General features: G+C 45.9%; 22 protein-coding genes, 5 long non-coding RNA genes and 1 pseudogene across 76 annotated transcripts; 15 read left to right on the top strand and 13 right to left on the bottom strand.

Moving 5' to 3' along the window:
* Nucleotides 1-2183: 2183 nt before the first annotated feature.
* Nucleotides 2184-8441, bottom strand: LOC102693925 (chymotrypsin-like elastase family member 2A). The gene is made up of 8 exons (XM_006642002.3): nucleotides 8356-8441; nucleotides 7699-7787; nucleotides 5897-5994; nucleotides 5510-5632; nucleotides 4851-4987; nucleotides 4093-4238; nucleotides 3089-3241; nucleotides 2184-2287 (listed from the first exon to the last, which is right to left on the bottom strand). The coding sequence occupies exons 1-8, from the start codon at nucleotides 8393-8395 to the stop codon at nucleotides 2270-2272; spliced, it is 804 nt and encodes a 267-aa protein (XP_006642065.2). The 5' UTR covers nucleotides 8396-8441; the 3' UTR covers nucleotides 2184-2269.
* Nucleotides 8442-12871: 4430 nt separating this feature from the next.
* LOC107075529 (chymotrypsin-like elastase family member 2A) lies at nucleotides 12872-18123 on the top strand. Its single transcript, XM_069183853.1, has 8 exons — nucleotides 12872-12976; nucleotides 13931-14019; nucleotides 14550-14647; nucleotides 15027-15149; nucleotides 15372-15508; nucleotides 16516-16661; nucleotides 17455-17607; nucleotides 18023-18123. Exons 1-8 carry the CDS (start codon nucleotides 12937-12939, stop codon nucleotides 18038-18040), a joined length of 804 nt encoding a protein of 267 aa, XP_069039954.1. The 5' UTR covers nucleotides 12872-12936; the 3' UTR covers nucleotides 18041-18123.
* A 2019-nt stretch (nucleotides 18124-20142) lies between these two features.
* On the top strand, nucleotides 20143-71031 carry LOC102694126 (forkhead-associated domain-containing protein 1). Its single transcript, XM_069183852.1, has 30 exons — nucleotides 20143-20261; nucleotides 21014-21126; nucleotides 23625-23825; nucleotides 24859-25114; nucleotides 25571-25668; nucleotides 26926-27150; nucleotides 27733-27856; nucleotides 28451-28581; nucleotides 29013-29090; nucleotides 29847-29951; nucleotides 31898-32005; nucleotides 33744-33830; nucleotides 34923-35075; nucleotides 36612-36807; nucleotides 37620-37690; nucleotides 38000-38137; nucleotides 39499-39612; nucleotides 40131-40220; nucleotides 41717-41957; nucleotides 43600-43708; nucleotides 49427-49533; nucleotides 49940-50099; nucleotides 50903-51032; nucleotides 54393-54534; nucleotides 55065-55198; nucleotides 56563-56658; nucleotides 57356-57576; nucleotides 58828-58993; nucleotides 64654-64734; nucleotides 69477-71031. The coding sequence occupies exons 2-30, from the start codon at nucleotides 21019-21021 to the stop codon at nucleotides 69636-69638; spliced, it is 4032 nt and encodes a 1343-aa protein (XP_069039953.1). The 5' UTR covers nucleotides 20143-20261; nucleotides 21014-21018; the 3' UTR covers nucleotides 69639-71031.
* A 13524-nt stretch (nucleotides 71032-84555) lies between these two features.
* Nucleotides 84556-131245, top strand: efhd2 (EF-hand domain family, member D2). The gene is made up of 4 exons (XM_006641915.3): nucleotides 84556-85236; nucleotides 123076-123223; nucleotides 124811-124945; nucleotides 125994-131245. The coding sequence occupies exons 1-4, from the start codon at nucleotides 84956-84958 to the stop codon at nucleotides 126123-126125; spliced, it is 696 nt and encodes a 231-aa protein (XP_006641978.1). The 5' UTR covers nucleotides 84556-84955; the 3' UTR covers nucleotides 126126-131245.
* A 1727-nt stretch (nucleotides 131246-132972) lies between these two features.
* taf10 (TAF10 RNA polymerase II, TATA box binding protein (TBP)-associated factor) lies at nucleotides 132973-138261 on the top strand. The gene is made up of 5 exons (XM_015336888.2): nucleotides 132973-133431; nucleotides 134260-134417; nucleotides 134552-134616; nucleotides 136756-136870; nucleotides 137916-138261. Exons 1-5 carry the CDS (start codon nucleotides 133233-133235, stop codon nucleotides 138003-138005), a joined length of 627 nt encoding a protein of 208 aa, XP_015192374.2. The 5' UTR covers nucleotides 132973-133232; the 3' UTR covers nucleotides 138006-138261.
* A 1255-nt stretch (nucleotides 138262-139516) lies between these two features.
* ppih (peptidylprolyl isomerase H (cyclophilin H)) lies at nucleotides 139517-196350 on the top strand. Its single transcript, XM_006641917.3, has 9 exons — nucleotides 139517-139722; nucleotides 173950-174014; nucleotides 175539-175562; nucleotides 177796-177840; nucleotides 183248-183290; nucleotides 187760-187852; nucleotides 189815-189902; nucleotides 191579-191619; nucleotides 195691-196350. Exons 1-9 carry the CDS (start codon nucleotides 139657-139659, stop codon nucleotides 195757-195759), a joined length of 534 nt encoding a protein of 177 aa, XP_006641980.1. The 5' UTR covers nucleotides 139517-139656; the 3' UTR covers nucleotides 195760-196350.
* On the bottom strand, nucleotides 148991-157990 carry LOC107075565 (probable G-protein coupled receptor 160). 2 transcript variants are annotated; one of them, XM_015337063.2, is made up of 2 exons: nucleotides 157902-157990; nucleotides 148991-152620 (listed from the first exon to the last, which is right to left on the bottom strand). In XM_015337063.2, exon 2 carries the CDS (start codon nucleotides 152530-152532, stop codon nucleotides 151405-151407), a length of 1128 nt encoding a protein of 375 aa, XP_015192549.2. In that variant the 5' UTR covers nucleotides 152533-152620; nucleotides 157902-157990; the 3' UTR covers nucleotides 148991-151404. The 2 variants fall into 2 exon arrangements, with proteins under 2 accessions (XP_015192549.2, XP_069039955.1); XM_069183854.1 differs by lacking the exon at nucleotides 157902-157990 and adding an exon at nucleotides 153765-154022.
* Nucleotides 196351-204679: 8329 nt separating the features above from the next.
* On the top strand, nucleotides 204680-215824 carry ybx1 (Y box binding protein 1). Of its 2 annotated transcripts, none has more exons than XM_015337064.2 (8): nucleotides 204680-204909; nucleotides 207452-207515; nucleotides 207896-207929; nucleotides 208335-208424; nucleotides 210786-211106; nucleotides 212142-212227; nucleotides 213875-214140; nucleotides 215463-215824. In XM_015337064.2, the coding sequence occupies exons 1-7, from the start codon at nucleotides 204804-204806 to the stop codon at nucleotides 214107-214109; spliced, it is 936 nt and encodes a 311-aa protein (XP_015192550.1). In that variant the 5' UTR covers nucleotides 204680-204803; the 3' UTR covers nucleotides 214110-214140; nucleotides 215463-215824. The 2 variants fall into 2 exon arrangements, with proteins under 2 accessions (XP_015192550.1, XP_006641981.1); XM_006641918.3 differs by having other exon boundaries at nucleotides 212142-212239.
* Nucleotides 215825-217722: 1898 nt separating this feature from the next.
* tnfrsf9b (tumor necrosis factor receptor superfamily, member 9b) lies at nucleotides 217723-263314 on the top strand. 5 transcript variants are annotated; one of them, XM_069183963.1, is made up of 11 exons: nucleotides 217723-217809; nucleotides 219463-219602; nucleotides 224689-224930; nucleotides 243017-243161; nucleotides 247227-247524; nucleotides 251846-251968; nucleotides 253387-253521; nucleotides 254385-254457; nucleotides 255544-255674; nucleotides 258980-259099; nucleotides 259223-263314. In XM_069183963.1, the coding sequence occupies exons 5-11, from the start codon at nucleotides 247365-247367 to the stop codon at nucleotides 259333-259335; spliced, it is 855 nt and encodes a 284-aa protein (XP_069040064.1). In that variant the 5' UTR covers nucleotides 217723-217809; nucleotides 219463-219602; nucleotides 224689-224930; nucleotides 243017-243161; nucleotides 247227-247364; the 3' UTR covers nucleotides 259336-263314. The 5 variants fall into 5 exon arrangements, with proteins under 5 accessions (XP_069040064.1, XP_015192593.2, XP_015192596.2 ...); XM_015337107.2 differs by lacking the exon at nucleotides 224689-224930; XM_015337110.2 differs by lacking the exons at nucleotides 217723-217809; nucleotides 224689-224930 and adding an exon at nucleotides 218842-219087.
* LOC102694327 (keratin, type I cytoskeletal 9-like) lies at nucleotides 263305-309992 on the bottom strand. 3 transcript variants are annotated; one of them, XM_069183959.1, is made up of 14 exons: nucleotides 309655-309992; nucleotides 305116-305257; nucleotides 292278-292433; nucleotides 290205-290267; nucleotides 289027-289150; nucleotides 288026-288116; nucleotides 278618-278720; nucleotides 274377-275732; nucleotides 273033-273148; nucleotides 271679-271756; nucleotides 270318-270455; nucleotides 269437-269558; nucleotides 268325-268425; nucleotides 263305-267551 (listed from the first exon to the last, which is right to left on the bottom strand). In XM_069183959.1, exons 2-14 carry the CDS (start codon nucleotides 305162-305164, stop codon nucleotides 267412-267414), a joined length of 2637 nt encoding a protein of 878 aa, XP_069040060.1. In that variant the 5' UTR covers nucleotides 305165-305257; nucleotides 309655-309992; the 3' UTR covers nucleotides 263305-267411. The 3 variants fall into 3 exon arrangements, with proteins under 3 accessions (XP_069040060.1, XP_069040061.1, XP_069040062.1); XM_069183960.1 differs by lacking the exon at nucleotides 292278-292433 and having other exon boundaries at nucleotides 309655-309990; XM_069183961.1 differs by lacking the exons at nucleotides 290205-290267; nucleotides 292278-292433 and having other exon boundaries at nucleotides 309655-309991.
* A 1675-nt stretch (nucleotides 309993-311667) lies between these two features.
* LOC138225099 (uncharacterized) lies at nucleotides 311668-315637 on the bottom strand. Its single transcript, XR_011183671.1, has 3 exons — nucleotides 315516-315637; nucleotides 314625-314883; nucleotides 311668-311800 (listed from the first exon to the last, which is right to left on the bottom strand). It is a non-coding gene; the product is annotated as an uncharacterized lncRNA (long non-coding RNA).
* A 610-nt stretch (nucleotides 315638-316247) lies between these two features.
* uts2b (urotensin 2, beta) lies at nucleotides 316248-320227 on the top strand. Of its 2 annotated transcripts, none has more exons than XM_069183773.1 (5): nucleotides 316248-316450; nucleotides 316726-316853; nucleotides 317462-317590; nucleotides 319092-319135; nucleotides 319552-320227. In XM_069183773.1, the coding sequence occupies exons 2-5, from the start codon at nucleotides 316748-316750 to the stop codon at nucleotides 319663-319665; spliced, it is 393 nt and encodes a 130-aa protein (XP_069039874.1). In that variant the 5' UTR covers nucleotides 316248-316450; nucleotides 316726-316747; the 3' UTR covers nucleotides 319666-320227. The 2 variants fall into 2 exon arrangements, with proteins under 2 accessions (XP_069039874.1, XP_069039873.1); XM_069183772.1 differs by having other exon boundaries at nucleotides 316603-316853.
* Nucleotides 320228-328253: 8026 nt separating this feature from the next.
* LOC138225054 (uncharacterized) lies at nucleotides 328254-352113 on the top strand. Of its 7 annotated transcripts, none has more exons than XR_011183608.1 (7): nucleotides 328254-328357; nucleotides 330540-330628; nucleotides 345885-346097; nucleotides 347061-349997; nucleotides 350505-350573; nucleotides 351088-351208; nucleotides 352017-352113. It is a non-coding gene; the product is annotated as an uncharacterized lncRNA (long non-coding RNA). The 7 variants fall into 7 exon arrangements; XR_011183610.1 differs by having other exon boundaries at nucleotides 351085-351208; XR_011183607.1 differs by lacking the exon at nucleotides 350505-350573.
* On the bottom strand, nucleotides 337208-364518 carry per3 (period circadian clock 3). Of its 7 annotated transcripts, XM_069183801.1 has the most exons (23): nucleotides 364047-364518; nucleotides 361479-361552; nucleotides 357273-358109; nucleotides 356098-356255; nucleotides 354997-355115; nucleotides 354171-354372; nucleotides 353353-353404; nucleotides 352527-352669; nucleotides 352107-352185; nucleotides 351124-351230; nucleotides 349744-349900; nucleotides 349214-349322; nucleotides 348655-348783; nucleotides 347911-348019; nucleotides 347103-347241; nucleotides 346478-346605; nucleotides 345882-346073; nucleotides 345136-345381; nucleotides 344044-344894; nucleotides 343317-343512; nucleotides 342735-342927; nucleotides 341533-341683; nucleotides 337208-341101 (listed from the first exon to the last, which is right to left on the bottom strand). In XM_069183801.1, exons 3-23 carry the CDS (start codon nucleotides 357554-357556, stop codon nucleotides 340988-340990), a joined length of 3858 nt encoding a protein of 1285 aa, XP_069039902.1. In that variant the 5' UTR covers nucleotides 357557-358109; nucleotides 361479-361552; nucleotides 364047-364518; the 3' UTR covers nucleotides 337208-340987. The 7 variants fall into 7 exon arrangements, with proteins under 7 accessions (XP_069039902.1, XP_069039901.1, XP_069039900.1 ...); XM_069183800.1 differs by lacking the exon at nucleotides 361479-361552 and having other exon boundaries at nucleotides 363984-364518; XM_069183799.1 differs by lacking the exon at nucleotides 361479-361552.
* Nucleotides 364519-367149: 2631 nt separating this feature from the next.
* On the bottom strand, nucleotides 367150-381678 carry vamp3 (vesicle-associated membrane protein 3 (cellubrevin)). The gene is made up of 5 exons (XM_015337231.2): nucleotides 381554-381678; nucleotides 373893-373974; nucleotides 371456-371614; nucleotides 369569-369620; nucleotides 367150-369064 (listed from the first exon to the last, which is right to left on the bottom strand). Coding segments are annotated over exons 1-5 (312 nt in total). The 5' UTR covers nucleotides 381556-381678; the 3' UTR covers nucleotides 367150-369047.
* Nucleotides 381679-383159: 1481 nt separating this feature from the next.
* Nucleotides 383160-803610, bottom strand: camta1a (calmodulin binding transcription activator 1a). 8 transcript variants are annotated; one of them, XM_069184063.1, is made up of 24 exons: nucleotides 803518-803610; nucleotides 794403-794504; nucleotides 776655-776773; nucleotides 624234-624301; nucleotides 577018-577153; nucleotides 489833-489904; nucleotides 457097-457250; nucleotides 449276-449416; nucleotides 442825-445211; nucleotides 441665-441791; nucleotides 441271-441405; nucleotides 413138-413283; nucleotides 412508-412704; nucleotides 411203-411281; nucleotides 410319-410655; nucleotides 409249-409835; nucleotides 405866-406044; nucleotides 405152-405395; nucleotides 401525-401596; nucleotides 399592-399612; nucleotides 399026-399225; nucleotides 396862-396936; nucleotides 394806-394836; nucleotides 383160-391464 (listed from the first exon to the last, which is right to left on the bottom strand). In XM_069184063.1, exons 1-24 carry the CDS (start codon nucleotides 803540-803542, stop codon nucleotides 391432-391434), a joined length of 5667 nt encoding a protein of 1888 aa, XP_069040164.1. In that variant the 5' UTR covers nucleotides 803543-803610; the 3' UTR covers nucleotides 383160-391431. The 8 variants fall into 8 exon arrangements, with proteins under 8 accessions (XP_069040164.1, XP_069040165.1, XP_069040166.1 ...); XM_069184064.1 differs by lacking the exon at nucleotides 394806-394836; XM_069184065.1 differs by lacking the exon at nucleotides 394806-394836 and having other exon boundaries at nucleotides 396862-396933.
* Nucleotides 803611-803825: 215 nt separating this feature from the next.
* On the top strand, nucleotides 803826-808325 carry LOC107075547 (uncharacterized). The gene is made up of 2 exons (XR_001477056.2): nucleotides 803826-803907; nucleotides 807663-808325. It is a non-coding gene; the product is annotated as an uncharacterized lncRNA (long non-coding RNA).
* A 7480-nt stretch (nucleotides 808326-815805) lies between these two features.
* Nucleotides 815806-817316, bottom strand: LOC138225036 (uncharacterized). Its single transcript, XR_011183587.1, has 2 exons — nucleotides 817084-817316; nucleotides 815806-816716 (listed from the first exon to the last, which is right to left on the bottom strand). It is a non-coding gene; the product is annotated as an uncharacterized lncRNA (long non-coding RNA).
* A 78-nt stretch (nucleotides 817317-817394) lies between these two features.
* Nucleotides 817395-841337, top strand: dnajc11a (DnaJ (Hsp40) homolog, subfamily C, member 11a). Its single transcript, XM_006641919.3, has 16 exons — nucleotides 817395-817547; nucleotides 821867-821996; nucleotides 822756-822829; nucleotides 823552-823653; nucleotides 824277-824405; nucleotides 825253-825375; nucleotides 826492-826565; nucleotides 830496-830685; nucleotides 831473-831558; nucleotides 832034-832150; nucleotides 832661-832816; nucleotides 833626-833695; nucleotides 834172-834229; nucleotides 834731-834873; nucleotides 835582-835711; nucleotides 836683-841337. Exons 1-16 carry the CDS (start codon nucleotides 817476-817478, stop codon nucleotides 836706-836708), a joined length of 1680 nt encoding a protein of 559 aa, XP_006641982.2. The 5' UTR covers nucleotides 817395-817475; the 3' UTR covers nucleotides 836709-841337.
* On the top strand, nucleotides 820195-820313 carry LOC138225110 (5S ribosomal RNA; annotated as a pseudogene).
* Nucleotides 841338-842427: 1090 nt separating the features above from the next.
* Nucleotides 842428-847781, bottom strand: thap3 (THAP domain containing, apoptosis associated protein 3). Its single transcript, XM_015337060.2, has 5 exons — nucleotides 847429-847781; nucleotides 847075-847261; nucleotides 846020-846215; nucleotides 844457-844648; nucleotides 842428-843835 (listed from the first exon to the last, which is right to left on the bottom strand). Exons 2-5 carry the CDS (start codon nucleotides 847197-847199, stop codon nucleotides 843479-843481), a joined length of 870 nt encoding a protein of 289 aa, XP_015192546.2. The 5' UTR covers nucleotides 847200-847261; nucleotides 847429-847781; the 3' UTR covers nucleotides 842428-843478.
* Nucleotides 847192-884109, top strand: klhl21 (kelch-like family member 21). 5 transcript variants are annotated; one of them, XM_015337058.2, is made up of 6 exons: nucleotides 847192-847431; nucleotides 856377-856644; nucleotides 873178-874430; nucleotides 876261-876666; nucleotides 877486-877558; nucleotides 878928-884109. In XM_015337058.2, the coding sequence occupies exons 3-6, from the start codon at nucleotides 873404-873406 to the stop codon at nucleotides 879249-879251; spliced, it is 1830 nt and encodes a 609-aa protein (XP_015192544.2). In that variant the 5' UTR covers nucleotides 847192-847431; nucleotides 856377-856644; nucleotides 873178-873403; the 3' UTR covers nucleotides 879252-884109. The 5 variants fall into 5 exon arrangements, with proteins under 5 accessions (XP_015192544.2, XP_015192545.2, XP_015192543.2 ...); XM_015337059.2 differs by lacking the exons at nucleotides 847192-847431; nucleotides 856377-856644 and adding an exon at nucleotides 861185-861359; XM_015337057.2 differs by lacking the exons at nucleotides 847192-847431; nucleotides 856377-856644 and adding an exon at nucleotides 861498-861711.
* On the bottom strand, nucleotides 851956-860419 carry phf13 (PHD finger protein 13). 2 transcript variants are annotated; one of them, XR_011183586.1, is made up of 5 exons: nucleotides 860336-860419; nucleotides 856636-856737; nucleotides 854040-854718; nucleotides 853355-853470; nucleotides 852793-852882 (listed from the first exon to the last, which is right to left on the bottom strand). XR_011183586.1 is itself a non-coding variant. In XM_069183712.1 (4 exons), the coding sequence occupies exons 1-4, from the start codon at nucleotides 860369-860371 to the stop codon at nucleotides 852656-852658; spliced, it is 1044 nt and encodes a 347-aa protein (XP_069039813.1). In that variant the 5' UTR covers nucleotides 860372-860419; the 3' UTR covers nucleotides 851956-852655. The 2 variants fall into 2 exon arrangements, 1 of the variants encoding a protein (XP_069039813.1); XM_069183712.1 differs by lacking the exon at nucleotides 853355-853470 and having other exon boundaries at nucleotides 851956-852882.
* A 265-nt stretch (nucleotides 884110-884374) lies between the features above and the next one.
* zbtb48 (zinc finger and BTB domain containing 48) lies at nucleotides 884375-896828 on the bottom strand. The gene is made up of 11 exons (XM_069183829.1): nucleotides 896681-896828; nucleotides 895014-895775; nucleotides 893780-894069; nucleotides 892881-892992; nucleotides 892446-892538; nucleotides 892033-892119; nucleotides 890957-891111; nucleotides 890225-890361; nucleotides 887582-887746; nucleotides 886688-886776; nucleotides 884375-886026 (listed from the first exon to the last, which is right to left on the bottom strand). Exons 2-11 carry the CDS (start codon nucleotides 895758-895760, stop codon nucleotides 885637-885639), a joined length of 2265 nt encoding a protein of 754 aa, XP_069039930.1. The 5' UTR covers nucleotides 895761-895775; nucleotides 896681-896828; the 3' UTR covers nucleotides 884375-885636.
* Nucleotides 896829-897645: 817 nt separating this feature from the next.
* Nucleotides 897646-915697, top strand: nol9 (nucleolar protein 9). 2 transcript variants are annotated; one of them, XM_069183783.1, is made up of 13 exons: nucleotides 897646-898269; nucleotides 901782-902388; nucleotides 902843-903062; nucleotides 904760-904890; nucleotides 905902-906040; nucleotides 906766-906862; nucleotides 907524-907621; nucleotides 908109-908270; nucleotides 908986-909250; nucleotides 910123-910234; nucleotides 911106-911280; nucleotides 912773-912906; nucleotides 913297-915697. In XM_069183783.1, exons 2-13 carry the CDS (start codon nucleotides 901846-901848, stop codon nucleotides 913435-913437), a joined length of 2217 nt encoding a protein of 738 aa, XP_069039884.1. In that variant the 5' UTR covers nucleotides 897646-898269; nucleotides 901782-901845; the 3' UTR covers nucleotides 913438-915697. The 2 variants fall into 2 exon arrangements, with proteins under 2 accessions (XP_069039884.1, XP_015192803.2); XM_015337317.2 differs by lacking the exon at nucleotides 897646-898269 and adding an exon at nucleotides 898495-898652.
* An 8826-nt stretch (nucleotides 915698-924523) lies between these two features.
* On the top strand, nucleotides 924524-1025700 carry LOC102695504 (pleckstrin homology domain-containing family G member 5). Of its 9 annotated transcripts, none has more exons than XM_069183608.1 (21): nucleotides 924524-925595; nucleotides 949677-949753; nucleotides 986145-986286; nucleotides 987658-987757; nucleotides 988357-988417; nucleotides 990010-990101; nucleotides 990546-990682; nucleotides 993211-993377; nucleotides 1011557-1011748; nucleotides 1014907-1015071; nucleotides 1016256-1016351; nucleotides 1016839-1017039; nucleotides 1017440-1017550; nucleotides 1018100-1018249; nucleotides 1018603-1018740; nucleotides 1018889-1019008; nucleotides 1019325-1019457; nucleotides 1019564-1019679; nucleotides 1020844-1020992; nucleotides 1021182-1022213; nucleotides 1023081-1025700. In XM_069183608.1, the coding sequence occupies exons 1-21, from the start codon at nucleotides 925505-925507 to the stop codon at nucleotides 1023088-1023090; spliced, it is 3480 nt and encodes a 1159-aa protein (XP_069039709.1). In that variant the 5' UTR covers nucleotides 924524-925504; the 3' UTR covers nucleotides 1023091-1025700. The 9 variants fall into 9 exon arrangements, with proteins under 9 accessions (XP_069039709.1, XP_069039708.1, XP_069039712.1 ...); XM_069183607.1 differs by having other exon boundaries at nucleotides 988357-988435; XM_069183605.1 differs by lacking the exon at nucleotides 924524-925595 and adding an exon at nucleotides 938095-938224.
* LOC138225030 (uncharacterized) lies at nucleotides 1019793-1030644 on the bottom strand. 4 transcript variants are annotated; one of them, XR_011183574.1, is made up of 5 exons: nucleotides 1030589-1030644; nucleotides 1025688-1025736; nucleotides 1023443-1023525; nucleotides 1020808-1021090; nucleotides 1019793-1020052 (listed from the first exon to the last, which is right to left on the bottom strand). It is a non-coding gene; the product is annotated as an uncharacterized lncRNA (long non-coding RNA). The 4 variants fall into 4 exon arrangements; XR_011183573.1 differs by having other exon boundaries at nucleotides 1020854-1021090; XR_011183576.1 differs by having other exon boundaries at nucleotides 1021021-1021090.
* Nucleotides 1030645-1033481: 2837 nt separating this feature from the next.
* On the bottom strand, nucleotides 1033482-1080658 carry dvl1a (dishevelled segment polarity protein 1a). Of its 5 annotated transcripts, XM_015337026.2 has the most exons (17): nucleotides 1080175-1080658; nucleotides 1067171-1067240; nucleotides 1066633-1066754; nucleotides 1059850-1059968; nucleotides 1046471-1046497; nucleotides 1045317-1045455; nucleotides 1044342-1044435; nucleotides 1043703-1043772; nucleotides 1043377-1043516; nucleotides 1042968-1043044; nucleotides 1041338-1041405; nucleotides 1040678-1040755; nucleotides 1040106-1040240; nucleotides 1039016-1039183; nucleotides 1038399-1038617; nucleotides 1035442-1035479; nucleotides 1034660-1034709 (listed from the first exon to the last, which is right to left on the bottom strand). In XM_015337026.2, exons 1-16 carry the CDS (start codon nucleotides 1080342-1080344, stop codon nucleotides 1035475-1035477), a joined length of 1701 nt encoding a protein of 566 aa, XP_015192512.1. In that variant the 5' UTR covers nucleotides 1080345-1080658; the 3' UTR covers nucleotides 1034660-1034709; nucleotides 1035442-1035474. The 5 variants fall into 5 exon arrangements, with proteins under 5 accessions (XP_015192509.2, XP_069039724.1, XP_015192510.2 ...); XM_015337023.2 differs by lacking the exon at nucleotides 1035442-1035479 and having other exon boundaries at nucleotides 1033482-1034709; nucleotides 1080175-1080653; XM_069183623.1 differs by lacking the exons at nucleotides 1035442-1035479; nucleotides 1080175-1080658 and adding an exon at nucleotides 1078507-1078960 and having other exon boundaries at nucleotides 1033482-1034709.
* Nucleotides 1080659-1083636: the final 2978 nt, after the last annotated feature.

Genomic DNA, 1083636 nt, shown 5'->3' with positions numbered 1-1083636 from the left:
TTTTAACATTTGCCTGGTTGTTATCAATAGAACTGAAGGTAGCTTGTGTTTGAGAATGGGATGTTCTCCTTAAATCAGTAGAGAAACCAGAAAGCCAACCCTGAAGGATACTTTATTCTGGAAGGCAGGGGGTCACCACATAGGCCCGGGAATGTCAGGTTCACCTGAAGGTACTCCCTGTGCTACATCTGCATGCTTCTTTCTAGAGAATATGCACCCCCTGAGACGATAATGTTCAGGGATCATACCGACAGCTAAGAAGAGAGCCATCTTCTGTCGGCCAGAAAACATCTGAAGCAGCAGCAGAATGAGTGCTGAAGTGTTTTATTCACCAGTGAAAGCTGTTCGCCGCTTCAAAGCAAGAGCTTTTTTGTGCACATTTGTGGGTCACCTTGATGGTCACAAGTCCCTGAGCCAACATTCCTTCTGGTCCTGTGAGCCTGGAACTCTGGTTCCGGAAGTGTCGATTTTTGAAGTCCCAGTGCTGGCGTTACAATGGCATGAAATCAGGAAAACAACCTTGGGCGAGGTCTTGCTGTGAGAATCTTTTTTTTAGGATCTATTCCAATGGCCATCGGTGCTGACCATACCGATGCTATCGACAGGAGGCCACCAGGATCAGACCAACTTTACCACTTCACAGGAACTACGTTGAAACACCCCCCAGCATTCAGGTAGGTCATACCTGAGGCAAACTTATTTTTATGATGTGACAGGTTGTTCAAAGAGTAGTTGTGTTAATACGGTAGGGACTTAACTTTCCTGAGAGTTTGTTGCAGAGAACTGTTGCAAAATGCTAAATTCACATACACTGTATCACAAAGTACAGCGATATACAGTACTGTCGGACTGCATACTACAGGACATGGTGTGTATGATTAAGGGACATACAGTAACTCACTCTCCCATATTTGATACTTACCGAAGATGCATTGGGAGGTTAATTGGCATCTGGGGACCATCGGCCCTCAGAGGTGGGTGTGGGCATGTCTGTGTCTGCCCTGCAACCCTGGATTGAAAGGAGCTGGATGGAAGCTTCTACCCAATCAAGAGAATTGGCTAGGATATGGACAGATAACAGTTTTTCTGTTTTGTGTTTCTGTAGTGTTTGATTTCATATTTGGTGTCCTGGCAATTTCCTCCTCACTGAAACTCTGTTTTAGCGAGTACAGTGCCTTCTCTGTCAAATGAAAACATGCCACCTGATGACCTTTTCCTCAGGGACAGGAACCTGTGGCTTTAATGCTGGTCACTGGGCTGGCCTCAGAGTTGAAAGACTGCTTCTTGTCCTTCCAGCGGAATGTGGGAACGCGCAGGCGTAGGGAATCCTGGCAAACAGTTACATGAGTGAATGATGTAACTTGAACTTTGATTGCAACGTCCTTCTGGGCAAAGTAAAGGTCCAAAAAATCAGGGAAAATCTGGAATAGGACAGCAGTGTGTACTGTAAGTGTCCCGAGTATTTCATTGAAGTTGTAGTAGCAATTGACTTCACCAAAACATCAGAAACTTTAAATTGTAATGTAAATGTAAATTAAAAAAAACATGAGACAGCTGTTCAGTTGTCACACTTTATTCACTGATAAGGAAGATTTCTTAAGACGGAAAATTCTTAGTACTGTTCAAGAAATGGTATAGCTTTGATACTCTAGAGATTATGCAGGCCTTATTTTTATTCAACTAAAAAATAGTGTTAATGCAGAACCTGTTTTTTCCAACTGGAGGTAAACTACAAAATTAGAACTTCAGATTCAGGTTATCTTTAAAAAGTATGTCCAGATACAAGTTTTTTTATTTTATTTTGCCCAAATGAATTTCAATTAACTCCCCCTAGTAATTAAATGCTGTTTGTATGTTACTCTCAAAGACTATTTGTATCATTTTTTATTAAAAAGGGCAGCACAGTTAAATACGTGCATTGTAGCAAAGGTCGAAATAGCCTTTTTAATTCTTCATTTTAAATGAACTCTGTAATACAACTAAATAAAACCACAGGGCAATAAGATCAATTCAAAACTAAGAATAGTATGACCTCCTCTTAAAACTGATATTCAGGGAAAAATCATTAAACTATTTTGGCAGAAAACATTGTTATATATGCATCCAGTGAGTACTTCCATAGTGTGATGGTTCCTTTCAGATTTTAAAAAAGGAATGTCTTAATACATGAAATTGACAGTTAGTTTTTCATTTTTTGTTTGTTTTTTATTTCAGATTTTTTTTTTGCTGGTCAACGATACAATTGTCAAGTCAAGTAGCAGACTCTTCTTCAGTTGTTCACCATCGCCTGTGGAAAGAATGGAGAAACGATAGAACTTTTAGCTTTGCGGAACTGTAATTTTATACATTCTCTTGCATTACATTACTGTGAATATTACTGCAGCAAACTAGCGGTCATTTATGAAGTTAGAGGGCTGGTTTTCTGCTCTAATTCATCTTCAAAGTCATAGTGAATTAGACATAATGTTTTTGCTGTTTTAGCTGAAAATAAAGTTGTTTGTGAGGTTTGTTTTTCCACAGGCAACATGGTGGCTCAGGGGTTAGCACAGGTTAGCCTCACAGCCCCATGACACTGGGTAACAGTTTTGGACCTGGGGCCCTGTCTGTGTGGAGTTTGTATGTTCTCCTTGTGTTTGTGTGGGTTTCTTCCAGGTGCTCCAGTTTCCTCCTACAGTCCACAGACATACAGTACTGTGAGGTTAAATTAGCTTCTGAGAAAGCTGACCCCGGCGAGGGTGTGTGTGTGTCTGCCCTGTGATGGATTGGTGTCCAGTCTAGGGTGTGCCCTGCCTCGTGCCCAGTGCTTGCTGGGAAAGGCTTCGGCTCGCCCTGAATTGGATGAAGCTGTTGGAAAACGGATGGATGGATGTTTTTCCCAGTTCGCTATTTGCATGTCACTTTTTTCCTGTACTACTCTCTTTTTATTGACCGTTGATTGCAAAGCTAAGAACCAGGTGCTAAAGAAACTTCTTCTGGTGGAAAGGGTTGAATAGGGTCACGGGGAGGGGGTCATGTGGCAGAGAAGCCATTTTTCCCGTTGCAGCTCTGGGGGAGGCGGTGGAGACGGCGGGACTGTGGCGGGACTCACGTTGTTGATCCAATCGATGTAGGCGCTGACGCGGGTGAAGACGGTGGGCTTCTTGGGGTAGTTGCAGCCCAGGCCGGAGCCGAAGCTCACGATACCGTGGACCTCCCAGGACCCATCACTGCCCTGGCAGTTCAGGGGGCCGCCGGAGTCGCCCTGGAGAGCAGAGAAATGCCGGTTCGTTCGAATCCTGCAAGCCGTTTCAGACAGAACGGTCTCCCCTTCAAAAGCGAGGTGCACGTGGAGCTCATGTGGAAGCAAACTCGGCAAGCCTATGAATCCTCAAGGCCTGGTGTCCTTCACTGCTGTCTTACTCGCTATTTTTAAGAGCTCCACAGATAAAACCACTGTCTAAGTTAAGACGCCCCATAACTGCACAGTCTAGTTTAGCGAAGCTGAAGATCGGAGAGGAGACTGAAAGGAAGTGACCATCGCTTGCCACCCGGCGGTTAATGCAACCAAAGCAGCTATGAACCTCTTTCTGTTCAAATGTCCATTTAAAAGCTGTGGACGCCCTAAAGGTTGCAAACTGACTAAAAACCCAGTGTTTAGTGGCTTGAAACATGGCTATTCATTTGTGAATTTCCTCTCGCAATAATACTGTAGCGCTTTTGGGTTCACGGGGGTATGCTTCCTTGCCGCTGCCACCTCAGGTCAGCCTTCCACTGCTGGGGCTCGAACCCAGGCCTCTGGCGTCACTCAACAGGGACCCAGCCAGTTGAGCTAAAGGGAGATCTCCCTTCAGCCCGGCGGCTGAGGTCCCTCTATTCACAGGGAAGGGCGGTGACGTCCCCACGCTGGTAAGCTGGCTCACACAACCTGTAATGTCGGCCGTATGCGTTACAATACTACGTCTTCCTGTGCAGAGTTGCTCGGCCACAGCGTGCCTGGCAACCGATCCCAACCAGCCAGAACCTGGATGGTAAAAGTTTTCTGAATTCGGAGCCGAGATCTTTTTTCACTTTGATATCTGAGCAGGTAATCCCTCAGGCCCTCGGGGGACTCACGTTGCAGCCCGACACCACCCCGTCCCCTCCTGCGCACACCATGGTGTCCTTCACCATGCTGCCCCACCAGTCCGGCTGCGTGCAGGTGGCGTAGTCGACGACGGGCAGCAGGGCCTGCTGCAGTGTGTCCGCAGCGGGGCCGTTAGCTGAGGAGACAAGGAGCACGCGCCTCGTTAGTGCTGCCCTCACACCAGGCCCAGGACGCACAGCGGGGTCTGGGGAGCTTGTAGCTCTTAGTGCTGTATTAAAGTAGAGGCATTCTTCCCTTTGTGTAAAACACAATCAAGCTGCAAAGCAATTCGTCACTGTTTTTAATATTGCTATTGGGCAGGACTGTGGCGTGATGGTGAGCATTGCTGCCTCACAGCACTGGGGCCCTGAGTTCAATTCCTGGGGTGCTGTCTGTGTGGAGTTTTATGTTCTGTGTTCTCCAGGTGCTCCGATTTCTTCCCACAATATAAAGACACGCTGGTAGGTTAACTGGCTTCTGGTGCGTGTGTGTGTGTGTTTGTGTCTATCTGCCCTGCAGTTGACTGGCATCCCATCCAAGGTGTACCCTGCCTTGTGCCCGTCGCCTGCCAGGATAGACTCTGACTCCCCCATGACCCTGTACGGGACACATTACTCATTCAAAATTTTCAGGACAAGTTCGTTGGCCTGAGTACAAGAGCTGAAGGCTGAGCCAGCCAGAAGGAACAGACCTAGTGACACAAGAGTGATGAGAGCCGGGAGACGGATACAGAATAAGTCAGACTCACTGTAGAGGCGCCCCCAGCCGGTGACGTAGCAGGCCTCATCCTGGAGCAGTATAGCCCCCGCGTCCGGGAGACAGGCGGTCATGATGGTGTCGCTGAGGGTCACGTGCTCCTGGAGCTTGACCAGGGCAATGTCGTTCCTGCGGAAGCACACAGGTCAGCGTGAGAGGACCAGCTCAGGGCTGGTTTGGCCTTCTTTTCATTTCATTTAACCAACTTCTCTCTTCATGGTCTGCCCGCCTCAATGTATTTTTCAATGCTCATATCATCCGGGGCTCCGTTTTCAATGCTACACGACCAGAGTGAGATGCTGCTTCCAGGCTGGAGAACGATCCTCCAGAACTGTATTGCCAGAACAGCTAGTTGCATGGAATATGGTTGGCTGAGCTCACACGATTGAAAGACATGCAATATAAAGTCAACAACATATAGCCGAAAAAAGACAGCATGCGTCCAACACATCTGCACAAACCGTTCTAGACACACACCAGTAATAAAATCAATAAGCGCGAGAGACTAATTCTCAGCCTTGCAATGCTTTAAAATGGAAGTGCTGAGTTTATGCCTCTCACAGCCTCGGGGTAGGTGATTTACTATGAGCTTTTCACTCAGGCCTTCCTTTCGCTCATCCCGGTGCTGTCTGCAGCCGGAGCCATACGTACCGGATGAAGAGAGAATTCCACTTCTCGTGAACGATGATGGTGGCAGCTGGAATGGCCACAGATCCAGCTTCTTCCTGCTTCAGGTTGTACTTGCCCAGGACGACTCTGTAAGTGTTCCGGCTGCTGCAGAGCACCATGGGAAACGAAGAGGGGTCATTCGCTGGCTTTCCTTCCAACAGCATGTTTTAATGATGAAGCCCGTCACGACGTACCAAGCCCGTAGTGGCGGATTCGGCCCAGCTGATTGGCTAGAGCTTGACATGTATTTGCCTCTGTTCGGTTTACAGCGTGGGGGGTGGGTTAGACACTTTGGTGTCTGAGCAGGTCATCTGTGTGTTTGTGTGCTGGTTCCCCAGATGAGCATCTCTCATCTCCTCCTGCTCTTACCTGATGCAGTGAGCAGCAGTGAGCACCCAGTTGGTAGCGATCAGAGTCCCGCCACAGGTGTGATACCAGTTATTATTCCTCGTGTACTGGAGAGAGATCTAGCGTCCGGAAAAGGAAGAAACAATTTTTTGTTTTAAGGTAGATTTTAGATTCCTTTAGCTGATTGTGCTCTCCCCCTGATGCCTCCATTTTGTGAATTTCAGTTAGACTTGGGCATGGAAATTAAAAACAGCAACGATAAACACAAACACTGCAATAAATCCAAATAATTTTCCCTGTAGTGTCTTTTAACTCTTTCACATAAGTTCTTGGATAAATTGGGTGTATAAAGAAAGGAAATGTGTGGTGATTGTGTGGAAATTATAGATCATAGAGTTGTGTTAACCTGAGATCCCACTGCTGATCAGAAGGTAGTATCAACTCTTAAATGGCCAATGTTAATATTTTGTAAGAATTAATGCGGTTGATAATTTAAGTGAATGTAAAACACCAGGCTTACAAATATGAAGTTCTATACCCACAACCGCTGTGGAAATATTAAGTTTCACTGACTAATCAAACGCAGTTAGAGCAAAAACCCTCAGACCTTGCAACCTCACTGCCCTGGGAGTCTGATACTCCCACAGTACAGTTCTATGATCTCACATTAACACAATCACCCATTTTACTTTCATACAAAGCACTGTGGGAGTGGGAAGCAAACCATACTGTCAACACATGTTTTCAAGAAAAGGCCGTCTGATATCTTAGGATCAGTTAACCTGCTAACCAAACAGGTCAGATGTGCAAGATTGCCTCTTCTCATTTTTTGTTTTTAATTACTCTGTGAAGCATATTTGTCTAATAGACTATTACTTCCCAAACCAGATAGGTACGATACTGAAAAACTGGGCTCGTATTTTGAACGTACTGTGTATTTAAATCACAAACAGCATATATCTGAACACATTTGCCTGAAAAATATTAAAATCAGTTTAAGCAAATTGTATGGATAGGTATATGAGAGGCCAATTCGAATGTAAAACCGACTTAGTTAATTCAGGTCTAGTTACTGTAGGTCTTGTTATAGTGCTCTGATTGCTTAGAAATGTATGTTAGCATGAACAACTCACACAGAGGAACTAATGCTCGTGAAGAGCACTACAGAAAATAAAGATCAGGAAAAATAAAGATTAGGTCTAATGCTACAGTAGTTTCTCTGCTTAGAGCTGGGACACAGAGCTCAAACTAGCAAACAAATGCTTGTTGTCCAAAAGGGTAATCTGTTGTTTGAGGGAGAAAATGGTAGAAAGCATTAGTTTCCTAGAAAATTGTTGTAGTAAGTCTCTGAGTGTCACTCCAGAGTCAAAGGAAAAGTGTTAAATTTCAGATGAAATCCTTTAGGAATGATATTATAATGACGACACCTGTCAAGGAATAGGAGGTGGGTAGCAAGCCTGGTCTGGAACAGATCGTTGTGAAGAGAAGGAATGTCGGTTTGGTGCGAAAGGGGAGCAAGTAGCCCAGGGAGGAGGGGAAGGAATGAGGAAGGGATTTAGAAAAAGATTTAGCGGAAGGCATAGTGGGTCGCAGCAGAAGCAGTTCAGCTGGGTGGCTGCGTCAGCATGTCAACCCGAAGAAGGCTCCACAGCCGAAACGTTGTTTCCTTTCTTCTCTTTTCAGCCTGGAATAAACCCATTATCTGTTCCTTTGCAGCCTGCGCATGCTGACGCAGCTGCCCACCTGAGGTACTGCTTGTGTTGATCACAGTCCAAAGCAGAGGGCGGCTTGAACAACATGCAGGTGAGAGGAGCAGCTCTTACCTGCCAGGGCCAGCTGTGCGGTCTGGCATCCTCACCCCCCACGACTCTGGTCACCACGGGGGCGAAGGTGGGCCGCCCACAGCCGTAAGCTTAGACACAGAGAACACCGACCATCAAAGACTGGGAGCTATATAACACCAACACTTACTGCTGAGGACCCGACACTTAGTAGTTCCCATTCCACATCTCATCAGAGAGCAAACAATGGCACAGCCAGCTCAGGGGGAGGAAGAGGAATGTCTTCAATCTGGAAACTGACTCTGAGAGCGCGTACAAGTGTGACTGCACTCGATGATGCTTCCCAATCATCACAGCGGGTTTGAGAAACTCTGCACTAAATCTGAACTTCAGCTGTGACGCTTTTAAACTGCAAATATTACACTATCGGTTTATTTAATTTAATAGCAAATGCAAACCATTCTTATTAGATGCATAACTTTCGGAACTAGCTGTTGGAGGCTTAGAACACGAGAAACATTTAATTAATGTTGGAAATATCAGGAAATGAAGTATACCCAAACTCTCAGGGACTGTCAGACTAACACAATCTTCACAAACGAATAGCTTTTTGTTCTTGTTACTAAAGAGTACTATAAAATGAATTTGGACATTTACACATTACAAAGAATATCCAGGTTAAATATTCTTTTAACTTACCACCAGCAACAAGAAACGCAAGAAGCACGAACTTGATCATGGCTGCGTCTTCACGGTTTGGAACTGCGAGCTGCTCTATTTAAACCCGCTGGATCTGTGCTGACAGTGAAGATTTCTGGGAAAGTTTATTTATCTCTCGATCCAAAGAAAAAACAACCTTGTAGATGAACTAAAAATAATACATTTCTTTGCATTTCAGTACTGTGCACTGCCCAAACCCTAACTATTAACTTATCATCAGCTGTTCCTCCATGTGTTTCAGCTCTAAATTTTCTCACTTTCTTCTCTCATGAGTCAAAGATCAAAGTTTGAGGTAACCAAGAAGTGTATGTATGATGCACATTACTCCGAAAAAACTAAAGCTTCGGTGTTAAACTGAGTCACGGCTTAAGTGTTTATGAATTCCCTTACTCTCAATTGTAAGGTAAAGGTTTGATACTTTGCTTAAAGTTTGGGTTCAGTACTGTGGTTCAGCCCTCAGTAAAATACTTGGATGAGGATCGCTGCAGTCACTTTGGAGATGAAAACTGAAATAATGTAAGCTAAATATGCAAAAATGCACGATGTTAAAATATGCATATTAAATTCTGTCATCAGTGAGCTGGACTATGTGAAGAAATGCATTTCTATTCATTATTTGTAAGCCTTGTTAGTCTTTTTATGCATGATGTATACCTCATGCAAAACAGAAAATATTCCAGGAACTAGGAAACAACCTCATTAAGATGGTTACCACCATAGATTTCACAAAATAATACCCTCGAAATGGAATGCATCCTCACTGATAACCATTCCTTAAGCAGGTAACACATTTTATATTATGAGGCCCAGGGTTTATGTCTTTTTTCCTAATTCCTTATCAGAGGCTACAAAATGTGTAATAACAAGAAAGGCAGAGAAAGTATAGTAGTGTAGCAGTATGATCAATTTAATGAAAAGCCCTTTGAAAACTGAAGTTATGATCAAAATAAAGGACAAAATGTTATTTAAAACATTTACTTACTACCATCATCAAGGAACATAAGGAACACACACTTTTTCATGGTTGCCTCTCTGCCATTTAGAAATGACAACTACTGTTTGTAACACTCTGGATGTGTATGGATAACTTTAAAGATTTGCGGGAAAATATTGAAAGATCTAGGTGTGCCCAATTAAAGAAAAAAGTGCAAATAAATATGCAAAAAAAACATTTTCTATCACATAGTGATAGTGATTCAATAGTGTGTACTGTGTAAACTCACATATCACTATATTTTAACATTCCATATGTTTCCATGCTCATTTTTCTCACTCAGAATATGTTTCACTGAGTAAAGGTTATATTTTCCAGATATAAAATGCAACAGAAGACCTCCATCAGTATGTAACAATAATGTCTTCAATTTAAAACTGACTCATGGTTTTATTGCTGGCCTTAGTTTGTTGCTATCAGTTTAAACCCGTACGTTTAACAACATCTGTAATGTACTTGAAGTTGTTGGTGGTAAAAATCCCTTGAATGTGGAATATGATTTGAAACGTGTTCAATTCCTGCAAACATTTGATAATCTGACAATATTACTATCTAAAGTCTTCGACTTTTTGGATTGTTCTGGTTAATGTTTTCCCTACCATATGCAGAAACAATTCAGTTTTCTATTGAATTTCTAGCTATTTTGTTTTAGAATGACAGTACATTCTGATAAATCTGCATTTTGGATTAACTGCTATCGCACCTCATGTCGACTGCTCGAATATAGTCCTCCTTGTTACCTTGAGTTGTTGTGATAGAGCTTTTGAAGTGTCTGTGTAATGTAGTAAGAAGTCAAGGTTGTTATACTCATACTGTTGATGCTTACAACATACAGTACGTTAATTGAAACACCTAAAGATGTAGAAGCAGTTGCAGTATAGCTAATATTAATAAGGGGAGTTTTTTAGAAGTGTGATCTGCCTCAAGCATATCCACCTTTTACCCTTGGATTGATTCACACTTACTGCCTTGTTGAAATCTCCATTCTGATCAAACATAAAGCTGCCTTCTGAGGGAATAAAGCAGTAACCCTCAACAAGAGCACAGTGCAGATGTGGTTGCAGAGATATGATCAGGTTGAAATCAGTCTAAAATTGTCAAATGTTGTAAATGCTCACTTACTTTTTTTTTAATGGCATCACGTTTTTATAACTTTTTTAAAAAAAAATTTGTATGTGACTTTAGGATGACATGCAGCCTTGCTTGGAATGAAGGCATTTCTTCTCATAGCCTGCCCTAATGCCCCAAGCCTTTCCACATAATATGAATTACAAATATGATTTTAGGAAAAGACAATTTTACAAATTGTTGCCAGCCTCAGAAACCTGGGCCGTGACACTGGGCTGAGATCACACGACTGCTCTCTTCCCTCATGGCCACTGAGAAAGAAAGCAAAAATAAAAAAATCACTCTTCCACGCACACAATTTAGAATAAGAAGTTAAATCTGTCCAGTTTCTCTTTTTAAGAAGAAGCCAGAGCCCCCTACTGAAAACTCATACAAAACTGTTGTAGGTAGAACATGACAGACACCTGAGGCAGGAAGTGAACATTTGACCCCTGGACTTGGGGCAGCTGTGCTATCGCTACCCCTTCTTGGGAGAATATTAAGTGTGAAACAGCAATAAATCAGTGTTAGTTGGGTTTATACAGAAGGGTGTGTGAACATGACTGTGCCTGTTTGGTATTATATAATAGAATGTAATCATTCTATTAGTAAAATTGACTTTTTGTTTTTTATCTTATAGCATTTGGTGGTAAAGGTACAGTTGTGGAACGATGACATCCCATGAAGCATAGTTCTTGCAAAGATCACATGCTTGCACGAGTACTTGTTCGTGTTTGGGCAAGAATTAGCTGTGACAGTTGTGCACTTTGTGCACTATGCACTGTGAACTGTTTAAAATGCATCTTATTCTGCACAGGGTGTAAGAGCTTCAAGGCTGTGAAAGTTTCACCTGGCAATGATAAATGCAGTTACATGTAAACAGAAAGTATGTGCCAATGGAAAATAGTTAAATCATAAGAAAAACTGGCGAGATTACAGAATACTGTCAGTTTTTCAATATTTCCTACAAATAATGTAATTACTGATCACAAGAGTCTACATTTTTAATCCATCTGTTCATTCTGCATGGCTGCTGGCTAATGACACCTTGCATTGTTAATGTCACAGCTCTTCTCCGTTTCACCCAGTAAAACTGTGATGGATATTTTGCCAAATATTTTGTGCCTATGTGTTGTTCTCTAGTTTCTCCTTTTTGTCCTCATGTCTGAGGAAAGGTTAAAGGTTAGACCTTTATAAATATATATTTATGGACCAATAGATGTACTGAAATCTCCGCCATATTTCTTTCCATGCCTTGTTTTGTGACATTTATGCCCGTTTGGATGGGGCACTGGTGTTCCTTTTGAAACAAAACGTGATGGGTTGCGTTTCAACTGAAGGAGAACTAATTTAAACAGGGCATATTATGCATGGACTTCTAGAGGTTTTAAACTAAAGAACTGGGAGGGAGAGAAATTCAGTGTTGTAAAACAGGCCCGGGAAACGTGTTCAGTATATTCCGAGTGAGAGAATTAATAGGTACAAAATGTACAGCCTGGTTAATCAACAGAGACACTAGAGCACAATAGTAAATAGATCACAAAGTACAATCGCTTACACCTTAAAGTGCTTACTGTGTGTTCCTTGTTTAATGACCATTGTCTGTCTGAGTTCTTCCTTACACTGCTGGATCTTGGCATCGACTCGAGAAAAGTCTTGCCTCTCCACATAGACTTAATTGATTTGGTACTAGTGTTTCTACTCATCAGGCATTGGGCATGTAAGATTTCTTGGAACCGATTCATTGTTTAACTCAAAGCCGTGGGAGCTGTTAAGGGTGTCCAGTTTGGATGGTTTCCCTCTAACTTCAGTATAGGACAACAGAGAGCACAAGCAAGAGGAAAGGCTTTGAATTTAGCAGTGTCCCAGGTGTGGAGTACCACCACTGCTCAGTACTGGGAGCATTGTTTTTGCTTATTTTCCGTACATAGATGACAGGTGGATCGATATGTAGAATATTTGTCATATTTTCTTACAATATAAAGCTTGGAGGATTAGCCAAACCAGTGATGCAGTTAGATCAATAAGGGAAGATTTAGGTAGAATTCAGAAGTGTGTTTTTGCATACAGATGAGAAACATGACACACAATTAATCTATGCCACAATCATAAGTAATCAATTGGAATCAGTAAGCAAACCTTAGCAAAAAGACTTCCGGGCTATGCTAGATTTCTCTAACTTTTAGAGAAAGGTATGTGAAGAGCATCAATATTTCTCAGTTTGCTAATTAATGAGTTAATTTTTAAACTGAACATAGAGGTAAGTACATTTATTTTTAGGGTGTTTATCTGCAAGGTTAAATAAATGTGATAATATTTCTCTTGACAGGCAGGTGATAACATGAGTGATAACATAAATGCCAAACTTTTTTTTTCTCTTTTCGTTTTAATTTCTGTCCCCACATGTGCCCTTCTTGTATAAAAGAGCATCATCCATTCTCCAGACCCAAGACGCAGTCATGCTGAAGTTTGTCATCCTTGTGCTTTTTGCTGCTGGTGGTAGGTGAACATTAAAAATGAATAAAGTTCAATTTAACTTGATTGATTTTTAAAAACCTCTCTTCGTTTCCCATCCTGTTATCTTAGGTGAATTGTATCTGACAATAATTTGCAAAGCTCTTTATCATGGCTTATTTTACTATTGTTGAAATGTGTGATGCATATTCGAATCCTTATTACATAGGTTGCACTTGCTTATCATCTTTATTATTTCAGTATTTCAGTGGTCATTTGGAACTGTTTCCGAACTTTCAAATGATAGAAAAATATAGACTAGTGATGCACAATGAATTGCTTCTGATTTGGGTCCTAAAGAAAGTCTTCTCTAATTGGTGTGAAGAGCAATCAATCCTTCCATTTCCTAACCACTTCTTCCAATTCAAGGTCGCAGGGGAGCTGGAGTCTATCCCAGCAAGCACTGGGCACGAGGCAGGGTACACCCTGGATGGGACGCCAGTCCATCGCAGGGCCCCACAGAGGCACAAACACACACACACTCACGCCAGGGCCAATTAACCTAGCAGTATGCTCCATGTAGGAGGAACCTGGAGAACACGGAGGAAACCGGCATGAACATGGGGAGAACATACAAACTCCACACAGACAGCACCCCAGGAATTGAACCCAGGGCCCCAGTGTCTGCAATGCTAGCCACTGAGCAACCTTGCCACCTGTGCAGAAAAATTATGACTTCAAAATAAGTTATGGGGTGTTGCTGCTTGGACTATCATCCATTGTTGCTGGACTATAATTAGAAGTTGGGATGGGCTTCTGGGCTATAATCAGAAGATACTCTACCCTTTTTTTTTGTGCAGAAGAGGTCGATAGCTCAGAATGACTAGTAACCCCTATTTGAGATGTGGAATGGGAACTGCTAAGTGTTGGGTCCTCAGCACTAAGTGTTGGTGTTATATAGCTCCCAGTCTTTGACGGTCGGTGTTCTCTGTGTCTAAGCTTACGGCTGTGGGCGCCCCACCTTCGCCCCCGTGGTGACCAGAGTCGTGGGGGGTGAGGACGCCAGACCGCACAGCTGGCCCTGGCAGGTAAGAGCTGCTCCTCTCACCTGCGTGTTGTTCAAGCCGCCCTCTGCTTTGGACTGTGAGCAACACAAGCAGTAGTTTCCTAGTTGGAGCTCTGTATGCTAACTCTAAGCAGTGAAACTACTGTAGCACTAGACCGAGTCAATCGATTGATATGTCTTTGCTGTAGCTCATTACAGATTGCCACAAAGCACTTGCAGAATAATCTCTTCTGTAAAAAAAAAAACATCCAAATTGTCTGTTTAAGCCAGTAATGTTTATGCAGCTGAGGAGCAAAGACCCTACAGCCATCAGCTGATACAGCTGCAGTTTGTTAGCTGGTCTGATTAGCTTGCTGTGCGTCACCTTTCAGAAGGAAGTTCCTAGTGATGAGCAGATTCAGTCAGTGGATTACGAACAGGGTCTGTGTTCTGCAGGTTTGACTTTCTAAGTCCGGATGTGAAGTGGAAAAGAAAAGGCTTTTGCAGAGAGAGCCGAAAGGATCTAAAAGGGCTGAATCTTTGGTGATTTTTTTCTTCTTTTCCGGGCGTTAGATCTCTCTCCAGTACACGAGGAATAATAACTGGTATCACACCTGCGGCGGGACTCTGATCGCGTCCAACTGGGTCCTCACTGCTGCGCACTGCATCAGGTAAGAGCAGGAGGAGAGGGAGACTTCTGCTGAGGGGACTGCACACACATTAACAAGAGCCTTCGGACTCTCATCTCCGGACTGTATGACTCATCCATCGGTCACTGGAGGAGCTGCTTGACAGATGATTGTGTAACTAGGCAAAGAGGAGAATCCCTCTACAATTATACAACTACAAGTTATAGTTATCAAACATAGTATCCAGACAGTTAGACCTTTGATGATTGCTGTGTGCCACAGGATGCTTTGAAAGACACATTATCCGTACCTAATGTAGGGTCTATTTTGTGTGTGCAATAAAAGTAAATTGGTAGCGATTCACGTCTGACCTGTCTGCAGTTTTTCCACTCACTGTCCACTTCTCGTCGTCACCCTGCAGCAGCAGCAACACCTACAGGGTGGTCCTGGGCAAGTACAACCTGAAGGAGTCAGAGCCCGGATCTGCGGCCATCCGTGCGGCTAAGATCGTCGTTCATGAGAACTGGAACTCTTACTACATCTGGTGTGTATGGGCGGCAACGTCCTTCTTCAAGGGGAAAAAACTCTTGACCGGGCGGTGTTAGGAATGAAAAGGAAAAGTGTTTTAAGGCTCTCGCGCTCCTGTCCATCAGTTACATCACTATTACAACAACATTTTAACTGCAGAAAGGGGACAGGAATGAACGACCGAGCCTTGAGGTTTGCCCGGGCCTGCTGTCCTCACTCCAGGCTCTGTGTTCCTCAGGAATGACATCGCCCTGGTGAAGCTCCAGACTCCTGTGACCATCAGTGACACCATCATGCCTGCCTGTCTTCCTGACGCTGGGGTCATCCTGCCCAACAGAGCACCGTGCTATGTCACCGGCTGGGGCCGTCTCTGGAGTGAGTGCGGGGTGGGGGGGGGTTGATTCAGGCTTGTCTGTTGTTTTAGTGCAAGTTAGTGCAAATGTTCACATACTCACAAGTTAGTGCACTTAGTGCAAGTGTTCACATTACTCCTATCCTGGAGTCCTTGCAATGGCTTCCGGTCAAGTTTCGTGTAGACTTTAAAATCCTCATGCTCACCTATAAGGATTTACATGGCTTGGCACCTCAGTACCTGTCTGAACTTTTATCGCCCTACTCCCCACCTCGCAACCTCCGCTCTTCAAATTCTGCCCTCCTTACTGTCCCCCAAGCCGTCTACATTGTATGGGCGACAGGGCCTTCTCCTGCTATGCCCCCAATCTCTGGAACTCTTTGCCCAAGGATATTAGAGAGTCACCTTCTCTAAACTCCTTCAAATCTAGACTCAAAACCTTCTTCTTCAGAAAAGCCTTTACTTAACTGGTTCCATCCTTCACCCCTCTGCTCTTCTTAATACCATCTTCCACGGTCTCCTCTATTGTTCTTGTTGTATTGGTATAATTTTATTTGTGTCCTATCTTGTGAAATCTTCTTAATTATTGTTGTAGTCTTCTTATTCATTGTTATTATCATCCTGTAAAGCGCTTTGAGAAGCCACCTTTAAAGGCGCTATATAAAATAAAGTTTATTATTATTATTATTTTAGCATCAGCACTGACCCTCCTTGAGTACGACCTCAGTGTGCTGCAATGGTTGTGTTAGCTGTGGTAGCCTTGGTGTAGGAATATACCGGTTGTTTTAAGCCAGTCCTTTTTATCTGATTAATCAGTTTTAACATAGTCTTTAAATAGTGCGCAAATGAACATGAATTCATCTTATGAGATTAATTAGAAAGAATTCTTCCCAGTGTTTTTAAAGGGCATAAAGTCAACATTACTAATTACAAGGCGCACGAGCTCTGCGTAAAAGATCAGCACCTGGTGTTGGGGCTCTGCGGCTGGCACTGGGGGTTGACCCTGATGGGCAGCCGTTTGTCTTCTCAGCGAACGGACCCCTGGCGGACGCCCTGCAGCAGGCCCTGCTGCCCGTCGTCGACCACGCCACCTGCACGCAGCCGGACTGGTGGGGCAGCACGGTGAAGACCACCATGGTGTGCGCAGGAGGGGATGGGCAGCTGTCCAGCTGCAACGTGAGTCTCGGGATGAGTGCCCTTCAGTGAAAAGCATTTTCTATCTCCAAGGATTTCCTAGAATACATAAAAGCGGGTATTTGGACTATGGGCACATCACTACGATACCCTAAGATTTATCCTTGCGCTAAGATTTATCACAGCCTACACCTTAAATGTGCCTTACCATACTTGATTAGGGTGTGTATCTTCAGTTTATTTCAAGGTTTACGAGGAATGTGAGAGGAAAGTGTCATGGATGTCAGGAGGGACAACCGTAGAATGGCAGGAGAGCGAAATAGTCCCTATGCCTAGCGGCAAGACGGTGGTTAGCCCGGGTTAAGCTGTTCAGGAAATGCCGTATAGAAACATATGCCCTAAGGTTGCAGACGTGGGGCGACCTGGTGCTTGGCGGGTTTCAGGACATCCGAACCCCAATGCTGAGCGCAGGAGCAGAAGCAGGAAATAAATAGGCTACACAACGAGACACACCAGAAAGACATGAATCGCAGAGAACTAGGAACAGGAGAGAAGTAGAGCCATAAAAACATGAAATTCTGCAAACGAGAGGCCAATTGTTTGTTTGCTCGTAGCTAAATGACCCGAGGATGCCAGGTGTTTCGCGAAGGAGGCCAGGGTATCAGCTTCAAAAAGCAGCTCGTTTCAATCTCCAATAACTGTCTGCATAAAGAAATGCTTCCTGTTCTGGTCTGGTTCTGAAGACCTGCTGTTGTACAACAATGCTGTGCAGCTCTACCTGACTTTCGAAAGGAGGCCTTGTTGTGAAGGTGTCACACGTCACTGTGTTGTCTAGGGAGACTCCGGCGGCCCCCTGAACTGCCAGGGCAGTGATGGGTCCTGGGAGGTCCACGGTATCGTGAGCTTCGGCTCCAGCCTGGGCTGCAACTACCCCAAGAAGCCCTCTGTCTTCACCCGCGTCAGCGCCTACATCAGCTGGATCAACAACGTGAGTCCAGGCAAACGTAGCTACATGCTGGAGTTCGCATTTCTGTGCTGCTTTCTTGCAATACTATTTAGAAAACGATGAGCTAGTTTAGCTGGAATACTTAACAAAGCTACAAAAGTATCAATAATGAAGAACAAGGGAGAATATGTTCAAAGAATAGTACTTTGAACACAAGGCAACAAAAATGAACAGGAAAATTATAATTTCACTATGTGAATAAACTGTTCTTGGTTCATCTTGCCCTCTTGCATCACAGCTGTCCTAAGAGATACACACAACCTCTGCTAATCCATCCATATTGAATGCTATCGTATTTGGAAGCACGCTCAAATCACAGTACGGCTTTGCATAGCCAAATTATTGCATTTGTATGCATTTGCTCAGCTAAAGGAGGGTTTTGTTTTTCCTTTCACAGGTTATGGTTAGAAACTAAAGAAGAGTGCAGTCCACACTACTGCTGATGAACGAAAGAACTGTATGAGAAATAAAATAATGTGAATAAATAGCACTGTCAACTAGCTCCACTTCTTCAAACGTTCTGGTTTTTTGTAGCTGAATGGAAATGCCCACTTCACTAGTCACTGGCGTAGCCTCGGTTTCTTGTGATGTTGAAAGCAGAGTTGACAACAGGAATATGAATCCACTCAGCACAGAAGGCTTTTCCTCAGCGTATTACCACCAAAGCACTCCAGGAACACTGTGTGTGGGAAGCCTTCATATATACTTTTGTCACGAATGGTGACCCCTAAATGCAGGAACTGCTTTTGAAAGTCAGCCATCTACGCCACCTAGCAATTATAAGGGTGCTAGGACCCTTCACCCCACTCCCTGTAACAGGTTCTCTATATCTCCCAGAACCACCAGTGCACCCACAGACCAGCACCAGACACCAGTATTGCCCCCTTTATTCTCTAGTAATTCCCACACTCCTCACTGTCTACTGAACAACACAGAGCCCACGGCCCACCAGGCTTCTCCAAGCACACACTCGATTGCCAGAGGTTTACACAGCCCGTTTAAGGAGGAAAAGAAATGGTACATGGAAGTCCTCTCTCCCTATACAGAACAAGCCTACATTACATACATTACAGCAGTTCTAATTGCCCGAGCTTTGCTTTGCTATGCAGATACCGTTGAGGACATCTCTGTGGAAACAGTCAGTGCTATGGAGCAAATGCTGCAGAAACACGTAATAACATAAGAACTGTTATCAACCACTACTGTATGTCTATCTTGGTCATTTGGTGGTTAGTAGCTAATTTAACCCAGGCTCTCTTCCAGACATTTCTTAAAAGAAGCCAGCTTGTCCCAGACTCCCACCACCCTTTGGGTAAAGAATGGCCTCCTGCTCCCAGTTTTAAATACATGACCCATGTTCCCACAGCCCTTTGCGTCCTCTTGGGTTGGACATGTCTCCTGACCTCATTGTAGCATTGGCTGTAGAATTTACAGAGACCGTCTGCTTTTCCTTCAGCTGGTCTGAAGAGCAGCTGTCTTAAACAATCTCAAGTTTCTGTTGTTTTGACAAAACCACCTCTTCGCCTTTCCAAATGTTTTATTCTGTGCCCTGCAGTCCACCCTATATTTGTCCATGTGTGCCGTTGTAATAAGGATTTGACAGGGAGCTGAACTCCACCCTGCAGTGGTTTCCTCAGTGATATATAAATCACTTATCAAATGTTTACATCGTTGCTCTGGGAGCTGCAACAAGTTATCATCAGCGTCTTACACTCTAGTACATACATACTGTACAAAATATTGAATATTTGACGTTACTCCATAAAGCAAAGCGTATAATTCCTTAATATTATTTGTAAATCATTTAATTAACTTCATTATATGTTTTTTCTGGGTTAATGTTTTAAGGTTAGAGCATTTGGAATGAAAATTACCTGTGTAAGGATGTAGAGACCCTTTTCAAACATTAAAACTAGCATTAACCCTCTATGGGGAAAAAAACAATTCAAAACAATGCTCTTGGTATGTTTTAATATGATGTAAATACAAAAACGAGTTTGTCTATCATGAAAATCTCTTAGTATTTATGTTTTTGGATTTAAAATCTTTAATCTTCCTTTGTAAAATAAAAATGAAATGAAAATATTAAGTCAAATCGTCATTAACTTCAATCACTACAATTTTGCCATGAAAATATAGGAAAGAGCAGCACATAAATATTAATTGTTATACGTGTCGCTGTGCCGAATAAACTGAATAATATTAAGTTCTAGTTATGTAAAACTGCAGAATCTAACTGCCTTGTTACTGCATCATGTGCGCCTGTGCTTACTCAGTAAGTTACTGTATGCACAAAGTCTGGCATTTCTATAGATTAGACTTCAAGGATCAAATCAAACGAGACAAGTAAAAACCATGTGGTATTGTAAGAGAAAATGGTTCGTGAACAGAAACATGAAAAACAGCTTTAATTTGAACGGAGGAAACTACGCACTATGTCCTGAAGTAGGTTTGGTGATCCGCGTTACGCACAGTGCGGACACTGAAGGCGGAGTTAATTTCCGTCTCCATGGCGCTGATACACAATCCTCAAGCTGAGGAACCCCCGAGCCGGAGATAAAGTCTTGCAAGAGCCGGGCACAGTTTCTCTGGAAACAATTGCTGTGAGAATCGAATTGTTTGGAAACAGCATCACTGTGAGTACTGATATTTTGCACACGAACACACTATTGCACGGCGTTTAACAGTTGGGTTGATAGCGACTGAGCAGCGCTACCAATTCACAGAAATGGGGTTTAAAACAGTAAACCACCGGCCTCACTTGATGCGTAAACAGTATTCGTTCAAAAGACATACTGTATTGTAATTCCGAAATAAACAGTGGTGAAATGAATTCTGTGAGGAGAGACAAAGGATGGCTAAAGAAAGTATTATTGATAGACATTAATATTTTGGGGAAAAAAGGATACAGTTCTTGATTATGGATTAAAAGCTCAATACTTTTAATTTTGAAGGGCATATATATATATATATGCATACAGTATATGTCTTGTGTATTTATATTTTAGTTTTTTTTTCTTAACTCACTGGGCTTTTAATGTGACATGTGTTCAGGTATACATCTTTTTTACAAAGATAAATTATGAGCTGCCCATGATTTTAAGCCCTCAACATTAGTATTGTACTAACAGGACTGTTACAGTGTTATGAGTGTTTTAGTCCACTTTACCTAGTGCCTATAGAAAGCAACAGTAAGGAAGGAGTTTGCAAAGCTCTCTGCCTTTCAGGCAGGTCCATTTTCCTATTCCTTTTTATTCCAGTTTCTGTTTTAGCAAGTTGAATTAGTCTTGGGGCTACAGCAGGCACTTCAGCCTGGCAGAATGGTGATAAACTGTCAGAGTCTTTTTCACACCGACAGTTTTAATGAGGAGCTTTCTGAATGTTCTAGGCTGCATGTTGTGGAGCATGAGAGGGTATCTGAAATCCCTGGAAGGAACGTTTGTCCTTCGACCCAAAACCACGACCGTGGGCGGACATCCAGACTCCGATCTGTGTTTAGAGGTAACGGGTCTTTAAAGAAAACTCAGGCCTCATGACGACAGGCTCTGTCACTCCCTTGGTGTTTATTTCTGCTCAGTTATCAGTTCCATTTTTTTTAGAAAGCGCCTTTTGATGTAATGCAAAAGTCATGCATTCCAGTTCCGGTGACTGTAATCTTTTCTTGTCACTGTGACAAGCAACACAGTGCCATGGTAGTTTAGAGCTGCTGCCTCACGGTTTAGGTTCACCATTGGACTAGGGTACCTTCCTCGTGGTTATCTCAGTGTTCTCATGAGGTTTGACCTGCTGCTCCCGTTTTCTGCCATCTTCCAAAGATGTGCTGGGCCGGGAACTGTGGATTTCAGTTGTCCCTGGCTGTGTGTGTTCTGCAATGGGCTGGCGTCCTGCCTTATGCTGTGTGCTTCTGCCTTGGTCTCCAGAGTGCCAGGAAGAAGTGGCCCTCTGATAAGATAGAGTGATTATAAGCGTGTGCACGTTTTTCCTATAAAACCTGTTTTATAAACGGGTTCGGCCAAACTGCTTCGAAATACTATTTACAATGCCTTCAGAAAATATTCACCTCTCCCCGCCCCATCCACCTGAACATTTGCATATATTGCTGTGTTAAGGCCAGAATTTGTGATGTATTTAAATAGTTTTTATACGCACAACATACCCAACAATTTGAAGGGGCAAGAATATTTTTTTTGTATAACAAACATGTATGAGAAACAGAAAATGGAAATGTCTTGGCTCCTGAAGTATTCACGCCTGTGAGCCAATACTTTGTGGATGCACATTTTGCAGGAATTACTGTACAACTTTAAGGCTTCCTGGGTCTGTATCAATAACAATAATAACTGTTTTATGGAAGCTCCACTCAAAGCACTTTATAGGTAATGGGGACTCCCCTCCACCACCATCGATTTGTAGCCCCCACCTGGATGATGCGACGGCTGCCATAGTCCGCCAGAACGCTCACCACACATCAGCTATTAGTGGGGAGGAGAGCAGATTGATGAATGCAATACATAGATGGGAATTATAAGGAAGCCATGACTGCTGAAGGCCAGGGAGAAATGATCAGTGTCAGCTTTGCACTTCTGGATTTGCTCATTTTTGCTTGCAAATTACTCAAGCTCCGTCAGATTTGATGGGAAGCACTGGTGAATCAGAAACTTAAAGTTTCTCCTTGGGATTCAGATCTGGGCTTTGGCTGTCAAAGGTATTCTCCTTCTTGTTCAGAAGCCAAATCGGCTTTGGTTTGGCTGTATCCTTGCTGTCATTGTCCATTAGGAATGTGAATCTTTGTCCTTTGGCTGTCTGAAGCAGTTCCTCCTTGAGGATTTATCTGTATTTCGCTCCCTTCATTGTTCCCATTGACAAGTGCTCTAGTTGCTGGTGCTGAAAAGCATCGCCATAAAATGATGCTGGAACCACCATGCTTCGTGGTAGGGATGGAGTTACACTGGCGATGAGCTGTGTTTGGTTTGCTCTAGGCATAGGGTTTTGCATTCAAGACAAAGAGTTCAATTTGTGGCTCACCAGACCAGAGAATCGTTTGCCACATGGTCTCAAGGTCTTCCATGTACTGTACCTTCTTAGACTCCAGCCTTGGAAGACTTCCATCTAGCCACTCTGCCACAGGGGCTGCAGCTGTGGAGTGCTGCAGAGATTGTCCTCTGGACAGGTTCTCCCATCTCAGCCACAGAGCTCTGTAGTTCTGTCAGGGTGGCCATTGGGTTCTCGGTTACTCCTCTGACCAAGGTCCTTCTTGCTCAGTTTTGGGAGGATGGGCTGCTCTAGGAGTCCAGGTGGTTCCATATTCTTTCCATTTCCTAATGATGGTCCTGGCTGTGCTCCTAGGAACTTTCAACATCATTGAGAAATGTTTGGTACCCTTCCCCTGATCTTTGCATCCTTACAGTTCTGCCACAGAGTTTCTTGGTCTTCACTGTAGAGTTTCTGCTCTGACATGCATTTTGAACTTGGGCTCCTTATATAGACAGATTTTTTTGAAATCATGTCAACCAATTTGACAAGTGGATTCTATTCAAGTCTTAGATTGATCTCACAAGGAAAACTGTTGTACCAGAGTTCAAATTTGGCAAAGCCACAGCAAAGGGAGAGAATACTTATTAAATCAAGACATTTCATGTTTTCTTTTAAATTGCATTTAAAAAAGTAATAGAAATTTTGGTCCCCTTTGACATTAAAGAGTAGTTTGTGTAGATCAGTGACAAAAAATGCCATATCAATTATTTCAGAGTTTGCAAGATAAGATAGCAAGAAAACATCAGAAGGGGATGCATACTTTCTGGAGTATGGACTGTATTAATTACCTATTAATCTGCAACTCAAATGCAGTTTCAGTCTGTTGGTGTGCTGGCCTGAGGAGCCGGTAGTACGAATGGATTTGTGACTGAACGCCACTAAGTCAGAGAAATCCTAAAAGCTCGGTGTGGAAGCTCTTTTCTTCACCTGACGGCACTGAAGCTCTCGTCTCCTCTGCGCGCCAGAACGGAGGAGTCAAGGATCGGCACGCCCTGATCGAGCTGAGTGAGGCAGAGCACTGTTTTGTGCTGCGAGACCTGAACTCTGCCCACGGCACCTTCGTCAATGACTGTCGCATCCACAATGCAGCTGTGCGCCTGGCCCCTGGGGACGAGCTGCGGTTTGGCTACGGGGGGCTCGCCTACGAGCTGGCCATAGACAACACGGTATGATTCCTTTTTCTGTCAGTAAAGACTTACATATTTACTCTGCAGTTTGTTTTCCCCCAGTTCTATCTGCGGTATTAAAGCCCTGCTTTTGCAATAATGTCCTTAGTCTTCTTAACTTCGAGTACAAAGAAACAGCAGTCTCACTGCTGCATGTCAGGGAGAAGTTATTCTGCTGGAAAATGAAGAGATTATAAAACTCCTTGAAAGCACACAGTGTTATGCAGCACCACCCAGGTGGTGCTGGCCATCTGTGAACCCAGTGTCAGTGACTTGGTTTGCATTTGTATTTCCATTGCATGATTTAACACCTTGAGAAATAAACATGGACTTTACATCCATAGTCCTTCATTTTCAAGGGTATTTGTGGTTTTCATTGATCACGGTACTAATGAGAACAAATGGGGACAGAGCAGTGCTGATGGACTGTGTCTTCTCTACCTTTTTGAATGCTTTGCTGCAGTGCTGTCACCCATATTGGTTTTCTCACAAAATTTCTGGGAGAATTCTGTATTAAGAATGACTGACTTCTGATGTTGAACCCTGCCTTTGAATTTTAAATCCCACAACTAATGCTTCTCCGATTTGCATTAAATTGTGCCCATTGTGTGCGAATGAATGATGAGTGGGAATGTCAGAGGAGTGTGTTGTAGAAACCTGACCCTAGACCCTGAACTGGCTTGAGTGCTTACTGTATGCGACATTGCAGAAATAAATAAGTAAAAGGTGGAGATAAGATGATCAGAAATAGCACATATGCACAAATAACTAGAGCAGGGGGATGTACCTTGTGGCCTTTTTCGTGACAAATTAAAACTTTTTATAAATAAATTTAATATAAATTTCAAACCCTCACTGAAGTGCACTGTGACTTCTTGCATCTCTGCAGTGTATACAGTCCTAGTTCCCCTTGTGCAGACACATGGTGGAAAACCAGTCTGAATCGGGTTAAAGCCCTGGTTTTGTAACAAAGTCTCAGACTGCGGTCGTCCTGATACTCGGGGCGCTCATGGCCGTTGCTCTGTCTCCCCAGCTCTCTCGCCCCCCGATGATCCAGCGATCGGCCTGGCAGAACCCTCTTCACCTGATTGAGGAGAGCAAACCTCCCTCTCCCCCACCCGCTGTCTCTCAGCTACCCTTCCTACCTGCCCAGACACCCCCCAACATGGCCTGGATCCAGGGGGCGTCTGCCACTGCCCCTCACCCTCCAGTCCGGGCACGCCCAGCCAGCGCCGGAGCCAGGAGACCAGGACACCACCTGGAGCGTGGGGTCCCGTCTCTCAGAGCAGGTACCCCACCAGGCTGTAGTGAAGTATCGTGCACCAGTGAATCCCAGGAGCTATGTGCATCATGGGCTCAAAGCCAAAAGTTACGTCTTACAGTAGAAAATCAATCAATCCATAAAATGATTGACCTTGTCCACTCTGTAACTAATGCACTGTGGGTACCGATGGAGCGGATCTGTGATGCGCTAATGCTTTGATTTCTCCGAAATTTGTTTAGTGTGAAAGCAGCTTTGTTTTATACACACAGAAACGTACACAAAACTTGCACACAGTATAAGTGGACATTAGTTTAAAAATTAATTTAACATTATATCAAACCATGGATAATCACTTCATGCCACTCTTGCAGGAACCCACACAGAGCCCCTAAATGCCCTCCCCCACAATCACACCGGTTCCCTGAGCCTTCATCTGTGCACACACTCCGCTGGAACACTGTGTTTTCTTGCTCCGCTGCAGGAAGCTGGACAGGAAGTGCAGGAGGGGGGGGGCAGTCTTTGCGACTGGGAGCCCCCCCTCAGAGCCCCCAGACTCTAGAGCACCTCCTACAGGAGAAGGTACTGTACAGCCATCTACGCTAATGCCTCTTGAACACGTACCGTTCAGTTTCCTCCTGTATTATGTTGTATAAAGCACAATGAATGAAATAATTCCCAGAAAATCACATTTTTGCGTAGTAATTAATTGAGTATATTTCCCTCAGTGAGCCTTTGAGGGAAGTAAAATGAATTTGATCAAAACAAGCACATGCGCTTATGCAATTTAGTGCAAAATAATATTTTATAAACAAGTGTGGAAGCCTCTGAGTATGTCTTACTGTAATTAAACTGTGTCTTTCCCAATGAACATACCCCCTGCCCATTAGCAATCACGATGAACTTACCTCTGTCACACAGTTGTTACAGTCGTGAATTATCTTTCCAGTAGTTATCTCCCATGGTATAGCTATGCTACTTGAACTTTTATTTCACTGTTCGCTCAAGTTCATCTCACAGCCTTTCAGTCAATTTAAGCCGGCATGTCCAGTTCAAAATATATTACTTTTCTTTTTCATTTAATTAAGGAGTATAGCTGTGATTGGGGTCATTGTCATGCTGAAACAGAAACCTTTGGTTTTTCTTAGAGTTTATTCTTAAAACTAGAGAATTCAAACATTGTTTCACGTTTCCATAACATTTTTTGCTAGTGCTTTGGTTTAGTGTCTATTTTTTTTTCTGATGTACACTTTTGATCTGAAACTCTCTGGACACTTTTGAAAGGGATGGTTATAAATTATGAGCCTTTTGTCAGTGTAAGATAAGATCACTTTATTAGCCATATACAATTTCTTGTATTAGGAATTTGTCTTTTCGCATACCCCAGCTTGCTCTCCATGAGACACACAGACAGGGAGAGAAGCTGGGGGTCAGAGCGCAGAGTCTGCCATTTATACAGCACCCCTGGAGCAGCTGGGGTTAAGGGCCTTTCTCAGGTGCCCAACGGAGTAGGATTCCTCTGCCGGCCGCGGGATACGAACCGGCAACCTTCCAGCCACAGACACAGATCCTGAGACACAGACCCAACGCTCTGCCCGTAATGTTAAATTGTCAGTATCCCGTGGGATTTATAATTTGACATTGACTCCTGTTGTGCGCTCTCAGCCCTGTCTTGCGCCCTGTGCTTCTGGGATCAGCTCTGGCTTGCCTCCGCTCTCGGCAAGATAAGCTGCTTACTGTTAGTGGATTGATAGATGGTTACAGAATGCCATTACTGTACATTTGCAATAAGCATCAGGATATAGTATCTAGAAATAATACAGTGTGATTTTTCATTAGGAAGAGAGGCTGCTGAGGCTGGGAGATGAGGTGAGCCGTCTGCTGGTGTTTGAGGCAGAGTCCAAGCGCAAGGACACAGTCATCGCCAGCCTGCGCGACGACATCTCTGCTCTCAAACTCCGAGCTGCCCAGGCTCGGGGAGACTCAGAGATCACCCAGAAGTTGCAGGCCTTGGAGAGGGAGATCATGGCCAAAAAGGAGCAGATCCAGGAACTTAAAGAGCAGGTACCATGCCATACATACCCACGGCATGTATCCATGTCAAAGTGCATGAATCTCACACAACCTTCACCAGTTTTCTCATTGATCATCATTAAGCATCTCTTGCATGCAACACCAGAGGGGCTTCAACAGGGCAGTGTGTTTGTTCATTTATAATTAATATCAGCAGAACAATACAACCCCGTACTTGTTACAAAAATAATGTACTAATTAAAAAAGGAAAGTTTCACAAACTTCTTTAACAGCTCCCATCGCTGATCATAACAACCTCTGTATTGTTGCACTTAAAAAAGCTCTTGCTTTAGTTCAGCATTTTCGGTATTTAGCACCCAAGGAACCAAATAAAGGACTGCTGTGTATACATCCAGGGTATAAAGCGGTTTCTCACGGTCTCTCGCATATTAATGTAGTACACACAAATCCTGGAATACATACATGTAAACATATACTGTATGCATCTCCTTCATCATCGGCTGTATTACACTGACATGTTTAATGGAGATCAAATGGATGATAACTTAAAGGTATCGGCAGCGTCAGGATTGGCTTCTGATTTGTCTGTATTTCTGCACTCTGTGCCTGCAGATAATGGACCTGCAGAAGGGCTCCAGTGAGGTGCTGAAACACTCCTTTAAGGAGCGAGACTTGCAGATCAGCAACCTGAAAAACCAGCTTGAGAAGCTGAAGCGAGACCATGGCATGTCAACAGGTACGGGCCACTCCCTTCAGCTGCTCTTGACAGCGAGAGCCACTGCCATCCCTTCCCCACCCCCGGCGTTCTGTCTTTGCACTGGAATTCGTCCTGCATTCATGTATTTGTACCGGCTGTAAGTCAAAATAAACTAGATAAACGCAGTCTGTGAGTTTAAAGAAGCCTGTTTCTGAATTTTACCCAAATGCCCCTGGTAGGTATTGAGCTCACCTCTGCTGTCATTAAACTGTTATCAGTGTCATGAATGTTATATCAAAAAGATGACGAATATATGATCTTCTCTTGTAGACCAGGGTGGGAAGGTATAAAACTGACAGAATGAGGGAATCGCTCCATGTAGTATACGGTCGTTCTGAGCACATTTCAGATTGGGTGCTTACAAACCAAAATAATTTGTGATTCTGAATTTAAAAGAAAAATGGAAGCCCAGAGAGGGTGGCTGTGTCTCGTGGAAGAGTTTGATGGAAGTGTCAGTGAATGGTCGCCCATCTAGGATTAACGCCAACGTCAAATGAGAAGGGTGCTGGCCAGAGCCCAGCACTTCTGCGCCTGCTGAACCCTCTCAGGCAGGCCTGCTCTCCCACCCCGTAGGACTGGTGACCAGCCTGCAGAGGGACCTGTCCACGCGGGAGCAGCAGAGCCTGCGCCTCTCGGCCGAGGTGGACAAGCTGCGCAAGGACGTTCGCCACAAGGACGCGCAGCTGGGCGCCATGTCTGCCAAGGTAGCGCTGTGACGCCCGCCCAGGTGCTCACAGGGGCCTCGTTACACTGGCTTAAAGTTTTCTCCAGCCCTGAATGTCAGCCTTCTGGTCAGAAGCACATCAGACAGTCATTGCAAAATGGTGGCACTAGTCTAAATTAGACATCCTAGTTTTGGCACGCTTTGATTGGTTTCCACATTGGTCTTCCAGGTGTGTGAAGTACCACTCAGAGTAAAAATTAACCACTCTTCTGTGTGCACCAACATAAAAGAAGCTCCCCTACATGTGCCCCACTAACAGGAGCTGGCTCTAACAAGTAGCAGACCTCAGCTAACAGCAAACCTCTGGTACAATCCATTGTTCACAGAAGAAACGTTGCCTGCTTTATCACAGGGTTGTATAAGTCATGCCTCAGCCCTGTAGTCTATTTACTGGTTTATTCTCTGCTGTAGTTTTCTAAAATGCGAGAGACTAAGAAACATGAGGAGGAGCTGCTTGCACGGGAGAATGAGGTGATCGTACTCAAAAAGGTGAGTGTGCTGTCACCGCTGGAGCGCTCAGCTCTGAATGAGGCCAGATTATTTGGAACAGGCCTTGACCTGATTAGAGCCACTGATACAAACCATTCCGAAATTTCTGCACACTGTTTTGTTTGCTTACAAGAAGGTCATGACTACATGCACCATGGTTGTACAGTGGTTAGCACTGATGCCTCGTAATGCTGGGGGCCTGGGATCAATTCTGGACCTGGGTACGATCTCAGTGAGATTGTATGTTCTCCCCCTGTTTACAAGGGTTTCCTCCCACAGTTCTACGACATCCTGGTGGGTTCATTTGTATCTGGGAAACGTGGCCCTGGTGTGAGTGTGTTAGTGTCTCTGTGTGCGTCCTGTGATGGACAGGCGTCCTGTCCAGGGTGTATCCTGCTTTGCATCCATTGCTTGCCGGGATAGGCTCCAGCATCCCTGCGATCCCCTGTTGGATAAAGTGATTAGAAAATAGATGGATAGATTATGACTATTTTGCTATTAGCACATACCTTTAGGTACAGAGAAACACGAGGAGCAACATAAAGTCATTAACCAAATGATTTTCAACAAATTAGACAGGACACATAGATTTGGTGCCCCGGTGATGGTCTTCCCCTGTGGTAGCATTCTGCAACCCTCACAATCCCTGAGAGCTAACCATCTGATAAAAAAGCAGACTCAACAGGTATTCATCTGGGATGGTGCCGTTTGTGAAAGTATCTGGAGGCTGCAGACGCTTGATTCTTGTTGTTGCAGTCGGTGGAGGAGATGGAGAGGAGAATGGCAGAGATGCGAGCCGAGCAAGGGCGTTCTGTTTCGGAGCGAGAGACGATGAACATCACACTGGCTGAGAAATGCCAGGTCAGACGACCGCAGCTACTATGGAGCTCATAATGAGGAATTCTGTACATCCTACTGGAATCTGTTAACGTTAGCGGGAACTACCGTATAACGAAACCATTGGCAAATTCAAAACATTAATATCCATTTGAAAAGCAATGGCCTTATATGTTTTTATTTTATTTTGCCAATTAGTGGTTACTACTCCAATGAAACCATTTCAGTTGTGAAGATTACGAAAGGAGAGGAAGGCACAGTGCATCGTGTAACTTAACTGAGTGTATTTTCCACTGTCAGGATGTTAGAGACGTAATTAAAACAGGAGAGATGCTGAAATGTGAGAAGGGCCAGCAGCTAATCTACAGCTTATTTTCTTAATAGTAGCATGATGTTATTATAGCTGTAAATGTATGGGAAAAGTACAGTATCTATCACCTGAGACGAATAATTATTCTTTCAGTTTAAAAAGGTGAGATAATGCAAAATGCAGTATCATATAAGAATAAAGGGACAGTTCCTAATAACTTAATATCTTTTTAGATACATCAATTTACTTAGTGACATGTTCCTTCTCCAAATACGGGATATATACAGTGTAATTTCACCTCCCCTCATTATGTTAAGGCAGTAATGAGTCAAAAAGTATGTTGTGTACCATTGTGTACATTGATGATTGAATATTTTCTAGGAGGTAAATTTTAAAATAAATTGTTTAATTTCACTCACTAGGACAGGATAACCGATGGCTTTGCAATGAAACATTGCTGAGGCAGAAAATCTGCCAAAATAGAGTATTGATTGTTCAGATGTCAAGAGCTAATGATTTTCAGTCATTTCTGAATCAGGACTCAATAACAGAACATCTCTCCACATCAAAGAAATCCGCCACAGATGTCTGGAATTGGCAATCAACCACAGAAATTGATGAAAAGAACAGTTGCAACGCAATATGTGATTTTTTTCAGCTACAGTGGGCAGTCACAATGGTGTGTACAACGCCTATGCTACACAGGGACAGTACGCTGTGGTCTGTGAAGGTTTGAAGTAGATTTGTTAGTGCACCAAAAGGAGACTGTCATTCCATTCTGCAGCATAATTCTCAGCTACCAGGAAGGTGACTTGCTTGTAAATACTTTCAGAAAAAGACAAAAGGTTTTAAAATTGAAAATGAACACAGATACTGTAGATGGCAGTAGAATACAAAATATGCTATACAGAATGCTTAGAGTGTACATGTTGTCCAATGAGGGAGGTATATCCTTTTGCAGTACTTTCTTATTGAATATGGCAGTTCTGCTTCCATTATTAAAGGAGCTTTGTCAAAAGGCAAAAACAGAAATGTATCTCAAATCCCTATCACCCCCATAAGAATAGCAAAATTTAGTATCCAGTTTTTAAAATTAAAAAAAGTTGAAAAAAATGTAACCTAACCAAGACATGCAAACACTATTATAATGATGATAATACATCATTATCATTGTACATTGGGATGGTATAAATGATTTTGAAGCTCTGTTCATCCTATAGTATAATGCCATGGTAGTTACAGTAGTAACAGTATAGTAATTCTGCTCAACTTGTGCATAAAATGTAATACCTGCAGCTATTTATTATACATGCAGTTAATGCTTTTCACATAGTGTGCTGTGTGCACAGTTTTCCTTTGAGCTTGAACTAGCTTTGAGTAAATCTTGTGTGTCATTGAGAGTGTCCGTATTTCCTCAAAACCTACGTGTTAGTTACATAAACTTATATGTAAATGTTGATTTTCTTTTGTCTCACTTCTTTCTTTTTGTGCATCTGTGTTGCTGTGCAGTGCACTGTCGCATGAAGACAGTAGTGTGCAGATCTCTGGGAGAAGTGGCGCCAGTAATCGCCCCGATTATATTGCCACTCAGGGCAGATTGGCAGTGGAATATGGCATCTCTTCGGGCATCATGGAAGCAGCTTTCTTTTTGCTGCTGCAGGTGCAGGCCGAGCTCCAGCAGGAAGCAGAGAGGCTGAGGCACCAGCTGCAGGAGATGAGCCGGCAGGAGCAGAGGACACGTGTGGAGCTGGAGCAAGCACTGGCTCGGGTGAGACGCCATAGCAACCACAGCGCTGGGCCGCCGGAGACTCTGACGTACACTGCAGTCCAGTTCGAGAGCTTTGCAGTGGTACCAAACCCATGTTTCTGAGTGCATCGTGGAGGACGTGACAGAATCTAAACATTCACTGTCCATCCCTCCAGTCATTCGGTTTTCTTAACGCTTCATACAGCAGGGGGTCACAGGGGTGAAAGAGCCAATCAGAGCAACCAAAATTGGAGGGGATGGACAGTACGTCACAGGGCACACACAGACCCACAATCTCAGACTCACGTCAGAGTCAATTTTCCCCAAAGCCAATGGACCTACTGTGACCGTTGCGGTTCTGCGCGGGCTCGTGCCCTTGCCCTCGCTGGTTCGTCCCGCAACACCTGGGGCGCGAACCCGGGTCTCCGGCGTAACACAACAGGGAACCAGCCGAGCGAGCTAAAGGAGACCTCCCCCAGCCCAAGCGGCTGAGGTCCCTGCTACACGCAGGGAGAGCGATGACGTCACCATGTCCGAACTAGCTCCGCTACACTACCAGTATGTCTTTGGACTATGGGAGCTCATCGGAGCATCTGGAGAAAACACATGCAAACATGGGGAGAACATACAAACTCCACGCAGACAGTACCCCAGGGCTCTAGCACTCCTAGGCAGCAACGCTAACCATCCTGCCCAAATTTCCATTGTGCAAAAAGGAATTCAAGTGAAAGCAGGTCAAGTAAGCATGGCCTTTTCTCATTAATGTCAGATGGAGTGGCTCTGTTACGGCTGATTTTGAATAACAAAGTGTGATGAAGCAGAGCAGCTGCTAACGCACAAAACTGATTTATTTTCGCAGACATCGTGACATCATAGCATGAAAACAGTCCCTTGATTAATTCGTTCGTCCTTCACACCAGTTAATATCACTGGTATCAGCTAGATCCAGAGTACCAGAGCATGGGCTTTTTTCATTATCATTTGACAGGACTTCTCCCCCAGCAGTCATTCAAGTGCAGAGCCAGCACTGTCATCTCATGCTCCTCCTCCTGCCCTGCAGCTTCTGTAGCTGTGATCTAGATTTCTGATCGGATGGTTTTGCTAACAAATCATCTGAACTTCCCGTAACAAGCGCAGCAAGTCTGGAGTTTCGCGCTTCTCTTGTTCTCTAATTCACAGGCCTTCTGTTTTCAGTCCTAAAATCCCAGTGCTTCAAAGCTGACACAACAGAGATTTCAGCACTTCAGACAGAACATTTATGAAGGGGAGCAATTGCTTGGCAGAATTAAAAGTCCAAAAGTAACTGAATTATGTTGTTCCAGTGCCAAGTCCTGCTAGGTACAGGTGCAGATAACAGCTGTTAGCATGTGAAAAGAAAACACTAGGTCCCTTGAAATCAGTTAATGATTCATTACTTGACATTTTAGTGGCACAATACAAGACACTTGTCTATAAGCGTATCTTCACCAACGCTCAAACATGATAAAAGTCCAGTACCCCAGCGGTACTTGTCTCAGTGGTTGCTGCAAACCGGAAAAGAGAAACCTTGTGGACAAGGTCAGAGTCATTCCTGTATTTTAGGAATACAGTGCAATAAAGGTGTGGAAATATCTCAAAAGTTTGACTCAGCCATTTTCATAATGGTGCAAGCAGTATCATGTCTTTAACTTGGCTGAGCAAGTCGATTAGCCCATCTGTGATTCTTGAACCCGGGGCTGGATAAGAAGAGGCCTCACCGTGTCCCCTTTCCCATTCTCAGCTGCAGAGGTTCCGGAGCCGCATCATTCAGGCCACCTACACGGCCCCTGGAGTCCCCACGCCCCAGGACGCTCTGTCAGACCAGCAGGTAACGTCCTCCAGACGAACCAGATCTTTTATTACTTTAGTGCACGTCATCAGCAGACATCGTAGAAATAATAATTGCTTACACTTCTATAGTACTTTTCTGGACACTCCACTCAAAGTGCTTTACAGGTAATGGGGATCCTCCCCACCACCACCAGTGTGCAGCCCCACCTGGATGATGCGACGGCAGCCATAGTGCGCCAGAACGCTCCCCACACATCAGCTATCAGCGGGGAGGAGAGCAGAATAATGAAGCCAATTCATAGAGGGGGATTATTAGGAGGCCTTGATTGGTATATATGGGTATACTGAAATATAGAACATGGCGCTGCGCATACCTGGAAATTTTGCCTATTTTGTAAGATAAAATGTATTGTATAAATTGCAGGTTTTACATTTTACTGTGCACATTTTACTTTCACTGTGGGTTGAAATGCACTCATCAATGCTGCTTCTTTCTAACCCTGGTATAAAAAAATAGCCTTGCAGTTCCCCTTTAACACTAGTTGCAGTAAGTGTTACACATTGAGTCCAGATTCTTAGAGACACTTCCATTCTCTCCTACCCCAGCCTGTGACAATATTATTTCAGACAGCCCTGTTTTTCAGTCAGCCTGCATTATTCCTTCATTGTCTCTCATTAAGCCTCGTTACCACTGCACCTTCCTGAGACTCCTGAGGCTCATCTGTGAACCTGCACTTGGAGCTCAACTTGTCTTTCAATATCAGGGACCGCAGCGTAACACTTTATCAAAAAGAACGCAGGCAGTAGTCTTGCTATCAAGCAGCGGTAAACAAGACAGCTGTTCCTGAAGTTTCTTGTGTTGCAGCGTCTCCCGAGTCCTGCCTTAAATCAGTGGAAATGTTGATGTTTCTTTAAGACGTATTACTTGGATAGTGTTGAGGAGACATCAACACTATCCACATAGGAGACATAGTGTTGAGGAGACAGTGAGAACTTTAACAGCTGTAGTAATACACAAAGTCAAGCATATATTTGTCTTTCAAAGGTATATAGTGATCTGTAAATGTGTTTGTGTCAGCAGTGGTTTTTGTCTGTTATGAGCTGCCCTGACTGTGCTGTGGCCCTGCAGGTGACAGAGCAGATGACAGTGATTATTGAAGAGAGGGACGAGCTGAAGAGCAGGGTGCAGGACCTGCAAGGCCAGCTGGATGGATGGACCTCTGAGCAGGACAAGACGGCCGCAGACACAGAACAGCTGAAGAGGGCGTTGCAGGAGTGCCAGGTCAGCCTGCCCCTACCTGAAACACACACACACACACACACACACACACTGACACACACACACACACACACACACACACACACACACACACACACACACACCATACAACATATTACAGCTGCTGAAGGCAGGATAGCAGTGAGTGTTGGGTTGCAGGGAGCTATAATGTGGTGAGCAACAGGTAGGGGATGAAACATGGGACCCACAGCTTTGCGACCTGTACAGAAATATGCAGGTGGAGCTACAGGCTGCCAGTGTCATTAGAACATGGTTAGGTCACATTGCTGCACCATCTCAGAATTTTGTCATGTTTTTTAAACATGTACCGACAGGTGGAGCTGGGTACAGGATACAGTATGTAGCTCACTGACTACCATTTACCCACATTTATGTTTATAATAACAATAGTTTACACTTATATAGCTCTTTTCTGGACACTCCACTCAAAGCGCTTTACAGGTAATGGGGATCCCCTCCACCACCACCAGTGTGCAGCCCCACCTGGATCCACCAATGTGCAGCATCCACCGCCAAAGTGCGCCAGAACGCTCCCCACACACCAGCTCTCAGTGGGGAGGAGAGCAGAATAATGAAGCCAATTGATAGATGGGGATTATTAGGAGGCCTTGATTGGTAAGGGCCAATGGGAAATTTGGCCAGGAGACCGGGGTTACACCCCTACTCTTTTCGAGAAACACCCTGGGATTTTTAATGACCACAGAGAGTCAGGACCTCAGTTTTGCGTATCATCCGAAGGACGGCGCCTGTTTACAGTATAGTGTCCCCATCACTATACTGGGGCATTAGGACCCACATTGACCGCAGGGTGAGCGCCCCCTGCTGGCCCCACTAACACCTCTTCCAGCAGCAACCTTAGATTTTCCCAGGAGGTCTCCCATCCAGGTACTGACCAGGCTCACACCTGCTGAGCTGCAGTGGGCTGCCAGTTGTGAGTTGCAGAGTGATATGGCTACTGGATGTTTACCCCGTATGTGTGAAATTGTACATTTCACCAATTAACTACATTTCTATTATTTATTACTTTTCTTTTCCTTCTCTTACGACTGTCTGTGTAGCATACTGTTTAAGATTCAGGACTTATAACTGGCCGGTTGCAGATTCAAGTCCTCGCTTCAGACACAGCTCTTGTGCCTTGAGTGAGTGACTGTGCCCAGATTGCACTAATTCTCCCAGCTGTATCACTGGAAACCTGGATTTTCCGGAGTCAGGCTCTGCGGTGGATTAGCTTCCCAGAGGGGAAGTCACATGGTCTCTGTACTCTTAACTCCATGGAAACCAGAATACTCTCCGGTCCAATGAGCCATTGTGGCTTGAATAGATCAAGTATCTTCACTTTACCTTGAGATGATCAGATATACACCTCTGATAATTCTTATCATGCCGTTTTTTTCATTAAGATGTTTTTTGCACGTTTTGAACTATCCTTTTGGGAGTTCTGAGCAGAGCGCCACCATGCTCAGCCACTTCAGGAAGCACAGCACTGTTTATATGGCAGCCCTTCTCTGTTCTGCCCAGGCTCGTGTGCAGGAAGCCCCTTCTGTTCCCAGCCTGCAGAGGGAGATAGCAGCTCTGCGGGACCAGGGTGCCCCACCTTCTCTTTCCTGGGTGCGTGCTCTGGCTCTCTCCATGCTGAGTTCTCTGCTGTCATGGCAGCAGGAAGCAGCTCGGGCCCTGCAGGATGCTGGGATAGATGTTGCAGCTTCAGCCAATGGTAAGGCTGTATCCCGAATTGCCCCCTCTGCTGTACAGCAGGTTGCCTAGCTCCTTATTTTAAAAATCCAAAGGTTTTGGTTTTAAGGTGAATATTTGAAGTGAAGACATTTTGATAGGTGGCTCTAGGCATTTCAAAGGGTATAGATGCAGATGGAGCTCAGTGGTGCAATTAGAGCTTTGGCAGTCCGATCAGTGTGCTGTGACGGTGACACCCCTGTGTGTTACCCATGTGACAGTGACACAGCCTGCTAGGGTAGGCTTGAGCTAGTTATAAGAAATGCTTGGTCATCTCAGTTGTTGCAGAGTTGGTATGATTCCTTCAGTGCAGCACCCAGGAGAGATGGCCAGCATAGGGAAATTGGGCCAGTTAAGCCAGCAACGAGCTGATTTGGATCAGTAAGAACTAAGCTTGGAATGAAAATTTGCAGACGCACCAGAGATGCACCGCTCTGGGCTTGAGTCCCTGATGTTAACAGTCTAACACCAGCCCCCAGTGTTCCTGGCAACCGAGCCTACAGCAAGGCACGTCACTCTGCTAGTCAGGTTAAACATTCCTTTAAGGCCTTGTGGGGCTCATGGTGTGTCAGATGAACTGGTGAACAGATTGAGGGCCATTGTTCTTCCTGCACAGTACAGTCATTGTAGCGGTAATCTGAGTTGATTAACAATTAATGATTCCATATACGGAGGGTATAAAACTCCGTCCATCAAAGCAGTGTAGCAAAGGTTCCGTTGGTACAGGGTGGTGTGACTTGTGCTCAGAGTGTGTGTGTGTGTTTACATGCTCCTGAGTGACAGCCTCTTTTGTAGGTGTTTCTGGCTCCATCAGGTCCTTGTGGCAAAAGCACAAAGACCGAGAGGGGGACATAAGGACCCTGCAGGTGAGGCATGAGTTTCCCATTCTCAGCATGTCTTCCCTGACTTGACTTCAACACAACACTTCAAGGACTATCCTTTAATATCCATCACACCCAGCAGCTCACAAAACTATCAGCGTTTTGAACGGACTGCTCCTAGACCATGTTCCACCCTCAGGGTGAATTTCCAGGTTTTAGAGAAGCTTCTTTGAACTCCCCCAGAAAAAAACAAACATAGTTTCTGTCTAATGGTTTGCTTACAAAGCTGGAGGTAGGGACTGCTGTTTGTAACGGAAGGAAATGGAAGCTGTCTGACTGTGAATCTGTGCGCAGGCCGAGCTGGAAGAGTTGCGGGTCTCCCAGGATGCCTTGATCCAGGCCAGGGTGGATTCTCTGAATCGAGAGCACGAGAGGACACTCCAGCAGCAGCAGAAGACAACGAGGGAGGTTATGGAACAGCAGAACCAGCAGGTGGGGAGGCAGACCAGTCTATTCAGGCATCACTGAAGCAGCCTTACTGCACTGCTGTCCAGAAATGGAACCACTGATTGAAGATTAAAATTGTGATAACGTTAGGTTAATTCTTGAAACTTTATTCCAGGCATTCCTTTTCTTTTTTTAGTTGTGCCGTGTTGTTAATACCATTAGCAGAACAAAGTATGATACGCCACAGTGCAATACAACACGTGTATCATAGTTCAAAGAGCTCTCTTGATCACGTATAATCAGGGGTTTATGGAATTTCTCACTGGTTATTTTCTGTTGCTGTTTGAGGTGTCGGGAAGAGTTACCCCCACTGACACTAACACAATTTGTTTAAAACCCACAGCCCTCTGACCCCCTCCACATACACATATATACTTCCCACATAAGTTCCCACATCAAATGGCAAGAATTATCTAACAGGCTAGAACGTGACTTGCAATAAACAAAATTGAAAAAATATGTAATGACATATCCCAGGGGCAGCTAAACTACAGGTCACTCAGCCCTGCAATCATGAGCCCAGTGGGACTCTGTTATTACAGGACATGTGACAGGGCACCCTGCGGAACCCTGCTTCTGTTCTGAATGACTTTTCATGTCCTGAATGTTGCATATTTGTTGAGGAATGTTTTTTCTGCACATTCAAGGACATTGTTGTGCAACGGAAGCCTGCAACATCGAACCTGTAGTTACTGAATAAAAAATTAATTAAACTCTGCCGAGCAGAGTTTGTCATTCTTTCTCTTTATTCAAAGGACCTCTCTTGGTTCCCTTATGTTTATGTAAAAAGCAAATTGGGTTCGTTGAACAACTTGCAAAAAAATTTTGTTTAATCATAATTCTTTCCCTGTATGATTATTATACCATAAAAGATCAAATCTGTAGCTTTCACTCGTGGTGTGAAAGCAGAACAGTAAATTCATAAGCTTTATAATATTGCACAGATCTATATATGTGTGATATATGTGTTCTTTTTTTGTAGTTTTCTAAGAAAATACATATAATAAACAGTATATTTCACTTGATAAATATTTGGAGTTTTTTGGAGTAAAAAAGAATCTCCCTGGAAATAAGCATTTGATTTTGGCATTTCCTTAATCACTGATCTGAGCACTATTTGAGCGATTCAGGGATTCGACCTTCCCATAGAAACAATTCACAGTGATTATACTCCCTGTGCACTGACACAGTCTATTCTACTCATTTATTCCAGGATAGTCAGAACAAACCCAAAACACCATCTTCCATCATAACCCGCCATCACTTGGGTGCTTATCTGAAAGGGGGTTTTCTCTGTGTCTCGTTGGGGGGGTGTGAACTGAGTGCTGCTTGTGTGTGCACTGCAGCTCCTGCAGCAGCTGGAAGAGAGGGAGCAGGAGAGAGATCGTCTGCAGCAGGCCCTGTCTGAGCAGCGCTCTGAGCTGGGACGCGTGGAGGACCAGTGCAGGCACCTGACACAGGTAACCGGCCTCCCACCTCCCACCTCCCCCCAGGGTTCGAAGTTCCCATGGAAACAGTTCGCCATGATCAGACTCCCTGTGCCCTGATACACAGTCTGTCCCGCTGTGCAGCCAGGGTAGCTGGGAATCACCATTCGAAGCTCACTTTCAGCTTCAGCTGGGTGTAAACTTGTCAGCAACAAAACACGCTGGCAGGAAGCAGAAAATTGTTAAATTACTCTCCTAGCGAAAACAATGAAGCGATTGTCATTTGAAAATCACACATGAAGGAACAAAATGGAAATTTGCAAGAGTGTTCCTCAAAAGAGTGTTTTGAGGAAGTCTATCAGGCACCTGAGAACTACTCTGAAGTATATGCTTTTACTCTTCATAGATTATGGTACAAATATTAATTTCCTTCTCGAGACACTTGCTTTGAAGTCCTTTTTTGACCTGAAACAAGAAGAAATGTTGTTGATGGGGCCTATTCTTGTGTTGCGGGGGACGTACAATAGGTGATTCCGGCTTTCTCGACACAGGAAATGGAGGCCAAACGCCAGGAGGTGGAGAGCCTGACTGGCCGGCAACAGGAGCTGAGCCGAGAGCTGCAGTCGGCCAGGGAGAGAGAGGTGAGGCAGGGCTGACCGGGGCGACGCGGGTCCTCACTGTTTTTTGTATTTTATTGAATTTGAGAAGTCCGCCTGCGCATTTCAGGATTAGGAATCACTTCGGCGCAGTGGTGAAGGAGGCAGGCTATCCCACTGTTCTGTTACAGCCCTTTCCAAACCCGTCAAAGCTTGGTGATGCCTCCAGCAGCTCCCCCATCACTTACACAGGAGCCCCCCTCAGCAACGGACCGGTGTGCTCCAGTGAGGAGAGTCGACCCCAGACAGTTCGCCCTTCTCTAGGGCTTGGGAATGTGGAGACCAGTGTTGTATTGCTGGTCTAGGGGCCGTGCACATTCTGGAAGAGCCTGCCAGTATCCCACATGTGAGGTATACTGTATTTTAAGCTGAAAGGAAACAGTACGTTCCAGCTGCAGAGCCTTCTTCAGGGGGGATGGAGAGTAGAAACATCTCTAGATCTCTTTCCCTCGTTTCTTCTCCTCCTGCCTGAGCTACCTGCACTCTCTGTCACTGAACTAGCATTCCTTCTCTTCACAGCGATCTGCCCCAAGACTAGACTTTCAAACCACCTCCTGTTATGTTTAAAGTTGAATCACAGCTTGCCTCCTTCTTTCAGCTCCTTCCAAATCTTCTCCATTCATCCGTTTTCTTTACCTAACAGCACCCAATGAACCTTCACCTGTCCCTTTGCAGCCTGCGCACACTGATGCAGCTCCCTACTCGTGCACTATTTGAGTGGAACTTGTTGCAGACATCCCTAGTCTCCCTGAAGTTCCGGGAGTCTCCCGGCAATCAGCGTCTCTTCCCTGACTCCCGCAAGTCATCCATAATCTCCCGGAAATCGCCTCCCCACCCCCAAATTTTTCTGTTGCCGACACCCCTGGTCTGAAAAAAAAATAATCAGCAAATTATTTAATGATATAATATAACCTTGAGCCCTCTGAGAATCTGCTCCAATCTGCTAAACAAGCCGCATCTCTGATACAACGAACATTTGCAAAGAAAGTGAGATTATTCAACTGGACTGGTGAGTTATCGTATCTATAGTGTACTGTATATATATTATAGTGTCTGTAGTGTGCTGTATATATTACTATAGTATCTATAGTGTATTACATATATATTATAATGAATATGGTCGACACACAGGTTGTACGAGCCGGTTCCAGCGCGGTGACAGTACAGCTCTTTACTCCTCTGCCCATAACAGGGATGCCGGCCGCCCGGGCTGACGAAGGTTTTCTTCAGCTCGGCCGGCAAGACCCCCGTCGAGCGACGCCGGAGACCCGGGCTCGAGCCCAGGCGGTCAGGGACGAGCTGGGGCGGGAGGGGCAAGGGCACAAGCCCGAGGACCCGAATTCGCTTCAATATCATAGTATCTGTCAGCGAATTATTTAATTCTAGAGCTTTGATTTTTTTTTTAAGATTTTTTTTTTGCGTGCAGGAGCACATGCTGGTGCGGGGCCGTGTGACGCCTGTGTTTTCCCCTCTCTCTCCAGGCGGATCTGCAGCAGGAGGCGCAGAGGCAGCAGGCCTGCTGGCCGGCGAAGGAGAGGGCAGCGGAAGAGAGGGGGGCCCGGCTGGAGCAGGAGAGGCAGGGGGTCCGGGAGGCGGAGTACAGGGAGCAGGTGCACCAGCACGCCCGCACCATCGTGGCTCTGGAGCAGCGGCTGGCCAGGGCCGCCCAGAGCCAGCGGGCGGGCGAGGAGGAGCGGGCGGCGCTGGAGGCCAGGCTGCGCGGTGAGGAGGGGGGCCGGGGGCGTCGAGGAGAGAGTACAGAGCAGAGGAGTTTATTGCCGTATGTACGTGTACGTTGGAATTCTTAATCGGGCTGATCTCTCGGGACACACACAACACCACACAATGTGGACGACAGGAACAATCAATATATTGTGGAAAAATAAAGAAATACGTAGTAGTGAGACTGAGAGGAAAGAAAAGGGGAACTATGTAAAAAGTGTGGAGTGCAGATGTGTGTTGAGTCTGAGGCCCTGCAGTGAGCTGTTGAGGATGCGCACTGCAGTGGGATAGAAGCTGTTCTTGAGTCTAGTGGTCTGTGCTTTAATAGTTTGCCAGAGCGTAGGGGGAGAACAGTTTGTGGGCAGGATGGCTGAGATCCTGAATGATTGATTGGGCTTTATTGCGACAGCAGAGGGTGTGGATCTCACCGATTGATGGTGAATCACATCCTATGATCCTCTGAGCCGTTGCCACAACCCTGTGTAGTGCGTCTCTGTCAGGCGTGGTAGTACTGCTGTACCACACAGTGATGCCGCCGGTGAGGACACTGTCTATGGTGGTGCGGTAAAAGTTCATGAGGAAATGCTTCCCCAAACCGCATTTCCTGAAGAGGGAGTGGAGAACGTGGGGCTGGGACTGCTTCGGCTTTGGAAAGGAAAGGGATGTTAAGGGACAGATCCTAAAATGAGCACTGATGTAACTGTTTACCACACTGCACCTTAGATATAGTCATGTTTCCGATGCTCCAACCTCCAATTCCACAGTTTTTTTATCTTCAGGGTGACATGCAGCTCTGTTGTTAGTCACCAGAGGGCAGTCCTACTCTACAGTGGAGATTTGCCACAACAAGTCTCTCCAGTGCAGCTGCTTTGCTACACTTTGCTGCTTGACAGTCGTTACTCCAAACCTGTGGAGTCTTTCTCCTTACTGCAAATTCAATAACAAATACCCTGTAAGTAAAATAACCTCAAAAAGGCCGGAAGTGATGCTCTGATCCAGCCATGGGATGCTCTTAGCATCAGTGGCCATAGTGCCATGTTGTTCATAATCCAGTCAGATGCCTAGGCTTAACATTTTTTCAAGCTTGTTTTTTTGTTTAGTCATCAGCCGTTGCCAGTATTAAAAAGACACCTACAACCTGCTGCATGAATTACCTGCCCCAAAGTACCTCACGTGAAGTTGTCTTGTGCTGCAGGTGTTTTAATAAAATTGTGCGCACATTATAATACGTGCAGAGTTATTCTGATTTCTGCTGCGGACTCCTTGATTCATTTTAATGGTGCTGCATAATTTATCTCGGGCCGGCCATGGACTGGCGTCCCACCCAGGGTGCACCCTGCCTTGCGCCCGTTGCTTGCTGGGATAGGCTCCTGCTCCCCCACCACCCTGAATTGAAAGAAGCAGTTAGAAAACGGATCGATGGATATAACTGAATTCCATCGTATGCATGTAGTTTGCTGTACTGCCACTGCGGACATGATTTGCCAATGGACAGTTTGTGTACAAGCTGCAGACCTTGTGATTTGACTTTTGTGGTGGGTCAGCGTTTACCCACTGTACCCAAAATAAGTGCTTCGATATTAGCAGAGTCCTGATTTTTCTCTCACTGTGTCGCGTCGTCTTTCCACTCCCTTCCCTGCAGAAGCCGAGAAGAGGCTGGAGAGCCGCAGTCCAGACATTCCTCCAGCACCCCCTGTGCCAGTGCTGCCCCAGGACGTTGAGGCTCTGAAGCAGACGAGCGCCCTGCTCAGGTGAGCGAAACACTGCCAGGGCCAACAGCGCCCCCCTGCTATCGCTGGTAGCAGCCCCCATGTACTGTACAGTACAGTCCTCTTCGTAATTATGCTTGTCCCTTAGAGTTACAATTACAGCTCGTCAGCTTTTTCTGAAGGTTCTCTAATTAGCTGAAATGAGGCTAATTTATTGCCGCTGAATAGCAGAACCAGAAGTCACTTTCCACTTAATGATTAGTGTATTGAGTGCCTGGTCATGTGATTGACAAAAATCCTATCTGGAATACTGACAGAAACATGTTTCTTATTTAAAGACCCCGGCTTAATTTGTTTACTTATTTAAAATGAGATCATAGTTAAAGAAAATAAGTAATTAAAAAATGGACTGAGTGCTTTCTCTCACCATCATCCTCTGGCTTGATAAAGCACAATGCACTGGTTGTTCCAGCAATAGAAGCTGGTTCAGGCTCTGTGTGACTAGCCCGGTGTGGATAATGTTAGTAATTAAAGATTCGTCTACATTAATGGCTGTGGTTGCTCTAGTGTGGGTCCCGGTTTTGAAGTTCTGCTCTTTCGCTATAATTAATCTGATGTGACTAATGACTAAATTGCACTCCTTGCAGTGTCAGGCCTGTGATTTGGGGTCTTAATAGAAAAATCTGAGCCAATGACCAGGATTACAGTTTGCGGGTTGTTTCCTGTTCTCTTGATTTTAAAGGTAGAAATTGGATAATAGTGCAAAATGCAAACAAACCAGACCTTTTCTTTTTTTCAATTGGACATGTCGTGGAGTGAAAATGTTTGACTAATCAGTCGGATCTGTTGAGCACATTTCAGCAACGCCTAACAAATACCTACAAGTCTTTCAGTCTATGGATTCTGTGTAATTTCAGCTCTGAGAAAACGTCAGAAAAATGCCTTTTTATAGTGCAAAATTTCCCAGCAAGGACAAAGGGCTTGTCATAGACAGGCAGTGGAATGAGACACAGCCTGGAGTTACAACAGGCAGGGAGGTGGGTGTGTGCCGGCAGATATGGAGTGCTGGAGCTGGCTGGAGGTTCGAGGCGGGCTGGCTGGGCTCGTGTGACCAAAGAAAACCGGCTTAACCGCAACATCCCCTGAAGGAGCACATTCCTGGCAAGAGAAATCGATGCCTCTCATTACTGCTGAAATAGCATGTGTATCCCTAGACCCAGAATGAGCTTCCCTCACACATAATGGGCTTGGAAAAAAGCCTCTGTGTTTTAGAAAGGCATGAATAATGAAATGCACGGTTATTATCTAATAATTGCTGGGTGGAAAGAGAGAGAAGACTGAGGGAATTTGATTGTGTTGGTCCTGTATTTTCCCCTGTGACCTTTAAATGCAACCATCTCTGCGGCTCGGCACCTTTTTAAACCTCTTTGTGCAGCAGTAAGTCTTCCTTGCAGTATCATAATCATCTTGAAATGATAAATAATCGGCAGTGTAACAGTGTTGTAAACAGCCCTTTGTGTGTGTTAATTTCAGAATCTGTCGTAGTCTGTCAGAAACAATGTTGTGATGATAAGAACGATGATGATAATAATTGATTTGATGAGGGTAGTTTGTAAATCTATTGTTAATCCCCCCATTTATAAAAAACTGAAAAATGATACATCAATTTCAGCATTACAAATATATAAGATGAGGAGATGTTGTTTATTACTGTTATAATTGTTGTTATTAAGCTTTTTATTGCTGGTCCTGATGCTGATTCATGGACAGAAATAAATAAGTTCAAATGGAGAGACAGATCTATTAAAAATACTATTAATATACTATTAACAGTAGTTATATTAACATTTAGTATTTAAAATTATTTAGCTATATATTTTGTGTATGTGTGTATTATTTAATGTTTATTAAATAATATTCAGAATTTTAACATAATATGACATCAGACGGTTGGATTGATTTTCCACTGTTAAAATTTGTGCAAAAGTAAAAACTTTCTTTACGTTTGTCTAGCAATGAATTTTTAACAACAAACATCTTTCACTATTTTAGCCTTCCTTGTAGCTTAAGAGTACAAAACTGCTGTGTGGTTGCATGCTTTTTGTGTGGTTATGAGAAGATTGTGCTAATAGAGTGGACTGAGAAGAACTTGTGTTACTTACGCATACATTACTAATTACCATATTATATACTGTAAACTACTATACTGTATAGTTTATGGTCTTTACAAGTCAACAGTATGTGACTTAGTAACAAACATAGAATCACATTAATGAGTATCTTTTAACTGAAATGAGATTTCAGGCATATATTGAGCTACAAGCTTAAAACTGTCACATATTTTACAATGCCTCGAGCAGCTGTTTAGTATTTACCAGTGTCTAGATAAGATGTATCTGCTAGTATCAGGTAGCAGTGTGGAGTAATGATTAGGTCTCTGGCCTCTGCACTCAGTCCTGGCTGGGTTGCTGCTGTTATACCCTTGAGCAACAGAGCAAAAGACACTGGTGGTGAAATGTCTTCCTCTTCAGTGTGATAGATATCAAGGTCCTGTTCAAAACAAACGGACAGAAACTGCATCAACATGGTGTCCAGAGTTTACTATGAGGTACAGCAACTGATTGCTAACAGTCACAGATACAAAACCAACTAACGCAAAAGAATTAAACACATTTCTATGCCGCAGTTATTTCCTAACACGAACATTTGTTAAAGTAGTTCATGAAATATTATTTACATTTGCACAGTGGTCTAAAAATGTTATTTTATACTTATATAATTGTCTGTTCCCGTATTAGATCAAGCAGTTACAAAATGGATGGATAATGGTCTGTTATTTAATTAAAATTTGTATGTATCTTTACATATCTTTATTTTTTAAAGCACTACAGAAATAAGATATCATTTCCCAGCATTGTATTCCTCTGACATGTACTCTATGTGGTGTATTCTGTAGTGTGAGTGATTGCTTCTACCAAGAGTTAAACTCTTTTTCAGTGAATGTTTTAGATGAATGGTGAATGTTTCTGTTTTCCTCAAAGTGATACCAGCAGTATGCTTGTCTCTTGTCAGCTTGTTAGGTGTGTGAATGTGATGAGTGGAATTTACACATATGTACAATAAGTACATCACTGTGGGTGAAACAGAAATAGGCTGTGTGGGAGAAAATAGCTGTGTGAATCAACTCCTTTGATATCTGGTTTGACAATATCTTGCATACTGTGTGATTTTTTCATCCACCAACTCAAAAGGTACTAATTTTAAATCACACCTGCGTTGGAACGGCCGTCCAGTCTTTCCTCTTGTGTTTCCCTGGATAGGCTCTGAGTTGCCAAGACCCTTAATGGGAAGAGCAGCTACACAAAGTGGTTGATTATATTGTACGTTAAATATAAAATAAAATAGGATGAGCAGTTTCAAATGTTTAATTGCAAAATTGAAAATAAATATGATAGATATACAAAGGTCAGGCAGGATGTTAACTGCAAGATGTTAACTGCAAAAGTCTCAAAATGATGCACCCCTGTGTTTTCTTGTTCCTCTCAACAGTATTACTGCTGCTGATCTTTACTAATAAAGTTGAGCAACTTATTTTAATAAAGACTAGCAGTTACACCTGCTAGTCCTAATGGTTAGGAAAAGGCCACTATCGCGACAGGAGGCTTTGGCAAAGCTGAATTGGATGCAGTGAAGTGATTTATTTAGTAAAATATGCATGCATACACTGAGAAGCAGTAAAACTGCAATAATAACTTCTTAAGGGGTGCCAAACAATCAATTAAAAATAAATGCTTGGGTCATGTGTGGAAAATGACAAAGCATTGTTTCTTAAATGGTAATGAGTGTATAAAGAAGAGAACAGTGCAAAAGTTTTGTGGAATGCCGTTCAGTTTGAGATAGTCATGATACACATCCCAGACCTGTGGAAACATGGCATTGATGCCACTGGTTGCTGAATATGGCGAACAGCCAGGCTCTGTGGATGGTGAATGCTAGAATGTCACAGCAGCTGTTTGCTCCTCACCTAATATTCCACCTAGCAACTTGGGTCTCATCTGTTAGACCATGTTGGGTTGGCTTGCATTATGAGGATCATCCTTATCCTGTCCTATTCTTTTTCTACACCTTTGCAAACAGTTTCCGTTGACCAGATCTACAGCAAATGCTGTCACCGGGACTTGAAGCAGGCTAACTTATGACAGAGCAGTGCAAAGCTTTTCTCATGACTAGGGTTTATGATACTGGTAAATCCTTCCATGAACACCAGCTTGCACTATGTTCAACGGTATTAGGCAGCACAGTGAGGTGAATCTGCTCACACAAGATGGGAAGGTGACATTTTCTCTCATTCATCGGGTTCTGAATGCAGCTGGGCTTTTGGCCTTCTGTGTCTGGTCGATTTCATAAAGAGCAATCTGTAGAGAAGTATGTTGTTGAACAACAGTAGCTTGATGGAGAAGGTGGGGTGCAGTTAACAGCGAGTTCCAGCTAGAGCTTGTTGTTTATTCTGTGACTAGTCATCTTTCCATTGATAGTGCAGCCAGATGGACACTGACAGCTCATCTTCCACATATTGTAAGCTCACACCCACCCGATCAGGGTGAGACGGTATTCTCCCTTGAACACTCAATGTTCACCTGTTGTCTTCACAATCACCCAGAATTAACCCAGCTCAGCTCCTGCTGGGATGTTGAGAAATGGTGTTCATCAGCAATATCCTCAACAGCTGGGACTCCCATGAGCACTTTCACATCTGTTGATGTCTCCTAGGCTGCTGCTTAATGACAATGTGTACTCCTTACATTTTTCAAATGTGATGAAAACTGTTTGTTTTTTGCAATCCTCTGACATTTTCCCCACTTATGTGGGAGTGTGAATTCACTCCAAAGTTTGTTTAAGTGTGCACATGAGAGAGAGAAAAAAAAACGGTTTTCATTTGCATTGATAATTTAAATTCTGGTTAAATAGCACATCTGTAACAGACAAAGGTGGATCTTGCAGGTGTCTCACGTAAGGAAAGTTTAGGAATGATGCAGTGAAGAGTTCTGTGAATGTGCTTGACTGTTGGTACAATCATTCCCTAGCTTTTTTTGTGCTTTTTTTCTATGTTGTATATTTAGATAATCTCAAGGGCACACAGATATCGCTGGAATCTGAAAATTTCCACGCAAGGGCAGCCTCAGTGTGACCTGCCCAGCGTGCCTTACCAGTGATGATCCCATGAGTAGAAGAAAGCTTAAGTCCAAGATCAAGTCCAGTCATTTCTTTAAGGACTGCAGAATGGCTGTTTGGATTTTGAGCTTTCCACCTCCTCTTTGCTTAACATGTAACACAGACCAATGTTTAAGTTTGTCTGGGCCTTTTGTACTGTTAGTTATAGCAGTGCAATCTAAACTTCCCATCAGTTGCTGCTTTTCTCGAGTCGATTTCTCAAGACGATTGCCAGCAGGAACAGGGTCACACAGTAAACCAATGTCCAGTAGAGCTACTGGAGGTGGGCTAAACTTTTATTCCACGCTGAAAAATCTTAGGAGGAAACAACTCGTTTTGTCTGTACTGTACTGCTGCACCTGTACAAGGCTCCATAGCCAAAACGTGCTGTGTCTTCTTTTTTCTTTTTAAGTTTTACATTGTATTGTGGAACTAATCCCCTTTTCTGCATGATCTCTGGAAAGAGAGCAAAGCACAGCAGCACCAGTAAAGTGGTTGGGCGGGAGACTAGAGTGACCCATCTCCCCGTGTCCACCTGTGTCTGTCCAGGGCTGAGCTGGCAGAGGCTCAGAGGGAGGCGGCCGCCCAGAGAGACACCATCGCAGGGCTGAGCCGGGATCTGGCAGGAGCTCATGCCAAGATGTCAGACATGGCAGGTTGGGAACCAGTTCCTATTGTGTTTGCTGTTCTCGGGTGTCTCGCGCCAGGTGTCTCCGGTTTGAGCTTTGCACAGAGAGTTTACCCAATAAAGCATTCTTTAATAAATGATAGGGATCACAAAATGTATTTTTTGTTACTTCTAAATATTTTTTTTTCATTGTAGGACACAAAATAGTTACTCTTTAGTCTTTAGCTTAGGTCCCACGTGTCTGCTCTTCAGTTTCTGAAATAATAACATTTTAGAAAGCAACATTTTTCTTCACTCACTGTGACTTGACTCTAGGACTGAAAAAAATCAACAATGTGTGCAGGTCACAGTGAGACTGTGATGTATTAGCCCACAACATACTGTATCAGCAGCTGTGTCCCTGTTCTTGACACCTTTCCCTGTGCCTGTGTCAGGGGAGCTGAGCGAGCAGCAGAAGCTGGAGCTGGAGCAGCACAGAGCCCTGGTGGCAGAGCAGAGGTCTGAACTGAGCGTGCTCAGGCAGCGCCTGGCCCAGATGTCACAGCTGGTGGAGCAGAAAGGGCAGGACCTTCTCCGAGCGGAGGAGGAGCTCAGGTAGGCCCCACCAGGAGCAGGGGAATCACATGGCGTGTTGTTATCGTAAAGTCACATTTTAGAAAGTTCAGAAGAATACTGGACAGCTGTCGTAATCCATGTCACTAGCTTTAGTGTTTAACTGGATTATGGCTGGTCTGCCAGGCATGGAGATGCCAGGACATCAGTCACACTGGAAACCAGGACTGCACTCAATATTTCAGAACACACCCTTCCACGTATTGCTTGGAACATCTAAAAGAAGATCCTGTCAAGTTTTACATCTTGCTGATACAAGACAGGGACTGGACACAAACCACAAGACATCTGGGCTCAAACTCCTGAGGAGGCCATAGGGAGTAGTATGCCCACATCGCAGCCCTAGGCCCTGTGGAGATCTTGGGTTGTAGTCCCACATCGGGCATCAAGAACGCTGTCATGACCAGAGGTCAGAAATTCTAGAAAGGTGCAGGATCTTGCTGAAGCCATAGATCCTGAGGAACAGAGACTCTCAAGGAGCCCATCATTCACAGATTCCAGAACACAAGTAAAGAGAAATGCAAAAAAGACAACCTAGCACATGGACTAGAGGTTCAAAGCCAGCTTTCAAAAGAAAGAGCTGCAGTGGGTCAAGCAAGATTCATGTCAGTCCAGCTCCTTAGGAGAAAAAGAGCAGGGCTGTTCTAGAAAGGGCCATTCTAGATGACTTTGGCTTCACAGATATCTGCAAAAACCCCAATTTACATTCTCCAAAATGTAAAAAAACAATACACACTTAAAACCCAGAAAAGCAGGCTGTCCATTGATTTTGTGCTTGTTGGCAGGCTTTGTAAGGCAGACCTGGAGATACAGGTGAACGTCCTGAGAGAGAGAGAACTACAGAGTGAGACCCCTCAGGAGGACAAAAGAGCCAGCAGCCCTGACCCTCAGCACACAGCCACAGGAGACACACAGGTAACCCCAACACAGCCACAGGAGTCACACAGGTAACCCCAACACTACCCCAACACAGCACACAGGTAACCCCAACACAGCCATAGGCAGCACACAGGTAACCCCAAGACTGCACACAGGTAACCCCAACATAGCCACAAACGGCACACAGGAAACCCCAACACAGCCACAGGCGGCACACAGGAAACCCCAACACAACCCCAACACAGCACACAGGAAACCCCAACACAGCGCAGGCAGAACACAGGTAACCTCGACAGCACTGTGCCTGCCCTCTCCACAAAACCTGGGGCAAGCACCAACCTTCCCAGCAAGAGTAAGCCTTCCTCTCCAAACCTGGGGATTCTGTTATGAATGTATAATACTTTTTATTTGTTACCTTAATAATTTCAAGGGGAACTTCCTTAAAGGGTCTTAGTTCTAACACTGTCACAGCTCTAGCCTGTTATCTGTTGTGGTTCCAGATTCTCAGGCTGTTCTGACGTTCAACAATTCAAACATTCAACATGGTGAAAGCTTTTTATAAACATGACAAATGAAATGCAGTGGGGTCAGTAAGAAGATAACTACTTAGCACCTCTCCCTCTGCACAGAATTAATTCAATTCAATTTCGAGTTTAATGTGTTCTGTTACACCTCTTTGATGTGTGTACCATCTTTCCTGGCCTTTGTGATGTTTACCATCTGTAATTCAGGAGGGTGATCATTTCTGTAGAGAAAGGAGGAGATAATTTCAGCACATTCCTGAGTGATTGCTCAATGTAGAAAAAATAATGAGGATGCATACTGCACTGTAGCAATTTGCCCAGAAGGCTTGAATTACTAAGCGCTGGCCTCATCAATCATACAGTGGGCTCTTCAGTCACGATAGGAATTGATGTAAATGAAGGATCTGTCTTCATTATGCAGGAACCTCCATGTAAATGCATTCCACAGGGTAGCAGGCGGGCTGGAAAAGCAGAAGGCTGGAGATGTTGCTGCTCCAGAGGCTCAGCCTTTTCAGGAATTCTGACATAGAGAAGTGCTTTTTGCACTAACGTTCTTAAGACCCAGGAGATCAATGCTCCTGTCTTCAGTGCACTTCAAACACTCTCTCCCACCTCTCCAGACACATTAATTCTCGTGTGCTGTGCTATATATGTAAGAAGATTCAATAAAAGCAGAGGTGCATTCTTCACTATAGACCAAGAAAACCTTTCAGGACGCTCGTTGTACTAAGTGCATCCTCGGCATAGTGCTTTCTTTGTACTTCCCATAAATCAAAAAGCAACTAAGGGACCTATTGTTTGCCCAGCAGCTCTGTTCGATTTGCTCTCCCATAGTGTAGGAAGTATAAATGCATTTTTCTGCTGAGACGAGTACAGTTCAGCTCCCACCAGTGTCCGATCACAGCTGCTCACGGGCTACTCTCCAGACAGTGGAGAAGTCCACTTACTGTACAGGCCAGATCATGGGGGAGCCGGAATCTATCCCAGCAAGCAGCGGTTGGATTGGGATGCATCCTGGATGGGACGCCAGTCCATTGCAGAACTCACACGAATACAGACACAAACAGACACACACTCGTCCCAGAATTGTCCCAGATTCCCACTGAATCTACCAGAATGTCTTTGGACTGTGGGAGGAAACCACAGTACCTGGATGAAACCCATGTGAGCCCAGGGAGAACATACAAACTCCACACAGACAGCACCCCAGGTGTTGAACCAAAACCAGGGCCCCAGCACTGTGAGGCAGCAATGCTGACTTCTGCTGCCCTGCTGGCAGTATTAATAATGCAAAACTTTTTACATGTGACACATGTAAGTACAGTAGTTCACACATCCCACCCAAACCTTTTCCAGTCTGTAATACAAATTGGGAATAATCCCTCCCAGCAACCGTCTGATTATTCAATTCAAAAAGCTTTAAAAGTAAATTTGATGTATTCTGTGTGTTTTTTATTTGGTTAGAGTTATTCAAAACCTATTCTACATGTTTACAGCATAAACATGCTGTAAACATGAGCATGCTGTAAACATAAACATGAGAGAAACAGTGTGTCTCTCAGATCTCAGTATCTAAGGGCTTGTTACTTTATAGACCTGAGAGAAGAAATTCATGAGTGTAAGGATCATTGTATTTGTACCTTGTTTTTTCACGATGCACTTCGTTGGCAGCATTGGGGAAAAAATTATATTCTCTGTCAAAGACACAGTGATAATCTAGTGTGACAGTAGAACACACCTCCCACTGCACTCCCCACTCAGTGGCGTGTGGGAATGAGCAGCTTCCACAGCTGACGCTGATCCGGGCTGCGCTTTAAGATCCCCACGCGCCCGCAGACGGCGTTCAGGTTAGAACCGAATGTGTTCCCAAGCCGGCGACACAAACAAGTGCTCCGATCTAAAAGAGGATCTGTTCTCCTCGTTCAAGAAAGGAATCTCTCCTTCACCGGAGAACAGAAACCTCCGCAGACGACTACACACTGGCACACCGCAAAGAAATAAGACGCACTCTGCCGGAACTCCGGCAGCTCCCTATCAGATCCGACACTATCACACTAGGAATTTCTGGTGATCTGGTTCCCAAATTGCGTTATTCTTATTACTTCCTGAAATATCCCAAATAATGAGCAATTCGACAAGCTGGGTAAGCACCACTGAATTGCAGTATATAAACATTTTCTTGCCTTTTTATTATTTTGTTACCCAGACATAATTGTCCTCCCTCACGCTTTCAAGAATCTTTTATAATTCATTTTTGTATTGCTTATTACAAAAAAGGCAACGTATGTCTTGAAATAGGACATACATTCTTATGACTGTGTTTAAAACTCAGTGTAGGATAAAGCACAAAGCTGAATGAGATTTGTGCAAATCCCAGAAGATGAAAGGGCATCACTGGTGAGCCATGAATCGTTATCTTAGATAAATACATTGGACGTAAGAAGAATTTAATAAGAAGCAAGGATTTCCTGTCCATCTGTTAGGAACGTGAGAAAACAGCCTTTGCAGGTGATATGAAGATCCAACTGATTGGAAGAGAAGTTATCAGAGTTGTGTTTACCAGACTTACGTGCAGGAAGATGGAAAAGCACATTTGTCAGGGCCCCCAGAAATGTCTTATTTTTTTCTGTAGCAGAGGGAAGTCATAGGTATGGAATAAAGTGTAATATGATATTCTAATATGGCAGGACATACAGGCAATTCAAGCAGCAGGGGAGCTCCCAGGTAAGAGACAGGTAAGATTTCTCTTATTCTTGTTAAAGTGATTTATATGATATTTTACGGGACAATATGATTGATTTTCAATAATATTATAATTCCACTGTTTCTGTGAGGATGGTCTCTTCACTCTCCTCTTTCCTTCTTCCTTTAGGACCAGTCAGCAGCTATTGAACTGGCTGACCTAGGGGCAAAGTGCAAAGGTCACCGGCACGAGGAGGTCATCCAGCGTCAAAGGGAAGCCTTAGCAGAACTGAGAGCCAGGATCAAGGCCCTGGAGCAAACAAGGCCGCAGAGTAAGGACCCACGCCCGTGGTTGAGAGGAGTCAGTGGGCTTGCTGCTGTTAGCTTTCACCACACTGGTTGTGAGGTTGTGGGTCACACCTAGCACGGCTGGTTCACATCTACTAGGTTCTTGGTTTGAGTCTAGCCTGCAGAACCTTCTGTGTGGAGTTTGCATGTAGCCACAGTCTAGCAGGTTTTACAGACCGGCCTCAATCAATTAATTTCTAAAGACACAGATCTCTGTAATTTGCTTAGCTGATTTATTTAGCTAAGTAATCTGAAAACCACTTGGAGTGAAAACATGAACACTCAGCGGCCTGTGGTTGGGTAATCTCTGGTTTGTACCAAAATCATCCTGGAAAACAAAATCTGTTATCTTGCTTTGTGCTTCATTTATGGCGAAACATCTATTTAAAACTCAAATTATCCTGTGAAAACAGAAACGAGGTTGATTCTGCTTAGAAGCAGACGGGATTGGGCACATGGGTGAGAGAGGCAGAGCGGGGCTGCGCAGACTGTCATACAGCGTCTCACTCTGCAGGGTCCTCTCCGGAGCGGGCCGTCCAGCAGGTGGCGCTGAAGAGGAGGGAGCTGTCTGAGCTGAGGGCTCAGCAGGCCGTGGCGGACAGCCTGGGCCCCCTCAGAGCTGCCAGGGAGCTCTCTCAGACGAGCTCGGTACGTGGATGACACCGCTTTCTCCAGCCTCCTCCCTTCTGTGGGAGCCCTTCGCAGCTGTCATTCCTCTCCTTCTGGGTGTATGGAGGCCATTGTAGCAGATCACTTCCCCCTGTGCAGAGGTTAATAAAAGCTTCATCTCCCTGTACCAGCCAGTAATCGAAGGAGGAAGAATGTTGCTTTTTCTTTACCGCCTAACCATGTCATATGAGTATTAAAAGGTTCCCTGGCGTCCTGGCCAAATTTCCCATTGGCCCTTACCAATCATGGCCTCCTAATAATCCTCCTCTATGAATTGGCTTCATTACTCTGTTCTCCTCCCCACTGAGAGCTGGTGTGTGGTGAGTGCTCTGGCGCACTATGGCTGCCGTCACATCATCCAGGTGGGGCTGCACATTGGTGGTGGTGATGGGGATCCCCATTACCTGTAAAGCGCTTTGAGTGGAGTGTCCAGAAAAGCGCTATATAAGTGTAAGCAATTATTATTATTAATTATTATCCCATGCTCCAAAAAAGCATTGAATGCAAGTTGTTAACATTATTTTATTGTTTTTTGAAGGAGGTATTTGCGTTATGGTCAGTTTGATTTTATCTGTGAATGTGTGCTTTTTCTGTGTCTGATGTGTTGTTATTCTTTATTGTTGATGAATTGTATGCTGTGTATTTTAATTTATTGTATTTAGAATGAGTGAAATGTAAGAAAAATGTCCACAATAAGTCTTCCAGGTAGGACTGAAGTGATAAGTCTAGCCCTGTCTCAAAACCCTTATATCATGGGTGCTCAGCTGACAGCTTGTAGGCCCCTTGAAGATGGAATCCTAAAAGAATGAAAAGGAAAAACAGCTAAAGCAAAGATCCGTCAGCTTAAAAAGTCCAAATATTTTCCACATCTACTGTAATTAATCAAAAGTGGGTTTGGATAGGTATAGGCGATGTCTTGCTTTTAAGGCCTAGTTGCAGGACCACGTCCTTCAGTATGTGATCATCAGAGTGAAGCCCAACCGCAAGTGTTGTAGAGTGACTCATCTGTAAATTAGAGCTAAGATCTGCGTGACGCCAGGGGTTCCCCATTCTAACCACAGGCTTAGTTCAGAACCTCAGAAGACGTTTTCTTGTTGTTACCAGTATTGCATTTTAAAAGCTATTATAGAACTCTTTCAAGGAGATGGAAAAAAAAACTTCAAAAGGAGGTAACTTACTTCAGCTAACTTGAATGAGAAACAGCCAGTCTGAGGACCACAATTGTGAGGTCTTGCACTAAATAAAGAAGTGAGACATGTTAGTTGTTGACAGAATGCCACGTGAAACACCCCTGCACTAGTATCTCGGGTTCGACTGAGTTCCCCATGTCTGTTGGTCTGCAGGCTGAGCTCCCTCTCACTGAGCAGGCGTTTGAGGAGACGCTGGACAGGACAGCCAGGCTGGACCTGTCCGACGCCCTGGACCTGAGTGAGAGAACGGTGAGGCATACAGACACGGCGCTGGGGGAACTGAGGCTGCACCCACCGATTCTTTATCAGCGTGCGTCTGGAGGAAGACCTCCGTTTAAAGGGAAAAGTTGCTGTCACCAATTAGAAGAAGACATTAATGACTAAAAGGAAATTCCGCAGATAAGGCCTGAGGGTTAGAAATCTTTGCCGTTCCGGATTCCAGATGGTTTTTCTGTAGACAGATGTTCAAGTAGGTGGCTGCACCAGCACGTGTAGGCCTGCAAAGGGACAGGTAAAGATTTATTCTACACTGAAAGGACAAGAAAAGAGACTCAACTTTTTGGCTTTGAAAGGTAAGGCTCCACAGCTGAAAAGTTGTGTCTCTTTTCTTTTCCTTTCAGCGTGGAATAAACCTTTACCTGCCCCTTTGTTGCTGGCAGGTCAGATTTGTACTGGTGCATGTTAAAGTGATTCTGTGTGGTTTTGAGGTGAATTTTGGGGTTTTAGAAAAGGGGCAGCTGTACATCGGCTGGATTATGCTGCGATGGGGAAAAACCTTAATGTGAAAAAACTGAGTAACATACGATTCCGAGACTCTTTTTAAAATGAAAGGTTCTGTTAGTCTTGCGGATTTTGAGCCACAGACTGTCTGAGAGCTCCTGCGACTGCAGCTGTGGCTGACTGACTGAAAGGCGGCGCCGTGACTGTGGGGCTGCTTGTCTCCCAGTACCGGGACCTGGTCAAGGCCCTGTGCGGCGCCCTGGAGCTGGGGGAGCTGTCCGGCTGCGCGTCCCTGAAACACCTGCCCCCCGACGAGAGGGACTGGCTGGGGTCCCGGAGGCAGCAGGACCTGGAGCTGCTGCTCACCCGCCTGAGGGTCCTGCACGGCCAGGCTCAGCGCAAGGAGGAGCTGCTGTCTGAGTACCAGGCCGACCTGCGGCGGCTACGGTAGGCAGCGCGCCTCCGGCCCGAGCCCCTGCCCCTCCCCGCCAATCGAACCTCCATCTCAAACCAGCCAAAATCCATGATGCATCAGTTACATATTACAGAGCATGGGAGCTGTTGCTACAGTGTTTTATCTGAGAATACGTCCTGGGAAAGGAAAATTCATAAAATCTCCAATCCCCTCCCACATCTTCCCTCACTCAAAAAAAAAAAAAGTCGAATTCCGCCAAACGGTTTCTAGGAAGCAAACAAAAAATGCGGAAAGCCAGTCCTATCTGGCATCATCTGAGTGGCCACTTAGCGACAGATTAAGGTCTAGGGTGTAGAAGGGAGGCTCAGACTCTCAAAATAGATCAGGAATGGTTGCCAAGCTTTAAAAAAAACGCACTGGTGGACCCGCCAGTTTTCTCCAAATAAAAAGAAAACTGCATCAAATCTCTGATCCGAGGTTCCATCTTTTAGGTCCAGTTTTTAAACTGCGGATAGAGATTTCTTTGAATAAGGGGCTCTAATCTGAGGCATGAGCATCTATTTTATGAGATTAATAGCAATTAGCAAGGGAACAGCCAGCAAAAGATGTGAGCATTTCCTTTAGTTTTAGTTTTCAGGCATTTTATATGAAGGAAACAATAAAAACTAACTTATTATTAATTGGTTCTTATTAGTAAAATATTCTATAAAAATGCATTAACATCCTAATTTTTATTTGTTAAAATAATTTAAAAGAAACCATTAAGTTAGGCAAAACATTTCTGTCATCCATCCTAGAGTACTCATGAGAAGGTGTCCTGGGTTTCTGCCGATTACTTTGCAGTGCAGTAAGAGCTCAGCAGTGTGCAGATAATGAACAGAGGGTTTGTGTTTGATACAACTACTGTGTCTGTAGTATGGTCTAATTCCGAGAATATAATGGGATTAAAGGTACTTAATACTTTGGCATTGTCGTTGTCATCTGGCTGAGGAAATGATCTTTGGCCAGTGCTGTCACAACCCCCCTCACTTATGAGGAATGAACCAGGGAGGCAGCTGCAAGTGTGAAGTTGTGGTGGAGGGAGGGGGGATAAATAAAGATGTTTGCAGAGTTGTGGGCAGCGAGTGAATATCTGAGAGCAAAAGTGTAAGAATACACTCTGGCCTCCTCCCGAAGTATTGAGCAGCACCATCTGCTGGAAAGAAAAGTAAGCTTGGTGATTGGTTATAAAGGCCGAACTTGCACTGGTGCTTGTTTCACCCCGTGTGTGGCTTCTCACACAGGGAGAGCCAGGCGGTGGGGCAGCAGCTACAGGCGGAGCTGGACAGGCTGAGGCAGGAGCTGCAGAGCCAGACTCAGGAAAGCTCCCTGCTCCGCGAGGCCCTGGAGCGAGCTCAGCAGCGGCTGGAGCAGGAGAAGAGCCTGAACAGGGTCATCAAGGAGCGCAAGGTGACTGCCTTTACTGTCCCGGGGTGTTACTTCTGACAGTCACTTCACATGGCCGCTGTCTTGCCTGTTTGAAGTGGGGTGGACTGTGAAAATAGAGGAGAAGGATTGGATCGACTCTTTCAGTAATTACTCCTGATTTAAGTGCAACAAATATAGTAATTATCCTTTTTATAATTCTATTAACCATACAGTATTTTGTGTACACCAGCTCCTATTCCTTCATGGAGGTTTAGTACTACAAGTATTAAAAATAAATCAATAATAACAATATATGAATACTATTCATACAAATATTGTCTTGATTCTGATTCCTGTGACTTGCCTAGTTGAGGCTGGATAGATGTCCCAGCTTGACTGCCAAACAACCCCCACCCCCCCAGTATTGTGAGGAATGAGCTAGGGAGCTGCTGTAAGGGTGTTGATGGGTAGGTAGGGAGGATGTGCCTGAGATTCGTGAAGACAGATATATAAAAGCATGGAGGAAGACCTTCCAGCATAATCCTGACAACACTGGATTTTCATGCATAGTACAGACTTTGCCATTTGCATTATCTGATGCATTGAAGTTCCTAATCACTAGAAAGTCCTTTGGAGGAGAGGCTTGCAGTACATGAGCTATTTCATACCCCTGGGGGTTTTGCTAGAGATGCAGGCAACTCTTTTGTCTGGAGGTCAAAAGTAAGTAATGCAACTAGGCCCTAAATTACTCATGCTACAGGTCTTTTGGCCCTTGGCTTCATACCAAAGCAAGTTGCTTTGGTGAGGAAACCATGTAAGAGTACAGAGAAATGGCTGAGCTGGAGTTCATTCCGATCCCACGTCTAAATCAAGCCTCAGGAGCTGTTGATCAGTTTTAAGTGACTTAATGAGGATACTGATTAGAACTGAATTTAGAAGATATTACAAAAACGTCCTGTCATGCTGGTATTTAAACTCAATCTGTCCGCTAAAGAAATCATGATTTCACGTTTACTAAGTGGGAATAATTTAAAGGCTTCTTTCATAATGCCCCAGCCAGCATATTTTGAGATTTGACGCATACACACAACTGATCTCTGATTCTCTGATCAGAAAATAACTTACACAACGTGGCATGGCTCTTTGCTTGGTGACAACCACTATGAGAAAAAGATCTATGGTACTACACATATGGTATGGTATGGTACTGTATGGTACTACAGCAGAATCTCTTTTCCTGCGTTTGCTTGTTAGTTCTCAAAACCCTGGCAACTTTGAAAGGGACCAAAATACAAGACATTAACTGCTAAAATCCACTTTATCGAACTATAGAAAAGTCCTTAACACTAAAAGGCTGTTTGCTTTGATCAGTACCATATAACTGCCATTATGCTGTTTTTTCTAAGCCCTGCTACTCTTTATTAGTTATAAAACAGCTGGGAATAACTGCTGTGTAAAATGTGTTACTGAAAACGATGTCAGCGAATGAGAGGAAAAAAACCTTGATTTAATTGCTTTGAAAAGTCTGTGAGATTTTTTTTGGAGGGATTTGATCTTCAATCCCTTTCACTTTCAATTTCTTGTAAAATGGGTGTCCTGATAGAAAATCACGACTGGGGTTCCTGCGGTTTTATTTCCAAGGTGTTTTACACCTATGTAGCTAAGTTATGCCAAATCTTTGGGGAAAAAAATGTTTAGTTTGTTAAAAAAGGAAAAAATCTTGAATACCCCTGCAAACATTACACGGATTTTGAACCAAATACAAGCATAGATTTTTAGTTTAGAATATTTAAAAAGTATCACAATCCCTGATATGCTTAGAAAAATATCACTGTACCCAGTGAGTACTGTCTGAGGCAGACAACTCCGATTGAGCTACAAGATAAGGACTAACCCTGTCTAGCTGAGCCTAACCCTGTCTCATGGCTTTGATGGGCTAGGAGATAGCTACTGTTGTGGAAGGAATGAAAGGCATGTAGGTACAGTACAGATATCAGGAAATACCCCAGGAACAGAGCAATTCATTTAATATCCCTTTTCATGACTGGAATTAGTGTTATGAGTGCTTCCCTTCGTTTAAAATTACGTTTGTCTGCTAACCACAAATTCTGGTGGAAATAATATGGCAACAGAGAAAATAACAGAGAAATAACTTTCCATGAAGTGGAAAACTCCACCGGGAATGAATTCTTATCTGTTTTCTTATCACATTCCTTTCACCTCTCAGTCTTCAAGCTGGTGCTCGAAAAGTAACTAAGCTGTTGGGTTTCTAGAGGTCATATCCCTGTAGCAGTCCACATGTCTAGGAGACCTATTACGGTGAGTTAACGGATGGTAGATAAAATGAACAACAACATACAGTAAGATACAGGATAGGCTGCGAATCAGAAAAGAACCCATTGTACTATGTGTTTTGTCCATTTCAATTTCTAATCGAGAATTATTTTCCATTATGCACCCGCACAATCTGCGATAGTTAGAAGAGGCTGCTATCCAGCACAGACTGTGCAGCTTGGGAGAGAGGGAGATGAGTGGGATAAGGCCTCCTACCTGTTGATCTGTCAGAGCTCGGTGCTGACTGGAGACCCTGCACAGCTCTTGCTGACGTCACCACACACCTGCAGCCACCTGGCTCATCACAGGTGTTGCCTTTGACTGCAGAGCTATTCAGCTGGCTAATCCCAACCCTGCTTGCCGATGGCCAGTGACACGGCCAGGTGTGCTGTGGATCATGAGTCTTCTTGGCTGATGTTTCTAAGGGAGTTCTTCAGACGTGAAGTTGTGAGAGGCTGTTCAGTGGTCTTAGAACCCGTATATGGAGAATGTAAAAACTGCCGTTCTTGAATAACTGTGAAGCTGTTTTCTCATCAAGTAGTGTGCGTTAATGAACATGTCTGATTTAGTTATGAGAACTCTTCTGATGGAGATTGAATGACTGGATCACGATTTATTTGGAGTTTAAATATGTATGTGTGCGTGCATTGGGCCCCGTTTTCTGTTTTGCAGGTCTAAATGTGCACTCCTAGCATAGGTGCAACATTCACAGCCTTTATCCAGCCATGCAGTGACTTATATGATTTGTGTCCCTATCATTGCTCTTGCTCTGAGCTATGTCAGCTGTCATAAAGAAATAGGATTTATGTTTTTCTCTATTTACATTCCATTCCAGCTCCTATGTTATTACACTTTACATAGCATTTCTATGTTCCTTCCTAACTAGAAGGAAGGTTTAGCTGCGTCTTGGGAAAAGGCTGAAATCTTTTGTGCAAGGCGAAGCTTTCCGGACTCATAGTGGTCTTCATTAATCAAACGCAAACACAGAACAGTCCCACAGTGCCTCAGTGGCAGCGTCAGTCCCAATCAGTATGTAAAATTACATCAGAGGTAGTTTGTGTTTTTGTCTCATTTAAAGAGACAAGCTGGCTGTCTGTAAAGTGGAGGAAAGAGGAACTGTTTATTGAAAGACTTGGGCTTATCAGTAGTATTTAGGATACTGCATTTATACATCCTCCCTACTGAGTGTCTGTTCCAATGTACATCTGACTGCCTTGTGATTGATGGTCTGTTTAATGACTAAATAATCGTGGTATAGAAACCATCAATGCAAGAAGAATGAAATATGCTGTTAACTCTTTGATTTACTCGCCAAGTTGGGGAAGAAAACAGATAAGATGGAACAGCTGGAAGAGCTGCACGGTTCAGATTAGATGTTTTCTAAAAGACATGCAGTCAGCAATCTGGACAACGAAAAAAGGGTCCTTGTCCTCATCATACACACCCTGTCCTCAGTGTTACACCACTGCAGCTGTAGTGCACTCTACATTATCACCACGCTACAGTGCTGAGTTTGTTTCCTGTCTTAGACAAGATTGCGCCAACAGCAATCCTTCATTTTCTGTTGGCTCACGTGACTTCAGATGCATATTCAGTCTTATTCAGTGGCCGAGGTCTTGTCAGACTACTCGCAGCAGAAATGCAGACTTCTTGAATTTTCTTATCATTAGCGTTTGAGCAATCCAATTTAAGCCTTTATTTCCTTTCATTAAGGCCTCTTTTAGATGCAAAAGGAATGCTTTAAATTAAGCCCATTAAAATCAATTCCTCTGTTCTACCCCATTATACTACTAAGGTAAAGTGCATGCCTATGAAGGAAATTAAAACAGATTGCATGTCATAATTAGCCATTGCTAGGGAATGAAGGTTTTGTTTTGTTTGGCTTGAGTTAGTTAATGATATTTTTAGAGAAGCTTCTTGCACTCAAATAAAGGCTGAAAAGATTGTTCCTGTATCACCACTACTTACTAGTAGATTACTAGCAGTCCACAGGCCTGGCCAGGACAGAACAATCTGTCTTTTGGGCGGATCCCACCTTCTTTAGAACATTGTTAGTCCGTCAAATTCATTCATCATTTCAGACTGAGCAACGTTATGCTGCTCACTTTGAGTCTAGTTATTACAAAATTTCACAATATTAGCCAAGGTACCATTAATTAACCATTGGTGAAGAACATAACTAACATTTAAAAGATTCAGTATTTAACATTTGAACCAGGAATCCAGAACAAATACGTTTAAACCATCTTAAACTAGCTTGTCCTGGATATGGACCTCGGATATGGGCCTCGGATCCCAGGGCGTTTCCCGAAAAGAGTAGGGGCGTAACCCCAGCATCCTGGCCAAATTTCCCGTTGGCCCTTACCAATCATGGCCTCCTAATAATCCTCCTCTATGAATTGGCTACATAACTCCGTTCTCCTCCCCACTGAGAGCTGGTGTGTGTTGAGCGTTCTGGCGCACTATGGCTGCCGTTGCATCATCCAGGTGGGGCTGCACATTGGTGGTGGTGGAGGGGATCCCCATTACCTGTAAAGCACTTTGAGTGTAGTGTCCAGAAAAGCGCTATATAAGTGTAAGTGTTGTTGTTATTATTATTATTATTATTATTATTATTATTATTATTATTATAACTCATTTGGAAAGCAGGGAGGGTGGATCTGGGAGCCGTCTGGAAGGAATTAGAGCAAGCTCCATCGCCTGCCCCTACCTGGGATTGAACCCAGGACCTTCTGGTCAGGAGCTAGACACCCCTGCCGTCTGAGTTACCACAGCTCCGCTGTGTAGACTGTACCTACTTTATTTTACTTTCACATATCATATATTATTTTAGAAGATTTAAACACACTTGCAGCACACAAATCAATTAAAAAATAAATAAAACAGGTGTTAATTTTATTGCTCAGCTTAATGCGCATTTAACAGTGGTGCATTGATGAGCAGCACAGGTCTTTACAGTTTGCACAGATAATACCATACAATATGGTAATAATATAATCTAATAATAGATTAGATCTGTGGAGTGTTCATGCACAGAGACATTCTCCGAGAGCTGCTTTTTGACAGAAAATGTACTTTATCAAGATCTTGTGTGCAACATTTCATGGTACTATGAACATACAGTATAAGAAGATCTAGTGGGTTTCATGTCTGAGATCTGGTGTGATAAACACTATTTAACCCCTATACTACCTTGTATACTTTTCAAAAGTAAAATATACAATCACTGTATGATATAATGTACCATAAAAAAGTACAGCACATTTTGGGTTGAGCTCATTATTAACTTTTTCCTTGCTTTTTACATTTTGTGTTCCAGTCCTGGCCCTGATCATGACTAATCACTGACTTTTTACAACATTTTCCAGCCTCTCCTTAAGGAGCAGCTTGAAAGGAGGAGTGTGAAGACACCCTCACACAGTTGTGTGCAGGAGGACACTCATGGCAAGGTAAGACACAGAGAAAACAGCATGACCTCATCAAGGGACAGACTTCTTCTCCCATGCAATTTTCTATATATGTACAGTATGATTTCTCAAATTGGAGCAGCATGGTGGCGCAGTGGTTAACATTATCACCTTGCAACGCTGAGGCCCTGGGTTCAATTCCAGAGCTGGGGTGCTGTCTGTATGGAGTTTGTTCTGTTCTTCTCGTGTTCATGTTCCTCCAGGTGCTCCTGTTTCCTCCCTCATATCCACAGACATGCTGGTAGGTTACTTGGCTTCTGGGAAAATAGGACCTGGTATGAGTGTGTAAGACTGTGCCAGTGTCTGTGTGTGTGCCCGGCGATGGACTGGTGTCCCATCCAGGGTGTACCCCGCCTTGCGCCCAGTGCTTGCTGGGATAGGCTCCGGCTCCCACCTGACCCTCAATTGCTTCGAAAATGGATGGATGTCTCAGACTGTGTGTAGGAAATCCAGTGTGTTTTGTTTAAGACCATGTAACAGAACAGTTCTTTCCGGACCCTATGTGGACGACACAATCCGGGGAAAAGTTAGGAAACACTGGGGAAGAAGTCATGCAGGAGACGGGAATGAGGACAGGGGGGCGTGTCCATGGTGCGCTGGTGCACGGGGGAGGTGGGGCCGAGGCAAACAATCCAAGAAGAAGTCCAATGCGAAATCCAAAAACACAAGCATAAATCCATGGCCAAGGCGATCCATCCAGGAGATTAAAAATGGGAACCGCCGGGGGGAACAGGAACAGGAACTTAAAAACATGACGGAGCCAGACGCATCAGGACCCGGGCTCGCATGATATGGGAATCACATGCAGAGCCCCGAACTGAGTGGGTGTCTGGCTCTTAAGGGGGACGGGAAGGAGGCTGGAACAAGGGGCAGGTGCACAAAATTAGGTCTGAAGTGAAAGAGCCGGAGGGACTGCAATCGTGACAGACCAGAGTTGTTCCTGCATGAAGAATGTTATTTCACTGCTGGATTGCTTCCAGGTGAATGTGAAGTTGGACGTCTCTATCAGCTCAGTCGCTTGGCAGAGGAGTCAACAGGTGACCCAGGCTCTCACGTCCCTTGGAAAGTCGGGTCTGATGACCTCTGTTGTGGATCCAGCTGCGTTTATGGGAGCTAGTGAGCAGGAAGCTGTTGGGTGGGGGGCTAGAACCTGTTAAAAAGTGTGGTTGAAATTAAAAAGCAGAATGACTGCATGAGGATGTGGTGGTGGTCAGCTCAGGAGGTCAATAAGTTGCAAACCAACCCCTCTACCAAAACCCCCACTGGGGCAGGTCTGCCTTGCTGTAGCATGCTCTGATCCACCTGACCTCCTGCTCTTCAGGTCTGTACGTTTCCTCCAGCACGGGAGAACATGTATTCTGAGCTTCCCATTCTTATCTGTCTTTTAATCAGCAGGGCTGTGCAGGGCTGATACGACAGTCATTTTCTCTCTAACCAATTTGACATCATCAGTGTTTCTCCAGAACAGCCAATTCTATTTCCTTCCTCCCGGAGGGTTTCTTGTACAGTGCTGGAAATAAACCAAGAGGAGCCTCGTGGAGACCTAGTTTCTGCGCTGCTTGCCCAAGGCCTGCTGATCCCTCTCCTGGGAGGACAGTTTGGTTATTGCTTCAGCTGCCTGAAGCCCCAATAACTGACCTCCCCGTGTTGTTAGATGTTTGTATTAATTTCTGTCTTTATGCCCAGAGCAATCAGATTGCCCCCACACTCTCAGGCTCCCTGACTCCCTGTTGGGAGCTCTTCGACGAATCTGATGATAAATCAGAGTGGTGCGTGTGTGAGCATTTTAGGCCAGAGTCCAGAAGAAAATGGCAGATTTTTACAGCATATTAAAATAGCAGCCTTCTCCCTGGCCATCTGTTTGACAAGATGCATGAGGCACAAAGACAAGTTTGTAGATGGGTGTGTTTAAGTCTGGTCCTTTTGCTGATAGGTGTTGCAAGTAATTATGTCCATGTACAGGTAACTAGTGTTAATATGGTGGGATTCTGTGACATGTGGTGACTTGACTACATGGAGCACATTGAGAGCAGGTTATACTTTTTTTTCCATATTTTATCAATATCCATCTTATCTACATCGTCCTTACCCAAACCTTATCCCAGCTATATTAGAGCATTGTAGCAGAGGTGTTTGAGACAGGCTAATCAGGAAGCGTGTTTAGTGAAAGGGCAGCTTAGCTCAGCCAGTGAGACTACCAGCATGTCTTTGGATGATGGGAGACCAGAGCACACAGAGAAATTCCACAATAAATAATAATAATAATAATAAACTTTATTTTATATAGCGCCTTTAAAGGTGGCTTCTCAAAGCGCTTTACAGGATGACAATAACAATAAATAAGAAGACTACAACAATAAATAAGAAAATTTCACAAGACAGGACACAATTATAATTACAACAATACAACAATAACAATAGAGGAGACCGTGGAAGATGGTATTAAGAAGAGCAGAGGGGTGAAGAATGGAACCAGTTAAGTAAAGGCTTTACTGAAGAAGAAAGTTTTGAGTCTGGATTTGAAGGAGTTTAGAGAAGGTGACTCTCTAATATCCTTGGGTAAAGAGTTCCAGAGCTTGGGGGCATAGCAGGAGAAGGCCCTGTCGCCCATACAATGTAGACGGGCTTGGGGGACAGTAAGGAGGGCAGAATTTGAAGAGCGGAGGTTGCGAGGTGGGGAGTAGGGCGATAAAATGAGGGGGAGAACATGCAAACTCCACACAGAAGGCAGCTTTCGTCAGGATCAAACCCAGGACTTTAAGGCTGTGAGGTAACCGTGCTAATCAGCCCAATGAAATCCCACCAACAAGGTTTGCCGAAATGAGATTATTATTTTTTTTCTTACTGCTCACGTATAGGACAGGTTCTTACGTTTAGTCCTGTGGAAAGTTTTAGAAGAGATCCTATTCCAAAATGGCATGAATAATGCACAGAAAATCAACTCTTTCTGCAGCCACAAATAGTGTACCAAATACTCAATGAGTCTACTAAATCACTGTAGCACAATTACTATTTTAGTATAGTGCATAAGATGTGAGCAATGTAGTACATAACCATTCCAGCGTGCCACACATTTCTATACAACATCAAAAAGCTTGCATTCTCTGAAGGGTGTATGTTAATTTTCAGCTCCAATCAGTCCATCTGGTTATTCACAAAGCACAGTAATTGTAGAATCTCTGAGTATTTGTAAGGACAAAAAAAATGATATAGCTAAATATTTACAATGACTCTAATTGCTTAATTAAGTCGGTTTGCAGCCTTTTTCCACCTTTAACAAGAGTGCAATTCAAACTATGTGCAATTCAGTCATTCCTCCTCTTTATTTTCTCCCAATGGGCTTTTTGCAAGTTTGTGTTTTTGGGAGCAGCTGCCAAGAATGTTTATTTATAATCTAAATAATTAAAGTGCTGCAGGAACAGAACACATTAATAATGAGAAAAAGAATACAACAATTGTATTTATAAATGATTTTCAAAACAATCAAAGTGCTATACTAAAGCATACCTGCCATTCATATCAGAGAAGCAGGAAGAGAAAGACTACAGTAAATTGACCCCATAAAAACCAGTTCAAAACTAAAAAATACATTAAAAGGCCCAATGAAATGATAGCTTTGTAAGTGAGTTTTAAACATGATGACAGTTCAAGAGTTTCAGTACAGCTCAGGGGCCCAGCTCCTTACTGTGTGGAGCCTGGTCTTCAGCAGAGTGAGAAGACACTGTCCCCACTGTGTGGAGCCTGGTCTTCAGCAGAGTGAGAAGACACTGTCCCCACTGTGTGGAGCCTGGTCTTCAGCAGAGTGAGAAGACACTGTCCCCACTGTGTGGAGCCTGGTCTTCAGCAGAGTGAGAAGACACTGTCCCCACTGTGTGGAGCCTGGTCTTCAGCAGAGTGAGACGACACTGTCCCCACTGTGTGGAGCCTGGTCTTCAGCAGAGTGAGAAGATACAGTCCCCACTGTGTGGAGCCTGGTCTTCAGCAGAGTGAGAAGACACTGTCCCCACTGTGTGGAGCCTGGTCTTCAGCAGAGTGAGAAAATACAGTCCCCACTGTGTGGAGCCTGGTCTTCAGCAGAGTGAGAAGACACTGTCCCCACTGTGTGGAGCCTGATCTTCAGCAGAGTGAGAAGATACAGTCCCCACTGTGTGGAGCCTGATCTTCAGCAGAGTGAGAAGACACTGTCCCCACTGTGTGGAGCCTGATCTTCAGCAGAGTGAGAAGACACTGTCCCCACTGTGTGGAGCCTGGTCTTCAGCAGAGTGAGAAGACACTGTCCCCTGACAGGGATTGTGGGAGTGTGGAACAAGCTACCCAGCCATGTAGCTGATGTCAATACACTGGCTTCCTTCACGAAGCAGCTGGATGAGATCCTTGAATGAATTAACTACTAAACAGTCTAGATGTTCCAAATGGCCTATCATTTGGAAACAATCTTTTATTCTTATGCTCGTAAAACCGATTTTGGCTTGTAATGAAAGCAGGCAGATTGAAGTGGCTCACTATGCGGAGTCCAGGAGGGGAATTGTTAGATGAACAGCATTTTGTAGCCTGTCTACATGCCCAACTCACGTTGCCTTGCTAATATGGGCTAGAAACCTAACAATGGAAGCTGAATACTCGGATGTTTTGTGTTCGGAAGAGTGCTGTCTGAACTCCAGGTTCTAAAGTTAGCTCCTCTCTCAGCTCCTTACTGTCTCTTGGTGTCTCGTTGTGTTGCACAGGCTGCGGCCAGGAAGGCCAGCCTCCAGGGAAGACTGAAGAAGAAGGAGTATGAGATTGAGACGCTGAAGAAGCAGCTGAGAAAGCAGGGCCAGGAGATGTGCACCACCAGCAGCCAGCTAGCCAACCTGCAGAACGCGCTGGCTTCCTCAGAGACTCGCTGACACCCAGGACTGCACGGGCTTCCGAACACCAGGGCAGAGGGGCTGCTGGCTGCAGGCTCTGTCACTGACAGCGCAGACGTAGACTGATAGCCTGCCACTTGAACACCGTGCCCTCAGTCTGCAGAACGCTCAGGCTCACATACTGTACTCTATCTGTGCCCCAGATCAAGGCATGATGTAGTTTCCAGGTATGCTGTAAATGGAGTAGTGTGCAGGAGTTTGCATTATGATAAAAACAACCTAGAGATCTAGTGACAAGTGACAAATTTTGAGTTAAATAATTAATATAGCAATTAATGTCAGAAATAATAAAATGATTTGGTTGTCGAATAGCAATATGATAGATATTATGCACCTTCAAAAAAGAAACTTCACCATAGGTGACTCCCACTTCTGAGATGCTGTACCTGCTTTAGGCTCAGTGTTATATTTTTTTTTAATTATGAAGAGTAATTTGTCCTTTAATTGAGTGCTCTGAAATGGTGGACAACAAACTGCAATGATTGCAAGTTTTAAAATCATTTTTGTAGACATAGGTGAAGATGTACTGTAATAGCAACTGTTTGCCATTATTCAGAATTCTTGTCAGCACTGATAAACTCTTCATGAACAGAATCATCTAGCTGTATGTTTTAAACAGTTTGTACTGTATATAGACTCATTTCTGTATATTAACCAAGGCTCCTAAGTGGCTGAACCAGTTGAGGGGCTCACCCATGTGCAGGATGAGATCCTACATCCATGTTTTGCGGGATCAAACCTGACGAAATGGCTCAGCAACTCCACAGGTAGGGTGAGAGAAGTTGGCCACGTCCTTCTCAGCTCCTGTGGACACTTGCAGGCTTGCGGTGCTGTTGGGAACGGGTGCAGATCTGCTCCAGTCTGAGCTAAACCTCCTGCAGGAGGTCACACAACTCTACTGTGTCAAAAGACGAGTGGCACAGAGGTGGACAGGCTGGAGGAGTCTGGCTGCACCACCTCATTCTGCCCCTTCTGCGGTGGCAGAGTCTGTAGCCATGACCTGAGATAGGAAGGCATTTAACTGGTCATTCCAAGTAAGTTTTATTAAAGATGGTCTTCTATCATTTTGGTTCCATCTCTATTACAATCAGGATTAACCAGTCCTATTCTACTGCTGGCTTTTGCAGTGTGATTCAGCAGCTGGTGCAGCAGGGCTCAGGACAGATCCCACCCTAGCAATACAAGGTCTTCCTGTGTGAGGCACGTGGACTGCATAGAATTCATAGACTGAATTCAGCTCTACTGTCTGTGCTTGCAAGCTGGACTATCTGTCTTTATATAGATATACTGTATATATCTGTCGTGTGGGTCCAGTATTGAGCGATAGTACACGTCAAGGTTTTGAGATAAAACAACTTTCTGTAAAGTTAAAGATGTATAGTTTGTATTTTTTGACAAAAGCAATGTATGTCAGATCCGTTTCTCAGGAGGAAAATGCAGATTAATCTGAACCCAACTATTTATTGTTAATTAATGGTTGCACAATACAGAAATCAAAGAATTATAAAAATTAGACTATAGAATAAGACTTATAATTGTGAACTTTGTTGGGCAATTATTCAAACATTAAACTAATCTATAAATAATAATCTCAAATTAGTGATGGATAAATCATAATTATTATTTGAACAAACTTTTACAATGTAGAAAGTCATTATGCATTAGTATATTGTTCTTGAAGCAAAACAATTATTAAATATTAATGGTTATGCTGCAAAATTTAAAAACAATGAACTAATATGCCAGACAAAAAAATGTCTCATAAAGACGTTTCAAAAGATCATTCATGCATTGATTGTTTGCAAAATTCAGCTTTTCAGATATGAGATACATTAAACATTTCCAGGGCCGATACAGTGTATTCAGTTTATTGAAGTTCATCGTCAACACAGAAAACAAATACTGTACCAAGGAAACGAGATGCTTGAAAGAGATGAGCAGCAGCCAATTTTCACAGGAAGTAACACCTGCTCCTGAGCCACTTCCTTGACACATTTACTGTATGACCTGTCCACTTTCCAACAGCCTACAAGTGCACTCCGTGCTCCAAGACTGGGGAGGTCTTGCTTCCTGTTCTTATCAGTTTTTATGTGCGTCACAGCGCACAAGAGCTCCAGGTCCAGACTAGATATGATCATCTCATCATTAATACGAAATGACTGATATCGAAATTGTATCTGACACCATAAAACTAAGCAGACGTCGTTCTCTTCACCTGGTGTGTAGACTGGGAATGTTCCGAAAACTCCAATTTCAGCTTTATCTCTGCGAAATGTTAGCAGATCTTAAGTGATTCTTCTTACGAACTGCATTTCAGACTAATAGAGTTTCCTAAGCTGCTGAGCACTGATTTACTTGCAGGCAGAAAGCTCGGATGTGCCACTGGCATCTGTTTTGGGTGAGATACATAAAAGGAGTTTACATGTCTAGTTTCCTGCCTGCACTCTTCTAAAGTACTGTAGGTTACAATTACTACTGTCACTTAATTTATAAAGATATCCCTAAGAATACCCATGTCTTTCTTGATAGAAAGAAACTGCATACTATGTGTATAGCGTTATGTCTTTTATTAATCACATTACAGTTCTTCTTATTATAAGCTGTTACCTGACCCATAAACCATAGTAAGACTACTTTATACCCTTGAAATAGACTCTTTTTAGACAAAGTAAAAACAGGTCATTGGAAATACACCAATGCACTAAATCAGAGCTTCCCTCACCTGCTTAGAAACAGCAGTTTCTGCGTGACCTCACCAGGAAACGTGCAGACACATGAGACAGCAAGTGCCACTGGGCCACATGACAGTGTCATACCAACGTGATGAGACCGTTCTCGAGACGTCTAGAAGATTCTGCTAGATTAAACAAGTATGCATCCTGTACAGTAGTTAGACACGCAAAGACGGTTAATATCTGCAGTTTAAACAAAGCTCTGTGCCTTCCTTTTAATATCCTTTACTGACGGTGATTCTTTTTGTCAGCCCCATGAACAGGCTCGTGTGTTACGACCAGCAATCAGAAACCTGTTACCAGTCCCCAGCGCCGGCTAATTCCACAAAGCACTGCCGCACATGTTAATCAGTCAGTCTCCACTCCTTATAAACACTCATTTGGGATCGGTCAGCGCTCAGTATTGGTTTCTCCCTTGGATCTCCTACCTCGCCTGTAGTTCTCTTTGACTTCCTGTTCTTAACCCTTGACCTTTTGGATATTTGTCTGCTTAAGGACTACATCTTTGCCTAGCGTTTTGGATTGCTCGCCTGATATACCTTTTGGCAGCTCGCCGTAGCATCGTCTCCCAGTGTCCCACTCCCCTTCATGTGTGTTATAGAATGGAGTTTATTTAATGAAAGTTCGGGAGGGCTGACAACAGCCACGCTCAATCATTCCCAGCCGTCAGGTATTAGCAATCCCTCCCTTCGTCCTTCCTGCATCGAACGCTATAAATACCAAACGCGATATCCCTCTCCCTCGCGTCCCACTTTTGCATCCCACCTTCACCCCATCTCCACCTCTGCAGCTGCCCCTTGGTTACCTGGCGGGGGGGTCCTGTGGCCAGGAGGTCGGCCCTCAGCCAAGCAGGTTAAGCCAAACATTCGCTCCACAATAGTTTGTTACGCTTCGATTTTGGGCGTTGTCATTCCTCGTGAATTCAAAATGATAGCTCTAGGTGTCTTATGAGGTTGTGCGCGTGGGATTCGAAATCCCAGTTTTTTTAATCTTCCAGAGTTGCAGATGCAGTACAAATGAGCAGTCTAAAGTGCAGAATGAGAACAGGAATTCGTTTTGTGGAGATGACAAAGATGGCAAGAATAAAGTTTCATAACAGCATTTGATTGGTGGTGCCAGCTTTATCAAGCTTCCTTTTCAGCAGGTTTTGGGATTATCTGTTCAATATTTTAAGCAAAAACCATCAAGCCAGGTCATACATACTGTATATAAATATACTTTGGTCTGAGTGCTTCAGGCTTTGACAGAGAGGTAGTTTGTGTTCTTATCGTGGATTGTGGTAGAAATTGCCCCTTAATCCGAGCCTCGTGCATTTTACAGCATATTACAAGCCCTCTGTATGCGCTACAGTCCTCTGACAGCACTAGCCCTGGGCCATCACAGTGTGCTATCAGAGGGAACATACTGCAGGGCCGATCCATGCATCAGAGCGTGGTTGTATCACACACGTCTGTGATCAGAAAAGCAGCGAGAGTCCTTCTGAGGAACTGGAGGATGTGTACGTGCAGTGCTGGAGCCACACAGCCAGTCAGGTGGGTGCTGACATCAAGGATAACTGCAGGATAAGTAACCCTTTCTATACAGCTGGGTCACTTCCAGGCGTGAGGTGTGATTAATCTGTAGGAATGGAAACAAAACCCATAAGATTTCCTTGAAGAGACAGCTCGTAGATATATCCTTGAATATATTTTACACCTGTTGGACACAAATTAAAGGCTTACAAATATTGTTTTGCTGCACAAATAGTAAATGTCCTTGGTGAAGTCTCCCTTTTCCAGAAGCTAAATCCCACATGCTATGGAGCTCTGCAAGACACGTCTTATTCTAATCCATTCACAATCATCACTCCGCACATTTTAATGTTTGGCCAAATGAGCTACTTATACAGTTAATAAATTAGCTGTTTGCTGTTTTTTTCAGTGACCCAAATCTGTCTGTCGATGCGAAGAAACAGATGCTGATGACATTAAACCTCTGGCTGTTCCTCTTGAAGGGGTGAGGCAGTCGTCAAGCCAATTCTAACATTTCTGTGCAGTCTGGTAGATCCTTATTAAATGCTCAGATTGACACAGGTATAGATATTCCGTCTTAAATCCTATGTTTTTTATTACACGTTTGTCTCATTGAAGTGATCTAAGCAAAGAACATTCACTTTGCAAAACGCATTGTGAGAAATTACTGGGCTGTTGAAGATGAAATGTCATGAGTCTGTAGCTGTCAGTCACAAAAAGGTTTCCTGCAAGAATTGTCTTTTTTTTTTTGATAAGCGCTGTGCATTTTTCCTGATTCAGGACACAATGGGTCTGTCCACGGAGAGATGAATCAGACTTTTCAGAGTGGAGGAACAAATCGCGTTTATGTTCTTCCAGTTTGTCAGACTCCAGCACACACAGTGTAATGATGCAAACACAGGAATGCTGATAGGGAGTTTTATAGCTTTAGGCACAAGGGCCTATGAGCCCATTCAGCTGAGGAAAGAGTTCTGGTTTTCATAATGGGAGCAGAAACATGCATTGCATTAATAACACTGAAGTTCCTTTTTTTAAAAACATATGTGTGGGTTTCCTCTGGGGGGCTCCGGCTTCCTTGCACAGTTAAAAGATACTGGTAGGCTGATTGGCTTCCGGGTAACCTGGCCCTGGTGTGAGTGTGTGCGTGTCTGTGTCTGTCTGCCCTGTGATGGACTGGTGTCCAGTCCAGGGTGTGTCCTGCCTTATGCCCTTTGCTTGCTGGGATAGGCCCCGGCTACCCACAACCCTTTATTGGATAAAGTGGTTAGATATGAATGGATGTGTTCATATATATTCAGTATATAGTAACAGTGCATGTGAAAATGGTAACATATTTTATCCTCTCATCCTTTCTATTGTGTTCTGTAATGTCCTTCTCTCAGTAAATCTGAATTCTGTGAGCTCTGACCCTTCACATTGCTCTAACTCTCCCCTCTTAGTCGGAATTATGGTTTTACAGAGGGGAAACAAAGGGTGGTCAACTGATTTTCTTTCTAAAACCGGAATATTTAATGGAATCTGACTGTATTCCTATTCAAGGTAAGATGGTAAATAATCTCTGAACTGGCTTCATCACTCTGTTCTCCTCCCCACTGATAGCTGATGTGTGGGGAGCGTTCTGGCGCACTATGGCTGCCGTCAACATCATCCAGGTGGGGCTGCACACTGGTGGTGGTGGAGGGGATCCCCATTACCTGTAAAGCGCTTTGAGTGGAGTGTCTAGAAAAACACTACATAAAATGACTATATTTCACTATATGAAATTCAGTTTACAGAGTTTTCCCAAATAAAACAAGAAATGCTTAGCAATCAGTATGCTTACTATATATTGTAACTCCCTTATACGTACTGTATAGAGTTGTAGTGTATTTTTGAAAAGAAGGTGGTTATCTTGTCAGGGTGACTAAGATCATACTAAAGCACAGATTACAATAGTATAGTCCCCTGTTGTCCTCCTACACACCAGCCCTGTGAATGGGGGAGATTGCAGTGGGACCTGTCACATATATTGTAATGGGAGGTTGAAACTAGAAGGCTGGGATCGATGCCCTATTCATTTGGTGGTTTTGTATTGCACTCTGCTTTCAAAGCAATACGATTTTAATAAGGAATTTTTTAACATGCACCCGACATGCATTATAACGTTTGGCATTCAGTAGAGAGGATTTATCTCCATACATCTGTTCTTCATTACTGCAGGTGATGTGCTGATGCTGTTTCTTTCATTTGACCTGATTGGTAAGGCGCCTCAGGGAATTGCCTTAAGGTACATTTTAATCACTTTCAAACACAGCTCCAGACTTACAGTGCTGCCCGTCAGGAACTGGGCTGTGGACAGTGACGGCTTTTGAAGTCTTTGCTAAACACGCAGTAAAGCACGACAGCAAAAACAGTGGGTTCACACTTTCATTTTCCCCGACTTAAGGTTTCAAATCTCCCAGCTGGCGTGAAATGTCTTCCTCTTTGTCACCTAATAACACTTCCTAACCGAATGTTTAATTCATGTTTTGAACTGACACTTCATCTGCCATAGTGATTTTTTTTTTGCTTGTTGTGCATGATTAACTACCTTTCAGATATGCGCACCTCACTTTTACACATTGAGCTAAGGATTAGTAAGTAAAGAAATGAGTCTGTTGGATGACGGGGGAAGATGTTTTTAGATTCCTGTGGGCCAGAAATCATTTAAGGTTAAAAAAAAAGTAAGTTTTCCCAAAATGTTTCTGTTTGCTCTGTGTTCTTTGATACACTGCACTGCACTGCATTGACCAAACAGAAATTCTGCCCAAATTATTATTATTTTGTTCATGTGTCACTACAACTGTTCAAATCTAATACCTCTGGTTACATTGCTTTCATTGACATTGAACAGCGTAGAGATGTTGTGATGATAAGTAATCTTATTATGGAGAAACTGGACGAGTATCTATAAAATACATGAATTCGTGAGTGATGTGGCAGTTGGCACTGCTACCTCAGGGCTTGGTTCTGGGGTCGATTCTGGAAAACCTTCTGTGTGGAGTCTGCATGCTGTCCCCCCCATGCTCACATGATAGCATGGGCTCAGTGTGCTGGAACCCTTCTCAGGAATGAGCAGTTTTCTAGTAATGAACATGATAGATCGTTTCTATTTTTTTAGTTTTTAGGTATTGTTAAAAACTATTCAATCTATTCTAATTGTTTTTAACAATTGAATGTTACAATTCAAATGTATTTTATTTTAATATCCTATAAAATCACTCCATCGTCAAAACTGCAGAGTATAGAAGGAGAACTTTGCATGTCTAGTGATATTAATGTTATTTTTTAAGACCTTTTTACATTTAAGGTAACATGAATTCCTTTACAATTGGCTATCGGACTGTTCAGGAAAGACACGCTTTGCATTGCAGAGTAGTGTTAAACAATGAGTGTGATTCCTGTTGGTCACTTCTAGGCTCAAAGAGCTTATGCGTTATCAAGGCTTCCACTAAACACTCCAGTCCTAGTAATCTCAGTGAATGGTTTCCAGCACGTGTGACATTAAACAACGAACGATAAACAGAAAACTTCTGATAAATTCTAGATTTCTGTGATCCATGGTACAGAAACAGACTGTTCTGTCAATATAATATAAATCTTCCAGTACAAAATCTTTTATTTCCCAGCAAAGTAGATACTGTACAAAGAAATTCAATTAATTAATAGAAACTACTAAACACAAGGGCAATGGGAAGGTGATAGATACTCATTGAAAAGAATTGGTGTTTGGAGCTTTTAAAGTTTTTCAGGGATCATTCTGTACAAGTGCAAATACCCTTTTTGATTATCTTCTCTGAGCAAATACTGAAAAAAAAACACTAACCCTAGCACTCCTCCTCTGGCAATTTTTGATCTGAGGGCTGTAAAAATCACAAATTCCTTCATGTAAAGAGATAACAGTGATGGACCCTCACATTCCTTCTCAGAAGTATTGATGTTTCCTAAAGCAAAGTAAAGCTTACACACAAGAAGATGAGGTAACCGAAAAACACACATTTTCATCATCGGTGGTGATCCAGCCTTATGTTCACCAGGACTTTCTCATTTGAAGGAATAGAGAGGCTAAAGAAAAACGTGCAGTTCAGCTTCTTTGGCTTCGAGGAGCTTCTGGATGAGGTGGGTCAGTGCTCGCTTCTATTCTGCTGCAGGACGTGATATCATCGCAGCTGTCTTTGTCTCCCCCCTGAGAGCAAGGAATTCCAGAGGCTCCTCATTCCCTTATATGGCTAACAGAGGGGAGTGTGGCAGGTAGTGCCGACTGCACTTACTGGTACTGCAGGGCTCTGAGGACGCCTGGAGAAGCAGTGAGTGTGCAGTGTGTGGACAGGGACGCCATGACAAAGCATGTCCCCTGGACTGCTGATGAGTCACTTTGCACCCAGGGCAGCTCCCCATCACTTCCACACCCGCTGACGAGGCCTGTTGACTGGGGAGCAGGCTCAAAACAGCCCCCGAGGTGCTTCCCCGAGACAGTCACTACGCAGAGTTTGCCTGTACGCACCCTGCCAGAGCCGGTTCCCTGTCCAGGACCCACGCTCCGGCACCGAGCAGAACTGATGCGTCCTGAAGGGAAGGCAGTTTCCTAGGCGCTCTTCCAAAGCTTTGTGATCGGCTCGGCCGCAGGAGTCGACAAACGATTAGGGCAGTTTGGCCCTGCAGATGCCCTGTTGTGTGTAACTAAATAAAAATCACATGATAAATCAATATAATTCCGTTAACAAAATAAAAGCTGCATATTTTAATCACCGAGTAAAACCATTCCGTCGTTCTCTTTTCTCACATTTTAAGTCGGAATCACGGTGATTTGTTTTTAATCCCACAATCAGATCATTCTGGGCTCACTACTTTGTGATTTCCTGTAGTGACCAGAAATGCTGGTGTCTAGTGCTGTCACTTTTTCCTTCTGTGAATTAATATTTTACAGACCTCATTTCTACCTTTACTTGGACTTTTTTCTTACAGTATTGGGAAGAACCAGCTCTTTGTCTGCACTTTTTCTTGTGATTCCTCCATTATCTTGGCCAATATCTTTGAATACCTGAAGCTTGGTGTACTACTGGGTTCTTGTGCCCTGTTTCGGGCCTTATAAAGTGTGTTCTTTCTCCTCTTATTTTTCTTCATTGATCTATTAGGCAATTAGGGGGACCTTAATGTAGCAGTGCATTTTTTTCTCACACAAAACCCTTTTGAATCCATCTATTTGTGTGGATTCATTACAAACAGAGCATGACTGAGCTGCAGAAGGAATAGAGAGGCCAGCTGTGAGCTTATGAGCAACAGTATGAGAGGCCTGTGACCAGCACAGTCCCTACAGGCTGGCCGTTCTGTTCTGGAGCATATCTTCGAAACGCATGCCATGACAGACTTCCACCTGCAATAGGTGTGATAAGAGGGGCTGAATATGATTTACATCTTGTTCTTTTTCTTTGTATTCAATGAATGGAGTATCAGCAAGCCTATCGTTTCACAGTCACAATTTTGTAGATTTTAGATAGAGAATTGGACTCGCTGTCATAAAAGCCTTCCATTCCTCAGTTTGGATGTTTTTATTTTGGTCTGAACAAAAGATTTTCAGCAAGGATTTCCAATTGGCCTTCAGCTGTTCAATCCAATGACCTAAGTGTGCGGTGTTTCTGTACAGACCTCTATAACGACGTCACAGAAATCGAAAGGGACGTTCTCAGGGGGCAGACCCAGGACCAGATTGTGCCGTAATGGAAAACATTCTGATGGACTTTAGATAAAGGTGAAGACACTGTGGCTGCTCAGATTACACTGCAGATCTGAGTGGTGCTCAGTTCCAGTCTGGGAGAATGATTGAGCTCATCATTAACTTCATTGGACCAGCTTAACATTGTTCGTAGGTCTTCAGCTGCTGCTGATTTCAACTGAGCTGGAAAACCCGGTGGATTGTGGTCCTCAAGGACTGGAGTTGTGCACCTCTGTCCAAAACCACGGGTCTCCCACTCCATTCCTAGAGATGCCGGTACAATTCTCGGTTTTGTTCCACCCCCCTTCTCAGTTAATTTAATTATTTAATTAGCTGCGGAATTGTAAAACAGTACTTACTCCTAACAAGGCTCTGAAGTGATTTATAGGCAACTGTACTTTTAAAATGAATGCAGCTGTAATCCACCGTAAAAGAAAAAATCATATATACATCCAATTTAAAACCAAATTATAGGATGTTTTATAATTGACTACTAAACTGAGGTTAGGACAAACACCAGTAGACACACTCCCTGTGGGAACTGAGTTTGAAGCCCATGTTCTAAACCAGCCAACCTTGAGTTACTCAGCACATCACCTTTGCAGCCTGTGTACCGGTTATCAGTGATGTTACATTCTTGAGGAGATTTAATCAGAAATGCTGGGATTCCTGATACTTCAACAGCAATATGTAAAGTAAAGCACCAGGCTCAGATTAATTTAAACACTAAATAAAAATTAATGTTCACCGATAATAAAAATGTAATCACTTAGAGTCTTGCCAGACTTCTTATATCTTATTGTTCTATTGTAGTCTGAAATCGAGAAGTTGCTTGCTAGTTTTTCAAGTGGAAAATGAAAAATGCATGCTGACAGATTGCGATCAGCACCAGCAGTGTGGACATGTGAGGGGGGGTGAGAGGGAGAAGGAACTTCATGACTCATTCCTGAATCGTGATTCAGGAGTGAAGCTGCGCCTTCTGTTCTGTAGAAGTGAGGTATTAATTTGTAACAGGACTCTGTACTGTTCTGTGTTTTATACTGGCTCTCTGAGAGAATAGACTTGGCTAACATGTTTATACGGACGTCTAAAATTAAATCTATCATTAGGGAAAATACAAAATGCAGCATGCAGTATCAAATATTGATTAGTGAAGACATCACTTACGTCAAACGTAAAACAGTCTTCCATTCTCACCTTTGTCAGCCTTATATCATAAAATATTCCACCTCTTTGTACTGTATGTGAGTTTCTATAATGAACCACAGTGAGCTTTTCAGTTGTTTTTTTTTATTTTCTGACCACCCTCCTGATAAAAGGATTTCAAGATTGAAGGATTTAAGGAGCTAGGGCATGTAAGTGCACTAACCCAACAATGAGAGAACACCATTAACTTTAAAAAAAAGTTATTATTACCAATCTTGCAAAACACGCTACTGTTCAAGCTGAATTTGAGGAAATCCTGTTAGAAGCACAACCACTGCACACATCGATAACAATTTGTAGCCTAATATGGTAATACAAACCACCCAGTAACAAAAACCACTTGATCCCTTAAAAGTAGTGATCAGTAAAGTTTAAAAGTGAGGTGTATTCATAAACACATATTTCAAACTGTTTGACTCTTACAGATGAGGTATGAAAGAGGTGAGCAAATATATATTATACATTTTATATACGTGACATCCACAGTACAAATGATCCTTTAATACTGTTTGTTAGTGACCCATTGATAAATCCACGTTCCATAAAAAAAGATTGAAACCTTTTTATTTATGTGCTTCATTATTTTTAAACTATTAGAAACTCCCTATAAACAGTACTTTCATGCACTGCTTTCATACTTGGGCAAATAATGAAAACACTTTCTGTAATTATCTGCATATTCAGAGATCATGGCGGCCTGCGTGTGTAAATTCTGATATGGAGCCAAAGATCCATTTTTGGTTACAAAAGTGGTTCCTGTTGTGGCTTTGTGACACAGGCCTGGCCAATCATTTTCCTGGCATTGTATGACCTTTATCTGGCTTGATCACCACCTGATAAGAGCTGGGCAGGGGAATAACGCTAAATGAAATTAATAAATGAAAGAAACTGTAGACGCGATGTGCACACACAGTCACGCTGAGCCAGTATGCAGCTCACACAATTAGCAGCATTAGAAATGTTTTCTTGGGGAAAGCAAATTTCATCCTCCTTTTTCTACGAATCAGCCGACCAGTCAGAAGGATTACAAACAAACTAGGTTCCGTCCCCTAAAACATTTACTTTTAGCGCAGTCCTGGGTAGTTTGGTCGTGGCGAGATTGTTCCGTGTTTCTTAAAATCCAACCCACCCTTCCTCCCACCACCAGCCCCTCTGCAGGGCCTAAAGAGACACAGCCCCCTTCATGTTCAGGCGTGCTTGGCATCCCTGTTAGTAATATTAACCCTTCTGCTTCTCTTTGCATTCTTATTTTATTTCTAGTTGGGGTTTTTCAGGGGCTTTTTTGCCTTTGGAATATTTTTCGCAGATGTAAACGAAAGCCGGTATAGACAGACCTGGACCTAGCGATTTCGAGAAGCCACGTGTTCATTTACAGAATGCAGGGGGGACTTTATTGTGTCAGCAGCTATGACTTATTGAAGCCGTGCGGCGTTAGATCCCATATCAGGCTGGCCTTTTGCGACTACCCAGACGCCCTGTGACTGATATCACAACTTGAGTCATTTTCTCTCTCTGATTCTGTCAATAACTCGTGCGCCTTTTCCGCTTCTCAGATGAATAAATACGCAAGCAGACCTAAGACCCTAGCCAGCCTAGGGTGCTGTCTTCAGGTTCTGGCGCTCCGACTCTCTCATCTTCCTCCTTCAGGGAAACTCAGTGGGTGACGTCATCCAGCCAGTGATGGGGGTCTGTGAGCAGGGCTCCTTGGAGACAGGTGTTCCGTCATTTACAGGTGCGCTTAGTAATCTCCCCAGACCCCAGTTTCTGACTACAAAGCTGCGCAAAAATAAGTAAATGAGGCGTCAACGTTTTAGACATTGCGTCTGCTGTGGCCGTCACCTGGCAAAGCAAACTGTGTGGACAGGTGGAGACTGTCCTGTCTGTATAAGACCTTTAACACAGCTGTGCTCCTGCACTCTGTATAGGCCATGTTCTGCTGTCTCGCACTAAGTCTTTGCCCTTTGCCTGTTTTTTAATCATGTTTCAATAGAAATGTTTTAAAGATTTAAGTTTCCTATTTGAGACAGCTTTTTTGAACAAGCAGTTTTAATTTCCCATTAATAATTTGTAGACCTTTTCCGACTTTTTTCTCCCCATAAGTGCCCACAAATGTTTTCGAAAGGTTGAAGAAAAGCTGGATTGCACAGTGGTGCAGAAGTTAGCGTTGCTGCCTCGTAGCTCCTGGACGCTGGGTTCATTTCCTGGGATGCTGTCCGTGTGGAGTTTGCATGTTCTCCCCATTCACATGGGTTTCCTCCCACAGTCCAAAGACATACTGGTAGGTTAGTTGGCTTCCTGGTTAATTGGCCTGGTGTGAGAATTTGTCAGTGTGCGCTCTGGGATAAACTGGCAACCTGTCCAGGGTGCACCTTGCCTTGCGCCTGTTGCTAACTGGGATAGGATCCAGCTCCCCTGCTACCCTGAACTGCATACAGAGGTCTCAAGACATTCTTTGCAATGATGTGGAGGCATGGTCTGGTAATTCAAACTCTTCCCATACAAACACTGGGCGCATACAAACAATCAGGGCATTTGAAATCAAGATATGTCATTGAAGTCACAGAAAGGACTTCTGCACCCGTGTTACCCCATGTCTCACGGGCAGCTGCAACCAGGGAAAGCAGAAAAACTCAGTGGAAAATCCTTTTTAAATGGACTTCTCGGAAAGCTGAGCTGCAGTACCTCGCTGCTCCAGAAGAGGGCGCCTAACAAGCGTAGTCTTGGGAGATTAATGTAGGGCAGTGAGTGTTGCATAGAGCCCGGCACAGGTGTCTGAAATCATCCACGGGATTTGATGAAGCAGAGGGGGTGCTACGGTTTGTCTCAGGCCAGCGGCGGTTTTAGCCGTCCGCCAGACTGGCTTTCTTCGTATTTGTGCGTCTGCACCCTTTTTCGAGATGCTTTAATGATAAAACGCTTCTTCGTATCACATACACAGGACCGGCGGCTGTGAGCCCAGAAGCCAATTCACTGGCACCTGGTGCCGGTCATCTGAGGTTACAGTGCATTGGAATCCTAAAAATACACCCCGGGGTGGCCTATGATGCAGACACTCCCAGTTGCCTGTGGTTTGATACCCGTCTGTCTGTGCTGTGGTTCTGGGGCGTAAATTCCTATGAAACCCTCCGGCATCCCTCAGACTTGAAATGCACGACTCACAAGGACTTCATCTTTGATATTTTCAACAACAACAAAAAAACGCAATTTCCGTATGTTTTGGGTGATTACATTGTGATTACAATCTAGCCTTTTCGTGCGTTGAACGCGAGAAAGTTTAATGCATCCGGCCTTCATTTAATCGGATTTCATTTTCTCGTCTCGACCACGTAGCCTCGACCAGCCTGGAGCGTTATATGAATTTATTTGGATGCATTTATTAAAAGGCGAGTTTGATTCACAAATAGATCAACAGCAAAAGGGAAAAAAAATAGACCTGCAGGAACAACGCTCCACGTTTCTTTTTACAATATGTAGTGCTGTGTAAAACAGGCAGGCCCTGGTTTCATATACCTACAGTAGAAAAGGGGATACTATTGCATTAATGAGGGCTCGCAAGACTTTCCGTCTGCAGAACAGACAGGTTTGCGCATTCACAGCTTTCAATTCAATTCAAAACGCTTCACTCATCCCTGGAGGGTAACTTAAGGCGTGTCGTAAGCGACAGATGACAGGGGTGGGGGAAAAAGGTAGAGGGATAAATTAAAAACACACACGCACGGCAAAGCTTTCTTGAAGACCGCACGCCAGCGCGGCGAGTCTCTTTAAGAGGCGTGGCTGGATATCTGCGGAGGGACGGGCGGATTCCGACGAACTGGGGAGCCGGCCGCCAGCGCGCCGCTGTCTCTTTAAGGAAGTGGGGGTGCCCTGAGTGAGTTTATCGTACTGTACTATTAGGTGGGTTATCTGTTTCCAGACTGCAGTTCATTGTGAGAGCGTACTTCGCCCGTGCGTGTCTCCAGACGAGGAGAGGAAGGAGGCGAAGTGTTTTATTCGGGTTTTAAAGGAAAGGCGCGGTGGGATTGGAAGAGCATTTTATTTCTCCGTTCCGTTGTGTGTGGGGTTTTTTTTTAAATTCGATCCAAAGGGAGAAAAAACAACAACAACAACCACCCTGAAATGGCTACTGACGAGCTGGCATCCAAGCTGACCCGGCGGCTCCAGATCGAGGAGGGCGCGGAGGAGCCGGCGGCCGGCGGGGCGCAGGAGAACGGGGCGCAGGAGAAGCCGGCGACGGCCAACGCGGACTCGGAGCTGGGAGCCAAGCTGCTCCGCCGGACGGACCTGAACGAAGGGGTGGGGGAGCATCACCAGCCCAGCATGAAGGTGTTCAACCCGTACACCGAGTTCAAGGAGTTCTCCAGGAAGCAGATCAAGGACATGGAAAAGATGTTCAAGCAGTGAGTTGAGTTGCTTGTTTTCGGTTTTTGTCTCCCTTCCCCGCCTGGTATGAGCGCTGTCCCCCGCTCAGCGTGCTCACTGACGCCGGGGAGCTGAGCTCCTTATACCCGCTGGCTCGCCACTCTGTGGCAAGACTCGGATACCAAGTTTGTTTTACTTACCCTTTGACTAACATTGCAGGAGCAATCGGCAGTTATCAATCACTTATCGGTATTGCAGATTTTGCAAGTTGAACGCCCTGCGCCGCACATTTGTTTAAGCAATCAAACCGCCTGTGCTGAAGGTAAAACTTATCTGAACCGCTGAGCACTAGCTGAGTAGCGGCTATAGTTGGGGGACATTTAGCCAGACGCTCAGGGTGTTTAAACCCCGATTCTTATCCAGGATTACCGGCGAGTATTTCGGGGACATCTAGTTTCCCTGTATGTGGTTTGGGCACTAACGCATCGACTAACCGTGCATGTCGATCCACGCGTGTAAGCGCACTCCACTGGCTGTTCCTTAGTGCGTGGCTGGTGGGGTTGGTTGTAATGTGAACGCTTGCGGATGTGTGCAGTGGTGTTTCCACGTTTTCTTAGTCATTTCAACGTGCCTGCCCCACCCCTCTCTCCTCTACAACACTGATCGCCGCTGGCGCGACGTGACGGTAATAAAATTGAGCTTTGCCCGGTGTGGGAACCGGCAGGTACCGCTGACCTTCCCGTTCGGAGTTTGTTAAAACTGTGCTCGGTTGCACACCGCTCAATAAACGTCAGGCAGTGACTGTGTGGGATGTGTCAAGAGAGTGCAGGAACTCGTCGCTTGAACAGTGGAGCGGGTGTTAGCACACATTTCGTTAGGAAATGTAAAACTTCTGTTTTTCTTCTCTCTTTTTTTTTTTTGGAAGATGCGCAATTGCCCAAGCGAGTGATGATGAATCAAGGCCGTGCGGAAATGATGAGTCAAAGCCGAGTAGGAAACGAGCATGAGGCAGTCATAGAACACGCGTGGGTCCGCACGGGCTTCGGTCAGGGGCCATTGAGAGTGACGAGTGGACCTGCGTGTTGACATTAAAGGGAGCTGTTTATACAGCAGGGCTCTCGCTGGAGGAATGTGGGGGAAACACCTTGCTCAGGGGGTACAAATAGCAACGTCCCGCCTGGAATTATTAACCCAGGACCCTTCAAATCGCCTTAAGGCACGTGTTTAAATCGTCTTGCAGAAGGGTGACTGTGTGCTGTCAGACAGGTGTTGCAGGTCTTCTAGCTTGGCGTGCAACCCAGAGAGTTAGGGCTGACGGGAATGGAAGAAGTGAATTCCCTCCACTGTGTTAACCGTCACCTTGAAAAGGCTCCCGGCGGGACCTCGCCTCACAGGTGAAGCTGTACACAGACGAGCATCTCAGCCGTCATTCAAACCCGGAACCGCGGAGGCTGACATGACTGTTACCTTTGCCAACTCTTACTGACAGAAACAGCCAGACGTGACACGCACTGTAAGCGGAGTCGTGGCTAAAACTGCAGAAGTAAAAGCTTCTGCTTCATGGCTTAATCTAAGTGTCCGTTATTTCGCATGGAGCGGTTTTTCTCAGCATTGACGCCACCACCTTGTACCCTCGCCCTCCAGACCCCGAGTCTGTGAGACGGAGGAACGGGGAGCCCTCCAGTGTCGCTGTCGAGTGTGATATCGCACATCTGTTCCGATTTTCCCCCACTCATCCTGTTCAGACTGCTTTCCTTGAGTAAACTGTTAATTCCTCTCATATACGGGATTAAAATTCGCAGACGACACATTTCCTCAGGAACCCAGAGCAAAGCGGCACTGTGCTGTCGCAAAAGTGTTGCATTGTAGAGGACGAGTTCTGAGAAGATTAAGAAATAAAACCAGCACATACAGTAAGCAAGCAGTAATCAACACTGTATTTTAAAATCAAATCTGGTGCTTGTTTTGTTTGTTTTTTTCACTTCCCGACTTTATGGTGGTTGTCCTCCTCGTTGCCTTCGTTAAGATTCCTTTTGAGAAGACTTGAAAACGCTTCACCTTTCTTCGTCAGACCCATTCCCGAGTCCAACCCAACGTGTGCACTCCAGGCACCGGGCCGGGCTTGCCAGTTACACAACACGGGTCCCAATTAAAATTCCTGGGAAGAAATTGCTGCTAGGCTCTGGCGTTCGCCAATGGGTTTGAGTCCCAAACGGCGTCCGGAAAACAAGCTTGTGCTCCAGATGCCCGGCGAACAGATGCTCTTTGTCCGCAGTCAGACAGCCTGCCTGACAAGCAGGTCCTTACTTCCCTCTCTGCAGTGTAAGGGGGGGTCGTGTTATTCTCTCTGCCCAAGGGAATGTGCCCTGCTCTCTGGGCTAGCTGGGCACACAGGGCCTTCTTTATGCTCGGGGTCCAGAGAGGTACCCCATTCACTGAGGAGTTAGGGTGCCAGACACAGGCAGTCCCCAGATCTGAGGCCGTGAGGCTTGAGAAAAGAGAATCGGCGAGTATCATCTGCACTGTTTGTGCTCCTGAAGGTCCTTGACGTTCGTTTTGCTCGGGTGATTTGACATGCAAAGCTCACTGATCAAGAAAAACTGGCTCCCGATGAGAAGTCGGGTTTCATTTCATTTTTTTTTCTTCAGCCGGAGGAATCCTGCTGTGATTAAAGATCCGCCTTTTCAGTAGGGTGGTCTGGAGACGGGAGGCGTGCCAGGAATAAAAAAAAAATTGACCCTCAAAAAATGAGGGGATGGAATTCATTTAAACACCCCAGCCTTTCCCATAAGGACCAGAGGACCTTCAACCTTTGCAGTACAAGTTGGATCTCTGGTCTTGTAACTGGAAGGTTGCAGGTTCAAATCCCAGAGCGCTGTGGCTCGCTGCTGTCGTGCCTTACTCCTGGAAGTGTTGTCGAGAGACCCACGGTTAAATTCTCGGCCGTCTTACTGGGAACTAATGTAAATCACTTGAGATTAAAGGCATCAGTCAACTTAATGAGTCATCATAAGGGGACAAAACCAATCTGTTCTACTCCAAAAAAGGCATCTCACACAGAGCCTGATCCTTCGCTGCAATGCGCAGAGCTGTTATTTATAAGGTAGTGGAGAAGGTAGAATGTCACCTTCCTGCCAGATTAATGGTCCTTGTGTTTAATGTCTCCTCTCCAAATACTAACCACGCTTCGTCTGTGACATCACGCTTGGTAACCCATCGCCCAAGTTCTTTTTATTTAACCCCTCATGACGCCGATAAACTCCATGTTTTCCTGTCACCTTTGAGGTCCGTTTGGAACCCCGAGGCCCAGTGTAAGGATATCAACGCGGACGTCCCGCGGGACACTCTATTTACCTTTAGGGAACACAATAGAAATGTATTGAAGCATCGAATGTCTTCCTGTCCCATCCATCCATTTTCTAACGGGCTTCTTCCGGTGCGGTGTCGCTGGGGAGCCGGTGCCTCTCCTGGAAAACAAGGGGAATGCGCCGGGGTGCACCCAGTGTGCTAGGGACAACAGCCCACTGCAGGGGAGACGCACAAGCACAGACGCAGCACACACTCATGCTGAGGACCAGCTTTCCCTTGTGATTTCAACATTTAAATTTTTTTTTATCTTGAAAACGACTTGGTGCAGGGCTCATAAGTACCGTACAGTAACACCGGGGCTCTGGTGACATCTATGCGTTGCCCGTCTTTAACCTGGCAGCCTGTTGTAGCTTTGCGGTCAGTCTGGGATGCTGGGCAACACTAGTAGCTGTTCTATTTTAGATTTTGGAGTGGTTTGCACCTACAGTACAGTGACTGCTGCCTAGTGAGCCAGGATCAATCCTGTAGGTGATGTTGCTCTGTAATTGGCCAGGTGCTGTAAGGCCCCTGCTGTAAATCGCTGACAGATAAGGGTGGAACACGGATCGTAAAACTGTCCCATCACTGGCCAGCCCACACCCTGAGATTTTCTGTTGCAGGCCAGTTGGTGTCCTTTCCCAGAGTTGTTGCTGCTGCCTGTGGGCCACTGGGAGTCACTGCAATTAAACCTGGGTCTCGAACGTGGTTTGATTAGAAATGCGCTTTTGTTTCCTCTTGTGCTTCTCAAAGCAGAAATAAATGTTCTTGGTGAGGCCAAAGGATGCTCGGAATGTGAATTGCTCTGTTGGGGGAAAAAAAAAGTATTGCTCTGTAAAAGCTGTGCCGTGAAGACATGAAGTACATCTGTAAGCAAGCACACACCATCGATTATGTCCATGATGCATGAAGGGAGACACCACTGACAACGATCGCCAAGCACTTGTATGTGTTTCTTTTAATTGAATGCACAAAACATACACGAAAACTGCACAAAGGACATTAACGCAACAAAATAGACTGTATTGAGAAACATACTGTGCAGATCGCAAAATAACAGAACAAGCTAGAATAGGTCAGGCTCCACGGCCGAAACTGTGTGTTTTCTTTCTTCTCTTTTCAGCATGGAATAAACCTGTTACTTGTTCCTTTGTAGAATAGGTCAGGCCTGCAATGCGATAAAGGGCAAAACTAAAAGGAAGAGGAAGAGGGGAGCCAGTCTATACAGGTTTGGGAAAAATGACACATAACAGTAATAAATGGTGAGGTATGCATCACATCCAAATTAAAATAATTCATGAATGGCATCCAGATAGCCTGAAATGTAGTCATATGATTACATATGTGCTGAATTTTTCAGTGCTCTATAGTACATAGGTTGCACCGTACAATTGTTTGAACAGTTTATTCTTTTGCAGGAGAAAGACCTACTCGCTCACTTTAAAAACCATGTCATCCAAGACATACTGTACAGAAACCCCTCAGAACGGTACACAAACCGTCAACGGCAGAAACAGCGAGCTTCCTTTGAAATGTCCGATTGTAGCGTTTCACCTCAAACCTTTGTCCAGTTCTGGACAGGGGAGCCCCATTGTTGGCTGAAAGAATATTCCAGAAAGGCATGTTCATGGTTTGTTTCTGAAATCGAGGGCCCTTGTCTAGAAGGGGCCGCCTCTGAAATGCGCTGAAACAGTGAGGGTCAGTGATCTCTCCAAGCCAGTAGCTCCCCATCTCACCTCTCCTGGCTGTGACTCTATTGACCTCTGTGGCTTTGTGCTTTAACAGTGACCAGGCTAGAAAGACAATTATCCTTGATCTTGGTTCACTCCTTCCCTGAGCTCTAAATCTTCTTACTACTTCCAAAATCTCAAGTTTGTAATTTACAGATTTCAGCATTTTAGCTTTCCTTTGCTCAGATTTCTGTCTCTTTAGCCCAGTTTTGGTTTTCATGTTTCACCTGGTCTTCTTGTTCTCTTTTACCCCACATGTCTAAAGAGGCTTCACACCTCAAAGTGTTTTTTCTTCTTCTTCCTTTTGACTTTGCAGCTTGGCAGTTGCCTCTGGTTATTCTTCTGCAGCTTGTGGACTGCTGCACAAAAGGCTCTAAAAGATTTGTAGTCAAACATTTACCCAAGATTTGCACTGACAGTCCCCCCCACCCTGGCACTCAAAAAGAAAGCAAAACAATTGAGGGTGTGCTTGAAACACAGCCCTGACAGATTAAGAAAGGATGACATGCAGAGAGACCTGATGTGCATGTAATGTGAAAATACTTCCCCTTTACAATGTGACAGCTTTTGCACAGATTGTTCTTATATGATTACCATACTGTACACTCGTTCCATAAAGAAACTAATGGGACACGAACTGTCTAGTTTTGCTATTGGATGAGACTCTGCAGCTTGCGGAGGCTGAAGTAGGTCAAAGCTGCAATGCAATCAGAGTTTGGTTTCCATCCCTGGGTTAACATGCAGCGCCTGAGAAAGTTGAATAGAGGGCGGGTAGTTATCCTGAGCCTGTTACCTTGACGTGACTGCAGGGTGGTTATTTCTCTGGGAGCACTGCGGACGACTGGACAACCGCGGTTTCAGAGCCAGGACAGGGAACCGGCAGGGACAGCAGCTCAGCACCACTGGGCACCGATTGATAATGGAAATCACCTCATTTAGAAAGTTTTTTTTAAAAAATTTATATGAGATTTTTAAGTGGTTAGAGGGTGTACTGTGTATTGTGAAAGTTGTTTTGTGAAATAGTTTTTTTTATAGAAATTTTTTTTCTATCGCAATTTGGGGAGCGACGTGGTGTACTCTTTCCTGGATGCCTGGCCTCGGGGCCAGAAGGCGGCGCAGAATTCATATGCGATCGTTGGCGTCGGCCCGGGTGCGATGTGGAACTCTGGACTCTCTGCAGCCTGGAGGTCAAACGGTAGATTCTCTCGCAGTAAAGCTGGGTTGTGCATCTAGCAGTGGGTCCTTTTAAGCAAAAGCAACAAGATCCAGTCGTTTTTCCATCTTTGCACTGCTGTCTGCATCTGTCTGGGATTAGACCACTCAATATCTCTCCATTAGAGTGCTTTAAGCCTGAGAGAGAGAGGCAGGAGGCTTCAGTCATAATGCACGACTAGACCAGAATCCCTGTAGCCTAAACAAAGATGAGACTAAATAATGAGCACAGAATTGGCAGCTCAGAATCGTAGTCCCAGTTTGTGTCCGCTGTGGAACATTGATATATTTTGACAGGGGGAAAAAAATGACATTAAAGGCTGGAAATGCTTCAGACTGCTGTGCAGTACAATATCAAATAACGGTGACCGGAGAAGAGGCTACTTTTATGTAAAATCATCAGAGGAAAGTGTATAAAGCTGAAGGAAGACGTTGTGCTGTTTTGCCAGTAAAGGCACGCACACATCAGATAGAAAGAAGGAGGGGTCAAGATTCAGTTTCTGCTGTGCACTGTTGGTTCCTCTTGGACAAACATAAGATCCCACATCACCATACCGCCCCTCATCCCCTGAGGAAGAGCGTGGGTCACGCAGATTCTGCAGAATGTTTCGGGACAGGTCCACGCAGGTTCTCCATAGCCCAGTGCAACTTGGGACTGAGGTGGCCAACCAGTAGGATAAGATTGGGTCTTACTAATAAATTATTTTCCTAAGTGTAACAACACACAACCTGTAACAGTCCTAACGGCTTCATGGGCCCGACTTGCTCTCGCCCGACACGCACACACGAACGGTGGTTGTGCTGAATGTGGTCCTTTGCCGCAGGGCGTGTGTGGGGAAGGGCGTTGGTTTTTTTTGAGAAGCTGAAGGTGTTAGGTGTTAGTTAGGCGCTTTGGCGCACCTGGTGCAGCAGTCGAAAAGCACGTCCGCATCGTTGCCCAAGCTGATCGGCGCAGAGAAGAGTCGGGGATCGGCGTGTCCCCTCGCCCCAGATCAGCCCCGCTCAGCTCTTTTCTTTTGTTCCCGCGGACTGACCCCTCCTCTGAGAACAGAGGTCCCCAGTCGGTTCTGTGAAACCGTGGTGCCTTCGACCTAAGTGAACCACAACCCAGCTAGAAAAACACTCGCTCGCGCAAACCACATGTGAACACACCCTCGCTCAGCGTCTTGCATTTAAGATGAGATCACTTTGATGGCCCTATACAATTTCTTGCATTAGGAATTTTGTCTTTTCGCAGACCCCAGCTTGCTCTCCACGAGACACACAGACAGGGAGAGAAGTTGGGGGTCAGAGCGCAGGGTCAGCCATTTATACAGCACCCCTGGAGCAGCTGGGGTTAAGGGCCTTGCTCAGGGGCCCAACGCAGTAGGATTCCTCTGCAGGCGGCGGGATACGAACCGGCAACCTTCCAGCCACAGGCGCAGATCCTGAGCCACAGAGCCACCACACCACACCGCCCCGCCCTGCATTATCTGGGTTTGGGTCGTGTTTCCCACCCATTTTCTTTGGGGCAGTTGTAAAGGGGTGTTGAAACTTGCAGTTCTAGGTTTTTAGAGTTTGACGTGTTTTCGGCTGTACCCCGGAACACCCAGCTGTCTTTCCGGTTGCGCTGTCTGAACAGAAATGTGGAATGGCAGTCGAAACTTCAGCTTATGTTACCATGCATGTGTCTTTTAAGACCGTGTTCCCGGGGGGTCCCATCCCAGTTCAGGGGAAAGTTAAAGGCAGTTTTCCTAAGGCGGTAGTGTAGAGTGTATCCAGGCAGTGAATGAAAGACCGCAGTGAGCGAGGGCCAGCAGGATTGGACAGAGGGATGGGACAGGGAGCTGCTTTTTGACTTCCGGCCAGACAGCTGGAATCCGCTACAACCAAGGGGGCTGCCGACACCTCAGAGCTGGGAAACGGGCTCCCAGTGCAGTTAAAGCCAACGGTCTTTTATGAGTGTTTGTTTCTCGTGCTCAGCATCTTTAACCAAGCTTGTCATTTGCCCCGCGCTCAGAGGCCAAGTTCTTTTCTCTGGAACGGAATGAGAGACTAGCTTGGCTGTGTTTCTGCAGGGAGTGAATTCAAATGTTTTCCCCCTTTCTCTTAGCGGGCCTGTTCCGTTGTAGCTTAGCAACTGCTGCGTGTGATCCAGCAGCTGTCTGGGCTGCGGTGAGCACTCCTAGTGCAGAAGCACTTCTAACTTGCAGTGCACATCTATATAGCGCCTTGATTTGGATTTGACTTCAAGGCAGTTTACAAGATCATACCTCAAAAGCCAGCACACGCATGTAAGCCTTAAACCAGGGCTTGACGGCACAAAAGATTCAGATGCTGATACTTGGGAAATTCCCTAAAAGACAGACCTCGTATTTTCAAGACTCTTGTGAGCAAAGCCCATGTCTAGGACTGTAGAAGGAGTGACAGCTCTGCTGAGTAGGAACTGAGCTTTGTAGTACTTCACAAGCCCTTGTGTGAAGTTAAGATTCTGCTCTCAGAGCAATAGCAAGGTCCTTTCCACTATTTTTCATTTTAATCCATCTGAGGGTGTTGGGTGAACACTGGCACGCCGAGTTTGGATTTTGAGGTAGCCCACAGTACTGAATGATTTCTTCAGAACCATCCAGAAGTATTAACTGAAGTTCTTTTGGGTCACCTGACTGGGAAGCTTCTGCGAAAAACAGCCTTTCCTGATTTTTGTTTGTTCCAGGCGAAGTGGGATATTTCTGGGAGCTGGGATGACAGATTTTTTTCTGTATCCACACACGACCCCGCATCCGAAATTAGAAGATCCATGAATGAGGATTTTTTTTATTTATTAAAAAAGAGCAGTTCCATAGCAAAAAAGTAATGTGACCAGAATTGGTAGCAGAAATGATTTTTTTTCTGTATCATATCTCTGTTATGTTTGGGAGGGCCTTGTTCATAGAGCAGTAAAAGACTTTTGAAATAGATACTACAGAGACTGAACCAGCATGGCGGAGGCAGAACAGGATGATACGTTGTGTAGTCTTAATTTCAGTAGGGAGAACACCAAGCAGAGACTCTATTGTTGAACGCTGGAGAAAAGGCGTGAATTTAGGTGGCCAAGGAGCTTGAGCTCAGCACAAGCCTTATTAAGCAGTGTGGTTTAGGTGACAGAATGGCGAACGGCCCTGATTTGACGATGAATTTTAATTAGGAATTAATAAAGACAGCTGGGTTCCTCATGCTTGTTAGTAAAGCTCCAACAGATAGCTGGAGCTGAATCGTGGGTGCAGCATTGCAGTGGTTTGCTCTTGTGTGCAAACTGGGGCCATCTTCAGATACCTTCCCCGAGCCTAAAATGTTTCTTTTCTGCAATTTCTGGGGTTACCTCATTAGGGTTCTTTTTAATTATGAAGGAGAAGGCTATCACTTTAACAGTGTTTCTCAGTGGGTAAGCTAAGGTAACCGTTTAACTGGAACACTTGAGTGAATTCAGGTTGACATCCTGAATATTTTAAATGCGTGTCGGGCCCGTCAGCCTGTATTGTATAATCTTTGTCGTGATTTGTTTTTACACTCTTGAATTTAAGTCGACTGAGAGCTAGTTCTCGTTTACATGGGCAGCACGGAGTCCTATTTATCCAGCAGATCATTGGCTGGAGCAGTGCGAGATGGGTGCTTTCCCGAAGGGTACAATGGCTCCATCACAGCTGCAGAGCGCTTCTTTTTCGGGGAATTCCAAGACATTTCCTTACATAGGTCCGTGCTTTTCCTCACACTTGCCAAACACATTCCACAAACCATCCTCTGCTTTGGAATTAAGAATGTACAGGAAACATGTAGAGAATGTACAACTACTGCATGTCTTAGTACTGGATTCTGGATTGTACTTTTCTGGATTGCACCCTGCTGGTGATGTTTAGGTGTGAGCCATTCCTCCTGCTTATTCTTTGATCACAGGACTGTCTTTTTGCACTCTCCAAGCCTTTATCTCTGCCAGCCTGCCTCTCAGCACCATTTTGTCCCAACTGCTGAGAAATAACTGAATCACGCTGTCAATAAGCTGCTGCTCCTGTCGCTTGTCTGTTGCAGTTGGCCATGGTCTTATCTTCTCTGCAGTGAGCCCTTGCTAACAGTCTGGGCCACACATCAAGCGCAGAGCTTGGCTCATTTTGTCTGTCTTTAATTAGCTGTGCAGTACATGCTGGGGTGAGATGACATCTAATTCTGTTAGGACAGATTTACATGCATTTGTACTATTTTATGACATGCAGGCCATGACTTCCTGATTGCATCTGTACCACGAACCACATCTTCTGCACATTTATATTAAACTTCTACTTTTTGTGCTGGTAATTTGATTTAGCGAGGGCTGTTAAAAATAAATGTACTTACACGACAAGTTAACCCTTCAGAGTTGACTGTCGGAATGCCAGTACCCCTGAAGCGGTTCGATTACAGTGCTCCTCCAGACTCCGTGTTTATTATCCCAGCCTGCTCTAGTGTGGCTGACCATGCAGAGGTTTTGGAATTGGTTAATGTTTTAATAAGGAAACAATCCTTTCTTGTTGACGAGGCAGCAGTGAAACCAGTTCATGCAGACACAGATGAATGAGGCGACGTCTGCCGTCTGGGATTTAAAAAATATTTTGCAAAGTAAGACCTAATCTGAAGTGGATACAAGAGGTGTGGTATCAGCATATCCAAGTCTCCTTGGAAGTTGTCAAAATCGCTGTGAGATCCGGGCATGGCTTCTTGAGAAATGCATTTGAATTTGATTGCCATCTTTAAAGGCTTTTGAAATGAAAAAAAAAAATCCAAATGTGTGTCTGCGCTGATATTGAATGATATTTGATGTCTGATCCCTGATTGAAGATGAACTGATTAGTCTCAGTTAGTAACAGACCTTACATGCAGGGCTGTGAATATCAGGAAGAGCCATTTCCTGCTTTGTTTTTTGATGATAAAAAGTTGTTTTTTGATGATTGATTATATTCGTTGACAAACTTGCGGCCACGAGGGTGTGAGTTTCATCACTAGCTACACTAGAAACCAGGTTTTCAGAACTCAAGAGGCAGATCTACCTTATTGGACAATTCTCCACCCTTTTTAAAGATGTCCTACTCTGCGTGAACAGGGTTTCGATACCAGTGGAAGAAGTGTAAGGCAAAAGGGTTTCCCGAAGGAAAAAAAAAACTGAGGTCAGGTGCTAACTTCCACGCCTCCCACTCCCCCAGACAATAATATCCTCAATAAGTCGTTATTTGACCACAACAACCAGCTTGATTGTATAGGATTAATCAGAGATGCAGGCTACCCGTTTGGTTGCCCAAGGAAGAAACGCTGTGCGATTTGCTGTGTTCTGTGCGCATCAAGCCGTCCTTGTGTTCTCTTTGCTGTTGAGGCGCTAATTGAGGCAATGAATCTTTTTTTAATTGTGACAATTAAAGGGCTTCCACTCCCTTCATTCTTTAGAAATGATGCCTCTCGCCTGCTTTGCACGGGAGACGGCGAAGGCACGGTATGTGTCGGGCTCGACGCTTGTTTTTTTTTTTCCCTTCAACGTCAAATTACAAACCTGGCTTTCAAAGAACCAAAACCCTACTGCGTGAGATGTTCCGTCGCAGGAATTGCGATTTTGCGCTGTTTGTATCGACGGTGTTTTATTCGCGTACGAAAAGCACCCTGGTGCGCCAGGGAACGACTGAGTCTGCAGAGCCTTGCGATTACCTACCATCGCGGCTGCCGGGTGACAAAATGATATTGCTTAAAGTTTAAGCGATTGAGAACCAGCGCTTTCCTTGGTCTGGCGCCTGGCCTGTACACAGCTACGGGAATACGGGAAACCCTCCCTTTTGGCTAAGCCTGGATGCGGTTCAGATAATCATGTTTGTCACTGCGCGTTAAATTTGGGGGAGCCGAGAAAACCCTTTGGCAGGCGTCTGGCAAGAGGCTGCCAAGTCCGAAAGGCGGAGCTGGCAAACGAGTTCAGGTTGGAGCGGCTGTGCGTTCCCACCCGTCCGCCGTCAGAGGCGATTCAAACTGCCAGAGAGCGCCCGGAATCTGACTGCAGTGTTTCCTCGTCTCCTGAAAACAGCTCTGAATGCCGCGTTCAAGTCCAGGCCTTGATCTTTTATTGCATTTCTCTGAGTAGGGTGGGAAGGCAACCTGGTCATTTAAACCAAGCGCTGGGCGCGTCATGAATATATACCGCCAAGAGACCAACTGCGCCGTTGTCCGATCACAGTGTTTCTCTTCGCAGTATTGCTTTGCATTATTTCTTCACTTCCTTGTGCATTCTTGTAAGAATATTGCTGCTAAGGTTATCCCTAAGGTCATCAGCGCCGCCTCTCGTGATTGTGTAGCAAGCTATGGAGATGACAACGATTTTCAGTCTTCTTTAAATTGCCCCCAGAAGGAGAAGAGGACTTAAGCGCCGAGCGCTGACATTTCGCGATGGCTGTCCCTTTCTCGAGAAAACCGCCGCTCCCTGCCGGTCGCAGGGGAAAGCAGGACAGCGCTGTGCTGCTCTCTGTGTGACTTGCGGATTTCAAGCGCTACGGGACGGTAACGAGGTGCGAGTTGGTTTGGCAGAAGGCGAGGATAGTAAGCGCTTTGATACAGCTGCTTCACACGGTGCTCCAGTTCCAGTCGTTTTCCTGACCTTGGAAAGGGCTGGTCTGCGGGCTTCTTATATTTAGGAAGCGGTGCGTCGTTTGTTGTTGATTTTTTGTATTGCACATTCGATGGTACAAAAAAAGTCATGCAGATGAGAAACAGGGCCGCATTTGTCAATGCTGAGTCAAAATGAATTCTCCACACCTCCGGGTAGAGTTAAACACAAGTGTTATACGTTGACAATGTATCCCCTTCTATCTGCGTTCCTTTACTTTCAAAGATGTTTTAATAACTAATACTTTACCATATTGTTTCTACATTTGGAGTTTCATGCATTTATTCTGTTGCCTTCAGCATTTTCCAGAAGTGTGCAGTTTGTACACGGGTGCATTCAATGTATTGAAGACGGGAGTGTTTCATACTCGGGTATGAAACGTGAGAGTGAAGATTGCATTCAGAAAACATAGCTGTGTACACTCATTTGGATGAATTCCAGTGGGACGGCATGCCTTAAGCCCTCTTCCTGCGGAGCTCTGTTCCGATTTAATATATTGGAGTTGTGTGAAGACGGTGTCCGATCATTTCCTACCACTGCAGTAAGGAAAGAAAAAAAAACCTAAAAAAATCCATTTCCCTTCACAAAGGAGAAGACCGTTGTCCATAAGTCTGTAACTTTAAAAAAATAATCGTTTAACCTACACTGCACGCAGAAATTCATCTGGAAGAATGTTGTGAGCTGTGTTTTCCAGCGAAGAGGAGGGAAAAATAGAAGCCTTCTCTGTCTTGTTTTCATCTTGTGCGCCTTAGAAGACTGCTGAGTGTTTCCTCTGCCCCGATGGGAGTATGATGATTTAATTAGCATTTAATTAGCCTTTCCTCGGCCCTCTTCACCAGCTCTGCCTGTTCCGTGGCCCCGCGGAGCCATCACATGTTTGGATATTGTTATCCTCACCGGGAATGAGCCGCCTGTAATTAACCCTCTCCTTCCGAAACGTCTTGACTGCAAGGAAGAAGGCACTGGGACGATGGCCCTAACGTTTACCCCCCCGTTCCCTTTGCCTCCTCCTTGGAGAAAAGTGCTGCAAAGCCTCTGGGTTTTCACACTGCATTTCTTACCCACCGTGAAGAAAACCTGTGAGCTTCTCTCTGCTCTGGCTGTTCTCACTTTGTAACGCCTAAAAAAAGCAATACCATTCTGGGTGCCATAGAGTGTTTTTAATTCTTTTTTAGTAGTGCTTTCGGGTGAGTCCCTGATTATTAATAATAATAAAAAATAATGCGTTGCCTCAGTCTAGAAGCCAGTGTTTGTTAATTAATAATAATTGCTTACACTTATATAGCGCTTTTCTGGACACTCCACTCAAAGCGCTTTACAGGTAATGGGGACTCCCCTCCACCACCACCAGTGTGCAGCCCCCACCTGGATGATGCACCAGTACACTCGCCACACACCAGCTCTCAGTGGGGAGGAGGAGAGCAGAGTGATGAAGCCAGTCAGAGATGGGGGTTATTAGGTGGCTGTGATTGGTAAGGGCCAATGGGAAATTTGGCCAGGACTCCGCAGTTACTCCACAGAGAGTCAGGACCTCGGTTTTACGTCTCATCCGAAGGACGGCGCCCTTTTACAGTATAGTGTCCCCATCACTATACTGGGGCATTAGGACCCATGTAGACCGCAGGATAATCTCACAACTGGCAGCCCACTGAAGCTCAGCAGGTGTGAGCCTGGTCAGTACCTGGATGGGAGACCTCCTGGGAAAAAGGTTGCTGCTGGAAGAGGTGTTAGTAGGGAATGCTCACCCTGCTTTTTTTGGGTACCCCAGTATACTGATGGGGACACTACGCCGTAAAAAGGCACCTTCCTTCGGATAAGACATAAAAAACCAAGGTCATTAAAAAAAATCCCAGGGCGTTTCTTGAAAAAAGTAACCCCAGTATCCTGGCCAAATTTCCCATTGGCTTTTTCCAATCATGGCCTCCTGATAATCCCCAAAAAGTGGCTTCATCACTCTGCTCTCAGAGAGTGTACTGGTGCACACTGGCTGCCGTTGCATCATCCAGGTGGGGCTGCACACTGGTGGTGGTGGAGGGGATCCCCATTACCTGTTAAGCGCTTTGAGTGGAGTGTCCAGAAAAGCGCTATATAAGTGTAAGGAATTATTAAATCATTTGGGATTACTTCTTCATTCAATCTCCTTATTCCTGATTTTTTTTTAGTGTAAATTATCTGGTGCAGAAATGTGTGTATCCCATGAGAGAGGCAGGCAGTCCTATTGAGACATGATCGAGGTTTTGATCTGACTAGGAATGGGTCCGATGGCTGGATTGGCCTCCTGTCGTTCATACTGTTCATTTGCTCTCATGAGGAGGTCACACAGCGTGGGAGAAAATCAAATTCACCGGCTGCTGGGTCGCTGGGGGCTCTCTCCCTCTGCGATTCACTGGAAAACCTTTTAACTGTGATCTAAAAATAACAGCACTTTCAGATGTCGCTATCTATAGCTGCCCCATTACCTAATCCGGATGCTTAAAAGGCACTTACCAGTCATACGTGTTGTAATCCTCTCTGATTGGATAAGGGGGCCTAGCAGCAGTGGGTGAAACTGGAATTGAAAACGATTCGCCCACTTTGCAAACCGACCCACGCTCTGAAGATGTGCAGTTTTGTGTCGGTTTGGCAGAAAGGCGTCCTGATCTCATTGTCATATTGGAACTACAGCTGGCAAGGCAAAGCTCACGTCGTTTTTTAAGGGAGTTATAGCTTTGAAAAGCAAAACCGTTGCAGCGGAAGAGAGGAAAGTCTCACTTAGCAGCCTAAACTGTGTGGCCCAATTCGCATCTTGGCATTTTTGTAGTTGAAATACCTATTTAACCCATTAATGAATGATGCACAGCTGTCATGGTTGTTTCCTATGAGATGCATGCTGTTTAGTGTTGAAAACGCTTGCTGGTCCACTTTACTCTGAAAGCACTGGGAAAGTATTACATCGCAGGGCACACACAGAGACATACACACTCAGGCCTAATTTTCCCAGAAGCCGAACTAACAAACTAGTACGTCTTTGGACTGTGGGAGGAGACTGGAGCACCCAGTGGAATCTCATGAGAATGAACACAAGATACAGTATAACTATCACGTTCTCAGATAGACTGCTGTCTGCAAGATTAAATATTAACAGCGGAAGCCTGTGATAAGAAAAGGGAATTCGGCAAAGCTCTTCTTGGTTAATTTTCAACCAGAGGAGTGTTTTGTAGTCAGACAGCCTAGAAGAAACCAGCAATCTGAGGTCCACTTTACTTTGTCTTTCTTGGGACCAACAACAAGGAGAATTGCTGTTCTCAGTTATGAGCGTTTAAGTTGCAGATAAAATAATGCTTTTCGCATTTTTGACCTCTCAGTGCAGTCTTTGTTCCCGAAATGTGTGAATGAATAGGGTTTTCTCTTAACACTGCAGAAAGTGAATGACCGGAACTCTAGTAAGACCATTCACGCTGCATGATTATGTAAATTCTGTCTACGAATGAGTAGTTTTTTTGGGGGGGTGGGTTCACAGGCTGCCTTCTTACACTTACTCTGCTGTTCACCAGTCTCATACTATGGTCGTATGAAATCTACTGTATTTACAGTAAATAGAGCCTATTTAGGGTGTGAAACTGCATTGCTACTACAATGTAATCGATTTTTGTTGCTGACATGTTTGTACTTTTTCAATCTGAATAACCAGCAGCCCAGAGGTCTTGCACAGAAACAGAAATAGCTCCTGCACCTGGATCTTTGTGGCCAATATTGCTCCTTTAAGGACTGCCCAAGGAGACATTGCTTCCAAGTTTCCCATGAACCTGATGTGCCCCTCCCACACATCTGGCCGGATGCTGCTGTTTGCACTGGGCTTTGTTGCAGAGCTACGGCCCCTCTCTGACCCACGTGCTGCACAAGTGTCAGATATTCAGAGGCCTTGACTGCTGCTGGAGTTCCAATTATCAGAGTTCAGTAAAGCTGTCTGGATTTGGCTTTGACAAGTCCTCATGGTTGGTGTTTTATTTCTTCTTTGACGTGAATTCAAAAAAAGGCGCAGCGCGATTTGTCTGCTTCTCTCCTTCCTTTTTTTTTATATTGCCATCATTTTGGAGCACCAGTGTGTTGGTCTGATACGCTTGACAGGAGCAGGGCTTATGAATCCCCCCGTTCTCTACTAGGATATGGTAAAAGTGGGTGGTCTTCTCAGAAACCAAGGACGTTAGGAGGTCTGGTGGTCAAAGAAAAGCTTTTTTTAAACCTGAAAACACTTACAGTACATCCTTCTTACGAGTGACCAAAACAATCTTTAATTCACTTAGGGATGTTGCTTCAATGAATCTATTGGATAATTCGGTACTATTTTGACTCAATGCTGGAAGTTGCCTTGAATAAAACTGGCTGCTTTATTTAATATGATGGACTTATTTATCCCACTTTACACCCATTTATCCACTTCTTATAATCGGAGACCTACTGGTTTTTATTCTGGTAGAACAGTATTCACTCCGCTGGATAGAGTATTGTAGTGTTTTTTTTTTTGTACACAAGTCGGAGGTTCAAAAATGGATGAAATCGCAGCAGGCTTTAGAAACCGCTCCTGTTTCTTGTGCAGTTCTGCCTCGCCTTCCTCCTGCAGTGCTACGTGAGGAAAGAGTTGCGCGCACCCCGTGTCCGTTGCGAGCCGTTCATGATGGCGTCGCTGCAGGAGCCCTTTTTAAACGGGCTTCATTCACGCTGGCAGGACAGAGTCGCGGCAGGGTTGACGCTGGAGAGACGGTTCCTGCAGGAACTATAGCGCAACAGACAGAGAAACAGTGCTCAAACAGGACCGATGTATTAAACCCTCGGTTTGACAGACTAATAGGGGAGGTGTCCGTTAACTCACGAATGCCGCTTGTTCAGCCCCAAAAGACACTATTACATGAGAAAATGAATATATAAATATACACGGCCCACTATATATACTTGCTTTCTGGTCTTTTTACCAACTTGTTTTAACAAATGCAATTAACAATGATGAAAATTGTTCTGTGCCTTTTTATAATAAATTATCATTAATACGCAACCACCAGAGTTTATGCATTGCGAATATACTGTATAGAATTCGCTGAAACATGCACGAAACGCTCACAATGGATTTTGTTTGCAATTCGCCTACTCCTAGAAAAATTGACCTATACCTTTTTCGGTTATTGAGGGGAAAGTCAGGTATTTCTGTCTTTCCAGACGCGATTTCCCTCCCCTGCTGCACCACACCCAGTACAAAACCAAGCGGCACCGTTTTCTTCAAGAGCAGCTCATATCACATTTGCGCCTGGATATTTCCAGTTCCAAATCTTTAACACTCAGACTCACTGATTTGCGCAGTAAAAACTGCAACTTGGTTGTGAACATTGGGTAAAACGCATCTGCTTTACTTTCACGTTGAGTCCTCTGATATTTGCTGCCTTAGAGTGATATATAGACCAGGGTGGAATTGAGGATATTTATCTTAAAGAGTAATATTGTCGCAAATGCTGTAGGACAGGCTAGAGTACTCCCATCACTGATGAAAGATACGCTCATCTTTTTTTTGTGTGTGACAGTTTCAGCCTCAGGTCTGGGTTTGTACGATGTTGCTAAATTTCTCTAATGATGCACGTGTTTGTTGGTGTGTTAATGTTGTCGCGAGGATCTTGCCAACCACAAACATGTTCCCATCCCATGTCTGGCTGTCTGTAACCTAGCAACTGGTAATTTCCTCTTACCTTAAGGCTGGAGGAAGCCTGAGGAAGGAGCTGTGTGGAGACAAAGAGGCTCTTGACAGCTGGCGATGTGACAGAATTGCCATTTCACCAGTGATTTTCTAGGAGTAGTCATTGTACTGTAGGTCATGGATATGTTCCCCATGAGAGGAGGCTTTTTGCCCCACAATGTACTGTGGACACGATATCACTAGAAAGCGGATCTGCTGATCTATTTGGAAATAGACCAGTTTACCAGCACTGTGTTCTGTGCCCCCCAGTGCACTGTGTCCTGCCCCCAGTGCTCTGTGATCCCAGTAGGGTGTGCTGCCCCCAGTGCTCTGTGATCCCAGTACAGAGTGCTGCCCCCAGTGCTCTGTGATCCCAGTACAACGTGCTGCCCCCAGTGCTCTGTGATCCCAGTACAACGTGCTGCCCCCAGTGCTCTGTGATCCCAGTACAGTGCTGTCCCCAGTGCTCTGTGATCCCAGTACAGTGCTGTCCACAGTGCTCTGTGATCCCAGTACAGCGTGCTGTCCCCAGTGCTCTGTGTGCTGTCCCCAGTGCTCTGTGATCCCAGTACAGCGTGCTGTCCCCAGTGCTCTGTGTGCTGCCCCCAGTGCTCTGTGATCCCAGTACAGCGTGCTGCCCCCAGTGCTCTGTGATCCCAGTACAGCGTGCTGCCCCCAGTGCTCTGTGATCCCAGTACAGCGTGCTGTCCCCAGTGCTCTGTGATCCCAGTACAGCGTGGGACAGACCTGCTCAGTCAGTTCTTCATCCCACAATCACAGCATTTCCAAGTAGCTGCTACTACGTCACCCACACCCGTTGGGAATTTGTGGGCTGTTTTCAGTGAACCCGGTGTGGGGTTGCCAGTTGTAAAGCTCTTCGGCTGTTGGCTGCAGCCCCTGGACCACATGGCAAGAGTGGCGAGTCCAGGCAGAACATTGCGTCTGAATGCGGTGTGGGACGAGATACAGCTGGTGACTGGAAGAGGAAAAGAACTGAGATAGACAAGTGGTGCTCTGATCGGGCCTCAGTTGAAGGACCGAGGGACAGAAAAACGCTGAAGAAATGTGAAGATGAAAAGGTCAGTGAAGTTTGTTCGTGGTTCACGCAGCAAGGGGATAAGGGCATGCCTGTCAAAGGTCCGAATCATAATGAGAAAGCTCTTTTTCCAGTAGATTAATAAACCAGATTTCATACTTATACTGCACTTCCGTTAATCTATGATTTGTCTACACATTTTCTGCATTATCTCGACATTTTCAATTATCCGACATACTATCGGTCCCGTTTAGGTCGGATAATCAGGACTCGACTGTACTGTAGTGCTGTAATTGAGCTCCCGAGTCCTGTTGGGACACGAGCGATGGGAGGCGAAAGGAATCTCTGCCTTGCAAAACAAATAGCTGTCTCAACATGAAGATCTCCGCTCGGCACTGCAGCCTCAACAGAGCAGAGGCCTCAGTCCCTCCCAGCCGTGTTCTAAAGGCTTGCTGTGGCAGCATTAAGCCAAATCCATTTTTAAGTAGAAAACGCATCCAGAGACTGCATGAACCATGTTATTTCAATTAGACGGTAATCCAGTGCCAGTGCAGAATGGTGGCGATTCGGTTTTCCTCAAAATTCACTTCAAATGCAGCTTTCCTTTAAGTGGTCATGTTTCTTTTCCCCTTTCATCGGCTTGTCAAGTTGGAAACCATCCTTCTTTCTTTCTATAGAACTTGTATAAACAATTTTTTTTCAGGAAAAGGAGAGTCCCCCCCATCTAACATAAACACCAATTTATGACAAGAAAAAAAAATGGCCTTGAAGGGAATGGGGTTAATAGTTGTGTGCTGTTTTCGTGTGAGGGCCTGGGTTTCTTGCAGGGCAGGGAGGTCCTGAATGCAGTCTCTACATTGTCAGGACCATCTGCCCATGTAGCTCATATGTAGAGACATCCAGGTGTGCACCATTAACAGATAATACCCGTCACTGAGTTAGCCCTTAATGAGCCGTGTTCAGTGACACTGTTAAGCATCAGGGATACGGGCAGGTAACATCAGATCAGCATCAGGATAAAAGCTTAATAAATGGGAGGGTAATATTTGCAATACTCAAAGAAACAAGGAGGGGTGAATTCCTTGCAGAGAACTCCCCAATTCTTACAGTGCCCCCCGTCATTGGACAGTATCGTTATAGTTGTGTTGTTGAACAAATGTGTTCCACAAAATGCAGGCATGACTTCATTTGTTTGCTTTGCTTGGGCGCTGTATTGGTTTCAAAGGTATCTCCAGTGTTGCGTTTCTTGATGGAAATGAAATGCGAGGCCCAAATTGTTTCTTTGCTCTGGAAGGGGGTTTATTCCATGGGTTTTGGAGAAATGCCTTCGGGGGGAGGATGGCCTGTGATGGACTGGCGTCCTGTCCAGGGTGTACCCTGCCTTGTGCCTGCTGCTGCTTGCTGGGATAGACTGCGGCTCCTCTGGGGCCATCCCTAAATCGGAGGCAGCGTTTAGAAAATGTATGGTTGGCATTTGACAGCAGAGAACTTACAAGTCCTTAGACTTGAGGTTGAGGTTGACACAGAAGGGGGTCGTGGCGCTAACGCTCGAGTTACTGTGCCCTAGGCCTTGGTCTTCTCCTGTTGCTGGGCTTGTGCCATCACTGCCTGTGCAGAATCTCACCTTGCGTGAAGAGGGACTCTCAGCACCTCCGAGACAACCGGCTTTTGTATCCCGGCTCGTTTTGCCTACAGCTCAGCTGTGCTCTGTCCTGCTGTGGCTGGCGCTGAGCCTCAGCAGATTGACCGGTGCTTGTAGGTGATGTCTGCAGGGAGCGGTGCAGTATCACAGGCTGCCGGGAGTCTGAATACTGGTCTGCTCCCAGCTTGCGAGGCAGCTCCAGATCCCCTCGGGGGGAATTGAAATGAACAGCTCTAACACGTCGAGCTTCAGCAGGCGAGCTGACTCATTGTACAACAGCGCGTGTGCTGGCGGATCAGGAAAGCACTTCGTTCTGTTCAGGACGGCAGCCCTTGTACTTTCTGCTGTCCGGCCGAGACGTCCTCTCTGTGGAAACTGAGGGGTCTTTGCAGTTGTGGCCTTCCGAGTGGCTCAACCAGCTCGATTGGAAGAGAGGTCGAGCTTCACGATCCAGGTATCAGGAGTCGCAGGCCTGGGTCATGTGGGTATGACAGGATTTTCCAAGCAACAGAAGTTGATTGGCTTGTAATTAATCCATCCATCCATTTTCAAACCCGCTTCTTCCAGTTCACGACTCGCACCAGGGGCCAATTTTCCCAGAAGCCAATGAACCCACCAGCATGTCTTTAGACTGTGGGAGGGAACCGGAGCGCCCGGAGGAAGCCTGCATGAACACAGGGACAGCATGCAAACTCCACACAGACAGCACCCCAGGGCTGGACTTGAACCCGGGCCCCAGTGCTGTGAGTTAGCAATGATAACCACTGCGCCACCCTGCTGGCCCAGGGTATGCAATCTTGAGTTAAAAAACGTATTTCATCAGATCCTGAAAAATCATAATATATTCCAGTTATAAATGACACCCTGGCTCCTTCCCTACATAAATATGGATTTTACTTTTTTTAGACCTGCGCCTCTGTTGCTCTGGGCAGGGCACTTAATCGTGGGTGTTCAGCTGCTGCTTGCGTTTTCAACTTCGACATCTGAGGTGCCCTTGAGAAAGACAGAAGGGACAGACTGTATGAAATTAAAATGAATTTGGTGCAAGGGTAGATTGCGCCTTGCTTCAGCATAAAGGGACAAATGTTGGGGCCTGACCTCTTCTCAGCAGAGATCAAACACTTCACACGGCTGGAATTGAAACGGGATATTGTCCCTCAGGGGATTTTTATTGGCAGTCGGGGATTCAGAGAGGTCACCTTTTACTTTAGCGTCTCCTGCAGTAAGTGTTCAGTTCCCCCCCACCTCCTCGTTCACCTTGCGCGGTTATCTTCTCTGCATTGCTTTTGTTCCGCGCATGAGGCAGTTTGCTGCCCTGAACACAGTGTGTCACTGCCATTAATCAGCGCCGTGCGGCGTGACCTGAAAACACTGTATCTTTTCACAAGCTGTTCTTCAGCAGTGCAGAACCCCAGCATCTGAGGCCCATTTTTCTGCATGCCTTACAGACTTCTTTCAAACTTGCGCTGCTGGTTCTGGTGGCAGCGGGGTTTATTTTCAATGGAGGGTGTTCCAGAGGGATACTAAGACACAAACCTGCTGCTCCAAAGGAGAACTTGAAGTTAGAAATGTGTTTTCTAAGCCCCTTTGTGGACCAGATCTCCCAGTGTGTGCTTCCAGTGCTCATACTGTATCAGTAGAAGTCAGCTGGATTTGAAGGAGAGATTTTGGTCTTGCATGGTCTTCCACCATGTCTAAAGAGCTTTAATTATGGGAGGGCAGGATGAGCTCAAACCACACGCTGACTCGTCATTCACAGTCTCAGTTTTGTGGCTGTCCCCTCATGCTGAGTGCGAATTAGGGCACTAAAAACGAACTTGCTAGGAAGTACAGCATACCAGTCTGACTTCGAACAGTGGAAAGAATCCATGATTTACTCAGCTATGCCTTTCAATAAGGGGTGTGTGTTTTGGGGTTTTCTGAGTCTGAGTTTTTTAGTTCTCTAATTACATCATTCTGCTGTGCACAGTGTTGCCATGCCATACCCCAAGAGAAAGCATTTGAAATCATTGGCTATAACAAGGATCGAGGAACTGTTGTTTTTTTTTCTGTGAAACCAATGTTAAAAATGTCTCCATTTAAATTCTCTGTTATGTATTTGGGTAATTTGTACTTTTGATTCCTTGGAGGTGAAGAATAGATATACAGTATGCACTAGCAATTCTTTTAGCTGCCAGTAAGAAGAAAAAAATCTCACGCAACTGGTTTATTAAAGAACTCCCCTCAACATCTGATCAGTGTTGTGAAGGAGATTAATATAACGGGGAAAAAAAAACAAATTTCTCTTTGGTTACAGGCAGGGAGGTTAAGCAAATACTGGCAAGCCTGGATTAAATGAATGACCACATTGAGACCTTTTATTCTGCGAAAGAAGACGTAGCATGGATTATTACTTGTTTGTTTTTGCTAATTATATCTCTGTACGTAGCCTCCCACCTATGACAGCGGAAACGGCGATATTTTGTATCGCTTCTACCTGCAATACCATTCGTCGTTGAATAAAAAAGTTGTCGATCAAGTCGTGGAGCACACAGAGCGTGTTGGAAGCCGCTGTGGCCTGTAATCCTTTGGCGTTCAGGCCCTGCTCCCACCAGCTGCGATTCGGCTCGGTGGGTCACCTTGGGCAGGAGCGAGCCTCTCTCTGCAGCAGCGGGGCTGCAGACAGAGACGCGGCGGGGGGTCCCTGTATCGGCTCTGTAATGGGAGCTGATGAGATCGGCCCAGTCTGTTTGATTCAACGTCAAGGCGGCGATCAGCCTGGCGTTTGTCAGAGGGCTGAAGCACAGAGTGAGATTTTGCCACCCCTGTCGGTGGTTCTCACTTATAGTCACGTCTGCAAATCCACTTACTATCCCTGGCAATTGCTCTTTTAACAAGCTTTCAAATCACTGTTTTTCCCCAAAGGCTGACGGAGTGTTACTGTACTTCAGTTCTTACTGCATCACATTGCAGACAAAGAATACACCCTGAAGACAATGTTGCGTGTGCATTTTTTAATAGCTGTAAATGGAGAATGTTGTGTTTGAATATTTAGGGTCATTGACGACAGTAGAGCTAATTACAGAGAAATGCAGCCATTATATTTTTTATGGATAGTGTTTGAGTAGAGCAGTAGAGTCTTCATACACTTCCTGTCCTGATATGCACACTGTCTTTGACTTTTACAGGAGTTCAGTACATTAGCAGGGCAGGGAGTCTGATCACGTAGATGTAACCAAATACCTTGAATTTTTGTTTAGTTTCCTCTGGGTCTCTGAATGGTTCTGTGATTGAGGAAGTCAGGGCCATTTGCTCTTCCTCTTAAGTACCGAGAAGTCTTATCTAGTCGCCCTGTCTGACTCTTTCCTGAGCACAGAGGTACAGCTAATAACTTCCTTCTCGGGAACGGGCTCTGAATGGCTACACAGAGAGGCTCACTGAGGGCTTGGGCCTATTAGCAGTCTTGCCTTGTTAAGAGGTGAGAGGTGCTTAAAGTAATGCTGATGTAGGAGGTTAAAAAAAAGTCTCTGATCAGATTCAAAAGCCAAAAGGACCAAGCCCAAGAAGAAATAGGAAAGAGTTTACTGGAAGAAAATCTGGTTGCTGAAACCACTTGACTCATCGCTGTAGTGTGCATTCCTCCTTAATTAACTTCGACTTATATCTGACAGCGCCAGTGTGACGTACATTAATTATACAGAAGAGGAACATCAAACAGACTTAATTCCATTAAAGATGGAGGTTTAAAAAGCCACTTATTCAGTTTCTTTATAAGCTGGTTACCGGCGAACGTCTGTCCTCGTGAAAACCAGGCTGGGTTCTCTGCCTCCTTCTCCAAAATCGGACCAGGAAATGCCTGTTGTCTTTGCTTGTTGAATGGCAGTGACAAGGCTATAGTGTAGATCTTACGTGCGATAATCTCTCTCCGTCTTTTGGCTCATCAGAAGAAAAAACTCTGCTGCACAAGAACTCTTTCATAACTGATCACCGTGAAGCTGAGGAGTTTGGATTCCCTGACTGGGGAAGGGGCCAGAATGTGGCTGTCAGCAGGTTCTGCTGAAAGGCCAATACTTTCTGTCGGAAAACCTGCTGAAGAGTGGCCAGTGTTTCACAATTGCGTATAGACTTTAACCTGGCACTCCAGTGCATGATGCAATAGTTAGCAATGATGATTTTAAAGAATCAATCAAGAAGTTGTGGTTTCAGGCAGTAATCTTAACATTGATTGATATCCTTGATGAACTGTTTCATTAGGCTGGCCAAGCAAGAAAACTCACTCCTGTATGTTTGTTCCAGATGAAAAAGCTAAAGCCCTGTATGAATAGCACTATTATTGTGTGTGTGTGTGTGTATAGAATGTTATGAATAATGTATTTTTCAATCGCATCATTGAAATTATTTTCATTTAATATTTTTTAATACCCAGCCAAGAAATATTCTGTGACACCCCTCTTCCTTTGGCTTGCTCTCTGAAACTCATCACGAGAGTCCCGTTTTTCACTCCTCCTTGCATCCAGACCTCTCTTTCCTGTCTGTATTGCGGCTGCGATCTGCACTCTTCCTCTCAACCCGTCAGTGTTGTACAGGGAATCTTCTGTCCCAGCTCCGGACACCAGTGGGGTTCAACCTGGATTGGACACCAGTCCATTGTAGGGCATACTCAGAGACACACTCTCTCACCAGGGATGGTTTTTCTTGAAACATTTTAGCCTGCCAATATGTTTTTGTACTGTGGGAAGAAACCCACGTGAACCCAGGGAGAACATGCAGACTCCACACAGACAGCGCAGCGGGGTCTGGAATTGTGCCCAGGGCCCTAGTGCCGTGAGACCGCAGTGCTCCCTACTGTGCCACCAGACCTCCCAGTAGTAAGTTGATGGGTTTTTTTTATCTAAGGTTTCTTCAAAAACACACTTTGTGTCACATTCAAGCGCTTCAACCTTTAACATACATCTGAGGGCAGCTGGCTGCAATGGGAGTCATTTCCACTCCAAACAAAACCTCACCGAATAGATGAGCGCTGGTTCAGAGTGGATCACGCCTAGACAGAAGCAGACTCCGCTACACCAGAGGAGCAGGTCTTCTGCCAGTGGAGAATTCCAAATCGTCTTCTGCGTTACCCAAAGGTTTCAAAGGCGTGAGGTCACTTCTGTACCAGGCTCAGTGCTTCTCTTTCACATTCCTCTGTGCACCTGTGTCCACTTGATCTACAGTCACGCCCACGGTGCAGTCTGTACTTTAAACCCATTGAAAGAGCCGAGTCCTCAGGATATCAAGGAGATGGCAGAGGAAGGAACACGGAACAGAACACTCCCTGTGTCTGTCCTTATCACAACCTCGCTTGGGAACTTGCGCCAAATTCCAGAACCAAATGAGAATTGTGCATCACAACCTGCCTGAGAATTCAGTTCATCTGGTTTTTGACACAATTGCTTAGGTATTTATTTTAAGATCTCGTATTTTCCCCCCCCAAATACAGTAGCTGGAGAAACTTTTATACATTTGTATGCTCTTAATTGTATACAGTATATGAATGTGCTTCAAGACAAGACAAAAACCTGCTTGTGCTTCTTTTGTCTTTACAGCCAAGGGGTTGTTTTGGAGACTGATTTGCAAAATACCCAAGGAATAACGGGATGTTTGAAAAAATTCCAGGCTCACACTTGTTAAGTTAGTGGAAAGTACCCAGTAAGTATTAGTGGACCAGGGAAGATGTTCTGTTTATGTAAAAGCTCAACCGACATGATTGTGATTAGATTGTAGATTGCTTTGTCTTATCCTGGTGGACATGTCCTTCAGAGTCCAATGGTTAATTCTTTGGATCGTTTTACTTGCTACATACAGTACTCGTTTCTGCAGCACCTGTGAAAAGATGGAATTGAAAGCGGATTAGCAGGTTATGGACAGAAGAGGGGTGAAGAATATCCGATTTGCAAGGAACTGAAGAGGAACTCTCTGTCTTCACAGGAGTGGAGATACAGTACTCATGGTTATTCACAGTTAACAACAAAGACAGCTCCAGAGAATTACGCAGAACTCGCTACAGGACACACTCCAAGTGAAAAGGGACAGGAAAATATAAATTCAGAAAGTGCAAGACCATTATCTGGGTGACACAGGCAGACCTGGCTGCTTAAAGAGGACAGGCTGTGCTTCCCACCATTGGCAGGGAGAATCGGAGACGGAGCTCTGCTTTCTGCTGCACTATAAGCACTCCGGGATTACAGCAACAATTCCGGGAAAAGCAACAAATCAAATCCCAGAATTTCCACACCTTCCAGAACCAGAGCAGCTTCTAATCCTCCTGGGAGTGGAAACTTGATAGAGCTGTAGCCCAGTATGAGCTTCTCGGAGAATACTGCTATGCCATTGTCCAAAATGTTTCAAAATGTTTTGCTAGCTGTCCTTGCATGGCAACAAATTAATTCCTCAGTCATTCCAAGAATGCGATTGAAAATCGTGTACAAAACAGGGCATTTCCGTTTCAGTGACTTATTTTTTAGGAAGGAGACAGGTTAGTTAGCATTCAGCTAAGAGTGGGAACCCAAAACACTTCTTACCCAGGAAGTTTTGACCACAGCCTCGTCTCGGAGACAAGCCCCACCATGGGTTTGCAGAGGCCTCCAGCAGGGCTGTCCCACCACAGTACGAGATTCGAGGACCAGCGAACGTGCTACAGTTCACTGTGGCAGGAGGAGAGGAACCTATGCTCAGCTGGGTTTGCAAAAGCAAGGTAAATTAGTGGGAAGCTGCATCAGCAGAGGATTAAAACAGCCAACCAAATCAAGAGGCTCCACAGCCAAAACGCTATAGTTTTTTTTTTTCATTTTTCATCTCTGAATAAAAAGTGACTTATGACACCTGGGCCAGTCCTGGCTGTGATGGTGTTTGCATTGTGGGAGAAGCCTCAGACGGACACCTGACACAGTTTATGTTCAGGATATTATTCAGCCTCTACAAATCTTTTTTTTTTCTTTGCAACACTTGTTACTGTGCTTGTGACACGTATCATCCCGCATTCTGATTCCAGAGGAACAGAAACTGAGCCCTGAACCGCCACTGGTCAGGCCGTTTGCGCTGCAGGGTAACAGCGGCGCCCAGGCACGCTGTCGATTCCCGTAGGCCTTGCCCACCTTAGGTCGGGTCCTGGAGAGTTCCTGGTCTTGCCTGTCCTGCCCAGGCAGGGCTCTGGCACAAGGTCCACCTTCTGCGAGGAGAGCTGGTCACCACACGGAGTGAGAGAGAGCGAGAGAGAGAGAGAAAAAATAAGGAGTGCTGCACAGAACAGAAAGGGAAGGTTCAAGGCCACTGAAGCTGTTAAAACACTTTTGCCAGGCTTTAACCTGGCAGAAAACGTCAATCCAGAGGTGAGCTCTTCTGCTGTGGACTACGCTGGGATTCTCAGTGCACCTCCTACTTTTCTTGATAAGATCAGATCACTTTATTGGCCATATACAATTTCTTGTATTAGGAATGTGTCTTTTCGCATACCCCAGCTTGCTCTCCATGAGACACACAGACAGGGAGAGAAGCTGGGGGTCAGAGCGCAGGGTCGGCCATTTATACGGCGCCCCTGGAGCAGCTGGGGTTAAGGGCCTTGCTCAGGGGCCCAACGGAGTAGGATTCCTCTGCCGGCCGCGGGAACTGGCAACTTTCAGCCACAGGCACAGATCCTGAGCCACACTTTACTAGTGAAGCCAATGCAGACTAAAGCTTATACATTTTAAGACTTCATCTCCTTGTTTGCAGGGGCATAAAACCGTTTTCACAAGAAACCAGCTTCTAGTCGGAGGTGTTAAAACAACTTTGCATTTTGTTTTTAGTCAGGGCTCAGGTTCCGTTTTCTTCCCAGAGCAGTTGAGATCTCTGTCAGTGCAATTTCAATGCGAGACTGTCGCTGTTGATTCTCGGGGGCTTGTGGAGAGTGGTGTCAGGTATGGGAACTGTTTGAAGTTCCTTTAGCAGAATGAAGTTGAGATGGATTTTGAAAACCGGGGAGCGTGTGTCTCTCACAGGGGCTTGCTCACAGGAGCAAAGGCTTTGAGGTTTCTGAAAGTGACATTTAAATGAAAGTAGAGATCAGAGGCTCTTGAACCAGCCTGTAGTGACAGTGGACCTCTTGCAGTCTGTGCAGGACACTGTGAACAGTGAAAACGGCAAGGCTCTTTCTATAAGAGCCTGTAGCCTGAATTGTAATCGGACATTGCCCAGGTGCAGGACAGCATTGTGGTTGTCTCTGGCTGGATGATCGTGGATGAGTGTAGCTGTGAATCAAGCTCTCTGCTCTGTCACTGCGGTACCTGTGGCTTAGCACTGGAGATTAAGCAAGCATCCCAGGAATAGATCATTTTCATTACTCCCTGTGGTATTAGTTGGTATTAGCGATACAGATCTCTACGGGAGAACCTATTCCAGTCGAGGTCTGGTGCAGCCATCCTTGCGCTGTGGAAGCACTCTCTAGTTCTGTGCACATTAAAATATTGATATTCATCTGTGTCGCTAGAAATGCCCTATTGCTCTGAAGCACAAACTCCTGAGGTGCCTGTTGCTGTTCTGTGTCTGAACGATTTATTTCCAGTGATCTTTCAGTTTCTTATTGTTTGTTCACAGCAGTATGCATTGGGAGTCAGTGCCAATTCACTGCAGTGCACATAATTTAGATGTAACTGTTTGATGTTACCTATAAATATTTGATCAAGTCTGCTGAAGTGTGTAGTATGTGGAGCTTTATACATCCCAGTGACTGTTAAACCCTAATTACTGAACTACAGAAGAGTTCATCTGCAGTCTTTGCCCCTCAGAGAACTGAATAGCACAATAAGTCCTGTGAGCCTTTAGACTGATTTTGTCGCTCCACAGTTTTAGGGGGTTGGAGAGAAAGGGCAAGCTGTGTGAGCAGCTGTTCATGAGGGCCACCTTTATATTTTTATCGAAGGTGACTGTTGCCATGGTTATGGTGGGGGGGGGCACAGGAAGTTGCTTCAGACTTAGTGGCCGAGACAAAACGAGAACAGAGCTGTTAACAGGATTCCTCTTTTTCTTGCAGAATAGCGCAACTGGGAAGTTTTCTTCCTTCTGTGCAGTCAGAGAAGAAGCCATGAAGTGAAACAGCCACAGAAAGCAGAACCCCTCAACCTCTATCAAGAAGGGTCAATGTTACGCAGTGTTTTTGGTTATTTACCAAAACTTGTATAATACTCTAACATTCAGCAGTTTTTTTTTTTCTGATGGGCTTCGTAGGAATGTTCCTGGGTTTGCTTTGTGCCATCAGCTTGATGCACTAAAAAAAATATAGAGTTTGGTGATTGTGCCTTTTAGGTTTATATGTGGAGAAAAACAAGCTGTTGTTGTTGTTGACTGCAGTGCTTTTAGTAAAGTGCATAGCTTTCTGTCTCTAGGGTAGCTGATTGCTCGCCCAGAGAGCCTGGTGGGTGTCCCAGAGAGGCGCTTTGAATCGGCTCGAGGAGACTAAAACGAGTTCTCTGCACCCCTCTCCAACGCAGAACGTGAGGAAAAAGGAGGTTTTCTGCAGTTATCGCAGATCCTGTAAGGTGCCTCCGGTCATTTGGTAGCCGAAGAATCAGCCGTCCTCCTCTCTTAAAAAAAATCTTGGCCCCTTTGAATATTTCTTTCCAGCCCCAGCTGGGACTCTTGTTTCCAAGCCCAGAGCGTGGGAGAGAGCTGCAATGTGCAGCAGACAGCAGGCTGGTGTCCTCTTTGACCCTCTGCTTCATGTTACTGTGGAGGAAACGCGTCCAGTGTGCCGGTGCTACCTGGTGGCGACTCCATCACAGGGCCCTGGGTCTCTCTCTTTCCCTCACCTGGGACCTGTGAAAAGACCGTTCCTGTTGAAGCTCGACTTCTTTTCTTTTTCCTTCTGAGCCAAAATGCGTGCGATCCCGGCTATGTGTCGCCCTTGGCTGGTGATGTTGGAATTGTTTGTTTTTTCTCGCCACAGATCATTTTTCAACTCTCTGTAAAGGTGAATTTTGGAAAGACAAGGCAGTGCGCCGGGCCTGTCTTGGATCTGGCCGGCAGAAAGGGTGAAGAGTGGCGTGTTGGGAAGTTAATGTTAACAGAATGACAGATTTGGATATGGAGCGCGTTTACAAGCTGTATTTCCAAGTGCTGTTTTAACCAGATTTTCGTACATTATTTTCCCAGTGAGGTCTTAGATGTAGCCTGATCTGTCTCCAGTTCTGGGAGTAGTTGGTGCGGCTGAGCAGAATGTGATCTTTATTCTGCCAGTAAACCAGAGAGGAGATCAAAGTGCCGCAGACACCTTGGGTCTTCTGCTTCTTTGCAAGCCGCTCAGGCAGCTTGATGTGCGACGACACCACCGGGCCCTGTCACTGGCAGCATCTGCAAATCCTCACTCGCACCTGCAGTCAGTGGGAATCTGCTAATGCCATGAATAATAATAATAATAATAAATAATAATAATAATAATAATAAACTTTATTTGATATAGCGCCTTTAAAGGTGGCTTCTCAAAGCGCTTTACAGGATGACAATAACAATAAATAAGAAGACTACAACAATAAATAAGAAGATTTCACAAGATGGGACACAATTATAATTACAGCAATACAACAATAACAATAGAGGAGACCGTGGAAGGTGGTATTAAGAAGAATGGAACCAGTTCAGTAAAGGCTTTTCTGAAGACAGAATGACAGAATGGTTTCCTTTGGGTGAACTGAAGCACTTCCAGGTTATCAGGCATTTATCAGGCTGTTGGTTCACCTGCTGTTAGGTGCGTAGAACAAAGGTCATGGGCTACTTTCTCCAAGAGAGACGGCTAACAGAGCTTTCTATGTTCCCAGTGGTGCAGAATTGATTGGTTTAATGAGGTTTGGCTGTGTATCCTTTGCATATGTGCAGAATATTTCTTCCATCTCACTCCTGGCACTACGTTAACAGGATCGGATAAACCAAGCAGAGAGTGCGTTCTAATTAATTCCCTTCTCCACTTGTGTGCTTTTGTCTTCTGGGTTTCCGGTTCCACGGGGAATAATGACAAAATTGGCAGTATACTGAACAGATTTAAAAACAGGGCTTGCTGTACTTGTCGCGCCGTGCCTTGAACTGTTCTGCTACTATTGATGGCCCTGAAAAATCGATTTTCAATTTTCTTTTTTAATCCATGCCTTCTGGGCCGTTCTTAAAGATGATCAGCACTGTGCCAGTGATGATGAATTTAATCTCTCTTGCATGCTCTCTTCTCTTCTCAGATTCTCAGTCTTCACACACTGAAGTCCTGCAGTGCTGGAATCGATTCAGCCCTGATAGTCTGTAAAATGTGTTCTTATTAGTCGGTTGGTGGTATTGCAGTGCTTTTGCCTCACATCTTTTATGTAAATGGAAATGGAAGTTGCAGCAAAGACAGGAGTTACACGTTTCTCAATTACCCTGCATTCTGTGCAACACATTCTGTGAAACAGTTTCAGAAAATCATTTCTATAATGAGTTCTTAAAGCTTAAATGGGAGAGGGAATTCAGTGGGAGAAAGAGGTTTTTACTCAAGGACATGAGGGGCCTTATAACGGGTCTTTTCTTGAAAAGAAAGCACTTTCAAAAGCCAACTTCTAAAAGTTAATCAGCAGAGCGCTTACTGTGAAATTACAGATTCTCTCGTGTTGATAGGAAATTCCCCAACAGAAAACCGCAGGCAAGTTAAGGGGGAGATGCAGTTGGTAAAATGTTGCTTCAGTAAGACTGCCGTTAATTCACACGGCCCTCTGCTGGTGAATCGTGTGCATTTGCTAATAACTACTGAAACGCGTCAGGAATGCCATCTGCATTTTTGCCCCAAATGTGAATTATGCAGTGATGACTGGTCCACCTGTCTGAGCCTCATGCTGAGAGAGGTTGAGAGACGCCTAAAGGAAATGTTAGCGCCCATGTTCCCTTTTCTCACATCGTGTTCTTGCTCAAGTGTGAAATAGCACAGTCTCCCAATCCTAGTTTCCCAGCTGTTCCTTAGAATTGTTAAACAGCCAACATTCTTAGCCTAAGGAAACAGCTTCATCTTGGATGCCTGATATTGGTTCAGACATGGGTTTTGAAAATAGTGGATATCAGTGGGTTAATAATTAAATACAATAATCATTAACCCCCCCCCCAATTGTAAAGCTTTTGGCAAGAATGTAGCAAGTGGTGGGTGTAATGAGAAACACTTGAGTTCTCTGTTCTTTGGCACAGCTGACAACACAAACTAAACACAACATAAACACACAACATACACGTCACTCTATTTACAAGCAGGGCTTCCCAGAGGCCTACATCCTGACTAACCAGAAAACCCCAGACTGCTACCATGTATTCAAACCCTATATAACACCTCCACAGGCCAACATGAGAGAGAAACCTGCCTACTAAACTAAACTGAATAGGACCTGTGGTTACTCTCGGTCTCTATAAATCCAGATGCTACAAAGTAAACAAGACCCTATCTCCCTATTCTAAAAATGCATCCTTAACCAGGAGAAGCCATTTTTAACCTAGGTCTTCACTATACAGGAGATCAGAGTTTCCTAAAAACAACAGAAGAGCAAGGTCTCTTAACAAGGTTCAAATGCGTCACTCCAGTCTGGTCTTTGTGGAAGATCTGGACAAGCAGCTCTCGCCCAATGCTTTTTTCTCACTGTGTCCTCCTGTCTTCTCCTGTCTTTGCTGCCCCCTGTCTTTTCTACTTGAGTTCCTGGTCTGGTGATGACACCTTAATCATTTACCCAGGCCTTAATTAACCAAGGTCAACCAGTCCTTCCTTTGATCAGTGTATCTCAGGCCTGGTTAACACCCCAGTTCCTTTCTTGCTTTGAAGCTCCCCCAAAACTTTAGATGTTGCTATTAGCCAGTGTTAATTATTGTCTCTAGATATTTCAGTAGTCACTCCCAAGACCTGTCACAATATTTTCGAAGCCTAAACTGGGCTGTTTTGACAGTACTGTGTTTTTTGCAGGGCTCAGTCTAAGAGATTTTATAAAAAGCCATCTTATGACTGTTAACACTACTTGCCGTTATTGTAAATCAACTGTGGAGTATTTACCTTTTTCTTTTCTTAACCTGTGCAGCCGTCTGTTTTGAAATGCCGGTTGATGTCCTTTATGTCGAGCACGTGTTGGCTCAGGCAGGCTGTGTAGTTGCAGAGAATGGAGAAAGTGAGCAGGCAGCATAGCCTGCCCGTAAATTTAGAACAGTAATTTACCATCAGATGGGGTTGTGCCCCTTCAGTTTATGAGATCTGAAATGTTGAAAAGCACCTTACCGTCTTGCACATGAGCTTCTGTAATAACTGTAAATAACTGTGTATTTCTGAGATCATTTCAAGTGAAGAAAGCTATTGCAAAAAACAGCATTCTGCACAGATGCCAGGCTGGTCTGTAGCCAGACTGCTGAATTTAAAAGGTTCTTCTGCTGCTTAAATTCCTTGTGTTGTGTAGAAAAATGTATTGAGGGTTTAGTAGAGTCTTGTACTGTGCACTGGTCTCTGTGAAACCAGAAACAGGCTCAAAACCTGTTACTTGGCTCATAGCAGTACAGTGGCGCCCTGCCTGTCCTCCTTCACAGCTTCAGCTGGATTATGTGAGTGTTTTAGGAAAAACAGCCACAATAACAGTGAGCAGGTTCACCTTGATCAGAGTGAATCTGAGTTGGCCTCTACAGAAGATAGAAGCCATGGCCACAAACCACATTCTGGTAGAGAAAGAACCCAAGTCTTCCCTACAGTGTTTCATGGGTGCGAGGTGATAGTTTCAAAATGTCACAGCACGTGGATACGTTTCTGCAAGGGTGTGAGGTGGCATCACAGATCAGGGGCTTGCAAGGAATCAGCTGCATGGCAGACGGGCGTATTTCAGGCATTGCGAACTGCAGGCTGTTTTAAAAGTTAAAGAAGCAGCAGAACACTACAGTTTGTATGCGTTTACACCACACCCCCAAAAAACAGAAAAGCTGGACACGTGTGGCTGGTGTTGGTTTATAAAAAGAGCCCGCAGCAGGTAAAATGCACTAACCCAGCTCGTTAGAACAATGGAAAAGGTCACAACAAACAAGAGCAGAATAGAAAGAGTATTTCTATTGACATATTGATCCAAGGGTACCATCATGCTGTTTCTGGATGGATCCCAGTGATTTCTTGCCCTTGTTTAATCAAAATAATAGAATTCTAATTCTCGAATTCATATTCACAGCCTTTTCTCTGTGCTGTATTTAATCCTTGGATTCTGCTTGCTATTAATGTAGCAACACCTTTTAGTTTGTCTCAGTAAGGAGTTCCTCTTTTTACTGTAGGCTGCACTGCTGTGGTTTGTATGGATGCTGCCATACATTTAAGTGTAATGGATGATGATTTCTTTCTTTAGGTTTTGTCTTTAATGCGTTATTTGAGAAATGGCGGAATTTTGCTTCTTCGTTCATTGGTCTGTTAAAACGTTTGGCACAGTTTGACTATCTTTAAGTAACTGTTGCTTAAACAAATGCTATGAGCTGTTCTGTTTGTTCTTACAGCGGTGGTTTGATGCACAGCTGTCTTCCCAGGACTTTGAAGTGAGGGTTCATAGGTGTAAACCGCGGATTTTAATTGTTCTAATTGTGGACACGATGAGACCTGTGCTTAGGGAATATCCTGCCCTTGAGCACCCCTGCTGCCAGATGAAATTGCTGAGGTCATTTCCACATTATCCAGTCAGTACAAAAAAATGCAAAAGCTGGCGAGATCGTGAACATGTTATTTATAATCTCTCCTGTGTCAGCACAATTTAAATCAAAGTCCAGTTTTAGTTTTCCGTTACTACTTTAAAAAAAAGACCTCAGTCTCTCACCTTCTCATGAGTTTCTTAGTAAAATTCTGTGCGTACTGTATGAAGCAGGCTTGCCAGTCATGCCTGAATGCAGGTCTAAGTGCAGAACCGTTTCCTTGTACAGCATGGACTTCAAGATGGCTGACGTCAACACAGAGGGCAGCAGCAGAGGTGTCTCGGGCAGCACAATTAGATGGGTTGTTATTCTTTGGCATGGCTCAGTGACTGTGTTTGTTTAGCTTTGTCATTTGAATTTGGAACAGTGAAGCCTCAGGCCAGTTCCCAGTTCAGTTTTCAAGGCAGCAGATCACTGTATAACCAGCGTTTTATGCTTATAAAGAATGGCCATCTGATGTTTTATCTGTTGACTCCTGCGATTGTATTATGACTTTTGTCTTAATGATGGGAGTGGAGGGTGATCGCTGTTACCCATGTGACAAATGAACTGGTGCAGCAGCAGTTTGGATCCCAGTGTACTTCCTGGCGTTGAGCACTAAGAAGACTGCGTTTATTTTCCAGCACAGACGTGTGAAACTAATTAGATGGGACCAAAAAGAACCGCGTGTAAGAAGATCTGAACTGAAGTACCAGAAACCTGCTGATTGATCTGCAGCTCGTGTTAGGGCCTTAAGGGAACATGCCATTTGTAGAAAATATCGCTCTTGTAGGTTAATGAAATAAAAGCAGAGAACTGCAACAGTTAAAATCTCAGGGTCTTAGTCGCTTGAATTTAAATCGATTAACATTGTATTCCCAGTTCTGGCAACTGCTTATAAGTTCCTCTGCGCCCAGCGTGCTGTGTGCTTTTGACTCTTTAGTGCCTTCAGTTGTATCGTAATGGGCAGGAAAAAAGAGCAGGCTGCTGTCCTGCCTAATTACAGAACCCATGAATCACCCGTTCCAATCCTCAGAGGTGGTTTCTGCTGCGCTACAAAGTGAGCTGACTGTCTTGGAGCTTCTCATGGGGAGAAGTGATAGATTTGGCACTGCGAGGCTGGAAAGGTCAGACGTAACACTTAAACAGTCACCATTAATTGTCTGAAGCGATAAATCACGACTCGTGTTGGGAGACTTTCAGGAAGCAAATAGTTTGCAGCTCTGTGGTTAGAAATGACATCTAGTCATTGCAGCGTGATTCTGTGTGTGAAGGCTTTTGTGTAGCAGATGGACTGACTTCACACAAACTGTGTCGGTTCATATCGGGGACTTCAGGGAACAGCTGCTTGAGAAGCCAAGGGCTGTTCCATATCACCGGTCACCAGCTGAGATGCGGAGAGACAGTTGGACCTGTCTGGGAGAATGGGAAGAATTCCAGTGGTTTTAATCTCCGCAAGGAAAAGTTTGTACCACCCATGTACTCCTCTGTCTCCGAGACTCGTTCTGTCTGTCTGTCGGACGCATTAATGAATTGGTTTCAGGCTTCACGACTTTAGTTGATCATTCTCGGTAACATATCATGCCTGAACAGGATAGTCAGAGAAGTGTCTCCGTGTTTGCTTCATAAATGCTTCCGATCCCCGACTGCCGCTCCGAACTGCAAGTGAGGATTGATCCTGAGCGTTGAGGCCTACAGACAATTACGGGGCTTCTGTAATTCCTCAAAAGAGCACAGCGAGAATCGCCCTTGCAGACTCCCCCCAGAAAAAGCCCACTCGCTTGATGCAGAACATATGAACTCAATGCACTACTGATTGACTTTGTTTGTAATTATTAAATTGTATTGTGCCACCTTTTTTGCCAATGGAGTTGCTGTCAATAAATTCGGGGAATCTTTTCCATCTCACGCCCGCCTGCCTGTGTTTCCCCCAGGTATGATGCGGGGAAGGATGGCTTCATCGACCTGATGGAGCTGAAGCTGATGATGGAGAAGCTGGGGGCTCCTCAGACCCACCTGGGCCTGAAGAACATGATCAAGGAGGTGGACGAGGACTTTGACGGCAAGCTGAGTTTTCGGGAGGTGAGTGGTCCTGCAGCTGTGGAGACAGGGCAGCCGGTTTAGTTCTGAGAGAGCTTTGGTCGTGTGACTGCTTCAGGGTATCAGTCAAGCTTCTCCGGGCTGCTGGAGCTGGGAAGACCTTTGGAGGAGATTGAAAGTTCTCGCATTCAGTCCCAGAATTCTCCAGGCTTGCTTCTGTACCACAGACGTATTGGCTAATTTCTAACCCGTAAGTTGACATGGTTCATTAATGAGTGATGCACCTCACCAGTTCGTCCTCTGCATCTTATTTTCTTTCTTGGACTTATCAATAAAGAAAATGCTCAAAATGGAGGAAAGTGTAAAGACTATATTAATTAAGAATAATATTGCCTATTTCCACAAACATTGCCACCACAAAAGATTGCAGAGGTAACCTTTGTAAAACGGTTTTTCCAATTCTAGGCATAGGTCATCCTTGTTTGGGTCGCTGACTTGATGTTTTTGGAATGTCCTGAGAAAAGAAGATGGCAGTAGAGTTACTGAAAACTACAGCACCTTTTTTAACAGAAGAGCAGAACTATCTGCAGACCTGGTGCTTTGAAGCCAGTTCTCAAGGAAATCCAAGCCTTCCTTGTCTAGATACATAGCCCCCCCTTGTGGGCAAAGTATGTCTTTCAGCTCAGAGCTACATGAGCGTTGCCTCAGTCTAGAAGCCAGTGTTTGTTAATTAATAATAATTGCTTACACTTATATAGCGCTTTTCTGGACACTCCACTCAAAGCGCTTTACAGGAAATGGGGATCCCCTCCACCACCACCAGTGTGCAGCCCCACCTGGATGATGCGACGGCAGCCATAGTGCGCCAGAACGCTCCCTACACACCAGCTCTCAGTGGGGAGGAGAGCAGAGTAATATAGTCAATTCATAGAGGAGCCATTTATGTTAGGAGATGTGTTCATTGTTTTAGTTTGTGTTCCCTTCGGTGCATACTGCTGAGCACACTGCCCCAGCTTTTGTACGAAATAACCACACTCTCTCCTGATGTGATATTGATGATCATTTCTTTTCTGCAGCAAATCTCATGGTTTGCGGTGTTTCTAGGGCTCTGGTTGTCTTGCCTTATTGAGAGGATTAAGATCAGATCACTTTATTGGCCATATACAATTTTTTGCATTAGGAATTTGTCTTTTCGCATACCCCAGCTTGCTCTCCACGAGACACACAGGGAGAGAAGCTGGGGGTCAGAGAACAGGGTCAGCCATTTATACGGCGCCCCTGGAGCAGCTGGGGTTAAGGGTCTTGCTCAGGGGCCCAACGGAGTAGGATTCCTCTGCCGGCTGCGGGATACGAACCGGCAACCTTCAGCCACAGGCACAGATCCTTAGCCACACTTTACTAGTGAAGCCAATGCAGACTAAAGCTTATACATTTTAAGACTTCGTCTCCTGGTTTGCAGGGGCATAAAACCGTTTTCACAAGAAACCAGCTTCTAGTGGGAGGTGTTATCCCATTTATTCTGTCTGGGAGCTGGGGCTGTGAGAGTTACCTGCAGGACTGTTTGGGCTCCACCTCTCTCTTGCCCTGGCCATCTGTCTCAACACCCCCCCCTCCCCTTTGTCTCTGCAGTTCCTGCTAATTTTCCGAAAGGCGGCAGCAGGAGAGCTGGCGGAGGACAGCGGTCTGCACGTCTTGGCACGCCTGTCCGAGATCGATGTGTCCACAGAGGGGGTGAAGGGAGCCAAAACCTTCTTTGAGGCCAAGGTACGCCAGCGAGGTCCCCACAAGGATGGGCAAATCCTCGCATATCCCGTCTCGCTTGTGTTTCTGGATTTCTTGTCATCTCGGGCCTTAATGACTTCCTCATTAATGACTTCGACCATCCTTTCGTTTTCTGGTCGCTTTATCCAATTCCAATTGGGACACGGGGCAGCTGGAGCCTATCCCAGCCAGCAACGGGCACAAGGCAGGGTACACCCTGGACAGGACGCCAGTCCATTGCAGGGCACTCACAGACACAAACTCTCACACCTAGGGCATGTCTTCCCAGAAGCCAATAAAACTACAGGCATGTCTTTCGACTGAGGGAGGAAACTGGAGCACCCAGAGCTCTCCCCATGTGAACTAAGGGAGAACATGCAAACTCCACACAGACAGCACCCTGGGTCCAGAATCGACCGCAGGGCCCCACAGCTGTGAGGTGGTAATGCTAACCACTGTTCCGCCTTAAAAACTTAATTGAACCGTTTTTCTGAGGTCATAAAGGGTGCTAATTAGTTAATTAGAAGTGCTTACTGTCTCGGTTAATTTCACAGCTCAAAAATTAAGTTAATGAGAGGGAGATTTAATCGTTGCAGATGTTGCCACTTGAACCCATGTTGAGTCTTGTTTACCCAGACAGCAAAGTCATGCTGATCCACAATGCCTGGTCCCTAAATTTTGTTTCCATTTAACAGATGATAATTATTCTAATACTTTGTGGTTAAATGTTGGAGGCTTGAGAATCCTGAAGCTCCTTCACAAACGAGCTGTGGTTCAGCGCTCTCGAACATCAATGATGCGAACGTTGCGGTTGCTGAGTGAAGACGCAGCCCTTTCTCGTGAGCCAGTGCGACAGTGTTTGTTGAATGTTTCATGTGGCTGAACGATGGATGCTGGTCCGAAGAGGACTGAAATATTTAGTCCAACCTGCCTTCGGCTTAAACAACTCCAGCCTCAAAGCGTGGTGCGATGCGTCGTTCCAGCAGGAGACTGACTCTTCTGTTTTCTTTCTCCTCTTCACTGTCTCACTCTCCCCTCCTCGCTCCCGCAGGTCCAGGCCATCAACGAGTCGAACCGGTTCGAGGCGGAGATCCGCCAGGAGCAGGAGGAGAAGAAGAAGCAGGCTGAGGAGAAGAAGCAGCGGCAGGCGGCCTTCAAGGAGCTGCAGTCCGCTTTCAAGTGACCCTCCTGCGCCACCCCACCCCCCCCCGCCTCGCTCCGCCTGCGCGTCCGTCTGCGTCCGTGTCTTCTCCCCCCTTCAAAAAGAAAGTCTAGGATTTAAAACCGATAATCTGGCCGGGGTCCAGAGAGGTCCATTCCTGAGAGCCTGTGGGACTGTACAGGCCTGTTCAGGGCGAAAGTCTGAGAAAATAGCTCAGATACCAAATCTGTCTCTGCTGTGTCCCAGATCCTGCCCACGGGCTTTTAACCCAGCTAAACGTCAGTAGTTAATTTCTCCATTTTATTTCATGTCGCATGAAAATATTAGAGAGGCTCAAAAAAATGATAAACTGCGGCACTTTTGAGCCAGGGTTTAAAACTTATCAAATGTGGCACTTAACGATCCTTGAGCGTATTAATGTTTCAGCAGTCCTTGATGTGAAAGTAAGCTAGATTGCCAACCCGACGATGCCATTTAAATGGATGATGACGGTGTCCATCTATCTCCTCCTTTCCATTTCTGAGTCTTGACTACCGTTATCTCATAATTGGGCCACATCTTGCAAATATTGGAGAATGTCCGTCTGCTCCAAGGTTGAAGCTGTGGGGGAAAAGAAACAACCCAGTGTATTTGAACATGCGGAGGACTTGTGGTTTTTGTTATAATCCCTTCAGTCTAAGACTCCCAGGCTTGAGCCCTCGATGAGCATGGGGATTTCTGGTCTTCAGTTCACAGGAGCTCTCGTTAGCTTAATTAGGTACCTTGTATGTGCAGCAGTGTGGAGCAGTGAGTCCGCAGTTCAGAACTCAGGCTGGACACTGCTGTAAGAAGGTACTTCACTCAGATCACTCCAGTACATGGTGTGCACATTCGTTTCTGTGTATTGGATTATTGTAAATGACAATTTTATTATGAATTGACCGAGTCCTTCAAATGAAATTGCATGTGGTCGTAAGGAAAAAGAAATGCTCTAGGTGAACAAAGAGAGCAACTCTAGTGATCTGTAAGACGAGGGATCCCCTTGGCTCAGACATCTGGACCCCGAAAGCGCCCTGCGGGGTCACTGTGTCATTCAGGCCTGCTCTGAATGGAACTGCTTTCAGACCTGCACACTGTTTGTCAAGTCATGTACTGCGCACGCAGCAAGCGCTTTGCTGAACAGCAGCCTGGTGCAAAAGCAACAAAACTACACACGACAGCCTCTTTGAGCACAACTGCTGCTGTGAAAGGAAATTGCATCAGTGCACATACGTGCAGACACATGGTGAAAAACAAATGCAAAAGCTTCTAGTGAATGGTAAAATGCCTAAAAAATTGTTTATATTTTTAAATGTGTGGGGAGGGTTGGGGGTTAATATTGCATGTGTGGTGGTGGTGGTGATTTTCCGTTTCCTAAAGTGGTGGTGGCGGCTGGGGGTGGGTGGGCAATGTGTTGTTCTGCATGGTCACTGTGAGGTCATGACAATCCTGCTTTGGATCTGATCTGAACCCAGCCTGGACTCCAGCACTGAGCCATCCACCAGCCACCTCGTCCCCTCCTGTTAACAGATCATCTCTCTTGCCTTAATTCCAGCCCCTCTTTTTTTGCCCTGCAAAGTATTTGAACATTTTGCAGGACATTTCTAACCTGCTGCAGTATTGAACCAGGCTCGCTGGTCTTGAGGACTTTTCTGTCAGGTTAACACTGACCCTGCCTTCTGTGAACCATGCCTGTCACGTCTGCAGTAGATTCCCAGCCGTGTCCGAGCCAGCGGTGGTCCCGTTATTATCAAGCAATGACCCAACCAGCGCGCCCAGCAGTGGCTGTGACTTGGGGAAGTCCGATTTAAAATGATTCCACAACGAAAACCAAGGGAATCCGGATGGAGTGCCGCCCAAGCTACCGACAGAGGAGTTCAGACTCTGATGGGTCAACACCTACCTTCCCGTTGTGCTCCGGGTTCGAGCCTGACCGGGGAGGGAGGTGGAGGAGGGAAGCCCAGCAGCATCCCCGCGTATTAAAACCTTCGCTGGCCTGGCAGTCGCTATTCCTGCCTTCCCGAGAAAGTGGGCTGGAGCTCTTCTTTTGCAAGTCAGGGCTGCTCAGTAAAAACTGCCCCCGCCGTCACTCGTACCAAAAAGTTTCCAGATGGTGGGACAGACGAGGGGCCAGCCCAGCTCTGGGTTGCTGGGGAGACCTGGAAGACGAGGTGGCTGATGGGTAAATCCATGAACGGATCCAGCGGCTGTGGTCCTGGAGCTCCTAATTCAGTGCTTCCGGGTCTGTTCTTGTGATGTGACTGTGCAATATCTGTGGGGCAGGGGGTGGGCAGGGGAGGGAGGGGGGACAGCCGCATTCAGTATACTGCATGAGCCTTGTGCGTGACCGGCCAGCAGCTGGTGTCCGGTGCTTTTTAATTCCTGCGTTTAGCTCGGCAGCTGACGCGCTTTCAAATTCATAAGAGGGGGGAATTCTCAGCCAGGCTGAGAACTGCGGTACATATCAGAGCGATCTCTTCACTGTTCCTCTAGTGTGGTGGAGGTTATTCCTGGCCAGCTTCAGGTGTCCTTGAAAAAGTCTGTGCTTAATGACCTCGATGATGGCTTTTATACGTTCCTCCTCTCGTTGCGAGCCCTGTCGGATCTCTGTATGCTTTTTTCATCCCACTTCCGGGCAGGAGACCGATCTGTAGTTTGAGGTCTTGGGTGCATCGGTAAGAAATGGGCCGTGATAATGAAAGGAGCAACAACAGTATCTTTCTACAGCCTAGAGAGCAGATGCTGCCGTTTCAAAAGTCCTTAACCTGTGTGTTTCCCACTTAGTGTACTTAGTTAATCCTACAGGCTTGTGTGATGTTCCTCTTAATTAAGCTCTGCCTCTTGAAATAAAAGTGCAGTTTAGTTTGACATATATTTATTTATTCTGCATAGTTGCTAATGAGTAGGTCATAGTGTGGTAGCAACTAAAGGGAGGTTTTCTTTAGTGTGTCGTTATCCTGATTTAAGAGTGATTAAGAACATCACCACAGTTCCAGTCTGGAGTCTGTACTCCCTGAGTTCCACGATACCAGAGCATTTGCAAGCAAATTAGCAAAACCAGAATGTGCAAGGGGTCTGAAGACTGTTCAAAAGTGGGATCAAAACAGTTGGACATTGCCATCAAGGTCTGATTTCCTACAGTAGAAGGGCAGTCGTGTGTAGGAAACAGTGAACAAGACCTGGACAGAACGAAAGAAGTGAGATTGCAATCGCAATGGTTTTTCCTTTTTGTGGTCTCGTAAAGAAATTCTTGTTTTAAACTGTTGTTTTTTTAAGAAGTAGACTGAAATAAAGAATATTTATTTTATAACATTTTAGGTCCTTTAATTCCTTTTGAAAACTGGAGGATCGTTTAACAGCCGTCGGAGTCATTAGTGCTTCCCGCCCATGATGGGATAGAGCTGGGACGAGTGGCTTTGAGACCAGTTTAAAAATGATAACCAACCATCTGGCTTCACACTGTGGCTCAGCAGACCTGAATTGTGGTGTAAATATATAAGAAATATTTTTTCATTAAAAATAAAAGGGTTTTAGTTTTGTATGGTGACAGATTCCATGTAACGCAAAACATTCCGAAATGTATTCCAAAGGGCAGTTGTCCACAAGCTGTTCTTTTCTCCCGGAGTTCTTAATGAAATCTTGCATTGCACGGTCCGCATCTTGCAATCTGGACTGGCTCCCTGACTGAAACGATTCCATAACTATTCAAGGACTGGGCAGCTAGCTTGTGGACACAGGCTGTATCTTGGATTGAGCCGGACCCATTCACCCATGTGAGAGGAGCAAAGTGCGTAGTGGCCTCAATACCAGCCTCTTCAATAATCCAATTTAGCTAAAAACGAACAATATAGTAATCTTGTGAACTTGTTAGGGCTGGTTCAATTAGTCCAGGCACCTGGGGTCCAGGCTCAGTCTGAGACACAGCCGCTGCTGAAAGACAATTAACGCAACACCTACATACCTTCATTTCCATTGAGGAGTGCTCGTCTTGTTGAGTTATTGGGTCTGTTATTTGTGGGGAAAATGGTGCCAAATAGTGAAGGGGGTCTCCGTTCTGTTGAGTTCGTGGGTGACCAGCCCTGATCCTGGACGAGGAACAACCCACCAAGGCTTTAAGCTCTCGATTTCTAGAGATTCGAACATGTGTGGAATACTGGGAAGTGTAGTAAATGCACTGCCTCATTTAAGCCAGACATTGTTCTTGCCAGCTGCTGAGTTGAAATGTTCATTTCCAGTGAATCTTTCAGCTACTGTAGATGAACCGAATCAGCTGCTTAGCTGATCAAAACAAAATGAGCTAGCTGTGTTTAGAGATGGATGATTTAAAGTCGAACCTGCTGGATTGAATCTTTCCAGTACCAGGGCCGGTCACCCCTAGTTAAGCTTTAACATGTCAGGAAACAAAATAACTTTGGAAACAGAGCAGGGCAAGGGTAAGGAGACCGATAAAAATTGGGTAAGAGTTACAGTCTGCCTAGAATAGGAGTCTTAAGAAGCCTAATAGACGACAGAATATTTGAGTCTTCCCTAAAGGGAAAATGGGGAATGCTCTATAATCCATGTCCAGAGTATGCAATGAAATTCCTGCCTCATTTTCCCTGTGTTAATCTTCGGAAAGCCATCTCTCAGGTGCAGCTTACAGAAACAGTAGCAGACGCTCGCTGTGTCCGGCTCATTTATCCTGTCAGTCAAGACAAAGTTCCAAACTAGTACAGAGTTGTGTCAGAAGGTCTCCTGGCTCCTTTCTGCCACAGCTCTGTCCATCCTTGAGATACAGAAAGGCTCTTTTCTCTTGCTTGAACCTGTAGCTCTTAGTTGATGAAAGAATACTCTTTAAGAAAGCACCCCTGTAGACAGCTGTTTGGCCCAATTTCCCTCTACAGTGTTTTGTCTTTTAAAAGACATTCCTTTCTTCTCTGTCGTGGTCTACATTGTCACGTGTGGTTTTGCACCAGCTGTGTCAAAGTTTATATTTTATATGGTGGAACATCTTGTGGGCTTATTTTTTTTAAAAGTCAATATTAAAAATAAATGGCTACTTAATACAAATTTATTTTTGATTTTCTTACTAAAATGTATAATTATTCTTGTGGCAATAAATAAAAATCAACTATAATTTGAAATGTGATTTTTCTTCCTTTTTTGGGGAAGGGGTATGGGTATTTTGCCCACAGAATTCAGTAAGCACGTTTTATATTGAATATTTTGCATGATTTTGATATAGCGTTGGAATATGGCTGTTAAGAACGGACACTTATAAACTTCACTGACATGTTTTAGACCCTAAATGAAAAAAAAACGGCCATACAGTCCACTCATCCATTTTCAAAAATAGAGCCTACCTCAGCAAGCAATGGGCACAGGGCAGTCTGGACAGAACAAGTCCATCGCAGGGCAGACACACAATTACAAAGACACACTCACACCAATTTTCGCCAATTTTCCCAGAAACCAGTTAACCCACCAGCACATCTTTGGAGAGAACTTGCACAAACTCTGGAAGAGCATACAAACTCCATGCACATAGCACTCTGGGAATTGAGCCCAGGGCCCCAGCACTGCAAGGCAGCAATGCTGCCCTCCAAGCGATCAGTCACTGATACCTTGCCTTCACTTCTCACATTAAGTTGAGTCAATACAGATCAAGAACAGGAGTTCAGCACTTGGTTTGGAATACACTTGAACATGCTTGATGGTGTGTTTTTATGACTGGGGAACATTTTGCATGTGTATACACGTCTGATAGAAAACACAGGGATGTAATCAAAGGAAAGCACTTCTGATCTAGAGTTGTGGTGGGCAGGCCGATTAAGCCCAGGAGCTGTTGTACGATCAATGCACCAGAACACTCGCCACACATCAGCTCTCAAGGGGGGAGGAGAACAGAGGGATGAAGCCAGTTCAGAGATGGGGATTAGGAGGCCATGACTGGTAAGGGCCAATTGGAAATTTGGTCTGGACGACGGGGTTACACCCCTACTCTTTTTGAGAAACACCCTGGGATTTTTAATGACCACAGAGAGTCAGGACCTCGGTTTTATGTCTCATCCAAAGGACATTGCCATTTGTACAGTTTAGAGTAAAAAAGGACAGTTCCTGAAATGGGATAATGATTCCTTACACTTACATAGTGCTATTAATTACTCTTTGAAGCTAATTTTCAGGGTGTATAAAGAACACCGATCAAAGTCCAACAGTAACTAATTACATTAATAATAATTGCTTACACTTATATAGCTCTTTTCTGGATATTCCACTCAAAGCACTTTACAGGTAATGGGGATCCTCTCCGTCACCACCAGTGTGTAGCCCCCACCTTAATGATGTGACGTGCGCCAGAATGCTCCCCACACACCAGCTCTCAGTGGAGAGAAGAACAGAGTGATGAAGCCAGTTCAGAGATGGGGATTATTAGGAGGCCATGATTGGTAAGGGCCAATGGGAAATTTGGACAGGACACCGGGGTAACACCCCTACTCTTTTAAAGAAACACCCTGGGATTTTTAATGATCTCATAGAGTCAGGACCTCAGTTTTACATCCCATCTGAAGGACGGCGCCTTTTTACAGTATAGTCACTATGCCATCATTATGCTGGGGCATTAGGTCTCCCATCCAGGCTCATGCCTGCTGGGTGATATGGCTGCTGGCTCACAAGATCTCTGCAACCAGTCCTTAGGAGAGCACCCTGGAGCAGCCGAGGATCAGCAACATTTCCAGGTAGTTCAAGATTGGAATTCCCAGGACATGCCACTTGCCAGAATCACTTTTCCAGACAGGACCCGCAGCTGGCGTCTCCTTGAACAGCGGGTGCTAGCGAGGCGGAACGCATTGCGTGGGCACGAGTTGTAGTCCGGACTTGACTCAAACGGCACACGGAAGCTGGGCTTGTTTGGGAAGTGGTGAATGTTGCTGAAAAAGTCCAGCTGCTGACATACGCTACATGCGTGGATTTTGTGTTTGTGTGTGTGTGTTTTGGGAATCGTCGCGTTAAATTGCATTATCTTTTTTGGGGGGGCTTATTTCAAACGTCAAATCTCTGCTTCTCGAAGACTGTTATATCCGTTCGCTGTTCAACGTTCAAGATTTTTTTTTTTGGTACTCGACAACGATGAACGTCGATACCCCGCAGCCCGTGGCGGCTGGAGGCGCGTTGTCAAACTCTTCCACGACAAGCAACAGCAACAACAGCAGCAGCATCAGCAGCATCAGCAGCAGCAACAACAACAGCAGCAGCGGCAACAGCGTAGCAACCAGCAGCAACACCGCCGGCAGCGCCAACAGCGTCGCCTCCGCGGCTCCCACCAGCGGTGAGCCCGTCTTCCGTTCGTGCTGCCCCGGCGGGACACGCCGCAGTTCACGGGGTATCTCTAGCCCGGTCCCCAGCCCGCTGCCGTGGATCCGTGTGCTTGGGGTCAGGCTTTGGGCGTTTTGTTAAACTGTTTGTCGTTTGGCTAGCTGGCGAATCATTTATACAGAACTCCATATGCGGTCTATACACCCGTGAGGAGGAGACGAGCGACTAATGCGCTCTTCCTGCCTGTCAAAAAACAAACTTAACAGTTGTATAACTGGACGGTTCTTCATAGGTTTTTCCAATAATAAAAAAGATTCTTGGGGAAAAAAGTCGGTGGGATAAATTAGAGCCGCAGTAGTACAGTATAGTTCATAAACCAGGTTAAATACTCTGTATTTGTACGCTGTACAAATGGGTTGTAGTTTGTGGTTAAATTGCCACAAAGGGTAAGAAGACCACTGGGGCGGAATAAAGAGTCTTTTACTGCTGTTCCTTCATACTTCCCGAATTTCTCAATTTCATATAGGCTTGTTTTAAACCCCCTGTTTCTGGTTAATCACTATAGCTCTGTCGCTGATCCTGTATGACAAATCCTGTGTGAATTTGACATCTTCATACTTTTGTAACAATGTTCAAGCAAGACCTCTCCAAGATGATTAAAGAGGAGGAAGCAAAATCAGGATGCACAGTACTCCAAAGCCCTGTGCAACACAAACATCCTTCCCAGGATACCAGGAGCAGAGAATCATACTCATTTACACTTATGTGATGTAAAATAGCAGAGTGATCAAAATGATGTCAGCTCACCCGTTAATCTTGATTTTGTTGCGTTTTGATGTAGCTCCGCTGTCGTCTGCCTCGGTCCCCCCTCCCTCGGAGACCTTGGTGTCTAACGGGGTGTACGTGCCGCCTGGCATTGCCAACGGAGACGTCAAGCCTGTCCTGTCCAGCATGCCTCTGGCCGACTTCCTCATGCAGCTGGAAGACTACACTCCCACGGTACCTGGGGCAGCTCGGGGCTTTAGGCTACAACACACAGACACGCAGACAGAGACAGAGTCACACACACACTCACAGAGACACACGCCTGGGCCTCGCCAGACTGTAGCTGATGGCCTGTCTTTGACCTGCAGATCCCCGACGCAGTGACCGGATACTATCTCAACCGGGCTGGGTTCGAAGCCTCTGATCCCCGCATGTAAGTGTTAACTTCACTATCTGCTATGGCCCAGCCATCCTGTACTGCAGTTACTAGAAGGCAAATTTTAATATTCCAGTATGTGCTGTGCAAAGTTTTTTTTATTAACATGAATTGTAAGTTGTATCTTTTGTATACAAGTTTCTAAATGTTTTTTGTTGTAGTTTTGGTAAATTTCATTCTTTTTAATTTGTGTTACTATAAATCTCTGTACAGTATTGTTGTTAAATTATATTTTATGCCTCGAATATTAAAGGCAGTTTTAATAGTAAGAAATAATGAGAAATGAATGAGTGCAATGCAAAGTAGAGTGCATTTACATGGATGTTAGACATTTACATGTTAATGCTGTTAACCTAGCATTAACACGAGGCAATAGTTCATTCCAGTACGTGGTGGAAATAGAATTCCTTTAACAGAATTACGCAAAGGAATAATGTGAAGAGTATACTTGTGTTATAAATAATTTGATGTATTTGGAGAATGTGAGGGACAAATTGAAATCATGTGGTTCACTCAAAAAGACAAACTATCCAAACTTCCTTTCTAGTGTGTCTTACCCCCTTGTGCATTTTTCTTGACTGAATGTTGCCAGCAGCCCTGCAGCTCACAGCTGACACCCCACTGGAGCTCAGCAGGTGTGAGCCTGGTCAGTACCTGGATGGGAGACCTGCTGGGAAAAACTAAGGTTGCTGCTGGAAGAGGTGTCAGTGGGGCCAGCAGGGGGCGCTCACCCTGCAGTCTGTGTGGGTTCTAATGCCCCAGTATAGTGACAGGGACACGAGACTGCAAAAGGGCACCGTCCTTTGGATGAGACATAAAACTGAGATCCTGACTCTCTGTGGCCATTAAAAAGTCCAGGGCTTTTCTAGAAAAGAGTAGGGGTGTAACCCTGGCACCCTGGGCAAGTTTCTTATTGTCCCTTACCAATCATGGCCTCCTAATAATCCCCATCTATGGATTAGCTTCATCACTCTGCTCTCCTCCCCACTGATAGCTGATGTGTGGTGAGAGTATTGAGCATCATCCAGGTGGATGCTGCACATTGGTGGTGGTGGAGGGGAGTCCCCATTACCTGTAAAGCGCTTTGAGTGGAGTGTCCAGAAAAGCGCTATATATGTGTAAGCAATTATTAATTACAAGACACTGACAAGCCAGTGCTACAGACAGTGTAGACATAGACATTTCTGACAGGGTACATGAAGTGCAATGTGCAGAGTGCAATTTACTTTACAGGATTTTGCAAAGAATTGTGTAAAGAATACATCAGACAGTGTGCCTGACATTAGGCAAAGAGAACTAGGTTTCCAGATTTGGAGTAGGTGCAGTAGGTACCAGGGTGTTGAGGAGCCTGACAACCTGCGGGAAAAAAGCTGTCATGGAGTCTGGTGGAGCTGGCTCGTATACTGCCATACCTTTAACCAGATGGTAAGAGAGCAAAGAGGTTGCAGGAGGGGTGGGAGGGGTCGACCACGATTCCAGAGGTTCTGTGTGTGCAGCGTTTGTGGAAGATGTCCTGAATGGACGGAAGGGAGGCTCCAATGATGTTTCCTGCTGTATTGACAATTCGTTACAGGGACCTGCAACTGAGACCTTACCATTCCCAAACCAAACAATGATGCAGTTTGTCAAGATGCTCTCGATGGAGCCTCTATAGAATGTGGATAGTATGGGGGTGTGGGGGGGAGGAAGGTTTGCCCTTCTCCGTCACCGCAGGAAGTGGAGACGTTGTTGTGCTTTTTTAGCTTGGGAGGTGGTGTTGATGCTCCAAGTGAGGTCATTTGAAATATGCACACCAGGAAACTTAGCACTTCTAGCTGTCTCCACAGGGGAGCCGTTGATGTGCATTGGGAAGTGATCAGCGCAGGTCCTCCTGAAGTCAATTATCATCTCTTGTGTCTTATCGACATTCAGAGACGGATTGTTGTTTAAGCACCAGTCCGCTAGTTGCTCCACCTCCTCTCTGTATGGTGCCTCATCGTTGTTACTGATGAGGCCCACCACTGTCGGGAAACGTGATGATGTAGTTTGTACTGTGCTGAGCAGTGCAGTCATGAGTCATACACTGTATGTCATACTCACGTATGATTGATACATACACTGTCGGTAGCTAAAGAAGGATTATTGCTCTCACTTCAGAATCCGTCTGATCTCTCTGGCGGCTCAGAAGTTCATCTCAGATATTGCCAATGACGCCCTGCAGCACTGCAAAATGAAGGGCACAGCGTCGGGCAGCTCTAGGAACAAAACCAAGGTAAGGAAACCTGGGCACTCCAGTGGCTCCACCATTAAAGAGTCTCGATCAGCCAGAGGACTGATCACTCCGATATCACCGGTTCGAACCTGGGTTATAGTGCCTCTGCAGTTGATTGGGTTAAAGTCATTCTGGGCTTTGATAAGCTTGACATGCTACACTGACTGCTACTGGCTACCTGAGGCAGGTCTGATTCCTTGCAGTGTGTTGAATGATAACGATGACAGGCAGTTGTGTGCATAGATCCTGTTCATTTGTGTCTTTGGAGGTGTGATAGGCAGTCCTCGCTAGCCAAATTTGAGAGGGTATAATAACACAGCAAAAAATGTAAAAGCTTTCAGCAAGAAACAATTCTCATTGTATGTACTTACATGAGCTACAGCAAAGTTTTGACGGAGAAAAATGTATGTGTTCCTCTCGGTTGTCAGTTTCTTCCAGATTATTACATAGATCGAAAACAAGTGAGCCATCCATTCACCCACTTTATAACTGCTTCTACTAATTCAGAAGTATTTTTGCGGGGGAGCCGGAGCCTATCCCAGCAAGCAAAGGGCAGGGTACACCCTGGACGGGACGCCAGTCCAATCGCTGGGCAGACAGACACAGATACAGACGCACACACCCTCATTCCTAAGGGGGATTTTCCCAAAAGCCAATTGACCTACCAGTATGTTTTTGGACAGTGGAAGGAAAACCCATGTGAATGCAGGGAGAACATACAAACTCCACACAGACAGCACCCCAGGTCAGAAATAGATCCCAGGGCCCCAGCGCTGCAAGGCAGCAATGCTGACCACTGCTCCACTGTGCCTCCCCACAGCCTTTAGCAATCAAACTTTCTCTCCCCTACCAGGTGCACCTGTTGTTCTAAGCTATTCCTATAGGTGGTAATTAATTCACAGACATGCAGCTTTCAGCATAGGTCTGCTCAGCCAGTGTCATGTCCACCCCTTTGCCTGGACTCACGGTGCTCATCAGCATATCCTGCAGACGCTGAATTTTTTCCAGTGCGCTGACTGACTGTTTTGGGGTTTGATTGTCGCAGGACAAGAAGTACACCCTGACGATGGAAGACCTAGCCCCGGCTCTCTCGGAGTACGGGATCAATGTGAAGAAGCCTCATTATTTCACATGAAAGACTGTCGTTGAGGGGGACTGGCTGGCAGGAACAGAGATGGCTCTCCTCGTCCGTCACACACCCGCAATGTCCTCGCAGTCGTCTCTTCCCACTCAACTTCCCCGTCCCAGTGCTGGTTTCTCCTGTGACATCTGTGTAGAATTCCTTTTGTTGCATACTGTGCCTAACTTTAGGTGTGCTGTGTTTGTCAGTCGTATAAAAGGGTTTGGTGGTATCCTGGGTCGATGCAAAAGAATAAAGTTTTTTAAGAGCCTCTTCTTCTTTCAGTGCGCTGTCCATCTCTGAAATGAAGAGATTCAGAACAACAGTATGTGTCCTTTTCATTTTCAGTGCACACGTCCTTTTTGGTGGTCTGTGCAGCAAGGAGGATGAATGCCAGTGTTTCCTGGCTTTCTGGAAAACACTGAAGCAATAACTATTTCATGTCCTGAAAAAAAGTCATTTAAGAAGGAGAAAACGGGAACTTGCTTGTTTAAATTATAACGGAATGATGTGTTAGGAAAAGGCAGCTCTCCGGGCTATGCTGCAGTCTTGGATGCAATTTTGTCCACAATCTCTAAATTTGTGGCTGGGAGATTAAGTCCACACCTGGATTTATCACCCTGCAACTCACAGCTGGCAGCCCCACTGAAGCTCAGCAGGTGTGAGCCTGGCCAGTAGCTGGATGGGAGACCTCCTGGGAAAGCTGAGGCTGCTGCTGGAAGAGGTGTTAGTGGGGCCAGCAGGGGGTGCCCACCCTGCGGTCTGTGTGGGTCCTAATGCCCCAGTATAGTGACGGGGACACTAGACTGTAAAAAAGAGCCATCTTTGGCTGAGACGTAAAACCGAGGTCCTGACTCTCTGTGGTCATTAAAAATCTCAGGGCGTTTCTCGAAAAGAGTAGGGGTGTTACCCTGGTGTCCTGGTCAAACTTTCCCCTGGCCCTTACCAATCATGGCCTCCTAATAATCCCCATCTCTGAACTAGCTTCATCACTCTGTTCTCCTCCCCGCTAATAGCTGGTGTGTGGTGAGCATTCAGGCGCAGTATGGCTGCTGTTGCATCATCCAGGTGGGGCTGGAGGAGAATCCCATTACCTGTAAAGCACTAAGAGTGGAGTGTCCAGAAAAGTGCTGTATACATTTAAATATCACACCTGAAGAAGGCTCCACGGCTGAAACGTTGTGTTCTCTTCTTTTTTTCAGCATGGAATAAACCTATTACTTGTTCCTTTGCAGCCTACGCATGCTGACGCAGCTACCCACCTGAACTACATTTAAAGAATTATTCTTATTCTAAAACCTTTGTAACATCCTAACCCTCCAGAACCTCTTATGGAATGTAATTTGTGGTATTTTTTAAACAACTGTTTTGTGTTAAATTTTCTTTGTAACAAAAGTTCAGTTTTGTATTCACTTAAAAATGTCGAGGGTGTGATAACTCGAAGTATTTCGCTAAACCAAGCCAAAACGAGAGGGAAAGTTTGCGCATTAGTCAAACAGGCATTTTGTCCGTTATCGTTACCCGTAGGCGATTGACCCTTCCCGGCTGCCGTACTAGTGAAGTACTTTCATTTGAAACAAGCACGGCAATAGGGAGGTTTGAATTAAGTTTTATTTTAAATACCAAAACTGCGCCAAAATAGTCGTTTTAAGAAAGTAAATCCACAATGAACGTGCAGCCTTCGAATCCCAGCAACCCAATTGTGTTCTTCGACGTCACTATAGGCGGACAGGTGAGTGAAAATGATGAAATATTTACTCGCGTGCAATCGTCCATCGTTCATTCTTTGATCATTCTGCACAGACTTTAAGATGTTTTTTCGTTTTAATTGCCGTGATAACAAAATGCATTTTTTTTAACGACGCGTTACATTTGAGTCAACATGCTTGTCCTTCATAGTGACGTTATTCAGTTTTCTTCGTGTCAGTGTTGTTAGGAGCGTTTTTAAAAAGTTGTCTTCGAGTGTGATACACATGACCTCGTGCTTTAATATCAAATCTCAGAAGACAAAAACAAACTCTTACTTTCGAAAAGAAGGCAACATGGTGATAGAGGAGATCTCCATTATTTTGTCAAGAAATATGATAACATGCTGCCTGCAATATAATGATAACGCGTTATGGTTCGGAGAGTCCAGATTGTGAAGTTTTTGGAACCAGGCGATGCCATTCTGTAGTATCATTCAGCCAACTGTTGAATTTGCGGGAAGCGGGGCAGTGGTCAGCATCACTTCCTCGCAGCGTTGGGGTTCAGTTCCGGGCCAGGGGTGATGTTCTCCCCGTGTTCGCGTGGGTTTAGGCTGAAGGTGGCTCCAGTCTCCTCCCACAGTCCAAAAACATCCTTCTGGAGAACACTGGTGAAAACTATGGTGTGAGTGTGTCCGCCTGTCTGCTCTGCAGTGGACTGGCGTCCTGTCCAGGGCGTATCCTGCCTTGTGCCTGTTGGTTGCCATGGTAGACTCCAGCTATCTGAACTTTGGTTAAAAAAAAAAATTGTTAGGAAAACGAATGGATTTATGGCAGGTTTCGTAGCTCTGCCTACAGAGGTGCTGTGCTGCGCTGCGTGGGCACACAACACAATGGAGACACATTTCAATGAGGGAATTAGTAATAAATTACGAATTACTATCAGTTACTGTAAATGGCTTTAATAGTAGTTATAGTGGGAGCAGTATGCTTACGGTTTCATCACAGGAAGTGTTGGCATTGATAACCCCAGTGGTAGTATTGTGCCGTCACATCACCAGGTTGTTATCATGTTGATCTGTTTTCAGGGCTCTATGCTGAAGCCTTATGCCAGTGCTGGAGCTGATGTTGTCCCTTACTGTATGTCTGTGCACCCGAACTTACCTTGTAGAATAAAGTTAGTGTTGCCAGGTTTTCTGTTGCCTTTTTATTCACGCAGTTGCTGTCCTCCACTGTGACTTTGTGCTTGGTTACAATGTGGCAGCATCTTCTCCTGCAACACTCGACGAGACAGAGATGTGCCTCGCTCAAAGGTGTAACAGCAGTACCTTTTGAACCCACAGGACTCACTGCTAGTCAGACTGCTGCCCAACAGTGTAAGCATAGTTCTGCAGTATTTAAGAGTTGGCCAGTACTGCATATCACCAGCAACTCAGCCATATCACCCTGCAACTCACAACTGGCAGCCTGGTCAGTACCTGGATGGGAGACCTGGGAAAAACTAAGGTTGCTGCTGGAAGAGTTGTTACTGGGGCCACCAGGGGACGCTCACCCTGTGGTCTGTGTGGGTCCTAATGCCCCAGTATAGTGACGGGGACACTATACTGTAAACAGGTGCCGTCCTTCGGGTGAGACGTAAAACGGAGGTCCTGACTCTCTGTGGTCATTTAAAATCCCAGGACGTTTCTCAAAAAGAGTAGGAGTGTAACCAATTTTCCCATTGCCCCTTACCAATCATGGCCTCCTAATAATCCCCATCTCTGAACTGGCTTCATCACTCTGCTCTCCTCCCCACTGAGAGCTGATGTGTGGTGAGCGTTCTGGCGCACTATGGCTGCTATGTAGTAAAAAAGTTAGGAAGTGATTAATTGCCCCCAGTGCATGTTTTCCGTCTTAAATTCCAAGAGTTTCCAAACAAGCCAAGACTAGAGTCGACTTGAGTTATTTCATATTTGCCCACAAGGTGGCGCTGGGCCGCCTTTCCGCTCTCATGTTATAAACAAGTGGTCGGAAGGCACAACACCTCGCTCTCCACAAACTACACCGCCAGCACTAGGAATTTCTAACTGGAAAATCGGAATATCCCGTATGGTACTGAAGTATGGAGAGTGACAGCACAGTTCTCCAGAAAAAAAAAAAGATCAGATTCACTTTTTTTCAAGAATAGAATTGCAAGCCGCAGCCTGTTGATGTGAGAGTTTTTTAAAACCTGATTTTTTTTTTTACAGTGTCTTCATTTGTATTTACTTTTATGCACAACCAGTACATTATCTTGTTTTGTTGTGACAGCATTTTCCTGTCAGCATAAGTCATTTCAGGCTTGTGATTTCCTGCGATTTCTGATTTTAACAAAGATATTCATCTGTTCACATTCATCAAATCAAATTTGATTCAGAGAACAGAATGACTGCGATAAAAATGTCCTTGACTTTAAAAAGGTGAGGTATTTCCCTGCATCATTGGCTAGTAAGTTTAGAAATATGATGTGATTTTGGAAATCATGTGAAAATAATTGCAGCTGATTGGTTCAGAACAACCTTGACTTTCATTGATACTGGCCTTTCCAATGGCCCATTGAACATGTGCTGTGTGTTCTAGTTTTTCTGATTCTACTGTAACTCGAGTCCGGAAGGAAGTCTAGTCTTGATCATAATTTTAATTCCATTACAACCATTAGACATGCTTTGATTTGTTTTCTTTTTTGCAAGTAAGATTGTCTTAAGCTGTTTAATTCCATTAAAATGTCTTGTCTCAACAAGTATTTTGATCATGTATTGAAGGTTCTTTGTCGTTTTAGATGAAACAGTCAAGGGCAGCCGAACATGCTAAACATGGTTCATAAGGTTAGGAATGTCAGCTTTACTCATTGTAAGGAAAAGTTGTTACAACTTACAAGCACCTGTCATATTTTGAATTTTACGTTGTTAGCTTGCTAAGCAAAAGCAACCTCCAATACCTTGTGAAAAAAGATGTCATCATTTAATGATTGACAAAACTCTGCATGCTGTTAAATGGTTCTGTAACACTGTTCAGTGTCATTTCTAGTTCTTTGGTTCCAATAAAACAACATCATTTTCATTGTTTTATTTGGTATACGGCTCGGTATGCTTTACTAATCCTGAAATCAAACTATGAGAGAGTCTCCATATATAAACATGCAAAATAGTTTGTGGTATACCGCGGTACGTTGTCCAGAGGCACTACCCAACCCTACTGATATTAACATTTGGCTTGGTTGGGTATAGATAGCCATATTGTTTATTTTGTTTACTGTTGAGAGTTGTCTCCTTAATGCACTGAAGATACAGTATTAGTAGTAATTCAGGAAGCCAATGGATAATGGCGTATAGAGCAAAATATACCTTTTAATTGAGCTGAGTGGATCTTAAAAGCTTTTGTGTCAAGGTGATATGATTGTCTGTACTTGCCCCCAGCTATGCTCTTAGTGGCTTATTAATTTAGGCCTTTAGTTGTACTTGGTGCTTCATTTTTCTCCTGTTTCAGACTTTGATTTTATACATGTGGTGGAAGGAGTGTTGCTTCACTGCTCATCCTGCCCTTACATCCTGCCTTGTTCATGTCTAAACAGCTCTTAATGAGAGATGGGTGGGAATGGCCCTGTGCCCACAGAGGTTCCTGTGCTTGTATCCCGCACACCTGAAGGACTGTGGGTGGGGAAACCGAGATGCTGCTCCACAGCTGCTAGTAGTGCTACCCCCCTCTTCAGAGCTGTAAACAGTGCTGACCCAACCGCAGATCGATTCAACCGATAGCGCAGGAGCTGAGCTGGAATGAAGAGCAGCAGCACACTGGGGTCCCTCCCTGGGCTCACGCGACCCCATCACCCCATCACTTTTAGGTCATAATTAACATCCGTCACCACATTATGGAGTGGCTGTTTCCTTCGTTCACCCCGGAAGTGCATTACTATGCCTAAAACACATATATATATATAGGTTTAAAAACATTTTCTGCTGGGGACCAGGGTGGTGCAGTGTTCAGCATTGCTGTCTCGCAGTGCTGAAGCCCTGGGTTCAATTCTGGACCCGGGGTGCTGTCTGTGTGGAGTCTGTATGTTCTCCCCAAGTTTGTGTGGGTTTCCTCCAGGTGCTCCGGTTTCCTCCCGCAGCCCAGAGCCATACTGGTAGGTTATTTAACTTTTGGGGGAAACTGGCCCTGGTTGGGTTGTGTCTGTGTCTGTCTGCCCTGTGATGGACTGGTGTCCTGTCCAGGGTGTATCCTGCCTTGTGCCTGTTGCTTGCTGGGATAGGCTCCGGCTCCCCTCCCTAACCCTGAATTGGATAGAGCTGTTAGAAAGTGGATGGGTGGATGTTTTTCTGATCTAAAAAAGATTCAGTACACATTTCAGCGATTTCTCAAAGATCTAATGAAACGGGATTAAATTACCATCTTCGGTATAACGGATTGTACCTGATGTCAGAGAGGCCAGTGTGAGTTCAATGACACAGTCTGAAAACTGTTAGCATGTGCTTAGAGGAGTATATCTATAGCTGGGTGGAGGCTGGGCGTGGGCTGTGCTGGAGGGGGGCCGGGCAGGGGCTGGAGGAAATGGGAGAGGAGCAGAGCAGCGCAGGTCAGTGCACGCCCGGCACTGTCAGAAAAATGGTTAACCTGCTCACTAGCCACGATTACCGAGCTGTGGAATGGAGTCACGGGGTGTGCCGGCGTTCTCCTGTTAATCGTGTCTGAGTATGATGGTTTCAGTCTCAATGTGCTGGTGTGGCATAACGTGTGCAAAGGCTTTACGTTTGCTCCTGTTTTACCTTATTTATTCAAGACTGCTGCACGCTACACAAACATCTTCCTGCCCAGGACAGTACAGAACATCAGGAAGGGACTGTTTTCTCCTCCGTTTGCATCTCTCCTGGTTGGATTCCTAGATCTTACAGGAGACACCCATCCATTTTCTAACGACTTCATCCGATTCAGGGCTGTGGGGGAGCGGGTGTCTATCCCAGCAAGCCGTGGGCTCAAAGCAGGATACACCCTGAATGGGACGCCAACCCATTGCAGAGCACACACACCAACACCAGCTCACACCTGGGCCAATTAAGGGGAGGAAACCAGCACACCCTGGAGGAAACCTACTCCAACAGGGAGAGGACATACAAACTCCACACAGACAGCACCCCAGGTCAGGATTTGAACCCAGGGCCCCAGCGTGCTCACCACTGTCTTACTGGAAATGACCGTGCGTGTCGTGACAACTGTGTTTGCCCAATGCACAGTGAACACAAAAACGAGTTTCACAGGACTTGGTTCCTTTCAGAGTACCCCATTTCCCATGAGAAATGTCCACATAGCAACCGGCTAGTTGTCATGAGCAGACCTGCTTCTATGAGGGAGTCTTTGGGGACTGTCTCGTGAATTGTGGTGTTGAACAAGCCTAGGTGAGACTCTCTTGTGCAGCTGAAAGGTGAATGCATCAGTAATAAATGTTCGAAGATGCTGTTTCACCTGGTTCTTTGGAAAATGAGGTTTAGGGGGCTCCTCAGATGCTGATATCCATCTGAGTCTGATTTGATCTCTCTCGCGAAGAGGGTTTGTCGGCTTTTATGTGCCTCGTTCAGTGCTTTTGTTCCATTCGCAAGGGGGGTATTATTATTCACAGCTGACACAAAGACAGGCCGTGCTTGAAATGCTCACAGGACTGCTGCACGCCCTATCCGCAGTAAGTGAAGAACCGGCGGGCTCCAGTTCTGTCCCGCTGTTTCGTCATGCATTCAAGGAACTGTGGGATTCCAAGAACTGCTTTTTCCCCTTCGGAGAGTGTGCTCTTTACATTGCCAGCAACCTTTTTCAGGAACCAGAGCATTTGGGTGGGGAAGGAGGGAACTGAAAAAGAACCGGTTTTATTTTCCAGGAGGTCCCTCATCTTTACGCGCTCGTTGTTGCTCACTGTGATGCCGTGCCACTCCGCGGGCGAAGAGGAGCAGATGCCAGCGTGTGAGAGGAACTGGGCTCCTGGTGTGGTTCTCACCCTGCACCCTGGGTGTTATGGTACAGGGTCACCCACACCCAGCCAGCAGCCATATCACCCTGCAACTCACAACTGGCAGCCCACTGAAGCTAAGCAGGTGTGAGCCTGGTCAGTACCTGGATGGGAGACCTCCTGGGAAAAACTAAGGCTGCTGCTGGAAGAGGCGTTAGTGGGGCCAGCAGGGGGCACTCACCCTGCTGCTCATGTGGGTCCTAATGCCCCAGTGTAGTGACGGGGACACTATACTGTAAACAGGCGCCGTCCTTCGGATGAGACGTAAAACCGAGGTCCTGACTCTCTGTGGTCATTAAAAATCCCAGGGTGTTTCTCGAAAAGAGTAGGGGTGTAACCCCGGCATCCTGGCCAAATTTCCCCATCGGCCTTTATCAATCATGGCCTCCTAACAATCCCCCTCTGTGAATTGGCTTCATTACTCTGCTCTCCTCCCCACTGAGAGCTGATGTGTGGTGAGCGTTCTGGCGCACTATGGCTGCCGTCGCATCATCCAGGTGGATGCTGCACATTGGTGGTGGTGGAGGGGATCCCCATTACCTGTAAAGCGCTTTGAGTGGAGTGTCCAGAAAAAGCGCTATATAAGTGTAAGCAATTATTATTAATTATTATTATTATGGCCATCCATGGCTGTGCAGAGACCAGGATCCCCTCCCTGTCAGTCTGAGTGATGTCCCGAGACACCAGGCTGCCCTCGAGGGGGCAGGGCGTGGGCTGGGGTGGGAGGGGGGCTCGGGGTTCCATAGTGCATCCGGGGTTCAGCCAGATGAACCCCACAACTTTTATAATAATAATAATAATATTTGTTTACGCTTATATAGCGCTTTTCTGGACACTCCACTCAAAGCGCTTTACAAGTAATGGGGATCCCCTCCACCACCACCAGTGTGCAGCCCCACCTGGATGATGCGACGGCAGCCATAGTGCGCCAGAACGCTCACCACACAGAGTGATGAAGCCAGTTCAGAGATGGGGATTATTAGGAGGCCATGATTGGTAAGGGCCAATGGGAAATTTGGCCAGGAGACCGGGGTTACACCCCTACTCTTTCCGAGAAACACCCTGGGATTTTTAATGACCACAGAGAGTCAGGACCTCGGTTTTACGTCTCATCCGAAGGACAGCGCCTGTTTACAGCCTAGTGTCCCCGTCACTATTAGGATTAGGACTCACGTGGACCGCAGGGTGAGCGCCCCCTGCTGGCCCCACTGACACCTCTTCCAGCAGCAACCTTAGTTTTTCCCAGGAGGTCTCCCGTCCAGGTACTGACCAGGCTCACGCCTGCTGAGCTGTAGTGGGGCTGCCAGCTGTGAGCTGCAGGGTGATATGGCTGCTGGCGATAGTACAGGTCGCCAAAGCATTCTGTTATAGGCCACTGTTGCTGGACGGTGCGTTGCCCCTCTGGTATATCATGCATCAACCATGCTTTCTCCTGATTCTCACCCCAAGCTACCGTGCTCCTGCACTGTACTCCCTCCCTTTCATGCGAGTTCTCTGTGAAGACGGTGTGATAGGACCGCTTGCTCCAGCTGTGCTGTGTGGCGGTCTGTCAAATGCAATGTCGGAAATGGTTTTAAAAAGCGGTCGTTCTTCTGCATTGCCAAAGCAATCTGTTGCTAGGTGTGTCGAGAGCCAATTGCAGCACGCTCGCTGTGCGCGCCCCGCCAGTGTCTGAGGATCACAAAATAGCTTGATCCAAACAGAGGAGCAAGCGGAGGTTGATTCCACCCTGGGAAGTGTAAAAAAAAAAAATAGAAAAATGGTTTGGCTTCTTCAGAGGAGGGACGACCAGAGCAGAGAGGTGAGGTATAGAGGCGTGGGAGCCAAGACAAAAGATCAAGAATGTGAGAGGTAGGTAAGACGAGGTGACACAGGGGCTAAAGAGATGGAAATCGGAGATGTGAAATTCAGTATGAGAAGGCAGCGATCTGTACATTGAGACAATGGAAAGAGATGTGTGAATCGTTGAGCGCTGGGGGGACTGTGTGAGCCAGGTTTAAGGATTATTTTGTAGGAGTGTGTGAATCCCTGTGAATGGAAGGCAAGGGGAATGATCATGGCTGGGAGAGTAAGTCAGCGCGGGATAAATATATAATTTTTTATTTATATATGGTGTCAAATGGGGATACAGCAGTTCTTCGAGAACTATTTCTTCAAGACGGTGTGTGTGATAATACACGAGAGTTATTGTTTTGTTCACCCACCTCGGAGAGTGTCAGTGACCTCCTGTTTAGCTGACTGGCTGGCTCTGGGCCTGAGAGATGCCTGACGCCGTGTGGGGATCAGATAAAGAGCCGAGGGCCAGTTGCGTTTGATCACCACTGGCGTTGTTCAGGATCGGCTCAGTTTACATGTCAGGCGTTGTGACTTCACTTTCGGGAAATGGGACTTCAGATCATCAAGACAAACGTCCAGATAAACAACTTTAATTAATTTAAATAAAGAGGGCTGCCTTAGATTGGATTAAAGATAATCCCATTTTAAATCTAGAGAATTGTCTGATAATATCTGAGCATTTGAGTATTCTTTTATGTGGAGCCAGCATGCTGTAGCTTTATCAGGTAGTGCAGAAGAGTCTTAGTACCACGTTTCCCTTTGAGCTCATCACCACCTGTTTCAGAACTAGTTTATCAAGTCTGGCAGAATAAACCAGGAATTAACTCAAATGCCACGCTAACCCGCAGCCTGCAGCTTTTAAGAGCTACGTAAGGCTATGGGCGTGGTCTGTCCTATTCAGTGACTGATGGTTTTGAAACCTACTATACTGGATTTTCAGATCTGATAAAAATTCGAGCATGTGGTTTTGTAAGAGTATTTCTTTTGAGGGTGCGGTCTTCAGATTCTGGAGAAGGACTACATGTATTCTGTCACATTAGGGACCTCACAAGATTGGAACATTGTTTGTAGTCAAACGGGAACAAAGACATAATTATGTTTCCCTTCACTTCTGAAGTATGCAGTCCTTTAAATTGTGCTGAACTGTTCCCTCGCTGTGACAGGATTGTTTATACAGAAAGCTGACCACTGCCTGTTGTGATCCATGCTTTGTAGAGGTTATTAAATCCAAGATTAAAATATTGTCCGTTAAATGGAGGTTTGCTTTTTATTGGTTTTCTTCTTTATACATCGTCCAGCTTGTCAGAGTTCATGCCACTGGTGCACAAAGAGTTGTGGTGGCTGGAACAAGCTACACAGCTGTGCTGTCTAAATGGCTGGAGTGATTCTTGGATCCATTAGCTAATAAAATTCCCCCTTTTTACATCGTGGCATTGTCACAAAAATAAACTCGGTAAACAATGGGATCATTAAACTTCAGCATAGTTGTTGTTTTTTTATTTACAAAACGATACAAACTGACAAAATTTCCCCGTGGGTGCAAGGACACACCGGAGTAAAACGTTAAGCTAGGATGAAAAACAAACAATTCTTTTTCAAATCTAAAAAAATAATACATTGATGAGATTCATGTTTTCCACATCTGTTTTCATTTTTCGCAATCGCGGCGTACAAAGTCAGTACAGAAAGGTGCATAGTGTCCCAGCTTTGACAACCAAAGCAGACGTGAATTATCACGCAGAGTCTACCTCAGCAGCTGCCCTCCTCTGTGTTTCTAGTGTGAAGGGTTTTGCTACGCTTTTTCCGACTGCGGAAAGCATCAACAGCTTACAGAGCGCCTTTATGGTTGAACGGATAACTGATGTGGGAGTTTGTGTCGTCCGTGTCATTGTTATGATGGTTTTTGAAGAGATGCATCACTCTGGGCAAACTTTTCGCAGGTTTAGGGATACCATTTCTCAACGCTTTGTTGCTCGGGATCTAGATATTTTATACTTTTTGACATGCAGCTGTCAGCTTGGTTCTCTTGGGGGTCAAATTGTAGCTGGTTTGTGGGTTCTGCAGCGTGGCACATATCTAGTTCATTTCCGCTAAACTCTGTGGAGAATACGTCCGCGCAGCCTAGGTGTCAGAGTCCCTGCTGTGGACATCTGCTGCCTCCTTTGGTAGTGGAAACATTACAGGTACGTTCTTTTCCCACTTACTGAACATATTTCGGACAGTCCCTTAGCCAGCTTCCCCACACCCCACTGTCTCCAAGTCCACAAACTCCCAAGCCCCCTCAAGAATCTGTGCGAGAACAAAAAGTTGGTCTGCTGTTCCACAGCCAGGACAGAGCCCATGTTCCTTCTCCTGTCTCTGGGGCTCAGCTGTCAAGCGGAGTCTTCTTTCCAGCACCCTGGCACAGGCTTTCCCAGGGAGGCTGGGGATCCCTCTGTAGCTGGAACACACCCTCTGGTCCACCTTTTTAAAAATGGGGACCACCACCCCAATCTGCCAATCCAGAGGCACTGTCCCGCCTTCCAGGTAAACATGAAGAGACCCGTTAACCATGACACCCCAGCAGTGTCCTGCACCTTCAGTGTTACTGGCCAGATCTCATCCACTCCTGCTGCCCTGCCGCTACGGGTCTGTTTAATCACCACTGGGACCCCAGCCACAGAAATGGACCCGGTCCCATCAGAGTGCTCCCTTCACCTCTCAAAGTTTCTCCTGCCCTTGGGCGACTCTCCTTCAGTGTCGTCGAATGGTCTTCTGGAACATCTTCCAGGCTGCCTGACAGTCGTTCTCCATGGCCTCTCGGAGGAGCTGTGAACTACAGTCCCTCATGCAAATAGTTCAGATGCAAGATGCAAAAACAAAGCAAACTTATTAAAAAGACTCCCTCTTACTCATCTGTCTGTATTTACTCGCAGGATAAAGTCACACACCTGAGATGTCCAGCACCTGGAAGTCCTAAAGGACATAAGAAGTGGTGCTAATGAAATGACACAATTTATCTTGTTTGATTTGAGTGATAGTTACTGTTTGACCCAACATCCCTGCCTCTTGCACATGGAAAGATTCATGTTGTTGTACTTAAGAGTTGGTGTGTTTTAAGCTGCTGTGGAGTGACTGCGTGCGGCCTTGGTTTCTTTATACGTGGCTGAGCCAATACAGAGGATGAACACCGGTTCATTTTCGTGGGGGATTATCCTAGACTGCAACAGAGCAGGGCCGTTACAGTAATACAGCTCTCTGTGCCTGTGTGTTTCTTTCCTCGCTGGATGAAGTTCCTCTGCGTGTATCAGTCGGCCTTCCACTGTCCAGCATAGGCTTCCAATGAAGTCAGATTAGTATAGCTAGCTTGGTAGGACTAATTAGGTTTTATAGGCATTGTTAACAATGATGTTCTTGCAAGTATAGATCATAGAACGAGCTGATGTAAAGGTTTTCTGCAGTGCACTGTTTCAAGAAGCAGAGGTTTCAGCACAGTTCCTCGGTACGAAAAAGGTTTTCTTGTGGCAAACGGCAGTTCTTGTCAGGAGTACAGTGTCATAGCCCATGAGTATCCTCAGATCAGATAATCCTGCACGTACCTGCATGGTTGCCTATTGATGGGTCACACCCGTCTCAAATTGATGAATGTTTTTTTTCCTGATTAATGTAAAAGGTTTTCTTTAAGCAAAGATTTCTGTAACACTTCATCAACATATTTAACAGCAATGTCCTAAACTGACCCACTGGACCATGTAGTGTGGCTGCAAAGGTGAACAGATTAGCCCTTAGATCTAGACTGCTGCTAGTTACACCCCTGTGCTGGATTTGATAGGCTACTTTGCCCTATTGTCCTTCTGTTCACAGTTATATTCTTTACAGATCTCTCAGCTGAGGGATTGTGTTATACTAATAAAAGGTTTTTGTCTATTCTTTCGGACATGGTATGGATGCCCTGAGAGCCATTGTCCTGGAGGCTGTGGTCCATCTCTCTGCTGATACGCCAGAAAGCGCTCCAATTGCAGATGTCGTCTGGCGGGTTGCTGAGGGTGCCCAGGTGCCTGCGTTTGACCCAGGACACCACCCCAATCAGGAAGCTGTTGGCACACAGCATCCATAGGAGGTTGACGTTCATATAGGAAGGGATGGCAAAGTCCAGAAGTGTGCAGATGATGTTGATCATCAGAAAGGCAATCCAGTTGATTGTGAAGACAAACGTGATGCTCAGTAGGAGCGGTGGGCCTTGCATTTCCTTTTGCTCTGCCACAGACTGAGCGTGGTTCTTCCCGTCCTCAACCAACTCCTCTTCCTCCTGGGAGAGCTTTCTGTAGCTGAAGGCCAGGTCGCTGTGGAGCTGGTCTTCAGGAGCTTCCTTGAACAGATCCAGGCTATAGAATGTCCTGAAAACCCTGGGCAGCTGCCTCCAGAAGTAAAGTGTGATGCCACAGCTGCCCAGCGTCGTCCCTATGCAGAAGTATATGATCACTTTGGAGTCAAGGACGGGGCAGAAGAGGGCATTCTGTCCTTGGCGGAAGGTCCCCACTAGGACAGTGGCGTTGGTGTGGCGGTAAGCGTAACACATGGCCAGCGCCCACACCAGCAGCATCTCTGCGATGTACAAGATGGCCCTCCTCCAGGACATTGGGTAGGGGTGAGAACGCAGGCTGCGGGCGTAGTCCAGAGTCCCCAGAAGGAGCACGGGCAGGGGCAGCTGACGGTAGGCTGTGGACGCGTGGGCGAGAATGTAGCACAAGGACTGGGGCGTGTCCACAAAGTCACCGATGAGCCACACAGTCGCTAACCCGCAGAGCAGCGCTACGTCAGCGATGAAGAGGGACATGCAGAAGAAGCCCATGAAGGATTTCCGCATGCTCTTGAAGCTGGACATCGTCACCAGGGCATTCAGGGCCACCTTAAAGAGCAGGACAGCCACAAACTGTAGCGTGTTGTCCTCCAGGACCGAGTCCTCCTTGTGCCACTTTGTCTTCAGTATGGCCATCATGCTTCGGATGGAGTTGCTGATGTTATGCATGTCCTGCCAGGCTCTGTTTGTCGAAGTCTCGGGTTCAGCCGGCAACCTTGATCATCCCCCTCGCTGTCCCCTCGCAGAAAGACGAAGCCTGTGAGGCACAGAGAGAACAATAAGTGGAACATCCACAAACACAAAGGGAGCAGGTGCAGGTTATTCTGGTCTGGGGAGTGTGGAACACACAGGCTGCAGTGCAGATCCGGTTTTGGTCTTCGCTGGCTTTGAGTTTAAGTTGAGCGTGGCTGTAATCTGCAAACACAGACATTTCGAAGGTGTCAAAACAACCCCTTCTGTCCTCCCACCCAAAACAAACAAGGAAGTCGAAGATTTGTTGTCTCAAACCAAGGAAGAAGGGCCTAGCGAAGAAAGGATAAGAACTGATGTCAACAAATTAGTATATGTATGCACATGCTCTGAATGCCCGTCATACTTGCAAGAGAAACACGTGAAAACGTACCAGGATGCTGTCCTACTTAGAGCAATAGTTGGCAGTTGCTGTCTTTCCATGAAGTGTAAACGTCAGAGTGCCATCAGTGTAGTGGGGCATTGTCTTCAGACAAAGCAGTTTTTCAAGATACTTCATTGTCTCTCGGAGCGGGTCAGGCTGAAAAACTGCCTGGGTTCTTGAGCAGATGGTGAATTTACATGACATTTGCATTGCATGTTTTTTAATGTATAACGTGATATACAAAATACGCTTCCATTATTGCTGATATTATATTAAAAATGTTACTGTGTTTATTAGTACGTAGCTAATTAAAACTGGATTGAGGTAATTGATAGTTAACCATAACCTAACATAACATACCATGTTAGCAAATAAACCTGACATTTTATTTTACGATCAATTTTGATGTAGGCTGGAATTCACTGTGACTGCACCCAAGAAGCTGACAGATAAAAACTCTTCAACATGTAGGGTCATAGTTAATGATCAAATAGTTTATTTTTCTAAATAGTAACATTATGATTATTTTGGAACACAGTTGTTTAACCTAGTAATTTCTTATAGTGATTATAAGACGCAAGACTGTGCATAGTTTTGCAGAAAGACAGCAACAGCAAGATGAGTTGCCTGTTATCCTAGAGAAATTGATCGATAATACAAACAGATACCCTGGCTTCTTTACACAAAGGGTTGTGGGAGCATGGAACAGGCCACACAGTTTTGTTGTTGCAGCCAATACCCTGACTTCATGCAAGAAACTGCTAGATGAGACCCTTGTGTCACTTACTTGCCAACTACCGGATAGGAAAGATGGGGCCAAACAGCCTTGTTTCATTTTCCCCATTCATATATCCATGAAAGTGAAGAAACTGAAAAGATCAAGTTCCTGTGTGTGATTCTGTGTGTTCCTGCTGACACAGGTCTTCTCCAAAGAGGCAGCTTGTTTCAGATCTTAATAAGATTAATAACATTCGTACCACATAAAACACTGCCTCTTTGTGTACTGATCATAGCCAATGTATTGTACTGTCCTGTACTGCACTGCAAAGTAATGTAGCATTTTTACTTTGCATATTGTAAAGCCTGCAAATCTTGTACCCAGCCCAACCCACTCCTAGATGGAATATTATCTTGCACTGTATTCTGTAAATGTGATCATGGCAGATAGTAACTGCGCAATTTTTCTGATTGACATCTGGAACTTTCGGAACACATTAAATTGCAGTTATGTAAAATTTCGAGCTATTTGCCTGTATTAAAATAATTGCACAAGCTGAAGAATGATTTCCAGCGATTTTCGGCAAGGTGAATAATGCAAGTTCGGTGAAAGAGTGTGTAGTACTGTAGCGCTAGGGGGGTTGTGAATAAGCTAACTGCCTGGGGTTTACTGAGCATGCCCAAACTACAGTACTCCACAGACACACACCTGTATTCAAACCCTTTGTCGCGCTCTGCAGTGTGACTCAGCCAAATGTTCTTTACCCTGGACCTGTAGTGTCCACCATCGCGAAACACCTCTCTTACAGTACAGGCTCATAGCAGAAATGTGCTTGCTGCACCAGCCTTGCCACCTTATGAACTTCTGTTACTCGCTTTTTTTCTGATCTCATTTTTTCATTGGTAGAGGTTGGAGCCACTGTGTTTTGTCTGTTCTTACACAAGGAGGATCCTGGGTTGGGCTGATTAAAGGGACGAACGAACCAAAGGCAGGTTACAGACGAGCAGAGAGCGTGCGGTCGAAGCTGAAGTACGAGCTTCAGCCACATGGCTGGATAGCTTGCTCCATTCTCCCACAACCCTTTGTGTAAAGACATGCCTCCAGTTTACAGTGGGCGAGGTAAAGCCCTGGTGTCGCTTAAAAGTCCAGACTGGGCATCCACGCTTTGGAGTTGCTTGCTCTAAAAGCAGATTCCACACCTTTGTCACTTGAAACCTGGCAACACCTCTGACAATGCACCAGAGCTTTGCAAACTGTTCGTAATGAGGACCTATTTACGGTATGCTGTCATGAAGCACGAGACGGCAGTGCACAGGAACAAGAATGAACTGGAAACGACACAATGTTAAAGCCGCACAAAAGTCTTATCCACTGTAGCCTCTCTTGCATAGCAACCAAATGCTAAGCAACACTCCCATGTCACAGAGAAGCAGATAAGATTAAATCCAAACATTTGCTTGACTGTTTTTAGATTTCGTGCGGTCTTTCTTGCCCTACTGGAGATAAGTTGCTACGGTCTTGTGTGTTATTCCAGTTTTCTTGAATATGTTCTGTGGGTTGCTGTGCTGTTAGATCTGTTGGCTGCGACATCTGTAACTCATGCATTTTACTTGAAACCTTGGTTACTGTCAGTATGACCACACGTTGACATTTTATACCATACGTTTTATACCTTGTATTGTTTTATACCATACAAGGAATAAAATTGCGGTGCACTCATTGTATGTGTATATTTTCTTTAAATATTTTTAGAATGGTCATTATAAAACAGCGCACAAGAGTTATATAAATGTAACTATTAATAATTCGTTTTTCAATGTCTCAATATCACTTTCTCGTTGCTCCCTGGTGGTATCTTAATAGTGCTAAGTTTTGCATGATTAAAATTGATATTAGTATTTTCTAGCAGAAGGTCAATTTCCCACTTGCAAAAAGGACATTTCACAACCTGCTGTTTCGAATATAAAAGCAGTAGAACAAAAAACATTGAAGCCAATATTTTTCGACCACAATGAAATACTAAATTCTGAGCTTTTATAGAATTTGTCTTATTTTTTAATTTTTGGGGGGGAATGAAAAGCCCCCTTTTCACTTTTCAAAAGCCAGATATGAACTTGTTGTTAAGACAACAGACTTGACGGGTCAGGTGTAAAGTACTAATAGGCTAGTCAGGTTTACGAGCACAAAACTGGGAAACGTAATACTGTGGAAACCCTAATTATTCCATGCTTTTCCATTATTGGACAGGCGTCATGCTTTGAAACTGCTGAACCAACAACGTCTTCATTTCACTGTAGCTTAGAAGCTGCTTAAAGGTTTAGGTTTGCAAAGCATCAGCTCTGCTGTTGTTTTCTTTTATTCCTCGGGTGTGTCTTTGATGAAGGAGTTTGTAGAAAATCTCACGCAGTTTTGCGCAGTCTTGCCGTCAAAAAAAAGGCACAACGAACCCGTTTTCCCATTACCGGGCCAACGTACTGCAAGTGGTTGCTGGTTAGATTCAGAAATCTCCTGTCGCTTTTGTGACAACGTGGGTTGTGAAACTAAAGGCTCAAAAAAACCGTGTCTGACAGCTCCTGGAATTTAACCCTAATCCGGTACTTTTACTCCAAACGTTTCCTTTATAGAACGAGCTTCACTGCTAGTTTCTAATTCCTCTGTCATAACCTTTGAGGTTGTCAGTTGATTAATTTATCTTTCCAGAAGGAGTCACAGCTCACACCCCTATCTTTGTTTACGGCGATTTGGCCCCAGTGCAACTAGGAGGTTTGCGCTTCGAAATTGACCAGATGGAATTCAGTACTGAGTTTTTTTTGGTGCCGCACTGGTCGCATTAGAAATGATAAAACGGCACTGTTTCTCACCTTTGTGAGATGAGCATGGTTATTCTTGTTTTGCCAGTAAATTAAAGCAAGAAATCGTGCTCCACCCCCTCCTTTAGCGCTCTGACTATCGCCTTTGGATTAATCACCTTTGCCAGTGGGGACAGGCATGTGTCCATTTTCTAACCACTGTCTCCCAGTTCAGGGTCACTGCGGAACCAGAGGCGATATCAAGCAAGCGGGCGCAAGGCAAGGCACACTCTCACATGGCAGCCCGTCTTCCCAAACGGCAAATAACCTGCCGGTATGTTTGTGGTCTGTGAGAGGAAGCCCATGTGAGCCCAGGGAGAACATACAAACTCCACACAGACAGCACCCCAGGTCTCGACCCAAACCCCCTGCTCCAGTGCCGAGAGGCAGCAATGCAGACCTCCGCGCCGTACTGATGCCCATGTCTAAGTACACTTTAACGATAATTAATAAAACACGGTGAGAACAAACAAACTCCATGCTGATAGCACCCCAGGAATCGAACCCAGGGCCCCAGCAATGTGAGGCAGAAATGCTAACCACTGTATCACCATGCTCCTGGCAAGTGAGACATTAATGGCAGAAACCTGGTTTTATTTAGAGACCGCAATCAGTATAATTCACTAGTAGCCTGAAGCATTACAATTTCAAACATGCTTTATTTGAAAGATTTTAACTTGAATAATCTGCATTATACTTCCTCAACATCTTTTGCGTATCATTTCAAGAGGACATGGGTATTGTTCAGGTGAGATAATTTAGTCAGTGAAGGATCTGAATGAAAAACAGGGAACTGTCTGAGTTTCTTTCCCAGTTCTCTGTACTTCAGTTTAGCCCTTTGCGTGCAAACAGTAAAGAGGAAGAGAACCGCACAATTTGAGAACCGTTGATTCAAAACGAGTTTAATTGTATCAGATTCCAACTAAAATGGCAGAAACGTACACGACAGAATTCATAGATCGCAGAACTTATCTTTTATACTGCATTTTTTTTTTAAAGTTAGGAACGCTGCTAACTCCCATGTCAAGCTAGAGAGCAACAATTGTGACACTGCTGTAGAAGAGCGAAACACTTCACTGATAAAACAAATGGAACCACGGTCTGGATGATCAGAAGTTAGAATCAATAATAAAAATAATTTGCATCTCCTTTGTAAATAATAGAATTAGACTGCTTTTATACATTTTGGATAATTAAAGGCATGGTTCGCACCTCCCGGATTCTGGAAATTTGATACAGTTTCCTGGATGCGTTCTTTTCAACCTTTCATTAGTAATCCCTAGCTGTCTGCATACTGTACTTCGCACAACTGCCTCAGTTTAGTGATCGTTAAGGTGTATTTCGTTTAGAATCTCACCTGGAGTGAAGAGGCCGGGAAACGAGGTGTGTGGCTGCAGGCAGTTCTGGTCTCTGAGCTGAGTGACTGCTCCTGTGCAGGAGAGCTCTGTCAGGGGGCGGGACCTACTCGCCCACACCTGTTCACTCACAGGGCGACCAACCTAGCTGCTGGAGGGGCGGGGCTACGGTGGGCCGGGTCATGGGAGAGGCGGGGCTTTCCCAGCCTCCTCGGCTTGTGTCTTCTTGTCGTGAGCTGATCGTCTGCCACGGCCCGCCACTGTTCACTTTACACGCGCTTTGTGAGGCCCTTTTCTTTAGACGCACAAGAGCAGGAGTTGCTGAGGTGCATTTGCTGTGTGGAGGCAGGCCATGTAGGGCTCTTTGTGTCATATGAGGAAATGTGAAAGACTTGTAGGGAGATTCGTGAGGTTTGAAGTTGACCAAAACAAAGGCTAAATAGCAAACTGTTGGGTCTGTACATTGGCGTTTTGAAGGCAGTACCAACTGGGAGGCCTGGTGCTGGGTATTGTACAGCAAGACCCACTACTTTAGACTCGTCTTGTGTTAGTTCTCTTAGTGTTTGAGTTTTCCATGGCGCGTGCACTGCACTGGCCTCAGTCATTTTATTCACCATCGTCAAAGTTGTATTCTGATATGGGCACCATGATGCCTCTCAGCACTGGGGCCCTGGTTCAGTCCTGGATCTGGCATTTCCTCCCACAGTTCAAAACCCTGCTAGATGGTTAATTGGCTTCTGGGTCAAATTAGCCCTGGTGGGTTTGTGTCCGTTTGTGCTCTGCGACGGACTGGCGGCCCGTCCAGGGTGTACCCCGACGTGCACCCCTTGGCTTGCCATGATAGGCTCCCGCTCCCCAGCAACCCTAAATTGGATAAAGTGGTGAGAAACTGGAAAGTATTTCAGTGTTTTTGTGCCTGTCACCTCACCCTTAATGCAACCTTTGCATATATAGATCCACCCCCTTCTTTTCTTCCCAAGCATCCTGTTTTCCCGGCGGATTGTAGCTGAACCGGTCCTGCAGCAGACCAGCAGGCAAACTCCTGAGCACAGAGGGGCTTTGGAACCCCCCTGCCAGCCTCCAGCCCACGCCCTGCACAAGTGCTCTGCTGTGCGAGTAAATAGAAATACCAGCACCCTTCTTTTCAATGTTAGGTGCAAAGAAAGGGGCCCTGAATGACAGTTCAAGGTGTTTATGAAAAGAGCCGCGACGCATGAGGAAAGCAATAGGAATTTAAATTTGAAGCAGCTCAGGTGGGCGTGAGCGTAGGCGCAGACTGCAAAGGAACAAGTAAGAGGTTTATTCCCTTCTGAAAAGACAAGGAAGGAAGCACAACATTTCGGCCGTGGAGCCTTTTTTAGGCGAGAAAGATGGGGCAGAATTAGAATGTAAATTTAAATTTGTCATTGTCTGTCTGCAGGCAGTGAAATGAGACTGTGCAGTCTTTGGCAGAGTAGGCAGCAGTGTAGAAAACAGGCACAGGTATTATTTTGCATGTGCTGATCTCACTCCAGCTGCATAGTTCTGCACATGGTCCTTATAATAATAATAATAATAGCTTACACTTATATAGCGCTTTTCTGGACACTCCACTCAAAGCGCTTTACAGGTAATGGGGGCTCCCCTCAACCACCAACCACTATCTCCACTTCAAGAAGAAATAAAGACCGGATCTGGAGAAAATCGAAATTGTTCACCATCATACACGAGTGGTGTTCTGCTTCTGCGCTCTTGATTTTAGGACACCCCTGCCTTTATTAAAGGTAGCCGTGTTGTGAAGTTAATCTCTCAGTTGTTCTGTGATGGATTCCTGTCGAGGGCAGGGCAAAAAATAAGCTGCTCTCAGATGACTGACGCATGTGTTTAAAATGCTGTATGATTGGAGTCTTGTTCTGTTTACCTGTAAGAGTTATGTATGGCTGTTCTCTTTAGATTTGCCGATTTTTATTTTGTTATGCCACTGGTTTGTTTTTTGCATCTGGGCTTGTGGCTGTGAACCCCATAACCTTGCACAGGGGAGAATTCTGGACAGACTCCTCCATGATGCCCACCTTTGAGCCCTTCGCCCCCCCCCAGCACCTCACAGGTAACACAGTCCTGTCTAGTGGTGAGCTGCCTCCCTCACTGACCATTGTGATCAGATGATCTTGCAGATGAAGAGCATTTTAAAGGGAAGCAGTAGAGCCCATTTGCTGATCTTGCTACGCTTACAGTTTGGTGCGTAGTTTAGTGGAGAGAGTAGTTTAAAAGGCACAGATACCTGTTTGTGCTCTGCTCCGGAGCTCCCTGTGGGTGCAGTGTGGTGCTGGTGAGAGCTCTTTCCTTCGAGGCTTAACTGCACCACCTTCTGTCACCGTAGGAAAGGCACATTCACTGGAGCTCAGTCCCAAGACTTGGCCTGGAGTTCCTCTGATCCGATTCTCTGAGCACTGCCCTGTAGCAGCAGTTCTTCCAGACAAATGAATCTCTTCATCAGAGTCACAGAGAGGCCAAGCCCTTCTCCAACCTGTGGCAGCTGGTGTATGCCTGAGCCTGGCACTGTTCATTTCCTGCAGCCGCAGTGAATCTTAATGGGCAGATTTTAACACAAAAGCCTGCAAACACAGATGCTTGGATGGGCTGTGTGCAGATGATAAAGAAAAGTCACAATTAGGGTCACTGGTACCTATGGGTACTATTGGATGCTTGCTGAGATGAGCTTCACCTCCCCTGCTGCTCTAAAAATGGATGAACAGGTTAGAAAATGAATGGATGGATGAATAGTCTACAGACTGTAAGCAGCTATTTTACTTTATTCTGTATCTCTTTTGCTGCCTGTGCATGTGTAATATATCCTTATTCTATGTCACCCTTTCCTATTGTCACCTTACAGTGCATAAAGCTTTGAAAAGGTGTTTTCCAATGTAATGAATAAAAAGAAATGAGTTCGAATAGCTCATGCAAATGTTAGTGATTAAGTAAAATGACAACAGGCCACTGCACACTTAGGTAAGTACTGTAGTGAAGTGCAGCACTGTATAGGACGTACACAGGCACTGCCATAGGATTTGTGAGGGACGTGTGATGTTTTGCACAGAACTTTGCTTCGTATTTCATATTGAAGATCTTTACTTATTTATCGCTCTCCAGTCAGAAGAAATGTTTCAGAAATGGCAAAAACCAGGCCTACATAGTATGAAGTGAACTGCTCTATACTGGTTGTGGAAAGCTAAGTTGCCTGAGCTTCCTTCACACACGGAACAGAAACTTGTAATCAGGGGAAGACAGGATTGACGAAACGATGGTCAGAATTTCTTTGAATCAATGAATTATGAATTAACCTGTATCTTTTGCTAAGACTGCCTTGCTCACTCGCTGTCACAGTTCTTGTCTGAGTCCTTAGTTACTTTATCTTTTGGAAAGTTAGTAACGGGGAATTTTCTCAGTGCTTTGGCAGAATGCCTGATGAGTTCATTAGGCTGAATGCAGTCATTTTCCTCAAACTTGGCTGAAGACATAAGGAACAGGGTGCGATCATTTTAAAAGCAACTATTTTTGGAGAGAGCACCTTGCTGTTCGCAAACACGAGCTCCCACAATGCTCCCTATATTCGTATGTTGAAAAAATAGGTGTAATATTGAAAATGAGCAGCATTTTACTGCAGTTTACGATCATTTGCGGACTGGAAAGAAACTGTTGTTTGACAGAATGTCCCATTGGATCTCTGTGTAGCTTTGAAAGCAATCATCTGTCATTGGTGAAAAAGCATGTTGCGTGAGGCACTAGAAACATTTGGCTACCTTGGTCTCAGGTTGAGTGAGATTAGATTTGAGTATCATCTGCATACAGATGGTAATTCAGCCAGTGACATTTGAAAGGGAAATTGAGTCCCCGTTTCTCTGACTGATTAAATCTCGGTAACAAAATTAATGAAGTGACGGTACCACAGAATTTTGATGAATTCCGAATGAACTTTGTGAAAGTACCTTATGGTCGCCATGTTGTCTCAAAACGCTGGTCTTGCCACGAGCGATAGTTCTAGTGAATTGTGCCATAAAATGGCCCTTCCTGCTCACTAGTCACTATAAGCAAAAGGGGAAACTTGGTTTTTCCAACATCGTTAACCCTAAAACAGAGGAACGGATCAGCAGAAAGATAAACTGTTTCCTTTTCCAAGGGATATTCAACTAGTCAAGAGATGGTAAACATATCAATAGTAAATGGAAGAAGTCCCTGTCAAACTCCGGACGTAACCAATCTAACCAAGAAATAAAATTTCAGGGTTCAGGAAAATATGATTTCCTCAGTTTATGGGCAGTTTAAGAAATGCCAAAGAAACCCTCCAGCCAGGTAACCAGAGTGACAAGATGCACAGATATTTTCATATTTTGGGGTTAGAAAGAATCAGCATTGATGAGCGGATTTCAAACCACAGTGAAAGTAGAATGTGCTCAGTAACATGTAAAATCTCCAATTTACAGTACATCACAAAATAGACCAAATCTCCAGGTAGGCACAGCACCATATTCTGCTATTGTGAATGAGGTGACATTACTTCCGGTGATGTGTGCGTCCCTGTGTCATTGTAAACCAGCTGGCTTGTGAATACATCTCTTTTAATCCAATAGAAATATTGCTCTTTGACCTCAAAACGGTTTTGATGACCAAGACAACTTGGTAGCTCTGCATGCAGATCACGGTGGAACATTTCTGCAGTGAAACAGTGAAAATACACAACCTGTATTTTTTCGCTCGTACATCACAGTACATTAGTCATTACACTCACTAGTGGGCAGGAAGGGCCGCATCAGTTTGTAGGAACTCTCGCTTGCCAGTGGCAAGACCAGGGGTTTTTGACAAAATGGCAACTTATAGTGCTTTCTCAAGGTTCACAACTTTGTGATTAATTCAAAATGTGTTTGATTTTTGTATACCATCAATGAATTTATTTTGTTACTGAGATTTAACAACCAGTCTGAGAAACTTAGATTGCTGTTCCCGTTTAAGATCGCAGGTGTATGAAAATCATCCAACCACGAGCAACATCATTAGCAAGTCTAAAGGGAGGTTTCAGTTCTGTGGAAGTGCCTAAAGCTGGAGAAATATTTCTCAATAACACGAGAAGGAAACAAAAGGAGATGCCAGTAAAGTAGTGCTCCTTGTGACACGGTGTGGTAGCAAAACCTGCTTGGAAGTGAACGGACGTGATACAAGAGTGCTCCTGCAAAACACCCAAGAGCTAGCATAAACAGGAGCAGACCCTAGCCAGGACAGTCTCTGGTCATATCAGGCAGGGCCTGACGTGTACGTCTCTGCGCATGGACTTGGTGTTGGAGAGTGGGGTCGCTGCTGCCTGTTTCTCAGAGCTCCATACTGAGCAGGTGGCGTAGCTGCAGCTCCCCAGCAGAGACCTCCACCTGAGGGGCCGACACTCACTAGGAAGAAGGGGAGACTTGGGAACAGGCAGATGTCACTAGGTTTGGTTTGAAGTTTGGTTTGAAGGTGTTCATACAGAGTGTGAACACCCTGCTGGCATACAGCCTGTGAGGAGATCAGGTAGGAATCAGTCTTATATACCAGGGACCTTAGGGCTCAATTTTGGTAATCAGCATCCTGAAATCCATTGGTAATACTTTTAATAATAATAATAATAATAATAATAATAATTGTTACACTTACATAGCTTTTCTGCTTTTCTGGACACGCCACTCAAAGCGTTTTACAGGTAATGGGGATCCCCTCCACCACCGATGTGCAGCCCCACCTGGATGATGCGACGGCAGCCATAGTGCGCCAGAACGCTCACCACACATCAGCTCTCAGTGGGAAGGAGAACAGAGTAATGAAGCCAGTTGATAGATGGGGATTATTAGGAGGCCATGATTGGTAAGGTACAATGGGAAATTTGGCCAGGACACCGGGGCTACACCCCTACTCTTTTAGAGAAACGCCCTGGGATTTTTAATGACTTAACCTCGGTTTTACATCTTATCCGAAGGATGGCGCCTTTTTACAGTATAGTGTCCCCGTCACTATACTGGGGCATTAGGACCCACATGGACCGCAGGGTGAGCGCCCCACTAACACCTCTTCCAGCAGCAACCTTAGTTTTTCCCACGAGGTCTCCCATCCAGGTACTGACCAGGCTCAGACCTGCTGAGCTTCAGTGGGCTGTCAGCTGTGAGTGGCAGGGTGATATGGCTGCTGGCTTTTCTTAATTCAGCAGCACAAGCACATGGGAAATGCAAGGGAAAGTCAAGTCTGGGAGCATTCAGGACAGAATTGTGGGGATCTGTGTCAACCCTCCATGTTGCTCAGGCTGGCTGCATGGGATCCTTCTAGATCTGGCTTGATGGAAGTGCTGGATCATCTAAGAGCAGGATGGGTTTGAATGGGATCAGCTCATTAGTCACCTGTCTCATGTTGCAGCCAGTGCAGTGGTGCGTCTCTTACTGTTTCCGTGCTTTTTACTGTGTTTAGCCTCTGAGGTCTTGCAGCAAACATGACTGAAAAAAGAATAAAGATTACTGCATATGTACATTTTGTCTGTACACGGTATTGGGTTCAAACATTTCACGTCACCACAAGGCTGCAGACACATCTTCGTAGATATCGTATTTAATACTGACAGCTGCAAAGCACCTGTTTTGGTCTGTGCCTTTTATCTAATCTAGAAATATCGCAGCCTGGTTTAGCACGAATAGCTCGTTAGATATATATGTGGGTTGTATCAATCAGAAGGATATTTACAGGGATCCACCGATTTTTAATTCCTGACTTTATTACTTGGTCTTACGATTGTGACTGTACATCCTTGTTCCTATTGAAATTAATTTTTTCAGCTCTTCCTTGTTAGGCCAGTGGTGGAATGTGGAACTAAAACACAGGGAAGAACATTAGTAATGCTTGTTGATTTCATCTGCCTTTTCCTTTGTGTAACAATAGCATCTACTGTATGTGCAGAACAGGGAGGCACAGCGGTCAGCATTGTTGCCTCACAGTGCTGGGGTCCTGGGTTCAGTTCCCGACCTGGGGTGCTGTCTGTGTGGAGTCTGTATGGTCTCCCCGTGTTCACATGGGATTCCTCCCACAGTCCAAAGACGTGCTGGCAGGATTAAGTGGCTGCTGGGAAGATCGGCCCTGGTGTGACCCTGTGTGCCCTGCGATGGGCTGGTGTCTCATCCAGGGTGAAGACGCAGTCAGAAAGAGCATGGATGCACAGTGTCTTAAGAGGGTGACGTGTATCAATACTGTTAGACTGACATACAGCAAACAGCAATAGTACAAACAGCAATATAATAGTAGAGAATATGCTGTCAGGTGGAAACTGGATGGTTGGTACCACTTGTTGGGGTTGGAACTTGCTTGGAAGAATGCATAAGCAGTAATTTCAGTCATATGCAAAAAGGTCAGATGTATTAAGGAGCCCTCAGTTTCCACACTTGCTCGAACCCATGCACATGGGTGCTCGGCATCGGAGAGGCCTGGCGTCGCGGAAGGGCTGTGGGCGAGGCTGCTGATCAGCTCACTGGCAGGACGAAACGACACCGCCGCGGTGTTTCTTCTGTGTTAAGTTGACACGCGGCAGAAATGCCCGACCTCGTGGTCCCCCTGAGTAACTGCTGATGTGGCGTCACGTCAGCCTGAGCCCGTGACAAGACAAATATCTGCCAAATAAACGTGAGTGTAAAGTCAGTCAGGCTGCTGTCTGGTGCGCAGTGACGTGTTAAATAAGGAATTGGGACGGAGTTAATAAAGGTCGCTAATTCCAGTAATATTCTGGTTTGGTTTTTGATTCTGGAGCAAAAACCGTATGTGTGTTTGTGTAGTTCTTTAAAAATGTCTAAAAAAGCAGCGTGTGCTGGGATAGAGAGGGCAGAAACCAGTAGCAATCTTATACAAATAAATAATGAAAGGGAATGTTGTCAGACTGTGATTATGTCATAGTGGAGTGGTTGTGTATAGGTAATATGAGAACTGCTTCAGCAATGTTATTTTCGATCATCTATTTTTGTGATTCGTTGGGGGTCGAAGAATATTTTGATTTGATATCTGAAACCTTAGTGTTCCTCCAGGTGCTCCACTGTCCTCCCACAGCGCTGGGGCCCTGGGTTCAAATCCTAGGGTGCTGTTTGCGCAGACACATCACTTTTCCTCAATTCCATTCCTGTCCTAAAACACAGCCATGCCATCAAACATCCTCCATGTATTCTAATACTCCTAACCCTAACCCTAGCTAAGGGTTTGGGGAGGTTAGGGTTAGGGTTCAGATTTCCATCCAAGAATTAATGCAAACGTCCACTTATTGGAGCAGAAAATATAACTCAGCGCATCAAAATATTAGTTTGAAAAGACTAAGCAACCTTGTCGAACCAAAGGAAATGCATCGACTATGGTAAAATTCTGTTTTGGGAAATTTCGTGTTGAATGGTGTTCTCGGTGAGCATGATTTCAGGGTTAAATAGGTTTAAGAGTCAGGAGAACCCAAGAAATAAGTAGAAATAAATAAATCTTAGCTCTATCTGACAAGTATTGTACTGTATGTTCACCCTGTGTTTGCGTGGGTTTCCTCCAGGTGCTCCAGTTTCCTCCCAGCCAAGACATGCTGGGAGTTTAAGTGCTTTCTGGGAAACTTGGCCCAGGTGTGAGAGTGGACCGGCTGTACCCTACCTGGTGCCCGTTGCTTGCCAGGATAGGCTCAGCGACCCCGAATTGGATACAGTGGTTAGAAAATGGATGGATCTGTGCCTTGTCAGGATCAAGCGATCTTCAGATTAGCACATATGCACACATTAGCACATATGCCTTCTGTGTGGGGTTGGCTTTATCACATTTTGTCTCCGTGGTCCTGCAGTCTGCGCTGTACAGGTTACTTGGCGTCTCTACATTAACCTGGAGCGTGTGAGAGAGCGCATGAGTCTGTGTGTGTGTGCTCTCCAGAGGGCTGGGTCCTGTCCAGGAAGTTCTACTGACGGGCTCACTCTGCCCTCCTGGCTTATTCTCTGGCTCTTGTGTTGATCAAGAAGTTATAAAAAAAAATGAATCAGTTCACTACTCAAGTTATTAGAAGGTCAGAGTCCTGTAAAGCAAGGTGTCCAGGTACTAAAGTGGAGAACCCCTTAAAGTTCATCCAGAAACACCTCTCTAATATTGGTGAATAAAGACTCCCCCACCCTCTTCTGTGTATCTGACAGTCGGGCATTCATTTTCTGTTTTGTATTTATTCTGGCTCATTACACGCAGCCTTCTTGGTATGCATTGCTTTTTGCTCGCATTTTCATTTGCATGTAGAAAACAAGAGCATGTACTGTATGTGGTCAGGTTGGAGCTTTGAACTGGTACTATTTGTGGCACAAATTCATTTGTGCTTTCCAGCCTGAGGAGATGTATTGTCACTCCAGACAGGTGATACTGTCACTCAGGGAACTAGTGTAGTGACAGAGAGCCTCCAGACAGGTGATACTGTCACTCAGGGAACTACTGTAGTGACAGAGAGCCTCCAGACAGGTGATACTGTCACTCAGGGAGCTGTTACAGAGTCAGAGAGCCTCCAGACAGGTGATACTGTCACTCAGGGAGCTGTTGTAGTGACAGAGAGCCTCCAGACAGGTGATACTGTCACTCAGGGAACTACTGTAGTGACAGAGAGCCTCCAGACAGGTGATACTGTCCCTCAGGGAACTACTGTAGTGACAGAGAGCCTCCAGACAGGTGATACTGTCCCTCAGGGAACTACTGTAGTGACAGAGAGCCTCCAGACAGGTGATACTGTCACTCAGGGAACTACTGTAGTGACAGAGAGCCTCCAGACAGGTGATACTGTCCCTCAGGGAACTACTGTAGTGACAGAGAGCCTCCAGACAGGGAATATTCTTCATTTCTACTCATGTCCAAAGCGTGCACTACATTACAACTGAATTTGTTCATGCACCCAGGCGACCATCGTGAAAAGCATCTGTATCCTGGATTCACCTCTTTTGACCTTTTACGAAATGTCATAATGCAGTCCTGTGCCTCGGGTGCTGGGCTGTAAACGCTGATGGTGCCATCACTGACAGACAAGCAGGTTTCCTGGTTTTTTAAGTGCCCCTTTGCGACTCACTGTGTGTTCCCAAGGGGGAGCATCTCAAGAGGACTGGCTAATAAACTGATTTTTGTGTGACTTGTTTCCCCAAATTGTCAAGTGTTTTTTTTAATCATGTTAAATTGTGCAGCGCTTGTGATTTTCTTACCTGCAGTCTAAAAATAATCTATTTTATTTAGGTTAAGAGCTGAAATGCTTATGCACGAGACCAGCTGACTTGAACTGAAGTCTGCAGGCCTCAAGGTTGAGTTAAAGAAAGGCTGGTGTTTTTGTCATGAGTTTACATTGCCGTTTGATTTGTTGTTTTTTTTAGGAAAGGTCTTAAACAAGGATTTCAGTCCGCCTTCCCTCTTGATCGGTGAAAACGTTCAGTAACTCTAATTAAAAGGTTTAGGAGAATATGGTGTTGGATGTTGGATTTGCCATCAGGTGTTGTCTGGAATGAGAGAGTATTTTGTCGGCCACATGCAAGGAGGCTGGCATTGCTCACATTTCCTGTGTTGTTTTGGTGGCTGAAATGCAAAAGTGCCTATGTAAATATCCAGACAGCCAGGCTTGGCGGAACGCCTCTCAGAAATATTAAAATGATTTCTTTTACATTGCATAAAATGGGCGAGGCACATTGCCACCGTGCTTCCTCAGGTCCCGAATTCAGACGACGGGCCAGTTTGTTCCGGATTAAACACAGAACGATCCAGTTTGACGTTCTGAAAAAGGTCCACAAGAGTCTCTAATAAAATTAAGTGTGATGATCACAATGAGCTCAATTTCTGTAGCTCTAACTGTAGCAGTTACTGTAGCACCGCACAGAACAGAAGAGGCACTTCTCCGGCAGTGGCCACAGGTACAGCTATTTGACCTCTTTAGCTAAATAGTCCCCCAACCTTGAATGTTCCAAAGATATCAGCATGGCTGGTACACTGACCATGGCACTGCTGCAGTCTCCTTCCCAGTTGTGTGCGTAATGACATTGATACTCTGCTGAACAGCCTTTTGAATTGCTAGAAACTACGGGTCTGAATGAATCACATGTCCTTTTTCCACAGCCCTTATCTGCCTTCTTTTCCTCGCGCTGCCTGGGGCTGTTTTTAACACCTGGGCACTGTCAAGTAGCTCCGCTGACAGATGGGTAGCCTCAGCTCCCACTTTGCGGGACATAGCGTCATTGTGCCAGGGCATTTTTCTATGAGCTGGGTCAGGATGTGTGCAGGGCAGCATGGCCCGAGTTGCGCTTTGTTTAGAACTCCTAAGTTTGCTCAGGGTTTAATAAGGTCTCCAAACTGCTTTTAAGAGGTTAGGGAGTGGCTTAGAGAACAGAGATCAAAGCTGGCCTTAAATCCCAGGTGGATACCTCATAGTTCAGTGTTAGCTGTCCTTGATTGGCTGTTGTCACTCAACGATGGACAGGTTCCAAACGGAGGCCACTGGCTTGTCTGGTTCTCAAAGGTCCGCCATGCTTTCTGCTCACTTGCAGTGCGTAGAGCTGGCAGACGTACATAGATCTAAGTGTTACAAGCGTCTGTGTAACGTTTTGGACTGCATGATTTGATGAAATTAACTCTACTTTAAACAAGTCGTGGAAGATCACCCACATCTCTTTCTTTTCCTCGAAGGGCAGGGATGAAGAGAGCTCTGTGGTATCTGACAGCATGCCCAGCTTTAAAGCAGGCCAGAGATCAAGTTGGCTTGTGGTGATGAGGATGGCAAAGTAAGACTCAGGAGGGCACAGAACAGGGAGCTGCTCTAGGATATAGAGGGAGTGTCCGAGCTGGTGCTCAGCCTAAGACTTGAGCATGTACTTTTCCCTCTTAAGAACATTCTGAAGATTAACCAGGACAAACAAAATTAAGCCTCTGCCTTGTGTTGGAGGTGAACACCTATTGAATGTTTTGTATCGGTGCCTTTCAGTTTGTTTTCTTAAGAATTAGATTAGAGTTTGCCCAGTGCTTTTGGAATGCTGTTTAAACAGTATATGGCTAACAAGACTGCCAGGCAAACAATGTTTGAGACATAGTGGGACTTAACACAGGGATTAAAAATATTTACCCTGAGCCCTCTAACGGTTTACATAGAGGGAGGCCTGGTTTTCTGGAATGCTGTGAAAAGGCTTCAGAGTAACTGGGTGTTAATAGTTTGGTTTTGTTTTAGAAGTTTTTAAATCCAGTAATTAAAATGTAGTTTCAGTTTTCTTTCTGCATTGACTGCAGGAAGGTATGCATGAAATAAAACAACAGAGCTATAGTGAGTCAAGCTACAGTCACCTGATGACCCTTTTCGAAATCCTTCAAAATCATCGACAACGTCAGTCCATGCCGATCTCTTCCAAATGAGCCCTGAAACATGATCCAGAGGACACAAGGGAAAACGCCATGGAATTGTGTTTAAAACCAACAGCAAGAGGCACGTCTTTACTCAAAGAGTTGTGGGAGTATGGAACAGGCGACCATTCAAGAAGCAGCAGGATGAAATCCTTTGATCAATTAGATAATAACTACCAGAGGGGATAGATGGGCTAGTTTGTCCTCTGTTCATTTCGTACTGTTCTTATGCTCTCTTGGGTGTTTCCTGTTTGCTGTCTGCTATTTATAACTGCAATGAGGATAATTGTTGTTATCCTCATTGTAATCATTATCGGTTATTGTTTAATGATAAAAGTTTCAACTCCAGTTATTTCTCTGAAGAATCATTCATCTTCAACAACATGTTCAAAACACCAGTGGCTGTACTGGTAAAGAAAGGCGTTATCCATCTGGGTCATTGTGTTCTTTCAGTGTTCCTGGTTATGAACAAGTGCCCTTTAAAGATAAAGAGATTGATTACTTTTTAAGATCTTGAATATTCATGAGACATGTTAGTCTGTCCTGATATACTGGTTGTGTAATAGTTTCACATTACTTAAGTAACTTTTTCTGTAAGACTATACTATACACATCGTGTGCAAATATTGTTTGGTAAGTCAAAAAGTGATTCATATATTGTAAAGTATATTTATTTCTATAGTGGTGGCTTTGTGGATTATAAAAGATTAAATCCAAGATGGTCCCTGACATACTGTTACAAATAGGAGCTTACAAAAATGGTGAATAACAGAAAATACCCGTGTGGATTAATCAATAAGTAAATTAAATTATCCTAACCCCCAACTTGTAAAGATTTTGTCAAGAATATCCCCATGCGGGTGGTATTATTAGAGACACCTGCGTTCTTAGTGTGTATATCATGACAATATACACACTAAACAATACACAACATAATCATACAACATACAAGTTACTGTATAAGTATTTGCCAAACATGTGGAGCAAAAAGAAAATGAAGGATCCTAATAAAGATTGAATGTTTTTTAGATGTTTTTTCTGCGCGATAAGCAGAGTGACAACATGGTGACGCCTTGTTGGTTCAATTCTGGACCCAGGGTGCGTTCTGCACGGAGTTTGCATGGTCTCCCTGTGTCTGTGTGGGGTCTCCTTTGGGTGCTCCTGGTTCTTTCCCCAGTATAAAAAACACGCTGGTGGGCTACTGGGCTTCTGGCCTATTGGTCCTGGTGTGAGAGTGTCTGTGTCTGTGCCCTGCAGTTGCCTGGTGTCCTGTCCAGGGGGGGCTCTGCCTTGCGTCCACTGATCGCTGAGACAGGCTCCGGCTCCCCTGAGATCCTGCATTGGAGGAAGCGGTTAAAAAATGGATTGATGGAACAGAAGAATTTATATACAGCAGGATTTAGTCCAGTGGCGTGTGTGAGCACAGTGCAATGAAAATGAAAAACTCAGACAAGCCCTGAAATAAAATGAGTTGTCTGTTATTTTGCCCTCATTTAAACCATCCATCCAAGAGGCCGGTGGCAACATACTGTATCTCTGCCATGAAGATCCCCAGGGCGCAATTGGTATCTAAATCTTTAAAAGAGCTGACCAGACCGACCTACAGAACGGCTTTGGGATCCATATTGAAACAGGAGCACAGGTGGAAAGTGACAGGGTTTGAAGGACCTCTTTTGTCGAAAGATTTAGGAGGAGCGAGCTGCTCAGGCCTGTTGGAACGGATTCCTCCAGATCCCTCTGGAATTAGCTCAAGGGGCCAGTAAGCTGTAAACAAACAATCAGACAAGATGAGCTGAACAGCCGCTTCTCTTTCCTAATCTTCCTTGTTTTCCCACGTTGTGAACATGATCAACTCAGAGACACATGCTGCTGATGTAAATTACACCACACAAACTTGTCTGGAGCCTCACATAGACCCTGAATTCAAGAGACTGATTTACTACACACAAGCATGTTGCCTAGACTGTACACAAGAAATTAAGCACAGTAGTTTTGACATGGTGAAGTTAAATTAGTGGTGTATTTTCTTAGCAGACAACCTTGGCACAAGCTGGCCTTATTTACATGTACATTTGTATACAAACCAAACAGAGCTTAGAGAGTCGTGTCTGTGTGCAACCTGCAAAGGTTAACTCCACACCGAAAAGTAAAAATACAACACTTTTGGATATGGAATCTTTTTTCAGATATTTTGCAGTTATTTTTTTTTTAATTCTTCAAGATGGTAAATTCTTCTTCAAGGAGGTAACAAGTAGTTTGCAATTCTGCTTGTTTTAATTTGAAAATATTTTCATTACAACAGTATTAGAAGTGGAATTGCTTGCTGTATAGTCTTGACAATAAGACCTCTGTTTTGTAAAGGTAAATGTTAAATAGGATATATAGTTCCATATTATGTTTCTAAAGATGTAAAGTTGCATATAAAGATGAATTTTCAAATTACAGACTGTAGGCATTTAGTGGAACACTTGCTTGGAACGTAAATTGGTCAGTGAGTTCAGATAAGGAGTAAATGCTCAGATTGCTCAGATTGGGTGATGTAATTAGTTGAGTACCACGGGTATCTGTAGTAGGACCACAGCTCTTCCTGATTTATGTCAATGATCTAGATTCTGATATAGCTAGCAAACTCATCAGCTTTGCGGATTCCATATTGGTAGAACTGGCAAAGACTGTAGAAGCAGAAAAGGAGATTCAGAAGTATTTAGAAAACATTCCAAGACTGGGCAGATGACATTAAATGTAGAGAAGTACAGGATAGATACAAAAATACCAAATGGAAGACACTGAGACAGAAGAGGCTTCTTATGAAAAGTACCTGGGTGTTTGTATTAACACACCATATATGTCTTCTAGATAATGCAAGGAAGCAATAAAACAAGCAAGCTAAATGTCATGATATATATTTAAAAGTATTTGATTTACATCAAAGAATGTTAAATGCACTACTAAGGTTTCATTTAGAATATTGTGTTCACATTTGTCACCATGTCAGAGAAAATATATTGCTGCTCTGGAAACCATCCAGAAAAGAGCAACCAGATACATTGCAGAGCGTACAGGAATCTCTTACACTGACACCCTGAGGGAACTGGATGTTTTAGCCTTGAACAGAGAAGAATACAAGGAAATCTGATAAAAACAATCAAAATATTCTAAGTCAACATAGTGGACTTCTTCAAAATGAATAGTGAAACACTAACCAGAGGGTAAAAGTGGGAACTGTATGGAAGGGCATTTAAAACTGAGAACAGGAGGCACTGATTTACCCAAAGGGTGGTGGGAGTGTGGAACAAGCTGCCCCAACATGTACCTGAAGCTGATTCCCTGGTCTTTAAAAAAAAGGCCGAATGGTCACCCCTCATTTGACACTGTTCTTTTGTTCTTAAGTAATTAAGAAATGTATTTTCAGTACGTGTAGGTACTGCAAATTCATCATTTATTTTCATATCATTTTTCATGTAATTTTTTTCCTAGTTCAGGGCTCTTTGGGAAATTCGGGGTTGACAATCAACTGCGATTTGCCCCACATTTTCAGAGCTATAAATATCCATGTGAAAATGAGCAGTATATTAGAGTAAACATTCTATTACCTGATAAAATGTAGTGTGTGTTTTTTGGAGACCACTTTCCAATCATATCTCTCTTGTTGCTTTTCTTTTTATCCAGGAGGTTGGAAGAATGAAGGTTGAGCTGTTTGCTGACGTTGTTCCCAAAACAGCAGAGAATTTCAGGTAAGATTGTGCTTGGATTAATATATGGTATAATGATACCTTTGAACAGGTGGTTTTGCATAGGTAAATATGGCGGATGTTTTTTTTTATTTGAATGGAGAAGTCACAATAGAAATCTGACAGCTTTCTTTAACCAGTAAATGCAGGTCAGAGACTATTTCAATAACTGCTTGACTGCCTAGACCAAATATACTGGTCAGCTGGCTCTCACCAAATGTCTGCGAAATATGAAATAGGACATTTGTGTTAATCAGTTTAAAAAAAAAACTAAAAATGTGCTTAATCGCAGTGTTACCAGAGCTACTGTATATTATTTGGTTGAATGAACGGGACCGTTATTGGTGTTGAGATTGACAGTCTGTGAAGGTATTGGATGTTTCTAAATGTGCTGAGGTTATTCAGAATAAACAATTATCTGGCTGTCCAATTGTCCATTGATCCTCCTGAGAAATCCTGCAAATCGTCTGATGTAACTCTGGCTTTAATTCAAAACGTAAGCAAGCTTATATTGGGTTTTAAATCACTATGCCAAGGTAAAAAAAATGCATAATGAGAGTTAGGTTTTGAAATCTTCTTTGCGTAACTTGTGGATTTTTTCTTCTAAACAATTGGGCAGATTTGCAGCACGGAGGAACCAAGTTTTGCAAATTTAACCTGACATTGGTGTTGTAATAGTGCTACACATACCAGAGCAGAGGAGCGGGACTATTACTATGATGTTTGTCAGTTAAACGAATGCATTGGGGTTTTTTTTTAAGATCTCAGCAGAACTTTTCTGCTTTCATCTCACACCTGTTTTCACACCAGGTGTCTGCACACATTGAAAGAAAGGGAAACAAAAACACAGCAGCAACTAGGGAGGAGAGACGTTTAAGCCTTTTAAAAGTATTTTGCATCAGTTCAACTTGTTCTTCCTATGCTTTTTAACTCCAAATACAGCCCAGAAATTTTGCAAACTCTAAATTGTGATGAGACAAGATCAGATCATTTTATTGGCCATATCCAATTTCTTGTATTAGGAATCAGGCCAACTAAATCAGGCACCTACAGTAGCACGGGTGGTGTGGTGGCTCTGTGGCTCAGGATCTGTGCCTGTGGCTGGAAGGTTGCCAGTTCGTATCCTGTGGCTGGTAGAGGAATCCTACTCCGTTGGGCCCCTGAGCAAGGCCCTTCACCCCAGCTGCTCCAGGGGCGCTGTATAAATGGCTGACCCTGCGCTCTGACCCCCAGCTTCTCTCCCTGTCTGTGTGTCTCATATAGAGCAAGCTGGGGTATGCGAAAAGACACATTCCTAATTCAAGAAATTGTATAGGGCCAATAAAGTGATCTGATCTTTTCTTATGTTTTATACCTGATGCCACGTTATAGCAGAGTGAGCTGTAGGCTGAACAGAGACAAACAGGCCATCACTCACATGGCGTGTAATAAGCTGTTTACAATCTGACAGGGGATGAGGACCGTGTAGGTAACTGTTGATGCCTTTTTAACATGAATAACATGTCCTGTCCTCTTGTTCTTTTTCAGGCAGTTCTGCACAGGAGAATTCAGGTGAGTGGGATCAGCTGTTGTCTGGGAACCAAACAAGGCCCTCTTTGCTGTGCACTTTGATCTGTATCCGATTCTAAGGGCTGTGCAATCGTGTACAAACTGTACCAGCCTAGCAGAAACAGATAAATGCCAAGGGTTCATCGATACAAGTGTAGCAAAGAAAGTAGCGACGTGCCTGACGCATGCTTACGTCACAACCTGCTTTTAACCAAGTGCCTCAGGGACAAGAGTACAGGACAAGTGGCAAGACAAAGAGTGCGCTTTGTGTTGTGCACGGTTCCACTGTAGCTGTCGCCACCCAACTCTTGTCTTTGGTTTCAGAAATATAGCCATGCTGTCTCTAATCTGCATTCATGCACCTTGAAGTTATCTCGTGCTCTATTGAAATAATAGCTGAGCCTGCCTCTTGTTTCTTGTTAAGGGAGGATACTGATCTCTGGGTTGGCATCAGGTGTGTGTGTGTATCCTGGCATTGATCTTTCTTGAGCAGATGAACCTTACAGGTGCGGAAGGTGCAGGGAACAAAGGTGTAGCAGCAAACAAGAAGATTGAAATTTGGTTTGGGCTTCTTCTGCCAAACTTTTTACTTCAAATCCCTGAATGTGGTATAAGAAGAACACAAGACCAGTAAGAAACAAGAGGAGATCATTCGGCCCATCCAGCCCGTTTGGTAGTTAATAGCTAATTGGTCCAAGGATCTCATCCAGGTGTTTCTTGGGGGAAACCAGGGTATCAGCTTCAATCGTGTGGAAGGTGTCTTGTCCCATCCTCCCTCCACCCTTTGGTTAAAGAATGGCCTTCTGTTCTCACGAAGTTTCCCCTTGTGTTTTGGTTCCTGTTTCATCGTTCATATTGACACAATCCAAGTCAGTTGCTTGGGTGGTTTATCAAAGCTGTGATGTCATGAGGGGCAGAGCTCTTGAGGGCTGGTACGTCTCCCAAGTGTGTCTGTTCTTGGAGGCTGTTTACACTTGTCCAAGATGGGGACTGGATCTGCTGGCAATCCATAGAGCAGGGAGCAGCTGTGCACCCTGTTCAAGTCTAGATAAATCAAGGGCCGAACCAGCAGTAGAGAGCTTGGGTGAAGAGGGGCGCAAAGAGGTATGTGAAGTCGGTAGGAGGGACTTCACCAGTTCAGCGAAGACTGTGCCTGTGAGCCGCTCTGCGTCTGCGAGGCCTGGAGTCCTGTGAAGACGGTGCCTTTGTCACCTGGAACTTAAGAAAAGCTACGAAGGCTGTGGCTCATTAATATGAACTGAGGCAGAAGGAAAGGCAATGCAAGACCAATCCAAGAGGCAAAGCTGGAACCAGAAACACATTGCGCATGTGTTGAAAAGGATTGTTCCAATCATCTTGGGCAAAGGCTTTATCTGAATGAAACAAGAACCTGGTGGAGACCTGGGGAATGGTGAACTGGAAATGAAATGACCTACCAGACGAAGATTCCAAAAAGAGTTAATAATAATAATTGCTTACACTTTCTAGACACTCCACTCAAAGCGCTTCACAGGTAATGGGGATCCTCTCCACCACCAGTGTGCAGCCCCACCTGGATGATGCGACGGCAGCCATAGTGCGCCAGAACGCTCGCCACACACCAGCTCTCAGTGGGGAGGAGAGCAGAGTGATGAAGCCAGTTCAGAGATGGGGATTATTAGGAGGCCATGATTGATAAGGGCCAATGGGAAATTTGCCCATGACGCCGGGGTTATACCCCTACTCTTTTCGAGAAATGCCCTTGTCCTTTCGGTGTAAAGCCTGTTTGATAGTGACGGAGCTCAGGCAGTTATTGCATCTGGAGTCCTTACTGCTGCCCGTTGAGGAAGATTGCTTTATTAAATACCGACCTGAAAAAGTAATATTGATTATACAAGAGAATCGGTAAACTACATATATTAAACTATGTGAATAAGTGAATATTGCTGCTTCCAGAAGTCAACAAGTTACGTTGTATCCAACGGCATGTTTGTGTGATTCTCCTCTTTGCATAACACATGGCAACAGAGAATAAGTAGAACACACAGTACGCTTCGAGTATGAAGACATGGATGGCATCGTAGCCTGTGGGGCTATTGCACAAAAGACAGGACATTGCATACCTTGGTTTCAAGTTTGGTGTGGAATTCATCCCTTGATAGACTGACAACTGCGTTTGTGCTGCAATAGTGAATATATTTCTTTTGCACTAAACATTTTGATGCATTTCATGGCATTTGTCTTTTTATTTTAACAGGAAGGATGGCGTTCCTATTGGGTACAAAGGCAGTACATTCCATAGGTAAGGTATATAGTAAAAAAGCATTGCGTATTTTTCTGTGGTGTCCCATTTGGCAAACTTACAAAATGCAACATACACATTTTTTTTTAAACATTCAAAACCTGAATGCTCAGACTGAAAACATCTAAGAGTAAGAGACAGTAAATGTCAGAAAAAACTCAAGAGAGAATACTGAAATATGGTGATGGCAGTTGTATGCAGACTTGCACACCCAGTATTTGGTAGAAGCACCTTTTGGTAACAATTACAGTGGCACTTGTTTTAGGGCAAGTCTCTACCAGATTTGCACACCGGCTTGGTGCGGTTTTTGTCCATTCATCTTGGCAGATGTACTCAGGTTCTCTCAGCTTGGTAGGGGCTTGCTAATGGACAGCAGTTTTTTCAGTCTTTCCACTGACTCAGGGTTCAGGAAACCAGGAATTTGACTGTGCTGCTTAAGGACAATCCGTTTCTTATTCTTAAGCTCCTCTGGTGTACTGTAGCTTTGGCCTTGTGCTTTGGAATTATTGTCTGGATCAGTCTTTGTCCCAGCTTGCCCAAGTTTTAGGTCTGACACAAGTTCGTCTCTAAGATTTGCCAGTACCTCATACGGCGCTTCATCTGTAATCCCACTCGACGACAGTCTTCGCAGTCCCTGCTGATGTGAAGCAGAACAATAACATCTTGCTGCCATCACCATGTCTGACAGGAGGGATGACAGAGTGATAAAACTTTTGGCTTTGCGTCAGATGTAGTGCTTTGCATTTAGACCAGTAAATTCCAGTTTTTATCCCGTTTGACCAGAAAACTCATGTTTTTGGCAATATCACTTAGGTGCTGTGTTGCACACATCATGTGGGATATGGGATTTTTTTTCCTAGTTCCATTTAAGCCAGGATATTGTTGTCCCAAGGGCATTTTCTCCTGCTCTGGAACTCTTTAGAGTTGTCATTGACCTCATGGTGGCATTCCTGGGCAGTGCGGTGGCTCTGTGGCTCAGGATCTGTGGCTGCAGGGTTACCGGTTCGTAATCGGCGGCCAGCAGAGGAATCCTACTCCTGAGCAAGGCCCTTAACCCCAGCTGCTCCAGGGGTGCCGTATAAATGGCTGACCCTGCGCTCTGACCCCAAGCTTCTCTCCCTGTCTTTGTGTCTCATGGAGAGCAAGTTGAGGTATGCAAAAAGATGCATTCCTAATGCAAGAAATTGTATATGTCCAATAAAGTGATCTGATCTTATCTTAACAAGTTTAGCCCTTGCCAGGCTGCTCAGTTTGGAGGGACAGCCTGATGAAGGCATAGTTTAGGTGCCTTCCACTTAATGATCCCACTTAATCATCAGCATTCTGAAAGAGATGTTAGGGGCCACTGAAATGTCTTGCCCTTCTCCTGATCTGTGTCTTTATCTGGTTTTATTTCTGTGTTGTTTTATAAAGCTTCTTGGTCTACATGGTTGAATGTTTCTGTGAACTCTTATGTCATAGACAGGTGTATTCATTCTGAAATCGTGTGAACTACTGTTCTTGCACGGAGACCACTCAGCTGATTCTGTGACTCATATAGTTAATTTTGTGCACCTAAATTAATTTAGGCTTGCCACAGTAAAGGGTTTGAATACGAATTCACTAATGGCTTTTCCATTTTTCTTTTCTGTTGCTGATTTCTTTCTCCCTGACTTTTGCTTTCAGTGTGTGGAGCAGGTGTGTATATAGAGCAGATATTACACCCCAGTATAACAATATTAATAAATAAACCAATATCGCAAAGATATTACAAATCGAAATGCCATGGCTACAAGCTTTAAGGCATCAAACTCTGAAAACTGTGCGCTGAATACTTTTTCAATGCTCTTCCAGCATCATACATTGGAAAAAACAAACATTTTATATGCACCTGGAGCTGTTATTACTCAAAAGGAAGTTCTATAGTTTGTTTTTTCTAGGTGCGTTCTCAGATTGATGTTTGTTTTGAAGAGCTTGTCTTTTGGAACCATGTGGTTCTGTGCTGGAGGGGCAGGCTTGACTTCTGGGTGCAGTATGGGAACCATGATCTATGAGATCAGGCTTCTCATTGGCTGCCGGATGGTTAATAAAAGGTACACGATAGTCTTCTGTAAATTTATCAGCAGCACCCCCTGAATTTCCATGGGTTACATATTCTTTGTAGTAACCAGAAATCCTGGAAATCATTCAAAGAAGACAAGTTATTGGTTGTCTGATAATGGCTGTATACAACACCTGCAGTAATTATTTATCAGAAAAGAAAAGCACTGCTACCAGTAGTAGCACTTAAGGGACGTTGCAGGAGCTTGTTGGTCATCTTCACATGGTTTTAATTAGGCCCAACCCTTTATGCTAGGAGGGTGCAGCTTCTGAAATGTTACTATTGCTGTATGACCCTTAGGGACTGCTCTACCAGGTCATGTAACCAGCTTCTGCCCCTTTGAAATAGGATTGTTGGCATGGCAATCGAGGTATAGTGGTTGTGGTTCCCATTGTTCATGATCTTCCTTGTGTGACCACATTCCAGCTCTCTTCCTCCTGCTGCTTGTATAAAAATAGCTTTCTTGTCAGGTGACAGTGTTGCGGTTCTGCTGTGGACGCCCAGGCTCATCAGGTTTGAGCCTGGCTGAATATTGGTGGGATGGGTTTTGTGGCTTCTTGGTCCAGAGACCAGTAAACATGCAAATGCTTGTTTACAAGAGGAGTTGCACAGAATCCCACAAAACAGCATCTGCAACGTGATGCCCAGTATGCATCTCACAGATACACAGCTTATATTGCTTTCGGTGGTGGAAAGGTCACACATGCTGTTAGCCTGTGACCATTACAGCAGACACTCTGCTGAAGACGTATAAATCAGTACCATGAATTAACCTGTCACATCTGTGCAACAAAATGTCAGGGCTTCTGCTACAAAATCTTTTTTCTTATGCCTATATGAATTTCCCGGATTTCTAAGAAATTTCTTTTGATGCCCTAATATCCAATGCAACACGCATTCAACATCCCTCTGGACAATTCCGGATCACCCAGATGACATCACGTATTTCCAGCAGCCTTATTTACTGCATCTCTTGCAGAAAATGCCCAGCTATTTACATTTTTACATTGACGCGACAGAAAGGAGACTGGCAGACTGTTTCAGGGAACATGACAGGGCTGTGAAGGTCAAAGATCTGTCGAAGCTGATAGTTTCCCGTTTCACCTTTCTCATCTTAACATCTGTGTCCTCACAGAGGGATTCTGGGACTCCTAAATGCAGAAAGACATCCAAAACCAAAATTATCCTGAAACTTGGATCACACCTTCCCTCTTCTCTAAACGAAAGATTCTTCTTGGAAATCCTCTCTATTCGTTTGCAGATTTCAGCTTTCCACACCTCTCCTCTAGTTCTCCATGAGTTTGGACAGTTTGGACTGACCTTTTGGTCCTCATGTGCCTTATTCATATGCTGTTTTTATTTGCACTTATAATAATAATAATTATAATAATTGCTTACGCTTATATAGTGTTTTTCTGGACACTCCACTCAAAGCGCTTTACAGGTAATGGGGACTCCCCTCCACCACCACCAGTGTGCAGCCCCACCTGGATGATGCGATGGCAGCCATAGTGCGCCAGAACGCTCACCAGTCATCAGCTATCAGTGGGGAGGAGAGCAGAGTGATGAAGCCAATTCATAGAGGGGGGTTCTTAGGAGGCCGTGATTGGTAAGGGCCAACGGGAAATTTGGCCAGGACGCCGGGGTTATACCCCTACTCTTTTCGAGAAATGCCCTGGGATTTTTAATGACCACAGAGAGACAGGACCTCGGTTTTACGTCTCATCCGAAGGACGGCGCCTGTTTACAGTATAGTGTCCCCGTCACTATACTGGGGCATTAGGACCCACATGGACTGCAGGGTGAGCGCCCCCTGCTGGCCCCACTAACACCTCTTCCAGCAGCAACCTTAGTTTTTCCCAGGAGGTCCCCCATCCAGGTACTGACCAGGCTCACACCTGCTTAGCTTGAAGAATGTTGTCTTTCTTTTCATTTTCTGTTCTTTTTTAATATATATGTGTGTGTTTAAGTGAAATGGAGAGCTGGACCTGGTGTAATTGATAGGGATTAGCTTAATATCGCCCTGTGTCTGGGAATGCGATTTGTAACTTGAGTCACTGCGTAGTTCTCTCCAGTCTACAGGCTCTACAGTAATGCACTCAGTGGGGGGAAAAATTCAGTTTGGGCTGAAATTTTAGCATACGTGTTTGGGCACAGGTTTCTCATACTGCAACAGATATTGCTAATTGACAAGACAAATACTCAGGACAATCTTTCTGGATATAAGGATTTTCTATTTCACAATGTGCATCGTGGAAGAGCTACCAGTCACAGGGAAAGCATGACGAGGGTGTTCACCTGGACAAGTCGGGTCCACGCACCTGTATTGTGCAGCATAAGAAAGCAAAGTGAGTTTCCCAGGGCTCAGATTAGCATTATGTGAGATTTAAGCCTTATCTGTGCAGGTGTCCAATTAGTATGGCAATTTATAAAAATTAACTTCCACCTTTTTTGGTCCTTGTTTGCTTTTGTCAGGCTTGCATTGTCACCAGTTTCATACTTATGACTCTTTATTTACCGTTCAGCCAACCAGCGTTAAAAAAGACAGCAGTTTGATCAAGAGTTGAATGTACTGTGTATATATTTTCTTCTGCAGAGTTGCGAAACAGCCTTTTTATGGCAAAGGTTGTCCTGTCAGGTTTCGTCTTGATTTCAAAATCCTCATGCTCACCTATAAGGCTCTGCATGGCTCAGCTCCTCAGCACTTGTCTGAGCTACTATCATCCTACTCCCCACCTCACAACCTTCGCTCTTCTAATTCTGGTCTCCTCTCTGTCCCCAAGCCCATCTACACTACATGGGTGACAGGGCCTTCTCCTGTTATGCACCACAGCTCTGGAACTCTATCCCTAAGGATATCAGAGTCACCTTCTCTAAACTCCTTCAAATCCAGACTCAAATCTTTGTTTTCGAAGGCCTTTTATTTAATTGGTCCTTTGTCTGTCCCTTTCCTACTATATTCCGTGCCTCTTTTCTACTGTCTCCTCTCAATGTGTAGTTTTTTGTTGGTATGTTTGTTTTGGAAAGCACTTTGAGAAGCTGCGTTTAAAGGCACTATATAAAAAGTTCATTATTTATTGTTATTAACCATTTAAACACAGGCAACACAAAATCCTTCTTTTCTTTTTCAGTCTGCTTTGTGCTCTGCAATCTTGTTTTTTTTCTGTTTGTCCCACATCACCTTATTAACAGAAGACCGCAGCTATGGATTCTGACTGCTTAATTATATCTTACCGCGCGACTGATTGTTTAATTGTCCTGTGCAGTAACCCCTTTGTGTTCATGATCAGCTGCCACACCTTAACAATTCTTTGTCTTTATTTTCAGGGTGATCAAGGACTTCATGATTCAAGGGGGCGACTTTGTCAATGTAAGTCAGTAAGGCATAGGAATCTGTTTGAAGTCACTCTTGTCTGTGTTCTGCATCGGGTCTCTTCACTTCTATAATTCAGCAAACTGCGTTGAGACTTTTAAAACACTGGTCGCACGTTTTGAAACCGAACCCTGGCTGGAGTATTACAGGAAGACTTCTCCGTTCCACAGTAAGTCAGCTCAGCTTTCCACCCTGGTTTTCATACTGCCCAGGAGAACTGAGGTCTACTGTAGCGGATCCTACCCTAAAGCTGGGCAGTCCAGAGGGATCGTGGGATGGGACACTGGTGATCCCAAGAAGTAATGTTCTTGGTAATTTTAAGAAAGTAATGTTAAGGTAAATTGTAAGTAAACTAAGGTAAATGGTAAAGTAATGTTCTTGGTAATTTTAAGAAAGTAATGTTAAGGTAAATTGTAAGTAAACTAAGGTAAATGATAAAGTAATGTTCTTGGTAATTTTAAGAAAGTAATGTTAAGGTAAATTGTAAGTAAACTAAGGTAAATGATAAAGTAATGTTAAGAAGTATTGGTTTTGGTGTTTGCCTTATAGGGCCCAAAACAGCAAACAAAAAGTCAGCACAAAAACTACCACGCCCGGTGTAGGAGAGTGCACACCCTTTAAATACCAAACAGCAAGTCAGTTACACCCAAGTAACAATGCGCCAAACAGCCATCACCACGAATCTGTTCAGTTAAGTGATTAATACCTGTTGTGAGACTATCTGAAAGATTAGAGGCTGTGTAGACAGCTGTAATTGCTCCATGCATGCATAGATGCTTCTCCTGTAATGTGCACTGTGTGTGTTTTCTTTTGTCCTTTCCGCATTCCCACAAATCAAACAGCAGCACTGTAAGACATCAGACAGAGGACTGCCGACACTGCAGGCTCACAAGTACCTGGGCCCTTTGTGGCACCAGTAGCCCAGCATGCCCGGGCCCTCCCTGTAGCGGACATGTGGCCGATATTGGCCAGTGACCTGTGGCTCCAGCCAGGCAGAGTCCTGCTCTAGTTCAGCCTCTTGGGAGCGTCCTAAGTCTATGTCCATCTCACACCTTTTTCTGTCATTATTTACATGGGAACTTACATGGGAAATGTTTTTATATTTCATGGTTAGAACTAATTGGAACTGATGAGTGCTTTTGGAGCCACAGTAAGAGTAAAGAGTACACAATAATGTGTAAAACCTCCAATTTATGTCACAGACAAAATGTCCAGGTCTGCGCAGCGCCATGTTCTGCGATTCAGAAAGAGGCAGCAAGACTTCTGAACTCCAGTACTTGAGTTTTTATGGCAATGAACTCCACTACTTCACTCCAAATCAAATCAAAGTTTATTTGTCAAACGCACAACAATACAGCGGGCAGCAGTAGTTGCTGGCAATGAAATGTGTTTTCCGCGAGCTCACAAAAATCACAAAATTGAGGTTATGAAAATGAGGTTACATGAACTTGAACTTTATTGCCATATGTAACCGGTACTGGTACAATGGAATTCTTACTTACAGAAAGTCTCTCGATTGTAAAACAAGTGTAAAAAACAAGACAAAGTGCAAACAGTGCATCAAGACAATGTACAAACAGACAATAGACAATGTGCAAGTAAACATGTAGACAGTTTGAATGTAAATAATACAGACGTGTAAACAATGACTGGAGATGTGCAAAAGAGGTAGATGGTGATGGTGTAGGCGTGGTCCAAAGGGGGATGGCTAAATGTGTTCGCCAGTCTCACTTCTTGTGGATAGAAGCTATTGAAGAATCTAGTGGTAAGTGTCCGTATGCTCTTATATCTCTTGCCTGAGGGCAGTGGGGTGAAGAGCTCATGCCCGGGGTGGTGACTGTCCTCTGTGATGGCCAGAATTCGACCACGGCAGCGGTCCTCATAGAGCTGTTTAATCTCGGTGAGACCGCAGCCGATGATCTTCTGGGCCATATTGACCATTCTCTGCAGTGCCTTTCTTTCTCGCGAAGAGGTGTTGCCATACCACACGGTGATCCCGTTGGTGAGGACGCTCTCGATAGTGCAGCGGTAGAAGTTCACCAACACATGTATTGGCATCCCCCATCGCTTGAGGCACCTCAAGAAATAAAGGCGCTGCTGAGCCTTCTTCATGATAGAGTCAGTGTTCGCAGTCCAGGTTAGATCTTTAGAGATGTGAATTCCCAAAAACCTAAAGCTGGTGACTGTTTCCACTTCCGTTCCATACATAATAATAGATGTAATAGAAACGGAATAAAACTCAATATGAGTAGAGCTGCTATGTGTCCATGGTATAGGCAGTATATACATGTAGTGCAGTTATGCTGAATACAGTGAAAACTGTGTGTCCATGTAGCCATTACAGGTGATCTGCTAAAGGAGCTGCAGGTTGGCTATTAAGCAGTCTTATTGCCTGGAGGTAGAAGCTGTTCCGTAGTCTGTTGGACCTGGACCGAATGCTTTGGTACCGTTTACCAGACGGTAGGAGGGAAAACAGTTTGTTTTCCACTACAGCTACCTACTTGAACAACTCCTCTACTCTGCTGTTGTATGCTAGAGCAAGGTAGTTCCGGGAAATGCCCTTCCCTACAGATGGGTGCTCTCCTGGTCATTAAGGGAACAACCCACTTGTTTTTGTTAGAATGACGGGGTTCATAAAGTCACTTGTAATGCAATGGTGCCCTCTAGTGGTGAGAATAAGGGAGACCGCTGTCCGTGTTTTAGACCTGCAGAACAATTCACTCGCAAATGTGGGAAATCTTATTTTTCACAAGTTACTTTAAATGCCTTTTATTTAACTTCCTTGGGAAAATAATGGATTGAAATTCCAAAAAATTCCCCTGCAAGAGGGTGTGTTTTATAATAATATATTGTCACACAACGGCTGTTGTCAGTTGATACATTTCTGACAGACAGTGATGGTCTCTGTTAAACTTGAACTCATTCATTATGCGTGATGTAGGTATTCAGTGACTGATTACTTATTCTACAGTTATGTATTAACTTTGTTATATTATTCAGTTAGTACAAGAGATACAGCCCATGATAAGAGACTAGCATGAGTAGCAACCATTCCTAAGCATCTGCCTTTATTATTCTCTATTCAAGACAATAAAGTTTTCCTTCTTTGAAAGACACAAGGTAGCATGGGAGACTGTGAAAACAGGCTTTATTTCTTGTGTTAGTACAGTGGAATACAATTAGGTACTTTATAAATGCCCCCCCCCCACACACACACACCTCTGCACCGACTTTGTGTGATTTGAACCCTACTACATCAGAAAAAAAAACACAGAAAATAGATATGTGTTAAGGTGCATACACTGTAAAGAAATGCAGAATAAAAATTCCTTACGTTTCTCAGGTGCTTTTTATTTCAGTGGATCCTAAAGCAATTCAAGAAGAAAGGATTGCATTAGCAGCAAATCGTTAGGGCACGTGAGAAATCGCTTCTCCGGCTGAATTAAGGAGGAACTTTCGGAGGCCAGAGTGCGGTTCAGGCAGGATGTCAGGGGGAACACTCCCACTCGTTTTCCACCTCCTCCAGCACACTGTCAGCTCCGCTGCAGAATTCCTTACGGGTGTCTTTCCAGTTCGTGAAGATCGCGGGAAACGTGTCCTTAAGAGGAATCTGGCCAGAGGCAAGAGAGCAGGCTGTTCTTGTCCAGCCCCTGGCGGCCATGTTGTGGCCTAGTTGGAAGACACAGGCTGACTTTATTTGTAATAAAGTACAACAGTGAATTTACTTTTTTGGCAGGTTACGGGTTTTTGGTACCGGTAGTCCGATTCTGTCCCTGTTATTTTCGGTTCTGTGGTACAGATTGCCAGGCAGTGTGGAACAGTCATACGGTTGATGGAACGGTCTTTCTGGGCAACAAAAGGCCAAGACGTCCAGACCCTTGAGGGTGTGTTATATGTTAGTAAAACTGCATTTATTAACTGTTTGTTGAGAGCAGCTGTTAGTATCTCCTCTGATCCCTCACATGCTCTGCTTGAAGAATAGCTACTGAGGCCTTCAAACAGGCATTTTACAGTCCCTTGATGGACATTTAAAAAAATGATGAATGCCTTTATCCCACATGCAGTCAAACTACTTAATCAATAAAAGAGTATTGGTTTATGGACAAGTGCAATTAGTGGTTTTGTGCAAAGGGGTACTGTGCAATTATTGTGGCTTGGGGTGTCTGTGGGGGAGTCAAGTTATAGGTTCTGGTAAACTGTGGGGATTCCTGTAGGAATAGTGTGTTATGACTGTGTATGAGTTGGTGTAAACCTGTATTTCTTTTGAATGTACTGTTTACTTGTACTGCTTGTACATTCTGTTTTTTCTAAGTCTCTGCATGTGTAAAACAGAGCCGCTTGTCTGCAGAACAAATCTTTGAAATGAAACCCATCCGAACCAGGGACCTAAAGAGAAAGACCACAACAATCAGAAGCAGAAGCTGGTTTTGGTCCTGAGCTGAACAGACCGTGTTCTCTCTCCTCAGGGTGATGGCACGGGCATTTGCAGTATCTACCGCGGCCCGTTCACGGACGAGAACTTCAAACTGAAGCACTCGGCGCCGGGCCTGCTGTCTATGGTAAGTCCATCTTTAGGTCCTCTCCCTGTGCGGGCCGGAGAGATTCACAGGCACTGGAGCTGGTTCTGGAACAGAAACATCCTGATTAACAGCCATGACCCCCCTGAAGCAGAATTCAACTTGCTCTCTCCACAGCGGAACAGCAGGCCCAGAGACTAAGAAGTCTGGTTCAGGGCCTCAGAAGAAACACCAGGACCTCTTTTCTTCTTTCTGACCAAATCAAATGAGTGTGAACAATAACAGCAGAACCAAGTCTTTGAACGTCTGTAAAATTAGCATCAGAGCCAAGATGAAATGGATTAATTTAGACATTAATGTTCTCATTACTGCCCTCTAGATTGGATAATAATAATAATAATAATAATAATAATAATAAACTTTATTTTATATAGCGCCTTTAAAGGTGGCTTCTCAAAGCGCTTTACAGGATGACAACAATAAATAAAAAGAATACACAAGGTAAAACACAATTACAATATAAAGAGGAGACTGTGGATGGTGGTACTAAGAAGAGCAGAGGGGTGAAAAATGGAACCAGTTCAGTAAAGGCTTTTCTGAAGCAGAGGGTTTTGAGTCTGGATTTGAAGGGGTTTAGAGAAAGTGACTCTCTGATATCCTTGGGGAGAGAGTTCCAGAGCTTGGGGGCATAACTTACTTTTATGTAAGGGGGATACTTTTGCTTTACAAATCAAGCTGACATCATCAAAGACTATTCTTATAATTTACTGATCTCAAATGTAATTCCTGGAGTCTTCGGGGTTTTATTCCAACCTGAGTAGTCAGTTAAACAACCTCATTATTTTCTTAGGCATATAGAGGATTTTTATACTTGGTTACTCAAAAATCACTTAATTAAAATGACAGTTTGATACAAAAATGCTCAGAGCCTGGTTATAAATCCAATAAAAATGCAGTTTTTTTACATATGCAAATTTAGCCAATCCCCCATAAGAAAACCAGCATCAAGAGGAGTGTTCATTTCTTTACACCAAGCATCATAGCCGGGGATGAAATAAAATGTTAGTCTTGTCAGCTTTCAGCAATGCTTAGAATTTAGAATGTCAAGTATTAAGTTCTTAGGCAGATTTATTGAGTAATGCCCAAATAATAAAATGTACTTTCAATACTCATTGCTTTGGTCCCAGTATAAGAAATTTTAATAAAGTACACAAATAAGGCCATACTCCCGGAAATCTATGTCAACAAAAATAATGGAAAAGTAAGAGAGACTTCTTTACACACCAGGGCTAAGGTTGTCTGGAACAAGCTATTGAATCTTAATATGCTTTTGTACGCTGCACACATTCAAAACATCACATAGTGATGGTGGCAGGTACAAGCTTCTAAAACATGACCACAATCCTAGCAGTGTTGAGACACAGACCTGATCAGCCTCCGACAGATTGCTGTGGGATATTTTGACACTCTTAATGGGTTTGGCCTGCTGGGCTGTTCGTCAACAGTTGTCCTGTTGTTGGCGACTTGGCGACTTGTTGTTGGCTTCACAAATGTCCTGTTGGACACAGGTCTTGAGAAAAAGCTGGCCAAGGAGAGACCTCAACACTGTTTAAATGAAGTCATTCCATTGTAATCCCAGCACTGTGAAATGTGGTCTTGCATTTCCCTGTTGAAAAATCGAGACTTCCTGATTGATTTCCAGTGTCCTTAATGGGGAACCTTAATTTGACCAGTTGGTAGAAGATGATTTGTCAGGTGACTGAAGACGACAGGTCATTCCCATCATTCTGTGCACCATTTTGCATTTTGTTGTAACTTTTACTGTTGCACATTCATTTTAACTGTAACTACACGTCAGTTTTCAGAAGAGTCGGAAGGGGGTTGTGTGAAATACTCTGATGTCTTGACCTCCTGTTTTTGAAGGTGGTGTTCTGCAACAGTCTAATTAGTTACAGTAATTACAACAGTTACAGTAAATAACAACCCATCGCTCTGTGTCCCCAGGCGAACAGTGGCCCTGGCACTAATGGCTGCCAGTTTTTCATCACCTGTACCAAATGTGACTGGCTGGATGGGAAGCATGTGGTTTTCGGTGAGTTGAACTTTGACTGTGTTTATGTGGCTTGCTGCCTTTCATTCGGTGGTGAGTAATTTTGATCTGATGCCATGACTGTCTTATCAGTCATGGCATCAGACTTAACAACAACCTGCAATGCCCAGTTGCTATTCAACCATGCCTACCACCACAACCCCACTTCGCTTCAGCAGAACTGTAGGCACAGCTGTGAGGGCAGTCCTAGCTGTCTTATCTTTCTGTATCCCATCAACCCTTGCAAGGATAGTCTGGTTTCTCTTCATGTTGTACAAATCGTTCACCTTTTACCCTAGATTTCACCTCATCAATCCTTGCAAGCACATTACTTAGTAGATAAGGGGATCTGTATCAAGACCCCTGCTCTTGCTAAACTGTGTTAACGATCTGGTTTGCTACATAGCAAGTGAACTAATCTAGTTCACATTTAATACCAAAACAGGAGGGTTAGCAAGCACTGTGTAAGACAAAGCAAAATTCAGAAAGACAAAATTCAGCTCTGGACAAACATTCAACAGATGGAGTGTAATGCAGACAACAGCAGAATGTTGCATCCAGGGAGCAGAAACATAAACCATTAATATATAAGAGAAAATACTGAGGTTGTACAAGCTTCGTACTGCATAGTAAGGATTTAGCTGTCTGCTAATGCGTAACGGTCCTTGTAGACAACCAGAAAGTTAGGATATAGCGTAAAAAAGTGGATATAGAGGAAAATAGGGATGTTGTGTTACAAAACATTCTTGTTCAGAATATCAGTTTTGGCCACCACATTCCAAAAAAGATATTCTGGAATCGGTCCGGAGAAATGTGACCAGGTTCTTTGCTGGGCTTTTAGGGACTGTCCTACACCAACAGTGTAAAATAACCGAATCTCTGAGTCTTGAGCAAAGAAGACTACGAAGGGGACCTGATTCAAGTATTCAGAATCCTCCAAGGCAGTGACCGGTTCAGCCCCTTCACTGGACTGGAGAAGTGCAGTTAAAATTGATATGAGGAGGCGCCTTTTTCCACAAAGGGTTATGGATTATATCAGGAACAAGCTATCCAGCCACGCTGTCAATCTGATACCCAGACTTCCTTCAAGACATGGCTGAACCGTAGGTTCAGTTAGAGACCAGCAACCCAGCAAACTTATGGGGTCTAATGTACCTGTTCTCACGGTCCCAATAACCAGGAAAAAACAGTTTAGTAGTATGTTTCAACTAGAAAGTGACATTAAACACAGAGATGAAAAAATGGTTGATAAATGCATAGATTCCATGGGTGGAAAATAAGCAATTGATTTGGGAGAAACAAAATGTGAGCTCTTGCTGTCACACGGTCTTACCTTGTTATGTATAGAAAATAATTCCAGATTAGTTGCAAACTCTGGGGATGTAAATACAAGCAGAATTATCAGCAGTACCTTCATCTGTCTAGATTGTGAGCATGTGACTATTTCATGGTACTAATGAGGCAGTCTCATTTGGCGTTACCTCTTTACAAAATAATCTTAGAAAAGTATATCACATTTCTCTTTATTCTTATTGCAGTTAGATTCAAGCTAAATGCTTAAGAAATGACAGGCTAGACAAAAGACTTAGGTTAAAGAGGCTGTTTCCACCATTGAAATAAAACGTGTTTTTTAAGAAAGTTCTATGTATATGTTAACCTTTTTTTGTTTTTTTCTTTAGGGAAGGTTGTTGATGGCCTGCTTGTCATGAGAAAGATTGAGGTACGTTTCTGATTCTTACGCTGTTAAAGAACATGTGAGAAATCGTGTGTGATGTGAAAAATTAGAGATGCTGATATGATGAAGTACAGTACAGCCAAGCCATAGTGACTGCAGAATCTGTCTGGAAGCTTGTACAGATTTCTCCAGTGTTCAGGATCAAAACCGCCCTGGACTACAGCATTTCTACTTTATTGCTGCTGCTAGGTGCTGTTTAAAAGTGATAATTGCTTGGGAAGACTAAATAATTCTTCCAGTTCGGTGCTGTATGTGCAACCCGACTTTGGGGGGAAAACTAATATTCTTTGTAGACAAATCTAAGAGACAGTTTGTGTCAAGTGCTGAAATGACTACATGGAATAAATGCAGAAAGCTGCTGAGATACATTCATCCATTTTCTAGCCATTCATCCAATTGAGGGTAGTGGGGGAGCTGGAGCCTATCCCAGCAAGCAACGGGTGAAGGCAGGGTACACCCTGGACAGGACACCAGTCCATCACAGGGCGCACTCACACACTCACACCAGGGCCAATTTCCATAGGAACCAATTAACCTACCAGCATCAGTTTTGGCTCTGCGAAGACACCAGAGCACCCACAACCACCCAGACTCCAACACCGACAGCACCCCAGGGCTCCAGCACAGCGTGGCAACAATGATAACCACACCATGCCGGCCCAGGGTATGCATTTGTTCTTGGAAAGGGTGAAAAAAATCTGGATATATTTTTTACCATCCAAAAACTGTCACCATGAAGGAACAAAAGAGCCAAGTAAGAAGGAAGTGATTGAACAGCACTTCTGTTTTGTTTCCTTGATTTACATTTGACCTGAGAGACCCACGAGCAATGCTGCTTGCTACAGATAGGTCCGGACCAACCTGTTCACTTTTGGACCAACTAAACAATGGCTGAATCCCGCATTTACTTGGAATTTCAGGGAATGGGACCATCCAGGCTCTAGTTAGGGCTCCTGTCTCACTAATCTTTGTTTCTCGCTGGGCTATTTAACATTGAATGACAGCATGTCCCAGTGCAGTGTTAGTGTGTGAGAATGCAGATCTCCAGTCACTTTTAAAGTCAATTAATGTCACCTGGAATTTGGGTTCTTTGAAGAATTTAAAGTTAAAGATTTGATTAACATTGCTGCCTCACAGTGATGGGGCCTTGGGTTCAATTCCTGGGGTGTTTTCTGTGTGGGGTTTGTATGTTCTCCCCTTGTTCGTGTGGGTTTCCTCCCACAGTCCAAGGGCATGCTGGCAGGTTGATTGTCTTTTGGGGAAACCGGCCCAGGTGTGTGCGTGTCTGTGTGTCCGCCTTGCGATGGACTGGCGTCCCGTCCAGGATGTACCCCAGCTCGCACCCCTTGCGTGCCAGGATAGGCTCTGTCCCTCCTGCACCCCTGTACGGGATGAAGCGGTTTGAAAATGGATGGCCGGACAAAATGATTCCTGTTTAAATGGAAGCTCTGGTCCGGCCCAGGCCCAAGTGAACCATAGGAAAGGTGGTTTTCTCACTGGTACTCTTGTGGGATTAAGTGAAATGCAGGTCTCGTCTGTGCGCCTGTGTGCTCCATTGCGAGGGGACATGAATCTGCTCCCTGGGACTTAAGTGTACGCGGACCTACTTACATGGTGCACTCTGACTTGACAGTTTTCTAACACTCCCGAGGACGGGATCGGTCCCTCATCCTTTTTTCCCTGGCACCATAAAGAGGACGTTACAAACACAAAGGAAAAAAGGAAGGTTTACAGCAAGTGAGCAGCTGTGACAGTGTCTGTTGGCTGCAGAGCAACACGGAGGGCTTAATTCCACTCTGATGAGTGTGAAAGGTAATATTATGGCACTTTCCTGAATTTTGATGGAGGCAGAGCAGAACGGTGTAACAGGAAGACCTGATCTGCCAATTCAGTGGTGCTGTTCCTTGTGAATGGAAACCAAGGGGGCAGAATTTCACATTATAAGATGGAGGCCCTCAGTTACCAAGGCTTGTTAACATTAAAATACAAACTTGTTGGAGTATTTTATGTACTCAATACTGTAGTATGTAGTAGACAGTCTATGCACATCACTACAAGTTGTAGAACCCTGCTCACCCTACTGCTGTGTGTACCAGGTTTCTCAGGCAGTCGCAGCACGTTTTGTTTAATAAAGTACTACACACACGTTACACATACGTTTTGCGAAACGCAGAATAGGAATTAATAGGCAAATAGGGTAAGAAAGATCAGTCCCCACCTGGTGTTAGTATCTTTCTCCTCCTGATTAATTAGCTGCAGTTCTTAATGTGTTTGTCCATGTGTCTGGCTCTGTGGGACAGCTTTAGGAAGATCTCCCAGTAAGCTTTTCAATTCTGTTCCGAGTTCACAGCTCTGCATGGAGAAACTGCAGGTATATTTTTCAGGAGCTCCTAAGAGTAAGCAGGATCGTGTCCTGAAGGGGCTTACTGGCCTATGTCACAAAGCATTACATAAACCGTCTTTAGGACAAACTTAGCTGTTTTGCCTAAGGATACGAACTGTATATCTTGAGCACTAATCTCGTTGAGAGGTAAATTCCTTTCACTTAACCGTACTGATGAAAATGGTACTGGTTTATTCACAGGCTTTTAGACTGCAGTTACAGTTAAGTTACAGTTACAGTTAAGACCCAGGTCTTAATGGAAATGCAGGTTGTCTCGTGTTTTATCTGTCACATGACCCATTTTTCCCCGAAAAATGTGTCCATTTGCCAGCTAGAAGAAAAATGTGCAGAAAACGGGTCTGGATGTCTGCCTCTATGTTTAACCTCTGACTTGCTCTCTGGGTGTATCGCTGTGGGGTATTATGTCCGCGATGTGTCTCGAGCAGTTGCTGTGAAACCTGATTTGAATATTCACTGAGCAACAAAATCATGTAGAACCTGTATGTGTTTCTACACCACCTGGTGTAGAATAGCCACAGTGTGTGGTGGCAGCAACAGACCCTGTGAGCGCACACGGGGGAGAGTGAGGAAGTGTCGGGAGACTGCTCCACCCCGCCCCCTGCAGGAGCTTCCACACCAACAGCGCCAATTGCCTGCAGCCAGAGCAGTCGCTGTGTGGCAGACTGATCCCACCCTATCCTCAATGCCACTCGGCCAATTGTGCGTCTCCTTGGGAAATCCTAGTCACAGTCGGCTAGTGACATGACCCAGAGCTCGGACCCGGGGTCTTACAGCTCATCCTAGTTTGGGCCAAGCGCCCTTAGCTGTTACACCATTCGGGGGTCAGGGAAGACCCCTTAAAGGGTCAATTTGGGGGTCAATAACAATATCATGAGCATCCTGATATTAGTTAAATATAGTTCAAGTAGGGAGCTGCGTCAGCGTGCGTAGGCTACAAAGGGACAAGTAAAGGTTTATTCCATGCAGAAAAGAGAAGGAAAGAAATGCAACGCAAATAAAAACGTTGTGTTTGTTTTCTTCTCTTTTCAGCACGGAATAAACTTTTACTTGTTCCTTGGCTAAATATAGACCAGGTTGTCTTGTTGGTCACGGGTTAAGAATCGGATCTTAACCGATAGGTTGGACGTGACAGGAGTTTGTTAGGACTGTGGAGTTGTCCCAGGAGCAAACAGGATTCCTTGGGGAAAGTTGGAAATCCAGCAGGTGCTCCTGCTGGTCGATATGGAGCTGTCACACGGCTGGCCTATACAGTACTCTTCAGCGGGCAGAGCTGCAGACCCCACTCGGATTGTCACTCTCATACTTCAGGGTACAATTTACCATTTATACTTGCAAATTAGTGCCTGCAGTAACACACTAAGCTACTTTGCATTTACCATGGTCATGAGAGTTGGACGGGTTCGTGATATTGGTTGGGCCCACATCAGTATCCTGTTGATTTGGTAAGCCTGCTTAAAAATCCCCGTGTTTCTCAGCTGATCCTCTGAGTGGGGAAAAACTCCCCTTCTTTCCCAGGATGTTCCAGAAATCTCGGATGTGCTGGGTCCTGACCCAGCGACGCAAGGAAGCTAGCGAGCGAGACGGGCGGGATATAGGGAACCGGCGTGGTGCTGCTCGCGGTCCTGACCCGTTCCTTCCCCCTTCTCTTCCAGAACGTGCCCACTGGGCCCAACAATAAGCCCAAGCTGCCCATCGTCATCGCCCAGTGCGGCGAGATGTGACCTTGCCTCGGGGCCGCCCCCCTGCAGGACCCGCTGGGGCGCCTGTTGGATCTTTGCGGCGGGGTGCCCGGGGTCGGGAGGCCTGACGTGACCCCCGGAAGATTCGCGACGGCAGGGGTTGGCTGGACAGCACCAGGACTGGTCTCGCAATCGAGGGCCGCGGCCCTCTTCACTGTCTTTATCCCTCCTCTTCCCCTCCCCTCTGGAGCCCTGCTGGGTCTGGTCCCTCTGTGATCCCCAGAGTGAATAACCGGCTCTGGCTCTTCTGGTCAGATATCGAGAGGGGGCCAGATCTTTTCGGCAGATTGATTTTTGAAGCATTTTATTTGTGGTCATGTTGTGTTGGAGGTGTCGGTATGCTGCCTTAAGATGAAATGTGGAAAGATCAGCAGGGCCTTTCTGGGATCAGCTCCCATCTCTCCATTTGTGTTCGGATCCCTCTTCCCAGAGTGGCTTTGGTTTTCTGCTAACTTGTCGCCGTCTGGGGAGCATCCGAAACGCCGAATTGAATTCAGGCATCTCTTGTCAAAAGCCTCCTGATTTGGGATTTGTGAACTTGATTAAACTTCATTTTATGTTTATTTTTCAGAAGGTGTTTGCTTTCTATTTATAATGGGCTCCTTGCATTATCTCACTCCTAGTGCAAGTGATGTTAGCAGGTCAAAACGCCTTGTTCTTCTGTTTAAGAATACACCGTAGACGTCCATTAGTTTCTGTGGTAGTCAATTTCATGCTGTTAAGTGTCGCAAATGCCGAACAAGCTGGGTCCTCGATTGTGATTCTTTGCCTTTGTATGACACTTTTCATAGCAAAGGATCCCGTGCATATACAGCAGGAGGGGACAGACTTTATCCCCCACAGAAGTGCAGTATCTCCTGGGTGACTCCTGGCAGAACTTTCTTCACCATTTGAATTAAAGAGGAGCTTGAAGGAGGCCAGACTGCACAAGCCCAGAGGGGAATATGGCCACTACACAGAGGTTAACACCCCTACTCTAGTGGACAGTGCCCTGGCATCTTTAATGACCAAATAGCCAGGAGAGCAGTTTAAAGTCTCATCCGAAGGCCGGCAACTCCTACAGCCCAGTGTCCTCAGCAACTAGACTCGAGCATGGGTTTGGAAGATCTGGTGCAGGAGAGGAGCGCCACCTACTGGCCCACCAACGCCGCTGGTTGCAGCAACCGGGTCTATCTTGCTGGTCTCCCAGGCAGGTTTAAGTTACAAAAGTGAAAAATGGCAAATAGATCTTGAACAAGTACAATGGAATTCTTGTTCGCCCTTGTTCTCTTTTAGGTGAGGACAACGGTAAATAACAAAACAGTAAGCAAGCAGAGCAGAAAGACACCCCAGTACTAACCAGGCCCAGCCTTGCTTAACCTCTGACACCTGACAAGATCAGGCTGCAAGGACTTGGACTGCACGGACAGTGGGCCTTGAATCAGCTCCCACTAAAAGTACCTACTGTAAGTGTTGACTGTCGATTTAGCAAATGGATATTTTTGTAGCCATGATGATATCAATGGTGTAAAGGGAAGCTTGATTTCAAAGTGAGTTCTCAGAAGTCGGGATGCATGCAAGGGTGGCCAATCCTGCTGTGGCGGCTTCTCGTTTTCCCTCTGGGAAGCTTGTCCCGGCTGTGCGCGCTGGCGTGCCGGATCCCGGCCTCACCGGCGATGCTCCCACCTCTCTTTTCCCCAGGAAGCCCGAAGGCAGGGACACGGCATGTCGGTTCTGTGAGAATTCGTACGACCTAGGCCAACCAGCTCCTGGAAGGTTTTTGAAAAGTCCTGTTGCATTTTTCTCCTCTGGAAGACGCCCCTCTGGTGCCAGCGGGAGAGTCGGAGACTTAGACTTGCCGGGAGTGTGCCAGTTGGGCGTCAAGGTCTAGGCCAGGGGCTTCCTGAATGGCTCTGGTTTGCAGGTGGACTGTAGGGCTTATAGTCCAGACGTTGCCAGTCCTGGTCTGGGCCAGGTCATTAGCTGACTGTGACTGGGGGTTTGTAAGCAGGGTGCACAGCAGGCTTGATTAGCCCTCAATATGACACCCCACTGGCTGCACGAGACACTTCCATTATCCCCGAGAGCCCCCACTCTCCCATAAGGCACTGTGGAGCCCAGAGGGCCTTGGGCGGCAGGCAGGCGTGGCGTGACTGCGGCCCTGGTGGAGGAAGAGGAAGGCGAAGTGACATTTGGACTGGATTAAGGAAATACCGTGTGTTTGCGTTTCCTGCCCGGATGACGGCTGGTGCCCCAACCCCAACCCCTCTCGCTCCCTGCACTGCGATCCCCAGGGGGTGAGTCCTCGCTCCACTGTCGCGAGAGTGCTCCCTCTTGTGGCCAGCCCAGATGTGTGCGCCTCCTGCAGCATTGACCTTGCCTTGTGCACGCTCCTCCTCCTAACAACTATCATAATGGTGGTCCTCTTGGGGGGGGTGAGGGGTGCCAGACAAAGCAGGAAGTGTTTTCGCCCTTCGCCCGCATGGGGAGGCAGTGGGGGTGGCGTGTGAAAGTCCCCCTTTGTGCAGGACGACAGAACAACAAGCCCTTTCACGAGCGAGCAGCCCTCCGAGAAGCCCCAGCGGTGGATTAGCATGACAATGGGGGCGGGGGCGGTCTTGGTCATGGGGGCCTGAGGGGTGTGGAGTTTGGCCTGCAGACGCCTGCAATTCTGTGATGGCCTCTCTTCGCGTGGGGAGGATGCCAAGTCCTCTGCAGTAGGCATGAGCCCGTCCCACCCCTGCACTTACATGGGCCAATGAAGAGCCAAGGAAACAAAGCCCCCAATGTTTCTCTCGGCCCTGTCGGTCAGCCACTGCGCTCGGCTGTGCAACATCTGCTGCCCTTGGATGTAGGCCTGTTGCCATTTTCCTAACCTAAAGTATCGCCCTTCGGGGCATTGAGTCCTGTTGGACTCCACTGTGCAGCTGAGTCGTTCATTTTCTGTGAATTAATAACTCTCCAGGTAAAAAGGTTTTCCTAGGATTGGCGCTGCATCACCTCTCAAAAAGCCTCAACCTCTGTCATCACATGTTGCTGCCCTAATTTCACGGCAGCAGCTGAATGCTTCTCTCCTTACAGCTTTCAAGACCGAAGAGACTGAGCGCCTTTATAGTCCAGTGAGTTTAGTTGCGCTTTTTGGTGGACATGCTCGGCGTGAGATGGGGGTTAACTCTACTCCGGAGCTCACATTTCGGAAACATTTCTTCCTGAAGATCACAGATTTTTCTAGTCAAGCCATGGCTGTGAATGTTTTTTTTTTCGGGTTTCTGACATGGGACTACCCCCCTTTTTAATGACGATTAATTTGTTTTTACCTGCAGTGCCTGAAACCTTCGAATTTGCACCGACTTGAGTTAACAGCTCATTTTCCGGAATGAACACGACCGGGATAGATCAGATCAGGTGGGAAGTTGTGGTATTTGGTACCAAATAGTTTCTTGACCCTCAGCGGGGAAAGGGACTGAAAACGAGTGTCTTGCAGGGCTGTCCAGTCCTGGTTGTGGATGGCCAGTGTGCCAACAGCCTCTGCAGGGACAGGAGAAGCAGTTAAGAGTGCGCCAGTTCAGCACGTTACCCGCTGAGTTAGCTCATTGAGAACTGAGCAGGACTGAAAACCTGCATCCCTCCTGGACCAGGACTGCAATCACTCTGCTTCCAGCTCTCCTGTGGGAGTGCCTCTGGGAAGACTCTGGGTGATTGTGAAATAAAATTGATCGCCTCCGGGGGGCAGTGTTCATGGGCCCGTAGGAGCTCGTCATGCAGTTCTGTGGAGTGGAAACAAGATGCAGAACTCAGCCTGTTCTGTCAACATCTATTCATACAGTGACTGCGGTCTGTAGAGGAAATAGGCTCTTATTAGCAGAGATAATTCAGCCAGGGGTTACATTAAATAATTAATCAGGACAGTATATTGTTGGTCATTAGCTAATGTATAATAATTGCTTACACTTCTATAGCGCTTTTCTGGACTTTGCACTCAAAGCGCTCTACAGGTAATGGGAAATCCCTTCCAACACCACCAGTATGCAGCCCCCACCTGAACGATGTGACGGCAGCCAAAGTGCACCAGTACGTTCCCCACTCGGACGGACATCTCCCAGTTCAGAGCCACACGGGACTCGGGCAGGGGAATCCCAGACTGTCAGGGCCCCTGGAGGATTAACTCACTGTAATTTCAAGGACTGCTCATGAAGTGGAACCTTCTGCAATAAGTCTTCCGAAGCAGATCGCAGCTCGACTGTGTGCTGGTGTCTGGAGGAGGAAGATGGTCCAAGCAGTCTCGATGCAGGTCACCGTAACGAAAACATCAGGACTCCTTGAGTACACCAGTGTGATGTCCAGCCCTCTCATCTGACTTGACCAACCGTCCTGTCGGGGGCGATCAGCAGGTGACGGCGGTGCCGGCGCTCCCTACGGCTGCTCCTCTTGCTCCACAGCGCTACTGACATTCGCTGACGTCAGGGAGGTCTTGACTTGACGAGTTGGCAGCCTTGCCCTGATGTCATCCTCAGAGGACCCCCTACCGCCAACACTCAGAACCGTGCATCCCCCTGACCCTGTCCCGAGCAGACCCTCTCCCGGTCCTCCAGGGAACCCACGGACACTCCAGACATCCCAACAGGGTTCACAGTGGGAGCAGAGGGAAGGGGCCGGGCTCTGGCTTTTATTTCCAACCTCTATTGTCTTGGAGTGTTTTTCCAGTGTGCAGCCCCACCTGGATGATGCAACAGCAGCCATAGTGCGCCATTACACTCCCCACACACCTGCTATCAGTGGGGAGGAGTTCAGAGATGGGGATTATTAGGAGGCCATGAAAGGTAAAGGCCAATGGGAAATGTGGAAGTCCACATATATTGTATTGTATAAAGTGGTTATAAAATCTAACAATTCTAGCTGAGGCTCTGTTGCCAATTCTAATTGGTTTTATATGTGCTGGTGAGCAGTGGAGTCTTGGAGCAAATGTGAATAGGGCGTAATGAGAGTGTTGTTTGATAGGGACGGCCTGCGGCTTGCTTCTCACATTGCATTCCCCAGCATCCGATCCTGATGGCTTTAATGCACTTATTGCCAAGCATTCCATTACAAGCCAATAACGATCATGCACCAGCACAGCCAAGCCACCCCGAAACATCATAACAGCCTCCTCTGGAAGGCTGTGGCTTGGTTAGATTAGGCCAAAGGTTTTAGCAGTATTTTACAAGGTAACCACACAACGGGAGGGTGCAGATTATATCAGACATCCAAACACTTCAGACTTGAACATTGTGGCGATGTTCTCGGGAGGCTTTGAGGATTTTTTGCTGCACATTCTAAAGATGGCGGAATGGTACAAACTCCCAGACATGAACACTGTTGCACTAACACCCTGTAGTGGTTGTAATGACCCCAGAAATAACATTTGGACAATAGCTCCTGAAGCCTATGAGCTTGCATTGCCACGTGGTTTTTGTGCCAAATGTTTGGAAGCTGTGATTACCAAGTCCTGACTAAGACCCAAACTTGTGCACGTGCAACATTCACTAATTTCTTTTGCAATCTGTTCGTTTCAGCAAATAAAAAAGTAATTGTGCATTCAAATGTGGAGAAATATATCATGTTTAAATTTGAATCCTCCCGAGACTGCGTTCACTTCTTTTCACTTGGCGATTCAGTGAAACGTGCCAGTTGACCAGGGGTGCCCAAACCTTTGATCACAACTGTGCACGAGTGTTTAAATTGGTGTGCTCGTCTTTGAGTTCTAAAAACCCAGCACTTAACGTGAACAGATGTGCTTCACTGAACCCTATCAACGCCCCCCAGTACCTGATTTCCTCTGCAGGACAGATGGAATTACACTTTCTTCCAAAGAAGGAGGTAAATGCAATAAGTTTTATACAGCAGATTCACACAGGAAAGCTCACTCTAAGTTTCCATATTAGGAGATGTTTTTTCTCTCTACAAACAAAAACAGAAGGTGTGAAACTGAGCTAGACGCTTTGCGGTTGTAATATTAAAGTCAAAAGGTCAAATAATATGCTTGAATTATCCTTTTATACTGTTGCTAAGCACAAAGCATATGAGCTAATACAAATAGTCACTATTTTATATACTTAATAAAAAGGCAAATGCTCAAATTCTTCCTCAATGGTTTGGTTGCTTGAAGTGACCAGAAAGCCTTGATTGTGAATACTAGAAAAACAGAATAAATTGTCTTCGGTCTCGAACAGGATGAATATCCTTCCCCAGTCACAACTCCTAATGAGTCTATTAAGCAACCTAGTGTACATCCTATGATGCGCTGGGAATATACACAGAAGCTACTCTGTCTTGGAAGGCACATGTTGACCGCAAGTTGACTTTCTTCACAGGTTATGGGCTGTTGGTACCAGTAGTCAGGTTTTGTCAATGCATTTTCAGTTCTGTGGTACAGAATGTCATGCAGTGTGGAATAGCTCTCTAGTATAACAGATGTTCTCTGTGCAACAAGTAAGTTAAGATGTCCAAACTCTGAAGATGTGTTCTAAGATAGTGGGCAGGTACTTGAGCAGAGCTTATAAAACTGCATGCATTAACAGTGCGCTGTTAGTATCTCCCTCTGTGTTCTGCAGGAAGAAAATCTACTGATGCCTTCCTGCAGTCGTTTTAAAGTCCCCCGATGCAGATCTTAGAAAGATGAGGAATTCCTTTATCCTACACCCAATCAAACCACTAAGTAAATTAGTTCACAGTGATTTCTGTAGAGTACTGGTTTATGGGCAAGTGCAATTAGTGGTTTTGTGCAGTTCTAGGGTTTTGGAATGATTGGTGAAATGCAGATGGGATTCCTGTAGGAGAGGTGTCTGATGAATTTGTACAGGTCCCCATTACCTGTAAAGCACTTTGAGTAGAGTGTCCAGAAAAGCTTTATATAAGTCCACAGCTCCAGGCTTTCCTGATCTTTGATAGAAGGCATTTGCACATGGTACAGTATGTTACTGCAGCAGTCAGGGAGAAGAGCTTTACTCTAGGGTACAACAGCAGTGTCTTGTCTGGGATGGAAAATCACCACCTTCTGTTTACAAGTCAACAACCACTGCTCCATACTGCTGTCCCAAACCTGTATTTCTGAGAATGTCCTGTTACCTGTTATTTCATAGATCCCAGTGGATAAATCAGTTGAAAAATTAATAATTGAAATGGTATCCTGATATCTCTGGATAACATTCTGAGGGGACAGACCCTGCTCCTAGTTATTCCTCATAAGGACACTGGTCTTAATTTTATCAGTGTCCTTAAAGGCTCCCAGCACAGTGTCCTGATATCATTCTTCTGTGGTCAGAAGAGTTTGTGTGACAGGGTTTGTGATTGAATCAGACGTCAGTGGAGGGTTTTCTGAAGGTCTCCTACAGGGCACCGTAGAGGCCTAGATAACTGTGACAATCCCACAGAATATAATTAACAGTAATTAACTTAACTGCTGGATCGGTTTACTGCATTATGCTAACAGACAAGCAATTTAATATGGGGTTTAGGATTTTCCTGGTGTCCTTCTGACATTTAAAAAAACCCACTCTGGTTTTGTGGAAGTCTTTTTGTGGTGAGGACCAGCTCAAAGCACTTTACAAACAACAAAAATGGAGACATTTAAGGCCTTATAATGCATCAATATATAAGAAAAATGGGGCCTAAATAAAAAGAAAAAACCTATATACAAGTTTAAATTATCTTCATTCAACAAAATGTACTTCAAGATCCTGACTCTTGAGATATGTAATCGTAACTGTTTTTAAAAGTGCTAATGTTCACAATAACGGATTCTCATTACTTTATATAATGTTCTTTTTTTTTAGTTATGAAGAATATCGTATTGTATGCAAAAATAATTATAATATCAATGCTTAGAATTAAAGGCAGCTACGGGATTCATTTTTTGATATACAGTATCTAATCAATGAATCTACTCAACTCATTCAATTTTAATTTTAATTCCAGACAGGGATGAGTCGCAATAAGACTGATTCGGATGGGAGAAGTTTATAATCTAGGGTCTTGCCTTTTAGGGGTTATAATTGCCCATTGCACCAAGACAGTATTGAACGAAGTATGGAAAATGTTTTTACTTGTTTAAAGGCGAAATTTAAAAGAATAGAACTAGGATTAATTTACACTGCGGTACACAGTTAAACAGATTTTCAGATTCTTAATCTAATGTAAACGAATAAACTACGAATAAAACGAATGAACTTGTTTTTGAGGGCTTTAAGGTCTAGGGTACTGATTACAGGCAATCCTGACCTACATCTGTAAACTTCACGCTAATGTTTGCATCAGTAGTTCGAGAGCAGTTTAACCCTCTCCGTGCATGTTGATCAGATGTCTGGTCCGATGTTCCTTGTACTGTCAAACACTGACAATGTTACAGGCGCAGGGCAATGCGTAAATATTCCTATCACGAAAGATAAAGTGGGCGTGATTTATATTAACTGTAACATTTTGCCAATCCCTAGCATCGTGGGCGGCATCCTTGACATTATCTGCCCAACCAGCGCCACTGATTCACAATCTACTCCGGAGAAAAGGGGAGTGTTTGATTGGATTGAGCGCGGCCCCTTCTAAAAACTATGCAGTTGAGTGACACTTCGGTCTTCCAATCAGAGCTAGAAATGCGTACAGCTGGGTTAGATTGACGCGTTGTTGTCCAATCACAACCAAGCACTCGCAGAATACCGAGTAGGCGGGTTTTTATGCCGCTCTGTGGAGTCGCAATCCAATTCACCGCCGCGGAGGTTTTGGTGAAACGGACGGCGCCGCGCACCAATAGGAGCGACGGAAAAGAGCACCGGCCCAAGACGGACAGGGGTTCTGACCAATAGAATCAGAGAATGGGCGGTCGCGCCTCTGACAATATTGTCAGGTATCGGCTCGCTTTCCGTCCAGTTCGATCGGCAACGGGAGCGGAGAAAGGAACGCTGAGAGCCCGAAGGCAGCAGCCCCACCACCGCCGGCCCAGGTTACCATCACGCACCGGGAAAACACGCTAGAGAGCCACCGCCGGCACAAGTGTAACGTAACCCACCGAAACCACCATGAGCAACGAGGCCGAAACACAGCAGCAGCCGCAGCAGCCCGCCGCCGCGGAGAGCCCGTCCAGCCCGGCAGCCGCAGCTACCGCGGGGGATAAGAAGGTCATCGGTGAGCCCCCCGGTCTCTCGTATTTTTTTCTTTTCCCGTGTTGTTACGTGATTTGAACTGGGGACGCGACGCCGAGGTTGAGGGTTGGAGAGGTGACTTTTTTTCTCCGGCGTGCGGTGTGTCGGGCTCCGGGGTTTCTTTGTGTGAGAAAAGTCGGTTGAGCGTTGATGGTTGAGGGGGGGGCGGGGGGGCGAAAAAAAATAATTTGGAAAAAATAACGAGCGGGCGGCCTCGAGCGGGTCCGGGGCAGCAACGGTTCTCGTCCCGTCGCCGTGGTGACGGGAGCGGGCTGCGCTCTCGAGCCCCGGCGCGTGCGGGGAGCCCGGCGGAGCGGAGCCGGTGGGTGGGATCGGGCCGGAAGCGCCGGGGTGGGTTTGTGGATTCCGCTGGTGGGTTTGGGATAGTGATCGGAAAGACACCCCCCCCCCCTTACTCACAAACACACACTACTTGCCCACGCATCCCAATTCCTCCCCTCCTGGGGGTGGGGGTTTCTAGGTGTGGGTTTGGACTGGGCCGGGCCCAGGGGACACATGGCGATCCGGCCGCCTTGCAGGGTCTGTGCGTGTGGGGGAGAAGGGGGGAGCGACGCAGGCGAACTTGGCCTTGCTCTTCACCTCCCCGGGGCAGCCGGGGCGATACTGGCCGCCCGCCTCCCGTAAGTGGGTCAGGTCGCGTTCTCCCGCGGGCCCTTCCGCACGGAGCCCGCCGGGGCCGGCCTGCAGTCCCCGGCCCGCGGGTAACGCGAGTGCCGGGCTGCGGGAGGGCCGGTGTGAAGACTCCCCCTTCCTCACTGCTCCTCCACACACACACACACCCTTTGTTCATTACAGTGCGGTGTAGTAACTTGAGCGTCGTGTACGGGCCGAGGGTGTGCAGCCGCTTCATAAATCGGCAAAGCCGTCTTTCCCGACGAAAATGCCGCTTGACGGCTTACAAAAGAGGCGTCGCGTTCCCCCCCTCCTCGGATTATACTAGCGGCTGTGTGGAAACTTGGCGAGGGGGGAAAAAATCCAAAATGTCCGCCGCGGTGTTTGGATACGAGAGGGATTTCTTTTGTCTGAGGGAGGCGATGTTTTTTTTTTCCTGGCGTGTGGGTGCTGGGGAGGCGGGCGGCGTGACCAGGAGGACCGGACTGCGGCCGATCCCCGTTCCCCGTAGTTTAGGGTGGGGGGGGGGCGATTAATCGGCGGCCCTGCCGTGGAAATCGCCGTCGGTTTGGCGCGGATTGTGGGCGTCCGTCCAGCCACATGGTAGCGCGTCGGGCTGGGAAATATGGAAGTTTCGCGCTGTAACAGGCGGAGACCAGTACAATCGTAATCCCCTGCGCGTCCGTTGTACTGGGAATAATGGAAGTTTGACTGGCGATGGACGGCCGCTTGAATGATTGATTTATCGATACTGTATTTAGTTTCGCGTCCGTGTGGGGAGAGTGCAGGAGACCACGTGTGAAGCATTCTGACACTTCCTTATATCGTTACAGTGAATCATTCTTGTTACAGGAAAGAGCCGAGGTTACGATTGGTTCTTTGTAGCAGCAGACTGTTGAAGCATGGCCGGGCCACGTCGTATACCCCTGTATAGCCAGTAGAAGTTCTTTCGCCCGAAATTATGTTCTGATCCAATCAGCGGGGTTGGTGAATGTATTTTGGACACGAGTTCATCATACTGCTGAAGTAGTTAGTTTTGCAATGGACAGCTAGGCTTTGCATCATAATCTATAAAAAGCTTGTCACCATGTGGTTAAATATAGTGTCCAGATAGTTTTACAAGCCCTACCCCACTCAATAGTCGCAGCACTCCATGCTCCTAGTTCTGAGTTTCTCTGAATTCGGCCAATTAACCAGACAATAGCTGTAGGTCCCGGTTCTGAGCGTTAGGTCCTCATTTTATGTTTCCACTTTTCCTAGTAAACCTTTTCTCCTAGTGCTTACATGGTCAGATTTTAATGAGAGTGATGTTACAGTAAAGTCCAAGGAGTGACTAGAATATAGTTCATAAGTTGTTAAATACGGAAAGCAAATCGGTTCCAATTTTAAGGACTACATTTTTTTTTTAGACAAAACCTCTGCTGTTCATTATTACTGTATATACTTAAAGCAGATTTTTAAGTGACACATGATTTGAATAATGCTTAAAGTTACAGAGGTGTGGAGAGAATTTAAATATTTAACCTGTTTTTTGTCAAAAGAGACTCTAAGAGCCTCTGGGCTGAAGTGTGATATAGAGCTGTAGTTTTGCAGAGATGTGTAAATGACAGGAACGTGACAAGCAAGGGTGTACTGCCTACAGTTAGACTCCTGTGTGTAGAGAGAGAATGATGGTAAAGCATCAGTGCATGGTGAAATTAAGGCTCTACAATTACATTTTACTGTAGAATACGTTAAATACAAAAGAACCCATCAGAGTGAAAGTCTGCTATGAGACATTATAATGTGGTTTTCTTTGTTTTCTGATAATTCTGGTGTCTGGAATTTGTAAGTTAATAATTGCCTGACTGCTCTCTGGGTATATGAAGATGTAAGACTTGTTTGTTTTCCAGCAACAAAGGTGTTGGGAACAGTGAAGTGGTTTAACGTGAGGAACGGCTACGGTTTCATCAACAGGTAATTTAAGCTCTCTCGCCTTGTTTAGGACATGGATGTGACCTGTGGGTCTGATATCGTGCTCAATCCTATTAGCCAGGTTATTTGCTTGTACAGCTGTAGATTTATTAGTCAGTGTCCTGCTCCTGTTTACTTGCTGGGGTTTAGCAAACCATAAGCCTGTTAATTTAGATTGGCTTCAGTGCTTGTGGAAGTTAGTGCTTTCCAGAGAATAACCACATCTACTTTAAGCTGCTAAACAACCCACCAAGCAAGATAGGTCAAAATACCAAGTCTTCTGTGGAGTTTATCATGCTACAGTATTCGTAATGATATTCAGTTGTATAATTGCATGTCTGTTATGGGAAGTCCTTAGAATATTTTTATTTTCTGTTTTTCAGGAATGACACAAAGGAAGATGTCTTTGTACACCAGGTTTGTAGAAACTTTAACATTCCTTTTTTTTTTGGTTAGAACTAAATTGTTCTCAAGCAAGGACATTACCAGTCCTTTACTGACTTGATTTGAAAGTGCTTTAATATTGATTGTTCTATAACTATAAACCTTACTCATAGATAATGGTCAAATAAAAGCTCCAGTAAAATGTGATAAATGTAATCTCAGACACTGAAGAAAAAGTGGTTCTAAGGTTTAGATGTCTGAAAGAATAGTTAAATACAGGAGGAATGTTAACTACAGAATCTTTCTACTGTTAACATGGCAGTTACCTGCGTATCCCTGGAAGCTGTTAGAGGCTGCGTGACTGCTGCTTTGCAGTTTCCTTGAGTGTCCTCCGGTCTTTGGTTTTCGCAAAAGTAATTTAGCCGGTTTTGTTTCCAGACCGCCATAAAGAAAAACAACCCAAGGAAGTACCTGCGCAGCGTTGGAGACGGAGAGACAGTGGAGTTTGATGTGGTCGAAGGGGAGAAGGTAATAAACTGTGCCTTGGCAGACTGAAGCCAGGAGGCCTGTGTTCCATCAGGTTTCAGGACCGTCAAATAAGAATTTGTTGTTGAGCACATCTGTAAACTTGAACACGTGTCAGCTAGGTTCTAACTGACTTTAGAAGGCCCTTTCCTGAGTTTGGAACAGTGCTGTCAACCGATTCCAGTGGTTTTTAAGTCTGCCCTTTCAGTTGTAAATCATCAGGTTTAAAGTGCTCATGTACAAAATTTGCTATGAAACGTTACTGTGTTTCTGCATTAGTAAATGGTGTTTATTCTTGAAATTGATAGATTCTTAACATCAGTTATTTAAGACTCCACAACGAAGTCTTTTTCAAATTCTGGGCTGCAGTTCCAGAGCCACTTACTAGGATTAATATTTTGATCTGTGTGATGTTTAATGTTTCTAAAAGAGCACTGTTGAATCAGATGACTTCTGGGGGGTGTCCCAGTTGGTTCTGAGATGGCTCTATTTGCTTAAACTTCCTTCCTGCTTCCCTTTGAAGTCATTCAGCAATTTCACGGTATCCATTAATTGATAAAACTAAATTTGTAAAGCAGCTTGATTCAAGTTTAGTGTTCTCCAACATTAAGCATGTGTGCTAAGCAAGCATTTATGTATAAGTGAAAAGACTTCTGCAGTAGCAAAAACGGAGTCAAACCATGGAGTGTGCGTTTTATAGATTGGATCGAAAAAGATTAGAAACCAAAGATACAGCTGCATGCAGCAATGAGTGGAGGGCTGTAGGACACTTGAGAGGCAACAACACTGACATTTTTCACTAGAACATATGGTTTCCTGTACATGTTCCTTAAGAAGCTTGATAATATCTGTAGTCTCTGATATTGTACAAGTTTGCATTTAGGATCTTTTGACAGCTCATAAGTATGGATTCCTGTATGGGACACAGTCTGCACTTTCTTAAGAGGTTGACGGTTTTGTATTTGACCTTTAGAAGAGGTCGAGGGTTACAAGGAGTTTTTTTTATTGCACATGGTTTTCTATACTTGACCCATTAAAACCATGATTCTGTAAGGTTTTTGATTTTTCATACGTCTCGACCCAAGTTTGTCGTTGCTGCTTAAGGTTCCTGTCTTCGTTCCATAGTAACCCTGACCTTATGCACCTGTTATGGAGTAATACGATTATTTTGCATTAGCCCATAAGAAGACATCAGAGCTCTTCAATGACTGCCAAATCATGTGGCCAGTCATTATTTAGTTGTGAATTACACTTTACATTGGCTACTCCTTTTCTTCGGGTATACTCTTGAGCCTGCAATGCTCTTCTACATACATCTACATGAGTATGTATAAATGAATGTTAGGAATAGCTGGACTTTGATTGGCATATTAAACTTGTCAGAGTGTACCTATATGAACTTTAATACCAATTGGCCAAGCAGATTAAGATAAGGTCATTTGATTGGTTTTGTCAAAAAACACTGGCAATCGCCATGAGACCAACTGGCATTACCCGAAAAGGGCTAAATCGTGGACGTCAGATTACAATGCCATGTATTTCCAATCTAGTTCAGTTGATTTTAGAGCAGATTTTTGCTACTTCACACCATTTCACCTGTGTACTACTTCTCATAGGCTTTGATAGTCGTATGAAGTATGTTCTGAGGAATGATGTATACCTTGTCTTCAGGTGTGTGGATTTGTGGCTGAATATATAACTACAAAACTTAAGACCCACTACTTTAAAAAGTTCAGCCGATACCTGCGTAGTTTTTTTAGCGAGCATTAAATAACCTGTTACTCTTACTAGTAAGTACTTGGCCTTTCAGCAAACTTGACAAGCTGGGCACCTACAGCTGTTGGCTTGAAAAACATTAGTGCTACTTTGAATGGGTGACTCATGGGAATTTATTTGCATTCGGATTAAAACAAATTGATTGTTTTATTTAGCATTTTGAAGACTTCTTTGTGTGCTATAGACCTCTAGCCCGAGTGTGCAAAAGATTTAAAACCTCCCATATGCTGCTATAAACTTCATCAGCTGCTGTTATAGTTGCCTGCAGTAGGAAAAGCTCAGCAAGACTGAGGAACTTGTTCAGTGGTAGAAGTGGGAATGCCTTGCATACCTCGCCTTGTTTAGAACGAGGCTCTATGCTGCTGTTTTTAAGCGGCATTACGGAGCATCGACACTGTCATGTCTTAAGATTCCAGTTGTGATTGAGGCATCGTCTGGAGTCGCATCGCAGGTGAAGCTCGAGCTGAAACAGTTCATGTGAACTTGGAGGTACCTATGCAAGGTGCTGGGGGTGGGGTTGTATAGGGGGGGCTGTGGGGCTGGTCCGGGTACCCTGCAGCACTAACGGCCGTTCTCCTTCCCCGTCAGGGTGCAGAAGCAGCCAACGTCACAGGCCCAGGGGGGGTCCCAGTCCAGGGTAGCAAATACGCAGCAGACCGCAACCGCTACAGACGCTACCCTCGCCGCCGCGGGCCTCCCCGCAACTACCAGCAGAACTACCAGAGCGACGGGGAAGGCGAGGGGGGGGAGAAGAGAGAAGGGGGCGAGAACGTGCCCGAAGGAGATGTGCAAGCTCAGCAGCGCCGGCCCTCCTTCCCTCGGCGCCGCTACCCCCCTTACTTTGTCCGCCGGCGCTACGGCCGCCGCCCCCCCTACACCAACACACCCCCGCGAGGAGAGATGACCGAGGTAACCTTCTCGCACTGTCCCCAGAGAAGTCACACGCTCGGATTCCCAGCTCGCTGCCCTAGGCTCGGGTTTTCATTCAGTTGATCACCCCACTAATTACATCAAAGCGTTTGTCCTAGCTAATTCGGCACAATTATTTTACAACATTGTTTTTGGTTGTGGTGTATGTGTAAATGTTTTGGGTTTACTGTATTAAAGTTAAAGGAAGGCTACACAGTCTGTGTGTTAAAGCACAAAATTGTGGAAACCACCCTCTATAGTACACCTAACTTTTGATTGTTTAATGTAAATTACAACAGTTTTAGTGTAGTACCTGTTAAATGGGAAAATAAAATTGGAAATGCTGTACAGTATGATTTTGCCAGATCACTGGGAGCCCATCTACTGTAGTGCTGATTCCATCTCTCATTCAAATGAGAGATTCACAAAATTAGATATCCAAAACGTTTGGTTTCATTTTCACTATGGCTTTTGTAGTGGGTGTATGGGATGCAACTTCTTGCAAAGGAAGGGTCACTTATTGAAAAGTTGGCATTAGCTGTCAGGACTTGAACAAGAAGAAATGTAGGCAGTAACAACTTTTAATTTTGACCTAAATTTAGATGTAAGTGTTTGGCTTTACTGTGTGTATCCATTTACAAAACCTTCATTACAAAGTATCTATGACATCCCAGCCAATATAATTAAATCCACAGTGCCCGGGGTCTTGCTGCCCAGAGCTATTCTTCCAGGGCCACATCTAGTGCAGGCTCAGGGCTGTAGAAAGCTTTGTAAATGTACAGGGTTTCATAGTAATTCATAAGTAAAAAGGATGTTTTTGCCTAAGCATCGTACACTTAAGATCTGTTTTGTAATGAATTTTACACAGGAACTAAGCCTTGCTTCTGCACCTTGCTTTTATACTTGGAAGTGGGGAAGCTAGGCAGTTATACAGCAGGCTTCTGGTCGCTCTGTTTGATGATGGGGGTATGAATGCTTCAAGGCTTGAATGTGGAGTGGTGGTGGGCTTACGTACTTTTGTTTGTTCTGTTGCAGGGTGGTGAAGGCGATGAAATCCAGGGTGGTGCAGACCAGGGCAATAAACCAATGAGGCAGAACTACTACAGAGGCTACCGCCCAAGGTTCAGGCCAAGGTTTGCATGTTGTATTCACTGATCTGGGGCTGCAACAACTAGCTGGTTGGAGGGCAGTTGACTAGCATTGCTCAAAGCAACTAGTCGCCTCAAAAGCATAAAAGAAGTTTCAGTAGCCTGACTTCAGACACCCTCAGTTCCTCCTCTTTTTGCTCTTCACTTCAAATTGTTGAAGATTTGGCCTGGCTCAGTTCTAAGATGAACAAAATGTGATGTGAAATTTTCACATGCAGGAGTACGCTTTAAAATTCAGTTTATGAGCAAACAACTCTGACATTGTGTCTTAAAAGACTTGCAAAATATTATTTGGATCAAAAGAGTGATCATTAATTCCTATATGAATCGAGCATGTATTCCATGATGAGCAGCATGGCTCGAGAGTTCTGGATCATTGTGGGGTGGAAATATTGAGAGCGGTACCTTTTAAACCTCCACTCTTGTGAGTACTTATTAGTCCTTCACATGTAATATCTCCTTGGTGTTGCAGCCCTACATTGAATGGCAACTGCGTTTTTTTTTTAATGCACTTGGGGACTGCATAGGAGTCCCTTCTGTCTGTTCAGCTTTATTTCTCAATGCTTTCTATCTCTTCCATGTCCTGCTCTTACTTTTTATAGGCTTTGTAAACATCAAAGGGATAGGTCACAGTTGCAACAATTTCACAAAGGAAAAATGTCTATTATATATGGCTAATATTCTCTATAAACAACCAATTCATAACTCTGGAAATAGTGCAGTTGGAGTGAATTTTGCTTCCTTCCAAGATGGTTTCAGTGATTTTTTGGGGGGGATTAAATTAACCTTTCCTACTTTTCTTTCTTTTACATTCCTAGAAATAGAAACTTATAACCAGAAAACTGAGTGGTCACAATAGGAAAATAGTTTCTCAGGGATGGGTTTGCTACCTTGTTCTGAACTACATTATCCAGACTCACTAGCTGGAAATTATGGGCTGGTATAGTCTGGGTGAATTAACAGGCAATACATTTATATGTGGGCATATCCTGCAAATTCTGGACATCTCTGATTTCTAAAGTAACAACACAGGGGCTCATTCATGTTTATGGCAGTGACGCATCTGTTGCGAACTGTCTTTACTACAGGAAAGCGTTTGGGGACAAATGTGTAGGAAATACTGAAAGGTTTTGCAAAGACCAAGGAAAGCTTATGTCGACGACTTCATAATTCATTTCATAAAGAGGTTAATTTTCTAATTGTCGGCATGGAATTCACCTTTACCTGTTCCTTGCGATCTGCATGCTGAGGCACTTCCTTTATTTATGTTTGGCTTTTTTTTAAAGGCAGGCTGATTCAATTACTCTTTATATGTGCAGATGTCAAGAGCTCTGTTGTATAAGTGCTTCCCAGTATTGTGCAGCAGGCTGGTTTTCAAATGGCAGTTCAGTCATCCTGTGTGTCCGCTTATGGGATGAGTCTTTGCCAGGCCGTGTAGGATATGCGCACTGGGTTCTGCTGTATTTACACCTGTTCTGTTGGGTATGCAGTTTTGATCAATTAAAATGAGTAAGTTAACTTTTTAAAATTCTGTGTAATATACGCTCATTCAGAAATAGGAAAGCAACAAACGGTGGCCTCGAAGAGGTGGGTAACTGGCCGGTCTGTCTCCTCTTCCAGGGGTCCACCCCGTCCCAGACCACCACGGGAGGGGTCCGGTGAGGAGGACAAGGAGAACCAGGGCGACGGATCTCAGGGCCAGGAAGCCCGCCCCCGCCGGTACCGCCGCAACTTCAACTACCGCCGCAGACGCCCGCAGAACCCCAAACCTCAAGATGGCAAAGAGAACAAGGCAGCCGAGCCACCAGCTGAGAAAACGTCCGCTCCCGAGGCCGAGCAGGGCGGGGCTGAGTAAAGACCGGCTTACCATCTCGACCATCGTCCGGGTGCGTACCCCTGCGCCACTGGCCTGCGTGCCCGCTGCCCCTCCAGTCGGGGGTTCGGTTCTCACTGCGCACTGCCTCCAGGAAGAAATGCCATGTCCTGATCTTTTTGAAAGCATGTCTTTTTTTTTAATAAAGTAATAATTAAAGTGGAGACAACTTTCTTGACTGTGGAGGAAGTGGGGAGGGAGCGTGGGAGAGCTGCACCGTAGCTGGATGTTAAGATCTGATCTAAGAGAGGAAAGTGCAGTATTGGACTGGCTGCTGCAGGCCGTTGCCCGTGAAGGTTGGAGGGAATGCTTCAGTTGTTCACTGGGGACTCCATTTGCTGTGTGTGTGGGGAGGAGGGGGGTGAATTCCATGGGAGGTAACGGAATTCGTCTTGGTCATCTGCCCAGGCAGCTTTACAAGTGGCATTTCAAAACCTGCTTCCATCGGCACTTTTCATTGATGCTTAATCAGAGCAACCTAACGTGGTGACCCAAAAAAAAAAAGAGGTAATGCGGTGGATTTGATAAAGCAAACATTGGCAGTTCCACCGGGGCTCTCTTCCTATTGTGTTGATGTTCTTTGGGCTCTTTTTCTGTCGCGCTGGCTTAAGCCTTGTTTTGCTCAAAGTGACAGTGACCCAGCATGCTCTCTGCAGACCTTCATGTACAGCTGTGCTCGAGAGCTTGGCCAGGTCTGCTTTGACCTTTCTGGGCAGTGCAGCACATGCAAGAGTGTGATGCTTGCAGGCAGGGTGCAAAAGCAGTTTTCCCAATGAGAATGCTGACCTTGCAAGCTTACAGACCGGCTGCGGTTTCAGCCAGGAGACGGCCCTTAGTAGGGAAAAAAATGAATCGTATAAAGTAAGTGTCGCAAGAACACGAAAAAGCAAATGCTGATCAGTCATGCTTTCTGTTTCGCCAACCAGAAGCAGATCTCCGTGTGTTAAAGTACGTATGTCCCTGTGCTGCTGGTGTGCTTTCCTGTCCACACCAATACAAAATGACGTATTCTTTTTCTTATGTAAGCACAGTATTTTAGCGATTAAGGCAAAAATACCCTTGCGCAAACTTTCTCCTTGGGAAAGGATTCAATCTTGCATGGTGCTTGATGTATGGAAGCTTTTAAAAAAGGAGCTGTTAAAATCTTTTAAAATTTACATTGAGACAGTTCACAGACTGCAGCCCTGACAGTATTGAGTGGGTCCACATTTTAAGTGGAACAGCTCCTAGTGGAGTAGGGACTATGCAGGGAACCCATGTCCCGACACCACTAGTCTTTTAAACCTGTGATAAAGGACCAATGAGAAGAATTAATATATTGTGTTTTTGTTTCAGTTTTGTCAACATGAAGAAACATCAAAATGAAAACGAAGAGACGAGCAATAAGAAACAGATTTGACTTGACGATCAGTGAAAGCTTGCAACATGCGTTTGACCAGATACCACCGATTGCCTGCAGAATCTATGCAGCCCTGTTTTTCGTTACTTTTCTCTGACAGCTAAGAAGAAAATTTTTTTCGGTAACAGCAGAGGTTTTTGTAAATCGGTCTTAAGTTTTTACATCTAATGGTTTTTAAAGAAAATAATTTGATATCTGGTCAATTTGACATTTTTAAATACAAAATTTTGTGTACCAATAAATTTTAACAGAAAAAAAAACAAAGGCAAGCGCAAATAAAAGTCAAAGAAAAATTGTCTGAAGTTGCATTTTATTGGGCTGGATGAGTTGTAACTCGTAAAGACACTTGTAATTATTTTGCTGTGCTTCAAGTTTTGGTAGAATGGTACTTCATTTCTCCATTTTACATCTCTTTGTCCACTGCTAAGTGGTCTTGTTTGGTTCTTTTCATTCTTTGTGCATGCTGTTGTGAAAGCCTGCCTCAGTCAAAAGAAGTACTTCTGTAGGAAGTGTTTTGTATTCTCTCCATTTTAAAACAATCGCTTAAGAAATCATAAAGCTTAATATAATTGCTAACTAGACAAGAATAGTTTCGAGATGGAAGCCTTAATCTTGTGTTATTGTGGAGGTCTGTGCATAATGTTGGGGTTATTTGCAGTTGGTATCTTATACAGGGCTTTTCCATGAGGAAAGACTGTAAAGAAGATGCTTAGTCTGAATATTAAGTTGGTTAACCATAAATAGTTGCCTTTAGGTCAGTACTTGATATAGTGCTCAATGTCTTCACTTGGCATTTTTAAAATGTCCTCCCCTTAGACTTGCATTTCTTTGTCCCAGTTAAAATGTCAAAAGCTGCTAGCTGCAAAACAAGGTAGCTTTTCTTTTAACATGTTTGCTGCCAAGTTTTCCTTCATTGTACCCTCAGTTTAAAGATGACTCCAATTACAAATTCCAGAGCCTGTTGAACTTCCATTTCATTACTGCAGTTTACCTGTTGATGCATGCGTATGCATTTGACCATGCCAGTTATTTTTCAACATGTATTTGGATATCGCACAATTGGGGAGGTTTCAATTAGAAACTTAAACCTATTCATGGTCCCTGTTGGTACTGAAAAATCGTCTAGTGGAGATGCAGTCTGCTAATTGTCTTTAAAGGGTAGATGCTGATTTGTAAAAAATGCGGAACAATTGATACATTAGCTGTTACGAACTAGGAAAAAATGAGATGTTGTTTTGATTTCCTAAAATGGAGACACCTATAGTTTTGATCCACTCCTGTGTGTGATAATGGACCATTGTCTATAGTTTTATATCTGTATGTTACCTCCTATTGTAATATATATATATAATTGGCAAAACTCTTATTTGAAAATTCCACCTACCAGTTCTGTTTGAGAAAATTTTGTTCTGCATTGTTATACTTTTAGCTGGGGTGGTGTTATTAAAGATTTAGGCAGCAAGATGGTACTTGATCAAAGTGGTGGTCTCTACGAAGGATTATGCACATACGTGAGTTGCTTCTAGCCTGCACTTCATATTACGAAATGCCCTCTAGGTTAATGCTGCCTAGTTTCTTCCCGTGTGACAACTGTGCAGACAGCTGCCAAGTGCTGGCAGTCCTGCAAAATGTCAGCTTGGCAGTGGCAACAGCAAGATGGACATCATGGGGACATGGAGAGAGCAGCACAGAGGTTCCGGTGTTGGAGGGAAGATCAGGTATGTGTATTTAATACAGGGCCCCATCCATCACTATGTCCAGAGCTGTCATGAATGGCATTCGAGATGCTTCTAATTTTCCTTTTTTTTTCCCCCCTTTGGAATCTGCTAGACTGGAAAATGAATTTGTATTAGTAGTTAAGAAGCACGTGTTCATGTGTTAAATCGCCAACCTATTGATTAAAAACTTCAAATATTTTCTGTCACGCCTGGGTTGGAGATCCGATACTGCGGGAATGGGTCCGAGCAAAGTTTTCTAAAACTAAGGTCTTCAGAAGTATCCCTTTGTGTCCCGTTTGATATCCGGGGAGCACATTTCAGCACAAGCGTTAAAGCTTTCATCTTGGGAGAATTGAGGTGTGGGGTGTTAACTACAAAAGCTTTTCTTGTCCATCCCGGGCCTGTTGTTTAGCTCAGTGTTGGTAGTATCCCATAGTGCCCTACAGTTCTTAACCTCCATTATGCGTTTTCGGAGAGACGGCAAAGCTGAAAGGTTACACTTGTTTTCTGTAAGCCATTACGTGTTACTGTATGTAGTCCACGGGACTTTCGCTGGACGTTTGAGGTAGGTTATTCCGAAACCATTCCCTCTTTAAGAGTTTTATTTCTGGGTGCAGACTGAATTTCGACGCAGAAGTTTTGGAAAGTGGCGTGTGTGAGATTTGTTTGCTACGGAAAGCTCGTTTGGGTCGTCTCTTGCCTTTAAAAAGCGGAGCCCTTCTCGGTTTGTTGAATTCGTTAAATCCCTCCGCACGACTGTGTTAATCCTTTTTACACGGTCGAATCAGGACTCGTAGGCCAAACAATTTCAAAATTTCGTAGTCTTTGCAAAACAATTTCCATACCAACATAGAAGTTTAAATTCGTTCTAATAAAGTAATTCCCCATTGTCGAATCTCCGCCAACGCCGAACGTACTAAAACTAAATTTATTAAGCTGAAAGCATGGTTGTTTTTTTTTGTTAATATTGACTGCCCTTCCAAGGTGAATAGCGAAAAGTGAAGCTGTGATATACACCCAACTTCGTATAAAGCAAGGCTTCAAACGAGAGCGGTAATTAGGCCATTCAACTCGTTTGGTGTGTAAGAATATATGAAGGTTAAAGCACTGTGTTCAAGAATAAATTATCTTTGGTTGCAGAAGCCATACAGTTTATTTCAGTTTTATCCAAGTGTAAACTTAGTTAAACTTAATGCCAGGTATGCATTTACTTGTAGCTGCTTATTACCATAATATATAGTTGGCAATACTAGTTACAAAACCTGTACTACACTGCCATAGGAGAGCGTTTTAGACTTTTTGGGAATATTTGTCACCTAAAATTAGCCCCTTGAGGATTTTCTACTCATTACAAACACTGCGTGGTTCAATAACAGGCAATTGATCCAATGTCTTCGGCGGTGATATCGCCCGAGCAGAGGCGCTCTCTGGGAGGCGTTTGGGTTATTTTCAGTTTTTGAAACGGGGGTTTATTTTTCGCCGACTCGACCCGTCGTGTCGCAGGCTAATGCAACTGTTCAGTCTCGCAGTGACCGAAAAACAGGGGGGGGGTCTGTTTCTTTTGTAACACCCTCAACCCTGCTCCACAAGATCTCTTTCTCCGTGACCGTACCCGGTAAACGCGAAGCCTTTCGCCTCCACCTCGTCGCAGTAACAGTTTAACTACCCGGGCAACTCTGAATGAGGACATGAGCTGAGGCGCTTCACCAAATACACTTGACAAATTCACCAAAATATTCGTAAAATATCACTGGAACTACGCCGTCACAACTCTGTGGGACAGGCTTTCTGTCGGACCTGCTGTTGTATTGCGTTAGGAGCAGACGTAGTGCCAATATAAACGGTGGGTAGACTAGTTTTCTCCCCGCAGGCAGAGATGGATTCAATCGCTGGTACGACATGCTGCGGTTTATTTTAACTACCTGCCGATTCAGAGCTCGTCCTCGCAGCATAACATTGCCATGCCGAGGGACGCGCCCTTCGGAAAATACGGTCGCTGAGGAAAAATACAAACTGTGAAGCAATATTCATGTGCAAGGTGTACCCCGGATTTATTCGATACCAGTTGCTTACGTGTCATGCCGTAGTCCGCGTACCCTTCCTTAAAATTGATGCCCAAATTTTAAAGCAATCCACGATTACAAATGATGAGCGCTGATGATGAGGGACAGTGCAGATTGAATGTAATGTAAACTTTTCTCTGTTTTGCTCATTCTAGGTTGCTGTTCCCCCGATCAACGCATGTTAATCGGGAGCTGTCCTGTTCAAAGCTATCATCAGCCCTTCTTCCCTGTCTGAATGGTGGTGTGGATGCCGAAGACTGGATCCATCTGAGGTGGCAAGGTTCCTGTGTAACAGGTGGGAATATCGGGAACCCACTCCAGGAGTGGGCTTTTGTCAATTTGGAATGATGCACAAAGATGCAATAGAGGCGTCTCTCACTTCGATATCGTATTCTCCACTAAAGTGCAGTCCGAGTAGCTCCAGCTGTACAAGAGTCTTATTCCATCACCACTTGTGTTTTGTACTGTGTTTAAAACACTCAGGTACACGAAACACTTGTGTACATAGGTTTGGATTTAAAATGCATTGTACCCTGTGACCGTTTTATATAACGTTTTTTTGCTTCAAGTCTGATATGCCACGGAGTTCTTTTGTGCTAAAAGTGAGTTCCTTCAAACACAGAAGAATAGTCACGTTTCGATACAGCATGTCTAGGGATAAAATACCATCATGTCTTAAGATGTAGCTGGCAGGTACTGTAGTTCTTCTGTCTGCTCTCCTTTTGTGTTTGTTGGCGTGTCTCATTGATTTTATCTCTGTTTCACATCCCCGCTTTGTAGTGTGTGAAGGTGGGTCACAGCTATTGTAAGTGTCTACTCTACGAGGGGCTTTGTAGATTTGGCCAAAACACATTTAGGTTTTACTCCTTGAATGGAAGTTATTAACTCAAGTAACAATGACAAATCGGTCACACACAGCTGTTCTTAATCACCATCATCGCGGAAATTGGCATCACGTTCGTCTCCAGCATCCCTCCGCCACCCCATCTCCACCTCACAGCTGCCCCCTGGTTCACTCCTCTCTGAATGTCGTTCAGGTCTCTTCGTCCTGAAGTCAGGTGGCTACCCATTAACCAAACAGATTGAGCCAAACCTATCAAACCAACTATTTCAGACGTTCACAAAGCGCTCAGTTCTTGGATGTTGTTGTGCCTGATGAAATAGTTTTGTGGTGCATCTAGGATATTTTGCAACAAGAGTAGGAAACAGACTCTCATTGTGTAGCCGCTAGAGTTAAAAGTAATATGCTTTTGTGCTTCATTGGTCCAGTTTGTAGAGGAGCCTACAGCTCAGAAGGTCTGTTATAGTTCAAACTGCTGTGCAAGAAGATTGTTTTTTACATCTAATCTCTGGCCTGCATCAGCTACACTGTATAGCTTAGATGCAAATTATCGTAATTATTTTGCATAAACACAGGACTATAAATAGTAGCAGAGTGGTGTAGTGGTTAGGACTCTGGGCTTGCCACTGGAAGGTTGTGGACTTGGTATCCAGGGTGGAGTACTGCATGTGGATGCTTTAACAAGGTACATTTTGCAGGTTGTTTCAGTACGATATCCAGGCTGTGTAAATGGGTTTGAAACTGAGTTGGTTTGCAGAAAAGCATCAGGTGAATAAATTAGTGGAGTTTATAACAGATGTTGATGAGGAAAGGTAGGCTCTATTCTCGCACATTTCTGCTCGCCTATATGCAAGTCTCATACCCGAGACTTCCCTAAGAGCATCTCTTTTCCACCCCCCTCATGCCACCCCATCATTGCAGCAGCTCCCTGGCTCATTCCCCCCATCTACACCCTTGCAGCAGCTCCCTGGCTCATTACTCTCAATAGAGAAGGGGAATTTGGGCAACCTCATCCTCAGAGCTAGGCTGCCATTCCCTCAGCTAGGGGAGTCATGGCTCTGCACATCCCCCTGTGTCATTCATTAGGATCTGAATGAACCAAAGTACTGAACTAGTAATATAATAATGGTATTGTACAATTAAACAATATATATATATAAGTAACAATATATCTATGTGTATTTGTATTTTTGGGTAGATGACATTCCGTTAGAGGTTTGGATGGAACAGCCCTGTATAAACACATGGAGGCTACCATCCTGCTTCTTGGATTAACACCCTATGTCTTGAGTCCTGCTTTACTGTGTAGAAAACCCAGTGATTTCTTGCCTTGAGATTTTGTGTCGCCCTGTGTTTCAGGGAGTAAAGGATCCTGTACAGTCCCGTTTTTATTTCCTTCGTCTTCCGTGAGCTTTTTCTTAAAATCAAATCATTGGGACCATTGGTAGGGCTTCTAGCCTCATAAAACCCACATACCAGTGAAGCCTGTTGTGGTCCAGATGGCTCTGTCACTGCCAGCCAGTGGTCAGTAGGAGTCTGATTATAATTTTAGTTAACAACCAATCAAGGTCTCAGTAAAACAGCAACAGTATAGCAAAGCCTGTGTTGGAATGCCCCTAGGTCTTTCTTTGTACAACACTGCTGCCTGCTGGAGGACTTTGTCACTGCAGGCACTTTTCCAAACTTGAGCTTTTATTTAAGGCCAGTCCATCGCAGGGCAGACACAGACACTCTCACACTCGCACCAAAAACCAATAAATGTGCCAGTATTATTATTTTTTTGTACTGTAGGAGGAGACAAGAGTACCTTGAGGAAACCCACCTTTCTAGTTTGGCTTTCCATTTAAAATGATCTTATCTATAAAGAGAAACGAATATACATGTATCTCGCAGTGAGACTGGATTTCTTTGTTCAGTTTTTAAAAGCGACCCAGTATAAACATCAGACATTTTGGGCGGTGGGGTGGTTCTGTGGCTACAGATCTAAACCTGTGGCTGGAAGGTTGCCAGTTCGTATTCCTGTGGCAGGGGAATCCTACTCCGCCGGGCCCCCGAGCAAGGCCCTTCACCCCAGCTGCTCCAGGGGCGCCGTATAAATGGCTGACCCTGCGCTCTGACCCCAAGCTTCTCTCCCTGTCTGTGTGTCTCATGGAGAGCAAGCTGGGGTATGTGAAAAGACACATTCCTAATACAAGAAATTGTATAGGGCCATTAAAGTGATCTGATCTTAATTTCTTGAGAAGATGCCTCTTGCCCACAGGCCCTCCCTGACAACCAGTTTCAGTGTTGGAGCTCCGGACTTGTTCCCCGGAAGTGGCGAGGAATAGGAAATAACTGCAGTTGCTTGGCACGTCTGTCCCAGAGAATGTTGCACACAGGCGAGAACATGCAAACTCCACACAGACGGCACCCCAGGAATTGGACCCAGTTCTAACCACAGCACCACCATACAGCCCACCAAATACAACAAGATAAATTAAAACATTCAGTACTTTACAGAAAAAGGAACTTGATGCTCCCTCTCCTTGTAATCGCTGAGATAGTTGATTTATCTGGGTTTATATTTAATTTTTTAATTTTTTTTCTTCTGGTCTTCTGTTCTGTATTGACAACATGTATTGTCAATTGTATTGTTAAGCGCCTAGGGGCAACCTTGTTGTGAAAGGCGCTATATGAAAATTAATTGAATTGAATTAAATTGAATAATGTGGCGCAAACCAGTGACTTTCAGTGTGGGGATGAAGAAAGTGTCACTCTGTGTACATGAGTCAAATGACATCGACTGTGTCAGGGATGTAGATAGTTCTGACCCTGTTAAAACTGTCCTGCTAAAGGTTTTTGTATCTACAGCACGTTATTCATTATTTACTTTGATCAATTAACTTTTATGGCCTGAATTTTTTGTTTTGTTTTATTTTTGTAGAGGTGCTCACAGCTTGTTGGACAATATCCTGGCCTGTGTCCACCTCGATTCTGCAGTCGACTGTTTGAAGTCACAGATGTCTACTGTCAGTACTTTCATGACACAGCCTGATCTTGCACTTGGTTTTGACCTTGTAGCAGCTTCACACGGACACCTCTCCATGTGGGCATAAATATTCTACTCTAAATATTCTCATATAGTTTGGCATTTGAGCTGTTTCCTATTTTTTGTACTCCACCTGATTTTCAAGGCTTTTTAAATAAGTATCATATAGGTATGATTGCCAAGAATTAACCTTCGAAAGATTAATGACACAACTGAATGTCTTGATGCCAGATAGATTTCAGTCTATTTTTGTTGCATCATAAAAGCTGACCTGAAAAGGAATTGGGCTCATCTACCGCAGCAGGACATAAACAATATTTGTTTTTTCCATTTAGATTGGCAATAGGGTGGCACAATGACTAGCACTGCTGTCTTGAGGCACTGGGAGCCTGGGTTAAATTCATGGTGTGCAGTGTGTGTGGAGTTTGCATGTTTTCCCTATGTGTGGGTGGGTTTCCTCTGGTTGCTCTGGTTTCCTCCCACAATCCAAAAATAAATGCTGGTCGGTCAATTAGCTTCTGGGAAAACTGGCCTTGGTTGGTGTGGGTGCTTGTCTGTGTCTGTGTCTGCCCAGTGATGGACTGGCATCCTGTCCAGGGTGGGTCTTACCTTGTGCCCATTGCTTACAGGGATAGGATCTGGCTCTTCCCATAACTTTGTATTGGAAAAAGAAGTTAATTGATGGGTGGATGGATGATATTTATATTTTACTGTTGTTTTTTTTTGCTTTCCAAGTCAAAAATATTGAACCATTCATAAAAGGAAGCCACCAGTGCAGTATGAAGGGAGAATTGTTTCTAGAAGATGGATAGATTCTTTTGGAAGGAATGAAAAAGCAACAGTGTATATGTAATCTTTTACAAATTCTTCAGACACCTTAAATGCATGCCTCTCCAATAAACAGCAAGTGCACTTAACTGGTAAATTGTTGCAGTTGTTGCAAACAAGTATTATTATTTCCCCATCTTGAAATATAGTAAGATGTCAGAAATATGAAACCATTCTGAAAGTTCCCTCCAATGTAGTAGGTAGGTCCCTTTTCAGGCCATAAAGGCCCATGGGGAATGGGGGGTGTCGTGGGCAATTCTTCATCAGAGGAGCAGGACACAGTCTTGTGCAGATTCAGTTTTATTGGGCTCAATAAGTCCAACAATGCGCGCTGGGTCTGCCCCACAGTACAGACAAACCACAAGGGTTTCCCAGCTCTTACATACAGTCAGAAAGAAGTTTGCTTCACAATCTGAGTGCTTGTCCTGTTCTTTGATATGTAATTACCTCTTGTCCTGCTCTGTCTTGCTCTAGGTTCTGTCCTTTGATATGCAGCCAGCTTTGTCCTGTTTGTGGGTGTTGTTCCTGTCTTTTATTATGTAGCGTTAAGTCACTGGGGCTGCTAAAGCAAGTCAGCTTTAGCTCAGCGTAACTTTTGTTGAAGGCTAAATTAACAGACCCCGGCAACACCTCTCACGATATTGTGATGCTGGATAAGTGAGATATATACATGTCCCACTGCAGGGGGCAAGGGCCATCCGACTCTGGAGGTGGAGGTGATGTGGTCAGCATCACGCTCCGGCTGGCCTGTTACCCCTGGTACTCATTTGGAAAGCAGGGAGGGTGGATCTGGGAGCCGTCTGGAAGGAATAAGAGCAAGCTCCATCGCCTGCCCCTACCTGGGATTGAACCCAGGACCTTCCGGTCAGGAGCTGGACGCCCCTGCCGTCTGAGCTACCTCAGGTCCCTCCAGTGCAGTATCAAAGGTGAAACATTTCTGTTCCAAACTCTCTAATTTCAAAAGTTAATCTTTCGTAGGTTCTCTTCAGTGGTTACTATTATTATGATTGTGTCCGGCCTGTGCCACGAACTGACTGAAGCTGCTCTTGTGGCAGTGTTTGTTTGACTGACGATAACGGCGCATCCGTACTGCGGCTGAGCCACTAGGTGGCACTGGATGATGGCTTCTTTAAAACAGCAGGGCAAGATCTACTGCAGGAACATCCCGACAGTTCTTCAGCTAAGAAGCTACTGTATGTGGTCAAGTGTCCCCTTGGGTTTAGAGTTAAGAATAGAAAGATCACCATATAACCAGTCCCATTGGGTTTGTAAGTCTAATACAGTTGGGATCCTTTGAGTGAACTGATCTGTTGCACCTGCAGTCTTTACTAGTTCTCAGTAGAACACATCTGTTTTCAGTTAAATGTTTAAAAGAAATCTCTGGCGCATGGATATGGTGTGTTCTACTTTGAACAAAATGCATTGGTGTAATGTTGTTTCAGAGGAAGAACACCAATAACTCTGCCCTGTGACCATCCTGTTAGCTTTAAAGCAGGGGTTCTCAATCCTGGGCCTAGAAGCCCACATACCTGCTGGTTTCATTCCCGCAGAGCTTAATTCCTTAATTGAATTAATAAGCAGCTTGATTGGAACATTTGCAAGCATTTTTTCAACTTTTAGGAGTTTAGGATTTGATTTTAGTTACGAAATACAATAGTTAAGGACTACCTAAAATAAGTTTAAAATCTGAAAACAGTCACTCTGTTCAAATTAATCCTGTTATACAGTCTATTATAAATTGAATGATGTAACTGACAACTTGACTGGAACAAAAACCAACAGGTGTGTGTCTCCAGGACCAGGACTGTAGAAGTGTGAACCACTGCTTTAAAGGAGAATACAACAGGATATGTTGATATTGTGGGGTTAGAGAGAATCGACATTGATAAGTCCACTTCAAAACGCAATGAAAGTAAAATGTACACAGCAATGTCGATTCTCTGTAACCCCACAATATAAACATATCCTGTTGTATTCTCCTTTAGATAGATAGATACTTTATTGATCCCGTGAGGGAAATTGCAGTGCAACAGCAGCTTTACACAGACAACACAGCCACAGTGTAATGAATGATACAATAATAATAATAGTACAATACAATCAGTACAGTGAGGGGTGCACTAAAAGAGTTACTCACAGTCCAGGACACACAAAGAACAAACTAGAACAGAACAGTACGCAGAAAAATGGTATCACACATATGAATATAAATATAGATGTAGATATAGATATAAATATAAATGTATTGCACGGGTCCCTGGCATATATTGCACAAAAAACGGTTGTAAACGGGAAAAGAAAAGAAAGAGAACAGATGTAGCAGTAAATGTGTAGATGCGTTCAGTCCAGAAACAGGTCACTGTCAGTGTGGCCTCTGCCCAGACGCAAGGTGGATGCGTTGTACAGTCTTATGGCAGAAGGCAAGCATGACCTCCTGTAGCGCTCCCTGTCGCACTGTGGATGAATCGGTCTGTTGCTTTAAAGCAGTGTCACAAAATGGACAGAATTTGCAGGCATGTGCAGCACCATATTCTGGGATGCAGAATGTGGCAACATAACGTCGGTGACGTGAAGTGGCCCTATTACTGTAAACAAGCAGGCTTGTGAATACATCTCTTTTAATTCTATAGAAATATTGCTTTTGACTTCTTCAGTTTTGTCGACAAATACCTACTTATTAACTCTGCATACAGATCACATCTGAACATTTCTGTGGTGAAGTGTCTCCTGGGCCACCTGTACTTATTCACTCGCACATCACAGTACAGGTGTCATTACAGTGACTAGTGAGCAGGAAGGGCCGATGTAAGTCGCAATGCTCTCAAACTCTCGCACAAGAGGTTTGCAACATTATGGCGACCACACAGTCGCACGTTTTCACAAATTTCACTATTGTGTGCATAATTCGAGATTTGTGCATTTTTGCGATACCGTCTATTAATTTGTTTTGTGAACGAGATTTAATAACCGGTCTGAGAAATTGGGACTGCAGTTCCCCTTTAAGGAGTGCTGTTCTGTTTGCTTCCTGCAGTACCACATTGTACCAGTAGATGGGGGGCTGCTTTTGAAGATGGCACCGGCACAACTGGTGTGCATGCGTGTTTGTTGTGTTCAAATGTAGGTTAAATGTACTAGTAATGGACAAAAAGTTCATTACTAACCAAATTACTGTCTGTGCTTATCAGGTGCTGCTAAAATATGTCTGAAGGGTCCTGCTTAAACCACAAAAGACAAAAGCAAACTCTTTGTGCTAAGAAACCAAACGGAATTATCTGAGTTACCTGCTGGGATTGCAGCCTTCTGAAGGAGTTTCATGACGCCTGACCTGCACAAGCACAGAGCAGAGACTTGCAGTAGTTTCCCAAGAGCACTGACTCAGTAGATCATACTACCGTTTCATTGTTCAGACTATGACCTGGCCACCTTTCTCACACCCTTTCCCTCACGACGTCACTGCTTGAGGTCATCACACCCCCTTAAAGCTGATGACTAGTTGTCAATTTTCGTACTTTTTTTTATTCCTAGTACCGTATATGATATCTTTCTTAAAATTCAGCGATGACTATGCATGTAGTTTTGCTCCACAATGCTAATCTCCCAACACAGTGTACCTTCTTTCGTGAGCTTCTTTGAAGCACAACTGGTGTTAAAACCTCGAATTTAGAGCCCTTCACATTCAGTTCATTGTCAATGAGCACTACAATTGATCATGGGCTTAGGGAGAGACCTCTAGTTGAACCTGCTGAGCTTGAAAACGGAATGATCTCTTTTCAGGGCAGATTGTCTGAACTGTGTCCCAGGATGTGCGTCCAAGATCTAAATCCAAGATCCAAATTTTCTTAGAAATGTTCTTAGAGGACAACTGCAGCAGTCCAGGAATAGAAATAAGACTCCTCCCCTTCTAGACAATTTGAGCCACTTGTGTTGACCAGCTCCAGACGGTGTTCAGCAGTTTCGCCCAGCCTGGCTTTTGTATTACTTCAGTATTCTGAATTCATGTAAGTGGATCAATATATTTATTCACACACGTTTGCCCTTTTGCTCTTTTATACTTCTATATTTTCTGCAACCATGTCTTAGAGATGTGGTGCTGTCTATTAGCTGAATTCTCAGTGACTCTTCAGATTATGATAACGATAAGAATTTGCCTGACTTCTCAGAAATTTGTTTTGCGTCCAAGCAAGTAATTTGCGCACGCAGAGTGACTTACAAAAACATACAAAAAATATAAATATTAAACATTACATTAAAAATATATATATCGTAAACAAGATAACCCATATATAGTCATAACACGCCACTCCTACAGGAATCCCCACAGTTTACCAGAACCTATAACTTGACTCCCCCACAGACACCCCAAGCCACGTTAATTGCACAGCACCCCTTTGCACAAAACCACTAATCGCACTTGCCCATAAACCAGTAGTCCTTAATGGATTCAGTAGATTGACTGAATGTGGGATAAAGGGATTCCTCGTTTTGTGATGTCTGCATTGAGGGACTCTGTCGACTGACGGCCTGAAACAGGCGTTTTATTCTTCATGGAGAACATGTGAGGGATCAGAGGAGATACGAGCAGCTAGCCTCAACATACCGTTAATGTAAGCAGTTTGAAATCTGTGCTCACATGGCTGCCACACTAACTGAGAACTTATATTAGGGGTGACATTACATTTATGAAAGTTTCATAATTCATGGCTATTTCTAAAGCATAGATATATTAACATAAAAGTACTGTACTAAGTTTTAGCTACACAACGCGAATCCAGACCATAATCTGAACCATCCCCCTAGCCTCCCGGTTACCCCTAGGATTAGGGCTATATCATACATTTTATGTAGCATTTATAATATTATCATAAATGGTGTTAAATTGTTTATACAGTAGGTGGTTATCGTGGAGATGATAAGCTTGAAATGTTATAAGCTATTGAGATGGTGTCAATTACTGTTGTCTTTCCTGCCAGTTACTGTCGCTTTTCCAAGGTCGTGAACTATGAATTAATACGAGTGAGTTTTCCATGGCCTCTCATGAAAGCGACACAGTGTTGACCCACAGAGAGAAGGACAATCCTAATAGAGGCATGCACAGGTTGGTCAGCGCTACTGATGGGCCTGGCTTGTATCTGTCTCTGCCTCCCATCGGAACAGATGTAAATGTATTATTTAATCTGAGACGTAGATCTAACACTGTCTGAATCTTACGCTAGGAATGCTGAATCGCTTCACATCTAGAAGGTCGTAAGACACACGCCTGGCTTTTATTCATAAATTTCTCATCAGCTTTTAACACCGTTCATCCACACCTGTTAGTGGAGAGATTGCTCTCAGATTTTAACGTCAACTCTAATATTGTAGGTTGGAATCTTGGACTTTTTGACCCACAGATCATAAGGAGCGAGGGGACACTGTCTTACAGCAAGAGCAGCATTGTTCTTCTCCAGGGTCAGCTGGGGGCTGTGTGCTTTTGAAGACGGACACGTCATTAAGATTGCTGGTGACTCAGTTATTGTCATTTGCCTCAAAGACGTACACGCTGGTTGTGGCCTGTAGTGGGTTATTTTGTTGATTGGCGTGACAAATCCTTCCTTTAATGTGTCAAAAACCAAACACATGCTCAATGATAATAGAAAGGATCCACCAGCTCCAAGACCAACAGTCAGTGAGGGGCAAGAAATTGAAATGGTCAATAGTTACAAATACCTTGGCACTGTTGTTGACTAACCTTTGAGGAAAACATGGATGCCATGTTTTGTAAGAAGAGCCAAGTGTGATTATTCTTCCTAAGAAAACTTTTAATGTGTATGGAACAACAATAACTTTATTCTACATGACTTTCATTGAGTCTGTCCTTACATTCTCTGTGGTAGCCTGGTTTGGTAACCTTAATACACACAATCAAAACAGACTGAGCAGGACTTTGAAGTTAGCCAGCAAAATTATTGGTGCAAAACAGCTGCAGCTTTCAGATGTCTGCGTCAAGCAAATAGCGTGGAAGGCCAGTAAAATCACTGACTGCTCTGAGCACACCTTGCACAGTGAATTAGAGCTCCATTCAGACTGCCTGGATTCCAGATCAATAGAACTAAGTCCTTTTATTCCCATGCCTATTAATCTGCTCATTTTAGACACTTGACTATATATATTATACCTCAGGTGGGTAGCCACGTCAGCATGCATAGGCTGCAAAGGAAAAAGTAATAGGTTTATTCCATGCTGAAAAGAGAAGAAAGAAAACGCAACGTTTCAGCCGTGGAGCCTTCTTTGGGTATATCTCACCTGAAGAAGGCTCCACGGCCAAAACGTGGTGTTTTCTTCTTCTCTTTTCAGCATGGAATGAACCTATTACTTGTTCCTGTATATTATACCTTATTTATTTATACTTTCTCATATATGTATGCCTATTATTTCTTAATGGGCTCATTTTGTGTTAAGTGTGTTGTAACATCTGCCTGCAAAGCAAATTTCTTATCTGGGGCAATAAAGTAACAAGAGGAAGCCATTTGCCCCCATCTAGCTGGTTTGCTAATTAGTAGTTAATTAATCCAAGGATCTCTTCCAACGATTCCTTGAAAGAAAACAGGGTATAAGATTCAACAGTGAGGCTGGGCGGCTTGTTCCACTCTCCGACAACCCTTAGTGTAAAGAAGCAGCTAGAGCAGCAACAGATGTGGAACCCTAGAAGGTGTGAAAAAAAACGTGAAAGAGTCGTCTGAGGTGCCCGTTACAACGCAAGAATATAATAACCGATAAGGAAGTAGTGGCGATTTGGTCATCTAGCTCATCTGATTGTAAGTAATTCATGCACAGATCTGGTCCAGATGTTTCTTGAAGCAAGCCAGAATAATTAGCTGGGCAGATTCTTGCACAACCCCTTTGTGTAAAAAAAAACCTTACGGTTCACAATTTGAACTGCAATTCCTGTATGTAGTTGAATTCATATAAATATGCGAAAATAATGTGGAATTTCCTTAATTACCATAGCTCTGAATACACTGGTGAAACACCAGCTGGTTGTGTGAGTGGCAGTTCTTTACTACCATTTTCCCCCATTAAAGCAGAAAATGTTACGCTATAACTAGGAGTTTATTCTCAGTTTGTGACTCAATCCAAATAGAGGAACCTCTCAGAGGGTCTTTTCCCTGGCCTTGAACTTCATAAACCTTTAAAATCAGAAAAATAGTTTGTTCTACTGTACCTCTTTTGTGTTGCCGTAAAGGGGAGACTAAACAACTGCACTCGCTGGCCAAAACATTGAAGGGGAGCTGCAGTCCCAGTTTCTCAGACGAGTTATTGAATCTCAATAACAAAATCCATTCATTGACGGTATAGAAAAGTTTTAAACGTTTCGAATTAAGCACAAGATTGTGAAATTTGTGAAAGAACTGTGTAGTCGGCAGTTTTCTGGAAAGTTTGCGAGAGCTGTGATGTGAAGCGGCCCTTCCTGCTCACCGGTCACTGTAACTGTGATGTGCAAGTGAATAAATACAGGTTGTGCTGCAGACAGTTCACTACAGATATGTTCCAACACAATTCGCATGCAGAGTTAACAAGTAGTATTTGTCAGCAAAACTGTCTCGAAATCAAGAACAATATTTGTGTTGGATTAAAAGAGATTCACAAGCCTGCTTGTTTACAATGTCATAGAGCTGCAACACCTCACCGGATGTTTTGTCGCAGAATATGGCGCTGCGAAATTGGAGGTTTCACAAGTTACTTTGTACATTTTACTTTTATTGTGGTTTGAAAGGCACTCATTAGTGCCAGTTCTTCCTAACACTGAAATATAAAAATAGCGTTGCAGTTCCCCTTTAAGATTCCCCAGTGAAATTACTAGACAGACAGGCAGTACTTGGCTCTTTGTATCTCAGGTGTGTGACAAGCCTGTCGAAATGGGTGGAGTAGGCAGGTCACAGCCTCGGCCTTCCACCTATTCTGTCTGCATGGACTATATGGTACCTCTAATGCCGTTTCTTTGTGGACTCTTGCCTCTCATGCGCAATCCGAGTGGACTGTTTTGCCTCTAACATGCTGCCCACGTGCAGTTTTGTGTGACATGCACTTCATTTTCAGTACTACAATGTACAGTGCTAATGCACCCTGTGACGTTCTGTATGGCACATTTCTGTGTCGTGGAGGGATTTATAGACTTTGTTGTTTTGTTAATTAGAAGCTTGCAAGGTAGCACGGGTTATGGTGATCAGACTTATCAGCGACGATGAGTGAAATATTTTGATATTTCAGTAGCTCGGTCGAATCCTAATGAATGCGACGTAGAGATGGAAGTAGTGGAAGATTATATGGCAGAACTTGCCTGGCTGAGGGGAACAGCAGCCTGTGAGGCTGGTAAGACCTCGCCTCACTTTCAGGAGGAATGAGCCAGGGAGCTTCTACAAGAGTGAAGAAGCACGGGTTATGGTGATCAGACTTATCAGCGGTGATAAGTGAAATAATATCGGCAGTTGATATTTCAGTAGCTCGGTCGAATCCTAATTAATGCGACGTAGAGATGGAAGTAGTGGAAGATTATGTGGCAGAACTTGCCTGGCTGAGGGGAAAAGCAGCCTGGCAGTAAGTGTGAGGCTGGCAAGACCTCGTCTCACTTTCAGAGGGAATGAGCCAGGGAGCTGCTACAAGGGTGAAGATGGGGCGGAGGGACAGGCACGAGAAAAGATGTGCAATGGGTGGCTCGGCAAGAGAGATATTTATACTCAGGAGAAAATTAGTGGGCGAGATTAGAATTTGACCTTGTCTCTTACCTTTCTGTTTTTTTTTTTTTAAAAAAAACCTTGAGAGCAGGTTAAACCAGATGACTGCTCGGCCTGGAACATCCTGTTTAATGGTCAGATCAGTCAGTTTCATCAGTGGCTTTGATGTGCCGCTGGTGGAGGGAATTCAGAGGACCCAGATGTGGGTAAACATGGGCATAAATCGCAAAATGCATGAGAGTTTTTATGATGTTGTCAGCTTAAAAAAAGCTTTTTTTTATGAACTAATTTAATGCCGCATTAAATACCACTGTGAATACCAGTCCAAGACAAGACTGGCCCTTAATCTGTTCAGTCGCTGTTACATTCCGTTTAGTTCCATGTCGTAGATTTCCTGTCAGCAGAGTTTGTAAAATAGCTCCTAGGTGAGTAAATGTCAAAACAATGCAGAGTTCAAACAATAGGAATTGTGGCAGAGGGTTAATAATTTCGCCCAGAACAACAAATTTCAGCTTCTGTCAACCTTCTGACACAAAGGAAAGTGTAGGCTGGCATGGCAAGAAACTGACAAGCTGAGCTGCCTTCGGGTTTCGCCCACTGGCCTGACTCACAGACCCCCCTGCTGCAGCCCTCCTCCTGCGGCGACCCGGCTGTGGCTCACGCCCTGCTCGGCGGCGGGCCCCCCAGCGCTCGGCCTGTGACGCCAGGCCGCGGCGCGCCGCCACGTAGGCGGATCGGCGGGTGCCACGCACAGGCCCTCGCGCTGTCGCTCTGCAGGCTCAGGCGCTACTGACACAGGCGCGGGGGAGGAAGTGACACGTCGGCTCTGGCTGGGAGTGGGCGCCTCAGGCTGCGGGGTGACAGGCAGAGAGTGCGAGCCAGCTCTGATGTCAGAAACGAAGTCAGCAGCGATGGTACTGGTCGTGCTGGGACAGGACTGGGAGGGGAGAGTACGCAACACTTTCACAGAGAGCTAGACAACCAGTTGAGACAGACGTGTATTCCACATCAACTAACTGTCCTTGAGGTGGATGAATTTGTTAAAATGTTTTTATCCAAGCCAAGTCACGAATGAGCTCAGAATCGGTGCAGACATGCCAGAGAGTTGTATAAATGTAAGAGATCAGTTGGAACAGCATCGCAGAAGACAGAATGACCTGAAAAAACTTAGCTCAAATATAATTAAAATACAACGCTCTAAAAGAGCAGTGTAATGTAAAAAAAATTGGCCAACATAAGGAACAGAAGTTATTTTGACAAATCTAAAGTTGAACAGGATCTGAAATGAGACTTAGACTGATGTACAGGTGGATATCTGAATGGACAGAGTCCTTGCAGCATGAAATTATCCCCTTATACAGCGCAATGTGACAAGACTTTCAACATCATGGCAGGCCTGATGTAGATAAGAATGCCAGTACTCTATCTGGGGTCACTCAACTGAAAATAGCAATACTCTGTGATAGATCCATAAACTTTTAGAGAGGCAATTTGGCAGGAAAGTAATTACATAACATAACCTATTCTGTGTGTTTTGTCTGCATCTCTAGGGCTCCAATAGTCCGTTTACCTCTGAAGAGGCAGACATACCAATGCAAACCCACAGTCTGAAAAACTGTTACAGCAGGTCTGAGTAACAGCTCGTCCCACTCTGCCAGCCCCAGCAAGCGAATTTGCTCTGCTTCTATTCTCTCTGCACTTTCATGACCCGCTACTGTAAATACCACATCTTAAAAAGTTCCGTGCTTAGTGTGTGTGCTTGCGTGTGCATGTGTGTGTATTTTCCATGGCTGTGGCTTCACCGCGCCGCAATACTGAAATAACGGTGAGTGTGTGATGCGCAGCGCAGGTGACGTCAGGAGCACGAAATTTTGAGTCAGTGAGGTTGAATTTGTGCCCCACTGCTCAGTGTCCCCATGGTGATTTGGGGCACGAAACCAGCAAGGCCCTGGATCGCTCTGGTTTTCACTGCGCCCACTCCAGTCTGTGTGTCGGGGGTGGGGGGAGAGAGGAGGTGGCAAGTTCAGCAGACCCTGGGGTAACTCGAGGCGTTGGCAAGATGGAGGGCAGCAGCAGCAGGACCTGAAGACAGGGAGGGAGGAAGAAGAGTGGCAGGGAGGGTGGGGAGTAACATAAAAGAGATTAGCTCACTGGTGGCAGCAGAGCAAGGAGTTTCCCCATCGCCTTAAGCCAGACCGAGATCTACAACCAGCAGAAGGGTTTCACTGATCCAGTAAAGGTTCAGCTGGCCCAGTGTGTCCTTACTCCACAGCCTGAAGCTGGTGGTGATTTGAGGAGTCCTAGAAAACCTGCTGCACTCTGGACCCAGAGGACGAAAGCTGGGAACCCCTGGGTCTGAGTATAAGGAAAAGGTGAAGTCCAGACAAGAGCCACGTCGGCTCATCAGGTCAGAGCTCCTGGTTTCTGTGGTGTGAGTGGTGTAGAGAGCACGTGCCCACCTTCTCCTCCCGGGGTGACCGAGAAATATCCCACTGCTTGCTGACCTGCACACTTCCCTTTCACATCCCTCCCTGCACCCCACTCGTGCTCACGTGCAGGCATTGTGGGTGGGCAGGTGGGATTTCCCAGAAGCCCCATCCTTACAGACAAGCTGTTATTCTCCTCAGGCAGACGAGTTACCCCAATAACACTCTCGAATCGAATCCTGCCTCTCCTCTGCCTTAATGAGGGTTCGACCAAACCTATATTGACCTACTGTATATAAAGGAGGGAATTCATGGATTGTATTCCTCAAATGCCTTTTACAATCGTTTTTTTTGGAAATGGAGAGAGAAATTCCTCATTTTCCATAGTCAACCAGAAGAATTTATGCTTGTTTTTGCAGCTCTCGCTTTCAGCCCTGAAAGAGTTATCTGCCATTTTTCAGGTTTCCTACTGGGAAAAAACAGGCTAGGTAGATAAGCACACCAGATAAAGGTATATTAATGCATCCCTTTGTATGCATTTTAGGAAATGAAAGTTGGAGAATTCTTTAAAGGGCTTCACGTCAGAACAGAGCACAGAGTGGTAGATTTTCTGTTTCAGAACCTGTTTTCCTACAGTGATATCTCATCAGCATCAGCGGCTTCATTTAAAACCTGGAAGTGTTTGCTCAAAGACCTGCAGAAATCTGGTGAAAGCTGATGAATAATTGTGTGTGTGCATGCCTTTCTGATTTTCCCCAAATCATATTTCATACAGCCACTGCTACACTGCAATAATCCAGGCTGTTCTGGATTTGTACATGTAGAATCACATTTTCATACTCGCCTATTTTTAGAATTATAAAGGATTACTTAACCCACTTCACTAGTATTATCCAGTATGAGTATTACCTCTGCCCTGTCCTGGGGTATAGATATCGAGTCCTTTGCCGAACTGTTCTTCTTTCAGAACTGTAAGCACCGATGTCCAGGTCACAATGGGTTGGTGGCAATGCAGGCCAGAGATATAACACCTGATGTAAGTTAAAAATAACACCCTGGCCAGAGTGAGAAGTGAAGACACTCTCTCAGATCGCAGGTTGGGCCATGTTATTAGCTGACTATGTCCCAGAGGGGCCCAGTTGCCACTGACTGGGTCATGTTACTAGCAGACTGTGACACAGAATCCCTGAATTGCAGTGCACAACTGGCACGTCGCCATTTGAAATCGAGTAGAAATTAGACAGAGATGGTCCTCTTGGTATAAGGCAAGACAGAACCTCTAGCAATTTGCTGGCTGCCTGCGATCTAGCAGTGACGTCAGTCAGAGTCCTGTCTCTCCTGTAGGTCTGTGTGGAGCTCGCCGCGTGTCAAAAATAATGAATGACTCTGACATGCGGGTATGTTAGAGGAGCATGTGTGCTGAGTCTCATTCTTTCCATGCATAGTCATAGACGTGACACTTTGAGACTATGGGCGTTCACCACAAGGGGCCTTTTTGGGTGAATCGACCAATACAAATTGAAAAGGTACCTAATAAAATGATCAGGGATACCAAATATTTTTCAAAACAATTTTAGTGATTTTTGATCATTCACTGTAATGGAGTAAAGAAGGACCTTATGAACTGAAAGATACTTTATATCCAGAGCTGTTGACAGAACAGTCTAAATTAATTTAAATTTTAAATTTTAAATTAAATGAAGCAAGTTCTTCAAAAACCCATGCAAAGTAAATAGGGTGAAATGTTTTCTTCCCAGTTATAGTCTTTTATGTTCCTGGTTCTGGTCCTGCATCAGGTTTTCTATTTAACTTTTAAGTAAGTTTTCACAGGATGTTTGACTGTTACGTTGTGCTGCTTGTCTGTTGCTGATAACTGATAAATTAATCTGCAGCTTAAGTAGTCCTAGATGATGTGCAGATGATCACTGGTAAAACATAGAAACCACGAGTGACTGTGATGATCTTAACTCCCCTGAACTCTCCAGATAATAAGGACCATCGTAACATCTTTAAAAAGTCACACAGGAAACATGATGCCAATTAATCCAGAAGTTACACTCAAATAATTTATCTCCAGTTTTTTTTATGTTATGGTGGTGTTTCTTATTTTATATATTTTGTTTGATCCTCTGTTATGGGGTTGCTATAGATTTTGAAGCAGGGTGTGAGATTATTTTATAAACTAGTAAATACTGGGGAGAGTATTTCACAAGGTGGACTGTTTTCATCACATCACAAGTATCCTTGGTCTTGGAGTGTTCAGGCACCTGGTCACCTGAAACAATGAGATCAAGCTGTTTGTTTCACAAGAGTGCAGAATATAATAATAATATTATAGCGCTTTTCTGGACACTCCACTCAAAGCGCTTTACAGGTAATGGGGATCCCCTTCACGAACCACCAATGTGCAGCATCCACCTGGATGATGCGACAGCAGCCATAGTGCGCCAGAACGCTCACCACACATCAGCTATCAGTGGGGAGGAGAGCAGAGTGATGAAGCCAATTCATAGAGGGGGATTATTAGGAGGCCATGATTGGTGTGGGCCAACGGGAAATTTGGTCAGGACGCCGGGGTTACACCCCTACTCTTTTCGAGAAACACCCTGGGATTTTAAATGACCACAGAGAGTCAGGACCTCGGTTTTACATCTCATTCGAATGACGGCGCCTGTTTACAGTATAGTGTCCCCGTCACTATACTGGGGCATTAGGACCCACATGGACCGCAGGGTGAGCACCCCCTGCTGGCCCCACTAACACCTCTTCCAGCAGCAACCTTAGTTTTTCCCAGGAGGTCTCCCATCCAGGTACTGACCAGGCTCACACCTTCTGAGCTTCAGTGGGCTGCCAGTTTTGAGTTGCAGGGTGATATGGCTGCTGGCCATATGATGAAGATGCTGGAATAGCAAAAAAACAGGACAAATGCTCGACAGATAGTTAAAATGTTTAAGAAAAAATGTTCAAAGAAAGTTAGGAGTTAACATATGCTGAGTTCAGCGCAGAAGAACCACAAACAGTATCTAGAACCTTAATCTCCATTCACTGGCCTCATCCGTGTTCATGTCTTAATATCTGTACAATCGGAGAACATTGCTGAGAGGAGTGAAACTGAAGTGTCAAGACATTGTACGGAGAAAGTTCTCATTTATCCTTAGGTATCTCATCCCTCCAAAGGATAGAAAGTTTCCGTTCCATCTAGAAACTAGATTATTTCTAAGTCATCTGGAGGTGATACTGAAAAGGACCCAATCCAATAGGAGCCTGCCCTCATCATCACCAGGGGTCCGCCCCTTCTCCTGAAATTGGGATGGCTTGTGCCATTTTTGCCTTTGTGCTGATGAGACAGCAGAGACATCTGTAACTGTAGGGGAGTAGCTAGTACAATCTCGCCTTCAGCCTTTTAAAAACTGCAATTTAGCTTTCTCCTTGGCTAGTTAGAATGCCTCGCTCTTTCTTCTTTTTACAAAGAGGACTTTTTTGATCTGGAGACTATATTTTTCTCAGTCTAAAAGTGAGCAGGTGGGATCACTGCTGGGGCCCTTGACATTAAGCGTCCTACCCTAGACCTCAAGAAACCCACCCTGGTTTCAGCAGCGTTCGCCTCAGCGGCAAGGGCTGTGAAGACCTGTGTTGAGAACCAGGACCCTGGGCTTGAAATCCCCAGGCGATTCACTGACGGGGACCCCAGGTTCCAGCTGTGGGGCCCCCTGGTGCCAGTGTCCCGGACACCTGCCTGGGTGTTGAGAAACGCGCTGTCGGCCCTGCGGTGTTTGTCTTGGCTGCAAGCGTTTGGGCACATCCTCTGGGGGACAGCTGGCCGTGACTGAACGTGGAGAGGACCCGCTGTGGGTGATGGGGACACTAACCTCACCCCAAAACCAAGAGGATCCTCTTTCTTGACCCCAGGATACCAAGCCTGAGCTTGGGACACCATCTGAGCCTTCAGCAGCTCTGCATCAGCCATGCAGACTCCAGATGCCAGGGCTGTCTTCCCTCTAGAAGAGCGCACGGATGGCACCATTGATGTGAACAATGCAGCCCCTCCCCCCAGTACAGGGGTCTGACACTGACTGCAGAAGATAACCCCCATCTCTTGATCTCTGAGCACAACATTGAGGCTCTGATCCTGAGGAAGCACTCTCGGTATCTAGTCAGAGGTATTTACAGTATTTTTAAATTTGTCTTGAATTTGCCCTTAAGCCTCTAGAAAGGAATATCGGTCTTGAACAGACCTTTCCTCGTACTCTGATGTCAGCAAAGAGCACAGACAGGAAGCCTGCGTTTGTCATAACATTGTCTTGTCACATGTTTTTTCTGAAATTCCAAAGACTCTTCAGTAGAGCCATAGGTGACGGACTGTGTCCTTTTTTAAAAGGGCTCTTACAAATCTGTCAGTATAATAAAATACTGTTACTTTTTTCTTTCATATGATTTTTTTGTTTTCCAAAAAAAGTGCATGCTGGGGTGCAAAGTGAAAGTATTTTCAAATGTAAATATGCCATGTTGGGGTCTCTAGACATGTGTCTTTCCTGAGAAGGTTGAATATGTATGTAAAGATATTTAATGTTATATTAACAGGCTTTTATAAGTCCTTTAAACTCTCCCGGGACTTCTGAGTTCCATGGCAATTTTAGGTTCAGTAGTTCAGTGAAATTCAAATTCTAACGTCAAATTGAGCCAACAAATACAAATATGAAGGGATAGCACATTTAATACAGTAGTTTGGTGTTAACTGTCCTCACTGAGGAAATAACAGCACTGTCACAACATTCCCGTACTTATGAGGAATGAACGGGGGAGGCAGCTGCAAGGGTGCAGTTGGCTGGAAGGAGGAGTGTAGAAGAGATATCCAGAATTGTGGGCAGCCAGTGAGTATTTACACAAAGGAGAACAGAAGCACAGGATTATAACTGGACCACTTCCTAAACTTCTGTTAAATAACATCATTTCTATTATAGGAGTCTTAACATATTTAAGTGTGACGTATGCCTACCATGCATAAGAAACAACCTCAAGCACAAAATGGAGTAGACAAACATGTGACAGTCTTGTGTGCTGTAGCTTCAGATGAGGTCAGATGTGTGAACAAGAGGTGTGAGAAGACCAGACTTGGCCAGTGCAGTCAGAGGACTCAGGGGACGGTCATCAGCTGAGTTTTGTACACTTTTTCTTTCCTTGTGATCCCTGTGCACACAGGGGGTAATAAAGATGACTCAGCACAGATCACCAATGGTCAGTGCCACCATGACTGGAATTTTTCAAAAAGTTCTTTCTTAATCAGAGGGTATGTTTATGTGTCACGTCTAAATGTGCTTCCCCTTCACATCAATTTAAGAGAGCGCCTCCTAGAGCAACACAATACCACTACCTCTACACCACACTGTTGTCTCCGGTTCTGATTATTTTTAAAGCATTCTGGGTCATTCATTATCACAAAGAACGGAAGTCTGTTTCACGTTCTGATTGCTCAACACGAGCGTGCCTAGCTTGCTGCAGGATAACTTTCAGTTTTATCTTTGACATAAATCACAAAAATGAGATCTGGACCTTGAACGCATGCTGGCAGTTTCTCAGCGGTGCATTGGGAAACACCAGATGTTTTCATCTGTCAGAGCAGAGAGGAGTTTCTTACATAGAGTTTGCATGCTACCGTCTCTAGAAGAGTGCAGTGACCCGTGTTTTGTAATGTGCCTGCTGGCTCCAGTAGAGTTCTGCTTAGTTTTGTGAGTCAGTTTGTTTGTAAGTCAGCCTTACTTTGCAGAACCAGGAGTCACATGCAGCTACTCCTGATTCCAAGATGAAATGTCATCGGTGATAAATTTTGATCCGCTGATGGAACCTTTGAGTCACACACACTCATGTTAGCCTCTGTTTGTATGTTTGGGGAAGTAAGGAGTAACTAATCAGGATGGTACAAAGGACTCATTCAAACCAGCCTCTTTCTCTGCGGTGGAGAGTGGGCGGGCTTCCCTATGAAGAGGGAGAGCAGATCAGCATCCCTTGTGCTTCAGGAGCAGGCCCTGTCTTAACCATGAGCTCTGGCTCCCTAATATTGGGTGGGTGGCGAAAGCAGAGCTGCCACTGCCCAGATTTCACTTGGCTGGAAGCTCTTGCACAGATTGACCTATAGATGCAGAAAAGCAGTGGGTTTAATCTTGCTTTATCTTCACACATTCTTTCATGCCAGTGGACTTAGAATATGGTAAAAAGCTTGTGTGTGAGTGTCTGGGAGGTTGTTAGGGGTTATTGAATGGCTCAGGCTGAAAAGCTGCTGCAGACACTAGTTTGAAATGACCGGAGACGTGCCAAGCCCCAGAGAGCTCCCAGTGCTGTCGGCGAAACTCACTGCTCTTCCAGCTGGTGCTCACTGTCCCGTAAGGAGCTGTGGAGCTCAGCGAGTGGCAGGGCGGCAGCTGAAGGCTTTAGAGGAGTCTCTGGACAAGAATCCATCCACCCCATTGCGTTACATGGGTTATAAGATCACTTTATTGGCCATAGACAAGTTCTTGCATTAGGACTTTGTCTTTTTCCGCATACCCCACCTTGCTCTCCATGAGACACACAGACAGGGAGAGAAGCTGGGGGTCAGAGCGCAGGGTCAGCCATTGTACAGCGCCCCTGGAGCAGCTGGGGTTAAGGGCCTTGCTCAGGAGCCCAAAAGAGTAGGATTCCGCTGCCGGCCGCAGGATACGAACCGGCAACCTTCCAGCCACAGGCACAGATCCTTAGCCACAGAGGCACCAGAGCCACAGGTTAGGTAAGGGGGTGTTTGGTGGAAGGGAAGTCTCAAACATACCGTAATTACTGGTTTTCAAATTTAAGGGGAAACAAGGAGACCCACGTCATGTATCTAGCACCAGGTGGTGGCTGATTTAAAGGTCTTCAGATTACGATACCTCAAATGAATCAGCTTACTTGGGTAAGCACTGTGGCGTAAAGCTGTCTTTACGTAGGACATGTCTGGATGTAACAGAAGCTGATAACATCTCGGTATTAGCTGTTTTGTAATGAAAATGTAAGGAAGGAGGCATGCAAGAAATGAAAAGGGTGATATCATCAGCAACCTAGTCTGTAAACAGTGCTGTTCAGAGCAAGAAAGCATGTCAGACTTGGGGAGGGATCTGTGGAGATTCACATATCGTCAGTCAAATGTTTAAACTCAGGCACCACAGTAAGAAAAAAAAAGCAGCATAAAATGGAAAACATGAGTACAGTACTGGGCTCTGTATCAGCAGATCGGTTTAGATACTAGAGGTGTTAAACACTCAGTGTGGCTAGATAACAGTGTTTTCTTAACCTTTTCTACTTGTTTGCCAAAGCCCCCTTTTCTGGCACCTACTCTGAAGTGGCCAGTAGGATGAATCATGCTGTGTGAAAGCACATCAGGTCCTTCTTTTGTCTTAAAATACTGCAGCAGGCCAAAGTCTTTCTGAAGATAAACACGACTCAAAGACAATGCATGAGGAAATCCCCAAATGTAAAATCTCTGCTGCTTCATCTTTTATTTCTCAGTCTCCCATCAGATCTCAAAAATGAAAATGCCAATAATGACAAATAATAATGGGTTGTAGATTGTAACCTAGTGTAACAGCTTGGCGCTCTGTTCTTAGCATGTTTTCCCAGTGAAATCTGTTACAAGGTCCCACAGGAAATGAATCTGGTTCAGTCAGGATCCCTGCTGAACTCAATTTAAGAACACTGGAGTGGTCCCAAACACGTGGAGCCATTTCCAACCATTCGCCCTCCTGGTAGCACTGGTTTATTGATCCTGGGGACCTTATCGAGCTAGGTCCTTGAAAATGATCCCAGAGAGTATGCTCCCACAAAAAGGAATGCCATTTCCATCCTAAAAGCTCTTGTTTTCCTTTCCAGTGTCCTCCGGGATGGATTCCTTGCTTGGCTGGGCTAGCAGCAGTCTCCCACACAGTTAGACGTACCATCTGAACCCCACTACCACAGTGCCTTCTCCGGTCCGGGCTGAAGAGGGTGACTTCCTTGAACCAGACAGGTCGTGCAGGTACAGTATTACTGTCTCCTCTTCTTCGAATGCTCTCCAGATCAGCAGTGTCTTTTCATACTGCGCTGCTCAAAGCTGAATACAGACCCCTCTTCCTGCAGTAAATGAAAGCACATTACATGGGATTAACATTACCTATATGTGTATTCTGTTAACTGTTTTAGTTGACTCATCAGCTGCCCTTTTCCAGGTAACAGAAGGAAACTGAGTTTTTTATTCAGCTGCTTCTTTAAAGTTCAGTTCCTCCCATTTGACATTTATGATATACGTGTTTCCATCATGTTATGCTTCGGTCTTGCTTACAGTGAATTTAGTTTGTCTTCTGATTTTGGAGGGGGTTCTGTAGTCTAGAGTTACCTGGGGTCCTTTGAGATAGGGTGCCAGTGAAGACCAAGAAAATAGGACCTCAAAACCTCAACCCTGTGTCCTAAGTCAGCCCTGCTCTGTCACTCTCTTACTGCTGGAAATAATCTTCTTTTAATTACAAGTGGAAAAGCTTTGCATCCCTGTTTGAGGTTCCACTTTCACAGTGGGGCCATTTGTTAAAAACAGCATTTCTAATATTGGCATCATTGTTAGTAGCACTAGAAGCAGTAGTGTTTCCGTTTTACATTCATGTGAGTTTAAATTGGAAGGAGTCGTTCCTGACTGAGGATACAGATAGAACTGCAGGCTCCCATCCTGTCTGGATGCCTCAGAGAATTGGATATTCAGAAGTTGACACAGGAAGGCTTTCCCAGTTCTCTTCCTTAGGTAAAAGCTAAGCATTCACCGCAGGCCTGCAGGACATGTGATTTCCTATTAACCGCTCACATCGGGAGGGGGATATACAACTCCAGGTCTCTTGTGTTTTTTCCCAGAGGACTGGAGTCCAGGCAGTGTCACTCGTGCTTTATGACAAGGAGGAAAGGGCATTTTAAGGAGCCTGCCCCATGCCTAACAGTAGGGGGATCTCCAGAGTCACCTGCCTGAGGACGAGAGTGGCTTTACCAGTGTCCCAGTGCCGGTCTGGTCACAGGTGAAATGTTCTGTCCCTGTTCTCTCGCCTCATGGGGCCGCTGCTACCGAGAGACTGCGCCTGCTCGCTTCCCAAAAGGATACAAGATATTGGGGCGCTCTGCCAGAGCCTGGCTCTCCAACCCACTGCACACGAGCCCCGGGTCACGCGTGTCCGGCGTGTGCTGGACCCCCAGTCCTACCGATCAGATGCAGGAGGTGGGGACATCTTCGACTCTCCTCGACCCGACCCGACTCGACCCACTTTATTTTAAAATCCGTACCAAAACGTACTAACCCCCCTCTAATATTTGCCCAGGGGTTCAGCACTGCAGAATAGACAGCGGTTATTCTTTCCAAATAACTCCAGACTCCAACGCCCATTAACTTAAACTGCCTTTTACACTGAAATCTCCTTGGCGAGAAGAGTCTGGTACTGTATGTACTACGCAATGATGTCACGTCGAATCTTTTTGAATCATCGAAAAAATACCCCGCGACGTGGGTTTATTTTAACACCCATTCAATAAAAAGTACAACTGCTGCCCAGTTTGACATACGGTACTTTTCCCTCCCAATATGCATCGATTTCGTAATAAGTTTGCAAAACAACGTTGCGAAATTGTAAACAGTGTGGAAAAAAAACGAAAGCTGCTGTATCCTTATCAAGGTTTTTTTAATTATATAATTCAAATTATTTTTTAGAAGGGGGAAGTTAATGGACACTGTATTGCACGGAGACATCGGGGCGTCCCGGCTCCCGGAGCGAGTTTATTATGAGAGACGCTCCGGCCGCAGAGCAAACAGGAATAAAGAGACAAAAACTCAAAAAGTAGCCTTTAAAACCGTCACACAGCGTCAGATAATGAGATATAAATAAAAGCTGTAAAAGGTAGGGAACTTCCATTTACACTATACGGTAGAGACACTCCGCAGTTTCACTTTCGTTAGTGGTGATGAGCTGCAGGTCATTTGCAACAGTTATTTCTCCTTATTTTTAGACTCTCCGATGGTACCTGTCAAGAACGCGGACTGTTTCTGACTGCAGGGCAAAAACTGCGACGAGCAAGCTTGCTTTTCTGACAAGACCCGGAGTTTGCAGGCGTTTCTTGTTTCGTCAAACGTACAACACATACTGTGTGGGTTTTAATATGCCAGAAATTTCCATTGATGAGGTTGCGTTACACATGCTAAAACCAGACTTCGGAACGCGTTCTTGCTAGTTTATAATACGAAATTCAATGTGTGTCAGCAACACAAAAGCATTTATTTATACCACCGCCCTGCTGCGCATTTAAATAGGGAAAGTGAACTGTAAAACAGCATGCAAATGGTTATTTTGAAATGTATGTACAAAACCGGGCTTACAAATGGAAAGCGCCCCTTGAAGTGGTATTGGCTTTAAGGGAATGAAGTATACCGCCAGCTACGATAATGTACCTAAAAAATAAAAAGTCCCGAGAGAGCAATACTTCCCACGGTCAGGAGTAACTCAATAATATTATTGAGGGGGAGGGGTAGCAGCATTTCCAGTAAAGAAAACGCATCAAGGTAAAGCAAATCATCTACCAAAAAGCGGGGGAATTTAAAAAGATTGTACAGGTTGTAGTTGAAGATTAAAGCGTGCTTCTGTTGTCATTTAATGGCAGCGTGTCCTGAAAACTGGGCTTTCCCGAAGAAGCACGGCCTAATTTGCATAGCCCCGCCCCTTCGTATTAAACCAATGACGCCACGAGGTCATGCCGTCATACCAAGAGTGAACAGCTTTGCTAGCGGTCATTACTCTGGAGCTGCTTCTTCCCTGCTGAGTGCACCTTTCGTTTTTATTTATTTTTTTAAACATCTGTCCACGATGTAAGTATGGGTGTGTTTTCGAAATTCAATGTAACAAGTGTGTAAGGGTAGATATTAAAAATGCATTTCATTTGGCGTAATGAATCTCATTTTGACGTTACAGGTAGTTTGTCAGTGCAGCTGTCATGTTGATCTCAGTAACGAGGGCGATATTGAACAAAACGAATGAGTCCTGCTTCTTCTATGAAGTTGTACCGACTGTACACAGCAGCTGTAGGTTAGAGGAGTTGTTGGAGTGAGGGTTTCCTCTCAGGTGATGGGAGTTTTCCTGTAAACAGTGTTTAGCAGGATGCAGAGTTTCCTCTGAGATTCAAAACCTGCAATGACTTTGATAACTATAGTTTATTTTTTCTGTGTTTGATCAGTGTTCAGCTTGCTGTTCCAGGGTTTGCTTTATTCTAGTTTTATTCTTCATTCTTTTTTGGAAAGTAGGTGGTTTGTGCCACAGTGGTTTCTCCAAATTTAAGTGGAACATCTGCTGTTAAAAAGGGGGAAGCTATATAATCACACACAGCTCGCCAGTCCTGTTGTAAACCACTAGTGGCAAAAAAAAACAAACCATGTGGATTTGCAGGCTGTGCCAAGTCTGTTTAGTTATTGATGGAAGTATGTCAGCAGTTCATTTATTCATACTTAAAATATTTTTCATAGACTTAAAATATTTTTTAATTACAGTTTAATTCAAAATAAAAAAAAAGAGTAGAGTGGTTGTCAGAGTGAGAGTCCACAGAGTTGGTTTTATAATTGTCCAAAAGAGAACCCAGAACAGCTGGCTCAAGTATTGACTTGTTGAACATTGTTTTCTCACACCTGGAAATTCAATACGCAAAATAGCTGGCCCTGCAGAGCCAGAATGGATGTGTAAAGGATGGGTGGGGGGGGGGATGTTCAAAGTTGTATACACATCGGGACCGGTCAAGCATTTACAGGAAAGAAACTTAATTCCAATCCAGCTTCCCTGAACAGTCATTCCGCAGATCCTCTGCTGCTCCTCTCTGGAATGACAGTCATTGGCTGTCGGTGGGAACGTCCCTGCCCACTCAGCTCACTGAGGAGCACAGAGAGGGATTCTGTGGCATGCCGGCTGGGAACGACGGGACAGCCGGCTGTGAGTGAAGCTGACGGATGATCGCAGGCCGAGGGCCAGTGGAGGGAAGCCAGGTTTGCTGGGAAGGGAAAATACAGGGCCTGACGCTTCTCTCCCTTTGAAATCAGCTTTGTGAGGAGAGCGACCCCCCCACCCCGCACCAGACAGTCACCCCACCTGCCAGGACCTGCCTCTTTATCTCGGGAAGTGGCAAGCAAGCCCGCACGTGCGCAGTCGGGATTCTTGGAGCGCGGGAGGGGTACGGAATGCGGAGCAGCGACATGGGGGTGACCTGGGGGCTCCTGCTGCACCTGCTGGCGGCGGTGGTCCTGCTCGCGCGCGGCCGCGCGGAGGACGTGGGCTGTAAGAAGTGGACACCCAGTGAGAAAGACCAAGGCCAGGTGTGCTGTGAAGAGTGCCACAGAGGTAAGACTGCCGTGTCAGGCAGGGGGCGCTCTGCCCTGCTTCTGCCTTCTCCCCCGCCTGTGCCGTGCCTCCACTCTTGGGCTTCTTAGCCAGCCGGTAGACCTCATGGCTCTCCGAGCCCCGCAGGAAGGAAACTTGCTTCACAGCCCCGAGAGCCGCTGCTGTAAGAGGCTTGGCTTGGTTTCACGATGAGATTCCTGCTGACGAGTTTCAGCGATGAGTACCAGTTGTTACAAAACATGACAGAGGCTGGAGGAATGCAGTACTGTGCGCACCGGGAGTCTATTCCCTGAGCTACGCTCTTGTTAGCTGTGCTGGGTGAGCGCCCAGCACTTCTGCAATAGAACCGGACCTAAAAAAGTACAATACTAATTGTGCAGCAGCTCCTTTCTGGTGATGAAGGATGTGAAGAACTGGTGATTGCAGTTGTGCAGTCTCTAATGAAGTATCCCCGAAAGGCAGCTCCTTACATTTTCACCAAAAGAAAGCATTTGTTTCTTAATCTCGTCCTGCTTATCTGCTCATCAATAAGCCCACATTGAACTTCCATACTTTTTGGCATTCTGTATATATGTACTGTATACCACACATACATTAAATTCATGAAATGGATTCATGTGATGGGATAAGTTAGCAGCGAAAATCTAAAGACGTCCTCAGGCCAGTTTTTTGTTTTTCTAGCAGATCCTGGGTTAGAGTATGTACTTCAGTTATTTTCACTTGATTCCACAGAGTGCATCGCAAAGTATTACTCAGGCTCTGAGGTGAAACCCCAGGGCAGACAGTAGCTGTGCTGCCACAGAGGGCAACATGCGTCATACATTCAGCAGCTGGTGACCGTGACTCTCGCCCGCCGCTTTGCAACCTCAGATTTTCCTGGCCTTGTCATCCCCCGGGCCGCAGACTGCTCATGGTGACACAGCGCCTCCCACTCCGAATTACCTGATTTTAAAGATCTGCCTCGCCGAACGCGAACGCGCGAGGGGAGGGATTTTCACCTTCGCCGTCCGACCCAAGCCTGCGTCACTGCCTCACTGAGCTCCGAGTTCAGGCAGGGGTTTGTCGTTCTCGAACTGCAGTGCACTTTGTGTCAGTCAGGAAGCCTCTGCTCTGTGATCAGATTGGACGATTTGCCCTATTTTACATGTTTCAAACAACGCCCCCCCCCCCAAAAAAAAACGGGAGACTGGGTAATAACTTCCAGCCAGTTTTAAAAAGTACTTCTGTGGTCCTGCCTTGTTAATGCACTGATGATCGTATTTAAGAAGAAGTTGGCTTGCTTACTTCAGATAGTGCTCTGATTCAATGGAGTATATTTTTTGTGCATTCTTTTTGGTGGTTTTGCTCTCCGAAAGTTTCGTCAGCCAGGGGATTGCCATTTAAAGAGAAGTACATACTAACATTGGGCACCTCAGATGTGAAAGTCGTTTTGAAAGCCAGTGTGACAGGAGATAAGGCAGGCATTGAGGTAGCTTTAGGCAAATGGAGAGGAACTGAAATTCTGCGAATGTTTGATTTTGGCAGCTGGCAAAACCTACTAATACCAAACCCATCAGATGAACACCAGAGTGCATCAAACCAATAAAGGAATGTACAGTGGTATTTTTTCAGAAATCCCTTGGTAGTAGCAGCCAGTAATGAGTCAGCTGAAAAAGAAAAGCACCATAGTAACGTTTTTGCATGGGATAAGCCTTGTGACTCCCCATGTGTCTTGTTTCAAAATGTGTCTTTTACTACACTTGAGTAAATATGATGCTGCATTTTTTTAAATACTCTGTGTCCCTTGGTTATACATTAATTTTGATGATGTTCTCTGAGTTCCAGGAGCATTCCACTGACAAGCAAGTTAGTGTAACAGGATCATTTCACTTTTAGGTTTTCATAAGCGTGGGATACCATTTTTCAGGTATTTTTAGATCTGTCCAGAAAACCAGTCCAGCCAGTCCCAGGAATCCAGGTTTGAGATGATTTCAATGCGGCAGCAATGCAGTGTGATGGGTTAGGGCTCCAGCCCCCAGAAGGTTGTGGGTTCAAATCCCTGGTCCTTTTGTACCAGTCTCGATTGCACCAGTAAATGCTCTGCTGTATAAACAGGTCATATGCTCATCACAGTGTCTGAAAATCTGTTTTCAATTGACTTATCTGGTTAAACAAATGATTTAAAACAAATTAGGAATAAGTGAGCAGTACCGTGGCACAGTGTACCTGGGGCCCTGGGTTCAGGTGTGCTATCTGCGTGGAGTTCGTATGTTCTCTCTGTGTTTCCGGCCATTGAAACTGATGAGCGTTTAGAAGTGCTTCAATAACGCACGTCCATAATGGCAATTAAATGGTTAATGTGAGAACAGTCAAAAGGAAGACCTTCAAAACCTTTGTTATCTTAACATTAAATGTAGAAGGCCTTTGAGTGATTACCAAAATGATTATTATTGAATTGGTACCTGTGTCTTGTGCATTTGTCCTCTATCGTTGCAGTCGCTCTTTATCACTTTGACTTGTGCTGCTCAGTTAGCACAACCTGAAATCACAGAACTGCCGCAGAGCATTCCTGCCGGGCCCTTCTTGTACCGATCATTCATGAAGTGGACACCCTGTCTCCCCATGTCAGTGGCGCCGGAGCATGCATCATCAGCAGTCACCCAGATCGGGGCTTGGGCTATTTCTTGTAATGTTAACAAGCCATGCTCACTTCATCTTAACCCGTTCAGACCCCATATTGTGTTTGGGGGCAGACGCCCTGTGGTTTTTTAGCAAGCGGAGAGATGTCAGCCATCTCTTGGGGCAGTTTGCAGGGCTGAGTGGGTTAAACGTTTGAATGTGGGATACCAGTGGAGGAAGTGAGACAAGGAACGGACAGTTGTAGCAAAAAAAAATGAACCCGTGGCTTTATCCAGTCTGCGTACACTAGATATTTCAAGCTGCTGCTTCACTCAGTCTCTTTCTAGAAAAAGAATACCCTTTCAAAACGCACATCCAGCTTTGCAGGATTACTGTAGTGAAATGGGACAAATAACCTTATGTAGTGCTTTGAACTTGGGGTTGTGATAAGTGGGGAAAAAAACATAAGAGCAGCCATGTAGCACATATATCTGTCTGCCTTCAAAAAGACAAGCTTCAGAGTGCTGGACTCTCTCAGAGCAGTGTCTGTGCTTGTCATCACTAGCCTGCAGCTCAGGCAGGAGACTAATGTTGAACAGTTTGGAGTATTCAGGGAGGTGTGCTTTGTGGCCGATGGCTAAAATAAACGCCGACATCAGCAAGACTTCTGTAAGTAATTAAAGAGGGGTGCAGTATACAGATATGGATTTACAGCTGAGATTTAAATTACTATTTAGAGAAATGCTGCATTTCCCGCAAATGCCTTTGTGAAATTCCCTTTGCTTGGGTACTCTTTATAGTCTTTCAACTTCCTAAAGTGTATATTGGAGGCTGAAAAAAGTAGTTGTACAGTAAGCCTTTGTATTTATCAAGGTGACCTGGTGTTGCAGTGGTTAGCATTGATACCTGGCAGCGCTGGGGGCCTGTGTTCAGTTCCTGTGGTGCTGTCTGTGTGGAGTTTGTATGTTCTCACTGTGTTCGTGCTCTGGTTTCTTCCCATAATCCAAAGACGTGCTGGTAGATGACTTCGCTTCTGGGAAAATTGGCCCTGGTGTGAGAGTGTTCATGTCTATGTGCCCTATGGTGGGCTAACGTCCCATCCAGGGTGAACCCTACCTTGCACCCGTTGCATGGGAAACTAATGAAGTGGTTAGAAAATAAATCAGATGGATATTTGTCATGTTTCTGTTTGAGGTTGGTTTTTAGAAGCAGGAAATCCATGAGTAAGACTCGAATAGAAACTTCCAACAGGTGTTTAGTCTTTCACTTCTGAAATTCAGGGCTCTTTCTTCAGTAATGACATTGACTGCAACAATATAACTATGATACTATTAGTTTTAATGAGTCATTTAAAAACGTGAGCCTGCAATTTGTGGTTTTTATATGACAGAGTTAATCCTGGTTTCTACATAACAAAGAGACTGGCCACAATGACAATAGCTAGGTGGACCAGAAGAGTTGCCACTGAGTGCCCCTGTCAACGGGTACTTCACAGTAAATCTCTTTATACAACACTGAGTCATTCAATTTCAGATTTCTGAATTTTAATTCTTCTTAAATAATGGATGTTCTATGTCAAGGGTAAGAAAATGTTCAATTGCTGTCCTGGTCTGTGTTCTACAAAACGTGGGAAAGTCTCCAGTTCTGTTTGAAGTGCTCTTGGCTGATCATACCCAGGGGAAAAACGAGGTTCACCTTGCTGCATCTGTGTGTCTGCTTTCAGGGCACCATCTGTCCTACCTCAAATGTGGGCGCGAACCCAAGAACCTGTGCCTCCCGTGTGAGAAGAACACCTACGCGCCCTCCAGCTCCTGCAACTTCTGTCTGAAGTGTTCCACCTGCACAGGTAGGGCCAGGCACAGAGCAGTCCCTGCCAGCTCACTGGCTGAAGTGTTCCACCTGCACAGGTAGGGCCAGGCACAGAGCAGTCCCTGCCAGCTCACTGGCTGAAGTGTTCCACCTGCACAGGTAGGGCCAGGCACAGAACAGTCCCTGCCAGCTCACTGGCTGAAGTGTTCCACCTGCACAGGTAGGGCCAGGCACAGAGCAGTCCCTGCCAGTTCACTGTCTGAAGTGTTCCACCTGCACAGGTAGGGCCAGGCACAGAGCAGTCCCTGCCAGCTCACTGGCTGAAGTGTTCCACCTGCACAGGTAGGGCCAGGCACAGAGCAGTCCCTGCCAGCTCACTGGCTGAAGTGTTCCACCTGCACAGGTAGGGCCAGGCACAGAGCAGTCCCTGCCAGCTCACTGGCTGAAGTGTTCCACCTGCACAGGTAGGGCCAGACACAGAGCAGTCCCTGCCAGCTCACTGGCTGAAGTGTTCCACCTGCACAGGTAGGGCCAGGCACAGAGCAGTCCCTGCCAGCTCACTGGCTGACATCCTCCAGCTAGTCTGATAGAAAACCCTGCCTCTCCTTGTTTCAGATGTTGGGGAGATGGCCCAGCCAGAATCAGAATCAGAATCTGGGAATTCTGTTGACAAAAAAAACGTACTATAACAATAGCTCAGTTTATCACATGTTTGCAAGGTTACCTGCTTTCTGTTTTATGTATCCCAACACTACAAACCACAAAATAAGAATATCAGGAGAAACCCTGAATATATAGGCAAATGACTGAGGTCAAAGGTCTTGCATGGCAAAGTCCAGGATTGGTCAGTCCTGGTCCATGGGGAGCTACAGTCCGGTGAGCTTTATTTGTAAACTCTAAATCCGTCATTTTCAAACACTCGGAACCACTTTGTTTTCACCTGTACTGGTGAAATGTTCCATTAAGCTGCCTGGAGATCATTTGAAGTGAAAATACTAATGTGCTACAACTCCTTTAAACACAGCTGGGCCATTCCTGTCCTAAATGAACCAATAAGAAACTGATTAAATCAAAACTCATGTATTCCTAATGGATGACCTAGTTGTAACTTAAAGCACCTGCTGGAATGTGGCTCTACAGGACGAGGGGTGGCCACCCCTGACATTGACAAAGAAACTGAAGTTCAAAACTCCTAACTCCCTCTTATTATATTATTGCAGTACCTTAATAATAGTGGAATTGCCCAGGTTTCCCCCAAAAAACCTCCACACCTATGTTATAACTATCAGCTATCTGCACAAACATCTTCCTTGGACCATACATGATGCACCCATTGTAGCAGTGATGTGTTTGTGTATGCTGCCTTTGGTGCTTGGTGTTGTGCGTCACATTTTTTATCAGCTTGTATCGCATCAGAACTTCTGCGTTACATCTGCTTCTCTGTCCTGCTTCCAGGTAAACAGCAAGTGAAAGAAAACTGCACAGCAGACAAGAACACCGTGTGCACGTGTGTGGAGGGGTACCGCTGTGGAGATGAGCATTGCTCATACTGCGTCAAGGAGTGTGGGAAGGGCGAGGAGCCAGTTAAAAGTAAGGACCCACCATCCCTGTCAATGTATCCCACAAAACTATTATTATTGGTCATAATAACAAAATTGTACCTTACCCTCAGATATTATTCAGTTATAAACAGACCAACAAGAATGCTTAAAAAGTTGTGTTCTGAAAACACTGCATTTATTGCACTTGGTAACAAAGGGAAAACAAACTGTCATTACAAAATAAAAAGCATTTCATTTGCCCAGAGGGCTCTTAATGTAGTGTCCTGGAGGTCCTGAACTTGGGCCAAAAGCTTTGTAAATGTAGTCAGGAGAAAGTGGATGAAATAGCTACAGGACTCTTGGAATCCAGCAGGATTGCGATAGCTGAGAGACTAGCCTTGCAGAAGCTCTCCGGACCCTCATGTGGTCATGCTAGGTGACGTGATGACGCAGTGCCTGTCGGCCCTCGTGTCCACTCTCCGAGAGGGCAGCTGGAGACGGGCCTCGGGCCCTTCTCGAGTTGACCAGAGCAGGAAACAGAAGGGCAGTAGTAATCTAGCGCGAGGCACAGAGCCCGCGGGTCTCCTTCACAGCGCTTGTTACACAGGCTCTGCGCTCCCACTGGTTAAGGGGGGGGTCGACGCTGAGGAAAGTTTGCACAGCAAAAGGGGGGGGAGAAAAGCGTCCTCTACCCTTATCACTCTTGCACGCGTCACATCACACGAGGGCGCAGGGAAATCACGTGGTCGGGAAGGCAGGGAACCGAAAATGAGAAAAATTCCTTGATGCTTCACGGTTACTTTGCGGTGGCAGAAATGCGCTGCCAAGCTGCTCCAGACGCGGGATGAGGGCCGCTGGCTCTGTGGGGGCCGGGCCCGGGTGAGCACTTACTCTCTGTGTCTTTGTGCGCAGGGACCTGCCAGCCTTGTCCCCACGGAACCTTCAATGACCAGATGCATAGGGAGTGCAGGAAATGGTCCCAGAGGTAAGTCCCAGAGAAATGCAGTCAAGCCCCCAGTTCAGACAAGGGCACTCAGATACTAACTGGACGAGACTTGTTTCCTACCAGCATGTAGTGCCATCTAGGCAAAAGAATATACCCGCCCACCTTTAAAGACCGAATCACCTGAGCTGAGCTCCATCAGAGACCAGATGACACTGCTGCTGTACCCTTGAGGATACTGGGCTTAGATTGCTCTTGTAAAAGCCCTGCTGTATCAATGTTCCTCAGGTCATCACTGGAAACCATTACTTGTTCTCAATTTGCCTGCCTAGTAATTTACTGTAGATGTAGTAATGTACGTGGTAATGTAGACGCCTTTATCCGTAGTAAAGTGCCTATCTGGGAATGCAGGCACCTGGTGATTCAGTGCATTTAATGGTGAGAACAGGTGGAGCAAGTTACTTGGCCTTGTTGTTAAAGCTGATACCCTGTTTCTTTTTTTTTTTCAAGAAATGGCTGGATGAGATCCTTTAAGATCCATAAGATCAATTAACTGCTAACGACCAAACTGCGGTCTAGATGGGCCAAATGGCTTCTTTTCGTTTGGAACCTTTCTTACATTCTTGTGTAGAAATAAAGAAAGAAAATGAAGCTTTGGTCGGTTGAATGTGCTGTGTTGTCCATGAAGACACCAAACGGAGGCAAAAGCACAGTTAGAAAAGAGTTTACTGGAGCTGCCAGGGGCTGGGGCAGAAAGACACACCTCACAGGGCAGGCTGAACCCCGATATCCAGGACTGCCCGGGAGAGGCGCCCCTCCTCCCTACTGGCGCAGGGGTCGTGGTGCCGAGTTCGGCAATTCTGGACAGGGCGGTGTTTGGCAATTCCCGATTAAAAACCTATACGAAATTCTCTTTTTTTTCCCCTCCAAAACGTATAGTAGCAATCGGAATATCCGTTAAAGGGTAAAGGATCACGAGGAGGCTGGGAATGTTTGCTGTGGGAGGACTGCTGCACGTGCCGCTGTCCTGTGAAGTTCAGAGACTGAGATGAGAGCAGTGCTCATCTCGGCAGTAAGTGCTGTCCTTATTGGCGTGACCGATTCCTCCCTGATCTCTGGCTCTTCCAGCTGCAATAATAGCCAGGTGATTGTTCAAGAAGGCACGGACAAGACTGACATTGTGTGCGGACCCCCTCCAGTCACAGTGATGTCGACGGCCAGTCCCAGCATCATCACCCTGCCTTCAATCCCAAGACCAGGTGAGGCTCTTAGATTGCGCCAGTGTCCGAGCTTTTAAACTGGCTTCCAAACGCCTGCAGGAAATATCCGTGTGTAGGACACCATCGGTGCTTCTAACCTGCCCGCTTCAGTCAATGTTAAAAATGAACTCAGGCTTGCATGCTTGTATAAACTGCTCCCTGCCTCCTAGCCCTACGATCTATGCAGTGTTTATGAGCTATTCTGTCTGTTCAAATTTAGCTTTTTTATAGTTCTGTGTATATTTTGTAGATGCAATACCGGGATGTTACTGATTCGCCAATGGCATTTATACTCTTTCGTTCCTGTTCTGATTTCGCGAATTGCCGGTCTGTTTCCTTGGAGTTCAGGTCGGGCCTGACAGCCCTCCCAAGGGCACTGTAGCTTGTCCAATGACAAAGGGCTCCGACAGGTGACCACCTCTGAGCATCGTGTTCACATTCTCCTGCTGCAGTACAGGTGTGGAAACAAACCGAGCTGATTAAGGATCGTCCATTTCAAAGTGAGAAGGCTAAATAGGATTAAAAAAAAAAAAATTGGCCGTTGCAAATTGGAAAAGAAATCTTTTAATGGTTTGCCCTACTCACCAGGCATGAAGGAAATTGCAGGTCCTAATTCCCAGTTCCTGTCCCTTGCATGGAGAAAAATACTTGTCCTGTTCACAGACCGCTGAGGCAGACTCTAAACCAAGAGTAACCGCAGCTACAAGGAGCGTAGGGAGATCAAACAGAACCGAAAACGTGAGCGTTGCCTGACTGATATAGCATTCCCATGTGGTGTTATGTAAACGCAGATATCTAGGAACACACAAGGAGTCGCTCGGTCTTTTCATTCGTTCGGTGACTTTCACTAGAGCTGATTGCGCAGCCGTTAGGATGTTGCACTTACTGAGCAGTTTCACTCTTGCTGGAAGTCAAAAGGTTAATCTGATTGTGGTTTCTCTGGTTTTTCTTGTGGGGTTGTGGAAACTGGAAGTCTCTTGCTCTTTAATGAACCCCGGAAGGATGAGCTTGAACGGTGATGCTTTCAAGAATTCTGCAGCGCCGGTTGGGAAAGGGGAAGAGAGGGCATCAGGCCAAGTGTGAATGGGCTCAGGCTGCGCCGAGTTCCACAGACACAAAGAAGGCTCCGTTTGCTCAGACATGAACAGAATTCAGGGCAAAACCCCAGTTGTTGCAAGACACTCTTCCCAATAATTTCAGGTGTAGCAAGCTGCAAGTTACTTTATATAAGACAACACACATTCCCAGATACTTATTGCATGTCTGACTATTTTGAACTTAGTTGCAGTTAAAATAATATAATTGATTTTTTTTTTACAGCATGATTCGTATAGTCCTGCACTGTTTGTACAAGAGTCTGCAGTGTAGAGAAAATGAAACAGATCAGAATGTTAAGCAGTAGGGGGTTTGTTTCACTTGCCTGACTTATAATGTGTCCCACCTGCTTTCTACACAAAAATAAGGTGTTGTGGCCAAAGCAGTTCAGAGTGGTGGGTGATGACTGCTGTCCGGAGGTTACCGATTCAAAATTCAAGGCTGGTCCACTTTGGTGTTGTGCCATTGGACCAAGTGGCCAGCCATGACAGCTGATGCCAAAGCTGTTCGAAATTCATTGCCAGGAGGTCAGCAGTGTAGCTGCACTCACAACTTCGGTGAACTGGGCGGGTGTAAACAGGCCAGAAGCAGAATTGGATGTGGGGCTGAAGGACCGCCTTTGATCTTCAGTCCTTGCTGACTCATGGGCTGGAGTACAATTTCTCCTCATTCCTCTGTGTCATTTTCATGACTTGATGAATGACGCTTTCTCTGCTCTTTTATGTTCGCCAGTGCGGTTTCGTACAGCAGAATAACCTCACAACCTCCGATTTGCAGGATCAGATGCACACACTTGCGTAAGATCAGCCTCCCTCTGTCCTAGTTGTTTAGAAACTTGTTGGGTTTGCAGGTGGAGCTCGTTCCTGTGCAGACAGCTTCCTCACAACTTGCAAGCATTCTCTTTCCTAGAATGAGTCAGGCTACTGAAACTAGGACAGCCCAAGTCATCATTTTTCATTCTTTTAACGAGACAAATTAAGTAATATACTCACTATACTCAGCATAAAAGTCCAGGAAGAATAATGCACAAACATTGAGAGTGCAGAGGGGTGAATTTTTGTGGTGGCGACGTATACTCCTCTCTCACTATCTGGCAGCAGAACAAACAGAACGGGATATAGAATGGGAGTTCAGTTCATTTACAACCATATCCCACGCAGTGCATTACACAAGCTAGCATTTTTACAAGATTGCAGATTTTACAGTTGGATGCTTTTACATTGTGCAACTGCTGATGCAGAAAGTCTATTTTTATCACCGTCATGACTCAGCTTACAATTTAAATTAGTTTTCTGGGTTTTGAAATGCCTGGTATAAGGCTTTATCTTACAAGACTAGCCTGATACCAGACGGATTCCAGAAACTAACTCCCAACTGTGTGCACTCTTGCATTGCACAACAGAGTGGTGTTGAAAGACATTTGAGCTAAGTCAATGTGCGTGCCCTTATGTGCCCTCAATGACGGGGGTTGTTGCTGTCTGGTTTGCCCCACTTATACCCCAGGAACCTGCTTTCTCGCCAGGAAACCTCTGCCCTGGGCCGTGATCCTAGTCAGAGCCCTTTGTACAGAGATGGAGAAGCTCTTGGGTCCATGTCAGATTTGCTGTGCTGCAGGTTCTTACGGACATAAGAACTTAAGAAAGTAGAAATGAGAGGAGGCACAACTTGTGTTTTTGTCTTGTTTAGCAACCCTAGCAGGAACCTTTCAGAGGTTCTGCTTTTTTGGGTGTCCAGGCAGTTTGTTCTAGACTGCTGTGGCCCGTGTAAGGAAGTGTCTCTGTCCTGAAAGCTCCTGGTCATCATGCCCCCTCCTGTGTCCTTGGTCCTTGTGTCATTTTTCATCTAGAAAACATCCTCTTGATTAACTTGGTCAGTCGCATGAGGCTATTATTAGTCTGTTTGGAAAACCTCAAAAACTCTGCCAATTCTTGTGCTCTGTCCTAAGCAGTCTGGGCATGCAGGACTGAATTCTGTCTGTGGTATGTGTGCAGTGTGTCCCCGATTGTGTGTATGATTGTGTACGCTGTGGCAGCAGTGTGTGTGTGTGTGATATCTGTGTCATGTGTGTACGCTGTGGCAGCAGTGTGTGTGTGTGATATCTGTGTCATGTGTGTACGCTGTGGCAGCAGTGTGTGTGTGTGTGATATCTGTGTCATGTGTGTACGCTGTGGCAGCGGTGTCATGCTAAGTGTCTGTGTGTTTTATTGCAGATGGAACAGAGAGACTCGCAGCCCTGATAGCAGCCATGTGTCTGGGCCTGGGCGCCTTCATCATGGTCACCATCTGCATCCTGGCCAACCGCAGGAAAGGCAGCAAGGAGCCCCTACCAGGTGAGGCCTCTCTTTCCCGCGGCGCCGTGTCAGATCAGCGTGTCCTTCCACAGCAAGCCCCCGCCCTCCCACGGCCACCTGACCGCTGTGTAACGTGGCCTCTCTCTCGCCCTCCCGCTGCAGAGTCTTCCCAGCGTGCCGTGCGAGAGGAGGAGGACTGCTGCAGCTGCCACGGCCCCCAGCAGGAGCAGGGCAGCAGCATGGAGTCAGTGGACTCCGAGACCAAGCTGGTGTGACGGGGCGAGGCTGGCAGGGACCAAGTGAGCGAACTGGAATTTCTCCCCGCCCCCTTCCACTGTCCTTACTGGGTCGAGCTGGGCTGTGCGGCAGGGAGCAAGGTCGAGGTAGATCCGGACCAGACGTGTGTGTGCGCGTGTGTGTGCGCGTGCGTGCGTGCGTGTGTGCGTGCGTGCGTGCGTGCGTGCGTGTTTCCTCACTGATGTGGCAGGTGACCGTGTTCCAGCCACGAGTTTCACAGGTTGAGCTTGGGCTACACCATGCGCCACACCTTATGGACTTCCTCGTACCGGCTCTGTCTGGACAGCTTGTATGCAGGATTGGTGCTTCTACCTGATCCTTTCAGGTCAAGAGAATTGCTCTGTGGACAGTGGGCGGGGAGATTCAACAGGATTTCAGAATTGTTCAGCTTGTGTTCCTGTGCAGTGGGGGGTGGGGTAAGAGTTCCTGCTGGTAGTACTGAACTCCTCTAATATTTATTGCAATACTAATGTAGCCAAAAAATGTACCCTGTCTTCTTCTCCTCTCCTGGAGGGCGGCTGTGTCCACAGGTTTTCACTGCAGCTCGGCTCTTAACCAGGCATTCGACCTCATTCCTGGCCTCGGTAGAGCAGTGCAGCAGCTGCTCCTAGCTCTTCAGGAGCTGCTCATTTATAGCAAGATAGAAATCCTGCAGGACTGAACCCCAGTCCTGGAGGTGGGCAGCCCTGTTTTAGGAGTGTTACTGGGGACTTTGACTCTTGACTGGTGCTTCTTACAATTTACAGTTTAAAAGGCATAAGCAGTCAGCTACCCTGAAGCAGAGTTGCCCATAACAGATGAAACCATCTTCTTCACGTGCTGAATTTATTTAAGAAACTGCGCTGTCGTACTTTAATGTGCTTTGGACTCCCTTATTCCACATTCAAGGGCACAACATAAAGTTTTGTAAGTTCATGCATTTGCATTTGCATTTGAAACACTGTGAATTTTGACATGCCAGTACCACTCACTAAGGATTTAATCAGCCACAACCAGCAAAGATAAGCCTGATTCCAATTTTAATTACCAGCCAGTTAAATGAGAAGCAGTTTTTTTAATCATTTGTTGTATAAGGTAGACTTTCTCCTGTCCTTAGTGTAGGAACATCCGTCCTTTCTGAGAGTCCTAGCTGAGTTCCTAACCTGCATTCCAAAGGCACACGAGTCCAGAAGCTCTGTAGTTAAAGTTCAATGTACTGAATGCCTGTCCTGACCCTGACATTCTAATTATTGTTTTAAGTGGAGTAACATTTGGATAATGGCCGAGACCCCCGATGTGCTGATTAAATAGTTTTTCGACTTGATGGACCCTGTTCATCAGGGTGTGACCTGGTTACTGCCACCTCACAACTGTGAGCAGGAGGAGGAGTAGAGAAAACCACGAACAGGCGAGTTTGGGTAGAGCTGAGGGGGGGAAAAAGAAGTCTCGAGCACAGTCTTAAAACTTCGTATCACCATTTCAGATAAACCACACCTCACAGTTTTGTTGTGCATCCTGCTGAGACACTATCTCATTTCTGAGTGTGGTGATTAACACTGCAGCACCTAACTGTATTTTTATCACTTTGTCTACTACGGGGAAGGAGCTGATAAAGTATCTCTGTAGGTACTGCGAGGAAAGCATAGTCGTCCTACAAGTTTTACTGGATTGGAAATGGAGTTTCCACTTTTCTAAGTACTATAAATCAGGGTTAAGACAAAGGCGTCAAGAAATTGAAAATGTGAGCTATTAATAGAATGTGTACTATTCAGTGGTGGGTTTTTTTTAAGAGGCGGGGAATGTCTCAGTTTTGCACTGCACTGAAAAAAGGAAAGCTTGATCAGTACACTGTTTCCAGTCAGAGCTACATGTCTTGTCAATACCCTGAAGCCATCAGCCGAGCGCAGGGCTGGCTGTTGGCGCTGCCAGCCTTCCCGCTGCCCTGTCAGCTCAGCACGTGCGCAGGCAGCGCTGGGGTGGGCGGGGTAGCTGGAAACCACAAGCCGTCTCCTCAGCGCGAAGGCTTCCTGGCTCTGCGTCACATTCGCCCGTGCATTTCAGCATTCCTGAAACACGCCCTGGGGCTGGGGTTCCCCCTGAGCACGGACACGGGGCTCCGGCCATGTTCCGGAGGGGACTCCTTTCTGAGGGATGTTTTGGTGATGATTGGACGCTGAAGTGTCAGGGTGTTTAGCCACGGTTAAATGAGGGATACCTCCACTGACCGAAAGGGGCAGCTGGCTTATGATTGGAGAACCGGAACAGAAGTGCCAGGAATGGTCACCATTTCCTGCAAATCTGAGGGTTGGAATCTGGACGGGTCTGCAGGTAGTTGTGCAAGATCTACAACCGAGTGAAATGTAATGGACAGAAGCGTCGTAGTGTAATGTTTTTCCAATTACTCGTCACGGGAGCAATTCCCAACTGTAGCCGCACAGAAGCTTGACAGGGCATGACACTCATGCAGATGGCAGACAGTTACACAATGGGATTGTATTAGGACAGGCCTCTGGTTGTTCAGAACAGGTTGTTCTGTATTACCCTCCAGGTGTGGGGTTTGGGTTTCAGCCCTGTTGTACAAGCAGGAAATGACACTTTGGAATACACTTACAGTATTACAGCTCATAATGCGATTTCCCCACTTATCCTCATGTGAAACCTAATCCATCCTGAGCACAACACGTCTTAGATCTTGGACAGAGACGGGAAGAGTTTTTCCACAAGTGAATCTTAAACAAGCTGAGCATATGGAGCTTTTCAGGGCAGCTGTAACAGCCGATAGCCTCCCCTAATGAAGAATAGCGAATGCAGGGATGACGAGCTGGAGTTTCTTTCAGACATTACATCCCAAAGGATTCCAGACTGCTCCACGGGTAGGAGAGGGCCAGGAAAGTATACCCTCTGACCTGGTGCACTTAAGACTGTGGCTGTCAAGTAATATGCAGTAAAAGTGTACTTAACAGACATTCCAAGACCAGAAGACATCATGCCTGAGTGTACTTTTTTTTAAATCGAAACAATCTAGTATTTAAGACAGACAGCAGCTGAAGAGGAAATGAGTGAAAATGTCAGGCAAAATGTACTACTTTTAAAGTGATGTTGTGCAATAGTTTATTGAATTTAAGATTCACCAGAATTTCTCTGTTGTGGGGGTGTCTGGAAGCAGGGCTGTTCCTGTGGAAATTTACCACAAAGTGGAATATATTTGAGTTTTTATGTTGCAACTGTGATGTTTATACAAGTTTTGAGTTTACCTTATTTTGAGGGAAACTACTGTAAGACTTAATACAAACGGTCACTTTCAAGACAGACTTGGTGTTGCCATCACTACTTGTGAAATATTTGGTGGTATTTCATTTAGTAGTGTAGAACATATGACTGAGTTTTAGTGTATTTTTGTAAAAACAAATTGTGAACATTAACTAAACACTGGCAAAATAAACTACTGTTTGATATACGTTTAAATTTACATAAACTCTAGCCCTTGAAATAGAGTTGCATACTGAGCTACATTAAAAATACAAATGCACTTGGTTCAGGCATTTTTGATGCTTCTCAGACTACGCTAGTCTTGACAAGCTTGAAAGCACAGTTATAATTTTGTAGTTTTGTAATACATTGTGAAGTGAGATAATTTAAAAAGCTACCAGATTGTAGCTCATAAAATAAGCCACTATCTGTGGCAAAAAAATGGCACTTAGCAGGAAAATCATCCATGTTTTTGTATAAACCTATTGTATTGTGTATGTCTGTGTTGATACATGTAAATGTTTCTGCCATGATGTGTAAAATATTTTCAATCATAGCTATTATATACATTTTATAGAGCTGAGTTTTGCTACAACATGAAAGTATCAATGTCTGTTTTTGGATTCTGAATTACTTTTACTTTCAGCATATTTTTTAAAAAATATTTTTATACAAAAGAGTATTCAATTTATTTCTACAAAGGATACAAATAAACTGCATTGGTTTTTAAACCCGAGTGGGTGCATTTATTTTGGATGATGGAATTTTCTTTGAAGATGGATAGATAGGTACTGTAAGACTTTATTGATCCCGAAGGGAAACTGATGATTTCCCTTCAACCCATTAAACACCTTGGTGCTTCTGGGGAGGTCTCTACCCCTGGTCCTGAAAGCCTTGATCCAACTTAATCACCAATTTAGTTGAAGGAGTGAGATCGAGTTCATTGATTTGAGTTGCTAAGAAGTCATAAGGGAGTACCCTTCATCCCACAATGATCTGCTTTCCGTTACTTGAACAGACTGCTTGCTTAGTTACCGAACTCACAGGTCTGCCCAAGCTCTGGGACCAGGAGATCCATAAGACTGACAGGACTGGGCTCTCCAGGAGCAGGCTGGAGCCCTCTTTTTAACCCCCTTTTACACTAGCAATAAAACCGCTCATAACAGGATTATCCCACCCATCTTCTTGGGAAACCTGATCCATGCTGAATGCAGTGATTCTCAGGTGATAAGACTGAACCATAAACAAGCTCTGACCTGGTGCACTTAAAAACACAATGGCTGTTAAGGAATATACAGTATTAGTGTACACAACAGATAGTCCAAGACCAGAAGTAAGACATCCTGCCTGAATCAATCATCACTCCCCTCTCCTGGTTCTTCAGCTCAGTTTCTGTACCTCAGTTTGCATTGCTTTGGATAATCACTGCAGAGTTTAATGCAGAACCCCACTGTTTTTGTTACCTGGTGCAGCTGGAGAATGAAGAAATTCTGGCTTCTCCGAAAATTCAGACACTCATAACATCGCCAAGCCACTTGCTGCAACTGTCTTTAATTGTAATACAGAATAATACAGCGACAGCCTGACTCCAAAATAAACTGAAACAATACAAAAACAAGCAACTAAAAAAAGCAGAATAAAGCACTTGATTTAGTTTTAAATGGATTCTATAATTGCATGTTTTCACAGTTTGCCCAAAAGTTAACACAGGGTGGGCCCATTTCCGCCGTTTCCACGGAAACGGGCCAACCAAAACTGAGGCTCTCTGTCGCCCGCCCTTGTCACACAGCAGGCCGGCTGCCCTGACTTCTGAAGGCTGCACCCGCGCTCCAAAAATGAAAAATAAAAAGCAAATTCAAGCCCGATTAGTCCAATATCGTGCTTCATCTATCTGAACATACACTCAGGTCAGGGCTAAGGTTCAGAAAACATCCGCTAGGGAACACAGTGATCCACAAATATAAAAAACAAAACCAGGGAGACACTACTACTGGGCATTTCAATTCAATGAGGCATTGAAAGGGACTGAGTGAAACTCCCCTTGCCCTTTGTAGCAGGTAAATTCAGCTACTTTCCCAAAACTGTATGAAACTAGTTCCTTTCATGCTTTTCTTCTTTATCGCAACACAACACAACCCAGATCTCATGACAGGGGGAACAGTGGAGCTGTGTTTCGAAGGCCTCAGCTCATTGCCATTCAAGTGCACTTGTGCAAACGCCCCGTGACTAACTCCCGGGCACACCCCAGAGCAGCCTCACCAACACGTCCAGAGCTTGCGACGGCCTGTTAGCTGGTCTTGAGCTCATCTGATCCAATGCTTTATAGAAAGAGGAGATAGGAGATTGGAGTCTACTGCATGATGCTTTGTGGGCAAAATGGTAGGTTTTTGTTCTTCGTGAGCTAAATGAGGTGAGGCCTTTGAAATCTAACTTTAACCTTTTCCATTTACCTGTACTTCTGAGGTGGCTTGTTCCAGAGGTCTCGGTTTAGCTGGAGTTACGAGCTCTAGAAAGGTGGAAATGCGACTGCAATGGATGACAACACAGCAAAACGCATCTTTTAAACACGTTTGGATGCATAATTGACCCCCTGCAACCTGGCTGCTGCAGATCTCCACTCCACAGCCTGCTAGAGCCCCTAACTTAAAGAGGATTTCAAGTCGGGGGCTCTTCAGACTCTACACCCACTGCAAGTCAAAGCAGTTTTTAGATTAATGACAACAGTAATGGGCTATTATAAGAAACATAAAAACATAAAAATTCAACCCATACAATTCTATTACCATAGAAAAAATTAAATATTAGTGTCATCCCAAAGTAAAAAAAAAAAGCTATACTATACAGTTCAGTGACTATTTCAAAATCTCTCTAGTGCGGTCAATAACAAAGTAAAACAGTTCTTTCTACAGATAATGCCTGTTAACACTGGTAACTGGGGACATACAGCAACTGCAGAAGGTAAGGCTACAGCGTGCATTTATTAAATGTATTGCAGAGTGCTGCTGCTACATTTTCCTGAAAGGAAGAGCTTGAAGGCTGTCTATAGATGCCGTTAATGCATACCCGGACAGCTACTGTACCATTGAAGTAGCAGGTCTGTAGAATCTCCGGAGTCCAGTTCAGTCCTGTAATCCTCTTTTCTGTGGATGATGTCCAGCAGGAGATGCTGTTTCAGACAGGCAGCTGGCACGGCCCCGTGCCCTATCGGGAAACGAGCATCTGTGCTCTGCCCTCCGCCGCCGAGACGGCACCGAGCGCTCCCTTTCAGTCCCGTCTCCCCCCCACGGCCATGAAGCTCAGCCCTGGACTTCCTCGGTCAGGGCCGACTGTCCACAGAAACACTGGCCCTCGGGTGTGCGAAAGAGCCGAGAGAGGCACGGAGCGTCTCGTGCGTTCTGGCTCTGGGCTTGCACAAGGGCCACGTTCCCCGGAGATCACCAGTAAAAGCCATTCAGGACCACGGAGAAAGAGAGGAAGGTGTGTGGGGGGGGGCTCTCTCTCCCCGTTTTCAATCCTGCTTCTCAACGGGAAGGGGGCCAGCCACCAAGCAGGATCAGCCCGTGCACTGGGAAAGAGCTCTAGGAAGGGCGCGCTTTCACTCATGCTTCTTGAACTATGTCAGGGAATATCTGCAGAAAAGAAGTGAAACCGGATGGTGCTATTCACAGGGAGCTCCAAGATCAGGAGAACTGGTGGTGTAAAGGCTCCAGAACAGCCTTGTGCAATTCCAACAACCGCGGACTGAGATACATTTGCACTTTCTATTTCTAATGGCATGGTAAAACAGAATCTGTAACTGGACTGCCGATTTTACTTTTCAGTGGAGTTCTGCAGAATCCTTGACCCTCCTGGAGACTGGCGTGGTGAAGGCCACTGTACAGTCCTGGGAACAGGAAGTCACTGGTGTGCGGCGTCAGAGGCGAATTCGCAATCCCAAGCTCAAGCAAGGACAAAGGCACCGTTTAGGAGAAGACCAGTGAGTCAGTAAGGATCACTTTTTGTTTTTCTGTTGACATGTAAGATGATAACCCGTGCTTCCTTAAAGGCTCTTTTTTCCAGTCTTGGAACAACTGCACACAGGTTTGCTGTAAATGCTTTGGATCTGACTTCACCCTTGAATCGGATCTCTTTTAAAAGCCTATTTGACAGGTGATGTCTTAAATGAACAGGGCGTTATAAAAAAAAAAAGATTCCATCCCGGTACGCCAGAGGAACGATCCGATGGGAGGTTTAAGATCCAGGGGCTTGCACGGAGAGTAGCGAGAGCCCAAGCTGGGGTGATGCTCTGCCTGGGACGGATGAGCACAGACGCCCAGCAGGCTGCAGGACCCCAGACCCACAGAGGGAGCGCCACACCAATCACGACACACTTCTGATGTTCCCTCCGCCCTGGATGTGATCCCTGTCCTTCCCTTCCCACGCCTCCACACTGCACCACCTGCGGCGCCCCCAGATTGGAGGCGGCTGGTGATGAAACAGCGAGACGTCCTGCAAGACCGGAGGCCACCGGTCCAGCGCTCCCTTCCAGAGGGAGACTGAGCCATACTTACCAAGACCAGCGGTGAGTAAACATTCATTAGAAACCCCCAAACAGCTCCCTGAAAGTAAGGGTTTTAACAGCAAACCCAAGGGCTAGTCCCCCCCATCACGATCGCCTCTTAAAAATAAAAAAATAAAAAAAAACAGCTCCTTTCCGTCTCGGGTAAAAAAAAAAATCCATTCAACGTCAGGAAATCAAATGTCCTACGAAGTCTCATACTTCCTTCTCGTACTTCCGTTCAAGACAGGAATGCCAGCCTATCAGGTCCAGCCCGGTCCAGCCCGGCTCACTGCTGCTTGCAGCTCTCCTTCTTGTCTTTGGTCTTGGTGCGTGTGGCCTTGTCGCTGTGCCGCCTGGTGGGGCTGACGAAGGCGGGCTCGGAGCTGTCCTGGGGGTGGTCACAGGGGCCGCGGTGCTGGAGGGGCTCTGGAGGGGGGGAGAGGAAAGCACGTGGTTGAAGAGGGGGGCCTCCAGTGGGGAGAGAAGCTGACACTTCAGGGGAAGAGTTTGCTACGATTAAAAACAATCTGGGTAGCTCTGCAAATTCTGCAGAAAAACAAAACTCATCCAAGCCAGCCTATTGCCTTGCTATCCCTGGAGTTTTAAGGACAGATCAGGATCAACAGCTCTACTGGTAGCACAGGAAACTGCACGATCTAACCCAGAAGAAAGGAAGTCGACATGAAACATGCATTTCTGCAGTGCACACGGACAAACAATAAAAATACCGCTTAGAAGTGGGTTGCGAAAAACCCCAGGCGCCAACGAGCACACAGGTCTCAAGGAAAGACTGAATGGGCATGGCTGGTTTTGAAACAGAAGGCTGGTATCCATGGAACAGGTGAAGCCACCTAACAGTATTACATCACAGTCACGCAGCAATGCCCAGAATTGACCATGTACTCATTTTAAAAGGATTTCCACTTACAAACGGATCAAGACCATGAGGGTGGACTTTCATGTGATGGTCTCAATGGAGACGAAATGTTGCTGAACCTCTGGACTCGTGGGTATTAAGTGGGACGGGCAGCTGCTCTCCAACAGGTGGAGAGTGGTAGCCGTCTCTTTCTGGACTGGGGTCACTTCAAGGCCGAACGCCCACCAAGACTATCGCTTTCCAACCCTCCCCCATCACCTCTGAGCGTCTGTAACAAAGCCAGGACGCGGCGCCCGCGCGCTGCCCCGCGCGCCTCACTCACCGGCCGGCGCGGGTGCGAGGCCCTCTGCCGCGCCCTCCTGGCACCTGGCCCTGAAAGTGGGGTCCAGCTCCTCAGCGATGTTCCTGACGGGCTGCTGCTGCCTGCGAGGGAGACCGCTCGGTCAACGTCAACACCGCCACCGCCCCTCAGGTTATATAGCGCCTTTCAGACGCGCCCCAAAGAGCTTCGATTCTACGTTTCGCAAGAAACCAGCGAAACGTGAGCAGTGCCACAAACGCCAGTTGTTGGAATGTAAACGGTAGCATTCTGTTCTAGAGGGAGAACCTAGCGTCACACAGCTGACATGCATCAGCAGTCAGCTACAAACAAGGGTGCAAGCCAAGCGCCCAGTCGGCCTGGCGGCTGGAGACAGGGCCCTTGCTATAGAACAGGTCACCAAAGGGGTGTCGTTTGGGAGGACCACCGTTTCCAGCAACTTGCGGATGACGTCAAATGAGGAAGACTGGCAAACGTAGGAGAAGCAGCCATTTAGAGATCATTCACAACCGAGAAAACACTTGGGCAATTAAAAAGGCAATGTTGGGATACCGAGTTAAGAGGGGATAACTCTAATTAAGAGAATGTTAAGTAAAATTGATGCACTACATTGCCTCATTTAGAATATTGTATACAACTGTCGTCACAATATTTAAGAAGAGCTATTGCTCAGCTACCAGATACTTGTCCGACACTAATAGGCTGAAGGAACCGAACTTTTCTAGTCTTGAACCAAGATGACTGAGGGGATCCGATACAAGTATTTAAAGTCCTTAAGGGGACTGACTCGATTAGAATGAAGAGTGAAACAGGAGCTAGAAGACAGTGGAAACTGAAGTATTTAGAACCGAGAGCAGGAGACACTTTTTACTCAAGGGGTTGTGGACTACCAGTGGAAACTTCCACAGTCATGCTTAAGGTTTGCTACTTTTAAAATTGGCCATAACAAATATGCTCCATTTTGTTTCATTTTTGACAACTAAAAGCAGATACCCAATGAGCTTACTTCCCGAGTGCAAACAGACAATTGTTGATGGGTCCAGTAACTCCAGTTCAAAGTGCTCAGGATCAGGACGCCAGTAATGGCCGAGATACTAAAGGAGGAGAGGACTCACGGGCTGCTGGCAGTGCTGCGCAGCTGTGGGGGAGACGCACGGCGCTCTGGTGACCAGTCCTCTCCTGGCGGCTGCGTCCCCTCCCCGTCCAGGAGCTCCCGCTGAGCCTGGGTCACGCTCACCTGCGGCGAGGGGGAGGTCAGAGGTCAGCCTGAGGTTAAAGGTTCAGTGCTATAGCTTGGATCTTTCTGCATACAGGTACAGCACACCCTTCCCTGACCACAGGGACAGCCTGTGAGGGGGGGTGGAGCGGAGCTTGGTAGTTGGAGAGTTAGGAGTTAGGAGAGTTCCCACTGAGGGAAGAACATACTTGTTTCTGTGGACACCAGTCTGCCAACACCAAAACGGCTGCAATCCAATTTTCCTTAGGTGCCTGCAAACGCAGGACTGACCAGATCCAGAAAGCTTCCGAGATCGGCCAACGCCAAGGATCAAAGGCACTTCTCATAGAAGATCTTATGGGCGCAGTCTTCTCCTGAGTGCTTTCTCTGAGATGACCTCAAGAGACCTTCCCGTTACTGCTGCTGTTTGCAGAATCACACGACAAAGCACTCCAGTAATACTGCGGCAGGCCCGACGGATTTGATCATTGAGAGCACTGCGTTTTCTTAAAAGTTTTTGGCAACAGCAGTGCACTTTATGCTTGTGCTGCTTAAGGCTATGGCAGTAGTTCCTGTGTACATATTATTGTCCAGTGCAGCCTCCCTAGATCAGGGCATTTGCTAAGGGAGTATTGAATAAATGCAGAGCGAGCTGCTCTATTCCACTGTCAGACACCAGACTGGGCACATCTCTCTGATTCCCCAGTGCCTGGTCTGCTGCCCGCCTCAGAGCAGTGCCTGGTGGGAGACCGTGGCAGTGGCACCCCCTGTGGGCAGTACCTTTCTCTCTCGGCCACGCCTCCTCTCGGGTGGGTCGCCGGGGTCTCTGTGTTCGCGCCGCAATGACCCTTGACCTTCCAAATCGCGTGACCGGCGCTGGGTCTTCATCTCCTGCTGCTGCATGAAGTGGGCGATCTCCTGAGAGAGGGAGACAGAGAGAGGACAGGGCTGGTCAACCTGGACTACTAGGTAGCACAACACTAAACCACTGGTTCATTAGCACCTTAACACTCGCATGGCAGCACCCAAGATCTCTCCCACATGCAGTCCGGGTTCGATACAAGAAACGTCATTACTTGCCATGAGAGTGGAAGGGATGATAGATATTCTAGTAAATAAGGCTCCAGAAATAAAATTGACAACGTTGAGTGCAGGAAAGGTCTTTGTGCTTCTAGACTGCCTTGGCTCAAATGTTTTATTCACATAACCAATAACTAAACTAGGAAGGGAGAACCACAGAGATTTAGGATCCAAAACGATGCATTAATACAACAGCAAAAAAAGGCCATCACTAAGGATGCTGATGAGACCAGCTATACCTGCATTCACCTGTGCAACAGTTCTTTTCAGCAACCCATGAATGAAATAGTGTTACAGTATTCATTGAATGCAGAGCTTGGGGTTTTGTCTCTATGCTTTATTGTCATTTTGGCCTTTCTATTGCCCAGTCTGAGCTGCAAGAAGCAATGTGCTAAAGGGATCTGAACGTGCAAGTGGATTCTTCTCTTTCGTCAGGGAGCAAGTGAATATCTGAAAAAGTGCAGACTTTAAAATGAACAAATGCTGTGCTCAAGCATTTTTTAGAGCTAAGACCTCATTTGGAATTGGAATATGTTCTGAATTGTCATCGCACCATAAAAAAGATAATACACCCTTAAAATGAGTTTAGCGACACCCCTTCAAACTCGTACAAAGGTGACGGGGGACTTCAGCAGAACCAGTAGCAAAAAAAGGACACAGGATCACAGGTGGAATCCACAGGTCAACTTATCTGGGATGCAGGACAGAGAACACTCAAGAACACAGAAGAGGCCACAAAACAAGAGGAGCCCATCAGGGAGCTGGTAACTTAGTGATCAGGAGATCTCACCCGGCCGTTTCTTGGAAAAAAACATCCCAGACAGGCGGCCGAGGCCCAGACTGCGGGCTCCTTGGGGGAGTGGCAGCAGCCTCAGTGTGTCTGGAGACGTAGGTGCACAGACGCAGGCCAGCGGAGCACGGCCCCACTCCGTACTCAAGAGGACTGGAAGGTTAATGTCTTCAGAGCCATGCCAACTCCAATGGGCAGCCCGACAGGACCAAAACCAACAGCAGCTGCCCCCAAGAGCAAGAGTGACGCCCCCCCAGGGAGTCGTGCATACCTCATCCTGAGCCACCTGGGCGGCTATGAAGTCTTCCGCTGGGTCGGGGTTCTGCAAGCCGGGTGAGGCCGGAGGGCTCTGAAACAACAGCGGTCCGAGTCACAGAGGGTACACTCCGGATCTGGAGACTCACGCGCCTGAACTGCAAGTGCGTGCCCTACAGTACACTCCTCTGCACTGAAATGAAATATGAAATGGCTAGGGGGTTGTGGGTTCGAATGTGGCATGCCTGAGCAGGGTCGTCACTGTAAGCAGGAATTCTCTCTTAACTTAATCATCTGGTTGTATAAAGGACAAATAAAAATAAAAGAAAATTCCACAGAGAGCCTGGGGTTCGTGAGGCACTGACTAAAAACCTGGCTCAACAGCACAGTTCTTCTGCAGGCAGGTTCACAGATCTGTGGTGGAGGTCTGGACTGGCCTGGTCTGCTGTGACACCCGGTCAGGGAAGCTTACTAGGAACTGAATATTTCAGAATAAAGGTGCTACTATAATCGTGGTATAAATGACAGCACCTGAACGAGAAGTGCATTCAATTTCACCTGATGTGCTTCAGAGTTATTTCTGTGTCTTTTGAGAACATGCATAAAGAACAACACAGTGAACAGCACATACGTGTATTGTGAAACTTAATCTGGTGGTATCTATAATATTTAAATAACATAATGATATATAATGGTCAAATTAAACTGTTTATCTGTTTGTAGCTTACTTTGAACAAATGCTATGGACGACTGCATGTGGGTAATTGAACAGTAGCAACAGAACTGTCCAGTGAGAGACTGACATAAACCTTGAACTGAAAGAATTAGAACTTCTTGAACCAAAACAGGCCGTGCTCAGGGTGAAAAAAACCCTTTCTGATACGGGATTCTGTCCCGGGTCGGGGTGTGGGTCAGCACTGTCCTACACGGGCTGCAGTGGGACTGTGTCCTGGGTCGGGGTGTGGATCAGCGCTGTCCTATACGGGCTGTGGACAGGTTCTGTCCCGGGTCGGGGTGTGGGTCAGCGCTGTCCTGTACGGGCTGTGGACAGGTTCTGTCCCGGGTCGGGGTGGGGGTCAGCGCTGTCCTGTACGGGCTGTGGACAGGTGCTGTCCCGGGTCGGGGTGTGGGTCAGCACTGTCCTATACAGGCTGTGGACAGGTGCTGTCCCGGGTCGGGGTGTGGGTCAGCGCTGTCCTATACAGGCTGTGGACAGGTACTGTCCCGGGTCGGGGTGTGGGTCGGCGCTGTCCTGTACGGGCTGTGGACAGGTGCTGTCCCGGGTCGGGGTGTGGGTCGGCGCTGTCCTGTACGGGCTGTGGACAGGTGCTGTCCCGGGTCGGGGTGTGGGTCGGCGCTCGGGACAGTACCACTCTCAGGAGCAGCTCCTCCTCGTCCTGCAGCCGGCGGGCCAGCTCCTCGTCCTGCAGCACCTGCTCCAGCGCCCCCAGCTCCAGCGCCGCCACCTCCTGGCACAGGTCGGCCCCTAGGAGACAGCACAGTCCTGAGCCAGCTCCGGCCCGCCTGGCACGGCCGGGAACAGGCCGAGAGGGAGGACAGGGAAGCCAAGCCCCCAAAGGAAAGCGACGCAGCACCCCGATCTTCCAACATCCGCTGGCCAGCCCAGAATTTACACCTCCGTTTCTTTGGGAAGAACAATTGATTTGGGAATTTCCCCAAAGATGCGCAGGAGAAAGAGTTCCCTTTTCTTCTCTTTGTTTGGCAAACCAGCAAAGCAGTAAAAGCAGTAAAAAAAAAATCACAGCACTCGTTCTGAGATTATGGGTTGCATCTATCAAGGTCCTTCCCCCAGGTGACTATTTAACAGCAACGCGTGTCAAGCTGGACAGACACTTCCGCTGACCAAGGACTGATGGGTCAGCTCATCTGGCCACGGAGACCCACTACCCTATGAGTTTTATACACTGCCTTAGAAGGTCAGTAAGCAGAGATCTGAAGATCTGTTAACGCCTCATAATTAAGCGATTGACCGATCCAATTAAGTCAATTGGTGCTGAGTCAGAACAAAAAGCAGAAGACACTGCGGCTCTCCAGAACCAGAGATACTGACCCCTGATCTAACCCCACTGGGTGTGCGAACTGCCGTCAACCACAACCTGAAGGGAGGCCCCGGCAGATGAAAGCCACAGTCCAGAGAGAAGAAAGACAGGAAGTGTTCCACTCCTCCACCCCTGGATATTTCACAATCACATCACACCGTATGTAGATCGTACAGCAAGCAACAAAACCATGGATAGTGCTTTCTAAAACGTTCGCTGCACCCACGTGATCTGGCTCACACCTGAGAGGTCCACAGAGCTAACTGCTTAACGTTGTGCTGGCGCTGTGGTCCAGCAGTGTGCATTTCAGGGAAGGGAAGCAAGCCTCAATTACCATCGCTCACTTTCTCCACCTTTTCTTCCACTGGGGAGAACTTGCTCTGCTTTAGTTCTTTCAAAATGAAGGCCAACCGAAGCACCAGCTGGAAGCAGATCTACTACACCTGACCCTTCCTGCCATGTCTCTTCCTGGATATGGACCTTCCAGAACTGCCTTCAGAAGGTGAGCAGCTTTGACATGAAGCACAGAATTTCAAGACACATGGTTTTGGCCAAGTGACAGGAGCCTGGCTGCAGGGCGGGCAGAAGCCGAGAGGCCAGTGGCCTGCTGGTCTTCGCCCTCCGGCCCCCAGGCAGAGGGGCGGCCGCCGTTACCTGATCTCCTGCCCCCGGCGCTGGCCGACCAGCCGCACCGGCGCCGAGCGAGGTCCTGCTGGCTCCTCCCACCCCCCTCCTCCGAGCTGGAGTCCTCAGCCCCGCCCCCGCGCCTGCTGGCTCTCCGCCGTGCCCCGCGGCCACCGCCGGCACCGCCCGGCCCACCCCCTCCACCGCCGGCACTGCCCGGCCCGCCCCCTCCACCCCTGTGCCTCGTTCCTCCATGGCCACCTGCATGGAAGGTCTCCCCGTCGTACTCGTCGCTTGAGCCGACATCGCTGTAATCGCCATCGCGGCGAACCCTGTCGCCGGGCGCTCTGCGGTCACCGTGGAAACTGCCGATGCGACGATGCCCGTCCTCCTCTTCCCTGTAATCTCCACGGCTCACCCCGATGGACCTCCTTCCATCCCTAAACTCTCCGTGGCAACTGCCCCTCGGTATGAAATCGCCACACTGAAGCCGACCGCTTTCCTCGGCCGCGTATTCTCCCTGGCTGCTCCTTCCGTCCCTGCGATCTCCACGGTAACTGCGCCTCGCTGCTGCATCCCTCTCTAGGAAGTCGCCGCGGAGACGGCTGCCGTTTCCCTTTGTCTCGTCTCCATGGTAACTTTTGCTAGAACCTCCCCTCCCCCCCTTGACGTAACGGAGTTTTATTGCGACACCCCCGGCGCCGCTGTGGCGACTGTCGCCGCCGTGGTAGCTATGATGACGTCCTCCATCGTCTTTAAAGTGCACATGGCGGACCTGGGCCGCTTCCCCGCCTCCCTCCCTCCACCTGTTCACCCTGATTCGGATGCGCAACCCGCTGGGGCGATCGCAGCTCTCCCCGCCCTCCGCCCTCCTGAAATCTCCGTGGAAGCTGCGACTGCGCCGCGCGGGCGCGCCCCCGCCCTGTCCCCACGCCCTCGGGCCTCCTTCCCCTGTACTGGCCCCGAACCCCAGGAAATCGCCGTGCTGCCCCCCCCCTCCCATGGCGAGGCCGGCACGGGCGTGGTGCAGGGCCACAGCGGCACTGAGCGGCTTCTCCGGTCTGCGACTCTGGGCGCTCCGGGGGGCGGCGGAGGCGAGTAAGGGGTCCTCGTCCTCAGGGCCGTCCCATGAAGTGCCCGAGTCTCCCAGGCGATTGGCAGCAAGCCCCAGGGTGCCAGCCTGGGCCCTGCTCGCCCTGGGCACGAGGCGGCTTCGGCAGACCGAGTGCTCGGACTCGGAACGAGGCCCGCGGTGCTCCTCGGCCTCCCCCTCAGGCTTAGCGGGCGGGGCAGATGAGCCCCCTCTGCTGGCTGGAGGCTGGAAGAGCTCGCCCTCTCCTTCGCCGCGGCAGTCGCGTGCAGGCTGGGCCGGCGGGCTGGAGCTCGCTTTAATCAAGCCAAACATGCAAACACAAAGCAATGGAGCGGGGCGTAAGCAGGTTAGTGGGGGGGGAGAGTTAGGCACGGTCAGTCGGCGGTCTCTGGTTAATAAAGCTGTCAGGCAGGACCAGCACGGGCTGTGAGATCTGAAAGATTAGTAATGGTCATACAACAACGCACAGCGCTACCGATACAAAATGAAAAGAAAACACATCGACCACCTTATCCACTCCAGAACTAATCAAAGGAAAACTAATTAAAAAAAGCACAGGTGCTCGGTAAGAGGATTTGTTATTCCTGACGCATAAGGAAAAAGATATGAATAGGAAATCTGGTGCTTTTATGTTGCACAGTTTATGCTGCAGTTTACAAGCAGCCCAATTTCTGACAAAAAAAAGATTTCTGCAGTCACCGTGTTTATGTATGGAAAATGATCATCTCTGCACGTGTGCTGATCAGTTTGTGTGTAGCAGGGGACAATTCTACGTCAATTTCCCAAGATGGCTTTCTAGTTCAGAATCTTAAATCAGACTCCACCTAGAACTCGGGCACTGGAAAGCACATCCTAGCTAGAGGAGGGGAGAAGCATCAAGAGGGTGTCAAAAATGATCAGGCTGATCAAAATGTAGCCAGGGCCTCTTGATAAATATGCTTCCAAATCAAAATGCACAGTTTAGAAATGAGTGTTGGAATAAGATGAGGAGAATCACTCCAAGCAAAGCTGCATAACAACCTGCTGGGAGGAGAGAGGCCAGAACAGTATTTGTGGTTCTGTCAAATCATGGTCAGTGACTGGAAGAACTGCCAAGCTACAAACAGGAAACCACAAGTCCCCATGTTTAGGGCTTACGTGCAGGCATTGAGAGGACACTAAACAGAAAGAACGTCCTGTTTAAAAGCAAAACCAAAGAGCTTAGATCACAGTGTGCGGATTGGGAAAGAATTCCAGAGATTCAGGAGCAGAGCTAGACCAGCTTAGCCATCTACTCAAGAGCGTATGAGTTAGTGAAGCGACGCAGCCCAGTTTCTTCCAGGCAAGCCACGCATTCATTCGAACTGCACACCTAAACCCACGACATTCACTGATCACGCCTGCCAAACCACAAGCAAAAACACTGCCAATGTTTGAATTTCCGTCTTGAAAAACATCGGAGGGTTACAAAATTAGAATTCTGAGAGTTATAAAATTAGACAAAAAAAAAGTCAGCTTCTACCTACTCACGAACGGAAGCACTGCGGGCAGAAATTAAAAGTCGTTACTTCGATATTTTCCCTTTAAACGAAAAAAAATGCTTCAATTTCATCAATTCAGACTTGTTCCACTACAAAAAAAAAAGTGATAGTCGTGTGACTTTTTCCGTTTGCAAATCTTTTTGTTTGACTCAGACAATTACAGATTTCAAAACCACCTCCTACATGAATAAACCCCTCGGATCTGTAACACAACTGAACAGAGAACGGAACTCGAGCCAAGAGCTAACATAGGGTCTTCCGAATTTTACTCCAGACAAACTGGAACAGGAGAGCTGATCGGTCCTGGGATAGAAGAGACCCTGGGAGCAGGAGAGGGAAACACCTGCTGTGTCTCGTGTATATTCCGAGTCTGGCAGGATAAACACAGACAAAAATCCCATCAACACAGCACGCGCGTAACTTTATCAACACAAAGATTGAAAGCTTGACAGTTATTATTTATCAAGGACGATAAGGCTGACATTTCCCTTTGTCTCATCTCCATGGTAACTTCCATTTTTCCTTTGTGTGCAAAGCACGTTATCTTCCCATTTTCACAAGCTGAATGCATTCAACCTTTGGAACGATGAGATGCTTTTGAAAATCGACTTCAACTGTCTGCAGGGATTAAAGATTTTATTTAAAAAAAAACTTTTGGTTAGGGAAGCACATAAGTCAGGCAGTCTACACTTCGACAGTCCTGATACTGTAAATGTTTGCTTGAAGTGATTTCAAACCCACAGCGCAGAAGCCAGGACTATTCTGTTCTTAGAGATGCACTGAAAGTGCTAGTGCCTTATTTCTCTCAATCTAGTGACTGGCCTCCAACCGCCACTCATGCGTGAACATGAAAACACGTCATTTAGCTTGTTACATTATTGCGATTTCTGTGAACACTGAGGTTCTGCTCTTCCAGTCAGGAACCCACAGGACGAAGCAGGAAGCTTTGCAATATTTCCCTCTGAACAGAGGAAACCAGGCCGATGCTTTAGCATGGAGCAGTAACAGACATGGAACCAACTGCAGGCTTCATAATAGTAATAGTCAACACTGGTGGATATTATACCCTTACTTCCTTTCCTGTACTGCCAGGGAACTTTGCACAAGCACCTCATCCCTATAATGTTCTCGGGATGAAGGGCTTGTGCAAAAGTAATAGGTCTTCTTTCTAAGTAACAGGAGCCTTATTTCAGGCAAGCAGCCTCACTGAGAACAATGGTGACAACGCAAATGTTTGTGCGGCAATTCTATAACCACATTTCCTCTCAGCCTTTTTAAATACTGCTAAAGGATATACACGTATCCCAAAGATATGTTTTTCATTATATAGGTCCACATGCACAAAAACTATCTTGTAGAATTGAGACAGGCCTTTTTTTGTCCTCTGACCCTGTGACTCTCTCTGGCAGCTGGTCAGAGTGAATACTCTCATGTCGTTGATATGAATGCTTTTACATGCTGCGGTTCAATATATATTCTGTGCTTGTCCTGGCATTTAAGGCCTTCAAGAATGATTGCATTGAGAGCACAGCAGCAGAAGATACATTTTTGTGTTTCCCTAGTCTTCTCTCTGAAGGTGCCATCTCATTTTAAACCCCCCCGAGCTGCGCTGCTACAATTCTGTTTGTGCGAAAGGGGCGACACTGTTCCTACCATACCTCCAATGGTCGAGAGGCCGTTGTCATGGCTCTGGCAGCTGCTGTCCAGCCTCCGCCTTCTGATCTCCAGCTCCTCCTCTTCCTGCAGCCTTTTGGCTATTTCCTGTCACAAACACATTCAGAAGTTCTTTGAGGCTGTAAAGTGAGTACTAAGCAGTCACTTGACTGGAGCATTTTCTAAAGCAGCGCACATGCGCTAGAAGGAGTTTACAGCAGAGCAATAAGAAACAATTCCCAGTCTCAGAAGATTGCCATAGACGGGTATCGGTGTTTCCAGTTCTGGTCCTGCATTATCCCAGATCTTCCAATTCTCATTCCAGCACAGCACTCTATTTTATTTACAACAATTTAACTTTCAAGCTATTTTAAGTATTTTCGATGGCAGGACGGAGTTAGAAACTCTGTTGGCCAGACGCTACGACCATGTGGCACTTAACCCAGGACAGCTCTCCAACAATGGCTGTAATGTGACCTCTGGCCACAGCGTCTTTCACACCAGTTTCAGCGCAACGTTAATTCAGAATAAGGAGCTGTTGAGACAGCAGCCAGTGCTGTGGTATCCCCGATTTCCCTAAGACGGGGTTCTTAAACTTTCTGGACCAAGTACCACCCCTGATCAAACCAAGGCATCCAAGTACCACCTACAAGTCATCTTCTCATAGGAACCCCAGAAAATCTCAATGACCAACTTGAGCGCATGCGCACACATGCTCACATATAATAAAAACAGCCCGACACTTGCTAACGCTAGCAGTGCTGTCTGTGTCAGGTTCAGCAGCAGATCTAGTGTCGGTGGCCGATGTATAATCCACCTCGTTCGTCAGTACTCTTGGCGTCTATTCCTTTCAGCCATGAAAGGATACTTGATTTTTGCGAGGTATTCATTTTCGATCACTTGCTCTGTTGTCGAATGTGGCACTAAGTTGTCTCTCTGGAAGCTGGAGAGGAGTTTGAGCACAAGTATTAGCGCGCTCTGTATCGACGTACAGTAGCTAAGTACGTAGGCTGCGTATTTCACACTAATTATTAAAATAGAAAATATGAAAACCCGTCTCGAGCTTTCTGAAACCGATTAAGTAAACAGATGAAAAATTTACATAATTTTGAATTATTCAAAATTATTCCATTTTTAATTCCCAATTTTTCCTGTGCACACAACAAATTTCCAGGGTCATCTGTCGTACCACCTGGGGGCGCTCTGCCACGGTTTGAGAACCACGGCTCTTAAGACACCCACCTCTACGAGAAGGAAATGGCATTTGGAGTGAATCCCATCTGCTCGGCCTGTGGGATCACTTTGTGGTATAGAAACGGGGTTCTGCTTCGATCAACGAAACTGTTAAGGGCTCTGCGGCTGTAATCCCAGAAACACATGCAAGGACGTAACAATGGTCAGGAAAGCCCATTTCAAGGCGAGCTGTGCATGCCGACTGAGGATCTACCGGAGACCCTCCCCGTTAGCTTCGACTGTGCAGGTACAGTAAGTCTAGCACAAGCAGGTCCCGTGTTCAGGCACGCACAGCGAGACTACAAGGCTGCGATGAATGGAAAGGAGAGTGGGGGGGAAGGAGCAGGAAATTACGAGCCGTCTGGGCCGACAACAGTGCAGAAACACCTGCAGCCTGACTGTAAACGAAGCTGCCAGGGGAGCCAGCCAGTGAAAACCAAACTAGCAGAAATAGACTCTAAAAGAACGCAGCCCCCAGCTTGCGTAGTGTCACTGCAGCTACGTGCTAAACTGAGTAGGGGGGGGGGCGGAGGAGGGGGGTTTCCAGAGAGCCAGAGCCCCTCTAAGCCCTCCTCCTGCTCGGCAAGATCGCCTTCACCAGTTATTTCATCTTCCCAGCAGAGGACACGGTGTCTTCAAACCCCCCCGCCCCTGAGCCCCGAGCCACGTCATCTGGGCTCCTTCACAAGAAGAGTCAGAGAGCTCGGGTCGAGGGGGGGGGTTCATTTCCTCCCTGTGGGCTGCCTCGGTCTCACACTGACCTCCCTCGCTGAGCGTTTCCAGCTCAGTTTCCATCGCCCGGTGGAAACAGGCGTGACTGGGGGAGGGCCTCAGTGCTGGAAACAGGACGTCACGCCGGCCCTGCGGCCGGACCACCACGTACTGCGACGACTGACCGGTCGAAAAAAGGGGTCGTCTCGCCTTTCGCTGGTCGCCCGCGTAACGTCATTGTAAAGCGAGAACATTTTCTTTTTACAGAAAGAGACAAGTGCAACCAAAAAAAAAAAAAAAAAAAGATACAAGTCCCCACTGTGAGATGGTCACCGCTGTGTTAACCGAACAGCAAACATCTCCATTACGATATCCAGGAAGACAATTCAGTGAAAGGTCTGTTCCTAGGCAGGGGCGAATGTGTTTTTGTAGAAAATGCTTTGGCGCTTCCAAAAAGAGATTCACTGGCTGAATTTCAGTTATACAAGTAAAATAAATTCCTCAGTGGCCCAGTATGGTTACTGCGGGGTGGTCACTGTTCTGTAGAAGCCACTGTCAATTAGATATGTAATATTGTACTTCTTGGGCATAAAAGACAGCACTGTTTGTAAGAGGAGTGATGTTAATGCTGGATGAATTCCACTCTAGGTGGGTATAACGTACCCTGACTCAAGTTCCCCCTTAGGTCAATTAGTGAAAATGTCTCTGCCTGATGCAGACACGCAGACCCAGATCAGTAAGACAACAGGAACAACGCAACTCTGCCTCCAACAAAGTCAATCAGCACGGAGGCTGAGGTGTTGATCCAGCTCTGGTGTAAAGGCACAACCAGGACCCCGGCTCTGGGGGCACAAATACAGCAATGAACTTGTATCTGAAGACAGTCGGCACCCAAGGATTCATTCAGTGTACAGTGTGTTTACTGTAGACCACCCATGTGCGTGCATTCAAGCCCAGTTCCTTCCAATCTCTGCACTCAAGGAGTTAAACACTCGCACTTTTGTTAAGGTCTACTTTAAACTGAGTAGAGTAGTAGAGTTTATTGTCAGGCAGACAAGTGCAGTGAAATGCTTATTTGCATGTGTGCTCCTATACAAGGACATCAAGGAAACACCAAAAACAAAAACACAGAGCAGTGACAGCAACAACAAGTTAAATAACATACATCTTGGAGAAAAAAAAACCCATCAGTGTGAGCCAGTGGTGGGGGTAGAGTTCAGTAATCTGACGGCTTGAGGGAAGAAGCTGTCTGAGTCTGGGCGTTCGTGCCTTTATACTCCCATAACGCTCACCAGAGGGAAGGGGGAGAACAGTGAGGAACCAGGGTGGCTGGTGTCCTTCACGATACTTCCAGCCTTCCTGAGGCAGTGAGGAGTAAAAATATCTGAAATAGAGGGGAGCTGTACTCCAAAGATGGACTGGGCAGACCTGACCACCCCCTGTAATGAGCTGCTGCCAAGCCACACTAATTCCACATGTGAGCACACTTTCAATAGCCCACCTGGGAAATGTGGCAAGGACAGCTGAAGGCGTTAACTGAGCTGAAGGATGCTATTTCCCCCCCCAGGTTTTGTACTTTTAACTGGATATCTGTAAAAACTCCACTACACAACACCAAAGAAAAATAGTAAGTTGAATTTAGTAAAGATGTGAAAAAGGATTTAGAGGAAGCGAGACTGGTTAGCTTCAGGGTAAACAAGTCAACTCTGATGTTGTGCATTTGTGAAGCACAGGTTTAAAAACCTGATAAGCTTCTCAGAATCTCCCTTCGGGGAGCTCTAGTTCTGGCTGTGGGACTGCAGGGCAGCAGATCAGCCCTTCTAAAGTTCTGTGATTAAAAACATTCCAGACAGAAAGCCGAGAAAGAAGGTGGTTTAAAAGATATTTGTTCATGAATAAACCTGTGGTCTCACCACCAAACAAAACAAGTCAAGATTTGACAATGAGATACCGATGCACGTTACTACAACTTACTACAGCGCACAGTTCACATTCTGCAGAAATAGGTCCTGATAAATCTGATAGAGAGAATAATACATTGAAACCAACCAAAAACATCTGTGCATTTTATTACCACATAAAGCCACAGCGACATGCTTGTCAATGAATCAGCTTTTGATTGCTTATATGCCATTTCCAATAGATGGCGACATAACCCAAGTATTGGCACCAGACGCTGCTTTGCTTATAACCAGGCTCGAAATGATGCAAATTGCACCACAGACGTGAGTAATGTCACCCACACTGGGATTAATGGAGAAATACAGACGACACACCACAGTTTCACCACATTTTTATGCAAGAAGACCGATTCCAACACAACTTGGTAAAGATGCTCTCATACTGAAATGTCTGAAAATGGTCCCTCAGTAATTTATACTAAGTATAAGGATATTGGCTAAAAATACTTCATGCATTGTCTTCTGCCAAGACAGTTAGTACTGATAGATTTAGGGTTGTTCTAGAAAATATCGCTATTTTATTTTGTGAGATTATCACAAGGGATGAAATATCAGATTTGTCTCAAGATTGGATCAACAGTGCAGCTATAGCTGCAGCTCAACTACTTCGTAAAAACTAGGCTCATGGGGAGCCTAGTTTAATTAAAAATATATTAGGGGTTCTCTGAGATTATTTGGGGATTTAAAAGCAGCCATACATACATTCTAAACCGAAGCCAAACATTCGTTTTCCAATATGCTGACTAACTAGAATGGGTGTGTCAATTGCATTAATTAAAATATAAAAACAATATTCTAATCGCAATAACAGTTTCATTTTCTGCATACTTGCTGTAGCCAACAACCTCACACTACCACACATTCTCTTAATGTGAACTCACAGCACATGCAGACTCAAGCGATCAGCTAATTGGTGTTTGAGACTGCTCCTTTTCGTGATTGGTGTTGTGTAGAACCATATTCCCTGCCCGTCAGAGATGCTCATGCTGCATAAGCTTGGCAGGACTCTGCCGAGATGGCCTGCTTGAGGTGCAAGGACCCTGGTCAGACAGAGCTGCACAGGTGCTTTACTGAGCAGCCTTCCCAAATTTTTAGCAATGTGTGTGGAAACCCTGCTGCCTGAACCCCTACAGGGCTGTTTCTCTTTACGAGTTCCAGAAAGATTTCATTTCCACAAGTGTCAGCACTTAAAGCCCCCTCCAGGAACCCCAGTCTCTCCTGGGCTGCGCCCTTCTGTCATTTACTGCAGGGGACCCCCCACATGTGGAACGGAAATATAAAATAAGGCTCTGCTGGGAGAACTGGCAGGTCTTTCGTCTCTCGCCCCCTGTTCGTCAGCTGGAAAAAGTGCTGATGCCCCCATTCGGATTGCCTCTCATTTCACAAACTCCTCGTTAACGGGGCGCACAGCAGAGCTCTGACAAGACGACACACGTGCTGGCGCACGCACACACAATCCTGCACACAGCAGCCCGGCATGAAGTTCCAACCGCGCACAACTCATCGCACAGCAGCCGAAATCAAACACTACCTGTTGAGCACGAACCTGCAGGCGCACTCCACCGCCACCACCGACCTGCACAAGTGCAGACTTACTGCGAAGTGCAATCGCGCAAGAATTTGCTTACACTGCAACCTCAACATCTTGAGCACGTACACACCCTGCTCACAGTGCCCTGAAGGTCCACACACGCCCGGACTTTTTCGGTATTTCAATACTTATCCGTCTACAGTGGTAGGTGAATACACGGTATCAGTCGTTTTAGACCAAACGATTTCTTTTTCTGGCACAGCAATGGCAGCTCAAACTGAGGTGGAGCCCCCTCACTTTGAGGGGGAACAGCCCCTGTAACACCAGCCCTTGTAACCAAATGGAGCTTCTCCCTTCCTGAAGTAATGACCTTATTTCCCTTAAGCCAGAGGCGTCAGAAGAGGCTCTTTGGGAGGGCTCTCCACCCAACCCAGACCAGAAAGGCAACAAGCCTGCACACACTGCCCCCGCCACACTCATGGCAAGACGACCGGCGAGGGGTACCCCTCAGACAACGCCGGGAACCCCACGCCCCCCTCGCTTCCATGGTGTCACTCAAATCCTGCTGGCGGTGCGCCTGAAGCCGAGCAGCAGCACAAATAATAATGTCCGCGATGCAAGGCTGTATTAGACACGCAGGTCCCAAAGAAGGGCATCATTAAAGATTGCTACATCCACCCGGAGCCACAGGGTCTGGAAATGAGCCGGATAAAAATCCCTGCAGATGACAGATTTGAACGGTCAAATGTCTTGAGGAGAGCAATATTTTCTGGGGCACCTGCAGCTCCAATTTTCAGTGATAATGTGGAAGCGATAAGTTGGGGCCTAGACAGTATTCACAGGCTATTAGCCATTCGACTACGTCAATTACAACAGGTCCGTGAGTGTTTGGAGCTTGTTTCTCCAGAGCGCTGTGATAGCAGCTGATACACCTGTCAGAAGACTTATGGAGACAGAGCTGCATAATCACTGTGAATAATTCATTTGTGCCCATTTAAAAACAGAGCTCCTTAGAGCTCCTTTTCCTGAGGGATAAGTGCCCTTTGCACAGTTCAGCGCGGATTATGTGTCTGAAACTGCTGTGTGACCACTGGCCGGTCCCTCCCCATTTGCCAGTTTAAGCCTCATCACGGGTTCTGCATCATACCCACAAGACTTTCAAAAAGGATGCTCTCATCTTATTTTTTCTACTTCTGCGGAACCACTGATGCATAACCAATTCTCTGCACAACACAGCCTGAAGCGAAAGAGTCAATCACCACCAGATTTCAACCTCATTAGGGAAAAAACAGCTCCAACTTTATTCTTTTATTCTTTTATTGCCGTGCGTGTCAGCTGCCTCAGCAGAACAGTCACTCACTTGACACACTGCAATTAAAAAGACTGATCCACATGTGAACAGGCCCCCTCTGTAACGTGGAGCCAAGGCATTTTAATACCACCAGCCCCCACTCGTCAGTCTCAGGGCGCTTTCAGAAGACAATTTAAATTACAGGCCATCTCTGCAGGGTGCTGAAGCAGATAATGACTGCAGTAAATGCTACAATTTGCCTCTGAGGATGGTACAGCTCGTGTAGCGCTCTAGATTTTAAAACAGACTATGATCCTTCCATAAAGTTCATCTTAATGCAAGATTTCTGGGGAACCCTTCCAAAAACGGTCTTCAAACACTTAAAAGAGCTACTTAAAATAGCTCTTGCTAATAAGTTAGGCCTTCCTGACCATTACTCATAAAGACCTTTAAAATGGAGGACTACATAACTGTAGGTTTCATGCATTTAAACACCTTACAAAGAAACAGACCTCTAAAACCGCTACTGTGAGCGCTACTTGTACGGCCTTCATAGAAAAGCACTGCGGAGTTACTGTAGTTTCACATACTCAGCTAGAGGGTCTAGCAGGGTTTCCACCCTGGTCCTGGAGGATATTGAAGCCTTCTGGTTGGTCTCCATTCCAAAAGAGCTCTCTACCTTGGGAAATACTCTACTGCAGAAGTACTGGCACAAGGGCACTTCGAAACCAAGTCTCCATTCTTTTTATCAGCTGGCTGAAGAAGCTGTCGCTAACCTATTGCCTAATGAGCTCTTTTAAGATGTGACTCGTTAATGATGTCCAGGCTAAGGTGGGGATTGCCAGCTGGTAGTGTCATGGTTTGGGGATGCTTTACTGCATCAGGACGACTTGCTCTGGACCAGAGAATACTAAGGGAGTGTCAGGCTAAAGCTGAAGTGCAGCTGGTTCAGGCAGCAAGACAACGATCTGAAAGACAAGCAGGTCTGCATGGCCATGGGTGAAAAAGAAGAAATTGAGGGTTTTAGAGTGGCCTACTCAAAATCCAGAGATCTTGTGACAGGACCTGAAATGAGCAGTTCATCCCCAAAACCCCACAAATGTCACTGTGTTGAAGCAGTTCTGCACACAGGAGTTGGGCAGAATTCCTCCACAGCACTCCAAGAGACCGATCAAGAACTACAGGAAGCATCTGGTTGTAGCTATTGCTGCTAAAGGTGGTGTAACCATCTACTGAGTCTAAGGGGGCAATTAGGTTTTCACAAGGGGCACTGAGTGTTGGATAACTGTTCATTTAATAAATTAAAAAAGTATAAGGATAAAATTAAGTATAAAAAAGTTTCAGAAGTATCACAATTCGGTGTTATTTGTTCACTTGGGGTCCCATTTAGCTAATATTGGGTTTTGCTGAAGAATTGAATAACATTCACTGTGGAAAAATATGCAATAATGCAGGAAATCAGAAATGCTTTTTCACAGCACGTCTTTACTTCTTTCCATAAGTAAAGAGAAATAGGACAGTAGATGTGCTAGAAAGCTGCTGGCTAATTAGCTGATTAATGCCGGTTTTCCTTATTGCCAGCTTTTAGCGCTTACTATCTTATTGCTATCTAACGTGTACATCTTTTACAAATTACTAATCAAAAAGCTACAGATATGATGAAGCGTGTGTGAGGAGAATTCAGGACAAAAGCTTATTTTAATACAGCAAGAGGAGAGCAAGGAATATTTGTGGTATTACAGGAAGGAGGCCCTTTCAAGCCCAGGAGAGGAAACCAGGTGTGCAGTGGATGGGCTTGTTCGGTGGAGGCAACATGCAGCACAGCACTTCGACCTCCCACCTGCCTCCGATCTCAAACTGGATCGAAACCTCCCATTCCCTGCAGGAGCAAGAGCAAGATTCCGGGTCTGAGCGGCAGGAGTATTCCCACAGCCGGGCCCGACCAGGATCTCCAATACTGCTGCCTTGAGACGCACAACCCCACCCCCCCACCCACCCATCGTCTGCCTGGCCTGGAAACATCAGCCAGCACCCACGCACCCCCACTCCCTCTCCACACACCCCAAACAAAGATCGCTTGTAAACACCTCAATTAAAAAAAAAAGACATTTTCCATGCTGGAAGCGTGACACAGCTCAGCTCAGTCCAGCCCCTCTGGTGGAACGGTCAAGCAGGGTTTATTCTGTCCTGGCACACTGGCCACCGATTAAAGGGGCTTTTCTTGTTCTTTTGCTTATTTGTCTGCCTGTTTGATTTTTTTTTTTGTTCCGGACAAGGACCACTCTATAGGCAAAGCTGGGCTGATGTATTAAGCTACTTAAAATGAAAAGCCTTCTCTCTCCCTCTCTCCAGCTTTTGGCAGACAGTCTTTGTGCACTGGAGCCAGGACTCTGTGGTTTTCTCCCCAGCACACAAGCAACTGCTGAACACTCCAGGGCCCTCACAACCCGACTGAAGCAGTGCACTAAAAGATGACCCAACCTGTGTGATCTATGAAAGGGCCCCGGATTTTGAGCTGTACCTGTATTGCAGCGTATGACACAGGTGCTGAAGTGGCAGTGCTCTCTGCCATTTTCACTTGTCCTCCCCGGGGCTGGCACTTTCAGCAATGGCAGGTGTGAACATTGTGTGGTAGCAGCATGAGCAATGCAGAAGAAGCGCTTCTTCAAAGCCATTGTCTTCCTACCTCGTCCTCTTCCTCCCTTCTGCGTGCCTCCTCTGCGCGCCTCTGAATCTCTTCCTGAATCACTCGCGCGTATTCCGAGTCCTGCTCCTCACTGCAACGAGACCCAGGGAAACTCAGGTCCACCCCGTTGCAATTAGGCCCACCATACACCAGCCCATAAGCAAAACAAATCGGTCCAAGAGACTTTTAACAGATAATGAGAACAAACCAGTTTGCTAAAAACCATCCTAAGTGTTAAGGTAAGTCTATTTATCGGTCCTAATCACATGCAATATTAACCGACTAACATAAAAAAGACAGAAGCTTTGTCACTAGGTAGTGTCTTTCCATTTTTGACTGGCCCCGCAAGTCCACAACAGTTACGTCCTCAGCATGCCTCTTGGCTATGTCTGACCAGCAGGCATCACAGGGGAATACTGGACTGCAGCCCGGAGGCCTTGACGTGAGAGGCCAGAGACGGGGCCTCTGCTCCAAGATGGCCAGCCAGTCCTTCCGCCTGCCACAGAATTCCCCGCCACCTTTCCAAAGCCGGACGCAGCACAGGTCCGCAAGAGCCGAGCGATCGATTACCTGGCTTTGCTTTCGTCGCAAAACGATTAACGCTTCAAACCTGAAGCGCGCCTGCAGAAACGCGTGTCTAGGAAGCCTTTCCCCTTACGGGCTGATGGCAGAAAAAAATAACTGCTTTGCATGCCAAGAAGGGAAACACCCTCTCAAGCGCACCCCTGATTTCAGGTTTCCTGCACTTTGTAAATTAGATTCTTTTTTTTTTTTTTCCCCACGCTGTTGCCCGCCATCGCCACTGGAGCAGCCTGACAGACGCCTGCTGGGCCCTGCATGATCGGGCTTCTGGGTAACGCCGCTTACCACGTCAAGCTCAAACGGATTGTTTCACAAACACCCCCCAGTGACCCCACCGGGCCCCAGCCCATCGGCTGATCCCGGGCCCCCGAGACCACCGGGCCCCAGCGCGCGGGCGGGAGAGGGGGCGGGGCGCTCACATGTGGCGGGTGCCCTCCTGCAGGCGCGCCTGCTGCTCCTCCTCGTCCTGCAGCCGGCGGGCGATGCGGATGTCCCTCTGCACCAGCTGGTTCTTCTGCACGTTGGAGGAGTAGTACTGCTCGACTGCGGGGAGAGCAGCGCCCAAAAAAAAAGAGGAAGATAAAGGACTAGGAAGCAGGAAGAAATGGAGGGGCACAGAGCTAACACACTCCTGGTGCTGGCGGGCATTTAAAAGCATGCTTTTTTCACTTCCTCACCCGACTCATCTGCACAAACCCCCGTCATTAATCTCTTGGCTGCGACACCCAGAGACATCAGTCCAAGACAGCAGCGCTTACCACCCATGCTGCAGGGAAGCCGTTACGCCAGAAGATTTTGTCATTCATCCCTCCCACGTATCTAATCACTTCGCTATCAGATCTACAGGTAACATCCGTCTCCCCTGTCAGATCGGACATCATGCTTGAAATGCGAGGTGCAATGCTAAGGAACTGCTCTGTTTTTAGCCAGTCATGTCACTACACCAGCAAATGTTATGGCTTCTTTATAATAATGTAATGTTAGCAAAGAACATACGATTCACCCGATATACACCAAGAAACTGCTACAAATCTCCATCTCAAAATGTGTCTGCCATATTTTTAATTCTGTTAGGCATACTTTCGAGTGGATTAGAGAAAAACTACTAATACTACCTAGTTTTCAGGTTGTATGTGTTAATAGAACAGTGTCATCCAGAGCTAACCAGATTAACCAAGCCTACAGGATTATAAAACGGGTTAGGAAATTCTCCAAAACCTGTGGTTTTGGGAAAAGGCAAAGTTACAAAGATTACTCTTCACTGCATCACAGCCTCCTTTGAGAATATCATTTTCTTTCACCTCAGGAAGCAACGGGAAGAGAATTACCCAATATCAATGAAAAATGAGATTGTGCGTCAACATTTCTTCAATTAATTAAACCACAAAACCTATAAGAAATAAAGGAAGCCCTTGTGATTGAAGGTGGGGCTGTCTGGTAAGCTAGCCGATTCATATATCCTAAAGCAGATTAACTCCTTTGATACACCTCTTTCCCTCAACAAGCTGCGAGCACAGGCAAGTGGTTTTCATGAGCTGGCTGTTAGTCTGCATCAGGCAGGGAGAGTTAGTGACGCACAGAGAAGGGACATACTTACTCTCCTGCTCCTGTAGGTTGTGGGCCAATGCCCCATCTTCCAGTACAGCAAAGCACTGGCACACTGCAACACACAGCACAGCTTGAGTCAGAACACTGCAGAAGCACCTGGTGTGCTGAACAGAACTGGGAGCTACTGCAATGTCTGGAGCGATGTCTTCGCAGACTATTAACACCTTGATAATCTGTAGCGATTTCGTTTGAAACTCTCAGTGTTAAACGCTGAAGGACTGCGCAATGTCAACAGCTCAGACTATAGTATAAGCAGACAGAGGCACAGACCACTCTGGAACAGAAAAAGGGTTGACATACAAGGTTTCAGCCTTGGGCCCCGAAAGAAGGAACATCCCAGTGCTATTTTCTGTACAAAAGGAAAAAGATGCACGCTGTTAACTTTATGCAAACATGAGAAGAATGCAAAATGATATGTGCCAGGTAGTTAAGAGACCAAACCCATTCATTTCCATTACATAGTGGTAAAGCAAACCCAAGGTAGGAAAGCGCTCAGTCAGAGCTGTGATCAGTTCCGGGACTAAACTGGGAATGGACAATCGATCCCAATTCCACCTGGACCTGATGGCAACTCTGGGAACTGCGCTGGAAAGCCGACAGCAACACCTCCACTGCCCAAACAGCATGATCCATCTCAGCTTTTAAAAGGGGCAGGCTCCTGCACAAGAACGGGCTCAGAGGCAACTGTCAGCACGGCTGCATCGTATTGACATATGGAGCCACCCCTTTTCGGTCTATTTATACTCTGAACATTCTTAACGTGCAGATTGCAGCGTACAAACCCTGGGCCAGGACAGGAGTGAGGCGGCCACAGCTCTGCCACCACTGCCCATGCTCCTTGCCAGCAGACATGCGGGAGCTCCGCTGAGCCTGCAGGAGAGTCGGCGCCGATTGGACGAGCAGCTTGCCCGTCAGTGATGTCACTGGATGATGTCACCCACAAGTGAAGCCCCAAATGTGGAGTGATTCAGCCAACTGCGGAAATCACAGACGGCAATGACAAGGCACAGGATCAGTAAAAGGAGGGCAGGGCTTCACTCACTTTCCCAGCGAGCATCTCTGCTGGCCAATTTGGATGCTCCCTTTCACTCCTTAACTCAATGTGCAAATGAGCTAAAAAAAAAGGCAAAGGGTGACGGCTTGTACTGTACAGACGAACATGCGGGATATAAAAACTTAAATGGATCAAGCTGCTAAACACATACAATTTTAATCCCTCAACAGTAGGTGGCAAATTTTACTTTAGGAGTGTCTCTCCCTTCTCAGGAAATGCAATTTTAAAAAGCAAAACAGCAAGCAATAATACACAGCCCTTCACACAAGTCAGTTATGAGGTGCTGCCCACATTCCAAAGTAAAAAAAGTTTCACGTGTGGCAAAGAGGTGTCACAGGACACATAAATCATTCTTCCCACTGAAAGACCGAGGACTGTATTCATAAAACTTCCCGTCTGCTTTTTCTTAATGGGAAGAGCATGACAAAGCCAATGTCTCGCGCATAAATCTTGCAACACCCTGTAGGCAGTGAAAGCTTTATTTTATTAGAGTACGTTTTCAAACGCAGCCCAGGGAAAAAGCTTTATGGATGCAGCCCTTTGTGCCATCTGGCACAGAGATCACAATCTTACAGTTTTTTCCTCCTCAGCTTTCTTCTCCCCCACCCAATTCCTCCACCAAGAGCACCACAATCCAGGGCCCATCAGCTCCAATCCAGGAAAGCCCAGAAAAGGGACGTATGGTTTAGAGGCAAAGGGCAAATAATAAGAAAAGATGATCCTTCTGCCAGTCCAGTGGAGGCCAAAATCCTAGGAAGTGCGAGCAAAATGAACAAGACAAGAAGAAATAGGCATGGAGCTGCCATCACCTTCCCTGGCCCAATATTTCAATCCCACTTATCAAATACCCTCTCAGCCTCAGCTAAATACTACTGCTGGATGGGACTGGTTTGCAGATTGAGATGTCAGAGTCTTGTAGAATATGGGTCGCGCCCCGTTCCTAATATTTTGACCTACGACTGGACAGCACAGGCCTCTTCGCCTTTATTGTCTTGGAAGTGTACCCGCCTTTCGCAGGAGCCCCTGGCTCCGGTGATGCAAGCAGAGTGCTGCTGCTGCCGGGGTCCGGAGCTCGATCCCCATCCGCAGCCGAGGAGGAGGAGAGCTGGGCATCCCACCCCTCGGTCAGCTGGTGAGAGGAGTGGTGCCTCTCTCCCCTGCCACCTGTACAGGGCACAACCTGCCTTTTAGCACATGTCCCTTCGTCGCTGTGCTTGAAGACGGAGACTGAGCCCACTCCACCGATTCACAGAGCCCGTCATGAGTGCACGGTGCTCCTCAGGAATCAACCGGGTGTTTTACCGGGTGTGTGACTGTCCAATCACCCAGGGAAATCAGCAGACACAGATTTCACACAGGTGCTCTTGACCTAAGCAGCAGAACAGCGTTTCATCACTATGGCAGATAAGGAAAGCAGCAAACCTGAAGCCAGATGAGTACAAATTCTAAGCAGACACTGTAAAGTGATACAGTCATGGTGATGGGGGGGGGGGGGGGGAAGATATACGTCACAGGTGAGCTCTGCAAGGATGAGGAAGGTCCATCTGTTTAAACGCATCACATGGGTTCAAAAGGTCATTCGGGTAAATCAGACAGCTGACACAAACCACATGTCCATTTCCTATACGGAATTAAACCGCAACAAACCTCCACTGGCAACAGAAGTTACACTGGTTTCTGCTCTGCTCTATACACAGGAAAACTTCAGTGTCAGACTGGCTTTTCCTTGTGGGCTGATCATCATGCTTTACTAAACTTGTACTTGCTCCCCATAAAAACAAACACAAAACACTTTCTCCATTTCCGATCTTTGGAATCTTGGGTCTCCGTAGTTGCAGAAACTGTGGCATTGTTATAATACTTCCAGCTCTTCAAAGATCAATAAACATTTTCATTTAAACTTCACAGGAATCACTTAAAACTGGGTGGGTGGGTGGGGGGTAGTGTCTTTGGAAACTACAAACCATTACATTGGGTGATCTGGCATCTTTCATCTTTTAAAGCTGAACGGACAGTATCCTTGTTTGAGCTTGGTTCAAGTGAGCGAGACGGATCAGCAGTGCTCTGGGGCTTGTCCTGTATGGCACGCCAGGACATCCGTCATGAAGTCTGCTGTATGAAAGCAGTGCGTATTGCCTTACACTGCACGACTGATCCTCGGAAGCTGCCCTGCGGCTCCCCGTCTCCTACCAGCCCAGAGCCCAGAGCCCAGAGCCCAGAGCCCAGAGCCCAGAGCCCAGAGCCCAGAGCCCAGAGCGGGAAGGACTCACTTTCACGGTCTGGACCCTGGCCAGGCGGCGCACTCTTGGTGCATTATCACTTCAGAGTCCCCGGGGCTGTTTGTTAAATATCGTTTTACTGGTCTTTTATAAGCTCCTTAACACCCAAGTCAGGCATTTCATTATTCTGCAGCTGCCACATTGCTTTCAATCCGTAACATGAACCTTTGTATATCTGGTTTGATAACTCTAGTGGAAACTACCTACTACACCCTAATATCCCAACATGCCTGTGAATCACCTACTTTCATTTACTTTCTTCAGCGCCTACTAACGAGCTCATCCTCCGTATGCACTGCCCCTCTGCTAAAACCATTACTAGGATAACCAGAAATGTTCCACCTAACATATCCACACAGCAGGGAGACAACACATTGTGGAAAAGCTTTCGGTGTCTAAGACGGGTGGAGAGACCAGAGACAAAACCGCCCCAAAAAACATCTCCGATTCCCTGCTGTAGGCCTCTGAGCACCTGCTGCTATCCCGTTTGAGGACTTGGAAATTGTTCCAATCTGCAGACTCCTGCACAAGCTGTACAGCCTAGAAGGAAAATACCATCTTCACAAGTCTGGTAACGGAAAGTTGTGAAACAATTAGGCACCAGACTTAAAATACACAGAAGTCAGCACTGCGTGATCAGAATATAAAAATGCAAATGGTTCAAATGAACAGAGGGCACTCCATTCATCTCAGCTGCCGAGGCTACTGGTACACTTCACTTGACCGATCAGGCTTTTGAATCCTTACTGATCTCAAAGGCATCAACCACTTCAGAGTGCAGGACACCTTCCAAGATTGTCAATACCTGCATCAATGGCTCACATAATCCTCCCAGTGCCAAGGAAAAAGGGATTCCCTTAATATTCCACGAGCATTCACGTTAGGAATTAGCCATGCCAATTTCCTCTTTTTCCTGCCTTCAGTTGTCCTGCAGATCAAATCTGAACACATCGTATAAGAATCTTTAGCTCATAAAAAACCTTTAACAGATCTAAGAGCTTTGGGATGAAGGGTCTTACTTGCATCCCAGAAACACAAGGGACTGTTTACGTTCTCCAAGACTAATCCTAGCGAGGTAAAACAATTAACAGCAGCACCAGGAGATCAAAACGTCCATAAAATACCCTTGCAGGGAGTTGACCTCTAAAGTCTCGATGGCTTCCTGAAGACTGTTACCGATTTAGAAAGATTCCATCAGGCGTTTCAGATTATTGAAATCCAGGGTTTCTCTGGACTCGGGAAGTCTGAAAGGAGATCATAAATCTCACGCAATGGACGAATACTCTGGAAAGGGAAATTTGAAGGGAATGGCAGCTGTACCACAAACATGTCACTCAATTACAAGATTAACTTGTACGAAGTGTAAGACCAGGTGCTCAGTGAGGCTTTTTGGATACAAAAGGCGCCCTGAACAGCTCCTGCACAGGCCCAGACTGCTGTGCCCACAGTGAGACACTGCCGTCTGTCCTGGTAACCACACCCTCCCTGCTCAAGGCTGGGAGAGGGCAGGGAGGCAGACAGCACTGCTGTTTTTCCACTGTTTATTTCAAGTACAGTCCAGCAGTCAGATTGCCCAACATCCGCAGAGCGGTCACCGAGACAGGAAGCCGACAGGATTGGGCTGCCAACCGGGACAGCAGGACATCGGAGTAAAACACCGGAGGAGGCCGAAATGTTGGAGAACAAGTCGCTCGGACCGCAGTTAATGTTTGTAAAAGAGGAGGAAACTTTGCTCTGAATCAAAACAAGCTACATTTTTTTAAATTAACGCTTTTTTGTCTTCCATTATAGAGCAAAACCCTTTTGACCCCTGCATTTATTTGGAAAAACCTTCAAAGAACCGCGTGATACAGTACACTCAGCTTGGCTAATTAGCAATGTAACCTCATTGTCTTAACAGGGAGGCTTAGTGTAGCTTAGTGGGGAGGGTGGGGGGGTGACCCTGACCCCTGAACTCTCACAGCGAGGCCAGCCTCCCCCACCAAAGGGGCCACCTGTCCGCTGTGCCTCTGGGGTCCTGGAAACCAGTGTGTCTGGACAGTCACTGACCACATCAGCCTCGGGCTTGGATCACCAAACCAGGACGAGTAAAACATCCAAGCTGGTCTGCATCAAATCCAAACACACCGGCGGACAAGGAAGAGATGAGAAGGCGACCACACGCGGTTTTCCATCACCACGTTCGTAGGCATGAAGCTCAGGCCAAGCGCCGCAGTCCAGGAGGTTGCAGCTCTGCCCGAGCTGGGAAACCGGCTTCAACTCACCGGGGCTGATGGTTACTTTCCTGGGATTACTTTTTCTTGCATTCAGTGAGAACGCTGGCAAAGCCAAGAGGTGTCTGAACCTCCCCTGTCCGTTGTCTCAGAGGCTGGGACTCTCCTGGCTGCCTGCCATGCAGAAGGGCCGAGGCCGGCAGACAGGGCTGAAGCCCGTGTAAACGCAGCCACAGGGTGGGCTTCCACTGGAGAAACAGGCCCCCGTCAGCACTGCCACCACACACAGGCACCACCAGGGGCTGCATACTGTCGTACTCCGGTGGCACAACTGCCCATTAACATAAACCTCGGAGAAACAGCGGGCGAGAGCACCGAAAACAAGGGGCGCGCATGGCACTGTCTAGAGGACAACACTGGCAGAAGCGCAAGATGTCTTAACATTATTGCTGGAGTTTTCATGGTGTTCAAATCACGAGCTCACCAGATCAATATGGTTGTTTCGAATATCGAAAACCAGTCAATTGGAGGACTTGTATAGAGTCTAATCTCTAAACTTTTAAATTGCTCCTGTGCCGGGACATATGCATGATATGTTGTGTATGGGGTGTAGCAGTTTAGTTGAAATGGCAGCTGTGCTCCCTCCCAGTAGGGGGTGCTATGCCCCGTGTGCTGTTTACCCGGGACTGGGACTCCTCTGGGATACAGACTGTGGCTTTGAAGTCTTGGGGAACTGCTACCACACAGTTCACCACACTTACACTGAGATCCTATCCGACAGCTACCGTATGCAGAAAGACAGTACATTGTGCTGGGTACTTCGGCAAAGTGAATGCTTTGCTTAAGAGCAGATCAGTCACATCAGGCCTCTGTATGACAGGTCCGATACATGCGCTGATCCTTCAACTACCATTTTCAGAAGCAACAGACCTTGGGACCCAAGTCAGCAGATTTGAATTCCATTATTCAAGAAAGCCTGTATAAGCGTAAAGCTTAGCAAAACCACACAGGTGTCTTGGTCCACTCAGATTATAGAACAAAGCTATACAAGCGACTGACCCAACACTAAGGAGAATGTGTAACACTGCTTATGTTTATAAGGAAATGCTAAGCTTGACAATTGTTTTGTTGCTACAAATCATTTAACACTTGCAGGTACTCAGAAAATGAAACTGGGGGGGGAACAAGGCCCTGCTCAGTCCATTCAAAATGTGAAATTTTGGTTTGCAATGCAACAAAACACAATCAATCTGGGATTTTGTCCCAGGGACACCATATCCCTTAACGCCACCCAGGCAGCCTGACAGGCAGCTGCTCAGGCTCAGGACTTGGCCCCGGATGAGGTGGCCCACTGTGGGTTAGACTCCGGCGAGACTCTAATTTGCAGGCGGTTTTGTCAAACTAACCGCCCCCACAGCCGCAGCTATAAACTCTGTAAGGAGGCCCAGGGCCTGCCCTGCCTGGAGCGCTCTGCAGGCACGGAAAGCTCCTCTTCCACACTCACAAGCAGGAAGAATGGGTTGAGCCGGGGGGGGGCAGGCATCAGAAGAAAAAAGTTTGATTCACACGCAGCATCGCTTATCTGAGATCATACAGCGAACACTGTCCAAGAGGAAATGGTCACAAACCCGAATTCTACAAAGGTCAACAACCATGGTGTCATGGGAAGCCCTAGATAGGAGGCAGCCTTGACAAGCGCGCACACAGCAGATTAATAAGAGTGCAGACAGGAACGGGAGGGCATGTTTTACATACACACGACTAGTCCGGGTCTGTGCGAGTCTCTTTAACCATGGAACAAAGCGTAGAAAACCAGCCGCAGTGTATAATCCAGAGAAAAGCTGCATGCGTGTACAGGATTTACTGTAACAGCAATGTCATCTCCGGTCATTTTGTTTGCTGCTCTGTAAACCATTTTGTTTCTGTTCTTTGATTTCTAGACTTCACCGCCTTGATCCCATTGCTTGCCAGGACAGGCTCCGGCTCCCCCGAACTCTGAATTGGGAGAGGAGGAAGGGTGGATTTCTGGACTTGTAGGCACAGACAGGAGATGGCGAGGTCCTCTTACAGCAGCGCCTGCACTCTTACTATGGAACAAAATCTTCCAAGTCCGTAACAAGTCTCCCCCCAAAACACTGGCGCTCTTCGCTTTTCCCACAGTGCTCCTGCTCCCATCACGTCAATTATCAGCCACAACCTGACCTACAAGGCCAAAACGGACAGATACAGGTGTTTGTCTCCTCTCCCTTTCTGTGCTGTTGTGTTCTGTCCCTAGTGTACAACACATCTAGGTACGGAAAGCCCATTTTTAACCCAACGAGATGTACTGCGAGTATGACAGGGTGTCTACAGCATGTGCCCTTTCACCTCCGCACATGGATCACACCGAGTCTTGCCGGGTTTCACAAACGCCTTCACTTTCCCTGCCAGGGTCTGAAATCAATCTCCCGTGACGCTCTTCCTCCAGGTCTGCTGCCCCACACTGCAAGAGCCCATCTTGTGTTACATGCAACAAACGAGCCGGCGCCGGCCCACCTCAAAGGGCTTCCAGCTGCAAGCAGCACCAACTGAGAGGGGAAGGGAGGGCAGGAGTCCAAGTGTTTCCAGATGTGTGCAGATGTTGGCCCAGAAACCTCGGATGCGAGAGATGAAAGGAGCACAGTAGTGGGACTCCTAAACAAACCAGCCACCTTCACTGCATTTTTATAGCGTTATTTTGAAAGCCACTCTGCAATTAAACTACAGGCAGCTGTAGTTCTCCTCTCTCTGGTTTCAGGGGCAGAGACCTCGATAGCTGACAATAAGCGTTAACAGACTGGGATTATTAAATTACATACATTCTTTTTTAGGAGATGGAAAGACTCTATGGCGATCTACTGAAATTAGAAATATTAGGTTACTTAAATGGAAAGGAGAAAAAAAATCAGATTTAAATGTCTGGAGCATACTGTTTGGCATGGAGAGTGTATGTGCAGGCCTGTTGGGAGCAAAAGAGGAGGCTCGAGTAGAGATCTGCTTTGAAATAAAAATCTTAACTTCTCCAAGAGACCTATTAAAAAATGAACCACTCAATGAACGCAAGCGAGCAATAGCCTGCGAAAGCATTTTTGTCCCTCTTCTCTCGCAGAAAATCACCTGTCGATATTCCCAGGGGAGTTTAACAATCCCGCCCTCCGATCGCGGAGACAGTGCCTGAAAACCGTGGAAGATCTCTCTCCCTCCTTGAAGCCCACAAAAGAGGAGGGATGGCAAGAGCTGTAATCTGTTCCTAATAAGGAATGTCAGTCCTAGCCTTAGGAGCAGTAATCCACACCAGGGAGCCAGGATTAGTGTGGCTCCGTTTTTCTGAAAAGCTCCATTTTAAACCCCAGAATGAGGCTTGTCCATCAACGGGAAGCCCAGCACGCTGCAGCGATCAACTCTGACACGGGTCTAATGTGCATCTATATCAAGTGCACAGTGGGAACGGGGACAAGACCTGCAGACCTGGGAGCTTGACCTTCTGTCTCATGCAGGGCCTGATGCAGACGCTAAAGCAGAAAACCAGTACTTCGCATCTGGGCCCAATGGTGTGGCAGGAAAACAGAGGACATAGCACAATTCGTCACAACAAAATGGCAAGCCGTGTGACAAAATCAAACGATGCATCTTGCTTTCTCCTCCTTGGTGAAAGGGGTTAAATAAGGAAAGACACCGGCACAAAACGCGGTTTTCCCCAGGACCCTGCATGAATCCGAGGAGGAGGACGACTATTTTTAGAACTTTTTTTAGATGAAGCAGCCGCCGCGTCAGAGATTCCAGCCCCGCTCCCGAGGCGCCATGGAGAGTTTTGACTAAATTAGGCCCGGACTGCTGCTGAGCATCAGGGTAAACATCTCCCCCCGCTGAAGTCGGCGGAGCAGCAGGACTCGGAGTCAGGGTGCTCCGTCTGGAGGGGGGAGGCCGGCTGCTCGCAGGGCCTTGGCGGGGGAACGTCCGGGCACGGGCACGGGCACAGATTAATAATAATAATAATAATAATTGCTTACACTTATATAGCTCTTTTCTGGACACTCCACTCAAAGCGCTTTACAGGTAATGGGGATCCCCTCCACCACCACCAGTGTGCAGCCTCACCTGGATGATGCGACGGCAGCCATAGTGCGCCAGAACGCTCACCACACACCAGCTCTCAGTGGGGAGGAGAGCAGAGTAATGTAGCCAATTCATAGAGGGGGATTATTAGGAGGCCATGATTGGTAAAGGCCAATTGGAAATTTGGCCAGGACACCGGGGTTACACCCCTACTCTTTTCGAGAAACACCCTGGGATTTTTAATGACCACAGAGAGTCAGGACCTCGGTTTTACGTCTCATCCGAAGGACGGCGCCTGTTTACAGTATAGTGTCCCCGTCACTATACTGGGGCATTAGGACCCACATGGACCGCAGGGTGAGCGCCCCCTGCTGGCCCCACTAACACCTCTTCCAGCAGCAACCTTAGTTTTTCCCAGGAGGTCTCCCATCCAGGTACTGACCAGGCTCACACCTGCTGAGCTTCAGTGGGTTGCCAGTTGTGAGTTGCAGGGTGATATGGCTGCTGGTATGAGACGGGGGAGGAGAAAAAGGGACGAGGCCCACGCACGCACAAATGAAAACGGGTGACGGAAGCGTTTTCGGCTTCTGTGCAGCTCAAGCAGATACGCTTCCTGCTGCCGATTTTAACTCCAGGCACGTACGGGCACAGAGAGCTCTATCTAACGGGAGGCAGGCTGCAATATTGTAAGGATTCCCTGCATCCGATACGGAGAAGCGTGAAGATGAAGGCACAAGGGAAACCTGAAGCCTGATCGCAGCAGATCTTAGAAGCTGAGCAAGGCAGAGGTCCCCCACCCTACTCTAAGGAAAAGCAGGCTGCTGCACTAAGTGGTGCTGGTTGCCCAGTGCCTGCAGGGGGCGCCCTTCTCTCTGAAACGAAAGCCCCAGTATGCTGACAAGGGACAGGGTGCTATCGGATGCATCATCATCAGGATGAGATGTTAAGCCACAGACCTGACTACTTAGTCAATAAAGATCAAGGGGCAGTTTGGAGAGTGTGACTCCTATATTTGAGCCAGCAGCCATATCACCTTGCAACCCTAACTGGCAGCCCACTGAAGCTCAGCAGGCGTGAGCCTGGTCAGTACCTGGATGGGAGACCTCCTGGGAAAGCTAAGGCTGCTGCTGGAAGAGGTGTTAGTGGGACCTTACCCAGGGGTCTGTGTGGGTCCTAATGCCCCAGTATAGTAATGGAGACACTATACTGTTAAAAGACGTTGTTCCTCAGATGAGACATAAAACCGAGGTCCTGACTCTCTGTGGTCGTTACAAATCCCAGGGTGTTTCTCGAAAAGAGTAGGGGTGTTACCCCACTGTTCTGGCTAAATTTCCCCATGTCCTTTACCAATCATGGCCTCCTAATAATCTCCATCTCTGAACTGGCTTCATCACTCTGTTCTCCTTCCCACTGAGAGCAGGTGTGTGGTGAGCGTTCTGGAGCATCATCCAGGTGGGGCTGCATACTGGTGGTGGAGGAGGGGATCCCCATTACCTGTAAAGCACTTTGAGTGGAGTGTCTAAAAAAGCTCTATACAAGTGTAAGGAATTATTCATTATTAATATACTGGCCGTAACTCAATCGGGAAGTCATGCACTGTGCTGTAATTCAGTGGAGGACAAAGTGGGTCCAATCCTATATGGGAATCACTTTAGGATGAGAAGTGCTATAACTAATGCAAGGAATTATTAATGACTCTGTGCCCGATGTCCAGTTGGACTGTAAGGGTGAGAATACACAGGGATTCTCTATATCCCACACCAGGATTGTAAAAACAACTACAGTGCCTACAATGACTGTACACAGAGGGACAGGCAGGATTCTGATAATCCTATGACAGGCAGAAACTGGGACTGGGAGAATGGAAATATTTGGCACTTTCTTCGTTTCAGTCCACTACCCCCGGCTTTGACATGGAAACCCTCCGTCACTCAGTGCCGTTCGCGCAAGGAGAAACAGGAAAAGGAAGCAAAATTCCCCCGAGACTAACCACTAGATCCGAGTTGGAAAGGCAACTGCAAAAACACAGATGAGAAAGATAACCCAAAGACATTCTTCCAGCAACAGGACAAGTTAAAGGAAGGAAATGCAATAATCAAGCACATTCATAGAGCGCTAACTTTTCATCTCCCTTGCTAAGCATGCTGATGCTTTTGAAGAATCCTGCACTCGGGGTAGCAAACCCCCCTCTCATGTGCAGAGCCTGAAAAGAGCTGGATATTCCACAGGGAGTCTGGGCACGTCCTTGCTGCCCCCCCCCTTAGATCAGAAGGAATGCAACTGGAGCTGCTATCAGCATGCGAGAGCTTATCAGCCGTGCCCAGACAGTGCCCACCGCACACGGGCAGGGCTGGGCTGCTCCTGGAGCCGGTCTGGCTGGCTGTGCGGCGCTCGTCCCCGGACCGGTGTCAACACAGCCCCCTTCTTTCTGCTCGCGCACGCTTCCTGTCCGCGATCCCAGCTCCCGCTGGGCCCCAGCCCGAGGATTTGAGTCACGGAGAGCGTTCCATTCACGTCTACAGCGATTCTCATGAATCGAAGAGGATAAGACGGGCAGCGTCAGGTTTGAACTCCAGAGCTGCTCTCTGAAAAGGACTCACTGAGCCATTGGAAAATGGGGGCATGCTACGTTTTAGGATAAACGATAACTTGCAATATTGAACAAAACTTACTGATTTTGTCATTAGGATTTTGATATTATTATAATAATAGTATCAATATGACCAATATTGATATTAGTTGCTGCCTTGCAGCGCTGGGGACTTGGGTTCAATTCCTGGGGTGCCATCTGTGTGGAGTTTGCATGTTCCCCCGGAGTTTGTGTGGGTTTCCTCCCCACAGTCCAAAGGGATACTGACAGATTGATATGTGCCATGTCAATATATAATTGGCCCTGCTGAGTGCGTCTGAGTCTGTCTGCCCTACGATGGACTGACGTCCTCTCCATGGAGTATCCTGCCTTGTGTCTGCTGCTTGCTGGGATATGCTCCAGCGGGCCAGTGACCGTGGTTAGAAAAGGGACAGATATTAAAATTGTAATCCATTCGAAAAATGATCAAAAGTGCGCTTTATTTTAACTGAAGAATCACTAAGAAGGTCAAGGAGCCAGCACAAACACACCAGTATATAGCAGCTCAGATTTTATCATCACACAGGCCTCATACCTGTAGAGCAGAAGTGATGTGGGGGAAAACTGACAACGACATTTGAGAAACACTCATTATACAAATCACCGTAATTCTATCAATCATAATAAAACATCAGAATTACATGAAGATTAAATCAAATTCAAATTTAATGGTGAGAAGTGTTTACTAGGAGGTTACGCAAAAGAACAAACATTTTAAACGGATTGCTAAATTGTGACTCAGGACGTGGATGGTTTTCATTGTTTGGAAACACAAACTGAAATCCCAGGTCCTTTATTATGGAAAACTATGACCAGCTCCCCCAAACCCAGACTCTTCAAGGGTAAATCTCAGTTCTGTTTTTATCTTATCAGCAAGCCTAAACACAGCCTTATAAAGGCATGTTTCTAGAAATCAAAATACCCCAGCAATTAGAACAGCAAGAAAAAGGTCACAAAAACAAAAGAGGCCCATCTAGCCTGTTTGGTAGTTACTAGTTAATTGATCAAAGGATCTCATACAACTGTTTCTTGAAAAACTTGGCTGGACATCTTGATTCATTCATCCACAAACCTTGTTAAAAATCACCTCCGACTTGTCCAATTAGATTTAAAAAACTTTTAAAAAAAACCTTAAAATGATCCACTCCTCTCTAGGTGGCTGCTAAATCACAAACTCAAAGATACTCACCCAGAGAGGGTCTCATTTTGTTTGGGAAGTTTAATCTGGCTGTGAAAGACAAAACCCACCCTTTCCGAGACAATGCTCAAGGACACCAAGTCTCTCGTTTCCAGAGATATGCAGTGAAAAGTAAAGGAATTCAGTAGCCTGGGGGAGTAGATACCTTCTAAAAAACACCTGCCTGTCCAGAGCATTATCTCAAGACACCTGCTAAAGCCTACACACAGAGACAGACCTCAAGATTCGAATTCAAAGAGCTATTATTGGCAGGAAAGCTGAAGTACAGTGTCTGCAAAGCAATGACAATTAGCAGAACCTTCAGAACAATACAATCATTTGACTCTCCCTCTGCTGCTCGAGCTGTGACAGGAGATCACAGACTAGATGGCCAGGTCTACCGCGTTTCCTCCCCCAGTACGACTGGAAGCTGATGTCCGATTCTGGCAGGTGTGGGAATTATGCGATTTGACTGGTTGTTTTGGGGAAGAACATTTCTCTAAATACCGAGTACTTCTTACAATGCTGCAGAACATACACCTCTGTCTCTGCTTCTTTCTGCTGGCAATAGGAGGATAGCTTGTCCACTCTGGGCGGCCAGGTGGTGGTCACTAAGCCTGTACATCATCAGGGTCTTTTTCTCCCGAAAGACACTTGGCCAGTGTGAATTTTCTTGTTTAGGGCCTGGTAGCTTTCCAGTTTGCGCGTCTTAATGGGTAACGTACAGTAGCTTTGCTGGTGTAGTAATTTGACACACTGTCTGCCAAGAAACACAATGCAAGTGTCCCGCAGAGGAGATACAAGAGTCACAAGCCAAGAAATGAGAACAAGCGGAGGTCTCCTTAAATCACAGCAGAATACGACACCTCCACACGATTTGCAAGGAATCTCCTGTATGTTATTAAAGACAATGCGACTGACACACACCCAGATAATCAATTCAATAAAAACACTGAGGTAAACAAGTTTCTTCTTAACCTCATTTAACCACATTTCCTCTGAAATCTGAATTTATGATCCCAAAATGATTTAAACCGTATTGTACTGAAGCAAAGGAAGGGTGTATGCTGCCTTTTGTCTATGGCCATCACACAACCCAACATGTCAAAATTACCTGACATACTCCAGTTCAGAAAAAAAAAACAGCCAATGACGAAAACTGAGGATAATGATCAAGAGACAGGAATGGAGGAAGTTCAGGAAGGCGATGCTTTTACAGGACATGAAAGGGCCCATCTGACCAGGCTGGGAGTTAGTAGCTAATTGACTAAGGATCTTATCCAGTGGTTTCTTGAAAGAAGCCAGGGTTATCAGAGTCAATAACGTGGCTGGATCAGATGTTCCAGCCTCCCACAACCCTTTGTGTAAAGTGGCGTCTCCTGCTCTTGCATGGACAGCTGTTAAGGCCTGACTTACATGAGCCATAGGACACACAAACACACACCAGCAATATGGAGACTGGAGTGAGGCTTACCTTCCTGGACTCGCGGCAGGTGAGACTGATCAATCTCCAGCTCAGTCATGGCTGCAGCGCCCCCTACCAGCTCCACGGTGAGCAGTCACAATGCCATGGCTACCACGGGGGGGCGCTGGCGCATACAGCAGCAGATCTCTTCCTACGAGGAGGGAAAACAGGTTGATCAGGATCGGACTGGCCAATCATTGTGCTCACGCAGGCCTAGAATTTTAGTTGCTTTCAGGAATCTGCACTAGGACCGTGGTTCAATGTGGTCATGTTGTTAACTGATTGCTATTAAATTTACTTGGCCTCTAGTAAATTGAAACCACTACTGGTATAATAATGAAAAAACACTTTGAGCAGTTCACAGTACAACTACCATAGTGTATGATATTTATACCACTCTTTGTGGTGTTGCAAGAACTACCGACAGAGTTTTGCAGAAGAAAATAGATCAGGCACTATGATCAGCCTTATAATTCACTGAAGAAACTTTAATATCCCTGATCTCTCGTTTTCAGAGTTAACACTCCGTAGCCCGTCTTCATCAGATCTCAGAAGCTCGGCAAGGCTGAGGTTTAGTTAGTACAGGATTGTAAGACCAGGGACACTGTGCTGAAGAAAGTGCCGTCAGTCAGAGGAAAGATCACAAGGCACTTCGTGTAAGAGAAGAGGTGGTAAAACCGATTGCCTGGCTACATACAATTCTGGGCTTACACAACTCGGCTCACAAGAAGTCGCCCCTTAATTTAAATGGTGGAGCAATTTCTCACTTCTCCACCAGATCTGCCCTATAGAGGGATAGAGGAGCCCTCGGAGCTGAACGACTGTCACGCACCACCCATAGGCAAAACGTTTTGGGGATGCAAGAAATTATACACAAAGTACTGTGGCAAGATGGGTAAACTCCATAACTGCAGAAGTGCTCATAGCATGAGAGGGTCTGTCTATAAAGCAATCCGAGTTCTGGAGAAGAAAACCATCTTCAATGTAATACCAGGCCATTGTTTCCAGAGGGCTTTCTGTGGTGACCTCCTGGACTGGCTGATCAAGTAACACTGACCTAAGCACAGCTGCACCATCCTTTCAGAACAGCCTTCTCTAGTTTACAAGAGCCTTTCGTTACGTATGAAACTTAAGGCAGGAAAAACAGGAAAGCGAGAGCTTACTGCATTTCCATCTCACATCATACCTGCTGTGCACCATCAAGCAACAGATTACAAAAAAGGAGCTTACTGACTCTTAGTGCACCCGTGCATTAACAGCTAAAGTTTTGTTTCGGGGATTTTTTTCAGTGGATCCTGACCAAGAGTTTAAGTCAAGCTCCCTTCCGTAATTACAGTTATTGTGCTGGATGGACATGACGTACAGGTCATGTTTCAGCTCTGAAAGATGGCATGTGCTTTTAAAAGCCAATACCTTTTAAACAAGTAGGAGAGACCCACTAAACATCACAACCAGACTGAAGCTGGCCATCAAACCTTAAATATTGCATATATATTCAGAATTGTTCAGCTCACTTTTTATGGTTGAACAGAGGCTCACTGGTGTTTTTGAAGCTGTTGGGCACAAGGAATACGATGCAACATGGGTAGTGTCACCATGACATTGAAAATCTCTCTTGCGGAAATATACATTGTTCCATGGAAAAGAAATCACATTTTTCAGGACATATTCAATTACAATTTGGAATAAACTAAGTAAATTCTTAATTAAGTCTGCAACAAACACATACTGCACAATATTATCAAAATAAGTGCTAGGTTGTTTTACATACTGTCATGACTTAGAGTTGATCAGTTCTCTCCCACTCCTATGAGCCTTGATCCAAGACAAGCGTATTAACTCCCCACCCTCTAATAACATTCCACAGCTAAGAGCGGAGATGCCCCAAAGGTTTTCATATGCATCTCTCTCCAACTTCTCAGGAATTACTGCGCTACTGATGCCAAAACAGGCTTGCTGGCTGACACTTCTATGGAGAAACGTGCATTCACGTTCACAGTTAAATTCCTCAAGACACAAAAACGACACACACACGCACAAAAAAAAGAAACAGTGAAGACGAACAAATTTGACCTTGAAAAAACTCTTTTGCCACCTTTGCCCCTCCTGTGGTCTCCAGCCAGGGAAAGAAGAGAGACTCAGCAGGGGGTGGGGCTGAAGGACACAAGGTGTTCATCGAGCCGAGCATGGCATCATTGAGCAGGTCATGACAACAGTCTTGAGGGTTTGTGTTGGCGTGTGCTCTTCAACAGTACATCCGTGTGCTCCCTTCCAGCCTATAATTACTGCCAGGTGCCGAATTGCTGCAAGTGCTCCAAGTGTTGGGAGGTTGATGACTTAAATGTTATAATATAACACCTGCTGACCAGGGGCTATCCAGGATCAAGGATGACCTATTCCTATGCCAGCCAACTGTAGAAAGACAAGTATTTCACACAATAATAGTGCATACCCACAATAATTATCGGGGATGACAAAATGTAACTTTTTACAGAAATCTGACTGCCTATGGAAATTAAAAAAACCACAACTATTTTTTTTGCTGTGTATGACCAAAACTATATAGCGTATTTGAAAAGCAAAGGCAGTGAAATGAATTGAAAAGAGCAAGATCTCCTGTAGCAACATGTGCCCAGCACTTCAATGTGTTAAATATTCACTGAGAATTATTAGGAGCTGCCCATTCAAGTTTTAGATATTTGATTAAAATCGGCACACAAAACAAAGCTGGGTGATTTAACCGACACAGACTGATCGTTACTTAAGCTACTGTGACCACAACACCTCGTGATAGCTGCACAGTAAAGATCTTAGATACTGTTATACGATAATTACAGACATTAGAACATCAGGAGTTACCTAAACACTACTGTAGATGTATAGATCACTTCTATCTTAATAGGAACAACACCAACATGACCGAATGCAATATTTTCCCCAAGATACTAAGGACTAAATATTATCCTTCTCCACGGGACACAGGCAAGAAAAGGGACACTGCTGTGTTTGGGTCTGCTCCGTTTTGTGCCTGGTGTTGTGCAATAGTGATCCGCTTCAGCAGATGCCCTTATCCAGGGTGACTCAGTGGCACACAGTCAACACAATAATGATTGTAATTAACATCCACAATAGCAGGACAAACAAAACCAGTAACACAATAACGCAAGGAAAATGCAGTCAGTTACACAGTGCAGTAAGCACTGCTACCAGGTCGTATTTAGGTAATTCAATAAAATAAAGCTCAGTACAGACAAGTGGTTATAAATGAGTACAGGGGATCAAACCAGCAGTGCAAGAAGAGCGATTGGTGCGCGCTGGGTATAAGACAGGAGAAATTAGAAAACATGATCAGGGACGTGCACCCTTTGGTATTCAAGCTCTGCTGAAAAGTGTTTGCAAATGAACTGCAAGCGCTCCAGGCGTATAATAATCGCGTGGACTTTAAATGCCCCACGATAAAACGCACATTTGCTCTTAAATGGAAAGTGCCGATTCGGGAATAGAAAACCTTAAAATTATGACCAATTTTAACTTGACCATCGATTTCAACACCTGAGCATGGTCGTTCCCTGGCACACTGATCGAAGCGAGTTCCGGAAGAGTCTTTTCCAGACTCAAAGCGGAGATTTAAAACACACGGACTCGCTGCCTCAACAAACGAAAGCGACAAAAATCAGTACAATTTAAACAGGAAGGCGTTTGTTCTCATGGAACTTTTTTACAGATTTCTCTCTTGAATTAGTAATACGCCACTCCCAATGTTCAGGCTTCGTTATACCTTAAAAACACGAGTCAACACTACATTATTTGCAAAAATTAAATATTTCATGTATGACAGGACAAGAAGGAAGCAGAGCACAAAGAATCAGCCAGAAACCAGACTCGCGTGTGATTAAAGTTTATTTTAATGCGGCATTTATGCCAACATACAGTGCATGTTTTCCCCATTCAACACTGAGCATTTTTAGGTCTTATATTTTGATTAAATTGAGCTCATCTGACAAAAACTAAATCGAAATTAAAGTTACTGTCAAAATGCAACAATTGTCGCCTTAAACAACACAAACACGATCACGAAAGCGCAGCGTCACAACATATCGACAGCCTCCCTTCGGTCCGTTTTCTAGAAGAGAATACAGACATTTTCAGCAGTCTGCCCGAAACTTGGACATGTTTGCGGGCTACACTGTCTTTCCCTCTTCCCTATCCCGCATTCCTCCTCGCTCCCGGGACAACCGAGCCGGCTGGCTCTCCACCTTTCCCAGACTCCACATCTCCACAACCGTCCCCAGTCCCGAGGCACGGGAAAGTAAGGACTAAAATCTGAGCAGAGCTCTGTTTTCTACGTCTTTAATTCTTAAACACACACACACACAAAGCAAAACGTGCATTTCAAAAGTGCAACATTTGTCCCTATTGTTTTGCGCAGCTCAAGCACTTAAATCACGCTTGCGACCTCAGCCGTTCTGCAACTTTTTAACGCTCAGTTGTCACAAGCTCCGCGGCGTGCAAAGAGCAACTAGCTAACTTCACAACCAATTTTTTTACCTGAACAAGACGATAGCCGCGCAACCAGAATGTCTTCGCTGGCGGGTTATTTGTCCCTTTTCTTGAATTGTATTTTTTCTCTCCTCCTGCTCGTCAGCGGTGTGCCGAGTCTCCTTTTGAATGACTCCTCGCGAACCCAGCCCGGACCTCGGTGCCACACAGCCCCCCGAGAGCTCCTCCCGTCCCAGATTGTCAATGAAACACAACGCGCACCAGCTGGGGCCCGGACGGCAGCCCAGGGCGGACAAACTTCTCCTGCAGCGACTTGAATTTCACGCCCCGCCCGGCGCCGGCCGCGAAGCTCTAATCAGCTGGCGGTCGGGAGCACTTCTGGAAAGTTTCGGTTTGAGTTCGTCTGTTAAAGACCTGGCAGGGGAACCAAACAGCCCACAGGCCATAGAAAAAATGTGAAAAAAAGTGAAGCAGCGGTTTGCGCTCCGCAGTCTTGATGAAGCGCTTTGAGAAGCCACGTTTAAAGGCGCTATATAAAATAAAGTTTATTATTATTATTATTATTATTATTATTATTATTATTATTATTAATCAGAGGGTCGCGGGTTCAAAGTCGCCATGGCAGATAATGTACAGAGTAAAATAACGGGATAAAATACTCTGGTTAAGAAACTGGGCACAGCTCTGTTGAAAAAGTTCTGTGGTCGTGGAAAAATCAGACCACCACGACGTACTCTCTCGACTTCTTTCGTTGGCCGGTCATTAGTGGTTGAAATCTCCTGTTCATCTCTAACCAGTCGTCGAAGAACCCCAGAAAGCCCCGTTCATTCAGCCGCTCAAGCAATGTCCGTTTATTTTTCGGTGATCTCAAAGCGAAAGGAGTACCCCGCCGTGATTCGAATCGGTTTTGAACAGTAAGGCGGCACAAAGTGTCGAGTCCAACAAGTCGGCTTTTACATGTGAAGCTTTTACGTTTCCGCTCATGCTCTCAGTGGGGAGGAGAACAGAGCGATGAAGCCAGTTCATGGATGGGGATTATCAGGAGGCCGTGAGCGGTAAAGACCAGAGGAAAATGTGGTCAGGACACCGGGGTAACTGCTGGTTACATCTCATCCGAAGGACGGCGCCTTTTGAGAGTCTAGTGTCCCCGTCGTTATACTGGGGCATTAGGACCCACACAGACCGCAGGGTGAGCGCCCCCTGCTGGCCCCACTGACACCTCTTCCAGCAGCAACCTTCGTTTTTCCCAGGAGGTCTCCCGTCCAGGTACTGACCAGGCTCACGCCTGCTTTAGGTTCAATGGGCTGCCTGCTGAGAGTGCCAGGGTGACAAAGCCGCTGGCGAATTTATCTTTAAACTAAATGAAATAATACTTTAAAAGTATTATCCTTGGAGTAAGAATACAACAGACATGCAACAGATAAAATAGTATTATTCATACAGGAGACCCAAAGGACAAAGATCAGAGTCATAGCTGTGCTAATAAAATGCTTTCAAAATCAATCTACAGCCTACTATAATGCATGGTACCACAAGTCTGTTCCAAGAGCTTAACCAAAAAAAAAACAGTTTTCTGAGGTTTCTGCGCCACCTGCTGGTTCACAAAAATAAAACCTTCCTTTTACTATAGAACACAGAGAGCACTGCACTATGCACTTGGAGAGTGTAAAAATGCAACACAGTTTACTCAACTACAACTTGAACACCTTTGGTGTAAAGAAGTAATTACTTTTAAAAAAACCCAGATAGGTCTATCACCTCTTTTACCAGCCCTGCTGTACTGCGTACTGCAACACTAGTTAAATAAAACCTAGTTTTACGTTTAGACTCCTGCTATGAGGCGTTACTGTGGGGGGTAACAGCACAGCAGAATGTTGTCATTGTCTGCAACCATCATTTTCCTTGGGGTATGAATGCTGAAATAGTCATGTTACCTCAGTCAGGAAGCTACCCTCCTCCATAAACTGAAGCTTAGGTCCTTTTCCTGCTCTGATCGTAAGATATCATCGGGTGCAGGTGCAGTATGTGGCTCTGCGGGGGTATGGTAAGACTGACCTGTGGAAGGACACAAGCACCTCTCCTTGGGACAGGGCTGAATCCGGTTAGTGAGGGCTGATCCAAGTGCCTATTCCAGACCCCCAGGATGCCAGGTGAGACCACACCCTAGACAGGACACCAGTTCATCACAGGAAACCTGGAAACACGCAGGGAGAAACTAAGATATAATCCTCTTTTCTGCACTTAAAACACCCCAGTGAGCTAACTGCTTATTCTCTATAACCGGTCTAGCTCAGAAAACATGATTTAGATCTGTGGCTAACTCCTCCTCTGTGACAGAGTTTGTGGAGTATCCTTATCTATCTCTGCCTGCCTGTTGTATGCATCTTCAGCAACCCACTCCTCACTTTCCTCTTCAACTCTATCTGATCCACTCCTCACTGCCCTGTGCAATGTCTCCAGCCCTCTCTGATCCACTCCTCACTGCCCTGTGCAATGTCTCCAGCCCTGTCTGATCCACTCCTCACTGCCCTGTGCAATGTCTCCAGCCCTCTCTGATCCACTCCTCACTGCCCTGTGCAATGTCTCCAGCCCTCTCTGATCCACTCCTCACTGCCCTGTGCAATGTCTCCAGCCCTCTCTGATCCACTCCTCACTGCCCTGTGCAATGTCTCCAGCCCTCTCTGATCCACTCCTCACTGCCCTGTGCAACCTCTCCAGCCCTCTCTGATCCACTCCTCACTGCTCTTTGCAACCTCTCCAGCCCTCTCTGATCCACTCCTCACTGCCCTGTGCAACCTCTTCAGCCCTGTCTGATCCACTCCTCACTGCCCTGTGCAACCTCTCCAGCCCTGTCTGATCCACTCCTCACTGCCCTGTGCAACCTCTCCAGCCCTGTCTGATCCACTCCTCACTGCCCTGTGCAACCTCTCCAGCCCTGTCTGATCCACTCCTCACTGCCCTGTGCAACCTCTCCAGCCCTGTCTGATCCACTCCTCACTGCCCTGTGCAACCTCTCCAGCCCTCTCTGATCCACTCCTCACTGCCCTGTGCAACCTCTCCAGCCCTCTCTGATCCACTCCTCACTGCCCTGTGCAACCTCTCCAGCCCTCTCTGATTCACTCCTCACTGCCCTGTGCAACCTCTCCAGCCCTGTCTGATCCACTCCTCACTACCCTGTACAACCTCTCCAGCCCTCTCTGATCCACTCCTCACCGCTCTGTGCAACCTCTCCAGCCCTCTCTGATCCATTCTTCACTGCCCTGTGCAACCTCTCCAGCCCTCTCTGATCCACTCCTCACTGCCCTGTGCAACCTCTCCAGCCCTGTCTGATCCACTCCTCACTGCCCTGTGCAACCTCTCCAGCCCTCTGATCCACTCATCACTGCACTTTGCAACCTCTCCAGCCCTCTCTGATCCACTCCTCACTGCCCTGTGCAACCTCTCCAGCCCTCTCTGATCCACTCATCACTGCACTTTGCAACCTCTTCAGCCCTGTCTGATTCACTCCTCACTGCCCTGTGCAACCTCTCCAGCCCTCTCTGATTCACTCCTCACTGCACTTTGCAACCTCTCCAGCCCTCTCTGATCCATTCTTCACTGCCCTGTGCAACCTCTCCAGCCCTGTCTGATCCACTCCTCACTACCCTGTACAACCTCTCCAGCCCTCTCTGATCCACTCCTCACCGCTCTGTGCAACCTCTCCAGCCCTCTCTGATCCATTCTTCACTGCCCTGTGCAACCTCTCCAGCCCTCTCTGATCCACTCCTCACTGCCCTGTGCAACCTCTCCAGCCCTTTCTGATCCACTCCTCACTGCACTTTGCAACCTCTCCAGCCCTGTCTGATCCACTCCTCACTGCCCTGTACAACCTCTCCAGCCCTCTCTGATGACCGTTAGCTATCCTCTCTTTATTACCCAGTGTGAATTTTGCAGGAATAAATACTTAACATGATCCACCTTATTATTGGGTGCAAACAGTTTGCATAATCCGGAACAAACTATACATCCCCAGTCCCTGTCTTTATTCTACTTAGCTCCAATTTTGGATACCGCTGTTAACGCCAGAGAGTTAAAAGCACAGCTCCCATTAGCCACCTACTCCAGTCATTAAGGTCCTTCAGAACTCTTTTCATAGCCTGTGGACTGTTTCTTGTGAACACTGCTGCACAGATCGAACTACTCAGAAGCAGTCAGGTCAAAACCTCCACACTGCTTCTGCCTTGTCTTGCCCTGGACACCTCTTCAGATGAGCCCAGCAGATTCAAGATTCAAGATTTCTTTATTTGCCATATACCACAAGTGTATTGCAATGCTTACTCATTCAGCTGTACCCAGTAACATAATGGAGAAAACAATATACAGTATATAGGCACAAATGACAAACAGACCTGGACAATAAATTTAGATAATAGACATTATAATACAGCCAAGACAGGACATAGTGCAAACAGTGCAGTACCTTAAAATGCAGGTGCTAATTTGAGCTGTTTATGATGCGGACTGCTTGGGGGAAGAAACAGTTTTTGATTCTGCTGGTCAGTGTTCTGATACTGCGATACCTCCTACCAGACCCCAGGGGTGAGAACAGATCGTGGCCTGGGTGAATTGGGTCCCGAAGGATAGCTCGTTTGGGAGAACACATTTAATGACATGAGTTATTCGCTTCTATCTAGACTTAAAGGAGTTTTGGCTTTTTGTCGACTTGGGACCCATCAGAAAGAAAATCTCAGTATGTTTTGGAAACCCCATAGGTCTTAGGCACCATCTAGAGTCACAATATTTGTATGTTTTGAGCATCAGCAGTTCACTCAAAGCCTTCACTGTTGCTTCATGTTATAACAATGTTGACTTACAACAGCTTTGAATTATTTCCTGGCAGTTCTCTATTTTTCACAACAAATATTTACTTCTAAGCTTTTACTTTTATGGATGCATATACAGTATAGTTGTAAAATGCGAGAGATTAGCCCCAACAGCACTTAATATTAGCTGCTCACAATAACACAGTGATTAGCTACCTCGCAGTGCTGGGGTCCTGTGCTCAGTTTTGGACCTGGGGTGCTGTCTGCGTGGAGTTTGCACGTTCTCCTTATGTTCTGGTGGGTTCCCTCTGGGTGCTCCGGTTTCCTCCCACAGTCCAAAGACAGGTTGTTTAAGTGAACTGGGTCCTGCCGAATCTGTGTTTGTCCCGCCCTGCGATGGACTGCTGTCTGGTCCTGGGTGGCCCCCGCCTTGAGCCCAGTGCTTGCTGGGATAGGCTCTGGCCCCCCTTCGCCCCTGAATTGGAAGAAGCGGAGCGAAAACGAGTTCCATCATTTCTGTATGTATACCCGCATCCCTGAGTTACCTTCATCATTGCTAAATAAAAGACACTCCTTTATCCTCCCAGCTGCATTCAACCGACTTGATGTTAGTCGGTTAGACATTCGTTTCCAGATAGCCCTCGGCGCTTCAAAAAGAACTGAACCCGAGTTCAGGAGGGGGTTGAGAGGGACGTGAGTCGCCCCTACCTGCTAAAATAAATTTGTTCACCGCAGCGCCTGGGCTCTGTCTGCCGCTGCTACAACACACATAAATAAGCGTTTATGGCACCTCTTAAAAAAAAATAACAGCGAGTACAAACGGAGAGCGAATCACTTAGGCTCATTCACAGGGCCACATTCATTACATTTTTATAGAAGTCCCTGACAGGTATAATACCTCCTTTCGACTTTAACGTGAAATGTCAGGCCGCTGTGTCAGCCGGTTTCCATTTATTAAATTAAAATAACCTTTCACTTCTAATAAGATGAAAATTACACATTCAAGCTTTCACGCAGTAGCGCGGCCTCCTGCAACCCAATTATTCAAGCGAGTAGCAGGAGGAATACGGTGTTCTCAAAGAATGACGAAATAGTGCTGTAACGCACCTGTGAACAACATCGTGAACGCCATTTATCGGTGCACCACAGAGCTGTAAACGGGAAATTTACAATGGTAATTGAAGTGAAATAAATTAGACACAGCCCTCTCCCCTACAGAAGCGCGTAACGCAACGTAAATCCCAGAATTCCAAGTCGAAAAGCTTGCAAATCGAGTCAACTAGTTTGTCTGGGTAGCGCGAAGATTTTAATGTTGCTTCCTTTAACTAAAACTTTTTTTGTCACGCTAGGGTCACTCACTGACGTATTTTAGTCGTAGTGTGCCAATGGCTAAGGTTAGCATTCATGACAAGGAAAAACGTTTTCCCAATATAGTATTAATATGATACTAGTTTCAAATTTGCCACACGACTAGCGAAGCGATTACAACAGGGGGATTTTCCTTTTCTTCTCCCAGCAAAACATTTAGAAAATCTGTAAAAACACACCTGCAAATTCTTGCTTTTTAAAGTCCCAATAAGGTGCGGTTAGCTCAAACAGCCCATACTTGGAACAACAAAAAACTTTCTGGTTGAGACCTGTAATGTCTCATTCCTATCTTTACACCTTTCGTGTTTTACCCTTCCTTTCTTAAAATGCGGAGCAAAGTGTGTTTCTTCGTTCTTGAAATACTCTTTCCAAAAGTCTGGGGCCCAAATTTGGCTCCCGGGTCACTCAAAACGATCCTATTCTCATTTGTAAGCTTTCTGGCCTTGTGTTTCCTATCTCTAGTCTTCAGGGGCCGGCTCAAATCTGCCCAAAAGCAAGTTCCAGGACCTGCGGACCAGTGGGTATTGATGGCTACCCCGTTTCCAAAGCTCAGCTCCTCTCTGTGAAAGCAGTGCGCTGCACACCTGCGTTTGGCTGAAAATTTATGAACTCAGTAAAAAAACAAAACAAAATTACAGGCACAGCGATAAAACAACCAGAGACCGGGGACAAGGGTGAGTCTCGTCCTTATTTACTTATTCATTCATCCGGTTGTGTATTTATGAGCAAAAGCAGCTGTAAAAAACAGAATATAGACGTAAGGGTGGGGGGGGGGGGGGTATTTTCGAAGGCAGGATGGATGAGGATATTTGCGCTCGCACGGTAGGAGGGGTATATAAATCAGGAGGGAGAGCGAGAAGGGGGCACATCAGACTCGGGACGCTGGAGAGGAGAAGTCGCCAAGCAAACGAAAATCTCCGACAAAGGTCCCTGCCGCACTGCCTCCCAGCTCTCCCCCGTGAAGACCAGCCATGATGGGCAAGCTCCTGCTGTCCTGGGCCCTGCTGCTCACCGTGTCCTGGCCCGTCTTCGCCCACCCCATCACAGACTCAGCCGAGATGTCCTACTCCGGGCCGGGTGAGTGTGACCAGCTGGTAACAGCCACAGGCTGACCCGGCACTCTGGCAGGGCAGCCATCCCAGCAGGCAGAGAGGGCTCGGGGGAGTTGACCGCACCAGAACTCCTGTTCGTAACGATGGACCTGTTGCTCAGTCTGCTGGGTGTTACAGGTGCTGCGGTGCATTTATCGTGTCCTGCAAGCAGGCGATTTGCCAAAGCAATGAGGAGGGGGTATGGGATGGCTGGGTAGCACAGAAAGCAAAGCAGGCTGCTTTGTAAACTGTGCTTTGCCCCCAGTGAGGGCACATTTTGATCTCTCGCACTGAAGAAGCTCAGAACGAGTTAAGAGGACAGAACAGCATTTGTTTGGCATTTGTAAGCCCTGCTGAGAAGAAACATTTGTTCTTTTGAACAAAAGAGAGGCTCCCAACACAGTGTTGTGGCCCTTCGGTCTTGTTTTGTAAGTAGCTAACTGAAAGATCGCAGTGCATCTCCTCCAGCAGCACAGGTGGAAGAACTGTTGCCTGTGTGGATGTTCTCTTGAACTGTAGTCGTGCCTCCTTCCTCTTCAGTCCTCAGTCTGTTGCACGGGCTGAATCGAGCGTGGCGGCGGTCTTTTCTTGCAGTGTCGGTGGAGGAGAGTCGTGTGGTCAGCCCAGACGATCTCAGCCTCTCGGAACAGGCCTTCCTGTCCCAGGGCAGCCCAGCTCTAGGCTACTCTTCACTGCCAGCCGCTGATATCGTCCGGGATGGAGGTAAGAGCTTCTAGATCTGCATTATAGATCTGTACCATACACAGTATATATCTGGTTGTTGTTATTATGGGCGGCACGGTGGCACATTCATTAGCGTTGCTGCCTCTTTGTGCTGGGACTCCGGGTTCAATTCCGGACCTGGAGAGGTGTCTGTGTGGAGTATGCATGTTCTCTTTCCTCTGGGCGCTCCAGTTTCCTTGCAGGGTCAAAGACATGCTGGTAAGTTAAGGGGCTTCTGGGAAGGCTGGCCCTGGTAGGTGTGCTCTGCCATGGACTGGTGTCTGGGCTGGACCCTGCCTTGTGCCTTTGCTTGCTGGGATAGGCACTGATCACCCAACTCCCTTATCTGTCTTTCTAAATTGTAAGAAAAATTATCATTATTGACTTCTTTTTGCATCTTATGCAAGTACAATCTTTTTTTTATTTGTTAATGGGTTCATGTTGTGTTAAATGCACTGCATTATTCATTGTGTCACAGCCTGCAAATTTCCCATCTTTGACAATATATAAGCACTGAACAGCTCTTGAGCCAGAGAGAGTACAGGGTGCTTTTCAGGGTGCAACCAGTTATAACGCTCCTATAGCGTGTCAGTTTGATCCATTACGTTGTTTTGGACCTGCAGGTACTAATGTAAACCAAACATAGCTGCTGAGAATGCAAAGTATGTTACTGTGCCCTATTTTGCATGAATTTGCAGACACTGAAGTGAAATATCAAATATTTTGCTTTTTAATGGAATATGAAATATTTTTCTTTTCCTTCAGTACAGTCTGTGTAACAGCCTTTGGCTCATCAAGCCTTGAACAGAAGAATAATTTGACTAAACCTGGGCGTGGGCAGGAATTAGCATTTTTAAATGTATGCAAAAAAAAGGAGGACTGAGATCTCTGCTATCCCTTTTTGAGAAGATCTTCTGTTCATTCCAGAGAGTCAGGTATAACTACACTACTAGTGTCGAGAGGTTGTACCTACGTAGTACAGTCTGCTGTGAAAGAGTAGGAGAATGAATTAAGGAGTCTTCCCTTTCTTACCCAGTGGGAATGGAATAGCCTTTATCATTGCCACTGCTTATATGTGCATGCCTGCTGTCTACATCCCAGTGATGGTCACCTCTGGCTGTTATGTTTTTACATGAGCTCATGTAAGACACAAACTGAATGAGCCCACGATTCCCCAGAGCCAGGATTGAGAATCACAGCTTTAGGGGTGCAAGATCTCTCAAGGTTGTTTCCCGATATCGTATTTCTTGTAATCTAAAGCATAGTTGGGTTTTTTTCATGCAGTGCTCCATTTCTTTAATCTACCAGCGGCGCAGTTCATGCTGTGAGCGCTGGCTCTGTTATGTCTGCATTTTAAGAAATCAAATCTAATTATTCAAGTCATTACACTGGAGAGAAAAATTTCATTATGCGGTAATAATGCATTAATGACAGTGCTCATTCATTGTACAGGAGAAGTAAATCTCTCTTTCTCTCCCACTTCCTCCCTGTTCTGTCGCAGGCCTCAGAACAACGGGGTACGTTCCTCGGGAAGCTGTGAAAGAGGTAGGCACCGACGTCTTTGCAACGTTGAAGGATCCTGTTTCCGAGTTACAGAGCTTCTCATATTTTTGCAACTGAGCAGCAATATCGTGTTGCGCATGTGTGTTACAATGTATGATCACAGAGCCCCAAATTACTGAAATTAGCAGACTCCCTGTACAAATAAAGAGCACGGGACAAAATACCCAGCTCAAAATGGAGCAGACACAAACACCCTGGCGTTCGGTTCCTTGTGCAACGACAGTCTTCCGATGCAGAAGCCTGGTATTCAGATTGCAGGTGTGCAGTTACAGCAGTAAGCGAGAGCTGGACAGCTATGTTATATGATGCTAATCGTGGGAAGGCAAGGGATTCTGATCAGGCCAACACGAGGTGCAGGGTTTGGCAGAGGACTGACTGTCCCGAACGCTCCCTTCCAGGTGCTGCTGGAGAAACAGAGCAGAGTGCCCCCGCTGAGCCGCTTCCTGGGAAACAGAAAGCAGTACCGGAAGAGAGGAAACACCTCCGAGTGCTTCTGGAAGTACTGCGTCTGAGGCCTGCTGCAGACACACACACACACACACACACACACACCTCAGACGGCAGACTCGACTCAGACTGACACTTCATGACCCATCCACCAGCAGTTAATTGGTGAAGTTAATTGGCATCACGTTTTTTGACATGACCAGCAACGGGCACACATGTCCCGGGCGAACCGACACAGAGGTCCAAGCGGATGCAAGGACCAACCAAACGTTGTTTTAGAGCAAACAGAGCCACACTGCAGGACCCCAGTCTCACGCGGGCTCAGACAGGTTAAAGATGCTAACCCCTGGCTGAACTCTATCATACCACCCCGACACACCCTGAACCGATCAGACATAAAACTGAGCTTTGCCATGTTTGCCTTCTAGTTTTCCAGGACTCTTTTCAAAGTGCAAGTTTTGTCTTTTTTATGAATTGCTGGTGTTCCCAGGCCATCGTTTTTTTTTTTCTGTAGAAGACAGGCACACACACAGGCAGGAAACGAATCTCCCTCACTGCCGTTTTATAACGCCGATGACCAAACTGTACATACTGTACGGACAAACTTACAGTTCCTGAACCCACTGCTATGGGGGGTGCTGAATTGTACGTTGAATATGAATAAAGCTTTATGTTTTGAAAAGCTCGGATGTTGCTTTTCTGGTTTGAAGATGGTGTGTCTGGGAGGCGGAGGACAGGGCCTCTCGGTGAAAAATCAGCAAATAGTTTCCTGACAACTGCAGTCTCACCATTCTTTCAGTGCTCTAATTGTCTGGATAAATCATGTGCTTGTTTTGGGAGACCTCCTATTCTTTAGCAGCTGAGCCTTGCTTCAAGCCCGTCAGAGCCACAGTACCTTAAAAGAAAACGTCATTTCTATAGGCCAGCTGATAACTAAATCAGCCAGGTGAATCTGATCTGAAGCATGAATGCGAACCAGGGGTGAACTGACTGTGGGAGATCTCCAGCTGTGAGTGCACAGGGGTGTGTGCTTGTGGGATTCTCCTCTTTTAGTGTTTGTTTTCTGGGAGGTGGGGGGGCAGCAGGGAGTCAGAAACTGCTGTTTTTTAGATCGGGGTCTTTTGGGGAAAGTGCAAGGTCTACACCCCGACAAAAAGGATCAGTGCCATAATAATGATAAAGAACTGAGCATTTTATTAGGATACAAGCCCTGACAACAACGGCATGCGCTGGAAAAGTAATATCTCGAGACATCGAGTCGGGTTCTTGAGGGTTTCCGAGCTGGATTCACGATTTTGTTACACAAGCAGTGGAACTGTCACCTGAGGGGGGGGGGGGGGCAGGACATTTGAGTGGGAGCAACAGGAAGTCTAGAAGCGGTTCAGGGTTAGAGTGAACTCTGACCTCTCGGGCATCATCCCGCCTCGCTCCTTATCCACGTAGCGGGAAGGAGAACCGGTACCTGGGGCCCTCCAAGATCCTCCTGTTGGCGTGAGCAAGAGAGAAAAAGGGGTCAGAACTTGATTACAGTTCCACACTGTAACGCCTCTGCCGCTGTCCAGATCATCATCCAGACATCAGATACGGCCTGATGATGGAATAATAAGCGAGCCTGAAGGCCCCCTGTGGCTTGCGCAGTACTGGTACGTGAATCAGAGTGGTTGAGCTCTCCAGCTGGTCATGCTGTGGGCTGCGGTCATAACCTGACTGTAACCAGGACTCCTTGAGTGGGGGCACACAAGTGGCTGAGCATGACCAGGGTTCGGTGGGGTCAAGACAGACCGGGAATCCTGGTGTTGCTGTGCAAAACTCCTTTGGTGGCTGCATCTGTCCCCGATTGGATACAATTCCACTAGGGGGCGCTGTCGGAGACCAGAGAATAAAAAGATGGGTGGCCCAATGGTTTCAGGAGGGGATTTTTCAGAAAAAAGATATGTTCTGATTGCTAAACATTGATTGAAGGTGAATGGCAGGGACACCAGAGGCTACTGTCACCTATGACAGATTAAAGGTGACAGACATTAAAGGAAACAGATATGCACTTTCATGGAGTTTAGCACTGCTTGTGAAAGACAGCAGGTTTATCATGAGAGTCTGTGACAGTTCATTGATCTTCACCTCTGGTCCCAGAGATCCACAGGGTTTTCTGTGGGGAGGGGTGTGTCTTTAAAATTTGTGCTGGAAGTTCTTGGGGAGCAGAGGCAGTAGTAGTAGTAGTGCTGGATCTCTGGGACTAGAAGTGAGGATCATGGCTTTACATAAACATCCTTTACAATCTAGACACATTTCTACATTCATTTTTTTTATACCATGCAGTAAACCTGCAGTTCACATTTCCTGATGGATTCCTCATTAATAAGAACTCACCTGTCCCCGCCCTTCTGGGGGAGTGGCCTGTCCATGGACACGCCCAGCCGTGGGAGGTCCCTCTTCTCCAGGCTGTCGGAGCTGAGCCCCGCCTCTGGCACACCCTCCAATAATCTGTCTCCTCCAGCCTGTCCATCAAAAGAGTCCAGGGCTCTCAGTAGGCCAAGGAGCTGCAGGGGAGGGGCAAATGCAATCATTTCAAAAGTAGAGTGGAGTAAATATCCATGAGAGGACAAATTTTCCCAATTGGCTTCCCCAATTAGCCTACAAGTATTTTGGGCGACGGAGGGGGGGTGGGGGGGGAGATTGTAGGAGGAAACTGGTGCACCCGGAGAAAACCCGCACTAACAGAGGCAGAACATACAAACTCCACACAGATAGCAATCCAGGTCCAGCATTGAACCCAGGGCCCAGCACTGCCAGGCAGCAAAGCTAACCACTGCATAATCGAACATATTCAATATCAATACACCCGATTATACTCCTCATGGACGAGGACGATATTCTAATCACATTAGTTTACTGTAATGTAATACTGCAAATAAACACAGCACTCGATGAAGCTATCGTGCGAAGGGCTGCTGGCGGTGTAGTGATCTTCGGCCCTCCCCACCCCAGCAATGCGTTTTTTGTCGTCCATCTTTGAGATGACTCCCCAACGAAACCTCTGCAGCACGCGCTCGGCACCTGGCTGTTTGTGGTTGTTCGTGACCTCATGAGCTGGTCCTCTATTTCAGCCACAGGAAGCCAGGGGCAACTGGGCTGGCCAGCACCTCAGCAAGGGGGCATTGTACTGGGGTGGTAAGAAGAAAAACATTGAATTGCATTACATAGCAGAGCCTGACCCGGGTGTGAGTGTGCGTGTCCGTGTCTGGGTGTGACCTGCGATGGACCTGGTCCAGTGAGTATCCTGCGAGGCTCGCCGGGACGGGCCTCGGATCCCTGCGATCCTGTATCGGATTAACCCGTTAGGAAGTGGACGGCCGAAGGGAAGAATGGATAGATCCAATTCGGGTTTTACACTCCACTTCTGTGCAGGGGTATAAAAACAGCCCGGAAGCTTTTGTTTCGGTTGAAGGAGTGTAAAAGTGGACGCAGGGGACGGAGCCTTGCGCACAGTGGTGTGCTACTCACGCTGCTGGTGTAGACTGGACTGCGGCACTGACAATGGTGCGCTCCCAACAGGAACGACGGACAGACGTCAGACGTGCTTAAAACAACTCTTCTAGCCTAGATTATGCTGAAAAGTGCGATTGACCTGTGAAAGACCTTCTCTTAGTCCCTTGGCCTGCCCTGTGGCAGTGTACTCAAAGTGCTGAGGGAAGGTCTCTGGACTGGTACTGAAATCCTTATTACTGAACCACGCTGGCCTCTGTTCATGCAACACGCAATAGAAGTCCTACCTCGTGTGGTTGCCTTTTACCACTGGTGGCTCCAGTTTCTCCTCCTCATGAGTTTCAGCCCAAACAAGCAGCAAACCGCCAACACAGCGTGGCAGTTTTGAAGTAGTTCATGCTAGGGAGCTTGAAAACGAGCTTTCCTGAGCCGGTTTCCCGCCCGAACCGGTACTCTTTGACCTACCTCACTGAGAGTTTCCGACTGCAGTGGCTCGGCATGGCTCTGCCACACTGCCAACACAACCAGCCCCAGGGAGAACAGCAGCTTGCGTCTCATTTCTGGTCAGAGCGAGTGATCCCTCCACGCACACGGTGTTCACTGGAACAGGGAGAGGCAGCATCACAGTCTGCCAGCCGAATGCTCAGGGCTCCACCTTCACATTGCAGAGGCAAACTAAACTGACTAATTCAAACCACCTTCCCTGCCAACTGATTATTCCTCTGACAGCCCCCCCCCGAATTCAATCCTAAATTCTTAACCGACTTCATTAATTTCACAAAGGGAGCTGCACCAGCGTGTGTAATAATAATAATAATAATAATAATAATAATAATAATAATAATAATAATAATAATAATAATAATAATAATAATGATAATAATAATAATAATAATAATAATAATAATAATAATAATAATAGTAATAATAAACCTTATTTTATATAGCACCTTTAAAGGTGGCTTCTCAAAGCGCTTTACAGGATGACAACAGCAATAAATAAGAAGAGTATAACAATAAATAAGAAGAATACACAAGATAAGACACAATTACAATATATAGAGGAGACTGTGGAAGGTGGTACTAAGAAGAGCAGAGGGGTGAAGAATGGAACCAGTTCAGTAAAGGCTTTTCTGAAGAAGAGGGTTTTGAGTCTGGATTTGAAGGAGTTTAGAGAAGGTGACTCTCTAATATCCTTGGGCAAAGAGTTCCAGAGATTGGGGGCATAGCAGGAGAAGGCCCTGTCGCCCATGCAATGTAGACGGGCTTGGGGGACAGTAAGGAGGGCAGAATTTGAAGAGCGGAGGTTGCGAGGTGGGGAGTAGGGCGATAATAGTTCAGACAGGTACTGAGGTGCCAAGCCATGTAGAGCCTTACCGGAAGGAATTTGACTGGAAGCCAGTGCAGGCTGCAAAGGAACAGGTAAAGGTTTATTCCATACCGAAAGGAAAAGAAAAGAAACACAGCGTTCTGTCTGACACACCTGACACACTTGAAGAAGGCTCCACAGGCGAAACATGCCTCTTTTCTTTTCCTTTCAGTAAGGAATGAACCTGTACCTCTTCCTTAATTAATTTTACAGCTCCTCGCGGAGCTTAATTGTACTGCTCTGAGTCTCACAGTAATCCGGGAGAAAGAGGACTGTGCATGCGTTCAAACCAGAAGCCGCACTGAACCTGCAGCACTGTTAGCTTTGGCTGGAGGACCAATGGTTCTCTCCTTGACAATGTTGCACGCTGACCGGCACCTAGCAAGTCACAGGTGGCGCTGCTGCACAGTAAGCAGGCGAAACACTGTGCACCCATTGGAGGGAATCCCGATAACGGTCAACTAACCAGACCACAGACGGAGCAGGAGCCACTGAGAAGCTCATTCTGTATTTTGAGCAGAAGATCTATCCACCTTCCTAAACTTAAGACGTGTAGTTCCCACTGCAGGGACCAGCAACGTGCATTTTGGGCCAATACAATACTATGCGGTAGTCTAGATCAGTCCCTGTTATTAATGCCAGATGCCAATCTTGATACTTAGAAAACAAACATGCACATTCCAAGTACATCCAAGTCAATACTTTGATTTTTGCACTTAAAACAAAGCCCCTTCTCTCCTGTGCAACCGTGTTTATTGTCATAGTTTAGTGTTTTGTTTTTGGCTTAGGAGAGGCACATGAATTGTGAATGATGGAGAGAAAAACCTACTCAATCACCCACATCTGAAAAGAAATTACTGTAGAAGTCCCAATGCTACTGAAAGTCTAGTGATGTCAGGATGACCACAGGACTCCTTGGAGCACTTTGAGTTTCTATAAACTCTGTCCTCAAAACTCTGTTAACTTCAAAGCAGGACATCTCTGCTAAGTCAGACACGACTGCTTGATTACACAGCAGACAAATACTGGAATAATGAAAAATAGTCCTGTGATACATTTGTATTGTAGACAGTCATGGCTAATATGTTGGTACTGTTTGCAGCCCTTAATATGATAAAGCAACTGTTTTTAGTGATGTCAATAATCCTCTATAAATCTGAATTTGCAATGGCTCTTCGGATGACCGATGGTGAGCCATCGGAGGTGATGACGGAGACGGAGCCACCTTAGAACATGCACTGATCAAGACACCCGAAACGTTCTTGGACATCACCTCTAGCAGCCCCTTGATGCACCTCAGGAGACCGGCTGGAGATGCGCCACTTCCACTGCCTGGAGCGGAACAGTGTGGCCACCCCTTCGTCCACGAGCGCAATACGAATGCTGTGAAAGATCACCTTTGCCGATTCTAACAAGCCCTGATCAGAAAGGCGTGTCTCTTACCTCCTTCGCGGGGTGAGAGCTGGAGAGTCCTGCCTGGGACCGGGAGCCCTGGGCGCTATATAAACTCCCGTCATCCTCACCGGCCAATCGCATCCGCCGCTGCTCCCCCTAGCCAGCCGGAGCGCCGAGTCCCTCCGGGACGATTCCTCTGTTCCAACCCATCAACCCGCTGGCAGGTCATTATTCGGTCTCTTTTGTGTGGGTCCTGATCGTAAAACGACTCCCCCTCGATCTGCTTATGAGAACGAAGGGCAATAACGTCAACGAAGCCAGAGCGGGCCCCTGGGATTGCCCCCCCCCACCCCCCAGTCTGGGGGTCCAAGCAGAAACTCATCACGCACACAGGGGGTGGGTGGGGAGTGGGGCCAGCCGGGGGGGCTGTTCGGCGTTCAACGCCATCCTCCGTGGCAGGGAATTGCTCAGCTCCCCCACCACCTACCACCCACCACCCTGCTCTCTGCAGGGAGACGCAGAATTTGACGTTCTTCTCAAAACCTTCTCGAACCGCCCTGTTCGGCAGCTGAAAACTTCACTTGGGTTAATAAAGCTGCCTGAGAGGTCTAGCTGTCTCTTGAGCTAGAAAGGGGTCTCTGTATTTAAGATTGCCTGTACAAGAAGACTTACCTAAAAATAACTGTCACTTACTTTTGAGAACAAAGCGATGGATTTAGAAATGCCCTAGAGAGGAACAATATGATTTTCTGCCTTCTTTCAGATTTTTGTTTTCCTATTTTTTTCCTGACTAATTCATTAAAAGCATGCTACCCTGCTGTCCACGTCATTAAACCCGCCATTCCCCAAACAGCTTTATTTCCCGGGTTCCTGAAAAAACAGCATCTTAGGCTGAGTTTTCAACGGCGGGCCGAGGCCACTAAACTCATGGATGAGCAGGAGTGACGCCAGGCAGCTCTCTCATCAGCTCCACTGTTTTGATGACCTGCTTTTAAAACAGCAAATCAATAAACGATCTCCAGGTTTTGCTGTGCTTGTTTCTTTTTATTTTGCACAAAGCAATATCGTAATTTCAAGGCTCATGAAGTCGGGGGATATAAGCCTAGGGAGAGCTGCACAACATGAGCAAGGCTTCAGCGCCATACCACGCTGAGGGGACTTTTTGGAGAGTTGTTGTTACTGTCAGGGCCTCTGGTCCAGCCTAGTCCCCAGTTAAACCCACACTAACACACCCATCCATCCAATCTAGGGTTGCTGGGGAGCAAAAGTCTATCCCAGCAAGCAACTGGCACAAGGAAGGGTAGCTATGGATGGGACACAAGTCCATCGGAGGGCACACACAGCCATAGACATACACTCACACCAGGGCCGGTTTTTCCCAGAAAACTGGCATTTGCGGCTACTCTGCGTTTTCTCTTTCATCACTAAATCTGAACTCTTTTCCAGTGTACCTGCCCAATGTGGGACCACTATTCTTTTTTTAAACTCAGTTTTATGTCTTTGGAACCAGCAGACACTAATGTCCAACATGCACATTCACCTTTTGACATGGAGCACAAGCAGGGTCTTTACAGTGCTTTTCAGGAGACTGCATGCCCATGGGTGGAGCGACATTGTGGTTCATTGACTTAACCAGAAAGCAGATTATTATGTTTCTTTTCCAAAAACAACAGCGGAGCTCATAGTTATATCTAACAATGGCTCGTTACAACCATAATCTAGTGTACTCAAAACACTCAAAGCAGACAGCAAAGTCATTTGTTCATAAGCACAGGTTTTATCCCAGTCTTCTCTGTCTCTTTTAGCTTGTCCTTTCTTTTCAGTTCAAGCCTAAAGTATAATGCCTTTAAAAATGCTTTAGAAGAGGAAAAACGGATCAGTACCCAGTAAACAGTAAACAGAATTACAAAACACGCTCTGATCTCATTTGGGTAAGATGATGAACTGCCAAAGTTCCTGATAGACTCTCGTATCCTCCCAAAAATCATTTGATGCACACTTTACAGTTAAAATGATTTAAAAAATATACTTTCAAGCGGTGATAAAACCCAAAACCTGTACTGCTAAAAGAGACGTAACAGACAACGATAAAACAAGAAAACTAGCAACTACAACCACACGATAAATATTTCCATTCCAACAACATCGCAAAATTGAAAAGCAACGGTTGCAACAAACAGACACATTTGAAAATAGCCGACTAACACTTCTGTAGGGACATTACCCTGTCAGTAATTTACCGAGTACGTTTAGGTTGTAGCAGAAGTAAACGTGTTATACTTAATATTAATAATGATATAATTTAGATATGAGCGCATTTCGTGAATCATGAACCGTTAGTGTTTGTCAGTCATTGTTTGAATTCTCATCGTTTTTTGTGTTTTTTTTCTATTTTAGTTTTTGTTATAAAAAAATAAAATTCAGAAATATGGTTTCCAGAACTCGTCGTAATCAAACTTTTCCCGCCATTTTGTTTGTAGACGGGCAGTGAACCAACACTGACGGCACTTGTAAGTACTTTTTTAAGTTAAACAACTATAGCGGGGTGTTATAAACGTAATGTTTTCACATTTACGACTTTATACAGTTAGGCCTCGCTGGTCAAAGTAACGGGTTATTTTAAATCCTTTTCGCAAAGTTTTTAAATGATAGTTTTCGGTACCGGCGGGCATACGCTCTACAGTTAGACTCGCGAGTCCGAGCAAAATTACAAACCTAAAAATATGCGTTGTTTTAAGTCGGTCTTGTAAGTCACGTTTGTCTTCTCTTTACCGTAGCATTTACATGCAAGTTGTGTTTCTACATTTATCAAACGCTTGTTTTATTTTTTTTCTCTAGCGAGCTTCACATTTGATAACTATAAATATAAACAAAGCAGAGAAAGTCGAGCATGAACTAAATACAAAGTCTAGAATTGGAACCTACTGCTGGGTTAAAAATAGTTTAAAAAAAGGGGCTAAATACAAAAAGTCTTGCATAAGTATCTGCCCTAAATCCATTTTGTGAAATTGCAGTGTTACACATACAGGGCGTGTTTTTTAAACTTAAAATTCTATTCAAAACATCAGTGCTTAAACTGAAGATTTCTAAGTGTAAAATAGGTTACAGTACATGTCAGCAAAAACTAACCAGAACAAAGTGAGATATTTTTATTGCATATATTAATTCCCTGAACTCATTGCTTGTTCTGAAGCTTTCTTGGTCTTTATGGTTGAATCTTTGCTTGCAATTCAGTATCTGGCTGAGAGAACCTACAAAGGCAGACTATTATTGCAGGCAGACGTACAGTAGGTCACTAAACTATTTGTGTGGCTCACTGAGGTACTGTAATGTTATGCACCTAAATTAATGTATGCGTGCAGAGTTGTGGAGGCTGAGAACCAGCACTGTAGCCACACTTAATGCATATGCTGTGTACCCCATGGGGACTGGGGTTTTTATCCAGCAGTGAATGATTGCTGAGCAGACTCCTTAACCTGCTGTCTCTTAAAGCAGTGCGTCGGGGGATTTTACTGCCTCTGAAATGACCAGCACACACCATGAAATCTAAAATTAACTGGTGCTGGCGCTGATAAGCCCTGACACAGCAGTTCCTGTGGCCTCTGTGCTTCTCGTTCCTTACCTCCCCATTGCCTCTGAGTCCATCACCGAAGGCCCTGTGGGATCTGCTCCACTCCTGAGCCAGCAGTGAAGAGCATCGCTCACAGCTGACTCCCCTAGACGCTTGTATGTCACTTAGACTTGAGCCTTGATCTGTGTGGAGAGCGGAGTGGAAAAGCTCTGAAAAGAACTGAACGAAATTGAGTTATAATTTCCATTTTTGGGTTGTGTACATTATACTGTACTATACTGTCGGAGGCAAATAACATAATCACGCTACAACAATATAAAACCTTTTAAATACCATATTAAATAAAGGAATATAATTGTGACTACTGACAAAATTAAGTGTAGATGTATAATGGCACTATAATTGCACTCCACTCAAAAGTGCTTTACAAGTAATGGGGACTCCCCTCCACCACCACCACCACCACCACCACCACCACCAATGTGCAACCCCACCTGGATGATGTGACAGCAGCCAAAGTGCGCCAGTATGCTCACCACACACCAGCGATCAGCTGGGAAGAGAACAGAGTAGTGAAGTCAATTTACAGTTGGGGATTAATAGGAGGCCATGACTGATAAAGACCAGGGGGGAAATTTGACCAGGACACCAGGGTAACACACCTACTCTTTTCAGAAAACACCCTGGGATTTTTAATGACTACAAAAAGCTAGAACCTCTGTATTATGTCTCATCTGAAGAATGATGCCTTTTTTACAGTATAAAGTTCCCAACATTATACTGGGGCATCGGGATACACACAGACCTCAGGGTGAGCGCCACCTACTGGTCCCACTAACAGCTCTTCCAGCAGCAACCTTAGCTTTCCCAGGAGGTCTCCCATCCAGGTACTGACCAAGCTCACACCTGCTTAATGTTCAGTGGGCTGCCAGCTGTGAGTGGCAGGGTGATATGGCGGTATCAGACTATTCAAATTGAGGCCCTGCTAATGTATTGCACATTTTTAACATCTGTAACTTGCTGCCTCCATTGCACACTCTGGATATCCTTGTTTGCCTTTTTTATGTCTTCTGCATTTACTAGCCTTCTCACACAAAACCTCCTGATCTTTGTTTTATCAGGAAGTCCCTCTGAGATTAATACCTCTGAAGAGAAACTTCTGGGGAGGAGGGGAGGCAAGGAGCAGACTGCAGGCATAATTCTGATTAAGGTAAGGAGCACTGGATCCAAATAATAATAATAATAATACTCATCATCATAATCTTTCTTTTATATAGCACCTTTAAAGGTGGCATTCGTTACAGAACAACAATAAAAAATACATAAGATCTGCACAATGAGAAAACAAAATGAGAGGAGACAGTAGATGGGGGGTACTGAATACAGTAGGAGCAGAGGGGTAAAGAACAGAACCAGTTCAGTAAAGGCCCTTCCAAAGAACATTTTGAGTCTTGATTTGAAGGAGTTTTGAGAATGTGACTCTGATATCCTTAGGGATAGAGCTCCAGAGCTTTGGGGCTTAACAGGAGAGGCCCTGTCACCCATGTAGTGTAGATGGGCTTGGGGACAGAGAGGAGACCAGAATTAGCAGAGCGAAGGTTGTGAGGTGGGGAGTAGGATGATAGTAGCTCAGACAAGTACTGAGGTGCCGAGCCATGCAGAGTCTTATAGGTGAGCATGAGGATTTTGAAGTTGACACAAAACCTGACAGGAAGCCAATGCATGGACTTCAGGATAGGAGTAATGTGAGCACTTGCAGTAGACTTGGTCAGGATTCTGGCTGCTGAATTTTGGACGTACTGGAGTTTGTTCAGTGTGGAACCCCAGCGAGTGGAGCATTACAATAGTCAGTTCGGGAGGACAAATGTGTTGATCAGCTTTTCAGCAACAGTTAGTGATAACATAGGACGTAGTCTAGCGATTTCTGAGGTGAAATATGTTTTAAGAATATATGTTGTGGGTCGAATGTCAAGCCTGAATGAAATATCACCTCCACGTTTTTCAATTTAGACTGAAGTTCAAGTACAGTACCATCTACAGACTGGTTACAACACCGGCTTTACAGAGTTGATGGGGGGTGCCGATAAGCATGACTTCAATCTTGTCACAGTTTAGATGAAGGAAATTTTGAGTCATTCATGTTTTTATGTCGGAGATGCGATTATAGAGAATAGAGACAGCCACATCGGTGTCATGTTTGGTATGGATGTAGATTTGAGTATCGTCAGAACAGAAATGATAGTGGAGGCCATGTGATCTTAAAAGCCGACCAAGTGGAAATGTGTAAGATCAAGAAGAATGAGAATAGTAAGATCCAGAATCAGAAGCTATTACAAGATCGTTAGTGACTTTGACCAGGGCAGTTTCTGTGCTGCGATGTTGTCAGAAGCCAGATTGGAGGGATTCAAAAAAGGTTATGTGCAATGAGGTGGTTATTTAACTGAATAATAACAGCTCGTTCCAGAACTTGAACTTGAACTTTATTGCCATATGTAACCGGTACTGGTACAATGGAATTCTTACTTACTGAAAGTCTCTCGATTGTAAAACAAGTGTAAAAAAACAAAACAAAGTGCAAACAGTGCATCAAGACAATGTACAAACAAACAATAGACAATGTGCAAGTAAACATGCAGGCAGTTTGAATGTAAACAATACAGACGTGTAAACAATGACTGGAGACGTACAATAAATAAATTACAATGAGGTAGATGGTGATGGTGTGGGTGTGGTCCGAGGGGGATGGCTAAATGTGTTCGCCAGTCTCACTGCTTGTGGATAGAAGCTATTGAAGAATCTAGTGGTAAGTGTCCGTATGCTCTTATATCTCTTGCCTGAGGGCAGTGGGGTGAAGAGCTCATGCCCAGGGTGGTGACTGTCCTCTGTAATGGCCAGAATTCTACCACGGCAGCGGTCCTCATAGAGCTGTTTAATCTCGGTGAGACCGCAGCCGATGATCTTCTGGGCCATATTGACCATTCTCTGCAGTGCCTTTCTTTCTCGCGAAGAGGTGTTGCCATACCACACGGTGATCCCGTTGGTGAGGACGCTCTCGATAGTGCAGCGGTAGAAGTTCACCAACACATGTATTGGCATCCCCCATCGCTTGAGGCACCTCAAGAAATAAAGGCGCTGCTGAGCCTTCTTCATGATAGAGTCAGTGTTCACAGTCCAGGTTAGATCTTTAGAGATGTGAATTCCCAAAAACCTTCATCCCTGTAAGTGGACTTGTCATCATCACTGATCAGTCCTATTATAGTGGTGTCATCGGCAAACTTGATGATGCGGTTATTGCTGTGTCTTGCTGTGCAGTCGTGAGTAAATAGGGAGTACAACCTTGGACTCAGACAGCAGCCTTGTGGGGTTCCAGTGCTCAGGGTGAGTGGTGTTGATGTTTTATTGCCTATCCGCACCACCTGTGGTCTCTCGATAAGAAAGTCCAGCAGCCAGTTGCAGACAGAGTTGCACAGACCTAATCCCCTGAGCTTTGTCACCAGTTGACAGGGTATGATGGAATTGAATGCTGAGCTGTAGTCCACAAACAGCATTCTCACATACGAGTTCTTAGTGTCCAGGTGTTCCAAGGCTGTATGCAGAGCCAGGGAGACAGCATCATCCACTGATCTGTTGTTCTGGTAGGCGAACTGCAGGGGGTCCAGGGACTGTGATGGAGGAGTTGATGTGTGACAACACCAGCTTCTCCAGGCATTTCATCACCACAGATGTTAATGCTACTGGGCGGTAATCATTCAGGCATGTCACTTTTGTCTTTTTGGGGGTTGGAACAATAGTGGTTTTTTTAAAGCAGGTGGGGACCATGGACTGTGACAGGGAGGAGTTAAAGATGTCTGTAAACACTGTGGTCAGCTGGGCTGCACATGTCCTCAGGACGCAAGGTGGTATCCCATCAGGCCCTACAGCCTTACGGGTTTTCACCCTGCTCAGAGTCTTCTGCACATCCTGCTCTGAGAGTTTCAGAACAAACTCGCCCTGCACACTTGGGGTCTACTCAGCAGTGCCCGTGTTCAGAGCATCAAAGCGGGCATAGAAGTGGTTCAGCTCGTCAGGCAGGGATGCGTTGTTCGTGTCAATCTCCTGGCTGCAGCCCCTGTAGCCTGTGATTGACTGTAATCCCTGCCACAGCCTCTGGGTGTCAGCGCACTGCATTTCGAGCCGCACTCTGTAGCTCCGTTTGGCGCGTTTTATGGCTTCTTCTAATGCATACCGTGATTTCTTGTACAGCTCTTTGTCCCCCGATTTGAACGCGGTGGATCTATCTTTTATTTTATTGCGAATGTCGTGGTTGAACCACGGTTTCTGATTGGGAAATGACCTAATTTTCATTTCTGGTACACAGAATTTCTGCAATAAAGGGTAAGTTGGAGATGGGGCGAAAATTGTTTGGATTGTCCAGAGCCATGTTTGGTTGTTTTGTCACGGAGGTCACGGCAGCAGTTTTGAGGACCGTTGGTACAACACCAGTGCTCAAGGATTCATTCATTGTATTGAGGACAAGGGGGCAGAGAGAAGTGAAACAGGATTGAAATAAAGTGGTGGGGATGGGATCTGATATACGGGTGGTGGATTACATTACGCAGTGCCAGTTTACTGATGGAAGCAGAGTCAAGAAGAGAGAGATGGGAGAGAAGGGAACCAGTAACGCTGGGCAAGCAGGGAGGGGGTGTGGCAGTGGCGTGCGTTGTGGAGAGAATGTGATGCCGGATGTTGTCGGTCCTGGAGCTAAGTACATCTCAAAGCGTGTTGCAGAGTTGCGATGAGGCAGGTAATGTGGTGGGGCAGTTTGGCTTTAGCAGTGTGTTGATCGTGGAGAAAAGGATTCCAGGGTTGTTGTGGTTATTTTCAATGATGTGAGAGAAGTAGCTGGATCTAGCAGACTCTATCGTATCCTTGTGTTCAGACTAGTAATCTCTCCAGGCCTGATAATGTACGTTTAGGCCAGAAGGACGCCACCTGCGCTCAAGTTTCCAGGAGACTGCCTTCAGTGATCGCAGGTGGTCGGTGTACCAGAGGGGCAGAGCGAGAAAAAGAGATGGTTCGAGTTTTTAGAGGAGCAAAGGTGTCGAGGGTCAATAAAAGGGCACTGTTAAACACATGTATGTTGTCCTCTAGAGAAGTGGTTTTCAAGCTTTATTCCTCCAGGGCCCCCCAGTGGCCAAGAGAATATTCGAGGGCCCCCCTACACGGGCCATGATATTTTCCTTCTTGTACTTTTGCTGCAATGATGACAAAAGTGCTTGTTTTCAAACTTATGTTTATTACCAAAAACGTATTTGTTGCTAGTGCTATTATAATGCCTATGTTTTTTTCCAATATGACACAAAATTAATAGGCATTTCAAAAACAGCCTGTATGTTTATTAAATATATTATTTATTTATTATTTATTATTTTTTCCTAAATTGCTTAGTCATAACATAAAATGCGTAGGCATTTCTGAGGCATAAATAATAAGTAATTTCCAAACTGCAGAATTTGTAGTTAACAAAAGCTACTCACTACTCACTCGGCTTAACTATTACTTTGGCTACAGTGTATGATATTTTTAGGAGTTTCTTATTCACACCAGTAGTTACCATCATTTCAGCTTGTGCGCTAGTCAGTTCTTTTGCCTTTTTCTCAAAAATGATCTAGACTTGTCTTTGTACTATTCACGTTTTGTCTGTTAATGTCTGATCGACTTGGAAGGTCTCATACACTCGCTGGATAGTACTTGAGAACAGACTGCACATTGTGGCTGAGGCAAATCTTTGCTTTTGGAAAACTATCGGCATATTTTCTACATTTTGTCGGTCCAGCATTAGCTGAGCATTTATGCCTTTTGTAGCTAGCTGTGGGTGCTTCGGCATCCCCTGGCTCCAGCGCTGGAGCGTTGCCATCAGAGATTGAAGCGTCAGTGAGAGTTTTTGGTTGCTCTAAATAAGCTGAAAGTTGTTTAAGTGGAGTAATTAAAAATATGTCCATTTTGTTTGACAGAAACGTTGCGCTGCGGTGAGAAATTCGGTCGGAGTGAGAGCTCTGCGAGAGCATGTAACGTTCCTGATTTCTCCATCAGAGTAAGAAATATGATGTGAGGCTACGTTGTCTAAAAAAGTTTTATTATACTTGCAGATATAAGCTTATATGTGTTTTTTTTTTGCTTTGACCATTAGTTACATAAGGATAAGGATCCTCCTAAATCTGAGACGCAAGTAAATCGGCAAACTCACCTGTTTTAAAAAGGTTTCATCTGGCTTGGGGGGGGTCTATAGGCCATGGCAATGATGGTAAAGTGGGGAACAGAGACATTTAAAACAAGACACTTTAAAAGAAGAGGGAAGAGGCGCAGAAACAGGACTTACACAGTAAGGAAGATTGTGGATAACAATAATGACCCCACCTCTGCCTGAAACACGAGGGAGGTCTAACAGCACGTACCCCGGAGGGACGAGCTGGTTGAGAAGGAGGCCGTCATTTTGTCTGTGGCAGGACAGACAGCTTCTGTTAAGCACGGAAAGCCAAGTTTTTCTGCCATAAGGTCACACATGAGAAGGGCCTTATCGTTCACGTTGCGGGTGTTTCGTAGTGCTGACCGGGCCAGTCTCGGGGGGCCGGGGGGGCAGCGGAGCGGGTTCCAGGCTCGGCAGAGGGAGTATATTTCTGAGCAGGACGCCGATGCGGGCGGCACTGGAAGGCAGGGATGGAGGCTCCGCAGGTAGACGAGGGAAGGAAACGGCGGCCTGGGCTGCGGTGAATGTAACGCACTGGTCGCAGGATCCCAGTATTACGGCAGTGATCATGCTTGGTTTTTTTTTCAGGAAATAATTCAGTTTCAGTTGCAGTGAGGTGTACCTTAGAAACGTGATTGTGGAATCTGCGACGGGAGAGAAATTGCAATGTGGAGCGAGTGAAAAAGTGATTAAAAATGAGGGAGACGAAGTTAAAAAAAAGGAAGGAAAAGGGGAACGTCATAAAAAGAGAAACCCTACATACAGTGACTTGTTTAGCACACCTGCTTAGTGGAATTAAGGGATTCACCCCTTCTCTACAGAAAATCTAATGCCGTCAGCAGATTTGAGTTTTTCCTTACCCTTGCACCCCTGTATTGGATACAGCTGTTAGAAAAAAGATGGGATTTTCTTCTGCGGTTTTTGGTGACATTTTCACCCATAGACGTGTTCAGTTGGAGCAGTCAGGTTTGGATGATATTCACGTAAATAAAAGGGTGAAGGGCTCTGTCATTTGTAATCCAACAACATGGGCCATAATTGGAAGGGGGTGAATACCTTTGCAAGGCACTATGACTTAGTGACACAGACTTTTCCAAGACTTGTATAGTAGACAGACCTCTATTGTAGAGTAAACCTCATACAACCAAAGTGAGGTTAATGCTCTGGCACCTAAAACTGGTAAAAGCTGCATAGAGATGTACAGTGAGAGTATGATCAAGGGTGGTTTGTTTCCATAACCCAGTCTCCTCCCTTGGGAATGGATGGGGCAGTAAAGCTGGCAAAACGTACTATAGGCTACCGGTTGAACTATAAAACATAGAAAAGATCAGCCTGGGCACAGGAACTGCTCACAGGTAGAACATGTAGGCGTGTGTGTAAATGCTGAATATTTGCTTTAACTGTAATCAGGATGGCAGGACACAAATTAGCCACCTACTCTTGGTTAGAGGTGGGGGTGGTCAGAGCCAAGCTGCTGTCTTCCACCGTGCCTGCCACATGTATACAAAGCAGAATAAACAGGAACACACCCACACACAGAATAAGACAACCGGGAAATCAATCAAAAGGAGAAAAGAAGATTTTTAATTTATAAACCGACAAACTCTTCCCTGAACAGATGACAAAATGGCTTTTCCTGTGGCTTTGAAATCCTGTTTTTGTAAAAAGATCCTCTCTCCAAAAATACTGTACAAAAACATTCAGCTCCTGTGGCACTCGGGCTGCACAAATAATGTGTGCATGTTTAACAACAATCATTTGAACACCATTGTCATTGTCAGACCCTCTCCAGCTTCTATTACAATGCTTAATGACACTAGAACACTTTATTCCATATTTATGGACAAAAAAGAGGAACAGTGTTGATAACAGAAGAAATGTGAACATTTCACAAGTAAACAGACTGGTGAACAAATGTCAGAGTAAACGAATGGATTCTTCTGGCATGAACATTTACAAACTATACATTTTTAAAATTGGGTACAAAAGTGATGGAGAACTCAATTTCTTGATGGCATAGAGCACACAAGGTTGGCATTAGTGCAGCTTGGTGTGTATCCAGAAGAAAGAACAGCACTGTGGTTCAGAGCTTTAGAAGGGCAACTTATCTGCAGCTGTGTCCTTCAGTTCCAAGCAAAATCTTTAAGGACTTCAGTCTGGAGCAGAAAAGATCAGACCACTTCTTTGCAAATGAAACCGAATCGCCTAATGTCTATAGATCCTTTCAGCCACAGTGGTTTCTTTGCCTTCCCCTGACTGGTGGACCTTGCTCTGCCAGTGTCAGACCTTTGCCTCTTTAAGGCTTTTTCAGGCAGATGTGCTCTTTCAGGTGAAACTTCCCAGTTCAGAGCTGAAATTTTTCCCTGTGTAAGGCAGATGGTAAGCAAGCTGTATACAAAGCATGCTAAATTGCTCAGAAATTTGCTGGTAAATTGCTTTAGTGAATTGCTGGTACTAAACAACCAGCAGGAGCATAGTCCAAGGGTCCTTTTTTAATATCCACAGTTAAAACTCTTGACCTGAAATGCTTTGCAGAATTAGGATAGCCACTGCACTTAAACATACAAGGGCTCACCAATCCTGATCCTGGAGGGCCGGTTTATTTGCATGTAGGTTTTCATTCTAGCTTGGCTCTTATTGACCTTAATCAGCTCATTATTGGCTTAATTGGACCGATTTGAAAAGCTTCTCTCAGCTCTTCAGGTGCTGCTTCTGTAAAGTGAGCCGGGAAACCTGCCAATACAACATCAGCAGCCCTCCACAACAAGGATTGGACATCCCTGCCTTATGCCAATACAGAGCCAGGTTCAGTGGATTGTGTAGTTTTGTGACCACAGTCGGCACAACTAAAAGGCACAACCGCAGGACTGTGAGGCAAAAGTCCTTCTTTTGACTTGACTGTGTCCCATCTCTGCTGACTAGTCCTACCTTTTTGAATAGAGAAATGCAACTCTTCTGACCAAATTCTACAAAGTTTATTCATTCCAAATTCCCAGATTATTCCATGTTCTTGCTCAGTCAAGTGCTTCTGCACTGTTTTCAATGGCCTGCTGCAAAATGGTAATCGTAACACACAAGTATGGTCTGCTTTGAGTATTGCTAGGGCAAAAGGCTCTACATGGATGGAACTGGAAAATAAATCACTTTTAGGTTAAACTGTTTTTTGTTTTCTCAAAATAAGCAGTTCTGATCACAACTGCATGCAAGGTCAGCAGTAATAACCCACTGAATCTAGCCCTGATTTGACATGACATTAACATCCAAACTCCCTGACTGAATATCACTTTTGAAAAAAACAATATCCTAATACGCTCCACTGCAGAAACAGCTTGTGAAGAGACAGTATTTGGAAACAATAACCAGTGCTGCACTTTTAAAGCCTGTAATTTTCTCTTCTCTGGTCAAAGTGTAATGTCTGCAAACAAGATCCTTTGAAACTTGTACAGGCAGCTACCCAAAGAAACCAAACAGCATAGTAAAAATCTAATCTGCTTTTCTAAATAACACACAACGAAACAGAAAGACAGAAACAGTTTATCAGACAGTTTCACTGAAACAAACAAAAGCGCTTTTATCCACTTTTTGACTGCGCTTCAGATAGACTCCAAATGAAGTCCTTGAGGTTACTCGGGAATGTGTCATGGTCCTGTTGTCCTGACAAAGGAAACTGTCTTGTACTTTAAACAGAGGGGGGGAGAATGAAACATAAGAATCTTAAGAAACATAGTACAGATGTGAATTAAAAAGAAAATGTTTGCTTGACTCCAGCTATCATTAATAGTACAGATTCAGGTACCGATGCAGTGTAATACCAGTGTGCCTGTCTTCCCATGGGCTTTCAGATAGAAGACTTCCCTGCTGTAGCACATGGGAAAGTCCCCCCCAGGCAGATAGGAAGGCTGTGATTCTGTCTGCTCGTACTCTACCGTGCTTTTACAACAATGATATAAGGTCCTAGGGACCTGCATACCTGCTGTCAATCTCTTTATCAAATAAAATATGTAAATAAACTAACAAGTTGCTAGATTGGACCCTTCAGAAATTTTTCCCCCCCTAAAATAGTTAATTAGGTCAATATAGGCCTATAACAGAAGAAAAACAGCAGGTGTGGAGGCACCTGGGACAAGGCCTGATCCGGCTGTACTTGTCCTTTGAGATCCTACACTACAGTAGTGGTTCTCACCTGCAGTCCAGTCCATGTCTTCTAGTTTTTCATTCTAACTGCATTCTTCAATAATGAAGCTAATTAAAAGCCTCAATTCAACACCGTTTGATAAGACCCTGTTTGGGCCTGCCCACTCTCAACCCTGAAGAGGTGAGTGGCACAAGGAATTAAAATCAATCCTGTACCAGTTTCTGAGCTCTGCTTTTCACCATTTCAAGCTCTGTAAACAGCTATAGCAGATGGCATAATAAGCAATTTGAAGGCAGACTGAACAGTGTTGTCTGGTCATGGGTGTGGCAGTAATATGCCTGCAGCAAGGTGGTTCTGAAACCTAATCTCAGTGCAGAGAACTGTTCAAAAGGGTGTAAACAGGCAGTCATATCCGTTAAAAGTTAACCTCTGTAGTCAGTGGTAAGAAAAAAATTCCAGTTTTGAGAACTACTGCCCCACGTTCTAATCCTTCTATAATCTGCATTAAGAAACGTCCATCTCCCATGACAGCTCACAGTAATACTACAGCTGTGTATAGCTGTACACAGGTACTGGGCACAGCAGCTCGGAGACCAGCCTTCTCAGGCTGCTCCACATCGCGGTCACTGCCCACACTACCCTGGGCCCTCGGGACCCTGAAAGCCTCCTTCGACCTAAAATAAAAAAGCACTTCCTGCCACAGTCAGGATACGAGCACCGCAGCCTGACAGCCTCCCACAAACAAAAAGATTTTTTTTAACAAGGCAAGCCATCACTGAGCCCAACCCATATCTTAAAAAAAACCCCGAAGGAGACTGGAACCCCAGGTGCATGATTGTACTGCAGGAGGATAAAACATTCACAGCTGAACAGGTCCATCACTTGAAAAAAATCTACTCTTCTGAGAACTAGAAAAACAATCGGCTTCATGATGTCCTACTCTTATAGTGTATTCTTCTTGCGAGTCGGTTTAGCCTTTTGTAGTCTGTTATTTTACAGGCAGAGCCGGCGTGCGCGGCGCTGCGATTTCCGCGCGCTGGTGTGTAGACGTCGCTCTTGACGCGACGCACACAGAGCTGCCGGCCCCCGAACTCTCTCCCTCTCCCTCCCAGAAGTTGGCTGGTCGAAGTGTGGTGGGGGGGTACCGCAGGAGCAGTGGTTTGTGTTGGGGTCAGTCCTTTGCCCCTGGGCTGTGGAAGGCTGCTGCTTCAGGTGTCCGGCGCAGGGCTGTGGGCCCGCAGGGGGCTGGCGGTGGGGCCGGGGGTGTCTGCAGTCTGAGGCTCTGCAGGCGGGTCTGCCGTTCTGTTACAGCTGATGCAGCCCTGCAGGAAACCAGGCAAGAGACTCTGCATTAGGCACACGGCATACTGTACTGTTTCACCTGCTTAAATACAGATAAATTAAACAAGGTAACATTCAGAACCACTGTCTTCATCCAATAAAACCCACATACACTTGGCAAACCTTCAGGATTAATCAACCTTAATGAAAATGTCTTTTAGATTCTGGCAACACAATATTAACGACTTGCCTAAGTGTTCTGTGTCCCTCAGTTGGTTTTCTGTAATTAGGGAGAGGTGGTCGTGATGTCATTGGTATCTTTTGACAAGCTGGTACTGGATAATGAGGAACATGTATTTCTCCCCAGGGGCAGCAGTGCACATATCCTAAAGCTGTGTGCCTCACTGGGGGCAGCGTTACGTGTAGAATGCCCGTGTCCGTCCATCCAGGAGAAGTGGCGCCCGTCTGGTACCTGTGTGTCGATTTCCGGGGGCAGGCCATGCTGGCAGATCCAGGGATGCACCTCAGCCAGCTCCTCCTTCTGCTCCTCTGTGAACCAGGGCTGCAGAGGCTGCAGGAGCAGCAGCTTCTTGCGGTCCTCCGTCAGAACCTGGGCCTGGTCCCTGAGCAGACCCAGCACAGTCAGAAGACACAAACGCAGCATTTACACAGAACACGCTCCGGAGTCCACACACACACACACAACACCGGATCCACGCACACAGAACTGTGATGCAATCCCATAGTCTGACAATAATGCATAACTAGAAATAGAGAGGAAGCTTAAAACTTTTTTTTTAACACATGCAGAGACCAGGTGTGTACACAGTGCTAACACATTAACACCACTGGCCACAGTGGGCAGTGCTGGGACTCTTGACTTGTAACTGGAAGGTCCTGGTTCTGACCCCAGCACTTTTGAACAAAGTACTGCACTGATATTGTTTCAGTACAATGCCTGCTATAGAAACGTATACAACATAAGTCAAATTAATACTTACATGTCCCAAAACTGCAGTCACAGAACACTGTATACACACACGTTGCACAGAAATCTCACAGTACTACACACAGACGCCCCAGCCATCATACAATACTCTAAAACATGCAAAGTGTATTCTCACAACCCTCTATACCCACATACAGAAAACACATTTTCTGAACATACACACTGAGAGCAAGAAAGCAAGTGTTGGTATTTACAGACGTGCCATTTTGTTATTTAGAATAGTACAACACTGCTATTTTGTATAGCACCCAGTCTGTCTGTACAGTTTTCAAAAAAGATTAAGAAATTAAGATTTATAAGACAGCCTTTTCAGGACTCATTTAGGGTCCCAGTCAGATGCTTAAAATTCGGTTATCAATGACGATACGTCCCCATCCTGTCAGCCGGAATGACTCCCGTTTGTGCAGAAATAAATTTAGGAGAGAGCTGCTCAACACAGGAAACGTAATACACCACTGGAAGGTAACGCGAAAGGGGATTTTCAGTGCAGGGGGCTTGAGGGTCACCTGCCTCATGCGCTTCAAACTGCACAGGACAAACAACTGCCACATATTCCACAGAGGCTGTGAAACCCTCACGCCCTCGAAGAGCATATCGCACGCCCCCAAGCCACCGGGACAGGGGGCGCAGGGCACAGGGCACAGGGCACGGCTGCCGAGCCGTACCTGGGCAGGAGCTGGTAGTTCATCATGATGGGCTCGGGGGTGTGCTGGATCATGGTCCACAGGGAGTCTTCCGCGCGCTTCTCGAAGCTGGCCCGCTCCGGCACCTCCTGGCTCTTGCGCGCCTTGCTGCGGGACGTGTCCGAGGAGTCGTTGCTGGCGAAGTACTTGCTGCTGTTGCCGGACTGGCTGCTCCCTGCGCCAGGCCCAGAGGAGGCAACAGACAGGAGAGTCAGCTTTCGTTTCAGTCATCACATGCCTCTGTTCAACATTGTATGGAAGAGGTGAGGAGGCTTCAGACTGGCCAGATTTCATCACCTCTTTTTAGCTCAAGGTGTAAGTTCCTGTTCGTGTGAAACGTGCCATGGGAACTTTACTAAGCATCATGTACAGCAGTGTCCTCCATCACTGCGTTGTTTTTTCTGGCGTGAAGTGTCACGTGCCGCAGAGAGAGTGCCCCCAGCTGATGCGCCATCGTGACCCCCCACTCCACATGAGCAGCACCCAGGGTCGAGCTCAGCGAAACCTTAGTCTTCTGGACAAGCTCAGGCCTCTGTGACATGACTGGAGAGAGAGGCATCCTACCTGTATGGCTGGCAGAGGTGCCATTAGAGCCTGAGCCATTGGACCCCGAGCCCAAGGAGCCGCCGGACTCCCCCGAGCCGCTGCCCGAAACGTTTGAACCCGTGCCCGAGCGGGAGTCCTCATGCAGCAGCAGGTCCAGCAGCTCACTCGATGTGGACTGGTTGTCCTGGTTACCCGACTCACTGGGAGCGTCGTCCTGCAAACCACAGGGCATGGAGAAGGAAGCAAATGGGGAAAAGGAGACACATTAAAATCACACTGGCTAAAATGAACACGTCATCTGCTCACTAAAGAAGCTAAAAGGTGAAAAAAACTTGTGGTTCCCAAGAAGCATCCAGTCAGAAACCATTCACAACACTGTTGTGCTTAGGTGAGCCTTGAGGTCTGCAGTAGTCTAACTGGCTGTTTTTCTTTAGCAACATTGGTGTTGACCTATGAGACTGTGGATCTTACTGACCATCAGAGGTTTGCACAATAGGTACAACACTGACACTTCCATTCCACCTCCTTGGAGCGCTCTTTCCCCCCACCACACACACTCACACGGTGAGCCCCTGCATTGCTTAACTGGGCTTGCAAGTTACGATCCCGCACTACAGCCTGTTCTGTACTTCAAATGCAGTCAAAAAGGTCCAGCTCATTTGAAAGCAAGCGTGGCTGAACTTACATTAAAAAAAAAAAGTCAGAGACTTGAAAGAGAAGAGAGTAGCTGACTGCGGAGACTCACCCCCTTGGTGTGCGGCTCGTGCAGACTCTCCGGCAGGGCTGCGCCGCCCTGTGGCTCTGCTGGCTTGGGCAGCTCCTCCTGCAGCAGGTTGAGCTGCAGGGGGGAGCTGGAGCGGGAGCTGGAGAAAAGGGGGGGAGGCTGAGCAGAGTCGGGGTCCTCTCCAAGAGAGGAGGGGGCCTGGGGGGACAAAGACGGGAGAGGGGGCTCGGGGGGGCCTATGTACGGCCCCTGAGGAGGATGGGTCTCGGGGAATGGAGCTGGGGTAAAGGAAGGGCAGGGGACAGCCTGTGGGGAAGGAGAAGACGCAGGGCCCACAGAGCCCACCCCCTGGGGGTACATGGGGTAGCCGGGATAGTTGGGGAAGCTGGGAACAAAGACGGCCATAACTGGAGCCACATAAGGCACCATGCCTTGCATCTGCTGCACTGCCAGTGGAGGCTGTATGGTTTGCATTGCCTGCACTGAATGGACTGGCTGCGCTGGCTGCATGGGTTGCACGCCTTGCATAGCAAGAGGATTCCCACCCTGCTGGCTGCTGGAGTTCGGAGTCACGCCCCCTGCTGCCTCATCACCCACCTGTGCCGGCAAGGGAAAGTAGGCTGGCTGGAAGGGCATGACCACGGGTGGGAGGAAGCCCATACTGGGGGCCCTGGCCTGCGAGGCCTCAGGAGGGGTCCAGGCCTGGTGCAGGGGAGAGGCAGGGGCAGCTGGGGGCCTACGGGCACGGCAGCTCTCGGGAGGAGAGGCATAGCTGTCGGAGGAGCCCTGCGGTTTGGGCCGCTTGTGCTTCGGCTTGCCGGTCTTGGATTTCCTCCACCCTGTTGTGCCAGCAGGCCTTGGGACATAGTCACCTGGGAGAGGGGGAAAAAAAGGAAAGAGAGTGACTAATTCTGGCCAATTTCTGTTTCCACCCCTTGATAACACGATCAGCTGCTGTTGGCCTCAGTGATTGTTGTCTGAGTTGCGGTACAGAAGCTTTCACCATTTGCTACCTCCAGTTGTTGCAGAATAAAGCGGACAGTGTTGAACACTGTTTTGTCAGCAGGTCCCGGTGCTGCGCTGCCGTGTGGTGGGTGCCCACGCGGTGCTCACCGTGGTGGTGGGAGGGCGCCTTGCTGCTGCTGTCCTGCTGCAGGTAGGAGCTGTAGGGGCTCTGCAGGATGCGATGCTGGAAGCGGTCCACGTAGTCCTGCTCCTCTTTCTGGGTGTGCGCCGACAGCACTTCCTTGGTGAGCCCCACCTTGCGGAACTCCTCCGGGGCTGCTGCCGAGCAGAGGGCGACACGGGGGGGGTCCGCCTGCTCGCTGCCCATCGGGGCATCCTCCAGCGCGGTCACCTCTGGGGAGGGGGGGGGCAGGCAGGGATAGGCTTGAACATGCCATTGCCACCCACTCTCTCATGTTGCAGTATAAAATAAGGTACGTGCCCAGTTACGCAGGGCATCCTCAGCTTATTCCTGCTATTTAATAAGGAAGTGCAGGAAAAACACGACTTGATGTGAAAAGCAGTATACAGTTACAGAAGACGAGAGGCTGGGGAGTGCAGAGACATGGAAAAAACAGGCAAGAAACTGCTGAGCTGCTGTTTCTGCGGGGAATAAGCGCTTCCACTGTTCCCGTCTGCCTTGCAGCATATAAGCATGTTGCTAGAGTCCTGTGAGGACATGTGTATGAGTGTGCACAAACTGTATAAGCATGGTCCTAGCATCCTGTGAGTGCAACTGTGCAAGACTGTGTGAGCGAAAGTGTATAAACATGGTGGTAAAGTCCTGTGAGCTCACCTGTGCGAGAGTGTGTCTGCAAATCCACCTGTATCTGTGTGCATCTGTGTGCTCTTACCAGACTCGGGCTGGGGAACGTGAACGATGGTGCTGCTGTAGCTGCACTGGCTGGTGACGGACACCACGCTCATGGCCTTGGTGGAGAGGGTGAGGTCAGTCAGGGGGGCCCCCACCACTGCCGCTGTGGTCGTCACCCCAGACCCGGCTGACACCTGGCTGTCTGGGGCTCCAGTCGCCAGCAGGGACCCTTCTGCCAAAGACAAAAACAGCACAGGTCAGAAGACCCACGTTTCACACACAAAGCTCCAACTGCTGATGCTCATTGCCAACTACACAACAGCCACGTTCATGACTGTTGAATTGCATCCGTTCAGATAGGCACTAGGAAAATCCAGGAAAATGCTGGCAGACGGTGCTCAATGAATAAGCTGAATGCAAAAACTTTAAATGCAGGGTGAAGTGTAAGAATATCTCTTTTGCATTAATTCGTTGCATGGAGCTGCTTTTGAGCCAAATCTCTGAAGGGGAGAGGCGTCAGGGATGTGTACAAGGGTAAAAAGCAGTATGTATGAGGTGCAGCACTGTTGCCAACTGTGTAGGAGACGAGGCTGCCCTGCTTCTCCACAGCAAGCTGGTGCAGATACTGGTACTCACCCTCAACCTGCTGCGTTCCCTCCAGCAAGGGTGGGGGGGTCCTGTCTTCTTCAGAGGACGAGGAGGTGGTGTTGGACAGAGACTCGCACTTGCGCTTCAGAGCCGGGCCGCTGTAGCTCTCCAGATACCTGGGCACAGGCACACAGCATGGTTCTCCATCAGCGTTTCACTCAGTCAGCATGTTTCAGCTGTGACCTCGTCACTCCTGCAGAGCTCTGTCATTTTGCTTTACATGCTTCAGATGTAGGCTGTGTAGGTCAATGAAGAGCCGCATACAGGGAACCTTAATTGGGAAGCAGAGGGGACTGAGAACATATTACTCAATAAGTATTTAAAGTTGGAACAGAGAACACAGATGGAAATTTAAAGTTAATGCATGTAAGACCGCTCATGACCCCCCCCCCACAACACACACTCATCCAGTTGTGCACTACCGCACAGGGAATTTCAGTCAGTCAGCTGGTGACGTGAGGCAGGCTCGAACCCACCCTTGCGGAGCTCTGCCTGTGCCTGAAAGAGCACCTTTTCCGATTTGGCCACCCAGACATCAGTCGTTGTCCCTATTCCTTTAACTATCCGCCAGAGCCAGACTCCAGGGAGAGGTCCGAGGGCATGGTGCTCCTACCTGATGATGCTGTCCACACAATTGATCTGCTGGTAGGACGGAACGTGGGGCTGCTTCCTGGAGCTGCCGTGGGAGGCAGTGAGATGCCCTCTGACCTCCTGCTTCCCGGAGGGAAGTGGAAGACCTGCACTCTGTCCGTCTGCACGCCAAAAGGAAAGAGCAACATGACAGCAGATTAAGATTTTTTCGTTTGTTTCCTGACATCGACGACTTCTCATTGTTTATGAAAAGCAGCCGGCCTTGCAGGAAAGACCCTGCCTGCTGTGTGCGAGAGAGATCCAAGCTCAGTCCCCACTCTAGTATATCAACTTCTGTTTTTCACAAAGCTCAGTAAAAATAAAGCGACAAAAAAACTAAAAGGGAGACGTGTCTGGAAGAAAACGTCAGACGCGCTGCCGAAAATGCTCGTTGGGAACTTGTAGGAAATGCCTTAACGAGACCCTTCATTCATTTAGCCACCAATAAGTTTAAATACTCAAATGTGTAGAATATATATATATACAGGTGGACAACTGAAATTTGTTCAGATAACTAGGAAATATCAGCTGCGTCTTTGCTTGATCTTTTGGGTCTCAATATGACGTAACAGCCCTCTAAACTCAAAAGGAGCTCCGCAAATGGAGAAGGTGGCTACCATTTAGTTTTGCATGAAAATACAGAAAGTGTTGCCCGTTGATGAAGACACAGCTCTGAGTGTAAATGCTCTATTAATGTAATACCCACACACTTTGCATTTCCTTAAATGGGAAACTGCATGCCGCGGGGCTGTGAGGCACGCCTGTGCGCTGTGGGCCTGCAGGGGCGTTACCTGCAGCGCTGGTGCCCAGGGGGAGGGGCTTGCTGCGGGAGTCCAGGTAGGCCTGCTGGCCCCAGCTCTTCACCCTGTTCACATCCGCGCAGATCTGCTGCAGCGTCATCTACAGGACAAGCACAGCCAGCCCGGGAAGTGAATTCAAGAAGTCACAGCCTCCGCTACAATCAGTTTTTAGCAAGGGACCCCGATAACAGGACAGGAATGCTAAAGGTATACCCTTGTAATCGTGTGCATCTACTGCATTTGCCGTTATACAAATCAATTGTAGATTTCTTACATTTAAGGTATGTCATGGGAAACAAAAACCATAGTAACCCCTCATCGTCCTTCACACCAGTCTGGGAATCCAAACATTTAAACTCTTGAAACCAGCCAACCCATCCATCCCCTAACCTCTTCTTCCAATTCAAGGGCGCAAGCCAGGGTACACCCCGGACAGGACGCCAGTCCACCACAGGGCACACACAGACACAAACTCACACCGGAAACAATTTCCCCAAAAGCCAAACAACCTGCCAGTACGTCTCTGTAACTGAGACACCTGAAGGAAACCCACGCAAATGCAGGGAGAACATACAAACTCCACACAGACAGCACCCCAGGCCCAGAATTGAGCCCAGGGCTCCAGCGCCATGAGGCATGAGCAATGCAAACAACCCGTTGACACTGAATTTGCTCTTCGCTGCTGTGCTCCCCAGACAACAAACGCAGTGGTCTGTGTAACCCAGCCCCTCTCACCGGCTCGCGCTGCGCGTCCTCCCACACGTTGCCGTTGCTGTCGCTGGAGGACGCGACGCTGATGTAGTGCTCGTGGGAACCATTACTGCCCAGGCTGCCGTACCCACTGGAGCCGTTGTTGTGCACTGGCTACGCCACCGAACGCCACACACCACACCCAGCGAGGGGGGAGACAGGAGGAGGAAGAGGCAGTAAAATTAGTTTTTATTCCCACTTTTTCCACAATCTGACAAGATTTCAGTTTAAAAAAACACATTAAAAAGGCATTATTTTAACCCTACCGTCTGGACACTTGTTCCTCAGCGATACGGTGTTGTGTGTCCATTTATTTGCAAGGAGCTAGCTAAGTTGTCTAAGAATAAGTAGAAGCAAAACGTTGCGAGGGTGAAGTTTACGCCCATGTGATCTAAAGCAGGCAAGGTGGACGGTAAAGCAGAAGACCGCTCTGCAGCTGTGTGGGAACCTGGAGACAAGCCTGTAGGAGAGTTGGCTTGGAGTGTGGGCTGCCCTTCACTCCAGTTAATATGAAACACATGGCACAGACCCGGGGAACACCGACCTGCAGGAAGAGCTTGTAGATTTGTGCCTGGAGCTCCTTGATTTCCTCATCGATGACGGGCAGCTGTCCTTTACACCTCGGCACAAACACGTCCTCGTTGAGAGGCCCGCTGCGGGAGATAGAGACGTGAACCGGCTGCCCTGCTTCAGCTTGGCAAGACGGGGGAGCTCTCCAGACAAAGCACTGACAGTGGGAAGGCCGTTCAAAATGTTCCCTTCTCCATCTTTCTAAATGGACAAATCTTCCCATCCTTTCTGATCATTCTCAAACCCAACTTTTCAGAGGCCGAATGAAGATTATGTCATAGCACTTACGAATGTACTTTGATCATTTTATTGGTATATTTCCTTTAGTTCAATAATAAAACACTTAAATCTCTAATGACAAAATTGGGAAGAAAGCGTTATTAGAGGCTGGAGTGTGAAGGAAATGTAAGGAAGTGATTTTGAAGACTGGACACCACTGTCCACCTCTGAGATACAGAAATCGGATTCCTGTGCAGCCCGAGAACCGAGTGAGCAGGGACTCACGTGCGGACTTTGTGTCTGCCGATGACGAAGGCCACCTTGCGGCTCCAGGGGTTGATGAAGCTGGACCAGCTGGTGTCCAGGGTGACGTAGTCGCCGTTCTGGCAGCGGAACCGTACCGGGGAGTGGTCGAAGGCCGACTGGCCGGCGTACTTCAGGACTGGGAAGGGGAGAAGGTGGGAAGAGGAAGAGTCAACCACAGGCTGACACGAGTGAACAGGCTGCTGCGAGCTGAAGCCCTGGTCAGGCCAGCACAGGTGGGTCATGAAGGTCTAAGTGCAAGACACATCAGATCCGATCTCTGCTGCATGTGATGCCATTGAGAGGCAATAAAAACAAAGGACAAATTGGCCGACTGTGGTTGTGTTCTTGATAGTTCTCAGGATGTTTAGGGACAACAGTCTGCATAATTTAAAATGTTGTTGGGGTTTATGCAGACATCTGAATTTATGTCAGTCTTGCTTTAACTAGTTGGATTTTTCTGCATCCTCTCCCATGCGATCTTAAAAATTATTTGTATAAGAAATCACATTTCACTTTTAAGGTTTGCTATTTAGAGAGGCATCTCTCTTGGTACTGGCCTACATCTTTTCCAATATATTTCAATCTAAAGAGAAAATGAATTTTAGTAATTAAAGTGCTGTAAGATTACAAATAAGAATTTATATTAATATCCCCATTCAATTTCAATGAACACTGCAACGTTCAGATACAGCAAGTAAATGTAAATGTTCAACGTCTGTGGACATTCACTGCATTTTCAGACATGCTTTTTAACACCAGAGGGCACTCAAGGCTAGGAAAACAAAGTGATGCAGACTAGCAGCAGAGAGGTGAGTGTAGATATTGGGCAATGTAATTTATGACAGTGAAGTTTGACACTATTGCAGTGCAGTTAGTTCCCCTCGGGACAAGAGACAGCGCACTGTTTTAAGACCAGGTGGTAAGTCCTCTCCCCAGTTCTCAGTTTGATATATGCAAACTCCCCCAAACAATATGGATTTGTGTTTATAAGGACTAACGCTCTGCAGCCTCCTACCCTGTCTCAGAACTAAAGAGTTTTAAAAATGCAAAATTTCTAGTGTCATCTTACAGATGTGTTTCTCAAGCTGTGCATTGCTTTTGAACACCATAACTCCAAATAAAAACTGGATTAAAAAAAACTCAACACTAACCTTGTTACATAAAGAACAGATGAGGGCACTGACAAACATGTAGCCAAAGATAGCTAGTTTCACAAACTGACCACAGCATCATAACAAAACCCCAAAACTCTGCTTTGGGCAAATGTGACCAATTCCAGAGCGGTATACAGTATGGTGCCAGCTGTACCCTTTGCCTCAGCAGGTGGCGTTCACAAGGAAACCCAACGATCAGACGTACTTTTGCGGTGCATGGCCAGCATGAGTGGGCGGTCTTCAGGATGCAGGCAGGCGAGGACTGAGGTGCCAATCAGGTCCTGAGGAAGGTACCCAAGAAGGGGAACAGCACTGCCAACACAACAATACAGTCTCACACTCCACACAAAGCCAGCGCTACAGCCAATAGTGAAAAACATTACTTGAATCACAGTTTTCCCTTGAATCACCTGTTTTTCTGGTAACTGAAGTTTTGTCTTTGGAAATACTAATACTGTACCCTTCTCAAGAACACCACCTCTTACTCCTCCTGCTGGCAGACATTGTACTCAAAATGCCATTTCCTCTTGAGCACTTATGATGGACAATGATGATGGCCAAAGGTAGAACTGATTTTTAGAGGACAGGCTGAATCAGACACTTGCAGTATAAATATCCACCTCGTACAGTTGCAGTCTGCCACTTTAACATCCATAGCTACTTCATGCTTTGGAAGATCATGTTTAACCAGAACCTTATACTGCAGACATAAGGTACAAGGCAGGACCACACCCTGGACAGGACACCAGTCCCTCACAGGACACAACAGGACACACCCTGGACAGGACACCAGTCCCTCACAGGACACAAGGCAGGACCACACCCTGGACAGGACACAAGGCAGGACACACCCTGGACAGGACACCAGCCCCTCACAGGACACAAGGCAGGACCACACCCTGGACAGGACACCAGTCCCTCACAGGACACAAGGCAGGACACACCCTGGACAGGACACAAGGCAGGACACACCCTGGACAGGACACAAGGCAGGACACACCCTGGACAGGACACCAGTCCCTCACAGGACACAAGGCAGGACACCAATTCACCACATGCATAGAGGTCTTACCATTTCCCCCTTTTTTTTTCCCCAAGGTGGAAAATCATCCTCCCCCCCCCCCCCACCCCAGCAAAAATCACGGAGACAGAAGGAAGTGGCGTTCCCCCGTTCCCCTCTGCACGTACCGGTCATCCACCTCCATGAAGACGCACCCGGGAGAGTGCGTGGTGGTGAAGATCCGCTTGTCCAGGGGGATCCGCGGAGCTGGCGGGAAGGGAGCACGGGCCAACACAAACAGAAATACGTCACCTTCCGCAGCGTAACGCAGCAGGAGAAGCCTGCTGTCCTATGTCAGAGAACACTAGGGACAGGGCTGCCCTAGGACAGAGCAATTTCAGACACGTTTTTCCAATATCTTCACGAGATCTACATTCACAAAATGTAGCACATAGATACCACCCAGGTTTTGTCTCCCACATCTAAGGGGGCAGTAAAACGTGACAGCCTTCAGTTATTGTTGCTCCAGAATAAAAGACTTGAGTTCTGCAAGGGGCGGGGGGCCTGATCCCTTTACACAGAGCATCCCGCCGAGCCCCGCGCCGTACCTTCATACCCCGAGTGGATCCTCTCGGCCAGCGCCAGGCAGCAGGGCTGGCTCTCCCCCCCGCCCGTCCCCTTCACTTTCAGGAGGTACGGAGTGATGCGGAAAGGGCTGTAGCGCATCTCCCCCTCCCGGTCCTTGCCGGCCCTAGCAGACACCCGGGAGGAAAGCCCAGTCATTCCCACGAGGCAGTTTCTCAAGACCGTGTGGTGTCTTTCTGATCACAGAGCACACTAACCACCAGAGACCAGCAGCCAGTGAGCTTCTTATAACACGGGTGACAAGAGACATCGACCCCCTTTTTAATGGGAAATAAGAAAATATTTATAAACTTGCTTATTGTAAAATGGGGAAGGGTTCTTTGCACTCTTAAAAACAAATAAAAAAATTTAAATCCCCCTTACATCAAGCACTGGTTCTTTTTATAAAAACATATCCACAAGTTTTCTCATCTTATTAAAAAATACAAAAAATTATCTTATACACAGCACTAAAAAACACTTTTTATCCCCCTGTGGAAACTAAAATCATCTTGGGGTGAACAGTTCGTGCCTGTTAACTATTCTGCTATCTTCAAAAGCAGACCAGACTGGTTGTTTGCTAATCTCTGGCTCGCACAAAGAAAATTCTTTGAAAGCTGCCTCCTGGGCAAAATATTCTTAGTCATACGTCTCAAGATTCCTCATTTTATTTCTACCGATGATATCATTACATCGGACTGATAAACATTACAGAGCAGCGGTCTCATTTTCTGTAAAGTTTCAAGGCTAAGAGCTTCAAATGAATGAAAAAAGTGACGACTAAAACAGAAGGACCGTTCTCGGGCTGACCTGATTCTGCAGAAGAAGGACCTGACCCGGGCGCACTCGAACAGGATCGCAGCTGCAGAGCACAGGAAAAGAATTAAAGATTTTCCAGAGCTCCGCAATACAAACAGCAATTTGCTTGACAACTGAAGCCTACAAGAACACATGACTCCGTGGAGTACCTTGCTTATCAAATGTTGCTTAAAATCTATCCTTTCATCCATTTTTCATCCAAATTCTTCCATAAATGTAGTTTAAAAAACACCATACTACTGCTGTTTCAATACGTTTCACAAGATTCATCCCCACACATTTCCTTACACACCTTTGTCTAATATCAGTTTAATATAACGCCAGTTAAGGAATCCCAACACACCATCTCCTGACAGTCAACATATCTCGATACCCTTACTACACCCAGGGGTGTGAAGCCCTTGTGTTTTACAAGTAGGATCTTGTACACTGTGCTGATAAAGAATTTGCATTATTTCATAACCTTGAAGGTACAAAAAACCTAAACCCCAGTAAAGAATTGGTTCAAGTCTTTGCCCAGCATCGATGTTGCAGCCCTTTAATGCTTTTCAAGATAATGCTTCTATCGGACTAAACTTTAATACAAGTAAGAAGCAGAAAATCTCCTATTGTATAACACTGTGTAGCTTCGACACCCAAGAAATGATCAAATGGCTGTGCAATACGAGTGTCTTAACCCCCTGGCTTGGAGCCGTGTGCAGGTGTATGTCCCTGTTGCACGCTGATGCTCATGCCTGTGTGGGTGAGCACATGCGAGACCGCGCGTCTGGAAAGGGGTGCCGCGCTGCGCCCCGCTCCCCCCACCTCACCGCTGTCGGTGCCCATGTTCCAGGGTGGCAGGTGGGGCTGGGCGGTGTGGGAGTAGAAGATGTTGATGTCCTGGTGGTACAGCAGCTCCACGAACTTGGCCGAATCCAGGAACTTCCTCTTGGAGTTGAGGATGCTGGACGCCTGCTCCGAGATGTAGACGATCCGGCCGCTGGCCAGGGAGAAGACCGCCACGAACGTGTCCTGCAACACAGACGGAGCCGATCAGTACACTGTAAAAACAGTGACTTCCATCCGTCCATTCCATATCCACTTTTATCCAATTCAGGGTCGCGGGGCAGCCGGAGCCTATCCCAGCATGCAACAGGCGCAAAGCAGGGTACATCCTGGACGGGACACCAGTCCATTGCAAGGCAGACACACCCCATTCACACCAGGGCCAGCATTCCCAGAAGTCAGTTAACCTGCCAGGATGTCTTTAGACTGTGGGAAGACAGTGGAGCTGCCAGAGGAAAACCACACCAACAAGGGGGGAACTCAGGGCCCCTGCGCTGTGAAGCAGCAATGTTAACCAATGCACCACGGTGTCACCCAATACCATGACTTCTCCATAGTGAGTATCTGTGAACTCTGTGGCCACAATGCCAATAACCCCCCCCAATCAAATCAATAGATTCTCAGTGGAACACAAGGAGAGGATCAGACAGACTTCCATCACCTTCCCTGCCCAGAGATCTATCCTGTAGTATACTAGCAGTGATGTACCGTGTTTTTGAGGGTGTGCTCGGGGGTGATGTACCGTGTTTTTGAGGGTGTGCTCGGGGGTGATGTACCGTGTTTTTGAGGGTGTGCTCGGGGGTGATGTACCGTGTTTTTGAGGGTGTGCTCAGAGGTGATGGATTCCAGCTCCTCCAGGTTGCAGGCAGTGGCGTCGTGCCGTAAGACCACACCATTACTCATAAGCAGCTTGTAGTACTCACTGTTAGCTGCAGGAGGTGTAGGAGAGAAAGAAGAAATTAATATGAATCCGGCATCTGTTAAGCATAACAGTATATTGCAAAACAACTCTTTACTACAGCTCCACCTTTCAATGGGTGGGCTGACAAGTAAAAAGCTTCAAACGGACTGAACCAGTCTTTTCTAAACAGGGCCTGCTTAAACCTTTGGCTTAAATTTAATCTTCTTTGACTAGTCTTTTTTTGAAGAACATAAACTAAGTCAATGACGAGAACACAGTATCAGCCTGTTAGTGCATACCGATGCCTTGTGCTCAAAATTATTCTCTTTTCATCTCTCATTTGCTGCATCTCTTCCTCGGTGTTCCCCAGTAACACAATCCACAATCATCCTTGATAGTCTTTTGTAAAAAACTGCTTTTTAATATCACTGCAAAATTAGTTTTAAACAAAGTTTCCAGTCGTGTTCTTTTGTATTCATCACCGATTTTAACTTTCATACCTACTACCATCACCCCTGTGCATTCCCTTTGAATGATTTCCTCTGAGATATCTTTTACAGAAGATGGGTTCCTCAATTTATCCCCATAATTAATCTCCTTAAGCTCTGAATTGAGTCATGCTGCTCTTGTTTTATAAAATGCAGGCCAGAACTGCATACAGTATTCTATCACTGATCTAATGAGGAGATTGTACTGTTTCAGCACAAGCTCTCTTGAACTCTACTTTGCTAATTATCTAATTAGTAGTAGTATAGTATAACCCACTGTAGTACTATAGTACGCTCACTATAGTACGAGTGAACCAGAGTTCACTACAAAATGACTATTACTACAGTTCATCTCACATCCCTCAGTACGACTCGTACAGCTCTACCAGCAGACTATTGCCCAGCAGCCCACGTCACTACAACAGTGCCTTTTAAAAGAGCGCCATGCTACATCACATTGGCCCCACGTCCACCCTGAAACCCCGGTCCTGTCCCCCCCCGTCCTCCCCCGGCTGGGCGCACCCTGCACTTGTTTGACGCAGTTGAGGGCGTAGTTGAGGGCCTCCACCGTGCTGGCCTTGCGGTGGCCCCGCCTCTCGGAGGGCAGCCTCTTCTTCATCTCCTGCACCGTCTGCATCATCTCCCGGTGCGCCTGGTCCCGCCCCCGCTCCGGCACGTCGCTGCATTGGAACGCACACCCGTCAATCACGCCCCCCCCCCCCGGATCCTCCGCCGGGAAACCGCACGCAGGCAGGAGAGCGCACCGACACGCACTGCAACGTTCCCACATCCCATGGCGGGGAAAGGGAGGGTTACGTGCATACGGACGACGGGAAACGGGGATCCCATTCCCCAGGTTCCGAGTGAGACAGGACAGAGTGCTGGACACACAGCTGGTGTAAGTTAGTATCCCTCTATCTTGGATGAAAAGAAAATGATACAGTGCTTTACTAGTGAATGAGAGTTGTGTTAGTGATTTGTGCTGAAAGATAAGTACCTTGCTATACCGGATGGCTCAGAATTTGTCAAGGGCTAGAATACAAATGTTTCCGTAGTGCAAGTAGGGAGCTGTGTCAGGATGCGTAGCCTGCGATGGAACAAATAAAGTTTTATTCCATGCTGAAAAGAGAAGAAAAGAAACAGTTCCAGCTGTTGAGCCTTCAGGGGGGGTGGGGGGAGGGGGCGGGGAAACCAGCAGCAGATACAGCGTGGGAGATCAGAGGCCGGAAGGAAGAGGAGGCAGGAGCAGGAGAGAAGCAGGAGTGACACTCAAGCGGTGTGAAGTCAAGAGAGGTGAAGAGAGGAGTGAAGTCAAAGCCATCTCTCCGCGAGTTTCTGCTACCTGAAAGCCCAATTACAACGGCATGTCAATGTCTGCTACTGAGACCGTCGTACTGTTGCCAGAACCAAGTGTGCGCATGGATGTGTAACCTCTCGCAAACAGCAGCTTGACCCGTTTCTGGTTTACAAAGATGAAAGCCCCTGCACAGCAGCCAGCAGCAGGACTGAGACATTTCAGTCGGTGTTACTTTAAGGAGTAGAGTCTCATTTCCACAGCCACGCGTGCAGCAAATCCGACAGTAAACCTCCAGGGGTCGCTGCCCGAGGTGGATCAGGCTGCTGTTGTGCCGTGTTGTGTGCCCTGGCTGTCTGGCTGCCACCGGCGCTGGCGCCATGGCGACGGCGGCCGCTGGTACCTCTTGGCGCTGTCCGTGGAGGGGGGGGCGCCGTCGGCCGGCTCCACGGCGCTCCTGCTGTTCATCTCCACGTCTTCCTGGGCCGGCCCGCCGTGCGAGAACCTGCCCGGACTCTTCTCGCTGCTGCTGCTGCTGCTGCTGCTGCTCCCTCTTCCTCCTCCTCCTCCTCCTCCCTGGGCTCCGCCTGCCTCCCCTTCCTCGTCGCCCCCCGTCACGCCCCTGGACTCCCAGGACGACGCTCCCTCCTTCTCTTCGGCCTCACGGGACAGGCTGCTCCTGGGCATCTCCACCCCACCGAGAAGCCGAGCCCCTCTCTCTCCTTGGACAGGAAGCCGAGCCCCTCTCTCTCCTTGGACAGGAAGCCGAGCCCCTCTTCTCCTTGGACAGGAAGCCGAGCCCCTCTCTCTCCTTGGACAGGAAGCCGAGCCCCTCTCTCTCCTTGGACAGGAAGCCGAGCCCCTCTTCTCCTTGGACAGGAAGCCGAGCCCCCCGAGCTCAAACCACACCTTCGATTGCAAGATAAAATGTTCTTCTTCTTTTCTTTCAGCCGTGTCTTTGGGAACAAGGGTCAGAGAATGTAAAAGGGAACGCAGCCATCTCCTGCCGGGCAGGGGCTCCAATCTTGGTGGTGAAACCCCTCAAAAACAAACGGGTGCGTTACTTGTACCCAAAGCCAACGGGACTCTCTTAAAAATTCACCGTGTCCGTTACACCATTGCCGTGCTGTTCAAGCAGGGTCTTCCACACACTGTGCTCGGTCTTCCCATCATTGCTCCCAAAGCTGAGGTGTCCTCTGCAGGAAACAGCTTCCCATTCAGTCGGAGTGCAAAATCTCTCCTGTAGGACGAAAGAAAACCCAATGTAAGGCTCTGGGAGGAAAGGCACTGACGCCGCTGTCTGCTGGAGGAGCAGAACAGGGACCTCCTGAGAGCCACTCCAAGACACGACACCAGGGAGCTACCGCTCCAGACCAAGAGACTCGAAACCGAGCTGGCATGCTGCCTCAGGTGACAAGGGCCACTGCAAATGAGCCGGACTGGTTGTGCTGCACACCAGCATGAGACACCTCAATGGCATTCTTGTTATTTGGGATTATTAACTGAACAGAAAAACAAAACCATCTGAATTGTTTTCTCCGTGAGGTCTTTTTCATTCTTGAGTCTTTTGTTGTCGTCTTTTACAACAAAGAGTCTGAGCTATTTTTCCCCCCAACGGACAAACCATTACATGTACAAGTGCTTATTAAAAGAAAGAAACTATCAGAAACAGAAACACTTCAATTTTAGGTCCAAAAATAAAAACTGTTTTAATAGGATTAATATGCTTTCCTCTATGGTAAAAAAACATTTTATAGTAGTTCATAAAATATAACTTAACCACAAAAGAAATTTCACTTCAACTACCGACTTTTTGAAAAACATGTAGAAAATATCATAATAGGCAGGTACAATCAGAGCAGGGCCTGCTTTCAAATGGTATCCTCATTCAGTTTTGAAATGTACTCAAATTTACACTTTAAAAAGCATGTACTGTACTTCCAACGACAGCTTGTGACAGCTATAGCATTACAGCTCCTGCAGCCCAGGCTGTCTCCCCAGACAGAGAGTGCATTTGGTGTGCATTTCCAGGATCACTTCTGAAACGTGTGAGGACTGAGGAGCCATGGCACATGCATGCAAACACAAGAACAGAGATGGAAAAATATTTACGTCCCAAGACGTGAGGAGGACTCAACTCCCCTCTTTGACATGAACCCCCAAGCCACACTACTGAAAGAGCGGGGTACCCTACCCCCCCACCAGCTTCCCCAGGATTGTGGTGTAGAGAGATCGAGTCTTTTACAGGGTTCGCTGTGCAGGACCCGCGCAGCAGCTGGCCCATGTGCCTTGTGCTCCGTCTGCTCGGCGATTGGAGGGCTCATTTCCACATGCAGAGAAGAGCCCTGCCTCTCCAAAACGTTACATAACACAACCTCTGATCTCTGGATCTTTGCTTTACTTTTTGAGCTTTTAAAGAGCTTCCTAATAAAATCCTGCTGATGAAAGGGTACCTATAGGTGAGCCGTATTCTGTGGGAGTAATTCATTACTTTTACCCAACTAACACAATAGCCTTAGGCAAGAACCTGAAAATAGGACACTGTGGGGGCAGTTTAATCAGCACTGTAAACTGCTTAATAACAGCCAGGACTAGAGTACTAATTCCAAAATAATACACTTTAATAGGGATCAAAGCCAAAGCTGTAGCTTTCTCTTAAGCACTTGACCTACAGAATGCATCCATCTGCAATCATCTGTTGACTTTCTGCCCAAGAAACTTCAGAGTTTTATCCCAGCTGGCGGCTACAGCAGAATATCTGGAGTGCCACACACGGCTGGCACACTGGGAGACAGTGACGTCTTTTTAGCCAAGGCAGCCTGCCAACCAGGAAGGACAGACCTCAGCTGGGGGCAGAGGTGTCTGATTAGCGCCGGTACTGGGAGGCAGCAGATAACAAGCAGCTTTGCAGCTCTCCTAGCAGAGACTTTCTAACAGCGTGAGAATATCTCTGGGTGAGATGCCCCTCTCTTTTTAAGTTTCAACCTATAACTCCGCGTTTGTTTTGCACTTCCAGTCAAGAGCCAGAAATGATGAAACAGAACAGTCTTAGCTTTCAACGGCCAGTGATCCTTACCAGGAATTTCTTTTGGCACCAGTGCCAGCTTGGCATCTAATGGCATCCAAATACAGAATGATCCATTTACTAATCAAACAAAACTGCTCAGGGTGTGTAAAGTCTGGCTGGAGCTGCAGGCGCATGATCCATGCTGCTCCTCTAAAACAGGGCCGTGTAAGAGAGTGTGAGGGTTTAAACAATAAGCAAGATCAAGCTCCTTTCCCCAAGTTACGGTATGAATTGTTTTCTGGGACTTAAAAAGCCTTGTGCATCAGTGCAACACTTCCTCTACATCTAACTTCACATGAGCCACTAGCTAACGCTCTGAAACCGTGGGCAGTGACAGACTGACATACAGCATGCACGCTTTTTGCAACTTAGATACTGTTCATTCATATTTAAAGCTTGACAGCCACATTCAGGCCAGAGCAAAAGGTTGTTTTCCCCGTAATTAAAATACAATGCCTTTGATCACGCTGCCTTCACGGAAATTAACCGGTGTTAAATATGAAAATCTTAAGGCGTGAGAACTAGTGGCAGTTCTCAGCTTCTTGGAATACTTCTCCCTGATATTATCAAACGTTTTAACTGATGAGAATTTTCTCAACAGGTCTCGCAGACTACGGTTTCTGAAATCTGATATATACATTCAAACCGGGAGCTGAGAATCTGGCCAAGCAGGCCTGTCTAGAAAACCCAGAGCCATGGTTTATTCCAGACCCTGAGATCCTGGGACCCTGAGATCCCCTGGCCCAGCCTATAATGAAGTGCGGATCATGGGCAGAGGAAGCCGACCTCGACTGACCAAATGGCGCTTTTACCATCCAGGTCCAGCACCCTGATGGCCCCCTGGACGGGCTGTGTTGGCTCCGCACAGCACATGCGCGCCGGACGCAGTTCCACAGACTGCACACCCCAGGCGACCAGCTGGCTGCTCCTGGTCCTTCACAGACACTTCACAGATACCTGGGAAGCGCTGTGACCCTGACTCTCTTATCCTACACCGTGTGGCCTAGGAAAGATCTTGTGCATCCGCTGAACACGTGGTTTTTCCACTCTTCTGCCCAGCTTCGATCCCTTGTGGTTTTGCGTGATCCTTGGTTCATTACGGCTTCTGGACTGCTCTCCCGCAGGTGGTGACACACACGGCAGTGGGAACGGGATATAAATGAGTCGCACAGCTGTCCTGAATGCAGAGCAGGCCTGTGTTTCCCCAAGGCTGTACTGAAAGGGCTGGACTGGCTCTCACCGGTAACCTTTTTTATATCCCAGGTCATATGTGAAATCCCAGGAATCCCAGGGAAAGAACTCACCTAGTGGCAACCAACTCTCTTTCTTCCTCAACTCAGCCATGCAAAGACTTCCATCACCTCCCATCCCCAGATTACAACCTCAGCTTCCTGCTGGGATTGGCGGAACAAGCAACTCAATCCCTCACACCCTCCACGGCAGGCAACCCTGCCAGGCGCACAGGGAGGGATGGGGCACCAAATGAATACTTCAGAACCACGGGGCCCAGGAGGATCAGCGTTTCCAGTGTTTCTCCTTCACCTTCCTGCAGTCCCCCCTTGTGAAGCAGCGTCTCAAGGAAGCACGTTCACTAGTACAGGAATAACGAGCAGCCCCTGCAGGGAAATGAGCACACTTACAGGAAGGCTTAAAGGCAAGCAAGGCACACTGACTGCAATAACTGCTCCTTTGAAAACAAACTCTTCAGGTAAGCCAAGCACTTGGAGTTTCACTCGCTGTTCTGCTGTCTGCACATTTTCTCCCCCCTTTAGCGTCTTAATCTTAGCACCAAGAGTTATCTTCCTGTTCCAGTGTGCAGGAAGGCTTCCTTCCATGTACGTCACGTCCGCGCGGACTGTACCGCAGCTCTGTCTGAAACGCAGAGTGCTTGCTCGCTGTCACTCCTGCACAGGTACTGGAACGCACTAGGCACTGCTGACTTCAATGCACTGTCCTTAAGCAGTGCGGGGGCTATTTCCACTGTGCGCTCAAAGCACAACACTTTTAAGCACAGGCGGCAGGCTAATTCAAACTCAAGGGCAGCGAAGCCTGGGGCTTTGTTTAAATCCAGTCTATTATTTATAGCCGTAACCCTCTGCCCAGTGGAGGAACTGCAAATACTGTAAGCCTGTTTTCTAAGGTAGTGCAGAAAGGATGCCGCAGAGTACAAAACAAGCAGATCCCATTCCCTGGGAACTGGACATAACCAGTTTGGAGCTCCTGCGATATATTTACTGAAGTAGACACAGTGTATTTAATCAGGATACCCCAGGCTCGTGCTTTCTGCTCCTGAAGGAAATGAGCTCCCTCCTTGTCTGAAGCTAAATGTTAACAATTAAAATGTGTAAAGTCTGGAAGAGATGCACAGAGATGAAAATATAAAAAAAAAACACTTCACTGAAATTCACTTTCTGGAAAACGCTTAGCTTGGTGTCACCTGGATTTTAGCTCTGAAAATCAGCTACCGCTGCACGTACAAACACGCTCACGTGCAGCAGTGATGAATAAAATGAATTGAATCGATTGATCAACGTGGTCAGAGCAAAACCTGGATCCACAGCGCGGACTGTGAGTTTGGTTAAAACCAGCGGGCTGGCTGACTGGTGTCGCTGTGTGTAAAAGTCAATGTCTGTCAGCTAACCGACTGGAAAAGATGCCGTCAGGGGGAGATACTCCCCACAAAGAGCATGCGAGCACAGCCAGCCAGAGATGAGCCAGCCTCAAATCCACCTACCAGCAGAGGGCGCCCTCCACCTGGAGACTGCCTGCCTGGGAGTCCAGACTAGTGAGGCAGTTCTGTTGGTCTACCTGTAGACCGGGGTTTGTAAGGACAGCTGACGTCCAAAATCATACTTTTCTGAGGGAATAACCCTCGGTTCGAGTCAGTTCATGGCGTCTAGTTTTTGCTCCAACGCGAGTGGTCAGTTAAACAACCGATCTCATTATTTCCCTGCACCTGGAAAGGATTACTCCCGACATCCTCTTCATTCAAGATCCTGCTGCCTACAAAACACCTCGGAGCCCGGGCATTCACCAGGAATAACACCACCCAAGAACTGAGCTTCCTGAAAGGCTTATGGAGCGTTTTAGTCACAATAAAATTCGGCTTCAGCCGCTCGGCTGGGGGCTGGCCTCCTGGCCAGAGGACGAGGGGGCTGGGACCCCCTGCAGAGTGAGGGGTGACCCAGGGGCAGCTGCAGAGGGGGGACGCAGGAGGCGTGTGTGAGGTAGTGAAGGAGTTTATGGCCAGTTCTCACCTTTTTTTTTTATTAAGGTGAGGAAACAACATCGGGAATGATTCTGAATCACCGACAGCTGAGGCTGATTAAACTTGGCTGTTGGCACCCCTCCCGCGCCTTCGTTATAAACTCCACGGAAATGTTCATTAGGACAGCAGTGTGGAGGACCGGTCAGGACTGGGGATGAGGGCTGGAAGGGTGTGGGTTCAAACCCAAGCGAGGCGATGTCATCGCCCCAGTAAACGAGGCACTTCAGCCAGGTTACAGCAATACAGTGCCCTGCTGTGGATGTAACTCAGTCCGAGACTCCATGCGGACGAAAAGCCTCGGTATATTATCATTATTAAGAAACCTATGAGAGCTCAGTGGAACAGAGAGCGGACCAGCGGGCGACATCCAGGGCCCTCCAGGAGTCTCACACCCCCGCCTAATGAGACTTGATTAACGAAGCAGCAGACGGTCCGGAGTCGGACTCCCACAGCGCCCTCGGGACCCACGGGTCAGTCATTAGCTAAACCGGCGTGGGGCTACATGTCGCTGCCCTATTCGCCCGAGGTCCCGGTTAATACCTTTTCCTAGCTACCCCCTTTGTTAATCCGATAACACAGCAGCAGCACTCACGTTGCGAGGGGCCTGGCGTGTTTTCCCCCACACTGTGAACACCACCTGCGCAGCTCACGGGCAAGACCCCTGCCTGACGACCCGCCGGGAAACTCCCAGGCGTGGAAATGCCGGGAAGCGCCGGGAACAGAGCAGAACTCACTCGGCGAACAGGCCTGAAGTCAGGACGACCCTCGCCCGCACTTACACGGCCACACTCGCTCCGTCTGAACAGCTGCCCCGGACACCAGTGTTGCAGGCGCGTCATTACCTCTTCAGCAGGCTAACCGCTGGGACACACGCGTACTGGTGACACGGTAACCCGCGCTCCTCGTCTTCAGACGCCGCGGGTTTTCTGCCCCAGGCACCCGATTCAGGGACGTGCCGGGGCCGCGGACCGAGGTGAACAGGTGTGCAGGTCTCACAAACAGTCCATTGCTGCGAGTCCTCCCGTTGCCCTAATTTCCCCGACGCTCGCCTCCTTCCCCACAGCCGGGAGCTGGACGCCGACATCAGCGCAACGTGAGTGCGGGCCTCCCGGGCCACGCCCCCTCTCCCCGGATTGGGCACTCGCGTCCGCCTCCTCGGATGTGATTGGCCGGTGGGCCGTGACGGGGGCGTGTCCCCCCTCCTTGTTGGACTCGTCGCCACTATCTCGATTTCCTCACGTGTACCTCCATGTTACACAACAGCGGAAAGCCTGGCCCACATTACGGGGCAGAGGCGGCCAGGGCGCATGCTCGGGGGAGGTGACGTCATCTCTTTCTGGCTGAATAAAAAAGATAAACTAGTTCAGGAGGTGAGGCGAGCGGGTGTCGTGTCGGTGTATGCACCGCAGGAAGCGCTCGTCTGTTTCTGCTAGGATAACAAGAAACACGTTACTTTTATTTTAAGGTGGTCTTTACTTCAAACAGGTTGTAGAGCTGAGCGGTGTCTCTGTTTTTTTAGTCCAGTTCGGAGCCCGAAGACGTGTGACCAGGAAACACACCGCCGAACTGAAGAACAGATGATTTATTGGATGAAAGTCGTTTTATTAAGCATCACCCGTGGACCATTAGATAGGTTTGCAAATAACAGGGTGCAGTTGTCTTTAAAAAAATACAATTAATTGTAAAAGCTGCGCTCTCGGAGCCTTCGATTCAAACGTTTCATAACGATAGTACTTTATACAGACTTTCTATTCATTTTATTCTATTCATTTTCTATCAATACACATCTATAAACATAGGCGTTATATTTTTAAGACCCGACTTGTCAGCGCAATTACCTGTGTATAGGTGCGCGTTATTTTTCAGAATAGAGCGGTCTAGACTGTGTCGCAGTGAGAGAGACATCTTTTTAGCGCTTAAAAACTGCAAAACGTACCGTGACCAAAAAGGCATCAAAGTTGTATTATAGTTTTAAAGGCATTCTTTCATATGGGAAAGAGCACAAATGTTTTGGTTAAAAAATAAAGTCTGTAGGCGATTGAGGCCAGGAAGAAGCATCAAGTCCTTGACTCCTTACCCTCGATTTCCAAAAAGCCCTCTCGAAGACAGACACAGCTCTGAACCTCAGGGCCCGGAGTCACGCAGGTTCGTGTCTAGAAAACATTTAGCCGAGGAGGGCGGCGCAGTGGTTAGTCTTTCTGGGCAGAGCTGCCCAATCCAGATCCCAGCATGCCTGCAGGTTTTCAATCCAGCTCGTTACTGGTTCAACTGGACTAATTCAACATCTCCCAGCTCTTCGGGTGCTTTGTGTTTCGAGTATTCTTAAGGTATTGGCCCTCCAGGGACTGGGTCTGAGACCCAATCCTGCCTGGGATGCTGCGATTAAAAGGCTGAGCATTGTGATTGTAGAGAATATAAAACCCAAGGTCTCCTTTCTCGCATGGACGCCTTGTTTTTCATCATTCATCGTGGTCTGTCTGCAGGCGTCTAAGCGTATTTTTTTGCTCAACAAGCAGGACGAAACCATCTACTGCAGAGGCAAACTGGACAGCTACACCCTTCAAATCCAGCAGTGGAGACCATGGTCCCCGTTCGCCGTTCGAGCCAAATCCTCTCGATGAGCAAATTCAGCCCCCGGGGGTTGAGCCTCCGTCTCCCGAATAGGTGATCCACAGTGGAGAAATATTAAAGCTTTCAAGTCTGACATTTTAACATTCCCAACACTTGCCTCACTGTATCATAATTTTTCATTTACTAATCTTTTATACCTGAATGCTGACATGTACATGCTTTGTTTAAAACGGTTTCAATCCCCCCAAAAAGTAGATTTCCGTAATTTTGTGCACATATTCAAATCCTGGATGGATTAAGTGTACCCAGGGAAAGTTGGCCTGATCCACATAGCAACAAACTGTTGCCAAAGCAAACATCTGTGCAAGACAAATATTGTCCCGATCCGACCTCCCTCCTCCGACACCCGGAAGTGCCAGAGGTGGAATTCCAACATCCTTCGCGCAAGAGCTCGGAACGAACCTTTCTTTCGTTTCCGGAGCACCTCCTCCGTGAGCTTTCACTCCAGAAAAGGAAATAAAAAAATCCTTCGGACACGTTAACAGCAACAACGACGCTGCCTTCGGAAAACCAAAAGCAAGTGCAGATCTTTCAAGAATGGGCCAAGCAGTCCGTGAGCCGAGACTGAGCCAACCCCAAAAGCAGTCAAAAGTCGGATCGAACGAAATTCTTTTCTATGTATATACAAAAGAAATGCAGGGTTGGGACTTCAGAAACATCGGTTACCTTGTATCTTCCAGCGCCGGGGTGCATGTTTTCAGCGGTTAGCCTCGTAGGGGCAGAGGTCTGGCAGGGGAAGGCAACCAGGAGAGGTGTCCAAGGCCTGACCCCTGGAGGGAGAGGAAGGGCCTACATGCTAGATTTTACATAAGAAAACCTTGACAAAACTGCTCGTCTTTTAGAACTCTTGATCTACACTATGGTCTTCTGTGAATATAACAAACGTGTCGAGACTCGCAAAGGCAGTGTCAGTGTGTGCTGACAAGCGCAGCCCCAAGAACACGTGCAAGAACGTACTGCGGCACATTTAAACACACCCCTGGCGACATGGATTGTGGGATGCAACGAATTTAATGCCCTGCTCCCACACCACTTCTAGAAATGACTGCGATTTAAAGAACAATGCTCTAAAACTGCTCCAACTCCCTTACACATTTTTTACACAGTTACACAGCCTGCTGTAACAGCTTGTTTTCCTAGGAACCTGCATCGTGCCGACGTCCTCTGTCTGGAGAGTGGCGCCGTGTGGCTCTGAAGGACTGGGACTGAATCCAGACTGGAGTCGGGAGTTCACCCACCAGCCTTGCTATTCTGTGTCCTGCACATCCCTCAACGTTCATACGAAAAAGTAAAAAACAACAACAAAACAATCAGTAAATCCATGATGCGTTATCCATTTTATTAAGCTACAACAACACAAGCAAAGTTTGGTGCTTAACAGTTTTAAGGCAAATATTTCCAGTAATTGCACTTGTATTATACAAAACATTCAAAGACCAGGGTCTGGCCTGTTTGGCACTTTCTACTCCAGGAATGACTACAGAAAGACAGCTCCAGAGGTCACGGGCACTTTTACAAGCATGTAGGGGAGGCGACAACTGTTCCTTATTCTGCGGACAGTGGCAATGAGAAATGTGGATCAATCTGGTAGGAAACCACACCGCATAGAGAAACAGTTCTGTTACAGCCGTGCGTGTGGAGCTGCCTTCTGGTCTTAAGACGAGGGTGTTTTGAAGGCACTAAGGAACTTGTCAGTTTGGACGATTCTGTCCATCGTGGCAGGCTGCGTTTCTGGCGGCTCTCTCAAGAGCCGTCACTGCTGCCCCCCCGACTCCTGCAGACTCCCAGACAACTCGAGCCACCTTGAACTGTGCCAGCCAAAGGCAGTCAGAAGATAGCCTACGGTGTTTTTACCTTGGAAAGCACCCATAAGGATGGTTTCTTTTCTCTTTAAACTAAAAACTGAAGCAGCAATTTATTTTCTTTTTTTTTTCTGAATTTCCCCAGTATTAATCGGTCTTGTTCAGTGCTACTGCCCCTGTCCCACTGAGAGAAGGAGGAACTGCGGTCGTGCTCCTTTGACACAGTAAGCTCTCTGAGCCATGTGGTTTTCTGACACGCAGGGAACACCCTGAGGCCTAACGCGTGCAACTGGACACCTGAAGCTCACTAGTGCCCAGGGCTTGATCCTGTGCTCTGCCTGGAGGGGCTCAGCCAGCAGTGCACTGCTGCTCCAGACACAGGGTTCACTTCTAAAGTACAATTAATCATAGGGGCAGAATTCTGCTGCAGATTTTCAAACTGCAAGTAATGTTTCATGTAAGACCGGCATCATTTAATGTTTAACTGAAATAAGGTTTAAAAAAATAAAGATGTGTAGCGCATTTTGGTTTTATGGAAGTTTAAAAAACACAGAATTAGTAGTAAGGTCTTCACCAGTGCCTTTGAATGCTCAACCCTGTACCACAAAGTGTAATCAACTCAGACATATGAAAAAGGAAAGTTTCACTACTTAGAACAGGGCTAATAAAACCCAAGACAGAAGAGAACGATGCATATTGATTGTGTAAAACCCTTTACACAATTACTGATTTACACCGACAGCTTATAGGTCTGGAATCTTAAGTACGATTCTGTGATTGTGTTCTTTTGGGTGAAATTACGATACTGTGTCACCCACCCCTGTACTACTTCTCTCAAGAGTTTCTTCAGATGACCCAATCCCAGAAAAATGACTGAGAAACATCCAAGGCAGTGGAAAAACGCCAGGTAAGCAAGAGTTAACTACACACTTTTCTCTTCTGTCCTAGTCAAGCTGTACTCAAATCATGCCATGAACTCTGAAGTTGCAGATTTGTAGCAACAGGAACCCAGATCTATTATTCTGCCCGGTGTTAATGTCTACGCAGAAGCAGTGTTACAGTGAAGGTCTGTAGCCGGGCCACGGTGCAGTGACAGGCAACATCGTCTGCAAGACAGCTCACCTCCACGCTGGCCGAGCAGCGCTTGGCCGTGCTCAAGGCGAACGATGGAGTGTAAATTTAGCAGTAGTTAAAAACAACAAAAAAATTGTGAAACAGGCACTTCTTGAATCAGACGCCCGGAGGGCCATTCATCCACATTCAAAATCATTAAAAAAAAAAACAACAACAACACCTGTGCAGTATATTACAGATAAACAGGAGCTGTGGTTCTCAGCAGGTTAGAACAGTTTAGTGCTGGAATGCGGACCTCTCTTCCTCCGAGTCACTTCATTCCTCGGCTCAGGTGCTCTAGGACACATTCCAAACTGCACAAACAAGAAAGCCAGGTTTAACAGAAGACAAAGCCAGTGTGTGAGTATTTCATTCCTTCCCGTTCACAAGGTCAGCTCTGAAGCACCTCGACAGCTTTGTCATATTATTTAGGCGAGACATAAAAGAAAGCCAGTTAGATCACAGGTTTTATTACTCAGCTTTAAAAATCACTCAAACCTTTATAACAGGCACTTCTGAATAGCTACGTATTGCCAAAGAGAATGGAAGGGTTGTGATGCACACTCCGATGAGGAAGACCATGTGATTACACCGCAGGAAGGATGGGGAGTGTGTCTCTCCATCACACCAGCACTTAGCAGGAGGAGGCTAGGCCACATCACCGAGAAACAAAATAATCGATTTTCGAAGCGGGGCAATTTAAATATTTGCTCCAAAATATGGCTAGCTTGTTTGTAAAAAATTCTCAAAAGATTTCTCCCCCTTGGCTGTAAGCCAGAGCAAGGTCGTACAAAAAAAAACCCAAGTTCGATACTTACTGATGATGATAATGATGATGATCAGAATCACAGCTATCAAAATTGCCCACATCTGTGCATGACAAAGCAGACAAAACCCGTGTTAGATTCTCAGTTTCTCTCCACTGTGCCAAGGCCATTACTTAGAGTGGGTTGTGGCACGTATAGTATTACTGCCGCAGAATGAGTCTGTAGAAAAGTATCAAATACAACTCAGGGGAAAGACCAGACATGTGCTGGTCCACAACAGGGGGCGCTCACCCTGCGGTCTGTGTGGGTCCTAATGCCCCAGTATAGTGACGGGGACACTATACTGTAAACAGGCGCCGTCCTTCGGATGAGACGTAAAACCGAGGTCCTGACCCTCTGTGGTCATTAAAAATCCCAGGGTGTTTCTCGACAAGAGTAGGGGCATCACCCCGGCGCCCTGGCCAACCTTCCGGGGTGACGGCTCTCACTCTGTCCCGATTCGGGGGGGCGCCAGTCTCGGCAGGGCTCCTTCGGGGTTTGCCTGCTCCTGTGTGTCTTGCTAGGTGCGTCCCTGCTGCCTGCCTTTCTTTCCATCAGTAGGATTAAGTCTTGGGTGCCACTTCCTACTCCTCCACTGCTGAGCCACCAGAGTCCCAACAACCCCTCTCTCCAGCCCCCAAACGACTCGGGGACGGCAGGACGTTCTGCCCCTTGATCCCGTGTGGGGCAGCGAATCACCCAGCTGGGTCACCGCTCTCTAGCTGTTCCTTTAGCTCCCCTCCTTTCAGCACGTTTGTGAGATGCACACTCGTCCCTCTGTCAGCGCTGGGTCCCGTCTTCTCCACCGAAGACCTGCGCTCGCAGAGGTGCACAGCAGACTGCTCCCTCACCCAAAAGGCTCCTTTGTGTTACACACCTGGGAATACTCCACCTTCAGTCTCCTCCAGATTAAGCTGAGGCTCTCAGGTGGAATGCCATGACGCTATTTGAGCAGCCTGCTTCTTGGGGGGAGACTGTCGCCCCCATGTGGTCAAGACTGGGAACCATTCTATAGGTTTACAGTATATGGCACAGATGTTTACGCAGGGAGTCCCAACTCCACTCCTGGTGGGCCAAATTCCCACTGGTCACATAGGGCTCTCTGAGTCAGCAGAGCCTACAGAGCTAGAAAATGCTTTTAAATTGCTGTCATTAAGCCAACCATTAGTTCAATTAGGCCATTTATTGGTATCTTTGGTATCTAGGCATTTTTAATCATGTTCCTACGTATCTCGAGATGTGATGGTGAATTTACTAGATCTGGTGGGCACGTCAGTCCTGTTTTTAGTCATGAGTGATTTCAATCCCATCCTGCACTATTTCACATCCCATCGTCCAGCCCCTTGTCTCCTCTAAACCTTCCCAGACTGCAAAGGTCTGCCTGTCCACTCCATGCGCGTTTATACAATGATCCAAGACTTCCTCCTGCATTAGAAAGAGTCCTGATACAACACCCTGTGGCACTCTGCTCCTCCTACCGCGAGAGCTGGGTTTCAGATGGTTCATTCATCATAATAAACTGCTCTTATACACCTAAGCGATGTCTTTTAATAGAGGAAATTCTAGTTTGCTGTACAAAGACAGTACACATAGTACTGAAACTGGCAAACATTTGGGTCACTCTAAGAATCTGAAGAAAAAACAGGTTTGTTGCATGGCAACATGGCAAACCCCTCCTAGGAAGAAATGGTAGTACTAACTACACTGCTTCTGTTGTGCATCCTGCACTAGATACACACCGTTTTTACTCCAATGGTAACTTGTATAAGTTTGAGGAACTGTACCGTCCTTTGGATGAACGCAAGTCACCCTGGGTAGCCACGTCACTCCCACTGTGAGGTAATCAGTAACAGTGTTGGGGTAGAAAGTGTGGAAGCCGCACCCCCCCGGTTGCCTCACCTTGCAGTTCTTCCACCAGTACTTCCTCTTCAGCTTGGCGGCGCTGGTCTCGAACTGGGAGGCCCCGGCCTGGAGCGCGTCGGCCCGGTCGTCCAGCTCCGACAGCTTCTGGTCTCTCTCCAGGACCTTGTCCACGTTGACGCGCATGATGTCCACCACCTGCGGACAGACACGGGGCGCAGCATGAGCGCACAGGGACTGCTGTGCATCTACATCCGCCGGCCCGACAACCAGGCAGGAGGACATCCGAATGAGTCCCCGAGAGATGATCACAGGTAACGTCCTGCAATATTACGCTCGTTAACAGTGATGAATGGCGGTAATTTTCTGTCTGTTAGCGTTGGTTTGCCAAGTGCATGGTGTTCTTGGATTGATATGGTCTGTGGTTTAATGGGCTAATAGATTATGTTGTATAATGATCTCATTTGTTAACACAAATAAATTAATTGATATAAAGCATAATGCAGACAAAGCATGCAGTTGTAATTTCACCCCCCCAAAATCACTCTAAGAGCTGTGATCTGGGCCAGCACACCCATGACAACAAGTATATTGATAAACTTTTTTTTTTAAGTGCATGTTCCACCTGATGCACCTTTTCAAAATCCACCACCTCCCTCTTTCTCCTGAGTGATCAAACATCCAAATCATCTGGGTGACTCCTTACCTCCTAAGTCATGTATAACACCACACTTCATCATTAAACTGTTACCGGTTTTGGAGATCCCCCAGTTTCAGAGGATTCCTCTTGCACTGATTTTCTCCCATGTTGTGATTTATTAAGTAACCAGGACTGCCCTGTGCCTCTGCAAATACATGCTAGTTAAAACAGGCGTTTACCATGAATAAAACATTTTGTTCCTGGAAAACCCCTGGACAATCTCTAGGGGTCTCTGATCCACTGGCTGGAAATTACTGGCCTGAATGAACAGAACCCGAAGATCTAAGATGAAAGCGTGCGTGTGAGAGGGTGACGAATTATAAGTCTCGCTCTGCCGTCATGTGTCCGATTCACAGTGACATGAAGGCGTCTGCGGATGCAATCAGGGCATGCTTGACAGGCACCGACCTCCCCTCCCCCTTTAGCTCTGTCCCCGCCCCTTTAAGACAAGAGTGCCACGGCCGCCCCTTTAAGAGGTGGTGAGGACAACGTGGAACTCCATGTGGTGGTTATGTAACCGCGGAGGCTGTTGCATAAGAGCCAGGGAGCCTATGACAATCGCCATAGACCGGCGGGCTGGGAGGCTGAGGCAGGCTCAGCTAGCATGTGACCTGCATGCACTCAGTTCCTCAACTTGTTGATGCTGCTGGGGATCAGCATTCTTGTCCCTGAGCGAACGTCACTATATATAGGGTACCAGGGCAAATGTGCCTTAGAAATTTGCAAGAACTTTAAATCAATTCTATTCTAAGATTTGAAATTTCAATTTCTGTTTTTTTTTTAATAGATTTACCCATCTGTCTTGAAGCAGATCCTGATGCTTGAGCAGTTTCTTAATTAACCTAAGTAAGGGGAATTACAGTGAGGCTTAATTCTCACAGCACGCTGCTTTTCATCAGCCCTACAGAAGCTGCTCAGGGGAGAAATTTAGCATCTTAGCTGGGACTGTTCTGAACAGTGTCACACACATTTAAAAATGTCGGATATCCTCAAATCAAAGCACAAAACAAATGGTAGAAATAATAATACTAACAAGCACGCAGTTCAACTCATCTAGCTGCCATTAAAAGCTCAAAGAGTTCAAACCAAAGCTAATACCCTGGCTCTCTCTCTCTCTCTTACCCTCGTCTTGTTTCTAACGGTTCTGATTTGTTTCCACACTAATGGCTGTGGATGTTTCTCAGGACTTGCTCCCAGACATCTTGGTTAAATTTCCTCAAAACGGATGGAGGATGAGGGCAGTTCGATTCTGGTTGTTTCATACAGTAATGTAAAATGTGGCACAACCACCACTCTCCTTTCCAATGGGTTTTTCTGCCTTTGGTCAAGTTTGCTGTAGAATCTCCCAGAGAACGATTCCTTTCAGAAGTCCGGAGCGCAGTTATTTAGCAGCAGGTTGCACGACCAGGAAAGCTCACCATCAGCCAAAGTCTGGCGTCCTCTTAACCTTTGGCACCCTTACCTGAACTCGAACAACAGGGTATGTTTGGTTTGTTCTGGATGAAACAACCCAAAACGGACATCTGGTGTACATTAGGGGAAGATTTCAAAACAACATGTGTCATTAAAGCGAAAAGGCACCCACTTCGTATGCCACTACGATCCCAGATCCCCACGGATGTGCTCCTGAATGGAACTGTCCAAACACTGGGGTTTTCAGCAGGACACATGACTGGGCCCCTGAACTCCCGCTGGCCCCCTCCATGACGGCCGAGCGCTACAGACGGGCAGCGACACAAAAGAGCGCCGTCACACGGGAACGGCGGCTTCTCCTACCTCGTCCACCTGCGCCTGGGTCTGCTGCAGCCGGCGGTTCGAGCCCGCCATGTTGGAGGGACTGGAGCCTTCTGGAGCTGCCCTGTCAATCAAGCCAAGCACACAGTCTCAGGGCAGGTGCCAACAAACACTGCCGTCAGCCCACAGCTCCCCCTGCTGGGCTGGAGCGGAACGAGTCCTCCGCAAAACAACCGAAGCAGCAGGATGAGCCAGCAAGATCATTCTGGCTCAAGAGAGGAGATCCATGAGGATTAGTTTTAGTGCCACCATACACAAGCTGAGGTCAGATCAGCCTCAGCTGGGTCACCTGCGGGAGGGCGGACCCTGTTGAAATACCTGAAACACTCTTTGAACCCAGAAACATCACTAATGAAGGGTCTAGGAGCATCAGAAGACAGCTATGATACTGAACAGCTCAATTGTCTCAGAAGGCTGTGTTCCCAAATGCATACTCTGTGCTGCATACTCCCTATCCTGACCTAGCAAATGTACCCTTTTGACTAACACAGCACTGTATTTGAACCCTCTTTGGAAATAGTTTTGTCAATAAATTCAAACATAAAGATGCTAATAATAACAAACAAATCGTCAGCAGTATCATCAGAAACACGTCCCCATCAATGTGGCGGACACACCCGTTTTTTGGAGCTCAAGCCTGTGAAGGCAGTAGCGATGGGTAAGTTTCAGCCCCAGGCTATTTCAACAGAGGGTGGCGACACTGGTTTCATCCCAGTAGGTGGAAAAAAACCTCTTTCGTGAAGGTACGTTATAACAGATTCTATGACTGCGTCCGCGCCCAAAGCTCTTGTGAAACTCGGTCCTGAAGACAGCCTGTTGCTGTGTCACCGAAGCAACGTTCCTCATTTATTGTTAGGTTACACGGCATTGGAGCAGTAGGATAATTTCAGAGAGGAAATACAGGTCTCTATATTGTCCTTTTGGGTAAAATGACAGAATTGCTGTGCTAGGTCTGTGACATGCTGCCCGATTTCACACTTAATGGTGTCATGGTGTCATAGCACCAAGGTTGCTCGTGAATTCCCGCAGGCTTGGAAGAAGTTCCTTCCCCGCAAATACCTCGCAGTCACCGATTTCACATCGCCTGCGCATATTCCGGCACGTTTTGATCACAGAACTCCACAATCACTTATGAAGCAGCCAAACTTCAGCTGTTGTTCAAGTAGGCGAAACTTATAAAGCAGCATGTTGCCTTGTACAGGATCTCCACACACCGCACGTATGTGAGGAGGGCGGCAGGGCAGCGCAGAGGTCGAGCTGCTGCCTCGCCGCGCTGGGGCCCTGGGTTCAGTTCCTTCGGTGCTTTCTGTACGCTCTCCTCGTGTTCCAGTGGGTTTCCTCCCACACTCCGCAACTATACTGGCAGGTCAACTGACTTCTAAGAAAACCGAACCTGGTGTGTATGTGTGTGCGTGTCCAGTGATGGACTGGCGTCCCACCCAGGGTGTACCCTGCCTTGTGCCCATTGCTTGCTGGGATAGGCTGCCCCCGTGATGCTGAATTGGCAGAAGCAGTTAGAAAAAGGATGGGTGAATGCAAGATGAGCCAAGATTACCATCCAGAAGTATCTGTATTACTGCAAAATACCCGATGCCGACAATTCTCTTCACTGACTCCACGGGCCAGGTTATCGGTGTGTCGTGAGAGAGCATTGATAACGGCACCATCTGTTTACCTCTGGTCTGATCCTCAAGCGTGGTGATTGGCGATCATAATTCCCCAGTAATCCTGACCTTGAAACTAGGGAATTCAGCACAGCTTCAAGAGCCTTGATGTAATTCTCTGTCGAGTCTTGCCAAAAGCAGCTATACTGCCTGTTTAAAAAATTCTGATTTGTTAAGTTAACTGCAGCTAAAGGTCAGGTTTAAACTGCAGTCAAGTCTTACTTTGTGTGTTAATTTATGTTATTTGAGTATCAGATGTGCTTTTGTGTACAGCTGGCGTACACAAAAACTATTTTTTTTTTTAATTTTCACAAAAACTTTATTGGAAAATCTAAAGAACAGCAAGAACATTATTTGGAGTTACTGCTTCCTTTATAAACCACTAAGAATACATTAATGTATTCTTTTCCCCACAGATACAAAAATTGTTTTAATGATTACGGACTCTCACTTTTGTTCAAAATCCATTTCATAAAAATGTCCTGAATCTCCAGTACTTATTGTTCCCAGTAGAGGGCGCAAGAAACTTTCACAACTTTACACAAACTCCAGACACAGAAGACCTCGAGACAGTCCTACGTCACAGATGTCGTGCTCCACAAACAAAAGCAGGAGATATACATTAACGTGCCGCTAGCGTGTTCCATGGAGGAGGAGGGGGGCCCTCGGACCCCCAGAGTTTAATTCCCCCCCCATTGTGAGTTTTTTCTCTCCTCTGTGCCCATGGTCACGAGCTGCTTGTAAGCTACAGCACAGTTCTGCAAGGCGCTCTGTGGCAAACCGCTGTCAAGATTGCTACAGCACATCAAGGGGCGGCTGAACGATGACAATGGGACGTTTCTGCTATTCCTTAAGAAAATCTAATAGCATCAGCTCAGAGCACTGACCAGCAGATTCAAAAACAGATTCTTCCCCCAAGCACTCCGCATCTTAAACAGCTCAATTTGGCACCTGCACAACTTAGCATCTGCACTTTAAGGTACTGCACTGTTGTCTCAATTTATTGTCCATGTCAGTTTGTCATTTGTGCATATATACTGTATATTTTTTCTCTCTCTAATGTTACTGGGTACAGCTGAACGAGTAAGCATTCCAATACACTTGTGGTATACGGCAAATGAAGAAATCTTGAATCTTCTATACTGCACTACACTGGTTCTGACTGTAACCCGACTCTCCCGGCCCAGATGCGCTCAGAGGGCCCTGGTGCAGCATACGTCTGCAGCCAGGGTGAAGCCAGCATGGTGCCGATCCCCCCCAGCCACCCCACAGCCTGACAGGAAGCCCAGGCCTCACCGCTCCGCTCACACGCTCAGATCCAGGCCACGAGAGAAGCACCGCTTCACCGCAACACGAGAGACCGTGTCTTCATCTTGAACTAACATCCTAAAGGATTTCTGCACGGGTACCATTTCAGTTTGTGGACACCTTATTAGGAAAAAACAGATTCAAACAATTTATACATAGGGAACTAGGTATTCACAGCACTTTGGATCCTGAGGTTGATCCCAGTAGTTGTGTGAAGTTTGCATACTCCCCGTGTTCAGCTTAATCTGCATTTCTAACCCACAATAACGCATGCTGAAAAGAAACAAACGTTTTAGCTGTGGAGCTTTCTTCGGGTGTCCCAGAAGCCAACAAACCTACCAGTATGTCTTCGGACTGTGGGAGGAAACCAGAGCTACATGCAAACTTGGGAAGGACGTATACACTCCACACAGACAGCACCTCAGGTCCAGAAGTGACCCTAGGACCCCAGCGCTCACACAGCAATGCTGACTGACACGATACTGTGGCACTGCCTTACAAATTCAATAGAACATCTCACAATGAATTTGTAAAGTGCTTGTATTTGATTTTCACATTAATACCTTCATCTTGTGACGTCCCAAAACCGATCACGTGACTTGCACTTCCCCATCAGGAGATGGGGATCGGACAAGAGGGGAATTACAGTATAAACACTATCCTCACCAAAGGGGCGTGGTGGTTCTTTACACTGAATTGTCAGGCTGCGGTGAGAGCACTGAGGCAGGAAAATCTGGCTCTAGTATAGATACGGCTATGTGCCTGTATTCAGCTGAGAATCAGGAAGCAGGTTATTACAGGCAAGACAAACAATGAACCACATTTATGGTACAAAGAGGAAAGTCAAATATCTTCCCACTAGAGGCAGAAGTGGACTTTAAGCTGGCAACCAAGAAGAAAAGAAACTGAAATAGCTCTGCTGTTCCACATTTATTGAGGGGATTTCTTGGACAATCGAATTCGGGGGTGCACGTTAAAGCAGGGCTGTCCAATCCTCGTCCAGGAGGGCTGGTGTCCCTACAGGTTTTCAAAATCTTTGTACAGCAGCAGCTGCTTAAGAGCTCAGGGCAGCTGTTCAATCCAATGAAGCCAGCAACCAGCTGGTTTGGCTAATACAGAGCCAAACTGGAACGAAAGCCTACACAGACACACTGCACTGGACTGTTTGTACTGAAAGTCCTGCTAGAAGAAAAAGCCCATGAATTTAGTACCTGAGCTTCTGGCCTGGCAGGACTGCAAATTCCTGCCGAAGGACACCAGGGAATCCATCTCCCGCAGGCCCTGGAGTGAACTGTGTGCAACTGAGAAACGGAATCTCAGGCCCACTGAAGTCCAACAAAAGAAAGCATAAAAAAATGTTTTTCTGGGTTTCACTACATAATCTGTAGAAGTTGTTTTTCACTACTTTCTTGAGTCATTTTCCTCATCCTTTAAAAATGTATAAAACTTATATGAATATTTGTCATGGGTGCAGAGGGGCCTGTCGGGATGTCTAAGTCCCACTGTCTGTAAATATTAGCGAACACTTTTCACGGCAACTTCTGTTATTTTTCTGTCAAAGGAAACAACTACGATATGAGCACTTCTCAGTTTTGTTTCACAAACAAACAACAGAGACCATGAAAGGCTAAAGGGACTGCAGATGTCTCCTGACCTCCAGGGGGGATATTCCTCACTTAATTTGGGCAACAACGTATCCATCCATATTCTGAGCGTGTCATCCAGTCCAGGGTGGCGGGAGAGTCGGAGACTATCCCAGTAAACAACAGGCACTAGGCCGCGGGGCAGGATACAGGGAATTGTATCCCTGCGACCCAGAATTAGAAGAATCAGTCACAGAAAGGATGGACAGATTAAGGGACTAATGAGGATCCACACAACAGAGGTTAAGCTGAATTTAAACTTTGCATTTTTCCATTTTTATTTACTATTTGCAGCCTGTTCAAAAGAAGCAGGTAGACACCACCTATCGATGTTATTCAGGGTGTACGACACTTGGACTGACAGCCACAAACGCGATGAACCAGAGCTGCCGCTGACTAAACGTTGACATAAACCAGGCACCAGTGCCTTTTTCCAAAATAGGGGATCTGTAAACTAAGCCAGAAAAGTCCCCTCCAAGCTACACATGAGCCACAATGCAATAGTCTGCGTTTCCTCTGCAGTCAGACTAACAAACACCTAAGGGGATTAATATTCTTCTGGCTGTGTGGCTCTTTTTCTCAACAGCCCAGTATCAGACCGCTATTTTATACTACAAGAGATAACCGTCGTGTTCAGATTGTCGGCAACCAAAGTATAAAGTATTTTAAATGATGCATGAATAGACGAGGTATTTCTGGTGTTCTTTAATCTTCTAAATTCACTTTCCAGCGCGATTCTGCAGAGACCCAAGACATCCTCAGGATCCACGCGGCATGTAGGAATTTGGGGCTTCCTGTGTCTCAAGGAATGGACGTCTCCTGTCTGCCTGCCCGGGAACAGCCCCAAGTACAGCACAGCCTGAGCTGTTGCGACATCTTGCAATTCAGAGCCACGCGCTGATCCCCAGCAGGAGCACAAAGGCACTGCGCCACACAGCTGGCCATCTCCCCCTGGCTGAAGGAGAAACCTCCTCTCTGGCCCGCCTGAGGCGATCACATGCCTGAGGCGGATCTCTGCCCCTTCATCCCCACCAGTGGAGCGAGGCGGCCGGTCCACCAGAGCAGGAGGCGAAGGGGCCGGGGACCGGCTGGCACCACCGCCAGCCTCACTGGGCTCCTGCCACAAGCACGGCCGTTGTGGCAGTTGGACAGGGCGAAGGGGGAAAGACGGAGAGGTGGCTCTGTGGCTCAGGATCCGCGCCTGTGGCTGGAAGGTTGCCGGTTCGTATCCCGCGGCCGGCAGGGGAATCCTACTCCGTTGGGCCCCTGAGCAAGGCCCTTCACCCCAGCTGCTCCAGGGGCGCCGTATAAATGGCCGACCCTGTGCTCTGACCCCCAGCTTCTCTCCCTGTCTGTGTGTCTCATGGAGAGCAAGCTGGGGTATGCGAAAAGACAAATTCCTAATACAAGAAGTTGTATAGGGCTAATAAAGTGATCTTATCTTAAAGAGGCGCGTCTGCAGTACGCAAGAATGGAAAGGCTAGGTCGGGCTAGGAACGACCTCAAAGCAGCCCTGGCGCGACGTCATCTCGTCCTCGCCTCGTCCGAATGGCCACCACCGCCTCTTGCCTCAGAGACCCCATCAGCCCGTTACCTGTAGCCCCTTCAACCACCCGAGAGCTGCGGGGATCGGGACACAGACCCAGCGTAAAGGGCGGGTCTCGAGCAGGCACAGGGAAACCTTAGGGACGCGAATCCCCCTGGCCAGCAAGCCCCCATGAGCTGGGAGGAAAATGAAATGGGAAAAAGACACATGGGAACGAGGAAGGCTTGCAAACTTCATACAGGACGTTCTTCCACCTATAACATCTGTCTTCTCATTTATTTTACCAAGAAGATTTGAGGCGATCCCCCTCGTTAGCATTCGCCCACACAGCTTCAGCAGACTGTCCAGATGTATAAATGGATGCAAAATATAGGGCGATTTCAATAAAAGCAGCAGAAAAATCGATGAATTAGTAACGAGGATATGCTTTTCTTAGGCTTTTTGTTCAGAACAGAATTCCCCAGTCCTTTGCATTGCATTTTTCTTCCTAAATATAATAAATGTCGTACCTTGTACATATGAATTACGAAGTTGAACATAATCAAACAACGACCCAAACTGCGATTTTCCTGGGAGTGTTAACAGCACTGTGGGCATCGCGATTAATAGGTGCTACCTCCGAGATAAGCGTCCTATGCTTTAAGCGAGCTTTTAAAAATAAAACTTGCCTGTTGCATGTAAGGTTTGGACAGCCGTTTGAATCCCGGCCACTTAAAATATACTCTCAAGAGTGATTTCAGAGCAAGTTATGCAAGATAGTGCGCCTGGACACACCCGAGGTGACCACAGCGAGGTCAATTATTAAAGTAATTTCCCGCACAACGACACGTCTCTTATAAAGCATATTAAAACATGACACCAAAACGCAAAAGTAAAAACCAAACTGCGGAAAATTTCGGTTAATTTTAAATAAGAGAAGCCCCCCCCCCCTTTCCTAAAGCAAGAAAATAAACCACCTCAACTGCGTTACTTCTTCAATAACGAAAAACCGAAAATGCAAAGTGGCGAATGATCCAGTACCGGCTTTCTTTTAACGTAACTCTTGATCATGTAAAAAAAATAATGAAGCGTTTACTCAAAAAAGAGTAACAGCGCCGGGTCCATTAAAAACCGTTTACTTCCCATAGTAAAAAAAAAAAACCTCAACAAAGTAACACATATGCAGCAAACACACAGACAATGGTGTCCTGGATCCTGGCTTTACCGTTTCAGACCTCGACGGATTTGTTATAAAGTTTAAAAACAAAAACAGAACAACGGGCCTACAAGTCAAAACTTAAGACGAAGCCTCGTTCTTGCCCGGCAACTTGACTCGGGACAAACGCCCTTTGCCCGCATCCCCGACACCTCACACGGGCGCCCTTCACACGTCGAAACGGGAAAACCGCCGCTCGGTTTCGGTGTCGAAATGTTGTTTTCGCGGCCCACCCTCTGGGCCGGGGCCCGAACGGCACCGGGTTTGACCGGGAGAAACATACTTACATGATTACCGCAACGGGACCAGCAACCAAGTGTAAATCGGGCTGAGGTGGTGTCAGCTAGTGCGACCAACTTTCACAGCAGGATTTAAAGACACAGCGCACTTCCCAGCTCACTCCCGGTCGCTGTTCGACCGTTTTCTCGCACTTTTACAAATCTCTAACCCTCTACCTTGCCTGAGGCCATGTATTTTAAGTGTTTTAAGTGTTTAAGTTCGGTGCATTTCTGTTCTTGCCTTTGCTCCAGACTGCACACATCTGACTGGAGTTAAATAATTCTGGATTAAATTAACTAAATAATTAACTTGATCGCAATAAACAAAAACGTCTCATGAAAGGGACTGTCCATCAGATGCGTTCACTTTTTGTCGTAGCCTTTTTATTTATTTATTTTTGGTTTCAAGCGGTTGTTGTTTTTTTAGCATTGCAAGATTGACCTACAAGTCGATTTACTTTAGAAAGTCTCCAGAGTGTACTCTAGTGAGACACCAGTTTGCAAGCAGCTGTTTCTTTTATACCCAGCGCCCCTTCGGATGCCCACCCGTGACGAGCACGCGTGTGACCGGCTTTGCGTGGCCTCGAGCATCCCGAGAACAAGACTATAAATAAAGAGAGGAGACTCCTGTTGGAAAATGACAGGTCGTTCTCCAACACATACTCAAGAACAGAGACACAGTTAAGAACTATACAGATCATCCTGGCAGAACAGAGTGATGTTCATTGCTTGTAGGACCCGAACGGGTTTAGCAATGGAAATCTCAAGGAACACTCCTCTGGTAAATATTTCAGCATTGATCTTAACAACAACAACAACAACAACAACAACAACAACAACAACAACAACAATAATAATAATAATAATAATAATAATAATTGCTTACGCTTACATAGAGCTTTTCTTGATACTTCACTCAAAGTGCTTAACAGGTAATGGGGACTCCCCTCCACCACCACCAGTGTGCAGCCCCACCTGTGCCCTGGAAATCATGTTGCTCTTAGGATTCAGAACACTAATACTTTTCTGGAAAATGACACAGCAACGCTTATGGCCTATAGAGCTGTGAACCAGCAGTTTTAGAGAGGCAGAGAGCTGTAGCACATTCATCGTGCTCCTCAACTGTCTCAAGCCAACATGCTCCAACTCCACGTGGACACCTACAGCTGTGTCGAATTAGACACTGAGAATGGTCTCTGAGCGAATATTACCAAGATCACAGAACCCCTGGGAGCCTGTCAGCACGAGTCTCCTGGACCGAAGGAAACAATCGTGGCTATAATGAAGAGTGTTCCGCTCAGACAGCATTTACGGTTTCCAATTAGTGTCTCTCTACGACAAGCACTTATTTTTTTCTGGTATTAAGTGACAATTGCACTGTCAACATTGCATTAACAGCAATTTATTCATCTTTAATTAGCACTGTATCAGTATTGATAGCAAATTCACTTGAGTTTATTGATTATCATGGAAAAGACCCAACGATACTCATACTGCCAACCATAAGCCCAGCCTAAAGTCTTCAGCGTTTATTTTCAGGGTATACACAGATTTCCATCATGAAAGTTCAAATGTAACAGAAAAAACAAAACAAAGCAACATCATACTATGAGAATTTTCTTCATTTTTTTATTATTTTACAGCAGAAAGAATATAAAGCATTCAGAAAACATCTTCCATATTTTAAGGGCAATTCAAAACGTTTTGCATGGCTTCAGCAGCTGAATTCTTTTTTAAATTTTTTTAAACATTTCCATCGATTCAGTGACGCTTTTACATGCACAATTACAAAAATAAAACTTACAAAAGAGAGAGAGAGACAGACACGGAGAGAGAAGGGGAGAGAAGGGGGCAGGGAGCAGGAACAGAGAGAAGGAGTCCAACAGAGGGGAAATTAGACAGACAGAGAGGAGAGAAAGATCTAACACTAGTTTCACATGCAAAGTGTTGGGGGCCCACTGCCTTGTTAAAAAAAGCAGGGCCATTTTTTGTTGTTTTTTTTTTAAATTTTTTTTTGGAAATGATGAAAAACGTGCAACTAGGCCAGGGGTTTCATGATATCGCTGTCCATAAATCACTGAACACCTGTCTCGCAATACTGGCAACTGCAGAAGTGGAAGTTAACTAGGTGTACTTGATATTCTTCTAGAGACCTGGAGATCTCACTCCCAACAAAAAAAAGATTTATTGCTTTGTGTCTGTAAGGAGAAAGCCCTGTACTGTAAGAATCTGCTCTGATATTTCCCCAGTGATCCAACCTGCTTTGTGTTCGAGTGCAGTGCGGGAGGTGTGTGTGGGTCTGTGGTGTCCAGTTACTACAGCTGGAGTTGACACTCAAAATTCGATGCCTATCACCTTTCTCCAAGATCGGACTCGGATACTAGCATGTGAAATTTCCCCATCTTTAAAATGTGAACGGACAGTATTCTAGGATTCCCTTTAATTCCAGGATTTTCTTGAAATCGGATGCTTTGGAGCCGAGATGAATTTCACTCAACTCAATTAAAATAGTTAATGAGCCGCTTTTACAAATTCCAGCGAAAGGGGCTGCCAAACACAAGCCGGATCTTTGTGATCGACATCACTGGTGAAGGAGGAGTTTCTTTGCTGCTTCCTAATGTTTCTCACGTTAAAAACGCTACATGTGTCTTTTAGTATCCATGGGAGATGGGATCATGGGACCAACTACCAAAGTAAATCTAACAGCCAATTTTGTAGTAATACTTTGCCAAAACACTCTAAAAATGCAAAACACCTCCATATGATGAAATCTGCTGTGCTAAACAACTGACCTGTTTGCACTGTCTTGCACTGGAGATGTGAAGCAGAACTCCAGCTAACAATTTTTTTAAAATCCATGATCAGACAGGCGGTAAAATGATATCAGATCCTTCACAAATTCTTCATTCTGAATATCCCTATGAACATCCCCTTTTCCTCACGAATCAATCTTTCAGGGCTCCTAAACGTAAATCATATAAATACAAATATTCATTTGTTCCCTTATCTATTGAAGCAGTTAATACACATAAATGGCAAGGGTCAATGCCATTGTGTCAGTATATGTTTATGCTGTAACAAACTATGCAAGCGTAATATATCATGGTTATGTTTTGTAATTAGTTATGCATGCGCGATTGATGTGATGTGTCATTTTGTGCGATATATTCAGATGCACAGAAGCAATGTGTGTCCATAAAACTTTTCCCCTAGGGAACAATAAAGTGTATTTTATCTTTCTGTATATGACAGTGTAAGAGACAATGATTCATAGAGAAGGTTAAGACTTCTTGCACTGCTTGTTAACTCCTGAGTATGGAGGGGTAAGACATTTGACTTTGTGTGTAGGACGAACTGTGTGCTCATATGTTTGCACACTGTAGGCCAATGTCCCGTGTCTGCATGGAAGAGACACACGCATGTGGCGGCTTTAAACACACCTCACCATGCTGATCTGGCAGTAATTCCATAGATATCACTGCCAGTCTATGTTTCACTGTCTGCATGCTGGCATTCCAGCCAAGGCTGGGTGCATCAGGTACTTCTGATATATCTACAGTAGGGTCGCCTGGCGTGAATGCACAACGGACCTAGACAACACGCAACCTTCGCACATTCTGCTCCAAAACAAGCTACACAAAAACAGAATAACCCTAAATCCTAATGTTCATCATGAATCAAGAAACTGCACTTCTGGAGTGTTTTAGCACAGCATTATTCATAATTAAAATCAATAATAAGTCAAATTCTATTGGCACACTGGCAGTATTTTTCAACTAATTAAATCAGACGATGGATTATTAGCCAACACATCCCAGAATCTAGCTGTCAAAGCAATCCGTAACGCCCACTAATGGAATTGGGGCACATCTAATTAAACCCACTGACCTCTTGGACTATTTCAGACTTTTGGTTTAAGGTTTTACATCAGCAATAACTTTCATTGTGAAAGAAATGAATTAGATTCCTCAGTAGTATTTTTCCATGTCAGGGGCTGCAGGTTGCAGGAGAAGCACAGCTACTTCATGAAGCAGGTGGGATAAGATGTCTGTCACCCTCCCTGCTCCCCAGAAGTAAGGGAAGTAGCCCTATTTTATAGCATCATCCAAGGTTTTTGCCCACATGGCTGAGCACTGCAGCCAACTTCACATTCATAGCAAAACAGGACTATTAACACTGTCTTGATTAAACAAGAATTGATAATGCTGTCTAATTTGCATCTCTTCTGGAATACTACAGTAATGTGCAGAGATTACCCTGCTGCCCTTGGTCTTGCCTCAGACTATTGTCTAGAGGGTCTGCAGCCCCCCCAGTGGAAAGGAAAACCCCTTATGAATTAAATGCCCCTAAGTGTGAAATATAGATTCTTTTTTCCTTAACTTGGCTACAGATCTCAATAGGTCCGGCTGTGCAACACCCTGAAACTCAAGGAAAACACTTCCAGGGGAAGCTGAGGAAAACGTGACCTTCAGTGTTTTAAAGTAACTGGCTGCTGATCCCTGTGGAATTCTGTCCTCTTGGTCCCACAGATCCTCACCTTCCCTACTTTTGGCACCCTGAAGAACAATACAAAACAGGGAGGTGGAACCATCCGTGACACAGCTGCGCTGTGCCTTGTGTGAGCCCATGCAGGCGAGTGAAGCCGCGAGTGTGTGGTAATATAGTCCTTTGCATTACGGAAGGCCAAGCGAGCAAGGAAACCGGAAACACAGGAAACTGGAAGAACTCTTTTTGGATTGAAAACAGAAGCCTTACAAAATCCCTGCTGCCCCCAAAACCAAGATAAAGAATACTGCTGTTGGTTGACTTACAAGTAAAGATTGCTTTGCCTTGCACAAAGAAGCCCTCCATCTTTCTATAGTCCTGTGCTACATTAAATCTGCATTCTCTGTTTACAGAACAATGTCTTTTACGTGTCTATTTGACTACCAATACTAGAAAAATAGGCATGCTTTGGGTGCTGATTAGGCACCTGGTTAACTAGATCACCCATGCAAGCATATAAGACCACTCTCAGTTCCCACAACAATGCAACAGATGACACCCTAAAAATGAATGCAAGGCAGGAATGGCCAGAATGGATGTGTTTGTGTAATCCTCTCTCTGGATCCGCAGAACGGAAATCCAACAGGGGAAAAAAAATCATCCTGCAATATGAGGAAAATGGATGCTGGACCGCTGTGCATCGTACTACAGAGAAATTCTTTCTCATGGGATCTTAACAAGGACAACTGAAACCCAATAAGACAAATCAAAGCTTCTCAGGATTTTCAAAAGATGGTTCAGATTCAAAATTGACATTTTGGTTTTGAATTCTCCCCGTAGGCAAAAGGCTCGAAAGTTAATTCTCTTTGCCTACTGGGAAAATCAGGCCCTTTGTTTCTCTTTACGACATTACAAAAAGAATAACCATGACTTCATGTAGTTACTGGTTCTTCTAGAACCGCCATATTACAATTGGTTTAAATAATACTTTAATGGAGTTTTTTTTTTCTTTAAACACGTTGCATGCTTTTGTCACTGTTCAGATATGATTAGGCACTTTCTACATAAACACTTTTAGCAAAAGGTTTACATATCAAGTCTTTGCAATGGACTTTTAAAAAAAAAAAGAAAAAGTTCAAATATTCTTCACATAACCTCCTGGAAACAGAATAAACATACAGTACACAGACACATTTCTGGAAAAAAAGAAAGCAGGGTCATTTCCCCCCATGCATTCCCACAGACAGAACTGATCGCCACACCCGGCCATCACTGACAGCACATTCTTTGACAGCCCAGGGGCCAGTGTCCACTCGCAAAGTGCACAGCAACACTCCTCGTCACGGGCCTGACGTTCGGGCCTAGGCAAGCGCTTTGCTTTCCTCCTAAGAGAGACTGCCCCCATTTTTCATTGGCTTCTCCTCAAAAAGCACAGACTGCAACCGAGAGTTACTGCAGCCTTTTCGCCTTCGCATGACCCCTCCTCAGGGCAAGACGATCATTCCCACCGCACGTCGGAGGCTGGTATCGGCCCCCCCATTCCCACAAGGCCAATCTAACATTCCCCTCCAACCCCCCCATCTCAATATGACATCATAGTTTTGTAGCACCTTAGAACTGTTGTGACACCCCTTTCTGCGTGCAGTGTGAGATGTCATGCCATTCTCCCTCCTCAGTCAGGCAGGTTTCAATGGCGTCCGATGTGCTCCACCTACACAGAAAGAGGTCTCCGGTCTGGGCCCCGTGTCCAGCTCAGTGTTGCTTGTGCCCTTTGGAGAGAGACGCTGCCTGGCCCGTGCCTGAACCGATAGCAGCCTTGGTTGGATGAAAACACCAGCCCATCAACCCAGTCTTTGAAAAACTCCTCTGCATTCCAGCTTCCTGTCTAGAGTCAACAGAAGAGGAGGATCTACCGAATCAGTTGCACTGTTGCTTTTCCCATCAATATAAGGGTTTCTGTGAAAGCTCAGCAAATAGAGAGCTGACAGGATCCCTTCTTAATCTTTTGTTTTCTTCAAAAGGGAATCACATGACCGGGACGTTATTTATAACTCTTCAAACTGACCCCCTTTCTCATTTACACTAAATATTGTTGTAATACTGTCTGCATGCATGTCATAACTTTGACTCCCTGTGTTTTACTCATTGTTGACGACTTTGTGATTTTGCATTCATTTCTGTTCCTTCCTTTACTTCCTTACGAACTATTACACCCTTCATAACTGCAACACGCCGCTACTGAATGGCTACATCCTTCTCTCTGCAGAGGGAGGGCATCTATCTGCAATGAACTGCTGTGCCAGCCTGTCCACTGGCATTCGCCCTGAATCTGCAGCTCTAAATCAGTGTCGAACAGAATTATTGAAAAGGAGATTGAACGCGATGGCCCCCCTGATGTGACAATAATTCCAGAGAGCGTCTGAAACAACGTTTCTAGTTCTGCGCTGTAGGTGACCAGCCTGCTTCAAGCTACACGAATGAGACAGGCAGCTTGGCGTCTGTGCCAAAGGGTTTGTTGCCATTTTTTTAATTTCCAAAATCAGACATCCTTCCTCTAAACGTCCTTGAAGTCAGACTGATCGTTCTTTTCCAAACTCAGCAGGGGTTTGACACGGATTTAAATGGCGTTCATTAACAATTAACAATGGGCAGAAAGACAAACATCCCACCTCCAACCAATCACCAGCTCACTGGCATATAAACACGGGGCCAATGTCTTTCGTGACCCAACATGCTTTGCTTGGGCGCCCTTCACTGACCCCAGCCCAACGGCCAGCGCTGCAGCCTATTCCAGAAGGGGGCTGGACCGCCTTGTCCACAGGACCAGGCTGATGTGACTCAATCCATTCAAGTTAAACCAGAACGCTTTCTTTTATTTTAAAACCACGTTTCATGTAATGCACAGCCATGATTCACTGGGATACTAGCCGTATCTCCCCAATTAACACTGTACCTTCAAAGACAAATGTGCAGGGCTGGATTTTACCCTGGCCAAGGCTGCTATTTACAAACCCGTTATAGAGAACTACCAAGACACCACCCCCACCTCAGTCTCTTCATTTTCTGCTTACAGATCTTAAACACTCTCCTCTGTGCGATTTGTGTGTATGCGTGTCTTCCTTTGCGTTTTGCAATTGTATCTATTTGTGTTAGGCTGTTTGCTCATAAGTTTGTCTCGCAATAGGAATAGCAAATCTGTCCAATTAAATTTTTAATGCCACTGAGAAGAGAGGAGAAACACGAGAGACTTTTTAAAACACATCTCCTTCCGCACTTTGTGTAGACCTTTCGTGTGTGTTGATTGGTTGGTAGTGGTGTGACTTTTGTATGGTATTAATGCTAGTATATTTTTATGATTATCTGCTCTGCAAAGATTATAACGTAATTCTCTTGTTAAGCAATATAGCATTCACATTACTCGGCACCATTGGCAAAAAAGATTAAATTCTTGGTAGCCCAAAACAAAAAAAATGTAAACATAACCTTTTTTGTCTTTATTAAGATAATTTTGTCTTTTTTCCTAACTCTAAATACAGATTTATTGTTTTTTTTTTGCAATAAGGTCATGCTTTAGCAAAATGTTCTTTTAAAGAACATTTAAAATAAAATACTCTTATAGTGAAATATTTTTTAATCATTTTACAGATCATAGCCACTAATGCTTTATTTTTTTATCTTTATTTGTTCATGTCTTTAAATTTCATGCACATAGCTCCTTGTTTGTCCCAGATATTTACAATATGTACAAACAATACAACCAGACTTGGGCATTCAAACAAAACTATACAAATATTCTTTTTTTTGTCACTTACCATGTTAGTGTCCCCTTTTATGAATAAAATAATATATATTTCTTAAAATACAATCCCCTTCCGATAAATGTTTATCTCCACGTACCGTCTACCTTCTTTATATACAGATACCGCTCAATAGTCAAAAATATGGATCTGTCTCCCCCTGTGGAGGGAAGAGCGAAGGGACTCCAGCCCAGAGTCTCCAGCAAGTCAAGGCAATGTGATCGTCCCTTCAGACACCTGGCACAGTCTCTGAAGGGCATTTGCAACGCAACAACCTTCGTAATCGTAACACAAAAAACAAACAAACAAAAGCAAAACAAAAATAACAATAAACCAATTTGAAAAAAAAATAACAATTATCCCTATTTAAAAAAAAAACGAAATAAGGCGCGTACAAAAATCATAACTCAACGTAAGAGAATATTAAACTATATTAGTGTCATAAAGTGCTGGACATGAGGAGGGCAGCGGGAACATGGGTGACGGCACAACATTATAACGACAAATAAAATAAATTAAACTTGTTTTTTTGTTGTTGTATATAAAAACACGCAAAGAGACGAACCGTAGCCCATACACATGCATTTAAAAAAATAGTTTTCTTACTAACAGAGTTGATTCAACTACACGGGACTCACAGAAGGCAGGCTAGCGGTAAAAACAAAAAACTGAAAATAAGAGACGGAATGGGTGAACTCCTAATAACTTCTGAAAGAAATTTTAAAAAGCAAATAGCGAAGGTTTTTGAAAGGGGGGGGGGGGGGGTCCCCTTTTTCTTGGACCTCCGGCAGCACAAATACTAATTTCTTACCTGCATCCACCCTCCAAAGCAAAATCATAACCGACACCGCCCTTCGAGAAACCCGCGCAATTCTGCAGACGCCCAGCTACATTCAGAGGAAGTCCCGCCCCCCTTCCGGCTTGACTGACAGGCAGGAGGGCCAACCAGCAGTGACGACAGGTGTGTGGGAGGGAGCGCTGCGCTTGCTTGGGCGTGTACAGGAGTGTGCGTGGCGAGACAGCTGCGAGCGTGTGGCGCCGACGGTTTTTGGTTCATGTTCATCAAATGGATTAATCAGTCACGTTTTTACAAAAATAAAATAAAATAAAAGCATAAAACAATTCTTGAGAAGCAGGTCCCAATATGCTTACGCGTTTTTGTTCTTTCCTCCATATTTGCGGCGACCTTCTCCGATCTTCCGTGTGCGCTCTTCTGATCTCACTAGGGACTACGCCAAGAGCCCCCAGTTCAGGATGTTTGCTGTTTTTGCTCCGAAAAAAAAAAACAATATATGAAAAGTGCAAAAAATGCCATGAAGATAATGTTTTTTCCTCCCCCATTTTTGTAGAGTTTAAAATTCCGCGGGACTTTCGACTTTCCTCAGTACACAAAGAACAAGGGGGAAATAATGCCGTTGTACATAGCAGAATCCATGGACATGACCGAAGTGTTAACGGCAACGATTCCGCTGAATTCCGTGTTCTCCCCTTTGTTTTAATTGTTTTTTTTTCCTCTTGTAAAATGTCTCTGGTACAAACAGAAAAGAAAAAAAAAAGAGTCTGGAAAAGTGATGTCACATCGTGAGGGGGTTCTTCTGCAAGGTCTCATGTTCCCTGTCCCTTCTCAATTCTTTCACTCTGGAAGACAAAACGAAACACGGGGTGGGGAATGAGCGCGGGAGCCAGACGCCAGAGTCTACGGACTGCGTCTGCCCCAGGGAGAGAGGAGGCCTGGGTCCGAGACAGGCACTGCAACGGCTGGGTCTTAATCTGCAGTCTGCTCCATCTCAGACGCCCACCTTCCATGTCACATGGCAACACGGTTTACCTGTAATGCTCCATTAAAAACTTCCTACAAAACTATTTGACACTGATATATAACTGTGAAAAATGGGTGTTTGTGTTTTTACATACCCTAAATATAGGGAACTTGATTCTACACTGGGTGACTATAATGTACAGAAACATGAGTGTAAAAAGACAGCTTAGACGCAGACTTTTGGTGGAACAGGCTTCGGCCCTGATTGGTTACCTAGTTAATGATAATAGAGAAGGGATGCTCTTTCTACTCAAAGGACATACATCATCCAGCAAATAAGGTGAGCTTTACTTTGTATTGGAGGGGTTTTAGCCTCTGACCGCAGGAATAATGGCTGTAAATCGCTGGAATTCTTGTTTTAATCACAGCACGGTTGGCGACTCGATTCTCTGAGTGTCGTATGACCTGCAATAACAACTTGCTCCATGTCTCAGCAATCACAGCCCACCGTCAGCCAAGAAATAAGCCTATGCAAAGCGCGCGGGGAGCCTTTAAACATCTGTGATTAGTAAAGGATCAAAATAAAAAAAAAATAGATTGGAAACAAAAGCAAGCATCCTCTACCAGCGAACAAGTTTCAATCAGTTCTTTTGTGTTTGGAGCCCAGCGTAACGGCTCAACTTGTTGTGAGTGGGAGGGAGCAGTCTCACTGGCCAGTAGTGTGTCGAAGCCCACAGGCAGGACCAGCAGGAACGGTGCAGGGCTTGCACACAGAATTTCCATCAAGCGTGCATTTGCAGGAGACCCTTTTGTCAAGATGAAAAAGGAGTTGTAACTTCTTCCTTCGGCACTGAGAGGTGCAAAAAGGGATACAGCTCTCAAGGATCTGCTTGCATAGCCTAAGATGCATCTTGAATTTTATGCCAAACGGGGGTTTAAAATGACTTTCCCATTTCTTCCTAATGAAATAAGATCAATATTTCAGTTCAAAAGATCTTTCTTTTACACATTGATGGCGTTACAGTAATTTATAGGAGATCAATATGTCCCCCTGCAGACAGAGAGGAGTGATGCCAAATGCCAGCTTCATGCACCGCAATTCAGTTATTTACAGCCCCTGTCCTGGAGCATTGAGGCACCTTATCCGTCTTTTCAAAAGCCACTAAGAGTTTAACAGTGTACCCGTGTTCACACAGACTGTTCTGTCCAATACAAGGAAGCTTGATGCCTTGTGCTCCTCCCTCCAGGAACTGAAAGCGAGACAGGAGCGATCTGGAGTCACTCCAGCGTGGAGAGGGAGAGGGAAGGGAGAGAGTTCTGATTCACTCCCCACCACTCCTGGAGGAAGTGAAACAACACAAAGAGCTTAAAAAGAATTTTAAAGAAGTAGTTTTGGGCTCGAGTTGAATGCCTGGACACACAACTAACTCAAAGGTATCCAGCAGAATTCCTAGTGATAGATAAGATTTGTTTTGCTTAAAATGACTGATGGGTGCTATACAGTAAGTGAAGGACTCTTACAGCCCCAAGGGAACAACGGTACACATTGCTCAGTATTCCACAGCTGCAGTCCCACTGTCGGGACACAGATGCAGGATTGCATTTTAAATTCAGAACCAGGAAGTGGAAGCTATTAACGGATGTTTGGGAGGGATAATGACAACAAGCCGATCTCACCCAGCTGTTCCTGATCATATTCATTACTGAGATTACCTATAAATACTGAACACAAGCACCTCCCTGTGTGTAATACACCCCTTCTCCACCCTGTCTCCACCTATACAGCTCCCATTTCAGACGTTAACTCCTCTCTCTGGACGGGGTTCGAGCCTCCTTGTCCCACAGCCTCTTGACCAAGTGGGTTTAAGCCACAACTATCCAACCTAAAATACTCATTCACAAAGCATCTGATTCTTGGATGTTCTTGCTCCTGATGAACTATTAAGTATTGTATACCCGCAAAATTTGGAATGGCCAGTTTGATCAATATATGGCTCACAGCTATGACCCCAACAACCACAAGGAGATAATCAGGAAGAGCAGACAAGCTCCTCTGACTGTCTCAATCACAGTTACTATCAGAGTCCCAGGTTGTTGCTGTTTTGCTGGAAGTCGAGAGAAAAAACCATACATTAGAGAATTCTAGTCCCAGTGGGCTTGAATCCCCACTGGATCACGGCGATCAGCCTGCAACTGGGGGGTGCTTTTACTGGTTAGGTCCCCTGGGAGCCCATGGGGTGCGTGATTTTGATTCCAGCAGCATTCTGTTTGACATCTTCACTGCTTTACAGTGGGACTCCTACAGGGTAATGGAGCTCATCAAAGAGGGATTACTCAATGTACACCATTCGTATAGAGCTTTCTTTCCACAACCGACCGTGGAGGAAAAAAAGCAACCACTTGTGCTGTCAGTGGGGTCCCAGGACTGGAACTTTGAAATACTGGGTTAGGAGATTTAGTTGCGGCACGGGCTGGGGTACGACACTAACTGGCACAATGAGAGAGCAAAGTGGGCTCTGGGACTCTCAGTCTCAACGGCAAAATCAAACTAAGATATTTTGCTAAACTTGGCCTTCCAGCTCTTTAGCCCAGGTCAGGATCAGTGGTTAGACCCTACGTTCCCAGTTCCTCCCTTCTCCGCCCCCAGTCTGCAGGGTGACAGTGGTCTGTAGAGATCAGACTGTGTAGAAAAAGAAGCAGAAGCGATGAGGGAGCTCTTTCCCTTCGCGCCATCCCAAGGCAAAACAATGAAAAAAAAACAACAGGCAGCCAGGTGGTTGGAAATAAAACATCCTGCCCACACAGGATGTGACATTCTGAGCATGCCTAGGAGTAAAGAAGCAAGGCCTGTGTCCGTCACCAGTCATGCAGCAAGGTCAAAGGTCATCCAACCATTCTTTTGCATTAAATGTGCATCTTTGGAAAAATTAAAAATTCTCTTGGAAAAGAACAAAAGAAGGAAATCAAAGAAAGGAAAAACAAAATCAGAAGGAGGAGCGAGGTTAGTGTTGCTGTGTCGCTGTCATTCGTGTAGTGTGGTTAGTGAAGTACTGCTGCTTCTCTCAATCAGGAGGGCCTATCAGTGGTTCCAGTCTGCAGCCGTCATGCAAGCAGGCATCAAGCAACAGTGAAAGAGGAAGAAGGGCGCGAAACAGAGGGAGGGAGGTAGGGGGAGAGAGAAAGAGAGAAGCATGAACTAAGTTGCTAAGGCTGCACTCACCCGCTTGAACAGTCTATGGTCCATCAAGGGGCTTCGCATTGACAGCAAAACAACACCAGACAGCTATTAGCACAGGAGGAGGTGGGGGAGGACGAAGTACAGTGGGGATGTCCTTGCGTGCCTATGTACCCGCAGTGGTGGCTGGTGCCCAGTGCAGTCAGGGCAGGATGTCTCCATGTGCAGTGCGGGATTAAGTCGTCACTTCCAAACCATGTAAACTACTGAACTGATCTGCACTCCGACTCACTGGAAAGACCGGACTGAAACGGGCATCTGCTCAACAGCCTCTTATGTGCAACTGTCACATTAAACAAGTGTGTGTTTTTGGAAAGAAACTGTTTGATAAAAACTGATTAACGCATGTTTTTATCAAACAGTCTTTGGGCTTTTTGTGAACTTAAACTTAAGGCGGAAATACAGTGCAAAACAAAAAGCAAACAAAACTACATCAAGCCGTTCAGGATGTAAAGTGTACAGTATTTATACAATAATCAAAGGCTCCAAAACATCTCCGTAGAGGCACACTGCCAGGCCCAAAGCTCAGCGAACTCCGTGCAGCCTCCTGAGCCAGAGGAGACGCCTTCTGCCTGTACAAGAAGCAGAGGTCCTGGTACTGACTCACTCTGATGAACGATGCCTGCACCAGGCTCCGTGGGCACACTGACTTTTAATTCAATAGACAGCAACATTCTGCGTTCAAAAACTTAATCCCAGGTCCCCTGTTTTTAATTAAATACCGTATAGCTACTTTAACTAGAGGACAGGTTAATATAAATGTGTTCTATAATGATTCAGGTAGATTTAGACATCAATCACATTATAAACATTATTTGAGCTCAGAAAGTGTACACCAAATTACCAAGGGGGCAACAATATGTAATCTTGGCACGATTTAAGAATGCAAAACAACTTAATATTTTGATGTTGTATTATTTTAGTACAGAATGCATTAAACGCTGTCCCTTCAATTAATTAATTATGTATTAAGGTATCTACCATAAGTACACAAACAGTTGTGGACAGTTGTTTACTTCAGCTTGAGATGTTTTGGAGCGCATGATTATCACTATAGTATACAGCTGAGTATAGCTCATATGTGACTTCTGTTTTCACTGGATTTCCTCTTCAAGTCGAAGTGGCTTCTTAAAAGTACAGTGTTTCTTTTGTGAATCACTTCAATTCTTTTCACTTCATAGCTTTTGACCAATGCTTACGACCAACTAAATAAACATTATTCATTTTAGGTGTTTCCAGGCTAGCTACAGTATGTTTGCAATAAATGTATGTCCCTGTTATTAACCAGCCCTCTGAATTGTCAATTAAACTGGTTACTTTAATACATTCAGCAGATGGGAATCTCCCAACAGATATTTGACATTTCACTAAGCAGGCGGTACACAAAGAATTAATTGATTTAGACATCATTAAGATAAAAGAAAAATCTAACGGTTTAATGACTGCTGATCACAGTGTTAAATGCAGGAACACCGGAATAAAAATCTAAAATGAAGAAATACGGATGCATAATCCTGTAAAAAGTCTTAGTACATTTCATTATCTGTGATTTACAAAATTTCACAAGAGGCCATACAGTATATATAGCTAAAAGCCTGTAAATATTTACAAAAAGTGCACATGATTAACACCTTTTGATCAACTTATTCAAGGTGTCACTGTGACACCTAGTTTTTGAAAAGCACTGCAGTATAATGTGGCTCAGCACCCTCATGTTTTGGATTGTTTTGATGTGCAATAAACAGATTTTGGGTGTATTTCCAAAAGCTACTGTGCGATTAGTTCAACAGTCAATCTGACTGACGATCAATCAGCTTTTTAATGAGTGTGAGAGGATGTCTTAGGGCAGGTGATCTGCTTTTCTACAGAGAAGTACACAAAGAAAACTAGATGAGACAGAAAGAAAAGACTCGGGCAAAAGATCCTTAGTCTCCCCCTTCCCACCGCTTTTCCTTAAGGACTCTGGGCATGTTCATGGCTTTGAACTCGGAAAGCGAAGTCGGGTGTGCAGGTGGAGGTGACTGGGCTGCGTGGGGCTCACCTGTGGCGACAGCGGCGCAGGAACCTCATGATCTTACGTGCAGCCTGGTCCTGCTTCTTGGTGAGCAAGCTACTTCTGGAACAGATGCACATTGTTAGTCTGGTTAGTCACTGTCAGACTCTAAACCACATCTATGGCTCATGGTGCTGTGGACACACTCACAGTCCGTGGCTTTTAATATTCAAGGTTCCCAACAACTACAGTATTGATAAATGTAAAAATGTATTTTGTAGACTGCTTGTTGCAATCAAGAAATCACCCTCAGCTGATTTAGGTTGTGACAACATGGTTTTAAATCAAAGCAGTAGAATCCCTGGTGGTTCAAATCATTTATCACTGGTTTATCCCTGAAATTGGAAGTGGCAAACACTGATCTAAATATTCATAATTACACGGATCATTTAAAGCAGGTGTTTCCAGCCCTGGTCTAAAAAAGCTGTAGGATTTTTATTACCGTGAAGCCTCTTTGTTATTTAAAAGCTGTAAATTCTTAAGATTAATGTGATCTTTGACTTAAGCCTTTCACTGAAGATGCCTCTAAAATCTGAAGGATTGTGTTTCTCCAAAAGCAGGTTACAGATCTCTGGCTTTAATACATCATTACTCAGAAATGTGCAACTACAGTACTAACATCTTTTAGAACATGTTAGTGTGAAAATCATCACAACAATATTATCTGTGTACATACCAATAACATGAATATTTGCTTTAATTAATGCTTTAGACTTCTGGTATCCACAAAACATTTTTTGCATGTTACAAAAAGTGAAATTGTAATTGCCGATGTAAATGAATTAATTAGAGCAGTACAATTTGGATAATTAGTTTGTACACGGTTGATTTCCACTGTGTATTTTTGCTATTTAGTGCATTTATAAGCATGTATTTTGTACTCCTGAGTTTGTGTTGTATAACTGTGATGCTGTGCTGTAACTGTGTTATTGGTGGGTGTGAAAGCCATCCTGACACTGTCTATGTGTATGTGAGTGTGTGACTTTAAAAACTGATATAACTTCATGAGGTCTTTTGTTGGTGTGCAATATTGCTGGTATGATCATGAGGTTATGTGCCTGCAGCTTTGTAGTAGTGTATGCAAACTCCTGGTGTGCATGTGATCTTGTAATTGTGTGTTTACTATTGTATCTTGCAGTTCTGTGAGTGCTATCTTGCTGTTATGTGTGTGCTGTCCTGCTGGTGTGTGTGTTGTCTCGCTGGTGTGTGTGTGCAGTCTCGCTGGTGTGTGTGTGCAGTCTCGCTGCTGTGTGTGCAGTCTCGCTGGTGTGTGTATGCAGTCTCGCTGGTGTGTGTTGTCCTGCTGGTGTGTGTGCAGTCTCGCCGGTGTGTGTATGCAGTCTCGCTGGTATGTGCAGTCTCGCCGGTGTGTGTGCAGTCTCGCCGGTGTGTGTGCAGTCGTGCTGGTGTGTGTGTCGTCCTGCTGGTGTGTGTGTCGTCCTGCTGGTGTGTGTGTCGTCGTGCTGGTGTGTGTGTGCAGTCTCGCCGGTGTGTGTGTGCAGTCTCACCGGTGTGTGTGTTGTCCTGCTGGTGTGTGTGCAGTCGTGCTGGTGTGTGTGTTGTCCTACTGGTGTGTGTGCAGTCTCGCCGGTGTGTGTGTGCAGTCTCGCCGGTGTGTGTGCAGTCGTGCTGGTGTGTGTGTTGTCCTACTGGTGTGTGTTGTCCTACTGGTGTGTGTGCAGTCGTGCTGATGTGTGTGTTGTCCTACTGGTGTGTGTGCAGTCTCGCCGGTGTGTGTGCAGTCTCGCCGGTGTGTGTGCAGTCTCGCCGGTGTGTGTGCAGTCTCGCTGGTGTGTGTGTGCAGTCTCGCCGGTGTGTGTGTTGTCCTGCTGCTGTGTGTGCAGTCTCGCCGGTGTGTGTGTGCAGTCTCGCCGGTGTGTGTGTTGTGCTACTGGTGTGTGTGCAGTCTCGCCGGTGTGTGTGCAGTCTCGCTGGTGTGTGTGTGCAGTCTCGCCGGTGTGTGTGTTGTCCTGCTGGTGTGTGTGTTGTCCTGCTGCTGTGTGTGCAGTCTCGCCGGTGTGTGTGTGCAGTCTCGCTGGTGTGTGTGTTGTCCTGCTGGTGTGTGTGTTGTCCTGCTGGTGTGTGTGTTGTCCTGCTGGTGTGTGTGCAGTCTCGCCGGTGTGTGTGCAGTCTCGCCGGTGTGTTGTAATACCTGAGTTTGTGTTGCACAAGCGCCGCAGCAGCTGCCCGGCGATGGGGCCTCAGCCTGCCGAACTCCTTGTAGCTGCGGTAATATTGCTGGATCAGCACGGCCGCGCGCCGGCTCTGCTGGAACTTCTTCTGCTCGTGGTAGCTGCGGAATTTACTCTGGATAAGGATGGCGGCCTGCGTCATCTTCTTATAAAGTGCATACTGCCAGAGGACAGAGAGGCTCACTGTGAGAAAGTGTTTTCACACTACGGCCGGTGTCAGTTGCCCCTATTCCCACCTATTTTGTTGCTGCTGCCATACTTTAATGTCATATTTATATAGATAAAAATCACTGTTATTTAAATAAAACATCAGGATAAACAGTAGGTAATCCGATACTGCAAACAAAACAAACATTATCAGGAACGATGTGGATGGTCAGTCGTGTTATTTTTCACATGTGCCTTGCACACTTTGGCAGGAGGTGTGACAATGTTGGGCAGCTCCCTTCCAGCCTGTCCTAGTAATGCACAGACCTGGAGCAGAGAGGTTAGAGCCGCAGATGAGTATGTTTTAAAGCCACATTACCTTCAAGGCTATCCATGTAAGCTTGTGAAGAGAAGAGAACAGAAGTGAGGAGACTGTCAGTGCAAGGAAAAGCAAAATCACCTGATGCACTATAGAACATGGGGGTTTACAAGCCCTGAGAGATGTCGCAGGCACTCAGACTCAGAAGAGCTATCTTCCTCACAGTGGCAGAGGAAGTGTTGCATTCGAGACATCACAAAAAAGCACTTTAAATGCCAGATTCTAAAATCAACATTATCGCGCACTTGATGAGTGCAATCTTTCTTAATTGCTAAACAAGGAGGCTGACATTTCAGTAAATGTAGTGGGTGCAGCGAGTCCTCTTTTAACTGTTCAAGATTGCAGGAATCATTCAGGACTGAAAGTGCTTGCAGAAGTGCGAGTTATCGCCACTGCAGTTATTACTGAGACCTGCTGAGTGTAGGGCCACTGAGAAAACCCAAACACCCACCAAAAACCCCTGCGCACGCAAGGAGAACATGCCGGCTCCACACACACAGACGTCTGTGGAAGGAATCAAACCCAGGGCCTGGAGTTGTTTGGCAGATGCGCTGCCTACCTACCACGATGCCACCATGCCAAGGAGATCTGTCTTGCTCAAAATCCATAAGACAGGAAAACAGCTGTAAGTGAACATGGCTGCTTGCCTCTCACCGATGGCACCCTCACCCCCTACCCCAGTCCTGCTGCCTGAGTGATCTGCATCTCTCCTGGACTGAGGCCTCAAGGATGAGCTCAGTACAGACAGCTAGATGGGTCTTTCCACTAGCCCAATCTGTCTCCAGCCAGCTGTGCATGGACACAGCTGATTAGCATGAAACTATTTAAAATACAGACTGTAATAGTCAATATTACCTGATTTATAGAACATGGCACACTATAGCATGCAAGCTGAAACCCCATCAAGAGTGAAAAAGACATGAATAACATTTATTAAGTCAGTCACACCTAAATGTTTCTAATGAATTTTCTCTTTTGAAAACTTCTAGCTTGGTTTGGAACAGTCTTACCTATTTTCAGGTAATTACTTATTATGTAATCCTACTGATTTTGAGTTTTTTGTGTGCACGCTTGGGAAACTACAGTTGCATTTGACAGTCTGCAGATAATGATGTAAAATTAAGACAGACATCATACAACAATCCTGAGCAAATGCACGATTAAGATTAAAAGTTAAAAGCAAAAAAACAGAAATAATTTCCTCTTTAGATGTAACAGCGTACTTGGAAAGATTGCATTTTGATTTCTTGTGTTTAAAGCAGGACTGTATTAAATAGAAGATGAACAGAGCTGTGAAAGAGCAGCAGTTTGCTGGTTTCATTAATTCACCTCAATTTAATGCCTGTTTTAGCAGAGACACATGTCTCTATCCCAGACAGGGGGCACAGAGCATTAATTTTGTCTAATAATGCGACACAGTGAGAGGGATAAGTTTTTAAAACGTTAGTTAAAAAACAGTATTCAATTTCAGATGGTGCAAAGACAGCACTGAAAATAAAACGCTCTATTTGTCCTTGTGATAGAGAATGGGTTTTGGCACCAGTAAGTATGATTATTCCAAGAGAAATTCAGCTGTCATCACTAATGCAAAACAGCAGCCTGCTCTAGGAGTCAGGCCAGCAAGTGGATAGGTGGCTGTTACATTTCAGCTGGAATATCCTAACTTTTATCATAACAGACGTTTGTGCAAGTATTCATATGGCTCAGGGCCACAGTCTGGCTTGTCTTTGATTAATTTAAAGTACCGTAAATGACCATTCTTTCTACTTCATTAACAGCTATATCAATAAAGAAGCTGCAGGACCACAATACACAAAACAATATATTTATACACGTGACAATGCAGGGTGTGTGGATTATGTTCCTATGAACAAGCGGTTACAAAGGGATGCATCCTGGGATAAAATGACAGTGTGCTGACCGTGCAGCTTACCTGTTTGTACTTCCTGTAGCAACGCTGAATGACTGCAGCTGCTACTTCCTGTTGTTCTCGTAATGGCCGACCCTGCACACAAAGGAAAGCGGGGGGTCAGTGTGTGAACAGGGCCCCGTCAGAGCTTGCTTGTCCAGAGAGAGAGCTCTGCACTTTCCCTTTTGCTTCCTGTGCTTTACTGGCATGCAGCTACATATGAAGCTAATGGAGCCCAGGGCTGTACAGTGTACAGGTCCACTTCACAGCTCTTTGGCAGGGTGCGGATGAGGAAACAGGTGACATGAAGACGTCTGCTAGGTTGATTTGTCAGTGTCTGTGAGGGTTTCAGTACAGTGCTTGGATCAGGTCCTCTAGCAGATTCAGATCTTTTAGCCTGTCAGTGTAGGATTTTCTACGGAGCCCACGAGTGTATCTGACTGCAGGGGTTGCGATCGTTTTCGCACAGCTAGTTCCACATCATCGGCAGTCCAACTCTGAGGAGCTGGCTGTACAGTCCTTGTCTGTAGGGGTCCAGGGCTCAGCAATGTCCATCTGCGCAGCAGAGAGAGGTGGTGTGAGCAGCGTGGTGGAGTGGAGATGAATCAAAGTTTTCTGAAGACCACGCCTGATGGATGTCAGTGAGTGAGGCTCCTTCTATACATCTACTGATGCCCTCCTTAGTTATTAGTGGTATTGACTATTGCTGCTGGCCAGGAATTGATGTCATCAGGTGGTTTCCATAATGCCCTCCTGCTGGGGGCTAGTCACTGCTCATCTACCCCCGGCCCCCAGCTTGACTCCTCTCTCCTGTTCCAGAGCACAAGGCTCACTCTACCACCTCTCCCCACCTTCGACACGAAACCATACTTGTGTACAACAGACCTATTGGGAAGTACAAGTGTGATGTTCTGGGCACAGGACTCTACTTTTAGTGATTATACCTGACTATACTGATCACGACTTTGGACCTCACTTCATTCCGGTGTGACAGTATTCTGGCACAACAATGCATGTCCCATGCTGCTCCTGTAACAGTGGCTTTCTTTTGAGACAAGGATGTAACACGCATGTCATGGTTGCCCCACTTTCCAGACCAAAGCCCTATTAAACATTTGTTATACAAGCTCAGAAGACTGCAACACTTTCCGTAAAAAGGTATTTCCAGTTCTCATTCTTAAATGCACTCTCCCATAATCTCCACTTCTGTGGCGACTAGTGCTCAGACACCAGTGTAAGGCACATGCTTGTCGAGGCTATACGAGAGGAGCAGGACAGAATCTCACAAACTGGCACAAAGCATGAGACACAGATGTCCATTTTGTATTGCTTCCAGCAGAGTCATGCACACTACCAGCCTGAAGTGTGCTTTCAGAGTAGACCCCTGCTGATCAACCCTGTTAATGACAAATGTTAATTAGCATAAGGAATTTGTGCTATGACATCTGTGTTCAATTCAAAAGCTCTAAATATAGTTATTGCCCAGATCATAACTTTGTGAATTTGTTGTGGTCTGAAACACCTTATGTTGTCTGTTATTGTCCTTTTGCTGTAGTAATGCAGCACAAGTTTGATTTATTTTACCATCTGTTACAATATTATTTTCAAACTCTTTCTGGGTTTTTCTAAAATATTTTTTTTTAAATCTGTTATACACCTTTTTCCTTCAAATGTATCCTGTTCCTTTTTTTTTTTACAAATGAAACCATGCTTTTTTTCCAGATTTCTTAATTGATTTTTCAAGCCCTTTTGGGCAACCGCTCTTCACAGACTCTGATTTCCGCACTTGTGGGATGAGTCTGCTCTGTGTGCCAAGACACGAGCTTGAGGAGAGGAGGAGGACCTGGGAGAGAGCTGATGCAAGGCTGTGCAATCCTCCCAGAGAGCTCTGCCGGGAACAGATGAAGAGCAGTGGGGCTGTCCGGGCGGCTCCAAAGGCAGGTGGGTCACTGGACTGCCAGAGCAGCCTGATAGATGGATGGGCTGGGCCACATGCCTCCATGTTCACATCGGCAGGAAGGGTTGTTGTGGAAATGTTAAAGTCGTTAAGAGTCACGGGCTTGACAGCTGATAATTAGCACGGGAACAGATGCCTTTAAACAACAGTGAACAGTTTGAGATGAGGATCTCATTAAATAGGACCAAGGGGGGCTGGAGCAGCAGCAGAAGCCTGAGAGGATGGGGCACCGCTAGGCCTGGTGTGAACGAGGCTGCGCAGGAACAGCTAGAAAGGCTTCTCAAGGGAGGCCTCTTCAAGTACAAATTCTCAACCCAGAGGTCAGAGGGAATCGGGACACACCACACTGAAAGGAGACTCAGCTGCATGAAAGGACTGGATGAAAGGCAACATATTTTCTTAATGTCAAACTAAAGGTCAAACTGAAAACCCACAAAACACACAGAGTGGTCTGTTTTGTGCACAGCGGCATGTGCTGTTCTGAGTCAGTTACATATCTCTTCTCCCAGCAGAGATTAAAGGTTTCATGGAGACCCAATAACAATGGATCAACTATTAACACCATCTATGTTTTCAGAATTAGCTACTTCTCAAGTGACAGTGTGGACAGACAGTTTTTCGTTCGAAGCAGTACAGCAGTGTGCCTTACACTTTTGAAACTCAAGCTTCAGTACTGTGTCGCACCACTCAAAAACTCAGGCAGTTCGGCTCCTCTCCTCCTCCTCTCTTTCATCTCTTATAACCATCCTTGATTCTAATGTATTTGATCAGGCTTTAACATTGCAACTTAAAAAAATATGGAGGGTTCCAAGGAGGCTGAGGCTAGCTTGTGATGCTGACAATAGCTTATTGATGAGAGCATGTCTCTCAGCGCTTTGTTGAGGGATCCTGGAAAATCAGCCCCTCTTTGTGTGAAGAGCTGTTTTGCTTTTTCTACTCTAAATCTGTTCCCGCTTAATGTCCACTTGAGTCTTCATAGTTAGCAAAACCTTCCCAAACTCTGAATGTCAAGTTCAACTCCACTACTGCACTGCAGGGCAAGCTAGTATTTACACAGCAGCCAGCCACAGCCCACTCACCTTGTAATCTTGTGCTGGCTGCCTTGAATACTAAGCTGACAGGAAGCCTGTACCACCATGCCTACCTCAGGTGGTTCAAGCTTCTTAAACTGTGATCTGGCAAGGCTCGGAAACATTTCTAGCTTCGTGCCGTCTTCCTAGTTTTCAGTTCCTAATCCTTACCTGTAGTTTGTTTCCTGGGTTTTGGAACATCGCTTCACCCTGACAATGTTTATTGGATTCTCCTTTTGTGCTTAGTACTGCCTCTTTTGGCTTCTATACTCTGCTTATTTCCCTCGGCTCAGAGTGTGGATTTCCCTTTCTACTGCACTTCTGTGTCTGTCCAGCTTTGAACCCTGCCTGTTGGGATTCCAACTCTGGCCCATGTTTCGCCTGCTTTTCCCTGCTTGCTGCAAAAACTGCGTTCTGTTTACGCTCTTTTTCCTGCCTCCACTGCGTATGCCTGACTCCTGCCTGCTCTTGTGTTTATCTTGTGAAAACAGACTGCTGCTTTTCTCCTGTGCGAGCAGCAAATACATGACACTGAATAAATGAATTGATAAAGTTCGTGGGGGTGGTCCTCAGGTACAGTACAGAGTGCAGTGACAGGCTGGCTGATACTTGGTTGTGCCATACCTTGTACTTGCGGAAGGCAGTCTGCACCAGCCGCGCGGCCTCATACAGCTCCCTCTGCTCGGGGTCCGACAGGGTGAGCTGAGCCAGGTCCCGCTCCACCTTGCTGTTGGATGCGCTGAGGAAGTCAGTCCAGTCAGCGGGAGACGGCAGGCTGGGCTTTTCAAAGGGCCCCTCGCGCAGCGGAGACCCCGCGGGGCTCAGGCTGGGGTTGGAGGAGGGCGTCAGGGGCTCGCTGTACAGAGACCTGGGGTAGGACAGAGCAGGGAGAGAGTTAGACTGCAGTACTTCTGTCAGCCAGAAGACAGAATCCCATTCTGAAACTCAGGGGGGTTTGTACCTAGTTATTGATACCTATTTGTGGTGAATGGGGTGCACCTGTGAAAATGCTGTCAAGCTACGTGCACTTGCTCAATTTCCAAAATAGATGAGCACAAATAAAACACCAGACCAAACTTCAAAATCACATTTCATGTGACTGTTTCAGATTCACATCTGTGACCACCTGTTTAATAATTGTGGAGTTCCCTTCAGTTTTGAAAGCAATAAAGTGTCGTCTGAGACTGTTGTCCCTGGCTGTTAGCTCAGTGTGTAAGGCTCTGTGGTCCTGCGTGGGCTCTGTAATTGTAATTTCTTGCAATGCTCTTGCTCTTGCAACGTTGACAGAATGGATGTAAAGACATGTGACGACCCATAACCCCTTCCCCCATTCCTCACCGCAGGTGTATGACACTGGGCAGGTGTTCCACATCTCCTAGGTAACTGGCCAGCCAGCTCATGGTGTTGCTGACCCCAGCGCTGTCCAAAGGTGTCGTCTCCACGGCAACAAAGTTCTCCCGTTTAATCCGCTCAGGCGTGGCTTCAATGATGTGCTCCGCTAGGGTCATCATGTTCACCTGATGCACACATAAACACACGAGCACACAATGACTTAGGGGCATTTTTCTTGTTGTGTTCAGCCTCCTTATCCTTGCCGATGGGTCTCCTCTTGTTTGTAATAATTTCTATGTTCTGTCAGTGACACCCTATACAGTACATTCCACTGGCCTTGCGTTCCTTCGCAGAGGATGTAAAACCAGCAGTCTGCAATAGAAGACTCTGCAGAGGCAGTGCAGTTCATTAACGAGTCTGGAAATTGTTCGAGATTGAAGTATTTATTAAATAACTCCGCTGTTTGTACTGGTTACTCTGTCCAGACAAGATGGATTATAAACTGGGTGAATGAGATGGCAGCAGTTGGCTAGGAGCAAGGATCTACAGAAAAAGTCAAAAATAGTTCACTTGGAATGGAAGGGGGGGAGAATCAAAAATAATCTGCAAGGGAGTGAAGTCAAAAACAGGACCCAAGCGGAAAAAAAACCACCAAACGCCTAGGTGATCAGATACTTGTACCTACATGTCTTATACCTACACCTGTAGGAAGGCAGAACTAACAGAAGACAGAGGAGCTAAAGCATTAGCATGCCATTTTAATATTAAGGGAATCACAGAAACTTGCTAATAGAGAGTGATAATGAGCACTGAAGAGTTAAGATTACATATCGCATTTCCAAGAGAGAGAAAAGATGGAAGAAGATGAGGACGGTATAGGATTATGAATCAAACTGAGAATCTTGGCATAAGAATTGAACTGAGATCATCACAGGTCTCTGAATACAGTATATGGGTTAGAGAAGTACATGAACACACAGTTAGAAGATAGGTAGAAGTGTGTTGCAGACCACTAAATTCAAATATCCATTATATTGTAGTCTTAAATAATGAAATCAGAGGCACACAAAATGTAAAGGAAGAAGTAGTGATTACAGGAGATTTTAACTTTCCTCAGATGGACTGAGAACAGACACGGCTCAAGACTATTTTCTCTCTCAGTGTGTCAGAGCACCTACTACAGGGAAAGCTCTATGGGTCTTTAGTCAAGACAAAGTGAACGAAACAGGAGAGAGGAATATTAAGGAACTGTGATCATAATAACATGCTATGAAGGATTATATTGAAGTGGTAGAGGAAGTCGAAAACACAGATTTCTAGACTATGCAGGAACAAAATGGAATTTGCAGGTGACTAGGAAAGGAAAGAACTGTGGAAAATGGATGGAAACAGTTTAACGATATCCTGCTTGAAGCAGAGAACACATCCATCCCATGTGAAGTACATAAAAGCTGTCAATAAAGCAGTGGCTGAGCTGGTTTAATAAGTCAATTAAGAAAAGAATAAGACATGCAGTATATATATAAAAAAGCACTATAAAATGATTTATGAAAGAATAGGATCCAGGTAAACAAAATTAACAAAATGAATGACAAACACAGACATAAGCAAATATAAGAAGTCTAAATATAGATATAAAGTCAGTAGAAGCAGTAAAAATAAAGTAATTTATCTTAGAGATCATACTGTGACGCTTTTGGATGATGAAAAGGAAATGTATAAAAACTATATATTAAATAACTATTTCATCTAGGTGCTCACCACATAAAAAGGTAATTCTCTAACAGGCCTGACGAGGAATTCAAGATAAGGCATGTCTTTGTATTGAGAACTAGGTAATTCTCTACCTAATTTATACAATGATCTGGTATATCTGGTATTTTGTGTTATATGGTCAGGAGTGCATATTACAAAAACTAAGATGCAGTGTTTCATGCAGGTAGCAACCACATGAACTATAAATATAAGATAGAAAACTAAGTTTGAAGAAGTTACTTCTTATGTTGCTCATGTTGACATCATTCATATGTTCTAAACAATGTAGGGAAGCAATAAAAGGCAAACAGATTATTAGGATATAGTTAAAAGTGTAAAAGCGAACACAAGGGTGTGTTAACAATGTTCTATGCATTATGAAATTTCACAACTTTTACTGGACTGGAATCAGTTGAGAAAAGACATTAATGTACATTTTAGGCCTGAACCTTTTAAGCCTGGAACAGATTCAAAGGGACTGTACTTCAGAATCAACAAGCCAGAGGACACAGTGGAAAATATAAGGACATTCTTTTCAAACTAAGAACAGGAAGAACTTTTTGACACAGATGGTTGTAGGAGTATAGAACAAGCTTCCTGGATATGTTTGTGAAGCTGAAACTCTGACGTCTTTTGAGAAAAGGCTGATTGAGATCGTTAGGTCAATCAGCTACAAGCAACCAAATGAGTTTGATGGCTTAATGGTCTCTTCCACTGGTAAGTTTCCTCATGTCCCGTATCGCAAGAGAATGAGCCTGGATGGCCTAGTGACACACATATGCTGGTACCGGTCTGCCCTCTGTCTCCTCTCTCGAGCGGGTGACAGAGATGAATGGCCATGGGAGCTGGCAGAGTCTCTGTTCTCTGCGAGAAGTGATCAATGGCCAGTTCATGACCTCCATCTGTTCGTCATGATGGAGTTCCTTAACAAAGCAGCTGCCAGGAGACACGGCACAGGCCAGGGTTCGGAGACAGAAACCTGGCGCCCGCCTCCCTGCCTTCGGAATTAGGGAAAAGTAAATAAAGGTCTCCACCCAGTCCTGGCAGGAGAAGCAAGAGTTCAGCCAGTGGACCTCCTGTAGCAATAGGACATGGGCCAGATCTCCTGCAGGTCTGAGGACGCCAGCCCTGCTGCTCTCAGGCACATGGCACTGTGAGGGGTGACTGATTCAGGGCAGCAGTGACCGAGTTGCACAAGGAGGGAGGGTGGGGCTCAGTTCAGCATCTAAGAGCTTCGGTTGTGCTGGACATGGTCACTTCCAGGTTGGCAGGGTTAGCCCCCCAAGATTTTTAGGCTTTTACAACACAACTCATACAGTTTTTATGTAACTTGTACAACTATTTAAAAGGGAGACTGGATGTTGCTCCCAAGGTATTCCCAGCCGTAGCATTTCTGCTGGGTACGGGTGCAACGTGAGCCCCTGTTGGACAATCAACATGCCGCGTCCAACATCTCGTCACGGTGCAAGATCAGGGCACTTCAGAGTGAGAGTGGAGGCCCGAGCACTCAATCTGGGACTGTGACCAGATGTATCCAGGCACGCAGCGGTAGCACGACCCCCTCTCGAGGGCCTAAAGGCATAAGGACGGGTTACAGGTGCCCTGGGTGGGCATGCTGGAGTCCGGGGGCTCACCTGCAGGTCGTCCATGTGGGCTAGGCAGTCCTGGTTCTCCAGGTCGTCCCGGTACGAGAGCAGCTCCGTGTCCACCATCTCGCGCTCCGACATCATCAGCACGCTCAGGGGCTCCCGCTGACGCAGCCGGCTGGCCAGCTTCTCCTTGCCCAGGCTGCTGCCCCCACCTGCCCCGGCTCCCTTCCTGCCCAGGGCGGCGGGCTGCACCGCCACGGCGCCCAGAGTCACCGCCGCCGCCGAGTACAGCTCCCTGGAGCCCCACTTGGAGCCCACGCCGCCGCCGCCGCCCCCTGCTCCGCCCAGTCCCCGGAACGCCCCCAGCTTGTGGTGGGGGAGCCCCCCGCTGCTGCCGCCCCCCGCCTCCTCCAGGCTCTTGTCCGGGGAGAGGCTGTCGGAGAGCGCTGCCTTGGGGCTGCCGGACAGCTTGTGGAGCTGCTGCTGCTCCAGGCTGAGCGGCACAGACATGGCCTTGTCCGGCCGGCCCTGGAAGAACTCGGGGTTGGGCTTGTGTTTCTTGGCCAGGGGCAGGTCTCGCTGGCATTCGCTGCTGTAGTAGCTGGACGGCTCCGACCTGGGCCGCCTCAGGTCTGGAGGAAGACCACCCAAAATGAGTGCTGAAGAACAGCGCTGGTGTTCACCTCACTCACTGTAAGCCACCAGCTGTTCACAACCGTACCGCTCTGAGCGTTAAAATAATCGAGACCCAGACTTCTTCATGCTTGATATTCACAAATCAGGATGTCAGAACTCATCGCTCATTTACAGCTCTTCCAATTCAACAACTAAATCTCATGCCGCTGACCGTTACTGCTTCCATTCTTGTATGTCTTCCCTGACTAAACCTCGGAGATTACTGCATTACATTTTTATTTTTCCTCTAAACCCTATATAATCTGCAATAATATGCAAGACCACGTACTTCCAAAACAACAAATCCCTTAAGTACAAGAAACGTAGGCAGAACTACCTAGCCTGAATGCAAGTGGGAAGTGTATGAGTCCGGCCTGCTTGTTGCTCTTTGCCCGGTAGGGGTGCCCAGTGTGTAAGAGCCGGCGATGCCCGACACTGACCTGGGCTGGGGTTAGTGGTGGCACCAGCACCGCCGCCTTTCTGCCCCGGGGCTGCCGCCACCGTGTCGCTGCCCCACGCCACCATCCAGCTGTCGGGCGCGGGGGTGTCGGGCGCGGGGGAGAAGGCCAGGCGGGGCGCGGGCGGCAGGGCGGATGGGGGCTGCTGCTGCTCGTCCCGCTGCAGCTGCTCCAGGCAGTCGGCCAGCTTGGTGTGCCCGCGGGAGCGCGCGATGGACAGGGGCAGCCGGCCCAGCGAGTCCGGGATGGCCAGCGCCCGCCGGTCCCACTTGTACAGCACCACCGCCGCCTCCATGTGGCCCAGAGCGCACGCCCACATCTGCGGGGGCACAGCACAGCACCAGGCCGCGGGGGTGAGCGGCAGAGCAGTGTCAATTCATGCCCCATCTTTAGAGGTGCAGCAGACAATATACACAAATCCACCTCTTTCACTCCCTCCATTACAACACGAGACAAGACACAAGATCCCGACTATTAGGCCCACTATATCAGTCCCTGATTATATTCACTGCTGCACAGAATTCATTACTCTATTAATTAATATGAATACACTAATTAATGCTAATATTAATTAATAGAGAACAAAGGCTTGCACACAATTCCCATCTCTTTGGTATAAAATGGTCTCTCTTGACTCTGATGTTTTACGCACTTCATATAAAACTCTTCAAAAATCTTTTTTTTTTATGTCCTGGAGAGCTATTAAATTTGGTCCAATTAATGAAATTGTCAGACCAAATAAGGAGCTGAGGTCTCGAGTGGAATATAAGCCGACAAGAGCCCTCCAGCTCTCCGAGGAGCGCGGCAGACCCCAGGTCTTCGAGGGCACACGCAGTGACAGCTCCCACGGTGCCTCCGTGTCTCACCAGCGGGGTGCAGGAGAAGTGATCCACGTTGAGAGGGTCCACCTCCAGCTCCAGGTCAATGCTGTCGGCGTGCTTGGAACTGAGGGACAGAGAGCACGGTCAGACACACTCCTGGTGCCTGCTCAGCGTGTGATGGTGTGTTCAGTGAAGAGGACTTTCTGCTTGCGTGTGGTGTGCAGTTCTGTGTGTGTCTAGTCTACATTGTGTCTGGTGTACAATATAATCTGGTGTACGGCGCGTTTATCTGGTGAACAGTGTGTGAGTCTAGGGTCTAGTGTGTCAAGTGTACAGGGTACCTATCTGGTGAACAGTGTGTGATTATAGTCTGTCAAGTGTGCAATGTGTGAGTGTAGTGTGTCAAGTGTGCAGTGTAACTATCAGAAGTAGTGTGGATGCCGGATATACTGTGTGTGTAAATGGTGCACCTTTCTGTCATTTTATCACCTGTCTGCCTTCTGATCAGATTTCTGTAACTAAAATGTAAGGAATGACTTACATTTCAAAAGCTTGTTTAACAATAATAATGCAGCTTTTTTGAAAAAGACATTTTATTCAGCTATTAATAAGGGAACTGTAGTTCTGACGTGTAATTGCCCATTATTTAGTGTACCCCTGACTTTCGATCCCTGAGACAAGGGTCTTTTTGTAACTTTTAGGCTGTATTAAACAGGCCCAATACAGATCCTTGTTTTATTTTGGATCAGCAATAATCTTCCTTGTTGTAACGTCATAATCAAGAATGACTGAAAGTTTACCTGGGATCATGCCCTGTCAGAGCTGTGGGTCTCAGTGCCTTACAAGGGAGCAGGGGTGATATAGCTCTCACTATGTCACCGTGTGTGACAGAACTGCAGGCTCACAGCCGGATGGTAAGCCAGATAAGCCACTGTGGTGGCAAGCACAGGACACCCAGGCCAAGTCAAGCCCATCCGACACCGGCAGTGCTGGGCTGACTCTGCACACATGGTAGGTCCTGGATAGAGCTGTCTGATGATATATCCCAGACTGGAACGGGTAATGTCAACCTACAAGGCCCAGCCTGCACTCTGGGAAAATGGCTTGACATGTTGATCTATCGTCTTTCAGCTTCACCATGAAAATCCTAAGCCGCTAGCGTCACAAGACCCTTTTCTACGTTACAGGGGCACACCCCAGTAAAACCACAGGGAGGCCTGCTGGTCCTCGGTGATGCCGTAGCAAAAGCGTGAAGAAGAAATACAAAAACACGACCCCATCCCGAGGGAGAGCATGCCGCGACAACAGGCGGGAAATGGGAAGATTCAACAGAAATCTGCTTCTCCTTACCGCCACTTGATGAGGGTCTGGATCAGGGTGGCGTAGCCCTGGGCCGCCGCCAGGTGCAGCAGGGTCATCCCGCGGAAGGTCTTGGAGTGGATGAGGTGCTTGGACTTGGCCCAGCAGGCGCGGCTCATCATCTTCTCGCACACCACCACCACGCGGCTCTCGAAGGAGCTGCCCGCCGGGCCCTGGCCGGACATGCACTGCGAGAGGGGGGCCAGAGGCCAGTCAGGACCCCGCCCCGCTTCCAGAGCAGGAGCGGGGCAGCCGGCCGCTGCAGTCATCTGAGAAATGAGCCACGGGCGCCTACAGGATTCCTACTTTTCTCCTCGCACACAACCCCTGCCATATTTAGATTAGCATGAGCAAAATGTGAATTAATTGTTGCCTGACTGCTGAGGTACCCTGACTTCTCAGGCTCTGTGTGATGCACCAGGAAGGTTAAGCGGATCTGGGTGTGCTAGTGTCTGCTCTATTTATAGCAGGGCATTGTGCTGCAGTTGTATTACCTTCTAGGCTTCTTTAATGAAGCAGGGATCTGTGCATCAGCTGAGCGATGCACAGAGTGAACTTTCACATGTTGTGCCTGTTATCAAGCAACACCCGTCTCCCCCTCCAAAGCCCAGGGTGCAATACCTGTGTCTGGCTGGTGTTGCCCCCGGCGCCCCCTCCTGTCCCCCCTGTGGTCCCTCCTGCCCCCTGTTGGTGATGGCCAGACATCTCGGCCATCCGGCGCTCCATCTGTTCCAGCCGCTCCAGAATGGACATCCTGAACTGGTTATCTGAAACACAGGGAACCCACTGGTCACTCACCCCCACAGCACTCCACAGTGACAGTTCTGCTGTCAAATTCCATCTCCAGAGCTGATGCAGTCAGACGCCTCACTGTTCACTTTATCTGCACACCTCAAGCCATGAACAAAAAACAAGGGAAATGATTTGACTGATGAATGCAGTCAGAGCGCCCTGCATTACTGTAAGCAGAATAAAACCCAGTCCAGCAATATTCTGACCTCATTACATACGTTTATACATCTATCCTGACTATTCTCATTTTTACCTCTGGTATACATTCCCGACATCATAACCAAGCAGAATTTCTTCGGTGTCCAAAAACACTGCCTTTAAAAATGTTCTTTTGCTTCTTAAAGCCATCTCTGCTTCCAGGAGTCTGGCAGTGTCTCCTCACCATATTACCCTCACATGGATGAGTGTGACATGATATCTAGTCTTATTACAGATTTAGTTTTCATGTAATAACTTTAAAGCTATTCAGGAATGGACAAGAATTCCCTATTCCACTGAGCGATTCCGTCTTTGAGGAGCTGCCGGCTCTTCAATAAACCTGCTCCAGGACTGGGTGTTTGATGTGGTTTTGAGGACATTTGCAAAGACAGTGGGGTGAAAATACTATTGAAATGCATTAGCTTTTGTGTCTCGTCAGTAGATGCTGTATAAGAGCTTGCAGCCTGTTGCTCCTGAAATTAATCAGACTGCTCTGCCCTGAAGCCCAGAGTCTAACTCCCTGCAGTAGCATGCCATCGTGTGTTTGTTTTGGGCTTTGAAGTCTGGAAGCACACAGCACGGCGGAGTTGTTTTTGGGGAGTGTCTGCAGTTTGCACAAGCTTTAGAAAGCACCTGACGTGACACAGGAATACAGCTACTGCAAAGAGGTCATTTGAGGTCACACCTTTGATCGCAGCTGTGCCTCAGCGCTCTACACAGCACAGGTTATCATGACTGACCTGGCTAATTTGATTTAATTTGATCACAATCAGAACAAAGGGCAACAAGCAAAAAAACCTGGGTCTGCTGCTCACAAAAAACCCTCTTTTCTCTCGATTACACATGCTGAAGTTCATATTTTCCCGTTTTTAGAGTTTTTGGCGAGAGATTTCTAAACAGGGCCAATGAAACCAGTTTCAGAAGTCATTTACTACGGTAAAACTGCATTTCGATATCTGTTTATGTGGCTTCTATGTGTGAACTGAACCGTGTTCGTATCTGTTTTTAAGCACACTTTTACAAGATTTAAAATATTCTGGCATGGATCTCAAATATTCTGGAGGACTGAGGCACATGCACTTTCTAACTGCTTATTCCAATTCAGGGTTGTGGGGGAACCGGAGCCTGGCCCAGCAAGCAACAAGGGTACAGGGTACACCCTGACTGGGACCAGTCCATCACAGGGCACACACAGATAGACAGATACACACACTCCCACCAGGGACAACTTTCCCAGAAGCCAAATAACCTACCGGCATGTCTTTGGACTGTGGGAGGAAACCACAGGGACACAGGGAGAAAAAACAGACTCCACACAGGGACCCCAGGGGCCCAGCGCTGCAAGGCAGCAATACTGACCAAATTGCAACCTGGCTGCAAGACTACAAATGACTTAATTCATTTGGTCACTGAGTAAGTAACAGGGACTAGACTGTCAGCTGTGCATCAACAACAGAATGCTGCTGCAGAATGACGTGTAAAACGATATTGGTTTCGCACAATGAGAGCATACCACGAGGAGATGGACCTACTTGCTCGGTGACGCATAATGAGTCAGTGGCAAAGCCAGGGTATTAACCAGAGCTTGGGCTTGAGAATACTTCCCATTCCCTAACGAACCTAAGGCACTTCTCAATCTCTGTTGCCATCCACATGCACTGCTTCTCCTGGTTAGGTTCCTGTCATTGTACACTGCCTCATCTTTTCCACTCTACGATAAGAGAGGTCTTGTCACAAAAAAACTGGCACCAATTACAGAAACCAAATCATTAGTGGTTGGATGCTTACAACATCACTGGTAGTGAGAGCAAATGGTTAACTCAAATAAAAATCACCCGTCAGTCACAGTGGATTTTGTCTACACTGTTGGTGAGCGTTACTGACATCCGAGGTACACGGTATGACCAGTTCTGCAGGAATTATAGTCTCTGATATAGTATAAAGATGAATTTATTTACTGTGGGGAGAAACACATGCACCGATCATCAAAACATGTGAGCACTGAGAACCGCTTGAACTTTGCAAACAAAACAGTTTTCCGTCTTTCTGGGGAAAGTAATGACGGAAACGGGTTCGAGGGACACCTGGAATCAAGACTTCTAACCGCCCGAGCCTTTTCAGCTCAAGCACATCAGACATCGTTCCTGTGCCTCTTCATTCTCTGAGGGTTTGGGCCGCGGTCATTCGATCTCATATGCACATCAAATCCAAACTACAGAAGCAGTCGAGCGCTGTGATTCATTTGCGCTCCGCCGTGGATGCGGAAGAGCTGACGCGCGCGGCAGGACGGGACGGGGCCCCTCTCCGTGCCAGGGTGGATACCGAGTGCCCACTGCAGCAGCACGTTCAGCTGCACTGGCATCTCTGCTAGGTGCTGGGAGGCCGTTGCCGTGGCAACCTGCTGCTCGGCGGTATCTAGGCGACAGGCGTGTGCTCGTTCGTGTGTGTGTGTGTGCGCCTCCTGGAACATCAGCCCGCTGACGCATGGGATCCGACAGACGGCCAAAAGGGAAGGGAGCGAGCAGGACCCGGCGGCCACACCGGCCCGGACGCCCAGCGCAGGTGCGCGAGACCGCAAGTCCGGACATTATTCCTGTTGGCAAAACAACTGTCTGCCACACAACAACACGTTTCACAGAATACCAGCCAACCGTGATGAAGGCATTACAGTTTCACGGGTGCAGGATATCAAATATAATTTCTTACACGTATGGAATTCCTCCCATTTTGCTTCGTTTTTACAGACTTTTGCATTCAGGAAAGCGATGTCTAATGAGTCGATTTCAGATTCATGTCTAAACTCTGCCAGCGTCACTGACCTTGGTGTCCGGTACTCTGCTGTAGTCTTACTCAAACTTCCCTTCTTCTTTCAGTACAGATACTAATATCTAAGACTGCTATTCAGTGTTCTGGAAATACTCTGCACTTCTGTGAGTCACAGGTATCATTATACAGTCCTCCGTCTGTCGTGACAGCTCTGCACTTTGTGCTCTGGCACAAACACATTTCTTCAAGTCTAGCTGTCCTTCCCTAGACTTTCTCTAAATCATGTGGTCTAGCCCTGACTTTATACACTGTATAGTCTTCCCCTCAGTAATCAGCAACATTACATAAAAAGAGGGAGTTTTTTTAGAAGAGCAATGCAATGTGTAGCCTCATATTTTATCCCTTAGGGCTAAAACAGCTACAAGTGCTTTTGGTCTTCATCGCCAGCTATTCCTAGTCTTAATGAAACAAATAGATTGCAAACAGCACTGGACTATACTGAAGTGCCCTACCTTATTAAAATGAGCATCTGAGATGACACAGAAATTACAGGTAATCTAGTACAACTGGCAGAACACCTATCTCACAAGAGCAGACATTAGCAGCTGGACGCTTTAGAAGCACCTTATAGAGGCACTCAAACAGAAGGATGCTGTTCATTTCGAAACCAAATCAAATGGGTATCCAATTTTTGTGAGGCTGCTTCATACGGAAGGGCACTGTTCCCACACAGGCCCCGGGCCACCGATACACCACTCCTGCTTCACACTCTCTCCCGAGGTCCTCCTGCTGAATGAGGGACAGGCATCTCTCCCAAAAACGTGGCTCAGAGAAGTACGTGGCGCTATCTGGACAAACCTGGTTTTGTGCACAAAACCTTAAGGCGTCAATAAGCTGATCGAAGGAACAACTACTTTTCCAAGAACACAGAAACACCAGGTGCAGAGACTCGTATAAGAGGTGCCCAGAGTCTTGCGCTCGCTAGCAGAGGAGGGTGTGGGGGGGAGGGAGGGGTCACAGAGGTCGCAGCACACTGACCGGTCCAGAAGCCGCGAGCGCTTCTGTGCGTGTGTTTGCGCACACGTGTGCGGGGCGGGCACGTGTGTGCGTGTGCGCGCGTCAGAGACGGGCGGAAGGGCAGGGGCAGTTTGCAGCAGTTTTGACATGTCTTTGTTCAGACAGTGCTGCAGTGTGCTGCAGTGCAGATGATGTCATCTCCACCTGCTGCTGCCTCTCTCGCCGCCTGCCCTGCTCAGAATGCGGCGCACGTACACTGCAGAGGGAGAGAGAGACGGAGGGAGGGGGGCGCCGGGAGAGAAAGAGAGGCAGAGGGAGGGAGACGGGAGCAGAAGCCTTCACAAACAGCACTACAACAACGCTCTGACATCACCAACACCCCCTCCGTCCCCGCTGTCTGCAATAACCAACACAGACAAACACACACAACATGCTTCCTGTCGCATCCTCTTTCTCAGCCCTCTGAAGCCTCTGCTTGGACAAAACTCAGAACAGGGAAAATAAGGCAGAATAAGGTGGCAGTTCCCTGTTCTGTTTTTAAAAAGCTATATTAAACTTGTTAAAAATAGCTTTCGTTTCCACAGTTTGGCATGGGCTGATAGTCTCTTCCGAGACAGAAATGTCTTTGAAAGGATGCTTTGTTGATCCCTGCCCCCAGCTTCATACAAATACATCCCAAAACACACACTAACAGTCTACTATTGCTGACATGAATATACATACTATACAGGAGCATACACATATCAACTCATTCAAAACATACCCACACTGTTTACAGACCTTTGCATTCACTGCATTTGCATTGGATTAGCAGTTCAGAAAGGCACACATACTACATACCCCATTAGCAGAGGGCTCAGGTGTACAGTACTTGCCAATTCATCTTGCAGAAATTCGGAGTCAACTGTTCTATCTACACTGACATAAAAAGCAGGTTTACCATTTTACACTGAGTACATTTAAAAACAGCAGCACTGAGTAGAAAGCACTAGGTACACTATTTCTGAAACCGAATCTCTGCGTATTCTCATCGTGTTTATCTTGTGTTTTTTTATTGTTTATTTTTATTTGTTGTTGTTGCTGTTGTCATTCTGTAAAGCGCTTTGAGAAGCCACCTTTAAAGGTGCTATGTAAAATAAAGTTGATTATTTTTTATTATTTTTTTGAATGTAAGGCACACTTTTATGACCAATTACATCACAAGTCACAGAGCCAGGGCACAGCAGTCAGAATGAGGCCCTGCTTGAACCCTAAGGCCAGACTATCATGCAAATATGTTTAAGTCTGCTCTTTTGCGTCATCTGAATTTCTGTGTAATAATACAGACGACAAGACTATCCAAAGGAAAAAAAACGCAAGAGGAGTGGGAGGCAGATACCACTCAAGATTTTTATTAATAAAAACCTCTCTGTTCTGGCATGTATACTGTAGATCTTGCACTTCAACAATGTTAGCTGTACTTTGTCTTAAAAGAATGTTGTCTTTACATTACTGTAACCAAAGAACACATAAAGATAATTCCGGTTCCACTCTGCACCAGAACCAGAATACACGTTTTGGCTGCAGTAAGGCCAGCAGAAGACATCATGCTTGGGCATTCACTGAGATCTGGGAATGGTAATTGGGTAGGAGGGGTCAACTGTATGATACTGTGTACAGTATGTATCAGCTCTCCCAGATAATAACTAAATCATTTCCAGAGAATCCATGACATAGAGGATCAGGGGTATCTCTCCTCTGGTGTTGCTCAAACTCCGTGTGCATGTATCATTTAAAATGGATCACTGTTCTGAAGAGGAAAGTATTTGGTCCAACATCAGAAATCAGGACTACCGCTCACCTCGTCTGATTCTCTGTTTGATGTGGAATAACGAACAGAAGTTTGACTGTGGATGACAAAAGAATGAGACTTGGCCCCCTGTCAAGGTCTTGTCTGCGATTAGAACAGAGCAGGTGGTCCATGCGTGTGAAGAGCTGAGCACAGTCTGAGATACAAAGCATACTGGGCAAATAACATTCCTTTACGTCCCGAAGTGTGTGCAATCCATTATCAGCAAAAACAGCGCCGAGCGGCAAAACATTTCTCATGTAAAAGGCTAAGCAAACACGACCAGCAAGTAAGAAGAGATTCTGTATCAGCACGAGTTTGTGATACCTTGAGAGTAGTGTTGAAAAAAGGTGGACTTCCTGTGCCAGGCGTTCTGTCCTACAGTGTCAGAAAACATAGCCCCTCTGTGCTAGACTCATTTAATTGTCTCACAGCACACGGAACGGGTGGGAGTAGACTTGTGACCTTTTTCAGAAGACATCTTATCATAAACTTCACGGAGGTTTTGCACAGGGTGTCACTGCTTGTCGGATTCCAGATTGACGCTATTCTTGCCAGTGTCTGTAAAATTAAAGTTTGTCAAGATGATTATATGGTGGTGTGCTGTGGGATGCAGCAGCTGACAAGGTCAATAGCCAGATATTGTGATTTCTGCTTGCTGATCATAAAGACTGAAAACACTGTGTCAACAATTTACAGTTTTTATGTAGCAAGTAAAATTTAGCTATTGTATAACCTTTTCTTTGTTTATTATAATGCAGATTGTGTGAACAATTTACAGCTATGTATGTAGCTTAACAGCAAGTAACATTGAGCTATTGTATTTTCCGTTGTTTATTATCACGCAGACAGCTAGGCTACTGTGCTAGGCAAAGTTCTTTTCTTTGTATTGTCACAGTTCTCCTTCCATTATTTAACAGAGTACTTCTGCCTTGGGCCCTTTTCTGTTCCTTACACTACTGTCCTGTGCCTGGCTATCTCCCTGTCTGCCAGCAAGTCCATATCTTTCCGAAGTCTGGCTATCAGAAGGGCCTGGATGTCTCTCCCTCTCGCTGTTCACACAGCCTGACCTCACTGATCTGATGCAACCTCTCACAGCACCTCTTTGAACGTGATAGCACTGGTATGCAAAGTTTGCATTGGACATGACCAGCCAAAGAGTCCTGTGTTTTTGTGACATGTTTGCAAGGCATCAAGATGTACTGTACATGGGCACTACACCCCTTTATACCTGGACTACCAAGACTGCTGAGGGCTGGCCTGACCCCCCTGCAGAGGAGTGTCCCTCTCGCACTCCAGGCTGTCTGCAGGGACCCTGACCTGCTGCCCGAGAGACCCATTAGGAGTCTGACAGCTTTGGGTGCACCCTTGCTTTCACACACCACACCCCCAGGGTGCACAGACCCAAGATGAGGCAACAAAGACAGAGACCAGCAGGAATCACGAAATGAGTCAGCTATTCAGATCCCACATTGATTTCTGTTAAGTGTCTCAGTCCCAGATGCCTACATGTTTTGTTGTTTATAACACCCTTAATGACGCTTTTCTTAGGCTGTACCTCCTGAGCACTGCAAGGGCCCTGCCAGGCCTCTGTTTGCCTTCAGACCCTCAACCCCAGCACTTGCCTAAATGCAGAACACACATTACATCACAACACATGTACAAATCTGTCACTACGGTATATATGTTAACAAATAATATGTTAAAGCAAACCTGGAGACACAGGAACCCAGGCAGTTTTAACAACTTAAATGAAATTATTTTCAAAACATACGCATGAAATATCTCCTTTTACATTTTTAATCGTAGCTGTTGTGACCTTTTCACAACCGAAGTTGGTGTTTTCCTTAAGAAGGGGGGTTAGTTTGTCACAATTATTTAGAAGGAAGCTGACTGCAGCAGCCTGAGCACAGCCCCACAGCCACCCGGAGTCAAGGTGCGCCCCTCTAAGGCAAGAGCACTCTCTTTTGCGGTGTGTGCACTATACAGAGCTCTTTCCACTCCAGACTGTTTGGCAGCTTACAGCTGTGCTAGTCAGCTGTGAGTGAGCGTCAGAGCACCGGAAATCAGGTTGCTGAATTTTCTAATACCTGGAGGGAAGTTCCTATTCTGCTACAGAGGACACCAGCTCTCCAGCAGGAAAGATGTCGCAGTTATTCACTCTTTCCTGAGCATGTTAAACTGCTGCTCTATCCTTACTGTGTCACATCCTGCTGTTTTTAACTGCTGTGTCCACACTATGCTTAAACCGTGACTTCATTGAAATTCCACTTGTCTTTCAGTTCCATGATTTATTCTGTTTTATTCTCTAATGTGACTTAAAATACTTCTCATTCGTTTGTGAACATGTGCTGTGTACCAGCAGGGCTAACAATGTTAAAGCAACTACATATGCAATATGCTTTGGTATAAAAACAATAATGAACACTTTTCAAAAACGTAAAGTGCTATCCAGTACAATAACACACACATAATACACTGTAATGGAAGTAAGTAAATTGAAAAAGAGAAGAAAAAAGAAACACAGAAATGACCATTATTCCACTGGGTAGGCTAATACACTAACTGCAGTAACTAGTGGAACAAAACGAACGGAAGTCACAACTGTTGGCCTAACCCTCATTCAACAGTAGACTCCTGCTTACCAGAGAGTTTGCATCTGTATCTGCATACATCCTGTATGTAAATCCCCAGGTAAAGACCAAATACTAGATGAGCACAGTGATAACATAACTCATGTTTTTTGAGGGCGAACTGCCTCGAGAATATGTTTTATAAATAGAGAGGTGCTATATAGATCAATACTCCATGATAGTGTGTTGTATCATTCTCTACAGTATCCGCACAGAAGTAGTGTTTTTATGCTATCCTTCACAAAGCCTGGATACATTTCTAAATTGTCTGAGACGTAAATATTAAATGAAGAAAGAGAACTGATTCAGAGATTAACTGCAAAGAAAACTGCACTTGGCAGAATCTAGCAGAAACTAGGCTGAGATTGCCCGAGCTGAGCTCCAGCCACCAGGCTGTAGCAGTTCATAAAAGTCCCCTTTTCCCAACAAAAAACACATGGGAAAAGAAAGCAACACTACTGTTCTACTACTAATACCTGTTCTACCTTGCATTCATATGATGCATTTCATTTCCAAGGACCCAAAGCATTTGACATCATCCCCCGGTGAAGTACAGCACCCAGCCAGGTGGCACACAGGAGCTACTATGTGCCAGCAGTGCCACTACACAAACATGGCTCCCCCTGTTTGCTGGGGTTTCCTCTGGGAGCTCCAGTTTCATCCCACAGTCCAAAGACCTACTGGTGGGTCAGCTGGCTTGTGGGAAAACTGGCCCTGGTGTGAGTGCGTGTCTCTACCCGCCCTGTCCATGTGCCTGTGGCTTGCTGGGATAGGCTCTGGCTTCCCCCCCAGCCTGGATTGGAAGAAGTGGTTAGAACATGGAAGGATGGATATCCAACATGGTAAACTGGTTCAAAGGTTTCACTGGTTCCCTAAGTAACTAACCCTTTGTGACCTTCATGTACATCCCCACAACCCATAACCCTCTTGTCTGGCTTAAGGAACAGAAGCTTGTTCTCTAAACCTGGGCACCCCAACTCTACTGGCTAGGAAGCCCCTGTTTCAGCCATTAATTATCATACAATCGTAGTTTAAAAGTAAATTAAGAAGTAGTATAGAAGTAGTACAAATAACATTATTCAAAATTAAAAGTCTGCCTGACATGTTTCACCAGACTTGTCTGAGAACTCCCCAGAGTTTCCTAGATCCCCGTTTGTAAGTTTAGTCTACTCTGAACTAACCCAGCTGCTACGATAGTTCTTGCTAGACACACTCACAGGTCTCCAGCCCATCCCCCTAGAGGGGATGAAAAATGCAACCAAGCTCATAAAACTGGAGGAAGGAACAAGGAGCCCAAGCACACGTGTTTAAAAGGAAGAAATATGCAGGCTTCCTTCCTACAGAGCCTACAGTAGTGAATTAGCTAGCACGTTAATGAGCAGGCTGGGACACACTGGCACTGGTGCTCTGGCAGATGGGGTGAACATCTGCACGCTGTTCCCCTCAGTCACACAAGCACCAGACAGGGCTATGACACTAACCCCCCCGGACAAGCCAATCACATACTGCATGAGGGTCGCTCTGAGCCTAATGAGGAAAGGTGCACTGGAGACCACATCTTAGTCTGTGCTGAGTAAACCCAGGACACCTGGCTGCACGCCCTATCCTTGCCTTCTTACTGTTTTTACTCTGTGTCACAAAAGTAGCAATGACAATTTTAAACAGGAATTTGTGAATTTCCTCTGGTTAACTATTCTCTAGCATCCTAAACCTGGTGGGTGACAGCAGAATCATGCTTGGTGATATAAATGACAACACCCATTGAATACATTAACAAAATATGCACATTTATCACATTTATTCTTTCTGTTTATTCTGTCTCATGTTTCAGTCCTCTGAAACTACTCATGGATGGCTAGAGATGCCTTCAGACCAATAAGTACAACAACACTACCACCAAACCCAGGGTGAAGCCCTGGTAGAAACACAGATACTACACTACACATGCGCTACGTGTATTGAGAGGATATACAAGATAACATAGCCAAGGCACCTGAACAGCCCGCATGCTGGTCAGGTCTTGCTGTGGTCTTACGGTGTTTGAAAGTGGCTTCGAGCAAGACTGTGGGACTTGTAGGATCCCTACAAGACAACAGGGTTCTAGAGACCTACTAATGTCTTCAGAGAACCCTGAAACACGCCACACGTTTCATTCCTCTTAAAGCTTCAGTTGAGGTTCTTGTGGAATTTCCTAGCCCTGAAGATTTACACATATCACAGTGAGAAGCCTTAATGCAGAAGGATATGCAACACCAAGCACAGAACAGAAAAGGCACAGACAATGCATCCTCAGTCTAAGTTGCTTGTGCATCAAATGTAGAGCCTGAAAAATGTGCCCGTCTAAAGTGCTGCTATTTATTCGACACTGGGGGAAAACTGAACAAACCCATTGTGTTTGGGGAGCTGTTTAAGCATTCAGGCTGCAAAGGGACAAACAGAGGTTAATTCCATGCGTAAAAAGAAACAAAAATACACAACATGGAATGAATCACTACCTGCCCATTACTGATAACAGTAGCCTCCTAATTATTGTACTAATGATCTGTCTTAATTTCAGCCCGGATTAAGTGTCTTTGTTGAAGCCTCTGGGAGAGGGAAGGGGTGTCTTGATCAAGTAGGGGTGAAAGTGAGAGAGTGTTATTACAAACCGTGGCTCCTTTTTAATGCCCTTAAATAAGTTCAGACCTGGCTGGCAGCCAGAGGAGCTGGCACTCAAGATCGGGATTCAGTCAATTACAGCCTGTTAATGAGCCACTGCCCACGGCTTAAAGGCTTCATAGTTACCCCCTGAAAAAAAATGAAACATCTTCGCTTATTCTCAGTCTCTTTATATTCTTTCCTTGGGTAATCTGACGGTATTCAGAAGGGCACTTGATTGCACCGATCTGAGGAGTCCCCTGGCAGAAACCAACCTCAGACTGCTGTCTGCCAATTGAGAATATCGTGCTGTCTTTGGTTTTCCATTTAGTTTAAGTCATAAACATCCCAAAATTCAAATGTTTGTTTTTGTGAGGCTGACTTTTGCGCAGCTGATGAAACGGCAGCCTGCTTCTCACACAAGAACCCTGGAGTAAACACGACTATGAACAGACAGGGTCAGTTCTTCATCACAGCATGGGGCAGGGCTGGCTCTTTCTGCTACATGCGATCCAGCAAGTGTTCCTGTTCCGTTACAGTCCTGCGAACCGCAGTGTGTAACATAAGCCTTCAATCAGTCTCAAACACTGAGCAGTGATAAAACAAAGACCTTGGATATTTGTGACTGCATCACAGCTCCAAACATGTTAGTCAGCTCAGTCTGTTCTTTCCATTCTTAAAAAGTCCTTAGGTGCTTAAAGCATTCAAGGTCCGTTTCAGAGGCAGAGAACATGCAAAGGCTTTGCTCTCAATTGTGACTAAATGGCTTATATGTAAGGGAATGACCTACATATACAAGGAGCCAGGTAGGGATTAATTTGACCTTGTTGGAAGCTAGCCAGTTCTAGAGGGGAAGAAGTGAAGAGAAATTTCCATTTCAAAAGCACAGCCCAGGAGTCATACCAGAGATGCCTAAGGATCGGCTATATTAACACTCTGTCTGTCTCCCCAGACAACGGAAACAGAAGAGATTTCAAACCAGTGGCAGCTTTTATCGACAATAAACTGCACTATAAACACATGCCCTTACACATCTGCTGTGTGATTCCCACTGAAGGGCCATATGTACAGAGCTATATCTCATTAGTCTGTCACAAGTAATTTTAGCTACAAGTCAATTTATTTTGAGAATGAATTTACAAATATGAATATATTTATATACAAATACAGTTATATTTAAAATGCATATACAGAGCCCTGTTACACTGATTAAATGAACAATATTGTGATAAATATGATAGAACACCAAGCACAAAAAGCAGCACATACAACATCTGTGCGGTACCTTGGCACCTGTTTTGGGTGTGATCAGATTCATACAGTACAGTATGAGTAGTGCTCTATAAATACATATTATAATATAATATAATATAATATTATAATATAACAGAGCCTTCTCATATACTGTACATACATGTACATGCAGTATTCCTGCAAAGCAATTTATTTTGGTATAGAAACAGAAAAGCAACGATGATGCTTGAGGATTTGTCAGAACTAAAAATGCTCTTTAAATATTGTACATTTCCTCCTTGTGCCACCGATAATATGAAAAAATACTCTTTTATATTCATGCCCTCTTGGGTTAACCCATTACAGAGATTGGTTTAACAAGACATTTAAAATATGTACAGTATACATGTCAAAATGTCCGTGCTAGTTTTTCACTTGTGTTAGATGCTGATTAGATTGATCAAGTAATGGCAACACTAATGTTGGAGCACATATATGACTGAGCCAGCTGATTAAGACTCCAGGAAGTCATCAGTCAAAAAGGTGGGCAGGAGCAGAGGCCTTCTGATTACCAGTCAGAGCGTCTGTGACCACTAATCAATCAAGGAATTCACCAAAGGAGCCAATCCGTTCTTTTATGAGACCAGGCTGAGCTCTGAGACGCAATCAACACCCAGATGGGAAAAGGAACCCAGCGCAGGAAACTAATCCTACTGTGGCTGTACCATCACGTTATCCTTTGTTGTGTTAGGAGAACACAGAGGAATTGCGACAGCAAACGTTTTGACATCTGTCTTCTTTGGTGTTGAAGCTTGTCCCGAGGTGTGTGTCTGCCATGTTTTAATTGTTCAAAGACACGTTAATATGAAACATGTCCTAGAAAAAATGGGCTGTATTTTGTCAAATGTGTTCTGCATTTTGCTGTATATTATGTTTCTTCACCTACAGTACAATATGGCAGCTCACAGTATTTTAACTTCCCAAATGGCTATTAGAGATTTAATCCCAAAACACAACACAGTGGTATTATTTGGAAATTGCTCAGCCAATATCCACACATCCCACCATTTTCTTGCCACTTCTTCCAATTCAGGGTTGTGGGGGAGCCGGAGTCTATCCCAGCACGCAATGGGCAGAAGGCAGGGTACACCCTGGACAGGACACTCTTCCATCACAGGACAGATAGACACACACACACACACTCACACCAGGGCCAGTTTTCCCAGAAGACAACTAATCTACCAGAATGACTTTGGACTGTGGGAGGAAACCAGAGCACCCCAAGGAAACCCACACAATCACAGGAAGAACATACAGACTCCACACAGACAGCAACCCAGGTTCCGAACTGATCTCAGGGCCCCAGTGCTGTGAGACAGCACTTCTGTCCATTGTGCCCGTATATCCTGCTGTTCCATCATAACCAATGACTGTCTAAATCAGAGGTACAGTACACCAGTCCTTGAGGGATACAGTCCCACGTTTTGTATAGGGTTAGAATTAACAATATCTTTGGAAGAGAGAGTTCGCTTATCATCATCAAGAAAATTGTGTTTAATTAGGCAATCTAGAGTTCTCACAGCATGTAAAACCAGAGGGACTTGAGTGCCCAAGAGAATTAGAGCTGTGCACCCCTGCTTGAAATATTTAACTAGTGACTAAATACTCCAGTGAACTATAGCATAGAGTTACCAGTCTGGAAGCAGCTCTGTTAAATCAATATTACACTACTGTGTCCTTAACCAACATCTGACAGCCTCTTCATCAGAATACACTGGATTCATTCTGATTGCTACACTACCATGTTTTGTGTGATTCACCTTCTATTTACTACACATAGTTTTTCTTTAATCGATATTCATCTCACTTTGTCCATGGTCCATGGTTTTTTGGAACTGTACGGTAGTTCTGGCCTGTTGATATTTCCACACTTTCTACATACAGCGTACTTTCCAGAAATGCACGCTGTCTGTCAATAAACTATGTTATTCATAATATGACAAGATGTAGATGAACATATACATGCTCATCAAACAGGAGGGAACTAATACTTCTTAAATTAAATGTTTGTCTTTATACTTAATCTAATTATACTTTATATTAGATGCCTTTTGTCTATTTTTTGCACCCAATGTCTAGCCCAAATAAAATGACTTGCGGTGGCTCATTCAGAGACAAAATGTGTCAGGGGTCAGGGATGCCCAATGACCCACACGCTGCTCCTTTGATCCTGGATCATAGAACAGTTCCCCAAGTGGAAATGCACAACTGACAGAACGCTGAAGGGGTACAGACTGACTGCTCTTGGGATGTAGCAAAATGACGACTCCTGGAAGCTTACAGTGATCTCAGTGAGAGAGGCCTCTGCTCCAGTCAGCACAAGCTGTCCCAGTAGGCATTGTGGAGCTTAAGATGTGTCAAAAGATGAATGGCTCTGACAGATGGCAGTCTTGGAGAAGCGTGGGTGCAGGTCCTCATACACCCTGTGTAGTACAGGAGTGCTCCCGTAGCTGTGAGCTACTAACAAAGAGTTCAGGGACAGCAGGAGATATTCAGGTAAGAGGTACAGTGTACATCAACAGCCTCATGTGGCTTCTACTAAGAGCCTTTTGTCGGATCTGCTGGGCTGTTCAAATTTGTCTACAAGTCTCAGTACCTCAAGGAATCTCAAGGTTATTATCATGTTTACTGCTGAAGGTAGTATTAACTTCCAGTTCAGGTTTGTGTTTCAACTGCAATGTAATCTATGCATAGGCAGCAGATGAAAAATAAAAGAACTTAAAAGGGTTTTTTATTTTATATGTGTTTTCCTCTGCTGTCTGTCTTATGTATGCCGGCAAACATCCCTGGTATTGCTCTTCTCAAAAATCCCTGCTGTTGTTGTATACTGATGGTGCATGACGAAGAACTCCCACCACAAGTTCCGATCCCACGTTATGTTAAGGTGAGGAAATGAAACAGTTGCGCTGTCGAGGTGTGTGCCCTATCCAATGCTGGAGGAGGTAGTATATGGACACTTTCCTCTGCTGCTCTGCACACTGCTCCTATTGTTTCCTCAACCTGGCAGTTTGACCTGAAGGCTCTTCACTCACAGAAAGGCGTTTCCATTCCACTAGATCCTATCTCAACTGGTCTTGACACACATGCATCAGAGATATACCTGAAGCCTTGCCTGTAAATTGCCGAGAGCCCTGCTTCAGGCTCATCTATCTGGCCTCGCCAGTCTGCTTCCATTAGAGTAATGTGAATGACAGCCCTTCAGCCTCGCTCTATCAAACCTGCGCACAGTTCCACACACCCAGTCTCCACATGTTTACATGCATTCTGTGTGTGTGCCGTCTCTTGATAATAGAATTGGATTTGTTATATAAATTGGCAGGCGCTTACAATTGGCCAGAATTCATACAGCTTACAACAGCAGACCAACATTATCTAAGATGTTGCACAAAAATATATTAAGACTATAGAGGCTATGTATTGATTTATTTTTGCAAAATACCAATACCTGTTTCAAGCCCCTTTTAAACCTTTTATGCTTATATATGATCTTTCCTGTGGTCTCAAAGTGTCTAATCTTTTGCTTCTACATATTAACAGTAGAATTTTAAACTTTTGATTCAAAATCAAGCGTTAGGTGAAAATTGACCACAAATGCTTGCTCAAACACAACTCTTCACAGTTCAAACTTCTGAGATGCTTTCAGCTAAAGATAATACCGTATAGGGAAAGCCTGGACAACGCACTGAGAGTTATCATAGTGATCACTGATCTGTTTTACCGAATGTAGGGCGGTGTTATCTAATCGTTGAGCAACAGGTTTTGATAGGAAATAAAAGTCTTATTTATGCAGTCCTTACCATATCATTCCTGGAATCGATCGTTTCAGCTATACAGAAGGAAAACATAGGTTAAGGATCAAAGTTAAAGCACCTTTAACTCAAGAGCACTAAGGGAGAAGGGTGAAAGAACCGCACAAGACCGTGTCGGTTATGAGACACCGCACGGCTAAAAGCTCCCGTCCTCAATCCGATCGCTCCCGCTCCAGGTCAGCAGAGCTGGCTCGGAGCTCAGGGCGAAGCGCTGTCCGCTCACGCCGTGGTTCTGAAAACCAAAAACATGCTAATTTCACAGGGCGGGGACGACGACTAAAGCAGATCAGCAGGGCGACAACGACCCCGCGGGAGGAACAGACCTGCATTTCCCTGGGAGCACAAGCCGAGCACGTTGCAGGGCGCAGACTTCGTCGGGCGTTATTTCCTCCGCTTTTCACAAGTGTAACTCCTCGAAAGACTCGAAAAGACTGGCGTGCCACTATTATTTGTGTAGCTACGCTGTTTGTTATCCTTTCTTGTGTTCCCCCCACCACACAAATAAACCAATAAGAGCACATTATTACACGTTAGCAAGAAAGTAATGTGTTCGAGTGCGAAGTCGGAGAGGGTCGAGCTGTTACCGACTGAAACAAACAGCAAACAGCATGTATTTCTGTGAATGTAGAGTATTTTATACTTTTTCATTTACTTTCGGGGAATAGCATTTACAGATTTACAGTACATTAAAGCTGCGAGTGCCGACAGACAGACTGCGCTTGTAACAGTCTAGCCGGACCAGAAAGAGCGCGGAATGACGATTTGATGTGCAGACACAGCATACGCGAGTAATACCAGGGAAATAACTGTGTGTGTCATGGAGGCTTGCTCTAGAAACTCTTTAGCTAATGACCCAGGGCAATACCGCAGCAGGAAGTTAAAACATTTATGTAGGTCGAGAGGATTTCTTAACGCAAACCAGCAGTGTCCCTCTCCACCCTCTCGATCAGCTAGCTATCATTTTCCTCTGCACACGCCTAAATGATCTAACGGACAACAGGACATTTCTGTACCAACACAAAAAGGAGCTGAAAGCGGACGGGCTGGGCATGACAGAGGCAGAGCTCTCCTCGCAGATCTGAATCCACACGCCATGCTCGGCTCTCATGGGTGTTTACTTCTAGCAAAGAGTACGTGGGTCAGGCACAGGTGTTTCCGTATGCCGGTCTTCCTTTATTTTCACTGCAATTGCACAAGCATGGTCAGGCAGTTCCAGGGGGTTTACCCGACGGGTCCGAGCCCAAGACCGAAAACAAAAAAACAGCCCAAAAGTCGAGTCACAGCACGACGGAACAAGAAACGAGACAAAGGAAAAAGTGATCGAGTCTGACTGTCTTCGCAGTCTTTAGCTTCTGCAGCCCGGAAAACACAAGGCAGGAAAAAATAAACTTCCCGGTAGCAGTAAACGGGTGTTTCGGGGGGTGAGTACATAGCCAGCACCGCTATCGTGTCCAGTGTGGAGCAGCCTGCAGACGCTGGCTTGGACGTGTTACAGTCGACAGGATCGCATTCGTACGAGCCGCTGTGCAAAGTGGAGTTTCAGATCAGTTTCACATCAAAGGCAGCAAACACAATCCCTGAGCAGACTTGGCTCGGCAAAACAAAAGTACACGTGAAATGCCACGCCACTAAACCCTCACCCTCCCAGAAGGCCGTCTATCTCGTCTGCAATTCACTTTTTCAGCCGGCGGTAAGGAGCTGGGAAACTCGAGAGGAAAGAGTCGTCAAAGACGGTCCTGATTACAGCGAAAACAACTCGTACCAACAACGTCAGAAACGATGGCAAAACACAGCGAAACTGTCACAAACACAGGGATACAAGAGTTACACCACGGAACAGTTTTAAACGAAGTAGCGTTAACGGCACCGAAGTCCTGGCTCAACTGCATGAGAAAGCACATGCAGTATCCCTTTACAGCCAACTCGAGCAAGTGCTGTCTAACTTTATCCTCCTCCGCTCCCAGTCGCCGCTAACGCACACAACACGGCAAAGACCACCACCAGACATTTATAACAGAAATCTAACCTTCTATTTCACTTTCCATTGACAGAGTCCCCCGCTTTTGCAAACTGTCTCTCTTGTCTTTAGGCAAAGCAGGCGGCATTCCTCATCACACTGACAGAAACCCCCACGGCCGGCCGCCTCTGCCACTCACACACACTCTTTCTGAATTTTTTTTTCTTTTTGGTTACGTTATGTTTAGTCTATTTTGTGGTCTTCCCTCTTTTGATGTTTGAAGAAGCCGCTCACTAACGGACTCAACAACAATAGAACAAAGTGGAAGAGAGGCGAGGAGGAGGAGGAGGAGAGAGAGAGCGCGATAAAGCCCCCCCTCACTACTCTCCCTCCCTCCCTCCTCCCCTCCCGCGCCACCACACTGCCCCCTTCGAGCCTGCGGTAAAAAAAAAACCCAGCACGAGCAGACGTCCGTCCTCACGTGCCGCAGGTAAACAGACGTCCTACTTCACCCCCCCCCCCCGCCCCGCCCCATCCATCCGCCGTCACGCTCCTCTGGCCTCGAGAGCGCCTGACTATTTAAAAAAAAAACCGTCAACCGTCAAGTGTGTCTCGAGCTTTATTTTTTTAAAATTCCAACTGTCATTCGAAAAGCAACGGACGACCCCCCCCCCCCCCCCGAAGACATGTAACGTTAAAGGGGTTGAAAGCTAGGCTTCGGCACCGTCTCCTCTGAGGAGACACCCTAAACGAAGAGCGATCCAAGAGGTGTTTTTTGACGGTTTCCGCTAACAGAAATTATTTCCCCCCTTCCCTCACTGGCCGCGGCATTAAAAGCCCAGACATTTTATTCCCCCTCCTCAGGAACAACTTTCTAGCCTGGTCTCATCTGACTCCCATTTCCAAATATTTCCTTTAAAACCCGCCCACTGCTCCAGGGAATCGTGTTCTCCTTCGCCTTTCTTCCCCCAGACCGCTCAAAGGCCTGCCCCCCTCTCCCGGATTCCGTACGGTGGGATGGGGTACGGTGGAAATTTGGGAGGGACTTCTGTCACACACACCCTTCCCGCTTCTGGGTCTGTGGATCGGATTAATACCGGGCAGCTCTTCATGTCTGACCGCACTCGGTTCGACTCGCACACCACCGGGGCTGTTCTGCAACTCTACTACCGCTGCCTTCTTTTGTCCTGCCCGTGGCTCCGTACCTGCAATGCTGCAGAGAAACTGTCTCCCCCCGCTCTCTCTGCATTATGACAAATCAAGGCAGGCAGCTGTGCCATTAGCACATCACAGCACACTCTCCAGGCTGGCTGAAGTGAGAGAGAGGCAACAGAGACCAAAATAGAGCTTGATAGTCGAAATGCGGACATATCAGAATAAAAGACCCATTTTGTAAGACTGGGACAACAATACCGCAGCAATGCTAGGTCGAAACAAAGAGCTCTTTTTTTTGTATCGTTCGCACTCCGAAGCCAAGGCTCTGTTCAGAAAGGCGATCAGGAGACCGTTACAAACGCAAAGCCGCAAGACGGTGTACTATTTAAAGCGATTTATATATATATAAAGTCAGTATTTCGTCTTCATCATCGTTTGCTTTCGTAAGGTTGGTGTAAGCTGGCATAAACAGGAAAAAAAACGGATAAATAAAACGCTTAAATTCCGAGGAAGTTCAACGTTTTAAACAATTCAGCTTCCAACAGTCTATTCATAATACGTACTATCACCTGAAGGAATACGCCTGCCGCATTTTTATTAATGGCAGGGAAGGAGGATTTTATTTTGATGAGGAGCTATATCCGACTTCATTCATGAATTTGAGAACACAGTCATGATTTCAGTCAGAAAAACCTGCATGAAGGCAGGATTTAAATACAGCAGTTTAACATTTTGGAAAAAAAAATCTTCATTCACAGCAAGCTCTCTACGATTTGGAATAATAAAACATTTGTTTTATTAAAATATTATGTGAGTGCAAACCCCCCTTCTTACAATGTACACGTACAGCATGTAAACCTCCACCGCATAATTTTACAGAAATATAGTTTTCTCTTGTCTAAAAACAATCACGTTTATAAAGTCGTCCTCAGGGACAAAGATACTGCCATCACTGTCTTTTTAAGTGTTTTTGTGCCATTATGAACATTATTTTTCAGTTTTCTCTTGCTGTGCTTGCTTCAATACACTGTATGTTAAAACAGCAATGCAATGCAGTGAGATCTGGTGAGGAAAAAGGTCAACAACTTTCCGATATCTGACTGACAGAGCCCTGGCTGAGGGGCACGTGTGTGAAGAAAATGTGGACTGATAAGGCCGACCCCTCCTGACTTGGAGACAACATGTCACAGTGACAGGAAATGCAATCACTTCCATTTCTTGTCAGAGAGAGAAACAGAAATGATGATGCTCCTTAGCTGCCATTAACTTGTCCGAGCTACAGGGCAAAGGCAAGAGCACGACACTTTCCTGGAACAGATGACTATTAAGAGATATGGAGAGACGGATCAAACTGTAGAAGAGTCACTAACGTCTGCTACACAGCATCTCAGAAAGCTTCCTTTTCCAATGCTGTGTGATTCATTCCTTCACTCGTGGAGTTCCTGGCCTGCCCAGATAAGTGAAATGCGATGTCACGTTTCTCTTCTTGAGCACAATTTGGCCTTGGAGCTAAGCAAGGCATTTTGATAAATGCCACAGTTGAGGTAGAGAGGACGCAGGGGACTGTTTAGCCCATCATAACATATCAGGATCAAATTCCCGAGACAAATATAACCCACAGCAAAGTCAGACTCCAACAGTGCAGCCCTACTGCTGCTCTCTGACTTTCCTGCACGGAGAGAGAAAGCTTGTGACGGGCAGACTCACACTCCCAAGCCTTTCCCTGAAGACCTATGTGTAACCTTGGCCATGGGACAGGAGATATCCCAGCCAATCTCTGAATGAGAGTATTCTCTTAAATCCTATCTAGGGCACTCATGAGGACTCTTAAAAGTCATCCACCAGTGTCAGCTTCAATGATGTCTTGGTGTATAAAAATGCACTTCAGGGAGATGAAAAAAGACAGAGGCAGAGAGATTTGAACACTGACTCATGGGCACCAGCTCTGTGTATTTCCAAGATCCTCAAATATTTTAGGTTATATTAATGGCAAAAACAGATGTGAATGCATTTTTACTGTACTTTGTATGTGTATGTGAGATTATCATAGAAGTGCTCATACACAATGCTAAATAACTATTATATGTAGTCACACACTCTGTAGTCAGTGACTGTTAGTTAATTATGATTTAGCATTTATTGATCAGTGAAACACAAGCAACTGATGTTTAATCTGAAAATGTGTCTGCGTGGGATGGCCACTGGCATTGGGCGGATCAAACAGAAGCAATAGATTTTAAAAATGGATAAATTAATAATTCAGAAAACCAGCCCGTCAAAAACCTGCAGACCCCAGTACCTATACTTAATTTTACTGCAGATAGTAACAGCAAACACTATTCCTACGAGCTTAATGGTGATGAGGAAGGGTATCAGCGCCGGAAAAAACCTAAGAAAGCAACATTTCAGCAGCAGCGGACATCATTATTGACATGGATAATCTATAATGATGAGAAGTGAACATTTATTTGCAATAATTAAGATGCAAAAGATAGTGACTTTTCCACAAAGAAACTTTTTCTACAAAGACAGATTTTGCATTTATTCATCATCTGATGAATCTCATCAGATGGGTTTCAAAAGGTTGAGCAATCTTACTCTCATCATTGAGGTTATGAATGCATTAGAATGATAAATTCTGCTCAATTCTGCATTTGGTGTCCCCTTCACAGAGATTGTGTTTGAAGACTCTGTAAATAACCTTGACCTCAGACACATTAACATAGACTATTACTGAGGGAAAGTGAAGAGTCAATTGCCCAGTTAAATTACAGCAGGAAAAATAAAGTTACCAGAAGGCCAGACAGAGAGAGCCTGAATTTGAGTTTTGCCAAAGATCCCTTTGGAGGGGATATTTAAAGACCACAAGTAAATCAAATCACAGTTTTAGCATCTTGTTTGAAAGATGTAACCCCTTTCAGCCCAGTGTAACCCCTCCTCACACCGGAGCATTTCGGGTTTGGTATTGTGGGGCAGAGGGAACTGTGCAACATGCGAATCCATGAGCATGACCTCCAGCAGATCGAGCACGACCACTTCACAGATGTGCGCCAGCTGGCAGTGACCAGCACTGGCCAGAAGAAGCCTTGAGGTGGGAGCTGCAGCTGCTGGTATGACAGAGTCTCTACGACAAGACAGCACAGAGGGAACACCTTTCAACCTCACAATACTGGGGTGGCTAGGCTACCGCACTTTTCATATTATAACATGCATATACTGCATATGTAGTGCAAACTGCTTGCAAAATTATTTTATTGCCAGCTGAAAGCTCACTTTTTTATTTTAAAGTGCTTTTTTTTCATGCTATAAAACGTACACAGCTTTTATCTCCTCACTTTCTTTAGCTAAGTGCAAGGAATAAAGCTTTTAGTAAATGAGAGTAGGATACTGGACAAAGCAAGCTTGTTCCTACCTGGACACCTAGCAGGCAGCTGGTAAGCACAAGCTGGTTAGGCTCATAATGTGTCATTTTAACAAAAGCTGAATAAAGCATTACAGATGAAGATTCTGGGGATTACTACAATAGTTTTCCAGGCACAAATCTAAAGAACATCTTCACAACAAAGGAAAGTGAGCAAGGCTCAAAAAGTCCTGTATTAAATCATTTCTATTCTCGTTGTGTCCTTTACTCCTTCCTGGGACCAAACACCTATCTTTGCCACTATTCTTCTTAAATCCCCCCCACACGCTCGTACAGTTCGGGAATGGGGTGTGAGCCGGGAATGCTACAGCCCCTGTGTTGCACTGCTCTAGCAGCTACCAGCTGACAATTATTCGCTCTTCTTCCCTCAGGGGCCCTCTGCATTGCAGCTGTCCCTCTTCTCCTGCTCCTAGCAATGCCCTAGTTTATCCTGTCAATGCACACTGCAGCAACAGCCCCGCCCCCCCCACCACCAACACACACACACACACACACACACACACAACACCCCCCCCCTCCTCCCTACTGCCACAAGGGCTCTCTCCTCCAGGCTCCTCCAGCCCCATGCCCTTTCACCTCTGCCCCTTGCCCTTTCACCCCTGCCCCTTGCCCTTTCACCTCTGCCCGAGCAGCACCACTGCTGCCCCTGGGCCCCGTGCCGCCGGCGCAGGAGCTGCAGCCCCGCGGTCACAGGCTGCTCCCGAGCTCAACCGCCTGCTGAGAGAGCTCCCCCTTCGTGGGCAGTCTACCTGTGTGTGTTGCGTTACGATAAACAAAACAATACGGCATATTCTCTCTCCTGCATGGATGTGCAGATATTGAGATCTCCAGAATAATCAGATCTGGGGTGCTGAAGGCAGAAATGATTCTTTTTATAAACATTTCCTTATGGGGAGGAACCTACCGTAGTAAGATAAGACAGTTCCTTAAGTGTTTCAGGTAGACATCAGGGGAGCAATTCCAAAAGGTACTCCAACAGCTGTGAGAGACACGCTGTGACAGGCCCTCATGAGGGCCGGCTGTGCCAGATTGACAGACACGTTTCTTCTGCAGGCGAGGGAGAAACCGGGTGTATAGTCGTCCTATCTGCCAGGAAAGCTAGCAGAGTACATGCACTGGAGAACACCTGTAGTACATCACCTGGAATCTCGCTCAGGTCATAGAAAATTCTCCCTTCCCTTTTGAGTCATTTGGATGAGTTTTAAAATGATAAGAACAGAAAAGCCAAGGGTGGTGCCCGCTTCAGTTTTCCCCTCAGCACAACGTAGAGTACGGGCTGGATCACGTCAGCTGTCCACTCCCACTGGCCCACTGCCCCCCCGGCACCAGAGAGCTCCTGGGACTGATAGAGCACACCTGCTGTATTGCCAAAGACCAAGGCTGGGGATTTTTTTTAAAAATATGTTTTTGTCCATCATTACAGGTGGATATATCTAGCTATGTCCCTGTAATATGGAAACTCAAATCACAAATCTTTTGTATTAGGGGAATCCCTGCAATAGAGCACAATTTCATACAGAGTGACATAATCTGCACAGAGGCCACCTGATGCCACAGGAACTGGGCAGCTAGGCCTGATGAACCACTACCTTTGAGTATGAACTTCTTGTTTCGGGCAAGCAACAGGGCTCAGAGATGCAATCCAGGCTGCTAGATTAGCTTTAGCCCACAAACCTTTTGCACTCTTCCATCATTCTCTTTCCCTGGCACAATTCCCTGCTTGCCTACAGCTGAATACTGCAGACAGTTATTTGCATTCTTTCTCAAAGTTAAAATTTCAATATTTTACCAAATGCTTCTTAGCAAAGCCCCTACCAGGACAAGCTGAGAGGGGATTTCTGCACCTAGCACAGGGAAATAACCGCTGTGGACACACGTTTATATTCTCCATATGCTCAGCCACATTTCCTCCACAAATCCTGTTTTAGACTTAACGGTGAATTTGGATTTTTGCTTTTGTTTGTTTTTTTACAACAGGATCAAACCCACAGTGCGTGGATGATCCCTGACGAAGATGGCGCTGGCACTGCGGTCTGACCTGAGTGAACAAAGACAAAAGAAGAGCACAAGTACCTGGAGCTACTGTACAAAGGGGCTGCTGTCTGGCTGATCTGACTCAGGCTCAGAGCACCAATGCCAGACCACAGTACAAACACAGCTGATAAAATGATGATCTCATTATGCAAGGTTCCTGTTTTTAAAAAAGTGAAAAATGACAGAATCATTTATCACGGCTGAAAAAAAAAACATTTTAACCGTCTCAGAATCCATGTCCACTAGGTAGCAGAGACCGACAGATCTCCTCAACATACAGCGCAAGCAAGCGAATTGCGAATCTGCTCATTCTAAGGCTGATAAAATGTGCACCAGCACAATCTGCTGGAAAAGGTGGTGCACACCATCTGGGTGGCCTGTGGAGGTTCAGGTATGCAAAACTCTCAAAATCACACAAGAGATGTGCATTTATGGTGATTTCTTTTACATAATGATATTAAAACCATCTACAGTTAGCTGTCTTCCTGATCTTTGCCTGGTTCTGCAGTTCAAGTACTGGCAAACATTTCAAGTAACAGCCTACAGTTATGGTGCAGCACCATCAAGAATAAACGTCATCCCTTGATGCTTACAATTCTGAATATACTGTATCTGGCATTTTTTCACTATATTGTGATTTTCTCTACCGTTTGTTGTGGTTTAAAATTTAAAAATTTAAATTTAAAATTTAATTTTAAAATGGCTTCACTGTTCTTAACTGCACAGGACCCACTGAAATACCATAACAAACCATAATACATGTTAATAATGTACTCATGGTCCACTGCAGAAAAGAACAGTACAGACATGTTACAACCACATGACTCAAGCAGTAAACGCACAGTAAAGTACATGTTGAAGTCAATGATCCAGGTGTAGAGGGCTTGAACCTGGGTCATGTCACTAGCTGACTGTGACTGTTGACATACTAGACTGTGATCCTAAAGTTAAATAAATAAAATGTAATCCTTCATGAGGATATGCTTCATAAATTGCAAATCTTTCAGATTGCATACTAGAAATTTCCAATCTGTATATTTAACCCAACGTATATACATTTAAATTCATACGTCATCATATACTGTACATTAATGGAACTCGACTCTCGACTGTTGATGTCTGATTGTGTCCTGTGTGTCAGGCTTGTAAAAACTTCCTCTTAAGGACGCTCCAGCCCTTTCCTTGTTCTGTAATGATCCCCTGCACCTGCCTCCGGTTTCTGCCCCCGTCCTATAAAAGCCAGACGTTCCTGACAATCTGGGCTCAGCTTTGGAAGATGGACGCCCTGAAGCCCTCGAGTCCTGGAGCGACTCGGCAGCATCGGCTTCAATGGCGTCCTGACCTTCTGAGTCCGGGACTGGGAGCGTCTGGTCCCGTGACCACTTTCATTCCCCTGACCCTCCGCCGGATCCCGCTCCGGCTTTTAACTCTGTTCGTCTTTGTCAGGATGGATCACCCGGTCTTGGACATTGCACCGTTCTCCGATTTGCCTCGGACTCCTTTGGATTGTTTGCCTCGGCCACACCCCCCTGAACACCAGCGCACCTTGGACACGCCCCCTGTTTCCCTTCCAGCCCCTTTGCATGCTTTTTTCCGCGTGTTTTCCTCACTCCTCCCCGGATTGTGCTGTCTGCATAGGGTCCAGAAAGAACGCTTCGTGACACTGTGTCGTATTGCAGCCCCCATAAATAAGAAAAACTCTTACCATTGAAGAGAAAACACACCAATCTGCTTCCCCTTTTCGAAAATAAAGTTCCTGCCAAAGCTGGGAGTGAAGAAAGAAGTGTGCCCCACTCACAAACTGGCGAACTGATGTGGTGGGATGTCGCTGGGAAGCCCCTGTGGAGCACCTTGCCCGTTTTTAAGACTCGACTGAGACAGACTGGCACTGGCACTGGGAGAAAACGAGTTGGATTCGGCTCTCTTGTCAACAGCGTGCCCGTTAAACAACTAATCCTGGTGTCTGAGAACGTAAAAAACACAGCCTCTTGATTCTGCCACGAATACCGGCAATTGCAAAAAAGCAGATCTGTGTGGACAGTATGTAGAAAGTGGATTATTAACTGGCTGAAAATAGAACGGATTTAAGGCTCAGATTAAAAGATCTTCTCGCTTCCGCTGCCTCTCGGCTCTGAGCCTGAAGCCCCGCTCTGCGTGTGGCTCTCCGGCAGGCTCTCTCGAAGTGACACACGCTGCAGGATCACCCTCCAACACGAAGAGAAACTGGAAGCATGGGGACTGCGGCTACAGGCCGACTACAAGTCCCTGCGATCTGCCATCTAGACGCCGTCTAGAGAACTCAAAGAAGCTAGTAACGCCCCCACAGGGGTTTGAGATTCTTAGTTCTTTAATTGTCTCAACACGTACATAACCGCCAGTCAAACGACTGCAACCACCACAGGCGAAGGAAGAAAGCCCAGGCACCATTTTCATGACCCGAAAGACATCATCCTGCATGAGTATCTGCATCACGCCCTGCATGAAACACACGGGTCCAACTTCCAGGTACAATTTAACCTATGTAATCACTTTATATGTTGCCTTGGAGAAGTCTGACTGCTAAGCAAAGCGATAGTAATAACACAGGACTGGAGGCTAGCAGCACGGCCGAGAGGATCCTGGAGTGGATAATAAACTCCATCTGGACAGATTCCAAGAGGTGACAAAGGGGCTCCAATTCATGGAGCAGCTTACTGTTACATACCGCTGTAATGAGTCTCTTGCCCTGCGCTGGCAAAACTCTGCCTTCTCCCTAGGCAGAGACTCAGAACAGGGTGGCAGGGAGCAGCAGTTCTGGGTCAATAGTGAAGTGCATGCTTTAGCAAAGCTTTACAAGGAGCCTTAATAGGACCCTTGGGCCCTGTGCCTGGTCGTGTCCTCTAACAGCCCTCCTCCATCCCTTAAAAAGCATTAAAAAGCATTAGATCACAGAAAAAAAAAAAAGAAACATAAGAGAAGCCATCTCAAAATAAAAAACCAAAAAGTTGCGCGTTGGAGACTCGCACAAGGTTTTGAGTGAGGTTTTTAGTAGAGTAAGAAGAGCTTTTTGACATTGCAGACCCTCCAGGGCTGGCTCGGCTGCCCAGCGTAACCTGCCGCAGCCCCAACGCCCGCATGCAGCATTCAGACTCTCGTGGAGTAACAGGTGAGGCACCACGGAGTATCTCCCCGATAGACTCAGACGCCACCAGATAACCTCAGGAAGGGGTCCTACCGTCCAGGGAGAGCCAGTCGTGCTGAGAGGAGGGCAGGGAGGGCAGCGCGCGGGCCTTGTACTCAAAAACCACAGAGTTGGAGATGATCTGGTTATTGACAGCCACCTGCAGAGTCACCAGGCCAGTGTCATGAGCTGGAGAGAGAGAGAGAGAGAGGGGGTGAGGGTGACGAAGAAGGACAGAGGGAAGGGAGTGGCTAGAGCCTCAGTGAAATGATCAGGAGTCGTGTACAGAGAGAAGTGGGCGTGACGAAAGGCAGTGCTGTGCAAATCTTAAGGTGTGGAGTGCATGGCGGGGGAGTTTGCGTGTGTATTGGAGGCAGTGTGAGGATGTTCGGCAGGTTCGGTGAGGGCAGACAAAAAGCCTGTCCTGCAGAACGTGGGCAGCCCTTACCAGGGCAGTAGCAGCGCAGTACACCTGGCTGGATTAGAGAGGCAGGCACCGAGATCTGGTCAAACAGGCAGCTGTAGCTACTGCTGGCCTCCTGCCAGGGACCGGTGATCAGCACCTTCACTCCACCCTGCAACACAAACACAGTTCCCTGACGCAGCTCCTCAAGGAGGTGAGCATTACAGCAGCTGCTCTGAGCAGGCCAGCGGACCATGAGAACTAAAGAGCAAGAGGGACTTGTATGTTTATGTGTCATATGTAAATATCCAAGGAAATGTTTCTAAATGCTGTGTTAATTGTATCTGCCTTGGCCACACTGTAGTTCAAGTCATGCCAATAAAGCCTTTTGAATTTGAGAAAAGGTTACAGGTTACAGAGAAGGTTGCTCTGTCCATCTTCTTAGTAAAGAGCCCTGCAATATTAAATTGAGCGACCTCAAAAGCAGGAGTCAAGTTTTCACATGCACCCATGGTAAAAATACCACCCTTATGCGTGTGCCTATGTCTGCTTCCATTGCAAAAAGGAGGACGAGACAGAGTATAAAGTACATCTCTGCTGCCATCTGGTGTTTTGCAATTTGAATGACATCCTTGCTTGTTTTTGCCTTGTGAGCAACGCTGCGAATTTAACATCCCACTGCCCTCTTGTGGAATAAACGGCTCTGGCGATCAGTGAACATGGCAGACGCGCACAGGAGAAAAAGAAATATGCAAATCTAGCTCAAGCCAGAGAGGGACCCAAACATAATCACAATTACAGAAACCTACTGTGCTAAAATGTCAATTTAAATTAGCAGGGATGTTGTGTCTGATCTTGTTATTCTGTCACTGTGAAATTATACTCAAGGATTCCAAAAGAAGCTGCAGTTTATTTATAATCTTGCAGATTCTTTGGTACGCCTGGCATGGACTGGAACACAAATGTTGATCAAATCATGAAATTGTCTGAAAAACAGTTCTGACACCCCGAAACGTTGCGTTTCTTTCCTTCTCTTTCCAGCGTGGAATAAACCTGTACCTGTCCCTTTGCTGCCTGCTTGAAAACATGTCACATTACAGCAGAACCGAGCTCCAGCGGCCTGGACCCACGGCCCGTTCAGCACCCCCGCGTGTGATCGCGTGTGATCGCGTGTGATCGCGTGTGATCGCGTGTGCGTGTCTCACCTCGGGGTAGGACCACTCGGGGGAGTAGTCGGTGACCATGAAGAGCCTGCCGGTGGCCTGCAGCATTCCCAGAGCCCCCTGCGCCACGGCCGCCGACACCACCTCCGCCACGTGCATGTAGGCCAGCGAGCCGGCCTCGCCCGCCGCGCCCGCCGCCCCGCCCGCTCCCCCTGCCCCGCCCAGAGCCTGGGGGCTGCAGCACGGGGGCAGGCAGAGCTCCGCGGGGCCGTAGCCCGCCCCCCTGGCCCCGGCCTCCTCCGCGCCCGGCGGGGGCGGCCCGGCGGGGGGCGGCGGGCCCTCGGAGCCCGGCGGCGCCACCAGCTGGTGAGCGTACAGCGCCGCGGCCCCGGGCCCCACGGCCGCCCCGCCGCCTTCCACGGAGATGAAGTCGTTGATGAGGTCGGAGAACTGGTTCCCGAAGGAGATGTCGAAGTGGTCGAGGCTGATCTCCATGCCCCCGCCGCCGGCGCCGCCCCCGCCGGCGCCCCCCAGGGGCGGGTGCGCGCCCACGGCCTGGTACAGCCCCTGCAGGAGGGGCTGCAGCTGCGGCGGGGGGCCCCCGCCGGCGCCGCCGCTGGGGTTGCCGCCGCGCAGCAGCCCCCCTCCGCCTGCGCCGCCGCCGGCCCCTCCTGCCGCGGCTCCTCCTGCGCCCGCGCCCCCGCTCTCGGGCGCCTGCTGCAGGTAGTGCTCCGCGCCGGCCCCCTCCGGCCCGGCGGCCCCGCAGGCTTGAAGGTGATCCCCGGCCTTGAGCAGCCCCTCCGCCCCGCCCTCGGGGCCGCCCGCCTGCCCGCCGCCCACCCCGCCGCCAGCGCCGCCCTGCGGCTCCAGGGCCACCACCTCCTCGTGCTCCGGCCCCAGGGGGGGGAACCCGCCCTGGTACTGCAGCAGCTGCAGGGAGGCCTGCTGGCCGGCGCCGGGGCCCTCGGCCGGGGAGCCCCCGTTGCAGCTGGAGGCCGCGTGCTGGCTCTGGTGGCCGTGGTGGTGGTGGAGGTGCCCGTTGTTGCCGCCGCTGCCCGGCGACTCCGTCTTGACCACCTGCAGGCCCAGGAAGGCGGCGCCGGAGTCGTGGGAGTTCTGGTCCAGCAGGTGGGTCTTCTGCGCGGCGCCCGGCTGACTGCTGGACTGCGGGGGGGGCGGGGGGGGCTCCTGTAGGAAGAAGCTGGGCGAGCGGCTCTGATGGGCCAGGTGGGGGCTGGACATGGCCTGCCCGTACCCCCCGGACACCGAGGACGAGGAGTAGTCCTGCTTGGCGTCAATGGCGCTGAAGTCCATCTGCTCCAGGGTGGTGCTGGGGCTGAGCCCGCCCCCGGAGGGCAGCAGGGAGCTGGCAGGCGTGAGGGTGAGGGAGCCCTGTGCCGATCCAGGGCCCGCGGAGCCCGGGCCGCCCCCTGCGCCGCTCACGACCGACCCCACCTGGTAGCTCGCTTCCTTGGCCAGCTGCTGCTCGAAGGAGGTGTCCTCCGTCTTGATCTCCGTCTTGACCAGTGAGGTGCCGAAGCCGTACCCGGAGTCGGAGACGGGAGGGGAGCGCCGCAGTCCGCCGTTGCTGCTGCTGCTGCTGCTGCTGGGACCCACCGAGGAGGAGGACGAGGTGCCAGAGGAGCCCGCCTCGCCCTTCAGCCCGCTGCCCCCGTAGGTCTGGCCCTGCTTGGGGTTGTTGAGGAAGCAGTCTGGATCAAAGTTCACGGTGGTCTCGGGCAGCTTGATGCCGCTGGAATCCAGGCTGCTGGAAAGGACCAGCTCCTCGGACACCCCGGGGGCCGACAGCATCGCCAGCCCCTCGGAGGCCCCCGCGCCCCCGCTGCCCCCCGCGCCCGACCCGGGGAAGGCAAACTTGTGGCTGTCGGAGGTCACAGCGAGGACCAGGCCCTGGGAGGCGGCGTCCGGCCCCATCAGGTGGGCGTTGGGGCCCCCCGTGGGAGACATGCTGTAGATCGGGTCTCCGGTCACCTCCGACATGAACACGGCTGCGCTCTGCGAGAGGCTGCTCATCACCGAGGCCACGTGGCTCATCCCCGTCACCACTGGGCTGTCGGCCATGTCCGGGTCGCTGTTCAGGCCGCTGCTGATGGACACGGGGGAGTTCTGCGTGGTGTCGGGCACCTCCACTTGGTTGGTGGACGAGACCTCGGTGCTGTTCTGGTGCAGCAGCACGGGCTTCGGCACTTTGCCGTTGCGCTTCTCCCGGGCGCCGCCCCCTCCGCCGGCCCCGCCCCCCTTGCCCCCGCCCCCTCCGTGGCTGTGCTCGTTCTTGCCCTCCGACACGTCGTTGTTCTGCACCTCGGAGTGGGCGCTGCTGTAGCCCGCGCCCGCCCGCGGCTCCACCTTGGGAGAGATGATGCGGTGCTTGGCGCTGTTGCACTTGTGGTGCACGCTGCTCCCGGCACCTAAGGGGGAGAGACAGAGGGGGGGGGGGCGAGGGAGAGTTAGCGTCACGGTTTAAAGGGCTCGCTCCATTCGGCGCTCAACTAGAAATCCCCAAGCTGCCAAGTCCAGGATAAAACTTCTTGGCCGCACGACTGCGTTTCCCGCAGGGGACAAGCGTTCACAACAGAGTTCTGCATAAAAAACGAACAAATCCGCAAATACTGGAACATAAGAAACATCGAAACATTACATGTAGGAGGAGGCCAACTGGCCCATCTTGTTTGTTTGATTCCAACGGTTTGTTGATCCAAGAATCCCGTCATATTGTGGATGGATGGAAAACAGGTGGATCTTATTTTCACAGCAGTAAAAACAAATTATACAATGTTTACATGATGTTTGTCTCTCGGCCTCTCTGACTAAAACGGCTTGGAAGAGTTTCACACTCCTGAGGATTGGACAAGAAACCTGTTTGGCCCGGTAACTGTGTGCTGAACTCGTTTTGGGCCTACTTGGCAGAGGAGAAACTTCACAATTCATCAGATTATTGAGGATGCTTGTGCTGTTGAGAACTGACATTCAAATTACAGTATATTATGAACGTACCACACAACTATACTCCAGCTCTTACTCAGAGCTATATACTCCTATATATGACCATACTCCAGCTTTTAATCAGACCTATATATTCCTATATATGACTATACTCCAGCTCTTACTCAGAGCTACTCCTATAAATGACTATACTCCAGCTCATACTCAGAGCTATACACTCCTATATATGACCATACTCCAGCTCTTAATCAGAGCTGTATACTCCTATATATGACCATACTCCAGCTCTTAATCAGAGCTGTATACTCCTATATATGACCATAATTCAGCTCTTAATCAGAGCTATATACTCCTATATACGACTATACTCCAGCTCTTACTCAGAGCTATATACTCCTATATACGACTATACTCCAGTTCTTAATCAGAGCTATATACTCCTATATACGACTATACTCCAGCTCTTACTCAGAGATATATACTCCTATATACGACTATACTCCAGCTCTTACTCAGAGCTATATACTCCTATATACGACTATACTCCAGCTCTTACTCAGAGCTATATACTCCTATAAACGACCATACTCCAGCTCTTAATCAGAGCTAAATACTCCTATATATGACTATACTCCAGCTCATACTCAGAGCTATATACTCCTATATACGACTATACTCCAGCTCTTACTCAGAGCTATATACTCCTATATATGACTATACTCCAGCTCATACTCAGAGCTATATACTCCTATATACGACCATATTCCAGCTCTTAATCAGAGCTGTATACTCCTATATACGACCATACTTCAGCTCTTAATCAGAGCTATATACTCCTATATACGACGTTACTCCAGCTCTTACTCAGAGCTATATACGACTACACTCCAGTTCTTACTCAAAGGCCACTGCAGCACCACGATTGCCCAGATCCATTAGAAACTCTGCGACCGTCCACATGTTTAAACCTCACTTTCAGACCTACCTTTCCACTGTCATTTTTAATACGTAATTTGGTTTCTTGCAGTCAGGTTGTTGGGCTGGCTTTTCTTTTGCCGGTTTTTGCCTCTGCTGTGTACTGGATATGAGCTATTGCCCAGTGCTTCGAATTTGCTGAAAAGTGCCAATAAATAAAACTTTTGTTTTAAAAAAAACTAAAATATAAAGGAGCAACTACACAACGCTGGAGCAAGAGAGGCTGTGCAGATGCTGATGAACTAATTTTATTATAGCTTTCTCTCACAGCAGGGAGACCAGGTGTCTCACTCCCTGGGGCATCTGTTGACATTTACCAGCTGTGTTGCTCTGTCTTATTTTGGGCTGCTTGTGTCTCATTACAGGTCTCGCTGGCATATTATACAAGTGACAGGACGTTTGCATAAAACAATAACCTAATGATAATTAAAACACAGTTTCAACCGACCAGTCTCCACTGCAGAGGGCTGATTGCTTTTTGTTTCGAGAGAAACAAAGTGTCCTCTTGAAACAAACTGGACCAGAGGGGATTTGCACTGGAGCACTAATAAACAGGTGCTCCAGGTTCTAGTGATAGCACTGCACTGCCACAGCTCTCTGCGGAGTCCTAGACCATCTCTGAGTGCTCACATTCCCTTGAAACAAAAACACATCATGCAAATGCTGCAATTAAGTGACAATAAGCCTGGTTTCGGTTTGAAATTGTTGCTCTATTGTACTGATTTCGAATTGTATGCTAGCGAGTGTAAATCTGTTTCATGCAAGTTTAAGATGAGCGGGTGTTAAGGTATGTAATGTAATGAAATCGACTGTCAGAGGAGTGTGACAATCTCCTCTGTAGCTCACATCCCAGCGGCCACTGCATGTAGAATTCAGCGTGTGACTAGCTATGGACACACATGATTGACCACCAGAAGTTTACTACAAGTCAACCAGATAACGAGAGCTACTCTCGCCTCAATGTGTTGTAACGATGTTTGGTGCTTCATTATCAGAAGTATTTGCAAACCGGAGGTGCAGTCCTGCCACCTTGTGGTCATAGTCTGTACCACAGGTAAGTAAGATCTGGGCAGGGAACCCCTACATGCAGTTCCACAGAATTGGTTTCTATAATTCTGATAAATCGGGCTGATAAATTGGATTACATAATTGTATTACATTAGTGTTCTGCAACAAAAAAAAACTCAGAAGGATTATGGATAAATACTGTAAAACTTATCTCTGCTGGAAAATACTCTCATCACCCACACAATCAAAATCCAGGCTCTTCTTTCTATCTACAGTAACATCTCCACTTTGCAACAGCGCCCCCCGGTGGCTAAGACGGCCTATACACCCAGACATAATCTGTTTGCTATCAGGAGTAAAACAAAGGAGCCCCCATAAAAAGCCTTCGCAACAGCCACTATCTGTAACAGGGTCTTGGCTTTTGCAGACAATGCCATTTCCATACATGAATCCACTTTCTAACCTCTTTATCCAGTTCGGGGTCGCGGAGGAGCTGCAGCCTGTCCTGGCAGATGTCAGGCCCAAGGCAGGGTACGCCCTGCAGGGCACGCCAGCCCATCGCAGGACAAGCACAGGCACAGACACGCACACACTCACGCCAGGGCCAGTGTTCCCAGAAGACAGTTAACCTACCGCCGTTTCTTTGGACGGCGTGGGAGGAAACCAGAGCCCCTGGAGGAAACCCACGCGAACATGAGGAGAACATGCAGACTCCACGCAGACAGCACCCCAGGCGAGGAATTTAACCCAGGGCCCCGGCGCTGCGAGACAGAAGTGCTGACCACTGCGCCACCCTGCCACCCATGAGGCCATTGACTGGGACACCACCTGGGGTAATAAGTAATCATGGCATGAATTCCGATCTGGGTCTCTCACAGAGAGCGGATCTGGATGGCAGGTCAGCGTGGACTCTGAAGCTGCATTGGGACAACCAGCATTCCCTGTCCTGGTACGACTGGACCTGGTCCTGTCCTGACAGCGCAGACGGAGCTTTGGACGGCTGGGTTCCCTGGTGCCGGTGGGGGGATGGCGGACTTTTGGGGGTTGGAAAATTAGGAACAATTTGCTCACAAACAAAGCACGCCAAGGAAAGCACTCAGATCACAGAGACGCAGCACTGAGGATGAATATATCATCAGCTGTGAGCAGAGCTAAACTGTTGAGTGAGAAAGCAGTCCCACGTCCTCATTACAACAACATCAAGGAACAGACTACCTCTGAATCCGTTACATAAGCTGCACGTGTATCCAACCGGCCCTCAGGCATAGCCAGACTCTGAGCTGAACTGGGAGGGCTACCACTCCCCACTTGCACATTTTTGAAAGCAGCTTCGTGATACGAAAGAGCAGGCCCGGGAGTCATGTGAAAACATGTACTACTGCTGAAAGTCAAAAGGCTGGTCTCCTCAAGCAAGCTGGGTAAGTGAGGGTGGATATTCTGAAAGTGGATGCCAAATCCGCATCAGGGTCTGAGCTCCCCCCTCCCCTGCTCACTGCCCCTCTCGCCTGTTCTGCCCCTGGCTCGCTGCCCCTCCCCCAGCCCTTACCCAAGGTGCCCGTGCAGAGGCAGTTGTGAGTCCGGGGAGGCGGCTTGGTCTGGTGGCTGTCCAGTATCTGCTGCACCAGCTGCTCCACAGAGAAGCCGGTGCTGCTGTTCCCATTGCTGCAAGTCCACTTGATGCCATGAACTGCCGGGAGAGAGGAGACACAGTCGTCAGCCGCCGCCCAGCCCGCCAGCCATGTCACCCCCCCCCCACACACACCTCCCCTGTAGACCCCTCACCTCTGGGGAGAAACAGAGGACCTGCCTTCACCAGCCACGCTAACCCTCAGCGTTGAAAGCCCAACTCCTGACTTCCCATAACCCCCTCTCTGCCTTCCCAGTGGCCAGCACTGAAATAGACAATCATCACTCATTGCACTACGGTCTCTGGAGTGCAGATTCCCAACATTACTCCACAGTTCTTTACATTTTGTAAAAATCTACCAGGAGAGGTGTTTTCCCTGGAGCCAAAAGCTTTGAAATCAAAAGGGAGATCTTACAATGTTGGACAGACTAAACTGGTTCTGCTGGAGCTGACCCTTAACCCTCATTTTAGCCACAGTGTGGCCAGTGGTCAGGGTTCCAGACTTCTCTGAGAAGCTGTGGGTTCAGATGCCAGGTTTATAGCTAATATTGCGCCCTTGTGCGAAGCACAAAATTGCTCCACTTAAATAACCATCTGTACAAATGGGAGCTATTGTCAAAAGTCAAGTGTCAGCCTAATAATTTAGCAATATAACACAAAGAAGTCGTTGATTTTTATCGGATTTCTGAGACTGCCAGTCATTCCCGATTGGCAGCAGTACCCTTGCTGTGCCTGTCCTGCTCCTCACTCCTTAATATGGTCAGGCCTGCTTGCTGGCATTACAATCAGATAGTGCCAGAGGGCTAGTGTTACACCAGGACGATCTTCCTGAATGGCTCAGATGTGCCCCTGCTGGCCAGCTGTTGTAGTGCAGCCTGTTGTCTTGCAATGCAGAGACCGGCTCTCTGAAAGTGCCGTTCCCCTGTATTCCAGCGGGTGTGATGCAGAAACTGCTGAGGAAGAACAAAGTGCTGTGCAATGCAATAAAATAACCAAAAGTCTGGATGTAGCACCACTGCTTGAGTGCAAACCTCCCTCCCTCCACAGCCATTCTCTTGATTTGTAAAGAAACTCCACTTCTATCACTCCCCCACTGTAGGTTGTCAGTGTGCAGAAACTTTCAGACTGACCTCTGGGGAAAATAAAAATACTCAGGTACAACACAAAAGCTGCTTCTGTAAGACGTCTTATATTTGATTTTCTTTTACTGTATCATTATCATATTATTATAATTATAGAATTACAGTAATTATACTGTATAATAACAACAATTGCATCCATCTGGGGGACCCGGAGCCTGTCCCGGCAAGCTGTGGACACAAGGCAGGGCACACCCTGGATGGGACACCAGTCAACAGACACGGGCATGCACAACACAGCCAACTTCCCAGAAGCCAATTCATCTACCAGTGTGTCTTTGGGCTGCAGGAAGAAACTGGAGCACACAGAGGAAACTAATCCAAACACAGGGAGAACATACAAACTCCACACAGACAGCACCCCGAAACTGAACCAGGTCCCCAGCGCTGTGAGGCAGTGATGCTAATCAGTGCACGACTGTGCCACCAGCAACAAATACATAATAACTGTTGCTATTTGAATCTATGCATATGATGCTGTAGACATCTATTTGCCTACTGCAGAAACTTCGGTCATGAATGAATGATACTACAGTACTGTTTACTGAGACACAACGCCCACCAGAAGGAACCCAACAAGCGTGTTTCTCTGCAACATCATGGCGAATCGTCCATTGGCAGTCAGTCTTGAGAGCACAGTGCAGATGAGCCCTTCTAACGCGCCTGTCTTCGGCTGCTAACGTCAACTTACATGTACAGTATGAAGCAGAATGAGAAGTCTGTTTGGACAGCGCTGCCTTCAGAGCTGATTAAAATTCACACACCCGTAATTCACGGAGATTGCTTGCTGTTCAAACACACCCTGAAAGCTGTTAAACACTCAGTGCCTTGCTTTTTAAAGAGTGATAGTTCTATGGGAAGTGTTTTTCATCCTGCTTTCACCCGGGTTGCTGTGCTGCTGCTGCTACTGCTCATAAAACTCCTGCTTCAAAAAATTATCTATGAAAATACTTCCAAAGCTCTGGAGAGAACCAGATTTAGAATATCAAACACAATCAAGGCAGCTTTAATATCGGCGCCCCACGCTTCAGTACTCCTGCGAGCGGGGATCTGCAAGAGCGGGCGCGAGGGAGGGAGACAGACAGGAGAAGACAGCAGGGAGGCAAGGTGACGGGGGAGGGAGAGGTGAGGGAGGAGGAGGAAGCAGATGGAAAAGGGAATCTGTTTTTTTTTCCCCCTTAAAAATGAGCTGGAGAGCAGGGGGGGGGGAGGGGATTGTGTTGGTCCCATGTGGTGGCTCCGCTCAGTCTCGAGTGATGCTCTAGCGTGTACAAGCTCTGTTCTGGACACCCCCCGTGGTAAGATTTCCCCCGAGAGGTAATGACAGTCCAGATTATCGCACATCTCTTCAGTCTGCATCTGGAGTGGTGACCGTTTTCGGAGAGCGAGAGAGGGCACAGTGTGCCCCTGACTTGCAGAAACGCAATAAGAGATACATTTGGACAACTTCTCGTGTGACAAAATGAGGCCCAATGACACACAGTACAAACGAGGGACTGAGAGTCCGTCATCCAGCTCTTGATGTCTCTGTCACGGATGTCCAAAGGGACTAACCGTGGGGAGCAGGAGAGCGGAAAAAGACCCATATGCGTAGCGGCGAGACGGGAAAAAGGCCCGGGCTCATTAGTGCAAAGAGTTCAGGAATGCCGTATAGAAACCTATGCCCTCAGGGAGCGGACGTGGGGCGCCCTGGTGCTAGGCGGGTCTCAGGACATCCGAACGTCAATGCTGAGCGAGGACAGAGAGCAAGACCCGGAAATATATAGCCCAAGGGAAAGAGAGGGACCGGAAGGACAGCAGGCCGGAAAACTAGGGACAGGACAGAGAAGGAGCGCCCTCTGGCTGCAGAGGGCGTGACAGTCTCCTGACTGGATATACAGCTCCCCGCACTCCCCTTCAGACAGCGGGGGATTTCACTGTCTGAAGGAGAGCGGAGGATGCATCCTTCAGAGTCAATTTTGCTTTGCGTGGTTATTGACAGTGGAAACGAGGCCTGCGTCCAGACGGAGACGGGTGTGAGGGCAGGCAGAGGTGGAGGACGCACAGAAGAGGGGCAGAGAGACAGGTCATCTCCCATCAGAGCACCCCGAATGCGCAAGGCAGCGTGGGCTCAACAGAGCGAGGCCCCTCTGCAGCTCGCCTTCCTGCACAGAGTCGTCTCGCGCTGCTGCTGAGCCTCTCAGGTCAGATCATCGTGAAGAGCGGGGGGGCTTTCACACGTCCTCAGGACCCCTCTCCCCGACTCCACGAGCTCAGCGCAGCCCGGCCCTCCTCTTCCCCTGCAGCTGCCCCTGTCTCGCCCCAGCCCCACCCCCTCGCCTGTCAACCCGCTGTAAGGAAGAGTGCCTCGACCCCCATGTCCACAACAACTGCAGATAAGGTGCACAGGACGTCTGGAACCGCATTCCATTACCGGAGTGCCGAGCAACATGTCTGCAGTAGGAAACCTTGTCACAGTCTTTCAGAGCAGATTGAGAGAAGAGCTCGAAGGTTCGGCTTGTAATCGGACTTGTCAACAGACTTCACTTAACGGCTTCTGAACAGGGACCTCAGTCAATACCTGCACGCAAGTGCAGCTGTACTCAGGAGGAGGCTGCAAATCCACTGAAGTGCCCTTGATTTGACACCTTCTAAATTAGATCAACATAGTTCCAGTGCATACAAACAAACTCGCCTATGCATTTGTGTCAAAAGTTCAGCTGGGGCAATCAACTGTAGGTGCTGTGCAGTCCCAAAACCATGCCAGATGATGACTAATAAGAGGGGTAAAAAGATAAAGACACAGCAAACCACACCTTAAAGAACACTAAAACTAATCAGGGATATGTAAGATTTTCTCAATGTGCAAGATTTTCTCTGTAGGATTTCTCTGTTAAGGTTTGCCATGTGTGCAAAATATTCTTGCGTGAGGGACACAAGACACCTGCTGCTGCCACAGAAAAATCCGACAGGCTGAACAAGCAGACTGTTGTCTCACATATATGGAAGTCTGTAGGAAGGATCAGAGGTGAACTCTAAATATACTCATCCTAAGATATGCCATGTTGGGCACATAGAGGGGATGTTTTAAAGCACGGAAGGATGTCTGTGAACAACGGTAATCCGATCAGATAAGGAGAGGATTGCTCTGCTCATTCTGATCACCACAGAGCCGCTTCGTGAAGAAATAAACTTCTTCCAAATCTGCACTGGACTACGCTGTGACTCCTTGCTTCTCTACAGATACTGACTGCACTGCATTTCCATCTACTGCAGGATCTGTAACCTTGAGGATCTTGAACACAATCTGCAATAGTATGCATGCTGTATGTCAATATTAACAGTCATATTGTTTTGTCATGACTCATGGTTGTACGATAGATGTGATGTGTACAGTTTTGTAATGTATTCAGATGTATATATAAATGAGCTCCTAGGGGACGATGAAGTTTATGTCATCATTATATTATTTAATGTCTGCATGACTGTCTTTGGAAGTTGCCACAGAGACAATGGGTTTACTTAGTCCAATAACAAAGTCTGTGGGGTTCAAAACCAGGTCTGTCGTCAGAATAACAGTGATGTGGAGAACAAAAAATAAGAAAACAAAGCTCTTTATGCTGTCTGCCTACTCTCCACCCATTGATTTGCTGGTATCGGGGAACATCTTGGGCATCGCTGCACCACCAAACACCCCCACAAGGGGGAGCTCGAGTGTGTATGAGCTGCTGGTGGCAGTGTTGTCACAGTGCTGTGACCAGGCCCCCCCGCCATACTGCCATACTGTAATCTGCTTCCTGACCCTCCTCCCTGGCCAGGGGGAGAGGGACAGGGGGACTCTGTCACACGGCAGTCACTCACAGGGACTGTGGTGACGGAGGGGTGCGTGTCGGGTGCGACACCTCCTCAGTGAGAGAGTACAGGCTTGAGTGAGGAAGGGTGCCAGGGTGGACTGCAGGATCCTAAGCCAAACACGGAAGAAAACTGGGACCAGCTGATGCTGGAAACAGAGACCTGGTGATCAGACACTCAGTTCAGCTTTATTCCCCAGCTACAGACATGCATCGATCATTACAAGAATAAAAAGAGTACCTGACCACCAAACACGAGGGGTTATTTTATTCTTCTGATCAGATAGATTGTAATTTTGTCATGGTATCTGGTAGTGAAAGAGTCTTTTACTGTCATTGAAGAGGAAGGATGCAGGATGAGGAAAGATATGTGTTTTGGGGGCATGACTGGGAGGCAAGGGGATTCCCCGACCGAGCTTGTCCACAGAGCGCAAGACTGGGCGATCTGGAGACACCTGTGGAATCTGAGCCCCCATGATCCTTGCAGAGTTGCTATGAGGTGGGTGAGGTGAAATATTAAACACAGATCATATTAAAAGAATCAGCTTGAATCAGGAAATAACATGTGTGATCAATCACAAAACACTTTAGCACAATTTGGTCTTTTGCGCTGCGCAGGGCCTGAACACATACAGTATGGTCATACAGAAGGCTGACATTTTTAGCGATGGTGGGATAATGAGGGAAAGCTGGATATCTCTACTGAATCAGAGGATTTTAATATATAGGGACCCTCTTAGTATATAGCTCCATATAAATCAGTGACAATGCTTATATAAATATAAAAATAAACCAGTTGATAAATGTCTGAACCTCTGTTTTAATTCACATGTTGGAAGTTAATTGTTTATTATCAGTTAGCATACTATCTTCTTCTGTCATCTACAGATTTGTGGCATTAGTCTGCATTTTGTCTGCTCTAGAGAATAAACACAGTGCCAACGTAGCAAAACAAACAAATTCCTCTGTACCTCTGGTAGATAAGTCTTAGTTACAGTGTCTAGACTGTCCTTTTTATATCGGCTGAGCACATCTCCCACAGAGACTGATCGTATCATTCCACAACCGAGAAATATGGAATAGTACTCTTCATGTGCTCTGTTTTGCATTTCTCATACATAATACAGACGTGCAGGTTGATGTGTGCAAGTGTTCTGTATTAAATATAGGTTGCACAGGACAATATGTATAGCTTGGGTGGCTGATGTATAAGTTTAATATGAATAATATATGGATGATGTAGAGTACAGTATCCTTGTTCCCCCTCTCAGTGTGATTGAAGGCCAGAGCTGGGCTTGTGCTGGTGCAGTTCTGCCAGTAGGAGGGGGTGTTGGTCTGCGGTATCTCCCAGCAGGAGCTAGGTCAGTCAATGTGAGTGCAAGGACTGCGCTCGCTTGTCGAATTACACAACACCTGGAATTTACAGCTGCTGCCCCTGCACCGGCCACTGCCACCTCCGGAGCCTCTCAGCTGCCTGACCATCTTTTTGTTTTTAACGCATGGCGAGTTTGCACTGAGACGGGAACGCTGCGGAATGTGTCTCTCTCACTTCGCACCTCTTGTTCTGTTCGATTTTAATCCAGATGATAACCCCCCCCACACTATGCATGATTACCACGGTAACATCACCCTGATCCAGGGATCAGATCTGCATACAAGGAACATCCCATTGGCTGAGTTATGCTCTCAGTTTTCATAGGATTGAAACGAATCTTCCACATCACTCCCACCACGCTGCAAACTTCCCTGCAGCTCCCAGCAAGCGCAAGACACTCAGATCAAATTTCACAAGATGATTTCCCATAATCTGCTTTATAAATAAGCACCGGGTTCTGCCACCAGCACCACCCATCTATCGATCATTCCAGTTGAACCAAAATCTTTCCGCCTTTCATAGAAACCACAACAGGTGAAACTAACCCCCACTGTAGCAGAGGCGATCACTGCAATCTGCTTAAGAGTAACCGGTTGATTTAAGTGTTAAATAAAAGACAGATAAAGAAATGCCTACACCATACAAGTTCCAAATCTCAAATTAAATTATTTCGATGTCTCAAGAAAAAAAAAAAGTAAGACCACATAAATGAACCCACAAGCAAACAGATGGACAAAACATGAAAACAGTGCAGATCACTTTCAGGATCATAGAAGACACAGCAAAGTACAAAAACAACGACAGCTCCTTTTCCAGTCTTGCCAGGTGAATCAGTGTATTTCATTTCTGGACATGTGGTGGGAATGAGCCGAAAGTAGCTGTTCTACCATTTTATGTGTTACATCACCATGCCATCATGCTGACATTGTGCCATCCTTCTCCAAGGAAAGGCAATGCCCATCCATCCTTTTTTTCTAGCTACTTCATTCAACTGAGGGTCGTGGGGGAGCCTGACCCAATCCCAGCAAGCAATGAGCCTATCCCAACAGGCAGGGAACGCCAGCCCATCACAGGGCACACACACCGACGTCAATGTCCACACACACCAGGGCCCATTAACCTACCAGCATGTGTGTGGACTGTGGGAGAACACTGGAGCGCCTGGAGGAAACCCATGCAAACCCAGCAAGAACATGCAAACTCCACGCAGACAGCACCCTAGGTCTGGATGTGAACCCAGGACCCCAGCGCGGTGAGGCAGTGATGCTGACCACTGAGCCGCTGCGCTGTCCGGAAAGGCCATCTGAGTAATCAAGTCATATTTTCACACTGCGGCACTTGTTGCTGAAAGGGGAGCGAGAGCAGCCCTGAGCTGGACAGACAGGTGGGTACTCACACATCGGCTTGAGCTGGCCGATCAGCTCCTCCTTGGTCCACTTGGCCCATTCCTTCTTGTCGGTGTTGATGGAGCACAGGATGGGCCCACAGGGCTTCCCACAGTCCTCTATAGCAGGCACATTCAGGTAGTGCACCAGGACGATGTCAGGGTTCTGCGGCACAGAGACAGAAAGTGTGAGTGTGGGAGAGAGAGCGGAGCACGTCTAGGTGGGCTTCCAGCAGGAAGGCAGGGCCCTGACAAGAAAGACCGGGAGACGGAGAGTGAGGCAGTGCAGAGCGAACTCAGGCAGAGCACCGCTGATGTCGGGGTTCTGAAGAAACACGGGGAGACGCGGTGACTGTGTGAAAGCACTTTTAGATCCTGTACCAGTACAACATCAGATTGCTACACATTAAAGGGAAAGGGGGGGGGGGAAGATTTGTCACTCAGAAAAGAGGGGAGACGCTGAACTCTACAGATCTCTGCTGTATGTCTTTCATTTGGAGTAATTGCCCCGTGTGTGCACGTACGCCCACACACACACAACTGTGTATACACTTTGTGGAGATGGTGTCCTCAATTAGCTTCAATACATTTCTCAACTAAAATACAGCTATTTACAGCCAGTTAGAATTACCTCAATAAATTACCTAAATTGACAACTTATGAATAATAGGTGCTGTTTAAAAGCACGTCAAGCTAAAGTGAATAACATCAATTCAGTTCACTGAGCGTGAATAGCTTTGATTACTAACTGGTATAAACAGCCATATGAGGAAAATAATCCCACACTGCTTTTATAGGCCTATTCATAGGTACTGAGACAGACATGCACACAAACTGACACGAGCGCATACACACACAGCCTGCGTCTCCCAATACCATATACACTACACACACAGCCTGCGTCTCCCAATACCATATACACTACACACACAGCCTGCGTCTCCCAATACCATATACACCACACACACAGCCTGCGTCTCCCAATACCATATACACCACACACAGCCTGCGTCTCCCAATACCATATACACCACACACACAGCCTGCGTCTCCCAATACCATATACACCACACACAGCCTGCGTCTCCCAATACCATATACACCACACACACAGCCTGCGTCTCCCAATACCATATACACCACACACACAGCCTGCGTCTCCCAATACCATATACACCACACACAGCCTGCGTCTCCCAATACCATATACACCACACACACAGCCTGCGTCTCCCAGTACCATATACACCACACACACAGCCTGCGTCTCCCAATGCCATACACACAACACACACACAGCCTGCGTCTCCCAATACCATATACACCACACACACAGCCTGCGTCTCCCAATACCATATACACCACACACACACAATGTCTCCCAATACTGTACACACAACACACACACAATGCCTCCCAATACCATGCACACAGCACACACATTGCCACCCAATACCATACTCACAACACACACTGTGCCTCTAGATTTCACACACACAAAGGATCACAAACAAAGATCTTGTGAGGGTGTGTATCTTTGTGGGGATTCCTCTAACTCCCATTTAACTACAGTATACCATAGGGAAGTAGGAAAGCGTTTGATATCACTTTCAAATTAGGCCTTTTTCAGGGGTTTAGACCTACTGCCTCTGTATTTTTCTAACATTTTGTCTTGATACTAACAACAGAAACTGATATACATGCACATACTGTACACTGGCGAACTGCTCCTAGCCCAGGTACACTCACACTCACCCATGCACAAGATTGCCCTGACACTTAAACCACACCCCAGCTGCATAAACCCTCTCTCTTCATGATGAGCAGGACCAGCAGCGAGGTCAAACGCAGCCCACACTCTCATTCCCAGACACGCCAACACAGAGAAGTGTCTCCCTCCCGCTCGAGAGCTCTTCAGCACAATCTCCCCACCACGCACAAGCACAGCACACTGGCTTTCTGGCACCAAACTCCCCCAAAACACACTCTCTCGGCAGCAGCAGTGGCTTCTTGATCAAGAAAAATGCAGCAGTAACATCTGTTTGACTCTTGTTTGCAGCTTCATCAACGCTAAGTGGTCAATAAATCAGCCTGGTGCAGCTTGGCGCTGGCTCCTGGCTTGCACCATCAATCTCGCTGGGCGCGACCATAAAAAATGAATCGGGCCTCCGGGAGAAAGCACACAGGATCTCCGTGAAAGGTGAGGGGAGGGGGCCTTTCTTGGGCAGGTACACTGGTATCGTGAGCCCCTGCAAAGCTCTGAGTTCAGAGGTCGGCGGCCCTCGGCTCTTCCACTTCTTCCTGCAACAGGACGCCGATCCGACAGGTACTGTGCTACCTGACCTCCCTCCTGACTGCTTACTTCCCCCTTCGGCTTATTCCTTGTTCCTCATTCCATTCGATTAAAGTGCTTGGGAATTACAGCACCAGAACCAAACAAACCGTTTCTGTCATACTAGTCACTGTGTTGCTGCTTCACCCTGTTACAGAAGTAACGTCAACCCCCCTGGAACCAAGACATTGTAAGGGTCTACTGCAGCAGGACCCATGCCTTTGGTGGAGTTTGTGGCTGTATAGAGAGCCCAAGAGTGACCATGATCATCTTCCGACATGGGCAGAGCAGAGTTTTGGAGTTGCAGAGTCTGCCATCGTTTAGGGGGTGCTGCTGTGTCTGAGCCCACAGGTGTCCACGATTCAGTCGCATCAGGGACACAGTAGGGATACAGGACCCCCAAATACCATTCAGCCATGTCTGAGAGGATCACAGAGATCCAGTTTCACGGGAGTGTCTGGGCCACTTATTCCAGGCAGTTGTAGCTCCTACAGCTACATCGCGCCCACTCTCGAGATCACTCAGACCCAGACATGAATCAGGCCCACCTGCATGTGCAGAAAAAAATGCCTCATCAAGCTGGACAGCTGCTTCTGGGGAGCATTCAACAAAAGCATAGCTTGATGGCTTTGAATAAGAGCCATCAGCACAGTCCTGTCTGGCATTTCATTGTGACCTTACCCTCAACACTGTCCCAGATGTAGCTGCTGTCCCTCTCTGACTTTGTAGGAGTAAAAATGAAAGGAGCCAGATTCTGACAAGTTAAAACCAGGAGCAAAATCTGCCCCATTTTTCTTTTCCTAGAGGGAACTTAATCATTGTAATGTTGTTGCACTAAATCCAAACAACCCTGGTAGATGCAAGATCTCCGAAATGAATATTTTAAAGTGTTAGCATGGTACCTATTTTTGGAAATTCTGCAGGCTTTTATTTTACTTTGGAGAAATCTTTTTGGTTCATTGTTAAAATTAAATTTCATGATGTTAACTATTATTACAATACCACAATTGTGACTTGTTCCTGACAGCAGTGGCTCCCAAGAAAAAATAATAATGATGATGTTTATTTTGGGGACACTATAACTATCATCATCTTTGTCGTCATCAAATACAAACCTGTTCTGCAGTCATCCAATATTTCCAACTCAACACTAATACTAAAGGTGCAGTGCAGAGAAACATTTCTAAACCCCCAGTATAATTATGGGAATCCCAATTTCCTACTGTCATACCCTTGGTTAATCAAGACCAGTCTTTTGTCAAATCATCCAAAGGGTTTATAGCGACCACTTTTATGTTTTTTAAGACGCAACAGTGTATGAATTAGAAAAAAGGGAATATCTAAGAATCAGTGTTTCTGAAATAAGGTTATTTAAAGTTAAGAAGGTGAGTAGAATTAGACGGTTAAATAATTAGGTAACAAGTAAAGGAGGACATTCCTCTCCTAATAATGGGCAGAAACTTGGTCACCTTTGGCACATTTCCCTGTTACATGGTACAGAGTATCTATTAGAAAAAGGTCATTTATGTGTAAATCCGAAATCTACTTTAATTATATCCTCCTCCATCACTGTTCCAATGCCTGTCCTGTCCCTGAAACACACAATCTTGAAGGGGTGCTGGAAAGTACAGAAAGTACAGACACCTAAAATGACTGGGACTCTCCAGTCCCAGTCCCAGTCCCAGTCCCAGACATGCACTGACACTCTGCACTTCCAGTTCCCAGTAGCACCTAATCATCCGACACCCTAAACCCAGACCCCTCCTGGTTAATTCTCAAGCATGAACCTGTTATTGTGGCACATTTACTTTTGCAAATAAGCCCAACATCATTGTACAGTGCCTCTATAAGATCTTAAATGGCTCGTCTTAAACAGCTCAGGTGGGCAGCTGCGTCAGCATGTGTAGGCTGCAAAGGAACAAGTAATAGGTTTATTCCATGCTGTAAAGAGAAGAAAGAAAACACAACGTTTTTCTTCGCTCTGCACCCGAAGAATGCTCCACAGCCGAAACGTTGCGTTTTCTTTCTTCTCTTTTCAGCATGGAATAAACCTATTACTTGTTCCTTGGTGTGTCTTAAATAGTAACACTTCACGTGAATAAAAAAACTGCCATAACTCTTTCATAGACACTACTCAACACCATAAAAAACATGCGTAATCCTTTACAACCACTTGTGCAAATCACATTACGGGCACGCAATTATTCGGTTCATAACGAGATATAGTTTCAGCCTAAATCTAAGAGCGGACCTCCAGGTAGAGAGAAGTCATGTGTAAATGATGGAAGACGCCATTAAGGACTTGAGAGCTGACAAGGACTTTCTGCAGATGCAGCTCTGTAACAGTGGACCTGGTAATTTTATGTGAAATTTTATTTTGCTTTTTTGGTTTTTATGCATGTTGTTTTTATCAGGTCATGGGAGGTACTGGGAGGTAAGATGGTGTTTTTTAGCCTCGATCAAGTACTGTGTTACAGTAAAAAGTAACCTTGAAGATCTTGGCTTTCCTAGAGCTGGTCTAATTGCAAAATCTCCAGTATGTTCAAAACACATATGTTCTGGGACTACATCTGACTGCAGGGGTCACCTGTTGTTGCACACCACAGGGGACAAAAAAAGTCCCAGATCGTTTTCCAGCCCTTTTAAGGATCAAGAAAAGCAGCAGTGAGTGGCTCCTAGGACAGTATCCAGGTGTGTTATAGGACGGTCATTTCAGGCTGTGCTCCTGTGCACAGTAATAAAATGCCCCCAGATGGCATCACCAGCTGTGCTAATCGCTGGGCACTGCCCTCATTCCCCCCCTGCCCTCAATCCCCTGCTCAGTGTCAGGAGCCAAAGAATAAACCCCACAGTCCCGCCGATCAGCGAGAACATAAGCCATCAAAATATATCATACTTAATATTTATACATTATCAAGAGCAATTGCAGCGAATCTAAACAGATTTTTATTTCAGGTACTATGTGTAAGCACATAGTGGAAAACACTGAAAAAGGTTAACATTTTTCTTCTAAAAGCCAATATTTATTAAATATGTACTAGCTCTATGAAATTTACACTTGTTTTGTCCTAAGAAAACAACACTGAATTTCACAAGCAATTACCTAAAACTTTCAAAACGATCATTTAAGACACCTCAGCTACAGGCACTGTACAGTATTTCTTTTTGATTTGGCTCTACCTCTATATGCAACATAATGTCCCTTTTTGAAAGAAAAAAGAAAAGAGATGCTTCATCATTGACTCAGGTTTCTTTGCTGTTAATTCTGGCATTTTCATATTTCCGAGAAAATGAAGGATTGTTGGTTCATCTTTTCAAAATTCAAGGCGTTCGGTAAAAGGTCTGGTGATCACCACCTGACTGGGCTAACCTCATCAGTGTTTAGACCGCGAGGACATTTCTAATGGCTTTGAGCCCTGTACAAGAGTCCCCCAGACCAAGGCTTTGAGCCCTGTACAAGAGTCCCCCAGACCAAGGCTTTGAGCCCTGTACAAGAGTCCCCCAGACCAAGGCTTTGAGCCCTGTACAAGAGTCCCCCAGACCAAGGCTTTGAGCCCTGTACAAGAGTCCCCCAGACCAAGGCTCTGAGCCCTGTACAAGAGTCCCCCAGACCAAGGCTTTGAGCCCTGTACAAGAGTCCCCCAGACCAAGGCTTTGAGCCCTGTACAAGAGTCCCCCAGACCAAGGCTTTGAGCCCTGTACAAGAGTCCCCCAGACCAAGGCTTTGAGCCCTGTACAAGAGTCCCCCAGACCAAGGCTTTGAGCCCTGTACAAGAGTCCCCCAGACCAAGGCTTTGAGCCCTGTACAAGAGTCCCCCAGACCAAGGCTTTGAGCCCTGTACAAGAGTCCCCCAGACCAAGGCTTTGAGCCCTGTACAAGAGTCCCCCAGACCAAGGCTTTGAGCCCTGTACAAGAGTCCCCCAGACCAAGGCTTTGAGCCCTGTACAAGAGTCCCCCAGACCAAGGCTTTGAGCCCTGTACAAGAGTCCCCCAGACCAAGGCTTTGAGCCCTGTACAAGAGTCCCCCAGAACAAGGCTTTGAGCCCTGTACAAGAGTCCCCCAGACCAAGGCTTTGAGCCCTGTACAAGAGTCCCCCAGACCAAGGCTTTGAGCCCTGTACAAGAGTCCCCCAGACCAAGGCCAGTGTTGGTAAAACAGGGGGGAGGCACAGTGACACAGTGGTGTGCAGTGGTTAGCACTGCTGCCTCACTGCGCTGGGGCCCTGGGTTCGATTCAGACCTGGAGTGCCACCTGTATGGAGCTTGGGTTTTCTCCTTGTGTTCGTGGGGGTTTCCCAGTCAGAGTGCGTGCATGTTTGTGTCTGTGTGTGTCTGCCATCCTGTCCAGCGTGTACCCTACCTTGTGCCCCCTGCTTGCCAGATAGGCTCCAGCTCACCCATGACTCTGGATTAAGTAAGACTGGTCAGAAAATGGATGGATGGATGGAGGGAAATTACAACAGGGACTCAAACTGCACTTGTGTGAAGGGAAGTGGAGTTTAATGGAAAGACAGCATGAGCAGCTATGCAGGGGCGCTTCTGATGAGCTGAAGGATTCCATTCCGAAGTGGCCCCTCCGTTTCCCTCAGTCTTTTCCAAATGAATTGATCGCTCTTGCTTCATTTGGCAAAGGTATGTGATGGTGTATATTGTATTGTGTTTTGGTGTCGGTGCTGTTTTCTAAATGTTGCTAACAGATCCATCATTTGTGCTTGACCTCTTAAGAAATCCTGAAGAAGACGACTGGAGCAAAAAGAAGTAAAAAGCCCAGATGTTTGCACACATCTCCTCACACCGGTTGTTCGCCAGTAGAGAGGTCGCTTCGCAGTCCCATGACCATAGACCTGGTGCCCCTTATGTCCATCCATCCGTTTTCTGACCATCCATCCCGTACAGGGTCACAGTGGAGCCTGGGCTGCCCCTCATTTCGATCGATGTGAAGGTGGTGGGTCAGAAAGACAGGGCCTGGATTCTACTTCGAAATCCCGCTTCTTCCTTCTCTGGTGCGCTGGCACTATTTCTGGAAGGCTGCTCAGTGCATCCCTACTGTAGCTTGGCAACAAGTGGTGCACCCACACACACAGCCTCCGTTCCCACACGTGTGAACTTTGCATCTGTCGCTTCTCACTCGGCGGAGCATTCTAAAAATAATCGCACAAATTACCCTTCGTACCGTGGTTTTAAACGGAGTAAATGAATGCGAGGTACAGGGGGTCCATGCGCACGGCCTGTTATTGCTGGTGTCTCTCTTACTTTTAAGAAGAGCAAAACTTTCTAACGCACAAGACACACCCGCACAACAAAGCCTTTAAACATTGTTCTGGATGTTCTCGGTGCTAGCCTATAAATGTATGCAGCACGATATCTTGAGATCAAGCTTGATGAGAATAACCGGATACCCTTGGAGATATGTTTCAGAACCGCCAAGCGGGGGCCTGTTAATTCTGAGCCTGATTCAACCGACTCCAGCGAGTAACAGTGGAGTTTCAGGTGCTGCTGCACAAAGACAGAAGGTGGAACTCCTCTCCTCTCCCATTCGGAAACATTTGGAACGTGTTATAACCTAAAACAGACGGGAACACTGCTGACTATCACACTGGCGCCCTCTTGTAATCTACTGGATATTCACATTCTAATTTAGGGAGCACTGGGCCTAAGGATGTTTAGTAGCGTAAATGCTCTGTGCCATCACTAGGCTCCATGACAATATAGAGTTAGGATTTTTTATGCAATATTATCTTTTGGCGTTAAATTAAAATGTCTCACTGGGCCTGACCACCAAATCAAACCTGACAGCAAAGTCACACGAGACCATCCTCCTGCTTGGTAAAACTCACCACATGTGCTCTTAACTCGGCTAAGATGGCGATTTAAATGACATCCGTAATTTGCATATTCATTTACTGGAGATCCAGAAAGCAGAAAAAGATCACAGGTGAGCAACAGCTACAGTTCAGACCTGAAATCCGATGCCTGTTGAGGGCTCGTCTCGCTCCCTTGACAGAAACCGGGACGGGTCAGCACAAGTCAGCACAAGATCACCTACACTGGTCTTCCCCTCCCTGGGTCAAGTCCTCCCAGGCCAGGCCTGTGTGGCGATCACCCCCGCTAACGTGCTCGAGGAGATACACACTCAGTTTCTTGCACACACTTGGTCAGCTGACACGATGCTCTTCCCGGGATGAACCCGGAGACAGAAGTGGGAGTAGTGGAATGAATAGGCCAGTGTGCCGATATCGAACTGCACTGCTCTGTGCAGCAGGGAGTTTGATCTTTCCCTGTGTTTTATTGCCACGCATCGTGGGAGTTTTTCTTCCCCATGAAGGAAAGCTCTTTTTGCAAAACCTAACCTTTTGAGAGAACTTCAACTTCCACGTTCCCATGAATGGGTGACCTTTGGAACGATGCAACTACAAACATGAACAGGGCAAAGGAAGAAACCAGGTTCTTTGATTGCTGCTTTTTGTTTAGAGTTGTCCCCCTCATTGTGAGCATTTCCAACCCTGTCTGCACACTTTTGGCTGAAAGCAGAAATGTGACTATGCTTACCTTTTCAGCATAGCTTGAACCCAGGCCTATGAATGGATCAATGAGTAAAGTCAGGCTCTCAAGCCTCCCCAATGGACTCTGCAATAGCTTTAGAATCCATGTGCTTCAAACTCTAGTGCTCAGTGTGTATTCTCTTCTCATGTCCTAGATGGCTTTCCTTTGAGCTGTAGTCATCAACATGTTCCACAAAACTAAGCATACAGTAAAATTAATTTATTTCCTGCTGCACAAAGTTAATATTTTGGCTGTGCCTTCTTCAGGTGTGTGGCACATTAGGGAAAAGTCCACAGTACGTTATCAAAATATCTTTTTTTTGATTTTATGGGTGGGGGAACAATAAATGAAGAGAGTATTTTATGAGTATGACTCCAAGTGTGTTGTCTGCTTTCTATCTGTTGGTTACCGTGAGGATGGTCCACACTTGACACACTGGTTGTCATCCTTTTACTTTTACTCTTTTCCAGTCACAAATATAAAATATTCCAGGGATCACGTGTGTGTCAGAAAGCGAGAGAGTGCGTCTGCACAGAGGGAGTTGCCTGTTGTCCCCAGGCTCTCTTTAATAGCCACATCGGACTCCAGCACAGTGATGGATGGCACAGTATGCCTGTCATTAAACACCCTCCTGCCCCCTAGTACCCAGGACCAACTCTTAAATGCATTGAGACCTCGCCGTCCCCAACCATTGTTGTTAATTTCAAGGTCAATTGCTTCAGCAGTGCTGTAAATTCACAATGCCTGGCACACACACACACTCACACAGTTCCCCTGCTTTACCTCCGATTACTAAAGAATGTGTTTGTGTGTGGGGGCTGCGGTTGTTCACAGTTTACACTTTCAACTTTTAAGAAAACGGCTAACAGATACTTCCCGCTTGGCAGGGGAGTGCCTTCTGTGCTGCAGACTCTCTTCTCGGCCATTTTTACAGAGGCTTTCATGAAGTGTTTCAGAGAACACTCCCTCATTGGGGGTGGGGGGGGGTAATGTCAACAGTTTGCCTTCACAGCACACCTAGCTCGTCTTCTGGGGGCACCAGCACTGGACCCCCCCACAGCCCCCAGCCCTTCTACGTGGAAAAGAAAAGATGGAGACACATCTAACTGCTGACGCCAGCCACACCCAAGAGCTCATTGACATACCGCAGCTTCTGCTCCTGCTGAGATCTCTCCTGATGTCTCTCAGCAGAGATGCGGGTCTTGTTACAGGCGCATCCGCATGTTTGCAGACCATCTACGACGGCCGCTCAGAACTCTGCGTCTTCGGACGCCATGCAGGAAATGAAAACGAATCACCGGGTTGTGACTGCGGCCCCAGGCACGCCGCAGGGCCCCTGGTCTGTGCAGCCCACACCAGTGCCAGCCCCAAATCTGAAGAGGAGCTGGAGTTGTTAGTGAGGTCCTCAGACAGGTCCCACGTACCCTCTAAGACCTATTACATTGCAAGTGACTCAGCTCATTTTTGGTTAGAGGTCATGGTCAGTAGCACACGTTAGATTTGTATAATACCCCACAAACCGAGCTACCTGAATCTCACAAATCTCTTTCCCTTTTCACTTTTTCTGAACTTTTGCTGTACTTCTGGGATTACTATATCAGAGTCTTCTTTATCATTACGATATGCAGAGAAACAAAAATTCCAAATGAATGAAATGCTCTTCAGGGAACAGGAGGTCCCACACAGCAAGGCCGGTCTGATCAGGACTGCCGAGGACGAGGATGTATAATTTAAAAGCACATTATGGCTGCAATGTGGAAGCCACCTCGAGCTTTAAATAACTCCGCTGAGAGAGGCAGAATGCAGAACTGGGAGCTGGCGAGTCAGTGTGCGTGTGTGCAGGGAGTGGCTGTGTGTCAGAGCGAGCAGTGGTGGGTGACAGCAGGTGCTGGGGACTGGTATGTGTGTCTGCTTGTTTGTAAGCCTGTGTGTGTTCAAAAGTGCTTGACACAAAGGAAGGGATTCACACTGTCCACCACAGAAACGTAGCACCCACTATACAATGTGGTGCCCATGCAGGTCGGAGCACTGTGTGTGTGCAGATCACAGTGCTGTGTGTGTAACAGTGTAGTGTGGGCTACAGTGCTGTGTGTGACAATGTAGTTTGTGTGACTGTGCTATGAGTGTGACAAAGATGTGTGTGTTGTGTGACAGTGCTGTGTGTGACAGTCCACACAATTTGAGTGTTCAGAGCTGAGGGACTGGGAGAGAGAGGGAGGCAGTGTGGGCTAGTGGTCAGAGCTGAGGGACTGGGAGAGAGAGGGAGGCAGTGTGGGCTAGTGGTCAGAGCTGAGGGACTGGGAGAGAGAGGGAGGCAGTGTGGGGTAGTGGTCAGAGCTGAGGGACTGGGAGAGAGGGAAACAGTTTTGCCCAATGGCTAGAACTGAGAGCGGAGACATAGAGGGAGAACAGTACTGTATGGTCTAGGAGATAAGGTTGAGTGACTAGGACAAGGACACCAGGGGTTAACAATTAGAGCCAAGGGACTGGGAAGGTGGGTTACTGCTACAGCTAGAGATAAAGGTCTAAAACTTGTACATATATATGAAACAAGTACACATAAATACATCTAAAACATTATGAAATATGCTGCATAGTCCATTAGTCCTCTCTGAACCCCTATCACATCAGTCTCCTCTATTCCCTATGGCGTGGAACGTGTAATGTATTAGGGACTGGTAACTCTGTCATTATGGCTGTCCTAGCCCCTGTGGCAGTGATCTTAATGCGCATTGTCACTGGAGGTGACACTGCATCAATGGCGAAGGGGCTAAGAGCTATCAGTCACTGAGTTCCCTCTGACTAAGCGTGGATTAATAATGTAGCCTTCAAGCCCCTCAGAACGAGAAGGGGACTGGCGTTGGACATTCCCTCACTGCGCTAAACAACAACAAAAAAAATGCTCTGCAGGCGATGAAAGCATTCTGCTTCATTTCTTTTTCATCTCTGACAACACAGTCTCCAGTTTGTCACGTTAGTTATGTCTGAACTTCAGCTGCAGTCCCCACACATACAGACACCCTTCCCACATTTTACCACAGTAATTTCATCCTCCCCACAGATTACCACAGTGATTTAGCAATGTGTCTCCCTCCACATTTCGAAACGATTCTAGGGTTTCACTATTCTGTCGTGGTTCTGTAGTGTGTCTCTAAACTATGTTTTAGGACACCTCAGATTTACTGGACTAAATGTCTACAAGGCAAATATGGCACCTCCTTAAGTCCTGTAGTGAAGTTCAACTTCACTAATGTATATCATGATATTTGTAAGCAAAATGAAGCACAGAAAACTAGGGTTAAACGTTAAGAGCTTGATTAATCACCAGAAACACCAGACACAGGTACAGGCAGACGGGGGATAGAGATGTTCAGTGAAACTGTTTCTTCAGGGGAGCGATTGTGCCAGCCTGAACTCACGCCTGCCCCCTAGCGTTAACACACGGGAACACCATGGCACAGATTTCAACTACCACAGCACAGCAGGTTCCCCTTTACCGAATCCCAACGAAAACATCCCTTTTTTTGTTTTTCAGAAAAAAAGATCCCAGATTTTCTTCAAAAACCTACTTCTTATTTATAGACTATTCCATGGGGCATCAAAAAGGAGGCACAAGCTGTAGAAATGGGAGAAAGGGCTCTAGTCTCTACCAGCAACTCCCTCACCAATATTCCTAATTCCACCAATATTCCTATTCCCATTATATCCCCTCCCTCTAAACATCGGCTGGCAAGTAGTTTTGGGAACAGTCCCTGAAGACTCAGCCTGCATCGGTCTATTTGTAAACCAAACAGGTACATTAAGATTCACACTGGCTTCCATTAAACAAAATCGCCTGGCCGTTGCCTAGAGACCATTAGTGTATTTCTCAAGTCTTCACCTCCAGCACAGGCTCCACAGGAAGAAGGAGAAAGACAGAGAGGACAGAAGAACTGCTGTGAGGAAGCAGCTCTTCCTTAATACTCAGAAGGGGCAGTGCTGACTGCAGACAAGCAACCAGGAGACCCGTAACACCTGGGGCTGAAAGACTGGGAGAGAGGGAGTCAGCATGGCCAGTGGGTATAGCTGACATGTGTGGGGTGGTGTTTAGACCAGAAGGACTGGGAGGGAGCAGAGACAGGATCAGGGTCAGTAGAGGACTTGGGAGGTCCCGCATTCAGAAAATAACAGGAAGAACTCTTAAAAAACAAAATCTGGTTTTCCAGCGAACCTGGAGAAGGCAGGGAAAATCCATGTGGAATACCCCTGGCAAGAACACCTGGTGATCGCTGATCCCTGTTCCCGGCAGAGCTGTAGGAATCCAGAGGCCGTGAGAGGCAGGGAGCATCGCTGGGCTCACTCCTCACAGGAGCCAGCTATCTCCTGCATCCAGAAGCCCGGCTGCACTGGGAATCTTTGTAAAACAAATTGTGGGGCACGACAGAGACAGAACGTTTCAAGCCTTCTGTGCCGTAATAGGAAATTAATTGAGACCATCAATATGGCATTAATCATTAAAGCCCAGGTGCTGAGATAGCACTTTCAACGCGCATGCCTTTCGGCACAGCCTCGCATTAAAAGTTTGCTGTGACCTGCTGCAGAGAGGGAGAACAGCCGAGTGAAGGCATGCCTGGAGGAGATGCAGGAGGCGAGGCAGCAGGGGTTGAAGAATAACGCGCTGGGGAGCAGAGAGGCGGCACTGGGACAGCATGGCACAGAACACAGGTGGTAAAGCACGACCAGAGAGAGCAAATACAGCAAGATCAGATGAAACAGGGGAGGCACCACAGAATAATGCCTAAAATATGCCTGAGCAATGGGGGCAGCACACCTCTGCATCATACCCACTGACAGATGGACAGTACTTTTCTGCACTAGTGCTAACTCGTTCCACCACACTGTTGTGCAGAGTACAGCAGTGCACTTTTGCTGTGCATTGTACTTACTGCACCTCTGCATTGTACAGTGCCCTACAGGTATCTCTGCTTGGCACCTACTGTGATTTTATGAGATGGAGCACAGCCCATTTTTGGTACCTGTAACCTGTATAAGACTCCAGGTACTGTATAAATCTGCCAAACAAATGCAGAGCAGCATTGGTCGCAGTAGAAAATAATAATAGGTAATAAGTAAAACATACAGAAACTACAGAAGCTCTTACACCAAAGTTCAGATTGTTGTGGTATAGCAAACTCCAAAGAGATTGGAGGGTAAAAACATGGTGATAAGATAGTAACACTGAGTGCCACTGTGGTGCCCAACAAGCACAGCCCAGCTGGGCACACTGACAGTACAGTAAAGAAATTCTGCTTACCAAAGTAAATAGACAGAAGTACATAAAAAAAAGAAAAAAAACTCTCTAATGGGTTTCGTCACATACATCAGATGCTTACGAATGAGGCTTAAAAATCTGGAAATTCAGAAAATGGTTTGCGAGTGGAAATCCGGACTGCAGCGTGGCGCTGAGATTCTGCCCCCTGCATGGCTCTCTCTCCGACAGCGCGGGATGCTGTGTTAGCTCACGCACTAGCAGGCAAAGACAGAGTTGAGATTTATACTGGTGCCGATACCCTTAAAAAGCAGAACACATTCTCCCTGTCTCCTGGCATTAGGCAGCCTGTCTGTCTGCGCCGTGCTGGCCTGTGCAGGAACACAGGTACGCGGAGCCCAGCTGGTGGGGGGGAGCAGAGGGAGGATTCATTTTTAATGAGTTTCCATCAGGGGAAGGGCATGGAGCCTGGCACACTGGCGCACGCCTGGGGAGCTGCAGAGAGGCAGCAGCACGAACATGCATGCAGAGCCGCGCATACAGTAACTCCATCTCGCCATCTTTGCAGGGATCTGCCCTTTTACTCCTCTTGAATTCTTGATTTCCGACTTCTGTCAATACTCTACACAGTTCTTGAAAACAAAACCCACTTTTTAAAACTAAACGTGACTTGGCTTCGCCCTAAACCCTCTGGTGTGTACAGTACAACAGAAGGCTTCCATGCCAGTCAACGCTATTGTCTGTTTTTGGCTGCGTACTGAGCTCAGTGCTGTCTTTGGTGCACAAGTCTCTATATAAAAATACATTTGTCGTGTAATGTACTGCCAATGGAAGATGTGATGTTCGACAGATGTGTTTGCTGCCACAGGAGGGAAGAGGCTGACTCTGAGAGGAAGTGTGGGACGCAGCACAAGCCAGAGGCACCACAGGTCATGCTGCACAATGGCTCTCTCTCCGGTAGGAAGGTGGCGTTCCACATCTGCTGTTGATTGGGCACCGGCTGGCAGAAACAGCAGCTCTCTAGGGCTTCCACCCCGATCTAAATCATCAACCACAGACACACACTCAGGAGGAGAGGCATTCGCTCATACACACAAACGCATGTTACCTGGACTCTCACACACGGACACACACTGCCTCACATGCTGCACTTGTCTTCTGTACATCTCACATTTACAGCAAGTCTGCTGCCACGGTTAGCCATTTCTTTACACGTTCTCCAGCCATCAGCCTAAATCAGACTTCCTGCTATCCTATTAAGGGAATGTTGTGATGATGTAAAGCTTTTTTTTCCACACGAGCAGACTGATATACACTCAGATTACAAGGTTAAAATGCCATGCCGGCAGTGCCCTCTGTGGTTGAACATCAGCACAGACACCGGGCAATACACAAGCTTTCATACTGCTCTGTACTACACACAGGACAACACGGAGCAGGCTCTCACTGACACACACACCAGTGGGGGGGGGCTCGAGTTTGACTGATTCTGCCTGGGGTGGGAGCAATAAGGGAAATTATTTCATCAGAAGCAAAGAACCTTCAGACAACAGGGCTGTTGGCCGGGGCCTGCATCTAGGCTGTCACCAGAACCCCCCAACACACACACACTTCCGATCAATAATGGATCTTTCCTCCTCCTTCTCCTCTCCTCTTCTCTCTATCCCTTCTTCTGCCTGTTGCACACTAGTGCCCCAGCTATGTGTGTGCTCACACGTCCTGTCACAGCCACACACCTGCATTCCTCTGCCAGCCCTCTACCAATGGCACACGGCGTGGGCACTCACACAAGTGCTTGTGGGGGTGGAGGGGGTGCGTGGCAGATGTGAGCCGAGCCCAGGCACGGCCACACGGCCAAGGCTGCAGGTGGGCTCACCCTGATCCACAGCCTGTACGCAGGAAACTACTGGACTCCCCCAGCAGAACTGTCCTTTACGAGCACACAAAGAAAACACAGAGACAGGCAAGTTCCAGCTTGGGATTCTGAGTTTGTTAGCTACACCAGTTCAGTTATAATGTACTTATATCAAGCTAATGAGTAAGGTAAGGCTCACTTGGAGCATACGAAAGAGGCTGCGCTAAGTACTACAGTCTTTTGTGAAAAAATACCATTAAAAAATAAATAAATTTTAAGCAAGGCATGTTAAAAAATAATTAAGGGGCATCAGAGTAGGCATCAATCTTGGAGCGCTGGCAGAGTCTGGGTAGGAAAGCCCTGCGCAGAAGCAGCTCCATTAGGTATTGTCTGGGGCCTGCAGGCTAATTTGTTTGCATCAATAATACATTCAAAACGATTTATCTAACTTGCAAATGAGTATTCATTTACTGGTCCACCAGGCAAGGTAAAACTCGTACAGTGACAAAGAGAGAGGCATACGGCAAACAGACCACTGGGGTGCGCTCTAGAAGAAAGGGGGCAAATTTAACCCTTTCAGCTCCACAGGTCTTCTTTGTTGCATAGCAACCACCAACTATACTAACAGCGGATTTCGCTTTTAGTGTCTTGCAGTACGTCATCCAGAACAAACCATTCGAAATTCAGTTTTGGGTTACACCAAGGTAGGACACTCACATTCATTTTATATTCCTTGTGATTATTAACGTGTTTAATTGTAGATTAAACTTTTAAATGTAAGGATATTGGCTAAAAGTGTTATACAGTTTACATTTACAATAGGACAGTTACTACAAGCAACCTTTGTGTTGAGGTCAAGTAAATAATACCTCCTTGGACCATTCTACAAAGATATGATTAGCTTTAGCATTTTTATTTTATTTCTCTTGTGGTGCAATATAATTGCACAAAGTCTGAGTATGAAAGGGCTTTTAAGGTTGCAATTAATACCTGGAATACAGGAATAAAGGAAATCAAACAAAACTACAACTGTGAATGGAGCCTGTACTATGCACATACTGTGAAAGTATTATTTTTAAAGTGGGGTTTACAGTACCAAAACCACAAGTGCAAATTAGATTGCAGAAAAGACTAATCGTAGACAAAAAAGCATTCTGTTCTTTGGAAATGTTTGAAATGTGGCCACTCTGACAGTGCAGCACCAGAGGGCATCATCTGAACATAATAAGTGTCTATTTCATCTGGGAAGGGTAGCATCCTAAAAATCTCCTGCGATCTTGTGATCCTGTCACTGTGTTCAGAAGTCACTGAAAATGAGGAATTTCTTTATCAGTTCCAACTGTGCTTCTACGGTTTGTGGTTTATTTGTATTTCTTGTATATTTCACCCTGTCTCCCACTGCAGTGCGTTGGGATACAGGTGTGTGAGTCGCATGAAAAGGTTCATGGCCAGCTGGTAGGTGATGCCCTGTCCTGCACGAGCAGAAGCTGAGTGGCAGTATTTTGGGCAACAGCTCTGGAAGCAGAGAAGCAAAACCTCCAGGCAGGCAGTCCTGAAAATAACCCCAGAGGTACGCCACAGCACGCCTAGCAAAACATCACCCGCCTGGTTGTTTCAAAATAATGAAACACAGATTTCGTTCTGCAGACTTCATCCAAGAGGGCGCAGCCAACCTTGGTTTTGTGAATATGCCCTATGCCTACAGAAAAATAACTCTTTTTCTGTCCTCTGCAAATCAGGGAAACCTGGGAATTTGACAGAGGGCTCCGAGCACGGTTAAAAGAACGGAAAAAGTTTAAACCAATCCCTTCACCCCAAGCTCAACAAAAAGGACATCTTGGCCAAAGGACATTGAGCATTCAGAAGAGCAACTAAGATGCAATTCTTCACTCCAATTCTTCACTGTGGTAGGACCTCCAGAATGGCTCAACTCTATGATCAAGGGTTCGAGCATGGCTCCCGTTACTAGTTGGCTGTGATAGGGATTCTCCAAGCAGGTACAGTGGGATCAGTCTGCCAGAGGTCTCGTGGCTCCCTGTGGCTCCTGGGATCCTGCAGGCACGTGTTCCCATTAGAGAAGTACGTCTCTCCCCCCGACTGGCGCTGAACCTATGCTACAGGGCTACAGGGGTGTGCTGCCTGTGAGATATTGACAGACATGGGGCTCAATGGCAGGCCGGCTGCAGCAATCTGCCCCCATTCTCCCCCGTGTGCGGTTATGTGGTCTGTAGCTGTGAGCCCAGATGCGAAAAACACAATTAGCCATTCCACATCGGGTAGACACAACTAAAACGATTGACGTCAGTAAAGTTAAAAAACAAAAGAACCGTGTGTCCTCTGAGCAACAAGCCCCTAACAAGTGTAAAATCAAGAATGGCTGAATCGACCCTCCTCTTTTGTTAGACCCTTGGTATTTTCTTTACGACCCGTACACTGCCAGTCCAGACACAATTACAGCATTGAGCCGCCAGACAGCACGTGCTGCAGTGCAGTGCCAAGTCACCAAGCCCAGAAGGCCCTGCGATAAATGGCGTTTAAGACATCTTCAAAAAGATGTGCCAGCAGGAAGCCAAACAAAAGAAAAAGTGAACAAAAAGAGTCATTACAGAGACAAAAAAAACCTCTACTGCAGCACCATGGCCTCAATACATAAACAGATTGGATTTTTTGTTTTTATAAAGTTAAGGAAAGTATGAAAGCCTTTTAAGCTCCGGTAAGCAGGGACCCATGCTGAGCCACAGGCCCATAGCAGGTATTCCTGCAGGCGACACTCCATGTACCTCAAACACAGCCCGAACACCCAATCCGGCGCCAAATTACAAATCCCCAGGGCTCTACATTCTGCAGCAGGAGCAGCGGCTGCGCTCTCCCATGTTAAAACACTCCGTTTCGGCTCGCTCAAGGGGTTTCAGAGCTTTTAAATCCAGTCCCCATTTTCTTTTCACTCTAAATTACCTCGAATCACCCACAACCTCGCACTGTGAATGTGACTTTTTCCAAAAGTTCCTGTCTTCTGCCATATTCATACTTCAAATGTACTTTTCTACATCCTCTTTGAGTGACTGAGGTGCAGGGTTCTGCTCGTGCAAACCTCTTCATGTCCAGCTCAGAAACCTAAGCCCCTGCGTGTGATGTAAAGGTACTCTGTAGTACCTGACTTTTGCCCACGGTAACTGCAGTGCACAATCGGACGTGAGCTCAGAGTGTTGCTCGGACTTGAGCTGGCCAGAGTTTCCTATTGCTTTCCTGTGCAACAGCGAATCCTGAGACCTGCTAGATGTCTGCAATCCTGCAGTGATTCCAGTGAGGGATGTGTCGCACCTCCAATTGGCACCAACTCTACTCCAAGGCACTGTGGAGCTCGTAGGATATGAAATGATCAATAGCTTTTACAGGCTGATGTGTCAGTAGAGGGTGACTCCATTCTAACATCTTTCAACATGTGTAGTACTTCCTTCTCTGAAAGGGTTCAGTGTTGCCAGATCTCAGCGTCTCAAACATCCTCATTTGCAGTCACACCACCGAACTGTTCAACTCTCATGCTGTTCAAGGAAACAGTCTTGTGTTCTTCCCCCACCATCTGGGTACAATAAGAAGAGACTGAAAACAGCTATTTTGCAATGACGTTTACAGGCTCTGATTGGCTGAGGGGTCTGTTCCTGTTTTGTTTTCAGAGGTTAATTTGATCTAGAACAGTGTTTCAGGTTACACCAAAACACTGAAGGACTGAGGTCTATCCTCAGCCCTTTTTAACATGAAAGCAGACTTTATTTGTATCCTTGTATTTTACAGATGTTTTTGTATGATTGAGGCAGTGTCTATTCATGGGACGGATAGCAACGATACCAAAAATCCTAACTGCCAAAGTATGGAAAACAGTTTGTGTGTAGAGCCTCCTGTTCTTCAGCCAAGCTCTCAAATACTCTACCTGCTTGCGTGGTTCTGGCCTGTCCCAGGACAGTAACGCTGTCCTGCACCGCATCTGCTCCTCTGTCCCTCACTGCGCTGCACAGCCACCCTAAAATACCCAGGATAAAAATAGCCGGAGCCAGAATCTGTGCTATTATTATTGCGCACACGTCCTCTTACGGCCGCACCAAGGAAAAGGGAAGAGACTAATGATTTTCTTGGTGCAAGCAATTAAAAAACTATTTGTCACCTGCCGGGATGTGTAGCAGGGGCCTTGGCTCAGAATTAGAGTCCCCTTTTTTCTCCCTCCTCCCCAGCAGAGATGCACAGAGAGGCGGGGAGGGCTATGCGATGGGGGGGCTAACTTCAGCTCACTCCTGATTTATGTAGACAGGTTAATACCGGGCTAGACGGGGCTTCAGGCAGCCAGACCCATCAAGAAATCATGCAATATTAAAAACAAGGAGAATTAAAGACTTTCAGAAGCTAACTTCAGAATGCTTGGGCTTCAGAAATAGGAATTTATACATCTCTATTCTGTCCCCTGCCGCCCCCCGCAAGTAACATTGAAAAATCTGTGCATCTTCCTCATTGTTTGGAGGAGGAAAAGGGGTGTAATCTACCACATTACAGCTGCTAGGTTACAAAAATGCACTTGATTAAGAAATGCCGCTCAGGGTTGTCTGAAGTGTCGAAGGGAGCAATGAAATGCGATCTAGAAAAAGTATCCCTCTCCGAAGAAGACTTAGATTTGGCCCATTGCCTTTTGAAAAAAATATAAAAGGCCATGCAGTATTAAAATGAGCAGGGTCAAAAAACCTCATAGTTTTCCAGAAAACCTCTGCGCCATTGGAATGGATATCAGTTTTTTGCTTGAGCATTTGCATCAAAGCTCAAGGTCTAACTACCACTATAGGCGTATCTATTTTCACTGGCTGCTTTGAGGCAGATGTACTGTATTATTTAGGCTGTCCTTCAAGGCAGCTCATCTGGGCTCCGTATATTACTTGTTGAAGAGCTGGGGTGGTCTGTATCTTATTTATAAGACATCATTTTCATTCTCCTCTTTCTCTTGCTAGCTTGATGGGAAACAATTTTCAACTCTCCCCAGGGTAACGCTCCAATCTTGTGCCCCTCTCAGTGCCTCCGGTTTCTAGCGTATGAAGAGCAGCCCTGAATAAAGGCTCAAGGTGAGACACTTGATCCCTGCCCAACAGGTAACACCGGCACATCAGACTCTCTCTTTGAGGCTGAAGGGCAGGGGTACTGCACTCTGAAATCTCCTAAGGTCCACAGTGTAATCAGTAAAACATCTTCCAAGGAAACTGGACCCTGATTAGATGCCTCTGACCTCAGGACCCACCCTGAGACACAGCAATGCCCACCTTCCTGCCTTCTTTGGCTTTCGGTCTGGATCAGACATATTTCTGATCCGAGGAGAAGAAAGAAAAGCACTGCAGGGAAATTGTGAAGATCGTTACCATGATGATGATTATGTTATGGGCAGACCATACTTAAGGCAGCGCCTGGGGGTAGTGTGCACCCCTGCTGATCCAGCACTGTATGTAGAGCACGCTATCAAGATAAACATAATGTGTCTTTTTATTTAGTGTGCGTCTTGGGGATCGGCTCTCAATAATGCAGGAGCACAGAGGCAGTGCCCTGAAGTGTGGGAGGACACCCCAGTCACCTCCTGGTCCCTGGCTGGTAAATTATTGAACACGATCAGAAGGGAAGCCGCAAGCCAAGCGCTTCAGTGTGAAAACGAGGCTCTGGGGTGACTTCACTGCTATAAACACAGAGCGAGCTGTTAACTTTATATCTCCACACTTAAAGTTTTGAGAACAGGCTCAATGGCTCTATCACCATCTCACCCTCTCATTTACAGTGGAGCTGGCTGATGACAACTTTTATTTTTGTTCTCTGAAGTGACCTTCTGAGACACGCCACTTCTTGAAATCTTCTTTACATTCTCAGGTTATTACTTCCCTCAGTTTAGAGAATTTGATCAGAAGCAGATCTAGCAGCATCTAGCAGCAGTTTGTACAGATCCAAATTACAGCAGCATCTCTCGATAGTCCACGTATTCAAATGCTTTTCAATGTTTTAAGCCAACAGGTAGAGTTTGAACTTGTAGAATGCATGATGTGAGCTCCTGCCCTTTTTAGTGTTATGCTTCATCATAGGGTTGGGTAACTAAGTACCTTTAGTGTTTCTCCCTCAGAACTGGGACACCCCACCAGTCCTGCATTGCTCAAAGGGATGAGGCTCAGGCCATGCTTCATGCAAGTGTACAGTAGGTGTAACACTAATATGAGCCCCCTCTCCACTTCCTGCCAGTTACTGCTTAAAAGAAAGCAGAGCTGTCCACTCAAAATCTGATTCACAATAAATACAAAAAAGTGCAGAACAAAGGACAGGGAACATACAGATGATTAACACATTCTTCTAAATGTGCTTTGCGTCCAGTAATTCCTTCTTATGTTGTAAAAGGAACTGCGCTGTTTTATAAAACTGTTGTGAGAACATTTAAATGTGCTTTAGAGCAGTTGGCAGATTTTTTATGTTTTCATTTTGGTTTGTTAAAAAAACACAAGGCATACAGTATATGAAGAATTGCAGAAAAATAGCATTTAGAGCAGACACCAGTGCATCAAAATGAAATCTAATTTTTCAAAAAACCCGCTAGTGCTCTATAAAAACACTATGTAAATGTACTACTTTAGCATGAAGAGCTTAAAATAACAATCACTTATTTCTAACCCTTTCATGCTCGGTGACCTCACTTGGGACAGTTAACAAAAACAGAAACAGCTGAAATGATCCTGTGTCTTTCTGTGTTACCTCTGATGAACGCTATACACAGTGCACGGTACGACCATGCTTTCTGAAGTCGGGTACACATTTCCTTGTCTGAGGTACTGGTGTAACAAAACATTTATTATACTCTCTGTTCTCGGTGTTACGCTTCGCAGATGAGAACAACATGTTCCCCTTCGGGATAAAAGAAGAAAATCCTTGAAAATAATACATCCTGTTTTACATCTACTAGATTTCTTCTTTTGTTCAATAATTAATACAGGAAAGGGTTCGCAACAAAATGTGGACACTGCCGGTCTGGATTCTTGGGAAAAGAGACGACTCTGAGCCACACTGCACCAGGATGTGATTTGCTGGCTGCCCGAGCCATGGCAGCCTGCCTTCTCTCTCTTTCCCCCTGTGTCCAGCTCACCATTCGGCAACTAATCTTCTCCCATTATGCTCTCAAATTAATAGCACTGAGAATGTCACTCTCCACCAATGTTAATTGCTCATCTAATGAATAATTAGTGCTGGACAAATCTGACATTTTTTGGTCATTAGTTTCGACTCGTGTTACAGGGGTTTCACTGAACTCAGTCCGTGTCACGGGAAGCACAACACGTGCTGGCCTGCGTGTCAGGCGCGTGTGTCAGGTAGCGGACACTCTGGATTTCTCCAGGAGCTTAGACAACTGATAAAGCGAGGAAATAAACGAGATCAGACACCCAGGGCTGTTTGTCATAAGGGCCACGATCTCTCTGGCCATGTTTTTACTACACAGCATATACCTCTGTGCCCAACACAGAAATAAAAACTGATGGAGCTGGACTTGGTTGTCTTCAGCTTAGATTCAATAACAACATTGAACTTAGGTTCAATAACAGAGTCCACAGGGTCCCTGTACAGCATACACCTGTACAGAAAATACATGCTTTGAGTGCCCTACAATGTCAATACAGCTTCCAAGGTGCCTGGATGGTAAACAGAGTCCCTGGGCCCTAACTGTGGCTAATGTAACCCTACATTACACAGAGCCTATATATCTAAGAGTTTTAGTCCTATGGTGGGAGGGGAAGGGCTGCACCCTTACTAGAGACCCTGAGATCATAACATTTGAGATTAAAAGAGAGGGCCTCTGTTCGCTTAAATAAACACAGTAATCATAATAGGGCACTTTCCGTCATAATAGAGCCCCCAGACCCCTGTGCTTTTAGCAAAGTCTGCTGGACCCCACTATACAGTTAAAATACAGCCCAGGGGGGCTTGAACCTTTTTTACAGAGCACACTAGTGGTCCTTGTAGTGCTAATATGGTACTTAGAGCTACTGAGCCCAAGCACAGTTAACAGGTCTGTGTGTTTAATAGGGACCTGTACAGTAAACTCAGCCCGCTGCCTCTGTACTTTGAAGACAAGCCCTCAGGGCTTTCTTAGAGTGCTGCCGAGTAGCAGAGCAAGACGCGGCATACATGTCTCCTGCACAAAGCACACAAAAACGTCACCTGTCAAGAAAAAAAACCCAATACAAGTACAGTAGATACAGTATAACACAGAATAATGTTCAATACTACACAATAAATTGGGCCTGACTGTTTTGTCGAACAGGACAATGCATGGATCAATGCATGATCAAGTTAACTGTTAAAAACTAAATCATTTGTCCTGATAATTAGGGGAGGTGATTTAGAGAAGAAGGCCACACAGACACACGGACCTGAGATTCAGAGGCACGCTCCTCAACACTGTCCAACACGTACAAGCGCAGGCAGTGCAATAATAACATCCACCACTGTGGCTGAGGATATAGGACAAGGAGGAAATGCAGTAACCGGATGATATAATCTTTATGTTTAAGATTTTCTGTTCTTATAAAAGGTAACTGATTGAAAAACCGGAGCAGCGTAAAAAAAGGTCCCTGAACAGCTCTTGCTCAGTAATCAGGTGAATGTCAGTTCTGTTCATTCTCTGCTTTTTAACCTTTCCTGTGCGCTGAATAATTTAGTAGGCCTCTCTCGCACTCTTGCTCTCTATCTCAGTGCAGTGGAGTGAGTTTAACAGTTACAGCCTGGGAGGGAAAATGGTGAGACTATTCCACTGTGGATCCTGGCCTAATTGGTGATGTCTTTGCATCTACGGTGATAGAGGCAGTGAACTGGGCTCCACCTGCAGGAAGATCCCTCACCACTGTACTGAAGCTCCTCACCCAAAGGACTAGAGACCTGAAGGGAATCTGAATGGAGAGTCATGTAGGTCCAATCTGATAGGAAGTCAGTGGGTCAAGCCCTGTATACAGGGAATAACCTGAGACAACAAGGCTACCTTGAAAGTAACTCCATTCCCCACTGATGATATTTCCATTAATGTATACTGACAGATTATCACTCAGTATACTCTAGGTTTAGTTTTACAGGTGGGTGTAGGTACTACTTTCTCGTGCTGTGGCATATTTTAAATTCTTCAGAAAAGGTCCGGTTACCCAGAGGACCAGCAAACCCCGGGCCAGTGTGGATTTTGGGGAAGTACGGTAGGTTTTTGGTTGTTGTTTAGGCTTGTGAAGACACGTCCAGTGTTTCTCTCTCTTGCAGCCTAACAAGGCAGGAAACAACTAGCTTTGATGTTAGCAGTAAGAAGAGTGGAGCTGGATGAGTTTATTGGGTCAACGCAGGCCCAATATACACCAAGAACAACGTGCAATCAGGAAAAAAGCAACCACTTGCTCCATGTAGATGGGCTACCTTAGCGTCTTTAATATAAGGAGCCCTGTGAATTGGTCCCTCCATCTTCTTGGCAGAGGGTCGATGGCAGTACAAGGGATTAATGATAGCAACGCACACACCTTAGGACTGCAGAGATCGTCCCACAAGAGTCAGAAGCTGCTCTGTCTATTAAGAGATCCCTTGAGGTAAAGAGACAGCAGGTCACAGCCATGAGGTGCCTGAGAGACACCAGTCAAGGGGAAGCCGATGAGCGTGAGAGTTACTGACACAAAAATCAATGGGCAGAAGAGGACAGTCATCTGCAAATCACCCTTTAATACAAGCGGATCAATCGAACTTTCAGCTTTCTACAGCGCCACAGGTGGCACTAATGCTGCTCAAAAGCCATTCTGTGATTTAAATGTCCAGCTCAAGTCGTAGCTCTCTACTGAAACCCTACTGCACTGAGAGAGAAGCAGAGGCGACTGGAGGGTCTCAAGGAATCACTAATCCTCAGAGGCAAAGTCAACCTTACGGATTCATCAGAATCAAGATCGAAACGCAGATCAAAACTAGAAGGAATCACATTAAAAATGAAGAACAGGAAGTACCGCTGTATACAAAGGGTTTTGGGTACAAGCTACCCAGTCACATGAAGCATGGAAGTTGACACCATCAAGAAACAGCTCAATGCGATCTCTACTTACTGTACTAAAATCAAATGAGACCGCTATGGAGAATTGTCCCCTCTTTATTGTGGTCGATGTGCCCATGGTATGCCCTGCTTTATTCAACTGTACAAAACAACAGCTGTTAATGTCAAAGTACATACTCCAGTAGCTGGAAAAAACCAACATGCTTTGGTGGCCTACACAATTATCTAGATTTTTGTCTTGAGCAATAAAAAGGACAACAAAAATGAAGCTAAATTAAATGTTGCTTTAATTTGTCATATCTGACACTGCTCTACCCTCACCTGCCCCATTCCTCATTTGCAGACCACCGCAGTAGAAAGCACAATCAGAGTATGACGGGTCTCCAATTAAACACCCTCAACGGAATTCAGCTTCATTAAAGATTCACCAGAGGGAGTTAGCCATGTTAAATATAGATCATCTTGGCATGCGTGTCATTAGCCCCGCAAAAAAAATAGGGGCTATTGTTTTAACAGAGTACAAAAGCAGAGACTGTTTTAGCCCTATAATTTCTGCAGCTGAGTAAATAAATAGCTCTCCTTAAAATGCAAGAGGTGTATGTCTGTAGCCTGAAGGCATTTACAGCAAATCCTGCACAATCATGCACAATGCATACAACAGGTTTCTCTCTCAAAAGACATTCATTTTTGGTCAGTTTTTTTAAATCACAGCACTTTTAATTTATTACTGACATCCTATCCCAGAACACTCCCACTGTGCATTTTAATTTCCACATGTTTTTAAAGCAGAGCCAAACCATGTATCCCTGTCACATTAAAACGAACATAAAATAGTGGAACAACTCAATATTCATGTTGTACTCCAGCTTCTGTGGTATAAAACTCTGCCTTCTCATGACCAGCAGATCATCACCAAGCTGTGCACGGCACCCTGCTGTGTTTGTGTCTGCTCCACACTGAGTTTGGTGTTTTGACACAAGTACAGTTCTCAATCTGACTGCAGCTCATATTACCAGGCCCTGTAGCAGTGGAACACCACTGTGTTTTTCAGGTTAATGTGCCAAGTCTAACTCACGGCACATCCAGTCAACAAAAAAGTGCAAAAGAACTATCACAACTACTATGTAATCTCTTGGATCCACGTTCTGTTTCTTTCACAAGGAACAGTCAAGTACCCAGGAAAGGCAGAAATATTTATTTACTCTTGCTCGGCTTTAGTAAGTGAGACTGTTGCTGTTATTAATCAGCACTAGCTGGGGAGCCGGCCTGACTTGAGGAGAGGCGGCCTGGTGAAAAATGATTAATCAGCATGCTTTGGTGCCTTATGAGTCATTTCATTATCAGATCAAACACTGTTCTCTTTGCACAATGAAGCAGGCCCTTTTGCTGGCTGGTGACCTGCTGCGCAATCTGTGCCAAAAAAAAAAATTAAACTGGGCTTCAGACTAAATTATATTAAAATTATAATTATCTTTTACCCAGCGGACTGTGATGAAGAGGAAAAATTCTTACATGAGATTAGCGCTGAACAGGAAAGGAAAATGACAAGACTTCATCAACCAGGAGAACGACGGCAACCAGAAGAGACAGGAGACACTAGAAGGGGCACTCGATCAAAGATCTGATTATTTCAGAACAGGAGCAGAGGGTTTCCACGTAAATAAGGCTTAAAAACACATATACTGTAACAACGTTTACAGTCATTTTGTTTAACACACCTATAAATACAAATACATTCTCTGCAGCCAAACAAAGCATGCACACTTGCAGACATATTTCATTTTTCAACAGCGTTCCAAGATTTTGCGCCATCTCAGTCATTTACAGTTTCACTCACATTCTTTACAACGTCAGCCTTGCATGAGAGGCTCTCACCCAGACCGGGTCAGGTGAAGAGCTCGACGCCACATGCGTCCACTGCTAACACAGCGACCATGCTGCTTCAGCCCACCACTGACACAGCCTGGTGTCGAGCGTGACCTTGGACATGGTGAGCTGGCGGGGCCTGGGGCTGCCCACAGAGAGCACAAACCTGGGGGTCGGCAGTGTCCCAGACATGCTTGTTGGGAATCTGCGGAGGCAGCAGGCCAGGGTTGCAGCACATAGAAATAAAATACTGTCTGAATTCTGAATACAATCCTTGTCCTGACAGCCCTGGGAGTTGGGTCCTGTGCAGCTGATGCGACTATCTGCTTTCAGGTAAGTAATCTGCAGTCTAGTTGCTTGCCAGCATCTTCTGAAATTGTAAAGAGTTCCTCTACGTGCATTGAAAAGTCTTGCAATGTCTGAAATTGAGCAGCCTGTCTGTAAGTGTCCTATGATTTGATTCCTCTGAGCTTCTGACGGTGGCATCTAACCACAACTAACAACTAACCACAAGATGTTTTAACCACCTTATATGTCTCTAGCCAAAAAATAACCTTCAAGTTTTAATCAACGAGTTCATACTGTAACTGCACATGTGCACATCAGATTGAAATAATTCATTTGTGATCTCTGAACCAATCTGAATTTGACTATCAACATGAAATTCATGTTTCAACAGTAATGTGTTAAAACGTGTATCTAATACAACTTATTTTTCTGAACAGAACAAACAGCACTTACAGATGCGGAAAGATGAAAACAGGATCATAAATATGAAACCGCAATTGCTATTTTTTAAAAAAAAACAGGGAGACGTTAGTATTCCTCTACCTTCCTGAACAGCGGAAGCTGTGTGATTATCATTTGGCTTTCTCTCCACTGTATTTGTAAAGACTGCTAAAATCTGGTGGCACATTACCACATATTGAAAGCACATTAGTGTGACACAAAGCTGAAGAAGAGAGCCATAAAAAGACAGAAAAATTAAAAACAGATGAAGAATAGAGGGGGAGCATATTGGTAGGACACCAGCTTGACGATTTCTGTCAAGCTGCTCAACACTATACAATACTCTATTCCTTGTGAACATCGCGGATGGCAGCCTCAGAAGGGAAACTGGTACTACCTCTGCCCTCTCCTCCACAAAAAACTAATTATTTTATCTAACAATCAAGAATCCTCACAAAAGATAAAATGCAGGAAGAGAAAATAAAGTGCAGTTCACACCTGGGTATTCTGTTTGCCATTCTAGTTGCTATGACTTGAATAAAAAAATTAAAAGTGAAGAACAAAAAGACAGCGCATACACTGGTGTAACACTCTGAGGGGCTTCAGAACATCGTACAGCAGTGATCTTCTTCCCCTTATTCACCTCCATGCTTCCCGAAGATATTTTTTGCTTAAGTACAGCAGCAACACAGAACGGGTGTCAGAATCCAGAATCTCTTGTTTGAATAACAAAGTGAAATGGCAGAAGAACAGAAATCATAGAACAGAGCTCCTTCAGGTCCATTAGCAAAGTACACAAGGGCTGAAGTATTTCAAGGGCAAAAATGAAAGTGTGTGTAATCACCCCTTAATCATAGACAGATACAGTGTCTATAGAATATGCTCTAACACACGCACCACAAAGTGCTTCCATTATCATTGTCTCTTTTCTGCTTTTTCTTTATTAAAAGGGTTTTTAACAGCCGAATAAAGAAGCGGTCTTTGTTGCAGGCAGCCTAGAGGCTAATTCTCCTCCATGTGTCTCCCTCTCCCTCCTTCCTCTTGCTGGTGCTGATAACAGATCGCTCCATGGAGAGAGCGTAGGCCTTTCATCTCCCCACTCCCAGTGCTCGCCGCACACTGGTAATTTACTTCGGCAAACAAGTTTACATTTTGAGTCACCAGTAACCTTTTCCTGCAAATTGATGCTACTGTAGTCCTGATGGGGGGCGTGGGGGGGGGGTGAGGGGAGAGGGGGCTGCAATGGCTTCAAAAGACAGAGGTGGGAAAGGGCACAGCTTCTCAGTGCAGCAGACAGACACGTTTTAACTTCTGCCTTCATCTTCACAGGTCCGACACCGAGACACTTCTGCTTTGTTCTGTTTCATTACTGCGTGACGGGACATGGCGGATCAGCGGCGGTGCAGACAGTCATCTGTACAACCACAAAACATGTGGGGGTTCATCTTCTGCCTGCGCCGGGCTTGGTGGTTATCAGGAGTTAGGGAAGTCAGGGACCTCTTGCATTACGGGATATTTATGTGAATTTCAGAATGGTAGATTGTGGATCAATTAGAAAGAACTAGAACTACCGTTTCTAGTGGTAAATATTAACTATGCACCTGCTACGAGGTGGGTGGATTTTTCCCATAATGTCGGGGCCAGCGCAGAGTAGGGGGGGAGGCCATTGGACAGACAGGTTCGAGTCCCTGGGTTCGAGTCCCTGCTGCAGACACTGCTGTTGTGCCTTGAGTGAGGTACTGTACCCCACATGCTCCAGTCCACACTTTTGGGGGGGGTGACAGGACTTAACAATCTCTGACAACGTAAATGATCTTAATCCACTTTAATGCTACAGGAACCAGGCGAGCTGTGGCCCGATGAGTTGGTTTACCCCCTATTTTTAAATACTGTTGGCGAAGAGGAGCTTTGAGTGGTCACAGTCTGGGTCCTGTATGACTTCCTTTAAAAGGGCAAGGTTTGAGGTACAGTGTAAGATGTACAACAGCATGACTACGACTACAACAGAGGAAGCCTTCCTAAAGCAGTGCACATGCCTTAGTCGTCCAGTCAAGTTTGCCTGAAGCATAAAGCTTGGAAACGAACTGAACCAGCCTTGCAGAAGCCTGGGCCATGTGGTGGGGCCACACTCTGGGGTCTAGTTCATCACAGGGCTCACGCAGGCAAGCACACACACACACGGGGCAATTTAGAGACGCCCGTTAAGGTAGCCAGACAGTTTTCGGGAGGGAGTAGGAAACCAGGGCTCCCTGAGTTCTCCCCACATTAACATGAAGAGAACGTGCAATTTCCACAAACAGAAGGTGCCCCGGTCCGGAATCAAACCCGGGACCCAAGACCTGCCCCACCATATTTCCTGAAAGTGATTCTGACGGAAATAACTACTAACTGCTGATTTCTCATTGCTTATGAGAAATATAAAGTCATGGACACAGTACCGGATCTACTGGCTCCTGTACAAAAACTCTGAAAGGCTAAATGAGCAGATAAAAATCAGACAATTCATCTGACAGTGACATTGAACATGTAGGTGAATATATGAAATTCAGGACAATTCAATCAAACTCTCTACATAATACGTTTTTGCCAATAGTAATAATCTAAAGCTGTACTGCAGTAGGCAATAGAATCCCAATAAAGCAATAAAACATTCAGTTATGAGTGGGAAACTTTACTGTATATTGAATGGAAGATTTAGGTTTTATACATTTGAACTGAAACCTAGGCTAGCCCATTTTAAGGATGTCTGCAATAAGATGCCCAGCAGAGACAAATTAGAAAAATAACCAGCATTAACAGCTCTTTGAAGAAAAGAGGGAAAACAGTTTAGATTTTTGTAAAGACTGAGCTGAAGTGCTGGTTAGGGCTTTTCTAAGTAGACTTACTTTCCCTAAAAGTAGAGAAAGTAAATGTCCCCTTTCTAGAGTTAAAAATGCAAAACATCTTCCATTCATCTCACTGACCTAAGCCCCTGGTGCTGGTCTCCGTGTCTACTTTGATCTATTACAGGATGCTGTTTGTATACAGGCAGAGGGGTTACGTTTAATCTCCCTGCCAGGCTCCATTAGGTCAGAATTATCCTTTGTGGAGCTTTCTGCAGTTTGAAGAAGAGCAGAAAAATAGAAAAAACTGCAAGGACCTCAGAAAAATAAGATGAGGTGACAATAAAGTTTTTGGCAGCAGGTGTCAAAAACAGAGTGTTTATGTTCCTTCTAAGAATTTGACAAAAGGTGTTAGTATCTATGTGCTGGACTACAAAAAAAAAGGAAATACAGAGATGGATCGAAGTCATATTTATAACTGCTTTTTTTCAATGTTATCATATGAAGAAAATATCAGCATCTTGGGTTGCATGCAGTGGAAAGCAGGCTCAGCTGTGCTTTTGCCCCCTCGCCTGGAGAAACAGCACAGGTGCCTGCCAAGACCCTGACTTCCTGGGCAGCTGAATAATTTAATGGGGCAGTAAAAATAGGAAGGGGGGGGGGGGTGGGCATTGGGAGGAAAGGTGAGATGGCCACAGAGAAAAAGGAGGAGAGGGTAGGAAAGAGACAGAGTGAAAGCAGCCTGGAGTGGAGACGAGAGCCTCTGGGCCTCCATCATATACAGTCCGTGCTTGGGACCGGCCAGCTTATGAACATCACAAGGAACACGCTGCTCCTTCGTGTCAGGCTAATGGACAACACTGTGTGAACTACCCTCTCATACACCTTGCTGGTGTACCATGTGGACCCAATATAAATGCAATATACAGTATTTTCAAACCTTTTACATCTTTCACCATGAAGCGCACACGTGACTCTCACACACACACACACTTAAAAGTAAATTAACTGCTCTTGAAATCCTGTGCCTCCTTATATCCATCACATGCAGTTAAACCACCACATGGCTAACTTTAGCAAAGCAGTTGAAGCAAACAGTGGGACACCAGTCTTGAGCCATCGTCTTCGAACACCTGATACATGGAGCCGGGAGATTCGGTCAATCCACTGAGCTAAACGCCTGGCCCTTGTCACGGAGGGTCTGAACGCTCTAGAGAGCAGCGGCGTCACTGTAACAGATCCTAACCCTTAGATCCCCCAGAGCGATCCCAGTGTAGGAGAGCTTTCCTTACCTGAAGCAGCCAGTAGCACCTGCGATGAAAGGTGGGGATGATGGAGGAGTGGACATAGCAGCCATAGAGACACTGGAAAGAGAGACAACAGCACAGTGTTAGACCATCCGAGAGCTTGGGCTTCAGCAGAATCCACAGAGCCCAGCCTCAAAACGCAAGAGAAGCCACAACCATGTCACTAGGACCCTCTGGTGGGCAGAACCCGGGAAAGGCACTCGCTTGGGCTGAGCTCTGTGAATCAGATGTTGCTGGCTCGAACCCGGCCCCCCAGCCAGATCTGAGCACGATCCCTCAAACAGCGGTGCATGATCGGCAGAGCGGGTTTCGTCCGCCTAGACTCTCTTGTCAGCAGGACAGGAGTCTGCCTCCGCATCGTCACTCTCTCCTGAGTGGGGTCAAGGCTTGGCAGCTGTGAGACAAGACACGAGGAGGCACACCTGGTCTGTCTGAAGCCGGCAGGGGAAACTATGGCGACTCTAAATTCACAAGAGAAGGGGGTGCGAAATTCATTAACACCCGAACTCATAGCCGTTCTTCATTACAGAAGTGACACGCCCGTCCCAGACCTATTTGTAGAGCATTATTTGAAGGTGATTCTCTGTTGCAGACTTTTTTATTTGACAAAGATATTTTGCAAACACAAAAACATCAGTTGCTTTTAAGATAAAGAGCGTTAAGCTTTAGGAAGCAAAGACGCATAAAGACCATTGTGGGATTTACAGTATTGCTTCAGTAGAGGTACAGTAGCTTTCCAGGGGATGATATCAATTAGACTACAAACACGCATAAGAAACAGGTCTTTAAGAGGAGATGCAAGGGTAGTTTTTCACAGACTGCCCCAGCTATGAGAAATCCAAGTAGCAAGCATGAAGGAGGCTTTTCGTTGCAGAGTTAAACTGTCATATAGGACAAGTTAATGGCCCATGAATTCCACGCTCAAATGCTGAACTCTGATCACTCACAGGAAGACACATATATACAGTATGAAACTTACATTCACCAGGACACAGACACATGGCAACATGTCGCAGGTGTGTAGAGGTTCAAAGTTTTGGTGTTATTTTCTAATGACACATGTCCTAACTCACTCAAATGTGACTTAAGAGAACAGTATTCAATATTGCTTGCAATATGATAACTTTAATAACTATTTTAATTGATACAGTGCAATTCCACACCTCTGTGTAAATGTACACGTACATATATAAGCTGAAAAATTGTTTGTCAGTAGATTCTTAAGTGGCAAAAAGAAGAAAAAGCACGAAGTGGTACTGGAGGCTAATTTGGCAGAATGAAATGCCAAATAGACAGGTTCAGGAAAAGTGAGAATTAGTGTCTCAACTCGACCCTGTTCACAATGCATTTAAGAAAAAACGAAAATCAGCCCAATTAAAAGATTAACGTAATACAGTAGGAGCCTTGTTTCGTAATTATGTTTGCTTTGCATTTACTTCTCAAACCACGTCATAATTAAATTAATGAAGCTGTAAAAAAAAAAGTCAAATTACAACAGTAATTATGGGGGTGTCATATGATCCAAAACTTCAGGAAAAAAACTGTTTAACTCCACAGATATATACATTGTAAAGAAGGATTCGGCTAAGATTCACCGGAAGAAGCCACAGATTTTTTTTGGGAAGACAGCCCTTGGAGAGTGCAGCCCAATGTGAGCAGTCCTGCTCCACAGAATAGGCAGGGAGGGGAGCACATCTGGGGAAGGAAACGGAGGAGAGGAGGCTGGGAGGGGGGGCTGGGCCTCGGAGGACCCCTGTCCTGGTGATAAATTAAAGACTCCATTGCCACTGTTGTAAGCACATCTTGTTAAGCAAAACAGAAGTTAAAAAGCAGGGCCTGCAGAGAACGCGTGTTAAAATAAACATTAATTTGCAAACATCAAACACACTCCCTGATTAATTATCCCACTGCAAGAGAACAGAATAGGCCAGCACTGGCCAGAGCGAGGAGCTGGAAGATGAGCATAACCATTAAAAGTACTGGCTGGGGAGCTGGGAAAGCAACCTGCCAAGACGCAGGACATACAGTAACATCCCCCACCCCCAAGACCTCCCGAGACACGACACTCTCACTGTGGGGCGAGCTCTGAGCTTAATTTAGGAAAAACACACAGGAGGATATTGCTACGGCAGCTGCTCTCTGTCCACTGGAGTAGACCCAAACAGCAAAGTCACGGCACTCGTACCCTGATTGTAATTCAGGCCTTGTCTTCTGCAAGCGGATGCTGAAACAAATCAAGCAAGGTGCTGCGATCATCACTATTTTTGATGCCACCCCAACATATTTTACACTCGCCCTGTATAAAGTAAGTCATTTTCAGAAGTCTGTGTTCAGAAGCCTTTGCGTCTGCAAGGTGAAAGACGGCACAGGGACTTCTCACTTAGCTTTTAGCAATGGACAGGTGTTTCCTGGGAGAGTCTACACCAGGCCTTAATTGTATTGGACAGTTGCTGGCAGTTAAATCATCCACATATTTTATTCTTTAATCTTGGCAACTTACAATAGGCTCAGTATTTTAACATGCAGCAGTTCAATTCAAGCGAAGCCAATTACAGTTTTTTTTTTAATTGTACAGCTCTTTGGAATGCTTGCCATGAAAGACGCTCTATAAATTAAAGGCTGTTGTAAAGAACATTGCTTTGTGTTGGATGGCTATAAAAGGATAACACTGTGAATATGAATTCGTAGGAAGTCTGGTCGATCAGCAAATGCCTGTTTTCCCAGGGAACACAATACAGAGAGCTGCTAATTCCAAATGTAGAGCTAATAGGAAAATAACTCGAATGGCTACACAAGCACATACACGGTAATATGTATCACTGCTGTTTAGTATTCAGTTTTCTAAGCTGGGGTTCTCACAATGGACTGCAATTAACAACTCAGTTGTTGCATTGTTAACCTATGATAGAAGCAAAGACAACAAATATACTGCAGACTGGGATTCTTTCAGATCTTATGTTGGTTTGAGTAATCATTTGCTGTTCCTCAAAGACGCACTTTTTGTTACTGTGCCTACTGTAGCTAGTTGGAGTAAACCGTGGAGTGAACGTTCATACATGGGATCAAGTGTTCTTCCCAGTTTAAAAACAAAAATAAAGACTGTAAACATTGGGGTTTCTTACAACACAAACAAGATCACAAATGCTACACAAATGGTGCATTTTGGGGGCAGTACAGTAGTTCAACTTCAGAGTCACATGGTGCAACCTTAATACAGTTCCCCACAACCATCCCACAAAGTTAGTCTGAACATATTCTTTTATAATTTACTCACGAAACTTAACTTTAAAACTTAATGGGGAAAGTGAAAGGTAAATTATAAATACTCAACAAACTGCGAAACCGGGAAGTGAATATGGAAACAACTCCACACGGATTACAGAGCTCAGCCATTCTGTATCTGACCCCACCTCCGGAAAGCTAACGGCACAGGAAGCTTTATCAACTCCCATCTGGATGAGTTTTTATCTCATCCTCTTTCCCATCTTTATCAACCAACTTTACATCTAGTGCTCCTTTCCCAGTTAGGAGATTGTGCCAACAAATTCAACACCTGATATAAAAAAAAAATAGGAAATGGAAACAAGCCACAGAAAACAATCATCAGGCTTTAGCAGGTGTTTCCTTTGGAGGCCCGCGCGTCGACAGAGCCTGGAATTGTTGGACAGCCAGGTGAAGTCACAACCTCTCTCACAGGCCTGAGGGCTCCAGCAGGAACCTGAGACCCACAGATAAGAGGGCCATCTTGTTCGGCGCGAGGGCACAATGCTCAACAATGACGCCCGCGCAGAACGTGTGCTTCCAGGACACAGCGGGTAAAAGGCATGTGAGAGAGCCTGTCAGGGAGGTTTAGAAAGTAATAAGACTTCAGTCACGGAGTACAAAAGAGCAGGAGAATAACCTGACAGCTTGAGATCAGAGGTTTAATTTGGGTATTGTGGTGCCATCATCGCATATCACAGCCTTAGAGAAATGTTTTGCTCTTCCTTCCTCTATTCCTCCTCTCTCTAAGGCCACACATGCTGCCTGCTGTCCTACGCTATCCTCCATCATGCCCCAGGCATCTTCCCCACGGTGAATCTACCCCACCCACCGGGCAATTCCATGGTGAATCTACCCCATCTGTGGGGCAATTCCATGGTGAATCTACCGCACCCACAGGGCAATTCCATGGTGAATCTACCCCACTCACAGGACAATTCCATGGTGAATCTACCCCACCCACAGGGCAATTCCATGGTGAATTTACCCCATCTGTGGGGCAATTCCATGGTGAATCTACCGCACCCACAGGGCAATTCCATGGTGAATCTACCCCACTCACAGGACAATTCCATGGTGAATCTACCGCACCCACAGGGCAATTCCATGGTGAATTTACCCCACCCACCGGGCAATTCCATGGTGAATCTACCGCACCCACAGGGCAATTCCATGGTGAATCTACCCCACCCACAGGGCAATTCCATGGTGAATTTACCCCACCCACAGGGCAATTCCATGGTGAATTTACCCCATCTGTGGGGCAATTCCATGGTGAATCTACCCCACCCACAGGGCAATTCCATGGTGAATTTACCCCATCTGTGGGGCAATTCCATGGTGGACGACATTACACTGTTAACACCTCCTGGAAGTCTCAAAAGGGGCTGTGAGATGGATCACTTCTAGTGCTTCATGTGGAAGATTTGGGGGTAAAAAAATCACATACGTCAGGGCACATGACCCATGCCAGCCCCTCACACAGAATCACATTGGCAGTGTCTGCAGGGCCAGTCAGCCACTCCATCCATTACAGGCAACAGGCAATAAATAAGGACACCGCCACCCTGACAAAAAGGGAAATTCTTTCATTAGCTCATAATGATCTGTGAACATGTTCTTAATCAGACAATGGCAGATTATTTATGTTGCCAATTTGGTGGTTCTCAGCGTGACGAAGCAGTCTGATTGTCAGCAAAGAGCCGGGGCTTTCGTTCAGCAGAAACCAACCTGCGCTCCAATTAGCGTGTTCAAAGAGGCAGGAGAACCAGAGTGATGGGTCAGTCATCGCTGACCTGTAGATTCTCCACATGCAGTCTGCCAACTCATTACCACACCTCAAGATGTATAATTTATTGAGTGGGGCACAGGAAAATATTAAAGACAACATCATAAAAAACACTCCAGAAATGAGTTTTTCTGCAATGCCATCTGATTCGGTAAAGCTAATTGAAAGCTAAGAGGTCTGCAAGCGTATATAATGATAATAATTAGTATGGTCACGTGTGGCATCAATCACGGTTTGGCAGCGATTTCATATTGTGTCTATGTATGTATGGTGTTTAAATTGCAAGTGTATGTTTTCTTTTTTAATTCTTAAATTTTTAATCATATTAACTTCATATACAGTGCCTTCTAAAGTATTCAGACTGTAGAAATCTGACTCTGGCCTGGGGTCATTACTCCTGACCTGGCTTGACGGAATTTTAAACAGACTCCTGCTGTTGCAGGAATAGCTGAAAGGTGGGCATAACATCATCAGGAAGAGCCACCGGGCCACAAGGGGAGTGGTCACTCATAAACCCCCATTCATGGTCATAACAAAGGGCAGGACCTGGCAGGACCCAGACTATAAAACCCTCTGGAACGCTGTTGCAATTCGGGGCACTGAGTGTCCCCCTCACTGTTCTCCAGACGCCACCACTGTCATTACAACTAAACTCATCTCAAACCTCCACTGGACTGCGCTGTGGCTCCTTGTACCCCTACAAGACTACAAGACCCTTTTTGCAATTGTGAAATTACAAAAAGATGCATACGCGTTTTAAACTATTTTATTTACAAATTGAATACTTAAACTTAAGACTTCTAAGGACAGGTACGTAAAAGTGAATGTAAGCAAAAACAGAGTCATGTGAGCTTTGGTGGTAGCCCCTGTTGCTTTAATTACAGCTGCAAGTCTTTTGGGGGTAAGTGTTTACCAACGTGCCCATCAGCTTGGTACAATTCGTGCCAATTGGCTTTGGCATATTTGCTCAAGCTTTGACAAGGTGCTTGGAGACTGCTAATGAAGAGCAGTTGTCCTGTCTTCCCACAGATTCGCAATGGGATTCTAGTCAGGACCTTGACTGGGCCACTCAAGGACATTCTGTTTCTTATCCTTAAGCCCCAGCAGTGTATCTTTAACCTTGTATTTTACTGTACGTCATTGTCCTGCAGACAGGTGAATCTGTCCCAGTTGTAGGTCTGAAGCAGGCTTTCCTCCAAGATTTGCCAGTACTTTGCTCCATCTACTGTATGTTCCCATCAGATGACAGGCTCCCCGGCCCCTGCGGCCGAGAAGCTGAACATCAGGCTGCCAGCACCATGCCTGGCAGTAGGGATGGTATTGACTGAGTGATGCATGTGTTGTGCAAGTATCTGTTGGTTTACTGTTAGATGTAACACTTTGCACTCAGACCCAAAGGTTCCAAGTTTGTCGTATCTGACCAGAAAACCATTTGCCATGTTTTAGCAGGATCGCTCAGGTGTTTTGTTGCAAACTCCATGCAAGATTTAGATATTTTTTAGTTCCATACAAGCCCCCTTTGTGGAGTGACTGGATGCCTTCCATTTCTTCTTGATCAATTTTAGCATGTTCAAAGGGTCCTAGAAATGTTTTTTATACCGTACACTTCTCCTGATCTCTGTCACTGTATAACTTTATCTCCGAGCTGACTCTGAGGGACCTTACACAGATAGGTATATTTACACGTGAATCAACTTAACTGATTGTGTGGCTCTTTAAGGTAATATAATGCACCTAAATTAATTTAGGGTCGTCACAGAAATTATTTTTTTGAATATTTATAGGATTACGGCTTTTCGAGTGTTCTTTCATATTCTCTATTTAATTTTGTCTTTTTGCTTTCTGCTCTCAGTGAATGGAGTAGGTGGTGTATGTATCAAACATTAATTCAGCATCATGACTGCAAGCTTTAAAGAAGCGAGATGTGAAAGCTGTGCAAGGGTCTGTATACTTTTGCAAGGCACTTTAAGTCTCCTGTATCTTTTTGTATGTGGCTATGTATCTGCATGTGGCTTGTGGCCATATTCTTTTGCTTTCACTATTTTAAATTCATTGCACGGGCAGCTCATATCTATAAAATAAGACAATGAATAATCTGCCTTTCTTGACAATTTTCCAAGATTCCCAGTTAGAGTGCCTTGGGTTCATATACACACAAACAGACCTATAAACTAACAGTAAGGGGCTCTTAATACATCAGTACACTGCAACAAAACATTGGACTTGCTAATCAAGAGATTGGCTGCTTTTTGCTGATCTAACTCTTGCTTATCTTACACCTCTGCCCCCTAACCTCTCTGGTGAGTTTATGCTCTGTCTTTCACCATGCGGAGCCATGCTTATGAAAAAAAGATGATCAAATAAACCATAAGCTTATCCGCAATCAACAGGCAATAAACAATGACAAACTCTGAGTTACACGTTTATGCTTCCCACTCCGCTGCACATCGACATGTTTACAGGTCCACTTTTTTTTTGACAGCAATTGTGGGTTACTCTCGAAATCGGAAAAAAAAAGAGAGAAAGGAAAGGGAATGATGCTTATAAAAAGACAAGCGATGAGAACAGAGAAAGAGAGGGCAAGCCAACGAGACAGCAGAATTCTGCTGGTAAAAGCAATTAATGAGAGATAAATTAAAAAACCCAAATGTTAAACGAGGGGAAAGGAGCGCTCTGGCAGCGTGATAGAGGAGAAGGGGGTGGGGCTGGCGAGGGGTTGGCACAGCGCGCCGGCCAGCTCGGGGAGATAGCTCTGGGTGAAGACACCGTGTCTGTTGATGCTAATGCCAAGCTGCTGGGCTCCGGGCCAAAAGCATTAAGTGGAATCAAATTCCTCAAAACTAGCTTTAATCAGCAGGTTTTTAAGGTTAGAATTACTCTTTCTCTCCTCTAGCCTGCCTGCCAAGGTTAACTCAGAAGGCACATGCTGAGGTAATGGACTGGAAGATGGCAGCAGAGGAATGCGGGGGGGCAGTCCTCCAGCCTCTTGAGGGGGCTCACTCTGTGCCAGCTCCCCCACACAGCACCCACGGACGCCTGCCTCACTGTGAGAAAAGGCAGGGGCAGTGGCTGATGCCTTGCGCTCTGGCAGGGATAGTCAGACTAGTTCCTGGCTGCAGCAGGGTGTCCGAGGAGTTAAGAGCCGTGCAGACGCCATGTTCACACTGGATGTAGCGGGGCGTTGTGTGAGGCCATGCTGCCTGTCAGTCAGAGTGTGTGGGAAAGACTGAGCCAGGTGGTTGAGGGATGAGAGAAAGCTGTGGATTGCGAGGGATTGGCACTGCATGGAGAGTGGCTGGAAGGGACGGGGGGCAGCACAGGCACTGTACCGTGTAAGGGGCCAGATTTCCACCCCAGAGCTCCTGCCTTCTCTAGGGGGAATTTTAAACCTGCAACTGTTGCAGTTCTAGGATCGACTAATAAATTGGAGAACCTGCCTGATTAACATACCAAGTTGTTTGAACTGAAGTGTGACAATTCAGCAGTTTGAATAGCACTACTTTTTCTTTACTTTTTGATGCCTAGCTAAGTAAATCTGTCCGTTCCGTTTTTCACTTTGTAACCCTTTAGGTTTTCCAGCAGGGCCCCATCCCAGCAGGACACTGTGAAACAGCTTTGAACTTGGCACTCAGATCGTGAGGGCTCTCATTCCAGCAGAGAGCTCTCAGCACAGCAGGTGAAGTACAAATGCGTCTCTCCTACAGTGGCTTAATCACTAGCACAAGAAGGAACTTCATCAAACATCATCCTTTTTGTTGAAGATCAGACTACTTTAGAAGCATTTGGGAAAGAGGCAGTAGTGTAGTACAATATAAACTGAAAAAAACAGATAATGTAACACAGATAACCTTTTATCAATATATTGAATTGAATGCTTTCGGTGTGTTGTGTGAGCTGTTGACTCTAATCATTACAGAATGCTGCTGGTAACAGCAAGGCGCAATGCCTTCAGGGGTGTGTCGGGGAAGTGACAGCAGGAGAACAGAATAATTTCAATCCACATTTGCTTTGGCACAGCATTTTTATGTAAACTCTATTGTTATAAAGGTAAAATGCAAATATCCTGTTTCAACTGATCAAAAGGGAAGGCGCTTTTAGGCCACGGAGATATTTCATAAATGTGGATGGGAATACAAATGACTGTGGAATGGGGCCAAGTTTAGAATTCCCTAACGCATTCTGGGACTCAATGTCCAATTGGCAGCCTTAAAATACAAACAGGATCAAACCTCCACTTCCTCACTATCTAAAAACAGCAAAGCAAAGAGGGGCTTTGACTAGATATTACAATCCATACTTTCAAATTGGAAAGTCTCTTTTAATTCAGACACATGCCCCCCAATCTCTCTAATTGTCCTTACACGTGGCTCTAATGAAGCATTCGTCAATAAGAGCATTTTCTCCAAGTAGTGCAGAGGGTTAGGTACAGTACCTTGGACAGCTCCAATACACTTGGTCCCACAGTCTGCCTGTAGGCAGATTTGCACCAGCTTTAACGTTTTTCCTAACACACATTTTTCAATACGATAATAATTTAAAATGAAACAATAAATCTTTCCTTCACATCTGAAGGTTTTTTTTACACTTAGCTGCAAACAAAATCAGCAGGTCTTTAACTACCCCTGGGGCAAAACGTGTGGCAATCTGTGCTGCCTGATACTCTATAATTCTGCTCCCCAGACCAGCGGGGGGTGAGGAGGAAAGGAATTTCGTGGTCAAGAAGGCGTTTCAAATGTTCCCCCCATTTAACACATCAGACTCTCAGACATCATTTAAAATCGGGAAGAAACTGTTAGAATTTATTAAGTGCAAAATGGGATTCCCTGCTTTTTCCTTCATCTTCAAGCTACATGCTATTTTCAGTAACAGCCATGCATAATCAGAGAGGCATCTGTTGACAATCATTAATATGTGTGCTAAAGATTCCTGTGTATTTTGTAGGTTGATATAGTTGCAGGCCAAATAATGGAGATTAAGTTCATGCAGCAGTATATTAATATTCAAAGTCTTGTTCACAGTCATAACCTGCTATTTTTTTATATTCTTCATTCCTCACTTTTAAGTTCTGATGCTGATATACAGTACTTATACCAAACCTTGCTGGCCGTTGTCGATGCATCACCTACTGTATCTGTGTGCCAACTAAAGAAAGGTTGATAAGCTGCAGACGGTAACACAGAGCTACTATGTTCTATGTCAATGTGTTGCTAACATTTTGTTAACTCTGTTAAAATCTGAAAATGAAAAAACACTAGTAGTGTACAATTCACTAGACTCCAGTTCCAACCAGAAGGTAACATTACATAGGCTGCATTATGTTTAATATACAGTATTCTGTTTATTTCTTGCTGAGTAGTTGAACTGTTAAATTTAATGAACTGTCATGTAAATAACAAATATACCAAAATACTTTAATTTACTACGGTTGTGAGTGTGTTCTGGAAATGAATCCCACTCTATAACATGAATCCTTAAGTGAATAATTGCTTTGTTATTCAGCAATTCATTATCTGTTGCACTTTTTAAAAATGTAACCCTGAACAACATGGTATTACTGTACCTACCAAGAATGCTACTTTATAAATAGTGACAGAATTTCAAGTAATCAGCAACTGAAAATGATTACATCTCACTTATTATAATGGCAGCTTGATCCTTATCATGCAAATCAATTGCAGCCCTGATCATTACTTAGTGCTCTACAAATGCACTAAACTCTTTCAAATTACTAAATAACTCAGCTCACCAGTCAAACCTCAAACCAGCGAAGGAGAGATAGAGACAGCAAACAAGCATCCCCTGTTGTGCTGCCTGCTTTTGCTTCCACCATGAGCCAACGGTGTCCGCAGCTGCGTTAAGGCCACACAGGGAGGACTGATGCAGCTCACTGCCGCCTGCATGTGTCTGGAAAGCAACAGGGGGTGCCATTGTGGAGCATGACACTAACACAAACACAAAGACACTGCACGGGGGGGGGAATGCTAGCCATATTCGTGTAATCATACAGTGTAGGTACAAAGCTTCAACCAGTCGCCTTTACTGCTTGAGCAACTCAAGGGCCACATTGTAAGCATTTTCAAAGCAAAAATGCGGAAGATCTTGTAAAGGGGAATATCACGATGAGAAACAGAATGGAGAAATTCAATGTTTTGGCTGTTGAGCCTCTTTCAGGTGTGACACCAGACTATATTTTAGGGTGGAATTAACCTTTACTTATTCCATTGCAGATGACACAGGGAGGATGCAGCTTCCCATCTGAACATATATAAAAGCAGATGCCTTGTTGGATGGAAACTTGAAGAGTCAGTGGGACACCTGCAAAGTCAGTGGGACGCCTGAAGAGGCAGTGGGATGCCTGAAGAGGCAGTTGGGACACCTGGGCTTTGCCTGCTTGGTCTCCCAGTGTGTGATGATGTCACTCCGCAGAACCTAGCAGCGTTCAGGCCTCTCGAAGAGAGAGTGGACCTTTCGGAAGAGTGGGCCTGCCTCCTGCCTCCTGCCGACTACGTACCCAAGTTCCCGAGAGACAGATTGAATTCCAGGTCTGACGGCATACGCTACATTTACTGATCCAAGAATCTCAATATTTTATGAAGGCTCTCAGGGAATCAGCTTCAAAATGCTAACTGAGTAGTTTTTCCAAACGCCCACAGTTTCTTTTTTTGAAAAAAAAAAAGCTTTCTATTTTTAGCCAGTTAGACTACACCACACTCACTGAAGCTAGAGTACATGGAAAGGAAAGAAGGAAGCTCCAGATCAGCTTCCTCCGGGAATCTTAAAGGAAAAGTACTTGCTGAGGGATAGACTTGGTGCTGCCTCTTCAAGAATGAATACGATCCCCTGTCACCATCTGTTGTCCTGCATCCGTGTACAGGTGTAGGGAGTCTGTGCAGTATCTGACCTCCTGGCTCTCCTCTTCCAGCTGCCATGTCTCACAGCACCACCCCCTGCCCCCTCCTCCAACACCCCCAGTCTGATATCCAAGCCCCCTGCTTGCCTGCTTGCTCTCCTGACTGTCCGGAATGCTGCAAATTGATCTGGGGATGAATTTCATCACCTAGGAATAACTACTGGAAGCGGGATGGAGAGGGGATTTAGGGGTTTAATTTCGAGTGAATGTCACACCATTAAAGAAGTGAAGGAAGAGGAAATGACTCGTTGCTGCGAAAGAGAATGGCTTTTTTTAAGTTCCTCAACACCAAGTACATTGATATTAGCCAAGTCTCTCTAAAGCACCCACAGTGTTTCCTATTTAGGAGTTCCTGTAACATGTTCTTAATTTCCTAGTTTAGTCACATGAGACAGTGGGTCTTCAACTTTGCTCCTCTTTTTTTTTTGTTTCACTTGAGCTCTTACACCATTTATCTAATTAAGTGTTTAATTCAACTCATCTAATTCTATTCCCAGGTCTGAAGTAGTTAATGAGACTGATATAACCACCCCATCTTCAGTCCCTAGCAACCAGAATTGATGATTATTTTACAAGGATTAGATTTGCAGTCCAGGGAGTGCATGGTGGCGCAGAGGCTAGTATTGCTGCCTTGCTCTGGTTGGGGCCCTGGGTTTGATTCCAGGTTGCATGTGGGTTTCCTCTGGGTGCTCCAGATTCCTCCCATGGTCCAAAGACATGCTGGTAAATTAATTGGCTTCTGGAGAAAATTGGCCCTGGTGTGAGTGTGTGCGTGCGTGTGTGTGCACTGTGAATAGATCGCCTCCTTGTCTGCGTGTGTGCCTGGTGTCCTGTCCAGGGTGTACCCTGCCATGTGTCCGTTGCTTGATGGAACAGGCTCTAGCTCTCCCGCCACCCTGTACTGGATAATGTGGTTAGAAAATGGAGGGATGGACAGATTCTTTCAGTTTTGCACAAAATGTTTGGGAAAGAAGCAAGCCAACTGAAATGTAACTGCGATTCCAACCTCAGTGTTGAGCAATTGGAACTCATGAGCAGTGGGCTAGTAGCATAGCCTGGAACTGTAACCAGAGATCTCCAGGCTAGGGGGTACATGTTGCATTGTGGTTTTTGTGTTACTTCAAAGGCTATAAAAGACTTGCCAACTTGTGTAAGAAAGAACCCAGATTCTTGGATTCAACAATCTTCAAGTCTGCTTCACAATCCTCTGATCTGAAAAGGGGCTGAATTGTTTGAGTGGGAAACAGGTTAAGGGAGTCTCAAGGCACTTTGCTGGAAATTACAAAATCAGAGTTCTAGATTTAACCTGTAAACACGCTGATCTCTTCTGAAATGTTCCAACATGGGCGGTGAGCAGAGACAGACAAAGAAACGAAGGAGGGCGCAGGGGAATGGAGAGGAGAGGCAGAAGGAGAGAGAGAGGAAAGGGTGAATTACAAGAGAGCAGCGAGGGAAGGGGAAGAGAAAATGATTAAGAGAGTGAGGGAGAAAAAGAGCTGGGAGAATATATAGCAAGAGAAAATACATCAGTGAGAGAGAATGAAGGAGTAAAGAAAAGATGAAAGTGAGAGACGGAGAAGAGCAGAAGGAGAGCGTGTAATATGAGCAGGAGGGAGCATTTAGGGAGAGCGAGGGACCAAGAGACAGCACCGCAAGTGAAAGCAGGCAAGCGAGCGAGAGAGAAAGAGGGAGAAAGAGAGAAAGCGAGAGAGGGAGCAGGATGAATGCTAACAGGCTCCCAAACGAAGGCAAGAAGCTTTATCCTTCACAGGCGGAGAAGCAACAATCGCAAACACATTTTCTCGAGCCCAGGCCCTCGGAGAGATAAAAAAGCAATTTGTATTCTATTCCTATTCAGCGACGCTCGGCCTGTTTCTCTGCCTGCATATTTGTAAACACAGTCCCGTCAGAGCAGCTTAATCTTCCCTACACAAACGCAGGCTGCAGGGATGGGGAGAGGGGGGCGTCGAAACTCATTTTACTTTCTGTTGCACAAGGGATAATTTCTCAGCTAGCCTGGGGCCAAAAACATACCCTACCCCCCTACGTCCTACACACACACTGGCACACATCCTGCTTGAACATGCAGAGACACCACCACATGCACAGCTCAAAACCAAAACACTGCAAGTAATGCACAAAAATACACAACGGGCAAACATTAAAATGATTTCTAATGATGTGCTGTTTTGTTATTGCCAGTTTGCAAACACAGTTTGAACAAGTCTGCATAAGCTGATGGCACACAGCTCACACACCTCTTGAGATACTACCAGTACCGCAGGAAGATGCCCATGTTTGGACATGCTGGCACACGCAGACTGCAACAGACATGGGTCTGTACACTCGAGCCTTCGAAACATGACTGCCTACACAGCAACACAGCATTGCACGGACGTGGGTCATTAGTACTCGCCAAATACACACTCCAACTCACATACACACCACGCGCCGTGCCACCTCTGTATGCAGCTGGTTTTAATATCTGCTTCTGCATGGACCTTCAATGGACATTCACCGTCAGAGGTACAAAAGCACTGGCAGAAAGAAACCTGACAATACACACTCACACAAAGCTTCCATTCCAAGACATGATTCTCCCCCACCACTTCTTGTGTGGCTCATTATACGTCCTCTCTTCAGTGTATGCTGGCCAATCAGCAACCAGCTGCTGCTCAGACTCTACAGAATCCATGTTAAGGGCACTGATTGACTTAATAGGACCGAATGCAATGAGTTTTACTGACTTTGTTGACTCTCTTACCCTGGATTATCTCGACTCGGCTCGCTGGGTAACCCCTTTTCAAGGCAGTCATTTCCAGAGATACCCCTCTCATGTAATCAGAGCCGCAATTATTGTAACGCTAACACAGCTGCAATGAATGAAATGGAAGACATTCTCAAGAAACAGACAAGGCATTTCTGCTCAGGGGCAGAGCGTTTGCTAAATTCTGTTCCGAGTCTTTTTTTTCTTCCAGTGCCTTCCTGGACCCCACAGTAGGACCCCTCCCTGCCACCACGTCCTTCCCTCCAAGACTACGGGACCCCAAATATTCCGATCGAAGAAACGTCAGCGGGATTAACGAGATTAGAAAACAACAAGAAGAGAACCAATCTCTTTCCAAAGTACAGATAACACAGCTGTTGAGTAACGCACCAGAGACCAAGAACAGACGGAGACACAGGGATCGACAAGGCATTCCTCTTTGACTGCTCTCCTCTTATCTCGAGCCAGCAAGGCACTTGTTTTCTCAACAGATAGCATTTAGCAAGGTAGCTGTCAATTCCCAGGTCCTGGGCTATGCTGATCTGAGAGTAGGGGTGATGCAGTGGGATACTGGTGATGTTAGCTCACATGCCTTCCAGTGTCAGGGGTGCATCTGTCAGGAAATAATAATCTGAGGGTCTGTGGAACGTCGCAGTAAGTAAATACCAAATTTAGGAGTCCTGCCCCTTTAAAATGAGGACATCCAAGTTTAAAAAAACACTGTTCAGCAAATTGGCAAGTCAGAGACATACTGTACTGTATTCATGTTAGGAACTGACCTTGGGTGTCAGGCAGTGCTTGATTCAGAAGGTCATGCACAAGGTTTATATTTGTACTGTATGAAGGCGTGTGAAAGCAGTATAAAGATATTGAAAACTTCTACCACTGATTGTAATGCTGCAGGAATCCGTATTGTTCCATTGTTTGTTCTTAACGGCTTGGTGCCATGTCGTATGTGCCCTGTGCATTTCAGTAGTACTCTTTCTGCTTTAGATTGCTACAGTATATAACATGCTAGTTCAGTACAACAGAAACAATTTGGCAGAAGATGATTTTACTGCCAAGAAGCGTACGGAATGAGCAATTGAGCGCAGTGCAATTCCATTTTTCGCACATCAGTAACCCATTAAGTTGCAACACCAATGTACTTCTCCATTTCCTTTCCTCTTAGTCAGCTTAGATCAGCCCTTTCTGAAGCTAGTGCAAACAGAACAACCTCTGGACTGAAAGCTATTTTATACACTAAAATGCTCAGAGCACCCAATCTCGATTGCCTGGAACACAGGGAAAGTCTGGGGAATTTTATCGGACACTCCAGATTCTGAAAGGAAGTGGGAAAGTTAATTGAACTACTTAAAACTCAACAAAGTCAACAGCGAGACCAGATGAGAGGACACCTGTAGAAGTTAACCGAGAGGGAAACGAACAGAAACCAGGGCAGTTCTTTGCTCAGGGGGTGTTTGAAAGAAACTACGTGCAATAGAATTTGGTGGAAGCTGATTCCGTGGGGCCTTTTGAGGTCCTTGATCAAAGAAAACAGCAGCAACTAAACAAGCAGGAGGGGCCAAACGGTGTCGTCCAGTTGCTCACCTTTCTTCGTCTCCTAAATTTGCACACAATCCACGACACAAGAAGAAAGTGGAAAAGGACAAATGCGGATGATTAAAACTTTTCCTTTGACGCTAATCCGAAAAACAGCAGCCTGCGCATCTGATGGTCAGGGTTTCAAAGCAAGTCTGCGGCAGGTCTGCTGTAATCCGCTTTAATTCGCTAGCCTTTCATCAGCCTCTCAATCTCAAGAGCCGAGTCAGTTCGTGGGGTTAAAGTGAACGTGCTGATCTGCTTCTTCTCTCACTCTTAACAGAGAGATCTCCCCTCCCAGACGGAAAGGGAGATGTGACTTAGATCAAAGCAAAATCACCCCCTTATACCTGAGGAAGGAGCCGCCGGAGAGGAGGGCTCTCGCAAGATGAAATGTCTGGAAAAAAAAGCGAAACCAGACGCACTTGTTTTATTTTGCCGTATGAAAGGGAAAAAATGAGGAAGAAAGGAAAGAAAATTAAAAGTGACACTTTAATTTGGAAGCGCTTGTCTGCCTGAGTTATTATGGGATGCTCCGTAGAACCGATCAGAAGGCGTCCCATCGCAGAAGCACAGATCTCTGAGAAAACAGGCACTTAAATGTGTTTGTAAGCCAGCCTGTTCATGTGTACTTCTCAGGCAGATCTCTCCAAGACCTCCTCGTCGAGGCACTGCATCTTCATGGCACACAACAGCAATGGAGCCAACACCCTTCAGATGAGATTCCCAATACATATTCATTTGATCCATCTCACAATTTATGAGCAGTAACCTCTTGTGTAACCTGCTGTGATTAATATTTGCCTATGCAAATTTAATCAAAATAAGGTAAGAAGCATGAAATTTTTTAACCCCCGATGATGACAGAAGAGCCCGTAGCTTCTAAGACCTGAAATGGCTCATGTTGCTTCTGCAATGAGAGTCTTGTTGCCAGCCCTGTGCAAGATGCCGAGTTTATTTATAGGCAGCATATCGTAGCCATGCAACACGTCTAAAGTGTCTGTAATCTTCATCATCGCCCTTTTCAGAAGGACTCCTCACAGCAAATCAACAATGTGAGGGGTTCACTACAATAATCAGGAGTGAAAATGGAGGCAATGGAAATTCAGGCGTACACTGCGTGAGTTGCATCTCATTACGGCAGTGAAGGGGAACGCTGCATTTTAAGCAAATTTATGAGTCCTGGTACAGTATATAACACCGCCACACACATTACAAAGTGGCTCATCCCATAATGTGTCTGGATGTGCTTTAGCACAGGGAAACTTGAGAAACATCACTTCTTAAGACTGTGATCAACTATTGAAAAGGCAGCACACCTTGTACTGTAGGTTTTCGACAGCTACAGTGGAATTTCTCTCCAATCTCCCGAGGTTTCACAAAAAAAAAAACATCTTCTCATTTAACTTGTTTCTTAATTTGCAGGTTGAGGCTGCTGTTAGGCACAGCTGTACTTCATTTATTATACAGCATTCACATCAGATTTGCTGCAAAGCTAGAGACTTGTGGATAGATTGCCTCCTTGCTGTTTTAATACCTACAAGCTACAAGCTCTAAAAAAGAAAACAATAGAAACAATGCAGGGCTTGAAAAAATAATCAAGGTTAAATTGGCATAATCACATAACACAGCACATGCACCAAGAGTGTAAAGTGTAAGACGTCTAACTGTGAAGAGCCCCTGACGAAATCTGCTCGAGTCTGACGTCGGCGCTGCTTGAGGCTTGAGGCTTGAGGTGAAGACGAGCAGAGTGAGGCGGCCAGGCCTCGGCTCTGAGACCCCGCTGCCAGGCCGCGCAGCACCAGAACACACTGCCCGCCCCCTCCCTCACGGGCCCCAGGTAAGGAAGAAACATCAAGTAGCGAATGAATAAAAAATAACAGCATCCCGTAACTCGCACATGCCAGCGCTATGAAAAACAACACCACAGACTAAATGCAAACTGAAAGCGGATGTCGTTGGCTCCCGTGACACAGTTCTCTCACTGAGGATCACTCCGTAAATACCTGGACCCAGATGGAAGCAGCTTCGCGGGTCTTCTAGAGGGGACCAGAGGTCTGCCGCTCTCCGTGAGGAAGGGAACCGGTACCCCGCCTAATCACTGGCCCCAAAATAGAGCGGGTCCTGTAGATCTCTCTGTCATGAGCAGTCATGGCTGTGAGTCGCTATATGAGCAAATATTCCAGGGGCTTTTTCATGCTGCCGTGCCAATTGTAAAACGCATAGGAGTAAAGCCACTATGTATGGCTCTTCTTATGCGAAATGAAAGATGGCGTTTGGAGATTTGCATTTTGTCTTCCTCAAAGGCCATAACCTGCACTTCTCTCTGCAGCAGCGTGCGCTGCGCCCCGGCGCCCCAGTTGAGAAACGCTCTGGGAGGGAGCTCATCCGGCGGGCCTCCTTGCAGGAGCCCCCGCGGCCCCCCGTGTCCCCCCGCGGCCCCCCGCGGCGCGTGCCCGGGGAGACTGCGGCAGCGCCACGGTGCCAGGCTGTTCCTGGCGCAGGGGGACAGAGATGGATGTGCCAGCAGGCTGGCAGGCAGGAGAGAGGGATGAGCGTGCGTCGGGAGAGACAGAGACAGAGTCATTTCCCAGTGAGAGAGCCGGGAGATGGATGGGCCAACGCAAGGAAACCGGGAAAATCTGGGAGCAGCAAGACATCACTGTCATCACGCTGCTCCAGAATTGTGATTCCTTAGGTCTTTTCAGGAGAGACGACCTGCAGAGAGTCAAACAGAACTTCTGAAACCTATCAAGCAAGCCTCTCTCCTGTAAGAAGAGCACATTGAATGTACAGTATGAAAATAATCATCTAAAAGATCCTTTTTATAGAAAAGGATCAATTAGCCACTAACTACCAAATGGGCTGAGTGGCCACCTCTCATTTCTAACCTTTCTTATGTTCTAACACTCAGACTCAAAAAGGACATGAATGACAGAATTTCTCTCTGTTTCCCTAATCCACACGGGGACATTCGCCACCAAAATCCTCCTCAAGGTTAATAAAAAAGGAGCCGGAGATGAAATGGAAGTTGGCTGTGGATTTGTTTTGTTCTTTTCCCGTAGTGGGGCGAGTCTGCCGGTTGATTTATGCCTCACACGCGCCATTAATCCTGAAACGATGCATGCCTCCGTCGAATAATTGATCTCACCGCTACTGTAACTAAATCCTTCAAAACAATGACATCTCTAACCCCCCCTCATCAGGAGCACCAAATAAATAAATAATCCAGGCAAGTTGTATGTGGTATTTAAAAAGGAATCAACTTCAGTGAGAAGAAGAAGTATGTTGCAAAGCCCTGGTCCCCAACTTGAGGGGGACACACACCTACAGTAGCACCTGACTCATGTCATACCCAGGACCGCCTCTAGAGGGAGCTCGTCTGATCTTTTCTTTGGTTTAAAGATCACAAGAGTAAGAAGATTCACTAACAAACGCTTTAACCCAAACAGCAGACCAGAGCTTAAATATTCACAAGCAAGCACTAGGCATTCACAAATGAGCGATAAATACTTTGTTAAAGATGCAACAGGTACAGTACAATGCTGGACATTGTTAAAAAATGCTACCGGGTCTTTTCCCTCTGCTATGAATTAATTGGACTCTCTGTGAATTTTTCCACGGCTTTGACACAGTAAAACAAGTAAGTTATGAGGAGCTGTGTCAGCATGTTATTTTATAAATCCTGTATGGTAGACTGGTGACTGGGATGTGTGTCAGACTGATCTCAAAGTCATTCTAGATCGAAAACAAAGTGAGGTCACATGCAAATCAATCACTGTTACACCACGTTTATCCAAAGTGACATGGGGTATTAAAAAAGGAAACCCAGATGGAAGCAATACATTTGTGTGTATTGGGAGGAGGAGGAGGCACCTATAATATCAAAATGTATACTAAGGTCCATAGGACCTGAATCCTATTCTTCAAAGAGGTTGACAATAAAATTGTGGCTTTCAATGCATTTGCATTGCATTGGATTTTAAGCATCAAAAATCTTTTGTATTTTGTTTGATAACTTCGCACAATGAATCAAAGTAAAGTCGACCTGCCATCTTCCACAACAACGCACCCAGCTGGTTATAGCTCAGGAAGTAGAGAAGCCACGATAAAACAATCTGAGAGCCTTAGCTACAGATGAATAAGATACCGTGTGACAGGCCTAGCTTCCCATAAAGGAAGCAGCAATCATTTCCCATGATGAAGAATCCTCTTCCAGCCAAAGGAGATCAAGAGCAGTTTCTGAACTGTGAGAAATTAGGAAAGAAATGAACTAAACCATTTTTTTTAAATATGAACTTAAATGACGCCTTTTTATTGGGAACCCCACAAGAGAAGTGGTTTGAGTTTGCCTTGTCCTTGGACAGAGCGTGATGTGGAGAAGTGAGCTCCAGCTTGCTTTCACCAACGTCAGCTAACCCAGTGCTGGAACTGGCAATATCCTGATCACATGGCACGAGGAGCCCAAGATGGGTTTGGAAAAGTGCTGTACACCTGTACCAAACTCCATTATGTCTGGGACCAAGTGTCAGGGACTGCCCAGATCTATCCAAGAGATCAATTATGCTAGTTTTCTGTAATGCCACATCGCTGACAGCTGAGAGATGGTACAGGCTAAACCCAGACAGTGGGTAGTTTATAGAAGGTGTGCAAGAGCGCTCTAATGGCAGGTAGGTCCCAGGCACACAAACGTTGTCTGCTCCTGCAGGGGCAAAGCGCAGCAGCGACCCCTTCTAGCCCACAGCAAGCCTGACGTTCCCGCCCGATCCTGGCAGGACGCGGCCCGGAGCGAGCTCCCGGCAGCAGCTGAAGAGGGGCACAGCCTTCATCTGGGCTGTTGTCGGCTGCCACCATTCTGATAAATTGATGGCAGACTGCACATGGGAGATAGGAAAATGTGAAAAGTGACTTTTGGGTGTGTTGAAAAAAGAGAAGACAAAGACGAGGTGGGGGAATGAAAAAGAAACATTAGCTTATTAATCTTACGAACAGGATTAGGGTAACTCCCAGAACAGGGGAGAATGGGGCCCAGTGGTGTGCGGGCCCTGTTGTGCCTTTTTCTGTCCAACTTCCTTTCCCATCATTCCTCAAGTCATTTAGGATTCCACTGCCATTGTCTTCCATTCACCGAGGGAGTGCAGGGGTCATGAAATTAATTAGCATATGCTGCGCTGGGCTTTCCTGTCTTGCGCTCCAGAAGAGGTAAGCGGGCAATGAGGAATGGCGATACCGCGCGGGCCGCCCTCAAGTGACTGGCACGGCAGCACGGAGGGTACCGTCCGTCTCCACCTCTGACACACAGTGCTAGGCTGAGCAATGAAGCTAAATATTCAATTAGCTCTTTTTTAAAATAGTTTCCTTTCACTTTTCATTCAATTGATACAGTCTTCTGAAACTAATTTCGTATTTTGCCCTACATACTATTCATTGCGGCTTCATTATACAGTTCTATTCTAAATGTTTATTATAATTGCTATTATTATGATTACCCTTCAAGAAGGGACAGAATGAAATACAAAGATCAATTAGCAACTGGCAGTCAAACAAGCAAGACAGGCCTAATTGCATTCTCTCATCTCCTGACTCTATCTTTGTCTTTTGTCTAATTGTTTCTATCCTATTATATATGTCAATACACCACAGTTCAATCTTTCCATTATATACTTATTACTAAAGTCTTTGCACCGATTAATACCATGATCACAAACTGCTCCAGACCCGCATCTTAGTACTGTCCTGACTTGACAGAGCAGGAGGCAGAGAGATTCCCTCCCTTAGCTCCCTGTGCCGGTCCGCCTGGTGCCCTTATCTCCAGTCTTCTTTGGCCTGGCACTGCCCTCTGAGTGGGCTGTGCTGAGGGCACTGCAGGGGAGTAGGCAACGCAAACAGTGCTGCAGGGAAAACGGCAGCACAGTGATGGCTGACACAGAAGTGAAGCCGGCTGCTATGTTTGCTGAGCTTCCTAGGCTGCTGAAGAATGAAAGTGACTCAGTGGCAGAAAGCAATACAGTACTTTTCAGTTGCAATCAGGTTGCCAGTCTAAGTGGCAACTGGCTTTCTCATAGAAATGTGTATGTGAGGCACACTTACAGTACCTATTTACATACTGGCCCCTTCTGGGCAAATGTAAGTGGAGGCAGCTTCTATACTCTTCTGATTTGTTTCCTAACAAAGATTTGATTTACTCTTTTGTCAGGTAGCTCCCCTGCTTTTCAAAGAGATAAGGCTTCCCCCTGGCTACCGCAGCCAGTCCCAGAATGGTGCCTGGTCTTCCAGCAGAGACAGAAGCTCTTGGCTGGAAGTCATTGCCTGTCCTGACTATGCCCACTCCTTTTCTGAATGCCCAAATCGGAGTTCCAGATTTCCACATTTTTATTCCTCAAATCACTCCTGTTGTACTCTTAACAAGATTAAATGAAGTTGGCTCCTGAGTGACTCAATGCTTAAAGCTCCACTCTCCAGATGCTTTGCGATCCAGGTGTTGCGGGTTCGAGCCTGGTTCAGGCTGTGACTAGAATTCCCCTATGGTGGCACAGCTTTGGCTAAGCACTGGTAGGGTTGGTCAGGAGATCTTTCTGCTCCTACTTGAAGTAGCAATCCCTGCAGCTTTGTGAGGACCTGCAGGCTCGTGAGGATGTCAGTGAGGGATCCATCTCTTCTGCAATTGGTGCACAATCTCCTGCACTGGACATCACAGCAGAGCATGTACTGTGTCTGAACTTGGTGTGTGCGTCAGAGAAGCCTGTCTGCACTACCTCTTTCTCCCCATGTGGTTTAGTGGTGGTCACTGTGTCTCAAGATGCATTTGCAACTCCGAACCAAGTGTGCGTAAAGGAGCAAGTAATAGGCTTATTCCATGCTGAAAATAGAAGAAAGAAAACACAACGTTTCGGCCGTGGAGCTTTCTTCAGGTGTGAGCTTTGCAGCCTGCATGTGCTGACGCAGCTCCCCACCTGAACTAAGTGTGTGTAATAACACAAAAATATTTGCAATGTTTAATTCTCAAAAAAGATGAGCTTGAGAAATGCATGTGTAGGCTACAGTACGTTCTACATTCTCAAATGAAGGATAGATTGGGTTTTCTTCACTGAGCTCCTCACCTCTCTTGCCAAGCGGATCAGGAGTAATACCAGCAAACTCAGAAATGAGACCTGAAGGATGAGACATTTAAATTCACACAGAGAGACCCCCAATTAACTTTAAGAAAAAAAAATTGGTCCCACGATGGACAAGGTACAGTATGGCAGCGCACATCCCGCAAAAGGGAGAACTATTTTTCGATTCTTGTTAGGAGATCCCATGTGACTTTGTAAGGGCTACAGGCATCTCACTGCCGTACTGTTGATAATGTCTGGTAGTCATTTGCACTTGCTGCAATGTCCTAATGACAGAAATACACTAACTAAGCAGCAGCATTTCAAAGCACTTTACAAAGCCAGAATACCATCAGGCACGTTAAATATAAAGCACGCATATGCCAGCGATCAAGCCTTAAATTAACATTGCTAAAATCCGCATTTCAGCCATTTATAATTTGTGTTAAGGCAACCTGCTGTAAGATTTTAAACAACAGCTTAACAGTATTTCTAAATAATACATATAACTTTATAAATATGAGTAGCCTTCACATATTCTTAAAAAATTTAGCTTACCATTGCAAAACAGTGTATGTATACAAGCAAACAATTCCTAAAAATAGCAATTAGTCCTTCACTCTGTGAATGTCATGAGAACCGAGGAAAACAAGAAGACGTCTATCTGCCTGAGACAGACAGGAATCACGCCATTTGCTTCCAGCCCACCCACCAGTTGTGTTCCCTGTCTCCCTGCTCACTTCCAGGCTCCCAGCCCCAATCCCATACCTCCCAGTGTGGGATGCAAATTTGCACATTTGAGATAAAGAATTGCAAGAAGACGAAAAAGAAAGAAAGGAAGAAGGGGAAAGAAAAAAAACAAGCTCCTCGGAATGGGTAAAATGACATTTAACAAATTTACTGGCAAATATAAACATAAATTGACATAGGGGATTGAGAGCAGCGAATACAATATTCCTGATTGCTATTACTGGCATGACTGATGACAGTGCGCGGTGGATTGGAGTATGAGATTGAATTTCATGTTCTTTAGAATGGAGTTTGAAATGTGAGATTTTTCTTCTTGCATAGTTTTTTTTTTTTCCTCCCTCGCTTGCTGTTATTGCAGCCCGGCGCAAGAAATTCGTTAACTATCTTCCAGCCTCCTCGTCTGGAGCAGCTCGCACAGGAACAGCGCCGTAGTGCCGCGCTTTGGTTTCCTGTCTCTGTCCCGGAATTTCAGATTTCTTCATTTATCTTTTTGCCCTCCAAAGAATGAAATAAAAACCAAAGCAAGAATGATGAATATGTTTATGCCATCATAATAACTTGGAAAAAAACAGACTCTACAGCTCTGGCAACTTTGCCACTCTGCCTCAGTGACAGTGAACAGTCATAGTGTGAACAAAAGACCTAAATGTATAATAAAACATTTTCTAGAGTTCTCCCATATTAAAGCAAACAGCCTCGACACAGGGCAGTGACAATAAAACTACTACAAAATGCTGTAGATCCACCCATAACAGCATCTTTTACCTTGGCTTTTGTGGCTATGTATTTTGCAGGGCCTGATGCAGATGCTCAAGCTCACAGGCTTGTGTTTAAATCACGGGGCACAGAAGGGAAAGGTTGTGGAACAGTTGGAAAATTCCACCATTTTGGGGGATGCAAAATTTTAGAAGGTTATAAATTTTCAATGAATACAATTACATTGTAAAACAGCTGAACAGTACACACTCAAAGCAGTAAAATAAAGATTAGCTCAGAATCTCAGAGAGGAGCACTGGAGATTAAATCGCAGAAACTCATCGCAGAAAATCATGGCCCCCCAAAAATGCAGACATGGGGGAAAAAGATGGAAGAAAACTGTAAATAAACAGGCTTATTTTATGGCAGTCATTTAAAAGTGACATTTCAAATGCTCCCAGCTACACCGCTTGAGGAATTTTAAACAGATGCAGATGGTGGGTTTTAAAATAACAGATAAAAACAGCTCTGAATTGCTTCTGCAGCCAACAAATAAAAAACTGAGGTGTGTGCATCTGTGGTGAGACAGGCTGTGGGACACATTCTGTACCACTATCAGACTCTGAAGTCCTCACTATGACAGCAACTCTTGACACACAGATGATGTGTAATGGACCCCCACAATATACACGACATGTTTTGGGGTCTTTTGTAGACTTTTGTTTGAGTGGGTGGTACAGAAAACTACAAAACATCAAACACAAGCATTAAACAAGTTAAACTGATTGGCAATATGATGGTGTCAGTGTATGGGATGGCTGTATTTTTAGGCTAACCACTATCAGTGTGTGCCATAACGCATATGATGCTATGTCTGTCGGATGTGTGTATGGCTCTTGTGATAGCTGCTCTGGTAAATGGGATCATTTGTGTGGATCTGGGAATCGTGTGCTTCTGACAGGTGTGTGTTGGCTTTCCATTTTCCCGTTTTACCTGTAATAGATGCATGAGCGCGTGTCTGCCTGAGCACAGAAGAAACTGAAGCGAACGAGACAGGCTGGGTGGTCTGCCATCACTTGTACTCTCTTACGTGGAGGTTCGAATGTGTGTGTGTGAAAGGTGTGCTCTTCTCCGAGGTAATCCTTTATTTGGCTGTTCCAGAGACTTTTGTGTTTGTGTGTGGGGGAATATTTTGGCAGCGTAATCTCTCTCCGTCTAATAGTGGGAACATGCTGCGTGCTGCTGGGGGATACTGCCATAGCAGGTGGGTGATTAAGAGTAATTACATAATTACACTGAATGTGTTAATAAACATAACCAAGGGAATCAACACTGCAACAATACCAGACATACTAAACAAGTCAGGGAGCTTCCAATACTACAGGCACAAGCATGCAAAGTAAGTAATGATCATAGCGGAGGGCAAAGACTTCTGCAAACAAAGCAAAAATGTAAACACTACGCTGAATAATCACGGCACGAAGGGACTGTGGTAAAATCAACAACAAGACAGCGGTTGTGTAAACTGAAAGTTTACTGGCCCCGCCCCTTGAAACTGGGGCGAGACGAACACAAATACACACTTCAGAGCTGCCCGTTGTCTATTGATCTGCCATGCATGTTTGCAAGGTCACACATTACACAGCTAAAATAGCCAGATTTCATTGATCCGCTCTTCACTTTGTGTGAGGTGGCAATCTGCACACGGCAGACGGGATAACCATTCTGTGGCTGTGACTTCTGGGATGAATGCTGCTCGGGGATGAATACGGGGAAACTGCTGGAGTGTTTCGTCGTGCTTTTTTAGAGTAAACCATGGTTTGGACCATGCATGTTAACTTTCACAAACAGCCTCCTGCAGGGAAAACCCCTTTCTAATTGCATGAGGAGCCTCCCTGATGTGAGACCACAGGTCGTCACCCTGGCGCCTGCCTTAATCAGTACCACATGGGGGAACCGGATTGGGGGTGTATTAGGGTGTATCTGATCTCTGTTTAGGAGCATCTGATGTCATTCATTTTCCAAATGTGTTTATGTCAACTACAAACGAGTACATGTCAGGATAGTGCGGCTCTTCCCAAAGCTCATAAAACACACGGTTGATTTATCAAAGCTGGTCACTGTAATTGGCAATTGACGACATCAATAGATTTTGTTATTTATGATTACCCAAAGTCCTAAGTGAAATACCTGTAAGTTAATCAGAAAACAATTCAGGGAATAACAGAGGACAGGAGGTCGGGACAGCACAGGGAGGTGGAGAAGCCAGTGTGCTGCTGCAGAGCTGGGTATAATTAGCACTAATAAAACATAATGGAATTTATCCCTCTTGTCAGGTGTAAGATGAGCTGATTACAGCGGAACGGCTGGGAAATTGGGAACTGATCCGTTAATCCTCGCCCAGGCTTCTCCAGATAACAGCTCGGTGCCTGGTGAGTGTGTGTGTGTGCGTGTGCGCATTTCCGCACACAGCTCCCTCACAGCGGCTCTCCTCATCCTGCTCCCCTCTGCTGCAGCGGCCATGAGGTGCCGCTGCTGGAGGGACCCCTGCACGCGGCCCCGAAACAATCGCCACTGCGGGACATGAGCCCCTGTAGAGCTGCGAAGCACACGAGAGCGAAGACATACAGTACAAACGCAGGTGTCACCTGCACTCTGGGCTTGGTGGCTAGTCCTGGCTGTGATATCTCTGTGTCATTATAATAATAATAATAATCGCTTACACTTATATAGCGCTTTTCTGGACACTCCACTCAAAGCACTTTACAGGTAAGGGGGATCCCCTCCACCACCACCAGTGTCCAGCCCCACCTGGATGATGCAACGGGATAGTAGTGCGCCAGAACACTCACAGCACATCAGCTCTCAGTGGGGAGGAGAACAGGGTGATGAAGCCAGTTCATAGAGGAGGATTATTAGGAGGCCATGATTGGTAAGGGCCAATGGGAAATTTGGCCAGGACGCTGGGGTTACACACCTACTCTTTTTGAGAAACACCCTGGGATTTTTAATGACCACAGAGAGTCAGGACCTCAGTTTTACGTCTCATCCGAAGGACGGCCCCTGTTTACAGTATAGTGTCCCCGTCACTATACTGGGGCATTAGGACCCACATGGACTGCAGGGTGAGCGCCCCCTGCTGGCCCCACTAACACCACTTCCAGCAGCAACCTTAGTTTTTCCCAGGAGGTCTCCCATCCAGGTACTGACCAGGCTCACACCTGCTGAGCTGCAGTGGGTTACCAGTTGTGAGCTGCAGGGTGATATGGCTGCTGGCTAGAAAAAGGTAGTGGACTCTCTTTTACTGTTTTGGGCAACACATGCTTATTAAAAAAATAATCCTGACTCTGTTTCTCCACCCAGAGAGGAAGAGAAAGAAAGGCAGACCACTAGAAAACTAGCAGATCCCTTTGCTTCAGTGGTGAAATACACCGGCACAGGACAAAGAAACAGTGCATATAATACTTCCTTTTTTGGGTTTTCAGATTTAGCAGCTTGAATTACATTTTGTCTTTTTTCAGTGGGGAAAAACACAAGGCTGACAGTGAACTCAGAGCTCAAGACAGTACCCAAGCCATGATCAGTACCCTGAGCAGCAGAGGACTGTTGAAGCTGTGTTTATCTTTCGCGTGCACCTGTTTTACACTGAGACGAGGGGCAGAGAGATCGGCAATTAGAAGGCAGGGAAGGAAGACACTGTTTTAAGGGAATGCGAGCGAAGTGTGTCTAGGTTTTAGAAGATATAGTCAGACCACGGACAGTGAGGAAATTATATTGGTTATCAGTTGTGATTGGCACTAGGGCTCCAGGCTGAGAAGGTAAAAGTGGCCTCCAGGTCATCAGTTTCCATGTGACAATGCAGAACGTCAGAGCGACCTGTGCTTGTTTACCTGTGATGCCATACTTGTAGTGCATAAAACACAAACATATCCATAATGCAGCATTCTGAAAAACTATTTTTTTTTGTATTTAGTTAACAGCTTGTGATATACAGTAAATAAATATTAAAGACAAAAAGCTATCTATATTGTCTTATATTGACTTATTGTATATCTATAAGTCTATTACATCATGAGTGCCTGCCTGTATCCCTTGGACTCTTACAGCACTACAAGCTGGAGACCTCGCTGAAGGTACTGTATCAAATCAAGGAGAACCTGCTTCTTCTAGGCAGCAGACATCGTTTTGTTCAAAATCTTTGAAAACATACCCTGAGCAACTTGGACATTTATTAAAAAGACTCCTGTCTCAACAACTGCCCAGACATCCAAAGACACCAAAGTTGTCTTCTTAGATGTTCTTGCTCCCAACGTATTAACTGGAGACATCGGTCACCTTCCAGTTTCAGTCTTCCTCCCCGAATGTGTCAGGTTCAAGCACATTTCTCTTGCCCTCTTGACGGAAGAACAATTCCTTGATACCAGGCCGCCCTTCCCACAGCATGCGGACGTATGGAATCCGTCCTACAGTATGTAGCCAACGCAGAACTGCACTGGAGCCTAAGGGCAGTAAAAAGGAGCATGCAGTGTGTGTGCGTGGACAGTATTAAGGACTTTATAGTGTCAAGGGCCAGCCTATGTGCAGTTTTACAGGGGCGCTGGAGTGGTGTGTGGATTTATGGAGACCAAGTCCATACTGAGCACTTTTATACTGCTATAAAGCATGCTGCTCAGTCCCCCGTGACACAAACTTACATGATTAAAGTCACTTTCACAATGCAGTGCCTCCGACAGGGCTGGGTTACAAGCAACATTACACAGTGACACAGGCCGTTCACTGATTAGCCATTGTGGTTAATCTCTGCACCGCTCGGTCTGAATCTGACTTATAAAACTGCCTTTCTACCAAATTCTCCCTGAAACTGCATGTCTCTTTCGAAGCTGAGACAAATTGTTTACTAAAAAAACTGGCTTTGGTGAACCTCTTTTCCATCCACATGGGTAAAAGCAGACAAGTGACTGACTAGTTCTCTGATACAACAGGTGCAGTCAACAAAATCAGCCTCTGTTATCTTTTCATTTGTTATATTTAAACACAGGAGGGCTTTCCTACGGAGCATTTTTAATTTTATGAAATCATCAGTGTGTAATAATTATAGTACATTCAGCAATCAGTGAAAGTGATCAGTTTTCAGGTTACACATTTATAGCTGCTGTAGGAGACAATCATGATCCATTGTGTCATTTTCAAATATTCACCCATCCATTTTCTAACCACATTACCAAGTACAGGGTTGCTGGAGAGCTGGAGGCTATCCTGGCAAGCAACGGGCACTAGGCAGAGTATACCCTCAATAGGATGCCAGTCCATCACAGGGCAGACACAGACAGAAATGTCCACACACTCACACCAGGGACAATTTTCCCAGTAGCTAATTAACCAGAGTAAGCCTACAATACTGTACACGAACATGGGGAGAACATACAAACTCCACACCAGACTTAAACCCAGGGCCCCAGCGCTGTGAGGCAGCAATGCTAAACACTGCACCACAGTGCCTCCCAGCTATGTTACTTTTTAAATCATACAAAGCAGATGTGATTTACTGCCCTTACACTTTTCAAGAGTCTTTTTACAGGTCCCTTACATCTCTGACAGTCTTGGAGGGCCACTAGTTTATCTGGTTTTTACTCCACCTCAGATCTTTATTAAACTATTATAGAGTTAATCAGTCAAATGAGCCCCTTTTCTAGGATGAAATCGGTTGCTAACTGAAAGTTGTTTATAAAGCCTGCAGGAATCCAGCCTGCAGGACCGGCCAATTTGCTGTCCTTGATTTCTCTGGACTGGATGGCAGATCCTACAGTGTTTTAATGCAGCACCAGGGGGAACCAACTTGCCAGACAATCTCAGGATTGGCCTTCTTCTCACCACTCCGTCCACCAGCCCCCTGTCACCACTTGCTGAGGTCAATAAATTGGCAACACCAGTAAAACAACACTTAGCTGATCCAAATGGCAGAACACATAGTGAGGTCAGAAATTAAAAAAAAAGAAAAGAGACAAGGTTTATTGGCCTCTAATCAAGTTGCTGTCTATACATTTGGCTCAGCTGAGATCAATGTTCACTGTAGCTGTGCATTGACTAGGTCCTAAAGTGGCTGTCGAGAGCCTCTTTCTCACCTAATGCAACGCTTAATGAGCCAATTAGTTGACAATAGCATGCCTAGCATTTTATAAACTGTTGTTTACTCTCAATTAATTATTAATATCTCATACTTAGGTATGAATAAAATTAAAAGACCAGGGAGACCATTAGCTTCCCATTGTGGATCATAATTAAGACGGTGTGCTTTTTAAAACAGGGAATAATTGTTCATTACAGACAAGAATTATTTTGTAAAGGGGCCTAGATGGTTCATCTGAAGTGCAATATGCTTCCTCCAGCCTCCTCATAGCTTATAACTAAAGGCAATGGAAATGGATGATTTCTGGATTTGAATTATTTTAATCTTCACGTCAATTATTTACAACAGGATTTCTTGCATCATCTGCCTCATTCTTGTCTCTGTCGAAAAGTCTCCTCTTGGAGTGTCATGAAGTGTACTGGGGTAGGGAAATTAGGGTTACACAGTGTTCTGAAGGCAGCCACACACCTTCATACTGTACCAGAATCCGGAATTTTTTTCTGCATTTACTTAAATATGATTTTTTTTCCACCAGTGCTTGCCTGTGTGCTAAATTTAAAACATTTGTTTGGACAAAAAAACAACAGTACCTTTCAGGAATTTGTCACTAAAATTAAAATCTGCAAGACCTCTTTGCTTTTGTCCAGCAGGCATCCATAAGTACAGTGCAAAAGAACCTACAACCGTATCATTAAATTAGAAATCGAATAGGACTAAGTTAAAAATCATGGACGCGTAATCAAGAACGTATCTGTAAGCGTACGGAATTGAACTAATAATGGAATGTATAAAATCTTTTATGGAGTCTGCTGCTACATAATAAAAATTATGGCCTCAACTAAAGAGTACTGTATATCAATGATGAGACTTGTATATTACTAAAATTATTCTATCTTAGTATGTGGTTTATTTATTATGTTACTTATTTCATTAAAATTCCCCATTCCTAGACTTATGGACCAATTACTTATTGTTAACGACTAATTAGTTATTGGCTAACTAATTTTCTACCTGTTGATAAATAACTTCATACCAGTTCCCTAATTCTAGTGCTAAGAATCCTCTACTAATTGCTTGGCTTCTTGTTTTTCCAGGCCTTCAATACTTATTTGGCAGTTTTAGGAGTATAATACATAGACAGTCATTATACATCCTGATTGCTTTATACAAAATACAAAGCTGTTTAGATTTAAAAAAAACTATTAGAAGCTGCTTAAATCAATAATGCAAGTGACAGGTGGAACACTGGGGCCAGAGAGTGGTCAGCACTATGCTCTGTCACAGGGCGATCAGGGTACAGAGGAAACCCCCCCATGCTACACAGGTCCGAGCTCGGCGTGTCTCAGTGTGTGTGGGCTCGTGGGCGATGTGTCGGTCCGCGTGCCGTAGGGCGTGCCTGTAAACCTGTAAACCCGCGGCAGGCTGGGGAAAGTGTGCTCAGTGCAGGCGTAAATGGAGTCTGTCCGTGGCAGCGGGCGGAAAAATAAATCACTGCTCTCCGGTAAATGGAGTAGGGCACAGCTGCCACCAGCACTTCGTTTTATCAGCGGTGCAAATAATGGAGATTCCACGCACCAGGCGCGCTCAAATGAGCCGCTACCCCGCTGATTAGAGATTTGGACAAAAATATCTCGACTCAAGCCAAAAAAAAAAAATTAAAAATGTGGCTGTGACAACAAGCTTTGTGAAATGCGATGATCTGCAAGGCGACAAGGCCACTGTTCGGCGCAATGACGATGGACAGGTGAGCCAAGTCCAGCGTGTCCCTGTGTCTCCCTTTGAACCCTCTTTGCACCTCGGGTTGCGTTTGGACTAAGGCACAGGGTCAGAGGCCGAAAAGGTAACTCCTGTTGGCAAGGAGTTTGATCCTTTCCAGGTCTGACGTCAAAGACTCGTGTACAAATTGAATGGATGAAGCAGAAAAACGAACCAGAATTAATGCAGGGTGAGTCAGTTAAAAGAAGCCTCCTGAGGAGCCTGTAAGTAATCATCTACCGTACACAAGCAAGTAATAAATATGGGTTTCGTTGTACTCTACTTAGAGTGGATGTTAGAAATGTTTCCTATGCAGTTGTAAGAACACCTGGTACCAATTTATCATGTTTAGAAAAACTTTCTATTATTCCTAAATGGGTCTTGCACTGTAGGCTTTGTCTGAGCTTGCCCACGGAACAGGGGTTGTTGGAATTCTAACACTGCCTTAGTGATAGGGCATTAGTGATATTGCCCACATCTCCAAGAAACCTGTTTAGTGTTTTTCATTTTGAAACGCAGCGGTTTGTTTAAGCTTGGGCACCGGTGCCATTAGAACTTTGGCTTGGCAGCTCAGTACCTGTCTGAACTATTATCGCCCTACTCCCCACCTCGCAACCTCCGCTCTTCAAATTCTGCCCTCCTTACTGTCCCCCAAGCCCGTCTACATTGTATGGGCGACAGGGCCTTCTCCTGCTATGCCCCCAAGTTCTGGAACTCTTTGCCCAAGGATGTCAGAGAGTCACCTTCTCTAAACTCCTTCAAATCCAGACTCAAAACCCTCTTCTTCAGAAAAGCCTTTACTGAACTGGTTCTATTCTTCACCCCTCTGCTCTTCTTAGTACCACCTTCCACGGTCTCCTCTATTGTAATTGTTGTATTGTTGTAATTGTGTCTTATCTTTTGTATTCTTCTTATTTATTGTTGTATTCATCTTATTTATTGCTGTTGTCATCCTGTAAAGCGCTTTGAGAAGCCACCTTGAAAGGCGCTATATAAAATAAAGTTTATTATTATATTTGTGTCTTTCTAGGCCTCAGTTCCAGCCATCCCCAGAGGGTCTCAGCATGATGGAGCCAGACCCGGCAGTCCAGCGCAGCCTTCCCTAAACTAGTCCCTTCACCACAAAACAAAAACCAGGAAAAGTCCACACTGTGCTTTGAAAACTCTCCTGCCATAGATGGGTTTTTTTTTTATAGGGCACCTTGTTACAGTCAGCACAGCACTTCTTAGCAGCCAGGATTAAACATTTAAAAGTAAGGCAGCACATTACAGCTCGAGCTCACCTCCATGAAAGAGAGATGCTACACTTGCTTTCAAGCTCCCACTTAAAACAGGACTTGTGACAAACTTGGTGCTTTTAAATAATCATCTCAAGACTGTGTCGAGACGCTCTCCAGCTCTGTGCAAGAGCTCTGAGTGATTCCCGATAAGAAACAAGAGCAAGACATTGTGGCCATGGCGTCTTTTACCAGCCCCAAGCTGGAAAGAAATACAAATGCGAAGGGACCACTTGGGTTGTCTTACTCCCCTGGTTTCCAGTCATATACAGATTTAAAAACACATGAGATGTTTCTTCCAAAGGGTCTTTATGTGGTAGTGTTCACGACTATGTTGCGGAATTCACTTCACAAGTTTTGTTTTTCACCTTAACTTGGACTCTAAGGAGAGAGAGAAATTCTAAAGGAATATTTTAGACAGAGATGTACAGTATATTGTTATGGGTAGTTCTAGTTTCAATACAGAGAGTTGCTCACACAGAGAGTGGCAGATGTATGGAACAGTGAGCTACAGTATGTTGGTTGGCACCGTTTGTCCAAGATCCCTGAAGACATGGCTTTGTGAGGTATGTGGATCAAGGAGGTACTGCCAATTCAATAAGTGAGGTGAGCTAAGTAGCTCTCTCAGCCAGAAACTTTTCACGGTCTTCTGTTATTAACAGATATAGGCCCTTATAAAGAGTTACAACGTGTGATGTCAGCCCAGCCTTGGACAGTGCCACAGAGAGACCTGTGACGTTTTCCAATACAGCCCTGCTCTCTGCGCACAGACTGTCCAGCGCACAGTGGGAACAGACAGTAGATCTGGCTTGTCCTCAACCCCTCCCTGGCTCCCTCTGTCTCTTCCCTCCTTCCTTCCTCCCTCTCTATCCCTCTCCCTCTGTACCTGGGGCTCTTGTTCTTTTATAGCAAATTGAACCTTTCACTCTGAAAGAAATAATTACTCTCTGGAGAAAAGGGGACTGCCGTGGAATGCTGATATGACACACAATGTCACCTTGCCACTCAGGAACTCAGCACTGAGCCAGCGAAAGAGAAAGAGAGGCAGGGAGAGGAGGGGGGGGAGCCACAGGAGGGAAATGGAGGGATGGGAGATTGAAAAGCAGAGGGACAGATAAAAGCAAGGGGAGGCGAAAATGGCAGGATTGGTGAAAAGGGATGGAAATGTGGGAGTGATGGGATTGGGAAGGGGAATAAAAAAGGGGGACATTTTTTTAATGATACAGGGGAGGCACTAGGAGAAGACAGGTAGAGAGGAGGAAGAGAAGGATATAGAGGGATGCAGCGAAAGCGACAGCGAGGTTGAAACACAAGGCCCAGGAGGTTGGCCTCCAGTGACTCCATATCCCTGTCATGTCTACATCACGGCACAGCAAACACCTGTCAGCACATCATCACTGCAACGTCCTTTTTTTACTTGCAATCTTTGATTTAGTACACTTTTGTCCCCTAAGCAAATTCAATGACCACCTCCCTGTCAGACTTCAAAGAAAAAACAGAGTACGGAGATCTCCATCATTACAGGAACTGACCTCCGGGAGGAAGCTCGGCTAATAACCCTGAAGAAAATTTATAGACTCTTACCCAGCACGACAATGGAACGGTTCCAGCCTGTAGCTGCCAATGCTACGGACACTAAATAGTTTCTATCAGTTTTTGTAAACGAGTGCAATACCCTAAACAAAGTCCACATACTGTACTGTATCAAAGTCCAGGAAGGCGTGCAATAGTACAGTGGAAGGAACACCTGATATCATTTTTATATCAACTGGTAGTTGTTGCAAATCATATTCACCGCACTCTTTAGAATTCAGCTTTGTTAGATCGAAATGTATTCTCCATTCTAGATGGAGTATGTATCCCAAGAAAAATATCTGCCTAAAAAGAATTCTCACAGAAAGCAATTCAGCATTTCGCAGTGCTGCGTAACATGTTACTGGAGCCTTGCTGGACGCCAAGCGAGTCTATGTGAGTTTCAATACGGTTTATCGCAAATCTGTTGACACTGTTTTAGAGGTAGCTCTGCGAAACCAGTAGAGATTTCTTTTTTATTATTTGAAAGAGCTAGGATCTTCATACAATGGATACAAGGGAATGTCCACTACCCCACATACAGGAGTACATGAAGGGGTTAACGGACGCACTGTATGTCTCTTACTCCTTCAGAGAGCAGAGGAGAGGGGAAGGAATAATGGCAGAACCATAAACACCATAAGAGCGGTGCATGTACACAGCAAGGGCCGGGGCAAGTGTTGAACAACGTCTATAAAAGCGCGTTTGAGTGTGAACAAACAGCACTCAACAAGGAGGCGGTTTATTACTAATTAGTAACACACACACACTGACTCTCTCCTACGTGGCTCGTGAAATGAAGGCTATTTTTAATATCTGCTTGGGTGCCTTCAGGATAATGGGTGAATTTACTTCAAGGTCACATCTCATTTGTCAGGCAGTGGGTTTTAAACCAAGCGCAGTAAACCAACATTCCTGTTTTATTCTTCATGAAAACGCAGGCAAGAGGTTGATGGGCCCAAGTCGTTCACAGAGACGGGCTGTGTGTGGCGTGGGCAGGGCAGGGCAGGGCAAATGAATCTCAGAAATGCCTCGCGACCGAGGTGGTGAGGGAGAGGGGGCAGAACTTTTTTTCCAAAAATATCTTAGGACGAAAAATTACCATGGAGCAATGACAGGAATAATCAATCCATGAATTGTTTCTCTCAGGCACCAACAATAAACTGGATGAAAACTGAAAATGATCAATGTGAAGGCCACACTGGCCAGCTCACTGCTGTGATCGGGCTTGTTCTGAGGTTCTGACACTGGAAGGAGCTTTTCTCTTTCGGATATGTGGTATGACTGCACTCACACCCTGGTGGGACAGAGCTTCCAGGAAAAACAGGGTGCTCCACAAGCCATTTCTAGGATTGTGTCAGCTGTTTCTGTACACATACAGTACAGTATGCAGCAAGACACACTAAATCCCCACAGAATGAAAGAGACTATTGCCCTGTTGAAAGAGTATACAAGATTTTAGAGAGCTTTTCTGTTCCTCAAGCCCACCCCGCACAAAAAAATAGATTTGAAGTTGACCAGATAAATCAGTTGTGCCTTGACGTGTTTTCTGCTTCATTTAAATGAGCGCCCCTGGGGTCTGTACAGGCAAGATCTGAACAAGTATTCCATGGAAGGTACAGTATGTAACCATGGCTAAGATTCCAACACTGAGGCAACATGACGGTGAGATGGGGGATGAGTCAAAAGCTGTCAGCAGCACTCTGGACAAAAGTGAAGTATCCTAAATTGAAAAAAAAACCTTTACGCTCAGATCCAGTCTTTGTAAGTTAACATGGAGAGCAGGCATCCATGTTTCTGACTACAGACACAATCCATTGTCTTTAATAAGGACTAAAACAAACGAGCACCAAATTCCCACAGGAAAAACTCCCCCATTCCACTCTGCTCCCTGTAGAAATAACTAATTGAACCCCCCCTCCCCCATCCCAAGACCCCACCTAAATACTGGCTTTTATCTTCCTCCACAGGCTAGATGTGACAACTCCATGACTCTCAATTTTCTGCTCTGTGGCCCTGTGTTTTATGGCCTGGTCCAGCTGTGTGCAGCTGTGACTGAGGTCCCCATCTGAGAACTGGGAACAGACACCAGTGCAGCAGGCTGCCTGGCCATGATAGGAATAAGCAAACCTAACCCAACAGCCAGGATTAAAAAACAGTAAATAAATTACACACCCCTTTGTTCTTTGACAGGAGAATTGACTTCATACAGCCTTGAGGCCTGAAACTCTGGTCCCTGGTGCTCTGCTGTCTTGCAGGTTTTATAGAGAGCTTTAAATGGTCAATGAGTCAATGAAAACAAGTTAACGTGAACTAATTAAACAAATAACTGGTCTAATTCAGTCATTAAGAGCTCGGATGGAATAGAAATCAGTGGTTGCTGTGGGTGCAGCCCCCTCACATGTTACCGTTCTATGAAGAAGATTTTAAGGACGTTGTCACGACTATAGTCCCCCCTCCTTAAGGGTGCTCCAGCCCTTTCACTAAAGACTTCATTCTCTGCACCTGTTTCCCATTCCCTGCCCACCTTAAAAGCCAGGAGCTGACGCTCTTCCGGGCTCTGCTCTGATTTCCATATCGTGCGAGTCCGGGACCAGGAAGCGCCTGGTCCCGTTAAGGTTTTAACCTCTGTTCCCGTTCCTGTTCCCCGTCCGCCGGTTCCGACCCGGCCTTCGTGGTTTTTAATTCTTGTTCTGATGGATCTCCTGGTTTTGGACTTACTCGTGTGTTTTGGATTTTCCCTAAGGACTACTCTCGGATTGTTCGCCTCGGCCACGCCTCCCCCGTGCACCAGCGCACCTTGGACACGCCCCCCTGTCTTCTGCCCCGTATTCCTGCATGACGTTTCCCCAGTGTTTCCCCACTCCGTCGGACTGTGTCGTCCGCATAGGGTCCGGAAAGAACTGTTCGTTACAGACGTCAGGTGATAAGAAAAAGCATTGCATCACTAAATTCTTAAAGTGGACATTACTTTAAGCATTCCTTCAAATCCAGGAGGGGAGAGGTGAATGGTTAGTGCTAGCTCACTCATATTAGCTAAAGGTGACCATGAGTAGTGTGTTTGATTCAGTCACACTGTAATCCTGTATGTAGGCCTGTAGTCAAAGGGCTATGACAGTCCTTGGGAATCCTGGGAAATGATGTCACTGTGTCACTGTAAAAGTGATGTAATCTCATGCCATGAGATCCATTACACACGTACTTACAACAAATTATAATAACAATGTTTTAATGGGCACTTTCATTTTACTGAACATTCAAACCTTTCCTGTCAAGAGAACTCAGTTTAAAGGCTCTTCAAAACACCTGAAGAACACTGGATGCTCTCCAATGCTCTCATTCTGAGCTTAAACAAATCCTGAATTAAAACTATTTGAAGTTTAAAAAAGAAAAAAAAAAAATTACTGTTTCAGTGCTTAATCAGGGGTCATGCCAATAACTTACATTGCAGCAGAAGCTTTCCCACTTACAAGTGCGTGATGAACAGTAACATACAACTCCTACTACACTAGAGGGGCTGCTTGCACTTATTTATGAATGCGTTTTTTGTATTAATGTATTCAATTGTTAATTTCTTTCCTTCTTCGTTCATTTATTTATTTGTTTTTGTTCCAAGCTTGATGATCAGGTCTTAATAATGCCTTGTTTATATCCGCGCATAAATGTCAGAGCCCGTGATTTACTCACGGGGGCGTTTTATCCCTCGTAGCGAGGAGAGATTTATCCTCCGCCTGCAGATTTGGTAAGAGCCTTTATGCAAAGAGTGTGTCATAAATTAACGTGCTGGTTGGGGCTGTCTGTGCAGAGGTGTCACTGCTGCCACGCACACACACACAAGCCCACTCACGCGCGCTGCTGTGTACTTTGTGAAAATGTGGAAACTGGACCTTTGCGGTCGATCTGAAAGAATGGAAGAAGTTACGGCACACAGTGCCCCATGAATCCCTTCAAGAAGAGCCTACCGAGATCTTCAAGCCTAATCCTCAAGATTAGAGCCTAATCAAATATTGTTGATCGATAACTCCCCAGGAGCTTCCCTTCTACTTCTGGCTTGCCCTGTGATTAGTGCTGGACTGATTGTACTGTATATTATCCATTTCTGAATCGGGTTTGCGACTAGTTCCCCAGACTACCACTCTTGGGCCTCCCCATTCCTTGGCCTGGTTTGCAATGCACAGCGATCTGAGTACCATTCTGCACTTCATGTCCATCAGGGTGGTCTACACAAAGCCAGAGAGTCCACTCAACCTGGTGCTCCAGAATACCAACGGCACGAGTGCGCTGTTCTCTCGATACGTGAAGAGCACTGCTTCCTTTATTTCTTTATTTTATTTTTACCACGCCTGACATTCAACAGGTTTAATCACCTTGTCGCCTATGCCCTCTCAGCTCTCCGCACAGGTAATCTAGTAGTGCTTATGCCACAGTCTTAGTCACTCGATTGCACCACATTACTCAGGAATGATCAATTAATCAAAATGATGCCAAACATGCAATCGATATCCACAATCTGTATACTGTATGTTTTTTTACATGCACATGCTTAAAGTACAGAGTTTCTTTTGAGGTTCAGTTTACAAAACAGCTGTGGAAACCTGACTTTTGTTGAACAGATTTCCCCATTTCTACTGGATCACATTCCACTGCTCCACATCTCAGTCTGGTGAGAGACAGTCGGTTAGGGTCAGAATGGCATATCAAGTTGTCTACAAAACAGGTCTGTGGCGTAATACACAAGGAATGTGCAACATCATAATTTAATAAATAGACATCCTTGTGTAAAGAAAGCCCTGCTGTAAGGTTGGACCAGAGCAGGCCCAGGACACAGCCAGAATGGTGTACGATACATTACTGTGTAATACAACGCCCAGTACCCACCGCTTAGCTGAACTTTGAAAGATATTGCTTATAAAAGAGATGACTCCTGGCAGCGGCCAAGTTTTGTAGTTTTATTACACCTTGGGGCTAGAGCAGGGCTGTCTTTGAAGAAATAAGGTTGTACCCTTTTCATTTCATATCCCCCCGCCGATATTTTAAGCCGGCTTGTTAAGGGCAGGCAAGCTAAGAGCTGGAACGGAGTTTGATGCATGGTTTTACAACGGAAACCAGGCTCATAACGCTCAAAGGCCGATCATTACTGACCTTAATAGCCCAGACCTGCATCGGGGCTTGATTGATCGTGTCTAGCAGGTTTTGTAAAGCACCATCTGGAAAGAGTTGGGGAGGGGAGGGGGCAGGCAGTGCAAGCCGAGCGATGAGACAAAAAGTGATCCACAGCAGAATTGATGGCCAAGGTGGGACGATGGAGGACTTAACAGCACCAAGAGGCCCCACCAAGAGCTATAAAATGCAGTCCCTGACATATAAACAACATCACTTAGCAGGAATATGTGCATACAATATTAATTCCATGGGCTGCCTGATGCGCTCTCATAACACTTGTTTACTTGCTCCCTGGCTCATTTATTCACAATCTTGCTTACTTCGCTGGCTTTAAACTGCAGTGTCTCCTGCACCTGATTAGTTTCAAATCCACAGCATGATTCCTCAGCAACCCACACAGCAGCAGAAACATCGCACTGGTGCACTGAAGCAGAGCTCTCCTCTACAGCTAAGTGTCCTGCAGGTTCTTCCTAGCACTCACCCACCTGCCACAGGCTCCTCTGGGGTGCAAGGTGGATGCCATTCTAATCCACTGTGTCGCCACTTTTTTAGACAGGAAAAGGCTGCCGCACTTCCTTTTAGAAGGAATTCTTTAACCATACTGACAGAGACAGCTTGTGGCATATCTTAAAGACCTGTGGAGTACCAGCTGGATTCCTCACTGTTTTAAAGACTGGAAAACAGTCTTGCAGTACTGTTCAGCAAACAAATTCACAAACATTCATTGGTCAAATGACAAACACCTGTAGCAGGCCTTGACTCTGTCGATTACTCCGACATGTTCAAACAATCGGAAGTCTGGAATGCATGACTTTTCTGCACGGATAAAGAAAAGCAGTTGTAAAAATGGCTCTACCAGTTTGCTAAAGCAAAACCAGAAGTGGACAGACTAAACAGCAGAACGAAGGAGACCAAATCCTGTTAAAACAGAACACATGAAGAGTTTTCCATATCTGGGAAACTACACTTTTGGAAAGTAGCATTCAGCATGTTACATAGGTTAGTGATGTTATCAAAGTGAAAATCAAGTTCCACCCGTGAAATGTAGGTATAGATTCAAGAGTATGTTACAGCTACAAACTTCAGTCATTGTCAACAAAGGAAAAGCCATGTTTCATTCGCTGACTATTTCACTGCCTCATTTATTTACAGTTAAAATGCATTGGATAGGCCGCACACTATGGATACATATTGTAATGTAATAACTAGTAATGAAATGTAAAATGTAATAAGGAAAACCAAACTACTTAAGGAACTACCAGCAAGGCTTGATGGACCAAATGGCACTCATCTGTAAGAGTTCTTAAGTTATTAAGAGAGGGCACAGACTTTCACCTGAACCTATTAGCTTTGAGCACTGTATCTTAATTTGCCTTCAACAATGGCTTGCGCACAGATTACTGTGTGGTCATCCCACTGTGTTTAGTACTTTGGACCATCTCATCTCATGTGTCTTACCTAAAAGGTTTGAGTCCAGATAAGTACATACTGTAACTCCAGCTCTTGGGGGTTGTATATTGTCTTGGGGTGCTATACTGTACAAGATTTGTGTTTTGTTTTTAATTTTAATGAATGAGATATTTAGACTTTATTTCTGGATTGCTTTGTACATGAAGGTGGGTTAGGAAGTGCAATATAGGGATGGAAAGGATTGAATAGGACTGGAAAAAAAATAAAAATAAGGGAGCAAAAAATCATTAGGTCAGACAGGATACTCAAATTTACTTTCATAACAAAAAACGGCTTGTATAATATCTATACCTACTGGGAAAATGTGATTGAACAGCTCAGTACTTTGATCTTCTATTAATGATACCGTTGAGAGAAAAGTACTCCAGTTTACACACTGCATCAACCTGGCAGGAAAGGAAGGCTAGCAGAATGAACATCTGGTGTTGGAAAGTGATACTGCGCCACTGCAGTTGAGGATCGTGTGCTTCTGCCTGTGTGCTTGTCCGACTGCAGTTCAGAATCGTTTCTGCCTGTGTGTCTGTCCAGCTGCAGTTCAGACTTGTGTGTTTCTGCCCGTTCATCTGTCTGACTGCAGTTCAGAATCGTTTCTTTCTGCCTGTGTGTCTGTCCAGCTGCAGTTCAGAATCGTTTGTTTCTGCCTGTTTATCTGGGTGACTGCAGTTCAGAATTGTGTGCTTAGGCCTGTGTGTCCTTGTGACTGCAATTCAGAATCGTGTGCTTCTGTCTGTTTATCTGGGCGACTGCAGGGAGCTGTCCCTGGGGTGTGGTAGATGGGGGGGGGGGGAGTTGGCAGCAGGGCAGGTGGAGTTGAGATCGCCATCGCTGACTCGACACCCTTCTCATTTTATTGCCAAATCATCTGTGACAAACAGACCTGGAGCCTGAGCTGGGAGAGAACACAGAGGAAAAAAGAAACTTGGCTCTGCCAAATTCATTCTGCTTGACGCCACTCCCAGAACGTTACAAACCATCACAAGAAATTTTACCCCTTGCGCTGTGATTGCCTATTAGTCCTGAGTGAGTACTGAGGTATGTCTGCTGTTGCTGTTGTTTAGCTAAGAGAGTAGAATTTCTGCTTAGAAACTGCACCAAGTGTCCCTCTGGGTTTGTGAAGAAGAGAATAATGATGTATCACACTGAGATACTAATAAAATCAAGGGAAAAGGACAAACTGGCTACTGAATGTGATAAAGAAGGGAAGAGAAGAGGCTAGGCAAGACATTAGACTTTTGCACAATTGAGACTAAAGCAGAGAACATGAGCCACATTAATAATAATCATTTAAAGAAGAGATTTGTCACAGTTTCTTTATATATATGGACTGATGAGGTGTTTGAAACCAGGCAGCCAGAGGAGAGGTGCATGCACATGTCCTTATTTTCTCTGCATGCTACAACGGATAAAAGCCATCGTGAACTAACAATAATTTCAAGCAGGGAGGTTACTAAATAGAAAGATTCTAAAGGAAGAACAAAAAAAAACACATGATGATGTGAACAATGAGGTAAAGTTAGCAATCCTCAGCCTGAGCTGGGTACCCTGCCACATGAAATAAGATAAGATCACTTGATTGGCCACATACAATTTCTTGTATTAGGAAGACACACAGACAGGGAGAGAATCTGGGGGACAGAGTGCAGGGTCAGCCACTTATACGGCGCCCCTGGAGTAGTTGGGGTGAAGGGCCTTGCTCAGTAGGATTCCTCTGCCGGCTGCAGGATACGAACTGGCAACCTCCCAGCCACAGGCGCAGATCCTGAGCCACAGAGCCACCACACCGCCCACAAATAGAGCACCAGTGGAGATCGTGATTTTCTTCACTTCGAGCCTTGTGTTTAATATACAGTATGAGGCTTCTGCTAAAGCATCAACGTCAGGCCCTGCATGATTCTTCAGGCCAAGCAACCAGACAGGTGGTATTACAGTATTACCTCTGTATGTCAAGGGTGATCATTTTAATATGACAATGCTCTGCTATCAGCAAGAGTTTGAAACTTCTGTGGTAAAAAACAAGCAGTCAATGCAATGGCTCCAACACCGAGGTACGACGATTTTTCCTGTAGCACTCTCTGTGCAAAAGTGAAGGTCTTGAGCAGGTGGATGAGAATATGCCTCCAAAATCATTTCAGCACAGGAAGTGTAGACAGACAAAGCTGAGAGGTCTGCTTTTCCATTAGATTTGCTCCAGAAATCCATGCCCCACAGCTGGCACCCCTAACAACACGAGTATGAAGTCATTATCAATTAGTTTGCCTGCTCCAATGAACAGCCGTCACAACAAACCAACACAGCAGATGAAACCAGCCTCAGAACAAGTCATCTCTGAGAACACGCACAGACACAATGACTGCCTGCTCCCTCCATGTGCTTTTGGGTGCCTGTCTAGAAGAAGTGGGAAGGTATTGATTCTTCCTGCCTTTTGTGCAGGTTATTTGTTTTAGAAATGTATTTTTTATGATACCGCAAGATACTGTATACAGTAAGTAAGAATAAAAGAGCACTGGATCATAAATAATGCAGGGTATTGCAGTGGTGATCCTTCTGCCCCCCACCCACTTGTCCTCTAGGAAAGCGTGTCAAATCCCATTCAAGCCATACCATTCCAGTCATACAGTCCAGGGAAATCTAGTCCTGCTCCGTGCAGGACAGACACATCATTCACCACCAGCCCAGTTTCAGCAGTGCTCACGTCAGTTTAATCTGAATACAGGCTCAGTAAATCTGAAACATTCAAAAACAACTTTCAATGCTTTGTTAAATACTGTCCTTAGCTTGGAATAAAGAGAACAACCCACAGCAGCTGCAGACGGCGAAGTGTGGTTGTTATTTCTCCCAGCCTTGCAGACTCACTGGCTATTGGACACACTCTCCTGGCATTATCTGCTCCAGCAGGGCGCAGCCATGGGCAAGCAAGCTGGCAAAGAGCACGGCAGAAGGCTGATGATCAATACTCAGCCTCCAGGAAAGACTTGCAGAGCGTCACAGTGCATTTAACAGCATTGCCAGGCCTGCTTACAGCACAAACAGCGATCAGTTCATAAGAGAGCCGAGGCAAGTCTGCAAATTTCTCCCCACCAAGAGCCCTCTTATGTGACCAGCATCAGATTCATTACGGAAACAATTCACCCACACTGAACACCAAGCATACTACAGAGCAGGCTCAAACACATGTGGATCTGATAGCCAGGGCTAATGCGTCGTGCAAGGTGCTGATGCAGGTGTTCTTCCAGAAGACTGATGTATGGAGCTAGTGTGGGAGATCTGAGAGTGAGGTAACTTTAACAGGGTTGTGTACTGTAAAACGCTATGAAGTAAGTGCTATTAAACACTTAAGGTCTGGTACAATCCAGCATGCAAAACCAACTGACATCAGAAACAAAGGTATAGATACTGTCATTGCTAGCTGACAGCATGAAAAAGTGTATTTTTTTTGCCCATCACAGACATAAGCTGCTTGTTTTGATAACATTGTAGAGGGAAGAAGGTCTTACAGAAGACATGCTCCAAGGAACATTTCTGTTTTCTATAAAAAAGGAAAGATTACAGTGTTAAATGGACACATCAATAGTGATAAAATCATTTATGCATTAGGAGCAGAAAGAACACAAACTTATTGGACTTATTAGACTGAAATTGCGAGGAAGATTGTGATAAATCTTACGTTGCAGTGTTGTATGAGCTTTAGCAACTCGTCCCAGAAGAGACTGTCTGCTTCATATAATTAGCAATATGGGAGCTATGCAGGACAGGAGAGAGACGAAACTGGACATTGTTAACCAACATTCGTAGCGAGGCAATTGTAGTCAATAAACAATGGAATCAGCAGAGTGTAAAGATACAGTTTGGAACCAGACAAGACAAGAATTCAAGTTGCAGTATTAACTGAAGAATCTTAAACTATAGTAACTAAGATCGGAGGGAAGGCGGATCTTATCCAAAAAGAGGAACTGTCTTTGGGTTTCGGACAGAAGAACCGGTACAATGCAAAGCAAACCTGCGACTGAGGAAAAGTCCAGAGGAGAATCCTTGTATTCCACCAGGCCAATGTCACTGTAATAGTGATGGATGGCGTGACCTTACTGTGACGCCAACCTTAATCTACACAAGTGGAATGAATGAACTCCAGGTGCAGCCGACATGTCAAAGAGTTTTTATAAAGACAAATCCTACATAGGTCATTGTCTCTACAACACATTTATAGCCATCTATCTATATCTGTCTATAAACATATATCCAGGGGAAGATCCTGGCCGCATTCCTGAAGCGTTTCAGTGCATATTTCATAAGTCTTCCGACATAATAAGAAACAGAACAGGTCTTTATCATAGCAGCAGCGTGCAGGGGGAATCTCGGCTGTGGTGAGCTCCCAGTCATCAGGGAGGAACCACTGGGAGCCCAGCACTCCTCATGCCTATGGGGCCACCAGCACAACTCCCACAACGGAGAGGAGCTCGTCAAGGCCTGCCCCTGTCCCTTAACGACCCGGTGCAGTGGCTGAAGGACTGGGCCACGACTGCCCAAGAAAGAGCATTGTTCATTAATCAGCCCTACTGGCTCGCAATAGTGCTGAAACTACAGCAAGCACACAACAGTGGTGAAAGTGTGAGTTCCCAATGTGATACAATGCAAAAATGGAAAAAAAATACAATTGAACTCAATCAAAAAGCGTCAGTACAAATACCACTGCTGTGTTTTTTTGCCTAAGCTGAAAGTCTACAATATATGTGTTCAATATACAGTATGCGATTTCCATTGCATGATAAAATACATTTAAATTTATAGTAAAGGATCAAAAAAGTTATTTGTTTCCATACAGCGGATAAAAAAAAGACTTGATCATCATGCCCATGTTCTTTATAATGTGCGATGTGACAAAAAGCACCTCACCTTGGTTTGGAAGCAAGGAATCAGCTAACAGGCAGAAGAGGCTCACAGCCCTTGGGGCTCCCTCCTCGTACCATCATCCAGCCCCTACAGCAGTGCTGTGTGACCGCTGTGCGCCCCAGTGATCTCCCCGACAGCCACACCCCCTGCACTCACACAGGACTGCAGGGGAGCGGAGGTCCAGCCTCCGGCCTCAGTGACCATCACAGTAATGCTTATCGTCACATGTCAGTCACAAAATAAGAATCATTTACATAGAAGTACAGTAGCAGTAGCTGCAGGGGTAGTGGATGTGTTCTTCCCTGGGACAATTTTAAAAGCAGTGTGCTCTTCAGCAGAAATGATCATTATTATATTAAATTAATTTATATGAGCCCTTTAGTACAATTAATAATACCACTGGCTCCTACAGATACTGAATACAATGAAATTTTCCAGTTTTCCAACCTTTTTTCCTGTTCTATAAATATCAGCCTTGCGCATGAGCATCTGCATCAGGCCCCACAAGACCCAGCTATTAAATACCCCTGTGTTTATTTTGTGTTGAAATATGTGTTGTTTGGTGCAATGTACAATTAGCAGAGCTGTGTACTAACAATTCTTCAGCTATTACTAATGACGGTGATGATGATAATTAAAACAACTGCTTATAATAAATCAACAGCTTTTCTCCTAGCAATAGGAACTGATACTGACCTGAAAAAGACACCTGGCCTGTTTTTAGATATTCCTGACAGACTTGAACCACTGAGAGGAAACATCATGCATTATCCTGCCATCACCTCACTATTTATATCACACCGTCCATCATTGCCAGTTATTATTCTCTGCCAGATTTTCAAAGCTTGACTCTCCAACAAAAAAAATCACTCCGCATTGTTTCAAAGCCACAAGGAAAAGTGAGATGGTATAGTCACATAACAGGCAAATGCCAGCTGTATAATTTGATGCATAGATCTATTTCATAATCGTAACACTTCAGAAAGTGCTCAGAGGTTTGTGTGATATTTCCTAATCCAAGAGCAAATCTTACACTTTAGCAACATGTTTGAAAAATTCTCCTGTTTATCCTTGCTCCACAAATTCCTGTTGAATAATATTTTGGGTAGTTTTTTTTATAGTACTAAATAAAAACTGGCACTGTTAACACTAAAATAACTAAAAGAATCATTTTCTTCAGGATTTCTGAGACTTTTCAGAAGCTATTCAGAAACTCAAGATATTTACAGTCCATCACCCTTCACAGCCAATTGATTTTCACATCCTATTCCTTTTTTAAAATTTGCAACACAGTGCAATGAATTTTTATGTTAAATTGAAATATTAACATCTTTTGCAGGCTAATATCACTTTAGCACACAAATGACTATTGCACATTTCAGGCACATGTTTATTAAACACTTTTGAAAAACATTTTCACAGTTTTGAAATCACCAATTAATCCTCTACTGTACACGGTTCCAATTATGAATTGTCATGCTGTGATCATCTCAGCCCACCACCCATTCCCTGCACCTGCAGTGAGAGAACGAGGACTTGCACCCTCTCTCCTCCAATACTGTACATGCAGAGTCAAGCCACTCTCACTTTGACATGCTGCAACACCACAGAGCCCATAGGAGAGTTAGGATGATGTACAGTAGCTGTGATGTGACTTTCACTATTTGTATGAAGGCTTACAGCTGCACTGCAAACAGAGGGCATCCAGCTCAACCCAATCCTGGCAGCGTTGGGTTAAGTGTGTAGTACTGCTGGGGGAATCCCAGCCACAGTCAGCTAATACTATGGCCCACAACTCGTACAGCTGAAGTCTGAACCACAGGGCCCAACCTCAAGAGTCCTGTCTTAAATTCCAATTATCTAGGGTTATTTCTTTTTTCTTATGATCTTGTTCTGAAACTTAAAGACACATACAGCAGAAGACAACATGGATCCGATAACAGAAATCCAATAATTATCCATTTTTACTTATTGTAGCACTGGAATTGTGCCTGCACTTTAGCTGGAGTTCGAGAAAGTGGAGAAAATGTTGAGTCTGAACAAAGCAATGAAAGCGGTCTTGCACTTCCCCCAAGTTCCCAGGTGATCTCCCACGATGCAGCAGAGGGCAGGCTGGTTGCGCTGTGAACCGTCCAGTGCCGTGGCAGAGCTGTTTCCTGCCAGAGACAGGCCAGCTACGCCAGTGGGCAAGAGTGTGGGGGCGGAGGACTGAGCTTGGAGACACGCAGCTCCCTGGCACACTGGCACACAGTCATCAGGAGGCATGAGTGCAACTCTCGCACTACTGAGTCACACCACGCACCAGTGGCACGAACACAGTGCAGACATGGAATGAACTCCACAGACACTGAGCACGCACGTTCCACATGCTGAAAGGCATGAAGATGTGTACAAACTGCACGCTCTCACAACACACTCCACGTGACCTGCTGCAAGGACCTAGTGACACTGAGTACAGAAAACAAAGGGCACAGCAAAACCCTGTCACATAGTATTGCCCCACACGTACTGTCCCCTGTTTAACCAGACTACATACAGGACAGGCATGGCACCACACCACAACAGGCTAAAACACAGCTAAATCACATAGAGACTTTTACATGCTGCATGGTACAGGTACAGTATGTCACCAAATCACACTATGCACACTATGGCCCTGTGCTAGAAATATTATACTTGTAACTATACTGTAAATACTTCGCAGCAAAACATAACTGGCAAATAATTACCCCCACAACAGGAGCTCCTGAGGTGTATTGCCAAAATAGACTTAAAAGACAACACATTGCCCAGAGACTTAAATATGGTGTTATGCAAAGTACAGCCACATAGCACAGAGGATGAGGCTGCTGATACAGCTTACTGTGCCCTACCTACCCTCTCATATAGTATCATCACCAGCATACGCACATGCTGTCACAGTAGACCATAAACAACCCTGTGTTAGATTCAAACTGTCAGATTGCATCCAGTATCCACTAACTCAAAAGCACACTGCTAACTTTGCTTCTAAAAAACACTGTCAACTTAAGGCTATCGTATGACCGCTTCATGTCCCTCTGCATACAGTATATGCTTTTGAAAACACACAGTTTTAAGATACATTGCCGATTTGTACAATCTCTGCATGAAGCAGTCAGTTTATAGCTGTAGTCTACCACTCCAAAGGCTATTACACTTTATGATCTCTAATTCATATGTACACTGGCCGATTACAATATTTAACCTCCAGCAGACAGACGTGCAGAGAGCCAATGTGTACCATGCAACCCCAGATTAACATATTTCCTGCCAAACAGAATCACAAACACACACTGCCATCTTACACCCACAACCTGTGGAGTGGCACTGTCAGAGAAATTCAAAGCCTTTGTATGCTACACCCTGAGGACTCAAATATACTGTGTGTACTGTAATGTGATGCATCACATCCTACAAGAGCCCAGTCTAAGAATGTCTCCATAAATGCTTCAAGTTGTTACTGCTTCAAATTGTATAAAATTTAGACAGCTCTGATTAAATGATCCACATGATCAAATCTTTCTGCCATTTGTGACGACTCTGTTTGAAAGCCTTTTTCATTTCCTTCTAAAGGACAGGTCTGCTCTCCATGGTGCTGCTTTGTGCGTCTCAGTAATACTTGATACTGTAATCAATGCAAGTTGGATTAGAGCTAGTCAGCCTCATTAACCTCCGGAGCCAAAACCCCAAGCGTTGAACACTGGCTTGAAATTGGTCATGTATCATTCATGCAACATGCACTATGATCAGGGCCTCTGACGCAACAGTCAAGCCATTACACTAAAACAAAAGGTATCTAAAAGTAGTTTCTCAGAACTTGATTAGAGATGAAGAAGAGTTCTATACTTGCTCACCTGAATTAACAAGTTAAGTAGGATCACTGACAATGTCAGAGAAAATACCAGAGCCTTAAAATGGATATGTTTTAACACATCGTGTTTTATTTCCATCATGCCCTTAAATCCAGCAAAATAATTATTTGTATTTCTCTTAACTACAGAAAATAATAATAAGTTTCAATCAGGAAGAATTAAAATCTTTTTTTTCATAAGCAAACCTAGGTTTCTAGAAGAAAGCAATGGAATCATGCAGGATCTGGGTTTTTATTTTTAAATACTGGTTCAAGAATAAGCAGTTATTAATAAAGCAATAATTCAAGCTGTGAAAGTATATAGTAGGTTTTCACAGCTGCGGTAAAACTAACACACCTTGAGATATTCCTTCCCTTTTCGTCCAGCTAAAACTAAATCCTTCTTGTTTTCATTTCAGTACATAAACTATGGATTAACTGAGAAAAACAAACTTAAAAAAACAGAAAAAATGAACAAAGAGTAATTCTACCAGCAACCCACATACCAATCGTTTAAAAACACACCTGCATGCTTTATAAATGACTTTTGGATGAAACTTTTCAAGCTTTCTCCAGTTTTTATGGATTTCTCTTTCATCATCGTTACACAACAGACGGAAGGAATCCTACCACGGTTTTGCACACTGCTAACAATTCCCACAGAATACCTGCACGTCCTCCGAGCGAAACTCCCGAGGATTCGCAGAAACACAGGAGGACCCTCCAGAGTTCAGCAATGTCACACCACAGCAGTACATGTTATTTTGGGCACATTTACAATTCACTCCCCTGCCATGTTGACTATACTGTACTCCTATTTCCTTTCTTCATAAGAAAATGGTACTATGAAAGTACAGTGGTACATTTCTTTACTACCAAGAGACCCTACTTCAAAAAGTCTCTACCTCATTGAGGTATTATGTTTCAGTAAAAAGTGAACATGAGGGAAAATGCTTCATGGATACAGCTCCCTGTTTCTCTGATAGCTCTCAATAGCATTGCGACACAGAGCCGTGACAGGCTGCTTCTCCCTACCTTTGCTCTGAATTTGAGGAGGCCCTCCTAAACATTCCTTCACATAAAAGAGAGTTTTTCACACGTCATAAAGAGTAGGGAGAAAATGAAGTACCAGCACTGAACTCGCAGCTAGGAGCAAGCTGCCTGATATGATAAGATATGATATGGCTTGATATTTTGTCTCCGTTGTTGCAGTTGGTTATTTTAATACCATCACTGATATTAAAATAACCAACTGCAACAACGGGGACAAAATATCAAGCCATATCATATCATATCATATCATATCATATCAGGCAGCTTGCTCCTATCCTAGCTGCGAGTTCAGTACTGGTACTTGTACTGTGTGAAACCTGGATGATCCCAGTGCATTTCCAAGTGTTAATCAGACCGCTCTTTTAGGAATATGTTTCCCCTCCTCATGCCTAGTCTCCGCCGCTCCAGAGCGGCTTTATCGGTTTATCTACCTGCTGCTTCCTGTTTGCCGCTGGCTCTGGTAGATGTGGAGGGGGGCAGCGGGTTAATGGGTTTCCACTCCGCCGACTGTGGCCACAGCCACATCAGCCCCGGCGGGGGAGCCGGAAACGGGAAGCAGGCAAGAGGGCACAGCCGGACAGGAAGTCTGCTCGCTGGCAGGAAGTGGGTGGAGCCCTGAGGGCAGGAGAGGGGGTCTGGAGCAGCCAGGTCGCCAACAGAGCCCACGTTTCCAGCACAGCACCCTCCTCGTCAGGGCCAGGGCAGGAGCCCAGCTCGCTGCAGCCCACAGGCGCTGCCCTGCAGCCTGGCAGAGGCAGGGCCCGGCAACCCACACTGAGCGGCGGCTCTTCACAGGGAGCGGGGCCTGTTGCTCGTGTCTTCACACGCGGCAAAAATACACACCAGCAAGAAAGACCCAATGAGGCAAAAGTGGAACAACAGATTTTTACAATCCAGCATAAAACACCTGTCACACGACATTCACATTGATTCCTGCCTTAAAAACAAGTGCAGAGATAATATTTTGGAGGTACAGCACTAAGCCAAAAGAACAGCAGGCTCAAATATATCAGTATAGAGCAGCCTGTCACTGTGTATCATGCAGGGCCTGATGCCTCATGCAGATGCTGCTGTTTATATCACACAGAGAATTGGGGTGCTTATTTTAATTGGGCAGGACTCTACGTGAGAAGGGCTAATTTTATTGCTAGCGCAGCCCCAAACAATATTCGTCTGTTGGTGAAAGTAATGAATTTAACAGGACACTGTCAAAGCTCAGCAAAAACTACCAACAACCCTTAAAGTCAAAATAGAGGAAATAACCCATCTTGTTTCAAATACAGTACTGCAGGAAATGTAGATGAGTATGAAGGAGACAGAATTCTCAGCCCTAAAGCAAGGCTGTGCTCAGTGGGCCATTTATATGTCCACATGGCTTTAATTAGGAGATTAATGACTCTTAATTAGCCATGTGAATATGCAGAGCTTTACTCTTCATACTGGTGTGCACGCCATGTCCACAAAACTATCTCCAAGCTCCAACTAAGCAATCACAATAAGTCACTGATAGATAACTGGGCTCTTCGTTTTCATTTCCAATCCATCTGCCTTTAAAACCGTGATTTATTCGCTAAGCAGTCTATATCCTTCTCGTAGTATAGTGACGTCTGTAACAGCGAAAAATAAGTATTTTTGCTGCATAGCTTACCTCATTTGTTTTGCTCTCTCTTGCACTTGTTTCATAAAAGACAAAATATTCATCAGGGGATTATTTCAGTGATAAAATATTATCCATTAAATGAATCAGGATGGGAATGCAGGTACAGTTCAGCATTGTTTAAAAGTGGCAGGAGTTCCTTGTTAACACCTCAGTTTAGATTCCTTCTTCTCTTGAACCACCATTTATCAACAGACTCATTTGGGTACAGAGTGAACACGGCCATTAACTGCACTTCAGTTTTCTTTTGACTTCAATTAGGAAACAAGTACAAATCTGTTAAAAGACAGCAAGATCAACAAAAAAAGGAAATAAAGAATTCTAACTGCAATATAAATCTAACAGGGGTGATAGATGGGAGAGAGTGTGGTTGTGTGCAATCAGTTTGAAAGAGTGGCCCATGATGAAGGAGATGAAGGATATGTTTTGAACATGTTAAGGATTTGTCCTCTTTGTCCTTCAACTGCATTTCCTCCAATACAGACACATGCACATGGTGAGAAGCACACGTATGTACAGTAATCTCTCTGTGGGTATTCTGCACAACCCATAGCCACCAGAGGCCCAGAAAGAGAATATATTATTTATAGAGTGGATAGTGGTTATTTAATAAAGAATGATGCTTTTCCTGAGAAAAAAAACAGATTCCCATTAAAAATGAAAATCAATGAGGATTGGAGACAACCACATCATCAACAATAAAAATGACTGAAGACTGAGGAAAATCGGATCAAGGACAAATGACGAGGGGAGATCCTTTCGCAGAGTTGAGCCTTATAATTCAAGTAAGAAAGAATACAAAATTATAGCTAGGACCCTGGCTTATTGGCCAACCAATCACCAGTGACACCCGAAAACTGACAAAGTATTTTTTAGACGTGTTATGCTTTGCTAGTTTTTTAAAGTTATTTCTTCGATTCCCCTGAAGAAGACAGACAGTGAAACACTGCATGAAATGTACACAGTAGAGACACCAACTGGACACACAGGCTGCACTCTGGCAGCTCCAGCCTGGGAAATAGAAGTGCTCATAAACAGACGGCATCTTCTATTGGTAGTATTAGCCAGCGTATCCTATAAGCTATTAGTCTGGCACAAAACGTAATCCTTTAAGGGTTAAAAAACTAAAACGCTTGTGCTTTAAAGAGCAGGAATGAAAAGGCCGATTCTTCCTTGTGCCCTCTATTGACACCAATCAGGCGGTGAATATGGGGAATGAGATGTACATGCATTTGATCTCTGGGTTATTTCATCTGCAGAGTGCTGTCTCCACAACCCAATTCCTAAGCAACACTGGGTTCACCCAAAGTGAGTCTTTTCTCTTCCATTGCAGTTATTTTACTTTCTAGCAGGGGTTTTCGTCTCTGCCAGCCCCGGGGTGCGTGTGCGGGGCTGACTGGGCCGGCTGTGGCTCCCATCACCGCCTGCTGTGGAGAGAGACCCCCCCGCCCCCAGGCTGGCTCTGAAAGCTGATCACACTCACAGAAGAAAGGGCAAGGGGGGCCGGTCTCCCCACCCACTCGCTGCCAGATAGACCGGACCGCCAAGTCACAGAGTGACACGCGGCCAGGCCGACCGACTGACCGGCCGGCACACGGCAGGACGCAGGTTGATACGCTCACGCGCTGGAACCCGAGCCAAACGGGCTAACGGGATTTACTGTATTAACGAACCAGAACAGGCGGGACGCTCCTGCATAAGCGCCCTGCGTCCCCTTGCTTATCTAATCTACTTCTTTCGTTTTATAAAACTTCTCAAGGTAATAAAGAAAGCGGTGACTGCTAAAAAAAAAAAGCCCAAGAGGAAGGAGCACTCTCCCTCTCCCCTCACCCTTTCTGTCATGTCATTTATCCGCAGCTAGACAGCCAATTAAAGGGATGATTAAAACCGACAAAGAGTCTGGCAAATAAAGACAGGGCCAGGAGAGGCCTGGAGTGGCAAAGCTTGTCAATTAAAGTGTGAGCAGAGACAAGAATGAAGAATGTCAGACGTGGGAGTGTGGTCCTGGATGAAAACCGAAAGGAAGGGGGCAGGAAGGGAGGAGGAGGAGAGAGGTAGAAATAAAGTTCAGGGCGTTTACTGAGATACAGGTGGAAAGAGGAGAGAGAGAAAAGAGAGAAAGGGGGAGGGGAAGGGAGAGAGGGAGAGAGAAAGTGTGTAGGGGAAGCAAGACAGACAAGAGAGAGAGACCTCCATACTTGGGCCTTCTGGTCTCCTACCAATCTGATGACAGAGGGGACAAGAGGAAACATTTAAACCACTCACTTTGCTTCAGTAGCCACAAAAGCCCTTAAGCAAAGGGCTCAATAAACAGGCCCTCAATCCTGCATAAACCACACACAGTGCAGATCACTGGCTAAAATATGATCGTCTTCACAGGCACATAAATCTTCTTTAACACTCAAATGAACAGAACTCCAGCCTCGCCAATATCATTACTATGTCCCACTGGCCTGGTTTGGCCTGATTCAAGTTAAATGTCATGTTTTTCATCATTTTTTGGGCACTTTTTTTTTTTAAAGAGCAAAAGAAAAGTCACCCATAAAAAGAAAAATCTATGTATTTAAATCTCTTTTTGGTACATTGCTCAATCTTTTGTAAAGCTGATGGATTTCACTCAAACCAAGTACGGTCTGTCACAGAGAAAGTAAATTATGTCGTCAGACAAAATGTGCAGCTTTTCGTAAAAGCTCTTCTACAAGGTTTGTGTAAATGCTTTGAATCTTGTAGCAATAGTTTAATCTGATTTATCTTTTTAATTTGACAAATGCTCAACTCTCACTCTTCAAATTGCTCATTTGCTGCACTCTTACTAAACCCTGATATAAAATGGCTTATTATAATGCAGTTTGACACAGTGTTCATCATGAATACAGGCTCAGTAAAATCAAAACTGATTGATTCATTTATAATAATGGCAATGACAGGGACCCAGGTTCACTACCTCAAATCCTGCTCCATGACTTTTACAGAGGTAATTTACTCCTGCTAATGTCTGCAATCTTAGGGAAAAAACATTTCAGTATTATGCATGATTCTTTTTAAAGAATAAACTTTAAAATTCACTTCTTTATCTAAAGTGTTCTGGGAGTGTGGAAAAAGCTACCTGCCATGATACTGAAAATGATACCCTGGTTTCATTCAAGAAATAGCTCGATGAGATCTGTGGATCAGTTATCTATTAACCACCAAACAGGCTAGACGGATTCAATGGTTTGTAGCTGTTTTTATGTTGCTAATATTTTAGGAGGTTCAACCCACTTTGTCAAACTCAGCATTTTTAATCTCCTTTTAGAAAGTAAAATCAAAACTGATTAGGGAGCTCAATAGGGAGCAAATGTTGCTTTAAGACCTGACAAAAATATTAATTAAAATGTTTATTTCTTACAGTAGATTCATGGCTGTGGATGGAAAATTGACACTAAGGAAGATTATGCAATAAAAATCCCAATTATGAGGCACATTTCCTTTTTCTCACCAAGGACTAGCTGATACTCTTCACCTGGGCCTAACTGGATATGACTTAGACCTGTAGCATTGTTCAATCAGTGACTGGTACAGCTGATGAAACTGTCAACACCATAGGGTTCAAGACAAAAATAAAAGCGATAGTACTTAAGCAGTGAGTATACAAGCATTCTCCTTTCTCTGCACTGTGCCCTTACAGCACTGATCTCTTACAGCACATGTATCACATTTTGTGTTTGAATGCCATTCTCTACCTGGAAGCCAGTAACTCTCATAAAGTAAATTTCCTTGACTCACCTTCATGAGATAAGGGAATGAGATTTACATACTATAGCTATTTTAATCCACCTGAGTTTTATACACAAACCCAAACAGGAATTAGGATCTTTCATGCTTGTTATTGTTATTTTGTTCATGTACAAATACACTGCATTATATGCACTTGCATTCGTGCTTTGTCAGAACAATTCGCACACAAGCCTGTGGCTTGTAAAACCTGTGACGGATCAAACTGTGCTGCAATGGGAGTCTTACCCTGGGGGGGGGTAATAAAACCAGCACGGCTCTGAATGGAAGCGAAGGACTCAGTCATGGAAGAGCTACGTGGCTCGGAGTTGCGTTGTGCTGCCTGCTCCCTACCTAGGGAAAAGCCATGTCTGCTCCTGCTCCCACTGATGGGCTCCTGACAATATGAAATGACAGGGGCTGAATGAGACTGACTGGACAACATGTGTCTTAATTAATTTAATTAGTCTGAGCTGCTGCCCGCCTTCCATCTCCAAGTGCTGGAGCCATGCGCTGATTTAGGCATCCCTTGCCTGATTTGTTGCCTCACGTCTCTTCCTCGCAGCAGACATGACATGCAGCAAGTACTACTACTGTAGGTCGGGCATGTTTTTCTGTACGTTACCATTTTCAATCAAAACCAATCCAACAATAAAACTAATAAATATAATTATTTTCCAGAGCAGAGACCAGAAAGTCCCGAACGCGGCGTAGTTTGGGACTATAGTGAAAGTCACTCTGCACAGCACAGCACTGTGTGAGAAGCATTGCTGCTGTATGTCCTGTTATTTTGTTTTACTGGTATGATTGTATGGACAAATCTGTCTGGATTTCGTTAGCCTGTTTGTTTTTGTATCAAGCCGAGATGGAATATTGTTTTAGAAGCACAGCGCTATAGCAGAAAGCCCTGCACAGTCACAACTAAAATCCTGGATTTGGGCAGAATAAAGAACACACCAAAAAAAACTTAAAAGAATTCACTTAATGGAGCCCCTGAACTTGGCCAGAGTTCAGAATGGAGATTATGGGTTTGAACCCAGAGTGTCCTGCAGTGGGAGTAGGCTGACATGACAGAATACAGGCCTAACACTGCAAAGACTGGATGCTTTAACTCATACAAATGTGTATATTCTATTACAGCAAGGGAGGCCATAGTCAAAAGGATTTAAAGGCAACCCTCAAGCTTTCAGTTTTGCTTTGACAGTTTCTACAAGTAGTTATTCAGAGGTCTTTTTTTTTCTTAAAACTGGACTCATCTTGTTTTTCTGCTCTGTTTCCTATCACTTTGGAAACACCAATTGTCTTTTAGCCCGGTTTGCTACCACAACCCTTGTGTAAAAGAAGGAGGTGCTGCATGCCATGGTCTCCTGCAGAACCATTCATCATCCGTGAGAATCACCGTGCCTGATACAGGAGAGCTAGCCCTGACCTGGGCAGAGCCAAGCTCACTGCAAGCTTGGTGTTCAGCAGGTCTCAGGAGTCACTGCTGCAAAACAGGGCAAGGAAAGCGGACATCTGAAACTGGACACGACCGAGCTCTCGCTGTCTAATGAAGCTATCACAGTGGGCTAATGACATAGGCCTGGCATGAACCAGTGACATCTGGGCTACCTGGCCAGGTATACCATATGACTAAACCTGTTAACCAACAGCTTGACTGGCCTGTCCAATGAGAAACTTCAATTTGCAGACTGAATCACAGATTAATTGAAGTAAGAGCACTTGCTGCCCTGTAGACAGCTGGCCACACTTGAAGAATTTGAAAAATATACACATTTGTAACCCACAAACTGGTGATTTCAGGGGCTACAGCTACAGTAACCAACACAACTCATAAATACAGTGTGTGTTAGAGCTCTTCTACAGGTGCATGGAGCTGCGTGTGTGTACGTATTCTACACGGGTGCAAGGGGTAATTAGAGCAGTATTAACTTTGAATGAAAGAGTGGATACGTGATCAATGTTGATCATCTCCCTGACATAGATGTATGCAACTCTAAATAAAAAAAAAACACTTGAACTGTTTCTTTCCTCCAGAAGGTGGGCTAATTGCAGGAGAATCCCAGGGTGTTGTGCACATGTGGGCAGGCGGTGTTCATTTGGACTGATTAGTGCAACAGAAGCAAACTGCAGAGAATCAAGACACCACTTAATTTCACTGAATTACCCTTGGCTTGGTCATTACTGGAATTACCTCTGTCATAACAAGGCACATAGACAAACACACATGCACACACAACCTGCTGTCATTAATATGACTCTTACAGGGGCTTGGCAAAGCACTGGCTCTGAGCAGTCCTGGTCTTTTAAAGTCATTACGTGCTAATTCATTGACCTCTGCAAGTACACTAGCACTTGCAACAATACTGAACAATGGGAGGAATTCATGGTTAGGGGCTCCTGGAAAAATCTGTGCATTAAGTGTGCTTGTTACAGCAGTCACACTATATTGGCAACAGACTATATCTGCAACATCTATATATGGCATTATTGAACTTACACAATGTGGTAGCTTTAAACCTGATTTACTATAAAAATAGCCTACCTGTGTGATGTGAAATAACCTGAATTAAGTCATAAAATAGAAAACGTCAGTGTTAAAATGAGAAACATAACGCAGATTACAATCTGCAACAATGTTTAGGATGACATTAGAAAACACCAATTGATACTGCTCCAGGAAAATTTTATATTTACAATATTGTACTCGTGTTCTTAAAATAAAGAAAATCCAATTCAGGTATATTAGCATAAAGCTGTTTCGGATGGTTTTGTTTTTCGTGGAAATTGTAGCGCATTTATCTGAAAAGCAGAGGGCATAACCAGTTTGTTTGATTTGGATTCAGATGTGGTTATTTCTATAGCCCCACTCACATTAATTATGCCGTCCCAGGGCCAGCCTTAAGCCGCCTTAAATTTAGGCCAGCATTTTTTTATCCTCTTTTCACACTTGCGATTGAGGGCGACCTTGAACACTGACATTGGTGACTGAAAGGCTGGCCTAAATTTCAGAAAACCGCCTTTCCGGACTGTAAGCATGTGGCATAAACATGGAAATGTTGAACGGTAAAACGACAGAAAGACGCGAGACCATCTGCACAGAAACGTCCACAGCTACACACACATCCAAGCACTGCATTCACACTGATTTTTAACTTCAGGAGAGTGTAACAGTGTTCTGTGAAATGTTGTCGATATGCCCACTCATGCAATAATAATAATAATAATAATAATTATTATTATTATTATAATTATTATTATCATCATCATCATCACGAAAACCGACACAAATAGGAGATAACAAAATTAGCACAAAAGTTCAGAATGCAGTAGAAGATGCAAAGGGGGAAGAAACAGACGTCAATTCAATAAAAATCTTCACATTCTCCAGAGAAACCTTCAGACCCCCCCGTGAAGTAACCCTTGATGCTTTAACCTTTTAATCTAGCTTGGACAGTGTCACAAATCTTTGTATTCTGTAAATGACTCGCCCTCCCTGACACTTGCGAACAAGCAGTGCAGGGCAGAGCAGAAAAGATATCTGGAATGTTTTCTGGCCAGGGTGATTAGTAATACTGCACAACATCCTGACCTCGATCCCAGCCAATCTGAATATTTATAAAGCATTTAAAATTGCATCCAGCCAACAAAATAATGGAAAAGTGACACGGAACATGAGGACATAGGTAAAAGGGTGCTGAATATTTTATTATTAGCCGGCCACAAGACCACAAGGTAATTTCAGAGGAGCGGGCAGAAAAAGTGGGAACACGAATCCCAGAAGAAATGACCAAAACAGAGACCTGTGATGTGCAAAGTAAACAATAAGAAATAAGCGTTACAGAACTGATTTCCCCTAAAAATAAAAGACTTCCCTGTGAAACCTTCTCCCTGTTAAGAAATGCTGAGGATATTTTCATTGGATAATGTCACGATAGCCATAAAATAAGCCATAATAAATAAAGTGTCACCACTCTTGGTGATTTTAAATGATGATCTCCGTGCACAGCCTGGCTCGTACAGGTTTAGGGTAACCATGCACAATGGAGGGTCTCTTTGTATAACCAGTGCACTGCTCATGATCTCACATGTGCTCCTGCCCGGGAGGGAGGTGTAAAGGGTGGACCGTGTGGACGGATTTCGTTGGTGATGAGAGGGGAACGGTAAGCAGTGAAGTGAAGAACAGTGAAAGAAAGAGGAAAGCTGGGCAAAGAGACAGATCCTAGGAATCAGGAGGGAGCAGCAGAGTTAGAAGGAGTTAATGATCTCAACTGGCAAAGCAATAGAGGAGCAGGAATTGTGGGCAAGAGGAAAAGCAATGTGGAACAGTGATCAAGCTTGGAAGGACACAGCGTAAATCTGTATAAAGCGGAGAGACAACTGATTTCTCACCAAGAAAAAAAAAGAGAAAACTAATAAAGCACACTGGACCCCACTTCTGAAATAAATTAGTGCAGAGGCCAGATGCAGTGTCACATAAAGTGCTGTCAGCTCCAGAAATCTACATAAATGAATGTAAAGCTGTGGAAAGTCTTGCCAAGACAGATCTGTCTCCGACACATACAGTATAACTTAGGATATATCACTAATTTCTTTTGAAAACTTCAGACAAGAGGCTCTGTGTTCAATTACAGACTTACCTTGCCAGAACAATGTATGAATTGTCAGGCTGACTGTGTGTAAAAAATGGATGTGATATGTGCAATAACACGTCTGTTTCTGTGACAGCTGTGGTACCTGCCCTCTCTGGTACAGGAACAGCGTTAATGACACATCATTATACAGCAGAGCTCCTGATCTGCATCTCGTTAAGGAGTGGGTTTTCAAACTGCTCCAATGACCTTCTGAACTTCTCAGAGATGTAGCCTGCCTGCTGAGCTTGACTTGCCTAAATGGAGCCCAGCTCATGAGCTTTGCCGCTACCTGAAGGTACACAAGAAGACACTGGATAGAGTTGGAATGAAAATCTAGCTTTTCATGTTTTATCACAGGTAACCAGTGAGAGATGGTACTTCACTGGCTATCAAAGGGATTTCTTGCTTGATTGTGTTTGCTGGTAGAGTGCAATACAGTATATCTAAATACAATACTATACAATTTATCACAATACAGAACTTTTAATTCAAGCACGAAAAATCCTTTGCAGCAAAATGCTGCTAGTATTTTACTTTTGTTTTTTTACAAAGAGAAAAGTACTCCTACTTCTATTATATTATACTTCTATTATTTTAGTCCTGACTGGCTTATTCTGTCTCATGTAGTAGATTTGATTAGCTATTCCTGTAATTGGCTGTGGTGCTTTGAAGAATGCCTTTCAGAATTTAATCTCACAGCTGAATTAGGGGAATGGCACCATTATAACTAACAGTGCTTTATACCATGGAGAGCAGAATGCCTGACCAGTAGGTTTGTGTGACACTAAATTGCTTCCTCTGTATACTTACTGTCAATCACCTTTTCAGAGCCTTTTCTATATGTTATTTACTGCAATAATAATCTTCACAGAAAAAATACAACCAGTATCTACACAGAACAGATATAATGGAATACATAACAAATAAGGATGGAAATAAATCATTTCATTTTGACAAGTATTTTAACCTTTTTAAAAAATCACAGCATACATGGTATGTCACTTAAAAGTCATCTGAGATAAAATAAACAACCCAACTTTTGCTGTTCGAGATTTAACAGAGATCACTGCCAGGGGTAATTCAAATGACTTCAAACAAGCAAGGATTTTTAATGCCGCTGAAAGTCTAACGGAGAGCAGGACAAAAAAATTGAAATAGGGGATTGTTTTTCAAAAGGTCAAGATGCTTTTTTTTTTTAATCCCAAGAATGCTGGCATTTTCAAGCGAACTTGGTGCGGTGGACATTTTCTCAAAGTCAAGATCATGAATCAAGTTTCTGCTTATAGTTCATCTGTGGAAGCTTCTCATCTAACTCCCCAAACTTTACCGATTCCTTCAGTAATTATGTAATTAACACTCAGCCTAATTTCAAAGATGCTATTCTTTAATTACACTCACACGCTCATTAGTTAAGAGAGGCGTTCAATATGCTGTAGGCGGGCGAGCAGGCTATCTGAAGACTCATAGTTGTTGGAGGACAATTGCAGTGTCAATGGCTTGACTGGTTTCTTATCAATTTTGCTGATTGTGCAGGTTTGTACATTTCACCAATAATTACAGTCTCCTTTGATACAAGAAGAACCCCCCCTGCCGAGTCAGATGACAGATAGCAGCGGGCTCCACTTGTCCTCCTCCTTTCACAGCAGCCCTCTCTGTCTATTAAGAGCTGATGTCATCTGAGACAGAGGTAAGTGCCACTCACCGGGAGAAGATGAATGGTTAACAAGGCAGGCGATGAGCAAAGTACTTACATTTTGGATTATGTGAAGTTGGGGATCAGAGAGCCCCAAAGTCATACATCTCCTAACCTGACAGTGGCATATAAAGGTTTCATAGAGCTACATCTCTCCACTTTTGTTTCATTTTCACCCTTTCATCAATCTCCTCACTGCCTCTGTGCTCACTGCTTACAGGCACCTCTAAGACTAAGGACTCAGATGCTATAGAGGGGTTGCATCCCAAGATCACTTAACTCTGATTTTTACGATGGCTGCCAGAAGTTGTTTGCGCCTTGTTTATGAAAAACTAAAATATCAAAGTTCTAAATCAGGGTTGCATCTTTCAAAGCTGAACTTAAAAATAAATGTATTGGTGCTCAAAAGAGAAGAAAAGAAACACAAAGTTTCGGCCGTGGAGCCTTCTTCAGGTGTCTTACTTGTTCCTTTGCAGCCTACGCATGCTGACGCAGCCACCTGCTTAAAATTATTGGTGCTGCTGTCTTCTGGACAGGACTGAATGAGCAAAAAGCACCCTTGTCAGATTTTGTACTCAAGTGCTTGGATCTGGCCCACTGCACTCCTGAGGAGCTAAGCAGACCCGTGCCACAGACTGCAGGAAATGTCGTCACCAGATCCCAAGCACCTAGCTGGGATGTCGCTCAGTGAAAGAGCTCATAATTCAGCAGTATGAGGTGCTGGGTCCAGCCCCTGGTTTCTCAGGTTGCTAGAATTAACTACAGTACTATCAACCAAATGAGGCATGTGGACTGTATGACCTCCTCTAGACTGGAACCTTCCTTACATTCAAACTCATTTTCAGAGCAACAGACATGCAGGAAAAGAGGAGGAGAATTAGTGGGCTACAATGAGTTAAAATTCCACTGTTTTGATGCTGCCTTCTGGAAGTACCCTTTAATAAAAATCACACAGACATGTTCCTGCCACCAGGTGCCACTGTGCAATAAGCAGAAGTCCTTTTACCGGAGCAGTTATGTGCACGGATCGAGGGCTAACACACCCCACATCTTCCCAAAGTTTGTCAGTGGGAGCGAGCGTGTGTCACTGGGGTGCAGCGAGGCGGGTGTCAGTGCTGTGCCTGACAGGGAAGGGGAGCTACAGTTTATGATTTGTAGTGAGGTAGGTTTACAGTACATGTCTATGTGTGAGCTCAGCATGTGGCAATTCACTGTGTATTATATATATATATGCGTGTGTGAATGAACATTTTTTAATTGTTTACTATAGAGAAAAGGTAATAAAACGCTCCCAAATAATCACAGTAGTGCGCCACCAGGGTTCCTGTTCCTCATAAAATCCCCATAGAGTCATAAACACAGAACAGGAGATAAAAATGCGGAAATCTACCTCGCCGATTTATGACACAGATGTTTAGAAGCCATACTCTTACAGTATAAACAGCACTTTATCTGCACTTTTATCCCTGCTTGTTAAGTGAATCTGGAATTCAATTTTGCTTGTGTGGGATAAGAAAGGGGTTGTTTGATGGAGGAGATGGTAGGGGAGAGTAAGTCCTAAAATTAACCACTTTCTGAAGTTCATTTGTTTATTTGACATAATTCCCATCCGCAGGAACGGTGGCGGGGGCTTTACAAAGTTGCGCTTTAAACTTTAATTCCATTTGACGTGGTAATCTAATAGTGGAAATGACCTTGAAAGAACGCACTGCGAGTGTTTTAGTCTTCCTAATACATCTGAATCAGTCCATTAGCTGGTCATCCAGCCACACATACATAAAACACCCTTGGAAAGTTCACATCCTGAAGCCAGCAAAGAGTTGGCCGAGAGCTTTAACCCTTTGTGGCCTGAAAGCACTTGAAATAAGGTGAATGGAGACTGAAAGGGCAAAGGACATCCTAGTTCACCTTTTGGCTGCGGGATGTTTTTTCTGACCTTTAACCCTTTGCTCTCCTGGAGTCTGTCAAATGCACAGGAGAATCGGACTGCGTCAGGGTTTCCGAAGCAGTGTTGGGGTTGGGAGACACTCAAGTGAAAACTCCAAGGATATCAAGAAAAAGTAAACCATAATTCAAAGAAAATTATAGGGGTCTGATGCTTTTATCTCCAAACATGCCATTCCCCTCTAGTACAGTACATCAACTACATCTACTACTAGCAACTACATCAGGACTCCCTCAGATACTTAAACTGGATTGCTGAAATAAATACTGTAACGTATGAAAAGGTTTTCCTAGAACAAGTGCAGTAGCTTAAATTCTTGTCATTGTGAAAGCACGTGCTGTACCCGTAGTGTGGCACAGTGTGTCCCACACTTGGCCGGGAGCTGCCATCAGAAAGAGGAAGCTCATAAGGTAGCTGCTGAGGAAGAGGGACCACATGACAATGAAAAGACAATGAAGCGGGCTTCTACAATAAGAGTAGTCTCAACCAGTAATAACTCGTCTCTCGGAGTGCAGGCTGAGCTCTGCTGCCCAGATGTCATTATTTCCAGCCCAAGTCATGTCACCAGCTGACAGCCACAGCGTCAGTGCACTGCCAGCGGAGCATCACTACCTGATTGAGCTGGGATCGATCGGGACCCTGGTGGCTCTCCATCGGGGGCCTCTACGTCATGCCAGGCAACCTGTGGGCTTGCAGTGATGTCACTTGCAGTACGTTCCCGATAGGCCCTGGGCCACAAGCAGCATGTCAGAAGGTGACATGTCTAAATGTCCCACTCCCCCCTGAGGCCACAGGAGCCACTGAAGGAGATTCCATATTCAGTGGTTATATAATAAAAAATACCTGCTGATTTCAATTTTTTTTTTAAAGAGCTGAAGCCATATGGCACATGGAGCTGTTAGACAGGCTTTGTGATCCCTATTAATCACCCAACATGCTACAGTATGGCTTCTTAGTTTACTCCATCACCTGCCACCTTCGCACTTCGCTAGCAAGAACCACTGTCGGGAAAATTGGAGGCAATGCATCAGAATGCCACCTACCCGCGTCCAAACAATAGGAAAGAGTACAGGCAACGTTTTTTCCTTTCATTCGGGCTCGACAGTCGTTTCTTTCCTTTTATACTGTCTGGAGTCCTCGATTCCGAGTCGACCCGCATCATCTCCACAACCTGCATAGCGGCTCCAAACGTGAAAATCTTCACTGGAACGTGCTCTAGTCGGCCACTTTGTCCTTTCTCGCACTGCAAGCCCACCCACAGCAGCAGAGCTGACTGAGCTGGAGGACAGAGGGGGAGGTCGCCGATGCCGCTGTACACTCCCTGGAGCCCGACAAGCACAGCAAGCTCAGGATACCCTGACTCCAGACCACGCCATTCCAGGGGCATTTTGGCCAAGGCAGTAGTGCTGCTTAGGGAAGTCCAGACACTGTTGCCGAATTTCACAGCCCCAAACAGAGCACTGTGTGGACCGCATCACAACAAATAGGTGCCAATAACATTCAAAACCAAAAACATGTACAGTATTTCACACGTGACCTCCAGCATGATGTTCTCGTAAGGACACAAGCAGCTACCAGCCCAGTAGTCTAGCTCCCTCTTCTTCCTCACATACTATAATACATCCCATCCTCTGCATCATACAGCATGTCCTGTAATTCCTGAAGCTAATTGACAATGTTAACCTACACTTACTACACGAAGTGTTATCTCAACACATCAGCAGCCGAGCCAACAGCGTGCAAGGACAGTTACAATGGGGAGCCCCCCGAGGATGTGTCTTGATACTGCGCAGGGAAAATTACATTCCACAACACTGCACGCAGGAATCAGACAAGATTATATTGAGTTTCTTCTGAAGGGCAGTGCTCAAAAAGTGAGATAAATTTCTAATTGGAAAGATATGAAGAGTTCAGGTTGCAATGTAAAGCAGAGCGCGCGCCAAGGCCCGCTCCCTCTCCTGAACTGCGGGAATATCAGTGCCGCCGCCCGGATGCCGATTCATCTCGCCTCCTGAGATCATTAACCCTGCGAGATCTCTCTCGGTGGGCTTTGCACAGGGATGATGCATTTACATACATTTACATGCTAAATGAAGACCACTCATCCCAGGCAAGTGGCATCTGAATCACCAACCTGCGGTCAGACACGCCACTTCGTAATCCTGATGTTTATTAAACAATGGCAGCAATTTGAAGCAGCAGGCTAGGCAAGTCAATTACTCCCCAATTATCCAGGTAACTATTTAACAAAACCACAAGATGCAAAGGAGTCCTTTTGCAGGAAAATTCCATGAGGAAAGCTTTAAGGAAGATGTCAAAGAATGAGAATGAGAATTAAAGAGCTGGGGGTGGCTACACTGTGTGCTCAGACAGATGACGTAGTAAATTGAGCTTCCAGTGCTCAACTGAATGTTTGAGAGGCAATAATTTAACACCATACCCGAAGAATAGCTCTACAGACTCCCCTATTCAGATGGATAGACAGAGAGTCTTTAAAAACCTGCTCAGGTGTACAGTCAGTAAGGGAAGAAGGCTGCAGTACGTTTATAAATTGGAATGGTTAGATGTATTTTTGCGTTTAAATATGTCTGACAATATGCATAAAATGAATATACACTTGTTTTATTATCCTGCCTGTTTCTTCCTTCACAAATAGATTTCTTTGCTCAAGAGAGCACAGCGGAAGAGAGGAGAAACGTTAATCCTGGTCATCTTGTCATCTTTAGACACTGTGAAACACCCAAACAGAATGTGCTCCGTTTATCCTCTACCCCCCTGCGCAGCAAGGTCATGGTATCAGAGCCCCACTGCTCTGCCTCTTGTGCATGATGTCACTGCCTCATGCTTGCAAGGTTTCGTTTCACATGTCTTCCAGCATGTGAACTGCATGTGACAGTTCAGAACATAAACACCCTTTGCTTCACTTATACTGTACGTTTTCACTTTTGTGTCTCAAGTTGCTATGAAACACATAGTAAACAGTCAACTAAAAGTGTCCTTCATAGCCTGTGTTTTGAATTTGTATTATATCTTTGTAATAAGACTATGATTTGTGGCACCTGGATAAAACAGTTGAGTAGCTAAACAATATCACATATTTTGCTGAAAAAAGTACTGCTAAACAAACCATAAAGTCTGGGGTTGGTTTAAGACTGCAACATTTTGGTTGGAAACACTGTTCTAGTCACCAAGTTTTTGAATTCCTTTAAAACGTTTTATTTCACTTGATAAGTCAACTGAGCTCAAAATTTCATTCTGAACATTGACCTGGAGAGTGTTCATTTATAGAGCAGAGCCTTTACTGGAGCAACCAGAGAGAGGTACCATGCGCAAGGTTTCAAAAGCTGTGCCGCAGATGGGATTTGAACCTGCAATCCTCCAAGTCCAGAGACCCAACCACTCCTCCGCACTGCCGCTATCTCCATGCTTGCAGTTCAGTGTTTTTAAAATTGGAAGTGCGGCCTTTCAGGGTTTTTCTATGCCACAGTGAGCTACAGCTGTTAATGATTTAAAAAGAAGGTGAAACTGGAAGGACAATTTGAGAGCGGGAAGTTTCAGCTAGCTGTCTTAAGTGAGCCTGGCGCACAGAGTGGCCCATGATGGTACGAGATGGGCTGAACTTTCATGCACGCTCCTTCATTAACACAGCACACACCTGACACCTGCCTATTAAAGAGAAGCAGCCTGACCCCCCTGGAGCCTCAGTGTCTCATTAGACCCTCCTCCTCATTACCGCAGCCTCCAGGACCCTCTCATCAACCCGCAGACAGGGCAAGGTTAGCTGAGCCCCCCTGGCACGCTGACAGGGGGGCGACACGGCTTTCTTCTCTTCCTTCTATCTCTCTTTCTTTCCGGGAATTGTCCACAGGCACCCATTTATAACTCAGGAGGAACTTTAATTGGTGAAAAGGTTTTGGGCACACTTTAAAATAACAACTGCAAATGTATAATGGATCGTGCCTAGTATGAAACCAGGGTATCTTTCGCACTATTTGATGTTTATCACACGCATGAGGGTCAGGGTTAGGGCCCATGATGGGGCTTCAGCATTACTTATGCATTCGACATCACCACTCTGAAGTGCAGTGGACGTTCAGGTGACGATCCTCGAGCTGGGATACGTAATAAATGTGCTCATGCAGTATGTGTCTGACAGGCGGACAATCCACAAACTCTCCACAGGTATCCGATTCATCCATTCCTCCTGCTTACCGTTTTTCATGACAAAATTAAGATGGGTGGGCGAAAGAGTTAGGGCCACAGCCCTGTTCGTCATTAAATCGTTGGGTTTCACTATACTGGTGTGGACCAAAAGTGACAAAATGTCCACACAGATACAGGAACTCCAGCACCGGACAGAAAGAGGCGTGTTTGTGTGTGGGCATGCGTGCCACTGCCAGTGCGTGTTTTGCTCTTGATCCTCACCTCGCGTGGCTTTCATCACACAGAAGGGGGGCTGGAAAGGAAGGGGCTCTGCTCCCAGTCCCACCACAGGTGACAGCTTTGCTGCGTCTGGCTGTCACTCGTCTCCTGTTAAGCTCTTCAGAGGAGAGTGCGAAATGTGCAGCTAATGGAAAGATGCGCGCAGTCGTGGCGGCACTAATCCCCTCAGCGCATCAACGGGGTCCGGTGTCAGAGGGAGCTCATTTCCAGAGAGGCAGGGAGAGTGCAGAGCCTCCGAATTACACTGCTGCTCCCACAAATCCCAGGAATAAAGCCCTATTGAACACAGAACGTTAGAGTGCCTTATCTCTGGGAGTTTGCTTTGAGCAACCAAAGAAAGATGGGGAAAAAAAGCTTTTGAATTATTTAAAGAACAATGCTTTAAATGATTTTAAAGAGGTGTCACTTATCATTGGCAGCATGATGACTAGAATGAGAATGGTCCAACCTATCCTACAAATACTAACATTTTTCCATGCTTCCATTCATGGGTAATGAGAAAACCATTGCTGTTGTATAAAATATAGTTGACATTTTGCCTTCCCCAATAAACAATTATGGCCTGAGAGATCACCCTACGTAAGCCACAACTTAAGTCCTGCCTGAGTGCAATCTGCATATGTTGCACATAAACATTTGAAAAAGCTGCAGGTTGTGTAAAATAGCTGAAAGTCTGAGACTGCATGGAGGAGACTGGGAATCATGTTGTTGGGACCATTTTGGAGAGACCTCATTATTAAATCACTCTCAATGCTGTGACTTAGAATATAGGAACATGGCATATTTGATCGTCTCAATAAGATTATCTTACCGTTTGTATAAAATAAAATGGTTGGATATTTGCCCTCCCGGACTACACATTCCTTTCTGTTAGCTTCTGCCAGAGTTATTCGGACCGGCAGCAATGGGATTTGAGGGCCCAGCCACCCACAGACACAGCCGAGCACTCTGGAAGATGTGCACAGAAAAGCCGCTTCATGTATCTTTCAGATTGCTGTGTGGCGTATTGATCTGAGACCTGCTCTTTCCCTCTCTTTATTAAAGCAATGATTCATTTTCCTCTTATTCTCCTTCAGATCAAGCTGTGGTGGCTCATTCAGTCTCTATTAGTCTTTTTGGTATTTTTGCAAAGTTTTCTGTAATATTTCTGCATTGCAAAACTCTAGTGCATTTTTCTTTCTCTGTGTCATGTGCCTTCCAGACTTGACAGGCTTTCTGACGATTCAAGGCTCGCATACTGAAAGCCCAGAGAAAGAGGCACAGCCCTCTGGGCTGCATTAAGAAAAAACAAAACAAACATCTTCCATTAGCAGACAGCATGTCAAGATTTCAGTTGCTCTCCTGCCCTGCCTTCCTACTTTCAAGCAGGTTCAGGACACACCTGACAGAGGCACTAGCACTAAGACATTTCATTCAGATTAACACTCTAGATCTGAATTCTGCAACCAAACTGGAGATTATACAGGTCTCATGATCTGGTTTCGAAATCTTGGAAGTAGAAGGGGATTTACAGGGGATTTTCTTTCAGCTGATTGAAAATGTTGTCCAGGGCACTGATAAGGTAAGGTAGCCCCATGCATGTAACTGCTGTGAAAATCGAAGAGCATGGAGCCAGAAACTTCAGTCCATATTTAAATGACACCACGTGCAACCTGTTGCAACATGTGGTCAGTGAAGTTCCCCCTAGTACTTTATGTGCTGTTATTATCCATACAGTATCACTCATTCCTTGTGGTGCCATCTGTATACTGTGCACAAAATTTTAGCACTGCATTTTTCAAAAATGTTTCCTGCTTCCTTTCTAAAGCAGATCAGTCATCATCATCGTTAATATTTTCAATATTGAATAAAAGCCTCCTGAAGAATATTCTAATAATTTCTATCTTTACCTTAGGAGACAGGTATTAATAATACAATAATACCCACTATTGTAATATACTGTATACATTACCTAGCTTTTTAACTAATTCAATTTTCAGTTGCTACATAGAATATGACAATTCAAAACAGTTCATTCTGTTAACACTGAGCTTGGTGAGTAATGCCATAGCCTAGCCTGGATTTGAACCCTGATCTCCTGGCTCTAGATACAGCTCACAGTAGTTTACTTATGTCTTGGGAGTCTTCAACAGAGAAAGTAAAGATTATAATTATTTGCAGTCATAACTCTTGTGTTCTCATAAGCGTGACATGTAGTGTCTTGTTACACGTCTGCTGAATGTATTGTTTGAATCTTAATACCACATTACTGGCCCCAGGACATCTTTGGAAACATGTATCTTTGGAAAGTGAGGTTTGTTTCTGCTATAACGTTCGAGTAAATAAAGAGATGATTCCTGCGTTCATTCCCATACGATGACAAGCCTGATTTCTGTTCAAACAGCAGCACGACAGTCGGAGGAACATTCACCTCTATGAGCCAAGAGAAAGAAAATGATCCCTGACGTAGATCAGCCTAACGGCATCTCCAGATGAAGAAATCTACAGAAAATACACTTTAAAATGAGGAAAGGGCCATGACATGTACTGTATACACATAATCTAAAAGTGTCCTTGTACAGCTCCCTCCAGATTTATTTATTCCCCCAATGAAATAGGAAAAAAATACAGCAAAATGATTTCATCTTTGTTTTGCATCTATGGCTTCCGAAATCTTTGTCAACCTAAGGTAAATCATGAACTGCACCACATACAAGGATATTTTTCCCAGACAGCTGCCTCCTTCTGTTTAGAAGCTCAAGCTCGGCACAAAACAGACATCCAAAATGACCTAACAGAACATTTTTGATTTTAAGATGGTAGTTGACTAATAGAAACAGGGTCTGAAGTCATTTCTACAAGGAGAAATGTTCATAAATTTCCCAGAGTACCAGAACTTCATAGCATGCATTAGGAGGCAGCTAGTCAGTGTAATTCCCATCAGAGGAGGAATTACAAAGTATTAAATACAGTAGTGTAAATAAACGTGACCATCATGATTCCTGGACTTTAATTATTTATGACAAACATGCGCATACTCTGTATCCATCAATCTTCTTACCACTTTATCCAAAACAGGGCTGCACAGGGTTGCTTGCCTATCCTGGCAAGCAATTTCTCTGGACTGTGGGAGGTAACTGGAGCTCCCCGAGGTCTGAGCTGAACCCAGAGCCCCAGCACTGCATGGCAGCAAAGCGCCACTGTATCATTCCTTGCCAGGCAATGCAATCAAAATTACTGCATAACATGTTTACATTTTTGTAAGCAAGAAACATGATTCAGTCTGTAAATCTTTCTGTTGTTTGATGTTTATTATTCCAATTTCATCAGGGGTATGAATACATTTGGAGGGCACTGCACAAGTGTTTACACTGTATATGCTGTATAAACATTTTTTACATAATCAACACAAGTTTTTATTTATGAGCTGCATACAGAGGAAGAACGAAGTCCATCGGCAACGAACCAGCACCGATGCACAGAAATCAGCTAAATGAGAAGTATCTGCTGGTGAAGGTCGAACTGGGTTGCAGAAGCCAGTTGCTCTCAGTCTGGTTTGAGCTGTGTGCTGCAAGCTTCCTTTCTGCCTCTCCTCTCTCCTTCGCCTACTTACTTGTGCTTCGCTGCTCTTTCCTCTGTCTCTGCCTGGGCCTGTCCTGACCTTGCTGTGTCCCCAGCCCTTTCTCTCTCACCCCTAATCTTTCTATCTAATCTAGCACCCCTCCACCACTGCCATCTCCTTGCCTGCTTCTGGAATGACGCTGGAGTCTGGCCGATTCCGTGGCTTTGTTTTAGAAAACAGCTGGATGACCTCCTCTGATCACTACACGGTCCTAAAAGTCTGCTTTCCTTTGTGACCTTTTCCCACGTCCTTGCCTCTACATGCTCTCATCTCCCCCCTCTGCCTGTTCACAGCCTCTCCTTTTGTTTCTTTCTCTTTCAGGCTCTTCCCCTGTCTGCCTGTATTAGTAACTCCATAACAAATGATTCTGTACAGGAGCGTGTGGGTGAGTGAATGGATGCATCTGTGTTTGTGTCTATGCATTAAGGTGCTTTTGCTTCTGAGTGACGATGTGTGTGTGTGCTTGTGGAACTGGTAGCAATATTGAGGGACAGGGAGCTGTGCAGGGCCGTGTGTGTATGGGGAGGTTATGCACATGTGTCTGTGTGAGGTGACTTTGTGTTTCTACTGTATGTGTGGGGGTTCTGCAGTGAGTGGGCCTGTTATACAGCATATCGTCAGGTATCAAAGTGTGTGCAAGCCTTCACTATTATTATACTACACATCTGAGTGCTCATGTACATTGCAAAGATCTCCTCTAGCTTTGAAAGCACCAGCACGGCTCATTTCAGCTCAGTAAGAAATTTCTTCCTTAACCCTTTGAGTGCTTTTTCACAAGTCGCAGCGATCATCGGCACTGTGTTAAATCTAATTCAATTTCCGCAGTAAAGGTTTCCCATTATTTAATATGGGATGTTTCAGAAAAAGCTTCTTGATGGGACAAAGCAAAATTCAATAACATAAAATGATCAAATGGTCAACTGTGCTTTAGAATTATTTTAATTGTGTCTGGCTTTTATGTGTTAAATTCCATAAAAAAAGCAAAGTGAAAAGAAGCAAGAAAAACGTCAGTGCAGACAATAATAAAAAGGAGAAAGAATTACATCTGAGAAAAAGAAAAATTTGGACAAATAAAAAATATAGAAAGCTGTGCTCCCTGTCTGTATCCGAACAATGTGAGGAAAGCCAGGCTGCTCTTTACTGCTGAGTCGATCCCCTCTTCCCCGGAGCACAAGGGTTTAACCTGTTTTCACTGTTAAACTCCTCTTAAGCTGCCCTTTCATGTTAAATATCAATCCACTCTTAACTCCTGAAAAATGAGCAGCTCCACATGCTGTATATATCTATATATAAACACTCTGGTATTCCCTTTGAACTCATGCTCAGCTCATTAGAAACTCTTTGAAGACTGGATGTTAGAACATTCCTACAGCTTGATGTTACAGTTATTAAACATAATGCAGAAGCAAATTACTTTTATACTTATACAGGGAAAGTGTTAATAATGTATGCAGAATCTGTATGTATACAGTATGTACAGTATGCACATATACTGTAAATAATGTTGTTTATTGTTTTAATGCTTTCCTTCAATACACACAAAAAGCACACAGGCCCATATGTATCAGTAAATGTTTCCTGTCTATTTGATGCACACACCTTTAGAAACCTGACTGCCCAGGTAGCACAGTTCTAGCAGTGTTATACAAGTTGGATTTTGGCTGTGCTGTGTACGACATGATAAAAACCTTCCAGCACTGTCTCACTCTGGTTACACAATGCTGCTCAATATAGGGGATGTACTTTGGTTGCACACTACAAAATGTTACATAAATGTTTCATGAACTTCATAATGAAAAGTTCTCTGATGTTACACAGCAATGTCGTGTTCACATTTCATCTGCCCACCTCGGGGGCTTCTGCTCTTCATTGAAGGCAGAAGCAACTGTTCTTCCTTATTCTGCTAACATTAATGTACAGTACATTCCTTTTCAGCCGCATTATCTTCTTGCTTGTTTTGGAATGAAAGAAATGTGGTCTGACATTAAAAACATTGACACATGGAGGCAACACCAGGCCGATATGCTTTATATGGTCTCTCGGCTGACAAGATGAAGTTCACTGGTGAAGGTGTGTGCTGCATGCTGCATGCAAAGCGATATGATGTAGTCTCTGGGTTTTTCTCACTCTCTCCACTCCCTTGCCCTGGCTGCTGGTTGCTGTATATATATTGTATTTTGTGATTTTTTTCTGTATTAAATGACTGTATTTAAGCATAGTTAGGTCCGGCATTTCTAAAGTACCTTCCACAACACTGTTCCACTGAACCACTACAATGAACATGTGTGAAGGTCAACGACTACTGTATAAACATCCATCCGTTCGTTTTCAATACCCGTTTAGGTACAAGGCCACGCCAATCCATCGCAGGACACACACTGGGAGAATTCAAAGATACTAACCTAGACCGCATGTCTTTGGATGATGGAGAAAACGGCCACAGGGAGAACATACGAACTCCACCCAGAAGCTAACCTAGGCCACAATGAAACCCAGTACCTGAGAGCTGTGAACCGCCACAGCAATGTGCCCACCCACTAGAAGGAAAATGAAAATAGTTTTATTTAAAATGTTTTAGGAGCAATGGCAAAGCTATGCTAAGAAGCCAGTGCTTCTTGTTTGCCAGGACCCATTTAAATAAAAGCATTTTTTTCATTCACTGCATATTGTTACTCAGCTATTCTTTTTTCTAAAAATGTGGTAATATACCTTTGATTCTCCAAAATCATTATATTACAATATTACAACAAAATATTATAATGATTTAAAATATCCTTTTAAGCCCACAATTAGCATTGTGATGTTGCCCCAGTGTTTTGTAAATAATCTAACAATGTAGCCACATGGATGACATTATCTTCTCAGGGTTTTGACAGGTTTTATGGGCACCATTAAATCCGCAATTTTGAAAGATCTGGATCAATCTGATCAAGGCCAATTCAACTGTCAATTTTTCATATTTAGTAATATGGGATCCAAATCACCTGGATCCAAAAAGTATTTTTCAGTAGTCCAGGACCAGTATTCTCTTAATTGAACAGATAACTTTAATTTACAGGTGTCCCTAATCTTTAGAAAAAGGTGACGTGTGGGACGAACTGCGCTGCAGATCTCTGCCCTGGAATCTACAACTGTGTGTCGCAATGACATGTTTTTTTCTCCTTTCACAAGAGAAGAGCACCAGTGACTCCAGCGCTACCACGGTCTTATTTCGCTGGCTGGGCTTTGGCTACTGCATTCTGAAGCATCATGTTCACTCGACTGACATTGATTCCAACCTGCTGGCACAGCACAGGCATGCCAGACTAATCTCTGAGCATCTTCACTGGAGACACAGAGGGGAGGCGCGCTGGTCGTAAAACGCACGATGCAGCACACTCTGGGACACTCAACTCCATCAGAAGACTCACATCAAAATTCTTCAGATCTTCATTCTTCCAAAAACGCTATGACTGATATTCTGGAGACAGACGCGCCGAGCTCTTTTCCACTGAGCTGGCTGATTTAATCCCCCTGACTCTCGGACTGCACAGGAGAAAAAAGCAATCAAGCAGTCAAGGCTGAGATTGACGAATCTCATTATTAGGTTTACATCCTTAAAGAAGACAATGGGGGAAAGCAAATGAGTAACTAAATAAATCAAAAAAACAAACAAAACCTGGCAGCCTCCGCTATTGATGAGACTATTCCACTGAAAAGGCTGCACCTGGGAATCCTGGCAGATTTAATAATAATCTATATTATTCTTCTTAAAATTCCACAGAAATCCATTCACATTTATCCTGAGGGGAGAATCCCAGCCACATGAATCATTTAGCTTTTTCACAGGAGGCCCCCTGTTCGATACATAATGGCTTTTTATGAAGTTCACATTCATTTATTTTAAAGAGAAGGAGAGCGGTAAGGGCCCCCACACAAGCCCAGCGTGCTTGATATTTCTGCCAGTCTCTTACATGGCTAGATTCACTTGGACAGCCGGGTTTTAATGTCCCAGCTGGGGAAGATCTGTGCTGCCCTGCAGACTGGTTCTCTGATTGGTCAGAAGCATGTTTACACGGCAGAGACTATCCTGCATTCAGAACACCAATCTTCATCTCTGATGCTTCGGAAAATCACCATTGCAAAACAGGCAATGAAAAATAATGACCTTATAGCGCAAAGGAGCAATGCACAGTGAAAGCATGGTGACAGCTCTGAATCATTCTGCAAACATGGCTTGAACCAGTATCATGACACCTAAGTTAACACAATATATGGTGAACATGTAAGAATAACTTCTCATAAAGAAAAATATCATCATACAAATTTAAGAATGTCTTTTATCATCCAGCCTGCATCAAAGTAGAAATACCAACCCTCACAACTGTTTTTGTAAGCATATTTCTTTCTTCATTCAAAAGCTTGGCTAAGACAGCCTTCTAGGGAAACATGCCTGCTTTGTTTGTCATGCCAATAAAGTAGCAGACAACTTTGAGGGTGTGTAGAGAGTGCACAGTCTTTGTGCATTGGATCCAGATAAAGGTTTGTGAAGATAAGGCTGTGTGTACACACAAGGTCACCTCTTACGCATCCCCACTGAGAGGCAAAAGACACGAGAAGATAAGGGAGGTGGTGGGTTTTAAGAGTGAGGCTGACAGACGCCTGACAGGTGTGCCCTAGCAGCATCTGACCCATCACACATGCCAGGGCTCCGACATTAGATGCCATTACCCTCACGCTGTCTTTCAGTGGCAACAGAGAGAAAGTCAGATCCAGCACTTTCGAAAGACAACAGTGGGAGGAGGGAGTATGTTGATGGTGGGGGTTCCCTTGAACGATCCAGGGAGATTGATGCATCTCTCAGTGTTAAAAACTTCCCTTGTCACCTTTGAAACAAGATAACGAGTCAATGAGTCCCGCCTGTACAAGCACTTTCACATGCACAGCTTTCAGAGGCAGGGGCTCCCAGAGCAGACAGCACTGGCAGACTGTGAGTGGAAATGAAGCACATATTGGCAAACTGTGGAACAGCCTTCGGTTATGTTGAAACCAGTTGTTCGCACAGATACAGACACACGAGTGGTAAAAAAAACAAAAGGGGGAAATTTCAAAACCCATCTTTCATTTTCTTACAGCAAGTGGCTCAATTGCTCAAAAAGCTAACCACGACTTTATGTCAAGTTTAATCAAGGCATGTTTTAGCATACTTTGTGTTTATAATGTTAGCCAGTCTATGCTGGACATACTGTACATCTGTATTGGGAAAACTACACTGTGGAGCAATAAAATTGATTATATGTACAAATGGGACCATGGGGAATGTGTATAATGAGAATGCACTCTGAGCAGCTTTGAGTAGATGTGTACTATGACATTCCATGATTTAATGCTTAATTAAAGGGTTAATTTGGGAGTTCGTTAAGGTTGCACTTAGCAATACAGGAGGCAGAGAGTGTATTTCCATAGCCAGGGAGTGTGCTGCTGAAGATGAAATGGTGGTAACCAAGATCTTCAATCAGAGAGAAACGTTTTACTTCCCATCAGGATTATCAGAATGCATCTGTCTTTCAATAACCTAGGTTTTCATCCAAAGTGCTTTTTTATCCATTTGAACAGACTGCAACTAGATGTCTCCCAAGCCTTTTAAGTCTTCTTGAGGCTGAAGAGATTCACTTCTTATTAATTGTTGTTGAAGAATGTGCTATTCAGTAATGGGATTGTTAGGGATGCATCTTGAAGACACTCAAGTTTTTTTTCCCCTGGAGTTTGATCAAGCAGTCCTGTGTCTTATGTGATTTTTTAAAGTCTCTTCTGATTCACTTGTTCTCCTGCATCTCGGAAAAAGAATGCCTAATGATAAGACCTGACATAGTAAATTCAAGGAATTATAACACAGAATTAACTTTGAGTTGAATACGTTCATCAGTGAAGCTTCTGCATGTGCCTTCTGTCTTTTCAAAGGTTGTATAATACTGAATATGTTTTTGTAGTTTTCACTGTACACCCTAAATGTTCATACTTCCACAAAGCAACAGATATCTGTATCTCAGCAAAAGACACAGACAGCTTAATTAGTGCTGAACTAGGCAAAGGATAGCAGATTATGCAAAATTACAGGACAATTATGAATCATATCCAAAGTAAAAAGTGGGTAATGGGGAACTCAAAGACTGCACATGAGAGTAGACTATATTTTTATTTTAGAGGAGTCCAGTAGACCTGCAAGTTCAGTACGTACACATTAACTAATAAGGGAGACCTCTTACAGAGCCATTCTGCTGCACAGAGTGCTTTTGTGCTTATTTACAGTCTTTAACAGCTGTTGAAGAGGGAGGAGGGGGCGAGAGACCAAAATGAGTGAGAAGGAGATAAAACCACGAAAGGTGTGAGAAAAAGGAGAGAGAGAAAGAACAACAGAGGGAGAGACAGGGGCAGAGCAGCTCTGAATCTCATTGTGTTTTTGAAGGAATCCGCAGCAGCAAGTCAGCCGAGCTATCTTTCATCAGCGCAGGGGCATGCCTGGCATTACAAAGAGATGGTAAAGGAACTCCAGCACGCGTCGAAGCAGCAGATATTCCCTGATTTACATAATAATTGAATGCTTCTTCGATTTCTCCACCTTGCACCTGGTGAGCCAATCTGCACCGATTTTGGGGGAGAATGCAATAATAAAAATAAAAGTAATAATAATAATATTAATAATAATAACAATAATAATACCCCTACTTTCCGAGATGGAAATTCTCACATGGAGCTTTCTCAAGAGATACTCTGTTCTAATACCAGGCCCAGTCTTTATCTTTGGCTCACAGTGATATGGCATACTGCACATTGGGGAGGTTTCTTTCCCGCTCAGACAGACGAGCGAATGCCTTTTGCAAGGTTTGGGAGGGGGGGGCTGTTGAAAAAAGCGCAAATACGAGTCTCTTATCTCCTCTCCTGTTCCATATGTAGGTAATTCAAAAGGTTGTGTGCACCAAATGAAAATAAAAAGTTCTAGTCTGCAGCCTCCAAAGAAAAATAGAAAAGGAGGAAGCTAATTGAATTACAGTCTTCATAAACCACATGAGAGCAGAGGATTTATGACTCTAAAGCAAAGAAAAAGACAGTTTGGATTCAGAGCCTAAACTTTTCTAAACTTGGTTTCATACCAGCAACTTCATTTGAGTTTTACAGGACCATTAAAGAGCAATTGATTGCCATGAGGGCATCCAGAGTAGTTCAGGTCACTTCCACATCACTTACTATCTCATTGCCTGTCCTGTGGTCACTAACACACATTGAGTAGGAGTACTGTGCGATTCCAGAGCAAGTGTCTGCAGACAAAAGTACTGACACTCTTTTTTTTAATTCAACTAATTATTTTAGTGAAACTGTTATGACGGTTATTATTAGCACAACACTGCTCTGCCCAAGCAGGTGAGGCGATTTTGGCTCAATATCTGATATGGTCCCATCTATTCAGAGTGTTGCACAGGGTTGTGTGCTTGGATCTTTACTATTTAATATTTACATTTTGGGCTATACTGTTATGTCGATGGCACTGAGATTTACAACCTAACCCAAAAAGAAACAACTGCTGCCATTTCTGCACTTTGCTGGTGGATGGTATTAATATAGACGTAACAGAACTTGAAGCAAAACTCTAGCAAGATTGAGGATATATTCATAGCCTCCCAACATCAACTTTGCGTCACTGTTGATCACCATGAAATGAAAACCCGTTAGCAACATTGATGTTACTTCTGACCCTGTGATGTCACAAGTGCATCTTTCTTACTTTTGCATTACAGTTCTCAGGTAAGACCCTTTCTCTACTGTTCAACGCCGAGATATTGATACAAGCCTTTAGTTGAGATACGAGTACTGTATAGTCCGGCTCTTAATCAGAGATCTGCTGGCTCAGGTCTTCTCACTCTGCTGAAGACCAGGCTCCACACAGTGGGGACAGTGTCTTCTCACTCTGCTAAAGACCAGGCTCCACACAGTGGGGACTGTATCTTCTCACTCTGCTAAAGACCAGGCTCCACACAGTGGGGACAGTGTCTTCTCACTCTGCTGAAGACCAGGCTCCACACAGTGGGGACTGTATCTTCTCACTCTGCTGAAGACCAGGCTCCACACAGTGGGGACAGTGTCTTCTCACTCTGCTAAAGACCAGGCTCCACACAGTGGGGACTGTATCTTCTCACTCTGCTAAAGACCAGGCTCCACACAGTGGGGACAGTGTCTTCTCACTCTGCTGAAGACCAGGCTCCACACAGTGGGGACAGAGTGCTGTATGGCGTCTGCCCATATCCATTAGATGGATACTCTAAGACTGTCTACATTTTTAAAACTTGCTTACAGACCTATTTCACTAAAGCTTTTAATACAGTATATACTCTTGATTACTACAGTAGGTCAATTTGCTGTCTGTTTTTTTTCTATTTATATTTATTTGTCTTTCATTAATTATGTATGTGCTATTAAACAATGCGTTGAATTATTGAAAACAACTCTTAAACAGTATCATCATCATCATCACCATACTTATTATTAGTAAAGCAAGTATTATTTACGTCTGAACATGTATTACAATAATGTAAATATTTTTCTATCACTTAAAAGCTTCACTTTTTTAACTGAAGAACTACAGTGTTCTTCAGTTCACAAATCACAAATTATTATCTTTGGTGTTGCACTACAATCTAATTTTGAACTGATTCATCAACAGACAACGCCTATCACAGATTCCCATCAATGGCCATGACTATTGTTGCTTTACTATGACTAAACGTTTCAACATCTGTCTTCATTATTATCATTGAGAAAGAATGGCAGCACATTTTTACACGCTCCATTAAGTTCTTTCAGTGCACAGCTGAACTCCTGAAATAACACATTAGGCAGATTCCAAATGAAATAAAATGTTAAAACTGTGGAAGGATGCCTAATTATTGAAAAAAAAAAAACACAAACCAAAAGCAAGCTTCAGCACAGGGAGGGCAAAAAAAAAACTCTAAATAAGAAAGCTTATTTCAATCTGTATAATTATCTCCCGTAATGAAATATCTCGCAGGCTCTGCCATCTTCACTTAACAGAAATCAATACGTGTTTAGGGAGTTTATTAAAGTTTAGTAATAATGATGGAATGGGAGGGGGGGGGAGTGCAAAAACAAAACACGCATTAAAACCCAATTAACGGCACTCTGGGAAACGTGATGCAGATCCCAGACCAGCCCGGAGAGGAAGACCAGCCCCGTGCCGACCTCTGAGCGGCTAGAACTTTTGAAGCTCGGGTTTAAACCACCCCGCTTTCCCCTTGATTTCACTAAAGGATCACCAGGCGCAAGAGGAGCCCCCAGGTACAGAGCAGTGTCCAGGAATTTTCGGAATGCCTAAAGCAAGATTCCGTTTCTGCTCCCCACTCCTGCTGCCTATACAGCTTGGGAAGACATTCCTGTCTTTCCTGTATGGAATATTATAAAGTTCAATCAATCCTTCTACAGTACCTCATATTGTTCTAGAGCTACACTAGAGGTACAAATATATGAGGAATTTGTATATACAGTATGAGGAGCAAATACTGTATACAGTATGAGGAATTCCTCATATATTTAGTGTATAATTCCTACTGTATGTATTTAATGTGTTTTTTTACCAAGGTTTTTGTAAGTGAAAACATAAAGCATGAGGAGATAAACAGTAGTTCTTTAACCTACTTTACAATTTCATCAGACCTTAATCTGAGGATCCTTTTACTTTGTTTTTGGAAGTGCAGAATACAGTACATAGTATTCTAACTGGAGCTTCAGTAATTTGGTTAAATCCTTATAATTGCGGAGAGACGGGTTATGCAGAGTATAGCTGGCGTAGGGTGAGGTTACCCAGACCCCCCCTCTGTATTGCGAATACTGATCCCGGGAGCCGTTGTAGTGGCGGAGAAGAGAGGTGAGAGGGGTAAAGGAGAGATGCACTATGGGAAGTCCCGGGTGCGAGACGTATATACTCAGGCGAGCGCAAGTGTGCGAGACCCACCCCTCCTCCTAATTTTCTATTAACACTTTTGTTAAAATTCCATTTGATAGAAGCATCATGTGTTCAATTTTGTTATATACCATCCACTGCTAAATATTCCAGCAACAACAACAACAACAACAAAAAAGGTTTACAAAAAAAAACAAACCAAATCTTCAGCACAAATTGAGCTGCAGGGAGAAGGGCACAGTATTCTTTCAACCTTTTATGGAAAGGCTGGCAGATAGCACATCCTTAATGATTACGGCTATTATTAAGGCCAAGGGAGAGCTTATGTCCTGTCAAATCCATTGTGAACGGTTATGTGTTTTGCTATTTTATTATTTTGTCCCTACACCATTCCCCTTGCAAAGTCGTGGTGTGCATGCTGCACAACCACACACACACACGCACGCACGCACGCACGCACGCACGCACGCACGCACGCACGCACGCACGCACGCACGCACGCACACACACACACACACACAGCCCCAGCCCGCAGCTTAGCTAGCAAGTGGCCGGATTGTCAGGACATTGGCCCTTACCAGTCATGGTCTCCTAATAATCCCCAACTATGAATTGGCTTCATCACTCTGCTCTCCTCTCCACTGAGAGCTGGTGTGTGGGGAGCGGACTGGCGCATTACGGCTGCCGTCGCATCATCCAGGTGGGGCTGCACACTGGTGGTGGTGGAGGGGAGCCCCCATTACCTGTAAAGCTCTTTGAGTGGAGTGTCCAGAAAAGCGCTGTATAAGTGTAAGCAATTATTATGATTGGGAAAGTCGGGCGGCACACTAGCAGCACACAGCTCAGGCTGGGGGGAGCTCTGACGCAGGTGACCCTCCCAGGTGTCCCCTGGTTAAATGTGCGGGGGGGGGGGGGCTCATTTATCTACCCGCCTGCCCCACTTGCCCACGATGATGGCGAGATGTCAGGCAGGCAGCCGGCTATTTCACGGCCTGTTAATCGCTAATGCTGTAACAAGGCTTGTGTTCCAATTTTAGGGAACAGGGAGCATTACTGCACCGATCAAGGTTTACCGGAGCTTTGGATGGGAGAGGGAAGGGTGCAGGGGGTGGGGGTGAGGACTGCTCGTTCAAGTGGACCTTGGGGAAAAAGAAGCCACCGTTTCCACGGATTGCTGAGCCAGCGCTCCACACACATGACATGACAGCCACGGCCAGGCCAGCCGCTGCATGCTGAACCCCCCGACTCCCCATCGGGCGTTTCTGTACTCGTGCTGGAGTCCTCTGAACTACTGTATGCGCCGCGTGAAACACTCATCCCCAAGGCCAGCCTCTCCGTGGTAACAATCTCAGGGCTCTGGCTGTAAAGACATAGCGGACTAACCCAAGAATTAGTGTGTATCGCATGGCAACACTGATGAGGAATGATTTCCGGCTGGCTGTTTTGCTTTAGGTTTCTATAAAGAGATCCAGAGGAGAGAGGGAACAGAGACTTATTATTCAGAGCTAGTACAGTAATGCAGGGATCTCAAAGCTAGCAGCAATAACAATTATACAGCGATCTACTTCTATTTCAAACAATTTATTACGACACCACTGGCTTACAGTGGTTTTCACAGTGAAATGCCCAAACCATTCCCTCTGCCTAAAATGACTTTCCACAATCACTGTTCTGTTTCCCTCAACACAAGACCAGGGTGTTGGTGCCTCATAGTCTCCCCAGTACGTCCCCTGTTCTTGGCACTTTCTTTTCTTAAACTTCTGTGGCTGCCTCACCTTACTATAGCAATTACCACTTTGTCTTTGGAAGCGATCTGCAAACACATTTCGAAGAATGCCAAAGCACCAGGTTTTGTGTGGCTGCAAACAGGTAAGGAGGTGGGGACTCCAGTGTGGCTGTTCAGCTCAGAAGCCCATGACTGGAGAGGGTGGAGGGTCTCACAGCCCAGAGATCGCAGAAACCACTCCAGACAGCACCACCTGGTAACAATGATAACTGGCCGGGAGGAGCTCTTTCAGGAGTCCATGCCTCACCACTCTGACTCATTATAACTAGTTCAGCTTCTGCATTAATAAGCAAGCATACGCAAAAAACGGTGCTGGACCTTCATCTAGCCCAGAAGCAAAGCTTTCCAGTGTACAGCACAAATCAAAGGTCCAGGAGGCGGCTGCATGATTTCATCTGCCCAAATCAGTATGGATGTGCCACAGAGAGCAGGGTTAGCCCAGCCCTGAAGAAGAGCTACAGGGACAAATGGCTCCCATCCAGTCAGTGATTTAATTCCACCATTTAATTGCTTCATTCATCAGGACTAGTGTTTCCCTTAGCCACTGAATACAGTCACCTTCAATATAATATCTGTAGGAATGAGGCCCTTTCTGCAGCAGGTTTGGACCTACACAGTTAAAACTCATCATGCATAACTAAATCCAGTCTTTAAATCATTTAATTTTCTAATGCATCCAGAAAAGAACACCTTCCTCAAACAGATCTAACACAAGTCAGATTGATAGGTACACGCCTGGGAGTCTGTATCCATAATTCTCACAATGAAAGCTATCATATAAACCATATGTCACATTAGACATTAAAATACCTTTTATTCGGGAATCCAGAATGGCACTGCTCTGAAACAGATATCTAGTTTCTGAGCCTGATTCTGCAGACTAATGTCCCTTACAGAAACAAAAAAACAAAACCAAATGGAAAATGCTTTAACTAAATAACAGATGTGAAATCAGCACAGACAGGAGTTAAGTGACAGAGGATGAAGTGTGCACTGATCCTGTCATCTGACACAGGTTTCCAGTGCCCAGTGCTGTGAGACTCCAGGGGCCTTTTCTTAGAGAGCAAAGCCAACAAAAGTAGCACCTTAGAGTCACCTTAAAAAAGCACCTTAGAGTCATTCCTCCTTTTTGCTCATGCAGATACAGATCAAGAAAACAGAACAACTACACAACTTTGGCTAAAGCAACTTCTGGTCTAAGCTGTGATGCACCCAACTCACACCTACTGCAGCACATCCGTTCGGCAGAGGAAAAGATTAATGTGCGCTCTCGATGGCAAAGGAACCAATCGGTGCTTTTCATAAGGTACAAATGCTCATCCCTGCAGCGGCTCCTTTGTAGGATAACAACATGATGCACTCTTTTCTTCCTTGGGTGCGTATTTTGTAATTTTTGTGAAGCCGCACCTTATTACTAAAATATGCCTGATATAATGGACCAACCCACGTTGATGAGAATGCAGATTGTGGTTCACCCACAAAAGCAGGCTCATTTTAACGAGACTTTTCTTAAACCTACAACAGGACAAACTGGGCCGATCCTTGTCTACACTGTGAGCGAAACGAGCGTGCCTTCAGCAGGCCTTGCCAGCGCTGCGCCGGGGTGCAGCAGTGTGACACACCCCCAGGCCCCCAGGCCCCCAGGCCCCCAGGCCCCCAGGCCCCCAGGCCTGTGCTGCTGCTCACCTCCACTCCCTGCACCTTCAGCTTCATGTGATCCTCCCGCGTCGTCTTGCCATCTTTCCGCTTCTTCCAGCAGTAGCCATCCTTCCTGTACTTCACCTTCTTCCTGTTGTACAGTATCATGGACCCATTCTGTGGCCTGGGAGAGGACAGAGGAAGAGATCAGAGGCATGCGTCGAGAGAGAGCCCTGGCTGACCACAGTTGTACCCCTAGGCATGCCGCAGTTCTACGGTCTTGCACATCTACGAGCAGAGAGGGACGGCGGCTTTGGGTTTTTCCATTGCAAGCCCCATGAGAGGCCCCCAGCAGTGACAAGCCCCTCACACTCCCTGCAGAATTTACAGCAGCTTTTCGGTCTTTTTCACTCGTCATAATGCCCTAGAGAAATGCACGTCTCCAAAAAAGCAGAAATACATCAAATGGAAATGAAGAGTTTACCTTCTCTTTGTCGCCATCACAAACACAGAAGAAATGCTAGAACTGTCAAAGCATCAAAGGTTAAATGAAAACACTGGAGTCTAAATGAGTTGCGAGGGTTTCTTCTTTGTTAGTGATAGAAGAGGTAAAAGGACATTTTAGAGCTATCAAGCCTGGACAAATGGAAGTTAGGTCCTACGTGACCCCCTCTCACATCCAAACTGTTACAACAAAATGCACCACTAAGATCTATTTTGTTTGATTTTGTCGCATGGTGCACAATTTCATTTAGCCACTTTTTGCCAATATGGAGCCTCTATTTCACCTCAAACCTGCAACTCACTCAAGAGTGAAGAATGAAATGAAAAAAAAAATCAACAAGCGTCCTCTGACCTCTGGCTTCGACCAGATTCACTTCTTCAAACCACATAGCTCACCTGCAGTCAATATCACACAAATTACTCAGGGGGACAGAGCTTGGTGTGGGTGATCTCTGCCTCGCTTCACAGTTTATTTGTTCAGCGGAAATGTGTTGATAAGTTTTGTCAGATATAATCAAATCTACCCATTTTTTCTTCCCTAGCTGATGGAAATGTCATACCAAAAATGTCTATTTCCAAATGGAGCTTTTGATATGCTAGGTCATTTTTAAGAAAATCTTTAACACGTTTCAGTACCTGGCACCAATGCCTGGCAATATCAGAACTACTGCACTGATTGCAGAGGAGACTATATGACTTATATTGCAAAGCACGTTGATCCATCTCAGGTTTTAGCAGCTGCGGGTTTTTAAAGGAGACAGCATCAGGCACTAAATATTTCAAGCTTTGTTACTTCATTCTGGAGTGATCTGACATGTAAGAATAAAACCTGCATCGCTTCTTTGCTTCATCAGAACAGTTCGTATAAGAGCTCATAAAAAAAACGTAACTAGATCAAAATGCTATGCAATGGGAGTCTTATTGGTTTTCCCAAGTTTCTAACTAGTCAATCGACAAAAAAGTGTTGAGACCATGACAGCGGGCATTCCTTTCAAGATAAATCTTCCAAACTGAAGGCCTAATCAAGCCTGGGTGAGCTCAGCTTCTGAGCGACATCAAAGCGCTACGCCTGCAGTCCGAAAGTTACTCATGCAATTAATGACTAAGGATTTCTGAAGCTGAGCTCCTCAGATGTGAGACGATCACACACACGCACCAAGGGGCTACTCCAGCTGCCACAGCCTGGGAGTCCCAGACGAGAGCCGCTGTGCAACACTAAACCCAAATTTCGGCTCTTAGGAGCTGGGCAGATGAAGCTCACGAGATGGTAGAGCTACGGCAGGTGAAGGTTTAGCCATCCAAGAACTGGTCAAGGCTCGTTAACGAAGTAATAGCTGAGACAAAGCATGGCTCTAGGTTAAATATGACAGCAATTTCTCTCTCTCAGTATCTCCCTCTCACACACAACTCCTTAAAAACACCAACCCCCCCCCCCCCCCGACCCTAGCCACCACAACACAACACAACAGTTTTTTTTGGTCTTTTTTCCCTTCTCCTGCTTTACTTTGAATGCCCGGCACATCAATCTCCATCCCCGCTCCCGGGCCTGGCTCTTGTTTATCTTGTGATTGCTCATCAATCATTTCCCGGGACGAGTCTCGGGGGCTGTAAGGAAAGAGGGGGGGGGGGCTCCAAACAGCCTTGCACCGTGGCCCCTGACAGCACCTTTTAATTAGACACGCCGCTCAAAATCCCCGCATCCTCCATCCCCGCTCGCTCTCCGGCTCTCGGCGGCACGTCGCGCGGCAGGGAGACGCACACGGGGCCCACTCCCCCACCCCGGCCGTACCTTCTCCTCTCTCGGAATTCACAGCCCGGCCTGTCTCTCTCTTCACAGGCCTTCTATTTTCTCATCTTGTTTTTTCTTACGGCAAGGGCGCCTGCGGTGCGGTACAGCTGAGCTCAAGTCGAGCAGCTCCCAATCCCCCCCCGCCCCGGGCAGGCTGTGTGTGGCACGGGGGCACGCGATGGTACGTCTCCCGTCTCCAACGGGAGCCTCGCTCTGGCCTTACAGTGCAGAACTCCTTGGAATCACTTGGTGCGCGTTTCTTTCACCACCATGACATACAACTCATTAAAAGTCTGGCGCCGGTACTACAGTGGGATGCTTTAAAGTCACACGCTGTACCTGAACACGTTCACTGGCTTTCGTTTACACTGTAGCATTTTGACATCTTATTAGGATATATAAGACTCTCTGAACAAACAAAATGAGCTATTTTTACTGTCCAAAATATATACAGTATATGATCTAAAAACATGACACATCTATAAAAACAGCCAGCGTAATTGATACGGATCTGCAAATTCTACAAAACAGTAGAGATTTCACTTTATTGCTTTATTTACGCTTTAAGACCTGCAGTATAAAAGAATGTTTTCACTTACTAAAGAGCTGGACATATCCACATAACCTTTTTTTCTTTCATTCTTGAGAATACCCTTTTGACAGTACACCATCATTCATCACCTACAATACCAGAATTGATAAGAGAAAAAAAAAAAAGTTTTTGTCCATAAAACAAATGCAGCTTAAATACAGTGTGAGGCCCAAGCACTGTGACAATTAGCCCTCCTAATTAATCTTGGAGCGAGCACACTAGTCTGTTTTTACGTTCAAACAGTAAGAACCTTCATTCCACAACTGTCCAAGACAGATACTCAGTCTATCAACCAAGCTCCCAAGAGCGTTTTTCAGTGTAAACCGATCACTGCGATAGCTTCTTGTTGTAAGAGTCTGTATTCAGAGTTCTCTCCATTTTTATTAAAAAGTCCTAGGTGTTTATCCACATGAAGCGATTGATATTTGCTTTGATTTTCTTTTGAAGGCATACTATTTTTGGACGCAAGACATCTTGTTCCCAGAAAAAAAATTACATTAAAACAATTTCTGAAGCAAGCCTACAGCATAAATTTAAAACTCTGAGAAGCTGTTCACAAGGAATAACAAAGATTATGTAGTTCTCTGTACAAATCGCCTAGCGCTGCACACTTAGGCCATTCAATTAATCTTATCTAAATTATACATATTTGGCAGCAAAGAAAAAAAAAGTGCTAACCTCCCTGTTATCAAAGCTTGCTAGCAAAAAGCTTTCTGTTATGTAAAATAAAATAAGGCTTCCAAATCCAACATTAACAGTATTTTCTTCTCACTTGTGCTCATTTTATAATCATTTGCACTTAAGCTTACATTAGCAAAGGCCTAGTTGCCTAGAAGTGCATAATTTGCAAATAGTGCTATTTCTGAAACTTATATTAACCAGAACCATTTGTTAAAGATCTTATGACTCCAAACTGCTTCATCTAAAGCGACCTTCCACATGAACAGAAGTGGCCTTATCTGAGTGACAATACAACTGGGGTTAAACACCAAGCACAAACTGGAGCAGACAGATCAATATCTACTAGCTTAGCTTTGTGGGATATCCAGATGCAGACAGTTAAGCACAGACCATAACACGTGATAATGCCACACTATTGGCAATTTGGATAATTAAATTGTCTTTGTGGCAGGGGGTGGGGTGGGGTTTAATTTAGCAGATTCTCCTTTTAGTTCAAAGAAACTCTGGTGGTCTCAGATTTGGATCAGCTGGGAAACAACTACATCCTAATTTTTTGCTTTCAAAGAGACAAAAAAATTGAAGGTGGTGTGGTCTTCCCATAAAGTATTTGGACGTCTATAAAACAATATTCATTTTTTTCCTGCTAATCAAATAATTAGACCAATTAAGTAATTAAGAGCTCAGTTTGAAGGAAAGCCAGAAGCAGAAGGGGCCCTGGAGGAATTCAGTTTGACAGCTCTGTCAAACACTGACAGATTGCAATGACTAAACCACTTCAGCCTTAAACAAAGAAGACTTGCGGGAGATCGCAGCTTAGCTTTCTGTTTTTGAAGAGGGACAGATAAAGTTAAGCCTACTAATACCTGAGGTATTAAAAAATAAATAACGGGAGGTGCATTGTTATATTAGGGGATGTCAGGGAAGGGAACAAATTATTGAGCTCTGCTTTTTGATGCTGACTTGCATAGATTTTTCATGAAATGGTAAGGTACGGGCTTCAGGATCAATAAGGTGCTCAAGGAGGCTCCTCATCCCATTTCTAAATCCACATGTACTATAACTACTGGGAATTCAGCGCTATGTTAATCAATGGAACTATTCCATTTTTTGGTAAAGCTATTTTGAAGAATTCCTTGTTTTGTTTTCAAATACTGAAGTAAACCTATGCACACATTTCAAAACCGAAGTGGATTTTTTGGGAGGCATTAAGGAGCCGGCCAGCTCATATTTTTTGCCTGTCTGCGTGCCTCTGTATAAACAAACCCTGCAGCGCTGCATAATCTTTACCCACTCATCCACGGCTCGTCCGAATTGCTTGTTGGCACGAGCCTGTGAGTATCAGTCCCCAAGTGCACAAAGGTGAAAGATTGCTTGCTGTTATCAATTACCCATCAGAGCCATCAGCAGCTACTGAAGCTGCGGCTCACATGTGAACTCTAATGCATCAGAAAAACAAGCCGGTCAGCAAAGATCTGGCAGCTCACACACTCCTGGTTAGATATTTTTCTTTCACCATGTTTTTCTCACACAACGCACGTTTTGCTTCTATGCTCCAAATAATAATGACACAACGCCATATATCCTCTGTCGGCCCTTATTTCTCCTCCTCTGTGTGTTATTTTGAGATTTCACATACTGCATAGCCTAAGCAATCAAGGGACGCCACCTTAAAATTCTGAAAATTACAGCCTTCCCAGTTTTCTCCCAGGAGTTTCACTCAAGTGCTACAGTGTATACACCTTCCTTCTGGATTGATCATCAGCATAAGACTTTGTGAAAAGAAAAAGGAGCAAGCTACTAGATAAGGATGTTGGTGTCGGCTCCATTTTGTGCTCAGTGTTGTTTCACGGCTGTCTTTGTTAATCTTAACAGGCTTTGGCTCTGTGTATTGAAACACAGGTGCATTTACCTGGTATATAAGGCTGTAGGCTCACATACTGATGTCGTTTATTATCATACCATGCCCAGTAGAATAGTCTCACAGTAATTTGTTATTATTGGCGAAACGATCAACAGGAGAAGAACTTTCTAAAAATTCATCAAACACAAAACTTCAAAATAATGTACGTGTGCTGCACATTCCTGAAGCGTAGCTTAGTATATTTAGATCTCACTGCACTTCACTGTTAAACTATGTTGCATTATTCATTAGCATCTCATTTGTTTCTTTGAACCCTGCATGCTCAAAACATTTTGGTCCTGGTGTCTTGTTACATTTCCTCCCCCCAGTATATGTCAGGAATGGCTACAGTGATGACTACACTGGTAGAGCATGCGCACAGCATTGTCTTGGCTGAAGCTACAGTACTACTCAGTAAAGTGCCTGGAAAGCTGTTTAAATATAAATGTACACCTTGTTCACAACGGTCAATACTTCCAGAAAGTAGTTTGTGCATAAAATATAAATGCAACTCTTAAATATAACTATGAACGCCCATCAGATAGGGATTCACTACATGTAGAAAAATGCGTTACCAGTTTTCCCCTCAGGTCAGCCAAAGAAGTGCTTTCTCCTTTTGTAAGGGACATGGCAAACTTTAACAAAGGGGGCTTTTCATTTGTAGGCTCAGTCGGAGCAGGTCTCCTCCCGCCTGCTCAGTGATGACGAACCCGGATCAGGGCCGTTCTGAGCGAAGACTGAACGGTAATAAATCGGCAGGCGGCGGCAGCGGCATTCTCGCTGACCCCCTGCGCGGGGTGAGAACGCGCCGCTCTCCATTTCCCCGCCCGCGCAACTGCCTGGAAACAGTTGCCGATAGCTGCCAGCAGAAAACAGATGTTCCTCCACAGGCTTATCTTGATGGAAAAACCAAAGACAATTTAAAAAGCATATAAATTACAGCTGTGTGCGTCCGCGTCCCTGCCCACAGAAGACCCGGGAGTGGATGAGAAAAGGGGGTGGGAGGGGGTGTCTTCCATCCTCTTATCTCCGGCGCACCAGCCTGCTGAGTGGAATTGAAGGACTGACAAGAGCGCGCGATGAGGGCCTGATAGCAGAGCCGAGCCCCTCACGAGCGCTCCAGCGCACAGCACACCTACCCTGCTGACACTGGTCACGTGCACGAGGGTACGCTCGAGAGGGACACAAAGGTGTGTGCTGTACAGCATAAGTGATGCTTGTGAAGGCTCGAAAAACAGATGCACTTTTAGGGAGACAAATCAAATGTAATAACATCTAGATATCATCGTAACTTTCATGCTTCGCAGCCACAATTAAGCTGATCGTTTCTCTGCTCCAAGCAGCACCCTGCGGTGCAGCTCATTGACAGACAGATCTGTCAATCTGGCCACCATTTTTAAATTTTCAAACTGGGATGGAAAATAAGTCGACTGCACCGCTTAAAACGGGATGATGGATGAGCACTAAGGATGAGAACCCCCTAAGAGGCTGCCTTTTTTATGTGCACTCTCATTAGCAGCAGGCAGTCAAGGGCTTGTTCTAATCGCAAAATGGGAACAGGGCTCTTCTTCAGAACCTGCAGTCGGGGTCTTTGAAGGAGACGTGTGAATCCTCTTATTCTGACGCCAGAACGTTCGCCCCGTCACTCGTCGCTCTGTCAAACCATTCCTTTAAATACAGATTCAGAAAACGGCTGTCTGGGGTTACAGAGGGTAAATGAGAACCTCAAGGCCCACCTTAAGGAAATTAAGATCTTTAATCTCGATCGGGACAAGATGGAGTAGTATGTCCTTAAAAAGGTGATGAACAATACTATTGACAAATAAATACTATACTTTACAATGAAAGCTTTAGTTATCTACTGTATGTATTGAAATGTGCTAGAGTAATATGAAATGCAATAAGGAGGGTAACGTACTGGATATGTGATTTCCAGTGGATGTCATTGTATTGTTGTCATGACAGAAGGTACTGTATAAAGGGGATTCATTGGGTAGGAATGCCTGGTTTAGCCAGAAGGGTGACTGTCCAGTACTACGCTAGAGCAAGTTACAGTACTCCTGCAGTACAACAGCAGCATTGCGCACCTGACACTGTGTATCAGAATGCCACAACTGGAAACTCAAGAACTAAAAGCTGCTGTATGAGTAAATACCGTGTGCGCCGTTCAAAGCCTCAGCTCATCCACTCTACCTAAATTGAACTAGCTAGTGTTTGTCATGTAAAAGGGAGAAAATGACATGCTTCATTCGAGTCTTTAATGGCCCACAGATTTTGAGGGAAAAGTGAGTATATTCGTTTGAAGAACCTGCCTATTTTCACCTATTGCACATTTCGCCATCCATGCTGGTTATTAACACAGAGAACATTTCATTTCAGCTTGGCCTAATTCTACCTTCTTCTCTACCTTAAAGGGTCCACAGCCTCTCAGCGGGAAATAAATTAATTTCTCTGAAGCTCCTCACAAAGGACCTGTTATTTGAAACTGAGCAATGAGCATGTGTCCATGTTTATTATTTAAATGGAAATGCGTGTGCTTATTCAACTTTAATGCCATTGCCTCCTTTTTAAGGCATCGGCTTTTCAATTTGACAGCCGTTTTCATTTGTCTGTCTGTATCAGGTCTGTATATGCTGAGGAAGAAAATGTCTTTGTGTTTAAGGTTTAAAATGATTAAAAATAATTTGTTTCAGGGTGTTTTAGAGAAAGGTCCTTCAGCTCTGTAGAAAGAACTTCTATTTCCAGGTTAGAAACTTTGAAATATTCTTCTATTCTGACATTATCGTGTCATGGAGTTTTCTGAGCGACAACTAATTTGTTTATTTGTTTATAAAGAGCCTTTCATGCACAAGGCCCAAGCGCTTAACAGGCAAAACAAAGCTGAAAAGCAGTTCAAAGAGATAAAACAGGTGTAATTCATTATGACTAAAGGAATCAAAGCTAAAAATCTAAGTGAAAATAAAGACGAAAATATAATCCAGTAACACACCACAATGAATTAGTTGAAAACCAAAAATAAACTTTTAAAAGTATGTCTGAAACAGGGGTGTGAAAGTAGCCACAGAAGGAGAGCTTTCCTGCAGTGAAGCAGTGAGTTCCAGAGCAGTGGAGCCCGAACACAGAAGGCAGCTGTCTTGTCCGAAACATCCTGAAGCAAATTATTTGGTATCATTTAAACCTCACGTGCAACGTGAAAGCTGTCTTTTCTGTCTCCGTCTTTTATTTGCACACTGTTTTCCAATTCCTCTAGCATACAGTACAGTACTGTACCATCTATTTAAATTTCAATAGTACAGCTTGGCTCCACGATGCTTTACACTAATTTCACTCCCCTCGACATTCTGCTGCTGCGTCTGCTGTGCATATGTGTTCCTACGTCTGTGGATTATGGTGACATGTTGCAAAGAGGGTGAATTTTATACTCAATAATAGATGGCCTTGAGGGGATTACAAAGAACATGACTCCACAGAGCAGCAGATACGTTGTTAACCACAAGAGAGTCGGGACAGATGAAAGCAAGGACTGTGGTTCGGCTGCTGCCAAAACAAACTGGATCCATTTATGGAATTCATTTTTTTTTCAATTAGATTTTAGATTTTAATGCTTTGTTATTGGTGGTGGTGTTAATACTGTATCATGGTTTCTACGGCAGTCGTTGTAGTTGTCATAGTGACAGCACGACTGTATAAAAGTGGTGGCGACAGCATTAGTTGCAGCAAATTTCCATTGGGGGGGGACAGAGAATTTTTCTGCTTGTATCCGAAGATTCAAATTTCAATGACATCTAATTCCGTAACTCAAGGGTGGATTTATGTTTTGACGTCACTCAGATTATGACATTCGTGTTTTTCAGTATGTTCCAGACGGAATTATAGTGTCTAATCTACAGTACACACATCGTGATGTGCTGCACTAATCACTGTCCTGCGTCTGAGAGGTTCATCTGACCTGAGCAAGGTGACCTGGGCAGCTACAGAGCTTCACATTGAGTGAAGAGTTAACTGCCGTCCCATCAGAACAAACTCGCCCTGCTAAATCACTTGAGGGCTGAAGAACAATATCAATGGCTGACCTTCACTCCCTCTGAGATGGCATCACCCGTCTGGACTTTCCTTCCCAGAAAAAAGGATAAAGAACAGCTTCTCATCTAAATTTAGGATTAGTAATCTAAACTGTGCGTCTCTTTTTAGCAAACGGAAAAGGAAACCACTGAAGCAAGATTGTTTTTCATTTTCTACAATACCCTTTAAAGTCCAGATGGTGTCGGTGTTCCACAATGAAAACTGTTATAGAGATGAGAGAAAAAGGGTTAATGTCAATGTGTTGATGGCAATCTTTGCTCCTGCAGGAATGGGCTCCAGTTTCTGTGGTTTGTAGGACAGTGGGTTCACATTAAGATCACTGTAGATGCACTCGTCTGACTTGCAAGCCATGAGGAATGTACCATCCCCAGGAGCTATGAGCGTCATGAGCAGACTGACAGGATCTGCCACGGTGTCTAACTCTTTCAGAACAGCCGCTGTGCTCATTTTCAGTGCAAGGGGCCATGGTCTGAATCTGAGTGCTGCCAGCCCCCATAGGCTCTTCCCAGTAGTGGAAACTCAAACGTCTGAGAACACAGTCATGTCATGCCAAGCCCATAAGCCAATCCATTCATGGGATAAAGGGGCACCAGAGCCAATCTTGCCAAGGCAAGGTAATGAGATGGAACACCCAGCTTCTTCCTCTTTGGTCTTTGGGGCAAGAAATAGATCAAATCCTTCAATTATAAGCACCGTGTACACCACCTGAGCCACCGAGAGACAGGAAATTCCCAGTAATCCTACTATCTTTTCAGCTCTGGTGGTCAAAGCTCTCAGAAGAGTGGGGTGCATCCAGCAAAGTAGATTAATATAACCACAGTGGCCTGTGAGGCCTGGAGGGCTTTATCAGGAATGAGTATTCCTAAACTGATTTAGCTTTTCTAAAGATAGGTGATGTATCTAAAAGCACTATGAGGCAAAACCCTTTTTGCTCCTTTTGCATTAACCTGTTACAGAGGAAATCGCCTGACACCAAGCAAAACCTTTATTCATTTGTAACTCAGATATTTACTTTGGAAGCTGGCATAACAGGACACAATGGAATGGTGACCAGGTTTGAAACCTGGCTTTGAAAACAACAATGCCCATGTGTCTTTATCAAAGGGGTTCTCTCAGCTAGCATCTGTAATCGCCAAACATGACGCTTAAAATATCCGTCAAGCACCTTATGGCAATGATGACTCAGATCAAAATACAATTTTTACAGCTGTTGGAAAGATCTAACACAGATATTTGTAGATTATCACAGCTTTCCCAATAACTGCCTGTTTTATTGTATTTTACAAATGTAAGCTTTGCCCCGCATGCACAGAAGATTCTCAGGATTGTCACTTATAACTATGTAATTTGTTTTAGCCTTTCAGGATAACAATTTTACATACTATTAGTTAGTTGTTTTCCCATTCAAACTTCAGTTTAGCTTTTTATATTTGGACATTATGAATAATAGAAATGAACTGAAAATGCTAAGCATATTCCTTAAAAAACTCACTTCTTGAGGATCTGCAGATGTATTGACCTGTTGCCTAAAGTTGTTTTATAATGTGTGAAAAGCATCTGGATTTGTTATAGTGCATCATGTGCATTACTGAACATACAATAAAAGGATTTTCGATTGAGGGAAGTCCATTTTCTGAAACAGCACTCTCTCAATAATAAAAAAAATCAGCTTATTAAACTCAAGATTTAGATGTTCTCCCAACGCAGGGTTATAAGGTGAAATCTCATCTTTAAAAAAAGCATAAGGAAGATGTATCATTTACAACTATAAAACAGACAAGGATCATCACTAGAAAGCAGATGGCATACATTAGAAAGCAATCATCATTTGTTTCCTTAAGTAGTCTTCAAGCTTGGACACTTCTTTGCAATTGCTTTATTTATGTATACACTTTTTACATTGTGTGTTTTTCTTCAGAGAGAAAGTACATGTATAGGCTTTTAAAATTTGCATACGTGTGCATCTTCTCTAAAATAGAACAAATTTCCTCTAAAGGGATGCTTTACTTTTTTTTGCAATTTCCTCTAAGTTCCCTTCTTACAAATGTATGCTAGTTGTTAGCCCGTCTAAATCACTGACCTAAAAACAAATATATTTCTGCACTTATCTATGTCAGCTGAACAAGATGAAATGGCACAGGACCCATGTCAGTGACTTACAAACTTACAGGCCTCTTGGTGGCGGGTGGCTCTGTGGCTCAGGATCTGTGCCTGTGGCTGGAAGGTTGCAGGTTCAAATCCCAAGGCCAGCAGAGCAATCCTACTGTGTTGGGCCCCTGAGCAAGGCCCTTAACCCCTGCTGCTCCAGGGGCGCCATATAAATGGCTGACCCTGCGCTTTGGCCCCAAGCTTATGTGTCTCATGGAGAGCAAGTTGGGGTATGTGAAAAGACAAGTTCCTAATACAATACATTTTATATGGCCAATAAAGTGATCTTACAGTATGTTATCTTACCTTTGAACAGTACTCAACTTTAAGCGTCCTCTCTATCATAAGGTGGAGCACAACTAATGAATGTTTATGATGACAGAATTCAACACTTAAAGATACCAGTATCCAAATTTACTACAGGCGGGGATGAATATCAAAGGGCAAACAGGCAGGGGGGATGCAGAAGAGTGTTTAGTCTGAAAGACAGCCATCAAGCTACAACAGAGAGTCATTCAGAGACCCACATAACCAACGTGGTACAGCTTTTGGACACAGGATGAGAACTGGTTTTGAACTCCCTGGATGGCAAAGTGAAGTGAGGTTTGATTAATTGGTGGATTAAAAAAAATCTATAGGCTCTCTATGTGTTTAAATCTATATAAACAATTCAAAATGAATATGGTATATGAGGTCATTTTAGTCTAAAGTAAATAAGAAGTATAGAATTTTCTCAAGACAAAGAACCAACCCAATAAGTTTTGCATGCTCTTCCAACTCTGTGTGTGTTTATATACATGTGGATGTACATTAAAAAGTCAACACCTTGTGGGCACATAAGAATTCATCACTTTGAATGTTTGAACAAAGCCCTGTCAATCACTACTGCATTACCTGTGAATAGTAGACTTCTAAGGATCTTGGCTCAACAGAATCTGAATGAGTACACGATTTTGAGAAATTGCCCCTCTGCCCTCTCCCCTGCTCCTTTCAGAGTTTTTATTTATAATCCTATAGTAATCCACGTGTCTTGTGCAGAACCACTGTGATCCCAGAAATAATCATCACGCATCCGGAGGGGATAAAAACCCTTTTCAAAGCCAAAGGGGGCAGGGACACAGACAAGGAAGAGGAACTTGTTCTGACAGAGTGACAGCCAGGACTGGGGAAATGAAAGAATAAAGAAATGAAATCGGAAAGAAAGAGAGGAGGTGCTGGACTGCAGACTGGAGGGAGTACGCTGGAGTCTATCAGCAGGTTTGGAACAGAACAGACCGGTGAACAGCTGACTGAGATGAAGAGGAGATTTGTACAGAAATGCATCACAAAGGCACTACACCATGAAACAAATCTCTTCTAACTCTTCTTCATACAAAGACAAGCTCTGCAAACAAAAAAACAAGAGTGCCTTTCAGTTTAGTTTTGTGACGGAATGAAATAGCAAGAAAAGAAATGATCAAAAGCCCAAATTATAGGAACTGTAACTAAACTAAAGCAAGAGAGAAAGACCACTTCTTTCACAGTCCTGTCACCTAGGAATGAAATCCCACTCATAGCACTACATAGCAAACTGTGCCACTCATTCAAAACAGAATGAGTGGCACAGTTTGCACACCTCCTTCAAAGAAAAGCTGAGAGCCAGAGAGGTTGAAGTGCTTATTAACACAGTTTAAAGAAAAACCAATTTTTTTTCTTGCACTCTTTTAATACAACCATTTATGTGCATTTCATGTGACTGTGTTGTTTCTCTTGTTCTTGTAATTTGCAATTTTAATTAACTTCTAAAATGGCATCTCTAAGCTAAATGAGAGGATGGATAATTGGGAAATGAACTGTCCAGCTTTGTACAGCATTAGTTTTTTACAGCATACTTGGACAGAATATACAGTTACTGGTTCCCACAACTGAAGATAATTTTATACATTTTACTTTAAGTGCCACGAGAAAGAAATTAATTAATGAGAGGAACTGGCCACAAAAAAGTCCTTAAGACAGGAAACTGCGACATGTCCCCACTGCTAGACAAGTGTGTGACTGCTCACCGAGTGTTGAATGAATGACAAGTGTGTCTCTAGCATGACATGTTGATACCCAGAAGAGCTGCAGAACTTCAGAACTCAAAATGCTAGATACTGTCTGATGTCCGGGAACACTGCAGATTTCAAGGGCTTTCCCACCCACACCTCCCCCTGACCCCTGTCCTCTGTCCCCAGTATCTTCCCACCTCATTCCCAGCTATCCAAAGGAGCACATTTCCACTCTGCTACCTCCCAGTGCAGCTTGAGGGTAAGCACACAGCTCCACCACTGACACACGTAGCAAAGCACAGTAAATCCCTGTGATACACATGCACAGACCTGAGCGCACACTCACACACAGCCCTGGATACCCAGTGCATATTCACATTCACACATAAACACAATCACTGTGTTCTTCTTCAATGGCCTGCTCCTGTCTGTGTGTAGAATACACAAACTCAAGCACACACCAAATTCGTCACTGATGACATGTTCTCAAATATACAACGTTTCAGTGTGAAATAGTGACCAGGAGGAAGCCTGGGCTGACAGATGTTTTGTAGAAGACATTCTGACATTCATTTCACTCAAAAAAAGGCAAAAAAAAAAAGTTTGCTCAAATTTACTATAAATGAATTGCTCGAGTTAAACAGCAGCTAGAGAATCTGGAAACGGCACCGGAGTGGAAGAAACTCGTTTCTCAGTCTGTGCAAATGCAGCATTGGAGCAAACAGTTTTAGAAAGGGCTCCTGTTGTCGTCCGTGGCTTCAGCTGGCTGCCTTGCCCAAGAGCCTGCTCACTGACTACTGCCTTTCATGGTCGAGTGAAGAGAAACAAGGGGAGACGGCTGGAGAATCTCCCAGGCACAGGCACGCAGAGGAGCTTGCTGCTTTTCAAATAACGGGGATGAGGAGGAACAAGAGCCTAGTACACCTAATGCATATAAATGCTTATAAAGCAAGGCGTGCAGCGCATACCAAGAACATCTGGGACCTCCTGGCTGGACTCAACAGCTGGACCACAATTACTCTTCTTCTCTGCTCTCGTATTCATTTCAGGTTTGCACTGCTCAGGCAGTGCACAGACAGCTGCTGGGAGTAGTTTCAGGTAGTTCTTATTTAAACATCTGAGAGCAGCAATTCTGAAACTCCTACAGGTATTAGAAGTAGTGTATGATGTTCAATTCATTGCTTTTGCAACATTTTAAGAAAATGAGGAGGTGAAAACTGTTCATGTTTATCTGCAACTTTTATCTGAATAGAATTATTACAAAGCATACCTCTGTGCAAAAAAAACATCTTTAAAAATGGGTTTGAATGAAGAATCAGTGCTAATAGTTATAGATACTTAGCAATTTTAAGTATTCAACATCTTGTACTTTGTATTTAGAGATATATTGTAGTTGGCCCAACAAAGCAAATGCACCGTAGAAACTGTGCACCAAGGCCAGACTAATGAAACATTCCAGTGGACATTCAATGGCTTCTAATGCAGCATCATGCCAGTCTGCACATGACAAACTGAAGGGCAAAAACATTGCCACTGCCCATCAGCACACCTGAGATGTAGCACCCTCTGGTACATCTTGTTGTCTAGGGATATGCATTTTCCATGCTTCCATTTGCATTTTCACACATTTTCAATGCTCAACCATTTTCACAATGCATATGTCAGCATAAGCCAAGTAACAGCACTGTATATGCAGAATTTACAATGTCCTCTCCAAAGCTCTGATGCTAGGAAACAGACATTTCCTTGTGTTACCTATATCCAGGTACAAGACGGAGCAACACAAGAATGTTAGAATGCAGTCAAACATCTTAAGCAGGGAAGGAAAATCTATAGCCCTGAAGACATATATTGAGGCCAAAAAATCATGAGTTTGTTGTAAAAATGACGTAGTGCCTCACCATCGCTGACACTTTAAGGCTCTTGTTTTTATGAGTGCCTTTGTGTACCATGGGGATAAAAGAATCATAAACCGCTCCTTTGTCTTGTTGCTTTAGATTTATAAGGTTCGTTAAGGCAATGACACAACCTGCTTATGATGTCCTGAACGCAGACCGTAATTATGCCTGAATTCCCGTTTTATTGATGTAACTTGTTATTTTAATTATGCTTTCTTGGCTTTTAAAGCACAGCCAAAAGAAGGCCAGTGCACAGGGCAAAAGCTGACAGTGAAACTGACATTACAGAAGAGAACATTTAGACAAACCTTTTAATTTGAATAACATAACTTTTTTCAAAAGAAGATGAAAACAATCTGCTTTAACTCTTTCAATCCCGGAATACGTCAAAGACTATTTCATGAAATGACAAGTGACAAAAAATTATCTTCTCTGAGTCTAGAGTGATGTGCATTTCCTTTTAGCAAACTCATCCTCAAAAGATCAGTCAAAGCGAGGATGCATTAATAAAATTATGTAGAGAAACACTTCTTCCACACTACCTACTGAGACGTTAAAAAATATATATTTTTTAGAGTTCCTTTTGATTTGTTAGAATTTTTTTTTTAGCATGACAAACTACCATTTAAGCTGAAACTGGATTGGCCAGATAATACAGAAGTCAAGTAACCACAGATTTAAAATAAATAATTCAAACAAAAATGGAAATTAAAAACACACTGCGCCTGCTCAGCTAACCCAATGAGGTGTACTCACGAAGTCACTTCAACCTTTACAGAAGTTGTTTAGGAAGTTCTGTCCCTGGAGGAGGAGAGGGGGGGTGAGAAGTCAAAGCCAGCAAAGACAGAATAAAATAGTAATTTCGCACAACAACTTTTTCATGACTACGAGTCTCCCATCAGCCCCAGGACAGGAATTCCAGTAGAGGAAAGTGACCTGCAGGGGGGGGACACACCTGCTCACCTGCTCACAGCCCTGCCAGGGTGACAGCCTCACACCTGCCCCCGACACACCGCCCCATCTGCTTCACCGAACCCCAGAGGCTCACAGCTATTCCAGTCCTCCTGTCTGTCTGTCGCTTTCTCACAAGACACCTGCTCCCTCTGGGCTCTCCGACCGACACTGACTGCTGACATTAAAAAAGCCGATTGTGGTTTGTGTTTCAGGCTGGACTGCTGTGCTGTGCATAAGAATCACGCAATCTGATTTGGGCACTCTTTACTTTCTACATTTACACAACAGAGATGCTAAACTCTTGCTCTGATCAGAACATGCATATTTTATCCCTGGCATTCTTTTTATTCCCTTGATTTCTACCAGTAAGCAGTAAGTAACTGCTTTTACCAGTAAGTGAACTTACTGAACTTAAGAAGACCACTGTGTCATAATGCGATGTCATGTTATACTGAATGCTGTGAAAATCCTGACAGACAGATCTCACTCTGCAAGGCTGTTGTTTCTCAGCTGTACCCCCCCAGAATCCTTTTGTGTGGTAACAACAACTCCCCACACCCCCATGTTGGCTGTACCCCTCGAGTACAAACAGATCTTGTGTGTTTCAACATTTCACAGCCAAAGGCCGCAAACAGATAGAAAGACAAGGGGGAGGGGATTCATTTAGAGTCCTTCTGCCTTCTTCCTAGCTGCTGTTTGTCGATTGAACAGCCAGCCGTAACAGAAGCAGCTACAGTAATGCTACAATTAGAAATCCCAGGCCTGGCCTATTGGCAATTTTCACAGTGGCTTCACACATACACACAGCCCAGCTCCTGGCAAGATCTATAATTCACACTCCATTCCGCTCAACACTACACAGACCTCTGACATCTTTCCACTTTTTATTTATTTCTTTTTTTATCTTTTTTATGAACTCCACGCTTTTCTTCGGTTTTCTTTCCTGTCCAGGTTCCAAAGAGGGAGATCTCTTGCTGGATGAGCTTCATTTTAAGTGTTAATGCGCAGGCTTTCATGAGTCCCCGGCATCCACGGCTCCCATCTGTGGTCTGTAGTAGATTTCCATTCATGAAACAGCGGTAGCAGGGATCACTTGCATTCTTCTCCCACTAGCATCGGTTCTCTGTGTTGTCTTACAGGCAGTGCTTAGGTCTCCACTGTCAGAGCTAGGTGGTCCTGCACTGCTAATGACTCATTATACGTCACTCTGAGCAAGAGCTTAACCTCCTTGTGTTCTCTGCTTCAAAACAAGATGTAAAGCCAGAGCCTTATTATAAGAGGCTCCGCAGTGGCAGTTGTTAATATTCAGTTCATCCTCTAGTCTCTGGAAGATAATTTGGATGAAAGTGCATGCTAAATGACTAATTTTTATCATTATTATCATTATTGCTTCTGCCCAGACTGACATTTGCCAAGCTGATCCAATGTATCATAATGGTGCTCTTACTGATTCACAAAAATGACATGCGATTTGCTGCTCCAGTAAACTTCTTGGCAACAGGCAGTGAGAAGGATTGAAGAAACCATTTCAGTTGAAACAGGTAACCAGCACAGTGAAGATCCAACTTAATTCTGTGATATTTACTCCTTGGTTTTCATTCCGAGTTCTGAATAAGTCTTACAGAGGTCAGTATCATGGCTTTAAGCACAAACAATAACTGAATAATGAAGTTCACAATGTGTTGGCATCGACAGTATATGAGACGCCAGTTCCACATGCCAGCTTTTTCCACATGCCATTGAAACCCACCTGGGTCTCACTCAGCTGCCTCTCGTGTGGCAAGGCTGATGCAACAGCACCAGGACGGACAGGAGTGGCTTCAGCGAACAAGACCGAGCTGTCACCCTGCCTCGCATTCCACGTTTGACAAACTAAACCCTCCCCCCAACCCCCGCCCCCAGACGTGTTGAAATGTAAGTTTGTAGTTTCGGAAGGCGCAACTCAAACAGGTGCTCCTTCACTCCTGCTGAGATACACAGAGAGGAGCTGGGAGACTTGTCCCCACAGGGCCCTATTTGGACGCCTCAGTGCAGTAAATACATCACGCTTGCCAACCATCCCTATTAGCGAAGGACAGTCCCTATTATTAATCTTACGTCCTCCCTACTTCAAGTCAGCGCCGCAAAGCAAGTGTCCCGGGAATTCATTTGTGTATCAGTTAGCACAACCCGAGCTGAAACCCCGCTAATTATTTCATTGTGTTGTACAAGTTGTGGTGTCAGGAGAAAAGGAAAACTTCCTGACGAAGGAATCGTGTTGCTGTTTCTCTGCTGGACAGGGGGTGTCTTGGGTATTGTTCCTTTTCTGTTGTTTAAATAAAATGCAAAATATACCTTTCCTTCCTCTCTTGAAAATGTTTTGGGGACTTTTTTAGTAGCTGGAGTGCACTGTTGCATGAGTAGCAGTGAAAAAAAAACATTTCTTTATCTAGAACAAAAGAACATACTAAAGGTGACAAAAAAAATGTAGCTACTGTATATTCTTTCCAGAGTGAAAACTTGGGTTTCCAGTGGATGAGTACAGTATATACAGAGAATTAATGAAGCCACTTTCCTTACAACACGAGTGAAATAAATAACTGTTGTCTATTTTCCTAAATAAGCCCACGTTTAATTTGGTTTTGTGGAATCAGGTACAAATTGATTCCAAATCACCTAATCCAAAATCTGTGTACCAGGCTAGAGTTTGTTTAACCTTTTGTTTGTGACAGTTCTACACAAATGGATTATCTATTAATGTCACCTGGCCCAGATAGGTAGATACTGTAGGTATGCTTCACCTAAGCTGGTTCTTCCCTTGTTCTGTGAGGAGTCACGGTTACCACTCCATTCAGGACTTTCCTTTTCATTTCCAATTTAGCCACTTGGTGTTGGCTTGTGGCCACATGATTTTGTGAGGGTTGAAGGGTAAACTGACAATACTTTTTCCTCTAGTGATGAATTACTAGGAGGGCTGGAGAATTCACTTTTTAAAAACACATATTTTGTTTGTTCGATAAATGCCTGCAGAATCTGATTATTAACTGCAATTAAAACAGCTGATTGTACCAAAAACCTGCAATGGAACAAATCAAAACAAGTGTTTTTTGATTACCCTTGATGCAGGTGCACTGTAGACAAGTGAAGTACTTTTTCTCATAGAGATGAATGCTACAGTACATCACTCACTAATGAGGCCGTAGTTATATTTATTACTTATAAATTTAAAACTACCTAATTACTGACTAATTATTTTTCATTTTGCACACCTATACCCAAGACCTTGTTATATGAAACACACTGCCTAATTTTCCATGTGATTGCGGCCATACTGTGAATTGCACATCATCTGAAGGTCAGACGCAGCAACAATGACGCTCAGTTGCGAAGGTGTTTAGCCAGAAGCAGGGTTCACAGTTGTGTAAACAGGTCCAAATCTCCCTCCCCTAGCTGGATCAGAACCCAAAGCCAAAAATCCCTGCTGATCATGTCTGAAACTGTAATCAAGGATTAAATAGTTGACTGATGCAGATGGGAGCAGCATTGCTGTGTTAGAGATTGCTATGCTAGCACAATTGTTTAAGAGAGAAACTATTGCAAAGACAGGGTTAAGGCTAGAAAATGTCAGGACGCTGTTATAACAAATCCTTCGAAAAACAGAATATGAAATAAGAAATCCCAGGTATATTTACACTATCCTTCCTTTGAATGGGCTGCAGCGAAAGATCTCTTTTTAAAGCAGCCATGCGTGTCATGATCTCATACCGCCTTGATGGAGAAAATGGAATTGCTGATGTACGATCTGGGAATCCGCAAGAAACACAGGCGCAAAACCAGAGAAGCAAGGTTGAGAGGTGAGGAGCCCCAGAGTGCAGGACAGAAAAAATCAAGGAAAAGAAAAAACAGAAAGAGGAGGATAAAAAGAGGCAGGTGATAGGGAAGGAAATGAGACAGAGGGAGAAAATCGGGAAAGGCGGGATAAAAACGCGATCTCTACGAAAGCGGGTGAGAGTGGCAGACCGAGAACGTGTGAAAAAAGGTTTGGGTGAGGAGGGCTTCGGACAGAAACGGGGAGATGGAGAGGAGGAAAGACAGTGTGTGGCAGTGAGGAGACAGAGTCAGAGAGAAAGTGAAATAGCCAGTCAGGAGGGAGAGAGATTGTCAGAGAGCTGGAGTGAAGGTGAGTGAGGCTGATCTCATTACTGTGTTTCTGTAAGGCATGCTTGCTCCCTCTAGGCACCCATGACCCTATCCTGAAGCCCTTATTCTGTGTGATGGGGTAATAATTTAGTTTTAATGGCTAAAATATTCCATCAGCTTCCCCCTCGCTCCCCTGCGCCCTCCATCTCCCATCTCTCAGTGCAACTGGCCCAACAGCATATCTCTAACCTTTGCTAGGGGGACGGCACATTTTATTCTAATGGCAGATATGTTCAGCTGTGACTGCACAAGCACAATTTCCCTTCCTCTCCATATTTCACAGCCTCCTCCTTCCTCTCTCTCACTCTCTGTGTGCTTCAATTCCCTGAATCTTCCCTTCACGTTTGCCCACACGATTACACAGACGCACGAAATATAAAGACGCCTGAAATGAAGGACCTTGTTATTCACAAAACATTCACAACCACACCACATCTCCAGATTTTGTTTGAACCAAACAAGGAAACTACAACAACAAAGTTGGAAAATTGTCACATGCAGTACATTCCTCCCACCCATTCCCTAACTGTTTTATCCAATTCAGGGCTGCGGGGGAGCAGACAAAGAAGGCAAGGTGGGGTACACCCAGGACCAGACACCAGTCCGTCACAGGGCACACAGAAGCATGGCTTTGGACTGTGGGAGGAAGTCAGAGCTCCTGGAGGAAACCCACGTGAACATGGGGAGAACATACAGGGCCCTGGTGCTAACCACTGCGTCACTGTACCACTCCAGTACATCACATACAGTATGGTAATTTAATATAGCCTGTGTAGGCAGCTTAAATGGGAGGGCTTGTTTTTTAAAGACACTGCACATTTCAGGGAGCAGAAAATGCCCTGTGAATACAGTACAGACCAAAGACAACGTAAGAAAGAAAGCTAAAACACTAGGGCTCCGACACACGACATGCCTGTGGAGCGAGAGGAGAGGCAAAAGCAGCACGAGCAAACAGCGCCAGTTCGGCCGTCTCTAGCGCACGGGTCCCACTGGCACAGCCACGCCCCCTGGAGGCCACAGGCAGCGCCGGCTCGGCCGTCTCTAGCGCACGGGTCCCACTGGCACAGCCACAGCCATGCCCCCCGGAGGCCACACCCTCTCCCTGCCACACTCGCAAATTAACAGCTGACAAACGGATTCTGCCGCTCAGGAGAGACTGCAGTGTCGACCCCGTAAGAACTGCGAACGAAGCAGAAGGGAGAGGGTGCCAGCCACTGGGGGGGTGGGGGGACTACGAAAAAGGATTTGAGTTTCACATCCTCCAAGATCGATTTAGTTAATCGCCTCTATTAAAACATGCATTCATCTTCTTTCCCCCAAAACTGCTGTCTTACCATTTCCCTTTCACTCCACATGCTGTTTTTGCACTACACCAGAACCGATAAGACTGCCGAGTTACAGCGTGCCAAGCTTCTCCTCCTGTTCATTTAACCCAGAAACATCATGCTTCACCTTGGGGAGCTGGACTCCACATGATTTGTTTCATACACATTGTCTACATTTTGTCGCACGAGGTTATATTTCCACTTGCCTTAATAACTGATTCCTACAGTCAGCCACTCCATTTGTGGCTTCCCATCAGTTGTTTTTGGCCAAACTGATCTGCATTAACATTAAACAACTTAATTCACAGAAGACAGATTTCTGCTCCATTTCACAAAAATACTATTTAATTTGTTAGTAATTCACCTCCGTGTCACCTTACTCCAAGGAGGCTTACAGATCATAACGCAATCACATTATATAAAGTGTATTATACATTCCCAGATAACAGTAAAGAACTTGCTTACTGTAGCAGACTCCTAAATACAGTGGTCTAAAAACTGTAGGAGACAATGAATGCAAAACTACGGCTTAGCATATGGTATGGGCAAACACAGTAAATAAGGTGAGGACTACAAAGCAATATCCTTCAACAGCAAGCAGGATACAGGAAGGTGTCAAGGTTCAAACTACTGATAAAGGGGCCGTTGAGTCTTTCACTGGTGCCTCCTACCTTGCATACAAACCTCACATGAAAACACATGAAGAAATAACTGGAAGTAGTACATCCACGTTCCACCAGTACCAGTGCCACTGTAATGAAACCTGTTTCCAATCAAGTGCGAGGCACACTAAACCTGAAAAGTGTTGTTTCTTTAATGGCATCAATCATTATTATACATACCGAGCACCCAAAGAGATTGAGCATTTATAACAAATAAATTCACTATTCACTCTTATCAGGAAAAATGACATATTTTCCATTGATTTATTCATTTGTTGGCTAAAATAGCAAATGGACAGTACCGATTCATATTTGTGAGTATCAACAGGCTGTGAGTGTCACGGGCTTCTTGCGTGTGTGGTCACAACTAGAAGCAATACAAGCTGTACTTCGGAAACCCCTCTCACAGAGCCGAGACATGCATGCTCCTGTCCCCTGGTCTCTGACCCCCAGAAACCACACCACGTCCTAGTTCATCACACCAACGTTCGATGGGGCTCAAATCAGGGCACACGGACTGAGGACTGGTCATGTTTTCTGGTATTTTAATCAATCTAACACTACTACCCTTGTGCCCAATAGGGAAAAAGAGGGTCTGTGCATGTAGTCTTCCTGCCGTATGTAATGCGTAGAGCTCCACAGTGCTGATGGAAGGGGCCATGCTTCTCTTACCAGTGGCACCACAGCAGTGTCGCTTGTGCTTGAAAAGTCCAAAAGTCCCTGGCCAGCTCAAGTCTGCCCTGCCATGGGGGCACTCTTGTGGAACCCTGGTCACCCTAAGGCATCTAGACTTCAGTCCACTCCAAGAAAGCTTCTTGACTGGTAGAAACGCTCAAGAGCTCCCAGGCAAATGTTGAGCAGAAGGTGTAACTGCGGTTTCCAGACAATGGATCTGGCAACAATTCAGATTCTGCACTGGCAAAACCTGGAGGGCCCAGGATCAAAGGGTTCTCGTCAGTGGCACAAATGGAAACTGGATTACACGAAGTATAAGTATTAAGAGGTATTGATGGGATTTCTTGAATAAACCAATGAGGAAAATGAGATCAATAGCTTCCTTACATTTACTTAACCTGATAATCTTATTTTAAAACCTTAAAGTTGTGCAATTTTTTTATTCTAAAACTACTCCCACTTCTAATTCAACACCATTAATAAATTTTCATTATACCTATATCTGTTTCTACAAATAGAGCCACAGAAGCAGAAACTAATTACTCTTTAATGTATTGACTAATGACTAGTGCCTTTCCAGACAGCTGCAATTGTTCTAACATCCCTAACACTCCAGAATACCTACAAATCCTGTTTGGATTCATAACTGAAATAATCTATCTTTACAAGCACAATTAAATTGAAACATATAGACCATAACTGCTGTAATTTATATCATTTTGTGTCTATGGAATAAAAAAGGTGATTTCAGGTGATGAGTTTTAACAGTGTTTAAACTAGTTTTGCAATAAAAGTGATTTTTTTAGGCCTTATATACTCAGTATCAAAATGAACATTTATTTATAAATGTATATTCACAGAAAAAAAAGTGCATCGATTTAGGATACTGATGAAATCTTTTTGGCATTATTTTAATTAATTGCTCATTCACGATTGATCATGATCAAGTCAAGCGGCTTTGACTTTTGCATAAACATAAAATCACCTCACTAGTAAGAGAGGGGACTGGGCTCAAGTGATGAGGCTTTTTAACCTGTTGAATGTCAAGCCTGTGAAAAATCAAGAAAGACAAACACAGGGTAAACAATATACTCTACTAATCAAGATAAAAAGCCTGTCTGCCATCTGTGCATTGAAAGCTGGACTAAGTCAGCACACTGTTGCTCTCTATCTGGGGAAGATCACGGCCACCAAATTGTAACCCAGGGAGATATTACAGCCAATCACAGTCTGTCCATTTCCTTTGTGATTGGTTACGGAGGGCCAGTTCCACTGGAGCACACTGACTGAAGGAAGGCAACCTGACTGCAAGACACTTGAGTAAGTCTTGGGACCATACTGACTCCCCTTCCTGTGGACTTTCACAGCAGGCCCATTGACCTGTTGAGCAGCCCAATGTTAATGACATTTTCAATCAGCATGATGAATTAACCTTTGTCATGTCTGGTATATAAATGGGGTGCACCTACTACAGAAAAGATTGCCGTTGTATTGATAAGAACTTCATAAATGTAGGAAAGGTAAATTGTGTGTTTGTGTCTGTGTGTTCCCTGTGATAGACCGGCACCCCGTCCACAGTCTGGCCTGCCTTGTGCCCACTGCTTGCTGGGATAGACTCTAGTTCCTCCGCAACCCTGAACTGCAATAAGCGCTTAAAAAATGGATGGATAATGTCAAGAATGTAAGTGCACAGTAAAGCACTGCAGCCCAGCCTCAAAATTTTGACATTGAGACATGAGACACCTGTACTGCTAAAACAGTATTTTCAATATTCCTTTTCAGTGTTCTGTTGCTACAGATGTGTTTCAGTGATCTAAAAAACTAACACCCCAGTTCACACAGCAAAATGGTGCTCAGGGTTTCACCAGCTAGCACTGAACACCTTAGTGGTTTTAAGTAACTGTGAACATTTACTTCCTCCCTGGAGATCAAGCAAGCACCCTGACATTTTAAACAGGAAAAAGGTTTACATAGAGGCAAAGTAGGTAACATTTTTTTTTTTTATAAAGTTAGCTGGAGTTTCAAGGTGACTGCAGCCACACAGGCAACTGTAACAAATAATAGAAGGGGATTGAAGGGATAAGCATATTTACAGCACAAGGAAACAAAGGCAGCAGAGCTACTTCTATGGCCATCCTTCACGGGAAGCTCTGTTTTTATCATGCTGCTTTGTAAATTTGCGCATGGGACGCTGTGCCGTTCCAGAAGTGTGGGACGACGAAGTTCTGTGCTGACTTCAGTGTGACTCTGGCCTCAAGTTTCTATGAGCACTGAACTTCTGCAAGTTGCTCAGATCATGTCTCAGAGCTGCATGCTGATGAGCCCGAGTATCCCGCTGGGATGCCAGGAACAGCGCTGCTCTTCCCTGTGGGATAAGCTCCTTTTATTCTTTCCTTTGCAGAACTAAACAGTGCCAGCGCTCGGCATTGTACGTTTACTTTCTTACATCCCTAGCTTAAAACTAAAGGAAGTTATAAAGGCAACAAATCTGCATTGATGTTCCGGTAAAAGAAATATATATATATATCTCACATCCTACTTTATTTTTCTCAGAAATGTGTGTGCCGTACATATTATGAGGCATCCTTGAACAGGAGCACCCAAATTGCTCATTGTGTCAAGGATTATGCCATGAATTACAAATGGGCCTATAACTGGCAAGTCGTTAGGTCAAACTGGCTGTGCAGCAAGGTAGGGAGTAGGAGGGACCCTAGATGTAGCTCCAGTAACACTCGGATTTCCACTCAGCAGAGACTCCCAGTGTTCGCTTAGCTCAGAATTGCTCAGGTATCAGATCTGTCTCTCTAACAAACCGGAGTGACGTCTCCCTTCTGTACGACAGTCAGAAAAGAGGGGGTCAGGCCTCAGTCAGGGTGAAGCCCCCATTGAGGAAACACAACTCCCAAGACTCGACTATCTCTTTTTCCACTTTAAACTTATAACGGTTTCGAGAACCTACAGAAGCTGTAGTAAACAGCAGTGACTGTTTATTGTTACTATGCAGAATATTAGGAATCAATTAGATCTTGTTCTTGGGGTAAGTGATATCTTCACTGAAGCACATTAGCTCCAGAGGCTACTGTATAGCTGTTAGCGTTATAACCTTTGGGCGCCCTTTATGAAATATCTGGTCCACAGAGGGTTAACCGCCCTCACTAACCAGATAAATAAACAAATAAATAAGTAATGACAGGGATAAACTGTACTTATTCCTTTTAAAACACCCAGGCAAAGTGCCAGTTCCCATTTACTCTTTCTGTTTTTTTTTTCCTCCTCCACCTTCCTTTTTCTCCTCAGATGTCAGATTTCACAGGCGGATCAATAGACTCCACCAGCCCTGCGCTCGGAAGGAGAGAGCGAGCGCGTCCCTGGGGAGGGAGAATAAGGACAGAGAGAATAAAACAGTCGCCACAAAGAGCGCCCCCCTTCCTCTCGCCCCCCCTGTCAGCGGCGTCAGCCTCTGTTTAGAAGACATTCAAATGCGAGGGGCCCGAGCCAGGCTCTCTTGCCAGTGAGCAAGAGATAGGGATAGGGCTCTCTGTGCCACACACGCCTCCTGTAAGCAAATAAGTTTGCAGCGCCTTCAAGCTCTTCCTGGCCGTATACCACATGCTATATTAGAAACTGTGGGTAAAGTAGAGACTGAATTCCTGTGTTTGCAAAATACCGTATTCCACACGCTGTACATGGTAAGTTTCAGATATTTCAATATAAAATGCGTACAATCTACTACAAGCACAATTGCTTTGCACAGGACACTGGCACTTCCATTCTGAGAAAAAAACACTCGTTAAACAACACTTTGTCACGTAAGGGAACACTTTCCTCTTGACCCTTCTCCTTGTTTCATCTCAGGGTTTTTGGAAAAAGTTCCAAACACTCGGACTGAACAGCCTCTAATTCAGAAAGGTCTATTTGTTAATATCAGAGCACTGTGCAATGCTTATTTGCATCCACATCTCCACTAGTCTTCACAAGCATTTTCAAAGGCTGCCTTATCCAAAAGAGTGCGAAAAGTAATAACACAATGGAAGAGGGATACTGTAGACATACTGTAGTAAGATGTGCAACAGTCACTGTAGGAATAGTTTAATGCAAACTGATTATGCAAACTCATCAAACCCATTGTCCTGGTGGACCTTTCTGGTTTTGGAGGAAATGAAAATCTGCCACTATGTTCTATTTTTTAACCTTGTATCCATTTCCAAACATTTCTCTTCCAGGATGACCACATTTAAGTTATTTTATTAATATTATTATTGCTTTATACAGTACTCTGTTTGAGGGGCTTTCTTCTTTTACTGAACAAGATCTCTCAATAGTTTTGGTGACAGGTAAAAAGATACTACATCCAGGACAAGCTCTGGCAATTTCATAACGAAATAAATGAAACAAATGAGGAATCAAAGAAACGAACTTTTTTCTCCTACTTTCCAACTGGTGTATTATATAAAAAGACAATTTCCGTAGGCCTATATTTTGTGCAACTGCATTGCCCAATGTTTCAACAAGTAGGCAATCTTATCTGAATGTTCTGCAGTAGTAGTATTCAGGGAGAAAAAGCTAATTTACTAGGAATGCAAAACCATTTTCACAGGGTGCTTTTTTCGTTTCAGTGCAAGATTTGCTCCTTTTTGTAACAGCTTAGCAAAACAGAAAGAAAAAAGAATAAAATGAGACCTAATGGTGTACGATAAGATATTCTTGGTGATCTGCACCTTGAAATTTTTCAGAATTCCCTTTTGAGAGGAAAAAGGAAAAAGTCCCTTCTAAAGAGAATCTACTCAGTCACAACAAACACGTCCACACTGCAGTAGGAGAACAGAACAGTGTTTGGGTTGTAGACTCCTGCCAAAAAGTCTGCTGGTGCCCATCCCAGGTGTGGATGCTTCTGTGAACTGTGGCAAGTAATGAACAGTATACACATGGACCAAGAAGTGGTTAATGAACAGCAGAAAGTGTGTTATCATAAGGCCTTTAACCTCTAACTGGGCACCTGTAAGCAGTGGTGAACTGCAGGGTTCTGTTCTAGATCCCAATGTTCCTCTTTACCTATATCAGCAATTTTTTATAGCAAGTGAAATGCACACATGATACAAAAATAGGGAACATGGCAAACAGAGACAACAGTGAGTAGATTACAAAACGTCAGACAAAATGTTGGACTGGATAGACACTTAGCAAATCGTAATTCACATCGCCAAGTGCAAAGTGATCCACACGGGAAGTAAGATCATACTCATTTTGCACAGGTGATTCTGAGCTGCAGATAGATGTGTCTATATCCTCCTTAGGAAAAACAGCTAACAGAATGCTTAGGCATCTAACAAAAGGTGAGACATTTAAATCAAGTGAAGTTATCCTCAAGATTTATAACTTACTATTAGGACCTCATTTGGAATATTATGTTCAGTTTTTCTCACCATAATACAAAACAGGACATACTGTATTATAGCCTTGCAGTTCACAGTTCACAGAAGAGCAACAAGAATAACTCCTGTTCACACTGGATTGTCATATACAGACAGGTTAATGGAGCTATTGTAAATCGTATAAATCCACAACTCTGCTGGAAGAAGTACTTCCAATTCTCAATCTTAAAATGCAGTTCCACTTAATTTCCATTTGTCCATTTAAAGTCTCCGTCGAGGTGACTGGATGGATGCTGCAGGTTGTCTATATGACTCTAGATGTCTGGAGCTGTTATCTGGCAGGACTCGTGGCCAGGGGGTCTCCAGAATTCATGGGGTCAAAGACCTCTAGCCAGGCACTGACAGGAAAGACGTCAGTATGTGTTGGATTCATCCTCCTGTTCAAGTTAAAATCTCTGGCATTTCCACATCAAGGTCAAAGTGTGAAACAAAGATGAGTCTTAGACTGCCTCAGAAATATGCGTGTGTTTTCAGTGACTAGATCAGAAAGTCAAGTTACAGTTTAGCTATTGCTAATACGGAGGTGGATCTGTTGTGATTAATGATTGGTGATGGACAAGCATAATACTCTAACATACTACCTTCAAGCATCTCAAAAGTATTTGACAGCAGGGCCCCGACTGCACCTACGGCTGTGCAGTGAAGCACAGCCACCTCCTATCCCAAAACAATTCCGAGCAGCAGTTTGGAGTGAAGGCTTATTTCAACCCATCAATACACTTTAAAATACTTTGTGTTTCTTTTCCTGAGACAATCGTTTTTTTCCATTGCGAGCCATTGTATTACATAATACAACAAAGAATGATTTGTTTTACCCTCTAAAATTACTGACGGACAGAGCTCTGTGCACATTAGACATGAAACAAGGATTAAAAATGATCAGGATGTCACAAAATAGAGAAACATGGACAAGCAGACCAGTATTACCCTTGGATGCATGCAGCCCCAGTATACACAACAGGTTTACACAAGAGATCCTCACTGCTTTGATTGTTCAAACTGTTCTGCTGGCACATTCAATATACTTGATTCCCTTATATCCGATATCCTGGATATTTCCCAGGGTAAACATAGCACAGAGGATTTACTGTCTTCCTGCATACTCAGATGACCCTTTCTGTAGGCTAATGTACACACACACATATTTATAAATGATGTATGAATTAAATATACTGTATGGGGAACTGCTTCTTTAAAAAAAAATCATTGATAATAGCATCATAAAACAGACAATTTTACAGCCAGGCGATCTCAGTCTTGAATGCACTTGAAAACCATTTTCAAGCAACATAAAGTTTAACATAGCGGTACATCTGCCAAGCCAATAGGTTCCACACTACATGGAACTTAAAATTTAATTATGGAATGGGAGAGCACTGTGTCACACTGCATTGAATTTCCCCCAGCCCCTTTCGCAGCAACGCCAGAACGGAAAGTCACGTTTTCCTTGTCCCTGAAGCACAAATGCAAAACCCACATCTCAGATGCAGCTCGCAAAAAGGACAAGTAAAAAACTGCAAGCAGTCAAGACCGGGTACAGCACCGCTCAGACATGCCTCCTGAGAACTACAGCGGCGAGCTTTCCTGGGTCTGGGACCAGTAAGGACACTCTTGCCTGCTCTGATTTATTAACCCTAAAAAACAATTCTCTTTGTGCTTCTCGCTGAGGAAACCACTGGGAGTGATACTCTGTCATCCACGGTTGCAGGAGCCACTCAGCGAAAAGCTTTCTGGGGCCCACAAAGGGGACGGTTCTGTGTCTTGTGACATTAATATTGAGAAAGCAAACACTTCCTAATACATTTTTAATTTCAGATCCTCCAGAGTTTTGCGAGCTGTGAAGTATAAAGGACCTAAGAAATGCTAATGACCATTAATTTATACGGAATAGATTATTGATTGTCAATTCTTCCATGGTCAGCCTTTGATTATTATGCGAGCACTGAAAACACACAACATAAATTTAAGGGGTCGATTGTCAAGGCAGCATTAAAAAGTAAAAAAAAAAGTTTTGTAGCTAAATTAACATAAGCCACTGGGAACATTTTAGTTTTAAGACCTTTAAGAGGCAAATGATCCAAACAACAGAAGGTTCGTATACATGAAACCTGCTCAATATCTAATAGCTCACACACAGGCTGAGATGAACAGATCCTGTGACATGGAAGTATTCACACATACTCACACACATACGGTACATGCTGTACACAGACTCCACATCCTTTTTTCCTGACACATACAGTACATTTGGAGGGAAGGCCTAATTTCAAGCATCTTCAATGCCAGTGTGAAAAAAATGACATGACAATTTAGCTTAACTTAGCAAAATGAACCAATGTAGGAAAGACTCTCCTATACAACAACGACTTAGAACAAAAGTGAAAAAGAAAATGCACAAAAATTAAACAGACATTATTGAAAAAAATTACAGTGTGGTACACAGTATATCTTTGGGAAGCCCAGAGTTTATTAAATCAATTCAACAATTAAAGGCATTAGACAACAAAGAGTTAATTCTACTGTTTAACACCCATTTTTTACCAATAAAACACATCTTGCTATTCATTTCTTTAGGATGGTCATCTCAGAAAAAGCGCATAATACCTAACAATCTGTTCCTTTCAAAAGGAATTAAAAAATACAGCATTACAGCACGTCCCTGGTCTCACACAATGTCAAGTAAAAACCTTGGCTCATAGCCTTTTCCCATCATAATGGTTCTTACGAGGACTGTTTTTGAAAGAAACACATCCAGCACAACCCTTCCCTTCCTTGTTGAGTTGAATAATAACTAGTGGAATTACTCAGACCTTGAGAGAAAGCCACTGAACGTGGCCAGCAGAGCGTGCCCCCAAGATATGTTTGTTTCTGAAATGTGGAGATGCAGATGCTGGCTGCAATGCACCGGAATGCAATGCGTTTTAAACAGGCACTTGATTTATTTTGTATACCCCCCCAACCATTCACACATTCCCTCCTTGCGGGTGATGTGGCACACCTCTCCAGCTGTGCCCCGCTGTGATTCCAGATGTGAGGGCAGCCTGATGAAACGGAACCCAGCATGACTGAGCTGGGGGGCCTGCAAACGACAGCAGGACATCCATAAGCCTTCTCCCCTGGCTCTCCCTCACATCAAATACTATTACCTTCCACATTAGCATAAGAAAGTGTACAGACATGAGGGGGCCATTCAGCTCATCCAGCACTTTTGGGTGATGACTGGTATGACAAGAACCGAGGGTGTCCCCTCCAACACCATGGCTGGTAGCTTGTTCGACACTCTCCCAATCCTTTATGTGAATAAGCTCTCACATTATGGGTTTTAAATGCACTTTCACATGGTTCCCCATCATGGCCATCGTGTTCGTGTTTCGCTGTTGATCCTGAAGAGGTCTGAGATAAGGAGTGGAATTTGAGGATGCCCCACTACAGGTCCACTACACATTGTCGAGTGTAGGACACTCCCTTCAGCCTCGGAATGTAGTTGGCGCTGGAGAGAATGGGCGTGGTTAGCAACACAAGGCAACATGGTGGCCCAATGGAAAACCAAAGTAAGTCGGTGGTATTGTCAGTGATGTTAAGAGAGATATATGACCCAGAGGAGCTATAAAGTACTGGGAGAGGTAATTAAGAGCTGTACTGGCAATGTGTCAAAACGGACATTACGAAACATCTGGAAACAACGGTAATGCACACAGAAACGAGGTAAATCTCTGCAGCATATGGCAATGCAAACACAATATTGTACTTGAGTCAGGTGCAATAAAGGATCAGACAACGCCGTAGAGCTGTTGAAAAGGTGGGGGTTGACTGGCGTGTGTCTGAGAAAAGAAGGCATAAAGCCCCGCAGAGAACAAAGGAGCACTTCAAAACACAGTTAAACCGACGGCGCAGAGGTGAGCAGTGTGGCTACGCAGCGAGGAACGGTTCGTACGCTTGGGACCCTGATCGCGAACCGCGTCTCCCAAGCCTGGGATCAGGCCAGGGCCAGCCCGGCGGGAAGCCCTGAGAAGCAGGGGGCCGACGGTGATGGAGCCCATGACGAGCGGCTGGAGCTCCGTGTGGCACCGCGGGCCCGGCCGAGCGGGCAGAAACGGCGAGACGCTCGGCCTCTGGGACAGCCGCAGATGCGGGCACACTGCTCCCGATCAGCTGTCACGGCTGACGCGTCCGTGTACGGCGCGCGGAGGGAAAACACTGCAGACAGATGGGCCCCACTGGAGACCGACTGGCAGCCCTGCTCTGCTTCCAGAGCTGTCACTTCTCTCTCTGCAGCCCCGCACTCACAACCAGGGGGCCGAGAGGAACAGAGTGCCAAGCAGCAGACGGTCTCTCTTTGGCGTTCTTCAGCAGAACCTGTCATTATGCACTTCACACATAACTCTCCATCATAACGTCTGAAGACTGCTGAGGGAGACTTCAGTCTGCTCAGACAGTGTCGCGGAACCCACTTTGAGTTGGGAAATGTCTGAGAGGGCGCCCTTGCTTCTGATTAAAGCGCTTACCGGTAAGGACCTGTTCTTCAGCGATGGGCTGTGCTTAGTAATACAGGCAGAAGATGTCCACTTCACAGATGCTCTCAAACGGCGGAAGAAGAAAGGGGCAGGAATGCCACAAAGACCTTACCCATTACAAAACTTGAAATTCACAGATCCTCTTGTAATTACCAAACAGCTCCAGAATTGCTAAGACTAATTTCCAAGGAAGTGAATACATTAAACCTGTTTTATTAATTTGCTACACCGCTGTTGAGCCCTGAAGACAGAAGAGTGATCTCTGATCTCAGAATCATCGCCTGCATACTCTTACTAAACTGATAATTCTAATATAATGAGCAAATGTTGCAGAGGTCCTAATCCCTGAAAGATGAAACCCAACAAAAGGCACTCTCTCCATACACCTGTTGGTCAACCCTACAGTATATAAATCCTGCTCCTGCAGGTACACAATTCACACAAACCCTGCAGTTCAGCTTCCCTTTACATGTTCCCAAAAATCACAACAAACAGTCCTTAATGAATCACAGTCCATGGCTTGAATTTGAGGAAGTGAGCTGGGGAGCAATTTAAGTGCTGCACAGGCTTCAACATGGCACAGACCAGTGGGCTTCAGAGCTCCCTTCAAGCCTGGGATCGGGAGATCCTCGTGGACTCCCGGGATTTCCTCCTGTGCCACAAGGGTGGCCGTTTTAAAATGAAAGAAAGAGAACGGCAGGGAAATTATTGAAAAAGAGCAATTTCCCTTTCCAACCTTTTGTAAGTTTATTTATTATTCTGGACATCGGTGGCTCGGTGCCAAGGTGACATCATTAATCTGGGCAGCAGTCGGGAGTTACTACATTCTGCCTTCCTACAAGCAATGTGATAAACTGGACTGGCTCACCAAGCACAGTGCTGCCTTTTGTCTCTCTAGGAGAAAGCACATCAGCGCTTGACAAGCATTGTTGACCAAGCTGCGTCCTCTAGTATTATTAAAAGAGCTGAATTATGGACCTTGTATTGTTTAACCTTATCTTGTAATGAAGACACCGGGCTCTGGCCTTGAAACACTCCATGTTTCCTCACAAGCCTTCCCCCCTCTGCGTTCCAGCCAGAGCATGCGGCAGTGAGCACACAATGCAAAGAGGCATCTACTTCCAAGTCGCTGCTCCTGATTAAATTACATGGATTAAATCAAAGATCCTTAATTAAAGCCCAGAAAAGGCACCATGCGGTTTCAGAATACTTAAGAGATAGAATTTAAAAGGGGGGAAAAATACAGTTCTAGCTGAATTCAATTCATTTTCTGTCGACAAAATGCTCCTCGGAGTTGGCTCAGAGCACCATGTTGTGAACTGGCACTCCAGCAGAAGACCCACACGTGTCATACCTCCGCGCCACGGAAAAGCTATTAGGATCCACAGGATTGGGTCTCAGAAATAAGGCAGGCAGACCTTTCCTAAAATTGGTGATTCCCTCTGCCGGCAGTACATAACCAGGGAGTGCTGCGGGGAAGGGATAGACTACAGCCCATCAGGCACAGAAGAATGGAGTTTCATGAATAAACTCCGAGGCAATCGGCTGTATTTATCCTGCCTTTGCGCGAACGATCAGTGATGGTTCTAGAGCCTGGAGTGACAAAGGGCCAACAGACAGAAGACTCACCATGACAACGTGCTGGTAAGGGGGAGGGTGGATCTGAAACATGGTTAAGGACAAAAGTCACAGCTCCAGGAGTTTACGATTATTGACCCTCTCTCCTTCCATTCCATTTCTAATGCCTTTCATGTCCCTTCATGTCCTTTGAAGGGAGAGGTTTTGTTTAAACATGTTGTTTTTTCTGCTGTTGCTGTGCGTTAGCTCTCTTCTTACTAACAGGCTTACAGAAATCAGGCTCAGAGCAGCTGCGAGGAACTGCCAGACTCATTCTCTCCAACAATACCGGACACTTTTCAAGGGAAGACATTCATTTTAATGATGGAATTCGGCTAGTTTACCATGGATGGAATCACTAAATATCACAAACACAGAAAGAAATTGTAAAACAGACAAAAAGACGAACAATCACCAAAAGAGTCCTGCATCCTATGCCAGGTAAAAATAAATTCTGGCACGAGGGAAGACAGTCGCACACCTGCAGTAGCCCACCAGGTATCCCAATGCGGCTTGCTTGTCCTGCGAAACTCTAAGGTACAGTGGGTTGGGTCCAAGAAGCTCTCAGATTAAAGATTAAACAGCATAAAACTGCAGTATCTAATTCATACCATGTCAGCAAATAGCTTTTGTGACTACAAAATTGCATATCTGTTTGTTCAGGAAATTAGAAGCGCCAAAATCAGAAGAGACCTAATCTGAGCCCACAAGTGGTCCAAGCAGAACAAGGCCACTGACAGAAGTGGATATCGAGCCCTAAGCTCCAGAGATCACTAGTTTAAAGGTGTTCAATGTCATTAGCCTGCTGTGACCAAAAGCCTATCAAGCAGAGTGCAACTGTCCAGGCCAAAGCTCGATTTGGACCGAGGCTTCCCCAGCCTGCTGCAGAACACTGCCAGGCGCTAGTGAGCGCGCAGAGCCACGAGTGACAGCTGCACTCATCCTCTTCCTAACCCTCAGAGCTGCTGTCTGAGCTGCAGGCGCGTCTGCAGACAGGGCACAGCTTGGAGGGCTCCTGTGCGTCGTCCACATCTCCTCCCAGCAGATGCAAGGCCTGCCATGAGTGTGCCAGCCTGACCAACAGTTGCCGGTCGAGAAAAAAAACGAATGGTAAAGCATGAGAACTCACAGAGAACACCAAATTTTAAAGTCACGAAAAAATAAGAACACACAGATCCATTTTTGTATCGGTTTTGGCTTCTTTGCCTAAATCTCGGTCTGCTTGTGGGTCTATTTTTTGCGCAGTTGCTCTCCCATTCCGTTACACTCTAAATGCCTTTTAAATGCACACGTACATGCATGAGTACACACACAGAAACAGCCCCCAGCAGCCTTTATGCACCGCAATAAGCCTCCCGTGACCTCATTGTATCGAGCAATCACCCCAGATTTATTTCCTCCCAAATATAAAAGCCTGAAAGCTGTGGCTTAACGGGCAGCCCATTTAAATTTTTATGTAAGTGTGATTTACTTTGCCAGCAGACACTGAAACAGTGGGTGGCATAGTCTTTCAGAGTTTTTTCTCTCTCTCTCTCTCTTCCGTATAAAGAGCAAATACAATCAGAGAAAGGAAGAAATGAAAGAAACAATTTTTAAAACAAGCATAAAATTACTAGCCTTGCGACGGGCCTTCAGAAGGCACAGTGATTGTGAGGAGAACAGGAGGGGCAGCGAGGAAGTAGCAAGGGCAGAGGGAGGATTTCCACCCCAAACCAGAAGAAAATTACCCCTGGGTTTCCGAGATTGCCAGTGCTCTTGGTATCCCACCGGTTATCATTGCTAGGAGACACACCGCAAGGTGTTTAGAGATTTCTCTGTTAAGTTGCAAGCAGCATCACAACAGTGTCAGCGCTGCACGCAGCAAATCACGGCATGTCACGGGAGACACTTAAAAGAGGATATTAAACGGGTCAGCAATTAATTTCTTTTAATGAAAAGGCCCATCAGTCACCGCCACATGACAGCCTGCCTTTCGACAGCTCCTTCAGCGAGGGCTCCTGCGACTCGAAGCAGGAGGAGGCCTGCTGCGGAGCATCAAAGCCCGTCTTAGTCGCTGCTGGCCCACAGCAGAGGAAGCAGCTCGGTTGGTGGAAGAGACCCCGTCCGCCTCCCTCTTCAAACAGCAGCCTTGATCGGAGGGGTTCTGCTGCCTCATACCTCGCTGCCGCACACGGGCCTTGAGCGTTCGACAAGTTTGAAGGACGAAATACTTCTGCGGCACTTTCAAGGGAACACTGAGACAGAATTAAAAGGCAGGGCCGCAAAGCTACTACACAAGTGGTCACAAATTGATCAAGGGCGAAGAGAAGTCTAAAATGCCTTTGGTGATCCAGAAAAAACTCTGTATAAATGTATGTATCTGCTGTATGTATTTGGGATATTTATAGTTCTAATAAGTTATGGATATGAATATGAATTAGCTCTTCATCCAATCAGAACCACCTCCTGCATAACTGTGATTGGATAAAGACCTTATTAATATTCATACCCATAATTCATTTCAACTGCTGCACTTAATTCCCACCCTAGCCCACCCTAAGAACATTCATTCTAATGTTTATATAGCTCTACAACATACAAAAAATGCACATAAAAGTCTATATAAATTAGACAAAACCTACATCTTTCCTCTAGTAACTTGCCATCACTTAAGAGGCGGCACAGTGTCGCAGTGGTCAGCATTACTGCCTTGCAGTGCTGGGACACCAGGTTCAATTCCTGACCATGGGTGCTATCTGCGTGGGGTTTGTACTGCTGTATATGCTGTTTCACTGATCGCATGGGTTTCCTCTTGGTGCTCCGGTTTCTTCCCACATGGAATGTCTGGTAGGTAAACTGGCTTCTGCAAAATTGGCCATTGTGAGAATGTGAGCTTGTGTCTGTGTTTGTGTCTGTGTGTGCACTGCGATGGACTGGCGTCCCATCCAGAGTGTACCCTGCCTCGTGCCCATTGCTTGCCAGGATCCGCTGCGACCTTGTATTGGTTAAAGCAGTTGAACGTTGAAACAATGCAGTCATATAAATCCAGAAGCTTAAGAAAGACGCGCCCGAGCAGGACTTAAATGGCACCATCCACAGCCCTTCATGAGGTAAACTCATGTCATATTATGACATCATAAGAGATGGAGGCCCTTTATCGCAATCGCAGATGAACCACTGCCACAAAATGTTCTCCCAGATCACTGGGGCAAAGTAGTCATGTCAAAACAGGAAGAAGAAAACCAAAAGCACTGAAAGAAATCAGGCTGTCAAGAATACTTGGCTACATTGCACACATGCCACCTTGCAACAGAGTAAGACTACAATAACCTAGTGCTTCATACTTCATCCTCAAAAATGGCTGTCAAAATCTGTCAACATGCTGGCTTCCCTCTAAAACACATCCAGACCTTTTTCTGGAGTAGCACTGTGCTTGGGATTTCTACATTGTCTGTGTGAAGTGTTCTTCACAAAGACAAAAAATATACTGAATTCTTGTCATTTCCCTGTTGTCATTTTTCTATTACCTCATTCTGATATCTAGGACCTGGCTTCCTGTACAATTGTTAATTAAGCCTTGGTTAAACCTTGAATTGATAGCCATTTTTTAAAAACTTCATTAAAAAAGTTATGAATATTAATTTTTCAATTTTAAATGGCTCTCACCTCTCTTTTCCCCATCTCACTCTCAAGCTTACATGCACAAAAAAGTCTGAATAATTTATCAATTAACTTTTTATATTTAAATTAATTAATTCAGCAATGCAAAATTAATAACAGGCTACTTCTTTTCCCCTCACCCTGTTCTTTATAATAAAGCATTTAAGGAAGCTTTTTTTTTTTTGCCTGGAGTTGAAATATTGAAGAAGAGATATGTGAAATAATTTTATGAAGATATATCATTAGGGTCCGCAATGAAGTTTCTCCCCGACATTGATTTTAAAGATTGGTTGAACACTGAAAGGTAATTTCTTTTCATCTGCCACTTCATTACACAGAGATCAGTGCTGGCACCCACACAGTCACATTGAATGATCTGACTGAGAGAGAGAGAGAAGGCACTTAGGTGGCATGTTCAACTAAAGATGTGCCAGAGTGACTCACTGTACTCCCCAAATGCCACGCAAATGCCCTCTCTTTCCCTTCATGGGATTTATACGTGCTACTAAGAAAATGTTTTTTTTCCTGTAGCAGCAGTAGAGTGGCCATAGCGCAATGAATAGTCAGTTCCAGTGATCTGCCCACAGAAACCTCGCCAATGGCTTTAGCATCGGGAGCGATCACACCTCATCATGGGATATGATGTACAGTAGGTTCTTTGTAAAAGGGACATGGAAAGGCTTGCGAGAGATACAAATGTGTGACACAAAACGTGCACGCCAGCCGACTATCAAGGCCTACACAACAGTCAGCGATTTCTCAGCAATGGTAACACAAAGCAGAACTGATTGAAACCGACAAGGGAAGAGCCTGACAAATGGGAAACAGGCACCCCTCCGGCAGGACAGGCCCACAGCCATCACGAGGACGCTCGAGCGGATTCTCCTGTACAGGTGCTATTAAAGTGATCAATTGAATTGCATCCCATTTCAGCTGGGATAGCCTTTTTAACTGCACAGGGATGACAAAAGAGTGTGGGAAAGCTGGGCACTCCCCATGATGTTAGCGGGCGTCCAATTTCAAACATGCTGGTTTGAAAGGTGAAGAGTAAGCGCGTACAGTAAGTGTCATCTTCGGCTAGAGATACGTCTGCCTGTTGACATCCAAGGGCAACCGAAAGCACCTGAAGACTTGAGCTACGTTACTGGAGCCCAGCGGGACACTACAGCGCTGACAAAAGCACAGAACTGAAGGCTGAGCAGACGATGTTTGTTTTCCTGGGCCTCCTCGTGCCATGTGGTGAGTCATCCAGCTCCCTGGAACTCTTCCAGCGGCCCTTTCTCCCTCACTCTGTTTTTACATGAGCGGTGGTTTTGACTGAGTGTCCTCTTGAGACTTCAGCTCTGGAACCAAGGTGCAGCCCTGCTTTTTCCTGAGGCCCATCACTTCTGTCTGGGAGCGCTTGGCCATCAACCTCCAGCGCTGGGTCAAGTTACTGGCTCGCCAGAAGCTAACAGCAACACAGACTGGAGCAGATCCAGACCGATCGTGTGCACTGCCTCAAAATGCCACAGTACGTCAGGTGGGTCTTAAGCGCTATAATAAAGTCACAAATCTAAACTCTATGGAAAACACCACTCTGCGGCAGAAAAACCAGGGCTTCTCTCTACTCAAAGACACTTGCAGCAATTCAATTTTGTGTGGCCAGGCATGACAGCCAGTAGAACTCCCCCCAGAGAAACAAAATAGCCCTCTATGAGCCACTAAATGGAGAAAAATTCTAGACTACCAAGCTTTAATCCAGTTACAAAACTATACTGGGAAACACTAAAACTAGCACATTCCAGTCTAGTGAACCCAATGCTCATATAACTCAACTGTGATACTCTAAAATAGCAGCGCAATTCAGCACAGCAAGACATTAAAACAAGTACAGTGCAGCACTGAAAGTCCCTACATTCAGAAAAGAAATGAAAGGCAGTGTCATTCTCGGCCATTGTGCTGCAAACAGATTGAGTAGGAAATCTAGCTCTTTGTAAAAAGGTCCGTCTTCCTGTTGCCCCTGTTGATAGCGAGCCAGCACCATGTGCACCAGCGGAGAAGCAGTAATTGAATTAAGTCTTTATTATCACACTGCTGTGGCAGCACTTCTCTTGGCTACAGCCTGTTTGGCTGACACTTTCTCCTTGAACACCTGCTTGACATAAACTTATTTATTTATCAAGTGATTATATATTAATTTATTTATGCATTATGGTTTTTAACCCACTAGGTTCAAGTGCAGACTGTGCTTTTCCCTTAGCCTTTCCCTTTTTTCTTTTCTTCAGTGACTGTCACCTTAACCGCCTGTGTTCGGGCTGTTTTTACTTCTTATTTGTGAACTTACAGATTTTGTAAGTTAGAGAAGTCTTGAGAAACTGTCCCAAATGAAAGAATAAGTAGCTATAGATGATATGGGAAGAAAATCGGCAACTCCCATCTGAGAATCTTATAACATATATACAAATGATTCACATAAACCAACAAGGCTCCACGGCCAAAACGCTGTGTTTTCTTTCTTCTCTTTTCAGCATGGAATCAACCTTTACTTGTTCCTTTGCAGTCTTTGCATGCTGACGCAGCTACCCACCTAAACAACATGTATATGATGTGTGCTATGCATAATACATACTGTAAATACTGCCACAGACAACGAGAAGGTATGTCCACCAGGCTCTTAAGTCATTCACAGTTCCTCCTCCTTACTGTATATGCCCTTTTCATTGTCTTGCAGTATGTCTCTTTGCCCATACCTCTGACTTTCTGCTCTCAGATTTCCTCTGTGATCCTTCTACTTTTCCCAGCACTTAAGACATCTCCTGTCTTAAGTGCCTATTAGTGCCCCTTCCTTCAGTGCTCTCCTTCCCTCATCCTTGCACGAAGCATACCCCTCCACTATCAAGCTCCAGCAAAACGTTGACATGTCCCAGGGCTCCTGGTCCGGATTCAGACTGACTCCCTCCTCACCCTTGTCTCGCCTCACTGCCTGTGTCCGTTTCCAGTGCTCTTGCCCTGCTCCCTGCGTTCCTAATGTCTGTGTGGCTTTGCTTCAGCCTCAGGGGCAGTCAGCAGGCCCCGCTGCCCCTGGTGCAGCTTGTGACTGCCACTTCCAGTGCAGGGCAGGCTGTCATGAGTGTGGGGGCCTGGGGAGGCGTGATGACAGGGTGGCTGAAAGACACAGCGGATTCTAATCAAAACCATGGGCAGTCTCAGGGCCACAACAACTGCACAGATCTGCAGTGACAAGGCAGTTGGGGGCATGTCCTCATTCGGCACTCCATGTCCCCCGTGTCACAGATTATATGACAGGCTTCACCGCTGCATGGAAAGACTTTGCATTTTCATTTATTTCATTTTTTTTTCAGGTCTTTAATTTCTTCTCTCCTGGCTAGAAGCCAGTGCTCTGGAATGCCAGGAAGCATGCCCCCACCTCGCTTTTCCTTCCAACTCCTGGTTTCCATTCAAGAGCTCTTGACTCCGATATTCAATTAATCTAATAGCGGCTTTATTCCTCGACGCCAGGTGCCAGTGCAAGAGCAGATCACGCACTGGACAAGGCAAATTCAGACTCAGACTTGCACGATTATTCACACTAACTCCTCTGTCAAGGTGGGTACCAGCCAAAACGATTCTGTCTCCATTCCAGCTCTTGAGGTTTCACACCCAACTTCTGACAACTGAATCATAACGCCTGTTAACAATTACACACAAAACCTAAATGCACACTCAAACACAAAAACAGTGAGCATATTGATATTGGCAAGGACATGCACTCATTTTGTATTAAATTTTTATATGAAAGAACGAGTTATTTCCATAAGGATTTTTGTTTTCTCCTCCTCCTTTCCAGGCGGTGTTATTGCTGTAGGTTTTAATAAAAGAAGTGTCTTTGGAACAGGCCTTCTGGGACACCGGGTTTCATTTCGGAGCAGCGTCTGACTGAGGAAGGGGAACAGAGGCACGCAGGCGTCTGAATGCAGTGTCACTCAGTGCCCTCCGAGAACGCCGGCGTATTGTTTGATAGTTTCAATATCACAGAACGTGCCACATCACCCCTTCCAGAACAGACAAGCCACAGAGAGCCACCGGGAGTTCTCGGAACAGAAGACGGCTTAAAAGCAAAATGGAGACCACTCAGCCCACCACACGGGCCCACTCGCTGGCAGAGTACTGCTCCAAGATCCTCAAAAGAGTCAAATGCTTGTATACCTGAGGGCAGGGAACAGTGAAGGGCGTCCTTTCTAGCTGCGAGACGTGTCCTGGAATCACTGTGCTGTGCCGTACAGCCTGCTCAAATGAAGAGGACTGCAGCCAACAAGATTAAGTGAAACGGAAGTGATTTGTTTTCAGCAATTAACAAACTCTGCAACACTGACTAAAATATCTGCAATATTCAGGATTTGTTTCTGCAAAACCAGGCAAGGAGGCACAACAGAAAGGAGGAGGTCACGGTGCCTGTTAACGTTTTGCCCTTTATTTCATTTGTTCTTGGTTCCTGGGGTTCTGGTTCTCTTTCTCCTTATATGAATGCCTGAGAAGATACATACAGTAACTATACTGAAAGGAGGCGGCCAGAAAGTTAACAGTAAATGTTAATCGAGGGGGAGTAGGGATGTTAATCAGAGCTGCACCAATTCAAAAAAATCTCAGTGCTCCCCGAGGAATTTTCATCTCTTCGGGACTGAAAGTTGTCTGCAGCAAACACTTGTCTCACATCATTGCGAAAATAATCTTAATACTGTAAGGGTGTGTAACAAGAACCAACAAACAACATACTGTACGTGGAACCGAACACACGCTATGTAAGCACCCAAACAGGGCATGGGTGACACACACTCCTCCATTAAGGAACAGTAAAAGGAAAAAGTACAGAAAAGGGCAGAAAGCCAGGGAAGTGTGTAAATTACAGTATGAGAGAACTATTTGGAAATGTTTTCCCAATTTTGACAGGTGATACCTGAATTAGTTGTAGTGCTGTTCTAGCAGTCAGCATGAGAGCAGCTTTATTGATTTTAAGCACTGTTGCACTTCCTCTCTGAAAAGCGATTGTATATTACAGGGACTGTACACATCAATCACCCCATGCTGGGTTGCTCCCCTGGCTGATCACAAGCTGCACGAAAGCTAAACATGGCCCCGCTGATCTTATTCTGACTGACCCCAGGTCGCACCAGAACAGAGAGTCTGCGCATTTGTGAGCGCGTGAATTTCAATCCACGAGCCCTTCCTGAAGTTCTCTTTCCACTTCAAGTTTGCATATGACATTGTGGACATTTGTGCACGTCAGTGGTTACGTAATTTCTTGTGTAGCTTGCAGCGTGCAGTTCCAACTCTATGTGTCCCTGCAATAACATAATTCTTGCAGCAGCACAAGTGGTATACACTTCAGCACATGCATTGCACACAGTACTTTGTATAAATACAGTAAGTTACTACTAGTCACACATTTATACAGTATTTATAAGACAAAGTCGTCTGTTACTTTCACAAGCACGTCGGCACAGAGGAATACCTATATATTCAAGATGTCTTTCTCATCTGAGGGATCTGCTGATATTACTTGTAGCCTGGAATTAGAGAACAACGCTGCCTGCCACACCAAGCATGACCCTACAGCTTATCTATTAGCAACACCCTGGCCCATTGACTCCTGCCATTAGCTTGACTTCTAAGAAAGAATTACTGGGCTGTGCAGCTCCTGGCCCCACATGCTACCTCTTATGGCTCACTGAGGAGTATAAAAATGACAAACTAGATCAGTCATTTAACCCTTACTCCCAGTGTTCTGACCTTTACCCTTTGACCTTTCCAAGAGCAGCACTGGCTTATAGACAATCAGGATTCAGATCTTGCTGTTCTCCTGTTCATTACTGTTCTACGTAAAAGGATGCAAAAACAATCCCTGTTTAATGCACTCAAAATATCTACACAAATTACAGCACGCTGATTCCTAGTGAAAAAAACCTCTGAAATGGTTTAAAAAGATATTACAAGACACAAATTCAAGTGCAAACCAAAATCAAGGGTACCTCTTTTGTTTGAAGAAAAAGCGTTGTATACTGTAGTTCTGAATATTGGCTCATTTTGTCTCCATACAGTAACTTGAAATGGATGAGTTCACGGTTGTCAACTGACAAAAGGGCTTTTTTTTTTAAATGTGGCTCTAGAAACATGTACATTTTAAATTGAACATTGCCAGAAATCTGCTAATTTTCTGGGGCTTTGTTTCCAGCTGCATAGAATGAGCTCTGTCCAGAACACACCTTTGGAAGCATGACAGCGGAGTGATTAACAGATTAACATCCGTTGGACAACCGCCTGGAAAAGTTCCCCTAAGATGGGCATTCTTCTACGGAACATCCTTATGGTATGGCAGGGTAGGATATGAATTTGGTTTCAGGCCCTCTCCAGTAAATCGGGGGAAAACTAAGCAAAGAAATTGTTTAGAAACATGCTTACACATACTGCACAGCCAGACCTCACTGCTATCAATTTCCTGTATGGGCAAAGGGCATGTGAAGAATCCTCTGTCAGTTCTATGTCAGACTGCCCGGGGTCCATTTGCACATGAATGAAGACATTTAATTAAACCAAGTAAGGGCTGCTGACTCAAGACTACGGGACAGAAATAATGATCAATTCTATTAAACTCTGCCGAATCGTCGAGGATTAGCTTGGATTCCTAGTCGGTGGGTACAGTGTGTTGTTTAAGGACACACCGTTCAAAGAGCCTCCGCAAGCGCAAAAAATAAAATTGACTGCTCCACATTTGGCAACCGCGGGTGCAACAAAACGCAGCACTGTCAGATCGTGTAACAGCCTGCCCTCTTTAATTGGAAGTGAGCTGGGACTTCCCGGTTCTACAGCGCTGCTGAAAGGCGCACATCAAGCTGCTCTGTGATGCAGACAGCACAGCCTGTTCCAGGCGCGAGGAGCGCGGCTCTGGAGCCGGGGGTTCAGGGGGAGTGCAGGCAGGCGCCGAGTTACAGGCGCCGCTTCGAGTGACCCGCTATTCACCCTTCCTCCCTCCCCCAGAGGACTCTCAGCTTCGCGGGACTCCAGCGCGGGCCACCCCCGGGACAAATCACACAGCCAAGAAACAAAAAAGGGGGCTGGTGCACTAAAAAAATCAAGTTTATAGGGAGGGGTACAGCTATCATTTTTGATATGGGGTATGTATAAAACACGCATGCTTTATATAACGGAAACAAACACCATATGGCACTCTGTATCCAGATTTTCTCCCGGTAGCTCGATTAATCTTTTGCCCACCATCAGTGATTTGCTTGCTCTTCTCCAAACTGTTCTAACAGCTTTCTTAGAGCTCACATTTCAAACTTCCAGTACAATTGACACAATTCATTCCTTGGCTGTAGTTGGATTATGGTACAGTGCAGCAGATCACAGGGTAGGTACAATATACATACAATATAGTATACACAGCAGGAAACAGTCTTGAGCTAACAACGGTCAACTGGACACTGTCGGTTTATCTGAACTGACCTTTTGGAAAAGTGGTGTCCTGGCTTAATTCTACTCCAAACCAGTACAAACGGGTTTATACGATTTACCCTTAATTCAACTGGTCAAGCAGTTTCTCACTTCTGCTGAGCTACTGTGTGCTGGGATTGTTGGGTGTAGTAGCTGCTGTGCATCACCCAGGTGGTCTCAGCATGAGAGCGGGAGAAAGAAGTGGATCCACTCCTATCTGTTAAATGCTTTAGGATCCTTGGGGATGAAAACCACTATGCAAATGTCAACAATTATTAATGATTTCCTTTTTTGGGCTCCATATTTCCCTTCCTGTTAGAGCCAATTTTTATCTTCTTTAACTGCGGTTTGCTTATTTTTGTAATGATAACAGTATTGAATATAAAAAACTCAATGGAGAACTCAGCTGGGGAAGTATTTCAGTTCCTTGCATGATGGATGGGCCAATAAGCCTTCCACGTCAATTTGCCCTAAGAAGTGACTCCAAGAGCCAGAGGGAGTTAGCCAACACAGAAAAATAATTTCAGCAAGGTCATTAACATAATTCAAAGAGCATAGGGACAGCAGTATGCTGCTTTAGTAAAAATACAGGTCATACAAACAACTACTTTAAATTAAATAATTACTGTATTCTAGTTTTCTTTAAAGCATCATGTTTTTTGTACACAGGATTACTGTACCACCCCATGCAGGGTTATATTTCTGTTCTGCTTTCCAGCATGATCCACTCCCTTCTCATCTGCACACCAGAGAGCTATTCATTTCAAGCCCTGTAATAAAGTCTCAGTCGGACTTTAGTTGAGTTCTTGCAAATGACCTTTTATCGATGGATAGTAAATACACTATTAACACTGAATACATTAACTCCACATTTATACTGTAAATGAGAAAAGCGTACATTGTGTTAATAAGCATGACTGCGGTTTCAAGTTATAAGTGGACATTAATATTCCATTATCGCACAGTACATATACTGAAAAGTATAAGCCGTTTACAAAATGGCCATTTGCAGCACATAACTGGAAGCATTGCAACCCTTCAAGTAAAAACTGGCAAATCAACTCCTTTCTGCTCTGATTAACCACATAGGCAGGAAAGTTTAAGTTGAAGAAAGTAAAATGAAAAAATTCGGCTCTACTGAATAGTATTCATATCAATGGAAGGCACTTTCATACCTTGTTTTAGGGGATGTTGTTAACCACTCTTCATGCTTTTCAAACGTTATTAAATAAGCTGCGATTTCCTGCAAAACAAAAAGAGAGGGGAAAACATTTAGATTAATTGGATTCTTTGTTTTCTTTAGTTCATGAACACAGGTCAATTGACATGCTTAAACCCAGTCATGTCCCGATTGTAAATCGTTCAGCTTTATACTAATGCAGAAAATGTGTTGCTTTATATACTGTAAGTGTGTCAGACAGTATAAACGCCTTAAAGACAAACAGCAAGAGGAAACATACGGCACTACCAGCTCTTGCTAGCTCTGCTCATGCCAAGGCAGGCCAAGGCCCTTCACAATAAAACAGTGAGACAGTGACACCCAGCTGGTGAGTGCAGCCAATCCAGTTATAATCCGCACACACTAAGGCACTGGACACAAAAAGAACAGAGAGGACTTATACTGACTCGACTTAATTCCTCATACATAAAAAAGCTTTTTCTTTCTTTCTTTACCGGTTTTCGTTTTTTTCCCCCACTGTTCACTCGACTGAGGAAGTGGATCCTTATCAAAATAGGTCTAAGACACTGTCATTCTTAGTTTTGCTCCTGGTCAGACAACATCTTGAAGGTCAGCACTGATGATCCACGAGCCCATCACCAGTGTCAGTACAGGAACCTTTCAGCTACCTCTGCGGAGCTATTCCTGTTCTTACCTGTAGCTCTCAAACTTGAGAATTTCCTTTGCTTGCTTTTAATCAGTTTTTAGGGCCCATCGCTATGCTCAGTAAGTTGGCATCAGAAAGATAATTTAAGGCAAGGCATGTACTCAGAATCTGCATTCCAAAAACAGATGACATTGAATTTCATAAAAGCCCAGTTAATATGAGTGTTTAGAAACTTTTATGTGAAAAGCATTCCAAGAATTCTCAGATCTTTTGTACAATGCTTGTTGTAGGGCTGGGGATCTTTGTTCAAATTATAACTAAAACATCAAGAAGCATAATCTGGCATTGCTTACTGCAGCATTCCCATGCACACACGCTCTGTTATTGTTATTATTTGCATGTTAAAAATACAGATGAGTTGCAGTATGTCCTTGACATACCAGACCAATTGAGTCTTAAGAAAATAGTTTAAATATGTATTTGCTGTGACTTTTTGCTTTGTATTGCCATTTTAGACCTAAGAGTTTAACGATGTATGTTCAGATTTTGCTTATTGGTTGCAAGGAAAGAAAAACTTTACATTGAAACATTTGATTTGGGGTTTTTTTTCCCCTCTCATTGGCAAGACTATATTTTTCCCTTGTTAAACATCCAGCTTTCTTCAAATCCAAACTGCAGAAATAAAAACATAACACTTAAGTTGCTGCCAGGCTACCTAATGATTACCTGCGACAGCCAGCAATTCATTTCTCAGACGTGGCATTTGTCAGCCTCTCAAACACCTCACAATAACAGCAAGCTTTGAGCCTTTTGGGGCTGGGCTGTGAAGCTGTTTGTCAGAAACAGGTTGCCTATCCATTTCCCATGTGGTCAGCAATGCCTTTCCAATGAAACAATTATGATCCCCTTGCCCCTCTCCTTATTTATCAATAAGACCGAGGACTTCACATACATTTTCACTTTTCATACGACAACAGGGAATGGTCAATTACTATTCAATCCAAGTCAGGACTGCTCCCCTGCATGGATCTTCGGGAATCTTTATAAAAAAGTACATTCACACACTCTTTGCATCCTACACAGAGACAATCAAGCTTGTGTGTGGTGTGTATGCAAGCAGTCAGACACTATGAAGGTTAGGAAACCCATGCCCCCAGGCCCCGAAAAGTGGGAATGGCATTTTGATCTCCTAATCCTAGTCGCTGCACTGCACAGTATGGACTGGAACTGGCAAACCCCAGGCTCTAGGGTTCATGCTCTTAGGGTTGCTGACACTGTATTTGACACATCAGAGAATACAAAACCCCCCACTTGTCTTTAATGTATGCATGTCACAATAACCACAACGTACTACTATTAATGTTGGTTCTGTAAGGAATAATGCAGTAACGCACAACAGCGTTACACAGAAGTAAAAAATAATTCTCTTCAGAGGCACGGTATTTATCAGATGTAGCAAGAAGATTTCTAACCGAGCTTTGCAACACATCTTCTTATGCTCTGGTATTGCACAGAAGAAATCTTTACAGCTCAGCTTCAAGTTTATATATATATCTGGAGCTCACTTTTGATTTTCCCACTGGCGTCTATACCGACAGTCTGGGTTTCATTTGTTTTTTTTTTCCTTTAGTTTGGGCATTAAAGTGTTCAAAGATCCTGGAATCTCATTTATTTTGCTACCAAAGCTAAAGATTTCCTGCCGGTTTCAGTGTACAGAACGGATCGTAAACAGCCGACATAAAACATGCTCAGCTCATTGCAAACCAATCAAACTTGAGTGGGTGCTGAAGTTTAAAAATGCATAAAATCAGAGAAACAGAAAAAAAGCCAGCACTCCCTAAAATCTATTTTTTATTTATCAAAAATCATTGAGGCAAGAGGATAAAAAGCAGACATGTTGAGGTACATTTCAGTACATTTCCAAAGTAAACACTCTGAATAGTTTAAAACAGAAAGGCCAGGTGTTCAATTGTAATTACACGAAAGATCATTCATTTAAATAATAATAATGATTACTTAAATATGAAGGCATTCAGACAGAGTATCAGTATCAGAGCACAGGTAAAGCAGAATTCCTTCTAAAATGTAATTTTTTTCACAATTTAACTTTTTTTTCCATTTCTTTTACGTCAAAGATGTACCCAGCAGCACTGTATTTGTTGTAGCACCATTAAACAATAACGTTAGTTCTGCAGGCCATGTGATCCACTGGGCTGGCTTGTTTTGTCATGCATGTGTATGTTGCAAGCTAATATTTTGACAAACTGAAAAACTGGGACACCAGACCTTCCTAATTAAGACAATAAGAATGTGGTTGTTTTTTTATTTGAAAATATAGGATCTGCCTTGTAATATGTAATCCCACCTTCCTACTGTAAATTTCAAGACCAGCTTGATTCTATATCCTTCATGTTGTGAATGAAAGGGAAACAATCGTTCCAGGTGTTGCTGGCTCTCGCCAATTTGCCTGCAATGGGACTGCAATGCTGTAATGGTATAGTATGGGCCAGTAACATGTTGAAAGATGAGCGTCCAGAGGCTGGACAGAAGAGAGGAGACAGCTCACACTCATCAAAGTCCGCTGTGTATGGTCATGGGGTTCAAACTTACCAGCCAAGAAGTGAAATACACACACACGCAAATATTTCAAAATTGGGTGGAAATAAAAAAATATGAAAAGTGTGTATATGCTGTGGTTGCTTTTCTGTTTTATCGGAACATGACTGATCACAGCGACAATATATCAAACTACTATGCCATGGATTTCTTATTTCCAACCCATGTTTTCAACATCAAGAGCCTTCTGGAAAATAATGGCCACCAGAGATATTGTTTAAAATATGTGCATTCCCCTGTAGCCCGGGCATGGCTCTCTATGGTAGCTGCTATGAAGCCTGCTTTTGAAAACCAACCACAAAATAAGTGCCTTGAGCAGTGAGAGGAGCCCAGGCAGGAGGTACTGTGGCGCGAGAGGAGAAACTGCATTCTTGTTGCTCTAGAGCCATTTAGTATTGCAGCCACATTAAATTTGCAGGCCCTCACCAGAATGGCAATGAGGGAGAAAAGCCAGGCAGGGGTGAGGGGAGCTGTGCTGCCCGGTCCAGCCACATGGGGCAGTCCTGCCTGGAAGCGAACCCCACAGCTAGGAACTTTATTCTCCAGTGGTCTACCGCTGGGATCAGTCCTAGGCTTGCAGTTTGTTGTGAAGATAAGGAGGCAACAAGTTGTATCACAGTTCTAAAGAGGGAATGGGAAAGGCTCCACAGACTGCAGACCAGCGCCTAAAAAAACAACAGTCTGGGCTCAATATCAGGGTCCCACTGCCAAATACATACAAGGGCTTCTTTAATTGGCAATGCTGGCTCTCCGGCAAAGGTCTCAGTCTGGAATTTCCACCCTCTGGACACTCGCAAGCGTGCCTGCCGAGCAAAGTCCGCTTGCCGTCACCTGCTGGGGACCCATGAGACATGCAAACTGTGTGGGGTCGGTGAGCTTCACACCAGCACAGTTCGGTGACCTCTAAGCTGAGCAGTGATTCAGTGCTGAACTCATCCAAGTGCAACGGACCGGGGACATTAGATGTGAAATGAGAAAATGGCTGAGAGAAGGAGCTTCCACATACTGGACCTAAAATATATCAATTACAAAATCCTGTAATTTGCTCAAAGCCATGATAATAATACTTCTAGAAAGACACATGTCTCGCCTGTGTTGCCAAGGCTGATATACAGTAGATGGCCATTACATGTACCAGCAAAGCAAACACTTCAGGCAAGCGCAGCAGCACAGTGGTCAAACATACTCAGCACATGTACAATAAATTAACAAAAAGACATGGACCGCATCACACATGTGTTCAGTGAGGAGTGATACTAAAATATGCAAAGCGTAATTGTCCATGTACCCATGTCTTTATTATTGATACCCTCAAAAGCATGCCTGCAGCAAAGCATTTGCAGTGCACATATTAGGAAGATGGAGATAGGGACAAAGATGAAAGAGAAGACAGAGACGGGTGGAAAGTCAAGATGGCTGGAGAAAAACAGAGGGTGAATGTGAGAGACAAATGCAGAGAGGAAGCCCCTGCCTTCCTCTCTGCAGAGGCAGGGGCTAACTCTTTAAACAGAGTTAGAGCCCGGAGGAAGATGGTGCAAAAATAAGTGGCACACGTGAAGGTAAAGAAAAGATGTAGAAAATACAAGAACTGTAAAATGACATTTTGCAGCACAGAAGAACGGCAAAAAAAAAAAAACAAGGATGATTTACACACTTTAAGAAAATGCCACTGACATAAAACATTTGTTGCAGTGTAGATGGATGGATGATAAGCTAGATGTAGAGTACAACACATCACTCTAGACCTATTCTCTCTCCCTTTCTTGTATTAGAAGTCAGTCTCCAGATCCCTCCAGTAAAAGGGGAGGAAAGAAAACGGGTTCATCTCATAAAAAAGCTGTAGAATTTCTTCCTCCTCCTGTCTTCCCATTCTAGCAGATGTCTATGATAATTTTAACCCCCTGACCGCCCATAAAGGTGCAATAACCTGAGAGGGGAGGAAACAAACACAGAAGCTAAACCAGAAGAGATAAAACAGATTGTTAGCTTGATCTCATCCAGGTAATCAGCCATGTTAGATCAACATCTGCAGTGAGTTTGGCCAGCTGTTGGGCAGTCACTGTCGGCTTGTAGTTACTGATTGGAGTAGCATTGTCAAAAAAGCTTTTTGCAATCTTTTTTTCAGCTTCAGCTTCTTGTGAATTTGATAGCATTTTCTGAAAACAATTAACCACAGACCTCTGTAAATCTAACGAGGACTATCGAAGCCCCAATGTGGTGACATTTGGCAAAGACTAGCCCATTTTAGTATGCTGAGTATCTACCAGTCTATCTACTGTACCTCAAAACTATCAGCCAGTCCTGTTTATTCAAATGTACTGTACTGTCTTTTAATCAATCAGGCAACCTTCTCACGATAAACAACAAATGAATAATGACGTGACAGTCTGGAACATCACCTCCTGCTGGAGTCTTTTTGTTTCTTCTGGCTCCAACAAGGAAGAGGACAACGGAAGAAGGAACTCTTAACAGCGTGCACAGAAGTGAGCAGGCACACGGAGGCCTGTCGGCGCACTGCACAGAGAGAGCAGCACACGCAGGCCCACCAAGGCTTTGTTAAATGCTGCATTTCAGAACATCTGCCCCAGCCATTTGTTTTCCCTCTCTGAATACCCAACATGTCATTACTGCAGAAATTACATGACAAAGTCATTTCTTATTGAAATGAAGACATGGGCCTCAGAGCAGCACAATTGCACACAGTCCCAGGCACACACTTTATAGAGGCTGCGTTCTGTTTGCTGCAAAACTCAAGGCAAACATTTAACTGGAGAATAAATTCAAGGAGGTGTGGGATCTTTGGCAGACAGTTCTGAAGCTTTTCAGAATGACAGACTGATCTTGAACAAGGCCTAAATAAAACAAGTGTTGAAAATGAAAGCAACACCACACAATTACCCCACTTACTTAATCTACTGTATTTCAAACCTGGGAAGAACTTTTTCCTTTGTTACAGATTTTTGTGCCATTAATTTGCTTCCCTCGTACAACCACAAGTAAACAATTCTGAGAAGTGTGCAGAGCCTATTTTTTATCCAATTGGTTGCTATGACAAATAATAACTTAAGGAAAAGGAACAACAGAATCTCATCTCATGCACAGTAAACAAAATTAGTCGTGTTTCACAGCTTATCCTTCTTCACTTCTGAACTATACTTATAAACGCAGTGTACAGGGAGAGATTTTACACAGTGATTCTAGCCTTATGATAACACAGCAATGTTTGGTCCTGTGTTTCTTTAACAGCATGTTAAAATTTGATTTACTTGATTGTAGAACTGACAGAAACATGTTATTTTGCATCTTAAAAATCCATCGGTTGGTTTATGGAAATGTATTCAAAGCAACCAGCAAGCTTTGGAAATGTGTTCCTTAAATTCATAATGACGATGTACTCAATTGACTTCAAGGTAATGTTTTTTTTTTTTCGCATTGTTTGCATGTTTGATTTATTCAGGAATACAGATACTTTGAGTGGAACAGAGCTATTTAATCTAAATATCAAAACTTATCATTCGAAACAACTACAGCTGTCTCCAAAGACAGAGATATGAGGTTCTTTGGAATTACGTCAAATAGCACCAGACAGCTCAACAAGAATGCTACTTCAAAGCCTCACTGAGCAAACTTTTTTTTTTCCCACAGGGACAAACCACAACATGCTGGGTTTAAAAATGTAAAGCTTAAGGAGGAACACGTAATTTCAAGATTCTTTAGGATACAATCTTTAGGCTTAGCTCCATGAACAAACGTGAGCCCCCTCAATATGGAGTATCAGCCACATAGCAATACATTCATTACAGGTCAGTTTTGGACCAGGGGCTTTTAACTTACATTTTGCTAATGCCAGCCAATAATCAATGGCAGGCACATTTTTAATTGTTAGACAAGACCAGTGGATTGTGACTGAGTAGGGACAGTTAGCCAGAGATCACTGGTGTCCCTCACAGTCAGCGCCAGCCACTGCCCACGTCACAGAACTCATAATGGAACACAAAACTGCCAGACATCAATACAGGCCTTCTAGAAATCCAGTAGATGTCCAAGGGCTGACCTTCACCCTAACACTTAAAGATGAGTCTCACCTACCATGCAACAGAAAGGTAGGGCAATAAAATAGTGATTCTTTATTCATTTTAATGATGCTTGTAAAGATCAGAGCAATTAATCACTTGCAGGGGAAGAGGAAGGCTACCTATTATCAGTGCCAAGTCCTCCTGCTAAACAAGACCAGAGGGTCTGGTTGGCACTTGGACAAAAAGCAAGGTGGCTAAATGTTAAACACTATGGACCTTCTCTTTTGTGTGAAACATCCAAGGACGAGAAAGTGATGCAGAAGTGAAGACGGAAATCTGGAGAGAAGCAGTCACATCTCTGCCCCCCCATGCCTCCTCCACCACCACCACTACCATCTCCCAGTACCACCTGATATTTCCTCCAGGGCAGCTGTGAAACTGACCCTGTTGGGGGGGGGGGTGCAAATGGATCAGACAGAGAGCAGGGAAACAACTGCATTCTGCCACAGGATCCCCGCGGAGGAATTGAGAAGCAATTAGATAGAGGTTCACCAGTAATGATGGAGAGAGAGCGATCAAAGCTGGAAGCTGAAGAAACTTGCCTGGGTCACATGCACATTGAAAAATGAGAAACAACAGAACCGAGACATTCATCATGGCTGTGTCCTTGACTTTTTTTCTCTCAAGGTGATGAATTTTGGTCTCCTGATTCATTTTCTGGATGTGTCTTCCTGTCAGTTTCTTTCGTTTTCACTTCCTCAGCAAGGGAAAGTCCACTTGCAATTTCAGGCACATTCAGATGCCAGGTAACATGGTCTATTCAGTCACATAGTCTTGTTCACGCAAAACCGATTTTGAGAAGTAGACCCCCTTATATTAGCACTTGTTGTCCCCATGCTTACGTGACTCTCTAGAGATCAGCGAGTGCAACTGTGGAATAAACTGCATCATGGGATTTTTGCTGAAACAATGAATGCGAACGTCATTGACATAAATGTGCTTGAAACCTTCCAAACAATACAGAGAAAAGTATGGGGGAGTGGGCACTCACAACAGATGAGAAGAGTTTTATTTCATTGCAGACATGTTCGTTTCTTGCACAGCCCTCTAGACTTGTCCAAATCTCTCCATTAGCCCATACCTTGGTTTCAGTTTACCTTGAAACAATATTAGCTCATTATAAAATATTAAATCCCACATAAAATAAAAAAGCTGCTGCCAGAGTGGCTTCTCATATGTGACAGTTCGTGGCTGTGACTTGAGAAAAGAAAAACTACCAGTGGCTATTCCAGCCTGGGCATCAAAAAAAAAAAGTAACAGCCCATTACAAACTAAAAAACGAAAAAATGGCAACTTTATTCTAGGGGAAAGGCTGAGCTAGTGTACCGCAAAGGCCATTCCCAGAATACCGCTCGAATGTTTCAGCAGCCTAAAGGGGGGAGAGAGATGTATTCTACTGTACATGTACTGTAGTATCTCACGTTGGGTCTCACCAGTGAGGACTAGGCCTAACTACTCCTAATAATGTATAACACTAATCAAGAGTGGTAAGAACATTCTGTCAGGACTCCAAGAATAAAATAAGTTCAGAAGAAGTACAGATTTTCAGATTGCTTCTCATATTCTTCAGTCACTGCTATCTTCAACAAGAAAAGAAACAAGACAGTCTTGACTTAACACTCTCCCATTTTCTCTACATACAAAATCCTCGTTATTTAACTCTTTATAGTGATTTCACATTAGCAGCAGACTTTTGTTCAAATGTAATCTGTCAAGAATAGCTGAACTGATCCAAGGTCAGTGGGAAGAGCTCAGATATCGGTCAATATGAATTGCTGGTCATCAGTAAGAATGATCAATCCCTAGACTGGAGTACTGGAAGTAAGGAGTAACAGTCTGCTCTGTGTTTTTACTGTTATCTCCCACAACCCAGCACACAAGACCTCTTTGTTTCAGTATCAGTGAATGACGCATGTTGTGAGTTTGCTAATAATGTCAAAATACTCTCTTATGAACAGCAGACAACTATTGGAATGCAGAGTATTTTTACGGGAATATTGTGCCAGAACCTTCATTCCCGCTTAATAATAGATCTGGAAAGAAAGGTAGGAGGTGAGAGGAAGGGAAGTGGGAGGCAGGAGGGTGTTCATTAGGCCTTTGATCATTTTATAGTGCTGGCCTGGGCGGCTCGCTAGATTCAAAAAAAGAAAAATCGAAAAACTAAAGAAAATAAAGAAAAACAACATTCCTTGCCTCCTCTCGCCAGCTGTCCCTGGCATCTGCCTCAGCCGCGAAACACGATTATATGAGTCCCAGAACAGGGTTAAAAAGATCTTGTTTCCAAAACGCGGCGCATTAAGGGCTGTAGTTAGCGTCCTCTGGGTATCGAGACAGAGAAGGCTCTGTGTGCCCTGCGTGTTTTATGGCTCCTCTGTGAGCACCCTGACGACTGGTTTCAAGCCCACGATGTGTTTCAGCACTGGGCACCATCCTGCCGACTTGACAAAAACCGAGGCGACTCCTTCCTGCATGAAATAAGCTCTAATAGGCACAGCACCTCGTCAGCACCCCAGCTGATACAGCAGCCACTCAGGCTTCACTCCAGACTTACCAGCGGCTTAGCAGCAAGCTGAACAGTGCTGATCTAAGCCCGGTTTCGCTGAAACTTTAAAAACACACGCTGCTACTTTAGTCATTACTCTGGAACATATTCCACTTCTTAGTAATTACATGTGGGAGTCTGCGGTTCTGTGAATGGGAAGCATTTAAGGAAAGGACCATATAGCACTGAGATTTGTTAAGAGTTCTTTAGTGCCTTGGCACGTACTGTAGCAGCATGCAGTTGTTACAGATGTGTTGGAACCGTTATTAATGTACGCACTGTATATTGGATAGTATATGTATACTATTATATTATGTATTGCACACATGTCCCAAACATATTGAAAATGCTGTTTTACCAGATTTACATAACCACATTGAAAATGGTATTACAACGTACATCTACAGTATGTTTTTTTATTGTCATACAGTATGCACATACTGTACATACATACAGACATCCTGTAACAGAGACACTGTTAAGAATTGACTGGGGTCATTTATAAGGAGCACACAGAGAAAATACTAGTAAAAAGGACCTTCTGCATTTTAACCCACCTTTATAAAATCAAAAGTATCAATGAGTGACATTTCTGCCAGTGCTTAACTAAATTCATTCTTTCCAGACTAATTAAATACAGCATAAACATTTTTTTTTACAATTCTAAAGCTGGGGGTTCAGTGTCCTACCCACAACTTAATGCCTTTTTTAGCCACAAAGAACAAAGAGAGGAGGAATTGTGACATGAGACTAATTTAGAGGTGATAATGATCATTCAAAATAGCAATTAATGGACTGGAGTGGATATCTACTGTACAGTACGTGTAAAGTACAGTATCTGCTCTGGCCTATTTCCGTTTTGCCCATGTTTGGTAGTGGGTGAGGACAACAGGAGCAAAAACAGGTTATGTTGTCTAAAGCAGCAGTTTTGTTTCAGATTTATTGCAGCTACCGCCATCAAAGGCTCTGTGGGCTGCCGGGCTTGTTTTTGTTTTTAAAAATCAGAGTTTTATATCACAAGAAGATGAAGACAAAGGAGGAGAAGCACTCCACTGCAAAGCGACAAAGCAACAGTGTTCAGGAAGAGGGAGCTGGCACTTAGTGAAATTGTTTTCCATTGTCTGGGTGCCAGAGCCATGTCTCAAATGGAAATGAAACTGTTCTTTGAAAGGATATAATCATTTAGCCCCGAGAGAGCAGGTCGGTCATCCCTGGCCTCACGTCACACCGAGGACAGCCAAGCATATCACAGCCCAGTGTTTCTGATTATTTTTGCTCAGTGCCGTGTTGTTTTTCTAGCACAAAAAAATAACTACACTCACTCGTCGTCTCTTGTCCGCCTAAATTAATCTACCACCAATTTCAGGGGCAGGTCTCATCTGTGGCTGAAACCGCTGCCGGAGGAGCAAGACTTGTCTTCAAGGCCTTGCTGGAAGGCCTAACAGCACATTTGTTAAATACATTCATTTTGTTTGCTTTTAATGTACAGAAAACTACTGTATAATTCAATCGTAGCATGGCATAATCAATACAATGATCACAACACTTGTGGTGAAATGCTGTGGACCAAAGTGTTATACTCTTCATTAAAACACAGAGAGGCCTTCACTTTTCATTAATTATTCTTCACAGTATACCAGCCTTATGAGCTGTAATCTACTGTCACTGAGATATTCCTTTTCTTTATCTAAGAATACAGTCATGTGTCAACATGACTATTATAGATATCTAACAGGGGGTGACTGTCAATAGTAGGAGTTATGTAGAATAGGAGGAATGTAAAGGAACAAGTAAAGGTTTATTCCTGCTGAAAAGAGAAGGAAAAAAACACAACGTTTCAGCTGTGGAACCTTCTTCGGGTGTGACAGGCTGTGGAAGGCTCCACAGCCAAATCATTGCGTTTCTTTTCTTCTCTTTTCAGCTTGAAATAAACCTTTACTTACAGTATTCCTTTGCAGCCTACACATATTGACGCAGCTGCCTACTTTAACTACTATAGGAGGAATGTGCCTGGAATACATCTTATTCTGGTGAGTGTTTGTGTAACACCTGTTTCAAACACTGAAAATCCAGGGAGTGCCATGTGCAAAACCAAAAAAAAAAAACAATTACTAGAACAAATAGAAAACTGTCTGTGTGTTAAATATGAGGGCAATTGCTTGGTTTAAAAGAGACCTCGTTAACACCTGAAATGAATGCTTTCTGTTAACCGTGCAATGAAAACCTAATTTCAAGCTAAGAAGCGAAAACTATTTAAATTTCAATGATTAGCTTAATCTTAACTTTAATTAAGAAATCATGTCAGCTCAAAATCTGCTGAAAGCCAAGCAGTCTGGTCTGAGAGGAATGCAGGTTTCCTCTTGGTGCTTGATGATCTTACGGAGTAGGGAACATTTCTACACGCCTAGAGGCTCTGCCAGGAGGTCTCCGATACATTGTCGGTGACCCTTGAGGTCTCCAGCTTTCCAGTGCATCCCAAATCTGCTTGTTCTGGGATTCAGTACACTAGCACGCATGCAATTAAACTTGTTGACGTGACACTGGCTTTTACAAAAGGCATAACTGTGGTGAAAATCAGACTATTATGTCCCCGTTTCACTATGCTTTATTGAAATTAAATCTACCTCTGGAAAAAATAACTTGTGCAAAAAGGCTTAAGGTGAATTCATTTTAGAAAATAAGGCAGTCTGATATAGGGCGTCCCTTGAGAAACATTAACTTGGACACAGAGTGAAGAGGAAAGACGCTCACAGAGGCTACACTCATTGAAAGCAAGTAATGTGCACTGCTACCAATTGATCAAATTTCCTTTTTTGTGCCATGTGCTAGATTCCTGCCAGCTAATGTACATCTTGTCGGTTTCACTGTACTTTTCTTACATGCCAAGCAAAAAGTAAAATAAAAATAATACTGAAAAGAAGGGATGCAGGAGGACAAGAAAATTAGAACGAAAAACTAAGGAGCACGTCTACTGCAGACGTCTGCTGGCAAAATGTGTTTCCAAGACAAAAGAGAATTAAATTTAGATATTATCATCGATAAAAACAAGGAGCCAACCCCCCTCCCCCAGAGACTTGGCTGGGTTTGATACAGCACACTGGACCTGAAGGTCACTTTCGTGCGGTTTTCGCCCGGGCCGTACCACTGCGGGCAGGACCGGGGGACCGCAGTGATGGAGAGCAAGCTGCATGCTAGGCGACACTGCGCTCCATCTGGAACGCCGATGATCTGACAGAGCAAGCAAGGGGGGAGGGGGGTTCTCCGCTGCACACTCGGGAACTACCCCAGTAATGCGTTTTATTTACTTAACTTTTAAAATGCACCTTGGTCAAGCGCGATAGGACAGGACTATACAATTTCTTTCCGCCACAGAAGCATCACTCATTTGAAGTCAAAAGGCAGCCGCATAGGGTCCGTCATTCAAGCAGAGCGCGGCTGGGGGGAACTGTGCAATTTCCTGCAAGGATCCCCTTGGATCTGCCCTCTTCTGCACAGATAGAGAGTATGCTAAATGGTACAGCATGGTTTCTCTTCACTCTAAACCGAGACGTGCTAGCTGCAGGAACGGCATTCCGATATCACACCACAGCACCAAGCAGTTCCACTCAGCTGTGACCAGCTGTGTAAAACACCTGCAGTATGTAAGTCAATTCTCCTCAAAGTTTTATCCTTAACTTTGGCTTTCTGAGCACTGCAGAGAGCTGCAGAACAAATTCACAATTAATAGACTGATTAAGTAAAGGAGGAACAAGACTAAATACTCACGAACTGGAACGGAAAGCTTGAGGAACTTAAACTAATAGAATTTAGACACAAGCAGAGATAATGTGTTATCTGAGAGGGTGAGAGGTCTTTATCTTACATTTCAAACTTTGATTACTCACTTACAATGATAAATCTAGATTTTATATAACAAATACTAAAAGAAAAAAAAATACAAGGAAAGTGCAACAGTGTACCAGCAGAACTTTTCATGTAAGTCTGTAAGAAATTCTTAGCATCTCGGGCATTGATCTTACATTCTTGAAGTAAACGGCAAGAGGTTGAGGTTTTTGAAATCCCCTTCATGGAACCCACTAATGCTTACCAGAGTTTAAATATCTCGTTGATGCCTACTGTTTTTTGTTGTGCGCTGTATACTTTCCTCGCGTGTCCCAGGGGCAGGAGGGACACGAGGATGCTGGAAAATGAAAGTCCATGCCACATGGCTGCCCAGAGTATGTCTGTAAGGACATGCTGGAAGCCAGGGCCATTAAGCAGATGTTGACAGGGAGTTGACAGGTCCAATGCTCAGACTGAAGCACTCTGTTTTGCATTTCGGTGATCAAGCAGTCCTAGACTTAGTGCGGAAGAAGCAGAAGGAACTTTTAGGTACTAAAGTACATGGTACTAATATCTTTTTAAGGAGACACTCATAATGTACTGAACCGAGTAATTAAAATAAATAATTATGGTCAATTCCAGAAGACCCGATCTTCATCCTCTGTGTCTGCAGTTACATCCGAACTTGTGTTTCTCAGAAATGACCTTCCTTATATCACTGCATCTTATTTTAAGTGTCGAGGATTTGTTCTGCACGAGTGGGATTCAGTTTTCAAGCCTGATGTTTATCAGGGATTACCTGTCAGATTTGTTATTGCTGAACTGATAGCAAGGGTTTTTTCTGATGATTAGGATTGCATCGGAACGTATTTTATTATTAAAAAAAACTAATGATCAAAAATGGAAACTAATTGAAACATAAAATTCTTCCAAAACAAGTAGGCCATACTGCACTGTACCTTGAATGTAAGATGAATCTTAAATCTTACTCCACTGGTCCTTCTTCTTTAGAGATTTAGACAGATAACTGGGTGCTGAACAGCAGATCTAACTTAATGGGAGTTGTGCCGTACTTTACATACTTACTTATGTTACTCTTGTTACTTTTGATAATGCAATCTTGCATTATCATCCCAATTCTTTGGGAAGCAATATAGCCAAACTCCTTGCCTTTATTACAGTATGTTCCCTACTGCAATTCACCCTTGTGTCTGAGTCCCCATACCCTTGCCTGCACGTCCCGTTTTCCCTGAACTATCTGCTGAGTGAAGTGAACCCTGGATCAGAATGGAAAACACAGTCTGCCTCATCGCTCAGCAATCAGGCTGAATGATGGCCTCCATTTCTGCAATGTGTCAATAATGTGTTGGAATTTCTCTACAGACTCCTGTTGTTCTGAGCGTTATTTCACGTTATATTGTATTAGTGGTGTTCTGTGTTACTCTGTAATTTCCCTTCATTACAAAGCTCTAGCAGGGGTAGGCAACTCCAGTCCTCAAGTGCCAGGTTCCTGCAGGTTTTAGAGACATCGTCGAATTAGCACCTGATTAAGTTCTGGAAAACATAGCTGATTTGACTTCTTAACCACTTAATTAGTTTAATTAAGTCATTAAGGACTGCAATGGAATAAAAACCAAAAACAAATGGGGCACTTGAGACTGGAGTAGCCTACCCCCGCTGTAGAAATAAAGGGCTTGCAAGCATTTTACTGTCAAACAGACGTCTGAAGCCCCCTGCAGTCGTGCTGAGCATTGCTGCCTGAGCAACCTGGAAATATTTCTTCACCTCACCTCCTAAACACAGGGAGCTCTGTTGCAGGAATCTGTTCTTTACACATGATAGCCAGTTAAAGGAACACCTCAGAGCAATAACCTAAGCAGCAACAACAGGAAGAATCACAAGAGGAAATGAAAGATGTCAGGAATGAGATTCAAGGGAGAACAGGATGATACACCGAGTTGCTCCAGCTGTAACGAACCCACCCCTAACACACACACTATTCTCCAATTTCTCGCAAGAACGTGAACCACTAAGCCCTTCGGCACACCATGACTGAATCAGCCGGATTCAAGACATGACTCACTGACGGCTCTCTCAAAAGCCCAGATGTGCCCTACACAGGTCTTTGTGAACCTTGTCTGTATGTTAATTTCAGCCCCCAGAATCAATTAATGCTAGAATTATCCAGTGAATTCTACTATTCATTGCTGCAAATGAGTAGCTCACCCTTGCGTGAAACCAATTTCTAACTTCAAGTCATCAATATACCACGAACCACCTACTGGGGCCACGTAAAATTGCACTTAGACTGCTGTGACTTGGAAGTCTTATAGTTGTACTTCAAAAACAATTCTTTAAAAATGATTAGCTGGCACGATAGTTCTCACATCATTTGTTCTTGTGAACATTTTCGTACTTCGAAATTAATTTTCTGATGAAAATAAAAGTTTCTGAAGGACCCCCTGCGGGACAGACCAGATTCTGTTACTGATTATAGAGCACAGCCCTGCAGGTGATTCTGATACCAAGTTCGCTCCCTGTTTAGAGGTCATCAGGCTTAAGTCAGTGATTCAAACTGGCTCTTGCTGTAAGCTGTCTTTCATCAGTTCTGAAGAGATGCTACATTTCTATCCATCTGTTTTCTAACCACTTTATCCAATACAGGGTCGCAGGGGAGCCGGAGCCCATCCTGACAAGCAAGGGGCGCCAGGCAGGGTACATCCTGGATGTGACACCATTCTATTGCAGAGCACACACAGATACAAATCCACACACCCTTGGCCATTTTGTCCAGAAACCACATAACCTGCTTATATGTCTTAAGGTATGTAAAGTACGGCACAACCCCCATTAAGTTAGATCTGCTGTTCAGCACCCATGTCTTTGGACTGTTGGAGAAAACCAGGGCACCTGGAGCCAAGAAAGAGAGAACATGCAAACTCCACGCAGACAGCACCCCAGGAATTTAACCCGGCGCCCCAGAACTGCAAGGCAGCAACGCTAATCCCTGTGCCACCCCTCGCTACATTTATTTATAAATCAACCAAACTCCAGAATGTGAAACAGTGTTATAAATCTACTGAAACTGCATATACAGTATGTTTGTAACAACATTTAGTTTCTCAACATTATATTTCTACATCCCTTACCACACTGCATGGTCTGCTCTAATGTCAGTAATCATTCTTTAAAAATTTAGCTGAAGCCCTTTTAAAACCTGAACTGTACCCTATTTCTCTTTCTTAAAAAGATAAAAAATGAGGGGAAGTAATTGAATCTGGGAACTACTGTATATTTGGAGAAACACAGCATATATCACCTGCTTTCTATTATTTCCTTTCTTGTATGTTTCTGTAATATGGTGGATGTCCTCGGGGAATTTGTTTGTTGTTTCTGGTTGGAAAGTGCATGGGAAGACGTCGGTGGGTTTCAAAGGTCAGAAGACTGCTCCACACTATTTTGCTTCACCTGACCCCACAGTAGAAACAGTTTTTAAAGGGATATTATGCAGAGTCGCTTAGCATAATACTGTACGTAATGGAAACATAACAAGAAGGGAGAATGAGATAGAACAGACTGAAATGGGCAAATGTAATTAATATAGTCCATCCAACAACCTTTATAGGGGCTCACTGCTTTACAAGGCCAGAAAATAGACAGAGGCCATTTTACGACCCTTGAGGTATTTATAATGTTGCTATCTACAACTGCTCTACCAGGAAGAACATGTTCCAATAAAATTCTACACGGCACTGGACCATCTGCAGAGCTGCGGAATTTCCACAAGAATATTTTTTTCCTAAGGAAAAAGTTCTCTCTACAAAAAGACAGAGCACAGGTGAGTGACTGATGGAAAGACGGAAAACACAGTTGCTGCTTTAGAAAATGAGTAATATACAGATAATTAAAAGCTACAAAACACAGGTACTTAAACACACTAGTGAGGCTTAATAAAATACTGGAAGGAGTCCCAGTAAGCACACGAAGGGGACCTCATCTCCTATCCCACAGGTGCCTGATTTAATTTTTTTCAAGGAGGGTGAGATTTAATTGAAGTGTGTTTGTGCTATCTGTCCAGTGCATCGGCTGGCTGCTTTTGTTTGGCTATCAGACGGGCTGTCAGGCGGCCTGCACTCCTGGCTCACAGGCTTTTTGTGCTGAGATTACAATAAAGAGGATGTGTGACTGTGAAGGTCACACTAAGATTGAATAAAATCCAGCCAAATCTCTCCTTGACAGCATTTAGCTTCTGAATTACAGCCAGCCTGGCTTCGTCTTGGCATTAACCCCCACAGAGCTACGGAGTATCAGAGCCATCATTATACGGTCTACTCCCGCATCAGGGTTATTATTAATTACCTTCAATTCTTTCCTGGACCTGGCTGGTTCAGAAAGAGTTATCACTACCAGTATTAGTGATAAAACGGAGTTATCCACGGTCCACGTCACCCCCAGATTCTAGATGGAAAATCTGTGGCACCATTTATCAGCTTGGCCCTCTGCCCACCTCTCCATCGTGGGGAAAAAAAGACTGAACGGATGGCTGGCCTCCCCTGTAGACATCAGATATGATCTGGTGCAGTTTCTACCATGTTGCCCCCAGGCTGAGAACAGGTGTTCACACCCCCTGTTGGACTAAGGTTCTAGTGCTGTGGGCAGGCAGGCTGAGCTCTTAACTGGGACACTGCTTCTGGAGGATCCACAAAGAGATGAGTTTCCGAGGCACTTAATGAATGAGAAAAGGGCAAATGCTCTCCGCTCTCTTGCAACCTTTCATTTATTAAAAACGGAATAAAACAGAACTTTTTGGTAGCTCAATTAAATCGGCGCTGACTCTGCCTCTCCGTAGGTGCTGCACAGGTTCCACAGTGGGGGCGAAAAAAAAGACTTTCAGTTCACGCGCTTTATAAAACCTGTCCCTCGGTGATTTCCTTCAGCGGAAATATCTTCAGATACAGTCAGAGGCATTCCACCTGCAGTCGCCCCGGGCCTCACTTCACCTCGGCAGAATGTTACAGCATTTTTTTTGTTGTCGTTGTTCGTCGTGCGTTGATTTTTGTATTTTGCCAGGGAAAACGCCTTTTGACAAATCACGTGAAATAAAAAAATAAACCATTGACTGAAGAGATGAATTCAGGAGCGAGCAGCTGCCAGGCAGTAATGTAATTCACAGCAATGCATCACTGTTCCCGGCGCTGCTCCGGGTGCCAAGTCCCTCGTCCCACCGGGAGAGCGGCACGCCCTGCCGGAGGGCCAGCTGACTCCCACCGCGCCCCCGGCCCAGACCCATACGGGCACGCCACAGCGCCTGTCCCATCGGAGGCGCCGCCTGGCCATCCTCGGGCACAAACCAGCTGCGGGCTTCAGAAGGAGAAGTCGACCCCTTTTCTCCTGCCTTCCTGTTGCTCACTAGTTGCATGTTTCACAGCGGTTTGAAATCAGTGTCCAGTGTCGAGCATGCTAACGAACACACCGCAGCACACTGGGGATTATTTTATTATTCGAATACTCTCGATGGTATTAGATGCTGGCACCTTTCCTCACTTACGACAGGGTATAGGAAGGTGAATCTTTATACAGTTGTACAGGTAACCACAGGACAGAAATGTCAGTTACTGTCAATTGTTGTCACTAGGGGGCACCACTACGACACACGTCAGATAATCACAAGCGTTCAATATGTGTTCCTTCTTGATCCGGAACTAATTGCATTTATGTTAGATTTGACATTACAACAACAAAGCAGATTTTATAAGGCACACTGACCCCGTCCTAGAGATGAGGACTCCCATGAGGTCAGGAATTGTACTATGTAATTCCCTTGCAGTTTGCTCCTTTTTGTCCTCAACTCAGCAGTCCTTTAAACACTTGTAGATACTGTATATAAAGAGTGTATTGTTCTTTACAGCTTTTGCACAATTCCCTGATGTCTAATGAGATTGTTTTCTCCTGTCTCAGGGCATTATCCATTAAAACCACCTTGAGAGAAGATGACTGCCAGCAGGTGTAGAGCTTTTTCATTTCGCAAAAACCAGTGAGAAATGACTTTTGCTGTAATGGGATAGGCGCGGCGGGTATCCCAGAGGAATCCCCAAGATAAAACACAAAGTTCATGAGTAACGTACACACAAAAATGCAGATAAAAACATACTATAGGTTGAGTCTCAAATAAAAAGTACGCTGGGCCTTAAAAGAAACTCAAATTTCAGAATTCAACAGAACACTAATAAAATTAACTGAAAATGCAGGAGTTGCAACCCCCTGCTCTGAAGCAAAAATAATGAAGTGCCAACTAAGACTAAAAAGAAAAGAAGTCTGTTTAGTTAAGACCACAGTCCAATCCATTGAAACGAGCAAGATTGTTATCCCCTTTATTTGCATCCTTTCCTATGTTCTTTCTCATCATATGGTAAAGTCTTTAGCTTTTATTTTACAGCTGCATACCACCCTAAAATGTAACGAATGCTTTAGAAGCAATCTCTACTTTCTAATTAAGAGAAATTATTTAGCCCCAGTGGACCCTGGATATGTTGTATAAATTGCTAATTAGTAGAATGATGATTTTGCATGTTATGTTTAACATTTGTTTTGAACGCAAAAAACGTTGTTTTTCAGGCAAGTACAAGTGTCAGCAGGCCTCTTGTACAACATGTGGCAGAAATAACCAAAGCGCCAAGACATTCATGGAGGCCAAATTAGATTACTGGAAGAGCAACAACACGAGTCTAAGGGATTCCAGGACAAGTGATCAACATCACCTGTCAGCTGTGTTCCAAATACAACCAGCAGTCCTACGGGGAATTCACTAAAGTGGAGCCATGTTTGTTTCGAAGTTAATTGATTCCATAAACCGAAGGATCAGAAATAAACACTCAAAACTTCCAGCCTGACATATGTCCTCTTCCATCTTTGTAAGAATAAAAAGTGATTGAAGTGATTGTACGGATTGACCTAGTCCAGTAAGCGCAAGTCCAGAACATGCTTGTAAAGTTAAGGCCAGATCAGTCTAGTGCAATCCCCCTGAGCCCAGCCTAGTACAGTCCAGGTCAGTCTTGTCCAGTCCACGCTGCTCCAAACCTAGTTTCTGCAACTGTGACAGGAAAACAAAGAATAGCTCACTCTTCAGCTCTCTAAGCTGGCTGCTCTGAGGATAAAGAGATCAGGTTTTGCCTTCATTCTCAATCTAATGTGGTAGCAAACCTGAGCACTATCACTCATCAAAGAAGCAAAACTCAATTGAATGGCTACAGGCGATCCGTACGACAGTTTGCATTCTTTCCTAGTGTCACTGGGAGTAAAAACTTTTAAATGAATATAGTTATGTTCCAAGGGTGGGAAGGAGACAGGGGGAAATGTGAGGAAGGGATATTTTTTTGCCTGTGTCTCTATGTGTGCCTTTTCAGCAATTCCAACATTTAGCTACTGGCAAACCCAGTGAGCATTTGGGAATTACTTATTTAACAGATAGCATTTATTGTGCTGTCAGCAAAAAAGGGGCCCTGTTTATAACAGGATAAAACCAATGTAGTGTGAAATCAGAGGTCATCCAGAGACAAATAACACTAACGGGCCTGTGCAGACAAAAAATATCTCCTCTTTCATTCCTAAATTAATTAAAGCTGAAGATCTTACAGTGCATTAAATGCAAAAGAAAATATGCCATTTGTTTTGGGATAACTTTAAGGAAAACTACACAGTTCAGTTTACATCATAAAGCAAGTAAATATAATTACTTGTTCATAGCATTTTTTTAAATTCATGTTTTATAAAGGCTTAGAAGTGATGGATCTTAATCTGGCTGTCTGATTTGCCTTTGATGCATCTGACACTTCAATGTGGAGCTTTACAATGAATTTCTAACCACAGGCGCAATATTAATCCCAGGCTTTTGTAGTTGCCTCTGTGTGGCTATGATCAGGAGATAGCTGTAAGCCCAGGGAAAAGCGCTTTCTTCTCATGTCTTCTCCAGTATTATGACAGCAGTAGAAACCAGAGCACCTTCCTTGCATTGTCTGAGTAAATTAAATCATACATTTTCAGAGAAGCCTGCTTAAGATCTTCATCAACGTGTGGATGTAAAATTAAAAAGCCATTGTGGAATTGCCATGGTGAATTTTAGTCGCCTCTTTGAGTGATCACATACAAATAAGTGAAATGTTGTTGTTTTGGACAGAGGGACAGTCACTCACAGGCAAGTAATAAGGTGGAAAACCCAGTTGCCTTCATCATCATGGGAACCAGAGAAGAAACATTTCGGAATTACCCATCAAATGTATCCTGCATGTGTTTGGGAGGTGAGAGAAAATATATGCACCCAGCAAACTACCCAAGTGAATAAAAGAAAACATATAAATGTGCTTTTTATCAAGATAACATACAAGACATTTTAAAAGAAGAACACAGGTGTGATGTATTATTAGAAACTTCTGTAACTACTTTCTTTTTTTGCTTGATCTTTTTTTTGCTGTTGAATTAATGTAATTAAAAAATCAATAATATCCAATGATCTCAACATTCAGCTGATGGAACACAGTGTGTTATTTCTGTCACTTTTGCAGCTGATTATTTAAAAGATAATATATTAAAAGTATAATGCGAAAACAAAGTTCAAAAAGGAGCACACACTGCAAAGATATGCCACAATTAATGAGACGTTTCAGACAGATTTCCTTAAACTGATTCTGCCTTCACTCGTGTACAAGCAAGAGGAGAAAACCATAAGCTGCTGATGACGGTGGTCACTTGAACCATTAAGAAGACCTAAAGGAAACCTCGAGGAGTTTAAGAGTCACAGCGTTTCAGTGCAATAACCTATCACACTTGAGGGATCCAAAAGATAGCTTTCTTTAGGTCACTCAAGGATGGCTTTAAAACTGTTATTTGATTTTTGTGCTACTGTAATGATTACCAGGAGAGGTAAAAAAAAGAAGAAAGAGAAGCTCTTCTTAAGTGCTGCGATGAGAGATGGGAACACCATTTAAACATTTTGTCTCCGAAAAGAAAAACATCATCTAATAAATGGTGCTATGCTTACATTCTTAGTATCGAAAAAGTAAAAAAAGATCAAAGTTAATATTGTCATATTGATATAAGTATTCGATTTTAAAGTGAGATAAACCACCTTTATTGTTCCACGTGAAATGTGAGAAGAAAGTAGATTTTCAGTCTGAAGGTCATAAAGTACATCTGAAAATCAACATACAGTACTTGTTCCAAGAGGAATTTCATACACAGAACAGTCCTATGTGTCAAAGAAGTATGAATTAATGAGAATAATTTACAGTATGGAGAAGACAGGAAGGGTGTGAAAAATTTGCATTGCATCAGCTCTGTTTCACTGATGGATTTATCCTTGTTTGCAAAGAAAAATGCAGGACAGCCTTAGCTTGAGATAAAAAAACATGCTTTGGCTCATTAGAGATGGTGGCATATTTCCATACAGGCTAACACAAGGCTATGGGGAAACCATGGTGCTTGGGCTGTGAGTTATTTGCAATGAGAACGGATTCATATTTCTGGGGCTCACTGGCAATTGGCCATGCACTATAACACAAGCGTTCCCCCAGATCCAGTTTGTAACTGTCTGTGTAACAAGAGCCCCAGGGAGCCTGCGCTTAAACTCATTCACCTCTGCTACAAGCCACAGATCCATCTCCTGCATTGCAAACAGGCAGAACGAATGGGCATCCCTTCAGTGCATGCTGGCATGATCAGCACAGTGCATAAGGCCAGGCCCAGCTTCTGGATTTTTACTCTTGCTTAACTGATGCAAGGTTGTTACAAAAAAAACAACAAGAATTTGTGAGCTACAGTTTTGGCTATGCCTCTGCCTTTCTTTCTCTCTCCATCCTATATGACACCCCCTTTCCCTGTGCTTCCTCTCTCATTTTCTAACCACCCTGTCCTCTCTCTTGTCCGTGTTAACTGCATGTGAATTCAAGCAAAAGTCAAAGGATGCCCAAAGAAAAACAACGCTGGAAGCCCAGAGAAGTATGATCTAAGCCAAAATATAATTATAAAAAATAGCAAAAGTCACAGAGCAGGGTTAAGAGCAGTGAAAGCACAGAAAACAGTGATGAACTGCAACATTAGCGCGGTGATTAACTTGTCTCTTTTCTCACGCTCATTCTTATTCTCTCCCTCAATTCAGTTTCGGCGTGTTGTGTTGATTATTATGCAAGGATTAAAAGTCTTGAGACTCTGTCTATATGAATGTAACTTGTATAGCACACACCGCTTCAGACACCGGATGCACTAAAAACTGTGTAAGTGCATCTGTAGAAGACTCCTCTGTGTCATTAACAGACTGTGTCATGTAACAATACATACAGTTTTGTCCCCAGTTATAAACACCGGTTATGTTCTTATATAAAGCATACTAAAGAAATCGTCTGGTGTATTCATCAACGGTATCTATCTGTGGGCTTCATCCACTTCTTCACAGGCACACAGGCATCACCACACTTTGTCAAATCTATTCCTGGCTGGGTTGTACCACTGAAAACTTTGCTAAGTGCTCCCACAACAGAGATCTATGGTTTAAGAGTGCATTTTTTCCTTTCATTGACCAGGTTACCGTGGCGCCTGAAATCAAGGCCACTGCGAGGCAGACTGTAGACTCCATCAACAAGCAGAAATCAAGCTCTGCAGAGAACAAGAGAGTCCACTTATTAAAATGACTAGCAAGGGACATAAACATTATACAGTCCCCACTCAGTGCCACTGTAGCAGCCCTAACCATTTCATACAAGAGCCCCCTCGGCATCTTCTGTCATTAATTCCCCTTTTTACAAGAGATTCCCTGGCACTCTGAATAGAAATGAAACCCACTTATCCGACGATTCATAGCACCTCTGTATTTAAACTTGAGAAGTATTACTGGGGCTTCCGTCACGCAGTTTAGGGATGTGCATAGTTGCAGTTAACATCCCTCTCCAACACACCACAGGTACTTTTGGAGAGTGGGGGCTGTGTGTAGCATAGCATATTTCTCAAACAGCAGGATCAGCAGTTTTTTGTTTTTAATATGAAGTTATTCTAGAGCAGGGGGGCTACACTATTTTTTAACAGAGGGCTGCAGTTCCAAAAAGATACATTACCCAAGGGGCGCAGAAAGTATTTAACTTAAAATAAAGAATTGTACAGGAAACCCACATTGAACACACAGAAAATAACTGGTCTACCTCTCCCGAAACCCACGGTACTCATCCTGAAAGGCCCAAACTGTAATTCATTTTACAGTAGCTCCAGCCTCAGTTTCATTTACAGACTCATCATTTTCAGCAGCCCACATGCTCATAGTGGGTTTGTTTCTTTGCTTGTGATCTCTTTCAAGTTTTTCTAGTTCTTGATGATTTTTTTTCTCTTCCACTGCACAAGATACTGATTCATTTGTACGGTACCTTACTGAAAACCCTAACAAGTTACAGAGCTCAATGAGAAAACAATGTGAACAGTGGGAACTCTACTTCGCCCGCCTCCTTTGAGCACTGAAGACCTGTCAGTGGGAAGCAAGTTCATTTCTCTCCCCACTGTGCAAGGTGAATAATTCTACGTTTTTATTTCTAATTTCAACAAGACTTCGCTATATGAGGGAACATGTTTAAGAATATGGGGGTTCCAACAAGCCATAGAGGAAACAAAGATGATCACAGGCCTTGTGAAACCTTATTTTTCACCATATAAAATATCAAGATAAAATAAGTGATTTGCCTTTACATAAATGTTTCAATAACAAAATCACACACCACAGCAAAGTTATTTTTCTAATAATCACTTTAGAAAAACAGAAGACGACTACTGAGCAAACTTGGGTTCAGTCAAGAGACAAACAAGTAATTCCCTCTAATAAACAAAAACAAATTTTATTTTGTATTTTCATTGTTTTACTTTTAAGGTGCTTACTCATGGAATTGGTAAAGGAAGCAGAATTCTGTGGGGAGACCTACAGTACAATACATTACCACTGATTTAAGAAATTCAAGTGAGTGAAAAATGACTTACTTAAGCAATTGTAGTAGACAACTGAAGCATCACCAGTATACAGCATTTCTAACTTTTCTGCCCATTTATGAGTTTCTTTCCACTTATAAAAAGTCTTCCTGATCTGCCTTAGTTAGAAGTGTGGCTTTGCAGTGTTATATTTGTCTTTCTACAGAATAACACACCAGGAGAACATCCACCTGGCTTGTACTGTATGTACTGTACACTGTGCAGTATCAGGAGTGCAGTGCCAGCTGTGTACCACAGTCTGGAGGCTGCAGGGTCCAATCAAAGATTTTTTCTGGAGTAGATGGAAGGTCCTTGTTTGGCAGCCTATCAGCCCCCTTTATCACCAACCCAATTACTGTATATTTTGGTTTTCACAGGGTACATAAATGAGGCCTGATAATTAGATCTACGGTTCTCACGGAGCTGCAGCGGGGTTCACTGCCCAGTCGGCTAGAGAACAGACATGGAAACAAGGGTCCCTTCCCAAATCAAATGAAATCAAATCAAAGTTTATTTATCAAATGCGCAACAATACAGCATGCAGCAGTAGTTGCTGGCAATGAAATGTCTTTTTCTGCGAGCTCACAAAAGTCATAAGAATCACAAAAATCACAAAATTGAGGTTACATTTTTTTTTAATTGAATAAAACTCAATATGAGTAGAGCTGCTATGTGTCCATGGTGTATGCAATATATACATGTAGTGCAGTTATGCTGAATACAGTGAAAACTGTGTGTCCATGTAGCCATTACAGGTGATCTGGCTATTTAGCAGTCTTATTGCCTGGAGGTAGAAGCTGTTCCGTAGTCTGTTGGACCTGGACCGAATGCTTTGGTACCGTTTACCCGACGGTAGGGTAATTGAGAATAGACCTGGCCTTCTTCAGACATTTAGCCGAGTAGATCTCCTGGATGCTTGGCAGCTCAAAGCTGTTGATAAGCTGCGCTGACTTCACCACCCTCTGCAGTACTTTGCGATCCCGGGTGGAGTGCATTCATCCATTCTAGGCTTCATGTGCTGCACACTGTTCTTAAACTTCTTTGAACAACAACTCACAGCACATACTGTACAGTACAATCCAAAATGGATTAAGATGTTGTATAATCCATTTCCATTCTTGCTAATTACTAATTGGGGGAACCCAGCCAAATAACTACGGTTCTCATTAAAACAAGAACAAAAAAAAAAAACTGTGCTTGCAACTCAATGTGAAGTGCTTGCAATATTATTACTCTCTGAGGAGGGGTATTTGCCTTTTCTCTTTAACATTTCTGGTTGAGTGAGTGCAGTCTGCACAGCAATCACACCTTTGATCTCGCTTATATCTCCAGATGAGATTGCTGCTTACAACCAGGTAGATGGGAGTTCAAACAAGAGACTAGGCGGTGATTCACAGTAAATATGATGCTTGAGCATACAGTATCTTCCACAACCCCATGGAAGGAGAGGGAAATCACTAGCAATGCACAATGCAGGGTCCTTTGGGAATGGGCCTGCAGTCTTGGCCTTCAAGAGCAGGAGAAGCACCCCGCGCAAAGCTGAGCAGCGCCGAACATGATTAACTTCACCGCGCTCCGCTTCAGATGTGCTTGCATGTAAATACAACCATTACAACATATCTTAGATTTCAAAAGCCAGTAATTACACATTTTACACATCTTAGCCCTGCATCTCCTCATTTATTATTTAGTTTTTAATTTGGCTTCATGTGAGTTTTGAGCTCATTTGGAGACAAGGGACCAACCAGCCAGCCCTGGTCAGGAGAAGCACAGGCAGACATAGCAATATTTACAATCTCATTACCCCTCCCTCTAAATCTGCCCTGACTACACCAGCAGAGGAATTGGGCCATATCTTTCAAAACCAGGCTATATCATCCCTCTTGTCCTGTTACCTCACATCTTTGTTCATACTCTACTGCAGTGCCCAGGTGCAATTCAACATTAAGCACAAAGTGGAGAAGGCGCAATTACATCCCTGACTAATGGACTATTTGAGACCATTTGGTAGAAGCATTGCCTTGGTGCACAGATCTTGGCTCATCTATCCTCCTGTGTAGCCTCACATATCTCTGGTCCAAGATAAAGGGATTTTTGGCAGGGCCGGAGCTACAGCTCAGAGTCTAGCTTTCTCTATATTGAGGAAACTGTGCTGGAGACCCCTGCTGGCCAGAAAGGCTAGCACTTGTATGTCTGTACAGTAATGCAATAATGTGGAATTTCCTCTTAAGTAGAAGCTCGGCGTACCTAACCAGCAAGCAGTAGGCTGAGGTACACAGTCTTTAGACCAGGGGGGATATTCTGGAGATCCCAGAAAACAATCTTCTCAGAGTTCACTGGCAGAAGTTGAAAGGCATGTTTACTGTACAATACCGTCGAAGGTCATTGATAAGGATGCATTTGCTCAAGAATATCAAGCACGGAAATATAAGCAGATGGTTTACAACTATGACAGTTTTTCAGTTTTTTTTCCATAGAAACAATAACACCCAATGTGTCTTAAAGGAAACTTCTCCTTTAAGCATTCGAGCAAGAAACATATTTTCTTCAGAAAGCCTGCAGAAAGCTGAATGCGTGGGGAAGGAAGTGGAAGGTACTTTACCACTGTAAAGATCCAGTGCGATGTGCTTCAAGGCAGAGCACTGTAGAGCTCTGTGTAATAATGCAAAGGCCCTGAGGGACTCTGACAGGTAGAGTGGTCCACAATTCCTAAGCCTCTAAGATAGTCCAGAAGAGAACTTTACAAACTCTCTCAAATTTAACAGCCTTCCTACAGTACCGTAAGGCAGGAAGAAAATGGAAAACGTTCTTTTCATTTTCAAGAATGACAGGTTTGAGTCACATACAATCTGTCAACACAGCAAAAAGAAAAGGCAAGAAGGTGATTAATTTATCAATATATTCCCTGTTGTATCCCAAAGACCAACAAAAGAAGAAATCAATGCTCATTGATAGTCTATTAATTACTGTGCCTTTACATCAGTCTGCCCTTACTGATGTAAAGGACTAGATAATCTGAGCTACAATGAGAAGGAAATGAATACAGTAGAAACAAACAGCCTGATGAGAATAGTGAAACCTTAGAGGCTTTCAGGTGCTATTATTTAAACACAATCTCATTTCTCCTGTTTCTACTTTTGTTTCCCCTTCTCTGTCTTTTTCACAGATCTGCGTAGATTATGATCCATTCAGCCACCAAAACTGCTGATGTGAAAAACGGCTTCCACAAGGCAGAAAGAGAGGAAGCAAGGTGGGGCTGGTATATCTGTACTATACAAGCTTGAACAGAAGACACTGTGCTGCACATCACCACAACCCTTCACGGGCTGCCCTGTTCTGGCCAAGTGCTATTTTATAAACACGTCCCAGTCCCTAGGGATCAGCACAAAGCGCCTGCCAGTGTGTCCCACTGTAAATGGACTTTATGGCGCACGGGCCTTACATGTTCTTTGCTGTGATGGAACGTTACACTTGATATTGAAGTGTATCTTGAAGGGAGGACTGTTGAAATGCAACCAGCTCTCTCTCCTGGGGTTGGACAGGCAGTGTGGTGAAAGTGTGTTAGGAACAAGCAAAGGCATCAAAGATGAAATAAGAGACACCCAGAGCTACCGTGAAAAGCTAATTTCATCTCACTCAAGATTTCCAAGAATAAAAATAAGAGTCCTTATGCAGTTTTAAGGGCAGGGTGAGCGACAGAGCAAATCACACAGAATACTCATGAAATATATCAGAAAACGGTCAAGTTAGGGGAAAATATGGAGAAAACAATCCAGTTCTACAGCCCAGCATTGAGGAGACAGGAGACAAGAATCTTCTAGCACAAGCAAAGAGAGTGCTGCACCAGTCAATCTCCTTCTGAGAATGGGCAGAACTCCGTGCCGGAGGAGAGAGGCTGGCCTGCGGGGGCTCAGCGCTTGCTATCATTGGAGGGCTAGCCTGTGTCACGTGACCCTTCGCTGTTCAGTGGGGACCCGCCCCCTCTAGTGAGAAGAGGCCGTCACATTCGTCTCTGTCACTGCTCGCTGTGGCAGCCATTCATCAAAGCAGCCCTGCTACCCTGAGACTTGCTCTGCAGGCTGACGTTTGACTGCGTTATAAATATACTCTGGGAGCTGCACAAAACTAACACAATGTATTCATTTATTACAACTCTAATTGATGGAAGATGATCTTTAATCCACAGTTACAATGTACAAGTCTAGTCTTTTATTGTTTTATTACCCGTTCTTTAAGAAAAAGCTTCTTATTTCTCCAAGCTGTAGTGCCTATATAAATGTGTGGACTTGGTGTTCTCATAATAACCATCCACTGGATTTCCACATAGCCTGCAACATATCGAGCATTTTCCAATAGTTTTCTAAGCAGGTATCTACAAACTTTCTGATATACAGTAAGTAATTTCTATTGCAGAAAGATGCTCCCCACATGTAATCTTTACAACCTATCTACTGATACGCAATCATCAAGCAAAAGATAAGTGTGTGGTCTCAAGTTTTCTTGCTAAGTTCAGGATGTTCAAATAGCTTTTCATGCCATTCATCAGAGCAATGTGCATTCAGATCTGACAGCCAGCAAATTCAATGCAATCTAGAGAAATCAGTACCGTCAATGTGAGAGCCAGAGAATTCAATATGGTATGCAGAATTCAGGACTATTGATCCAAGAGATGGTAAATTCAATACAGTCTGGAGAGCTTAATATTGTAGATCCACGAGAAAGCAAATTCTCATTGTTAAGGGAAGCCAGGGGTTTGGATCTCTGCACTGTTTAATTCAATATAGCACAGTAGAAAAAAATAGGCATCCAAGGATGGGGAGGCCAACAAGCGCAATATTGACTGCTCAGAAGTGGAATCTCTGAGTCAAAAGAAATCGAATACCTTCTTCCAATTCCCTCTATTTCGCGGCAAGCTAATTCAATGCAGGTGTCACCTGCAGTATCTAACAGTGCAGGCGCTTAAACTAAATTAACACGTATCATTAATGAGTCTTAACTGTGGCAACTTCATGCCACGTGGTTGTGTGTGTTAATAATGACAGGTGCTGGGAGGGATTTTATGACAAAAGCACCACTGGCAACAAAAGTGTCCGTTTCTTCCACTCTTTTAGTCCACCTTATTATTAAAAGGGTGTTGCTCCTGCCGTATTTGATTATAGGTGTCATGTATTTCTTTGTTGTTGACGCTGCTGTTGTTGTATAGGTTACTGCAAGCTGAAAAAGAGACGCCTGTACTCCTTCTAAAAGCTGACTATAAAAGAGTGCAGTGGGGAGTCAAATTAATGTCACAGAACGTTTGAAGGCCATATGAGCATTGTACACTGAAGTCTGTGCAACATAAATCATTCTCCCCATTTTTTCTCAAACTTTGCTTTGAGAAATTCTTGCAGATGTTTTGTTAAAAGGTAGGTTAGGATCATTCTTTGACCTTAGAGTAAATAAGCCAGCACTGATCCTGGAGAGCTACAGTGCAGCGGGTCTTGAAAAGCATCAGTTTCTAGACGCTTGGAACACACTGGGGATTTGATCAATTTAGAAAGATGTTTAGTCCAATTACATTAGGTACGGCCTTCTGTAATCCTTGAGAGCTACAGAGTGTGAGTACTTTTTCTGTTTGGTATTTGAAATGATCTTTAAACTACTTCATAGAACATATAGCCTGCTTAAGTGTTTAGAACGAATTTGCTCCAAGTGTTTACAGATTGAGGAGTCAAGGGTGGCCTGGAAAACCAGTGGACTGTGGCTTTCCAGGACCAGGGTTGGCCACCACTGTTCTGAGGAAAAATGAGATCCGAACTCACAAAATAATACATTAAAAACAAGAGGGTGAGAATGAAAGAGGATGAAAAAAGCATGTTTAACTGGGATGAAAAGACCATAAGCATGGAATATAATCATATTTTGCACAGTAACTCATTTAAATATTACTAGAAATAAGTCAACATATTTTTTCAACACATTAGCTTGCAGAAGCGAGCTAAAAACAAAACATATATATACATTTTTAATAGCTATGCTTTTGATTCTACATTTGTAATAAATGACCATATAACAATCAATTATGTTTTTTACACCATTAGTTGTGTATCTCTACAAAGTTATATGTGAGGGTTATGTGTTCAAACTACAGAAATACCTCCACTTCAAAAAGAAAAGAAGTGCTCTCATTGTAATCCCAGCATTAACCGCACTGCTGAACCATTAATAAAAATAAGCTGTAGGCATATCTAGCATCAATAACTCAAATGCTCTTGTACAAGGGCTGTAGAAAGCCAATCATTGCTTTTGTGACTATTTTTGTGCCAGCATTTGCCAAAACTATTTGAAAACAGTGTTTGGACTAATTGAGTGGGCACAGGTTTGAGAGCTTCGTGAAAACTATGGCGGTCATGAAGAAAATTTAAAAAAGCCCCGAAGAAACTACTGCATAGGCAGCCAGCAAATAGTGGTCTTTAGTCAGATGATATTGATCAGCATCAACGTAGATACTGTAACAAACTGTGTGACTTTAGAATGTCCCCTCAACTCGTTTGTTTCCGAAAGCAGGTTGAACTCAATGTCCCAGGTGTTATAGGTTCAAATCTAGGTTGCGTCCCTGGTCTTCTGTGACTGGGATGCCCCAGATGGCAGGAAAAATGGACAGTGCTAGGATTCGACCCAGGGCTGTGTCATAAGCCTGTACAGCGACATACATGAATGATGTGTTGCTCCACCAATCAGTGCTGACCCTGCTGCAAGGCACTACAGAATTCAGGTTGTGACAGAGGATGAACAGCTCGAGGGCGGGTGGGCAGCAGGAGCTCCTGTGTCCATCCTGCAGTCCAGAACACATTGCTGTGAGCGGAGATGCAGAGAAACAACTGGTTACAAAAAGTTTTTTTTAACAAATTAAGATTCATCTCTGGGGGACAGACCCTTTTAAGAGTGAGTTTTTGAGAGCCCAGATTGTAATTTGACAGGCTCTTTCAAATCGACTTTTAACACAGAAATATATTTTGATTTCAGCAATAGCGGCAAAGCTGAACTGAAGATGCCACAGCAGCATCTATCGGTGAACAGGACAACAGTGTGCAGGTGAAAGGTGATGAGTGGAATAGAGCATATCGCTGGAGGAAAGTCACCCCCCCCTCCCCATTGACAAGCAGGCAGATTGAGCACTAAGATTAGAAGGCACTTTCTCACAGAAGGCTGAGTAGATACAATATTGGGAATGAACAACCGTGTCATGTTGTCAATGCTGTAACCTTGGCAACAAACAAGATGCTATTTCAGGACCCTACTGGCCATCGGAGAAGGCAGGGGCAAGGACTGGCTGAGTGACACAGCTTTCTGAGAAGACTCTCTTAGGCACCAGAAAGCAGGAGGTGGATTTTGATTTCGGTCCACATCTGTGTTATTTTACAAGTTCGTGAGAAAACGGTTCTTTTTTTTCCCCAAACTGACTTGAAAGTAGTAGAGCTCAAATGTGATAAGACGAAATAATGTCAAGCACAGATGCAACGGTAACATTTTTAGCTTGCCAGACTTCAACTTATTGTAAATTAGTACTTTGTATCCAACTCTAATGCATATCACCATTATATCAAAGCAGCAGAACATTCAGATCAATAGGGTTACTGTGGTGAGTACTCCATTCACTGCACAACAACAGCACGAGTACTGCATGTCCTTCCATTAATTAAATAACTCTACTCAGAATAAGACAATTTATCACAAATTCATCCCGTTTTCTCATATGGAAATGTATTCTATCGGGCTGATACCACCACAATCAATCTGATTAATGCAGTGCATCCAAAGTGATCAGAAGTATAATATTGACATCAATATCAAACTCTTATCTGTGTAACACTCTCTCTTACTATTTTTTAAATGAGATTTAAATGTTTATGTAGACTTATGGATGCAAAAAACAAAATGTCCAAATAAAAGGCCTTAATATTTTCACTTCTGATAATCTTACAATTTAGATTTTCACTGAATTTTTTCAGTCTCTTTCATTTCCACTTAATTTAACTTCAATAGAAGTAGTTGTCTTTTCTTCTAGGCCTTTTCCTGATAATAGGTTAACATTTTATTACAATAATGCTTCATTTGCTTTTCCTGTGATTAGTTGCAGGCAATGAAGAGTCAAAGCACACTGTGTATTAAAATCTAATCTTCACACAGCAGCCTGGCTTTGACTGATGAGGTGGAGGCCATGCATCACTGACAGGACCTCAGTAATGAGTCACTGGGCCACTCCATTCTCAACTACTGCTCTGCCTTCAGAACTAAAGCTTTGCATCCCTTTCTCTCTCCCCAGCACTGCCCAGAAGTCCAGGCGCAGGCCGTCCTCTTTAAAAACCACAACAGGCTCTTCTGTTCTCACTCTCCCTCTCCAGAACCACAACACTCCATGCTAAGCCCTTTTTGTCTGTACGCCAACGAAATGCGATTTGATGCTTTCACTTCAGGACTGAGGCACTGCAAAGACTCTAAAGCACCACACTCTCAGCTTTCTCAACCATTCTAAGCTAGAAAATCAAATTATGTCACTTTGAGGTCAAAGGCAAAAATCACCTCCTTATTCTCTTGCCTCATCTCCACCCTTCTTCTTTTCTCACACATTAAAACAGCCCTGGCATTTCTGCACACCATTGTTTACTGAATACAAATTAGGATAAAACAAATTAAATTGAAAATAAAACGGTGTGTTTGTGACATATTTTACCTCTGATAATATTAAACCAAAAAATAAATAAATAAAAGGTAATATCTTTGGGTTCATGACTCACAGAGAAGAAAGTCCCATCATTTTATTTTAATAATGTTTGAAAAACAAGAATACGAAAGCTGAAAGGGCAGTACAGACTTAAACCACAAGCCCAGCACAGTTCTAGAAAATCACCCCGAAAATCACGGTGAAGCACTCAATAAAAAGAATAATACTCTGATACACTGCACATTTCAGAAAGACAACATTGCTGCAGCACCATTAAAGCCGTGTGGATTAAAAACTGCCCTAATGTATATGACATGTACCTCTGATAGTGCAATAAAACATTTACATTAACATCTTGTTCTGCAAAAAACAACCAGGTTGTTGTTCGCCTGCAGCAGTTTCCCCCTCCGCCAGACAGTGTGTATAAGTAACACACGCACTGCCCGATGCATACCAAGTGATTCGGGTTTTAATAAGGCATGGTGTGCGTGTATGAGTGTGTATGTTAGTGCAGGTCGGTACATCTGTGTCCTCACATGTGGGGGGTATCATAATACATACAGTACATTGGCTTTACCAGTAATTACAAAAACATCGTATGAGCCCAATCTGATCAGAGAATAAACATATAGTGAGGTAGGAAGGCAAAAAGATACAACCAGCAATATAGAGTCGGTAAATAATGGCGGGACATTATAACTAAACTTAATTTGCTGCCATTTCCTTCTGTGCTTTATCTTTTACGGCCTCCTGTACATAACTGTCATATAATATTCATGAAACTGTACAACAAACTATCCTTCATTCTATCTAGCTGTCCATCTATGCATACGATGTGTAACTGGTTAATGTCATTCTCTTTATTCATCTTTGCTAATTTTTCATTTGTTTTTTTTAATTTCACCTCGTCTTTATACCGTACGTACCAACAGTGGGAAGGTTTTTTTTTTCTCTACCTAAAGAGGTAAAAAATAGGATCACTTAAGGGCAGTTTAGCCGAGAGTGTTTTTAAGCGCTCATGCTATAAAAGTTTGAAATGCTTTCTGACAGCTTGATTGCCGAATTTGGGGGATTAAGCATCGGGCTCTTTGATCAGCGCAGTGTACTGCAGCACCAGCCATCCCCTCTGGCTCTGAATGTTTGTGCAAATACAGAGAGAGGATGGCTGCAGGATTGCTCCAGTTAGAACAGCTGAAGAGACGCACTATTACAGCACCGAGGATGACTCATATCAAAGTGATGTGTAACAGCATCGTCCAAGTAGTTTAGGAGTTTTATTTTTGAGCATGGAAAAATCTTTCAAATAAAATATAATACATTTAGGACCTAAATAATTCAATCCGAGAGGTTATTAATGTAACGTAACGGGCCTATCGGTGTTAATTTCTTTGAGCAAAAGTCTTCAAAGATCCTTTTTGGAACAGGCCAATTGCAACCTGCTGTAAACACATGTTGAAGGCTAAAAGTACAATTTGCGGCATTAAAAGAGAATCTAACCACATCAAAGCATATATGTCCGATATCTCTTACAGAAGATGCGCACTAAATGTGTATTTTAGTGGCTACAAGGGCCAATTAGTGGCTAGAACTATGTTTCAGAAAACCTAAAAAACAGGATAAGCTTTGGCTTAATCCAGATGTCAGAAGCCATTTGTGGGATGTCTCCGACAGGAATTGATGGCGATACTCTTATGGAAAAGACAATATCACCCTCTGGGAAGAACAGGAAGGTAAATATGCAACCAACACCTCTGCTTCACAGTGTCCACACGACAGCCTGTAAATCTGGCCTTGCTGTATCATCACACTCTTTGTAGACATTTCGTCTGACTGCTAAACTGCAGCCTTCAAATAGCAGCTGAAAAGGAAAATTAAGTTATATTTTTGTTCATTTTCTTGAGGAAGGGCTTTTTTTTTTTAAAAAAGGAAATAAAGCAAACGATTTCTAAAGCATTTTAAACTGATGTACGAGATAAAAAAAAACTTCCATAGCTCAGACAAACAACCATTTCTCTTTTCAATTATTAACTTCTCCATTCCAGCCATGGGGGTGCAAACTTTCTGTGCAGCTGGGGGGGGGGGGCTTCCGAGGAGCTATAAGCAATTATAGAGACAGCAGCACATCTGTGAGCGAATGAAATATTCAGAACCGGAGCAGCTCACGGGAGCAAGATGGGCGGCAGCAGCTTGCACCTTCGGCTGCGTTCATCATTTATCAATAACCACTCCAGCCAGGGAAAGGCACCTCATTAAACAGCAGCAAGAAAAAGGAGAAAAAGAACCAATCAGAAATAAATATAGGAACAAGTAAAGGTTTATTCCATGCTGAAAAGAGAAGAAAAGAAACACAATGTTTCGGCTGTGGAGCCTTCTTCGGGTGTGACAGGCTGTGAAGGCTCTACAGCCGAAACCTTGTGTTTCTTTTCTTCTCTTTTCAGCAGGAATAAACCTTTACTTGTTCCTTTGCAGCCTACGCATGCTGATGCAGCTCCCAACTTGAACTAATACAAATATATAGCATGACTCGGATTCTGTTAAAGCCAGAGTAACATTACAAAGAGAACAAGGGTCTTTATTCCATCTTAGCTACCTTCTCCCCAGAACTCACATAGAAACAATTGCAATTAGAAAACTGCATATATATTTAGGAACATGTCACTGAGGGACTAATATTAGTGTTAACCCAGCAATTACTTGATGGAGTTCTTGGAGATCTCTAGTGTCCATGAACTGTTTTCTCACTTGAACTTATTTTTACACTTGCTGTTTTTGGAACAATCTGAGCAACTCACCCTGTTATGTACTGTGTGTACCCTGTGGTTTGCTGTACCTCGTAAAGCTGGAATATTATGGGATGGCTTCCACCATCTTAGCTTCCTATTGCTTAAAGTTAAGTCACCTCTGTGTCAATATAAACAGTGAAGGTAAATTTTCCTGCAATTTCCCTCACGGGATCAATAAAGTATCTACAGTACCTACATAGTAAGATAGTAAGATCTAACACGCCCCAACCAGGGGAAGGTGGAGAGTAACGAATCAGGAGAGCAGCCTTTTTAGAGAGCACCTTGGTGGAGGTTCTTTAAAAGGCAGATCTGGTCAAATAATTCCCATCTTCCTGCACTTTAATTTGAACAGTTAATGTAGATGCAATATGTCTGAAGCACAGACAGGCTGAACTAGTAAACGGCTAACATGGGCTGCCTGGAGCGATGGTGCTCTTGCCCACAGTGCTGGCAGAACAGTTATACACCGGGTAAAACCCCATCGGTATCGACCCTAGACCTGGTCCAGGTCTTCCAAGGTGGAAGATATATATTTGTGGTATAATTATCATCACTATAGACAAGACTGGATTGTCAGACACACAGCAGGCACAGCAATGAACTGTTCCTCTCATTGGACACCAAAGGAAATGCTGGGCTTGTAATTGAGCCAGAGTGGTAGATGTTAGACCAAAGTCTTTTTTATAAAGCAGATAAGCAGCCTGAAAGCACAATTTTAATTAGATCTTGATAATCCAAAATGAAAAGAATTAATCTCTCTTACATGGACAGTATGCTCATTGACGTAGAAATGGAAAACTAGGCACCAACTTCCCTAACACACGCCGAGTCCCCTAAATTAAGTTGATACCCATCATGTAAACATTTGCTTAAACAATAATCTCTATTGCCAGAGGTTATGACATTAATACAATGCCCCTACTTCACATGACAGCGAATCTAACCCACCGGCAGAGGGTATTAGCCAGCGCAAAGACATCTGTGTGCAAACATGACAACGAACAAACATGGAGAAGGGGGAGAGGGTTGAGTACAAAAGGGGGACCTATTAACCTTGGGCGTTGTTTTAAATGTCATTATTTTTAGCTGACACAACAAAAGAGCTGTGAAGGCTGCTCTCCTGGCACCGGCGCATGTAAATCACTTTCTCAAAAGGAAATTACTTCCCGGGGCTGAATGTTATTAATCTAAATTCTCTGTTAGTCAAATTGTTGCACATAATAAATATGGAGCAGCTTGTGATGCTTATCTACTGTGACATTCCATTCTAGCAAAACATTTTTCCCTCGTATTATCCTTATTCAAGTCTCAATAGCGTTCTTGAAAGAGACAGCGCTACTAAACAGATCACGCTCAAGGAGGAAGCGGAAGATGTAAATGAGGCAGCAGGGAGAGGGGGCTCTGTCTTCGTCTGGCTGCAGCTCGCCGCTCTCCAGTATGATGCCTGTCCACCCCGACTCACTAGATCCCGCGTCTTTATTTCCCTCCTGTTGCATCACGGCTCAGCCATCCCTCCCCAGATTACAATAAGCCTTAACAATAATGCCCAAGCCACTCACACAGCACAGAGGCCCCTCTAATCCATCAAGTGCGCAAACACTTCTTGTGGGAAGCCTAGAAAATAGGGTTGAAAATCACAAAACTCCAAATAACCTACAAGAAACACAACAGACAAATGCAATTTGTTATTCCGTGACTTACTGCCGACAGAGTACACAGAGCGGGTCCAATAACTGTTGGTACAAGTGGTCAAAGGGCCACTGCAATTCAGAGCTGAGCACAGCTAAAAGTGCCTGGTAAGCAGAACAAGGAGAGGGAGAAGAGCAATTTATTTAATTTATTCTTCAGAAGATCTCATAGTCTCATAAGCCCACCCAGGTCTGACATACTCTCCATTTCATTTTGTATCTCTATCTCATCTGTAGTTGTGCTACAGCTCCATTAAGCCCTTCCTCCTTTTTCTGAGTTGAAATTATACCTTGGCCAGCTAACAGCAAGCCAGCCTAACCTCTGTTTCTCTACGCCCATCATTGACTGTGAACAGTCACTAGCTGTCACTTTCTCTCTTTGAGTTTTTCCCTTGACCTACTGTCTGAAATGTGGCATCTATACTACTGTAGATTAACATGACCTAAAGTATCAAATGCCTTATTCAAGACATCATTGTTTACTTGGATCAAACATCAAGTAATGCCAGTCTTGTTAGTCATGACCACTTAATAAGTGCGCATTAAGGGTGAATAGAGACAGTCCCTGTCTTTCTTCAAGGCAGCCCAATTCTGAAAGGCCACTCTTTGAACTGGAGGGTGTTGCAGAGCAGCCCAGTGGGCTGATTATGCTGGCGTAATTGCACACACAAGGGGTGAGCTCAGCCGCAAGGTCACACTAGTGTGGGTCTTAAGCTCTGACTGAACATCTATGTCAGTTTAATTAACTCCTTGGAGGGGCTTTCGCATAAGACATTCATTAAAAATATAGGCGATACATACACATACGTATTAAAATGATCTTGATCTTTTTCCATTAAAATGTCAAGGGCAAAATGGCAGTAGGCTAGGAAACTGAGAAGTTTCGGACAATCCAGAATCTTTATATGGGGATGCAGGATCCTCCTTGCTGGACCCAATTAAATGGACATTATTTTAATAGCCACGGAGCAACTGTGAAAACAGAAGGTATCACATGTGGGTATCAAGCCTGAATGTGAATTTTAAGTAAATGGGATAGTAAGCAAGATTGTGTTAAAGGTCTTTAAGGGGTATGTATGTAAGGTATGTATGGGGATGCCCATACATACTGTATATGTGCCAGGTTTTTAATATTAGTTATAATTGCTTACACTTACATAATGCTTTTTCTGGATACTCCACTCCACTCAAAGCGCTTTACAGGTAATGGGGATTCCCTCCACCACCAGTCTGCAGCCCCACCTGGATGATGGACAGCAGAGCGCCAGAACGCTCACAGCACATCAGCTCTCAGTGGGGAGGAGAGCAGAGTAATGTAGCCAATTTATAGATGGGGATTATTAGGAGGCCATGATTGGTAAGGGGGCCAGGGGGAAATTTGGCCAGGACACTGGGGTTACACCTCTACTCTTTTCGAGAAACACCCTGGGATTTTTAATGACTACAGAGAGTCAGAACCTCGTTTTACGTCTCATCCGAAGGATGGCACCTTTTTACAGTAGAGTGTCCCCATCACTATACCGGAACATCAGGACCCACACAGACTGGAGGGTGAGCGCCCCCTGCTGGCCTCGCTAACATCTCTTCCAGCAGCAACCTTCGTTTTTCCCAGAAGGTCTCCCATCCAGGTACTGACCAGGTTCACACCTGCTGAGCTTCAGTGGGGCTGCCAGTTGTGAGTTGCAGGGTGATATGGCTAACGTGCTCTCAGAAGTTAACATTTATCTTTTTTTTAATTTTTACTGTTATTTTAACTTACTTTTACTATTGATTTCTACCCCACCATGTATACCTGGACAACCCTAATAAAACAGGGAAAATAGAGTACCCCAGCTTAAGAAGGTTTTGTTCATCTGTGCTTTAGTGTCATTTGTGATGATCACGGGTAATATCCTGGGACTCAAGTCAGTATACAGTACCATCTATAACAGTAACTAACAGGTTACGGTTGCATTGATAAAAAGGGATAGCCTTCCTTGTATCAGCATCCCAGTCAATCTAGTGCTACTCCCAGGAGTAGCAACAACATGTCAGAAATGTTCTTTATGCCATATGTGTGGATCTGGAGACAATGATTGCACATGCATTGCTAAATGCCTGCAGAAGTTGAAAATACAGACAGATAGAAAGGACTCTTCTTCTCTAATAATGCAGTTTTGTAATGTATTGCATCTGTGAAAAATTATCTACATGACTCCTGCCATTATTCATATATTTTTACACAATCACTTTCAGGGGCCAAATGGTATATTACAGATAGGTGTTGAAATAATGTTCTGATCACTCAATGTGAAGCTGAAAATGAAAATGACTTCTATAGGTCACTGGTTCTGTAGGTGTGAAAGTATAGTAAGTACTAATTAGCAACTTTGATGTGGATAATCCAATGTTACTATGTTAGAAGAAATTATAATTGTATATATGTCAGTATTACTTGAACAGTGGAAACATTATAACCCTCTCATGTTGATATTTTTGTTAGTTTGTTTTATTCTGGAAAAACATACATAGTACATATTTAAGTACTGGTATTGAAAATACAATATGCCTGAACATTCTGAATAAACATTAGGAAAAGTAGGGGCAATCAGTACCTGCAGCACAATTAGGCATAAGGTCAACTTTACACTTGTAATCATCGTAAATTCCCACTGTCAGGATAAGATTGTGAGCTTTAATAACAGGAATTAAGTGTGTAATTCTGGAGGCCATGCCAACATTTTGGAAGCAACATATTTCATAGCATATTCATCCTCACATGTTTAAATGCATATGCAAGGTTAATGTACTATGTAATGACAGTGACTTAATTCTTTGACAATATCAAACTGTGATTAATGAATTTTGATTAGAAAATTAGACCGCTATCGCTGCTGTATCATGCAGTATGTTTACTACAATAATGTTACTTCTCCCCGCAAGATGTTTACATAACACTGAAGTGCAGCACCCACCTGGGTGACATAGCAGCCACCCTGCGCCAGCACTCCCACAATGCAGAAAAACAGGTAGAGAAGTGGAAATTGCATCGGCAATTAAATTAAGAGGGAACTTCAGGAAAGCAAGATTGTGAAAATCAAGCGGAATTTAACCAGGACACTAGGGTTACAGCCCATGATCTTATTTAGCTGGTTATATGGTAACAGTGCAGAATCCGATTATCTGTTGCATTATATGATTACTACTGGCTTATACTGCAGGGGGGATTGTAAAGACAGATTTGCATCTGCCTGCTTGCCAATCAAGGTAGAGCTTTAATTAGCACCAGGGTGGCCTGAGCAGGATCTAGTTGTAAGGTACAGCTCATTGCCAGCATCTTACAGGTACCATCAGCCCTAATCTCACAGCTGATCTGACTGAAATTAAACCTGCAAATGGGAAATTGATTTTCAGCCCCCTGTCCACTGCAATAATATCTCCCTTTGTCTTAACAGCATTAGCTGGGTTAGCTCCATTCCTAAACTACTCTTTAAAACACTCATTAATAATGGGAGGATAGGCAGGGACAGAGTCAAACGAACCTTAACAATCCATGACTGTACAAAAGAGAGCAAATGACAATCCTTTTATAATGGGTAGTATCAGAGATAACAGATATGACACCCCCTGCATCTGACTAAACCCCCACTGTCACACTTCATCCCACCATCACCGTGGCAACTGGCCAACCTGAGCAAGGCTTCTGGTTAAGAATTATTCTTCTCTTTTGAAAGAGGCTTTGTTGCTGAAAAGTCAGGTAATTTGCTTGCTCTTTTACTATTGGACTGAATTCTTGCTAAAGCGACAATGAATCAACAAACCTATGAAATAAATGAGTGTGTGAACGTGGCTTTCTTTTAAAGGAGCAGATTGTATCTTTCCATTTTTCTACTGCTGTCTTTTCTCACTCACTTCAAATGTGCTGTTGACATTTCCACTTAGAATCCCTTTTTCCTACGTAATTAACCGTTCCGTGTGTAAAATATACTCCTGAAAAGGTTCCTATAGGCAAAAGGAAAGAAGGCTGAGAAGCCCATCAGCACAGATCTATCACCCATAAACAGACAACAAAGACCAGAGCAGAAGTGATGGTCAGAGGGCTTCAGAGTCAAGCCAGGCGGTACTTCTATACATAGAAAGTTGTGTGAATCTGGAAGATGGTTTCCTTCAAGGAAAGGCTGGTTGAGATTCTCAAGTTAGTAACCTACCAACAATAAAATGAGCTAGACAGCCAAAACAGCCTCCTCTTGTCAGTGAGGACACATGAAGTGGAGATGTAAGGCTTAGAGTATGTGTTAGTGCAGCAGAGTAAGGATAGGTACATGACTCTCCCACTTCCAAGAAGGGGCTTCCTCTTCGAAGAAATCCCACTAGTAACAAAATCAAACCAAGGCACAATTGTTCTAAATGCTATGACTAAATATAAAACATTAAATCTATACTGAAAAGCATACATTTCTTACAAGAGGTGCAGTTGTGCTGTATAGTATAGTTACTTAGCTATAGCAGGGAGGTGAATAATTTCTCTTTGTTACGGAGGACCCCTAGAGATTCCCCGAGTCCCAAAATGAGAATCTGTAGGTTTAGGGTTAAGAGTATTCTGTAATTTTGTTTCTACCTGGCTGTAAGACATCTAGGCACACAGTGGATTGTTTCACTCAAAAATCTGAGATCATAGCAACTGAAACATTTGCTCTCCACTTTTTAACCATGTGCCTGAAGCTTTGGAAGGAACAGAATTTGCTGGAATAGTCAACAGAAAAGTCAACAGGACAGGCTGCAAACTGTCACCTAATAAGAAACAGCAGCAGAGAATCCCTCAAGACACACAGAGCTGAAGATGCAACTAGACTATCACACTGAAACCGGAGAGTAACTAAGCAGGGAGTGATGCAGATGATACACACTTCTTTTTTTATAATCAGGTGATCGCTTACTAAACTGGCTTCCCTGTTGGCAGCTTGGTGCTCTTAGATTTGTTGTGAGGTGTACAGAGAGGCTTGGAAATGGGAGGAAGGAGAAATCAGAGAATTATAAATCTGCCGGTACAGAAGGCTCTTTTCTCATTTGTTAGGCAGCGATGTGTGAAAATGTTAATGAAGGCGGCTATAATCTAGGAGATTCTCTCTATTAAAATTTTGTTCACGTCTGAGGCTTTCTGCTTACACACTGACTATTGTGTGCATCAATCCTTCCTCTGTCGTACTAATAATAGATCTAATTGCTTCAGTCAGTCTGGTCTCTTCCTTCCCATGCATCTTAAAAAGAGCAGGGTTTTTCTTTTCGCTCTGCAGGCGAAACAAAGTAAACTGGGATATTAATAAATAACAGTCAAAGGCAACACTCCAGTGTGCAACACCTGTTTCTTCCGGTGGAATGAAATATCAATAATACATGCCAAAATATTTACCAGAGAGCACCACAGAACAGAAAACATTCACACTTATTATGGATGAATATAAAAATAACCTCCACAGTCTAATGTGTTCGGTTGTCCCCTAATATCACATGGTTCTTTTAAAGTACAGGAATTAAGCACATGTACTGTAAATATGTTTTTTCTTTGATCTCACACAGGGTGTGACCCTACGGGGAGTGTAAGAACATAAAGCCAAACACAAAGTCTATAGACTACAGCAAACCAATAGGCATGTCTTGCTCTTTTCTTTGCTCAACATTTCTTCAAATGATCCTAGTTAACCAGCCATAGTAAATTGCTCCATAAGTTCCCAAAGCTTTGCGCAAAGGAAATTAATTATAATAAACTGTTAGAATCAGTGTGCCAGGGGGTAAGTTTCAGAATTTTGCTACCTTCAACCAGACTGCCCCACAGACCCATACTTGATCTGAGAATAAAGCACAGCCTAGAGTCTCAAAGTGGAATCCTGAAGATCAAGCAGATCTGTCAAGTGCACATGTCCCATACAAATTCAAGTTCTTGTAGGTCACCATCAGAATTCTAAAGATAACATCACTTTATAGGCAATATACAATTTCTTGTGTTAGGAATGTGTCTTTTCGCATACCCCAGCTTGAGACACACAGACAGGGAGAGAAGCTTGGGGTCAGAGCGCAGGGTCAGCCATTTATACGGCACCCCTGTAGCAGCTGGGGTTAAGGGCCTTGCTCAGGGGCCCAACGGAGAAGGATTCGTCTGCCGGCCTCAGGATACAAACCGGCAACCTTCCAGCCACAGGCACAGATCCTGAGCCACAGAGCCACCACACCGCCCCACCTTTGATAAAAAAATCAAAGTTTAAGAGTTAACCAGTGAAAGGAATATAGAACTGTGTGAGCAATGTATCCCATTCTATAATACTCTCAAAATGTGTGTAGCCAAGTGTGGCAGTTAAGATTGTAGGGTAAAATATGATTGCACAGTACCAAGGCCATGCAGTAGGAGGCGTTGTCCTTCCACAAAGAGGTACTGTCTGTTTTAGATCAAAATCCCATGGCATTATCTCAGAAAGGAGCAGGTGTGCGAACGCCAGGGTCCGGAGTCCTTCCAATTAAAGCTCACATAGAGCAGCAGACATTCCCTAACACAGAAGCTAACCTTGCTCAAGTACAATACATTTAATAATGATAGCAATTTATAGATAAAGTATTTACAGCGACCAACTCCCTAACATTTTGGTATGTTGCATATGAAGCACACATTGGTAAGCCACAGTGGACTTTATAGGCCAAGTGAAGCAGATAAATAACTACTCCGTGTGTGTGATTTCTTTTGGCATCCCAATCAAAATTCTCCTCTGGTTTTAGGAGAGCAAAAATCTTAAAAGAAAGTTTGGAGAAATGGAGAGAAAGTGAAAAGGGAAGCAAAATGAAACTAGCAGAGTGAAGAGGGGATTACTGAGTCAAGGTCTTGAGAATAAAATCCTTCTTTTTTTTTCCTAAAGCACCACACAGAATTGTTCAAACTCAATTTCAAAAGCTCAGCATATTTTCAGACCACCTTATTTGGATAAGTAGAACACCAGAACATCATATAATGCTTAAAGCTATAGTGGCAATGTATAAAATAATGCACCACACTATACCATACAACACTACAGCATACCACACCGCACTGGACCAAACTGTATCACTACAAACCCCACCTCACAAGACACGGCCTACCTTTACATGTAATGCAATAAAAGTGCCGTAACAGCTGTTGATAACATGGCATGTTCAAGATCCTTCAAAGTTCATGGACCAGGGGAGATGAGTGGATATTAAGTTTAGGGCAATTCGGGACAGAAAGCTATAGGTTTACAGAGTCTCAACAAAATCCCGAACCATGCTGTTGAAACTGACTCCTTTAGAATCTGTCTTGCAGGGATTTCAGGATTATGACGATACCAGAAATCAAACAAGCAAGATGGGCCAAAAGAGCTCCTCTTGCCTGTATCCTGTCTAATTTTCCTCATTTCTTAAGCATCACAAAGATACAAACAGATTGTTTGCAGCTGTGTGACTGTCCCAGGTTTACAGTGCTGCAGGGATTACACTAGAAATCCAAACTGTCACTCTAATCTACTCCAGTGACCAAGCAATTAATTTATCCTTGAAGCTACAGTATATAAGTCATATCAGAGAAATGTTTTCATGCTGTGGTAAAGCTCCCTAAGTATAAGGAGAAAAGATCACTCAAAACGATCCCTGCTGAAATCTTATTGAAATTATCTGAACCCTGTGTTTACCCTGATGGAGGTGACAATAATTATAAAATTCAGAAAAGTCAGTTCTATTAATAGTCACAAGCAGCAACTGCATAATTGTTCTGCTTGTTCCATGTCAGTAAACCAGGAAGGATCTTTTCTGTAGAGAGAAAGTTTGGCGTCATGTAACTACTAACAGCAACATGGCCTCTGAGGATTCTCACCACTGGGACAATCTCCTTCTATTCTGAGCAGCCAGAGACACGCCAGTCTCATGTGAAGTAAATTACTTGCACCTTCTGCTATTCACATGCGCAAAGGACTCTTGTGTCTGCTTAACTCTGAGTGAAATAAATTTAGTAAGAGCACTTTCTACATAAGAAGCTTTGTAGTAACAACTGTGCTGGTGGGGGAAGGAGAGGATTCTTCGATTCATTGTGATGCTTTGGTCCGAATCAATTGCCTTCCTGGTCTGTTTTCCTGTTCTGTTTGAGTGTGTCGGAATTACTGAAAAGAGACTAAGTGAGTAAGATGGAAAGCTCTGTGCATATCCTTTGATAACCACAAAATGCATGGCAGTAAAAGAAGCCGTCTGAGACTTAATATCAGTGACCGCTTTTTCAGATGCAGAAAGCAAGAAAAATCTGAATTTTTCTTTGTGGTTTTTTGTTTTTGTTTTGCATCTCTCCTACCACTGGTTAGGTGCATCTCTATGAATTTCTTTCTCCAGATGTGTTGTCTTTCTTTCTAATTTGCGCTTGCTGTATTAGCAGCGTGAAATTATTTGGCATTCTATCAGTCAGTCAGCATTCCTTCTGCTGGTGCGCTGCTCCATCAGACGCTGACATGCTTTGTAAATGCTGAAAGAAACCCAGTCTAACACAATTTTCCACATTCATCTTCCTGTCATTACCATATTTTTAATTAAGTAAAAATGAAGAGGTTAGGGAGCTTAATGAATAATTAAAAAAATAGGAGGTGGTTATCATTAACTTTGTTGTGTTTCAGGTGAAACTCTTACTTCAAAATCATTTTACTCTTTTACTAAGCAGCACAAACACACTGAGGTCAAAACATCACACTAATTCTGTTGTTCTTAACAACAGAAAACAGTCCCATCTATAGGCTCTTGTTAACATGAACTGTGCCCATTCTTTTAATTCTGTGTATAAGTTTGACTTCCGTCTTTCCCAATTGTAAAGACAGAATCACCGAGGTGCTCTAAAAAGCTCTAGTGGATGAGCAGGTAGGACTGAGCGTCCCATGTTGTGGTAGCGCCAGGCTGAGCATGCACAGCTGCACAGCTGCGACAGACATCAAACAGTTTCACAAAGCTGACAGAGAGGCCTTTACTGCAGGCTAACCTCTCACTGACCACACTCACTGGCAATTACTTCCCTAGCCTGCTTTTACCCTGAGCCTGCCCTCTCCTGTAAATAAGACTGCACTGAAGTGGCAGTATGGCTCTTACATATTCCTCATTAGGCCCTACCGGGCCTTCTGGCCACACTCCATTAAGCCTCAGAGAGAGGCCATGAAGCCTGTCTCCCACCCAGCTGCCCACTTCTCCATCTCCAAACATGCTCCCCTGGTTTGTCCCTCTTCAGACAAGATTCGCTGCCATAGATATCCAACATGGGACTAGTGCTAACAGTTAGTAGAATGTGCCTTGTAATTGGTTGGCAATGGAGATTAACACTGTAGACTGGCTTGGTTTATATCTGGCAGCCAAACCTGAGATGCAGCATGGCAAAACTCACCCACAGAGCTATCTGCTGTCTCAGCACCATCAGGGAAAATGTCACTGATCAGGCAGGGGAGACTGATAATTGTTTTTGTTTTTTTCTGTGAAACAAGGCTGTGGAGCAACTCAACTCTGACTGAACTGAACTGAAAAAGTCATTTGGCTTTAATTTTAGAAAGAGATTATTCTTAGTAGGTGTATTTGTTCTTAAGGGAAACATAGCTTAATTACCCCCCTTACTCCCAGGATTGTGGACTTCATACAGAACACCCTGTGGGTCACCAGGCATAACCAGCAAGGCAGGAGAATGACCCAGGCAGCCGTCCTGATGTACTGTATACCACACCTGAAATATTCTGCAACACGGCATTTTACTGAGGTGTTCCACTAGCCACACTCTCTCCCTTTTAACTCTGACTCAACTCTTTTCATTTGTAAAGCTCCCTGGTTCCCCATTGCAATGGAGACGGGAAAAAAAACTATTTTACTGAGGGGTTTGTTTGTTTGCTTGTTTGTTTCTTCTCTTCCCTTTCATCTTCCTCTTTCAAGGCTGCCCCCTTCTCCATTCTGTTCCCCAGAGAGGGAGAGAGAAAGATGGCGAGAGACCGAAGGGGCTCTTTGAAGGAGAGAGGAAAAATGGAAATGGGCCGGTGTGGAAATGTGAAGGAGGGAAGATGAACTAAGTCAATGTGCCTGCAGGGACACAGAGGGGAGTGAGGAAAAAAACAGGGACTTTGACAGAGAGAGAGAGATAAATAGAGGGGGAGAGAGACCAGTCGTGGAGACTGAAAAAATGAGCATTGGGAAGAGTGAGCAACCGAGGAGGAGAGATAGAGAGAAGTATAAAAGCAGAGCAAGGTAGAAATATATAGAGAGATATGCAGAGACTGAGACAGAGAATGTGGGAGGCAGTAGTCCAATCAGTAATGTTTAAACAGGCCCGGAGGTTTCCTCAGTAATATCAGGAAAGCCATGGGCAGTAGATACTGCCAGTGCCCGTCTGTGTTTGTGAAATAAACCCCCGGAGAGGACAGGAGTCAAGTCATTTGTGATCGGACCATTTGTTTCAGAATTAACATTCACAATCCATTAGGGCTTAATCAGAGGGAAGGATAAACAAACAAGCTGACAAAATACCCCAGCAGAATGCTTCTCTCTACCACTCAGTCACCACAGGGAGGCACTGCAAAGAATCAGCTTTCAGGAGCACTGCAGTGCTCTACTGGCCGAGAGGCATTTATTTTTACATAACAAATATAATATAAAATATATAATACATATGTAATAATATGCATGATGAGATATTGTGTATAACATTGACAGTAGCCTCTTCTTCACATGCATCAGAAACAGAAACACAAAATACAGAAATGAAAGGGAGGTGGGTACTTAGAATATCAAAATAACACTTCAAATACTTTTTATACAAGTTCTAATTGTATTGTTTGCTGCATCTTTATGATCTCATTACCAAGCAAAAAACGTGGTTGTTTTGTTGTTCATTTATAATGATGTAGGTAACGTTCTCCAGTAGATATAAGCCTTTCACAGAAACTTTCCACATTTGAAGTACAGTAGGTCTGTCTGGCTTCAACCAGTTTCTAGAGATCTTTTACATGGCTGCAATTCTGACAATTCTTAAAAACTATTTTTCTGCCTTTGACAGCAGTTCATCTGGTATTCGTCCCAGAAGCAAAATTCTAGGTCAAGTTTTGATCTAGCAAAAAAAAAAGCTTTTATATTTCTTTATGAATCTCTCCATAAGATTTTTGAATGACCAAAAAGTATGTGAATAATTTACCAGGTGTTCCTCGCAACAGTATTGACAGATTTTCTGATACCTGACTTGCTGTAACATTTCCCTGCATTGCCTCTCCATTAAGATGAGTCAGTGGTTTTATGTAGATTTAAACATGTGTTCCTACTCCTCCATTCCTCCAAGTGCCAGCCTCCTTTTCCTAATCTTGTGCATTCCAGCTGTTTTTTTCTAATACTTTGCACACAATGATTTAGGATGTTGCCACGTTGGCTCAGACACATATATACAGTATATACACGGATACATAAATAAACACTGCAGTTTCTTTTATTTATTCTCACAAGTGACAATAATGTCTTTAAGATCACCCCTAATCTGCAATTACCTATGGAACTGAAAATGTGACCAAATTTCCCAATCGACTGGTCAAATGATACAACACCATCTCTGTCGGTTAGCTAACAGTATTACCTTAAACCTCTCTTCGAAAAATCCCTGTTTTCTTAGGTTTAAAATCAGGGTCCCATTCTGTTTCCCTCAAAACTTCAATGCCCCGCTGAGAGGCACTTCTTTACTCAGGATACTTAAACTCACACCTGTGAGGGTAATCAACAAAAAGACCTGCAGAAAGTCTGCTAAGCCTTTCTGAGGGAGCAATATCCTTGATATACTTTGTGAGTCAAAACACGTTTACTAAATTATCTAATACAATTGTTCATTAATGGAACTGCTTTTTGCACACATACTGTCATTTTTAGAAAAAAATCTTCACTTAATCATGTATAAAAAGCGATACTTGATAGCGATAGTCCAGTACAGTAGCTAAGTGCTAAGCCTCTGTTGATCTGATCTATTCTCCAATTAACCACAAGAATGACATGACTTTTATATGAAAAAGAAATCCATAATTTCTGGAAAACTTGTGTGATGCTAACAAAGCAGAAGTGCAGGACTAGTAGGTCTAATACCACACACCAGGGAAGAAAACCTCAAGCACATGGTTTCAGTCAGAGCTGTCATCCACTGGGGTTTTAATGCACGGTAGTTTTACTGCTTGCTTCGAGTGCTTTGTAATTACAGTTTTAGTTTTAATTGTTTTTTTTTCTTTCATCAGACTTGGCTTTGTTTTATCTGTTTAAAAGGCATACTTCTCTGCTCTGTTTGCCTATTCTCCAGATTGTGTTTGTCATAATTACAGCATCAGCAGAGAATGAGAAAGAAAAAAAGGAGAGAGAGTGAGAGAAAAGAGATGACATTTTGCGTATCTTTTTGATACCGACCAAATGGAAAACGTGAAACGATGGAAGAACCCATCCATTATGTTTTTTTTTCTACTCCTTGTCGACTGACGAGTGTGTCATTTACTTATTTACTGGTTAATTTATTTTGTGTTCTCTAGGGCGGACACGCAACAAGAAAGTTGAGATGATCTTTTTTCTTTTCTTTTTTCTAATTTATGTTTTCGGCAACCCCCCAGTGGCTAGAGTATGCGAGAGGAATAAACAGCAATCTAGTCATTGACAAATGCAGAAGGATGCAGCACACGCTGTCTGGCCATGACGGTGAAGCTGGGACAGCACCTCCTTTGCATAAAGTCAATCAGAACTGGGCAAAAAGAAAGACAAGACCTACGAGCAGCTGACTACTCAATGATCAAAGACGAGCACCCTGAGCATGAGAGCAAAATGAGAACAGCTCAGGCAGTGTTAAAAATATTGGCTGAACCAGTTCCTCCATTTGACATTTATACAGTCACGCACGTACATAACACCAAGTTTAAAGGGTCTACAGATAAAATAAAAGGGCAAAGACCTTGTTAGACGGAAGCAACTTCATTTCGCTTTGAAACGTGAATGGCAGAAATAATTTGAATATCGAAGGGAGATGATTTCAAGGAGCAGGACAAGAAGACCAAGAAGGCACAGGAAAAGTGTGGGAGATGGAAGGAGAGCGGGCTTCCTCAGAGAGCAGGGCACCACTGGAGTGTAACACCGCAATAAACCAACGAGATAAAGGGGTGAGGCAGCCAGCCTTGAATTCAGAAAGAGTATCGAAACTACGCTGTGTTTTAGAAATTTTAAAACACCAGTTGTTTTTATTGTATGTTATAATCCCCCTAATTAGGAATTTCCATTTGTTAATGAAGCAATCAAACCAGCGTGGAGGGGAATAAGAATGGTACATGCTCTCTGCAAAATGTGTTATTATTCCCCATTTTTCACATGGCCTACAGGTATGTTACCAGGGACTGGAGGGGTGATGCAGCTTTTACTGACAACAGAGCACAATCACACCCGCTAAGCCAACCACTGATGCTGCTGTTGTACAGAAGGCAAGAAAACCCCGCAGACTCAAACCCCACCACTACCAGAAAGGAATCCATTCACAGACGGAGCCCAGCAACATCTGGAGTCTTGGGCTCAACCTGCCTTCAAAACACAGCACCTTTCTCCAGGAGGCCCAACTAAGTGAGAGTCTGAATCGTTAGATGAAAATGCTACAAAGAGCCGATTTTCTTATAATAAGTTCAGTGACAGGAAGTAGAGCTGAAAAGTGTAAGCACTATTATGTTAAAATTTGTATTCATATTCTAATGTGCTTTTTTAGACCATCAATCATCTGTCAGTGCTGCATGAATGGTCGAACTATGAATTTATATATAACTCATAATTTCAGAACAGTTACAGTTTAAAACACAGGTTTGTATGGAGGTCCGAGGTCACAATCCTGTTACTGCATCGCTATGTCCTTCCTATAACAGCCCATGTGTAGTGAGTTGGTAGGGACCCCTGCCTACTTGTCTTAAACCTGATGAGCACTGTTTCTCTCCTCCCCACCAAAACTGGCATCTGTGTATCTGCAGAGGAGTAGGTGTGAGAATATCTCCCCTGTGGGGCCCTAGCAGCTCCTGCAAGTGATAAAAGGTTCTGTTTATTGGGCCATCCACTGGGACGCATAGCCCGCTTGTCAAGCCTACCGTCTCTGTCTGAAACCCCCTTTTTCTCTCTTTCAACCCTCCTCTCTCTCTTAAATTGCAAACCACTCATTCTCTACGCCCCTCTAATTAAAACTCAAAGGACTCTCTCGGTCATACAATTAGCACATTTTCAGACAATTACACTCAATAATAATAATTATAATAAATATTGTTATTATTATTATTGTTATTATTATAGTGCTGTAGAAGGTTTGTCTGTGTCTCTGGGTCTCTCTTAGACCCTCTGCCTCTCTCTCTCACAGAGACTAGATACCTGTCTATTACCCCCTACTCTTACTCTGTGCCTTTCTCTGTTTTTTCTCCCTCTCCTGCCCTGCTAGCCTGGCTCTATCCCTTTTTTTAGTTTTCTTTCCTTTTTCTATGGATCCTAAGGAAAAACATGTTCCTGATTTTTATAAACAGGGAATAAAATAGTATCCGTACTCCACTGTACTTCAACATGCACTCCTGTCTGAACAGACAGTAGTCTCTGTTTAGTGTTGATAACTTTAATATTACCCAGAAATGCAAGGGAAAGAAAAAAGAAAGTTTTCATTCTTCTTTAGCTTGACTTGAACAGTACCTAGAGTGCCACAAATTCATCCTCCAATTTTAATGTGCGACATCCATTTCACCAGAAGGATAAGACATCAAAGGTATTACTTGTCACAAAGCCATTGGGCCACCAGTCTGAATCACAATCGTCTCTAAATAGGATGTAAAAAATCTCTATTGATAAAAATCAGGAGCTTTTCATATCAAGAGCACATTTCTCTTGACTGGATCTCATTCTCACAGTACAATAACAAGAAGAAAGGTGGAAAAACCTACAATCTAATGAACATGATTGATCTTTCAATCCAGTGGAATTCCAATACATTTACTAAATTTGATTTTTCAATTGCATTGTGTTATCCAGTCCCTTGTTCGTGGGTTTTTCAAAACTTCTTGAATATTTCAAATTAAGTTGACTGTGTAACATTCCTTGCCTCACTTTTATAGGGATTTTACTGCAGTACATTTTGAGTCATGAAAAATGAAATGCTAAGACAAAGAGCATTTTAGTGGAAGTGGAACTCTGGAAGTGAGTGTCTGGGTTTGCCCTGCTAGTCTGGGAGTGGTTTGTGTTCACAGTACGTCTGTGAATACAGGTACAGTAATTGTGCCAGAATGTGGTTGTGTGTTACATGTATCATCTTTATACTATCTACCAATACATTTTATATGCATACAATTCTGTGTTCATCCCTCTCTTTACCTCGGTGCAAATGCTTGTGACTATTTCTGTATAAGACAATGCTGTGCTCTTTGCCAACGAAACAAGTGATATAGAAAAAAAGGAAAGGAAGGCCTTTCTTTTGACCCTCAGAAGATGATGCTCAGGACATATGAGAGACAGCAGGAAGTCCTCCAGGGGACACAACAGAGTTCAATGTGAAAGCAAAGACATTCCCTCACACCAGCAACAAGTAAGAGGACACACAAATGCAGAGCTCTACAATACAATCAAATAACTCCGCTCAGTCCAGGAAGCCCATAAAACTCAGTTTCTCTCCTGCTCTCTATCTCCTGGAGCTTCCTTCTCTCTCAGGGAGAGGTAGAGCTGCAAACATGCCTTTCAGAAATCTGTCTAAACCCACAAACAGCTAGCTGGAGTCAGCCTCCGTCCTCCTCAGTCTCATACTGAGGAAATGACTGAACATTTCCAGTGGTTGCTCCTTCTTTTCCTTTTGCTTTTTGTTTCGTTCTTCTTTTCAAGTTTATTTTCAAGAACTGCAAGTCCCCGCTCGCTAGAAGACACACTAACCATGAGAGACTATCAGTGGACAGCCCATTTCACTTCCAATCACTAGACCACAACAGAATGCCATCACAAACTAATCCTTTGCATCATCTATTATTTTTTTAATTGCATTCATAACTGCAAAAACAACAAGCACCTCTGAAGCCTCTTACTTGAAATGTTTGTTTTTTTCAGGAAAGGGATAAGTAAACTTGTGATAAGACGTGACTCCTTTCATCATCCTTCGCAGGCTTAGCGGCAAGCAAGCAAAGAGAGGAAACGATGAAGACAGGAACCTAACTGTTACCATTCAGACTCTCACTCAGTTCGCTGTGCTCCTTTCTGCCTGTGTTTTCATTGTGGTAGTCGTTTGCTAAGTGCTCTTGTGCGTGGAGCAGTGCTGGTCCCCTGTGGAGCGAGTGCGAGCAGGGACACCACAGCCCCTGTCACAGTCTGTCACACTGTGCGGCTTCACACGCTGCACTGTCAAGGACATCCTGCTAGGACAGGGAGAGAGAAACACAGCAAGGGCACAGGCACCGACTTCACACGGCTGACTTTTTCCACCTCATCACGTAACACACTTCCGATGCCCCTCTTGGTTGGAGTATTGTTGCTGGAAGTGACCTTTGGAGCTTTGCTATTAATACTCGTATACTCCTTTCTTTCCCTATTGTAATGATGAAAATTCCTCCCCATGTCAGTGGCCAATCTTTTATGATACAGGGCAGCTCACCACAATGGAGAGCCTGCTGCTGGCAAGAAGAGAGTGTATATACTCTTATGAGAGTAGGGACAATGGGTTCAAACTATCCATTGAACGCGGAGCCGGAGAGAATGGCGACCAGCCCTTATAAAATCAAACGGTTTTCTCAGGTCATGGGAGCACCAGCACGTCCTATGATAACTGAGAATTACTGGAAAAAGGAGCTGTGCTGGAGTTCTTTTGTATTTTGGCAACACAATTTAGTTTCTCCTGCTCCAACAATGAAATACAGTGATACAGACACAAACACCTGACCCCCTGAGTTAAGGGTAGACAAAAGCTCATTCCCTGGCCTCATACCAATCATTGGCTTTTTTAAAGCACCTAATTTAAAAGCATTCTATTTCCCTTCAGAGCTGTACTGCGCTAAAGAACAATATATACAGTGTATATATATATGTGTATCACAGCTATATATTGATAAGCAGAAGCCCAGAGGTGGTCACTGCACAGCAGCTTTCAACTGTGAATGAAGCTGGGGAATCTCTTGTTTGAAATAATCAGGTTGAAATGAACTAATGAAATGGACGGAGATGTTTAGGTGTTATGAAACTGATTACAACGTTACTTTGTCATATGGTTCCTTGCACTTTAATGCGAGTCCTTCCAAACTAAATAATGGCAACGTTTGCGCTAAACGTAGGCAACGCAGAACAGACATCTGACGATGCACACATTATTTTTGCCAATAAGATTATAGATTAGTACCTTGGAGGAAACCAGAACATAACTGTTTAATGTTTATGTTCTTCAGTGCTACACTGCCACAGATAGATTAAGGAATGCTTGTTATTTGTTTTTTTATGTTTTCCACACATTGCTTTATCTGTGTCTGAAGCTCTGGGCAGAAAAGAACATACAGTCGGGTTTATCATCTTATTCAGTGCAAGTTCCTTTGTACTGGTCTGGTGGAGACACCGGTCTCTGGTATTTTGGGTGTGCTCACTCAAGCGTGAAAAAACGCTACAGATGGATAAGTATGGAACTTCAGCTGAGACAGGGAAAAAAAAAACACCACCTTGGCCAGAACCCTTGAGAAGAAATGCCAGGGCCTGGCAGACCAAACAAAGAATGGAACAGTCCTCCGTGCACACACAGCGGGAGAAAAGCCCACTCACGGCATCCACACTGGCACCCAACTGCTACTGCGCTAAACATCACAGATTAGCAGCTTCTTCTGACTCATTAAAACTCTGATGCACCATTGTCACACACACCCTGACTGCGAAGGGCTCCTCTGAGAAGCTGACACTGACCTGCAGGGGCCCTTACATTAGCATCGAGAAGAAGGAAAAACAACACAGCTCACAGCAGCCACCTCCAGGCTGTTTCTTCTTGACATCAAAATACATTGCTGTGTTTCTGGTGTTGTTTAGCTGCCCTTGTCTTCTGACATGCAGTATGGCACATTACTGTATTCTTATATCAAAATATGATTAAGTAGTTTAGAAAGAGTAGTAGGAATGCAAGCAACAGGAGTGTAATTAGTAGTAATAGGTATATGCATAGTAGAATTAGCAAAGATAATGCCAGTAGGAACACAAAATTTCAGCAGTGATAGCTATCCCTTCACAGCAACAATAGTATTTTTGTTATATAAGCAATAATATTAGAGGCAACAGGAGTTTTAGGGGCATTAGCAGTGGCAGAGACAACAGTAATAGTGAGAACGGTCATGGCACTAGTAAAGTTCCAGTACTGACAGTAGTGCTGAGAGACGCAGTAACAGTAGCCTGAATAACAACAGGAGTAGTTTTTACAAACAGTATTGTTTGCTGTCGAATCTTAAAAGACTGGTATTCGATGGTGGTAGAAAGTGGTAGAGTAATACAGTCTATAGCTTTACCTGGAGGTATTGCTATACAACCAACGTTTAAGACAAAACCAGGTGAAAGAATAGTCCCTTGAAGGGGACTTGACAACATTTCTTCAACCCCAATGTGGCTGGAGAGAAGGATGGAGGGACCTGTCCTAAGATATGCCAAATTTCTAACAGTACCGACACCTAGCATGGGTGCACCTTTCCCCTGATGCACCAATCTTTCTAATCCTGCGCTAGAATCAGCTTCAAATTGTAGTCAATGTGACACTCTATAAACAACAACCGTGAAGAAAAGCTCTGATGCACAGAACCCTCCACACCAGATTCAGAAATGATGCCCAGAGGTCCTTCTTACTCGAAGAGCTTTTGGTTTCCCTCCTCTTGTCAAGAAATGGCGCACTCAATGATACGGTATCTTTGAATAAATACTAATGCGTTAAAATGCAGGTTAATCATGCCTCAGGATCCCTGTGCTTTTCAACAGTAATAACAGAAGGCAAACCAGTACAGGGCATCTCTGGGAGTTTCCAAAAGTTTCCAAAACAAGAAGAACAGCACGAACTCTACCACACATCAATCTCCTACAAAGTAATGCTGCGTCTTTTAAAAAAGAGAAAAAATCCCACAGGAAAAGAATGGAATGTTTTGTGCTTTAAGATTTAACTGTACGGCTCACTGTTGCAGAGTTCTCCAATATTAAGGTTTGAAAAACATTCTAACCCAGAAAAAAAGTGGGGTGTTACTTTCTGGGAGACAAAAGGACAAAAAGAGACTACAGTTATTGTACTTTGTGTGAGTAGAATTCTGAAAACCTTACATTTGTAATCTAATATTTTTAAATATTATTACAGCCTTTTCCTACGAAAGCTCTGTTTGGTGAAATTCAAAATAGCATGTATGCAAGAGTACTTTATGTTTTTGTGACCTGTAAGCTTTGTTTCCTTGTTCTGTAACCACAAAAGAGATTAAAGAAAAGCACAATGTTTAATTACATTATATATATTTATACACCCACATACAGCACAGAAAGTTGGATATCATAATAGCCTCTGGGGATATCCTGACTCTAAAAGGCTGAAGCGAATTAAAAAAAAAACACAGGAAACATGAAACAGCACTAGAGGAAGAAAAGCTGGAGCTGCCAGTCAATCCCCCTACTGTAGAGCCACTCTCCATGGCAGTCTTCTGGGATCACACACTCGCTGTCGGAAAGGAAACTTCCCTCAGTTCCCCGGTGCCTTTCATCCTCAAAAAGACAGCCTCCCCCTTGACATACAGGTTAGCATGCCTAGAACACAGCATTATTACTGCCCTCAGAAACAGTGCGCCTCCACACTAAATGCTGTTTGTTTCTTTTAACGTTCCAATGAAGACATGTGCAGCAGACACCCCCAGGTGCACCTGAACGGACGGCCTGTGACATGAACGGATGGCCGGACAGCTCCAGACATGCACAGGTGAAATGCTGTGTATCCCACTACAATAAAGAAATGAAGGCCCGAAGGACCCAGGTAGTCCTCTGGGCCTTCTTAGATGAACTTAAGACTAAAACAGCAGTGTGCTCCTGGTCTGCACCAGCTAGGATAACCCAGGTGCAGAAGATACTGCAAATGTCACTTTACTCCACAAAACACGTTCACAGGCAGATCACACTGGTGGTAGAGAGATTTGTATAAAACTGTGATTTCACACAACAACAAAACAAGAAAAAACTGCATTGGTCAGCAAAACAATGCAATGTGTTCTGAGTTTTAGGGCAGAAAAATAAAATGTTGAATGCAGGGGCAGGAGCCTAGAGAACAGGCTAATCTGGGGGCTTAATTAGTCATACCTAGTCACAATTAGTCATGTACCAAAGAACAAAAACTGGTCCCCTCCACCCCATAATAGACCAATAAACCTACGCTGTGCTGCAACAGCAGTCTTATCAGTCACCTTGTTCCACCTCCAAAGGCCTACCTCTCCCTGTCTAATATTAATGTCAATAAAGAGTCGATGAATAGAACAGAGCAGAGAGACAGGGATATCTTTGTGCAAACGGCACAATGCCCGAACCTGATCCGTTATAATTCCTGTATTGGTATGGAAATGTGTTACTCTCTTCCTGGAAAAATGCCCTCTGCCAGTGCTTTACTCAAAGCAGACCTTTTCAGTGGTGAGCAAGGAAGTGGTGACATAGAGAGCTGATGAAAAAAAAAGATGTACAGAGCCAGAGCGTAAGAAAGGAAAATGACGGGTTGAGGTAAGGAAACCGTGAAGCAAAGTAAGGGCAGACTGAAGCAAAAAAGATTAACAAGACTGGAAATGTTAGTTTTATATGATGCCACCAATAGATAGCAACACAGGCATACGGTGGAAAAAATATGCTCCACTTAAAAGTCAGGTTTGTTTTTCTTCTCCTTTGGCAGATGAAAGATTTACTTGAAATATTTAGTTTCCTGATGTCTAGAAGAAGACGATGCTGCAGTTACAAGACAGAAGTCCCTCCAGTGTGTGCAGCATCAGTGTTACTGAGCAGACAGTCTCAAATTAAACTGCACACTGCCTCTGCTCTCCAGACCTCCTCCAGCAATCGCGCACTGAACCAATCACTACCGACTCTCACGCAACCCTCTTGTCAGAACTTGTCATTCAGCTAAATTTGTTGCCCCGTGTCTGATAGTAAGTGTGCATGATGGTATTCTTCCAGTTTCTGTGAGTCTAGATATACTGTACATGTCTGTATGGATCTGTTGGCGTGCGTGATGCGCCATTTTATTTTTGATTGTGTGAGTTCATTGCGTCTGTCTCCTGACAGTTCCTACAACTGTTTTAAACCCATCTGTCTGTAAATCTCTAAGTTAAAGCAATTTTGCTTTAGTTGTGTGGTAAAGACATAGAAAAACCCTGTCTCTACTGGCAGAAAAGGAATGAAGCCAAGCAAGACAAAAGATGCACAGACAGCCCCAGAGAAGCAGTGAGACAGACAGGCAGATAATTGAATGAGCTGGAATAAAGCTAAGCATTAAAGGTATCTATTCAAGTCGGGTGACAAATTTTAAGTTGAGGACTGATCATGCCCCGTGCAGGGTATAAAGAAACAGATTAGTTTTTGGCACTCTATCACTATAAGAAAGAGGGATTTTAAAACCATACTGCTATCACAAAAGGGGCTCTGCCACTAAGCCCAGGTTCAAAACTTTATCAGAATCACAAAGCAAATAAATTACTAATATGCAGGGAGAAATGGCCTATATTAATTGTTATATACATAGTAATTAGAAAAATATGTAGATATCCTAGAGAATAACATGGAATATTGCCTATTGTTTTTTAATTTTTGTATGGAGGCGGAATTTTGCTGAAATCTCATTTTTAAAAACAAGAACAGAGCCTGAGCTTTACTGCACAATGCACTAATTGATATGACCTTTAATTGTTCAAACATTGCACAGGAAGACAAAACAAATAACCTAATCCATTGTGGCTTTTGAGAAGACTATGAAGCAGGAACTGCAGTTTGAGGCCCCACAGCAAGTAATTAGAACTGAATAACAAACACTTTTTTGTAGGTTTGTTCTTTAACAATAAAGAGACCCTGAGTTTAATGGAAAGGATAGGTTTGGTAGGAAGACAATGGAACAGAAACAGGAACTGTAGAAAAAAATCCAGGTTCTCTTGGGTAAACAAGTATACAGGTATATGTGCTCTCAGACCTGTGTGTGGCAGACCTGTCTTTGAGGAGACTTTATCAGCCAACCTGCCAGCAGAGCAAACACACTGGATGATGATTAGTTAATTAATTGGATAATTGGTGAAGGGTTGAGAGGGCACAATCTGACATGGGTGTGAGGAATGGAATGTTTGGGTATATAAAGGGCCTTACGGTATTAGCTGATAGAAGGGTTGTTAGTGGTGGACTGTGTGTATAGAGGCTCCGTAATAAAGACTCCTTTGATGTACTTCTTAAAGCTTTTAATGTGTTCAAACCCCTTGAGCCAACTGGCTTAAATTGGGGCCCGTCGCATACTACTAGAATTATTTATCTGCACTGGCTACATCAAACATTTTACTTGCTGTACATCTCTCACACCAATATAAAGTTTTGCAAAATAACTTTTTATTTCTCAGTTTCAATTGCAGGATTAAAGGTGTTGCCTACTGGCTGGGTCCTTTTCTGACACTGATTGGAAGCTGGCTCATTTTAGACTTCACAAAAATGTTGCGAATTAACAAATGTTAGCGTTTTGAAATGCAAGCCCCGACACATTATTGAGAGCCTTGAGTCAGTCTTCTGTGGGAGTATCACATGAAGGTGACCCTACACTGCTATAACGAATTCTACCACATCACGCTGTTTAAACTATAAAGTATAAAGAAGAAGCTGACAAAACAGCCTACAAGACCTCCACCCACAACCAAGTGCACCTGCGTAACCAGTGTAACCTTGTCAGTGCATAAACTATTCCACGATTACAGGACAGATCTGTTCCCTGTTCTACAGCTGTGAAGGCTTGAATACTGTACATCATGGAGAGAAACATATTAGCATTTAGACATATGCTGTATTAGTCTGCACCGGGGAGGGCTGTTGTGGAATAATGTTTGAGAAGGTACACTGAGTGGGTTTTATCTACGTTGTAATGATAAAACAAGTGGGCTGCTGGTACATGGAACCACGTCAGGCACAAGCGTCATTAAAGCAGAAACAGTAAAAAGATGGCAGGGTGGTTAAATCAGGCTCATCTCTTCTTAATTGGTTTAATTAAATAAAGAGCAGAGGTCAAAAGCTGAGGAGTACCTAATTAGGCTCAGAACAAAGCCAGGAATGGCTCACACCACTCTGCAATGGGAGTCATCTCGCTTAATTCAATCCTTGTGTTCACTACTGTGGGCAATTAATATGTGCTGTCTCGTATTCCCTCCCAGGGAATGTGCTCAGATGCAGGTGTTTTAAGTCTAGACTTCAGACTCATTTGCTTTCCCTGGCTTGTCTCCGATTGCTTAGGCTTGAGCAGTGCCGGAGGGATGGGAATATTCCTGATTGAGAGAGTGTTTTATTACAGAGGTTAGATGGTGCACTGGATTAAAGCATTAGCCTTCCACCCATTCATCCCTGGGACCCAGCCTGGGCCTTGCAGGTCAAGCTCGCTGCAAACAACAGCACAGCATTCTCTAAGGATGGGTGGAGTCCAGGGAATTGGTCTTGTTGCATGCACTGAGCATATAGTCACTTTATCCACTGGGGTAGAAGCTCCTATAATATATACATATCGTATTTACCCATCTGTGAACCTTTTGTGAACCTAAGCATTTTGTAGTAATGCCAATACTAGTCTGGGTTCTGTTCTGCAACCTTTGTTGCAAGTCACCTGGCCTGTTCTGCTCCAGAGAACCTACAGAAGCTTACATTCAGAAAATGTGCAGCACTGATCTGAGGTTAAATAAAGTCAGCCCACTGGGTTTACATATTTTTGATGAGGGCCCTCTGATCTGGTCCACAGTAGTTTGAGCTGGCTTGGGCCCCTTACAGAATTCCTAGGTTTTGAAGCCAATCAAATTAAAGTTCACACATTAGCTTTAATGTGTGAGCTTTAGCCTTTCACTTAATGATTATGAGTCCTAATGCAATCTAACGGACTCAAGCCTCCACACAATAAGAGTGCGTAATGCAGTCAGCGCAGTACGTGCATTTCTCCTACATGAGACAACAAACAGGATTGTTGTGGCTTTTCAAACCTTTTTCAGACAGACGTTTCTCTCACTGCAGTCTATAGGTAGGCACTTTGCCAGAACTCTGTGGTATCACATTCCATTCCAATGGCTGAACTGGTGGGACACAACACATGACACACCAACTTTCCAAGCACAGCAGGCTCACAGGCTCAATACACATTACAGAGATTACGCAGATTAACAGCAAAAAGATCACTGCCAAGTACACATGAAATCCACACCGAAACATGCTCAAACATTACAAATGCTTCTATGGTGCGTGTCAAGAAAGAGCTAATTCAATGGACCCGTGATTAACATGGCATGCACTTCCATTTCCTATGTACAGATCAATATGCCAATCATGTGATTGCTTCCCTGGATGACTGCTTAATCCCTATTGACCCCTACACCCCAGTACCCACCCCCATGTCTTCTCCAAGCCCCTCATCCTTCCCTTTAGACAAAGTGGGAGGCACAAATCAAAACAGCAGGGGAAGCAACAACATCTTGGAAAAAAAAAAAACAACTCTCTCTGTGCAGTATGTAACGCCTGTAGGCAAACTGATTCATCTGAAATCGGTCTTCTGTTGAAGATCTTAAAATAGAAAATCCTAATTGTAGCACAATTGGCTTAGCCTGCACTGTGCAGCTGTGTGCCTGGCTGTCGCCTAACACAGCACGTCTGCCAAACCATCGCTTAATTTACACACTTGGACTGTAGTTGACGTGTCTGGCCTCCTAAAAAAATGACCAGATAAAAAGGGGAACAGCTAAATATTATTAAGCAATACATATATCCATACATTAAGGAAGACAGCTGGGTGATAAAACAGAAGGCAAAAATAACAAGTGGGGGTGGCAGCTCAAATTGAGATTTCATGGAAAAGGTCTATAAAAAGGCAGTCGTATAACACAACTGGCACTAAAAACACAAAGATATAAAGGCAACCCCCCCACAAAAAATAATCTAATTATTTTTCTCTCTCCCCCAGTCCTTTTGGGGTTTTATATCCAAACACAGTTGAAAATTATGCTTTCAATTGTACACAGGATCTCAGATTCAGTTCCTGGATGATCTAGCATCTTCTGGCTTCAGAAATGATGACAACTGTTAATAAATAAAGTACTTTGGAGCAGAGAAATGAGTGTGCGCCCTGGCTGATTTTATTTTCATAGGAAATTGCACCTTTAATGAAGAGAGGCTTCTGAGTGATCAGCAGAAAAAGACCTAAGAAAAAGACTACACGTCTAAGACAACAATTAGATTCCTCATTTAATCGCTCAATTGTCTGCTCTGGTTTTAAGAAAATCAGAAGACAATGGGCCAGCTGTAGAAAAGTACAGAACTTAAACAGATGCATGAGTAATGGATAAATATTTGTGTCAGGGACTAGCCATAAGTCGTTTAATATTTTATATTCAAACAGTCTGACTGGGCAATCAGACTCTTTTCTTCATGGCTAGGCTCTTCTGGAAAACCCCATATACTGGTGCAGCACTGAAGAGACCACAGTACTTTTGGGCCACTTCCAAACCATCTCTGGTGGCCAACGTTTAACAAGCATGAACGGACGTAAATGTAAATGAATATATGAGTTCCTCATCTAATACAGCTGTCTTCTCACTGAAGTAAAAAAGATTTCTGGCACAGCTTCACAAAAACCTGAAAGCATCTTCTCGCCGATTTGGATTAATAATTAAAAACTCAATCCCAATCAGACCTAAAGATCAAATCGTTTTCTTAACCAATGATACAGTGACACTAGGTGGCCGCATGTTGTAATTGCAGCAGAGCTTTGTCAAAGGACTTCATCTCCTCAACAATCTGCGAGCTTCTTCGCCATTCAACCCCAGCAGTGAAGTGCTCAGGTTACCGATTCTTAAATAACTTACATACTGTAAAACTAGATGAGAAATATCAATACTGAGAATTACCGTTGCTGTAATAGTTATAATAGTCCAGGACAATTATTTTAGTTGTGTGCACTCTGCAGGAAAGGATAAAACGCAGAACATTCTTGCGGGATTTTTTTTTTTTACCAATGATTGAGCAAGACAGGTCCCTGAAGCGTTTTTGACTTGGCTTATTAGCAAAGAGAGAAAACTCCAAATAAAAGCTCCTATTTCGCGGGACAGTCAATCCTAATTACAGGGCTGTGTGCGTGATAAAACACTAGCTTACCTTGGCTCGGGGCACCATTATAACCCATTACCTTGATCTGTGTATCATGTGCCTCATTAGAACATGCAACAGGCACTACTCCCAGGTGTCGCCACAAGACACCAAGCCCTAATAATGCAGCCCAGCTACAGCCAGCCTCACAGGTTAGGAAGAGAATTGATTAAAGAGGAGAGAGGCAAACTCATTTGTCCTCCCCCTTAATTCATCAAAGGCTCAAAGTGCATTTTCTTTAAGAACGATCAGTGGGTTTTTTTTTTCCCCAATCCAAACATAACTATTAATTCAACGAGTCCTTCTTCATATGACAAGGGTCACATCAAGAGAAAGCTCAAGTAGTTTTATTATAACTATGATAATGATGGTGATAAAGATGCATTTTTGCTGTTTATTAAAAGGGCAGAGTGTTTTCTTTGTTGCTTTGTGTATGCAGTGACAACACCGCCGCAGTACTGTGGTTAAAGGACTCGTTAATGGATTAAAGGGTGTCTATTTCAATAAACCGCTACACTAACGTTTGCTTCTCCACTGTCTTGCGAGTCCTCTCTTACTTTTCTAAAAACATTAATTCTTTCCAGCGGAGCGTTTTACACTGTTCCTTTGATTTAAATCCCTGAGGTAACAGCGAGAAGATTTTCTTAATAAAAACGCTATTGCGTTTTTTTTTTCTATTTACGAGAGGACGACGGTGTCAAACCGTATTGTTATACCAGCACTGTTACTTTGGCCTTAAGTTTAATATAATCCCTTCGCAGGGAACAGAGAAATTACCCGCACACCTTGGAGGCAACTTACTGTTTGGGGAAGGTCACTGGCGAAGCAGATACTCCATTTTTTTTTAATTTCACAAAGTTTTGTCGCGGGTTAGAGGTTCAACGACCGCCGCTTGTCTTATTGTTTCTGGCCAGCGCCGGAGTCTCGGTGTGTCTGCGTTGGCTTCAGCCTCAGCGCTCCGCGGCCAAAAAACAACAACAACACAACCCAACACACGGTTTGGCTCCCTTTGCCTGGAGGGTCTGGGTGTTCAGCTCACTTGAGCGGATTTAATCACATCCGACTGTGGCCGCGGGTGCGTGTGTTGTCTGGGCGGCAGCCGCAGAAAAACCGGGGGTCCCCAGTACCGGAGTGACAGAAACGCACCCCGCGCAGGCGGCCATATCGTCTGTCGAGGGAAGAAAAATGGCGGGCTTCGGGTACCCGTGCGAGAGCCGTCCACGGCAGTGCTCAGTGGGACCGTTGGTCAGCAGTCCGGCGTTGTCCTGCCTGGAGTGACCAATGCCCATACGGACGGGTCACCTCGTATCAGTGCGCCACGGAGCGTTATGTCAGCTCCTATTCCACTGTATCACAACGCAGTTCCTGTGCTTAAAAATTGAGGTTTTTGAGGCGAGAACTACAACGAATCAACAACGTGTACCGGCCGTGCTCACAGAATCGCCCAGACAAGGGGGGAAAAAAAAACTATCCACACTTAGAATTCACCTAAAAAATATATGATTCTTTTCTTTTAAACGCTGTTTTTCCTGCCTTATTCAAAAAAGTGCTAAATCCAATTAATCACTAAAATAAAACAGCTGAACCGAAACCAAAATGTCCCTTCTAAGTTAATACCAGGGCCCTCCGCTGTCACAATCAAGTGTACAAGCTTATAAGCATAGAATGTGCTGATCCCACAAGGTCTTTTTCCATTCGAGATCTTTAATTGAACCCTTAATTGCAAGAACGAGCTGCCCGATTGTAACTCTTGCCAGCTTTTTTCACTGCTCAGAAGCGAGAGTTAAGTCTCGAGTCTTAAGTTAACTATGAGCTACAATACAGCAGTTAAAAGACAGCCTCCAGTATAGGAACTGGAAACAACTAGAAAGAGCACTGGTGAGTCATGGGATGACTGGATTACTGGGTCAATTAAAGGTTCCAGTAAGGGTGTGAGAGCTCAGCGTGGAGGAGAGCCGGCAGACATACAGATAAACTGGGGTCCAGGGGTGGGAACCCCAAGTGACACACGATAAACTGCTCCGGCTCAGAGGGGCCCAGGCCCGGCGTGGCTTCAGGGTGTGTGGCGCTGGTTTGACCCGGTCGTGCCGCAGGCCAGGCAGGAGGTAAAGTGCCAGAATACGAGGCCCCCCAACTGTCCGGATGAGATCTCGGGCTGCGGACCCGTCCCGGCTGGCCGTGCCCGGCCGCCGTTAAGAGGGGAGAAACGAGAGCGTCTGCTAATGAGCTCTCTTTTCCGTTTCCCTCAGTGACCCCCCTCCCCGCGCCAGACGGGTTGTCAGGAGCCCAGGGGCGGCGCTCACACTGAAAAGACAAACGTGATTACGGGGCAGAGAAAGGCCCGGATACTCCCTGACAGTTACATGAAGGATTCATCACAGATCACCAGACAGGCACCAATGGCAGGAGGCTCTCCTGCCGTTCTGGGTCCTTTCCCACAATCCCCCGAGAACGGGCAGCTTCACAGGGGCCAATCCAAACCTAACCCACACATCTGAGAAACCAGAAACCTGAGCGCCCCCAAAAACTCACACAGGCAGGTACCCCGGGGTGGAAGTGAGCCCTCAACCCCAGAGCTGTGACGCAGGAGCGCCACCACATCGTGCTCCGGCTTTTAAACTGCGACTTTGCAAATGTGCTTCCCTACTATGTGCATAAAAAGCTACAGTGTGTTTCCCCGGCAAGGAAATCAGGCCTCGTTTGATATCAAAATGATGCTGATTAAAACACATTTGAATCCATCTGAGAGGGTGTTTCTATAGTCCAGTGGTTTGCAGCCCAGGTTCTGGAAAGCCTCAAGCCTTTAGGGATTTGAGATGTCTTTAATCATCGACTAAAGATTGCTGTAATCTTGACTAATTAAGCCAATAACCAGTTCAATTAAGTAATTAAGAGCAGGATGGTAGCTGAAACCCAGAGGACCTGAGGCTCTGCAGGCCCGTGACTGGAGATCCCTGTGTGCAGAGTCTCGGTCCCTCTGAATGCCCTCTCGCTTGTCAAAACAGGTGCTGCTGCTCTAGGCTGACGGGGAAGATCCCAGTGTCCCTGTATAATTAGTGTTAGTACTGGCTTATTCATCTGACACAGTCTGCAGTCTTGCTAATATTAAACAGTCAGAAATCCACCCATCCATTTTCTGAGCACTTTCTCCAATTCAAGGTCCCAGAGGCGCTGCATCCTATCCCAGCACACAACAGGCACAAGGCAGGGTACACCCAGGGTGGGATGCCAGGCTGTTGCAGGGCAGACACAGACATCACGCCAGGGCTGATTTTTCCCAGAAGCCAGTTTACCTGCCCGCCTGTGCAGGGGGAGGAAACCAGAGCACCCAGAGGAAACCCACACGAACACAGAGAGAACATACAGACTCCCCACAGACAGCACCCCCGGAATTGAACCCAGGGCTCCAGTGCCGCAAGGCGGACCATGCCACAAGTGGGAAACAGAATCGAAAAAACTGTTTAAATGTGTTAATTAACTTCGTTAGGAGCTAACAGGCGCCACGTCACCACCATGAGTCCTGTCTGTAGGCTGAGAAGCACTCTTTACCCTGTTGCATACACACACAGAGCAAGACCAGGCTGGTCCCAGGTCCCAGCACACAAAGTTCTCGGCTTCGCCAAGCAGTTTGGTTTTCCACTCACTCCTTACCGCTGGCTTTTGTTTGTTTTTTTTTCTGACACACGTTATCATCTGGATAAGGAACATGTGGCAGAGACTTCCCTTCCCTCTGCTGAGCCCAGAGACTGATGCTGCTAGCAAGTGCGCAGTGATTAATTGTCATTACTCCAATCACACAGAAACAAACAGGCAATTTATGTTGATTCTTTAAAAGCAAATAGAGTTTAAATCAGCAGTAACAAGGACTGGGACACAATATGGAGACAAGCTCAGCTTTAGTCACTATCCTCCTCTGCACAGCACTGAGAACCCAAAGAGAAAACAGCTCTCTCTAGCAGAGAGATTTATGTCTTTAGACTGAAACAAACGTGACTTTGGAAAAATTTCACTGAGATCTTTAGAATCCTGAGCCGCCAATCTCCTGCCAAAGTTCTGGTTCAGCACCAGGGGTTTATAAATATTTCACAATAATTACGATCGATGTTTCTTTTTTCAATTGCAATGAGAAAAACACTTACAAACACAGTATTTGGAGATGCTCGCTTAGAACAGCAGCGTCAGAAAACGCTGCCTATTAAAAATCCCCTGTTCATCGCACAGTTGCTAATAAAAAGCAAAGGGGCTCAGCAAATGAGTAGCACATTAGAGAAAAACAAAGGAACAACCACAGCTTGGGGGTTGATTTCGATAATGAACGGAGAGAGAGAGGGCCTGATGGAACTGCTACGACTGTCTCTGAGCGTGCAGCCAAGAGCACTCTTCAAGGTCACTGTCACACAGAGGAGAGCGAGAGGCAGCAGGCTGAGGCGGGGTGAGGAGACAGGAGTGAAGCAGCAAGGGAACAGAAGAGAGAGGAGAGGAACAGTGCAGACAGCAGGAGGGGGACAGAGAGAGAGGCCGAGGCGGGAGGGAGGCGAGGGAGAGGCACGAAAAGAGATGAGCACAGAGAAGACACAGAAAGGAAGGCAGCAGCCCTCTACAGCAAATGTCAAGGTAACAAATAATGAGGTTTTTTTTTTAAGGCGACACAATCTAATTACAGCTGTAAGTAAATAAGTACTGCAGAGCCTACCTCATTATCAGGTCTGAGCTTGGAAAATTAAAAAGGAAATGATGTTAATGTGTCTCTTATTAAAGACACACTCATTTACTGTATTAGATTAGTGGTACAGTAGCTTCATCTTGCATTTCTTTCTGCTTTTCCGTCAGATGTAAAAACAAAAACATTTTAGATTTTCCATCACAAAGCAGAAATAAAGCCATAAGAAAAAGCACAGATGAGGGAAGATCATTTGACCCCGTTCCCAACCCCTGCTGCTCTCTGTGTAAAGCTGCATTTCCTCTTTCTGTACTAAATGATCCTAGGCGTAATCTGGATTTATTTTTACAATCTTCATGGCACAGCATTGAAAATCACTTTTTACAAAGCAGAAGCAAAAAATATTAAGGTACATAATTGTCTGATTAATCTAGCATATAAAAGTGAGTTTTGAGACTGGTTTGGAAGTGCTGAACGATTTGCACAATATAATATCAGCCAGGAGATCGTTCCTCAGCCTGGTCATGACAGAACTGAAAAAAGCTGGGTCTTCTGAAGTTCGGGGCCTAGTTTTGGGATGAGAAAGAAGGCCACAATCCAAAGAGTGCAAACAGTGTGGAGGTACAGTACACAGGGAGATAACAGTTCACCGATGTAGTCAGGAGCCAAACTAATTTAAGCTCTTAAAAGTGAGCGGCAGTAGTTCATATTTTACCCTGAAATCCACTGGGATCCCATGCCAGGAACCTAGAACAGCACAGAAATGCTCATGCACATTCGGTGCAGGTTATATCTGGGAAGCAGAAGTTTGAACCTAATGCAGCTCATTAAGAATGTTTTGATACGCCAGCAAACACAACATTATACCAATCAAGGCTAGAAAAGACACATGTATAAATTAACTTTTCCACATCAGAGTGGATGAATGGATAAAGATAATGTCACAAAGATGAAATGCAGAACGCTTTCAAAATACATTTTTATATTCAGGAAGTCCCCTGGATTCAGTTCGTCAATACCTTTCAGGATTTTGAAAACACAGGTCAAATGCCAAGGCAATCTTGTCTAGTTCCCTTTATATAGAAACTCATTTAGTTGCTGTCCTTTGTACTACTGTACTTCAACACAAGAAATATTTTTTATAGCATAGTTCCCAGAATTGAACACCACATCCCATATAAGGTCTAAATGCATCATTGAAGTATTCCTTTATATAAATTCTACTCTTCCTGCAGTATTAAACAACAAATTTGCATTTATCTCTGTTCTGTGATACTACAATTGAATGAGGCAATATCTTTTAAATAAATAGTTAGATCAGAGGATCAGTCAAGACAGCACACTAATCATCCAGAGCTACCAGCACTCAGCATGAAACCCGTGGTTAGTAACCTGTAATTTGTGTTTTATCATTTAATTTGTTCCAAAGACAGACATGTACAGTAGGTGTCTGGCAGAAAGTGGGTGTTTGAGGTTTGTTATGAGTGAGATGACCATATGGCCACACACACAGTCACAGGGACACTGTGAGACAGGGAAAGATTTTCAGACTTCCCTTGCATGGACAGAGATTAAGAGACAGTAATGATCATAAGGACTAGGAATGAATTTAATCTGTTTTTTTTTTAATCTCCCAATAGGAAATGTGTGTTAACCTCCTATTTAATCAAAAAAATCTCCCAAATTGCAGGTACTTTCCTGATCGAATCTGTTACACTGCTCAGCTGTTCGCATGCCGTCACCAGTGGCAGGGACAGCAGCAGTAACCAAACAGAAACACTCATCTTCACAAACATGGAGCTCATTTACACATTCACTTGCTTCAGTTTAACTGCAAGTCTGATACCTCTTCCTGCAACAAAGCCTCCGAGGAGCTACGGGCCAAATGGTTACCCTACCAGTGAGAGACCGATGAAGGCAGGGGCCAGATTCTTCTGGTAGGAGACCAAGGCTGGGATACCCAGCTCACTGAAGGGTCCCAGTTCCATCCTTGAGCTCTCTGCTGCATGGGCACACACTCATAAAGCACTGGAAATGTCTCCTGTCTTAAAAGACAAGGATCCCCTGAAATTCTGGGATCTTGGGACAGTTCAGCTCAGGAAGCAGTTAAGCGCCAACATAAGACCTAACGCAGATGTGATGAGCCCAGTGCTGTGCCTCTCCCAACCCACGAGCCTGTCAGATAACGAGAGTAGGGGCCTAGGGATCAGCAGCAAATTACCACAGACAGGCATCCATCCAAACCCAGCCAAGAGCACGCCCGGACCTCTTTCAGACTCGCCTGCTGGCTCTGGAGCTCCTCCGTAAGGTGACGGCACAACACCGCCAATTGTAAGTCAGCCCAAAACAAACAAGGACTAAACATGAACATGATACAGCCAGCACAATGTGATGCTGAGCTCCGTTGTACAAAAACAACACTACGGAGAGATTAAGTGACAGGAAATCCAGGCTGTAGCTTTTAAGTCCGTTTGTCCTTCTGGGACTGCTTCCAATCTCCAGCATGTGCCTCAGTATCTCAGTTTCCTAGCTGCTGCCTCGTTTATCTTCGACTCTGTTCTTCTGCATTGCACAGAAAAGCCAGAGTTCAGTACCAACAAAACCCTCTTCGATTAACCATTCACATACTAAGCATATATCCCTGAGTTACACTGTACGATCAGAATATTAAATCCCCATCAAATGTGTACAGCATTAACGAAAGAAAAATATTCCATGGCCTGTGTCAGTAGCAACGAAAGTCTCTTATACAAAATGTATAAAAGCTCAGACTTCTGTTATGATCTAAATTCCAGGGAAAATATTTTTCACTTTTCAAGGAATGAAATGGTGGATACCAGGACTGAACACCACATCCCAGGTAAGGTCTAAATGCAGGATTCATTTAAGTGCCCCTTGATATAAATTGAGGTTTATATACCATTACAAGTGATTTAAGAAGAGAAACTGAGAATTGTGATGCACAACATTGTACTGTGTGAAGAAGACGTCCCCTTGCACATCCCAGGTACTTCTGAAGCGGGTGCAGACATTTGCCCTTCTGTATGTTGAAAATGTTAGTCCATTAACTGCTGTTTCAGCTTGGACATCTCCCCAAGAACAACATAACAAGAGTCACATTCTAGAGGAGCCCATCTTACTCATTACTCGTCTTACTCAGTTTGCTAATAACGTCATGGTCCTGTCTAGCCCAGTGAATCAAGATCAGCTGTATGGCTGGGCAGTTCCAAACCTCTACAACTTTTTGTGCAAAGTACTGTAGTGTTGCTGATATGAGTCCTAAATGTCCTTTCTCTTAGTTTCCATTTGCAGCATTGGGTCCTACAGTAGGTCCATTTTTGATCCTGAAGTAGTCCTCTGGTTTGGCTTCACCAATATCTTTCAGCACTTTAAACATATCTGGCAAATCACCAAAAAGAGTGAGTGTCTACCACCGAGACACCATGCTACCTGATTTTATGGCGCCCTACGGCCGTGATGTTAATGGGAAAGCCGAACTCGAGGCTGCAATGTTCATGGTTAAACCCGGCGCCACACACTCCATGGTAAACAGTGCCGAGAAATAATTCTCTGAACAAAACCTTCAAAAGAAATAAGAACGATGGAATGACCCTGATGCTGCGTGTAGCTGCTCGTGTATGCACCATCACGATTTCTCAGAGCCCGTCTGTCATGAAATATCTATCGCGGTGCGGGGAAGAGGCACCCCAGTTCTGAGATCGAGGCATCTCATTACGGCGAGAGAAGCAGTGGTTCAAGCTTGGCCTTTGATCTGCTCATTTAGCTCCCGGAACACACCTAGAACAGCCCTTTCGCAGGTGTACTGGGCCGGCTTTTATCTTCGGTACGCCGTGTGCCTCTTTTCCCTCGTCTTTGCACCTTCGGAATCACTGTTTGATCCGTGTTACAGGAGGCGGAAGGGAAAAGTGTACAGGTAACAGAGGCCCACACACACACACACACACACACACGGCTGCAGTTCCTGAAGCAGGCAAAGGGGATAGTGGAAGGTGCTCTTCGCTGCACCAGGAGAAGAGGAGCCCTTACCAAAGTCACTGCGAGCTCCAGCCCATAAACGTTCCTGCCAATCTGGGCTCAGCTTTGGAAGATGGACACCCGGAAGGGCCGCGAGTCCAGGAGCGACTCGATGGCATCAGCTTCACAACGGCGTCCTGACCATCTGGGTCGGGGACTGGGAGCGCCTGGCCCCGTAACCCCCTTTTATTCCCCCGACCCTTCGCCGGATCCCGCTCCGGCTTTTAACTCTGTCTGTGTCGGGATGGATCACTCGGCTTTGGACATTGGCTTACTCTGGTTATTCTCAAGGACTCCTTTGGACTTGTTTGCCCAGGACACCCCCCCCCGAGCACCAGCGCACCTTGGACACGCCCCCTGTTCTTCTTCCAGCCCCTATCCTAGTCCTGGATTGTGCTGTCTGCTCAGGGTCCTGACAGACGCTTTGTGACACTGTGATCTGCCCTGATTGCTGCCCCCTCTCTGAGTCTGGGGGAAGGAGCAATACCTTTGCACCCGGGTCTGAAATGCTACCTGCCGTCGCACGATTGCACTTTTCACGGGTAATAGTACAAACCCAAACGACAAAGAACGGCTGCAGGGAGGGGGTCCGTGTGACCGCTGGCGCAAGAGGCCGCAAATCTCAAATCGAAAAACTGAACAGAAGAAGCAAGAAGACAGAAAAGCCGGGCGAGGCTGGGACACGGAGCTCAAAGGCCCCCCCCAAGGGGGATCTGCCACTGCGGACCCGGAGCACCGCCTGCAACACGCCAAGCCGACGCCAAATTAAACACAAGGAAAGCCTCTTGCTCGCACTTGGAGCCATTAACACACGGTAATAATAATAGTCCAGGGCGCAGATTTATCTACCTGTATCTGTCCATCTGTCTATCTATCTGAGAGCAATGTGTTATTGCCTGACAGAAAGCTATTAGGACTGCTTATCTCATTGGAAACAACAGCTTATAGGTACAGTCCCCCCCAGACAGCTTCATCTGCGTAGATTTATAGCTTAATTGCCGAGCTGCTACTATGTGGCATGCTTTTAAAAGATACAGTAGTTACACAATCATTGTCATCATTTCTGTAAATGCATGTCACCTTTTTTTTTATCTGAGTCGCTCCTGGGCTGCAATAAATATCTGCGGTATTAAAGAAAAACGGAACAGACTTCACTTGCAGCACGAGAGGTCCTAATGAACCCTCTTGGTTTTTTCCGCGGAGGAGGCGAGGCCCGCCGGGCGGCAGAGGGCACAGGAGACGCTGCCCGGGGTCTGGAACGAGGGCTCCTAGAATCAAAGATGGGATCGTTCGCCTGGGCCCCGCTTATTCGGAGCGCGTGGAAACGGGAGAAAAGGGGAGCGTATTTACACCGCATCAGGATTTGAAGATCAGCCTCCAATGAGCGGGCCGGCGGTTGCCCAGGTCCAGTGGTGCCTGTACCGGACACGGGAACAAGTAAAGGTTTATTCCATGCTGAAAAGAGAAGAAAAGAGCCCGAAGAAGGCTCCACAGCCGAAACGTTGTTTTTCTGCTCCTTTCAGCGTGGAATAGGCCTTAAAGTGTGTTTATCACGGTATCCCACACCAGACTGCGGTACAGTAAGTGATCTGAACTGTAGTTCTCCCTGCAGGTCCCAGGGCCATCTCGACCACATGCTTCTTCACTGTTGATCTACCAGCACAAGGTGAGCCCTTGTAAAGACAGCCTCCCACAGGTCAATCCCCTGATCAGGTACCTCGTTGTTTTCACTCATTTGAGGGTTGCAGGCTCACTCCTCTGTTTCTGGAAGCTCAGACGTTTCTCCTTAAAACTGAGCAAAAAAGCATCACAGTTCTTGCCGAAAGTCGGGCTAAATCTGGGTTGGTGCGCAGTGAGTTTTTCCCATCCCATCCCAGCCAGACAAGTCCACCCTCACTGCATAGCCGGACACTTCCGGATCAAGCTTTTCTGTGCCACCTCTGCTACTTTTCCCAGTATGCCTTCCTGCCCCTGGGCTGTGCACGCATTGCTCCAATAAATGAAAGCCAGGCAGCGGTCACTGTGTTACAGCTCAAACACGGACGCTGATGCTCAGTTAAGGGCAGAAGCATTGTTCAACAGCTTTAATAAGAAAATTGGGTGCAGCTGTTCCATAATAAATGACCTTTCTCGGGAAACCTCAGGGAGTGTGTTTTTCAGAGCTGCGAGATCTCTCATTTGGTGAAAAGCTTTATCTTGTATTTTGCATGAGACCTTGGTAATTATATTACAGACACCTCTCCGTGCGCCTGCTGTCCATCCCCCGTGGTGTTTAAGCGGTGGTACACTAACGTTTGTCGCCACATGCTCCGAGCGTACCTCAGGAAAACAAAGGCGTGACCTTGCTTCTTTGGTTAGGAGGATCAGGAGGTGGGCGCCAGTTTTTCTCCGGAATGTCAATGGGAGTTTGCCGTCAAACGCAATCACGCTCACATGAGTGCCGTAATGGGTCAGATTGAGGGGAACGCAGGTTTTTATGCAAAGCCGGTCAGGCTTGACGCGCCGAGCTGATAGCTGTCCACAGGACCGGGGCTCCCACGGGCCTGCTCCAGGAAATCACCTCACGGAGTGACACGCGCAGGACGCATTCCAACAGCGTTCCAGCTCCGCTCTGAAAAGCGGTCCACTTCCGCGACTCCGGATGAAGTCTGGCTGATCTTCGAGCACTCATTTTTAAGTGCGTGGGAGGGGGAACGTTTTCTTTTTGACTGCCACTTGATGGATCTACACATTAGAGCCTACCCAGTTACCTTCAGAAAACAGGGAACTGGGCAGGGAACTGGGAACATACAAGGTCACAAGAGAGACAGAGCCCAGCATTGGGTGTAAAACAGGGAACACCCTGGATGGGCTGCCAGTCCATCGTAGGGCACCCAGGCACAAATAGGCACACGCTCACACCTGGGAAAAACACCCGAGGAAACCAGAGCTCCTGGAGGAAACCCACACAAACGGAGGGAGAACATGCAAACTCCACACAGACAGCGCCCCCGGCCCAGCAATGAACCCGGGGCCCCAGCGCTGCGAGGCAGCAAACGCTGACCACTGTGCCACCCCTGAGCGAATCTCCAGAATGGGAAATAACTAGCACAGGAGGACCCTACGCTGGGCGAGACCCTTCCTTTGTGGGGCATTCAGACAGGCCAGACAGACAGGCATAACCGCCTGTGACAGCTGACCTTTGGATGTCAATAGCAGCTCTCGGGGGCTGTCAGCCTTTGCAGAAGCCCATCGAAAAGCAAGCGGATACATCCCACTCTTGCCTTTTCGAGGCTGTTGTCTAATTCTATTAGTGTCCAAGGGGTGCACAACCCAGATGCAGTCCTCTGTGCTCTGATTATTGGACGGTTTAATTTAGTGTAAGGTGCTAGGCCTTTAAAAACACGAAACGCTGCAAGAAGGTGGTCTTAGATAACATATAGTTATCATTAGAAGCTGGCGTAGCACAGAGCTGAGGCGATAAACTGAGTCCAACAAAAGCCGTCCCCTCTCAATTCCATTCCAGACGGGCTCAGATCAGTTCATTAAACTCCTTACTTAATTGAGCCAAATATCTATTTGCCGCAAGGTCTTAATTGGTTTCTAATTAAAAGATAATTATAAAATGTAAGGATTTCGGGTCATATAGGATCAGTCTGATCACTTGTTGGAGATGGCGTAGAGAAGCCATTAAGCCTGTGGACCCATGGCTGATGGGCTGTGGGTTCGAGTCCCAGCTGTGGGCTCCGCTGGCGTGCCTTGAGTGAGTCACTGTACCCCGGCTGTGAAAGTGGGGTACAGCACTGCTGGGGGGGTACCTCTGTGATGGACTGCTGTCCTGTCCAGGGGGATCATGTGCTCTGACACTCTGGGCTGGTGAGCCGCTGTTCTCTGGAACCCCCCCGGACCTCCAGCAGGACGGCTGAGGCTGACGAGCCGAGTGACATTTGTAATCGTGCAGTCCGATCACCTCCCTCCCAGCCCCGGCTCGCTCCCTTCTTATCCAGGCAAGCAAATTGTTTGCTTGTTTAAGATATTTCCCTCGCTGTCGCGTGTCACACGGGACATTTCATTCCAAACCTCCAAAAAAAAAAAGGTTCCTGGGCTGCAATTGGCTGCCGGTAATTAACAGGCGACTGATGCTCCTGGAAGCTGTTAACTGCAGCGGCTGCCTGACACACTGACAGCCCACAGCCTCTCGCTGTCTTCCCTATCACCATTCCCACCACATCACATTATTTCTGCTTTACACGACATTAACAACAAGCAGCTCTTGGCCTTCACAACCGGGGTCCCCAGAGCAGCGCCAGGTGAGTCCCCAGTGAGACGCAGAACAGCGCCCTCTATGGACAAGAGCACGCCAGCCCTTATTCTCTCATCACACCCTCGAGTCCAGACACCCAGCATGCTCAGCCTAAACACAGGGAGTGGGGTAGGAACCGGTCTTGACTTAAAAAGGGGGAATTTGTGTAGAACAGGTTTTATAACCTGGGTTTGGAAAAGGGACAGACAGCTTAGTTAACCTCCTTGGTCTTGGGATCCCCGATGTGTAGATCCAGGCCCGTGTCACGGCTCAGACTGAATCACATTTCACCGTAAAGCTGCTCCCTGACCAACCCCAACTCATCATCTCCGTCCCAACTGAGCTCCTTCCTTCCCTGATCGTGCTTCCTTCTGGAACAACACAAATCTCAACCACGTCAACGCCCAACTCCACCCTCTCACAAAAACCGTAGCAGCTTAACCATCAGGCTTCAACAAGACCTCTGATGCCGTCTCTGCATAATTTGAGGTTCTGGAACCCTAGCTATGTTGTTGAAACTGATTTTGCGAGATCCATCAAGAAACAGCATGATGGGATTCTTGGATCACCATGGATCATCTGTCACTTGCAACCTTCTTTGGTGTTCTTACATGAATGCAAGATACTGCTGTTTTCGTGTTTTCGCCACACTGTTTTCTGGTGCTATATCACATACAGCAGCCCTATTTCAAGACAGGCCACTTGATCTTAGTGGGACAGTGTTAACCATGATTAGGCCAGGATGGCAAGAGGCAAACAGCGAAGGATTTATTGGAAGAACATACAGAAGGGTAGAAACAAGAGGAGAGCATCTGGCCCCTTTAGTTTGTTTATTTGGACGTAGTTAACTGATCTGGATGTTTTTTTAAAGAAGTCAGGGTATCAGCTTCAACAACATGGCTGGGTAGCTTGTTCCACTCTGATACAGTCCTCTGAGTTCAAAAAGTGCCTTGAGCCTTAAATACACTTCCCTGTGGTTTACAATTGTGTCCTCTAGTCTGGTCCATTGAATTGGCTTTGTCATTGCCTCTCAAGGCACTTGGGTGCTTGAGTCAGGTCCCCTCAGAAAGTAGGGAGGTCATGTCCAATGGAGGGGACAGAGTCAGATGCAGAGCTGAGGTGCATGACACAGTAAATGTCCCCACGGTTTTATCTTATGTTAAAAAGATATCGGTAAAAGCAGATGGTTTTAAAACCCTGCTGGTTACAATTTTTGGCATTTGATGTACAACGAGAAGGCGGTGGAGTTTGTACGTTCTCCACAACGTTCAATGTGCGTTTCCTCCAGGCACCTGGGTTTGCTCCCACAGTCCCAAAAAAATATCGGGAGGTTAATGGGCTTCTGGGAAAACTGGCCCTGGTGTGAGTGTGCGTGTCTGTGTCTGTGATGGACTGGTGTCCTGTCCGGGGTGTAGCCCGCCATGCGCCGGTTGCTTGCTGGGATAGGCTCCGGCTCCCCCACGACCCTGACCGGGATAAAGCGGATGGAAAACGGATGGACAGACAGCCGGATGGGAAGGGGGTCTAGTTTCTAGCGGGAAAGCCATTTTCAGTTCTTTCCACGGACGCCGTGGCAGAATTGACCTGGTAAAGAACTGGGCTTCTTCTCTGCGGCCCCTGCGAGCCCAGACCCAGCTGCGCCTGCTCACAGACTCAAGAATCCTCGCTGCCGATTTGGAAGCAGTGCTGCTTCTTGAAACCCGACGCCGCCTACATTCATATGGGAATATCCTTAAAATAAAAGAAAAAGAGAGAGTCAGCAAGCTGGAATTGGTCTGAAGTAAAAGCATTCCAGGGGGAGTTTGTGAGCTTGAAATAGTTCTCCAAGTTATGTCATTGAATCCAGGGCAATGGGCTCCTGGACGAATTAGCTGTGGCAGAATCACTGGGATTACAAGACGTGAGCGAGCTCTAAAGGGACTGAAGAGTCTGTTCTCATTCCAGCCTGTTCTTCGAATTCTTCTGTTTCTTCAGCCCGTAAAATCTGAGCTCCGCACGTGCTGGAGAAAAAGTCATCAGAAGGCATTTATCCCATTCGGACTGTCTTGTCCTGCTGCATCTCTTCAGCCGTCTTCCTAAATCTTACTTTTCTGAATTAATCAGGAATAATAAATTAAAGCTGGTATTTAATCCTCTAGATTTTATTATTCAGGTCACTTTTCTGAATACATAACCATCTACTCAGAGCCAGAATTGGATACAATGCAGAGAGAGAGAGAAACATGACTCATCTTAGTTCAATGTTTCAGAAATGAAACCACAGTCTATCGATGCACGGGTAGGAGCATATTTATATACGCAGATATGAGGCCAACTGGAGAAAAGAAAGCAGGCGGGTGTTTTTTCCCCCCTCATGCATATCGAAACGTGCCCTGTGATCATGTTAACATTCACTTCAGCTCACAGCTGTTCGACAGTCTTACACACTGAAACAACAAAACAACAAAACAGGCAGAAAATTGACAGACAATTGACAGAGTTTGTCTGGTCGGATGCTGAGGATGGAATCCCAGATGGACACAACTGATTTGTACTTGCGACCGGACACACACACACACACACACACACACAGAGCTATGCAGATCTGGGTCTGGGCCGAGCAGGTCTGGGAGGTGTATGGACCCAGCGAGCAATGTGGAGGTTTGAGTATTCCCAGGCCAGCTCAAGGGGCGCAGAGGTCCAGCTGATCTCATGACGCTGAGGAATTTGTCCCCAGCTCCGGGAAAGCGCAACAATCCTTTTCACTGTTTTTTTTTGCAAAAGCTTTGAGGAGTGTGAGATTAGCTCAGCCACCCAGCCGTGACCCTGATATTACGATGAAGACAGATGAAGCCAGTCTCCTATTCCTGCCCAACAGAGACATTTTAACAAGCCATCAAGCCCATCTTGAGCCAGGCTGGGATTGAACCGAAATCAAATTGCTTTTCACCATGTACGACTTTTTTAAAAGCCTTTTCTTACTTTATCTTTAATACCGTGGAGATATATATATATAAAGGACTCATGGTACAGGCGAAAGCAAAACAGCTTTTATCTATCCATCCAAAGGGCAGCAGTAACAGAATAGTCCAAGCTCAAACTCCACCGTCTATAAATTAAAAAAAAAACACAGTCTTTTAACATGACTTTTCCAGGCCAGGAAACTCAAAGTTGCCATTTTTAGAGTTCCAGACCACAGGGGAGCCCAGGCAGTAGGGCTCCTTTCCGGCAAAGGCTTTGTGCACAAGAGACAGAGGACGAGGGGAATATGAGTTCGGAGAAAGAGGGAGGAGGCACAAAAAAAGAAGACAAGACTAAGGTGCATGAGAATCCGAGCAGAGATGCAGGGCACGCCCCCCGCCAACATGCCCCACTGGCGCTGCGGACCCCCACTGCCAGGCCAGGCTGGGACAGCTCTGCCAGTCTACCCAGGCTGGAAATACTAATTGGCTCCAGAGTCACCAGTAAAAATGCAATGCAGAGAGACTTGTTAAAGTCTGTATGTTTTTTTTTGCTTGGTTTTTTTTTTCCTTCATCAATTGCTCAATTGCTGACTAACCTAAAATAGCAGGTTAGGTTTGCCTTTTTTTTAATAGCTGCTGAATTTTTTTTTCTCAGCACGTAGCCAAGTCGAACGCTTTTCTTTCTTTCTTTAATTAAAGCCACTTAAATGGCCCTTCCTGGCTTCACTACAAGCCCACTTCTAACCCAGAGCAGATTACTGTAAACTTGTCTCTTTTTTTTTTTTCCAGGGCTTTGAGTTGGATCAAGGAAAAGCGAACCCTAAGAAATGCAACCGAGGTTCACAGCGCTGCAAATGCAGGGTTAAGCTCTTGTTCTGCATGCAGGCTCTTGTAATGGACTCTCTCTGCTCTACGCAGGGAAGAGAAAGTGAAAGAAAGACTTGCTGAACAACTTCCAGAGAGAGAGAGACTATCATTCGCTCCACTTCACTGGGCTACTGAAGGTGACAAATTAATTATGAATGGTCACGAAATGAGAAGTTCGTATCATTTGCATGTTTCCGTTACTTTCCCCATTTCTTGTGTATCCCATTATGTGTGTTCAATGGGATTCTCCCGCCTTTTCTGCTTATATCGCGATTTTCCCTGCTTTTCTGTTTTTCGGGGAGAATTAGCTGCTCGACAGACTTCAGAGAGCGTCATGCAGACCCCATTAGCTGAAGACTGTACCTCCGCACCCTGTGCGACATCAAAATGCTTACCCCTGACACTTCCTCTCTCTCACCCTGGTGGAACCTTTTCTGAAGCTGTCTTATTATTATTCTTGCTGACATAATCAGTGTGCCAAACCTAATATGAGACTGTCAGTAAAAACCCTAAACAGGGGACGTTCAAATAAACAGGACTGAACCTGCTAGATCCTGGAAAATAGAGGAGATGTAAAAACAAAGTTGTCTGATGTGTTTCTGCTGTTGGTTAAACCACATGGAAGATACACAGGAACAAAGGGAGCTATATTTTCAGCGTACTCGTCTGAACACCTGACACATGAGTAATCTCTGTTGTGACTGTTCCTGATTAATGAGCACTGCACAGTCCTACACTCCTCAGCGCACCTAGAATTATCTTCAACAGTCCTAGATTGTACTGTATCAGGACCACAGATGCCCATCAAAACTCTCATTACAGAGGAGGTTCACCAGCCCTTATTTTGGCCCCTCTGTAATTAGCAGGTATGGAAAGAGTCCTCGTCTACTGATGAATCACAATCCTTTGGCTTTGAGTCATGAATATATTTACAAAACACTTGTAAGGGAAAATACAAAAGGGACTTTCTTCTCCTGCTTTCTCAAAGGCCATAGAAATGCGGATTCCCGAATCTTTCAATCTGTGAAGGTACTGAACTGAGCATAAGCGGAGCTCTATGGTTGCAGGTAGGAGCCTGGGTCATGTCACTAGCAGACTGTGATCTGCAGGCCTCAAACGGCAGCACACAATTAGCTTGTCGTCACGTGGTGCAGGGTTGGGAGAGTTAGGATAAGCTCTCCTGGTTCCAGGAGAAACTGCAACATCCTGGGTGCCAGCAGACCTGCATTGACTTCACTCAGGATGTTTCTCTCCTGCAGTTGGCCACTGACTTTCCTGTACGTTGCTGCAGATCATACTGCAGGGGCTTCCTGTACGATATTGTAGATCCTGACGCAGGAACTTCCTGTATGTTTCTGTAGATCCTGACGCAGGAACTTCCTGTATGTTGCAGCAGATCTCGATGCAGGAATTTCTTGTACGTTCAGGAGATCCTGATGCAGGAACTTCCTGTATGCTGCAGCATATCTCGATGCAGGAACTTCCTGCATGCTGCAGCAGATCTCGATGCAGGAACTTCCTTTATGTTGCAGCAGATCTCAATGCAGGAGTTTCTTGTACATTCAGCAGATCTTGATGCAGGAACTTCTTGTATGTTGCTGTAGATCCCGATGCAGGAACTTCCTGTACATTGTTGTAGATCCTAACGCAGGAACTTCCTGTATGTTGCAGCAGATCTCGATGCAGGAACTTCTTCTATGTTCAGCAGATCCTGATGCAGGAACTTCCTGTACGTTGCAGCAGATCTTGATGCAGGAACTTCCTGTACGATGCAGCAGATCCTGCTGCAAGTAAACAGATGGATGGCAGGCTCGAAGGTTGGGTGGGTCAGAGGAGCCTTTCTGCAGCTGTTGCTTCTCCCCCATCTGGTTACAGAAGTCATTACTGTGAGCCGTGATGTAAAGACACGACTAGCGATTCCGAAATGGTGGGCACAGAATGGAAAATAATTTGCTTTTTTATTTATTAAAAAAAAACAAGCAAAAAAAAACTCAAAAGAGGTAGAATTTAGAAATTAGAACCCAGATCCTTCAGCTACACAACTACAACCTTAAACCTCAGAATTTAGTTGCCTGGCAAAAACTATACAGAAATCAGGCAGAGCCAGATAATGCACTGGAAAGCAACTCAGGAAAGGAGCCTCTAAGTGCCAGAATTATTCACTGATCCAAGCTGAAACTGTTGCATTTGATCCCAGAGTATCTGAGCTCAAAGCATAAATACATAATAAACAAAAATTAACAGACGCACAAGGCCTGCCGAGTGTTTCATCTGTCTCCATGCTGCCACAAAACCGCTTGTAGCAAATAGGAGTCATCCATATTGATGCTGGTTAAGCAAAGCATCGTTAACATAACTCAAGCAGTGCCACTATGAAACTGTTTTAGGAGGAGAATAAATATCAGGTCGCCAACAAACACAGCTACAGCAAAATCGTAAAAAAGGAGAAGAGGGGGAGACAGAATTAGCCAAAACACATAAAAGTTAGCGTAATGGCTTGCTCAATCACAGTTTATCGACAGCAAAATGCTGATGGGGCTTTGGTTTGTTTTCAAAGGTTTTCTGAGTGTGTCTGTGCAACACTGTCTGCGAGCGACTGCTAGTTCACATTTGCTTGAGAGACTGACTTATATAAAATTATCCTGGACAATGGAGGCTGTTCACTAAGAATTTAATTCCAGAATGTTATTATTAGTCCTTTATTTTGCAACTGTCAAACCTCCCAAAACATTCAGTCAATTAAGCTTAAAATAAATAGCTAGAGAATAAAACTCATGGACTCTTAACGTCTTAAATGTGCATATCCAGATCAGCATTTAAAAAAAATGTTTTTAATCTTCTTAAAACACAGCGCGGTTATGAATTACTGTAATAATTTCTTATTACACAGACGTCTAAGGCCACACTTTGTTAACATAAAAATATATGAAAATTACTATTGCAGAATGTCATAGCTGAGCCAAATGAGTGGCAAGTGAGTTTTGTGGGACATTTGTAAAGGACTAGTTCATATCCTTTCAGCACTTTTGTGCTGCTGCACAGTATACGTTCTTATAAAACTTGCAAGCCTTTTTAAACTATTTTGTGAAACCTTTGTAGCATAAATGCATGTAATCCAGTGGACAGAACTGGGACTTTGGGGCCATCTTGAGCATCAGAGACCAAACCAGAAGGCACCAACAGCACCACAGTCCAACAACACCAGGGCCCAACAGCACCAGTCCACAGAATTACAAACATCACCAGAGTCCAACAACACCAGAGTCCAACAGCACCACAGTCCACAGAAGGTACCAACAGCACCAAGGTCCAACAGCACCACAGTCCACAGAATTACAAACATCATCAGAGTCCAACAGCACCAGGGTCCAACACCATCACAGTCCACAGAAGGCACCAACAACACCAGGGCCCAACAGCACCAGTCCACAGAAGTACAAACATCACCAGGGTCCAACAGCACCAGTCCACAGAAGTACAAACGTCACCAGGGTCCAATAGCACATGTCTGAGGTCTAAAGTCACCTCCCTTTTCCAGGGTAGCGCTCAGTGGAGTGTCTTGTCATTGTCCGTGGAAGTATGTTCATCTGTATGTGTCCCAATGTGTCCTCAGTTTATGCAAATCAGTTTCCTGAGTTCACTGCTGGTGCATCTCTGTTCAGACTACAGGGAGTCAAACCCGTGTCCCCTGAGTGGCACAGCCCAGCAAGCTTAACAGGCAAAAGGATTGGGACAGATTAACATTAAGAAAGTATTCTGGCAAGTTTTATTTAGCTTTTTGAGCGCAGTTTTCCAGAGATCATCTGGAACCATAACCCTGAACACCTTGCAGGGCACGTAGAGCAGCACAGCCGAACCCTGACTTCATTCAAGACTGCTGCTGAATCCATCAGAAATTTGCATTTGTTCCGGAGACTGCCACTAATATGGCGCACTTCACAAATGTGATATCAATGGGCTTGCTGGGATCCTGGTTCCATTTTCTCGAGCTTGTGCGATGCTAATTTGCCCCCCTCCCTTCGTCGGCAGCCGTTCTTGAATAAGAGCCGCAGACGCTGCCGCTGCCGACAGGGTGAGACAGCCGGGCTGAGAGAGACTGCGGAACAGGACCGGGTCACAGGACGGGCGGGCTGAAGTCCGACCTCGGCCCATCACACACGGCAAGGCTGTTACAGGTCACCAGGGCGCCCAGAAAAACACTCTTGGGGCTGTTTAACAGGGAAGAACTTGGTCTAAAAAAACCAACTCCCAAATCACTTGGCAAATATCAGGGTAAACTTTTCTAAGGCATAGCACAGTCTTTGGCTTGTAACTCTTAATGCATTGCTAAATATCTACTGTATATATATTTAAAGCCACTACATAAATTAACCTCAGGGGCTTAAGCAATGCTAAGGCATTCCACTCCATGCATTTTAGTACACTTTCTATGATTAACACTGGGACACAGGCACAGTTTGAATAAATTAGAAATTCCACTCGGCGTCTCCGACAGAGAGAGAGAGCGCCGATACATCTCCGTACGGCGGCTCTCTAAAGACTGGGGTAATTGAATTTCTGCGAGTTCCTTGTTTATGCACACAACAAAGAAAATTAGATCAAGAATCAAAAAAAATAAATAAATAACATTTGGAAAAAATGAAATGCCGCTGTCACGAACGGGCTTACTGAGCCACCCCGTAAAAAAAAAAAAAAGGCAATGACTATATTGTATTCACATTCAAGCACAGCCGCTGACAATACACAAAGAAAACTGTCCCACTTGCTTTGGCTTCGTTTAACAGGCAGGTTTTCGACCAGAGGAACTATCAGAACCTTACGGTAAAAAGACGGATGAATTACAGTCATTATCGGCGATAACAAAGCTGCTCTGTGTGGATTTCAGTCCTTCCTAAGTTTGCCTGAACAGAGCTGAACGGCACAGTACCTCTGCCGCGTTTCACAGGAATAATTAAACATCGGGCTTATCGTAGGAAACCAACCGGCAGGGTTCCCGCTGAAAGAGCGACTCGCTGTTTTTGGTGGGATTCAATCATTTTTAATAACCCGGGGACTTCCAATTTTGAGATTTCTTTCCACTTCTTTTTTTTTATTATGATTCCCACGCATCCATACAAATACTGGGACTGAGGAGGACATATTTCGCACCGCGCGGGATGATTCATGTGCATGTGCATGAAGTAAAAAGATCCACGCAGCGTGTCTTTCCACGAAGGGCTGGCGCTCAGCCCACCTCTGTTGCGCGGGAAGGGAATTTTTAATTTGTGAAGTTCAGTGTCGCGGGGGGGTCCCGTCAAGCAAGGGGCGCAGGACACGGCCTGGGCGGGACACCAGTCCATCGCCGGACAGTTTCTCCTGTTATTAAACTAATCTGCTGTAGCCCTTTTAGGAATAAACTACAAAAGAACAACACCCTACTTATCTTCTCCTGCGGAAAACCTGACGTCTAATCCTGGGAGATCCTGTTGGCGTTTGCGATTGGAATTTTTGAGATTTCTGTACTTTTTTTCATGTATCCAAACAGATACTGGAACTGATGAGTACATATGCTGTGCGTTGCGCACATTATGCAGGGTGATTAATTTACATGTGTATGAAGTAAGGAGTACAGCTTCTCTCCAGAAGCTGAAAAAGGAACGTAAAACAAAATCTTCAGTAGCTGGTATCCCTGAACCCAATTTAACAGCTGTTATTCAATATGGTAAAAAGTGAAAAAAGTGTTCATTGTGAAACATGATCAGAGAATACTGCTGGGACTGTACTAACTAGACAATTCTTTTTGTCTGTTTCATAAAATATTAGGCGATCGGAGGCACACTCTTGAGAAGAAGAGGATATTTGTAGACACTTTCCTCTTACACATCTCTGAGTGTAGGGGTGCAGAATTAGGCTCTGACCCTTATGGAATATGCCTGGACATAAAGCACGACATGTGTTGAAATAAAGCATGCATTTCTAGCGTCTCAAGATAATATTTTAAGTGAGATACACCAAAATAATTTTAAAAAACAACCACGAAAATGAGATCAAGGATAATGTACGGTTTGTAGTTTCGTAATTATCTAACATATTAATTGGATTAAGTTGTCTGGCAGAAAATGTCATCTTGCATACATCGTACTGTAAGTTAGCACCTTGGTTTGAATGGGATGCACACAGCAAAAGGCAGCAGGAACTGTGAAGAAACAGGTTGAAAAGCACAAATCTGATTATGATCCATCAGCAGGATCTAGAAAAACGTCTTCCCCACCCAAAAGAGATGCTGGCAGAGTTCACGATGTTATACCGTACACTGTGCACAGCCCAGGTGCACACCAGCTCTTGAATACATGCAGGCCTGACTGTGCCTTAGAGAAGAGAACCTGAATCCCTCACACTGGAAATGCCCTCCAGGATGAGACTGACTGTTGGGACTGAAGCGCAGGGAGAAGAGATGCAGCTGTCATTTCGAACGTGCAATACACAGTACTTTACCTAGTGTGAGAAAATATTCAGCCACCCATCCATTATCTAACTGCTTCTTCCCCTGCTGGGTCACGGAAGAGCCAGAGCCTAGCCCAGCAAGCAGCGGGCACAAGGCAGGGTACGCCCTGGGGCGGGACGCCAGTCCATCACCGGGCACACACACAGGCACAGAAACACACACTCGCACCAGGGCCAGTTTTCCCAGAAGAGAAAATAATCAGCCCCCAATGAGCCTGCCCTTCCTGTGAAAGTAACCTGAAAAAAGCATAAACTTGCAACTAAAACATTCCTACATGCCTAAATGCACTTAGAGCAGCATTTATAAAAGCTGATTGATTTGTTCTGTTGCACTGGTTTACTGTATATGCTATATATTGTGATGAAGTGTTGTGCAGGGTGATAGAGGGAGTAGACTTTGGGTTTAGAGTCTTGAGAAGCCCCTGCCCTCTATAACCCTTTCTCTTTAAAAATGTGTAGTTTCCCCTGAGCAGGAAAGACAGAGGACTACATTTCCAGAGGCAAAGGGGATAATTACCAGCTCATTTCCTATCAGATGAGCTCCAGCTGTCGGGGATTAGCTGTGCCTCTGTGCCTTTAAAAGGCCATGGCAGAGACAGGGCTGCTCTCTCTGTTTGGAAGGACCCTCAAGACTGTTAGTCCTGGTTTCTGAAAAACTGGGTGAGCAGTTAGTAAGGATTTAGAGTAATCATTAGACCTGTACAGCTGGTGCTCCAAGGAGGGCATTAGGTTTTGTTTTTTGGTTTAGGGGAAAAACCCAGGTTATTTTTGTTGGTTTTTCACTGTGGCTACGGCATTAAGATTGCATCTGGCTATGACCTGACCATCCTAAAGCTGTCACAATGTGTAAAACAAAACCTTTTAAAAATGCAACATCGATATTTGCAGTTCATTATTCATTATGCAATGCTAACTCATTTTTATAGCATTATTATCTATCATTATGTAACCTTATTTTGTAACTTACATTTTGTGATTTTTATCCCCCCTCCCCCGGTGAGCTCGTAGAAAAGACATTTCATTGCCAACAACTACTGCTGCACGCTGTATTGTTGTGCATTTGCTAAATAAACTTTGATTGATTGAGTGCAGGGCCAGTGCCTGCCTGCACAAAAGACCCCGCAGGGGTTGCAGGCCTGCGAGAAGCACATCCGACTGCGCAGGTGCATCTGCGCAGTGGAAGAGAGAGAAGGGTCTGTGGGAGTGTTGCCACAGGAAGTCACTCGGGGACTTGGAACCCATCCATCCATAACTGCAAGACTCCAGTAACTCTACTGACTGTCAGTAGTGCCTGGAAGCACTGGTAACAGATCCAGGCCCAGTTTGCCATGGGCAACGATTCCAAGACTGGATTCCCTATTCCAGATGGGCCAGCTGAGAGACGGACAGCCTCGGCTTCGGTTGCCGATACCATTGTGCATCATGGGAATCCAGATTACACTCCTCAGGCTCCCCTAGAAGGGTAACACCTGCACAGCTGCTTGTCTACAGTAATGGATCCCCACTGGGTGTCGCATGTTAGTGATGGCGGATCACGTGTGTTAGTGATGGCGGATCATGCGTGTCCAGAACAAGCCACAGGAAGCTCTGTGATGTTAAGGGAACAGCCCTCTTGGTGAAGCAGCTCTGTAAGAGGGTAGGGGGGCATTTCAGGCTGTTGCCATTGATGGGAGTTTCACTGCACAGCATTGTGAGAGCAACACCAGTGCCGATTTACTCTGTTCATCTTCCAACACGATTAACTGTTAGTCTAGGACCTTTAATACATACTGACCCACTATGTGACTGGATTGTAACCCAATTTAGCACCTGTGGGGTTATTTAGGTTGATGGATCACTGATCTGGTGTTTGCCTTATGTGTAGCACCTGACTTAAATGCTTTCTTGTCACAAAAACGTGCTTCCCAAACTTGATGAAAGCTAAAACTTACAGAATAAACCTGCCTTCAAACCATCTGGTGCTGACCTCGGCTTTGAGCTTGTTCTGGTACTGTTTTAATATCTACACCCTTTTTATTCTTAATGTTTCATGAGGGCTCAGTGGTCTCTCCTGATCAAAGCATTGATTCAGAATTGGCAGAAAATCCTGCTGAGACTGTACCCGCAGGTAGCAGACCAGACACAAGTGATATCCTAACAAGGAAATCTAGTCCTGCTCCTTTTCAGTTTCAGTTACAGCAGAACTGTACATTCTGTCTTTGGACACTAATTCTGGGGATCTTTTAAGGTAGCAGAAAGTAGTACCCCCGCCCCCCCACAACGACTTCTGAGTGGTTTTGGCATGGTGCTACTGTTAAGTACAGCTGTTATTTTGCTCTAGGCACATCTCATACATCGAATATCATTCCGCCAGTTCTGGACCCATTTGAAAATGAGCAAAAGCATTTTTTTATGTCAGAATAGATGATAGTTGCATATAATTAATCAGTATGCTAAGTAATATACTGGTTTGCAGGGAGAATTCATGTGTTTATGACTTTTTTATAAGGAGTTTCATGTATAATGGAGGTTTAGAGAACTGAGAGGAATTTAAATCAAAAGACATGAGCTTGTTAGTGGACCAGCTTCACTGTTTACTTCCGTACTTGGTCCTAGGCAGGCCCTGTTAAAGAATTCATTGAGGAAGGTTTTTTTTTTTGACAAATGAAGGACACACAAGGCAGCAGACAGGTTCGCTATGGGGCCCAATCAGTGTATTCTAACTGCTCAGACCTGCAAGGTGCTTTTCTGTCTTTCCACTGGCACGCCCTGTGAACCTTCAGAGCCGCCCACGTGTACTGTAAGTCCTGCTGTGTATTCTGAGCGGGTCTGCAGAATCCGCAGCCTCCATGCTAGCTAGCTGCACGTTGCAGTCAGCTTTCAGCTGGCCCTTGTGCCTAAGACTCAGAGTTTGTCTTGTTGCTGTAAAACCAGCTGAACTATAATTTGCAAGTCCTGCTGATGTTGAGTCGAAGGAATAGCTCACAACTTGAAGAGCTGGCCGCGTGGACGCCAAGCCAGCGTCCGACAACAAAACAGGCTTTCCAAACCCGCGCCGGCAAGCTATGCTCAGAAATATCCTGGCACAAGTGAGACTTGCCTTCAGAAATGCTGCCTGAGAAACGGCCGAGATAAAAATGAAAATGGGACAAAGCAAAACCTTGCAAGTGCTAACAGTTCGATTTGTTATTAATAAATGAATTAATGAAACCACAAACTGCTTTTGTGGACACGAAAGCAGGCAATATGAACTAATGAACCAAAAAATAACAGGGAAATGTCACAGGGATCATTGAAAGGCTCAACTTGTCAAAACAAGTGTTCAGATTTCACCATTGGAAAGAATGCAGATTATTATGAATGATCTGTCGCTGAGGCAGTTATCTTTTTGCACCTCTAACCTCAGACTGGCACACCATGCAACTCGTAGAGAGAGAGAGAGTAAAAAAACACAGAATAAAGACAAAGCAGCAAAAGCCCTGATCACTTGCAGCCACCCGATCACCTCGCAGCCTTAGGGACGGCTTTGGGAAAAGGAAGCGGACAGCCCGGTCGAATAAGCTGGGGCTCGCCAGAGCACATCAGGGCTAGCCCCAGGACGAGAAAAGACGCAGCGTACGGAAGCACAAACGCTTTCTGCCCAGGGTAGCGCTAGAGTGAAGTTTTCTCCTCTGCACACGGGGCTGTGGGTGGGTGAGTAACCTCTGAGGAACCAGGGCCACCTCCTGCCCCTGACACAGGCGGGACCAGGCGACGCGGGCTGCGAGCCGACCATCGAGAGGAGCTGCTGGGTAGGGCCGAGAGCCTTCTGATGCCAGGGAGCAGGCAAGTTTATGAAAAAATAAATGATCAAGACAAAACCTTGAGAAATCTCGTTCAAGTCAAGTGCAGGAGGGAGGGTGAGTTCAAGGGAGTAGGAGGGCATAAACACAACTGGTATCGCTTGGCAGGGCTCGTCTAGGGCCACTCCAGGGGCTTTTACATAGCTTGCCTTCAGCAGGTGAATCGAAATGCTGTGGTGCTTAGGTCATCCAACATGCAACTGCCCCACAGACACCTGACTCTTCTCCTGGGGCTGCTACCATTGCCTCGGGCTGTGGAGGGATGTAGTCCATTAAATACTACGCTGATACTTCCAGGGCAGGCTTTAAAGAGGAGCCTAATTCAACACGCCTGCGCTTGGAACAGTCAGCGTGGCAGTGCAGACCGGAGAGCTGGGCACCTCCCTCCATGATGCAGTAAACGCAGCCTTCAGCTGCATCGCAAAGGGATCTGTCTGCCTTGAGAATCTACTTCCCCTGCACAAAGCTGTAGGAAAAACCTACTAGTCGCTCACATCAGTCCTTAGCACCCTACTACTGACTGACACACTCAAGAAGATAAGTCTAGTCACAGAGAGTCAGCCCATCTTGCTTGCTGGGGCCCGACTGATCTGAAGACTTCACCCTGCCTTGCCTGAAAGGTGCAGTGGGACCGGCCTCTTCCAAGCCCGTGTCCTGGCCAGCCCGTGGACCGGGCCGAGCTCGAGCAGGGACGAGCAAGGCCGCAGAAGGATCTGCAGGACCGGGGAGAGGAAAGATGCTAACTGAGGCCCCCTGCCTCAGCGGGGGCCGCATTTGTGCTGGAAGCACTGCATAGCGCACGGCAGCCGTTTTGTTATTTAATTACCCAGATATTTAACTCGCCATTAACAAGTACGAGCGCCGAGAAGCCATTAAGCGCTCGCACTGCTGGCAGGTGAGAAGCGCCGGAATCCGGGGCTGACTGGCGCTCGCCGGGGGAGGTGCGATAACAGCACTCCCGCTCGCCCCGCCAACCCAGATGTTCTGCAGTTCTGCACGGGGCAAACGCGCTGCGCGTGCAGGAGCTCTCCTCCGCCGCCTGAACAAGTAAAGCGAGCGCCGCGCCTGTCGGGGAAGGCCAGCTGTCACGATTATAGTCCCCCCTCCTTAAGGGTGCTCCAGCCCTTTCACTTCAGACTTAATTCTGTGCACCTGACCCCTTTTCCCAGCCCACCTTAAAAGCCAGGCGCTGACGCTCATCCTGGCTCTGCATCTGGTTTCTGCACCGTGCGAGTCCGGGACCTGGAAGCGCCTGGTCCCGTTAAGGTTTTAACCTCTGTTCCCGTTCCCTGTCCGCCGGTTCCGACCCGGTTCGTGGTTTTAATTCCTTGTTTGGATGGATCACCTGGCTATGGACTTTCTTGTGTTTTTGGATTCCCTCTATGGATTAGTTTGGGATTGTTCGCCTCGGCCACACCTCCCCCGTGCACCAGCGCACTTTGGACACGCCCCCCTGTTTTCAGCCCCGTATTCCTGCATGACCTTTTCCTAGTGTTTCCCCACTTCTTCGGATTGTGTCGTCTGCATAGGGTCTGGAAAGAACTGTTCGCTACACCAGCGTGCAGAAGCGCGGCTCACGGGGACCTGCAGGAAGGCGGCGGAGCTCCTCCGGCGGCCTTGGGCGGAGCAGGCGAACTCTGCTAGCTGCGATCAAGCTCTCGGGTTTGCGCCCGGGCCTGCTCTGTTTCGTTCAGAGGCCTGAGACGGGGGCCTCGGCCGCCGCGCTTGCTGGGGTGACAGTCCCCTCCCGCTCCCCTGGGGTGCCCGCGCCTGAGTGACCTGACCTCCCCCGGCGCTGGGAGGGAGAGCCGCTCTCCGCGATGGATGGCACTGGCAGGCCCCCCTGCTAGGATCCTTTTCCAACAGCCGGCCGGACGCAGCCCCAATCCCATTTTTCCTCTGACCTTAAATAAAATGACAACTACCCTGTGGGCCCCATCTTAGTCCAAAATAAAATTGCTCTGTTTTATACTTGGTTCTATCCCACTGCTAGAGAAAATGAGGTTTGCCTGCTGAAAACCACAGGCCACATAAATAAGCATCCCCCCACCCTCCCTCCCTCCTTCCTCCTGTCATCATTTTGAGTGGAGAGTAAAATAGGAAGCCATCCATTTTTAATTACAGTTTTAAGGCAGCAACGTTCCTTCTTCTGTGACACGAGAAGTTCAGCTCAGGTAAAGACATCTCCAGCACAGCACTGCACTGAAGGAAACTGTTTTGCTGGTAAACTCTCCAGTGTTATGCAAGGAGTCTCAAACGTGTAAAAATGAAGCTGCGGCTATAGATATGAGTTTGAAGTTATGGCAGATCCCTTGATTGAGTACGTGTTTGACTTTCACGAAGTACTAAAAGGTCGGTGTCATTTTTGCCAGCGGATTGATTTGATGCCCGACGTACATGTGATCTGGACCACAGCTCGGCTCACTGAAATTCCCCGAAGCACGCCTGCATGTAGAGAAACGGAATCTCAGACTTTTTTTTCTATTTTTTTTTAAAAGACCGGATTTAACTAACAGCAGAAGGAGGTTATCAGCCCTGAAATATCCCTGCATGCAAAATTAATCAACTTCAAGCACAAAACAACCCCTAATCTCTTTATTTGTTTGCAGATTGGTAGACGCTGCAGAGAAGACAGTTTCTCAATTATTATCCTCGAAATGCAACAGACTTTTTTTTAAAAAAAAAACATTTTGCAAAAGTAACACATTAAAATAAGACCCGAATGACCGACGGTCCTTTAATTTTCAAGGACGCTTGGTGATCGGTCCCCAGAATTAAAAAAAATTGCATCGCTGGCGTTTGCCCGCGCTCCGCGGTAAGGCGAAAGGCGACGTCGCTGGATCTCGGCTGCTGTCGCAGACGACGAGAGGTTTGTCGCTCTGTTGTGGCATCACGGCACATCCAGCTCTGATCAGATCTTCTCCATGTGCGCCCACACGGCACATCGCTCCGAAGGCTGATCTGTGACTCAGTGAAGCTCCCCTTCATCCCTATTCATCCCTATGCCAGCAGGTCGGGTCGGCTTTGATGGTCCTCAATGTACAGGATGAGCTCCGAGCACCGACAGGCTGTTCCGACGTCCTGATCTCAGCCCGGGCGTTTTTGCGTGACTGTCGAGGCCTGTAAACTACCCATCTGTGGCTGAAGCTGACGGCCTTGCCCTCGGCATCTAAAAATAGCCTGAGTCTCAAAACTGCCTGGCACGGAGCTTGTGCGCTCCAGATCTTTTAAAAAACGGCCGGCTCCGCAGTAACACATTCTTTCCGACCACAACAGCAACGGGCAAACCGACTCCTTTCTGACGTGCGGATGGCCGGCTCCCGAGATGTTGACTTGAGATTGTGCTTTTGAAACGGGCACCTCATTTCCGCAAAGCGGCGTCTCTCCCATAGCCCGGCGTCTCACGGTTCGCCGTGCTATTAAGCATATTAAGGGCATTAGGCAAAGATGAAGCCCTTGAATTTGGTCATGGCACAGAATCCTGTTATCGTAACACGCGCCTGGTCTCATCACAGCGCACAGCAATCTTGTGGGCTCTGCTGCACTTTCAAATTTCGTGCTTAAATGTGTGTACATTTCCGATTCCTATAGCCAATATGGCGTGCTACAGCTTTAATAAAGACGGCAGGTAGCGCACTCAGAAGATAATGATCGCCACGTTCAGTGGAAGGCACCACATGGGGATAATTGAAATGACTTGGCTCTCCTGGAGCGACAGCGATGCATTTTTTTTTAGTTTTTACTTCATTCTTGTTGTTCTATTATATTTGATTATTATTTTTTTCCCCCCACAGAGTGTCCTTATCGACACCCGTGTGGCAACAGCCCCGGCTAGATTAATTCAGACGTGTTTATAGAAAGCTTAAAAATAGCGACACTGTTATTGAAAAGCCAGGGGTGAAACTCTACAGCGATCAATTCAAATTTAATTAAAATATATCTAATCGCTGGATCAAAGTCTAATAAATTCAGTACAATAATAACCAAAGGGTTTGTTCTTTTTCTCTTTCCTCCTTTTTTTTTTAGATTGAAGACTGTTTCATTTTTAAGCGATACCACCGTTTTGCCCCTTCTTTTTCATTGATTGCTGGATTCTATAAAAAAAAATATTGGACAGACGTTTGGCAAGGAGGTTGCTGGAGCATCAAAGGCAACTCCTTCTCTTCTGGTAGTTAAACACGGGGCTGCTGTCCTGAAGACCTGCTCCTGTCCACACAGCCAAGCATGAATCAGTAACTAATTAAAGTTGAGTTAATGATGAATAACTGGAAAGGGCCACTATCAAGGCATATGTTAAGAATAAATTACTAATTAGAACTGGCGAGTTCTGAAATAAGTCCCAGGCTGCTTATGAAGTCTCAACACGTTACTAATATATGGAAAGGTAAAAACAAACAGCAATCTGGTTGTTTGGCTTCTCCAAAACACTTCCAAGGAGCCAATTATGGAGGATCCCCAGAGCCGGTGATGTAATCACCAAGCATAGCAGCATACATTCATACATTCATTGAAAAGGCCGTCCTTGTAACAGTTTCAGGATAGTAAAGAGTGGTGCATCTGTTTCAGAGGCCCGTCTCAAGCTGCCCTGAACACAGAACAAGGGCCACCCAATTCTGAGCGAATCTGCCAAGATCACTCTTGTAATCGTTGTTAGCTCATTTCTCAATAGCAGAACAAGATGTGAAATTTGGTTGGCCCTGGCTGAGCAGAAGCTCTTGAGGACTCGGTGTTCACAGTCTTAAACAGAGTGAAGTAACGATTCCAGGGATCAGTCAGTGACATGACAGCACTGGGGAGTGCACGCCACACTAGGCCAGCAGTTCCCAGTCCGAAATCACGGTACAGACGCACGCATCCAGAAGAGATCTGTGGCAGGACGGGTCCCGCACACGTGCAGGGAGATATCAGGTCCACCCTGGGTGCGCTGGTGGAGGCCCAGAGCAGAGTTCACTGGGAACTGCTGGCCTAGTGTGGCGTGCACTCCCCAGTGCTGTCATGTCACTGACTGATCCCTGGAATCGTTACTTCACTCTGCTTCTAAATTTGTTATATTTCGGAGAAAAGTAGGGAAGCCGTAGGATTAATTCAGTTTTGCACTGGGACCAATACAGCATAGATAATATTGGCAGCTGATGGCCAGACAAGACCTTTCTTATCCAATAGTGAGGTGTAGGTACAGGGTCTCCAGGACTTAAACACATCTAAATACACTTCATGACTGAGTCTGGGCCAAATGGCTTGAGTGGAAGGTGTGGTTTGGTTTCTACGCCTCTCTCATTTTTACAGATTTTGAAATAGATTGTGTTTTTTTTTTTGGAAGCCAACGCGCCGGTGATCCTAGTCATCCGGGAATGAGAATTCCCTGAGAATTCCCTCCTGGTGAGAAACGGACACCCGACGAGGCAAGCGAAACAGGGCCACTGCATGGTTTTTGTGCTCCCGGTCTCTTAGCCCAGCTTCCCTGCTAGATTTTCTTCCCAGCACTTTAGCGGGAATGAGATCAGGCAGCAAACAGGGGAGACAGCAATGGATGAGGCACGCTTCTATTGCCATTTATCATTCAATGCTGGAGGTCATGTGCAGTTAGTCAGCGCGCTCCCTGGGATCTGTAAAACACTCTCCCTCGTGCCCGGCTGTCAGCCAGAGTCAAGCAACGGAAAAAAACCGAGCATTTCTTCATAGTCAAGGTGTATTCCTAGGGAATCGCGCTGCTCTTGATTTCTCTCGATCGGCGGAGAATTTGAACGGATGGCACTGCGGAGCAGAGCAGGTAGAGGCACGAGGAAAGACAACAGCATCCTGTCCAAAGAACCGTCCCCCGCAACGGCCTATCCTAGAGCACACAAACTCTCAGAAGGATCACCAACAGTACAGTACTACACCCAGTTCTCACCATCTCACTTCAGAGTGGTCATCAAGACAGCTGATGTGGCGGGTTTAAAGTCTGCTGGGACGAGTTAAGGACATGCAACTCGCCGGCGACCTGGCCAGTGTTTTGGGCTCACATCCCCAAAGAGGAAAGGCTTAGGAGGTGAAAGGTCCCACAGTCGAAGGTAATGGAATAGAGGAGCTCTGTGAAGTTGGTACAAACAGCACCATGAAACCGACTGCCTTTGCTTGAGCTGTTGATAGTCGCATTTGTGCTGCTCTTGTTCCCGAGATATAGCATCTTATTTCTTGGACGTGTGATGTCACTCAACCCCCCCTACAATGGAGACGAGAGTCACGCGACTCTCCTAAAAAAGAAGGCGCTATATCTCGGGGACAAAAAAGCCTCTGACACTACTTTCACCGACACAAACCGTCACTAGCGGAGCACTAACGATTGCTATGTGTTTCACTGCTTGAGCTCTTTGTAGGAGTGCAAACTACTTGGAGCTAAATAGAAGTCATCTGAGATAGGCTAAAATAATGAAGTCATAGTTTCCACAAGCACTGCAACTTTCATACAAATCTGTGTTAAAACATCCGTCTTCTTCTTAATTGGCTATTATGACACCATGCCATATTCCACAGGACTCCAAATTTGTCGATGCAGACTCAGCCAAAGAAATGCGATTTATGAATTCAACACAATGAAGTAACTCCGTCTCTTCATTAAGGCTTTGAAAATCGATATTGCAATATCAGGTCATAATTGAATGATTCCCTTTTTGTCAAGACAGCTTGAATGCAAAAATGTTTGCTTTTATTAGCTCCACCAACCACCCCCCACCTCTGGGAAAATAAATCTCAATCAAAAAGAAATATTGCAACCTGTTCTAATTAGTCAAGTACCTGCAATACAAAATGCACATTAAAACAACAATGACAAGTGTTTTATTAATGCAACAGAACTTTGGGAATAGAACAAGATTAAATGCATATGGAGAACAATAGTTTCTCCAAATCCTTAATTAACTTTACAGCATCTCATACAATTAGATGCAGCGTGGAACTATTTTATTCCTTACATCAAAATCATAAAATCAATCAAGATCCGTGCTCATGTCTTCTAACTCAACGGTTATGCAGAAGAACGTGTCCATTTCGCCTGCTGGCCAGGTTCTGTTGCATTCCCACTTGTTGAACTCCCTCTTGTGGTAACAGCATTATTCTAAGTGTGAGCGAGTGAGTGGATTAGATTTGCTTTTTGGGGGGGTTCAGATCGCAGACAAAAGGCTTCCTTCCTCCTTCTCCTCCTCCAGCCCGGCCTCCTCCCCGTGCACAATCCCGAAATTATCAGGAGGGATCGTTGGCACCGGGACCGCCTCAACTGAAAGTGAAAGAGCCCCCCCCCCACCAGTGCCGAGCTCCTGGTCTCGTCCGCGAAAAGAGACGCCACGCAGGCCCGCTCCTGCCCCGCCCACCTCCCCTCGTTAGCGGAGACGACAAGAACGACGGAGCCGGTCTGAGAAAGGACCCTCTCCTCTAATTAGAGAGGAGCCGATTGCCAGTGTCCCTCTTCAGCGGGGAGCCACTCAACCTTCAGAGCGTGCCAACTTTTCATTTCGCACTCCAATTTGGATCTTCCCGGCGCCTGGCAGTCTTTTTCGAGCTGGAGAACAGGGAGGAGGAGGAGGAGGAGGAGGGTGGATGTGCAACAAACTAAACATCCAGTGCCTGGCTTTTCCAGAGATCTTTTTTCCCTCCAAGATTAATATGCAACACATTTGTGTGGCTACTGGGACAGAAAAGATCATGCGTCGGGGATTTAATTAGCAGGGTGTTGGCCAATCTATGTAATTACAGCCTGGGCTGCTACTGACCTTTTTAAGCTGATTTTCACTTGTATTATTTAATCAGGTCTCCTTCAGAATACGTAGCCTGTAAGCCTGACTGGATGCAATCTGCCCTTTCTCGCTGCCTTTTAGGACATCCTGGGATTTTGTTTTGGAGCAGCAGCTGTAAGGTTTTCATATTATTCTCTGCGAGTCATTTCTTCAGATATGAAAATGACAGCATTTACGCCACGAGATTCAAAGGCCATCACTGCACAACTCGACGGAGGCAGCGAGGAAACACAGATAAATTAGTGAGCATGTCGGGCCGGCTGGCTTTCAATACGAGATGCGATTCTGCACAAGAATCTCACAAAATAAACTTGGGGAAAAAATACATCGCACCACCAAGAGCTCCCATTGCCCACATAAAATAAAAAAATACAACTTCATCTAAAGAATATAAAGATCTCTTAGGCGCAGGGAAAAAAAAACCTGAAAAGCTCAAGGAAAATGATCTTTTTTTTCCAACAGAAAAAAAAAGTAGCAACTATGGAGAGAGAAGAAAACTCGATTGAGTTGAAGGAAAGCAACCTTCCTAGAAACCTGACATTTAAGAATTGGGGAATAGGAGCAGCATGTTCACCCATACTAACAAGGCTATTAGGGAATTCATTAGGGGCTTCCACTGAATGTTAAAGTGAAGGAGCAGAAGAGAGCCACACAGGCTACATCTACAAACTCTCCTGCCTGCCTGCGCTGGAGCAACACAGGGAGCAAGAGCACGAGCACAAACAGCGCGAGCAGGGTTCCAGCTGGCGGGGCCTTCGTCTTTTAGAGGTCCGCCTCTAACGAAGCGCTTAAAACGAACAAACGAGAAAGTCGCGCTTATCCAGCAAACCTGTCGCTACACGGAGCAGCAAGTGCACAAATTCTCTGTGACGCTCCAGTTATGAGGTTTTATACTGACCTGACGCACTGCCTGGAATTGCCCCTGAACTCCCCCTGAAACTGCTTTTGGCACTTTCTCTCCTGGGCTGCCCGTGCCCTCGCCACTGCCTGGCCCCCGGCCTCACTGCTTCGCCACTGGCACTGCCACGTGGCAAAACATCCCGGAGAGCAGAGGATTCGATTCGTTTTCCACGCGGCACCTATCAGATTAGAATAATTCCCTGCAATCGATACGCAGAAGAACAGAGAGACGTGACCGCTGGCTTTGACTTCATACACGGAAAGCGGCATTAAGAAAGCTCCTCTAGGTGGTTCTGCTTTTTTGCATTCTAGCGAGAGCTCATTAACAATCATTCCTGCAATTCAGAGCAAATGCTCTTGCTCTTAAAATATCCATAGCCCTTAAAGGTGATCCTTTGTTAGTTAGAAATTCACAAATGTTACCAAAACGGAGGTGAAGGACAGGAAATATCTGGTGGGTTTTAACTAAATTACATTTTGAAACTTAATGCGCTAGAATTATCCAAATTCAGATCAGACCAGATTTTTCAGCACCCTTTTCTGCTAAGGGATGTAATGTGATTGTACAGAAATCAGTCCATCTAATAGAAGCCTCTACTAAATCACACCAGCACAAATGGCACCACACTTGAAATTAAGTCAAACACCAGTTTCTGATAAGTTGTTGATGCTAATTAATGCTATTCCATCAGACTCAAGCACGCTTTCAAATTAATCTCAGATTGTCAGCTTTAAATGCTAGATTTGCATTTGATAACTCGTGTTGATGCAAAAGAGCTGTATTTCAGTACGCCTCAATCTAAAATGCCTGAGGGAGATCTGTACTGAGATGTACAGGTCTACCTCTCTGGGCTGCTGCGCTTAAATTATTCTTTTAGCAGAGCAACACAGTAAAAAAAATAAAATCAATACACTCACACTGGGGAGACGAGGCTTTCCCGTAATACAGCTCGGCTCTATTACTTCATGCACATTGCATATTCTCAAGCAAGAGCCTTCTGCATATCTTCCTATTCTTGCAGACCATAACTTATACTTCAGACCCTTAGTGTCACCTGCGGTTCTCCTTTGAAGAGGCACACTGCCACAGCTACAACTGAATGCTGGATGGATAGATGCACAGAATTAAGCATGCAAAAGCTTGCTTAATTTCTGTGTATCTCTCCGTCCAGATGCATGGATGGATAGATGCATCTATCCAGCTGTGGCTAATAAATAAATCAGCCTTATAGTTCTCTAATCAATAACTCCCCTAGATTTCATTCAGCAACTTCATAATTTCGACCCTTAAAATTGAGCCAAGCTCCCGATGTAGCCAGTTTGTTTTTTTCCTAACCTGAGCAGAACATCCCATCAACAGGGAACACCGCAACTGGCTGGCCAGCTTTCTACAGCTGCATAGGAAAACCGGTGGAACATCCCACAGCAGTCTGTCCAGAGGCTGATCAAGTCTGTGCGTTGATGGCGTTGATGCTCAAGGAGGTCAAATCCAATATTAACTTCATAAGTGTCATTTTGACAGTGTATCACATTCCATACTGAAAACTTATTCTTTGATCAGCAGTTGGGTCAGTATTCTGCAAGTTTGACACTGATAACGGAAACAACTGACTTAGTCGGTAAGACCTGAGTGTTGTGTTTCTTTAATGCGTCATTCTATGAACACGAGCAACATCAAAGCGAAGACAGACCTGGACGTCCTGCAAGGGAAACAGATCAGGTATGGAACTCAAGAAGCAGTGCAGTGGATCCCAGCCGAGGAGATATGGGACCATACACAACACTGAAAAATGGGATCAGAAGCCATAGTAACCCGGAAAAGAGGAACAGCAGATTGGGACAAGGGGGGGGCATGTTGAGGAGGCCTCAGAGGCTGAGGTAACAGATAAAACCAGCCATCAATGAGATATAATCCATCAAGCAATATTGCCCACAAACCTCATTATTTGCGGAGAATTCGCGAATGGTGTTAAGATGAAGGCAACCGGCTGTTGTAATTTTATTGTCGCTCTCTTATTTCTTGTTCCACAGCCATCCATCAATCTATAGGTCAGCATGACAACCACACATTCATTAGAGCAGCAGGGTAACAGGCTGTCAGTAGGAGGCCTAACATCTTAACGGGGGGGCAAGGCAAGAGATAAAATCAGAGGGCTGCAGGTGTAGAAAAATCACTGTTCCCACACAACCGCCTCTTTCCAATCAGCGCTGATGTCTCCATGTACTGAGCCCTCAGGTGCTTTCAGTGTTGTGTTCCCTGCTTGGAGATTTTTAGCTTTGAGTAAATTCATAAACATCCTGTACATTTCTGAACTGCTTTGCATCGAGTCGTTTATCTAAGTCCACAAGCTTCACAACGTTCATTCTTTCGTGTAAGTTGCTTATGACTTTATTGTACTTTCTGTATAATGGGAGTCTATAATGTACTTTCAATATGCACTGCAAAAAATGAGTCATTGTAAAGCGATTTAAGATATTGATCACTACGAAAGGGCGCTGCACTAATAAGATTTGTTTGATTAGCTCATTAATTGAATGTGCAGGCTGTGCAAGACGTAAGTACTGAGTTTGCTGCGTGTGATATGTTGGGATATAATGCCCAATCACGGCTGAACCAAGACAAGTTAATACACCCCCTTTCACAGGTGACTTCCAATGAATTGAAACTCAAGGCAGTAAAGCCCATTGTGCTGAGCTTCATCCAGCCCGGAGTACACATTTATTTGACTGCAAGAAACAGCTTTGTGCACTAATGGAAATTATACTCGGCTTCATGGTCACAATTTCAGCATCTTAAGTTTGAATTCTCGATCTGCATTAACTAATCAGATTTTAACCTCACACGGCATTTTTAATACTGTTAGTTGTAGCTATTAAGCAAGCGTCAGACCTGTCTGCGTGGAGTAGCTGTGAGGTAAACCGAGATACGGGGACTTAACACACGAGGGCTGACAGTTCAGCCAGACTGGCTGTTAGCTTCAGCTCTCCAGAGACCACGGTGGTCGTGAGAGGATTAATAAAACAGGCTCTCTCTGCACCAAGGCAGGAAACCAAACTGGAAAATCCCAAAAGTCCGTGCCTTTTGCATTTCATTTTTAATGACTGTAATAAATGAAGAGACAACTTGACTATTTACAGTTTTGGTATTTTCGAGTTTGCTCTCGTGCGGCGAGCAGGACTGTCTTCTGCTCGAGTCCGACCTGTGCTGTACGACAGAGTGATGCTGGACCACTGCCTTGAGAGCACAGGCGTTTTTGGGATCACCCTTAACTGCGTCAGAGAAACATGGGCCCCCGAAACCTGCCGAAATTCGATGATAAGAAATTCTTTCGTGGTCCGGAAAGAGACGCAGGACCAGATCTTCATTTCTATGTTTTGTTGGTAGACTGTCGCAGGTCAGTTGTCAAAAGAGCCAAGAGTTCTGGGGACACCAGGCTCACAGGAACCCTGCTATTTTGACCTCCCCCTCTCAGCCGTAACCTTCAATAGAGGGAATGTTTTACTAGATTACAAAAGGGATGGCAAACGTTACAGGTCTCATCTAGAGACTTCAGCTGCCTGCAATTAAATCTACAACATCCAGACGAATTTGAGGATAAAATAATGAAGCACTTAAAAATGATCTGTGCTTCTCTGGGCATTACCTGATCTAGGATACAGAGATGGGGAAAAGGGGGTTGCTACTAAATGAATTGATTTCTGGGCTGCCAACAGGCCTTCCAAGCCTACTGTGTCTCTAACGCATTCTTTAAAGGTAAGCTCCCTCATGGTTCTGTTCTGTTTGTAGGAATACGTTTTAATTCCTAATGAAACCGCCTAACTATAGCTCCCATTGATCAGCTTTAAAAGTTCTGTTTTGCTGCATATCTTCGCTTTAATTATATTCCTCTCTGCAAATGTCTTTGGAGGTTTTCCCCGCCGATAACACAGCAACCATAGCAACATGGGGAACGGCTTTCTTTGCGGAAATGTGGTTCTAATAAGAGTGACATCTAATCAAACTCTGAAAATACGGCACAGAGTTGGAGAAGGTCAAGGAGGGAACGTGCACATTGACAAGAGAGAAACAAAAGACAAGGCTGGCCGTCGTGGGCAAGCCTTCCCGAGTCAAAATCCCATCAAATGAGGATTTCGGAAATCAAAGAGGTTCTACTGGACCAAACAACAGCCTTTCCTACATTCTCTTACGGTTTCGTGCTTGAATATACTGCAAAGCCAATCTGAAGGTTACACTGGCTGCTCGGATAACAGACCATCTGTGATCTTTATGGACCGGTTGCGCTTCTCTAAGATCGCTCCTGAACAAAGTAAACCAGAGTTAGAACTGACAGGCCCTGCCGTTTGCAGATCTGGCTGTTTGGGAAGCACAGACACGGACTAGAGCGAGCAAAAATAGCACCGTCCCATAAAAATGCATAAACCTCTGATGCTGCGCTGACGTGAACTTACGTGTGTTTCTCTTCTTTTAAAATTCCCTTTCCTTAGTTTGTTTAGCCATCTGGCAGGATCGAGAATATACTGTACTGAGCACGAAGACACACACACACGATGGAGAAACAGATCAGCCCTTCAAGCCCCAGCTATGCCCATGGGAACAGAGCAAATCATTTGTATTCATTGTTTCTGGGGACATCCAAACCCCCTGCCTTCCAGCCCTCCCTTCATCTATTGACACGTTACGTCAGTCCTTCACCGAAATGAATTCAAGGCATGTTTTCCTAGAAAAGCAAAAGCAAACTGAGTGACCTTTGTCCAGCGGTGTCACCCACACAGCGGAAATAAATGAGATTTTAAAAGCTGCTCCATGCGCACCCGCTTGACACACTGATATAAGACAGATTGGAGCTTGTATAGGGCATAATGTTGAAAACACCCTCAAGTTCTGCTGCCACACACCTTGTATATCTGCAAGCTTCAAAACTGCCACTAATTGGGCCCATCTTACGTAATTAGAGTGAGAGAAACAGCATTTTAGCATTCACCCCCGAGAAGGTAGATTGATTCCTCTGATTTACTGTTTGAGAGGTCACTCCTGTGCAGTCCAGTGGTGCTATCTGTTTTGCATTTCCTTAGTGACAGGTTCTATTTGAATCGCAGAGCAAGACGAGTCGGCATTAAGCAAAAGGGCAACCTGTTTTGGATTATCTGCAAAAGGGCAGCACGAAAGCACCAAACTTCATCAGCATTTTGCTAAAACACTACTGCCCCTCACAGCCCATATGCTGTATTATGCCTACTGTGCACTACAGTACCTATCTATTATTCAAGCATTCCTATAAAAGTGTATGGGCTTCATTTGGGTTTTAACCAAAAAAAAGGGACGCACTTTGTTTTTTTAGGTTGCAAGGGAAATCATGTTAAATCTGCAAAAAAAAAATATTGGATTTAGTCCAAAAATCAGATGTTATCCGCATGCCCGAGGTGTACAGATCCACATCTGGACATGTTATGGTCACAGACATTACAAATGTTTGGCAGGTTCACACTTCACTTGACTCAGGAATCAGAAAAACAGTCACAGTACAGCTCAGCACTGCGGACTCAAAGAGCAGCTGGGAGAAGGTGTTAAGGTCAGGGATGATATGTTCTAGTTAGCAAAGCTTTGAGGGCAAACTCTCAACACGTCTTATTTGTACAGAGATATGACAGAGATAGATACGCAGCACAGATATAGAGCTATATATTTTAGAATAGATGCACAGTACATAATTCCGTATACATGCCTACATACCTCTTTAACTCCAAATTAATTGATGCCACCATCTAGGATGGGTTCTGCTGCTCACTTTAAATACAGTCTTACAGTTAATATCTTTTGGGGGTCTGCATCCTCCGCAGCAACACAAGCTCCCAGTTGAAATAAAGGACAAAACTACAAGAGCAGTTAAAGACATGGCCCTAGTCATCAGTGACAAACGGGGCAGTCACTGCTGCACGTTTTGAGTGCTGTATATTAGTAAAGTAACGGGTTGATACTGTATACACGCACTGTCCCGAGTGTATAAGGCGATCACAGGATGAAGTGTGATGACTACAACACGGGTCACGATCATGTTCTAACTGCTGTACACATCGTCTATCGTAATCTGCAGATAAGCAGTGGTTTTGGTCGTGACGATACTAGGGACGCTGCTGTTAAACCTCTGTACATCGGCGTATTCCCATATTCCTACTGCCTGTCTCCCTCATCGCCGCTGAGACACGGCACATCAGCTACAGTGAAGAAAGAGAGAAAAAGCCATCTCACTCTGAGGTGTGAAAAAAAAGGAAAAGGCGCACATACACACTGCACATGCAATGATAGCAGAATATGTCTCTGGCAGTTTGAAATCTAAATTCATCAAAGGCTTGGCAATGAGACCTCCTGCCTATAATCGTATCACTGGGCTCTGCGTGTATCCTTCAGGAACCTTTCCGCCAGGACAGCAAAGGCATTCTACAGAACCAAGACAGCAGAACACATTTGGAGATGGATTACTGGGAAGCTATTCCTGGATAAAATAATGGACGCCCACGCACGCACAAGTATGCATAAGCACATCTGCGCAAGCACACACACACACACAGAAATTCCTTGTACTGGAAAGGGCATGGAAATGTTACCTGGACCAACGGGAAACTTTATTAGTCCGGAAATTAGATAAGAACTGCCTGCATAAGTGTTTATTATGCTACCACTTCACCCTGGTGTTGTTCTCGATGTTTTCTTTTTAAAGTATTTTATGCGCGTAGCTAATTCTCCAACTTACCAACCAGGCTTCTGATCTTCATGGCTGCCGTTTCCTCTCCATTCTTATATCGTTTTTTTTTTCCTGTGGTTATAGTGCAATCATCTTGAAAATCCACAAGCCAAATGGAAAATGAAACGTCCTCCCACACAGCGAGACACTAAAAACACTACAACACTAAAAACATCAATGCTGACACTTAACCAGGGGAGCCTAATTTACATTGGTGGCACATGGGTTGAGAGACAAGTGTTTATTGCATTAGAAGTTTTGTAACTGAAATGTACACATTATACTTTCATTTAAATACTTATTACAAACATATAGTCATATCAACTACTGTAACAAAACAAACGTTTTAACTTCAAGGATTTATGTTTAAATTATTATGTTTTTAATCCAACACATTTGAACATCTAATTTCAGAAATGTTCTTCCCAGTCAAATGTGACCTCTTCCATTTTCACCTAATAAAGTGATTTAAGGCATGTTTAAGCCTTCAACGCATTTAAGGTAATTTCAAGCCATTTCCTTTAAAAGGTACATAACTATTTAATCAGTTAATACGAACTCCCCACCCTCCAGTCAGACAAGATCTTACAGAAGAGCTTTAAAAGGTGTTTTATTACAGTACTGTCTGCATAGTGAAAAAATAAAATGTGGAGTATGTGAGATCACTTATTACACTTATTATGTGTGATACAATGTCTATTAAATGCACTTTGTTGACAACAACAGCTCTTCCAGGTTTATTAAACACTCAATCCTTGCAAATGGTTAGAAGATTTTGAAGGTATCGAGTCATTTATAGAGGGTGTGACTGCTTCAAGTCTCAACTCAAAAGAGTTGTACATTTCTAAATACCCGTAGTCCGAACTAATGCACTACTGCACTACTTGCAATGTGTCTTGAAGATCCAGGAGTCATAGTCCTGAAACACAGAGGAACTACATAAAGGATGAACAGGGGTAGGACTGGCATCTGTACCCAGCTACAGGGCTCTGCTGAAAAGGTTTAATGCTGATTCGAGTGGCAAAAAGATAAGACACCTGAATACTTGGTAATACAGAGTGGATGATGGAGGTAAATGTAATAAAATTGCTGAGGTAAAGTCAGAGCAATTTTGTCCACATGAAAGAAAGATGTCTGAAGCTTATCGGGATTCAGGCAGGTGAGAATCTACATGATATAAGACTGAAAAAGAAATAAAAAAGCAATAAAGACAAGAAGATATTGAAGGTAAAAGTTTATTGAACTAAAATGTGACTAATGCAGGAACAGATGTGTATAAAAGAAAACAAAGGAAGAGAAAACAGCAATACGAATAAAATCCATTTATCTAGTTCATAAACTACAGCAACATTTAAGAATTACAAAGGAATATAAAGGAAAATGAAGTACAAAGAAAGACTGAGTGAACAAAAAAATATAAAATGCATTCAATGGAGTTTGCAAATAAAATTAATTAATCAAAATGCAATGAAATAAAAAATGAAATGGTTACCAAGATTATGCAGGAGGTCAGGGTTCAGGGGTCAAGGTCAATATTAACAAGAAATCCAATATGGCAGCTGGAGACATGTTTCTGGAAAAAATAGAGCAAGGAGCTGGGGTAAGTCCAATCATCCATGAGCCTTCATATTGCAAAACCACGTCATCCTTACTGGTGACCCCTAATTCATGTTCACACTTTGCAAAAATTCAGACACTCAAGCATTAACCTCAACAGGGAAATAAAGGCATGCATTCAGGTTTCAAGAGCAGTTTCCTTCAGAAAGGTTTGCATGCATTTCTAAAATCCAGAGAATGTCTGCAAAGAGGCACAGTCACCACTTTGATATATAATTGTAACCCAGGTACACTGATTGTGAATAGAGTCAGTTTAGAAAGACAATGATAATGAACAGGGTGAGAAATCAATTAATTGAAAATCACATACACATACAGAATAGAAAATACAATCAAGCCCAGGACAGACCCACCAGACGTGAATTTAGTAAGGTTTTGTTATACTTTTACACCTACAGTATAATACACTTAAAATAAAAAAGACTACATACACACGTTCTGCAGATCAATGACTAAGACTGGGACAGTTTGTGTGAAATAGCTGGTCACTGTAGACCAAAACAAGTGTACAAACACCGTGCAAGGTCTTGACTTCTGCCTAGAAGAGGTGACAGAACTGAGACCAGTACATCTCCTTGGACATGTCTAAACCACTTCTTCCAATGGGTCATGACTCAGAGCTGCCAGTCAGTTCGCTTCACATAAAAATAATGAAAGCGCATTAATCTGAACCAGCCACAGAATCTGGGCTACAGGGCCAGTCACTGATTTGGATACAAACCCATGTGGTGTTTCCTGAAGCACTGTCAAAAAACCATTCCGTTACAAAACAACCCAACTAATCCTTGCCAGAAGACTTCCCTGAAAGGATGCTGGTCTCAATGTCACTGAAATGTCATTGGTCCATGTTTATTTTTCACTTAGCAGAAATGGACACGCATGCATACCTCCGAGAAGTCTAAAATCCCCTTTTCACACCTTACAAAGCTTATGCATTGTGTTTTCTTCAACCCACCAAGACGACCAAAGTGCCTAATTTATGCCCAGACCTTTAAAAACCTTCTAAAAAAGCATCCCAACATTTCTACACGTAAACACAATGGTCAGAGAGATTTGCTGGAGGTAAAGATGGAGCAGGGAGAGGACATGTGTCTGTATGCCCCTGACAAACCTTAGCTCTATTCTGCTTAGGCCTGTTTTCAAAACAGCAGAGGACTACAATGTTATCAGGCAGTAAATCTCTAATACAAGTAGGAAATGTATCTACTCCTGATATACTGTATGCCATACAGCCTGATCAAATGAAGAGGTTTTGTCTGTAATTCTTACTGGAACAGTTAAAGTCCTTACTTTCTTTCCCTAAATCAAGGCCTTAAACAATCACTCTTTCCATGACACACTTCAGTAACCCACCGAACTTCCCCAGGGGTCACGAGAATTTCATATATTTTAATAAACTAAACACTAGGAGTGTTGAGCTAGTGGCTGGACACCAAAATTGGCCCTTTTGTCATTCAAGACCAAGGGCTTTATCGTCATAAATAAAGCACTTGCAAACTTCATACCTTTCAAACAAATTAAGCGAATTAAATGGGAGGGAGAGCAGTGCTGTTCACAATATGCCGAAACACCCTTGACACTCACACACACACACAAACACACACAAACAGACACGCCGGCACACGTACAAACATAACACAACCAATGAAAAAAAAAAATCGCTAAAAAGCAAAAGCTATCCAACAGAACACATCTGCACTCCAGTTTCATCCAGAAAGTGATTAGTAGAATCCACACACCCCCACACCCGTGAGAATGAAGAGATGAAAAACTGATACAAATCTGCACAAGGTGTTCCAGCTCTGTTCCACAGGTGGGGGTGATTTATTTCACTGACGTGGAACCCTGATACCTTTGCAAAACAGCAGAGGGCCACCTTGACTTTGTCACTCTTGTTTTTTCTCTTTTTCCCTTCTTTCAGGGCCGCGTATCTCCACCGCTCTGCGGGTTACTGTGCTATAAGTACCGCAATGTGGGCGAAAGGGGGAATAGTCAAAGGATCTGTTTCTATACCTACCTATCTAGCAGGATTAATCTACAGTACAACTCCAGTCACTGCCCAGTGGCCCCGTTCAAAAGGCACACCAGTCTCAACCACAAGGAGGATCGCTGTTGACACATCTACGCGGGAAGACGCAGTCCCCAGCAGAGCACTACATCGAACTGCTGCAATTCCAAGATGAGGCTGGCCGGCCGTGGAGACTCTAGTCCAGAAGGGCGTCACTATGGGTGTCTGACCTGATAAGAGTCCTCCTCTTGCACTGCTACCTGGATTCACAGGACCATGACCGGGCCAGTGTCGGAGGGGTGGGGCTGAAGCAAGCAGAGCCAGCCAGGGGGGTCTGGGTGCAGTCCGTCCTGCATCTGCAACGCCTTTCATATCGTCTTATTTGTCCTTAACGCTGATCGGAGCTGCCGTTTGAGAACAGAACTGAGCAGACAGTCAGGAAATGGCTGCCTTGTGCTGATGAGTGTCGACCTGAAGGAAGGTGGCGTGTAGTTGCTAAACGCCTTAACTGCCTACTTATCTGTGAGCGTACAGAGTAGAATAATGGATGGGCTTTGATTTCAGGTTTCTTTTGTCTAAATTTGATCAATTTTGTCATAGAATACAGGTCCTTTAGAAAGAGAGCGTCATTATAGCCTTTTGCACTGAAATACCACCCTGCACAATAACAAGGAACAAATAAAGCACCATCATTATTTAAAAATACACACCCACAACTGGAACACAACACAATATTTTTCTTGTAGCCACTGGTGTTTTTTATGCGCCATCAAAATGAAATCCCCAGGTCCTGTCTAATTCTTTCAACGGAATTCACCGCAAATCTTAAAAACCTTTAAAAATCTTTAAATGTAATAAAACTGGCAAGCCCTCACATTTATCCTTCACACATTCGTTTTTATTCTGCTTATTGAAATAAATCCCCCAAATCTCTGTTTAATCTCTATAGCCTTACCAACAAAGAACACATTATATTAATTTACTAATTTTAGTGTATCTTTGAGTGCAAACTTCCCGATTTCTTTTTCCCGTTAATGTGTTTTTAATTACATTTCATTGCTATCCAGATTGCCTCATCTTCTCATTTAAGTTACTTTACGTCCAAGGCTGCAACAACAGAATTGTATCGCGTATAATGGAGTGGAGCAGTGATTAGCATTTCTCCCTTGAAACACTGGGGCCCTGGGTTAAATTACTGGGGGGCATATCTGTGTGGAGTTTGCATGTTCTCCCCATGCTTGTGTGGGTTCCCTCAGGGTGCTCCAGTTTCCTAACACAGTCCAAAGTCATACTGGTAGGTTAATTGGTTAATTGGAAAATTAGCCCTGGTGTGTGTGTGTGTGCGTGTGTGTGTTTGTGTCAGTGCATGCCATGCGATGGACTGGTGTCTCATGCAGTGTGTATCTGGGGACGGATTGATCCCCCCTGCCACCCTGAACTGGATAAAGTGGTTCAGTAACTGTACAGATGGATAAACTCGCAGGCATTCAGAGCCACATGCCCAGCAGTAGTCAATCACACCCCACCTTTGTTTACACACATGAACTCTTGCACACAACACTGCTGGGTATGAACGAACCTCCTGTCCAGAGTGACTGGCTCTCACAGGTCAGTCACAAACGGGCTCCAAAACCCTGGCAGCTTGGGTTAAAGAAATCTGCATGCAAACTTGAAAAAAAAGTATAAAGAAATAAAATGCAGTATCTAGTCTCTGGTGGTTATACACTATGCTGAATATAAGTGCTTGTCTATGTAAATTGTAAGCACTTAACTGATGTGAAAGATAAATGCCTCTGTCATAATTACGAGTATTTTTGCCAACAAATGCAGAAGTTTCATCCCAGATATACAGGGACTGTAACAGAAGCAATCTAATGTCTTGTGTTAATAGCAAGCCTTCAAGGCTGCAGGAATCTAATTTTCTTCATTTTTCAAAGACGATCATATACGTAGACCTGCAGTAAGCTGCTGTACCGTACATCAGCAAAAATGAATAGGGTGCTGATAATTACAAAGGTGTCGACCAGTATATCACGTGAAGGGACGAAGCTGTACCCCTCCCTCTTCGCCGTTCCCTCTTCTCAGCGCCCTTGAGAGACATCACCCGAAGGCATTTCATCTGATTTTGTTTCCCTCTCCGTACAAATAGCCGTAGATGTCTTTAACAATCACCTAGAATGATAATAATGGCAATAAACTGCAGCACTCAGACTCGGTGTGTGACATTCCTGATTGCAGGACGAGCAGTGGGCTCTGGCATTCTGGTATTCTGATCCACTGGCTGGGACCCCGCACTTACGTACAACAAGTTCGCTGTGACTACAACCTTCCCCTTCCCCCCCCCATCTCTCACCCTCTCCGCATCCCCTCGCTCTGACTTTAAACAGCTTTAATGCTAAGTCACGTTTAATCCCCTCTGTTTCAGGCCTGTTAATATTAGCACTTTCCCACTGCTCAAGTGGTCAGAGCGCACTTACAACAAAATTGCACTTCTGCAACACAGAGCAGAGGGGAGGGGAGGGAGGGAGGGAGAAAGGCAAAGAGGGGGGGAAAATGATCACCAATCCATTAAAGCCAAGCGCATCTTCAAAGACAAATTACTCTTCAGTGGGATATGCAAATTCCAAATGAGATGCAAGTCTGCAAAAGATATGCACGATCATATTTGGGAGCTTCATCTATAAGCGTCTTCTTTCAGAACACATTCCTGAGCTTCTTTATTCTGCTGTGGTATAAGCCTCCCAGATTTTATTAGTGGGACTGTTACAAACACTGACTTCAGATCAGACATGACACGTTCATTCATCAGTGAAGTGCTTATATAAATTATTTCGCAAAGCACGCCACGCTCCAGCCAATGCAGTTCCTCCGAACTATGGAAACATGCAGGCACAATTACCTCTCCGTAGGGAGCCGTACTCTAAAAAGCTCATCAATACTTATTACCATTGCAAGACACAATCGAAATAGCTGGGACACGGCTTGATTTTTCTTCCTCCTTTTGCAAAATCATTTTTATACCACTGTCCTTCGGGGGGGGGGCACCAATAATTAAAATAATAAGGCGTATGCTGGGGAGCCTTATTTGTGTTGGAAGGGGAGCAGAACACCCCTTCCAGAGGCACTTTGAGTTTATAAAATAAGTGTTCAGTGAAGTAGCCTGCTTCGCTTTTCCTTTCTGCGCAGGCTCCACGCATACATACCACTGAGAGACGGATGTCCAACCCACCCACACATCATCCAAGCTATTCATTAGAAGACAACATCTCTGTTCGAAGACCAATTCTTGACGAAAGTGGCCGATAGCACATGAAACCATATTGAGTACAGTGCATAACCCTGAGGCCGCAGCAGGGACATCACAGTCTCTATGGAATAATCTTTAATCCCGCCGTACGACTGGGATAGAATCAGGTTCATGCTAGCCGTGAAACAACCATTAGGCTGCTTTCAATTCAGCTGCCTTTTGCTATCCCTTTACATTAGAAAACCCAGCACAGAATTCAGACCAGTCTGTCAAATAACACAAACAGGCTTTTGGACTGAATACCGGTGATTGAGGTAACATCAATGAAAGAGCCTACGGAAATCAAGTCTCACCCACAGTAATCTCTCAAGCTTCACCATGAAATAAAGCCACATTTATAGATATTTTTATTTGTCTATTTGTGACTGTAAAAGACAGTGTCCATGTAGGAGCTTACAGCAACACTGTCGAACATTGGTCTCCAAGGGGCTGAGCTATGCCACACACGCACTTACACCTTCCCAAACAGCAGATGTTAACCTGGATGTTTAAGTTCGTGCAGAAATGGAAGAGTGAGGAGGTGGGAAGATCAATCCACACACAATGTACTGCACACGGCAATCTCCAGCTCTTTGACAGCAACGGTGCCCTTTGTACAAAACTGTCCAGAGAATTAAACAATACAGTCCAATAAAAGTCCTCAACCTTTCAGCATTTAAAAGCAGGAAATCCAGACTGCCGTTTTGCAGTGCGCACTCCAGGAGATGTTATTATACCACACTTCAGGTCACGGTAGTGGATTCAGGGTTCTCCAGAAGCAAAGTGCGAGGGGCTAAAAGTCACATGATGGTCTTCTCTATCTGAGGACACGACTGGGCTTATCATGAAGGAGCAGAGTGCAGTCATTGTCAGGTCTGCTTTCAAGTAATCCTGATTAAAGCGCAGACAACCTTTTTAACTCCTGCACAGAAACAGCCAGGGAACAAAATCCTGCCAGGAGCCTGCTACAGCATGTCAGGGCGATTCATCTGGCTACTTACACTAACTTTAACAGTCACGGTAAACTGTCCCCACATTTTGGATGTTTCTTTTAAATTTTAAATTATACATTCTGTCCTGGTAAACCCAACATCACTCACGGACAGTTTGAAAGGTCTCAGAAAGGGATCAAAAGCTTTCCTTACAAAAATCCAGGCTTAACTGAAGAGGGGAAAAAGACAGAGCCTGCGATCAAATAGCACAATCTGCATAAAGGTCTAGCTCTCTCTGCAGGTCACAGAAATGAATACAGTGCTGCCTATACGTGTTAATACTATTTAATTCAGCTTGAAAGGGAAGTTATCAGGGGTCTTTGCGATCTTTTCTGCATGATACTCTGTATATATACATAATCTTCTCTGTTGTTGTCAAAGACGAATTAACCTAATCTTACACTTAGTGAAGTGTGCTCGATATTTAATTAGCCGGATACCTTCTGAAGTTTCTGAATGCAGCGAACGAGTTGTCCTGTTATGAACCGGTCACTGTGGCATCAGCTGAAAGAAGCAGAGGCGGTTTGTCCAGTGGTGAGCGGGGCCCTACAGGGCGTGCACACCACCAACAGATCTCCATCTCCTGTTTACAGACATGCTTCCGAAGGGTAGGGGGTTCCCCTTCAGCAGTGTGACTTAGTGTCTACAGCAGAGATCACACAGAACCATTACAGTTATTCTGCTTGGGTCCTGGGCACACATCCACAGAATCAAGGCAACTTCAGCCACTGGCACTCCAATTAGGAATCTTCACTGGGTTCCTTGGCTAAGACTTGTATATTTTCCCCAAAGTCACACTGTCACAAAAAAGCACACTAAATTCAAGCACGAATTGAAGGCAGAAATGACCCAATAAACTCCCAACGAACATCAGAGACTGATTGGCTTTGGAAAGCAGGGGAGTTTATAATTCACAGCTGAGGTTGAGTAATTTACCATTCTCCTCATCATACTAGCACCTTCTCTAGCTATACATTATTAATGTGAAGGCAAGGTAGTACAAGGTTGTTTTAAAAGGCATATGAAGATTAAAATGAGAGCCCTGCACCCATTTCAAAATTAAAATGTTTCAGAAGGAACCTGTGGTACTGTATGTGCCCTTCACCATCAAAATGTAAGCGAATAAAAAAAAAGAAAGTCCACAGGTTTTTATTCACCATTGAAAACATGGAAACCTAAAATCTGTAGTGTTTTTACCCACTACAAATGGACTGGGTGTCTTTTAAATTGATAGCCAGACAATTGTGCACAAATGACAAGGATTCTTATAGCCGGAAGCTATGTTTTTCAAACAAGAGGCAAATATTTCTCTTTTTATACTGCCTTTTTTTTCTTTTTGTGGCTTGTATAGTCAGAACCCTAGAAAGGAGAGTAAAGCACGGTTTCATTGCAAGCGCGGTGCTCATCCCATATTGGAGCTGTCATATGTGTCTTTGGAGCTAGGAGGCAAGCAGGCAATTTTAGCATTGTAGTGAGAATCAATACCCCATCACACTGTCAGCACGGAGCACACAATCCTTCAGAGGCGATGTTATTTATATTGTTTTAGCCTGAACGCAAAAGCCTCTGAAAGCAATATAAGCATAGCAAAATAAGACAAGCATCTCTTTTCTTTGGCCTTTTTCGGGAAAGAAGAGGGGGGGCATTATTGTGCAATGCCTTGGAACATTGTAACTTGCAGTCCCCAGCATGTTTCAATTTATCCAAGGCTAAAAATTTTTCACAGTGGGATATCCTTCATCAAACGCTTGAAGACAGGGACTTGCTCGCCTTGCAAATGTACTCTCAAGCTGGGTCTCTGCTGTAGCGAAGTCTTCTAAAATCTTTTTGGTTTTGTTTTCTTGTCAACGTTCCGTACCGCATGCTTTTTTCACTCTGTTTACACCACTGAGCTCAGTACTAAGCCACTCACTGGTTAAAACGGACTGGCCTACTCTTGCACCCAGCTGGGAGCCCCTGCTCTTTTGGGGTTTTTCGTTTTCTTAAAAGAAAAGCTGTCCTTTCACTCCCGCTTCAAAAGGGCATTCGTCAAAAGCAATGAAGAATTGAAAAAGAGCCTTCTGTACCACAGAGAACAAGCGACCTGTTTCAAAGGCATGCCTGTACCTCACAAGACACTCCTCTTGCTACTTCCACGTACTCGCGCTCAGCTCTGACTCCTTAAGGGCTCCAGTCCGGCAGGGTCTACAGGCATGTGTATGTATAGAGTTTAGAAACTGCTGGAGCGACATGATTTATAGGAAGAAGTAAATGTCAAACTGCTTGAAGTGTCTGAAATATAAATCGTCCAATAACGTCAACGATGACTTCAACTGGGGTATTTAAGATGAAAGAGCCTTTGCTATTTGAAGCTCCCAGAGGCTCAAATAGTAAAGGCTCTGCCCCGTAAGTCCGGATGCCTGGGCTAACGCATTAGGTGACTGGTGCTCAGAGCCTCTAGGCAGTAGCCGACAGTCAGCTGAGGGTCGAGAGTCTTGAGTTAGCCAAGGCTTCGAGAAGCGCACCAATCAGAGCTCACTCGCCTGAGTGGCTCTGTGGGGACACTGACCTGGCAGCGACCAATGGTGTGTCAGCGTGCACAAGGCCCCGCCCCCCCCACCACAGCACAGGAGGCAGCAGAGGCAAGCCAAGCCGACACTCCCACGTGACGATCCTACATTGCAGAGGGGTACTGTCACGCCCTGTACACCTAGGGGGCGCTCTATTTCTGTCCTGTTCCTAGTTCCCTGTGATTATTAATGTCTTTCCGGTGTGTCTTGTTGTGTAGCCGATCTACTTCCTGTGTCTGCTCTGCTCCTGGCTCAGCATTGAGGGTACGGATGTCGTGAGACCCGCCTACAGTATCACCAGGTCGCCCTAGGTTCGTGGCCTGAGGGCATAGGTTTCTATACTGACATCGTCCGACCCCCTGAGGCTGGGCTAACCACCGTGTTGTCCCTTTCACCCCTACGCAGAGGGTCTCTACTGCTCTCTCCTAGTCATTCCACGGCTCGCCCTTCCAACACCTGTGACAGGTATGAACACACAAATAAGACAAGAGGCGATTCCAAATTTGAAAAATAAAAAATGACTGAAACAATAATCCAAGGGACCTCGGACGGAATGAAATCCTGAAGACCCTGTAGCCTGTCCTCTAAGAGTAGGAGTAAGCCTGATGTACTATTGAGTGATCAACCATGACGTGTTTTCCCATTGTCCTTCAGGGTGAGCACGCTCCTGTCCCCCAAAATAAACAAACAATTGAATACATTTAGGAAGACGCCCTTCACAGTCTCCTCCTGCCCTGCCGACTCAGCATCTCTCACCCACACTGCCTCTCATTTGCAGCAAAGTGCCTGAAAGTGCCAAGAGCAGGCCGGGGTCACAGGTGCTCTCTGCAGGAGAGCTGCTGGAGACCCCTGGACCGGTCGGCTGCCAAGGCGAGGCTGAGGACACTGACCCATCGGCATCGTCCCAGCGTGACCCCGCAGCTCTGGAACAGACGCTCCCCAGCCTGCCCGGAGGCAGCACAGAACTGCACTCTAAGGCAATATATGCTTGCAAAAAAAAAACTACAGCTCTCATCCGAAAATAAATAAGTAAAATAATCTTGGCGGTTCTTAAAAGGAAGCCTCCACTCAGGGCCACTCAAGAACCAGACGATGGAAGTGGCGGTGTTGTTCTTCGGGAGTGGCACACCAGGTTTGCTGTAAGCAAACATATCTGGCTGTTCACACGGTTTTACATTCTCAGAAAAAAGGGTTTTCGAATTGTCCGTTTCTCCTGTGCTCTCGCGGTTTGCCTTCTAGGTGGCCTGCTTCCCGCATTTCCAGTGGAATAATAAAGTAACCCAACCTGCTATAATATTCAAGCAGTATTACAAAATGAGCAGGTAAAATAATTCTAGACAGCAAACAAGTAACACAGAATTCTGTTAAAGGAGAAAAACTGTGAAATGGGAAATATTTGTGATTTGCGTCACAAAAACCCACAGCAAAGAGCTAGATCACAGCCAGGTTAGATGACACCCTGGAGTCAAATCAATGAATTAGTAAATCTGATGAGAAAAGGGTGCATTCACGTCTAACTGGTAAGGATTTTTCTTCCTGAGGAATAATAAATAGCGTGAAGGTGAAAGCAATGCCTTTCTTTCAAGCTGGCTTGAAACAACAGAATGTGCTACCACAGCACTCCACAGCTAAAAACCCATCACCTCTAGTCTGAACCTGAAAAACCACAAAGAGGACAACGTCAGTGTAACCAAGACGCCTTTGTGCTGTAAAAAGCCCTTTAGTATTTCACGCTTCTAATTTTCTTGGATTCAACGCTGTTTCATAACAAACCGCGGGGAGCAAGACAAATTATTTGCCTCTGTATTAGGGAAAACATAGCCGCTGGTCGAATCCACCAGAAACAGGTGACATAGCTTGGGTCTGCTGATGAAGCTTTAATCTAACAGTGTTAATAATTATCGTTTTATCATTTTTTTTAATGTAGGCAAGATATTCCTGTTAAGCATAGCTGACTCATCTTAAATGCAGCCCTTAGTCCAGTCTTGAACATCATTGTATTTGTGAGGACAGGAAAAACTCAAATTTTAGAAATCAGTTGTAGATTTTATACAGAAATGCTTGCACAGTTTGAAGTGTACTTGCCCACCACATATAAAGGGGTTAATGAGATCTTTTTGGATTACTACATCCCACGTTTGCAATACTAGATGTATTGCAATACATACTTTTTCACAGAGTTACTTTGGAACTCTGAATCCCAAATTATCCAACACATGCTGAAATACTGAAATGAACAGCAGAGATGTTAATCAATCCCAGTAAATCTGAAGTCTGTAAAGGTGTAGTCCCTGAGAGTGAGGGTTTACTGTATCTCTGCACAACGAGTGGGACAAATTACACCTGTTAGCACACAGAGAGGCCGTAGCATCCTCAAAAAATCTTCTGGGCTGTTCGACAGCTGGCCAGTTTTATTACAAGATCAAGGAGCTAATAAATTGTCAGAAGGAAGCTTTTCCCTAACCACTACAGGCCCTGTATTTCCCTTTACTAAGCAGGAACAATATGTACAGTAACACTGCCAAGAATGGGAAAGCTACATTTTCTGCACAGTGGCACCCCTTCTTACAGAAACAGATTTGTGTGCCACCGACAAGAGGCCACGGGCCCGCTCTTCACACCCAGCGAAGCGAGATTCTCTGCGCACTCGAAACATTTCAGACATCAGGCCACGGGATGAAACCTGCTGCTATTTCCATCTGAAACACAGGCAAGGAGAAGTGGTCTTGACTCCTGCCACATTAGACATGGATCAGGGGAGTCGAAGCCAAAAAAAAAGGCATTTCAAGATTATTTAGAAGTAGATGTCCCCCCTAAGGAACTAAGCGAAATTAATGAAAAGCACAGCGAAGCCCCAGTAGGTAGTTTAAGGTAGAGGATGGCTAACGCAAGGCGGTAAGTATGATCCATACCTGAGCTCGAGCAGTCTTCTAACAAAAGGGAAAAACAAGCTGATTACATTCAAGAGGGCTCTATCCTGCTTACTTCGTCAGCCTGACACTGTTTGAAGTGTTAAGAATTACAATGTGGTCATTACTATAGATGGTAGTAGTTCAGGTGGGGAGCTGCGTCAGCATGCGTAGGCTGCAAAGGAACAAGTAACAGGTTTACTCCATGCTGAAAAAAAGAAGAAAGAGAACACAACGTTTCGGCTGTGGAGCCTTCTTCAGGTGTCAATATGTTACCATAGATGGTCAAGGGGCTACAGCCGCGTCTGGCCCTTTGAAAGTGCTGTATCTCCTGTCGGGATTTCTGGGAAGCCGGGCTGGCCTTCCTGCAGACCGAGCCAGTGTGCGCCTGGGCACCACGTCAGGACACAGAAACCTTGTCAGAAAGTTAAAACGCCTGCCACTTAAACCACCAGACAACGACCGGCTGCACAAATTGAACATTTCAAGGCATCCTCAAATAAATTATTCAAAGACAAAGAGAACAGCGTGATTTTTCTCTTGCGGGAGAAACAGACAGAGTCACATGGCGCCCACACTAACACGGTGTGAATCGCGGACGCTGGGAAATGTGCAGCCAGGTGTACTGAGTGTTTTTCAGGAATAACTAAAGCAGCCACTTGCTGAAGGAACCTATAGGAGATCTGGGTTGCCCACACTTCTCGAGCTGCCCTTGTCAAAGTCTAGTTATTTTAACTGGATATTAAATATTTGTATAGGAGGTACAGCAGTACTAATATTGCTTTTGAGTATTTGAATACATTACCAAAAGCACTTTTATTCATAATCACTTTTCAGTCCTCAATCAGGAATCTCTACCTGCAGGACCCTGAAAAAACAATGACCTGTATTATTAAAAATATCATAGGCACCTGTCTGACAAATATATTCATCAAAAAGATGAGCCACCACTTAATTTTCAAAAAATGTGTACTAGTGTACTAAGCACATTTCCTGCTTATTATGTGCAATTCTTTTAAAATGATGCTTTACAAAAGGTCCCCGGTAATCTAGGGCACATACTGGCTAATATTGAGTCCAAAATTGACTTTAATGTCATTGTTTGACTTCTCTTTAATAATGCACCTGTTGTAACTAGATTGTAGAGGATTTTTTTTTTAGAATTAATCATTAACGTTAATTGATTGCACTTAGCATAAAAGTCAAACAATGCTGAAAGCCAGAGTTATTTTTTTCACAACTAGTGAGAATTTAATTTATTCTAGCACAGAAAAAGCAGTACCTTTTCAAAAAGCAAGACTGTTTTTAAAAAGGTCTGTTTCATGTAAAACTTCATTCCTAGTTTTCTTAAATTGTCTGCCTTGGAGTCCACAGTACACTTCAAAACTACGGTACACTAACCCACCTAGTGCTGTCCATTCAATCTCGCTCCAGTCTATACTTTGAAAGATGCAAGGACTGAGCAAGAAAAAAATGCTAATTGTGGAGAAAGCAGGTTCGTTTCCCTGTGGTTCTGAGGCATTTCATCAAAAATATCAGATACCCATAATCATTTACCCTTCGCCCTCTTCTTCTAATTATGCAGGAAGCATGTAAGACCTGTCTTGTATCTGAAGCACAAGCAACTGAAGTAATCTTGACAGCCTGAGAACGTGCTATTCAGATGTTACCAAACAAGCAACTTACATTGTGACCGAGGGCTTTGTCTACCTTAAAATGTGAGACAGAACACCGTTATTGTTTCGGTAATGCATCTAAAAAAGAAAAGAAAGCCAAAGTGACAGAGAAAGATTTGAATACCTGTAGACAAGCTCTTTTTTCCCTTTTTAAAAAAAAAATCTTCATCTTTCATCTGTTCCAAATGACAGAAGCTGTGGTTAAGTTATTAAAGTTAGCCTGGGCTGCATCCTGACACTTCCATTTAAAGATACGAATCTCTAATACCTTGGCACTGATTAACAGTTGTCATCGCTCTGTTTAAATTGTAATCAATAGATTATATATCTGCTGGTGCGCTAAGGCAAGGACAACAATTCATTCTGATTCTGCAGCTCCCAAATATCTCTGCCAACTCATTATTGCCATTCCAAATGAAATACTTAATTAAAATATTGCTAACGGTTTTCAGATAGAATGGGAGTACATATGAGGCACATAAATGTGAATTTTCAGCACATCTGCACGCACGGAATATTAAACACACTGTGCCCCATGCGGCTTCTGCAATACTTTATCCATATTCCAGGAGGCTGATTCAATAGAGACCCAATGGCGATAAAACCAGATTAATATGCATTACTGGTAAAACACTGCCAGAACAACAGCAAGACAGAAAGATTAAAAAAAGCAAGAGGAAAAAATATGTGGATTAAGAAAGCCAGAGGAATCTGTGTTAATAAAATAGTGAACTTGAGCGTGTTGTTGATTAAGACATTAAGTGCAGCTTCAACAGAATAAGAAGGTACGAGTCACTACGTGTGGTGCTCACATAACTGTTGGGCAGAATAAAAATGAAATGAGTAAAAGTAAAAGCTGAAGATGTACTTTTTGTTTTCCATGTGCAATCCCAACTTTTTTTGTGTTCTGCTGATTGACGCAACTCCGCCGCGACAGCTCTGCTCCGATCATGGGAGAGGAAGCCGACTGTGGGTGTACACCCTCTGCGGACCCTGCAGCATGGACAGTGGAGCTGCTGCAGCTCGCACTGCTCCTGCTTGATGCCACTGTAAGCTCTCGCCTGCCCAGCGGGACAGGGGTGTCAGCCTGAGACAGCAGGTCCAGGAATCCCACTCTGCCCTGGCGGTGCTAAAGAAACAATTACAAGCCGCTAACGAAACTGTAACAGTTCTTGGGGTTCCCACCCTTGCTGCTCCTGCCCTGCCCGTTTGTCCCCCACTGCCTGGGCGCGAACCCGAGTCTCCAGCGTCACGCAACAGGGATCTCACCGGCTGAGCTAAAGGAGACCTCCCCCAGCCCGGGCGGCTGAGATCCCTGTTATACACAGGGGCGTATTCGTTACAAAACGCCAATCAAAGTTGGTCGAAGACATAACTCAGACTGGGAACCAGCCAGCAGGGCCCTCCAGTAAAACCATTACCTTCTGAACCAACCGTAAAGAAATGAAACAATGAAATACAATGGAGTTCTTATGGGAAACGACTCACTAGCACCGCTCACTGCTCCAATAACCTGTGCGGAAACACATGCACTGAGTTATTTCTATCTCAATAGCAGAGTATTAACTCTGAATGTAGAACATCACAGTAAGGTGCATTTCATTCTTGAGCTATGAGGCCGTATGATAACACCAGGCAAATATAAATTTGTCTTTCTTCTCGAACACATCTGTTGGTTGTCACTGAAAAGGAGTGACAACTTTATTCCTCGTCTGTAATAGAAACAGAGCAGGTGTCGCCATCTCAGTTCTGGGGAAGAAGCATGACAGGCTTCGCTAGCAGTAATATCCAAGGAGGGGGAAGGGAAACCTCTGGAGGTCCTGCACTAGCGTCGTGCGGGACGACTAAGGCTTCCATCCCCCTGCGCGCAGCGAGGACCCCTAGCGATGTCGCGGGACAATCACAAACACAAGAAGCTGACACACAGGGCGGGACTTCCCAATGCTCGCTGGTTTTCATTCCAGCTGGACTCCTTGCTGTTAATCGGACCCTTAATTGAACAAACCTCTTCAAACTTTTTGCTGTTCTCTACTCTTAAAAGGTACAGTTTGCCATATATTTCCGCATACCTTTAAAATCTCTCAAAGCTGTAAAACAGAAAATATGTAATAAATAAATGTCTTGCCTTATATGTAATAAATAAATATATGCAATATATGAAAAGGCCTAATTAATACATTCCTGGTTAGAGAATCAGGATCAGGAACTCAGCTGGAATACAGGAGGCGGACACTAAGGTCAGAGGGCTCTGCTACATGATGCTATTCTTATCCCACTGGCCAGTTTTACTCATTACTAAACACGCACACATACACGCAATTTTCATCAGAGCATAGCCGACTTCTTCCACTATCATTTCAAGTGCCCTGATAACAAAGACCTGTTCTCTTATCTCACCATTTCTTAAACTCCTGGCTCCCACATTCAAAGCGGCACCTGAGATTTCCAGCCTAAGAGGATCACAAAGGCTCGGAGACGTTTGCTTCACGCACAGACATGTCAAGATGACGCTAACTACTCAATAAAACACCAGCGGGGAAAAAACACTGGTAAACCACTCAAGGCGTTATTTTTCAGCTGGACTGTCCCGTCAGGGCAAAGAGCTTCCGCTGGAAGCCTGTTTAGGCACCTTCAAGAATATGTGTACTTGTATTGAATGGGCCTGTCGAGTGACACCCCCTGCTACACCCTCAGCGTGCTCTGCTGCCTTAAACACCATGCCCTGGGGACTTGTGAACAAGACAGAGCAGTGGTGCTCAGGTCCGCTTTCTGCGCACTGCCTACTCTCCTCGCCGCGAACCAGACCCCGATCCAAAAAGCGACTTGCAGGAGGGGAACTGCTTGAGACCCCCCTCCCCGTCCCGTGAGCTGGCCAGCCCCTCCCTCCCCAACACTTTTCCCATTTCAATAAACTTCAATTAGCGCCGGGCTCCCCTTTGCCTGCCTTACTTGGAAGATAATTACACACTTTAAAAAAAAAAAAATGGTTCTCATAGCTCCTGCTGCCCAACCCTAAAATTAACTTTCTGGGCTCTTTGCTGGCTCCTTACAGAAGCCTTGAAGTCCTTCACGAGGTCTTGAGACCACGGGGCCCCACTGGACCCGACTGACGGTACAACCAGGGCAGGGCTGGGAGGTCACTTCATGTCTTCCAGTGTTTCTTCAGTCAAACATGGCTACCACGAGAAAAGAACCGCTTCACACTGCACCCTGGTGTAAACTGCTTTGATGAATAGGGGTCATTGTGTTACAGCTGCTTCTCCTAATTACTCTATTTTCTGAGTTATTACTCTCAGATTGTTCTTCCAAAACCATGCTAATACAGCACCCTGTACTTCACATGTACGACTGACAAGGGCCTCGATTTAATTGTTTCTTTTGTTCCTTGCTCTTCTCCTTCCTTTCACAAGCGTATATATATCCGGCGGAGCCAGCTACTGGTTTCACAGTTCTATATTTAACCCCCCTCGCTCGCTGGATTGGCAGCATTTTAAAGTTAAAACGTTAAAGCCATGCAGCATTTTACATGGCAGGTATTAGACAATGGGCCCCACACATGAATAAGCAAGCGTTTTAGTATTAAAAAAATATGTCTTTTTACTGCAGAGTGGGACTTGTGCTTCCACAGCACAGCAAGAGAGTGCTCCTGGCTTCCAAAAGGTGCAGCAGGGAAGCAGGAACCCTTTGGGTTGGGGAGGTGTCATGCTCACGTACAGATGGGACTGAAATTGTGAGCAGTTTAGATTCCTCCGCACTGTTTCCTAATAGTAGCTGCCATATGTTAGTCAGATGGTGTCTCCATTAATTTAAAGACAGTGAGGCAAACAGAACTTGAGTTTATTAACTGTGCTGTTGAGTCAGGATTAGAACGCAGCCACAGAGGTTGCCTATATCGCCCTACCTCCAAAATTAAAACTCAGTCATCTCACAGGCGCTTTAGCTACACGGCCTATCAGCATTTTAACGACTGTTAAGGAGGTGCTGCGGAGCGACATCCGAGTTATTTAATTACGGGCGCGGATCATCAACGTTTAAAATGAACACGAATCGGGATGTAAGATAAACAGAGTCACGCACACTGCAACAAGCCGTCGGGGAAAACCGTTCACCCATGAAGCTCGATCACTTAACATTATAATGATCACAAAACGGCAACCCAGGATTTAAACAATTACTGGGATTCAGGTTGATGGAATGTGAGAGCTCATCTGGCTGCACCTCTTTCCAGAGAAAACACAGCAACAAAAAACCAGGGGCGCAAGACATTCCCAACAGGGAGAGCAGAAACTGGCGAATCGGTGTTTCTTCGGGACTTCATTGTCTGCAGGTACATCACGTTTGCTCTGGTTTTCTTTTCTGTTTGCTGAAGAATGGAAAGCAGACGTACCCTGACTGACTAGGCCTTTGCTCTGTTCTTACAGAAAAAGGAAGTTTGTGTTCAGTACAAAGAGCTGGCCATTCAGAGATGCCTACAGACATGAGGAAGAGAACAGACAGGAAGGTCATGTGATCACTATCAGTCTGGCAGACAAAACCATTCTGAGCGATTACTTCTCTCCTGCCTTATCAGTCTCTTGCATTATATATCACACTCTCTATATTAGATTGGTTTTATTAACACGCTTCTGTGGATTTTACCTAAATCCCATCACCTAACGTAAATTCGCTGATCCACAACTGTCTTGAAGGTTATCTATGTTTGTTTGCAGCCTGAGGGTATCCATTATTTACATCGCAGTCCCGAGAGCTTCCCAGTCTCTCAGGGATGTGCTAATGCAAAATCTGCTTCACAATCTGCTGCTGTATATCATATCCGCGCTGGCAGGCGGGTCGACATCTTCATGAGGGCAGTGCTGGCTCCTGGGCGCCAGGAGAGCAGGGCTCTCGTTCGAGCTGGTGAAAGACAGGAATTCGACAGTGTAATCCTGGAGGGGAGTGCAATCGCACAGTCATCGCAGCCCTGTTAAAATTAAATCCAAGCAAAATAATCGCAAAAATTAGGAGTGCATCTTTCGACCAGCCCTGTGGAGTCCTGGGGCGCCCTGTGTCCCCATACTGAGAAAAGTGCTCTAAGAACTGTTTCTCCTTGAAAAACAGATCTAAGATTCACATTGCAGAATGAAGCATGACATGTATCTCAGATTATGCATATTAGAAGTATCAAGGAAAACAGAAAATAAAAATCTAAAAGCGCTGTAAATATTGATCTGCCCGCCTGCCCCACTACCACGACTTTCGATCAATCAATCTGCGAAAGCATCAGTCTTCAAGGACTGCAGTCGTGATGTCTATAGCTGCCTGTAACTCCTCGCGGCGGAACGTGGGAAAGAAAGACGGCACATTTTCACCAGCGCAGAAAGACACTGGTCTGACCATGTCAAGCCCACCTGCAAGGAAACGCAAAGGCAGGGGGTGCGCTCACCTCGCCTGCCGGAATACGGAAGAATCCCACGGCCACGAACGTTTCCCCCTGGGATCTCGGATCAAGTTCACCCCCTTTCCACGGAAAGTTACACATGTACGGAGGCTGGGGCGGAGCAGCGATCGGCTCTGTTGTTTCAGATCTCTCGATCGGCCCCCGCGGAGAGCGCGCTCGCGTGTCTTGAGTGACACCGGACCCCTCCGCGGAGACCACCCGAATCGAGCCCCGCGGCTGTTGGATCAGGAGTGGGAGACGGGCGCGGACCGCCTCGAAAGCCTTTCACGCCACGTGTTAACGGGGGGAAGTGGAACAGTATATTCCCGTCGGTCCGCCGATTCGCCGTGCTGTAAAAGATTATATCTGGAGGGAACACTTCATTAAAAAAGCAATTTTAGCTCGACTATAACTGGAGTCGTAGCGTGTCCTAGCCCGTGGTGTGGGGATTTGTAGGCAATTCATACCCTTGTCACTGGGCCATCAGTGGGTTTGCATTGTTTCTCTTGCGTTTGGGTGTGAACTGCAGCTGGGGATGTGATCGTGAAGGAGACCCGCGTTCTGACGCGCTCTTGCACAGCTTCACCTTGCGGTCATCTTATTCACTGTCGCCGCTGGTGAAATGTACCAGACATTTAGAAACAGTACAGAAGCATTACATGGGCTTTTTAAATAATCTGCCTAATATAAAGTGATTTTATTGGCACTTTGCTTTCCTCAAAAAAAAAAATCCCTTGCAAGAAATTAATAATAATAATGTAGCTGAAACATGAGCACATCGTGCTGGAGCTGAATCTAGGCACTCTCCCAGTCTTTAAAATCTGGTCTCCTAAGCACTTCTGGCAATAGAGGAAATTATATATTGTTATAAGCAATCAAAAAAGCACATTGGAAACATCACATTTATCTGATGCGCAGTAACTGTCTAGTGGAGTCAGTTTTACTCTGACTACAGACTGCGTGTTCAGAGGCATCTTTTACCCTTACTCTTTCACGGAAAGAGTGGCACAAACATTGCAGAATCACTAAGAGAAGAAAACGAAGGCGCTTATGAAGCACAGCAAACGCCTGATGTTGCCTGAAAGCAGGTCCAGTAGGTGTATGTGCACAGCTGTTTCCCGAGAGGAGGTGCAGCAGGTGTGTATTAACAGCATCTGTGGAGGAGACTGACTGTCACCACACAGGGAAGCAGAGGCATCCCATTCAATTAACAGAGGGCTCCGGCAGCCGGGTCCCAAAGGAAACAGCTATCCTTAAAAGCATGTGGGTGATCGGTTGCAGGATTCCCGGAATGAAGCATCTTGTGCAAAAAAAAGACTGGGAACAAGCAAGGCCTGCACAAGGATAACTCAGGGCGATGCACTGCGGGAAGGCAGAAACATACCGGTGTCATAAAATAACAGTCATGATCAAAACCAAACACACAGACTATAAACACACTGCGCCTTGATTTGACTGCCCATGAGCACGGTTTATCAGATAAGAAGAGGTAATAATTCAATCGGAGTAGAAGACAAAGTGAGAGCAAACTTAAGACGTTTCATGATCGTCCTCTGCCCCATCAACAGGCTAATTTCGGACTTTTTAGTTGACCCAATCCAGTATGCACATCACAGGTAAGAAAAGAAATGCTGTTCGGTGGGGGGAAGCTGAATAAAATCCTCAGGCAGATGTAACTTAGAGTCCATTAGATATTACAATACTTTTTTGCTCATACAACATCTTCCGTTAGAATTCCAGGTGTTCCTTTGGAGTCGGGAGATAGGCAGCTTTGATCAGTATATCAGAACAATCCGCTCTTTCATCTCGGGGAGTGTAGTTTGGTTAAGGGGGAATTTCAGATCAAGGTGCAGGCGAAACCTTGGCATATCCTTTCATTGCCTTTCTTATTCGACTCCAGTAATTCCTCTCATGTTGGTTTACTGAAATCTGCAACATCAGATCTGAAATTCCCCTGCAAATCTTGGCAGCGTCCGTGTAGACACTGAGCAAACAGAGTCCTGGGAAGAGAAAGGACAAAGGCTACATCTCTTCAATAGCGATGCCAGTGGAACTTACAGTATCAGCTCCATTTGGCTCATCCGCTAGGTTTTTTTGTCCACGAAATCGGTTATCTCAAAAAGAACTTCCTTTTTTTTTTTCAAAAAGTGATCTTCTTTTAATCTTCTTTCATTTCCTTCGTCAGCTCATGCACACCTCACGGGCTTCACAGATGTATTGTGCAAGAACGCTTCACTATGGGAGGGTAAAGCGCTAAACACAACTAAAACAAGCCAGTCTTTCAACCTGTGCTGCAACGGCAGGTCTATAATGAATCCGAAACGTTTTTGCTGAATGAAAACAGCCAACGTTTATCCGCGTTAGAGTTTGATTTAAAACCTGCAAACAGCCCTCAAGTGCTTGCCACTAAAAGCCCCTATAAAAATCCATAGTTTGCTCTTGTAAATGAAAGCAATACTCTTCAGCCCTCACCAGAGCCAGGCTTTGGTGTTGACTCGAGAGGTTATTACTGGAGTCACCCTGTCCACGGGAGACTGAGGAGAAAGCCACCAAAGGAAAAGAAAAAAATAAAATAAAATAAAAGTGGCTGTTTTGTAGCCCTTGCTTGTAATTAAAGGGGAATTCTTACAGAGTTCTTACTAGTAGTAGTTCTGAGGCAGTGCATTCCACTCAAATCGATGAGATGTAGCAGCTTAACACAAACGGAGAAAATCAGCCAAGTTTGCTTCCTGCTACAGATCAAAAAAGGAGAGTAAGGAATTATTACAGCAGAGAGAAAAAAAAATGAATTATTTAGCCCTGGAGACAAATTGATGAATTACAGTACTGCAAGTCAATGTATTATGGGGACTTGTTGAGCAGAACATCAGAGAAATTTGTTATGTATTCAGAAAGATAAAGGCCACTGATTGCATCCCAGAAGGTCACTGCGAGGTGTTAGTTTCATTAAATAGTATGTGCTGCGCTGTAATATCTTCTTGGGACTTTGTGAGTAGACTTTGCAATATATTATTACTGGGCAGTGAATGTATGTGATTCATGTTTTAGCACAGGGGTTTACAGGAAAGACAAAAATGTCAGAATCATCCTACTGTACATCTGCATAAATTCTGGAACAAAGTTTCAGTTACATCAGCTATGCATTTCAGTATGATTACTTAAAAGAGCCTTTGTTTTCAACCTTCGGCAAACTACCCACTCCACAGTAGGTTTGAAGAGCATAGTTATGCCTACAGAGGAGAATCTGTCCCAGGGTGCATTTCTCATCCTCATGCAGTAATAACCACTGGATCAGTGAAACTATTTACAACAAGAGGCCGAATCTATTTACTGTACTGAATATTCAAACTTATGTGAAATTAAATTTATTGTAGAATCATGAAATTATTTATTAACACATTCAATTAATCTCATTCTGAGACATCAGAGCTTAAGGTCTCGTTTCTGCAAAAGAATTAGTCGGTATTTGACTCAATGGTGCGTGAAACCCACATGTCAGTTTTGGAAAAGAAGAAAAAAGAGGAGAAGAAGAAAAGCATGTGGGAAGGGGAAAGAAGGGTGGAAAATTGCTCTTTCCATCTAAAGCGAAGCGAAATCGGCGATCTCTCAGTTTTTAATTAAGACCTTTAGATGGTGAGAAACTAGTGCACAAATTGAAGTTTGTTTTCTTTAACCTGCTTAGAGTGTGGGTGGACCAAAATAAATGGAAATAAAACCAAGCGAGAATGGATTAATGGTTTATCAACCCACATCTAATGAAGATTTGTGTTTTGCTGCCTTTGTTTGGAAGTGAAAGCATCTCTCAAGACAACGCCAAAGAGGGAAGGAGAAAGGTAAAATACAGCTGAAGATTTAATGTCTTACAGCAAGCGAGAAGCCTATTTTTCATGGACTTGAAGCCCATCGTGAATAAGCACAATTCCATTGTCCTTTTAACAGTTGTTTGATAAGTGTCAATTACTTTTTTACAATGGAAAACATGTCAATGGGACCAGTAATGTATTTATGGTCATGAGAAAATCACTTATTTCAAAGAGATCTGTAGGACACACACATCCTCTTACTAACTCTATGCAGACCTGAATTTGATCCTGAAATGCATTACAGACTTTTACAACGTTAAACTGAATCCATGACCAATCAATTCATCAAAAATGTACACAGTATTAAGAATGGCAGGACTAGCAGCCTTGCACCTTTCCCCTGGCTTGATGTAGCTGTGAGCATCCCCCTGGTTTCCTTGAAGGAACAGCTGGATGAGACCCTCATATCAATTACCTGCTAGCAGAGAAATGAAGTGTATGGGCCGAACAGCCTGCTCTCGTTTCCAAAGCTCTCCAATGTTCTCAGTTTAATCTCTGCGGTTATTCTGAAGTATTTGACAGAAGCTCCGTCGCTGGTTCGGGAACTTCCTGGTTCAGTTTAATCTCCTTTTACGTGCAGGTTTGTGAATCTAGGATAGTCTGTACATCTAGATTTGTTTTCCAATCCAATTAAGTTGTCCAATGTAGACAACATTGAATCCTTGAATGGTTCCCTCTTGCTCGTTTCCAGTGCTTTACGCAATATTTTCCTCAGTCTACAGCGGTATCTTTCCGGAAAGTGAGCCTGAAGTTTTCACAGAGGCTATTTTTTAGGTCTGATAAGACGGCTGCCTGTGAGTCATGGTTACTGAAACTCTTTCATTTTTTTAAAAGCCGTCTTGGGTGTGCAAATATACTGCAGGCATCACACACTGGTCCTATCCGGTCTTTCAATGAGGTCTTGAAATGAGACACCGGTTGTGGATTAGGCAGAAGCTTTTAATTATTCTAATTTAAAGGTCTACTGAGAGGTCCATCCTAAAACACTCTGCATGTGAACACTAACCCCTCACACTACTAGATTTAATATTGTGTGCTCAGTGCATAATTACACTTGTGTGCTTATTCTGTTTCGACAGATAACAAACCTCTTGCATGCTGCGTACTGTACAGCAAGGCACCTTCTGGGTGACAGGGGGTACCCCGATAATTGACATTAACCCAGAAGACAGCAGAATCCCTCTTTGGGTAACTTGAACAGACTCAATCCTGGCTTTTCATATTTCTTATACTTTACAAGCACAATAAAGAAAACAAATAGCACTAAATAACATTGTTAACAAGGAAATAGACTGGTTATTGACAATAATTTAAGTTTTAGAAGTAGTGCTCATTAGTCCTTCAAAGCTGACCTACAGTATGAAGAGAACCTACAGACACTGGCAGCTGTGGCCTCATGTTTGTGAAACGGCTAGAATACAGTATTACTACAAGCATTTTACACGCAGATGTTCAGTCTTGGCATTAAGCCACCATTGAAGTCCACGGCTGACAACCACATGGTCACACTGCACAGTGTGGGAAGCCTGTGATTAAAACAAGTACTAGTCGCCCCACAATAACCACACATCCCCAGAAACTGCTGTTCCAGCAGCAGCAATCGGAGACGTTCACAGCTCGGCTCTGCGCTACATCACATCTTTCATCCACGCAGGTCGCTATACCTTGAAAGAAACAAACTGCGCAAATCTGGAAATAGCCGGTGAAATGGAACAGAGGAGAAAAAAAAAATTATGATGAGTGGCAGACTGTACTGTCTTGATAAGTCGAGTCAATCTGCAATAATTAACAGTAGCTGTTCAGCTCCCGTGTATTTAAAAACAGCCACGTTTTCACGGCACACTCCTGTGAAAGCCAGTCCCCTTACTTCTCATTTGCTCTCACACAGCTCCGTAGCCACTGATCTGGAAAGGGGCTATATTTCTCAGCAGCACGGGGGCCTCTGAATTTACTTGCCACCTACAGCCGAACGGATCGGGAAACGTGCCATCTCGCCCTACCGAGTTAATGAATTTACCTTTCTAGCTAATTGTGGGGCTAAATGAATACTGACTGCCGCTCTGACACGCACACACTTACACGCACACACGCAAAGGTACCACCACGGAAGCATTCCCCTGCAATGCTCTCCGTACTCATCCACATCATGTCTTCAGCTGTCACGGATCAACGGCGAGATTGCACACGAACCCCGAGCCAACGCGCTGCAGAGGCCAGTGGAGCTCCACCGGGTGGAAAAGGTTATTTGCACCCTACTGGTGTAGGGGGCCCAGTGGTTGTCTGAAATAGATCTTCGGAGGAGTTGGAGAAAGAGGACGGTGCTGTCTTGGCAATCAGCATCATCCCCAAGCAGGAGGCCGGTGCGGGAGGAGACCAGAGGAGAGGAGGGGGAGTAACCTTTTCATTGTTTGAATTTGCTGAGCCTCCCGGAACGTTCGCTAATTATGTAAACATGACTTTGAGAAATGTCCGGCCGCGGAACAGCGGAGAGAGCTGCCACAGCCGCGAATTTCCTCGCAAACACAGAAATTTCGAGCGGCGGAGCCGCCGCAGAATTTTAATGAGGCCTCAAGGTTCTGTGAAAGGACGGGGTGTGTGGGGGGGGGGGGGCAGGGGAGACAGAGGCATAGGTTTAATGAAAGGTGCAGAGACAAAGCCGTTAAGCCCAGGCCGCGCCGGCAGGTTTTGACACCCTCGACCTTTCAGGTTTAGCAAGAAAAACCCACAGATGAAGCCGGCGGGCAATTAGAAACGGCCGGGATGGAGTTCGTCCGCATCCCCTCAGCCTTCACAAGCGCCGGAACGCTTCTCGGCGGTTACTGGCTCAGAAGCGTGAAATGAAAGAAAAAAAAAACGAGAGAGGAAGGAGAAAAACTTCAGTGTCTCCAATTAAGACTTCTCCTCTGAGCTGCGCATTTATCTTAGCAGGACAAGCCGAGACAAAAACAAACGCGCAAAGCTCTCTGTCTGTGCATGGAAAGCCAGAGCTCAGCAATTACAAACCAGTATTGTTTGTCAAACAAAATATCTATTTATGCATGTACTTATATATGCATAAAAGATAGGCAAGCATTTTTGTATTACTGCCTACTACTGAGGCAGAACTTGTGCTCCTGATGGATCGTGTTTCTCTTGCTGTGGGCTTCTAGCCTTGGCCGAAGAAGAGGAAGGGAGAGAAGTCACAGACATAGAAGTTGCAGAAGTCACTGTCTGAAACCATTCTTAGATCATTTTGAAGGCTTAGACTCCACAGCGTGCACAAACCTGCACAGAAACTAGTAGAGGCGTAAGGCTTGAAAATGATGAGGCTTTGCTTTTAAAAATATTTCAGATTAATCATCCCTCCAGCAAACTAAATTCTGAATTGTTTTCATCGCTCTTAAAGCCCTGGCTGCAATGTGTCAGCTTACAAAAAGCCCCTTCTCGTGATTCATCGACGCATTCTTTCACCGAGCGCCGCCCGTTTCTCCAAACTCACGCCAAACGGAGGCACTGTCCACCTCTGGCTTCTCGCTTTGAGCCTGGAGCTGCCCGCTGATCAGCAGCTCGGCCTGCTTCTCCTGCCCCTGCCTTCCCCTGCTCTCGCCCCGCTGACAAAGCCCAGGCTGGGGCCAGCAGGATCTGGCCTCATTCCGCGCCCCGCGCAAGTGTCTGTCTCGGTTCAGCACCACCTACTGCAAATATCCCACTGTCTGAGAGAAATCTCTCAATTCCATTGTCCAGGGCTTTTAACCCTGCTGTTGGAGAACCCCAGCCCAGCAGGGTTTGCAGATCACCTTAACAATAAGGAACAGTTAATAGTTATCAAGGAGTAGCTTTGATCAGTTAAGCAGGTGTTTTGTAAAATTAAGCAATAGGTCACTTGAGAGCAACATTTGAGCATGCCGCAGGCCTCAAGGACCAGAGCTCTCTTCTCTAAACATGATTTTTTAACATTTTGTCTTAACGTAGATGTCTTCCCAATCTTTAGAAACTGGTGACCTATAAGACTGTCTGGACTGGGGGGTCTCCAGGACTGGGGTTGGAGAACCCCACTGTAGTCTGACAACCCACATCCATAAGCACTGCTGTAAAACATCTGAGAATCTGTATTTTTCAACAAGAAAGTAAGGATTCCTTTCCGAAATCCTACGCCTCAGGTCTGAACATGACCTTTGAACATGCCAGATGTTTCACTTTTTCCAACTAGAAACAATATGTTTGATGCAGATTTCACTATTACAGAACCAACCACTAGAACAGGGATGTCCAGCACTCTTAATAATCAGTAATAATAAATCAGTCAATAATACAGTTGTTGTCAATATGTTTTCCAGAACAACAGTTTAGGACCTGGAAATAAGGTTTGATTTGTCCAGTTAAACAAATAACTAACTCAATCAAGCAGATGCAAGAACAAAAATCCACAAAGTTCTGTAAACCGGGGTAGGTGCTCTGGACAGCCCTGTACTAAAGCAAGCGACAATTATTTTAGGTTTTCTACCGGTTAAGCAATAACATGAAAGCACCCTCATCCTTCCAGTACACCTGAAGTGCAAGGCCTCTGACTGTAGATAGCAACAGAGAATAGGCCCGATACTTGACCATTTATAACACTAAACAAGGTAAAAAGTGGGTTTAAATTCAAAAATCAAACAGAAAAATCCATACGGCGAAACAATGGATTCTATCAATACTTCTGGATTCTGGCAGGTTGGGTTACATCAATATTTTACAAATTAACAAAGATTAGGAAGCCCAGCCTCAGAGGGTTATAAGGTTCTGTAACAGACTCACAGCATTTGTGTGTGCAACAGCACACAGCAATTTAAAAAACCCAGAGCCAACTTTGCTATTTTTCCCAGAGCATGTGAACTTGTGAATATCATTGAGAAAGAAAGGCGAAGGCTGGGAGATGGAAGATGTTCCTCTGGCTGGAGGGATGCCTGCCACAGGTGGCTCTTCCTTCAGAAAGTCACCAGGCAAAAAGGCTCCACTGGGAAACTGGCACAGAGCTGCTGACTGCGACTGTGTTTATACATTATTTATACGCACTCCCTCCCTTTTCAAATAAAAAGACATTTTACATATCCCTATTCCCAATAGGTGTACAGTTTCAGCATGCCAAAAATTAATATGCAATTCCCAATCATTTTTTCCTATATGAAGGGTACTCAGATTTGACTCCTAAAGCAGTGCTCGACAGACTGATCTTCTACAGTATCTTCTCATATGCTAAGAAGTAAAGAAAGGTATTCACTTGGTTTCAATCTATAAAACTCTGAATACTGAATGTGCTAAAAAAAAAAACATCCATCCGTTTTCTAAACACTTCTTCCAAATTCAAACGGCACAATGCAGGGTACACACTGGACAGGACTCCAGTCCATTGTAGGGCACACACAGACACAGATACACTCACACCAGGGCCAATTATCCCACCCGTATGTCTCTGGACTATGGGCATGGGGAGACTCTACAATCTACACACAGATAGCACCCTAAGTCAGGAATTGAACCCACAGCCCCAGCACTGCAAGGCAGAAATGCTTACGGTAGCACAGTGTCATCCACTGAATACGTTAAAAAATCCAGACACTGAAAATCTTGAATATGCTAAAAAAAACTTTAAAATGATATTAAGCACACACCCATAATCTGATCACACACACACACATATATATATATAAACACGCACATATATTCCTACTCATACAGACTCACATTTGCATATACCAAAGTTAAAGAGATGAACCCAAGCAATAAAAGCAAGTCCTCCATACTTCTCAGCAAGCAGTCTGGCAAGGTCATTGCAATTGTAGCTTCCCAGGTGAATTTGTCAGAGTATGACAATTAAAAGGGGTGTGATCAGATAACGAGCCACTTCCGGAGAGGCCAGGCGCAATGTCTGGAGCTGTCCGTCACAGACCGCAGCCAGAGACAGGCTGAGATCCAAGCAAAGCCCAGGGAGAATCCCTGCTCCCTCTCTTCACTTCCAAAGGACCTTTAAGGATCAAAGCCTTGCACTGAAAAAGACACCTACAAACACAGAAGAGTTTAGAACAACAAGACGCCGTGTGCCCTGCCACTGACGTACAGCCTGATCGCCTGTGATTGATCCAAAGGAAATCCTGAGATAGCTTCTTGATGAATCTCACCGAATCAACACCTACGGCCACAGCTTGGTAGCTTTTCTTCCATTCCCTGCGAAGGAATGCCTCCTGCCTTTGCTCTTGCATTTTGCTTTATTTTTCTGACCTGGGGCTTTGCTGTCTGTACACAGCTGCGGGCTGCCTGAGGAAGGCCTCGCAGAGGAAGGGGTTCCTTGACTACACAGAGAAGATCTCCGGAGCCTGCCCCAGAATTGCAGAAGGCAGACACAAATGAGGTTTTATTTTGCGGCTGCTTGTTAACTTACTGCAGCTAACCTTGTCAGCGAGTCGGTAGCTGGAATACAACAGCCCTGACCTTCTGTTCCTCCCATTTAATCCTAGGCCTGCCTAAGCCAGCGCACACAGCACCAGAAAGCCTTGTGTTTGAGTTACTCCGCGGGCATGCACGAAATCACAATGGGGAATAAACATATCAAATGAAGGATTTATGCTCCAGAAAAAAAGGCTCTTGTCTGAGAACAAAACGGTAAAAGAGCATGTCTGAAAAAAGACAAAGTGGAATACTGTATTTTATTTGTTTTGAAATTCACTGTCAAATAAAAAAGGGCAAAATCTGTACTGGAAAATCCTTTGCAAGTCTGGTAAGTGTCTGAAGATGTAAATTACTGTGTTCATAGTCGCATAAAATGGAAAGTACATACCTATTATAAATATAATTTATTGTCTGCGATTCAGTCTTAACAGATAGGAAATACCATTCAATAAATTACTGTATTGTAACTAATGATCCCACTTACAGCTATTGAGTAGAACAGACCACACTGCCATTCTTCACAAGCTGGCACAAGACATCTGCACTGGTGTTTACAAACAGACAGGCAGCTTTGCTCTGTATTTCCCCAGCTCTGCGCTGCGAATGTATCAACACTCGCAGCCTCCGATCAAATCGTATTACTCTACACTTTAAAGGGACCGCAGTGTCTAGACACACCGGAACAAACACTAATTCTTGGGGATAGAATTCCATTTCCCGGAGCGCCAGGCCAGCTACTCTGCAGCGCGGGTTCGTGACAAAACCCGGGAAATGAGGTCTGAGCCAGCTGAGGATGGAGGCGGTTCACTGCACTTACGACGGTCTCTTTAGGTCTTAGACATTACCTGCTGGATGCCTACAAAAGCCAAGGAAATCTGTGGCGAACGGGTTTTTAAAAACCGAGATGATTCGGAAGACCATTTCAGCTGCAGGGTTCTGGATATTCCACAGGAGTATCCAGCAGGACCACGTATTCAAGATGGGCTGGGAAGGAAACTGTAGTAAAGTGATAGATATATATAAATAACTGTATCAGTATTATTTGGAATTCCAAGTAATAGTCCATCAGATGGCTCTACCCCATTTTCCTAAGTTGTAGGAGTCACCCGGCTGTTATAGTTTTGGCGCCAGAAGGCGAAGGAGAAAACTGGGAAGAACTGGGGAGCTCGAGGACAGTTGAAGAGAGTTAGCGTGAGAGTGAGCTGTCCGATCGGTAGCGTAATGTTGTGCACAACCAAACTTTAATATATATATGTAGTTCAGGTGGGTAGCTGCGTCAGCATGCGTAGGCTGCAAAGGATTTATTCCATGCTGAAAAAAAGAAGAAAGAGAACACAACATTTCGGCCGTGGAGCCTTCTTCAGGTGTGAAGAAGGCTCCTGAAGAGCCTGAAAAAGGCTCCATGGCCAGCGCGTTGTGTTCTCTTTCTTCTTTTTTTCAGCATGGAATAAACCTATTACTTGTTCCTTTAATATACATAGTTCACTGCCCCACCCCTGCCTCCGTGTCATTCTCTGCTTCATGTGAAGATGCAACAGAAACAATTGTCCTAACGAATTCCTCAACCTTCTCCAGCCACCACGTCCCAACACGAAGGGGCTGGCTTGTCTTCCCAGGGCTCCCTTCTCTATCACTGCTGTGGCAGGATGAGGTAAGCAGCGAGGATTACTGACAATCACAAAGACAATCACTGGTTGATTCAGTATAATGGAATAATACTGCTGCCCTGGATAACTCCGGAGTAATTTGATCCCACTAGGCTGCAAAGCGAGCTGGCATTTACTTAGACAATCATGTAAATATTAAGCTCCCAACAATCCACTGAGGCATGCATGCGCATAACGGCCTTGAGCAGCAATCAGGACTTTTCTTTTCTTTTATCTAGTAAGCAAGCCCTGGGTCCATTACAACACGGGCTCACAGAGGCCTGACCTCTCCGTTGCATGAAAAAGGTAGAAATCCATTCCTCTGTCCCTGAATCACTTCGCACCTCAGTGAACACAAGACAGAAGGAAAAAAGGAAAAGAGGAAGGGGAGGGGGGGAAAAAAAGAGCAAAGAGAAAAAAAATCGAAGGCACACAAGCTGGGTTCAATTTAGAAGTTCCCACAGGAGGCCTAGTGACCTGTGTCTGTTAAAATAGAGGTCAGGTAATTATGAACAGGCACCTGCGTCACCAGAATATACTGGAAACCCCTGCATCAACGCTACGGAGTCTGGGAGAAGAAACGGAAAGAGATCCAGGCAGCTCTGCCGGACGACGCAGGGGCCGCCCGCCGGGAAGCGGAACGGACACAACACAAGCTCCGAACTGAGCATCGGGATCTGCTTGTTTTGGCACACGGTGCACATACAAAAACAAACACGGAAAATTTGGTCCAAAATCATGACTCCTGTAATTATTAAGCTCCCTGCTGGCCCCAGTGTCTCTTTAAATGCCTCTTTTCAAGAGGGTGTCAGCTATTTTTAAATTATTGTTGCCGTTTAAAAATCCACTGAGGTAACTGGAGAAGCTTCCATTCAGAATAGCCTGCAGTACAGTAAGTACATGTAAAACTAAGTATTGCCTCCTGACTATTTAACATAATGGTCTGCTTGAAGATAAAAGCACAGTTCTGCTGTATAGGCAAATAACGCAAATGGAGGGTCACCAGTTCAGGGCTCAGTCAAGCCGAGCTGTCCATCTAAGAACCGATTATTTTATTATTCGGATTGAACTTCCGGAGACGGAACTGAACAATTCCGATTGCGATGATTTAGCTTTTCCATTAAGAGAAAAAGAGCTTTCTTTTCCACTGACTGCCCTGAGTAGGTGATCTCAGTAGACAGTGAACATTCCCGCAAATATTTATCTTCCAAGGTGAGTACATTTAATTAAACAGAGCTACTAAAGACATCCCAGCTACAGTACGGGCTCAAATTAAAATAAACGTTTCAATCAAAAACAGCCTGGTGTTCGATTAGGCAAAATCTCAAAGCACAGGCCTGTGCAAAAGAATTCTTTCCACTATTGACAACTGAATAGGTCTACTTAATTTCTTTCCACAAGAGGGGGAATGCATTAAAATAAAATCTTTAGAATTCAAGCACCTGTTCTCCAGTTTGAAGAATTAAATCATTTTAATCAGCACCATTCTAATCCTTACAAGAAAGCTTAATCCCAGCGATCAGGATGGTCTTCGGGGAACCCAAAGGTCTGAGTACAGCGCACCACTGAAATGGCTTGGGTGTGAAAAGAGAAGCTTGAGTAGATCTTCAGGCTCTCCGAGGAGAAGGGGTGTGGGTCTGCCGACAGGGGCTGTAATCCAGCTCCAAACTCTGGGATCAATGGCTCAGCAACAACTGTCGGCGATTTGAATGACAAAGCATGTGGCGAGAAACAGAATCTGGCTAAACAACAAACCTAGAGGACTTTCATTGCTGCCAGGTGCGATTAAAACCGGACATCTTGAAATCTAGAAGACAAAACAGGCTTGAAACAACTGGCAATGCTGATAAGGAAGTTGTTTTAAAAGAAAGCAACTTACTTAAACGACAGGAAGATCTAAACTGCAGACAGGTATAATGGTGTTTTTTTTTCCATTCTAACACTTCCAGACTTCAGACTCACAGTTCATAATTTAGAAACCTTTTACAGCATAATGGTGCTGAAGACTAGGTCCCTATGAAAACTACTGGGATGCTTTTTACTCTTAGAGCAATAAAAAGTCTGCTTCTGCCTTTTATTGTAATGCACTTCGAACAGATGTGTGAGCCTCATGCAATGTTTCTTTTTGTAAGCAGTGCTGGAAATACACAGAGGGAATAATCACAGTCTGCTCCCTTTGCATGACTGGGGAGAAACAAATTGCAAATATTACCACCTACATCTTGGCACGCGGTTACTCTGAACGAGGAAAGCAAAGTGTAGTCAAAAACTAATATAATCTACCACAGGTCAAATCATTGCCTGACCTCACCACTAGGAACTGTTTGAAAACCTAAAGAAATACAATTACATTAATCTTCAGATACAAACTAAAATTGCTTGGAAATATTAATGTCATATCCAGCTCACGTCTGCTTTCCAGCCAGAGCTTGGGGATGAGCACAGTGCATGGCAGAGGGTCATACTTCAGTTAGGGATTTTAAATGATGTTTTATCAATAAGCAATAAGCATGGTGTGTTAGCAACACATTTATCTGTGAGAATCCCCTACATTACCTTTATATTCTCGATTAAGTATGGATTATACTGTGTCTGAAGGTTGTATTTAGTAACCTGTATCATTTGTTTCATTTTATTAAGCTCTTCTGAGTGCACACAGATGTGTTTAACACAACTTTAAACTCTTTGATCAACAAGTTACTCGAGCAGATAAAAAAAAACATTAGTTCTGACCATCCGACTGGTTCTTTTTTGTGTGTGATGGAAAAAAAAGATGGATACTTTAAACAATTAAATGAATACAATCATGTATAAAAAAGAAGGGTCACGCTTTGAGGAAACTACCCCTGGCACCTGGCTCTAATAGAGTTACTTGCGAAGGAGTGAGGTTAATTCACCAGCCTGGCAAGGCCTGGAGCTTCAGAGGACAGAGTGGCAGCAAGTATCTGTGTCTCAGACCCTGAACTGGAGGAAGAGGTCAGAATATGCATGGATGGAGTAGGCAGCAGCGGTACCCACAGAGGCAGTGCAACAGGGTATCTGAAATCACACTGACTTCATTCTGAATGTCACTGGTCAGGAATATCGATAGAGAGTCAGCTCAGATTGTCACACATGTGGTCCGGTTTGATAAAGGACTGCGAGAATGGATTGGGGGACAAATATAAGTCAGGCTGCACTGCTTGTATAAAAACAGAATTGTAGCCATGCTCAGGCAATACATCGGCAGTCCTGAGCAACTATTCTGATGGACAATAAGGATGAAAAAAAGCTCAGTTTATGCTTAACGGGAGCGGATTCTCTCAAGATGCTGTGGCTACGAGCTAAGACATCCCTCTCTCCCTGTTTCGCTTATTCTTGTATTGCATAACTCAGATGGTGGAGTCTTCTGCTTTGATAAACGCAGCAAAAATAAATTGGCGACTTCTGAAAAATAGCTTCTCGGAGAATATATTAGAAAAGGCCTCTTCAGCTGCCAAGTATTAGTCTAATCATCTCAGTTTTTTTACTCTTCCTTTCTCTCACTCCCGATATCAGACGCAGACGTGGTCCCCTTGAAGAGCGCAGGATTCACAAAGAAAAGGACTTCAGTGGCCTCTCTCTCTCCCGCAGCGACGATAGGGGAACGGCTCATCCTAATTGATCCAGACTGTAATAACTCCTCCTGCCCTCAAGAGAGGCAAAACTCCTCCAGTTCTCCCCCCCTCCGTGCGGCTCCATCGCTTTCTTCTCTCAGCTGCTTTAGTTTATAATCTGTACGTACACACTTATTATACCAGACTCTGGAGCTGCTGCCTCTTTTAGAGGCTTTTTTTTTCAGGGGGATTGTTTTGTAAGAGGAAAGAAAAGTTTGTTCTGTACTTAATACCAAGATCGCTCCATTGTTCATCCCCGTTCCTAATCCATGCTTTGTTGTTTTCCATAGCAGCAACACAATACGGAATTAGCATCTCGCTTTCAGCATTTCAATAATCATGTAAAACAGGTATCCGTAATCCTGGCTTAAAGCTTAATTGGAAGAGTTTAACTCTTTTCCCCGTGTATTAAACTGTTGGTGATTGAAACAGAACTAGACTGCAACACTCTACATCGTAAAGAAATTGCACCCTCAATTGTACCACTTGAGGATCAAAGTTGGTAACGGTAGAGCTGGTGAAGAGTTTACATGGGCATAGCACTTTTCATTCGAATTCATGATCCCTTTTTTGTTACAAAAAAGCCACAACAAATGACTCTGGTTCACTATATCATTCGTGCTTCACAAAATCTAGACCAGGCAAACAGCCTGTGAGGGGAATCGAGGGGAGTGGGAAAGTTCTTTATTTGAGGTGGAAATTTGGACAGTTCAGATTACATCTATTTATATCTGTAGTTCTTTGGAGTAATGAAACACATGCTATGCTATATGATGGCATCAGCATATCACTGACATGCTAAATTATATAATTACAATACATTAGGTTATAAATACTGTACATGTACTGTACTGTAGTCTTATTTAACGTCCTTGTTTTTGTCAGAAGAATTCTATCAAGTTAAACAAGTCCTTCCCTTTCTAATCCCATGTTGGTTGGCTCATAAAATACCCCTTTTTTCCCAAATATTCTTCTAATTTGGCTCTAACCCTAATTTCTGTATCTCTACCAGTAAGAGAAGTCAGTGATTGGTCTGTGGATTTTCTGGTTCAGTCCTGTCTATGTCGATGGGTGTTACATCTGTGATTCTCCAATCTGTGGGTACTGCTCCCATTCCAAGTGAGAGATGGAATATCCCAGCTGGGGGTCTATGAATAACAATCCCCATTTTCTTTAGAGCAACTGTGAAAATGCCTTCAGGTCACCAGCAATTTATTTCAACCATCCCAGCCCCTCTAGAACCTGCTGAAATTACCCTGTACTGCTAGAGCTTGTTCAATAGTACAGGGCATATTATTGCCATCTCTGTGAAATATTCATTGAGCATATGAACTATATCCTTATTATCTCCTATTATTACTCCCCTATTATTTCAAAAAACTATCTACTCCTACATTTACTGTTCTTTTACAACTGTGGCACTGCAAACCAAGCTTTACATGATTGTTTTCCCCCGGTTCCATCATTTTTCTGTCTCCTTGGCAAATCAAATATGCTTTTTCAACTGCTATTGTATATTTATATACTAATCTCCAAAAGTGGAGGACACTTTTTATGCTTCCTGCAGTCCTCTCTTCCTTCTTTTGTTTTCCTTAATATTTCCATTAGACCATTAATCCAGGCCATATTTTCCTGGACTTCGCTGTGTTAGGAATGAAAGAGCTGTGAGCCTTTACCGCTCTGTTTTTGAAGTATACCCATCCTTCTTCCAGGAGTGGGTCTCCATAAGCCCTCCCATTTCCTCCAGGCTGCCAGTGCCCAGATCTGTCAGTGGGCTACTGTACATTAGAGCTAAATTAGAGGAATGCTTGGAAAAATCCTGGGAAAACGGGGCAGGTCAGCGAGCTGGGTCTCCAGCCCGCAGATCTCAGACTCAAGGTGCTCCACCAGCCCACAGCACTCCCAGGTGAGCTCTCCCAGGACGTGTCTATCCAGAAAGCCAGCCATCCTGCACACCACACACTGCCAGAGCCTCAAAGTGCTATTCCAACAGGCACCCTGCCTCTTCATTAAACACCCTTAAGTTCTTTCTTCGATTACTAGACATCTTTGTTAACCCAGGGGATGAAGTACTGTATGTGATGTTTGCCGTATGGATTGCTTCTACTATAGTGTATATGGGCAGATCATGGAAAACGGGAGAGTGAGATTGCATCTGACTGCTTACTGACTTCACACAAAAACTGTTGCTTCTGCGAAGGCAAAAATAAACATGCTGGGGAAAATTCCTTCCTCCTGAGGGCGGTCAGACAAGTTCCAGGAGAATTAGCTTATTTTATTTTTCCCTAAAACTGGAATTGAACACAATAAAAAACAACAACACAGAACTGAACAGACCGAACACTGACCGACGCTCCTTTTCCCAGATACTTCCTGTTCCTAATTTCCCCATGTGACAGAACAGACTGGAACCTGAGACTGGAACCTTAGGTCTGACTAAGGAACACAACAGCCTGACGTACAGGTTTCATTCTTACAGCCCTTCATCAAACTGGACCAAATGTGTGAGAATCCGAGCTGCCCTTCTAAGGATGTTCAGGACTGAAGTGTCACGTCCCGCACTCGCCCTCGCAAACCCCATCACATTCCCAAACCCACTGTTTCACGCTCCCATTCCTGACTGAGCCCATCACATTCCCACAGGCACTGTATTTCACAGAGTCTCACTCCTGGACCAATTACCCAACCACGTTCCTCTCCCTTCACTATTTAAAGTTCCCTCACGCACCAAACCTTGCTCACTATTGAAAAGCCTCCTTTAGCGTTTTCTAGTGCGGATTATTTTCTTGCTGGATTTTTTGGGACTGAACTCCCTGAACTTCCCTTTTGATCTCGTCTCTCGGATTTCTCCTTTCGGATTGTCTTCTCGGTTTGTCTTTCTGGTTCACGGATCTCCAGCTTCACCTCTCAACCTTGGTTCTGGATTACGATTTCGGATCGTTTGCCTCTGCATCCCGCAGAATTCACGGCTACGCACAGGGTCCCCGGAGAACTACCTGCTGGAACCCCGACATAAAGGCATTCAGATTGAAGTCGGTGTGATTCCACAAGACCCGTCGCAGAGCACACGGTGTCCTCAGATTTCTGGTTAAGAACTGAAATATACTGTCCTCTTGCAGTGTTAAACAAAGAAGATTATTCCTGGTGACAAGGCATTAAAATTGTAGGATCCCATTGTGAGTCTGACTCAAAGAACATTCCCGCACTCGATCAGCTCCAGTTCAGTTCGGGACAGATTTGGGATGACTCATGCAGGAAACAATAAAAACAATTTGTAAGGAGCTGATGGACCCACTGCACATTAAGGTCTAAGTCTCAAACAGAATTACCTTCTCAGTCTTTCTTCTCTTGAGGTCCCAGGTTCAAATGCAGCTCAGATCATAATTATAAAGGGCTAGGCAGCTACTACTCAGTTACCCAGTAGTCCTCCCAAATTATAACATATATTATGATACACTACTATGCAAATTGCACAGAGCCATTTTAAGCTGTGAATATATAGCTTTTCATTCCTTCTCCTGTGCAAGGCTCTCCTGACAGCTCTTTGGGAGTGCAAAAGGAAATGTATCAACTCGTTATATTCACAGTTTACAGAAGAAGACTGGAGATGAGTTGTTTTAATGACCATGACCTGGCCGAGATAGGTTTCATACATCTTAAGCAATGCCATTCTGTGGGTGCAACTGAGTTTCAGAGTCCTTACTGTTTTACTTTGAGGAGTTCGACAGCCAGGTCTGTTTGATCTTGGAAAGGATAAAGCATTAATGCCTTCCCAGTGTGGTGTCCTTCCTAAAAGAGATTTTAATCTCAACAGGACTGTCCAGTAAAATAGAGGTCATATTGACGGGGCATTCAGGAAAGAAAACCAGCTGGTTTTGACCTGAATAGTGTTCTTAGCTTCTTCCTCCAGGAGGGTTTTATATCCTCCTAACCTTGGCATTTCTCTGCTTTATCCCTTAAATTCACACTCCTCATCAGTAAAATGGCAGAAGGCTACAATGCATTATAAAGCCTGAAATCCATTTTTTAAAACGTAGAATTGCCAATTATTTTTGGTTATACCCGCTTGATTTTGAGTAGCCAGCTGTGCGTTTTTCACTTCTCGGCTCGCACCTACAAACCCTGCGAGCGCACACGGGGGAGAGTGAGGAACTGTCGGCCCACTCCCCCGATCTGCCCACCTTCAAGCTTCTTGTCTTTTAACACGTCCCTGGAAGGTGACCTCGTACCACTGGAGGAAATCGGCAGCCCTCACTCACGCCAATTAGAAGTGCCCAAGATGCTGCAGAACTCGCTGTGATCCGACAGAGCCCTAGCAGACTAATCCTATCCGGTGCTCAGACAACTGCGTACTGCTTGGGGAATCCCAGTCACAGTCAGCTAGTGCCATAGCCCAGGGCTTGGACCTGGGGTCACACACCTCAACGTGTGCTTATTTGAGCACTGTTCCAGAGGTGCCATCCTGCGACGAATGTTTAAGCTCTCCATCAGGAGGACAGAAACTGAACTGGAACCTGTTATCAACCATTTAATTCGGTTTCCATTAAAGCATGCTTAAAGACACAAAGAAAAGAATCGGGGATATTAAGTGACGAGTTTCATGGATCATCAAAGTCACAGATCGCCCAACAAAAACCACAGGACTGCACGCTGTGAAACAAAAGTGAAATTGTAACAAGGTGCTGTTCTGAAAGGTAGTTTTGATGTACAGCATGTTTATGAATAAAAACCTACAGGTTTGTGTGAAGTTTTGAAAAATGAAAAAAATATAGCCCAACATTCATCACAGTCACTGAAATCAAAGTATTGTCTAGCCCTAAATATAAAATCAGGAGAGAGCAGTATTTAACATGTGCTATAATCATATATGCCAATTACCTTGCTCAGACATTGTGTATGTCACAATCAAACCGAAGAGCAATCCTTTAAGACAAGTCACGTTTTTACATTTTTGGACCCAAGATTTCCTTTTCTCCTGTACTGCGAGTTTGCTTTCTTTCTTGTTTATTTAAAAAATTAACAGTCACAGCAGTGCCTGCTAAATAAATTGTCAAGTGCTGCCCCAGATTCCCGTTTTAATCTCGCTTTGGCAATTTAAGAGCGGGCCGCAGCATGCATACATATCACCAGCTCTGGAGCTCGAAACTGTCCCCTCCCTTTCAGCCTGGTTTAGTATTTTGTTCAGATCAGTTTATCTAATTTTCCAGTAAATGCTTGAAATGTATTCCTGCACACTTTCCCCCATTAAATGCTCGCCGGGGAATTGAAAAAAAATAAAAAAATGAGAGATAAGCTCTCTACCTTCCTGCACCACCTTCAGTCATTCTTCTGTTCAAGCCTGACAACGTCCCTGTACAAAGGCAATGTGAACCAAAGCCATTTGTTACATTTATATCTTCATTTATGCTTTTTTACATAAAATGTCTCTCTGTTGTGTAAAAGCTTAAGAATACTTAAGGCTGTTGTCTCAAAAGCAAGTACCATTTAATACAAAGAAAATTCCAACTCCAGTTTCTCATACCACTCAAAATATAATCAAATACTTTTTCAATCTTTTTGTCCCTTACATTTGCATTCTTTCACTTTTGAGTTTTTAGCTGCTTTTTTTTAGCATACCATGAGAACTGTATGATAGAGCTTTTGCTTGCACTGTTAACTGCCAAATAAACTGTCTTACATGTGCTGAAGATAACGGAAACTTGGTGCTGCCTGCAAGTGTACTGCCTGTGAAAATGTCACAACTTGACCAAAAATCAAGAAACATTCGAAATCAATAAACATGCAAAACTATCTTACGAACAAGATAGATTACATGTCATTTCCACTAAAAGTCACACAATCCTTTGCAAAAAAAGTCCTTAAATCTTCTCAGCAGGCCCTCTGTGAGTCATATCTTCAGTAATATCTACATGACGAGCATGAAAGAAAAATCCTTGCTTTAAAGGAAGATTAACTTCTCTAGTGAAGAATATGCAGGTTAAAAATGAATAGAGAATGTTGTATGTTGTGCCTGTTGGTTTAAACAACAGAAATACTCTTAGATGTTGGGAATATTTGAGGGATTATCACATATTACAGCGAAGATAAACTGAAATTTAATAATTCCAGTCTCTGGCAACCCTGAGCCAGGTGAAACAACTGCAATACATATACTAGGACACCATATACACAATACAGCACTGGGGTCTTCAAGGACTATAGCCAGTTCTATAGGTCTCAGCTGTCAAATACCAAAGACAGCATTTTTAATCATTTCTGTTTCATATGATGAAAAAGTATTTCAAGACATTTGCCAGCAAATATATGTCACCCAGCCTTCTGTAGAAAACACTGCCTACTTCTAAACTCTTATGTTTATTTATTTAACAGTCTATGACATCCCTTTAGTTGCAATGTAGCTCCGGTCACATCAGGAAAACGAGCTGCAGAGCCAGTTCAAGTAAAGCATGTTAGGCAGCTGAGGTTGGTGCTGCAGACTCCTGTTCTCTGGCCATGTGGGGAAACGTTCTGCTGATTGCTGGAGAACTGTTCTGAGACAAGTTACTCTGGTAAGGGGGGAGCCCTCAGATGCAGCTATTTTAAATCAGGAGCGAAGCACCGGTTGCTTTTTTTTTTTCACACGGATAGATGTCGGGCTGCAGCTCTGTGAAAAGCCGGAGGGACAGGAGGGAAGAACAAGACTCCGGGTTCACCAGCGCCGTGGAGACAGAGGGGTGCTTTCCCCAAAATCTCCCACATCCCGGCAACACCAGTCATTTCTTTACACAACAATCCCATCGGAAAGCTTGTCACTGTGGAAAGAGCCTAAAGCAAGCGCTGAAACGCCATCCAGAATAAACCCTTAGAAAAAGGTTTACAGCTTTGTCACACTGCATCCGTTGCCAAGAGAAAAATGACACAAAAGTGACAGGTACTGCAGCCACAATTAAGGGTGTGCTGAGCCTGTTTATCTGCTAAGGGAAGTGATTCTCCCTATTTCTGCAGTCTAGGTTCTGCCCCTTTAAAAAGCTCCTAAGGAGCCTCGTATTAATTAAAACAGGAGGAACACTGTTAAGATTTATTTTTAAATTATAAAATGAGTTGCTTTCTTTGCTTCCTATCCTCTGATGACACAACTGCCTGTCGGTTAAAGCGCCAGAACCACGTGTGCTTCATTGGGATCAATTGTATTAAAAATGCAATGCTTTCTCCAGCAGCTTATGAATTTCCTTGGAGAAACTTCGCAATAGCAATCAGCTAAAATCCCTCCAGCTTTAAGCAGCTAAATAATGTTTAGTTCCAATCTCCTGCAAGTCCCAGTGAAACGTGCAATATCGCAAAGCAGAATGAATGTGAACTAGAAATAAAACCTGGAAATAAAGGAAGACACCGTCTCAGTTCCATTAAATGATAGGTGTGCTGAAAAGAAAATTATATTGGTTGAAAAAAATAAAGGAAAAAGAGCTCATTTAAAACAGATAGCTTTTAGGTCAAGCAGGAGGACCAAGCTGCCTGTGTGATTTCCAGGACCAACACGCAATTAAGTTAATTTTAACTTTATGCACAAGAAAAAGGTTACAGTTTATACCTCCTGAACTTTTGTTTGTTCGCTATAAAACAGCCTTCAGTGTCCAAGCAAGTGTCATAGAAAACACAAGATATTTGCATTCTTGCATGTCAACTAAAACACATAAAGCTTAATATTACAGTTTAGTAACATACCTGCTTATAAGACAGATATTATTTAGAACTTTTCCAAAAAGAAAACACCCAAAATGCTAAATATTACTTTCTCAAATGTTGCATGACTTGATATGAGTTAGCCCACTTCCAAACCTTCGTACATCATCTTGACTACTGTATGACAGCTCAATTATTAATAAAATCAACAAGCAGCCTCAATATTTTATCAACTACATAACATATCCCACACACAATAAAAATTATAACAGTATTTTTCTACTTCAGAGAAAAGACATAGACAAGAGTGTTTTCTGCGTATTTGGATCTGCAATAGCTTGACCATGGAAAATTGTCAAAATATATAAAAAGGTTCAACTTAAATCAATAAGAAAATTATGTCTTATATGTAAAAAAGTCAATAACATTGACTTCAGGACTCAAGCCAAAGAACCGAGGGTAAAGACCTCAAGGTCTCTAACTTTGACACCGCCTTGTCCTTAAACAGTTAGAAACTCCTAGACTTGCCACTGGTTCTGTCAAGCAGAGAAAAACACACAGATAGGCTGGCACACAGAAAGGTAAAGGTGTTTCTGTATTTTCAATAGCAGGATAAAGGAAAAGCACTTCATAACAATTTAGCCCAAAAAAACCTTGAGCAGAAACTTGCATTTGAATGTTTAACTTGAGTGCACTGGTGCACACAAAGCCCAAGACAAACCAGCGTGGTAGGTACTGGTGTGATTACTAATCACACAGTATGCACGAAAAAGTGGCCCTCACAACAGGCAGACATGCAGACAACTAGGGAAGAGCAGACAGGAATTCCACTGTAGGCAGTTTATAGAAAAAAGCTAAGAGAATTTGTAGGTCTTCTCCATATGAAACAATTTGCCACTGGCTTAGCTGCCTGGCTGACCAGGAAACTCTTAGGTTAACAGCCCCACCCCATTCTGTAAATGGACAGCATCACTCTCCAGCATTCTAGCAAGGCAAGCTGCTTCATCACTTCCTATGCAGGGCACATGGCTTGCTTTACCTCATTGGTGTTCCATCTGTGTCTCTCCTTCGGCAGCGACGAGCATTTTGGTAGACATTCAAGCAGCTTTTTGGGTAGGAATATTTTCACATGACTGCCGTTACTGTTTCCATGATCATCTGAAAATGAAGAGAGCAAAACAGATTAAACCCATTCAAAGACAAGTGGAGATCAAATATCTTAACACAGGGTGTATGATGAATGACCAAGTCCCTCTGTGCTCTAACATGAAGGACACACATGTGGTGAAAGGGGAAGCAGAAAAGCCACACATCTTTGTCAGCAACTATATCACCCTGCAAGTCACAATTGGCAACCCTCGGATGCTCAGCAGGTGTGAGCCTGGCTAGGAGAGACCTCCTGGGAAAGCTAAGGCTGCTGCAGAAACAGGTGTTGATGGGACCAGTAGGGGGCGCTCACCCTGCAGTCTGTGTGGGTCCTAAGACTCCACTATGCTGTTCTTCAGATGAGACTTAAGACCAAGGTCCTGGATCCACATGGTTGTTAAAAATCCCAGAGTGTTTCTCGAAAAGAGTAGGGGTGTTAACCCTGGTGTCCTGGCCAAATGCCCCCCTGGCCTTTATCAGTCATGGCCTCATAATATTCCTCATCAATGAACTGGCTTCCTCACTCAGTTATCCTCCCCACTGATAGCTGGTGTGTGGTGAGCGTACTGGTGCACTTTGGCTGCCATCGCATCATCCATGTGGAAGCTGCACAATGGTGGTGGTGGAGGGGAGTCCCTATTACCTCAAGCTCGTTGAGTGTAGTGTCCAGAAAAGCACTTTGTAAGTGTAAGGATATTATTATTTACATCGAGCCACTGGAACACAGGAATCCACTCAGCTGTGCTGCTCAATCACAATTGAAAAGCTGGGCTGTTTGGGTAAGTACACCTCGAGTTTATAGATAATCCATTCCATTAAGGACTCCTAAGTTCTTAAGCAATTATACATTGGGTCATTCGGAAGTAGGTAGTCCCAATATATGTTTCTATTTCACTACCACTTTAAAAAGTATAGGAGCAACAGGAATGTACTGGAGGAGCAATATTAGAGTCTCTTTTCCTTCATTTAGAGGCGAAACTCATCAACAGCTCTCCGTTCTCAGCACTTGGTTTGGAAATGCTGTTCTTGTTCTTCCTAAGGGTCTTTACTTTCTAGAGCAAATGACTCTTCCATGTCCAGCTAAACAAAGCGTATTTTAATGAGCAAGCTCAGAAACCTGAAGGCACCCCAAAAATGTTTTACAGTTGTCTCCAGGGATGGGAGATATGAAAGTTGATACCATCGCTACATATCCCGCATTTGATAATCCTTCCCATTTAGAAACATTCTGCAGATTTTAATGAACTGTTTTTCACATAATACCAGCCTTACACAAAATAAATACATTTACTTTCTAATCTGTTTAAACAAACACTGTTATGCCGAGATATATCTGGAGAATGAAAAAGAAGCATGGTGTGAGGCAGGAAACCGTACAAGACCATCCAATTACAAAAGTAAACACGCAGGTAAACAAGCATTGCTGGATGTATTTATAAATAAACCCAGCAAATCATTACCAATCACGGAGTATGCATGAAGAAGTAACTCTCTCTCTCTCTCATCCTAGTGTTAATCCCGCATCAGCAGAGTCCGCTTGTCGGCACGCCCGTCTCCATTGGGTGGTTTGAACCAAATCTTTGAGCTGACGTTGCCAGTAAATGCGACCGAGAAATACTCCAACAAGCCATCGGAGGGGGTAGGAGAACAAAGTAATGTAGCCAATTCATAGAGGAGGATTATTAGGAGGCATGGGAAATTTGGCCAGGACGCCGGGGTTACACCCCTACTCTTTTTGAGAAACAACCTGGGATTTTTTAATGACCACAGAGAGTCAGGACCTCGGTTTTACGTCAAATCCGAAAGACAGCGCTCGTTTTACAGTATAGTGTCCGCGTCACTATACTGGGGCATTAGGACCCACACAGACCACAGGGTGAGCGCCCCCTGCTGGCCCCACTAACACCTCTTCCAGCAGCAACCTTAGTTTTTCCCAGGAGGTCTCCCATCCAGGTACTGACCAGGCTCACACCTGCTGAGCTCCAGTGGGCTGCCAGTTGTAAGTTACAGGGTGACATGGCTGCTGGCTATGAAGAAGTAACTCTCATTCTTCTAAATAAACAGACGGAAAGACTGACAACTAGGAAAGGACAGACAGGAATTACCCTTCCTTTATAAAATAACATCTAAATCGTTCATTGTTGTCTAACATGTTAACAAGAATATTTAAAAATATTTTAAAATCACAGTCAACGGCAATTCAAATACAAAATCTGCAACTCAAGCTAACGCCATACTGCGACTCAGATCGGATAACGTCGTACACTGGGAGATCGTGCACAGAACGTCTCGCCACACTGCCAGGCCCAAAGCTCAGCGAACTCCGTGCAGCCTCCTGAGCCAGAGGAGACGCCTTCTGCCTGTACAAGAAGCAGAGGTCCTGGTACTGACTCACTCTGATGAACCAAGGCTGCACCAGTCTCCGTGGGCACACTGAAGCATTTGTGCACAAACACCAGCATTGGGTGAAAGTGATCTTTGACAGCAAATACACCAAGTTTAACCTCAGGTCCTTTGTTACTGAATGTTAAATACTGTAATAGAAGGTCCCATGGTTTCTTTTACTTTCTCAAAACAATTGGGTACTAGAAGAATAAAACAGGCTAAAAGACAGATATTTATCAAACAAACCTATAGACACACACTGTAAAAGCTAACATTTAAACTAGAGCTTAGAATTGGAGTGAGGTCTTGGAGACCAACATTTTGCCCAACAGATCTCTATCCATGGACCACTAATGGAATCAGAAGTGGACATAAAACTTTTTAGAGGTTAAGAATGACTGCTTTTATTCAATAATCTTCCACAGATGATTGTACTGAACCCTGAACCTGATGCTAAAACGTCAGGGGCAATGAGGGCAGCTGGGGGGCAGAACAGCTTGTCTCTCCAGTAGCCTCGGGGCACAAAACCCCCTAAAGGGGTCTTCGGCTGTGAGCAGAGAAGGGGTTCTTGCCAGAATGTCTGCAGTTCCTGAACTAGCTCAGCTGGCTTTGCAGTCCTCAGTTTGGATGGGCTTGGCCCCCCGTGTGTAAACAGTTTGGGGTATTAAAGTTGGTTCTCTGCACGCTGGCACATTCCAGTTTTAAAAATAACATCCCTCTACTGTGCATTTGAATGCTTATCAAACCGAAATAAAATAAAAATCATGCCTGCCTGCTCATACGGAAATCTACACCTTTACATGGTAGACCGCTATCCCACACAGGCAATATGCATGGCTGACACCAAGACCAAGACCTAACAGAACTGCTGCCTGATGACTACCGCGAGAATGCACTGGCTATACGGAAATGAGAAATTCGTGTTGCATGGTAGAAAAATGCAGCTGGTCAGTAAATCAACATCTTTCAAAGGGGGCATTCTGCCTCCCTTGTTCACTATTTCCCCATCCTCCACTGCTCTCATTCTCTCTCTCCACAGTAACTCCATTAGCAAGCAGCTTGGCAGGCCAGTCAAAGCGCTGCTATTTACTTCCATTGTTCTGCATCAGACCAGGACTTTTAAATTACACTGACACTCAAGACTGCAGCTTGAGAGTCAAATTTTAATCACCATTGTTTCTGCTGTCTGCTGTCTGATGCCGATTATGGACCTGTCTCCTGCACCGCGATCCACTCAGCCGAAAACAAAGTTTTTCCCCCTGCCGCGCAAAATTCGCTGATTTTTTTTTGTTTGGACAGTCGTTTTTACAAAAGATGTGTTTTCGAATTTCATCCTGGCAAGCAGAGGAGACCTCTCCGGGCAAAAGGGGGTAACTGTGAAATCTTGGGAGGATGGTGACAGTAGAAAAGGAGATAAAAAAACATGTTATTCCAACTTGGTTTTCGGCTGCTAATGTTTGCTTTGGATCAGGTGTTTGCAAGGAAACCTGCAAACAAGAGGAGAGTAATGGGTCCAAGCAGCTCGTTAGGTGTGTCGTAGCTAATAGAACCAGGGATCACATCCAGCTGTTTCTAGAAAGACACCAGGACATCAGCTTTGACCACATGGCTTGATGGCTTATTCCCCCATCCCAGTGTGGTGTAATTGTGTTCTACATACGAGCATAACAAGTAACAAAGGGGAAAATGAAAAGGCCCTCAACCAACCTCTGCACTTATCCACAGCTCTTTTTCGAGTTGTAAAACATTATTTTCAAATGCAACTGACTTTCATTTTATCGCTCAGTGGAGGACCCGGGTGTAACAAAACCGCAGTTAGAAAGTGAGTGAATTCTTTAATGGAAGTCAGAAACAGGTCATCCTAAATTTAAAAAAAGTCCAATCTAAAAAAACAAAAACGAGTGTAGGCAGCTCAGAACAATTTAGGAAATGTTGGTGCTCATGGTAGGAGACATGGAGGATGTTTCCAAGAAACAAAGGACTTGGATCGAGACTAAACCAAAAAAAGTAAATAAATCATACGTTTTTTTATCATATTATTGGGATAAAATAATCTACTAATTTCCCCCAACTAACTGTCATCACAATGGCTTTGAACCCAATCAAGAAATGATTGTATCGTGTTTTCAATGCAGTCAAGCACCGATCCACTCAAGACGAAAGTGTTCACATGTGATAGAGTAAGACTATTTAGCTTTAAAAAAGTTAGTTATACATCTTCAATAAAGTAAGAGCAGCAGATAAAAAGACATTTATCAATTTTACTATCCCCCTTAATCAATCTTTACATTCTCATGCTCTGAAGAATAAAACGAAATTTTAAATATAGATGCCACCTTCTTTACCTGCAAAACGCTTTGATAATATAAGACTACTTTATTGGCCATAAACAATTTCTTGTATTAGGAATTTGTCTTTTCGCATACCCCAACTTGCTATCCATGAGACACACAGACAGGGAGAGAAGCTTGGGGTCAGAGCACAGGGTCAGCCATTTATACGGCGCCCCTGGAGCAGCTGGGGTTAAGGGCCTTGCTTAGGGGCCCAACGGAGTAGGATTCGTCTGCCGGCCGCGGGATTTGAACTGGCAACCCTCCAACCATAAAATGAGTCTAACAATAAATACTAGTTCTGTCCAAAAAACACCATATTTAACAGCAGAACAGCAAGTCTTGTCATGTTAATTACTAAAGCACAGCGCATTATTGCAATTTAATTGTAAAATATAATTACCATGTTACGCCCACCACAAAAATGCTGTAATATTTACTACATTACCACCATGGTTTTGTCATAGTAATTATCGCTGTACTTGATCTGATATGCTCATAATCCACAATTACCGTACTTTTTCTCATCGCATTTAAGTCTGATTTCTAAGAAATGCTTGTACTATTTAAAATGTATGGTGTTATACAGTTTAACATTCTAAAGTGTATGACTGGCAGTACTGTATGTACTGTGTATTATAAATATACAATGTCTGGTACAAGTCGGCTCTTCGTTTGAATCTCAAGCTTTTACTCCAGCGTTGGAATATAATTGTGAAAGAGATTCTGATGGCATGTTACTCTCAGCCACCATGTGCACAGCGACAGTGGCACAGGGCAGCAATTAACTGATCACATCTGCCTCTGTATGTGTTCCCAGCCCATCTAGGCATTACAGTGTTACTGCAGCACCTGGCTTCTAATTCTGTAACCACTTTACTCTGTGTTAAACAGAACAAAATGCCACCAGTCTTTCAGGGCCATCTGCAACACACAGAGTTAAAACACACTGAACTGCAACTTCAGCACAGATGTCAACTGACAAAATGTACCTGCGCCAATTTGTTTGCAAGGCTCTCCCCAGTTCTCAGGCATAGCATGGGGGTGAATCTCACTATATTGACCCATGGTTACGGACTGCAGTTGGAAGAATTAGTTAACAAAGAAACCCAGCTGCTGCTTGGAGTGAAATACACAGCACAACCCGTAACTGCTCAAATTCGATCGTACCTGTGCAAAAAACATTACAGCCCTGTAATTCACCAGGAGTTAAAAAAATAAAATATTTCCTAATATATATGCGTTTTTAATCAAGGTAAGAGCAACTCACCGTCGCTCAAAGGTTTCTGAAACACTTTACAGTAGTGACCACTAACTGATTACATTTCTCAGTGCCAATGTAGACACAGGTCATTTAACATCATGACTGAATTACTGTAATAGTGCTCTGGCATACACTGATCAAACTGTGTTAAGAATGAGTATATATAATACTACAATAAAAAAGATACTGCCTTATGTCAGATCTGATCAGTACACAATAAAGGCATTTTACTGGAGACACCCTGCCATAAACATGCATGTGAAAACCTGATCTGTTTGAGGCGGACTGTTGCCATTGCTGGGCAGTCACTGAATGCATTTCGTCTCGCAATCATTATATAAAGAAAACTATCAGTTCCTATTGGGAAAAAGCATACAGTGTTGTCAAAGCCTCAACAAAGCACAGACTGCTAATGTTGTAACCCAATTACTGTAATTATACACAGGCATATATTAGCATATTAGCATATGTTAGACATGTGAATGCCTTACAAAGAAGATATAATAGAAATTGTTAAGATGAATCATTAATAAAATTTAAAGGATTTCATATAATCCACTAATGCATTGGGAAATTGCAGGCTATGGAACTCTTAAAGGCTGCTATGTACTATGCAGTATACTACAGTATTCATTATCCTTTTTCACCTTAATAACCAAACAGCATCTGAAGCTGAAATGTTATCTACCTGATTCTCAAGAAAACTCCGAAAGGTCTATAAAAATGATGACGTACATAATAAAATATTACAGCTTTACACTTTCAGAATCCCCCAGCAAAAATGTACCAAGGAGAAAAATCCGTTTTTGCACGCCACAGATGCGCATACACATTGCGAGATGCAGATCTCACCTACTTTCTTTCCATTTCCAGACTCCGTACGTGCCTGTTATTATGCAACTGACTCGAATTCATGTTCTTGCCTTTGAGAACAGGGCAAAAACATGACAAGTTATTAACCCGAGATCAGTACAAAACAAAAATGTGATTCACAGTCTCCTCATAATTAGAGGGCACAAAAAGTTTGGTTTTGCTTTAACTATATAGGTTCAGTCTGTAACTGTGGCAGTCTATCTGCCTGCTCCTGCCGCCAAAATTACAACAGTGCAAACTGCAGAAACACAGCCGGGTGTTCCCATGGAAGGAAAGAACAGAATTAAAGAATGGACCCTTAGCTGGAATGAGCTTTCTGTGACAGGACAAGAGGTGGGTGTGCAAGGCAAGGATCGGATTGAGTCGGGAACAACTCCCAAATCTTTACATTCCTCTCCATTTCCATCAGGAAAAAAAAGAAAAGAATGTTGCATGAAATGTATAATCCTGAATATCTCATCCAGCCCTACAACAGGAGTTCACAGAAACCTGATCTGAGAGTCAAATGCCTATTCTGGGCTTTTGTATTCTTCTCATACTTTATGTGAAGATGGATTTGAAGACTGAAGCATTTGCAATTGTAAGCTACAGCCAGAACGGGGTTATAATGAAAATTCTGCCTGTGTAAATTGTTCTTACACCAGGCAGGCAGATATCTGTAATCATTTGCTTCGCCCAATTAACATTTACATACAGCACCTGCTCACGAATACGAAACCGCTATTATCTCTGGAAACAAACAGGGCAGAAATGTGAGCTCGGTGACAAACTGAGAGCAGAATGAAGGTGGGTAGAGAAGAGGAGAGAGCAGCTGAAGAAGGAAGAGCTCAGAAAAGCTCTTCATTATACTCCCCATCTTGCAACCTTCGCTCTGCTAATTCTGGTCTCCTCTCTGTCCCCAGGCCCATCTACACTACATGGGTGACACCTCTCCTGTTAAGCCCCAAAGCTCTGGAGCTCTATCCCTAAGGATATCAGAGTCACATTCTCTAAACTCCTTCAAATCAAGACTCAAAACCTTGTTCTTTGGAAGGGCCTTTACTGAACTGGTTCTGTTCTTTACCCCTCTGCTCCTACTGTATTTAATACCTCCATCTACTGTCTCCTCTCATTTTGTTTTCTCAATGTGCAGGTCTTGTTTTATTGTTGTTGTTCTGTAAAGAATGCCACCTTTTGAGGTGCTATATAAAAGACAGACGATTATTATTGTGATGATGATGAAAGCAAGGGAAGGGGAAGGTGCAGGAACAGAAGAAAAGCAGAAGAAAGGTCCAGAGTGTTTTTTTCAAAGAAGAAAAAGAGAAGGGGAGAAAATGGTGATGAAAGAAAGAGACATACTGTAGTAGAGGCTGGTTTACATTCATTTGGAGATATATACAGGAAGGAAAACAGAGAGGCCTTACAGGTGTGCCCTGAATGGTGTACAAATAGAAAGAGAAAAAATGGAGAAAGATAGGAAAAAACTGTGTGCTTTTCCTTCTCACCAAACACATGTCCAAATTGCTCCATTTCAGACAACAGGACAATAATGGCTATGATGAAATTGCTTTTATTGGAGCCTGGCGATGTTGGATGTGCTGATTTCTTTTCATATTTCCTTGCCTTTCTTAAATGTGAATGCTGACAGAGATCGAAAGATGCCTCACTAGCCGACGCAAACCAAAAAATAAATGAGAAAGACTTAAAACCTGGGAAAACCACACATACTGTCATTGTAGTGGGCATTATTCCAATTTAATAAAAGCATACAAGCTCTGCATATTACACAGGAATAATGGATGTAACAAACACAATTAATACATTTTACACACCAGGGATTATGGAGGGGGGGTGTGATTAAGTACATTCAGAAGTCGCCAGTTCTACAGTCTTGCTTCACAGGTAAATTCTAAGAACCTCTTTGAGTTTACATCTAAGATCCTGTTTTATTTAGCCATTACATTGAAAATGCACTTGTGCTCCTATATAGAGCACTTCTAAAGCTTGTTGACTTACACATACATCCATATGAGCTCGAAGCAATGCAATTTGGTAATTGCACACACAAGGCCATGTGGAACACATGTGAAGGCACCACAGACCCACTCATGGCCACCCATGATGTTAAGCATCCTGAGGACGGCCACTGTCCAAGGGTTCCAGCTGTATATACAGCACAATGGACAGTTTTCACAGTACAGCTGCTTAAACAGGCCAACAACTTTTAGAAGGTGCCTGTCTACACAGTATATGTGCTGTATAGACACACTAAGGTAGCTCACTATCGATGTTTTATATCTAATTATAACCGGGACTGGTCTGAATCAATTCCGTACTGTGGCCAATAAGAACACTCAATTATTGGGCACATCTGTCAGCATTCTTTTTTATTCCACTCTCCTTGCACACTTGAAGCCTTAATAGCAAACCCCTGCGTTTTATTTTTTTCAAAGCAGATTGAGTTATCCTCCCCAAAAAACTGCTTAAATGAGACTGCAAGATAAAACCCTTAATTTCACATGCAATATTTAAGCATTTGAGGATGTGAACAGAGGCCTTGGTATGCATGAAAGGAGAACATCTACATCAATGGTGAATGTCTCCAAGAGTATCCCTTTCAGACAGAGTCCATACCAAGCAATGCTGATATCAGAAAGCAAAACGGGCTTTGATGCAGAAGAGTCACAACCCCTCAGGTACTTCAGCACATTCAAACTCGATCAGACTGGAAACCTGTTCCGAAAAAATGCTGAACAACGCAATGACAAAAACCTAACAGCCGTTAAAAGTTCCCCAGTGACAGTTTTCTTGACAGCTTTGCAAGTCTATAGTGAGATCCAGAATATACTCAGATTATATATTTCTAACGAACCTCCGCACCCAGGACGTCTCAATCAGAGCAACCCCATCAGGTGAACCATTAAATTGCACAGCATTCCTCTTCACTGATGATTCAGTACTGAGGTGCTAATATGTGAGCAAGGATGCAGAGGCATTGTTCCATGCTATACAGCATAACATGAATTTAATTAATTAACATGAGTTTAATTAACACACATCCTTTTTCTTCTTAAGCATAATTTCCCTCGGCCAAGGTGTGTGTCCAGAAAATCAGCAGGGCAATAAAAGGGAGAGCAGGCTTTTAAAAAAAGTGGAGGGCAAAGGCTCCTCATTTTCTTTCTTGATTTATACCACTTTGGAATGGAACACCCACAGACCAACAAAATGTCACCCATGACACCGGATGGCTGGGGATCACTGTGAATCTCGAATAGATTCCTGTACTCAGGAGAAAAGCAGGTGCACAGCCGGGCTGTTTAATAGTGTAGCAGACCATCTCAAGCCCAGCGACGTTAGCCTCTCTATCTCCAAAGGTCAATGAAGTACTCCAGTGAGGATGTGCAGCTAAACCTCTGTCCAGCTGCCTCCTAGCACCATGTCCAGTCACATCTGGATGGAAAGTCTTCACTCTTTGCCAAGAGAACCAGGAATGCAAAATGCCAATGCAAAGCAGTCCTTACCATCGATGTGATTATTGAAGCAGAGATGCAATCAGCCGCCAACTCTAAATTGAATATTGTCAGCAATCAATGCAAACTAAAACTTGCGGTCTGCCAAAACTATGATGACATGTTCCAGCTAGAGTGTACGTCTGCCAGCAAGGACTCTGGGCATGTCTTCCCTTCGAAAGTACAAAGATATCCAGTGAATTTATCTGTAAAACTCTCAGGTTTCCTCTAGTCTAGAAACCTTCAATTTTTAAATTAAATTTTCGCCATTTGTTTATGACACTACAGAAAAGAACAGCGGTTGCAACTGCTTTATCCTAAACAATTGGCTCTGCATTGTCTTTTTTTTCAGCTCCAATTTTTTAAATGTATTTATTTTGTTCCTCCCGCGTTTAAACAGATTTATGATCTCTGTCATGGAGACTCCTCTGCAGGTGTTGCGGAAGGCTGCCTTTGAAAACGATGGTTCAAAGACCGTTTCCTTGAGAGGAAATAAAGTATGACAACTGCAGTGGCACCCCATGGAACCCCACAGAGATCTGATCTGTGCAAAAATCTAGACTTTGGAAGACATCCTCCCACTTGGGAAGACATTCAGCAAAACGCTTTGGTGATCTTACATCTGATAAGTCATTTTCTGTTCTACAAATTACAGAAGACAAATGCTCTTTTAATAATGTTTACATGGCACAAGATTGTACATTCTTCAATTGTTTTTTTCATCTATTCATTATTTGATTGTGAACAGTGTAAACTGACATATGAAATTACTCAGATACAGGAGCAAAAGAAAGAATATTGAGGAAGCATTCTAATAATAATCTCTTCTCAAATTCAAACAATAAGAGTGCTATAATTTAAGATAAGGAAGGCGCAAATTGCAAACCATCAATCACATTTTCCAAAGAGCTATTCTGTACTTCATTCCATTTTTTTCACCTTGTAAAACTGTCATTTTAATGTTTCTCATACCTCTCTAGGAAAAAGCCCATCTAATGTTCTCATTTCATTGCTGTCGTTCAATTGTAAAACTTCCAATAATAAAGTCGCTAAAATACTCCAAAGTTTAATTTTCTCAGTACAGAATATTAAGTGATGACAAGGGATTTTTTTTTCCAGTACTCAAAATAACTAATATAACAGGAGTAATACCACTTTGCATGACTGTCTCTGCAGAGGACCTGCATGCTAATTTCCGAGCGGAGACACTTGGTCAAAACAGAAGCTTGCAAACTGGAAACACTGTTTCTGCAGTGTGGCTGCAAGACAGGAATTAACATTATTCATGAAAGTTAACTCCCAGAGCACCTGCTTGTCAACCCTCTAGGAAATTAGTTAATTAAATGTAATGTGGAGTGATGTCTATAACTGAGGACTGTGAGGTGTGCAGTATATTTGGGAAAACCACAGAGGAGATACCCATGAACAATACTTACACTGTATGGTGTAAAGCACTGCTGAATACATTTCAGGGTTACAGAAAATGGAGTTTTAACACTTGCATCTAATGCACTACTCACATAACAGCAATGTGGTTAAACTGGCGATATGTTTCAAGCACTATTGATTCAACAGCTATTGAAAATTCCCTAAAATGAACACAGAGCATTACATGATTCTGAGAGAATCCCACTACAGCTAGATACTGTAAAGCTCTTTGTTTTTTTTCATTTAGGACTTAAAGCACCACACCGGTGTCTGTCCAGAGGGTCTCTGTGAGTGCCGGGCAATATTTTTTTGGCTACCTCCACTGCTGCACTAGACATTAGCATAATTCAGTCTTTCTTCCATTGAAAAACAATTTAGTTGTCAAACACTAAACTGCAAAGCACGCTGAATCAGGAGCCCGTTATATTAGGAGATGTGCTGTGCTGAGCCGAACTGGGCTGCTGCCAATTTCTTCCGGTCCCCTGATGGAGAGAAAACGCCGCCGGGGCTGAATCTGAACATGGGGATTTCTGATGTCCACACCAGGTGGGATTCTCTCACTGGAAACCACGGTACAATTCTGCGCAGCTTGACCAGGCTTCCCAAAAGCATCAGGGCCGGAGAATCCAAGCTTCACATCGGGGCTGGGAGGTACCAAGGTGTAGCAGAGAGTTACAGGTGCACTACGCCCTGCTGCATGGATAACGTACTGTCCCAGTGCACAAATATGAAAAAGAAGCGCATGCAAGATGCGCAGGAAATTCCTGCATCAACAATGTCTTTTATACCCAGGGCAGGGCCAATTAGTCTCTGTTCTCTAAAGCTTACAATTTCAGCTACCTGGAAGCATGAAATACAAAAAGAAAATCTCTCTCATTTGGAAATGTTTAAGGCTTTAAGGCAATGAGATGCAAAAGGTATCCCCCTTAGCCCTTCAAAAAAGCACTGCTTCTAATTTAATCCAGCTCAGCAGGTGGGCATTAAGAATGAGCAGTTCCAGGGCCTCCTGAAGGGCTCTCCCAGAGAAGATGCATGTCTATGATCCAGGTGTCATGGGTTCGAGCCTAAGTCATGCCACTAGACAGCTATGACCAAAAGAGAGTTGGATGGAAAAGCTGGCCGGGGTTCTCTGGGGTCTTGATTAAACACAGTGACCCCTGCAGGCTCGTGGGTGCCTACAGGTCTGTGATGCTGTCAGGGGAGGGGGGTGCCTCTCCTCCTCCAATCAGCACTGTGCCCTGGTGCCCACCACGCGTTCGAAGGCGAATGAAAGGAAGGAGTCTGCCCACACTTCCTCATCCTCTCCCGTGTGCGGTTGCGGGGTTTATAGCTGTGAGCCGAGAGCGAAAAAACACCATTGGCTGATCGGATCATCAGGGGGGTATGAAAAAACAACAGGCGATTCTAACTGAAAGAAGAAAGAAGGAGCTACTCCAAAATACAATTTCTCCTACGTTTGTCAATGCGGGATGATTTAAACCGAAACAGAAAGTGCAGCCCCTTCTCTCCCTGTTGGGGTGTCCCATTCTGATGCAGGCTTGCTGGGAACACAGACGCTCGACACCGACATCACTCCTCCTGCTCTGCAGATTTTTTTTAAAAAAAGCTAAATTTTCTACTTAGCGTGGAGCTCTGATCTCTGGATTATCACTGGTTCTTTCGGTGAAACCAAGTGTTTAGGATTTTACAATCTCGGTCACACTGGCTTGCACAGAGCTCACCCAAGGTACCAGAACAGGTCAGGAGACTGGAGAGTGCTGACAAAAACAAATCTTAAATCAATACCTTCCCAGACTGCAAACTCCTTCTCCTCTCCCTTTTGTCTGCAAGCATGCTAAAAAGGACAGCTTTATGTTTCACTTTTCTGACAGATTGAAAATGTAAATCTTTATTACATTACTTGGAGCAATTCTGAAAATGACAAAAAAGGAAAGTAGGTCGGGGTTATAATGCAGTGCTCCCCAACACATTCAATCTATATCAGAATATCCAATATTTTCAGGTTTTTTAATCTGCCCCAAAAACGGTAGCAAATTACAATGTGAATATGATGAATATAATAATGATACATTTTAAAAAGTGCTTTTTATAAAACCGACAAGGCCCTGTACAAGACAAAACAAAATGTTTATATATATATACAATATAAACTAAAGCTTAAATGTACAATGACAAACTAGAATGAACTGTGTTACAGCAAAGATTGAATTGAATTAATGTTGATTGGTCATACATGTACTGAAATAGGCAAATGGACAGTAATATAATTGGAACTTCACGTTGAACTTGAGACAACCCAGCCAGTCAGCAACCTTGGTGCAAGGTTACTGCGAAGAAGCAGAATATTAACAAGTTATGAACATCAATATTATTATACCGCTACAGCTATTATGGCCGTTATCTACAGCAGCAGCAACGGCCAAGTTTTTTCGGTAGCATTGATGTCATTAGTTTTTTTTTTTTTTCCATAAACTGGTTTAAATGAGGGAAGTGACAGTGTGAGCGCGAAGAAAATATACTGCTAATAACTGGGAAACTTAAAGATGAGCAACAGGCAAAGAAAGGTCTTTGGCACTGTATCGGTGATTTATTTTCTGGGTATTATTGGCTTTAAATCATGTTTCGTTTTTTCCGAAACTCTGAATAGCAGACTGAGTTTCAGAACAGGCACCATGGAGCAATGAAACTGCTGCGAAACTCAGCGAAGTCAATTTAGACAGAAACCTGTTGTGGCTCCAGCCCTTCTAACAAGGCCTTGATTGCAAGAAATTGTCTGGTTGTCTATGAGGGGGCTGCTTTCTGACTGCTCACTGCTGAATGTAGAAACAATCTCCCTTATCTGCTGCTCCACATCTCGGATGCAGGCCAGCGCTCCCGAGCACGTACAGATCAGCCGGCATACAGGAAACATGGGCACCCGGAGGGTCCTGGTCAACCTGCCTCAGCAGGAGCACGCTGACGCACACGGGCACACGCACGTCTGCACAGCCAGTGGCACACGCGCCGGCGGACGGGTACGAGCGCCGCGCACACCCACTGCCACGCGGGCACGCCAGGCCACACAAAGATCATTTTCATTGAATACTCCGAAATACTCTGAGCCAATCACCCAATCAATCCATCCATTCATTTTCTAAGCACTTTATCTACTACAGGGTTGCAGCTGGAGCCTGTCCTAGCAAGCAATGGGCACAAGGCAGGGTACACCCTGGATGGGACGCCAGTCCTTCGCTGGACCCAGGCAGACACAAATACGCACACACCCACACCAGAGCCAATTTTCCCAGAAGTCAATAAACCTACCAGTATGTCTTCGGACTGTGGGAGCAAACCCATGGAAATACGGGGAGAACATACAAACTCCACACAGACAGCACCCCAGGTCTTTAATTGAACCCAGGGCCCCAGATCTGCAAGGCAGGGATGCTGAGCACTGCACCACTGTGCTGTCACACCCAGTCAATCCAAACAACAAAGTACAAACATATTTGGCATAACCACGTTTCTCAAAGACACGCTCTATGGATGCAGTCCCAACAGTGAACTACCTTTTCTCACCTTAAATGCCCTTTATATTCAGGCAGCAGTGCTTGTACAAGTCCAGGTACATCTAGATCAGATTAGGTTTCCCCAAGTGCAGGGGTGGCCTACAAAGGGACTGAACTTATCAATGTCAGTAGCCAAGTAAAGGGAAAAGAAATCCACATTTATTTACCTAACACTCGGTACTTAAGACATTTCATGCAACCAGGATCAGATCTTCAACTGTTCGAACAAAAGCCCCCACAATCCCTCACACCCCCCTATCCAGTCCTGACAGCATGAGCTTTCATGGTGCAGCTATCAGAGTATCCCTAGCCAGAGCTCTTCAACATCGACTGGTACTGCAATGGATATGAAACAACACAGTAATGTAAAGACATACCTGCCAAGATACAATAGGGCGCTGACAACAGTAATGATAAAGGACTAGCATTGATGTTCGTGCATGAAAAATTAATCGACAGAATGAATAAAGTTTGCACATTATCAGAGGTGCATGTTTTTTACATCCGACTTGTTTCACTGTGCTTCTTGTGTGTCACCTCTGTTAAGAGGACCTCGGTCTCATAGTAAGTAAACTATGTTTACCAAAGAGTGATGATTTCTTCTTTTCCTTACTGATTACTACCAACCTGATTACTTCGGCATCTTAAGTTACAACATTCCTGAAATTTAACTTGTCCCCTACTTGAACTGTCATTTTTAAATTGTTTAAAAAAAATTCTGAATAGCCATGGCAAAGTTATTAAACTTTGGAGGAATGTGATCTTGCATTTATGCAGTTACAGGGAGGGCAAATTAAGCAGCATTAGATTTAGCTGATTGAAGTAAAAAAGGATGATTTTCTAAGGCTCCTGAGCCAAACTTTTTCTAGTCTAGTGATTCCTGACAGGGAAACGTATTATTTAAAAAAAACAGCTTCTAATTTTAGAAAAGGAAGGGGGGAAAATGATTTAATTGCCTCTTAACAAAAACTGATGTTGCATTTAACAGGCAAGAGGAGGAATACAGATCCTAGGTTTTTTTAAATGAAAACAAGCATCTGTATCTGAAACAGATCAGTAAATTCAATCCAAAAAACTTTAAAGCATCCTGTGGGTGGACTGCTTTTTAAAAAAGGAGCGTTAGTTTCATCCATGCCACACATAAGCATTGTGAAGCGAGCACAAAGACAAACAAGCTAAAGCTTTCTGAATTAAGATGTTGGCAGGAAGGTCTTCTAATCAGCCTCTGTTGTTTAACCTCAGAGCTGCGTTTCCCCGGCTCACCAGGCCGTGAAGATGTCATCTCAAGGAGAGAGCTGAGGACCCAGCAACTCAACCGAGCCGCTCCGTATCGGTACCACATCTGCAACCGCAATTATTCAGATCAGTGCTTTACCTGCGCCCAGGCAGCGCAGAGCTGAGTCGCAGTCTGCAGCAGGGTCGGATCTTAACCTTAAGGTAGCTCACACGAATGAGGCCATGCAAGTCAGAACAGGGTAATAATGATACGGGTATCAACCGATACGAGCAGTACAAGTGCCAACTGGTATGAAAAAAGCCATGCTGATCAGAAGAGAGCCTCAGTCTACACAGACACACATAGACTATAATAGAACAACAGTCTTGCACAATTTACTGGACATAATGTGGAACAACTGCTGAGTAATGGCTTCTTCCCGCTATTTTTTAAGCAAACTGCTATTTTGAAGAAGCAAGAATTGTTCCATGCAAGCGTAAGAACTGAATGACACACGTGAGTCATGTAGCTGATGTTTTGTGTTAAATTTTCACGGTACTGCTCTGCACGAGAAGATGCTGCGACAACCTGATCAGTCAATTATTCACGAACACAGAAAAGGCATGTGTGTGGTGATTGAGCACGACAGAAATCTCTAACTACTCAATTTCAGCACATGAATAAATGTGTTCTGTAATGGATATGAGCTTCTGCCTTAAAACTTCATCACACTCCCTGAACAGGTCTCACAAATTCACTTAGCACCATTAATTTGGTGTCGGATTAAGTCATGCAGAGTGACTTAAGAATATGATCGCGGCACATGAGCTGGTGTCATAACATTTTGACTCATCGTGTGTCTGTGTGTCAATGACTCCAGCCTCCTACTGTCAGTCTCACTGTAATGCAAAAACCTCATATTGACAACATGCCCCTGTAAACTAGGTACTTCAATCACCAGCACGACCTCTATAAATAACTTTCAAAAGTGTGGGGGGCTGGGGGGAATGAAATAAGTAAATAAATGAATCGATGAATGAATAATAGATCACCCAGCTACCAGCCCTTCAAGCGATGTCACTGATGCAATATTAATAACCAACTCTTACTGTTAATTTCTGTTTCATCACTGACACCCTTAGCAGGAGCATGGCCGGCATAACAGACAGCTGATCTGTACATTCGATCCAGATTACGTATTTTCTTCAGTCCTTCGGGAAGCAAGAAAAGAGCAGAAGAAAAAAAAAATCTAGGAAAAGGAGCATTCCTCTGCTGTGCAGCTGCCCAGCAATTATTACAGTTTTCCCCCACCACCCCATGCACATAACAGGAATTTCGCCTACACCAGTTCAACACCGCCGGGTAGCTAGTGGGACTTTACCATGCGACCCCCATGCGCTTTGTCATGCAGTCCAGCGAGCTCACTGCTCTGCTGAGGGGACAGCTCTTCCTATTCACCGTCCACCTGCGCTTTACCACCAGGCTCTCCTGCTGCAGGCAATGCCTTTCACAGTCAGAGGCGCAGATCGTACGACGGGCTTCGCACGGTGCCAGCGGAAGGGATCTCAGGCATTCGCGAGCAGAGGCTGAATTTACGGACGTAAACGTAACGTTCGGGCACTGGCGAAGTAACTAACGTTACGCTAGTCCACCTGAAGATGGGTCCATGTACTACAGCAAGTCCTTAATTAGTCTGCGGTGGCGTATGGCCTTAACGACGCTGATCTGTCCCGTGGAGTAACTCACGGCAACTAAAACCGCACTCCTGGACACTGCTTTGCCTAGACCTTGGAACGACTTACTGCTAGGACGCAGAATTAAAAAAAAAACAGAAGCCGATGAGCAAATGATCCATTAGCTCTGAAGAATATTTAGAGTATTTTTAAGATAAAATAATAAATAAGAGCAAAACTGTTCTTTGCGGGTTTTTTTAGTTCTATTCTTTTTGCTGGTGGCACTTTTTCCCCCTCCTATTATTACTAATTTACCAAGACGTGCCTCCCTGATGATTACTGAAGCAGCCAGTAATCAGGCTTATTGTGAGCCTGGCGTTCGCTGATTCGGGTCGATTTGTTTTTTAGCTCTGGTTTGGCGAATCAAGCTCTGGAATCGATACCGAGGGCCTTCGGAGCCCAGGTGAGACTTGTTAAACTGCGGATTTGGGATGGTACAGATCCTTTCAGCAGCTTGTGAAGGAGAGGGGTTTTCATTTATCCCTGCTTAAGCAATTTAATTGAAAATTAAAATCTTAACCCTGATCGTCTGTGGCACAAACTCCTGCATAATGATGTCTGAACAGTATAAAGTTATCCGGCAAATTTAATTTTCTTCTAACTCCAGACTGTTGGGGCAGCAGTGGATTTCATTGATATAGGAGATCAGCACAAGAAAAGCTTCCCCTTCATTTAATTTAATAAAAGATAAGTTTCAGTAAGGGACCAGAAGATAAAAAAGAAACTTGTGGGAGTGAAATATTAGAAGGAAAAGAAAGAAATCGTGCATGAGTGCTATACCGTAATTAATGAGTGCTATTTGTAGCTATACAAATCTCATGTTGAGACACAAATTAGATCAAGTTAAAGCATAAACTGTTGACCTTTGAATAAGAAATTAAAAGGGAATATATTGAGAAAGGAAGGCCTGAGAGGATGTATTCTGGTCCACACATCTAAAACTTTAAACCAGCCGGTGGCATAATTTATCACCATCAGACAAAAGTGCCGACCAGCTGAGCACCCTTGCACCCAGTCAGGAATCAGAAAGTTCACAGCGACTCTTAGGAGCTCACTGGAATGCCCAGCCGACAAGGCTTGCTGGTGGTTCCCTCTGGGCGCAGGACTCAGGACTGGGAAGTCATTGCCTGTCAGTGCAGCAGGGATTATCAGCAGAGTTCTCCCATGGAATCTGCGCTGGGATGAGTTCCTGCTCAGCTGTCCTGGGTAACTGAAGGGCAAAGGGAGAAGACCACCTCCTACTGCCTCTCACTCCTCCCCACTGCCACTGAGTCACTCCTGATCCTACTGCCTCTCACTCCTCCCCACTCACACTGTGTCACTCCTGATCCTACTACCTCTCACTCCTCCCCACTCACACTGTGTCACTCCTGATCCTACTGCCCCTCACTCCTCCCCACTGCCACTGAGTCACTCCTGATCCTACTACCTCTCACTCCTCCCCACTGCCACTGAGTCACTCCTGATCCTACTGCCTCTCACTCCTCCCCACTGCCACTGAGTCACTCCTGATCCTACTACCTCTCACTCCTCCCCACTCACACTGTGTCACTCCTGATCCTACAGTACTACCTCTCACTCCTCCCCACTCACACTGTGTCACTCCTGATCCTACTGCCTCTCACTCCTCCCCACTGCCACTGTGTCACTCCTGATCCTACTGCCTCTCACTCCTCCCCACTGCCACTGAGTCACTCCTGATCCTACTGCCCCTCACTCCTCCCCACTGTCACTGAGTCACTCCTGATCCTACTGCCTCTCACTCCTCCCCACTGCCACTGAGTCACTCCTGATCCTACTGCCTCTCACTCCTCCCCACTGCCACTGAGTCACTCCTGATCCTACTGCCTCTCACTCCTCCCCACTGCCACTGAGTCACTCCTGATCCTACTGCCTCTCACTCCTCCCCACTCACACTGAGTCACTCCTGATCCTACTGCCTCTCACTCCTCCCCACTCACACTGTCACTTCTGATCCTACTGCCTCTCACTCCTCCCCACTCACACTGTGTCACTCCTGATCCTATTGCCTCTCACTCCTCCCCACTCACACTGTGTCACTCCTGATCCTACTGCCTCTCACTCCTCCCCACTCACACTGTGTCACTCCTGATCCTATTGCCTCTCACTCCTCCCCACTCACACTGTGTCACTCCTGATCCTACAGTACTACCTCTCACTCCTCCCCACTCACACTGTGTCACTCCTGATCCTACTGCCTCTCACTCCTCCCCACTGCCACTGTGTCACTCCTGATCCTACTGCCTCTCACTCCTCCCCACTGCCACTGAGTCACTCCTGATCCTACTGCCCCTCACTCCTCCCCACTGCCACTCTGTCACTCCTGATCCTACTGCCTCTCACTCCTCCCCACTGCCACTGAGTCACTCCTGATCCTACTGCCTCTCACTCCTCCCCACTGCCACTGAGTCACTCCTGATCCTACTGCCCCTCACTCCTCCCCACTGCCACTGTGTCACTCCTGATCCTACTGCCTCTCACTCCTCCCCACTCACACTGTGTCACTCCTGATCCTACTGCCTCTCACTCCTCCCCACTGCCACTGTGTCACTCCTGATCCTACTGCCTCTCACTCCTCCCCACTGCCACTGTGTCACTCCTGATCCTACTGCCTCTCACTCCTCCCCACTGCCACTGAGTCACTCCTGATCCTACTGCCTCTCACTCCTCCCCACTGTCACTGAGTCACTCCTGATCCTACTGCCTCTCACTCCTCCCCACTGCCACTGAGTCACTCCTGATCCTACAGTACTACCTCTCACTCCTCCCCACTCACACTGTGTCACTCCTGATCCTACTGCCTCTCACTCCTCCCCACTGCCACTGAGTCACTCCTGATCCTACTGCCTCTTACTCCTCCCCACTCACACTGTGTCACTCCTGATCCTACTGCCTCTCACTCCTCCCCACTCACACTGTGTCACTCCTGATCCTACTGCCTCTCACTCCTCCCCACTGCCACTGTGTCACTCCTGATCCTACTGCCTCTCACTCCTCCCCACTGCCACTGTGTCACTCCTGATCCTACTGCCTCTCACTCCTCCCCACTGCCACTGTGTCACTCCTGATCCTACTACCTCTCACTCCTCCCCACTCACACTGTGTCACTCCTGATCCTACTGCCTCTCACTCCTCCCCACTGCCACTGTGTCACTCCTGATCCTACTGCCTCTCACTCCTCCCTACTCACACTGTGTCACTCCTGATCCTACTGCCTCTCACTCCTCCCCACTGCCACTGAGTCACTCCTGATCCTACTGCCTCTCACTCCTCCCCACTGCCACTGTGTCACTCCTGATCCTACTGCCTCTCACTCCTCCCCACTCACACTGTGTCACTCCTGATCCTACTGCCTCTCACTCCTCCCCACTGCCACTGAGTCACTCCTGATCCTACTGCCTCTCACTCCTCCCCACTGCCACTGAGTCACTCCTGATCCTACTACCTCTCACTCCTCCCCACTGCCACTGTGTCACTCCTGATCCTACTGCCTCTCAATTCAATTCAATTCAAGGTGCTTTATTAGCATGACCGTACAATCAGTGTTGTCAAAGCAAATAAAAATAATAAAATTAACATGGAACAAGACAAAAATTAGAAGTAAAATAAAATCTACAGACATGTTACAGACATTTACAACAAAGACATATTATAAAATATTGACATATACTGTAGGCGGCTGGAGCATTATTGGGAGACAGACTCACTGTTCCTCAGGCTGTGACAGGAGATCACATACTGGGCTGCCAGATCAACTGAGTTCCCTCCTCCCTCTCCCAGTAGGATTGGGACCCGTTGTGACTCTGGCAGGTGTGGGAACTCTGGGATTAGATTTCTGAATTTCGGGAAGAATGTTTCTCTAATCCCAGAGTATCTGTCACAGTGCAGTAGGAAGTGCACCTCTGTCTCTATTTCTCCCCGCTGGCAGTGGGAGCACAGCCTGTCCTCTCTGGGCAGCCAGGTCTGCCTGTGTCGCCCAGTTTCTATGGCCAGGCTGTGGTCACTGAGCCTGTACTTCGTCAGGGTCTGTTTCTGTTTATTTTTTATTTTGGTCAAGTATTCAGCTAGTGTGTATTGTCTGTTTAGGGTTCTGTAGCATTCCAGTTTATGTTGTGTTTGTGTGTGTGTGTCCCAGTGTGTGAGATATTGTTGTTTTATCTGTGCTGTGATGTGGTTGAGTCTGGGTTGTGGTGCTCTAGCAGTGCTGTCCTGAGGCTGGTTAGGGTTGGTGTGGCTCAGGTCGGTGAGCCTCAGGACCAGCTGGCTCAGGGGGCTCTGTTTTGGGCTCAGCTCTTGGCTCAGCAGGGCTTTGTGGTGGTGAGGAATCTCACTCCTCCCCACTGCCACTGTGTCACTCCTGATCCTACTGCCTCTCACTCCTCCCCACTGCCACTGCGTCACTCCTGATCCTACTGCCTCTCACTCCTCCCCACTGCCACTGTGTCACTCCTGAACCTACTGCCTCTCACTCCTCCCCACTGCCACTGAGTCACTCCTGATCCTACTGCCTCTCACTCTTCCCCACTGCCACTGTGTCACTCCTGATCCTACTGCCTCTCACTCCTCCCCACTGCCACTGTGTCACTCCTGATCCTACTGCCTCTCACTCCTCCCCACTGTCACTGAGTCACTCCTGATCCTACTGCCTCTCACTCCTCCCACTCACACTGTGTCACTCCTGATCCTACTGCCTCTCACTCCTCCCCACTCACACTGTGTCACTCCTGATCCTACTGCCTCTCACTCCTCCCTACTGTCACTGAGTCACTCCTGATCCTACTGCCTCTCACTCCTCCCCACTCACACTGAGTTTCTCCTGATCCTACTGCCTCTCACTCCTCCCCACTCACACTGTGTCACTCCTGATCCTACTGCCTCTCACTCCTCCCCACTCACACTGAGTCACTCCTGATCCTACTGCCTCTCACTCCTCCCCACTCACACTGTGTCACTCCTGATCCTACTGCCCCTCACTCCTCCCCACTGCCACTGTGTCACTCCTGATCCTACTGCCTCTCACTCCTCCCCACTGCCACTGAGTCACTCCTGATCCTACTGCCTCTCACTCCTCCCCACTCACACTGTGTCACTCCTGATCCTACTGCCTCTCACTCCTCCCTACTCATACTTTGTCACTCCTGATCCTACTGCCTCTCACTCTTCCCCACTCACACTGTGTCACTCCCGATCCTGACCCAAACAACAAGTCACCACTGAATTCAATCTGGGATTTCCACAGTGCAGGGGGAATTCTTGTGGATTTGGGGAAAATCCAATCCAGCGTTTTGGGAAATGGCTATTGCATCCTTCAGCTGCGTGAGCACACAGAAGGACACAGGCTGATCAGACAACGAAAGCGCTGTCCTCCTGGCTTTTCTTAGAACAGGAGAAAGCCAGGAATTGGAGATTAATCACACAAGTGCCACATTTAAACCCAACAAATGTCCAGCATCAGGAAAACCTCTGAAGCAGAGCTGCCCAATCCTGCATCTATGAGCTTTCATCTCAGCCCAGCTCTTAACGACCTTAATTAGCTCATTACAGGCTTAGCTGGACCACTTCAACAGCTTCTCCCTGTTCTTCAGGTAGTGCTGCTGTAAAGAGATCTGGGAGACCTGCGGGCCTTCTGTCTGGACGTCCAGGACCAGAACTGGAGGAGCCCGAACGGACATGTTCGCTTGACTAGAGAGAACCCGGGCTCGGAAACACTGTGTTTACCTTATTTCACCGCATTCGATGTCAAAGAAAAAAGGTCGCTGGACGACTCTGGGGACAGCATAATAGAGCCAGCTGCCACCTGAACAGGTGGCACTCCGGGGCATTTCTGGCTGTAGTGATCGAGCCTTAACGTAGGTCAATGGTCTCATCTAAAATACGTGCCACAGGACCCCACCTCCACTATTAGAGCACTGAAGAAAGCCTGATTTAGCTTAAAGCACTCTCGACTGGAGTCAGCACTCCAATCAGGGTTTCTACAAAGCCCTGAGCAACTGTGGGGCTCCACAGAGAACGAGGGAACTCTGTGCTTCATGTGAAAAACGCAGGTATTGCGCAGGTTCATGTGAAAAAAAAGGTATTGCCTGTGTGACATAACATATAAATTATTGTTAAGCTTAAAATATAGAGTGAGCTCTCTTTTTATTTTCTACTTTAAGGGGAATTCTTACAGTAGAAATTAATGGATCCTGAACCTGACTTTTATAGCACAACACCGCCACCTTCTGGTATTTCTTTTAAAAAAGCCTACCAAAGGATATACACGGAGCTTGAGTTTAAAAGTGAAAATGCGCAGTTTTATTATGAGACAATTTTAAGCAAAAAAAAAAAAACGACACCCAGAAAACGATGAATTAATATGTATTCCGTTGAAATCATCGTGTTGACTCTGAATAATACTGAAGAATTCTCAGTTTACACTGTCCGTACTTAATGAAAACTGATGGTATAAACTGGAAATAAATGTCCCCTTGGTGTACACGTTTCTCAATCTGTGCTTCAGACTAAGAAAACTTTTCAATTAAACTGTGAGGCGATGGGAACACGAAACGATTTCGTTTAGAAGGAGTTAAAGTTTTTTTTTTTACAAAATCTAAACTGATGTCCTTGTTTATAATTATAACACAGCATGCTAGCTTCTCCCATTACCTAGAGCTTAATATCCACTTTTTTTTGGCAATCAGGAATTAATTAGTGGAAATGAAATTAGATTTTATTCTCTCTACTGTGATTACACGGTTTCCATTCCGCCTAAACGCTCAAAGATTCGGGTTAATTACAGCCATAGATTTCACCTACGGTTCTGTATTGGCGCTTTCCCTCTCTCTGTCGCCACCTGCTGGCCGCCCCCCAACGTTCGCTGGGATAAAATATTATTTTTAAAGATACAGTGTTTTTTCCCCGACAAAACGCCATGAAGGATGACTTTTCCGGGATCCGCTACACCTTCGTTTCGTGTATCTATCCAGTGGCTTATGACAAAAACGGGGATATGGCTTGGAAATAACACTTTGTCCCCCGACCCTCTCAGCTGTGTGACTCGGAGCCCGTTCAGTACAGAGATCCCACCGAATGGTGTACTAACCTTGTAACAACCCTTCCCAATTAATTTCATAACACTAAAAACTAATGTGGCCGGCATCTCCATCAGCATTCCGGTTCCCATGCCGTGTCGTTGTTTCAGTAGTAGCCGTCGCACTCTTATTTGAAACGCTGCTAGTTTTACGATTGCTTGATTTTTGTTTTCAAAATGTGAGCGGTACGGAAAGATTCAGTGGCTCGTTTTGTATCCGTTTTTGCATTATTCGGATGCGCTTAATTAAACTAATTATTATTATTTTTATCGCCGAAGTCCTGTTTTAATGTCATATCGCATTTTAATTATCCCCGGTGCTGTGCCATACATCGATTTGTTATAGTATAATTCCTGACATTTAAATATATTGATAAGCAGAAGGAACAGAATACAAGCGACACGCCGAGACGAAACAGTAGTAAGAATAAAGTAGGTTTGTTTCCTCGCGTTCCTGTGTGGGGTGGGCGGCAAGAGCAGTTTTCAATTCACTTTGACATACTAAAATATCATTTTTAAACACCTGCTTAACTGCTTTTTTTCCCACCCCGCACCGAGAACGTGCTTTCGAGATTAATTTCAGATGTCCTCACGCCGTCCTCTTTAGCCACTAAACATACACGCGTTTAAAATGACTCGGGGAGAAAAAAGGCAGCCCGCTTCTATCGTAATATCGTCTCCGAACAACATTGCCACAAACGTCTGCGTGTTCGCAGCGCATTCTTTGAAAACGATGTGCCACCTAATCGTGGGATTTCTCGCAAAGCGTGCGTTTTTTCTGAGCGTATTTCGTTTTAATACGGTACTAGGGGATCCAGTTGTTAAGAAACAACACAAGTCACTAGCTTGGGGGAAAAATCAATCCCGTTTGTATAACATCACTATTAAATAGCCCGTCTATACCTGCTCTTCCTCGCCTGATCACATCCCGAATATACTGACGTTACTGTACTTCAATTTGTTCTTTCCTACTGTAGCTAGCTATCAATGTAGAGGAATCCTAGTTTAAGATCAGAAACGGGGAAAATTCATGCATTTACAGTATTTCGCCGTGATGCAAATGGGTGATTTAAGGGGAAATTGCCTTTCGCGACATTATGAGGTAAAAACAGAAGTTGACACTTGGTGTCTGCGTGCTGACACTTACGTTACGCTCGGTAATACTGAAGGACAGAATAAAAAAAATTAAAATATATATAATTTTCCGCTATTTCAGTCCCCTTGCTTTTAATACATGGACATTTCTCCTCGGCTTTTTCTATTTCGGAAGAAATATTGGACCCACGGGGTTTTCAAAAGCTCTACGAGTCTCCCGCTCCGTCCTCCCCTCTTCTGGGTTTTAAACCAAATAAATTGCATTTTGGTAAAAATGAAAAATTAATTCCGTTATTTCTCTCTTACCTTCCGGCTTGTTTTCGGCAGCCATTTCCCCTCCGCGCGCCACATCCTCCTCCTCCTCCTCGCGACCGGGGGGACCACGCGCGTGCACGGCTAGGACAGCACGCGGGGGGGAGGGCGGGGGGGGGGGGGGAGCAGCAGGCGAGCCCCAACGAATTCCCCGCTCCCATTGGTGGAAGTCGAGGTGACTGCCAGGGATGCCAGCCAATGGCCCGCGACTTACGACAAAATATCCCGCCCTCACGGGCCATCCAGCCCTTCATTGGTCAAGAGTTAATATTTAGGGACACCTTGACAAGCTCTCAGCCAATAAGCGCTGTACGATGTAAGTCGTGTTGGTTCTGAGTCATGGACGCTCGGTGACTGCAATTTTGGGAAGGAATAATTGGAATGGTGGGTTTCATGTGGTGTCTGCTAATATTATTACCGTTTATAGAAATCCGTTATCACCCACTGTATGGTGGCAGCGGACGCTGCCTTTGTGTAACCTACACACACGCTTTGCCTTTTCTGCGTTGCCTTGTAGAAAACGGGTGGGGGACATATATCGTGGTTGCTTGGCAATATGAGTTTATATTTATAATGGCTGAGGTACACGTGAAGGCTAACATCATCCCCGACTACGGCACGTCGGCTGTTCCTCCGCACCGAGCTCCCGACGAGCGCTTTCTCCAGTATCATCTTGCGCCGCAGGCGTGTACCGGGACTTGTAACAGAAAGAATTATAAGAGCCGTTGTTCTGGAAACCACGACCTTGGGCTGCGTGCGTCTGTTACTCGGCTGGCCCGCAACGTACTGTACTCCGCCCGGTCTCTCCCGGTTGTTCGCGCTGCCCGTGTTAAAGGCCACATTGGTGTCTTAGGAGAGGGTCGCCTCGGCTGAACCGGGGTTGGGAGCTCAGTCTCTTTAATGCAATCGCCATCTCTTGCTCCTCCGCCGCGTCCCGGACGCGCTGAGCCCCGTTAAAATAGAAGTAGCAAAACACAGAGTCGCATGCCGGCTCAGTCCCTGGCTGTCTCGCCCGAACCCCCCCACCCTCAAAGGGTTGGCCCGTCGGAATAAGAAAGTTCCTGCTTCGCACTCTTTTAGTTTTAGTTTTAAAGGGCTTGTTTTCTGATCTGGCAGCTGTTCGGGGGGGCCGATGCGAGGAAACCGAGCTCGTCCGGCGGCCGGATCGGTTTTCCTCGCCGCTGTCCGTCGTCAACGGCGGACAGGTGGTGAAGACGCAGTGATCACTCGGGGCTGAGGTGCTCCACACAGGTGTCCGCCACACGGGAGCCCCTCCAGCCGGGCATCGCGATGAAAGCGGGCGGACAGATCCAGCTCCACTCCAGGAGCTGGGTTCTGCACCCGCGTGTGAGCTTGTCTGACCGGAATACCCAGTTTGACAGGCGGGGTTGTTTTTTTTGTTTAAGTTTCCTAAAAAAAATATATAAAAACCTTCAAAACTTAGAGACTTGGTAGGAGAAACACGGCCATTTACCCGGCTCGAATGAGCAATATCGAAATGTGTCGCTCACTGTGAGAACAGGTTGTTCTCTCCCGGAGGGCTTTCCAGTCCGGGGGCGATGGAGCCGATAGCGGCCGGTTAAGCAAGTCACAGCCCCGCCATAAACATAGCGCATAGGTCCGTGTGGCCGGGCGAGGTGGTACCTAGTGGGCGGGTGATACCGGGGAGATTAAAGTCGATAGACTGAATTGGCCCCAGAAGTTCTTTTCAAAATGTATTGCTCCCCGGACTGTTCACCGGAAAAGAGGAGCTACACTGAAAAAAAAAAACCCAAAATAATCGCTCGGAAAAGGGGTCCCCGTTCTGCTCGTGTCAGCCGCCGGTATTGTAAGGGTTGAAAAGCAGTAAACTGCCCCTCCGATGTCCCCCAGCCAGCAGCTTCAGCGCCCGACACCGCCAACCATTTGTGTAAAGTTAGACCAGCACAGTCGACCTTGCCAGGTGTTTGAGCCCAGTACAGCCGGAGCCTTCAAGAATCGGTCGTATCGCTTTCTGGCTTTCGGGACACGACCTAGATGCGTTTTCTTTGTGTGTGAACGTCGCCGGCGGTGGAGAGCGAGCCGGGGTGCTGAACGGACAGCTCCCGGCTGGAGAGCCGGAACAGGCTGAGGGCGAGGCGTGCGAATTGAACCCGCGGGAGCAATGCCTTCAGTGTTGTTGGGTTTTTTTTTTTAAAAAAAGGCGCACCGAAACAGCTTTCTCAAAGTTGCGCGGAGTTTCAAAGCACTTTCTTCCATGCGGACCACAGCAGGAAGATTGCAGTGTTACCCGATATGAAGCACATATCGGGTCACATCGCTAACGTCTGAAAGTGAATGCGTTATTCCTCCCTTGTTTACTTTGGTTGCACACGTCCGATAATGTCATTCAGAAAGGATTAGCAGTATGTATTTATGCCCAAACGGGATTTTTTAATAGTCCCACCTAATTATTTTATTTATTTATTTTTTTAATTTAAGAACTGTTGTCGAGAAGGTTGCCGGTCTCTTTAGAATTCACAAGGCCGCTTTCTTAACGGTTAGAAGCCCAATGTCTTCCTTACAGAAAGCGAAAGGGATTAATTGAGAGAGAATGGGCGTCGCGCAATAACGCGAAAAAGTTTCGCTTTTTTCGGTGTTAATCCTGGCTTGTGTTTAGTCTTGCCTGTTGTTTTTCTTGCCTGTGAAGCGCAATAACTCCCCCTTTCGCCCGTCAGGCAATACTGTATTGAATTATTGGGATTCCTAAATCTACATGTTTGAGTCGGCTTCCTGCTTACTCTGTTAATAAGGTACATTATTACGCTATGTCTTTATCGTGATTTAAGCCAGTGTTGCAGGGGATAATCATTGTTTTTCTTCTTGGAATTCTAATTGTACTAATGTGAACCTAATCTAGCGCGCATATAGTTAATTGAAAGCTGATAGCTGAGTGTCGGCGGGGTAAATGCAGAAGCAGGGTTGTTGTTGTTTTTTTAAAGCTTAACAAGCGATGGTCGCCTAAATAAATCCACTAAGTTCCGCTTTCTTTTCAAATTCTCCCCGGGGAGGAAAAACTCGGATAGCTAATCCTGGATGAGTATTCAATCAACTTTGTCGAATCGAAGACGCGTTAAGAAAGCCGTCTTGTTGACCCTTTCCCCTGACGGATGGCGCTGGAACCCGTGTCGCAGTAGTTTGGATTAACTTCAAGAAGCCGTGTCTTCGAGCTCGTTGGTGAATAATAATAATAATCACGCTTTCACATATGGAATCTTCATTAAATTAGGGTGTGCATGCTAGATTTAAAAAAAAAACAAGTTTGTTGAATGACATAAATTCACGTTAGACTTCGCAGACCACTTCGATAAATCTGCACGTTCAAGTCACACGCCCGCTGTGTCCAGAGATCTGCAACTCCAGTGTGGTGTAAACGCCGGACCTCAGACGTGACTGAGGCGATTCGCTTGTTTTACGCTACCGGCCTTTTCACAAACTTTTATTTCCTTCGGATTGGTTTCATAATTCCGGTTGTTACCCGAAGACCTAGAAAAGAGGCAGACTGGAGGCGAGATGCAGGCTTCCGAAAATATTTGAGGGTTCCTTCGGGAATTGGGGATGTGAAATACCCGGGGGCAATGGTTTCAGCGTGTTCTTTACATCTGTTTCTTTTTTAATCTTTGGAAACGGATAAAGTACCGCGTAGAAGGAGCTCGGACAGGTTCCTGTCTTCGCTCGGTTTGTTGACGCATATCGTCAGTTTGCCGATCGATAATATTGACACGTTTGGCACGCGGCGAGGCTCGATCGGTTCTCCTCAGCGGATGAAGATAAAAAGTTACACGTCTCAAGCTAAACGTTGTAGTAGCTTCTGGGATTACGACGACGCGAATGTCTGTGTCGTGCCCTGCCCGGCTGTCTACTTCCAAATGTCGTGTGAAATTCTCAAAATCAGCATTTTACGGGTCGAGAGTGACGAGGAACCGCAATCTCAGTTGATCATTTCGGTGAGAACTGACACAGCCGCGTTTTGCCCTTAAACTAAGTCGCTTTATCGTCATCGTCACAAAACGCCCGATTGAGCTATTTTAGAAGCTCCTCGCTTTGGGTCTCAGAACGCGTTTTCAAAGGAGCGAATTATTTTCTTGGCTCTGAATCCCTCGTGTTTTCTCTTCCTGCAGTAGGTGGTTTCCCCAGCTAGAGCGCCAGTGACGCGCTGTGTTCTGCAGAGAAGCGCCGGTGTCTGGGCAGCGAGCAGGAGTCACGCTGTTTGGAAGCGGTATTCGGAGAGCGACTGTCTGAGTGGAGCCCTGACCGTCGATATCACCGGAGGCTAAAGTAACAAATGCGTGTTTGTTGGGGAAAAAAAAAAACGTGACAGAGACAGAGTGTGAAGGAAGTTGGGCGCCTGGTGATATGATGAAATGGGCAACAGAAGCGTGTTTCATGGTAGCGTTTCACCCGAACATCGGACAAGAAAATGGACAAAAATGGATAGTAGTCTTCAAGCACAGACTCCTGCCTCACGCTGAGACAGAGGCTAATTCAGTTTAAATAAGGAATAATGTAAAACACAATTAGTAAAAGTCTGATACAATAGTAAGGTCTGATACAGTACCTTCACTCTTTAAAGGCGGTCACTACAGGGCCTCCATCGATTTAAGATTATAATCTACCAATTTAATCGATTACATACTTAACGACCAGCTGTAATTTGCAATATGATGTTTTGTTACATATCAGTTGACTTTACGTATTAATTAGAATTCTTTATGCTCGCAAGACCTTTGTAACTGCTTAATGGTTAGAGAATTTCGGTTTTAATAAAGAGCTGGCAGTATGAACTGCACTGTCCCGGACTGAGGTTGATAGCATGCGATTACCTGTTTTTACACATGTTTGAGGACATACTGTAGGTCGGGGGTGACCAGCCCTGGTCCCGGAGGTTCAAGCACACCTACTCATAGCTCTGTTAATTATCATTAATCATGTAATGGAGTGCTCAGGTGGAGCTAAACGGCATGTTTAGGTTTTCAGGAGGATGTTGAAGTCCCTCGTAAAAGACAGAGTATTACAATGCAATTGGTGGGCATTCAAGTCAATGTAAGTTCTTGAATTAATAGCTGGTTAATGGAGAGAAAGCAGGCAGTATACTGCAGATAAGGGGTAAATGCTCGGGTTGGACCACTGCAATAAGCAGAGTAGTTTGTGATCTGTATCAGGGCCACTGTTCCTCATTATTCAGGTCGATGATCCAGATTCTGATATTGTTTGCAAACGAGTTAAGGTGACGACAGAACCTCATGCTCCAGGGCACCTGGAGCAGCACTTTTCCTGGGTCGCCACTGATCAGAGAGCTTGGCTCACTCTGTCTGGCTCGGAAAACCCCCTTTCACACAGTGTGGGCGACTGCCTGTCGAGTGTAGGGGTGCAAAGAGTCTCAGCGCAGTCCAGTGGAGGTTTGAGATGAGTTTAATTGTAACGACAGTGGTGGCGTCTGGAGAACAGTGAGGGGGACACTCACGGGGTGTATTTCCCACAGTGCCCCGAGGTTTTGGAGTCCTGCCATGGGCACCCAGGTCTCCTCTCCAAGACTCCTCCCAGGTCTCCTCCCCTAGACTCCTCCCGCAGGTCTCCTCCCCCAGACTCCTCGCAGGTCTCCTCCCCCAGACTCCTCCCGCAGGTCTCCTCCCCCAGACTCCTCTGCAGGTCTCCTCCCCCAGACTCCTCCCAGCTCTCCTCCCCCAGACTCCTCCGCAGGTCTCCTCCCCCAGACTCCTCCCAGGTCTCCTCCCCCAGACTCCTCCCAGGTCTCCTCCCCCAGACTCCTCCCAGGTATCCCCCCCCAGACTCCTCCCAGATCTCCTCCCCCAGACTCCTCCGCAGGTCTCCTCCCCCAGACTCCTCCGCAGGTCTCCTCCCCCAGACTCCTCCCAGCTCTCCTCCCCCAGACTCCTCCCAGGTATCCCCCCCCAGACTCCTCCCAGGTATCCCCCCCCAGACTCCTCCCAGGTCTCCTCCCCCAGACTCCTCCCAGCTCTCCTCCCCCAGACTCCTCCGCAGGTCTCCTCCCCCAGACTCCTCCGCAGGTCTCCTCCCCCAGACTCCTCCCAGCTCTCCTCCCCCAGACTCCTCCCAGCTCTCCTCCCCCAGACTCCTCCCAGGTCTCCCCCCCACAGACTCCTCCCAGGTCTCCTCTCCTATTCCATTTATTTTTCAATAAGCCCATTTAAACTTCTCTGCAGAACCTACTCCGGCAGTTATGAATTCGCTGTGCCCTATTTCCACGCGCGGCATAACAGCTAGAAAAGAGATGGATGGGCTTAGAGTTCAGGTGGAATGAAAGCCAGCAGAAGGAGTGGTCCCCGGGGATGAGGTCTGTGAGACACTGGCTGCCTCCAGAGCGCACTGCTCACTCAACAGGTGGACACTGAAAGTAATGCGACAGCACACGAGGCACGAAAGGCCCATCTCTGCTGCATGTGCACTCGGTTTCTGTATTCAGAAAACGAATCTGTGAAAAATAAATGTGTTGTCAACGCAGAAAGCAGGCATCTCCGAAATTGCCTGGAGATAAACCTTTATCGTTCCCGGGGGATAACAGCGGAATCATACACTGTATAGTGGAACAGCAAGAGCCCATCATCGTGACAATTACCCCGAAAGAGAACGGACCGTTTAGACTTCGAAAGAAATGTTCGCTGGAGAGCAATCTTGACTTATGAGAAATCCGCAGACTTGACATTCTGACTAACTGAATGAATGCAGCACCACAGCCGGTTGTTAACCCAGGGACTGGTTTGTGATGTCATTAAAGGAACCTCTTGATTATGTGATAATAGAGGTTTTCTTCCATGGGACAACAACATTTGATCCCAGCGGCAGACCCCACAGGAACACGCCTGAATTCAGGTGTGCCACGCAGTTTTGTTTTCCCAAACTTTTATTGCACATAAAATAATACGCATACGGGAGAGCAGGTATATCCAAAAAAGATGTGAACAAACAAAAAAAAAAAAACAACAACCACAAACCAAAACATAACACTGCCAGAAGTAATTACAAATCAGGACCCCAAAACACAATAATGTCAACATTTTTACAAACGTGAGTTGTGTTTTTTGCCTTGTTACTGTTCCATTATCAACGGAGATTTAAGTAATACTGCATTTTCATCTTACAAGCGTATTTATAATCAACAGATCGATTATAAACAATCGTTCTTTTTTCCTTACTCCGTCTTGCAGCGCATAACAAACTTTCAGACTTCTTAAATCGAAGGTGCGCATCTGAACGCCTAGAAGAGAAAGTTCTGCAAGCCGGGCGCGAGCGCAGGTGCGACTTCCGCGGCGGCGCCGATGACGTCATGTCACAGGGCCAACCGCAGCGCGCGACAGCCGCCTCTCCTTGCACACTGGGGACAATACGCTGACCATTAATTAACTCTCCGCCTCTGTTTACTCAAAGCCCGAAACATTCTTTCGGCGTGGAATCAGACTGTGATTACTACACCGCTGTCATGCAGATGAGGCTCAGACTAAATCCCCTGAATATAAATGACTAACATTTGTCAGACTCGTGCGAGGATTATTCCCCTTGGGGCTGCCTGTTTATGAGGCTGTAGTATATGCTCACACTATGAGGGTATTACGACCGAACGTGAGAAATTATGCGGTGGTTAATGACCGCAGTCAAACAGTGTCAGTGTCCCCTGCGTATTCGCATCCGGAAAGACTCTCAGAAACAAGTACTTCGGATGCTATTTTTAAAACACTTAATTGCACGCCCGAGCGCGGGACCCACCCAGATGCAACGGCGAATGTGTGACTAGATAATTCATTGACGGATTAATGAACATATTTTAACGCTAATTGGAATCCGTTCGCAGATAATGGATTAAATGTTACTGCGCCCGAGTGCGCCGTCACCACCGGCATTATTTAAATAATAATAAAAAAAAAGATATTTAAAGCCAGCGAGATTGATGCCGTGCAGACTTTTTCCAAAAATCTTGACCTTTTCCATTGCTGGTGAGCGCGCTATGATACGAATACCTCACCAGTGAGGAGCAGACAAGAGAGACGCGGGGTTTGAAAGTGTGTTTAGGGACTGCTGAAGTCGGGAGTGCGCGCTTGACTTTATACGTGGTCGCGGTAACGCCTCTGGCGCTGTCAGTATCGCGTTCGTCCTGTTGCATTGTCATTTTTTTGGTGCAAGCGGGTATGAAAGCGCTTTTTCTGTCTTCCTTTACTAAATGTGCAGATTCGGAAAACGGGGGTTCTTTCTGACAGCAGTTTTATTGAGGATAGCGAAAGCAACAGGCCCCTTACTGTTTGGCAGCGGAGGTCCTACCTGCAGTAGCGTCAAAATGTGAGTCGGTTCCCGGTGAAAGTGTCTCTCTCTGGGGCTCATGCGCCGCCTCAGAGACCGGTTCCCCGGACTTCAGGACGAGAAAGAGCGGCACCAGCTCTTCTTCTCGGGCCACTGACTCAGGCGGACTGAAAAAACACAGGGGACCACGCTTGTTCCGTTGTGGAAGCGAGATGCTACGTTTCGGAGGGAAAATGTGTTGCCAAAGAAGAAAACCTACCCTCTCCTCGTGATGTATTAAGAGACCAGCTTCCCGGAGACGAGTCGAGGACCAAAAGAGGGGAGAACATCTTAAAACTTGTCTTTTTTTCCCCCCACTAAATTAAAGTGAAGGGAACTGGGTTTCCTTTCTTTCTTCAGTCTCCTCGACAGATAACGCGCAACACGCAGGGCCGCGCAGGCCAGCGTCTCGCTTTCAAACCCGTCATATAACCGCCTGGGAAAGTAAATAATTCACAAGGGCAAACTTGGCCAAATCAACTTCCGACGCTGCCTGCTTGGGGGAGAGGGTCATTTTAACCGGTCAAAGACAGTTCAAGGCGCGGCCGGCCCGGGGGGTGGCGATTATACAGTATGTCTCCTTGGTGCGGCGGCGGGAGAGCCCGGCCCGCGCGCGCCGTCCCACGGGCCCCATGGCGCGCGCGTGCGCGGACGCGGGCGAGGCGAGGACTTCCGCCACGCGGCCGGACTCCGGCCGGACTCTAGCGAGCGAATAGCGTTTGTCGACTAAAGTCGGAGGGGCCCTTTCGACGAATAGACAGCTGTGGTGTAAGGTCCCTTTTCTCTGTCTTTTTCTTTCTTTTCTTTTTTTTTTTACGACTTGCCGCGTAGTTCATTCAGTAAAGGCCTGTGGATTTAGCGCGTTTCATCTAGGTGAGAGCGGAGAGCAGGGGTCAGCGCCGTATCCCGCGCCTGAAGAAAGGTTCAGGTTCACGTCCAGACCCACAGTCGAAAATTCGTGTTTTTTTGTGCGCCGTCTTGCTTTTGCCTTGCAGCGTGGAATTAACCGTTTGCCCATCTGAAGTGTCGGGTGTCAGAGTCGTGCTTTTTTAAAACGGCTCAAGGGAGTACAGCGCAGAACCGTCACCAACAGGGAACCCGACAAAACCAATCACATCTCTGATTAATCAAAAGACAGAGTACAGCCCAGGCAAAATAACGGTTTATAATCTAGCCTTGTTCCTATAGATCTACTGTGGGGGGTCGTGTTGATTTTGCTATGCAAAAGCTTAAAACCTTCCAATATAATCAGCGTTACTGGGTAAATTACATTCAGTCAGGCGAAAAGATTAGCGGCACCCTGACAGATTCAAGAATAGAGGAATAATGCCCCAGCTGGAGAAAGAATAGAATATCAGCAGTAATAGTACTTAGTTCCTTGAAGATATATTTACCCTCTTTAATGATGTCTCTGGTTGTTGCTGCATTGCAAATGATGTTAACGTTTTGTAAAAGGCAGATATTGTTTAATCAAAACGTGACTGCTCGGAATAAACAGTTTTATACTGTGGGTGAAAAAAGATTTTTTTTAATAACCCAGCAAAATGTGTTGATTGCATTCACCCCTTTGCTGTAGTAAGCCTATTTTAGCTGAGGTGCACAAAAGTACTGTGCCAAACCAAGGGGTTTAGTGAAGTGGCCCCTGTGAAGGGGTACGCTGGGTGAATAGGCCTCTTTGTCAGGTCCCTCAGTCAGGTAGTGAGCACTGATTCAACCATGAAGACCACTGAGGCTTCAGAACTCCTCACGAATGAGGTTGTAGCAAGGCACAGATGGTGAGAAGGGTATGAAAAATTCAAAGACACTGAGCACTTTGAGCGCGGAGAGATTGATTGTTAAGAAATGGAAGGTGTATCAGACGCGGTCTGAAGTTAGACCCCTCCAAGGGAACAGCCAGGCAAGGAGAAAACGGCTCAGTGATGCCACCATGAGGCCAGCGGTGGCATTGGCTGAAATTACAGAGCTCAGTGGCTGAGATGGGAGAAAATGTCCCCGATAATATCTCAGGCACTCAACAAAGAGGGCATGTAAGGCGATGTGGCAGATCTCACTGTCTCACAAGGAATATGTAATAAAGCACTGAAGTGAAACTGCAAATATGGGTCTGGGGTGAAAATCCACGTTTCAGCAGCACAATGACCCAAAACATGAGGCCAAACACTGCTCTGGAATAGTTTAAAAAGATGAAAGTGGATGGCTTATGCAATCCACATGTTTCAGTTTTTCATTCACCTTTGCCTTTTTTTCAGAGACATTTAACTTCTTTCGCTTGTTAAAGTTTTCACGTTAAGCATTCGAAGTTGTATAAAAAATGTCAAATTCAGAATGTTGTCATCAATTGTTATTCAAAACAATTTGGAAGTGGAAGGAGTGAATACTTTTGCACGGCACTGTTTCTACACACACAGCCTGTATAAACCCAGTTCTACAGATGCTGTTTGAACCGGTGAGTTTTGTTCACCAAACAAAGACCATTCTGAAGACTTTTTAATAGCAAAGTGAATTAAAACTAATCAGATTGTCCAATCCTGGCAGGGTGGTGCAGTGTTTAGCATTGTTCCCTCGTAGCACCGGGGCCCTGGGTTCAATTCCTGAGGTGCTGTCTGGGTGGAGCTTGCATGTTCTCCCTGTGATTTTGAGGGTTTCCTCCAGATGCCCCAGCGTCCTCTTATATAGACATTCTGGCAGGATAAAATGGCTTCTGGGAAAATTGGCCCTGGTGTGTACGTATCTGCCCTGTGATGGACAGGGGTCCTGGCCAGGGTGTACCCCATCTTGCGCCTGTTGCTTGCTGGGATAGGCTCCAGCTCTCCTGCAACCATGAATTGGTTAGAACATGCATGGAAAATTCCTGTCATTTACTAGAGCTTTGCAAGGCTCTAACGTTGCAAAATGGTGTGAAACCACAAAAAAAGTTAATAAAACTAAAACGTGTTCTTCATAAACGAGTTTTACAGGTGAAAACGGAACACAAATTTGGTTAGCTGATCTTGGCACCCACTAATGGTGAACTCGGCCATTCCAGAAGGTGTCTTGACCTTTACCATGTAGGGGTACAGATGGCGTGCTCTCCTAAGAAGCAGCGTGCCAGGACACCTCCAGACCAGCAGATGGCGCTGTGCCTGAATTGCCCGGTCACTGACTTGAGCCTGCGAATGACACAGGCAGATTTGTAGATCACCAAAGCAAGGATTGCTAATGGTATCGATAGAGCTGATCCCAGTATAAGTAGTGGCGTGAAATTTGCACGCACGTGTTAGAGCACATTAGGAGCGACAGACACAAAGGAATGAGTAACCAAACAAACAGGGCAGAGATGATTTCTAAAATTGGTCTGTGCAGACGAAGCGTGGGCAGCTGTCGTCGCAGGATAAGTGGATGTCATTGTATCTGATTTGTGTTTCACAAGCTTCACACCATGCGGTAACATGCCTAACACGTTTCGATTTAATAGTCTTTGCTGTGCGAGTAAAAACGAATGTTATGTTTGTCTTGTCATGCAAAAAGTGTTTACCAACAAGTGACCATCTAATGTATTTTAAGGACACGTGATATTAATCTTCTAATGACATGTCCAAAACTTCAGAAATAAAGAAAGCCCCCTTAATGAGTTTATGTGTCATTGTTCTCTTTCTATATATACTGTGAAATGAAAAGGCATTATATTGTGACTCACCCTGAGTATAGTAGTGAAATATCACAGGAACAGCTACAAACAAGAAGAGGCTATTCAGCCTGTTTGGTAGTGAGGAGGAAATTGAATCTCATCCTACTGTTTCTTACAGCATGGCTGGGCAGCTTGTTACATTCTCCCACAACCCTCTGTGCAAAGAGGGTTGTGTTCTCTGGTTCATGTTTCACTGTTCATCCTGAAGAAGTCCACAGTGTTGACTCTGTGCTGATTGTGAATACTGTATCTGTATCAGGCAGTCTCAGGCAATCTCAAGACTCAAATTCAGTTCAATTCAAGCTTTATTGTCCCATTTGGGGAAATTCGTTTTACAGCACACTCCCAACATAACAACGCAATGACAGCAACCAAGAAGTCAGCGCAACAGTGTCACAGCAAGATCAGGGAGAAGTTAGTGACGATAATTGTTTGAAAGAGATATTGCTCTGGGAAGGAAAGATTTCCTGTGTCTATCAGTAATACACCTGGGGACACAGAGGCGACATAATCAATAAAACACTTTGCTTTCTGTGCTACCCTCTAGTTGTAGAGGATATTTAAAGTGATTTGATTTGCCCCGATTAATTTGCTACTGATTTTGACTAATATTCCCAGCCTGTTACAATCAATCGTACTGATGTTGCCAAACCAGCCAGGAAGACAATATATCAAGACACTTTCAATACAAGACTTATAGGAAAGTGTTAGGATGGTTCTGTCTGCTTTGAAATAGCTTAGTCCCCTAAGATAAAAAAATAGGTCCAGTTCCTTCAGCCTGTCGGTGTAGGACATTCCCTTAAGTCCCAGACTGCACCTTCTGGTCGATTCCAGAGCAGTAATATCTTTTCTATAACACCAGAAAACAATTGTACGCACCTTTCTAAAGGATGTTTCTCTAGTGTGTGAAAGAATTAACCCTCCCTTGACATGGGTCGCTCAGCATCACTGCCTGACAGCGCTGGGGCCCTGGGTTCAATACTGGCCCTGGGGTGCTGTCTGTGTGGAGTCTGCATGTTCTCCTCATGTTCGTGTGGGTTTCCTCCAGGAGCTCTGGTTTCCTCCCACAGTCCAAAGAGATGCTGGTGGCTTCACTGGCTTCTGGGAAGAGTGGCCCTGGTGTTTGTGTCTGTGTCTGTCTGCCCCGTGATGTTGTGCTTCCTGCGGGAGTAGACTCCAGCTCTCCTGTGACCCTGAACTGGATTAAGAGGTAAGAAAACCGTTGGACTGATCCCTTGATGTTAATTATACTCCTTTCACTATGTATCTGAACATTTTTTTGCCTTTTTTTATTGCTTTCCCGCATTGTCTAAAAGATACAAATGATGTGTCAATGTGAACACCTAGACACAAGAGCAAAACTGTTCTTTTTTTATTGATAGGCGTAATTATTTTGCATTAGTGGGCGTTTTTCACAATATTTAAGGGTGAGACGGAGGTGCGCAACCGATTCTTAATTTACATTCACTAACAACACAGCACTCCTAGATTATCAGTCGACATTTCACTCGTACATTAACAATAGCACGTGTTTGTTTTTCTTATGGTTACAATTTACGACTCACTCATTTGCCGTCGCTCGAAATGACACGCACATTGAAAGCGAAAGTAGTAGGCGTTTCACCCCCCCTTGGCTAGGTGGCGCTGGAGGGTGGAATGAGAGGTATCTGCGGGTAGCCGCTCTCTTCTTTTGTCAGTCGTCGCTCTTCCGGTTCTGGCTCCCCGGCTGCTCCTGCGCTGCCGCCTTCTGGAGGAGCTGCGCGGCTGCGCAGATTCTTGCCCGGCTCGCGGGCGGCGGGGCCCGGCGGCGCCCCTTCCGGCTGCGCTGACGCAGGCGCCAGGCTCGGGCGGGTTGGCTGCGGAGGCTGCGCAGACGCCGCGCAGACTTCCGCGAGCGCAGCGTCGCGAACGCAGCCAAATTGTCGCTGGCAGGAGGCGGAGTTGAAAGGTTGCAGGCATGGCGGCGGCCTTGGGAGATGAGGATTTAGACAACGATGACTACTATTCTCTTTTGAACGTCAGGAGGGAGGTGAGGCGTGCTTTCCCGCCCGGCCACGGGGCTCCGCGGTGAGGCGGTCAGGAGGCGGTGTGGGCTGGTTTGGCAGTGTTTGCAGGAGTCGGTGCCCGGGAGCCGCCGACTCGGATGACCCTCGCTTATCATTCAAGAGTTCAGTTACGGCAGCCGGGCGAGCTCTTTGACAGACCTCTGGGTGGTTTGTGGTTTTGTAAACGGACCTTTGTATACTGATTATATCGGACAACATCCAAATAAAACCTTTTAGTGAAAGAGGTGACGACCTTAGGGCTCTGGTTTCGCTTTCTTTCCGCGCCGGTCGTATGACTTTGTGCCTGACGAATCTGTCAATAATTCATTCTGCACATGAGGTCAGGCTGAGCAGGGAGATCGAAAGCGATGTTTCTGGAGATGCAAATGTTTCTCATTGTGTCTACATAATTGACAGATAAGCTATGACGGATGAGTTCAGACAGGTATCGTGTAACGAGCGAGGCTTTTCCTTACTGATGTAAAACTGTCCAAAATCTGTCTATATCTAGGCGTGTTCGAGTACTTCGCCGTTGTGGCGGTATGAAATACGAGTTATACTATCTCTTGTGGCAGTTGTGCAGTTAACACTTTGTGGAACCCTCTCCCCATTGCTGTCCTGCGGCTGGGCACCTTTACTCCTCTGTCATCGACAGCAGCAGAGTAACGTGCCTCGATACTGTGGAATAAGTTTGTTTTTGTTTCCATTTTCAGGCTTTGCAATCTGCTGCTTTCTGTAGAAGGTGTTCTAAAGAAAAAGTAGATGCAATTCTAATGGATTTAACTGGGAAGGAAGAGAAGCACCAACACGTTTCATTTTGTGGTTGTCAACATTATGCACTGGAATGGCTCAAAGCTTTATTCAGGAGGAGGTTTTATTAGGATAAACCCCTCGATAATAATTATTAAGTTTGTTGAATTGGCTACATGTGGACCTCTTACATCGTGTGCCCAGTTCATGTTTATTTCAACCAGTGCCTTCTCCTGTAGAGCAGCTGGGTTCTTAGTGGACACCCTTTGGATACTTTCCACATTCCACTAACCCTTGACAGCTGAGAGCACTTTGGGCAGTAGGCTCATTTGAGGAATGTCACATATTTCACAACATAAAGACGCTGAGGATCTTCAAGTAAAATAACTTAATAAAGTAATAAATGAAAATGAAACCGATAAAGTAAAAAGTAGCAGCCTCACAGCACTGGGGCCCTGGGGGTCTGTCTGGGTGGAGTTTGCATGCTCCCCCCATGTTCACATGGGTTTCCTCCAGGTGCGTCGGTTTCCTCCATGCTGGCTTCTGGGAAAACTGGCCCGTGTGGGGGTTTCTGGGTGTGCCCTGCGGTTGACTGGCCCCTGCCCTGGGTACACTGCGCTGTGCCTGTTGCCTGCTGGGATAGCCTCCGGCTCCCCCTGACCCTGAGATGGATGAAACGGTTAAACAGTAGTTGGATAGGTTGATCTTACCCCCCCTTGCAGTGCTGGAGCCTGAGTTCTGTCCCTAGCATGCTGTCTGAATTGGATAAAGGGCTTCTCAGGAGGGAGAGCATGCATTCAGGGAGTGTTGAGGCTCTTAGGTGACAAGAGCACCATTTTTCATTTACCACTTATCGCCACTGCTTCTGTAGCTGCTATTCTCAGTGCGCCCACCACTTTACTTGCTACCCTTAGGGGTCCCTGCTGTGTGGTAGGCAGAGGGGCAGGGCTGAGCCGGGGTGCTGGGAGGGATGTGTGGGTATTGAACAGGTGAGCGGTGTGCAGGAGAGATCGGCCTGCGCTCTAGAAGAGCAAGTGAACTGGTTCAGCAAGTTGGGCAGCCTTGCAGAGTGGGTACAGCTGTTTCAGGTTTTAGCGAGTGCTGGGCCTGTGTCTATGTGAAAGTGTCCTGTGGAGCGCCAGGCTTTGCGTCTGAAGACAGATGTGGAGCGAATAATACCAGTGCATTTCGATAAGTGCTTGTAATGGATGAAAGCAATTGGGCCGTTACTCAGCCAGTATCTTCCACTCTATTTCTGCATTAAACGCCTTTGTTTTCTTTGCCCTGGCAATCTACATGATTAGTAACTGTTTGGACAGTATGCCATTTAGCTTGAAATTGCACACAGCTGACTGCAAATAAGCATGGGCCTCAAAGTACCTTGAAATCCGACATTTCTTATGAATCCGTGAAGGGAGGGCATTTAAATTCATCATCTTGAACACAGGGAAGTTTAAGCACTTGAGGTTAAAAATAAGCTGGAGGCATAAAATGGCTGTGATGCATATTCATTAAGGACGTCTGCTCTCACTGTATCTGAAATTTATAACTCTCTCTGAAGGTAGTTATCACTCTTGCTGTATTGAACAGATGACCTTAGCTGCCTCCAGCGTGATGAAGCTGCCTGTCTGATGCTGTATTGGAAAAGAAAGCTGTTATGGAGAAATTAAACTGTTCTCACTTGTCAATAGCCCGTGAGGCCATTTGTCATTATCGGTTTATAGATGGAGAAAGCTGGCCTCGTTTCGCGACTAGGGGGTGGGGAACGAAGGTTTTGATTGCTGGGCTTGTCCGACATGTATTAAAATAAATAGCCCAGTCTGGACAGCTCGGTGTGGGGCTTGGCCGAGGTGCCTTGAGGTCTTAGTGACTGCTTTGGCTGTTTAGGGCCACACCACCTTGAGCACGCCCCATCTCGTCTGATCTCGGAAGCTAAGCAGGGTCGGGCCTGGTTGGTACTTGGATGGGAGACGGCCTGGGAATACCAGGTGCTATAAGCTTTGGGCGGAGTGGTGGCTCTGTGGCTCAGGATCTGCGCCTGTGGCTGGAAGGTTGCCGGTTCGTATCCCGCGGCCGGCAGAGGAATCCTACTCCGTTGGGCCCCTGAGCAAGGCCCTTCACCCCAGCTGCCCCAGGGGCGCCCTATAAATGGCTGACCCTGCGCTCTGACCCCCAGCTTCTCTCCCTGTCTGTGTGTCTCAGGGAGAGCAAGCTGGGGTCTGCGAAAAGACAAATTCCTAATGCAAGAAATTGTACGTGGCCAATAAAGTGATCTTATTACCGAAGGTTGGGGCTTGGGAGGTGATGGCCTCGGGCAGTCGAGAGTTCAAGGAAGGAAAGAGCTGGGTTGTCAAAGAGCTCTCTCTCTCTCTTCCTGTCTTTCTGCCTCTCTTCACGCGTCTCGGTCGGCAGCACTCTGTCCCTTCCCCCCTTCTCGCTTGCTCCCTCTTTATCCGGCCCACGAGAGGACACTGACGCCGTTCGTATCCCACACAAACACCTGTCTCTCTCTTCTCTTCGTCCTCTGTCTTTCTCCCTTCCTCCCTTCTTCGCTTCCATCCCTTACAGCTGGGAGTGCTGGCGCTCCGGCTTTCTTCGGACTTCCCTCTCCCTCCAGCGCACGTTCTCCTGTCTGGCAGGCGGGGCTGCTGGGGACCCTACTTGCCTCTTTTTCGGTCGCTAGCTGCACTCGGGGGGGGCTTGAAATGCTTGCTTGAATTGGGTCCCTTCAGAGCCTTCAGTTCTCCGGGCCCGTCAGAGCAGGGCACTGCTGTGAGTCCCCAGGTCAGACAGGAGAGGCTAACACTGACTTTTGAAGGTCACTGTTTTTGAAAGCCAAATGTACGCAGCAACACGTAAAACCTCCAATTAACACAAAACAGACAAAATTCCCAGGTCTGCGCAGGGCCATGTTCTGCGCTTTAGCACAAGGGAATAAAACTTCCTGTGACACTGTAAACAAGCGGAATGCATTCTCCTTCAATCCAAAGAAATATTACTCTTGATTTTGAGATGGTTTTGCCTCCAAACGCTACTTACTTGTTAATTCTGTTAATTCTGCATGCAGATCACGTTGGAACATTTCTGTGGTGAAATATCTGCTGCACAACCCGTATTTATATGCTCATTCCTCCCGTTACTTTATTCATTATGGGGACTAGGGAGCAGGAAGGGCCACATCACGTTGTGATTCCCGGGAACGCGAATTCGAGTTTCTGACAACATGGCGACTTGCAGTACCTTCACAAAGTTCATGATTTTGTGCTTTATTCCAAATGTGTCATTTTTTTCTATCCCGCCAATTCATTTATTTTGTCCCCGAGATTGAATAACTGTTCTGCGAAATTGGGACTTTAAACATCTGTGCCTGATTTGCGTGTTTGCACCGCGCCGTCCGAGCCTGTTTCGGACGCCGATGCAGCAGGAAGCAGGCTGATGAAGCCAGTGAGCTAACTAGCACCCGAATGAAGTAGGATGTGCCACCTCTTCTGCTCCTCCGGTTTGTGAGCTTTCTGATGTCTCTGTCCTGATTCCCTCTCGCTGCGGTATCCAGGCGACGCAGGAGGAGCTGAGGGCCTCGTACCGCCGGCTGTGCATGCTCTACCACCCCGACAAGCACAGGGACCCCGAGCTCAAGAGGCAGGCGGAGCAGCTCTTCAACCTGGTGCACCAGGCCTACGAAGGTGAGCAGGCTGGCGAAGCTCGCAGTTTGGTTTTGTTTTAATAATAATAATAATAATAATAATAATAATAATAATAATAATTGCTTACACTTATATAGCGCTTTTCTGGACACTCCACTCAAAGCGCTTTACAGGTAATGGGGATCCCCTCCACCACCACCATTGTGCAGCTACACCTGGATGATGCAACGGGAGCCATAGTGCGCCAGAACGCTCACAGCACATCAGCTCTCAGTAATGAGTAATGAAGCCAATCCATAGATGGGGATTATAAGGAGGCCATGATTGGCAAGGGCCAAAGGGAAATTTGGCCAGGACGCCAGGGTTACACCTCTACTCTTTTCGAGAAACGCCCTGGGAGTTTTAATGACCATAGAGAGTCAGGACCTCGGTTTTACTTCTCATCCGAAGGACGGTCCCTTTTTTACAGTCTAGTGTCCCCGTCACTATACTGGGACATTAGGACCCACACAGACCGCAGGGTGAGCGCCCCCTGCTGGCCCCACTAACCCCTCTTCCAGCAGCAGCCTCAGCTTTCCCAAGAGGTCTCCCATCCAGGTACTGACCAGGCTCACACCTGCTGAGCTTCAGTGGGGCTGCCAGCTGTGAGCTGCAGGGCTGCTGTTTTCTCCTTCCTCCTCACCCCTCAGCCTTTAGATGCAGCCTGGCCAGCTCTGGGCCAGTAGGGAGGTTCAGGAGAAGCACATTGGTTTTGCCCTCTAACCCCCTCCCACTCCCTCTCCCTCTGTGTGCCCGCAGTGCTCAGCGATCCACAGTCCAGGGCCATCTACGATGTCTACGGGAAGAGGGGTCTGGAGGTGGAAGGGTGGGAGGTAAGTGCGCCGATGCAGAACGCAGTCATTCCTTACTCTGTGGTGTGGTGATCACACATCTCTTATTGCCAACACAATTTGCAGTAACAGTACAGCGGACTGCAGTTGCACCCTATACGGTGTACACCTGCGGTCGGTGGTCTTTCTCAAAGGCCCGGGGCATTGCTTTCATCCCCTGCTGAGCCCTGCTGCGGTGATCACGGCGACGCTTCCCGAACACGTGGAGCGCTCCGATTTCCCCCTCCGCCGTCGATCCGCCTCCTGCCCGGCCGTGTGGTCCACGCGGGCCCTGGGGGCGGTCGGACGCGGGTGTGTCTGGGCGTGCCGCACGCGGGCGCGGGCTGTGAGTCAGAGCCGTTCTGTGGGCATCGCTGTTGTTCTGCTGTGGCAGGGCTGTGCCCCCTGCTCGTGGTGCTCTGGAGCTCTCGACCGCAGGCAGTGGATTTGCAGATGTAGCCATCTGTGCTGCTGCTGCTGCTGCTCTGTGTTTGACCGTGGTGTAAATGGGTACCAGCAGCGCTTGCTGGGGCTTGCGGTCGTCTGCAGGAGCCCAGCCGCCCGTCTAGGGGAGATGTGCTGGCTTGAGCCCGCGGCGCCGGGGATGAGCTCTGATCCCCGGAGCCGGTAGGCCGGCCGAGCTGCTGGCCTCTCCCCGGCGCCCTGCGCTACCTGCCGGTGACGCGGAGTCGGGGCTCCTGGCCCCGCTGCCCTCCCGCTTCCAGGTGGTGGAGAGGAAGAGGACCCCGGCGGAGATCCGGGAGGAGTTCGAGCGGCTCCAGAGAGAGCGCGACGAGAGGCGGCTGCAGCAGAGGACCAACCCCAAGGTGAGGAGAGCGGCCGTCTTCATCAGCCCCCCGTCTTCTCGCCACGCTCGCTGGCTGTCTGTTCGAATGAACTGAGTGAACCTTTGTTGCCCCTTATTTTTCTTGCACATGAAGAGCTCAAAACGTATCAGACGCATGACAGCAGTACAATACAGGAATGGTACAATACCACGATACAAAAACAGCGTTTACCAACATTGCTCAGTTAGAACTCAATCCAGTATCGTAAGATTTAAAACGGACAATAAGGTGGCACAGTTTTTAAAACAAAACTTATCGTAATAAACTCACAATAAAGTTTCAGTCTTTTCAGTCCAGTCTTTTCATTCATTTCAACAATTGAGTGCTTGTCGGTATAAATGAAGTAAATGCTCTGGCCCTGTGTGTCCGTGTACCTGCCCTAGCTGAGCCGGTGTCTCTGTGCTGTGTGTACCTGTACCTGCCCTAGCTGAGCCAGTGTCTCTGTGCTGTGTGTACCTGTACCTGCCCAAGCTGAGCCGGTGTCTCTGTGCTGTGTGTACCTGTACCTGCCCAAGCTGAGCCAGTGTCTCTGTGCTGTGTGTACCTGTACCTGCCCAAACTGAGCCGGTGTCTCTGTGCTGTGCCGGCCGTGTCTCTCTCAGGGGACGATCAGCGTGGGAGTGGATGCCACTGACCTCTTCGATCACTACGAAGAAGATTATGAAGACATGCCAGGGGGAGGCTTCCCACAGATCGAGATCAACAAGATGCACATTTCGCAGTCCATAGAGGTACAGCCCACAGCCGCCAGCTCGTCGCAGCCTGCCTGCTTGCCCGGTGGTTTGGAGCCTTTGGAGGAGCTGTTTATTTACTTCTGCTGGAAGCTGTTTTCGTTGCACAGGCATGTAGCACAGTGGAGATACGCCACATCAATGTCGAGATAGCATCACCGAGAGATCAGGTTTATACCACGATGCATAGAAATGGCATTTAATTGCTCGAGTTGTGTGACTGTCTATAGACCTACTGAATAAGAGTCTGTAGCGATTCGGCAAATAAAAAAACTGGCAGTGGCAGTGATGCTTTTTTAAATGGATGGCTTAGACCAATGAGATCCAACTTCAGTCATGGCGGACCAGAGTGTCTGCATGTTTGCCTTCCAGCTCAGCTATCTCGCTGTTGGCCTTTTTCCCAACATCCCTCACCTCTGGTTGAAGAGATTGAATGGAAGAGATTACTGAAGGGTATGGGCACTGATGTGAGGACTCGAGGGCCTGTTCTAGCTTGCCCAAGGGGAGAAGAGTGTGTTTGTGCCCCACTCTTCAGACTGCTGCTGTAGTCCTTACCTGTGTGGAATATCTGACTTACTTCTCGGATGTCATTTTAGGGGAGCTTTGGTAGGAAATACAGTGGGGGTACCGGGGATGGTGGGAGGAATCAGTGTTTTTTACTGTGTTTTGAATAATTAATTTTTTTGTCAACCAGTTTTTGTTCACCTTTGATTGTGCGTCCTGGTGTCAACTTGTCTGGAATAAGCGGCTCTTGGCTGCTTGTGCAAGCCTGCGGTCCACGAAAGCCGAAGTGGGCCGTGGGCGTGGTGCACACGCGGCAGTAGGAGTGACCATGTGGTCTCCGCAGGCCCCTCTGACCACGACGGACACCGCCATCCTGTCTGGCTCGCTCTCCACGCAGAACGGCAACGGAGGGGGCAACATCAGCCTGGCGCTGCGCCGCGTCACCTCCGCGAAGGGCTGGGGAGAGGTGAGGGCAGATCCGGACGCGTGCGTGTGCAGCTACAGGCGGTGAGCAGCCATATCACCCTGCAGCTCACAGCTGGCGGCCCACTGCAGCTCAGCAGGTGTGAGCCTGGTCAGTACCTGGATGGGAGACCTCCTGGGAAAGCTGAGGCTGCTCTCCCTGCTGTCTCTCAGTCCCAGTGCTCCAGTATAGTACACACACAGACACCCTCTTACTCCTCCAGACACTGGTGTACACACTCATGGTGAGAGCATGCAGACACCCTCTAGCACATCCAGACATTGGTGTGCACACCTGTGACGAGCACATACAGACATCTTCTCATTCATCCGGACACTGGTGTGCGCACACAGACATCTTACTCATCCGGACACTGGTGTGCACACTTGTGACGAGCACATACAGACATCTTCTTACTCATCCGGACAATGGTGTGCACACTTGTGATGAGCACACACAGGCATCCAGACATTGGTGTACACACTTGTGACGAGCACATACAGACATCTTCTCATTCATCCGGACTCTGGAGTGCACACTCGTGATGAGCACACACAGACATCTTCTTACTCATCCGGACAATGGTGTGCACACTTGTGATGAGCACACACAGGCATCCAGACATTGGTGTGCACACTTGTGACGAGCACATACAGACATCTTCTCATTCATCCAGACATTGGTGTGCACACTTGTGACGAGCACATACAGACATTTTCTCATTCATCCGGACACTGGTGTGCACACTTGTGACGAGCACATACAGACATCTTACTCATCCGGACAATGGTGTGCACACTTGTGATGAGCGCACACAGGCATCCAGACACTGGTGTGCACAGACAGACCTCCTCTCACTCTACCGGACACTGATGTGCACACTCGTGACGAGTGCACACAGACCATCATCCTCCGCTGACATACAGTACACACTCATGCTGATGCTCTCAGTAACTGGAGACGGAGACACCAGAAGCTCGCAGTGACTCCACCCTCCCAGAGTTTCAGCCTTCAGAAACCCTGAGGAAGCGGCACCACAGAGCCACTCGTTTGTGCAAGGGGGGATCTTCCAGCCTGGCAAGCACATGTCCGAGTCTCAGTGGGCTTTGTTCTCTCCAGGTGGAGTTTGGTGCTGGGGACATGCATGGCCCACTCTTTGGGATGAAGATATTTCGTAACCTCACGCCACGCTGGTGAGTCCTGCTTTTGGCAGAGGGGCAGGGGGCACAGAGCACAGAGTGCACTAACATTAGCATTGGTTTTAGAGCTTAAGGTTCAGGTCGTACACTGGTGTCGAGATTTACCCAAGCTCCCGTTAAGTGGATATTCCAGTTTCCGAGCACAGTTCTGTCCAGTTTGGTACGCTTGTCCTTAAGTGACCACTTGAGGAATGACGTTTTTTTTTTGTACGGTTGTTTCCAAACTTGGAGCGACTGGTCCAGTGTAAAAGAAAAATGTGCTGGCCGGCGTTGCCTGTAGTCTAAATGTGAAAATAAAAATGCTTTTAGTGGATAAATTGCTGACATTTGAAGCTGTTTTTACAAGCACACACCCCTTTACTGTATGTATCACTCTACTTTATCGCCGTCCTTTTATTGCATCACTGTCAAGTACAGGGGTTTCTTCCCTGTCTGTAGTAATGTTACTTCTATTACACCACATTAATGATAGAAATTCAACCAGGACCCAGGGTATTGTCAGTAAAAACAAATATATGAAATGTATTATAAAAATGTGGTAATTGCCCTGCCACGGATTTTGTATTTCTTTTTTGACGAGTAATCTAGCACAGAGGTTGACAATCACAAGCATCTAGAGATATTTTATGTGATCACACAAACCTCTTCTGAGTCACTCAAGCTCCTTATTTAATATTCACTGCATGTGTTTGGGCTGACTCTCTGTTCTAATCAATTTCACATGTGTGAGTCTGATTAATAAACAATACTGACAGCAGAGGAAGAGAGTCTTGAGATTCCTCAACTCCACCATCTAATCGTATTGCAGGAAGAGAAACATGTAAATCTTACGATGCCGGCAACAGCAGAAGATCATCTTTGTGTGACTGAACAGGGTAGGCTTTCTGAAAGGAGGGTGTAACTATACATGGTTCCTGTCCACTGATACTTCAGCTTGTACAGAAAGATTGCGGTTTCCTTTTAATTACAGAGCCTAAGCATTGCTTGCGTCTAAAGTGCACACGGTTGACGTCTCAGTGCTCATTATTTCAGTGTGCTGATCTCCTGAAATGTTTTGTGTAGTCAGTTGTTCCCCTTGCTATGTGTGCAGTATATTAACCACTGAAAGCACGGCGTTTTTGAACACATCCATGCTCTGCGTAGGCTAGAAAATTAAAACGTTCCACGCTGCTTACATCCTTCTCCGACCCTCCTCTGTCTAGCACACAGGCTTCTTTAAGCTAGAGGCCTGCTGTCTGACAGCCCTGACAGGTGTTGCTGACCCCTGGAGAAGTCAGCACAGCAGCAGCGATTAAAGCAGCACATGGCCTGTTTCTTCTTCCTTTAGCACTACAGCCCAAGGCATTGACCCTTCTTCCATATAGAGCTGTACTGTGCCCTTAAATGCTTTAGTCACAAAATACCGTACACTGTTTATCATCTTCCTGATTGTTTTTGTAGCATGTTCCTGGATATATTTCTGTCCTTGAAGGGGGAGCTATGCTACGCTGTGCCTGTCTGTTCAGTGTTTTTTTTTTAATTCCCTGTGTTACATCATTGCCCTTGATTTATAGCACATTTTTACTGGTCCCTGACACTGTTATTATAAGGCAGTGGTTCATCTTGCTTGCTCATATCCTGCATTCAGCTCTCCTGAAATTAAAGGTGCGTGTTCTGATAAATCAGTAAGCCTGACGTTTGTCCCTTGGGTGAGTTTTAAATGGTGTGTTTTAGAAGTTATACGTCTATATTGGGCTTAGTGTGGAGGTTATCAAACCTCTTTCTTAGAGAAAACAGTATTGCATAGTATAAAAACACAGCCGAGAAACTGTTTGTTTTTACACAATTGATCTTTCTACTTTAACATCTTTCGTGACTTGCCTATGGTCATTGTATTAAAAATCAAAGTCACAGGCAAATACAGTGTAGTACCTCGGTCTCAAGATACAGTTGTCTGAGTGGTCCGTAGACGTTGCAATGAAAACTGAAAGAGGGGAGGCACTTCTTCAGTAAAGGCTGATGGGAGTATGGAACCAACTGCCCAGCCAGGTAGTTTAAGCCAGTAGCCTTTCAATTAAGGGCTGGATGATCCTGTGATTGATTAACCACTGGCTACCGAATGGGCTAGGTGTGCCAGTCTTGTCTCATTTATAACCATTCGCTATGTGCTTACAAGCACCGTGCATTTAAACAGTGTCTGTCCACTCAAGAATTGCTGGTTGCTTTTCCCTGTTTATCTAGGGTTGAGTGCAATCACAGCAGTGCTCCCACCCCCCTCGCCCCGCCGGAATTTCAGCGGAGTAGCTCCGTTCTGGGATCTGGTCCAGCTGCTATCTAGGACAAGCAGGAGAAAATATCCACCTGGCAGAGCAGAACAGGCTGGCCGGGCTCTGTGATTCACATGAGTTTATTGGAAAGGACATGCCACCTTGTTTACTCCTGGGACACGCAGGATATGAAACCTGTGTTGTTGTTTTTTTCCACTTCAATTACTGGCTTTCTCCTCTCGTAGGAGGGCGAGAAACCAAGCGCGAGCTGGTCCTTTTATAACACTTGACACAGTAACTGCTTAGCCGAGTCGCGGGCAGATTTTATTTAGCTTCCTCCCCAAAGCAGAAGCCGCCGCGCTGTTCTTGAGCAGTGCGCTGCGGAAGAGGGAAAATAGGTTTTTAATGAAAAAGAGGGGAATAATGCCCCGGCGCTGGTTTTAAACTTTCCTCACGCCTATTGGTGTTATTTATAGAAGAAAGAAATAAGTTTATTTTGCAAAGGTGACCTGACTCCTGTGGTCTTTTTTGGGTTGTTATTTTCAAAGCTTTCTCCCCTCCCCACAGTTCAAATCTTCCCCCGGATGTGGATGAACAAATTTAACACGAGAATAAACTGGGGACTGGCCTGAAATATTGCAGTAGCGTTTTAAAAAAAAAATCTTTTTACTCTCTTTAGGTTCTATAGAATTAATTAAGTCAATAATACCTTGATTCACGGTGTAAGGATTGTCAGCCTCTGTTGTAATTAACAGGAATGGTTTGTATTTCTAAGCTCTTTTTATTCCGAAGAATCCCTGAGCACTCCACATACACTGGGGGAGTACTAAAGTGTGCATGGACAGTTTGAGATGAAATGATGAAAGTCTTTGTATTAAACTACACTGTGCCTATACAGTACGGTCTGGAAGACTCTTAAATATGAACTGCTTGGGATGCACGTCGATTGGCCTTCTTGGGATGGTAGGGCCTTTGTCCATATGGCGAGTGCTGGGGGCTCATATTGGACACCAAGGGCAAAGTGCTTTACGGAGGGTTGGCAGTGCTGAGATTTTAACATCTTTATGTGGATCTCGAGGTAGATGACAATGAGGTTATAGGACCGTTTGAGAGATAAGGAGCACATTGTGTGTTTTTTAGGGAAGCTAAGTCGATGCATCTCTCCTCTCACAGATGTGGCCAGGAAGGTGGTTCCTCAGGCTGTTAGCTAGCATTGCAGAGCGCCCTCGGTATATAAGATAAAATTAAGATAAGATCGCTTTATTGGCCATATACAGTTTCGTGCATTAGGAATTTGTCTTTTCGCATACCCAAACTTGCTCTCCATGAGACACACAGACACACAGACAGGGAGAGAAGCTGGGGGTCAGAGCACAGGGTCAGCGATTGTACAGCACCCCTGGAGCAGCTGGGGTTGAGGGCCTTGCTCAGGGGCCCAACGGAGTAGGATTCCTCTGCTAGCTGCTTGATTCGAACCGGCAACCTTCCAGCCACAGGCGCAGATCCTGAGCCACAGAGCCACCGCTCCGCCCCATGTAAATGTGTCATGTGCCACTCACTGAGCGCCCCCCAGTGGTGCTCTCTGGAGGCGACAGCGGGTTTCAGCTCTCGGTGTAGTGAAAGCACGCCGGGGTTTGGGCGTGCAGGAGCCCTGACTCTCCTCGCCCCCCCCCCGCAGCTTCGTGACCTCGCAGTGCGGCCTGCAGTTCTCCTCGCGCGGCGTGCGCCCCGGCCTCACCACGGTCCTGGCGCGGCACCTGGACAAGAACACCATGGGCTACCTGCAGTGGCGCTGGGGCACGCAGTCCGCCATGAACACCAGCATCGTCAGGGACACCAAGACCAGCCACTTCACCTTCGCGCTGCAGGTGAGAGCGCAGGCGGGGCTCGGTGCCCGGGGCTCGGGCCTGTGCATGTAAGAACAGCCAGTCTGGGAGTCATACACGTGCCTGTGGGTGGAGGCGTCTGTCCGGCCTGGGACTAGGAGCAGGGGAGCAGTGGGGCGTGTCCCGCCTGCCGCGGGCCCTGAAATGTGCATTCAGCTGCTGCTTTCCTGCTTGGTGCTTTGCCTGTTTCCATCAGGGCCGTACAGTCTAATATGGGAGGTTTAAATACAGCGGGTGAGCAGGAGTGTCAACCCAGGCGACTTGGCCGAATTCCTCCTTGGGCTTGCGCAGTCCAGCCATGCCCAGGGTTTCCCCCTAGTTCAACCTGTGATAGGTGGAGGGGGTCCCCTCCTGCACGATAAAGGTGTAAAATGCTGTATAAACGCAAGCGATTTGCTATTCCTTGTCCCTCCATGTTGTTTTTGTGGTAGGGCGAACAGTATTCTGGCTTTTGAGCACTGCTGTCCAGTCGGTTCTATTGCTGCTCACCGCCCGCCTCTGAGCTTGGCGGATTATAATGGCTCACACATCAGGGCCTAGGTTTACTGAAATATTTTCCAAATGATATTATATGAGGGGGGGGATGAAGTTCACATTTTTACATTTTCGTGTCTTAAACCAGTGCTATATCACAGTATGCTTTTATCTCAGCATGGTGTGAGGTTTATGAACAATTAGCATGCTTTGCACACTAGAATTGGCAGTGCAGTTCAGGTCCGACTGAGCTCAGCCACACCTTCCTCACCGGCTCTCTCTGCTCTGTCGCCAGCTGGGGATCCCTCACTCCTTCATGATGCTCAGCTACCAGTACAAATTCCAGGATGAGGACCAGACCAAGATCAAGGGCTCTGTCAAGTGAGAACCTCTGCCTACACTGCGCCCGCGCAGCTCAGCGCTGACTTCAGGACCTGACTCTCGAGTGCTTCTGTTCAGCAGCGCGGAAGAAGAAGCAGTTTAAAAATGATGCTCTTTGCAGGCTTTCAACGAAAGCTTGCAGGATCTGGGATTTAGTTTGTAAGGTTGTTAACTGTCACACAACAGTTTACAAGTTGCTTTCATAGCTCAGCGGGTTTTATAATGTGTTTTTCTGAATAGGCACCTTAAATACCCAGTTTTCCACAGTCCTAGATTATCTGTCCCTGCTTCTGCATGTGCAAAGAGTAATGAATGAGCATCGCTTTCTTTGTGATATTGTTTGAAGTTGGATGTGTTTGTGTGAGTGGGATTGGTGATGGTTGCCTACCAAGAGGAGTGTGCTGGCTTGGTTGGGGTGGGTCAGCGGGTCTGGTGCGACTCTCTTTGATGTCTCCTTTGTTGTCTCGCCCTGCAGGACGGGCTTTTTCGGCACCGTGGTTGAATATGGTGCTGAGAGGAAGATCAGCCGCCACAGTGTTTTGGGGGCGACCGTCAGTGTCGGGGTCCCCCAGGGTGTGTCCCTCAAAATCAAGTACGTTATTGAGCGTTCTAGAGCCACTTTTTTGCACCAGTTGCTCCATATTTTTTAATCCATTTTTATGTATAATTCTGTCAGTAATTTTATGTAATTTCCTCAAAGTTATATGCACATGCAGTTCCAATACATAATGACAGAATTGAAAGGGAATTTCGACATTATCTATAGAGGAAAAATGACAAGAATTGCTAATTGCTATTTCACCACGAAGGGGCATTAATGCACTGTTAGTCTTTTGTTTTTTATTTTCTGATTCCTCAATCGCCCATTGTTTTCAGCCAACGATTTGTAGTCTCCTGGGTGGAGCTCAGACAAAATGAACGGTCTGGCTGGAGTTTCTCGTGCCGAGATGGGCTTGATTTGCTACAGCGCTGCTCACCGGTGGCTGGCGTGGGCTGGTGAAGCTGCCCGCTCCTGTCCTCCGAGACCCGAAGCAGTGACGGGTACCTGTAAGCTCTGCGCCAGCTCTGACCCCCGGCTGCTGTCTGATTCCCCCCCCCACAGGCTGAACAGAGCCAGCCAGACGTACTTCTTCCCCATCCACCTGACGGATCAGCTCCTGCCCAGCGCCGTGTTTTACGCCACGGTGGGGCCTCTTGTCTTCTACCTGGCCATCCACCGGCTAATCATCAAGCCCTACATGCGCAGCCAGAAGGAGCAGTAAGCCTGCCTCGCCCAGTCACATCGCCATTGCCCGAAGCTGGGGGGGACAGCTGGTGCCACACTCCATTCTATTCAATTTATTTTATTTTTATATAGCGCCTTTCACAACAAGGTTGCCCCAAGGTGCTTAAAAATGCAATTGATGATACATTTTGTCAATACAGAACAGAAAAGACCAGAAGACAATGGAGGAGAGGAACCAAAAACTCTTTAATGAGGAAAAAAACCTCTAGGGGGTCCAAGGTCAACTGGCTGTCCTACCCTTTTGGGCATGCTGACATTATATAATTTAAAAAAAAGGAAATGATGAAGGTATCAATCAATCCATCCATCATGTCTTCTGTGTGTTTGTACTCCATGCAGATCTCTGTAGACCAGTAAATTCCACCTAAACGATAGCTATATCCACGATGTCCCATCTTGGATCCACTCGTGCTTCAGTGCAAGACCTGTGTTCAGCCCAGGCACCTGTATCCCAGCCTCGCATCTGGGGAGCTGACTCTAGATTCTCACATCCCCCGTGCAAAGACACTCTCCTGTTTCCGGTCTCCGGTGCTCCTGGAAACTTAATTTCCTCTTTGGTCCGCTGACGTCTCGTGTACAATTAGCCTGAAACGTCTGCGCAGGCTTGTTGGCATCAGCTGAGGCTCCAGCAGTTTCAGTGGTTCGATATTTTAGCCCCGGTCCATCTCCTTGAAATGCTGTAATATATTTTGCACGGGTGCGCCACCGTTCTGATTCTTATCCTTTCTCTATTCCTTCCTCCTCCTCCTCCTCCCACACTTTCTGCACGTTTCCCTGTGCAGGGAGCTGGAGAAGCACAGGGAAAGTGCCGCCACGGACATCGCCCGGAAAAAGCAGGAGGCAGAGTCGGCTGTAAGTATTCAAGAGGAAGAAAGCTGATGAGACCTGGTAGATGACAGCAGGGTCTGTTTGAGCTGGGCTGGGCAGCTGTGCACACCAAGCTGTTGGTTTAGGACTCCTAGCCAAGGAGACATGGAGCAATAAGTAACAGAAGGGATCTAGGTAGGCTGACATGCCGATTATACAGTAGCGACAGAACATCGGGCACATCTGTTTGTCAGACCTTGTGCACCAGGCAGGAGCTGATGCAAAAGGCTGATACTTACGTGCCTGGTGTAGGAGTGATTGAGAACTCGGTGTGTAGTGGATTTTCTCTTTTTTTTTTTTAATACTGCAGGACCCCTTAGCGCAGCCTGGTTATAGCAGACTGTTACTGCATTGGACCGTTTAACAGAACCCACAGCTTATCTAATGCTCAGTAAGAGCTTCGTATATTGGCCCAGGAAAAGAAGTGTGAAGGGCCTAATTCCCACTGTCCTCCTACGCAGGTGCGGCTGATGCAGGAGTCGGTCCGCAGGATTATCGAAGCAGAGGAATCTAGGATGGGTGAGTGGATTAACAGCTGAAGAAATAATTAGTGGATTTTGGCTGTTATTGAGTCAGGAAAAGCCTTCATAGTTTTGCTTATTATTTTAATGAAGTGTCGTATTAGTGGTTTTCAGCTTTTTCCACGATCAGCTGATTTTGTGTCCCATCAAAAAAACAGCTTAGCTAGTTTTACGTCAGTCACAGAGCTAATAAAGACAAAGAATTGCTTTTGTATTTTTGGGGTATTTTCTAGAAAACTGTCAGGTAAAAAAAAAACAGTTTGCTGCTGAACATTGTAGCAGAACTGCTGAATCTCCAAACTATGTAACTGTGATGAGGAATATACCACAGAAAAACGCTGTAAATGCAATACCAGAATGGAGGGACTAGGCATGAGTATTTTGTTCTTGCTTGGTGGGTGTCTGAGCTGACACAAACTAAATTCAAGTGGCTGTAGACCTTCCTTTTTCATGATGATGATGGTGGTGGTAACGAGCGTTAACCAGTATCCTTTGCCAGGCCTCATCATTCTCAACGCCTGGTATGGCAAATTCGTGACGGACAACAGCCGAAGGCACGACAGGGCGAAGGTCATCGACGTGACGGTGCCCCTGCAGTGTCTGGTGAAGGACTCCAAACTTATCCTCACTGAAGCCTCGAAGGTAAAGCACAGCAGCTCGTCCTGCAGCACGTACAGTACAGCGTGCTCAGTCAACATCAGCCTACTGCTCTTGTGGGCAGCGATGTCCTGTTCAGGATGTACAGTAAAAAAATACAGCCCACACTGCTTATGACAGGCACAGTGGTGCTAATGTAATGCATTTGCATATAACATTTAGCCTGCTAAATGACAGAACACCACTTGTGAAGCATGAATGTGACCTAAAGCACAATACACAGGTTAAACCTCTCTGTGTGCATTATACCAAACTTGATGTACGTTACACTTTGTTCTAAGGCGGTAGGCTTGAAAAGTCCGTTAAGCCGTAAGAAGAAGTTAAGAATAGCGTGTAAAACATTTTATAAAGTTAAGATGTGAATGGTCTATATTAGAGCAGTCTACTCGCTCGTATTGTGAACTGCGGGAACATGCAGTTCAGTCCCTCGCCATTATTCTCAGAAGGTAGCTCCCGATAGGGACGGGATATTTCTAGCCCCATTGGGAAACACCCTGTCCTGTTGAAGGCGTTCTTGCTGTTCCCAGAGGCTCAACGTGTGATAATATAGCACTTTTTAATAAAAAGGTTGAATATGTATGAGTAGTCCATCATTCAGAATTGGATTTTGACTGAGCTGAATGACTGATGGCCCCTGCTCCTGGCTCTCGGCCACGGCAGCTGATTGACGCTGCATCCTCCTGTCTCTTGCAGGCGGGCCTGCCCGGGTTCTACGACCCCTGTGTGGGAGAGGAGAAGGGCCTGAAGGTGCTGTATCAGTTCCGGGGCGTGATGCACCAGGTCCTGTCGGGAGACACGGAGGCGCTTAGGATACCAAAGCAATGTGAGTTACGCCCCTTTGTGGCTGTTGTGGGGTGCCACATCGCCACTGACTGAGATCTTGCAGTTGTCTTCCGATCTAGCAGCCCCTCACACACGTTTCTTCCCAGTTAGTCATTACTTAGATTTCCAGCGTGTGTTAAGTGTCCAGTTTCTACTAAGGTCAGCAGCAGTCAGACCTGGCTCCACCATTGGGAGCCCCTCACCTGCTTTCAGCCCTCTAACCTTATTGTCCTCTAGCTTTCCTTTAGCAATCAAACCAGCCACTTCAGTAACTCAGGTCTGTGCTGGCCTGCTTTCATACCTCGAGAGGCGAGCTCATTACCCAGTGCTGAGCCCCCTCACACAGGAATGCAGCTCCCCCTTGCTACCTGATTCCACTAGAACAGACAGGGGTTCAGTGGGTAGAGGGTTCTCAAAAAAGACGTTCCCTCTGTAACCCTGTTCCACGTCCTGTTACGCCTCCCACACGTCTGTTGTCAACGTATATTATTGTGTGTGAAGTGTTGGATGACCAACTCCTGGCTGCAGTTTTGTCAAGTGCCAGATCGCTGCTGGTTTAGTGATGTTTTGCAGATCTGGTGGGAAGATCCTTCCTAGAAACTAATATCAGTGTCAGTATGCAGTATATCAGAATATATTCTCTGAGACAGTGCTGTGTACAGAGAGCCAAAGGCAAAATCATGCAAGGCTAATCCATTATGCAAAATAACAGGTTCTGCTGTCTTTTTTTCTCGTCTCTGCTAATCATTTCTTGCCGTTTCTCTTGCAAGTAGTAGAACTGTCAGACAGTTTCACTTTTTTTGCTCTTTTTAATTCAAAATCAGTCTACGTGCCGGAGAAGTGCCTGTGTGCACCTCGGGCACCGTCCTGCCGTCTGTGGTTTTGTGTGAAAGGCGATGACACTGCCTTTCCTCTCCTGCTCCAGAAGGACGCTCTCCTCAATCAGCCCCTGTCGTCTTTTCCCCCTTGCAGCTCACAGGATCGATGCCGACACTTAGGAGCCTGTGGCTGTTGGGCTAAAAAGGGACAAGACCCTGGACAGACAGAGCGAGACAGAGGGAGGGATGGGTTAGACTCGGGCTGCGCGGCTTGGAGACCTGCAGGCTCCCAGGCCTGGACAAGCGACCCTTGTGCGACCCCTTTCATTCATGTGGTTCTGGATATTGTTCTGTAATACAGAGGTGGCATATTTTGGCAATGGTAAAGACTTTGCAAAGCTTTTTTTACATGAAGTGCTCCGGAAAATGTACCAGCTGCTACTTATTTAAAAAAAATTCACACCAAACCATGTACATCGTTCTCTTGTATGTACATACATACAGTGTGCATTTCTGCATCTGTCCAGAATTTGTATGCGTGTGTGTTGGCATATACTCCCAGTATGTTGTCTGCACTGCCCAGGCGGTGTGATCTGCAGAAGTTTTCCGTCTTCCTGCAGCCCCTCAGGTGTGCCCACTGATTAAGCCAGCGCAGGAGCCCCAGCTCTGAAGGGAAGGGCGCCACGTGATTGGCCAGGGACCTGTCCGCAGTGGTGGGCGCAGGCGGGCATGATGGGTCCTGGCTGTGGCAGTGTGGAGACCGGACTCCTCGTGGGAAACGAGGGGGCTGTCTGGCGCGGTCCTGTTCCTTAAAGAGCGCGCGGCTCACGACAGGGTGTCAGCTATGCACTACTAGAAGTAGCGTACTTCCGCTAAGTAGTCCACAGACTGGAAGCATGCCTTCTCAAAGCCATCAGCGGAATCGGCTCCTATTCGATACGAGGTGCCACTTTACTGGGGTGGGCGGTTGACGTCTTGGGGGGCATTTATTCCCACAGAGCAGCGTCCGGCCCAGTCTGGCCCACCTGCCAGGCGCTGCTCTGTCTGATGATGGAGGAAGCTGCTTGAAACGCAGAGCAGAGGGCAGCTGCCGTCTTCTATACTCTGCTTCTGTCCTGCGAGTGAAGCCACTGGCGCCAGGGCTGGTCGCCACCGGTGCAGGCTCTGTGGATTCATGCAGGAGTCTCGTCTCTGCCCCCTCTAGAGCTGTCGATGTCCATCAGATAACTGACTGGCATTTCTCCCGCTGATCAAGCAGGCCAGTGCTGGTCAGCTCCAGACTTCAGAGACACCAGGCGACTGCGCTCTGCATCGCTGCAGGGCTCTCACTTCATTAAATTAAGCCAGTTACGTGATTGGAAGGATGCCGTCTCTAAGCCCTCTATTGATGAACAGCAGGATTCAAAGAAAGCTAGAAAACATGCAGGGCTGAGGAGTGCCTGGAGCACTGTAATGGCCCTAACACACACGCGCAGGCACACGCTGGATTGTAGGAAACCCCAGGGAAGCGAAAGATTTGCGGGAATGCTTGCAGAACGTTCTGGCCATGATCTGCTAGTACAGCACCGCAAACTCGTGCACCCACTGCCCTCTTGTGGCCGTGGGGTGGAACTTTATGGTACCATTGATCTCTGTCAGACTCTCTCATACGTTGCTTTAAAAAGGAAGTAGCTCAAATAATTTCCTTTTAAAACACCTCTTTACACATATGTACGAAAGTATGTGTGCATGGGGTGGGGCTTAATATATTTTATAATGTAATAGACACTAATGCTGGTTGTTGCACATGGATTAACAGCTGTGCATTTCCCAGTATGAGCTGTGCAGTGGTGGCCCTGGTATCTCGCTGGTACTTCTGTCTGCAGGGCTGCGGTGTATCTGGGTGGAGCTCAGCGATGTTAATTGGGCCCCTGCTGTTGAGTCGTCACTTGCCTCTGTCACCTGTCTGAAAAGAAACGTAGGAAAAATCTTTAAATGGCAAAGAAAAAGAACAAATGGTCTCGGAGGCCAGGGTCTTGAGATCTATGTGTCCAGGAGCGCTTCTTTTTCTTTGACATATTGCAATAGTTCCACCATGTACGCAGACTGTCAGAATGAGTCAGGAAATGACTCGCATAGAGAATATTCCAGTAACTGTAATTATCCATGAGGTCGGAGTGTGAATTGAACTCTTCTGTCCAACAATTAAAAAAACACTGGGACTGTTGATTAAAAGAAACGGCAAAACCAACACAAATCTGAAGAACTCTGCTTTTGTGATTACTTGAGGAAAGAAACAATTGTCATTACGTGCCGAAGAGGGAAATATTTCAGGTCATCCCCGTCCTCATCCCTTTTGCATGCACGCTCACCGACAGCTGGAAATGAGGGTTTGGGCGGCGGTCTCCGGTGGGCCGTGACCCTCGCCACGAAGGCCAATGTCAAAATGTGCCCGGCGCAAGCTGGGGCGGCTCTGCGCCCCGGGGGTGGAGCTGGGCCGGGCCCCGTCTTGTACACGTGATCAGGCGGCGCCTCGCTCGCTACGCGCCGGGTCTCGGCCGTGTTGGAAATCTGCCGCTTCCATGCTCCCGTAACGGGTCAGGGGGAAAGCCCCCCCCCCACGTCTTCCACTCTTGGAAGTGTGAGCGAGACCCGGAGGAGATCCTCAGACCAGTTAGTAGCAACCAAACAAGACTGATGGGGGTCAGTCAGCCTCCTGCTGTTTGTAACCTTTTTTTATGTTCTTTAAGTGGGGGTAGGATTAGCCCTTCGCCAGTCTCCGTCACGTCCTGCCATTCCTGCCACTCCAGTTCCGCCAGGCGAGCTCCCACAGCCTCGTCCTCACGGCTGGGCCTGTGCTCGGCAAGTTGAAAGAAGGGGAAGAGCACAATGTACACTTTTTAACATTGGCAAAACAAGGGCTGCAAAATTGTCTAATTGCGGCTCTGCTGTGTGCTTAAGCAGGATGAAAGGTATCGAATTGTACCGGTGGGTAAAGGGTGTCTTTGTCATCGTGGTCCCTCTGATGTTCTCAAATGCTTAAGCTTATTCTTTCTTGGATGTGCCAAAGGATTGATTTTTGCAGCTGATTGTTGTAACTCAGTTAAAGATTTGATTTGATTTGAATGAAGTTCATTCCCCTAAGATGCATGTCTTCTTTAATCATACACCTCAAACATCTCAAGGAAACCGGCATATCTTTTTTTATCTCGTAAAGAGTTCCAACGTTAGCTTCATGTTTTCTTGTGTGAATACCGGATTGCAGTGAGCTGTACACCCTCCCCCCCTGTATTCGTTTACAGTGCAGATCAATCTGAACTGTAGTTAACTTTTAAATCCTTATGGAAGATGAATTCAGTGCTGGTCCCTAGAAGTGGAATAGGCTCACGCTAGTCATCTGAACATTTTCACTTTGCCCTGTCCAATGGAAATAACTGGTTCCATATATTTTGACCTGAATACCCTCATCGCTACATGTTGTTACTCTGTGATCTGTGGCTCTGTATGAATATTTGTCTGTATGAATTTTAGTTTTTATCCTTTCACTCAAATACCGAAATCACTACAGCCCATTCATCAACACGAACTGCAGACCTACAAAAAAGTGTACACATTATTGTGCATAGCATAAATTAAGGAAATAGGCATCTGCTTTTTATTTTCTTGTTTCTTTTTCCCATTGATTAATGTATACAATGTGAAATCAAAGTTCATCTCCTTTACACAAATGTATTTTCATTTGTTAACTTTTATATGGTCAAATGTTTCCTTAATCTCCTTGGTCCAAGGTTGGAGATGAGCCATAACACACTTCACATCATCTGCAACAGCTGTGCAGGATGTCATTTCCTTTTCTTTTGGTATTGAGGATTTTGTTCTCTCATTAATCATCAGTTGTTAAATATTAGTTGAAATAAGATACCATTTACCATTTGTGTCCAATTACATTTGAATGTCATGTTAGTACATGACGCACCATCTAGTATCAAAAACAGTATTTAAACGTTGATATCCCAGCTCTTCTCGGGCTTTCTGTGAATCCAAGGTATGAACTGACCTATCAGCGATGATTCATACACACTGTGTTATCTATATCTCTTAAAACGTTGATGTACACATAAGTAGTTCATGAATGGGCTATGTCTTGTACTAAGCATGCAAACTGTATTGATAACAGCTGGAGAAATATGACTTCCTGAAGCTGCCTGATAGCACAGTGCCTCTTTCAGGTCTGAAAACCTCTTTCAGGCGAAAACAGACATGCAGACTCCCCACGGCCAGTGATCTTCTCCCACTGTCATGGCCTCACACCTCAGATTAAATGACAGCAGGATTAAAGAGCAACAGTAACCAATCTTGGACTGTATATCTCTTAAGTTGCATAGGTATTTTCTTTGAATTTTATTGGAATAGCGGTGTTCAGAAAAACTGTTTCTGAAGACCGCATACTACAGTCAGTAAAGATGGATTCCTAAGAAGTATTTTGACTCGGATAGTCAAAGTTACTGAAAGAGATGGTGTGATTTGTATCTCGTCTTCCTTAAGTAGCCCTTATAATGAGACAATGACTTACCATGTGAATTATGTGCTTTAACATGTACTTTTCTACGTGAGGTATTTAGAAAATGATTACAATGTACATGCATTTTTTTTCCAGTTGTGTATATAAGGATAAAACAGGTGTTTTGCTGGGATACAGAATTCCCACTGCATGGTTCCAGGCTTCATCAAGCTGATGCGGAATGTGTAGATGTGAAAAGGGGCTGAAATTCACGTGGTGAGAAGGAATAAATTGTAAGGTAGTCTTTAAGAGACTTACAGCCCTGGAAACATTAGGCTCTTGTCTGCTTATTTACATATGTAACCAAACAGAAATTCACAGCAATTTCATATGTAGTCATTAGGGTGTTTGATTATCTAATTATCTAAGTAAATCAGGCCTGGTGTAACTATAAGCCAGCTCCCCTCTTCAAATATTTCCCTGTATAGCACATGCAGAAATACCCAAGAGAGCAGGCAGTCAGGCTGGCGAATCACAAATAGGTGAAAGGTAAACAGAAGATTTAACAGCATTTTACATATATGTAGAACTCTTCCTGAACTAATGTAAGGACTTGGTTTAAGGATAAAAACCAGAAAAACAGGATTGAATTTCAACTTTTGGAAACTGCAGCTCCCAGTGCAGGAAACGTAAACTTACCCCCCCAAGTGCTTCTGTTCCAGTTTACAGTGGATTCAGCATGAAGGCCCGTGATCTACAGACCAGATACTAACTAGGATCTGGACTGCGTGCACAGCCTGTTATAATCAAGAGTTGTCTTGCTTCAGCAAACACTTAGGCCTGCCCTGAAACTGCTCTCCTGCAGTGCGATGAACGCCTGCGACCATGCTGTTTTCACAGCGAGAGCTACACCGTTGCTCCAGTCATTCCAGCTCTGCTGGGGGTGCAGGGGGCAGCAGGGAAAATGCAGAAGGAGGAAATGTGAACCAAAGCTGATTCACAACCATCCCCCAGTCATAATTAGTAAATAACAGCCATCATTTAATAATGCGTGTTATAGAAAGAAAAATAACTGGCGATTTGTCATTTGAAGAAATTAAAACATCTGTAACGCACATGGATGTTTCATTAATCTAAACCCATGCTTTCAAAAGCAGTAACCCAGTAATAATGAGTGACTTAAGTGTAATGAAATGGTGTGCACTATCAGACATGCTGACATTTTGTGAAATTTAGCTTTTCTCCAGGTGTGCAAAACTGACAAACCAATTCTGTTTAAAAACCAAGAACCAAAACATTTTTTTTCACCCAAAATTGGACTGATAGCCTTGCAATTTTCTCAGTATAGTTTCACTGAATCTATAGTTTCACATTTCACCCCAAGCACCCTGCTAAAAAGCAGCACACATGTAACAGTAGGCATCTGCATTTGTTCCTTTAATAAATTACTCTTTTATTGGTAAATGTTACCAAGTTATTGAATATATTGCTTCAGGTCTTAGAACAAATAATTTGGTTTTAAGCAAATTCTAATTACCATAAGCAAAACCGATGAATATCAATTAATCATGAATTAATTATTTCACTTTGTTGCAAGGGCATGGCAGTTACACTAATCAGTCAGGCCGGTCTTACAAATAGGCAACGTACACAGCAGCATTCCAGTTCTCCTTCCTGAAATGTCCTCCTTTCTCATATTTGAGGTCAATCCAATTCCTTTTTTACATCCATGGAATTGTCTGAAGAAGGTTTTGAAAAAACAGAACTGACCCATAACCTGTTCGTTTAGACTACTAGCTATCCATCATTGGGTGGGTAGGAGCCACAAACAATCCTGTTTTAGACAGGATGTTCCGGGTGTTAAAAGACTCCATAGCTCCAGCTTCCTGAAACCTTCCTGAAGATTACGCAGCACAGCGCACTGGCATTACGGTGTTTCAGACAGGGCCACGGATTGAGATGACTGCAATGAGATGTCTGGCACTGCCTGGTGAGACACCACTATGAATCTGGGATCCTTCATGAACCAGTAAGATCAATTAGGCTACAAGGACAAAGAATGATGGGAAGGTTCTTATTTTATACAGGTGTGATGGTCTATATGGTAGTACACTGGGTGCTCTCTGCACGTTTGCTTCTCAAGCTCAGTTTAAATAACACTCTGATGCCTCCTTGAATTCAGAGCACGCTGCTTTGACCCAGGGGAACAGTACCTGATAGCACCTTAGAGTCGAGACCCGCTCATGGAGCATTCTTTGCTGGCTGGATACAATTTCCGTCTCTCAGCCCCAAGGCTGATCTCTGAACAGAGTGACAGACCACCCCAGGAAGGAGAATCCATTCTTGTGATGGACCTACTTCAGGAGTCTAATCTCAGGTTCTCCCTACTCAGCATCTTGATCGCTCAACTTGAGGCCAAAACAAGATAATAAATAAAAATCATGTTTTCTAGAAAACGGAACAGGCACTCTTAGTCCAGGTTCAGGCAGTCTCCCACAGGGCGTCTGCTCCCATCCCCTTCTCGACAGTTTGCCGCCTCTGGGCTCTCCGGGGGCTGGCCAGAGCTCGCTCGTGGCTGTTCCGCGGGGTCCCGGGGCTCTGTGGGCGGGGGGTGCCCCGGTTCTGCCCGGGCCCGGCCGAGCCGAGTCCGCAGGCGCCCCAGCTGCCTCCGTGCCGCCCGCAGCCGCGCGCTCGTCTGACGCAGCCGCCTGCACTTGACCTTTAACCTCCCGCGCAGGCGCTCGTTGGCCTCCAGCGCGCTGAAGAGGCGCGTTTTCACCTCGCCGGGCTCGGCCAGGGCGTAGCTGTGGTCCGGCGGCCAGGGCTCCTGGGACAGACGCGAGACGGGCACTTCAAAACGGGAGAACACCGCCAACACGCGCCAGCATTCGGCAGGGCAATCTCCAGGTGACAGCGTGCAGATCACACGGTCCAAAGCAAGCAATCCTGAGCTCGGTCCGCAGTATACGTAGCAAACTGAGAACTGCATGTACATGGCAGATGCATTCCTGGAAACCCCAGCATAAGTTAAAAACCCAGTTCAGCTTAGGTCAAGAACTAACTGTATGGTATTATTGCCTGTAATGGACAGAGTAGCATCCAGGCAGCAGGGAATTTTCAAGGGGTCAAATAGTGCATCTGTGTGTAGGTGACTGAGACATAACCCCCCCAGATCCAAATCTATAATAATTTCCTTTAGGATTTATACATCTCTCACAGTGGGGAAAAAAAAAAACAGGCACGTGATGTACATTGCAAAACGTACACTGAGAAATTTTAACTTGGAATCCATGCGGTGTTTCTGTGGTTTGAGGCAATCTTTCTGTGGAAGTAAAAATACTCATATTTACGGATTATGGGACTAGACAATGCTACCCTGCAGCTCTGACTCTTGGGCAAAATGAAATCTCACTGTGACCCTGTACACTAGGGTTGATGCGCACTCTACCTGTGGAGTGGACTCTGGGCTTCGGTCAGCTAGGCTTTTGGCAGTCTCCGTGGTTACTGGCTCCTCCCTCTCTCCTCTGCAGTCTAACTCCACCTCTTCCTGCTGTGGTCCCACCTCTTCCAGCCATAGCTCCTCCCACTTAGAGGCTGCGGCCGCCCTCTCGGTCTTCAGCTTCTTCCGAGATTTCTTCCTCTGAATGGGAGGACAAAGACACTTATCTGTACAAGCCGGGCACCGATTGACAGACCATGCATGTAGGGTTTCTGGATTTCTGTGTCACCCAACAAATACAGATCAATCCCAATCAGTAAGAACAAAATAATTTCTTTAATAAAGACCAGAAACACTCTTTACATGGTCTTCACACCTTTGTCCAAGCCTGAAGGCAATTCATTATTCTCTCCCTCATCCTGGCTTGTCTGTCACAGCTATGCCTCTAATGCTGGCAGTGGGAAACATCGCCTGGGTTGTTAATTTCCCAAAACCCATTAGACTCACTTTATAGATCTTTTCATCTGAAGCTTTTAATGGGTACATTATAGTTTTAATCTTGATTTTGCTTCTTCTTTTCCAATCTGATTTTTATTCTGGGGTGTACCTATTACGTGCACTATTGTACGACGCTTTTTGAGTTTCCCCCACTCTGACCTGCCATGGGCTGAGTGGGTAACACCAGTGTATAGCGCAGGGGTAGAAACACAGACAAGTGACAAAGCTACAGATCCGCAAAACAAGTGGCAAAACCTTTCATCATGCAAACCAGACGCCTGTCCCAGTCCAGTAGATTTAACTTTCTAGTCCCTACTTTAATTCTAAAGTGCAAAACCTCTTAGCAAGGCCACAGCTCGTGCACAACACATATAAATAAGAGTGATCTGCAACAATTACCAGGAACTGGAGAGATGCAGTTCACAGAACAAATACTGCCATGCTACCAGCTAACCCAGGCTTTTAAAGATCCAGGAAGCATAGAACGAGCAGGAGATTATAGCTGACCTGTCCTTCTGCTACCCTGATAATGCGAATTCTGACAAATTTAATAGAATCCAAACAACATTAGGTATCAAAATTCATAAATCAGGGGAGCATGAATAATACAGATCTGTCACACTAGGTAAACGTTAACGCACTGAAGTACATGATGGAAGAAATGACCCGAGCTGTGTGTGTGTGCGCATGCGTGCGCCAGGCCGGAGTGAGACGCTACGCCCTGCCCGTCTGTGGCCTGGCGCAGACTGTTCAGGATTGGGGGTAACTGTGGGGGGGTCGCCCACCTGGGCGGAGCGGTGGCTCTGTGGCTCAGGATCTGCGCCTGTGACTGGAAGGTTGCCGGTTCGAATCCCGAGGCCGGCAGAGGAATCCTACTCCGTTGGGCCCCTGAGCAAGGCCCTTCACCCCAGCTGCTCCAGGGGCGCCGTATAAATGGCTGACCCTGCGCTCTGACCCCCAGCTTCTCTCCCTGTCTGTGTGTCTCATGGAGAGCAAGCTGGGGTTTGCGAAAAGACGAGTTCCTAATGCAAGAAATTGTATAGGGCTAATAAAGAAACATTATAACATTATAACCTTGGAGCCGGTGGGCGGGAAGGAGAAGAGGGTGGGCACAGCGTTCCACAGGAGGTTCTTGCGGTTGCTGAAGCTACTGAAGCAGTCGGGCGTGAAGTGCTGCGAGCAGATGACCATGTGCCTCTTGGGCTGGAAGTCGTCTCGGGCGATGTTGTCCAGCCACTCCTTCAGCACGTGGGGTTTACTGAAGGGAAACCTGCCAGGGAGGGAGCGCCAGGGTGAGGCATTGGAAATCATCCATCCATCTGTCTTCTAACCCCTTATACAAGGCAGGGTTCACCCTTGACAGGGCGCCAGTCCAACATAGGGCACACACAGGCACCAACACACAGGGTCTCACCAGGGCTATCTTCCCAGAAGCCAACTAACCCTACCAGTGTGTGGGAAAAACTGGAGCACCCCGAGGAAGCCCATGCGAACACCAGAAGGCCATGCAAACTCCACACGGACAGCAGCCGGGGGTCTGAAATTGAACCCAGGGCCCCCAGCACTGTGATGTAGCCTTGCTAACCACTACAGCACTGTGTCGCCCTCTTGTCAATATTAATAACGATGACAATCATAAATAATATGCAGTAAAATAATAACAGCCCAGACGGACACAAGGCCACGCAACCATATGTGAACCTGTTCCATTTTGTGCACTTCTTACACATAATACTTCCCTACACACCACTTCGAAAACTCCTACATCTCTCCTATATACTCAACACAAACCCATACCGTGAGATCACTGAATTAATGTATCTTTCCCAGATAAAGATATGCAATGGGTAAAAACAAAAAAAGTATCTTATTCAACACTGGACGTCCGAACAACTTCACACACAGCGCAGTAAAGAGGTTAGCCCGCGCTGAACAAACCGAGGACTTAATTTAATAATTAACAGACACTCCTGCTGTCCTGGCTCGGAGGAACTGGGAGACAGCGAGGACAGAAGCTGAGGGTGGAAAAAAATCAGCTTGAAGCAGATTCTTGATTGCTCTCGCTATCAGAAGTGTGAGTGCGGCAGTGCTGTGGATTACTGTGAATACAATCAGGAAAACAGCTGTACCTGTGGAAGGTGAGATCCGGGTTCTTGCTGCTGTACCTGTTGGTACAGTTGTAAGCAGAGCAACTCTTCGGCATGTCTTTACGCGCAGTGCTCTCTCTGCCCCAAACAAAGATGGCGGCCAGCATTCCAACTGGGGGCAGCACCCGAGCTGAGCCGTCGCCCCTCAGTCAGAGCGAAAAGCCGGAGGCTGGGAAAAAAAGAGACAGGAAATTACAACAAGTCAACCCTTCGGCGGGGTGTCCTCGGTTATGAGTGTGTTTTTGTTTCTCGCAGAAGTGTAAAACAGAAGTGCGCGGACACTCCAGTTTTCAATCCCATCTCCCAAACTGCGTTTCGGAAGGCGCGTCTGCTTACGCGGTAGGTTTCACCGTCCTCGTCGGTGAGCTGAATTTCTTAAAACATCCACATTTTTTTTTTCTCGGCCTCGTCAGCTCTTCCTCACAGCGGGTAGCGCGTCGTTGAAAGTGTGACTCCGGGAGTGGGGCATTGCTCCGCTCTCACACGAACAGATGACTAGCCTGCCAGGTCGGAAAACATCCCGAAACCAAGATGGCCGACGGGCTTCGGTGTTTTCCGCAAGGTTCCCCGAATAAGATCTCAGCCGGCAGATGGGTCTGGGTCTCACAGCGTAGCCCATAACCTCTCTGTCATTATAAGAGTGGCGGAGTTGGTGGCTGTTGAGTGGGACCACTGAACTTGTGTGTAATTCACTCTCACACTGTTGTATTCATCTGTAGTCACAGCAGGGGCAGTAATAGAAAACCAAGACACAATACAGTACGTTCTCAGCTGAGGTCTGTATATAACCGAAGATTGCACTGCGTTTCTGTTACAAGTGATAATGGGGAACCACACCTACGGTATTTTAATCATGTTCTTGTCTGATTGGGTAGAAAATGTGGTTTTCTGTCATTAAGAGCTCGGTTGAAAACCCAGGAGACCAAAGAGCTCTCCAGGATAAAGGCAAGAGATCTCTGTTCCAGCAATGTTTTGCCTCTATGCTGTGACAAAGCTCTAAGTGACAGTGATCAAAAACCGACTGGGATCTTACAAAAAGAAAGAATGAAAAATGAGGGAACCTTATTGTAAAGCAGTTTCGATTCCTAGACGGTCTTGGTATCTTCGGGTTTATGTTCCAACATAGTTGGTCAAACTGAACAATAAATGTAATTGATTAGCTGTTTCCACAATTAAGGTTTCTCGAGGTGTCTTACTGTCAAACCTTCAAAACATTTACGCCAGTAAAGATAGTACCTTTTAAAACCTGTCAAATCATGGCCGTGATATCGCAGTTCTGCGTTTCGGTGAATGATTAGACCCGCTCTGTAACAGAGTGCCCCAGTGAAACAGAGCCCAGAGGATTCTGCTGAGTCTGAGACCCGCGGGGTAAATGTTACAGAACAGTCCCGAAGAGGCATGACCAGTCAGCCTTGCTGGAAAGCTAAGGTGCCGCTGGTTTCCAGCTCTTGCCTGCCTGCTCCAATACTAGTGTTTATTACATTAGGTATCTGAACTGTACAGCTGAATCTCTTCATTCAAATACATCTCGGCATCAGCTGTTATTGGTGCAGAGTCAAGGTCTGCTTTGAGCACAGTTTCGGTGTTGAGGAAATGCACTGACAAAGGCTGCCAAGTTTCGCGATCGGAAATGCGTTCCCCGTCTTGGTCCTTACTAACCTTGTCAAGTCCTTAATCACAGGACTTCAAATCTCTCTTATTTCAATTTTCTCTTTGAGACCCTTTTAAAATGGATTTCCAGCTCTTGAAAAGCCGAGTGGCATTAGTAGCTGGTATATGGACCTTGTGCTAATCAGTACGTTTCAGGGCTGACCCCAGTCAGGTGTGCTGGCTGAAATATAACCATCTGGACTTAAGCAGTAGGGAAAAAAACTGCATCAGGAAACTCCAACAATGAGTCGGCCTGTGTCGATTTTTCAACTGATCACCTGGCCTGAACTAACGAGTCAGTCTGTTACAGACGCCAGTTAAGAGCCCAGCAGACACAGGGGTACCCCAAGACCACAAATGGGAACCACCACTCCAGCAGGTTGTCTGTGTCTCTTTAAAAAATCAGCAGCTCCAGGCAGCTGGGAAAGGATTAACTGGTCACATTAAATCTTAACGGGATCACTTTAACCCTTCAGCCAGGTGCAAGGTTGTTTTGAAGTTTGAGAAGCCTAGAAACTTGCAGGAACAGATTTGGGAACCACCCGCCTCGAGGTGCTGCCGATTTTGTTGGCACAACACAGAGAGGCACCACCCTTGTCACGGGTATTAATCTGCTACAGGAGCACAGAAGGGCAAGAGACCCCACAGTGTGCGTGGCAGAAGACCCACAGCCCTCTCTCCTTACGTGGTAATGCTGCAGGTGATCAACAATCACATAGCCCAAATCATGGAGGTGCAATGAACAACTGAGAATACCAAATTTATTTGTTTAAAAAAAGTAACATCTTTTTTTATTCCGGATTTCACAACGTTCAAAAGAAAAAGAAGTCCAAAAAGTAATACCAGAGCTTCAGATGCCGATTTAAAATAATCAATAGTTAGATCTTTATTTACAACATATTTTACAATTTACAGAGTTTCATAGAAACAGCCTTCTCCTCTGTGCCACTGTTCAGTTCCCTCGCAAAAGCCGACCGCTTACATTCCTGCGGTCTCTGACACTTTCAAATAACCAGTTCCAAATTAAATTAAATGTTTTTAAAAAAACATAAAGAGGGAACAAACTCGTTTTCCTTTGGTAAATTAGATTTCCTTTTTGTTTTTACAGTAGAATACACATATTTACACAAGCTGGCGTTGACCAGTGTCTACTGCTGCCGTTTTCACACTAGCTATGTGACCCAGGCCCAGGCCTGCTTACTGAAGACTGAAAGCACCGGCCCGGGTTGTAACTGGGTCGGCCCAGCTGGGCCAATGCCTTGATAGAGGCTAAGAGACACAAAACTCTGTTCATATTCAGCAGACGTTTTAGTTTTAGTGCAGGAACGTTCAGACAGAAACTGGATTTAGGTAACAGGGGGGAAAAAAATCGAACTCGTTTTACACAAAATATAATCAACCTTAAAACATGTTTTCTGAAAGACTTGGGGACACACACAAAAGCTCCAATTATGTGTGCACAATTTGAGAGACAACAGGATTTTTTTGTTGTTTCGTTGAGAGAGTAGTTTCCAAAGGGGAGAGTCTCTGGTTATTCTGCAAAATAAAACTTGGTATGCACACTTACAAAACTCTTCAGAACATGGTACTGGATTTATGTTAACACAGAAATCCTGCCCATGGAAAGTCCCTGTGTGGATCTGCTCAGGCAACCCAGGTGAAGTTCTCGTCTGAATGCGGCCTGTTTTGTAGCTCAATCCCAGCTGTTGTTCAGCTGCTAGATCAATGACTGAGAGGGAGGCAGAGTGGAATGAATGCAGGGGGAACTTTGTGCATCGTTTTCGTAATGGATTAACAGAAAGTATGAAATGATTAAAAAAGACAAAAAGGCAAATCTAGTCAAGTTCTCTGGATTGTTATTTTCCATTTTGGGGGAAAAAGAAAGGCTTGATAACAAGGGCTCCAATTTCAAGAATTATTTAAATAATCACTTAAAGAGACCCTTTATAAAAATACCTCAGCCTATCAACTGCACCAATGGTCAGGCTGTGGTGTAAATAAAAATGTTTTAATCCTGCAGCTCTCACTTGTGTCAGGCAAAATGGTACCTCACAGCTGTGTTGTCCAACAGGGACAACACAGAAGACATAGGCCAAAGCAGACCAAATCTGAAAAGAAACCAGGCAAGAAAAGCAAAGGCATGTCACTGTAAGCTCTTAGAAATGTCCAAGTACTGCGTGAACACCCATGTAGCACTTCCATTGTGTGGGCACTGTAAGTTGTAAAACTGGAACTTATAGCGCAAGGAAGGAGACATCACAACCACTAGTGAACAAGGGGGATAATTCGGTTCTTCTTCACGAAGTCCGGGGAACAGAAAGGAGGTCACATGAGCTCTCCCAGGAGTGGCAGGCCTGTTGTCACTGGCGGTTCAGGAAAGCAGAAAAGGTGAGGGGTTTAGACTGTGGGCTCCTCCACCACCCCCTCCCCAGAACAGGACCTCAAGAAGCCCTGGAGGGTTTCTGAGCTCAGCAGAAGAAAATCCCCAGCTCGGGCATGACGGCTCACAGACAGCCCCGTTTCCGGTCGTACAACGTCAAAGGCTAGGCTGCCCGAGTGGAGTGAGCCGACCCTTTAACAGGCTGTGGAGAACTATGGCATTTCCATCTTACTTCCCTTGATATCTTAGAAGACGGGAGAAATTCTTGTTATTTAACCCCCAGTGAAGCATTTAAATGATCATTTTTGATAAGCCTTAATTTTTCACCTACGGAGCTCCATTTCCTAAACTCAGTACCTTGTGAGCAAAGCATTGGTCCATATAGCATTAACCTTAGTGCTGGGATATGAAGCATGTGTCTGCCAGATCCCAGAGCTTTCTGCGGATTAGCACCGCTCCGATCAGTGCGATGATAAACGCGAACTTGCTTTCTCATATAAGCCAGACATGCCTCAAAAATCTGAAATTTAGAACAAAAAGTGTCATAAGGGTTTGAGTGGGTGCACAGGGGCTGCAAACACTTGAACTCCACTGCCTGCAGGCATGATCTAGGGGTAATGAAGGGCAATGAGACATGAAATAATGTTTCTGTGCAACATGCTCAGAAGTGCAAAGTCTGCAACCCCACCCCCCCAACCCCCACCCCTCTCTCTCTCCAATAACAGTAAGGTCACCCCTTTCCACACAACCTGCTACTGTCAGAGAGAGCCCCCAAGAACAGAGCACGGATCTGCTTCTCGTATTGCTTATTAATAAAAAAAAACACCTGGGGGTGTATTACAGGGATGCTCTTTTATCTTCTGTCCCTTCCAATGTCAACATAAGCCTCCTCTGCCCTAAAAAAAAAAACCATTTTGTCTGAAAAACAATAAATATTGTTTTTCATATTGTGTCCAGAAAATAACGCCACTCTTGACCACTGATGTAGAATGGGCAGGAACAGCGCAGTCCACTGAAGATGGGGGAATACTGGGTTTTAAGGAAGGCAGAAGGAGACGGACACAATCCCGGGCCAGCCGGACCACTTCAGAACCTGGATTTGTTCACTGGCACACGACCCAGCCAGATGTGAACAGTGTGATCACTCCTGGCGTTTTTTTCCCCTCCCCTCTGCTCCTCCTCAGCCTCCTCCTTGATTCCTCAAGAGCGCCCATTTGACGTTCCTCCATTCCGGCCCTCAAGTCCCTCTCTTCTCACAAGTATACTTGTCGGAGTTTGCAGTGTCCATAACAGACACCTGCTGACCCGTGCTTCTAGTGGAGAACTCGCAGGGTTTTTTTTTTTGCATTTCAGTAGTCTGTACAGTGATTGCCTCACGCAAACAGGAGCACCTCATCTTTGGGGGGGGGGGGGGGGAGTCTGAACCTTAAGACTGGAGTGATCACCGTTTCATCCACTCCGTCAGCCCGACAGCGTCCCGCCAACCCCCCCACCCCCCACGCGCAGTCCAGATCGGATCACACCGGTTCGCCCTCAGTCCAGGAAGAGCTTTCTGGAGCCCATCCGGGACCGGTTCGACCGGCGGATGTCGAATTTGGAGTCCCTGCACCTCTGGCAGACGTAGACCTCGGGCACGTTGGACTTGCGGATTTTGGCGCAGGACAGGTGGATCCAGGTGTTGCACTCGTTGCACTCGATCATGGGCCGTCCGGCGAAGGGCTTCATGCAGAAACACGTCACCAGGTCCCACGAATCGTCGTCTGCAGCGGGGGCGGAGACATGGGGGACAGGCGTCAGTAAACAGAGGTCTGCTACCCAACCCGCGCTCAATACTTTGTCAGGCCAGGTTCGGCTTGGTTTTCTAAGCAGTGAAAATGAATTATTTTATGTTCTAAATGTATTTTTATTAGAAGAAATTCGGAACTCATTTTGCGCGCTTGCTCGCTCTCTTTCTCATATGTGTGTAACAAGAGCTAAAACCAGTTACGCCTGCGTGCATGTTCACTTTGCGTTTTTGCTAGGCCTACTACCGTTATCAGCCGTTCCCCACTTTCAGAAGTATTGCAGAATACCAGTTTTTGCTCAGCGCACGGCCTTTTCTATCAACTCAAGCGCACAGCGTCGTAAAGCCACGTCTGTGAGAATCTTCTCCGTGTGTGCATGTGTGTCTACTCGCCCCGAGAGGAAAAGACAGTGACCGATCTCGGGTTCGGGTTTCAGAGCTGACAGTACCATTCGGGCTCGGTCGGGTCGGGTCTCAAGGTCTCGGGTCCGGGCTTCAATTTCATGCCCGTGCAGACCTCGAGGCAGTAATGCAGGCAGTACTGCCTATGTACAGGGCCCAATCCCTGTAACACGCAAATCATTTGCAGTGTTCAAAACCACAACCTGTTTTATTAACCAGCCACATCCTGAGAAATTAGGAAACATGAAATACAGGACTGCCTGCCAAGTTGCAAAATGGGCGGCACGATGGTGCAGCAGTTAGCACAGCTAACGCGCTCAGGGCCCCCGGTTCAATTCTGGACCAGGGGTGCTATCCTGCATGGAGGGTGTTTGTGTGCGTTAACTCTGGGTGCTCCAGTGAGGTCCCACAGTCGACCAGACATACTGGGACGTTAATTGGCTACTGGGAAAATTGGCCCTGGCGTAATCGTGCGTACGTTTGCACGCTGGCCCTGCAGTGGACGGACGTCTTGTTCAGAATGTATCCTGCCTTGTGCCCTTTGCCCGCTGGGATAGTCTCAGAGCAGATTAGAAAAGGCACAAATGGATAGTCGGAACATCATATCCTCTCTTGCCCCACATCTTAATTGAGTTTACTCAATCGAGCTGTTTTTTCCTCAGTCTTGAAATACACTGTCTGCACCTGACAGCAGTATGGTATCGGGCTCCTGCTAAGCACTAGGAAAGTTACCTGAGTCGACCATGATGTCCTCGTCGTTCCCAGTGCCGTCCTCGTCCCGAAACACCACCTGCTTTCCCTGTCGGATTACCGTCCTTTTCCCGGGAACGCCCTCCTCTCTCGGAGGCTCCGCGGCCTCTCCGTCGTCCTCCGCGGCCTCGCTCTCCCGCGCCGGGCAGGCGGAGCTCTCGGACGACGGGCTGCCCGGCTCCGACTCCTCCTCCTCCTCCTTGCAGCGCGTCTCCCAGTGGAGCTGGCCCTCCGCCTGATCCGCCGCCGCCGCCGCCTCGCAGGGAGCCGGGCCGGGCCTGCCCTCCGGATCGGCCTCGTCCGCCGGCTCCGGCTTGATCGGCCGGCCGCCGCCCCCCGCGGGGAGCCCGCCCCCCGCGGGGGCCGCCCGCCGCTCCTCGGCCTCCCTCCGCTTCAGCTTCTTCCTCCGGGCCTTGTCCGCTTTCTTCCTGTCCAGCAGCAGGCCCGCGGACTTGGCCCGCTTCATCAGCGGGGACAGCGGGGCGCCGCCCTTCTTCTCCGCCCGCTTGAACCCCCCGAAGCTCCGGCGGTTCTTGGGGGTCAGCGAGAGTCCGCCCATGGCGGGCAGGCCGCCGTCCAGCCGGGGGGGCTCCCAGCCGTCGCTGTCCACGGTGCTGCCCGTGCTGTTCGGGGGGCTGGAGCTGGTCCGGAGGGGAGCCTCCTGCAAGACAAAGCACATTTCACAGTCAGGTCGAGCCACCCGAGCCCCCCACTCGGTCACGCGTTTCTGTGATGGAGCCCCTCGCTCTGATGCGCCGTCCACTCCCACAGGTCCTGTGGGTGAGCGGATTACTCCACATCTCATAACACCCTACCCCACCCCTGCCTCCGCCTCCACCTCCAGGAGCTCAAGGGGGCGCGAGACCCCCCGTCGGCACCACAGGGCAGCCCTCCATTCCTCATTCCTCTTCCTGAACAAGCGGCCCCGGAGGCTTGGAATGTCCAGGAAAGCTGGCGGCACACCGACAGAGCGACAACACCAGTCCTGCCCCCCCTCCTGCTTTTCCTACACCGGCCCCCGAAGTCGGCAGGTTTCTTCGCCAGCGGGTCTCCCCCCGACCAGTGCCCATTAACCTTCCGGCGCTCCCAGGCTCCGTTTCTTCCTCATTCCCTGCTCTCCTCCAGTCCAGACCCAGGAAGGCACCTTGGTTCAAAACTCCAGGAATCCCCTGCCGGATGCCCTTCGGGTCGGGAGGCGTGTTAGGTGTGGAGTTTCCATCACCACCCCGGAATTGGGATCCCTTTGGTGTGAAATGCGGAACCAGTAACGCGATTAACGCAACTGTCTGAAACAGTGCTCCAAAACGCCTTGTGCCTCAGCTTGCCTGTTCAGGAGCTTCACTGCTCCCGAGATTCTCTTCCACGTTGGGTGGATCCTCCCTGAAGGAAAGCCTGAGACATGTCAAGCTGCTCCGGGCTGGATAAAGGGAATCTTTACAGCCGGCAGCAGTGTCCTCATCAGCTGCTTGACGCTTCCAGGAGCCTCAGCACTTCCTCTGCTTACCTGCTTGTCTCCCCCGATTCTGTTCCTCAGCGCTGTCAGCTCGGCTTTTCATTTTTTTTCTTTTTACACTTAGCTTTCCACGAACAGAACGGGTTTTCCCTCTATCCCACTCGCACCCTCCCTTCCGTATCGCTGGACGGGAGGAGCTGCCGATAGTGTGCTACAGAGTTCGGTTCTCGGGCCCAAACGGACCCCATTCGGGAACCAGAAAAAGAAGCGCCGGGGGCTTTAACGCTACATAAACTCACGCACCCACACCTGAACACCCCAGGCAGGGTCTCTGCTGGCTGGGGTCTCGCTCCTCAGGTGGGCACAGTCTCGGAAAAGGGAAGCAGGTGTGGTGGGGGGGGGCTTGGGAAGTTAGGGTGTTGGGGGGGCCACAGTGCTAGGGCGATCTCCCCCTTCTCTTGCCTCCGCAGCTCAGCGCCATAGGCTGGCCTGAGGCCACCCCGCGTGCTGCCCGCGTGTACAGAGTAGAGCATGGCATTCAGAGGCAGGGATGAGCATGGAGTCTGGAATGGCCCTCTTACCCTGGGAGAGGGGGGTCCCTCCAGGACAGAGAGGAGGAGGAGGAGGAGGAAGAGGAGGAGGAGGAGCTTTGGCGGGGCAGTGTGTGGGGCAGCCTGGCACTGCAGTTGCCCGCGCTGTAACTGATCTGTGGGATAAACAGAGTAGAACAACAGTAGCACAGGATAGGACCACGACACACGCAGGCACGCGCCGCCATGCCCTGGGGGGGGGGGCTGCCTGCAGCTTTCCCAAGGCCCGCAGCCGCTAACCACACCGCAACCCACCGTGTCTTCTCCTCTCCGCAGCCCCCAGTCCTGCTCACCCGGGGAGACCCCCGCACCGATCGACTCGAGGGGCGACAACGCCGCCGCCATCGGCTCGGCACCGGTCGAGCTCTGCTACAGCCGGGTGACCGACGAAGCAGGGGGGGGGTGCCTTTGGAGCCCCGAAGATTCGCGTTTGATTTTTTTGGGGGGCGCGGTGCATCGTGGTACGAAAGAGAAGAGACAGACGGCACAGAAGAGGGACACCGCGCGGCCGCTGAAGACCGGTGACTGCACGTACCTCCTTGGGGTAAGGAATATAGCCGGCGTACGCCAGAACGAAGGTGCAGAACTTGTTGAAATCCTCCACCGTCCGGCGCCTCTTGCAGCTGGGACTGCAGTCCTGCAGCGGGGGGGAAAGGGGAGAGAATCAGCAGCCGTTCACGGCGAATCATTACGGCGATCTGGGCGGCGCAGTGGCTAGTGCTCGTTCAGCGGGTTCGATTCCAGAACCCGGGGCTGCTGTCTGTGTGGAGTCTGCGTGCTCTCCCCCATGTTTACACGGGTTTCCTCCCGCAGTTCCAAAGGCCTGCTGGGATAGGCTCCAGCTCCCCTGCAACCCCAAACTGGAAGAAGCAGCTAGAAAATCTCCCAGCCACGGGAGAGAGTAACACGCAGTGAAATCTTGAATGATTACAGGATCGCATGTACACGCACATACTGAAGAACACATATGAACCACTGGTCAAGAGGACTGGACCTGTAACTTGAAGGTTGTTGGTTCAAATCCCACGTGAGACACAGCTGTTGTGCCCTAGGACAATGGGATCTTACCCAGGAAATTACCCAGTATTTGTATTAGTGAGTAGATGGAGGCAAATGTTAGTTCCTTTGGAACAGAATCTTTTCTCCCACTAACCTGCCCAGATCGTAAGGAACGCAATATGGAGGAAGGAGGAATATAAATAAAACATTCAAAACGACACCCCTGTCTGGAACTGAGCATTAAATCTTTGCACCATACGAAAGCTTTTCGGTTAAATTCCCAACACATTTGTTTGTGACAGAAAAAAATGCCCTGCCTGTCAGGTTTAACAACTTCAGGTACTTTTATACTGTTGAAGTAGCATTAAAAAAAACTTTGTATAATATTTAGTTTAGTACCAAAAAAAAGACTACAGTCTTTTCTGTCCTACTTCTTTTTACCAACAGAAACAAAATATATTCTGCTGGAAACAATAGGCTGTCCTCCCAGATCTGCCCATTTAAAAAAAAACTTCTTAACGGGCAATACTAATCTCACAGTACTAGTAAACCCACTGAAAATAGCAGACGGAAAATGTATTGATGGCTGGCACTCATGAGCTCTGTGATGAAGGTCGTCTCTCTCCTATTATCGGGTTATTTTTTCCCATAGCGGCGCAGGTTGAACAGATGAATTCCCTGACCGCTCACAGACGCGTTTCGGCCAGGAGTTTGAATCGCCTGTGCCTTTAAATCGCGCAGGACTCTCCGACTCGAACCGATTTCGTCACTCGGTGGGCCGGCGGGGGGAGGTCACTGTACTTTTTTGGCAATAGTTGTCGTTTCTGCTAACAAACGCAGCGCAAACGAACGGAGACCTTTCGGGCTCTTGGGAGCCTCTCGCTCGGTGGTTTTATGAATACTGCTGGTTAATGCGAGATGCAGAACACACACACACACACAAGACGTGGGCATTAATCTATCGGCTGGCGATCCCTCGAGAAGGGACAGACCGAACGTGTCTCGCCAAGAGACACCCCGGGAAAGAAAGCGGACACGCCAGTTTGCTACGGCTGCGTTAATATTATGCAAGAACAGACCGAGACGGAGCTCCAGTCCGGACGGTTTCTGATCGACAGCGCCAAGACACCGTTTCATTCCAGAGGCACTGTAAACGAGTATCACGGGCGGCTGGCACTCCGTTCAGAAATGTCACCAACACGGGGACGCCACTGGCTTCTGCTCGGGGGAGAGAATGGGGTGGGGGAGGGTGTATTCTGGGCGAAATCATAATCGCCACGGCTCTTCGGGGGCCAGTTTCGAGCAAAACTTTCAAAATGCCGCATCCGCCATCGACGAGACAGGCTTTTAGACCGCGCCGGGCTAATACAGCCTCCGAGCCGTCAAACTGGGAAACGCGTCCGAGGAAGCGGAATCTCAATCGAATTAAAACACACACAAAAACCCCCCGATATGTCAGACCTGTCCACAGTCGTGTTTGTTTGAAATCACTCTTAACCGGGGCGCTTCGCCGGTGCGATGCACTCTGTGTGCAGAGAAACGCCGGACACTTCCCGGCGAGCTGACCCGGGGGAAACTGTCGCTCTCCCGGTCACCGGCGGGGATCCGGACACGTCCGTGCGTTTCCTGCGGTCGTTTCCCCTGTGCATGTGGCCACACCGGGAACCCACGCAGGATCGAGCTGAACAGCCGAGCGAGAAACTTGTTGTGCGGTTGAAGCGGTCGCGTCCGGCCGGCCCGCTTCGCCCACGGCGCGATTAAACCGGCGCTAATGGGTTTATAACGAGAGAGACTCGCCTTTCAGTTCGATTTCTCTATATCCCGGGGAAAAAAACCCCACAAGACTGAACCCCCCCCATACACCGAACACGTTAACACAGACGATCACCGTCGACACCGAGTCAGTTCTGTATGTCTGCCTGCCGAGCCTGCGACCGGAACACACGATCAGACAACACGGAGCACAATTCTGTTCCCAAAAGCAGATAACCCCCGGTTTTTACTCGTCGAATAGTCTCCATCCATTGTCGGGGAATATTAAGGCAATGGATCATCCCTGATCTGGCTCTGGGCGTTTTGCATTTGCTGCGCAAGGATACTTTTAGCATTCTGTACCAGAAAACAGTCTTTTTTTTTACCGATTGAGCACACGAATTGCCCAGTCGTTAATGTGATCTGGGAGACATCATTACCGCAGAAGGCTTTGGGCTTTTCACGGCAAAGTACACTGAACAACGCGGCGATGCTCTTTGTGTTAAAGAAGTCGAAGGTGAAAAATGTGAAGTGCCCAGGCAGGGAGATGTCGAACCCCCCCCCAGCTCAGACACGCAAACACACACACAATCGCGACACCCCTGTGCTGTATTTGAAAACAAAGGGCGTTAATGGCGAAACCGCCTTGGCACAGGTATCGGTTCTTATATTAAAACAAAAATCTTGAACATCTGCTTGTTTCAGAAGTTCGCCAGACGCAAAAAAATCAGCGTAATGAACTTTTCTCGCCGGAGGTTTCAAATGACATTTTGTCTACAGGCACGTTTATCACGGGAGGGGGGCAGGAGGGGCTCGGAGATTCACAGCACAAATCTTTTTCAGTTGCACGGAGCCCGGAACCTTCCCGACGACAGCCCCGGGTAACTTCGATGCAACTTTTACCAAGTGTTTAAGGTCATTAAAAACAAAGCCTGCCTATCGATACCTATCCATACAATTACAGAAACAAGATGGCGAACCCCCGTGCTCCACGGAACTAGCCCCCCCTTCTGAAAAAAGATCCGAGATCCGTACGGCACAGGACGAGACGATGGAGTTTTGCGATCGAGTACGGAGACGGGGAGATCGTTTCGGGGAGGAAAGATCACTGTCGGCGGGGTGGGTAAAGCCCCTGACAACAAAATTGAACTACTTTTTTTGACAGCAGAGAGACAAGATGGCGTGATGTGTAACCAGAAACCGATCAAACACCGCATCGAATTGATCGGGGGGCATCGCTAGAGCTCACAAGGCAGAGCTGACAAAAGTCTTCAGAGCTCGGAAACGACCACCACTGCGACACACATGCAACAGGGAAAGCACCCGTTTGTGTAACGCTAGCAGGTCTGAAATGTGCCTCTCCCCCCCCCCGCCGCCCGCCGCCTCCTCCTCCTCCCTCTCCTCCCGGCGGTGCCCAGATCCAGAAACGGTTCCGCCGTGCAATTGTGCCGAACCGCTGGCTCGATCGGAGAAAACGGGCTCACCTCTGAATCCAGCGTAGACGACGAGGCCGTATCCATTTCGCGAAGGCAAAGACAACTGTGAGCAGATGAACCGAGGCGAGCCACAACGCCAAACAAAAAATGGGTGTTGGACTTCTGACCCCCCCCGGAGCTCCAGAACACTTCTGTAAATCACAAAAGTCTATTTTGCTTCAGCGGAAGGCCGTCTCCTTGCCCCCACGTCTTCAAAAACACAACAACAACAACGACGGAAAAGGATTTTGTTTTCAATATGCGAGTTCAATCAGCTTCTCGTCTCCCTCCTGCTGATGTGTGTGTTTCATGATATCCACGGCTACTTTGCCTGGTGTCTCCCCCTCGAAAGCTCAATTTAATGCCCAGGCGAAGGCGGTGTCCCGAACCCTTAACTGTTCACAACATCATTCGAATAACATCTTTAATCGCGTTGCCTGGAAAAAAAAGAGAGAAAAGTTGGGAGGCTGTCAGCTTCCAGGTCTGCCGATTGATCTCCGGTTTTCTCTAATCAGCCCTTCTGTGCGCCTCGGTGGGTAGAATACATCACGAGGCGCAGATACAAGATGAATTCGTTGAAAATTATTATCTAAAAAAAAAAGAGACTTTCAAAGAAATCGCTGGGTCCTCCGGACTGTCCACTGGCGGAGTCGATGACTGACCAGGAACCACGTCGAGCCGTCCGTGGACGTAAAGAAAAACATTTCAAAAGTTTTACTCCTTAAAGATTCCCGATAAATACCGACGGCGGCTGTAAGCGGTTAAAAAAAGGGTGGGGGAAAAATAAAGAGATGTCCGAAATCCCTATCAGAAATAAAGTATCACTCCTGCTGCTACACGCCAGCCGAACTATGGCTCTGTGACATCCACCCAGCGGATAGTAACCCGGTCTGTGACGTCACAGCAGACCCGCTGCTTGCATATTAATCAGAAGAAACCATTGTGGAGGAAGAAGGAGGGGAAACCGATTTTTCTAACTGTAAAAACCGGACCCGCGTGGAAATCGTAGGGCGTAAATAATTAAGGAAAATAAGTAAGGTTCTATTTTTAAAGTTACACATGTCAATGATATTTCATTCAGGTGATAAAATCAATAACTAGCCGATCATATGTGCGCGCAATAATCCCCTTTCTGAATTCCTACAGTCTTATGTGCTCTACGGATTTATCCTTCCACGCTCGCGGTTCCGGGGTGTATGGATTGCGCGAGAATTAACTATTTTCTCAACGCATTTATGTAGCGTCTTTTGTATTGTGTTTTTTTTTTGTAAACCTAGAAAGCTCTCATAGTTATTCAGATGTAGGAGTTTTCCCTGCTCGTCCACGAACACGATCGAAGTGCAGAACCTACCTGTGTCTGTCGGTGTGCCGAAAGTCTGAGAAAGGTGGGGGAATCTGTTTTTTTTTTTATGATGGGCGCTTTAAATCATGTTTCTCTTTGTTTTTCGTTATTGTAAGTATGAAGCTTCTTCGGTTTTCGACGTGAAAATATTGCTTTTGTTGGTCGCGAGAAGAGCGATATTATTGTCATGTGAAAACTGATGCCGATCTGTTAATGTACCTCGGAATACTTCGCCTTCCTAAAAAGCGATCATCTTTTTTTTTCACCTAGCACAGTATACTTTTTTTTTTTCAATGCAGTGTGATTTTGCTTTCTAAATGACATGTGATAAAAACCCACCGCTCTGAGAAGCCCAATCAGGGACTTCAGCCGCTGGAAGCGCAGACTTCCCTGGGCGGAACAGGGCCTGATTCTCACATGCGTGGTCAGAGCACAACCCGGGTGTCTTTCCTACATTTTCATCCAACTCCCCCCCAGAAAAGACACCTAGAGCGATCGGGCTCACAGCATTTGCAGAACGAACAAGAAAGAGCAGACAGAACAACGTTAAGGCGTGCTTGAGTGCACGGCTTCCAGGGTAGTTGCGTTCACTTCGGTAAAATCACCTTCAGTGCATAAACCACTCCACCGGTGTGTTAAAAAAAAATCACGAGTCGCCCCGATACCCCTGAAGCCGTTCCTTGAACCCCAACTCCCCTTCCGCTCGCAGGGGCACCTCGGGGCGCAGATGCCAGCACGCTGCGTGATCTGACAGCAGTGTGCGGGTATAGTGTGGCCCCCCGGTATTTGGGAGAGGGGGGGTTATCCTCCAGGCCAGCCGCTGTTTCCTGCTGTCTGGAGGGGTAGAGGCAGCCTGTGTTCGGCGGAGATAACGCTCCCAATGCGAGAGGGCTCTCTGGGGCCAGGGCAGGTTGTGCTTCGCCGTTATCGCCCTCGGCAGTCGTTCCCCTGTGGGTTTGTCGGTTAATGCATGTAAAAAGGGGGTTTATTAGCCTGACACTCACACCCGCCCCACTTCCCTGTAGCATAAATCAGCCCTGAAGCAGAGAAGCTCGCCAGAATACCGGCGTGGCGGTACAACAGTCTGCCACCCTTTTATTTCGGAATAGACTGGCAGTGGTGTGAAATGAGCTCATAAAGTCGAGCTGTGTATCCGACACTCTTGGCTTCAGGAACAATTCTCCCAGACGGCTGTCGGAAACGAGCCAAGTTTTTTTTTTTTGAGGGTGAGGGAATGCGGGAGAGAGAGAGAGAGATTAAACCCAGTCGCTTAAAAAAGGCACATCCTATGGAAAGGAGGGGGAAAAAAAAGGAATACGGTTTCAAAAAAAGCCCGTCATGGTCCATAAATAGCACACCGAGACCGTTAGCGCTCTGGAAGGCCAGGGGGAGTCTCTGTAGTTGTTCACGGATTTGGCAACATGTAGCGCCGCTCGTCACTCGGAGCCCAGCCGGCGCGTCCAATGGGGAGTCCGGCCCCTGAACGGGCATGGCCGCATACCTCGGGACTCGGGGCGCAGGAGAGGTGCCCGGACAGACGTTAGCGGGCCTAGCGGAGAGAGGGGGCTCGGAGCAGAAAACACGGACATTTTGCCCTCGGTTGCGTGTGCGCTGTCGGTGCTGCACCCGGGACGCTCTTGTTGTGGGTAAGAGAAGGAAAATGTGTTGTTGTTGTTATTGTTGTTTTTAGTGAGACGGTCCCGGACGGAGTCAGCCTGCGTGGTGTACAGTAATTGCAGGTCTGCCGTGCAAGCAGACCGTTTCTTGTTCTCGTTCGTCGTTTGTTCATGTTAATGGATCGTTTGCGATCACAGTTTTATTTTCCTGTGTCTCTTTATAGGGTTCTGGCCGTATTGATGTAGATCTTGCGTTTAAGTTTTATATTTGAAGCGCGTTAAGTGCTCGGCTTATATAACTACGCTGTCAAAAGAAACAAAGGGACCTGTGTTTTGGTCTTAATTAATTATCTTAACGGATTGACACAATTAACGCAGCTTGGTAACGATCATCGTTCTCTTCATTCTTTGTAGCTAAAACAGACATCGCCTTCGCCCCCGGATAGACAGTCCTACCTTATTTGAACTGAGAAATCACTCGGAAAGTTTTTGAAAGATCGTTTAGCACGGTAGAGAGTGCCGTCTATTTACAATAGCAGCATTTGGGGTTTCTGTAGGAAGTTTTAGTCCCGTATAATTAGGGCTAATGAGTCTTTATTTCTGGTCCAGTGAGCCAGACGGCAGCCGCAGATCTGCCACCTGATGTGCAAAGTTGGCATTCAGGGGCCAGAAGGGTGGAAAAGTCTGAACATGGAAGATGATTCTTTTTAAAGGTTAAATATTTAAGTTATAACAGGACAAGAAGGGGGAACGGGGTTTTGAAAGTTTTTGCCCGGGCTTGTTTGCAATCAGACGTGCCTGGGGGAGAAAGATGAAGGCAAACTGCTCTGGGGGGGTAGCTACTGTAAGTGTGATGGATTTTGTCTTGTTTTATATCTTTTTACCCCCGTCCTCACTGTTTGTACAGTGAGAGCAGTGCAGGGCCTTATGCATTTTTCCTGACACATTGCAAAAAAAAAAAACGTTTCAAGTTTGAGTGCAAGATGCCCGAATACCCTTTTCTGAGTACGGAAAGACACCTGAATATCCAGGCGTTTCTTGAATGCCTGGATGTTTGTCAGTGGTCCGTCCGAGGACAGTAGGAATGACCCCCTCAGCAGATGAGGGTTTATAGTGCCAGCTATGGGGGAGATAGCTGCAGCTCTTTCTAGTCTGTACGTGGTAATCGCTGTCCTTTTCCAGACGTTAGGATCGCATGTCCTGCAAGACGGCTGCAAACGGGGATACAGGCAGGCTAAGCCTAGGCAAAACACACTCCAACACTGTGCAACGGCAATTCTAATGATATTTCTACTCGTACCTTCCCAAACCGGTGGTTTACTGCTTCCCTGCGACTGCTGTGCCCCTTGATGAATCCTGGTCACAGCCGGCTGACATAGGACTTTCCCACAGCCTCTGGACTAGAGATCTCGACTCCAGTTAGTGGGAAGGTATCTTTCCAGGGTTTGTTCCTGGGAGTCCCTAATGTGACAGCGACTCCAACAACAGTTTACATCAGGGCTGCCTAGTAGGTGCAGGGTCAGGTCATTGCCCTATAGGCTCAGGATGGGCGGGTTGGGTCGTGTAGGAGCACAAGTCCGATTCCATTGCTCTAGCAGTTTTGAGCCCTTTCATGTCTTATGGGTTTATTTTCCTCTGCACATATGATGGAGCTTTCGTGCTTGTTACTTTATTTTGAGAAATCCTGCATAGGCAGACGGAGAACTTAAGAGAAAATTCCCTTCCTGCTTTCTTACAAGTGCACGCATTTTTTGTAAACCTGGAGGTGGATTAAATTGCTGTGCGGCCGGGTGCCGTCTCTGATTCGCCGTGCTGCGGTCTCAGCTCAGGATTTCTAACAGGGCTCCACTGTTCTCTTATCTACTCGCACTCTGTGCCAAAGATACCCCTCAGAAGGAATGCAAAGCCATGAGCAGCTCCCTGAGCTGGTGCCTTTTATGGTATACTCGAGTGAGAGCGCTATCATTTTAAACACTGGTGCCAGGGTGAGTTAGGTGGCCAGGGGTTCTGTTGGCACAGTCAGTCAGTGGAGTTGTTTGGTTGCAGCTGTGGTTCACAAGTGAATTATCCAGATGTGCCCTGTATCCATGTTATTAGACCCAGCCTCGTCTTGCAGAGCTGGGCAGGTGAGATCGTGTTTCTTGCTACTCTGGACACGTGGAACTGTACAGTTTTGGATCGAACTTCAAGAATGTCACCCCAGCAAGCGTCTAGAATGAGTGTGCAGGACAGTCAAATGTGTATTTTTTAGATCTTTCTCATTGTGAAAATATTGTATGGCTTCAGCAATTCCTACCCGAAAGCCACTACATGCCGATTTCTGAAGCTCCCTAATCTATGAGATCTTTCCCACTGCTGGCTCGGTGCCCCAGGTGCCTGTGTGTGTCCAGGGGCAAGTGGACTGTGCTTGACTGTGCTGGTGCCGTGTGGTTTTCTGGGGCGGCCTGTGTTAGAGATCGGCAGCAGGAGAAGGCCGGGCCCCAGCCTGCAGGCCTCTTGCCCTGCGTCAGGGTATCCTGGGATACAGTGGGGCAGGCAGGAGGGGTGTGGCCTCGCGTGGGAGGCCTACAGTAAGAATCGCCTTCAGACAGAACAAGGGTGACCAGTTGTACAATACAAGTTGACTGACCAGGGTGGTGGGGAATAGGGGTGCTGGAAGATGGGTTTGAGGGTACTGTAGGATCCCCAGAAACAGTAACACCCTGTTATAAATAACATTTATGCTCCGAATGTGCTTTTACAGCACATTGGACCTGCAGTTCAGTGGTTCATAGTAGATTTTATTTATAATTATTGTATTTCTAAACTGGGGTTAAACTGGGTTTTCTTGATTTGAGCCTTTTTAGTATCACATAAACTTAGACTATATTAAAGAAAATAGGTTTATATACTTAAGGCCTGAGTTTTTCTTTGTGAGCATTTGAGTATTTTTTAATCTAATTTTGTGCCTTTTGATCCAGTTTTCCCTTTTCAGTCAAATTAAAATGCATTCTAGTATGTCAGATCTAGCAGCAGTGCTTAAACTGGCGTTGTAATCTGGTTAAGAGTAACGGAATTATTTGTAAACTGTTAAAAGATGTTTTTACAAATTCCTGTGCCAGGCAAAGTACTGCCAGCAGGGGGCACTTTCTTTTTGCTGGTGCTGTGCTGTTTACAGTGGTAGTGGATGTCACATGTAGTCGGCCTGTTTTTAATTCAATGGTATTTGTTTGCAGGCTGGATTCCAGATGGGCATTCTTTATGGCTTGTTCACGATGTGTTTTTTTCCTTTTAATTTTATTAAACAATAGCAGGATAGCTTTATTCCAAATCTGCATTGTATTACTTGTAATAAAAGAGCTCAGTTTAAGTTATACATCATATTTTAGGCATTAAAACATTCCATGCTGGGCCTCAATATATTTGAGACACATGCCTTATTGATCCATATAAGAATAAGGTGGATTTGCTTTAGTTGTCTTTGGTATATTAAAAATATATATTATAATATATTTAAAAATAGAATATTAAAGCATAAGACCAGTTTATTGTCGTTTCTCTTATAGCAGTTCATCCTTTAATCCTGCATCCTTTAGTGTAGGGCCTGTATTTAAGGCGAAGACCTTGAGAGATTGTTTTATTTAGTTCAAGCCTGGTGTTATTTGTAATGTTGTTTGTTTCCAAACTGTATTAATCTTTAAAAGTATTGATTAATGCATCTAGACAACCTGTAGGAGTATTAATGTGACGGCATAGTGTTTAATGCTGGTGCCTCACAGCTTCTGGGTCCTGGGTTAAATTCCACACTGTAGCACCTTCTGTGTGGAGTCTGCATGTTGGCCTTGTGTTCACCTGGTTACCCAGTTGCTCTCAACTTGCAAGGACGTGCTGGTTGAATCAATGGGTGACTCTTACCTGTGTGCGTGCGCCTTGGAATGGACTGGCATCCCATCTCCCGGTTTTGTTCTGCCATGTGCCACAATCTCCACATATCTCCACAAACCTCTACAGAAATAAGCGTCCTGTTGCCAAAGGGCGTTATTTTTCTGAGCATTTTGGCTCTGGACTTCACAAGGGCAGTGTCTCTGATTGATAGGCTGTCCTAAAATGATTGTGTTTCCAAGATTTAGACGCTGTGATGCTGACCGTATACAGTATGTCATACGCTTTTGACTCAAACTGAACTGCAGAGCATGTGTTCGTTCATACAACATGTATGGGTGGGTAATCATGGTGCCAGCCCTCCACATGTGAACCGTGTTACTCAGCATAGTTACATCTCCAGGACCAGCCAGCAGACCCACTAAAGTCTTTGTACAACAAAGGTGCTATTAAATTTCTCTGATGGGACAGAACTAAGTCCAGCTCTGTCTTCCCATTTTATCAAAACACCACAAATGTCCTGCTGGCAACCTGTTTTTCAAAGCGTTGGACCCCTGATGGACAGACCTCACTGACTTTAGTTAGCTTTGGTATAGGGAAGGGCTATACTGATCTGATTGGCTTTTACATTATTCAGGACACTCAAGTAAAGCAAGTTGAATTCTGAGCGTAATGGCAAAACATTTTCAGGTCATCAATTTATTCAGATATTTGTATTTTTCATTACTGTATGGTTGGTTGCCCAAGACGTGACTAATCCTTGTTGAATGCTCGAGATGCGAGGTGTTATTTTTGTTGCTCTACAGTCTGGCCTTGGAAATCTTGTCCTATGACTGAGTAAGGACATAACTAATATGGACCTGAATGTGGTGTTGGCTTTCTTTCTTTCTGCAGAAAAAAAAAATGGCTTGTAAGTGTGTTGTCCCTTTAAGAGGTGGAGGAGAGCGTCTGACTTTGTGGTTGTAGCTGTGAGAGGGGGAACTGCCGAAGAGTGGAGGTTCGAGGTGTGATAATGGTGGCTGTGGGGCGGTGTAACGGCCAGTTTGGGCTTTCATTGTCTCCCCTCCAGCCACATATGACCTTCATTTAGATAACATTTAAAAAGTCTTACTTGACAGTACTGCAGCTCCCTAATTGCAGTGAGCGTTCTGAGTATCGTAAGGTGTACGTAATCTGTTATCGGTGATATGTTTAAGAAATAAGTTGCAATTGGGCTATTAAACTGAAAACTCCTAGACAGTCCCAGATAATGCCTGCTTCAAACACTGATCTGGAGCTTGAGCTACAAAGGAAAAGGAACGAGCATAACTGTTGCCATTAGCCCACCGGTCCAAGGATCCTTTCTAGCTGCTTCTGAAAAGACCCCTGAGAAGCGGATCTGGTGACCCCGCTCCCATGAACCCCAAAACTGTTTTGAGAATCTCTTGTCTTCCTGTCTTGAGTCAAGGATCTCATCCAACTGTTTCTTGACAGATCACAGGATGTAGGCTTCAGCCTCAGAGCTGGGCTGCTTGTTCCACGCTCCCACCACCCTTAGGGTAAAGAAGTGCTTCCCGTCTTGAGTCAAGGATCTCATCCAACTGTTTCTTGACAGATCACAGGATGTAGGCTTCAGCCACACAGCTGGGCAGCTTGTTCTACACTCCCACCACCCTTAAGGTTGAGAAGTGCCTCCTGTCCTGACTGGAGGATCTCATCCAGCTGATTCTTGAAGGATCACGTGTAGATGAAGCCGATACATCACTCAGTCCGCAGCCCCTTGGGTAAAGGAGAGCCTGGTGAGCGAGCACCTCCAGGGCAGTGGAATGTGGAGCCAAACTCTCCCTGGCACCGCTTGGGGAAGTGCACGCTAAGAATGCGCTCTGTGGGCTGGCAGCCGTGGTCATCACATGGAGACACTGCTGTCTGCGTGCTGCTCGCCCAGTAAACAAATGCCATACCAGCCGCCGTAGGCCTCCATCCCACTGCAAGGGCTGGATCGCTTTCTTTCTGTCCCCTGCCAATTTTGGTGTCCCTGTAAACTAAGCCTGTAACTTAGAATTGCTCAATAGATGTCATGTGCAAATTACACAGATATTTTTTTTTAAATCAGGCGCTGTAGGAGGTCACCGCAGTTAAGTGCATCTTGTGTCACCAGAGTTGCTAGTTCCATGCCTCGCAGTCTGACGTGTTCCAGAGTCCTGATCCCGGCCTGATCACCGGGATCACCGCTGCACAGGTGTTGAGATGGCGCGTTCTGGCGCCGGGTGTCAAGAGGAAATGGTCTCCGAGACAACTGTTCAGATCGGATCGTTGCGCTCCGTGACCCCTGCGGATGGGAACATCTGTAGGGGGTGGCTGATGGTCAGGTGGCGCTGTCCTGCTCCTGGGGGCTTGTGCACAGTGTTCGGTCTCTGTGCGGACGCCGCGCAGGTCTCCTCTTGTGCTGTGACGTCATCGCTGCCCAGGTTGTTTGAGGACTTTGCTGTCGGGATCTGCGGAGTGTGTTTCTGGGCTGGCAGCCAGCGAGACTGTCGGAGCCAGATCGGTGGGAGGGATCAGCTTTATTATTTAGCCTTAGACTCAGATTCTCGGCCTCCTCTCCTGCGGGGCCCGGTGTCCTCTTGTTTTCCTTTCACCTGAGCTCTGCCACATAGTCAGTCTAATTGCGCAACTGCTTTTGAATGGGCTCCGGGGAGTTTTTCCGTGTGGCTGTACTTTCCAACACTGATGGACTGGCATCTCATCCAGGGTGTGCCCTGCCTTGTACCCTGAATGGGCAACCCTGGCAACCCTGAATGAGATGAGCTGGTTAGAAAATAGATGGGTGTATGTCTCGAAGGATCTGTGAAAGGTCTCCTGACGATTCCTGTATATGTCTGTACCTAAAAAATAATAATTCAGTGAATTGTTTAACCAGGCAGTCGTGTTGGAGCAGGTGCCAGAAGATACTAGCCCTTAGACGGCCTCAGAAGGCGGTCCACAAGCTCTCTTTGTCAAACCAGAAACGACTTCCTATAAACTGCAGCTGAAATGTGCCTTCCTCTTTCCTGGTTTTAAAATATCAGCTCGGTCACAGCCACGTGCCAGGCATCCTGGAGTTCGTAGGAGCTGTGCTTTCCTGACTGGGTAGGATCTGAAGGAGGCTGTGCTCTGCTCTCTGCTAGCTGCTGTGCAGTTGGAGATGGTTTGTTTCACAGTGCAACAGGGGGCTTTTGGATGTGCGTCTGCATTCATTCTGTAAGGCGTTCACACCTGCTACAAGGCATTGATTTTCTAATTACGATTTCAAAAATATTTAAAACGTTTGTCAGATGTATCTGTCCGTGTGTGGCATGTGCACATTTTCTTGGTAAACCTTTGTAGTTGTTTTTCAGTAGTTAAGACTCCGTTTTCCTTCATCTTCGGCAGTTTTCCTTGACGTAGTTCTGTTGTTCACATTCCGCCCAGAAATGAATTTGCCTGATGCGCAGTATAAAACGAAGAAGAGGTTGTTTTATTTTTCTTAGCTGGAGTATAGTTCTGTGAAGGGGATTCTTGGCTCACTGCACTTTTGAGATTTTTAATTTTGTGACTGCTGTAGGATCCTTGATGCTTCCCGTTCAAATCGCTTCAATTCAATCACTGTAATCAGCCTCGCATTCTCTCGCTGCAGCAGCCTTCCGTAGAGTTTTGTTAGCTTGTTATGTTTAGATGCTTTTTGTCGGCGCGTGGGTTTTAAAGGGCTTTGAATGGAGGCTTACATCCATAGCCTCCTGTCTTGAAATGAATTCTTTCTTTACCAAGCCTTCAGACTATGCAGACTTCCTATATAGACCTAATTCTTCTGTAGTGTGCTCCATTGTCTATCAGGTGCTCTTTAATGCCAATAAAAATAGATTAGAGGTTTGTCAATGTGCACGTTTTCTGGTAACGTTGAATACAAAATCATTTCCCTTTATCATTACATATCGCTCAGGTAGCAGATGAGTTGCTGGAGTTGGGTGTTTTGTGAACGGACTGTCTTGATTCTGATACAGGTCTTCCTTTATTTGTTTTTTTTCTGGGAAATCCTTGGAGGTTGTGGGGTCTATCCAGGGGGTCCCCAAAACCAAGGGAAACTTTTCACCTCCTCTTCAGTCGCGAATGATGCGTCTTCATAGTGTACCAGATCCCACGATACTTAATCTGTGGATTTGCTGATAACGTGTTAGGATTTGTGTTGTCATGGGGGACGTCTTTGTATTTGCTACAGCTTTCCGTTCGATTTTTATGTTGGAACGGGGGGGAGTCCCTTTGGGGAAAGGCCTCCCCCCAGCCTGGAAAGATGGGAGCCTTGTACCTCACGCAGAGTCTGCCGCGGATGCTGAGCCAGGAAGCTGGTACCCGAACCGCTGGACTGGGAGTGTGGGGGAGCCCGCGCTGCCAGCGTGTATTGAGGGTTCATTGACGAGCCTTAGGAGGCCAAGGCGCTGTGCGTTTTGCTTCTGCACCAAGCAGTCCTTCGCTCTGTGCTACAGTAGCTCTGCACTGGATTAGAGTCCTTTCGGCACTTGGTCCTTTTCCCCGGAAAGGTCAGGCTGCCGACCGAACCCGCGGAGAGCAGCGTTGCGCTGGGGAACGTGGAGAAGGGCAGAGGTCTCTGTGATTGGGCCGGGGATTCTGCCCAGAGCCGTGGATATTTATAGGCTGAAATGTGAGGCCGGGGCAGGTCACAGAGGCAGCTCCTCCAGAACCTTCCTCCCTGCTGACACTGTGGCTTTTGTTCCCCGTTCAACGCGCCGAGATCCTTTCTGATTGAACTGCTTTCCAATTTTAGCAGTTAGCGTGCTGCGGAATAATGGATGACGCGTCATAAATCTGCAGTTTAGTAGTACAGAACCACGTGACTCGATCAGGGTTGATTCTAGACATTTTTTAAAAAGATTTTAAGTTCGGGCCTGATTGTATAACGTGGGTTGGAGTTTACCAGGATATAGAATACTGTAGATACTGGGTTGTAGTGTAGCACGAGTTAACAGGGCGGTTCATCTGAAACGCTGAGAGAGTGTGCAATTACCGTACTGTTAATTTACGTGCTAGCATGATTAGGTCATTTTAATTATGCTAGCTCGCTTAATTTGCTTTTTAGTTTGGATCAAGTGCAGCCTGGTGAGCTTCAGAGAGTTGTGTGCTAGAGTTGTTGGGGTTTTCTGGTCTGAGACAATCATGCCCTTTCTGGTAAGAGCACGGCGACTCCAAGTCTCCAGGGGTTAAGATACACGAGCTGTTACTCAGGAGGACTGATTCACCGAGACCGGGAGGGGGGCTGCAGGTGACGACATCTTCCTGTCTGCTCAAGTCAGGCGAGTAAGAAGAGCCCAGCCCCACCTCCGCGAGGAATGGTCACTGTCTCCGAGGGTATTTATAGACCTGCCGGACAGCTCAGCTGTCTTTCTTCAAAGAAGAGCCCTGGAACTGGTCACTCTTACTGTCTCGTCCTGCTTCTCCCTGCCGAGAGTTTATTTTTCCTGTGGTCCTGTACAGAAGTCCACTCGAGGTCTCGCAGGTAACTACCCTTGACATTACCGCCAAAGGATCAGCCTGAAAAACCGAGGTTCCTGCGCGAGATAACATTTCTGGCCGCGGTATGTTTTTCTAGGGGGAGTGTGTTATTGCCTCAAGCGAGAAGACTGTGCTCACCGTGTGCAGGCTCTGTTCTCGGTCTCTCATACGGGGGTCGGATTATATGATAAGTATGGAGGCTGGTATTAAAACACGAGGGATATGGGGGAAATCGAGAGAATTGCCAAAAAACTGGGGGGGAGCTGCTTAAGTTGGTATCGAAAACGTGCATGTGAACTAATCCTCTGTGTTGTTTCTCAAGACGGCGGTCTGTTGAGAGTCCCGTCAGACGTGACCGATTGCTTGTTGTGAACGGAGCCTTCAGAGTTTCCTGTAACGTATCCAGCGATCATCTGTTACAGTGCTCGCTGATCCCTAGAAGGCAGATTTTCCCCCTCCTGCTGTAGTGTCCGACTACGACCCTGGATCTTCACTTAACGACCTCGTCTTTCCTTTTTTTTTTTTTACAGAAGCCTGCTTGTTGTGGGGACGCCTCTTATTTCAGCGGAACGCTGTGCTTGGGGAGTGGACGGAGTCGTTTGTTTCAGACTTCGGGGCGATCGGGAGGGGCGGAAACGCTGACTGGCCCGCGTTTGACCCCCCAGCTGCGCGCGGTGCTCTGAGAGCCCAGGAAGCAGATCCGGAGCAGCACAGATTCAGAGAGAGACCCCAACCCCCCACCCCCCAGGCCTCCCCATGGAGAAGCCTGCAGTCCAGACGCAGCCCTCCACGCTGCCCTTCTTCGACACCGCCCACGCCCTCAACCTGCTGCGGGGCATCCACGAGCTGCGGGCCGAGCGCAAGTTCTTCGACGTCACGCTGCGCGCCGAGGGCCGGGAGTTCCCCTGCCACCGCGCGGTGCTGGCGGCGGCCAGCAACTACTTCAAGGCCATGTTCGCCGGCACGCTGCGGGAGAGCGCCATGGACTGCGTGGAGCTGCACGAGGTGTCGGCCGAGCTGCTGGGCCTGCTGCTGGACTTCTGCTACACGGGCCGCGTGACGGTCAGCCAGGACAACGTGGACCTGCTGCTCAAGACGGCCGACCTCTTCCAGTTCCCCTCGGTCAAGGAGGCCTGCTGCGCCTTCCTGGAGCAGCGGCTGGACGTCTCCAACTGCCTGGAGATCCAGGACTTCGCCGAGGCCTACGCCTGCCGGGGGCTGGCCGAGAGCGCCCGCCGCTTCGCGCTCAGGAACGTGGCCGAGCTGGCCGGCGGCAAGGACTTCGCCCGGCTGCCCTGGAAGCGGCTGCTGGAGCTGGTGTCGGACGACGGGCTGTGCGTGGACAAGGAGGAGACGGCCTACCAGATCGCCGCCCGCTGGGTCAAGGCCGACCCCCAGCGGCGCCTGCACCGCTGGCCCGAGCTGCTGCAGCAGGTGCGCCTGCCCTTCGTGCGCCGCTTCTACCTGCTGGCCCACGTGGAGAGCGACCCCCTGGTCTACCTGTCCCCGGCCTGCCTGCGGCTGGTCAGCGAGGCCCGGGCCTTCCAGTCCTGCGCGTACGACCGCCACGACCGGCCCTGCCACCGCATGCGGCCGCGCCCCTCCACCGGCCTGGCCGAGATCCTGGTGGTGGTGGGCGGCTGCGACCAGGACTGCGACGAGCTGGTCACCGTGGACTGCTACAACCCCCAGACCGGCCAGTGGCGCTACCTGGCCGAGTTCCCGGACCACCTGGGGGGCGGCTACAGCATCTCGGCGCTCGGCAACGACATGTACGTCACAGGTAGGTGGAGCCGGGCCGGTGGTCCGGGTTGGCTTCGGACCGGCGGCCGCGCGACTCGAGGGGGGCGGGGCTCCTTGCGGGAGGGTCCTTGCTCTGTTTGTGCGCTGGCCGCGAAGGATCTAGTCAGGGTGAAGTCCAGGCTGAACAAATTGGAGGAACGTAACCTTCAGCCTTTCTGCTGTTCCCGGCCTGGTTTCTGTAGTGTTGGAGCACATGATCCCCCCCGCAGTCCATTGCAGAGTTACCCCCCAGCGGTGCTGCTCCCCACTTACACAGCTGGGGTACAGTGACTCACTCAAGGCAGGACAGCAGAGCCCGCGGCTGGGACTCGAACCCACAGCCAGTCAGCCATGGGTCCACCAGTTCACACAATACGCTGTGCTGCCCCCAACAAATCGATTATCTCCCCGTTCACATCAGGTCATCGCTCACGGTAAATTATTAACCTTTGGGCAGCTGACCTTTTATCAATCGCGTGGTGATCGATACCTTTTCACGTGCCTTAATAATATTCAAGAAAACGAAGGAATGGAATTGTGCTGATGAGAAATGTGAGCCTTTAGAAGCTCCAAATAATAATGCGCTCATGTGATGGGTTTTCGATTGGAGGGATGTGTTCTGTATTGGCGGTGCGTTTCCACAAAATGGGGCTGTTTTTGCCTGTGCAGAGTGAGCTCGTCAGGGAGCGTACTGCAGACTCGCTTTGTTTGTGTTCCACTGGATTGATGTGGAAGCTGTGATATTTCCCAGGCCTCTGTGTGACGAAGGGGCAGGCAGCAGGTTTATAAATACCGCTGCTCCTGTCCTGCTGTGTGAGTGAGAGAGAGAGAGATGGAAGGGGGGACACAGTGTTCTGCCAAAGAAGTTACTGGACTCGCACTTCCCAAAAGTGTTGTGCTGCCCGCGCAGCAGTCCTGCTAGTGTGATTCAGAGAAAGGAGGGCTCGGAGCACGGAAATAGGGCCTGTTACCGAAGAGTCCTCTTTGCACATCCCTAAAAATGGATGCCATGTGGCAAATTCCCAAAACAACACACTGATCCTCCAGTAGTAGATACCGTCGCAGCTCCCGAGCAGCAGTGCACAGCAGACGTCTGCAGAATGAACGTAGAGAATGAAGTAGCATTTCAGGAACCTATAGATTTCCATCAAAAGCTTTATCTGTTCTTTTCTGAATGTTTATAATTCCCTTTCCCTTGGTTTAAGAGCCAGGCTGGTGTGCTTGCTATTACCAGTTATTGAAATTTCTGAGTGGTATTTTTTTTTGCCACTGAAGGGAACCTTAAAGACATTAAGTCAAAAGCCAACCTTTTTAGAAAATGCCATGTAGCTCTAAAAAGCCCATGAATGTGTATAGTGAGCAGGAACAGGGATGGGAATCCTGTGTACATGAATTGCCAGTCGGAAGGGAGATGGGAGACGGGAGAAAATCCTGGCCCAAAATGTTTCCATTGGCTTCAGAAGCGAATTTCTCTCGGTGTGAAGGCGTTCTCCCTGCACAGTGATGATTGGCCTCCCCAAAGGGACGTTTTCAGGTGGTTCGGACCTGTAGGGCTGTTCTTGTTCGTTCTTCAGCTTGGCCCCTCTGACCGGTCGGCTCGCCTGCATCTGGCCGCTGACCCTGCCTTCGCTTTCGTGTTTGCCCCTCTCGCCCTGACCTCCCTCCCCCCCTCCTGTGGTCCGGACTGGCCCAGCCTGTCCTGCGGCCGTTCCCCATTTTCCAAGCACCTTGTCTGGGCTCGGGCTCGGGAAGCGATCAGTGACGAGGGGTGGGGTGGAGCAGGAAGGAGTTCGCGTGTGCTGACCGGAGCCGCTGGTCTGTGCCCCTGCAGGAGGCTCGGACGGCTCGCGGCTCTACGACGGCGTGTGGCGCTACAACTCCAGCGTGAACGAGTGGACGGAGGTGTCGCCCATGCTGAAGGCGCGGGAGTACCACAGCTCCTGCGTGCTGAAGGGCCAGCTGCACGTGGTGGCGTCCGACAGCACCGAGCGCTACGACCACGTGCTGGACTGCTGGGAGCCCCTCCAGCCCATGCTGCACCCCATGGACAACTGCTCCACCACCGCCTGCAGGGGGCGCCTCTACGCCATCGGCTCGCTGGCCGGCCAGGACACCATGGCCATCCAGAGCTACGACCCCCAGAGTGACCGCTGGGCCCTGGTCAACTGCGGTCAGCTGCCCCCCTGGTCCTTCGCTCCCAAGACCGTCACCCTCAACGGCCTGATCTACTTCGTCAGGTAACAACGGGGTCTCCGGCTCTGCAAACGTTTCGGTTCGGTTTTAGTTTGTCGTGTGCGATTTAAAGGCTTATTTGCATGTATGCTCCTATACAAGGACAACAAACACAGAGCAGCAACAACAACAAGTTAAATAACATACATCTTAGAGAAAAAAAACCCCATCAGTGTGAGCCAGTGGTGGGGGTAGAGTTCAGTAATCTGACAGCTTGAGGGAAGAAGCTGTCTCTGAGTCTGGATGTTCATGCCTTTATACTCCCATAACGCTCACCAGAGGGAAGGGGGAGAACAGTGAGGAGCCAGGATGACTGGTGTCCTTCACAATACTTCCAGCAGCTGCCTTCCAGAAGCTGATCTTCTCTCTGCATCGCCAGACCCTTCCATTTTCACCTCAGTGGACACCTGCATACCCAGAGGAGACCCCCTGTGCTCACAGAAAAAAACATTCTTCTACTTGAAAATGCGCTTGTATTTCCTCGAGCTGTTTCTGCACTGGAGCCCGGGAGTATTGAGCTCCTGAACGGTGTGAGCGACCGGGAGTCTTAATGCCTTCAGATTGGCCCGCTTGACTTCATGAGATACAGATAAACCTGTTATTGCTCTGTTCAACACAACTGCTTAAACGATATTAAAAGAAACCCGTTGTGTTCTAGCCGCTTGTGTTCCTGTGCTGTTTTCACTCCTGTGTGATACTGCCGATATTGCTTTTGGGGGTTCTCACCCCTGCGGGGGTGTGGTCCGGGAGCCGTGCAGTGTGTGAGTGGTGGAGAGAGGCGTGTTGATGTGCCACGAGGTCTCAGTCTCGTTGTTGCGTTCCAGGGACGACTCGGCGGACGTTGATGTCTATAACCCCCAGAAGAACGAGTGGGACAAGATCCCTCCGATGACACAGGTACCCATCAGGCCCAGAGAGCGGTTTTAGAAGCCATGCTTGAAATGAAGAGACTTTAATTTGTCGTTATGACTGCGGTTCCCAAGATTGAACCTATAAAAGCTGCAGGCTACTGAGTTTTGAAAGGAAAATGTTTAAAAATCAGAATTCTGCTTTTTAACAGCTATGATAGACACGGATCGTGTTCCACACAGGCGTCTCCTTTTAAGAAGTTCACCCAGTTCATTTGCGTTTCTGCTTCATGTTCTGACTGTTGCTCTGTCCTTGAGAAAGAGATGTTCGCTGTGAAAGGTCGATTGAGCATGTTTCTGTGAAACTGCAGGAGATAAAAACAAAGCAGGCTCAATGAATAAGACTTTTAATTTTTTTTAAAATGAAATACTGGAATGAGGTCTTTGAGTGCAGTTTCAAAGGAGAGGTGCAAATCTTAATCTTCAAAAAGTTTAAGTTTCTGAAATAGTTCTGAAAGGAGCAATTAGAAGTGGAGGTTTGATGCCCACCCCTTGTCTTTACTGTGATAGATGACTACAGCTCTCCAGCAGACTGCCTCTGATTCAAGGCAAGCTTAAGTCTCAATGAAATCGGAGCTCTAAGAATTAATTTACTAAGGTTTTCCTTAAACTTTAGTGGCTTGGGTTACTCGGAGAGCAGCTCTTTGCTTTATCTTAGGAGCAAGTTCCTAGAAAAACGTATAAGTTACAGCTCATTTGGTTGTTGTAAATTGCTGGGTAAGCAGTTCTTCACTAACAGGGTGACGTAGCCAGAGCATCTTTAGATGCTGAAAACTGCTTTTAGACAGGAGCAAAAGAGCCTTGAATGTAATGAAATGTGGATGATAGTGCTCAGTCTGTGAATGTTTTAAACTGAAATGTCTATGATTTTGATATTAAATTATATTTTGTTGCTCCTGCCAGCCCCCGTATTTCTGTCGGAATGTTGTCATTCTGATGTTGGGGGATGTTAAAAAAATCACCCAGGACCTCCGGGGCACGTGCTGTACCAACATGAAGCCCCTTTCCTCTCTGTAATACAGCGATACTGTCCAGCAGGCACACGAGGGGTCACACAGTGACAGAAGTGCTCACAGTTCTCAGGATCCCTTGCAGTCAGATTTAAAATGTTTCTTCATTTTTGCACCACCAAGAGATGGAGTGAGGCCGTCTCCGTGACAGATCAAGCCACTGAAAGCTGCGTGGCAAGGCCAGTGCTGGGTGATCAGTAATGCCTGCTCATTGCCCCGTGTGCAGTTCAGATTTCTGACTCGGCCCCTAGTGCTGCACTGGCCTCTTGGACGATCTGCCCCACAGTGGGGTCTCTCTTTTCCCACCCCGGCCCCTGCAGTAGCTGACGGCTGTGCTTTGCCCCCTAGGTCCATGTGGGTGGCAGCGTGGCCGCGCTGGGCGGGCGCCTCTTCGTCTCAGGGGGCTACGACAACACCTTCGAGCTGTCGGACGTGGTGGAGGCCTACGACCCCGCGGCGCGCGGGTGGAGCCCCGCCGGCCGGCTGCCCCAGCCCACCTTCTGGCACGGCAGCGTCAGCATATTCCGCCAGTTCATGCCCCAGGCGCCCAGCGCCTTCGAGCCCGCGCTGGACCCGGCGGAGACCAACGCCATCCAGCTGCACCGGCACCACCTGCGCAGCCTGGCCCTCCAGGACCAGAACCACAACCAGAACCTAAACCACGCTCACTGAGCCCCGCCACCTCTCCCCGGCTTCCCTACCCCAAAAAACGCTCTCATCGTGCCAGCCCTCATTCCCCATCCGTGCGGAGATTCCCCAAAAAAGCGCTTGTCGGTGTTCTGATTGGGCTGAACATGACTGATTGCCCGCAGGACAGAGGAGAGTTACGCCAGTCTAAGTGCAGCTGTGAGCTCTTGATGCCACACGGCTTATAGCTTACCGCATAGGCGCCTGGGGCTTCTGCTGTCCCGCTGATGACCATATCCTGGGTGTGGCAGACCTGTGGCCCCCGAGTCAGACTGAGTGACGATGGTCCAAAAACCTCCTCCAGCCCTGGATCGGGTTGGGCCATCGTGTTGTTAGAGTTTCACTTGTCATGCGAGAGAAACCTCCCGCCTTCCTAATCCAAACAGGCTTTCTCCTTCTTCTGAACTCAGAGCCTCGGTCGGTGTAGCGCGTGGCCTACCACGTTTCTTTTTTTGCACCCAGTCTTGAAAATCACAAGCTAACTACACGGCAGGTTTCTGTTTCCGACCAGGGAGCGTTCCGAACCAAACAACCCAAAATGACTGACCCCCAAAAAAATCAAGCACTTGGCCCAGTCGTCGTCGGAACACCAGATCTCGTTTTTTGAGCCTCGACTCCCACCGAGAACGGAACTCTTTGCCGGTTTTATGACAAAACCCTGGAAACAAGACGGGGAGCGAGTCTCCGCGGCTCGTTTTCCCCCTCGACGAGCGTGCACAGCTGGGCTTTGCAAATCCGGAATACTCAAAAGTGATCCGTGTCGTTTTGCATGTATCCCCGGAATACCGCGGACGGTCCCGCCATTGAGCACGCCCTGATGTTGCGTACCCAACCACTGGAGTAGCAGGACATCAGCGGCGGCCGATCCGGACATGTAATGAAGCAGAAATACTGGGAACTTGCGGGTATTGGCTACCGTTGGGTGGAGACCATGGATGGTCTATGCTTCCGTTTCATTCTGCTGGCCCGTGTCCTCGTCCTCGGTATCCCACTTGCCAACACACTCAGCTTGGCTACAGTTTGGACAGAAACGGAAACCTGCCAGCCTGCATGTGGCACCTATAGAGTCAGAGCGCTAACCACAAGGAAGATTACTTTCCCTTTTTTATAACTTATTTTTATATCTATGTAATATGTATTATAATGAAGTTTATTTATGTATTTAACTGTCTTGGGTAGTTGTCAGTCACTCTTTCGCTTAGCTGAAAATGCATCCTGCAAAGAGGAGCTGGGATGCCTCACCACAGCTCTCAAATGGGATTGTTGTTGTTCTGTGAGGATGGATGAAGTGTGCCTGAAACTCCTTCCACTCCCGAAGAAAGAACTGGCGCTGTGTGGGTAACTGGAAGCAGTTAGTTCTTGTATTCAGTGCTGTGTGTTTTGCATTGAAGTTAAAAGTCCCACACAGTTGCAGCACGGTTTCATCTGTTTGGTGTTAACTGTTTTATTTGTAATACTTTGCCTGCATTGCGTCATTCTTTAGACAATAGAATGGCAGAATGTATTTTTAGAAGAAAATACGTGCCTTGTAAATGAGCTGTACCTGTGACTATGAAGCACCGTCTTCACATAGTGCTACTTGTGCAGTATAACATGGTGCGTGACTAGCGATCAGCATTGACAATGGTTACATCTTTTCATGTGGGCGGCACAGTGGTCAGCACTGCTGCATCTCGGCGCTGGGGCCCTGGGTTCAATTACAAACCTTGGCTGCTGTCTGTGTGGAGTTTGCATGTTCTGCCCGTGTTCACATGGGGTTTCCTCCTGATGCTCTGATTTCCTCCCAACAGCCCAAAGGCGTGCTGGTAGGTTAACTGGCTTCTGGGAAAATTGACCCTGGGGTGTGGGTGTGTTTCTATCTGCCCTGCGGTGGACTGGCGTCCCTGTGCCCGCTGGTAGCCGGGATAGGCTCCGACCCCACCCGGATGATGGGTGGATCTTCATGTGACACCCCTCTAAATTTACCTTTGGATAATCCTGTGTCCTAATCAGAAAGGGTCCGATTCTGTTTATTACAAAACAAGGCCCAGGCTGCCTTTCCCTGGACATCCCAGCCGCTGGCTGTTTTCCCTGCCTCAGCAGCTGATATGCTGGTGTAAGTTTACAGGTTTTTCACCAGTTGTTGAATGAGCCCATATTCCTTCCAAAAGAACAAAGATCCTTTATATATCGTGTCCATTAACACAGTGTGCAATAATCATGGCTATAAATAAGGATGGTTAAGAATGGTTTTAAAAAAGACTGTAATTACATAAAGGGCAGTGAATATCTTTTGCTACAGGGATTTATTGACGACACAATGACTTGAATTTTAACTTTGCCTTTTAACAGCACTGACAAACCAGAGCCCTCCATCTAGTGCTCCTCTGTGCGAGTTTGGATTCATCTCAGGTTTCTGAATTTATAACGTAAAGCGACGTGTTTTGAGAGGCTGGCAGAAAACCGCGATGTTTCAGCCATTTCTCTCTGAGCAAGGGGTTGCTGGGATCTCTCATCCCTGTTACCAGTGGATGAAAGCACCTTGCAGCACCCTGGAGGGGGCGCTAGTGTGTCACGGGACACATACTGTACATGGACAAATCAGAGGCACCAATTGATCTAGCCAGCGTGTCCTTGGCAGGCAGGAGGAAAACCTGAACACCTGGAAAAGACCAATGCAGATGTGATAAGAACATACAAGCTCCACCCAGAAAGCGCCCCGGTCAAAATGTGGGACCTTAAGGTTGTGAAGTACTAGCGCACCATGCTATCCCCAAACAAACTGGTTTATTAATTCAATTAAGTAAACGGTTTATGTACATTTTTAATTTAAAGGGGAACTGCAGTGCTTTTTTCATATTTCGGGGTTAGAAAGAATCAGCTTTTGATGAGTGCATTTCAAACTGCAATAAAAGTAAAACCTGTGCAGTAACTCATAAAACCTCCAATTTACATCACAGAATAGACCTAATTTCCAGAAATGTGTGGTGTCATATTGTGCAATTCAGAACGAGGCAACGGGACTTGTGGCTTCCAGTGACATATGCATCTGGTTTACATTGTAAACTAGCAGGCTTGTGAATAGTCATCCAACAGAAATATTGCTCTTGATTTTGAGACAGTGTTGATGACAAATAGTACTAACTTCTTAACTCTGCATGCATATTACGTTGGAATGTTTCTGCAGTGAAATATCTGCTGTACCACCTGTGTTTATTCGCTTGTACATCACGTTATATTAGTTAATACTGAGACTAGTGAGCAGGAAGAGATGCATCGTGTCGTAATTAGTGGGAACTCGAATGCAAGATTGCGATAATATGGTGACTTTCACATTTTTGTGCTTAATTCAAAATGTATCATTTTTTTTCTATAACATTAATGAATTTATTTTGTTCCCTGAGATTTAATAACCGGTCTGAGAAATTGTGACTGCAGTTACCCTTTATAAAGAAACGCACTTCAACAACCAAAGGTTTTGAGCCGTGCCAAACAAGCTGTAAAGATGCATCTAGATTGGACAACTAGTGAAAGCTTCACAAGTGACTGCTGTGCCATGGGAATATTCTCTCCCATTCCAAGCGAAACATTCACTTGGCTAGTAGAACCTGTATTTTTCCTTCCATGGGGAGTGACTAAAAGGAGGGTGGCCAAACATAAACCAAGGTTAAAAAAACCTTTGACACACCTCAACATCAACTACTTGCCCAAGCAGTGGGAATTATGAAGTTTAAATTTAGCAGTTTAAATTGCATGTGAGCATTGGGTAATCCCGTGACATGATGCTTAGATTATGGATGATGCAATGGCCCATTTGTATTTATACCCAATCAGAGCAACTTATTTTAATTGCGCAGTACCTGCAGTGTTTTTGGTAAGGTATTTCACAGAACAGATTGCAGCAGGGACAGCCCATTCACTAGGCCGTGTGTTTACTTGCAGTGTTTTGGGATGTGTCCGTGTTGACATTCAACCCCTGCCCTCTGTCCAGTGTGGACACCCCACCAGTATTTTACTGAAGGCCTGTCTGCAGAGAGAACTGGACGGAGAGGGGGAAAGTTTACTATGGACAGAGAAAATAGCCAGAGGCCACTGGGCTGATGTGAGCCCTGCAGGAAGAACAGGTAAACGGAATTCAGTGTCTAGCTCACACTGTTCACTTCCTGGGGTTCGTCCAGTGTGCACTCTGGCCTGTACTGGAAAAAGAAACATTTGATTTACTCAGAAGGGACGATTCTTTGCACCGAGCAGGGCGGAGCGGTGGCTCTGTGGCTCAGGATCTGCGCCTGTGGCTGGAAGGTTGCCGGTTCGTATCCCGCGGCCGGCAGAGGAATCCTACTGCGTTGGGCCCCTGAGCAAGGCCCTTCACCCCAGCTGCTCCAGGGGTGCTGTATAAATGGCTGACCCTGCGCTCTGACCCCGAGCTTCTCTCCCTGTCTGTATGTCTCAGGGAGAGCAAGCTGGGGTATGCGAAAAGACAAATTCCTAATATGAGAAATTGCATTAGGCCAATAAAGTGATCTTATCTTATGATTCTGCAATGGGGATGAGGATTCCACCTTTTCAGTGTTTATGAGGATCCGTTAACTATGATCCTGCTATGAAATTGCTGCCATTCTTGTGTTTTACTTAGTTCTGCAAAGAAACGCGTTATGCATCAGTGCTTTACTGAGAAATAACTTCTGAAGCTGTCTAAATAACTTTGAAGATTAACCCATCAGAGTAGCTGTTTATAGGAGTGTTACAGCTGCTGCAGTTATACACAGCCCTGTATAAATAACTGTACACAGCCTGCAGTGTTGTCTGCTATGTGGCAACCTGTACAATTCTACCTTTTAAAATAAATGTTTTCATTAAGACAGTTTTTTAACTGGAGTACTTTTTGTTTGCATGGTGTTTACAACAGCCTTAATTGGACTTTATTATTGAGTCTAAGTTATGGATCATGAGACCGTGTTATAGCTGATAAACCATAAAGAAACTAGTTGCCACTGCCAAGCTTACACGAAGACATTTCCATTACACCGTACCGCACTGTGCACTTCTACACAGTGTAGTCCAGTATTATAGCCAGGCAAACCCAAAAGCAGAATATTTTCATGCTTCATACATCACTTCAGATAAAACAGTTTTGTTATTGGCAGCTTTATTCATAAAAAAACAAAGAACTCTGAACTGGATCATGTAAAACAAAGGAGGAATTATTTTACAAGTGAGCAAAGGCTATATTGTTCATATATATCCATTTCTATACAACTGAACTTCAATTCTCCGTGAACGAAGAACTAAACCATTTTACATGCAACATTTATCCATCAGCCTCTTCGGTGTTCTGTTATACTGGAGAGTGGGGGACACTGCAGAACAGCTATGTGTCAAGATGACTATTCACCCATCTGTCCACTATATAACTGCTTTATCCAATACAGGGTCCCGGAGGAGCGGGAGTCTGTCCCGCCAAGCAACGGACACAAGGCAGGATACTCCCTGGATGGGTCGTCAGTCCGTCACAGGCCAGCAAGGTGACCATTTGGTTATAACACTTAAAAGCTCTTATTGATTAGACTTCATTGAGGATTTAAGACTCTGTAGTTTAACTTTTTAAGCTAGTTACCCCATGGCTGTTATAAATGCTCCAATAACTTGAGTTATTTAGGAAGCACTGACACAGTGGAGTAGTGGTTAGGACTCTGGAGAGCAGCGCCTTCAGATACTGTGACTCCAAGCTCCAGGACAATGGGATTTCATTCTCATCATGAGTTTGTTCTGAAACAATCTGGTAAAACATTAGCATAAAAAAAATAACCTTGTGAGCGTTTTATCTCTGGTTAAGTGTTGTCCAGTCTCCCCAACGTTTGAACGAGCAAAACGAGGCTTGTGGCGAGGTCAGCGAACGCTGCGGTATCCAGCATAAAAAGCAGCCTTGTGCACAAAAACCTCCGCCAGGGCAATAAACTCGTGTAGGAGCAGGCAAAGTGATCCCGGCTTTGGATCAAAAACATTACGTGTGACTTACTCCCAACTTGTGTATGTCCCTTTCTGGGGACCACTGCGTAACACTATTCAATCAGGGCGTCCCCCCGCCTTCACAGTCCAGCTCGGATTCAGACAACCCCGACAATGTTCCTCCACGCTCGTCTTCTTGCACGTGTTTCAGTCCAGTAAGAGGGGAGCTCCTGCTGCCCAAGCCCAGGGGAATGTGTTTGTAGGAAGCCCCAGGAAGGCAGGCAGGCAGCACCCAGGCTGAGAAAGGTCCTGGCCGCTGGGTCTTGGCTCTTACTCCAGCAGGGCCGGGCGGGGGGAGTGGGCCACAGCCAGCCCGTGAGGCAGGGGAAAGGGAGTGTTGCCCCCCTGGCCAGGTCTGGCCCTGCCCGCCCCCGGCACCTCCAGCTCACGCCTTTTCCACGGCCACTTCCTCCACCAGCTCCTCGCTCACGGCGGCGGCGGCGTGCAGCGGGTACGTGCCCGTCACCAGCAGCGTGTGCTCGATCACGTCGGCCACGGTGAACCCCCGCCCTTCCTCCTCCTCCTCCTCCCCTGGCGCCACCCCGGCGGGGGGCCCCGCCGGCCCCCCCGTCGACACCACCTCCTCCACCACGATGGTGGCCGCGGGCTGGATCATCACGCTGATGATGTCGCCGGGCTGCGGGCCCTCCCCCTCGGGGGGCGGCGCCGACGTCGCCGCCTTCTCGTCCTCCACCACCAGGTTGCGCAGCTTCCTCTGCCGCGGGCTGTAGTTCTCCACGCGGTTGTGGATCTGGGAGTGGCGCCGCAGGTGGGCCTGGAACGACAAGACGGGCCTTTCTGCTGTGTCCGATGTCGCTAGTATGTCTTAATCTTTGTCACGGGCTTAGTTTCTCACATGTACCGCTGTGAAGTGGATAAGACTAAAATAACGGAAACATATTCACAGGCTTCATGACACAGCCCAGGCTTGGAGTCTAGTCATGCTCCCAGCAAACTGAGCAACTCATCTCTCGTGTATTGTAATACTGCCTTTTGCCTGCTGCGGTGCCGCCCCGTGCCCCCTCTGCCCCGGGCTGGACCTGCTGCTGTGCCGCCCCCGTGCCCCCTCTGCCCCGGGCTGGACCTGCCGCAGTGCCGACCCTGTGCCCCCTCTGCCCCGGGCTGGACCTGCCGCAGTGCCGGCCCTGTGCCCCCTCTGCCCCGGGCTGGACCTGCCCCAGTGCTGACCCTGTGCCCCCTCTGCCCCGGGCTGGACCTGCCCCAGTGCTGACCCTGTGCCCCCTCTGCCCCGGGCTGGACCTGCCCCAGTGCTGACCCTGTGCCCCCTCTGCCCCGGGCTGGACCTGCCGCAGTGCCGACCCCTTGCCCCCTCTGCCCCGGGCTGGACCTGCCCCAGTGCCGCCCCCGTGCCCCCTCTGCCCCGGGCTGGACCTGCTGCAGTGCCGCCCCTGTGCCCCCTCTGCCCCGGGCTCTACCTGTCTGGTGAACTTGTAGCCACACTCGGAGCACTCAAACTTCCTCATGCCCTTGTGTCGTCTCACGTGGACCCGCAGCTGCTCGATGGCTGGTGGCAGAAGACAGACAATGGAGGAAGGATGAAAAAACAGGAGTGATTTTCTCGTGATCACCCTCATGAGCTCCCATCACCTGTCAACTAGCCGTGTTATAGTTCCCCTACAGCTCTTCCTCAGGGCGCTGTTGGAAGTGGAAGTCATGGTGAAGCAGCGCCCCTACTACCGTTACCTGTGAAACTCTTAACAGGGTTACAGAGTAATAGTGAAGTCACTGCACGCTTCACAAGTCACAGGAGGTGGAGCTCTACTGAAAACTAAGACCAAGCAGGCTGCAGCTCGGGGGAGCTATGTCACAGTCCAGTTAGTGACGTGACCAAGAGGACAGGAGGCCTCAGCCTGCACTCTGACAGAGCTCAATGGTGACCTGGTGGCAATGTGGCAACTGTACTGGCGCACGAAGGCTGCCGTCGCATCATCCAGGTGGGGCTGCACACTGGTGGTGGTGGAGGGGATCCCCATTACCTGTAAAGCGCTTTGAGTGGAGTGTCCAGAAAAGCGCTGTAGAAGTGTGAGGATTATCAGAAGTAGTATTAAAGGAAGGTGAGCTAACAACAGGGACAGAGCGCCCAGGGTGAGCCTGCCAGAGGGCACTTGTCTCAAGTTGACATGTGAAATTGGCCACAGTGCTGGGAGAACAGAGCTTCCACAAGCTTTTCATAAATCACTCAGAAACTAGAACAGATTAACTGGACCTGCTTCCTCCCATCCTCTTCAGCTGACTATATTATGATGATGATGAAGGGGGTGACAGGTACGCAGTCCCACAGTCCCCTCCAGCTGCTCTGCACTGCGTACCCTTGAAGGTCTTGCTGCAGATGTGGCAGTAATGCGGCCGGCCCTCCTGGTGTTTGCTGGCCACGTGCCTCAGCAGGGGCCCCTTCTCCGTGAAGCGCTGGTCGCAGAACTCGCAGCGGAACGGCCGCTCGCCCGTGTGTGTGCGGTGGTGCTTGTCCAGGCTGGCTGCAACGCACAAAGCACACGCACAGGTAACGCCACCAGAGGAGCAGTGTGCCACAGAAAGCAGCCGGCAGATCCCAGGTTTACTGTTTTTTTCTTACTATATATTGTTTTTACTGATAACATGCTTTGAAAAAAGCATTAGTCTGATTAGACAGCAGCGTGCCACAGTGTGGAGGGCACTGGGCTGAGCGTGCCAGTGTGGGGAGGGCACTGGGCTGAGCGTGCCAGAGTGTGCTCTGGGCACTGGGCTGAGCGTGCCAGAGTGTGCTCTGGGCACTGGGCTGAGCGTGCCAGAGTGTGCTCTGGGCACTGGGCTGAGCGTGCAAATGTGTGTGCTGTGGGCACTGGGCTGAGCGTGCAAATGTGTGTGCTCTGGGCACTGGGCTGAGCGTGCCAGTGTGTGCTCTGGGCACTGGGCTGAGCGTGCCAGAGTGTGCTCTGGGCACTGGGCTGAGCGTGCCAGAGTGTGCTCTGGGCACTGGGCTGAGCGTGCCAGTGTGTGCTGTGGGCACTGGGCTGAGCGTGCCACAGTGTGGAGGGCACTGGGCTGAGCGTGCCAGTGTGTGCTGTGGGCACTGGGCTGAGTGTGCCACAGTGTGGAGGGCACTGGGCTGAGCGTGCCAGTGTGTGCTGTGGGCACTGGGCTGAGTGTGCCAGTGTGTGCTGTGGGCACTGGGCTGAGCATGCCAGTGTGTGCTGTGGGCACTGGGCTGAGCGTGCCACAGTGTGGAGGGCACTGGGCTGAGCGTGCCAGTGTGTGCTGTGGGCACTGGGCTGAGCGTGCCAGTGTGTGCTGTGGGCACTGGGCTGTGTGCCACAGTGTGGAGGGCACTGGGCTGAGCGTGCCAGTGTGTGCTGTGGGCACTGGGCTGAGCGTGCCAGTGTGTGCTGTGGGCACTGGGCTGAGCGTGCCAGTGTGTGCTGTGGGCACTGGGCTGAGCGTGCCAGTGTGTGCTCTGGGCACTGGGCTGAGCGTGCCAGAGTGTGCTCTGGGCACTGGGCTGAGCGTGCCACAGTGTGGAGGGCACTGGGCTGAGCGTGCCAGTGTGTGCTCTGGGCACTGGGCTGAGCGTGCCAGAGTGTGCTCTGGGCACTGGGCTGAGCGTGCCAGAGTGTGCTCTGGGCACTGGGCTGAGCGTGCAAATGTGTGTGCTGTGGGCACTGGGCTGAGCGTGCCAGAGTGGGGAGGGCACTGGGCTGAGCGTGCCAGAGTGGGGAGGGCACTGGGCTGAGTGTGCCAGTGTGTGCTGTGAGCACTGGGCTGAGCGTGCCAGTGTGTGCTCTGGGCACTGGGCTGAGCGTGCCAGTGTGTGCTGTGGGCACTGGGCTGAGCGTGCCACAGTGTGGAGGGCACTGGGCTGAGCGTGCCAGTGTGTGCTGTGGGCACTGGGCTGAGTGTGCCACAGTGTGGAGGGCACTGGGCTGAGCGTGCCAGTGTGTGCTGTGGGCACTGGGCTGAGTGTGCCAGTGTGTGCTGTGGGCACTGGGCTGAGCATGCCAGTGTGTGCTGTGGGCACTGGGCTGAGCGTGCCACAGTGTGGAGGGCACTGGGCTGAGCGTGCCAGTGTGTGCTGTGGGCACTGGGCTGAGCGTGCCAGTGTGTGCTGTGGGCACTGGGCTGTGTGCCACAGTGTGGAGGGCACTGGGCTGAGCGTGCCAGTGTGTGCTGTGGGCACTGGGCTGAGCGTGCCAGTGTGTGCTCTGGGCACTGGGCTGAGCGTGCCAGAGTGTGCTCTGGGCACTGGGCTGAGCGTGCCAGAGTGTGCTCTGGGCACTGGGCTGAGCGTGCCAGAGTCTGCTCTGGGCACTGGGCTGAGCGTGCAAATGTGTGTGCTGTGGGCACTGGGCTGAGCGTGCCAGAGTGGGGAGGGCACTGGGCTGAGCGTGCCACAGTGTGGAGGGCACTGGGCTGAGCGTGCCAGTGTGTGCTCTGGGCACTGGGCTGAGCGTGCCAGTGTGTGCTGTGGGCACTGGGCTGAGCGTGCCAGTGTGTGCTGTGGGCACTGGGCTGAGTGTGCCACAGTGTGGAGGGCACTGGGCTGAGCGTGCCAGTGTGTGCTGTGGGCACTGGGCTGAGTGTGCCAGTGTGTGCTGTGGGCACTGGGCTGAGTGTGCCACAGTGTGGAGGGCACTGGGCTGAACGTGCCAGTGTGTGCTGTGGGCACTGGGCTGAGCGTGCCACAGTGTGGAGGGCACTGGGCTGAGCGTGCCAGTGTGTGCTGTGGGCACTGGGCTGAGTGTGCCACAGTGTGGAGGGCACTGGGCTGAGCGTGCCAGTGTGTGCTGTGGGCACTGGGCTGAGCGTGCCAGTGTGTGCTGTGGGCAGTGGGCTGAGCGTGCCAGTGTGTGCTCTGGGCACTGGGCTGAGCGTGCCAGTGTGTGCTCTGGGCACTGGGCTGAGCGTGCCAGTGTGTGCTGTGGGCACTGGGCTGAGCGTGCCACGGTGCAGGTGGGTCTGTTCTGCTCCGGCGGAGTTACCCTGTGTGCGGAAGGTCTTTCCACAGAGGTGACACTGGAACGGCTTCTCTCCAGTGTGTGTGCGAAGGTGCATGTTGAGGTTGGCTTTCTGAGTGAAGGCGTGGCTGCAAAACTCACACACAAACGGCCGCTCGTTCCTGTCAAACCACATCACAGCACAACAGAGATGTCACTTCGATATCAGCAGGCCAGTCTAAGTACTCTGTCAAAAACATGCATATGACCAGTTACACACGAAAGCACAATGCAATTCATTAACCCATCAGCCATCAGATTTAGTATTGCATTATTTTTCTTTCCATACCTTGCAAATTTGATATAAAACACACTAAAAAGTTGACTCACTGGTTCAACCTTCATACTAGTACAAGAGATGAGTAAAAGAAAGGGGCCAAATAAAAGACATGCTTTTGGTGTATTTTGTTTACTTAGCTGATTAATTAGCTAAGCAATCCTACAATGCCACAGATATTCATTGAAAAAGAGTTGAGCTTCAGCCATGAAACTGTGAGTCTTGTTCCACATTCCTATACTCAAATAATCCCCTCTTAGTGTCCAATTATGACCTGTAGTTTTGCTAAAGCAGTCCACTTGGCTGACCTTATATAAATCTTGAAAATCTGGATAGAATATTCTCTCAATCTCCTTTGATCTAGGCTGTAGGAAAGTGTGCAAAGCCATGCTTGTTCCCGAGGCCCTCCTGCACTGCCCCCTGCTGGGCGGGGAGCCCACCTGTGGATAGCCTTGATGTGCATCTGCAGGCCGTTCCGGCTGGACGCGCGGTGGCCACACTCTTCGCACACGAACAGCTTCTCCCCGCGGTGCTTGGAGGCCTCGTGGAGACGCAGCTCAGTGCGGGACAGGAAGCACTTGGGGCAGAGCGAGCACTGCGGGGGGCGGGAGACACCCCGAGTCAGAGAACAGACCCGTCCCCAGCGCGAGAGAGATGGAAATCCAATTGCTTCAACTTTTTAAGTGCAAAAGTGCAAAAGAGTTTGAATTGCACACAGAATGGGACGATGTCAATACAGGAACAACCCCAGTTATACACACAGGAAAGTGTTTTTCTAGAAAGGAACCTTTCCAGAAGAGCAACCAAGTAACTGATATAATTCTAGAGCTCACCCTTCTTTAGTTGTGATACACAAGGGATGTTTGCCTGAAAGGTAATATTTAAAAAAAGCAAACTAAGAAGGTGTTGCAAAGATGAATACCAGAAGAACTCAGTCTTAGCATTAAAGGGTTTGCAATGGACAATGAAACATGACTCCTTTAATCACAGCATCCAAAAGCGGTTAAAAAGCTTTTAAGCACCTGTCTTTTACGCACTCCTACAATTTTTAAGATTTTTTTTCTTCGGTTTTAAGACGTAGAAACGGGTCGCCAGTTAAGGACCACGCTTCACAAAAGTGCTACCCTGTATGAGCCGAGTGCCTTTTGTGTGTCAAGTGTTCCTAGTCATGAGCTGAGGAAGAGGGCGACCGAGGAAGAACTCTTAGCAAATAGATCAACTCCAAAACAGCACAGCAGAACAAGCAGCAAGCACAAGACACAGGGTATGAGGTTTTTTCCCAATACGTACGGTATTTTAGATTGGGATTTGTGTTCCCCTAGCCCTCTCAGTAAAATATTATTTTTCTACCATTGGATAAGAGCTTTCTTGGCTGTTCAGTGTGCTCATGGCGCTACTGCGCTGCTGTGTGTAATAAAAGTGAAAGCTTCACGACGGGGTTTGGTGCTGTGCGTGGAAACTTCGGGCAAAAGCCTCATCCGTCTCCGCAGCGGTTATAAGGGGGGGGGGCGCTCACCGCATGGGGTTTGGGGGCTCCGTGCACCTTGATCAGGTGATTCTTCAGGTCCTTCTTCTGCATGAACTGCTCTGGACAGGATGTACACTGGCAACAGACACAAAAGGAGACGGGGGTGAGCCACAGGGGTGACAAAGAAACAATCAGACGCTTTTATACTCCTTTTACAGTGCAGTACAAGAGGCACCTTGCAGTCATGGCTTTAGAATCCATCCCGCTGCTAGAGACGTACTGTATATTCTTGGTGTAGATTCCTGCTTGTAAAAACGGCTTTCAAAGCAGGTATTAACCACTCAAGCCCTATAGGACAAAACGTCTGGGCATCATCTTGCTGTTGTGGTTTCCCCGGCTTGAATCAAAATCATAGCTTTCAAAGGCGGCCCCCCCTGCCAGCCCGCTGGGTCCGCGGGTACCTTGTTGGGCATCTCTCCGGTGTGGCTGACCATGTGCATCCGGAGTTCCAGCCGGCGCCGGAACGTCATCGGACACAGGGAGCAGGAGAACACCTGGCAAGCAGACACACGGGTCACAGACCGGAAAAACAACCCGCTGCTGTCAGGGGGGCTGGCCTCTCGGGCAGTATCACGAAACCCCAGCGCACACCAGGGCCCTCGGACTCCAGGAGCAGGGAATCATCGATTTGGCAAAACTGCACTGCAAGCAGTTCAAGCCCTGACACGTTCTGAGTCCCCCGCCCCCCATCAGTGGGAGAGCTTGTTTTCAACTTGTTTTCTACGCAGAAAAGCACAGAATCTTTGCTGTGAGAGTGGACGTCTTGGCCCCCAGGCCCCGCTGCCGGATCGGGTGGGGTGGGGAGGTGTGCGGAAGAGGTCAGAGGTCGGACTCACCACCTCCGCTCTGCTCATGCAGTTCCTGGCTTCGTGCTCCAGGAGGTTCTCCTTCCTGTAGTAACACTTCCCGCACTTGGCACACTCGAACGGCTTCTCCCCTGTGTGGCGCCTGCGATGGAGACAGTACTACCTGAGCACCAGTGCCCCTACACACAGCTAGGCCTTCCCGCAGCTGTGCCTGAAAACTATGCAGCGCGGAGCAGAGAAATGTGTCACAGCCATGGGGAACACAGTCTTGCAGACAGCAGTGGTGTGCAATGAACCACCTGAAGACAGGTGCCCATGTAGGAACTGGGCAAGTCCAGGAGTTGCTGTTCTGCAGCACACCTGTAGATCGCCGCTGGCGGTGCACCACGCAGAACCAGTGGTGGCACAGCCCAGGCTGGAGCCAGTGGTATCTGGACTAGAGGGCTCCACTGGCATACCGAGATAGTGCTCCATACTGGATAAACCACTCCTCAGCGCCTTACATAACAGCCATCTATCCATTTTCAAACTGCGTTACCCAAGTCAGGGCTGCAGGGGAGCCGAAGCCTATCCTAGCAAACAGGTGAGAGGCAGGATACAGCCTGGACAGGATGCCAGTCCATTGCGGGGCCACACACACTCACACCAGGGCCAATATTCCTAGAAGCCAATTAACTCACCAGCATGTCTTTTTGGACTGTGATAGGAAACCCACACAAACCCCATGGAGAACACGCAGACTCCACACAGACGGCACCCTTGATGTTGAACCCAGGGCCCCAGAGCTGCGAAGCTGCAGTGCTACCCACTGCGCCACCATGCTGCCCGCTCCGCTAAAACTAGAAACATATATTGCTTTTTTTTGGTCCCGCTGCTACTGTTAGTGTAAGAACTTCGCCCTCGCCCTGCAGCAGACACGGGGCCCTTACCGATTGTGCACCTTGAGGTAGTACTTGCTGAGAAAGGTCTTGTGGCAGGTGGGGCACTGGACGGAGCCCCTCTTGGCGTCGGCCCCCGCCCCCTCGCCGTTCTCCTTGTTGACCGCCCCCCCTCGCCCGCGGCCCCTGCGCTTGGCCCGGGGCCCCGCTGCGCCGGCAGTGGGGGTGGCGGTGGTAGGGAGGTAGTCTTCGTCGGTGTCCTCCTGGCCCCCGCCCTCGCCCTCCTCCTCCTCCTCCTCTTCCTCGTCTTCCTCGCGGGCGGGCTCCGGCGGCTTCCCCTCCTGCAGCCGCGAGAGGAAACTCGGTCAAGCACCCCGCCACGAGACCGGCTGGGGAAAGAGCCGCTTCTCGGCTGTTCATCTGCATGAACCGGGGGAAGAAAAGACAACGTAGCCACAATCTATGAATTGGCTACATTACTCTGCTCTCCTCCCCACTGAGAGCTGGTGTGTGGGGAGCGTTCTGGTGCACTATGGCTGCCGTCGCATCATCCAGGTGGGGCTGCACACTGGTGGTGGTGGAGGGGATCCCCATTACCTCTAAAGCGCTTTGAGTGGAGTGTCCAGAAAAGAGCTATAGAAGTGTAAGCAATTATTATTAATTATTATTAACTAAAAGCTCAGGTTCGTGTTCGAGCGAGCGCGGGAATTATTGGACTTCCGGCAGGGAGCTGCGTCCGGTTCATTCCACGCCGGAAAGAGCAGAAAGGAGACACAACTTTTCGGCTGTGGAGCCTAATTCAGAAACGTCGCGTCTCCTTTCTTTTCAGCACGGAACCTCTTGGATTAACAGAACAAAAACATACTTCAGTTGTAGGACTTAATTTTTTTACAGACAATATCGAACTTCAACACCCCACCCTTTTCAATTCAAGCACTCCCTGCCCCTGGGCTCGGGCCCGGCCTGATTAGAGATCACTTTATTGGCCCTATACACTTTATTGCATTAGGAATGTGTCTTTTCGCAGACCCCAGCTTGCTCTCCCTGAGACACACAGACAGGGAGAGAAGCTGGGGGTCAGAGCGCAGGGTCGGCCATTTATACGGCGCCCCTGGAGCAGCTGGGGTTGAGGGCCTCGCTCAGGGGCCCAACGGAGTAGGATTCCTCTGATACGAACCGGCAACCTTCCAGCCACAGAGCGAGCACACCACCCAGGCCTGATGCCCCCCTCCTGTACACCCCCTGGTGGCTACGCGGCAAACCCCCCTGGTTTCGACCCTGGTACCTCTGTGCCCTTCGCGGAGGGGCTGCTGCTCCGCTCGCCTGTGTCCGGCCCGCGCCGCCCCTCTCCCTGCGCCGCCAGCGGCTCCGCTCGGCGGGGGGCCGGCGGGGGGAGGGGAGGGGCAGGAGGAGGGGGGGGGCTGTCCCTCAGCAGGCGGCTGGGGCCCTTGACCCTGCGGCCCGAGCGGGTCGTGGTGGTTGCGGGGGCCGGCGGCCGCGGGGCGCTGTTGGCGGCCTTGCATTTGGGTCTGGGCGCCGGCCGGGGCCTGGGCTGCATCCCCCGCGTCTCGGCCTGGCCCGGGCCCCCTTGTGCCTCGGGGTCCCCCCTGGGAGACTCCTGGCTGTCGCCGTCCCTGGCCAGCGACTTCTCTAGCGGGCTGGCCGGGCGCTGGTCACCCTGGCTGAACTCCTGGCAAAGGTCTAGGGCGTGGGGCACTGACAGGCTGAGAGCAGCTTGCCGCACTTTGTCCAAGGTGCCAGCGTTGAGCTTCATCTCCCCGGTGTAGATGAAGTCCAGGAGCAGCCCCAGGCCCTCGGAGGGGCACTCCTCTGGCAGGGAGACCTCCACCAAGGGGGTGGCAGAGTAGGAGTCACGGAAGAGCTGGCTGAAGCAGGCCAGCACGCTGCGGTGGGCCCGGAACACCTCTCCATCCACCGCGCTCAGCGTGGCGTCGCAGAAGCTACCCAGCGCCCTCTGCTGGTTCAGGGAGGACAACACCAGCTGGGCATGTCTGTGTTCCAGCGCTGCCATCTTCCGCCGCAGAGCCTTTTAAGCACAGAGCAGACACGGACGGCCTGTCAACAGCTTCAAAGCCCGTGGAATTGCCTAATCTTACCTGCGTAACTAACGGTATACATGTGATTGGCGTAAATGATGGAATGACAGCCTAGCCTTACACATGGGTGCATGAACAACGCCTTCTTGTTAAATGTATTCAGCTGGGCATGGATGAGGAGACTTCTCTCGTGTCTAAGGCTCCAGAAACACGATAGGAATTTGTTATCGTTAGGCCATGTTAAGGTCGCAGTACTGGAACAGGTTTTCGAGGGGGAAATATTGTGTGACAATAAAAACTGTAAAACGCACTCGCTTAGGTCACCTCTGGTGCCTGGGTTTCTGACCCAGTACGTGTTCTAGGTCTTTTTGAATCACTGTATACCGTTCATGAACCTGTGGTGAAGAGATTTCAACATCGTCAACAAACCCTTTTAATTAGTTTAATTCGATTTGTTTAAAAACATCGAAACGCCCCTGTCCATTATGAGACGCATGGGGCTGGGAAAGTTTGCGTTTCTTTTTACTGTACAGCTACAGGGGGTACTGCATTTGACAAGTAAGGGACAGGGCGGATCAAAGTACTGTTCTCCAAAACGTTAGACAAAGTACATTAAAGTAACACATTGTACCCCTACTGCACCGGGGTAGGCGTCAGCAGCATTTTAATATTTCTGACGAGCGGAGCAAGACGTTGGTGATTTATCTCCTCTGAAAGTCCCAATGCTGTAATACGCAAAACCATGACAGCATGACTCACTTTTTCGGTTTCCTTCTTAGCAGAATGAGTACCAACTCACCCTTAGCTCAACGTTTACGACGGAAGGCATGTTTTTAAAGACGGTCCCTAACGTGCCATTGGTACGACAGAAACCGCCGACGAAAGTGCTTCTTACCTTATTTGAGGATGGAGGGGAAGTACTTTGTTTCAGGCTGAGAGAATGGGATCAGGCTCATGCTATTTCGAATGGTACTTTTAGGGGAAAAAACAAATGGGCTCGAAATACTTTTTTTCTACCTTACAGGAGGCCATGTTGGAGAAGAGACCGGATATGACGTACTAGCGTGGCTAAAACTTCACCAGGAAGATTGTCAATTGCAGTGTGGGGCGCAGTTTCTCTTCATGTCTATTTTATACAGAAAACCAGTTTTCAAAACGGAATCTGATATATATGTGAAGGTTTATATGGGTAAGGGTTGTTTTTTTTTAACTGGCCAGCCTTGGGAATTCTCAGAGACTATCTAGAGGGAGCACAGACATAATAATAATTGCTTACACTTATATAGCGCTTTTCTGGACACTCAAAGTGCTTAACAGGTAATGGGGATCCCCTCCACCACCACCAGTGTGTAGCCCCAGCTGGATGATGCGATGGCAGCCATAGTGCACAAGTGCGCTCCCCACACACCTGCTAACATTGGGGAGGAGAACAGAGTGATGAAGCCAGTTCAGAGATGGGGATTATTAGGAGGCCATGATTGGTAGAGGCCAGGGGGAAATTTGGACAGGATGTCGGGGTTACACCCCTAATCTTTTCAAGAAACGCCCTGGGATTTTTAGAGAGTCAGGACCTCAGTTTTACACCCCATCTGAAGGACGGCGTCTTTTTACAGCGTAGTGTCCCCGTCACTATACTGGGGCATTAGGACCCACATAGACCGCAGGGGCAGCGCCCCCTGCTGGCCCCACTAACACACTAGCTTTCCCTCAACTTTAAGAAAAACGTGTCATTACTTCAACTTTAGTGGTGTGTAAAAATCGTCAGATGGCCACTGGACCAGAAGGGAAACGGTGTGCTTTGCTCCTCTGGGCGTGACCTCGGCTTGTAGTTTGCAAACTGGTTTAATGAAAGCAGTCTGGTGTGAGGAAGTGCAGCAGTGACTCAGGTGGAAAAGTGAGGAGCCGCTTCCTCACTAGAACTAAGGGGGAGCTGTGGGAAGGCTGTATTGTGCCACCCCACAGTGTAATTCAGCCAGGGAGATGGGGGTTCACACCATAGAATGACCGAATGGGATGTTATGCTCCAGAAGGAAGGGCGCCACCTACTGGTCCAACAGTAGGTCTGAGGACCTCCACATTAAGCTACAGTGTGGTAAATATGAGCTGTATGAAAAACAGGAGCAGGCTTCACCCAACAAACCGCAATATATTTCTGTAATAGTTCAAACAATGGTGTGTATGTATTTGGAGTTCACTATACTTTAGTGTAATTTTCCAACGGGGCGAAAAACTATTAGGACTGAAGGAGTTTATTTTATCTTACCCACGTGTTACACTGGCAATTGATTGACACAGGTTGTCCTGTGCGCGAATAAGAAAGCCACAATTTTAAAATTATCTCATTAATTCAAATGATCAGATCAATAAAGTACTGTGTTCTCTCAACACTGTCGTTTACATATTGCGAAAACGGAAGCGCTGTACTATATCCTAACCAACAGAGGGCACCAACGCAGAAACGAAGGCCGGAAAAACTTCGGGAAGGTTTGTAGCTGTCCATCATTTTATAGCTTATGTTTTCTCAAGGAGGAAAATGTATTTATATGCTTAATACAACAATTTCGCTGTCCATTTAAATTAAATTAAATTTATTTTCCAGGACTATTTTAATTTTCATGTATGTGAATATGAAAACTGTTCTTAGACGATTGAAGTCTCAAATATGCCTATTCCCGATGCAATGAATTGTGAAAGTGTAACTCCTGGAATGACTTGGTTGGCCAAGGAAGCTTGTTGCTGTGGCGGCTGTTGTTACACATGGAGACGTGCGGCTTTTATTTTGCGGCTGTAGGCTACAAAAATACGACGACTAAAAGCTGTTAAGCGGTGGATAAGCGCGAATAACTCTTTTTGTGGGGTTTACACAGGTACGTTTTACCATACGTATTATTTGTGTGGGTGGAGATGGGCTAAGAGGCAATACAGATGGGAGTGAACGGTAATTCATATTCCAGAGGGGTTTTGTATGCTGATGAACGTCGCTGGAAATAAAGACAAAATCAGACATATAACAATATTATGTTACCAGCGATTATTTAAGCGAGATTATTTGTGATATTCTGTGCAGTGTGAATGGTTCTATTTAGAAATCGCTATGTAGTCGTGGTGGGCATAAGCATAGGTGAGCCAACGCGTACATATTGAATCACATGTTGTACAGCGGCTTTTACAAACAGCAGTGTTTAAGTGTAGACACAGGTTCGGTAGCGTCCTGTTTATTCCTCGTCTAAATCCTCTGAGCCTTTCCGACAAAAGACTTACCATAGCCTCTGCATGAATAATGCGAGATTTTGAAATCGATCATACAGTTATCACGTTCTTCCAGTTTATTTTCCTTCAAGGGAATTTATCTGCTCCAGTGGTCTTCAGTGGCATCAAGAATCCAGAAATTAAATCCAAATGCATAACATGCGCAAGGACCTTTATATTAACCTCAACGAATTATGCAGCTTTTTTAGTTTGTTTTTGATAATTATTGTTTTTTTTTAGCTTCTTGCAAAAACAAAAGACGTTTGAAGTATTAGTGACAGTCAGACCGTAGCATTTAAACACGTATTTAACAGTTAGCTATCACATTCCTTGGGGCATACAATCTTTAAAAACAAAAAAGACCAGATTTCATTGACTTCAGATTAGGAGACAAATGAAAGGAAGCATTTGGACCATTGATTTTGTTTCTATACAGTCTTAATTTTGGTTCTGTACAACCCCGTAATTAGAGTAAGCAATTAAAACGTCCTCTCCAGTTCCCCAGCCACAGCCTGGGACAACATGCAGACACCACACAAACAGGGACAGGAGCTGGAATCAAACAGGAACCCTTGAACTGTCCAGGCGGGTTAACTGACTTCTGGGAAAATTGCACACGCAAAAGGTGTGTGTGTTTGTGTGCGCCCTGGGTTCAGTCCCCGGGGTGCTGTCTGCGTGGAGTTTGTATGTTCTCCCCGTGTTTGAGTGGGTTTCCTCCAGGTGCTCCGGTGTCCTCCCACAGTCCACAGACACGCTAGGCAGGTTTATTGGCTTCAGGGAAAGCTGGCCCTGGTGTGAGCATGAGCATGGCTGGGTGTGCCCTGTGATAGATTGGCACCCCCTCCAGGATGTACCCCGACTTACTTACTTACACTTACACTTATATAGCGCTTTTCTGGACACTCAAAGCGCTTTACAGGTAATGGGGATCCCCTCCACCACCACCAGTGTGCAGCATCTACCTGGATGATGCGACGGCAGCCATAGTGCGCCAGAACGCTCCCCACATACCAGCTCTCAGTGGGGAGGAGAGCAGAGTGATGAAGCCAATTCATAGATTCATTCATAGACTTGCACCCCTTTGCTTGCTGGGGTAGGCTCCAGCTCCCCCAGTGATCCTGTATTGGATAGAGAGGTTAGAGAACGGATGGACGGACACTTCGGTGAGGGGAACAACACTTCTGCCTTCCCGGTACAACATGTTCGGTACAGCTGTTTCGGATGACGTGCCAGTCGCCGTGCCGCCCTGCAGCTGTGCGTTTCCGGGTGGGGGGGCAGTGAAGAACGGACTGTAGGAGCTCCCATCTCTCGCATTGCCGTGCAGGTCAGCTCCAGCAGCACGGGCCCATCCCACGCAGACGTGCTTTTCACGTTCCTGGGAGTTGGCACTTCTCTGTGTGATTTTACAAGCAGCGGGGATCTGGCCTGTAAAATTCAGGAATCCCAGGTCCACTGCCTCACCCTCTTTTACCCTGTGTCTACAGTCTGTGTTGTGGGGAGACCCCCCCCCATCATAACTGAGGGATACTGGAGATTCTAGAGGTTCAGGCCAATATTCTACTTTACCAATAAACACCGATTTGCCAGCGGCAGCAAATGAGACGCATTAAAACTAGCAGCGTAATAATGCTGTTAACACGTAGTATGTAAAATAAACAAAATGCCTTTCACAGGCCTTACAGTTTATGTTCTATCCCCTATGTCTTCTCTTTTTTCTCTTCATGTCACACGGTGGATGCAGTAGAGTTATTGCTGCACATTGCAGGTACCGGATCTGTCCTCTGCAGGCTTATCCGATAATGCGGCTTTCTTGCTTAAAGTCACGGGTTTTCATTCCCTCTCCTCTCCTGCCTCTCTCGCATGTGTGGCACTATTATTTACTTCTCGTTCAGGTGCCCTGATTGAGGCCCTGGAGTATCGCTGAAATGCTGCCCGATTCTGAACGTGAAGGTTTCTCGAGCGTGCAGTAGCAAAGAGCCAGCATGCTGTGCGGGAAGAGAGGTGGGGGTTGGTGCACCGCAGAGCCTCAAAACCGCGAATCGCGAGGGTTTCTTTCATTTAGCGGTTGAATCACTGTGTTTTGAAGCCATTTACTGGAGAAACCGGTTTCGTATTTGCACAGCTGTCTTGACACAGTTATGGTTGGCATTCAGGATTGTGTGAGAGGTGACTCTTCTTCCTGCTAGCAGACAGTCAAATTTTAAGGCTCATTAGTTTGTGTCTTATCCACACATTCTTAATGAATTGGTCACAGTCGTCTGTACCTTCTCTGTGAGCTGAAAACAGGATATGTACCACCATGCCGGTATTTTACAATTTGATTTCAGGGTAACTTTCTTCTTTTTCTCATCAAGAACTGTACAATCCATCTATCCATCCATTTTCTAATCGCCTTATCGACTAAAGTGTTGCGGGGGGGAGTCGGGGTCTGTCCCAATGGGTGCAAGGCAGGATAGCCCCTGAAGCTGATTAACCTACTCCTGTGTCTTTGGACTCTGGGTGGAAACCTAATGCAAGCACAAGAAAACCTACAAACTCCACTCAGATAGCACCCCAAGAATTGAACCTAAGGTTCCAGCGCTGTGAGGCACCAAAGCTAACCACTGGCCATTGTGCCACAGGCTGTATAATCCATTAAAAAAAAAAGAATCACTTTGGCTCACTACAAACAGGTGCTGTTGTCTTTTAAGTAAGTTAATGACTACTTCATGCATATGCTGATGGAGAACTCTCTTTTCTCTGTGCAGGTGTTGGCCTGAATGCTTTGCCCCACATGAGGGAAGCATTGTTTTAGAAAAAAGCTTGTCAAAAATGAAGGTACCCGTCTCCGTTAGTAAAGTCAAGGGCCGGTCTTCCGGGGATCATGGGAACAAAAGCAAGAAGAAAAAGAAGAAGTTACAGCGCCCCCTGCTGGAGGCCTCCGGCATGAGCCCTAACACAGCGCTGGGTCTGCAGTACACTCAGCTGGCCAGCAGGGGGCAGCCGAACCTCAAGAGACTGCAGCACAATGCCAGGCCGGTGCACGCAAGCGGCGAGGCGGGCTGTCCGGCGGGGCAGGCTAAGGCCCGGGCCGGGGAAAAGGCCGACGCGCGCGCCAACGGAGGCTCTGGCGCGAGGGCGCTCTCCGTCTCCGCGGCCCGGCCGGAGGGCGAGATGAACCCGGAGGAGCTGGATTCCTGGTGCTCGTTCGCCAGGTCGGTGCTGGAGAACGGCACGGCGGGGTCGGACCCGGAGCGCGGCGCCGGGGACCGCGGCGGCCTGGAGCCCGGCGCCGCCCCCGCCGGCCCCGCGCCCCACCGGGCCGCCTGGGACCCGGTCAGAAACAGGACCGTGCTGGCCATGCTGCCGGGCGAGGTGGGCGTGTCACTCTGACTCCTCTTCACCCTCCCCCTGTGCCCTTTCCTTCTGCTCCTGACAGCTTTCTGACTAGATCAATTGTCTTGGCTCTTTCCCTTTCGCTGTAATGTTTTTTTTTGTGCACACTTACCCCCCCAAAAAAACACACAGTGGAAACGAGCTCACAAGCTCAATCCGTTTAACAGGCTACTTCGTTTTATCCAGCGACAGTTCTGTGAATTGTCGGGCTGGAACGGGGTGTGTTCTTGTAGACCGACATGTAAAGCTAACATATGTTCCGTCGCTCGTTGGTCTCCGGTAGGTTTCTTAGTGCTGAGCTGTGTAGCTGGTGAATCCTTGGATAGGTAAGACCGCTGCGGAGTAGGCTGCTGGGAGTTTTTCTGTGCAGCTCCAGGGCCAGGCTCCTGCCCTGCCTGACCGCGAGATGCTCAAGCCTGCCTCTCCCTCCCAGAGCCTGGTGTTCCGCGGGAAGTGCCAGCTGACCTGCCTCTACGGGAGGGTGGAGGTGCTGGGCTTCACGGTGGAGGAAGGGCAGCAGCCCTACCCCCTCCTGTCGCTGCCCACGCACTGCCCGCTGTCGCTCGCCGCCCTGGGCCACGCCGGCGCCGACAAGACCCGCAAGGAGCGCCGCCAGGGGGCCAGGGCCGTCGTCCGCAAGCACCTGCCCGCAGGTGAGCCCGGAGAGCGGAAGATCCGCCCGCCCGCTTTCCGAACGCTTCTTCCGATTCAGGGTCGCGGAGGGAACCGGAGCCTATCCTGGCAAGCAGTGGGCGCAAGGGAGGGTACCCCCTGGACAGGACGCCAGTCCGTTGCGGGGCACACGCAGACACAAACGCACGCACACACACTCGCACCGGGTCCGGTTTTCCCAGCCGCCCGTTAACCTCCCAGCGTATCTCTGGTCTTTGGGAGGACACTTGAGCACGCGGGGGAAGCCTATTTGAACACTTGGAGAACACGCAAACTCCACACAGAAGGTAGCCCAGATTGGTAATCGAACCCAGGGCCCCAGTGCTGCCAGACAGCAGTGCTAACCTCTGCACCATCAGATAAGATTAGATTAGATCTTCAGGGGTGGAAAATCATTTTCCAGAATTTATGAATCCAAAACACTCTTCACTTTAATGATAATAGTACCTTTCCATTGGTGCTTACTTCTTTTTGGTTTGGAAGCAAGGGATACAGATAGAGTGAGCTGGCATGGCAGCTAGCGCTGCTGTTGCACTGCTCCGCGGGTCTGGGTTTGGTTTCGGATTAGGGTGCTGTATTTATGGATCTTGCACGATCTCTTTGTGTCCACGTGGGCTTGCTCCAGGCTCTGCTGCTCTGGTCTATCCCACCTTTCACGGACATGCTAATTGGAGTCTCTTAATTGTCGCTTTGTGCACGTGAGTGTGCCCTACAGCGAACTGGCACCTGCAATCATGCCACACTCCCTGTGCTTCCAAGCTCTTACCAGGAATTCTGATGATGAACAAATGCGTACACCCATGAAGCAGGGTAGTGTGGCTGCCCGAGCTGCCAGTGTCTTTGCAGAACTGAGGTGAACGCCAGTAATAGGGGGGTTTACTGAACTCGGTGGTCCTGCTCTGCGTCTGAATGGATCGTCAGGAAAGGGGACCATTCAGTGCAATTGAGCACCAAAGCAAGAGCACCAAATCAGTGCTCAGGCACACATGCCACTAGCCGTGCTTTCAAAGCAATGGGTGGTTTTTAATCTTGCAGCGCATAAGCTGGTTTCAAAATGTAGGGTGTATTAGGGCATTTTAGAAGTATTTGACTAATGTGCTTTTTAGATGCGAGATACTGGTGTGACAATGTCTATGGGTCCCTGATGGTTCCTTTTCAGTGAAAATTACTATTCAACTTCTGTCACGCTGGTTTTGCTGGTGGGAGTAGTTGCAGATCCAAAAGCTGTATTCCTAGATTGATAGAGATTGGGATCCCTAGATTGTCCTGTTGTTGTCATGTAATAGGTAATAGGTTCAGGCCACCTGAACTACTTCAACCTATTGTTATCATGTAGATCAATCAGGATAGATTAAGTTTGGTTTGTGCAAAGCCTGACACCATATTCAGACCTCTTTTCTTATGTTAAAATTTGAATACCTTCCCCCCATTTTTGTGAGCTCTCATTCTATGCATGTTCTTTTTTTGAGCGTGACAGTTGGTGAATAAAAGGCTGGTGTATAAGCATTTACATGCTGATTGTTTTCCATTCGGCTGGAGTCAAATTTTCCTTGTGCATCATATCGGAGCTGTAACGCGAAGGCAGGTCCAGGCAGAAAACCCAGTGACGTTAATGGCCACAGTGTTTCCCCTCCCAGACGCCAGCTGACTTTGTCATTGTTCCCCCCGACCCCTTCAGAGGTACGGAAGGACCTGCTGAGCGAGATCAGTTCAGACTCCTGCCTGATCCTGCTGGAGCCCCTGGACACACCACTCACCCGCTTCCTGCAGAGCCTCCCTGAGCACCAAGACCTGTTCGGGCTGGGACAGGTGAGCGAGCTCTCTGTTCCCTTCATGACCTGTTCGGGCTGGGACAGGTGAGCGAGCTCTCTGTTCCCTTCATGACCTGTTCGGACTGGGACAGGTGAGTGAGCTCTGTGCCCCCTTCATGACCTGTTCGGACTGGGACAGGTGAGCGAGCTCTCTGTTCCCTTCATGACCTGTTCGGGCTGGGACAGGTGAGCGAGCTCTCTGTTCCCTTCATGACCTGTTCGGGCTGGGACAGGTGAGTGAGCTCTCTGTTCCCTTCATGACCTGTTCGGACTGGGACAGGTGAGTGAGCTCTGTGCCCCCTTCATGACCTGTTCGGGCTGGGACAGGTGAGCGAGCTCTCTGTTCCCTTCATGACCTGTTCGGACTGGGACAGGTGTGTGAGCTCTCTGTTCCCTTCATGACCTGTTCGGACTGGGACAGGTGTGTGAGCTCTCTGTTCCCTTCATGACCTGTTCGGACTGGGACAGGTGAGCGAGCTCTCTGTTCCCTTCATGACCTGTTCGGACTGGGACAGGTGAGTGAGCTCTGTGCCCCCTTCATGACCTGTTCGGGCTGGGACAGGTGTGTGAGCTCTCTGTTCCCTTCATGACCTGTTCGGGCTGGGACAGGTGTGTGAGCTCTCTGTTCCCTTCATGACCTGTTCGGACTGGGACAGGTGAGTGAGCTCTCTGTTCCCTTCATGACCTGTTCGGACTGGGACAGGTGAGTGAGGCATGTGCCCCCTTCATGACCTGTTCGGGCTGGGACAGGTGAGTGAGGCATGTGCCCCCTTCATGACCTGTTCGGGCTGGGACAGGTGAGTGAGCTCACTCTCCTGTCCTAAAACACCCTATTCTTACTGTGGTCATCCAACAGTCCTGTCCAACAGTGTTTTTTAAAGGATCTCATAATATGCGCTTCAGCACTGAGGTTAAGAGGTTTGTCCTGGATGCAACATTTTGTCTAAATGAGGATCTTCCATTATCTGCCCGGATTGCTCCTAAATTTTAATTTGTGGTTCTTTGACAGAAAGAAAGCAGTGTCCAGTTGGCTGGTTTGGAATGCCCTTTCTCTCCCATCGGAGTATTCCCCCTGAAAGGCAGCAGTGGACAAGTGACATCACAGAGTTATAGCAGTGCCCTCGGTGACCTGGTCAGCGCCTGTCGAGGTATGATGTCATCCACACTGCTGCTCAGTGTGCAGCAGTGAGATCCTGTCTCACTGGCTCTTGGGAATAGAATAGCAAGCACAAATAGCTTGTCTGTATTTTTTTTTCTAAATTAAAAAATATAATTTAACTGAAGTTGTGCAGCTTTAGATAAACACCTTCATCACAGCGAATTGCAGATCAGGCAAATCACAGTGCAAGAAACAGTCCCTCTGTTAAGTCAGTTGGGGAGGAGTGCTAGTAGGAGATCTGATTAACCCTGTAGTTGTAAGAACCATTGCAAGAATGTCTTGATTCATCTGCACTTTATGGAAAGCAATCAACAAAATTGGTTGACAGAGCAAGAGAGAGAATTAAGTTCAGCCCATACTTCTGTTTTCAGGCTGCTTTTTTGTTCTTAAAGTAATTTAAAATGTGTTTTGTTTTTATTTAAACAGTTATTAAAACTTCCTTTCGTAGTTCAAATAACTTGCAGATGTAAAACAGATGGACTCTCCTCAGTGGTTCAGTCTTTCCATCCTCTCATTAAACTGTATCTCACTTTCTAAAATACAGTTCTTGTGGATTCCCTGCTTTGTTCAGTTTTAACCCTAGTTCACTCTCCGCCTGTACATTTAACACTAGTCCTGTTAGCTGCAGACTGGCATTCACACATTGCCCTGGGACCAGTCGGCTGGCGCTGCCCTTGGCCTGTACGTTTGATGGCATGCTGCATCTCTCTACAGAGGAATCGGAGGGCTATCCGATCATTCTGGTGTGTGGCTCGAAGAACGTGGGGAAGTCCACATTCAACAGGCACCTCATAAACACCCTGCTTAACCAGTGAGTCTGCGTAGTTTGTCTCTGTGTGTGCGTGTCTGTGCGCGTTCGTGTGAGCCCAGTGTTTTCAAGGCCGCGGCGTCAATCTTTTTGACGAGTTCAACAGTGGGATTACAAGGGGTTGTACCGATTTTCTAAGCATTCCAGTGACGCTGCATGCCAGAGTCACTACAGCGCTCCACCACCTACCTGCCAGCCAGATCAGAATGTGCGTGGGTCTGTGAATAGGAGGAAGAGTGATTGCTGTAATACATTGTCTGCGCAAATATGAGCACTGTGATACAAAATCGCTTTAGATGGACACCTACAGCTCTGTTAGCGCAGAATAATTGTATTGTGCATAGACAGCACTGTGTTCAAAGCACAAAGCAACCTCTTTTAATAGAAAATTGTGTTGTTGAAGTTTTAACGCACAGAGCCTTGATTTACCTGCTGCAGTGTATGGAAGTCTGTCTCAGTGGGGTCTTGTGGCCATTGTTACCCAGGGCGTTTTGGCTTAACCGTGCACAATGAATGCCTCACTGAGACGTCATCATCAGAGTTAGTAAGGCGGCAGACAGCAACATACCACAAATGTAATACTGACACGTTACATTGTCAGCGTGCCACTTCAGTAGCGGACAGGTCATCTTTTGCCCTCTCCCTCCTCTGTGTGTGCGTGCAGTACTGTCAGTGTGGATTACCTCGAGTGCGATGTGGGCCAGACGGAGTTTACTCCCCCAGGCTGCCTGTCTCTGCTCTCCGTCACCGAGCCTCTGCTGGGTGAGTACACACCTCTCGGGTCTGTTTCCAGTTCCAGAGAGACCATCTGTACCAGGGAAGTTTCTGCTCTTCCGTCCTGCGGGCAGTCTCTCCTTTCGTCCTCTGAATGGCCGATCTGTGCACATTTCTCTTCCTTTGCTTGTGTGAAGTTCGTCAGAGCTGGCCATTCCCCTCAAATCATCTTTCCGTCACTATGTGCAGAAGGAGCAACAAGCAAGGCATTGTTGTACGTAGATGTTAAACCACCAGCGCTGTGAGGTAGCAATGCTGACCACTGCACCACCATGCCACCCACATCGCTGGTGGTTTAAAATGTACCCACAACAATATCCTGAAATAAACCCTGAAATTCTATTATTTTGTCTCATATGTATCTGTTGAGCTGAAATAACGATTTCATTACTGCACAGCAGAAATGGTGAGTTTCACATGACTGTCCCAGTGCTTAACGCTCCTCTCTGCACATCTCGCACTCCCTGGGGTTCAGGCCCGCCCTTCACTCACCAGCGCCTCCCGTCCCGGATGGTGTTTTTCGGAGAGAGCTCGGTCGAGCGCGACCTGGACCGCTACCTGGAGTCCGTGAAGTACCTGTGGCGATTCTACCGGAGAGAGACGCCCATCGTCATCAACACCATGGGCTGGGTCAAAGGTCGGGGACGCGTCCTCAGCTGTTTTGAAATATCACGACATGGGATTTTTATTTTCTTTTACAATAAGTATGGTAGAATTCAGTTTCCAGGTGAAGAATTCCAAGAGAGATTTCTGTCAGTTTCAGACTTTTTCCAGTAGGTGTTGCTTCTCCTCTCGTGACCACCAGTATGGTATCTGGGTACCCAGTGATGTAGCACCATCTGTCAGATGAGACACTAAGCTGAGGTCCTGACTGCATGTGGGTTTTAAAGATCCTATGGCGCTGTTTGTAAGAGTCTGGGTGCTTGTCCCCTGTACACGAACACAATTCCTGTTCAGGGCTGTCCTGTGTGCTCTACGTGAATTTCCTCTGCTCCACACAGGTCAGTTCAGTGAGCTGATGTTGTAGAACATCTCTCATGTGTCCCCCAGGTTGATGCCCAGAATCGGGTCACTTCTCAGTGTACAGTGCTTTTAGCTGAAAGGTGCTGAAGAATTGCTCAGCGATTTTGCTATTATCTTATCTTTTCACCTACCTTTCACCTGTAGGGCATTGCAAAATTGACCACTCGACGGTTTTCACCTCATTGTGGAGCCATTGCTCCTGTCGGACTGCACAGATTAGAGTTGACCAAGGCCGTTCTGAGTGGTGCACATTTGTGAAATAGGATCATGTTCACCTGCAGCCCGTCGTGCACTCGTGTCTGACTTCTGTGTACGTGCTCGTCTTGCAGGGTTTGGCTTCCAGCTCCTGGTGGATCTGATCCGCCTGCTGTCTGTCACCCATGTGGTACAGATCAGCCATGGGGACACGTCCCAGTTCCCCGCCCTCACCCCGGCCTACCTACGTTCTGCCACTGGCTGGCTGACCACGCCTCGGGTTCAGAGGTCGTCCATGCCCACAGAGGGGGAGGAGACGCAGGACTGCATGGCTGCACAGGGCCACACGCTGCTCGGTGTCCAGTCAGAGTTTGAGGGAGCAGGAGAAGCCCTGATCACGTAAGGCTACAACGAATGGGCTTAAAAAAGGAAGGATGCAGTAAGAGCAAAGGACAGACAGCTAGGTTTCTTTTAGTTCAGTTCAGATCTCACCCTGTGACGAAGCATGCTGGTGTAGTTCTGGCAAACAAAATACCGTCATAAAACACCAGCTTGTTAAAAGCTAAACGATTTAGATTAACCAAATCATTTTAACTCATTTACAACCTGAAACATGTGCACAGTTTAATTGAACGGTTTAATTGTTCTTTTAAAACAAATAACACAGCCAATTGCAAGTGTTAAATGACTCTCGCCTCCTTCTTTTGCAAAGGCAAGCATATCTTATATCTCCCACTGTTAATAAAATATATAATTCAAAGAATTCCAACTAACTAGTTTTAGGACTAGTGCAGGAAAAATACACAACTCATAGTCAGCACTGATCACTATAAATGAAGTGAGTCAGGCCAAGAAAACGATTGGCAGGAGTCAGAGTTGTCTTTAAAACTACTTATACAGGTCAGCGTTTTATTATAGTCTTTTGTGCATGGTAAAGTTATAAACATGAAAAGAAACAATCCTTACCTATAGCTATATTAGGTTATGTATGTTTGAGTGTTGCACTGTCACTGGTACATTTTAAAATGTGCACGTCACTTTCTGTAATGAGTGTTGCATATCTGTGCCAATGTATGGAGTGGATAAACATGATAAGATTCCTTGTATATTGCATTTAAGTAATTAGTCATTGTGGATGTCCAACAAATGGTGAAATGCTGGACAATGATGCCCCATGACTAGTTTTTAATGAAACCAGCCTACATGTGCAACAGGCAGTGTGATAGAAGCCTTTCTGTGTCAGTGCATTGAAGGTGTCTGTCTGTGTGCAGGAAATATCACAGCAATGTTCTCCGGGACCTGGCCCTGCTGGGGTATTTCAGCCAGCTCCAGGACCCTGAGCCTGGCCCAGCGCGCTCTCTGAACTGCTTCACCCCTTACCAGGTAAGCTCCCAATCTACCTCCATGTCCCTTCCCCTATACAGGGACGCTTTTGCAAAAAAGACGGTAGATGTAGGAAAACGGTTAATTCCACTGTTCCTTTCACGTACAGGGCTCTGTACATCAACTGTTACATGTTAAAGCTGTACTGTAATTCTTAGAGTCAACAGTCTCTAAGAATGACTTTCAAAAACATACAATTTTTGGCCCACACATGTGTGGTGACAAGGTATGGTCTTTCGTATTCTCTGAGCTGTTTATCAGTCTAGTGCCTAGCAATGCCTAGCGCACAGACTCTCCTTTCAAGCTAGCTCTATGCACATGGCAGAATTGTATGAAGGTGAAATCAGAAATTTGCATATTTTCCTGTCTCCTGTAGTTTGTGATCATTGGAATCACCAGTTTTTAACTTGGAGCACTGAAACGACCCTCATACTTGCACAGCAGTAATCAACAACAGGTCCATGCGCCTCTCTTTCGCACTGTGAGCTCACAGTGCCAAAGCTAAAGCATTAGAGAGGAGAGGGTGGCAGCTCTTCCCAATTTTGTCTCCGAGATGACGAGCACCTGGGCACCTTGGGATACCTTACTCTAACTCTTCTCAGGGGAGCTGAGCCACAGACTCAAACCAGTGGAGCCCAAACTGTGTGTCCCAAGCTGCATGCTTTTCAGTCACTCTGGGGTCTGTGAGTGGACCACGCAGCTTTATATGATGCTCCATCCTCTTCAAGGAATGTAGCCCTTGAGGTGCTAGATAAGAGCAAGTAGAGGACTTTTGTCATCATGTCGTGAGCGGACCCAGGACGAGTGAGCTGTCGCTTGAGGCTGCGGGTTAGTGGGTACCTGTGTGTGAAGCCGTGTCTCTGTTTCACAGGTGCCCATGTCGTCTGTAGCCCTGAGGGTTATGCATTGTGAGGTGGCCCCTGCCCACGTCCTGTACACCGCCAACGCCAGTCTGGTCGGCCTCTGTGTCCTGGCAGAGAAGGTGGGGGGGGCGGGAGGGCCGGTGCTTCTGTCCCGAACCCCCGTCTGCGAATGCCTGGGCTTTGGTGAGTCTTCATAGCTGGTTGGGGGGAGGGTCACAGATGAGAGGGGTTCTTCCCCTGCTGTTTCTCCTCCCGGTGGCTCTGTGGCTAAGGATCCACGCCTGTGGCTGGAAGGTTGCCGGTTCGTATCCCGCAGCTGGCAGAGGAATCCTACTCCGTTGGGCCCCCGAGCAAGGCCCTTAACCACAACTGCTCCAGGGGTGCCGTATAAATGGCTGACCCTGCACTCTGACCCCAAGCTTCTCTCCCTGTCTGTGTGTCTCATGGAGAAAAAGTTTGGGTCTGCGAAAAGACAAATTCCTAATACAAGAAATTGCATAGGGCTAATAAAGTGCTCTTATCTCTCGTCTATTCCAGTCGCCCTTTAAAGATGTCTCACTAGTTATGACGTTATGAGTTGCAGCAGTGTCAAACACGAATGACCCACATGCAAAATGATAATAATAATAATTATAATAATTGCTTACACTTATATAGCGCTTTTCTGGACACTCCACTCAAAGCGCTTTACAGGTAATGGGGATCCCCTCCACCACCACCAATGTGCAGCATCCACCTGGATGATAGCGTAAAAGACCTGTGTTTTTGACAAATACTAAAGGTCTCACTCCAGTTGATGAGAATAGAGGTTTTCCTCCGTTCTCTTCTGCATCCTCACACGTCAGGTGATTTCTTAACACGAAATTAAGCCGGTCTTTGCAGAAATGCTGAGAATAAGCTTCCAGGAGGTGCCAGATCACATCTCACACGGGTGTTTCTGTTTGCCCTGCCAGTCCGTTTACTTTTGTATAGCAGCCTAAGTTTCTGAATTTATTTGAGGCAAATTGCTGAAACCACAGTATGGTTGGTGAAGCAGTAGAAATAACTGAGTCTGTATTCCTGACCTTTTTTTACATACAAGACTGTCTCAGTCTAATCTATAGATTGCCAGTAAAATCCAGGAACTCTGTGCACTGCCTTGGTTTAGTGAGTGGCTGTGTCTGTCATCCTAATAATGTCTTCCGTGGTTCATTCAGTGTGACTGTCTAGCATATGTCTGGCTGTAAGCCCTGAACCTAACGGTCCAGAAGTGTTCTTAAACTGGCAGAAAACAGAAGAGGACACCATTGTAATCTGCGAGTTTGAGACTGAGGAGCTAGGCCTGTGTACTAGCTGCAGAGGAATGAGCAGAGGTTAATTCCACACTGAAAACCAGAGAGAGAAGAAGAATCACAACCTTTTGGTTGTTGAGCCTTCCCCATATGTGAGGGAGAGAGCAGGAATAGAGGCGAAGGGGTGGATAAGGAGAAGAAGAGATAAACATCATGGGGGTAAAGTGTTGGAAATTACACAGGGGAGTCCAGGAGAAGTGTTGAAGGTAGAAATCTGGAAATGAAGGAAGTTTGAAAGGAAGCAGTCGATCGAGAGCTGGAGGGGGCGTGAACCCCTCCTGAAAATGATTGTGGCCAGACGCCGGATTTCAGCCCTCTCCTGTCTGTCTGTCTGCGTGCTCTAGGAGTCCTGCGCGGTGTGGATGTGCCGAGGGGCCTGTATTTCGTGGTGACACCTGTGCCCCCTTCTGTCCTGCGACAGGTCAACTGTCTGCTGCTCGGGGGGGTGACACTACCCCACACCCTCCTCAGGACACAGGTGAGAAATGGACCCTGGCGTCAGACCCCCTCGAGAGAAATGTCCTGTCATGTTAAGGGGGTTCAGCTAACCTGTTTCCAGCAGTCATGTTTTCGGAGAAACCAGCCATGCTTTTTTCTCCTTCGCTTTACCCTTGTTTTCATTTCCTTAGCGTGCATATATAAAAAAAGACTGTAATTTTCAAGCATGTCATAGGAAAGGATGGCAGAATGAGCTGAGATAGGTAGCAGAGATGAGCCTGTATATAGAATACAGGACAAGGTGAATGAGAGAGGTGGGGGCGAGGTGTTCTGTGTCACAGAAAACGCCTGGAAATTGTAAGGGGGCAAGAATAAAGAGAGAGGTGGCTGTCCTCGTGCATGGCTGATGCTCGTGGGGTCTGTGTTGCAGCTGGGGGCTGAGGGGGAGTGCCCTTACATCACCTCGGACTACAGCTTTGACATCTCGGGGGCTGGGAAGCTGAGGGTACAGAAGGGGCTGAAGAGGCGCGAGCACCTGGGGGGCTTCTCCAGCAGGAACGGGCCCCGCTAGGGCTGGAACCAGGCCCGGGCAGCCTGCACCGGTTCTGTTCGGGGCGGGGAGAAGCAGATTCAAACCCGGTTCGAGCCACAGCACTTAAAGACGAAGACTGTCGTACTTTCCCCCACACCGACATCTTGAATCATCATGGGGTTCTCTCTCCTTCGTTCTGCAGCCGTTTGGAAATGGAGGGGAGCTGTCTGTCCCACTGGCTCCTGTTAGCGATGCTGAGAGCAAGGTGGAATGTCCTTCCTAAACCTTGTTTTTATTGCTTTTGTTGTTGTTTTTTTTACTTTGGAGTCTCATGGTGAGTGAGTAGTTTCTGGTTAGTTTTGAAATCGGACAAAGGACTGGAGGGTAAATGAGTGCATCGAAAGAAGATTTTGCCTCCTTAGACATTTAGTAAATTCCTCTCGTGAGGCATTCTTCACCTTTCCTTTCGGACTGAAAACAGAGGGAAGGATCCGATCTGGAATGTTTTCATGGTTTTATAGACTAGGTCAGGCCTGATCTCGGAGGTATCGTTTTATCACAAGACTCGCTCTAGCTTGACTGGGTGGGGAGGGCAGGTATCAAAAGTGAAAACCTGCTTAAATGGCTTCCCGACGTGTTTTCAAATCGGCGCAGCATGAGGAGCTCTCCTGTAGGGGTGCCCCATCAGCTGTGCACCTACACACACACTTTGGGGACTGGAGCCCAGGAATAGCACGCTCTCCCTGTGTTGCACTCACACGTCGGCCACATGCCCGCACGTTTTCCCATGATGCCGGAGAAGTGCATGAGCTGCAGCGCGATCGAGGACTGCAACAGCGAAAGCTGTATTTCCCCGCGCGGAGGACAGAAATGAATCGGCATGTGCAGCAGCAGCAGCAGCCCAGAAAGGTGATGGGGGGGGGGGGGATGTACGTGTCTGGTTCAACATCAGGAACCTGCTAGTGCAAATCAGACACCCGAAAGCCCTTGTCGACGAGCCCTTTTTGTTAGGCAGGTTTTGAGTGCTGCGTTCTCTCCATGTGTTTCTCTTGACTCTTTGCTTTCTTAATGCTCCCTCTGAGCTGACCGGCCCGCTCTCGTGAGACCTGACGGGCGCCGCGTGGCAGCGTCAGTGACTGAAGTGTGCCAGCCTGGCGCAGGGCAACCCTCCCAACCGCGTGGCACGCCTGCACTGTGAGGCAGCAGCTCAGGGCTGCAGGGCCCTGGAAGTGAGGTTTTTGGATCCGGTCCCAGTCTCTCCCTGAAGGGCTCGGTCTAGTGCAAAGCCTGCTCCTGTTGCACTGGGCACGCCCGGCACACCTTCAATCCCTGCGGTGTTGTCAACCACACGGTTCTGCACCACGGTGTCCCCTGAACTGATCAGCAGAGGCCAGTGCAGCTCACCTGAAGCCCAGCCCGCCTGTAGTGTGGATGAGGAACGGTATGAAGAGTTTGAGGGACTAGTGTGGTCTGCAGTCCGTTTTGCACAGATGTGTTTAGACCAAGCAGCTGGTTGACTTAGTGGATTTAGATCAGCCTGAAAGAAGTGACTGATGACCCAGAGCCATTTCCATTTTTTGTGTTTTTTTTTTTACATCAAGGAAAGAGTGTCCTGGACAAACAGTGGAGAGATGGCAGGGGCAAGCAGATTAGATATCTGTTTTTTAAATTTCGTTACTTTATCGTGATTTTTTTTGCGCTGTAATGGCCTGCTCTGGGAATCGCCACTTGTGCGTTTTCCTGTGTCTTGTCTCCCGGCCGCGCACCGCCCTGATCGCCCACGGGGGGCAAGTGGGGAACTGTGGGTAATCTCCTCTGACCCGCCTGTCTCCGAGTCTCTCGTCAGTTCACACCTCCCAGGCTGCACCGCTCCCTGACCCAGAGCAACACCACAGCAGGGCGCTTTCTCACCCGGTGCTGAAAGAACCCCTCGCCTCCTGGGGAGTCCTGGTCTCAGCCTGCTGGGGTCACCACCCAGACTCGAACCCGCGCCGGGGGCTCAGGCAAGTGCCTTACCAAGTTGTGCCAGTACTGATTCTGTCAGGCCGCCTTGTGGAACGTGCAGACGTAGGCAGTAGCAGCATCACGCCGTGGGGGAGCAGCTGTGCCCGTGTCTGCCCTGGCTGAGGGAGACGGGGGGGGGCGGGGGTGTCGGGCAGGGCTGGGGGCAGTCTGTGCGAGACCCGTGGACACATTCTGCACACGCTCCTCGCCATGTACCGGTCTCTGGTCCTTTTCCCTTTTTTATACTGGTATGTGCAAGTGTTTATCTCCGTAATAAATCATTTCATTGATAAAAGTCTCTTTGTTCTCAAGTCAAAGCAGCGGTTTTGGCTGCTCCTCGGCCTAAATCTTCTTTCTCAATACATACAGGCTGTACATGTAGCACCCAGAGAGCCTGTATGTGAAAATGAATTGTTCCTCGTTTGGTATATAAGCATGAAGCGTGTAAGCGTGTAAAAAATGTGTCAACTCTTCATGATATGCAGTATATCCCTCCATGTGGGATCCCCATCCCTCTAGCAGCCATATCACCCTGCAACTCAACCTGGATGGGAGACCTCCTGGGAAAAACTAAGGTTGCTGCTGGAAGAGGTGTTAGTGGGGCCAGCAGGGGACGCTCACCCTCCAGTCTGTGTGGGTCCTAATGCCCCAGTATAGTGACGGGGACACTATACTGTTAACAGGCGCCGTCCTTCAAATGAGACGTAAAACCGAGGTCCTGACTCTCTGTGGTCATTAAAAATCCCAGGGCGCTTCTCGAAAAGAGTAGGGGTGTAACCCCGGTGTCCTGGCCAAATTTCCCATTGGCCCTTACCAATCATGGCCTCCTAATACCCCCCTCTATGAATTGGTTACATTACTCTGCTCTCCTCCCCACTGAGAGCTGATGTGTGGTGAGCGTTCTGGCGCACTATGGCTGCCGTCGCATCATCCAGGTGGGGCTGCACACTGGTGGTGGTGGAGGGGATCCCCATTAACTGTAAAGCGCTTTGAGTGGAGTGTCCAGAAAAGCGCTATATAAGTGTAAGCAATTATTATTATGTGTGTAAAACTGCACAAGTAAAGAGAGCACAATGGGGGTGCATTGGTCAGTGTTTACCACTAGGGGGAAGGCAAGAGCAGTGCGTGCTTTGAGTTTTATAGTCTCCCTCTAGCGGCCACTTCGTGTAATGGCCGTCCGGGTTGCTTTTTGTTATTGAGCGGTAAACGACTGCTAGTGCGAGGGTGGCCCACGGGGGTTGGGCATGGCACTGCGAGGGGAAGAGTTTTGGTTCCTATCTGGCGTCAGTGAAGAAGGGAGTTGAGTCCCCTGACCCACCCCCACTCACTCTGGTGCCTCTCAGCCCTGGTACTGCGACAGCGCGTACTCATACAAAAGGATGCTTCCGTAGCAGACTGTTCTAAGTGCAGTTCTGCGCGCAAGAGTAATTACATACTGTTTAAAATAGCATAGCCAGCCCCCTCCACCTACACCTTCAATTGCTTTGGTATAAGAAAACAACCATGATAAATGCCACTTACTGCAGCTAATTGTAAGCTGAGCGCACTGCCCTATAAAGCTGTTCAATTATAGGAGGGGAGCACCCTGCAGGAGCACAGGCCTGCCATCTGCTCTACCGGCAGCAATTTGAGCCCGAGCGTCCTGGAGCGTGGAACCGATTCTCCGGTCTCGGGTTCAGCAGCGGCTGCACGGCCCTTGGAGGGGGCTTCCCTGATGGGAACACAGGCATGCAAATCGTAAGGAAGCCGGAAGACCGGTGATCCACTGGTTCCTCCTGGTAACTTCCTTCTTCTGGCCCTCGGCAGGCGTGCACATTGTTAACCCCCCCACTCCCCCTTCAGAACCTGAGCCCGAATCATCTCCACTTCCCTGTTCTCGCAAAAACAAAAAACGCCCTGTTGCAAAGGGTGGTTCGCTTAACACGCCCGGAGATGTAAAAACGGATCTGTTCGTGGATTGGATGGTGTCGTTTACTGGGATAACTCTGCCAGGTGACATAGTGCACTTGAGTCCAAAACCTTGCTGGGAGGCGTGTCAAAAATGAAAAATGCAGGTTCCACTGTCTTGTATGAAATCAACACTTCACGTTTCACTCGATCCCTGAAGTCGCAGGAGCGAGAGGGGCTTGTCTGTATCGACTCCGACATGACACATATCCGCGAGGTGGCAGGGAGCTGGAGAGCATTCCTTCGTGGAAGTGTGTTTTGAAAAGTTGGCAAGGGATCAGGCCAGAGGTGGTTGTTTGCTTTCAGAAAATGGGGCCTATTAATCCATTACTACTTCTGGCCTGCCGGGGCAAAGTTTTCCAAATAAACCGAACTCTCTGTGGCCTGGAAAATCTGACTTGATTTATAGCTCCTGGGGATTTCACTTTGGGTTGCTTTCAAGTGCCGTCATTTAATCTCCGAGGTGGGGGGTTGCTGAAGGTAAACTCTTAGTTTGCACTCTTGAATTCACACGCTCAGAACCAAAATCTTTACCTAACAACAGGACCGAAAAAGATTATAAAATTGCCCCCTTTGTTGTCATCATCTCCTTGCTCCTAATTCCCCATATTAACTATTTTACATGTAAAATTTCCTTCCTAAACCTGTGCATGTACTGTAAACTGGGTGGGGCTGCATTAGAATTTATCTGACTTTTGTCCTATTAAAATAGCTATACAGATACTATAGAGGTCACCTTTTGATTATGGATGTCTAGTTTAAAAATTTTAAGTCAAGGAAGCGGATCTGAGTGGATTCCTGTATGTTAAATCTAAATCCCTAAAGCAGAGGACACAGATTTGAACATGTTTTTACTGTGCAATTTACACAATCTGTCCTAACACTTCATGGCCACAATGTGTTTTGATACAATTTACAGATAATAATTGAGCCCTCTTGTTTAACCTTTCTTGTAAGATAATGCCATGGTCTAAGATCTAAGCAGTTCCTAGAAGAAAGTGCTGAGCAGTTACTGCTGCAGTTATACTCTGTCTAATCTGAGTTTTGATCTTATTATTTTGTTCTCAGTTGCTTAGACCTGTTGCTTGGATGTAGAGAAACCAAAAACTCAAGCATAGTGTTTTTGTTGTATTTTAGAGCACAAATAACATAGGATGCAAATTAAGGAAGTTCCATAAGCATACTGCAAGGGTGCACTAATCCCAGGAATACAATTACCGCAAAAATGGTTCGTGTTCATTGTTCATTGTTTCCCTTAATGAGAGAGCGAAGCTGTAGACAATGCTGTGACTTCATTGTACAAGTTTGGCATGGCATGGGGGAAAGTCATGTTATATACAAGCTACTGATGTTCTGGGATAATTCCAGATCCGTTCCCCATCTGAAAGGAGTGCGCTGCACTGTGTGGTGAAAAGGACTGAACCCTTTTAGTCTTGAATAGATTCTGAGAGGACCTCGGTCAATTATTCAGAATCCTGAAAGGAATTGACACAGTCAGCTCAGAACACGTTCAAAATTGTCAGTGAAATACAAACCAGAGGTCTAAAACTTAGGACAGAACGTTCTGCATTACACAAAGGGTGGTGGGGGTCTGGAACACACGGTCCTGGCTTCTTTCACGTATCGGCTGGACGAGATCCACAGATCTCGGGGACTAGCAGCCGAGCAAATTAGAAGGCCAAATCGCCTCCCCTCGTTTGTTATCTTTCTAATGTTCTAATCTTGTCAGAAGTTATTTTAAGCTTTTTTTAATAGCAGACAAGCGGCACAGCAGTCTAGGCCAGCGATCACCTGCCCTCACCAGTGGTTTACATTGCAACCCACATCTTCACTGTGTGTACTTGGAGGAGTTATTACCTTCATAAATTGTAACGATCGGTAGCTATTTCAGGACCAGATAGCCCGCTGCAGTTTGTGTTTCAGCTGGTACCTGAGCGAGCCGGCCTGTTTTATCCATGAGGCGATTGCAGTTGCCCAGCAGCTGAAGTAGCTACTAAAATAGCAATGCCTCTCCCACAGGGCTGCCTTACCTCGTTGTTCTCTTGTTGCTGTTTTCTTCCGCTCCTTGCAGGGGTGTGCTAAAATTAAATCGCCCGTGGAGCCCGGGCTTGGTGAGCCGAAGACCTCAATGATCAAGCTCCTGTCCAGATCTGCTGCCTGCAGTTGCCTCCCAATGCACAGTGTTCTTCAGCAGGGCACAGCGAAGGTTAGCTGAAGAAAGAGCCAAGGATCAGAGGAATAAGTGAACATAGTGCAGGTATACAATATGAGCAGGTAGGGGTGTTAACCGATGTCCCCTTGGCCTTTACCAGTCACGGCCTCCTAATAATCCTCATGTATGAACCTAATGCTTCCTCACTCTGCTCTCCTCCCCACTGAGAGCTGGTGTGTGGGGAGCGTTCTGGTGCACTATGGCTGCCGTCGCATCATCCAGGTGCATTGTTTTGCCTTCAGCAGGAGAAATATCTGGACACTGGGATATTGGGAAAGCCTGATGTTTTTTAGCAACCTGTGCCTATCCAAAGAGAGCTCCATTTCTAAATGATTAGGGGGAAGGCAACCCTTTTCATTTCCTTAAATTAAATAGTTTGAAAGGTTATACCAGCCAAACAAGCAAGACAGGCCACATGGCCTTTTGAGAGCAAGTCTTTTTATGCTGTTCTTTTTTTACCACTTTATCCAATTCAGGGTCATGGAGGAGCCAGAACCTATGCCAGCAAGCAATGGGCACTAGCCAGGGCACATCCCCGGACGGTATGCCAGTCCACTGCAGGGCACACACAAACACACTCACACCTAGAGCCGATTTTCCTAAAAGTCAATTAACCTACCAGCATGTCATTGGACTGTGGGAGGAACACAGTCTGTGGAGCATCTGGAGGAATCCCACACAAACGCAGGAAGAACATGCCAACTCTCTGCAGTTTTTATGCTTGAGCGAGTTTCTCTCTGACCCTAGTGATTCCAGCCCAGGGACTGAAACCAGTCCGGCTTGGCCAGGCGTCTCGCTCAAACGGAAACAGCATGGAGACGGTACTTCTGCTTTCACAGCATCCTGGGCTGCGATGCAGTTTGTAATCCCCGTCCTGGAGGGCTGGTGCCTCTGCAGGGAGGCTGGGTTTCTTCAAGGTAGCTGCCCCTGAAGAGCTCGGAGAAGCAGTCCAGTCAGTAACGGGCGGGTTTACCCTGGAATGAGGGACTCTGGGGCCACGCCGGCCCTCCGGGACCAGGAATTCTTACTGAATTGTAGAACACAAAGTGCAGACAGTGCATCAAGAAAATATACAAACAAACAGGAGACAACGTACAAGTAAACAAGCTAATAGTTCGAATGTAAACAATGCAGACCTGTAAACAATGACTGCAGATGTGCAATAAATCAGATTACAGTGAGGTAGAGGGTGTGGGTGTGGTCCGAGGGGCATGGCCAAATGTGTTCGCCAACCGCATGGCTTGTGGGTATTGAAGAATCAGGACTGGACGTCCCTGGAGGTCACCGGCACAGCCCTGCGTCTGGGGCCTCGCAGGGGTGACGAGTTAGGCTGAATGGGACAGCATGTCTTTCCCCCCTGAATCCCCCCCGCCCTTTTTAAGTGGTGGTGGGGGGAAGGTGACTGTAAGCCACACTAGTGAACAGGCCTAGGTCTGTCGAGAGCCTCGCTTCTGGGGTGGCTTCACGATGGGGGGTGTTTGAAGCTGAGTTTTTTGGGGGTTGAAGGGCACAGCCTGGGCCTGGGCCCGTGTTCAGAGCCGGAGAGCACCGGGCGGCCTCTGCAGGACCTCCGTGAGGTTGGGAGGAAAATGTGGAGACCAGCTGCCCGGGGAGAGAGGGAGAGGGAAGGCGCAGAAGATGGCAGTAGGCCAGCACAGCTCCTCCGTCACACCAGACAGTGGGCTTATTCATCGGGCTGGAGTGCCCAGGGTCCGAGGGAAACTCGCACGGGCTTTTCGGAAAGATAACATTTGTCAGAGCACGAGTGTTCAGATGGGGGCTGTGGTCGGGTAGCATCAGCCAAAACCAACAAGCCATGAAAAGGTGGCCCGCCAGACCTGGAAGTTTAAAATGAGAACAGCAACACGTTTCTACCTTGCTGGTTTCTTCGCAAGGGCTGGTCTCTCGGGGCCCCTTGGTCTTCCTCTCCTTTCATGACCCTGGGTCAGCCTCTGAACAGACGGACTACGCTGCTACTTGAGATCTCCTCCAACCCGAAGGACTTCTTCAGAACATGAAATTCAAGCATGAACCGGCAGCCACAAGTGGAAACGGCGTGGAAGTGCCTTTAAAACCGAGAACAAGAGGCACGTCTTTACACAAAGAGTGGTGGGAGTGTGGAACAAGCTGCCCACAAATGAAGTTGAAGCCAATACCCTGGCTTCTGTCAAGAAACGGTAGGCTGACTTCTAACTTTTCTTAGGTTCCATTTAAAATCTAAAAATCTAACAAAATGTTCTGAGTGCGGCATATCTTGCCTCATATCATTTTTCCTACAATAGACTTGGGTGCTCACCTGTAGTGAAAACCATATTATCTTGATTTTGTATGCAACTGCTATTGACAATATCCCGTTATTTTCTTGGAACTCTTCAAATAGAAAAATATGGGGTGTGTTTAATTTCACATAAAAAAGATGTTTTCAACATGCGCACTGTCCAAAAACTCAAGAACATGCCCCAGGGCTTGAGGATTTCTACTAAAGTTCTTCTGCAGTGCCCTCTGAGGACAGGTATATTTAATTTTACAGATCTTCAGGTGTCTTTACGTTATTCTAATAAACATCATTCTTCACCCTCAAAATCACAAGGCACAGGAATTTGTATCTGGAGAATCCAGGGACTGAACAAATCTAATATTTACTGCTCCAAGGGCACCCAACTCAAATGGGTAGAGAGCTCTGAATACGATCACATAGGGGATCAGTCCTTCTTGGAAACCCCTGTGTCTGAGAGATTAGCAGCATCCCAGCTGTAACAGCAGCTGCACTGTGAGGGAACAGCTCTCTGCTCTGCGGGGACAGAGTGTTCGCCAGTCTACAGACAGGCCATGGGAACAGACTCAAAGGAAGTGGACCAGGAAATAAGCAAGCCGAATGGGATTTTTTTGAATCGGCGTAGGCCGAGTTGCAGCGCTCGAGTAGATTAAAAGGTACAGTGCACTGTGGTTCAGTTTTTTGTGAACGTCTCGAGAAGGACTTTTGTCTTAAGATGTCCTGAAACAATTGATTTCATTCAACATTAAAACTTACTCTGGATAACTGGCTTCTGAGCCAGGTGGCCCTGGAGAGAGTGGGCTCAGTAATGGTAATACACTGCAGAGTGTTTCTCAGGTTGGGCTGAACCCAACGACACCTGAACACGATACAAATGAGAACTTCTATGAATCTGGTCAGCGGGGCTCTCCAAGGTAAAACCTAAACATGTGGCCAGTCGCCCAGCTTGCTGGTTTACTGTAAGAATGCGCTGTGCCATAGCAGAGTCAGAAAATTCTACATGTGAAAATCTACTGCTTTGTGTGGTGAACTGATGCTCCTTTTCAGATGTACTGTATATTAGACCCATGTTGTAAATTCTGTTACTGGCCACTATCGGCGTTTTCAGCTGTCAGCTAACTGCCTGTTTGCTCATGCCACACTGCTCAAGTCCTCGATGATCAAGCTGAAAGCTGTGCGTATCTCTGTGTGTGTGCCCTGTGATGGACTGGCACCCTGCCTGTCACCCATTGCTGGCTGGGATAGGTGCCAGCTCCCCTCTGATCCTGAATTAGAAGAGGTTAGAAAACGGATGCATAGATTGAAACTTGCTTTTCTTTTTCAGTGATGCAGATCTGGACTCAGCTGCGCCTCTGGTGCTACAGACTCTTCTTGCACAGCTACCTGCCTGCATTGCCTGGTTTTGAAAGCTTCCAGCGCAAGGATCAAAATCCCGGTCTGGAAGAGAAAGTGTGCAGCAGACGATCACATCTCCTGGATGCTGATTTCAACAGGACCCCACCCCCCCGAGTCTAAAGATGGAAGAAGTCAACCGTCAAAAAGATAATGTGAACAATAACAAACAGAATCGTTTTGTCTGAAAACAGCGGGAAGGTCCGTCTCCCTTGTTCAGCTGCCTCCAGAATCTCACCCGGCCTCTCGGCCAAGGCTGTCGGAGAATCCTTGAGAATATGAAGAAATCCCTCCTGTTCTTGTTTTTCTTGGGAAGAGCCCCTCGGGGTGTGCGAGCCTGCGAGTCGGAAGGCGGCGGCTCGTCCGAGTGCGTTGACCAGACCTTCGGCGCGCGGGCTTCAGGTGAGCCGCGGGGCTCTCTCGACGGAACGCTCTGGCCAGTCCCCCGCGAGGTGAAGAACACACAGAGGCCCAGCGGCACGCTCTGTCTGTACATTACATACGCTGCAGGCCGGCTGCTCCCAAACATCAAAAAGCATGTGCTGTAAAGAGGAAATCCGACTTGTTTGAGCAGCTGTGCAAGTTTTGATTGCTGAACGCTGATTTTTTTTTGCTTTCTCTTCCTTCTTTCTCCTTTCTTGTTTCCCTTTTGGCTCAGAGTGACCAGACTATGTGGTGACCATCTGAAAGCCCCCCCCACAAACTAATCAAAGCAATAGATGCTGATATAAACATTTTACTTTGCTGTCTGATGCCCTCTGCCACTGAAAACATCTTGGCTATCCCAGCAGTGTATATATTTTCACACAAAGGGTTGTGGAGGAATGGAACAAATAGCCAAGCCATGCTGTTAAAACTGATTCCCTAAAGAACTTCAAGAAGGGCGTGGATAAAATCATCCGAGGAAAATGAGCTGCCAGCAATCGGTGAATCTGGATGGGTCTGGGTGGCCTGTCCTATGGTCTGGTGAACCCGGATACCAGGTCTTCCTCTGAGTGATCCTGTGTCGCGAGTGGGCTAGATCATATTCGCCTGCCGTGTGGCCACAGTGTCAGCTTTTGATGGGGCGTGATCCCTGTTGACTGCAGGTCCCGTCTCCGTGTGCGCGGGCACGCCTGCGCTCTCCACGGGCTTGGAGCGGCGGCGGCGTGCGGCGGTGTAGCGCCCCTAGCCGAGAGAGGCGCTTAGGAGCTGGAGAGGAAGGGGAAAAAAAAAAAACCTGTGAATGAATGGAAAACGCTTTTGCCGTGCTGGATGGAGCGAGCGAGAGAGAGAGAGAGAGAGAGAGAGGGGGGTGGTGGGGGAGACGGGGTTTCGGCTAGACTGCGCTGCTCGGCTCGGCGTGGATAATCTGTTACAGGAGCCCCGCGCAGAGAGACGGGACATTGGAGGCGGAAGCTTGATTTGGGGAGACAGGGGTATCCGGGAAACGAAAACTTTGCTGGTTTAAGTATTGCTACCCTCCCCGTTATTTCTGCGTGCCCGTGATCGCGCCTGTCTCGGCAGAAGACGGAATATTTAAAGAGGATGCGTTAAAATGAAGGTTTGCTTGTATGTGGAAGTCGCAGGAGGGGGGAACGATACTTATCAACAGGTTATCCCAGCGCTGCCCGCGGACAGCTCGGTGGAGGAAACCTCAGCTGCTGACGAAGGTATTTTTGTTATTAACAGCCCCGTATTTACCTCGCAATTGCGCTAACACGCCGGGAGCCCCGCTCCATAACCGAGCGATAAACGAAGAGCAGGATTGTTGAAGAAGGAGTTGTTGAAAACTGAGAGAAACTATGTCAGACGACGACAGGTTAATTTTTGGCCTTTTGGGATCCCTGTATATTTGCCTTTGATTTTGAACCCCACATAGCTAAGGCAGAGATGACGCGTCGGCAAGTTTCCAAAGGATAACCCCGTGTTTGTCGGCAGCCTGGGCACACGGACGCAGAAACCGACGACGCTCATCACCATGAGCGAAACCCTACAAGAACGGCAAGAAAAAAATAAAATAAAAGACTTAAAAGTATAACCAGGAAACGAAACTTTTTTTTTTAAAAGGAAAGGAAAATATGAATATCAATAAAACGGGACCGGCTAAGGGATGAGAGCCGCTGGTTGTGTCGAACTTAAGTTTTTATTTTTCGGGTGAGTCGGTGAGCAGCGATGTCACCGACTTTTGAGAGCTGCTGCTGACTGCTGGGCTGCCGCAGAGAGTACAAAGTAACCGGGAGCTGCACCCGTGGGTGCTGTCTGAGCCGAGGGACCGCCGACAGCCCCGTGCCTAGATGGTTCCGAACAAGTGGACGGTGATGAGCTCGGTCCTGCAGAGATACGGGTCGCCGCCGAGGAGCTGGCTCGGTCTCCGCCTGCGGATGAGTAAGTACCGTTCGCGTCGCCACACGCTGCGGGCGCTGGCGCCGTTCTTGTGGAGGTCGTCGTCTTTAAAACTAAAATGGGTTTAAAATGAAAGCAGCGAGATTATTAAACGGAAACAGGTAACGCAGTGGGTGGCCCCGTGGTCCGATCCGGGAGACGGGGATGGGTGAAGGCCGGGGTGGTTTGGGGTTGGAGCGCCCGGGACGAACTTCAACAGGGCGGGTTACTGGCAAAGGAGATGTGAAAGACTAGCTGTTGGGCTACCTTCCTCACCCGACCAAACCCGGGCATAGTGTAGAGTGTTCCTCAGGTTGGGCTGAACCCAACGACACCTGAGCACGATACAAACGGGAGCCTCCATGAATCCTGTCAGCGGGGCTCGGTAATGGCTGCCACCAGCCAGGCAATCCAAGGTAAAACCTAAAAATGTGGCCGGTCGCCCAGCCTTCTGGTTTACCGTCAGAATGCGGTGGTGGCAGCAGCAGAGTCGGAAAACTCTACTTGTGGAAAATTTTACTTCAGAGAAAAAGGCACCGGCGCTTCCCTCTTCAGACGTGTACATGAGGCGCCACATTGTCAATTCTGTTACCGGGCACCGCCGGTGTTTTTCAGCCTGTTGGCTCTCGGTGGCCTTGCGTGAAGCTGTCGACGGGCGGCCGGCAGGGTTAGAGACTGGACTGGACTGGACTCCTGTCTTGGGGGTTCAGACGGACCGGGGAGTGGGGGGTACCCCCCATCAGGGCTGGGCGGAGTGTGGACCAGTTCTGGGGCTGGAAGGGATGCGATAGATTTAGTAACTGGGAAGGAAGATCTGCGGGGCAGATTTACATAGCACCCTGTAAAAGTGGTCAGGCAGCATTTGGTGGCAGGAACCCAAACCGTTCATTAGCCATAGCTAATCCGCTGACCTGCGTGAGCTGCCCAGCAATCAGCTAATTAAGCTTATTCTGGTTCGGGAAATCACTGCGCTGGAGCAGGTTAAATTGGTATCTGTGTTCCTGGCACCCGGGAGGCTTTTACATCCTGCCTGTGTTGTGGTTTGGTTAAGAGCTCTAATGAGACTTGAGAAAGGCCGATTTTGAATCCAGCGGAGGAACGTTTTAAGATTTTCCTTTGATTTGGATCTTTTCAGGAAAGCTCCCCAGATCTGAGCCTTGAGTTGTTCCGGCAAGCAAAGCAAGGGCTTTGTCGTGTTCATTAAAGTCTCCTTAATAAAGCTTGTTCGGGTTTGAACGCCGGGCTTGGTCTCAGCCTGAAAAAAGCTTGTGGAGCAGAGCTGCTCTCCAAGAGGAAATTTGGTTTTCCTCTCTCTCTCTCACTCTTGTTTTCTTTCCTTTAGCAGCTATTTCTGTGATTTGCTGACTGAGGAAAAAAAAGACAGTTGAGTTTTACAGAGCATTGCCCACTGTGGTTAAACCAGATATTTGCTGTGAACAGGTTAGGCTGGCCAGGGGCGTGACTGGGTGGTGAGAGACGATCAGTGACCTGCACCGTGGAATGATCATCAGAGACACCAGTGGGGTGGGTGAGGAGCTGTATACTATCATTGTGGAGTCACCTGTGGAAAGCTCTGTCCAGCACTGTTTTTTTTGCCTTAAACTCGGGATTTGAAGGTTTTTAAACCAAAATGGGCTTCATATAACTTCTCCTGCCACTGCCTGGGAACTACAAGCGAGTTAAAATGAAAAACCAATGAGATGTTGCCTGGAACAAAACACGGGGCACACAAGGGAGCCCGCTCAAACAAGCTGGAAACACTGCGGCTGGGCCTTGTGCAGCACCGAGGCTGCGCTGAGGATGTGGAAGTGTTGTCATGGCAGGGGTGAGAGGGTGAGAGGCCGAGAGGACAGCTGCCAAACGGAGAGCTGCGGGCAGGACACATTCACCACGCCAATCCACAGCCATCTGGAGAGGATGGCTGTGGGTTTGAGTCCTGAGTGGAGTGCTGCTGCTGCTGCCCTAGTCATGAGAAAGGTCCTTAACTCCGTTTCAATCCATCCACCTCCTGGCCACTTTATCCAGTTCAGGGTCACTGGGTAGCCTTAGACTATCCTGGTCAGCACCGGGCACAAGGCAGGCTACGCTCTGGACAGGACACCAGTGCATCGCAGGGAGACACCGACATGCACACACACACACACAACAGGGCTAGTTTTCCCAGAACCCAGTGAACTTACCAGTACGCCTACGCACTATGGGAGAAAACTGGAGCAGCCCTATCTCTAAACCCCTGTGGACATGGGGAGGACACACAGACAGCACCCCAGGACTGACAGTGAACCCAGCAGGCGCCTGTGCAGTGAGGCCGCAGTGCTAACCCTGCGCCAGTCCTTAACCCAAGGGGCTTCAGTAAAATACCCCATCTGTATATACGAGTACAAATCTAAGTACGCTTAGACAAAAACGTCAGTCAAATTATTCAGAAAATGTGACGCTCATCTCTTTTCTTCTCCCAATAACAATACAAATCACAAAACCTAGACAATACGACAGTTCACGTGTTGGTTTTTAATATTTTGGAACCATTTTAGCTGGTGTTTGTGTTTTAAAACGGTGCAGCCCACTTAGGTAGTTAAAAGTGAATCATGTACCGTACCTAGCTCTAAGCCTGGGTTGGTTTGAGTTTGGTAGCTTGGAAAGTCTGGCTTGGAAATTAGGCTCGGGCATGAGGAAGCAGCATCGGACAACTGATCTCCAGTCCTGCTTGAGCTGCTGTGTGAGCGCTGGTGAGGGCAGACTGGTATTACTCATGTCCAGTAGTATGAGACCCAGACTTCATCCAAATCTGCGCTTTGTGAAACGGTTACTCAGCTCCTCAGATGGGGAATTGTGGGGATGCGTTAGAGAGGCACTGTTCGCTCTGCAATACAGCACACCGGCACAATCTTGTGTTGATGAGCTCTGCGGGGAGAAGAGGAAGAGCAGAAGGGAAAATCTCCACATTGTCGTGACCGCTTCATTGATCTTAATCACATTCCAGCGTCTTAACTAGTCATCTGCCCTTGATTGTCAAGGGTGATGAGAATAATAACTAATGACAGCTGATGTGCAGAAATCTCAGTGCTTTATCTCCGTCTGGCCAAACATTTTGGTCACTTCTCCGAGGAGACAGCAGGCAGATGATTTTTTTTTCCAGGCAGATCTGGTCGAAACTTGGCCTCAGCTGCACATTGCGAGTTCCCAGTCCAGCGCTTTTTGGTGTTTTTTTTTCCTCCTTCCCAGTGGAGAGTGGCCATCGGGGCTTGGTGAAGAAGTCAGCGCCTGTCAGATGGGCCCCTGATTGAACCTGGGTGTGAGGCAGGCAGGGAGGCTACAGTGGGCCTGACATTGACACACAGACTGCAGTTCGGAGCTGAAGGCAGCAGATCCACATTTAGTCGACAGTTTGGTATATTCAGATGTGCTGGAGAAACTAAAAATGTAGGAATAAGCGTCTTCGATTCAGCTGTTTTTAATTGTTTTTCAAGTGGGGGGAAATAATGTTTGCCTCTTTCTTGGGGATGTTCCCAGAGTACTTTAACAGAACAGCTGTCAGGGTGTACAGCCTCAGTCCACACTTGAATAGACCCCCAAGACTGTTGATTCGCTGAAAGCCGTCTGCTTTTCGTGATGGGGGACTTGTGCGGCACCAGCAGGGGATGAGCCGCTGCCAGGGGGGTCGCAGGCTGAGCGGCTGTGCCAGGGTGTTGGCACACCTGCGCCAGAGGAACCCCAGGCCTCGCCGCTGCGGGCAGCTCCGGTGAGCCGTGCCGCCGGCACAGGCAGGAGCAGATCACAGGAGCCCAGCAGGAGCTCCCTCTCCGCTGCGATGGGGGCATGGGATGCCCACGCTCTTGCCTTTTTAAAATGAGTTGTATATCCTCACCACGGGACCAGAGGAGCTGGAGAGACAGCCCTGCGGGTCTCTCGAAAAGTCCCTGGAGCCGGGCAGTTCAGATTAGCCATCTCATGCAGTGATCGGCCGCACTCTCATCAGCAGCGCCGCCTTAACCGTGCCTGCTGAGACCAGCTCTTGCAATATTTAATTATTGGCAGCAGCATTGCAGTTTCTGCATGGCAATGTCCTTGGATGCCTGTTTTCAAGAAGGCAGGTGTGTGTGTGTGTGGGGGGGGGGGGTCTCTCCGGAGAACGCTGTCATTAAAGGGGGGGAGCTGGAACGCCCTGCGATCTCCCGCTCGTCCCCGGCCCGTGACTGCCGACAGACGGTCCCGGCGCCTCTTTCCTGCCCCCAGGGCTGCGCTGCTGGGAACGTAATCTTCTGCTAATCTACAACTGGCCTGTACAGAAGTGCAGGAAAGCCTGTAATCTGGGAGAGGATACTAGGCTGCCTTTAATTCCTTGGATTCTCAGGCTGGGGCTCTTAATCCCCCTTCAAACATGCTGTCTTAATCCCTGGCCAGATGTCCCTGTCTGCCTGTCTGAAGCACAGGTCCTGTCCACCCTCCTGTTCCCCTCCTCTCTGCCTTCACACCCCCTGCGGATCCTCCCCTACTCCTCTCCTTCTCCTCTCCGCTGGTCCCGCGGCGCGCGGTACGCTTTCCTGCCCCGGATGTGCCGAAATGACAGAACAGGGACGACGTGGCCGTAGCTCCGAACCTACCCTGGAAAACCACAAAACCACACAGGCCGGCCGGCGGCTGTTGCTCTTAAACACCTCTCCAGTCAAACTTTCAACTCTCCTTGCAGGTGCAGCAGACTAAGGCAGGACACATGGGCCCGTTCCTCTCTCTCTCTCTGCGTGTTTAAACATTCCATCCAAGCCCGTTAAATAATTTAGCTGCAAGAATCTGTGAAAACTCAATTCAGACGGAATCAGATAGCGGTCTGTCACTCATCGAGCTCTTTGAGCCATTTCTGTGGGATAGTACAAGCCCGATACTGGCTTGGTGCATAGCGAAACATCTTTGGAAGTGCAGTGAACAGACTTGGAAAACTTTCTGTTCATAACAAATCTCTATGACCTCATATTCTTGCGTCTAATTGCCACCTTTGAAGTCAACACGTTCATCTGTGGTTGAAAGTAGAAACTGCTGAATATTTTTTTTAGATCTTTCTCTGTGTTGATGTCATTTTTTTTTCACGCACTCCGATTGTTTTTTTTGATGTTTGAACTTGCACAGATTGTACCACCCGTAGGAACACAGCGGCTGTACGGACTAGCCCGTTCGGCTCCCGGGCAGGTTATAGGTGTTTAAAATACTGTAGGAAAGCATGATGTCCATCTGTCCTTCCATTTTCTAAACGGCTTTATCCAGTAGGGGGTCAGGGGGAAGCTGGAGCTTAACTCGGCAAACAGCTGGCGCCAGTTCAAGTCACCCAGGACAAGACGCCAGCCCATCGCAGAGAAAGCATCATTTTCATAAAAGGAGTTCCAGCCCGTTTTAAAACCAGTTTGTTTCATTTTCTACGGTTTTTGTTGAGCTAGAAATGAGACGACTTGAAAGGCTGGAGCCCTTGTTAAAAATCCTTTTCCGTTTGTCGTGATTCATGTTCTAAGCAGCATTTGAATACACAAGTAGTCTACGGTAATTCATTGCTTAATATAACTGATGACCGTTTCCCTCAGTTTATACACACATCTCCAGAGGTGTACTGTCAGTGTAAATTAAGAGCCGTTGGCTTTGAAAAGAGAGAACAGAGGAGAGCGTTTGCTTCCAGTGGGAAGCAGGAGTGAAGGGGTTACTGTGTTGTCTCAAGCAGTGGTTGTATTCATTCACATGCCAGTGGCCAGTCTTCTCAGAGGGGTGAGCCCTGGGACGCTGTAGGAGACTGGGCCCTGGGCCTTCTCTGGCCTCGAGCCTTTCACAGGCCTCGGCCCCTCCGTCCCCCGGCTCAGATGCTGCTCTGTCGCCCGGTCGTGTTCGATATCCCCTCTCGTCTCTTTCCCCCACCTCGTGATCCGGCATTCAGGACACAGCCCCAGAAAACGGAGAAGGAACTGGGATCTGTGGGTTTCAAGCACTCCTCCACACCCCTGCCACGTGCAAAACTGCCCCTTTTAACCCTGTATGGTCTGAATTTTTTATCTTTGGGTGGAAAATAGGAAGAAGTGCTCGTTTATCGTTAGCATGCTGCTTTCTTCTGACTCTTTGCTGTTGTCAGGCAAGCGCTTGTGAAGTAACTGCAGGTACCTACCCCAAACGAGTTGGGTTTTTGCTTTTGTGCAGCTCATAAGCTCACTGCCAAACTGTGGTGTCAGAATAATTGCTTGATCATTTACGTAAGGTCTCTATAACGAGTGCCCCCTGGATAGGATCCATTAAAAACATGATCTTTCCTGCCAATAACAATGTAACTGTTGCATGGAGCATGTTATTATATGTATTAACTCTTTATTCAACTTTAGCATATTTTCATCAGCCTAAGTGTTTTAAATGTTTGGTGCTTTATGTCAGCAGTTATCTGTTCATCCATGCAAATTGTGCCAATCTTGGCTCTCCGTCCTCTTTCCTGACTAACTTCTTTCCTGAAGGTAAATCTGTAGGAGAAAAGAAACATGTATCTCATGTCTGAAATTTGTCCGTCTTCTCATCCTTGAGACAGTCTGTGATGTTGCTGAAGAGTGTTAAAAAAAAGGCAGAATACACTGATTGTCAAACGAATGTATAAATTCATTGAATATTACTCACAAAATTATAGAAAATATGAATAGATGAGGCGGGTGGAAAGGTGGCATAGTGGTTAGTATTGTTGCCTTGCAGCACTAGTGCCCTGGGTTCATTTCCTGGGGTACTATCTGTGTGGATTATGCTTGTCTCGTGTTCACATGGGTTTCCTCCCACAAAAATATATAAGGCTAGGCATTTTAGCCCTTAAGGCTCTTAATCTGGATAACAACAACAAATACTCTTTGCATCTGGTCTTGTGAGTGATTAAACCTTTATCAACTTCGAAATATCAAGCAGGAAAAAAATCTCTAGAGTCCTTTGTGACTCTGGTTCTTTTTTTGCTCCCTCTCCTTTCCAAAACCTGCAGCCAGCACAGCCTGTTTAAGGGTGCAGCATGTGGCAGAGGTTGGTAGCAGAGAATCAAAGTGTTCCTCCTACCGGATGTCCCAGACTTTCTGTGAAAGGACATGTGGATGACATCGTTGCTGTGTGTGTGTGATTGTAGCCCAAGGAGAGGGGCTGCAGACCCATTGGGTTTAGAAGAAATGGAAGCATGTTTCTCTAGTGTAGGGGGAGTGGGGTGTCAGTCTGTCCCTATGTGTCTCTGCATCTGAATTTGTGAATTAAAATTTCTATAGCTGCTGTAGGGAATGTTATTGCAGAAGATGCTGTTTTCTGGTTGGTGCTCAAGGCTTTGAGTGTCTTATCCGAGTCCAGCGTGCCACACAGGAAGTGGTCAGTGTGGCGCAAGTGTCCCAGGATGAGGACAAGACTGTGTGGTAGTTAGTCATTTAATTAAGGCCCCACGCACTCATAACAACCAGGGGGAGCAGCTCAATCCCTTTTCTGACTACGCTTGGGGTTTTGCGTTCAAAAGAGCGTTCCAGGGCTAATTAATAGGGTGGCTTCTTTGAGGTTGTAGAGTACATCTTGGATTAGTTAAGAGAGTCAGGAAATATTGCGCTGTCCTTCTTTTCCCAGAAAACACTGTTTATAAATATCCCTGCCCTTCCCGACAGCAAAACATCTCTTCACAGATTGCACGTTTTAGTCACAGTTACAATCTGATGAGAGACAGTCATGTCACACTTTCTACACAGTATTTATTCAGACCTTGATAGCCCATGTCCATTGTTTTACTTCTAACCTGTGAGGTTACATAGGTCAGGGTGTACGCAGGCAGAGGTACCCCTCCCAAGCATCTTGGAATGCTTAATGAACATTAGAGGAATCAGATAAGATTGCTAGCCTTAATGGCTTAAATTTACTTTTTAAATGTACTGTAGTGTTTTATAAGTATGTGTCAACTGTCTGGAGAGGTTACTGGCCATGAAAAGATGCTACTTAAAATTAATTAACTGTACTATTTAATTGGTTTTTCAATTAGGAAATCCAGTGCATTAATCTTTTTAGGAAACAAAGAGAACCTCTGATAGAATATGTCTTCATGAATAGCTTTTTTGGTTATCAAGGCACCATTGTGTTCGGTAGCCAGAGGAAAGCTTTTGGCAGCTGATTTCTTCATGACTCTTGATGAAATTGAGTTTTAAGGCTATGAAGTGGACACCTGAAAATACATTACCGTTTGCAGCAGGGTGCCTCCATCTCAGATTGATCTAAACCTGTCCCGATGAGCATCTGTGGTGGGTGAGTTAGACTAGGTTCAAGTGGCAGAGTGAAGTGAGCTGGATCCCAGTGCAGCAGGCTTGTCAAAGTATTTTATTGGCATCTGGACAGTACTGGAACTGAGCCCAGGTGGTGCCAGACAGCAGTGGCAGCTGACAATATCCATGATGTTGCAGGGCGAACACAACCAACAGCGGGCAGAACTCTTCTGTAAAGGTCTCTCGGCTCGGAGGAAGGTCATCCAAGGTGTATTTGCTCTGTGAAACTGCTGAGAAAACGGCTGGTTCCGAGCAGTTGTGAAATAACTTGACTTCTGGGGGCCAAGGCCTTTGTTCTCTTTAGCACATAAGTTATTTTAACAGCAATGAAAACACTTTTGTCAACAGTTTGCACACTTTGGAAATCAGTAAATGTGCAACTGAAGTGGTATTTAATAGTCACGTTTCCTTCTGTCACAGCTAGTTCCTTTTTGAAGATGATTTTTTTGAAGCTACACACATCAAGACAGCAGCCTTGGGCATTTTTCGCCCTTGTTGCAGTTTCTGAACTGCGTAGGACATCAGGATGTAGCTAAGCAACAGTACGTAAAAGACAGAATATTAGCATTCTCTTATGAGCGCAGTGAAGTAAGTGCCTGAAACGGCCAGATACCGCCCCTGCAGTTAAAGGGTTAATGGTGAGCTGTGAGATTTGAACCCTTGTAGAGTCTTCAGCCTCTGGTGGTAGCTGTCTTGGACCGCTGGTGCGAGTTGCCTTGGGTATGGTTGTTAGACTGTAATATAGACAGCAGATCTCTTGACCTCCAAGAGGGTGATCGCCCCTCCCTTGTGACATTCAAGCCAATTGTTACCTTATATTTCTCTGCTTCTTACACGCACTCTGCACGTTTATTTTGGAGCCATCTTTGCCTTCTGTTGTCTCCCCGTGAACGCTACCCTCCTGCCCCTGACTCCTGGAGTCAGGGAAGAAGAGGGAGGTCGACGAGGGCTGGGAAGGGTTGGTTCCATATTTTCTCGAGTCCTTACTCTGGTCTTTGGATGAGATGCAATGCCAGGGTCCTACTGTGAGGCTCTCACTCCTCGTTCGCTGTCTTGAGTTGAAAGCCTCGGCCGAGCGAGCAGGCAGAGGTAGCGTGAAGTAGCATGCTCCAGAGCAGAAGGCTGTGGGTTCGAGGTCCTGCCGCAGGCATTCCTGCGGAGCCCCTTGGGTGAGATGTGTTGTCCCTTGCTTCACTCCACCCAGCTGTACACTGGGATGAGACCCAACCTGATGAGCCACTAGTTCTGAGCCACTTGCCTTGTCTCTGGCAGCAGGGCTCCGAACTCCATGCTGGAGGGTTGCAGGTTCAGATCCCAGACGGGACACTGCCCTTGTGCTCTTCAGCAAGGTGCTTCTCTCCCATTGCTCGAGTAAGTTCCGGTGCTTAATAAATGGGTCTTCAGGTCTCCTTTGTAAATGATCATTTGTTTTCAATTAGCTCATCTTTGTCCGTATTTAACTTTTATTGAAAGATAATAAGAAGCAATTATTTTTGTTGCCCGAGTGGGGGGTATTCTGTTCTTCATCATGCGTAGTTTGGAGTGAAAGTTCAGGAGTCTGGTCTCATAATGGCTCTGAATATCTGGGAACAAATAAGAACCTTTCTTTGTCCCTTCCCATCTCCACATGGGAACAACAACAACACTGCAGAGCGTCCAGGGACTGGGGCTGCACACTGCCCAAACCCACAGGCCGAAGTCTCACTGCGGCCAAAAGGAGAGAACTGGGGGGGAGAACTACGAGATAAAAAGAGAGGAGTTGACCTGCCAGAGCCAGGGCACTGTGAGTTACTAAAGCTGCAGAAGACTCCGAGCTGGACGGCAGGGGCTGGCTGACGAAGTTTCTTTATCTGCTGCTGTTGTTTGAGGTCCTGGCGAAATTTACGGGGTGTTTTGTGAGGCCATTAAAGTGAAGGTTTTTAACCTGGCCTGGATTATTATCATGTAGCCTAACCTAGGCGGTCCCTTATTTTTCTGGGGTTGAGATTTCGGGTGCAGTTCTTCTGCTTGTCCTTGCCGAGACCGTCTAGTGCGTCTCTGGGCTATAGTGCCCGTGCTCCCGTCAGCGCTGTAGCTCAGCTGCCCCTCCGGGGGCTGGTGTCCAGATGACGGCTCTGTTCTGGCTCAGGGCGCACCCTGGCCCAGGACAGACCGGCCCGAGCCCAGCCGGCTCTTTGAAGAGCCCGCTCCAGCCCTCCGCCCACTTCAATGTTCCCTTTATGTGCTGTACACGAAGAGGAAATGAGCCCTGTGTTCTCAGGCTGTCCAGCCAGCCTCTTCATTAACATCAAGCTCTGTGCTCCTGCAGGCTGTTTCAGATCACTACCATATGTCTGCCGAGGCCTGCTGAGTACAGTCGAGTGACGTGGCTCCTACCTTAGCCTCTAATTTGTCGTCTTGAAATAAGAACGCTGTTTTTTCCCCCCTCTGGTGGCATTGGTGCGCTGCCTCCCTCTTGTGAGAATTGAACTCCCCTGTTTCTCCGCGGCCGTTCCGCAGCAGACCGGTCTGTGTGGCTGGCCCCCCCTGCTGGGAGCGGACCCCCCCCCCTCGCCTCCCTGGCAGGGCAGCCTGTCTTCAGCAGCTTCAGCAGCACAGGCATCGGTCCAGCAGCACAGCGGTCTGATCCGTTCCAGGTTTTGTGAGCTGCCGCTTTCCCGCAGACTGTTCTGATTAAGCAGAAGAGAAAACTGTATTTGATATGATTTTATCTTGTCTGTCAATGCAGATGTCTTTGGAATGAGTTCACGAGCCTGAAATGACCCATCACCCGCTGACAGCTTTATCAAGCCATGGGTCCCCTCAACTTCAAAAGGGCTTGAACTCCTTACAGTACTTACAGTATGGAGTGAGAGTTTGCCAGTCAGTTACTTTTTACTTTCGATTACCACCCAAACCTTCTGTGAGGAGCAGCATCTGAGTCACGTTCCAACAGGACACCACAAACGCACAACAGAGCACCTTCCTAGAAAGCAGTGACTCCGTTAAAAGCTTTCCCTCAGAGATGGGCGCTGGGTCCTCTTCCCCCCCCTTTAAATCCACATTCTGCGTGACTGACAACTCCCTGTCCGTCATCTCGCGGGTTAAAGCTTTTCCCCGATGTCCTTCAAAAAACAACTCGCCAAAGCCAGCTGTTAAGAAGACAATGAATTCATAAAATAAATAAAATGGCCCCATAAATAAAGAACAGCATATAATATATGCAGAAAAATGTCAGGCTTTTACAGTTTGCGGTGTCCATTCCCAAACATAAAGAAAGTTCATAATCTCTGTAGGAGGGGTGTTAAATGGGAGCTTTGTGTCGCCAAGTCCCAAAGTCATTGGCCCAGGCCGCCCATCCCAGCATGCACCTCACCGCGGCATGAATACAGCACTTGTCTGACGGTGTGGGTCGGCTGCCCCCATAATCCTTCCCCTGCTTGACGGTGCCCACAGCAGCAACGCTGCTCAGATCTTCACTGCAGAGTTTCCAAACTCCAAGTGCAGGCAGTTAGCGCTGGAACAGAATAAACTGCCATTCTGTGTGTTTTAGCAGAAAGATCCCTCACTGGGACAGAGATGAGCCGCTTCCCCGTCCCAAAGAAGGGAAGGAGAATCAAGAAAAAGAGGAAACAGTAGTTGAGGGTTTTCGCGGCGGCTCTGCAGTGAACGTTTTTTTCTGCTGAGTCTGTAGAAGCTAGTCGTGTTTGAGAGGAACTGGAGGGCTGGTCGGCCGACAGTCTGAGAGGAACAGGCAAGGAAAGAAAGTGTTTCGCGATTTGTGTCTGGAAGCTTGAGGTCAGCTCTAACATCTGAGAGCGTCAATAGTTGACTAGGAACCGAAAGGAGAGATGTGAGGTTCTAGCAAAGCAGGGTTGCTGGTGGTGTTGTGGAGGTGTTGTGTGTGGGGTTTAGGGTATTGTAGGAGTTTTTTGGGGTGCCAGTCAGATCTGTCTTCACTGGAGCAGCACTGGCTAGGATGGGGATGCTGGTCTCCATTGAGTGACTTTGCAGACTCCCGAAGGGAAACTGATTTCAGGGTGCACTGGGGCATCTAGGAGCGAGGTGTTATAGAGATGTCTGTGGTGGTTCTCGGAGTCCGAGAGGAGCCTTCTTTTCGAGGCAGGGCTGAGCTCAGGGGGGGGAGGAGCTGAGCTGTCGTCGGGGGGGGCGCGGAGGGTAGCTTCTCAGGGGGGTGGCGGGGGAGCCGGCTCCGAGGCCTGTTTTGGGGGTCCCCCCGCGCCGGGATGTTCCTGTACTGGAAGAAACGGGGCGCGTACGAGCTGGAGACCCTGCCCACCTCGCTGACGGAGCTGGGGCTGGGGGCCGAGCGCTACGCCTGGGCCTCTTCTCTGGATGTCATCCACGACCTGTGCGGTAAGACCCGGGGGCGAGGCTGGGGGGCTCGGGGGGGCGAGAAGCAGGGACAGGCCTCTAGAGGTCTGGGGGTGGGGACGGTTTTCATGGCCCTTGGGGAATTTTAGTAAATGAGGCGGAGGTGGGGTGGGGGGATGCTCCAGACATCATTTCAGGCAGATAAACGTCTACAAAGGATCCCCCATGGGGCACGGGCGTAACCCGCCGTGGATTCTGCATTGTCGGCATTGTAAAGGAGCCATTGAAAAGCCTTCAAGGAGGTCCGGAGTTCGGGCGGAGGGGGGGGGCAGACTCCCCTCAGGGCTGGAGGTCTCGGCTCTTTGAAAGAGCTGAACTGGCCGGGTCCTTGGCAGGCAATGGCGGAGGGGGGAGCCTGATGACGGTCTTCAGAGCTTTGCAAAGGTTAGACGAGGTCTGGCTCCGGCACCTTCGTGCGTCCGCCGGCATTTGAGGTCCCTCATGGAGAAATCTAAGCATCAACAGTGGAACAGACATGTTAGTTTCTCCGAGTCGGGCTAATACTCCAAATACCTAGACGAGTCGTGGTATTGAGTTCAGTGTACCAGGGAGGTCCTTCAGAAGAATGCCCAGATGGAATAAGTGGATAGAAGCACATGAGATACCGGGGTGAGTTTGTTAATAATGATAATAATTGCTTACACTTCTATAGCTCTTTTCTGGACACTCCACTCAAAGCGATTTACAGGTAATGGGGATCCCCTCCACCACCATCAGTGTGTGTAGCATTCACCTGGACTTGTTGGGCTTGTGGAGTTGTAGATCAGGCCATACAAGAGAGAAACATCTCCAGATAGGTGTCTTGCCAGTCTTTTTCAGTGTTTGAGAGCCAAGGCTACATTTTGCTGCTTTATTCTGCAAGTAATGCTGCAAGTTTAGTAAGTGAGCTAAGGTGTGAGAGAGAGAGTTTTTTTTTCCCCACTTCCACCTCCTTCAGAGTTTCAGATGAACGGCATTTGGCGAATGATAACGAGGGAGAAAGTTTGGGGGGGGGAGAAAACAACCCGTAACTTTTAAAGCTATCTTGAGTGTGCACAACTACACAGACATTGGAGGGGGGCCTGACTTTGATATTAAAATAGAATATCATTTGATTTATTAAAAAAACGACTTATGCTTTTAAAGCTTGAGCTGTTTTAAGAGGTTTTGGTGAAGGTAGGTAAGTGGAAAGAGGAGAGATTGTAAAAGCTGACATTAATGGTGGCTGATGTGAAATATTTCCAATTGAGGAAGTGCTTAGTTTAACGGCGAATTAGAGTGCTTAGTGTCAGTGTGTTTGAAATGCAGCAGAGGCTCATACGGTCTTGGCAAGAGGCCATTATTAGGAGAGGGGAGAGCAGAGTTTAACCCTTCCGATGCCAATAGCATTCCCACCTGTATAAACCCCGGCTGTGCTGTACTGTGAAGTCGTAAGCACAGAAATCGGGTGGAGAGCCTGAAGAGGGGTGATAAGCACAACACAGCTGTTGCCTGCAGCCATGTTAATGCATGTGAGAGGAGCCACCAGCAATCCAGTCCCAATCTGGCATCTTCGCTGCGCTGAGATCTCGCTGACATTTCAGGGGTTTTCATTCTCCCTTTCTCGACTGCGTCGCTTTTGCGTCAAGAGTGTTGGGACAGCAGAGCCAAAACTGCCATTTCTGTCAGACGGTCTGTGTGTGTGTGTGTGTGTGTGAGATCGTGAGCTCCGTATGAGTGGTCAGCGCGGTGTCACGTCCGAGTCCTTCTCGAGTCATTCCCAAATTGCGCGGGTTAGAATACATTATCCTCGTCGGACCTCAGCGTGAAGGTGACGTGCAGCACCGCAGGCCAGCTTTGATCCCGCTCCTCTTTGCTGTAATTAGGGAGAACTACCCCTCGTGATGGAGCGTTCTGGCTCCTGGGAAAACGTCTCTTTCCATTTGGGCAGCCAAGTCGACACACAGTGCCCTCGTTGGCATTCTTTACTCTGGAATCAGCTTTGTTCTCACTGAACAAAGTGCCGGGACTATAAACGTATGTCTCTGTTGCATGGCGTGGCCTCTTGGCAACACGTTTGATTTAAGAAATCTCATGATGCCCTATTGCACTCTGCACCTCTGCATTGGGATCTGTCAAAACATCCATTTTACAGAAATCGGACGTGCACTGGATCTTAAATCTTAAATCTTGGTGGAACAAAATCTGCAATTTTTGGTGTTCTTTTGAGCGTGCTTCCTAGGGCTCTGTCTTCTGGTTCAGAGGACAGCACAGCTGCATTGCGTGTCTTTAGAGACCCTCTCCAGGACTGCAGCCTGAAAGTACAGATAGACCTTAATCAGAGAGCAGGTGCTTCACATTCTCTCATGTTTTACAGGTGTTTTATTTCTGAGCTGTGTGGGTTCAGGACATTACTGTAAATCAAACGTAAAGGACGAGTATTACAGTGAATCTCTCGTTGTCCTTTGTGCTCAGATTATTCTGAGAAACCTTCTCAGAATCCGTGATCTTGAATCCAAGCCAGGTGGCTTCACAGCAAAGAAAGAAAACATTCTGCACCTTCTAGCTACTGTTTAATTAATTTACATTGTCTCATTGTTCCATTGCTATTTTTTTAACAGCAGCATCAGGCCCTACTCAGTATATCAGGCCAGGATGGCACACGCTGCCTGCTCTGTTTTATGATTTATACTGCATTACCAATCTGCTGGTTGTGTTCAAGTACTTCCCTCCACTAGCGATGGAGAAATACAGACTTGAAACCTCACTGCACTGGGCTTCATTGTGCTTGTTCCAGCTGTGAGCCCCGGGGAAGGTTTGCAGGAACTGGTTTTGAAGGAGTGGAAAATAACAGTGTATCCAGAAACACAACAGTGGGTCCATAAAAGATAAAAAATAGGCTTGCTGTGTGGCTAATGAGAAGAAGCAGGAGTGTGCTAACGCAATCTGCTTCACATCATGAGAAGATAAGAGGAATGGAGAGATTCATTGGACTTTTTGGGATGTTTTGGGATGACTTAGCTTCATAAGGTATTGCATTACAGTTCTAATCTAAGGGATTACTTTTTGAGTTAATAGGAAGTTGGGCAAAATAGCGAGTCTATGTATTGCATGTATATGTAAGTAATGTATTTCATAGTAATTATGCACGTGCTACTTAGATCATCATATCTGATTCCATTTCTAAAGTACTCCTCCACACAAATGTAATCCCTCAAACAAGTCCCTCAAGGGTTAATAAAGTGATGTTATTATTATTATTATTATTATTATTATTATTATTATTATAAGTAAGTTGTAATTGTAATGCATTTCTTTTTAAAATAAACCTGCCCCAAACTATAAGAAATTGAGATACATGCCCTATTCACTTCAAATTCTGAACTCCCTCGTCTCGCATTCACCAGAACGGTGTTTCTCCACAGGCTGTGGAGCTTGGCCATGTGGGAAAGGAAAGTCTCTGTTCCATATGGCCATATTTGGGGAAAATAGCAGCAAATATCTGAGTGATCAGTTTTATTTATGAATTGCTCTTCATTGCATGCATGTTAGCAAAGCACTGTAAAATTTGCACAAGAGCTGCGATATACTGTGGTGTGAGATCACGGTAAATATTCACCCAGTGAATACACACACACGAGCTGCACAATGAAGCAACACAAAACAACACAAAGATCAAATGTCAAATAAAGTATCAAACTGAGTTAAAAACCCAGTCATTCAACAGCTCAGTTTTTAAAATTAGGTGCTGACTGGATGTACAAACAAACTTTTGGTCAAGAATTCTTGGTGTCTCACAGTGTGTGTTCTGGTATCTGGACTGGACACAACCAGCGTCTGTTGATCACAAGAGTGTGGTCAGTCTCAGTAGGAGTGGACAGCGTGCAGTCTCTCAAGTGAAGTGGTACTACATTTCTTTACTTATAGAAAGTGACACTTGAAGACTTTGCTATTTCCCCTCTCCAAGATCGTAAACGGCACTGGGGAATCGAACCCTTCCCATCTTTCTCCTCCTCCGCCAGTCCAGGTGGCTTCTGGGATGGGGTGGGGTCCACTTCCGCCGGCCTGCAGCTCTGCTGTGGAGCACAGCGGTTTCCTGACGAGACCCTGCAGTGGAGTGATACAGGAGAGAGGTTGACAAGGTTGACAGGAAAAAAAGTGGTGTCAGCCAGCGCATGCCGCACAAAAAGTGGACCCAAATTGAAAACAGGCACTTGCATTCTTCACATTCCTCCTGAAGGTTTGTTTAAACTCACTGTTCTGTGCACTTGGCTTCTTTGCCTTTCCTAAGCAATGCGAAACACGTTGAGAGTGAGCAACAATGGGGCATGGAGCAAGTGTACCTGCTGGGGCTTCAAACCCAGGGTCACTGGCAGGAGGAGGCTAAAGGGTTGTGAGACGGGGGCTAAGTGCCCACTAGTGGTAAGAGCTGAGGCACTGGGGTACAGCGTGAGGTAATGGGTAGAGCTGAGGCACTGGGGGAGAGGGAGGGAGGCAGTGTGGGCTAGTGGTCAGAGCTGAGGCACTGGGAGAGAGGCAGTGTGGGCTAGTGGTCAGAGCTGAGGCACTGGGAGAGAGGCAGTGTGGGCTAGTGGTCAGAGCTGAGGCACTGGGAAAGAGAGAGAGGGAGGCACTGTGGGCTAGTGGTCAGAGCTGAGGCACTGGGAAAGAGAGAGAGGGAGGCACTGTGGGCTAGTGGTCAGAGCTGAGGCACTGGGAGAGAGAGAGGGAGGCAGTGTGGGCTAGTGGTTAGAGCTGAGGAACTGGGCTGTGTTGGTGATTAGTCTTGAGGTGCTCAAAGGCAGGGACTTGGAGAGAGGAACTGAAGGTTACAGCCTGGTTTGGGGCGGCTATAAAAGCGATGGTTATGTTCTTGGTGTTATTTTCCTCTCGCAGTCTGCTGTAGTGCTAGTGTGTGCACTTGTTTGTGCATATATTGTATTTGTGCACGTCTGTGCTGTGGTGTACCTGTCTCAGACATCGCCGCGGCTGTTAAGTCAGTGTTTCTCTCGGCATGTTCGCTCGGGGTGGTGTGCACTACCGAGTGTGTTTATGTATACAGCATAAACAGTGCAGTGTTTTTGTTAATGGTTTAATCAGCACTGCTGAGCTCAGGAATTCCTCACCGAGACCGTGAGTAACACGGCCTGTGTCAGGCTGGGGGCGGGCGGAGCTACAGGAGGGCACGAGCAGACACCCACAAAACCGCCACCTTCATTTCAGCCTGCTGTGCCCAAGCTCAAAGGCCTTCAGACCTGCAGCAGAATAGACAGAAAGTTAAATGGACTTGGTCGAGAATTCTTTAATCTCGGTCTCCTTTAGACCTTTAGAAGACCCTTATTATCCCGAACTTCGGAATTTGGAAAAGACACATGCATTCAAGTACAGAAAAATGCAATAAATAAAACATGAAATCCTCCAAGACACGTCATGGGATGGATCTTGGAGGATTTCACGTTTTGAGGATTATCGAAAAGCGCCAGGTGTAATTTAGGTTAAATCAGATTTTATATGATCTTTTCTCATTTTAATTACTCAGTTTCGTATCTTATTTCCAGTTCAGTTCTTAGAAGTTTTGCACGGTAGTATTTTCCTATGCCAGAGGTCTTTAGCCCTGGTCCCAGAAGTCCCTGCTGTCCCAGGTTTAGTGGTGCCTTCTGCTGCTGACTAAGAATTAGGTTCATCCTGAGTAACGAAGCTAACACATCCCCATGTACCCAGTGAAGGAGTGGGCTGAGATGTAGATCAGTGGCTAGGACAGGTGATCACTGGCCTAGACCATGGTGCCACATCCACTGTTAAAGATGTTTTAGATACCTTCTGATAAAGTTAGAAGGGTTCGAAGGAAAAAGAGGCTGTTTGCCTTATTAGGTTTGTCTGCTAGTATCAGATTGATTAGAGGATATCATTCAGTTATTTCTTGAAAGAATTGGATTTTAAGTTGGTTTGCTTGAAGAAATGGATAGAGCTCACAGTCTGGGTTTAAGTGGTCCCCATCTCTCAAACTCTTCAACCTCATCTGTTCTTCCATTGGCTTTTCCTTCCACTCCGACTCAGACTCCCACCACCCTTTGTGTAAAGACGTACGTTCTGGCCTCAGTTTTAAGTGAACTTCCCTGTAGTTTCCTCCTCTCTCCTATCGTTTGTGTCTCCCTGTTAATTCTGAATGTGTTCAGTGGCTCAGCGTGGCCTGTTTTGAAAACTTAAATCAGGTCCTTTCGTAGCCTTCTGTGTTCCAGACTAGAAGGTTCAGTTCTTTTAGCAGGTCAGTGCAAGACATTACATTAAGCCCTGGAATGTATCTGGTAGCTCCTCTCTGGACAAATTCCAGATCAACCCCAATTTTGTGTAATGTAGTGGCCAAAACCAACCAATATTTGAAGTAAAGTCTTAATAGCATATTGTACAATTTACTATGACATAGCTTTATTTAAATTCTGTAGTTTTAACCATTTATCTACACATTTGCCTCAACAAATCAACATGTCACACTGTGTTGATAAAAGCCTCAGATGTCTTCATAGATGTCTTCTTCAAACTCAGACATTCCCATCTTAAAATTCTGATTGTTTTGCCTTACCTGCGTGTGCCACTACACCCTTTTCCGTATTAAACGTCTTCTGCCGCAATTAAGGGGCAGCATGTGAGGGAAGCAGGCAAGGATAAGTAACATGGCTGCCCAAGCATTAAGGAACGTAACCGGCTGCTTTTGCAGTGGCCTGTGGAACCGTTGTCAGTTGTTGTCATGCTAATTGGTTTCGCACGTCCAGTGTTTAATGTTGATCAAAATCTGTCTTTAACGGAGTCTCTGTTTTAAAATGCACCTCCCTGCAATTTCCTCCTCCTGTTCAGTTTAACACCAGTAGCCTTAGTACAGCATGAGTACAGGCGCACAATACCAGGCACAAACCAGAGCAGTGTGCAAAAACACGGCCGGTCTTGGTTGCCCAGCCTCATGTGCCTACATCAGGCCCTGTCTGAAGCACAAGGCCTCATTTGAAAGCGAAGCCTGTGAGGTGGTGGGAAGCCTGATTTTGTGGGGAGGGGGAGGGAGGATAAGGGGTGACGGCTCTCATTTTATAACCCAGAGGCTCTGCTTGTTCGGGAGCAGCCACCAAACCGGCTGTGAAAAGCCACCTGCCCAGGGACGGGAACAGGAACAGGGACCGTGGCGGAGCAGAATGGAAAAGACGAGCGCGGAAACGGAGAAGCTGCAGCTGCTCCCTGAGAAATGTGTGTCGGGGCGTGAGCCGCCTGGCGGGCCTGAGGCGGGGCAGGGGCACAGCCTGATCGGGGCGTGGGCCGGGAGCTGTGAGTGACCTTTGGCCTGACGAGCTGCAGATGTGCGCCCGGTGTTCTGGGTTCAGCCTGGCTGAGGGTGACGGATAGTGGCTGGGAGTGTTTTTGGCATCATAGAGCACTTAGTGGAGGGGGATACGTGTGTGTTGATCTTCCTCTATTAGAAAGATGCTGATTTTAGGTTTGCACCACACCCATCTCCTGCCCCTCCGAGGCACTTGGAGCTCGGCACCAGGGCGAGCTCTGTGTGTTTTGCTTGCGGTAGGCATGGTTGGGTCAGCAGTGATCATCTGGACTGCTCGTTGGTTTGCCAGAGAGCCAGGCGTTATTTTAGCTCCAGCTCAACTTTCTAACATGCTATTATAGCAGCATCTTTACTAGAAAAGTAGTTATAGTCTGCTAGCAGAAACTGTTGTGCATGGAATGTTTTTTTTGTTACATCTGTCCTTCTGAAATAATTCATGCATCTTCAAGCATTTTTTTTTATCCCAAAATTCATGAGGCTTTCAGACATCAGCTGTGCTCAACGGTCCTGAGATTTGCAGGTCTCGGATCTAAGTGTCTTTTGCCAGCTGTGAGCACTGTGGAAGCTGGGTGGGTTTCCTTGACATCACACACAACCACGGCCTTTATCTTTAGCTCAGTGTGCGTTCTGCAGCGTGGTGCCTGACGATCTGTGAATTGCACGCTGGCACAGCCTGTTTGGCGTGCCGCTACAGTCAGTAGCGCTGCAGTCACGCTGTCATACCCCAGCGGTGTCACCTCATGCCCCCTGCCTCAGTGGTGTGTCCGTGTTCCAGCCTTTACACACAGGCACGCTGGAGCCCAAGACCTCATTATAATAGAGTTAAAGGAGAAAAGGGGCATCAGTGTAGCACCACTTTGACAGTGCGTTTTCACGGATCTGAGTTTCAATAGTCCCTCAAACTGTTTAAACTAGTCTATTCTCCCATCATCTTTCCTTTCCATCGCTCTCTCATTCCCCCCTTTCGGGGCCTCAGTCCTTTCTTCACCCTGCTCCTCAGATCTCTCTCGCTCTGTCCCCTCTGCTGCCCCTGCCTTTTCACTCTCGTCACCCTTGCCCTTGACATTTACCCTTCTGCCTTCGCACTCTTTTGCTCTCCTTTTGCCCCCCATCACCCTACTCCCCCCGCTACCACGTCCTCTGTTTCTCTCCCTCTCCCTCTCCCTGTCTCTGTGTCCCATCACCTTCTCCCTCTTCCTGTCTCTGCCTGTCCCCGTGTGTCCCATCACCTTCTCCCTCTTCCTGTCTCTCCCTGTCTCTGTGTGTCCCATCATCTTCTCCCTCTTCCTGTCTCTCCCTGTCTCTGTGTGTCCCATCATCTTCTCCCTCTTCCTGTCTCTCCCTGTCTCTGTGTGTCCCATCATCTTCTCCCTCTCCCTGTCTCAGCCTGTCTTGCTCTTGCCTCTCTGCCTCTCTCTCCCTCTGTCTGAGTGCTTCACTCTGCTGCTTTTCTGCCTCTCCTATCTGTCTTCCTCAGCCTGTGGAGGGGATTTTGCTTAATAATAATTGCTTACACTTACATAGCACTTTTCTGGACACTCCACTCAAAGCGCTTTAATATTTTTAGTCTTTGTAAAGGGGGTTTAAGGGTTCAGAGAGCCTGCTCTCCCTCTCCGTCAGTGCTCAGTGCAGATAAGGACACTTCCTGCCCGGGTCTGTTGTGTCTACTGGGCGACTGGCAGTTCCCCTTGTCCCTCTCCGTTTCTGTACTGCAGAGCTGTCCAGTCTCTCGCTCACCCTTCTCCCCTGTTCTCAATGCCTCGCTTTCTCTCCCTGTCTCTTCTGCTCCGTGTCACCTAACCCCCTCACCTCCCCCAGTCTCCGATTCTTCAAACCTGTTTCCCACTTCCTTCACCAATGGACAGATGTTTTGCAAAACAAAAAAAATTGGGAAAGAGGGAGAGTGAAGAGGAAAGAGCCAGATCCCGAGTCCGAGAAGGGGAATGTTCAGCTCGTTGTCCGTCTGTGTTTGCGTTCACGTGCGCGTGAGTGTGTCTGTGAATGGACACTTGCGTCTGTTGTTGGTCTTTGCTGAGTGGGGGACGTGCGTGCTGTTTCTTGCCCCAGTGAAAGCGGATGAGAGAATGGCGATCTGTGCCGTCTGCCAGCCTGCTACTTTGTTTTTACAAACTGCTAAAACAGACCCAGTCGGGACTCGAATTGCATTCTGTCTGCTCTGTGAGCTCTGTCCTTGTAGCCTGCACAGTGAAAGATCACGCCTGTCTCAATGTTAGAAATGTGCACAGTGTGTGGGAATGATTGGCTCACACTTGATAAAAAAATCACTTTAAACCACACTGCATTCACTGTACTGTTTTGGAACAAGTAATCATTTACGCTAGCTTGGGGAGATATTCATTTAGCCAGAATCATTTTTACAAAATTAAACGGCTTATGGCTTAATGGCAATCACAAAGTAATATCTAGAACATTTTCTCTGACATTGTGCAAGTTGTTGTTTTCTGTGCAAGCTAGGCAAGATCATTTGAAGGAATCTGATTTTCCCCAAGTCAGAAAAGGTTTGATTTTTTTTTCTTTTCCTCAAAGTTTTTTGCCAAAAGGATGTTTATTGAACCTGTTGCACAGCTGTCAAAGGGTGAAGAAATGAGATACTGTCCCTCACTGACGTCTTGATAGAGATGTCATGGGCAAAGCTTTGTTTGATGTGGTTCTGTGGGATGGGTCCTGGTTTTTTGGAATTCAGGAATGCAAGTCAGTTTTTTTATGAAAATGATCTGTTTATGCCGTTACCTCGTAAGCGTCACCAAAATGCTCCAAGGCTCTGATGAAATTGACACAGTGGATTTCTTCAAAATGCACAGAGAACCAGAGGGCCATGGGTGTGGAAACAGAGAACAGGAGGCGCTTCTTTACACTAAGGGTTGTGGGAGTGTGGAACAAGCTAATCGATGCCCTGGCTGGATGAGAATACTGGATCAATTAACGACTAACTATCAAACATGCCGGGTTGGTGGAAAGGCATCCTTTTGTTTGTAACCTTTCTGACATTCTTATTTTCTCAAGCGAAGCGAAGAACTGACCTTAACCAGAAACGATCAATCTGGACTCAGCGTAGACTGTGTGGTCACACGTAGCACTTCGTTTGTTAAGAGTAGTACATTCAATAAACATATCTCAGGAGTCCCTGACTCACTTTTGGTAGGTTGCCAGACAGGGGGTAAGTAATGTGTTTTATTTAAGCTTTACTGTAAGGGTAACAGTTAACCCCTGGAGCACCTCATGCTTGCCAGGATAATCTGTTGTGTGTGTGTGTTTTCTGTCAGTTTGCCATTTTTAAACCTGAAAAGGGGAAATTGCATGTTTACAGGGTTTTTTAGAATGAGAAAAGGGGAATTTTGGTACCAGGCCTGGAAAGGTGACTGACTTTATTTTGAATAGTCGGACATATGGATCTAGGGGTTATAAGATGAAACTAAGAGAGGTTTAAAAAGCAAACGGAGGTTATCTGGTCATCACTGTATGGTACAGCCATATCGCAGCATGTGACACAAATGCTCTGCAAAGGCTTGTGGCAACGGCGCAGACGATTATAGGATGTGATTTACCATTAATTGATGAGATTGACATTATCCGCTGTCACAATAAAGCCCAAGCCAGCCTGTTCTGCCTGCGCTCTGGCAGGCTGTACCGCACTAGGCTTAAGGACAGTGTCCCCCCCTACGCCAGTGCGCATCAGCTCACTGTACCATGCCCCAGATGTCAGTGCACCTCTGCACCACACACCTCTGACTTGGATTACCATGTGTTCAGTGTTCTCTTCCATGAATTGGATCATGTACCGTTCTGTAATGTACGGTCTAGATTGTGTCGTACCGTGTCTTGTCAGCTGTCCTGTGCACGGCCTGAGAGAATTCCAGTGTTCCTGTGCCCTCTGCTCTTATTCTGTCAAGCTAGACCATTTGTTTGCTATGATCGGTGATGTTGAACGCAGAACTGAAAGACGTGTTGAGCTGGAGAGTGTTTCTGGAGGGAGCTGGCGAAGGCTGGGTGGTCCTGAGCACGCTGTAGGTGCACATCTGTGCTGCCAGCCCATGTCCAGGTGCCCCCCCTGTGACCCGGACAGCCCGGCGAGGAGCATCTTCCTCTAACCAGTCAGTTCTTTGTATTTATTCCCTCACTTTCTTTTCCCAGATGAGAAGCCTCCAGTGGAGGAGAAGTGCATCCTGTGCCAGCACCCGGACTGCGCAGAGCGACGCCGGGCCACCAAGGTAAAGGGGTTAGGGGTCAGGGGCCAGAGGTCAAAGGTCAGCTTGACGCTGTGGCAAGGGCAGGGGGCTACCCTGACACTGAGTCCCCAGTCTGAACAACAGTTGGGCAGGATCAACCACTTTTATTCTCGGGACAGAGCACAGTCTGTGAGCAACCGAAGAAAACACAGTTTATTTTGCTGTGACATAACTGTTCTTAAATAGAAATTAATCAAATTTACCTTACTTCAATTTAGTCTGCAAGAGTGTACATTTGAAAACTATCCATTGGCTGTGGTGCAGATTTTTTTTTTCTGCGCAGTACTGCCAAACAGTGGAAAATGAGAGAGACTTTTTTTTCCAGTTAAAAAAAAAATGTAAAAAATGAAGCAGACTGTCTGGCCATGGGGCCTGTGAAATGAATTATTATTTTATTGCCTTTGGTTCTAAAATGAGAACAGCCAGATTAGTTCAAGACGAAAGCAACCTCACTGTACTTTGTCCCTCTGTCTTAGCAGGAATTTTTTTATTGTTATTTTTCTTACTGCTCTTTGAAAAAGCTTAAGTGTTCCATCCCTGTGTGTCTGCGTAGAATCAGCCAAAGAGGGAGTGAGAGAGAAGGGGGGAGAAAATGCAGATGTAAGTAAAATAGTGTGTGAGGTTGCTGACAAGCACAGAATACAGAAATACTGCCTGGTGAAGGGCTTTGATTTTCTTCAAACGCCCATCCGGCTGGGCATTTGATTTAAGAATATGCTACCCAACTTTGCCACAATTAAAAATAGCAATCATGGCATGAGCTTATGTGCGGGGCGCAACACGGAGCATAAGGCAGAGCAGGCTTAAACACCACAGGATCAGGAGACCTCCTGGGAAGAACTAAGGTTGCTGCTGGAAGAGGTGTTAGTGGGGCCAGCAGGGGGCGCTCACCCTGTGGTCTGTGTGGGTCCTAATGCCCCAGTATAGTGACGGGGACACTATACTGTAAACAAGCGCCGTCTTTCAGATGAGACGTAAAACCGAGGTCCTGACTCTCTGTGGTCATTAAAAAATCCCAGGGTGTTTCTCGAAAAGAGTAGGGGTGTAACCCCGGCATCCTGGCCAAATTTCCCATTGGCCCACACCAATCATGGTCTCCTAATAATCCCCATCTATGAATTGGCTTCATTATTCTGCTCTCCTCCCCACTGAGAGCTGATGTGTGGTGAGTGTTCTGGTGCACTATGGCTGCCGTCGCATCATCCAGGTGGGGCTGCACACTGGTGGTGGTGGAGAATATCCCCAATAACCTGTAAAGGGCTTTAAGTGGAGTGTCCAGAAAAGCGCTATATAAGTGTAAGCAATTATTATTATTATTATTATTATTATTATTATTATTATTATTATTATTACCTGTGCCTCAAGGTTTGGTGGCAGACGCTGGAGTGGGTGGCTATTTCTTTCGTGGACACAGAATTCTTGTAGGGTGGGGAGATGGACTCTGTGTTTTGCCTGACATTTTTGCTCGCTCTGTTTATGTGGTGACATTATGGGATTCCTTCCGATGCATTCTCATTTTTTTCTTGCTTTCCCAACATGTGCAGATGTGATTGGGCGACTGTAAGCTTGGTTAGAAAGACTGTGATTTCTCATTAGCCGAGAAGGATGTGTAAGTGCTCCTTTACTCCATAGACTGTGAGGTCTGGTGGGCAGTTTTTACCGAGTTGGCTGGTTTTATGATGTATAGAATTTCACACGCTCTTCTTTTATCTTGGAGTAATAATGATGCGAATGAATGAATCAAGAACAGTGTGGAAGAATATTTGCTGAAATGCTTGGTGTTAAGAAAGGGAATAACAAGATATCATCCCGTAACCCTGTATTGGATAAGGTGCTTAGAAAATGGATGGATCATGTATTTGGCGATCTGAGGACATTTGAGTCCGTTCTTAGATGGTCATTAGGGGCTATTAGGCAAAGGTTTTTTTTTTCATTAATTCAATATTCCAGCATCGTCCGAAATCACGCGGTGTTTTAATCATCTGTACTTGCAATACTTGTGATACTTAAGCATGAAAGGCTGGTGATATAAAACAAATCCTGTCAACGGGATATGAAATTGATCCAGATTCTGAAAGAAAAGCAGATGTTTAGCCTAGTATAAACATCTGAAGAACTGAGTATTGAGTACATTTTGTCTGATAGGGAGCCAGTTGGGATTTGCCAGGTTTTCGAGACGGGTTTCAGGCAGCAGTGCCCCTTGCTATGGGCGCGAGGTGGACAGACAGCCCCTCGTGCCCACAGACTTGAACCCCTCAGGTCTGGCAAGTGCGTCTCAGTCTAAGACCTAGTGAAACAGGTGATCTGACTCCTTGTTTCGAACAATTAGGCCATTAAAAGACTAGAAGAGGAACGGAAATGAAAACGACATCGGCTCTTCCCTGGGACAGGTTATCGGGACGTGTGCGTTCTCTGAAATGCATATTGCCAGGCCTGTTGAGCTAATGTCCCTGCCCAGCCGGCACCCAGACCAGCAGTCCTTCCTCCTGCTTCTCTTCCAGGCCATAGGCGAGTATTTTGGAGCTCAAACAAGTTCTTGTTTCTTGTGCATAAATATCAGGTGGCAATACATTTCCCTATATTTCCCAAATATATTGGGGCTACATATTTGGCGTGGCTGTTCCTGTGCTGAGGCTTGCAACTCTCGGCCGCCTCTTGATTTCAGTCTCTCTTGTAGAAGCTGTTTAGAAACTGAAGTGAGATCTTGAGCTGAGTGAGATCAGAATAAAATATTAGCAGCCGGCCTGGAATGTGAGGCATACTTTCGCAGCTGTTAGGCTTGGGCTGCAGTGCACCTTCTCCCAGTCTGCGTGCCTGGCTGTGCAGAGCTTGCTGACCTCGGTCTTCCTGAAGCCCGTCTGCCACTCTCTGCCCTCTTGAGGTCAGGAGGGGGCTATCATGTAAGGATCTTACAATGAGGGTGGGATGAGAGAGGGCCGAAGGGGGAAAGGGGGCTGTTTTTAATTGAGTGCAGACTCTCTCTCTCTCCATCGCTCTCTGTCTGTGCGTATTCGCCCCGTCGGAGGATCTTATGTAACATTCCTGGCAGTGCGATCAGGAGATGAGAGAGATCGGCACCCTGTACCCGCCCGCCGGTCAGTTATTGCCTTTCCTGAAGCTGGGAGATGGCATGTTCTCCTCTCGCACACGTACTTGCTGGGAAAGGTGCCAGGTCCCACCTTGCTTCGGGCGCCCTCCCTGAACCAGGACTAGCCCACGTGAAAGGCCTGAACTGGACGTCCCAGCTTCTTTTGTAAAAGGAGCTGTTGGTCCTATTTTCCAGAAAGCCCTCGCCCCTGGAAATTAACAAATGCAGGTGTCCTGCTTTCTTCTTTTGGGGCAATAAAACGGTACCATACCAGCCAGTGGTGAATTAAGGGCATATCATCGTATTGTTCAAGTGCCCCCAAACAGCTCTTTAATTAGTTCCATTGAGCAGGTTCAGGCTGGTGTTTCTCTCGTGTGTTTTATCTTTGCCCTCAAAATCAGTTTCAGTTCAGTTTTCTCTGGATCTGGTGCTGCTTGTGCAGCGTGCTCTCTGACTGGGCAGCCCAGAGCAGTAGAGCCCGTAAGAGAAACCCTGCTGTCAGTTTTAATTGGCCCGGCTTGGTCTTCGTGTTGTAAGGGGGGGGGGGGGTGAGACGCGCAGGAAATCTCAGACAGGAAATCCAGCCATCACCGCGTCTCTCTGTAAAAATAATTTTTTGCAAATGTGTGGATTTCTGAAGCTCCTCCTTTGAGGAGTGTTGTAACGACGTGTTTCGGTGAAACGCGCTGGGGGCAGGTTCCCATGACCTTGGCAACCTGTCGGCTTTTAGGGCTGTAGAACAAACAACTCCGCTGGCCTTGGCTTTCACTGGGGTGAACTGCAGTAATTGAAAAGCTCACACTCTTGAAAGGATGTGGTCAGACGTTCAGCATTTTAAAATATCGCCAATCGTCAGCTGAATGCCTACAGAAAAGAGATGTCAGTTGGATTGCAGGTTTTTTGCTCATGTTATAACAGCTGTCTGTGACGGCTATAGTTGTTTTTTTTACCGTACAATCTTATTTCAGAATGTCCTTGCAGATTGAGGCCTCTCAGGTCTTTGTATATTCGAAACGCTTGCTTCAAGTTTGGGTGTTCAGTGGGTTGTCTTCTTTCTTTTGGTGCTCTTGTCCTAAACACAGTGCTGCTGAGACGTCTGCAGTAGCAGGTACTGGCTGATGGTCACCAGCAGGGGCTGAGACGTCTGCAGTAGCAGGTACTGGCTGATGGTCACCAGCAGGGGCTGAGACGTCTGCAGTAGCAGGTACTGGCTGATGGTCACCAGCAGGGGCTGAGACGTCTGCAGTAGCAGGTACTGGCTGATGGTCACCAGCAGGGGCTGAGACGTCTGCAGTAGCAGGTACTGGCTGATGGTCACCAGCAGGGGCTGAGACGTCTGCAGTAGCAGGTACTGGCTGATGGTCACCAGCAGGGGGAAGCAGTGAACCAGGAGAAAAGGATCTGATTTTCCAATGCCGTACTGTTCATAACAGGGGTAGTCAAATTACATACCTTCCCGTTCCTTCCACTGGCATGTTTTGAGAAAACCCACTTCTTAATGGCCGATGAACTGATTATTCATTCATTAACTTGGTTTTCGCGCTGCTTATTGGACCTGCTGGTTGCAAACCTCGTTATAATGCTGTGATGCTCTTCTTTTGTCTCTAAGCACTAGAAAGGCAGTGATCTGAATGAAAGGTGAAGAGTCTCCAAAAATAAGTCAAATAAAAATCCTTAGTCCACTGGGCTGTTTCCTGGAATGCAGAGTCAAACTTGGCTTTACTCTGTGTCCAGTGCAGAAGTGGATTCCTGTTGTCATTTCTTTTCCCTGCATTCTGCTGCCTGCCTCTCCTCTTTGCTTTGTTTGTCCTGTCTTTGTCTGCAAAAGCCCTTTCGGTCTTATAAACGTTTTTTCGCTGGCCGGGCGTCTTGTAAATCCCTTCACACAGAGGCTGTGATTTGTTTCCTGTCCTCCTTTGTCTTTCGCTGGCCTCCTGCGCCCAGGTTGGGCGGAAACGAGCTCGCAGCCAGTGTCTGTGATGTCATGCTGGTGGTCAAAGAGGAGAAGTGGAAGCAGGTTGCAGGAGATCTTTTCCTGTGCTTTCCTCCTCGCCTCCTTCCTCTGGGTCTCTTGTCTTTCTCCCCCTCTGCCCCTGGCATCTTCTTCTGTCTCCCCTCGTGCACCGTTTTTCAAGAAGAGAGAAACTTTTCCTTCCCTCCTTCCCACTCTCCCTTTTTCCTGCTCTTCTCTTGTCTTTAGTTTTCTTCTGTCTGTGTCTTGTTCCCCATTCTCCTCTTCTGCCTCTGTCCCTGTCCCGGTCTTGGTCAGGGAATAGCAGGTTGAGTGTCTGTGCCCTGTTTTTGTTTGGACACTGGGTACCGAGAGACGCCACACTGAAGGGGTCCACTAAGCTAAGCCTTCTGGTCCTGCCCAGGAGCAAAACAACTCTGAGACCCCCCCTCCCAGAATCCCCCTTTCCAGGAAAGCACTCAAGATGCCGATAAGATATAAATTCAAAGGCCTATATAAATTCCTTATGGATATTCCCCTAGTCTTCTTCAAAGCGTGGTGTTATTTCTTCATGAAAAAAATTCAAACGTGTCTTTTATTATCACTAAAAGTGATTACTAGTTTGTTTGATGGCAGCCTTAGCCTGGGTTTGATGATAATCTAAAGGGATTGTCTTTTTTTTTAAAGAGGGATTGTCTTTCTCCCAAATCGTTAGTCCCGTCTCTCAGAGTCAAATGTTGTGAACAGACCAACATACTTGGCAGAAGGTGCCTTACTAACAGCTGGAGTCTTCAGGATACTGGACCGGGCACAGGAGGAGAGACGGGGAACGCGCAGAGCCTTTCCTTGTGTGGGGCGGGCAGGAAACGGGAAAGAAAAGGAGACAGGCGGGACGAGAGACGAGCTTGAGTGCGCTTTCTTTGTATCGCCTGGCTCCGATGCCAGGCTGGACGGGGAGTGGGTTGTTTAAACAGGTAGCACGATGAGAGAGAGAGATGGTTCTGATTCAGTGGTCCCCATGTGGGAGTATTTGAATAAGAGGGTTTGGCATTTTTCCTTGTCATTTGATCGTGGGTGGGCTGATAAGATTACTCTGCCCATGCGAGACCCAGGTGCTTTTTAAAATATAAACACCCACACCTCCTCTGGCCTCGTACCTGCAGTAACACCAGCGTGGAGACCCAGGTGGACATGTCGCCAGATGCCACTGGACATCAGTTAAAGAAGCCACATGGCGTCACGCTCGGGGTATACAACTGAATGGGGGGCTGTTGCCTCACTCCTCTCCTCCGAGCTGCATGTTTCCTATACTAGGAAAGTTTCAGGCATTAAAGAGATTTTGACAGACGAGTAACAATGCCCTTGCAGGGGCAGTGCCAGGTTCGACACAGGGCGGCCTATAGATGAGAGCTCCTGCGGAGGTCAAAGGTCGCAGGCAGGTGTGCAGCTTCGTCTCCGTTACATGTCCGACATGTCCAGCTGCCCGACGGGAGCCCTCGTGCTGACTCGTGTTTGGCTCGACGGCTTCCTCGGAGTCCCCGCAGGGCGGGACGTGGCGTCGCTGCCCATCGCTGGGAGCCGACGGGGGCAGAATACCCTGGGGCAGGAACAGACAGCACCCGGCCGGTCGAGGTGGAGGCCCGGGCGGGTGGTATCCACGGCAACGGGTCCCCTCCCAGTACAAACAGCTGCTGGAGGGCAGAGATGGAGGGGGGCGGTGGCTGGGAGTCAGCCGAGGCAGGCTGACCTGCCGGAGTTTTCGTTTTGTCAATTTAAGTTTTTAAACTTTCCCTGAACTTTGTCACTCATGTAGGCAACAGACATTCAGCTTGGTTAGGAACCCATCTGGAGAAGAATGGTGGTCAATGTTTGATAATAATTATAACTCCTTACACTTACAGTGTGTTCTGATGAGCCAGGCTGATATTGTTTAATATTTTCAGAGGAAATCGGCTGTACCTGAGCTCAATTGGAGTGTCATAGCAAGACTTGACAATACTTGACTTGACAAGGTGAATACTTATCACATCAGGACCTTTCAGTGTTTTATTGAAGTTGTGTGTAAGACAAAATTTGTTCCACTTTAACATGATCAGTTTCTGTAGATCAGTGATGGGAAATCCCATATAAAATTATTTCTATATGAGTTTGCAACATATCAAATAGGAGAAAAATCCAAAGGAGAGTAAAATACTGTATGTTCTGAGGGCACTGTATGTGCACACACTGCAGCCCAGCCCCCTAACACCGAGCTACTGAACACACTGCAGCCCAGCCCCCTAACACCGAGCTACTGAACACACTGCAGCCCAGCCCCCTAACACCGAGCTACTGAACACACTGCAACCCAGCCCCCTAACTCTGAGCTACTGAACACACTGCAGCCCAGCCCCCTAACACCGAGCTACTGAACACACTGCAGCCCAGCCCCCTAACACCGAGCTACTGAACACACTGCAGCCCAGCCCCCTAACACCGAGCTACTGAACACACTGCAGCCCAGCCCCCTAACACCGAGCTACTGAACACACTGCAACCCAGCCCCCTAACACCGAGCTACTGAACACACTGCAACCCAGCCCCCTAACTCTGAGCTACTGAACACACTGCAGCATAGCCTTCTAACTCTGAGCTACTGAACACACTGCAGCCCAGCCCTCTAGCACTGACCTACTGAACACACTGCAGCATAGCCTTCTAACACCGAGCTACTGAACACACTGCAGTGCAGCCCCCTAACACCGAGCTGCTGAACACACTGCAGTGCAGCCCCCTAACACCGAGCTACTGAACACACTGCAACCCAGCCCCCTAACTCTGAGCTACTGAACACACTGCAGCATTGCCTTCTAACTCTGAGCTACTGAACACACTGCAGCCCAGCCCTCTAGCACTGACCTACTGAACACACTGCAGCATAGCCTTCTAACACCGAGCTGCTGAACACACTGCAGTGCAGCCCCCTAACACCGAGCTGCTGAACACACTGCAGTGCAGCCCCCTAACACCGAGCTACTGAACACACTGCAGCATAGCCTTCTAACTCTGAGCTACTGAACACACTGCAGCATAGCCTTCTAACTCTGAGCTACTGAACACACTGCAGCCCAGCCCTCTAGCACTGACCTACTCAACACACTGCAGCCCAGCCCCCTAACTCTGAGCTACTCAACACACTGCAGCCCAGCCCCCTAAGACTGAGCTACTGCACACACTGCAGCACAGCCCTCTAACTCTGAGCTTCTGAACACACTGCAGTACAGCCTCTAACACTGAACTACTGAACGCACCCAGCCCTCTGACACTGGGACTGTGGCTTAAGGGATGTGTGTGCAGAAGCACTCATGTTTATCTGCTCGCACATGAGATCTGTGAGAGAAAGTTCTGTGCTCCACATGCCGTAGACGTACTAAATCTAAATCTGTCTGCACAATACATTATTTTGATCAATACATTTTTTCGACCTTTTTTATTGCTGTTATATAACAAGTAGCCCAATAAATATGGCTTAGAAGGACATGTTAATGTCTCGCAACTAAAAATAACTGAAGGCCGGTGCCAGTGCGGTGGTTTCTGAATTACCAGATGGCCAGATGAAAATGCTGTTGCGTTACGAGCTGCACAGTGTTTTGCTGTCTGAAATGACTCCATTCTTGGGATTATGCTGGAGACCACTCTCTGTGCTCTCTTTCCCTTCCCTGTTGGCTTGACATCCACCAATAGGCCATCTGTTCTCTAAACTTCGTATCGGCACCTCTGATCATGGCCGCCTGTGGGATGCTCTCCGCATTCGCTTTCTCTCCTGTGTCAAAACCGTGCCCTGTGACAATGGTTGAATTTGGCAATACTGTTGTGTTCAATCTTTTTTTCACAAAAACAAAGCTGTTCGCCGCACTCAGTCCTTGCTTTCCCAATTATCCCTCTGTAGATGGTTACCAAAACAAACAGCTCCTCCTCTGGCTCATTAATGACATAGTGTACAGACACAGGTGGGAATTAAAGTGAATCTCGCACTCCCATATAAACATTCCTGGATTTTCTTGGGTGTAGTTTCAGATGCCTGTTCGCTGAACCAAGAAACCAAAAAGAAGAGCTAGCTCTTAATCCTGCCCAACGTGCTTGAACTGCACATGGTAAAAACATTTCCAATGAAGGATCTTATTGAGTTAAAGGGTTAATTAACTCCTCAGCTGGAAAAGAGGAGACAGAGTCCTCTAACTGGGAATATGAAGCACATTCTTGTGCCCTGAGCGTGGTGCTCAATATGAAAAGTGCTGTATTTGCTGTATAATGTATTTGCTAATCTGAGGCCATTTGAGTTGGGCCTTCAATGTTCATTAGGCGCTATTGGCTTTTATTTTTCCATAGAGTCAAGAAACTCAGCAATGGGCCGAAACCAGGCAGTATTTAATCATCTGGACACGCAATACTTTAATTGCAATTAAAGTATTTGAATTAATTTACAATTAAGAATGAAAGGCTGATGATATCACAATTTTCTGTCAACAGCATATGAAATCAACCTAGACTCTAAAAGAAAGGCAGTGTTTGTACTGGAATAAACTATTAAGTACTTTTTCCCCTCTTACATTTCACATGAGGAATCTTGCCCGTTTTATATAAACAGTTTTCTCAAGTGTAAACTGACTCTTGCCGTGTGGTTCAGGCTAGCATGAGGGCGACACTGTAGGAGCAGAACCGCGGGTTCAACCCAATTGTGAGCCCGGCCACTTCACTTAAAAAACGGTCCAGAAAGGCCTTGCTGTCTTTCACTTATGTTGTGCGTCTTCCTCGCTTCTGCTGCGCTTTTGCTTCCAGAGCTGCAGATCTTTCCAGGGTTTTGCAGTGATTCTCTTCCGGGCCTGTCCTGCCCCTGTGCTGCGAGTCGCCGCCTTGGGAGCTGTGGGGATTAGCTGCCCACCAGGTGCAGGCAGCAGGGCGGCGCTATGCCTGCACGGAGCCCGCGGAACCCCGCGCTGGGTGCTCAGCCAATGGGGGAGGAGGTCCAGCCCTCATGCCAGGGGCTGATGACGAAGCCGGCGCGTGGCGGTGAGGCTCGGCTGCTGGCGTGCTGCGGCAGGCTCTCCGCGCCTCCGATCGCTGCCTTTTCCTGCCCGCCCGCAGCAGGAAGGTTCCGGAGGCAGGCCGGGGAGAAAACGTGTCTGAGTCATTTCTCAGGAGCAGCCCCAGGTGCGACGTGGTGTGCCTGTTGTTTCTGGAAATATCGAACTGTCCTCTCCAGAGCGGGTTCAAGAAGTTCATTTTTACAATTGAGTTACAAATCACTTAGTGGGAGTGCAGGAGTGTTAAAAAGTATGAAAGGGCAGCCTGGCCTCTGTGGGAGTTTAAGACCATAATTTAAGAGTTAAACTGTTCCTCTAGGGGAGTGCCAGTACTATTCTCTTAGAAGTCAGGCCGGGAGGAGAGTGATTCTTTCTTCACCTGACTGATCCCACATTTCCACCAATTTTATTTCCTTGCTATACAAACCTCAGGATGTCCCCTCAAACACTGTATGTCCATTTGGTGAACAGATATGACACGGTACACGGTGGTGGCCATGGTAACCGCTATCGACTCGGAGGTGCTGCAGTGGAGATTTCGTGGTGTTTGTTTTAGCCACGATTTTCAATTTAATTTGGGGTGTGAAATCACAGAGGAAAATCAGAAAAGACAGTGCAGTGCCTAAGTTAAAAGATTATTTCTCTGTCCTGGAAGTATATTTCTGCTGGTCTGGATAGCTGAGATATTTGTTGACATACTTTTGAAAGTATACTTCTTTTTTAAGTGGATCAGGAATTTCATCCAACCGTAATCAAAAAGCCGCCTAATTCTGGTAATAGTCATCCTGTTGGCATAGGGCACCAGTCCATCGCAGGGAGCAAGGCAGGAAAAGACCCTGGACAGGACACCAGTCCCTCACAGGCCGCAAGACAGGACCACACCCTGGACAGGACACCAGTCCCTCACAGGCCGCAAGACAGGACCACACCCTGGACAGGACACCAGTCCCTCACAGAACACAAGGCAGGACACACCCTGGACAGGACACCAGTCCCTCACAGGACACAAGGCAGGACCACACCCTGGACAGGACACCAGTCCCTCACAGGACACAAGGCAGGACCACACCCTGGACAGGACACCAGTCCCTCACAGGACACAAGGCAGGACACACCCTGGACAGGACACCAGTCCCTCACAGAACACAAGGCAGGACACACCCTGGACAGGACACCAGTCCCTCACAGAACACAAGGCAGGACCACACCCTGGACAGGACACCAGTCCCTCACAGGACACAAGGCAGGACCACACCCTGGACAGGACACCAGTCCCTCACAGGACACAAGGCAGGACCACACCCTGGACAGGACACCAGTCCCTCACAGGACACAAGGCAGGACCACACCCTGGACAGGACACCAGTCCCTCACAGGACACAAGGCAGGACACACCCTGGACAGGACACCAGTCCCTCACAGGACACAAGGCAGGACCACACCCTGGACAGGACACCAGTCCCTCACAGGACACAAGGCAGGACCACACCCTGGACAGGACACCAGTCCCTCACAGGACACAAGGCAGGACCACACCCTGGACAGGACACCAGTCCCTCACAAGCCATTCACACACAAGCAGAAAAAAACAATTTAGAGACAATAACAATAATAAACTAGCCCACACTGTGTTAGGAAGGTGGCACCATTGCATCATAATCATGTGCTCACACATTAGCTTCTGTCCAAATAATTCAGTTTTCCCTCTGGGTTCTCCTGTTTACTGATTGCTCTCCATTTATCTCCCATGCATTTTTTCTTTGACTTCCATTCCAGGTGAAATGTTTTTGTATTTCTCTGTAGATCCTTGCACAAGCTAAGCGGTGCCGTCTTGTTCAGATGTAACCCATCTCATCCGTCGTTAACTGATATCGTTGGTCATGTTATTAGCGTGCTTGGGATATGTTTTTCTTCCATAGCCAACAAGGAAAATATAGACTTAAAGCAAATACGTAACTTGTAACCCCCTCCCCTTCAAAACACATCCCTAGCCTCACCAGGTATGTAGGGTTTTCTCTTAAGTGACTTGACAAGGGAGAAGCTCCTCTGTTGTTTCATTCATGTTTCTCACCTGTGGGATTGTAAGGGGTGTGTTGATACTGGGGTGGAGTTTTCCCAAATCGAGGAACAGTGAAACGGAAAGCAATTTAAATGAAGGCAGGTCGTTTTAAAAAACAAAAACTGGGCTCATCCGTTGGGGCGCGCGGAGCATGGCAGCGACCTGCCCTCCAATGACTTAATTGATCTTTCTTTCTCTGCTAATTAACGCGGTCAGGCTGTGGACCCCGTTTAAAAGCAGAACCTCTCTTTGTTTCAAAGGTAACGGCAGGTCTTTAGCAGGGGGGGGGGAATCATCGGACTGCAGCTGGCAGCCAAAAATCACTTCGCAGTCTCGCATGTGAAAGTGCAATTGGTGTGGCTACAAGCCAGTACAGAATAACTAATCTAAATGCTATGTCTGAAAACTGCCTCTGCCCAGAGCTTTCCTTCTGATATGCTGCCAGCGAGGAAACGTTTTGGGTCTGCACACTGCTCAGTCCACACTTCGTGGGGAGAAGATGCGTCAAGGTGGTGGGAACTTGTGTGTGTGTGTGTGAGCGTGGTTTCGCTGGGACGATTATCACGGTTGTAAAGAAGGGTTCAAGTTTAGGGCTCGACAAAAACAAAGTCAGTGCAGAGAAAGAAAAGAAATCCGGGCACCTTGGACCAAATACTAGAAGGAGATTGTTTAAAACGAGTTGTTTCTTGCCCATTAAATTATGTCAATGTTGTTAGATTTATTTCTTCAGGAAAAAAAAAATCTTTAGTTGCTAAATAGACTTCTTTGAATAGCTGCCAGAGGTTTTTTTTTCCCCATTTCCTTAGAAGGCTGTGTGATGTTATGTTGCACACAGTGAGCTGGAACCGAAACCACAGGCTTTTACAGGTTCAGCTGTTTTGAAGGAGGGGGGAACAGTTCGCTCTGCAGTTTTCTTGCGATCTGCAGTTGTGATTGGAGTCTTTATTTTTGGAGGGGAGATGGTGGTGATAGAGGGGGTAGTACATTCGGCTGCATGAAACATAAAATAATTCCAGGGAACGGGGTGCCATCCTCCAGGCATCTACTTTTCCATAAATAAAAAAGTCAATATACGATTTCTAGACAAGGCGTTGGCCCCTGATACGAGTCTAATTCTGATATCATGTTTATTCACTTGACTCCCTGAGTTACCACAGGCTGCCATGAATTCGTGTTAGGAGGTATCGCTGGTAAACACAGTACATTTAAGCGATATTATGACATGCCTAATAACTGTGTGCTGTCTAATAGGATTAATACAGCTTTCATGCTGATCTGCTGCATTACTTTGTTGTTACACGGATACTGCTAATTATCAATTACCAAAGACACTGGTTGTAGCAACATTGTGCAATGGATTGGAAAGGCTGTGAGGAGAGTAGTCCTGTTGCAGGACAAGAAATGTCCAGCCGTAGTCCAGGAGAGTGATCACTGCGCAGGTCTCATAGGCCACATTAAAGGGTGTTCTAAACCTAATAATATAATATTGAATGCTTATGTATGTGTATGGATTGCCAAATAGTTAAAACCTGGTTAGTTTAAAAAAATACAATTTACAAATTAATTGCAATTGCATAGATTGCATCTAAAAATTAATTGCATTCTAGAAGACTGTTTTAGACCATTGTGAAATGTGGGGGGTGGATTTTTGGAGGCAAAATAAAGTTGCACTTCTTTCTGAAAGGGCCAAATGCATCATTAGCACCTAACCGTGTGACCACGATCGCAGACGCAACCAATCTAATTAGCGAGGCTGAAGAATAAAGAAAAGTGTCAACAACAGGGTACCAATCCTCCTTACCAACCTCTTTTGTAATTTTGCTTTCACCCAACAGTTCCTAAAGAGCATGTGGTCCTTTCTGTTTATGTTTGTAAATTCTTTGTGGGTAAAGTTGCCATCCAGAATGCATGTTTTGGAAAAGGAGTAAACCAGATTATATCTTTTGGTGATCCTGACAAATAATAAATTGCAGTTTTAAGCGGTCAGGAAGCACAGAGCTGGGGAGTAATGGCAGTATCCTCTTAGTAAGCTTATACAGTAGGCTGTTTATTAAAATCAAGTCATCCAGAGCTCAGCTGGAGCAGAAAGCAGAAGGTTCAATGACGCCTTTACCTGGGCTGGATACACCTGCAAGAGAGAGCACTCCTCTCTGCTGCCCCCACGGGACTGTGCTGCTTTGTTCTGACTCACTTCCACTGTGCATCTCAGGGCACGGGACTTTCACAAGTCTTTGCAGGAGGTGTACGAAAGATTGAGAGAACGTTTTTTATAAACCTTCAGTCCTTTAACTTAATGAGCTCTGTGTTATTTACCATGGGCATTGCTGTTTCTAAATACATTCAAAACTGACTCAAAATATTTTAAATTAAGTAAAATATAAAACCATGAGTCATTGTCTTCCATCCATTCTTTTTCTAAATGCCTTATCCAGTTCAGGGTCCTATTCCAACAAGCAATGGGTGCAAGACATCCTGGACAGGACACCAGTCCATCGCAGGACGCACACAGGGAGAGACACACACACTCACACACCCTGGACGGGCCACCAGTCCATCGCAGGACACTCTCACACACCCTGGACGGGACACCAGTCCATCGCAGGACACACACAGAGACACACACTCACACCAGGGCCAATATGCCCATTGACATGCCAGTATGTCTTTGGTCTGTGGGAGGAAACCCACGCAAACATAGGGACAACGTACAAACTCCACGCCGACAGCACTCCATGGGTCATTGTCTTCTTCTTTAAAATGCTCTGTAAAATTATCCAAAGTTCCATCTATTTTGTGAATTCTGCCCACACACTTTACCATGTGTGGCTTTGCAGGACAAAATAATCCCGAAATGCAGCCTTTTTTAGCTACGCAAGGTTTATAGTGATGCAACATCTCTATGATCACATGAGGGGTTGTGATGCACCCGTAGGAAATGTTAGTTTTTATGATCAGTTTTAAGGATTTTTAATTTCTTCTGTAAAATGAAATGCAATAAAGGGAGACAGTACAGACCTTTTAATTCTGCCTTGACACAGTTTCACAGCAAGAGGAGGAATGCTCTTGGGGAATACTGCTAGCAAGGAAGTCCGTCACCAATGTCCATCAGGGCTACCGGCTGACCGGAGGGAACTGTGATTAACACAGGCCTGGTCAACCATCTGTAACAAACCAGAGCCAGGACCATGAGTGATACCCTACACTGCACCAATTACAGCTGCTGATGCAATCATGGAATCACAGAATAGCCCACAAACCCAATTATAATCATCCGCACCCTACAGCAGGAACATCACGAGCCAGTATCCCAGGGCTGCATCACTGAAAGTCCCCTAGATTTGATTGCCTCTCTGCCTGTGATGCAAATGTCTGTTCCAACTTCACATCCATGTCTCAGTGAGGTAATTAACCAGGGAAGTTTGACTTGGTCATCCATGTGAGTTTTGAACACTTTTTGCTAGAAATGCATTTGCAAGTGAGGAAATGTTCTTTGATATAAAGTTGTAGCCAATACAATAAACTAAAAACTGTGTTTATGTAGAAGCTGAGATTGATTTCTTAATTTCTAAGGCGATTCAGTATATTTCGAATGAGTTTTTACAGTTTTTTGTAGCTGTATACCACAACCACATGAAGGCCCAGAAGCAGCAGGATGTAAATATACATTTTGGGCATGTTACTTAATGTGTTTCTATTTTTTCTGCTCAGGACAAGACACATTCTGTGCAGTAATGCAGAATAGATACAGGCCGCTAACAGGATATGCAGGAAATTCAGACAGAAAAAAAAACAGGAAAGGGCCCTTAACATACACAACTACTTTCAGATGTTGCTGTAAATATCTTTAAGCTTTAACAGCTACCCTTAACTTGGTAAAGCAAGGTTCTCCTGAAGTTAGTCATTTTCAGATTCAGATATTTGTTTTCAGATCTGTGCAAATTCCTTTGCTTGACATTAACGCTTTTTGAAAATCCTATCTAGCAAAAATCTGTGATAAATATGATGAAATTCAAAGATTTTGACTCAAGAGTAATATGAGCCACTGTTTACTCCGAATAAACTGAAACTAATTTTCTAAGTTCAAATTCTAGATTTTAAATGCAAATTAATTTTTCCCCTTTCCTATGCATACCTGCAGTCTCTTGCTCGGTTTGTTTCTTTGGAATATATGAAGCCAATTTGGCTATGTAGCAAAGTGCACTTTAAAAACAACAGCCTGTCATTATTCAGTCGTAGTTTAGTCCTTCTGGGGTGTAGCCACATACTACACAAACGGGATTCAGGGTGAATCACACATCCCAATTTCTGTAGTTTTGTTTTTGTCCAGGAAGGAATTCACTTTCTGATAACGCATAATCCAACAGTAGCTTAATTTTTATTACCACTTTCATAGATAAATTAAAGATAAGGAGATGCCTTTGAAGAGTAAATGTTATCTGACCCCTTTTTAGCTGCAAAAAGTTGAAAGATTTTCGGCACTGCTCCTGAATGATTTGGCTTAATAGGAATTCTTTAATCTGTCCAGACCGGTGTTGGCATAGAACAGACTTGAAGCCCTTTCTTGAAAGCTTGGTAAACAGACTCGCTCAGGCCAAAACTTCAAAGCCACTTCTTTTTTTTTTGCCCAGAAGGAAATCCTGCTTCTCTTTCTGTGGGGTCAACAAAAAAAAAAAAACCTGTCTGCCTGGAATGACCCCTGAGCGGTCCCTGGTCAGTTGGCGTGGGGAGCGGCGCACCCCGGTTTGCGAAGGGTTAACCCTGCCCCGCGGCAGCCCAGGGCCAGGGCGTCTGGCCCTTCTGCTGGCGTGCAGGACAAGTCGTTCAGGGCGAAGCTTGTATCGCTGCTTTTCCCCCGTTTCAACTGTGGGGCTCCCCCGCCAGGCACGCTGCGCGGGGCTGTGCGGTCACGGGGCTCTGCGGACGCCATGCCTCCGCAAGCAGACCGCGGGAGGGCCGAAGGGGCGGCTCGGGCGACACGACGGAGAGCTGAGCAGGGGACGGGGTGGGGTCCCAAGGTGCTGCGCTCTTGTGGGCTGGAGCTGGGAGCCGAGCCGGGGCGAAGGCAGCGGTGTGGGCAGGAGCGAGGGTGGTGGGGTGGGGAGGCGAGAGTCAAGGAGAGGAGGAGGTCTCGGGGAGGAATGGCGCTTCGTCATGCCCCCGACCCCTAACTGATAGTCTGATCCATGGTTTAGTGTTGCAGGACGTGGAGACCATTTAAAACTCCCCTTTGCTATTTAATTTAAGGTCCTGACTCTCTGTGATCATTAAAAATCCCAGGGTGTTTCTCGAAAAGAGTAGGGGTGTAACCCCGGCATCCTGGCCAAATTTCCCGTTGGCCCTTACCAATCATGGCCTCCTAATAATCCCCATCTCTGAACTGGCTACATTACTCTGCTCTCCTCCCCACTGAGAGCTGGTGTGTGGGGAGCGTTCTGGCGCACTATGGCTGCCGTTGCATCATCCAGGTGGATGCTACACATTGGTGGTGGTGGAGGGGATCCCACCTGTAAAGCGCTTTGACTGGAGTGTCCAGAAAAAGCGCTATATAAGTGTAAGCAATAATAATAAAAATAATAATTTGTGTCCAAGGAGTTGACATGAGCTGTGCTCCTCATGGTAGGTGTTGTCAGTGACAGTGTGACTAGGTCCTGGCTTCTCGCAAAGACGTTAGCGCTGCACCTGGAGCAGGAAGGTGGCGGATAACCTTGTAGGGCAGCAGACTTCAGCCTGTTCCTCCGGAGCTCTGAGGGTCCCGTGGAGACGTTTCTGTCGCTCGTGGTGATGTTAGAATGGTACAGTGCAGTGGGGGGGGGGGGAAGGACCATCCTAAGCGGCCTGTTTTTCCTTTTTTTTTTAAAAAGACAGTTTGGAAATTCCGGAAGCTGGGCCCTGCAGCTCCTGAGCACCAGGTGGGAATGCTGACGTGCTCCTGCGAACACGCCCACCTCGTCTTCTGACATGTTGCCGCGGGAACCCGCGGGGCCTTACGGGAATGTTGGGAGGTGTGGCTGTTGCTGATCTCACTGCCCCGGCTGTGACTGATGCCTGCTCCATCCTGGCAGTGACAGGGGATTTCATCCTTGGTCTGGCTGGAAGAGATCTTACTGATCTGGACGTCTCAGTAAAATAGAAACTGATGCCTCGAATTTTTATAACTAAGACTTGCAAAATAACACGTATACCTTGAGCAGTTGCTCTGTTGATGGGCAAATAAATTGAGGCCAAGAATTGTCTGTGTTTCTGGGGATCCCCAGACCCATGGCTGAAACCCCTTGATCTTGATCTCTAGCTGAGACTCATAGAGGACTTAAGCGGCACAAACTCAGCGTGTACCAGCTGCTGCTGGTTCCTCTGTTCAGTCAAGACCGTAGGCTGTAGTTGACAACATAATTGCACCCCCCCCTTGTTTCGTAAAGAGCTATTTGTTGTTTTCGGTCATACAAAAATAGACTCCTAGAATATTCTTGGCTGGTCAGCTTTTGAGCTGCTCTAGAAAATCTGGATGTTGTCTTCAGCTGGTATGGTGCCCTTGGCAAAGTGTCGGTGGCCCAGCTCAGGCATCACCTAGAGATATCCCATCAGTTCATCAAGAAGTACAGTAGGTACCCCTCATTTTTACCACACAAAGGCGATGCTTTAAGCTTCAGCATCATTGTAATTGTACTCCACTCATTTGTCCTTCGAGTCTTACTGTCTGATTGGTGACCAGACAGTGCCACACAGCTTTAACCAGTGAGCTCAAGCAAAGTTCCACGGGAGTCGGGCTCTTGTCAGTCATTGATTCAGTGGACAAAAACTGGGGTCACAGAAATACATCTGATCGCCTCGTCAGGAACCTGAGAATTGAAGACTTCCTCTCAGAATGCATCCCTTCTAGAGGCCTGTCCTGCTTTTTGAACTGGGGGAAGGAGGGATCACTCTTGTCAGAGTAGTCCGATAAAAATGTGCGACTCCTTTGCCTCGGATACTACATTCATCTCTTACCTGCCTCGACTAGATTTTGAGTGACCTGTCCCGATCTGCTCGTGCAGAAAGATGCAGTTTTGCCACAAAAAGGTCCAACGTTTTATAGGAAAACCCGTGTAGCTGGAGTACATCTGCTCACCCAAGTACAGGGAAATCACATCACCAACTGCGTCAGCATCTGTTCCGAGGAATTAAGTCCTGCTCCTACATAGTACCCGGTTGTTTTTTTTAAGTTTGGAGTCAGTTGGTTAAAGTCAGAGCAGTGAGTTAAGCAACAGAAGGAGTGAGCGAGTGTGAGAGAGAGAGAGAGAGCAGCCAGTGATTTGCTCTTGCCCTGCAGCAGTGACTCAGTCAGTGGATCTGCCGGCCAGTGAACAGTGCCTTGCTCACGCCGTGTGTCTTTGTGCGTGGGTCGAGCACGGAGAGGGGCGGGCGGGAGGGGGGGGGGAGGTGTTCTCCTAACTCCTCTGCTGTCCAGCAAGCTCCCGAAAACACAAGCTCCTGGTTGCTCTCCTGCGCTGACAGCCGACCTGCTCGCCCGCGTCAGAGGGAAGGAATTCCGCTCCGATCCGTTCAGCCAGAGCGGCAGGGCAGCCGCTCGCCTGAAGCCAGGGAGGAAAGAAGGGGGGGTCTTCTGAATCGGAGAGCCGGCCAGCTCTTGAATCCCCCCCACCCCATCCCCCTCCCCGGGACTCTGAGCCGCCGTAAGGGAATTACCGTCTGCCCTCGAGGGGGGCAGGGGGAGCCGGGGAGAGCGCTCCGCGTCCCGCTGGTCAGGGGCTGTTTGACAGGAGCCAGCAGCCTGAGGCCGGCTGCTCTGGGCAGACATCACTCTCCAGGTGAGCGAGAGCCCTCCGATCGGCCGTTCGTCTGCCCGCTCCTTGTTTTCGCCTTCTTGCGTCCGCTGTGGGATCCCGCTACCTGTCCGGTTTACTGTAGAAAACCAGGTAGTAATGTCTTCTTTTTTTATCGTCTCGAAGAGAGCGTTGCCCATCTGGGGGGGACATGTGTGATCTCTTAAAGTAATAATCGTTAAGAGTCGAGACATGGAGAGGTCCAGGTGAGCTGTGAAACACATGCTCCAACGCGTCGTGCCAGAAGGGCTTTTGTTTTCCATTCCCAGACATAAAGAATCTTGGTAATAAGATCCTCAGTGTGACTTTGTTGATAAAACACAGCAGTATTTGGGGTGGCAAGGAAACTTCTGAGCCTAATATAGCTGGCAACACAGCAGACCATTACTGCAGCAGCTATTTATAGACCACACTGACTGTATCCAAACAGCCAAGTTACAGTATTCTAAACGAGCTTGTTCTTAATGCAAGTTTGTGTTCAGTAGGTAGGTGCACTGTAAGTTGGACACTGCATGAATGAAATGCATCACCAGTGTAAGGTGCTCATGGACAGCGGTGTTTATTCATCATGGGCTACCTGCGGAACCACCTACAGCAGAATATATAATATTTTAACTTGACTGTTAGCTCAGATTGGACTGTAAGATAAGTAGCTAGGGTGATTGATAGTGGTCTCTGGATTTCAGATCTTTCTGAAACACTCTCCTGTTGAGATTTGTATTCACGGGGCAGTTTCAAAGAGCAAAGTGACAGATGAAATGTTTTGGGATTTTTAAGATGGAAAATCGTCTTCCTCCTCCAGCTGTCTCGTGCTGTACGCGAAAGAACGGGAGAATGTAAATGAAAAATGAACCGATAGGAGATACCGTCTTGCACTTGTGCTTTCCAAGTTTGGCAATGGCATTTGGATTATTTTTTTATTCAAAAGCTCTGTCCAGTTCACTCACTGTTTTTGTTTCCTCAAAAAGATGGAATAAGAGGATAAATAAAATACACAAGATGGGATTGAAGCCTGCATTCTTGCTCTGCTATCTGTAGAGTTCACATCTGCTTCTTATATAAACAAACTGAGCTCTTCTCTCTCTCTCTAATTTCATAATGCTCACAAAGACGGGTTTCAGATCATCAATTTCCGAATAAAGTGGAACAGCTTCGCTTTCGTGCAGATATTAAAAACCACGCTTTTCACTCAACGAGTTTCTAGTCCGATACATTACAGATTTCTCATTCATTTAAAATGCTCTAGTTCCTTCTTCTTCCTCTGACTGGTTGACACAGTCAGAAATGAAAGTGAACTGTGTCCTGGGACAGTCCTGCACTCAGGTCAAGCAGGAGGTGACTTACACCTATGAAGAGACATCCTAGATCAGAGCAAAAACAAATTTTAATCTGCTAGCACACACCTTGACTCTGGGATTCACATGCATTTCCTCAGGAAAGACATTACAGGCCTTTTAGCTATCCCAAAAATTCCTAATCTCCTTGGAACTATTAGGTTAAGATAAGTCTGATCGACTTTATCGAAGTGTAGAATATTTGAATGTGAATTGGTCTGTTCAAACAACTGTATTGTGAAAACCTTGCTGTGTTCAGTGTTGAATTGTGCTGCTCTAGCAAATGGGACTGTGATGAGTATGTTCCCCTGGACAGCATCTGTATACACTCGTGGGAGTGCTCCATCAGAAGAGAAATACAGCCCACAGTGGACATCAAAGGCAGCTGCAATGGGCTAGTTTAATGTCTGGTGTGTGCCAGATTTTACTGTGTGAGGTGTATATAAAAATTTTGGTGCTTGAATAGTCCATCTTCTTTTAAAATCATTTTGCAGTTTGACCAGATGGAGGTATTGAGACATTTGGAGTCATTAAACTGGTAAAAAGGTTTGGTACCAGGGTGTGGCCTGTCTGGATACAAGCCCTCTTTCGTGATCAAAGACAGAAACTCTTACCCCTAACGTTTAAGGTACTGCCTTTCAACCTGTCAGACAATCAATAAGGTCCTTTAATTTATAAAGCACCCTTTCATCACTGGCACTTAAAGGCCTTGTGCAGATAAAAAAAAAGACAGTTAAGACAAACATTCCTGCCCCGCCTCCTTCTGATCACTTCTGCACGCTATGCTTTGCAAGACTACAGACAGTAGCTCTGGGAGAAAAAAAAAAACAGCGATCCCAAAGAGCTGTTCTGTTGCTGTAGCTCTGCGGATCGAGCGCGAGATCTTACAGGCAGGGCAGATGATGTAACAGATTGCCAGAGCTCTTCTCTGTCCTGACACGACGGTACCTGTTTCCCTTCTAGCTGGCTCAAAGCGCAAAGTGTAGACATACACCAGGCTGAAGGTATGCGCTCAGCGGGCGTGCTAACGGGGAGAGTGTGTGTGAGCAGGCACAGCCGTGGAGCAACAAGTTGAAACATAGCGAGCACCAGCTGAGCCCCGTGTGCTCCAGCCTGGAGGAAGAGCTGGAGAGGGGTTTGCAGCAGCTACGTTCTGTCTGCTCATAAATCAGGATCATGTAGCTCCTCTGCAGTCCTCCTGCCCTCGCAAGAGTATTCCAGAATGAATTAACTTGCCACTTACACACCACAATATGCTTCCCCTGTGTGTGCTCTTAAAACGCCGTAGTTTCCTCTCGTGAACTGTGGCCAGTGTTTTTGCTCTCGACCCGTTCGTTCATTTTTCTGGTTTTCAGTTGTGGTGTCAATATTTTAGTTTCAAAAGCCAAAATAAGGTGTGCCGCACATTGCACAATTTAAATGTGTTTCACAGAAATGGGTCCCGACATTGAAATAGTGAAGCCTGTGATTCAGAGAGCAGTTGGCAGCTGTAGGTGATGTGATTACAGCCAGCAGCTACAATATATCACCCTGCAACTCACAGCTGGCAGCCCACTGAAGCTCAGCAGCAGTGAGCCTGGCTGGTATCTTAATGGGAGATGCTCAACCTGCGGCCTGTGTGGGTCCTATATGCTCCAGAACAGTGACAGGAACGCTATACTTTGGATGCGTCATAAAATTGAGGTCCTGACTTCTAGAAAACAGTAGGGGTGTTAGCCCGGTGTTGTGGCCAAATTTTCCCCCTATCCTTTACCAGTCGTGGCCTCCTAATAATCCCCAAATATGAATTGGCTTCATCAGTGAGCTGTATTCACTGGATAGTCCAGAGCACACTGTCCTGTCCTGAGCTGTATTACACTGGACAGTCCAGGGCACACTGTCCTGTCCTGAGCTGTATTACACTGGACAGTCCAGAGCACACTGTCCTGTCCTGAGCTGTATTACACTGGACAGTCCAGGGCACACTGTCCTGTCCTGAGCTGTATTACACTGGACAGTCCAGGGCACACTGTCCTGTCCTGAGCTGTATTACACTGGACAGTCCAGGGCACACTGTACTCTGCTGTGCTGTACTTTACTGGGTCTGGATTCTTTGCTGTGCTGTCATGCAGTGAGTACTCCAGAGCACACTGTACTGTACATATGTTTTGTGGTCAGGTTCAGATTGCAGTTCCCATCTTTCATGGGTATGTACAAGAAAAAAACCGCAGGATCACAAACCACAGATGTTTACTCCTGTTTCCTCCCAGGGTGACCAAAAATATCCTAGAACTGGGACAATCCAGGAACCCATTCAAGTGCTCTTGACACACCCAGACTGTGTCCCGGCGTTACCATCATGATTCATATGGGAAAGCTGTTTGAATCAGATGCTGCCCTAAACAGTTTTTTTGTGTTGTTATTACTATTCAGCAAATGACGCATTAATGTTCATCCAAATTAGTGCATCTAAATGTGAGTTGAGTTGAATTGTTTTGGAATTGGTGTTAGAAGCTATTTAAAATCTTTCCTAAAACAGGCACGAAATTATTTCGACACCATGTTTACATCAGCGTTATTTTTTTAAACAGTCCTTTGATGGATTTAAAATCTCTTTTTAGATTCCATTAAAATATTGAACAATTTACTAGCAATTCAAGTAAATCTGTCAGATCATTTTAAAATTAGCAGCGCTCCTAAGTCAGCTCTTGTGTTTGAGCTACCGGTCCTGTCACTGTGGGATTGTGTACGCCTGTCAAGGCCAGTACATGTGGCATACGCCTCGCTAAGCGGGTTGTATTTCTCCCTGTGCGTGTGTCCCAGTGACATCTCCAGCGAGTGAGCGGTTGTGTGTTTTTCTTTTTGCACTTCCCGGACTGTGTGTGTGCGTCTCTGTCCGCGCGCTACGGTACATGTGTGCGTCTCTGTCCGCGCGCTACGGCACATGTGTGTGCATGTGGTATTGGAAAGCTCCCCAAGCCTCCGCCCTGTTCAGAAGGAGACCAAAAGCGCTTCTGTTTTTAGCGAGCACATATGCGAATTTAATAAGAAACAGCCCCTGATTAGAACAGGCAGCTCGAGCTCTCTGGATTTTACAGCGCTGGCAGCTCAGACACCTTCTGTCTCGAAGTTCCTCTCTCTCCCTGACACGTGCCGATCTCCCCTGCCTCTCGCCCCAGCTGCACACCTCTGTCTTATCCTTCCCCTGCCGTTCTCAGTGCCTTCCTCTTCTGTGCATGCGCTCGGCCCTCCCTGCCACTGTCTTTCTCTCCCCCCTCCTCTCTGTCACTCGGAGGACCCCGTTCGGATTTCATCAGGCGCGAGGCGCTGCGCGTCACCTCCCCTTAAATTCCAGAAAGAGTTCAGCAGGTTGCTTTCCCTTTGGGAACCGGGCAGTTTAAAGACCCAGTAATTCAGGGTCCTGATGACATTCTGCTTCCCCATATATTTCCCCAGCTGGTCAAGTACCTGTAGTATTTCTCTCAAGTCTGCCTCTGGTTTTGGTCTCTCCTCTTTCATGTGCTGAGGTTTCAGAACAGGGGGCCGGACATTCGTGCCCTTTAACCTCTCCTCCCAAACGGGCTGCCCTGTGGTGCTACAGGGAACAGAAAAGCCAAGGCCTTGCTTGTTGTTATTTAGGCTTTTATTTTTGGAAGGGGTCATAGGGCCCACTGGAAGGTCACTCTGCTCCCTGCTGCTCCTTTCACCAATGAGTGTTACAGATGAAAACATTTTCATCTTTCAGGATAAAACAACAGAAAGAAACTGTGTGTGTGTTACTTGAACAGGATTGCCTGCCGAAGGCAAGGTTTGAATATTGGCACACCACCAGTGCTGTCTGCAGCGTGTGGGGTCAGGCCCGACGGCCTGCTTAGGCTTCGGAAATATTGAGTATTTGCAGAATAGGGTGGGCCGGCGGTGCCTTTATCTCAGTAAGAGGGGCCGTGGGTCACAGCCTGTGCTGAAGAAGCCTTATCTTTCTCCCCGTGTGCCTCTCTGTCCTGGTTTTCCCAGCTCTTGTCTTGCACCTCAGTGTTGTTCTTCGGCATGCGAAGCGTTACACACAGATGCAGTTTTTTCGGTGGTGCTTTTCTGAAATTCAATGGCTAAATGGATGAATCGATGGATGTCTGTGAATAGTGCTGAACTCGTGGTACTAGTGTCAGGGATAATGGTGATTACTCACTCGTATTCTCACTTGCACTTCATTGTGAACCCTCTTACTGTACATGTTTCCAGCAGAGCTGCTCTCATTCCTGAGGCAACGCTGTGATCTGAGTATAAACATTTCAGAAAAAGGCACCGAGGGATTAGTCCGGGATTGATATATTTAATTAGAGCAGCGGAGTGTCACAGTGTTTAGCAGTTTGTGTGTGCTCCCCATGTTTGTGTGGGTTTCCTCCAGGGGTTCCAGTTTCCTCCCACAGTCCAAACACATGCTGGTAGGTTAATTGGGTAAATGCCTGGGAAGACTGTGTGAGCGTGTCTGAGATGGACTGGTGTCCTGTCCGATTTCTGGTCGGGTTAGACTCCCGTTCCCTTGTGATCCAGTATTGGTTAGGATCTGGATGGGTGGATGATATTGAACATACTGTAGAAGATAGTTTCCAGATACGTATTATTAGTTGGGCCTATACATTTATTTTAAACTGTAGTAACTCGGTAGCAATAATTGTCACTAAAATCTCACCAGCGATGATTATGATAATAGTATTGCCTCTCTCCTTTCCTCATTTCATATCCTTTGCTGTCCTATCAGTCCTTCTCTTCTGCCTGATGTTACTCCCCTTATTTTTTTCTGCTGTAACCTGTGTCCAGTCAACAAACAAGTTGTCACTCCAGGGATGGCCCAGTGTCTGTGTGAGAAAAGTGAACAGTGGTGTGGTGCACTGTTCTCGTTGCCCATGTCACTACAAGAGCAGTGTCCTCACTATCTTGGGGAGGCGTTTTGTTTTCTCAGTTTGAATCTTGTGGCTTTCTTTAGCTGATAAGCTCTGTATTTTTATATATAAGTATTTGAGACATTTTTATGCTTGAACACTACAGAAAATCTGGAACAAACGGTGAGCACGGATGTTCAAGGAAGGAAGGAAGAGAGGTTACTGCCTTTCGGCAGATCAGGCTGCTGGAGTTACAGTACCTGGACTGGAGGGCACACTTTATTTCTGAGAAGAGGTGCATGTATTTATTTTAAGGGAGAGAATCTGAAATTCCGTGAGAAAGTGTTGCGTCCGCTCATTCATAGATGAAAGGAATCCATTTGCTGTTATCGCTTCCATGAAGTTTCAATCAGGAGGAAAAAAGAAAAGTTTTCCAGGCTGTTTCTCCAGCCCTGACAGCCAAATTCTCCTGAGTTATTGGGCAGACGGCTCTCTGGATGCTCTGCTGTCTGGAGCTGCGAGGGAGGTGTCTGACCGAGCAGGCGAGATGGGATAAAGCCCGCAGTGGGAGGCCCGTTCAGCACGCCCTGTCTCAGCAGACAGCGTGGGGCATGAGCCACGAACGGCTCACAAGGCTAATTACACAGCCCTCGTCTGATTCAGCCCTGGGGATTACGGTTTCACATGTCACGCCATTAAACTTTAAAGTGCACGCTGTGTGATGCCTCTCCCTTCTGTCGACACTGGAAAGGGCCAGTTTCCGAGAGCTCTGGCCTTTGCCTGTTTTGGTCTGTTTCCTCAGACATTGTTTATCCTGGGAGAAGTGCTCATCGACACCACTAGAATCACCTCAGACATCAGCTCTCTAGAATGCACTCTTGAGCTGATAGCGTGCATGACTCTTCCCTTGACTGGAGACATGGCATTTTCTCCAAATCGGGGTTATGGTTGTCTTTTCGGCTGCTGCCTTTGTTAAATTAGTTTTATTGGACAAATGAATCCCCGGTTATTTTTCTGTTCTACACCCACGTGACTTGGAGATGCCCCGTGTGTGTTTGTCTTGCGTTGGTGCAAGGATACAAACTTCAACAAACCCGCACCTTCACTCAGGAGCGAACGAGAGGCTCCACCAAACCTGCCCAACTGTACGTGTGTCATCGACTGCCAAGCGCTCAGGAAGTCACAAGATCACCGCGTCTCCGAGGGCAGAGAACTTCCTGGCTGACGGATCCCAGGGCTCTTCTCAGGCCTCCTCAGCCAAGTGTGTACCGCTGCAGAGTCACATGACCCGGGCTCGAACCCGGGATCTTGGAGCTCAGCCTGTGCTCGGGCAGGCGCTTATACTGGCGGAGCAGCTCAGGAGCTCCCATACTCCTCTCTGTACGTTCATTTCAGGCTTGTGACGCCATGATGGAGGTGGATGTGGCAAAACTGGAATTAGAGTCATTGATCCTCTTTGTTGCTGCTGTCTCCAACCAGACCACAGAGCAGCCATGTGTTCAGGTGAAGCACTGCACAGAAAGCCTGGTTCCAGTCCCACAACGGACTTAAAAAGCTTTCGTCCTGCAGTGAATGAGTCACCTGGTGTGAAACTGAATGTAGCACATTGGAGAGAATTTTGCATGGTTTGATTTTTTTTTTAACTTTAACAATGAGATAAGATGTGTGGAGTGCTTTTCAGCGAGGGAATGTCGCACATAGTGTTATGTAAGAGGAGAGGTGAGAACAGACTCATTCTTAAGTTCTTAAGAGGAGGAGGCTGAAGGTTCTTACAGGAGGTGCTTCTTCACACAAAGAGTTGTGGGAGTATGAACCAGGTGGATCAAGTTGATGTCCTTGTCTTGTATCAAAGAAATGGCAGGATGAAATCCTCAGATTAGCTAGCTACCAAGTGGGCTAGATGGGCGTTAAGCTCTTCACTTGTCTGTAGTCTTTCTTCTAGTCATCTTCAGAACAGGAGTATGTGGTGCCAGGACAGTCTGTGCTGATAACCTGACAAGAACATTCAGAAACATTTTCTAGCCACTTTATCTAATAAAGGGTCACAGGAGAGCAAGAACCTATCCTGTCAAGCAACAGTGTGAGATGCACCAAAAAACGTGGTTTTATTTTTTTTGTTTAACCTCTGTTTAACTGGGATGTCCCACTCACATTGGGATCTCTTTTGTCAGGGAGTCCTGGCCATATTGCTGCCACAGTTGGAGTATAAGGATGACATACTTTAAGTACATCATGTGCTAGTCAGAGCCGTCTGCCATTTTTACGCCGTTATCCTCCTGTGATTGTATAATCATGATGTAACTGTATGAAAAAATGGACGGCGCCACGGTGGCACAGCAGTTAGCACTGCTGCCTCACAGCGCTGGGGCCCCGGGTTCAACTTCTAGGGCGCTGTCTGTGTGGAGTTTGTATGTTCTCCCCACGTTTGCGTGGGCTTCCTCAGCGTGCTCTCGATTCCTCTCAAAGTCCAAAGACATGCTGGAAGGTTAATTGGCTCCTGGGGAAACTGGCCCTGGTGTGTGTGTGTGTGTGTGTGAGACTTGTGACAGACTGGCGTCCCATCCAGTGGTATACCCTGCCTTGTGCCCCTTGCTTGCTGGGATAGGCCCACATCCCTGAATTGGAAGAAGTGGGGAAAGGTATGGATGGATAATACATGTAACGTTTTGGATAAATATGTGATATATAATATACAATGCATACATAATACATACAATACATAATGTATCATATATCTAAAAACTAAAACTCTAGGAGGTTTAGTGTCAGCTGGAGGAGTGATGCAGCACTGCAAGCCCACCCTGCCCCGGCTGGGCTCAGCCAACTGGGCCATCTGCCACACACACAGGGGAACGTCAAGACCGCCACATGTACCGTCCGGCCCGTCTTACTTGCTTGGCTGCTCGGTCTCTTCGCGATCCCAGAGCGGTCAAGCTGTTTCTCAGCCCGGGCACTCCTAGGTGACACCGGTGCGTTGTCCTGCCCGCAGGGCCTCAGCTGCACTCCAAGCCGAGGGTGTTCGCTGGCCGAGCCACCCGGGAGCACCCGAGGGCTGGGATCTTCAACTCTCTGGTGATCTGGCTGTGACCTCGAGCATGAAGTGCCCTGGACTCTTCCGCGTGCGAGCTGTGAGCCCTGGCTGGCTGTTTTGGGTTGGCCGTGGACCTCCTGCAGCACACTGTCTGTACCAGGGCGTTGCTCTGGAATTTCTGATCCCTTGGGAAGCGCTCCACCTGGTTTTCCAGCAGCGCTGTTCCTGGCTGCAACGTGATCCTCCTTAGATCTCCCCTGTCACGGCCCGGGCTCAGCCTGCATTATACCCAGTTGCCTGTTGCTCCTCGCCTTGGCTTGAAGCAGCTTTCATTCGGATGAAGTCCTTTTGCAGTGAACTTTTCTAGGCTTTATCTTTCCTAAATGATTCATTTCCTTTTGTGTTTGTTACTAGTGTTTAATTCGGTGTTAGGTTCTGCTCTCTAATTGAATGGTTTTTAGATCTTCAGAGTAAGGTATCCCACCCCCTGCAGAATTGAACAGAACTTATCCAAGTAGCGTTTTAATTCATTGATATCCATTAGGCACAGGTCTAAATGATTGATTTTTTTAAAAGGGCCTCAGTTCTTGTGAATTTAACAGTAAGATATACGTATTCCGGTATAGTTTTCTTACAGTTCAAATATTCAGTGATTGCAGCCGATTATGAAATCGTGAGAAATAATTATGGAGAAGAAATGTGTAGAACAAAGGAACGCTGTATTTCAAAAAAGCTGTTGACATCTACAGGAAGATGACCTGAGGAACGATGGCTTCAGTTCAGCATCTCAATCATTTGGCATGTCATGGCTACAGTGGTGTGCCGTTTGTGGGTCCCCTGTGCTCATGTGGACTGTGTTCCTCCTACAGTCCAAAGACACACAGGAACACTCATTGGCTTCTGGGAAATCTGGCCCTGGTGTGAATGTACGCGTGTTTGTTTCTCTGTGTGCCCTGCGATAGACTGGCATCCAGCCCAGCGTGTACCCCCACTTTGTGGCCCTTGCTTTCCGGGATAGGCTCCGGATCCCCCCGCAACCCCGAATGAGGAGAGGTGGTTTGAAAATGGCTGGTTGGGTGAAAGGAAGGAATAGCACAGTGCTGAATGGGTTACAATTACTCATTTCGAAATCCCAGTAAACTGCAGATCTGCATGGCACTAAAAATGTAATATCTATAGAAAAAGGCCTTAACAGCTTAAGCCTGAGTCTGACTGTGTTTTTCAATGCTGTTGCCTTGGGTACACGTTTTGCCTTTGCAGTGCAGTACAATACTTGAGCAAGTGATTAATATGCATGTTGATCTCTTGTCTTCTTTATCTTTGATAAAGTATTAATACCATTTATAGTATTGACATGCTTGTTACCACTGAAAAATGTAAAGGGATGTGAATTTGTTGGTAATAGTGTTTATAGATGGATATAAATAGAAATTATAAATAATAATACTAATACTAAAGACATGTAGTCATTCTTTCAAGCGGTTTTCCTCATTTACGTCCTGTAGATGCTATTAAAATATTACCAAATGGGCATAAAACAAGAAGAAAAGGCGAGTGTCAATGTTTTCTTAGATGAGGGCTTCAGCAGTGAGACTAGCCAGCCTGCTGGTGGCAACGAGTCTAAGTGGGACAAGCGTTTTACTGAGCCCTTCCAGCTCTGTCAGTGTGCTCTTCCCTGGAAAAAACGGCTACTTTTCCCTTGCAGTCTAGCTCCAGAGGTCCAGACTGTCTGTGGCTCTGCTTCCTGCGTTTTTCTCCACAGTCGCTTTTTCTAAACGGCCAATTATTCTCAGAGTGAAAAATGCAGTGGGAAATGTTTCAACACTTTATAGCATGCATCGATTCGCCAGATGGCCTGTTTTTACAACTGAACATGCCATCTCCCTGCTCGGGCACGAGGCACCAAATTCCAGTAAGAGTGTGCGTGAGGTCACTATCAGTCAGTGTATGTAGATATTAATTATCAGATGATTAATAGACGTATTCAAGAACTGTTTCCTTATATACACAGCACATTAAAAAAAACTAATTCTTTGCGGATGATTCTTAACCACACGCACAAGAAGAGCTGGAAGCTCCTCGATCAGAGGAGAACCTGTCTGTGCGAGGCTCCCGGCTCCAGGTTGATCCTGTGTCGCTGCAGGGTGGGAGAGCCGATGGGGGAAGGTGGCATTGGGGGGCAGGCCGGGCAGAGCGCTGGGTTTCAGGTGGGGGCGAGCTGCTGTTGGTTCAGCTGCTCGGCGTGCACTGAAACACAAGCCTGGTGATAATCCCCTCCTCCCACGTGGGGGCTGAGGGATCGCTCGCTCATCTCTCTCTGGCCTTGCAATGACATTGGGCCCGTTTTCCGCTGGGCAAACCGGCAGCACTCCCTCTGCGTAGCTGCTCAATCCACTCCGGGCTTTCCAGGCCCGGTGCTTTGTACTGGTGAAGGAAACGAGCAGCATGGGTTTAAAATCATTTAAACGGGGGCAGGTCTCCCCTCAAATCGCGAACCCCCAAACTTAACTCAAAGCTAAGACCCTGTAGCCCCCCAAACCTGAGCTGCATCAAGCAGCGAGCGACCCAGCGGGAGTCCTCTCTGTCTGTGCGCTGGGCACTCGCCTCGAGCTGGGGGTTTCTCTGTGCTGCCCGCTCCACGATAAAGAAAAGGGAAGACAAGAATACAGCTCTGCAGCAAGAAGAAAAGGTTATCTTCTCCTCAGGCGTGGCGTAGCGAGACGGGCTGTGGATGGTAAAGTCGAAGCCGGAGCTTGCCCAGCGGTTAGTGTGCTTTTCACAGCTGCTTGTCCAGAGCTGGACATGATGCGGCCGCCGGCAGTGGCTTCTGTTTCGGCCCCTGTCCTGCCGGATGGGGGATGAGAATTAGTGGATTATAACCGCAGATTGGGAAGCAATCACGGCCTCCGCTGGAGATGTCACTTGGTCGCGCAGCTGGGCTGTTTTTATTCCTGTATCTTATCTTTGGAGCGCTCCACTGCGTCATCCCCCAAACATTTTTTGGGGGGAAATTCTGTTTCTTAATTAAACTCCAGAAGGAAGACGTTCAGTCACTTCAGGCAAGTGTGTTTGTTTTGGCTGTGTGTTGAGATAGTTGGAGTCCGGTTTTGCAGAGGATTGAATGGAAGTGCTCAGTTTTCACTTTACGCCCCCCACACAGTGTCAAAATAAGACTCTGTTCTGTTATTTAATTTGACACTGCAGTATCCACATATACTGTGAGGTCGGTATTTAATACCGAAGGTAAAAAATCTCCTTTTGTAACAAAGTGCACCACAATCTTTTTTTCATGGTGCATCTATAAACCTTGTGAAATTCAGCCAACTGAGATTTCAGTTCTAATGGCAGGAAAAACAGGCAGCAAACCACATTAGAAAGGTGTGTATTTATCTAAAATAATCTGCTTTTTTGAAGTTCCTGTAAAAATAAACGGAAATGCATTGGCACACTAGTTTTTAATTACAAGGTCCAACACATCTTGTGGTTCCTGAAACTTTATTATTTATTTTATTCTTAGTCTTTCTTCTCTTCTATAAACAAAGCCTTTCAGGCGGTATCTTTCAGCTAGATAGACGGGGCAAATCTGTGTTGTGAGACACCTGTTGTGTTCGATGTGTCATTATATATCCCTTGCCTAGGAACTCACAGAGTGGGAGCGAGCCAGATTATTTGAGCAAAGTTCTTTGCTCTTTTGTGTTGTTGTTGTTTGATATATGAAGGGTCGTTCTTAATTCAATTCAATGCTTAATTGGCATGTCAACAAAGTTGATTGGCATTTGCTCTAGTGCAGCCTGGATAAAACCAACAAAACAAGAACGCACATTGCACTTACACATACAATGTATTGAGGTGCCTGATGCCCTCTAGGTGCTATTTTGGAACCGAGCAGGGCTCCATTGGATGCTTTGAAACCTCCTCATGGAAGGGTGAAGTTTAAAAATGGAACTGGTGGGATGTAAGAGGTATGTGGAGAAAGTAGGAGATGAGGAGGTATTTGTCTTTAAAATCTCCCTATTGGTATCAGATTCATTTGCCATCTCTTCCTCTCTGGGAAAGGGTAAAGCCCCAGTCAGTGGTGAATTGTAAAAGTGAATGCATGTCATGCATCTCAATAGGTCAGAAATCCTGAACTCTCCATGTAGAACCCAAGGCTAGAGGTGCCACATTATTTGGGATGAAAAGCGATATTCAAATGCAAGCAATTATAATGCAACTCAGTTTTTCATTCCTTGGGTTTCCATCTGCAGAAGAATCCTGACTTTGTTATAATAGTAATCTATTTTTCAAAGCTTTTTTGCTCCCAAGCAATATTTTTTACCTCCTATTGTCTTAGACTCACCATGATGATATAAAAGGTACAGATTTATTCACACTGCACACAAACACAAGATGAAGCTTATATGCAATATTAAATTATGTATAGTTGGGCTTAGTTGGCCGTTTTTATCTCCTTTCTGATAGGAAGAAAAGAGCTGGTCCGCTGTGTACAGGAACAGTAGGTTCTGAAAGCTGTGTAATGACTCTTTCTAGCGCTTTGTATCCCAGTCACAGGCAGTGCAGGCAGCACAGGCAGCACTGCACCGCAGGGCAGGGGCACAGGGCTGCAGCCCCGACAGTGCCAGGTTGTGGGGTGGCCATTGGCACAAGCCCCTGGCAGAGCCCAGAGATCCTCACACGAGTGGCTGCAGGGACAATGACAGGAAGTCCATTAACGCGACGGCCATTGTCTCTCTCCACACATCCTCACTTCCTGCCTCGGAGGTGAAGGGGGTCAGGGGAGGGGCGGGGCTTTAGCTGGCTGTGTGAGGCCAGACGACCGGGATTTAGAAAATCCCGGGAAAGCTGGGGGGGGTGGGAGTGAAGTGAACAACCAACCGTGTGCAGAAATAAAAGACCCAAGCCCTTGGTTGTGAATTAAAGAATGCACTGATATTTACAGACTGTAGGGTTAGCACGTTTACCGCAGGGCAGAGCAAGGCCTGAAATTAGCAGGGGACAGGTCAGAGTCCACGAAAACCCAGGTTCCTTGTCTCACTGTGACTGAACAAAGGAAAAGCACATCGGATCATAAAAAAGGTACAGTGGCCATCAACACAAGGACAATAAGATGTTCCCAAAACCAACAGGCACCATGCAGAAAGTTCCTTTTTTGTGTGATCTGTTCCTGTCACAGAGCTTACAGTGTAACTTCTATGACCTACCCTGTATGAGAAATACCCCGTTTGGCTGCCCGGCCAGGGGAGGCGTGGGATATGCGAAGGCCCTGTGACTTGAACTCCACTGAGGCTTCCCGCTGGCTGCTGACTAGCGTTGCACAGGCTTTGTCAATGAACGCTCTGCCTCTCAGTGTTTACAGTGGAGGCCAGAGACCTGTATCCTGTTTGTAGAAGCAGGATCTGTTGATCACTTGACCTTTCTGTGTTACAGCGGTGGGCCAATGCTGTCTGAGCTCTGGCGGGGGTGGAGGGCTGGTGTGTGTGTGTGTGTTTGCATGTATTGCTAGGTTTGTGATGGCCAATTCCGAGTAAAGAGTTCCTCACAAAGCAAATGGCTTTATTTACCAAACTAAATAGCGTCTTCTTGAAACTCCCAAGACTGTCCTGGGGCTGTCAGTGAGTGCAGAATATTACATCAGAGCAGAGCGAGAGCTAGCATTTTGTCACTTTTTACTCACGAGTACAAAAAATAAACTTGCGTTTATTAATGCTACTGGGGGTTCAAAACCTAAGACAATGTCCCCACAGCGATAGAAACCCAAACACATCTATTTTCTAAACCCTTCATCCAATTCAGGGTCGTGGGGGAGCCGGAACCTATCCCAGCATGCAGTGGGCCCAAAGCAGGGTACACCCTGGATGGGACGCCAGTCCATCACAAGCTACACACAGACACACTCACCACAGGGGCTTTTTTGCCCAGAAGCCAGTAAACTTACCAGCATGTCTTTAGACTGTGGGAGGAAACCATGCAAACAAGGGGGAGAACATACGAACTCCTCACAGACAGCACCCCAGGTCCAGAGTTGAACCCAGGGCCCCAGTGCTGCCCGAGAGAACAGCCTCATAATTTATTTTTTTTTTTTTAATAAACCCAATGGTATTTTCTTTTAAATCAGAAAGTGCCAGGAATATTTCTGGTTCCTTTTCACCCCCTGTGTAGAGTTTCATTTGCCTCTTGCTTGGAATAGTAGGTAATGGAGGGAGAGTCAACAAGACATCCACACAAATACAGAAATATAAAAGCGTGTATGTGCGCACGCCCTGTTTTACCACAGGCTGAGAGGTCGAGCTGAAAGCGTTCTGCTGTCTGGTCATCAAAGATCCCACAGTCCATCTCTCTAATAAACAGCGATGACATCAGCGACTAATGTTTAACAAAGCCCAGTTTCAGAACAACCTTGTGGTGGAGCCGCTGTTTTCGTAAGGCAGTGCTACTGTATATTCCCAGTGAACTTTTTCATTTGTCTTTATTGTTTTTTTTATGATTAATCCCTCCCTCCTGACCTCAGTGGATATTTAGGATTCTCATCTTTTCTTAACTCGTACTATGAGTATTTTATAGTTTTTTATAGTTATACTATATAATTTTAAAAGGCAGGTGACACAACCAATAGCACAAAACCTTAAAGGCAGGATCGCAGCAGTGTCTGGTAGCTTGGTCTTCCTTGGTGTGCCATGCAGGGTCTGACATAGACGCTCACCCAGAAGCCTGATATTTGTACCTCTGATGAAGTGAATTGGAAATCTTGGACTATTGCACTTTTTTAGTGCATTGTGCTTGTTTAATCAGATCTCTAATCACAGGAGAAATCCGGTTAGATTACGTGGGTCCATTTGACAGTCGGCACTCTTCTGATATTTCTTCAGGTCTCAAGGGGCGGAATTTCTGTATAAGGATAAAAATAAGTCTTCTGGTATGATCCAGTTCAGGTTTTAATACATAAGTGTGTAGGCTCTTATCCAAATGATGCTGAACAAGCACAAAAATAACGTTCTGTTTATATATCATTATCCAAAATAAGGGGACAGGTGGTGGCTGACCGCCACATTGAGATCAGCTGGTATACATGAGCCTGCTGCTGGCGTACAGTGGCAATGCTGCCTTCGCCCCCCATGTCATACCGTTTGACACATTGACTGGCTGACTCAGGGCTCTTTGATGTCCGCAGGTCTGCCACCACTCAGACTGCCGGGACCTCAACAACAAGAGCCCGCTGCACCTGTGCGGGTCATGTGACTCCCGCTGCCACCAGGACGAGCACCACGCCATGCACTTCGACCGGCACCCCCGCTTCGACCTGCAGCCGCAAGGTAGGAGCCGTCAGGCCTGTGCGGGTTTGGGCCTGCCCAGAACCTGGGAAAGCTGAGGTTGCTGCTGGAAGAGGTGTTAGTGGGGCCAGTAGGGGGCGCTCACCCTGCGGTCTGTGTGGATCCTGATGTTCCAGTATAGTGACGGGGACACTGTACTGTAAAAAAGGCGCCGTCCTTCTGATGAGACATAAAACCGAGGTCCTGACTCTCTTTGGTCATTACAAAATCCCAGGGTGTATCTAGAAAAGAGTAGGGGTGTACTCGTCCTGGCCAAATTTCCCATCGGCCCTTACCAATCATGGCCTCCTAATAATCCCTATCTCTGAACTGGCTTCATCACCCTGTTCTCCTCCCCACTGAGAGCTGATGTGTGGTGAGCATACTGGCGCACTATGGCTGCCGTCGCATCATCCAGGTGGGGCTGCACACTGGTGGTAGTGGAGGGGATCCCCATTACCTCTAAAGCGCTTTGAGTGGAGTGTCCAGAAAAGAGCTATCTAAGTGTAAGCAATTCTTATTATTTGGGTTTCTCACATTCCGGTCCTGCATGGGTGTAAGCAGCACCTCCCAGAGCACTTTACATGTCTGACGTGAGAAGATGAGAGCGTCTGAAGGGTCAGAGGTGCTGGAGGAGGTCATTGGAGCCGTCTAGTTTGGTTGCTGGTCTGCTCTATCCAAAGATCCCATCCAGCTGTTTCATGTAGGATACCATGAGAGCAGCAGTGACACCCCTTGGGGCAAGGTGTCACGATCAGGAACGTTGATAGGCAGGTCCACGGATACACAGACACCCCAAACAGCTGGATGGTAAAGATGGAGTGCTCTTTTATTTACAGCGCAAAGTGAAATACTCAGCAACCAAATAAAAGCAAGGCCTAAGCTCCTCTGAGCTTCTTCGGTGACTTTCTAAGAACATTTGGGCATAAGAGCATAAAGTGCTTATCAGCTAATGAAGAAAGAACAAAGTCTCTTTCTCATGAACCTTCAACACATGTCCACAAAAGCCACTCACTTGGTTGGCCACTTCCTTCTTCCTTTCCCTTCAGTGCAATTTGCGTCACAGAGGATCTGCCCCCCGTTACCTCCGCTTGTGTATGTGACTCACCTGATGAAAATTGTGTGCCTAGTTAAATTCCATCTCCTTATTCTGCTAATTGTGAGGACTGGCCAGATGGGTTTACTAATTAGCAGTGATGAAGCCTGAAATAATTAAAGTTACATTGTTGCAGTGACTTATCCACTTTGTTATAAAAAACACAATAATATATTTCAACAGACGTTGGTGTGCCGGTAGACACAAGCTGGGGTTCACTAGAACGCGAGGCCTTTTTGTTTGAAATGTGATCATGTGTGGTGCCGTTTCTCCCCCAGGTTCGATCCTGGCACGGAACGTGTCGACGCGCTCCTGCCCCTCCCGCACCAGCCCCCCCTCCGATCTGGAAGAGGAGGATGAGGGGGGCAACGAGAGGGGGTGAGTTTCCTGGACGGCTCTGTGCCAGAGGGTTCGGGCTCGGCGTGAGAGCTTGAGGAAAGAGTGCACGTGAATTTAGTGCCTTTACTTGCTGGGAAACCATTGATCCTAGAATCTCATGCAGATTTTGCTCTGAGGATCCCAGGGTGATCTGCTCCTCCAATAGGCTCACACTCTCCTCTAAGATGTAGTGGAGGTAACAGCGATTCAAGTGAGTGAACAGTGAAGAATGTGAGCACACCAGATTCATATGCAATCCGGTACTCATTCACTCTGTGCTGTCCGAAAGCAAAGGTGACTTAACAATTGGCGATTCGAAGATCAGAAGATATAAATGCAACCATTATTTATGATTAATTTTTTTTTAAATGCAACATATATAGTGAATGCAATTTCATTTTCAGCGTTATTGCCAGCACCTTGAATGTTAAGCATGGGGGGAAGATTGTAAAATTTTGTTGATGCCACTTCCCAAGTAGCCCCTGGTCCTGAAGCAGTGAGAGCTCTCTGCTGTGCTTGGGATGAAAGCTTGTGGGTGTTCTGTTCTCTGATCCTTCATGTCATGGTTCCAGCGGGTATTTGCTTGTGTTGCCTCACAGGGATCGCAGAGCAGCAGGAATGAAGCTGCCCAAGAAGAAGCCCCGGAGACGCCACACAGACGTGAGTACAGCCTGCAGGGTGAGACACCTCTGTTTCCATCTCAAACGTCGCGCTTCAGAGTCTCCTTCTTTCCCTTAAAGGAAAATCATTCAGAGGGGGCTGGAGGGCGGCTCCTGAGTGACTCATACAGTAAGAACCCAAGTGCAGTTTGAGCTTCGTGATTGCGAGCTCTGGGTCATGTCACTAGCTGACTATAACCAGGATTCCCAGCACACGGTCACTAGCTGACTATAACCAGGATTCCCAGCACACGGTCACTAGCTGACTATAACCAGGATTCCCAGCACACGGTCACTAGCTGACTATAACCAGGATTCCCAGCACACGGTCACTAGCTGACTATAACCAGGATTCCCAGCGCGCGGTCACTAGCTGACTATAACCAGGATTCCCAGCGCGCGGTCACTAGCTGACTATAACCAGGATTCCCAGCGCACGGTCACTAGCTGACTATAACCAGGATTCCCAGCGCACGGTCACTAGCTGACTATAACCAGGATTTCCAGCACACTGTCACTAGCTGACACTAACCAGGATTCCCGCAGCACAGTCGCTGAGAGAAGCCGGGGCCACTATCTGCATCTTTCACTCGAGGAAGTATACCAAGGTTTTGGTTTGACTGCCTGTGAAGTCGAATAATATTTTCGCATCTGTCTGTAGTCCGAACTCCATCGTTGTTTTTTGTGAAAAGGGAGTTTAGGGTGAGGCACATCAGAATGATGGAGTAATAACTCAGTTTTGCTTGTATGGTTGACACATCGCGATAAGGAAGTGTGACTGTCGTTTTCAGGGAAATCTTGAAGAAGAAATTGGAAATTTCCCTTTTTGCACATTCAGGAACTCCTGGCTCCTGACCCACTCCCACAGTTTCCCACAGAAACGCGAGTGGGAAGAGCTGTGGGGGCTGTCTTAGTGCTGACGATATTAAGAGAAAAGCAGAAGGCGGCAGAATTATCATTTCACAACTCCAGGCTGTTTACTCATTGTTCAAAAGGAAGTAGAGTTGGCTTTGAGGAGAATTGAAGTAAATCTAACAGTGCCTTCCAGATGTATTCATACCTCAGAAAAAAAAAGAAGCACATATAAGTCATATAACTTAATGGGTTAAAAATTGCATAGGTGTTGTGCTTAAAAATGCTACACTGTACTATCACTGTAATATTGCAAAGAATAGTCATTAGTTATAGATAATTGATTTCCAGGAAACAGGAGGTTCATCTTGATTCACACAACTAAATATTCCTTTAAATTCCAACAGAAATAATCCACAAAAATGTTGACATTTGAATACTGACAGAACTTTGTTCTGAGTTTTATTTTTTTATTTTTTGGTAGTTGCTTATCTTTAGGGTGTAGCAATCAAGCATAATGAGGAAAAATGTTCATGTTCTGTGCAGCTCCAGAAACAATGGGAATTATACGTGCTTTCCAAACACGAATGTTATAAACCATTGCTTATAAATAGGTCATTAAGAGTTAGAGTATAATAAACTGATGATAAACCCTGCATTTTTAAAACAAACAATTGGGAAATATTGAGCCGTGTTCTTGGGGTTCGCTGTCCTGTAACGTGGCTGTGTCTCCCCCTGCAGGACCCTAGTAAAGAGTGTTTCACGCTGAAATTTGACCTGAACGTGGACATCGACATGGAGATCGTGCCCGCCATGAAGAAGAAGTCCCTACGGTGAGGGCAGAAGGAGGAGGGGTGGTCTCTGTGGGTAGGAGGGCAATGCATTGCCATTTCAGTAGAGTTAAGACCTTGGAGGTGGATTCTGAATTCAACACTGCAAGGTAGAACGCAATATAAAATGATTTTCCAAGTCTCCCATTATATACTCATATAAAGATCCCTGCCACATTACAGTGAGCGGAATCCACCGAGATAGAGAATTCATCTTCGAAACTGCCAAAACACCAGGCACAAAGCGGAGTGTGCACAAGCCACCCCTGTGTGTTGCAGCTCGGCCCTGTCCAGGCTGTGGGAAAAGCGTGTTGCTCCCCGTCGCGTGGCAGGGGTCGGTACGAACGCGTTTATCCACGGAAAAAGGGCGCAGCAGCCCCTGCGCGGGAGCGAGTGTGTGTGCCGAGCCGCGTCTCTCTAACCCGGCCCGTTGTCGCGCTCTCGCAGTGAGGTGCTGGCCCCGGTGTTCGAGAGGAAGGCGATCGAGCTGTCCAGGGTCGACCTGTTCCTGGACCAGTCCAACACGCCACTCTCCCTCAGCTTCGAGGCCTACCGCTTCGGGGGGCACTACCTCAAAGTGAAAGGTAATCATAAGAATAATAATAATAATAATTGCTTACACTTATATAGCGCTTTTCTGGACACTCAAAGTGCTTTACAGGTAATGGGGATCCCCTCCACCACCACCAGTGTGCAGCCCCACCTGGATGATGCGACGGCAGCCAGAGTGTGCCAGAACGCTCCCCACACACCAGCTCTCAGTGGGGAGGAGAGCAGAGTAATGAAGCCAGTTCAGAGATGGGGATTATTAGGAGGCCATGATTGGTAAAGGCCAGGGGGAAATTTGGACAGGATGCCGGGGTTACAACCCTACTCTTTTTAATTTTTTTAAATAAATCAATGACCACAGAGAGTCAGGACCTCGGTTTTACAGCTCATCCGAAGGACGGTGCCTTTTTACAATAAAGTGTCCCTGTCACTATACTGGGGCATTAGGACCCACACAGACCGCAGGGTGAGCGCCCCCTGCTGGTCCCACTAACACCTCCAGCAGCAGCCTCAGCTTTCCCAGGAGGTCTCCCATCCAGGTACTGACCAGGCTCACACCTGCTGAGCTTCCCCCTGCGCTCTTTGTGGGTCCTAATGCCCCAGTATAATGACTGGGACACTATTGTGTTAAAAAAGGTGCTGTCCTTCACATGAGACGTAAAACCGAGGTCCTGACTCTCCGTGGATGTTAAAAATCATTAAAAAAACATTAGAAATTTTCTTGAAAAGAGTAGGGGTGTTACCCCCGGCATCCTGGTCAAATTTCCCATTGGTCTTTACCAATCACAGCCTCCCAATAATCCCCAACTCTGTTTCCTCACTTCCTCACTCTGTTCTCCTCCGCACTGAGAGCTGATGTGTGGGGAGCGAACTGGTGCACTTTGTAGGGCTGCACACTGGTGGAGGGGATCCCCATCACCTGTAAAGTGCTCCAGGAGTCTCCAGAAAAGCGCTATAAGGTGCTTGACCTTGAATCAGCCTGACTGATGCCATCTCGTCCGTTTGTGAGCTCTGGTCTCTGCTCTCTGAAAGCGAGTGGTGGAGCTCTCTGGGCTCTCAGGCCTGTGCAGCAGTGCGATGCCCAGAGTTGTTTAATTCTGTTGTAAGAGAGAGCTGCCTGATGAGACACTGCTTGTTTTTTCCCTGTGGGAAAAGGAGGAAGGCAGGAGCAGGGAAGTGGGCTGCAAAGGCAAATATTTGGCATGTTACGACAAAAGGCTTTTTTTTCCTGAAAAGCCGTAATATTTTCCTTCCCCTCTTTTCCCTGCTATGCATCTCTGTCTGTACGTGTCGCACACAATACTTCTCTGTCTCTCGCCTTTTACCTTGTCCCCTTAGGCAAAGCAAATGCCTGAGCTTTATCAAATGCCGGGCGAATTTATCAAGGTCTGGCTGTACAGAGAGATTTGCTGCTGGTTTAAGATGAAGTGAATGTGCTCTTTTAAGGTAACCAAGTCAACCACAGTGCAGAGACTCATGTCTTTTCTCTTTAAAGTTCCCCCTCCTACCAACTCAGGTTTCACAGCACAGATCTCATAGATAGAACCCGCACATTAGCAAGATTAATGAAAGGAAGGGGTTCCTCTCTTGCACAATTAGTGTGCAGTGAGATTTGCAAGCCTCTTCTATGAGAAACTGTTATATTACGCCACAGCCATAGTGAGCTAATCTTAATTATCTGTATTTTGGGAATACTGGGGAAAAATATGGATTTTACAGACAGGAAACGTCCACCCTGGTCAGATTCGATTTGGTCTTGCAGTTCAATGGATGCTGCAGAGGGACTGACTTTGTACTTTCTGCATCACCCAGCATATGCTGTAGGAGAGGGGTTTTGTGAGAGTTGTGTGATGCTTTTGTGCCTGCAGTCTTCAACATGACGCCGACAAAATGCTGTATCTCACGTCAGTCAATCTTCATTTTACAGGGCCAGTTTTACCACAGCACTGTCTCGAAGCGAATGTAGGACAGTATAAAGGTACACTAGACCCATAGAAAAGCAGCAGGCAATAGATAATATGATAGATAATGATAGATAAAATCAGTGTCATGAAATCATCCTAGGCTATCATCTTGTCTGTGTAACGGCATAATTCACAATTTCTAGCAAGCATACATGCGTCACCAAATTCTTTAGACCAAATCTAGTTTGTGTGCAAGATACAATTAAATCCAATGTCTTCTGGATTTATTAATAATGTTATATAGAACAGTGGTCCCCAAAAGGTGTTCCTGGGCTCTCCTGGCTATGATCCTAAAAGCCCTTAAAAAATGAATTCATACCCCATGATAAGGAATATGCCATATCAGTATTTGCTCAGGAATCGGCTTTTCCTGTAATTTATGGTGCCGCCTTTAATGAGGATCTTTGTGGCCAGGAGTACTGATTTCAGCAGCTCGTTATTAATATCAATCAACGTTTTCATTCGGAGTGTTTGGGAGCCGCTCTTGGAAGAGGGTGTCCCCAGCCAGGAGCGAGCGGCCAGGCCTGGAGTAGCAGACAGAGCGCGGCCAACGCCTCACGTCTCCCCCGTCTCTCTCCCTCTCCTTCCTGTCCTCCCAGCGAAGCCCGGAGATGAGCTGAAGGTGGAGCAGGGGGTGAAGGACCTACGCTCCCTCAGCCTGCCCAACATGAAGCCCTCCTCCGGGCACAACCCCTACATCCTCACCCCTGGGTGCGAGAGAGTGGAACATGGCTCCCTGGGGCGCAGGGACAACGTGGATTTGCTGGTTAGTGGGTCTGATTTTCTCTTCCGTCTGCGGGCACTCGTTCCTGCTTTCACCTTTCATTTGATCCGTTTCTTTCACACCGCATTTACACATGAACGGCCCTGGAAAACGATCTCTTGTCACTTCTAGGAAATGCAAAACGCACTGTAGATTACTTTCTGACTGCTATGCCAACTCTTCTCCTGTGGGTGTCAGTCTTCTTAACACATTATTTCTCATCGGACCTCGCCACGCAAGGCTGGGTCTTCAGTAGCCGAACTGGTAGCCCACAGCCCTGCTGTATGCGTATCGTGTCTTCTCCTTTTAGTGTCTGGTATTGTGTCACATGCATGACAACCGTGCACTCAGGCTGCATCTGCCAAGTCCTGTGTCAGTGAGGCAGGGGCTTGTAAGTGTGCCTTCTGTTCCACCGTGTAACCAATCCAAACTGGTCTCCAAATGCATCAGTAGAAGAACTGGGGCTGCAGGTCAGGAGTCTGGGACTGTGTGGCCTAGAGCCATCCTTCCTCTTCTGTGGTTGTCTTCCACAGGAGTGTGTGTGTGTGCCTGTGGCTTTCCAGGGAGGAAAGGGCGATGGTTCAGCCGTTGAAAGTGTTTCTTAGACACGCCGTGAACAAGGCGGATCTCCGTGGCGTGGTGTGGGAGAGCGTGTCTGGGCCGAATCCGGCGGAGATCAGATTAAGCGCGACTGGTTCGCGTGTGAAGCCTGCATGGCGCTGATCCTAGGGGCCGTAGCCAGGCGTGAACACAGCTGTGCTGTTGCTGCAATCTGGGCAGCGCTCAGTGCTTTGGAGGGGAAACCACACGGCTCGGCGGCTCTGTGTGGGCACGGATTAGGGACTGAGATGATTACAACTGTTACTGGCTTCTTTGCCGAGCTCTCTGGCTCGACCCCTGGGCTGTGGGCTTGTTTTTGTTTGTCTTCATTTTATTGCTTTTTATATGTGGTTTACAGTAAACCATGGATTTAATGGATTACTGGGGGGAAGGGTTTTTTGTTATTGCTGAATGTCCGTTAAATCGCAAAGTAATTTTTTTCAGCCCCAAACCATACTATTACAGTATATGAGGAAAAAATAGATCTGCTTTCTGGATCCTTTGACTTATTTTTTGCAGTTAACACAAAGCTAAAAAGTCAATAAGAATTGTTCCTGTGCCTTTTTATCATAAATAAACAAGTGCTTTATTGCATGTCATAAATATACTGTATACTAGTGTAAAATTCACTCAAGCGTAAAACACAAACAAAACCCATTGTAAGCAACTGAACTACCACTATAGGGCACTGTTGGTATTCCTGATTTTAAACCTCTGTAGTATTTATTTTTACCTTGATTTGTTATTTTTGTGCATTTTCCCATTATGTGGTGGCTCTCAGGAAAATCCAGTCATTCTGATTTTACAGAATGGATTCAAAAGATTAAATCTACTAGTCCATTAAACCTGATTATAGCAAAGCTTCATAAACTGAGGTTTAACTGTACTCGTTTCTCATAAAATAGGCCATTCGGTGCACGTGCCCCTGACTAAATCAGTGCAGGGGGGGATTAATTTTTGCAAAAGTGTAATGCTCTGAAACTGCAGTTACTGTATGCGCAGGTTGTTTAATAGTGGGATGTTAAGAGTCAACAGTATGTGGTGGATTTAAAGCATTTGAATGTGAACGACTCACATTTCAATGCCTTAAATGCCTTAAATCACAGTTAGTCACACTACAAAGTCTGATTTCAAGTGACGTCAACACTCTGAAGTTCAGTGGAGCACAAGCAGACTGATGAATGCTTCATGCTGCTTTTCCATGGTCAGAGTGACTTCAAATGGTTTTATGAGCCTTTCTTTAAATATTAACCATAGCATATGGTGGGAGAAGTAATTCAATTAATGGAGTTAAATTCAATTCAAGGTTCTTAAAATTTCAGGCATTGCCATGGAAGAATTTTTCAAATAAAAGGGTGCCTCACTGAAGCAAGTTATCATGGCAGCGTTGGTGCTTTGTGTTTCTGGGTGCAACAGTCAGGACTGGGTGCATTGATGTCATAAAACTAACAGTCCTCTGTCAGCTCAACGACCCCAAATGAGTCTGGCAGCTTTTTCCTGAAGACAGATGCTTCCCAAGTTCTATTTTCCATTGTGATCACATGTGCACAAAGTTGAAATGGCACCAGTGCAGTAAAAACTGTAATGTGTACGATGTGGTCCTGTCAAGTGCATTTGAATACGTTTTAAGTTGACCTAGATTTAATGTTCTGGCACTAAAATGCACTAGATCTAAATATGACGTAACGCTGTACCCCTTTCTTCTAATTTGTGTTTTGTCTCTCCCTCCTTTTATTTGACGTTTCAGTTTCTATTTGAAGGCGTTTCACTGGAAAGAGGATGACACCTGTGTGTCAGAGCGGATGTGCTCTGAGGTGTTTTTCCATGATGGAGCACTGATGTAAGCCCTTGTTTCTGCAGAAGAGGGGGGTCTGTAGTTTTCCCGTGACGCGTTTCGGGAGACGGTCTTTGTCAGGACTGTGGAGAAGCCGTCTTGAGGAGGATAGAGCTCCTGACGGGACAGGCAGAGGGGAATGACTCAGTAGTGCTCACTCCCTGCCCCCAGGCCGCACAGAACAGACACACAAGCCTTGATTCACACCTGTCTGCCGCATATTGGTCAGAGCACCAGAAACCCAGCCTGCTCTTCTCATTGCATAGAGCTGAGAATACACTGCTTCTGTGTCAAAAATAGCACATGACACAGACAACTCTCTATTGTGATCCAGACCTTGGATTCATGGTTATATGTTTTTTCTTGCTCAGAACATCCACCAGGATTGACAGAGAATAGGAGTATTTATGAAGGAAATAATTGGTTTCTGTTTTTCTCCTCTGTGAGATCTTTTTCTCAGTTGTACCGAGAAGGTCGTTGAGCTTCAGAGAAACACTTTTATGGTGTTGTGTATGTGTCCGTATCCATAGAACCATCTAGGCTGGTTATCCAGTGCTTTGTTATCAACTTCTGTGCGGTAGGGGATATAGCTCTGGATGTGTACCTGGATGGTTGCAGGTTCAAATCCCAGGTGGTGCATTGCTATAGTACCCTTGAGCAACGTGTACGCACTTTAGATTGCATCAGTAAAAATGCACAGCTGTCCAAATAGGTATAAATGTTAGTCATTTTGGGGGAAAGTGTCAGTCAGACAAATTAATAATAATTGCTAGGCTGCAGAGAAACCTTTTGACCTCTGTCCTCTGTCTAAACAATCAGTGGGTCTGTGGCTGGTCGGAATTTCAGACAGCGTTACGTCAGCACTTCTAAAAAGGCAGCAGTTTCTGTGAGGTTTTGTTCTGCACATGTGGCTGTATCAGTGCCCAGAATGGGACGGGCTTTGCCGAAGTGTGTGTCTGAGTGCTTTTTCCTCGGCAGCACTGGGGCAGGCACAGCTGGAGAGAGATTCCCCTGAGAGCAAAGTCCAACAGGGCTAGGACAGACCTGTATTTTTGTGACTTTACTTCCTCGTACTGTTGCCCACTGATCCTGTGCTGGGATTGTTCTGCACTGTTGGATCTCTCTGGGAATTCCCCTTGAGAATGAGTGGTTTGGGGAAAAAACGGGATAAGCTGGAAGAAATGAGCCCTTTTTCTATTGTTTGTGTGTCAAAGAGCAGCCCTGTGGTTTGTTTTAGACACTGTTGCCCAAAGGTTAACAAACACACAATAACAGATTTCACAAAAACCCCTAAATGGATTGCCATGCAGATTATGGTAGAGGTAGTCTGTCATATGAATTTACACGGACATGACTGGCCTTGATTTCGGTGATGAAATAAGAAACCGCAGAAAATAAGCACCGATTTTTATTCGCCAAATATATGTGGAATGGGAGACAGTCATGGAGGACGATTATAAATACCGAGTACATACACGTCTTCTTCGGCACTCAGTTGTGTGGCTTGACTGACCCGTGCCTAAACAGAGACGTGATCACCACCCGATTTTCCCTTGTGCTGCACACACACGTGTGCACATTGCCCACACGCACAAGATTGCATATAACCTGAGCAAAAACATCTGCGTTTGAAGAAATAAACTACAAGGAAACACCCGAGGACACCAACTGCCTTAATTCTGGTGACAAAGGAGACAGTACTGGAACTGGCAATCATATCAGAAAAACGGCATTACGTCCTTGAATGAATTCCATTGTGTTCTGCCCGGAATGGGTTATACCATGCAAAAGGCTTATATAATGCACTGATAACGTCAGTTATCTGTGAGCCTGGTCAGAGATAAGGCCCGTTCTGAGCTCTAGCTTTGGAAGCTGTGTGGCACACAAGGACACCGGCGAGGGCTGGCGTGCAGCGCGGCCAGTCTGGGCCGGCGCCAAGTGGTCTTCGCTCTCGCGGGACGCGGCAGCCTGGAAGCGCTGGGGTCAAAGGTTGCGGCGGCTGCCTGCAGGTGTGTTGTGTTGTGCGCACGCACGCACTGGGGGGGGGGGGGGTGCCACTCACTGGAGGAGATCGGAACAGACAATCGAAGAGCGAAGCACCCAGCCCGCTGGAGGACGACAAGGAGCGACTGGGAAGTGGTTTGCGCGTTCCGACCAGCGCCGTGCTAGCGATGGGGACTGTGGCTCCAGAGGGAGAGAGGCAAAAAATCAGGAGAGCTCTGGGAGAAGAAAGAGGAGGGACGCCCCCTTGTCCTGCTGTTTTTTCGTCCAGGAGCTCTCACGTCTGTTTTTTGAGGTTTTATTTCACCTTTGCTCAAGGCCACCGCTTGTGATAAAACACCTCTAAACTGGAATTCCAAAACCTGTGGATGTAGTTTTTTCGTAGGGTGGGAAGCTGTCTGTCTTTCTTCTCTTGTGCACCCTCAGCTCTTAGGGTGTTACTATTCGAAGCGTGCGCTTAAAGTAATAATTACTGTGGCGTTGATCCTGATAAAAGAAAATAACACGCACATTCCAGAAGCAAACCTGGAGAGAGTTATTTTTAATTTCATTAATGAGCGAATCTAATTTTCTTTCAACTCCAAACCCACAGCTGTAGGAACAACAAGGTGATTAACGTGAGCTCGGAGTGATGACATGAGTAATTAGGAAGATTATTCTGCAGGTTGGGACAGAAGTATTCACGCTGACTAAAGAAGAGGGAGTCCAACCTTTCCTGACAGAATATTAAACATTCACAGAAGGGGATTACCAACACGCTTGATTACGTTTCTTAGGGTGTTTCTCAGGACCTGTTGTTTCTTGTTCTCATTCTCGATCCCTTTCAGTTGTTTTTAATTATTTCCCCATTTCTGCATGACTGTTTGCTCCCTCTGGTGGTGGACAGCTGCCCCTGCCTGTACTGGAGAAGCCCGCTGTCATTTTTCAAAATTCCCAGCTGGTGCTTGGAAGCTTGACTGGATACTCTTACGTCTCGTTTTTTCATAAGAAGAAAAAAAAAACTGTAGGGGCTATTTCCGTGCACTCACACCTTCTTGAGCCGCGGGGGAAGACTTTGTAACTTTGCTGTCTGTGATGTCGATCACCGGTGAAGCTTAATTAACCAGCCACGCTTCAGACCCAGTGTATTCTGGAGCTGAGGCCAGATTCTCTCCCGACACGAGTGACGCCTCTCTGTGCCCGGAGAAGCTCGGGGTTCTGGGTCATAAGCTTCGCCAGAGACTCCTTGGACGAATCGCGCTGAGGTTCGAGGGCATCGTGCCGCCGTCCTGAGTGAGCCGGGCTTTATCGCTGGCCCGCTCATGGAGAGGGCAGAGGCAGGGGGCTGAGGAGTTCCGGCTGCGTCCACCCACAGGCCTGCCCGAGCCTGAAGGCAAGAATGCTCACCTTCCGCCACAGGACCTGGGACGTGCCCAGGAGCCCCCGTCAGCCCCCGCTGTGCGAGGGCGTACTGACCCGCTACAGCTCGCTGACCGACCTGTCCCGGCTCCGGCCCTGGGACCCCCCGGCAGGGCAGACCTCCCGGGGCCTGGTGGCCGAACGAGTGCAGACGTTTGGAGGGAAGGGAGGGTACGTCCGCGCTCTCTGCTCCCCGGCTGACAGGGAGGACGCGAGGAAGAGCGGGTCAAAGGTAACGATGAACCGGGGGACAGTTTGAACTGATCGCTGTGGCCTCCTAGAATGTTTGCCTGCTGTGTTTCGCTACTGGGAACCCAGTGCAGCGGCCTGGGTCCCTGTTGTGCTAATGGAAAATACTTTGTGAATGCAAAGTAGAGTATATAGAAGTGTAAATAGTGACTCCAATCAAACTCCCTTGCAGGTGTTAATATAAAGGTTCAGGTGGGCAGCTGCGTCAGCATGCGCAGGCTGGGAAGGAACAAGTAATAGGTTTATTCCACGCTGGAAAGAGAGGAAAGAAAACACAACGTTTCGGCCGTGGAGCCTTCTTCAAGTGTGATAATATAAATGCCACTGCCTGCCTGGGGTCAGGTCATTCTGTGATCGCACATTGTCATACAATGATGTCTTGACTCTTAAGCCCCAGTTTTTGGCAGTCAGTGCAGCAGATGGAGGTAAAACGGTGCTAGCCAGGTATGACGAGCTCATCCGAGTGAAGAGGCTTGTCTGACACCTTGTGGGCTGAAATCAAGGGCGGCTTTTCTCCTGCGTGCAGGGACAAAAAGGATTTTTTATCTTTCTTTTGGCAAAGGCATTGTCTCGTTAAGCCAGGCTTTCAAGTTGTATTTGTTCAGCCCCCCCAGCAAATGCCTGTTGTCTTGGAAGGTCATTATAATTGGAATGCAATGCTGTAGCACTGCTGGGAAATCAGTACCTACTGGGGAGGGGTACTCGGTACCGGGGAATGCAGTACATACGAGGCTCTAGAGTAACCTGGAGGTTTAAGAAGGAATGTTCTGGCTCATGCAGCTCTCAGTAGCATTCCTTTGGGACACTAAAAGGCAGGTGTGTGCCCATATTTGACTGCCTTCCTGGCTGTGTTCAGTCTGTTCAGGTATTTGATGAGATGCAGAGCTCTGCGTTACTATTCAGTTGATCTAGGTCTTAAAAGTGCGTGGCAGGCAAAGGCAAATTCGCAAGGGAAGATTTCATGAAAAGTGTAACACAAAAAAGGGATCATTTCCAAATATAACACTGTCTAACACCGGATCTCAAATGATCCTCAAGGAAACGGCATTTACTGTTTGTTTTTTTTACAGATCTGGAAAGCTTTCTTGACATTGTATTTGTGGGTTTTTTTTAAATAAAAACACAGTGAGATCGAACACGCTGTGAGGCCAGATCGCACATGCTTGTGTATGAGTGTAAAGTTGAGCAGGCCAGGGAATTAAGACCATGCTGCAAAAAAGAAAGTAACTTTCTCAGCTCACATCATGAAAGCCTGTCCTTTGAATTTTGCTGATTAAATCAAAGGTTACTAATACTCGAGAACAACAGGGAAAAGCAATCAGTCAGTGCTAAAGCTGATAACAGGTGTGTATTCCGCCAGTCTGGCTTGAGTGCAGCCACCTCAAGCTGATTATCTGGTGCCTGAATGATATCACTGACTTCACTTTCTCCTGCCCTGCCCTTAGGTGCTTTCAACCATCTGAAATCTATCCGATTAGCCATCAGAAATCCCTCTGCTCCTTTGCTTCTTACTTCTGATGCAGTGTTGTGCAAGACATAGTTTCCTCGGCATCATGATGTGTGAACATGTGATTACATAGGAACAAGTAAACGTTTATTCCGCGCTGAACAGAGAAGAAAGGAAACACAGCGTTTTGGCTGGGGAGCCTTCTTCGGGTGTGAGAAAGACAGGGAAGTCAGCAGATCTAGAAAAAGATTTGGAGGAAGGCATAGTGGGCCGCAGCAGAAGTAGGCCGAAGCAGTTTCGTTCACGTGTGCTGGAGTCTGGAACCAGCAGCCAAGCCATGCTGTAGGAACAGACTCCACTGGCCGTTTGAAGAGATCCTGCAATCGGTCAGCTTCTAGCAAACCAAGTCAGCAACATGTCTCCAAGCAAGGGTTTGCAACCTTAAAAAAATGAGCACACTTGCAATTGAAGTATTAAAATACAGGACTGGATTTGATAGCTGAGCCTTGTGAATGTGCAGGGCCAGATGCAGGAGATTTGTACCAGGAGTGTGAAATTACTGCGGAATTTGGTGTAGTTTTTGATAGGGTGCTGCCCTTTCGCATGTTATAGCTGTTATCTGGGATTAATGCAGGTTTGAGCTTCATACAAATACGGGTTAAATGTGAATCTTGTGAAAGAGCACAAAACTGGCAGCAGTTTTCACAGCAGCTAATGTTAGCAGCCCCACTGTCTGGGTAGGATGATTTTATTAACCGATCAAATCAAATTAGTCCTGTTGAAGAAGAAACGAGATAAAAAGGAACACAAAAGAGAATCCCTAAGGTTTTTTTAACTCCTGATTTTTCTGTAAACAAGCAAAACAAAGAGCAGTCTGTAAATCAAATCTTCTGCCACGGCCATTGGAGTAATTGGCACATCCTGGTGTTCTGTCTTAAATTCACTTGCTGTGGAGCGGTTTAACATGACTTATCAAAGAAACTAGATAAGGACAACTCAGTTACACCGAGCGCTTTATTTTTGACCCTCCCTTCTCTTTCCTTTTAAAATCCACTCTTCTTAACTTTGAAAACTAGAAAAACAGGTGTTTTGACAGCAACGGTTCTTAGCTGCTTCATTTTCTATTGAATCCCTTTTTGTGTTCCTTCAGGATAAGTTTATTTGAACCAACAGACTGACTTTTCTTCAAGCGGACAGCTTAAAGAAACTGTGTGGTGTTGGACACTTCTTCAATCTGTGAACTAAAAACATTGAAAGACAAAAGTGTGGTTTCTGTTGCTGTGTGTCTTCAGACTTGAGTGCTTTAAGTTGTCAGTCTTTGATCTGCTGAAAGTTAGCGGAAGTTGCATTGTTAGGTTGTTTCATCCGAAAAATAAAAATAGCTGCTTTTGTCTGTTTTTAAAATCAAATTTTGGATTTGGATTGGACTATTTTCATCGTTTCTTTTTTAGACAACCTCTGGGTACTCCGGTTTCCTCCCACAATCCAAAGGCATGCTGGTAGGTTAATTGGCTTCTGGGAGAACTGGCCCTGCTGTGTGTACTGAGTACCAAGTAACAGTTGCAGGGACCTAATTAAGCTAATACACAGTTAAAATACATAATTAGTGCCCAGGCAATCAGCTCTGTACAGACAATAGAAGCACAAGAGAGATGGACATCCAGCTATTAATTCTGTTAGACGACTTGATGGGATAAGAGGAAAGTTTAATTGGTGTGCTTTTCACCTATGTAATCTTTAGCAGTTAAAATTCAACAGCTGCTTTTTTACCGAGAGTCCTGATAAAGCAATCGTTTAGAGGGGCAGAGAAATTGTTTCTAATTTGGCATTGCAGAGCAAGGCGGTATGTGTAAAGATGCTAAGTAGTAGCCAAACACCACAATTAGCGACTGTTTCTTTCCATCAAGACCATTGGCTACTGAAGTTTTTTTTTCAGCAAATGTATTTTCAGGGAAATTTTTAAAGCCTAATTTCGTGATTGTTTTGATTGTGATTTAAGATCAAATGTCTCAAGCAGACTGGTGCGCATTGAGATGATTTTATGAAATGATTTCATTTCTGTTGTGAGCGCAAATGCAGGCCCATACCCTCTGTCTGGGCAGTAAGTCACCAGTTAATGGCAAAGCTTTAGATCTGTATGAAAAATTAAAGTCAAACTTAGCATTTTGACCTGTAAGTCCATTATCTAAGAAAGTGATCATTTTTAATATCAGATTTGGTTTTATGTAACAGCATCAACAACAGTATTAACAGTGTTAATAATAAGAAGAAGAACTGAGATTTGTCATCAGTTGCAGAAGGCTGTTTTAATGTTCTAGAATCTAAGGTACTTCAACTGTGTGTGTGTGCAATTTCTTATTAATAATAATAAATATATATCAGTATGAATCTAAACCTAATAATATTAAGCAGAAGTTATTTGTTGTCAGTGTCCTCTCACGGCTCTTGCTCTGGCCACACTAATTCACCTGTCACCTTCAGTGTCTGTGATGTCAGCCCTGACGGATGCTCTCCCCTGTGGTGGCCAGTAGCCCAGGTGTCCCACCGGTCATTGTCATTGTGGCCATTGTCTTGTGTTCGCAGGGGCAGGCGAAGCCCTCCAGTTTTAGAAGCAGGGGCGCTTGTGACTGGCTGGCGCCTCGAACCCACGGCGCTGCTGGGCCAATGAGTGGCCGGTGGGCGTGGCCAGGGAGGAGACAGCAGGGTGGGTCCTGCTGCAGACTGGGACTAATCGAATGAGCTGGGGCTGGTTGGCTGTGGACTGTGGTCTCTCTCCTTCCTTTTGGGAACCAGGACCATTTTCTGTTTGCGTTTCCTCTAGTCGTTTCTGTATTTCTGTTAGAGTTCCTTCACATGGGTATCAGTTAGAAGAGACAGGGCGAAGGACTGCTATCCTGCTGCCTCTGTTTTTCAGAGGCTGGATTTGCAGTCAGGTGGTTTGTGTGTTTGCAGCTGTTTAGAGCCCTTTGGGCCTGGAGCTAGAGTTTTTTTTTCTACTGGCGCCCACACCTTTCGGGCACAGGGCTCTGTCTGTGTGAGGGGTGGGCTCAGCGTGTGACTGCGGAGTGGAAAAGGAGGAGACAGCGAGAAGGAGCATGAAGGAGAAGGGGGCCCTGCACCCCGTCCCAGAGGACAGTGGGATCAGGGGGCGATTCGGGCGCCTGACAGCCTGGCGCAGCTGGGACCTGTTGCACCTGATCACGGAGAGCGAGCCAGTGGAGGGCCGCACCTACGTCCAGCCCGAACCACAGCTGGAATACAAGGTGACCCTGTAACTGGGCCTGGGTGGGGGGGTTGTGTTGCGTGAACAGGTGTCTGGATCACGAAGCCTTTGAACACTAGAACCTCAGATCTCTGGATAAGTTCCAAACTGCTTGAATAACTCTTTGGCTGTGAAGTTTAGCCAGATTTGGTTTTAATGAGAAACTCGGACAAGCTTGTGCAGCGCAGATTATTTCTCACTTTGCCATGCACAGTGACACTCTCGTAGATGAAGTGTTAACTGAAGAGGAACTGCGTGTTCTTTAAGGTAGTCATTTAAATATTAATCAAATATTGATGATTGGTTAAAAGGAAGCACCTTCATGAAATCTGAACGGGCCAGTGGCATGTGTGGGTTTTATGACATGGCATTTGGTTCATATATGCAAGTGTAAGCAGGATTAGTAAATATTTTATTCTTTTATATATGAATCTTGTGTTCTTTATTAGTTACGTTTATATGTTTGTAGTCACAGACAGAAGTATTGGCCCCTCTATGTTCAGATCAAGATATTCACAAATTCACTAAGTTTCGGATATCTGTGCTGTATCAGACGTACATATTATCATCGACTGTCCGAATGTAGTCTGCTATATTTTCTATGTAGTAACCTGAATCATTTCATATATGTCTGAAACAGAATTGATTAAAAGCAATAATGTCATAAGAATAAATTAAGACAATAAAATAATAGTGATTTTATGTGTTTCATATTTCTGGATGCAATGAGGAAAACCCCTGTTGTAGAAAATGTACTGGATGCTGCTTTATCAGTCTGTGCTGAAAAGATCTGTTGCAGTAATAATGTTAAGGGTAACGGTGATCACAGAAGACCTGTTCTAGAGAATCTGTACAGCTATAGCGATCACACAGTTACACTTCAAACCTAGCTACCTGGCTCTTTCAGGAAGAGTGACCTGCCTATACATTATGTGACAGTAGTACCTGGGGAATGGCAGCACTTCTGCATGGAGATTAAATGGAAACGACCGTGCTTTCAGGCCCTGGTGTACATGTTTACTCAGTCATCTTTGAATCAGCTGGCTGCTGATTTCTATGTAAACTTTTTCTTGTTTACATAGAAATCTGAGCATCAAGCCATTAGATGAAAAGGGGGTTTTCAGTTTCTCTACAGAACTATCTATTTCAGATTGTTCTTCCAGCTAAAGCCTGGAGGTAAATTTATTGTTTAACTTTCCTCTTATCACCAATCAGAGGAGCGTGAAGCAGCAGTTTTCCTGATATGTGGCTCCTATCATAGCTCTCCAGCTGACAATGTCTAAGAGGTGCTCTTCTGTCTTTCTATTCATTTGTTCTCAATATCAAAGTAAAAAACTCTTCCAGGAAATTCAGAAGCAAGAAGCTAATTGACAAAACAAACAGGGAACTTATCTGATTCGCCATGCATGTGTTAAACAGTTTCCTGTCTTCAAACCTAGAAGTGATTCGTTTTGTGACAGAAGATCTTGGCCATTGTGAAAATAACCGGGCTGTGTGACTCCAGTTGTGTTGAACTTAGTGACTTCGGTTTAGGTGGACAAGACTATTGGTTTCCTTGCTGGAGTTCTCCAGACTGCATGAAGCGTAATTTTGGTGAAAGGTTGTGTAAGGTAATTGCTGGTTATGGGAGACTGAAAGTGGCTGACTGTCCTGTCAGTCTGCAGCCTGCATGAGAGCTGGACGTCCAAAGTCCAAGCTACTGTCCCACAGAGGGCTTTTCCAGTACAGCAGTCCTTAGGAATGTAGTCACCCCTCGAGAGTCCTGTATGTAAATCTCCACTGTAAATCTCTCTTTTTGGTCTTGATTGAGAGATTTCACATTATGCTTTATGAAAACTTTTAGGTTGTTGACACTCTCCACAAATTATTAAGCAATAACAGCAACCTCAAGATCTTTCTTGTGTTCCTAGCACAGCTCTTAATTGTTTTTAGCCTTTCCACTTTTAAACTGGTCTGTCCTCTCATCATCAGACTGGAAAATAAGCGTTAGAGAAAAACATTGCGCAATGTTTCAGGCATCATGCTGCTATTCTTAAAAACGTAGTGTCTGTGATTTAGTGTCTGTGTTTTCTGTCACAGGCTGGGGCTGTGTGTGAGAAGCTGGAATCAGATATGCAGCCTCACTGAATCTTCTGTAAACAGCTACACTGCTGAGACTTTTGCAAACAGCAACGTTGCAACATTTGCTCAGTTTGCTCAGCCCTGAGCAAATGGACTATTGATTCAGGGGCACCTTAAAAGCCGGGACAGGAATCATTTAGGCGGAGCTTACCATATGTCCATAAAATTGAATTAGGAGAAGCAAGTGATCAGGTCATTTGAATGATTTCTGAGTTGTTTTTTGATTTGCAGTTGTTCATCCTCCCCTGATATTCTTAAGCATAGCTTGTATTCTCCTTACTCGGAGGATCTGTGTCACCCGGCTGCTGGCCTCAACAGATTGTATCAGCTGTTAGACGTCCAGGCACTCCAGTTCCGTGTCAGTGTGACTGGTGTAACCTGAGTCACTCTTTAACAAGGATTAGAGTCAGCAGCATCAAGATCAGTGCTAGCTGCTTTCATAACATTAATCAGGCTGCCTGTTCAACAGCGATCTTGACCCACCAAGGAACAACACAAGTTTTTGCGATAGATTATGAAGCTATTTTTAACAGATCTCATAAATGTATCTAAGAGTTCAACCTACAAAGTCAGAATTCAGGTAGAAACCTGTTTATATGACATTGTCTGAAATGGGCCAGTACTTTTCATCAGAGCAGGGCTGCCTTAGATGTTACTGTCCTGCTCCTGGTCAGCTGGGGGGAGTTTGGGCAGTCCCTGGGAAAGCCCTGTGAGCTGAACTACAGGTGGGGGTTTTGCCAATTCAAAGAAAAAGCAGATAAAGACGGATCCTTGCCAGACAACAATGGGACACTGGTCATTTCCAGTAAACTCCCCCCCACCAAAAAAAAACAAAACACATTGAAAGGGAACTATAATGCTATGTTTATGCTTTGGCGTTTGAAAGATTTGGCATTGATGGGTGCATTTCAAACATAGATGTAATTCCCAGACTTCCGGACACAGACACTGTAAACAAGCAGGCTTGTGAATACATCTCTTTTAATCCAATAGAAATATCGCTTTCGACTTCAGGATGGTTCCGCTGACAAAATCTACTCGTTAACTCTGCACGCAGATCACGTGGGAACACTTATGGGGTGAAACGTCTGCTGCAGAACCTGTCTTCGCTCGTCCATCACAGAGACTAGCGAGCAGGATTCACAATTCGCATGAACTCCCCCTCTCGCCCGTGGAGAGACCAGGGGTTTTGGACAATGTTGGGACTATCCAGTCCGCAGAGTTTCACAAAGTTCACGATTTTGTGCTTAGTGTTGGAAATTGTACAGTTTTGCGATGCCATCAACTAATTTAATTTGGAGCTGATATTGTGTTGCTGAGAAATCGAGACTGCGGTTGAGTTTTAAGTAGGGTTTGCAACATCTGCAGAACCCGAGAGAGGAAGAGCCTCAGAGACGTGGCTGAGACATGGGGAGCTTAAAGCCCAGGCAGAGAGAGAAACTATTCCGTGAAAAGAAAACAGAATGATCTGGGAGAAGTTGGGGGAAAACCGGTCAACTTCAGACAAACGTCAACTGGTGACGCCAGAACGGCATGGCAGGTGATTGCAGTTGAGCTGCACTCGGGAGCTGTTATTGTTTTGTGTTTTTGCTAGGAAGGTATTTTTAGACGCTTGCCCCACCCGATGGGCGTTACCCAGCTGAGTAATCCATCTGAACCTGCGGCTGGCAAACAGGCCCGAGAGCACGCGTGTCAGTGGAGGAGAAGCGCTACTGTGACGCTGCTTCATTCATTTCTTGGAGGGGGAGCTGTGCCGTGAACATTATTAGTGTGGGCAGTGAGATTGAAGGGAGCAAAGTGGGCCATTGAGCTGTGACGGAAAAGGTGGTGAGGGGTGAGGGACAGCAACAAGAAAAAAGACAAGAAAAAAACCCACACAGCTGACATCTGTGGTTCAGACTTGGGCTGCTGGCTGTCCAAGCTGTTGTCCTGGCCACTCCCCCTGCATGCAAATGTGGCTGCTAGCCCCGCCCACTCCCCTGGCTAGCACAATGGGCAGGATCCTCAGGTTGTCATGACATCAGCGCAATCCCCCTCAGCAATGCAGGCAGGCCGGCTCAGTTGGCGGAACGCAGAGTAATTGATGCCGACAGATCCAGATCCTTGGGAAGGATGTTCTTGCTGGGATTCGCAGCCTACGGTTTGGCTTGGGGATAGAGCGTGCCGAAACTTTACACGGATCCGTATCCTTTTGTGGGAGGCTGGGGAGGTGGGGGGGGGGAGGAGATAGGGTGGCACATTTCCACGAGTCGTCGTCCTTGTTGGAATACCCCCGGGACTGTCCCGTCTTTTTTCTGGGGGAGTAAATGCTGCGATTCGATTTAGACAGTGTTGGACTGCATTGGCGCGTGTCCACGAGCTGGGAGCTCATAAGAGGCTGCCCCGATCGGACGGCGTCTGTCTGCGCTATGGGCCATGTGTTCTGCTGAAGAGGCACAATGGTGTTCAGTGCTGTTGATCTGCCTTTTGCTTACATGGTGAGTACGGCTCTGTCCCCTTTCGCTTGACATGCAGGAAAAGCCACTCTTCTTGATCTCGTAGGAGGTGAATTTAGTTGGTTTAGTGTCTGATAGAAATTGAAACCTTTTCCTGGTTTTGCTGCTGTTGGAGATGTTGTGATTAAGTTGAGCAGTGGCGGGTGCTATCAGGGTTTAAGTGCAGTATTTTTGGAAGCACTCCAGGCAAAGTACAAGAAGAAATTCTGTACAGTCTCTCATACCTGGGACTTACTCTTTATTTGTCCTGTATTTTTAAGATCCAGATCTTGCCAGCTTTTATTTTTTCCTGTGAATGGAAAGGAGGGTGGTGATGATTTTGAGTGATCTTTTTGGGCCTTTTTTTCAAGCGCTTAAAATTCCTTAGATCCTCCCATCCCTGAAATTTGGTAAATTATTCCAAATATTTCCAAATCTGTGGGAGAAAAAGTCGTTCCATAGAAACCTGTGGAATCAGCAGAATGTTTCTTGTTGCCCATCACTTAATCATTTACTTTAATACTAGTTACAACGCATCTGATTGATTAAGAATAAATGATGATCCAAGCCTGCTGGTGTAATGTTGCTGTGTGAAACTTCAGTCATTGCTTCTAAAAGTACTTTAGTGCGCAGCCTTTCCTGACCATTTCCTGACAGCTGCGTGCTTTGTTATCGAGTTGGCAGAGACCTTGCAGAAATTCCCCGATCAAAGGTCTAGGATGTCCCCGGGGGACTGTTTGCTTATCGAGCTGTGCAATGGATGTTGGCTTAATCCACAGGGGCCTGAGCAGTTGTAAAAATAGTCTTGAATTGTTTGAAAAGGACTCTTGGCTTGTGAGCTCACAGGGAAAAAACAATCTGTTTTCCGGCCAGGAAATTCATTTTACGGGGGGGCTGGGGATGTGTGATAACCGGCTTTATTTTCTGCTTTTTATTTCCTTGGGTATAGTCCTGGTGCTTGAAGGTGACTTTCGTACTGTGTAAAGAGGTTGCGATAAAAGAGCAAACTGCGTCTTTACCAGTAATTCAGGTTGAGAGGATAATTCGTGCTCCGCTTAAATTCATCCTTAGGCTCTGTGCAACAAGGTGCCTTCAATGGTGCCTAACAGCACCATAATACGTGTTGCTGGTGATCCTCCAGGCTGTGGTAAGGCCAACTTACCTGTGTTTCACCTCCAGACAGAGATCTGACTACTGGTTTGCGAATTCTGTGTTGCCTCTCAGTGTAGTGTGGTGTTCAGATTGCTGCCTGCAGCTTCTCTGTCTGTGGCTGGATTACATCTCTGGGTCTCTAAGCCGATCAGCTTTGCCGGGATGAGGTGACAGCTAGCTGCCCAGCTATCCCTGTCCCCCCCTCTCCCCACCCTCTCCTTTCTCCTTCGGAGTCCTCTCTCTGTCACGCCTCTCCCGGCTCCTTTTCTCTCGCTGACACTGAAGAAGAGTGATCTCAGAAAGGTTGCTTCTAGGCGTTGGGCCGCTCTATAGTTTCCCTCTTTTTCTCCCTCCCTCTGCAGCCCTTGAAGAAAAATGTGTTCTTCACTAACTCTCCTCCGATCACTCGATTCTGTTGCATGTCCTTTGTCTCCTCTTTCTCGTTCTCTTCACCTGCCCCCAGATTCGGCGCCGGTGACTTTGCACGCAGGCCAAGAGCGACAGTGAGCCTTGAGGAGAGCTTTGAAATCGGAAAGAAGAAGTAGCAATTTATCCCGTCGCTGCAGTAACAGGGTTTGCATTATAAGCTTCTGAGAGCTCAGCGCCAAAAACGTGCATTGTTTTGCCACTGATGTACCGAGGGCAGTAAAATAGCTGCCTTTTTACACACAGACCATCCAGGCCTTGTATTTTTTGCTCAAAGCAAAGATTCGGTGCCTTCGTTGTTTCCATAAAAATCCACACCTCACGTTCTCTTGTCAGACTTGTTTCTGAGCAGTCTGAGTCAGTAGGATCACCCTGACTGGTTTTTTGTGCGCTATGTACAGCAGTGAAGTTGGATGTTCAAGATCCCCTGTCTTTGTGAGCAGACACTATTATATATCCGGTATTACAAACTGAGCTCTTCCTTCAAAGTTTCTAAACTCCTGAAGGAGGTCGTGCTCTATCTTCAAGACAGAGTGCTCTTCCTTTTCGGGAAATGGGATTTCTTTGTGTTTTTGTCGTCCATGACAGTATTTAATCAGCCCAGTGAAGAAAAACACCTGTGGCTCTTCCTCCTTTGTTGTTCGTTAAGTAGTCCTCAGGTCGACACCTCTAATTTACCATAATCCGGTTGGGCAGTTTGGCAGCTACTCAAAATATTCTTCAGTCCTTTTAAGAAATGCTTTATTTTTATAAGCACGTCTCAGGGATGCGACTGGTTTAAAGTAATGTTGTGTTACAAGAGTCAACAGTACTTTCACTTTGCCATTCGTATTGAGCTCCTTGTTCACCAGGGGCTGTAATATTTGGCAGCACTAGGCGTAGGCGTCAGACTTGGGACGGACACCACTGGTGGCCACATCTCCTTGCATTTGGTTGTCGAAGCAGGTACCCTCTTCTCTTTCCTGCTCTGACTGATCCCTCTCTTTTCCACACCCATTCGTCCCTTATTGAATATTCCCACGTGCACGCTGCTAAGCCGGGCTCTGTTCCCTATCCAAGAGCAGCCCGTGCCCTGGGCCTGACCGCTGGACGCAGGGGGACAGAGGCACGGTGGGGGTGGGGGTTGACCGCAAATGGGCGCCGCACCAGCGCCGCACCCCCTCCCAGTTTGTCCCCGTGCTCATCTGCTCCTCTTTCCTCCCCCCTCCTCTCCCGCAGGGCCAGGCTCGTCGCAGGAAGAACATGACGGAGTTCCTAGGGGACGCCAACATCCCGTCCCCCGATTCGCTGTCGCAGCTGGGTGGCTCCTTGCCTAGCGTGGGCTCCGGGCCCGACAACTGGAAGAACCGGGCCGCCAGTCGCTTCAGCGGCTTCTTCAGCTCCTCCGCTGGCGCGGGGCCGTTCGGCAGGGTGAGTGATGGGACAGGCTGCAGCCCCCCTGCTCTCGGGGCCTGGGCCCACGAGCCCTCAGGCCTGACGGGGCCTGACACTTCGGTGTTCTTTCGAGAGCTACTCCACAAGCTTTAAATTACAAAAACTATCACTGAACAGACCCTATTCCTAAGGCCTTTTTTTTGTCACAGTTAAAAAAAACAAGCTCCTCGTGTTACAAACTTTTAATAAGAAGCATTTAAACTGCAGAGAGTGACTCAGGGTCTTCACAGTTTCATGTGACGTTATAAACATTCAATGCATTGTGTTATTTTTAAGGGAATAAAATACATCTATAAGTGTCTGATAAGTATAGCCCTCTGTAGAGGTTGGGATTCTCTCTTTACGCCTTGTATAATTGCAAACCCCACGACTTAAGCTAAATATGGGAAAGTTGATGATAGTTAAGTCAATCTAATCCCAATGAAAATCAGGTTTTTGTTTCGCCGCAGCTTTGGTGAATCCCAGTGCAGAGCGTTTTGTGGGAAAAGGGAGCCTGTGGAAAGCACAGAGACGGGCACAGATGCTCACGGTTTTAGACACACCCTGGGTAAAAGCACGTGTGTCAGAAATGGCTTCCCAGAGAGGGGAAATAGCAGAGGTGTCACCCTGCTGGCGGACAGGCGCGGACTGTGGTGTCCAACAGGAAACTCCCCCCACCCCTGATGTATTCCAACAGGGCTTGTGGGTCAGAGGTCAGCGCTGATTCTGGGGGTGGTACCGGTGTTGTTGGTGCTCCTCTGTGCCTTCAGAGCCCTACACTTGTACACTGATTCAATTTTCTGAGCCCCCGAACACCAACCACCAAAGGCAAAACAGAGACGGGCACAAACACCTTCGAGAGGAGCCACAACAACATCTCAGGCCTATGTTTATCCAGTTTTCCCATTTATTGAATTAAGTAACATAATGTTCATTTAGAAAAGATCGTTTTCAAGGAATTATTAGTCCCCTGTGACTTCAGAAAGTTATGGTTTTAGCTCAAAAGACAGCATAATATTCAACAAATATCTTCTTACCTGAAGACATTGTGTTTGAACTGACTAGAGATGACGCAGACAAAGGAAACGTGTATGTTTTTGTTAAGTTACCATTGACAACTATCAAAACAGCTGGTCTAACCACACCTAACATACTGCAGCCTCAGTTTTTATCTCATTCTTACTGCCTGACGATTCTCAAAGTATCTTGTTTGTGACTCAACTATTTGCTTGGGCAAAACCATAAAAGAACTTTATCGGAACAGGACAGATGTTGAAATGATTTTCTATAGATGAGTTACTCTGAACTCCCTTCAGATTATTTTGTGAATCCTTCTTAAACCATTTCCAGGAATATTTGCTTAGGTCTTTCCCATACAAGGTGGCAGTCAACAACACACATGCAAGGTTCAAGTAGACATCTTGGTACATGTTGCTTGTATTTTCATTTTTCTAGTATTGCCAGTGGCATTGCATTATAAATAGCCTACTATTATCTGCGTAATGACTAAAAACATTCGCCATCTCTAGCCTGTTTAACACACAATATTTAAAGTCTTCTAGAATTCATGCTTGCTTTATTAAACCAGTTTGACTGGCAGGAAAACAATGAAGAAAGGCAACACCCATCAGACTTCAATCAGTACGCCTGGAGCTGGTTTTTCCATTTTATAAAAGCATTTTGTAATAAATGGTGTAGTTTGGGCATGAGGTGATGGCAGCTTAAAAATAAAAGTGTCCCAATGACATCACCCAAGTGCTAAATTACAATGCATTGTTTTTCAGTTTTGAAAGATCTGAAAACTGGATATCCTGTCACACTCACATAGTGCAGTATAAGGTTTTAAGATAGCACTGTTGGTAAGCCTTAAATCCCTATTACATAACTCTGCAGTATGTCCAGAGGTCTGAGATTCATATGCTAATTGAATCTGCCTCAGCATTTAAGTCCTGTTCTGTTTAAACTGAAGTATTCCCCAATGAAATTTTAAAGTAGAATTGAAGGTTCTCCTGTTCACTTATATGGCACTGAAAATTCTCTCTCCAGGTTATCTTAAGGACTTACTGCTTGAGTGCAGATCAGCTCTTTCACTGAGTCAGACCTCACTCTGCCAAAGGCCCTGTTCCCCACACACTCTTGCGTGCAACTCCAGATCAATATAGACAGACAGCGTTTTTAAAACTCTTTCAAAGATTCTTTGGACTGTAGCCCTTAATGTGTCATTTTGTTTCAGTGTTGGCTTTATTTGGTCAGTATACTGTGGGATTTTGTGGTTTACTTCCGTTGTGTGTACTTTTATGCGAGTACTACTAAACAGCGAGTTTGAAAGTGCTTTTAAATTGGATTGTTAATATTAATGCCTTTCAGTTTCCACTCAAGGGATCATTACATTAACCTGCCACCCCTCTACCCACACACACCCCCTGCAGTGTCAGGACAATACCCGCTGCTTGTCATTTGCCACACAGCTGTGAACTGACTTGTCCCTCCCAGTCCTGCCATCTGGCTTCATTTTAGGGAAGAGGGACGGGGGTCTCTCTGGGACACCCCTTCTCGACTCAAACCTGTCAGCCTGGCTCAGCCGGAGGCGGCAGGGTGTCTCTGGGGGCTGGTGTCTCTCCTTATGCTCTCTTTAAACATGATCCCTCAGTCCTCTGCTCAGCACTGCTGAGCACATGGCTTTCATTCCTGTCCCCTCTGTGTATTCTGTCAGCACTCGCCAGTCTGATCCTTCATGGTCAGTCAGAAACAATGGTTTCTGTCAGGAGCTTTTAGCTGATGCCCCAACCAGTTCACATGGGGTGGTCTTATTGCATTGTTTTCCACTTACAAATATGTAGAAATACTTATAGTTTCTCCACCACACACCTTCAAACACTCACTTTAGGTGATCTGTAACGAGACAGAAGAATTCAGAAAACAAGTTCTGGTTTAATAAAAAATAAACTCCATTCTGGAGAGGGTCCAGAGGTCTTTCCATTTACTTTTGGACAACTGTCTCATGACATTTTCTCGATCTGCTGCATACCCCATAGCATTCAGTGATCTAGAAATTGAAGCTGGTGTACCTCATCGCAGCCCTGTAGCCCATCAGACAGTGTGGTAAGGTTGCTGCTGCCCCCATAATTCCTTTCCTTTCTTTCCGTGTGTTTCAGGAGCTGGACCGTGTGGAGCAGCTCCAAAACAAGTTGCACTCCTACACACTGTTCGGGCTGCCCAAGGTCCCCACCCAGCTTAGTTTCCACCATGACTCCTGGGAGGAAGAGGAGACCAACCTGGCACTGGAGGAGTCCTGGCAGCAGCTGCTGGAGAACCCTGAGGTACAGCGCCCCCTACCCACCCGACACACACACTGCGAGCACAGTACAGACACGCATTAGAACGCGCAATACTAGTGCGGAGCCCGTACTAGTGCACCCAATGAAAACAAACACCGGAGATGCCCTTCAGGCCTTACTGATCCACAAACTGCAGGCGCAGACCCCATATTCTAGACAATACGTAAATAGCTTTATTGCAGGCTGTTTAGATTCCTTTATTCATGAAATGGTTGTAATGCACCACACAAGGAAGCAAGAGTACATATTTGCTTTGTGCAACTCAATTGTTATCGTCTTCCCTTTCCATGTGTGCAGGATATATGAAACCATGTTGCTCTTCCCCTTGTCCTGGAACAGTCCCTCTTTCAATTCCCACTCACAGCTCTCTTGCGTGGCTGTGCTTGTGCTGATCCGGCACAGCGCCACCTCCTGTCAAAGGCAGGCATAGGCTGCCATTGCACATGGTGGGAGGTGTGGCAGGGCTCCTGCTGATAACCCCCAGCCTGAGCTCTGCGAGACGACTTGCTGGGTTATACAGGGACATCAGCACTGCACGCTGATGGAGAGCCCTCTGAATCGCTTATCGCCAGCCTCTGGCTTCAGCCATGACCCTACTGGCATGGGAAGCAGCCTGCCAGCAGACATGAGCCTGGCGCCTCATTCAGATGGACAAAAGCAAAGGAGGCTGAACAGTTTTAAATGCATGATGGGGGTAATCTGAAGCTGCTGATCCATTGCAGTGCTGTGTAACACAGAGTGAGAATGGACTCACCGTGTGGCCAGCTGAATCCCAGGGCAGTTTGCCCTTCTCTAGCAGAGTGGGCAAGACCTGCTCCCATTGGGTTAAGAGAACCAGACATGGTCTTAAACACTGAGACACTGGAGCTTTATTATTCCCAAATGGGTCAATTATGAACAGATCAAGACATTTTGCATAATGCAGTACGGACTATTGTGAAAAGGGACTTTAGACACAACAGGCAGTCTCAGGTCCACCTTCTCTGTTGTGTCACATGGTAATGGTTGGAGTGATGGGACATTCTTCCCAGGTCCAGTCGAACCACACTTTCAGCCACAGACCGTTTTTGGAATTTTCTTTTAATTGTTGGAGCTGAGCTTGATGTCGTCCTCCGGGGTGATTTTCACGGTCTGCCGTCGGTGACGTGCATCCTCTCCCCTTTCAGTCCTTGACCAGGAAGCAGTTCCACCAGCAGGAGGCCATCTGGGAGCTGCTGCAGACCGAAGCCACCTACATTAAGAAGCTGCGCGTCATCACTGACGTGAGTCCCCCCCCCTTCCAGCCTGTCCTAGAGCCCGCTCACCTCCTGCAGGCGCTCTGACATTAGGAAGATATGTTGTAGTTCACTTTCCTTTTTAGCAGCCAAATGAGCTAGCTGGACTAAATGGCCTTTCTTATGTGACATACAGTAAGACAGTATGATTGTAATTATTCTTTAAAAAAACAAATATAAACTTAAGAGTGTACTAAATGTTGTTGGGAAGGTGATACTTTATTACTTGAGAATTTATGGTTAATGCTGTATTTTATTGTATTGAATATTTTATTATGCAAGAACTTACTCTTAATGCATCTTCTGCTACACTAGGCGGACTGGCGGAGAAGCCAGGTGCCTCATCTCAGCAAGCCAGAAAGAACGAAATGAGTGTCTCATGTTGCGTGTCACATTGCTACAGAGTGAGAGCCACATGTCACGGCGCCGCGTGTGCGTGACACGTGCGATGATGCACTCTTGTCTGTCGCTGCAGCTCTTCCTGTGCGGGCTGCTCAACCTGCAGGAGTGCGGCCTGCTGTGCGAGGTGGAGGCCTCCCGCCTCTTCAGCAACATCCAGGAGATCGTGCAGCTGCACACGGGGCTGTGGGCCGAGGTGATGCTGCCGGCGCTGGAGAGGGCCCGGGCCAGCAGGGCGCCGCTCGACCCCACCGACTTCCACCAGGGCTTCAAGACCGTGAGTCCCCCGGCCTCCTGCGGCGTGCGTGCAAGACAGAACAGCCCACTCATGTACTGGGAAGCCATGTGCGGGGTCACAACGTCCAAAGGTTGCCGTGCCCTGCCATTCAGTGCTGAACAATATGACGGAGCAGGCTTCATCATTAAGGGTTGGTAAGGGACCATGCAGAAGAATCCTGGGCAGTAGAGCTCGACACAGGACTGCAGTGCAGGTGTTTCAGGATGTTTTCCATTGACAGGTCAGGTCAGTGCAGTGCAGTGGGCGGCAGGGTACATGGTGTGGTCAATTTTGCCCTTATGATGAACATGAGTGTGGGCCTGCTGTTGCGAGCAGAAATGCACTGCGCAGTGCCACGTGTTTTACTTTTAATTGCCCCTTTGCCTGTGTGGTTGTGCAGATCGGCACCAGGTTCAAGCCCTACATCCACTACTGCATGGAGGAGGAGAGCTGTATGGAGTACATGCGCAGTCTGCTGAGGGACAACGAGCTCTTCAAGATCTATGTCACGGTGAGGAAGCCAGTCAGGCTCTGTCTGTCTCTTGGTCCTCGAGAGTGTATTTCTGTATTTAACTTTCTTTCCACTTCACCTCTTTACCCCTCTGTGGGCCCCATTCGGAAATGAGTTTTCCAGCACTTCTACCTGTGTTTGGATTGGAAATCATGAAAGTGCTGATGTTTGAAATCTCCATCACAGTAAAGCACCAAACTAAAATACCCTGAGACAGAGTAGCTGCGTTACTTCTACAATAAACTGCACTTTATAGTGTCGTCCTTTCAGAAACACAGAGAATCCCCAAAAGAAGGACCTCCTCTTTGCCTTGAACGTGTTATTTAAAAATCAAAAAGATTTAACCTGCCGAAAGGAACTGATTCTACATTTTGACAAATTCCCGCGACCTCCTGCGCGGTAGTTTTTAAGTGGAGAAAACGAAGACGCGGACAGCCGCCGACGAGTTTCTGTGTCTCTGAGCTAACGACGCTGTGTCTTGCTCTGTCTGCGCCGCTGTGTGCCCGTGTCTCACAGTGTGTGGGCTCTCTCTCTCCTGCTCTCCCGCAGTGGGCCGAGACACACAAGCAGTGTAACCGGCTGAAGCTGACGGACATGCTGGTGAAGCCCCATCAGCGCCTCACCAAGTACCCACTGCTGCTGAAGAGCATACTGAAGAAGACGGACGACCCCACGGCCAGGGACGCCGTCATCAGCATGGTGAGGGATCGAGGAAACCAGGGGCAGGGGGCTGGGGGGGAGGACTGCGCCTTATGTGTCGAAAGTGTACTAGCCCATAGCATCTTCAGGGCAGACTGAGTCCCAGTGCGATGCGGTGATGGTAAAGACGGTCACGAGCAATGGAAAAGCATTGTGAAAAAAGTGAATGGATGGCCGGAGAACACTTGAGTTCTGGAGAATGCTGCAGAAGTACCAAGCAGATGCACGCCGGTATAGTGTCACAGGGGCTGATCTGCGTGTGTGTCTGTAGCCGTGCCTCAGCGGTCAGTGTGCTGTCTCGGTGTCTGGAGGAGGTGGGGGTGATTAACCCCGTGTGTGTGTGCGTGTCCCAGGTGGAGTCCGTGGAGGGCTTCATTAACAGCGTGGATGCGCAGATGCGCCAGCAGCAGGAGCAGCAGAAGCTGGCCACGGTGACCGGGAGGATCGATCCCTACGAGGCCATGGAGGGGGGCAGCGAGGAGGTGGAGAAGGTGAGGGGCTGGGGGGTTGGGCCGCCCTGCTCGAACGCTCCTCCAGCGGCTCCGCTCAGTCACAGGGGGGCTATGGAGGCTCTCTGGTGCTACACTGCCACGAGGTCGTTGGCGATCCATAAGTCAGCGCGTCCTCTCTGACCCTCAGATCCTGCGGGAGTTCAGCCGGTTCGACCTGACCGCGCCTATGATGGGCACCTCCCCTGACCACACGCGCCAGCTCCACCTGGAGGGGCCCCTGCGCATGAAGGAGGGCAGGGACAGCCGGGTAAGAGCACGCAGTGCACGTTCAAGCACTGGATCGCAGCCGAAAGCACTGCATCTGCCCGAGGGAATCTAGGGTCTATACAGTGAGGGGTGTTAAAAATGCAGCAAGTGGGCATTGAGATCAACAGGATTACTTGAAAGGGTTTACAAATTCAGACTCGTCAATTGTTCTGGCTCCGTTGCAACCCTGTATTGGATGAAGCGGTTAGAAAATGGGGGGATGGATGGATGGATGGATGGATGGATGCATCAATCAGGGAAAGGGCCCGAGGTGACGGGGATAGTGACTCCTTGCCTGCCCCCTGCTCCCCCCTCAGATGGACGTGTACTGCTTCCTGTTCACTGACCTGCTGCTCATCACCAAGCCGGTGAAGCGGGTGGAGAGAGCCAAGGTGATCCGGCAGCCGCTGCTCATACACAACGTGGTGTGCCGGGAGCTCAAGGACCCAGGTGAGTGGCCTGCCCGGTACCCACAGTGCACTGGGACTTCTGTTCCCAGCCCTGACCTGGCCGATGCCCGGCGTGGTGCTGACTTCGGTCCCCTCTCTGTCTCCAGGCTCCTTCCTCCTAATCTACCTCAACGAGTTCCGAAGCGCAGTAGCAGCATACTCCTTCCAGGCCAACAGCGCCGCCCAGGGGCGCAGCTGGATTGAAGCCATCTGCAACGCGCAGGTACGAGTCCCTCACACTGCCTGCCACACGTCTCCTGCACTCACACATACACACACACACGTGTGCAGATGGGGGGAATCTCAGACTACAACGCGTGCAAAAGTGCGCATAAGGATTTTCAGTTTGCTTTTATTTAAACATGCACCTACCAGACAAAGAGTTGCTGATGCTATTTCATTATCAGAATTAAAAAACTCAATCCGGCAGCGATGTGTGTGCTGGGTGTCACAGTGGCATGCTGCTGTGCTCTGTAGCCTCACAGCTCTTGTTTCTGGGTGCAGTCCTTGCTTCCTGGATGGCCTCCAGGCTGCTTAGCAGGAATAAGCGATTTCTGTTCAGCATCTTCAATCAGCTGTGTCTACTATTGATGATGCTTCACAAAGAAAAAAAAAGGATCCAGTTTTGTTTAAAATAATAATATTTATTTTATATAGCGCCTTTAAAGGTGGCTTCTCAAAGCGCTTTACAGAATGTCAACAACATAAGATAAAACAATTACAATATACAGAGGAGACTGAGGATGGTGTTACTAAGAAAAGCAGAGGGGTGAAGAATGGAACAGTTAAGTAAAGGCTTTTCTGAAGAAGGTTTTGAGTCAGGATTTGAGGAGTTTAGAGAAGGTGACTCTCTGATATCCTTGGGCAACACCCATTCATATAAATTCATACATTTTTCCTGCCCCTGTATTTTAAACTGCATTTGCAATGGCTTTAACAAATGGGCATGTTCATATTTTGTCCAACAGATGGCACTGAAGTAAATTTGTTTCTGTTGCAGAATAAAAGTACAGTACCTCCTTTTACAAATGCCTGTACGTTGCTGGAAACTGTATAGGGAATGTGGAAGGCACAGTGCTGTTTTTTACAGGGGTAAAGGCAGACACTGACAAGAAAATAACAAAAAGGTGCAGAAGTCCAATCATGCATTATTTGCATAAGTTAATACAAACACACACATGGTTACTGCGCTCACAGGCTGCCAGTTTGTGTAAATGAATCTGTAGAAATACTGTGAATTCTCTCGAATGCACCCAGATACGATATATACGAAGCCGGGCTCGAGCAGCTGTTCAAGGCAGTAGTGAACAGGTGTTGTCACTGTTAATGATGCGCAGTGTGTGATGGTAACCTTGGTGCTGGTGTGTGTGTGTGTGTGCGCGCACAGAATCTCCTACAGCGGTTGCAGTCCGAAGAGTCCCAGCGCAAAGAAGTCACACTCCGACAGAGACTGGAACTGGAGGGGGAGGAGAGCAGCAACTCGACCACCAGCTCCCCCTGCCTGCGGCACAAGGAACAGCAGAACGAGAGCAACAGGTAAGGTATCTGCAGGACGGCGCCGGACTGTCACGCCTGCACACAGCTCCATCTCCGGCTGACTTCAGACATCAGCTGGGTCCAGCAGCAGTCAATCTCTGCAGGTGTTCAAAAAAAATAGGGCAGCGTTCACTGTAAACTTGTCAAAGAAAAACTGAAATGGCTTTTCTGTCTCTGTCCTGGCCACAGCCAGTCGGACAGCTCCACAGAGACGCTGGCGGTGGTGGTGATGGAGGAGGGCGAGAGCTCGTCGTCCCCGGAGCCGGAGAGGGCGGGGCGCGTCGGCAGGGGGGAGGCAGGCTCCCCACGCCCCAGCACGCCAGGGGCCCAGGAGCGGCTCCACACAGAGCCCGAGGTCCAGAGGAAGAGGGCGGGGGGCCCCGCGGACCCCGGCGGCATGGAGCCCGACCCCCAGTGCCGCTCCCTGTCTATGGACAGCGCCTATGGCACGCTGTCTCCCGGGGACCTGGCCCGGAGGGACAGGCAGGGCCAGAGCGAGGAGGAGGAGGAGGAGGAGGAGGAAGAGACAGAGGGCGAGGAGGCCGAGACAGAGGAGGACACCACCTCCGGAGAGCTGCAGCTTTCCGCCGGCCGCTCCTCCAGGATCCAGCGGCGGTCCCCGGTGGAGCCGCGGCGCCGGGGCTCACAGGGCTCCACGCTGAAGTCCCGATCCGAGGACAACCTGCTGCAGCTCCTGGGCCACGCCCGCGGGAGCTCCGCGCACGGGTCGGGGTCCCGGGAAGGGGACAGAGCAGAGAGGAGGGAAGGCTTGTCCCACTGCAAGAGCCTGTCTCACCTGGACTCCCGGCCCCAGCCCGCCGGAGCAGTCCTCTTCCAGGTGCCGGCGCAGCGGCCCGAGCTCGACGAGGCGCCCGGCGACCGGCCGGGCAAGCTGACGGACACCCTGAAGAGGGCAGAGGCTCGCCGGGCACAGAGGGGTATGGGCACGGCAGCCAGCAGGAACTGCGGGGACTCCAGCAGCAGCAGTAGCAGCGGGTCAGAGCCCGAGAACGGAGATACGGCGCCCTCTGACTCGGGGGCTGGGAACTGCAGCCCCGTGGGGGCCCCTGGGGTAGAGCAGGGTAGCCCCGGTGAAACGGAAACAGCCAGGAGGTCCCCCTCAGAGTCCCAGACCCCTGTGCAGCAGCACAAGAAGCTGACTGTGGCCCAGCTGTACCGGATACGGACCACCATGGTGCTCAACTCCACCCTCACTGCGTCGTAAGTGACACCCCTCTTCTGCCTGTTACTCCCTAGACCTCTCTCTGTTCTCTGCTTGCCATGCTTCTTTCCACTGGTCTTCGTGTGCCCTTCTTATTTTCGTCTGTGCTCCTGCCTCCTCAGGGTCTTCGCTTGTGTATCACCGTGAAGCCTGCCTGCTCAGCGTAATGGACAGCTGGGCTGGTCACTCACTCTCCTCTGCCCTTTCTGTCCCATTGCTCTGATGCTTCCTTCTTCACAATCTGTTGCTTTATTACACACCACAACAGAATTTGACAGGTGTTAATAAAACTAGAAATAACAGAGGAATTCCAGTAGGTTCCTCCCTGCTGCTGTTGGTGAGTCACCTGCCACACCTCTTACAGAGGGACAGGGCAAACAGCAATACAGCAGGCAGACTCTCTTCCTGCGGGAAAGGTTGGCCGATGAAGTGCAGCCTTGCTTTATGGTGTAGCCAGCCTAACATCCTCTCACGCCCCACCCCAGCTATTTGTTTTTTAACTGATCTTAAACCGTATTTTAGAGATTTAATCCAAGTACAATCCAAGCCTAACTGTTTGTTGTTAGATGGATTAGGAGATATATTACAGTGTTTGAAGGAATATCATTTACTTCAAAGAAAGCCTTGCATTAAATCTCCAAAATGAAATTAGCTCATCATTTCTCTACCTCTGTCAGGAGAAACCAGAACATGCATATACCCATCAATAAAGTATGCTGTATGCATATTTTATTAACATTGTCCAAGCTATTAAAAAAAATGTTCTTCAAATCATGTTTGTCCTGTGCAGAAAGGATCTAAACACTGTTGCTGTACAAATGATGCAAAACTCCATGTAATGGGTCCGTTTCACAATTTTGTTCCAGGGAGGTGTAATCTTCCTGGACGAGCAACGAGCAACACTGCAGGGTCTCAGTGTGGAACTGCACTGTGCAGACTGAGGCTGCGGTAGGACTCATTATTCTGCAACACCAATGCACTCGGCATGAGAACATGGACTGCCTTTCCCCTTATTCTCCGTGGACTTCTTGAGCATGGACGTGGCTTTCCCATTAACAGCATCGGAATAAAATGATTTGCTTTGGACCTTTTGAAGAGGGGGGGGGCAGGTTTTGTTTGCACTTTGTAGCAATAAAAGATTTGAAGGAGACAAGAGGACAGCCAAGCTGGGAGGAGGAGAACAAAATCAGGGCCATAAAACAGGTTGCGGGCGAGTCAAGAGACTCACCTCTGGCCCTTGTGACGGGGGAGAGCTCAAGGTGAACCACAGGAGGACTGCCGCTGTAAAATCTCCCCTTGAGCTTGGATTCCCTGCACACAGGAGAGCGGCTGTGGGTCACGGCAGCACAGACAGGACTGAACGCGGCATTAGGCAAACCAAAACTAACAGCGGCAGTGTTGTCAAACCGTAGCACCTTTGATTTTTTTTTTGTTTTATATTCCAACTGTAAAATGAGATACGAAGAAGGCGGGGGGAAAGAAAAGTGTGTGGGGGGTTATCCTGGGCAAGGGCGGAAGTAGGCCCTTAGGAAATGCAGGAAAACCTGGCCGGAGATCACAGCAGAGCCCGCATGCTGACTGCCCTCCTCCAGTGGGTCTCTGAGCGCTCGGGAATCTCGAATCGGTGAAAGGAGAGCGGAACCAGTCTCGTTTCCACTTGTCTTCATCACTAGAGGCTATGATTCCCCAGGGTGAAGAACAGGCTGACAGCTCTTGAGCGCAGCAGTGGCCTGAAACCGTCTCTTCGGGGTCACTCAAGCCATTGAACCAAGTCTGCCCAAAAGAGGATTCTTGGGTCAATTGTTTGTATGGGCCTGACTGTAGGGCTGTAACTAAGCTTTCTTTTTGCCATTCTTAAATTAAGCACACGGTTGTCAGGTAATTGCAGAAGAACCTAAATTTATTTTTCCCTGTACAGTTTACACTAGATTTTTGTAGCGGGTTCTCCTAAGTGAGTGGGCGCCCTCTCAGATGTCATTCGCCATGAATGAGCAAAACGAGCACTTGGCGATAGTGGGACCTGTAGTGGTTTTCCACCCCTCAGTCCCTTCTCAGGAGCGGCTGGGCTGTGTTGCGGGGACGTGCCACGGTGCCTGCGGTGGCTCTGGGTGGCCTGTGCCACTGGGTAATGATTCAGAGAGCTGGTGCTGTGGTGCAGAGTGAGGCCCGCTGCAGGGCTTCACCAGTGAGCCTGGGTGGGGACTAGCACTCACTCAGTCACACTCGAACACTGGGCTGCTTCCCGCCGCTGCTTCTGGATTTATTGTGTTGATGACAGTATTATAGCTCCTAACTCCGTGCTCCTGGGAAGCTTGAAATATCCCTCTTTTTCCGATTCTTATTAATTTTCTTTTTTGCTTCGTAAAAAGGCAATACAGCAGAGAGCCGGCCACAACAGACCCTGGTGTAGTGTATCCCTGTACAGTTAAGCTAACCTCACAGTGCACGATGGGGTGGACTGGCAAAGCGAGGAGAGAGCTGATCCATGCACATAGGAATTTGTTTAATTTAAATATTGGAACTCTGCCTTAAACCATTCAGGGCCTAAAGTCAGACTGCATACAACACAAATATACAGCAAAGATATTTAATGCCTATTCTTTTTAAATGTTGCCTAAAGCTAATAGTTTAACATTTTTTTTGTTTGTCTATGTGTCATATTTATTAAGCTTGCTTTTATAAAAATGTTTATAATCTATAATTTGAAAGCATTCAATTCTTTTTTTATGTTCCAATTTTTTTTAATGAAAGTGGTGAATAGTTTCAAATGGTGAGTGGGGTGGTGACAATTCTGCCACAGAACAAAAAGTAACATCTGATCTCTCACAGGAGTGACTCTTAGTGGCTACCGCTGAAATCACCCACTCTCCTCCGCCAAACCAAAAAAGAAAACTCATGGGAAAATTCAGGGCAGAAAGCCTTCACCATTAGTGATGCTCTAAATGACTAAAAAGAAACAGAATGACTTCATTATTCAAGATGAACAGAACCTTTAGCTACCACTTCAAGTTGCATTAAAAACTGAAGGACTGGGGCTGTCTAGGACCAGTATTTGATGATCACTTTGCAATAGGATTTACAGTGCGCTGTAGAAAGAACTACTCTAGCAAGCTCCTTGTAAATGCTTCAGTGGTTCAGCCTTTGCAAACGTTGAGCTGAAATAACACTCAGCCATGTGTCCTATTTTCTAGTGCCTTTAATTGCTATAGCAGTACTTGCAGTCAGAACAAAACTGCAGCCTACAGATATCTGAAAATGAACACAGTAAAATGGGCACCAGCTTTTTCAGTACTGTGGTGAACAGACCTGCTGTGTTGTGGCTCAAATAGCTATTGAGTCATTGTGACCATATCATCTCAAGTTCACTGGTTTTGCTCCTGGACTGAGACTTGTTTTCTCCTGATTCTGTAAAACGTACTGTAACAACAGTGGTCCTTCAGTGCAGTCTGGTAACATCCCATTAAAACACTTACCTGATGACACGCACCATGTGTGGGCTGGTTCATTTCTTGAGACGTCACCCTAAAAAGAAGGAGAAACAGTGAAGATCAGACTATGGGCTGTTCCTTGTGATGGGCAGTAAAGATTTCCCATGATCCCCCATCATGTTCAAAAAGATCACATTACAGTCATGCCTGGAGCCCGGAAGATCACAGGACCGAGCTGGCTGAAACCGGCTCGGGGGAGCGAGGGTGCAGCTCTTTCCTTGCTCTCCAGCTACAGTCCAGCTGCTCTCTGGAGCAGCGCCAGCGCCTGTGGAGGTGCTGATGTGCAGATGCATTATAGGCGGTGCTCACGATCCCAGCTACTGCTACCGCCGCCCACGAGGCTGGCTGGACAGATGTGCCTCCAGAATGACAATGATACATGAGAGGAAGGATTCCTCATTAGCTCCAGGACAGATCAGGACCTTTAAACTTTCTTAATGGGTTACTGAAAACAATGCAGATAATAATAATAATAATAATTGCTTACACTTATATAGTGCTTTTTCTGGACACTCCACTCAAAGCGCTTTACAGATGGAAAAAGGAAAATAAAATGATTCAATAGTGCAGTTAGCTTAGCTGAGTGGTATATTACTTATTCCACTGGGGCAAAGAGGAACGTTTATTATTGTCCAAATCGAGACTCTAGTGCTATGTTGTCCTTCACTAGTATGACGTCAGTATTATTTTAAAATGCAAAGTCACTTGTAACTCTGAAAAATGGGAATATACTACAGCCCTCTGCAATCCTTTGATCCAGTGAATAAATCCAGTACAAACGTATGTAAACGAATACTTATGAGATATTTCGAGTACTGCATACACAATCATTGCTCTAAACTCAGTTTACACAATAAACAACCGGGGTTAATCCTTGCTTTAAACGCAGGTTCTACGGAGACTGATTAAATGAACTGAAACTCTTTAGTCTTAATGTTATGAGCAGACCTGTTAATGTAAATGTTCAAAGACCTGAAAAGATGAGAAAACTCGGCCAAATACGTGCCTTTGGGTTAGACTGAACCAATAACCCCAGGACACAAGCAGAAGGAGTGCATTCAAGTGAGCAGCAGACAGTCCTTTACACAAAGGGTAGCAGGAGTGGAACAAGAACCCAGCCATGGTGTCAAAGCTGATAGTCTGGGACCCTTAAATAAAACAGAAGGATGAGAGCCACCAATCACTTCGCTACAAGCACTCAAACAAGCCACTGAGCTTGGATCATTCTGAATTAGTTTGTGGCGTCTCGCTTGTGTTCTTCCACAAACATTGCGCTCCTCGCGATACGAGACCATCAGGAGACAACGGACCGGTTCTCAAAGAGCCACAGCTGTCAGCAGAGCTGAAGAGCTGCAGCCCAAGAGTTATGCCTGCTGGGCGACCTTATGCCATGACTTCAATCCACACAGGCTGAACAATCCCTACTGTGTGAAACAGAGCATGCAGACTGTCAGAAATCCTCCCTCATTCACGGGTGCCAACTAATACTGTATTACTAGTTGAGAGCTGGGGGAAACAGCAACATCTTTAAGCTTTCCTGCTTTTGTTTTTGCCTAATCAAGATCATTAGCATAGTCAAGAACAGTCTGAGCCAGCAGGGGCAGAACGGTGGTGCAGTAGTCAGCATTGCTGCCCCCTCAGTGCTGGGGGCCTGGGTTCAATTCTGGACCTGGGGTGCTGTCTGTGAGGAGTTTGTATGCTCTCCCCACGTTTGCATGAGTTTCCTGCGGGTGCTCCATTTTCCTCCCACAGTCCAAAGACATACTGGGAGGTTAACCGGCTTCTGGGAAGACTGGCCCTGGTGTGAGCAAGCAACGGGTGCAAGATGGGGGTACATGTGCCTGTGCCTGTGTCAGCCCTGTCACGGACTGGTGTCCCATCCAGGGTGTACCCTGCCTTGCGCCTGTTGCTTGCGGGAAACTCTCCTGTTCCCCAGTGACCCTGAATTAGATGTAACTCCTAAACAAAAATGGGTGGCGGTTTGAGCCAAAAGAAGGACCCAAGTATGCGTGCTCACTCGTAGCTGTGAAAAGGCCTCTCCAGGAAACATTCAGCCACTGTGCCAGATTACAGAGGCCACCAGACTACTGACTGCACCCTCTTCCTCACAGCTACAGACTGGTTTCCTGTCGGTTGCCGGGAAACTCTCCTGTTCCCCAGTGACCCTGAATCAGATGTAACTCTTGAGTGTCCGCAGCACCCTGTACCCACACCAGAGACAGCGCTGCCCTTTCACTCCACAACGAAAGCTCCAAGCCCACGCCACTGTCCTGTTAAACTAGCAACACTGTACAACTTGGCACTGCCTGTTCATTACATACAGTAACCCACAGGCTCTCCATTAATAGCTCCACAGCATCAGAAACCCTACGCTCATGTGCAGTACAGGCCACCATCCCACAGATATAATGTGCTGAGCCTCTGCAAGTAACAGCATACAGTTTGAACAGGATGTTGCAGTTTTTCCATTCTTCTACCTTCCAAAAGAGGTAGAGCTCTATTGACAAATACTAATTAAATCTGGATATGAGGACATTTCTCAACAGCAATGAAAAACCAACCCAGCGGATTTCTGCAGAATCAACAGTGAAAAATACGCTCTTCAAATTCTGCCCTCCTTACTGTCCCCCAAGCCCGTCTACATTGTATGGGCGACAGGGCCTTCTCCTGTTATGCCCCCAAGCTCTGGAACTCTTTGCCCAAGGATGTCAGAGAGTCACCTTCTCTAAACTCCTTCAAATCCAGACTCAAAACCCTCTTCTTCAGAAGAGCCTTTACTGAACTGGTTCCATTCTTCACCCCTCTGCTCTTCCTAGTACCACCATCCACGGTCTCCTCTATATATTGTAATTGTGTTTTACCTTGTGTATTCTTCTTATTTATTGCTGTTGTCATACTGTAAAGCGCTTTGAGAAGCCACCTTTAAAGGCGCTATATTAAATAAAGTTTATTATTATTATTATTATAATTACTGATGATCAGTTAATCAAATTGCTATTATCTACTGCATGTTCCTACATATTGTCTTAAGACACTATTTCCATGCACACCTAAAAATCTGCAAAGCACGGCATCACAGGATACATACACCAATTTGATTTCCTTCCACGTTCGTTTCTTAGTCCCGTTGAAAAAGATCATTTAAACAGACAGTGCCACCTAGTGGCTGCGATAAGAACAAAGGACAGAATACAGGAAGGCCATTCTGCCTGTCTAGTTCGGTTGCTAGTAGCTGATCGATGCAGCTTTCTGAAAGAAGCCAGACTGGGTAGCTACAACATGATCGGGTAGCCTGTTCCATACTCCCACAACCCCTGGTGTAACCAAAAGCCTAAAGCTTGCACTTTTAAAGCACTTCCCCATAGTTTCCATCTGTGAACCTGGTTAGTGTTTTGACTGCTGATTCTGAAGCAGACCGTTGGGTAGGATTTGTCAGTACAGAAGGTGCAAGGTTGTTCTCTGGTGGTTCTTTCAGAGACAACAGAATGAGCCTGTTTACAGGTTGAATACCGATACTCTGGGCATTGTTTCACTGCGCTGACATCTCCAGGAATATACAGAAACCTCTGTGATGATGTAGTTATTGTGGTTCTAAAATAAAACGATACCGATGTTTTTAATAAGTCTTAATTTTTCAATGAGTAAAAAACATGCTATAAGCCCTAATGAACAAGAGCACTGAAACATTCTGAGAGCCTGAAGCCTGAACGTTCAGATCTTGTATTTATAGTTGAGACATTACGTCAGATCTCCACTTCAACACCGGTAGAGACTATAGGAAGGACCCTCTGAAACACCCAGCATGACAGCAATTTTATACACAAGGCCGCCTTTGACCCTGTATCAGAGATGCCACAGGTCCAAGGCAGGGGGTCACCATCAAAGGCGATGGATAGAATGTAGGTGCTGTTCTGTACTGTGTGTCCTCTGCCGGCTACCACACGTTAGGAGCTTCAGTCTTGTAAGATGGCTTTCATCTTTTATTTTTGCAATGATACCTCTGTGCTTGATGCACAATTGCACCGTACGCTTATATACTGTAGTAGGACATAACAGGTCCCAGTTTTTTCCAAGTAAAGGCAATCCGTTACAGATCTTAAACTAGGTCTTCCTTCGGTACACCCCTCGTATTCCAAACAAGAAAAACACCTACTTACTGCTACTGTAAATAAAACGTGTTACAATTTACCAAATTGCAGTTCTTAAAAACAAGAGTGGCTCTAAATTGCTATACAGTCATTTCCGGACGTTAATAAAACTTCAGGAAACATTTTTTTGTAACTCCTGATCACCTACGTCAGCAAGAAAGGTCGGTGTTGCTCAGGCAAAGAGGTCAGAGGTGAATCGAGTCAATTTATAAAGGTCTTTTCGTTTTGCAAAGCCTCGCCTTTCTCGTCCCACGGTAAATATTCACGGGATACGGTGCTGTCGTGTTTCATTTCAGTGCGAAAACATTTTTTCTGAAATACACCCGTTCGTATTTCTGCCTCGCTGAATTCAGAAGTTTCACCAGTGTGCAAAACCACGCCACACACTGAACCCACATAACACAATCCTCCGGTTTGTAAAACTGAGCAGAATTACGGCAGCTGCACAAGGTAATCTACGACGCTGTGGCTTTTTTCCTCTTTTTATAATGCAACGCAGACGTATCGTTTACTTACCGTAAGCCTCGGAAAAAAAAACGTTGGGTCAGGCCTCAAGTCAGGCCGTGGACCGCCGCATAAATATTTGTGAGTTCCAACTTTTCATGCCGATTTCCAAATTGAATAAATCACGGTTCGCCACAGAGATGCATATGATAGAAGACCGCGGACGAGGCCGCATTGTTTTCCACGCCTTGAGAGAAACAAATACACTTTTTAAGTGTTGGGAGCGGGTCTTACCCGGAACGGCCGGTCCCTCGCCACCTGCGCTCATCACAGCCGTTCACACTTCGGCTTCTAGCCCCGGGAAAACTCACCCATCACAATATTAATAATGCAATACATAATAGTAGGTCCCTACTAAACATCTTCATGAAAATGCAATACAGATTTGAACCAATACGTTGCTACCCCAATCGCGCACAAATGAAATCAACAAAACTTCGTATTTAACGTGATATTTCTACAATAGTTACAAGAAGAGCGCGCGATATATCTATACTACAAAGGAACAAGTAATAGGTTTATTCCATGCTGAAAAAAAGAAGAAAGAGAACATAACGTTTCGGCCGTGGAGCCTTCTTCAGGTCACCTGAAGAAGGCTCCACGGCCGAAACATTGTGTTCTCTTTCTTCTTTTTTTCAGCATGGAATAAACCTATTACTTGTTCCTTTGCAGCCTACGCATGCTGACGCAGCTACCCACCTGAACTACTAATATCTATACTACCCTGAGGTGGCGACACCGAATAGATGATGCTGACCAGGTGTCTTTTACTTGGCCAAGCTGTGTCATGAATACTCCGAACCTTAGCTGCTCAGTAGTGGACAATTCAGCTTCAAAATGAGCTAGAACGTGGACTTGAACAGGCTTGGAGATAGATTTCCAACATTCCTGCCAGCGATAATGAAACTGATCATCTCTTCTAACCTGTGTTAATTACTGATAGTCTGTTAAAACTCTATACGGTGTCTTATCTGTACTGCCCATCGATTTTTAAGAAACATATTTGTGTCTAAAAACATGTTAAGAGTCACCTGTGCTTTGTTCACCAATTTATTGAAACGGAGAAAATGTCGAACAGCTCAGAGCAGGTGAAGGATTTCTCCTCAGTCTGTTACAGTCCTCTCAGGCCGCTCAGGTGAGGTAGACCATGACCTGATTCTTTTTGCTGTCAACTGGGGTCATGTCAGCAGTCATGCACTTCAGTGTCAAATTCATTCACTCACCTCGGCAGCAACAATGGCCCCGGCAACTACTGTGTAAAGCCTTGAGAGAAATACTGTAAACATATCGAGATCATAGTATATATATATACTAAGATCAACTCATTTCCTGACCTCTTGGGGTCGTAGAACCAATATACTTATACCACAAAAGCCCACGAGTTCTGTGTATCTAACACACTCACTGACTGGACAGAATGTTTGGATCTGCCAGCCTGACAGTGAGACTGTGTCTTGAAAAGCCCAACAGAGACTTCCATCCCCATTCCTACCTGAATGATCCCTGCATCTTAATCCTTCCAGGACCAGGGGACTTGCCTGAAGGTGCAGTTTGAGCCACACCTTTACCCTCATCACAGCCTGAATGGGATGGTTCTGGGATCAAATATACAGTACGGGAAAACTGTGGAATACTCACAGGGGCCTTTTCCGACTGTCTCGCTGGTGACAGCATGTTCATCTAGGCGTGTGCGGGGTCCTGATATTTTGGCACCCGTTTCAGCTGTTTCCTACACAATCTGACAGGGGAGACGACTTCAAGTGCCAATACCTTGGTGGCCAGTGTAAGGTAAGAGAGCAAAGTTCCTCATTTTTATACCTCCCCCTACAGCTCACAGAACACGTTGTTCGCACCACAGTCCATTTCTTTCAGATTTGCATCTGCTGCACGTTCAAGGTTGTGTTCACAAAAAGCTGTCAGTGTGAGTTTCACGTTTTTTTTATTCTTTAAATAAAGAACCATATAATAAACATGAGAAAATGCAAAAAAGTAAACTTTTTTTTAACAATGCAGTGACAAAAGAGTTCAAAACAATATTCATATTTATATTCATGAAAGACCACTTCCATTCTATGCATCAGTTTACAAAAACTGTGAGACCATTTTTTATACATATATATTTATTTTTTCATATATATAATATATATTTATATGTACAATTTTGTCATTTCTCTTAAGTTTTAAGAAACAAAAGAAATCAGAAAGCTTAGGTGGCAAACAGTGTTTCATACTAATGGGCAAGGTAGCAACATTTAAAAAGTGCTCAAATACATAGAGTGCCGCTTTGCTACTGAATAGGGTCTTGGAGAAGGTGTTTTTTGTGGAGATTCAGGACGTTAAATTGTAGGGTGACCTGTGTTTCACGTAAATCACTCTCTCCTCCACAAACCTAGAAATCAAAATGATTCATACCAATTTCTTCGAGTCTTGCACGTTTCACGACTGAAGTTCACAACTCGGGGAAGATTTAAATTAACGATTCAAAACACACAGCCAAAAGGTCATGCTGAACCTTTCCAAGAACCTTCATTCTGATACCCAGTGTTTCACTCAGTGCAGAATACAACACCAAAAAAAGACATCAATTTGGAGCCTTTGGTTACCAGACATCAGCATCCTGTAAAAATACACACTTCACGTAGGAGGGGAACCAGTTCAGTACTAATCCTGACAAGATAAATAACAGTGAATTGTTCAGTAACAGCGGTTTGTACTGTTAAGGAAACTCACTTAACTGGATTTTTTCTAGCCGTTTTTAATTTCGTAATCCAAGATAAGATTGAATAATCTGTTGCGTTTTCAAGAACTGCAGCAAAAAAAACCTTTGCATAAATGTGTGTGAAAAGCCCGTGATTGGAGAACTGGGTATTCAAACAGGCAGGAGGGTTGAAATTCTGGGAGCTTGCGGACATGTGCGGTCATGACTGAGGACCCAACAGGGTCCTGTCTGATTGTCTCATCTTTCTGGGTTGGTGCAGCGGGAGGCAAATTCAAACACCAGATCTGCAAGAATAATTCACCATAATAAAGATGCATTCTCTTGTCTGTGGGTTCTTTACAGTCCAGCCACTGCTGGAAGAAAGAAAGAGGACCCCCCCCTCAAGAATGACAAAAAAGGACACAAACGTCAGACTGATATTTTTAAAAAAGAGTGCCATGCAAAAAAGATGCCCTGTTGGTGAACTTCTATTAACCTCCAGTTCAGCAGATTAAGGTAGTTTATATCAGGAGCCCAACTAGTCTACATCGGGAGCTTGCTTTACATAAAACCAGGCAAGTCCTTCAGAAGGGGCTTCTCTTATCATACGTATCTACATGTGCAACGCAGGACTGTCTTCATATCCAATCTTGTCCCTGTGCAGTCAGAGCAGCCTGGAGTGGGACCCACTCTAGCGTGTTACCCTGTGACAGTCTGGAGAGGTTTCAGGAGAAGGGAAGAGGTGTGTGGCCCAGCGTGGAGTCGGCTCTTCTGCAGCCGCGGAGTCTGGGGGATTGAGATCCAGACAAGCTGGGGTTCAGCTGAACGTGCCTGAACAGGGACCTCAACAACCCCCTCCACCCATCCCAGGACAGCGTCCGGTTCGGAACCGTAAAGTTCAGTTGCAAGTATCAACCACGCTAGAGTCAGGATGAGTGCAACTGCAACAAAGCAAGTGTCCTAGTTCACCCCTTACTGAGACACCGGTCAAGCAGGAGCTCCTGTCTGTACTGTATGTGCGAGGGGCTGTGAGTGCAGGAAGATGTGAGCCCAGGGCCAGTAGGGAGGGTGGCTTTTTTACTTAGGGAATGAGAGGGTTTATTCAGCCTGTGCTTTGCCATACGCTGTGGGAAAGGCATGGCACTGGTACGTCACATGATGTCCACAAAAAACTCGCAGGGATTACCCATGGCATGCTGGAAGGACTGGCGGCTGGCAGTGAGTTCAGGAGGAACTGCCCCCAGCTCACGCACTGGGGGTGCCCCCGGAGGCCCGCTGCTCACAGGGGCTTTAGAGCCTAGCCTGGCGAGGCTATAAGGAGGAGGCAGGCCAGGGGGGCCATAGGAGGAGGCGTGGCTTCGCTCACTATGGGAACAAGAGGTGTGGCTATGCTGAGTATATACTGCTTGGGTATAGGAGAAGGAGGCGTGGCTGTGGTGGGAGTGGGTGTGGCTCCGGTGTGAAGTGGTGTGGCTATGGCTGGAGTGGGCGTGGCTGTGATGGCTCATCTGGCTGGCCGATCGCTCGCCCCGCCTCCCTCCCCGTGTGCCGAGCTCCGACTCGCTGCCGCCACTGCCTGTCGACTTGCGGTCCTTCTCCCGGGGGGAAGGGCGTCGACTTTTCCCTGTGCTGGGGTTGGAGCCACTGCTTCTGCTACCTACAAGACAAGAGGCAGAGAAACAGGCGACTTGACAAGGAGCTCCTCAGTTTCACAGCCAGTTTCTCCGATTTCCTCACATCAAACATGGAAACCCATTAGCAACTTGCAATATTACAGTTTAGACTGAAGAAAACACAGTCCAAATTGCTAATGGCTAATCCATTAAATCTGTGATGTATAGCACTATTGCTGTGTCATTGCTAAAAGCGCTTGCCTAATAAACTTTTAAAGGCAATAAAGATGATCACACAACACATAAAATGTGTTACCTAGGTAACTAAAGCTGCCCCTTCATCTTTCACCAGTTGTTTTTTAAGGGAGGGGGAAAGACTTTGCAGAAGGTGGAGAGCTGGGGGTTGTTTTGGGGTCCACTGTCTCACTGCGGAGGGGGCCTCTGTGCACGGATACTGGTGTTGCAAGGGGACGGGCACCTGTGTCTGTGTGAGCCAGGCCTAAGTCTCAGTCCTGTGGCTGGGAGCCTTACAGCGAATGAGCGTGCAGCTCCAGTGCAGCTGAATACTCTTGTCAACACAACACCACACCATCAAACATGCTGAGAGAGAGCGGATGAAGGCAGGAGGCTGGCGAGAACCAAGAGGAGTGGCAACGCAGAGAGGAGGACAGCGGAAGAGAGGGACGGAGAGACGGGGGGGCTGTAAGAGCTCGGAGAAATGGCAGAAGGTGGGCATGGAGAAAGCTTGGAAGCGGGAGGGAGGGAGACTGTCTTACCGGATCCCCAGTGTCCTGGGATTACCTCCATCATCAGTCTACCGTTGCCCAGCAGAAACAGAGGGAACAACACAGTTACACACAGACCAGCACATCAGCGCCAGCGCCAGCCCCCCCCAGGCCAAGAGCGAGACAGAGGGGAGCCAGCCTCCCCCTCACACCCTGCGTTTTCCCAGGGGGGATGGAGAGAGAGAGCTGGGCTGCGGGGGTTACCCTAGATCCATGCACACACGATCCAGCACAGACTGGAAACACTCCAGTGTCATAATTCACCTGCTAGCCTAAAAAGCCTCTTTGTCATGAAGCCATTATACTGCCGTGTTGTGGAAGTCCGCAAGCCTTAGAAAGTTTTACCTGAACAGTGTGAATTGTTATGCTAAATCAGATGATTAAAACGTGAGGTAAACAGCAGCACGTCACAAGTTGTTCTAGATTCGTTTTGGTGGGGGTGGGTGGGGGATCTTGTCAAATTTATTATTGCCACTTATTTTACGTTTTTTCTAATCCCTCAATTAAAACTTTCAGCTCTTGAGTCAGCTCTTAGCTGCAACCCCTGGACCAGCAAAGGAGGTTTGAGGGCCACACACTCTGCAGGGACCCTCTTATTCCTCCAGGCCCCTGACCTCATCTCACACTGAGAGCCCACGGAGCCCCAGCACAGTCAGGGGACTGACAGGGGAGAGGCACAGGTGTGTGGGGAAGGCTGAGGGTCCCCTGGCTGAAGACGAACCCTGGCACGGCTCAGCCAATTATATGCTACCACCTGGAGGATGCTGGACACATCTAGTTCATAACATTGCCCACACCTTTGTGGGGATTTCCTGTTAGCTCTCAAATCTGTACCAGTTTGCATTTCTATGCTCTTATGAAGTGCAACTTCACTCGGGATTTAACAGTTGCTGGCATTTGGTGCAAATAAGTTAATTTCCTTCGAGGGGACATGTCCTCACTTCCTTTGAGGAAATTATTCTTCATCTTTTCTCCCCACGTTGATACCCCCCTCCCCATCCCCCTAGTCTCACACACACACACACACAAACCCCCTCACAAACAGAGGGGCTGTTAGGTGTCAGCAACAGAAGAAGAAGAAAAAAAAAATCAGGAAAGAGGATGAAATGGGGAAAAGGACAGAAAGATGGCTGTGATGTGTGGAGACAGAAGAATATGGTGACGGATGCCTGCAGCATGAAGGAGATCCCTAAAGCAGAGCCAGACAGACTCTCTCCTACTGAGCACTGCTTCACCGCCCAGGGCCTCTCGCACCTGGGCCACCTGACCCTCCACCTCCCTCGTCATCCAGCGATGACCAGAGAAGAGCAACCAGCTGCCTTCCAGGCCTGGAAGGAATGTTTCACTCTGACAGGCTGAAACAAGGGAACCTATTTATTCCTATTGAACAGGGAAGACGGCGAGGAGACACCATTCACAGATTCAAAGTCCTCGGGGACTTGGGGGTGCTGGCAAAGTCACCCCAGTGAGGCCTCCAGAATTGGTGGTGAAACACGAACTGGAGGACAAGGAGTGGAAACTACGAGGAAGTGCATCTGAAACCAAGAACCGGAGGCACTTGAGTACCCAGAGGGTTGTCGGAAACAAGCCACGTTTTCAAAGCCAGGACCGTCGATTCTTTCAGGAAATGGAAGCCCAGATCACTTGGCCACTTAAAAAAACAAACCAATGAGCTGAGTAGCCTCCTCTTGTTTGCTCCCGTTCTTATGTTATGTTGTTTTTGCGTGACAAAAAATCCAACTGGCATTCTTGCCTGCCAAGAGTTTGCAAGGTCTCAAGATCAAATTGGAAATAACAGGTCCTTCAGCAGATATTTCCATCAGAGGTAAACTATGGACAGTACAGGCTAAACTGTGTGTCGTAGCTGCTCACTCAGAATGAGGCCATGGTTTTCCATCTAATCCTGTGGACCTGGGGGGAAAAGATCTTAACTGCCTTAGTCAAGGCACACAAACGACGTGTGTAATCAAGATTACAGAAAGGGAGCCTGTAGCACTGCAGGAGACTTGAAACAGGAGTTTAATCACTGAACCACCTCATCTCTAATCTACACACTTTAGTGTAAAGATCCCCTATCCCCAAACCCACTATGATTCAGGTACTTCCTATCTAACGTAGGAAACTATGAACTCTATTATAAGGTAAAATATTTTACATAAAAAAGTAACTTACAAATAAAACAATACATCTTTTTTTTTTTCCTTTTTCGACAAAGTATCGACTGTTTATGTAGATATAATTTCCAGTTGTACCAAATCAAGGAAACTAGCCCTACTGCCTTAAGAAGATTAAGAAACTTCATTTCTGGAACCTCTCAACAGAATGAGAAATAACTTGCTTTTTGGAATGACTTGACTTGGGCAAAGAAGGAAAAAAAAAACGATAACAATGATCTGATAGCGTTTCCAAGCTGGCACGGAGATGATCATGTGTGAAAACAGATCTGTTGTATGGCCAGACACAGGCGAGCCTCTTGATTTCACAGCTACAGCTCCGCTGCCTGAACTATGAAGTGTTACGTGGCGGGGATCAGAGGCTCTTGCATTCCCAGGGGACATAGCTGTTCTGACTGTGGACCCTACACTGCTGTTATTAGGGAATACATGACTAACCCCAGGCATGAGAGACACTGCTCTGCCCAGCACGCCCTCATTGACATTCCCCGGTCCCAGCTCTCAGTAGCTCTGCTGCAGTGCCTGCCAAACAGCTACAGCTCTACTGGGTGCAGATGCCAAAATACCACAACATCTGCTGCAAACCACCCTCCCAAGCGACGTGTGTAGTGTTCCACCATTTACTTTGCAGATCTGGCTGACAGGGGGAGATCAGGGGATGGCAACCATGACTGATCGGCTGATGCCATTTATGCGGGAGGAAAAAACCACAAGACGTTGGTTCCCAAGAACCCCCCACGGCGCCCCAGATCCCTCCCCCCTTGCCCCACTCACCCTCGCTGTGCTGGCTGCCTGCACTGCCACTGTGGAAGCTGTGACAGGGGTCGGAGTACCCCGGGGGGAAGCCAGGGGGGGCGGAGGGGTACGGGGGGTAGGGGAAGGGCTGTCCCCCCATGGGCCAGGGGTTTGTGGCAGGGGGAGGCAGAGGAGCCAGGGTGTCCTGCTCTGAGCCCCCACCGCTGGAGCCCTCGTTCAGGTTCAGAGAGGCCATATCTGAGAACATCAGAGGACGGGAGGGGCGGATTACAGTACATGAAGGACGCACGGCAATATCACCATCGTTTGCTCATCACATTTTTGTCATTTCTAATTTTAATATCACCCACTTCCCATGTTCACACTGCTGAAAATAATCCTCTAAAAGAGAACTACAAAAGTGCAAAAGCAATAGTAGTGAAAGAAAATCACATCCCAATATTTTATGTACAGTAGGTGACACCCTGTAGTCTTTATAATAATAATAATAATAATAATAAACTTTATTTTATATAGCGCCTTTAAAGGTGGCTTCTCAAAGCGCTTTACAGGATGACAATAACAATAAATAAGAAGACTAACAGTAGTAACACTCAGTTCATTAAGTATCAAGAGTGAAGGGCTGAGAGCCGTACTCTGGCAGAGGTCCCCGAAGGTGTAGTAGCACTGCTCGGAGAAGGTGATCTTGTTGACCGTGTGCCTCAGGTAGCCGTGTTTCAGCAGGCTGCTGGCGTACTTCCTAGCATCACGACGGTCCTTGAAGCCGTCCACCCGCGAGTACAGCCAGTCCACCACGTCCGCACCTGAGGGATTGTGTGAGCACACGCACGCGCGCACACACACACACACACACACACAACACACTGTTACACTTGTGGGGTCAGTTTCCTGGGCTGCTGTTTGGGTGGAGTTTGCATGTTCTCCCTAGGCTTGTGTGGGTCTCCTCCCACAGTCCAAAGACATGCTGGTGGGTAAATGAGCTTCTGGGAAATGCACTGGTGTGAGTGTGTGCGTGTCAGTGTGTGTGTCTTGGTGTGCCCTGCGATGGACTGGCGTCCCGCCCAGGGTGTGCCCCGCCTTGCACCCGTTGCTTGCAGGGATAGTCTAAAGGCTGTGTCAATTCCCAGGTGAGACACTGCTGTTGTACCCTTGATGAGCAAGTTACTTCACCCAGACTGATTGTTATAAACTCCATTAAAAGCATCAGGCCAATAATTTAGTAATAAATTACTTAGGGTACAACACTGATGAGAAGTAATGCTACAATGTTTAAGCAGTTTTTTATATTTTTATTTCATTTAAAAATGCATTGCTGCAGGTATTCAGAATATAGATCTTTAACTAGTTTTTGTGATTAGTCTTAAGTAACTGGAGGGCTCTAAGAAGGAACAGGGATGCTATAAATATGTATATAATATGTGAAACACATGCATTTATCTGTAAGAACAAAAGGGCACTGTGTTCTAGCAGTCTGTATCGAGTGCTTTGAAGAAAAAAATAAACTATCAGGAATGAGATACACTGAGGCTGAAGGATGCCCACTGATCATCAAGCCTCCTCACTGTTTTGCAAGATGACCTAGTGAATATATGCTCCTTCTCACTCATTAACCACTCTATCTCATCCACCCTTCCCCTTGGCTGCTGCACACACTTCTATCAATGTCATCTTAAAATCGCTCCCTGGAATACGTGCCAGGTCTTGAACCCACCCCTACCCTCTTACCGATGACGGCATTGGCGATGGTGATCTTCAGCCACATCCTGTCCCTGATCTCCAGGCCAGAGTCAGGAAGCTGCATCACCTTGACAATGGTTGCCATGTCTGTCTTGCTGACGGACAGCGGCAAGTCATCAAACTCTGAGAGAGAGAGAGAGGATAGATGGGACACTATTATAATACAGCCAAAAAGATAAATCCCTCGCAAAACACTTATGACCCTGAATGCAGCATCAGTATGGGATGCATTAGTACCATATGTCCAAACTGTCCACTCCAAACAGTTAAAACAACATGGGATCCACCTCTTCATACATCATGTAGATCCAATGTTAATCACGGAGTGATTAAATGCAGTTTCTCTGGTCGATCTTGTTCATCTCAAGAAAGGCAATTAATTATCCACTCTATTATTTGCTGTATTTAACTGGATATTTGTGAGATATTGCTCTGCATTATTTTTTAAAATAGAATCCTTAAGAACAATAAAGCCATCCTGCTTATAGCGCAGTCTGGGATGCAGCTTCTAAGCCAAGCACAGAAAGCAAGGGAAACATGGTTCCCAACTTTGACAGTACCGTAGTGTGGGTAAGGGCCAGTCAGAGCAGTGGTGTGGGTGATCCAGGCTGCAGGGTCAATAGGTCTCACTGGCTCTGCTGCAGAACAAGAGGACAAACATGCCTATTAGCACAAATACAGTCCTTATCAATGTGCTTCATCTGTATGAAGCTCTGTAGTAGCTGCAGGTTCACATCAATTTAAGTACAGTAGAATTGAGCATAACTGCATAAAAAGATCAGTAAACTCACAGAAGAGTGTTTTAATGAGCAAATGTAAAAACACTAAATTAGCAAAAAAAACATACTGTACTTTACCAAAATTGAGTCAATCAATGGAACAGAAGCATTAATATTAAAATATTTTTTTTGATTACATAATGAAAAAGCTAAACTTTACATGCACGATTTGCAGTTTATCCCTATTCTGTACACCTATAAAACCTTTTTTTTCTTGCTACACTCCAAGGTGCGTATGTCATTTTTTTTCATGGATTACATTCAAACACGTTTTCTAAATAAACAGTAGATCCCTTTAGCATTATGCACTGCTGACGTGAGCACAGCTGTATCTGTAAACCCGCGAAACATATTGTAAGGGACAGAAACGGCTCTTGTCGTCCGCGTCTGTCCGAGGGCTGGTTTCCAGCGCCTGTGTCCGGGGCAGGGTGCTTCTCTCACCTCGGGGGATGGTAAAGTAACTGCGAGGAGAGGGGTCCCAGCACTTGGCCACTGTCAGACTAATGGGGCTGTAGGAGAAACAGATTCCATCAGCTTCTGCGCCTCTCCTCGGCTCGGGCCTTGAATTGATTAGAGCATTCATAGTCATGTCTCACAGCCCCCCCGCCCGCCGACACCCCAGCCCAGTGATCACTGCACAGTTCTCCGACACAGAACTCCCCTCCTGTAAGAGCTACACACAAAGATGCCCCCTGTGCCCTGTCTGTCTGTCCCCTTGCCAACCTGGTAAAGCAGGTGTGCTCCCGAGGAACCCCTGCGTGTGTCCCATCTTGGCCTGAATCTCTGGCACGAACTGGTGACAGTGATGGAGCCACTTTTTGTGCACACGGGCTTATGGTCTCAGAAAGAGCCTAGGTAAAGCACATTGTTTCCAACACACTTGGGGTATAGAAATTCATCCAGACTCTCCTCAGCTTTCCAACTGAGAGCTAGTTCCCTTATTTTTGCCTGCTCTGTAAAGGTGATAAATTTATGATGAATTAACACAGCTGGGAATGACATAATACCAGACACTTCACACCAGGCAAGGGTCTTCCTTCTGCATCAGTCCAATAGGTCACATTTCAGCGAACACACAATAAGGGCAACTCCTTAGTACTGGGTTAATACCAACATCAAATCCCAATCATCTTTTTAACAGTGGAATATAAATTGAAAAACAGACCCCCAAATGGAAAACTGAAATCAATCAGCCTACTGTACCATTAAGAATCTGGAGCAAATATCACTGTGTTAAGGGTCTCTCAGAACCAGAACTGAAAAAAGTGTGTTAAGGGTCGCTCTGGACCAGGGTAGACAACCAGTGTGTAAAGGGTCTCTCATAACTGGGATTGAGAACCAGTGTGTTGAGGGTCTCTCAACACTGGGATTGAGAACCACTTTGTTAAGGGTCTCTCAGAAGAAGTAGCGAGAACTAGTGTGTTAAAGGAGAACTGCAGTGCTATTTTCATATTTCAGGGTTAGAAAGAATCAGTGTTGACGGGCGCATTTCAAACCACAGTGAAAGTAGAATGTGCACAGTAACATGTAAAACCTGCAATTTACATCACAAAATCTCCCAGTATGGGCAGCATTCAAATCGAGGCAACAGGACTTCTGGGATGTATGTGGCCCTATGACATTGTAAACCAGCAGGCTTGTGAACACGTCTCTCTTAATCCAATAGAAATATTGTTCTCGATTTTCAGATTGTTTTACCGACAAATACTACTTGTTTGTTAACTCTGCATGCAGATCATGTTGGAACATTTCTGCGGCGAAATGTCAGCTGCACAACCTGTACTTATTCGCTGGTACTTCACATTACATTACATCACATTACATTACATTAGCCACCACTGCAGGGAGGGCTGCATCACGTCATTCGTAGGAATGCGAGTCTACGACAGCATGGCAAATTACAGGACTTCCACAAAGTCCAATTGCCATTTTTTTCAGATAACGTTGATGAATTTATTTTGGCACCGAGATTCAATAACTGGTCTGAGAAATGGGGGGCCGCCGTTCCTCCTTAAGGGTCTCTCACGATCAGGACAGACAGCCAGTGCGTTAAGGAGCACCGTCCGCTCACCCGGGTTTGGAGACGATCTCCCTCAGGATTCGGACGGCGTCATCGTTGCTCATGTTTTCAAAGTTCACGTCGTTGACCTGCCCGAGGCACAGAACAGAGGTGGCTGAGGGAGACCCAAACAGCAAAACAGCTGCACCATCCGGCAACCTGAGCTGCAAGCCAGAACTTCGTCAAAGGAATTTTTTCAGCATGACTTTTTTTTTTTTGCACCAGCACACTTGAGCCCTCGCAGTTAAGAGACACTTGACCCTCACGAAAATCTTTTCTGGTATGACAGGTTTGGAATTCTCACAAATGCCCAGAGCCTTGTATCCACGTCCATTTGTCCGATGTGTAGTACAAATATATTTCGGGAATCTGACAGCCTATGTTCCCTCGAGCAGAGGCACAATGAGCGTTGAGCTTTTACCTGTAACAGCATGTCTCCTGGCTCGATTCTTCCATCGGCTGCAACAGATCCCCCCTTCATAATGGAGCCAATATAGATGCCCCCGTCCCCTCGGTCATTGCTCTGTCCCACTATACTAATCCCCAGGAAATTATATTTCTCTACAAGACAGAGGGAGAGACAGAAATAGAACAAAAACACAAATCTTGTTGAGGTACTTTTCAACATGCTGTCAGACGTCACTGATGATAAAACTGCTGCGAGAGCAAGCTGGCTTCTGACTCCTTGGCAGCAGACGGGGGGGGCGGGGGGGGAGAGGCAGGACGACTGGTAGGAGGAGGTCTTACCCATGTTTAGAGTAACAGTGATGATGTTGAGGCTCATGGTGGAGTCAGTAATGCTGCTGAACGAAGACGACTGCAGGAGAAAAGAGAGAGAGAGGGGTCGGACAGCATGAGCTCACGAGAGCACATCCTAACGAACACCCAACGCAGAAAACACCTTCACTCGTTACTACACGGCGCACGCTATCTTCCAGCACGCAAAATCAGGACAACAAGTTGCCTGGACCCTCTGATCCCCCAAAAGGCACACATGGACCCTCAGTCAAGTCTAAGACTGCCTGCCAATCGCCACAATTGCACAGTTCTAGGCAACAGTATCAAAAACTAAAGTTTCTATTCTCCCCTTTGAGCTGAAACCTAAATATACCCGAGCGCCATACAGATGTAAAAACTAAGCAGGAGAGACCATGAGAATGGTCAATGCCAGCTACAAATCAGTTGTATCCCAACCCATCAGAAGAAAGTAAGAATTCTTGCTTTAGTGGTGGTAAATCAGCTGGAGATGTATAAACAGGGAGCACAGCAGCTGAATGCTCGGACTCCAGCTGATCTAAGAAGATTTCTCCGATCCAGCTGAAAGATCTGCTGTTGGGCCAGCCGTGTGAGACGTCAATTCTTCAAGCTCGCGGGGTCCTCACTCACCCGGTCAATTTTGGCCACCTTGTGCCTGCGCCGGCGGCGTTTGTGCCTCCTCATCAGCCGAGAGGAAGAGCTCTGCTCTGTTGAGCTGCTAAGCCTGGGGAATGAGCGAGGGTGACAGTGAGCACAGGAACATACAGGACATGAGAACAAAAACATGGCGACACACCAGAGGAGGTCATTTCGCCCATCTCGCTCATTTAGTAGCTATTAGCTAATTGAGCCTGGGATCTCAGCCAGTTGTTTCCTTAAAGGAGCCAGGGAACTGGCTTTGACAGCATGGCCAGGTGATTGTTCCACGCTGCCACCACACTCTGTGTAAAACAACTCCTGTCTCTTCAATTATGAATGCACTTGAGCAGAATGAGGCTCATTCCCCTCTGTGTTGCATTCATCGTGATCATACTAATCTAGTTTGGCAGTTCCCAGCGAACTCCCTACAAACCTAGAGGAGATTATTAACAGCAATAATAAAAACTGACAGCTGTGTGAACAGTAAAACTGGTTTCAAAGAACTGATTATATTCTGCACACTTAATAGCAGAGAATGAATTCTGTCTAATCTGAATTGATATTTGTGTTGAAGGATCAACCGGAGAATGATGGCAGTGGGAATGTTTAATCGGGATTTTTATATGTTCTGAAATGGATTAACAGTGACATGAATGCTGACGAGGCAGAACCGGTGCACAGTGGTTAGCATTACTGCCCTGGGTTCAATTCTAGACCTAGGGTGCTGTCTGCATGGAGTTAGTATGCTCTCCCTGTGTTTGCATGGGTTTCCTATAGGTGCTCCAGTTTCCTCCCACAGTCCAAAGACATAGTGGTAAGCGTCTGGGAAAACTGGCCAGTGTGTGCCTTGCAATGGACTGGTGTCCCTTCCAGGGTGTACCCATTTCTTGCTGGCCTGCGACCTGTCCCCTGTGACCCTAAATTGGATGAGGTGGCGAGATAACGGACGAATGGGTGAATGCTGACCTGCTGGCGTCCTCCTCTTCCTCGCTGTCGATGAAGGAGCTGGACTCCAGCTCGCTGCTCATCATGGAAGCGCTGTCGTAGCCCATGGCTGAGTCCCGCGCCGCGCGCTCTGCCTTGGAGTGGCCGTTCACTCGCGGGACTGACCGGGACAGACAGCAGAGCGAGAGACGGGTTAGAGGAACAGACAGGAACAGGAGAGGATTGAAGGGGCCTGTCTGGGAGATTAGCGTAGCGAGATGGAGGGATTGTGTGGAAAACAAGAAAAAGGATTAGAAGGGGGAGAGGGAGATGGAGGGAGACCATCAGAGAGCAGGGTGTGGCAGAGTAGTGGAATTAGGACTGAAGAGAGAAACGGGGGAGGGGGAGGGGAGAGAGAACAAGAAAGAGATAGAGAAAACAGATAAAGACAGGAGGGATCAAGTGAAGGACATCAAAACGCCCCATCCCTGCCCTCTTTCAAACATTACATGTAAATCAGAAAAGACTCTGAACGAGGAGAGGTCACAGTAGCAAATTAAGCTTGTTGACTCTATAGGCAAAAGCTTGGTTTAAATAAGGACATATGGAATGAGAAAAGGCCAGTTGTTTTCACATGATTTAAAACATGCAAGTCTATGTCCACCCAACAACAGAACCCTTTGTTTTCTATACCCCCCCCAAGCAATTCACCCCCCCCCCCCCACTCTCTTTCCCATACATACATTGCCGCGGGCATGGCTGGATCTCAGGGTAGCACCTGATTGGCTGGAAGGCTCTGACAAGGCGATGAGGTCGCTGCGCCCCCTGCTGAGCTGGAGGTCTCCTGGGACGACCGAAACACTCCAGCAGAGTAGTGGTGCCCATCACCATACACTGCGCCACTGCACACAAGTGTCCACTCGCTCACACCCCGTTTACAAACGTACACATGTACCACTGTCAGCACAAAGTACACAGCTATGCACACTCACGCAGCATGAGTGCATCATAAATCAAACTCCCCCACTCGTGCGGGTGCACACAGGCATACCTGAAAGCACACACAAACGGGAGTCAAATACTTTCTGAAGTCTCATCTGCAATAACCAGCACATTCAGCCTGACCAATCGCCCCCTTCTTTCATGCTCTCTTCTGTCTTATTTATTAACTGTTCAGAGAACGAGTGTCTGCTCACAGGCAGGCCGCGGGCTCCAGGTCTTATCTACAAGCGGAGGCAGGGAGAGAGGAGAAAGGAAGGGAGAGGGAGGGGAGAGGAGAGGGAGATGCAACATGGTTATTTCTATCCAATCTCTTCCCGCTAGAAGGGATTTAAGAGGTCACGGCAAAAACTATTCAGCTTGTTTTCCAAAAGTAAATCACCATTTATAAAATGAAAAAAAGCTTAACAAATGTCTGTCAGTCCTAACAGTTAACCTGAGGTGACCAAGACCCAACAGCACTCAGCGCAGTACAGATCGTTCAGTGGAGTTAGCTGTCCCTTTCCACAGTAATACAGAACAAGACATGAGACACTAGCAATATTAAGATGGATGGCAATAACACAGATGTAGGTACTGGGACTTCAACTGCAGGGTTAATAGCTTCTCTAAAACCACAACTCTATATGTCACGCCCTGCAGTTCATAATTCTACATGCTTATGAGCGCAATTAAATATACAGTAAAAGTTTCAGCACTTAGTATTTTCAAAATAAGCCAACCTTTCTAAACATCAAGAGCATGTGGAGAGTACACAAAAGATCCCTGGAAAGTACAGCAGACTTTAACAAACCGGCACATGCAGTGATATCGGACGACGTGTCAATCTCGGACGTCTCCAGGTTTACAAGGTTTCGAAAACACTGAATAATCTTATTGCTGCAGCTCAAATACTGACGTAATCTAGCAGGGAGAGGAGTGTTGTGGGAGCTGAAGATACAAGATCAGTTCAGGAAACAGGAGGTGTCGCTAAGGCAGATGCCCTTACTGCTGCCTGAGGTACTGCAGATCTAGACAGTGTTGCATGTGATATAGCAAAACTGAACCCAGGTCTCAATTAGCACCCCACTGCTTTTCATCAGACTAACATTCAGAAGAGGTGTTTTAAAATGGATTAGGCTTTGAAAATTCCCAGAGACCTCTGATACACCCTGCCTTAAAAAAACTAAAATAACTGAAGGAGAATTTTTTTAATTCCAGTTTATTGCACAGGTTGCTAAGGAACAAGAACTTGCCCATATTGGAAATGAGTTCCTGCATGCTACAGTTTTTAATGTTGCACCTGAAACCCTGAGCCGGGTTTCCACTAAAACAGCATTCCTGGGAAGATGGATAACCCAGTCCCAGAAACTATCCAGAACTACCAGCAACAAAGTAGTTTAACTGCACGGCAGAACTCTTTACTTTATTAGCTACACTGCCAGTGTCCAATCTAAAACCTGAGAGCGTTATTTAATTTTTCAATTGATATTACAGTAATTGATTCTCGTTATTGTTCCGCTACTATGGATGGTGTGATTATCATTGTACATTTATATGCGCGAATGAAGTTCGCTCGGCATGTTTTTAGCAGTATTGAAGAGAAACACACTAGGCTATCAACTCAACAGCAATAGCAACAGGACTGTCATTAACCGAAATTGCATCCCTCAAACCTAGCCACTGGGGCTTAAGAACAGCGCATAATGCAGCTTTCGCTGTAATTTCATTTCTCCAGAGAAACCTTAATTCGCACCTAGAGCAAAGCCGCTTTAGGCATTATATAAGGGACGTTGCATATAGGAGGAGAGTGAGCGAATCTATGCTCAGCGCACACAGCTGTGAAGTGGAATCAGGACCCGTTCTCAGTAACTCAACTTAATGTATTGACAGGAGAACGATATAACATCCATTGGGAGCAGCACTGACATCATTTCCAACAACAATAATGACCACAATTTCTAAGTGATGCACTTCGAAAAGTATGAAACAGCCGTGACCCTCACAAAACTGAGACCAATTATAAACGCAGCAAATGAGAGTTTGGTGCTCATTTATCGAGCTTTCAGATGCCTTTCGGCATTTATGCTGCTCTCCATAACCTACCATCAACAAAGCTTCTGTTGGCGTTTTGCTGAGTTCTGTTCTTTTGAAATCGTTTATTTCACAGCCCTCGCCCCCCAACGCTGTCGATATTTTCTTATTATCGAGCACTTGCGCTGTCCCTTTAAACCCCCCCCAAGCAGTATTGCAACGTAGTAAACTCAGGTCCTCTTACCTCGGTCTCTGCTCAGTGCCCACACGGACGCGACTGAGCGCACCGCGCGTACTGTAGGTGCTTCTTCCACTCGGCGGCTCGGGAGCGCGCACACAATTCCGCCCCCGTCGCCCAGGCTCGCCCACACCCGTAGCTGCGCGGGAACTCGCGCGCCCCCGCCTCACAGGCACTCGGGCGCGCCCCCGCCGCCGACACAGTACGGTATTGAGCAAAAGCTGTCAGACTTGTCCCCCGTTTCAGGCACCTCTGCCAACAGGTGATTTACTGTCATCAAGGCTAGCCCGGGGTAATGTAACGGATAGCTCCGAGTAAACACCTCTCTCCGCTTCTCTTTTTGACACCCACAAAACCCTGGCTCTCCTCCCTGCTTTTGGAAAGCCACCAAACGAAACGCCCGTTTCTAAACGATAAACCGAGGCATTATCGACGCCTAGGACATGAACGAAATGACGCCTCGGGATTCAGGACATTCGATTTTTTTTAATTACAGTGGCATACATGAGCAAGCTGTTGTATTTTTACAACGACATTAACTTTCTAAAACGAATATTAAGTGGTTTTGTAATCACAGAGAGCAATTGGCTTGTAATAATCAAGCTTTTGAAACCTGGCTGGAAAATAAAGCCCATTTTTTTATTGCAACTATTAAGAAACAATCCAGAAAACAGCACGATTTCCGTAAATTTGCCTCGGTATGTTTTAGTCACTTTCCTGCAGACTCTGCAGGACAATGCTTCATTGTCCAACCTGTAGCATGCTTTTATACCACTCTAACGCAATAAATAAAGCTTTGTCCACCCAGAAAACGCTTTTTAAAGCGAACAAGTTTGGCAGAAAACTTGTTTTAAGATCTGACTGCAGTCATCAGCTTTAGAGATTACAATGATTAAATAAAACTGTCATTGTATTTTTTTTATTAAATGCATTTTTATCTGCACAAAAACAACAAATGCACGGATAAAATATGGGTTAAGATGTATTTGGAGTGCCTTGTCAGTAAGTTATTGTTCGTGTCACACTGTTTTATTTTGTGCTGCTGTGTTACAACAGCAGTGCAGCAGTCTGGAGCGAAGTACAGGACAATAAATGTGCTCTTGTGCACTTCAACCTAGATTATGGGACACTTCAGCTTCTTGTCCATCATGTTTCAAAGAATCATGTGTTACAGCATTAAGAAAATAATAGACCTGGCAAAACATTTCCAAACCCTCTAAAGGTGTTAAACTGTGGCTACTGTATCTTTAAGGCTTATTTTTTTTTCCACGTCTCTACAGAGAAGCCCTTAAAAATTGTCTCCCGAGCACTTTGTAGTCCTGGATCGGATTCAGCGGAATGTGTTTTGTGACAACCGACATACATTTTTGATCGTTTATAAGTGGGTAGGACTTTAGAGTCTGATTAAAAAGCAATTCTCAGAATAAAATGCGCACTAAACTTGCACCACCCCAATGAAAGTGCCTGGTGCTTCTGTACAGATAGATAAGATCTCAGGTGGTGTCAATCTGCCTGCTGAGCTCTCGGGCTCAGTGCAGGGAACAAGTGATTAACCGGGTGCAGTTTGCCAGTGGGTATGAAACAGATACACTCACACAAACATACAGAGCCCCCAGAGCCAGTCTTCCTTCCCTACACAACACCCACAGCTCATTCCTGCATTATTCCTTTTCACGCTTCTTAAAAAAATGACACTGAAGTATAGGATTACCAGGGTAATGCAGGAATTTACTCTGTTTTTCCTGTCCATACAGCGAGCTTTCACTGAGATTCGTGTTTCGATGGAACTCAACATCAAGTCTTACAATGCTTCACCGTTTTACTAGAATTTGACACACTTAACTTTAAAAGCACGCCTTGCGTGGCATTTTATCTCAGCTGTCTCTAAGCTTGTCATCACATCACATTTGCCACGGTTTCCTGCTCTCCGATTGCAGAAACCACCTTGGTTTTCGTTGTGTTTAATCTCTGCTTCACAGTTCCTTAACCAATCCTTTACAGAGGGTGCCTGCTAGGAGTCTTTAAGGCGAGAGGGAAAATAGACACAATCTGGGTTCTAGGCATTAAAAAGTCTTGGTTAAACACGCTGACATGCATCTACACAGTCACCCAAGACTTCAGACAAAGGTGTATGACCGCAGGTGCAAGGTTTTTTTGAAGGGGGTGTCAATTAATGCTTCACACCTTGCCTGTGCAAAGGCACAGCACTGCAAGTGTATGTGTGAGCGAGTCTGTGATTTTAATTTGCATGCAAACGCCCTTTGTGCAGTTATGTGCAGATGTCTCTTAAAGAGGCTGTGGACATGTGGACATGTGGACATGTACGGTAGTGTCTGTAGGATGTGAGCAATGTAACAAATGCCTGACATTCTGTACAACAAGATAAGGACAGACAACAACAACAATAATAATAATAATAATATTCTTCACACTTATATAGTATTTTACTGGCTACTTCACTCAAAGCGCCTTACAGGTAATTAGGACTCCTCTCTGCCACCACAACTTTGTAGCCCCCACCTGGATGATGCGACAGCAGCCAAAGTGCACCAGTACACTCACCACACACCAGCTCTTGGTGGGAAGGAGAACAGATGAAGATATTAGAAGGCCAGGATTGGTAAAGATCAGGGGGAAATTTGGCCAGGATACCATAGTAACACCCCTACTCCTTTAAAGAAATGTTCTGGGATTTTGAATGATCGCAGAGTCAGAACCTCGGTTTTATGAAGGCACCTTTTTTACATTATGGTGTCCTCACTGGACTGGGATCCACACAGACCGCAGGGTGAGTTCCCCTACTGGTCTCACTAACACCCCTTCAGCAGGGACCTCGGTTTTCCCAGAAGGTCTCCCATCCAGGTACTGGCCTGGCTCACGCCTGCTGATATAGCTGCAGAACGCCTATACTGTAGGCCCCACTGAAAAAGGCACACAAACTCCATGTCAGATTGTCAATCGCTCCCCTCAGACAGCAGTTCATTTTCATCACTGTAAAAAAAAAAAAAAAGCGAAACCCTCCAATTTCTTTACCTTTGTTTTACAGCACTGTCCATCCACAACCCCAATCAGATCATAGTCTGTTGGGAAGGAGTGCGAATGTTATGCGTTCATGATCGCACATTTATTCATAATAAAAAATACATGGAATTTTGAAAAGCCATTGAAACACCCTGCTGTTTCTAGATGATACATACTTCACCAGAAACTGTTTTTCATTTAGGAGAAAAAACTCTTTAATGTTCTCTCCAGTGCCAGCAGTTCAGAAATAAATGGGTTTTATGAAGCACCTCACACTCATTTCTTTGCGGTCTGAGTCGTTGTTTTTTTCTGGTTTAGTAGCACTGTAATGAGCGAGAGTAGAGAACTGTTTGAAGTGCCTTGGGATTAAGTGACAACCTCACATTGCCCCTGTCCTCAAGGCTGCAGGCCTTCTGTAAAATTACGGACAGCCAGTAAAAAAGCAAATTGTCTCCCAGGCAAGCAGACAGGGAAAGAGAGAAACACTACGTGTTTACTGCTATTTCTAAATAAAATGCCGTTAGCAAAAATAGGAAACTTCAGGTCAGTAAGTCAGAAAAAACAACATTGCAAACTGCCTGTTTCCATCAAACTGCATGGGAAAACGTATTTCTCTATCTGCAACAAAGACTCTGCAACAAAGATTATCTCAAATTTACTGCCAGACTGGCATCACAGAATCTTGAGGTGAGTAGCAGTAAAACATATGTTCAGCAGCATCGGTATAAATGACATGCCTTTATGGGGACACAGGACTATAGCAGCATTCAAACAGAGCTCCAGTGCCTGGACACTGATGCATTTTGTGACGGGGAAGTACTGTACGTGATCACCTGAGCTTCACCTTTCACAGTGCTCTGCTGTGTCAAATAAACTTTAGCCCACCTCCCTACACTCCTCTGCAGCTTAACCATCATTTCGCTCTTTCCACAAAGAACAATGTTGAGCTCTTGCTCATCAGAAGGCTGCAAGAGAGATCTGTCTGTCTGTCAAAACTGACAGAGACAATTCCCCGCCACTCTCAGTTAATTAGCGCTAACGAACTCGTTAAGGCAGGCAGCCAGCTCTGAGACAGCAGAGAGGCCCAGTGATAATTAGTCCTTCGGCACTTTATCAGTAACCTGCTATTCTGAGAAACGGGCCCAGGAACACGCCATAACACAGTTTTTTTTTAAGCTTCTCAAAATAAACGTTTCTCTCAAAGATGTACTAGCTTCTTCTCCTCAGTCACCCACAGGAAAGCACAGAGGATTTAAGATGAATGGTTGATCGCTGATAACCTGACAGTATAATAGGAATCTGCTTAAAACAACCTTGAAACCATGGGCTTCAGGGTCAGTGAAGGGGACCTGCCTGAAGATGTTGAAATAAAGTGAAACAAATCATGTCTCCCTTTTGGGCAGCTGAGATGAAACCAACACAGCGGAACACAAAAAGTTGTAGTAATCCTCAAGAAGAAATTCCAAATATTCAAGGAAGGATACGTGGGCTTTGAGAGGAAAGGCAGAGCCAGCCAGACCCCACTCCCTACCTATACGATAAAACAAACCCCCTCCTCTCCCGGTTTCTCTCAGTTAAGATGAGGTCAAAGTGGAGGAACATTTTTTAATGTGGAATGCACAGCACAGAGAAACTATGCAAAACCCAACAAGCACAGAACAGCCGAGTTACAAGCACATACAACCCATATCCAAAGGGCAGCATACTTGAAGCAAAGGGCAGAGAAACTGCTGTCAAACCAAGCTGGAAGTCAACCCTCTTCATTGTGAGCTACAGAATTACATGGGGGAAGCGAGATTCCTGTCCCTGAGCTCCAGGCTGAAATAGGTGCCCTATATACAGCACACATCTTATATACCAAGGGACAATTCACTCCAGCAAGAACACAGACTGATACTTGTGGGAAAATATGCTCTTCTGAGGCATATAAACTGGTTTCCTCACTTTATATAGCACATTGCATAGCAGCAATCTTCAACCACACATGGTAGGTTTTTTAAGAAAGGTCCAAGCTAACACAGAAGGAAACAACAGGTACTTATAGCCCATAACAGACAATTCAGAGAATGGATTTCGTCTGTGTAGGCCTATGCTTTGTCTTTTGCAGGTGGACATAATGGATGCTTCAGCCTAAAATATGAAGAACTGTTCTTGCCTCCGTTTGTTTAACCAGAGAACCCAGAGTCAAAAGATATTTAAGAACAGAAATTAAATGAAAACAGGTGAGCAGTTTTATTATGTCCTGGTCTCTCAGTGCTGCATACATTTGAAACAAAGAAGTCATACAGTCTTGCAGCCCCCCCAAGACTGTACAAACCTTCCCTCCATCTCCAACACTGCCCCCCCCCTCCCTCCCCTCTTTCACAATGCTCTGCTCCCTTAACGAACCCGAGATTCGACCTCTCTTGTGCTCCTTTTCCACGCCTACTTCCCCCTGTCTCTCTCTCTCCTTCGCGATTCTACAGCCCCCTTCCCATTTCCACAGCTCCTAATTAAGCCACGTTAATTAATGACTCTCCTGCTAATGAGGGCCAGCAAGGGGAACGATCGCACACAGACCAGCCTTGTGTGCACCACACAGCGATGCAGAGTAAAAGGTAAAGAGGGATTCCAACAGACAGTGTTTGGAGAAAGGAAGTTTATAATGGTGGACCAATCTGATATCGTGTGTTGATCAATGTCACCCGCTCAGAATAACTTAGTCCCTGGGAAGTCTGGATGAGTGGGGGAGGGAGGCGTGAGAGTTGGCTGTGGATAAACACAGACAGGAAAGGCAAGAATGGAGAGGATTTCGTATAAAACAGCATGATTACTGCAGCTCTCTAGCACCAGTTCCAGTACAGTGATAGCCCTTGTGACACCCAAAGCTTCAATAATTACATTACGGATCAAATACCAGAAAAGAACAGCCACATACAGATCACAGTGTGGCACTTCTGTAACACCTGATCTCTTTAGAGAAAGGCAAAAGACGATTAGGAGGCGGAGCGTGGATAGACAATGACAGTTATACAGATCAGTGTGTTGAAATACAGTGCGCCCGGATGTGAGGTTTTCATTTACCGACAGACAAGGCAAGTTATGCCACTGTGAAAATCAGCACCTCCTCATCAACATGTCAGCAGACACCTCTTCTGCATGGCAGTAACTTTAGCCAAGAAAGACAGGTGATTGTGCATTCGCTGAGGAGCGATAAAAATGCTCTTTATGATCAGCGTGCATCAGCTGTTTCTGACTGCCACAGTCTGCTGCTGGCAACACCTGGTGTTCTCCACAGTAAGGAGCTTTCAAGCTGTAGGTGAAATCCTTCATTGTTTACTGAAGAAAGTTACTGCTGGACTTAATGTTGCATCTTCTGTGTAAGACCTCCCTTTGCCTGCTCACGAAGAGAAACTCCTCTCGTTAGAAATATAAAATAGCCAAAGCATTGGTAGGCACAGTCAAAAAGGCCGTGCCGTGCCCTCCCAGACACTGGCACAGGGGTTAGGTGTTGGCAGAAAGCTCCAGCTGTGCTGTTGTGGAACAGCCAGAGAGTCAGAGTTTGGCCGATCTCATGGAGGTGTCCTGGGACTTCAGGAATAAGCAGCTCCTGAAGACATAGGACCTTGTCGGTCACAAAGACCCTTGTGCAACCGTTTCAAAAACCGTTCAGAGACTCAGTGTAATGTTGTTAGAGCTTCTGTAAGAGTGCCTAGTGTGAAAAAAGCTTGGTGTCGCATTTTGAATAAGTTGAAAAGTCTGATTTTCGCAGAGTCGAGTCCAGCCACTAAGGAATAGCGAAAATGAAGCCAACGCAAAATTAGGCATGGATTTAGCTCTTTCCAGCCCTTACTGTAAGTTCAGCTCAGGTTTCAAGATGCTACAGGGCAGATTCAACTGCAGGAGTCAAAAGATCGTGCAGCAGACAGACTCTACACATGAACAGTTCATTTACCTAACTGAAGGAGAGATTTACAGCTCTTATTGGGAGTATCTAGTCTCTTTTAAGGGACCACAGTCCCACTTAGCTCCCCACTAATTAGAACCCAGGTCATAAGTTTACTGTAGATCCATAAAAATTAACTGCTGAATAGGAAAAACAAAGTCCACAGTTGTCCTCTTATTTTCAACTCTTAATAGCAAAATAACTCACTGTGTACAGCACCCGACATTGTGATTTAATCTGAGTGGCTTTGTTAAAGTCAAGTTGTACATGTGTAGGCTGTTGTAAGGCTAGAAGTTAACATTTTTTTGGTGGTGCCACATTTGGTTAAAAAAGAGGGTGTCGCATCTGTCAACAAGACAAAAGGTGAAAATTAATCAACCAAGTATCCAGAATCCATGGGAACTGCACCATCACATCCACATCTACCACAATCTACCATCTAATGTGCTCAGAAACAACTTCGAAGACGTGATCAGTGTCTATATACAGTAGGGTCTCGACATCTGCGAATTGAACTCTTGGGGATCCGCAGACTCGCTTACTTGCAATTCCCTCTGGCCGACCGGGTCTTGAATGGAAGCAAAGCAGAACGGGATGAAACCAAGATGAAAAATGCTACTTTCAAGTTAGCAGCGCAACAGACTAGGATGAACTTTGAGATGAACCCAGCTAGTGAGTGAGACTGTTCCTGCCTCCTGCCCAAGCACCCACTACCCAGCATCCTCAGCTCAGCCTGGTCTAGCTTTTGTATTGTAATGAAGACTCCAGGTTCTGTGTCGGCAGCATGGGGAATGACAGGCTGGAGACGACTTTACAGGCTCCTTGACAGTTTAATTGCCCATTACGATACAGTGGGGCATGATGATCACGGAGCAGGGAAATAGCAATAAAGGCAGAAAGAGAAAGTGCAGGCATCCACTAGATATTGTGGAGGGATTCATGTTTGTTTGTTTTAGCTGATTATTTTAAGTCTGTGATTACTGTTGTCTCTTTCAGTTGATTTGATCAATGTTGTTTAAATTAACTTAAAGCCAATGCATTAGTACTTTAACTATCATAGAAGGGAAGGTTACTTATGTCCTGTAACCATACTCGCTATATACTGTTGCACATTATAATAATAATAATAATAATAATAATTGCTTACACTTATATAGCGCTTTTCTGGACACTCCACTCAAAGAGCTTTACAGGTAATGGGGATCCCCTCCACCACCACCAGTGTGCAGCCCCACCTGGATGATGCGACGACAGCCATAGTGCGCCAGAACGCTCCCCACACACCAGCTCTCAGTGGGGAGGAGAGCAGAGTGATGAAGCCAATTCATAGAGGGGGATTATTAGGAGGCCATGATTGGTAAGGGCCAATGGGACATTTGGCCAGGACACCAGGGTTACACCCCTACTCTTTTCGAGAAGCGCCCTGGGATTTTTAATGACCACAGAGAGTCAGGACCTCGGTTTTACGTCTCATCCGAAGGACGGATTATGCAACAATATGGTGGTGGACTTGGTTATATATCCAAATATGGCTATAAATGATGGTTCTCTGAAACGAACCCTCTCGAATGTTGAGACCCTACTGTACTTACTATAATATGTTCTTTGCCACTTTGTCAACGACAAAAATCTGATAGGTTGTAACATGCACAATATTTAACAACAATATGAAACCAATGTTTAATGAAATGAAAATAATTTCTAAGCATTTGAAAATGATCTTTTCTCATACTGTCATGTTCAAATAAAAAAAAATCTACTACATATTATAGTGAATTTCAATCTCAATAGCAAGTTTGAGCTTGGCTCTTGTTTTATCTAGACACTAGAAATACAAGACGTACAACCGGCAGAACTGCAATTCAATTCATTTAGCATCTCTGAACAAGACCAGCTGGAACTAGCCAACTCTTCTTCATGCAAGACAGAAATAAACCATTTTGTTAATGTTTAAAATACATTAGTAAAGCATGTAACCATCTGTTTTGGTAGATTATGCTGTGGTGATCCATTGAGATGATACAGTTTCAGTCAAGTCCAAGCAATTGATACTGTGAGACAATGGATCTCAAATTTCATGGAGCATTTATCTTTTGAGCCTGGTACCAGAATGCTTATTTGCAATTTGATTTTCATACCGATAAAGATTTAAAGATATTAGGGGTACATGTACTTCGACAGAACAAATGGCCTTTTCTCAATTCCAAACCCTTGTCTTGCTTCAGCTTCTTGCCTTTTAAACACATGAAACCCATGAATTTTCCAGGTGACCTTGTTTGTCTGTGCCTCTCTTCCAGGTAAACCAGATTCCACAATTTATTTAAATCCAAAGCCATCAGTTTTTCAAGATCACTTTCCATAAAACTAAATGATTTATTCAAGAAAAGAAAACTGCAGTTCATTTTCCATCCCCCAAGAGGATAGGAATTGGCTTTGTCTGGCGATTTTGCCCTAGCTGATACAATCATAAAAATATAACAAGTTATTACAAACTTGAAATAATTTCAAATAATCTAATTAAGTTTGTTTCTGTGCTGAAAATATACTGTAACACTTCTGTCGAAATAAGAGAAGAGTCCTAGTATGGCTCAAGTGAATGCTTTAGCAGGAATCACTGGGTTACATAGGACAGTGGCAAAAATCTGCACTCTTAATATGCTAGCGTCCTTGTGGCTTTGCTAATTTTTCTCACATTAATCTTCTCTTTGACTCTCTGTGATCGCTACTGGTTTTTCTTGTTAGCAAAATATCAAGCTCTTTGATTTCAGCACTGTGACCTTTTGTTGAAACTGTTAGCTCCTTGTTCAGTTATGACCTCCAGGGAAATGACTGAAATTGAAAGTAATCCTGAGTTCCCAATTATTGACTTACAAATAACCCAGGATCTCTTTTACTGCATTGCAGCTACAGCCCCGCGAGGTGAAAATCGGGACAAAGGCTTATTTTTGAATGATAATTAGGTAACTCTATTGTTTTCTAATTTTCTTATTGCAAGGTCAGGATTAAATCAAAGGTGTGACCCAGCTGTCAACAGCAAATTTAAAAGAAAGCATTTCCGGGACTTCTGAGTGGCTCACCCTGTGCAGGCTATGCCCCATGGTGCTGTTGTGAGTAGTCTGAATTGGATGAGGCCTACCAAGACAGGTTGGAATTAACCAGGCATGACCCCTTCGGCTTCTGGGCTGACGTCCTGCAACTTGCTGGGCACTGCAGGGTTGCAGTGATGTCAGTGAGAGAACCACCACTCCTCCAATCAGCACTGACTCACCTGTAAAGCCTTGTGGAGATCTAAGCGTTGTCAAATAACGAATGGCTTTTTCCAGTGCATGTGCTGGAGGAGCATGTGTGCGTATCTCATTCTCTCCCAAGTGGTACAAGGAGCTGTAGTTGTCAAACTGAGGCCACTTAAAACTGGTGATCCCAAATGCAGTGGATATAAAAAGCAAAAATAATCCATCTATCATAGGAAAAATGATTATTCCAAGTAAGGGTTGTGGAAATTTGAAGCACAAGGGTGCCAAGTGGGACTACACCCTGGATGTGATGCTAGTCCATCACAGGGCACACAAGGATCGAGGAGCTGTGAGCAGGCAGAACTAACGTCCACGCCCCCAAGGTGCACTTAATTGGCATCTTCCAAATTACAAAAAATAACACTTGATGGTGGATAAATGGGATTAACTCTGGGTGAAGAGAAGATGCCTCTGGCATACAAAAGGCAACCATCAAAGGACTTGATTGTCATTCATGATTGGCGCTTGAGTCAAACCTTTATTTTAATCCGGGGCCTAAGGCAGGGATTAAATCAAAACTTTGATAGGCCTGCCATTCAGCGATTCCAAATCCAATATTTGATTGCAGTTTTCCAAGGATGAGAAGCAAGACAGATTTGTCACACAGACAGTGTGCATCAAGCATTGGTTTTAGAATGTACGACTTGTGGGTACAAGTCATGGTGTGGGTACATTTTGGGCGTTAAATCTTGTTTTGTAGCACTTGTGCCAAAATGGAGCAACTGCAAAAAAGTTAATCATTCAAAAAATCGAAACGGATTAAGATCAACCAGAATTACCTTTACTGTTTTCTGAAGTAAGCTTTTTTTTCCAACCAAGGACAAACCATCCACCATCCTCATTTCCTCACCTCTCTCTCGGTTCTCTTGCAATCAGCAGCACTTGGTTTTACCAACACCAGCCTGTTTCCAGGGCTCTAAGGAACTTATCGCATAGCGGCAAGCCATAAATCCGATTTGAACCTCCCCTGAGATTCTGTCATTTCCCGAACAGGATAATAATAATCCTTATTTATCCAGATAAACCAATTCAGAACAGCTTCTCCTTTGCGATGACGCGTAACAAATAAAGATTTGTGTTACTCACACTCCACCTCTCGCGCCCTCCTCCTCGCCCGCTCCCTCTCTCTCTCCCGCCGGTGACTCAGGAGTGACTCGCTGCCCGTCTCCGTGTCCAGGCCATCCCGGCTGCCCACTGCATTGGCGCTGAAACAGGGCGCAGACAAGTGCCGTTAAAACTTCTCGCGTTTGGATCACGCCCACTGTACCTCTGTGCCTGAGGGATTTTGTTCCAGGCAAATGTGTGGAATCTCAGGAGGCCAGACTGTGATCTGTCTGGGGAGTTCTCCTGCTCTCCTCCCTCCCAGTTATACACTGGGTTCCCGGAAGCACCATAAAAATTCCAGGTAATTCCGATGAAATCCAGTCCCAGACCACACTGCCCATCACCCTGCTCTTCCACAGTAAGTAAGCAGCCTTGACCTGAAGATAATTTGTCACTGCAGTGTTGTTCAGAATTGTGGGAAAAGCCAGTGTTGTTCAGTCTTCTCCATTGTATAATCCTTAGATGTTCTAATGTCTTTGTGCCCTTCGAACTTGTGCTGTCATGTACAGTATATCACACGGCACTAAACAGCCAACACAAACTCATCGGTCTGGGGGAGACTGGACTTGTGCATCCTGAAGATAGGCAGAACAAAACTGTGGAAGTAATAGAGAAGATAAGATCTCTTTATTGGCCATATACAATTTCTTGCATTAGGAATTTGTCTTTTTGCAGACCCCAGCTTGCTCTCCATGAGACACACAAACAGGGAGAGAAGCTGGGGGTCAGAGCGCAGGGTCAGCCATTTGTACGGCGCCCCTAGAGCAGCTGGGGTTTAGGGCCTTGCTCAGGGGCCCAACGGAGTAGGATTCCTCTGCCGGCTGCGGGATTCGAACCAGTAACCTTCCAGCCACAGGCGCAGATCCTGAGCCACAGTGCCACCACTCCGCCCAAAAAATCATGGCGAGAGCTGGGTTCGAACCCCCAACCTCCAGCATGCGAGTCATACGCCAAAGCCATCACACCAACGCGCAGCTTGACACCAATGCACCGTTTGACTTAATGAGATAACTGGATAAAGTGAGAACCTCTGCATTCAAGAAAAAAAAAACACTTGTATGTGTGACCTGTATTTTGCAATTATGACATAACATTGGAACCTAAAAGAGAATGTTACATTTTTAAACACATCTTTACTTTATTTAACACGGTCTCTGCTTCTTAACAATAGTAACAGATAAACAGGTGTTAATTGTACAAAATATTTTCAATATTGTTCTGATCATTCACTGCTTTTAGCTTTCAGTTACATCCAGAAACATGGTCTTCAGTACATCCCAAAAAAAAGAAACTGATTCTGTGACTGTTACTGAACTCCAGGTCTCTTCTTGGCACCCTGACGGACGATTAATTGATAACTGCGGTAATAATTGATTTGCAGAGTTTAAAGGTAAACGTCCAAATGTCTACTGCTAAGCGGTAGCATTTACTGAAAGCTGCAGACCATATCTGCTTCTCTCTGCAATGACATGTGGATCTGTCGAGAGTCTACTGCTGATCAACACCCAGCTCACTCTTCCTCTGCTAATAAATGAAACCGACCTTACTGAAAGATGTCAGTATAATGAGGCTGTGAAGTGAAGTGAAGTGAGTTGGACTGCAGGTGCGATCCTAGGTGGGCGTGAGAGATGGGGGAAGGATGTGCTGTGGGGGCTGTTTACCCACCCCCGCCCCAAGGCAGGTGTGTCTGAGCTGCTCACGGGCCTCTGTGAAACCCGAAGCTAGTGAGAACATGGCTCTACCTGCCTGCCTGCCGAAACCCACACTACACCTGTGTGCCTGTGTCCCGTACACACACACACACACACACTGACAGCCATGACCTACCCACAAAACACATGGGCCAGCCCCGGGATGGCCCTGCCAAGCGTGTCCCAGCATCCCCACAGCAAGATCAGAGTCACACACGGATAAAACCGACAGATGGACCTTCACAGACACCCCTCTGCAGAACACGGAGACCGAGCGCCGCGTGCGTGCACGCACACGCTAACTCAAGCTGACAGATGGCTTACTTAGATATACAACTATAATCAGGAGCCCCCATCAAAGCCCGAGAATGTTGCGCTTGCTCAGAGCGATTAGTGCACGATCCATTAGCGCCAGTTTGACACATTAGATATTTCGCAAAGGCAGACAACCCAACCTCTCTAAAGCCCAGCCAAGAACATCCTCTTGCAGTGCACAGAAGCACACTGGTAATGGGCACCTTTCTCCCCCCTGTGGGTTTGCTAGGTCATTACACCATTCTTTTCCTCTGTGGAGTCTGACAACGTATAAGGAATGTAATGCCTTTTTATCCAAAAACCATGGTCTAGTGATTAGAACTGAGCATTGTACATAATTATACAGTGTATGTATTTTAGTATTTTGGTATGTACCAAATAGGAAATTCAGCATATACTGTACACAGTCATCAGTGGTTTACAAACTTTGGATGTGAACATTTTCTTTAATTATAACAGAACAGGTATCGCAGTTCATTCTAAAATATTGGCAAGAAAGAGTTGGTTTTTCTATCCTGTCTGCCAGGGAGCTGTGTGTTGACTGGAATTATATCATTTTTAATTCTCTTGAGTCATGACTCTTACAGATGCATTCTTTGTAAATGAAGAAATAGATTAGGTTACAGGGTTGTTTTAAAAAAAATAAAAATTTCCAACCGGTGGAAAATTATAGTCTTGCCTTATGCCCAACTCCTGCTGGGTTAGGCTCCAGATCACACAGACCCTCTAAGGATAAAGCAGTTACTGAAACCAGAGGAGATGGAAGATTCTTAAGTCTGACATTTTTGTTTATCATTTCAGGAAAGCAGTCTCAAGTAGTAGTCTTTTTTCCCAGAAAAAAGTCTATCTGTAAAAATGAGACAAAAAATATTTCACTATCCTCTTCTCCAGTGCACAGTACTGATGGCACATTCAAGTGCTCTACTCTGTTGGAAGTGCAGTTACACACTTTTATTCCCATTAGAATTTGAGCATTTAAAACTTTCAGTCAATCTTTGGCACAATCAGGAATTACAAGGCACATATCTTATCAATGTGGGCACAGTGATTGCTGGGTTCTATTCCAGCCCTAGGGTGCTGTCTGCATGGACTTTATATGTTCTCCCTGTGTTTCTGTGAGTTTCCTTCTATAGTCCAAAGACATATTGATAGGTTTATTGGTCTCTGGAAAACTGACCTTGGTGCGTGTTCGTGTTTGTGTCCTTTGCCCTGTAATGGACACAGATATAAACATCTCATATTTACTATTTAGGATGTTTTACTATTTCCACCTAAAATTGTGAATCGCCTGCTGTAGGTACATGGAATCTACATACACTGCTTGGAACCAGGAACAATGCAGTTGTGCTTTTTACATATTTATGACGTGACCAACATATAAAGGGACAGTTCAGGGTCACGTCACCCACTCTACTCAAAACCTAATGTGAATAAAATGATAGGTGCTCTAATCAACACCTGATACTGTGGACCCTTCTCCTCAAGTCATACTCCAGATTCTATCAAAAGCAAGTGTGGCATATTGCAAGATAATGAGCGCTATGAGTGATACATCGCGCTGTTAAGGACACGTTTCAGTAGAGGAGAGCAAATTCAATTGCGCCGCGAGGAGACGTGGATGGTTCAATCTGATTAACGTTTTTGAACTCTCCAGGTGTATCGCCCCACAGCACCTCTGGGAAACAGAGATGGGAGTGGAGGGGACGTTAATCCGGATTACTGAGGGAAGCGGGGATTAATTCTGTTGGCAATTGCACTGCAGTGCACAAGCGTTTCTCAAAAAAACATAATGCTGAAACGACATTCCCCGATTTTAAAAATGCTGTTGCTGTACTTACTGATCAACAACAGTGCAGCTCAGAATATACATACCGCAAATGGATACTCTATTTCAATCCTTAATTTGAAGTGCGTCTAAAAGGGGGTGAGGCAGCTGTACTTTGGCCAGTTTGCCACAGGAGGGCAGCACATACACTAGGACGGCCGCGTGGCTGCGCCCAGACTGACACACCAATAAATTCATCATCCATGGAAACGCACCAGCAACAGACGGCCGGGGGAGAAAGCTTATATAGCCATCTGCAACACACAACACCCAGGAACAATTAAGATATGTATTCTATAGCAGATCTCCCAAGCAAATAAAGAATAATAACATTGCCTTGCGTTTATAAAGCACTTTTTACCCCCCAAAGATCACGTAGTGCTTTAAAGGTCAGATATATTATATTATCTGAAGTGCAGCGCCCATCTGGGTGACACAGAGCAGCCATTACACACTAACAGCCCCACCACCAGCATTTCAGGTAGAGAAGCGAGAGACATTGGCTCTCAAATGGAATTAAAGTAGAATAGAGTGAGCACATTAAGGATAAATCCCTTATCCTTTTTTTTAAAAAAAATGCCATGTGATCTTTGATGAGCAAGCAGTCAAGACCTCAGATCAGAGTCCCACCCGAAGGCCAGGGCCTGCAGCATCTCGGTGTCCCCCAGGCACCACTCAGCTGGAGTGACAGCCAGACCGCCACCTACTGGTCCCCCACTTTACAGCAGCATGCTGGTTTAAGCTGGAGGTCTCTCACCCCAGAACCGACCAGGCCATGCTTAGCTTCCGAAATCAAACAAGTTCAGGCTACAACACAGTAAAAGCTGCTGCCTAAAAAATGCAAACTGAAGGATGAAAGAAATGAATGAAAGATGGACTCTGACCTTTCAAACTACCTGCTAAAGCACCTTTCACTACCTGTTCCCAAACAGCTAGACAGATTGTGTTAATAAAAATGGCATCCAACGCTGATCGGATATTACTGTATAGTGTAGCACTGCATAGCATGGAATAAATTAATGTTATTGTACTAACAGGTCTATCCTCCAGAATAAATTGCATTTCTCAGTTCTCTCTCATATTATAGAGGTCTACATTTGCAGTTTCATTATAAAGACCTGACAAAAAGCTCATTTTTAAGGCCTCACCCCCCACTGCTGTCCAGTACAAGACAACAGATCTGGGCATAAGAGTAATAGAACAGGAGGCACAACAGTGCAGTTATACCACTCTGCCCCAGAAACAGGACCCTGGCTGGGTCACTTTGATTGTGTCTTTTAGTTTCTATCCTAGCAAAACCAAAACTGGGTTATAAACTGGCGTCACAATTATGTGTTATTTTGTATTGATTTATGGCTGCGTGACACACAAGACAAAAATAACAGTCATGTGTCTTAATACGCTGTCAGTTGTGCTGCTGTGCAGCGCTGAGGAAGAGTATGCAACAGAAGACACAGCTCCTTTTGTCTGCCAGCTTTTTCAGAAGCTGTTTATGTTATCAAAGCTATTTCTGGCACTACATGAGAAGTCCATGCATTATATGAAGCCTATTATAAAGATCACTGGACCTGCATGTTACTGTGGGCTTCAATAAGCACCCTGCTGATGTCTGTTCAGCAGAGCATGGATGAGAGCCCGTGTTCAGTTCAGAGCTGTGCGTGTCTGCCTGCGTTAATGTGCATAGGCAGCACACACACGCTACACTTAGCTACACACACACGCTACACTCAAAGGTTAGCACTCTCCCTTCATGACTATTAAACTCTCCGCTGAATGTCAGTTTCAATCTGGATTTCTTTCAAACAAAACCATTCGTTAGTGAACCATTTTGGGTTGTGAGCTGTGCATTAATAACTTATTGCAGAGTCGCTTGGGATAGAATATAAAAAAATGGATACAAATGAGAAGAGACAATCCAGTCCATCCAGCCCCTTTGATTGTCACTAATTGATCTGAGAATCTCATCCAGATACCCATTCATTCATTTTCTAATGGCTTCTTCTAAGTCTAGTTCAGGGTCGAAGGGGAGCCAGAGCCTGTCCCGGCAAGGAATGGGCACAAGGCAGGATACATCCTGGACACGACGCCTGTCCAGCCCACCGCAGGGCAGACAAACATCTCACACCAGTGCCGATTTTCCTAGAAGCCAATTAACCTACCAGTATGTCTTCGGACTATGGGAGGAAATCGGGGCACCCAGGAGGAAACCCACGCAAACAGAGGGAGAACATACAAACTCCACACAGACAGCACCCCAGTGGCATCATCTACAGCTCTGCCACTGAAGCTCCTATCCTTAGTCCCTCGAGGTAGGCACAGCTATCTGATCTGTACCAGACGTTAAAAATACTGAGACAAAAGACAAATCTACAGTCATTTCAAAACATAAGAATCAACCGTAATTCATAAGGCGTAAGTGTATGATAATAGTGCTTCATGGTGTAGCTGTCAGAGCTTCGTATGCGCAGGTCTGTGCAGCCGAGTCTGTGCATCAGTATGTCAACGTATGAAAGTGTCATAGTGTGTTACTGTGTATCCCTGAGTGCCCATCAGCATTTTGTATGCAATGCCTCACAATTCCACTCACTTTCTACCATGTATTTATTGTTCTGCTTGTATTTATTACTCTGTTTGATTATTGTTTGTACATACTGTCACTATTTATTACTCAGGGTTGTGCGGTATACTGTCTACTGTTGTACTGTGCATGTCCTGAGAGAACGGCATGAATAAGACTCCCATTGTACGTGTACATGTGAAAAACAAACTCCTCTGTCTGTCTATTACTACAGTAGGTGGCAGCAGAAGTGTAATTGTTTGCAGAAGTGTGTCCTGGCACACACTGATGCAGATCAGTGTGTCAGTGTATCACTGCGCATCGATCTGTATTTGTGCAACCATGTGCAGCTCTGTGCATATGACATGATTACTCACTGGAATGATGGGGGCCTGGAGTCTCCGATGCCCCCTGTCCTCTCGAGTGGGGGGGGCAGCTCAGGCTGGCTCTCCGTACACTGGGAGCCCCCGTCAGAGTGAGAGCTCTCTGCCAGTACCAGCTGGAGGGGGGGGGGGTGGAGACAGACACACCCAGAGAGAGAAAGAGGTGGATGAGTTGACTGACTGTTACACTAAGATTGTGATGTAGCAGAATGCATTCAGCTGATTTCTTTTATGAAATGGACAGATATATTCTATCTAGCCAAAGAACAAAGCAATATAATCAGGGCTTGGTGAAAAATGAGCAATTGGCAACACAATTAAAAGCAAGCTTTACTATACAGTGCTGCACTGGATTATTCAGGCAAATATTGTATAACAACACATAACGCACATACTTGTACTGTCATTATGTGTAATGCATTACATCATCTGCTGTGTGGTTATGTGTTGAATGTTATTGCAGTTACATTTAGCTGTGTTGCACTAGATGTTTTGTTTTCCGACCTGAGGGGGTGGCACAGGCACTACTCACCCAGGACACCACTCTCCCGTTGAAACAGGGAAGCTTGGCGTTGTCATCTGAGATCTCTTCCTTGACAACACTGCAGGATGGACAGGTGAGACAAAAGACAAGACCATGTGGTCAGTACCAGGTAACAGGAGAGAGACATCCACAGCCCACTGATGTATACGCTTGGTCACAGAAGAAAGCGCGTGTGTTTTTCAATGTGCGGTATGTGGCAGCGACAGAGGGGTTATTAATAGAGTGGGGCTGCTCTGGAGTCTCAGCCCGGAGCTGTAAATTCCCCCCAGGAATACCACAGAGTTAGCTTGTGACCCCAGAGGCAAAGGACCCCCTGTTAAAGCTCTGTAATCCCACCTGCCGAGCCGGGAGGTGTCAAATTCAGCAGGCTGAAGAGGAGGGCAAGACAGCGGGTAGAGATCAGAGACAGAGGCCATTTGGGATTAATGTTGTGTGAAGAGAGGGGAAAAAAAGATTAAGATTAATATGTGCAGGACAGTGGATAGACCTGAGGCACTGAGGCAGAAGAGGCAGTGCAGGACAGTGGTTTGAGCTGAGGCACTGAGGCAGAAGAGGCAGTGCAGGACAGTGGTTAGAGCTGAGGCACTGAGGCAGAAGAGGCAGTGCAGGGCAGTGGTTTGAGCTGAGGCACTGAGGCAGAAGAGGCAGTGCAGGACAGTGGTTAGAGCTGAGGCACTGAGGCAGAAGAGGCAGTGCAGGACAGTGGTTAGAGCTGAGGCACTGAGGCAGAAGAGGCAGTGCAGGACAGTGGTTTGAGCTGAGGCACTGAGGCAGAAGAGGCAGTGCAGGACAATGGTTAGAGCTGAGGCACTGAGGCAGAAGAGGCAGTGCAGGGCAGTGGTTTGAGCTGAGGCACTGAGGCAGAAGAAGCTCTTTTTCCACTTTCCTCAGTTCTCCAGTTCTCACAAACTGTGAAGATGCCTGCAGGTTTGTAACATAAATAGTATTAACTTACATCAGAGGCACAGCACGTTTGTGCTTCTATAGAATATTTTGAATGTTTTCCATGATATTTTTATACTTAAATTTTAAATAAATTTCCAGACAAGTGGAAATTGTCCAAGTTTTGGCAGAAGTGTAGGACCCAGTGTGTTCTTGTATCCATTACGTGTAGCCGTTAATGCCAAGAAAGCAGGAGCTTATTGAGGATCATAACCCCAAACCCTATTCTCTATGGTCAATTAAACAGGAGACTTGTTAAGCAGAGATAATTTGGCACCAAAATATGAGTGTCCTTCAACCCTCAAGGACAACATTTCTCTTAAATGAATAGATCGCTTGCTTATGTGATTAATAACAGGGCTTTCCAATTTTCAGAAACAGGTGATCTATAATGCTGTTATCTTGGGCCAAACCGCAAGCCCTCTATACACTGCTAAAACAATCATAATACACCCCTAACAATCCCATCAGAAGTAAAATTTCTGTCAACTTTATGAAAAAACTGGATTGTCTGCTATCAATATGCAAATATAATAACTGTATAATACACTCAGAAACTGTCACACAAGTGTCAAAAAGTTGCAAATACACTGGTAACACAGGATGAAAGACTGCATAATACCTTCACCAGGAACAAATTTTATTTCACTTTCTTCTTTAGTCCAAAGAGAATTAATAAAATTAATAAAACAACTGCTGATCTTTCAGAATCTGGAACAGCTTCAAATATTAATTAAAAGGTTTTTTTGCATATTTAATTTCTAACTAGTTTTGCAGAGCTCTCAGGATTAAAGACAAAGAGCTTTTCATACACTTTTAGAACATTTGCAACTGCAGATCATGCACCATGTCATTTCAGTATTGAACTGAATCCCGACATCAGTTTTCACCCTTTCAGAAATGTGAGAGAGGTGCTGAGTGGTTTTTCTCACTGAAACTACAGCTGAGTGGCCCCAGTAACTCCAGATCACTAATAAGTTTGCACCTGCTGATGTAGGCAATGTTGCAAACACTGGACACTGGATAACCAACAGAATTGTGGTGTGCTGACCTCTGACCCTTGACCCTGCACTGCAAGACTGTCCAATCCTAGCCCTGGAGGAGGTAGTCTAGATCTCTTTACAGCAGTAGAATCTGAACAGTCGGGAAAAAACTGATTGAACAACCCTTTTATGGAGCCTTGTTTCAATTAGCTCTTGATTAAGAACTAGAAAACAGGGCTGGATTGTCTTTGTATCCACTTAATTGATTCAATTAATTCATTAAAGTCTGAAATGGAATACCAGGAACAAATGAGTCAATCCAATGCTATTTATTTTTAACACTTTTTGAACTCTAGAATTGAAGTGTTAGAGAGTTGTGTGATTGCTTTTTTAGATGCTGGGCTTCAGAATTCCTTTCATGTAGAATTGTGCGAATGACCACATGGAATTTAACACATGAGTCTAGACATCACTAAGAATGCTTATTTATGGGAGTGTTTGACACAGCGTCCTTCCCACCTGCCTCTGTACATCAGTGATAACCACGTTGGAGCTATGAAGAGCCGCAATTTTAAACCAGGATGAAACACAGCACTGTTTGAGATATTTGGAATATACAAACAGGAAACACTTGGTTAGACTAACCATTTTCTCATTGGAAATGTGTTGTGAATGAATACAGTTCCCTGAAAAAGTATTCACCCCCTTTCAGATTTTCTGAATTGTTGCATAATTTTGCCAGTGAATGTTATAATAAATTCGTGTGAGCTCCTACTAGTCCTACTCCTACATAAAGGGAGTCTGAATGAACAAATACCACCACAGTTTGCTATTTGGTTGTTTCATTTATTAAATAAGCAAAGCCATCCAACATCCAATGTCCCCTGTGAAAACGTTAACGCTATCACAGTTCAATCAACTCAATTAACGCAAACGAATCTCTGAGAACATTCAGTGTCAAAAATATGTAAAGAATCAGAAAATCGGAAAGGGGATGAATACTTCTTCACAGAACTGTACTGCGTTTGCTAACAAGTGTAAGAGGCTGTTACCAGAGAGCACTGTAATTAGTATGGCTCTTTAAATTGGGAGCTGCCCAGGGGTATCTGTCACAGTTGTTTGGCAGACAGAACGTCTGCTTCACGAGCACACGGTCCTGGTTTCAGTTCCAAACCTGCTCTTTGGCCGCCTGCTTCCAGAAAAACCTTTTGCTTTTGTCTTAGCTCTCCCCCTTCCTTCACTATCGATCAGATAAAAAAAGGTCAACCCAAGGTGTGCTTTTCCGATATATGCCGTCTGCACTATTTTTCCCCCTCAAACGATGCACTTTTCCGTGATGAGTAATGCCCTGAAAGTCCCTTATGATTTCTATAAAAAAAAAGGTGCACTGGGGACAAAAATCTTCAAGAAAGAAAAGGAACTAAAGAAGCAAACGTGTGGAAGAACAAAAAACAATGACGGACACATTCAGAAATCATCTACAATATCCGAATAGGACAACACCATGTGCTAAATACATCTTCTTCGGATGCTATAGGCAGTCTACATTATTTTAAAAATACAATGTAAATGGCTTTTTCTGACTGTGTTATATTGTAAGCTATTAAGTGGTTGTGGTATGGAATGTCATATGAATATCATGCAAGCTCTACAGTGGGTCTTACTTTGTGTATATTAAGAATACTGAAAACGACTCTTTTTCTATCCCCTCTGGTTAAGAACACAAAACGAAAACCAGTTTTGCTTTTAGGCATGAGCTCAGTAATAATCCCTTCTGTCTTTCTGCCTGAGAAACAGGGAGTGCTGCAGTGTCTGGGGCTATGATCACTGCTGCAGAAGACCCCAGTCCTGATCGTCAAACCCACTGCAATCAGACAGTTCAGACTCCAAACTCTCAGCTGTATGATCTACTTTGGGTGTGGCGAGCTGTGGGCTCTCTCACAAAATGGACAGAGCAAGCACAGGTGAAACAGTGTGTATTTTGCCCCAGGTGAGGGCATCTGTGACGCAAGTAATTCTGGGAAATCTTTCACAATATCTGTGAAAATCAATTTAATGCAACAAGGCTGGAAAAGCCAGCATCTTCCTTGGTAAAAAAAGAAACACTAAAATGCATCCTCCAGAATCTTCCATATTCCCATAACATCCTGCAAGACATATTTGGAATTTTGATGATGTATTCCATTCATCCATCCATTACCAGAAAACTGCTTCTGGCAAAGATCAGGAACACCGTATATCCATCAGGAAAACTGTTAGTGCTCAAGCAGAGACTATATTCTGGAAAAGAACCCCAGGTCACTGCAGAGTGTACACTCAGGGACAATTAATAGACATCCATAAACCTAGCCAGAATGCTTCTGGAAGCTGGGAGAAAACCAGAGCACCTGGAGAAAATCCATAAGAACTCAGGAAGAACATGCAAACTCCACCCAGACTGGAATTAAACCCATGAGCCAAGGACTGTGAAGCAGCAGCAATAACCACCATCAATAAAATATAGTAAACAAGACAGCTTGCACATAAACCTAAGACCTGCTTTTAGTCAAACTAAATTAGAAGACTACTAAGCAACTGGAGTCTCCTTTGTCTCACTGCACTATCATAAACATTCTTACGAACAGAAAAGTCAATAATCTCAAAATATATCCGATTGTCCACTATGAGTTTATACACATTACGCTTTCTACAACAAGGCTTAAACTGTGGACCTAAAGTGTTATGGAGCTCATGTTTCATAAGATGTAGTATTGGGCAGAAGGCAAAAAGACAACACTGTTTTCTTCACCTGTCAGCTTTTTCCAAGTTAAATATGTCGTTCTTATTCTCCTCATACCATATTTGGAGATGCATGCTCCGAACTGTCCCCTCCTCCCATTGTGAAACTGCACTATAAAGTCCTCAATTCCATTTTGGTCTATAATTGCATCCATTAATCCTTTATATATGATTGATCAACCTGTCCTGTGATGAGATTTTGAGCCCATGAGGGCTTCGTTAAACTTGAGTGAAATCCATTTATTGTCTTCGGCGTCGGTATATTTCACTCTAAAGCTGGACTGGGACCTCTACTTATGATGAAGGACAGAAAAAGAAAGCTATTCATTTCAGGAGTTATAACCATAGAACTGGGGGAAGATCCCGCTCTGCTGTTTTAATGATTTAAAGAAATCGCACATCTCCAGAAATGTCTTCTAGAAGATGCAGCAAAAACAACTTCCCATAAACACCACTGAATTACTCCCTCCGTAATTCACACTGCTTATGAATTAGATGAGGAATGAAGACAGCCTTGCCAGCTCTTGATTGTATTTGTGAATACAGAGACAAATCTAAACAAGAAGCTGACTTCCACCTGTACTCTTCCTAGTGTGCCATGAGTAGCTGAGTAAAGGAAGAGAGTTGATATGGGCCCATTCCACCAGAAATCTGCTGTGCCGGCCTGTGGCATCTCAGGAATTCTGCTGCTAGCCTCATGTGTGAAACAAGGAGCTTGAAATACTCACACACACAGACATACACACTTCACACTGTCACGCACAGAAAGACATATAAAAGATACTCTTAACAGTGACGCAGTAATAGGCTTTAAAAATACACACAATGCATGCACACATCTGATGAAAGCCACGCATACACGCTGCAAATACTACACACTAGTGAATGCATGCACAGCACTCATATTGGCACTTGCACGTGTCTGGCTGCTCACACCTTCTGTATGATACCTTCTCCTACCCTCTCTCAATAAGAACTGCCAGACTCAGGCAGGTACAGTATTATCAGATTTTTGCAGATTGCTGGACATCACACTTTGTGGTGGCAGCCTGTGTGCATACAGGGCAGGATTAGGAGATGCCTGCCTGCTCTGAAAGTCTGTGTCATGCTGGTTATGAAGGGCTGAGGCCAGTAGACTAGGTGGGGGGCTGACTGGCTCTCGTTTTACAGACTTCAGAGTTCTGAGATGTGGACAGAAGACCAGATAACAGGGCAATATCTCGAGAGCATCTGGCCACTGAACGTAAATCATGCATTTTGCATTCTGTGATCCCCCGAGCAATGCGAGAGTACTCGGTGGGCCAACTCTGGCTACACAAGTCCAAACTGATACAATAAAATAAGGATCACTCCACTTCACTGATGCAAAACAGGAACAGATTTAAGGCCTTTAAAAGCAAACTGAATAAGAGATATTGTATGTAAGGAATACCTTTCCTTTTATGTTCCATGTGGCGTACACTGAAACAATAAGAAATGCATCACGCAATAGTTAAGTTAGAACAGGATTTTAAACACTGACAGCAGGTGCCCTACGACCTTTCCCATAAGCAGGCACTACCTCACGGATTTGCAGCCTGCAGACGTTGAGGCCGCACAGCAACCATGGGTGCCTGCCAAGCAGGGAGCAAACTGCTCGCCGTGCTGTCTGCCACAGATGGAAAGAAGGCATAAGATGATAGATTGTGTAATTACACAAAAGAGCCAAGTACATCTACAGGAGGGGGGCTGCCGAATTTGGCAGCTGTCTCTGGGGTACACCACGTTAAAGATGTAAATCCATGATGGCCAACTAGAGTCTTCAAAAACCACAGGGACCGTGGGATATTTTTTCCAACTGCCCCCTCCGTTACTGAACAGAAGTAATTCCTTGCACATCTGGTCAAACATATCCAGATTTTCCAGGCTATACACCACTGATAATCCAAACTTGCAATAAACCTCTCTGGAGCTGGGGAACTCTGGAAGACCTCTGGGGGGGGTGAACCTGGACAGTGCTGTTGGAAGAAGGGGGAACGACTGCTCCCCTGCTCTTGATGTGCCCTACAAGGGCAGACAGCAATCGCAGCCTCTGACTCACACACACCCTGCGGTGTTAAAAAGCTGTGTCATATCCCCTGTGGTGAGGCTGAAGAGGCTCCAACTGGACAGCAAGATCAAGGGGCACTTTTAAGATAAACAAATTAGTCTAGTTGTTTTTCCCCCACCCTTTTACCACCCCAGAGCGGGACGACCAATTGACATGGCAGGCCTGCAGTGACCAGAGACGACTACAGCCAAGCAGAAACCTGCAGAAGTACACACATGCTAGACCACCGGGAAGTCGCTGTTGAAGGCAGACCCCTTGTAATTCATACTGTGATTTGTCAAGATATCCCGTTTCAGCGGGACGAGCAGGTCAAACAGGGCAGGTGCCCTGCAGTCACGCAGCCTCAGGTAGGTTTTGCTTGCTTTCTGATCTTCATCCCCACCCTTGCCACACCAATCTCAGGGAGTGGAGGCAATGAGCAATGCACCACGGACTAAACCAGTAACGGCAGTTACTGCAGGCCTTGCCCTGATCTCCAAGTCTGCCATCACCCCTTGTCGTGACATGGCACGCAGGACCGAAGACATCACCAACATCTGTGTGAGTCCCCTCAGCACTGGAAAGAGACACAGCAATGACAAAGCATGTCCTGTCATCCCAAGGCACTTAAAAACTTCGGCGCCTCACTCTTCCTCTCCCAGATTCTCTCTTCTAGGGGAGAGAGGCACCGATGCAACTCCACTCACAAGCACCTAATGAGGTGGGGAAACTGCCCGCTTTTCCCAATGGGAGGAGAAGACAATTCAGAGCACCCTACTGCAGCACGGTTACGTTACGCTTTTTCATTCGGAAAATGAATTCTAAAATTGGCTTTTAGGTGAGAAACATGATCATCATATTACCACCGTCTTCGATCACTTTGTAATGACAGAGTCGCTACTGCTTGGGTACTGCCCTGAAAAACTAGGAAGAGGCAAGAAGAAGTCCAAAAACACCTGCTTATGTCTCATAAAGATTACTGTTATCATCTGGGGTTTGAGGCAGACTGAGAAAAGATATAGAAATATTCACCAGGTAACCCCCAAAAACAAAAATTGTGAACAGCAGAGCAAAGAGAGTACACTCAACCTTCACTTCATGAGCACAGCTGGTTCCTAAATTTTTGCTAATAGGCAAAAGCCCTTAATTTCTCATTAAAATACACACAAGAGTCTCTGATTCGTCCCAAGAGCTTGAAACTGGACATATACCAGTTGAGTTCAGGTCTGGTTTGCACCTATGATACAATAAGGAAAATTTACCAGCACTTATTTTTATGCAAGCTGTCATATTTAAATGTATTATGAAGCAGATATGTGAAAAAATAAAACCCACAACTAAAAGTAAGATAGAGCATCAAGCTGTCTGATGATATTGATACTGTGCATTCAGTGTGGATAATCAAAATAAAACATTTAATTGCAGAATTTGTCAAAAATTGTTAATATAATTTTCAAAATACTATAGTTAAATTATTTTACACCATAACTAGTATAAACACCCTTACAATTTATTTTAAAATTGTTAAGACAACAAGAGCTGAGAGGAATTAAATAATAAGAAGAATAAGCTGCAGGCCTGGAGCTTGTATTTGTGAGGGAAATTAATACATATTGTGTACAAAAACAGGTACACATACTGTATGTTTTGCTTGTTTTAGCAAGGACTCATAAGGAAAGTGCTTGTTTAACAAGGGATGAGAATATTTTTCTGGTAAGCAGTAAGAGTTCTGCCTTGACTGGAAACAGCGAACTGTACGGGAAAGTTGCTGTAATTCTTTTCCACAGGACAGCTTCACTCTGGCATTAGGATTCACTGGAGTTTCACACTGTACTCTGCATACAAACACTCCAGCACAGAAAAACAAACTGCTTCAGCTGGATCAGGAAGCAGGTATGGCTTGCAATGGCAACGAAGGAGGCCACAAGTTAGCTTTACAATGGAAAGAGAGCTCCTAATATTGCTGAGTCAGGAAGTAAATGGAGAGGAATCAGGGTGACTGAATGAATAAACTCTGATAGCAATACACCCAGGCACAGTGACCTGGAAGCCAGCATGAGACGACCCCAACTATAGGCTTGTGGGCTATTTCAAGAATTGTCTCCAAGTCAATGAGCATGCGTAAAGATGCTAAGGAGGGTTTTTATGAGCTGTGAACTCTCAGGGGGGGGCTAAATCAAGACCTGCATCTTATTGTGGGGACATATTCATCCATTTGCCTTCCCTCACACACTGACCTCATAGTCAGTGTACTTAGTTCATAGTACTATGACCTCATAGTACTTATCAAACTACCTCTGGGAGCCAGGGGAAATACTACAACAAATTAATTTATTTTGGAGGCAATTTTCATCTCAAATGCTTCCCAGACAGCTGGGAACCACTTATGTGCAGCCCCCACCTGGGTGAGATGGAGCTGTCATTTTGCCTCCCCCCACACACACACAGAGCTACACTACACAGCAGATCATGAGGACAAGTAAGAAATTACTTCACCTGTTGAATTAAGGAGAAAATATATTTAAGAAGGCCGAACTGTGCAAGTCCTAGGTGGAATTTAGCTCGCATAATGTATGAACAGTGCAACAGGCATTTTAATGGCGAAGTAGTCAGAAAGTTAGCATCTCAGTTTAACATCTCCTCTTCTAAAGGATGGGACCTCCTACAGCAGTGTTCCTGTCACCATACTGGGACTTTGGCGTGGAAATTCTGGTGAAGGAAATTTCCTCTCCTAGTAGTATACTGACCATACCCAGTCTTGCTTAGCTTCTAAAGTCTAATGAAATCAGCCCACAAAGTGGAAATACTGGTGTAAACATTTTCAAAAAAGCAGTACCGAGAAAAAGAAATACAGTATACAGTTCACGTTCACACTGATACACTAGCTACTAATAAAGTAAAAAACACTCCACTGTTCCTGAATTGATTCCTTCTTGTTTCCCCAGTTAATGTTTTCCTCGAAGCTACAGCACACTCATTAGAAATGAAGGACGAAAGCAAATTCGCCACCCCGGAGCACTGCAGTTTTGATCCACCTCTAGATTTGATTTATGAGCCAAGAGCTTTTATCAAAACAGTGCTGATAAATTATAAAAGAATTATTATTTCAACAGCACCAAGCCTGTCTACTCACAATAAGAGAGTAGAGTTGAGATATCCATCCATCTTCCCAGCAAGCAAAGTGCACAAGGTGGGACACACGCTGGATGGGACCCCAGTCCATTGCAGGGCACACTCAGGCACAAACACAAACACCAGGGCCAGTTTTCCCTGAAGCCAATTAACCTACTAGCATGTCTTTGGACTGTGGGAGGAAACTCACCCACATGATCACAGGGAGAACACACAAGCTCCACACAGACTGCCACACAGGGCAGCAATGGGAACCACTGAGCCACTGGGCTGCCCTCGAGTCAGCCAACACCTGCTATTCTTTTACATGAGAGCCTTCGGCTTCAACTCTGCAAAGGATGCAAACGTGCGATGTCACAGGAGTCTCCCCTGCTGAGAACAGAGGTTCAGCTCAGCCTTTCTTTCCACTTGCTCCTGACCAGCCCCATTCGCAAGACACACCAGGATAACCTAAATCAGGCCGATCTTTGACTCAAACAGTGGCACGAGGGCTGTAAATGAAGTGGAAAAGTAGTTATTATTAGTTCCTCAATAAGTGCTCAATCAATACACGTCCTAACTGAATTAGAGGGGCCATAAATTCATTCTCCCTCTTGAGAGCTTTATGGGGTCCAAGGTTAATAATAAAAACCTGCATTCTTTAGAAGCTGTGGAGCTGTAGCACCTAGGCTTTGGGTGCTGTTGCTGATTAATGAATCTTGCAATTCCACCTGAAAATCAATCCCTTTTCATTTCTTCCCGGCAACGAGGCTTGTAAAATGTTCCACTATTGCTCACAGAAGGAGTCTTGTTATTATTCATTTTATTGCTGCCATGATTATTACTGTTGGCTGCTGTAACAGTCCTAGCAGTCTCAATACGCGGTGCTTTGTTTGCAGTTCGGTTCCCTCAAATGCTGTTTTCAGGGATCATGTCCCACCTTCACTGCATCAGAACGCTGGCCACCTCCTCTCTCCATAACCCATAATATTTTTCTGTTATCCTACGTAAAACACAGCACCGTACCACCAGATACTGATGAACCATGTTGTTGATATTCAAAATAATATCATTGCGCATTGGGGCTTGATAATTGCTACGACCGTGACACAGCAACAAACTGGGTAAAACCCATGCAGGCAGAAACCCTCAAACATACATCCTTAAGATACCGTCCAGTCTAATAACTTTCGAGGGCTTTGAAAGCTGTCTTCCATGTTAGAGTCTGGCTTTATGTTACTCCTCAGTTATTCAAATACAAAAGTTGCACATTTAACAAGGCCTGTCAGACTCGCTGTCAAAAGTGATTTACCGACGAGCTATATCCCTCCCAAGCTGAAGTTTGTTCTTCAAATTGCTCGATTTTAAAACTGGGTTGTCCAGGAATAACACATTAGCACCGGACCTACCGCATCTGTTTTAATACGACAGAAAACGGTCACCTTTTTGACTGACGTTTGTCCTGCCAGTCTGATGCTGGACTATATACGCGCACCCCAGGCCCCCGCCCGTCGTCGTCTGTCATCCACAGATGCTGAACTGAAAATGTCTTGTTCAGTGTGTGAGACGAGAGCGCCGTTTCCTAGGAGAGAAGCCTGCCAGGCCCTCAGTCCCCGGTGCTCGCCTCTCGTCAGGCTGCCCCTGTCTCCCGGGCAGCCATTTTTGCGCGCTGGCTCTCCGAGCCGAGCTGTGGCCTACTCTCGCCGGCTTCAGCGTAACACGTACAAAACAGCCCTTTAAACCTGGAGTAAACGACCAGTAAAAGGCAGAAATCTGGACCGGGGGGCTGCTACGTCGCGAAAATGTCACTACTGTGACATGACAGAGCGTTGCCCAGTATTATTAATCCTGGTACTGATAATGATGTTAACGTTAGCCAGCTAATGGTGTCACTGACAAGCCAACGCGCCGGGATCAAATATATCTTAATGTGTGTATCGATATTGAAATTGATTATGCGTCTGTGTCTGCAAATCCCAACTACAGCCATCGCCCCCACGGCTCACAGTTAAAAACACACACACACGCACAACCCTTGTTGTGTGTTGTAATGATGATAATGACATCCCTAACACAGGGACAAACTACGCCGATTTCCCTAAACAATATCCTCACGATATATTTAGCAATCACATGAGCGGAACCAGCCGTGACATCGGTCATGTTCGGGGGGGAAAAGAGCCGAGTGTAATGTTGCCATCGCGATCAATATCAACGTGAAAAAACGACAGCTGTCATGTTGTGTCAATTCTTATTAAGTGCCGCAAAAATGACTGAGCGGACTGTGTTTTGAACATAGAAACAATGCATTTAAAACTACTAGGCATTTTCAAAACATTATTCATAACCAAATTCAGCTCATGCGAGCGGGCTTATAAAATTTACCTTTAGTGTTAAGACACTGTTTGTTTGAACATTTTTAATTGTCGAGTTCTGAGCTTGTTGTGTGATTCGTAGGCCACGATCAGCGATTGGTAGGTAAGCGCAAATGTCAACGTGTTTCGGTTTTTATTCAAGAAATTTCTTTTTGACATGACAAACTTCGGCGATTAAGGAAACAAGTGGTCAGTCATCTTGCTGTCATGACACTTCAAATACAAACAGTTCAATGGAAACGAGCCGAGAAATCAAATGCCCGAATACGAGCTAGCTACATTATTTATCTTCATCCTAACCGTGACATCTCCCCTATGCATATGTGACTAATGATACCATACTAGAGAACATATCGATATTCATTTGTGTACGAGAAAAAAAAAAACAATCCTAGAGTAACAAAACCACAAACGTATAGTAAGGTGTCATGAATGATTCACGGTGTTAATTCGATCACCTTCAGTGAGTTGCAACACGCAAGAAATACAGAACAGGTCCTAATCACGGCATTTAAACAATTAACTTATATTAATTGAAGAGGTGGCATGACCGCAAGGCAGTGCCTTTTATTGTAAAACACACATAGTTTTCAGTAATTAAGAGGCACACACTAATATGGTGTTTTTTTTTTCAATATAGCGACGAACAATGTTATACCAGCAAAAAAAAAAAAACAACAACAGTGAACTGTAGCTTAAACGTGAGATCGGAAAGACAAAACGTATTCCACTCACCCAAAGTCCTGGTCCATGGATTTAAAGAAGAATTTGTAGTTGTTGACTGCTCGATTGTTAAGGACATTTTTGAAATCCGCTAAAGTCACTTTTTCGGGCGGAACTGTCAATTTCACCAAGTAAGGAGTCTCCTCTTCGTCTATATGATAGATTATTTTAGTCTCCGCCATGAGAATGTGAATAAGACAATCATTGAAATGAAAAAAAGGAGGAAAAAACGGGGCTGCCGCGATCCAATATAAAATAGAGATTAAAAATAATAACGACGTTAAAAATGTCAATAAATTAAAAAATAAGCCTACAACAGTGTTCTGTTGCACGCTTATAAAATAAATAAACCCGTCTTTGACAGCACAAGCAAGAAAACACTCATAGTCGAGGTCTGGGTGTCTCTATTGCAGCTCCAATGTGTCTCACAGTACGGTAGTCGGTAGCTCAGTGGAGTAAAACAGGAAGAGACGATTCACATCCTTGGAAGACTGAGCCTGGAATATTACTGGTTTTCCAGCGATGTCCCTCGCAAGTGCTGCCACCTAGCGGCAACAGTGTGCACGGTGCAATACTACAGTACCTACTGTAGGAGCCTACAAGATCCCGGCGGCTTGCTAATATTTGTCAAAAGGAGAGCAGGAAATTGTCTCTCTGATCCTGCCAGTGCCTGTGCCTAGCCAGAAATTCATGACCAGCTCGCTTAACCGGTGCAGGTATGAATCGGTATGATATGAGTGGTGGTCTTCCCGCGGGGGGATTCCTGTCAGTATTACCAGAGGTGTTTTTTCAATGTCTCAATTAGGTCGGATTAAAGTCTCAGTAAAAAACAAACAAACACAAGATTTCTTTATCCAACTAATTCGTGCAATTTAGTCATTAAGGTAAACTGGAACGAAAACCACAGTGTCTTCGTGAAGAGGTGCCGGAATATGAAAAGAGTGAGGACATTCTATACTATTTCAATTTAAACCATTGTTTTGGCATTTTTTTTAAATGAAGGTAAATTATTTTTTGGAGTTTCCTACTGTTGCATAGAATAACGACTAGCAAATTGCCTAGCTGTTGGCGTATCCGTTATTATTTATTTATTATTCTCGTTAATATTCATTGTCTGGAATTGGTATTGTATTGGTTGTAATATTGCCCGTGTTGTCTGGGTTTTGCAGTTCCACACTTTGTATCCAAATGAATGCTCTAAACTAGATGCCAGCCTGCTGTCTTTAGGAGACATTTTGGACCTGTCTTTAGCTGACCGGACAGCTGGTGAGGACCCATATTCGGTGAGGCCCGTACACATGAAGACACACACCTGAACACACGTGCGCAAATGCCTGACGCAGCATCCTCGCACCTGCAGAAGGCTCCACAGCCGAAACGTTGTGTTTCTTTCAGCAGGCGATAAGCCCCGCTACCTGCTCCTTTGCCGCCGACGCCTGCTGACGCAGCTGCCTGCTTGAGCTACCCCAGCGCGTGTCTGGATGTGGGCTTCCTCAGCAGGTCTTCCTCCCCTGCGCCTCTTTGCGGGGATATACGGGCGTGTCGTGCGCCGTTCTCGCCCTGAGCGAGTTTGTTAGTGCTGCCGGCTCCTGTCACTGATGCCCACCCTAGGGGGGGGGGCGGGCTCCCTGGTACGTGTACCCCAGCGGCGTCTGGCGATCATCACTGACAGCGCGACGGTAGGACGAGCTGGGTATGCACCGTGCGGAAGCGTGACACTTTCCAGACAGCCTTTTAATGTAGTCTTGCAGTGTTATTTGGGTAAAACGGTCTCTAGAGACCATGTGACTGATTTAGGAACAAAGCCCGCAGGAAACGGAGAAATTGCTTAGTGCGTTGGTTGTGTCTTTAACACCGAGACCAAATAGATCATTGAGAACCAATTCATTGTCCTGTTGGCATGGCTGTATGTATTTGTTTTAAGACTTGTTGTAGCTTGTAGCGGTTGTAGCGTTGTAACGGCGGTAGATTGCAAACGTTACCGGCGAACTTCAGCTCCGGGCTTGGCAGATTCTCGGAGTCTTCTGCTTTTCTAATGACTCTTGAATTATTGACCCAGAAATCTGATGGGCCAACAGCTCGAGTTTCCTGAGCAACGTGGACTCCTGAACTGTGCCGATCTGAGCTCTGCTCTAACAGGGGGTAGATTGCTGAATGATTCCTAACGCAAATCTTCAAAGAGAAGAAGACTGCTGAAAAAAAAACTGTGCCTGTCACACCGTTGTCTGTTTTCAGAGGCAATTTCGGACCGGAAGTCTGCCGTTCTAAGTATTTCCACGCAAACGCCCAGCAGGGGGCGGCGTTTCAGTCCAAAGCCTAGAAAGTTGTGGAAGGCGATTGCTGGCCCCATACATTGCGTGGTCCAAAATAAAAATGATCGTTTCCAAACTTTGTTCAGTCTCTACGAAACCTGTAACCTTCCACGTGACTTTGAAAAAAACGACAATCTCAGACGCGCACTATCCTGGACTGTGGCGATGCGGTTTCCAAAATGATTTCTAAAACTGCCCTTGGAAAGCCGTGGGTTATAACATTTCTGCCAGAAGATGTATCAATAGCGCCCCCCGAGAGTACTCAACTCGTTTTTGTGATCCTTATTCTTTGGTTGTCTCTGCGCAGACGAATGTGTCTGGTTTTTAAATGCTCTGTAAATCTTTATGGGGGAAACACCTGTATTAAATTGTATTGCCGAGCTTCTTTACAATGATACAATTTCAAATGTACGTGTATCAAAATGAACCTTGCAAGAACAGCAGCCATATCATCCTGCAGTGGGAGGCCTCCTGGGAAAAACTAAGGCTGCCACTGTAAGTGGGGCCAGCAGGGGGCGCTCACTGGAAAAAGATGCTGTCCTTCGGATGAGATGTAAAACCGAGGTTGTTTCTCGAAAAGAGTAGGGGTGTAACCCCGGCATCATGGCCAAATTTCCCATTGGCCCTTACCAATCATGGCCTCCTAATCATCCCCATCTCTGAACTGGTTTCATCACTCTGTTCTCCTCCTCACTAACAGCTGGTGTGTGGTGAGAGTACTGGTGCGCTTTGTGGAGCTGCACACTGGTGGTGGTGGAGGGGATCCCCATTACCTGTCAAGCGCTTTGAGTGGGGTGTCCAGAAAAGCGCTCTATATATTTCTACTCAAACCCGAAGAAGTCTCCACAGTCGAAACGTTGTGTTTTCTCTCTTCCCTTTTCAGCATGGAATAAACTTTACTTGTTCCTTTGCAGACTACGCATGCTGACGCAGCTGCCCACCTGATACATTTCTACTTGACACATATCTGGTAACAGTGCCTTGATCTGTGACTTTTATCATTTCTGTTTTCAGCGTGTTGGGTCAGCCTTGTAAATGTAAACCTGTTCTCAACTGCCTTTCTGGGTTACAGGATTATTATTAACGGCAGACGAACAACATCTTTGATTTTTTGTTCTTATCAGTTGATGGAAGCTGTTCTTTCACGCATTGTGGTCTAACT

The sequence above is a fragment of the Lepisosteus oculatus genome, chromosome 25, assembly GCF_040954835.1.
Source record: "Lepisosteus oculatus isolate fLepOcu1 chromosome 25, fLepOcu1.hap2, whole genome shotgun sequence".
In the NCBI taxonomy this organism is placed as follows: Eukaryota; Metazoa; Chordata; class Actinopteri; order Semionotiformes; family Lepisosteidae; genus Lepisosteus; species Lepisosteus oculatus.
This window is presented reverse-complemented; position numbering and strand designations above follow the sequence as displayed.

What these genes read in the sequence shown, in the direction of transcription:
- LOC102693925 (XM_006642002.3), bottom strand. Translation starts at nt 8,395, where the DNA reads ATGATCAAGTTCGTGCTTCTTGCGTTTCTTGTTGCTGGTG. An exon ending in TGCGTTTCTTGTTGCTGGTG is followed by an intron (nt 7,788 to 8,355) that starts GTAAGTTAAAAG and finishes TCTGTGTCTAAG; the next exon opens with CTTACGGCTGTGGGCGGCCC. An exon ending in ACTGCTGCTCACTGCATCAG is followed by an intron (nt 5,633 to 5,896) that starts GTAAGAGCAGGA and finishes GGTGCTCTGCAG; the next exon opens with CAGCCGGAACACTTACAGAG.
- LOC107075529 (XM_069183853.1), top strand. Translation starts at nt 12,937, where the DNA reads ATGCTGAAGTTTGTCATCCTTGTGCTTTTTGCTGCTGGTG. An exon ending in ACTGCTGCGCACTGCATCAG is followed by an intron (nt 14,648 to 15,026) that starts GTAAGAGCAGGA and finishes GTCACCCTGCAG; the next exon opens with CAGCAGCAACACCTACAGGG. An exon ending in GGCAGCTGTCCAGCTGCAAC is followed by an intron (nt 16,662 to 17,454) that starts GTGAGTCTCGGG and finishes TGTGTTGTCTAG; the next exon opens with GGAGACTCCGGCGGCCCCCT.
- LOC102694126 (XM_069183852.1), top strand. Translation starts at nt 21,019, where the DNA reads ATGTTGTGGAGCATGAGAGGGTATCTGAAATCCCTGGAAGGAACGTTT. An exon ending in GGGCGTTGCAGGAGTGCCAG is followed by an intron (nt 35,076 to 36,611) that starts GTCAGCCTGCCC and finishes TGTTCTGCCCAG; the next exon opens with GCTCGTGTGCAGGAAGCCCC. An exon ending in GGGTCATCAAGGAGCGCAAG is followed by an intron (nt 58,994 to 64,653) that starts GTGACTGCCTTT and finishes AACATTTTCCAG; the next exon opens with CCTCTCCTTAAGGAGCAGCT.
- efhd2 (XM_006641915.3), top strand. Translation starts at nt 84,956, where the DNA reads ATGGCTACTGACGAGCTGGCATCCAAGCTGACCCGGCGGCTCCAGATC. An exon ending in ATGGAAAAGATGTTCAAGCA is followed by an intron (nt 85,237 to 123,075) that starts GTGAGTTGAGTT and finishes TGTTTCCCCCAG; the next exon opens with GTATGATGCGGGGAAGGATG. An exon ending in GCAAGCTGAGTTTTCGGGAG is followed by an intron (nt 123,224 to 124,810) that starts GTGAGTGGTCCT and finishes TTGTCTCTGCAG; the next exon opens with TTCCTGCTAATTTTCCGAAA.
- taf10 (XM_015336888.2), top strand. Translation starts at nt 133,233, where the DNA reads ATGAACGTCGATACCCCGCAGCCCGTGGCGGCTGGAGGCGCGTTGTCA. An exon ending in TGGAAGACTACACTCCCACG is followed by an intron (nt 134,418 to 134,551) that starts GTACCTGGGGCA and finishes TTTGACCTGCAG; the next exon opens with ATCCCCGACGCAGTGACCGG. An exon ending in GCTCTAGGAACAAAACCAAG is followed by an intron (nt 136,871 to 137,915) that starts GTAAGGAAACCT and finishes TGATTGTCGCAG; the next exon opens with GACAAGAAGTACACCCTGAC.
- ppih (XM_006641917.3), top strand. Translation starts at nt 139,657, where the DNA reads ATGAACGTGCAGCCTTCGAATCCCAGCAACCCAATTGTGTTCTTCGAC. An exon ending in TTCTGCACAGGAGAATTCAG is followed by an intron (nt 175,563 to 177,795) that starts GTGAGTGGGATC and finishes TTATTTTAACAG; the next exon opens with GAAGGATGGCGTTCCTATTG. An exon ending in AAAGGCAGTACATTCCATAG is followed by an intron (nt 177,841 to 183,247) that starts GTAAGGTATATA and finishes CTTTATTTTCAG; the next exon opens with GGTGATCAAGGACTTCATGA.
- LOC107075565 (XM_015337063.2), bottom strand. Translation starts at nt 152,532, where the DNA reads ATGCATAACATCAGCAACTCCATCCGAAGCATGATGGCCATACTGAAG.
- ybx1 (XM_006641918.3), top strand. Translation starts at nt 204,804, where the DNA reads ATGAGCAACGAGGCCGAAACACAGCAGCAGCCGCAGCAGCCCGCCGCC. An exon ending in GGGGGATAAGAAGGTCATCG is followed by an intron (nt 204,910 to 207,451) that starts GTGAGCCCCCCG and finishes TTTGTTTTCCAG; the next exon opens with CAACAAAGGTGTTGGGAACA. An exon ending in CGCGAGGAGAGATGACCGAG is followed by an intron (nt 211,107 to 212,141) that starts GTAACCTTCTCG and finishes GTTCTGTTGCAG; the next exon opens with GGTGGTGAAGGCGATGAAAT.
- tnfrsf9b (XM_015337107.2), top strand. Translation starts at nt 247,365, where the DNA reads ATGCGGAGCAGCGACATGGGGGTGACCTGGGGGCTCCTGCTGCACCTG. An exon ending in CTGTGAAGAGTGCCACAGAG is followed by an intron (nt 247,525 to 251,845) that starts GTAAGACTGCCG and finishes GTCTGCTTTCAG; the next exon opens with GGCACCATCTGTCCTACCTC. An exon ending in CAGCAAGGAGCCCCTACCAG is followed by an intron (nt 259,100 to 259,222) that starts GTGAGGCCTCTC and finishes CTCCCGCTGCAG; the next exon opens with AGTCTTCCCAGCGTGCCGTG.
- LOC102694327 (XM_069183959.1), bottom strand. Translation starts at nt 305,164, where the DNA reads ATGACTGAGCTGGAGATTGATCAGTCTCACCTGCCGCGAGTCCAGGAA. An exon ending in GCCAGGGGCTCCTGCGAAAG is followed by an intron (nt 290,268 to 292,277) that starts GCGGGTACACTT and finishes TGTGTGTTGCAG; the next exon opens with TGTGCCAGTGCTTTGCTGTA. An exon ending in GAAGGGAGGAAGAGGACGAG is followed by an intron (nt 278,721 to 288,025) that starts GTAGGAAGACAA and finishes TGTTTGTGACAG; the next exon opens with GAAATAGCCAAAAGGCTGCA.
- uts2b (XM_069183773.1), top strand. Translation starts at nt 316,748, where the DNA reads ATGATGGGCAAGCTCCTGCTGTCCTGGGCCCTGCTGCTCACCGTGTCC. An exon ending in GATGTCCTACTCCGGGCCGG is followed by an intron (nt 316,854 to 317,461) that starts GTGAGTGTGACC and finishes CTTTTCTTGCAG; the next exon opens with TGTCGGTGGAGGAGAGTCGT. An exon ending in TGATATCGTCCGGGATGGAG is followed by an intron (nt 317,591 to 319,091) that starts GTAAGAGCTTCT and finishes GTTCTGTCGCAG; the next exon opens with GCCTCAGAACAACGGGGTAC.
- per3 (XM_069183800.1), bottom strand. Translation starts at nt 357,556, where the DNA reads ATGCCCAGGAGCAGCCTGTCCCGTGAGGCCGAAGAGAAGGAGGGAGCG. An exon ending in CTGCGTCAAACAAGTGCAGG is followed by an intron (nt 355,116 to 356,097) that starts GTGCGCCCAGCC and finishes CACCTCCTGCAG; the next exon opens with CTAACAGTGAGTACTACAAG. An exon ending in CACCTCTGCCAGCCATACAG is followed by an intron (nt 342,928 to 343,316) that starts GTAGGATGCCTC and finishes GGCCTGGCGCAG; the next exon opens with GGAGCAGCCAGTCCGGCAAC.
- vamp3 (XM_015337231.2), bottom strand. An exon ending in CCCAGGCGCAGGTGGACGAG is followed by an intron (nt 371,615 to 373,892) that starts GTAGGAGAAGCC and finishes GTCTGTCCGCAG; the next exon opens with GTGGTGGACATCATGCGCGT. An exon ending in ACTGGTGGAAGAACTGCAAG is followed by an intron (nt 369,621 to 371,455) that starts GTGAGGCAACCG and finishes TGTCATGCACAG; the next exon opens with ATGTGGGCAATTTTGATAGC.
- camta1a (XM_069184063.1), bottom strand. Translation starts at nt 803,542, where the DNA reads ATGGCTGCCGAAAACAAGCCGGAAG. An exon ending in ACAGATGGAACACCAATGAG is followed by an intron (nt 624,302 to 776,654) that starts GTAAAGCAAGCC and finishes TTTGTTTTGCAG; the next exon opens with GAAATCGCAGCTTATTTAAT. An exon ending in CTTGTGCAACACAAACTCAG is followed by an intron (nt 396,937 to 399,025) that starts GTATTACAACAC and finishes CATCTGTTCCAG; the next exon opens with AAGTAGCTTGCTCACCAAGA.
- dnajc11a (XM_006641919.3), top strand. Translation starts at nt 817,476, where the DNA reads ATGGCGGCGGCCTTGGGAGATGAGGATTTAGACAACGATGACTACTAT. An exon ending in AGCAGAGGACCAACCCCAAG is followed by an intron (nt 823,654 to 824,276) that starts GTGAGGAGAGCG and finishes TGTCTCTCTCAG; the next exon opens with GGGACGATCAGCGTGGGAGT. An exon ending in ACATTTCGCAGTCCATAGAG is followed by an intron (nt 824,406 to 825,252) that starts GTACAGCCCACA and finishes TGGTCTCCGCAG; the next exon opens with GCCCCTCTGACCACGACGGA.
- thap3 (XM_015337060.2), bottom strand. Translation starts at nt 847,199, where the DNA reads ATGCTGGCCGCCATCTTTGTTTGGGGCAGAGAGAGCACTGCGCGTAAA. An exon ending in TCCCGCCCACCGGCTCCAAG is followed by an intron (nt 844,649 to 846,019) that starts GTTATAATGTTA and finishes CCTCCCATTCAG; the next exon opens with AGGAAGAAATCTCGGAAGAA. An exon ending in GCCCAGAGTCCACTCCACAG is followed by an intron (nt 843,836 to 844,456) that starts GTAGAGTGCGCA and finishes CGTCTGTCCCAG; the next exon opens with GAGCCCTGGCCGCCGGACCA.
- phf13 (XM_069183712.1), bottom strand. Translation starts at nt 860,371, where the DNA reads ATGGATACGGCCTCGTCGTCTACGCTGGATTCAGAG. An exon ending in CGTCTACGCTGGATTCAGAG is followed by an intron (nt 856,738 to 860,335) that starts GTGAGCCCGTTT and finishes CCCCCGCTGCAG; the next exon opens with GACTGCAGTCCCAGCTGCAA. An exon ending in GGACATCATGGTCGACTCAG is followed by an intron (nt 852,883 to 854,039) that starts GTAACTTTCCTA and finishes CCCCCGCTGCAG; the next exon opens with ACGACGATTCGTGGGACCTG.
- klhl21 (XM_015337058.2), top strand. Translation starts at nt 873,404, where the DNA reads ATGGAGAAGCCTGCAGTCCAGACGCAGCCCTCCACGCTGCCCTTCTTC. An exon ending in CAACGACATGTACGTCACAG is followed by an intron (nt 874,431 to 876,260) that starts GTAGGTGGAGCC and finishes GTGCCCCTGCAG; the next exon opens with GAGGCTCGGACGGCTCGCGG. An exon ending in GGCCTGATCTACTTCGTCAG is followed by an intron (nt 876,667 to 877,485) that starts GTAACAACGGGG and finishes GTTGCGTTCCAG; the next exon opens with GGACGACTCGGCGGACGTTG.
- zbtb48 (XM_069183829.1), bottom strand. Translation starts at nt 895,760, where the DNA reads ATGGCAGCGCTGGAACACAGACATGCCCAGCTGGTGTTGTCCTCCCTG. An exon ending in TACCTCAAGGTGCACAATCG is followed by an intron (nt 892,993 to 893,779) that starts GTAAGGGCCCCG and finishes TCTCCATCGCAG; the next exon opens with GCGCCACACAGGGGAGAAGC. An exon ending in CACATCAAGGCTATCCACAG is followed by an intron (nt 890,362 to 890,956) that starts GTGGGCTCCCCG and finishes GTGGTTTGACAG; the next exon opens with GAACGAGCGGCCGTTTGTGT.
- nol9 (XM_069183783.1), top strand. Translation starts at nt 901,846, where the DNA reads ATGAAGGTACCCGTCTCCGTTAGTAAAGTCAAGGGCCGGTCTTCCGGG. An exon ending in CCGCAAGCACCTGCCCGCAG is followed by an intron (nt 903,063 to 904,759) that starts GTGAGCCCGGAG and finishes CGACCCCTTCAG; the next exon opens with AGGTACGGAAGGACCTGCTG. An exon ending in CACCATGGGCTGGGTCAAAG is followed by an intron (nt 908,271 to 908,985) that starts GTCGGGGACGCG and finishes CTCGTCTTGCAG; the next exon opens with GGTTTGGCTTCCAGCTCCTG.
- LOC102695504 (XM_069183603.1), top strand. Translation starts at nt 938,095, where the DNA reads ATGTTCCTGTACTGGAAGAAACGGGGCGCGTACGAGCTGGAGACCCTG. An exon ending in CCGGGAGCTCAAGGACCCAG is followed by an intron (nt 1,019,458 to 1,019,563) that starts GTGAGTGGCCTG and finishes CTCTGTCTCCAG; the next exon opens with GCTCCTTCCTCCTAATCTAC. An exon ending in CAGCAGAACGAGAGCAACAG is followed by an intron (nt 1,020,993 to 1,021,181) that starts GTAAGGTATCTG and finishes TCCTGGCCACAG; the next exon opens with CCAGTCGGACAGCTCCACAG.
- dvl1a (XM_015337023.2), bottom strand. Translation starts at nt 1,080,344, where the DNA reads ATGGCGGAGACTAAAATAATCTATCATATAGACGAAGAGGAGACTCCT. An exon ending in GAGGGCGCGAGAGGTGGAGT is followed by an intron (nt 1,046,498 to 1,059,849) that starts GTGAGTAACACA and finishes CTCCGCTTGTAG; the next exon opens with ATAAGACCTGGAGCCCGCGG. An exon ending in CATCGCCAATGCCGTCATCG is followed by an intron (nt 1,039,184 to 1,040,105) that starts GTAAGAGGGTAG and finishes ACAATCCCTCAG; the next exon opens with GTGCGGACGTGGTGGACTGG.